The sequence below is a fragment of the Macaca mulatta genome, chromosome 8 (assembly GCF_049350105.2).
Source record: "Macaca mulatta isolate MMU2019108-1 chromosome 8, T2T-MMU8v2.0, whole genome shotgun sequence".
NCBI classification, from domain to species: Eukaryota; Metazoa; Chordata; class Mammalia; order Primates; family Cercopithecidae; genus Macaca; species Macaca mulatta.
In genome coordinates, this window is record NC_133413.1 from 50,573,276 (window position 1) to 51,726,708 (window position 1,153,433).

The window sequence follows — 1,153,433 nt, forward strand, 5'->3', positions numbered from 1 at the left end:
TTCTGTTCATTCATCTCACAGAGTTACATCTGTGTTTCGTGGATCTCTTTGCTAGCCTTATTTCTGTGGAATCTGAGAACAGATATTCCGGATCCATTTGAAGACTATATGGCCAAAGGAAATATCCTCCGATAACAAAGAGAAAGAAGCTTTCTGAGAAACTTCTTTGTGTTCTGTGAAATCATCTCACAGAGTTACAGCTTTCCCCTCAAGAAGCCTTTCGCTAAGACAGTTCTTGTGGAATTGGCAAAGTGATATTTGGAAGCCCATAGAGGGCTATGGTGAAAAAGGAAATATCCTCAGATGAAATCTGGAAAGAAGCTTTCTGAGAAACTGCTTAGTGTTCTGTTCATTCATCTCACAGAGTTACATCTGTGTTTCGTGGATCTCTTTGCTAGCCTTATTTCTGTGGAATCTGAGAACAGATATTTCGGATCCCTTTGAAGACTATATGGCCAAAGGAAATATCATCCGATAACAAAGAGAAAGAAGCTTTCTGAGAAACTTCTTTGTGTTCTGTGAAATCATCTCACAGAGTTACAGCTTTCTCCTCAAGGAGCCTTTCGCTAAGACAGTTCTTGTGGAATTGGCAAAGTGATATTTGGAAGCCCATAGAGGGCTATGGTGAAAAAGGAAATATCCTCAGATGAAATCTGGAAAGAAGCTTTCTGAGAAACTGCTCTGTGATGTGTGACTTCCACTCACAGAGTTACATCTGTATTTCGTGGATCTCTTTGCTAGCCTTATTTCTGTGGAATCTGAGAACAGATATTTCGGATCACTTTGAAGACTACAGGGCCAAAGGAAATATCCTCTGATAACAAAGAGAAAGAAGCTTTCTGAGAAACTTCTTTGTGTTCTGCGAAATCATCTCACAGAGTTACAGCGTTCCCCTCAAGAAGCCTTTCGCTAAGACAGTTCTTGTGGAATTGGCAAAGTGATATTTGGAAGCCCATAGAGGGCTATGGTGAAAAAGGAAATATCCTCAGATGAAATCTGGAAAGAAGCTTTCTGAGAAACTGCTTAGTGTTCTGTTCATTCATCTCACAGAGTTACATCTGTGTTTCGTGGATCTCTTTGCTAGCCTTATTTCTGTGGAATCTGAGAACAGATATTTCGGATGCCTTTGAAGACTATAGGGCCAAAGGAAATATCCTCCGATAACAAAGAGAAAGAAGCTTTCTGAGAAACTTCTTTGTGTTCTGTGAAATCATCTCACAGAGTTACAGCTTTCCCCTCAAGAAGCCTTTCGCTAAGACAGTTCTTGTGGAATTGGCAAAGTGATATTTGGAAGCCCATAGAGGGCTATGGTGAAAAAGGAAATATCCTCAGATGAAATCTGGAAAGAAGCTTTCTGAGAAACTGCTTAGTGTTCTGTTCATTCATCTCACAGAGTTACATCTGTGTTTCGTGGATCTCTTTGCTAGCCTTATTTCTGTGGAATCTGAGAACAGATATTTCGGATCCCTTTGAAGACTATAGGGCCAAAGGAAATATCCTGCGATAACAAAGAGAAAGAAGCTTTCTGAGAAACTTCTTTGTGTTCTGTGAAATCATCTCACAGAGTTACAGCTTTCCCCTCAAGAAGCCTTTCGCTAAGACAGTTCTTGTGGAATTGGCAAAGTGATATTTGGAAGCCCATAGAGGGCTATGGTGAAAAAGGATATCCTCAGATGAAATCTGGAAAGAAGCTTTCTGAGAAACTGCTTAGTGTTCTGTTCATTCATCTCACAGAGTTACATCTGTGTTTCGTGGATCTCTTTGCTACCCTTATTTCTGTGGAATCTGAGAACAGGTATTTCGGATTCCTTTGAAGACTATAGGGCCAAAGGAAATATCATCCGATAACAAAGAGAAAGAAGCTTTCTGAGAAACTTCTTTGTGTTCTGTGAAATCATCTCACAGAGTTACAGCTTTCCCCTCAAGAAGCCTTTCGCTAAGACAGTTCTTGTGGAATTGGCAAAGTGATATTTGGAAGCCCAGAGAGGGCTATGGTGAAAAAGGAAATATCCTCAGATGAAATCTGGAAAGAAGCTTTCTGAGAAACTGCTCTGTGATGTGTGACTTCCACTCACAGAGTTACATCTGTTTTTCGTGGATCTCTTTGCTAGCCTTATTTCTGTGAAATCTGAGAACAGATATTTCGGATCCCTTTGAAGACTATAGGGCCAAAGGAAATATCCTCCGATAACAAAGAGAAAGAAGCTTTCTGAGAAACTTCTTTGTGTTCTGTGAAATCATCTCACAGAGTTACAGCTTTCCCCTAAAGAAGCCTTTCGCTAAGACAGTTCTTGTGGAATTGGCAAAGTGATATTTGGAAGCCCATAGAGGGCTACGGTGAAAAAGGAAATATCCTCAGATGAAATCTGGAAAGAAGCTTTCTGAGAAACTGCTCTGTGATGTGTTACTTCCACTCACAGAGTTACATCTGTGTTTCGTGGATCTCTTTGCTAGCCTTATTTCTGTGGAATCTGAAAACAGATATTTCGGATCCCTTTGAAGACTATAGGGCCAAAGGAAATGTCCTCCGATAACAAAGAGAAAGAAGCTTTCTGAGAAACTTCTTTGTGTTCTGTGAAATCATCTCACAGAGTTACAGCTTTCCCCTCAAGAAGCCTTTCGCTAAGACAGTTCTTGTGGAATTGGCAAAGTGATATTTGGAAGCCCGTAGAGGGCTATGGTGAAAAAGGAAATATCCTCAGATGAAATCTGGAAAGCAGCTTTCTGAGAAACTGCTTAGTGTTCTGTTCATTCATCTCACAGAGTTACATCTGTGTTTCGTGGATCTCTTTGCTAGCCTTATTTCTGTGGAATCTGAGAACAGATATTTCGGATCCCTTTGAAGACTATAGGGCCAAAGGAAATATCCTGCGATAACAAAGAGAAAGAAGCTTTCTGAGAAACTTCTTTGTGTTCTGTGAAATCATCTCACAGAGTTACAGCTTTCCCCTCAAGAAGCCTTTCGCTAAGACAGTTCTTGTGGAATTGGCAAAGTGATATTTGGAAGCCCGTAGAGGGCTATGGTTAAAAAGGGTATCCTCAGATGAAATCTGGAAAGAAGCTTTCTGAGAAACTGCTTAGTGTTCTGTTCATTCATCTCACAGAGTTACATCTGTGTTTCGTGGATCTCTTTGCTAGCCTTATTTCTGTGGAATCTGAGAACAGATATTTCGGATCCCTATGAAGACTATATGGCCAAAGGAAATATCATCCGATAACAAAGAGAAAGAAGCTTTCTGAGAAACCTCTTTGTGTTCTGTGAAATCATCTCACAGAGTTACAGCTTTCCCCTCAAGAAGCCTTTCGCTAAGACAGTTCTTGTGGAATTGGCAAAGTGATATTTGGAAGCCCATAGAGGGCTATGGTGAAAAAGGAAATATCCTCAGATGAAATCTGGAAAGAAGCTTTCTGAGAAACTGCTCTGTGACGTGTGACTTCCACTCACAGAGTTACATCTGTATTTCGTGGATCTCTTTGCTAGCCTTATTTCTGTGGAATCTGAGAACAGATATTTCGGATCCCTTTGAAGACTATAGGGCCAAAGGAAATATCCTGCGACAACAAAGAGAAAGAGGCTTTCTGAGAAACTTCTTTGTGTTCTGTGAAATCATCTCACAGAGTTACAGCTTTCCCCTCAAGAAGCCTTTCGCTAAGACAGTTCTTGTGGAATTGTCAAAGTGATATTTGGAAGCCCGTAGAGGGCTATGGTGATAAAGGAAATATCCTCAGATGAAATCTGGAAAGAAGCTTTCTGAGAAACTGCTTAGTGTTCTGTTCATTCATCTCACAGAGTTACATCTGTGTTTCGTGGATCTCTTTGCTAGCCTTATTTCTGTGGAATCTGAGAACAGATATTTCGGATCCCTTTGAAGACTATAGGGCCAAAGGAAATATCCTCCGATAACAAAGAGAAAGAAGCTTTCTGAGAAACTTCTTTGTGTTCTGTGAAATCATCTCACAGAGTTACAGCTTTCCCCTCAAGAAGCCTTTCGCTAAGACAGTTCTTGTGGAATTGGCAAAGTGATATTTGCAAGCCCATAGAGGGCTATGGTGAAAAAGGAAATATCCTCAGTTGAAATCTGGAAAGAAGCTTTCTGAGAAACTGCTTAGTGTTCTGTTCATTCATCTCACAGAGTTACATCTGTGTTTCGTGGATCTCTTTGCTAGCCTTATTTCTGTGGAATCTGAGAACAGATATTTCGGATCCATTTGAAGACTATATGGCCAAAGGAAATATCCTCCGATAACAAAGAGAAAGAAGCTTTCTGAGAAACTTCTTTGTGTTCTGTGAAATCATCTCACAGAGTTACAGCTTTCCCCTCAAGAAGCCTTTCGCTAAGACAGTTCTTGTGGAATTGGCAAAGTGATATTTGGAAGCCCATAGAGGGCTATGGTGAAAAAGGAAATATCCTCAGATGAAATCTGGAAAGAAGCTTTCTGAGAAACTGCTTAGTGTTCTGTTCATTCATCTCACAGAGTTACATCTGTGTTTCGTGGATCTCTTTGCTAGCCTTATTTCTGTGGAATCTGAGAACAGATATTTCGGATCCCTTTGAAGACTATAGGGCCAAAGGAAATATCCTGCGATAACAAAGAGAAAGAAGCTTTCTGAGAAACTTCTTTGTGTTCTGTGAAATCATCTCACAGAGTTACAGCTTTCCCCTCAAGAAGCCTTTCGCTAAGACAGTTCTTGTGGAATTGGCAAAGTGATATTTGGAAGCCCATAGAGGGCTATGGTGAAAAAGGAAACATCCTCAGATGAAATCTGGAAAGAAGGTTTCTGAGAAACTGCTCTGTGATGTGTGACTTCCACTCACAGAGTTACATCTGTGTTTCGTGGATCTCTTTGCTAGCCTTATTTCTGTGGAATCTGAGAACAGATATTTCGGATCACTTTGAAGACTACAGGGCCAAAGGAAATATCCTCTGATAACAAAGAGAAAGAAGCTTTCTGAGAAACTTCTTTGTGTTCTGCGAAATCATCTCACAGAGTTACAGCGTTCCCCTCAAGAAGCCTTTCGCTAAGACAGTTCTTGTGGAATTGGCAAAGTGATATTTGGAAGCCCATAGAGGGCTATGGTGAAAAAGGAAATATCCTCAGATGAAATCTGGAAAGAAGCTTTCTGAGAAACTGCTTAGTGTTCTGTTCATTCATCTCACAGAGTTACATCTGTGTTTCGTGGATCTCTTTGCTAGCCTTATTTCTGTGGAATCTGAGAACAGATATTTCGGATGCCTTTGAAGACTATAGGGCCAAAGGAAATATCCTCCGATAACAAAGAGAAAGAAGCTTTCTGAGAAACTTCTTTGTGTTCTGTGAAATCATCTCACAGAGTTACAGCTTTCCCCTCAAGAAGCCTTTCGCTAAGACAGTTCTTGTGGAATTGGCAAAGTGATATTTGGAAGCCCATAGAGGGCTATGGTGAAAAAGGAAATATCCTCAGATGAAATCTGGAAAGAAGCTTTCTGAGAAACTGCTTAGTGTTCTGTTCATTCATCTCACAGAGTTACATCTGTGTTTCGTGGATCTCTTTGCTAGCCTTATTTCTGTGGAATCTGAGAACAGATATTTCGGATCCCTTTGAAGACTATAGGGCCAAAGGAAATATCCTGCGATAACAAAGAGAAAGAAGCTTTCTGAGAAACTTCTTTGTGTTCTGTGAAATCATCTCACAGAGTTACAGCTTTCCCCTCAAGAAGCCTTTCGCTAAGACAGTTCTTGTGGAATTGGCAAAGTGATATTTGGAAGCCCATAGAGGGCTATGGTGAAAAAGGATATCCTCAGATGAAATCTGGAAAGAAGCTTTCTGAGAAACTGCTTAGTGTTCTGTTCATTCATCTCACAGAGTTACATCTGTGTTTCGTGGATCTCTTTGCTACCCTTATTTCTGTGGAATCTGAGAACAGGTATTTCGGATTCCTTTGAAGACTATAGGGCCAAAGGAAATATCATCCGATAACAAAGAGAAAGAAGCTTTCTGAGAAACTTCTTTGTGTTCTGTGAAATCATCTCACAGAGTTACAGCTTTCCCCTCAAGAAGCCTTTCGCTAAGACAGTTCTTGTGGAATTGGCAAAGTGATATTTGGAAGCCCAGAGAGGGCTATGGTGAAAAAGGAAATATCCTCAGATGAAATCTGGAAAGAAGCTTTCTGAGAAACTGCTCTGTGATGTGTGACTTCCACTCACAGAGTTACATCTGTGTTTCGTGGATCTCTTTGCTAGCCTTATTTCTGTGGAATCTGAAAACAGATATTTCGGATCCCTTTGAAGACTATAGGGCAAAAGGAAATATCCTCCGATAACAAAGAGAAAGAAGATTTCTGAGAAACTGATTAGTGTTCTGTTCATTCATCTCACAGAGTTACATCTGTATTTCGTGGATCTCTTTGCTAGCCTTATTTCTGTGGAATCTGAGAACAGATGTTTCGGATCCCTTTGAAGACTATAGGGCCAAAGGAAATATCCTCCGATAACAAAGAGAAAGAAGCTTTCTGAGAAACTTCCTTGTGTTCTGTGAAATCATCTCACAGAGTTACAGCTTTCCCCTCAAGAAGCCTTTCGCTAAGACAGTTCTTGTGGAATTGGCAAAGTGATATTTGGAAGCCCATAGAGGGCTATTGTGAAAAAGGAAATATCCTCAGATGAAATCTGGAAAGAAGCTTTCTGAGAAACTGCTTAGTGTTCTGGTCATTCATCTCACAGAGTTACATCTGTATTTCGTGGATCTCTTTGCTAGCCTTATTTCTGTGGAATCTGAGAACAGATATTTCGGATCCATTTGAAGACTATATGGCCAAAGGAAATATCATCCGATAACAAAGAGAAAGAAGCTTTCTGAGAAACTTCTTTGTGTTCTGTGAAATCATCTCACAGAGTTACAGCTTTCCCCTCAAGAAGCCTTTCGCTAAGACAGTTCTTGTGGAATTGGCAAAGTGATATTTGGAAGCCCATAGAGGGCTATGGTGAAAAAGGAAATATCCTCAGATGAAATCTGGAAAGAAGCTTTCTGAGAAACTGCTTAGTGTTCTGTTCATTCATCTCACAGAGTTACATCTGTATTTCGTGGATCTCTTTGCTAGCCTTATTTCTGTGGAATCTGAGAACAGATATTTCGGATCCCTTTGAAGACTATAGGGCCAAATGAAATGTCCTGCGATAACAAACAGAAAGAAGCTTTCTGAGAAACTTCTTTCTGTTCTGTGAAATCATCTCACAGAGTTACAGCTTTCCCCTCAAGAAGCCTTTCGCTAAGACAGTTCTTGTGGAATTGGCAAAGTGATATTCGGAAGCCCTTAGAGGGCTATGGTGAAAAAGGAAATATCCTCAGATGAAATCTGGAAAGAAGCTTTCTGAGAAACTGCTCTGCGATGTGCTATTTCCACTCACAGAGTTACATCTGTATTTCGTGGATCTCTTTGCTAGCCTTATTTCTGTGGAATCTGAAAACAGATATTTCGGATCCCTTTGAAGACTATAGGACCAAAGGAAATATCCTCTGATAACAAAGAGAAAGAAGCTTTCTGAGAAACTTCTTTGTGTTCTGTGAAATCATCTCACAGAGTTACAGCGTTCCCCTCAAGAAGCCTTTCGCTAAGATAGTTCTTGTGGAATTGGCAAAGTGATATTTGGAAGCCCATAGAGGGCTATGGTGAAAAAGGAAATATCCTCAGATGAAATCTGGAAAGAAGCTTTCTGAGAAACTGCTTAGTGTTCTGTTCATTCATCTCACAGAGTTACATCTGTGTTTCGTGGATCTCTTTGCTAGCCTTATTTCTGTGGAATCTGAGAACAGATATTTCGGATGCCTTTGAAGACTATAGGGCCAAAGGAAATATCCTCCGATAACAAAGAGAAAGAAGCTTTCTGAGAAACTTCTTTGTGTTCTGTGAAATCATCTCACAGAGTTACAGCTTTCCCCTCAAGAAGCCTTTGGCTAAGACAGTTATTGTGGAATTGGCAAAGTGATATTTGGAAGCCCATAGAGGGCTATGGTGAAAAAGGAAATATCCTCAGATGAAATCTGGAAAGAAGCTTTCTGAGAAACTGCTTAGTGTTCTCTTCATTCATCTCACAGAGTTACATCTGTATTTCGTGGATCTCTTTGCTAGCCTTATTTCTGTGGAATCTGAGAACAAATATTTCGGATCCCTTTGAAGACTATAGGGCCAAAGGAAATATCCTGCGATAACAAAGAGAAAGAAGCTTTCTGAGAAACTTCTTTGTGTTCTGTGAAATCATCTCACAGAGTTACAGCTTACCCCTCAAGAAGCCTTTCGCTAAGACAGTTCTTGTGGAATTGGCAAAGTGATATTTGGAAGCCCATAGAGGGCTATGGTGAAAAAGGAAATATCCTCAGATGAAATCTGGAAAGAAGCTTTCTGAGAAACTGCTTAGTGTTCTGTTCATTCATCTCACAGAGTTACATCTGTGTTTCGTGGATCTCTTTGCTAGCCTTATTTCTGTGGAATCTGAGAACAGGTATTTCGGATCCCTTTGAAGACTACAGGGCCAAAGGAAATATCCTCTGATAACAAAGAGAAAGAAGCTTTCTGAGAAACTTCTTTGTGTTCTGTGAAATCATCTCACAGAGTTACAGCTTTCCCCTCAAGAAGCCTTTCGCTAAGACAGTTCTTGTGGAATTGGCAAAGTGATATTTGGAAGCCCATAGAGGGCTATGGTGAAAAAGGAAATATCCTCAGATGAAATCTGGAAAGAAGCTTTCTGAGAAACTGCTTAGTGTTCTGTTCATTCATCTCACAGAGTTACATCTGTGTTTCGTGGATCTCTTTGCTAGCCTTATTTCTGTGGAATCTGAGAACAGATATTTCGGATGCCTTTGAAGACTATAGGGCCAAAGGAAATATCCTCCGATAACAAAGAGAAAGAAGCTTTCTGAGAAACTTCTTTGTGTTCTGTGAAATCATCTCACAGAGTTACAGCTTTCCCCTCAAGAAGCCTTTCGCTAAGACAGTTCTTGTGGAATTGGCAAAGTGATATTTGGAAGCCCATAGAGGGCTATGGTGAAAAAGGAAATATCCTCAGATGAAATCTGGAAAGAAGCTTTCTGAGAAACTGCTTAGTGTTCTGTTCATTCATCTCACAGAGTTACATCTGTGTTTCGTGGATCTCTTTGCTAGCCTTATTTCTGTGGAATCTGAGAACAGGTATTTCGGATGCCTTTGAAGACTATAGGGCCAAAGGAAATATCATCCGATAACAAAGAGAAAGAAGCTTTCTGAGAAACTTCTTTGTGTTCTGTGAAATCATCTCACAGAGTTACAGCTTTCCCCTCAAGAAGCCTTTCGCTAAGACAGTTCTTGTGGAATTGGCAAAGTGATATTTGGAAGCCCATAGAGGGCTATGGTGAAAAAGGAAATATCCTCAGATGAAATCTGGAAAGAAGCTTTCTGAGAAACTGCTTAGTGTTCTGTTCATTCATCTCACAGAGTTACATCTGTATTTCATGGATCTCTTTGCTAGCCTTATTTCTGTGGAATCTGAAAACAGATATTTCGGATCCCTTTGAAGACTATATGGCCAAAGGAAATATCCTCCGATAACAAAGAGAAAGAAGCTTTCTGAGAAACTTCTTTGGTTCTGTGAAATCATCTCACAGAGTTACAGCTTTCCCCTCAAGAAGCCTTTCGCTAAGACAGTTCTTGTGGAATTGGCAAAGTGATATTTGGAAGCCAATAGAGGGCTATGGTGAAAAAGGAAATATCCTCAGATGAAATCTGGAAAGCAGCTTTCTGAGAAACTGCTTAGTGTTCTGTTCATTCATCTCACAGAGTTACATCTCTGCTTCGTGGATCTCTTTGCTAGCCTTATTTCTGTGGAATCTGAGAACAGATATTTCGGATCCCTTTGAAGACTATAGGGCCAAAGGAAATATCCTCTGATAACAAAGAGAAAGAAGCTTTCTGAGAAACTTCTTTGTGTTCTGTGAAATCATCTCACAGAGTTACAGCTTTCTCCTCAAGAAGCCTTTCGCTAAGACAGTTCTTGTGGAATTGGCAAAGTGATATTTGGAAGCCCATAGAGGGCTACGGTGAAAAAGGAAATATCCTCAGATGAAATCTGGAAAGAAGCTTTCTGAGAAACTGCTTAGTGTTCTGTTCATTCATCTCACAGAGTTACATCTGTGTTTCGTGGATCTCTTTGCTAGCCTTATTTCTGTGGAATCTGAGAACAGAGATTTCGGATGCCTTTGAAGACTATAGGGCCAAAGGAAATATCATCCGATAACAAAGAGAAAGAAGCTTTCTGAGAAACTTCTTTGTGTTCTGTGAAATCATCTCACAGAGTTACAGCTTTCCCCTCAAGAAGCCTTTCGCTAAGACAGTTCTTGTGGAATTGGCAAAGTGATATTTGGAAGCCCATAGAGGGCTATGGTGAAAAAGGAAATATCCTCAGATGAAATCTGGAAAGAAGCTTTCTGAGAAACTGCTTAGTGTTCTGTTCATTCATCTCACAGAGTTACATCTGTATTTCGTGGTTCTCTTTGCTAGCCTTATTTCTGTGGAATCAGAGAACAGATATTTCGGATCCCTTTGAAGACTGTAGGGCCAAAGGAAATATCCTGCGATAACAAAGAGAAAGAAGCTTTCTGAGAAACTTCTTTGTGTTCTGTGAAATCATCTCACAGAGTTACAGCTTTCCCCTCAAGAAGCCTTTCGCTAAGACAGTTCTTGTGGAATTGGCAAAGTGATATTTGGAAGCCCATAGAGGGCTATGGTGAAAAAGGAAATATCCTCAGATGAAATCTGGAAAGAAGCTTTCTGAGAAACTGCTTAGTGTTCTGTTCATTCATCTCACAGAGTTACATCTGTGTTTCGTGGATCTCTTTGCTAACCTTATCTCTGGGGAATCTGAGAACAGATATTTCGGATCCCTTTGAAGACTATAGGGCAAAAGGAAATATCCTCCGATAACAAAGAGAAAGAAGATTTCTGAGAAACTGATTAGTGTTCTGTTCATTCATCTCACAGAGTTACATCTGTATTTCGTGGATCTCTTTGCTAGCCTTATTTCTGTGGAATCTGAGAACAGATGTTTCGGATCCCTTTGAAGACTATAGGGCCAAAGGAAATATCCTCCGATAACAAAGAGAAAGAAGCTTTCTGAGAAACTTCCTTGTGTTCTGTGAAATCATCTCACAGAGTTACAGCTTTCCCCTCAAGAAGCCTTTCGCTAAGACAGTTCTTGTGGAATTGGCAAAGTGATATTTGGAAGCCCATAGAGGGCTATTGTGAAAAAGGAAATATCCTCAGATGAAATCTGGAAAGAAGCTTTCTGAGAAACTGCTTAGTGTTCTGGTCATTCATCTCACAGAGTTACATCTGTGTTTCGTGGATCTCTTTGCTAGCCTTATTTCTGTGGAATCTGAGAACAGATATTTCGGATCCCTTTTAAGACTATATGGCCAAAGGAAATATCCTCCGGTAACAAAGAGAAAGAAGCTTTCTGAGAAACTTCTTTGTGTTCTGTGAAATCATCTCACAGAGTTACAGCTTTCCCCTCAAGAAGCCTTTCGCTAAGACAGTTCTTGTGGAATTGGCAAAGTGATATTTGAAAGCTCGTAGAGGGCTATGGTGAAAAAGGAAATATCCTCAGATGAAATCTGGAAAGAAGCTTTCTGAGAAACTGCTTAGTGTTCTGTTCATTCATCTCACAGAGTTACATCTGTGTTTCGTGGATCTCTTTGCTAGCCTTATTTCTGTGGAATCTGAGAACAGATATTTCGGATCCCTTTGGAGATTATAGGGCCAAAGGAAATATCCTCCGATAACAAAGAGAAAGAAGCTTTCTGAGAATCTTCTTTGTGTTCTGTGAAATCATCTCACGGAGTTACAGCTTTCCCCTCAAGAAGCCTTTCGCTAAGACAGTTCTTGTGGAATTGGCAAAGTGATATTTGGAAGCCCATAGAGGGCTATGGTGAAAAAGGAAATATCCTCAGATGAAATCTGGAAAGAAGCTTTCTGAGAAACTGCTCTGTGATGTGTGACTTCCACTGACAGAGTTGCATCTGTATTTCGTGGATCTCTTTGCTAGCCTTATTTCTGTGGAATCTGAGAACAGATATTTCGGATCCCTTTGAAGACTCTAGGGCCAAAGGAAATATCCTCTGATAACAAAGAGAAAGAAGCTTTCTGAGAAACTTCTTTGTGTTCTGTGAAATCATCTCACAGAGTTACAGCTTTCCCCTCAAGAAGCCTTTCGCTAAGACAGTTCTTGTGGAATTGGCAAAGTGATATTTCGAAGCCCGTAGAGGGCTACGGTGAAAAAGGAAATATCCTCAGATGAAATCTGGAAAGAAGCTTTCTGAGAAACTGCTTAGTGTTCTGTTCATTCATCTCACAGAGTTACATCTGTGTTTCGTGGATCTCTTTGCTAGCCTTATTTCTGTGGAATCTGAGAACAGATATTTCGGATCCCTTTGAAGACTATAGGGCCAAAGGAAATATCCTCCGATAACAAAGAGAAAGAAGCTTTCTGAGAAACTTCTTTGTGTTCTGTGAAATCATCTCACAGAGTTACAGCGTTCCCCTCAAGAAGCCTTTCGCTAAGACAGTTCTTGTGGAATTGGCAAAGTGATATTTGGAAGCCCATAGAGGGCTAAGGTGAAAAAGGAAATATCCTCAGATGAAATCTGGAAAGAAGCTTTCTGAGAAACTGCTTAGTGTTCTGTTCATTCATCTCACAGAGTTACATCTGTGTTTCGTGGATCTCTTTGCTAGCCTTATTTCTGTGGAATCTGAGTCAGATATTTCGGATGCCTTTGAAGACTATAGGGCCAAAGGAAATATCCTCCGATAACAAAGAGAAAGAAGCTTTCTGAGAAACTTCTTTGTGTTCTGTGAAATCATCTCACAGAGTTACAGCTTTCCCCTCAAGAAGCCTTTGGCTAAGACAGTTCTTGTGGAATTGGCAAAGTGATATTTGGAAGCCCATAGAGGGCTATGGTGAAAAAGGAAATATCCTCAGATGAAATCTGGAAAGAAGCTTTCTGAAAAACTGCTTAGTGTTCTGTTCATTCATCTCACAGAGTTACATCTGTATTTCGTGGATCTCTTTGCTAGCCTTATTTCTGTGGAATCTGAGAACAAATATTTCGGATCCCTTTGAAGACTATAGGGCCAAAGGAAATATCCTGCGATAACAAAGAGAAAGAAGCTTTCTGAGAAACTTCTTTGTGTTCTGTGAAATCATCTCACAGAGTTACAGCTTTCCCCTCAAGAAGCCTTTCGCTAAGACAGTTCTTGTGGAATTGGCAATGTGATATTTGGAAGCCCATAGAGGGCTATGGTGAAAAAGGAAATATCCTCAGATGAAATCTGGAAAGAAGCTTTCTGAGAAACTGCTTAGTGTTCTGTTCATTCATCTCACAGAGTTACATCTGTGTTTCGTGAATCTCTTTGCTAGCCTTATTTCTGTGGAATCTGAGAACAGATATTTCGGATGCCTTTGAAGACTATAGGGCCAAAGGAAATATCCTGCGATAACAAAGAGAAAGAAGCTTTCTGAGAAACTTCTTTGTGTTCTGTGAAATCATCTCACAGAGTTACAGCTTTCCCCTCAAGAAGCCTTTCGCTAAGACAGTTCTTGTGGAATTGGCAAAGTGATATTTGGAAGCCCATAGAGGGCTATGGTGAAAAAGGAAATATCCTCAGATGAAATCTGGAAAGAAGCTTTCTGAGAAACTGCTTAGTGTTCTGTTCATTCATCTCACAGAGTTACATCTGTGTTTCGTGGATCCCTTTGCTAGCCTTATTTCTGTGGAATCTGAGAACAGATATTTCGGATCCCTTTGAAGACTATATGGCCAAAGGAAATATCATCCGATAACAAAGAGAAAGAAGCTTTCTGAGAAACTTCTTTGTGTTCTGTGAAATCATCTCACAGAGTTACAGCTTTCCCCTCAAGAAGCCTTTCGCTAAGACAGTTCTTGTGGTATTGGCAAAGTGATATTTGGAAGCCCATAGAGGGCTATGGTGAAAAAGGAAATATCCTCAGATGAAATCTGGAAAGAAGCTTTCTGAGAAACTGCTCTGTGATGTGTGACTTCCATTCACAAAGTTGCATCTGTATTTCGTGGATGTCTTTGCTAGCCTTATTTCTGTGGAATCTGAGAACAGATATTTCGGATCCCTTTGAAGACTATAGGGCCAAAGGAAATATCCTCTGATAACAAAGAGAAAGAAGCTTTCTGAGAAACTTCTTTGTGTTCTGTGAAATCATCTCACAGAGTTACAGCGTTCCCCTCAAGAAGCCTTTCGTTAAGACAGTTCTTGTGGAATTGGCAAAGTGATATTTGGAAGCCCATAGAGGGCTACGGTGAAAAAGGAAATATCCTCAGATGAAATCTGGAAAGAAGCTTTCTGAGAAACTGCTTAGTGTTCTGTTCATTCGTCTCACAGAGTTACATCTGTGTTTCGTGGATCTCTTTGCTAGCCTTATTTCTGTGGAATCTGAGAACAGATATTTCGGATGCCTTTGAAGACTATAGGGCCAAAGGAAATATCCTCCGATAACAAAGAGAAAGAAGCTTTCTGAGAAACTTCTTTGTGTTCTGTGAAATCATCTCACAGAGTTACAGCTTTCCCCTCAAGAAGCCTTTGGCTAAGACAGTTCTTGTGGAATTGGCAAAGTGATATTTGGAAGCCCATAGAGGGCTATGGTGAAAAAGGAAATATCCTCAGATGAAATCTGGAAAGAAGCTTTCTGAGAAACTGCTTAGTGTTCTGTTCATTCATCTCACAGAGTTACATCTGTATTTCGTGGATCTCTTTGCTAGCCTTATTTCTGTGGAATCTGAGAACAAATATTTCGGATCCCTTTGAAGACTATAGGGCCAAAGGAAATATCCTGCGATAACAAAGAGAAAGAAGCTTTCTGAGAAACTTCTTTGTGTTCTGTGAAATCATCTCACAGAGTTACAGCTTTCCCCTCAAGAAGCCTTTCGCTAAGACAGTTCTTGTGGAATTGGCAAAGTGATATTTGGAAGCCCATAGAGGGCTATGGTGAAAAAGGAAATATCCTCAGATGAAATCTGGAAAGAAGCTTTTTGAGAAACTGCTTAGTGTTCTGTTCATTCATCTCACAGAGTTACATCTGTGTTTCGTGGATCTCTTTGCTAGCCTTATTTCTGTGGAATCTGAGAACAGATATTTCGGATCCCTTTGAAGACTATAGGGCCAAAGGAAATATCCTCCGTTAACAAAGAGAAAGAAGCTTTCTGAGAAACTTCTTTGTGTTCTGTGAAATCATCTCACAGAGTTACAGCTTTCCCCTCAAGAAGCCTTTCGCTAAGACAGTTCTTGTGGAATTGGCAAAGTGATATTTGGAAGCCCATAGAGGGCTATGGTGAAAAAGGAAATATCCTCAGATGAAATCTGGAAAGAAGCTTTCTGAAAAACTGCTCTGTGATGTGTGACTTCCACTGACAGAGTTGCATCTGTATTTCGTGGATCTCTTTGCTAGCCTTATTTCTGTGGAATCTGAGAACAGATATTTCGGATCCCTTTGAAGACTCTAGGGCCAAAGGAAATATCCTCTGATAACAAAGAGAAAGAAGCTTTCTGAGAAACTTCTTTGTGTTCTGTGAAATCATCTCACAGAGTTACAGCTTTCCCCTCAAGAAGCCTTTCGCTAAGACAGTTCTTGTGGAATTGGCAAAGTGATATTTCGAAGCCCGTAGAGGGCTACGGTGAAAAAGGAAATATCCTCAGATGAAATCTGGAAAGAAGCTTTCTGAGAAACTGCTTAGTGTTCTGTTCATTCATCTCACAGAGTTACATCTGTGTTTCGTGGATCTCTTTGCTAGCCTTATTTCTGTGGAATCTGAGAACAGATATTTCGGATCCCTTTGAAGACTATAGGGCCAAAGGAAATATCCTCCGATAACAAAGAGAAAGAAGCTTTCTGAGAAACTTCTTTGTGTTCTGTGAAATCATCTCACAGAGTTACAGCGTTCCCCTCAAGAAGCCTTTCGCTAAGACAGTTCTTGTGGAATTGGCAAAGTGATATTTGGAAGCCCATAGAGGGCTATGGTGAAAAAGGAAATATCCTCAGATGAAATCTGGAAAGAAGCTTTCTGAGAAACTGCTTAGTGTTCTGTTCATTCATCTCACAGAGTTACATCTGTGTTTCGTGGATCTCTTTGCTAGCCTTATTTCTGTGGAATCTGAGTCAGATATTTCGGATGCCTTTGAAGACTATAGGGCCAAAGGAAATATCCTCCGATAACAAAGAGAAAGAAGCTTTCTGAGAAACTTCTTTGTGTTCTGTGAAATCATCTCACAGAGTTACAGCTTTCCCCTCAAGAAGCCTTTGGCTAAGACAGTTCTTGTGGAATTGGCAAAGTGATATTTGGAAACCCATAGAGGGCTATGGTGAAAAAGGAAATATCCTCAGATGAAATCTGGAAAGAAGCTTTCTGAAAAACTGCTTAGTGTTCTGTTCATTCATCTCACAGAGTTACATCTGTATTTCGTGGATCTCTTTGCTAGCCTTATTTCTGTGGAATCTGAGAACAAATATTTCGGATCCCTTTGAAGACTATAGGGCCAAAGGAAATATCCTGCGATAACAAAGAGAAAGAAGCTTTCTGAGAAACTTCTTTGTGTTCTGTGAAATCATCTCACAGAGTTACAGCTTTCCCCTCAAGAAGCCTTTCGCTAAGACAGTTCTTGTGGAATTGGCAATGTGATATTTGGAAGCCCATAGAGGGCTATGGTGAAAAAGGAAATATCCTCAGATGAAATCTGGAAAGAAGCTTTCTGAGAAACTGCTTAGTGTTCTGTTCATTCATCTCACAGAGTTACATCTGTGTTTCGTGGATCTCTTTGCTAGCCTTATTTCTGTGGAATCTGAGAACAGATATTTCGGATGCCTTTGAAGACTATAGGGCCAAAGGAAATATCCTGCGATAACAAAGAGAAAGAAGCTTTCTGAGAAACTTCTTTGTGTTCTGTGAAATCATCTCACAGAGTTACAGCTTTCCCCTCAAGAAGCCTTTCGCTAAGACAGTTCTTGTGGAATTGGCAAAGTGATATTTGGAAGCCCATAGAGGGCTATGGTGAAAAAGGAAATATCCTCAGATGAAATCTGGAAAGAAGCTTTCTGAGAAACTGCTTAGTGTTCTGTTCATTCATCTCACAGAGTTACATCTGTGTTTCGTGGATCCCTTTGCTAGCCTTATTTCTGTGGAATCTGAGAACAGATATTTCGGATCCCTTTGAAGACTATATGGCCAAAGGAAATATCATCCGATAACAAAGAGAAAGAAGCTTTCTGAGAAACTTCTTTGTGTTCTGTGAAATCATCTCACAGAGTTACAGCTTTCCCCTCAAGAAGCCTTTCGCTAAGACAGTTCTTGTGGTATTGGCAAAGTGATATTTGGAAGCCCATAGAGGGCTATGGTGAAAAAGGAAATATCCTCAGATGAAATCTGGAAAGAAGCTTTCTGAGAAACTGCTCTGTGATGTGTGACTTCCACTCACAAAGTTGCATCTGTATTTCGTGGATCTCTTTGCTAGCCTTATTTCTGTGGAATCTGAGAACAGATATTTCGGATCCCTTTGAAGACTATAGGGCCAAAGGAAATATCCTCTGATAACAAAGAGAAAGAAGCTCTCTGAGAAACTTCTTTGTGTTCTGTGAAATCATCTCACAGAGTTACAGCTTTCCCCTCAAGAAGCCTTTCGCTAAGACAGTTCTTGTGGAATTGGCAAAGTTATATTTGGAAGCTCGTAGAGGGCTATGGTGAAAAAGGAAATATCCTCAGATGAAATCTGGAAAGAAGCTTTCTGAGAAACTGCTTAGTGTTCTGTTCATTCATCTCACAGAGTTACATCTGTGTTTCGTGGATCTCTTTGCTAGCCTTATTTCTGTGGAATCTGAGAACAGATATTTCGGATCCCTTTGAAGACTATAGGGCCAAAGGAAATATCCTCCGATAACAAAGAGAAAGAAGCTTTCTGAGAAACTTCTTTGTGTTCTGTGAAATCATCTCACGGAGTTACAGCTTTCCCCTCAAGAAGCCTTTCGCTAAGACAGTTCTTGTGGAATTGGCAAAGTGATATTTGGAAGCCCATAGAGGGCTATGGTGAAAAAGGAAATATCCTCAGATGAAATCTGGAAAGAAGCTTTCTGAGAAACTGCTCTGTGATGCGTGACTTCCACTGACAGAGTTGCATCTGTATTTCGTGGATCTCTTTGCTAGCCTTATTTCTGTGGAATCTGAGAACAGATATTTCGGATCCCTTTGAAGACTCTAGGGCCAAAGGAAATATCCTCTGATAACAAAGAGAAAGAAGCTTTCTGAGAAACTTCTTTGTGTTCTGTGAAATCATCTCACAGAGTTACAGCTTTCCCCTCAAGAAGCCTTTCGCTAAGACAGTTCTTGTGGAATTGGCAAAGTGATATTTCGAAGCCCGTAGAGGGCTACGGTGAAAACGGAAATATCCTCAGATGAAATCTGGAAAGAAGCTTTCTGAGAAACTGCTTAGTGTTCTGTTCATTCATCTCACAGAGTTACATCTGTGTTTCGTGGATCTCTTTGCTAGCCTTATTTCTGTGGAATCTGAGAACAGAGATTTCGGATGCCTTTGAAGACTATAGGGCCAAAGGAAATATCATCCGATAACAAAGAGAAAGAAGCTTTCTGAGAAACTTCTTTGTGTTCTGTGAAATCATCTCACAGAGTTACAGCTTTCCCCTCAAGAAGCCTTTCGCTAAGACAGTTCTTGTGGAATTGGCAAAGTGATATTTGGAAGCCCATAGAGGGCTACGGTGAAAAAGGAAATATCCTCAGATGAAATCTGGAAAGAAGCTTTCTGAGAAACTGCTTAGTGTTCTGTTCATTCATCTCACAGAGTTACATCTGTGTTTCGTGGATCTCTTTGCTACCCTTATTTCTGTGGAATCTGAGAACAGATATTTCGGATCCCTTTGAAGACTATAGGGCCAAAGGAAATATCCTCCGAAAACAAAGAGAAAGAAGCTTTCTGAGAAACTTCTTTGTGTTCTGTGAAATCATCTCACAGAGTTACAGCTTTCCCCTCAAGAAGCCTTTCGCTAAGACAGTTCTTGTGGAATTGGCAAAGTGATATTTGGAAGCCCATAGAGGGCTATGGTGAAAAAGGAAATATCCTCAGATGAAATCTGGAAAGAAGCTTTCTGAGAAACTGCTTAGTGTTCTGTTCATTCATCTCACAGAGTTACATCTGTATTTCGTGGATCTCTTTGCTAGCCTTATTTCTGTGTAATCTGAGAACAGATATTTCGGATCCCTTTGAAGACTATATGGCCAAAGGAAATATCATCCGATAACAAAGAGAAAGAAGCTTTCTGAGAAACTTCTTTGTGTTCTGTGAAATCATCTCACAGAGTTACAGCTTTCCCCTCAAGAAGCCTTTCGCTAAGACAGTTCTTGTGGAATTGGCAAAGTGATATTTGGAAGCCCTTAGAGGGCTATGGTGAAAAAGGAAATATCCTCTAATGAAATCTGGAAAGAAGCTTTCTGAGAAACTGCTTAGTGTTCTGTTCATTCATCTCACAGAGTTACATCTGTATTTCGTGGATCTCCTTGTTAGCCTTATTTCTGTGGAATCTGAGAACAGATATTTCGGATCCCTTTGAAGACTATATGGCCAAAGGAAATATCCTCCGATAACAAAGAGAAAGAAGCTTTCTGAGAAACTTCTTTGTGTTCTGTGAAATCATCTCACAGAGTTACAGCTTTCCCCTCAAGAAGCCTTTCGCTAAGACAGTTCTTGTGGAATTGGCAAAGTGATATTTGGAAGCCCATAGAGGGCTACGGTGAAAAAGGAAATATCCTCAGATGAAATCTGGAAAGCAGCTTTCTGAGAAACTGCTCTGTGATGTGTGACTTCCACTCACAGAGTTACATCTGTGTTTCGTGGATCTCTTTGCTAGCCTTATTTCTGTGGAATCTGAGAACAGATATTTCGGATCCCTTTGAAGACTATAAGGCCAAAGGAAATATCCTCTGATAACAAAGAGAAAGAAGCTTTCTGAGAAACTTCTTTGTGTTCTGTGAAATCATCTCACAGAGTTAGAGCGTTCCCCTCAAGAAGCCTTTCGTTAAGACAGTTCTTGTGGAATTGGCAAAGTGATATTTGGAAGCCCATAGAGGGCTACGGTGAAAAAGGAAATATCCTCAGATGAAATCTGGAAAGAAGCTTTCTGAGAAACTGCTTAGTGTTCTGTTCATTCGTCTCACAGAGTTACATCTGTGTTTCGTGGATCTCTTTGCTAGCCTTATTTCTGTGGAATCTGAGAACAGATATTTCGGATGCCTTTGAAGACTATAGGGCCAAAGGAAATATCCTCCGATACCAAAGAGAAAGAAGCTTTCTGAGAAACTTCTTTGTGTTCTGTGAAATCATCTCACAGAGTTACAGCTTTCCCCTCAAGAAGCCTTTGGCTAAGACAGTTCTTGTGGAATTGGCAAAGTGATATTTGGAAGCCCATAGAGGGCTATGGTGAAAAAGGAAATATCCTCAGATGAAATCTGGAAAGAAGCTTTCTGAGAAACTGCTTAGTGTTCTGTTCATTCATCTCACAGAGTTACATCTGTATTTCGTGGATCTCTTTGCTAGCCTTATTTCTGTGGAATCTGAGAACAAATATTTCGGATCCCTTTGAAGACTATAGGGCCAAAGGAAATATCCTGCGATAACAAAGAGAAAGAAGCTTTCTGAGAAACTTCTTTGTGTTCTGTGAAATCATCTCACAGAGTTACAGCTTTCCCCTCAAGAAGCCTTTCGCTAAGACAGTTCTTGTGGAATTGGCAAAGTGATATTTGGAAGCCCATAGAGGGCTATGGTGAAAAAGGAAATATCCTCAGATGAAATCTGGAAAGAAGCTTTCTGAGAAACTGCTTAGTGTTCTGTTCATTCATCTCACAGAGTTACATCTGTGTTTCGTGGATCTCTTTGCTAGCCTTATTTCTGTGGAATCTGAGAACAGATATTTCGGATGCCTTTGAAGACTATAGGGCCAAAGGAAATATCCTCCGTTAACAAAGAGAAAGAAGCTTTCTGAGAAACTTCTTTGTGTTCTGTGAAATCATCTCACAGAGTTACAGCTTTCCCCTCAAGAAGCCTTTCGCTAAGACAGTTCTTGAGGAATTGGCAAAGTGATATTTGGAAGCCCATAGAGGGCTATGGTGAAAAAGGAAATATCCTCAGATGAAATCTGGAAAGAAGCTTTCTGAGAAACTGCTTAGTGTTCTGTTCATTCATCTCACAGAGTTACATCTGTGTTTCGTTGATCCCTTTGCTAGCCTTATTTCTGTGGAATCTGAGAACAGATATTTCGGATCCCTTTGAAGACTATATGGCCAAAGGAAATATCATCCGATAACAAAGAGAAAGAAGCTTTCTGAGAAACTTCTTTGTGTTCTGTGAAATCATCTCACAGAGTTACAGCTTTCCCCTCAAGAAGCCTTTCGCTAAGACAGTTCTTGTGGAATTGGCAAAGTGATATTTGGAAGCCCTTAGAGGGCTATGGTGAAAAAGGAAATATCCTCAGATGAAATCTGGAAAGAAGCTTTCTGAGAAACTGCTTAGTGTTCTGTTCATTAATCTCACAGAGTTACATCTGTATTTCGTGGATCTCCTTGTTAGCCTTATTTCTGTGGAATCTGAGAACAGATATTTCGGATCCCTTTGAAGACTATATGGCCAAAGGAAATATCCTCCGATAACAAAGAGAAAGAAGCTTTCTGAGAAACTTCTTTGTGTTCTGTGAAATCATCTCACAGAGTTACAGCTTTCCCCTCAAGAAGCCTTTCGCTAAGACAGTTCTTGTGGAATTGGCAAAGTGATATTTGGAAGCCCATAGAGGGCTACGGTGAAAAAGGAAATATCCTCAGATGAAATCTGGAAAGCAGCTTTCTGAGAAACTGCTCTGTGATGTGTGACTTCCACTCACAGAGTTACATCTGTGTTTCGTGGATCTCTTTGCTAGCCTTATTTCTGTGGAATCTGAGAACAGATATTTCGGATCCCTTTGAAGACTATAAGGCCAAAGGAAATATCCTCTGATAACAAAGAGAAAGAAGCTTTCTGAGAAACTTCTTTGTGTTCTGTGAAATCATCTCACAGAGTTACAGCGTTCCCCTCAAGAAGCCTTTCGTTAAGACAGTTCTTGTGGAATTGGCAAAGTGATATTTGGAAGCCCATAGAGGGCTACGGTGAAAAAGGAAATATCCTCAGATGAAATCTGGAAAGAAGCTTTCTGAGAAACTGCTTAGTGTTCTGTTCATTCGTCTCACAGAGTTACATCTGTGTTTCGTGGATCTCTTTGCTAGCCTTATTTCTGTGGAATCTGAGAACAGATATTTCGGATGCCTTTGAAGACTATAGGGCCAAAGGAAATATCCTCCGATACCAAAGAGAAAGAAGCTTTCTGAGAAACTTCTTTGTGTTCTGTGAAATCATCTCACAGAGTTACAGCTTTCCCCTCAAGAAGCCTTTGGCTAAGACAGTTCTTGTGGAATTGGCAAAGTGATATTTGGAAGCCCATAGAGGGCTATGGTGAAAAAGGAAATATCCTCAGATGAAATCTGGAAAGAAGCTTTCTGAGAAACTGCTTAGTGTTCTGTTCATTCATCTCACAGAGTTACATCTGTATTTCGTGGATCTCTTTGCTAGCCTTATTTCTGTGGAATCTGAGAACAAATATTTCGGATCCCTTTGAAGACTATAGGGCCAAAGGAAATATCCTGCGATAACAAAGAGAAAGAAGCTTTCTGAGAAACTTCTTTGTGTTCTGTGAAATCATCTCACAGAGTTACAGCTTTCCCCTCAAGAAGCCTTTCGCTAAGACAGTTCTTGTGGAATTGGCAAAGTGATATTTGGAAGCCCATAGAGGGCTATGGTGAAAAAGGAAATATCCTCAGATGAAATCTGGAAAGAAGCTTTCTGAGAAACTGCTTAGTGTTCTGTTCATTCATCTCACAGAGTTACATCTGTGTTTCGTGGATCTCTTTGCTAGCCTTATTTCTGTGGAATCTGAGAACAGATATTTCGGATGCCTTTGAAGACTATAGGGCCAAAGGAAATATCCTCCGTTAACAAAGAGAAAGAAGCTTTCTGAGAAACTTCTTTGTGTTCTGTGAAATCATCTCACAGAGTTACAGCTTTCCCCTCAAGAAGCCTTTCGCTAAGACAGTTCTTGAGGAATTGGCAAAGTGATATTTGGAAGCCCATAGAGGGCTATGGTGAAAAAGGAAATATCCTCAGATGAAATCTGGAAAGAAGCTTTCTGAGAAACTGCTTAGTGTTCTGTTCATTCATCTCACAGAGTTACATCTGTGTTTCGTTGATCCCTTTGCTAGCCTTATTTCTGTGGAATCTGAGAACAGATATTTCGGATCCCTTTGAAGACTATATGGCCAAAGGAAATATCATCCGATAACAAAGAGAAAGAAGCTTTCTGAGAAACTTCTTTGTGTTCTGTGAAATCATCTCACAGAGTTACAGCTTTCCCCTCAAGAAGCCTTTCGGTAAGACAGTTCTTGTGGAATTGGCAAAGTGATATTTGGAAGCCCATAGAGGGCTATGGTGAAAAAGGAAATATCCTCAGATGAAATCTGGAAAGAAGCTTTCTGAGAAACTGCTCTGTGATGCGTGACTTCCACTGACAGAGTTGCATCTGTATTTCGTGGATCTCTTTGCTAGCCTTATTTCTGTGGAATCTGAGAACAGATATTTCGGATCCCTTTGAAGACTCTAGGGCCAAAGGAAATATCCTCTGATAACAAAGAGAAAGAAGCTTTCTGAGAAACTTCTTTGTGTTCTGTGAAATCATCTCACAGAGTTACAGCTTTCCCCTCAAGAAGCCTTTCGCTAAGACAGTTCTTGTGGAATTGGCAAAGTGATATTTCGAAGCCCGTAGAGGGCTACGGTGAAAACGGAAATATCCTCAGATGAAATCTGGAAAGAAGCTTTCTGAGAAACTGCTTAGTGTTCTGTTCATTCATCTCACAGAGTTACATCTGTGTTTCGTGGATCTCTTTGCTAGCCTTATTTCTGTGGAATCTGAGAACAGAGATTTCGGATGCCTTTGAAGACTATAGGGCCAAAGGAAATATCATCCGATAACAAAGAGAAAGAAGCTTTCTGAGAAACTTCTTTGTGTTCTGTGAAATCATCTCACAGAGTTACAGCTTTCCCCTCAAGAAGCCTTTCGCTAAGACAGTTCTTGTGGAATTGGCAAAGTGATATTTGGAAGCCCATAGAGGGCTACGGTGAAAAAGGAAATATCCTCAGATGAAATCTGGAAAGAAGCTTTCTGAGAAACTGCTTAGTGTTCTGTTCATTCATCTCACAGAGTTACATCTGTGTTTCGTGGATCTCTTTGCTAGCCTTATTTCTGTGGAATCTGAGAACAGATATTTCGGATCCCTTTGAAGACTATAGGGCCAAAGGAAATATCCTCCGAAAACAAAGAGAAAGAAGCTTTCTGAGAAACTTCTTTGTGTTCTGTGAAATCATCTCACAGAGTTACAGCTTTCCCCTCAAGAAGCCTTTCGCTAAGACAGTTCTTGTGGAATTGGCAAAGTGATATTTGGAAGCCCATAGAGGGCTATGGTGAAAAAGGAAATATCCTCAGATGAAATCTGGAAAGAAGCTTTCTGAGAAACTGCTTAGTGTTCTGTTCATTCATCTCACAGAGTTACATCTGTATTTCGTGGATCTCCTTGCTAGCCTTATTTCTGTGGAATCTGAGAACAGATATTTCGGATCCCTTTGAAGACTATATGGCCGAAGGAAATATCCTCCGATAACAAAGAGAAAGAAGCTTTCTGAGAAACTTCTTTGTGTTCTGTGAAATCATCTCACAGAGTTACAGCTTTCCCCTCAAGAAGCCTTTCGCTAAGACAGTTCTTGTGGAATTGGCAAAGTGATATTTGGAAGCCCATAGAGGGCTACGGTGAAAAAGGAAATATCCTCAGATGAAATCTGGAAAGCAGCTTTCTGAGAAACTGCTCTGTGATGTGTGACTTCCACTCACAGAGTTACATCTGTGTTTCGTGGATCTCTTTGCTAGCCTTATTTCTGTGGAATCTGAGAACAGATATTTCGGATCCCTTTGAAGACTATAAGGCCAAAGGAAATATCCTCTGATAACAAAGAGAAAGAAGCTTTCTGAGAAACTTCTTTGTGTTCTGTGAAATCATCTCACAGAGTTACAGCGTTCCCCTCAAGAAGCCTTTCGTTAAGACAGTTCTTGTGGAATTGGCAAAGTGATATTTGGAAGCCCATAGAGGGCTACGGTGAAAAAGGAAATATCCTCAGATGAAATCTGGAAAGAAGCTTTCTGAGAAACTGCTTAGTGTTCTGTTCATTCGTCTCACAGAGTTACATCTGTGTTTCGTGGATCTCTTTGCTAGCCTTATTTCTGTGGAATCTGAGAACAGATATTTCGGATGCCTTTGAAGACTATAGGGCCAAAGGAAATATCCTCCGATAACAAAGAGAAAGAAGCTTTCTGAGAAACTTCTTTGTGTTCTGTGAAATCATCTCACAGAGTTACAGCTTTCCCCTCAAGAAGCCTTTGGCTAAGACAGTTCTTGTGGAATTGGCAAAGTGACATTTGGAAGCCCATAGAGGGCTATGGTGAAAAAGGAAATATCCTCAGATGAAATCTGGAAAGAAGCTTTCTGAGAAACTGCTTAGTGTTCTGTTCATTCATCTCACAGAGTTACATCTGTATTTCGTGGATCTCTTTGCTAGCCTTATTTCTGTGGAATCTGAGAACAAATATTTCGGATCCCTTTGAAGACTATAGGGCCAAAGGAAATATCCTGCGATAACAAAGAGAAAGAAGCTTTCTGAGAAACTTCTTTGTGTTCTGTGAAATCATCTCACTGAGTTACAGCTTTCCCCTCAAGAAGCCTTTCGCTAAGACAGTTCTTGTGGAATTGGCAAAGTGATATTTGGAAGCCCATAGAGGGCTATGGTGAAAAAGGAAATATCCTCAGATGAAATCTGGAAAGAAGCTTTCTGAGAAACTGCTTAGTGTTCTGTTCATTCATCTCACAGAGTTACATCTGTGTTTCGTGGATCTCTTTGCTAGCCTTATTTCTGTGGAATCTGAGAACAGATATTTCGGATGCCTTTGAAGACTATAGGGCCAAAGGAAATATCCTCCGTTAACAAAGAGAAAGAAGCTTTCTGAGAAACTTCTTTGTGTTCTGTGAAATCATCTCACAGAGTTACAGCTTTCCCCTCAAGAAGCCTTTCGCTAAGACAGTTCTTGTGGAATTGGCAAAGTGATATTTGGAAGCCCATAGAGGGCTATGGTGAAAAAGGAAATATCCTCAGATGAAATCTGGAAAGAAGCTTTCTGAGAAACTGCTTAGTGTTCTGTTCATTCATCTCACAGAGTTACATCTGTGTTTCGTGGATCCCTTTGCTAGCCTTATTTCTGTGGAATCTGAGAACAGATATTTCGGATCCCTTTGAAGACTATATGGCCAAAGGAAATATCATCCGATAACAAAGAGAAAGAAGCTTTCTGAGAAACTTCTTTGTGTTCTGTGAAATCATCTCACAGAGTTACAGCTTTCCCCTGAAGAAGCCTTTCGCTAAGACAGTTCTTGTGGTTTTGGCAAAGTGATATTTGGAAGCCCATAGAGGGCTATGGTGAAAAAGGAAATATCCTCAGATGAAATCTGGAAAGAAGCTTTCTGAGAAACTGCTCTGTGATGTGTGACTTCCACTCACAACGTTGCATCTGCATTTCGTGGATCTCTTTGCTAGCCTTATTTCTGTGGAATCTGAGAACAGATATTTCGGATCCCTTTGAAGACTATAGGGCCAAAGTAAATATCCTCTGATAACAAAGAGAAAGAAGCTTTCTGAGAAACTTCTTTGTGTTCTGTGAAATCATCTCACAGAGTTACAGCTTTCCCCTCAAGAAGCCTTTCGCTAAGACAGTTCTTGTGGAATTGGCAAAGTGATATTTGGAAGCTCGTAGAGGGCTATGGTGAAAAAGGAAATATCCTCAGATGAAATCTGGAAAGAAGCTTTCTGAGAAACTGCTTAGTGTTCTGTTCATTCATCTCACAGAGTTACATCTGTGTTTCGTGGATCTCTTTGCTAGCCTTATTTCTGTGGAATCTGAGAACAGATATTTCGGATCCCTTTGAAGATTATAGGGCCAAAGGAAATATCCTCCGATAACAAAGAGAAAGAAGCTTTCTGAGAATCTTCTTTGTGTTCTGTGAAATCATCTCACGGAGTTACAGCTTTCCCCTCAAGAAGCCTTTCGCTAAGACAGTTCTTGTGGAATTGGCAAAGTGATATTTGGAAGCCCATAGAGGGCTATGGTGAAAAAGGAAATATCCTCAGATGAAATCTGGAAAGAAGCTTTCTGAGAAACTGCTCTGTGATGTGTGACTTCCACTGACAGAGTTGCCTCTGTATTTCGTGGATCTCTTTGCTAGCCTTATTTCTGTGGAATCTGAGAACAGATATTTCGGATCCCTTTGAAGACTCTAGGGCCAAAGGAAATATCCTCTGATAACAAAGAGAAAGAAGCTTTCTGAGAAACTTCTTTGTGTTCTGTGAAATCATCTCACAGAGTTACAGCTTTCCCCTCAAGAAGCCTTTCGCTAAGACAGTTCTTGTGGAATTGGCAAAGTGATATTTCGAAGCCCGTAGAGGGCTACGGTGAAAAAGGAAATATCCTCAGATGAAATCTGGAAAGAAGCTTTCTGAGAAACTGCTTAGTGTTCTGTTCATTCATCTCACAGAGTTACATCTGTGTTTCGTGGATCTCTTTGCTAGCCTTATTTCTGTGGAATCTGAGAACAGATATTTCGGATCCCTTTGAAGACTATAGGGCCAAAGGAAATATCCTCCGATAACAAAGAGAAAGAAGCTTTCTGAGAAACTTCTTTGTGTTCTGTGAAATCATCTCACAGAGTTACAGCGTTCCCCTCAAGAAGCCTTTCGCTAAGACAGTTCTTGTGGAATTGGCAAAGTGATATTTGGAAGCCCATAGAGGGCTATGGTGAAAAAGGAAATATCCTCAGATGAAATCTGGAAAGAAGCTTTCTGAGAAACTGCTTAGTGTTCTGGTCATTCATCTCACAGAGTTACATCTGTGTTTCGTGGATCTCTTTGCTAGCCTTATTTCTGTGGAATCTGAGAACAGATATTTCGGATGCCTTTGAAGACTATAGGGCCAAAGGAAATATCCTCCGATAACAAAGAGAAAGAAGCTTTCTGAGAAACTTCTTTGTGTTCTGTGAAATCATCTCACAGAGTTACAGCTTTCCCCTCAAGAAGCCTTTGGCTAAGACAGTTCTTGTGGAATTGGCAAAGTGATATTTGGAAGCCCATAGAGGGCTATGGTGAAAAAGGAAATATCCTCAGATGAAATCTGGAAAGAAGCTTTCTGAAAAACTGCTTAGTGTTCTGTTCATTCATCTCACAGAGTTACATCTGTATTTCGTGGATCTCTTTGCTAGCCTTATTTCTGTGGAATCTGAGAACAAATATTTCGGATCCCTTTGAAGACTATAGGGCCAAAGGAAATATCCTGCGATAACAAAGAGAAAGAAGCTTTCTGAGAAACTTCTTTGTGTTCTGTGAAATCATCTCACAGAGTTACAGCTTTCCCCTCAAGAAGCCTTTCGCTAAGACAGTTCTTGTGGAATTGGCAAAGTGATATTTGGAAGCCCATAGAGGGCTATGGTGAAAAAGGAAATATCCTCAGATGAAATCTGGAAAGAAGCTTTCTGAGAAACTGCTTAGTGTTCTATTCATTCATCTCACAGAGTTACATCTGTGTTTCGTGGATCTCTTTGCTAGCCTTATTTCTGTGGAATCTGAGAACAGATATTTCGGATGCCTTTGAAGACTATAGGGCCAAAGGAAATATCCTGCGATAACAAAGAGAAAGAAGCTTTCTGAGAAACTTCTTTGTGTTCTGTGAAATCATCTCACAGAGTTACAGCTTTCCCCTCAAGAAGCCTTTCGCTAAGACAGTTCTTGTGGAATTGGCAAAGTGATATTTGGAAGCCCATAGAGGGCTATGGTGAAAAAGGAAATATCCTCAGATGAAATGTGGAAAGAAGCTTTCTGAGAAACTGCTTAGTGTTCTGTTCATTCATCTCACAGAGTTACATCTGTGTTTCGTGGATCCCTTTGCTAGCCTTATTTCTGTGGAATCTGAGAACAGATATTTCGGATCCCTTTGAAGACTATATGGCCAAAGGAAATATCATCCGATAACAAAGAGAAAGAAGCTTTCTGAGAAACTTCTTTGTGTTCTGTGAAATCATCTCACAGAGTTACAGCTTTCCCCTCAAGAAGCCTTTCGCTAAGACAGTTCTTGTGGTATTGGCAAAGTGATATTTGGAAGCCCATAGAGGGCTATGGTGAAAAAGGAAATATCCTCAGATGAAATCTGGAAAGAAGCTTTCTGAGAAACTGCTCTGTGATGTGTGACTTCCACTCACAAAGTTGCATCTGTATTTCGTGGATCTCTTTGCTAGCCTTATTTCTGTGGAATCTGAGAACAGATATTTCGGATCCCTTTGAAGACTATAGGGCCAAAGGAAATATCCTCTGATAACAAAGAGAAAGAAGCTCTCTGAGAAACTTCTTTGTGTTCTGTGAAATCATCTCACAGAGTTACAGCTTTCCCCTCAAGAAGCCTTTCGCTAAGACAGTTCTTGTGGAATTGGCAAAGTGATATTTGGAAGCTCGTAGAGGGCTATGGTGAAAAAGGAAATATCCTCAGATGAAATCTGGAAAGAAGCTTTCTGAGAAACTGCTTAGTGTTCTGTTCATTCATCTCACAGAGTTACATCTGTGTTTCGTGGATCTCTTTGCTAGCCTTATTTCTGTGGAATCTGAGAACAGATATTTCGGATCCCTTTGAAGACTATAGGGCCAAAGGAAATATCCTCCGATAACAAAGAGAAAGAAGCTTTCTGAGAAACTTCTTTGTGTTCTGTGAAATCATCTCACGGAGTTACAGCTTTCCCCTCAAGAAGCCTTTCGCTAAGACAGTTCTTGTGGAATTGGCAAAGTGATATTTGGAAGCCCATAGAGGGCTATGGTGAAAAAGGAAATATCCTCAGATGAAATCTGGAAAGAAGCTTTCTGAGAAACTGCTCTGTGATGTGTGACTTCCACTGACAGAGTTGCATCTGTATTTCGTGGATCTCTTTGCTAGCCTTATTTCTGTGGAATCTGAGAACAGATATTTCGGATCCCTTTGAAGACTCTAGGGCCAAAGGAAATATCCTCTGATAACAAAGAGAAAGAAGCTTTCTGAGAAACTTCTTTGTGTTCTGTGAAATCATCTCACAGAGTTACAGCTTTCCCCTCAAGAAGCCTTTCGCTAAGACAGTTCTTGTGGAATTGGCAAAGTGATATTTCGAAGCCCGTAGAGGGCTACGGTGAAAACGGAAATATCCTCAGATGAAATCTGGAAAGAAGCTTTCTGAGAAACTGCTTAGTGTTCTGTTCATTCATCTCACAGAGTTACATCTGTGTTTCGTGGATCTCCTTGCTAGCCTTATTTCTGTGGAATCTGAGAACAGATATTTCGGATCCCTTTGAAGACTATAGGGCCAAAGGAAATATCCTCCGATAACAAAGAGAAAGAAGCTTTCTGAGAAACTTCTTTGTGTTCTGTGAAATCATCTCACAGAGTTACAGCTTTCCCCTCAAGAATCCTTTCGCTAAGACAGTTCTTGTGGAATTGGCAAAGTGATATTTGGAAGCCCATAGAGGGCTATGGTGAAAAAGGAAATATCCTCAGATGAAATCTGGAAAGAAGCTTTCTGAGAAACTGCTTAGTGTTCTGTTCATTCATCTCACAGAGTTACATCTGTATTTCGTGGATCTCTTTGCTAGCCTTATTTCTATGGAATCTGAGAACAGATATTTCGGATCCCTTTGAAGACTATATGGCCAAAGGAAATATCATCCGATAACAAAGAGAAAGAAGCTTTCTGAGAAACTTCTTTGTGTTCTGTGAAATCATCTCACAGAGTTACAGCTTTCCCCTCAAGAAGCCTTTCGGTAAGACAGTTCTTGTGGAATTGGCAAACTGATATTTGGAAGCCCATAGAGGGCTATGGTGAAAAAGCATATATCCTCAGACGAAATCTGGAAAGAAGCTTTCTGAGAAACTGCTTAGTGTTCTGTTCATTCATCTCACAGAGTTACACCTGTATTTCGTGGATCTCTTTGCTAGCCTTATTTCTGTGGAATCTGAGAACAGATATTTCGGATCCCTTTGAAGACTATAGGGCCAAAGGAAATATCCTGCGATAACAAAGAGAAAGAAGCTTTCTGAGAAACTTCTTTGTGTTCTGTGAAATCATCTCACAGAGTTACAGCTTTAACCTCAAGAAGCCTTTCGCTAAGACAGTTCTTGTGGAATTGGCAAAGTGATATTTGGAAGCCGATAGAGGGCTATGGTGAAAAAGGAAATATCCTCAGATGAAATCTGGAAAGAAGCTTTCTGAGAAACTGCTCTGTGATGTGTGACTTCCACTCACAGAGTTACATCTGTGTTTCGTGTATCTCTTTGCTAGCCTTATTTCTGTGGAATCTGAGAACAGATATTTCGTATCCCTTTGAAGACTATAGGGCCAAAGGAAATATCCTTCGATAACAAAGAGAAAGAAGCTTTCTGAGAAACTTCTTTGTGTTCTGTGAAATCATCTCACAGAGTTACAGCTTTCCCCTCAAGAAGCCTTTCGCTAAGACAGTTCTTGTGGAATTGGCAAAGTGATATTTGGAAGCCCATAGAGGGCTATGGTGAAAAAGGAAATATCCTCAGATGAAATCTGGAAAGAAGCTTTCTGAGAAACTGCTCTGTGATGTGTGACTTCCACTCACAGAGTTACATCTGTATTTCGTGGATCTCTTTGCTAGCCTTATTTCTGTGGAATCTGAAAACAGATATTTCGGATCCCTTTGAAGACTATAGGGCCAAAGGAAATATCCTCTGATAACAAAGAGAAAGAAGCTTTCTGAGAAACTTCTTTGTGTTCTGTGAAATCATCTCACAGAGTTACAGCTTTCCCCTCAAGAAGCCTTTCGCTAAGACAGTTCTTGTGGAATTGGCAAAGTGATATTTGGAAGTCCTTAGAGGGCTATGGTGAAAAAGGAAATATCCTCAGATGAAATCTGGAAAGAAGCTTTCTGAGAAACTGCTTAGTGTTCTGTTCATTCATCTCACAGAGTTACATCTGTGTTTCATGGATCTCTTTGCTAGCCTTATTTCTGTGGAATCTGAGAACAGATATTTCGGATCCCTTTGAAGACTATATGGCCAAAGGAAATATCATCCGATAACAAAGAGAAAGAAGCTTTCTGAGAAACTTCTTTGTGTTCTGTGAAATCATCTCACAGAGTTACAGCTTTCCCCTCAAGAAGCCTTTCGCTAAGACAGTTCTTGTGGAATTGGCAAAGTGATATTTGGAAGCTCGTAGAGGGCTATGGTGAAAAAGGAAATATCCTCAGATGAAATCTGGAAAGAAGCTTTCTGAGAAACTGCTTAGTGTTCTGTTCATTCATCTCACAGAGTTACATCTGTGTTTCGTGGATCTCTTTGCTAGCCTTATTTCTGTGGAATCTGAGAACAGATATTTCGGATCCCTTTGAAGACTATAGGGCCAAAGGAAATATCCTCCGATAACAAAGAGAAAGAAGCTTTCTGAGAAACTTCTTTGTGTTCTGTGAAATCATCTCACGGAGTTACAGCTTTCCCCTCAAGAAGCCTTTCGCTAAGACAGTTCTTGTGGAATTGGCAAAGTGATATTTGGAAGCCCATAGAGGGCTATGGTGAAAAAGGAAATATCCTCAGATGAAATCTGGAAAGAAGCTTTCTGAGAAACTGCTCTGTGACGTGTGACTTCCACTCACAGAGTTACATCTGTATTTCGTGAATCTCTTTGCTAGCCTTATTTCTGTGGAATCTGAGAACAGATATTTCGGATCCCTTTGAAGACTATAGGGCCAAAGGAAATATCCTGCGATAACAAAGAGAAAGAAGCTTTCTGAGAAACTTCTTTGTGTTCTGTGAAATCATCTCACAGAGTTACAGCTTTCCCCTCAAGAAGCCTTTCGCTAAGACAGTTCTTGTGGAATTGGCAAAGTGATATTTGGAAGCCCATAGAGGGCTATGGTGAAAAAGGAAATATCCTCAGATGAAATCTGGAAAGAAGCTTTCTGAGAAACTGCTTAGTGTTCTGTTCATTCATCTCACAGAGTTACATCTGTGTTTCGTGGATCCCTTTGCTAGCCTTATTTCTGTGGAATCTGAGAACAGATATTTCGGATCCCTTTGAAGACTATAGGGCCAAAGGAAATATCCTCTGATAACAAAGAGAAAGAAGCTCTCTGAGAAACTTCTTTGTGTTCTGTGAAATCATCTCACAGAGTTACAGCTTTCCCCTCAAGAAGCCTTTCGCTAAGACAGTTCTTGTGGAATTGGCAAAGTGATATTTGGAAGCTCGTAGAGGGCTATGGTGAAAAAGGAAATATCCTCAGATGAAATCTGGAAAGAAGCTTTCTGAGAAACTGCTTAGTGTTCTGTTCATTCATCTCACAGAGTTACATCTGTGTTTCGTGGATCTCTTTGCTAGCCTTATTTCTGTGGAATCTGAGAACAGATATTTCGGATCCCTTTGAAGACTATAGGGCCAAAGGAAATATCCTCCGATAACAAAGAGAAAGAAGCTTTCTGAGAAACTTCTTTGTGTTCTGTGAAATCATCTCACGGAGTTACAGCTTTCCCCTCAAGAAGCCTTTCGCTAAGACAGTTCTTGTGGAATTGGCAAAGTGATATTTGGAAGCCCATAGAGGGCTATGGTGAAAAAGGAAATATCCTCAGATGAAATCTGGAAAGAAGCTTTCTGAGAAACTGCTCTGTGATGTGTGACTTCCACTGACAGAGTTGCATCTGTATTTCGTGGATCTCTTTGCTAGCCTTATTTCTGTGGAATCTGAGAACAGATATTTCGGATCCCTTTGAAGACTCTAGGGCCAAAGGAAATATCCTCTGATAACAAAGAGAAAGAAGCTTTCTGAGAAACTTCTTTGTGTTCTGTGAAATCATCTCACAGAGTTACAGCTTTCCCCTCAAGAAGCCTTTCGCTAAGACAGTTCTTGTGGAATTGGCAAAGTGATATTTCGAAGCCCGTAGAGGGCTACGGTGAAAACGGAAATATCCTCAGATGAAATCTGGAAAGAAGCTTTCTGAGAAACTGCTTAGTGTTCTGTTCATTCATCTCACAGAGTTACATCTGTGTTTCGTGGATCTCCTTGCTAGCCTTATTTCTGTGGAATCTGAGAACAGATATTTCGGATCCCTTTGAAGACTATAGGGCCAAAGGAAATATCCTCCGATAACAAAGAGAAAGAAGCTTTCTGAGAAACTTCTTTGTGTTCTGTGAAATCATCTCACAGAGTTACAGCTTTCCCCTCAAGAATCCTTTCGCTAAGACAGTTCTTGTGGAATTGGCAAAGTGATATTTGGAAGCCCATAGAGGGCTATGGTGAAAAAGGAAATATCCTCAGATGAAATCTGGAAAGAAGCTTTCTGAGAAACTGCTTAGTGTTCTGTTCATTCATCTCACAGAGTTACATCTGTATTTCGTGGATCTCTTTGCTAGCCTTATTTCTATGGAATCTGAGAACAGATATTTCGGATCCCTTTGAAGACTATATGGCCAAAGGAAATATCATCCGATAACAAAGAGAAAGAAGCTTTCTGAGAAACTTCTTTGTGTTCTGTGAAATCATCTCACAGAGTTACAGCTTTCCCCTCAAGAAGCCTTTCGGTAAGACAGTTCTTGTGGAATTGGCAAACTGATATTTGGAAGCCCATAGAGGGCTATGGTGAAAAAGCATATATCCTCAGACGAAATCTGGAAAGAAGCTTTCTGAGAAACTGCTTAGTGTTCTGTTCATTCATCTCACAGAGTTACACCTGTATTTCGTGGATCTCTTTGCTAGCCTTATTTCTGTGGAATCTGAGAACAGATATTTCGGATCCCTTTGAAGACTATAGGGCCAAAGGAAATATCCTGCGATAACAAAGAGAAAGAAGCTTTCTGAGAAACTTCTTTGTGTTCTGTGAAATCATCTCACAGAGTTACAGCTTTCCCCTCAAGAAGCCTTTCGCTAAGACAGTTCTTGTGGAATTGGCAAAGTGATATTTGGAAGCCCATAGAGGGCTATGGTGAAAAAGGAAATATCCTCAGATGAAATCTGGAAAGAAGCTTTCTGAGAAACTGCTTAGTGTTCTGTTCATTCATCTCACAGAGTTACATCTGTGTTTCGTGGATCCCTTTGCTAGCCTTATTTCTGTGGAATCTGAGAACAGATATTTCGGATCCCTTTGAAGACTATAGGGCCAAAGGAAATATCCTCTGATAACAAAGAGAAAGAAGCTCTCTGAGAAACTTCTTTGTGTTCTGTGAAATCATCTCACAGAGTTACAGCTTTCCCCTCAAGAAGCCTTTCGCTAAGACAGTTCTTGTGGAATTGGCAAAGTGATATTTGGAAGCTCGTAGAGGGCTATGGTGAAAAAGGAAATATCCTCAGATGAAATCTGGAAAGAAGCTTTCTGAGAAACTGCTTAGTGTTCTGTTCATTCATCTCACAGAGTTACATCTGTGTTTCGTGGATCTCTTTGCTAGCCTTATTTCTGTGGAATCTGAGAACAGATATTTCGGATCCCTTTGAAGACTATAGGGCCAAAGGAAATATCCTCCGATAACAAAGAGAAAGAAGCTTTCTGAGAAACTTCTTTGTGTTCTGTGAAATCATCTCACGGAGTTACAGCTTTCCCCTCAAGAAGCCTTTCGCTAAGACAGTTCTTGTGGAATTGGCAAAGTGATATTTGGAAGCCCATAGAGGGCTATGGTGAAAAAGGAAATATCCTCAGATGAAATCTGGAAAGAAGCTTTCTGAGAAACTGCTCTGTGATGTGTGACTTCCACTGACAGAGTTGCATCTGTATTTCGTGGATCTCTTTGCTAGCCTTATTTCTGTGGAATCTGAGAACAGATATTTCGGATCCCTTTGAAGACTCTAGGGCCAAAGGAAATATCCTCTGATAACAAAGAGAAAGAAGCTTTCTGAGAAACTTCTTTGTGTTCTGTGAAATCATCTCACAGAGTTACAGCTTTCCCCTCAAGAAGCCTTTCGCTAAGACAGTTCTTGTGGAATTGGCAAAGTGATATTTCGAAGCCCGTAGAGGGCTACGGTGAAAACGGAAATATCCTCAGATGAAATCTGGAAAGAAGCTTTCTGAGAAACTGCTTAGTGTTCTGTTCATTCATCTCACAGAGTTACATCTGTGTTTCGTGGATCTCCTTGCTAGCCTTATTTCTGTGGAATCTGAGAACAGATATTTCGGATCCCTTTGAAGACTATAGGGCCAAAGGAAATATCCTCCGATAACAAAGAGAAAGAAGCTTTCTGAGAAACTTCTTTGTGTTCTGTGAAATCATCTCACAGAGTTACAGCTTTCCCCTCAAGAAGCCTTTCGCTAAGACAGTTCTTGTGGAATTGGCAAAGTGATATTTGGAAGCCCATAGAGGGCTATGGTGAAAAAGGAAATATCCTCAGATGAAATCTGGAAAGAAGCTTTCTGAGAAACTGCTTAGTGTTCTGTTCATTCATCTCACAGAGTTACATCTGTATTTCGTGGATCTCTTTGCTAGCCTTATTTCTATGGAATCTGAGAACAGATATTTCGGATCCCTTTGAAGACTATATGGCCAAAGGAAATATCATCCGATAACAAAGAGAAAGAAGCTTTCTGAGAAACTTCTTTGTGTTCTGTGAAATCATCTCACAGAGTTACAGCTTTCCCCTCAAGAAGCCTTTCGGTAAGACAGTTCTTGTGGAATTGGCAAACTGATATTTGGAAGCCCATAGAGGGCTATGGTGAAAAAGCATATATCCTCAGACGAAATCTGGAAAGAAGCTTTCTGAGAAACTGCTTAGTGTTCTGTTCATTCATCTCACAGAGTTACACCTGTATTTCGTGGATCTCTTTGCTAGCCTTATTTCTGTGGAATCTGAGAACAGATATTTCGGATCCCTTTGAAGACTATAGGGCCAAAGGAAATATCCTGCGATAACAAAGAGAAAGAAGCTTTCTGAGAAACTTCTTTGTGTTCTGTGAAATCATCTCACAGAGTTACAGCTTTAACCTCAAGAAGCCTTTCGCTAAGACAGTTCTTGTGGAATTGGCAAAGTGATATTTGGAAGCCGATAGAGGGCTATGGTGAAAAAGGAAATATCCTCAGATGAAATCTGGAAAGAAGCTTTCTGAGAAACTGCTCTGTGATGTGTGACTTCCACTCACAGAGTTACATCTGTGTTTCGTGTATCTCTTTGCTAGCCTTATTTCTGTGGAATCTGAGAACAGATATTTCGTATCCCTTTGAAGACTATAGGGCCAAAGGAAATATCCTTCGATAACAAAGAGAAAGAAGCTTTCTGAGAAACTTCTTTGTGTTCTGTGAAATCATCTCACAGAGTTACAGCTTTCCCCTCAAGAAGCCTTTCGCTAAGACAGTTCTTGTGGAATTGGCAAAGTGATATTTGGAAGCCCATAGAGGGCTATGGTGAAAAAGGAAATATCCTCAGATGAAATCTGGAAAGAAGCTTTCTGAGAAACTGCTCTGTGATGTGTGACTTCCACTCACAGAGTTACATCTGTATTTCGTGGATCTCTTTGCTAGCCTTATTTCTGTGGAATCTGAAAACAGATATTTCGGATCCCTTTGAAGACTATAGGGCCAAAGGAAATATCCTCTGATAACAAAGAGAAAGAAGCTTTCTGAGAAACTTCTTTGTGTTCTGTGAAATCATCTCACAGAGTTACAGCTTTCCCCTCAAGAAGCCTTTCGCTAAGACAGTTCTTGTGGAATTGGCAAAGTGATATTTGGAAGTCCTTAGAGGGCTATGGTGAAAAAGGAAATATCCTCAGATGAAATCTGGAAAGAAGCTTTCTGAGAAACTGCTTAGTGTTCTGTTCATTCATCTCACAGAGTTACATCTGTGTTTCATGGATCTCTTTGCTAGCCTTATTTCTGTGGAATCTGAGAACAGATATTTCGGATCCCTTTGAAGACTATATGGCCAAAGGAAATATCATCCGATAACAAAGAGAAAGAAGCTTTCTGAGAAACTTCTTTGTGTTCTGTGAAATCATCTCACAGAGTTACAGCTTTCCCCTCAAGAAGCCTTTCGCTAAGACAGTTCTTGTGGAATTGGCAAAGTGATATTTGGAAGCTCGTAGAGGGCTATGGTGAAAAAGGAAATATCCTCAGATGAAATCTGGAAAGAAGCTTTCTGAGAAACTGCTTAGTGTTCTGTTCATTCATCTCACAGAGTTACATCTGTGTTTCGTGGATCTCTTTGCTAGCCTTATTTCTGTGGAATCTGAGAACAGATATTTCGGATCCCTTTGAAGACTATAGGGCCAAAGGAAATATCCTCCGATAACAAAGAGAAAGAAGCTTTCTGAGAAACTTCTTTGTGTTCTGTGAAATCATCTCACGGAGTTACAGCTTTCCCCTCAAGAAGCCTTTCGCTAAGACAGTTCTTGTGGAATTGGCAAAGTGATATTTGGAAGCCCATAGAGGGCTATGGTGAAAAAGGAAATATCCTCAGATGAAATCTGGAAAGAAGCTTTCTGAGAAACTGCTCTGTGACGTGTGACTTCCACTCACAGAGTTACATCTGTATTTCGTGAATCTCTTTGCTAGCCTTATTTCTGTGGAATCTGAGAACAGATATTTCGGATCCCTTTGAAGACTATAGGGCCAAAGGAAATATCCTGCGATAACAAAGAGAAAGAAGCTTTCTGAGAAACTTCTTTGTGTTCTGTGAAATCATCTCACAGAGTTACAGCTTTCCCCTCAAGAAGCCTTTCGCTAAGACAGTTCTTGTGGAATTGGCAAAGTGATATTTGGAAGCCCATAGAGGGCTATGGTGAAAAAGGAAATATCCTCAGATGAAATCTGGAAAGAAGCTTTCTGAGAAACTGCTTAGTGTTCTGTTCATTCATCTCACAGAGTTACATCTGTGTTTCGTGGATCTCTTTGCTAGCCTTATTTCTGTGGAATCTGAGAACAGATATTTCGTATCCCTTTGAAGACTATAGGGCCAAAGGAAATATCCTTCGATAACAAAGAGAAAGAAGCTTTCTGAGAAACGTCTTTGTGTTCTGTGAAATCATCGCACAGAGTTACAGCTTTCCCCTCAAGAAGCCTTTCGCTAAGACTGTTCTTGTGGAATTGGCAAAGTGATATTTGGAAGCCCATAGAGGGCTATGGTGAAAAAGGAAATATCCTCAGATGAAATCTGGAAAGAAGCTTTCTGAGAAACAGCTCTGCGATGTGTGACTTCCACTCACAGAGTTACATCTGTATTTCGTGGATCTCTTTGCTAGCCTTATTTCAGTGGATTCTGAAAACAGATATTTCGGATCCCTTTGAAGACTATATGGCCAAAGGAAATATCATCCGATAACAAAGAGAAAGAAGCTTTCTGAGAAACTTCTTTGTGTTCTGTGAAATCATCTCACAGAGTTACAGCTTTCCCCTCAGGAAGCCTTTCGCTAAGACAGTTCTTGTGGAATTGGCAATGTGATATTTGGAAGCCCATAGAGGGGTATTGTGAAAAAGGAAATATCCTCAGATGAAATATGGAAAGAAGCTTTCTGAGAAACTGCTTAGTGTTCTGTTCATTCATCTCACAGAGTTACATCTGTGTTTCGTGGATCTCTTTGCTAGCCTTATTTCTGTGGAATCTGAGAACAGATATTTCGGATCCCTTTGAAGACTATATGGCCAAAGGAAATATCATCCGATAACAAAGAGAAAGAAGCTCTCTGAGAAACTTCTTTGTGTTCTTTGAAAACATCTCACAGACTTACAGCTTTCCCCTCAAGAAGCCTTTCGCTAAGACAGTTCTTGTGGAATTGGCAAAGTGATATTTGGAAGCCCATAGAGGGCTATGGTGAAAAAGGAAATATCCTCAGATGAAATCTGGAAAGAAGCTTTCTGAGAAACTGCTCTGTGACGTGTGACTTCCACTCACAGAGTTACATCTGTATTCCGTGGATCTCTTTGCTAGCCTTATTTCTGTGGAATCTGAGAACAGATATTTCGGATCCCTTTGAAGACTATAGGGCCAAAGGAAATATCCTGCGATAACAAAGACAAAGAAGCTTTCTGAGAAACTTCTTTGTGTTCTGTGAAATCATCTCACAGAGTTACAGCTTTCCCCTCTAGAAGCCTTTCGCTAAGACAGTTCTTGTGGAATTGGCAAAGTGATATTTGGAAGCCCATAGAGGGCTATGGTGAAAAAGGAAATATCCTCAGATGAAATCTGGAAAGAAGCTTTCTAAGAAACTGCTTAGTGTTCTGTTCATTCATCTCACAGAGTTACATCTGTGTTTCGTGTATCTCTTTGCTAGCCTTATTTCTGTGGAATCTGAGAACAGATATTTCGTATCCCTTTGAAGACAATAGGGCCAAAGGAAATATCCTTCGATAACAAAGAGAAAGAAGCTTTCTGAGACACTTCTTTGTGTTCTGTGAAATCATCTCACAGAGTTACAGCTTTCCCCTCAAGAAGCCTTTCGCTAAGACAGTTCTTGTGGAATTGGCAAAGTGATATTTGGAAGCCCATAGAGGGCTATGGTGAAAAAGGAAATATCCTCAGATGAAATCTGGAAAGAAGCTTTCTGAGAAACTGCTTAGTGTTCTGTTCATTCATCTCACAGAGTTACATCTGTGTTTCGTGGATCTCTTTGCCAGCCTTATTTCTGTGGAATCTGAGAACAGATATTTCGGATCCCTTTGAAGACTATATGGCCAAAGGAAATATCATCCGATAACAAAGAGAAAGAAGCTTTCTGAGAAACTTCTTTGTGTTCTGTGAAATCATCTCACAGAGTTACAGCTTTCCCCTCAAGAAGCCTTTCGCTAAGACAGTTCTTGTGGAATTGGCAAAGTGATATTTGGAAGCCCATAGAGGGCTATGGTGAAAAAGGAAATATCCTCAGATGAAATCTGGAAAGAAGCTTTCTGAGAAACTGCTCTGTGACGTGTGACTTCCACTCACAGAGTTACATCTGTATTTCGTGGATCTCTTTGCTAGCCTTATTACTGTGGAATCTGAGAACAGATATTTCGGATCCCTTTGAAGACTATAGGGCCAAAGGAAATATCCTGCGATAACAAAGACAAAGAAGCTTTCTGAGAAACTTCTTTGTGTTCCGTGAAATCATCTCACCGAGTTACAGCTTTCCCCTCAAGAAGCCTTTCGCTAAGACAGTTCTTGTGGAATTGGCAAAGTGATATTTGGAAGCCCATAGAGGGCTATGGTGAAAAAGGAAATATCCTCAGATGAAATCTGGAAAGAACCTTTCTGAGAAACTGCTTAGTGTTCTGTTCATTCATCTCACAGAGTTACATCTGTGTTTCGTGGATCTCTTTGCTAGCCTTATTTCTGTGGAATCTGAGAACAGATATTTCGGATCCCTTTGAAGACTATATGGCCAAAGGAAATATCATCCGATACCAAAGAGAAAGAAGCTTTCTGAGAAACTTCTTTGTGTTCTGTGAAATCATCTCACAGAGTTACAGCTTTCCCCTCAAGAAGCCTTTCGCTAAGACAGTTCTTGTGGAATTGGCAAAGTGATATTTGGAAGCCGATAGAGGGCTATGGTGAAAAAGGAAATATCCTCAGATGAAATCTGGAAAGAAGCTTTCTGAGAAACTGCTCTGTGATGTGTGACTTCCACTCACAGAGTTACATCTGTGTTTCGTGTATCTCTTTGCTAGCCTTATTTCTGTGGAATCTGAGAACAGATATTTCGTATCCCTTTGAAGACTATAGGGCCAAAGGAAATATCCTTCGATAACAAAGAGAAAGAAGCTTTCTGAGAAACTTCTTTGTGTTCTGTGAAATCATCTCACAGAGTTACAGCTTTCCCCTCAAGAAGCCTTTCGCTAAGACAGTTCTTGTGGAATTGGCAAAGTGATATTTCGAAGCCCGTAGAGGGCTACGGTGAAAAAGGAAATATCCTCAGATGAAATCTGGAAAGCAGCTTTCTGGGAAACTGCTCTGTGATGTGTGACTTCCACTCACAGAGTTACATCTGTGTTTCGTGGATCTCTTTGCTAGCCTTATTTCTGTGGAATCTGAGAACAGATATTTCGGATCCCTTTGAAGACTATAGGGCCAAAGGAAATATCCTCTGATAACAAAGAAAAAGAAGCTTTCTGAGAAACTTCTTTGTGTTCTGTGAAATCATCTCACAGAGTTACAGCGTTCCCCTCAAGAAGCCTTTCGTTAAGACAGTTCTTGTGGAATTGGCAAAGTGATATTTGGAAGCCCATAGAGGGCTACGGTGAAAAAGGAAATATCCTCAGATGAAATCTGGAAAGAAGCTTTCTGAGAAACTGCTTAGTGTTCTGTTCATTCGTCTCACAGAGTTACATCTGTGTTTCGTGGATCTCTTTGCTAGCCTTATTTCTGTGGAATCTGAGAACAGATATTTCGGATGCCTTTGAAGACTATAGGGCCAAAGGAAATATCCTCCGATAACAAAGAGAAAGAAGCTTTCTGAGAAACTTCTTTGTGTTCTGTGAAATCATCTCACAGAGTTACAGCTTTCCCCTCAAGAAGCCTTTGGCTAAGACAGTTCTTGTGGAATTGGCAAAGTGATATTTGGAAGCCCATAGAGGGCTATGGTGAAAAAGGAAATATCCTCAGATGAAATCTGGAAAGAAGCTTTCTGAGAAACTGCTCTGTGATGTGTGACTTCCACTCACAAAGTTGCATCTGTATTTCGTGGATCTCTTTGCTAGCCTTATTTCTGTGGAATCTGAGAACAGATATTTCGGATCCCTTTGAAGACTATAGGGCCAAAGTAAATATCCTCTGATAACAAAGAGAAAGAAGCTTTCTGAGAAACTTCTTTGTGTTCTGTGAAATCATCTCACAGAGTTACAGCTTTCCCCTCAAGAAGCCTTTCGCTAAGACAGTTCTTGTGGAATTGGCAAAGGGATATTTGGAAGCTCGTAGAGGGCTATGGTGAAAAAGGAAATATCCTCAGATGAAATCTGGAAAGAAGCTTTCTGAGAAACTGCTTAGTGTTCTGTTCATTCATCTCACAGAGTTACATCTGTGTTTCGTGGATCTCTTTGCTAGCCTTATTTCTGTGGAATCTGAGAACAGATATTTCGGATCCCTTTGGAGATTATAGGGCCAAAGGAAATATCCTCCGATAACAAAGAGAAAGAAGCTTTCTGAGAATCTTCTTTGTGTTCTGTGAAATCATCTCACGGAGTTACAGCTTTCCCCTCAAGAAGCCTTTCGCTAAGACAGTTCTTGTGGAATTGGCAAAGTGATATTTGGAAGCTCGTAGAGGGCTATGGTGAAAAAGGAAATATCCTCAGATGAAATCTGGAAAGAAGCTTTCTGAGAAACTGCTTAGTGTTCTGTTCATTCATCTCACAGAGTTACATCTGTGTTTCGTGGATCTCTTTGCTAGCCTTATTTCTGTGGAATCTGAGTCAGATATTTCGGATGCCTTTGAAGACTATAGGGCCAAAGGAAATATCCTCCGATAACAAAGAGAAAGAAGCTTTCTGAGAAACTTCTTTGTGTTCTGTGAAATCATCTCACAGAGTTACAGCTTTCCCCTCAAGAAGCCTTTCGCTAAGACAGTTTGTGGAATTGGCAAAGTGATATTTGGAAGCCCATAGAGGGCTATGGTGAAAAAGGAAATATCCTCAGATGAAATCTGGAAAGAAGCTTTCTGAAAAACTGCTTAGTGTTCTGTTCATTCATCTCACAGAGTTACATCTGTATTTCGTGGATCTCTTTGCTAGCCTTATTTCTGTGGAATCTGAGAACAAATATTTCGGATCCCTTTGAAGACTATAGGGCCAAAGGAAATATCCTGCGATAACAAAGAGAAAGAAGCTTTCTGAGAAACTTCTTTGTGTTCTGTGAAATCATCTCACAGAGTTACAGCTTTCCCCTCAAGAAGCCTTTCGCTAAGACAGTTCTTGTGGAATTGGCAAAGTGATATTTGGAAGCCCATAGAGGGCTATGGTGAAAAAGGAAATATCCTCAGATGAAATCTGGAAAGAAGCTTTCTGAGAAACTGCTTAGTGTTCTGTTCATTCATCTCACAGAGTTACATCTGTGTTTCGTGGATCTCTTTGCTAGCCTTATTTCTGTGGAATCTGAGAACAGATATTTCGGATGCCTTTGAAGACTATAGGGCCAAAGGAAATATCCTGCGATAACAAAGAGAAAGAAGCATTCTGAGAAACTTCTTTGTGTTCTGTGAAATCATCTCACAGAGTTACAGCTTTCCCCTCAAGAAGCCTTTCGCTAAGACAGTTCTTGTGGAATTGGCAAAGTGATATTTGGAAGCCCATAGAGGGCTATGGTGAAAAAGGAAATATCCTCAGATGAAATCTGGAAAGAAGCTTTCTGAGAAACTGCTTAGTGTTCTGTTCATTCATCTCACAGAGTTACATCTGTGTTTCGTGGATCCCTTTGCTAGCCTTATTTCTGTGGAATCTGAGAACAGATATTTCGGATCCCTTTGAAGACTATATGGCCAAAGGAAATATCATCCGATAACAAAGAGAAAGAAGCTTTCTGAGAAACTTCTTTGTGTTCTGTGAAATCATCTCACAGAGTTACAGCTTTCCCCTCAAGAAGCCTTTCGCTAAGACAGTTCTTGTGGTATTGGCAAAGTGATATTTGGAAGCCCATAGAGGGCTATGGTGAAAAAGGAAATATCCTCAGATGAAATCTGGAAAGAAGCTTTCTGAGAAACTGCTCTGTGATGCGTGACTTCCACTGACAGAGTTGCATCTGTATTTCGTGGATCTCTTTGCTAGCCTTATTTCTGTGGAATCTGAGAACAGATATTTCGGATCCCTTTGAAGACTCTAGGGCCAAAGGAAATATCCTCTGATAACAAAGAGAAAGAAGCTTTCTGAGAAACTTCTTTGTGTTCTGTGAAATCATCTCACAGAGTTACAGCTTTCCCCTCAAGAAGCCTTTCGCTAAGACAGTTCTTGTGGAATTGGCAAAGTGATATTTCGAAGCCCGTAGAGGGCTACGGTGAAAACGGAAATATCCTCAGATGAAATCTGGAAAGAAGCTTTCTGAGAAACTGCTTAGTGTTCTGTTCATTCATCTCACAGAGTTACATCTGTGTTTCGTGGATCTCTTTGCTAGCCTTATTTCTGTGGAATCTGAGAACAGAGATTTCGGATGCCTTTGAAGACTATAGGGCCAAAGGAAATATCATCCGATAACAAAGAGAAAGAAGCTTTCTGAGAAACTTCTTTGTGTTCTGTGAAATCATCTCACAGAGTTACAGCTTTCCCCTCAAGAAGCCTTTCGCTAAGACAGTTCTTGTGGAATTGGCAAAGTGATATTTGGAAGCCCATAGAGGGCTACGGTGAAAAAGGAAATATCCTCAGATGAAATCTGGAAAGAAGCTTTCTGAGAAACTGCTTAGTGTTCTGTTCATTCATCTCACAGAGTTACATCTGTGTTTCGTGGATCTCTTTGCTAGCCTTATTTCTGTGGAATCTGAGAACAGATATTTCGGATCCCTTTGAAGACTATAGGGCCAAAGGAAATATCCTCCGAAAACAAAGAGAAAGAAGCTTTCTGAGAAACTTCTTTGTGTTCTGTGAAATCATCTCACAGAGTTACAGCTTTCCCCTCAAGAAGCCTTTCGCTAAGACAGTTCTTGTGGAATTGGCAAAGTGATATTTGGAAGCCCATAGAGGGCTATGGTGAAAAAGGAAATATCCTCAGATGAAATCTTGAAAGAAGCTTTCTGAGAAACTGCTTAGTGTTCTGTTCATTCATCTCACAGAGTTACATCTGTATTTCGTGGATCTCTTTGCTAGCCTTATTTCTGTGTAATCTGAGAACAGATATTTCGGATCCCTTTGAAGACTATATGGCCAAAGGAAATATCATCCGATAACAAAGAGAAAGAAGCTTTCTGAGAAACTTCTTTGTGTTCTGTGAAATCATCTCACAGAGTTACAGCTTTCCCCTCAAGAAGCCTTTCGCTAAGACAGTTCTTGTGGAATTGGCAAAGTGATATTTGGAAGCCCTTAGAGGGCTATGGTGAAAAAGGAAATATCCTCAGATGAAATCTGGAAAGAAGCTTTCTGAGAAACTGCTTAGTGTTCTGTTCATTCATCTCACAGAGTTACATCTGTATTTCGTGGATCTCCTTGTTAGCCTTATTTCTGTGGAATCTGAGAACAGATATTTCGGATCCCTTTGAAGACTATATGGCCAAAGGAAATATCCTCCGATAACAAAGAGAAAGAAGCTTTCTGAGAAACTTCTTTGTGTTCTGTGAAATCATCTCACAGAGTTACAGCTTTCCCCTCAAGAAGCCTTTCGCTAAGACAGTTCTTGTGGAATTGGCAAAGTGATATTTGGAAGCCCATAGAGGGCTACGGTGAAAAAGGAAATATCCTCAGATGATATCTGGAAAGCAGCTTTCTGAGAAACTGCTCTGTGATGTGTGACTTCCACTCACAGAGTTACATCTGTGTTTCGTGGATCTCTTTGCTAGCCTTATTTCTGTGGAATCTGAGAACAGATATTTCGGATCCCTTTGAAGACTATAAGGCCAAAGGAAATATCCTCTGATAACAAAGAGAAAGAAGCTTTCTGAGAAACTTCTTTGTGTTCTGTGAAATCATCTCACAGAGTTACAGCGTTCCCCTCAAGAAGCCTTTCGTTAAGACAGTTCTTGTGGTATTGGCAAAGTGATATTTGGAAGCCCATAGAGGGCTACGGTGAAAAAGGAAATATCCTCAGATGAAATCTGGAAAGAAGCTTTCTGAGAAACTGCTTAGTGTTCTGTTCATTCGTCTCACAGAGTTACATCTGTGTTTCGTGGATCTCTTTGCTAGCCTTATTTCTGTGGAATCTGAGAACAGATATTTCGGATGCCTTTGAAGACTATAGGGCCAAAGGAAATATCCTCCGATAACAAAGAGAAAGAAGCTTTCTGAGAAACTTCTTTGTGTTCTGTGAAATCATCTCACAGAGTTACAGCTTTCCCCTCAAGAAGCCTTTGGCTAAGACAGTTCTTGTGGAATTGGCAAAGTGATATTTGGAAGCCCATAGAGGGCTATGGTGAAAAAGGAAATATCCTCAGATGAAATCTGGAAAGAAGCTTTATGAGAAACTGCTTAGTGTTCTGTTCATTCATCTCACAGAGTTACATCTGTATTTCGTGGATCTCTTTGCTAGCCTTATTTCTGTGGAATCTGAGAACAAATATTTCGGATCCCTTTGAAGACTATAGGGCCAAAGGAAATATCCTGCGATAACAAAGAGAAAGAAGCTTTCTGAGAAACTTCTTTGTGTTCTGTGAAATCATCTCACAGAGTTACAGCTTTCCCCTCAAGAAGCCTTTCGCTAAGACAGTTCTTGTGGAATTGGCAAAGTGATATTTGGAAGCCCATAGAGGGCTATGGTGAAAAAGGAAATATCCTCAGATGAAATCTGGAAAGAAGCTTTCTGAGAAACTGCTTAGTGTTCTGTTCATTCATCTCACAGAGTTACATCTGTGTTTCGTGGATCTCTTTGCTAGCCTTATTTCTGTGGAATCTGAGAACAGATATTTCGGATGCCTTTGAAGACTATAGGGCCAAAGGAAATATCCTCCGTTAACAAAGAGAAAGAAGCTTTCTGAGAAACTTCTTTGTGTTCTGTGAAATCATCTCACAGAGTTACAGCTTTCCCCTCAAGAAGCCTTTCGCTAAGACAGTTCTTGAGGAATTGGCAAAGTGATATTTGGAAGCCCATAGAGGGCTATGGTGAAAAAGGAAATATCCTCAGATGAAATCTGGAAAGAAGCTTTCTGAGAAACTGCTTAGTGTTCTGTTCATTCATCTCACAGAGTTACATCTGTGTTTCGTGGATCCCTTTGCTAGCCTTATTTCTGTGGAATCTGAGAACAGATATTTCGGATCCCTTTGAAGACTATATGGCCAAAGGAAATATCATCCGATAACAAAGAGAAAGAAGCTTTCTGAGAAACTTCTTTGTGTTCTGTGAAATCATCTCACAGAGTTACAGCTTTCCCCTCAAGAAGCCTTTCGCTAAGACAGTTCTTGTGGAATTGGCAAAGTGATATTTGGAAGCCCATAGAGGGCAATGGTGAAAAAGGAAATATCCTCAGATGAAATCTGGAAAGAAGCTTTCTGAGAAACTGCTCTGTGATGCGTGACTTCCACTGACAGAGTTGCATCTGTATTTCGTGGATCTCTTTGCTAGCCTTATTTCTGTGGAATCTGAGAACAGATATTTCGGATCCCTTTGAAGACTCTAGGGCCAAAGGAAATATCCTCTGATAACAAAGAGAAAGAAGCTTTCTGAGAAACTTCTTTGTGTTCTGTGAAATCATCTCACAGAGTTACAGCTTTCCCCTCAAGAAGCCTTTCGCTAAGACAGTTCTTGTGGAATTGGCAAAGTGATATTTCGAAGCCCGTAGAGGGCTACGGTGAAAACGGAAATATCCTCAGATGAAATCTGGAAAGAAGCTTTCTGAGAAACTGCTTAGTGTTCTGTTCATTCATCTCACAGAGTTACATCTGTGTTTCGTGGATCTCTTTGCTAGCCTTATTTCTGTGGAATCTGAGAACAGAGATTTCGGATGCCTTTGAAGGCTATAGGGCCAAAGGAAATATCATCCGATAACAAAGAGAAAGAAGCTTTCTGAGAAACTTCTTTGTGTTCTGTGAAATCATCTCACAGAGTTACAGCTTTCCCCTCAAGAAGCCTTTCGCTAAGACAGTTCTTGTGGAATTGGCAAAGTGATATTTGGAAGCCCATAGAGGGCTACGGTGAAAAAGGAAATATCCTCAGATGAAATCTGGAAAGAAGCTTTCTGAGAAACTGCTTAGTGTTCTGTTCATTCATCTCACAGAGTTACATCTGTGTTTCGTGGATCTCTTTGCTAGCCTTATTTCTGTGGAATCTGAGAACAGATATTTCGGATCCCTTTGAAGACTATAGGGCCAAAGGAAATATCCTCCGAAAACAAAGAGAAAGAAGCTTTCTGAGAAACTTCTTTGTGTTCTGTGAAATCATCTCACAGAGTTACAGCTTTCCCCTCAAGAAGCCTTTCGCTAAGACAGTTCTTGTGGAATTGGCAAAGTGATATTTGGAAGCCCATAGAGGGCTATGGTGAAAAAGGAAATATCCTCAGATGAAATCTGGAAGGAAGCTTTCTGAGAAACTGCTTAGTGTTCTGTTCATTCATCTCACAGAGTTACATCTGTATTTCGTGGATCTCCTTGCTAGCCTTATTTCTGTGGAATCTGAGAACAGATATTTCGGATCCCTTTGAAGACTATATGGCCAAAGGAAATATCCTCCGATAACAAAGAGAAAGAAGCTTTCTGAGAAACTTCTTTGTGTTCTGTGAAATCATCTCACAGAGTTACAGCTTTCCCCTCAAGAAGCCTTTCGCTAAGACAGTTCTTGTGGAATTGGCAAAGTGATATTTGGAAGCCCATAGAGGGCTACGGTGAAAAAGGAAATATCCTCAGATGAAATCTGGAAAGCAGCTTTCTGAGAAACTGCTCTGTGATGTGTGACTTCCACTCACAGAGTTACATCTGTGTTTCGTGGATCTCTTTGCTAGCCTTATTTCTGTGGAATCTGAGAACAGATATTGCGGATGCCTTTGAAGACTATAGGGCCAAAGGAAATATCCTCCGTTAACAAAGAGAAAGAAGCTTTCTGAGAAACTTCTTTGTGTTCTGTGAAATCATCTCACAGAGTTACAGCTTTCCCCTCAAGAAGCCTTTCGCTAAGACAGTTCTTGTGGAATTGGCAAAGTGATATTTGGAAGCTCGTAGAGGGCTATGGTGAAAAAGGAAATATCCTCAGATGAAATCTGGAAAGAAGCTTTCTGAGAAACTGCTTAGTGTTCTGTTCATTCATCTCACAGAGTTACATCTGTGTTTCGTGGATCTCTTTGCTAGCCTTATTTCTGTGGAATCTGAGAACAGATATTTCGGATCCCTTTGGAGATTATAGGGCCAAAGGAAATATCCTCCGATAACAAAGAGAAAGAAGCTTTCTGAGAATCTTCTTTGTGTTCTGTGAAATCATCTCACGGAGTTACAGCTTTCCCCTCAAGAAGCCTTTCGCTAAGACAGTTCTTGTGGAATTGGCAAAGTGATATTTGGAAGCTCGTAGAGGGCTATGGTGAAAAAGGAAATATCCTCAGATGAAATCTGGAAAGAAGCTTTCTGAGAAACTGCTTAGTGTTCTGTTCATTCATCTCACAGAGTTACATCTGTGTTTCGTGGATCTCTTTGCTAGCCTTATTTCTGTGGAATCTGAGTCAGATATTTCGGATGCATTTGAAGACTATAGGGCCAAAGGAAATATCCTCCGATAACAAAGAGAAAGAAGCTTTCTGAGAAACTTCTTTGTGTTCTGTGAAATCATCTCACAGAGTTACAGCTTTCCCCTCAAGAAGCCTTTGGCTAAGACAGTTTGTGGAATTGGCAAAGTGATATTTGGAAGCCCATAGAGGGCTATGGTGAAAAAGGAAATATCCTCAGATGAAATCTGGAAAGAAGCTTTCTGAAAAACTGCTTAGTGTTCTGTTCATTCATCTCACAGAGTTACATCTGTATTTCGTGGATCTCTTTGCTAGCCTTATTTCTGTGGAATCTGAGAACAAATATTTCGGATCCCTTTGAAGACTATAGGGCCAAAGGAAATATCCTGCGATAACAAAGAGAAAGAAGCTTTCTGAGAAACTTCTTTGTGTTCTGTGAAATCATCTCACAGAGTTACAGCTTTCCCCTCAAGAAGCCTTTCGCTAAGACAGTTCTTGTGGAATTGGCAAAGTGATATTTGGAAGCCCATAGAGGGCTATGGTGAAAAAGGAAATATCCTCAGATGAAATCTGGAAAGAAGCTTTCTGAGAAACTGCTTAGTGTTCTGTTCATTCATCTCACAGAGTTACATCTGTGTTTCGTGGATCTCTTTGCTAGCCTTATTTCTGTGGAATCTGAGAACAGATATTTCGGATGCCTTTGAAGACTATAGGGCCAAAGGAAATATCCTGCGATAACAAAGAGAAAGAAGCATTCTGAGAAACTTCTTTGTGTTCTGTGAAATCATCTCACAGAGTTACAGCTTTCCCCTCAAGAAGCCTTTCGCTAAGACAGTTCTTGTGGAATTGGCAAAGTGATATTTGGAAGCCCATAGAGGGCTATGGTGAAAAAGGAAATATCCTCAGATGAAATCTGGAAAGAAGCTTTCTGAGAAACTGCTTAGTGTTCTGTTCATTCATCTCACAGAGTTACATCTGTGTTTCGTGGATCCCTTTGCTAGCCTTATTTCTGTGGAATCTGAGAACAGATATTTCGGATCCCTTTGAAGACTATATGGCCAAAGGAAATATCATCCGATAACAAAGAGAAAGAAGCTTTCTGAGAAACTTCTTTGTGTTCTGTGAAATCATCTCACAGAGTTACAGCTTTCCCCTCAAGAAGCCTTTCGCTAAGACAGTTCTTGTGGTATTGGCAAAGTGATATTTGGAAGCCCATAGAGGGCTATGGTGAAAAAGGAAATATCCTCAGATGAAATCTGGAAAGAAGCTTTCTGAGAAACTGCTCTGTGATGCGTGACTTCCACTGACAGAGTTGCATCTGTATTTCGTGGATCTCTTTGCTAGCCTTATTTCTGTGGAATCTGAGAACAGATATTTCGGATCCCTTTGAAGACTCTAGGGCCAAAGGAAATATCCTCTGATAACAAAGAGAAAGAAGCTTTCTGAGAAACTTCTTTGTGTTCTGTGAAATCATCTCACAGAGTTACAGCTTTCCCCTCAAGAAGCCTTTCGCTAAGACAGTTCTTGTGGAATTGGCAAAGTGATATTTCGAAGCCCGTAGAGGGCTACGGTGAAAACGGAAATATCCTCAGATGAAATCTGGAAAGAAGCTTTCTGAGAAACTGCTTAGTGTTCTGTTCATTCATCTCACAGAGTTACATCTGTGTTTCGTGGATCTCTTTGCTAGCCTTATTTCTGTGGAATCTGAGAACAGAGATTTCGGATGCCTTTGAAGACTATAGGGCCAAAGGAAATATCATCCGATAACAAAGAGAAAGAAGCTTTCTGAGAAACTTCTTTGTGTTCTGTGAAATCATCTCACAGAGTTACAGCTTTCCCCTCAAGAAGCCTTTCGCTAAGACAGTTCTTGTGGAATTGGCAAAGTGATATTTGGAAGCCCATAGAGGGCTACGGTGAAAAAGGAAATATCCTCAGATGAAATCTGGAAAGAAGCTTTCTGAGAAACTGCTTAGTGTTCTGTTCATTCATCTCACAGAGTTACATCTGTGTTTCGTGGATCTCTTTGCTAGCCTTATTTCTGTGGAATCTGAGAACAGATATTTCGGATCCCTTTGAAGACTATAGGGCCAAAGGAAATATCCTCCGAAAACAAAGAGAAAGAAGCTTTCTGAGAAACTTCTTTGTGTTCTGTGAAATCATCTCACAGAGTTACAGCTTTCCCCTCAAGAAGCCTTTCGCTAAGACAGTTCTTGTGGAATTGGCAAAGTGATATTTGGAAGCCCATAGAGGGCTATGGTGAAAAAGGAAATATCCTCAGATGAAATCTGGAAAGAAGCTTTCTGAGAAACTGCTTAGTGTTCTGTTCATTCATCTCACAGAGTTACATCTGTATTTCGTGGATCTCTTTGCTAGCCTTATTTCTGTGTAATCTGAGAACAGATATTTCGGATCCCTTTGAAGACTATATGGCCAAAGGAAATATCATCCGATAACAAAGAGAAAGAAGCTTTCTGAGAAACTTCTTTGTGTTCTGTGAAATCATCTCACAGAGTTACAGCTTTCCCCTCAAGAAGCCTTTCGCTAAGACAGTTCTTGTGGAATTGGCAAAGTGATATTTGGAAGCCCTTAGAGGGCTATGGTGAAAAAGGAAATATCCTCAGATGAAATCTGGAAAGAAGCTTTCTGAGAAACTGCTTAGTGTTCTGTTCATTCATCTCACAGAGTTACATCTGTATTTCGTGGATCTCCTTGTTAGCCTTATTTCTGTGGAATCTGAGAACAGATATTTCGGATCCCTTTGAAGACTATATGGCCAAAGGAAATATCCTCCGATAACAAAGAGAAAGAAGCTTTCTGAGAAACTTCTTTGTGTTCTGTGAAATCATCTCACAGAGTTACAGCTTTCCCCTCAAGAAGCCTTTCGCTAAGACAGTTCTTGTGGAATTGGCAAAGTGATATTTGGAAGCCCATAGAGGGCTACGGTGAAAAAGGAAATATCCTCAGATGAAATCTGGAAAGAAGCTTTCTGAGAAACTGCTCTGTGATGTGTGACTTCCACTCACAGAGTTACATCTGTGTTTCGTGGATCTCTTTGCTAGCCTTATTTCTGTGGAATCTGAGAACAGATATTTCGGATCCCTTTGAAGACTATAAGGCCAAAGGAAATATCCTCTGATAACAAAGAGAAAGAAGCTTTCTGAGAAACTTCTTTGTGTTCTGTGAAATCATCTCACAGAGTTACAGCGTTCCCCTCAAGAAGCCTTTCGTTAAGACAGTTCTTGTGGAATTGGCAAAGTGATATTTGGAAGCCCATAGAGGGCTACGGTGAAAAAGGAAATATCCTCAGATGAAATCTGGAAAGAAGCTTTCTGAGAAACTGCTTAGTGTTCTGTTCATTCGTCTCACAGAGTTACATCTGTGTTTCGTGGATCTCTTTGCTAGCCTTATTTCTGTGGAATCTGAGAACAGATATTTCGGATGCCTTTGAAGACTATAGGGCCAAAGGAAATATCCTCCGATAACAAAGAGAAAGAAGCTTTCTGAGAAACTTCTTTGTGTTCTGTGAAATCATCTCACAGAGTTACAGCTTTCCCCTCAAGAAGCCTTTGGCTAAGACAGTTCTTGTGGAATTGGCAAAGTGATATTTGGAAGCCCATAGAGGGCTATGGTGAAAAAGGAAATATCCTCAGATGAAATCTGGAAAGAAGCTTACTGAGAAACTGCTTAGTGTTCTGTTCATTCATCTCACAGAGTTACATCTGTATTTCGTGGATGTCTTTGCTAGCCTTATTTCTGTGGAATCTGAGAACAAATATTTCGGATCCCTTTGAAGACTATAGGGCCAAAGGAAATATCCTGCGATAACAAAGAGAAAGAAGCTTTCTGAGAAACTTCTTTGTGTTCTGTGAAATCATCTCACAGAGTTACAGCTTTCCCCTCAAGAAGCCTTTCGCTAAGACAGTTCTTGTGGAATTGGCAAAGTGATATTTGGAAGCCCATAGAGGGCTATGGTGAAAAAGGAAATATCCTCAGATGAAATCTGGAAAGAAGCTTTCTGAGAAACTGCTTAGTGTTCTGTTCATTCATCTCACAGAGTTACATCTGTGTTTCGTGGATCTCTTTGCTAGCCTTATTTCTGTGGAATCTGAGAACAGATATTTCGGATGCCTTTGAAGACTATAGGGCCAAAGGAAATATCCTCCGTTAACAAAGAGAAAGAAGCTTTCTGAGAAACTTCTTTGTGTTCTGTGAAATCATCTCACAGAGTTACAGCTTTCCCCTCAAGAAGCCTTTCGCTAAGACAGTTCTTGAGGAATTGGCAAAGTGATATTTGGAAGCCCATAGAGGGCTATGGTGAAAAAGGAAATATCCTCAGATGAAATCTGGAAAGAAGCTTTCTGAGAAACTGCTTAGTGTTCTGTTCATTCATCTCACAGAGTTACATCTGTGTTTCGTGGATCCCTTTGCTAGCCTTATTTCTGTGGAATCTGAGAACAGATATTTCGGATCCCTTTGAAGACTATATGGCCAAAGGAAATATCATCCGATAACAAAGAGAAAGAAGCTTTCTGAGAAACTTCTTTGTGTTCTGTGAAATCATCTCACAGAGTTACAGCTTTCCCCTCAAGAAGCCTTTCGCTAAGACAGTTCTTGTGGAATTGGCAAAGTGATATTTGGAAGCCCATAGAGGGCAATGGTGAAAAAGGAAATATCCTCAGATGAAATCTGGAAAGAAGCTTTCTGAGAAACTGCTCTGTGATGCGTGACTTCCACTGACAGAGTTGCATCTGTATTTCGTGGATCTCTTTGCTAGCCTTATTTCTGTGGAATCTGAGAACAGATATTTCGGATCCCTTTGAAGACTCTAGGGCCAAAGGAAATATCCTCTGATAACAAAGAGAAAGAAGCTTTCTGAGAAACTTCTTTGTGTTCTGTGAAATCATCTCACAGAGTTACAGCTTTCCCCTCAAGAAGCCTTTCGCTAAGACAGTTCTTGTGGAATTGGCAAAGTGATATTTCGAAGCCCGTAGAGGGCTACGGTGAAAACGGAAATATCCTCAGATGAAATCTGGAAAGAAGCTTTCTGAGAAACTGCTTAGTGTTCTGTTCATTCATCTCACAGAGTTACATCTGTGTTTCGTGGATCTCTTTGCTAGCCTTATTTCTGTGGAATCTGAGAACAGAGATTTCGGATGCCTTTGAAGGCTATAGGGCCAAAGGAAATATCATCCGATAACAAAGAGAAAGAAGCTTTCTGAGAAACTTCTTTGTGTTCTGTGAAATCATCTCACAGAGTTACAGCTTTCCCCTCAAGAAGCCTTTCGCTAAGACAGTTCTTGTGGAATTGGCAAAGTGATATTTGGAAGCCCATAGAGGGCTACGGTGAAAAAGGAAATATCCTCAGATGAAATCTGGAAAGAAGCTTTCTGAGAAACTGCTTAGTGTTCTGTTCATTCATCTCACAGAGTTACATCTGTGTTTCGTGGATCTCTTTGCTAGCCTTATTTCTGTGGAATCTGAGAACAGATATTTCGGATCCCTTTGAAGACTATAGGGCCAAAGGAAATATCCTCCGAAAACAAAGAGAAAGAAGCTTTCTGAGAAACTTCTTTGTGTTCTGTGAAATCATCTCACAGAGTTACAGCTTTCCCCTCAAGAAGCCTTTCGCTAAGACAGTTCTTGTGGAATTGGCAAAGTGATATTTGGAAGCCCATAGAGGGCTATGGTGAAAAAGGAAATATCCTCAGATGAAATCTGGAAGGAAGCTTTCTGAGAAACTGCTTAGTGTTCTGTTCATTCATCTCACAGAGTTACATCTGTATTTCGTGGATCTCCTTGCTAGCCTTATTTCTGTGGAATCTGAGAACAGATATTTCGGATCCCTTTGAAGACTATATGGCCAAAGGAAATATCCTCCGATAACAAAGAGAAAGAAGCTTTCTGAGAAACTTCTTTGTGTTCTGTGAAATCATCTCACAGAGTTACAGCTTTCCCCTCAAGAAGCCTTTCGCTAAGACAGTTCTTGTGGAATTGGCAAAGTGATATTTGGAAGCCCATAGAGGGCTACGGTGAAAAAGGAAATATCCTCAGATGAAATCTGGAAAGCAGCTTTCTGAGAAACTGCTCTGTGATGTGTGACTTCCACTCACAGAGTTACATCTGTGTTTCGTGGATCTCTTTGCTAGCCTTATTTCTGTGGAATCTGAGAACAGATATTTCGGATCCCTTTGAAGACTATAAGGCCAAAGGAAATATCCTCTGATAACAAAGAGAAAGAAGCTTTCTGAGAAACTTCTTTGTGTTCTGTGAAATCATCTCACAGAGTTACAGCGTTCCCCTCAAGAAGCCTTTCGTTAAGACAGTTCTTGTGGAATTGGCAAAGTGATATTTGGAAGCCCATAGAGGGCTACGGTGAAAAAGGAAATATCCTCAGATGAAATCTGGAAAGAAGCTTTCTGAGAAACTGCTTAGTGTTCTGTTCATTCGTCTCACAGAGTTACATCTGTGTTTCGTGGATCTCTTTGCTAGCCTTATTTCTGTGGAATCTGAGAACAGATATTTCGGATGCCTTTGAAGACTATAGGGCCAAAGGAAATATCCTCCGATAACAAAGAGAAAGAAGCTTTCTGAGAAACTTCTTTGTGTTCTGTGAAATCATCTCACAGAGTTACAGCTTTCCCCTCAAGAAGCCTTTGGCTAAGACAGTTCTTGTGGAATTGGCAAAGTGACATTTGGAAGCCCATAGAGGGCTATGGTGAAAAAGGAAATATCCTCAGATGAAATCTGGAAAGAAGCTTTCTGAGAAACTGCTTAGTGTTCTGTTCATTCATCTCACAGAGTTACATCTGTATTTCGTGGATCTCTTTGCTAGCCTTATTTCTGTGGAATCTGAGAACAAATATTTCGGATCCCTTTGAAGACTATAGGGCCAAAGGAAATATCCTGCGATAACAAAGAGAAAGAAGCTTTCTGAGAAACTTCTTTGTGTTCTGTGAAATCATCTCACAGAGTTACAGCTTTCCCCTCAAGAAACCTTTCGCTAAGACAGTTCTTGTGGAATTGGCAAAGTGATATTTGGAAGCCCATAGAGGGCTATAGTGAAAAAGGAAATATCCTCAGATGAAATCTGGAAAGAAGCTTTCTGAGAAACTGCTTAGTGTTCTGTTCATTCATCTCACAGAGTTACATCTGTGTTTCGTGGATCTCTTTGCTAGCCTTATTTCTGTGGAATCTGAGAACAGATATTGCGGAAGCCTTTGAAGACTATAGGGCCAAAGGAAATATCCTCCGTTAACAAAGAGAAAGAAGCTTTCTGAGAAACTTCTTTGTGTTCTGTGAAATCATCTCACAGAGTTACAGCTTTCCCCTCAAGAAGCCTTTCGCTAAGACAGTTCTTGTGGAATTGGCAAAGTGATATTTGGAAGCCCATAGAGGGCTATGGTGAAAAAGGAAATATCCTCAGATGAAATCTGGAAAGAAGCTTTCTGAGAAACTGCTTAGTGTTCTGTTCATTCATCTCACAGAGTTACATCTGTGTTTCGTGGATCCCTTTGCTAGCCTTATTTCTGTGGAATCTGAGAACAGATATTTCGGATCCCTTTGAAGACTATATGGCCAAAAGAAATATCATCCGATAACAAAGAGATAGAAGCTTTCTGAGAAACTTCTTTGTGTTCTGTGAAATCATCTCACAGAGTTACAGCTTTCCCCTCAAGAAGCCTTTCGCTAAGACAGTTCTTGTGGTTTTGGCAAAGTGATATTTGGAAGCCCATAGAGGGCTATGGTGAAAAAGGAAATATCCTCAGATGAAATCTGGAAAGAAGCTTTCTGAGAAACTGCTCTGTGATGTGTGACTTCCACTCACAAAGTTGCATCTGCATTTCGTGGATCTCTTTGCTAGCCTTATTTCTGTGGAATCTGAGAACAGATATTTCGGATCCCTTTGAAGACTATAGGGCCAAAGTAAATATCCTATGATAACAAAGAGAAAGAAGCTTTCTGAGAAACTTCTTTGTGTTCTGTGAAATCATCTCACAGAGTTACAGCTTTCCCCTCAAGAAGCCTTTCGCTAAGACAGTTCTTGTGGAATTGGCAAAGTGATATTTGGAAGCTCGTAGAGGGCTATGGTGAAAAAGGAAATATCCTCAGATGAAATCTGGAAAGAAGCTTTCTGAGAAATTGCTTAGTGTTCTGTTCATTCATCTCACAGAGTTACATCTGTGTTTCGTGGATCTCTTTGCTAGCCTTATTTCTGTGGAATCTGAGAACAGATATTTCGGATCCCTTTGAAGATTATAGGGCCAAAGGAAATATCCTCCGATAACAAAGAGAAAGAAGCTTTCTGAGAATCTTCTTTGTGTTCTGTGAAATCATCTCACGGAGTTACAGCTTTCCTCTCAAGAAGCCTTTCGCTAAGACAGTTCTTGTGGAATTGGCAAAGTGATATTTGGAAGCCCATAGAGGGCTATGGTGAAAAAGGAAATATCCTCAGATGAAATCTGGAAAGAAGCTTTCTGAGAAACTGCTCTGTGATGTGTGACTTCCACTGACAGAGTTGCCTCTGTATTTCGTGGATCTCTTTGCTAGCCTTATTTCTGTGGAATCTGAGAACAGATATTTCGGATCCCTTTGAAGACTCTAGGGCCAAAGGAAATATCCTCTGATAACAAAGAGAAAGAAGCTTTCTGAGAAACTTCTTTGTGTTCTGTGAAATCATCTCACAGAGTTACAGCTTTCCCCTCAAGAAGCCTTTCGCTAAGACAGTTCTTGTGGAATTGGCAAAGTGATATTTCGAAGCCCGTAGAGGGCTACGGTGAAAAAGGAAATATCCTCAGATGAAATCTGGAAAGAAGCTTTCTGAGAAACTGCTTAGTGTTCTGTTCATTCATCTCACAGAGTTACATCTGTGTTTCGTGGATCTCTTTGCTAGCCTTATTTCTGTGGAATCTGAGAACAGATATTTCGGATGCCTTTGAAGACTATAGGGCCAAAGGAAATATCCTCCGATAACAAAGAGAAAGAAGCTTTCTGAGAAACTTCTTTGTGTTCTGTGAAATCATCTCACAGAGTTACAGCTTTCCCCTCAAGAAGCCTTTGGCTAAGACAGTTCTTGTGGAATTGGCAAAGTGATATTTGGAAGCCCATAGAGGGCTATGGTGAAAAAGGAAATATCCTCAGATGAAATCTGGAAAGAAGCTTTCTGAAGAACTGCTTAGTGTTCTGTTCATTCATCTCACAGAGTTACATCTGTATTTCGTGGATCTCTTTGCTAGCCTTATTTCTGTGGAATCTGAGAACAAATATTTCGGATCCCTTTGAAGACTATAGGGCCAAAGGAAATATCCTGCGATAACAAAGAGAAAGAAGCTTTCTGAGAAACTTCTTTGTGTTCTGTGAAATCATCTCACAGAGTTACAGCTTTCCCCTCAAGAAGCCTTTCGCTAAGACAGTTCTTGTGGAATTGGCAAAGTGATATTTGGAAGCCCATAGAGGGCTATGGTGAAAAAGGAAATATCCTCAGATGAAATCTGGAAAGAAGCTTTCTGAGAAACTGCTTAGTGTTCTATTCATTCATCTCACAGAGTTACATCTGTGTTTCGTGGATCTCTTTGCTAGCCTTATTTCTGTGGAATCTGAGAACAGATATTTCGGATGCCTTTGAAGACTATAGGGCCAAAGGAAACATCCTGCGATAACAAAGAGAAAGAAGCTTTCTGAGAAACTTCTTTGTGTTCTGTGAAATCATCTCACAGAGTTACAGCTTTCCCCTCAAGAAGCCTTTCGCTAAGACAGTTCTTGTGGAATTGGCAAAGTGATATTTGGAAGCCCATAGAGGGCTATGGTGAAAAAGGAAATATCCTCAGATGAAATGTGGAAAGAAGCTTTCTGAGAAACTGCTTAGTGTTCTGTTCATTCATCTCACAGAGTTACATCTGTGTTTCGTGGATCCCTTTGCTAGCCTTATTTCTGTGGAATCTGAGAACAGATATTTCGGATCCCTTTGAAGACTACATGGCCAAAGGAAATATCATCCGATAACAAAGAGAAAGAAGCTTTCTGAGAAACTTCTTTGTGTTCTGTGAAATCATCTCACAGAGTTACAGCTTTCCCCTCAAGAAGCCTTTCGCTAAGACAGTTCTTGTGGTATTGGCAAAGTGATATTTGGAACCCCTAGAGGGCTATGGTGAAAAAGGAAATATCCTCAGATGAAATCTGGAAAGAAGCTTTCTGAGAAACTGCTCTGTGATGTGTGACTTCCACTCACAAAGTTGCATCTGTATTTCGTGGATCTCTTTGCTAGCCTTATTTCTGTGGAATCTGAGAACAGATATTTCGGATCCCTTTGAAGACTATAGGGCCAAAGGAAATATCCTCTGATAACAAAGAGAAAGAAGCTCTCTGAGAAACTTCTTTGTGTTCTGTGAAATCATCTCACAGAGTTACAGCTTTCCCCTCAAGAAGCCTTTCGCTAAGACAGTTCTTGTGGAATTGGCAAAGTGATATTTGGAAGCTCGTAGAGGGCTATGGTGAAAAAGGAAATATCCTCAGATGAAATCTGGAAAGAAGCTTTCTGAGAAACTGCTTAGTGTTCTGTTCATTCATCTCACAGAGTTACATCTGTGTTTCGTGGATCTCTTTGCTAGCCTTATTTCTGTGGAATCTGAGAACAGATATTTCGGATCCCTTTGAAGACTATAGGGCCAAAGGAAATATCCTCCGATAACAAAGAGAAAGAAGCTTTCTGAGAAACTTCTTTGTGTTCTGTGAAATCATCTCACGGAGTTACAGCTTTCCCCTCAAGAAGCCTTTCGCTAAGACAGTTCTTGTGGAATTGGCAAAGTGATATTTGGAAGCCCATAGAGGGCTATGGTGAAAAAGGAAATATCCTCAGATGAAATCTGGAAAGAAGCTTTCTGAGAAACTGCTCTGTGATGTGTGACTTCCACTGACAGAGTTGCATCTGTATTTCGTGGATCTCTTTGCTAGCCTTATTTCTGTGGAATCTGAGAACAGATATTTCGGATCCCTTTGAAGACTCTAGGGCCAAAGGAAATATCCTCTGATAACAAAGAGAAAGAAGCTTTCTGAGAAACTTCTTTGTGTTCTGTGAAATCATCTCACAGAGTTACAGCTTTCCCCTCAAGAAGCCTTTCGCTAAGACAGTTCTTGTGGAATTGGCAAAGTGATATTTCGAAGCCCGTAGAGGGCTACGGTGAAAACGGAAATATCCTCAGATGAAATCTGGAAAGAAGCTTTCTGAGAAACTGCTTAGTGTTCTGTTCATTCATCTCACAGAGTTACATCTGTGTTTCGTGGATCTCTTTGCTAGCCTTATTTCTGTGGAATCTGAGAACAGATATTTCGGATCCCTTTGAAGACTATAGGGCCAAAGGAAATATCCTCCGATAACAAAGAGAAAGAAGCTTTCTGAGAAACTTCTTTGTGTTCTGTGAAATCATCTCACAGAGTTACAGCTTTCCCCTCAAGAATCCTTTCGCTAAGACAGTTCTTGTGGAATTGGCAAAGTGATATTTGGAAGCCCATAGAGGGCTATGGTGAAAAAGGAAATATCCTCAGATGAAATCTGGAAAGAAGCTTTCTGAGAAACTGCTTAGTGTTCTGTTCATTCATCTCACAGAGTTACATCTGTATTTCGTGGATCTCTTTGCTAGCCTTATTTCTATGGAATCTGAGAACAGATATTTCGGATCCCTTTGAAGACTATATGGCCAAAGGAAATATCATCCGATAACAAAGAGAAAGAAGCTTTCTGAGAAACTTCTTTGTGTTCTGTGAAATCATCTCACAGAGTTACAGCTTTCCCCTCAAGAAGCCTTTCGGTAAGACAGTTCTTGTGGAATTGGCAAACTGATATTTGGAAGCCCATAGAGGGCTATGGTGAAAAAGCATATATCCTCAGACGAAATCTGGAAAGAAGCTTTCTGAGAAACTGCTTAGTGTTCTGTTCATTCATCTCACAGAGTTACATCTGTATTTCGTGGATCTCTTTGCTAGCCTTATTTCTGTGGAATCTGAGAACAGATATTTCGGATCCCTTTGAAGACTATAGGGCCAAAGGAAATATCCTGCGATAACAAAGAGAAAGAAGCTTTCTGAGAAACTTCTTTGTGTTCTGTGAAATCATCTCACAGAGTTACAGCTTTAACCTCAAGAAGCCTTTCGCTAAGACAGTTCTTGTGGAATTGGCAAAGTGATATTTGGAAGCCGATAGAGGGCTATGGTGAAAAAGGAAATATCCTCAGATGAAATCTGGAAAGAAGCTTTCTGAGAAACTGCTCTGTGATGTGTGACTTCCACTCACAGAGTTACATCTGTGTTTCGTGTATCTCTTTGCTAGCCTTATTTCTGTGGAATCTGAGAACAGATATTTCGTATCCCTTTGAAGACTATAGGGCCAAAGGAAATATCCTTCGATAACAAAGAGAAAGAAGCTTTCTGAGAAACTTCTTTGTGTTCTGTGAAATCATCTCACAGAGTTACAGCTTTCCCCTCAAGAAGCCTTTCGCTAAGACAGTTCTTGTGGAATTGGCAAAGTGATATTTGGAAGCCCATAGAGGGCTATGGTGAAAAAGGAAATATCCTCAGATGAAATCTGGAAAGAAGCTTTCTGAGAAACTGCTCTGTGATGTGTGACTTCCACTCACAGAGTTACAACTGTATTTCGTGGATCTCTTTGCTAGCCTTATTTCTGTGGAATCTGAGAACAGATATTTCGGATCCCTTTGAAGACTATAGGGCCAAAGGAAATCTCCTGCGATAACAAAGACAAAGAAGCTTTCTGAGAAACTTCTTTGTGTTCTGTGAAATCATCTCACAGAGTTACAGCTTTCCCCTCAAGAAGCCTTTCGCTAAGACAGTTCTTGTGGAATTGGCAAAGTGATATTTGGAAGCCCATAGAGGGCTATGGTGAAAAAGGAAATATCCTCAGATGAAATCTGGAAAGAAGCTTTCTGAGAAACTGCTTAGTGTTCTGTTCATTCATCTCACAGAGTTACATCTGTGTTTCGTGGATCTCTTTGCTAGCCTTATTTCTGTGGAATCTGAGAACAGATATTTCGTATCCCTTTGAAGACTATAGGGCCAAAGGAAATATCCTTAGATAACAAAGAGAAAGAAGCTTTCTGAGAAACGTCTTTGTGTTCTGTGAAATCATCGCACAGAGTTACAGCTTTCCCCTCAAGAAGCCTTTCGCTAAGACAGTTCTTGTGGAATTGGCAAAGTGATATTTGGAAGCCCATAGAGGGCTATGGTGAAAAAGGAAATATCCTCAGATGAAATCTGGAAAGAAGCTTTCTGAGAAACAGCTCTGCGATGTGTGACTTCCACTCACAGAGTTACATCTGTATTTCGTGGATCTCTTTGCTAGCCTTATTTCAGTGGATTCTGAAAACAGATATTTCGGATCCCTTTGAAGACTATATGGCCAAAGGAAATATCATCCGATAACAAAGAGAAAGAAGCTTTCTGAGAAACTTCTTTGTGTTCTGTGAAATCATCTCACAGAGTTACAGCTTTCCCCTCAGGAAGCCTTTCGCTAAGACAGTTCTTGTGGAATTGGCAATGTGATATTTGGAAGCCCATAGAGGGGTATTGTGAAAAAGGAAATATCCTCAGATGAAATCTGGAAAGAAGCTTTCTGAGAAACTGCTTAGTGTTCTGTTCATTCATCTCACAGAGTTACATCTGTGTTTCGTGGATCTCTTTGCTAGCCTTATTTCTGTGGAATCTGAGAACAGATATTTCGGATCCCTTTGAAGACTATATGGCCAAAGGAAATATCATCCGATAACAAAGAGAAAGAAGCTCTCTGAGAAACTTCTTTGTGTTCTGTGAAAACATCTCACAGACTTACAGCTTTCCCCTCAAGAAGCCTTTCGCTAAGACAGTTCTTGTGGAATTGGCAAAGTGATATTTGGAAGCCCATAGAGGGCTATGGTGAAAAAGGAAATATCCTCAGATGAAATCTGGAAAGAAGCTTTCTGAGAAACTGCTCTGTGACGTGTGACTTCCACTCACAGAGTTACATCTGTATTCCGTGGATCTCTTTGCTAGCCTTATTTCTGTGGAATCTGAGAACAGATATTTCGGATCCCTTTGAAGACTATAGGGCCAAAGGAAATATCCTGCGATAACAAAGACAAAGAAGCTTTCTGAGAAACTTCTTTGTGTTCTGTGAAATCATCTCACAGAGTTACAGCTTTCCCCTCTAGAAGCCTTTCGCTAAGACAGTTCTTGTGGAATTGGCAAAGTGATATTTGGAAGCCCATAGAGGGCTATGGTGAAAAAGGAAATATCCTCAGATGAAATCTGGAAAGAAGCTTTCTAAGAAACTGCTTAGTGTTCTGTTCATTCATCTCACAGAGTTACATCTGTGTTTCGTGTATCTCTTTGCTAGCCTTATTTCTGTGGAATCTGAGAACAGATATTTCGTATCCCTTTGAAGACTATAGGGCCAAAGGAAATATCCTTCGATAACAAAGAGAAAGAAGCTTTCTGAGAAACTTCTTTGTGTTCTGTGAAATCATCTCACAGAGTTACAGCTTTCCCCTCAAGAAGCCTTTCGCTAAGACAGTTCTTGTGGAATTGGCAAAGTGATATTTGGAAGCCCATAGAGGGCTATGGTGAAAAAGGAAATATCCTCAGATGAAATCTGGAAAGAAGCTTTCTGAGAAACTGCTCTGTGATGTGTGACTTCCACTCACAGAGTTACATCTGTATTTCGTGGATCTCTTTGCTAGCCTTATTTCTGTGGAATCTGAAAACAGATATTTCGGATCCCTTTGAAGACTATAGGGCCAAAGGAAATATCCTCTGATAACAAAGAGAAAGAAGCTTTCTGAGAAACTTCTTTGTGTTCTGTGAAATCATCTCACAGAGTTACAGCTTTCCCCTCAAGAATCCTTTCGCTAAGCCAGTACTTGTGGAATTGGCAAAGTGATATTTGGAAGTCCTTAGAGGGCTATGGTGAAAAAGGAAATATCCTCAGATGAAATCTGGAAAGAAGCTTTCTGAGAAACTGCTTAGTGTTCTGTTCATTCATCTCACAGAGTTACATCTGTGTTTCGTGGATCTCTTTGCTAGCCTTATTTCTGTGGAATCTGAGAACAGATATTTCGGATCCCTTTGAAGACTATATGGCCAAAGGAAATATCATCCGATAACAAAGAGAAAGAAGCTTTCTGAGAAACTTCTTTGTGTTCTGTGAAATCATCTCACAGAGTTACAGCTTTCCCCTCAAGAAGCCTTTCGCTAAGACAGTTCTTGTGGAATTGGCAAAGTGATATTTGGAAGCCCATAGAGGGCTATGGTGAAAAAGGAAATATCCTCAGATGAAATCTGGAAAGAAGCTTTCTGAGAAACTGCTCTGTGACGTGTGACTTCCACTCACAGAGTTACATCTGTATTTCGTGAATCTCTTTGCTAGCCTTATTTCTGTGGAATCTGAGAACAGATATTTCGGATCCCTTTGAAGACTATAGGGCCAAAGGAAATATCCTGCGATAACAAAGACAAAGAAGCTTTCTGAGAAACTTCTTTGTGTTCTGTGAAATCATCTCACAGAGTTACAGCTTTCCCCTCAAGAAGCCTTTCGCTAAGACAGTTCTTGTGGAATTGGCAAAGTGATATTTGGAAGCCCATAGAGGGCTATGGTGAAAAAGGAAATATCCTCAGATGAAATCTGGAAAGAAGCTTTCTGAGAAACTGCTTAGTGTTCTGTTCATTCATCTCACAGAGTTACATCTGTGTTTCGTGGATCTCTTTGCTAGCCTTATTTCTGTGGAATCTGAGAACAGATATTTCGTATCCCTTTGAAGACTAAAGGGCCAAAGGAAATATCCTTCGATAACAAAGAGAAAGAAGCTTTCTGAGAAACGTCTTTGTGTTCTGTGAAATCATCGCACAGAGTTACAGCTTTCCCCTCAAGAAGCCTTTCGCTAAGACAGTTCTTGTGGAATTGGCAAAGTGATATTTGGAAGCCCATAGAGGGCTATGGTGAAAAAGGAAATATCCTCAGATGAAATCTGGAAAGAAGCTTTCTGAGAAACAGCTCTGCGATGTGTGACTTCCACTCACAGAGTTACATCTGTATTTCGTGGATCTCTTTGCTAGCCTTATTTCAGTGGAATCTGAAAACAGATATTTCGGATCCCTTTGAAGACTATATGGCCAAAGGAAATATCATCCGATAACAAAGAGAAAGAAGCTTTCTGAGAAACTTCTTTGTGTTCTGTGAAATCATCTCACAGAGTTACAGCTTTCCCCTCAGGAAGCCTTTCGCTAAGACAGTTCTTGTGGAATTGGCAATGTGATATTTGGAAGCCCATAGAGGGGTATTGTGAAAAAGGAAATATCCTCAGATGAAATCTGGAAAGAAGCTTTCTGAGAAACTGCTTAGTGTTCTGTTCATTCATCTCACAGAGTTACATCTGTGTTTCGTGGATCTCTTTGCTAGCCTTATTTCTGTGGAATCTGAGAACAGATATTTCGGATCCCTTTGAAGACTATATGGCCAAACTAAATATCATCCGATAACAAAGAGAAAGAAGCTCTCTGAGAAACTTCTTTGTGTTCTGTGAAAACATCTCACAGACTTACAGCTTTCCCCTCAAGAAGCCTTTCGCTAAGACAGTTCTTGTGGAATTGGCAAAGTGATATTTGGAAGCCCATAGAGGGCTATGGTGAAAAAGGAAATATCCTCAGATGAAATCTGGAAAGAAGCTTTCTGAGAAACTGCTCTGTGACGTGTGACTTCCACTCACAGAGTTACATCTGTATTTCGTGGATCTCTTTGCTAGCCTTATTTCTGTGGAATCTGAGAACAGATATTTCGGATCCCTTTGAAGACTATAGGGCCAAAGGAAATATCCTGCGATAACAAAGACAAAGAAGCTTTCTGAGAAACTTCTTTGTGTTCTGTGAAATCATCTCACAGAGTTACAGCTTTCCCCTCTAGAAGCCTTTCGCTAAGACAGTTCTTGTGGAATTGGCAAAGTGATATTTGGAAGCCCATAGAGGGCTATGGTGAAAAAGGAAATATCCTCAGATGAAATCTGGAAAGAAGCTTTCTAAGAAACTGCTTAGTGTTCTGTTCATTCATCTCACAGAGTTACATCTGTGTTTCGTGTATCTTTTTGCTAGCCTTATTTCTGTGGAATCTGAGAACAGATATTTCGTATCCCTTTGAAGACTATAGGGCCAAAGGAAATATCCTTCGATAACAAAGAGAAAGAAGCTTTCTGAGAAACTTCTTTGTGTTCTGTGAAATCATCTCACAGAGTTACATCTTTCCCCTCAAGAAGCCTTTCGCTAAGACAGTTCTTGTGGAATTGGCAAAGTGATATTTGGAAGCCCATAGAGGGCTATGGTGAAAAAGGAAATATCCTCAGATGAAATCTGGAAAGAAGATTTCTGAGAAACTGCTTAGTGTTCTGTTCATTCATCTCACAGAGTTACATCTGTGTTTCGTGGATCTCTTTGCCAGCCTTATTTCTGTGGAATCTGAGAACAGATATTTCGGATCCCTTTGAAGACTATATGGCCAAAGGAAATATCATCCGATAACAAAGAGAAAGAAGCTTTCTGAGAAACTTCTTTGTGTTCTGTGAAATCATCTCACAGAGTTACAGCTTTCCCCTCAAGAAGCCTTTCGCTAAGACAGTTCTTGTGGAATTGGCAAAGTGATATTTGGAAGCCCATAAAGGGCTATGGTGAAAAAGGAAATATCCTCAGATGAAATCTGGAAAGAAGCTTTCTGAGAAACTGCTCTGTGACGTGTGACTTCCACTCACAGAGTTACATCTGTATTTCGTGGATCTCTTTGCTAGCCTTATTTCTGTGGAATCTGAGAACAGATATTTCGGATCCCTTTGAAGACTATAGGGCCAAAGGAAATATCCTGCGATAACAAAGACAAAGAAGCTTTCTGAGAAACTTCTTTGCGTTCTGTGAAATCATCTCACAGAGTTACAGCTTTCCCCTCAAGAAGCCTTTCGCTAAGACAGTTCTTGTGGAATTGGCAAAGTGATAATTGGAAGCCCATAGAGGGCTATGGTGAAAAAGGAAATATCCTCAGATGAAATCTGGAAAGAAGCTTTCTGAGAAACTGCTCTGTGACGTGTGACTTCCACTCACAGAGTTACATCTGTATTTCGTGGATCTCTTTGCTAGCCTTATTTCTGTGGAATCTGAGAACAGATATTTCGGATCCCTTTGAAGACTATAGGGCCAAAGGAAATATCCTGCGATAACAAAGACAAAGAAGCTTTCTGAGAAACTTCTTTGTGTTCTGTGAAATCATCTCACAGAGTTACAGCTTTCCCCTCAAGAAGCCTTTCGCTAAGACAGTTCTTGTGGAATTGGCAAAGTGATATTTGGAAGCCCATAGAGGGCTATGGTGAAAAAGGAAATATCCTCAGATGAAATCTGGAAAGAAGCTTTCTGAGAAACTGCTTAGTGTTCTGTTCATTCATCTCACAGAGTTACATCTGTGTTTCGTGGATCTCTTTGCTAGCCTTATTTCTGTGGAATCTGAGAACAGATATTTCGGATCCCTTTGAAGACTATAGGGATAAGGAAATATCCTCCGATAACAAAGAGAAAGAAGCTTTCTGAGAAACTTCTTTGTGTTCTGTGAAATCATCTCACAGAGTTACAGCTTTCCCCTCAAGAAGCCTTTCGCTAAGACAGTTCTTGTGGAATTGGCAAAGTGATATTTGGAAGCCCATAGAGGGCTATGGTGAAAAAGGAAATATCCTCAGATGAAATCTGGAAAGAAGCTTTCTGAGAAACAGCTCTGCGATGTGTGACTTCCACTCGTAGAGTTACATCTGTATTTCGTGGATCTCTTTGCTAGCCTTATTTCTGTGGAATCTGAGAACAGATATTTCGGATCCCTTTGAAGACTATAGGGCCAAAGGAAATATCCTCCGATAACAAAGAGAAAGAAGCTTTCTGAGAAACTTCTTTGTGTTCTGTGAAATCATCTCACAGAGTTACAGCTTTCCCCTCAAGAAGCCTTTCGCTAAGACAGTTCTTGTGGAATTGGCAAAGTGATATTTGGAAGTCCTTAGAGGGCTATGGTGAAAAAGGAAATATCCTCAGATGAAATCTGGAAAGAAGATTTCTGAGAAACTGCTTAGTGTTCTGTTCATTCATCTCACAGAGTTACATCTGTGTTTCATGGATCTCTTTGCCAGCCTTATTTCTGTGGAATCTGAGAACAGATATTTCGGATCCCTTTGAAGACTATATGGCCAAAGGAAATATCATCCGATAACAAAGAGAAAGAAGCTTTCTGAGAAACTTCTTTGTGTTCTGTGAAATCATCTCACAGAGTTACAACTTTCCCCTCAAGAAGCCTTTCGCTAAGACAGTTCTTGTGGAATTGGCAAAGTGATATTTGGAAGCCCATAGAGGGCTATGGTGAAAAAGGAAATATCCTCAGATGAAATCTGGAAAGAAGCTTTCTGAGAAACTGCTCTGTGACGTGTGACTTCCACTCACAGAGTTACATCTGTATTTCGTGGATCTCTTTGCTAGCCTTATTTCTGTGGAATCTGAGAACAGATATTTCGGATCCCTTTGAAGACTATAGGGCCAAAGGAAATATCCTGCGATAACAAAGACAAAGAAGCTTTCTGAGAAACTTCTTTGTGTTCTGTGAAATCATCTCACAGAGTTACAGCTTTCCCCTCAAGAAGCCTTTCGCTAAGACAGTTCTTGTGGAATTGGCAAAGTGATATTTGGAAGCCCATAGAGGGCTATGGTGAAAAAGGAAATATCCTCAGATGAAATCTGGAAAGAAGCTTTCTGAGAAACTGCTTAGTGTTCTGTTCATTCATCTCACAGAGTTACATCTGTGTTTCGTGGATCTCTTTGCTAGCCTTATTTCTGTGGAATCTGAGAACAGATATTTCGGATCCCTTTGAAGACTATAGGGCCAAAGGAAATATCCTCCGATAACAAAGAGAAAGAAGCTTTCTGAGAAACTTCTTTGTGTTCTGTGAAATCATCTCACAGAGTTACAGCTTTCCCCTCAAGAAGCCTTTCGCTAAGACAGTTCTTGTGGAATTGGCAAAGTGATATTTGGAAGTCCTTAGAGGGCTATGGTGAAAAAGGAAATATCCTCAGATGAAATCTGGAAAGAAGCTTTCTGAGAAACTGCTTAGTGTTCTGTTCATTCATCTCAGAGAGTTACATCTGTGTTTCGTGGATCTCTTTGCTAGCCTTATTTCTGTGGAATCTGAGAACAGATATTTCGGATCCCTTTGAAGACTATATGGCCAAAGGAAATATCATCCGATAACAAAGAGAAAGAAGCTTTCTGAGAAACTTCTTTGTGTTCTGTGAAATCATCTCACAGAGTTACAGCTTTCCCCTCAAGAAGCCTTTCGCTAAGACAGTTCTTGTGGAATTGGCAAAGTGATATTTGGAAGCCCATAGAGGGCTATGGTGAAAAAGGAAATATCCTCAGATGAAATCTGGAAAGAAGCTTTCTGAGAAACTGCTCTGTGACGTGTGACTTCCACTCACAGAGTTACATCTGTATTTCGTGGATCTCTTTGCTAGCCTTATTTCTGTGGAATCTGAGAACAGATATTTCGGATCCCTTTGAAGACTATGGGGCCAAAGGAAATATCCTGCGATAACAAAGACAAAGAAGCTTTCTGAGAAACTTATTTGTGTTCTGTGAAATCATCTCACAGAGTTACAGCTTTCCCCTCAAGAAGCCTTTCGCTAAGACAGTTCTTGTGGAATTGGCAAAGTGATATTTGGAAGCCCATAGAGGGCTATGGTGAAAAAGGAAATATCCTCAGATGAAATCTGGAAAGAAGCTTTCTGAGAAACTGCTTAGTGTTCTGTTCATTCATCTCACAGAGTTACATCTGTGTTTCGTGTATCTCTTTGCTAGCCTTATTTCTGTGGAATCTGAGAACAGATATTTCGTATCCCTTTGAAGACTATAGGGCCAAAGGAAATATCCTCTGATAACAAAGAGAAAGAATCTTTCTGAGAAACTTCTTTGTGTTCTGTGAAATCATCTCACAGAGTTACAGCTTTCCCCTCAAGAAGCCTTTCGCTAAGACAGTTCTTGTGGAATTGGCAAAGTGATATTTGGAAGCCCATAGAGGGCTATGGTGAAAAAGGAAATATCCTCAGATGAAATCTGGAAAGAAGCTTTCTGAGAAACTGCTCTGTGACGTGTGACTTCCACTCACAGAGTTACATATGTATTTCGTGGATCTCTTTGCTAGCCTTATTTCTGTGGAATCTGAGAACAGATATTTCGGATCCCTTTGAAGACTATAGGGCCAAAGGAAATATCCTCTGATAACAAAGAGAAAGAAGCTTTCTGAGAAACTTCTTTGTGTTCTGTGAAATCATCTCACAGAGTTACAGCTTTCCCCTCAAGAAGCCTTTCGCTAAGACAGTTCTTGAGGAATTGGCAAAGTGATATTTGGAAGCCCATAGAGGGCTATGGTGAAAAAGGAAATATCCTCAGATGAAATCTGGAAAGAAGCTTTCTGAGAAACTGCTCTGTGATGTGTGACTTCCACTCACAGAGTTACATCTGTGTTTCGTGGATCTCTTTGCTAGCCTTATTTCTGTGGAATCTGAGAACAGATATTTCGGATGCCTTTGAAGACTATAGGGCCAAAGGAAATATCCTCTGATAACAAAGAGAAAGAAGCTTTCTGAGAAACTTCTTTGTGTTCTGTGAAATCATCTCACAGAGTTACAGCTTTCCCCTCAAGAAGCCTTTCGCTAAGACAGTTCTTGTGGAATTGGCAAAGTGACATTTGGAAGCCCTTAGAGGGCTATGGTGAATAAGGAAATATCCTCAGATGAAATCTGGAAAGAAGCTTTCTGAGAAACTGCTTAGTGTCCTGTTCATTCATCTCACAGAGTTACATCTGTGTTTCGTGGATCTCTTTGCTAGCCTTATTTCTGTGGAATCTGTGAACAGATATTTCGGATCCCTTTGAAGACTATATGGCCAAAGGAAATAACATCCGATAACAAAGAGAAAGAAGCTTTCTGAGAAACTTCTTTGTGTTCTGTGAAATCATCTCACAGAGTTACAGCTTTCCCCTCAAGAAGCCTTTCGGTAAGACAGTTCTTGTGGAATTGGCAAAGTGATATTTGGAAGCCAATAGAGGGCTATGGTGAAAAAGGAAATATCCTCAGATGAAATCTGGAAAGAAGCTTTCTGAGAAACTGCTTAGTGTTCTTTTCATCCATCTCACAGAGTTACATCTGTATTTCGTGGATCTCTTTGCTAGCCTTATTTCTGTGGAATCTGAGAACAGATATTTCGGATCCCTTTGAAGACTATATTGCCAAAGGAAATATCCTGCGATAACAAAGACAAAGAAGCTTTCTGAGAAACTTCTTTGTGTTCTCTGAAATCATCTCACAGAGTTACAGCTTTCCCCTCAAGAAGCCTTTCGCTAAGACAGTTCTTGTGGAATTGGCAAAGTGATATTTGGAAGCCCATAGAGGGCTATGGTGAAAAAGGAAATATCCTCAGATGAAATCTGGAAAGCAGCTTTCTGAGAAACTGCTCTGTGATGTGTGACTTCCACTCACAGAGTTACATCTGTGTTTCGTGGATCTCTTTGCTAGACTTATTTCTGCGGAATCTGAGAACAGATATTTCGGATCCCTTTGAAGACTATAGGGCCAAAGGAAATATCCTCTGATAACAAAGAGAAAGAAGCTTTCTGAGAAACTTCTTTGTGTTCTGTGAAATCATCTCACAGAGTTACAGCGCTCCCCTCAAGAAGCCTTTCGCTAAGACAGTTCTTGTGGAATTGGCAAAGTGATATTTGGAAGCCCATAGAGGGCTATGGTGAAAAAGGAAATATCCTCAGATGAAATCTGGAAAGAAGCTTTCTAAGAAACTGCTTAGTGTTCTGTTCATTCATCTCACAGAGTTACATCTGTGTTTCGTGTATCTCTTTGCTAGCCTTATTTCTGTGGAATCTGAGAACAGATATTTCGTATCCCTTTGAAGACTATAGGGCCAAAGGAAATATCCTTCGATAACAAAGAGAAAGAAGCTTTCTGAGAAACTTCTTTGTGTTCTGTGAAATCATCTCACAGAGTTACAGCTTTCCCCTCAAGAAGCCTTTCGCTAAGACAGTTCTTGTGGAATTGGCAAAGTGATATTTGGAAGCCCATAGAGGGCTATGGTGAAAAAGGAAATATCCTCAGATGAAATCTGGAAAGAAGCTTTCTGAGAAACTGCTTAGTGTTCTGTTCATTCATCTCACAGAGTTACATCTGTGTTTCGTGGATCTCTTTGCCAGCCTTATTTCTGTGGAATCTGAGAACAGATATTTCGGATCCCTTTGAAGACTATATGGCCAAAGGAAATATCATCCGATAACAAAGAGAAAGAAGCTTTCTGAGAAACTTCTTTGTGTTCTGTGAAATCATCTCACAGAGTTACAGCTTTCCCCTCAAGAAGCCTTTCGCTAAGACAGTTCTTGTGGAATTGGCAAAGTGATATTTGGAAGCCCATAAAGGGCTATGGTGAAAAAGGAAATATCCTCAGATGAAATCTGGAAAGAAGCTTTCTGAGAAACTGCTCTGTGACGTGTGACTTCCACTCACAGAGTTACATCTGTATTTCGTGGATCTCTTTGCTAGCCTTATTTCTGTGGAATCTGAGAACAGATATTTCGGATCCCTTTGAAGACTATAGGGCCAAAGGAAATATCCTGCGATAACAAAGACAAAGAAGCTTTCTGAGAAACTTCTTTGCGTTCTGTGAAATCATCTCACAGAGTTACAGCTTTCCCCTCAAGAAGCCTTTCGCTAAGACAGTTCTTGTGGAATTGGCAAAGTGATAATTGGAAGCCCATAGAGGGCTATGGTGAAAAAGGAAATATCCTCAGATGAAATCTGGAAAGAAGCTTTCTGAGAAACTGCTCTGTGACGTGTGACTTCCACTCACAGAGTTACATCTGTATTTCGTGGATCTCTTTGCTAGCCTTATTTCTGTGGAATCTGAGAATAGATATTTCGGATCCCTTTGAAGACTATAGGGCCAAAGGAAATATCCTGCGATAACAAAGACAAAGAAGCTTTCTGAGAAACTTCTTTGTGTTCTGTGAAATCATCTCACAGAGTTACAGCTTTCCCCTCAAGAAGCCTTTCGCTAAGACAGTTCTTGTGGAATTGGCAAAGTGATATTTGGAAGCCCATAGAGGGCTATGGTGAAAAAGGAAATATCCTCAGATGAAATCTGGAAAGAAGCTTTCTGAGAAACTGCTTAGTGTTCTGTTCATTCATCTCACAGAGTTACATCTGTGTTTCGTGGATCTCTTTGCTAGCCTTATTTCTGTGGAATCTGAGAACAGATATTTCGGATCCCTTTGAAGACTATAGGGATAAGGAAATATCCTCCGATAACAAAGAGAAAGAAGCTTTCTGAGAAACTTCTTTGTGTTCTGTGAAATCATCTCACAGAGTTACAGCTTTCCCCTCAAGAAGCCTTTCGCTAAGACAGTTCTTGTGGAATTGGCAAAGTGATATTTGGAAGCCCATAGAGGGCTATGGTGAAAAAGGAAATATCCTCAGATGAAATCTGGAAAGAAGCTTTCTGAGAAACAGCTCTGCGATGTGTGACTTCCACTCGTAGAGTTACATCTGTATTTCGTGGATCTCTTTGCTAGCCTTATTTCTGTGGAATCTGAGAACAGATATTTCGGATCCCTTTGAAAACTATAGGGCCAAAGGAAATATCCTCCGATAACAAAGAGAAAGAAGCTTTCTGAGAAACTTCTTTGTGTTCTGTGAAATCATCTCACAGAGTTACAGCTTTCCCCTCAAGAAGCCTTTCGCTAAGACAGTTCTTGTGGAATTGGCAAAGTGATATTTGGAAGTCCTTAGAGGGCTATGGTGAAAAAGGAAATATCCTCAGATGAAATCTGGAAAGAAGCTGTCTGAGAAACTGCTTAGTGTTCTGTTCATTCATCTCACAGAGTTACATCTGTGTTTCGTGGATCTCTTTGCCAGCCTTATTTCTGTGGAATCTGAGAACAGATATTTCGGATCCCTTTGAAGACTATATGGCCAAAGGAAATATCATCCGATAACAAAGAGAAAGAAGCTTTCTGAGAAACTTCTTTGTGTTCTGTGAAATCATCTCACAGAGTTACAACTTTCCCCTCAAGAATCCTTTCGCTAAGACAGTTCTTGTGGAATTGGCAAAGTGATATTTGGAAGCCCATAGAGGGCTATGGTGAAAAAGGAAATATCCTCAGATGAAATCTGGAAAGAAGCTTTCTGAGAAACTGCTCTGTGACGTGTGACTTCCACTCACAGAGTTACATCTGTATTTCGTGGATCTCTTTGCTAGCCTTATTTCTGTGGAATCTGAGAACAGATATTTCGGATCCCTTTGAAGACTATAGGGCCAAAGGAAATATCCTGCGATAACAAAGACAAAGAAGCTTTCTGAGAAACTTCTTTGTGTTCTGTGAAATCATCTCACAGAGTTACAGCTTTCCCCTCAAGAAGCCTTTCGCTAAGACAGTTCTTGTGGAATTGGCAAAGTGATATTTGGAAGCCCATAGAGGGCTATGGTGAAAAAGGAAATATCCTCAGATGAAATCTGGAAAGAAGCTTTCTGAGAAACTGCTTAGTGTTCTGTTCATTCATCTCACAGAGTTACATCTGTGTTTCGTGGATCTCTTTGCTAGCCTTATTTCTGTGGAATCTGAGAACAGATATTTCGGATCCCTTTGAAGACTATAGGGCCAAAGGAAATATCCTCCGATAACAAAGAGAAAGAAGCTTTCTGAGAAACTTCTTTGTGTTCTGTGAAATCATCTCACAGAGTTACAGCTTTCCCCTCAAGAAGCCTTTCGCTAAGACAGTTCTTGTGGAATTGGCAAAGTGATATTTGGAAGTCCTTAGAGGGCTATGGTGAAAAAGGAAATATCCTCAGATGAAATCTGGAAAGAAGCTTTCTGAGAAACTGCTTAGTGTTCTGTTCATTCATCTCAGAGAGTTACATCTGTGTTTCGTGGATCTCTTTGCTAGCCTTATTTCTGTGGAATCTGAGAACAGATATTTCGGATCCCTTTGAAGACTATATGGCCAAAGGAAATATCATCCGATAACAAAGAGAAAGAAGCTTTCTGAGAAACTTCTTTGTGTTCTGTGAAATCATCTCACAGAGTTACAGCTTTCCCCTCAAGAAGCCTTTCGCTAAGACAGTTCTTGTGGAATTGGCAAAGTGATATTTGGAAGCCCATAGAGGGCTATGGTGAAAAAGGAAATATCCTCAGATGAAATCTGGAAAGAAGCTTTCTGAGAAACTGCTCTGTGACGTGTGACTTCCACTCACAGAGTTACATCTGTATTTCGTGGATCTCTTTGCTAGCCTTATTTCTGTGGAATCTGAGAACAGATATTTCGGATCCCTTTGAAGACTATGGGGCCAAAGGAAATATCCTGCGATAACAAAGACAAAGAAGCTTTCTGAGAAACTTATTTGTGTTCTGTGAAATCATCTCACAGAGTTACAGCTTTCCCCTCAAGAAGCCTTTCGCTAAGACAGTTCTTGTGGAATTGGCAAAGTGATATTTGGAAGCCCATAGAGGGCTATGGTGAAAAAGGAAATATCCTCAGATGAAATCTGGAAAGAAGCTTTCTGAGAAACTGCTTAGTGTTCTGTTCATTCATCTCACAGAGTTACATCTGTGTTTCGTGTATCTCTTTGCTAGCCTTATTTCTGTGGAATCTGAGAACAGATATTTCGTAACCCTTTGAAGACTATAGGGCCAAAGGAAATATCCTCTGATAACAAAGAGAAAGAATCTTTCTGAGAAACTTCTTTGTGTTCTGTGAAATCATCTCACAGAGTTACAGCTTTCCCCTCAAGAAGCCTTTCGCTAAGACAGTTCTTGTGGAATTGGCAAAGTGATATTTGGAAGCCCATAGAGGGCTATGGTGAAAAAGGAAATATCCTCAGATGAAATCTGGAAAGAAGCTTTCTGAGAAACTGCTCTGTGACGTGTGACTTCCACTCACAGAGTTACATATGTATTTCGTGGATCTCTTTGCTAGCCTTATTTCTGTGGAATCTGAGAACAGATATTTCGGATCCCTTTGAAGACTATAGGGCCAAAGGAAATATCCTCTGATAACAAAGAGAAAGAAGCTTTCTGAGAAACTTCTTTGTGTTCTGTGAAATCATCTCACAGAGTTACAGCTTTCCCCTCAAGAAGCCTTTCGCTAAGACAGTTCTTGAGGAATTGGCAAAGTGATATTTGGAAGCCCATAGAGGGCTATGGTGAAAAAGGAAATATCCTCAGATGAAATCTGGAAAGAAGCTTTCTGAGAAACTGCTTAGTGTCCTGTTCATTCATCTCACAGAGTTACATCTGTGTTTCGTGGATCTCTTTGCTAGCCTTATTTCTGTGGAATCTGAGAACAGATATTTCGGATCCCTTTGAAGACTATATGGCCAAAGGAAATAACATCCGATAACAAAGAGAAAGAAGCTTTCTGAGAAACTTCTTTGTGTTCTGTGAAATCATCTCACAGAGTTACAGCTTTCCCCTCAAGAAGCCTTTCGGTAAGACAGTTCTTGTGGAATTGGCAAAGTGATATTTGGAAGCCAATAGAGGGCTATGGTGAAAAAGGAAATATCCTCAGATGAAATCTGGAAAGAAGCTTTCTGAGAAACTGCTTAGTGTTCTGTTCATCCATCTCACAGAGTTACATCTGTATTTCGTGGATCTCTTTGCTAGCCTTATTTCTGTGGAATCTGAGAACAGATATTTCGGATCCCTTTGAAGACTATAGGGCCAAAGGAAATATCCTGCGATAACAAAGACAAAGAAGCTTTCTGAGAAACTTCTTTGTGTTCTGTGAAATCATCTCACAGAGTTACAGCTTTCCCCTCAAGAAGCCTTTCGCTAAGACAGTTCTTGTGGAATTGGCAAAGTGATATTTGGAAGCCCATAGAGGGCTATGGTGAAAAAGGAAATATCCTCAGATGAAATCTGGAAAGAAGCTTTCTGAGAAACAGCTCTGCGATGTGTGACTTCCACTCACAGAGTTACATCTGTATTTCGTGGATCTCTTTGCTAGACTTATTTCTGTGGAATCTGAAAACAGATATTTCGGATCCCTTTGAAGACTATAGGGCCAAAGGAAATATCCTCTGATAACAAAGAGAAAGAAGCTTTCTGAGAAACTTCTTTGTGTTCTGTGAAATCATCTCACAGAGTTACAGCTTTCCCCTCAAGAAGCCTTTCGCTAAGACAGTTCTTGTGGAATTGGCAAAGTGATATTTGGAAGCCCATAGAGGGCTATGGTGAAAAACGAAATATCCTCAGATGAAATCTGGAAAGAAGCTTTCTGAGAAACTGCTTAGTGTTCTGTTCATTCATCTCACAGAGTTACATCTGTGTTTCGTGGATCTCTTTGCTAGCCTTATTTCTGTGAAATCTGAGAACAGATATTTCGGATCCCTTTGAAGACTATAGGGCCAAAGGAAATATCCTCCGATAACAAAGAGAAAGAAGCTTTCTGAGAAACTTCTTTGTGTTCTGTGAAATCATCTCACAGAGTTACAGCTTTCCCCTCAAGAAGCCTTGCGCTAAGACAGTTCTTGTGGAATTGGCAAAATGATATTTGGAAGTCCTTAGAGGGCTATGGTGAAAAAGGAAATATCCTCAGATGAAATCTGGAAAGAAGCTTTCTGAGAAACTGCTTAGTGTTCTGTTCATTCATCTCACAGAGTTACATCTGTGTTTCGTGGATCTCTTTGCTAGCCTTATTTCTGTGGAATGTGAGAACAGATATTTCGGATCCCTTTGAAGACTATATGGCCAAAGGAAATATCATCCGATAACAAAGAGAAAGAAGCTTTCTGAGAAACTTCTTTGTGTTCTGTGAAATCATCTCACAGAGTTACAGCTTTCCCCTCAAGAAGCCTTTCGCTAAGACAGTTCTTGTGGAATTGGCAAAGTGATATTTGGAAGCCCATAGAGCGCTATGGTGAAAAAGGAAATATCCTCAGATGAAATCTGGAAAGAAGCTTTCTGAGAAACTGCTCTGTGACGTGTGACTTCCACTCACAGAGTTACATCTGTATTTCGTGGATCTCTTTGCTAGCCTTATTTCTGTGGAATCTGAGAACAGATATTTCGGATCCCTTTGAAGACTATAGGGCCAAAGGAAATATCCTGCGATAACAAAGACAAAGAAGCTTTCTGAGAAACTTATTTGTGTTCTATGAAATCATCTCACAGAGTTACAGCTTTCCCCTCAAGAAGCCTTTCGCTAAGACAGTTCTTGTGGAATTGGCAAAGTGATATTTGGAAGCCCATAGAGGGCTATGGTGAAAAAGGAAATATCCTCAGATGAAATCTGGAAAGAAGCTTTCTGAGAAACTGCTTAGTGTTCTGTTCATTCATCTCACAGAGTTACATCTGTGTTTCGTGTATCTCTTTGCTAGCCTTATTTCTGTGGAATCTGAGAACAGATATTTCGTATCCCTTTGAAGACTATAGGGCCAAAGGAAATATCCTCTGATAACAAAGAGAAAGAATCTTTCTGAGAAACTTCTTTGTGTTCTGTGAAATCATCTCACAGAGTTACAGCTTTCCCCTCAAGAAGCCTTTCGCTAAGACAGTTCTTGTGGAATTGGCAAAGTGATATTTGGAAGCCCATAGAGGGCTATGGTGAAAAAGGAAATATCCTCAGATGAAATCTGGAAAGAAGCTTTCTGAGAAACTGCTCTGTGACGTGTGACTTCCACTCACAGAGTTACATTTGTATTTCGTGGATCTCTTTGCTAGCCTTATTTCTGTGGAATCTGAGAACAGATATTTCGGATCCCTTTGAAGACTATAGGGCCAAAGGAAATATCCTGCGATAACAAAGACAAAGAAGCTTTCTGAGAAACTTCTTTGTGTTCTGTGAAATCATCTCACAGAGTTACAGCTTTCCCCTCAAGAAGCCTTTCGGTAAGACAGTTCTTGTGGAATTGGCAAAGTGACATTTGGAAGCCCATAGAGGGCTATGGTGAAAAAGGAAATATCCTCAGATGAAATCTGGAAAGAAGCTTTCTGAGAAACTGCTTAGTGTTCTGTTCATTCATCTCACAGAGTTACATCTGTGTTTCGTGGATCTCTTTGCTAGCCTTATTTCTGTGGAATCTGAGAACAGATATTTCGGATCCCTTTGAAGACTATATGGCCAAAGGAAATATCATCCGATAACAAAGAGAAAGAAGCTTTCTGAGAAACTTCTTTGTGTTCTGTGAAATCATCTCACAGAGTTACAGCTTTCCCCTCAAGAAGCCTTTCGGTAAGACAGTTCTTGTGGAATTGGCAAAGTGATATTTGGAAGCCAATAGAGGGCTATGGTGAAAAAGGAAATATCCTCAGATGAAATCTGGAAAGAAGCTTTCTGAGAAACTGCTTAGTGTTCTTTTCATCCATCTCACAGAGTTACATCTGTATTTCGTGGATCTCTTTGCTAGCCTTATTTCTGTGGAATCTGAGAACAGATATTTCGGATCCCTTTGAAGACTATATTGCCAAAGGAAATATCCTGCGATAACAAAGACAAAGAAGCTTTCTGAGAAACTTCTTTGTGTTCTCTGAAATCATCTCACAGAGTTACAGCTTTCCCCTCAAGAAGCCTTTCGCTAAGACAGTTCTTGTGGAATTGGCAAAGTGATATTTGGAAGCCCATAGAGGGCTATGGTGAAAAAGGAAATATCCTCAGATGAAATCTGGAAAGCAGCTTTCTGAGAAACTGCTCTGTGATGTGTGACTTCCACTCACAGAGTTACATCTGTGTTTCGTGGATCTCTTTGCTAGACTTATTTCTGCGGAATCTGAGAACAGATATTTCGGAAACCTTTGAAGACTATAGGGCCAAAGGAAATATCCTCTGATAACAAAGAGAAAGAAGCTTTCTGAGAAACTTCTTTGTGTTCTGTGAAATCATCTCACAGAGTTACAGCGTTCCCCTCAAGAAGCCTTTCGCTAAGACAGTTCTTGTGGAATTGGCAAAGTGATATTTGGAAGCCCATAGAGGGCTACGGTGAAAAAGGAAATATCCTCAGATGAAATCTGGAAAGAAGCTTTCTGAGAAACTTCTTAGTGTTCTGTTCATTCATCTCACAGAGTTAAATCTGTGTTTCGTGGATCTCTTTGCTAGCCTTATTTCTGTGGAATCTGAGAACAGATATTTCGGATGCCTTTGAAGACTATAGGGCCAAAGGAAATATCCTCCGATAACAAAGAGAAAGAAGCTTTCTGAGAAACTTCTTCGTGTTCTGTGAAATCATCTCACAGAGTTACAGCTTTCCCCTCAAGAAGCCTTTCGCTAAGACAGTTCTTGTGGAATTGGCAAAGTGATATTTGGAAGCCCATAGAGGGCTATGGTGAAAAAGGAAATATCCTCAGATGAAATCTGGAAAGAAGCTTTCTGAGAAACTGCTTAGTGTTCTTTTCATTCATCTCACAGAGTTACATCTGTATTTCGTGCATCTCTTTGCTAGCCTTATTTCTGTGGAATCTGAGAACAGATATTTCGGATCCCTTTGAAGTCTATAGGGCCAAAGGAAATATCCTGCGATAACAAAGAGAAAGAAGCTTTCTGAGAAACTTCTTTGTGTTCTGTGAAATCATCTACAGAGTTACAGCTTTCCCCTCAAGAAGCCTTTCGCTAAGACAGTTCTTGTGGAATTGGCAAAGTGATATTTGCAAGCCCATAGAGGGCTATGGTGAAAAAGGAAATATCCTCAGATGAAATCTGGAAAGAAGCTTTCTGAGAAACTGCTCTGTGATGTGTGACTTCCACTCACAGAGTTACATATGTATTTCGTGGATCTCTTTGCTAGCCTTATTTCTGTGGAATCTGAGAACAGATATTTCGGATCCCTTTGAAGACTATAGGATCAAAGGAAATATCCTCCGATAACAAAGAGAAAGAAGCTTTCTGAGAAACTTCTTTGTGTTCTGTGAAATCATCTCACAGAGTTACAGCTTTCCCCTCAAGAAGCCTTTCGTTTTTACAGTTCTTGTGGAATTGGCAAAGTGATATTTGGAAGCCCATAGAGGGCTATGGTGAAAAAGGAAATATCCTCAGATGAAATCTGGAAAGAAGCTTTCTGAGAAACTGCTTAGTGTTCTGTTCATTCATCTCACAGAGTTACATCTGTGTTTCGTGGATCTCTTTGCCAGCCTTATTTCTGTGGAATCTGAGAACAGATATTTCGGATCCCTTTGAAGACTATATGGCCAAAGGAAATATCATCCGATAACAAAGAGAAAGAAGCTTTCTGAGAAACTTCTTTGTGTTCTGTGAAATCATCTCACAGAGTTACAGCTTTCCCCTCAAGAAGCCTTTCGCTAAGACAGTTCTTGTGGAATTGGCAAAGTGATATTTGGAAGCCCATAGAGGGCTATGGTGAAAAAGGAAATATCCTCAGATGAAATCTGGAAAGAAGCTTTCTGAGAAACTGCTCTGTGACGTGTGACTTCCACTCACAGAGTTACATCTGTATTTCGTGGATCTCTTTGCTAGCCTTATTTCTGTGGAATCTGAGAACAGATATTTCGGATCCCTTTGAAGACTATAGGGCCAAAGGAAATATCCTGCGATAACAAAGACAAAGAAGCTTTCTGAGAAACTTCTTTGCGTTCTGTGAAATCATCTCACAGAGTTACAGCTTTCCCCTCAAGAAGCCTTTCGCTAAGACAGTTCTTGTGGAATTGGCAAAGTGATAATTGGAAGCCCATAGAGGGCTATGGTGAAAAAGGAAATATCCTCAGATGAAATCTGGAAAGAAGCTTTCTGAGAAACTGCTCTGTGACGTGTGACTTCCACTCACAGAGTTACATCTGTATTTCGTGGATCTCTTTGCTAGCCTTATTTCTGTGGAATCTGAGAGCAGATATTTCGGATCCCTTTGAAGACTATAGGGCCAAAGGAAATATCCTGCGATAACAAAGACAAAGAAGCTCTGAGAAACTTCTTTGTGTTCTGTGAAATCATCTCACAGAGTTACAGCTTTCCCCTCAAGAAGCCTTTCGCTAAGACAGTTCTTGTGGAATTGGCAAAGTGATATTTGGAAGCCCATAGAGGGCTATGGTGAAAAAGGAAATATCCTCAGATGAAATCTGGAAAGAAGCTTTCTGAGAAACTGCTTAGTGTTCTGTTTATTCATCTCACAGAGTTACATCTGTGTTTCGTGGATCTCTTTGCTAGCCTTATTTCTGTGGAATCTGAGAACAGATATTTCGGATCCCTTTGAAGACTATAGGGATAAGGAAATATCCTCCGATAACAAAGAGAAAGAAGCTTTCTGAGAAACTTCTTTGTGTTCTGTGAAATCATCTCACAGAGTTACAGCTTTCCCCTCAAGAAGCCTTTCGCTAAGACAGTTCTTGTGGAATTGGCAAAGTGATATTTGGAAGACCATAGAGGGCTATGGTGAAAAAGGAAATATCCTCAGATGAAATCTGGAAAGAAGCTTTCTGAGAAACAGCTCTGCGATGTGTGACTTCCAATCGTAGAGTTACATCTGTATTTCGTGGATCTCTTTGCTAGCCTTATTTCTGTGGAATCTGAGAACAGATATTTCGGATCACTTTGAAGACTATAGGGCCAAAGGAAATATCCTCCGATAACAAAGAGAAAGAAGCTTTCTGAGAAACTTCTTTGTGTTCTGTGAAATCATCTCACAGAGTTACAGCTTTCCCCTCAAGAAGCCTTTCGCTAAGACAGTTCTTGTGGAATTGGCAAAGTGATATTTGGAAGTCCTTAGAGGGCTATGGTGAAAAAGGAAATATCCTCAGATGAAATCTGGAAAGAAGCTTTCTGAGAAACTGCTTAGTGTTCTGTTCATTCATCTCACAGAGTTACATCTGTGTTTCGTGGATCTCTTTGCTAGCCTTATTTCTGTGGAATCTGAGAACAGATATTTCGGATCCCTTTGAAGACTATATGGCCAAAGGAAATATCATCCGATAACAAAGAGAAAGAAGCTTTCTGAGAAACTTCTTTGTGTTCTGTGAAATCATCTCACAGAGTTACAGCTTTCCCCTCAAGAATCCTTTCGCTAAGACAGTTCTTGTGGAATTGGCAAAGTGATATTTGGAAGCCCATAGAGCGCTATGGTGAAAAAGGAAATATCCTCAGATGAAATCTGGAAAGAAGCTTTCTGAGAAACTGCTCTGTGACGTGTGACTTCCACTCACAGAGTTACATCTGTATTTCGTGGATCTCTTTGCTAGCCTTATTTCTGTGGAATCTGAGAACAGATATTTCGGATCCCTTTGAAGACTATAGGGCCAAAGGAAATATCCTGCGATAACAAAGACAAAGAAGCTTTCTGAGAAACTTATTTGTGTTCTATGAAATCATCTCACAGAGTTACAGCTTTCCCCTCAAGAAGCCTTTCGCTAAGACAGTTCTTGTGGAATTGGCAAAGTGATATTTGGAAGCCCATAGAGGGCTATGGTGAAAAAGGAAATATCCTCAGATGAAATCTGGAAAGAAGCTTTCTGAGAAACTGCTTAGTGTTCTGTTCATTCATCTCACAGAGTTACATCTGTGTTTCGTGTATCTCTTTGCTAGCCTTATTTCTGTGGAATCTGAGAACAGATATTTCGTATCCCTTTGAAGACTATAGGGCCAAAGGAAATATCCTCTGATAACAAAGAGAAAGAATCTTTCTGGGAAACTTCTTTGTTTTCTGTGAAATCATCTCACAGAGTTACAGCTTTCCCCTCAAGAAGCCTTTCGCTAAGACAGTTCTTGTGGAATTGGCAAAGTGATATTTGGAAGCCCATAGAGGGCTATGGTGAAAAAGGAAATATCCTCAGATGAAATCTGGAAAGAAGCTTTCTGAGAAACTGCTCTGTGACGTGTGACTTCCACTCACAGAGTTACATTTGTATTTCGTGGATCTCTTTGCTAGCCTTATTTCTGTGGAATCTGAGAACAGATATTTCGGATCCCTTTGAAGACTATAGGGCCAAAGGAAATATCCTGCGATAACAAAGACAAAGAAGCTTTCTGAGAAACTTCTTTGTGTTCTGTGAAATCATCTCACAGAGTTACAGCTTTCCCCTCAAGAAGCCTTTCGGTAAGACAGTTCTTGTGGAATTGGCAAAGTGACATTTGGAAGCCCATAGAGGGCTATGGTGAAAAAGGAAATATCCTCAGATGAAATCTGGAAAGAAGCTTTCTGAGAAACTGCTTAGTGTTCTGTTCATTCATCTCACAGAGTTACGTCTGTGTTTCGTGGATCTCTTTGCTAGCCTTATTTCTGTGGAATCTGAGAACAGATATTTCGGATCCCTTTGAAGACTCTATGGCCAAAGGAAATATCATCCGATAACAAAGAGAAAGAAGCTTTCTGAGAAACTTCTTTGTGTTCTGTGAAATCGTCTCACAGAGTTACAGCTTTCCCCTCAAGAAGCCTTTCGGTAAGACAGTTCTTGTGGAATTGGCAAAGTGATATTTGGAAGCCAATAGAGGGCTATGGTGAAAAAGGAAATATCCTCAGATGAAATCTGGAAAGAAGCTTTCTGAGAAACTGCTTAGTGTTCTTTTCATCCATCTCACAGAGTTACATCTGTATTTCGTGGATCTCTTTGCTAGCCTTATTTCTGTGGAATCTGAGAACAGATATTTCGGATCCCTTTGAAGACTATATTGCCAAAGGAAATATCCTGCGATAACAAAGAGAAAGAATCTTTCTGAGAAACTTCTTTGTGTTCTGTGAAATCATCTCACAGAGTTACAGCTTTCCCCTCAAGAAGCCTTTCGCTAAGACAGTTCTTGTGGAATTGGCAAAGTGATATTTGGAAGCCCATAGAGGGCTATGGTGAAAAAGGAAATATCCTCAGATGAAATCTGGAAAGAAGCTTTCTGAGAAACTGCTCTGTGACGTGTGACTTCCACTCACAGAGTTACATATGTATTTCGTGGATCTCTTTGCTAGCCTTATTTCTGTGGAATCTGAGAACAGATATTTCGGATCCCTTTGAAGACTATAGGGCCAAAGGAAATATCCTCTGATAACAAAGAGAAAGAAGCTTTCTGAGAAACTTCTTTGTGTTCTGTGAAATCATCTCACAGAGTTACAGCTTTCCCCTCAAGAAGCCTTTCGCTAAGACAGTTCTTGTGGAATTGGCAAAGTGATATTTGGAAGCCCATAGAGGGCTATGGTGAAAAAGGAAATATCCTCAGATGAAATCTGGAAAGAAGCTTTCTGAGAAACTGCTCTGTGATGTGTGACTTCCACTCACAGAGTTACATCTGTGTTTCGTGGATCTCTTTGCTAGCCTTATTTCTGTGGAATCTGAGAACAGATATTTCGGATGCCTTTGAAGACTATAGGGCCAAAGGAAATATCCTCTGATAACAAAGAGAAAGAAGCTTTCTGAGAAACTTCTTTGTGTTCTGTGAAATCATCTCACAGAGTTACAGCTTTCCCCTCAAGAAGCCTTTCGCTAAGACAGTTCTTGTGGAATTGGCAAAGTGACATTTGGAAGCCCTTAGAGGGCTATGGTGAAAAAGGAAATATCCTCAGATGAAATCTGGAAAGAAGCTTTCTGAGAAACTGCTTAGTGTCCTGTTCATTCATCTCACAGAGTTACATCTGTGTTTCGTGGATCTCTTTGCTAGCCTTATTTCTGTGGAATCTGAGAACAGATATTTCGGATCCCTTTGAAGACTATATGGCCAAAGGAAATAACATCCGATAACAAAGAGAAAGAAGCTTTCTGAGAAACTTCTTTGTGTTCTGTGAAATCATCTCACAGAGTTACAGCTATCCCCTCAAGAAGCCTTTCGGTATGACAGTTCTTGTGGAATTGGCAAAGTGATATTTGGAAGCCAATAGAGGGCTATGGTGAAAAAGGAAATATCCTCAGATGAAATCTGGAAAGAAGCTTTCTGAGAAACTGCTTAGTGTTCTGTTCATCCATCTCACAGAGTTACATCTGTATTTCGTGGATCTCTTTGCTAGCCTTATTTCTGTGGAATCTGAGAACAGATATTTCGGATCCCTTTGAAGACTATAGGGCCAAAGGAAATATCCTGCGATAACAAAGACAAAGAAGCTTTCTGAGAAACTTCTTTGTGTTCTGTGAAATCATCTCACAGAGTTACAGCTTTCCCCTCAAGAAGCCTTTCGCTAAGACAGTTCTTGTGGAATTGGCAAAGTGATATTTGGAAGCCCATAGAGGGCTATGGTGAAAAAGGAAATATCCTCAGATGAAATCTGGAAAGAAGCTTTCTGAGAAACAGCTCTGCGATGTGTGACTTCCACTCACAGAGTTACATCTGTATTTCGTGGATCTCTTTGCTAGACTTATTTCTGTGGAATCTGAAAACAGATATTTCGGATCCCTTTGAAGACTATAGGGCCAAAGGAAATATCCTCTGATAACAAAGAGAAAGAAGCTTTCTGAGAAACTTCTTTGTGTTCTGTGAAATCATCTCACAGAGTTACAGCTTTCCCCTCAAGAAGCCTTTCGCTAAGACAGTTCTTGTGGAATTGGCAAAGTGATATTTGGAAGCCCATAGAGGGCTATGGTGAAAAACGAAATATCCTCAGATGAAATCTGGAAAGAAGCTTTCTGAGAAACTGCTTAGTGTTCTGTTCATTCATCTCACAGAGTTACATCTGTGTTTCGTGGATCTCTTTGCTAGCCTTATTTCTGTGAAATCTGAGAACAGATATTTCGGATCCCTTTGAAGAATATAGGGCCAAAGGAAATATCCTCCGATAACAAAGAGAAAGAAGCTTTCTGAGAAACTTCTTTGTGTTCTGTGAAATCATCTCACAGAGTTACAGCTTTCCCCTCAAGAAGCCTTTCGCTAAGACAGTTCTTGTGGAATTGGCAAAGTGATATTTGGAAGTCCTTAGAGGGCTATGGTGAAAAAGGAAATATCCTCAGATGAAATATGGAAAGAAGCTTTCTGAGAAACTGCTTAGTGTTCTGTTCATTCATCTCACAGAGTTACATCTGTGTTTCGTGGATCTCTTTGCTAGCCTTATTTCTGTGGAATCTGAGAACAGATATTTCGGATCCCTTTGAAGACTATATGGCCAAAGGAAATATCATCCGATAACAAAGAGAAAGAAGCTTTCTGAGAAACTTCTTTGTGTTCTGTGAAATCATCTCACAGAGTTACAGCTTTCCCCTCAAGAAGCCTTTCGCTAAGACAGTTCTTGTGGAATTGGCAAAGTGATATTTGGAAGCCCATAGAGCGCTATGGTGAAAAAGGAAATATCCTCAGATGAAATCTGGAAAGAAGCTTTCTGAGAAACTGCTCTGTGACGTGTGACTTCCACTCACAGAGTTACATCTGTATTTCGTGGATCTCTTTGCTAGCCTTATTTCTGTGGAATCTGAGAACAGATATTTCGGATCCCTTTGAAGACTATAGGGCCAAAGGAAATATCCTGCGATAACAAAGACAAAGAAGCTTTCTGAGAAACTTATTTGTGTTCTATGAAATCATCTCACAGAGTTACAGCTTTCCCCTCAAGAAGCCTTTCGCTAAGACAGTTCTTGTGGAATTGGCAAAGTGATATTTGGAAGCCCATAGAGGGCTATGGTGAAAAAGGAAATATCCTCAGATGAAATCTGGAAAGAAGCTTTCTGAGAAACTGCTTAGTGTTCTGTTCATTCATCTCACAGAGTTACATCTGTGTTTCGTGTATCTCTTTGCTAGCCTTATTTCTGTGGAATCTGAGAACAGATATTTCGTATCCCTTTGAAGACTATAGGGCCAAAGGAAATATCCTCTGATAACAAAGAGAAAGAATCTTTCTGAGAAACTTCTTTGTGTTCTGTGAAATCATCTCACAGAGTTACAGCTTTCCCCTCAAGAAGCCTTTCGCTAAGACAGTTCTTGTGGAATTGGCAAAGTGATATTTGGAAGCCCATAGAGGGCTATGGTGAAAAAGGAAATATCCTCAGATGAAATCTGGAAAGAAGCTTTCTGAGAAACTGCTCTGTGACGTGTGACTTCCACTCACAGAGTTACATTTGTATTTCGTGGATCTCTTTGCTAGCCTTATTTCTGTGGAATCTGAGAACAGATATTTCGGATCCCTTTGAAGACTATAGGGCCAAAGGAAATATCCTGCGATAACAAAGACAAAGAAGCTTTCTGAGAAACTTCTTTGTGTTCTGTGAAATCATCTCACAGAGTTACAGCTTTCCCCTCAAGAAGCCTTTCGGTAAGACAGTTCTTGTGGAATTGGCAAAGTGACATTTGGAAGCCCATAGAGGGCTATGGTGAAAAAGGAAATATCCTCAGATGAAATCTGGAAAGAAGCTTTCTGAGAAACTGCTTAGTGTTCTGTTCATTCATCTCACAGAGTTACATCTGTGTTTCGTGGATCTCTTTGCTAGCCTTATTTCTGTGGAATCTGAGAACAGATATTTCGGATCCCTTTGAAGACTATATGGCCAAAGGAAATATCATCCGATAACAAAGAGAAAGAAGCTTTCTGATAAACTTCTTTGTGTTCTGTGAAATTATCTCACAGAGTTACAGCTTTCCCCTCAAGAAGCCTTTCGGTAAGACAGTTCTTGTGGAATTGGCAAAGTGATATTTGGAAGCCAATAGAGGGCTATGGTGAAAAAGGAAATATCCTCAGATGAAATCTGGAAAGAAGCTTTCTGAGAAACTGCTTAGTGTTCTTTTCATCCATCTCACAGAGTTACATCTGTATTTCGTGGATCTCTTTGCTAGCCTTATTTCTGTGGAATCTGAGAACAGATATTTCGGATCCCTTTGAAGACTATATTGCCAAAGGAAATATCCTGCGATAACAAAGACAAAGAAGCTTTCTGAGAAACTTCTTTGTGTTCTCTGAAATCATCTCACAGAGTTACAGCTTTCCCCTCAAGAAGCCTTTCGCTAAGACAGTTCTTGTGGAATTGGCAAAGTGATATTTGGAAGCCCATAGAGGGCTATGGCGAAAAAGGAAATATGCTCAGATGAAATCTGGAAAGAAGCTTTCTGAGAAACTGCTTAGTGTTCCGTTCATTCATCTCACAGAGTTACATCTGTGTTTCGTGGATCTCTTTGCTAGCCTTATTTCTGTGGAATCTGAGAACAGATATTTCGGATCCCTTTGAAGACTATAGGGCCAAAGGAAATATCCTCCGATAACAAAGAGAAAGAAGCTTTCTGAGAAACTTCTTTGTGTTCTGTGAAATCATCTCACAGAGTTACAGCTTTCCCCTCAAGAAGCCTTTCGCTAAGACAGTTCTTGTGGAATTGGCAAAGTGATATTTGGAAGCCCATAGAGGGCTATGGTGAAAAAGGAAATATCCTCAGATGAAATCTGGAAAGAAGCTTTCTGAGAAACTGCTCTGCGATGTGTGACTTCCACTCACAGAGTTACATCTGTATTTCTTGGATCTCTTTGCTAGACTTATTTCTGTGGAATCTGAAAACAGATATTTCGGATCCCTTTGAAGACTATAGGGCCAAAGGAAATATCCTCTGATAACAAAGAGAAAGAAGCTTTCTGAGAAACTTCTTTGTGTTCTGTGAAATCATCTCACAGAGTTACAGCTTTCCCCTCAAGAAGCCTTTCGCTAAGACAGTTCTTGTGGAATTGGCAAAGTGATATTTGGAAGCCCATAGAGGGCTATGGTGAAAAAGGAAATATCCTCAGATGAAATCTGGAAAGAAGCTTTCTGAGAAACTGCTTAGTGTTCTGTTCATTCATCTCACAGAGTTACATCTGTGTTTCGTGGATCTCTTTGCTAGCCTTATTTCTGTGGAATCTGAGAACAGATATTTCGGATCCCTTTGAAGACTATATGGCCAAAGGAAATATCATCCGATAACAAAGAGAAAGAAGCTTTCTGAGAAACTTCTTTGTGTTCTGTGAAATCATCTCACAGAGTTACAGCTTTCCCCTCAAGAAGCCTTTCGCTAAGACAGTTCTTGTGGAATTGGCAAAGTGATATTTGGAAGCCCATAGAGCGCTATGGTGAAAAAGGAAATATCCTCAGATGAAATCTGGAAAGAAGCTTTCTGAGAAACTGCTCTGTGACGTGTGACTTCCACTCACAGAGTTACATCTGTATTTCGTGGATCTCTTTGCTAGCCTTATTTCTGTGGAATCTGAGAACAGATATTTCGGATCCCTTTGAAGACTATAGGTCCAAAGGAAATATCCTGCGATAACAAAGACAAAGAAGCTTTCTGAGAAACTTATTTGTGTTCTATGAAATCATCTCACAGAGTTACAGCTTTCCCCTCAAGAAGCCTTTCGCTAAGACAGTTCTTGTGGAATTGGCAAAGTGATATTTGGAAGCCCATAGAGGGCTATGGTGAAAAAGGAAATATCCTCAGATGAAATCTGGAAAGAAGCTTTCTGAGAAACTGCTTAGTGTTCTGTTCATTCATCTCACAGAGTTACATCTGTGTTTCGTGTATCTCTTTGCTAGCCTTATTTCTGTGGAATCTGAGAACAGATATTTCGTATCCCTTTGAAGACTATAGGGCCAAAGGAAATATCCTCTGATAACAAAGAGAAAGAATCTTTCTGAGAAACTTCTTTGTGTTCTGTGAAATCATCTCACAGAGTTACAGCTTTCCCCTCAAGAAGCCTTTCGCTAAGACAGTTCTTGTGGAATTGGCAAAGTGATATTTGGAAGCCCATAGAGGGCTATGGTGAAAAAGGAAATATCCTCAGATGAAATCTGGAAAGAAGCTTTCTGAGAAACAGCTCTGTGACGTGTGACTTCCACTCACAGAGTTACATCTGTATTTCGTGGATCTCTTTGCTAGCCTTATTTCTGTGGAATCTGAGAACAGATATTTCGGATCCCTTTGAAGACTATAGGGCCAAAGGAAATATCCTGCGATAACAAAGACAAAGAAGCTTTCTGAGAAACTTATTTGTGTTCTATGAAATCATCTCACAGAGTTACAGCTTTCCCCTCAAGAAGCCTTTCGCTAAGACAGTTCTTGTGGAATTGGCAAAGTGATATTTGGAAGCCCATAGAGGGCTATGGTGAAAAAGGAAATATCCTCAGATGAAATCTGGAAAGAAGCTTTCTGAGAAACTGCTTAGTGTTCTGTTCATTCATCTCACAGAGTTACATCTGTGTTTCGTGTATCTCTTTGCTAGCCTTATTTCTGTGGAATCTGAGAACAGATATTTCGTATCCCTTTGAAGACTATAGGGCCAAAGGAAATATCCTCTGATAACAAAGAGAAAGAATCTTTCTGAGAAACTTCTTTGTGTTCTGTGAAATCATCTCACAGAGTTACAGCTTTCCCCTCAAGAAGCCTTTCGCTAAGACAGTTCTTGTGGAATTGGCAAAGTGATATTTGGAAGCCCATAGAGGGCTATGGTGAAAAAGGAAATATCCTCAGATGAAATCTGGAAAGAAGCTTTCTGAGAAACTGCTCTGTGACGTGTGACTTCCACTCACAGAGTTACATTTGTATTTCGTGGATCTCTTTGCTAGCCTTATTTCTGTGGAATCTGAGAACAGATATTTCGGATCCCTTTGAAGACTATAGGGCCAAAGGAAATATCCTGCGATAACAAAGACAAAGAAGCTTTCTGAGAAACTTCTTTGTGTTCTGTGAAATCATCTCACAGAGTTACAGCTTTCCCCTCAAGAAGCCTTTCGGTAAGACAGTTCTTGTGGAATTGGCAAAGTGACATTTGGAAGCCCATAGAGGGCTATGGTGAAAAAGGAAATATCCTCAGATGAAATCTGGAAAGAAGCTTTCTGAGAAACTGCTTAGTGTTCTGTTCATTCATCTCACAGAGTTACATCTGTGTTTCGTGGATCTCTTTGCTAGCCTTATTTCTGTGGAATCTGAGAACAGATATTTCGGATCCCTTTGAAGACTATATGGCCAAAGGAAATATCATCCGATAACAAAGAGAAAGAAGCTTTCTGAGAAACTTCTTTGTGTTCTGTGAAATCATCTCACAGAGTTACAGCTTTCCCCTCAAGAAGCCTTTCGGTAAGACAGTTCTTGTGGAATTGGCAAAGTGATATTTGGAAGCCAATAGAGGGCTATGGTGAAAAAGGAAATATCCTCAGATGAAATCTGGAAAGAAGCTTTCTGAGAAACTGCTTAGTGTTCTTTTCATCCATCTCACAGAGTTACATCTGTATTTCGTGGATCTCTTTGCTAGCCTTATTTCTGTGGAATCTGAGAACAGATATTTCGGATCCCTTTGAAGACTATATTGCCAAAGGAAATATCCTGCGATAACAAAGACAAAGAAGCTTTCTGAGAAACTTCTTTGTGTTCTCTGAAATCATCTCACAGAGTTACAGCTTTCCCCTCAAGAAGCCTTTCGCTAAGACAGTTCTTGTGGAATTGGCAAAGTGATATTTGGAAGCCCATAGAGGGCTATGGTGAAAAAGGAAATATGCTCAGATGAAATCTGGAAAGAAGCTTTCTGAGAAACTGCTTAGTGTTCTGTTCATTCATCTCACAGAGTTACATCTGTGTTTCGTGGATCTCTTTGCTAGCCTTATTTCTGTGGAATCTGAGAACAGATATTTCGGATCCCTTTGAAGACTATAGGGCCAAAGGAAATATCCTCCGATAACAAAGAGAAAGAAGCTTTCTGAGAAACTTCTTTGTGTTCTGTGAAATCATCTCACAGAGTTACAGCTTTCCCCTCAAGAAGCCTTTCGCTAAGACAGTTCTTGTGGAATTGGCAAAGTGATATTTGGAAGCCCATAGAGGGCTATGGTGAAAAAGGAAATATCCTCAGATGAAATCTGGAAAGAAGCTTTCTGAGAAACTGCTCTGCGATGTGTGACTTCCACTCACAGAGTTACATCTGTATTTCGTGGATCTCTTTGCTAGACTTATTTCTGTGGAATCTGAAAACAGATATTTCGGATCCCTTTGAAGACTATAGGGCCAAAGGAAATATCCTCTGATAACAAAGAGAAAGAAGCTTTCTGAGAAACTTCTTTGTGTTCTGTGAAATCATCTCACAGAGTTACAGCTTTCCCCTCAAGAAGCCTTTCGCTAAGACAGTTCTTGTGGAATTGGCAAAGTGATATTTGGAAGCCCATAGAGGGCTATGGTGAAAAAGGAAATATCCTCAGATGAAATCTGGAAAGAAGCTTTCTGAGAAACTGCTTAGTGTTCTGTTCATTCATCTCACAGAGTTACATCTGTGTTTCGTGGATCCCTTTGCTAGCCTTATTTCTGTGGAATCTGAGAACAGATATTTCGGATCCCTTTGAAGACTATAGGGCCAAAGGAAATATCCTCCGATAACAAAGAGAAAGAAGCTTTCTGAGAAACTTCTTTGTGTTCTGTGAAATCATCTCACAGAGTTACAGCTTTCCCCTCAAGAAGCCTTTCGCTAAGACAGTTCTTGTGGAATTGGCAAAGTGATATTTGGAAGTCCTTAGAGGGCTATGGTGAAAAAGGAAATATCCTCAGATGAAATCTGGAAAGAAGCTTTCTGAGAAACTGCTCTGTGACGTGTGACTTCCACTCACAGAGTTACATCTGTATTTCGTGGATCTCTTTGCTAGCCTTATTTCTGTGGAATCTGAGAACAGATATTTCGGATCCCTTTGAAGACTATGGGGCCAAAGGAAATATCCTGCGATAACAAAGACAAAGAAGCTTTCTGAGAAACTTCTTTGTGTTCTGTGAAATCATCTCACAGAGTTACAGCTTTCCCCTCAAGAAGCCTTTCGCTAAGACAGTTCTTGTGGAATTGGCAAAGTGATATTTGGAAGCCCATAGAGGGCTATGGTGAAAAAGGAAATATCCTCAGATGAAATCTGGAAAGAAGCTTTCTGAGAAACTGCTTAGTGTTCTGTTCATTCATCTCACAGAGTTACATCTGTGTTTCGTGGATCTCTTTGCTAGCCTTATTTCTGTGGAATCTGAGAACAGATATTTCGGATCCCTTTGAAGACTATAGGGCCAAAGGAAATATCCTCTGATAACAAAGAGAAAGAATCTTTCTGAGAAACTTCTTTGTGTTCTGTGAAATCATCTCACAGAGTTACAGCTTTCCCCTCAAGAAGCCTTTCGCTAAGACAGTTCTTGTGGAATTGGCAAAGTGATATTTGGAAGCCCATAGAGGGCTATGGTGAAAAAGGAAATATCCTCAGATGAAATCTGGAAAGAAGCTTTCTGAGAAACTGCTCTGTGACGTGTGACTTCCACTCACAGAGTTACATTTGTATTTCGTGGATCTCTTTGCTAGCCTTATTTCTGTGGAATCTGAGAACAGATATTTCGGATCCCTTTGAAGACTATAGGGCCAAAGGAAATATCCTGCGATAACAAAGACAAAGAAGCTTTCTGAGAAACTTCTTTGTGTTCTGTGAAATCATCTCACAGAGTTACAGCTTTCCCCTCAAGAAGCCTTTCGCTAAGACAGTTTTTGTGGAATTGGCAAAGTGATATTTGGAAGCCCATAGAGGGCTATGGTGAAAAAGGAAATATCCTCAGATGAAATCTGGAAAGAAGCTTTCTGAGAAACTGCTTAGTGTTCTGTTCATTCATCTCACAGAGTTACATCTGTGTTTCGTGAATCTCTTTGCTAGCCTTATTTCTGTGGAATCTGAGAACAGATATTTCGTATCCCTTTGAAGACTATAGGGCCAAAGGAAATATCCTTCGATAACAAAGAGAAAGAAGCTTTCTGAGAAACTTCTTTGTGTTCTGTGAAATCATCTCACAGAGTTACAGCTTTCCCCTCAAGAAGCCTTTCGCTAAGACAGTTCTTGTGGAATTGGCAAAGTGATATTTGGAAGTCCTTAGAGGGCTATGGTGAAAAAGGAAATATCCTCAGATGAAATCTGGAAAGAAGCTTTCTGAGAAACTGCTTAGTGTTCTGTTCATTCATCTCACAGAGTTACATCTGTGTTTCGTGGATCTCTTCGCTAGCCTTATTTCTGTGGAATCTGAGAACAGATATTTCGGATCCCTTTGAAGACTATATGGCCAAAGGAAATATCATCCGATAACAAAGAGAAAGAAGCTTTCTGAGAAACTTCTTTGTGTTCTGTGAAATCATCTCACAGAGTTACAGCTTTCCCCTCAAGAAGCCTTTCGCTAAGACAGTTCTTGTGGAATTGGCAAAGTGATATTTGGAAGCCCATAGAGGGCTATGGTGAAAAAGGAAATATCCTCAGATGAAATCTGGAAAGAAGCTTTCTGAGAAACTGCTCTGTGACGTGTGACTTCCACTCACAGAGTTATATCTGTATTTCGTGGATCTCTTTGCTAGCCTTATTTCTGTGGAATCTGAGAACAGATATTTCGGATCCCTTTGAAGACTATGGGGCCAAAGGAAATATCCTGCGATAACAAAGACAAAGAAGCTTTCTGAGAAACTTATTTGTGTTCTGTGAAATCATCTCACAGAGTTACAGCTTTCCCCTCAAGAAGCCTTTCGCTAAGACAGTTCTTGTGGAATTGGCAATGAGATATTTGGAAGCCCATAGAGGGCTATGGTGAAAAAGGAAATATCCTCAGATGAAATGTGGAAAGAAGCTTTCTGAGAAACTGCTTAGTGTTCTGTTCATTCATCTCACAGAGTTACATCTGTGTTTCGTGTATCTCTTTGCTAGCCTTATTTCTGTGGAATCTGAGAACAGATATTTCGTATCCCTTTGAAGACTATAGGGCCAAAGGAAATATCCTCTGATAACAAAGAGAAAGAATCTTTCTGAGAAACTTCTTTGTGTTCTGTGAAATCATCTCACAGAGTTACAGCTTTCCCCTCAAGAAGCCTTTCGCTAAGACAGTTCTTTGGAATTGGCAAAGTGATATTTGGAAGCCCATAGAGGGCTATGGTGAAAAAGGAAATATCCTCAGATGAAATCTGGAAAGAAGCTTTCTGAGAAACTGCTCTGTGACGTGTGACTTCCACTCACAGAGTTACATCTGTATTTCGTGGATCTCTTTGCTAGCCTTATTTCTGTGGAATCTGAGAACAGATATTTCGGATCCCTTTGAAGACTATAGGGCCAAAGGAAATATCCTGCGATAACAAAGACAAAGAAGCTTTCTGAGAAACTTCTTTGTGTTCTGTGAAATCATCTCACAGAGTTACAGCTTTCCCCACAAGAAGCCTTTCGCTAAGACAGTTCTTGTGGAATTGGCAATGTGATATTTGGAAGCCCCTAGAGGGCTATGGTGAAAAAGGAAATATCCTCAGATGAAATCTGGAAAGAAGCTTTATGAGAAACAGCTCTGCGATGTGTGACTTCCACTCACAGAGTTACATCTGTATTTCGTGGATCTCTTTGCTAGACTTATTTCTGTGGAATCTGAAAACAGATATTTCGGATCCCTTTGAAGACTATAGGGCCAAAGAAAATATCCTCTGATAACAAAGAGAAAGAAGCTTTCTGAGAAACTTCTTTGTGTTCTGTGAAATCATCTCACAGAGTTACAGCTTTCCCCTCAAGAAGCCTTTCGCTAAGACAGTTCTTGTGGAATTGGCAAAGTGATATTTGGAAGCCCATAGAGGGCTATGGTGAAAAAGGAAATATCCTCAGATGAAATCTGGAAAGAAGCCTTCTGAGAAACTGCTTAGTGTTCTGTTCATTCATCTCACAGAGTTACATCTGTGTTTCGTGGATCTCTTTGCTAGCCTTATTTCTGTGGAATCTGAGAACAGATATTTCGGATCCCTTTGAAGACTATAGGGCCAAAGGAAATATCCTCCGATAACAAAGAGAAAGAAGCTTTCTGAGAAACTTCTTTGTGTTCTGTGAAATCATCTCAGAGAGTTACAGCTTTCCCCTCAAGAAGCCTTTCGCTAAGACAGTTCTTGTGGAATTGGCAAAGTGATATTTGAAAGTCCTTAGAGGGCTATGGTGAAAAAGGAAATATCCTCAGATGAAATCTGGAAAGAAGCTTTCTGAGAAACTGCTTAGTGTTCTGTTCATTCATCTCACAGAGTTACATCTGTGTTTCGTGGATCTCTTTGCTAGCCTTATTTCTGTGGAATCTGAGAACAGATATTTCGGATCCCTTTGAAGACTATATGGCCAAAGGAAATATCATCCGATAACAAAGAGAAAGAAGCTTTCTGAGAAACTTCTTTGTGTTCTGTGAAATCATCTCACAGAGTTACAGCTTTCCCCTCAAGAAGCCTTTCGCTAAGACAGTTCTTGTGGAATTGGCAAAGTGATATTTGGAAGCCCATAGAGGGCTATGGTGAAAAAGGAAATATCCTCAGATGAAATCTGGAAAGAAGCTTTCTGAGAAACTGCTCTGTGACGTGTGACTTCCACTCACAGAGTTACATCTGTATTTCGTGGATCTCTTTGCTAGACTTATTTCTGTGGAATCTGAGAACAGATATTTCGGATCCCTTTGAAGACTATAGGGCCAAAGGAAATATCCTGCGATAACAAAGACAAAGAAGCTTTCTGAGAAACTTCTTTGTGTTCTGTGAAATCATCTCACAGAGTTACAGCTTTCCCCTCAAGAAGCCTTTCGCTAAGACAGTTCTTGTGGAATTGGCAAAGTGATATTTTGAAGCCCATAGAGGGCTATGGTGAAAAAGGAAATATCCTCAGATGAAATCTGGAAAGAAGCTTTCTGAGAAACTGCTTAGTGTTCTGTTCATTCATCTCACAGAGTTACATCTGTGTTTCGCGTATCTCTTTGCTAGCCTTATTTCTGTGGAATCTGAGAACAGATATTTCGTATCCCTTTGAAGACTATAGGGCCAAAGGAAATATCCTTCGATAACAAAGAGAAAGAAGCTTTCTGAGAAACTTCTTTGTGTTCTGTGAAATCATCGCACAGAGTTACAGCTTTCCCCTCAAGAAGCCTTTCGCTAAGACAGTTCTTGTGGAATTGGCAAAGTGATATTTGGAAGCCCATAGAGGGCTATGGTGAAAAAGGAAATATCCTCAGATGAAATCTGGAAAGAAGCTTTCTGAGAAACTGTTTAGTGTTCTGTTCATTCATCTCACAGAGTTACATCTGTGTTTCGTGGATCTCTTTGCTAGCCTTATTTCTGTGGAATCTGAGAACAGATATTTCGGATCCCTTTGAAGACTATAGGGCCAAAGGAAATATCCTCCGATAACAAAGAGAAAGAAGCTTTCTGAGAAACTTCTTTGTGTTCTGTGAAATCACCTCACAGAGTTACAGCTTTCCCCTCAAGAAGCCTTTCGCTAAGACAGTTCTTGTGGAATTGGCAAAGTGATATTTGGAAGCCCATAGAGGGCTATGGTGAAAAAGGAAATATCCTCAGATGAAATCTGGAAAGAAGCTTTCTGAGAAACAGCTCTGCGATGTGTGACTTCCACTCACAGAGTTACATCTGTATTTCGTGGATCTCTTTGCTAGCCTTATTTCAGTGGAATCTGAAAACAGATATTTCGGATCCCTTTGAAGACTATAGGGCCAAAGGAAATATCCTCCGATAACAAAGAGAAAGAAGCTTTCTGAGAAACTTCTTTGTGTTCTGTGAAATCATCTCACAGAGTTACAGCTTTCCCCTCAAGAAGCCTTTCGCTAAGACAGTTCTTGTGGAATTGGCAAAGTGATATTTGGAAGCCCATAGAGGGCTATGGTGAAAAAGGAAATATCCTCAGATGAAATCTGGAAAGAAGCTTTCTGAGAAACTGCTTAGTGTTCTGTTCATTCATCTCACAGAGTTACATCTGTGTTTCGTGGATCTCTTTGCTAGCCTTATTTCTGTGGAATCTGAGAACAGATATTTCGGATCCCTTTGAAGACTATAGGGCCAAAGGAAATATCCTCTGATAACAAAGAGAAAGAATCTTTCTGAGAAACTTCTTTGTGTTCTGTGAAATCATCTCACAGAGTTACAGCTTTCCCCTCAAGAAGCCTTTCGCTAAGACAGTTCTTGTGGAATTGGCAAAGTGATATTTGGAAGCCCATAGAGGGCTATGGTGAAAAAGGAAATATCCTCAGATGAAATCTGGAAAGAAGCTTTCTGAGAAACTGCTCTGTGACGTGTGACTTCCACTCACAGAGTTACATTTGTATTTCGTGGATCTCTTTGCTAGCCTTATTTCTGTGGAATCTGAGAACAGATATTTCGGATCCCTTTGAAGACTATAGGGCCAAAGGAAATATCCTGCGATAACAAAGACAAAGAAGCTTTCTGAGAAACTTCTTTGTGTTCTGTGAAATCATCTCACAGAGTTACAGCTTTCCCCTCAAGAAGCCTTTCGGTAAGACAGTTCTTGTGGAATTGGCAAAGTGACATTTGGAAGCCCATAGAGGGCTATGGTGAAAAAGGAAATATCCTCAGATGAAATCTGGAAAGAAGCTTTCTGAGAAACTGCTTAGTGTTCTGTTCATTCATCTCACAGAGTTACATCTGTGTTTCGTGGATCTCTTTGCTAGCCTTATTTCTGTGGAATCTGAGAACAGATATTTCGGATCCCTTTGAAGACTATATGGCCAAAGGAAATATCATCCGATAACAAAGAGAAAGAAGCTTTCTGAGAAACTTGTTTGTGTTCTGTGAAATCATCTCACAGAGTTACAGCTTTCCCCTCAAGAAGCCTTTCGGTAAGACAGTTCTTGTGGAATTGGCAAAGTGATATTTGGAAGCCAATAGAGGGCTATGGTGAAAAAGGAAATATCCTCAGATGAAATCTGGAAAGAAGCTTTCTGAGAAACTGCTTAGTGTTCTTTTCATCCATCTCACAGAGTTACATCTGTATTTCGTGGATCTCTTTGCTAGCCTTATTTCTGTGGAATCTGAGAACAGATATTTCGGATCCCTTTGAAGACTATATTGCCAAAGGAAATATCCTGCAATAACAAAGACAAAGAAGCTTTCTGAGTAACTTCTTTGTGTTCTCTGAAATCATCTCACAGAGTTACAGCTTTCCCCTCAAGAAGCCTTTCGCTAAGACAGTTCTTGTGGAATTGGCAAAGTGATATTTGGAAGCCCATAGAGGGCTATGGTGAAAAAGGAAATATGCTCAGATGAAATCTGGAAAGAAGCTTTCTGAGAAACTGCTTAGTGTTCTGTTCATTCATCTCACAGAGTTACATCTGTGTTTCGTGGATCTCTTTGCTAGCCTTATTTCTGTGGAATCTGAGAACAGATATTTCGGATCCCTTTGAAGACTATAGGGCCAAAGGAAATATCCTCCGATAACAAAGAGAAAGAAGCTTTCTGAGAAACTTCTTTGTGTTCTGTGAAATCATCTCACAGAGTTACAGCTTTCCCCTCAAGAAGCCTTTCGCTAAGACAGTTCTTGTGGAATTGGCAAAGTGATATTTGGAAGCCCATAGAGGGCTATGGTGAAAAAGGAAATATCCTCAGATGAAATCTGGAAAGAAGCTTTCTGAGAAACTGCTCTGCGATGTGTGACTTCCACTCACAGAGTTACATCTGTATTTCGTGGATCTCTTTGCTAGACTTCTTTCTGTGGAATCTGAAAACAGATATTTCGGATCCCTTTGAAGACTATAGGGCCAAAGGAAATATCCTCTGATAACAAAGAGAAAGAAGCTTTCTGAGAAACTTCTTTGTGTTCTGTGAAATCATCTCACAGAGTTACAGCTTTCCCCTCAAGAAGCCTTTCGCTAAGACAGTTCTTGTGGAATTGGCAAAGTGATATTTGGAAGCCCATAGAGGGGTATGGTGAAAAAGGAAATATCCTCAGATGAAATCTGGAAAGAAGCTTTCTGAGAAACTGCTTAGTGTTCTGTTCATTCATCTCACAGAGTTACATCTGTGTTTCGTGGATCCCTTTGCTAGACTTATTTCTGTGGAATCTGAGAACAGATATTTCGGATCCCTTTGAAGACTATAGGGCCAAAGGAAATATTCTCCGATAACAAAGAGAAAGAAGCTTTCTGAGAAACTTCTTTGTGTTCTGTGAAATCATCTCACAGAGTTACAGCTTTCCCCTCAAGAAGCCTTTCGCTAAGACAGTTCTTGTGGAATTGGCAAAGTGATATTTGGAAGTCCTTAGAGGGCTATGGTGAAAAAGGAAATATCCTCAGATGAAATCTGGAAAGAAGCTTTCTGAGAAACTGCTCTGTGACGTGTGACTTCCACTCACAGAGTTACATCTGTATTTCGTGGATCTCTTTGCTAGCCTTATTTCTGTGGAATCTGAGAACAGATATTTCGGATCCCTTTGAAGACTATGGGGCCAAAGGAAATATCCTGCGATAACAAAGACAAAGAAGCTTTCTGAGAAACTTCTTTGTGTTCTGTGAAATCATCTCACAGAGTTACAGCTTTCCCCTCAAGAAGCCTTTCGCTAAGACAGTTCTTGTGGAATTGGCAAAGTGATATTTGGAAGCCCATAGAGGGCTATGGTGAAAAAGGAAATATCCTCAGATGAAATCTGGAAAGAAGCTTTCTGAGAAACTGCTTAGTGTTCTGTTCATTCATCTCACAGAGTTACATCTGTGTTTCGTGGATCTCTTTGCTAGCCTTATTTCTGTGGAATCTGAGAACAGATATTTCGGATCCCTTTGAAGACTATAGGGCCAAAGGAAATATCCTCTGATAACAAAGAGAAAGAATCTTTCTGAGAAACTTCTTTGTGTTCTGTGAAATCATCTCACAGAGTTACAGCTTTCCCCTCAAGAAGCCTTTCGCTAAGACAGTTCTTGTGGAATTGGCAAAGTGATATTTGGAAGCCCATAGAGGGCTATGGTGAAAAAGGAAATATCCTCAGATGAAATCTGGAAAGAAGCTTTCTGAGAAACTGCTCTGTGACGTGTGACTTCCACTCACAGAGTTACATTTGTATTTCGTGGATCTCTTTGCTAGCCTTATTTCTGTGGAATCTGAGAACAGATATTTCGGATCCCTTTGAAGACTATATGGCCAAAGGAAATATCCTCCGATAACAAAGAGAAAGAAGCTTTCTGAGAAACTTCTTTGTGTTCTGTGAAATCATCTCACAGAGTTACAGCTTTCCCCTCAAGAAGCCTTTCGCTAAGACAGTTCTTGTGGAATTGGCAAAGTGATATTTGGAAGCCCATAGAGGGCTATGGTGAAAAAGGAAATATCCTCAGATGAAATCTGGAAAGAAGCTTTCTGAGAAACAGCTCTGCGATGTGTGACTTCCACTCACAGAGTTACATCTGTATTTCGTGGATCTCTTTGCTAGCCTTATTTCAGTGGAATCTGAAAACAGATATTTCGGATCCCTTTGAAGACTATAGGGCCAAAGGAAATATCCTCCGATAACAAAGAGAAAGAAGCTTTCTGAGAAACTTCTTTGTGTTCTGTGAAATCATCTCACAGAGTTACAGCTTTCCCCTCAAGAAGCCTTTCGCTAAGACAGTTCTTGTGGAATTGGCAAAGTGATATTTGGAAGCCCATAGAGGGCTACGGTGAAAAAGGAAATATCCTCAGATGAAATCTGGAAAGAAGCTTTCTGAGAAACTGCTCTGTGACGTGTGACTTCCACTCACAGAGTTACATTTGTATTTCGTGGATCTCTTTGCTAGCCTTATTTCTGTGGAATCTGAGAACAGATATTTCGGATCCCTTTGAAGACTATAGGGCCAAAGGAAATATCCTGCGATAACAAAGACAAAGAAGCTTTCTGAGAAACTTCTTTGTGTTCTGTGAAATCATCTCACAGAGTTACAGCTTTCCCCTCAAGAAGCCTTTCGGTAAGACAGTTCTTGTGGAATTGGCAAAGTGACATTTGGAAGCCCATAGAGGGCTATGGTGAAAAAGGAAATATCCTCAGATGAAATCTGGAAAGAAGCTTTCTGAGAAACTGCTTAGTGTTCTGTTCATTCATCTCACAGAGTTACATCTGTGTTTCGTGGATCTCTTTGCTAGCCTTATTTCTGTGGAATCTGAGAACAGATATTTCGGATCCCTTTGAAGACTATATGGCCAAAGGAAATATCATCTGATAACAAAGAGAAAGAAGCTTTCTGAGAAACTTGTTTGTGTTCTGTGAAATCATCTCACAGAGTTACAGCTTTCCCCTCAAGAAGCCTTTCGGTAAGACAGTTCTGGTGGAATTGGCAAAGTGATATTTGGAAGCCAATAGAGGGCTATGGTGAAAAAGGAAATATCCTCAGATGAAATCTGGAAAGAAGCTTTCTGAGAAACTGCTTAGTGTTCTTTTCATCCATCTCACAGAGTTACATCTGTATTTCGTGGATCTCTTTGCTAGCCTTATTTCTGTGGAATCTGAGAACAGATATTTCGGATCCCTTTGAAGACTATATTGCCAAAGGAAATATCCTGCAATAACAAAGACAAAGAAGCTTTCTGAGAAACTTCTTTGTGTTCTCTGAAATCATCTCACAGAGTTACAGCTTTCCCCTCAAGAAGCCTTTCGCTAAGACAGTTCTTGTGGAATTGGCAAAGTGATATTTGGAAGCCCATAGAGGGGTATGGTGAAAAAGGAAATATCCTCAGATGAAATCTGGAAAGAAGCTTTCTGAGAAACTGCTTAGTGTTCTGTTCATTCATCTCACAGAGTTACATCTGTGTTTCGTGGATCCCTTTGCTAGCCTTATTTCTGTGGAATCTGAGAACAGATATTTCGGATCCCTTTGAAGACTATAGGGCCAAAGGAAATATCCTCCGATAACAAAGAGAAAGAAGCTTTCTGAGAAACTTCTTTGTGTTCTGTGAAATCATCTCACAGAGTTACAGCTTTCCCCTCAAGAAGCCTTTCGCTAAGACAGTTCTTGTGGAATTGGCAAAGTGATATTTGGAAGTCCTTAGAGGGCTATGGTGAAAAAGGAAATATCCTCAGATGAAATCTGGAAAGAAGCTTTCTGAGAAACTGCTCTGTGACGTGTGACTTCCACTCACAGAGTTACATCTGTATTTCGTGGATCTCTTTGCTAGCCTTATTTCTGTGGAATCTGAGAACAGATATTTCGGATCCCTTTGAAGACTATGGGGCCAAAGGAAATATCCTGCGATAACAAAGACAAAGAAGCTTTCTGAGAAACTTCTTTGTGTTCTGTGAAATCATCTCACAGAGTTACAGCTTTCCCCTCAAGAAGCCTTTCGCTAAGACAGTTCTTGTGGAATTGGCAAAGTGATATTTGGAAGCCCATAGAGGGCTATGGTGAAAAAGGAAATATCCTCAGATGAAATCTGGAAAGAAGCTTTCTGAGAAACTGCTTAGTGTTCTGTTCATTCATCTCACAGAGTTACATCTGTGTTTCGTGGATCTCTTTGCTAGCCTTATTTCTGTGGAATCTGAGAACAGATATTTCGGATCCCTTTGAAGACTATAGGGCCAAAGGAAATATCCTCTGATAACAAAGAGAAAGAATCTTTCTGAGAAACTTCTTTGTGTTCTGTGAAATCATCTCACAGAGTTACAGCTTTCCCCTCAAGAAGCCTTTCGCTAAGACAGTTCTTGTGGAATTGGCAAAGTGATATTTGGAAGCCCATAGAGGGCTATGGTGAAAAAGGAAATATCCTCAGATGAAATCTGGAAAGAAGCTTTCTGAGAAACTGCTCTGTGACGTGTGACTTCCACTCACAGAGTTACATTTGTATTTCGTGGATCTCTTTGCTAGCCTTATTTCTGTGGAATCTGAGAACAGATATTTCGGATCCCTTTGAAGACTATAGGGCCAAAGGAAATATCCTGCGATAACAAAGACAAAGAAGCTTTCTGAGAAACTTCTTTGTGTTCTGTGAAATCATCTCACAGAGTTACAGCTTTCCCCTCAAGAAGCCTTTCGCTAAGACAGTTTTTGTGGAATTGGCAAAGTGATATTTGGAAGCCCATAGAGGGCTATGGTGAAAAAGGAAATATCCTCAGATGAAATCTGGAAAGAAGCTTTCTGAGAAACTGCTTAGTGTTCTGTTCATTCATCTCACAGAGTTACATCTGTGTTTCGTGAATCTCTTTGCTAGCCTTATTTCTGTGGAATCTGAGAACAGATATTTCGTATCCCTTTGAAGACTATAGGGCCAAAGGAAATATCCTTCGATAACAAAGAGAAAGAAGCTTTCTGAGAAACTTCTTTGTGTTCTGTGAAATCATCTCACAGAGTTACAGCTTTCCCCTCAAGAAGCCTTTCGCTAAGACAGTTCTTGTGGAATTGGCAAAGTGATATTTGGAAGTCCTTAGAGGGCTATGGTGAAAAAGGAAATATCCTCAGATGAAATCTGGAAAGAAGCTTTCTGAGAAACTGCTTAGTGTTCTGTTCATTCATCTCACAGAGTTACATCTGTGTTTCGTGGATCTCTTCGCTAGCCTTATTTCTGTGGAATCTGAGAACAGATATTTCGGATCCCTTTGAAGACTATATGGCCAAAGGAAATATCATCCGATAACAAAGAGAAAGAAGCTTTCTGAGAAACTTCTTTGTGTTCTGTGAAATCATCTCACAGAGTTACAGCTTTCCCCTCAAGAAGCCTTTCGCTAAGACAGTTCTTGTGGAATTGGCAAAGTGATATTTGGAAGCCCATAGAGGGCTATGGTGAAAAAGGAAATATCCTCAGATGAAATCTGGAAAGAAGCTTTCTGAGAAACTGCTCTGTGACGTGTGACTTCCACTCACAGAGTTACATCTGTATTTCGTGGATCTCTTTGCTAGCCTTATTTCTGTGGAATCTGAGAACAGATATTTGGGATCCCTTTGAAGACTATGGGGCCAAAGGAAATATCCTGCGATAACAAAGACAAAGAAGCTTTCTGAGAAACTTCTTTGTGTTCTGTGAAATCATCTCACAGAGTTACAGCTTTCCCCTCAAGAAGCCTTTCGCTAAGACAGTTCTTGTGGAATTGGCAAAGTGATATTTGGAAGCCCATAGAGGGCTATGGTGAAAAAGGAAATATCCTCAGGTGAAATCTGGAAAGAAGCTTTCTGAGAAACTGCTTAGTGTTCTGTTCATTCATCTCACAGAGTTACATCTGTGTTTCGTGTATCTCTTTGCTAGCCTTATTTCTGTGGAATCTGAGAACAGATATTTCGTATCCCTTTGAAGACTATAGGGCCAAAGGAAATATCCTCTGATAACAAAGAGAAAGAATCTTTCTGAGAAACTTCTTTGTGTTCTGTGAAATCATCTCACAGAGTTACAGCTTTCCCCTCAAGAATCCTTTCGCTAAGACAGTTCTTTGGAATTGGCAAAGTGATATTTGGAAGCCCATAGAGGGCTATGGTGAAAAAGGAAATATCCTCAGATGAAATCTGGAAAGAAGCTTTCTGAGAAACTGCTCTGTGACGTGTGACTTCCACTCACAGAGTTACATTTGTATTTCGTGGATCTCTTTGCTAGCCTTATTTCTGTGGAATCTGAGAACAGATATTTCGGATCCCTTTGAAGACTATAGGGCCAAAGGAAATATCCTTCGATAACAAAGAGAAAGAAGCTTTCTGAGAAACTTCTTTGTGTTCTGTGAAATCATCTCACAGAGTTACAGCTTTCCCCTCAAGAAGCCTTTCGCTAAGACAGTTCTTGTGGAATTGGCAAAGTGATATTTGGAAGCCCATAGAGGGCTATGGTGAAAAAGGAAATATCCTCAGATGAAATCTGGAAAGAAGCTTTCTGAGAAACTGCTTAGTGTTCTGTTCATTCATCTCACAGAGTTACATCTGTGTTTCGTGGATCTCTTTGCTAGCCTTATTTCTGTGGAATCTGAGAACAGATATTTCGGATCCCTTTGAAGACTATAGGGCCAAAGGAAATATCCTCCGATAACAAAGAGAAAGAAGCTTTCTGAGAAACTTCTTTGTGTTCTGTGAAATCATCTCACAGAGTTACAGCTTTCCCCTCAAGAAGCCTTTCGCTAAGACAGTTCTTGTGGAATTGGCAAAGTGATATTTGGAAGCCCATAGAGGGCTATGGTGAAAAAGGAAATATCCTCAGATGAAATCTGGAAAGAAGCTTTCTGAGAAACTGCTCTGTGACGTGTGACTTCCACTCACAGAGTTACATCTGTATTTCGTGGATCTCTTTGCTAGCCTTATTTCTGTGGAATCTGAGAACAGATATTTCGGATCCCTTTGAAGACTATAGGGCCAAAGGAAATATCCTGCGATAACAAAGACAAAGAAGCTTTCTGAGAAACTTCTTTGTGTTCTGTGAAATCATCTCACAGAGTTACAGCTTTCCCCACAAGAAGCCTTTCGCTAAGACAGTTCTTGTGGAATTGGCAATGTGATATTTGGAAGCCCATAGAGGGCTATGGTGAAAAAGGAAATATCCTCAGATGAAATCTGGAAAGAAGCTTTCTGAGAAACAGCTCTGCGATGTGTGACTTCCACTCACAGAGTTACATCTGTATTTCGTGGATCTCTTTGCTAGACTTATTTCTGTGGAATCTGAAAACAGATATTTCGGATCCCTTTGAAGACTATAGGGCCAAAGAAAATATCCTCTGATAACAAAGAGAAAGAAGCTTTCTGAGAAACTTCTTTGTGTTCTGTGAAATCATCTCACAGAGTTACAGCTTTCCCCTCAAGAAGCCTTTCGCTAAGACAGTTCTTGTGGAATTGGCAAAGTGATATTTGGAAGCCCATAGAGGGCTATGGTGAAAAAGGAAATATCCTCAGATGAAATCTGGAAAGAAGCCTTCTGAGAAACTGCTTAGTGTTCTGTTCATTCATCTCACAGAGTTACATCTGTGTTTCGTGGATCTCTTTGCTAGCCTTATTTCTGTGGAATCTGAGAACAGATATTTCGGATCCCTTTGAAGACTATAGGGCCAAAGGAAATATCCTCCGATAACAAAGAGAAAGAAGCTTTCTGAGAAACTTCTTTGTGTTCTGTGAAATCATCTCAGAGAGTTACAGCTTTCCCCTCAAGAAGCCTTTCGCTAAGACAGTTCTTGTGGAATTGGCAAAGTGATATTTGAAAGTCCTTAGAGGGCTATGGTGAAAAAGGAAATATCCTCAGATGAAATCTGGAAAGAAGCTTTCTGAGAAACTGCTTAGTGTTCTGTTCATTCATCTCACAGAGTTACATCTGTGTTTCGTGGATCTCTTTGCTAGCCTTATTTCTGTGGAATCTGAGAACAGATATTTCGGATCCCTTTGAAGACTATATGGCCAAAGGAAATATCATCCGATAACATAGAGAAAGAAGCTTTCTGAGAAACTTCTTTGTGTTCTGTGAAATCATCTCACAGAGTTACAGCTTTCCCCTCAAGAAGCCTTTCGCTAAGACAGTTCTTGTGGAATTGGCAAAGTGATATTTGGAAGCCCATAGAGGGCTATGGTGAAAAAGGAAATATCCTCAGATGAAATCTGGAAAGAAGCTTTCTGAGAAACTGCTCTGTGACGTGTGACTTCCACTCACAGAGTTACATCTGTATTTCGTGGATCTCTTTGCTAGACTTATTTCTGTGGAATCTGAGAACAGATATTTCGGATCCCTTTGAAGACTATAGGGCCAAAGGAAATATCCTGCGATAACAAAGACAAAGAAGCTTTCTGAGAAACTTCTTTGTGTTCTGTGAAATCATCTCACAGAGTTACAGCTTTCCCCTCAAGAAGCCTTTCGCTAAGACAGTTCTTGTGGAATTGGCAAAGTGATATTTTGAAGCCCATAGAGGGCTATGGTGAAAAAGGAAATATCCTCAGATGAAATCTGGAAAGAAGCTTTCTGAGAAACTGCTTAGTGTTCTGTTCATTCATCTCACAGAGTTACATCTGTGTTTCGCGTATCTCTTTGCTAGCCTTATTTCTGTGGAATCTGAGAACAGATATTTCGTATCCCTTTGAAGACTATAGGGCCAAAGGAAATATCCTTCGATAACAAAGAGAAAGAAGCTTTCTGAGAAACTTCTTTGTGTTCTGTGAAATCATCGCACAGAGTTACAGCTTTCCCTTCAAGAAGCCTTTCGCTAAGACAGTTCTTGTGGAATTGGCAAAGTGATATTTGGAAGCCCATAGAGGGCTATGGTGAAAAAGGAAATATCCTCAGATGAAATCTGGAAAGAAGCTTTCTGAGAAACTGTTTAGTGTTCTGTTCATTCATCTCACAGAGTTACATCTGTGTTTCGTGGATCTCTTTGCTAGCCTTATTTCTGTGGAATCTGAGAACAGATATTTCGGATCCCTTTGAAGACTATAGGGCCAAAGGAAATATCCTCCGATAACAAAGAGAAAGAAGCTTTCTGAGAAACTTCTTTGTGTTCTGTGAAATCATCTCACAGAGTTACAGCTTTCCCCTCAAGAAGCCTTTCGCTAAGACAGTTCTTGTGGAATTGGCAAAGTGATATTTGGAAGCCCATAGAGGGCTATGGTGAAAAAGGAAATATCCTCAGATGAAATCTGGAAAGAAGCTTTCTGAGAAACAGCTCTGCGATGTGTGACTTCCACAAAGAGAGTTACATCTGTATTTCGTGGATCTCTTTGCTAGCCTTATTTCTGTGGAATCTGAAAACAGATATTTCGGATCCCTTTGAAGACTATAGGGCCAAAGGAAATATCCTCCGATAACAAAGAGAAAGAAGCTTTCTGAGAAACTTCTTTGTGTTCTGTGAAATCATCTCACAGAGTTACAGCTTTCCCCTCAAGAAGCCTTTCGCTAAGACAGTTCTTGTGGAATTGGCAATGAGATATTTGGAAGCCCATAGAGGGGTATGGTGAAAAAGGAAATATCCTCAGATGAAATCTGGAAAGAAGCTTTCTGAGAAACTGCTTAGTGTTCTGTTCATAAATCTCACAGAGTTACATCTGTGTTTCGTGGATCTCTTTGCTAGCCTTATTTCTGTGGAATCTGAGAACAGATATTTCGGATCCCTTTGAAGACTATAGGGCCAAAGGAAGTATCCTCCGATAACAAAGAGAAAGAAGCTTTCTGAGAAACTTCTTTGTGTTCTGTGAAATCATCTCACAGAGTTACAGCTTCCCCCTCAAGAAGCCTTTCGCTAAGACAGTTCTTGTGGAATTGGCAAAGTGACATTTGGAAGCCCATAGAGGGCTATGGTGAAAAAGGAAATATCCTCAGATGAAATCTGGAAAGAAGCTTTCTGAGAAACTGCTTAGTGTTCTGTTCATTCATCTCACAGAGTTACATCTGTGTTTCGTGGATCTCTTTGCTAGCCTTATTTCTGTGGAATCTGAGAACAGATATTTCGGATCCCTTTGAAGACTATATGGCCAAAGGAAATATCATCCGATAACAAAGAGAAAGAAGCTTTCTGAGAAACTTCTTTGTGTTCTGTGAAATCATCTCACAGAGTTACAGCTTTCCCCTCAAGAAGCCTTTCGGTAAGACAGTTCTTGTGGAATTGGCAAAGTGATATTTGGAAGCCCATAGAGGGCTATGGTGAAAAAGGAAATATCCTCAGATGAAATCTGGAAAGAAGCTTTCTGAGAAACTGCTTAGTGTTCTGTTCATCCATCTCACAGAGTTACATCTGTATTTCGTGGATCTCTTTGCTAGCCTTATTTCTGTGGAATCTGAGAACAGATATTTCGGATCCCTTTGAAGACTATAGGGCCAAAGGAAATATCCTCCGATAACAAAGAGAAAGAAGCTTTCTGAGAAACTTCTTTGTGTTCTGTGAAATCATCTCACAGAGTTACAGCTTTCCCCTCAAGAAGCCTTTCGCTAAGACAGTTCTTGTGGAATTGGCAAAGTGATATTTGGAAGCCCTTAGAGGGCTATGGTGAAAAAGGAAATATCCTCAGATGAAATCTGGAAAGAAGCTTTCTGAGAAACTGCTCTGTGATGTGTGACTTCCACTCACAAAGTTGCATCTGTATTTCATGGATCTCTTTGCTAGCCTTATTTCTGTGGAATCTGAGAACAGATATTTCGGATCCCTTTGAAGACTATAGGGCCAAAGGAAATATCCTCTGATAACAAAGAGAAAGAAGCTTTCTGAGAAACTTCTTTGTGTTCTGTGAAATCATCTCACAGAGTTACAGCTTTCCCCTCAAGAAGCCTTTCGCTAAGACAGTTCTTGTGGAATTGGCAAAGTGATATTTGGAAGCCCATAGAGGGCTATGGTGAAAAAGGAAATATCCTCAGATGAAATCTGGAAAGAAGCTTTCTGAGAAACTGCTTAGTGTTCTGTTCATTCATCTCACAGAGTTACATCTGTATTTCGTGGATCTCTTTGCTAGCCTTATTTCTGTGGAATCTGAGAACAGATATTTCGGATCCCTTTGAAGACTATAGGGCCAAAGGAAATATCCTGCGATAACAAAGAGAAAGAAGCTTTCTGAGAAACTTCTTTGTGTTCTGTGATATCATCTCACAGAGTTACAGCTTTCCCCTCAAGAAGCCTTTCGCTAAGACAGTTCTTGTGGAATTGGCAAAGTGATATTTGGAAGCCCTTAGAGGGCTATGGTGAAAAAGGAAATATCCTCAGATGAAATCTGGAAAGAAGCTTTCTGAGAAACTGCTTAGTGTTCTGTTCATTCATCTCACAGAGTTACATCTGTGTTTCGTGGATCTCTTTGCTAGCCTTATTTCTGTGGAATCTGAGAACAGATATTTCGGATCCCTTTGAAGACTATAGGGCCAAAGGAAATATCCTCCGATGACAAAGAGAAAGAAGCTTTCTGAGAAACTTCTTTGTGTTCTGTGAAATCATCTCACAGAGTTACAGCTTTCCCCTCAAGAAGCCTTTCGCTAAGACAGTTCTTGTGGAATTGGCAAAGTGATATTTGGAAGCCCATAGAGGGCTATGGTGAAAAAGGAAATATCCTCAGATGAAATCTGGAAAGAAGCTTTCTGAGAAACAGCTCTGCGATGTGTGACTTCCACTCACAGAGTTACATCTGTATTTCGTGGATCTCTTTGCTAGACTTCTTTCTGTGGAATCTGAAAACAGATATTTCGGATCCCTTTGAAGACTATAGGGCCAAAGGAAATATCCTCTGATAACAAAGAGAAAGAAGCTTTCTGAGAAACTTCTTTGTGTTCTGTGAAATCATCTCACAGAGTTACAGCTTTCCCCTCAAGAAGCCTTTCGCTAAGACAGTTCTTGTGGAATTGGCAAAGTGATATTTGGAAGCCCATAGAGGGCTATGGTGAAAAAGGAAATATCCTCAGATGAAATCTGGAAAGAAGCTTTCTGAGAAACTGCTTAGTGTTCTGTTCATTCATCTCACAGAGTTACATCTGTGTTTCGTGGATCTCTTTGCTAGCCTTATTTCTGTGGAATCTGAGAACAGATATTTCGGATCCCTTTGAAGACTATATGGCCAAAGGAAATATCATCCGATAACAAAGAGAAAGAAGCTTTCTGAGAAACTTCTTTGTGTTCTGTGAAATCATCTCACAGAGTTACAGCTTTCCCCTCAAGAAGCCTTTCGGTAAGACAGTTCTTGTGGAATTGGCAAAGTGATATTTGGAAGCCCATAGAGGGCTATGGTGAAAAAGGAAATATCCTCAGATGAAATCTGGAAAGAAGCTTTCTGAGAAACTGCTTAGTGTTCTGTTCATCCATCTCACAGAGTTACATCTGTATTTCGTGGATCTCTTTGCTAGCCTTATTTCTGTGGAATCTGAGAACAGATATTTCGGATCCCTTTGAAGACTATAGGGCCAAAGGAAATATCCTCCGATAACAAAGAGAAAGAAGCTTTCTGAGAAACTTCTTTGTGTTCTGTGAAATCGTCTCACAGAGTTACAGCTTTCCCCTCAAGAAGCCTTTCGCTAAGACAGTTCTTGTGGAATTGGCAAAGTGATATTTGGAAGCCCTTAGAGGGCTATGGTGAAAAAGGAAATATCCTCAGATGAAATCTGGAAAGAAGCTTTCTGAGAAACTGCTCTGTGATGTGTGACTTCCACTCACAAAGTTGCATCTGTATTTCATGGATCTCTTTGCTAGCCTTATTTCTGTGGAATCTGAGAACAGATATTTCGGATCCCTTTGAAGACTATAGGGCCAAAGGAAATATCCTCTGATAACAAAGAGAAAGAAGCTTTCTGAGAAACTTCTTTGTGTTCTGTGAAATCATCTCACAGAGTTACAGCTTTCCCCTCAAGAAGCCTTTCGCTAAGACAGTTCTTGTGGAATTGGCAAAGTGATATTTGGAAGCCCATAGAGGGCTATGGTGAAAAAGGAAATATCCTCAGATGAAATCTGGAAAGAAGCTTTCTGAGAAACTGCTTAGTGTTCTGTTCATTCATCTCACAGAGTTACATCTGTATTTCGTGGATCTCTTTGCTAGCCTTATTTCTGTGGAATCTGAGAACAGATATTTCGGATCCCTTTGAAGACTATAGGGCCAAAGGAAATATCCTGCGATAACAAAGAGAAAGAAGCTTTCTGAGAAACTTCTTTGTGTTCTGTGATATCATCTCACAGAGTTACAGCTTTCCCCTCAAGAAGCCTTTCGCTAAGACAGTTCTTGTGGAATTGGCAAAGTGATATTTGGAAGCCCTTAGAGGGCTATGGTGAAAAAGGAAATATCCTCAGATGAAATCTGGAAAGAAGCTTTCTGAGAAACTGCTTAGTGTTCTGTTCATTCATCTCACAGAGTTACATCTGTGTTTCGTGGATCTCTTTGCTAGCCTTATTTCTGTGGAATCTGAGAACAGATATTTCGGATCCCTTTGAAGACTATAGGGCCAAAGGAAATATCCTCCGATGACAAAGAGAAAGAAGCTTTCTGAGAAACTTCTTTGTGTTCTGTGAAATCATCTCACAGAGTTACAGCTTTCCCCTCAAGAAGCCTTTCGCTAAGACAGTTCTTGTGGAATTGGCAAAGTGATATTTGGAAGCCCATAGAGGGCTATGGTGAAAAAGGAAATATCCTCAGATGAAATCTGGAAAGAAGCTTTCTGAGAAACAGCTCTGCGATGTGTGACTTCCACTCACAGAGTTACATCTGTATTTCGTGGATCTCTTTGCTAGACTTCTTTCTGTGGAATCTGAAAACAGATATTTCGGATCCCTTTGAAGACTATAGGGCCAAAGGAAATATCCTCTGATAACAAAGAGAAAGAAGCTTTCTGAGAAACTTCTTTGTGTTCTGTGAAATCATCTCACAGAGTTACAGCTTTCCCCTCAAGAAGCCTTTCGCTAAGACAGTTCTTGTGGAATTGGCAAAGTGATATTTGGAAGCCCATAGAGGGCTATGGTGAAAAAGGAAATATCCTCAGATGAAATCTGGAAAGAAGCTTTCTGAGAAACTGCTTAGTGTTCTGTTCATTCATCTCACAGAGTTACATCTGTGTTTCGTGGATCTCTTTGCTAGCCTTATTTCTGTGGAATCTGAGAACAGATATTTCGGATCCCTTTGAAGACTATAGGGCCAAAGGAAATATCCTCCGATAACAAAGAGAAAGAAGCTTTCTGAGAAACTTCTTTGTGTTCTGTGAAATCATCTCACAGAGTTACAGCTTTCCCCTCAAGAAGCCTGTCGCTAAGACAGTTCTCGTGGAATTGGCAAAGTGATATATGGAAGTCCTTAGAGGGCTATGGTGAAAAAGGAAATATCCTCAGATGAAATCTGGAAAGAAGCTTTCTGAGAAACTGCTTAGTCTTCTGTTCATTCATCTCACAGAGTTACATCTGTGTTTCGTGGATCTCTTTGCTAGCCTTATTTCTGTGGAATCTGAGAACAGATATTTCGGATCCCTTTGAAGACTATAGGGCCAAAGGAAATATCCTCCGATAACAAAGAGAAAGAAGCTTTCTGAGAAACTTCTTTGTGTTCTGTGAAATCATCTCACAGAGTTACAGCTTTCCCCTCAAGAAGCCTTTCGCTAAGACAGTTCTTGTGGAATTGGCAAAGTGATATTTGGAAGCCCATAGAGGGCTATGGTGAAAAAGGAAATATCCTCAGATGAAATCTGGAAAGAAGCTTTCTGAGAAACTGCTTAGTGTTCTGTTCATTCATCTCACAGAGTTACATCTGTATTTCGTGGATCTCTTTGCTAGCCTTATTTCTGTGGAATCTGAGAACAGATATTTCGGATCCCTTTGAAGACTATAGGGCCAAAGGAAATATCCTGCGATAACAAAGAGAAAGAAGCTTTCTGAGAAACTTCTTTGTGTTCTGTGATATCATCTCACAGAGTTACAGCTTTCCCCTCAAGAAGCCTTTCGCTAAGACAGTTCTTGTGGAATTGGCAAAGTGATATTTGGAAGCCCTTAGAGGGCTATGGTGAAAAAGGAAATATCCTCAGATGAAATCTGGAAAGAAGCTTTCTGAGAAACTGCTTAGTGTTCTGTTCATTCATCTCACAGAGTTACATCTGTGTTTCGTGGATCTCTTTGCTAGCCTTATTTCTGTGGAATCTGAGAACAGATATTTCGGATCCCTTTGAAGACTATAGGGCCAAAGGAAATATCCTCCGATGACAAAGAGAAAGAAGCTTTCTGAGAAACTTCTTTGTGTTCTGTGAAATCATCTCACAGAGTTACAGCTTTCCCCTCAAGAAGCCTTTCGCTAAGACAGTTCTTGTGGAATTGGCAAAGTGATATTTGGAAGCCCATAGAGGGCTATGGTGAAAAAGGAAATATCCTCAGATGAAATCTGGAAAGAAGCTTTCTGAGAAACAGCTCTGCGATGTGTGACTTCCACTCACAGAGTTACATCTGTATTTCGTGGATCTCTTTGCTAGACTTCTTTCTGTGGAATCTGAAAACAGATATTTCGGATCCCTTTGAAGACTATAGGGCCAAAGGAAATATCCTCTGATAACAAAGAGAAAGAAGCTTTCTGAGAAACTTCTTTGTGTTCTGTGAAATCATCTAACAGAGTTACAGCTTTCCCCTCAAGAAGCCTTTCGCTAAGACAGTTCTTGTGGAATTGGCAAAGTGATATTTGGAAGCCCATAGAGGGCTATGGTGAAAAAGGAAATATCCTCAGATGAAATCTGGAAAGAAGCTTTCTGAGAAACTGCTTAGTGTTCTGTTCATTCATCTCACAGAGTTACATCTGTGTTTCGTGGATCTCTTTGCTAGCCTTATTTCTGTGGAATCTGAGAACAGATATTTCGGATCCCTTTGAAGACTATAGGGCCAAAGGAAATATCCTCCGATAACAAAGAGAAAGAAGCTTTCTGAGAAACTTCTTTGTGTTCTGTGAAATCATCTCACAGAGTTACAGCTTTCCCCTCAAGAAGCCTGTCGCTAAGACAGTTCTCGTGGAATTGGCAAAGTGATATATGGAAGTCCTTAGAGGGCTATGGTGAAAAAGGAAATATCCTCAGATGAAATCTGGAAAGAAGCTTTCTGAGAAACTGCTTAGTCTTCTGTTCATTCATCTCACAGAGTTACATCTGTGTTTCGTGGATCTCTTTGCTAGCCTTATTTCTGTGGAATCTGAGAACAGATATTTCGGATCCCTTTGAAGACTATAGGGCCAAAGGAAATATCCTCCGATAACAAAGAGAAAGAAGCTTTCTGAGAAACTTCTTTGTGTTCTGTGAAATCATCTCACAGAGTTACAGCTTTCCCCTCAAGAAGCCTTTCGCTAAGACAGTTCTTGTGGAATTGGCAAAGTGATATTTGGAAGCCCATAGAGGGCTATGGTGAAAAAGGAAATATCCTCAGATGAAATCTGGAAAGAAGCTTTCTGAGAAACAGCTCTGCGATGTGTGACTTCCACTCACAGAGTTACATCGGTATTTCGTGGATCTCTTTGCTAGACTTATTTCTGTGGAATCTGAAAACAGATATTTCGGATCCCTTTGAAGACTATAGGGCCAAAGGAAATATCCTCTGATAACAAAGAGAAAGAAGCTTTCTGAGAAACTTCTTTGTGTTCTGTGAAATCATCTCACAGAGTTACAGCTTTCCCCTCAAGAAGCCTTTCGCTAAGACAGTTCTTGTGGAATTGGCAAAGTGATATTTGGAAGCCCATAGAGGGCTATGGTGAAAAAGGAAATATCCTCAGATGAAATCTGGAAAGAAGCTTTCTGAGAAACTGCTTAGTGTTCTGTTCATTCATCTCACAGAGTTACATCTGTGTTTCGTGGTTCTCTTTGCTAGCCTTATTTCTGTGGAATCTGAGAACAGATATTTCGGATCCCTTTGAAGACTATAGGGCCAAAGGAAATATCCTCCGATAACAAAGAGAAAGAAGCTTTCTGAGAAACTTCTTTGTGTTCTGTGAAATCATCTCACAGAGTTACAGCTTTCCCCTCAAGAAGCCTTTCGCTAAGACAGTTCTTGTGGAATTGGCAAAGTGATATTTGGAAGCCCATAGAGGGCTATGGTGAAAAAGGAAATATCCTCAGATGAAATCTGGAAAGAAGCTTTCTGAGAAACAGCTCTGCGATGTGTGACTTCCACTCACAGAGTTACATCTGTATTTCGTGGATCTCTTTGCTAGACTTATTTCTGTGGAATCTGAAAACAGATATTTCGAATCCCTTTGAAGACTATAGGGCCAAAGGAAATATCCTGCGATAACAAAGACAAAGAAGCTTTCTGAGAAACTTCTTTGTGTTCTGTGAAATCATCTCACAGAGTTACAGCTTTCCCCTCAAGAAGCCTTTCGCTAAGACAGTTCTTGTGGAATTGGCAAAGTGATATTTGGAAGCCCATAGAGGGCTATGGTGAAAAAGGAAATATCCTCAGATGAAATCTGGAAAGAAGCTTTCTGAGAAACTGCTTAGTGTTCTGTTCATTCATCTCACAGAGTTACATCTGTGTTTCGTGGATCTCTTTGCTAGCCTTATTTCTGTGGAATCTGAGAACAGATATTTCGGATCCCTTTGAAGACTATAGGGCCAAAGGAAATATCCTCCGATAACAAAGAGAAAGAAGCTTTCTGAGAAACTTCTTTGTGTTCTGTGAAATCATCTCACAGAGTTACAGCTTTCCCCTCAAGAAGCCTTTCGCTAAGACAGTTCTTGTGGAATTGGCAAAGTGATATTTGGAAGCCCATAGAGGGCTATGGTGAAAAAGGAAATATCCTCAGATGAAATCTGGAAAGAAGCTTTCTGAGAAACAGCTCTGCGATGTGTGACTTCCACTCACAGAGTTACATCTGTATTTCGTGGATCTCTTTGCTAGACTTATTTCTGTGGAATCTGAAAACAGATATTTCGGATCCCTTTGAGGACTATAGGGCCAATGGAAATATCCTGCGATAACAAAGACAAAGAAGCTTTCTGAGAAACTTCTTTGTGTTCTGTGAAATCATCTCACAGAGTTACAGCTTTCCCCTCAAGAAGCCTTTCGCTAAGACAGTTCTTGTGGAATTGGCAAAGTGATATTTGGAAGCCCATAGAGGGCTATGGTGAAAAAGGAAATATCCTCAGATGAAATCTGGAAAGAAGCTTTCTGAGAAACTGCTTAGTGTTCTGTTCCTTCATCTCACAGAGTTACATCTGTGTTTCGTGGATCTCTTTGCTAGCCTTATTTCTGTGGAATCTGAGAACAGATATTTCGGATCCCTTTGAAGACTATAGGGCCAAAGAAAATATCCTCCGATAACAAAGAGAAAGAAGCTTTCTGAGAAACTTCTTTGTGTTCTGTGAAATCATCTCACAGAGTTACAGCTTTCCCCTCAAGAAGCCTTTCGCTAAGACAGTTCTTGTGGAATTGGCAAAGTGATATTTGGAAGCCCATAGAGGGCTATGGTGAAAAAGGAAATATCCTCAGATGAAATCTGGAAAGAAGCTTTCTGAGAAACAGCTCTGCGATGTGTGACTTTCACTCACAGAGTTACATCTGTATTTCGTGGATCTCTTTGCTAGACTTATTTCTGTGGAATCTGAAAACAGATATTTCGGATCCCTTTGAAGACTATAGGCCAAAGGAAATATCCTCTGATAACAAAGAGAAAGAAGCTTTCTGAGAAACTTCTTTGTGTTCTGTGAAATCATCTCACAGAGTTACAGCTTTCCCCTCAAGAAGCCTTTCGCTAAGACAGTTCTTGTGGAATTGGCAAAGTGATATTTGGAAGCCTTTAGAGGGCTATGGTGAAAAAGGAAATATCCTCAGATGAAATCTGGAAAGAAGCTTTCTGAGAAACTGCTTAGTGTTCTGTTCATTCATCTCACAGAGTTACATCTGTGTTTCGTGGATCTCTTTGCTAGCCTTATTTCTGTGGAATCTGAGAACAGATATTTCGGATCCCTTTGAAGACTATAGGGCCAAAGGAAATATCCTCCGATAACAAAGAGAAAGAAGCTTTCTGAGAAACTTCTTTGTGTTCTGTGAAATCATCTCACAGAGTTACAGCTTTCCCCTCAAGAAGCCTTTCGCTAAGACAGTTCTTGTGGAATTGGCAAAGTGATATTTGGAAGCCCATAGAGGGCTATGGTGAAAAAGGAAATATCCTCAGATGAAATCTGGAAAGAAGCTTTCTGAGAAACAGCTCTGCGATGTGTGACTTCCACTCACAGAGTTACATCTGTATTTCGTGGATCTCTTTGCTAGACTTATTTCTGTGGAATCTGAAAACAGATATTTCGGATCCCTTTGAAGACTATAGGGCCAAAGGAAATATCCTCTGATAACAAAGAGAAAGAAGCTTTCTGAGAAACTTCTTTGTGTTCTGTGAAATCATCTCACAGAGTTACAGCTTTCCCCTCAAGAAGCCTTTCGCTAAGACAGTTCTTGTGGAATTGGCAAAGTGATATTTGGAAGCCCATAGAGGGCTATGGTGAAAAAGGAAATATCCTCAGATGAAATCTGGAAAGAAGCTTTCTGAGAAACTGCTTAGTGTTCTGTTCCTTCATCTCACAGAGTTACATCTGTGTTTCGTGGATCTCTTTGCTAGCCTTATTTCTGTGGAATCTGAGAACAGATATTTCGGATCCCTTTGAAGACTATAGGGCCAAAGGAAATATCTTCCGATAACAAAGAGAAAGAAGCTTTCTGAGAAACTTCTTTGTGTTCTGTGAAATCATCTCACAGAGTTACAGCTTTCCCCTCAAGAAGCCTTTCGCTAAGACAGTTCTTGTGGAATTGGCAAAGTGATATTTGGAAGTCCTTAGAGGGCTATGGTGAAAAAGGAAATATCCTCAGATGAAATCTGGAAAGAAGCTTTCTGAGAAACTGCTTAGTGTTCTGTTCATTCATCTCACAGAGTTACATCTGTGTTTCGTGGATCTCTTTGCTAGCCTTATTTCTGTGGAATCTGAGAACAGATATTTCGGATCCCTTTGAAGACTATATGGCCAAAGGAAATATCATCCGATAACAAAGAGAAAGAAGCTTTCTGAGAAACTTCTTTGTGTTCTGTGAAATCATCTCACAGAGTTACAGCTTTCCCCTCAAGAAGCCTTTCGCTAAGACAGTTCTTGTGGAATTGGCAAAGTGATATTTGGAAGCCCATAGAGGGCTATGGTGAAAAAGGAAATATCCTCAGATGAAATCTGGAAAGAAGCTTTCTGAGAAACTGCTCTGTGACGTGTGACTTCCACTCACAGAGTTACATCTGTATTTCGTGGATCTCTTTGCTAGCCTTATTTCTGTGGAATCTGAGAACAGATATTTCGGATCCCTTTGAAGACTATAGGGCCAAAGGAAATATCCTGCGATAACAAAGACAAAGAAGCTTTCTGAGAAACTTCTTTGTGTTCTGTGAAATCATCTCACAGAGTTACAGCTTTCCCCTCAAGAAGCCTTTCGCTAAGACAGTTCTTGTGGAATTGGCAAAGTGATATTTGGAAGCCCATAGAGGGCTATGGTGAAAAAGGAAATATCCTCAGATGAAATCTGGAAAGAAGCTTTCTGAGAAACTGCTTAGTGTTCTGTTCATTCATCTCACAGAGTTACATCTGTGTTTCGTGGATCTCTTTGCTAGCCTTATTTCTGTGGAATCTGAGAACAGATATTTCGGATCCCTTTGAAGACTATAGGGCCAAAGGAAATATCCTCCGATAACAAAGAGAAAGAAGCTTTCTGAGAAACTTCTTTGTGTTCTGTGAAATCATCTCACAGAGTTACAGCTTTCCCCTCAAGAAGCCTTTCGCTAAGACAGTTCTTGTGGAATTGGCAAAGTGATATTTGGAAGCCCTTAGAGGGCTATGGTGAAAAAGGAAATATCCTCAGATGAAATCTGGAAAGAAGCTTTCTGAGAAACAGCTCTGCGATGTGTGACTTCCACTCACAGAGTTACATCTGTATTTCGTGGATCTCTTTGCTAGACTTATTTCTGTGGAATCTGAAAACAGATATTTCAGATCCCTTTGAAGACTATAGGGCCAAAGGAAATATCCTCTGATAACAAAGAGAAAGAAGCTTTCTGAGAAACTTCTTTGTGTTCTGTGAAATCATCTCACAGAGTTACAGCTTTCCCCTCAAGAAGCCTTTCGCTAAGACAGTTCTTGTGGAATTGGCAAAGTGATATTTGGAAGCCCATAGAGGGCTATGGTGAAAAAGGAAATATCCTCAGATGAAATCTGGAAAGAAGCTTTCTGAGAAACTGCTTAGTGTTCTGTTCATTCATCTCACAGAGTTACATCTGTATTTCGTGGATCTCTTTGCTAGCCTTATTTCTGTGGAATCTGAGAACAGATATTTCGGATCCCTTTGAAGACTATAGGGCCAAAGGAAATATCCTGCGATAACAAAGAGAAAGAAGCTTTCTGAGAAACTTGTTTGTGTTCTGTGAAATCATCTCACAGAGTTACAGCTTTCCCCTCAAGAAGCCTTTCGCTAAGACAGTTCTTGTGGAATTGGCAAAGTGATATTTGGAAGCCCGTAGAGGGCTATGGTGAAAAAGGAAATATCCTCAGATGAAATCTGGAAAGAAGCTTTCTGAGAAACTGCTTAGTGTTCTGTTCATTCATCTCACAGAGTTACATCTGTGTTTCGTGGATCTCTTTGCTAGCCTTATTTCTGTGGAATCTGAGAACAGATATTTCGGATCCCTTTGAAGACTATAGGGCCAAAGGAAATATCCTCCGATAACAAAGAGAAAGAAGCTTTCTGAGAAACTTCTTTGTGTTCTGTGAAATCATCTCACAGAGTTACAGCTTTCCCCTCAAGAAGCCTTTCGCTAAGACAGTTCTTGTGGAATTGGCAAAGTGATATTTGGAAGCCCATAGAGGGCTATGGTGAAAAAGGAAATATCCTCAGATGAAATCTGGAAAGAAGCTTTCTGAGAAACTGCTTAGTGTTCTGTTCATTCATCTCACAGAGTTACATCTGTGTTCTGTGGATCCCTTTGCTAGCCTTATTTCTGTGGAATCTGAGAACAGATATTTCGGATCCCTTTGAAGACTATATGGCCAAAGGAAATATCATCCGATAACAAAGAGAAAGAAGCTTTCTGAGAAACTTCTTTGTGTTCTGTGAAATCATCTCACAGAGTTACAGCTTTCCCCTCAAGAAGCCTTTCGCTAAGACAGTTCTTGTGGTATTGGCAAAGTGATATTTGGAAGCCCATAGAGGACTATGGTGAAAAAGGAAATATCCTCAGATGAAATCTGGAAAGAAGCTTTCTGAGAAACTGCTCTGTGATGTGTGACTTCCACTCACAAAGTTGCATCTGTATTTCGTGGATCTCTTTGCTAGCCTTATTTCTGTGGAATCTGAGAACAGATATTTCGGATCCCTTTGAAGACTATAGGGCCAAAGGAAATATCAAACGATAACAAAGAGAAAGAAGCTTTCTGAGAAACTTCTTTGTGTTCTGTGAAATCATCTCACAGAGTTACAGCTTTCCCCTCAAGAAGCCTTTCGCTAAGACAGTTCTTGTGGAATTGGCAAAGTGATATTTGGAAGCCCGTAGAGGGCTATGGTGAAAAAGGAAATATCCTCAGATGAAATCTGGAAAGAAGCTTTCTGAGAAACTGCTTAGTGTTCTGTTCATTCATCTCACAGAGTTACATCTGTGTTTCGTGGATCTCTTTGCTAACCTTATTTCTGTGGAATCTGAGAACAGATATTTCGGATCCCTTTGAAGACTATAGGGCCAAAGGAAATATCCTCCGATAACAAAGAGAAAGAAGCTTTCTGAGAAACTTCTTTGTGTTCTGTGAAATCATCTCACGGAGTTACAGCTTTCCCCTCAAGAAGCCTTTCGCTAAGACAGTTGTTGTGGAATTGGCAAAGAGATATTTGGAAGCCCATAGAGGGCTATGGTGAAAAAGGAAATATCCTCAGATGAAATCTGGAAAGAAGCTTTCTGAGAAACTGCTCTGTGATGTGTGACTTCCACTCACAAAGTTGCATCTGTATTTCGTGGATCTCTTTGCTAGCATTATTTCTGTGGAATCTGAGAACAGATATTTCGGATCCCTTTGAAGACTATAGGGCCAAAGGAAATATCCTCTGATAAGAAAGAGAAAGAAGCTTTCTGAGAAACTTCTTTGTGTTCTGTGAAATCATCTCACAGAGTTAGAGCTTTCCCCTCAAGAAGCCTTTCGCTAAGACAGTTCTTGTGGAATTGGCAAAGTGATATTTGGAAGCCCGTAGAGGGCTATGGTGAAAAAGGAAATATCCTCAGATGAAATCTGGAAAGAAGCTTTCTGAGAAACTGCTTAGTGTTCTGTTCATTCATCTCACAGAGTTACATCTGTGTTTCGTGGATCTCTTTGCTAGCCTTATTTCTGTGGAATCTGAGAACATATATTTCGGATCCCTTTGAAGACTATAGGGCCAGAGGAAATATCCTCTGATAACAAAGAGAAAGAAGCTTTCTGAGAAACTTCTTTTTGTTCTGTGTAATCATCTCACAGAGTTACAGCTTTCCTCTCAAGAAGCCTTTCGCTAAGACAGTTCTTGTGGAATTGGCAAAGTGATATTTGGAAGCCCGTAGAGGGCTAGGGAGAAAAAGGAAATATCCTCAGATGAAATCTGGAAAGAAGCTTTCTGAGAAACTGCTTAGTGTTCTGTTCATTCATCTCACAGAGTTACATCTGTGTTTCGTGAATCTCTTTGCTAGCCTTATTTCTGTGGAATCTGAGAACAGATATTTCGTATCCCTTTGAAGACTATAGGGCCAAAGGAAATATCCTTCGATAACAAAGAGAAAGAAGCTTTCTGAGAAACTTCTTTGTGTTCTGTGAAATCATCTCACAGAGTTACAGCTTTCCCCTCAAGAAGCCTTTCGCTAAGACAGTTCTTGTGGAATTGGCAAAGTGATATTTGGAAGCCCATAGAGGGCTATGGTGAAAAAAGAAATATCCTCAGGTGAAATCTGGAAAGAAGCTTTCTGAGAAACTGCTTAGTGTTCTGTTCATTCATCTCACAGAGTTACATCTGTGTTTCGTGGATCTCTTTGCTAGCCTTATTTCTGTGGAATCTGAGAACAGATATTTCGGATCCCTTTGAAGACTATAGGGCCAAAGGAAATATCCTCCGATACAAAGAGAAAGAAGCTTTCTGAGAAACTTCTTTGTGTTCTGTGAAATCATCTCACAGAGTTACAGCTTTCCCCTCAAGAAGCCTTTCGCTAAGACAGTTCTTGTGGAATTGGCAAAGTGATATTTGGAAGCCCAAAGAGGGCTATGGTGAAAAAGGAAATATCCTCAGATGAAATCTGGAAAGAAGCTTTCTGAGAAACTGCTTAGTGTTCTGGTCATTCATCTCACAGAGTTACATCTGTGTTTGGTGGATCTCTTTGCTAGCCTTATTTCTGTGGAATCTGAGAACAGATATTTCGGATGCCTTTGAAGACTATAGGGCCAAAGGAAATATCCTCCGATAACAAAGAGAAAGAAGCTTTCTGAGAAACTTCTTTGTGTTCTGTGAAATCATCTCACAGAGTTACAGCTTTCCCCTCAAGAAGCCTTTGGCTAAGACAGTTCTTGTGGAATTGGCAAAGTGATATTTGGAAGCCCATAGAGGGCTATGGTGAAAAAGGAAATATCCTCAGATGAAATCTGGAAAGAAGCTTTCTGAAAAACTGCTTAGTGTTCTGTTCATTCATCTCACAGAGTTACATCTGTATTTCGTGGATCTCTTTGCTAGCCTTATTTCTGTGGAATCTGAGAACAAATATTTCGGATCCTTTTGAAGACTATAGGGCCAAAGGAAATATCCTGCGATAACAAAGAGAAAGAAGCTTTCTGAGAAACTTCTTTGTGTTCTGTGAAATCATCTCACAGAGTTACAGCTTTCCCCTCAAGAAGCCTTTCGCTAAGACAGTTCTTGTGGAATTGGCAAAGTGATATTTGGAAGCCCATAGAGGGCTATGGTGAAAAAGGAAATATCCTCAGATGAAATCTGGAAAGAAGCTTTCTGAGAAACTGCTTAGTGTTCTATTCATTCATCTCACAGAGTTACATCTGTGTTTCGTGGATCTCTTTGCTAGCCTTATTTCTGTGGAATCTGCGAACAGATATTTCGGATGCCTTTGAAGACTATAGGGCCAAAGGAAATATCCTGCGATAACAAAGAGAAAGAAGCTTTCTGAGAAACTTCTTTGTGTTCTGTGAAATCATCTCACAGAGTTACAGCTTTCCCCTCAAGAAGCCTTTCGCTAAGACAGTTCTTGTGGAATTGGCAAAGTGATATTTGGAAGCCCATAGAGGGCTATGGTGAAAAAGGAAATATCCTCAGATGAAATCTGGAAAGAAGCTTTCTGAGAAACTGCTTAGTGTTCTGTTCATTCATCTCACAGAGTTACATCTGTGTTCTGTGGATCCCTTTGCTAGCCTTATTTCTGTGGAATCTGAGAACAGATATTTCGGATCCCTTTGAAGACTATATGGCCAAAGGAAATATCATCCGATAACAAAGAGAAAGAAGCTTTCTGAGAAACTTCTTTGTGTTCTGTGAAATCATCTCACAGAGTTACAGCTTTCCCCTCAAGAAGCCTTTCGCTAAGACAGTTCTTGTGGTATTGGCAAAGTGATATTTGGAAGCCCATAGAGGACTATGGTGAAAAAGGAAATATCCTCAGATGAAATCTGGAAAGAAGCTTTCTGAGAAACTGCTCTGTGATGTGTGACTTCCACTCACAAAGTTGCATCTGTATTTCGTGGATCTCTTTGCTAGCCTTATTTCTGTGGAATCTGAGAACAGATATTTCGGATCCCTTTGAAGACTATAGGGCCAAAGGAAATATCAAACGATAACAAAGAGAAAGAAGCTTTCTGAGAAACTTCTTTGTGTTCTGTGAAATCATCTCACAGAGTTAGAGCTTTCCCCTCAAGAAGCCTTTCGCTAAGACAGTTCTTGTGGAATTGGCAAAGTGATATTTGGAAGCCCGTAGAGGGCTATGGTGAAAAAGGAAATATCCTCAGATGAAATCTGGAAAGAAGCTTTCTGAGAAACTGCTTAGTGTTCTGTTCATTCATCTCACAGAGTTACATCTGTGTTTCGTGGATCTCTTTGCTAGCCTTATTTCTGTGGAATCTGAGAACAGATATTTCGTATCCCTTTGAAGACAATAGGGCCAAAGGAAATATCCTTCGATAACAAAGAGAAAGAAGCTTTCTGAGACACTTCTTTGTGTTCTGTGAAATCATCTCACAGAGTTACAGCTTTCCCCTCAAGAAGCCTTTCGCTAAGACAGTTCTTGTGGAATTGGCAAAGTGATATTTGGAAGCCCATAGAGGGCTATGGTGAAAAAGGAAATATCCTCAGATGAAATCTGGAAAGAAGCTTTCTGAGAAACTGCTTAGTGTTCTGTTCATTCATCTCACAGAGTTACATCTGTGTTTCGTGGATCTCTTTGCCAGCCTTATTTCTGTGGAATCTGAGAACAGATATTTCGGATCCCTTTGAAGACTATATGGCCAAAGGAAATATCATCCGATAACAAAGAGAAAGAAGCTTTCTGAGAAACTTCTTTGTGTTCTGTGAAATCATCTCACAGAGTTACAGCTTTCCCCTCAAGAAGCCTTTCGCTAAGACAGTTCTTGTGGAATTGGCAAAGTGATATTTGGAAGCCCATAGAGGGCTATGGTGAAAAAGGAAATATCCTCAGATGAAATCTGGAAAGAAGCTTTCTGAGAAACTGCTCTGTGACGTGTGACTTCCACTCACAGAGTTACATCTGTATTTCGTGGATCTCTTTGCTAGCCTTATTACTGTGGAATCTGAGAACAGATATTTCGGATCCCTTTGAAGACTATATGGCCAAAGGAAATATCATCCGATACCAAAGAGAAAGAAGCTTTCTGAGAAACTTCTTTGTGTTCTGTGAAATCATCTCACAGAGTTACAGCTTTCCCCTCAAGAAGCCTTTCGCTAAGACAGTTCTTGTGGAATTGGCAAAGTGATATTTGGAAGCCGATAGAGGGCTATGGTGAAAAAGGAAATATCCTCAGATGAAATCTGGAAAGAAGCTTTCTGAGAAACTGCTCTGTGATGTGTGACTTCCACTCACAGAGTTACATCTGTGTTTCGTGTATCTCTTTGCTAGCCTTATTTCTGTGGAATCTGAGAACAGATATTTCGTATCCCTTTGAAGACTATAGGGCCAAAGGAAATATCCTTCGATAACAAAGAGAAAGAAGCTTTCTGAGAAACTTCTTTGTGTTCTGTGAAATCATCTCACAGAGTTACAGCTTTCCCCTCAAGAAGCCTTTCGCTAAGACAGTTCTTGTGGAATTGGCAAAGTGATATTTGGAAGCCCATAGAGGGCTATGGTGAAAAAGGAAATATCCTCAGATGAAATCTGGAAAGAAGCTTTCTGAGAAACAGCTCTGCGATGTGTGACTTCCACTCACAGAGTTACATCTGTATTTCGTGGATCTCTTTGCTAGACTTATTTCTGTGGAATCTGAAAACAGATATTTCAGATCCCTTTGAAGACTATAGGGCCAAAGGAAATATCCTCTGATAACAAAGAGAAAGAAGCTTTCTGAGAAACTTCTTTGTGTTCTGTGAAATCATCTCACAGAGTTACAGCTTTCCCCTCAAGAAGCCTTTCGCTAAGACAGTTCTTGTGGAATTGGCAAAGTGATATTTGGAAGCCCATAGAGGGCTATGGTGAAAAAGGAAATATCCTCAGATGAAATCTGGAAAGAAGCTTTCTGAGAAACTGCTTAGTGTTCTGTTCATTCATCTCACAGAGTTACATCTGTGTTTCGTGGATCTCTTTGCTAGCCTTATTTCTGTGGAATCTGAGAACAGATATTTCGGATCCCTTTGAAGACTATAGGGCCAAAGGAAATATCCTCCGATAACAAAGAGAAAGAAGCTTTCTGAGAAACTTCTTTGTGTTCTGTGAAATCATCTCACAGAGTTACAGCTTTCCCCTCAAGAAGCCTTTCGCTAAGACAGTTCTTGTGGAATTGGCAAAGTGATATTTGGAAGCCCATAGAGGGCTATGGTGAAAAAGGAAATATCCTCAGATGAAATCTGGAAAGAAGCTTTCTGAGAAACAGCTCTGCGATGTGTGACTTCCACTCACAGAGTTACATCTGTATTTCGTGGATCTCTTTGCTAGACTTATTTCTGTGGAATCTGAAAACAGATATTTCAGATCCCTTTGAAGACTATAGGGCCAAAGGAAATATCCTCTGATAACAAAGAGAAAGAAGCTTTCTGAGAAACTTCTTTGTGTTCTGTGAAATCATCTCACAGAGTTACAGCTTTCCCCTCAAGAAGCCTTTCGCTAAGACAGTTCTTGTGGAATTGGCAAAGTGATATTTGGAAGCCCATAGAGGGCTATGGTGAAAAAGGAAATATCCTCAGATGAAATCTGGAAAGAAGCTTTCTGAGAAACTGCTTAGTGTTCTGTTCATTCATCTCACAGAGTTACATCTGTATTTCGTGGATCTCTTTGCTAGCCTTATTTCTGTGGAATCTGAGAACAGATATTTCGGATCCCTTTGAAGACTATAGGGCCAAAGGAAATATCCTGCGATAACAAAGAGAAAGAAGCTTTCTGAGAAACTTGTTTGTGTTCTGTGAAATCATCTCACAGAGTTACAGCTTTCCCCTCAAGAAGCCTTTCGCTAAGACAGTTCTTGTGGAATTGGCAAAGTGATATTTGGAAGCCCGTAGAGGGCTATGGTGAAAAAGGAAATATCCTCAGATGAAATCTGGAAAGAAGCTTTCTGAGAAACTGCTTAGTGTTCTGTTCATTCATCTCACAGAGTTACATCTGTGTTTCGTGGATCTCTTTGCTAGCCTTATTTCTGTGGAATCTGAGAACAGATATTTCGGATCCCTTTGAAGACTATAGGGCCAAAGGAAATATCCTCCGATAACAAAGAGAAAGAAGCTTTCTGAGAAACTTCTTTGTGTTCTGTGAAATCATCTCACAGAGTTACAGCTTTCCCCTCAAGAAGCCTTTCGCTAAGACAGTTCTTGTGGAATTGGCAAAGTGATATTTGGAAGCCCATAGAGGGCTATGGTGAAAAAGGAAATATCCTCAGATGAAATCTGGAAAGAAGCTTTCTGAGAAACTGCTTAGTGTTCTGTTCATTCATCTCACAGAGTTACATCTGTGTTCTGTGGATCCCTTTGCTAGCCTTATTTCTGTGGAATCTGAGAACAGATATTTCGGATCCCTTTGAAGACTATATGGCCAAAGGAAATATCATCCGATAACAAAGAGAAAGAAGCTTTCTGAGAAACTTCTTTGTGTTCTGTGAAATCATCTCACAGAGTTACAGCTTTCCCCTCAAGAAGCCTTTCGCTAAGACAGTTCTTGTGGTATTGGCAAAGTGATATTTGGAAGCCCATAGAGGACTATGGTGAAAAAGGAAATATCCTCAGATGAAATCTGGAAAGAAGCTTTCTGAGAAACTGCTTAGTGTTCTGGTCATTCATCTCACAGAGTTACATCTGTGTTTGGTGGATCTCTTTGCTAGCCTTATTTCTGTGGAATCTGAGAACAGATATTTCGGATGCCTTTGAAGACTATAGGGCCAAAGGAAATATCCTCCGATAACAAAGAGAAAGAAGCTTTCTGAGAAACTTCTTTGTGTTCTGTGAAATCATCTCACAGAGTTACAGCTTTCCCCTCAAGAAGCCTTTGGCTAAGACAGTTCTTGTGGAATTGGCAAAGTGATATTTGGAAGCCCATAGAGGGCTATGGTGAAAAAGGAAATATCCTCAGATGAAATCTGGAAAGAAGCTTTCTGAAAAACTGCTTAGTGTTCTGTTCATTCATCTCACAGAGTTACATCTGTATTTCGTGGATCTCTTTGCTAGCCTTATTTCTGTGGAATCTGAGAACAAATATTTCGGATCCTTTTGAAGACTATAGGGCCAAAGGAAATATCCTGCGATAACAAAGAGAAAGAAGCTTTCTGAGAAACTTCTTTGTGTTCTGTGAAATCATCTCACAGAGTTACAGCTTTCCCCTCAAGAAGCCTTTCGCTAAGACAGTTCTTGTGGAATTGGCAAAGTGATATTTGGAAGCCCATAGAGGGCTATGGTGAAAAAGGAAATATCCTCAGATGAAATCTGGAAAGAAGCTTTCTGAGAAACTGCTTAGTGTTCTATTCATTCATCTCACAGAGTTACATCTGTGTTTCGTGGATCTCTTTGCTAGCCTTATTTCTGTGGAATCTGAGAACAGATATTTCGGATGCCTTTGAAGACTATAGGGCCAAAGGAAATATCCTGCGATAACAAAGAGAAAGAAGCTTTCTGAGAAACTTCTTTGTGTTCTGTGAAATCATCTCACAGAGTTACAGCTTTCCCCTCAAGAAGCCTTTCGCTAAGACAGTTCTTGTGGAATTGGCAAAGTGATATTTGGAAGCCCATAGAGGGCTATGGTGAAAAAGGAAATATCCTCAGATGAAATCTGGAAAGAAGCTTTCTGAGAAACTGCTTAGTGTTCTGTTCATTCATCTCACAGAGTTACATCTGTGTTCTGTGGATCCCTTTGCTAGCCTTATTTCTGTGGAATCTGAGAACAGATATTTCGGATCCCTTTGAAGACTATATGGCCAAAGGAAATATCATCCGATAACAAAGAGAAAGAAGCTTTCTGAGAAACTTCTTTGTGTTCTGTGAAATCATCTCACAGAGTTACAGCTTTCCCCTCAAGAAGCCTTTCGCTAAGACAGTTCTTGTGGTATTGGCAAAGTGATATTTGGAAGCCCATAGAGGACTATGGTGAAAAAGGAAATATCCTCAGATGAAATCTGGAAAGAAGCTTTCTGAGAAACTGCTCTGTGATGTGTGACTTCCACTCACAAAGTTGCATCTGTATTTCGTGGATCTCTTTGCTAGCCTTATTTCTGTGGAATCTGAGAACAGATATTTCGGATCCCTTTGAAGACTATAGGGCCAAAGGAAATATCAAACGATAACAAAGAGAAAGAAGCTTTCTGAGAAACTTCTTTGTGTTCTGTGAAATCATCTCACAGAGTTACAGCTTTCCCCTCAAGAAGCCTTTCGCTAAGACAGTTCTTGTGGAATTGGCAAAGTGATATTTGGAAGCCCGTAGAGGGCTATGGTGAAAAAGGAAATATCCTCAGATGAAATCTGGAAAGAAGCTTTCTGAGAAACTGCTTAGTGTTCTGTTCATTCATCTCACAGAGTTACATCTGTGTTTCGTGGATCTCTTTGCTAACCTTATTTCTGTGGAATCTGAGAACAGATATTTCGGATCCCTTTGAAGACTATAGGGCCAAAGGAAATATCCTCCGATAACAAAGAGAAAGAAGCTTTCTGAGAAACTTCTTTGTGTTCTGTGAAATCATCTCACGGAGTTACAGCTTTCCCCTCAAGAAGCCTTTCGCTAAGACAGTTGTTGTGGAATTGGCAAAGAGATATTTGGAAGCCCATAGAGGGCTATGGTGAAAAAGGAAATATCCTCAGATGAAATCTGGAAAGAAGCTTTCTGAGAAACTGCTCTGTGATGTGTGACTTCCACTCACAAAGTTGCATCTGTATTTCGTGGATCTCTTTGCTAGCATTATTTCTGTGGAATCTGAGAACAGATATTTCGGATCCCTTTGAAGACTATAGGGCCAAAGGAAATATCCTCTGATAAGAAAGAGAAAGAAGCTTTCTGAGAAACTTCTTTGTGTTCTGTGAAATCATCTCACAGAGTTAGAGCTTTCCCCTCAAGAAGCCTTTCGCTAAGACAGTTCTTGTGGAATTGGCAAAGTGATATTTGGAAGCCCGTAGAGGGCTATGGTGAAAAAGGAAATATCCTCAGATGAAATCTGGAAAGAAGCTTTCTGAGAAACTGCTTAGTGTTCTGTTCATTCATCTCACAGAGTTACATCTGTGTTTCGTGGATCTCTTTGCTAGCCTTATTTCTGTGGAATCTGAGAACAGATATTTCGTATCCCTTTGAAGACAATAGGGCCAAAGGAAATATCCTTCGATAACAAAGAGAAAGAAGCTTTCTGAGACACTTCTTTGTGTTCTGTGAAATCATCTCACAGAGTTACAGCTTTCCCCTCAAGAAGCCTTTCGCTAAGACAGTTCTTGTGGAATTGGCAAAGTGATATTTGGAAGCCCATAGAGGGCTATGGTGAAAAAGGAAATATCCTCAGATGAAATCTGGAAAGAAGCTTTCTGAGAAACTGCTTAGTGTTCTGTTCATTCATCTCACAGAGTTACATCTGTGTTTCGTGGATCTCTTTGCCAGCCTTATTTCTGTGGAATCTGAGAACAGATATTTCGGATCCCTTTGAAGACTATATGGCCAAAGGAAATATCATCCGATAACAAAGAGAAAGAAGCTTTCTGAGAAACTTCTTTGTGTTCTGTGAAATCATCTCACAGAGTTACAGCTTTCCCCTCAAGAAGCCTTTCGCTAAGACAGTTCTTGTGGAATTGGCAAAGTGATATTTGGAAGCCCATAGAGGGCTATGGTGAAAAAGGAAATATCCTCAGATGAAATCTGGAAAGAAGCTTTCTGAGAAACTGCTCTGTGACGTGTGACTTCCACTCACAGAGTTACATCTGTATTTCGTGGATCTCTTTGCTAGCCTTATTACTGTGGAATCTGAGAACAGATATTTCGGATCCCTTTGAAGACTATATGGCCAAAGGAAATATCATCCGATACCAAAGAGAAAGAAGCTTTCTGAGAAACTTCTTTGTGTTCTGTGAAATCATCTCACAGAGTTACAGCTTTCCCCTCAAGAAGCCTTTCGCTAAGACAGTTCTTGTGGAATTGGCAAAGTGATATTTGGAAGCCGATAGAGGGCTATGGTGAAAAAGGAAATATCCTCAGATGAAATCTGGAAAGAAGCTTTCTGAGAAACTGCTCTGTGATGTGTGACTTCCACTCACAGAGTTACATCTGTGTTTCGTGTATCTCTTTGCTAGCCTTATTTCTGTGGAATCTGAGAACAGATATTTCGTATCCCTTTGAAGACTATAGGGCCAAAGGAAATATCCTTCGATAACAAAGAGAAAGAAGCTTTCTGAGAAACTTCTTTGTGTTCTGTGAAATCATCTCACAGAGTTACAGCTTTCCCCTCAAGAAGCCTTTCGCTAAGACAGTTCTTGTGGAATTGGCAAAGTGATATTTGGAAGCCCTTAGAGGGCTATGGTGAAAAAGGAAATATCCTCAGATGAAATCTGGAAAGAAGCTTTCTGAGAAACTGCTCTGTGATGTGTGACTTCCACTCACAGAGTTACATCTGTATTTCGTGGATCTCTTTGCTGGCCTTATTTCTGTGGAATCTGAAAACAGATATTTCGGATCCCTTTGAAGACTATAGGGCCAAAGGAAATATCCTCTGATAACAAAGAGAAAGAAGCTTTCTGAGAAACTTCTTTGTGTTCTGTGAAATCATCTCACAGAGTTACAGCTTTCCCCTCAAGAAGCCTTTCGCTAAGACAGTTCTTGTGGAATTGGCAAAGTGATATTTGGAAGTCCTTAGAGGGCTATGGTGAAAAAGGAAATATCCTCAGATGAAATCTGGAAAGAAGCTTTCTGAGAAACTGCTTAGTGTTCTGTTCATTCATCTCACAGAGTTACATCTGTGTTTCGTGGATCTCTTTGCTAGCCTTATTTCTGTGGAATCTGAGAACAGATATTTCGGATCCCTTTGAAGACTATATGGCCAAAGGAAATATCATCCGATAACAAAGAGAAAGAAGCTTTCTGAGAAACTTCTTTGTGTTCTGTGAAATCATCTCACAGAGTTACAGCTTTCCCCTCAAGAAGCCTTTCGCTAAGACAGTTCTTGTGGAATTGGCAAAGTGATATTTGGAAGCCCATAGAGGGCTATGGTGAAAAAGGAAATATCCTCAGATGAAATCTGGAAAGAAGCTTTCTGAGAAACTGCTCTGTGACGTGTGACTTCCACTCACAGAGTTACATCTGTATTTCGTGAATCTCTTTGCTAGCCTTATTTCTGTGGAATCTGAGAACAGATATTTCGGATCCCTTTGAAGACTATAGGGCCAAAGGAAATATCCTGCGATAACAAAGACAAAGAAGCTTTCTGAGAAACTTCTTTGTGTTCCTTGAAATCATCTCACAGAGTTACAGCTTTCCCCTCAAGAAGCCTTTCGCTAAGACAGTTCTTGTGGAATTGGCAAAGTGATATTTGGAAGCCCATAGAGGGCAATGGTGAAAAAGGAAATATCCTCAGATGAAATCTGGAAAGAAGCTTTCTGGGAAACTGCTTAGTGTTCTGTTCATTCATCTCAATGAGTTACAACTGTGTTTCGTGGATCTCTTTGCTAGCCTTATTTCTGTGGAATCTGAGAACAGATATTTCGTATCCCTTTGAAGACTATAGGGCCAAAGGAAATATCCTTCGATAACAAAGAGAAAGAAGCTTTCTGAGAAACGTCTTTGTGTTCTGTGAAATCATCGCACAGAGTTACAGCTTTCCCCTCAAGAAGCCTTTCGCTAAGACAGTTCTTGTGGAATTGGCAAAGTGATATTTGGAAGCCCATAGAGGGCTATGGTGAAAAAGGAAATATCCTCAGATGAAATCTGGAAAGAAGCTTTCTGAGAAACTGCTTAGTGTTCTGTTCATTCATCTCACAGAGTTACATCTGTGTTTCGTGGATCTCTTTGCCAGCCTTATTTCTGTGGAATCTGAGAACAGATATTTCGGATCCCTTTGAAGACTATATGGCCAAAGGAAATATCATCCGATAACAAAGAGAAAGAAGCTTTCTGAGAAACTTCTTTGTGTTCTGTGAAATCATCTCACAGAGTTACAGCTTTCCCCTCAAGAAGCCTTTCGCTAAGACAGTTCTTGTGGAATTGGCAAAGTGATATTTGGAAGCCCATAGAGGGCTATGGTGAAAAAGGAAATATCCTCAGATGAAATCTGGAAAGAAGCTTTCTGAGAAACTGCTCTGTGACGTGTGACTTCCACTCACAGAGTTACATCTGTATTTCGTGGATCTCTTTGCTAGCCTTATTACTGTGGAATCTGAGAACAGATATTTCGGATCCCTTTGAAGACTATAGGGCCAAAGGAAATATCCTGCGATAACAAAGACAAAGAAGCTTTCTGAGAAACTTCTTTGTGTTCCGTGAAATCATCTCACCGAGTTACAGCTTTCCCCTCAAGAAGCCTTTCGCTAAGACAGTTCTTGTGGAATTGGCAAAGTGATATTTGGAAGCCCATAGAGGGCTATGGTGAAAAAGGAAATATCCTCAGATGAAATCTGGAAAGAACCTTTCTGAGAAACTGCTTAGTGTTCTGTTCATTCATCTCACAGAGTTACATCTGTGTTTCGTGGATCTCTTTGCTAGCCTTATTTCTGTGGAATCTGAGAACAGATATTTCGGATCCCTTTGAAGACTATATGGCCAAAGGAAATATCATCCGATACCAAAGAGAAAGAAGCTTTCTGAGAAACTTCTTTGTGTTCTGTGAAATCATCTCACAGAGTTACAGCTTTCCCCTCAAGAAGCCTTTCGCTAAGACAGTTCTTGTGGAATTGGCAAAGTGATATTTGGAAGCCGATAGAGGGCTATGGTGAAAAAGGAAATATCCTCAGATGAAATCTGGAAAGAAGCTTTCTGAGAAACTGCTCTGTGATGTGTGACTTCCACTCACAGAGTTACATCTGTGTTTCGTGTATCTCTTTGCTAGCCTTATTTCTGTGTAATCTGAGAACAGATATTTCGTATCCCTTTGAAGACTATAGGGCCAAAGGAAATATCCTTCGATAACAAAGAGAAAGAAGCTTTCTGAGAAACTTCTTTGTGTTCTGTGAAATCATCTCACAGAGTTACAGCTTTCCCCTCAAGAAGCCTTTCGCTAAGACAGTTCTTGTGGAATTGGCAAAGTGATATTTGGAAGCCCATAGAGGGCTATGGTGAAAAAGGAAATATCCTCAGATGAAATCTGGAAAGAAGCTTTCTGAGAAACTGCTCTGTGATGTGTGACTTCCACTCACAGAGTTACATCTGTATTTCGTGGATCTCTTTGCTAGCCTTATTTCTGTGGAATCTGAAAACAGATATTTCGGATCCCTTTGAAGACTATAGGGCCAAAGGAAATATCCTCTGATAACAAAGAGAAAGAAGCTTTCTGAGAAACTTCTTTGTGTTCTGTGAAATCATCTCACAGAGTTACAGCTTTCCCCTCAAGAAGCCTTTCGCTAAGACAGTTCTTGTGGAATTGGCAAAGTGATATTTGGAAGTCCTTAGAGGGCTATGGTGAAAAAGGAAATATCCTCAGATGAAATCTGGAAAGAAGCTTTCTGAGAAACTGCTTAGTGTTCTGTTCATTCATCTCACAGAGTTACATCTGTGTTTCGTGGATCTCTTTGCTAGCCTTATTTCTGTGGAATCTGAGAACAGATATTTCGGATCCCTTTGAAGACTATATGGCCAAAGGAAATATCATCCGATAACAAAGAGAAAGAAGCTTTCTGAGAAACTTCTTTGTGTTCTGTGAAATCATCTCACAGAGTTACAGCTTTCCCCTCAAGAAGCCTTTCGCTAAGACAGTTCTTGTGGAATTGGCAAAGTGATATTTGGAAGCCCATAGAGGGCTATGGTGAAAAAGGAAATATCCTCAGATGAAATCTGGAAAGAAGCTTTCTGAGAAACTGCTCTGTGACGTGTGACTTCCACTCACAGAGTTACATCTGTATTTCGTGAATCTCTTTGCTAGCCTTATTTCTGTGGAATCTGAGAACAGATATTTCGGATCCCTTTGAAGACTATAGGGCCAAAGGAAATATCCTGCGATAACAAAGACAAAGAAGCTTTCTGAGAAACTTCTTTGTGTTCTGTGAAATCATCTCACAGAGTTACAGCTTTCCCCTCAAGAAGCCTTTCGCTAAGACAGTTCTTGTGGAATTGGCAAAGTGATATTTGGAAGCCGATAGAGGGCTATGGTGAAAAAGGAAATATCCTCAGATGAAATCTGGAAAGAAGCTTTCTGAGAAACTGCTCTGTGATGTGTGACTTCCACTCACAGAGTTACATCTGTGTTTCGTGTATCTCTTTGCTAGCCTTATTTCTGTGGAATCTGAGAACAGATATTTCGTATCCCTTTGAAGACTATAGGGCCAAAGGAAATATCCTTCGATAACAAAGAGAAAGAAGCTTTCTGAGAAACTTCTTTGTGTTCTGTGAAATCATCTCACAGAGTTACAGCTTTCCCCTCAAGAAGCCTTTCGCTAAGACAGTTCTTGTGGAATTGGCAAAGTGATATTTGGAAGCCCATAGAGGGCTATGGTGAAAAAGGAAATATCCTCAGATGAAATCTGGAAAGAAGCTTTCTGAGAAACTGCTCTGTGATGTGTGACTTCCACTCACAGAGTTACATCTGTATTTCGTGGATCTCTTTGCTAGCCTTATTTCTGTGGAATCTGAAAACAGATATTTCGGATCCCTTTGAAGACTATAGGGCCAAAGGAAATATCCTCTGATAACAAAGAGAATGAAGCTTTCTGAGAAACTTCTTTGTGTTCTGTGAAATCATCTCACAGAGTTACAGCTTTCCCCTCAAGAAGCCTTTCGCTAAGACAGTTCTTGTGGAATTGGCAAAGTGATATTTGGAAGTCCTTAGAGGGCTATGGTGAAAAAGGAAATATCCTCAGATGAAATCTGGAAAGAAGCTTTCTGAGAAACTGCTTAGTGTTCTGTTCATTCATCTCACAGAGTTACATCTGTGTTTCGTGGATCTCTTTGCTAGCCTTATTTCTGTGGAATCTGAGAACAGATATTTCGGATCCCTTTGAAGACTATATGGCCAAAGGAAATATCATCCGATAACAAAGAGAAAGAAGCTTTCTGAGAAACTTCTTTGTGTTCTGTGAAATCATCTCACAGAGTTACAGCTTTCCCCTCAAGAAGCCTTTCGCTAAGACAGTTCTTGTGGAATTGGCAAAGTGATATTTGGAAGCCCATAGAGGGCTATGGTGAAAAAGGAAATATCCTCAGATGAAATCTGGAAAGAAGCTTTCTGAGAAACTGCTCTGTGACGTGTGACTTCCACTCACAGAGTTACATCTGTATTTCGTGAATCTCTTTGCTAGCCTTATTTCTGTGGAATCTGAGAACAGATATTTCGGATCCCTTTGAAGACTATAGGGCCAAAGGAAATATCCTGCGATAACAAAGACAAAGAAGCTTTCTGAGAAACTTCTTTGTGTTCTGTGAAATCATCTCACAGAGTTACAGCTTTCCCCTCAAGAAGCCTTTCGCTAAGACAGTTCTTGTGGAATTGGCAAAGTGATATTTGGAAGCCCATAGAGGGCTATGGTGAAAAAGGAAATATCCTCAGATGAAATCTGGAAAGAAGCTTTCTGAGAAACTGCTTAGTGTTCTGTTCATTCATCTCAATGAGTTACATCTGTGTTTCGTGGATCTCTTTGCTAGCCTTATTTCTGTGGAATCTGAGAACAGATATTTCGTATCCCTTTGAAGACTATAGGGCCAAAGGAAATATCCTTCGATAACAAAGAGAAAGAAGCTTTCTGAGAAACGTCTTTGTGTTCTGTGAAATCATCGCACAGAGTTACAGCTTTCCCCTCAAGAAGCCTTTCGCTAAGACAGTTCTTGTGGAATTGGCAAAGTGATATTTGGAAGCCCATAGAGGGCTATGGTGAAAAAGGAAATATCCTCAGATGAAATCTGGAAAGAAGCTTTCTGAGAAACAGCTCTGCGATGTGTGACTTCCACTCACAGAGTTACATCTGTATTTCGTGGATCTCTTTGCTAGCCTTATTTCAGTGGAATCTGAAAACAGATATTTCGGATCCCTTTGAAGACTATATGGCCAAAGGAAATATCATCCGATAACAAAGAGAAAGAAGCTTTCTGAGAAACTTCTTTGTGTTCTGTGAAATCATCTCACAGAGTTACAGCTTTCCCCTCAGGAAGCCTTTCGCTAAGACAGTTCTTGTGGAATTGGCAATGTGATATTTGGAAGCCCATAGAGGGGTATTGTGAAAAAGGAAATATCCTCAGATGAAATCTGGAAAGAAGCTTTCTGAGAAACTGCTTAGTGTTCTGTTCATTCATCTCACAGAGTTACATCTGTGTTTCGTGGATCTCTTTGCTAGCCTTATTTCTGTGGAATCTGAGAACAGATATTTCGGATCCCTTTGAAGACTATATGGCCAAACTAAATATCATCCGATAACAAAGAGAAAGAAGCTCTCTGAGAAACTTCTTTGTGTTCTGTGAAAACATCTCACAGACTTACAGCTTTCCCCTCAAGAAGCCTTTCGCTAAGACAGTTCTTGTGGAATTGGCAAAGTGATATTTGGAAGCCCATAGAGGGCTATGGTGAAAAAGGAAATATCCTCAGATGAAATCTGGAAAGAAGCTTTCTGAGAAACTGCTCTGTGACGTGTGACTTCCACTCACAGAGTTACATCTGTATTTCGTGGATCTCTTTGCTAGCCTTATTTCTGTGGAATCTGAGAACAGATATTTCGGATCCCTTTGAAGACTATAGGGCCAAAGGAAATATCCTGCGATAACAAAGACAAAGAAGCTTTCTGAGAAACTTCTTTGTGTTCTGTGAAATCATCTCACAGAGTTACAGCTTTCTCCTCTAGAAGCCTTTCGCTAAGACAGTTCTTGTGGAATTGGCAAAGTGATATTTGGAAGCCCATAGAGGGCTATGGTGAAAAAGGAAATATCCTCAGATGAAATCTGGAAAGAAGCTTTCTAAGAAACTGCTTAGTGTTCTGTTCATTCATCTCACAGAGTTACATCTGTGTTTCGTGTATCTCTTTGCTAGCCTTATTTCTGTGGAATCTGAGAACAGATATTTCGTATCCCTTTGAAGACTATAGGGCCAAAGGAAATATCCTTCGATAACAAAGAGAAAGAAGCTTTCTGAGAAACTTCTTTGTGTTCTGTGAAATCATCTCACAGAGTTACAGCTTTCCCCTCAAGAAGCCTTTCGCTAAGACAGTTCTTGCGGAATTGGCAAAGTGATATTTGGAAGCCCATAGAGGGCTATGGTGAAAAAGGAAATATCCTCAGATGAAATCTGGAAAGAAGCTTTCTGAGAAACTGCTTAGTGTTCTGTTCATTCATCTCACAGAGTTACATCTGTGTTTCGTGGATCTCTTTGCCAGCCTTATTTCTGTGGAATCTGAGAACAGATATTTCGGATCCCTTTGAAGACTATATGGCCAAAGGAAATATCATCCGATAACAAAGAGAAAGAAGCTTTCTGAGAAACTTCTTTGTGTTCTGTGAAATCATCTCACAGAGTTACAGATTTCCCCTCAAGAAGCCTTTCGCTAAGACAGTTCTTGTGGAATTGGCAAAGTGATATTTGGAAGCCCATAGAGGGCTATGGTGAAAAAGGAAATATCCTCAGATGAAATCTGGAAAGAAGCTTTCTGAGAAACTGCTCTGTGACGTGTGACTTCCACTCACAGAGTTACATCTGTATTTCGTGGATCTCTTTGCTAGCCTTATTTCTGTGGAATCTGAGAACAGATATTTCGGATCCCTTTGAAGACTATAGGGCCAAAGGAAATATCCTGCGATAACAAAGACAAAGAAGCTTTCTGAGAAACTTCTTTGCGTTCTGTGAAATCATCTCACAGAGTTACAGCTTTCCCCTCAAGAAGCCTTTCGCTAAGACAGTTCTTGTGGAATTGGCAAAGTGATAATTGGAAGCCCATAGAGGGCTATGGTGAAAAAGGAAATATCCTCAGATGAAATCTGGAAAGAAGCTTTCTGAGAAACTGCTTAGTGTTCTGTTCATTCATCTCACAGAGTTACATCTGTGTTTCGTGGATCTCTTTGCTAGCCTTATTTCTGTGGAATCTGAGAACAGATATTTCGGATCCCTTTGAAGACTATAGGGATAAGGAAATATCCTCTGATAACAAAGAGAAAGAAGCTTTCTGAGAAACTTCTTTGTGTTCTGTGAAATCATCTCACAGAGTTACAGCTTTCCCCTCAAGAAGCCTTTCGCTAAGACAGTTCTTGTGGAATTGGCAAAGTGATATTTGGAAGCCCATAGAGGGCTATGGTGAAAAAGGAAATATCCTCAGATGAAATCTGGAAAGAAGCTTTCTGAGAAACAGCTCTGCGATGTGTGACTTCCACTCGTAGAGTTACATCTGTATTTCGTGGATCTCTTTGCTAGCCTTATTTCTGTGGAATCTGAGAACAGATATTTCGGATCCCTTTGAAGACTATAGGGCCAAAGGAAATATCCTCCGATAACAAAGAGAAAGAAGCTTTCTGAGAAACTTCTTTGTGTTCTGTGAAATCATCTCACAGAGTTACAGCTTTCCCCTCAAGAAGCCTTTCGCTAAGACAGTTCTTGTGGAATTGGCAAAGTGATATTTGGAAGTCCTTAGAGGGCTATGGTGAAAAAGGAAATATCCTCAGATGAAATCTGGAAAGAAGCTTTCTGAGAAACTGCTTAGTGTTCTGTTCATTCATCTCACAGAGTTACATCTGTGTTTCGTGGATCTCTTTGCCAGCCTTATTTCTGTGGAATCTGAGAACAGATATTTCGGATCCCTTTGAAGACTATATGGCCAAAGGAAATATCATCCGATAACAAAGAGAAAGAAGCTTTCTGAGAAACTTCTTTGTGTTCTGTGAAATCATCTCACAGAGTTACAACTTTCCCCTCAAGAAGCCTTTCGCTAAGACAGTTCTTGTGGAATTGGCAAAGTGATATTTGGAAGCCCATAGAGGGCTATGGTGAAAAAGGAAATATCCTCAGATGAAATCTGGAAAGAAGCTTTCTGAGAAACTGCTCTGTGACGTGTGACTTCCACTCACAGAGTTACATCTGTATTTCGTGGATCTCTTTGCTAGCCTTATTTCTGTGGAATCTGAGAACAGATATTTCGGATCCCTTTGAAGACTATAGGGCCAAAGTAAATATCCTGCGATAACAAAGACAAAGAAGCTTTCTGAGAAACTTCTTTGTGTTCTGTGAAATCATCTCACAGAGTTACAGCTTTCCCCTCAAGAAGCCTTTCGCTAAGACAGTTCTTGTGGAATTGGCAAAGTGATATTTGGAAGCCCATAGAGGGCTATGGTGAAAAAGGAAATATCCTCAGATGAAATCTGGAAAGAAGCTTTCTGAGAAACTGCTTAGTGTTCTGTTCATTCATCTCACAGAGTTACATCTGTGTTTCGTGGATCTCTTTGCTAGCCTTATTTCTGTGGAATCTGAGAACAGATATTTCAGATCCCTTTGAAGACTATAGGGCCAAAGGAAATATCCTCCGATAACAAAGAGAAAGAAGCTTTCTGAGAAACTTCTTTGTGTTCTGTGAAATCATCTCACAGAGTTACAGCTTTCCCCTCAAGAAGCCTTTCGCTAAGACAGTTCTTGTGGAATTGGCAAAGTGATATTTGGAAGTCCTTAGAGGGCTATGGTGAAAAAGGAAATATCCTCAGATGAAATCTGGAAAGAAGCTTTCTGAGAAACTGCTTAGTGTTCTGTTCATTCATCTCACAGAGTTACATCTGTGTTTCGTGGATCTCTTTGCTAGCCTTATTTCTGTGGAATCTGAAAACAGATATTTCGGATCCCTTTGAAGACTATATGGCCAAAGGAAATATCATCCGATAACAAAGAGAAAGAAGCTTTCTGAGAAACTTCTTTGTGTTCTGTGAAATCATCTCACAGAGTTACAGCTTTCCCCTCAAGAAGCCTTTCGCTAAGACAGTTCTTGTGGAATTGGCAAAGTGATATTTGGAAGCCCATAGAGGGCTATGGTGAAAAAGGAAATATCCTCAGATGAAATCTGGAAAGAAGCTTTCTGAGAAACTGCTCTGTGACGTGTGACTTCCACTCACAGAGTTACATCTGTATTTCGTGGATCTCTTTGCTAGCCTTATTTCTGTGGAATCTGAGAACAGATATTTCGGATCCCTTTGAAGACTATGGGGCCAAAGGAAATATCCTGCGATAACAAAGACAAAGAAGCTTTCTGAGAAACTTATTTGTGTTCTGTGAAATCATCTCACAGAGTTACAGCTTTCCCCTCAAGAAGCCTTTCGCTAAGACAGTTCTTGTGGAATTGGCAAAGTGATATTTGGAAGCCCATAGAGGGCTATGGTGAAAAAGGAAATATCCTCAGATGAAATCTGGAAAGAAGCTTTCTGAGAAACTGCTTAGTGTTCTGTTCATTCATCTCACAGAGTTACATCTGTGTTTCGTGTATCTCTTTGCTAGCCTTATTTCTGTGGAATCTGAGAACAGATATTTCGTATCCCTTTGAAGACTATAGGGCCAAAGGAAATATCCTCTGATAACAAAGAGAAAGAATCTTTCTGAGAAACTTCTTTGTGTTCTGTGAAATCATCTCACAGAGTTACAGCTTTCCCCTCAAGAAGCCTTTCGCTAAGACAGTTCTTGTGGAATTGGCAAAGTGATATTTGGAAGCCCATAGAGGGCTATGGTGAAAAAGGAAATATCCTCAGATGAAATCTGGAAAGAAGCTTTCTGAGAAACTGCTCTGTGACGTGTGACTTCCACTCACAGAGTTACATATGTATTTCGTGGATCTCTTTGCTAGCCTTATTTCTGTGGAATCTGAGAACAGATATTTCGGATCCCTTTGAAGACTATAGGGCCAAAGGAAATATCCTCTGATAACAAAGAGAAAGAAGCTTTCTGAGAAACTTCTTTGTGTTCTGTGAAATCATCTCACAGAGTTACAGCTTTCCCCTCAAGAAGCCTTTCGCTAAGACAGTTCTTGAGGAATTGGCAAAGTGATATTTGGAAGCCCTTAGAGGGCTATGGTGAAAAAGGAAATATCCTCAGATGAAATCTGGAAAGAAGCTTTCTGAGAAACTGCTCTGTGATGTGTGACTTCCACTCACAGAGTTACATCTGTGTTTCGTGGATCTCTTTGCTAGCCTTATTTCTGTGGAATCTGAGAACAGATATTTCGGATGCCTTTGAAGACTATGGGGCCAAAGGAAATATCCTCTGATAACAAAGAGAAAGAAGCTTTCTGAGAAACTTCTTTGTGTTCTGTGAAATCATCTCACAGAGTTACAGCTTTCCCCTCAAGAAGCCTTTCGCTAAGACAGTTCTTGTGGAATTGGCAAAGTGACATTTGGAAGCCCTTAGAGGGCTATGGTGAAAAAGGAAATATCCTCAGATCAAATCTGGAAAGAAGCTTTCTGAGAAACTGCTTAGTGTCCTGTTCATTCATCTCACAGAGTTACATCTGTGTTTCGTGGATCTCTTTGCTAGCCTTATTTCTGTGGAATCTGAGAACAGATATTTCGGATCCCTTTGAAGACTATATGGCCAAAGGAAATAACATCCGATAACAAAGAGAAAGAAGCTTTCTGAGAAACTTCTTTGTGTTCTGTGAAATCATCTCACAGAGTTACAGCTTTCCCTTCAAGAAGCCTTTCGGTAAGACAGTTCTTGTGGAATTGGCAAAGTGATATTTGGAAGCCAATAGAGGGCTATGGTGAAAAAGGAAATATCCTCAGATGAAATCTGGAAAGAAGCTTTCTGAGAAACTGCTTAGTGTTCTGTTCATCCATCTCACAGAGTTACATCTGTATTTCGTGGATCTCTTTGCTAGCCTTATTTCTGTGGAATCTGAGAACAGATATTTCGGATCCCTTTGAAGACTATAGGGCCAAAGGAAATATCCTGCGATAACAAAGACAAAGAAGCTTTCTGAGAAACTTCTTTGTGTTCTGTGAAATCATCTCACAGAGTTACAGCTTTCCCCTCAAGAAGCCTTTCGCTAAGACAGTTCTTGTGGAATTGGCAAAGTGATATTTGGAAGCCCATAGAGGGCTATGGTGAAAAAGGAAATATCCTCAGATGAAATCTGGAAAGAAGCTTTCTGAGAAACAGCTCTGCGATGTGTGACTTCCACTCACAGAGTTACATCTGTATTTCGTGGATCTCTTTGCTAGACTTATTTCTGTGGAATCTGAAAACAGATATTTCGGATCCCTTTGAAGACTATAGGGCCAAAGGAAATATCCTCTGATAACAAAGAGAAAGAAGCTTTCTGAGAAACTTCTTTGTGTTCTGTGAAATCATCTCACAGAGTTACAGCTTTCCCCTCAAGAAGCCTTTCGCTAAGACAGTTCTTGTGGAATTGGCAAAGTGATATTTGGAAGTCCTTAGAGGGCTATGGTGAAAAAGGAAATATCCTCAGATGAAATCTGGAAAGAAGCTTTCTGAGAAACTGCTTAGTGTTCTGTTCATTCATCTCACAGAGTTACATCTGTGTTTCGTGGATCTCTTTGCTAGCCTTATTTCTGTGGAATCTGAGAACAGATATTTCGGATCCCTTTGAAGACTATATGGCCAAAGGAAATATCATCCGATAACAAAGAGAAAGAAGCTTTCTGAGAAACTTCTTTGTGTTCTGTGAAATCATCTCACAGAGTTACAGCTTTCCCCTCAAGAAGCCTTTCGCTAAGACAGTTCTTGTGGAATTGGCAAAGTGATATTTGGAAGCCCATAGAGCGCTATGGTGAAAAAGGAAATATCCTCAGATGAAATCTGGAAAGAAGCTTTCTGAGAAACTGCTCTGTGACGTGTGACTTCCACTCACAGAGTTACATATGTATTTCGTGGATCTCTTTGCTAGCCTTATTTCTGTGGAATCTGAGAACAGATATTTCGGATCCCTTTGAAGACTATAGGGCCAAAGGAAATATCCTCTGATAACAAAGAGAAAGAAGCTTTCTGAGAAACTTCTTTGTGTTCTGTGAAATCATCTCACAGAGTTACAGCTTTCCCCTCAAGAAGCCTTTCGCTAAGACAGTTCTTGAGGAATTGGCAAAGTGATATTTGGAAGCCCATAGAGGGCTATGGTGAAAAAGGAAATATCCTCAGATGAAATCTGGAAAGAAGCTTTCTGAGAAACTGCTCTGTGATGTGTGACTTCCACTCACAGAGTTACATCTGTGTTTCGTGGATCTCTTTGCTAACCTTATTTCTGTGGAATCTGAGAACAGATATTTCGGATGCCTTTGAAGACTATAGGGCCAAAGGAAATATCCTCTGATAACAAAGAGAAAGAAGCTTTCTGAGAAACTTCTTTGTGTTCTGTGAAATCATCTCACAGAGTTACAGCTTTCCCCTCAAGAAGCCTTTCGCTAAGACAGTTCTTGTGGAATTGGCAAAGTGACATTTGGAAGCCCTTAGAGGGCTATGGTGAAAAAGGAAATATCCTCAGATGAAATCTGGAAAGAAGCTTTCTGAGAAACTGCTTAGTGTCCTGTTCATTCATCTCACAGAGTTACATCTGTGTTTCGTGGATCTCTTTGCTAGCCTTATTTCTGTGGAATCTGAGAACAGATATTTCGGATCCCTTTGAAGACTATATGGCCAAAGGAAATAACATCCGATAACAAAGAGAAAGAAGCTTTCTGAGAAACTTCTTTGTGTTCTGTGAAATCATCTCACAGAGTTACAGCTTTCCCTTCAAGAAGCCTTTCGGTAAGACAGTTCTTGTGGAATTGGCAAAGTGATATTTGGAAGCCAATAGAGGGCTATGGTGAAAAAGGAAATATCCTCAGATGAAATCTGGAAAGAAGCTTTCTGAGAAACTGCTTAGTGTTCTGTTCATCCATCTCACAGAGTTACATCTGTATTTCGTGGATCTCTTTGCTAGCCTTATTTCTGTGGAATCTGAGAACAGATATTTCGGATCCCTTTGAAGACTATAGGGCCAAAGGAAATATCCTGCGATAACAAAGACAAAGAAGCTTTCTGAGAAACTTCTTTGTGTTCTGTGAAATCATCTCACAGAGTTACAGCTTTCCCCTCAAGAAGCCTTTCGCTAAGACAGTTCTTGTGGAATTGGCAAAGTGATATTTGGAAGCCCATAGAGGGCTATGGTGAAAAAGGAAATATCCTCAGATGAAATCTGGAAAGAAGCTTTCTGAGAAACAGCTCTGCGATGTGTGACTTCCACTCACAGAGTTACATCTGTATTTCGTGGATCTCTTTGCTAGACTTATTTCTGTGGAATCTGAAAACAGATATTTCGGATCCCTTTGAAGACTCTAGGGCCAAAGGAAATATCCTCTGATAACAAAGAGAAAGAAGCTTTCTGAGAAACTTCTTTGTGTTCTGTGAAATCATCTCACATAGTTACAGCTTTCCCCTCAAGAAGCCTTTCGCTAAGACAGTTCTTGTGGAATTGGCAAAGTGATATTTGGAAGCCCATAGAGGGCTATGGTGAAAAAGGAAATATCCTCAGATGAAATCTGGAAAGAAGCTTTCTGAGAAACTGCTTAGTGTTCTGTTCATTCATCTCACAGAGTTACATCTGTGTTTCGTGGATCTCTTTGCTAGCCTTATTTCTGTGAAATCTGAGAACAGATATTTCGGATCCCTTTGAAGACTATAGGGCCAAAGGAAATATCCTCCGATAACAAAGAGAAAGAAGCTTTCTGAGAAACTTCTTTGTGTTCTGTGAAATCATCTCACAGAGTTACAGCTTTCCCCTCAAGAAGCCTTTCGCTAAGACAGTTCTTGTGGAATTGGCAAAGTGATATTTGGAAGTCCTTAGAGGGCTATGGTGAAAAAGGAAATATCCTCAGATGAAATCTGGAAAGAAGCTTTCTGAGAAACTGCTTAGTGTTCTGTTCATTCATCTCACAGAGTTACATCTGTGTTTCGTGGATCTCTTTGCTAGCCTTATTTCTGTGGAATCTGAGAACAGATATTTCGGATCCCTTTGAAGACTATATGGCCAAAGGAAATATCATCCGATAACAAAGAGAAAGAAGCTTTCTGAGAAACTTCTTTGTGTTCTGTGAAATCATCTCACAGAGTTACAGCTTTCCCCTCAAGAAACCTTTCGCTAAGACAGTTCTTGTGGAATTGGCAAAGTGATATTTGGAAGCCCATAGAGCGCTATGGTGAAAAAGGAAATATCCTCAGATGAAATCTGGAAAGAAGCTTTCTGAGAAACTGCTCTGTGACGTGTGACTTCCACTCACAGAGTTACATCTGTATTTCGTGGATCTCTTTGCTAGCCTTATTTCTGTGGAATCTGAGAACAGATATTTCGGATCCCTTTGAAGACTATAGGGCCAAAGGAAATATCCTGCGATAACAAAGACAAAGAAGCTTTCTGAGAAACTTATTTGTGTTCTATGAAATCATCTCACAGAGTTACAGCTTTCCCCTCAAGAAGCCTTTCGCTAAGACAGTTCTTGTGGAATTGGCAAAGTGATATTTGGAAGCCCATAGAGGGCTATGGTGAAAAAGGAAATATCCTCAGATGAAATCTGGAAAGAAGCTTTCTGAGAAACTGCTTAGTGTTCTGTTCATTCATCTCACAGAGTTACATCTGTGTTTCGTGTATCTCTTTGCTAGCCTTATTTCTGTGGAATCTGAGAACAGATATTTCGTATCCCTTTGAAGACTATAGGGCCAAAGGAAATATCCTCTGATAACAAAGAGAAAGAATCTTTCTGAGAAACTTCTTTGTGTTCTGTGAAATCATCTCACAGAGTTACAGCTTTCCCCTCAAGAAGCCTTTCGCTAAGACAGTTCTTGTGGAATTGGCAAAGTGATATTTGGAAGCCCATAGAGGGCTATGGTGAAAAAGGAAATATCCTCAGATGAAATCTGGAAAGAAGCTTTCTGAGAAACTGCTCTGTGACGTGTGACTTCCACTCACAGAGTTATATTTGTATTTCGTGGATCTCTTTGCTAGCCTTATTTCTGTGGAATCTGAGAACAGATATTTCGGATCCCTTTGAAGACTATAGGGCCAAAGGAAATATCCTGCGATAACAAAGACAAAGAAGCTTTCTGAGAAACTTCTTTGTGTTCTGTGAAATCATCTCACAGAGTTACAGCTTTCCCCTCAAGAAGCCTTTCGCTAAGACAGTTCTTGTGGAATTGGCAAAGTGACATTTGGAAGCCCATAGAGGGCTATGGTGAAAAAGGAAATATCCTCAGATGAAATCTGTAAAGAAGCTTTCTGAGAAACTGCTTAGTGTTCTGTTCATTCATCTCACAGAGTTACATCTGTGTTTCGTGGATCTCTTTGCTAGCCTTATTTCTGTGGAATCTGAGAACAGATATTTCGGATCCCTTTGAAGACTATATGGCCAAAGGAAATATCATCCGATAACAAAGAGAAAGAAGCTTTCTGAGAAACTTCTTTGTGTTCTGTGAAATCATCTCACAGAGTTACAGCTTTCCCCTCAAGAAGCCTTTCGGTAAGACAGTTCTTGTGGAATTGGCAAAGTGATATTTGGAAGCCAATAGAGGGCTATGGTGAAAAAGGAAATATCCTCAGATGAAATCTGGAAAGAAGCTTTCTGAGAAACTGCTTAGTGTTCTTTTCATCCATCTCACAGAGTTACATCTGTATTTCGTGGATCTCTTTGCTAGCCTTATTTCTGTGGAATCTGAGAACAGATATTTCGGATCCCTTTGAAGACTATATTGCCAAAGGAAATATCCTGCGATAACAAAGACAAAGAAGCTTTCTGAGAAACTTCTTTGTGTTCTCTGAAATCATCTCACAGAGTTACAGCTTTCCCCTCAAGAAGCCTTTCGCTAAGACAGTTCTTGTGGAATTGGCAAAGTGATATTTGGAAGCCCATAGAGGGCTATGGTGAAAAAGGAAATATCCTCAGATGAAATCTGGAAAGCAGCTTTCTGAGAAACTGCTCTGTGATGTGTGACTTCCACTCACAGAGTTACATCTGTGTTTCGTGGATCTCTTTGTAGACTTATTTCTGCGGAATCTGAGAACAGATATTTCGGATCCCTTTGAAGACTATAGGGCCAAAGGAAATATCCTCTGATAACAAAGAGAAAGAAGCTTTCTGAGAAACTTCTTTGTGTTCTGTGAAATCATCTCACAGAGTTACAGCGTTCCCCTCAAGAAGCCTTTCGCTAAGACAGTTCTTGTGGAATTGGCAAAGTGATATTTGGAAGCCCATAGAGGGCTACGGTGAAAAAGGAAATATCCTCAGATGAAATCTGGAAAGAAGCTTTCTGAGAAACTTCTTAGTGTTCTGTTCATTCATCTCACAGAGTTAAATCTGTGTTTCGTGGATCTCTTTGCTAGCCTTATTTCTGTGGAATCTGAGAACAGATATTTCGGATGCCTTTGAAGACTATAGGGCCAAAGGAAATATCCTCCGATAACAAAGAGAAAGAAGCTTTCTGAGAAACTTCTTTGTGTTCTGTGAAATCATCTCACAGAGTTACAGCTTTCCCCTCAAGAAGCCTTTCGCTAAGACAGTTCTTGTGGAATTGGCAAAGTGATATTTGGAAGCTCATAGAGGGCTATGGTGAAAAAGGAAATATCCTCAGATGAAATCTGGAAAGAAGCTTTCTGAGAAACTGCTTAGTGTTCTTTTCATTCATCTCACAGAGTTACATCTGTATTTCGTGCATCTCTTTGCTAGCCTTATTTCTGTGGAATCTGAGAACAGATATTTCGGATCCCTTTGAAGTCTATAGGGCCAAAGGAAATATCCTGCGATAACAAAGAGAAAGAAGCTTTCTGAGAAACTTCTTTGTGTTCTGTGAAATCATCTACAGAGTTACAGCTTTCCCCTCAAGAAGCCTTTCGCTAAGACAGTTCTTGTGGAATTGGCAAAGTGATATTTGGAAGCCCATAGAGGGCTATGGTGAAAAAGGAAATATCCTCAGATGAAATCTGGAAAGAAGCTTTCTGAGAAACTGCTCTGTGATGTGTGACTTCCACTCACAGAGTTACATATGTATTTGGTGGATCTCTTTGCTAGCCTTATTTCTGTGGAATCTGAGAACAGATATTTCGGATCCCTTTGAAGACTATAGGATCAAAGGAAATATCCTCCGATAACAAAGAGAAAGAAGCTTTCTGAGAAACTTCTTTGTGTTCTGTGAAATCATCTCACAGAGTTACAGCTTTCCCCTCAAGAAGCCTTTCGTTTTTACAGTTCTTGTGGAATTGGCAAAGTGATATTTGGAAGCCCATAGAGGGCTATGGTGAAAAAGGAAATATCCTCAGATGAAATCTGGAAAGAAGCTTTCTGAGAAACTGCTTAGTGTTCTGTTCATTCATCTCACAGAGTTACATCTGTGTTTCGTTAATCTCTTTGCCAGCCTTATTTCTGTGGAATCTGAGAACAGATATTTCGGATCCCTTTGAAGACTATATGGCCAAAGGAAATATCATCCGATAACAAAGAGAAAGAAGCTTTCTGAGAAACTTCTTTGTGTTCTGTGAAATCATCTCACAGAGTTACAGCTTTCCCCTCAAGAAGCCTTTCGCTAAGACAGTTCTTGTGGAATTGGCAAAGTGATATTTGGAAGCCCATAGAGGGCTATGGTGAAAAAGGAAATATCCTCAGATGAAATCTGGAAAGAAGCTTTCTGAGAAACTGCTTAGTGTTCTGTTCATTCATCTCACAGAGTTACATCTGTGTTTCGTGTATCTCTTTGCTAGCCTTATTTCTGTGGAATCTGAGAACAGATATTTCGTATCCCTTTGAAGACTATAGGGCCAAAGGAAATATCCTCTGATAACAAAGAGAAAGAATCTTTCTGAGAAACTTCTTTGTGTTCTGTGAAATCATCTCACAGAGTTACAGCTTTCCCCTCAAGAAGCCTTTCGCTAAGACAGTTCTTGTGGAATTGGCAAAGTGATATTTGGAAGCCCATAGAGGGCTATGGTGAAAAAGGAAATATCCTCAGATGAAATCTGGAAAGAAGCTTTCTGAGAAACTGCTCTGTGACGTGTGACTTCCACTCACAGAGTTACATATGTATTTCGTGGATCTCTTTGCTAGCCTTATTTCTGTGGAATCTGAGAACAGATATTTCGGATCCCTTTGAAGACTATAGGGCCAAAGGAAATATCCTCTGATAACAAAGAGAAAGAAGCTTTCTGAGAAACTTCTTTGTGTTCTGTGAAATCATCTCACAGAGTTACAGCTTTCCCCTCAAGAAGCCTTTCGCTAAGACAGTTCTTGTGGAATTGGCAAAGTGATATTTGGAAGCCCATAGAGGGCTATGGTGAAAAAGGAAATATCCTCAGATGAAATCTGGAAAGAAGCTTTCTGAGAAACTGCTCTGTGATGTGTGACTTCCACTCACAGAGTTACATCTGTGTTTCGTGGATCTCTTTGCTAGCCTTATTTCTGTGGAATCTGAGAACAGATATTTCGGATGCCTTTGAAGACTATAGGGCCAAAGGAAATATCCTCTGATAACAAAGAGAAAGAAGCTTTCTGAGAAACTTCTTTGTGTTCTGTGAAATCATCTCACAGAGTTACAGCTTTCCCCTCAAGAAGCCTTTCGCTAAGACAGTTCTTGTGGAATTGGCAAAGTGACATTTGGAAGCCCTTAGAGGGCTATGGTGAAAAAGGAAATATCCTCAGATGAAATCTGGAAAGAAGCTTTCTGAGAAACTGCTTAGTGTCCTGTTCATTCATCTCACAGAGTTACATCTGTGTTTCGTGGATCTCTTTGCTAGCCTTATTTCTGTGGAATCTGAAAACAGATATTTCGGATCCCTTTGAAGACTATATGGCCAAAGGAAATAACATCCGATAACAAAGAGAAAGAAGCTTTCTGAGAAACTTCTTTGTGTTCTGTGAAATCATCTCACAGAGTTACAGCTTTCCCCTCAAGAAGCCTTTCGGTAAGACAGTTCTTGTGGAATTGGCAAAGTGATATTTGGAAGCCAATAGAGGGCTATGGTGAAAAAGGAAATATCCTCAGATGAAATCTGGAAAGAAGCTTTCTGAGAAACTGCTTAGTGTTCTGTTCATCCATCTCACAGAGTTACATCTGTATTTCGTGGATCTCTTTGCTAGCCTTATTTCTGTGGAATCTGAGAACAGATATTTCGGATCCCTTTGAAGACTATAGGGCCAAAGGAAATATCCTGCGATAACAAAGACAAAGAAGCTTTCTGAGAAACTTCTTTGTGTTCTGTGAAATCATCTCACAGAGTTACAGCTTTCCCCTCAAGAAGCCTTTCGCTAAGACAGTTCTTGTGGAATTGGCAAAGTGATATTTGGAAGCCCATAGAGGGCTATGGTGAAAAAGGAAATATCCTCAGATGAAATCTGGAAAGAAGCTTTCTGAGAAACAGCTCTGCGATGTGTGACTTCCACTCACAGAGTTACATCTGTATTTCGTGGATCTCTTTGCTAGACTTATTTCTGTGGAATCTGAAAACAGATATTTCGGATCCCTTTGAAGACTATAGGGCCAAAGGAAATATCCTCTGATAACAAAGAGAAAGAAGCTTTCTGAGAAACTTCTTTGTGTTCTGTGAAATCATCTCACAGAGTTACAGCTTTCCCCTCAAGAAGCCTTTCGCTAAGACAGTTCTTGTGGAATTGGCAAAGTGATATTTGGAAGCCCATAGAGGGCTATGGTGAAAAAGGAAATATCCTCAGATGAAATCTGGAAAGAAGCTTTCTGAGAAACTGCTTAGTGTTCTGTTCATTCATCTCACAGAGTTACATCTGTGTTTCGTGAATCTCTTTGCTAGCCTTATTTCTGTGAAATCTGAGAACAGATATTTCGGATCCCTTTGAAGACTATAGGGCCAAAGGAAATATCCTCCGATAACAAAGAGAAAGAAGCTTTCTGAGAAACTTCTTTGTGTTCTGTGAAATCATCTCACAGAGTTACAGCTTTCCCCTCAAGAAGCCTTTCGCTAAGACAGTTCTTGTGGAATTGGCAAAGTGATATTTGGAAGTCCTTAGAGGGCTATGGTGAAAAAGGAAATATCCTCAGATGAAATCTGGAAAGAAGCTTTCTGAGAAACTGCTTAGTGTTCTGTTCATTCATCTCACAGAGTTACATCTGTGTTTCGTGGATCTCTTTGCTAGCCTTATTTCTGTGGAATCTGAGAACAGATATTTCGGATCCCTTTGAAGACTATATGGCCAAAGGAAATATCATCCGATAACAAAGAGAAAGAAGCTTTCTGAGAAACTTCTTTGTGTTCTGTGAAATCATCTCACAGAGTTACAGCTTTCCCCTCAAGAAGCCTTTCGCTAAGACAGTTCTTGTGGAATTGGCAAAGTGATATTTGGAAGCCCATAGAGCGCTATGGTGAAAAAGGAAATATCCTCAGATGAAATCTGGAAAGAAGCTTTCTGAGAAACTGCTCTGTGACGTGTGACTTCCACTCACAGAGTTACATCTGTATTTCGTGGATCTCTTTGCGAGCCTTATTTCTGTGGAATCTGAGAACAGATATTTCGGATCCCTTTGAAGACTATAGGGCCAAAGGAAATATCCTGCGATAACAAAGACAAAGAAGCTTTCTGAGAAACTTATTTGTTTTCTATGAAATCATCTCACAGAGTTACAGCTTTCCCCTCAAGAAGCCTTTCGCTAAGACAGTTCTTGTGGAATTGGCAAAGTGATATTTGGAAGCCCATAGAGGGCTATGGTGAAAAAGGAAATATCCTCAGATGAAATCTGGAAAGAAGCTTTCTGAGAAACTGCTTAGTGTTCTGTTCATTCATCTCACAGAGTTACATCTGTGTTTCGTGTATCTCTTTGCTAGCCTTATTTCTGTGGAATCTGAGAACAGATATTTCGTATCCCTTTGAAGACTATAGGGCCAAAGGAAATATCCTCTGATAACAAAGAGAAAGAATCTTTCTGAGAAACTTCTTTGTGTTCTGTGAAATCATCTCACAGAGTTACAGCTTTCCCCTCAAGAAGCCTTTCGCTAAGACAGTTCTTGTGGAATTGGCAAAGTGATATTTGGAAGCCCATAGAGGGCTATGGTGAAAAAGGAAATATCCTCAGATGAAATCTGGAAAGAAGCTTTCTGAGAAACTGCTCTGTGACGTGTGACTTCCACTCACAGAGTTACATTTGTATTTCATGGATCTCTTTGCTAGCCTTATTTCTGTGGAATCTGAGAACAGATATTTCGGATCCCTTTGAAGACTATAGGGCCAAAGGAAATATCCTGCGATAACAAAGACAAAGAAGCTTTCTGAGAAACTTCTTTGTGTTCTGTGAAATCATCTCACAGAGTTACAGCTTTCCCCTCAAGAAGCCTTTCGGTAAGACAGTTCTTGTGGAATTGGCAAAGTGACATTTGGAAGCCCATAGAGGGCTATGGTGAAAAAGGAAATATCCTCAGATGAAATCTGGAAAGAAGCTTTCTGAGAAACTGCTTAGTGTTCTGTTCATTCATCTCACAGAGTTACATCTGTGTTTCGTGGATCTCTTTGCTAGCCTTATTTCTGTGGAATCTGAGAACAGATATTTCGGATCCCTTTGAAGACTATATGGCCAAAGGAAATATCATCCGATAACAAAGAGAAAGAAGCTTTCTGAGAAACTTCTTTGTGTTCTGTGAAATCATCTCACAGAGTTACAGCTTTCCCCTCAAGAAGCCTTTCGCTAAGACAGTCTTGTGGAATTGGCAAAGTGATATTTGGAAGCCCATAGAGGGCTATGGTGAAAAAGGAAATATCCTCAGATGAAATCTGGAAAGAAGCTTTCTGAGAAACTGCTCTGCGATGTGTGACTTCCACTCACAGAGTTACATCTGTATTTCGTGGATCTCTTTGCTAGACTTATTTCTGTGGAATCTGAAAACAGATATTTCGGATCCCTTTGAAGACTATAGGGCCAAAGGAAATATCCTCTGATAACAAAGAGAAAGAAGCTTTCTGAGAAACTTCTTTGTGTTCTGTGAAATCATCTCACAGAGTTACAGCTTTCCCCTCAAGAAGCCTTTCGCTAAGACAGTTCTTGTGGAATTGGCAAAGTGATATTTGGAAGCCCATAGAGGGCTATGGTGAAAAACGAAATATCCTCAGATGAAATCTGGAAAGAAGCTTTCTGAGAAACTGCTTAGTGTTCTGTTCATTCATCTCACAGAGTTACATCTGTGTTTCGTGGATCCCTTTGCTAGCCTTATTTCTGTGGAATCTGAGAACAGATATTTCGGATCCCTTTGAAGACTATAGGGCCAAAGGAAATATCCTCCGATAACAAAGAGAAAGAAGCTTTCTGAGAAACTTCTTTGTGTTCTGTGAAATCATCTCACAGAGTTACAGCTTTCCCCTCAAGAAGCCTTTCGCTAAGACAGTTCTTGTGGAATTGGCAAAGTGATATTTGGAAGTCCTTAGAGGGCTATGGTGAAAAAGGAAATATCCTCAGATGAAATCTGGAAAGAAGCTTTCTGAGAAACTGCTCTGTGACGTGTGACTTCCACTCACAGAGTTACATCTGTATTTCGTGGATCTCTTTGCTAGCCTTATTTCTGTGGAATCTGAGAACAGATATTTCGGATCCCTTTGAAGACTATGGGGCCAAAGGAAATATCCTGCGATAACAAAGACAAAGAAGCTTTCTGAGAAACTTCTTTGTGTTCTGTGAAATCATCTCACAGAGTTACAGCTTTCCCCTCAAGAAGCCTTTCGCTAAGACAGTTCTTGTGGAATTGGCAAAGTGATATTTGGAAGCCCATAGAGGGCTATGGTGAAAAAGGAAATATCCTCAGATGAAATCTGGAAAGAAGCTTTCTGAGAAACTGCTTAGTGTTCTGTTCATTCATCTCACAGAGTTACATCTGTGTTTCGTGGATCTCTTTGCTAGCCTTATTTCTGTGGAATCTGAGAACAGATATTTCGGATCCCTTTGAAGACTATAGGGCCAAAGGAAATATCCTCTGATAACAAAGAGAAAGAATCTTTCTGAGAAACTTCTTTGTGTTCTGTGAAATCATCTCACAGAGTTACAGCTTTCCCCTCAAGAAGCCTTTCGCTAAGACAGTTCTTGTGGAATTGGCAAAGTGATATTTGGAAGCCCTAGAGGGCTATGGTGAAAAAGGAAATATCCTCAGATGAAATCTGGAAAGAAGCTTTCTGAGAAACTGCTCTGTGACGTGTGACTTCCACTCACAGAGTTACATTTGTATTTCGTGGATCTCTTTGCTAGCCTTATTTCTGTGGAATCTGAGAGCAGATATTTCGGATCCCTTTGAAGACTATAGGGCCAAAGGAAATATCCTGCGATAACAAAGACAAAGAAGCTTTCTGAGAAACTTCTTTGTGTTCTGTGAAATCATCTCACAGAGTTACAGCTTTCCCCTCAAGAAGCCTTTCGCTAAGACAGTTTTTGTGGAATTGGCAAAGTGATATTTGGAAGCCCATAGAGGGCTATGGTGAAAAAGGAAATATCCTCAGATGAAATCTGGAAAGAAGCTTTCTGAGAAACTGCTTAGTGTTCTGTTCATTCATCTCACAGAGTTACATCTGTGTTTCGTGAATCTCTTTGCTAGCCTTATTTCTGTGGAATCTGAGAACAGATATTTCGTATCCCTTTGAAGACTATAGGGCCAAAGGAAATATCCTTCGATAACAAAGAGAAAGAAGCTTTCTGAGAAACTTCTTTGTGTTCTGTGAAATCATCTCACAGAGTTACAGCTTTCCCCTCAAGAAGCCTTTCGCTAAGACAGTTCTTGTGGAATTGGCAAAGTGATATTTGGAAGTCCTTAGAGGGCTATGGTGAAAAAGGAAATATCCTCAGATGAAATCTGGAAAGAAGCTTTCTGAGAAACTGCTTAGTGTTCTGTTCATTCATCTCACAGAGTTACATCTGTGTTTCGTGGATCTCTTCGCTAGCCTTATTTCTTTGGAATCTGAGAACAGATATTTCGGATCCCTTTGAAGACTATATGGCCAAAGGAAATATCATCCGATAACAAAGAGAAAGAAGCTTTCTGAGAAACTTCTTTGTGTTCTGTGAAATCATCTCACAGAGTTACAGCTTTCCCCTCAAGAAGCCTTTCGCTAAGACAGTTCTTGTGGAATTGGCAAAGTGATATTTGGAAGCCCATAGAGGGCTATGGTGAAAAAGGAAATATCCTCAGATGAAATCTGGAAAGAAGCTTTCTGAGAAACTGCTCTGTGACGTGTGACTTCCACTCACAGAGTTACATCTGTATTTCGTGGATCTCTTTGCTAGCCTTATTTCTGTGGAATCTGAGAACAGATATTTCGGATCCCTTTGAAGACTATGGGGCCAAAGGAAATATCCTGCGATAACAAAGACAAAGAAGCTTTCTGAGAAACTTATTTGTGTTCTGTGAAATCATCTCACAGAGTTACAGCTTTCCCCTCAAGAAGCCTTTCGCTAAGACAGTTCTTGTGGAATTGGCAAAGTGATATTTGGAAGCCCATAGAGGGCTATGGTGAAAAAGGAAATATCCTCAGATGAAATCTGGAAAGAAGCTTTCTGAGAAACTGCTTAGTGTTCTGTTCATTCATCTCACAGAGTTACATCTGTGTTTCGTGTATCTCTTTGCCAGCCTTATTTCTGTGGAATCTGAGAACAGATATTTCGTATCCCTTTGAAGACTATAGGGCCAAAGGAAATATCCTCTGATAACAAAGAGAAAGAATCTTTCTGAGAAACTTCTTTGTGTTCTGTGAAATCATCTCACAGAGTTACAGCTTTCCCCTCAAGAAGCCTTTCGCTAAGACAGTTCTTTGGAATTGGCAAAGTGATATTTGGAAGCCCATAGAGGGCTATGGTGAAAAAGGAAATATCCTCAGATGAAATCTGGAAAGAAGCTTTCTGAGAAACTGCTCTGTGACGTGTGACTTCCACTCACAGAGTTACATTTGTATTTCGTGGATCTCTTTGCTAGCCTTATTTCTGTGGAATCTGAGAACAGATATTTCGGATCCCTTTGAAGACTATAGGGCCAAAGGAAATATCCTTCGATAACAAAGAGAAAGAAGCTTTCTGAGAAACTTCTTTGTGTTCTGTGAAATCATCTCACAGAGTTACAGCTTTCCCCTCAAGAAGCCTTTCGCTAAGACAGTTCTTGTGGAATTGGCAAAGTGATATTTGGAAGCCCATAGAGGGCTATGGTGAAAAAGGAAATATCCTCAGATGAAATCTGGAAAGAAGCTTTCTGAGAAACTGCTTAGTGTTCTGTTCATTCATCTCACAGAGTTACATCTGTGTTTCGTGGATCTCTTCGCTAGCCTTATTTCTTTGGAATCTGAGAACAGATATTTCGGATCCCTTTGAAGACTCTATGGCCAAAGGAAATATCATCCGATAACAAAGAGAAAGAAGCTTTCTGAGAAACTTCTTTGTGTTCTGTGAAATCATCTCACAGAGTTACAGCTTTCCCCTCAAGAAGCCTTTCGCTAAGACAGTTCTTGTGGAATTGGCAAAGTGATATTTGGAAGCCCATAGAGGGCTATGGTGAAAAAGGAAATATCCTCAGATGAAATCTGGAAAGAAGCTTTCTGAGAAACTGCTCTGTGACGTGTGACTTCCACGCACAGAGTTACATCTGTATTTCGTGGATCTCTTTGCTAGCCTTATTTCTGTGGAATCTGAGAACAGATATTTCGGATCCCTTTGAAGACTATGGGGCCAAAGGAAATATCCTGCGATAACAAAGACAAAGAAGCTTTCTGAGAAACTTATTTGTGTTCTGTGAAATCATCTCACAGAGTTACAGCTTTCCCCTCAAGAAGCCTTTCGCTAAGACAGTTCTTGTGGAATTGGCAAAGTGATATTTGGAAGCCCATAGAGGGCTATGGTGAAAAAGGAAATATCCTCAGATGAAATCTGGAAAGAAGCTTTCTGAGAAACTGCTTAGTGTTCTGTTCATTCATCTCACAGAGTTACATCTGTGTTTCGTGTATCTCTTTGCTAGCCTTATTTCTGTGGAATCTGAGAACAGATATTTCGTATCCCTTTGAAGACTATAGGGCCAAAGGAAATATCCTCTGATAACAAAGAGAAAGAATCTTTCTGAGAAACTTCTTTGTGTTCTGTGAAATCATCTCACAGAGTTACAGCTTTCCCCTCAAGAAGCCTTTCGCTAAGACAGTTCTTTGGAATTGGCAAAGTGATATTTGGAAGCCCATAGAGGGCTATGGTGAAAAAGGAAATATCCTCAGATGAAATCTGGAAAGAAGCTTTCTGAGAAACTGCTCTGTGACGTGTGACTTCCACTCACAGAGTTACATTTGTATTTCGTGGATCTCTTTGCTAGCCTTATTTCTGTGGAATCTGAGAACAGATATTTCGGATCCCTTTGAAGACTATAGGGCCAAAGGAAATATCCTTCGATAACAAAGAGAAAGAAGCTTTCTGAGAAACTTCTTTGTGTTCTGTGAAATCATCTCACAGAGTTACAGCTTTCCCCTCAAGAAGCCTTTCGCTAAGACAGTTCTTGTGGAATTGGCAAAGTGATATTTGGAAGCCCATAGAGGGCTATGGTGAAAAAGGAAATATCCTCAGATGAAATCTGGAAAGAAGCTTTCTGAGAAACTGCTTAGTGTTCTGTTCATTCATCTCACAGAGTTACATCTGTGTTTCGTGGATCTCTTTGCTAGCCTTATTTCTGTGGAATCTGAGAACAGATATTTCGGATCCCTTTTAAGACTATAGGGCCAAAGGAAATATCCTCCGATAACAAAGAGAAAGAAGCTTTCTGAGAAACTTCTTTGTGTTCTGTGAAATCATCTCACAGAGTTACAGCTTTCCCCTCAAGAAGCCTTTCGCTAAGACAGTTCTTGTGGAATTGGCAAAGTGATATTTGGAAGCCCATAGAGGGCTATGGTGAAAAAGGAAATATCCTCAGATGAAATCTGGAAAGAAGCTTTCTGAGAAACTGCTCTGTGACGTGTGACTTCCACTCACAGAGTTACATCTGTATTTCGTGGATCTCTTTGCTAGCCTTATTTCTGTGGAATCTGAGAACAGATATTTCGGATCCCTTTGAAGACTATAGGGCCAAAGGAAATATCCTGCGATAACAAAGACAAAGAAGCTTTCTGAGAAACTTCTTTGTGTTCTGTGAAATCATCTCACAGAGTTACAGCTTTCCCCACAAGAAGCCTTTCGCTAAGACAGTTCTTGTGGAATTGGCAATGTGATATTTGGAAGCCCATAGAGGGCTATGGTGAAAAAGGAAATATCCTCAGATGAAATCTGGAAAGAAGCTTTCTGAGAAACAGCTCTGCGATGTGTGACTTCCACTCACAGAGTTACATCTGTATTTCGTGGATCTCTTTGCTAGACTTATTTCTGTGGAATCTGAAAACAGATATTTCGGATCCCTTTGAAGACTATAGGGCCAAAGAAAATATCCTCTGATAACAAAGAGAAAGAAGCTTTCTGAGAAACTTCTTTGTGTTCTGTGAAATCATCTCACAGAGTTACAGCTTTCCCCTCAAGAAGCCTTTCGCTAAGACAGTTCTTGTGGAATTGGCAAAGTGATATTTGGAAGCCCATAGAGGGCTATGGTGAAAAAGGAAATATCCTCAGATGAAATCTGGAAAGAAGCCTTCTGAGAAACTGCTTAGTGTTCTGTTCATTCATCTCACAGAGTTACATCTGTGTTTCGTGGATCTCTTTGCTAGCCTTATTTCTGTGGAATCTGAGAACAGATATTTCGGATCCCTTTGAAGACTATAGGGCCAAAGGAAATATCCTCCGATAACAAAGAGAAAGAAGCTTTCTGAGAAACTTCTTTGTGTTCTGTTAAATCATCTCAGAGAGTTACAGCTTTCCCCTCAAGAAGCCTTTCGCTAAGACAGTTCTTGTGGAATTGGCAAAGTGATATTTGAAAGTCCTTAGAGGGCTATGGTGAAAAAGGAAATATCCTCAGATGAAATCTGGAAAGAAGCTTTCTGAGAAACTGCTTAGTGTTCTGTTCATTCATCTCACAGAGTTACATCTGTGTTTCGTGGATCTCTTTGCTAGCCTTATTTCTGTGGAATCTGAGAACAGATATTTCGGATCCCTTTGAAGACTATATGGCCAAAGGAAATATCATCCGATAACAAAGAGAAAGAAGCTTTCTGAGAAACTTCTTTGTGTTCTGTGAAATCATCTCACAGAGTTACAGCTTTCCCCTCAAGAAGCCTTTCGCTAAGACAGTTCTTGTGGAATTGGCAAAGTGATATTTGGAAGCCCATAGAGGGCTATGGTGAAAAAGGAAATATCCTCAGATGAAATCTGGAAAGAAGCTTTCTGAGAAACTGCTCTGTGACGTGTGACTTCCACTCACAGAGTTACATCTGTATTTCGTGGATCTCTTTGCTAGACTTATTTCTGTGGAATCTGAGAACAGATATTTCGGATCCCTTTGAAGACTATAGGGCCAAAGGAAATATCCTGCGATAACAAAGACAAAGAAGCTTTCTGAGAAACTTCTTTGTGTTCTGTGAAATCATCTCACAGAGTTACAGCTTTCCCCTCAAGAAGCCTTTCGCTAAGACAGTTCTTGTGGAATTGGCAAAGTGATATTTTGAAGCCCATAGAGGGCTATGGTGAAAAAGGAAATATCCTCAGATGAAATCTGGAAAGAAGCTTTCTGAGAAACTGCTTAGTGTTCTGTTCATTCATCTCACAGAGTTACATCTGTGTTTCGCGTATCTCTTTGCTAGCCTTATTTCTGTGGAATCTGAGAACAGATATTTCGTATCCCTTTGAAGACTATAGGGCCAAAGGAAATATCCTTCGATAACAAAGAGAAAGAAGCTTTCTGAGAAACTTCTTTGTGTTCTGTGAAATCATCGCACAGAGTTACAGCTTTCCCCTCAAGAAGCCTTTCGCTAAGACAGTTCTTGTGGAATTGGCAAAGTGATATTTGGAAGCCCATAGAGGGCTATGGTGAAAAAGGAAATATCCTCAGATGAAATCTGGAAAGAAGCTTTCTGAGAAACTGTTTAGTGTTCTGTTCATTCATCTCACAGAGTTACATCTGTGTTTCGTGGATCTCTTTGCTAGCCTTATTTCTGTGGAATCTGAGAACAGATATTTCGGATCCCTTTGAAGACTATAGGGCCAAAGGAAATATCCTCCGATAACAAAGAGAAAGAAGCTTTCTGAGAAACTTCTTTGTGTTCTGTGAAATCATCTCACAGAGTTACAGCTTTCCCCTCAAGAAGCCTTTCGCTAAGACAGTTCTTGTGGAATTGGCAAAGTGATATTTGGAAGCCCATAGAGGGCTATGGTGAAAAAGGAAATATCCTCAGATGAAATCTGGAAAGAAGCTTTCTGAGAAACAGCTCTGCGATGTGTGACTTCCACTCACAGAGTTACATCTGTATTTCGTGGATCTCTTTGCTAGCCTTATTTCAGTGGAATCTGAAAACAGATATTTCGGATCCCTTTGAAGACTATAGGGCCAAAGGAAATATCCTCCGATAACAAAGAGAAAGAAGCTTTCTGAGAAACTTCTTTGTGTTCTGTGAAATCATCTCACAGAGTTACAGCTTTCCCCTCAAGAAGCCTTTCGCTAAGACAGTTCTTGTGGAATTGGCAATGAGATATTTGGAAGCCCATAGAGGGGTATGGTGAAAAAGGAAATATCCTCAGATGAAATCTGGAAAGAAGCTTTCTGAGAAACTGCTTAGTGTTCTGTTCATAAATCTCACAGAGTTACATCTGTGTTTCGTGGATCTCTTTGCTAGCCTTATTTCTGTGGAATCTGAGAACAGATATTTCGGATCCCTTTGAAGACTATAGGGCCAAAGGAAGTATCCTCCGATAACAAAGAGAAAGAAGCTTTCTGAAAAACTTCTTTGTGTTCTGTGAAATCATCTCACAGAGTTACAGCTTTCCCCTCAAGAAGCCTTTCGCTAAGACAGTTCTTGTGGAATTGGCAAAGTGACATTTGGAAGCCCATAGAGGGCTATGGTGAAAAAGGAAATATCCTCAGATGAAATCTGGAAAGAAGCTTTCTGAGAAACTGCTTAGTGTTCTGTTCATTCATCTCACAGAGTTACATCTGTGTTTCGTGGATCTCTTTGCTAGCCTTATTTCTGTGGAATCTGAGAACAGATATTTCGGATCCCTTTGAAGACTATACGGCCAAAGGAAATATCATCCGATAACAAAGAGAAAGAAGCTTTCTGAGAAACTTCTTTGTGTTCTGTGAAATCATCTCACAGAGTTACAGCTTTCCCCTCAAGAAGCCTTTCGGTAAGACAGTTCTTGTGGAATTGGCAAAGTGATATTTGGAAGCCCATAGAGGGCTATGGTGAAAAAGGAAATATCCTCAGATGAAATCTGGAAAGAAGCTTTCTGAGAAACTGCTTAGTGTTCTGTTCATCCATCTCACAGAGTTACATCTGTATTTCGTGGATCTCTTTGCTAGCCTTATTTCTGTGGAATCTGAGAACAGATATTTCGGATCCCTTTGAAGACTATACGGCCAAAGGAAATATCCTCCGATAACAAAGAGAAAGAAGCTTTCTGAGAAACTTCTTTGTGTTCTGTGAAATCATCTCACAGAGTTACAGCTTTCCCCTCAAGAAGCCTTTCGCTAAGACAGTTCTTGTGGAATTGGCAAAGTGATATTTGGAAGCCCTTAGAGGGCTATGGTGAAAAAGGAAATATCCTCAGATGAAATCTGGAAAGAAGCTTTCTGAGAAACTGCTCTGTGATGTGTGACTTCCACTCACAAAGTTGCATCTGTATTTCATGGATCTCTTTGCTAGCCTTATTTCTGTGGAATCTGAGAACAGATATTTCGGATCCCTTTGAAGACTATAGGGCCAAAGGAAATATCCTCTGATAACAAAGAGAAAGAAGCTTTCTGAGAAACTTCTTTGTGTTCTGTGAAATCATCTCACAGAGTTACAGCTTTCCCCTCAAGAAGCCTTTCGGTAAGACAGTTCTTGTGGAATTGGCAAAGTGATATTTGGAAGCCCATAGGGGGCTATGGTGAAAAAGGAAATATCCTCAGATGAAATCTGGAAAGAAGCTTTCTGAGAAACTGCTTAGTGTTCTGTTCATTCATCTCACAGAGTTACATCTGTATTTCGTGGATCTCTTTGCTAGCCTTTTTTCTGTGGAATCTGAGAACAGATATTTCGGATCCCTTTGAAGACTATAGGGCCAAAGGAAATATCCTGCGATAACAAAGAGAAAGAAGCTTTCTGAGAAACTTCTTTGTGTTCTGTGATATCATCTCACAGAGTTACAGCTTTCCCCTCAAGAAGCCTTTCGCTAAGACAGTTCTTGTGGAATTGGCAAAGTGATATTTGGAAGCCCTTAGAGGGCTATGGTGAAAAAGGAAATATCCTCAGATGAAATCTGGAAAGAAGCTTTCTGAGAAACTGCTTAGTGTTCTGTTCATTCATCGCACAGAGTTACATCTGTGTTTCGTGAATCTCTTTGCTAGCCTTATTTCTGTGGAATCTGAGAACAGATATTTCGTATCCCTTTGAAGACTATAGGACCAAAGGAAATATCCTTCGATAACAAAGAGAAAGAAGCTTTCTGAGAAACTTCTTTGTGTTCTGTGAAATCATCTCACAGAGTTACAGCTTTCCCCTCAAGAAGCCTTTCGCTAAGACAGTTCTTGTGGAATTGGCAAAGTGATATTTGGAAGCCCATAGAGGGCTATGGTGAAAAAGGAAATATCCTCAGATGAAATCTGGAAAGAAGCTTTCTGAGAAACTGCTTAGTGTTCTGTTCATTCATCTCACAGAGTTACATCTGTGTTTCGTGGATCTCTTTGCTAGCCTTATTTCTGTGGAATCTGAGAACAGATATTTCGGATCCCTTTGAAGACTATAGGGCCAAAGGAAATATCCTCCGATAACAAAGAGAAAGAAGCTTTCTGAGAAACTTCTTTGTGTTCTGTGAAATCATCTCACAGAGTTACAGCTTTCCCCTCAAGAAGCCTTTCGCTAAGACAGTTCTTGTGGAATTGGCAAAGTGATATTTGGAAGCCCATAGAGGGCTATGGTGAAAAAGGAAATATCCTCAGATGAAATCTGGAAAGAAGCTTTCTGAGAAACAGCTCTGCGATGTGTGACTTCCACTCACAGAGTTACATCTGTATTTCGTGGATCTCTTTGCTAGACTTATTTCTGTGGAATCTGAAAACAGATATTTCGGATCCCTTTGAAGACTATAGGGCCAAAGGAAATATCCTCTGATAACAAAGAGAAAGAAGCTTTCTGAGAAACTTCTTTGTGTTCTGTGAAATCATCTCACAGAGTTACAGCTTTCCCCTCAAGAAGCCTTTCGCTAAGACAGTTCTTGTGGAATTGGCAAAGTGATATTTGGAAGCCCATAGAGGGCTATGGTGAAAAAGGAAATATCCTCAGATGAAATCTGGAAAGAAGCTTTCTGAGAAACTGCTTAGTGTTCTGTTCATTCATCTCACAGAGTTACATCTGTGTTTCGTGGATCTCTTTGCTAGCCTTATTTCTGTGGAATCTGAGAACAGATATTTCGGATCCCTTTGAAGACTATAGGGCCAAAGGAAATATCCTCCGATAACAAAGAGAAAGAAGCTTTCTGAGAAACTTCTTTGTGTTCTGTGAAATCATCTCACAGAGTTACAGCTTTCCCCTCAAGAAGCCTTTCGCTAAGACAGTTCTTGTGGAATTGGCAAAGTGATATTTGGAAGCCCATAGAGGGCTATGGTGAAAAAGGAAATATCCTCAGATGAAATCTGGAAAGAAGCTTTCTGAGAAACAGCTCTGCGATGTGTGACTTCCACTCACAGAGTTACATCTGTATTTCGTGGATCTCTTTGCTAGACTTATTTCTGTGGAATCTGAAAACAGATATTTCGGATCCCTTTGAAGACTATAGGGCCAAAGGAAATATCCTGCGATAACAAAGACAAAGAAGCTTTCTGAGAAACTTCTTTGTGTTCTGTGAAATCATCTCACAGAGTTACAGCTTTCCCCTCAAGAAGCCTTTCGCTAAGACAGTTCTTGTGGAATTGGCAAAGTGATATTTGGAAGCCCATAGAGGGCTATGGTGAAAAAGGAAATATCCTCAGATGAAATCTGGAAAGAAGCTTTCTGAGAAACTGCTTAGTGTTCTGTTCATTCATCTCACAGAGTTACATCTGTGTTTCGTGGATCTCTTTGCTAGCCTTATTTCTGTGGAATCTGAGAACAGATATTTCGGATCCCTTTGAAGACTACACGGCCAAAGGAAATATCATCCGATAACAAAGAGAAAGAAGCTTTCTGAGAAACTTCTTTGTGTTCTGTGAAATCATCTCACAGAGTTACAGCTTTCCCCTCAAGAAGCCTTTCGGTAAGACAGTTCTTGTGGAATTGGCAAAGTGATATTTGGAAGCCCATAGAGGGCTATGGTGAAAAAGGAAATATCCTCAGATGAAATCTGGAAAGAAGCTTTCTGAGAAACTGCTTAGTGTTCTGTTCATCCATCTCACAGAGTTACATCTGTATTTCGTGGATCTCTTTGCTAGCCTTATTTCTGTGGAATCTGAGAACAGATATTTCGGATCCCTTTGAAGACTATAGGGCCAAAGGAAATATCCTCCGATAACAAAGAGAAAGAAGCTTTCTGAGAAACTTCTTTGTGTTCTGTGAAATCATCTCACAGAGTTACAGCTTTCCCCTCAAGAAGCCTTTCGCTAAGACAGTTCTTGTGGAATTGGCAAAGTGATATTTGGAAGCCCTTAGAGGGCTATGGTGAAAAAGGAAATATCCTCAGATGAAATCTGGAAAGAAGCTTTCTGAGAAACTGCTCTGTGATGTGTGACTTCCACTCACAAAGTTGCATCTGTATTTCATGGATCTCTTTGCTAGCCTTATTTCTGTGGAATCTGAGAACAGATATTTCGGATCCCTTTGAAGACTATAGGGCCAAAGGAAATATCCTCTGATAACAAAGAGAAAGAAGCTTTCTGAGAAACTTCTTTGTGTTCTGTGAAATCATCTCACAGAGTTACAGCTTTCCCCTCAAGAAGCCTTTCGGTAAGACAGTTCTTGTGGAATTGGCAAAGTGATATTTGGAAGCCCATAGAGGGCTATGGTGAAAAAGGAAATATCCTCAGATGAAATCTGGAAAGAAGCTTTCTGAGAAACTGCTTAGTGTTCTGTTCATTCATCTCACAGAGTTACATCTGTATTTCGTGGATCTCTTTGCTAGCCTTATTTCTGTGGAATCTGAGAACAGATATTTCGGATCCCTTTGAAGACTATAGGGCCAAAGGAAATATCCTGCGATAACAAAGAGAAAGAAGCTTTCTGAGAAATTTCTTTGTGTTCTGTGATATCATCTCACAGAGTTACAGCTTTCCCCTCAAGAAGCCTTTCGCTAAGACAGTTCTTGTGGAATTGGCAAAGTGATATTTGGAAGCCCTTAGAGGGCTATGGTGAAAAAGGAAATATCCTCAGATGAAATCTGGAAAGAAGCTTTCTGAGAAACTGCTTAGTGTTCTGTTCATTCATCGCACAGAGTTACATCTGTGTTTCGTGAATCTCTTTGCTAGCCTTATTTCTGTGGAATCTGAGAACAGATATTTCGTATCCCTTTGAAGACTATAGGACCAAAGGAAATATCCTTCGATAACAAAGAGAAAGAAGCTTTCTGAGAAACTTCTTTGTGTTCTGTGAAATCATCTCACAGAGTTACAGCTTTCCCCTCAAGAAGCCTTTCGCTAAGACAGTTCTTGTGGAATTGGCAAAGTGATATTTGGAAGCCCATAGAGGGCTATGGTGAAAAAGGAAATATCCTCAGATGAAATCTGGAAAGAAGCTTTCTGAGAAACTGCTTAGTGTTCTGTTCATTCATCTCACAGAGTTACATCTGTGTTTCGTGGATCTCTTTGCTAGCCTTATTTCTGTGGAATCTGAGAACAGATATTTCGGATCCCTTTGAAGACTATAGGGCCAAAGGAAATATCCTCCGATAACAAAGAGAAAGAAGCTTTCTGAGAAACTTCTTTGTGTTCTGTGAAATCATCTCACAGAGTTACAGCTTTCCCCTCAAGAAGCCTTTCGCTAAGACAGTTCTTGTGGAATTGGCAAAGTGATATTTGGAAGCCCATAGAGGGCTATGGTGAAAAAGGAAATATCCTCAGATGAAATCTGGAAAGAAGCTTTCTGAGAAACAGCTCTGCGATGTGTGACTTCCACTCACAGAGTTACATCTGTATTTCGTGGATCTCTTTGCTAGACTTATTTCTGTGGAATCTGAAAACAGATATTTCGGATCCTTTTGAAGACTATAGGGCCAAAGGAAATATCCTCTGATAACAAAGAGAAAGAAGCTTTCTGAGAAACTTCTTTGTGTTCTGTGAAATCATCTCACAGAGTTACAGCTTTCCCCTCTAGAAGCCTTTCGCTAAGACAGTTCTTGTGGAATTGGCAAAGTGATATTTGGAAGCCCATAGAGGGCTATGGTGAAAAAGGAAATATCCTCAGATGAAATCTGGAAAGAAGCTTTCTGAGAAACTGCTTAGTGTTCTGTTCATTCATCTCACAGAGTTACATCTGTGTTTCGTGGATCTCTTTGCTAGCCTTATTTCTGTGGAATCTGAGAACAGATATTTCGGATCCCTTTGAAGACTATAGGGCCAAAGGAAATATCCTCCGATAACAAAGAGAAAGAAGCTTTCTGAGAAACTTCTTTGTGTTCTGTGAAATCATCTCACAGAGTTACAGCTTTCCCCTCAAGAAGCCTTTCGCTAAGACAGTTCTTGTGGAATTGGCAAAGTGATATTTGGAAGCCCATAGAGGGCTATGGTGAAAAAGGAAATATCCTCAGATGAAATCTGGAAAGAAGCTTTCTGAGAAACAGCTCTGCGATGTGTGACTTCCACTCACAGAGTTACATCTGTATTTCGTGGATCTCTTTGCTAGACTTATTTCTGTGGAATCTGAAAACAGATATTTCGGATCCCTTTGAAGACTATAGGGCCAAAGGAAATATCCTGCGATAACAAAGACAAAGAAGCTTTCTGAGAAACTTCTTTGTGTTCTGTGAAATCATCTCACAGAGTTACAGCTTTCCCCTCAAGAAGCCTTTCGCTAAGACAGTTCTTGTGGAATTGGCAAAGTGATATTTGGAAGCCCATAGAGGGCTATGGTGAAAAAGGAAATATCCTCAGATGAAATCTGGAAAGAAGCTTTCTGAGAAACTGCTTAGTGTTCTGTTCCTTCATCTCACAGAGTTACATCTGTGTTTCGTGGATCTCTTTGCTAGCCTTATTTCTGTGGAATCTGAGAACAGATATTTCGGATCCCTTTGAAGACTATAGGGCCAAAGAAAATATCCTCCGATAACAAAGAGAAAGAAGCTTTCTGAGAAACTTCTTTGTGTTCTGTGAAATCATCTCACAGAGTTACAGCTTTCCCCTCAAGAAGCCTTTCGCTAAGACAGTTCTTGTGGAATTGGCAAAGTGATATTTGGAAGCCCATAGAGGGCTATGGTGAAAAAGGAAATATCCTCAGATGAAATCTGGAAAGAAGCTTTCTGAGAAACAGCTCTGCGATGTGTGACTTCCACTCACAGAGTTACATCTGTATTTCGTAGATCTCTTTGCTAGACTTATTTCTGTGGAATCTGAAAACAGATATTTCGGATCCCTTTGAAGACTATAGGGCCAAAGGAAATATCCTCTGATAACAAAGAGAAAGAAGCTTTCTGAGAAACTTCTTTGTGTTCTGTGAAATCATCTCACAGAGTTACAGCTTTCCCCTCAAGAAGCCTTTCGCTAAGACAGTTCTTGTGGAATTGGCATAGTGATATTTGGAAGCCCATAGAGGGCTATGGTGAAAAAGGAAATATCCTCAGATGAAATCTGGAAAGAAGCTTTCTGAGAATCTGCTTAGTGTTCTGTTCATTCATCTCACAGAGTTACATCTGTGTTTCGTGGATCTCTTTGCTAGCCTTATTTCTGTGGAATCTGAGAACAGATATTTCGGATCCCTTTGAAGACTATAGGGCCAAAGGAAATATCCTCCGATAACAAAGAGAAAGAAGCTTTCTGAGAAACTTCTTTGTGTTCTGTGAAATCATCTCACAGAGTTACAGCTTTCCCCTCAAGAAGCCTTTCGCTAAGACAGTTCTTGTGGAATTGGCAAAGTGATATTTGGAAGCCCATAGAGGGCTATGGTGAAAAAGGAAATATCCTCAGATGAAATCTGGAAAGAAGCTTTCTGAGAAACAGCTCTGCGATGTGTGACTTCCACTCACAGAGTTACATCTGTATTTCGTGGATCTCTTTGCTAGACTTATTTCTGTGGAATCTGAAAACAGATATTTCGGATCCCTTTGAAGACTATAGGGCCAAAGGAAATATCCTCTGATAACAAAGAGAAAGAAGCTTTCTGAGAAACTTCTTTGTGTTCTGTGAAATCATCTCACAGAGTTACAGCTTTCCCCTCAAGAAGCCTTTCGCTAAGACAGTTCTTGTGGAATTGGCAAAGTGATATTTGGAAGCCCATAGAGGGCTATGGTGAAAAAGGAAATATCCTCCGATGAAATCTGGAAAGAAGCTTTCTGAGAAACTGCTTAGTGTTCTGTTCCTTCATCTCACAGAGTTACATCTGTGTTTCGTGGATCTCTTTGCTAGCCTTATTTCTGTGGAATCTGAGAACAGATATTTCGGATCCCTTTGAAGACTATAGGGCCAAAGGAAATATCCTCCGATAACAAAGAGAAAGAAGCTTTCTGAGAAACTTCTTTGTGTTCTGTGAAATCATCTCACAGAGTTACAGCTTTCCCCTCAAGAAGCCTTTCGCTAAGACAGTTCTTGTGGAATTGGCAAAGTGATATTTGGAAGTCCCTAGAGGGCTATGGTGAAAAAGGAAATATCCTCAGATGAAATCTGGAAAGAAGCTTTCTGAGAAACTGCTCTGTGACGTGTGACTTCCACTCACAGAGTTACATCTGTATTTCGTGGATCTCTTTGCTAGCCTTATTTCTGTGGAATCTGAGAACAGATATTTCGGATCCCTTTGAAGACTATAGGGGCAAAGGAAATATCCTGCGATAACAAAGACAAAGAAGCTTTCTGAGAAACTTCTTTGTGTTCTGTGAAATCATCTCACAGAGTTACAGCTTTCCCCTCAAGAAGCCTTTCGCTAAGACAGTTCTTGTGGAATTGGCAAAGTGATATTTGGAAGCCCATAGAGGGCTATGGTGAAAAAGGAAATATCCTCAGATGAAATCTGGAAAGAAGCTTTCTGAGAAACTGCTTAGTGTTCTGTTCATTCATCTCACAGAGTTACATCTGTGTTTCGTGGATCTCTTTGCTAGCCTTATTTCTGTGGAATCTGAGAACAGATATTTCGGATCCCTTTGAAGACTATAGGGCCAAAGGAAATATCCTCCGATAACAAAGAGAAAGAAGCTTTCTGAGAAACTTCTTTGTGTTCTGTGAAATCATCTCACAGAGTTACAGCTTTCCCCTCAAGAAGCCTTTCGCTAAGACAGTTCTTGTGGAATTGGCAAAGTGATATTTGGAAGCCCATAGAGGGCTATGGTGAAAAAGGAAATATCCTCAGATGAAATCTGGAAAGAAGCTTTCTGAGAAACAGCTCTGCGATGTGTGACTTCCACTCACAGAGTTACATCTGTATTTCGTGGATCTCTTTGCTAGACTTATTTCTGTGGAATCTGAAAACAGATATTTCAGATCCCTTTGAAGACTATAGGGCCAAAGGAAATATCCTCTGATAACAAAGAGAAAGAAGCTTTCTGAGAAACTTCTTTGTGTTCTGTGAAATCATCTCACAGAGTTACAGCTTTCCCCTCAAGAAGCCTTTCGCTAAGACAGTTCTTGTGGAATTGGCAAAGTGATATTTGGAAGCCCATAGAGGGCTATGGTGAAAAAGGAAATATCCTCAGATGAAATCTGGAAAGAAGCTTTCTGAGAAACTGCTTAGTGTTCTGTTCATTCATCTCACAGAGTTACATCTGTATTTCGTGGATCTCTTTGCTAGCCTTATTTCTGTGGAATCTGAGAACAGATATTTCGGATCCCTTTGAAGACTATAGGGCCAAAGGAAATATCCTGCGATAACAAAGAGAAAGAAGCTTTCTGAGAAACTTCTTTGTGTTCTGTGAAATCATCTCACAGAGTTACAGCTTTCCCCTCAAGAAGCCTTTCGCTAAGACAGTTCTTGTGGAATTGGCAAAGTGATATTTGGAAGCCCATAGAGGGCTATGGTGAAAAAGGAAATATCCTCAGATGAAATCTGGAAAGAAGCTTTCTGAGAAACTGCTTAGTGTTCTGTTCATTCATCTCACAGAGTTACATCTGTGTTCTGTGGATCCCTTTGCTAGCCTTATTTCTGTGGAATCTGAGAACAGATATTTCGGATCCCTTTGAAGACTATATGGCCAAAGGAAATATCATCCGATAACAAAGAGAAAGAAGCTTTCTGAGAAACTTCTTTGTGTTCTGTGAAATCATCTCACAGAGTTACAGCTTTCCCCTCAAGAAGCCTTTCGCTAAGACAGTTCTTGTGGTATTGGCAAAGTGATATTTGGAAGCCCATAGAGGACTATGGTGAAAAAGGAAATATCCTCAGATGAAATCTGGAAAGAAGCTTTCTGAGAAACTGCTCTGTGATGTGTGACTTCCACTCACAAAGTTGCATCTGTATTTCGTGGATCTCTTTGCTAGCCTTATTTCTGTGGAATCTGAGAACAGATATTTCGGATCCCTTTGAAGACTATAGGGCCAAAGGAAATATCCTCTGATAAGAAAGAGAAAGAAGCTTTCTGAGAAACTTCTTTGTGTTCTGTGAAATCATCTCACAGAGTTAGAGCTTTCCCCTCAAGAAGCCTTTCGCTAAGACAGTTCTTGTGGAATTGGCAAAGTGATATTTGGAAGCCCGTAGAGGGCTATGGTGAAAAAGGAAATATCCTCAGATGAAATCTGGAAAGAAGCTTTCTGAGAAACTGCTTAGTGTTCTGTTCATTCATCTCACAGAGTTACATCTGTGTTTCGTGGATCTCTTTGCTAGCCTTATTTCTGTGGAATCTGAGAACATATATTTCGGATCCCTTTGAAGACTATAGGGCCAGAGGAAATATCCTCTGATAACAAAGAGAAAGAAGCTTTCTGAGAAACTTCTTTTTGTTCTGTGTAATCATCTCACAGAGTTACAGCTTTCCCCTCAAGAAGCCTTTCGCTAAGACAGTTCTTGTGGAATTGGCAAAGTGATATTTGGAAGCCCGTAGAGGGCTAGGGAGAAAAAGGAAATATCCTCAGATGAAATCTGGAAAGAAGCTTTCTGAGAAACTGCTTAGTGTTCTGTTCATTCATCTCACAGAGTTACATCTGTGTTTCGTGAATCTCTTTGCTAGCCTTATTTCTGTGGAATCTTAGAACAGATATTTCGTATCCCTTTGAAGACTATAGGGCCAAAGGAAATATCCTTCGATAACAAAGAGAAAGAAGCTTTCTGAGAAACTTCTTTGTGTTCTGTGAAATCATCTCACAGAGTTACAGCTTTCCCCTCAAGAAGCCTTTCGCTAAGACAGTTCTTGTGGAATTGGCAAAGTGATATTTGGAAGCCCATAGAGGGCTATGGTGAAAAAGGAAATATCCTCAGGTGAAATCTGGAAAGAAGCTTTCTGAGAAACTGCTTAGTGTTCTGTTCATTCATCTCACAGAGTTACATCTGTGTTTCGTGGATCTCTTTGCTAGCCTTATTTCTGTGGAATCTGAGAACAGATATTTCGGATCCCTTTGAAGACTATAGGGCCAAAGGAAATATCCTCCGATACAAAGAGAAAGAAGCTTTCTGAGAAACTTCTTTGTGTTCTGTGAAATCATCTCACAGAGTTACAGCTTTCCCCTCAAGAAGCCTTTCGCTAAGACAGTTCTTGTGGAATTGGCAAAGTGATATTTGGAAGCCCATAGAGGGCTATGGTGAAAAAGGAAATATCCTCAGATGAAATCTGGAAAGAAGCTTTCTGAGAAACAGCTCTGCGATGTGTGACTTCCACTCACAGAGTTACATCTGTATTTCGTGGATCTCTTTGCTAGACTTCTTTCTGTGGAATCTGAAAACAGATATTTCGGATCCCTTTGAAGACTATAGGGCCAAAGGAAATATCCTCTGATAACAAAGAGAAAGAAGCTTTCTGAGAAACTTCTTTGTGTTCTGTGAAATCATCTCACAGAGTTACAGCTTTCCCCTCAAGAAGCCTTTCGCTAAGACAGTTCTTGTGGAATTGGCAAAGTGATATTTGGAAGCCCATAGAGGGCTATGGTGAAAAAGGAAATATCCTCAGATGAAATCTGGAAAGAAGCTTTCTGAGAAACTGCTTAGTGTTCTGTTCATTCATCTCACAGAGTTACATCTGTGTTTCGTGGATCTCTTTGCTAGCCTTATTTCTGTGGAATCTGAGAACAGATATTTCGGATCCCTTTGAAGACTATAGGGCCAAAGGAAATATCCTCCGATAACAAAGAGAAAGAAGCTCTCTGAGAAACTTCTTTGTATTCTGTGAAATCATCTCACAGAGTTACAGCTTTCCCCTCAAGAAGCCTTTCGCTAAGACAGTTCTCGTGGAATTGGCAAAGTGATATATGGAAGTCCTTAGAGGGCTATGGTGAAAAAGGAAATATCCTCAGATGAAATCTGGAAAGAAGCTTTCTGAGAAACTGCTTAGTGTTCTGTTCATTCATCTCACAGAGTTACATCTGTGTTTCGTGGATCTCTTTGCTAGCCTTATTTCTGTGGAATCTGAGAACAGATATTTCGGATCCCTTTGAAGACTATAGGGCCAAAGGAAATATCCTGCGATAACAAAGAGAAAGAAGCTTTCTGAGAAACTTCTTTGTGTTCTGTGATATCATCTCACAGAGTTACAGCTTTCCCCTCAAGAAGCCTTTCGCTAAGACAGTTCTTGTGGAATTGGCAAAGTGAAATTTGGAAGCCCTTAGAGGGCTATGGTGAAAAAGGAAATATCCTCAGATGAAATCTGGAAAGAAGCTTTCTGAGAAACTGCTTAGTGTTCTGTTCATTCATCTCACAGAGTTACATCTGTGTTTCGTGAATCTCTTTGCTAGCCTTATTTCTGTGGAATCTGAGAACAGATATTTCGTATCCCTTTGAAGACTGTAGGGCCAAAGGAAATATCCTTCGATAACAAAGAGAAGGAAGCTTTCTGAGAAACTTCTTTGTGTTCTGTGAAATCATCTCACAGAGTTACAGCTTTCCCCTCAAGAAGCCTTTCGCTAAGACAGTTCTTGTGGAATTGGCAAAGTGATATTTGGATGCCCATAGAGGGCTATGGTGAAAAAGGAAATATCCTCAGATGAAATCTGGAAAGAAGCTTTCTGAGAAACAGCTCTGCGATGTGTGACTTCCACTCACAGAGTTACATCTGTATTTCGTGGATCTCTTTGCTAGACTTATTTCTGTGGAATCTGAAAACAGATATTTCGGATCCCTTTGAAGACTATAGGGCCAAAGGAAATATCCTGCGATAACAAAGAGAAAGAAGCTTTCTGAGAAACTTCTTTGTGTTCTGTGAAATCATCTCACAGAGTTACAGCTTTCCCCTCAAGAAGCCTTTCGCTAAGACAGTTCTTGTGGAATTGGCAAAGTGATATTTGGAAGCCCATGGAGGGCTATGGTGAAAAAGGAAATATCCTCAGATGAAATCTGGAAAGAAGCTTTCTGAGAAACTGCTTAGTGTTCTGTTCATTCATCTCACAGAGTTACATCTGTGTTTCGTGGATCTCTTTGCTAGCCTTATTTCTGTGGAATCTGAGAACAGATATTTCGGATCCCTTTGAAGACTATAGGGCCAAAGGAAATATCCTCCGATAACAAAGAGAAAGAAGCTTTCTGAGAAACTTCTTTGTGTTCTGTGAAATCATCTCACAGAGTTACAGCTTTCCCCTCAAGAAGCCTTTCGCTAAGACAGTTCTTGTGGAATTGGCAAAGTGATATTTGGAAGTCCTTAGAGGGCTATGGTGAAAAAGGAAATATCCTCAGATGAAATCTGGAAAGAAGCTTTCTGAGAAACTGCTTAGTGTTCTGTTCATTCATCTCACAGAGTTACATCTGTGTTTCGTGGATCTCTTTGCTAGCCTTATTTCTGTGGAATCTGAGAACAGATATTTCGGATCCCTTTGAAGACTATATGGCCAAAGGAAATATCATCTGATAACAAAGAGAAAGAAGCTTTCTGAGAAACTTCTTTGTGTTCTGTGAAATCATCTCACAGAGTTACAGCTTTCCCCTCAAGAAGCCTTTCGCTAAGACAGTTCTTGTGGAATTGGCAAAGTGATATTTGGAAGCCCATAGAGGGCTATGGTGAAAAAGGAAATATCCTCAGATGAAATCTGGAAAGAAGCTTTCTGAGAAACTGCTCTGTGACGTGTGACTTCCAATCACAGAGTTACATCTGTATTTCGTGGATCTCTTTGCTAGCCTTACTTCTGTGGAATCTGAGAACAGATATTTCGGATCCCTTTGAAGACTATAGGGCCAAAGGAAATATCCTGCGATAACAAAGACAAAGAAGCTTTCTGAGAAACTTCTTTGTGTTCTGTGAAATCATCTCACAGAGTTACAGCTTTCCCCTCAAGAAGCCTTTCGCTAAGACAGTTCTTGTGGAATTGGCAAAGTGATATTTGGAAGCCCATAGAGGGCTATGGTGAAAAAGGAAATATCCTCCGATGAAATATGGAAAGAAGCTTTCTGAGAAACTGCTTAGTGTTCTGTTCATTCATCTCACAGAGTTACATCTGTGTTTCGTGGATCTCTTTGCTAGCCTTATTTCTGTGGAATCTGAGAACAGATATTTCGGATCCCTTTGAAGACTATAGGGCCAAAGGAAATATCCTCCGATAACAAAGAGAAAGAAGCTTTCTGAGAAACTTCTTTGTGTTCTGTGAAATCATCTCACAGAGTTACAGCTTTCCCCTCAAGAAGCCTTTCGCTAAGACAGTTCTTGTGGAATTGGAAAAGTGATATTTGGAAGCCCATAGAGGGCTATGGTGAAAAAGGAAATATCCTCAGATGAAATCTGGAAAGAAGCTTTCTGAAAAACAGCTCTGCGATGTGTGACTTCCACTCACAGAGTTACATCTGTATTTCGTGGATCTCTTTGCTAGACTTATTTCTGTGGAATCTGAAAACAGATATTTCGGATCCCTTTGAAGACTATAGGGCCAAAGGAAATATCCTCTGATAACAAAGAGAAAGAAGCTTTCTGAGAAACTTCTTTGTGTTCTGTGAAATCATCTCACAGAGTTACAGCTTTCCCCTCAAGAAGCCTTTCGCTAAGACAGTTCTTGTGGAATTGGCAAAGTGATATTTGGAAGCCCATAGAGGGCTATGGTGAAAAAGGAAATATCCTCAGATGAAATCTGGAAAGAAGCTTTCTGAGAAACTGCTTAGTGTTCTGTTCATTCATCTCACAGAGTTACATCTGTATTTCGTGGATCTCTTTGCTAGCCTTATTTCTGTGGAATCTGAGAACAGATATTTCGGATCCCTTTGAAGACTATAGGGCCAAAGGAAATATCCTGCGATAACAAAGAGAAAGAAGCTTTCTGAGAAACTTCTTTGTGTTCTGTGAAATCATCTCACAGAGTTACAGCTTTCCCCTCAAGAAGCCTTTCGCTAAGACAGTTCTTGTGGAATTGGCAAAGTGATATTTGGAAGCCCGTAGAGGGCTATGGTGAAAAAGGAAATATCCTCAGATGAAATCTGGAAAGAAGCTTTCTGAGAAACTGCTTAGTGTTCTGTTCATTCATCTCACAGAGTTACAACTGTGTTTCGTGGATCTCTTTGCTAGCCTTATTTCTGTGGAATCTGAGAACAGATATTTCGGATCCCTTTGAAGACTATAGGGCCAAAGGAAATATCCTCCGATAACAAAGAGAAAGAAGCTTTCTGAGAAACTTCTTTGTGTTCTGTGAAATCATCTCACAGAGTTACAGCTTTCCCCTCAAGAAGCCTTTCGCTAAGACAGTTCTTGTGGAATTGGCAAAGTGATATTTGGAAGCCCATAGAGGGCTATGGGGAAAAAGGAAATATCCTCAGATGAAATCTGGAAAGAAGCTTTCTGAGAAACTGCTTAGTGTTCTGTTCATTCATCTCACAGAGTTACATCTGTGTTTCGTGGATCCCTTTGCTAGCCTTATTTCTGTGGAATCTGAGAACAGATATTTCGGATCCCTTTGAAGACTATATGGCCAAAGGAAATATCATCCGATAACAAAGAGAAAGAAGCTTTCTGAGAAACTTCTTTGTGTTCTGTGAAATCATCTCACAGAGTTACAGCTTTCCCCTCAAGAAGCCTTTCGCTAAGACAGTTCTTGTGGTATTGGCAAAGTGATATTTGGAAGCCCATAGAGGGCTATGGTGAAAAAGGAAATATCCTCAGATGAAATCTGGAAAGAAGCTTTCTGAGAAACTGCTCTGTGATGTGTGACTTCCACTCACAAAGTTGCATCTGTATTTCGTGGATCTCTTTGCTAGCCTTATTTCTGTGGAATCTGAGAATAGATATTTCGGATCCCTTTGAAGACTATAGGGCCAAAGGAAATATCCTCTGATAAGAAAGAGAAAGAAGCTTTCTGAGAAACTTCTTTGTGTTCTGTGAAATCATCTCACAGAGTTAGAGCTTTCCCCTCAAGAAGCCTTTCGCTAAGACAGTTCTTGTGGAATTGGCAAAGTGATATTTGGAAGCCCGTAGAGGGCTATGGTGAAAAAGGAAATATCCTCAGATGAAATCTGGAAAGAAGCTTTCTGAGAAACTGCTTAGTGTTCTGTTCATTCATCTCACAGAGTTACATCTGTGTTTCGTGGATCTCTTTGCTAGCCTTATTTCTGTGGAATCTGAGAACAGATATTTCGGATCCCTTTGAAGACTATAGGGCCAAAGGAAATATCCTCTGATAACAAAGAGAAAGAAGCTTTCTGAGAAACTTCTTTTTGTTCTGTGTAATCATCTCACAGAGTTACAGCTTTCCTCTCAAGAAGCCTTTCGCTAAGACAGTTCTTGTGGAATTGGCAAAGTGATATTTGGAAGCCCGTAGAGGGCTAGGGAGAAAAAGGAAATATCCTCAGATGAAATCTGGAAAGAAGCTTTCTGAGAAACTGCTTAGTGTTCTGTTCATTCATCTCACAGAGTTACATCTGTGTTTCGTGGATCTCTTTGCTAGCCTTATTTCTGTGGAATCTGAGAACAGATATTTCGGATCCCTTTGAAGACTATAGGGCCAAAGGAAATATCCTCCGATAACAAAGAGAAAGAAGCTTTCTGAGAAACTTCTTTGTGTTCTGTGAAATCATCTCACAGAGTTATAGCTTTCCCCTAAAGAAGCCTTTCGCTAAGACAGTTCTTGTGGAATTGGCAAAGTGATATTTGGAAGCCCATAGAGGGCTATGGTGAAAAAGGAAATATCCTCAGATGAAATCTGGAAAGAAGCTTTCTGAGAAACTGCTTAGTGTTCTGTTCATTCATCTCACAGAGTTACATCTGTGATTCGTGGATCTCTTTGCTAGCCTTATTTCTGTGGAATCTGAGAACAGATATTTCGGATCCCTTTGAAGACTATAGGGCCAAAGGAAATATCCTGCGATAACAAAGAGAAAGAAGCTTTCTGAGAAACTTCTTTGTGTTCTGTGATATCATCTCACAGAGTTACAGCTTTCCCCTCAAGAAGCCTTTCGCTAAGACAGTTCTTGTGGAATTGGCAAAGTGAAATTTGGAAGCCCTTAGAGGGCTATGGTGAAAAAGGAAATATCCTCAGATGAAATCTGGAAAGAAGCTTTCTGAGAAACTGCTTAGTGTTCTGTTCATTCATCTCACAGAGTTACATCTGTGTTTCGTGAATCTCTTTGCTAGCCTTATTTCTGTGGAATCTGAGAACAGATATTTCGTATCCCTTTGAAGACTATAGGGCCAAAGGAAATATCCTTCGATAACAAAGAGAAAGAAGCTTTCTGAGAAACTTCTTTGTGTTCTGTGAAATCATCTCACAGAGTTACAGCTTTCCCCTCAAGAAGCCTTTCGCTAAGACAGTTCTTGTGGAATTGGCAAAGTGATATTTGGAAGCCCATAGAGGGCTATGGTGAAAAAGGAAATATCCTCAGATGAAATCTGGAAAGAAGCTTTCTGAGAAACTGCTTAGTGTTCTGTTCATTCATCTCACAGAGTTACATCTGTGTTTCGTGGATCTCTTTGCTAGCCTTATTTCTGTGGAATCTGAGAACAGATATTTCGGATCCCTTTGAAGACTATAGGGCCAAAGGAAATATCCTCCGATAACAAAGAGAAAGAAGCTTTCCGAGAAACTTCTTTGTGTTCTGTGAAATCATCTCACAGAGTTACAGCTTTCCCCTCAAGAAGCCTTTCGCTAAGACAGTTCTTGTGGAATTGGCAAAGTGATATTTGGAAGCCCATAGAGGGCTATGGTGAAAAAGGAAATATCCTCAGATGAAATCTGGAAAGAAGCTTTCTGAGAAACAGCTCTGCGATGTGTGATTTCCACTCACAGAGTTACATCTGTATTTCGTGGATCTCTTTGCTAGACTTCTTTCTGTGGAATCTGAAAACAGATATTTCGGATCCCTTTGAAGACTATAGGGCCAAAGGAAATATCCTGCGATAACAAAGAGAAAGAAGCTTTCTGAGAAACTTCTTTGTGTTCTGTGAAATTATCTCACAGAGTTACAGCTTTCCCCTCAAGAAGCCTTTCGCTAAGACAGTTCTTGTGGAATTGGCAAAGTGATATTTGGAAGCGCATGGAGGGCTATGGTGAAAAAGGAAATATCCTCAGATGAAATCTGGAAAGAAGCTTTCTGAGAAACTGCTTAGTGTTCTGTTCATTCATCTCACAGAGTTACATCTGTGTTTCGTGGATCTCTTTGCTAGCCTTATTTCTGTGGAATCTGAGAACAGATATTTCGGATCCCTTTGAAGACTATAGGGCCAAAGGAAATATCCTCCGATAACAAAGAGAAAGAAGCTTTCTGAGAAACTTCTTTGTGTTCTGTGAAATCATCTCACAGAGTTACAGCTTTCCCCTCAAGAAGCCTTTCGCTAAGACAGTTCTTTTGGGATTGGCAAAGTGATATTTGGAAGTCCTTAGAGGGCTATGGTGAAAAAGGAAATATCCTCAGATGAAATCTGGAAAGAAGCTTTCTGAGAAACTGCTTAGTGTTCTGTTCATTCATCTCACAGAGTTACATCTGTGTTTCGTGGATCTCTTTGCTAGCCTTATTTCTGTGGAATCTGAGAACAGATATTTCGGATCCCTTTGAAGACTATATGGCCAAAGGAAATATCATCAGATAACAAAGAGAAAGAAGCTTTCTGAGAAACTTCTTTGTGTTCTGTGAAATCATCTCACAGAGTTACAGCTTTCCCCTCAAGAAGCCTTTCGCTAAGACAGTTCTTGTGGAATTGGCAAAGTGATATTTGGAAGCCCATAGAGGGCTATGGTGAAAAAGGAAATATCCTCAGATGAAATCTGGAAAGAAGCTTTCTGAGAAACAGCTCTGCGATGTGTGACTTCCACTCACAGAGTTACATCTGTATTTCGTGGATCTCTTTGCTAGACTTATTTCTGTGGAATCTGAAAACAGATATTTCGGATCCCTTTGAAGACTATAGGGCCAAAGGAAATATCCTCTGATAACAAAGAGAAAGAAGCTTTCTGAGAAACTTCTTTGTGTTCTGTGAAATCATCTCACAGAGTTACAGCTTTCCCCTCAAGAAGCCTTTCGCTAAGACAGTTCTTGTGGAATTGGCAAAGTGATATTTGGAAGCCCATAGAGGGCTATGGTGAAAAAGGAAATATCTTCAGATGAAATCTGGAAAGAAGCTTTCTGAGAAACTGCTTAGTGTTCTGTTCATTCATCTCACAGAGTTACATCTGTATTTCGTGGATCTCTTTGCTAGCCTTATTTCTGTGGAATCTGAGAACAGATATTTCGGATCCCTTTGAAGACTATAGGGCCAAAGGAAATATCCTGCGATAACAAAGAGAAAGAAGCTTTCTGAGAAACTTCTTTGTGTTCTGTGAAATCAACTCACAGAGTTACAGCTTTCCCCTCAAGAAGCCTTTCGCTAAGACAGTTCTTGTGGAATTGGCAAAGTGATATTTGGAAGCCCGTAGAGGGCTATGGTGAAAAAGGAAATATCCTCAGATGAAATCTGGAAAGAAGCTTTCTGAGAAACTGCTTAGTGTTCTGTTCATTCATCTCACAGAGTTACATCTGTGTTTCGTGGATCTCTTTGCTAGCCTTATTTCTGTGGAATCTGAGAACAGATATTTCGGATCCCTTTGAAGACTATAGGGCCAAAGGAAATATCCTCCGATAACAAAGAGAAAGAAGCTTTCTGAGAAACTTCTTTGTGTTCTGTGAAATCATCTCACAGAGTTACAGCTTTCCCCTCAAGAAGCCTTTCGCTAAGACAGTTCTTGTGGAATTGGCAAAGTGATATTTGGAAGCCCATAGAGGGCTATGGTGAAAAAGGAAATATCCTCAGATGAAATCTGGAAAGAAGCTTTCTGAGAAACTGCTTAGTGTTCTGTTCATTCATCTCACAGAGTTACATCTGTGTTTCGTGGATCTCTTTGCTAGCCTTATTTCTGTGGAATCTGAGAACAGATATTTCGGATCCCTTTGAAGACTATATGGCCAAAGGAAATATCATCCGATAACAAAGAGAAAGAAGCTTTCTGAGAAACTTCTTTGTGTTCTGTGAAATCATCTCACAGAGTTACAGCTTTCCCCTCAAGAAGCCTTTCGCTAAGACAGTTCTTGTGGAATTGGCAAAGTGATATTTGGAAGCCCATAGAGGGCTATGGTGAAAAAGGAAATATCCTCAGATGAAATCTGGAAAGAAGCTTTCTGAGAAACTGCTTAGTGTTCTGTTCATTCATCTCACAGAGTTACATCTGTATTACGTGGATCTCTTTGCTAGCCTTATTTCTGTGGAATCTGAGAACAGATATTTCGGATCCCTTTGAAGACTATAGGGCCAATGGAAATATCCTGCGATAACAAAGAGAAAGAAGCTTTCTGAGAAACTTCTTTGTGTTCTGTGAAATCATCTCACAGAGTTACAGCTTTCCCCTCAAGAAGCCTTTCGCTAAGACAGTTCTTGTGGAATTGGCAAAGTGATATTTGGAAGCCCATAGAGGGCTATGGTGAAAAAGGAAATATCCTCAGATGAAATCTGGAAAGAAGCTTTCTGAGAAACTGCTTAGTGTTCTGTTCATTCATCTCACAGAGTTACATCTGTGTTTCGTGAATCTCTTTGCTAGCCTTAGTTCTGTGGAATCTGAGAACAGATATTTCGTATCCCTTTGAAGACTATAGGGCCAAAGGAAATATCCTCCGATAACAAAGAGAAAGAAGCTTTCTGAGAAACTTCTTTGTGTTCTGTGAAATAATCTCAGAGAGTTACAGCTTTCCCCTCAAGAAGCCTTTCGCTAAGACAGTTCTTGTGGAATTGGCAAAGTGATATTTGGAAGCCCATAGAGGGCTATGGTGAAAAAGGAAATATCCTCAGATGAAATCTGGAAAGAAGCTTTCTGAGAAACAGCTCTGCGATGTGTGACTTCCACTCACAGAATTACATCTGTATTTCGTGGATCTCTTTGCTAGACTTATTTCTGTGGAATCTGAAAACAGATATTTCGGATCCCTTTGAAGACTATAGGGCCAAAGGAAATATCCTCTGATAACAAAGAGAAAGAAGCTTTCTGAGAAACTTCTTTGTGTTCTGTGAAATCATCTCACAGAGTTACAGCTTTCCCCTCAAGAAGCCTTTCGCTAAGACAGTTCTTGTGGAATTGGCAAAGTGATATTTGGAAGCCCATAGAGGGCTATGGTGAAAAAGGAAATATCCTCAGATGAAATCTGGAAAGAAGCTTTCTGAGAAACTGCTTAGTGTTCTGTTCATTCATCTCACAGAGTTACATCTGTGTTTCGTGAATCTCTTTGCTAGCCTTAGTTCTGTGGAATCTGAGAACAGATATTTCGTATCCCTTTGAAGACTATAGGGCCAAAGGAAATATCCTCCGATAACAAAGAGAAAGAAGCTTTCTGAGAAACTTCTTTGTGTTCTGTGAAATAATCTCAGAGAGTTACAGCTTTCCCCTCAAGAAGCCTTTCGCTAAGACAGTTCTTGTGGAATTGGCAAAGTGATATTTGGAAGCCCATAGAGGGCTATGGTGAAAAAGGAAATATCCTCAGATGAAATCTGGAAAGAAGCTTTCTGAGAAACAGCTCTGCGATGTGTGACTTCCACTCACAGAATTACATCTGTATTTCGTGGATCTCTTTGCTAGACTTATTTCTGTGGAATCTGAAAACAGATATTTCGGATCCCTTTGAAGACTATAGGGCCAAAGGAAATATCCTCTGATAACAAAGAGAAAGAAGCTTTCTGAGAAACTTCTTTGTGTTCTGTGAAATCATCTCACAGAGTTACAGCTTTCCCCTCAAGAAGCCTTTCGCTAAGACAGTTCTTGTGGAATTGGCAAAGTGATATTTGGAAGTCCTTAGAGGGCTATGGTGAAAAAGGAAATATCCTCAGATGAAATCTGGAAAGAAGCTTTCTGAGAAACTGCTTAGTGTTCTGTTCATTCATCTCACAGCGTTACATCTGTGTTTCGTGGATCTCTTTGCTAGCCTTATTTCTGTGGAATCTGAGAACAGATATTTCGGATCCCTTTGAAGACTATATGGCCAAAGGAAATATCATCCGATAACAAAGAGAAAGAAGCTTTCTGAGAAACTTCTTTGTGTTCTGTGAAATAATCACACAGAGTTACAGCTTTCCCCTCAAGAAGCCTTTCGCTAAGACAGTTCTTGTGGAATTGGCAAAGTGATATTTGGAAGCCCATAGAGGGCTATGGTGAAAAAGGAAATATCCTCAGATGAAATCTGGAAAGAAGCTTTCTGAGAAACGGCTCTGTGACGTGTGACTTCCATTCACAGAGTTACATCTGTATTTCGTGGATCTCTTTGCTAGCCTTATTTCAGTGGTATCTGAAAACAGATATTTCCGATCCCTTTGAAGACTATAGGGCCAAAGGAAATATCCTCCGATAACAAAGAGAAAGAAGCTTTCTGAGAAACTTCTTTGTGTTCTGTGAAATCATCTCACAGAGTTACAGCTTTCCCCTCAAGAAGCCTTTCGCTAAGACAGTTCTTGTGGAATTGGCAAAGTGATATTTGGAAGCCCATAGAGGGCTATGGTGAAAAAGGAAATATCCTCAGATCAAATCTGGAAAGAAGCTTTCTGAGAAACTGCTTAGTGTTCTGTTCATTCATCTCACAGAGTTACATCTGTGTTTCGTGGATCTCTTTGCTAGCCTTATTTCTGTGGAATCTGAGAACAGATATTTCGGATCCCTTTGAAGAGTATACGGCCAAAGGAAATATCCTCCGATAACAAAGAGAAAGAAGCTTTCTGAGAAACTTCTTTGTGTTCTGTGAAATCATCTCACAGAGTTACAGCTTTCCCCTCAAGAAGCCTTTCGCTAAGACAGTTCTTGTGGAATTGGCAAAGTGATATTTGGAAGCCCATAGAGGGCTATGGTGAAAAAGGAAATATCCTCAGATGAAATCTGGAAAGAAGCTTTCTGAGAAACTGCTTAGTGTTCTGTTCATTCATCTCACAGAGTTACATCTGTGTTTCGTGGATCTCTTTGCTAGCCTTATTTCTGTGGAATCTGAGAACAGATATTTCGGATCCCTTTGAAGACTATATGGCCAAAGGAAATATCATCCGATAACAAAGAGAAAGAAGTTTTCTGAGAAACTTCTTTGTGTTCTGTGAAATCATCTCACAGAGTTACAGCTTTCCCCTCAAGAAGCCTTTCGGTAAGACAGTTCTTGTGGAATTGGCAAAGTGATATTTGGAAGCCCATAGAGGGCTATGGTGAAAAAGGAAATATCCTCAGATGAAATCTGGAAAGAAGCTTTCTGAGAAACTGCTTAGTGTTCTCTTCATCCATCTCACAGAGTTACATCTGTATTTCGTGGATCTCTTTGCTAGCCTTATTTCTGTGGAATCTGAGAACAGATATTTCGGATCCCTTTGAAGACTATAGGGCCAAAGGAAATATACTGCGATAACAAAGAGAAAGAAGCTTTCTGAGAAACTTCTTTGTGTTCTGTGATATCATCTCACAGAGTTACAGCTTTCCCCTCAAGAAGCCTTTCGCTAAGACAGTTCTTGTGGAATTGGCAAAGTGATATTTGGAAGCCCATAGAGGGCTATGGTGAAAAAGGAAATATCCTCAGATGAAATCTGGAAAGAAGCTTTCTGAGAAACTGCTTAGTGTTCTGTTCATTCATCTCACAGAGTTACATCTGTATTTCTTGGATCTCTTTGCTAGCCTTATTTCTGTGGAATCTGAGAACAGATATTTCGGATCCCTTTGAAGACTATATGGCCAAAGGAAATATCATCCGATAACAAAGAGAAAGAAGCTTTCTGAGAAACTTCTTTGTGTTCTGTGAAATCATCTCACAGAGTTACAGCTTTCCCCTCAAGAAGCCTTTCGCTAAGACAGTTCTTGTGGAATTGGCAAAGTGATATTTGGAAGCCCATGGAGGGCTATGGTGAAAAAGGAAATATCCTCAGATGAAATCTGGAAAGAAGCTTTCTGAGAAACTGCTTAGTGTTCTGTTCATTCATCTCACAGAGTTACATCTGTGTTTCGTGGATCCCTTTGCTAGCCTTATTTCTGTGGAATCTGAGAACAGATATTTCGGATCCCTTTGAAGACTATATGGCCAAAGGAAATATCATCCGATAACAAAGAGAAAGAAGCTTTCTGAGAAACTTCTTTGTGTTCTGTGAAATCATCTCACAGAGTTACAGCTTTCCCCTCAAGAAGCCTTTCGCTAAGACAGTTCTTGTGGTATTGGCAAAGTGATATTTGGAAGCCCATAGAGGGCTATGGTGAAAAAGGAAATATCCTCAGATGAAATCTGGAAAGAAGCTTTCTGAGAAACTGCTCTGTGATGTGTGACTTCCACTCACAAAGTTGCATCTGTATTTCGTGGATCTCTTTGCTAGCCTTATTTCTGTGGAATCTGAGAACAGATATTTCGGATCCCTTTGAAGACTATAGGGCCAAAGGAAATATCCTCTGATAACAAAGAGAAAGAAGCTTTCTGAGAAACTTCTTTGTGTTCTGTGAAATCATCTCACAGAGTTACAGCTTTCCCCTCAAGAAGCCTTTCGCTAAGACACTTCTTGTGGAATTGGCAAAGTGATATTTGGAAGCCCTTAGAGGGCTATGGTGAAAAAGGAAATATCCTCAGATGAAATCTGGAAAGAAGCTTTCTGAGAAACTGCTTAGTGTTCTGTTCATTCATCTCACAGAGTTACATCTGTGTTTCGTGGATCTCTTTGCTAGCCTTATTTCTGTGGAATCTGAGAACAGATATTTCGGATCCCTTTGAAGACTATAGGGCCAAAGGAAATATCCTCCGATAACAAAGAGAAAGAAGCTTTCTGAGAAACTTCTTTGTGTTCTGTGAAATCATCTCACGGAGTTACAGCTTTCCCCTCAAGAAGCCTTTCGCTAAGACAGTTCTTGTGGAATTGGCAAAGTGATATTTGGAAGCCCATAGAGGGCTATGGTGAAAAAGGAAATATCCTCCGATGAAATCTGGAAAGAAGCTTTCTGAGAAACTGCTTAGTGTTCTGTTCATTCATCTCACAGAGTTACATCTGTGTTTCGTGGATCTCTTTGCTAGCCTTATTTCTGTGGAATCTGAGAACAGATATTTCGTATCCCTTTGAAGACTATAGGGCCAAAGGAAATATCCTCTGATAACAAAGAGAAAGAAGCTTTCTGAGAAACTTCTTTGTGTTCTGTGAAATCATCTCACAGAGTTACAGCTTTCTCCTCAAGAAGCCTTTCGCTAAGACAGTTCTTGTGGAATTGGCAAAGTGATATTTGGAAGCCCATAGAGGGCTATGGTGAAAAAGGAAATATCCTCAGATGAAATCTGGAAAGAAGCTTTCTGAGAAACTGCTCTGTGATGTGTGACTTCCACTCACAGAGTTACATCTGTATTTCGTGGATCTCTTTGCTAGCCTTATTTCTGTGGAATCTGAGAACAGATACTTCGGATCCCTTTGAAGACTATAGGGACAAAGGAAATATCCTCCGATAACAAAGAGAAAGAAGCTTTCTGAGAAACTTCTTTGTGTTCTGTGAAATCATCTCACAGAGTTACAGCTTTCCCCTCAAGAAGCCTTTCGCTAAGACAGTTCTTGTGGAATTGGCAAAGTGATATTTGGAAGCCCATAGAGGGCTATGGTGAAAAAGGAAATATCCTCAGATGAAATCTGGAAAGAAGCTTTCTGAGAAACTGCTTAGTGTTCTGTTCATTCATCTCACAGAGTTACATCTGTGTTTCGTGGATCTCTTTGCTAGCCTTATTTCTGTGGAATGTGAGAACAGATATTTCGGATCCCTTTGAAGACTATAGGGCCAAAGGAAATATCCTGCGATAACAAAGAGAAAGAAGCTTTCTGAGAATCTTCTTTGTGTTCTGTGAAATCATCTCACGGAGTTACAGCTTTCCCCTCAAGAAGCCTTTCGCTAAGACAGTTCTTGTGGATTTGGCAAAGTGATATTTGGAAGCCCATAGAGGGCTATGGTGAAAAAGGAAATATCCTCAGATGAAATCTGGAAAGCAGCTTTCTGAGAAACTGCTTAGTGTTCTGTTCATTCATCTCACAGAGTTACATCTGTATTTCGAGGATCTCTTTGCTAGCCTTATTTCTGTGGAATCTGAGAACAGACATTTCGGATCCCTTTGAAGACTATAGGGCCAAAGGAAATATCCTGCGATAACAAAGAGAAAGAAGCTTTCTGAGAAACTTCTTTGTGTTCTGTGAAATCATCTCACAGAGTTACAGCTTTCCCCTCAAAAAGCCTTTCGTAAGACAGTTCTTGTGGAATTGGCAAAGTGATATTTGGAAGCCCGTAGAGGGCTATGGTGAAAAAGGAAATATCCTCAGATGAAATCTGGAAAGAAGCTTTCTGAGAAACTGCTTAGTGTTCTGTTCATTCATCTCACAGAGTTACATCTGTGTTTCGTGGATCTCTTTGCTAGCCTTATTTCTGTGGAATCTGAGAACAGATATTTCGGATCCCTTTGAAGACTATAGGGCCAAAGGAAATATCCTCCGATAACAAAGAGAAAGAAGCTTTCTGAGAAACTTCTTTGTGTTCTGTGAAATCATCTCACAGAGTTACAGCTTTCCCCTCAAGAAGCCTTTCGCTAAGACAGTTCTTGTGGAATTGGCAAAGTGATATTTGGAAGCCCATAGAGGGCTATGGTGAAAAAGGAAATATCCTCAGATGAAATCTGGAAAGAAGCTTTCTGAGAAACTGCTTAGTGTTCTGTTCATTCATCTCACAGAGTTACATCTGTGTTTCGTGGATCCCTTTGCTAGCCTTATTTCTGTGGAATCTGAGAACAGATATTTCGGATCCCTTTGAAGACTATATGGCCAAAGGAAATATCGTCCGATAACAAAGAGAAAGAAGCTTTCTGAGAAACTTCTTTGTGTTCTGTGAAATCATCTCACAGAGTTACAGCTTTCCCCTCAAGAAGCCTTTCGCTAAGACAGTTCTTGTGGTATTGGCAAAGTGATATTTGGAAGCCCATAGAGGGCTATGGTGAAAAAGGAAATATCCTCAGATAAAATCTGGAAAGAAGCTTTCTGAGAAACTGCTCTGTGATGTGTGACTTCCACTCACAAAGTTGCATCTGTATTTCGTGGATCTCTTTGCTAGCCTTATTTCTGTGGAATCTGAGAACAGATATTTCGGATCCCTTTGAAGACTATAGGGCCAAAGGAAATATCCTCTGATAACAAAGAGAAAGAAGCTTTCTGAGAAACTTCTTTGTGTTCTGTGACATCATCTCACAGAGTTACAGCTTTCCCCTCAAGAAGCCTTTCGCTAAGACAGTTCTTGTGGAATTGGCAAAGTGATATTTGGAAGCCCGTAGAGGGCTATGGTGAAAAAGGAAATATCCTCAGATGAAATCTGGAAAGAAGCTTTCTGAGAAACTGCTTAGTGTTCTGTTCATTCATCTCACAGAGTTACATCTGTGTTTCGTGGATCTCTTTGCTAGCCTTATTTCTGTGGAATCTGAGAACAGATATTTCGGATCCCTTTGAAGACTATAGGGCCAAAGGAAATATCCTCCGATAACAAAGAGAAAGAAGCTTTCTGAGAAACTTCTTTGTGTTCTGTGAAATCATCTCACGGAGTTACAGCTTTCCCCTCAAGAAGCCTTTCGCTAAGACAGTTCTTGTGGAATTGGCAAAGTGATATTTGGAAGCCCATAGAGGGCTATGGTGAAAAAGGAAATATCCTCAGATGAAATCTGGAAAGAAGCTTTCTGAGAAACTGCTCTGTGATGTGTCACTTCCACTCACAAAGTTGCATCTGTATTTCGTGGATCTCTTTGCTAGCCTTATTTCTGTGGAATCTGAGAACAGATATTTCGGATCCCTTTGAAGACTATAGGGCCAAAGGAAATATCCTCTGATAACAAAGAGAAAGAAGCTTTCTGAGAAACTTCTTTGTGTTCTGTGAAATCATCTCACAGAGTTACAGCTTTCCCCTCAAGAATCCTTTCGCTAAGACAGTTCTTGTGGAATTGGCAAAGTGATATTTGGAAGCCCGTAGAGGGCTATGGTGAAAAAGGAAATATCCTCAGATGAAATCTGGAAAGAAGCTTTCTGAGAAACTGCTTAGTGTTCTGTTCATTCATCTCACAGAGTTACATCTGTGTTTCGTGGATCTCTTTGCTAGCCTTATTTCTGTGGAATCTGAGAACAGATATTTCGGATCCCTTTGAAGAAGATAGGGCCAAAGGAAATATCCTCCGATAACAAAGAGAAAGAAGCTTTCTGAGAAACTTCTTTGTGTTCTGTGAAATCATCTCCCGGAGTTACAGCTTTCCCCTCAAGAAGCCTTTCGCTAAGACTGTTCTTGTGGAATTGGCAAAATGATATTTGGAAGCACATAGAGGGCTATGGTGAAAAAGGAAATATCCTCCGATGAAATCTGGAAAGAAGCTTTCTGAGAAACTGCTTAGTGTTCTGTTCATTCATCTCACAGAGTTATATCTGTGTTTCGTGGATCTCTTTGCTAGCCTTATTTCTGTGGAATCTGAGAACAGATATTTCGTATCCCTTTGAAGACTATAGGGCCAAAGGAAATATCCTCTGATAACAAAGAGAAAGAAGCTTTCTGAGAAACTTCTTTGTGTTCTGTGAAATCATCTCACAGAGTTACAGCTTTCTCCTCAAGAAGCCTTTCGCTAAGACAGTTCTTGTGGAATTGGCAAAGTGATATTTGGAAGCCCATAGAGGGCTATGGTGAAAAAGGAAATATCCTCAGATGAAATCTGGAAAGAAGCTTTCTGAGAAACTGCTCTGTGATGTGTGACTTCCACTCACAGAGTTACATCTGTATTTCGTGGATCTCTTTGCTAGCCTTATTTCTGTGGAATCTGAGAACAGATACTTCGGATCCCTTTGAAGACTATAGGGACAAAGGAAATATCCTCCGATAACAAAGAGACAGAAGCTTTCTGAGAAACTTCTTTGTGTTCTGTGAAATCATCTCACAGAGTTACAGCTTTCCCCTCAAGAAGCCTTTCGCTAAGACAGTTCTTGTGGAATTGGCAAAGTGATATTTGGAAGCCCATAGAGGGCTATGGTGAAAAAGGAAATATCCTCAGATGAAATCTGGAAAGAAGCTTTCTGAGAAACTGCTTAGTGTTCTGTTCATTCATCTCACAGAGTTACATCTGTGTTTCGTGGATCTCTTTGCTAGCCTTATTTCTGTGGAATCTGAGAACAGATATTTCGGATCCCTTTGAAGACTATAGGGCCAAAGGAAATATCCTGCGATAACAAAGAGAAAGAAGCTTTCTGAGAATCTTCTTTGTGTTCTGTGAAATCATCTCACAGAGTTACAGCTTTCTCCTCAAGAAGCCTTTCGCTAAGACAGTTCTTGTGGATTTGGCAAAGTGATATTTGGAAGCCCATAGAGGGCTATGGTGAAAAAGGAAATATCCTCAGATGAAATCTGGAAAGCAGCTTTCTGAGAAACTGCTTAGTGTTCTGTTCATTCATCTCACAGAGTTACATCTGTATTTCGAGGATCTCTTTGCTAGCCTTATTTCTGTGGAATCTGAGAACAGACATTTCGGATCCCTTTGAAGACTATAGGGCCAAAGGAAATATCCTGCGATAACAAAGAGAAAGAAGCTTTCTGAGAAACTTCTTTGTGTTCTGTGAAATCATCTCACAGAGTTACAGCTTTCCCCTCAAGAAGCCTTTCGCTAAGACAGTTCTTGTGGAATTGGCAAAGTGATATTTGGAAGCCCGTAGAGGGCTATGGTGAAAAAGGAAATATCCTCAGATGAAATCTGGAAAGAAGCTTTCTGAGAAACTGCTTAGTGTTCTGTTCATTCATCTCACAGAGTTACATCTGTGTTTCGTGGATCTCTTTGCTAGCCTTATTTCTGTGGAATCTGAGAACAGATATTTCGGATCCCTTTGAAGACTATAGGGCCAAAGGAAATATCCTCCGATAACAAAGAGAAAGAAGCTTTCTGAGAAACTTCTTTGTGTTCTGTGAAATCATCTCACAGAGTTACAGCTTTCCCCTCAAGAAGCCTTTCGCTAAGACAGTTCTTGTGGAATTGGCAAAGTGATATTTGGAAGCCCATAGAGGGCTATGGTGAAAAAGGAAATATCCTCAGATGAAATCTGGAAAGAAGCTTTCTGTGAAACTTCTTAGTGTTCTGTTCATTCATCTCACAGAGTTACATCTGTGTTTCGTGGATCCCTTTGCTAGCCTTATTTCTGTGGAATCTGAGAACAGATATTTCGGATCCCTTTGAAGACTATATGGCCAAAGGTAATATCGTCCGATAACCAAGAGAAAGAAGCTTTCTGAGAAACTTCTTTGTGTTCTGTGAAATCATCTCACAGAGTTACAGCTTTCCCCTCAAGAAGCCTTTCGCTAAGACAGTTCTTGTGGTATTGGCAAAGTGATATTTGGAAGCCCATAGAGGGCTATGGTGAAAAAGGAAATATCCTCAGATGAAATCTGGAAAGAAGCTTTCTGAGAAACTGCTCTGTGATGTGTGACTTCCACTCACAAAGTTGCATCTGTATTTCGTGGATCTCTTTGCTAGCCTTATTTCTGTGGAATCTGAGAACAGATATTTCGGATCCCTTTGAAGACTATAGGGCCAAAGGAAATATCCTCTGATAACAAAGAGAAAGAAGCTTTCTGAGAAACTTCTTTGTGTTCTGTGAAATCATCTCACAGAGTTACAGCTTTCCCCTCAAGAAGCCTTTCGCTAAGACAGTTCTTGTGGAATTGGCAAAGTGATATTTGGAAGCCCGTAGAGGGCTATGGTGAAAAAGGAAATATCCTCAGATGAAATCTGGAAAGAAGCTTTCTGAGAAACTGCTTAGTGTTCTGTTCATTCATCTCACAAAGTTGCATCTGTATTTCGTGGATCTCTTTGCTAGCCTTATTTCTGTGGAATCTGAGAACAGATATTTCGGATCCCTTTGAAGACTATAGGGCCAAAGGAAATATCCTCCGATAACAAAGAGAAAGAAGCTTTCTGAGAAACTTCTTTGTGTTCTGTGAAATCATCTCACGGAGTTACAGCTTTCCCCTCAAGAAGCCTTTCGCTAAGACAGTTGTTGTGGAATTGGCAAAGCGATATTTGGAAGCCCATAGAGGGCTATGGTGAAAAAGGAAATATCCTCAGATGAAATCTGGAAAGAAGCTTTCTGAGAAACTGCTCTGTGATGTGTGACTTCCACTCACAATGTTGCATCTGTATTTCGTGGATCTCTTTGCTAGCCTTATTTCTGTGGAATCTGAGAACAGATATTTCGGATCCCTTTGAAGACTATAGGGCCAAAGGAAATATCCTCTGATAAAAAAGAGAAAGAAGCTTTCTGAGAAACTTCTTTGTGTTCTGTGAAATCATCTCACAGAGTTAGAGCTTTCCCCTCAAGAAGCCTTTGGCTAAGACAGTTCTTGTGGATTTGGCAAAGTGATATTTGGAAGCCCGTAGAGGGCTATTGTGAAAAAGGAAATATCCTCAGATCAAATCTGGAAAGAAGCTTTCTGAGAAACTGCTCAGTGTTCTGTTCATTAATCTCAAAGAGTTACATCTGTGTTTCGTGGATCTCTTTGCTAGCCTTATTTCTGTGGAATCTGAGAACAGATACTTCGGATCCCTTTGAAGACTATAGGGACAAAGGAAATATCCTCCGATAACAAAGAGAAAGAAGCTTTCTGAGAAACTTCTTTGTGTTCTGTGAAATCATCTCACAGAGTTACAGCTTTCCCCTCAAGAAGCCTTTCGCTAAGACAGTTCTTGTGGAATTGGCAAAGTGATATTTGGAAGCCCATAGAGGGCTATGGTGAAAAAGGAAATATCCTCAGATGAAATCTGGAAAGAAGCTTTCTGAGAAACTGCTTAGTATTCTGTTCATTCATCTCACAGAGTTACATCTGTGTTTCGTGGATCTCTTTGCTAGCCTTATTTCTGTGGAATCTGAGAACAGATATTTCGGATCCCTTTGAAGACTATAGGGCCAAAGGAAATATCCTGCGATAACAAAGAGAAAGAAGCTTTCTGAGAATCTTCTTTGTGTTCTGTGAAATCATCTCACAGAGTTACAGCTTTCCCCTCAAGAAGCCTTTCGCTAAGACAGTTCTTGTGGATTTGGCAAAGTGATATTTGGAAGCCCATAGAGGGCTATGGTGAAAAAGGAAATATCCTCAGATGAAATCTGGAAAGCAGCTTTCTGAGAAACTGCTTAGTGTTCTGTTCATTCATCTCACAGAGTTACATCTGTATTTCGAGGATCTCTTTGCTCGCCTTATTTCTGTGGAATCTGAGAACAGACATTTCGGATCCCTTTGAAGACTATAGGGCCAAAGGAAATATCCTGCGATAACAAAGAGAAAGAAGCTTTCTGAGAAACTTCTTTGTGTTCTGTGAAATCATCTCACAGAGTTACAGCTTTCCCCTCAAGAAGCCTTTCGCTAAGACAGTTCTTGTGGAATTGGCAAAGTGATATTTGGAAGCCCGTAGAGGGCTATGGTGAAAAAGGAAATATCCTCAGATGAAATCTGGAAAGAAGCTTTCTGAGAAACTGCTTAGTGTTCTGTTCATTCATCTCACAGAGTTACATCTGTGTTTCGTGGATCTCTTTGCTAGCCTTATTTCTGTGGAATCTGAGAACAGATATTTCGGATCCCTTTGAAGACTATAGGGCCAAAGGAAATATCCTCCGATAACAAAGAGAAAGAAGCTTTCTGAGAAACTTCTTTGTGTTCTGTGAAATCATCTCACAGAGTTACAGCTTTCCCCTCAAGAAGCCTTTCGCTAAGACAGTTCTTGTGGAATTGGCAAAGTGATATTTGGAAGCCCATAGAGGGCTATGGTGAAAAAGGAAATATCCTCAGATGAAATCTGGAAAGAAGCTTTCTGAGAAACTGCTTAGTGTTCTGTTCATTCATCTCACAGAGTTACATCTGTGTTTCGTGGATCCCTTTGCTAGCCTTATTTCTGTGGAATCTGAGAACAGATATTTCGGATCCCTTTGAAGACTATATGGCCAAAGGTAATATCGTCCGATAACCAAGAGAAAGAAGCTTTCTGAGAAACTTCTTTGTGTTCTGTGAAATCATCTCACAGAGTTACAGCTTTCCCCTCAAGAAGCCTTTCGCTAAGACAGTTCTTGTGGTATTGGCAAAGTGATATTTGGAAGCCCATAGAGGGCTATGGTGAAAAAGGAAATATCCTCAGATGAAATCTGGAAAGAAGCTTTCTGAGAAACTGCTCTGTGATGTGTGACTTCCACTCACAAAGTTGCATCTGTATTTCGTGGATCTCTTTGCTAGCCTTATTTCTGTGGAATCTGAGAACAGATATTTCGGATCCCTTTGAAGACTATAGGGCCAAAGGAAATATCCTCTGATAACAAAGAGAAAGAAGCTTTCTGAGAAACTTCTTTGTGTTCTGTGAAATCATCTCACAGAGTTACAGCTTTCCCCTCAAGAAGCCTTTCGCTAAGACAGTTCTTGTGGAATTGGCAAAGTGATATTTGGAAGCCCGTAGAGGGCTATGGTGAAAAAGGAAATATCCTCAGATGAAATCTGGAAAGAAGCTTTCTGAGAAACTGCTTAGTGTTCTGTTCATTCATCTCACAGAGTTACATCTGTGTTTCGTGGATCCCTTTGCTAGCCTTATTTCTGTGGAATCTGAGAACAGATATTTCGGATCCGTTTGAAGACTATATGGCCAAAGGAAATATCGTCCGATAACAAAGAGAAAGAAGCTTTCTGAGAAACTTCTTTGTGTTCTGTGAAATCATCTCACAGAGTTACAGCTTTCCCCTCAAGAAGCCTTTCGCTAAGACAGTTCTTGTGGTATTGGCAAAGTGATATTTGGAAGCCCATAGAGGGCTATGGTGAAAAAGGAAATATCCTCAGATGAAATCTGGAAAGAAGCTTTCTGAGAAACTGCTCTGTGATGTGTGACTTCCACTCACAAAGTTGCATCTGTATTTCGTGGATCTCTTTGCTAGCCTTATTTCTGTGGAATCTGAGAACAGATATTTCGGATCCCTTTGAAGACTATAGGGCCAAAGGAAATATCCTCCGATAACAAAGAGAAAGAAGCTTTCTGAGAAACTTCTTTGTGTTCTGTGAAATCATCTCACGGAGTTACAGCTTTCCCCTCAAGAAGCCTTTCGCTAAGACAGTTGTTGTGGAATTGGCAAAGCGATATTTGGAAGCCCATAGAGGGCTATGGTGAAAAAGGAAATATCCTCAGATGAAATCTGGAAAGAAGCTTTCTGAGAAACTGCTCTGTGATGTGTGACTTCCACTCACAAAGTTGCATCTGTATTTCGTGGATCTCTTTGCTAGCCTTATTTCTGTGGAATCTGAGAACAGATATTTCGGATCCCTTTGAAGACTATAGGGCCAAAGGAAATATCCTCTGATAAAAAAGAGAAAGAAGCTTTCTGAGAAACTTCTTTGTGTTCTGTGAAATCATCTCACAGAGTTAGAGCTTTCCCCTCAAGAAGCCTTTGGCTAAGACAGTTCTTGTGGATTTGGCAAAGTGATATTTGGAAGCCCGTAGAGGGCTATTGTGAAAAAGGAAATATCCTCAGATGAAATCTGGAAAGAAGCTTTCTGAGAAACTGCTCAGTGTTCTGTTCATTAATCTCACAGAGTTACATCTGTGTTTCGTGGATCTCTTTGCTAGCCTTATTTCTGTGGAATCTGAGAACAGATATTTCGGATCCCTTTGAAGACTATAGGGCCAAAGGAAATATCCTCTGATAACAAAGAGAAAGAAGCTTTCTGAGAAACTTCTTTGTGTTCTGTGACATCATCTCACAGAGTTACAGCTTTCCCCTCAAGAAGCCTTTCGCTAAGACAGTTCTTGTGGAATTGGCAAAGTGGTATTTGGAAGCCCTTAGAGTGCTATGGTGAAAAAGGAAATATCCTCAGATGAAATCTGGAAAGAAGCTTTCTGAGAAACTGCTTAGTGTTCTGTTAATTCATCTCACAGAGTTACATCTGTGTTTCATGGATCTCTTTGCTAGCCTTATTTCTGTGGAATCTGAGAACAGATATTTCGGATCCCTTTGAAGACTATAGGGCCAAAGGAAATATCCTCTGATAACAAAGAGAAAGAAGCTTTCTGAGAAACTTCTTTGTGTTCTGTGAAATCATCTCACAGAGTTACAGCTTTCCCCTCAAGAAGCCTTTCGCTAAGACAGTTCTTGTGGAATTGGCAAAGTGATATTTGGAAGCCCGTAGAGGGCTATGGTGAAAAAGGAAATATCCTCAGATGAAATCTGGAAAGAAGCTTTCTGAGAAACTGCTTAGTGTTCTGTTCATTCATCTCACAGAGTTACATCTGTGTTTCGTGGATCTCTTTGCTAGCCTTATTTCTGTGGAATCTGAGAACAGATATTTCGGATCCCTTTGAAGACTATAGGGCCAAAGGAAATATCCTCCGATAACAAAGAGAAAGAAGCTTTCTGAGAAACTTCTTTGTGTTCTGTGAAATCATCTCACGGAGTTACAGCTTTCCCCTCAAGAAGCCTTTCGCTAAGACAGTTCTTGTGGAATTGGCAAAGTGATATTTGGAAGCCCATAGAGGGCTATGGCGAAAAAGGAAATATCCTCCGATGAAATCTGGAAAGAAGCTTTCTGAGAAACTGCTTAGTGTTCTGTTCATTCATCTCACAGAGTTACATCTGTGTTTCGTGGATCTCTTTGCTAGCCTTATTTCTGTGGAATCTGAGAACAGATATTTCGTATCCCTTTGAAGGCTGTAGGGCCAAAGGAAATATCCTCTGATAACAAAGAGAAAGAAGCTTTCTGAGAAACTTCTTTGTGTTCTGTGAAATCATCTCACAGAGTTACAGCTTTCCCTTCAAGAAGCCTTTCGCTAAGACAGTTCTTGTGGTATTGGCAAAGTGATATTTGGAAGCCCATAGAGGGCTATGGTGAAAAAGGAAATATCCTCAGATGAAATCTGGAAAGAAGCTTTCTGAGAAACTGCTCTGTGATGTGTGACTTCCACTCACAAAGTTGCATCTGTATTTCGTGGATCTCTTTGCTAGCCTTATTTCTGTGGAATCTGAGAACAGATATTTCGGATCCCTTTGAAGACTATAGGGCCAAAGGAAATATCCTCTGATAACAAAGAGAAAGAAGCTTTCTGAGAAACTTCTTTGTGTTCTGTGACATCATCTCACAGAGTTACAGCTTTCCCCTCAAGAAGCCTTTCGCTAAGACAGTTCTTGTGGAATTGGCAAAGTGATATTTGGAAGCCCGTAGAGGGCTATGGTGAAAAAGGAAATATCCTCAGATGAAATCTGGAAAGAAGCTTTCTGAGAAACTGCTTAGTGTTCTGTTCATTCATCTCACAGAGTTACATCTGTGTTTCGTGGATCTCTTTGCTAGCCTTATTTCTGTGGAATCTGAGAACAGATATTTCGGATCCCTTTGAAGACTATAGGGCCAAAGGAAATATCCTCCGATAACAAAGAGAAAGAAGCTTTCTGAGAAACTTCTTTGTGTTCTGTGAAATCATCTCACGGAGTTACAGCTTTCCCCTCAAGAAGCCTTTCGCTAAGACAGTTGTTGTGGAATTGGCAAAGTGATATTTGGAAGCCCATAGAGGGCTATGGTGAAAAAGGAAATATCCTCAGATGAAATCTGGAAAGAAGCTTTCTGAGAAACTGCTCTGTGATGTGTGACTTCCACTCACAAAGTTGCATCTGTATTTCGTGGATCTCTTTGCTAGCCTTATTTCTGTGGAATCTGAGAACAGATATTTCGGATCCCTTTGAAGACTATAGGGCCAAAGGAAATATCCTGCGATAACAAAGAGAAAGAAGCTTTCTGAGAAACTTCTTTGTGTTCTGTGAAATCATCTCACAGAGTTACAGCTTTCCCCTCAAGAAGCCTTTCGCTAAGACAGTTCTTGTGGAATTGGCAAAGTGATATTTGGAAGCCCGTAGAGGGCTATGGTGAAAAAGGAAATATCCTCAGATGAAATCTGGAAAGAAGCTTTCTGAGAAACTGCTTAGTGTTCTGTTCATTCATCTCACAGAGTTACATCTGTGTTTCGTGGATCTCTTTGCTAGCCTTATTTCTGTGGAATCTGAGAACAGATATTTCGGATCCCTTTGAAGACTATAGGGCCAAAGGAAATATCCTCCGATAACAAAGAGAAAGAAGCTTTCTGAGAAACTTCTTTGTGTTCTGTGAAATCATCTCACAGAGTTACAGCTTTCCCCTCAAGAAGCCTTTCGCTAAGACAGTTCTTGTGGAATTGGCAAAGTGATATTTGGAAGCCCATAGAGGGCTATGGTGAAAAAGGAAATATCCTCAGATGAAATCTGGAAAGAAGCTTTCTGAGAAACTGCTTAGTGTTCTGTTCATTCATCTCACAGAGTTACATCTGTGTTTCGTGGATCCCTTTGCTAGCCTTATTTCTGTGGAATCTGAGAACAGATATTTCGGATCCCTTTGAAGACTATATGGCCAAAGGTAATATCGTCCGATAACCAAGAGAAAGAAGCTTTCTGAGAAACTTCTTTGTGTTCTGTGAAATCATCTCACAGAGTTACAGCTTTCCCCTCAAGAAGCCTTTCGCTAAGACAGTTCTTGTGGTATTGGCAAAGTGATATTTGGAAGCCCATAGAGGGCTATGGTGAAAAAGGAAATATCCTCAGATGAAATCTGGAAAGAAGCTTTCTGAGAAACTGCTCTGTGATGTGTGACTTCCACTCACAAAGTTGCATCTGTATTTCGTGGATCTCTTTGCTAGCCTTATTTCTGTGGAATCTGAGAACAGATATTTCGGATCCCTTTGAAGACTATAGGGCCAAAGGAAATATCCTCTGATAACAAAGAGAAAGAAGCTTTCTGAGAAACTTCTTTGTGTTCTGTGAAATCATCTCACAGAGTTACAGCTTTCCCCTCAAGAAGCCTTTCGCTAAGACAGTTCTTGTGGAATTGGCAAAGTGATATTTGGAAGCCCGTAGAGGGCTATGGTGAAAAAGGAAATATCCTCAGATGAAATCTGGAAAGAAGCTTTCTGAGAAACTGCTTAGTGTTCTGTTCATTCATCTCACAGAGTTACATCTGTGTTTCGTGGATCCCTTTGCTAGCCTTATTTCTGTGGAATCTGAGAACAGATATTTCGGATCCCTTTGAAGACTATATGGCCAAAGGAAATATCATCCGATACAAAGAGAAAGAAGCTTTCTCAGAAACTTCTTTGTGTTTTGTGAAATCATCTCACAGAGTTACAGCTTTCCCCTCAAGAAGCCTTTCGCTAAGACAGTTCTTGTGGAATTGGCAAAGTGATATTTTGAAGCCCCTAGAGGGCTATGGTGAAAAAGGAAATATCCTCAGATGAAATCTGGAAAGAAGCTTTCTGAGAAACTGCTTAGTGTTCTGTTCATTCATCTCACAGAGTTACATCTGTGTTTCGTGGATCTCTTTGCTAGCCTTATTTCTGTGGAATCTGAGAAGAGATATTTCGGATCCCTTTGAAGACTATAGGGCCAAAGGAAATATCCTGCGATAACAAAGAGAAAGAAGCTTTCTGAGAAACTCCTTTGTGTTCTGTGAAATCATCTCACGGAGTTATAGCTTTCCCCTCAAGAAGCCTTTCGCTAAGACAGTTCTTGTGGAATTGGCAAAGTGATATTTGGAAGCCCATAGAGGGCTATGGTGAAAAAGGAAATATCCTCAGATGAAATCTGGAAAGAAGCTTTCTGAGAAACTGCTTAGTGTTCTGTTCATTCATCTCACAGAGTTACATCTGTGTTTCGTTGATCTCTTTGCTAGCCTTATTTCTGTGGAATCTGAGAACAGATATTTCGGATCCCTTTGAAGACTATAGGGCCAAAGGAAATATCATCCGATAACAAAGAGAAAGAAGCTTTCTGAGAAACTTCTTTGTGTTCTGTGAAATCATCTCACAGAGTTACAGCTTTCCCCTCAAGAAGCCTTTCGGTAAGACAGTTCTTGTGGAATTGGCAAAGTGATATTTGGAAGCCCATAGAGGGCTATGGTGAAAAAGGAAATATCCTCAGATGAAATCTGGAAAGCAGCTTTCTGAGAAACTGCTTAGTGTTCTGTTCATTCATCTCACAGAGTTACATCTGTATTTCGTGGATCTCTTTGCTAGCCTTATTTCTGTGGAATCTGAGAACAGATATTTCGGATCCCTTTGAAGACTATATGGCCAAAGGAAATATCCTGCGATAACAAAGAGAAAGAAGCTTTCTGAGAAACTTCTTTGTGTTCTGTGATATCATCTCACAGAGTTACAGCTTTCCCCTCAAGAAGCCTTTCGCTAAGACAGTTCTTGTGGAATTGGCAAAGTGATATTTGGAAGCCCTTAGAGGGCTATGGTGAAAAAGGAAATATCCTCAGATGAAATCTGGAAAGAAGCTTTCTGAGAAACTGCTTAGTGTTCTGTTCATTCATCTCACAGAGTTACATCTGTGTTTCGTGAATCTCTTTGCTAGCCTTATTTCTGTGGAATCTGAGAACAGATATTTCGTATCCCTTTGAAGACTATAGGGCCAAAGGAAATATCCTGCGATAACAAAGAGAAAGAAGCTTTCTGAGAAACTTCTTTGTGTTCTGTGAAATCATCTCACAGAGTTACAGCTTTCCCCTCAAGAAGCCTTTCGCTAAGACAGTTCTTGTGGAATTGGCAAAGTGATATTTGGAAGCCCATAGAGGGCTATGGTGAAAAAGGAAATATCCTCAGATGTAATCTGGAAAGAAGCTTTCTGAGAAACTGCTTAGTGTTCTGTTCATTCATCTCACAGAGTTACATCTGTGTTTCGTGGATCTGTTTGCTAGCCTTTTTTCTGTGGAATCTGAGAACAGATATTTCGGATCCCTTTGAAGACTATAGGGCCAAAGGAAATATCCTCCGATAACAAAGAGAAAGAAGCTTTCTGAGAAACTTCTTTGTGTTCTGTGAAATCATCTCACAGAGTTACAGCTTTCCCCTCAAGAAGCCTTTCGCTAAGACAGTTCTTGTGGAATTGGCAAAGTGATATTTGGAAGCCCATAGAGGGCTATGGTGAAAAAGGAAATATCCTCAGATGAAATCTGGAAAGAAGATTTCTGAGAAACAGCTCTGCGATGTGTGACTTCCACTCACAGAATTACATCTGTATTTCGTGGATCTCTTTGCTAGACTTATTTCTGTGGAATCTGAAAACAGATATTTCGGATCCCTTTGAAGCCTATAGGGCCAAAGGAAATATCCTCTGATAACAAAGAGAAAGAAGCTTTCTGAGAAACTTCTTTGTGTTCTGTGAAATCATCTCACAGAGTTACAGCTTTCCCCTCAAGAAGCCTTTCGCTAAGACAGTTCTTGTGGAATTGGCAAAGTGATATTTGGAAGCCCATAGAGGGCTATGGTGAAAAAGGAAATATCCTCAGATGAAATCTGGAAAGAAGCTTTCTGAGAAACTGCTTAGTGTTCTGTTCATTCATCTCACAGAGTTACATCTGTGTTTCGTGGATCTCTTTGCTAGCCTTATTTCTGTGGAATCTGAGAACAGATATTTCGGATCCCTTTGAAGACTATAGGGCCAAAGGAAATATCCTCCGATAACAAAGAGAAAGAAGCTTTCTGAGAAACTTCTTTGTGTTCTGTGAAATCATCTCACAGAGTTACAGCTTTCCCCTCAAGAAGCCTTTCGCTAAGACAGTTCTTGTGGAATTGGCAAAGTGATATTTGGAAGTCCTTAGAGGGCTATGGTGAAAAAGGAAATATCCTCAGATGAAATCTGGAAAGAAGCTTTCTGAGAAACTGCTTAGTGTTCTGTTCATTCATCTCACAGAGTTACATCTGTGTTTCGTGGATCTCTTTGCTAGCCTTATTTCTGTGGAATCTGAGAACAGATATTTCGGATCCCTTTGAAGACTATATGGCCAAAGGAAATATCATCCGATAACAAAGAGAAAGAAGCTTTCTGAGAAACTTCTTTGTGTTCTGTGAAATCATCTCACAGAGTTACAGCTTTCCCCTCAAGAAGCCTTTCGCTAAGACAGTTCTTGTGGAATTGGCAAAGTGATATTTGGAAGCCCATAGAGGGCTATGGTGAAAAAGGAAATATCCTCAGATGAAATCTGGAAAGAAGCTTTCTGAGAAACGGCTCTGTGACGTGTGACTTCCATTCACAGAGTTACATCTGTATTTCGTGGATCTCTTTGCTAGCCTTATTTCTGTGGAATCTGAGAACAGATATTTCGGATCCCTTTGAAGACTATAGGGCCAAAGGAAATATCCTGCGATAACAAAGAGAAAGAAGCTTTCTGAGAAACTTCTTTGTGTTCTGTGAAATCATCTCACAGAGTTACAGCTTTCCCCTCAAGAAGCCTTTCGCTAAGACAGTTCTTGTGGAATTGGCAAAGTGATATTTGGAAGCCCATAGAGGGCTATGGTGAAAAAGGAAATATCCTCAGATGAAATCTGGAAAGAAGCTTTCTGAGAAACTGCTTAGTGTTCTGTTCATTCATCTCACAGAGTTACATCTGTGTTTCGTGTATCTCTTTGCTAGCCTTATTTCTGTGGAATCTGAGAACAGATATTTCGTATCCCTTTGAAGACTATAGGGCCAAAGGAAATATCCTTCGATAACAAAGAGAAAGAAGCTTTCTGAGAAACTTCTTTGTGTTCTGTGAAATCATCGCACAGAGTTACAGCTTTCCCCTCAAGAAGCCTTTCGCTAAGACAGTTCTTGTGGAATTGGCAAAGTGATATTTGGAAGCCCATAGATGGCTATGGTGAAAAAGGAAATATCCTCAGATGAAATCTGGAAAGAAGCTTTCTGAGAAACTGTTTAGTGTTCTGTTCATTCATCTCACAGAGTTACATCTGTGTTTCGTGGATCTCTTTGCTAGCCTTATTTCTGTGGAATCTGAGAACAGATATTTCGGATCCCTTTGAAGACTATAGGGCCAAAGGAAATATCCTCCGATAACAAAGAGAAAGAAGCTTTCTGAGAAACTTCTTTGTGTTCTGTGAAATCATCTCACAGAGTTACAGCTTTCCCTTCAAGAAGCCTTTCGCTAAGACAGTTCTTGTGGAATTGGCAAAGTGATATTTGGAAGCCCATAGAGGGCTATGGTGAAAAAGGAAATATCCTCAGATGAAATCTGGAAAGAAGCTTTCTGAGAAACAGCTCTGCGATGTGTGACTTCCACTCACAGAGTTACATCTGTATTTCGTGGATCTCTTTGCTAGCATTATTTCAGTGGTATCTGAAAACAGATATTTCGGATCCCTTTGAAGACTATAGGGCCAAAGGAAATATCCTCCGATAACAAAGAGAAAGAAGCTTTCTGAGAAACTTCTTTGTGTTCTGTGAAATCATCTCACAGAGTTACAGCTTTCCCCTCAAGAAGCCTTTCGCTAAGACAGTTCTTGTGGAATTGGCAATGTGATATTTGGAAGCCCATAGAGGGGTATGGTGAAAAAGGAAATATCCTCAGATGAAATCTGGAAAGAAGCTTTCTGAGAAACTGCTTAGTGTTCTGTTCATTCATCTCACAGAGTTACATCTGTGTTTCGTGGATCTCTTTGCTAGCCTTATTTCTGTGGAATCTGAGAACAGATATTTCGGATCCCTTTGAAGACTATAGGGCCAAAGGAAATATCCTCCGATAACAAAGAGAAAGAAGCTTTCTGAGAAACTTCTTTGTGTTCTGTGAAATCATCTCACAGAGTTACAGCTTTCCCCTCAAGAAGCCTTTCGCTAAGACAGTTCTTGTGGAATTGGCAAAGTGATGTTTGGAAGCCCATAGAGGGCTATGGTGAAAAAGGAAATATCCTCAGATGAAATCTGGAAAGCAGCTTTCTGAGAAACTGCTTAGTGTTCTGTTCATTCATCTCACAGAGTTACATCTGTATTTCGTGGATCTCTTTGCTAGCCTTATTTCTGTGGAATCTGAGAACAGATATTTCGGATCCCTTTGAAGACTATATGGCCAAAGGAAATATCATCCGATAACAAAGAGAAAGAAGCTTTCTGAGAAACTTCTTTGTGTTCTGTGAAATCATCTCACAGAGTTACAGCTTTCCCCTCAAGAAGCCTTTCGCTAAGACAGTTCTTGTGGAATTGGCAAAGTGATATTTGGAAGCCCATAGAGGGCTATGGTGAAAAAGGAAATATCCTCAGATGAAATCTGGAAAGAAGCTTTCTGAGAAACTGCTTAGTGTTCTGTTCATTCATCTCACAGAGTTACATCTGTGTTTCGTGGATCTCTTTGCTAGCCTTATTTCTGTGGAATCTGAGAACAGATATTTCGGATCCCTTTGAAGACTATAGGGCCAAAGGAAATATCCTACGATAACAAAGAGAAAGAAGCTTTCTGAGAAACTTCTTTGTGTTCTGTGAAATCATCTCACAGAGTTACAGCTTTCCCCTCAAGAAGCCTTTCGCTAAGACAGTTCTTGTGGAATTGGCAAAGTGATATTTGGAAGCCCATAGAGGGCTATGGTGAAAAAGGAAATATCCTCAGATGAAATCTGGAAAGAAGCTTTCTGAGAAACTGCTCTGTGATGTGTGACTTCCATTCACAGAGTTACATCTGTGTTTCGTGGATCTCTTTGCTAGCCTTATTTCTGTGGAATGTGAGAACAGATATTTCGGATCCCTTTGAAGACTATAGGGCCAAAGGAAATATCCTGCGATAACAAAGAGAAAGAAGCTTTCTGAGAATCTTCTTTGTGTTCTGTGAAATCATCTCACGGAGTTACAGCTTTCCCCTCAAGAAGCCTTTCGCTAAGACAGTTCTTGTGGATTTGGCAAAGTGATATTTGGAAGCCCATAGAGGGCTATGGTGAAAAAGGAAATATCCTCAGATGAAATCTGGAAAGCAGCTTTCTGAGAAACTGCTTAGTGTTCTGTTCATTCATCTCACAGAGTTACATCTGTATTTCGTGGATCTCTTTGCTAGCCTTATTTCTGTGGAATCTGAGAACAGATATTTCGGATCCCTTTGAAGACTATAGGGCCAAAGGAAATATTCTGCGATAACAAAGAGAAAGAAGCTTTCTGAGAAACTTCTTTGTGTTCTGTGAAATCATCTCACAGAGTTACAGCTTTCCCCTCAAGAAGCCTTTCGCTAAGACAGTTCTTGTGGAATTGGCAAAGTGATATTTGGAAGCCCGTAGAGGGCTATGGTGAAAAAGGAAATATCCTCAGATGAAATCTGGAAAGAAGCTTTCTGAGAAACTGCTTAGTGTTCTGTTCATTCATCTCACAGAGTTACATCTGTGTTTCGTGGATCTCTTTGCTAGCCTTATTTCTGTGGAATCTGAGAACAGATATTTCGGATCCCTTTGAAGACTATATGGCCAAAGGAAATATCCTGCGATAACAAAGAGAAAGAAGCTTTCTGAGAAACTTCTTTGTGTTCTGTGAAATCATCTCACAGAGTTACAGCTTTCCCCTCAAGAAGCCTTTCGCTAAGACAGTTCTTGTGGAATTGGCAAAGTGATATTTGGAAGCCCATAGAGGGCTATGGTGAAAAAGGAAATATCCTCAGATGAAATCTGGAAAGAAGCTTTCTGAGAAACTGCTTAGTGTTCTGTTCATTCATCTCACAGAGTTACATCTTTGTTTCGTGGATCCCTTTGCTAGCCTTATTTCTGTGGAATCTGAGAACAGATATTTCGGATCCCTTTGAAGACTATATGGCCAAAGGAAATATCATCCGATAACAAAGAGAAAGAAGCTTTCTGAGAAACTTCTTTGTGTTCTGTGAAATCATCTCACAGAGTTACAGCTTTCCCCTCAAGAAGCCTTTCGCTAAGACAGTTCTTGTGGTATTGGCAAAGTGATATTTGGAAGCCCATAGAGGGCTATGGTGAAAAAGGAAATATCCTCAGATGAAATCTGGAAAGAAGCTTTCTGAGAAACTGCTCTGTGATGTGTGACTTCCACTCACAAAGTTGCATCTGTATTTCGTGGATCTCTTTGCTAGCCTTATTTCTGTGGAATCTGAGAACAGATATTTCGGATCCCTTTGAAGACTATAGGGCCAAAGGAAATATCCTCTGATAAGAAAGAGAAAGAAGCTTTCTGAGAAACTTCTTTGTGTTCTGTGAAATCATCTCACAGAGTTACAGCTTTCCCCTCAAGAAGCCTTTCGCTAAGACAGTTCTTGTGGAATTGGCAAAGTGATATTTGGAAGCCCGTAGAGGGCTATGGTGAAAAAGGAAATATCCTCAGATGAAATCTGGAAAGAAGCTTTCTGAGACACTGCTTTGTGTTCTGTTCATTCATCTCACAGAGTTACATCTGTGTTTCGTGGATCTCTTTGCTAGCCTTATTTCTGTGGAATCTGAGAACAGATATTTCGGATCCCTTTGAAGACTATAGGGCCAAAGGAAATATCCTCCGATAACAAAGAGAAAGAAGCTTTCTGAGAAACTTCTTTGTGTTCTGTGAAATCATCTCACAGAGTTACAGCTTTCCCCTCAAGAAGCCTTTCGCTAAGACAGTTCTTGTGGAATTGGCAAAGTGATATTTGGAAGCCCGTAGAGGGCTATGGTGAAAAAAGAAATATCCTCAGATGAAATCTGGAAAGAAGCTTTCTGAGAAACTGCTTTGTGTTCTGTTCATTCATCTCACAGAGTTACATCTGTGTTTCGTGGATCTCTTTGCTAGCCTTATTTCTGTGGAATCTGAGAACAGATATTTCGGATCCCTTTGAAGACTATAGGGCCAAAGGAAATATCCTCCGATAACAAAGAGAAAGAAGCTTTCTGAGAAACTTCTTTGTGTTCTGTGAAATCATCTCACGGAGTTACAGCTTTCCCCTCAAGAAGCCTTTCGCTAAGACAGTTCTTGTGGAATTGGCAAAGTGATATTTGGAAGCCCATAGAGGGCTATGGTGAAAAAGGAAATATCCTCCGATGAAATCTGGAAAGAAGCTTTCTGAGAAACTGCTTAGTGTTCTGTTCATTCATCTCACAGAGTTACATCTGTGTTTCGTGGATCTCTTTGCTAGCCTTATTTCTGTGGAATCTGAGAACAGATATTTCGGATCCCTTTGAAGACTGTAGGGCCAAAGGAAATATCCTCTGATAACAAAGAGAAAGAAGCTTTCTGAGAAACTTCTTTGTGTTCTGTGAAATCATCTCACAGAGTTACAGCTTTCCCCTCAAGAAGCCTTTCGCTAAGACAGTTCTTGTGGAATTGGCAAAGTGATATTTGGAAGCCCATAGAGGGCTATGGTGAAAAAGGAAATATCCTCAGATGAAATCTGGAAAGAAGATTTCTGAGAAACAGCTCTGCGATGTGTGACTTCCACTCACAGAATTACATCTGTATTTCGTGGATCTCTTTGCTAGACTTATTTCTGTGGAATCTGAAAACAGATATTTCGGATCCCTTTGAAGACTATAGGGCCAAAGGAAATATCCTCTGATAACAAAGAGAAAGGAGCTTTCTGAGAAACTTCTTTGTGTTCTGTGAAATCATCTCACAGAGTTACAGCTTTCCCCTCAAGAAGCCTTTCGCTAAGACAGTTCTTGTGGAATTGGCAAAGTGATATTTGGAAGCCCATAGAGGGCTATGGTGAAAAAGGAAATATCCTCAGATGAAATCTGGAAAGAAGCTTTCTGAGAAACTGCTTAGTGTTCTGTTCATTCATCTCACCGAGTTACATCTGTATTTCGTGTATCTCTTTGCTAGCCTTATTTCTGTGGAATCTGAGAACAGATATTTCGGATCCCTTTGAAGACTATAGGTCCAAAGGAAATATCCTCCGATAACAAAGAGAAAGAAGCTTTCTGAGAAACTTCTTTGTGTTCTGTGAAATCATCTCACAGAGTTACAGCTTTCCCCTCATGAAGCCTTTCGCTAAGACAGTTCTTGTGGAATTGGCAAAGTGATATTTGGAAGTCCTTAGAGGGCTATGGTGAAAAAGGAAATATCCTCAGATGAAATCTGGAAAGAAGCTTTCTGAGAAACTGCTTAGTGTTCTGTTCATTCATCTCACAGAGTTACATCTGTGTTTCGTGGATCTCTTTGCTAGCCTTATTTCTGTGGAATCTGAGAACAGATATTTCGGATCCCTTTGAAGACTATATGGCCAAAGGAAATATCATCCGATAACAAAGAGAAAGAAGCTTTCTGAGAAACTTCTTTGTGTTCTGTGAAATCATCTCACAGAGTGACAGCTTTCCCCTCAAGAAGCCTTTCGCTAAGACAGTTCTTGTGGAATTGGCAAAGTGATATTTGGAAGCCCATAGAGGGCTATGGTGAAAAAGGAAATATCCTCAGATAAAATCTGGAAAGAAGCTTTCTGAGAAACTGCTCTGTGACGTGTGACTTCCACTCGCAGAGTTACATCTGTATTTCGTGGATCTCTTTGCCAGCCTTATTTCTGTGGAATCTGAGAACAGATATTTCGGATCCCTTTGAAGACTATAGGGCCAAAGGAAATATCCTGCGATAACAAAGACAAAGAAGCTTTCTGAGAAACTTCTTTGTGTTCTGTGAAATCATCTCACAGAGTTACAGCTTTCCCCTCAAGAAGCCTTTCGCTAAGACAGTTCTTGTGGAATTGGCAAAGTGATATTTGGAAGCCCATAGAGGGCTATGGTGAAAAAGGAAATATCCTCAGATGAAATCTGGAAAGAAGCTTTCTGAGAAACTGCTTAGTGTTCTGTTCATTCATCTCACAGAGTTACATCTGTGTTTCGTGGATCTCTTTGCTAGCCTTATTTCTGTGGAATCTGAGAACAGATATTTCGGATCCCTTTGAAGACTATAGGGCCAAAGGAAATATCCTTCGATAACAAAGAGAAAGAAGCTTTCTGAGAAACTTCTTTGTGTTCTGTGAAATCATCTCACAGAGTTACAGCTTTCCCCTCAAGAAGCCTTTCCCTAAGACAGTTCTTGTGGAATTGGCAAAGTGATATTTGGAAGCCCATAGAGGGCTATGGTGAAAAAGGAAATATCCTTGGATGAAATCTGGAAAGAAGCTTTCTGATAAACAGCTCTGCGATGTGTGACTTCCACTCACAGAGTTACATCTGTATTTCGTGGATCTCTTTGCTAGACTTATTTCTGTGGAATCTGAAAACAGATATTTCGGATCCCTTTGAAGACTATAGGGCCTAAGGAAATATCCTCTGATAACAAAGAGAAAGAAGCTTTCTGAGAAACTTCTTTGTGTTCTGTGAAATCATCTCACAGAGTTACAGCTTTCCCCTCAAGAAGCCTTTCGCTAAGACAGTTCTTGTGGAATTGGCAAAGTGATATTTGGAAGCCCATAGAGGGCTATGGTGAAAAAGGAAATATCCTCAGATGAAATCTGGAAAGAAGCTTTCTGAGAAACTGCTTAGTGTTCTGTTCATTCATCTCACAGAGTTACATCTGTGTTTCGTGGATCTCTTTGCTAGCCTTATTTCTGTGGAATCTGAGAACAGATATTTCGGATCCCTTTGAAGACTATAGGGCCAAAGGAAATATCCTCCGATAACAAATAGAAAGAAGCTTTCTGAGAAACTTCTTTGTGTTCTGTGAAATCATCTCACAGAGTTACAGCTTTCCCCTCAAGAAGCCTTTCGCTAAGACAGTTCTTGTGGAATTGGCAAAGTGATATTTGGAAGTCCTTAGTGGGCTATGGTGAAAAAGGAAATATCCTCAGATGAAATCTGGAAAGAAGCTTTCTGAGAAACTGCTTAGTGTTCTGTTCATTCATCTCACAGAGTTACATCTGTGTTTCGTGGATCTCTTTGCTAGCCTTATTTCTGTGGAATCTGAGAACAGATATTTCGGATCCCTTTGAAGACTATATGGCCAAAGGAAATATCATCCGATAACAAAGAGAAAGAAGCTTTCTGAGAAACTTCTTTGTGTTCTGTGAAATCATCTCACAGAGTTACAGCTTTCCCTTCAAGAAGCCTTTCGCTAAGACAGTTCTTGTGGAATTGGCAAAGTGATATTTGGAAGCCCATAGAGGGCTATGGTGAAAAAGGAAATATCCTCAGATGAAATCTGGAAAGAAGCTTTCTGAGAAACGGCTCTGTGACGTGTGACTTCCATTCACAGAGTTACATCTGTATTTCGTGGATCTCTTTGCTAGCCTTATTTCTGTGGAATCTGAGAACAGATATTTCGGATCCCTTTGAAGACTATAGGGCCAAAGGAAATATCCTGCGATAACAAAGACAAAGAAGCTTTCTGAGAAACTTCTTTGTGTTCTGTGAAATCATCTCACAGAGTTACAGCTTTCCCCTCAAGAAGCCTTTCGCTAAGACAGTTCTTGTGGAATTGGCAAAGTGATATTTGGAAGCCCATAGAGGGCTATGGTGAAAAAGGAAATATCCTCAGATGAAATCTGGAAAGAAGCTTTCTGAGAAACTGCTTAGTGTTCTGTTCATTCATCTCACAGAGTTACATCTGTGTTTCGTGTATCTCTTTGCTAGCCTTATTTCTGTGGAATCTGAGAACAGATATTTCGTATCCCTTTGAAGACTATAGGGCCAAAGGAAATATCCTTCGATAACAAAGAGAAAGAAGCTTTCTGAGAAACTTCTTTGTGTTCTGTGAAATCATCGCACAGAGTTACAGCTTTCCCCTCAAGAAGCCTTTCGCTAAGACAGTTCTTGTGGAATTGGCAAAGTGATATTTGGAAGCCCATAGAGGGCTATGGTGAAAAAGGAAATATCCTCAGATGAAATCTGGAAAGAAGCTTTCTGAGAAACTGCTTAGTGTTCTGTTCATTCATCTCACAGAGTTACATCTGTGTTTCGTGGATCTCTTTGCTAGCCTTATTTCTGTGGAATCTGAGAACAGATATTTCGGATCCCTTTGAAGACTATAGGGCCAAAGGAAATATCCTCCGATAACAAAGAGAAAGAAGCTTTCTGAGAAACTTCTTTGTGTTCTGTGAAATCATCTCACAGAGTTACAGCTTTCCCCTCAAGAAGCCTTTCGCTAAGACAGTTCTTGTGGAATTGGCAAAGTGATATTTGGAAGCCCATAGAGGGCTATGGTGAAAAAGGAAATATCCTCAGATGAAATCTGGAAAGCAGCTTTCTGAGAAACTGCTTAGTGTTCTGTTCATTCATCTCACAGAGTTACATCTGTATTTCGTGGATCTCTTTGCTAGCCTTATTTCTGTGGAATCTGAGAACAGATATTTCGGATCCCTTTGAAGACTATATGGCCAAAGGAAATATCATCCGATAACAAAGAGAAAGAAGCTTTCTGAGAAACTTCTTTGTGTTCTGTGAAATCATCTCACAGAGTTACAGCTTTCCCCTCAAGAAGCCTTTCGCTAAGACAGTTCTTGTGGAATTGGCAAAGTGATATTTGGAAGCCCATAGAGGGCTATGGTGAAAAAGGAAATATCCTCAGATGAAATCTGGAAAGAAGCTTTCTGAGAAACTGCTTAGTGTTCTGTTCATTCATCTCACAGAGTTACATCTGTGTTTCGTGGATCTCTTTGCTAGCCTTATTTCTGTGGAATCTGAGAACAGATATTTCGGATCCCTTTGAAGACTATAGGGCCAAAGGAAATATCCTACGATAACAAAGAGAAAGAAGCTTTCTGAGAAACTTCTTTGTGTTCTGTGAAATCATCTCACAGAGTTACAGCTTTCCCCTCAAGAAGCCTTTCGCTAAGACAGTTCTTGTGGAATTGGCAAAGTGATATTTGGAAGCCCATAGAGGGCTATGGTGAAAAAGGAAATATCCTCAGATGAAATCTGGAAAGAAGCTTTCTGAGAAACTGCTCTGTGATGTGTGACTTCCATTCACAGAGTTACATCTGTATTTCGTGGATCTCTTTGCTAGCCTTATTTCTGTGGAATCTGAGAACAGATATTTCGGATCCCTTTGAAGACTATAGGGACAAAGGAAATATCCTCCGATAACAAAGAGAAAAAAGCTTTCTGAGAAACTTCTTTGTGTTCTGTGAAATCATCTCACAGAGTTACAGCTTTCCCCTCAAGAAGCCTTTCGCTAAGACAGTTCTTGTGGAATTGGCAAAGTGATATTTGGAAGCCCATAGAGGGCTATGGTGAAAAAGGAAATATCCTCAGATGAAATCTGGAAAGAAGCTTTCTGAGAAACTGCTTAGTGTTCTGTTCATTCATCTCACAGAGTTACATCTGTGTTTCGTGGATCTCTTTGCTAGCCTTATTTCTGTGGAATGTGAGAACAGATATTTCGGATCCCTTTGAAGACTATAGGGCCAAAGGAAATATCCTGCGATAACAAAGAGAAAGAAGCTTTCTGAGAATCTTCTTTGTGTTCTGTGAAATCATCTCACGGAGTTACAGCTTTCCCCTCAAGAAGCCTTTCGCTAAGACAGTTCTTGTGGATTTGGCAAAGTGATATTTGGAAGCCCATAGAGGGCTATGGTGAAAAAGGAAATATCCTCAGATGAAATCTGGAAAGCAGCTTTCTGAGAAACTGCTTAGTGTTCTGTTCATTCATCTCACAGAGTTACATCTGTATTTCGTGGATCTCTTTGCTAGCCTTATTTCTGTGGAATCTGAGAACAGATATTTCGGATCCCTTTGAAGACTATAGGGCCAAAGGAAATATTCTGCGATAACAAAGAGAAAGAAGCTTTCTGAGAAACTTCTTTGTGTTCTGTGAAATCATCTCACAGAGTTACAGCTTTCCCCTCAAGAAGCCTTTCGCTAAGACAGTTCTTGTGGAATTGGCAAAGTGATATTTGGAAGCCCGTAGAGGGCTATGGTGAAAAAGGAAATATCCTCAGATGAAATCTGGAAAGAAGCTTTCTGAGAAACTGCTTAGTGTTCTGTTCATTCATCTCACAGAGTTACATCTGTGTTTCGTGGATCTCTTTGCTAGCCTTATTTCTGTGGAATCTGAGAACAGATATTTCGGATCCCTTTGAAGACTATATGGCCAAAGGAAATATCCTGCGATAACAAAGAGAAAGAAGCTTTCTGAGAAACTTCTTTGTGTTCTGTGAAATCATCTCACAGAGTTACAGCTTTCCCCTCAAGAAGCCTTTCGCTAAGACAGTTCTTGTGGAATTGGCAAAGTGATATTTGGAAGCCCATAGAGGGCTATGGTGAAAAAGGAAATATCCTCAGATGAAATCTGGAAAGAAGCTTTCTGAGAAACTGCTTAGTGTTCTGTTCATTCATCTCACAGAGTTACATCTGTGTTTCGTGGATCTCTTTGCTAGCCTTATTTCTGTGGAATCTGAGAACAGATATTTCGGATCCCTTTGAAGACTGTAGGGCCAAAGGAAATATCCTCTGATAACAAAGAGAAAGAAGCTTTCTGAGAAACTTCTTTGTGTTCTGTGAAATCATCTCACAGAGTTACAGCTTTCCCCTCAAGAAGCCTTTCGCTAAGACAGTTCTTGTGGAATTGGCAAAGTGATATTTGGAAGCCCATAGAGGGCTATGGTGAAAAAGGAAATATCCTCAGATGAAATCTGGAAAGAAGATTTCTGAGAAACAGCTCTGCGATGTGTGACTTCCACTCACAGAATTACATCTGTATTTCGTGGATCTCTTTGCTAGACTTATTTCTGTGGAATCTGAAAACAGATATTTCGGATCCCTTTGAAGACTATAGGGCCAAAGGAAATATCCTCTGATAACAAAGAGAAAGGAGCTTTCTGAGAAACTTCTTTGTGTTCTGTGAAATCATCTCACAGAGTTACAGCTTTCCCCTCAAGAAGCCTTTCGCTAAGACAGTTCTTGTGGAATTGGCAAAGTGATATTTGGAAGCCCATAGAGGGCTATGGTGAAAAAGGAAATATCCTCAGATGAAATCTGGAAAGAAGCTTTCTGAGAAACTGCTTAGTGTTCTGTTCATTCATCTCACAGAGTTACATCTGTATTTCGTGTATCTCTTTGCTAGCCTTATTTCTGTGGAATCTGAGAACAGATATTTCGGATCCCTTTGAAGACTATAGGTCCAAAGGAAATATCCTCCGATAACAAAGAGAAAGAAGCTTTCTGAGAAACTTCTTTGTGTTCTGTGAAATCATCTCACAGAGTTACAGCTTTCCCCTCATGAAGCCTTTCGCTAAGACAGTTCTTGTGGAATTGGCAAAGTGATATTTGGAAGTCCTTAGAGGGCTATGGTGAAAAAGGAAATATCCTCAGATGAAATCTGGAAAGAAGCTTTCTGAGAAACTGCTTAGTGTTCTGTTCATTCATCTCACAGAGTTACATCTGTGTTTCGTGGATCTCTTTGCTAGCCTTATTTCTGTGGAATCTGAGAACAGATATTTCGGATCCCTTTGAAGACTATATGGCCAAAGGAAATATCATCCGATAACAAAGAGAAAGAAGCTTTCTGAGAAACTTCTTTGTGTTCTGTGAAATCATCTCACAGAGTTACAGCTTTCCCCTCAAGAAGCCTTTCGCTAAGACAGTTCTTGTGGAATTGGCAAAGTGATATTTGGAAGCCCATAGAGGGCTATGGTGAATAAGGAAATATCCTCAGATAAAATCTGGAAAGAAGCTTTCTGAGAAACTGCTCTGTGACGTGTGACTTCCACTCGCAGAGTTACATCTGTATTTCGTGGATCTCTTTGCTAGCCTTATTTCTGTGGAATCTGAGAACAGATATTTCGGATCCCTTTGAAGACTATAGGGCCAAAGGAAATATCCTGCGATAACAAAGACAAAGAAGCTTTCTGAGAAACTTCTTTGTGTTCTCTGAAATCATCTCACAGAGTTACAGCTTTCCCCTCAAGAAGCCTTTCGCTAAGACAGTTCTTGTGGAATTGGCAAAGTGATATTTGGAAGCCCATAGAGGGCTATGGTGAAAAAGGAAATATCCTCAGATGAAATCTGGAAAGAAGCTTTCTGAGAAACTGCTTAGTGTTCTGTTCATTCATCTCACAGAGTTACATCTGTGTTTCGTGGATCTCTTTGCTAGCCTTATTTCTGTGGAATCTGAGAACAGATATTTCGGATCCCTTTGAAGACTATAGGGCCAAAGGAAATATCCTTCGATAACAAAGAGAAAGAAGCTTTCTGAGAAACTTCTTTGTGTTCTGTGAAATCATCTCACAGAGTTACAGCTTTCCCCTCAAGAAGCCTTTCCCTAAGACAGTTCTTGTGGAATTGGCAAAGTGATATTTGGAAGCCCATAGAGGGCTATGGTGAAAAAGGAAATATCCTTGGATGAAATCTGGAAAGAAGTTTTCTGATAAACAGCTCTGCGATGTGTGACTTCCACTCACAGAGTTACATCTGTTTTTCGTGGATCTCTTTGCTAGACTTATTTCTGTGGAATCTGAAAACAGATATTTCGGATCCCTTTGAAGACTATAGGGCCAAAGGAAATATCCTCTGATAACAAAGAGAAAGAAGCTTTCTGAGAAACTTCTTTGTGTTCTGTGAAATCATCTCACAGAGTTACAGCTTTCCCCTCAAGAAGCCTTTCGCTAAGACAGTTCTTGTGGAATTGGAAAGTGATATTTGGAAGCCCATAGAGGGCTATGGTGAAAAAGGAAATATCCTCAGATGAAATCTGGAAAGAAGCTTTCTGAGAAACTGCTTAGTGTTCTGTTCATTCATCTCACAGAGTTACATCTGTGTTTCGTGGATCTCTTTGCTAGCCTTATTTCTGTGGAATCTGAGAACAGATATTTCGGATCCCTTTGAAGACTATAGGGCCAAAGGAAATATCCTCCGATAACAAAGAGAAAGAAGCTTTCTGAGAAACTTCTTTGTGTTCTGTGAAATCATCTCACAGAGTTACAGCTTTCCCCTCAAGAAGCCTTTCGCTAAGACAGTTCTTGTGGAATTGGCAAAGTGATATTTGGAAGTCCTTAGTGGGCTATGGTGAAAAAGGAAATATCCTCAGATGAAATCTGGAAAGAAGCTTTCTGAGAAACTGCTTAGTGTTCTGTTCATTCATCTCACAGAGTTACATCTGTGTTTCGTGGATCTCTTTGCTAGCCTTATTTCTGTGGAATCTGAGAACAGATATTTCGGATCCCTTTGAAGACTATATGGCCAAAGGAAGTATCATCCGATAACAAAGAGAAAGAAGCTTTCTGAGAAACTTCTTTGTGTTCTGTGAAATCATCTCACAGAGTTACAGCTTTCCCCTCAAGAAGCCTTTCGCTAAGACAGTTCTTGTGGAATTGGCAAAGTGATATTTGGAAGCCCATAGAGGGCTATGGTGAAAAAGGAAATATCCTCAGATGAAATCTGGAAAGAAGCTTTCTGAGAAACGGCTCTGTGACGTGTGACTTCCATTCACAGAGTTACATCTGTATTTCGTGGATCTCTTTGCTAGCCTTATTTCTGTGGAATCTGAGAACAGATATTTCGGATCCCTTTGAAGACTATAGGGCCAAAGGAAATATCCTGCGATAACAAAGACAAAGAAGCTTTCTGAGAAACTTCTTTGTGTTCTGTGAAATCATCTCACAGAGTTACAGCTTTCCCCTCAAGAAGCCTTTCGCTAAGACAGTTCTTGTGGAATTGGCAAAGTGATATTTGGAAGCCCATAGAGGGCTATGGTGAAAAAGGAAATATCCTCAGATGAAATCTGGAAAGAAGCTTTCTGAGAAACTGCTTAGTGTTCTGTTCATTCATCTCACAGAGTTACATCTGTGTTTCGTGTATCTCTTTGCTAGCCTTATTTCTGTGGAATCTGAGAACAGATATTTCGTATCCCTTTGAAGACTATAGGGCCAAAGGAAATATCCTTCGATAACAAAGAGAAAGAAGCTTTCTGAGAAACTTCTTTGTGTTCTGTGAAATCATCGCACAGAGTTACAGCTTTCCCCTCAAGAAGCCTTTCGCTAAGACAGTTCTTGTGGAATTGGCAAAGTGATATTTGGAAGCCCATAGAGGTCTATGGTGAAAAAGGAAATATCCTCAGATGAAATCTGGAAAGAAGCTTTCTGAGAAACTGCTTAGTGTTCTGTTCATTCATCTCACAGAGTTACATCTGTGTTTCGTGGATCTCTTTGCTAGCCTTATTTCTGTGGAATCTGAGAACAGATATTTCGGATCCCTTTGAAGACTATATGGCCAAAGGAAATATCATCCGATAACAAAGAGAAAGAAGCTTTCTGAGAAACTTCTTTGTGTTCTGTGAAATCATCTCACAGAGTTACAGCTTTCCCCTCAAGAAGCCTTTCGCTAAGACAGTTCTTGTGGAATTGGCAAAGTGATATTTGGAAGCCCATAGAGGGCTATGGTGAAAAAGGAAATATCCTCAGATGAAATCTGGAAAGAAGCTTTCTGAGAAACGGCTCTGTGACGTGTGACTTCCATTCCAGAGTTACATCTGTATTTCGTGGATCTCTTTGCTAGCCTTATTTCTGTGGAATCTGAGAACAGATATTTCGTATCCCTTTGAAGACTATAGGGCCAAAGGAAATATCCTTCGATAACAAAGAGAAAGAAGCTTTCTGAGAAACTTCTTTGTGTTCTGTGAAATCATCGCACAGAGTTACAGCTTTCCCCTCAAGAAGCCTTTCGCTAAGACAGTTCTTGTGGAATTGGCAAAGTGATATTTGGAAGCCCATAGAGGGCTATGGTGAAAAAGGAAATATCCTCAGATGAAATCTGGAAAGAAGCTTTCTGAGAAACTGCTCTGTGATGTGTGACTTCCATTCACAGAGTTACATCTGTATTTCGTGGATCTCTTTGCTAGCCTTATTTCTGTGGAATCTGAGAACAGATATTTCGGATCCCTTTGAAGACTATAGGGACAAAGGAAATATCCTCCGATAACAAAGAGAAAGAAGCTTTCTGAGAAACTTCTTTGTGTTCTGTGAAATCATCTCACAGAGTTACAGCTTTCCCCTCAAGAAGCCTTTCGCTAAGACAGTTCTTGTGGAATTGGAAAGTGATATTTGGAAGCCCATAGAGGGCTATGGTGAAAAAGGAAATATCCTCAGATGAAATCTGGAAAGAAGCTTTCTGAGAAACTGCTTAGTGTTCTGTTCATTCATCTCACAGAGTTACATCTGTGTTTCGTGGATCTCTTTGCTAGCCTTATTTCTGTGGAATCTGAGAACAGATATTTCGGATCCCTTTGAAGACTATAGGGCCAAAGGAAATATCCTCCGATAACAAAGAGAAAGAAGCTTTCTGAGAAACTTCTTTGTGTTCTGTGAAATCATCTCACAGAGTTACAGCTTTCCCCTCAAGAAGCCTTTCGCTAAGACAGTTCTTGTGGAATTGGCAAAGTGATATTTGGAAGTCCTTAGTGGGCTATGGTGAAAAAGGAAATATCCTCAGATGAAATCTGGAAAGAAGCTTTCTGAGAAACTGCTTAGTGTTCTGTTCATTCATCTCACAGAGTTACATCTGTGTTTCGTGGATCTCTTTGCTAGCCTTATTTCTGTGGAATCTGAGAACAGATATTTCGGATCCCTTTGAAGACTATATGGCCAAAGGAAGTATCATCCGATAACAAAGAGAAAGAAGCTTTCTGAGAAACTTCTTTGTGTTCTGTGAAATCATCTCACAGAGTTACAGCTTTCCCCTCAAGAAGCCTTTCGCTAAGACAGTTCTTGTGGAATTGGCAAAGTGATATTTGGAAGCCCGTAGAGGGCTATGGTGAAAAAGGAAATATCCTCAGATGAAATCTGGAAAGAAGCTTTCTGAGAAACTGCTTAGTGTTCTGTTCATTCATCTCACAGAGTTACATCTGTGTTTCGTGGATCTCTTTGCTAGCCTTATTTCTGTGGAATCTGAGAACAGATATTTCGGATCCCTTTGAAGACTATATGGCCAAAGGAAATATCCTGCGATAACAAAGAGAAAGAAGCTTTCTGAGAAACTTCTTTGTGTTCTGTGAAATCATCTCACAGAGTTACAGCTTTCCCCTCAAGAAGCCTTTCGCTAAGACAGTTCTTGTGGAATTGGCAAAGTGATATTTGGAAGCCCATAGAGGGCTATGGTGAAAAAGGAAATATCCTCAGATGAAATCTGGAAAGAAGCTTTCTGAGAAACTGCTTAGTGTTCTGTTCATTCATCTCACAGAGTTACATCTGTGTTTCGTGGATCCCTTTGCTAGCCTTATTTCTGTGGAATCTGAGAACAGATATTTCGGATCCCTTTGAAGACTATATGGCCAAAGGAAATATCATCCGATAACAAAGAGAAAGAAGCTTTCTGAGAAACTTCTTTGTGTTCTGTGAAATCATCTCACAGAGTTACAGCTTTCCCCTCAAGAAGCCTTTCGCTAAGACAGTTCTTGTGGAATTGGCAAAGTGATATTTGGAAGCCCATAGAGGGCTATGGTGAAAAAGGAAATATCCTCAGATGAAATCTGGAAAGAAGATTTCTGAGAAACAGCTCTGCGATGTGTGACTTCCACTCACAGAATTACATCTGTATTTCGTGGATCTCTTTGCTAGACTTATTTCTGTGGAATCTGAAAACAGATATTTCGGATCCCTTTGAAGACTATAGGGCCAAAGGAAATATCCTCTGATAACAAAGAGAAAGGAGCTTTCTGAGAAACTTCTTTGTGTTCTGTGAAATCATCTCACAGAGTTACAGCTTTCCCCTCAAGAAGCCTTTCGCTAAGACAGTTCTTGTGGAATTGGCAAAGTGATATTTGGAAGCCCATAGAGGGCTATGGTGAAAAAGGAAATATCCTCAGATGAAATCTGGAAAGAAGCTTTCTGAGAAACTGCTTAGTGTTCTGTTCATTCATCTCACAGAGTTACATCTGTATTTCGTGTATCTCTTTGCTAGCCTTATTTCTGTGGAATCTGAGAACAGATATTTCGGATCCCTTTGAAGACTATAGGTCCAAAGGAAATATCCTCCGATAACAAAGAGAAAGAAGCTTTCTGAGAAACTTCTTTGTGTTCTGTGAAATCATCTCACAGAGTTACAGCTTTCCCCTCATGAAGCCTTTCGCTAAGACAGTTCTTGTGGAATTGGCAAAGTGATATTTGGAAGTCCTTAGAGGGCTATGGTGAAAAAGGAAATATCCTCAGATGAAATCTGAAAAGAAGCTTTCTGAGAAACTGCTTAGTGTTCTGTTCATTCATCTCACAGAGTTACATCTGTGTTTCGTGGATCTCTTTGCTAGCCTTATTTCTGTGGAATCTGAGAACAGATATTTCGGATCCCTTTGAAGACTATATGGCCAAAGGAAATATCATCCGATAACAAAGAGAAAGAAGGTTTCTGAGAAACTTCTTTGTGTTCTGTGAAATCATCTCACAGAGTTACAGCTTTCCCCTCAAGAAGCCTTTCGCTAAGACAGTTCTTGTGGAATTGGCAAAGTGATATTTGGAAGCCCATAGAGGGCTATGGTGAAAAAGGAAATATCCTCAGATAAAATCTGGAAAGAAGCTTTCTGAGAAACTGCTCTGTGACGTGTGACTTCCACTCGCAGAGTTACATGTGTATTTCGTGGATCTCTTTGCTAGCCTTATTTCTGTGGAATCTGAGAACAGATATTTCGGATCCCTTTGAAGACTATAGGGCCAAAGGAAATATCCTGCGATAACAAAGACAAAGAAGCTTTCTGAGAAACTTCTTTGTGTTCTGTGAAATCATCTCACAGAGTTACAGCTTTCCCCTCAAGAAGCCTTTCGCTAAGACAGTTCTTGTGGAATTGGCAAAGTGATATTTGGAAGCCCATAGAGGGCTATGGTGAAAAAGGAAATATCCTCAGATGAAATCTGGAAAGAAGCTTTCTGAGAAACTGCTTAGTGTTCTGTTCATTCATCTCACAGAGTTACATCTGTGTTTCGTGGATCTCTTTGCTAGCCTTATTTCTGTGGAATCTGAGAACAGATATTTCGGATCCCTTTGAAGACTATAGGGCCAAAGGAAATATCCTTCGATAACAAAGAGAAAGAAGCTTTCTGAGAAACTTCTTTGTGTTCTGTGAAATCATCTCACAGAGTTACAGCTTTCCCCTCAAGAAGCCTTTCCCTAAGACAGTTCTTGTGGAATTGGCAAAGTGATATTTGGAAGCCCATAGAGGTCTATGGTGAAAAAGGAAATATTTTTGGATGAAATCTGGAAAGAAGCTTTCTGATAAACAGCTCTGCGATGTGTGACTTCCACTCACAGAGTTACATCTGTATTTCGTGGATCTCTTTGCTAGACTTATTTCTGTGGAATCTGAAAACAGATATTTCGGATCCCTTTGAAGACTATAGGGCCAAAGGAAATATCCTCTGATAACAAAGAGAAAGAAGCTTTCTGAGAAACTTCTTTGTGTTCTGTGAAATCATCTCACAGAGTTACAGCTTTCCCCTCAAGAAGCCTTTCGCTAAGACAGTTCTTGTGGAGTTGGCAAAGTGATATTTGGAAGCCCATAGAGGGCTATGGTGAAAAAGGAAATATCCTCAGATGAAATCTGGAAAGAAGCTTTCTGAGAAACTGCTTAGTGTTCTGTTCATTCATCTCACAGAGTTACATCTGTGTTTCGTGGATCTCTTTGCTAGCCTTATTTCTGTGGAATCTGAGAACAGATATTTCGGATCCCTTTGAAGACTATAGGGCCAAAGGAAATATCCTCCGATAACAAAGAGAAAGAAGCTTTCTGAGAAACTTCTTTGTGTTCTGTGAAATCATCTCACAGAGTTACAGCTTTCCCCTCAAGAAGCCTTTCGCTAAGACAGTTCTTGTGGAATTGGCAAAGTGATATTTGGAAGTCCTTAGTGGGCTATGGTGAAAAAGGAAATATCCTCAGATGAAATCTGGAAAGAAGCTTTCTGAGAAACTGCTTAGTGTTCTGTTCATTCATCTCACAGAGTTACATCTGTGTTCCGTGGATCTCTTTGCTAGCCTTATTTCTGTGGAATCTGAGAACAGATATTTCGGATCCCTTTGAAGACTATATGGCCAAAGGAAATATCATCCGATAACAAAGAGAAAGAAGCTTTCTGAGAAACTTCTTTGTGTTCTGTGAAATCATCTCACAGAGTTACAGCTTTCCCCTCAAGAAGCCTTTCGCTAAGACAGTTCTTGTGGAATTGGCAAAGTGATATTTGGAAGCCCATAGAGGGCTATGGTGAAAAAGGAAATATCCTCAGATGAAATCTGGAAAGAAGCTTTCTGAGAAACTGCTTAGTGTTCTGTTCATTCATCTCACAGAGTTACATCTGTGTTTCGTGGATCTCTTTGCTAGCCTTATTTCTGTGGAATCTGAGAACAGATATTTCGGATCCCTTTGAAGACTATAGGGCCAAAGGAAATATCCTCCGATAACAAAGAGAAAGAAGCTTTCTGAGAAACTTCTTTGTGTTCTGTGAAATCATCTCACAGAGTTACAGCTTTCCCTTCAAGAAGCCTTTCGCTAAGACAGTTCTTGTGGAATTGGCAAAGTGATATTTGGAAGCCCATAGAGGGCTATGGTGAAAAAGGAAATATCCTCAGATGAAATCTGGAAAGAAGCTTTCTGAGAAACTGCTTAGTGTTCTGTTCATTCATCTCACAGAGTTACATCTGTGTTTCGTGGATCTCTTTGCTAGCCTTATTTCTGTGGAATGTGAGAACAGATATTTCGGATCCCTTTGAAGACTATAGGGCCAAAGGAAATATCCTGCGATAACAAAGAGAAAGAAGCTTTCTGAGAATCTTCTTTGTGTTCTGTGAAATCATCTCACGGAGTTACAGCTTTCCCCTCAAGAAGCCTTTCGCTAAGACAGTTCTTGTGGATTTGGCAAAGTGATATTTGGAAGCCCATAGAGGGCTATGGTGAAAAGGGAAATATCCTCAGATGAAATCTGGAAAGCAGCTTTCTGAGAAACTGCTTAGTGTTCTGTTCATTCATCTCACAGAGTTACATCTGTATTTCGTGGATCTCTTTGCTAGCCTTATTTCTGTGGAATCTGAGAACAGATATTTCGGATTCCTTTGAAGACTATAGGGCCAAAGGAAATATTCTGCGATAACAAAGAGAAAGAAGCTTTCTGAGAAACTTCTTTGTGTTCTGTGAAATCATCTCACAGAGTTACAGCTTTCCCCTCAAGAAGCCTTTCGCTAAGACAGTTCTTGTGGAATTGGCAAAGTGATATTTGGAAGCCCGTAGAGGGCTATGGTGAAAAAGGAAATATCCTCAGATGAAATCTGGAAAGAAGCTTTCTGAGAAACTGCTTAGTGTTCTGTTCATTCATCTCACAGAGTTACATCTGTGTTTCGTGGATCTCTTTGCTAGCCTTATTTCTGTGGAATCTGAGAACAGATATTTCGGATCCCTTTGAAGACTATATGGCCAAAGGAAATATCCTCCGATAACAAAGAGAAAGAAGCTTTCTGAGAAACTTCTTTGTGTTCTGTGAAATCATCTCACAGAGTTACAGCTTTCCCCTCAAGAAGCCTTTCGCTAAGACAGTTCTTGTGGAATTGGCAAAGTGATATTTGGAAGCCCATAGAGGGCTATGGTGAAAAAGGAAATATCCTCAGATGAAATCTGGAAAGAAGCTTTCTGAGAAACTGCTTAGTGTTCTGTTCATTCATCTCACAGAGTTACATCTGTGTTTCGTGGATCCCTTTGCTAGCCTTATTTCTGTGGAATCTGAGAACAGATATTTCGGATCCCTTTGAAGACTATATGGCCAAAGGAAATATCATCCGATAACAAAGAGAAAGAAGCTTTCTGAGAAACTTCTTTGTGTTCTGTGAAATCATCTCACAGAGTTACAGCTTTCCCCTCAAGAAGCCTTTCGCTAAGACAGTTCTTGTGGTATTGGCAAAGTGATATTTGGAAGCCCATAGAGGGCTATGGTGAAAAAGGAAATATCCTCAGATGAAATCTGGAAAGAAGCTTTCTGAGAAACTGCTCTGTGATGTGTGACTTCCACTCACAAAGTTACATCTGTATTTCGTGGATCTCTTTGCTAGCCTTATTTCTGTGGAATCTGAGAACAGATATTTCGGATCCCTTTGAAGACTATAGGGCCAAAGGAAATATCCTCTGATAACAAAGAGAAAGAAGCTTTCTGAGAAACTTCTTTGTGTTCTGTGAAATCATCTCACAGAGTTACAGCTTTCCCCTCAAGAAGCCTTTCGCTAAGACAGTTCTTGTGGAATTGGCAAAGTGATATTTGGAAGCCCGTAGAGGGCTATGGTGAAAAAGGAAATATCCTCAGATGAAATCTGGAAAGAAGCTTTCTGAGAAACTGCTTTGTGTTCTGTTCATTCATCTCACAGAGTTACATCTGTGTTTCGTGGATCTCTTTGCTAGCCTTATTTCTGTGGAATCTGAGAACAGATATTTCGGATCCCTTTGAAGACTATAGGGCCAAAGGAAATATCCTCCGATAACAAAGAGAAAGAAGCTTTCTGAGAAACTTCTTTGTGTTCTGTGAAATCATCTCACGGAGTTACAGCTTTCCCCTCAAGAAGCCTTTCGCTAAGACAGTTCTTGTGGAATTGGCAAAGTGATATTTGGAAGCCCGTAGAGGGCTATGGTGAAAAAAGAAATATCCTCAGATGAAATCTGGAAAGAAGCTTTCTGAGAAACTGCTTAGTGTTCTGTTCATTCATCTCACAGAGTTACATCTGTGTTTCGTGGATCTCTTTGCTAGCCTTATTTCTGTGGAATCTGAGAACAGATATTTCGGATCCCTTTGAAGACTATAGGGCCAAAGGAAATATCCTCTGATAACAAAGAGAAAGAAGCTTTCTGAGAAACTTCTTTGTGTTCTGTGAAATCATCTCACAGAGTTACAGCTTTCCCCTCAAGAAGCCTTTCGCTAAGACAGTTCTTGTGGAATTGGCAAAGTGATATTTGGAAGCCCATAGAGGGCTATGGTGAAAAAGGAAATATCCTCAGATGAAATCTGGAAAGAAGCTTTCTGAGAAACTGCTTTGTGATGTGTGACTTCCACTCACAGAGTTACATCTGTATTTCGTGGATCTCTTTGCTAGCCTTATTTCTGTGGAATCTGAGAACAGATACTTCGGATCCCTTTGAAGACTATAGGGCCAAAGGAAATATCCTCCGATAACAAAGAGAAAGAAGCTTTCTGAGAAACTTCTTTGTGTTCTGTGAAATCATCTCACAGAGTTACAGCTTTCCCCTCAAGAAGCCTTTCGCTAAGACAGTTCTTGTGGAATTGGCAAAGTGATATTTGGAAGCCCATAGAGGGCTAAGGTGAAAAAGGAAATATCCTCAGATGAAATCTGGAAAGAAGCTTTCTGAGAAACTGCTTAGTGTTCTGTTCATTCATCTCACAGAGTTACATCTGTGTTTCGTGGATCTCTTTGCTAGCCTTATTTCTGTGGAATGTGAGAACAGATATTTCGGATCCCTTTGAAGACTATAGGGCCAAAGGAAATATCCTGCGATAACAAAGAGAAAGAAGCTTTCTGAGAATCTTCTTTGTGTTCTGTGAAATCATCTCACGGAGTTACAGCTTTCCCCTCAAGAAGCCTTTCGCTAAGACAGTTCTTGTGGATTTGGCAAAGTGATATTTGGAAGCCCATAGAGGGCTATGGTGAAAAAGGAAATATCCTCAGATGAAATCTGGAAAGCAGCTTTCTGAGAAACTGCTTAGTGTTCTGTTCATTCATCTCACAGAGTTACATCTGTATTTCGTGGATCTCTTTGCTAGCCTTATTTCTGTGGAATCTGAGAACAGACATTTCGGATCCCTTTGAAGACTATAGGGCCAAAGGAAATATCCTGCGATAACAAAGAGAAAGAAGCTTTCTGAGAAACTTCTTTGTGTTCTGTGAAATCATCTCACAGAGTTACAGCTTTCCCCTCAAGAAGCCTTTCGCTAAGACAGTTCTTGTGGAATTGGCAAAGTGATATTTGGAAGCCCGTAGAGGGCTATGGTGAAAAAGGAAATATCCTCAGATGAAATCTGGAAAGAAGCTTTCTGAGAAACTGCTTAGTGTTCTGTTCATTCATCTCACAGAGTTACATCTGTGTTTCGTGGATCTCTTTGCTAGCCTTATTTCTGTGGAATCTGAGAAGAGATATTTCGGATCCCTTTGAAGACTATAGGGCCAAAGGAAATATCCTCCGATAACAAAGAGAAAGAAGCTTTCTGAGAAACTTCTTTGTGTTCTGTGAAATCATCTCACAGAGTTACAGCTTTTCCCTCAAGAAGCCTTTCGCTAAGACAGTTCTTGTGTAATTGGCAAAGTGATATTTGGAAGCCCATAGAGGGCTATGGTTAAAAAGGAAATATCCTCAGATGAAATCTGGAAAGAAGCTTTCTGAGAAACTGCTTAGTGTTCTGTTCATTCATCTCACAGAGTTACATCTGTGTTTCGTGGATCCCTTTGCTAGCCTTATTTCTGTGGAATCTGAGAACAGATATTTCGGATCCCTTTGAAGACTATATGGCCAAAGGAAATATGGTCCGATAACAAAGAGAAAGAAGCTTTCTGAGAAACTTCTTTGTGTTCTGTGAAATCATCTCACAGAGTTACAGCTTTCCCCTCAAGAAGCCTTTCGCTAAGACAGTTCTTATGGTATTGGCAAAGTGATATTTGGAAGCCCATAGAGGGCTATGGTGAAAAAGGAAATATCCTCAGATGAAATCTGGAAAGAAGCTTTCTGAGAAACTGCTCTGTGATGTGTGACTTCCACTCACAAAGTTGCATCTGTATTTCGTGGATCTCTTTGCTAGCCTTATTTCTGTGGAATCTGAGAACAGATATTTCGGATCCCTTTGAAGACTATAGTGCCAAAGGAAATATCCTCTGATAAAAAAGAGAAAGAAGCTTTCTGAGAAACTTCTTTGTGTTCTGTGAAATCATCTCACAGAGTTACAGCTTTCCCCTCAAGAAGCCTTTCGCTAAGACAGTTCTTGTGGAATTGGCAAAGTGATATTTGGAAGCCCATAGAGGGCTATGGTGAAAAAGGAAATATCCTCAGATGAAATCTGGAAAGAAGCTTTCTGAGAAACTGCTTAGTGTTCTGTTCATTCATCTCACAGAGTTACATCTGTGTTTCGTGGATCTCTTTGCTAGCCTTATTTCTGTGGAATCTGAGAACAGATATTTCGGATCCCTTTGAAGACTATAGGGCCAAAGGAAATATCCTCCGATAACAAAGAGAAAGAAGCTTTCTGAGAAACTTCTTTGTGTTCTGTGAAATCATCTCACGGAGTTACAGCTTTCCCCTCAAGAAGCCTTTCGCTAAGACAGTTCTTGTGGAATTGGCAAAGTGATATTTGGAAGCCCATAGAGGGCTATGGTGAAAAAGGAAATATCCTCAGATGAAATCTGGAAAGAAGCTTTCTGAGAAACTGCTCTGTGATGTGTGACTTCCACTCACAGAGTTACATCTGTATTTCGTGGATCTCTTTCCTAGCCTTATTTCTGTGGAATCTGAGAACAGGTATTTCTGATCCCTTAGAAGACTATAGGGACAAAGGAAATATCCTCCGATAACAAAGAGAAAGAAGCTTTCTGAGAAACTTCTTTGTGTTCTGTGAAATCATCTCACAGAGTTACAGCTTTCCCCTCAAGAAGCCTTTCGCTAAGACAGTTCTTGTGGAATTGGCAAAGTGATATTTGGAAGCCCATAGAGGGCTATGGTGAAAAAGGAAATATCCTCAGATGAAATCTGGAAAGAAGCTTTCTGAGAAACTGCTTAGTGTTCTGTTCATTCATCTCACAGAGTTACATCTGTGTTTCGTGGATCTCTTTGCTAGCCTTATTTCTGTGGAATGTGAGAACAGATATTTCGGATCCCTTTGAAGACTATAGGGCCAAAGGAAGTATCCTGCGATAACAAAGAGAAAGAAGCTTTCTGAGAATCTTCTTTGTGTTCTGTGAAATCATCTCACGGAGTTACAGCTTTCCCCTCAAGAAGCCTTTCGCTAAGACAGTTCTTGTGGAATTGGCAAAGTGATATTTGGAAGCCCATAGAGGGCTATGGTGAAAAAGGAAATATCCTCAGATGAAATCTGGAAAGCAGCTTTCTGAGAAACTGCTTAGTGTTCTGTTCATTCATCTCACAGAGTTACATCTGTATTTCGTGGATCTCTTTGCTAGCCTTATTTCTGTGGAATCTGAGAACAGATATTTCGGATCCCTTTGAAGACTATAGGGCCAAAGGAAATATCCTGCGATAACAAAGAGAAAGAAGCTTTCTGAGAAACTTCTTTGTGTTCTGTGAAATCATCTCACAGAGTTACAGCTTTCCCCTCAAGAAGCCTTTCGCTAAGACAGTTCTTGTGGAATTGGCAAAGTGATATTTGGAAGCCCGTAGAGGGCTATGGTGAAAAAGGAAATATCCTCAGATGAAATCTGGAAAGAAGCTTTCTGAGAAACTGCTTAGTGTTCTGTGCATTCATCTCACAGAGTTACATCTGTGTTTCGTGGATCTCTTTGCTAGCCTTATTTCTGTGGAATCTGAGAACAGATATTTCGGATCCCTTTGAAGACTATCGGGCCAAAGGAAATATCCTCCGATAACAAAGAGAAAGAAGCTTTCTGAGAAACTTCTTTGTGTTCTGTGAAATCATCTCACAGAGTTACAGCTTTCCCCTCAAGAAGCCTTTCGCTAAGACAGTTCTTGTGGAATTGGCAAAGTGATATTTGGAAGCCCATAGAGGGCTATGGTGAAAAAGGAAATATCCTCAGATGAAATCTGGAAAGAAGCTTTCTGAGAAACTGCTCTGTGATGTGTGACTTCCACTCACAAAGTTGCATCTGTATTTCGTGGATCTCTTTGCTAGCCTTATTTCTGTGGAATCTGAGAACAGATATTTCGGATCCCTTTGAAGACTATAGGGCCAAAGGAAATATCCTCTGATAACAAAGAGAAAGAAGCTTTCTGAGAAACTTCTTTGTGTTCTGTGAAATCATCTCACAGAGTTACAGCTTTCCCCTCAAGAAGCCTTTCGCTAAGACAGTTCTTGTGGAATTGGCAAAGTGATATTTGGAAGCCCGTAGAGGGCTATGGTGAAAAAGGAAATATCCTCAGATGAAATCTGGAAAGAAGCTTTCTGAGAAACTGCTTAGTGTTCTGTTCATTCATCTCACAGAGTTACATCTGTGTTTCGTGGATCCCTTTGCTAGCCTTATTTCTGTGGAATCTGAGAACAGATATTTCGGATCCCTTTGAAGACTATAGGGCCAAAGGAAATATCCTCCGATAACAAAGAGAAAGAAGCTTTCTGAGAAACTTCTTTGTGTTCTGTGAAATCATCTCACGGAGTTACAGCTTTCCCCTCAAGAAGCCTTTCGCTAAGACAGTTCTTGTGGAATTGGCAAAGTGATATTTGGAAGCCCGTAGAGGGCTATGGTGAAAAAAGAAATATCCTCAGATGAAATCTGGAAAGAAGCTTTCTGAGAAACTGCTTAGTGTTCTGTTCATTCATCTCACAGAGTTACATCTGTGTTTCGTGGATCTCTTTGCTAGCCTTATTTCTGTGGAATCTGAGAACAGATATTTCGGATCCCTTTGAAGACTATAGGGCCAAAGGAAATATCCTCTGATAACAAAGAGAAAGAAGCTTTCTGAGAAACTTCTTTGTGTTCTGTGAAATCATCTCACAGAGTTACAGCTTTCCCCTCAAGAAGCCTTTCGCTAAGACAGTTCTTGTGGAATTGGCAAAGTGATATTTGGAAGCCCATAGAGGGCTATGGTGAAAAAGGAAATATCCTCAGATGAAATCTGGAAAGAAGCTTTCTGAGAAACTGCTCTGTGATGTGTGACTTCCACTCACAGAGTTACATCTGTATTTCGTGGATCTCTTTGCTAGCCTTATTTCTGTGGAATCTGAGAACAGATACTTCGGATCCCTTTGAAGACTATAGGGCCAAAGGAAATATCCTCCGATAACAAAGAGAAAGAAGCTTTCTGAGAAACTTCTTTGTGTTCTGTGAAATCATCTCACAGAGTTACAGCTTTCCCCTCAAGAAGCCTTTCGCTAAGACAGTTCTTGTGGAATTGGCAAAGTGATATTTGGAAGCCCATAGAGGGCTAAGGTGAAAAAGGAAATATCCTCAGATGAAATCTGGAAAGAAGCTTTCTGAGAAACTGCTTAGTGTTCTGTTCATTCATCTCACAGAGTTACATCTGTGTTTCGTGGATCTCTTTGCTAGCCTTATTTCTGTGGAATGTGAGAACAGATATTTCGGATCCCTTTGAAGACTATAGGGCCAAAGGAAATATCCTGCGATAACAAAGAGAAAGAAGCTTTCTGAGAATCTTCTTTGTGTTCTGTGAAATCATCTCACGGAGTTACAGCTTTCCCCTCAAGAAGCCTTTCGCTAAGACAGTTCTTGTGGATTTGGCAAAGTGATATTTGGAAGCCCATAGAGGGCTATGGTGAAAAAGGAAATATCCTCAGATGAAATCTGGAAAGCAGCTTTCTGAGAAACTGCTTAGTGTTCTGTTCATTCATCTCACAGAGTTACATCTGTATTTCGTGGATCTCTTTGCTAGCCTTATTTCTGTGGAATCTGAGAACAGACATTTCGGATCCCTTTGAAGACTATAGGGCCAAAGGAAATATCCTGCGATAACAAAGAGAAAGAAGCTTTCTGAGAAACTTCTTTGTGTTCTGTGAAATCATCTCACAGAGTTACAGCTTTCCCCTCAAGAAGCCTTTCGCTAAGACAGTTCTTGTGGAATTGGCAAAGTGATATTTGGAAGCCCGTAGAGGGCTATGGTGAAAAAGGAAATATCCTCAGATGAAATCTGGAAAGAAGCTTTCTGAGAAACTGCTTAGTGTTCTGTTCATTCATCTCACAGAGTTACATCTGTGTTTCGTGGATCTCTTTGCTAGCCTTATTTCTGTGGAATCTGAGAACAGATATTTCGGATCCCTTTGAAGACTATAGGGCCAAAGGAAATATCCTCCGATAACAAAGAGAAAGAAGCTTTCTGAGAAACTTCTTTGTGTTCTGTGAAATCATCTCACAGAGTTACAGCTTTTCCCTCAAGAAGCCTTTCGCTAAGACAGTTCTTGTGTAATTGGCAAAGTGATATTTGGAAGCCCATAGAGGGCTATGGTTAAAAAGGAAATATCCTCAGATGAAATCTGGAAAGAAGCTTTCTGAGAAACTGCTTAGTGTTCTGTTCATTCAACTCACAGAGTTACATCTGTGTTTCGTGGATCCCTTTGCTAGCCTTATTTCTGTGGAATCTGAGAACAGATATTTCGGATCCCTTTGAAGACTATATGGCCAAAGGAAATATGGTCCGATAACAAAGAGAAAGAAGCTTTCTGAGAAACTTCTTTGTGTTCTGTGAAATCATCTCACAGAGTTACAGCTTTCCCCTCAAGAAGCCTTTCGCTAAGACAGTTCTTATGGTATTGGCAAAGTGATATTTGGAAGCCCATAGAGGGCTATGGTGAAAAAGGAAATATCCTCAGATGAAATCTGGAAAGAAGCTTTCTGAGAAACTGCTCTGTGATGTGTGACTTCCACTCACAAAGTTGCATCTGTATTTCGTGGATCTCTTTGCTAGCCTTATTTCTGTGGAATCTAAGAACAGATATTTCGGATCCCTTTGAAGACTATAGTGCCAAAGGAAATATCCTCTGATAAAAAAGAGAAAGAAGCTTTCTGAGAAACTTCTTTGTGTTCTGTGAAATCATCTCACAGAGTTACAGCTTTCCCCTCAAGAAGCCTTTCGCTAAGACAGTTCTTGTGGAATTGGCAAAGTGATATTTGGAAGCTCATAGAGGGCTATGGTGAAAAAGGAAATATCCTCAGATGAAATCTGGAAAGAAGCTTTCTGAGAAACTGCTTAGTGTTCTGTTCATTCATCTCACAGAGTTACATCTGTGTTTCGTGGATCTCTTTGCTAGCCTTATTTCTGTGGAATGTGAGAACAGATATTTCGGATCCCTTTGAAGACTATAGGGCCAAAGGAAATATCCTCCGATAACAAAGAGAAAGAAGCTTTCTGAGAAACTTCTTTGTGTTCTGTGAAATCATCTCACGGAGTTACAGCTTTCCCCTCAAGAAGCCTTTCGCTAAGACAGTTCTTGTGGAATTGGCAAAGTGATATTTGGAAGCCCATAGAGGGCTATGGTGAAAAAGGAAATATCCTCAGATGAAATCTGGAAAGAAGCTTTCTGAGAAACTGCTCTGTGATGTGTGACTTCCACTCACAGAGTTACATCTGTATTTCGTGGATCTCTTTCCTAGCCTTATTTCTGTGGAATCTGAGAACAGATATTTCTGATCCCTTAGAAGACTATAGGGACAAAGGAAATATCCTCCGATAACAAAGAGAAAGAAGCTTTCTGAGAAACTTCTTTGTGTTCTGTGAAATCATCTCACAGAGTTACAGCTTTCCCCTCAAGAAGCCTTTCGCTAAGACAGTTCTTGTGGAATTGGCAAAGTGATATTTGGAAGCCCATAGAGGGCTATGGTGAAAAAGGAAATATCCTCAGATGAAATCTGGAAAGAAGCTTTCTGAGAAACTGCTTAGTGTTCTGTTCATTCATCTCACAGAGTTACATCTGTGTTTCGTGGATCTCTTTGCTAGCCTTATTTCTGTGGAATGTGAGAACAGATATTTCGGATCCCTTTGAAGACTATAGGGCCAAAGGAAATATCCTGCGATAACAAAGAGAAAGAAGCTTTCTGAGAATCTTCTTTGTGTTCTGTGAAATCATCTCACGGAGTTACAGCTTTCCCCTCAAGAAGCCTTTCGCTAAGACAGTTCTTGTGGATTTGGCAAAGTGATATTTGGAAGCCCATAGAGGGCTATGGTGAAAAAGGAAATATCCTCAGATGAAATCTGGAAAGCAGCTTTCTGAGAAACTGCTTAGTGTTCTGTTCATTCATCTCACAGAGTTACATCTGTATTTCGTGGATCTCTTTGCTAGCCTTATTTCTGTGGAATCTGAGAACAGATATTTCGGATCCCTTTGAAGACTATAGGGCCAAAGGAAATATCCTGCGATAACAAAGAGAAAGAAGCTTTCTGAGAAACTTCTTTGTGTTCTGTGAAATCATCTCACAGAGTTACAGCTTTCCCCTCAAGAAGCCTTTCGCTAAGACAGTTCTTGTGGAATTGGCAAAGTGATATTTGGAAGCCCGTAGAGGGCTATGGTGAAAAAGGAAATATCCTCAGATGAAATCTGGAAAGAAGCTTTCTGAGAAACTGCTTAGTGTTCTGTGCATTCATCTCACAGAGTTACATCTGTGTTTCGTGGATCTCTTTGCTAGCCTTATTTCTGTGGAATCTGAGAACAGATATTTCGGATCCCTTTGAAGACTATAGTGCCAAAGGAAATATCCTCCGATAACAAAGAGAAAGAAGCTTTCTGAGAAACTTCTTTGTGTTCTGTGAAATCATCTCACAGAGTTACAGCTTTCCCCTCAAGAAGCCTTTCGCTAAGACAGTTCTTGTGGAATTGGCAAAGTGATATTTGGAAGCCCATAGAGGGCTATGGTGAAAAAGGAAATATCCTCAGATGAAATCTGGAAAGAAGCTTTCTGAGAAACTGCTCTGTGATGTGTGACTTCCACTCACAAAGTTGCATCTGTATTTCGTGGATCTCTTTGCTAGCCTTATTTCTGTGGAATCTGAGAACAGATATTTCGGATCCCTTTGAAGACTATAGGGCCAAAGGAAATATCCTCTGATAACAAAGAGAAAGAAGCTTTCTGAGAAACTTCTTTGTGTTCTGTGAAATCATCTCACAGAGTTACAGCTTTCCCCTCAAGAAGCCTTTCGCTAAGACAGTTCTTGTGGAATTGGCAAAGTGATATTTGGAAGCCCATAGAGGGCTAAGGTGAAAAAGGAAATATCCTCAGATGAAATCTGGAAAGAAGCTTTCTGAGAAACTGCTTAGTGTTCTGTTCATTCATCTCACAGAGTTACATCTGTGTTTCGTGGATCTCTTTGCTAGCCTTATTTCTGTGGAATGTGAGAACAGATATTTCGGATCCCTTTGAAGACTATAGGGCCAAAGGAAATATCCTGCGATAACAAAGAGAAAGAAGCTTTCTGAGAATCTTCTTTGTGTTCTGTGAAATCATCTCACGGAGTTACAGCTTTCCCCTCAAGAAGCCTTTCGCTAAGACAGTTCTTGTGGATTTGGCAAAGTGATATTTGGAAGCCCATAGAGGGCTATGGTGAAAAAGGAAATATCCTCAGATGAAATCTGGAAAGAAGCTTTCTGAGAAACTGCTTAGTGTTCTGTTCATTCAACTCACAGAGTTACATCTGTGTTTCGTGGATCCCTTTGCTAGCCTTATTTCTGTGGAATCTGAGAACAGATATTTCGGATCCCTTTGAAGACTATATGGCCAAAGGAAATATGGTCCGATAACAAAGAGAAAGAAGCTTTCTGAGAAACTTCTTTGTGTTCTGTGAAATCATCTCACAGAGTTACAGCTTTCCCCTCAAGAAGCCTTTCGCTAAGACAGTTCTTATGGTATTGGCAAAGTGATATTTGGAAGCCCATAGAGGGCTATGGTGAAAAAGGAAATATCCTCAGATGAAATCTGGAAAGAAGCTTTCTGAGAAACTGCTCTGTGATGTGTGACTTCCACTCACAAAGTTGCATCTGTATTTCGTGGATCTCTTTGCTAGCCTTATTTCTGTGGAATCTGAGAACAGATATTTCGGATCCCTTTGAAGACTATAGTGCCAAAGGAAATATCCTCTGATAAAAAAGAGAAAGAAGCTTTCTGAGAAACTTCTTTGTGTTCTGTGAAATCATCTCACAGAGTTACAGCTTTCCCCTCAAGAAGCCTTTCGCTAAGACAGTTCTTGTGGAATTGGCAAAGTGATATTTGGAAGCCCATAGAGGGCTATGGTGAAAAAGGAAATATCCTCAGATGAAATCTGGAAAGAAGCTTTCTGAGAAACTGCTTAGTGTTCTGTTCATTCATCTCACAGAGTTACATCTGTGTTTCGTGGATCTCTTTGCTAGCCTTATTTCTGTGGAATGTGAGAACAGATATTTCGGATCCCTTTGAAGACTATAGGGCCAAAGGAAATATCCTCCGATAACAAAGAGAAAGAAGCTTTCTGAGAAACTTCTTTGTGTTCTGTGAAATCATCTCACGGAGTTACAGCTTTCCCCTCAAGAAGCCTTTCGCTAAGACAGTTCTTGTGGAATTGGCAAAGTGATATTTGGAAGCCCATAGAGGGCTATGGTGAAAAAGGAAATATCCTCAGATGAAATCTGGAAAGAAGCTTTCTGAGAAACTGCTCTGTGATGTGTGACTTCCACTCACAGAGTTACATCTGTATTTCGTGGATCTCTTTCCTAGCCTTATTTCTGTGGAATCTGAGAACAGATATTTCTGATCCCTTAGAAGACTATAGGGACAAAGGAAATATCCTCCGATAACAAAGAGAAAGAAGCTTTCTGAGAAACTTCTTTGTGTTCTGTGAAATCATCTCACAGAGTTACAGCTTTCCCCTCAAGAAGCCTTTCGCTAAGACAGTTCTTGTGGAATTGGCAAAGTGATATTTGGAAGCCCATAGAGGGCTATGGTGAAAAAGGAAATATCCTCAGATGAAATCTGGAAAGAAGCTTTCTGAGAAACTGCTTAGTGTTCTGTTCATTCATCTCACAGAGTTACATCTGTGTTTCGTGGATCTCTTTGCTAGCCTTATTTCTGTGGAATGTGAGAACAGATATTTCGGATCCCTTTGAAGACTATAGGGCCAAAGGAAATATCCTGCGATAACAAAGAGAAAGAAGCTTTCTGAGAAACTTCTTTGTGTTCTGTGAAATCATCTCACGGAGTTACAGCTTTCCCCTCAAGAAGCCTTTCGCTAAGAGAGTTCTTGTGGAATTGGCAAAGTGATATTTGGAAGCCCATAGAGGGCTATGGTGAAAAAGGAAATATCCTCAGATGAAATCTGGAAAGCAGCTTTCTGAGAAACTGCTTAGTGTTCTGTTCATTCATCTCACAGAGTTACATCTGTATTTCGTGGATCTCTTTGCTAGCCTTATTTCTGTGGAATCTGAGAACAGATATTTCGGATCCCTTTGAAGACTATAGGGCCAAAGGAAATATCCTGCGATAACAAAGAGAAAGAAGCTTTCTGAGAAACTTCTTTGTGTTCTGTGAAATCATCTCACAGAGTTACAGCTTTCCCCTCAAGAAGCCTTTCGCTAAGACAGTTCTTGTGGAATTGGCAAAGTGATATTTGGAAGCCCGTAGAGGGCTATGGTGAAAAAGGAAATATCCTCAGATGAAATCTGGAAAGAAGCTTTCTGAGAAACTGCTTAGTGTTCTGTGCATTCATCTCACAGAGTTACATCTGTGTTTCGTGGATCTCTTTGCTAGCCTTATTTCTGTGGAATCTGAGAACAGATATTTCGGATCCCTTTGAAGACTATAGTGCCAAAGGAAATATCCTCCGATAACAAAGAGAAAGAAGCTTTCTGAGAAACTTCTTTGTGTTCTGTGAAATCATCTCACAGAGTTACAGCTTTCCCCTCAAGAAGCCTTTCGCTAAGACAGTTCTTGTGGAATTGGCAAAGTGATATTTGGAAGCCCATAGAGGGCTATGGTGAAAAAGGAAATATCCTCAGATGAAATCTGGAAAGAAGCTTTCTGAGAAACTGCTCTGTGATGTGTGACTTCCACTCACAAAGTTGCATCTGTATTTCGTGGATCTCTTTGCTAGCCTTATTTCTGTGGAATCTGAGAACAGATATTTCGGATCCCTTTGAAGACTATAGGGCCAAAGGAAATATCCTCTGATAACAAAGAGAAAGAAGCTTTCTGAGAAACTTCTTTGTGTTCTGTGAAATCATCTCACAGAGTTACAGCTTTCCCCTCAAGAAGCCTTTCGCTAAGACAGTTCTTGTGGAATTGGCAAAGTGATATTTGGAAGCCCATAGAGGGCTAAGGTGAAAAAGGAAATATCCTCAGATGAAATCTGGAAAGAAGCTTTCTGAGAAACTGCTTAGTGTTCTGTTCATTCATCTCACAGAGTTACATCTGTGTTTCGTGGATCTCTTTGCTAGCCTTATTTCTGTGGAATGTGAGAACAGATATTTCGGATCCCTTTGAAGACTATAGGGCCAAAGGAAATATCCTGCGATAACAAAGAGAAAGAAGCTTTCTGAGAATCTTCTTTGTGTTCTGTGAAATCATCTCACGGAGTTACAGCTTTCCCCTCAAGAAGCCTTTCGCTAAGACAGTTCTTGTGGATTTGGCAAAGTGATATTTGGAAGCCCATAGAGGGCTATGGTGAAAAAGGAAATATCCTCAGATGAAATCTGGAAAGCAGCTTTCTGAGAAACTGCTTAGTGTTCTGTTTATTCATCTCACAGAGTTACATCTGTATTTCGTGGATCTCTTTGCTAGCCTTATTTCTGTGGAATCTGAGAACAGACATTTCGGATCCCTTTGAAGACTATAGGGCCAAAGGAAATATCCTGCGATAACAAAGAGAAAGAAGCTTTCTGAGAAACTTCTTTGTGTTCTGTGAAATCATCTCACAGAGTTACAGCTTTCCCCTCAAGAAGCCTTTCGCTAAGACAGTTCTTGTGGAATTGGCAAAGTGATATTTGGAAGCCCGTAGAGGGCTATGGTGAAAAAGGAAATATCCTCAGATGAAATCTGGAAAGAAGCTTTCTGAGAAACTGCTTAGTGTTCTGTTCATTCATCTCACAGAGTTACATCTGTGTTTCGTGGATCTCTTTGCTAGCCTTATTTCTGTGGAATCTGAGAACAGATATTTCGGATCCCTTTGAAGACTATAGGGCCAAAGGAAATATCCTCCGATAACAAAGAGAAAGAAGCTTTCTGAGAAACTTCTTTGTGTTCTGTGAAATCATCTCACAGAGTTACAGCTTTTCCCTCAAGAAGCCTTTCGCTAAGACAGTTCTTGTGTAATTGGCAAAGTGATATTTGGAAGCCCATAGAGGGCTATGGTTAAAAAGGAAATATCCTCAGATGAAATCTGGAAAGAAGCTTTCTGAGAAACTGCTTAGTGTTCTGTTCATTCATCTCACAGAGTTACATCTGTGTTTCGTGGATCCCTTTGCTAGCCTTATTTCTGTGGAATCTGAGAACAGATATTTCGGATCCCTTTGAAGACTATATGGCCAAAGGAAATATGGTCCGATAACAAAGAGAAAGAAGCTTTCTGAGAAACTTCTTTGTGTTCTGTGAAATCATCTCACAGAGTTACAGCTTTCCCCTCAAGAAGCCTTTCGCTAAGACAGTTCTTATGGTATTGGCAAAGTGATATTTGGAAGCCCATAGAGGGCTATGGTGAAAAAGGAAATATCCTCAGATGAAATCTGGAAAGAAGCTTTCTGAGAAACTGCTCTGTGATGTGTGACTTCCACTCACAAAGTTGCATCTGTATTTCGTGGATCTCTTTGCTAGCCTTATTTCTGTGGAATCTGAGAACAGATATTTCGGATCCCTTTGAAGACTATAGTGCCAAAGGAAATATCCTCTGATAAAAAAGAGAAAGAAGCTTTCTGAGAAACTTCTTTGTGTTCTGTGAAATCATCTCACAGAGTTACAGCTTTCCCCTCAAGAAGCCTTTCGCTAAGACAGTTCTTGTGGAATTTGCAAAGTGATATTTGGAAGCCCATAGAGGGCTATGGTGAAAAAGGAAATATCCTCAGATGAAATCTGGAAAGAAGCTTTCTGAGAAACTGCTTAGTGTTCTGTTCATTCATCTCACAGAGTTACATCTGTGTTTCGTGGATCTCTTTGCTAGCCTTATTTCTGTGGAATCTGAGAACAGATATTTCGGATCCCTTTGAAGACTATAGGGCCAAAGGAAATATCCTCCGATAACAAAGAGAAAGAAGCTTTCTGAGAAACTTCTTTGTGTTCTGTGAAATCATCTCACGGAGTTACAGCTTTCCCCTCAAGAAGCCTTTCGCTAAGACAGTTCTTGTGGAATTGGCAAAGTGATATTTGGAAGCCCATAGAGGGCTATGGTGAAAAAGGAAATATCCTCAGATGAAATCTGGAAAGAAGCTTTCTGAGAAACTGCTCTGTGATGTGTGACTTCCACTCACAGAGTTACATCTGTATTTCGTGGATCTCTTTCCTAGCCTTATTTCTGTGGAATCTGAGAACAGATATTTCTGATCCCTTAGAAGACTATAGGGACAAAGGAAATATCCTCCGATAACAAAGAGAAAGAAGCTTTCTGAGAAACTTCTTTGTGTTCTGTGAAATCATCTCACAGAGTTACAGCTTTCCCCTCAAGAAGCCTTTCGCTAAGACAGTTCTTGTGGAATTGGCAAAGTGATATTTGGAAGCCCATAGAGGGCTATGGTGAAAAAGGAAATATCCTCAGATGAAATCTGGAAAGCAGCTTTCTGAGAAACTGCTTAGTGTTCTGTTCATTCATCTCACAGAGTTACATCTGTATTTCGTGGATCTCTTTGCTAGCCTTATTTCTGTGGAATCTGAGAACAGACATTTCGGATCCCTTTGAAGACTATAGGGCCAAAGGAAATATCCTGCGATAACAAAGAGAAAGAAGCTTTCTGAGAAACTTCTTTGTGTTCTGTGAAATCATCTCACAGAGTTACAGCTTTCCCCTCAAGAAGCCTTTCGCTAAGACAGTTCTTGTGGAATTGGCAAAGTGATATTTGGAAGCCCGTAGAGGGCTATGGTGAAAAAGGAAATATCCTCAGATGAAATCTGGAAAGAAGCTTTCTGAGAAACTGCTTAGTGTTCTGTTCATTCATCTCACAGAGTTACATCTGTGTTTCGTGGATCTCTTTGCTAGCCTTATTTCTGTGGAATCTGAGAACAGATATTTCGGATCCCTTTGAAGACTATAGGGCCAAAGGAAATATCCTCCGATAACAAAGAGAAAGAAGCTTTCTGAGAAACTTCTTTGTGTTCTGTGAAATCATCTCACAGAGTTACAGCTTTTCCCTCAAGAAGCCTTTCGCTAAGACAGTTCTTGTGTAATTGGCAAAGTGATATTTGGAAGCCCATAGAGGGCTATGGTTAAAAAGGAAATATCCTCAGATGAAATCTGGAAAGAAGCTTTCTGAGAAACTGCTTAGTGTTCTGTTCATTCATCTCACAGAGTTACATCTGTGTTTCGTGGATCCCTTTGCTAGCCTTATTTCTGTGGAATCTGAGAACAGATATTTCGGATCCCTTTGAAGACTATATGGCCAAAGGAAATATGGTCCGATAACAAAGAGAAAGAAGCTTTCTGAGAAACTTCTTTGTGTTCTGTGAAATCATCTCACAGAGTTACAGCTTTCCCCTCAAGAAGCCTTTCGCTAAGACAGTTCTTATGGTATTGGCAAAGTGATATTTGGAAGCCCATAGAGGGCTATGGTGAAAAAGGAAATATCCTCAGATGAAATCTGGAAAGAAGCTTTCTGAGAAACTGCTCTGTGATGTGTGACTTCCACTCACAAAGTTGCATCTGTATTTCGTGGATCTCTTTGCTAGCCTTATTTCTGTGGAATCTGAGAACAGATATTTCGGATCCCTTTGAAGACTATAGTACCAAAGGAAATATCCTCTGATAAAAAAGAGAAAGAAGCTTTCTGAGAAACTTCTTTGTGTTCTGTGAAATCATCTCACAGAGTTACAGCTTTCCCCTCAAGAAGCCTTTCGCTAAGACAGTTCTTGTGGAATTGGCAAAGTGATATTTGGAAGCCCATAGAGGGCTATGGTGAAAAAGGAAATATCCTCAGATGAAATCTGGAAAGAAGCTTTCTGAGAAACTGCTTAGTGTTCTGTTCATTCATCTCACAGAGTTACATCTGTGTTTCGTGGATCTCTTTGCTAGCCTTATTTCTGTGGAATCTGAGAACAGATATTTCGGATCCCTTTGAAGACTATAGGGCCAAAGGAAATATCCTCCGATAACAAAGAGAAAGAAGCTTTCTGAGAAACTTCTTTGTGTTCTGTGAAATCATCTCACGGAGTTACAGCTTTCCCCTCAAGAAGCCTTTCGCTAAGACAGTTCTTGTGGAATTGGCAAAGTGATATTTGGAAGCCCATAGAGGGCTATGGTGAAAAAGGAAATATCCTCAGATGAAATCTGGAAAGAAGCTTTCTGAGAAACTGCTCTGTGATGTGTGACTTCCACTCACAGAGTTACATCTGTATTTCGTGGATCTCTTTCCTAGCCTTATTTCTGTGGAATCTGAGAACAGATATTTCTGATCCCTTAGAAGACTATAGGGACAAAGGAAATATCCTCCGATAACAAAGAGAAAGAAGCTTTCTGAGAAACTTCTTTGTGTTCTGTGAAATCATCTCACAGAGTTACAGCTTTCCCCTCAAGAAGCCTTTCGCTAAGACAGTTCTTGTGGAATTGGCAAAGTGATATTTGGAAGCCCATAGAGGGCTATGGTGAAAAAGGAAATATCCTCAGATGAAATCTGGAAAGAAGCTTTCTGAGAAACTGCTTAGTGTTCTGTTCATTCATCTCACAGAGTTACATCTGTGTTTCGTGGATCTCTTTGCTAGCCTTATTTCTGTGGAATGTGAGAACAGATATTTCGGATCCCTTTGAAGACTATAGGGCCAAAGGAAATATCCTGCGATAACAAAGAGAAAGAAGCTTTCTGAGAATCTTCTTTTTGTTCTGTGAAATCATCTCACGGAGTTACAGCTTTCCCCTCAAGAAGCCTTTCGCTAAGACAGTTCTTGTGGAATTGGCAAAGTGATATTTGGAAGCCCTTAGAGGGCTATGGTGAAAAAGGAAATATCCTCAGATGAAATCTGGAAAGCAGCTTTCTGAGAAACTGCTTAGTGTTCTGTTCATTCATCTCACAGAGTTACATCTGTATTTCGTGGATCTCTTTGCTAGCCTTATTTCTGTGGAATCTGAGAACAGATATTTCGGATCCCTTTGAAGACTATAGGGCCAAAGGAAATATCCTGCGATAACAAAGAGAAAGAAGCTTTCTGAGAAACTTCTTTGTGTTCTGTGAAATCATCTCACAGAGTTACAGCTTTCCCCTCAAGAAGCCTTTCGCTAAGACAGTTCTTGTGGAATTGGCAAAGTGATATTTGGAAGCCCGTAGAGGGCTATGGTGAAAAAGGAAATATCCTCAGATGAAATCTGGAAAGAAGCTTTCTGAGAAACTGCTTAGTGTTCTGTGCATTCATCTCACAGAGTTACATCTGTGTTTCGTGGATCTCTTTGCTAGCCTTATTTCTGTGGAATCTGAGAACAGATATTTCGGATCCCTTTGAAGACTATCGGGCCAAAGGAAATATCCTCCGATAACAAAGAGAAAGAAGCTTTCTGAGAAACTTCTTTGTGTTCTGTGAAATCATCTCACAGAGTTACAGCTTTCCCCTCAAGAAGCCTTTCGCTAAGACAGTTCTTGTGGAATTGGCAAAGTGATATTTGGAAGCCCATAGAGGGCTATGGTGAAAAAGGAAATATCCTCAGATGAAATCTGGAAAGAAGCTTTCTGAGAAACTGCTCTGTGATGTGTGACTTCCACTCACAAAGTTGCATCTGTATTTCGTGGATCTCTTTGCTAGCCTTATTTCTGTGGAATCTGAGAACAGATATTTCGGATCCCTTTGAAGACTATAGGGCCAAAGGAAATATCCTCTGATAACAAAGAGAAAGAAGCTTTCTGAGAAACTTCTTTGTGTTCTGTGAAATCATCTCACAGAGTTACAGCTTTCCCCTCAAGAAGCCTTTCGCTAAGACAGTTCTTGTGGAATTGGCAAAGTGATATTTGGAAGCCCGTAGAGGGCTATGGTGAAAAAGGAAATATCCTCAGATGAAATCTGGAAAGAAGCTTTCTGAGAAACTGCTTAGTGTTCTGTTCATTCATCTCACAGAGTTACATCTGTGTTTCGTGGATCCCTTTGCTAGCCTTATTTCTGTGGAATCTGAGAACAGATATTTCGGATCCCTTTGAAGACTATATGGCCAAAGGAAATATCATCCGATAACAAAGAGAAAGAAGCTTTCTGAGAAACTTCTTTGTGTTCTGTGAAATCATCTCACAGAGTTACAGCTTTCCCCTCAAGAAGCCTTTCGCTAAGACAGTTCTTGTGGTATTGGCAAAGTGATATTTGGAAGCCCATAGAGGGCTATGGTGAAAAAGGAAATATCCTCCGATGAAATCTGGAAAGAAGCTTTCTGAGAAACTGCTCTGTGATGTGTGACTTCCACTCACAAAGTTGCATCTGTATTTCGTGGATCTCTTTGCTAGCCTTATTTCTGTGGAATCTGAGAACAGATATTTCGGATCCCTTTGAAGACTATAGGGCCAAAGGAAATATCCTCTGATAACAAAGAGAAAGAAGCTTTCTGAGAAACTTCTTTGTGTTCTGTGAAATCATCTCACAGAGTTACAGCTATCCCCTCAAGAAGCCTTTCGGTAAGACAGTTCTTGTGGAATTGGCAAAGTGATATTTGGAAGCCCGTAGAGGGCTATGGTGAAAAAGGAAATATCCTCAGATGAAATCTGGAAAGAAGCTTTCTGAGAAACTGCTTAGTGTTCTGTTCATTCATCTCACAGAGTTACATCTGTGTTTCGTGGATCTCTTTGCTAGCCTTATTTCTGTGGAATCTGAGAACAGATATTTCGGATCCCTTTGAAGACTATAGGGCCAAAGGAAATATCCTCCGATAACAAAGAGAAAGAAGCTTTCTGAGAAACTTCTTTGTGTTCTGTGAAATCATCTCACGGAGTTACAGCTTTCCCCTCAAGAAGCCTTTCGGTAAGACAGTTCTTGTGGAATTGGCAAAGTGATATTTGGAAGCCCATAGAGGGCTATGGTGAAAAAGGAAATATCCTCAGATGAAATCTGGAAAGAAGCTTTCTGAGAAACTGCTTAGTGTTCTGTTCATTCATCTCACAGAGTTACATCTGTGTTTCGTGGATCTCTTTGCTAGCCTTATTTCTGTGGAATCTGAGAACAGATATTTCGGATCCCTTTGAAGACTATAGGGCCAAAGGAAATATCCTCTGATAACAAAGAGAAAGAAGCTTTCTGAGAAACTTCTTTGTGTTCTGTGAAATCATCTCACAGAGTTACAGCTTTCCCCTCAAGAAGCCTTTCGCTAAGACAGTTCTTGTGGAATTGGCAAAGTGATACTTGGAAGCCCGTAGAGGGCTATGGTGAAAAAGGATATATCCTCAGATGAAATCTGGAAAGAAGCTTTCTGAGAAACTGCTTAGTGTTCTGTTCATTCATCTCACAGAGTTACATCTGTGTTTCGTGGATCTCTTTGCTAGCCTTATTTCTGTGGAATCTGAGAACAGATATTTCGGATCCCTTTGTAGACTATAGGGCCAAAGGAAATATCATCCGATAACAAAGAGAAAGAAGCTTTCTGAGAAACTTCTTTGTGTTCTGTGAAATCATCTTACAGAGTTACAGCTTTCCCCTAAAGAAGCCTTTCGCTAAGACAGTTCTTGTGGAATTGGCAAAGTGATATTTGGAAGCCCATAGAGGGCTATGGTGAAAAAGGAAATATCCTCAGATGAAATCTGGAAAGAAGCTTTCTGAGAAACTGCTTAGTGTTCTGTTCATTCATCTCACAGAGTTACATATGTGTTTCGTGGATCTCTTTGCTAGCCTTATTTCTGTGGAATCTGAGAACAGATATTTCGGATCCCTTTGAAGACTATATGGCCAAAGGAAATATCATCCGATAACAAAGAGAAAGAAGCTTTCTGAGAAACTTCTTTGTGTTCTGAAATCATCTCACAGAGTTACAGCTTTCCCCTCAAGAAGCCTTTCGGTAAGACAGTTCTTGTGGAATTGGCAAAGTGATATTTGGAAGCCCATAGAGGGCTATGGTGAAAAAGGATATATCCTCAGATGAAATCTGGAAAGAAGCTTTCTGAGAAACTGCTTAGTGTTCTGTTCATTCATCTCACAGAGTTACATCTGTATTTCGTGGATCTCTTTGCTAGCCTTATTTCTGTGGAATCTGAGAACAGATATTTCGGATCCCTTTGAAGACTATAGGGCCAAAGGAAATATCCTGCGATAACAAAGAGAAAGAAGCTTTCAGAGAAACTTCTTTGTGTTCTGTGAAATCATCTCACAGAGTTACAGCTTTCCCCTCAAGAAGCCTTTCGCTACGACAGTTCTTGTGGAATTGGCAAAGTGATATTTGGAAGCCCTTAGATGGCTATGGTGAAAAAGGAAATATCCTCAGATGAAATCTGGAAAGAAGCTTTCTGAGAAACTGCTCTGTGATGTGTGACTTCCACTCACAAAGTTGCATCTGTATTTCGTGGATCTCTTTGCTAGCCTTATTTCTGTGGAATCTGAGAACAGATATTTCGGATCCCTTTGAAGACTATAGGGCCAAAGGAAATATCCTCTGATAACAAAGAGAAAGAAGCTTTCTGAGAAACTTCTTTGTGTTCTGTGAAATCATCTCACAGAGTTACAGCTTTCCCCTCAAGAAGCCTTTCGCTAAGACAGTTCTTGTGGAATTGGCAAAGTGATATTTGGAAGCCCGTAGAGGGCTATGGTGAAAAAGGAAATATCCTCAGATGAAATCTGGAAAGAAGCTTTCTGAGAAACTGCTTAGTGTTCTGTTCATTCATCTCACAGAGTTACATCTGTGTTTCGTGGATCTCTTTGCTAGCCTTATTTCTGTGGAATCTGAGAACAGATATTTCGGATCCCTTTGAAGACTATAGGGCCAAAGGAAATATCCTCTGATAACAAAGAGAAAGAAGCTTTCTGAGAAACTTCTTAGTGTTCTGTGAAATCATCTCACAGAGTTACAGCTTTCCCATCAAGAAGCCTTTCGCTAAGACAGTTCTTGTGGAATTGGCAAAGTGATATTTGGAAGCCCGTAGAGGGCTATGGTGAAAAAGGATATATCCTCAGATGAAATCTGGAAAGAAGCTTTCTGAGAAACTGCTTAGTGTTCTGTTCATTCATCTCACAGAGTTACATCTGTGTTTCGTGGATCTCTTTGCTAGCCTTATTTCTGTGGAATCTGAGAACAGATATTTCGGATCCCTTTGAAGACTATAGGGCCAAAGGAAATATCATCCGATAACAAAGAGAAAGAAGCTTTCTGAGTAACTTCTTTGTGTTCTGTGAAATCATCTCACAGAGTTACAGCTTTCCCCTCAAGAAGCCTTTCGGTAAGACAGTTCTTGTGGAATTGGCAAAGTGATATTTGGAAGCCCATAGAGGGCTATGGTGAAAAAGGATATATCCTCAGATGAAATCTGGAAAGAAGCTTTCTGAGAAACTGCTTAGTGTTCTGTTCATTCATCTCACAGAGTTACATCTGTATTTCGTGGATCTCTTTGCTAGCCTTATTTCTCTGGAATCTGAGAACAGATATTTCGGATCCCTTTGAAGACTATAGGGCCAAAGGAAATATCCTGCGATAACAAAGAGAAAGAAGCTTTCTGAGAAACTTCTTTGTGTTCTGTGAAATCATCTCACAGAGTTACAGCTTTCCCCTCAAGAAGCCTTTCGCTATACAGTTCTTGTGGAATTGGCAAAGTGATATTTGGAAGCCCATAGAGGGCTATGGTGAAAAAGGAAATATCCTCAGATGAAATCTGGAAAGAAGCTTTCTGAGAAACTGCTTAGTGTTCTGTTCATTCATCTCACAGAGTTACATCTGTATTTCGTGGATCTCTTTGCTAGCCTTATTTCTGTGGAATCTGAGAACAGATATTTCGGATCCCTTTGAAGACTATAGGGCCAAAGGAAATATCCTGCGATAACAAAGAGAAAGAAGCTTTCTGAGAAACTTCTTTGTGTTCTGTGAAATCATCTCACAGAGTTACAGCTTTCCCCTCAAGAAGCCGTTCGCTAAGACAGTTCTTGTGGAATTGGCAAAGTGATATTTGGAAGCCCTTAGAGGGCTATGGTGAAAAAGGAAATATCCTCAGATGAAATCTGGAAAGAAGCTTTCTGAGAAACTGCTTAGTGTTCTGTTCATTCATCTCACAGAGTTACATCTGTGTTTCGTGGATCTCTTTGCTAGCCTTATTTCTGTGGAATCTGAGAACAGATATTTCGGATCCCTTTGAAGACTATAGGGCCAAAGGAAATATCCTCTGATAACAAAGAGAAAGAAGCTTTCTGAGAAACTTCTTTGTGTTCTGTGAAATCATCTCACAGAGTTACAGCTTTCCCCTCAAGAAGCCTTTCGCTAAGACAGTTCTTGTGGAATTGGCAAAGTGATACTTGGAAGCCCGTAGAGGGCTATGGTGAAAAAGGATATATCCTCAGATGAAATCTGGAAAGAAGCTTTCTGAGAAACTGCTTAGTGTTCTGTTCATTCATCTCACAGAGTTACATCTGTGTTTCGTGGATCTCTTTGCTAGCCTTATTTCTGTGGAATCTGAGAACAGATATTTCGGATCCCTTTGAAGACTATAGGGCCAAAGGAAATATCCGATAACAAAGAGAAAGAAGCTTTCTGAGAAACTTCTTTGTGTTCTGTGAAATCATCTCACAGAGTTACAGCTTTCCCCTAAAGAAGCCTTTCGCTAAGACAGTTCTTGTGGAATTGGCAAAGTGATATTTGGAAGCCCATAGAGGGCTATGGTGAAAAAGGAAATATCCTCAGATGAAATCTGGAAAGAAGCTTTCTGAGAAACTGCTTAGTGTTCTGTTCATTCATCTCACAGAGTTACATATGTGTTTCGTGGATCTCTTTGCTAGCCTTATTTCTGTGGAATCTGAGAACAGATATTTCGGATCCCTTTGAAGACTATATGGCCAAAGGAAATATCATCCGATAACAAAGAGAAAGAAGCTTTCTGAGAAACTTCTTTGTGTTCTGTGAAATCATCTCACAGAGTTACAGCTTTCCCCTCAAGATGCCTTTCGGTAAGACAGTTCTTGTGGAATTGGCAAAGTGATATTTGGAAGCCCATAGAGGGCTATGGTGAAAAAGGATATATCCTCAGATGAAATCTGGAAAGAAGCTTTCTGAGAAACTGCTTAGTGTTCTGTTCATTCATCTCACAGAGTTACATCTGTATTTCGTGGATCTCTTTGCTAGCCTTATTTCTGTGGAATCTGAGAACAGATATTTCGGATCCCTTTGAAGACTATAGGGCCAAAGGAAATATCCTGCGATAACAAAGAGAAAGAAGCTTTCAGAGAAACTTCTTTGTGTTCTGTGAAATCATCTCACAGAGTTACAGCTTTCCCCTCAAGAAGCCTTTCGCTAAGACAGTTCTTGTGGAATTGGCAAAGTGATATTTGGAAGCCCTTAGAGGGCTATGGTGAAAAAGGAAATATCCTCAGATGAAATCTGGAAAGAAGCTTTCTGAGAAACTGCTCTGTGATGTGTGACTTCCACTCACAAAGTTGCATCTGTATTTCGTGGATCTCTTTGCTAGCCTTATTTCTGTGGAATCTGAGAACAGATATTTCGGATCCCTTTGAAGACTATAGGGCCAAAGGAAATATCCTCTGATAACAAAGAGAAAGAAGCTTTCTGAGAAACTTCTTTGTGTTCTGTGAAATCATCTCACAGAGTTACAGCTTTCCCCTCAAGAAGCCTTTCGCTAAGACAGTTCTTGTGGAATTGGCAAAGTGATATTTGGAAGCCCGTAGAGGGCTATGGTGAAAAAGGAAATATCCTCAGATGAAATCTGGAAAGAAGCTTTCTGAGAAACTGCTTAGTGTTCTGTTCATTCATCTCACAGAGTTACATCTGTGTTTCGTGGATCTCTTTGCTAGCCTTATTTCTGTGGAATCTGAGAACAGATATTTCGGATCCCTTTGAAGACTATAGGGCCAAAGGAAATATCCTCTGATAACAAAGAGAAAGAAGCTTTCTGAGAAACTTCTTTGTGTTCTGTGAAATCATCTCACAGAGTTACAGCTTTCCCCTCAAGAAGCCTTTCGCTAAGACAGTTCTTGTGGAATTGGCAAAGTGATATTTGGAAGCCCGTAGAGGGCTATGGTGAAAAAGGATATATCCTCAGATGAAATCTGGAAAGAAGCTTTCTGAGAAACTGCTTAGTGTTCTGTTCATTCATCTCACAGAGTTACATCTGTGTTTCGTGGATCTCTTTGCTAGCCTTCTTTCTGTGGAATCTGAGAACAGATATTTCGGATCCCTTTGAAGACTATAGGGCCAAAGGAAATATCATCCGATAACAAAGAGAAAGAAGCTTTCTGAGTAACTTCTTTGTGTTCTGTGAAATCATCTCACAGAGTTACAGCTTTCCCCTCAAGAAGCCTTTCGGTAAGACAGTTCTTGTGGAATTGGCAAAGTGATATTTGGAAGCCCATAGAGGGCTATGGTGAAAAAGGATATATCCTCAGATGAAATCTGGAAAGAAGCTTTCTGAGAAACTGCTTAGTGTTCTGTTCATTCATCTCACAGAGTTACATCTGTATTTCGTGGATCTCTTTGCTAGCCTTATTTCTCTGGAATCTGAGAACAGATATTTGGGATCCCTTTGAAGACTATAGGGCCAAAGGAAATATCCTGCGATAACAAAGAGAAAGAAGCTTTCTGAGAAACTTCTTTGTGTTCTGTGAAATCATCTCACAGAGTTACAGCTTTCCCCTCAAGAAGCCTTTCGCTAAGACAGTTCTTGTGGAATTGGCAAAGTGATATTTGGAAGCCCATAGAGGGCTATGGTGAAAAAGGAAATATCCTCAGATGAAATCTGGAAAGAAGCTTTCTGAGAAACTGCTTAGTGTTCTGTTCATTCATCTCACAGAGTTACATCTGTATTTCGTGGATCTCTTTGCTAGCCTTATTTCTGTGGAATCTGAGAACAGATATTTCGGATCCCTTTGAAGACTATAGGGCCAAAGGAAATATCCTGCGATAACAAAGAGAAAGAAGCTTTCTGAGAAACTTCTTTGTGTTCTGTGAAATCATCTCACAGAGTTACAGCTTTCCCCTCAAGAAGCCGTTCGCTAAGACAGTTCTTGTGGAATTGGCAAAGTGATATTTGGAAGCCCTTAGAGGGCTATGGTGAAAAAGGAAATATCCTCAGATGAAATCTGGAAAGAAGCTTTCTGAGAAACTGCTTAGTGTTCTGTTCATTCATCTCACAGAGTTACATCCGTATTTCGTGGATCTCTTTGCTAGTCTTATTTCTGTGGAATCTGAGAACAGATATTTCGGATCCCTTTGAAGACTATAGGGCCAAAGAAAATATCCTGCGATAACAAAGAGAAAGAAGCTTTCTGAGAAACTTCTTTGTGTTCTGTGAAATCATCTCACAGAGTTACAGCTTTCCCCTCAAGAAGCCTTTCGCTAAGACAGTTCTTGTGGAATTGGCAAAGTGATATTTGGAAGCCCATAGAGGGCTATGGTGAAAAAGGAAATATCCTCAGATGAAATCTGGAAAGAAGCTTTCTGAGAAACTGCTTAGTGTTCTGTTCATTCATCTCACAGAGTTACATCTGTGTTTCGTGGATCTCTTTGCTAGCCTTATTTCCGTGTAATCTGAGAACAGATATTTCGGATCCCTTTGAAGACTATAGGGCCAAAGGAAATATCCTCCGATAACAAAGAGAAAGAAGCTTTCTGAGAAACTTCTTTGTGTTCTGTGAAATCATCTCACAGAGTTACAGCTTTCCCCTCAAGAAGCCTTTCGCTAAGACAGTTCTTGTGGTATTGGTAAAGTGATATTTGGAAGCCCATAGAGGGCTATGGTGAAAAAGGAAATATCCTCAGATGAAATCTGGAAAGAAGCTTTCTGAGAAACTGCTCTGTGATGTGTGACTTCCACTCACAAAGTTGCATCTGTATTTCGTGGATCTCTTTGCTAGCCTTATTTCTGTGGAATCTGAGAACAGATATTTCGGATCCCTTTGAAGACTATAGGGCCAAAGGAAATATCATCCGATAACAAAGAGAAAGAAGCTTTCTGAGAAACTTCTTTGTGTTCTGTGAAATCATCTCACAGAGTTACAGCTTTCCCCTCAAGAAGCCTTTCGCTAAGACAGTTCTTGTGGAATTGGCAAAGTGATATTTGGAAGCCCATAGAGGGCTATGGTGAAAAAGGATATATCCTCAGATGAAATCTGGAAAGAAGCTTTCTGAGAAACTGCTTAGTGTTCTGTTCATTCATCTCACAGAGTTACATCTGTATTTCGTGGATCTCTTTGCTAGCCTTATTTCTCTGGAATCTGAGAACAGATATTTCGGATCCCTTTGAAGACTATAGGGCCAAAGGAAATATCCTGCGATAACAAAGAGAAAGAAGCTTTCTGAGAAACTTCTTTGTGTTCTGTGAAATCATCTCACAGAGTTACAGCTTTCCCCTCAAGAAGCCGTTCGCTAAGACAGTTCTTGTGGAATTGGCAAAGTGATATTTGGAAGCCCGTAGAGGGCTATGGTGAAAAAGGAAATATCCTCAGATGAAATCTGGAAAGAAGCTTTCTGAGAAACTGCTTAGTGTTCTGTTCATTCATCTCACAGAGTTACATCTGTATTTCGTGGATCTCTTTGCTAGCCTTATTTCTGTGGAATCTGAGAACAGATATTTCGGATCCCTTTGAAGACTATAGGGCCAAAGAAAATATCCTGCGATAACAAAGAGAAAGAAGCTTTCTGAGAAACTTCTTTGTGTTCTGTGAAATCATCTCACAGAGTTACAGCTTTCCCCTCAAGAAGCCTTTCGCTAAGACAGTTCTTGTGGAATTGGCAAAGTGATATTTGGAAGCCCATAGAGGGCTATGGTGAAAAAGGAAATATCCTCAGATGAAATCTGGAAAGAAGCTTTCTGAGAAACTGCTTAGTGTTCTGTTCATTCATCTCACAGAGTTACATCTGTGTTTCGTGGATCTCTTTGCTAGCCTTATTTCTGTGTAATCTGAGAACAGATATTTCGGATCCCTTTGAAGACTATAGGGCCAAAGGAAATATCCTCCGATAACAAAGAGAAAGAAGCTTTCTGAGAAACTTCTTTGTGTTCTGTGAAATCATCTCACAGAGTTACAGCTTTCCCCTCAAGAAGCCTTTCGCTAAGACAGTTCTTGTGGTATTGGTAAAGTGATATTTGGAAGCCCATAGAGGGCTATGGTGAAAAAGGAAATATCCTCAGATGAAATCTGGAAAGAAGCTTTCTGAGAAACTGCTCTGTGATGTGTGACTTCCACTCACAAAGTTGCATCTGTATTTCGTGGATCTCTTTGCTAGCCTTATTTCTGTGGAATCTGAGAACAGATATTTCGGATCCCTTTGAAGACTATAGGGCCAAAGGAAATATCCTCTGATAAGAAAGAGAAAGAAGCTCTCTGAGAAACTTCTTTGTGTTCTGTGAAATCATCTCACAGAGTTACAGCTTTCCCCTCAAGAAGCCTTTCGCTAAGACAGTTCTTGTGGAATTGGCAAAGTGATATTTGGAAGCCCATAGAGGGCTATGGTGAAAAAGGAAATATCCTCAGATGAAATCTGGAAAGAAGCTTTCTGAGAAACTGCTTAGTGTTCTGTTCATTCATCTCACAGAGTTACATCTGTGTTTCGTGGATCTCTTTGCTAGCCTTATTTCTGTGGAATCTGAGAACAGATATTTCGGATCCCTTTGAAGACTATAGGGCCAAAGGAAATATCCTACGATAACAAAGAGAAAGAAGCTTTCTGAGAAACTTCTTTGTGTTCTGTGAAATCATCTCACAGAGTTACAGCTTTCCCCTCAAGAAGCCTTTCGCTAAGACAGTTCTTGTGGAATTGGCAAAGTGATATTTGGAAGCCCATAGAGGGCTATGGTGAAAAAGGAAATATCCTCAGATGAAATCTGGAAAGAAGCTTTCTGAGAAAATGCTCTGTGATGTGTGACTTCCATTCACAGAGTTACATCTGTATTTCGTGGATCTCTTTGCTAACCTTATTTCTGTGGAATCTGAGAACAGATATTTTGGATACCTTTGAAGACTATAGGGACAAAGGAAATATCCTCCGATAACAAAGAGAAAGAAGCTTTCTGAGAAACTTCTTTGTGTTCTGTGAAATCATCTCACAGAGTTACAGCTTTCCCCTCAAGAAGCCTTTCGCTAAGACAGTTCTTGTGGAATTGGCAAAGTGATATTTGGAAGCCCATAGAGGGCTATGGTGAAAAAGGAAATATCCTCAGATGAAATCTGGAAAGAAGCTTTCTGAGAAACTGCTTAGTGTTCTGTTCATTCATCTCACAGAGTTACATCTGTGTTTCGTGGATCTCTTTGCTAGCCTTATTTCTGTGGAATGTGAGAACAGATATTTCGGATCCCTTTGAAGACTATAGGGCCAAAGGAAATATCCTGCGATAACAAAGAGAAAGAAGCTTTCTGAGAATCTTCTTTGTGTTCTGTGAAATCATCTCACGGAGTTACAGCTTTCCCCTCGAGAAGCCTTTCGCTAAGACAGTTCTTGTGGATTTGGCAAAGTGATATTTGGAAGCCCATAGAGGGCTATGGTGAAAAATGAAATATCCTCAGATGAAATCTGGAAAGCAGCTTTCTGAGAAACTGCTTAGTGTTCTGTTCATTCATCTCACAGAGTTACATCTGTATTTCGTGGATCTCTTTGCTAGCCTTATTTCTGTGGAATCTGAGAACAGATATTTCGGATCCCTTTGAAGACTATAGGGCCAAAGGAAATATTCTGCGATAACAAAGAGAAAGAAGCTTTCTGAGAAACTTCTTTGTGTTCTGTGAAATCATCTCACAGAGTTACAGCTTTCCCCTCAAGAAGCCTTTCGCTAAGACAGTTCTTGTGGAATTGGCAAAGTGATATTTGGAAGCCCGTAGAGGGCTATGGTGAAAAAGGAAATATCCTCAGATGAAATCTGGAAAGAAGCTTTCTGAGAAACTGCTTAGTGTTCTGTTCATTCATCTCACAGAGTTACATCTGTGTTTCGTGGATCTCTTTGCTAGCCTTATTTCTGTGGAATCTGAGAACAGATATTTCGGATCCCTTTGAAGACTATATGGCCAAAGGAAATATCCTGCGATAACAAAGAGAAAGAAGCTTTCTGAGAAACTTCTTTGTGTTCTGTGAAATCATCTCACAGAGTTACAGCTTTCCCCTCAAGAAGCCTTTCGCTAAGACAGTTCTTGTGGAATTGGCAAAGTGATATTTGGAAGCCCATAGAGGGCTATGGTGAAAAAGGAAATATCCTCAGATGAAATCTGGAAAGAAGCTTTCTGAGAAACTGCTTAGTGTTCTGTTCATTCATCTCACAGAGTTACATCTGTGTTTCGTGGATCCCTTTGCTAGCCTTATTTCTGTGGAATCTGAGAACAGATATTTCGGATCCCTTTGAAGACTATATGGCCAAAGGAAATATCATCCGATAACAAAGAGAAAGAAGCTTTCTGAGAAACTTCTTTGTGTTCTGTGAAATCATCTCACAGAGTTACAGCTTTCCCCTCAAGAAGCCTTTCGCTAAGACAGTTCTTGTGGTATTGGCAAAGTGATATTTGGAAGCCCATAGAGGGCTATGGTGAAAAAGGAAATATCCTCAGATGAAATCTGGAAAGAAGCTTTCTGAGAAACTGCTCTGTGATGTGTGACTTCCACTCACAGAGTTACATCTGTATTTCGTGGATCTCTTTGCTAGCCTTATTTCTGTGGAATCTGAGAACAGATACTTCGGATCCCTTTGAAGACTATAGGGCCAAAGGAAATATCCTCCGATAACTAAGAGAAAGAAGCTTTCTGAGAAACTTCTTTGTGTTCTGTGAAATCATCTCACAGAGTTACAGCTTTCCCCTCAAGAAGCCTTTCGCTAAGACAGTTCTTGTGGAATTGGCAAAGTGATATTTGGAAGCCCGTAGAGGGCTATGGTGAAAAAAGAAATATCCTCAGATGAAATCTGGAAAGAAGCTTTCTGAGAAACTGCTTTGTGTTCTGTTCATTCATCTCACAGAGTTACATCTGTGTTTCGTGGATCTCTTTGCTAGCCTTATTTCTGTGGAATCTGAGAACAGATATTTCGGATCCCTTTGAAGACTATAGGGCCAAAGGAAATATCCTCCGATAACAAAGAGAAAGAAGCTTTCTGAGAAACTTCTTTGTGTTCTGTGAAATCATCTCACGGAGTTACAGCTTTCCCCTCAAGAAGCCTTTCGCTAAGACAGTTGTTGTGGAATTGGCAAAGTGATATTTGGAAGCCCATAGAGGGCTATGGTGAAAAAGGAAATATCCTCCGATGAAATCTGGAAAGAAGCTTTCTGAGAAACTGCTTAGTGTTCTGTTCATTCATCTCACAGAGTTACATCTGTGTTTCGTGGATCTCTTTGCTAGCCTTATTTCTGTGGAATCTGAGAACAGATATTTCGGATCCCTTTGAAGACTGTAGGGCCAAAGGAAATATCCTCTGATAACAAAGAGAAAGAAGCTTTCTGAGAAACTTCTTTGTGTTCTGTGAAATCATCTCACAGAGTTACAGCTTTCCCCTCAAGAAGCCTTTCGCTAAGACAGTTCTTGTGGAATTGGCAAAGTGATATTTGGAAGCCCTTAGAGGGCTATGGTGAAAAAGGAAATATCCTCAGATGAAATCTGGAAAGAAGATTTCTGAGAAACAGCTCTGCGATGTGTGACTTCCACTCACAGAATTACATCTGTATTTCGTGGATCTCTTTGCTAGACTTATTTCTGTGGAATCTGAAAACAGATATTTCGGATCCCTTTGAAGACTATATGGCCAAAGGAAATATCATCCGATAACAAAGAGAAAGAAGCTTTCTGAGAAACTTCTTTGTGTTCTGTGAAATCATCTCACAGAGTTACAGCTTTCCCCTCAAGAAGCCTTTCGCTAAGACAGTTCTTGTGGAATTGGCAAAGTGATATTTGGAAGCCCATAGAGGGCTATGGTGAAAAAGGAAATATCCTCAGATAAAATCTGGAAAGAAGCTTTCTGAGAAACTGCTCTGTGACGTGTGACTTCCACTCGCAGAGTTACATCTGTATTTCGTGGATCTCTTTGCTAGCCTTATTTCTGTGGAATCTGAGAACAGATATTTCGGATCCCTTTGAAGACTATAGGGCCAAAGGAAATATCCTGCGATAACAAAGACAAAGAAGCTTTCTGAGAAACTTCTTTGTGTTCTGTGAAATCATCTCACAGAGTTACAGCTTTCCCTTCAAGAAGCCTTTCGCTAAGACAGTTCTTGTGGAATTGGCAAAGTGATATTTGGAAGCCCATAGAGGGCTATGGTGAAAAAGGAAATATCCTCAGATGAAATCTGGAAAGAAGCTTTCTGAGAAACTGCTTAGTGTTCTGTTCATTCATCTCACAGAGTTACATCTGTGTTTCGTGGATCTCTTTGCTAGCCTTATTTCTGTGGAATCTGAGAACAGATATTTCGGATCCCTTTGAAGACTATAGGGCCAAAGGAAATATCCTCCGACAACAAAGAGAAAGAAGCTTTCTGAGAAACTTCTTTGTGTTCTGTGAAATCATCTCACAGAGTTACAGCTTTCCCCTCAAGAAGCCTTTCCCTAAGACAGTTCTTGTGGAATTGGCAAAGTGATATTTGGAAGCCCATAGAGGTCTATGGTGAAAAAGGAAATATCCTTGGATGAAATCTGGAAAGAAGCTTTCTGATAAACAGCTCTGCGATGTGTGACTTCCACTCACAGAGTTACATCTGTATTTCGTGGATCTCTTTGCTAGACTTATTTCTGTGGAATCTGAAAACAGATATTTCGGATCCCTTTGAAGACTATAGGGCCAAAGGAAATATCCTCTGATAACAAAGAGAAAGAAGCTTTCTGAGAAACTTCTTTGTGTTCTGTGAAATCATCTCACAGAGTTACAGCTTTCCCCTCAAGAAGCCTTTCGCTAAGACAGTTCTTGTGGAGTTGGCAAAGTGATATTTGGAAGCCCATAGAGGGCTATGGTGAAAAAGGAAATATCCTCAGATGAAATCTGGAAAGAAGCTTTCTGAGAAACTGCTTAGTGTTCTGTTCATTCATCTCACAGAGTTACATCTGTGTTTCGTGGATCTCTTTGCTAGCCTTATTTCTGTGGAATCTGAGAACAGATATTTCGGATCCCTTTGAAGACTATAGGGCCAAAGGAAATATCCTCCGATAACAAAGAGAAAGAAGCTTTCTGAGAAACTTCTTTGTGTTCTGTGAAATCATCTCACAGAGTTACAGCTTTCCCCTCAAGAAGCCTTTCGCTAAGACAGTTCTTGTGGAATTGGCAAAGTGATATTTGGAAGTCCTTAGTGGGCTATGGTGAAAAAGGAAATATCCTCAGATGAAATCTGGAAAGAAGCTTTCTGAGAAACTGCTTAGTGTTCTGTTCATTCATCTCACAGAGTTACATCTGTGTTTCGTGGATCTCTTTGCTAGCCTTATTTCTGTGGAATCTGAGAACAGATATTTCGGATCCCTTTGAAGACTATATGGCCAAAGGAAATATCATCCGATAACAAAGAGAAAGAAGCTTTCTGAGAAACTTCTTTGTGTTCTGTGAAATCATCTCACAGAGTTACAGCTTTCCCCTCAAGAAGCCTTTCGCTAAGACAGTTCTTGTGGAATTGGCAAAGTGATATTTGGAAGCCCATAGAGGGCTATGGTGAAAAAGGAAATATCCTCAGATGAAATCTGGAAAGAAGCTTTCTGAGAAACGGCTCTGTGACGTGTGACTTCCATTCACAGAGTTACATCTGTATTTCGTGGATCTCTTTGCTAGCCTTATTTCTGTGGAATCTGAGAACAGATATTTCGGATCCCTTTGAAGACTATAGGGCCAAAGGAAATATCCTGCGATAACAAAGACAAAGAAGCTTTCTGAGAAACTTCTTTGTGTTCTGTGAAATCATCTCACAGAGTTACAGCTTTCCCCTCAAGAAGCCTTTCGCTAAGACAGTTCTTGTGGAATTGGCAAAGTGATATTTGGAAGCCCATAGAGGGCTATGGTGAAAAGGAAATATCCTCAGATGAAATCTGGAAAGAAGATTTCTGAGAAACTGCTTAGTGTTCTGTTCATTCATCTCACAGAGTTACATCTGTGTTTCGTGTATCTCTTTGCTAGCCTTATTTCTGTGGAATCTGAGAACAGATATTTCGTATCCCTTTGAAGACTATAGGGCCAAAGGAAATATCCTTCGATAACAAAGAGAAAGAAGCTTTCTGAGAAACTTCTTTGTGTTCTGTGAAATCATCGCACAGAGTTACAGCTTTCCCCTCAAGAAGCCTTTCGCTAAGACAGTTCTTGTGGAATTGGCAAAGTGATATTTGGAAGCCCATAGAGGGCTATGGTGAAAAAGGAAATATCCTCAGATGAAATCTGGAAAGAAGCTTTCTGAGAAACTGTTTAGTGTTCTGTTCATTCATCTCACAGAGTTACATCTGTGTTTCGTGGATCTCTTTGCTAGCCTTATTTCTGTGGAATCTGAGAACAGATATTTCGGATCCCTTTGAAGACTATAGGGCCAAAGGAAATATCCTCCGATAACAAAGAGAAAGAAGCTTTCTGAGAAACTTCTTTGTGTTCTGTGAAATCATCTCACAGAGTTACAGCTTTCCCTTCAAGAAGCCTTTCGCTAAGACAGTTCTTGTGGAATTGGCAAAGTGATATTTGGAAGCCCATAGAGGGCTATGGTGAAAAAGGAAATATCCTCAGATGAAATCTGGAAAGAAGCTTTCTGAGAAACAGCTCTGCGATGTGTGACTTCCACTCACAGAGTTACATCTGTATTTCGTGGATCTCTTTGCTAGCCTTATTTCAGTGGTATCTGAAAACAGATATTTCGGATCCCTTTGAAGACTATAGGGCCAAAGGAAATATCCTCCGATAACAAAGAGAAAGAAGCTTTCTGAGAAACTTCTTTGTGTTCTGTGAAATCATCTCACAGAGTTACAGCTTTCCCCTCAAGAAGCCTTTCGCTAAGACAGTTCTTGTGGAATTGGCAAAGTGATATTTGGAAGCCCATAGAGGGGTATGGTGAAAAAGGAAATATCCTCAGATGAAATCTGGAAAGAAGCTTTCTGAGAAACTGCTTAGTGTTCTGTTCATTCATCTCACAGAGTTACATCTGTGTTTCGTGGATCTCTTTGCTAGCCTTATTTCTGTGGAATCTGAGAACAGATATTTCGGATCCCTTTGAAGACTATGGGGCCAAAGGAAATATCCTCCGATAACAAAGAGAAAGAAGCTTTTTGAGAAACTTCTTTGTGTTCTGTGAAATCATCTCACGGAGTTACAGCTTTCCCCTCAAGAAGACTTTCGCTAAGACAGTTCTTGTGGAATTGGCAAAGTGATATTTGGAAGCCCATAGAGGGCTATGGTGAAAAAGGAAATATCCTCAGATGAAATCTGGAAAGCAGCTTTCTGAGAAACTGCTTAGTGTTCTGTTCATTCATCTCACAGAGTTACATCTGTATTTCGTGGATCTCTTTGCTAGCCTTATTTCTGTGGAATGTGAGAATAGATATTTCGGATCCCTTTGAAGACTATAGGGCCAAAGGAAAATCCTGCGATAACAAAGAGAAAGAAGCTTTCTGAGAATCTTCTTTGTGTTCTGTGAAATCATCTCACGGAGTTACAGCTTTCCCCTCAAGAAGCCTTTCGCTAAGACAGTTCTTGTGGATTTGGCAAAGTGATATTTGGAAGCCCATAGAGGGCTATGGTGAAAAGGGAAATATCCTCAGATGAAATCTGGAAAGCAGCTTTCTGAGAAACTGCTTAGTGTTCTGTTCATTCATCTCACAGAGTTACATCTGTATTTCGTGGATCTCTTTGCTAGCCTTATTTCTGTGGAATCTGAGAACAGATATTTCGGATTCCTTTGAAGACTATAGGGCCAAAGGAAATATTCTGCGATAACAAAGAGAAAGAAGCTTTCTGAGAAACTTCTTTGTGTTCTGTGAAATCATCTCACAGAGTTACAGCTTTCCCCTCAAGAAGCCTTTCGCTAAGACAGTTCTTGTGGAATTGGCAAAGTGATATTTGGAAGCCCGTAGAGGGCTATGGTGAAAAAGGAAATATCCTCAGATGAAATCTGGAAAGAAGCTTTCTGAGAAACTGCTTAGTGTTCTGTTCATTCATCTCACAGAGTTACATCTGTGTTTCGTGGATCTCTTTGCTAGCCTTATTTCTGTGGAATCTGAGAACAGATATTTCGGATCCCTTTGAAGACTATATGGCCAAAGGAAATATCCTCCGATAACAAAGAGAAAGAAGCTTTCTGAGAAACTTCTTTGTGTTCTGTGAAATCATCTCACAGAGTTACAGCTTTCCCCTCAAGAAGCCTTTCGCTAAGACAGTTCTTGTGGAATTGGCAAAGTGATATTTGGAAGCCCATAGAGGGCTATGGTGAAAAAGGAAATATCCTCAGATGAAATCTGGAAAGAAGCTTTCTGAGAAACTGCTTAGTGTTCTGTTCATTCATCTCACAGAGTTACATCTGTGTTTCGTGGATCCCTTTGCTAGCCTTATTTCTGTGGAATCTGAGAACAGATATTTCGGATCCCTTTGAAGACTATATGGCCAAAGGAAATATCATCCGATAACAAAGAGAAAGAAGCTTTCTGAGAAACTTCTTTGTGTTCTGTGAAATCATCTCACAGAGTTACAGCTTTCCCCTCAAGAAGCCTTTCGCTAAGACAGTTCTTGTGGTATTGGCAAAGTGATATTTGGAAGCCCATAGAGGGCTATGGTGAAAAAGGAAATATCCTCAGATGAAATCTGGAAAGAAGCTTTCTGAGAAACTGCTCTGTGATGTGTGACTTCCACTCACAAAGTTACATCTGTATTTCGTGGATCTCTTTGCTAGCCTTATTTCTGTGGAATCTGAGAACAGATATTTCGGATCCCTTTGAAGACTATAGGGCCAAAGGAAATATCCTCTGATAACAAAGAGAAAGAAGCTTTCTGAGAAACTTCTTTGTGTTCTGTGAAATCATCTCACAGAGTTACAGCTTTCCCCTCAAGAAGCCTTTCGCTAAGACAGTTCTTGTGGAATTGGCAAAGTGATATTTGGAAGCCCGTAGAGGGCTATGGTGAAAAAGGAAATATCCTCAGATGAAATCTGGAAAGAAGCTTTCTGAGAAACTGCTTAGTGTTCTGTTCATTCATCTCACAGAGTTACATCTGTGTTTCGTGGATCTCTTTGCTAGCCTTATTTCTGTGGAATCTGAGAACAGATATTTCGGATCCCTTTGAAGACTATATGGCCAAAGGAAATATCCTCCGATAACAAAGAGAAAGAAGCTTTCTGAGAAACTTCTTTGTGTTCTGTGAAATCATCTCACAGAGTTACAGCTTTCCCCTCAAGAAGCCTTTCGCTAAGACAGTTCTTGTGGAATTGGCAAAGTGATATTTGGAAGCCCATAGAGGGCTATGGTGAAAAAGGAAATATCCTCAGATGAAATCTGGAAAGAAGCTTTCTGAGAAACTGCTTAGTGTTCTGTTCATTCATCTCACAGAGTTACATCTGTGTTTCGTGGATCCCTTTGCTAGCCTTATTTCTGTGGAATCTGAGAACAGATATTTCGGATCCCTTTGAAGACTATATGGCCAAAGGAAATATCATCCGATAACAAAGAGAAAGAAGCTTTCTGAGATACTTCTTTGTGTTCTGTGAAATCATCTCACAGAGTTACAGCTTTCCCCTCAAGAAGCCTTTCGCTAAGACAGTTCTTGTGGTATTGGCAAAGTGATATTTGGAAGCCCATAGAGGGCTATGGTGAAAAAGGAAATATCCTCAGATGAAATCTGGAAAGAAGCTTTCTGAGAAACTGCTCTGTGATGTGTGACTTCCACTCACAAAGTTACATCTGTATTTCGTGGATCTCTTTGCTAGCCTTATTTCTGTGGAATCTGAGAACAGATATTTCGGATCCCTTTGAAGACTATAGGGCCAAAGGAAATATCCTCTGATAACAAAGAGAAAGAAGCTTTCTGAGAAACTTCTTTGTGTTCTGTGAAATCATCTCACAGAGTTACAGCTTTCCCCTCAAGAAGCCTTTCGCTAAGACAGTTCTTGTGGAATTGGCAAAGTGATATTTGGAAGCCCGTAGAGGGCTATGGTGAAAAAGGAAATATCCTCAGATGAAATCTGGAAAGAAGCTTTCTGAGAAACTGCTTTGTGTTCTGTTCATTCATCTCACAGAGTTACATCTGTGTTTCGTGGATCTCTTTGCTAGCCTTATTTCTGTGGAATCTGAGAACAGATATTTCGGATCCCTTTGAAGACTATAGGGCCAAAGGAAATATCCTCCGATAACAAAGAGAAAGAAGCTTTCTGAGAAACTTCTTTGTGTTCTGTGAAATCATCTCACGGAGTTACAGCTTTCCCCTCAAGAAGCCTTTCGCTAAGACAGTTCTTGTGGAATTGGCAAAGTGATATTTGGAAGCCCGTAGAGGGCTATGGTGAAAAAAGAAATATCCTCAGATGAAATCTGGAAAGAAGCTTTCTGAGAAACTGCTTAGTGTTCTGTTCATTCATCTCACAGAGTTACATCTGTGTTTCGTGGATCTCTTTGCTAGCCTTATTTCTGTGGAATCTGAGAACAGATATTTCGGATCCCTTTGAAGACTATAGGGCCAAAGGAAATATCCTCTGATAACAAAGAGAAAGAAGCTTTCTGAGAAACTTCTTTGTGTTCTGTGAAATCATCTCACAGAGTTACAGCTTTCCCCTCAAGAAGCCTTTCGCTAAGACAGTTCTTGTGGAATTGGCAAAGTGATATTTGGAAGCCCATAGAGGGCTATGGTGAAAAAGGAAATATCCTCAGATGAAATCTGGAAAGAAGCTTTCTGAGAAACTGCTCTGTGATGTGTGACTTCCACTCACAGAGTTACATCTGTATTTCGTGGATCTCTTTGCTAGCCTTATTTCTGTGGAATCTGAGAACAGATACTTCGGATCCCTTTGAAGACTATAGGGCCAAAGGAAATATCCTCCGATAACAAAGAGAAAGAAGCTTTCTGAGAAACTTCTTTGTGTTCTGTGAAATCATCTCACAGAGTTACAGCTTTCCCCTCAAGAAGCCTTTCGCTAAGACAGTTCTTGTGGAATTGGCAAAGTGATATTTGGAAGCCCATAGAGGGCTAAGGTGAAAAAGGAAATATCCTCAGATGAAATCTGGAAAGAAGCTTTCTGAGAAACTGCTTAGTGTTCTGTTCATTCATCTCACAGAGTTACATCTGTGTTTCGTGGATCTCTTTGCTAGCCTTATTTCTGTGGAATGTGAGAACAGATATTTCGGATCCCTTTGAAGACTATAGGGCCAAAGGAAATATCCTGCGATAACAAAGAGAAAGAAGCTTTCTGAGAATCTTCTTTGTGTTCTGTGAAATCATCTCACGGAGTTACAGCTTTCCCCTCAAGAAGCCTTTCGCTAAGACAGTTCTTGTGGATTTGGCAAAGTGATATTTGGAAGCCCATAGAGGGCTATGGTGAAAAAGGAAATATCCTCAGATGAAATCTGGAAAGCAGCTTTCTGAGAAACTGCTTAGTGTTCTGTTCATTCATCTCACAGAGTTACATCTGTATTTCGTGGATCTCTTTGCTAGCCTTATTTCTGTGGAATCTGAGAACAGACATTTCGGATCCCTTTGAAGACTATAGGGCCAAAGGAAATATCCTGCGATAACAAAGAGAAAGAAGCTTTCTGAGAAACTTCTTTGTGTTCTGTGAAATCATCTCACAGAGTTACAGCTTTCCCCTCAAGAAGCCTTTCGCTAAGACAGTTCTTGTGGAATTGGCAAAGTGATATTTGGAAGCCCGTAGAGGGCTATGGTGAAAAAGGAAATATCCTCAGATGAAATCTGGAAAGAAGCTTTCTGAGAAACTGCTTAGTGTTCTGTTCATTCATCTCACAGAGTTACATCTGTGTTTCGTGGATCTCTTTGCTAGCCTTATTTCTGTGGAATCTGAGAACAGATATTTCGGATCCCTTTGAAGACTATAGGGCCAAAGGAAATATCCTCCGATAACAAAGAGAAAGAAGCTTTCTGAGAAACTTCTTTGTGTTCTGTGAAATCATCTCACAGAGTTACAGCTTTTCCCTCAAGAAGCCTTTCGCTAAGACAGTTCTTGTGTAATTGGCAAAGTGATATTTGGAAGCCCATAGAGGGCTATGGTTAAAAAGGAAATATCCTCAGATGAAATCTGGAAAGAAGCTTTCTGAGAAACTGCTTAGTGTTCTGTTCATTCATCTCACAGAGTTACATCTGTGTTTCGTGGATCCCTTTGCTAGCCTTATTTCTGTGGAATCTGAGAACAGATATTTCGGATCCCTTTGAAGACTATATGGCCAAAGGAAATATGGTCCGATAACAAAGAGAAAGAAGCTTTCTGAGAAACTTCTTTGTGTTCTGTGAAATCATCTCACAGAGTTACAGCTTTCCCCTCAAGAAGCCTTTCGCTAAGACAGTTCTTATGGTATTGGCAAAGTGATATTTGGAAGCCCATAGAGGGCTATGGTGAAAAAGGAAATATCCTCAGATGAAATCTGGAAAGAAGCTTTCTGAGAAACTGCTCTGTGATGTGTGACTTCCACTCACAAAGTTGCATCTGTATTTCGTGGATCTCTTTGCTAGCCTTATTTCTGTGGAATCTGAGAACAGATATTTCGGATCCCTTTGAAGACTATAGTGCCAAAGGAAATATCCTCTGATAAAAAAGAGAAAGAAGCTTTCTGAGAAACTTCTTTGTGTTCTGTGAAATCATCTCACAGAGTTACAGCTTTCCCCTCAAGAAGCCTTTCGCTAAGACAGTTCTTGTGGAATTGGCAAAGTGATATTTGGAAGCCCATAGAGGGCTATGGTGAAAAAGGAAATATCCTCAGATGAAATCTGGAAAGAAGCTTTCTGAGAAACTGCTTAGTGTTCTGTTCATTCATCTCACAGAGTTACATCTGTGTTTCGTGGATCTCTTTGCTAGCCTTATTTCTGTGGAATCTGAGAACAGATATTTCGGATCCCTTTGAAGACTATAGGGCCAAAGGAAATATCCTCCGATAACAAAGAGAAAGAAGCTTTCTGAGAAACTTCTTTGTGTTCTGTGAAATCATCTCACGGAGTTACAGCTTTCCCCTCAAGAAGCCTTTCGCTAAGACAGTTCTTGTGGAATTGGCAAAGTGATATTTGGAAGCCCATAGAGGGCTATGGTGAAAAAGGAAATATCCTCAGATGAAATCTGGAAAGAAGCTTTCTGAGAAACTGCTCTGTGATGTGTGACTTCCACTCACAGAGTTACATCTGTATTTCGTGGATCTCTTTCCTAGCCTTATTTCTGTGGAATCTGAGAACAGATATTTCTGATCCCTTAGAAGACTATAGGGACAAAGGAAATATCCTCCGATAACAAAGAGAAAGAAGCTTTCTGAGAAACTTCTTTGTGTTCTGTGAAATCATCTCACAGAGTTACAGCTTTCCCCTCAAGAAGCCTTTCGCTAAGACAGTTCTTGTGGAATTGGCAAAGTGATATTTGGAAGCCCATAGAGGGCTATGGTGAAAAAGGAAATATCCTCAGATGAAATCTGGAAAGAAGCTTTCTGAGAAACTGCTTAGTGTTCTGTTCATTCATCTCACAGAGTTACATCTGTGTTTCGTGGATCTCTTTGCTAGCCTTATTTCTGTGGAATGTGAGAACAGATATTTCGGATCCCTTTGAAGACTATAGGGCCAAAGGAAATATCCTGCGATAACAAAGAGAAAGAAGCTTTCTGAGAATCTTCTTTGTGTTCTGTGAAATCATCTCACGGAGTTACAGCTTTCCCCTCAAGAAGCCTTTCGCTAAGACAGTTCTTGTGGAATTGGCAAAGTGATATTTGGAAGCCCATAGAGGGCTATGGTGAAAAAGGAAATATCCTCAGATGAAATCTGGAAAGCAGCTTTCTGAGAAACTGCTTAGTGTTCTGTTCATTCATCTCACAGAGTTACATCTGTATTTCGTGGATCTCTTTGCTAGCCTTATTTCTGTGGAATCTGAGAACAGATATTTCGGATCCCTTTGAAGACTATAGGGCCAAAGGAAATATCCTGCGATAACAAAGAGAAAGAAGCTTTCTGAGAAACTTCTTTGTGTTCTGTGAAATCATCTCACAGAGTTACAGCTTTCCCCTCAAGAAGCCTTTCGCTAAGACAGTTCTTGTGGAATTGGCAAAGTGATATTTGGAAGCCCGTAGAGGGCTATGGTGAAAAAGGAAATATCCTCAGATGAAATCTGGAAAGAAGCTTTCTGAGAAACTGCTTAGTGTTCTGTGCATTCATCTCACAGAGTTACATCTGTGTTTCGTGGATCTCTTTGCTAGCCTTATTTCTGTGGAATCTGAGAACAGATATTTCGGATCCCTTTGAAGACTATCGGGCCAAAGGAAATATCCTCCGATAACAAAGAGAAAGAAGCTTTCTGAGAAACTTCTTTGTGTTCTGTGAAATCATCTCACAGAGTTACAGCTTTCCCCTCAAGAAGCCTTTCGCTAAGACAGTTCTTGTGGAATTGGCAAAGTGATATTTGGAAGCCCATAGAGGGCTAGGGTGAAAAAGGAAATATCCTCAGATGAAATCTGGAAAGAAGCTTTCTGAGAAACTGCTCTGTGATGTGTGACTTCCACTCACAAAGTTGCATCTGTATTTCGTGGATCTCTTTGCTAGCCTTATTTCTGTGGAATCTGAGAACAGATATTTCGGATCCCTTTGAAGACTATAGGGCCAAAGGAAATATCCTCTGATAACAAAGAGAAAGAAGCTTTCTGAGAAACTTCTTTGTGTTCTGTGAAATCATCTCACAGAGTTACAGCTTTCCCCTCAAGAAGCCTTTCGCTAAGACAGTTCTTGTGGAATTGGCAAAGTGATATTTGGAAGCCCGTAGAGGGCTATGGTGAAAAAGGAAATATCCTCAGATGAAATCTGGAAAGAAGCTTTCTGAGAAACTGCTTAGTGTTCTGTTCATTCATCTCACAGAGTTACATCTGTGTTTCGTGGATCCCTTTGCTAGCCTTATTTCTGTGGAATCTGAGAACAGATATTTCGGATCCCTTTGAAGACTATATGGCCAAAGGAAATATCATCCGATAACAAAGAGAAAGAAGCTTTCTGAGAAACTTCTTTATGTTCTGTGAAATCATCTCACAGAGTTACAGCTTTCCCCTCAAGAAGCCTTTCGCTAAGACAGTTCTTGTGGTATTGGCAAAGTGATATTTGGAAGCCCATAGAGGGCTATGGTGAAAAAGGAAATATCCTCAGATGAAATCTGGAAAGAAGCTTTCTGAGAAACTGCTCTGTGATGTGTGACTTCCACTCACAAAGTTGCATCTGTATTTCGTGGATCTCTTTGCTAGCCTTATTTCTGTGGAATCTGAGAACAGATATTTCGGATCCCTTTGAAGACTATAGGGCCAAAGGAAATATCCTCTGATAACAAAGAGAAAGAAGCTTTCTGAGAAACTTCTTTGTGTTCTGTGAAATCATCTCACAGAGTTACAGCTATCCCCTCAAGAAGCCTTTCGGTAAGACAGTTCTTGTGGAATTGGCAAAGTGATATTTGGAAGCCCATAGAGGGCTATGGTGAAAAAGGAAATATCCTCAGATGAAATCTGGAAAGAAGCTTTCTGAGAAACTGCTTAGTGTTCTGTTCATTCATCTCACAGAGTTACATCTGTGTTTCGTGGATCTCTTTGCTAGCCTTATTTCTGTGGAATCTGAGAACAGATATTTCGGATCCCTTTGAAGACTATAGGGCCAAAGGAAATATCCTCTGATAACAAAGAGAAAGCAGCTTTCTGAGAAACTTCTTTGTGTTCTGTGAAATCATCTCACAGAGTTACAGCTTTCCCCTCAAGAAGCCTTTCGCTAAGACAGTTCTTGTGGAATTGGCAAAGTGATACTTGGAAGCCCGAAGAGGGCTATGGTGAAAAAGGATATATCCTCAGATGAAATCTGGAAAGAAGCTTTCTGAGAAACTGCTTAGTGTTCTGTTCATTCATCTCACAGAGTTACATCTGTGTTTCGTGGATCTCTTTGCTAGCCTTATTTCTGTGGAATCTGAGAACAGATATTTCGGATCCCTTTGAAGACTATAGGGCCAAAGGAAATATCATCCGATAACAAAGAGAAAGAAGCTTTCTGAGAAACTTCTTTGTGTTCTGTGAAATCATCTCACAGAGTTACAGCTTTCCCCTAAAGAAGCCTTTCGCTAAGACAGTTCTTGTGGAATTGGCAAAGTGATATTTGGAAGCCCATAGAGGGCTATGGTGAAAAAGGAAATATCCTCAGATGAAATCTGGAAAGAAGCTTTCTGAGAAACTGCTTAGTGTTCTGTTCATTCATCTCACAGAGTTACATCTGTGTTTCGTGGATCTCTTTGCTAGCCTTATTTCTGTGGAATCTGAGAACAGATATTTCGGATCCCTTTGAAGACTATATGGCCAAAGGAAATATCATCCGATAACAAAGAGAAAGAAGCTTTCTGAGAAACTTCTTTGTGTTCTGTGAAATCATCTCACAGAGTTACAGCTTTCCCCTCAAGAAGCCTTTCGCTAAGACAGTTCTTGTGGAATTGGCAAAGTGATATTTGGAAGCCCATAGAGGGCTATGGTGAAAAAGGATATATCCTCAGATGAAATCTGGAAAGAAGCTTTCTGAGAAACTGCTTAGTGTTCTGTTCATTCATCTCACAGAGTTACATCTGTATTTCGTGGATCTCTTTGCTAGCCTTATTTCTGTGGAATCTGAGAACAGATATTTCGGATCCCTTTGAAGACTATAGGGCCAAAGGAAATATCCTGCGATAACAAAGAGAAAGAAGCTTTCAGAGAAACTTCTTTGTGTTCTGTGAAATCATCTCACAGAGTTACAGCTTTCCCCTCAAGAAGCCTTTCGCTAAGACAGTTCTTGTGGAATTGGCAAAGTGATATTTGGAAGCCCTTAGAGGGCTATGGTGAAAAAGGAAATATCCTCAGATGAAATCTGGAAAGAAGCTTTCTGAGAAACTGCTCTGTGATGTGTGACTTCCACTCACAAAGTTGCATCTGTATTTCGTGGATATCTTTGCTAGCCTTATTTCTGTGGAATCTGAGAACAGATATTTCGGATCCCTTTGAAGACTATAGGGCCAAAGGAAATATCCTCTGATAACAAAGAGAAAGAAGCTTTCTGAGAAACTTCTTTGTGTTCTGTGAAATCATCTCACAGAGTTACAGCTTTCCCCTCAAGAAGCCTTTCGCTAAGACAGTTCTTGTGGAATTGGCAAAGTGATATTTGGAAGCCCGTAGAGGGCTATGGTGAAAAAGGAAATATCCTCAGATGAAATCTGGAAAGAAGCTTTCTGAGAAACTGCTTAGTGTTCTGTTCATTCATCTCACAGAGTTACATCTGTGTTTCGTGGATCTCTTTGCTAGCCTTATTTCTGTGGAATCTGAGAACAGATATTTCGGATCCCTTTGAAGACTATAGGGCCAAAGGAAATATCCTCTGATAACAAAGAGAAAGAAGCTTTCTGAGAAACTTCTTTGTGTTCTGTGAAATCATCTCACAGAGTTACAGCTTTCCCCTCAAGAAGCCTTTCGCTAAGACAGTTCTTGTGGAATTGGCAAAGTGATATTTGGAAGCCCGTAGAGGGCTATGGTGAAAAAGGATATATCCTTAGATGAAATCTGGAAAGAAGCTTTCTGAGAAACTGCTTAGTGTTCTGTTCATTCATCTCACAGAGTTACATCTGTGTTTCGTGGATCTCTTTGCTAGCCTTATTTCTGTGGAATCTGAGAACAGATATTTCGGATCCCTTTGAAGACTATAGGGCCAAAGGAAATATCATCCGATAACAAAGAGAAAGAAGCTTTCTGAGAAACTTCTTTGTGTTCTGTGAAATCATCTCACAGAGTTACAGCTTTCCCCTCAAGAAGCCTTTCGGTAAGACAGTTCTTGTGGAATTGGCAAAGTGATATTTGGAAGCCCATAGAGGGCTATGGTGAAAAAGGATATATCCTCAGATGAAATCTGGAAAGAAGCTTTCTGAGAAACTGCTTAGTGTTCTGTTCATTCATCTCACAGAGTTACATCTGTATTTCGTGGATCTCTTTGCTAGCCTTATTTCTCTGGAATCTGAGAACAGATATTTCGGATCCCTTTGAAGACTATAGCGCCAAAGGAAATATCCTGCGATAACAAAGAGAAAGAAGCTTTCTGAGAAACTTCTTTGTGTTCTGTGATATCATCTCACAGAGTTACAGCTTTCCCCTCAAGAAGCCTTTCGCTAAGACAGTTCTTGTGGAATTGGCAAAGTGATATTTGGAAGCCCATAGAGGGCTATGGTGAAAAAGGAAATATCCTCAGATGAAATCTGGAAAGAAGCTTTCTGAGAAACTGCTTAGTGTTCTGTTCATTCATCTCACAGAGTTACATCTGTATTTCGTGGATCTCTTTGCTAGCCTTATTTCTGTGGAATCTGAGAACAGATATTTCGGATCCCTTTGAAGACTATAGGGCCAAAGGAAATATCATGCGATAACAAAGAGAAAGAAGCTTTCTGAGAAACTTCTTTGTGTTCTGTGAAATCATCTCACAGAGTTACAGCTTTCCCCTCAAGAAGCCGTTCGCTAAGACAGTTCTTGTGGAATTGGCAAAGTGATATTTGGAAGCCCTTAGAGGGCTATGGTGAAAAAGGAAATATCCTCAGATGAAATCTGGAAAGAAGCTTTCTGAGAAACTGCTTAGTGTTCTGTTCATTCATCTCACAGAGTTACATCTGTATTTCGTGGATCTCTTTGCTAGCCTTATTTCTGTGGAATCTGAGAACAGATATTTCGGATCCCTTTGAAGACTATAGGGCCAAAGAAAATATCCTGCGATAACAAAGAGAAAGAAGCTTTCTGAGAAACTTCTTTGTGTTCTGTGAAATCATCTCACAGAGTTACAGCTTTCCCCTCAAGAAGCCTTTCGCTAAGACAGTTCTTGTGGAATTGGCAAAGTGATATTTGGAAGCCCATAGAGGGCTATGGTGAAAAAGGAAATATCCTCAGATGAAATCTGGAAAGAAGCTTTCTGAGAAACTGCTTAGTGTTGTGTTCATTCATCTCACAGAGTTACATCTGTGTTTCGTGGATCTCTTTGCTAGCCTTATTTCTGTGTAATCTGAGAACAGATATTTCGGATCCCTTTGAAGACTATAGGGCCAAAGGAAATATCCTCCGATAACAAAGAGAAAGAAGCTTTCTGAGAAACTTCTTTGTGTTCTGTGAAATCATCTCACAGAGTTACAGCTTTCCCCTCAAGAAGCCTTTCGCTAAGACAGTTCTTGTGGTATTGGTAAAGTGATATTTGGAAGCCCATAGAGGGCTATGGTGAAAAAGGAAATATCCTCAGATGAAATCTGGAAAGAAGCTTTCTGAGAAACTGCTCTGTGATGTGTGACTTCCACTCACAAAGTTGCATCTGTATTTCGTGGATCTCTTTGCTAGCCTTATTTCTGTGGAATCTGAGAACAGATATTTCGGATCCCTTTGAAGACTATAGGGCCAAAGGAAATATCCTCTGATAACAAAGAGAAAGAAGCTTTCTGAGAAACTTCTTTGTGTTCTGTGAAATCATCTCACAGAGTTACAGCTTTCCCCTCAAGAAGCCTTTCGCTAAGACAGTTCTTGTGGAATTGGCAAAGTGATATTTGGAAGACCGTAGAGGGCTATGGTGAAAAAGGAAATATCCTCAGATGAAATCTGGAAAGAAGCTTTCTGAGAAACTGCTTAGTGTTCTGTTCATTCATCTCACAGAGTTACATCTGTGTTTCGTGGATCCCTTTGCTAGCCTTATTTCTGTGGAATCTGAGAACAGATATTTCGGATCCCTTTGAAGACTATATGGCCAAAGGAAATATCATCCGATAACAAAGAGAAAGAAGCTTTCTGAGAAACTTCTTTGTGTTCTGTGAAATCATCTCACAGAGTTACAGCTTTCCCCTCAAGAAGCCTTTCGCTAAGACAGTTCTTGTGGAATTGGCAAAGTGATATTTGGAAGCCCCTAGAGGGCTATGGTGAAAAAGGAAATATCCTCAGATGAAATCTGGAAAGAAGCTTTCTGAGAAACTGCTTAGTGTTCTGTTCATTCATCTCACAGAGTTACATATGTGTTTCGTGGATCTCTTTGCTAGCCTTATTTCTGTGGAATCTGAGAACAGATATTTCGGATCCCTTTGAAAACTATATGGCCAACGGAAATATCATCCGATAACAAAGAGAAAGAAGCTTTCTGAGAAACTTCTTTGTGTTCTGTGAAATCATCTCACAGAGTTACAGCTTTCCCCTCAAGAAGCCTTTCGGTAAGACAGTTCTTGTGGAATTGGCAAAGTGATATTTGGAAGCCCATAGAGGGCTATGGTGAAAAAGGATATATCCTCAGATGAAATCTGGAAAGAAGCTTTCTGAGAAACTGCTTAGTGTTCTGTTCATTCATCTCACAGAGTTACATCTGTATTTCGTGGATCTCTTTGCTAGCCTTATTTCTGTGGAATCTGAGAACAGATATTTCGGATCCCTTTGAAGACTATAGGACCAAAGGAAATATCCTGCGATAACAAAGAGAAAGAAGCTTTCTGAGAAACTTCTTTGTGTTCTGTGAAATCATCTCACAGAGTTACAGCTTTCCCCTCAAGAAGCCTTTCGCTAAGACAGTTCTTGTGGAATTGGCAAAGTGATATTTGGAAGCCCTTAGGGGGCTATGGTGAAAAAGGAAATATCCTCAGATGAAATCTGGAAAGAAGCTTTCTGAGAAACTGCTCTGTGATGTGTGACTTCCACTCACAAAGTTGCATCTGTATTTCGTGGATCTCTTTGCTAGCCTTATTTCTGTGGAATCTGAGAACAGATATTTCGGATCCCTTTGAAGACTATAGGGCCAAAGGAAATATCCTCTGATAACAAAGAGAAAGAAGCTTTCTGAGAAACTTCTTTGTGTTCTGTGAAATCATCTCACAGAGTTACAGCTTTCCCCTCAAGAAGCCTTTCGCTAAGACAGTTCTTGTGGAATTGGCAAAGTGATATTTGGAAGCCCGTAGAGGGCTATGGTGAAAAAGGAAATATCCTCAGATGAAATCTGGAAAGAAGCTTTCTGAGAAACTGCTTAGTGTTCTGTTCATTCATCTCACAGAGTTACATCTGTGTTTCGTGGATCTCTTTGCTAGCCTTATTTCTGTGGAATCTGAGAACAGATATTTCGGATCCCTTTGAAGACTATAGGGCCAAAGGAAATATCCTCTGATAACAAAGAGAAAGAAGCTTTCTGAGAAACTTCTTTGTGTTCTGTGAAATCATCTCACAGAGTTACAGCTTTCCCCTCAAGAAGCCTTTCGCTAAGACAGTTCTTGTGGAATTGGCAAAGTGATATTTGGAAGCCCGTAGAGGGCTATGGTGAAAAAGGAAATATCCTCAGATGAAATCTGGAAAGAAGCTTTCTGAGAAACTGCTTAGTGTTCTGTTCATTCATCTCACAGAGTTACATCTGTGTTTCGTGGATCTCTTTGCTAGCCTTATTTCTGTGGAATCTGAGAACAGATATTTCGGATCCCTTTGAAGACTATAGGGCCAAAGGAAATATCATCCGATAACAAAGAGAAAGAAGCTTTCTGAGAAACTTCTTTGTGTTCTGTGAAATCATCTCACAGAGTTACAGCTTTCCCCTCAAGAAGCCTTTCGGTAAGACAGTTCTTGTGGAATTGGCAAAGTGATATTTGGAAGCCCATAGAGGGCTATGGTGAAAAAGGATATATCCTCAGATGAAATCTGGAAAGAAGCTTTCTGAGAAACTGCTTAGTGTTCTGTTCATTCATCTCACAGAGTTACATCTGTATTTCGTGGATCTCTTTGCTAGCCTTATTTCTGTGGAATCTGAGAACAGATATTTCGGATCCCTTTGAAGACTATAGGGCCAAAGGAAATATCCTGCGATAACAAAGAGAAAGAAGCTTTCTGAGAAACTTCTTTGTGTTCTGTGAAATCATCTCACAGAGTTACAGCTTTCCCCTCAAGAAGCCTTTCGCTAAGACAGTTCTTGTGGAATTGGCAAAGTGATATTTGGAAGCCCTTAGAGGGCTATGGTGAAAAAGGAAATATCCTCAGATGAAATCTGGAAAGAAGCTTTCTGAGAAACTGCTTAGTGTTCTGTTCATTCATCTCACAGAGTTACATCTGTATTTCGTGGATCTCTTTGCTAGCCTTATTTCTGTGGAATCTGAGAACAGATATTTCGGATCCCTTTGAAGACTATAGGGCCAAAGGAAATATCCTGCGATAACAAAGAGAAAGAAGCTTTCTGAGAAACTTCTTTGTGTTCTGTGAAATCATCTCACAGAGTTACAGCTTTCCCCTCAAGAAGCCGTTCGCTAAGACAGTTCTTGTGGAATTGGCAAAGTGATATTTGGAAGCCCTTAGAGGGCTATGGTGAAAAAGGAAATATCCTCAGATGAAATCTGGAAAGAAGCTTTCTGAGAAACTGCTTAGTGTTCTGTTCATTCATCTCACAGAGTTACATCTGTATTTCGTGGATCTCTTTGCTAGCCTTATTTCTGTGGAATCTGAGAACAGATATTTCGGATCCCTTTGAAGACTATAGGGCCAAAGGAAATATCCTGCGATAACAAAGAGAAAGAAGCTTTCTGAGAAACTTCTTTGTGTTCTGTGAAATCATCTCACAGAGTTACAGCTTTCCCCTCAAGAAGCCTTTCGCTAAGACAGTTCTTGTGGAATTGGCAAAGTGATATTTGGAAGCCCATAGAGGGCTATGGTGAAAAAGGAAATATCCTCAGATGAAATCTGGAAAGAAGCTTTCTGAGAAACTGCTTAGTGTTCTGTTCATTCATCTCACAGAGTTACATCTGTGTTTCGTGGATCTCTTTGCTAGCCTTATTTCTGTGGAATCTGAGAACAGATATTTCGGATCCCTTTGAAGACTATAGGGCCAAAGGAAATATCCTCCGATAACAAAGAGAAAGAAGCTTTCTGAGAAACTTCTTTGTGTTCTGTGAAATCATCTCACAGAGTTACAACTTTCCCCTCAAGAAGCCTTTCGCTAAGACAGTTCTTGTGGAATTGGCAAAGTGATATTTGGAAGCCCATAGAGGGCTACGGTGAAAAAGGAAATATCCTCAGATGAAATCTGGAAAGAAGCTTTCTGAGAAACTGCTCTGTGATGTGTGACTTCCACTCACAGAGTTACATCTGTATTTCATGGATCTCTTTGCTAGCCTTATTTCTGTGGAATCTGAGAACAGATATTTCGGATCCCTTTTAAGACTATAGGGCCAAAGGAAATATCCTCCGATAACAAAGAGAAAGAAGCTTTCTGAGAAACTTCTTTGTGTTCTGTGAAATCATCTCACAGAGTTACAGCTTTCCCCTCAAGAAGCCTTTCGCTAAGGCAGTTCTTGTGGAATTGGCAAAGTGATATTTGGAAGCCCATAGAGGGCTATGGTGAAAAAGGAAATATCCTCAGATGAAATCTGGAAAGAAGCTTTCTGAGAAACTGCTTAGTGTTCTGTTCATTCATCTCACAGAGTTACATCTGTGTTTCGTGGATCTCTTTGCTAGCCTTATTTCTGTGGAATCTGAGAACAGATATTTCGGATCCCTTTGAAGACTATATGGCCAAAGGAAATATCATCCGATAACAAAGAGAAAGAAGCTTTCTGAGAAACTTCTTTGTGTTCTGTGAAATCATCTCACAGAGTTACAGCTTTCCCCTCAAGAAGCCTTTCGGTAAGACAGTTCTTGTGGAATTGGCAAAGTGATATTTGGAAGCCCATAGAGGGCTATGGTGAAAAAGGATATATCCTCAGATGAAATCTGGAAAGAAGCTTTCTGAGAAACTGCTTAGTGTTCTGTTCATTCATCTCACAGAGTTACATCTGTATTTCGTGGATCTCTTTGCTAGCCTTATTTCTGTGGAATCTGAGAACAGATATTTCGGATCCCTTTGAAGACTATAGGGCCAAAGGAAATATCCTGCGATAACAAAGAGAAAGAAGCTTTCTGAGAAACTTCTTTGTGTTCTGTGAAATCATCTCACAGAGTTACAGCTTTCCCCTCAAGAAGCCTTTCGCTAAGACAGTTCTTGTGGAATTGGCAAAGTGATATTTGGAAGCCCTTAGAGGGCTATGGTGAAAAAGGAAATATCCTCAGATGAAATCTGGAAAGAAGCTTTCTGAGAAACTGCTCTGTGATGTGTGACTTCCACTCACAAAGTTGCATCTGTATTTCGTGGATCTCTTTGCTAGCCTTATTTCTGTGGAATCTGAGAACAGATATTTCGGATCCCTTTGAAGACTATAGGGCCAAAGGAAATATCCTCTGATAACAAAGAGAAAGAAGCTTTCTGAGAAACTTCTTTGTGTTCTGTGAAATCATCTCACAGAGTTACAGCTTTCCCCTCAAGAAGCCTTTCGCTAAGACAGTTCTTGTGGAATTGGCAAAGTGATATTTGGAAGCCCGTAGAGGGCTATGGTGAAAAAGGAAATATCCTCAGATGAAATCTGGAAAGAAGCTTTCTGAGAAACTGCTTAGTGTTCTGTTCATTCATCTCACAGAGTTACATCTGTGTTTCGTGGATCTCTTTGCTAGCCTTATTTCTGTGGAATCTGAGAACAGATATTTCGGATCCCTTTGAAGACTATAGGGCCAAAGGAAATATCCTCTGATAACAAAGAGAAAGAAGCTTTCTGAGAAACTTCTTTGTGTTCTGTGAAATCATCTCACAGAGTTACAGCTTTCCCCTCAAGAAGCCTTTCGCTAAGACAGTTCTTGTGGAATTGGCAAAGTGATATTTGGAAGCCCGTAGAGGGCTATGGTGAAAAAGGATATATCCTCAGATGAAATCTGGAAAGAAGCTTTCTGAGAAACTGCTTAGTGTTCTGTTCATTCATCTCACAGAGTTACATCTGTGTTTCGTGGATCTCTTTGCTAGCCTTATTTCTGTGGAATCTGAGAACAGATATTTCGGATCCCTTTGAAGACTATAGGGCCAAAGGAAATATCATCCGATAACAAAGAGAAAGAAGCTTTCTGAGAAACTTCTTTGTGTTCTGTGAAATCATCTCACAGAGTTACAGCTTTCCCCTCAAGAAGCCTTTCGGTAAGACAGTTCTTGTGGAATTGGCAAAGTGATATTTGGAAGCCCATAGAGGGCTATGGTGAAAAAGGATATATCCTCAGATGAAATCTGGAAAGAAGCTTTCTGAGAAACTGCTTAGTGTTCTGTTCATTCATCTCACAGAGTTACATCTGTATTTCGTGGATCTCTTTGCTAGCCTTATTTCTCTGGAATCTGAGAACAGATATTTCGGATCCCTTTGAAGACTATAGGGCCAAAGGAAATATCCTGCGATAACAAAGAGAAAGAAGCTTTCTGAGAAACTTCTTTGTGTTCTGTGAAATCTTCTCACAGAGTTACAGCTTTCACCTCAAGAAGCCTTTCGCTAAGACAGTTCTTGTGGAATTGGCAAAGTGATATTTGGAAGCCCATAGAGGGCTATGGTGAAAAAGGAAATATCCTCAGATGAAATCTGGAAAGAAGCTTTCTGAGAAACTGCTTAGTGTTCTGTTCATTCATCTCACAGAGTTACATCTGTATTTCGTGGATCTCTTTGCTAGCCTTATTTCTGTGGAATCTGAGAACAGATATTTCGGATCCGTTTGAAGACTATAGGGCCAAAGGAAATATCCTGCGATAACAAAGAGAAAGAAGCTTTCTGAGAAACTTCTTTGTGTTCTGTGAAATCATCTCACAGAGTTACAGCTTTCCCCTCAAGAAGCCGTTCGCTAAGACAGTTCTTGTGGAATTGGCAAAGTGATATTTGGAAGCCCTTAGAGGGCTATGGTGAAAAAGGAAATATCCTCAGATGAAATCTGGAAAGAAGCTTTCTGAGAAACTGCTTAGTGTTCTGTTCATTCATCTCACAGAGTTACATCTGTATTTCGTGGATCTCTTTGCTAGCCTTATTTCTGTGGAATCTGAGAACAGATATTTCGGATCCCTTTGAAGACTATAGGGCCAAAGAAAATATCCTGCGATAACAAAGAGAAAGAAGCTTTCTGAGAAACTTCTTTGTGTTCTGTGAAATCATCTCACAGAGTTACAGCTTTCCCCTCAAGAAGCCTTTCGCTAAGACAGTTCTTGTGGAATTGGCAAAGTGATATTTGGAAGCCCATAGAGGGCTACGGTGAAAAAGGAAATATCCTCAGATGAAATCTGGAAAGAAGCTTTCTGAGAAACTGCTTAGTGTTCTGTTCATTCATCTCACAGAGTTACATCTGTGTTTCGTGGATCTCTTTGCTAGCCTTATTTCTGTGTAATCTGAGAACAGATATTTCTGATCCCTTTGAAGACTATAGGGCCAAAGGAAATATCCTCCGATAACAAAGAGAAAGAAGCTTTCTGAGAAACTTCTTTGTGTTCTGTGAAATCATCTCACAGAGTTACAGCTTTCCCCTCAAGAAGCCTTTCGCTAAGACAGTTCTTGTGGTATTGGTAAAGTGATATTTGGAAGCCCATAGAGGGCTATGGTGAAAAAGGAAATATCCTCAGATGAAATCTGGAAAGAAGCTTTCTGAGAAACTGCTCTGTGATGTGTGACTTCCACTCACAAAGTTGCATCTGTATTTCGTGGATCTCTTTGCTAGCCTTATTTCTGTGGAATCTGAGAACAGATATTTCGGATCCCTTTGAAGACTATAGGGCCAAAGGAAATATCCTCTGATAACAAAGAGAAAGAAGCTTTCTGAGAAACTTCTTTGTGTTCTGTGAAATCATCTCACAGAGTTACAGCTTTCCCCTCAAGAAGCCTTTCGCTAAGACAGTTCTTGTGGAATTGGCAAAGTGATATTTGGAAGACCGTAGAGGGCTATGGTGAAAAAGGAAATATCCTCAGATGAAATCTGGAAAGAAGCTTTCTGAGAAACTGCTTAGTGTTCTGTTCATTCATCTCACAGAGTTACATCTGTGTTTCGTGGATCCCTTTGCTAGCCTTATTTCTGTGGAATCTGAGAACAGATATTTCGGATCCCTTTGAAGACTATATGGCCAAAGGAAATATCATCCGATAACAAAGAGAAAGAAGCTTTCTGAGAAACTTCTTTGTGTTCTGTGAAATCATCTCACAGAGTTACAGCTTTCCCCTCAAGAAGCCTTTCGCTAAGACAGTTCTTGTGGAATTGGCAAAGTGATATTTGGAAGCCCCTAGAGGGCTATGGTGAAAAAGGAAATATCCTCAGATGAAATCTGGAAAGAAGCTTTCTGAGAAACTGCTTAGTGTTCTGTTCATTCATCTCACAGAGTTACATATGTGTTTCGTGGATCTCTTTGCTAGCCTTATTTCTGTGGAATCTGAGAACAGATATTTCGGATCCCTTTGAAGACTATATGGCCAAAGGAAATATCATCCGATAACAAAGAGAAAGAAGCTTTCTGAGAAACTTCTTTGTGTTCTGTGAAATCATCTCACAGAGTTACAGCTTTCCCCTCAAGAAGCCTTTCGGTAAGACAGTTCTTGTGGAATTGGCAAAGTGATATTTGGAAGCCCATAGAGGGCTATGGTGAAAAAGGATATATCCTCAGATGAAATCTGGAAAGAAGCTTTCTGAGAAACTGCTTAGTGTTCTGTTCATTCATCTCACAGAGTTACATCTGTATTTCGTGGATCTCTTTGCTAGCCTTATTTCTGTGGAATCTGAGAACAGATATTTCGGATCCCTTTGAAGACTATAGGACCAAAGGAAATATCCTGCGATAACAAAGAGAAAGAAGCTTTCTGAGAAACTTCTTTGTGTTCTGTGAAATCATCTCACAGAGTTACAGCTTTCCCCTCAAGAAGCCTTTCGCTAAGACAGTTCTTGTGGAATTGGCAAAGTGATATTTGGAAGCCCTTAGGGGGCTATGGTGAAAAAGGAAATATCCTCAGATGAAATCTGGAAAGAAGCTTTCTGAGAAACTGCTCTGTGATGTGTGACTTCCACTCACAAAGTTGCATCTGTATTTCGTGGATCTCTTTGCTAGCCTTATTTCTGTGGAATCTGAGAACAGATATTTCGGATCCCTTTGAAGACTATAGGGCCAAAGGAAATATCCTCTGATAACAAAGAGAAAGAAGCTTTCTGAGAAACTTCTTTGTGTTCTGTGAAATCATCTCACAGAGTTACAGCTTTCCCCTCAAGAAGCCTTTCGCTAAGACAGTTCTTGTGGAATTGGCAAAGTGATATTTGGAAGCCCGTAGAGGGCTATGGTGAAAAAGGAAATATCCTCAGATGAAATCTGGAAAGAAGCTTTCTGAGAAACTGCTTAGTGTTCTGTTCATTCATCTCACAGAGTTACATCTGTGTTTCGTGGATCTCTTTGCTAGCCTTATTTCTGTGGAATCTGAGAACAGATATTTCGGATCCCTTTGAAGACTATAGGGCCAAAGGAAATATCCTCTGATAACAAAGAGAAAGAAGCTTTCTGAGAAACTTCTTTGTGTTCTGTGAAATCATCTCACAGAGTTACAGCTTTCCCCTCAAGAAGCCTTTCGCTAAGACAGTTCTTGTGGAATTGGCAAAGTGATATTTGGAAGCCCGTAGAGGGCTATGGTGAAAAAGGATATATCCTCAGATGAAATCTGGAAAGAAGCTTTCTGAGAAACTGCTTAGTGTTCTGTTCATTCATCTCACAGAGTTACATCTGTGTTTCGTGGATCTCTTTGCTAGCCTTATTTCTGTGGAATCTGAGAACAGATATTTCGGATCCCTTTGAAGACTATAGGGCCAAAGGAAATATCCTGCGATAACAAAGAGAAAGAAGCTTTCTGAGAAACTTCTTTGTGTTCTGTGAAATCATCTCACAGAGTTACAGCTTTCCCCTCAAGAAGCCGTTCGCTAAGACAGTTCTTGTGGAATTGGCAAAGTGATATTTGGAAGCCCTTAGAGGGCTATGGTGAAAAAGGAAATATCCTCAGATGAAATCTGGAAAGAAGCTTTCTGAGAAACTGCTTAGTGTTCTGTTCATTCATCTCACAGAGTTACATCTGTATTTCGTGGATCTCTTTGCTAGCCTTATTTCTGTGGAATCTGAGAACAGATATTTCGGATCCCTTTGAAGACTATAGGGCCAAAGGAAATATCCTGCGATAACAAAGAGAAAGAAGCTTTCTGAGAAACTTCTTTGTGTTCTGTGAAATCATCTCACAGAGTTACAGCTTTCCCCTCAAGAAGCCTTTCGCTAAGACAGTTCTTGTGGAATTGGCAAAGTGATATTTGGAAGCCCATAGAGGGCTATGGTGAAAAAGGAAATATCCTCAGATGAAATCTGGAAAGAAGCTTTCTGAGAAACTGCTTAGTGTTCTGTTCATTCATCTCACAGAGTTACATCTGTGTTTCGTGGATCTCTTTGCTAGCCTTATTTCTGTGGAATCTGAGAACAGATATTTCGGATCCCTTTGAAGACTATAGGGCCAAAGGAAATATCCTCCGATAACAAAGAGAAAGAAGCTTTCTGAGAAACTTCTTTGTGTTCTGTGAAATCATCTCACAGAGTTACAGCTTTCCCCTCAAGAAGCCTTTCGCAAAGACAGTTCTTGTGGAATTGGCAAAGTGATATTTGGAAGCCCTTAGAGGGCTAGGTGAAAAAGGAAATATCCTCAGATGAAATCTGGAAAGAAGCTTTCTGAGAAACTGCTTAGTGTTCTGTTCATTCATCTCACAGAGTTACATCTGTATTTCGTGGATCTCTTTGCTAGCCTTATTTCTGTGGAATCTGAGAACAGATATTTCGGATCCCTTTGAAGACTATATGGCCAAAGGAAATATCATCCGATAACAAAGAGAAAGAAGCTTTCTGAGAAACTTCTTTGTGTTCTGTGAAATCATCTCACAGAGTTACAGCTTTCCCCTCAAGAAGCCTTTCGCTAAGACAGTTCTTGTGGAATTGGCAAAGTGATATTTGGAAGCCCATAGAGGGCTATGGTGAAAAAGGAAATATCCTCAGATGAAATCTGAAAGAAGCTTTCTGAGAAACTGCTTAGTGTTCTGTTCATTCATCTCACAGAGTTACATCTGTGTTTCGTGGATCTCTTTGCTAGCCTTATTTCTGTGGAATCTGAGAACAGATATTTCGGAACCCTTTGAAGACTATATGGCCAAAGGAAATATCCTCCGATAACAAAGAGAAAGAAGCTTTCTGAGAAACTTCTTTGTGTTCTGTGAAATCATCTCAGAGAGTTACAGCTTTCCCCTCAAGAAGCCTTTCGCTAAGACAGTTCTTGTGGAATTGGCAAAGTGATATTTGGAAGCCCATAGAGGGCTATGGTGAAAAAGGAAATATCCTCAGATGAAATCTGGAAAGAAGCTTTCTGAGAAACTGCTCTGTGATGTGAGACTTCCACTCACAGAGTTGCATCTGTATTTCGTGGATCTCTTTGCTAGACTTATTTCTGTGGAATCTGAGAACAGATATTTCAGATCCCTTTGAAGACTATAGGGCCAAAGGAAATATCCTGCGATAACAAAGAGAAAGAAGCTTTCTGAGAAACTTCTTTGTGTTCTGTGAAATCATCTCATAGAGTTACAGCTTTCCCCTCAAGAAGCCTTTCTCTAAGACAGTTCTTGTGGAATTGGCAAAGTGATATTTGGAAGCCCATAGAGGGCTATGGTGAAAAAGGAAATATCCTCAGATGAAATCTGGAAAGAAGCTTTCTGAGAAACTGCTTAGTGTTCTGTTCATTCATCTCACAGAGTTACATCTGTGTTTCGTGAATCTCTTTGCTAGCCTTATTTCTGTGGAATCTGAGAACAGATATTTCGGAACCCTTTGAAGACTATATGGCCAAAGGAAATATCCTCCGATAACAAAGAGAAAGAAGCTTTCTGAGAAACTTCTTTGTGTTCTGTGAAATCATCTCACAGAGTTACAGCTTTCCCCTCAAGAAGCCTTTCGCTAAGACAGTTCTTGTGGAATTGGCAAAGTGATATTTGGAAGCCCATAGAGGGCTATGGTGAAAAAGGAAATATCCTCAGATGAAATCTGGAAAGAAGCTTTCTGAGAAACTGCTTCGTGTTCTGTTCATTCATCTCACAGAGTTACATCTGTGTTTCGTGGATCTCTTTGCTAGCCTTATTTCTGTGGAATCTGAGAACAGATATTTCGGATCCCTTTGAAGACTATAGGGCCAAAGGAAATATCCTCCGATAACAAAGAGAAAGAAGCTTTCTGAGAAACTTCTTTGTGTTCTGTGAAATCATCTCACAGAGTTACAACTTTCCCCTCAAGAAGCCTTTCGCTAAGACAGTTCTTGTGGAATTGGCAAAGTGATATTTGGAAGCCCATAGAGGGCTATGGTGAAAAAGGAAATATCCTCAGATGAAATCTGGAAAGAAGCTTTCTGAGAAACTGCTCTGTGATGTGTGACTTCCACTCACAGAGTTACATCTGTATTTCGTGGATCTCTTTGCTAGCCTTATTTCTGTGGAATCTGAGAACAGATATTTCGGATCCCTTTGAAGACTATAGGGCCAAAGGAAATATCCTCCGACAACAAAGAGAAAGAAGCTTTCTGAGAAACTTCTTTGTGTTCTGTGAAATCATCTCACAGAGTTACAGCTTTCCCCTCAAGAAGCCTTTCGCTAAGACAGTTCTTGTGGAATTGGCAAAGTGATATTTGGAAGCCCATAGAGGGCTATGGTGAAAAAGGAAATATCCTCAGATGAAATCTGGAAAGAAGCTTTCTGAGAAACTGCTTAGTGTTCTGTTCATTCATCTCACAGAGTTACATCTGTGTTTCGTGGATCTCTTTGCTAGCCTTATTTCTGTGGAATCTGAGAACAGATATTTCGGATCCCTTTGAAGACTATAGGGCCAAAGGAAATATCCTCCGATAACAAAGAGAAAGAAGCTTTCTGAGAAACTTCTTTGTGTTCTGTGAAATCATCTCACAGAGTTACAGCTTTCCCCTCAAGAAGCCTTTCGCTAAGACAGTTCTTGTGGAATTGGCAAAGTGATATTTGGAAGCCCATAGAGGGCTATGGTGAAAAAGGAAATATCCTCAGATGAAATCTGGAAAGAAGCTTTCTGAGAAACTGCTTAGTGTTCTGTTCATTCATCTCACAGAGTTACATCTGTGTTTCGTGGATCTCTTTGCTAGCCTTATTTCTGTGGCATCTGAGAACAGATATTTCGGATCCCTTTGAAGACTATAGGGCCAAAGGAAATATCCTCCGATAACGAAGAGAAAGAAGCTTTCTGAGAAACTTCTTTGTGTTCTGTGAAATCATCTCATGGAGTTACATCTTTCCCCTCAAGAAGCCTTTCGCTAAGACAGTTCTTGTGGAATTGGCAAAGTGATATTTGGAAGCCCCTAGAGGGCTATGGTGAAAAAGGAAATATCCTCAGATGAAATCTGGAAAGAAGCTTTCTGAGAAACTGCTTAGTGTTCTGTTCATTCATCTCACAGAGTTACATCTGTATTTCGTGGATCTCTTTGCTAGCCTTATTTCTGTGGAATCTGAGAACAGATATTTCGGATCCCTTTGAAGACTATAGGGCCAAAGGAAATATCCTGCGATAACAAAGAGAAAGAAGCTTTCAGAGACTTCTTTGTGTTCTGTGAAATCATCTCACAGAGTTACAGCTTTCCCCTCAAGAAGCCTTTCGCTAAGACAGTTCTTGTGGAATTGGCAAAGTGATATTTGGAAGCCCTTAGAGGGCTAGGTGAAAAAGGAAATATCCTCAGATGAAATCTGGAAAGAAGCTTTCTGAGAAACTGCTTAGTGTTCTGTTCATTAATCTCACAGAGTTACATCTGTATTTCGTGGATCTCTTTGCTAGCCTTATTTCTGTGGAATCTGAGAACAGATATTTCGGATCCCTTTGAAGACTATATGGCCAAAGGAAATATCCTCCGATAACAAAGAGAAAGAAGCTTTCTGAGAAACTTCTTTGTGTTCTGTGAAATCATCTCACAGAGTTACAGCTTTCCCCTCAAGAAGCCTTTCGCTAAGACAGTTCTGGTGGTATTGGCAAAGTGATATTTGGAAGCCCATAGAGGGCTATGGTGAAAAAGGAAATATCCTCAGATGAAATCTGGAAAGAAGCTTTCTGAGAAACTGCTCTGTGATGTGTGACTTCCACTCACAGAGTTGCATCTGTATTTCGTGGATCTCTTTGCTAGCCTTATTTCTGTGGAATCTGAGAACAGGTATTTCGGATCCCTTTGAAGACTATAGGGCCAAAGGAAATATCATCCGATAACAAAGAGAAAGAAGCTTTCTGAGAAACTTCTTGGTGTTCTGTGAAATCATCTCACAGAGTTACAGCTTTCCCCTCAAGAAGCCTTTCGCTAAGACAGTTCTTGTGGAATTGGCAAAGTGATATTTGGAAGCCCATAGAGGGCTATGGTGAAAAAGGAAATATCCTCAGATGAAATCTGGAAAGAAGCTTTCTGAGAAACTGCTTAGTGTTCTGTTCATTCATCTCACAGAGTTACATCTGTATTTCGTGGATCTCTTTGCCAACCTTATTTCTGTGTAATGTGAGAACAGATATTTCGGATCCCTTTGAAGACTATATGGCCAAAGGAAATATCATCCGATAACAAAGAGAAAGAAGCTTTCTGAGAAACTTCTTTGTGTTCTCTGAAATCATCTCACAGAGTTACAGCTTTCCCCTCAAGAAGCCTTTCGCTAAGACAGTTCTTGTGGAATTGGCAAAGTGATATTTGGAAGCCCATAGAGGGCTATGGTGAAAAAGGAAATATCCTCAGATGAAATCTGGAAAGAAGCTTTCTGAGAAACTGCTTAGTGTTCTGTTCATTCATCTCACAGAGTTACATCTGTGTTTCGTGGATCTCTTTGCTAGCCTTATTTCTGTGGAATCTGAGAACAGATATTTCGGAACCCCTTGAAGACTATATGGCCAAAGGAAATATCCTCCGATAACAAAGAGAAAGAAGCTTTCTGAGAAACTTCTTTGTGTTCTGTGAAATCATCTCACAGAGTTACAGCTTTCCCCTCAAGAAGCCTTTCGCTAAGACAGTTCTTGTGGAATTGGCAAAGTGATATTTGGAAGCCCTTAGAGGGCTATGGTGAAAAAGGAAATATCCTCAGATGAAATCTGGAAAGAAGCTTTCTGAGAAACTGCTCTGTGATGTGTGACTTCCACTCACAGAGTTGCATCTGTATTTCGTGGATCTCTTTGCTAGCCTTATTTCTGTGGAATCTGAGAACAGATATTTCGGATCCCTTTGAAGACTATAGGGCCAAAGGAAATATCCTGCGATAACAAAGAGAAAGAAGCTTTCTGAGAAACTTCTTTGTGTTCTGTGAAATCATCTCACAGAGTTACAGCTTTCCCCTCAAGAAGCCTTTCGCTAAGACAGTTCTTGTGGAATTGGCAAAGTGATATTTGGAAGCCCATAGAGCGCTATGGTGAAATAGGAAATATCCTCAGATGAAATCTGGAAAGAAGCTTTCTGAGAAACTGCTTAGTGTTCTGTTCATTCATCTCACAGAGTTACATCTGTATTTCGTGGATCTCTTTGCTAGCCTTATTTCTGTGTAATCTGAGAACAGATATTTCGGATCCCTTTGAAGAGTATATGGCCAAAGGAAATATCATCCGATAACAAAGAGAAAGAAGCTTTCTGAGAAACTTCTTTGTGTTCTGTGAAATCATCTCATAGAGTTACAGCTTTCCCCTCAAGAAGCCTTTCGCTAAGACAGTTCTTGTGGAATTGGCAAAGTGATATTTGGAAGCCCATAGAGGGCTATGGTGAAAAAGGAAATATCCTCAGATGAAATCTGGAAAGAAGCTTTCTGAGAAACTGCTTAGTGTTCTGTTCATTCATCTCACAGAGTTACATCTGTGCTTCGTGGATCTCTTTGCTAGCCTTATTTCTGTGGAATCTGAGAACAGATATTTCGGAACCCTTTGAAGACTATATGGCCAAAGGAAATATCCTCCGATAACAAAGAGAAAGAAGCTTTCTGAGAAACTTCTTTGTGTTCTGTGAAATCATCTCACAGAGTTACAGCTTTCCCCTCAAGAAGCCTTTCGCTAAGACAGTTCTTGTGGAATTGGCAAAGTGATATTTGGAAGCCCTTAGAGGGCTATGGTGAAAAAGGAAATATCCTCAGATGAAATCTGGAAAGAAGCTTTCTGAGAAACTGCTCTGTGATGTGTGACTTCCACTCACAGAGTTGCATCTGTATTTCGTGGATCTCTTTGCTAGCCTTATTTCTGTGGAATCTGAGAACAGATATTTCGGATCCCTTTGAAGACTATATGGCCAAAGGAAATATCATCCGATAACAAAGAGAAAGAAGCTTTCTGAGAAACTTCTTTGTGTTCTGTGAAATCATCTCACAGAGTTACAGCTTTACCCTCAAGAAGCCTTTCGCTAAGACAGTTCTTGTGGAATTGGCAAAGTGATATTTGGAAGCCCATAGAGGGCTACGGTGAAAAAGGAAATATCCTCAGATGAAATCTGGAAAGAAGCTTTCTGAGAAACTGCTTAGTGTTCTGTTCATTCATCTCACAGAGTTACATCTGTGTTTCATGGATCTCTTTGCTAGCCTTATTTCTGTGGAATCTGAGAACAGATATTTCGGAACCCTTTGAAGACTATATGGCCAAAGGAAATATCCTCCGATAACAAAGAGAAAGAAGCTTTCTGAGAAACTTCTTTGTGTTCTGTGAAATCATCTCACAGAGTTACAGCTTTCCCCTCAAGAAGCCTTTCGCTAAGACAGTTCTTGTGGAATTGGCAAAGTGATATTTGGAAGCCCATAGAGGGCTATGGTGAAAAAGGAAATATCCTCAGATGAAATCTGGAAAGAAGCTTTCTGAGAAACTGCTTAGTGTTCTGTTCATTCATCTCACAGAGTTACATCTGTGTTTCATGGATCTCTTTGCTAGCCTTATTTCTGTGGAATCTGAGAACAGATATTTCGGAACCCTTTGAAGACTATATGGCCAAAGGAAATATCCTCCGATAACAAAGAGAAAGAAGCTTTCTGAGAAACTTCTTTGTGTTCTGTGAAATCATCTCACAGAGTTACAGCTTTCCCCTCAAGAAGCCTTTCGCTAAGACAGTTCTTGTGGAATTGGCAAAGTGATATTTGGAAGCCCTTAGAGGGCTATGGTGAAAAAGGAAATATCCTCAGATGAAATCTGGAAAGAAGCTTTCTGAGAAACTGCTCTGTGATGTCTGACTTCCACTCACAGAGTTGCATCTCTATTTCGTGGATCTCTTTGCTAGCCTTATTTCTGTGGAATCTGAGAACAGATATTTCGGATCCCTTTGAAGACTATAGGGCCAAAGGAAATATCCTGCGATAACAAAGAGAAAGAAGCTTTCTGAGAAACTTCTTTGTGTTCTGTGAAATCATCTCACAGAGTTACAGCTTTCCCCTCAAGAAGCCTTTCGTTAAGACAGTTTTTGTGGAATTGGCAAAGTGATATTTGGAAGCCCATAGAGGGCTATGGTGAAATAGGAAATATCCTCAGATGAAATTTGGAAAGAAGCTTTCTGAGAAACTGCTTAGTGTCTGTTCATTCATCTCACAGAGTTACATCTGTATTTCGTGGATCTCTTTGCTAGCCTTATTTCTGTGTAATCTGAGAACAGATATTTCGGATCCCTTTGAAGACTATATGGCCAAAGGAAATATCCTCCGATAACAAAGAGAAAGAAGCTTTCTGAGAAACTTCTTTGTGTTCTGTGAAATCATCTCATAGAGTTACAGCTTTCCCCTCAAGAAGCCTTTCGCTAAGACAGTTCTTGTGGAATTGGCAAAGTGATATTTGGAAGCCCATAGAGGGCTATGGTGAAAAAGGAAATATCCTCAGATGAAATCTGGAAAGAAGCTTTCTGAGAAACTGCTTAGTGTTCTGTTCATTCATCTCACAGAGTTACATCTGTGTTTCGTGGATCTCTTTGCTAGCCTTATTTCTGTGGAATCTGAGAACAGATATTTCGGAACCCTTTGAAGACTATATGGCCAAAGGAAATATCCTCCGATAACAAAGAGAAAGAAGCTTTCTGAGAAACTTCTTTGTGTTCTGTGAAATCATCTCACAGAGTTACAGCTTTCCCCTCAAGAAGCCTTTCGCTAAGACAGTTCTTGTGGAATTGGCAAAGTGATATTTGGAAGCCCTTAGAGGGCTATGGTGAAAAAGGAAATATCCTCAGATGAAATCTGGAAAGAAGCTTTCTGAGAAACTGCTCTGTGATGTGTGACTTCCACTCACAGAGTTGCATCTGTATTTCGTGGATCTCTTTGCTAGCCTTATTTCTGTGGAATCTGAGAACAGATATTTCGGATCCCTTTGAAGACTATATGGCCAAAGGAAATATCATCCGATAACAAAGAGAAAGAAGCTTTCTGAGAAACTTCTTTGTGTTCTGTGAAATCATCTCACAGAGTTACAGCTTTCCCCTCAAGAAGCCTTTCGCTAAGACAGTTCTTGTGGAATTGGCAAAGTGATATTTGGAAGCCCATAGAGGGCTATGGTGAAAAAGGAAATATCCTCAGATGAAATCTGGAAAGAAGCTTTCTGAGAAACTGCTTAGTGTTCTGTTCATTCATCTCACAGAGTTACGTGGATCTCTTTGCTAGCCTTATTTCTGTGGAATCTGAGACCAGATATTTCGGAACCCTTTGAAGACTATATGGCCAAAGGAAATATCCTCCGATAACAAAGAGAAAGCAGCTTTCTGAGAAACTTCTTTGTGTTCTGTGAAATCATCTCACAGATTTACAGCTTTCCCCTCAAGAAGACTTTCGCTAAGACAGTTCTTGTGGAATTGGCAAAGTGATATTTGGAAGCCCATAGAGGGCTATGGTGAAAAAGGAAATATCCTCAGATGAAATCTGGAAAGAAGCTTTCTGAGAAACTGGTCAGTGATGTGTGACTTCCACTCACAGAGTTACATCTGTATTTCGTGGATCTCTTTGCTAGCCTTATTTCTGTGGAATCTGAGAACAGATATTTCGGATCCCTTTGAAGACTATAGGGCCAAAGGAAATATCCTCTGATAACAAGGAGAAAGAAGCTTTCTGAGAAACTTCTTTGTGTTCTGTGAAATCATCTCACAGAGTTACAGCTTTCCCCTCAAGAAGCCTTTCGCTAAGACAGTTCTTGTGGAATTGGCAAAGTGATATTTGGAAGCCCATAGAGGGCTATGGTGAAAAAGGAAATATCCTCAGATGAAATCTGGAAAGAAGCTTTCTGAGAAACTGCTTAGTGTTCTGTTCATTCATCTCACAGAGTTACATCTGTGTTTCGTGGATCTCTTTGCTAGCCTTATTTCTGTGGAATCTGAGAACAGATATTTCGGATCCCTTTGAAGACTATAGGGCCAAAGGAAATATCCTCCGATAACAAAGAGAAAGAAGCTTTCTGAGAAACTTCTTTGTGTTCTGTGAAATCATCTCACAGAGTTAGAGCTTTCCCCTCAAGAAGCCTTTCGCTAAGACAGTTCTTCTGGAATTGGCAAAGTGATATTTGGAAGCCCATAGAGGGCTATGGTGAAAAACGAAATATCCTCAGATGAAATCTGGAAAGAAGCTTTCTGAGAAACTGCTTAGTGTTCTGTTCATTCATCTCACAGAGTTACATCTGTGTTTCGTGGGTCTCTTTGCTAGCCTTATTTCTGTGGAATCTGAGAAGAGATATTTCGGATGCCTTTGAAGACTATAGGGCCAAAGGAAATATCATCCGATAACAAAGAGAAAGAAGCTTTCTGAGAAACTTCTTTGTGTTCTGTGAAATCATCTCACAGAGTTACAGCTTTCCCCTCAAGAAGCCTTTCGCTAAGACAGTTCTTGTGGAATTGGCAAAGTGATATTTGGAAGCCCATAGAGGGCTATGGTGAAAAAGGAAATATCCTCAGATGAAATCTGGAAAGAAGCTTTCTGAGAAACTGCTTAGTGTTCTGTTCATTCACCTCACAGAGTTACATCTGTATTTCGTGGATCTCTTTGCTAGCCTTATTTCTGTGGAATCTGAGAACAGATATTTCGGATCCCTTTGAAGACTATAGGGCCAAAGGAAATATCCTGCGATAACAAAGAGAAAGAAGCTTTCTGAGAAACTTCTTTGTGTTCTGTGAAATCATCTCACAGAGTTACAGCTTTCCCCTCAAGAAGCCTTTCGCTAAGACAGTTCTTGTGGAATTGGCAAAGTGATATTTGGAAGCCCATAGAGGGCTATGGTGAAAAAGGAAATATCCTCAGATGAAATCTGGAAAGAAGCTTTCTGAGAAACTGCTTAGTGTTCTGTTCATTCATCTCACAGAGTTACATCTGTGTTTCGTGGATCTCTTTGCTAGCCTTATTTCTGTGGAATCTGAGAACAGATATTTCGGATCCCTTTGAAGACTATATTGCCAAAGGAAATATCCTCCGATAACAAAGAGAAAGAAGCTTTCTGAGAAACTTCTTTGTGTTCTGTGAAATCATCTCACAGAGTTACAGCTTTCCCCTCAAGAAGCCTTTCGCTAAGACAGTTCTTGTGGAATTGGCAAAGTGATATTTGGAAGCCCATAGAGGGCTATGGTGAAAAAGGAAATATCCTCAGATGAAATCTGGAAAGAAGCTTTCTGAGAAACTGCTTAGTGTTCTGTTCATTCATCTCACAGAGTTACATCTGTGTTTCGTGGATCTCTTTGCTAGCCTTATTTCTGTGGAATCTGAGAACAGATATTTCGGAACCCTTTGAAGACTATATGGCCAAAAGAAATATCCTCTGATAACAAAGAGAAAGAAGCTTTCTGAGAAACTTCTTTGTGTTCTGTGAAATCATCTCACAGAGTTACAGCTTTCCCCTCAAGAAGCCTTTCGCTAAGACAGTTCTTGTGGAATTGGCAAAGTGATATTTGGAAGCCCATAGAGGGCTATGGTGAAAAAGGAAATATCCTCAGATGAAATCTGGAAAGAAGCTTTCTGAGAAACTGCTCTGTGATGTGTGACTTCCACTCACAGAGTTACATCTGTATTTCGTGGATCTCTTTGCTAGCCTTATTTCTGTGAAATCTGAGAACAGATATTTCGGATCCCTTTGAAGACTATAGGGCCAAAGGAAATATCCTCTGATAACAAAGAGAAAGAAGCTTTCTGAGAAACTTCTTTGTGTTCTGTGAAATCATCTCGCAGAGTTACAGCTTTCCCCTCAAGAAGCCTTTCGCTAAGACAGTTCTTGTGGAATTGGCAAAGTGATATTTGGAAGCCCATAGAGGGCTATGGTGAAAAAGGAAATATCCTCAGATGAAATCTGGAAAGAAGCTTTCTGAGAAACTGCTTAGTGTTCTGTTCATTCATCTCACAGAGTTACATCTGTGTTTCGTGGATCTCTTTGCTAGCCTTATTTCTGTGGAATCTGAGAACAGATATTTCGGATCCCTTTGAAGACTATAGGGCCAAAGGAAATATCCTCCGATAACAAAGAGAAAGAAGCTTTCTGAGAAACTTCTTTGTGTTCTGTGAAATCATCTCACAGAGTTACAGCTTTCCCCTCAAGAAGCCTTTCGCTAAGACAGTTCTTGTGGAATTGGCAAAGTGATATTTGGAAGCCCATAGAGGGCTATGGTGAAAAAGGAAATATCCTCAGATGAAATCTGGAAAGAAGCTTTCTGAGAAACTGCTTAGTGTTCTGTTCATTCATCTCACAGAGTTACATCTGTGTTTCGTGGATCTCTTTGCTAGCCTTATTTCTGTGGAATCTGAGAACAGATATTTCGGAACCCTTTGAAGACTATATGGCCAAAAGAAATATCCTCTGATAACAAAGAGAAAGAAGCTTTCTGAGAAACTTCTTTGTGTTCTGTGAAATCATCTCACAGAGTTACAGCTTTCCCCTCAAGAAGCCTTTCGCTAAGACAGTTCTTGTGGAATTGGCAAAGTGATATTTGGAAGCCCATAGAGGGCTATGGTGAAAAAGGAAATATCCTCAGATGAAATCTGGAAAGAAGCTTTCTGAGAAACTGCTCTGTGATGTGTGACTTCCACTCACAGAGTTACATCTGTATTTCGTGGATCTCTTTGCTAGCCTTATTTCTGTGAAATCTGAGAACAGATATTTCGGATCCCTTTGAAGACTATAGGGCCAAAGGAAATATCCTCTGATAACAAAGAGAAAGAAGCTTTCTGAGAAACTTCTTTGTGTTCTGTGAAATCATCTCGCAGAGTTACAGCTTTCCCCTCAAGAAGCCTTTCGCTAAGACAGTTCTTGTGGAATTGGCAAAGTGATATTTGGAAGCCCATAGAGGGCTATGGTGAAAAAGGAAATATCCTCAGATGAAATCTGGAAAGAAGCTTTCTGAGAAACTGCTTAGTGTTCTGTTCATTCATCTCACAGAGTTACATCTGTGTTTCGTGGATCTCTTTGCTAGCCTTATTTCTGTGGAATCTGAGAACAGATATTTCGGATCCCTTTGAAGACTATAGGGCCAAAGGAAATATCCTCCGATAACAAAGAGAAAGAAGCTTTCTGAGAAACTTCTTTGTGTTCTGTGAAATCATCTCACAGAGTTACAGCTTTCCCCTCAAGAAGCCTTTCGCTAAGACAGTTCTTGTGGAATTGGCAAAGTGATATTTGGAAGCCCATAGAGGGCTATGGTGAAAAAGGAAATATCCTCAGATGAAATCTGGAAAGAAGCTTTCTGAGAAAGTGCTCTGTGATGTGTGACTTCCACTCACAGAGTTACATCTGTATTTCGTGGATCTCTTTGCTAGCCTTATTTCTGTGAAATCTGAGAATAGATATTTCGGATCCCTTTGAAGACTATAGGGCCAAAGGAAATATCCTCTGATAACAAAGAGAAAGAAGCTTTCTGAGAAACTTCTTTGTGTTCTGTGAAATCATCTCACAGAGTTACAGCTTTCCCCTCAAGAAGCCTTTCGCTAAGACAGTTCTTGTGGAATTGGCAAAGTGATATTTGGAAGCCCATAGAGGGCTATGGTGAAAAAGGAAATATCCTCAGATGAAATCTGGAAAGAAGCTTTCTGAGAAACTGCTTAGTGTTCTGTTCATTCATCTCACAGAGTTACATCTGTGTTTCGTCGATCTCTTTGCTAGCCTTATTTCTGTGGAATCTGAGAACAGAGATTTCGGATCCCTTTGAAGACTATAGGGCCAAAGGAAATATCCTCCGATAACAAAGAGAAAGAAGCTTTCTGAGAAACTTCTTTGTGTTCTGTGAAATCATCTCACAGAGTTACAGCTTTCCCCTCAAGAAGCCTTTCGCTAAGACAGTTCTTGTGGAATTGGCAAAGTGATATTTGGAAGCCCATAGAGGGCTATGGTGAAAAAGGAAATATCCTCAGATGAAATCTGGAAAGAAGCTTTCTGAGAAACTGCTTAGTGTTCTGTTCATTCATCTCACAGAGTTACATCTGTATTTCGTGGATCTCTTTGCTAGCCTTATTTCTGTGGAATCTGAGAACAGATATTTCGGATCCCTTTGAAGACTATAGGGCCAAAGGAAATATCCTGCGATAACAAAGGGAAAGAAGCTTTCTGAGAAACTTCTTTGTGTTCTGTGAAATCATCTCACAGAGTTACAGCTTTCCCCTCAAGAAGCCTTTCGCTAAGACAGTTCTTGTGGAATTCGCAAAGTGATATTTGGAAGCCCATAGGGGGCTATGGTGAAAAACGAAATATCCTCAGATGAAATCTGGAAAGAAGCTTTCTGAGAAACTGCTTAGTGTTCTGTTCATTCATCTCACAGAGTTACATCTGTGTTTCGTGGATCTCTTTGCTAGCCTTATTTCTGTGGAATCTGAGAACAGATATTTCGGATGCCTTTGAAGACTATAGGGCCAAAGGAAATATCATCCGATAACAAAGAGAAAGAAGCTTTCTGAGAAACTTCTTTGTGTTCTGTGAAATCATCTCACAGAGTTACAGCTTTCCCCTCAAGAAGCCTTTCGCTAAGACAGTTCTTGTGGAATTGGCAAAGTGATATTTGGAAGCCCATAGAGGGCTATGGTGAAAAAGGAAATATCCTCAGATGAAATCTGGAAAGAAGCTTTCTGAGAAACTGCTTAGTGTTCTGTTCATTCATCTCAAAGAGTTACATCTGTGTTTCGTGGATCTCTTTGCTAGACTTATTTCTGTGGAATCTGAGAACAGATATTTCGGATCCCTATGAAGACTATATGGCCAAAGGAAATATCATCCGATAACAAAGAGAAAGAAGCTTTCTGAGAAACTTCTTTGTGTTATGTGAAATCATCTCACAGAGTTACAGCTTTCCCCTCAAGAAGCCTTTCGCTAAGACAGTTCTTGTGGAATTGGCAAAGTGATATTTGGAAGCCCATAGAGGGCTATGGTGAAAAAGGAAATATCCTCAGATGAAATCTGGAAAGAAGCTTTCTGAGAAACTGCTCTGCGATGTGTGACTTCCACTCACAGAGTTACATCTGTATTTCGTGGATCTCTTTGCTAGCCTTATTTCTGTGGAATCTGAAAACAGATATTTCGGATCCCTTTGAAGACTATAGGGCCAAAGGAAATATCCTCTGATAACAAAGAGAAAGAAGCTTTCTGAGAAACTTCCTTGTGTTCTGTGAAATCATCTCACAGAGTTACAGCTTTCCCCTCAAGAAGCCTTTCGCTAAGACAGTTCTTGTGGAATTGGCAAAGTGATATTTGGAAGCCCATAGAGGGCTATGGTGAAAAAGGAAATATCCTCAGATATAATCTGGAAAGAAGATTTCTGAGAAACTGCTTAGTGTTCTGTTCATTCATCTCACAGAGTTACATCTGTGTTTCGTGGATCTCTTTGCTAGCCTTATTTCTGTGGAAGCTGAGAACAGATATTTCGGATCCCTTTGAAGACTATAGGGCCAAAGGAAATATCCTCCGATAACAAAGAGAAAGAAGCTTTCTGAGAAACTTCTTTGTGTTCTGTGAAATCATCTCACAGAGTTACAGCTTTCCCCTCAAGAAGCCTTTCGCTAAGACAGTTCTTGTGGAATTGGCAAAGTGATATTTGGAAGCCCATAGAGGGCTATGGTGAAAAAGGAAATATCCTCAGATGAAATCTGGAAAGAAGCTTTCTGAGAAACTGCTTAGTGTTCTGTTCATTCATCTCAATGAGTTACATCTGTGTTTCGTGGATCTCTTTGCTAGCCTTATTTCTGTGGAATCTGAGAACAGATATTTCGGATCCCTTTGAAGACTATATGGCCAAAGGAAATATCATCCGATAACAAAGAGAAAGAAGCTTTCTGAGAAACTTCTTTATGTTCTGTGAAATCATCTCACAGAGTTACAGCTTTCCCCTCAAGAAGCCTTTCGCTAAGACAGTTCTTGTGGAATTGGCAAAGTGATATTTAGAAGCCCTTAGAGGGCTATGGTGAAAAAGGAAATATCCTCAGATGAAATCTGGAAAGAAGCTTTCTGAGAAACTGCTTAGTGTTCTGTTCATTCATCTCACAGAGTTACATCTGTGTTTCGTGGATCTCTTTGCTAGCCTTATTTCTGTGGAATCTGAGAACAGATATTTCGGATCCCTTTGAAGACTATAGGGCCAAAGGAAATATCCTCCGATAACAAAGAGAAAGAAGCTTTCTGAGAAACTTCTTTGTGTTCTGTGAAATCATCTCACAGAGTTACAGCTTTCCCCTCAAGAAGCCTTTCGCTAAGACAGTTCTTGTGGAATTGGAAAAGTGATATTTGGAAGCCCATAGAGGGCTATGGTGAAAAAGGAAATATCCTCAGATGAAATCTGGAAAGAAGCTTTCTGAGAAACTGCTTAGTGTTCTGTTCATTCATCTCACAGAGTTACATCTGTGTTTCGTGGATCTCTTTGCTAGCCTTATTTCTGTGGAATCTGAGAACAGATATTTCGGATCCCTTTGAAGACTATATGGCCAAAGGAAATATCATCCGATAACAAAGACAAAGAAGCTTTCTGAGAAACTTCTTTGTGTTCTGTGAAATCATCTCACAGAGTTAGAGCTTTCCCCTCAAGAAGCCTTTCGCTAAGACAGTTCTTGTGGAATTGGCAAAGTGATATTTGGAAGCCCATAGAGGGCTATGGTGAAAAAGGAAATATCCTCAGATGAAATCTGGAAAGAAGCTTTCTGAGAAACTGCTTAGTGTTCTGTTCATTCATCTCACAGAGTTACATCTGTATTTCGTGGATCTCTTTGCTAGCCTTATTTCTGTGGAATCTGAGTACAGATATTTCGGATCCCTTTGAAGACTATAGGGCCAAAGGAAATATCCTGCGATAACAAAGAGAAAGAAGCTTTCTGAGAAACTTCTTTGTGTTCTGTGAAATCATCTCACAGAGTTACAGCTTTCCACTCAAGAAGCCTTTCGCTAAGACAGTTCTTGTGGAATTGGCAGAGTGATATTTGGAAGCCCTTTGAGGGCTGTGGTGAAAAAGGAAATATCCTCAGATGAAATCTGGAAAGAAGCTTTCTGAGAAACTGCTTAGTGTTCTGTTCATTCATCTCACAGAGTTACATCTGTGTTTCGTGGATCTCTTTGCTAGACTTATTTCTGTGGAATCTGAGAACAGATATTTCGGATCCCTATGAAGAATATATGGCCAAAGGAAATATCATCCGATAACAAAGAGAAAGAAGCTTTCTGAGAAACTTCTTTGTGTTCTGTGAAATCATCTCACAGAGTTACAGCTTTCCCTTCAAGAAGCCTTTCGCTAAGACAGTTCTTGTGGAATTGGCAAAGTGATATTTGGAAGCCCATAGAGGGCTATGGTGAAAAAGGAAATATCCTCAGATGAAATCTGGAAAGAAGCTTTCTGAGAAACTGCTTAGTGTTCTGTTCATTCATATCACAGAGTTACATCTGTATTTCGTGGATCTCTTTGCTAGCCTTATTTCTGTGGAATCTGAGAACAGATATTTCGGATCCCTTTGAAGACTATAGGGCCAAAGGAAATATCCTCCGATAACAAAGAGAAAGAAGCTTTCTGAGAAACTTCTTTGTGTTCTGTGAAATCATCTCACAGAGTTACAGCTTTCCCCTCAAGAAGCCTTTCGCTAAGACAGTTCTTGTGGAATTGGCAAAGTGATATTTGGAAGCCCATAGAGGGCTATGGTGAAAAAGGAAATGTCCTCAGATGAAATCTGGAAAGAAGCTTTCTGAGAAACTGCTTAGTGTTCTGTTCATTCATCTCAATGAGTTACATCTGTGTTTCGTGGATCTCTTTGCTAGCCTTATTTCTGTGGAATCTGAGAACAGATATTTCGGATCCCTTTGAAGACTATATGGCCAAAGGAAATATCATCCGATAACAAAGAGAAAGAAGCTTTCTGAGAAACTTCTTTGTGTTCTGTGAAATCATCTCACAGAGTTACAGCTTTCCCCTCAAGAAGCCTTTCGCTAAGACAGTTCTTGTGGAATTGGCAAAGTGATATTTGGAAGCCCATAGAGGGCTATGGTGAAAAAGGAAATATCCTCAGATGAAATCTGGAAAGAAGCTTTCTGAGAAACTGCTCTGTGATGTGTGACTTCCACTCACAGAGTTACATCTGTATTTCGTGGATCTCTTTGGTAGCCTTATTTCTGTGGAATCTGAGAACAGATATTTCGGATCCCTTTGAAGACTATAGGGCCAAAGGAAATATCCTCTGATAACAAAGAGAAAGAAGCTTTCTGAGAAACTTCTTTGTGTTCTGTGAAATCATCTCACAGATTTACAGCTTTCCCCTCAAGAAGCCTTTCGCTAAGACAGTTCTTGTGGAATTGGCAAAGTGATATTTGGAAGCCCATAGAGGGCTATGGTGAAAAAGGAAATATCCTCAGATGAAATCTGGAAAGAAGCTTTCTGAGAAACTGCTCTGTGATGTGTGACTTCCACTCACAGAGTTACATCTGTATTTCGTGGATCTCTTTGCTAGCCTTATTTCTGTGGAATCTGAGAACAGATATTTCGGATCCCTTTGAAGACTATAGGGCCAAAGGAAATATCCTCCGATAACAAAGAGAAAGAAGCTGTCTGAGAAACTTCTTTGTGTTCTGTGAAATCATCTCACAGAGTTAGAGCTTTCCCCTCAAGAAGCCTTTCGCTAAGACAGTTCTTGTGGAATTGGCAAAGTGATATTTGGAAGCCCATAGAGGGCTATGGTGAAAAAGGAAATATCCTCAGATGAAATCTGGAAAGAAGCTTTCTGAGAAACTGCTTAGTGTTCTGTTCATTCATCTCACAGAGTTACATCTGTATTTCGTGGATCTCTTTGCTAGCCTTATTTCTGTGGAATCTGAGTACAGATATTTCGGATCCCTTTGAAGAGTATAGGGCCAAAGGAAATATCCTGCGATAACAAAGAGAAAGAAGCTTTCTGAGAAACTTCTTTGTGTTCTGTGAAATCATCTCACAGAGTTACAGCTTTCCACTCAAGAAGCCTTTCGCTAAGACAGTTCTTCTGGAATTCGCAAAGTGATATTTGGAAGCCCATAGAGGGTTATGGTGAAAAAGGAAATATCCTCAGATGAAATCTGGAAAGAAGCTTTCTGAGAAACTGCTTAGTGTTCTGTTCATTCATCTCACAGAGTTACATCTGTGTTTCGTGGATCTCTTTGCTAGACTTATTTCTGTGGAATCTGAGAACAGATATTTCGGATCCCTATGAAGACTATATGGCCAAAGGAAATATCATCCGATAACAAAGAGAAAGAAGCTTTCTGAGAAACTTCTTTGTGTTCTGTGAAATCATCTCACAGAGTTACAGCTTTCCCCTCAAGAAGCCTTTCGCTAAGACAGTTCTTGTGGAATTGGCAAAGTGATATTTGGAAGCCCATAGAGGGCTATGGTGAAAAAGGAAATACCCTCAGATGAAATCTGGAAAGAAGCTTTCTGAGAAACTGCTTAGTGTTCTGTTCATTCATCTCACAGAGTTACATCTGTGTTTCGTGGATCTCTTTGCTAGTCTTATTTCTGTGGAATCTGAGAACAGATATTTCGGAACCCTTTGAAGACTATATGGCCAAAGGAAATATCCTCCGATAACAAAGAGAAAGAAGCTTTCTGAGAAACTTCTTTGTGTTCTGTGAAATCATCTCAGAGAGTTACAGCTTTCCCCTCAAGAAGCCTTTCGCTAAGACAGTTCTTGTGGAATTGGCAAAGTGATATTTGGAAGCCCATAGAGGGCTATGGTGAAAAAGGAAATATCCTCAGATGAAATCTGGAAAGAAGCTTTCTGAGAAACTGCTCTGTGATGTGAGACTTCCACTCACAGAGTTGCATCTGTATTTCGTGGATCTCTTTGCTAGCCTTATTTCTGTGGAATCTGAGAACAGATATTTCGGATCCCTTTGAAAACTATAGGGCCAAAGGAAATATCCTGCGATAACAAAGAGAAAGAAGCTTTCTAAGAAACTTCTTTGTGTTCTGTGAAATCATCTCATAGAGTTACAGCTTTCCCCTCAAGAAGCCTTTCGCTAAGACAGTTCTTGTGGAATTGGCAAAGTGATATTTGGAAGCCCATAGAGGGCTATGGTGAAAAAGGAAATATCCTCAGATGAAATCTGGAAAGAAGCTTTCTGAGAAACTGCTTAGTGTTCTGTTCATTCATCTCACAGAGTTACATCTGTGTTTCGTGAATCTCTTTGCTAGCCTTATTACTGTGGAATCTGAGAACAGATATTTCGGAACCCTTTGAAGACTATATGGCCAAAGGAAATATCCTCCGATAACAAAGAGAAAGAAGCTTTCTGAGAAACTTCTTTGTGTTCTGTGAAATCATCTCACAGAGTTACAGCTTTCCCCTCAAGAAGCCTTTCGCTAAGACAGTTCTTGTGGAATTGGCAAAGTGATATTTGGAAGCCCATAGAGGGCTATGGTGAAAAAGGAAATATCCTCAGATGAAATCTGGAAAGAAGCTTTCTGAGAAACTGCTTAGTGTTCTGTTCATTCATCTCACAGAGTTACATCTGTGTTTCGTGGATCTCTTTGCTAGCCTTATTTCTGTGGAATCTGAGAACAGATATTTCGGATCCCTTTGAAGACTATAGGGCCAAAGGAAATATCCTCCGATAACAACGAGAAAGAAGCTTTCTGAGAAACTTCTTTGTGTTCTGTGAAATCATCTCACAGAGTTACAACTTTCCCCTCAAGAAGCCTTTCGCTAAGACAGTTCTTGTGGAATTGGCAAAGTGATATTTGGAAGCCCATAGAGGGCTACGGTGAAAAAGGAAATATCCTCAGATGAAATCTGGAAAGAAGCTTTCTGAGAAACTGCTCTGTGATGTGTGACTTCCACTCACAGAGTTACATCTGTATTTCGTGGATCTCTTTGCTAGCCTTATTTCTGTGGAATCTGAGAACAGATATTTCGGATCCCTTTGAAGACTATAGGGCCAAAGGAAATATCCTCCGATAACAAAGAGAAAGAAGCTTTCTGAGAAACTTCTTTGTGTTCTGTGAAATCATCTCACAGAGTTACAGCTTTCCCCTCAAGAAGCCTTTCGCTAAGACAGTTCTTGTGGAATTGGCAAAGTGATATTTGGAAGCCCATAGAGGGCTATGGTGAAAAAGGAAATATCCTCAGATGAAATCTGGAAAGAAGCTTTCTGAGAAACTGCTTAGTGTTCTGTTCATTCATCTCACAGAGTTACATCTGTGTTTCGTGGATCTCCTTGCTAGCCTTATTTCTGTGGAATCTGAGAACAGATATTTCGGATCCCTTTGAAGACTATATGGCCAAAGGAAATATCATCCGATAACAAAGAGAAAGAAGCTTTCTGAGAAACTTCTTTGTGTTCTGTGAAATCATCTCACAGAGTTACAGCTTTCCCCTCAAGAAGCCTTTCGCTAAGACAGTTCTTGTGGAATTGGCAAAGTGATATTTGGAAGCCCATAGAGGGCTATGGTGAAAAAGGAAATATCCTCAGATGAAATCTGGAAAGAAGCTTTCTGAGAAACTGCTTAGTGTTCTGTTCATTCATCTCACAGAGTTACATCTGTGTTTCGTGGATCTCTTTGCTAGCCTTATTTCTGTGGCATCTGAGAACAGATATTTCGGATCCCTTTGAAGACTATAGGGCCAAAGGAAATATCCTCCGATAACGAAGAGAAAGAAGCTTTCTGAGAAACTTCTTTGTGTTCTGTGAAATCATCTCATGGAGTTACATCTTTCCCCTCAAGAAGCCTTTCGCTAAGACCGTTCTTGTGGAATTGGCAAAGTGATATTTGGAAGCCCCTAGAGGGCTATGGTGAAAAAGGAAATATCCTCAGATGAAATCTGGAAAGAAGCTTTCTGAGAAACTGCTTAGTGTTCTTTTCATTCATCTCACAGAGTTACATCTGTATTTCGTGGATCTCTTTGCTAGCCTTATTTCTGTGGAATCTGAGAACAGATATTTCGGATCCCTTTGAAGACTATAGGGCCAAAGGAAATATCCTGCGATAACAAAGAGAAAGAAGCTTTCTGAGAAACTTCTTTGTGTTCTGTGAAATCATCTCACAGAGTTACAGCTTTCCCCTCCAGAAGCCTTTCGCTAAGACAGTTCTTGTTTAATTGGCAAAGTGATATTTGGAAGCCCTTAGAGGGCTAGGTGAAAAAGGAAATATCCTCAGATGAAATCTGGAAAGAAGCTTTCTGAGAAACTGCTTAGTGTTCTGTTCATTCATCTCACAGAGTTACATCTGTATTTCGTGGATCTCTTTGCTAGCCTTATTTCTGTGGAATCTGAGAACAGATATTTCGGATCCCTTTGAAGACTATATGGCCAAAGGAAATATCCTCCGATAACAAAGAGAAAGAAGCTTTCTGAGAAACTTCTCTGTGTTCTGTGAAATCATCTCACAGAGTTACAGCTTTCCCCTCAAGAAGCCTTTCGCTAAGACAGTTCTTGTGGAATTGGCAAAGTGATATTTGGAAGCCCTTAGAGGGCTAGGTGAAAAAGGAAATATCCTCAGATGAAATCTGGAAAGAAGCTTTCTGAGAAACTGCTTAGTGTTCTGTTCATTCATCTCACAGAGTTACATCTGTATTTCGTGGATCTCTTTGCTAGCCTTATTTCTGTGGAATCTGAGAACAGATATTTCGGATCCCTTTGAAGACTATATGGCCAAAGGAAATATCATCCGATAACAAAGAGAAAGAAGCTTTCTGAGAAACTTCTCTGTGTTCTGTGAAATCATCTCACAGAGTTACAGCTTTCCCCTCAAGAAGCCTTTCGGTAAGACAGTTCTTGTGGAATTGGCAAAGTGATATTTGGAAGCCCATAGAGGGCTATGGTGAAAAAGGAAATATCCTCAGATGAAATCTGGAAAGAAGCTTTCTGAGAAACTGCTTAGTGTTCTGTTCATTCATCTCACAGAGTTACATCTGTATTTCGTGGATCTCTTTGCTAGCCTTATTTCTGTGGAATCTCAGAACAGATATTTCGGATCCCTTTGAAGACTATATGGCCAAAGGAAATATCATCCGATAACAAAGAGAAAGAAGCTTTCTGAGAAACTTCTTTGTGTTCTGTGAAATCATCTCACAGAGTTACAGCTTTCCCCTCAAGAAGCCTTTCGCTAAGACAGTTCTTGTGGAATTGGCAAAGTGATATTTGGAAGCCCATAGAGGGCTATGGTGAAAAAGGAAATATCCTCAGATGAAATCTGGAAAGAAGCTTTCTGAGAAACTGCTTAGTGTTCTGTTCATTCATCTCACAGAGTTACATCTGTGTTTCGTGGATCTCTTTGCTAGCCTAATTTCTGTGGAATCTGAGAACAGATATTTCGGATCCCTTTGAAGACTATAGGGAAAAAGGAAATATCCTCCGATAACAAAGAGAAAGAAGCTTTCTGAGAAACTTCTTTGTGTTCTGTGAAATCATCTCACACAGTTACAGCTTTCCCCTCAAGAAGCCTTTCGCTAAGACAGTTCTTGTGGAATTGGCAAAGTGATATTTGGAAGCCCATAGAGGGCTATGGTGAAAAAGGAAATATCCTCAGATGAAATCTGGAAAGAAGCTTTCTGAGAAATTGCTCTGTGATGTGTGACTTCCACTCACAGAGTTACATCTGTATTTCGTGGATCTCTTTGGTAGCCTTATTTCTGTGGAATCTGAGAACAGATATTTCGGATCCCTTTGAAGACTATAGGGCCAAAGGAAATATCCTCTGATAACAAAGAGAAAGAAGCTTTCTGAGAAACTTCTTTGTGTTCTGTGAAATCATCTCATAGAGTTACAGCTTTCCCCTCAAGAAGCCTTTCGCTAAGACAGTTCTTGTGGAATTGGCAAAGTGATATTTGGAAGCCCATAGAGGGCTATGGTGAAAAAGGAAATATCCTCAGATGAAATCTGGAAAGAAGCTTTCTGAGAAACTGCTTAGTGTTCTGTTCATTGATCTCACAGAGTTACATCTGTGTTTCGTGGATCTCTTTGCTAGCCTTATTTCTGTGGAATCTGAGAACAGATATTTCGGATCCCTTTGAAGACTATAGGGCCAAAGGAAATATCCTCCGATAACAAAGAGAAAGAAGCTTTCTGAGAAACTTCTTTGTGTTCTGTGAAATCATCTCACAGAGTTAGAGCTTTCCCCTCAAGAAGCCTTTCGCTAAGACAGTTCTTGTGGAATTGGCAAAGTGATATTTGGAAGCCCATAGAGGGCTATGGTGAAAAAGGAAATATCCTCAGATGAAATCTGGAAAGAAGCTTTCTGAGAAACTGCTTAGTGTTCTGTTCATTCATCTCACAGAGTTACATCTGCGTTTCGTGGATCTCTTTGCTAGCCTTATTTCTGTGGAATCTGAGAACAGATATTTCGGATCCCTTTGAAGACTATATGGCCAAAGGAAATATCATCCGATAACAAAGAGAAAGAAGCTTTCTGAGAAACTTCTCTGTGTTCTGTGAAATCATCTCACAGAGTTACAGCTTTCCCCTCAAGAAGCCTTTCGGTAAGACAGTTCTTGTGGAATTGGCAAAGTGATATTTGGAAGCCCATAGAGGGCTATGGTGAAAAAGGAAATATCCTCAGATGAAATCTGGAAAGAAGCTTTCTGAGAAACTGCTTAGTGTTCTGTTCATTCATCTCACAGAGTTACATCTGTATTTCGTGGATCTCTTTGCTAGCCTTATTTCTGTGGAATCTCAGAACAGATATTTCGGATCCCTTTGAAGACTATACGGCCAAAGGAAATAACCTGCGATAACAAAGAGAAAGAAGCTTTCTGAGAAACTTCTTTGTGTTCTGTGAAATCATCTCACAGAGTTACAGCTTTCCCCTCAAGAAGCCTTTCGCTAAGACTGTTCTTGTGGAATTGGCAAAGTGATATTTGGAAGCCCATAGAGGGCTATCGTGAAAAAGGAAATATCCTCAGATGAAATCTGGAAAGAAGCTTTCTGAGAAACTGCTTAGTGTTCTGTTCATTCATATCACAGATTTACATCTGTATTTCGTGGATCTCTTTGCTAGCCTTATTTCTGTGGAATCTGAGAACAGATATTTCGGATCCCTTTGAAGACTATATGGCCAAAGGAAATATCATCCGATAACAAAGAGAAAGAAGCTTTCTGAGAAACTTCTTTGTGTTCTGTGAAATCATCTCACAGAGTTACAGCTTTCCCCTCAAGAAGCCTTTCGCTAAGACAGTTCTTGTGGAATTGGCAAAGTGATATTTGGAAGCCCATAGAGGGCTATGGTGAAAAAGGAAATATCCTCAGATGAAATCTGGAAAGAAGCTTTCTGAGAAACTGCTTAGTGTTCTGTTCATTCATCTCACAGAGTTACATCTGTGTTTCGTGGATCTCTTTGCTAGCCTTATTTCTGTGGAATCTAAGAACAGATATTTCGGATCCCTTTGAAGACTATAGGGAAAAAGGAAATATCCTCCGATAACAAAGAGAAAGAAGCTTTCTGAGAAACTTCTTTGTGTTCTGTGAAATCATCTCACACAGTTACAGCTTTCCCCTCAAGAAGCCTTTCGCTAAGACAGTTCTTGTGGAATTGGCAAAGTGATATTTGGAAGCCCATAGAGGGCTATGGTGAAAAAGGAAATATCCTCAGATGAAATCTGGAAAGAAGCTTTCTGAGAAACTGCTCTGTGATGTGTGACTTCCACTCACAGAGTTACATCTGTATTTCGTGGATCTCTTTGCTAGCCTTATTTCTGTGGAATCTGAGAACAGATATTTCGGATCCCTTTGAAGACTATAGGGCCAAAGGAAATATCCTCCGATAACAAAGAGAAAGAAGCTGTCTGAGAAACTTCTTTGTGTTCTGTGAAATCATCTCACAGAGTTAGAGCTTTCCCCTCAAGAAGCCTTTCGCTAAGACAGTTCTTGTGGAATTGGCAAAGTGATATTTGGAAGCCCATAGAGGGCTATGGTGAAAAAGGAAATATCCTCAGATGAAATCTGGAAAGAAGCTTTCTGAGAAACTGCTTAGTGTTCTGTTCATTCATCTCACAGAGTTACATCTGTGTTTCGTGGATCTCTTTGCTAGCCTTATTTCTGTGGAATCTGAGAACAGATATTTCGGATCCCTTTGAAGACTATAGGGCCAAAGGAAATATCCTCCGATAACAACGAGAAAGAAGCTTTCTGAGAAACTTCTTTGTGTTCTGTGAAATCATCTCACAGAGTTACAACTTTCCCCTCAAGAAGCCTTTCGCTAAGACAGTTCTTGTGGAATTGGCAAAGTGATATTTGGAAGCCCATAGAGGGCTACGGTGAAAAAGGAAATATCCTCAGATGAAATCTGGAAAGAAGCTTTCTGAGAAACTGCTCTGTGATGTGTGACTTCCACTCACAGAGTTACATCTGTATTTCGTGGATCTCTTTGCTAGCCTTATTTCTGTGGAATCTGAGAACAGATATTTCGGATCCCTTTGAAGACTATAGGGCCAAAGGAAATATCCTCCGATAACAAAGAGAAAGAAGCTTTCTGAGAAACTTCTTTGTGTTCTGTGAAATCATCTCACAGAGTTACAGCTTTCCCCTCAAGAAGCCTTTCGCTAAGACAGTTCTTGTGGAATTGGCAAAGTGATATTTGGAAGCCCATAGAGGGCTATGGTGAAAAAGGAAATATCCTCAGATGAAATCTGGAAAGAAGCTTTCTGAGAAACTGCTTAGTGTTCTGTTCATTCATCTCACAGAGTTACATCTGTGTTTCGTGGATCTCCTTGCTAGCCTTATTTCTGTGGAATCTGAGAACAGATATTTCGGATCCCTTTGAAGACTATATGGCCAAAGGAAATATCATCCGATAACAAAGAGAAAGAAGCTTTCTGAGAAACTTCTTTGTGTTCTGTGAAATCATCTCACAGAGTTACAGCTTTCCCCTCAAGAAGCCTTTCGCTAAGACAGTTCTTGTGGAATTGGCAAAGTGATATTTGGAAGCCCATAGAGGGCTATGGTGAAAAAGGAAATATCCTCAGATGAAATCTGGAAAGAAGCTTTCTGAGAAACTGCTTAGTGTTCTGTTCATTCATCTCACAGAGTTACATCTGTGTTTCGTGGATCTCTTTGCTAGCCTTATTTCTGTGGCATCTGAGAACAGATATTTCGGATCCCTTTGAAGACTATAGGGCCAAAGGAAATATCCTCCGATAACGAAGAGAAAGAAGCTTTCTGAGAAACTTCTTTGTGTTCTGTGAAATCATCTCATGGAGTTACATCTTTCCCCTCAAGAAGCCTTTCGCTAAGACCGTTCTTGTGGAATTGGCAAAGTGATATTTGGAAGCCCCTAGAGGGCTATGGTGAAAAAGGAAATATCCTCAGATGAAATCTGGAAAGAAGCTTTCTGAGAAACTGCTTAGTGTTCTTTTCATTCATCTCACAGAGTTACATCTGTATTTCGTGGATGTCTTTGCTAGCCTTATTTCTGTGGAATCTGAGAACAGATATTTCGGATCCCTTTGAAGACTATAGGGCCAAAGGAAATATCCTGCGATAACAAAGAGAAAGAAGCTTTCTGAGAAACTTCTTTGTGTTCTGTGAAATCATCTCACAGAGTTACAGCTTTCCCCTCCAGAAGCCTTTCGCTAAGACAGTTCTTGTTTAATTGGCAAAGTGATATTTGGAAGCCCTTAGAGGGCTAGGTGAAAAAGGAAATATCCTCAGATGAAATCTGGAAAGAAGCTTTCTGAGAAACTGCTTAGTGTTCTGTTCATTCATCTCACAGAGTTACATCTGTATTTCGTGGATCTCTTTGCTAGCCTTATTTCTGTGGAATCTGAGAACAGATATTTCGGATCCCTTTGAAGACTATATGGCCAAAGGAAATATCCTCCGATAACAAAGAGAAAGAAGCTTTCTGAGAAACTTCTCTGTGTTCTGTGAAATCATCTCACAGAGTTACAGCTTTCCCCTCAAGAAGCCTTTCGGTAAGACAGTTCTTGTGGAATTGGCAAAGTGATATTTGGAAGCCCATAGAGGGCTATGGTGAAAAAGGAAATATCCTCAGATGAAATCTGGAAAGAAGCTTTCTGAGAAACTGCTTAGTGTTCTGTTCATTCATCTCACAGAGTTGCATCTGTATTTCGTGGATCTCTTTGCTAGCCTTATTTCTGTGGAATCTGAGAACAGATATTTCGGATCCCTTTGAAGACTATAGGGCCAAAGGAAATATCCTGCGATAACAAAGAGAAAGAAGCTTTCTGAGAAACTACTTTGTGTTCTGTGAAATCATCTCACAGAGTTACAGCTTTCCCCTCAAGAAGCCTTTCGCTAAGACAGTTCTTGTGGAATTGGCAAAGTGATATTTGGAAGCCCTTAGAGGGCTAGGTGAAAAAGGAAATATCCTCAGATGAAATCTGGAAAGAAGCTTTCTGAGAAACTGCTTAGTGTTCTGTTCATTCATCTCACAGAGTTACATCTGTATTTCGTGGATCTCTTTGCTAGCCTTATTTCTGTGGAATCTGAGAACAGATATTTCGGATCCCTTTGAAGACTATATGGCCAAAGGAAATATCATCCGATAACAAAGAGAAAGAAGCTTTCTGAGAAACTTCTCTGTGTTCTGTGAAATCATCTCACAGAGTTACAGCTTTCCCCTCAAGAAGCCTTTCGGTAAGACAGTTCTTGTGGAATTGGCAAAGTGATATTTGGAAGCCCATAGAGGGCTATGGTGAAAAAGGAAATATCCTCAGATGAAATCTGGAAAGAAGCTTTCTGAGAAACTGCTTAGTGTTCTGTTCATTCATCTCACAGAGTTACATCTGTATTTCGTGGATCTCTTTGCTAGCCTTATTTCTGTGGAATCTCAGAACAGATATTTCGGATCCCTTTGAAGACTATATGGCCAAAGGAAATATCATCCGATAACAAAGAGAAAGAAGCTTTCTGAGAAACTTCTTTGTGTTCTGTGAAATCATCTCACAGAGTTACAGCTTTCCCCTCAAGAAGCCTTTCGCTAAGACAGTTCTTGTGGAATTGGCAAAGTGATATTTGGAAGCCCATAGAGGGCTATGGTGAAAAAGGAAATATCCTCAGATGAAATCTGGAAAGAAGCTTTCTGAGAAACTGCTTAGTGTTCTGTTCATTCATCTCACAGAGTTACATCTGTGTTTCGTGGATCTCTTTGCTAGCCTAATTTCTGTGGAATCTGAGAACAGATATTTCGGATCCCTTTGAATACTATAGGGAAAAAGGAAATATCCTCCGATAACAAAGAGAAAGAAGCTTTCTGAGAAACTTCTTTGTGTTCTGTGAAATCATCTCACACAGTTACAGCTTTCCCCTCAAGAAGCCTTTCGCTAAGACAGTTCTTGTGGAATTGGCAAAGTGATATTTGGAAGCCCATAGAGGGCTATGGTGAAAAAGGAAATATCCTCAGATGAAATCTGGAAAGAAGCTTTCTGAGAAATTGCTCTGTGATGTGTGACTTCCACTCACAGAGTTACATCTGTATTTCGTGGATCTCTTTGGTAGCCTTATTTCTGTGGAATCTGAGAACAGATATTTCGGATCCCTTTGAAGACTATAGGGCCAAAGGAAATATCCTCTGATAACAAAGAGAAAGAAGCTTTCTGAGAAACTTCTTTGTGTTCTGTGAAATCATCTCATAGAGTTACAGCTTTCCCCTCAAGAAGCCTTTCGCTAAGACAGTTCTTGTGGAATTGGCAAAGTGATATTTGGAAGCCCATAGAGGGCTATGGTGAAAAAGGAAATATCCTCAGATGAAATCTGGAAAGAAGCTTTCTGAGAAACTGCTTAGTGTTCTGTTCATTGATCTCACAGAGTTACATCTGTGTTTCGTGGATCTCTTTGCTAGCCTTATTTCTGTGGAATCTGAGAACAGATATTTCGGATCCCTTTGAAGACTATAGGGCCAAAGGAAATATCCTCCGATAACAAAGAGAAAGAAGCTTTCTGAGAAACTTCTTTGTGTTCTGTGAAATCATCTCACAGAGTTAGAGCTTTCCCCTCAAGAAGCCTTTCGCTAAGACAGTTCTTGTGGAATTGGCAAAGTGATATTTGGAAGCCCATAGAGGGCTATGGTGAAAAAGGAAATATCCTCAGATGAAATCTGGAAAGAAGCTTTCTGAGAAACTGCTTAGTGTTCTGTTCATTCATCTCACAGAGTTACATCTGCGTTTCGTGGATCTCTTTGCTAGCCTTATTTCTGTGGAATCTGAGAACAGATATTTCGGATCCCTTTGAAGACTATATGGCCAAAGGAAATATCATCCGATAACAAAGAGAAAGAAGCTTTCTGAGAAACTTCTCTGTGTTCTGTGAAATCATCTCACAGAGTTACAGCTTTCCCCTCAAGAAGCCTTTCGGTAAGACAGTTCTTGTGGAATTGGCAAAGTGATATTTGGAAGCCCATAGAGGGCTATGGTGAAAAAGGAAATATCCTCAGATGAAATCTGGAAAGAAGCTTTCTGAGAAACTGCTTAGTGTTCTGTTCATTCATCTCACAGAGTTACATCTGTATTTCGTGGATCTCTTTGCTAGCCTTATTTCTGTGGAATCTCAGAACAGATATTTCGGATCCCTTTGAAGACTATACGGCCAAAGGAAATAACCTGCGATAACAAAGAGAAAGAAGCTTTCTGAGAAACTTCTTTGTGTTCTGTGAAATCATCTCACAGAGTTACAGCTTTCCCCTCAAGAAGCCTTTCGCTAAGACAGTTCTTGTGGAATTGGCAAAGTGATATTTGGAAGCCCATAGAGGGCTATCGTGAAAAAGGAAATATCCTCAGATGAAATCTGGAAAGAAGCTTTCTGAGAAACTGCTTAGTGTTCTGTTCATTCATATCACAGATTTACATCTGTATTTCGTGGATCTCTTTGCTAGCCTTATTTCTGTGGAATCTGAGAACAGATATTTCGGATCCCTTTGAAGACTATATGGCCAAAGGAAATATCATCCGATAACAAAGAGAAAGAAGCTTTCTGAGAAACTTCTTTGTGTTCTGTGAAATCATCTCACAGAGTTACAGCTTTCCCCTCAAGAAGCCTTTCGCTAAGACAGTTCTTGTGGAATTGGCAAAGTGATATTTGGAAGCCCATAGAGGGCTATGGTGAAAAAGGAAATATCCTCAGATGAAATCTGGAAAGAAGCTTTCTGAGAAACTGCTTAGTGTTCTGTTCATTCATCTCACAGAGTTACATCTGTGTTTCGTGGATCTCTTTGCTAGCCTTATTTCTGTGGAATCTAAGAACAGATATTTCGGATCCCTTTGAAGACTATAGGGAAAAAGGAAATATCCTCCGATAACAAAGAGAAAGAAGCTTTCTGAGAAACTTCTTTGTGTTCTGTGAAATCATCTCACACAGTTACAGCTTTCCCCTCAAGAAGCCTTTCGCTAAGACAGTTCTTGTGGAATTGGCAAAGTGATATTTGGAAGCCCATAGAGGGCTATGGTGAAAAAGGAAATATCCTCAGATGAAATCTGGAAAGAAGCTTTCTGAGAAACTGCTCTGTGATGTGTGACTTCCACTCACAGAGTTACATCTGTATTTCGTGGATCTCTTTGCTAGCCTTATTTCTGTGGAATCTGAGAACAGATATTTCGGATCCCTTTGAAGACTATAGGGCCAAAGGAAATATCCTCCGATAACAAAGAGAAAGAAGCTGTCTGAGAAACTTCTTTGTGTTCTGTGAAATCATCTCACAGAGTTAGAGCTTTCCCCTCAAGAAGCCTTTCGCTAAGACAGTTCTTGTGGAATTGGCAAAGTGATATTTGGAAGCCCATAGAGGGCTATGGTGAAAAAGGAAATATCCTCAGATGAAATCTGGAAAGAAGCTTTCTGATAAACTGCTTAGTGTTCTGTTCATTCATCTCACAGAGTTACATCTGTATTTCGTGGATCTCTTTGCTAGCCTTATTTCTGTGGAATCTGAGTACAGATATTTCGGATCCCTTTGAAGAGTATAGGGCCAAAGGAAATATCCTGCGATAACAAAGAGAAAGAAGCTTTCTGAGAAACTTCTTTGTGTTCTGTGAAATCATCTCACAGAGTTACAGCTTTCCACACAAGAAGCCTTTCGCTAAGACAGTTCTTGTGGAATTGGCAAAGTGATATTTGGAAGCCCATAGAGGGTTATGGTGAAAAAGGAAATATCCTCAGATGAAATCTGGAAAGAAGCTTTCTGAGAAACTGCTTAGTGTTCTGTTCATTCATCTCACAGAGTTACATCTGTGTTTCGTGGATCTCTTTGCTAGACTTATTTCTGTGGAATCTGAGAACAGATATTTCGGATCCCTATGAAGACTATATGGCCAAAGGAAATATCATCCGATAACAAAGAGAAAGAAGCTTTCTGAGAAACTTCTTTGTGTTCTGTGAAATCATCTCACAGAGTTACAGCTTTCCCCTCAAGAAGCCTTTCGCTAAGACAGTTCTTGTGGAATTGGCAAAGTGATATTTGGAAGCCCATAGAGGGCTATGGTGAAAAAGGAAATACCCTCAGATGAAATCTGGAAAGAAGCTTTCTGAGAAACTGCTTAGTGTTCTGTTCATTCATCTCACAGAGTTACATCTGTGTTTCGTGGATCTCTTTGCTAGTCTTATTTCTGTGGAATCTGAGAACAGATATTTCGGAACCCTTTGAAGACTATATGGCCAAAGGAAATATCCTCCGATAACAAAGAGAAAGAAGCTTTCTGAGAAACTTCTCTGTGTTCTGTGAAATCATCTCACAGAGTTACAGCTTTCCCCTCAAGAAGCCTTTCGGTAAGACAGTTCTTGTGGAATTGGCAAAGTGATATTTGGAAGCCCATAGAGGGCTATGGTGAAAAAGGAAATATCCTCAGATGAAATCTGGAAAGAAGCTTTCTGAGAAACTGCTTAGTGTTCTGTTCATTCATCTCACAGAGTTACATCTGTATTTCGTGGATCTCTTTGCTAGCCTTATTTCTGTGGAATCTCAGAACAGATATTTCGGATCCCTTTGAAGACTATATGGCCAAAGGAAATATCATCCGATAACAAAGAGAAAGAAGCTTTCTGAGAAACTTCTTTGTGTTCTGTGAAATCATCTCACAGAGTTACAGCTTTCCCCTCAAGAAGCCTTTCGCTAAGACAGTTCTTGTGGAATTGGCAAAGTGATATTTGGAAGCCCATAGAGGGCTATGGTGAAAAAGGAAATATCCTCAGATGAAATCTGGAAAGAAGCTTTCTGAGAAACTGCTTAGTGTTCTGTTCATTCATCTCACAGAGTTACATCTGTGTTTCGTGGATCTCTTTGCTAGCCTTATTTCTGTGGAATCTGAGAACAGATATTTCGGATCCCTTTGAAGACTATAGGGAAAAAGGAAATATCCTCCGATAACAAAGAGAAAGAAGCTTTCTGAGAAACTTCTTTGTGTTCTGTGAAATCATCTCACACAGTTACAGCTTTCCCCTCAAGAAGCCTTTCGCTAAGACAGTTCTTGTGGAATTGGCAAAGTGATATTTGGAAGGCCATAGAGGGCTATGGTGAAAAAGGAAATATCCTCAGATGAAATCTGGAAAGAAGCTTTCTGAGAAATTGCTCTGTGATGTGTGACTTCCACTCACAGAGTTACATCTGTATTTCGTGGATCTCTTTGGTAGCCTTATTTCTGTGGAATCTGAGAACAGATATTTCGGATCCCTTTGAAGACTATAGGGCCAAAGGAAATATCCTCTGATAACAAAGAGAAAGAAGCTTTCTGAGAAACTTCTTTGTGTTCTGTGAAATCATCTCATAGAGTTACAGCTTTCCCCTCAAGAAGCCTTTCGCTAAGACAGTTCTTGTGGAATTGGCAAAGTGATATTTGGAAGCCCATAGAGGGCTATGGTGAAAAAGGAAATATCCTCAGATGAAATCTGGAAAGAAGATTTCTGAGAAACTGCTTAGTGTTCTGTTCATTGATCTCACAGAGTTACATCTGTGTTTCGTGGATCTCTTTGCTAGCCTTATTTCTGTGGAATCTGAGAACAGATATTTCGGATCCCTTTGAAGACTATAGGGCCAAAGGAAATATCCTCCGATAACAAAGAGAAAGAAGCTTTCTGAGAAACTTCTTTGTGTTCTGTGAAATCATCTCACAGAGTTAGAGCTTTCCCCTCAAGAAGCCTTTCGCTAAGACAGTTCTTGTGGAATTGGCAAAGTGATATTTGGAAGCCCATAGAGGGCTATGGTGAAAAAGGAAATATCCTCAGATGAAATCTGGAAAGAAGCTTTCTGAGAAACTGCTTAGTGTTCTGTTCATTCATCTCACAGAGTTACATCTGTGTTTCGTGGATCTCTTTGCTAGCCTTATTTCTGTGGAATCTGAGAACAGATATTTCGGATCCCTTTGAAGACTATATGGCCAAAGGAAATATCATCCGATAACAAAGAGAAAGAAGCTTTCTGAGAAACTTCTCTGTGTTCTGTGAAATCATCTCACAGAGTTACAGCTTTCCCCTCAAGAAGCCTTTCGGTAAGACAGTTCTTGTGGAATTGGCAAAGTGATATTTGGAAGCCCATAGAGGGCTATGGTGAAAAAGGAAATATCCTCAGATGAAATCTGGAAAGAAGCTTTCTGAGAAACTGCTTAGTGTTCTGTTCATTCATCTCACAGAGTTACATCTGTATTTCGTGGATCTCTTTGCTAGCCTTATTTCTGTGGAATCTCAGAACAGATATTTCGGATCCCTTTGAAGACTATACGGCCAAAGGAAATAACCTGCGATAACAAAGAGAAAGAAGCTTTCTGAGAAACTTCTTTGTGTTCTGTGAAATCATCTCACAGAGTTACAGCTTTCCCCTCAAGAAGCCTTTCGCTAAGACAGTTCTTGTGGAATTGGCAAAGTGATATTTGGAAGCCCATAGAGGGCTATCGTGAAAAAGGAAATATCCTCAGATGAAATCTGGAAAGAAGCTTTCTGAGAAACTGCTTAGTGTTCTGTTCATTCATATCACAGATTTACATCTGTATTTCGTGGATCTCTTTGCTAGCCTTATTTCTGTGGAATCTGAGAACAGATATTTCGGATCCCTTTGAAGACTATATGGCCAAAGGAAATATCATCCGATAACAAAGAGAAAGAAGCTTTCTGAGAAACTTCTTTGTGTTCTGTGAAATCATCTCACAGAGTTACAGCTTTCCCCTCAAGAAGCCTTTCGCTAAGACAGTTCTTGTGGAATTGGCAAAGTGATATTTGGAAGCCCATAGAGGGCTATGGTGAAAAAGGAAATATCCTCAGATGAAATCTGGAAAGAAGCTTTCTGAGAAACTGCTTAGTGTTCTGTTCATTCATCTCACAGAGTTACATCTGTGTTTCGTGGATCTCTTTGCTAGCCTTATTTCTGTGGAATCTAAGAACAGATATTTCGGATCCCTTTGAAGACTATAGGGAAAAAGGAAATATCCTCCGATAACAAAGAGAAAGAAGCTTTCTGAGAAACTTCTTTGTGTTCTGTGAAATCATCTCACACAGTTACAGCTTTCCCCTCAAGAAGCCTTTCGCTAAGACAGTTCTTGTGGAATTGGCAAAGTGATATTTGGAAGCCCATAGAGGGCTATGGTGAAAAAGGAAATATCCTCAGATGAAATCTGGAAAGAAGCTTTCTGAGAAACTGCTCTGTGATGTGTGACTTCCACTCACAGAGTTACATCTGTATTTCGTGGATCTCTTTGCTAGCCTTATTTCTGTGGAATCTGAGAACAGATATTTCGGATCCCTTTGAAGACTATAGGGCCAAAGGAAATATCCTCCGATAACAAAGAGAAAGAAGCTGTCTGAGAAACTTCTTTGTGTTCTGTGAAATCATCTCACAGAGATAGAGCTTTCCCCTCAAGAAGCCTTTCGCTAAGACAGTTCTTGTGGAATTGGCAAAGTGATATTTGGAAGCCCATAGAGGGCTATGGTGAAAAAGGAAATATCCTCAGATGAAATCTGGAAAGAAGCTTTCTGAGAAACTGCTTAGTGTTCTGTTCATTCATCTCACAGAGTTACATCTGTATTTCGTGGATCTCTTTGCTAGCCTTATTTCTGTGGAATCTGAGTACAGATATTTCGGATCCCTTTGAAGAGTATAGGGCCAAAGGAAATATCCTGCGATAACAAAGAGAAAGAAGCTTTCTGAGAAACTTCTTTGTGTTCTGTGAAATCATCTCACAGAGTTACAGCTTTCCACTCAAGAAGCCTTTCGCTAAGACAGTTCTTGTGGAATTGGCAAAGTGATATTTGGAAGCCCATAGAGGGTTATGGTGAAAAAGGAAATATCCTCAGATGAAATCTGGAAAGAAGCTTTCTGAGAAACTGCTTAGTGTTCTGTTCATTCATCTCACAGAGTTACATCTGTGTTTCGTGGATCTCTTTGCTAGACTTATTTCTGTGGAATCTGAGAACAGATATTTCGGATCCCTATGAAGACTATATGGCCAAAGGAAATATCATCCGATAACAAAGAGAAAGAAGCTTTCTGAGAAACTTCTTTGTGTTCTGTGAAATCATCTCACAGAGTTACAGCTTTCCCCTCAAGAAGCCTTTCGCTAAGACAGTTCTTGTGGAATTGGCAAAGTGATATTTGGAAGCCCATAGAGGGCTATGGTGAAAAAGGAAATACCCTCAGATGAAATCTGGAAAGAAGCTTTCTGAGAAACTGCTTAGTGTTCTGTTCATTCATCTCACAGAGTTACATCTGTGTTTCGTGGATCTCTTTGCTAGTCTTATTTCTGTGGAATCTGAGAACAGATATTTCGGAACCCTTTGAAGACTATATGGCCAAAGGAAATATCCTCCGATAACAAAGAGAAAGAAGCTTTCTGAGAAACTTCTTTGTGTTCTGTGAAATCATCTCAGAGAGTTACAGCTTTCCCCTCAAGAAGCCTTTCGCTAAAACAGTTCTTGTGGAATTGGCAAAGTGATATTTGGAAGCCCTTAGAGGGCTATGGTGAAAAAGGAAATATCCTCAGATGAAATCTGGAAAGAAGCTTTCTGAGAAACTGCTCTGTGATGTGAGACTTCCACTCACAGAGTTGCATCTGTATTTCGTGGATCTCTTTGCTAGCCTTATTTCTGTGGAATCTGAGAACAGATATTTCGGATCCCTTTGAAGACTATAGGGCCAAAGGAAATATCCTGCGATAACAAAGAGAAAGAAGCTTTCTAAGAAACTTCTTTGTGTTCTGTGAAATCATCTCATAGAGTTACAGCTTTCCCCTCAAGAAGCCTTTCGCTAAGACAGTTCTTGTGGAATTGGCAAAGTGATATTTGGAAGCCCATAGAGGGCTATGGTGAAAAAGGAAATATCCTCAGATGAAATCTGGAAAGAAGCTTTCTGAGAAACTGCTTAGTGTTCTGTTCATTCATCTCACAGAGTTACATCTGTGTTTCGTGAATCTCTTTGCTAGCCTTATTACTGTGGAATCTGAGAACAGATATTTCGGAACCCTTTGAAGACTATATGGCCAAAGGAAATATCCTCCGATAACAAAGAGAAAGAAGCTTTCTGAGAAACTTCTTTGTGTTCTGTGAAATCATCTCACAGAGTTACAGCTTTCCCCTCAAGAAGCCTTTCGCTAAGACAGTTCTTGTGGAATTGGCAAAGTGATATTTGGAAGCCCATAGAGGGCTATGGTGAAAAAGGAAATATCCTCAGATGAAATCTGGAAAGAAGCTTTCTGAGAAACTGCTTAGTGTTCTGTTCATTCATCTCACAGAGTTACATCTGTGTTTCGTGGATCTCTTTGCTAGCCTTATTTCTGTGGAATCTGAGAACAGATATTTCGGATCCCTTTGAAGACTATAGGGCCAAAGGAAATATCCTCCGATAACAATGAGAAAGAAGCTTTCTGAGAAACTTCTTTGTGTTCTGTGAAATCATCTCACAGAGTTACAACTTTCCCCTCAAGAAGCCTTTCGCTAAGACAGTTCTTGTGGAATTGGCAAAGTGATATTTGGAAGCCCATAGAGGGCTACGGTGAAAAAGGAAATATCCTCAGATGAAATCTGGAAAGAAGCTTTCTGAGAAACTGCTCTGTGATGTGTGACTTCCACTCACAGAGTTACATCTGTATTTCGTGGATCTCTTTGCTAGCCTTATTTCTGTGGAATCTCAGAACAGATATTTCGGATCCCTTTGAAGACTATAGGGCCAAAGGAAATATCCTCCGATAACAAAGAGAAAGAAGCTTTCTGAGAAACTTCTTTGTGTTCTGTGAAATCATCTCACAGAGTTACAGCTTTCCCCTCAAGAAGCCTTTCGCTAAGACAGTTCTTGTGGAATTGGCAAAGTGATATTTGGAAGCCCATAGAGGGCTATGGTGAAAAAGGAAATATCCTCAGATGAAATCTGGAAAGAAGCTTTCTGAGAAACTGCTTAGTGTTCTGTTCATTCATCTCACAGAGTTACATCTGTGTTTCGTGGATCTCCTTGCTAGCCTTATTTCTGTGGAATCTGAGAACAGATATTTCGGATCCCTTTGAAGACTATATGGCCAAAGGAAATATCATCCGATAACAAAGAGAAAGAAGCTTTCTGAGAAACTTCTTTGTGTTCTGTGAAATCATCTCACAGAGTTACAGCTTTCCCCTCAAGAAGCCTTTCGCTAAGACAGTTCTTGTGGAATTGGCAAAGTGATATTTGGAAGCCCATAGAGGGCTATGGTGAAAAAGGAATTATCCTCAGATGAAATCTGGAAAGAAGCTTTCTGAGAAACTGCTTAGTGTTCTGTTCATTCATCTCACAGAGTTACATCTGTGTTTCGTGGATCTCTTTGCTAGCCTTATTTCTGTGGCATCTGAGAACAGATATTTCGGATCCCTTTGAAGACTATAGGGCCAAAGGAAATATCCTCCGATAACGAAGAGAAAGAAGCTTTCTGAGAAACTTCTTTGTGTTCTGTGAAATCATCTCATGGAGTTACATCTTTCCCCTCAAGAAGCCTTTCGCTAAGACCGTTCTTGTGGAATTGGCAAAGTGATATTTGGAAGCCCCTAGAGGGCTATGGTGAAAAAGGAAATATCCTCAGATGAAATCTGGAAAGAAGCTTTCTGAGAAACTGCTTAGTGTTCTTTTCATTCATCTCACAGAGTTACATCTGTATTTCGTGGATCTCTTTGCTAGCCTTATTTCTGTGGAATCTGAGAACAGATATTTCGGATCCCTTTGAAGACTATAGGGCCAAAGGAAATATCCTGCGATAACAAAGAGAAAGAAGCTTTCTGAGAAACTTCTTTGTGTTCTGTGAAATCATCTCACAGAGTTACAGCTTTCCCCTCAAGAAGCCTTTCGCTAAGACAGTTCTTGTGGAATTGGCAAAGTGATATTTGGAAGCCCTTAGAGGGCTAGGTGAAAAAGGAAATATCCTCAGATGAAATCTGGAAAGAAGCTTTCTGAGAAACTGCTTAGTGTTCTGTTCATTCATCTCACAGAGTTACATCTGTATTTCGTGGATCTCTTTGCTAGCCTTATTTCTGTGGAATCTGAGAACAGATATTTCGGATCCCTTTGAAGACTATATGGCCAAAGGAAATATCCTCCGATAACAAAGAGAAAGAAGCTTTCTGAGAAACTTCTTTGTGTTCTGTGAAATCATCTCACAGAGTTACAGCTTTCCCCTCAAGAAGCCTTTCGCTAAGACAGTTCTGGTGGTATTGGCAAAGTGATATTTGGAAGCCCATAGAGGGCTATGGTGAAAAAGGAAATATCCTCAGATGAAATCTGGAAAGAAGCTTTCTGAGAAACTGCTCAGTGATGTGTGACTTCCACTCACAGAGTTGCATCTGTATTTCGTGGATCTCTTTGCTAGCCTTATTTCTGTGGAATCTGAGAACAGATATTTCGGATCCCTTTGAAGACTATAGGGCCAAAGGAAATATCATCCGATAACAAAGAGAAAGAAGCTTTCTGAGAAACTTCTTGGTGTTCTGTGAAATCATCTCACAGAGTTACAGCTTTCCCCTCAAGAAGCCTTTCGCTAAGACAGTTCTTGTGGAATTGGCAAAGTGATATTTGGAAGCCCATAGAGGGCTATGGTGAAAAAGGAAATATCCTCAGATGAAATCTGGAAAGAAGCTTTCTGAGAAACTGCTTAGTGTTCTGTTCATTCATCTCACAGAGTAACATCTGTATTTCGTGGATCTCTTTGCCAACCTTATTTCTGTGTAATCTGAGAACAGATATTTCGGATCCCTTTGAAGACTATATGGCCAAAGGAAATATCATCCGATAACAAAGAGAAAGAAGCTTTCTGAGAAACTTCTTTGGGTTCTGTGAAATCATCTCACAGAGTTACAGCTTTCCCCTCAAGAAGCCTTTCGCTAAGACAGTTCTTGTGGAATTGGCAAAGTGATATTTGGAAGCCCATAGAGGGCTATGGTGAAAAAGGAAATATCCTCAGATGAAATCTGGAAAGAAGCTTTCTGAGAAACTGCTTAGTGTTCTGTTCATTCATCTCACAGAGTTACATCTGTATTTCGTGGATCTCTTTGCTAGCCTTATTTCTGTGGAATCTGAGAACAGATATTTCGGATCCCTTTGAAGACTATAGGGCCAAAGGAAATATCCTCCGATAACAAAGAGAAAGAAGCTTTCTGAGAAACTTCTTTGTGTTCTGTGAAATCATCTCAGAGAGTTACAGCTTTCCCCTCAAGAAGCCTTTCGCTAAGACAGTTCTTGTGGAATTGGCAAAGTTATATTTGGAAGCCCTTAGAGGGCTATTGTGAAAAAGGAAATATCCTCAGATGAAATCTGGAAAGAAGCTTTCTGAGAAACTGCTCTGTGATGTGAGACTTCCACTCACATAGTTGCATCTGTATTTCGTGGATCTCTTTGCTAGCCTTATTTCTGTGGAATCTGAGAACAGATATTTCGGATCCCTTTGAAGACTATAGGGCCAAAGGAAATATCCTGCGATAACAAAGAGAAAGAAGCTTTCTGAGAAACTTCTTGGTGTTCTGTGAAATCATCTCATAGAGTTACAGCTTTCCCCTCAAGAAGCCTTTCGCTAAGACAGTTCTTGTGGAATTGGCAAAGTGATATTTGGAAGCCCATAGAGGGCTATGGTGAAAAAGGAAATATCCTCAGATGAAATCTGGAAAGAAGCTTTCTGAGAAACTGCTTAGTGTTCTGTTCATTCATCTCACAGAGTTACATCTGTGTTTCGTGAATCTCTTTGCTAGCCTTATTTCTGTGGAATCTGAGAACAGATATTTCGGAACCCTTTGAAGACTATATGGCCAAAGGAAATATCCTCCGATAACAAAGAGAAAGAAGCTTTCTGAGAAACTTCTTTGTGTTCTGTGAAATCATCTCACAGAGTTACAGCTTTCCCCTCAAGAAGCCTTTCGCTAAGACAGTTCTTGTGGAATTGGCAAAGTGATATTTGGAAGCCCATAGAGGGCTATGGTGAAAAAGGAAATATCCTCAGATGAAATCTGGAAAGAAGCTTTCTGAGAAACTGCTTAGTGTTCTGTTCATTCATCTCACAGAGTTACATCTGTATTTCGTGGATCTCTTTGCTAGCCTTATTTCTGTGGAATCTGAGAACAGATATTTCGGATCCCTTTGAAGACTATAGGGCCAAAGGAAATATCCTGCGATAACAAAGACAAAGAAGCTTTCTGAGAAACTTCTTTGTGTTCTGTGAAATCATCTCACAGAGTTACAGCTTTCCCCTCAAGAAGCCTTTCGCTAAGACAGTTTTTGTGGTATTGGCAAAGTGATATTTGGAAGCCCATAGAGGGCTATGGTGAAAAAGGAAATATCCTCAGATGAAATCTGGAAAGAAGCTTTCTGAGAAACTGCTCTGTGATGTGTGACTTCCACTCACAAAGTTGCATCTGTATTTCGTGGATCTCTTTGCTAGCCTTATTTCTGTGGAATCTGAGAACAGATATTTCGGATCCCTTTGAAGACTATAGGGCCAAAGGAAATATCCTCCGATAACAAAGAGAAAGAAGCTTTCTGAGAAACTTCTTTGTGTTCTGTGAAATCATCTCACAGAGTTACAGCTTTCCCCTCAAGAAGCCTTTCGCTAAGACAGTTCTTGTGGAATTGGCAAAGTGATATTTGGAAGCCCATAGAGGGCTATGTTGAAAAAGGAAATATCCTCCGATGAAATCTGGAAAGAAGCTTTCTGAGAAACTGCTTAGTGTTCTGTTCATTCATCTCACAGAGTTACATCTGTGTTTCATGGATCTCTTTGCTAGCCTTATTTCTGTGGAATCTGAGAACAAATATTTCGGATCCCTTTGAAGACTATAGGGCCAAAGGAAATATCCTCCGATAACAAAGAGAAAGAAGCTTTCTGAGAAACTTCTTTGTGTTCTGTGAAATCATCTCACAGAGTTACAGCTTTCCCCTCAAGAAGCCTTTCGCTAAGACAGTCTTGTGGAATTGGCAAAGTGATATTTGGAAGCCCATAGAGGGCTATGGTGAAAAAGGAAATATCCTCAGATGAAATCTGGAAAGAAGCTTTCTGAGAAACTGCTTAGTGTTCTCTTCATTCATCTCACAGAGTTACATCTGTGTTTCGTGGATCTCTTTGCTAGCCTTATTTCTGTGGCATCTGAGAACAGATATTTCGGATCCCTTTGAAGACTATAGGGCCAAAGGAAATATCCTCCGATAACGAAGAGAAAGAAGCTTTCTGAGAAACTTCTTTGTGTTCTGTGAAATCATCTCATGGAGTTACATCTTTCCCCTCAAGAAGCCTTTCGCTAAGACAGTTCTTGTGGAATTGGCAAAGTGATATTTGGAAGCCCATAGAGGGCTATGGTGAAAAAGGAAATATCCTCAGATGAAATCTGGAAAGAAGCTTTCTGAGAAACTGCTTAGTGTTCTGTTCATTCATCTCACAGAGTTACATCTGTATTTCGTGGATCTCTTTGCTAGCCTTATTTCTGTGGAATCTGAGAACAGATATTTCGGATCCCTTTGAAGACTATAGGGCCAAAGGAAATATCCTGCGATAACAAAGAGAAAGAAGCTTTCTGAGAAACTTCTTTGTGTTCTGTGAAATCATCTCACAGAGTTACAGCTTTCCCCTCAAGAAGCCTTTCGCTAAGACAGTTCTTGTGGAATTGGCAAAGTGATATTTGGAAGCCCTTAGAGGGCTAGGTGAAAAAGGAAATATCCTCAGATGAAATCTGGAAAGAAGCTTTCTGAGAAACTGCTTAGTGTTCTGTTCATTCATCTCACAGAGTTACATCTGTATTTCGTGGATCTCTATGCTAGCCTTATTTCTGTGGAATCTGAGAACAGATATTTCGGATCCCTTTGAAGACTATATGGCCAAAGGAAATATCCTCCGATAACAAAGAGAAAGAAGCTTTCTGAGAAACTTCTTTGTGTTCTGTGAAATCATCTCACAGAGTTACAGCTTTCCCCTCAAGAAGCCTTTCGCTAAGACAGTTCTGGTGGTATTGGCAAAGTGATATTTGGAAGCCCATAGAGGGCTATGGTGAAAAAGGAAATATCCTCAGATGAAATCTGGAAAGAAGCTTTCTGAGAAACTGCTCTGTGATGTGTGACTTCCACTCACAGAGTTGCATCTGTATTTCGTGGATCTCTTTGCTAGCCTTATTTCTGTGGAATCTGAGAACAGATATTTCGGATCCCTTTGAAGACTATAGGGCCAAAGGAAATATCATCCGATAACAAAGAGAAAGAAGCTTTCTGAGAAACTTCTTGGTGTTCTGTGAAATCATCTCACAGAGTTACAGCTTTCCCCTCAAGAAGCCTTTCGCTAAGACAGTTCTTGTGGAATTGGCAAAGTGATATTTGGAAGCCCATAGAGGGCTATGGTGAAAAAGGAAATATCCTCAGATGAAATCTGGAAAGAAGCTTTCTGAGAAACTGCTTAGTGTTCTGTTCATTCATCTCACAGAGTTACATCTGTATTTCGTGGATCTCTTTGCCAACCTTATTTCTGTGTAATCTGAGAACGGATATTTCGGATCCCTTTGAAGACTATAGGGCCAAAGGAAATATCATCCGATAACAAAGAGAAAGAAGCTTTCTGAGAAACTTCTTTGTGTTCTGTGAAATCATCTCACAGAGTTACAGCTTTCCCCTCAAGAAGCCTTTCGCTAAGACAGTTCTTGTGGAATTGGCAAAGTGATATTTGGAAGCCCATAGAGGGCTATGGTGAAAAAGGAAATATCCTCAGATGAAATCTGGAAAGAAGCTTTCTGAGAAACTGCTTAGTGTTCTGTTCATTCATCTCACAGAGTTACATCTGTGTTTCGTGGATCTCTTTGCTAGCCTTATTTCTGTGGAATCTGAGAACAGATATTTCGGAACCCCTTGAAGACTATATGGCCAAAGGAAATATCCTCCGATAACAAAGAGAAAGAAGCTTTCTGAGAAACTTCTTTGTGTTCTGTGAAATCATCTCACAGAGTTACAGCTTTCCCCTCAAGAAGCCTTTCGCTAAGACAGTTCTTGTGGAATTGGCAAAGTGATATTTGGAAGCCCTTAGAGGGCTATGGTGAAAAAGGAAATATCCTCAGATGAAATCTGGAAAGAAGCTTTCTGAGAAACTGCTCTGTGATGTGTGACTTCCACTCACAGAGTTGCATCTGTATTTCGTGGATCTCTTTGCTAGCCTTATTTCTGTGGAATCTGAGAACAGATATTTCGGATCCCTTTGAAGACTATAGGGCCAAAGGAAATATCCTGCGATAACAAAGAGAAAGAAGCTTTCTGAGAAACTTCTTTGTGTTCTGTGAAATCATCTCACAGAGTTACAGCTTTCCCCTCAAGAAGCCTTTCGCTAAGACAGTTCTTGTGGAATTGGCAAAGTGATATTTGGAAGCCCATAGAGGGCTATGGTGAAATAGGAAATATCCTCAGATGAAATCTGGAAAGAAGCTTTCTGAGAAACTGCTTAGTGTTCTGTTCATTCATCTCACAGAGTTACATCTGTATTTCGTGGATCTCTTTGCTAGCCTTGTTTCTGTGTAATCTGAGAACAGATATTTCGGATCCCTTTGAAGACTATATGGCCAAAGGAAATATCATCCGATAACAAAGAGAAAGAAGCTTTCTGAGAAACTTCTTTGTGTTCTGTGAAATCATCTCATAGAGTTACAGCTTTCCCCTCAAGAAGCCTTTCGCTAAGACAGTTCTTGTGGAATTGGCAAAGTGATATTTGGAAGCCCATAGAGGGCTATGGTGAAAAAGGAAATATCCTCAGATGAAATCTGGAAAGAAGCTTTCTGAGAAACTGCTTAGTGTTCTGTTCATTCATCTCACAGAGTTACATCTGTGCTTCGTGGATCTCTTTGCTAGCCTTATTTCTGTGGAATCTGAGAACAGATATTTCGGAACCCTTTGAAGACTATATGGCCAAAGGAAATATCCTCCGATAACAAAGAGAAAGAAGCTTTCTGAGAAACTTCTTTGTGTTCTGTGAAATCATCTCACAGAGTTACAGCTTTCCCCTCAAGAAGCCTTTCGCTAAGACAGTTCTTGTGGAATTGGCAAAGTGATATTTGGAAGCCCTTAGAGGGCTATGGTGAAAAAGGAAATATCCTCAGATGAAATCTGGAAAGAAGCTTTCTGAGAAACTGCTCTGTGATGTGTGACTTCCACTCACAGAGTTGCATCTGTATTTCGTGGATCTCTTTGCTAGCCTTATTTCTGTGGAATCTGAGAACAGATATTTCGGATCCCTTTGAAGACTATATGGCCAAAGGAAATATCATCCGATAACAAAGAGAAAGAAGCTTTCTGAGAAACTTCTTTGTGTTCTGTGAAATCATCTCACAGAGTTACAGCTTTCCCCTCAAGAAGCCTTTCGCTAAGACAGTTCTTGTGGAATTGGCAAAGTGATATTTGGAAGCCCATAGAGGGCTACGGTGAAAAAGGAAGTATCCTCAGATGAAATCTGGAAAGAAGCTTTCTGAGAAACTGCTTAGTGTTCTGTTCATTCATCTCACAGAGTTACATCTGTGTTTCGTGGATCTCTTTGCTAGCCTTATTTCTGTGGAATCTGAGAACAGAGATTTCGGAACCCTTTGAAGTCTATATGGCCAAAGGAAATATCCTCCGATAACAAAGAGAAAGAAGCTTTCTGAGAAACTGCTTAGTGTTCTGTTCATTCATCTCACAGAGTTACATCTGTGTTTCGTGGATCTCCTTGCTAGCCTTATTTCTGTGGAATCTGAGAACAGATATTTCGGATCCCTTTGAAGACTATATGGCCAAAGGAAATATCATCCGATAACAAAGAGAAAGAAGCTTTCTGAGAAACTTCTTTGTGTTCTGTGAAATCATCTCACAGAGTTAGAGCTTTCCCCTCAAGAAGCCTTTCGCTAAGACAGTTCTGGTGGTATTGGCAAAGTGATATTTGGAAGCCCATAGAGGGCTATGGTGAAAAAGGAAATATCCTCAGATGAAATCTGGAAAGAAGCTTTCTGAGAAACTGCTCAGTGATGTGTGACTTCCACTCACAGAGTTGCATCTGTATTTCGTGGATCTCTTTGCTAGCCTTATTTCTGTGGAATCTGAGAACAGATATTTCGGATCCCTTTGAAGACTATAGGGCCAAAGGAAATATCATCCGATAACAAAGAGAAAGAAGCTTTCTGAGAAACTTCTTCGTGTTCTGTGAAATCATCTCACAGAGTTACAGCTTTCCCCTCAAGAAGCCTTTCGCTAAGACAGTTCTTGTGGAATTGGCAAAGTGATATTTGGAAGCCCATAGAGGGCTATGGTGAAAAAGGAAATATCCTCAGATGAAATCTGGAAAGAAGCTTTCTGAGAAACTGCTTAGTGTTCTGTTCATTCATCTCACAGAGTTACATCTGTATTTCGTGGATCTCTTTGCCAACCTTATTTCTGTGTAATCTGAGAACAGATATTTCGGATCCCTTTGAAGACTATATGGCCAAAGGAAATATCATCCGATAACAAAGAGAAAGAAGCTTTCTGAGAAACTTCTTTGTGTTCTGTGAAATCATCTCACAGAGTTACAGCTTTCCCCTCAAGAAGCCTTTCGCTAAGACAGTTCTTGTGGAATTGGCAAAGTGATATTTGGAAGCCCATAGAGGGCTATGGTGAAAAAGGAAATATCCTCAGATGAAATCTGGAAAGAAGCTTTCTGAGAAACTGCTTAGTGTTCTGTTCATTCATCTCACAGAGTTACATCTGTATTTCGTGGATCTCTTTGCTAGCCTTATTTCTGTGGAATCTGAGAACAGATATTTCGGATCCCTTTGAAGACTATAGGGCCAAAGGAAATATCCTCCGATAACAAAGAGAAAGAAGCTTTCTGAGAAACTTCTTTGTGTTCTGTGAAATCATCTCAGAGAGTTACAGCTTTCCCCTCAAGAAGCCTTTCGCTAAGACAGTTCTTGTGGAATTGGCAAAGTGATATTTGGAAGCCCTTAGAGGGCTATGGTGAAAAAGGAAATATCCTCAGATGAAATCTGGAAAGAAGCTTTCTGAGAAACTGCTCTGTGATGTGAGACTTCCACTCACATAGTTGCATCTGTATTTCGTGGATCTCTTTGCTAGCCTTATTTCTGTGGAATCTGAGAACAGATATTTCGGATCCCTTTGAAGACTATAGGGCCAAAGGAAATATCCTGCGATAACAAAGAGAAAGAAGCTTTCTGAGAAACTTCTTGGTGTTCTGTGAAATCATCTCATAGAGTTACAGCTTTCCCCTCAAGAAGCCTTTCGCTAAGACAGTTCTTGTGGAATTGGCAAAGTGATATTTGGAAGCCCATAGAGGGCTATGGTGAAAAAGGAAATATCCTCCGATGAAATCTGGAAAGAAGCTTTCTGAGAAACTGCTTAGTGTTCTGTTCATTCATCTCACAGAGTTACATCTGTGTTTCGTGAATCTCTTTGCTAGCCTTATTTCTGTGGAATCTGAGAACAGATATTTCGGAACCCTTTGAAGACTATTTGGCCAAAGGAAATATCCTCCGATAACAAAGAGAAAGAAGCTTTCTGAGAAACTTCTTTGTGTTCTGTGAAATCATCTCACAGAGTTACAGCTTTCCCCTCAAGAAGCCTTTCGCTAAGACAGTTCTTGTGGAATTGGCAAAGTGATATTTGGAAGCCCATAGAGGGCTATGGTGAAAAAGGAAATATCCTCAGATGAAATCTGGAAAGAAGCTTTCTGAGAAACTGCTTAGTGTTCTGTTCATTCATCTCACAGAGTTACATCTGTATTTCGTGGATCTCTTTGCTAGCCTTATTTCTGTGGAATCTGAGAACAGATATTTCGGATCCCTTTGAAGACTATATGGCCAAAGGAAATATCCTCCGATAACAAAGAGAAAGAAGCTTTCTGAGAAACTTCTTTGTGTTCTGTGAAATCATCTCACAGAGTTACAGCTTTCCCCTCAAGAAGCCTTTCGCTAAGACAGTTCTGGTGGTATTGGCAAAGTGATATTTGGAAGCCCATAGAGGGCTATGGTGAAAAAGGAAATATCCTCAGATGAAATCTGGAAAGAAGCTTTCTGAGAAACTGCTCTGTGATGTGTGACTTCCACTCACAGAGTTGCATCTGTATTTCGTGGATCTCTTTGCTAGCCTTATTTCTGTGGAATCTGAGAACAGATATTTCGGATCCCTTTGAAGACTATAGGGCCAAAGGAAATATCATCCGATAACAAAGAGAAAGAAGCTTTCTGAGAAACTTCTTGGTGTTCTGTGAAATCATCTCACAGAGTTACAGCTTTCCCCTCAAGAAGCCTTTCGCTAAGACAGTTCTTGTGGAATTGGCAAAGTGATATTTGGAAGCCCATAGAGGGCTATGGTGAAAAAGGAAATATCCTCAGCTGAAATCTGGAAAGAAGCTTTCTGAGAAACTGCTTAGTGTTCTGTTCATTCATCTCACAGAGTTACATCTGTATTTCGTGGATCTCTTTGCCAACCTTATTTCTGTGTAATCTGAGAACAGATATTTCGGATCCCTTTGAAGACTATATGGCCAAAGGAAATATCATCCGATAACAAAGAGAAAGAAGCTTTCTGAGAAACTTCTTTGTGTTCTGTGAAATCATCTCACAGAGTTACAGCTTTCCCCTCAAGAAGCCTTTCGCTAAGACAGTTCTTGTGGAATTGGCAAAGTGATATTTGGAAGCCCATAGAGGGCTATGGTGAAAAAGGAAATATCCTCAGATGAAATCTGGAAAGAAGCTTTCTGAGAAACTGCTTAGTGTTCTGTTCATTCATCTCACAGAGTTACATCTGTGTTTCGTGGATCTCTTTGCTAGCCTTATTTCTGTGGAATCTGAGAACAGATATTTCGGAACCCCTTGAAGACTATATGGCCAAAGGAAATATCCTCCGATAACAAAGAGAAAGAAGCTTTCTGAGAAACTTCTTTGTGTTCTGTGAAATCATCTCACAGAGTTACAGCTTTCCCCTCAAGAAGCCTTTCGCTAAGACAGTTCTTGTGGAATTGGCAAAGTGATATTTGGAAGCCCTTAGAGGGCTATGGTGAAAAAGGAAATATCCTCAGATGAAATCTGGAAAGAAGCTTTCTGAGAAACTGCTCTGTGATGTGTGACTTCCACTCACAGAGTTGCATCTGTATTTCGTGGATCTCTTTGCTAGCCTTATTTCTGTGGAATCTGAGAACAGATATTTCGGATCCCTTTGAAGACTATAGGGCCAAAGGAAATATCCTGCGATAACAAAGAGAAAGAAGCTTTCTGAGAAACTTCTTTGTGTTCTGTGAAATCATCTCACAGAGTTACAGCTTTCCCCTCAAGAAGCCTTTCGCTAAGACAGTTCTTGTGGAATTGGCAAAGTGATATTTGGAAGCCCATAGAGGGCTATGGTGAAATAGGAAATATCCTCAGATGAAATCTGGAAAGAAGCTTTCTGAGAAACTGCTTAGTGTTCTGTTCATTCATCTCACAGAGTTACATCTGTATTTCGTGGATCTCTTTGCTAGCCTTGTTTCTGTGTAATCTGAGAACAGATATTTCGGATCCCTTTGAAGACTATATGGCCAAAGGAAATATCATCCGATAACAAAGAGAAAGAAGCTTTCTGAGAAACTTCTTTGTGTTCTGTGAAATCATCTCATAGAGTTACAGCTTTCCCCTCAAGAAGCCTTTCGCTAAGACAGTTCTTGTGGAATTGGCAAAGTGATATTTGGAAGCCCATAGAGGGCTATGGTGAAAAAGGAAATATCCTCAGATGAAATCTGGAAAGAAGCTTTCTGAGAAACTGCTTAGTGTTCTGTTCATTCATCTCACAGAGTTACATCTGTGCTTCGTGGATCTCTTTGCTAGCCTTATTTCTGTGGAATCTGAGAACAGATATTTCGGAACCCTTTGAAGACTATATGGCCAAAGGAAATATCCTCCGATAACAAAGAGAAAGAAGCTTTCTGAGAAACTTCTTTGTGTTCTGTGAAATCATCTCACAGAGTTACAGCTTTCCCCTCAAGAAGCCTTTCGCTAAGACAGTTCTTGTGGAATTGGCAAAGTGATATTTGGAAGCCCTTAGAGGGCTATGGTGAAAAAGGAAATATCCTCAGATGAAATCTGGAAAGAAGCTTTCTGAGAAACTGCTCTGTGATGTGTGACTTCCACTCACAGAGTTGCATCTGTATTTCGTGGATCTCTTTGCTAGCCTTATTTCTGTGGAATCTGAGAACAGATATTTCGGATCCCTTTGAAGACTATATGGCCAAAGGAAATATCATCCGATAACAAAGAGAAAGAAGCTTTCTGAGAAACTTCTTTGTGTTCTGTGAAATCATCTCACAGAGTTACAGCTTTCCCCTCAAGAAGCCTTTCGCTAAGACAGTTCTTGTGGAATTGGCAAAGTGATATTTGGAAGCCCATAGAGGGCTACGGTGAAAAAGGAAGTATCCTCAGATGAAATCTGGAAAGAAGCTTTCTGAGAAACTGCTTAGTGTTCTGTTCATTCATCTCACAGAGTTACATCTGTGTTTCGTGGATCTCTTTGCTAGCCTTATTTCTGTGGAATCTGAGAACAGAGATTTCGGAACCCTTTGAAGACTATATGGCCAAAGGAAATATCCTCCGATAACAAAGAGAAAGAAGCTTTCTGAGAAACTTCTTTGTGTTCTGTGAAATCATCTCACAGAGTTACAGCTTTCCCCTCAAGAAGCCTTTCGCTAAGACAGTTCTTGTGGAATTGGCAAAGTGATATTTGGAAGCCCATAGAGGGCTATGGTGAAAAAGGAAATATCCTCAGATGAAATCTGGAAAGAAGCTTTCTGAGAAACTGCTTAGTGTTCTGTTCATTCATCTCACAGAGTTACATCTGTGTTTCATGGATCTCTTTGCTAGCCTTATTTCTGTGGAATCTGAGAACAGATATTTCGGATCCCTTTGAAGACTATAGGGCCAAAGGAAATATCCTCCGATAACAAAGAGAAAGAAGCTTTCTGAGAAACTTCTTTGTGTTCTGTGAAATCATCTCACAGAGTTACAGCTTTCCCCTCAAGAAGCCTTTCGCTAAGACAGTCTTGTGGAATTGGCAAAGTGATATTTGGAAGCCCATAGAGGGCTATGGTGAAAAAGGAAATATCCTCAGATGAAATCTGGAAAGAAGCTTTCTGAGAAACTGCTTAGTGTTCTCTTCATTCATCTCACAGAGTTACATCTGTGTTTCGTGGATCTCTTTGCTAGCCTTATTTCTGTGGCATCTGAGAACAGATATTTCGGATCCCTTTGAAGACTATAGGGCCAAAGGAAATATCCTCCGATAACGAAGAGAAAGAAGCTTTCTGAGAAACTTCTTTGTGTTCTGTGAAATCATCTCATGGAGTTACATCTTTCCCCTCAAGAAGCCTTTCGCTAAGACAGTTCTTGTGGAATTGGCAAAGTGATATTTGGAAGCCCATAGAGGGCTATGGTGAAAAAGGAAATATCCTCAGATGAAATCTGGAAAGAAGCTTTCTGAGAAACTGCTTAGTGTTCTGTTCATTCATCTCACAGAGTTACATCTGTATTTCGTGGATCTCTTTGCTAGCCTTATTTCTGTGGAATCTGAGAACAGATATTTCGGATCCCTTTGAAGACTATAGGGCCAAAGGAAATATCCTGCGATAACAAAGAGAAAGAAGCTTTCTGAGAAACTTCTTTGTGTTCTGTGAAATCATCTCACAGAGTTACAGCTTTCCCCTCAAGAAGCCTTTCGCTAAGACAGTTCTTGTGGAATTGGCAAAGTGATATTTGGAAGCCCTTAGAGGGCTAGGTGAAAAAGGAAATATCCTCAGATGAAATCTGGAAAGAAGCTTTCTGAGAAACTGCTTAGTGTTCTGTTCATTCATCTCACAGAGTTACATCTGTATTTCGTGGATCCCTTTGCTAGCCTTATTTCTGTGGAATCTGAGAACAGATATTTCGGATCCCTTTGAAGACTATATGGCCAAAGGAAATATCCTCCGATAACAAAGAGAAAGAAGCTTTCTGAGAAACTTCTTTGTGTTCTGTGAAATCATCTCACAGAGTTACAGCTTTCCCCTCAAGAAGCCTTTCGCTAAGACAGTTCTGGTGGTATTGGCAAAGTGATATTTGGAAGCCCATAGAGGGCTATGGTGAAAAAGGAAATATCCTCAGATGAAATCTGGAAAGAAGCTTTCTGAGAAACTGCTCTGTGATGTGTGACTTCCACTCACAGAGTTGCATCTGTATTTCGTGGATCTCTTTGCTAGCCTTATTTCTGTGGAATCTGAGAACAGATATTTCGGATCCCTTTGAAGACTATAGGGCCAAAGGAAATATCATCCGATAACAAAGAGAAAGAAGCTTTCTGAGAAACTTCTTGGTGTTCTGTGAAATCATCTCACAGAGTTACAGCTTTCCCCTCAAGAAGCCTTTCGCTAAGACAGTTCTTGTGGAATTGGCAAAGTGATATTTGGAAGCCCATAGAGGGCTATGGTGAAAAAGGAAATATCCTCAGATGAAATCTGGAAAGAAGCTTTCTGAGAAACTGCTTAGTGTTCTGTTCATTCATCTCACAGAGTTACATCTGTATTTCGTGGATCTCTTTGCCAACCTTATTTCTGTGTAATCTGAGAACAGATATTTCGGATCCCTTTGAAGACTATATGGCCAAAGGAAATATCATCCGATAACAAAGAGAAAGAAGCTTTCTGAGAAACTTCTTTGTGTTCTGTGAAATCATCTCACAGAGTTACAGCTTTCCCCTCAAGAAGCCTTTCGCTAAGACAGTTCTTGTGGAATTGGCAAAGTGATATTTGGAAGCCCATAGAGGGCTATGGTGAAAAAGGAAATATCCTCAGATGAAATCTGGAAAGAAGCTTTCTGAGAAACTGCTTAGTGTTCTGTTCATTCATCTCACAGAGTTACATCTGTGTTTCGTGGATCTCTTTGCTAGCCTTATTTCTGTGGAATCTGAGAACAGATATTTCGGAACCCCTTGAAGACTATATGGCCAAAGGAAATATCCTCCGATAACAAAGAGAAAGAAGCTTTCTGAGAAACTTCTTTGTGTTCTGTGAAATCATCTCACAGAGTTACAGCTTTCCCCTCAAGAATCCTTTCGCTAAGACAGTTCTTGTGGAATTGGCAAAGTGATATTTGGAAGCCCTTAGAGGGCTATGGTGAAAAAGGAAATATCCTCAGATGAAATCTGGAAAGAAGCTTTCTGAGAAACTGCTCTGTGATGTGTGACTTCCACTCACAGAGTTGCATCTGTATTTCGTGGATCTCTTTGCTAGCCTTATTTCTGTGGAATCTGAGAACAGATATTTCGGATCCCTTTGAAGACTATAGGGCCAAAGGAAATATCCTGCGATAACAAAGAGAAAGAAGCTTTCTGAGAAACTTCTTTGTGTTCTGTGAAATCATCTCACAGAGTTACAGCTTTCCCCTCAAGAAGCCTTTCGCTAAGACAGTTCTTGTGGAATTGGCAAAGTGATATTTGGAAGCCCATAGAGGGCTATGGTGAAATAGGAAATATCCTCAGATGAAATCTGGAAAGAAGCTTTCTGAGAAACTGCTTAGTGTTCTGTTCATTCATCTCACAGAGTTACATCTGTATTTCGTGGATCTCTTTGCTAGCCTTGTTTCTGTGTAATCTGAGAACAGATATTTCGGATCCCTTTGAAGACTATATGGCCAAAGGAAATATCATCCGATAACAAAGAGAAAGAAGCTTTCTGAGAAACTTCTTTGTGTTCTGTGAAATCATCTCATAGAGTTACAGCTTTCCCCTCAAGAAGCCTTTCGCTAAGACAGTTCTTGTGGAATTGGCAAAGTGATATTTGGAAGCCCATAGAGGGCTATGGTGAAAAAGGAAATATCCTCAGATGAAATCTGGAAAGAAGCTTTCTGAGAAACTGCTTAGTGTTCTGTTCATTCATCTCACAGAGTTACATCTGTGCTTCGTGGATCTCTTTGCTAGCCTTATTTCTGTGGAATCTGAGAACAGATATTTCGGAACCCTTTGAAGACTATATGGCCAAAGGAAATATCCTCCGATAACAAAGAGAAAGAAGCTTTCTGAGAAACTTCTTTGTGTTCTGTGAAATCATCTCACAGAGTTACAGCTTTCCCCTCAAGAAGCCTTTCGCTAAGACAGTTCTTGTGGAATTGGCAAAGTGATATTTGGAAGCCCTTAGAGGGCTATGGTGAAAAAGGAAATATCCTCAGATGAAATCTGGAAAGAAGCTTTCTGAGAAACTGCTCTGTGATGTGTGACTTCCACTCACAGAGTTGCATCTGTATTTCGTGGATCTCTTTGCTAGCCTTATTTCTGTGGAATCTGAGAACAGATATTTCGGATCCCTTTGAAGACTATATGGCCAAAGGAAATATCATCCGATAACAAAGAGAAAGAAGCTTTCTGAGAAACTTCTTTGTGTTCTGTGAAATCATCTCACAGAGTTACAGCTTTCCCCTCAAGAAGCCTTTCGCTAAGACAGTTCTTGTGGAATTGGCAAAGTGATATTTGGAAGCCCATAGAGGGCTACGGTGAAAAAGGAAGTATCCTCAGATGAAATCTGGAAAGAAGCTTTCTGAGAAACTGCTTAGTGTTCTGTTCATTCATCTCACAGAGTTACATCTGTGTTTCGTGGATGTCTTTGCTAGCCTTATTTCTGTGGAATCTGAGAACAGAGATTTCGGAACCCTTTGAAGAGTATATGGCCAAAGGAAATATCCTCCGATAACAAAGAGAAAGAAGCTTTCTGAGAAACTGCTTAGTGTTCTGTTCATTCATCTCACAGAGTTACATCTGTGTTTCGTGGATCTCCTTGCTAGCCTTATTTCTGTGGAATCTGAGAACAGATATTTCGGATCCCTTTGAAGACTATATGGCCAAAGGAAATATCATCCGATAACAAAGAGAAAGAAGCTTTTGAGAAACTTCTTTGTGTTCTGTGAAATCATCTCACAGAGTTACAGCTTTCCCCTCAAGAAGCCTTTCGCTAAGACAGTTCTGGTGGTATTGGCAAAGTGATATTTGGAAGCCCATAGAGGGCTATGGTGAAAAAGGAAATATCCTCAGATGAAATCTGGAAAGAAGCTTTCTGAGAAACTGCTCAGTGATGTGTGACTTCCACTCACAGAGTTGCATCTGTATTTCGTGGATCTCTTTGCTAGCCTTATTTCTGTGGAATCTGAGAACAGATATTTCGGATCCCTTTGAAGACTATAGGGCCAAAGGAAATATCATCCGATAACAAAGAGAAAGAAGCTTTCTGAGAAACTTCTTGGTGTTCTGTGAAATCATCTCACAGAGTTACAGCTTTCCCCTCAAGAAGCCTTTCGCTAAGACAGTTCTTGTGGAATTGGCAAAGTGATATTTGGAAGCCCATAGAGGGCTATGGTGAAAAAGGAAATATCCTCAGATGAAATCTGGAAAGAAGCTTTCTGAGAAACTGCTTAGTGTTCTGTGCATTCATCTCACAGAGTTACATCTGTATTTCGTGGATCTCTTTGCCAACCTTATTTCTGTGTAATCTGAGAACAGATATTTCGGATCCCTTTGAAGACTATATGGCCAAAGGAAATATCATCCGATAACAAAGAGAAAGAAGCTTTCTGAGAAACTTCTTTGTGTTCTGTGAAATCATCTCACAGAGTTACAGCTTTCCCCTCAAGAAGCCTTTCGCTAAGACAGTTCTTGTGGAATTGGCAAAGTGATATTTGGAACCCCTAGAGGGCTATGGTGAAAAAGGAAATATCCTCAGATGAAATCTGGAAAGAAGCTTTCTGAGAAACTGCTTAGTGTTCTGTTCATTCATCTCACAGAGTTACATCTGTATTTCGTGGATCTCTTTGCTAGCCTTATTTCTGTGGAATCTGAGAACAGATATTTCGGATCCCTTTGAAGACTATAGGGCCAAAGGAAATATCCTCCGATAACAAAGAGAAAGAAGCTTTCTGAGAAACTTCTTTGTGTTCTGTGAAATCATCTCAGAGAGTTACAGCTTTCCCCTCAAGAAGCCTTTCGCTAAGACAGTTCTTGTGGAATTGGCAAAGTGATATTTGGAAGCCCTTAGAGGGCTATGGTGAAAAAGGAAATATCCTCAGATGAAATCTGGAAAGAAGCTTTCTGAGAAACTGCTCTGTGATGTGAGACTTCCACTCACATAGTTGCATCTGTATTTCGTGGATCTCTTTGCTAGCCTTATTTCTGTGGAATCTGAGAACAGATATTTCGGATCCCTTTGAAGACTATAGGGCCAAAGGAAATATCCTGCGATAACAAAGAGAAAGAAGCTTTCTGAGAAACTTCTTGGTGTTCTGTGAAATCATCTCATAGAGTTACAGCTTTCCCCTCAAGAAGCCTTTCGCTAAGACAGTTCTTGTGGAATTGGCAAAGTGATATTTGGAAGCCCATAGAGGGCTATGGTGAAAAAGGAAATATCCTCAGATGAAATCTGGAAAGAAGCTTTCTGAGAAACTGCTTAGTGTTCTGTTCATTCATCTCACAGAGTTACATCTGTGTTTCGTGAATCTCTTTGCTAGCCTTATTTCTGTGGAATCTGAGAACAGATATTTCGGAACCCTTTGAAGACTATATGGCCAAAGGAAATATCCTCCGATAACAAAGAGAAAGAAGCTTTCTGAGAAACTTCTTTGTGTTCTGTGAAATCATCTCACAGAGTTACAGCTTTCCCCTCAAGAAGCCTTTCGCTAAGACAGTTCTTGTGGAATTGGCAAAGTGATATTTGGAAGCCCATAGAGGGCTATGGTGAAAAAGGAAATATCCTCAGATGAAATCTGGAAAGAAGCTTTCTGAGAAACTGCTTAGTGTTCTGTTCATTCATCTCACAGAGTTACATCTGTATTTCGTGGATCTCTTTGCTAGCCTTATTTCTGTGGAATCTGAGAACAGATATTTCGGATCCCTTTGAAGACTATAGGGCCAAAGGAAATATCCTGCGATAACAAAGACAAAGAAGCTTTCTGAGAAACTTCTTTGTGTTCTGTGAAATCATCTCACAGAGTTACAGCTTTCCCCTCAAGAAGCCTTTCGCTAAGACAGTTTTTGTGGTATTGGCAAAGTGATATTTGGAAGCCCATAGAGGGCTATGGTGAAAAAGGAAATATCCTCAGATGAAATCTGGAAAGAAGCTTTCTGAGAAACTGCTCTGTGATGTGTGACTTCCACTCACAAAGTTGCATCTGTATTTCGTGGATCTCTTTGCTAGCCTTATTTCTGTGGAATCTGAGAACAGATATTTCGGATCCCTTTGAAGACTATAGGGCCAAAGGAAATATCCTCCGATAACAAAGAGAAAGAAGCTTTCAGAGAAACTTCTTTGTGTTGTGTGAAATCATCTCACAGAGTTACAACTTTCCCCTCAAGAAGCCTTTCGCTAAGACAGTTCTTGTGGAATTGGCAAAGTGATATTTGGAAGCCCATAGAGGGCTATGGTGAAAAAGGAAATATCCTCAGATGAAATCTGGAAAGAAGCTTTCTGAGAAACTGCTTAGTGTTCTGTTCATTCATCTCACAGAGTTACATCTGTGTTTCGTGGATCTCTTTGCTAGCCTTATTTCTGTGGAATCTGAGAACAGATATTTCGGATCCCTTTGAAGACTATAGGGCCAAAGGAAATATCCTCCGATAACAAAGAGAAAGAAGCTTTCTGAGAAACTTCTTTGTGTTCTGTGAAATCATCTCACAGAGTTACAACTTTCCCCTCAAGAAGCCTTTCGCTAAGACAGTTCTTGTGGAATTGGCAAAGTGATATTTGGAAGCCCATAGAGGGCTACGATGAAAAAGGAAATATCCTCAGATGAAATCTGGAAAGAAGCTTTCTGAGAAACTGCTCTGTGATGTGTGACTTCCACTCACAGAGTTACATCTGTGTTTCGTGGATCTCTTTGCTAGCCTTATTTCTGTGGAATCTGAGAACAGATATTTCGGATCCCTTTGAAGACTATAGGGCCAAAGGAAATATCCTCCGATAACAAAGAGAAAGAAGCTTTCTGAGAAACTTCTTTGTGTTCTGTGAAATCATCTCACAGAGTTACAGCTTTCCCCTCAAGAAGCCTTTCGCTAAGACAGTTCTTGTGGAATTGGCAAAGTGATATTTGGAAGCCCATAGAGGGCTATGTTGAAAAAGGAAATATCCTCAGATGAAATCTGGAAAGAAGCTTTCTGAGAAACTGCTTAGTGTTCTGTTCATTCATCTCACAGAGTTACATCTGTGTTTCATGGATCTCTTTGCTAGCCTTATTTCTGTGGAATCTGAGAACAGATATTTCGGATCCCTTTGAAGACTATAGGGCCAAAGGAAATATCCTCCGATAACAAAGAGAAAGAAGCTTTCTGAGAAACTTCTTTGTGTTCTGTGAAATCATCTCACAGAGTTACAGCTTTCCCCTCAAGAAGCCTTTCGCTAAGACAGTCTTGTGGAATTGGCAAAGTGATATTTGGAAGCCCATAGAGGGCTATGGTGAAAAAGGAAATATCCTCAGATGAAATCTGGAAAGAAGCTTTCTGAGAAACTGCTTAGTGTTCTGTTCATTCATCTCACAGAGTTACATCTGTTTTTCGTGGATCTCTTTGCTAGCCTTATTTCTGTGGCATCTGAGAACAGATTTTTCGGATCCCTTTGAAGACTATAGGGCCAAAGTAAATATCCTCCGATAACGAAGAGAAAGAAGCTTTCTGAGAAACTTCTTTGTGTTCTGTGAAATCATCTCATGGAGTTACATCTTTCCCCTCAAGAAGCCTTTCGCTAAGACAGTTCTTGTGGAATTGGCAAAGTGATATTTGGAAGCCCATAGAGGGCTATGGTGAAAAAGGAAATATCCTCAGATGAAATCTGGAAAGAAGCTTTCTGAGAAACTGCTTAGTGTTCTGTTCATTCATCTCACAGAGTTACATCTGTATTTCGTGGATCTCTTTGCTAGCCTTATTTCTGTGGAATCTGAGAACAGATATTTGGGATCCCTTTGAAGACTATAGGGCCAAAGGAAATATCCTGCGATAACAAAGAGAAAGAAGCTTTCTGAGAAACTTCTTTGTGTTCTGTGAAATCATCTCACAGAGTTACAGCTTTCCCCTCAAGAAGCCTTTCGCTAAGACAGTTCTTGTGGAATTGGCAAAGTGATATTTGGAAGCCCTTAGAGGGCTAGGTGAAAAAGGAAATATCCTCAGATGAAATCTGGAAAGAAGCTTTCTGAGAAACTGCTTAGTGTTCTGTTCATTCATCTCACAGAGTTACATCTGTATTTCGTGGATCTCTTTGCTAGCCTTATTTCTGTGGAATCTGAGAACAGATATTTCGGATCCCTTTGAAGACTATATGGCCAAAGGAAATATCCTCCGATAACAAAGAGAAAGAAGCTTTCTGAGAAACTTCTTTGTGTTCTGTGAAATCATCTCACAGAGTTACAGCTTTCCCCTCAAGAAGCCTTTCGCTAAGACAGTTCTGGTGGTATTGGCAAAGTGATATTTGGAAGCCCATAGAGGGCTATGGTGAAAAAGGAAATATCCTCAGATGAAATCTGGAAAGAAGCTTTCTGAGAAACTGCTCTGTGATGTGTGACTTCCACTCACAGAGTTGCATCTGTATTTCGTGGATCTCTTTGCTAGCCTTATTTCTGTGGAATCTGAGAACAGATATTTCGGATCCCTTTGAAGACTATAGGGCCAAAGGAAATATCATCCGATAACAAAGAGAAAGAAGCTTTCTGAGAAACTTCTTGGTGTTCTGTGAAATCATCTCACAGAGTTACAGCTTTCCCCTCAAGAAGCCTTTCGCTAAGACAGTTCTTGTGGAATTGGCAAAGTGATATTTGGAAGCCCATAGAGGGCTATGGTGAAAAAGGAAATATCCTCAGATGAAATCTGGAAAGAAGCTTTCTGAGAAACTGCTTAGTGTTCTGTTCATTCATCTCACAGAGTTACATCTGTATTTCGTGGATCTCTTTGCCAACCTTATTTCTGTGTAATCTGAGAACAGATATTTCGGATCCCTTTGAAGACTATATGGCCAAAGGAAATATCATCCGATAACAAAGAGAAAGAAGCTTTCTGAGAAACTTCTTTGTGTTCTGTGAAATCATCTCACAGAGTTACAGCTTTCCCCTCAAGAAGCCTTTCGCTAAGACAGTTCTTGTGGAATTGGCAAAGTGATATTTGGAAGCCCATAGAGGGCTATGGTGAAAAAGGAAATATCCTCAGATGAAATCTGGAAAGAAGCTTTCTGAGAAACTGCTTAGTGTTCTGTTCATTCATCTCACAGAGTTACATCTGTGTTTCGTGGATCTCTTTGCTAGCCTTATTTCTGTGGAATCTGAGAACAGATATTTCGGAACCCCTTGAAGACTATATGGCCAAAGGAAATATCCTCCGATAACAAAGAGAAAGAAGCTTTCTGAGAAACTTCTTTGTGTTCTGTGAAATCATCTCACAGAGTTACAGCTTTCCCCTCAAGAAGCCTTTCGCTAAGACAGTTCTTGTGGAATTGGCAAAGTGATATTTGGAAGCCCTTAGAGGGCTATGGTGAAAAAGGAAATATCCTCAGATGAAATCTGGAAAGAAGCTTTCTGAGAAACTGCTCTGTGATGTGTGACTTCCACTCACAGAGTTGCATCTGTATTTCGTGGATCTCTTTGCTAGCCTTATTTCTGTGGAATCTGAGAACAGATATTTCGGATCCCTTTGAAGACTATATGGCCAAAGGAAATATCATCCGATAACAAAGAGAAAGAAGCTTTCTGAGAAACTTCTTTGTGTTCTGTGAAATCATCTCACAGAGTTACAGCTTTCCCCTCAAGAAGCCTTTCGCTAAGACAGTTCTTGTGGAATTGGCAAAGTGATATTTGGAAGCCCATAGAGGGCTACGGTGAAAAAGGAAGTATCCTCAGATGAAATCTGGAAAGAAGCTTTCTGAGAAACTGCTTAGTGTTCTGTTCATTCATCTCACAGAGTTACATCTGTGTTTCGTGGATCTCTTTGCTAGCCTTATTTCTGTGGAATCTGAGAACAGAGATTTCGGAACCCTTTGAAGACTATATGGCCAAAGGAAATATCCTCCGATAACAAAGAGAAAGAAGCTTTCTGAGAAACTTCTTTGTGTTCTGTGAAATCATCTCACAGAGTTACAGCTTTCCCCTCAAGAAGCCTTTCGCTAAGACAGTTCTTGTGGAATTGGCAAAGTGATATTTGGAAGCCCATAGAGGGCTATGGTGAAAAAGGAAATATCCTCAGATGAAATCTGGAAAGAAGCTTTCTGAGAAACTGCTTAGTGTTCTGTTCATTCATCTCACAGAGTTACATCTGTATTTCGTGGATCTCTTTGCTAGCCTTATTTCTGTGGAATCTGAGAACAGATATTTCGGATCCCTTTGAAGACTATAGGGCCAAAGGAAATATCCTCCGATAACAAAGAGAAAGAAGCTTTCTGAGAAACTTCTTTGTGTTCTGTGAAATCATCTCAGAGAGTTACAGCTTTCCCCTCAAGAAGCCTTTCGCTAAGACAGTTCTTGTGGAATTGGCAAAGTGATATTTGGAAGCCCTTAGAGGGCTACGGTGAAAAAGGAAATATCCTCAGATGAAATCTGGAAAGAAGCTTTCTGAGAAACTGCTCTGTGATGTGAGACTTCCACTCACATAGTTGCATCTGTATTTCGTGGATCTCTTTGCTAGCCTTATTTCTGTGGAATCTGAGAACAGATATTTCGGATCCCTTTGAAGACTATAGGGCCAAAGGAAATATCCTGCGATAACAAAGAGAAAGAAGCTTTCTGAGAAACTTCTTGGTGTTCTGTGAAATCATCTCATAGAGTTACAGCTTTCCCCTCAAGAAGCCTTTCGCTAAGACAGTTCTTGTGGAATTGGCAAAGTGATATTTGGAAGCCCATAGAGGGCTATGGTGAAAAAGGAAATATCCTCAGATGAAATCTGGAAAGAAGCTTTCTGAGAAACTGCTTAGTGTTCTGTTCATTCATCTCACAGAGTTACATCTGTGTTTCGTGAATCTCTTTGCTAGCCTTATTTCTGTGGAATCTGAGAACAGATATTTCGGAACCCTTTGAAGACTATATGGCCAAAGGAAATATCCTCCGATAACAAAGAGAAAGAAGCTTTCTGAGAAACTTCTTTGTGTTCTGTGAAATCATCTCACAGAGTTACAGCTTTCCCCTCAAGAAGCCTTTCGCTAAGACAGTTCTTGTGGAATTGGCAAAGTGATATTTGGAAGCCCATAGAGGGCTATGGTGAAAAAGGAAATATCCTCAGATGAAATCTGGAAAGAAGCTTTCTGAGAAACTGCTTAGTGTTCTGTTCATTCATCTCACAGAGTTACATCTGTATTTCGTGGATCTCTTTGCTAGGCTTATTTCTGTGGAATCTGAGAACAGATATTTCGGATCCCTTTGAAGACTATAGGGCCAAAGGAAATATCCTGCGATAACAAAGACAAAGAAGCTTTCTGAGAAACTTCTTTGTGTTCTGTGAAATCATCTCACAGAGTTACAGCTTTCCCCTCAAGAAGCCTTTCGCTAAGACAGTTTTTGTGGTATTGGCAAAGTGATATTTGGAAGCCCATAGAGGGCTATGGTGAAAAAGGAAATATCCTCAGATGAAATCTGGAAAGAAGCTTTCTGAGAAACTGCTCTGTGATGTGTGACTTCCACTCACAAAGTTGCATCTGTATTTCGTGGATCTCTTTGCTAGCCTTATTTCTGTGGAATCTGAGAACAGATATTTCGGATCCCTTTGAAGACTATAGGGCCAAAGGAAATATCCTCCGATAACAAAGAGAAAGAAGCTTTCAGAGAAACTTCTTTGTGTTCTGTGAAATCATCTCACAGAGTTACAACTTTCCCCTCAAGAAGCCTTTCGCTAAGACAGTTCTTGTGGAATTGGCAAAGTGATATTTGGAAGCCCATAGAGGGCTATGGTGAAAAAGGAAATATCCTCAGATGAAATCTGGAAAGAAGCTTTCTGAGAAACTGCTTAGTGTTCTGTTCATTCATCTCACAGAGTTACATCTGTGTTTCGTGGATCTCTTTGCTAGCCTTATTTCTGTGGAATCTGAGAACAGATATTTCGGATCCCTTTGAAGACTATAGGGCCAAAGGAAATATCCTCCGATAACAAAGAGAAAGAAGCTTTCTGAGAAACTTCTTTGTGTTCTGTGAAATCATCTCACAGAGTTACAACTTTCCCCTCAAGAAGCCTTTCGCTAAGACAGTTCTTGTGGAATTGGCAAAGTGATATTTGGAAGCCCATAGAGGGCTACGATGAAAAAGGAAATATCCTCAGATGAAATCTGGAAAGAAGCTTTCTGAGAAACTGCTCTGTGATGTGTGACTTCCACTCACAGAGTTACATCTGTGTTTCGTGGATCTCTTTGCTAGCCTTATTTCTGTGGAATCTGAGAACAGATATTTCGGATCCCTTTTAAGACTATAGGGCCAAAGGAAATATCCTCCGATAACAAAGAGAAAGAAGCTTTCTGAGAAACTTCTTTGTGTTCTGTGAAATCATCTCACAGAGTTACAGCTTTCCCCTCAAGAAGCCTTTCGCTAAGACAGTTCTTGTGGAATTGGCAAAGTGATATTTGGAAGCCCATAGAGGGCTATGTTGAAAAAGGAAATATCCTCAGATGAAATCTGGAAAGAAGCTTTCTGAGAAACTGCTTAGTGTTCTGTTCATTCATCTCACAGAGTTACATCTGTGTTTCGTGGATCTCTTTGCTAGCCTTATTTCTGTGGAATCTGAGAACAGATATTTCGGATCCCTTTGAAGACTATAGGGCCAAAGGAAATATCCTCCGATAACAAAGAGAAAGAAGCTTTCTGAGAAACTTCTTTGTGTTCTGTGAAATCATCTCACAGAGTTACAGCTTTCCCCTCAAGAAGCCTTTCGCTAAGACAGTCTTGTGGAATTGGCAAAGTGATATTTGGAAGCCCATAGAGGGCTATGGTGAAAAAGGAAATATCCTCAGATGAAATCTGGAAAGAAGCTTTCTGAGAAACTGCTTAGTGTTCTGTTCATTCATCTCACAGAGTTACATCTGTGTTTCGTGGATCTCTTTGCTAGCCTTATTTCTGTGGCATCTGAGAACAGATATTTCGGATCCCTTTGAAGACTATAGGGCCAAAGGAAATATCCTCCGATAACGAAGAGAAAGAAGCTTTCTGAGAAACTTCTTTGTGTTCTGTGAAATCATCTCATGGAGTTACATCTTTCCCCTCAAGAAGCCTTTCGCTAAGACAGTTCTTGTGGAATTGGCAAAGTGATATTTGGAAGCCCATAGAGGGCTATGGTGAAAAAGGAAATATCCTCAGATGAAATCTGGAAAGAAGCTTTCTGAGAAACTGCTTAGTGTTCTGTTCATTCATCTCACAGAGTTACATCTGTATTTCGTGGATCTCTTTGCTAGCCTTATTTCTGTGGAATCTGAGAACAGATATTTCGGATCCCTTTGAAGACTATAGGGCCAAAGGAAATATCCTGCGATAACAAAGAGAAAGAAGCTTTCTGAGAAACTTCTTTGTGTTCTGTGAAATCATCTCACAGAGTTACAGCTTTCCCCTCAAGAAGCCTTTCGCTAAGACAGTTCTTGTGGAATTGGCAAAGTGATATTTGGAAGCCCTTAGAGGGCTAGGTGAAAAAGGAAATATCCTCAGATGAAATCTGGAAAGAAGCTTTCTGAGAAACTGCTTAGTGTTCTGTTCATTCATCTCACAGAGTTACATCTGTATTTCGTGGATCTCTTTGCTAGCCTTATTTCTGTGGAATCTGAGAACAGATATTTCGGATCCCTTTGAAGACTATATGGCCAAAGATAATATCCTCCGATAACAAAGAGAAAGAAGCTTTCTGAGAAACTTCTTTGTGTTCTGTGAAATCATCTCACAGAGTTACGGCTTTCCTCTCAAGAAGCCTTTCGCTAAGACAGTTCTTGTGGAATTGGCAAAGTGATATTTGGAAGCCCATAGAGGGCTATGGTGAAAAAGGAAATATCCTCAGATGAAATCTGGAAAGAAGCTTTCTGAGAAACTGCTCTGTGATGTGTGACTTCCACTCACAGAGTTGCATCTGTATTTCGTGGATCTCTTTGCTAGCCTTATTTCTGTGGAATCTGAGAACAGATATTTCGGATCCCTTTGAAGACTATAGGGCCAAAGGAAATATCATCCGATAACAAAGAGAAAGAAGCTTTCTGAGAAACTTCTTGGTGTTCTGTGAAATCATCTCACAGAGTTACAGCTTTCCCCTCAAGAAGCCTTTCGCTAAGACAGTTCTTGTGGAATTGGCAAAGTGATATTTGGAAGCCCATAGAGGGCTATGGTGAAAAAGGAAATATCCTCAGATGAAATCTGGAAAGAAGCTTTCTGAGAAACTGCTTAGTGTTCTGTTCATTCATCTCACAGAGTTACATCTGTATTTCGTGGATCTCTTTGCCAACCTTATTTCTGTGTAATCTGAGAACAGATATTTCGGATCCCTTTGAAGACTATATGGCCAAAGGAAATATCATCCGATAACAAAGAGAAAGAAGCTTTCTGAGAAACTTCTTTGTGTTCTGTGAAATCATCTCACAGAGTTACAGCTTTCCCCTCAAGAAGCCTTTCGCTAAGACAGTTCTTGTGGAATTGGCAAAGTGATATTTGGAAGCCCATAGAGGGCTATGGTGAAAAAGGAAATATCCTCAGATGAAATCTGGAAAGAAGCTTTCTGAGAAACTGCTTAGTGTTCTGTTCATTCATCTCACAGAGTTACATCTGTGTTTCGTGGATCTCTTTGCTAGCCTTATTTCTGTGGAATCTGAGAACAGATATTTCGGAACCCCTTGAAGACTATATGGCCAAAGGAAATAACCTCCGATAACAAAGAGAAAGAAGCTTTCTGAGAAACTTCTTTGTGTTCTGTGAAATCATCTCACAGAGTTACAGCTTTCCCCTCAAGAAGCCTTTCGCTAAGACAGTTCTTGTGGAATTGGCAAAGTGATATTTGGAAGCCCTTAGAGGGCTATGGTGAAAAAGGAAATATCCTCAGATGAAATCTGGAAAGAAGCTTTCTGAGAAACTGCTCTGTGATGTGTGACTTCCACTCACAGAGTTGCATCTGTATTTCGTGGATCTCTTTGCTAGCCTTATTTCTGTGGAATCTGAGAACAGATATTTCGGATCCCTTGAAGACTATAGCGCCAAAGGAAATATCCTCCGATAACAAAGAGAAAGAAGCTTTCTGAGAAACTTCTTGGTGTTCTGTGAAATCATCTCACAGAGTTACAGCTTTCCCCTCAAGAAGCCTTTCGCTAAGACAGTTCTTGTGGAATTGGCAAAGTGATATTTGGAAGCCCTTAGAGGGCTATGGTGAAAAAGGAAATATCCTCAGATGTAATCTGGAAAGAAGCTTTCTGAGAAACTGCTCTGTGATGTGTGACTTCCACTCACAGAGTTGCATCTGTATTTCGTGGATCTCTTTGCTAGCCTTATTTCTGTGGAATCTGAGAACAGATATTTCGGATCCCTTAGAAGACTATATGGCCAAAGGAAATATCCTCCGATAACAAAGAGAAAGAAGCTTTCTGAGAAACTTCTTTGTGTTCTGTGAAATCATCTCACAGAGTTACAGCTTTCCCCTCAAGAAGCCTTTCGCTAAGACAGTTCTTGTGGAATTGGCAAAGGGATATTTGGAAGCCCTTAGAGGGCTATGGTGAAAAAGGAAATATCCTCAGATGAAATCTGGAAAGAAGCTTTCTGAGAAACTGCTCTGTGATGTGTGACTTCCACTCACAGAGTTGCATCTGTATTTCGTGGATCTCTTTGCTAGCCTTATTTCTGTGGAATCTGAGAACAGATATTTCGGATCCCTTTGAAGACTATAGGGCCAAAGGAAATATCCTGCGATAACAAAGAGAAAGAAGCTTTCTGAGAAACTGCTTAGTGTTCTGTTCATTCATCTCACAGAGTTACATCTGTATTTCGTGGATCTCTTTGCTAGCCTTATTTCTGTGTAATCTGAGAACAGATATTTCGGATCCCTTTGAAGACTATATGGCCAAAGGAAATATCCTCCGATAACAAAGAGAAAGAAGCTTTCTGAGAAACTTCTTTGTGTTCTCTGAAATCATCTCACAGAGTTACAGCTTTCCCCTCAAGAAGCCTTTCGCTAAGACAGTTCTTGTGGAATTGGCAAAGTGATATTTGGAAGCCCTTAGAGGGCTATGGTGAAAAAGGAAATATCCTCAGATGAAATCTGGAAAGAAGCTTTCTGAGAAACTGCTTAGTGTTCTGTTCATTCATCTCACAGAGTTACATCTGTGTTTCGTGGATCTCTTTGCTAGCCTTATTTCTGTGGAATCTGAGAACAGATATTTCGGAACCCTTTGAAGACTATATGGCCAAAGGAAATATCCTCCGATAACAAAGAGAAAGAAGCTTTCTGAGAAACTTCTTTGTGTTCTGTGAAATCATCTCACAGAGTTACAGCTTTCCCCTCAAGAAGCCTTTCGCTAAGACAGTTCTTGTGGAATTGGCAAAGTGATATTTGGAAGCCCATAGAGGGCTATGGTGAAAAAGGAAATATCCTCAGATGAAATCTGGAAAGAAGCTTTCTGAGAAACTGCTTAGTGTTCTGTTCATTCATCTCACAGAGTTACATCTGTGTTTCGTGGATCTCTTTGCTAGCCTTATTTCTGTGGCATCTGAGAACAGATATTTCGGATCCCTTTGAAGACTATAGGGCCAAAGGAAATATCCTCCGATAACGAAGAGAAAGAAGCTTTCTGAGAAACTTCTTTGTGTTCTGTGAAATCATCTCATGGAGTTACATCTTTCCCCTCAAGAAGCCTTTCGCTAAGACAGTTCTTGTGGAATTGGCAAAGTGATATTTGGAAGCCCATAGAGGGCTATGGTGAAAAAGGAAATATCCTCAGATGAAATCTGGAAAGAAGCTTTCTGAGAAACTGCTTAGTGTTCTGTTCATTCATCTCACAGAGTTACATCTGTATTTCGTGGATCTCTTTGCTAGCCTTATTTCTGTGGAATCTGAGAACAGATATTTCGGATCCCTTTGAAGACTATAGGGCCAAAGGAAATATCCTGCGATAACAAAGAGAAAGAAGCTTTCTGAGAAACTTCTTTGTGTTCTGTGAAATCATCTCACAGAGTTACAGCTTTCCCCTCAAGAAGCCTTTCGCTAAGACAGTTCTTGTGGAATTGGCAAAGTGATATTTGGAAGCCCTTAGAGGGCTAGGTGAAAAAGGAAATATCCTCAGATGAAATCTGGAAAGAAGCTTTCTGAGAAACTGCTTAGTGTTCTGTTCATTCATCTCACAGAGTTACATCTGTATTTCGTGGATCTCTTTGCTAGCCTTATTTCTGTGGAATCTGAGAACAGATATTTCGGATCCCTTTGAAGACTATATGGCCAAAGATAATATCCTCCGATAACAAAGAGAAAGAAGCTTTCTGAGAAACTTCTTTGTGTTCTGTGAAATCATCTCACAGAGTTACAGCTTTCCCCTCAAGAAGCCTTTCGCTAAGACAGTTCTTGTGGAATTGGCAAAGTGATATTTGGAAGCCCATAGAGGGCTATGGTGAAAAAGGAAATATCCTCAGATGAAATCTGGAAAGAAGCTTTCTGAGAAACTGCTCTGTGATGTGTGACTTCCACTCACAGAGTTGCATCTGTATTTCGTGGATCTCTTTGCTAGCCTTATTTCTGTGGAATCTGAGAACAGATATTTCGGATCCCTTTGAAGTCTATAGGGCCAAAGGAAATATCATCCGATAACAAAGAGAAAGAAGCTTTCTGAGAAACTTCTTGGTGTTCTGTGAAATCATCTCACAGAGTTACAGCTTTCCCCTCAAGAAGCCTTTCGCTAAGACAGTTCTTGTGGAATTGGCAAAGTGATATTTGGAAGCCCATAGAGGGCTATGGTGAAAAAGGAAATATCCTCAGATGAAATCTGGAAAGAAGCTTTCTGAGAAACTGCTTAGTGTTCTGTTCATTCATCTCACAGAGTTACATCTGTATTTCGTGGATCTCTTTGCCAACCTTATTTCTGTGTAATCTGAGAACAGATATTTCGGATCCCTTTGAAGACTATATGGCCAAAGGAAATATCATCCGATAACAAAGAGAAAGAAGCTTTCTGAGAAACTTCTTTGTGTTCTGTGAAATCATCTCACAGAGTTACAGCTTTCCCCTCAAGAAGCCTTTCGCTAAGACAGTTCTTGTGGAATTGGCAAAGTGATATTTGGAAGCCCATAGAGGGCTATGGTGAAAAAGGAAATATCCTCAGATGAAATCTGGAAAGAAGCTTTCTGAGAAACTGCTTAGTGTTCTGTTCATTCATCTCACAGAGTTACATCTGTGTTTCGTGGATCTCTTTGCTAGCCTTATTTCTGTGGAATCTGAGAACAGATATTTCGGAACCCCTTGAAGACTATATGGCCAAAGGAAATAACCTCCGATAACAAAGAGAAAGAAGCTTTCTGAGAAACTTCTTTGTGTTCTGTGAAATCATGTCACAGAGTTACAGCTTTCCCCTCAAGAAGCCTTTCGCTAAGACAGTTCTTGTGGAATTGGCAAAGTGATATTTGGAAGCCCTTAGAGGGCTATGGTGAAAAAGGAAATATCCTCAGATGAAATCTGGAAAGAAGCTTTCTGAGAAACTGCTCTGTGATGTGTGACTTCCACTCACAGAGTTGCATCTGTATTTCGTGGATCTCTTTGCTAGCCTTATTTCTGTGGAATCTGAGAACAGATATTTCGGATCCCTTGAAGACTATAGCGCCAAAGGAAATATCCTGCGATAACAAAGAGAAAGAAGCTTTCTGAGAAACTGCTTAGTGTTCTGTTCATTCATCTCACAGAGTTACATCTGTATTTCGTGGATCTCTTTGCTAGCCTTATTTGTGTGTAATCTGAGAACAGATATTTCGGATCCCTTTGAAGACTATATGGCCAAAGGAAATATCATCCGATAACAAAGAGAAAGAAGCTTTCTGAGAAACTTCTTTGTGTTCTGTGAAATCATCTCATAGAGTTACAGCTTTCCCCTCAAGAAGCCTTTCGCTAAGACAGTTCTTGTGGAATTGGCAAAGTGATATTTGGAAGCCCATAGAGGGCTATGGTGAAAAAGGAAATATCCTCAGATGAAATCTGGAAAGAAGCTTTCTGAGAAACTGCTTAGTGTTCTGTTCATTCATCTCACAGAGTTACATCTGTGCTTCGTGGATCTCTTTGCTAGCCTTATTTCTGTGGAATCTGAGAACAGATATTTCGGAACCCTTTTAAGACTATATGGCCAAAGGAAATATCCTCCGATAACAAAGAGAAAGAAGCTTTCTGAGAAACTTCTTTGTGTTCTGTGAAATCATCTCACAGAGTTACAGCTTTCCCCTCAAGAAGCCTTTCGCTAAGACAGTTCTTGTGGAATTGGCAAAGTGATATTTGGAAGCCCTTAGAGGGCTATGGTGAAAAAGGAAATATCCTCAGATGTAATCTGGAAAGAAGCTTTCTGAGAAACTGCTCTGTGATGTGTGACTTCCACTCACAGAGTTGCATCTGTATTTCGTGGATCTCTTTGCTAGCCTTATTTCTGTGGAATCTGAGAACAGATATTTCGGATCCCTTTGAAGACTATATGGCCAAAGGAAATATCCTCCGATAACAAAGAGAAAGAAGCTTTCTGAGAAACTTCTTTGTGTTCTGTGAAATCATCTCACAGAGTTACAGCTTTCCCCTCAAGAAGCCTTTCGCTAAGACAGTTCTTGTGGAATTGGCAAAGGGATATTTGGAAGCCCTTAGAGGGCTATGGTGAAAAAGGAAATATCCTCAGATGAAATCTGGAAAGAAGCTTTCTGAGAAACTGCTCTGTGATGTGTGACTTCCACTCACAGAGTTGCATCTGTATTTCGTGGATCTCTTTGCTAGCCTTATTTCTGTGGAATCTGAGAACAGATATTTCGGATCCCTTTGAAGACTATAGGGCCAAAGGAAATATCCTGCGATAACAAAGAGAAAGAAGCTTTCTGAGAAACTGCTTAGTGTTCTGTTCATTCATCTCACAGAGTTACATCTGTATTTCGTGGATCTCTTTGCTAGCCTTATTTCTGTTTAATCTGAGAACAGATATTTCGGATCCCTTTGAAGACTATATGGCCAAAGGAAATATCCTCCGATAACAAAGAGAAAGAAGCTTTCTGAGAAACTTCTTTGTGTTCTGTGAAATCATCTCACAGAGTTACAGCTTTCCCCTCAAGAAGCCTTTCGCTAAGACAGTTCTTGTGGAATTGGCAAAGTGATATTTGGAAGCCCTTAGAGGGCTATGGTGAAAAAGGAAATATCCTCAGATGAAATCTGGAAAGAAGCTTTCTGAGAAACTGCTTAGTGTTCTGTTCATTCATCTCACAGAGTTACATCTGTGCTTCGTGGATCTCTTTGCTAGCCTTATTTCTGTGGAATCTGAGAACAGATATTTCGGAACCCTTTTAAGACTATATGGCCAAAGGAAATATCCTCCGATAACAAAGAGAAAGAAGCTTTCTGAGAAACTTCTTTGTGTTCTGTGAAATCATCTCACAGAGTTACAGCTTTCCCCTCAAGAAGCCTTTCGCTAAGACAGTTCTTGTGGAATTGGCAAAGTGATATTTGGAAGCCCTTAGAGGGCTATGGTGAAAAAGGAAATATCCTCAGATGTAATCTGGAAAGAAGCTTTCTGAGAAACTGCTCTGTGATGTGTGACTTCCACTCACAGAGTTGCATCTGTATTTCGTGGATCTCTTTGCTAGCCTTATTTCTGTGGAATCTGAGAACAGATATTTCGGATCCCTTTGAAGACTATATGGCCAAAGGAAATATCATCCGATAACAAAGAGAAAGAAGCTTTCTGAGAAACTTCTTTGTGTTCTGTGAAATCATCTCACAGAGTTACAGCTTTCCCCTCAAGAAGCCTTTCGCTAAGACAGTTCTTGTGGAATTGGCAAAGTGATATTTGGAAGCCCATAGAGGGCTACGGTGAAAAAGGAAATATCCTCAGATGAAATCTGGAAAGAAGCTTTCTGAGAAACTGCTTAGTGTTCTGTTCATTCATCTCACAGAGTTACATCTGTGTTTCGTGGATCTCTTTGCTAGCCTTATTTCTGTGGAATCTGAGAACAGATATTTCGGAACCCTTTGAAGACTATATGGCCAAAGGAAATATCCTCCGATAACAAAGAGAAAGAAGCTTTCTGAGAAACTTCTTTGTGTTCTGTGAAATCATCTCACAGAGTTACAGCTTTCCCCTCAAGAAGCCTTTCGCTAAGACAGTTCTTGTGGAATTGGCAAAGTGATATTTGGAAGCCCATAGAGGGCTATGGTGAAAAAGGAAATATCCTCAGATGAAATCTGGAAAGAAGCTTTCTGAGAAACTGCTTAGTGTTCTGTTCATTCATCTCACAGAGTTACATCTGTGTTTCATGGATCTCTTTGCTAGCCTTATTTCTGTGGAATCTGAGAACAGATATTTCGGAACCCTTTGAAGACTATATGGCCAAAGGAAATATCCTCCGATAACAAAGAGAAAGAAGCTTTCTGAGAAACTTCTTTGTGTTCTGTGAAATCATCTCACAGAGTTACAGCTTTCCCCTCAAGAAGCCTTTCGCTAAGACAGTTCTTGTGGAATTGGCAAAGGGATATTTGGAAGAACTTAGAGGGCTATGGTGAAAAAGGAAATATCCTCAGATGAAATCTGGAAAGAAGCTTTCTGAGAAACTGCTCTGTGATGTGTGACTTCCACTCACAGAGTTGCATCTGTATTTCGTGGATCTCTTTGCTAGCCTTATTTCTGTGGAATCTGAGAACAGATATTTCGGATCCCTTTGAAGACTATAGGGCCAAAGGAAATATCCTGCGATAACAAAGAGAAAGAAGCTTTCTGAGAAACTGCTTAGTGTTCTGTTCATTCATCTCACAGAGTTACATCTGTATTTCGTGGATCTCTTTGCTAGCCTTATTTCTGTGTAATCTGAAAACAGATATTTCGGATCCCTTTGAAGACTATATGGCCAAAGGAAATATCCTCCGATAACAAAGAGAAAGAAGCTTTCTGAGAAACTTCTTTGTGTTCTGTGAAATCATCTCACAGAGTTACAGCTTTCCCCTCAAGAAGCCTTTCGCTAAGACAGTTCTTGTGGAATTGGCAAAGTGATATTTGGAAGCCCTTAGAGGGCTATGGTGAAAAAGGAAATATCCTCAGATGAAATCTGGAAAGAAGCTTTCTGAGAAACTGCTCTGTGATGTGTGACTTCCACTCACAGAGTTGCATCTGTATTTCGTGGATCTCTTTGCTAGCCTTATTTCTGTGGAATCTGAGAACAGATATTTCGGATCCCTTTGAAGACTATATGGCCAAAGGAAATATCATCCGATAACAAAGAGAAAGAAGCTTTCTGAGAAACTTCTTTGTGTTCTGTGAAATCATCTCACAGAGTTACAGCTTTCCCCTCAAGAAGCCTTTCGCTAAGACAGTTCTTGTGGAATTGGCAAAGTGATATTTGGAAGCCCATAGAGGGCTACGGTGAAAAAGGAAATATCCTCCGATGAAATCTGGAAAGAAGCTTTCTGAGAAACTGCTTAGTGTTCTGTTCATTCATCTCACAGAGTTACATCTGTGTTTCGTGGATCTCTTTGCTAGCCTTATTTCTGTGGAATCTGAGAACAGATATTTCGGAACCCTTTGAAGACTATATGGCCAAAGGAAATATCCTCCGATAACAAAGAGAAAGAAGCTTTCTGAGAAACTTCTTTGTGTTCTGTGAAATCATCTCACAGAGTTACAGCTTTCCCCTCAAGAAGCCTTTCGCTAAGACAGTTCTTGTGGAATTGGCAAAGTGATATTTGGAAGCCCATAGAGGGCTATGGTGAAAAAGGAAATATCCTCAGATGAAATCTGGAAAGAAGCTTTCTGAGAAACTGCTTAGTGTTCTGTTCATTCATCTCACAGAGTTACATCTGTGTTTCATGGATCTCTTTGCTTGCCTTATTTCTGTGGAATCTGAGAACAGATATTTCGGAACCCTTTGAAGACTATAGGGCCAAAGGAAATATCCTCCGATAACAAAGAGAAAGAAGCTTTCTGAGAAACTTCTTTGTGTTCTGTGAAATCATCTCACAGAGTTACAGCTTTCCCCTCAAGAAGCCTTTCGCTAAGACAGTTCTTGTGGAATTGGCAAAGTGATATTTGGAAGCCCTTAGAGGGCTATGGTGAAAAAGGAAATATCCTCAGATGAAATCTGGAAAGAAGCTTTCTGAGAAACTGCTCTGTGATGTGTGACTTCCACTCACAGAGTTGCATCTGTATTTCGTGGATCTCTTTGCTAGCCTTATTTCTGTGGAATCTGAGAACAGATATTTCGGATCCCTTTGAAGACTATAGGGCCAAAGGAAATATCCTGCGATAACAAAGAGAAAGAAGCTTTCTGAGAAACTTCTTTGTGTTCTGTGAAATCATCTCACAGAGTTACAGCTTTCCCCTCAAGAAGCCTTTCGCTAAGACAGTTCTTGTGGAATTGGCAAAGTGATATTTGGAAGCCCATAGAGGGCTATGGTGAAAAAGGAAATATCCTCAGATGAAATCTGGAAAGAAGCTTTCTGAGAAACTGCTTAGTGTTCTGTTCATTCATCTCACAGAGTTACATCTGTATTTCGTGGATCTCTTTGCTAGCCTTATTTCTGTGGAATCTGAGAACAGATATTTCGGATCCCTTTGAAGACTATAGGGCCAAAGGAAATATCCTGCGATAACAAAGAGAAAGAAGCTTTCTGAGAAACTTCTTTGTGTTCTGTGAAATCATCTCACAGAGTTACAGCTTTCCCCTCAAGAAGCCTTTCGCTAAGACAGTTCTTGTGGAATTGGCAAAGTGATATTTGGAAGCCCTTAGAGGGCTAGGTGAAAAAGGAAATATCCTCAGATGAAATCTGGAAAGAAGCTTTCTGAGAAACTGCTTAGTGTTCTGTTCATTCATCTCACAGAGTTACATCTGTATTTCGTGGATCTCTTTGCTAGCCTTATTTCTGTGGAATCTGAGAACAGATATTTCGGATCCCTTTGAAGACTATATGGCCAAAGGAAATATCCTCCGATAACAAAGAGAAAGAAGCTTTCTGAGAAACTTCTTTGTGTTCTGTGAAATCATCTCACAGAGTTACAGCTTTCCCCTCAAGAAGCCTTTCGCTAAGACAGTTCTGGTGGTATTGGCAAAGTGATATTTGGAAGCCCATTGAGGGCTATGGTGAAAAAGGAAATATCCTCAGATGAAATCTGGAAAGAAGCTTTCTGAGAAACTGCTCTGTGATGTGTGACTTCCACTCACAGAGTTGCATCTGTATTTCGTGGATCTCTTTGCTAGCCTTATTTCTGTGGAATCTGAGAACAGATATTTCGGATCCCTTTGAAGACTATAGGGCCAAAGGAAATATCCTGCGATAACAAAGAGAAAGAAGCTTTCTGAGAAACTTCTTGGTGTTCTGTGAAATCATCTCACAGAGTTACAGCTTTCCCCTCAAGAAGCCTTTCGCTAAGACAGTTCTTGTGGAATTGGCAAAGTGATATTTGGAAGCCCATAGAGGGCTATGGTGAAAAAGGAAATATCCTCAGATGAAATCTGGAAAGAAGCTTTCTGAGAAACTGCTTAGTGTTCTGTTCATTCATCTCACAGAGTTACATCTGTATTTCGTGGATTTCTTTGCCAACCTTATTTCTGTGTAATCTGAGAACAGATATTTCGGATCCCTTTGAAGACTATATGGCCAAAGGAAATATCATCCGATAACAAAGAGAAAGAAGCTTTCTGAGAAACTTCTTTGTGTTCTGTGAAATCATCTCACAGAGTTACAGCTTTCCCCTCAAGAAGCCTTTCGCTAAGACAGTTCTTGTGGAATTGGCAAAGTGATATTTGGAAGCCCATAGAGGGCTATGGTGAAAAAGGAAATATCCTCAGATGAAATCTGGAAAGAAGCTTTCTGAGAAACTGCTTAGTGTTCTGTTCATTCATCTCACAGAGTTACATCTGTGTTTCGTGGATCTCTTTGCTAGCCTTATTTCTGTGGAATCTGAGAACAGATATTTCGGAACCCCTTGAAGACTATATGGCCAAAGGAAATATCCTCCGATAACAAAGAGAAAGAAGCTTTCTGAGAAACTTCTTTGTGTTCTGTGAAATCATCTCACAGAGTTACAGCTTTCCCCTCAAGAAGCCTTTCGCTAAGACAGTTCTTGTGGAATTGGCAAAGTGATATTTGGAAGCCCTTAGAGGGCTATGGTGAAAAAGGAAATATCCTCAGATGAAATCTGGAAAGAAGCTTTCTGAGAAACTGCTCTGTGATGTGTGACTTCCACTCACAGAGTTGCATCTGTATTTCGTGGATCTCTTTGCTAGCCTTATTTCTGTGGAATCTGAGAACAGATATTTCGGATCCCTTTGAAGACTATAGGGCCAAAGGAAATATCCTGCGATAACAAAGAGAAAGAAGCTTTCTGAGAAACTTCTTTGTGTTCTGTGAAATCATCTCACAGAGTTACAGCTTTCCCCTCAAGAAGCCTTTCGCTAAGACAGTTCTTGTGGAATTGGCAAAGTGATATTTGGAAGCCCATAGAGGGCTATGGTGAAATAGGAAATATCCTCAGATGAAATCTGGAAAGAAGCTTTCTGAGAAACTGCTTAGTGTTCTGTTCATTCATCTCACAGAGTTACATCTGTATTTCGTGGATCTCTTTGCTAGCCTTGTTTCTGTGCAATCTGAGAACAGATATTTCGGATCCCTTTGAAGACTATATGGCCAAAGGAAATATCATCCGATAACAAAGAGAAAGAAGCTTTCTGAGAAACTTCTTTGTGTTCTGTGAAATCATCTCATAGAGTTACAGCTTTCCCCTCAAGAAGCCTTTCGCTAAGACAGTTCTTGTGGAATTGGCAAAGTGATATTTGGAAGCCCATAGAGGGCTATGGTGAAAAAGGAAATATCCACAGATGAAATCTGGAAAGAAGCTTTCTGAGAAACTGCTTAGTGTTCTGTTCATTCATCTCACAGAGTTACATCTGTGCTTCGTGGATCTCTTTGCTAGCCTTATTTCTGTGGAATCTGAGAACAGATATTTCGGATCCCTTTGAAGACTATATGGCCAAAGGAAATATCCTCCGATAACAAAGAGAAAGAAGCTTTCTGAGAAACTTCTTTGTGTTCTGTGAAATCATCTCACAGAGTTACAGCTTTCCCCTCAAGAAGCCTTTCGCTAAGACAGTTCTGGTGGTATTGGCAAAGTGATATTTGGAAGCCCATTGAGGGCTATGGTGAAAAAGGAAATATCCTCAGATGAAATCTGGAAAGAAGCTTTCTGAGAAACTGCTCTGTGATGTGTGACTTCCACTCACAGAGTTGCATCTGTATTTCGAGGATCTCTTTGCTAGCCTTATTTCTGTGGAATCTGAGAACAGATATTTCGGATCCCTTTGAAGACTATAGGGCCAAAGGAAATATCCTGCGATAACAAAGAGAAAGAAGCTTTCTGAGAAACTTCTTGGTGTTCTGTGAAATCATCTCACAGAGTTACAGCTTTCCCCTCAAGAAGCCTTTCGCTAAGACAGTTCTTGTGGAATTGGCAAAGTGATATTTGGAAGCCCATAGAGGGCTATGGTGAAAAAGGAAATATCCTCAGATGAAATCTGGAAAGAAGCTTTCTGAGAAACTGCTTAGTGTTCTGTTCATTCATCTCACAGAGTTACATCTGTATTTCGTGGATTTCTTTGCCAACCTTATTTCTGTGTAATCTGAGAACAGATATTTCGGATCCCTTTGAAGACTATATGGCCAAAGGAAATATCATCCGATAACAAAGAGAAAGAAGCTTTCTGAGAAACTTCTTTGTGTTCTGTGAAATCATCTCACAGAGTTACAGCTTTCCCCTCAAGAAGCCTTTCGCTAAGACAGTTCTTGTGGAATTGGCAAAGTGATATTTGGAAGCCCATAGAGGGCTATGGTGAAAAAGGAAATATCCTCAGATGAAATCTGGAAAGAAGCTTTCTGAGAAACTGCTTAGTGTTCTGTTCATTCATCTCACAGAGTTACATCTGTGTTTCGTGGATCTCTTTGCTAGCCTTATTTCTGTGGAATCTGAGAACAGATATTTCGGAACCCCTTGAAGACTATATGGCCAAAGGAAATATCCTCCGATAACAAAGAGAAAGAAGCTTTCTGAGAAACTTCTTTGTGTTCTGTGAAATCATCTCACAGAGTTACAGCTTTCCCCTCAAGAAGCCTTTCGCTAAGACAGTTCTTGTGGAATTGGCAAAGTGATATTTGGAAGCCCTTAGAGGGCTATGGTGAAAAAGGAAATATCCTCAGATGAAATCTGGAAAGAAGCTTTCTGAGAAACTGCTCTGTGATGTGTGACTTCCACTCACAGAGTTGCATCTGTATTTCGTGGATCTCTTTGCTAGCCTTATTTCTGTGGAATCTGAGAACAGATATTTCGGATCCCTTTGAAGACTATAGGGCCAAAGGAAATATCCTGCGATAACAAAGAGAAAGAAGCTTTCTGAGAAACTTCTTTGTGTTCTGTGAAATCATCTCACAGAGTTACAGCTTTCCCCTCAAGAAGCCTTTCGCTAAGACAGTTCTTGTGGAATTGGCAAAGTGATATTTGGAAGCCCATAGAGGGCTATGGTGAAATAGGAAATATCCTCAGATGAAATCTGGAAAGAAGCTTTCTGAGAAACTGCTTAGTGTTCTGTTCATTCATCTCACAGAGTTACATCTGTATTTCGTGGATCTCTTTGCTAGCCTTGTTTCTGTGCAATCTGAGAACAGATATTTCGGATCCCTTTGAAGACTATATGGCCAAAGGAAATATCATCCGATAACAAAGAGAAAGAAGCTTTCTGAGAAACTTCTTTGTGTTCTGTGAAATCATCTCATAGAGTTACAGCTTTCCCCTCAAGAAGCCTTTCGCTAAGACAGTTCTTGTGGAATTGGCAAAGTGATATTTGGAAGCCCATAGAGGGCTATGGTGAAAAAGGAAATATCCTCAGATGAAATCTGGAAAGAAGCTTTCTGAGAAACTGCTTAGTGTTCTGTTCATTCATCTCACAGAGTTACATCTGTGCTTCGTGGATCTCTTTGCTAGCCTTATTTCTGTGGAATCTGAGAACAGATATTTCGGAACCCTTTGAAGACTATATGGCCAAAGGAAATATCCTCCGATAACAAAGAGAAAGAAGCTTTCTGAGAAACTTCATTGTGTTCTGTGAAATCATCTCACAGAGTTACAGCTTTCCCCTCAAGAAGCCTTTCGCTAAGACAGTTCTTGTGGAATTGGCAAAGTGATATTTGGAAGCCCTTAGAGGGCTATGGTGAAAAAGGAAATATCCTCAGATGAAATCTGGAAAGAAGCTTTCTGAGAAACTGCTCTGTGATGTGTGACTTCCACTCACAGAGTTGCATCTGTATTTCGTGGATCTCTTTGCTAGCCTTATTTCTGTGGAATCTGAGAACAGATATTTCGGATCCCTTTGAAGACTATAGGGCCAAAGGAAATATCCTGCGATAACAAAGAGAAAGAAGCTTTCTGAGAAACTTCTTTGTGTTCTGTGAAATCATCTCACAGAGTTACAGCTTTCCCCTCAAGAAGCCTTTCGCTAAGACAGTTCTTGTGGAATTGGCAAAGTGATATTTGGAAGCCCATAGAGGGCTATGGTGAAATAGGAAATATCCTTAGATGAAATTTGGAAAGAAGCTTTCTGAGAAACTGCTTAGTGTTCTGTTCATTCATCTCACAGAGTTACATCTGTATTTCGTGGATCTCTTTGCTAGCCTTATTTCTGTGTAATCTGAGAACAGATATTTCGGATCCCTTTGAAGACTATATGGCCAAAGGAAATATCATCCGATAACAAAGAGAAAGAAGCTTTCTGAGAAACTTCTTTGTGTTCTCTGAAATCATCTCATAGAGTTACAGCTTTCCCCTCAAGAAGCCTTTCGCTAATACAGTTCTTGTGGAATTGGCAAAGTGATATTTGGAAGCCCATAGAGGGCTATGGTGAAAAAGGAAATATCCTCAGATGAAATCTGGAAAGAAGCTTTCTGAGAAACTGCTTAGTGTTCTGTTCATTCATCTCACAGAGTTACATCTGTGTTTCGTGGATCTCTTTGCTAGCCTTATTTCTGTGGAATCTGAGAACAGATATTTCGGAACCCTTTGAAGACTATATGGCCAAAGGAAATATACTCCGATAACAAAGAGAAAGAAGCTTTCTGAGAAACTTCTTTGTGTTCTGTGAAATCATCTCACAGAGTTACAGCTTTCCCCTCAAGAAGCCTTTCGCTAAGACAGTTCTTGTGGAATTGGCAAAGTGATATTTGGAAGCCCTTAGAGGGCTATGGTGAAAAAGGAAATATCCTCAGATGAAATCTGGAAAGAAGCTTTCTGAGAAACTGCTCTGTGATGTGTGACTTCCACTCACAGAGTTACATCTGTATTTCGTGGATCTCTTTGCTAGCCTTATTTCTGTGGAATCTGAGAACAGATATTTCGGATCCCTTTGAAGACTATAGGGCCAAAGGAAATATCCTGCGATAACAAAGAGAAAGAAGCTTTCTGAGAAACTTCTTTGTGTTCTGTGAAATCATCTCACAGAGTTACAGCTTTCCCCTCAAGAAGCCTTTCGCTAAGACAGTTCTTGTGGAATTGGCAAAGTGATATTTGGAAGCCCATAGAGGGCTATGGTGAAATAGGAAATATCCTCAGATGAAATTTGGAAAGAAGCTTTCTGAGAAACTGCTTAGTGTTCTGTTCATTCATCTCACAGAGTTACATCTGTATTTCGTGGATCTCTTTGCTAGCCTTATTTCTGTGTAATCTGAGAACAGATATTTCGGATCCCTTTGAAGACTATACGGCCAAAGGAAATATCATCCGATAACAAAGAGAAAGAAGCTTTCTGAGAAACTTCTTTGTGTTCTGTGAAATCATCTCATAGAGTTACAGCTTTCCCCTGAAGAAGCCTTTCGCTAAGACAGTTCTTGTGGAATTGGCAAAGTGATATTTGGAAGCCCATAGAGGGCTATGGTGAAAAAGGAAATATCCTCAGATGAAATCTGGAAAGAAGCTTTCTGAGAAACTGCTTAGTGTTCTGTTCATTCATCTCACAGAGGTACATCTGTGTTTCGTGGATCTCTTTGCTAGCCTTATTTCTGTGGAATCTGAGAACAGATATTTCGGAACCCTTTGAAGACTATATGGCCAAAGGAAATATCCTCCGATAACAAAGAGAAAGAAGCTTTCTGAGAAACTTCTTTGTGTTCTGTGAAATCATCTCACAGAGTTACAGCTTTCCCCTCAAGAAGCCTTTCGCTAAGACAGTTCTTGTGGAATTGGCAAAGTGATATTTGGAAGCCCTTAGAGGGCTATGGTGAAAAAGGAAATATCCTCAGATTAAATCTGGAAAGAAGCTTTCTGAGAAACTGCTCTGTGATGTGTGACTTCCACTCACAGAGTTGCATCTGTATTTCGTGGATCTCTTTGCTAGCCTTATTTCTGTGGAATCTGAGAACAGATATTTCGGATCCCTTTGAAGACTATATGGCCAAAGGAAATATCATCCGATAACAAAGAGAAAGAAGCTTTCTGAGAAACTTCTTTGTGTTCTGTGAAATCATCTCAGAGAGTTACAGCTTTCCCCTCAAGAAGCCTTTCGCTAAGACAGTTCTTGTGGAATTGGCAAAGTGATATTTGGAAGCCCATAGAGGGCTATGGTGAAAAAGGAAATATCCTCAGATGAAATCTGGAAAGAAGCTTTCTGAGAAACTGCTTAGTGTTCTGTTCATTCATCTCACAGAGTTACATCTGTGTTTCGTGGATCTCTTTGCTAGCCTTATTTCTGTGGAATCTGAGAACAGATATTTCGGATCCCTTTGAAGACTATAGGGAAAAAGGAAATATCCTCCGATAACAAAGAGAAAGAAGCTTTCTGAGAAACTTCTTTGTGTTCTGTGAAATCATCTCACACAGTTACAGCTTTCCCCTCAAGAAGCCTTTCGCTAAGACAGTTCTTGTGGAATTGGCAAAGTGATATTTGGAAGCCCATAGAGGGCTATGGTGAAAAAGGAAATATCCTCAGATGAAATCTGGAAAGAAGCTTTCTGAGAAACTGCTCTGTGATGTGTGACTTCCACTCACAGAGTTACATCTGTATTTCGTGGATCTCTTTGCTAGCCTTATTTCTGTGGAATCTGAGAACAGATATTTCGGATCCCTTTGAAGACTATAGGGCCAAAGGAAATATCCTCTGATAACAAGGAGAAAGAAGCTTTCTGAGAAACTTCTTTGTGTTCTGTGAAATCATCTCACAGAGTTACAGCTTTCCCCTCAAGAAGCCTTTCGCTAAGACAGTTCTTGTGGAATTGGCAAAGTGATATTTGGAAGCCCATAGAGGGCTATGGTGAAAAAGGAAATATCCTCAGATGAAATCTGGAAAGAAGCTTTCTGAGAAACTGCTTAGTGTTCTGTTCATTCATCTCACAGAGTTACATCTGTGTTTCGTGGATCTCTTTGCTAGCCTTATTTCTGTGGAATCTGAGAACAGATATTTCGGATCCCTTTGAAGACTATAGGGCCAAAGGAAATATCCTCCGATAACAAAGAGAAAGAAGCTTTCTGAGAAACTTCTTTGTGTTCTGTGAAATCATCTCACAGAGTTACAGCTTTCCCCTCAAGCAGCCTTTCGCTAAGACAGTTCTTGTGGAATTGGCAAAGTGATATTTGGAAGCCCATAGAGGGCTATGGTAAAAAACGAAATATCCTCAGATGAAATCTGGAAAGAAGCTTTCTGAGAAACTGCTTAGTGTTCTGTTCATTCATCTCACAGAGTTACATCTGTGTTTCGTGGGTCTCTTTGCTAGCCTTATTTCTGTGGAATCTGAGAAGAGATATTTCGGATGCCTTTGAAGACTATAGGGCCTAAGGAAATATCATCCGATAACAAAGAGAAAGAAGCTTTCTGAGAAACTTCTTTGTGTTCTGTGAAATCATCTCACAGAGTTACAGCTTTCCCCTCAAGAAGCCTTTCGCTAAGACAGTTCTTGTGGAATTGGCAAAGTGATATTTGGAAGCCCATAGAGGGCTATGGTGAAAAAGGAAATATCCTCAGATGAAATCTGGAAAGAAGCTTTCTGAGAAACTGCTCTGCGATGTGTGACTTCCACTCACAGAGTTACATCTGTATTTCGTGGATCTCTTTGCTAGCCTTATTTCTGTGCAATCTGAAAACAGATAATTCGGATCCCTTTGAAGACTATAGGGCCAAAGGAAATATCCTCTGATAACAAAGAGAAAGAAGCTTTCTGAGAAACTTCCTTGTGTTCTGTGAAATCATCTCACAGAGTTACAGCTTTCCCCTCAAGAAGCCTTTCGCTAAGACAGTTCTTGTGGAATTGGAAAAGTGATATTTGGAAGCCCATAGAGGGCTATGGTGAAAAAGGAAATATCCTCAGATGAAATCTGGAAAGAAGCTTTCTGAGAAACTGCTCTGTGATGTGTGACTTCCACTCACAGAGTTGCATCTGTATTTCGTGGATCTCTTTGCTAGCCTTATTTCTGTGGAATCTGAGAACAGATATTTCGGATCCCTTTGAAGACTATATGGCCAAAGGAAATATCATCCGATAACAAAGAGAAAGAAGCTTTCTGAGAAACTTCTTTGTGTTCTGTGAAATCATCTCACAGAGTTACAGCTTTCCCCTCAAGAAGCCTTTCGCTAAGACAGTTCTTGTGGAATTGGCAAAGTGATATTTGGAAGCCCATAGAGGGCTATGGTGAAAAAGGAAATATCCTCAGATGAAATCTGGAAAGAAGCTTTCTGAGAAACTGCTTAGTGTTCTGTTCATTCATCTCACAGAGTTACATCTGTGTTTCGTGGATCTCTTTGCTAGCCTTATTTCTGTGGAATCTGAGAACAGATATTTCGGATCCCTTTGAAGACTATAGGGCCAAAGGAAATATCCTGCGATAACAAAGAGAAAGAAGCTTTCTGAGAAACTTCTTTGTGTTCTGTGAAATCATCTCACAGAGTTACAGCTTTCCCCTCAAGAAGCCTTTCGCTAAGACAGTTCTTGTGGAATTGGCAAAGTGATATTTGGAAGCCCATAGAGGGCTATGGTGAAAAAGGAAATATCCTCAGATGAAATCTGGAAAGAAGCTTTCTGAGAAACTGCTTAGTGTTCTGTTCATTCATCTCACAGAGTTACATCTGTGTTTCGTGGATCTCTTTGCTAGACTTATTTCTGTGGAATCTGAGAACAGATATTTCGGATCCCTATGAAGACTATATGGCCAAAGGAAATAGCAGCCGATAACAAAGAGAAAGAAGCTTTCTGAGAAACTTCTTTGTGTTCTGTGAAATCATCTCACAGAGTTACAGCTTTCCCCTCAAGAAGCCTTTCGCTAAGACAGTTCTTGTGGAATTGGCAAAGTGATATTTGGAAGCCCATAGAGGGCTATGGTGAAAAAGGAAATATCCTCAGATGAAATCTGGAAAGAAGCTTTCTGAGAAACTGCTCTGCGATGTGTGACTTCCACTCACAGAGTTACATCTGTATTTCGTGGATCTCTTTGCTAGCCTTATTTCTGTGGAATCTGAAAACAGATATTTCGGATCCCTTTGAAGACTATAGGGCCAAAGGAAATATCCTCCGATAACAAAGAGAAAGAAGCTTTCTGAGAAACTTCTTTGTGTTCTGTGAAATCATCTCACAGAGTTACAGCTTTCCCCTCAAGAAGCCTTTCGCTAAGACAGTTCTTGTGGAATTGGCAAAGTGATATTTGGAAGCCCTTAGAGGGCTATGGTGAAAAAGGAAATATCCTCAGATGAAATCTGGAAAGAAGCTTTCTGAGAAACTGCTTAGTGTTCTGTTCATTCATCTCACAGAGTTACATCTGTGTTTCGTGGATCTCTTTGCTAGCCTTATTTCTGTGGAATCTGAGAACAGATATTTCGGATCCCTTTGAAGACTATATGGCCAAAGGAAATATCCTCCGATAACAAAGAGAAAGAAGCTTTCTGAGAAACTTCTTTGTGTTCTGTGAAATCATCTCACAGAGTTACAGCTTTCCCCTCAAGAAGCCTTTCGCTAAGACAGTTCTTGTGGAATTGGCAAAGTGATATTTGGAAGCCCATAGAGGGCTATGGTGAAACAGGTAATATCCTCAGATGAAATCTGGAAAGAAGCTTTCTGAGAAACTGCTTAGTGTTCTGTTCATTCATCTCACAGAGTTACATCTGTGTTTCGTGGATCTCTTTGCTAGCCTTATTTCTGTGGAATCTGAGAACAGATATTTCGGATCCCTTTGAAGACTATAGGGCCAAAGGAAATATCCTCCGATAACAAAGAGAAAGAAGCTTTCTGAGAAACTTCTTTGTGTTCTGTGAAATCATCTCACAGAGTTACAGCTTTCCGCTCTAGAAGCCTTTCGCTAAGACAGTTCTTGTGGAAGTGGCAAAGTGATATTTGGAAGCCCATAGAGGGCTATGGTGAAAAAGGAAATATCCTCAGATGAAATCTGGAAAGAAGCTTTCTGAGAAACTTCTCTGTGATGTGTGACTTCCACTCACAGAGTTATATCTGTATTTCGTGGATCTCTTTGCTAGCCTTATTTCTGTGGAATCTGAGAACAGATATTTCGGATCCCTTTGAAGACTATAGGGCCAAAGGAAATATCCTCCGATAACAAAGAGAAAGAAGCTTTCTGAGAAACTTCTTTGTGTTCTGTGAAATCATCTCACAGAGTTACAGCTTTCCCCTCAAGAAGCCTTTTGCTAAGACAGTTCTTGTGGAATTGGCAAAGTGATATTTGGAAGCCCATAGAGGGCTATGGTGAAAAAGGAAATATCCTCAGATGAAATCTGGAAAGAAGCTTTCTGAGAAACTGCTTAGTGTTCTGTTCATTCATCTCACAGAGTTTCATCTGTATTTCGTGGATCTCTTTGCTGGCCTTATTTCTGTGGAATCTGAGAACAGACATTTCGGATCCCTTTGAAGACTATAGGGCCAAAGGAAATATCCTGCGATAACAAAGGGAAAGAAGCTTTCTGAGAAACTTCTTTGTGTTCTGTGAAATCATCTCACAGAGTTACAGCTTTCCCCTCAAGAAGCCTTTCGCTAAGACAGTTCTTGTGGAATTGGCAAAGTGATATTTGGAAGCCCATAGAGGGCTGTGGTGAAAAAGGAAATATCCTCAGATGAAATCTGGAAAGAAGCTTTCTGAGAAACTGCTTAGTGTTCTGTTCATTCATCTCACAGAGTTACATCTGTGTTTCGTGGATCTCTTTGCTAGCCTTATTTCTGTGGAATCTGAGAACAGATATTTCGGATCCCTATGAAGACTATATGGCCAACGGAAATATCATCCGATAACAAAGAGAAAGAAGATTTCTGAGAAACCTCTTTGTGTTCTGTGAAATCATCTCACAGAGTTACAGCTTTCCCCTCAAGAAGCCTTTCGCTAAGACAGTTCTTGTGGAATTAGCAAAGTGATATTTGGAAGCCCTTAGAGGGCTATGGTGAAAAAGGAAATATCCTCAGATGAAATCTGGAAAGAAGCTTTCTGAGAAACTGCTCTGCGATGTGTTACTTCCACTCACAGAGTTACATCTGTATTTCGTGGATCTCTTTGCTAGCCTTATTTCTGTGGAATCTGAGAACAGATATTTCGGATCCCTTTGAAGACTATAGGGCCAAAGGAAATATCCTCTGATAACAAAGAGAAAGAAGCTTTCTGAGAAACTTCTTTGTGTTCTGTGAAATCATCTCACAGAGTTACAGCTTTCCCCTCAAGAAGCCGTTCGCTAAGACAGTTCTTGTGGAATTGGCAAACTGATATTTGGAAGCCCATAGAGGGCTATGGTGAAAAAGGAATTATCCTCAGTTGAAATCTGGAAAGAAGCTTCCTGAGAAACTGCTTAGTGTTCTGTTCATTCATCTCACAGAGTTACATCTGTATTTCGTGGATCTCTTTGCTAGCCTTATTTCTGTGGAATCTGAGAACAGATATTTCGGATCCCTTTGAAGACTATAGGGCCAAAGGAAATATCCTGCGATAACAAAGAGAAAGAAACTTTCTGAGAAACTTCTTTGAGTTCTGTGAAATCATCTCACAGAGTTACAGCTTTCCCCTCAAGAAGCCTTTCGCTAAGACAGTTCTTGTGGAATTGGCAAAGTGATATTTGGAATCCCTAGAGGGCTATGGTGAAAAAGGAAATATCCTCAGATGAAATCTGGAAAGAAGCTTTCTGAGAAACTGCTTAGTGTTCTGTTCATTCATCTCACAGAGTTACATCTGTGTTTCGTGGATCTCTTTGCTAGCCTTATTTCTGTGGAATCTGAGAACAGATATTTCGGATCCCTTTGAAGACTATATGGCCAAAGGAAATATCCTCCGATAACAAAGAGAAAGAAGCTTTCTGAGAAACTTCTTTGTGTTCTGTTAAATCATCTCACAGAGTTACAACTTTCCCCTCAAGAAGCCTTTCGCTAAGACAGTTCTTGTGGAATTGGCAAAGTGATATTTGGAAGCCCATAGAGGGCTATGGTGAAAAAGGAAATATCCTCAGATGAAATCTGGAAAGAAGCTTTCTGAGAAACTGCTCTGGGATGTGTGACTTCCACTCACAGAGTTACATCTGTATTTCGTGGATCTCTTTGCTAGCCTTATTTCTGTGGAATCTGAGAACAGATATTTCGGATCCCTTTGAAGACTTCAGGGCCAAAGGAAATATCCTCCGATAACAAAGAGAAAGAAGCTTTCTGAGAAACTTCTTTGTGTTCTGTGAAATCATCTCACAGAGTTACAGCTTTCCCCTCAAGAAGCCTTTCGCTAAGACAGTTCTTGTGGAATTGGCAAAGTGATATTTGGAAGCCCATAGAGGGCTATGGTGAAAAAGGAAATATCCTCAGATGAAATCTGGAAAGAATCTTTCAGAGAAACTGCTAAGTGTTCTGTTCATTCATCTCACAGAGTTACATCTGTGTTTCGTGGATCTCTTTGCTAGCCTTATTTCTGTGGAATCTGAGAACAGATATTTCGGATCCCTTAGAAGACTATATGGCCAAAGGAAATATCATCCGATAACAAAGAGAAAGAAGCTTTCTGAGAAACCTCTTTGTGTTCTGTGAAATCATCTCACAGAGTTACAGCTTTCCCCTCAAGAAGCCTTTCGCTAAGACAGTTCTTGTGGAATTGGCAAAGTGATATTTGGAAACCCTTAGAGGGCTGTGGTGAAAAAGGAAATATCCTCAGATGAAATCTGGAAAGAAGCTTTCTGAGAAACTGCTCTGCGATGTGTTACTTCCACTCACAGAGTTACATCTGTATTTCGTGGATCTCTTTGCTAGCCTTATTTCTGTGGAATCTGAGAACAGATATTTCGGATCCCTTTGAAGACTATAGGGCCAAAGGAAATATCCTCTGATAACAAAGAGAAAGAAGCTTTCTGAGAAACTTCTTTGTGTTCTGTGAAATCATCTCACAGAGTTACAGCTTTCCCCTCAAGAAGCCTTTCGCTAAGACAGTTCTTGTGGAATTGGCAAAGTGATATTTGGAAGCCCATAAAGGGCTATGGTGAAAAAGGAAATATCCTCAGATGAAATCTGGAAAGAAGCTTTCTGAGAAACTGCTTAGTGTTCTGTTCATTCATCTCACAGAGTTACATCTGTGTTTCGTGGATCTCTTTGCTAGCCTTATTTCTGTGGAATCTGAGAACAGATATTTCGGATCCCTTTGAAGACTATATGGCCAAAGGAAATATCATCCGATAACAAAGAGAAAGAAGCTTTCTGAGAAACTTCTTTGTGTTCTGTGAAATCATCTCACAGAGTTACAGCTTTCCCCTCAAGAAGCCTTTCGCTAAGACAGTTCTTGTGGAATTGGCAAAGTGATATTTGGAAGCCCTTAGAGGGCTATGGTGAAAAAGGAAATATCCTCAGATGAAATCTGGAAAGAAGCTTTCTGAGAAACTGCTTAGTGTTCTCTTCATTCATCTCACAGAGTTACATCAGTGTTTCGTGGATCTCTTTGCTAGCCTTATTTCTGTGGAATCTGAGAACAGATATTTCGGATCCCTTTGAAGACTATATGGCCAAAGGAAATATCCTCCGATAACAAAGAGAAAGAAGCTTTCTGAGAAACTTCTTTGTGTTCTGTGAAATCATCTCACAGAGTTACAACTTTCCCCTCAAGAAGCCTTTCGCTAAGACAGTTCTTGTGGAATTGGCAAAGTGATATTTGGAAGCCCATAGAGGGCTATGGTGAAAAAGGAAATATCCTCAGATGAAATCTGGAAAGAAGCTTTCTGAGAAACTGCTCTGTGATGTGTGACTTCCACTCACAGAGTTACATCTGTATTTCGTGGATCTCTTTGCTAGCCTTATTTGTGTGGAATCTGAGAACAGATATTTCGGATCCCTTTGAAGACTACAGGGCCAAAGGAAATATCCTCCGATAACAAAGAGAAAGAAGCTTTCTGAGAAACTTCTTTGTGTTCTGTGAAATCATCTCACAGAGTTACAGCTTTCCCCTCAAGAAGCCTTTCGCTAAGACAGTTCTTGTGGAATTGGCAAAGTGATATTTGGAAGCCCATAGAGGGCTATGGTGAAAAAGGAAATATCCTCAGATGAAATCTGGAAAGAAGCTTTCTGAGAAACTGCTTAGTGTTCTGTTCATTCATCTCACAGAGTTACATCTGTGTTTCGTGGATCTCTTTGCTAGCCTTATTTCTGTGGAATCTGAGAACAGATATTTCGGATCCCTTTGAAGACTATATGGCCAAAGGAAATATCATTCGATAACAAAGAGAAAGAAGCTTTCTGAGAAACCTCTTTGTGTTCTGTGAAATCATCTCACAGAGTTACAGCTTTCCCCTCAAGAAGCCTTTCGCTAAGACAGTTCTTGTGGAATTGGCAAAGTGATATTTGGAAACCCTTAGAGGGCTGTGGTGAAAAAGGAAATATCCTCAGATGAAATCTGGAAAGAAGCTTTCTGAGAAACTGCTCTGCGATGTGTTACTTCCACTCACAGAGTTACATCTGTATTTCGTGGATCTCTTTGCTAGCCTTATTTCTGTGGAATCTGAGAACAGATATTTCGGATCCCTTTGAAGACTATAGGGCCAAAGGAAATATCCTCTGATAACAAAGAGAAAGAAGCTTTCTGAGAAACTTCTTTGTGTTCTGTGAAATCATCTCACAGAGTTACAGCTTTCCCCTCAAGAAGCCTTTCGCTAAGACAGTTCTTGTGGAATTGGCAAAGTGATATTTGGAAGCCCATAGAGGGCTATGGTGAAAAAGGAAATATCCTCAGATGAAATCTGGAAAGAAGCTTTCTGAGAAACTGCTCTGTGATGTGTGACTTCCACTCACAGAGTTGCATCTGTATTTCGTGGATCTCTTTGCTAGCCTTATTTCTGTGGAATCTGAGAACAGATATTTCGGATCCCTTTGAAGACTATATGGCCAAAGGAAATATCATCCGATAACAAAGAGAAAGAAGCTTTCTGAGAAACTTCTTTGTGTTCTGTGAAATCATCTCACAGAGTTACAGCTTTCCCCTCAAGAAGCCTTTCGCTAAGACAGTTCTTGTGGAATTGGCAAAGTGATATTTGGAAGCCCATAGAGGGCTATGGTGAAAAAGGAAATATCCTCAGATGAAATCTGGAAAGAAGCTTTCTGAGAAACTGCTTAGTGTTCTGTTCATTCATCTCACAGAGTTACATCTGTGTTTCGTGGATCTCTTTGCTAGCCTTATTTCTGTGGAATCTGAGAACAGATATTTCGGATCCCTTTGAAGACTATAGGGCCAAAGGAAATATCCTGCGATAACAAAGAGAAAGAAGCTTTCTGAGAAACTTCTTTGTGTTCTGTGAAACCATCTCACAGAGTTACAGCTTTCCCCTCAAGAAGCCTTTCGCTAAGACAGTTCTTGTGGAATTGGCAAAGTGATATTTGGAAGCCCTTAGAGGGCTATGGTGAAAAAGGAAATATCCTCAGATGAAATCTGGAAAGAAGCTTTCTGAGAAACTGCTTAGTGTTCTGTTCATTCATCTCACAGAGTTACATCTTTTTTTCGTGGATCTCTTTGCTAGACTTATTTCTGTGGAATCTGAGAACAGATATTTCGGATCCCTATGAAGACTATATGGCCAAAGGAAATAGCATCCGATAACAAAGAGAAAGAAGCTTTCTGAGAAACTTCTTTGTGTTCTGTGAAATCATCTCACAGAGTTACAGCTTTCCCCTCAAGAAGCCTTTCGCTAAGACAGTTCTTGTGGAATTGGCAAAGTGATATTTGGAAGCCCATAGAGGGCTATGGTGAAAAAGGAAATATCCTCAGATGAAATCTGGAAAGAAGCTTTCTGAGAAACTGCTCTGCAATGTGTGACTTCCACTCACAGAGTTACATGTGTATTTCGTGGATCTCTTTGCTAGCCTTATTTCTGTGGAATCTGAAAACAGATATTTCGGATCCCTTTGAAGACTATAGGGCCAAAGGAAATATCCTCTGATAACAAAGAGAAAGAAGCTTTCTGAGAAACTTCTTTGTGTTCTGTGAAATCATCTCACAGAGTTACAGCTTTCCCCTCAAGAAGCCTTTCGCTAAGACAGTTCTTGTGGAATTGGCAAAGTGATATTTGGAAGCCCTTAGAGGGCTATGGTGAAAAAGGAAATATCCTCAGATGAAATCTGGAAAGAAGCTTTCTGAGAAACTGCTTAGTGTTCTCTTCATTCATATCACAGAGTTACATCTGTATTTCGTGGATCTCTTTGCTAGCCTTATTTCTGTGGAATCTGAGAACAGATATTTCGAATCCCTTTGAAGACTATAGGGCCAAAGGAAATATCCTCCGATAACAAAGAGAAAGAAGCTTTCTGAGAAACTTCTTTGTGTTCTGTGAAATCATCTCACAGAGTTACAGCTTTCCCCTCAAGAAGCCTTTCGCTAAGACAGTTCTTGTGGAATTGGCAAAGTGATATTTGGAAGCCCTTAGAGGGCTATGGTGAAAAAGGAAATATCCTCAGATGAAATCTGGAAAGCTTTCTGAGAAACTGCTTAGTGTTCTGTTCATTCATCTCACAGAGTTACATCTGTGTTTCGTGGATCTCTTTGCTAGCCTTATTTCTGTGGAATCTGAGAACAGATATTTCGGATCCCTTTGAAGACTATAGGGCCAAAGGAAATATCCTCCGATAACAAAGAGAAAGAAGCTTTCTGAGAAACTTCTTTGTGTTCTGTGAAATCATCACACAGAGTTACAGCTTTCCGCTCTAGAAGCCTTTCGCTAAGACAGTTCTTGTGGAAGTGGCAAAGTGATATTTGGAAGCCCATAGAGGGCTATGGTGAAAAAGGAAATATCCTCAGATGAAATCTGGAAAGAAGCTTTCTGAGAAACTGCTCTGTGATGTGTGACTTCCACTCACAGATTTATATCTGTATTTCGTGGATCTCTTTGCTAGCCTTATTTCTGTGGAATCTGAGAACAGATATTTCGGATCCCTTTGAAGACTATAGGGCCAAAGGAAATATCCTCCGATAACAAAGAGAAAGAAGCTTTCTGAGAAACTTCTTTGTGTTCTGTGAAATCATCTCACAGAGTTACAGCTTTCCCCTCAAGAAGCCTTTTGCTAAGACAGTTCTTGTGGAATTGGCAAAGTGATATTTGGAAGCCCATAGAGGGCTATGGTGAAAAAGGAAATATCCTCAGATGAAATCTGGAAAGAAGCTTTCTGAGAAACTGCTTAGTGTTCTGTTCATTCATCTCACAGAGTTTCATCTGTATTTCGTGGATCTCTTTGCTGGCCTTATTTCTGTGGAATCTGAGAACAGATATTTCGGATCCCTTTGAAGACTATAGGGCCAAAGGAAATATCCTGCGATAACAAAGGGAAAGAAGCTTTCTGAGAAACTTCTTTGTGTTCTGTGAAATCATCTCACAGAGTTACAGCTTTCCCCTCAAGAAGCCTTTCGCTAAGACAGTTCTTGTGGAATTGGCAAAGTGATATTTGGAAGCCCAGAGAGGGCTGTGGTGAAAAAGGAAATATCCTCAGATGAAATCTGGAAAGAAGCTTTCTGAGAAACTGCTTAGTGTTCTGTTCATTCATCTCACAGAGTTACATCTGTGTTTCGTGGATCTCTTTGCTAGCCTTATTTCTGTGGAATCTGAGAACAGATATTTCGGATCCCTATGAAGACTATATGGCCAACGGAAATATCATCCGATAACAAAGAGAAAGAAGATTTCTGAGAAACCTCTTTGTGTTCTGTGAAATCATCTCACAGAGTTACAGCTTTCCCCTCAAGAAGCCTTTCGCTAAGACAGTTCTTGTGGAATTAGCAAAGTGATATTTGGAAGCCCTTAGAGGGCTATGGTGAAAAAGGAAATATCCTCAGATGAAATCTGGAAAGAAGCTTTCTGAGAAACTGGTCTGCGATGTGTTACTTCCACTCACAGAGTTACATCTGTATTTCGTGGATCTCTTTGCTAGCCTTATTTCTGTGGAATCTGAGAACAGATATTTCGGATCCCTTTGAAGACTACAGGGCCAAAGGAAATATCCTCTGATAACAAAGAGAAAGAAGCTTTCTGAGAAACTTCTTTGTGTTCTGTGAAATCATCTCACAGAGTTACAGCTTTCCCCTCAAGAAGCCGTTCGCTAAGACAGTTCTTGTGGAATTGGCAAACTGATATTTGGAAGCCCATAGAGGGCTATGGTAAAAAGGAAATATCCTCAGTTGAAATCTGGAAAGAAGCTTCCTGAGAAACTGCTTAGTGTTCTGTTCATTCATCTCACAGAGTTACATCTGTATTTCGTGGATCTCTTTGCTAGCCTTATTTCTGTGGAATCTGAGAACAGATATTTCGGATCCCTTTGAAGACTATAGGGCCAAAGGAAATATCCTGCGATAACAAAGAGAAAGAAACTTTCTGAGAAACTTCTTTGAGTTCTGTGAAATCATCTCACAGAGTTACAGCTTTCCCCTCAAGAAGCCTTTCGCTAAGACAGTTCTTGTGGAATTGGCAAAGTGATATTTGGAAGCCCTAGAGGGCTATGGTGAAAAAGGAAATATCCTCAGATGAAATCTGGAAAGAAGCTTTCTGAGAAACTGCTTAGTGTTCTGTTCATTCATCTCACAGAGTTACATCTGTGTTTCGTGGATCTCTTTGCTAGCCTTATTTCTGTGGAATCTGAGAACAGATATTTCGGATCCCTTTGAAGACTATATGGCCAAAGGAAATATCCTCCGATAACAAAGAGAAAGAAGCTTTCTGAGAAACTTCTTTGTGTTCTGTGAAATCATCTCACAGAGTTACAACTTTCCCCTCAAGAAGCCTTTCGCTAAGACAGTTCTTGTGGAATTGGCAAAGTGATATTTGGAAGACCATAGAGGGCTATGGTGAAAAAGGAAATATCCTCAGATGAAATCTGGAAAGAAGCTTTCTGAGAAACTGCTCTGGGATGTGTGACTTCCACTCACAGAGTTACATCTGTATTTCGTGGATCTCTTTGCTAGCCTTATTTCTGTGGAATCTGAGAACAGATATTTCGGATCCCTTTGAAGACTTCAGGGCCAAAGGAAATATCCTCCGATAACAAAGAGAAAGAAGCTTTCTGAGAAACTTCTTTGTGTTCTGTGAAATCATCTCACAGAGTTACAGCTTTCCCCTCAAGAAGCCTTTCGCTAAGACAGTTCTTGTGGAATTGGCAAAGTGATATTTGGAAGCCCATAGAGGGCTATGGTGAAAAAGGAAATATCCTCAGATGAAATCTGGAAAGAAGCTTTCTGAGAAACTGCTTAGTGTTCTGTTCATTCATCTCACAGAGTTACATCTTTTTTTCGTGGATCTCTTTGCTAGACTTATTTCTGTGGAATCTGAGAACAGATATTTCGGATCCCTATGAAGACTATATGGCCAAAGGAAATAGCATCCGATAACAAAGAGAAAGAAGCTTTCTGAGAAACTTCTTTGTGTTCTGTGAAATCATCTCACAGAGTTACAGCTTTCCCCTCAAGAAGCCTTTCGCTAAGACAGTTCTTGTGGAATTGGCAAAGTGATATTTGGAAGCCCATAGAGGGCTATGGTGAAAAAGGAAATATCCTCAGATGAAATCTGGAAAGAAGCTTTCTGAGAAACTGCTCTGCAATGTGTGACTTCCACTCACAGAGTTACATGTGTATTTCGTGGATCTCTTTGCTAGCCTTATTTCTGTGGAATCTGAAAACAGATATTTCGGATCCCTTTGAAGACTATAGGGCCAAAGGAAATATCCTCTGATAACAAAGAGAAAGAAGCTTTCTGAGAAACTTCTTTGTGTTCTGTGAAATCATCTCACAGAGTTACAGCTTTCCCCTCAAGAAGCCTTTCGCTAAGACAGTTCTTGTGGAATTGGCAAAGTGATATTTGGAAGCCCTTAGAGGGCTATGGTGAAAAAGGAAATATCCTCAGATGAAATCTGGAAAGAAGCTTTCTGAGAAACTGCTTAGTGTTCTGTTCATTCATATCACAGAGTTACATCTGTATTTCGTGGATCTCTTTGCTAGCCTTATTTCTGTGGAATCTGAGAACAGATATTTCGAATCCCTTTGAAGACTATAGGGCCAAAGGAAATATCCTCCGATAACAAAGAGAAAGAAGCTTTCTGAGAAACTTCTTTGTGTTCTGTGAAATCATCTCACAGAGTTACAGCTTTCCCCTCAAGAAGCCTTTCGCTAAGACAGTTCTTGTGGAATTGGCAAAGTGATATTTGGAAGCCCTTAGAGGGCTATGGTGAAAAAGGAAATATCCTCAGATGAAATCTGGAAAGCTTTCTGAGAAACTGCTTAGTGTTCTGTTCATTCATCTCACAGAGTTACATCTGTGTTTTGTGGATCTCTTTGCTAGCCTTATTTCTGTGGAATCTGAGAACAGATATTTCGGATCCCTTTGAAGACTATATGGCCAAAGGAAATATCATCCGATAACAAAGAGAAAGAAGCTTTCTGAGAAACTTCTTTGTGTTCTGTGAAATCATCTCACAGAGTTACAGCTTTCCCCTCAAGAAGCCTTTCGCTAAGACAGTTCTTGTGGAATTGGCAAAGTGATATTTGGAAGCCCATAGAGGGCTATGGTGAAAAAGGTAATATCCTCAGATGAAATCTGGAAAGAAGCTTTCTGAGAAACTGCTTAGTGTTCTGTTCATTCATCTCACAGAGTTACATCTGTGTTTCGTGGATCTCTTTGCTAGCCTTATTTCTGTGGAATCTGAGAACAGATATTTCGGATCCCTTTGAAGACTATAGGGCCAAAGGAAATATCCTCCGATAACAAAGAGAAAGAAGCTTTCTGAGAAACTTCTTTGTGTTCTGTGAAATCATCACACAGAGTTACAGCTTTCCGCTCTAGAAGCCTTTCGCTAAGACAGTTCTTGTGGAAGTGGCAAAGTGATATTTGGAAGCCCATAGAGGGCTATGGTGAAAAAGGAAATATCCTCAGATGAAATCTGGAAAGAAGCTTTCTGAGAAACTGCTCTGTGATGTGTGACTTCCACTCACAGAGTTATATCTGTATTTCGTGGATCTCTTTGCTAGCCTTATTTCTGTGGAATCTGAGAACAGATATTTCGGATCCCTTTGAAGACTATAGGGCCAAAGGAAATATCCTCCGATAACAAAGAGAAAGAAGCTTTCTGAGAAACTTCTTTGTGTTCTGTGAAATCATCTCACAGAGTTACAGCTTTCCCCTCAAGAAGCCTTTTGCTAAGACAGTTCTTGTGGAATTGGCAAAGTGATATTTGGAAGCCCATAGAGGGCTATGGTGAAAAAGGAAATATCCTCAGATGAAATCTGGAAAGAAGCTTTCTGAGAAACTGCTTAGTGTTCTGTTCATTCATCTCACAGAGTTTCATCTGTATTTCGTGGATCTCTTTGCTGGCCTTATTTCTGTGGAATCTGAGAACAGATATTTCGGATCCCTTTGAAGACTATAGGGCCAAAGGAAATATCCTGCGATAACAAAGGGAAAGAAGCTTTCTGAGAAACTTCTTTGTGTTCTGTGAAATCATCTCACAGAGTTACAGCTTTCCCCTCAAGAAGCCTTTCGCTAAGACAGTTCTTGTGGAATTGGCAAAGTGATATTTGGAAGCCCAGAGAGGGCTGTGGTGAAAAAGGAAATATCCTCAGATGAAATCTGGAAAGAAGCTTTCTGAGAAACTGCTTAGTGTTCTGTTCATTCATCTCACAGAGTTACATCTGTGTTTCGTGGTTCTCTTTACTAGCCTTATTTCTGTGGAATCTGAGAACAGATATTTCGGATCCCTATGAAGACTATATGGCCAACGGAAATATCATCCGATAACAAAGAGAAAGAAGATTTCTGAGAAACCTCTTTGTGTTCTGTGAAATCATCTCACAGAGTTACAGCTTTCCCCTCAAGAAGCCTTTCGCTAAGACAGTTCTTGTGGAATTAGCAAAGTGATATTTGGAAGCCCTTAGAGGGCTATGGTGAAAAAGGAAATATCCTCAGATGAAATCTGGAAAGAAGCTTTCTGAGAAACTGGTCTGCGATGTGTTACTTCCACTCAAAGAGTTACATCTGTATTTCGTGGATCTCTTTGCTAGCCTTATTTCTGTGGAATCTGAGAACAGATATTTCGGATCCCTTTGAAGACTATAGGGCCAAAGGAAATATCCTCTGATAACAAAGAGAAAGAAGCTTTCTGAGAAACTTCTTTGTGTTCTGTGAAATCATCTCACAGAGTTACAGCTTTCCCCTCAAGAAGCCGTTCGCTAAGACAGTTCTTGTGGAATTGGCAAACTGATATTTGGAAGCCCATAGAGGGCTATGGTAAAAAGGAAATATCCTCAGTTGAAATCTGGAAAGAAGCTTCCTGAGAAACTGCTTAGTGTTCTGTTCATTCATCTCACAGAGTTACATCTGTATTTCGTGGATCTCTTTGCTAGCCTTATTTCTGTGGAATCTGAGAACAGATATTTCGGATCCCTTTGAAGACTATAGGGCCAAAGGAAATATCCTGCGATAACAAAGAGAAAGAAACTTTCTGAGAAACTTCTTTGAGTTCTGTGAAATCATCTCACAGAGTTACAGCTTTCCCCTCAAGAAGCCTTTCGCTAAGACAGTTCTTGTGGAATTGGCAAAGTGATATTTGGAAGCCCTAGAGGGCTATGGTGAAAAAGGAAATATCCTCAGATGAAATCTGGAAAGAAGCTTTCTGAGAAACTGCTTAGTGTTCTGTTCATTCATCTCACAGAGTTACATCTGTGTTTCGTGGATCTCTTTGCTAGCCTTATTTCTGTGGAATCTGAGAACAGATATTTCGGATCCCTTTGAAGACTATATGGCCAAAGGAAATATCCTCCGATAACAAAGAGAAAGAAGCTTTCTGAGAAACTTCTTTGTGTTCTGTGAAATCATCTCACAGAGTTACAACTTTCCCCTCAAGAAGCCTTTCGCTAAGACAGTTCTTGTGGAATTGGCAAAGTGATATTTGGAAGACCATAGAGGGCTATGGTGAAAAAGGAAATATCCTCAGATGAAATCTGGAAAGAAGCTTTCTGAGAAACTGCTCTGGGATGTGTGACTTCCACTCACAGAGTTACATCTGTATTTCGTGGATCTCTTTGCTAGCCTTATTTCTGTGGAATCTGAGAACAGATATTTCGGATCCCTTTGAAGACTTCAGGGCCAAAGGAAATATCCTCCGATAACAAAGAGAAAGAAGCTTTCTGAGAAACTTCTTTGTGTTCTGTGAAATCATCTCACAGAGTTACAGCTTTCCCCTCAAGAAGCCTTTCGCTAAGACAGTTCTTGTGGAATTGGCAAAGTGATATTTGGAAGCCCATAGAGGGCTATGGTGAAAAAGGAAATATCCTCAGATGAAATCTGGAAAGAAGCTTTCTGAGAAACTGCTTAGTGTTCTGTTCATTCATCTCACAGAGTTACATCTGTATTTCGTGGATCTCTTTGCTAGCCTTATTTCTGTGGATTCTGAGAACAGATATTTCGGATCCCTTTGAAGACTATATGGCCAAAGGAAATATCATCCGATAACAAAGAGAAAGAAGCTTTCTGAGAAACTTCTTTGTGTTCTGTGAAATCATCTCACAGAGTTACAGCTTTCCCCTCAAGAAGCCTTTCGGTAAGACAGTTCTTGTGGAATTGGCAAAGTGATATTTGGAAGCCCATAGAAGGCTATGGTGAAAAAGGAAATATCCTCAGATGAAATCTGGAAAGAAGCTTTCTGAGAAACTGCTTAGTGTTCTGTTCATTCATCTCACAGAGTTACATCTATGTTTCGTGGATCTCTTTGCTAGCCTTATTTCTGTGGAATCTGAGAACAGATATTTCGGATCCCTATGAAGACTATATGGACAAAGGAAATATCATCCGATAACAAAGAGAAAGAAGCTTTCTGAGAAACCTCTTTGTGTTCTGTGAAATCATCTCACAGAGTTACAGCTTTCCCCTCAAGAAGCCTTTCGCTAAGACAGTTCTTGTGGAATTGGCAAAGTGATATTTGGAAGCCCTTAGAGGGCTATGGTGAAAAAGGAAATATCCTCAGATGAAATCTGGAAAGAAGCTTTCTGAGAAACTGCTCTGCGATGTGTGACTTCCACTCACAGAGTTACATCTGTATTTCGTGGATCTCTTTGCTAGCCTTATTTCTGTGGAATCTGAAAACAGATATTTCGGATCCCTTTGAAGACTATATGGCCAAAGGAAATATCATCCGATAACAAAGAGAAAGAAGCTTTCTGAGAAACTTCTTTGTGTTCTGTGATATCATCTCACAGAGTTACAGCTTTCCCCTCAAGAAGCCTTTCGCTAAGACAGTTCTTGTGGAATTGGCAAAGTGATATTTGGAAGCCCATAGAGGGCTATGGTGAAAAAGGAAATATCCTCAGATGAAATCTGGAAAGAAGCTTTCTGAGAAACTGCTTAGTGTTCTGTTCATTCATCTCACAGAGTTACATCTGTGTTTCGTGGATCTCTTTGCTAGCCTTATTTCTGTGGAATCTGAGAACAGATATTTCGGATCCCTTTGAAGACTATATGGCCAAAGAAAATATCATCCGATAACAAAGAGAAAGAAGCTTTCTGAGAAACCTCTTTGTGTTCTGTGAAATCATCTCACAGAGTTACAGCTTTCCCCTCAAGAAGCCTTTCGCTAAGACAGTTCTTGTGGAATTGGCAAAGTGATATTTGGAAACCCTTAGAGGGCTGTGGTGAAAAAGGAAATATCCTCAGATGAAATCTGGAAAGAAGCTTTCTGAGAAACTGCTCTGCGATGTGTGACTTCCACTCACAGAGTTACATCTGTATTTCGTGGATCTCTTTGCTAGCCTTATTTCTGTGGAATCTGAGAACAGATATTTCGGATCCCTTTGAAGACTATAGGGCCAAAGGAAATATCCTCTGATAACAAAGAGAAAGAAGCTTTCTGAGAAACTTCTTTGTGTGCTGTGAAATCATCTCACAGAGTTACAGCTTTCCCCTCAAGAAGCCTTTCGCTAAGACAGTTCTTGTGGAATTGTCAAACTGATATTTGGAAGCCCATAGAGGGCTATGGTGAAAAAGGAAATATCCTCAGATGAAATCTGGAAAGAAGCTTTCTGAGAAACTGCTTAGTGTTCTGTTCATTCATCTCACAGAGTTACATCTGTATTTCGTGGATCTCTTTGCTAGCCTTATTTCTGTGGAATCTGAGAACAGATATTTCGGATCCCTTTGAAGACTATAGGGCCAAAGGAAACATCCTGCGATAACAAAGAGAAAGAAACTTTCTGAGAAACTTCTTTGTGTTCTGTGAAATCATCTCACAGAGTTACAGCTTTCCCTCAAGAAGCCTTTCGCTAAGACAGTTCTTGTGGAATTGGCAAAGTGATATTTGGAAGCCCTAGAGGGCTATGGTGAAAAAGGAAATATCCTCAGATGAAATCTGGAAAGAAGCTTTCTGAGAAACTGCTCTGCGATGTGTTACTTCCACTCACAGAGTTACATCTGTATTTCGTGGATCTCTTTGCTAGCCTTATTTCTGTGGAATCTGAGAACAGATATTTCGGATCCCTTTGAAGACTCTAGGGCCAAAGGAAATATCCTCTGATAACAAAGAGAAAGAAGCTTTCTGAGAAACTTCTTTGTGTTCTGTGAAATCATCTCACAGAGTTACAGCTTTCCCCTCAAGAAGCCTTTCGCTAAGACAGTTCTTGTGGAATTGGCAAAGTGATATTTGGAAGCCCATAGAGGGCTATGGTGAAAAAGGAAATATCCTCAGATGAAATCTGGAAAGAAGCTTTCTGAGAAACTGCTTAGTGTTCTGTTCATTCATCTCACAGAGTTACATCTGTGTTTCGTGGATCTCTTTGCTAGCCTTATTTCTGTGGAATCTGAGAAAAGATATTTCGGATCCCTTTGAAGACTATATGTCCAAAGGAAATATCATCCGATAACAAAGAGAAAGAAGCTTTCTGAGAAACTTCTTTGTGTTCTGTGAAATCATCTCACAGAGTTACAGCTTTCCCCTCAAGAAGCCTTTCGCTAAGACAGTTCTTGTGGAATTGGCAAAGTGATATTTGGAAGCCCTTAGAGGGCTATGGTGAAAAAGGAAATATCCTCAGATGAAATCTGGAAAGAAGCTTTCTGAGAAACTGCTTAGTGTTCTCTTCATTCATCTCACAGAGTTACATCAGTGTTTCGTGGATCTCTTTGCTAGCCTTATTTCTGTGGAATCTGAGAACAGATATTTCGGATCCCTTTGAAGACTATAGGGCCAAAGGAAATATCCTCCGATAACAAAGAGAAAGAAGCTTACTGAGAAACTTCTTTGTGTTCTGTGAAATCATCTCACGGAGTTACAGCTTTCCCCTCAAGAAGCCTTTCGCTAAGACAGTTCTTGTGGAATTGGCAAAGTGATATTTGGAAGCCCTTTGAGGGCTGTGGTGAAAAAGGAAATATCCTCGGATGAAATCTGGAAAGAAGCTTTCTGAGAAACTGCTCTGCGATGTGTTACTTCCACTCACAGAGTTACATCTGTATTTCGTGGATCTCTTTGCTAGCCTTATTTCTGTGGAATCTGAGAACAGATATTTCGGATCCCTTTGAAGACTATAGGGCCAAAGGAAATATCCTCTGATAACAAAGAGAAAGAAGCTTTCTGAGAAACTTCTTTGTGTTCTGTGAAATCATCTCACAGAGTTACAGCTTTCCCCTCAAGAAGCCTTTCGCTAAGACAGTTCTTGTGGAATTGTCAAACTGATATTTGGAAGCCCATAGAGGGCTATGGTGAAAAAGGAAATATCCTCAGATGAAATCTGGAAAGAAGCTTTCTGAGAAACTGCTTAGTGTTCTGTTCATTCATCTCACAGAGTTACATCTGTATTTCGTGGATCCCTTTGCTAGCCTTATTTCTGTGGAATCTGAGAACAGATATTTCGGATCCCTTTGAAGACTATAGGGCCAAAGGAAACATCCTGCGATAACAAAGAGAAAGAAACTTTCTGAGAAACTTCTTTGTGTTCTGTGAAATCATCTCGCAGAGTTACAGCTTTCCCTCAAGAAGCCTTTCGCTAAGACAGTTCTTGTGGAATTGGCAAAGTGATATTTGGAAGCCCTAGAGGGCTATGGTGAAAAAGGAAATATCCTCAGATGAAATCTGGAAAGAAGCTTTCTGAGAAACTGCTTAGTGTTCTGTTCATTCATCTCACAGAGTTACATCTGTGTTTCGTGGATCTCTTTGCTAGCCTTATTTCTGTGGAATCTGAAAACAGATATTTCGGATCTCTATGAAGACTATATGGACAAAGGAAATATCATCCGATAACAAAGAGAAAGAAGCTTTCTGAGAAACCTCTTTGTGTTCTGTGAAATCATCTCACAGAGTTACAGCTTTCCCCTCAAGAAGCCTTTCGCTAAGACAGTTCTTGTGGAATTGGCAAAGTGATATTTGGAAGCCCTTAGAGGGCTATGGTGAAAAAGGAAATATCCTCAGATGAAATCTGGAAAGAAGCTTTCTGAGAAACTGCTCTGCGATGTGTGACTTCCACTCACAGAGTTACATCTGTATTTCGTGGATCTCTTTGCTAGCCTTATTTCTGTGCAATCTGAGAACAGATATTTCGGATCCCTTTGAAGACTATAGGGCCAAAGGAAATATCCTCCGATAACAAAGAGAAAGAAGCTTTCTGAGAAACTTCTTTGTGTTCTGTGAAATCATCTCACAGAGTTACAGCTTCCCCTCAAGAAGCCTTTCGCTAAGACAGTTCTTGTGGAATTGGCAAAGTGATATTTGGAAGCCCATAGAGGGCTATGGTGAAAAAGGAAATATCCTCAGATGAAATCTGGAAAGAAGCTTTCTGAGAAACTGCTTAGTGTTCTGTTCATTCATCTCACAGAGTTACATCTGTGTTTCGTGGATCTCTTTGCTAGCCTTATTTCTGTGGAATCTGAGAACAGATATTTCGGATCCCTTTGAAGACTATATGGCCAAAGGAAATATCATCCGATAACAAAGAGAAAGAAGCTTTCTGAGAAACTTCTTTGTGTTCTGTGAAATCATCTCACAGAGTTACAGCTTTCCCCTCAAGAAGCCTTTCGCTAAGACAGTTCTTGTGGAATTGGCAAAGTGATATTTGGAAGCCCATAGAGGGCTATGGTGAAAAAGGAAATATCCTCAGATGAAATCTGGAAAGAAGCTTTCTGAGAGACTGCTTAGTGTTCTGTTCATTCATCTCACAGAGTTACATCTGTGTTTCCTGGATCTCTTTGCTAGCCTTATTTCTGTGGAATCTGAGAACAGATATTTCGGATCCCTATGAAGACTATATGGCCAACGGATATATCATCCGATAACAAAGAGAAAGAAGATTTCTGAGAAACCTCTTTGTGTTCTGTGAAATCATCTCACAGAGTTACAGCTTTCCCCTCAAGAAGCCTTTCGCTAAGACAGTTCTTGTGGAATTAGCAAAGTGATATTTGGAAGCCCTTAGAGGGCTATGGTGAAAAAGGAAATATCCTCAGATGAAATCTGGAAAGAAGCTTTCTGAGAAACTGCTCTGCGATGTGTTACTTCCACTCACAGAGTTACATCTGTATTTCGTGGATCTCTTTGCTAGCCTTATTTCTGTGGAATCTGAGAACAGATATTTCGGATCCCTTTGAAGACTATAGGGCCAAAGGAAATATCCTCTGATAACAAAGAGAAAGAAGCTTTCTGAGAAACTTCTTTGTGTTCTGTGAAATCATCTCACAGAGTTACAGCTTTCCCCTCAAGAAGCCTTTCGCTAAGACAGTTCTTGTGGAATTGGCAAAGTGATATTTGGAAGCCCATAGAGGGCTATGGTGAAAAAGGAAATATCCTCAGATGAAATCTGGAAAGAAGCTTTCTGAGAAACTGCTTAGTGTTCTGTTCATTCATCTCACAGAGTTACATCTGTATTTCGTGGATCTCTTTGCTAGCCTTATTTCTGTGGATTCTGAGAACAGATATTTCGGATCCCTTTGAAGACTATATGGCCAAAGGAAATATCATCCGATAACAAAGAGAAAGAAGCTTTCTGAGAAACTTCTTTGTGTTCTGTGAAATCATCTCACAGAGTTACAGCTTTCCCCTCAAGAAGCCTTTCGGTAAGACAGTTCTTGTGGAATTGGCAAAGTGATATTTGGAAGCCCATAGAAGGCTATGGTGAAAAAGGAAATATCCTCAGATGAAATCTGGAAAGAAGCTTTCTGAGAAACTGCTTAGTGTTCTGTTCATTCATCTCACAGAGTTACATCTATGTTTCGTGGATCTCTTTGCTAGCCTTATTTCTGTGGAATCTGAGAACAGATATTTCGGATCCCTATGAAGACTATATGGACAAAGGAAATATCATCCGATAACAAAGAGAAAGAAGCTTTCTGAGAAACCTCTTTGTGTTCTGTGAAATCATCTCACAGAGTTACAGCTTTCCCCTCAAGAAGCCTTTCGCTAAGACAGTTCTTGTGGAATTGGCAAAGTGATATTTGGAAGCCCTTAGAGGGCTATGGTGAAAAAGGAAATATCCTCAGATGAAATCTGGAAAGAAGCTTTCTGAGAAACTGCTCTGCGATGTGTGACTTCCACTCACAGAGTTACATCTGTATTTCGTGGATCTCTTTGCTAGCCTTATTTCTGTGGAATCTGAAAACAGATATTTCGGATCCCTTTGAAGACTATATGGCCAAAGGAAATATCATCCGATAACAAAGAGAAAGAAGCTTTCTGAGAAACTTCTTTGTGTTCTGTGATATCATCTCACAGAGTTACAGCTTTCCCCTCAAGAAGCCTTTCGCTAAGACAGTTCTTGTGGAATTGGCAAAGTGATATTTGGAAGCCCATAGAGGGCTATGGTGAAAAAGGAAATATCCTCAGATGAAATCTGGAAAGAAGCTTTCTGAGAAACTGCTTAGTGTTCTGTTCATTCATCTCACAGAGTTACATCTGTGTTTCGTGGATCTCTTTGCTAGCCTTATTTCTGTGGAATCTGAGAACAGATATTTCGGATCCCTTTGAAGACTATATGGCCAAAGAAAATATCATCCGATAACAAAGAGAAAGAAGCTTTCTGAGAAACCTCTTTGTGTTCTGTGAAATCATCTCACAGAGTTACAGCTTTCCCCTCAAGAAGCCTTTCGCTAAGACAGTTCTTGTGGAATTGGCAAAGTGATATTTGGAAACCCTTAGAGGGCTGTGGTGAAAAAGGAAATATCCTCAGATGAAATCTGGAAAGAAGCTTTCTGAGAAACTGCTCTGCGATGTGTTACTTCCACTCACAGAGTTACATCTGTATTTCGTGGATCTCTTTGCTAGCCTTATTTCTGTGGAATCTGAGAACAGATATTTCGGATCCCTTTGAAGACTATAGGGCCAAAGGAAATATCCTCTGATAACAAAGAGAAAGAAGCTTTCTGAGAAACTTCTTTGTGTGCTGTGAAATCATCTCACAGAGTTACAGCTTTCCCCTCAAGAAGCCTTTCGCTAAGACAGTTCTTGTGGAATTGTCAAACTGATATTTGGAAGCCCATAGAGGGCTATGGTGAAAAAGGAAATATCCTCAGATGAAATCTGGAAAGAAGCTTTCTGAGAAACTGCTTAGTGTTCTGTTCATTCATCTCACAGAGTTACATCTGTATTTCGTGGATCTCTTTGCTAGCCTTATTTCTGTGGAATCTGAGAACAGATATTTCGGATCCCTTTGAAGACTATAGGGCCAAAGGAAACATCCTGCGATAACAAAGAGAAAGAAACTTTCTGAGAAACTTCTTTGTGTTCTGTGAAATCATCTCACAGAGTTACAGCTTTCCCTCAAGAAGCCTTTCGCTAAGACAGTTCTTGTGGAATTGGCAAAGTGATATTTGGAAGCCCTAGAGGGCTATGGTGAAAAAGGAAATATCCTCAGATGAAATCTGGAAAGAAGCTTTCTGAGAAACTGCTCTGCGATGTGTTACTTCCACTCACAGAGTTACATCTGTATTTCGTGGATCTCTTTGCTAGCCTTATTTCTGTGGAATCTGAGAACAGATATTTCGGATCCCTTTGAAGACTCTAGGGCCAAAGGAAATATCCTCTGATAACAAAGAGAAAGAAGCTTTCTGAGAAACTTCTTTGTGTTCTGTGAAATCATCTCACAGAGTTACAGCTTTCCCCTCAAGAAGCCTTTCGCTAAGACAGTTCTTGTGGAATTGGCAAAGTGATATTTGGAAGCCCATAGAGGGCTATGGTGAAAAAGGAAATATCCTCAGATGAAATCTGGAAAGAAGCTTTCTGAGAAACTGCTTAGTGTTCTGTTCATTCATCTCACAGAGTTACATCTGTGTTTCGTGGATCTCTTTGCTAGCCTTATTTCTGTGGAATCTGAGAAAAGATATTTCGGATCCCTTTGAAGACTATATGGCCAAAGGAAATATCATCCGATAACAAAGAGAAAGAAGCTTTCTGAGAAACTTCTTTGTGTTCTGTGAAATCATCTCACAGAGTTACAGCTTTCCCCTCAAGAAGCCTTTCGCTAAGACAGTTCTTGTGGAATTGGCAAAGTGATATTTGGAAGCCCTTAGAGGGCTATGGTGAAAAAGGAAATATCCTCAGATGAAATCTGGAAAGAAGCTTTCTGAGAAACTGCTTAGTGTTCTCTTCATTCATCTCACAGAGTTACATCAGTGTTTCGTGGATCTCTTTGCTAGCCTTATTTCTGTGGAATCTGAGAACAGATATTTCGGATCCCTTTGAAGACTATAGGGCCAAAGGAAATATCCTCCGATAACAAAGAGAAAGAAGCTTACTGAGAAACTTCTTTGTGTTCTGTGAAATCATCTCACGGAGTTACAGCTTTCCCCTCAAGAAGCCTTTCGCTAAGACAGTTCTTGTGGAATTGGCAAAGTGATATTTGGAAGCCCTTTGAGGGCTGTGGTGAAAAAGGAAATATCCTCGGATGAAATCTGGAAAGAAGCTTTCTGAGAAACTGCTCTGCGATGTGTGACTTCCACTCACAGAGTTACATCTGTATTTCGTGGATCTCTTTGCTAGCCTTATTTCTGTGGAATCTGAGAACAGATATTTCGGATCCCTTTGAAGACTATAGGGCCAAAGGAAATATCCTCTGATAACAAAGAGAAAGAAGCTTTCTGAGAAACTTCTTTGTGTTCTGTGAAATCATCTCACAGAGTTACAGCTTTCCCCTCAAGAAGCCTTTCGCTAAGACAGTTCTTGTGGAATTGGCAAAGTGATATTTGGAAGCCCATAGAGGGCTATGGTGAAAAAGGAAATATCCTCAGATGAAATCTGGAAAGAAGCTTTCTGAGAAACTGCTTAGTGTTCTGTTCATTCATCTCACAGAGTTACATCTGTGTTTCGTGGATCTCTTTGCTAGCCTTATTTCTGTGGAATCTGAGAACAGATATTTCGGATCCCTTTGAAGACTATATGGCCAAAGGAAATATCCTCCGATAACAAAGAGAAAGAAGCTTTCTGAGAAACTTCTTTGTGTTCTGTGAAATCATCTCACAGAGTTACAACTTTCCCCTCAAGAAGCCTTTCGCTAAGACAGTTCTTGTGGAATTGGCAAAGTGATATTTGGAAGCCCATAGAGGGCTATGGTGAAAAAGGAAATATCCTCAGATGAAATCTGGAAAGAAACTTTCTGAGAAACTGCTCTGTGATGTGTGACTTCCACTCACAGAGTTACATCTGTATTTCGTGGATCTCTTTGCTAGCCTTATTTCTGTGGAATCTGAGAACAGATATTTCGGATCCCTTTGAAGACTATAGGGCCAAAGGAAATATCCTCCGATAACAAAGAGAAAGAAGCTTTCTGAGAAACTTCTTTGTGTTCTGTGAAATCATCTCACAGAGTTACAACTTTCCCCTCAAGAAGCCTTTTGCTAAGACAGTTCTTGTGGAATTGGCAAACTGATATTTGGAAGCCCATAGAGGGCTATGGTGAAAAAGGAAATATCCTCAGATGAAATCTGGAAAGAAGCTTTCTGAGAAACTGCTCTGCGATGTGTTACTTCCACTCACAGAGTTACATCTGTATTTCGTGGATCTCTTTGCTAGCCTTATTTCTGTGGAATCTGAGAACAGATATTTCGGATCCCTTTGAAGACTATAGGGCCAAAGGAAATATCCTCTGATAACAAAGAGAAAGAAGCTTTCTGAGAAACTTCTTTGTGTTCTGTGAATTCATCTCACAGAGTTACAGCTTTCCCCTCAAGAAGCCTTTCGCTAAGACAGTTCTTGTGGAATTGGCAAAGTGATATTTGGAAGCCCATAGAGGGCTACGGTGAAAAAGGAAATATCCTCAGATGAAATCTGGAAAGAAGCTTTCTGAGAAACTGCTTAGTGTTCTCTTCATTCATCTCACAGAGTTACATCTGTGTTTCGTGGATCTCTTTGCTAGCCTTATTTCTGTGGAATCTGAGAACAGATATTTCGGATCCCTTTGAAGACTATATGGCCAAAGGAAATATCATCCGATAACAAAGAGAAAGAAGCTTTCTGAGAAACTTCTTTGTGTTCTGTGAAATCATCTCACAGAGTTACAGCTTTCCCCTCAAGAAGCCTTTCGCTAAGACAGTTCTTGTGGAATTGGCAAAGTGATATTTGGAAGCCCTTAGAGGGCTATGGTGAAAAAGGAAATATCCTCAGATGAAATATGGAAAGAAGCTTTCTGAGAAACTGCTTAGTGTTCTCTTCATTCATCTCACAGAGTTACATCAGTGTTTCGTGGATCTCTTTGCTAGCCTTATTTCTGTGGAATCTGAGAACAGATATTTCGGATCCCTTTGAAGACTATAGGGCCAAAGGAAATATCCTCCGATAACAAAGAGAAAGAAGCTTACTGAGAAACTTCTTTGTGTTCTGTGAAATCATCTCACGGAGTTACAGCTTTCCCCTCAAGAAGCCTTTCGCTAAGACAGTTCTTGTGGAATTGGCAAAGTGATATTTGGAAGCCCTTTGAGGGCTGTGGTGAAAAAGGAAATATCCTCAGATGAAATCTGGAAAGAAGCTTTCTGAGAAACTGCTCTGCGATGTGTGACTTCCACTCACAGAGTTACATCTGTATTTCGTGGATCTCTTTGCTAGCCTTATTTCTGTGGAATCTGAGAACAGATATTTCGGATCCCTTTGAAGACTATAGGGCCAAAGGAAATATCCTCTGATAACAAAGAGAAAGAAGCTTTCTGAGAAACTTCTTTGTGTTCTGTGAAATCATCTCACAGAGTTACAGCTTTCCCCTCAAGAAGCCTTTCGCTAAGACAGTTCTTGTGGAATTGGCAAAGTGATATTTGGAAGCCCATAGAGGGCTATGGTGAAAAAGGAAATATCCTCAGATGAAATCTGGAAAGAAGCTTTCTGAGAAACTGCTTAGTGTTCTGTTCATTCATCTCACAGAGTTACATCTGTGTTTCGTGGATCTCTTTGCTAGCCTTATTTCTGTGGAATCTGAGAACAGATATTTCGGATCCCTTTGAAGACTATATGGCCAAAGGAAATATCCTCCGATAACAAAGAGAAAGAAGCTTTCTGAGAAACTTCTTTGTGTTCTGTGAAATCATCTCACAGAGTTACAACTTTCCCCTCAAGAAGCCTTTCGCTAAGACAGTTCTTGTGGAATTGGCAAAGTGATATTTGGAAGCCCATAGAGGGCTATGGTGAAAAAGGAAATATCCTCAGATGAAATCTGGAAAGAAGCTTTCTGAGAAACTGCTCTGTGATGTGTGACTTCCACTCACAGAGTTACATCTGTATTTCGTGGATCTCTTTGCTAGCCTTATTTCTGTGGAATCTGAGAACAGATATTTCGGATCCCTTTGAAGACTATAGGGCCAAAGGAAATATCCTCCGATAACAAAGAGAAAGAAGCTTTCTGAGAAACTTCTTTGTGTTCTGTGAAATCATCTCACAGAGTTACAACTTTCCCCTCAAGAAGCCTTTCGCTAAGACAGTTCTTGTGGAATTGGCAAACTGATATTTGGAAGCCCATAGAGGGCTATGGTGAAAAAGGAAATATCCTCAGATGAAATCTGGAAAGAAGCTTTCTGAGAAACTGCTCTGCGATGTGTTACTTCCACTCACAGAGTTACATCTGTATTTCGTGGATCTCTTTGCTAGCCTTATTTCTGTGGAATCTGAGAACAGATATTTCGGATCCCTTTGAAGACTATAGGGCCAAAGGAAATATCCTCTGATAACAAAGAGAAAGAAGCTTTCTGAGAAACTTCTTTGTGTTCTGTGAATTCATCTCACAGAGTTACAGCTTTCCCCTCAAGAAGCCTTTCGCTAAGACAGTTCTTGTGGAATTGGCAAAGTGATATTTGGAAGCCCATAGAGGGCTACGGTGAAAAAGGAAATATCCTCAGATGAAATCTGGAAAGAAGCTTTCTGAGAAACTGCTTAGTGTTCTATTCATTCATCTCACAGAGTTACATCAGTGTTTCGTGGATCTCTTTGCTAGCCTTATTTCTGTGGAATCTGAGAACAGATATTTCGGATCCCTTTGAAGACTATAGGGCCAAAGGAAATATCCTCCGATAACAAAGAGAAAGAAGCTTACTGAGAAACTTCTTTGTGTTCTGTGAAATCATCTCACGGAGTTACAGCTTTCCCCTCAAGAAGCCTTTCGCTAAGACAGTTCTTGTGGAATTGGCAAAGTGATATTTGGAAGCCCTTTGAGGGCTGTGGTGAAAAAGGAAATATCCTCAGATGAAATCTGGAAAGAAGCTTTCTGAGAAACTGCTCTGCGATGTGTTACTTCCACTCACAGAGTTACATCTGTATTTCGTTGATCTCTTTGCTAGCCTTATTTCTGTGGAATCTGAGAACAGATATTTCGGATCCCTTTGAAGACTATAGGGCCAAAGGAAATATCCTCTGATAACAAAGAGAAAGAAGCTTTCTGAGAAACTTCTTTGTGTTCTGTGAAATCATCTCACAGAGTTACAGCTTTCCCCTCAAGAAGCCTTTCGCTAAGACAGTTCTTGTGGAATTGGCAAACTGATATTTGGAAGCCCCTAGAGGGCTATGGTGAAAAAGGAAATATCCTCAGATGAAATCTGGAAAGAAGCTTTCTGAGAAACTGCTTAGTGTTCTGTTCATTCATCTCACAGAGTTACATCTGTATTTCGTGGATCTCTTTGCTAGCCTTATTTCTGTGGAATCTGAGAACAGATATTTCGGATCCCTTTGAAGACTATAGGGCCAAAGGAAACATCCTGCGATAACAAAGAGAAAGAAACTTTCTGAGAAACTTCTTTGTGTTCTGTGAAATCATCTCACAGAGTTACAGCTTTCCCTCAAGAAGCCTTTCGCTAAGACAGTTCTTGTGGAATTGGCAAAGTGATATTTGGAAGCCCTAGAGGGCTATGGTGAAAAAGGAAATATCCTCAGATGAAATCTGGAAAGAAGCTTTCTGAGAAACTGCTTAGTGTTCTGTTCATTCATCTCACAGAGTTACATCTGTGTTTCGTGGATCTCTTTGCTAGCCTTATTTCTGTGGAATCTGAGAACAGATATTTCGGATCCCTATGAAGAATATATGGACAAAGGAAATATCATCCGATAACAAAGAGAAAGAAGCTTTCTGAGAAACCTCTTTGTGTTCTGTGAAATCATCTCACAGAGTTACAGCTTTCCCCTCAAGAAGCCTTTCGCTAAGACAGTTCTTGTGGAATTGGCAAAGTGATATTTGGAAGCCCTTAGAGGGCTATGGTGAAAAAGGAAATATCCTCAGATGAAATCTGGAAAGAAGCTTTCTGAGAAACTGCTCTGCGATGTGTGACTTCCACTCACAGAGTTACATCTGTATTTCGTGGATCTCTTTGCTAGCCTTATTTCTGTGGAATCTGAAAACAGATATTTCGGATCCCTTTGAAGACTATATGGCCAAAGGAAATATCATCCGATAACAAAGAGAAAGAAGCTTTCTGAGAAACTTCTTTGTGTTCTGTGATATCATCTCACAGAGTTACAGCTTTCCCCTCAAGAAGCCTTTCGCTAAGACAGTTCTTGTGGAATAGGCAAAGTGATATTTGGAAGCCCATTGAGGGCTATGGTGAAAAAGGAAATAACCTCAGATGAAATCTGGAAAGAAGCTTTCTGAGAAACTGCTTAGTGTTCTGTTCATTCATCTCACAGAGTTACATCCGTGTTTCGTGGATCTCTTTGCTAGCCTTATTTCTGTGGAATCTGAGAACTGATATTTCGGATCCCTTTGAAGACTATAGGGCCAAAGGAAATATCCTCCGATAACAAAGAGAAAGAAGCTTTCTGAGAAACTTCTTTGTGTTCTGTGAAATCATCTCACAGAGTTACAATTTTCCCCTCAAGAAGCCTTTCGCTAAGACAGTTCTTGTGGAATTGGCAAAGTGATATTTGGAAGCCCATAGAGGGCTATGGTGAAAAAGGAAATATCCTCAGATGAAATCTGGAAAGAAGCTTTCTGAGAAACTGCTCTGTGATGTGTGACTTCCACTCACAGAGTTGCATCTGTATTTCGTGGATCTCTTTGCTAGCCTTATTTCTGTGGAATCTGAGAACAGATATTTCGGATCCCTTTGAAGACTATAGGGCCAAAGGAAATATCCTCCGATAACAAAGAGAAAGAAGCTTTCTGAGAAACTTCTTTGTGTTCTGTGAAATCATCTCACAGAGTTACAGCTTTCCCCTCAAGAAGCCTTTCGCTAAGACAGTTCTTGTGGAATTGGCAAAGTGATATTTGGAAGCCCATAGAGGGCTATGGTGAAAAAGGAAATATCCTCAGATGAAATCTGGAAAGAAGCTTTCTGAGAAACTGCTTAGTGTTCTGTTCATTCATCTCACAGAGTTACATCAGTGTTTCGTGGATCTCTTTGCTAGCCTTATTTCTGTGGAATCTGAGAACAGATATTTCGGATCCCTTTGAAGACTATAGGGCCAAAGGAAATATCCTCCGATAACAAAGAGAAAGAAGCTTACTGAGAAACTTCTTTGTGTTCTGTGAAATCATCTCACGGAGTTACAGCTTTCCCCTCAAGAAGCCTTTCGCTAAGACAGTTCTTGTGGAATTGGCAAAGTGATATTTGGAAGCCCTTTGAGGGCTGTGGTGAAAAAGGAAATATCCTCAGATGAAATCTGGAAAGAAGCTTTCTGAGAAACTGCTCTGTGATGTGTGACTTCCACTCACAGAGTTACATCTGTATTTCGTGGATCTCTTTGCTAGCCTTATTTCTGTGGAATCTGAGAACAGATATTTCGGATCCCTTTGAAGACTATAGGGCCAAAGGAAATATCCTCCGATAACAAAGAGAAAGAAGCTTTCTGAGAAACTTCTTTGTGTTCTGTGAAATCATCTCACAGAGTTACAACTTTCCCCTCAAGAAGCCTTTCGCTAAGACAGTTCTTGTGGAATTGGCAAACTGATATTTGGAAGCCCATAGAGGGCTATGGTGAAAAAGGAAATATCCTCAGATGAAATCTGGAAAGAAGCTTTCTGAGAAACTGCTCTGCGATGTGTTACTTCCACTCACAGAGTTACATCTGTATTTCGTGGATCTCTTTGCTAGCCTTATTTCTGTGGAATCTGAGAACAGATATTTCGGATCCCTTTGAAGACTATAGGGCCAAAGGAAATATCCTCTGATAACAAAGAGAAAGAAGCTTTCTGAGAAACTTCTTTGTGTTCTGTGAATTCATCTCACAGAGTTACAGCTTTCCCCTCAAGAAGCCTTTCGCTAAGACAGTTCTTGTGGAATTGGCAAAGTGATATTTGGAAGCCCATAGAGGGCTACGGTGAAAAAGGAAATATCCTCAGATGAAATCTGGAAAGAAGCTTTCTGAGAAACTGCTTAGTGTTCTCTTCATTCATCTCACAGAGTTACATCAGTGTTTCGTGGGTCTCTTTGCTAGCCTTATTTCTGTGGAATCTGAGAACAGATATTTCGGATCCCTTTGAAGACTATAGGGCCAAAGGAAATATCCTCCGATAACAAAGAGAAAGAAGCTTACTGAGAAACTTCTTTGTGTTCTGTGAAATCATCTCACGGAGTTACAGCTTTCCCCTCAAGAAGCCTTTCGCTAAGACAGTTCTTGTGGAATTGGCAAAGTGATATTTGGAAGCCCTTTGAGGGCTGTGGTGAAAAAGGAAATATCCTCAGATGAAATCTGGAAAGAAGCTTTCTGAGAAACTGCTCTGCGATGTGTTACTTCCACTCACAGAGTTACATCTGTATTTCGTTGATCTCTTTGCTAGCCTTATTTCTGTGGAATCTGAGAACAGATATTTCGGATCCCTTTGAAGACTATAGGGCCAAAGGAAATATCCTCTGATAACAAAGAGAAAGAAGCTTTCTGAGAAACTTCTTTGTGTTCTGTGAAATCATCTCACAGAGTTACAGCTTTCCCCTCAAGAAGCCTTTCGCTAAGACAGTTCTTGTGGAATTGGCAAACTGATATTTGGAAGCCCATAGAGGGCTATGGTGAAAAAGGAAATATCCTCAGATGAAATCTGGAAAGAAGCTTTCTGAGAAACTGCTTAGTGTTCTGTTCATTCATCTCACAGAGTTACATCTGTATTTCGTGGATCTCTTTGCTAGCCTTATTTCTGTGGAATCTGAGAACAGATATTTCGGATCCCTTTGAAGACTATAGGGCCAAAGGAAACATCCTGCGATAACAAAGAGAAAGAAACTTTCTGAGAAACTTCTTTGTGTTCTGTGAAATCATCTCACAGAGTTACAGCTTTCCCTCAAGAAGCCTTTCGCTAAGACAGTTCTTGTGGAATTGGCAAAGTGATATTTGGAAGCCCTAGAGGGCTATGGTGAAAAAGGAAATATCCTCAGATGAAATCTGGAAAGAAGCTTTCTGAGAAACTGCTTAGTGTTCTGTTCATTCATCTCACAGAGTTACATCTGTGTTTCGTGGATCTCTTTGCTAGCCTTATTTCTGTGGAATCTGAGAACAGATATTTCGGATCCCTATGAAGAATATATGGACAAAGGAAATATCATCCGATAACAAAGAGAAAGAAGCTTTCTGAGAAACCTCTTTGTGTTCTGTGAAATCATCTCACAGAGTTACAGCTTTCCCCTCAAGAAGCCTTTCGCTAAGACAGTTCTTGTGGAATTGGCAAAGTGATATTTGGAAGCCCTTAGAGGGCTATGGTGAAAAAGGAAATATCCTCAGATGAAATCTGGAAAGAAGCTTTCTGAGAAACTGCTCTGCGATGTGTGACTTCCACTCACAGAGTTACATCTGTATTTCGTGGATCTCTTTGCTAGCCTTATTTCTGTGGAATCTGAAAACAGATATTTCGGATCCCTTTGAAGACTATATGGCCAAAGGAAATATCATCCGATAACAAAGAGAAAGAAGCTTTCTGAGAAACTTCTTTGTGTTCTGTGATATCATCTCACAGAGTTACAGCTTTCCCCTCAAGAAGCCTTTCGCTAAGACAGTTCTTGTGGAATTGGCAAAGTGATATTTGGAAGCCCATAGAGGGCTATGGTGAAAAAGGAAATAACCTCAGATGAAATCTGGAAAGAAGCTTTCTGAGAAACTGCTTAGTGTTCTGTTCATTCATCTCACAGAGTTACATCCGTGTTTCGTGGATCTCTTTGCTAGCCTTATTCCTGTGGAATCTGAGAACTGATATTTCGGATCCCTTTGAAGACTATAGGGCCAAAGGAAATATCCTCCGATAACAAAGAGAAAGAAGCTTTCTGAGAAACTTCTTTGTGTTCTGTGAAATCATCTCACAGAGTTACAATTTTCCCCTCAAGAAGCCTTTCGCTAAGACAGTTCTTGTGGAATTGGCAAAGTGATATTTGGAAGCCCATAGAGGGCTATGGTGAAAAAGGAAATATCCTCAGATGAAATCTGGAAAGAAGCTTTCTGAGAAACTGCTCTGTGATGTGTGATTTCCACTCACAGAGTTGCATCTGTATTTCGTGGATCTCTTTGCTAGCCTTATTTCTGTGGAATCTGAGAACAGATATTTCGGATCCCTTTGAAGACTATAGGGCCAAAGGAAATATCCTCCGATAACAAAGAGAAAGAAGCTTTCTGAGAAACTTCTTTGTGTTCTGTGAAGTCATCTCACAGAGTTACAGCTTTCCCCTCAAGAAACCTTTTGCTAAGACAGTTCTTGTGGAATTGGCAAAGTGATATTTGGAAGCCCATAGAGGGCTATGGTGAAAAAGGAAATATCCTCAGATGAAATCTGGAAAGAAGCTTTCTGAGAAACTGCTTAGTGTTCTGTTCATTCATCTCACAGAGTTACATCTGTGTTTCGTGGATCTCTTTGCTAGCCTTATTTCTGTGGAATCTGAGAACAGATATTTCGGATCCCTTTGAAGACTATATGGCCAAAGGAAATATCATCCGATAACAAAGAGAAAGAAGCTTTCTGAGAAACTTCTTTGTGTTCTGTGAAATCATCTCACAGAGTTACAGCTTTCCCTCAAGAAGCCTTTCGCTAAGACAGTTCTTGTGGAATTGGCAAAGTGATATTTGGAAGCCCTAGAGGGCTATGGTGAAAAAGGAAATATCCTCAGATGAAATCTGGAAAGAAGCTTTCTGAGAAACTGCTTAGTGTTCTGTTAATTCATCTCACAGAGTTACATCTGTGTTTCGTGGATCTCTTTGCTAGCCTTATTTCTGTGGAATCTGAAAACAGATATTTCGGATCCCTATGAAGACTATATGGACAAAGGAAATATCATCCGATAACAAAGAGAAAGAAGCTTTCTGAGAAACCTCTTTGTGTTCTGTGAAATCATCTCACAGAGTTACAGCTTTCCCCTCAAGAAGCCTTTCGCTAAGACAGTTCTTGTGGAATTGGCAAAGTGATATTTGGAAGCCCTTAGAGGGCTATGGTGAAAAAGGAAATATCCTCAGATGAAATCTGGAAAGAAGCTTTCTGAGAAACTGCTCTGCGATGTGTGACTTCCACTCACAGAGTTACATCTGTATTTCGTGGATCTCTTTGCTAGCCTTATTTCTGTGGAATCTGAAAACAGATATTTCGGATCCCTTTGAAGACTATATGGCCAAAGGAAATATCATCCGATAACAAAGAGAAAGAAGCTTTCTGAGAAACTTCTTTGTGTTCTGTGATATCATCTCACAGAGTTACAGCTTTCCCCTCAAGAAGCCTTTCGCTAAGACAGTTCTTGTGGAATTGGCAAAGTGATATTTGGAAGCCCATAGAGGGCTATGGTGAAAAAGGAAATATCCTCAGATGAAATCTGGAAAGAAGCTTTCTGAGAAACTGCTTAGTGTTCTGTTCATTCATCTCACAGAGTTACATCTGTGTTTCGTGGATCTCTTTGCTAGCCTTATTTCTGTGGAATCTGAGAACAGATATTTCGGATCCCTTTGAAGACTATAGGGCCAAAGGAAATATCCTCCGATAACAAAGAGAAAGAAGCTTTCTGAGAAACTTCTTTGTGTTCTGTGAAATCATCTCACAGAGTTACAGCTTTCCCCTCAAGAAGCCTTTCGCTAAGACAGTTCTGGTGGAATTGGAAAAGTGATATTTGGAAGCCCATAGAGGGCTATGGTGAAAAAGGAAATATCCTCAGATGAAATCTGGAAAGAAGCTTTCTGAGAAACTGCTTAGTGTTCTGTTCATTCATCTCACAGAGTTACATCTGTGTTTCGTGGATCTCTTTGCTAGCCTTATTTCTGTGGAATCTGAGAACAGATATTTCGGATCCCTTTGAAGACTATAGGGCCAAAGGAAATATCCTCCGATAACAAAGAGAAAGAACCTTGTGAGAAACTTCTTTGTGTTCTGTGAAATCATCTCACAGAGTTACAGCTTTCCCCTCAAGAAGCCTTTCGCTAAGACAGTTCTTTTGGAATTGGCAAAGTGATATTTGGAAGCCCATAGAGGGCTATGGTGAAAAAGGAAATATCCTCAGATGAAATCTGGAAAGAAGCTTTCTGAGAAACTGCTTAGTGTTCTGTTCATTCATCTCACAGAGTTACATCTGTGTTTCGTGGATCTCTTTGCTAGCCTTATTTCTGTGGAATCTGAGAACAGATATTTCGGAACCCTTTGAAGACTACAGGGCCAAAGGAAATATCCTCCGATAACAAAGAGAAAGAAGCTTTCTGAGAAACCTCTTTGTGTTCTGTGAAATCATCTCACAGAGTTACAGCTTTCCCCTCAAGAAGCCTTTCGCTAAGACAGTTCTTGTGGAATTGGCAAAGTGATATTTGGAAGGCCATAGAGGGCTATGGTGAAAAAGGAAATATCCTCAGATGAAATCCGGAAAGAAGCTTTCTGAGAAACTGCTCTGTGATGTGTGACTTCCACTCACAGAGTTACATCTCTATTTGGTGGATCTTCTTGCTAGCCTTATTTCTGTGGAATCTGAGAACAGATATTTCGGATCCCTTTGAAGACTATAGGGCCAAAGGAAATATCCTCTGGTAACAAAGAGAAAGAAGCTTTCTGAGAAACTTCTTTGTGTTCTGTGAAATCATCTCACAGAGTTACAGCTTTCCCCTCAAGAAGCCTTTCGCTAAGACAGTTCTTGTGGAATTGGCAAAGTGATATTTGGAAGCCCATAGAGGGCTATGGTGAAAAAGGAAATATCCTCAGATGAAATCTGGAAAGAAGCTTTCTGAGAAACTGCTTAGTGTTCTGTTCATTCATCTCACAGAGTTACATCTGTATTTCGTGGATCTCTTTGCTAGCCTTATTTCTGTGGAATCTGAGAACAGATATTTCGGATCCCTTTGAAGACTATAGGGCCAAAGGAAATATCCTCCGATAACAAAGAGAAAGAAGCTTTCTGAGAAACTTCTTTGTGTTCTGTGAAATCATCTCACAGAGTTACAATTTTCCCCTGAAGAAGCCTTTCGCTAAGACAGTTCTTGTGGAATTGGCAAAGTGATATTTGGAAGCCCATAGAGGGCTATGGTGAAAAAGGAAATATCCTCAGATGAAATCTGGAAAGAAGCTTTCTGAGAAACTGCTCTGTGATGTGTGACTTCCACTCACAGAGTTACATCTGTATTTCGTGGATCTCTTTGCTAGCCTTATTTCTGTGGAATCTGAGAACAGATATTTCGGATCCCTTTGAAGACTATAGGGCCAAAGGAAATATCCTCCGATAACAAAGAGAAAGAAGCTTTCTGAGAAACTTCTTTCTGTTCTGTGAAATCATCTCACAGAGTTACAGCTTTCCCCTCAAGAAGCCTTTCGCTAAGACAGTTCTTGTGGAATTGGCAAAGTGATATTTTGAGGCCCATAGAGGGCTATGGTGAAAAAGGAAATATCCTCAGATGAAATCTGGAAAGAAGCTTTCTGAGAAACTGCTTAGTGTTCTGTTCATTCATCTCACAGAGTTACATCTGTGTTTCGTGGATCTCTTTGCTAGCCTTATTTCTGTGGAATCTGAGAACAGATATTTCGGATCCCTTTGAAGACTACAGGGCCAAAGGAAATATCCTCCGATAACAAAGAGAAAGAAGCTTTCTGAGAAACCTCTTTGTGTTCTGTGAAATCATCTCACAGAGTTACAGCTTTCCCCTCAAGAAGCCTTTCGCTAAGACAGTTCTTGTGGAATTGGCAAAGTGATATTTGGAAGGCCATAGAGGGCTATGGTGAAAAAGGAAATATCCTCAGATGAAATCCGGAAAGAAGCTTTCTGAGAAACTGCTCTGTGATGTGTGACTTCCACTCACAGAGTTACATCTGTGTTTCGTGGATCTCTTTGCTAGCCTTATTTCTGTGGAATCTGAGAATAGATATTTCGGATCCCTTTGAAGACTATATGGCCAAAGGAAATATCATCCGATAACAAAGAGAAAGAAGCTTTCTGAGAAACTTCTTTGTGTTCTGTGATATCATCTCACAGAGTTACAGCTTTCCCCTCAAGAAGCCTTTCGCTAAGACAGTTCTTGTGGAATTGGCAAAGTGATATTTGGAAGCCCATAGAGGGCTATGGTGAAAAAGGAAATATCCTCAGATGAAATCTGGAAAGAAGCTTTCTGAGAAACTGCTTAGTGTTCTGTTCATTCATCTCACAGAGTTACATCTGTGTTTCGTGGATCTCTTTGCTAGCCTTATTTCTGTGGAATCTGAGAACAGATATTTCGGATCCCTTTGAAGACTATAGGGCCAAAGGAAATATCCTCCGATAACAAAGAGAAAGAAGCTTTCTGAGAAACTTCTTTGTGTTCTGTGAAATCATCTCACAGAGTTACAGCTTTCCCCTCAAGAAGCCTTTCGCTAAGACAGTTCTGGTGGAATTGGAAAAGTGATATTTGGAAGCCCATAGAGGGCTATGGTGAAAAAGGAAATATCCTCAGATGAAATCTGGAAAGAAGCTTTCTGAGAAACTGCTTAGTGTTCTGTTCATTCATCTCACAGAGTTACATCTGTGTTTCGTGGATCTCTTTGCTAGCCTTATTTCTGTGGAATCTGAGAACAGATATTTCGGATCCCTTTGAAGACTATAGGGCCAAAGGAAATATCCTCCGATAACAAAGAGAAAGAAGCTTTCTGAGAAACTTCTTTGTGTTCTGTGAAATCATCTCACAGAGTTACAGCTTTCCCCTCAAGAAGCCTTTCGCTAAGACAGTTCTTTTGGAATTGGCAAAGTGATATTTGGAAGCCCATAGAGGGCTATGGTGAAAAAGGAAATATCCTCAGATGAAATCTGGAAAGAAGCTTTCTGAGAAACTGCTTAGTGTTCTGTTCATTCATCTCACAGAGTTACATCTGTGTTTCGTGGATCTCTTTGCTAGCCTTATTTCTGTGGAATCTGAGAACAGATATTTCGGAACCCTTTGAAGACTACAGGGCCAAAGGAAATATCCTCCGATAACAAAGAGAAAGAAGCTTTCTGAGAAACCTCTTTGTGTTCTGTGAAATCATCTCACAGAGTTACAGCTTTCCCCTCAAGAAGCCTTTCGCTAAGACAGTTCTTGTGGAATTGGCAAAGTGATATTTGGAAGGCCATAGAGGGCTATGGTGAAAAAGGAAATATCCTCAGATGAAATCCGGAAAGAAGCTTTCTGAGAAACTGCTCTGTGATGTGTGACTTCCACTCACAGAGTTACATCTCTATTTGGTGGATCTTCTTGCTAGCCTTATTTCTGTGGAATCTGAGAACAGATATTTCGGATCCCTTTGAAGACTATAGGGCCAAAGGAAATATCCTCTGGTAACAAAGAGAAAGAAGCTTTCTGAGAAACTTCTTTGTGTTCTGTGAAATCATCTCACAGAGTTACAGCTTTCCCCTCAAGAAGCCTTTCGCTAAGACAGTTCTTGTGGAATTGGCAAAGTGATATTTGGAAGCCCATAGAGGGCTATGGTGAAAAAGGAAATATCCTCAGATGAAATCTGGAAAGAAGCTTTCTGAGAAACTGCTTAGTGTTCTGTTCATTCATCTCACAGAGTTACATCTGTATTTCGTGGATCTCTTTGCTAGCCTTATTTCTGTGGAATCTGAGAACAGATATTTCGGATCCCTTTGAAGACTATAGGGCCAAAGGAAATATCCTCCGATAACAAAGAGAAAGAAGCTTTCTGAGAAACTTCTTTGTGTTCTGTGAAATCATCTCACAGAGTTACAATTTTCCCCTCAAGAAGCCTTTCGCTAAGACAGTTCTTGTGGAATTGGCAAAGTGATATTTGGAAGCCCATAGAGGGCTATGGTGAAAAAGGAAATATCCTCAGATGAAATCTGGAAAGAAGCTTTCTGAGAAACTGCTCTGTGATGTGTGACTTCCACTCACAGAGTTACATCTGTATTTCGTGGATCTCTTTGCTAGCCTTATTTCTGTGGAATCTGAGAACAGATATTTCGGATCCCTTTGAAGACTATAGGGCCAAAGGAAATATCCTCCGATAACAAAGAGAAAGAAGCTTTCTGAGAAACTTCTTTCTGTTCTGTGAAATCATCTCACAGAGTTACAGCTTTCCCCTCAAGAAGCCTTTCGCTAAGACAGTTCTTGTGGAATTGGCAAAGTGATATTTTGAGGCCCATAGAGGGCTATGGTGAAAAAGGAAATATCCTCAGATGAAATCTGGAAAGAAGCTTTCTGAGAAACTGCTTAGTGTTCTGTTCATTCATCTCACAGAGTTACATCTGTGTTTCGTGGATCTCTTTGCTAGCCTTATTTCTGTGGAATCTGAGAACAGATATTTCGGATCCCTTTGAAGACTACAGGGCCAAAGGAAATATCCTCCGATAACAAAGAGAAAGAAGCTTTCTGAGAAACCTCTTTGTGTTCTGTGAAATCATCTCACAGAGTTACAGCTTTCCCCTCAAGAAGCCTTTCGCTAAGACAGTTCTTGTGGAATTGGCAAAGTGATATTTGGAAGGCCATAGAGGGCTATGGTGAAAAAGGAAATATCCTCAGATGAAATCCGGAAAGAAGCTTTCTGAGAAACTGCTCTGTGATGTGTGACTTCCACTCACAGAGTTACATCTGTGTTTCGTGGATCTCTTTGCTAGCCTTATTTCTGTGGAATCTGAGAACAGATATTTCGGATCCCTTTGAAGACTATAGGGCCAAAGGAAATATCCTCTGGTAACAAAGAGAAAGAAGCTTTCTGAGAAACTTCTTTGTGTTCTTTGAAATCATCTCACAGAGTTACAGCTTTCCCCTCAAGAAGCCTTTCGCTAAGACAGTTCTTGTGGAATTGGCAAAGTGATATTTGGAAGCCCATAGAGGGCTATGGTGAAAAAGGAAATATCCTCAGATGAAATCTGGAAAGAAGCTTTCTGAGAAACTGCTTAGTGTTCTGTTCATTCATCTCACAGAGTTACATCTGTATTTCGTGGATCTCTTTGCTAGCCTTATTTCTGTGGAATCTGAGAACAGATATTTCGGATCCCTTTGACGACTATAGGGCCAAAGGAAATATCCTCCGTTAACAAAGAGAAAGAAGCTTTCTGAGAAACTTCTTTGTGTTCTGTGAAATCATCTCACAGAGTTACAATTTTCCCCTCAAGAAGCCTTTCGCTAAGACAGTTCTTGTGGAATTGGCAAAGTGATATTTGGAAGCCCATAGAGGGCTATGTTGAAAAAGGAAATATCCTCAGATGAAATCTGGAAAGAAGCTTTCTGAGAAACTGCTCTGTGATGTGTGACTTCCACTCACAGAGTTACATCTGTATTTCGTGGATCTCTTTGCTAGCCTTATTTCTGTGGAATCTGAGAACAGATATTTCGGATCCCTTTGAAGACTATAGGGCCAAAGGAAATATCCTCCGATAACAAAGAGAAAGAAGCTTTCTGAGAAACTTCTTTCTGTTCTGTGAAATCATCTCACAGAGTTACAGCTTTCCCCTCAAGAAGCCTTTCGCTAAGACAGTTCTTGTGGAATTGGCAAAGTGATATTTTGAAGCCCATAGAGGGCTATGGTGAAAAAGGAAATATCCTCAGATGAAATCTGGAAAGAAGCTTTCTGAGAAACTGCTTAGTGTTCTGTTCATTCATCTCACAGAGTTACATCTGTGTTTCGTGGATCTCTTTGCTAGCCTTATTTCTGTGGAATCTGAGAACAGATATTTCGGATGCCTTTGAAGACTATATGGCCAAAGGAAATATCATCCGATAACAAAGAGAAAGAAGCTTTCTGAGAAACTTCTTTGTGTTCTGTGAAATCATCTCACAGAGTTACAGCTTTCCCCTCAAGAAGCCTTTCGCTAAGACAGTTCTTGTGGAATTGGCAAAGTGATATTTGGAAGCCCTTAGAGGGCTATGGTGAAAAAGGAAATATCCTCAGATGAAATCTGGAAAGAAGCTTTCTGAGAAACTGCTTAGTGTTCTCTTCATTCATCTCACAGAGTTACATCAGTGTTTCGTGGATCTCTTTGCTAGCCTTATTTCTGTGGAATCTGAGAACAGATATTTCGGATCCCTTTGAAGACTATAGGGCCAAAGGAAATATCATCCGATAACAAAGAGAAAGAAGCTTTCTGAGAAACTTCTTTGTGTTCTGTGAAATCATCTCACGGAGTTACAGCTTTCCCCTCAAGAAGCCTTTCGCTAAGACAGTTCTTGCGGAATTGGCAAAGTGATATTTGGAAGCCCTTTGAGGGCTGTGGTGAAAAAGGAAATATCCTCAGATGAAATCTGGAAAGAAGCTTTCTGAGAAACTGCTCTGCGATGTGTTACTTCCACTCACAGAGTTACATCTGTGTTTCGTGGATCTCTTTGATAGCCTTATTTCTGTGGAATCTGAGAACAGATATTTCGGATCCCTTTGAGGACTACAGGGCCAAAGGAAATATCCTCCGATAACAAAGAGAAAGAAGCTTTCTGAGAAACCTCTTTGTGTTCTGTGAAATCATCTCACAGAGTTACAGCTTTCCCCTCAAGAAGCCTTTCGCTAAGACAGTTCTTGTGGAATTGGCAAAGTGATATTTGGAAGGCCATAGAGGGCTATGGTGAAAAAGGAAATATCCTCAGATGAAATCCGGAAAGAAGCTTTCTGAGAAACTGCTCTGTGATGTGTGACTTCCACTCACAGAGTTACATCTCTATTTGGTGGATCTTCTTGCTAGCCTTATTTCTGTGGAATCTGAGAACAGATATTTCGGATCCCTTTGAAGACTATAGGGCCAAAGGAAATATCCTCCGATAACAAAGAGAAAGAAGCTTTCTGAGAAACTTCTTTGTGTTCTGTGAAATCATCTCACAGAGTTACAGCTTTCCCCTCAAGAATCCTTTCGCTAAGACAGTTCTTGTGGAATTGGCAAAGTGATATTTGGAAGCCCATAGAGGGCTATGGTGAAAAAGGAAATATCCTCAGATGAAATCTGGAAAGAAGCTTTCTGAGAAACTGCTTAGTGTTCTGTTCATTCATCTCACAGAGTTACATCTGTATTTCGTGGATCTCTTTGCTAGCCTTATTTCTGTGGAATCTGAGAACAGATATTTCGGATCCCTTTGAAGACTATATGGCCAAAGGAAATATCATCCGATAACAAAGAGAAAGAAGCTTTCTGAGAAACTTCTTTGTGTTCTGTGAAATCATCTCACAGAGTTACAGCTTTCCCCTCAAGAAGCCTTTCGCTAAGACAGTTCTTGTGGAATTGGCAAAGTGATATTTGGAAGCCCATAGAGGGCTATGGTGAAAAAGGAAATATCCTCAGATGAAATCTGGAAAGTAGCTTTCTGAGACTCTGCTTAGTGTTCTGTTCATTCATCTCACAGAGTTACATCTGTGTTTCGTGGATCTCTTTGCTAGCCTTATTTCTGTGGAATCTGAGAACAGATATTTCGGATCCCTTTGAAGACTATAGGGCCAAAGGAAATATCCTCCGATAACAAAGAGAAAGAAGCTTTCTGAGAAACTTCTTTGTGTTCTGTGAAATCATCTCACAGAGTTACAGCTTTCCCCTCAAGAAGCCTTTCGCTAAGACAGTTCTTGTGGAATTGGCAAAGTGATATTTGGAAGCCCATAGAGGGCTATGGTGAAAAAGGAAATATCCTCAGATGAAATCTGGAAAGAAGATTTCTGAAAAACTGCTTAGTGTTCTGTTCATTCATCTCACAGAGTTACATCTGTATTTCGTGGATCTCTTTGCTTGCCTTATTTCTGTGGAATCTGAGAACAGATATTTCGGATCCCTTTGAAGACTATAGGGCCAAAGGAAATATCCTGCGATAACAAAGAGAAAGAAGCTTTCTGAGAAACTTCTTTGTGTTCTGTGAAATCATCTCACAGAGTTACAGCTTTTCCCTCAAGAAGCCTTTCGCTAAGACAGTTCTTGTGGAATTGGCAAAGTGATATTTGGAAGCCCATAGAGGGCTATGGTGAAAAAGGAAATATCCTCAGATGAAATCTGGAAAGAAGCTTTCTGAGAAACTGCTCTGTGATGTGTGACTTCCACTCACAGAGTTACATCTGTATTTCGTGGATCTCTTTGCTAGCCTTATTTCTGTGGAATCTGAGAACAGATATTTCGGATCCCTTTGAAGACTATAGGGCCAAAGGAAATATCCTCCGATAACAAAGAGAAAGAAGCTTTCTGAGAAACTTCTTTGTGTTCTGTGAAATCATCTCACAGAGTTACAGCTTTCCCCTCAAGAAGCTTTTCGCTAAGACAGTTCTTGTGGAATTGGCAAAGTGATATTTGGAAGCCCATAGAGGGCTATGGTGAAAAAGGAAATATCCTCAGATGAAATCTGGAAAGAAGCTTTCTGAGAAACTGCTTAGTGTTCTGTTCATTCATCTCACAGAGTTACATCTGTATTTCGTGGATCTCTTTGCTAGCCTTATTTCTGTGGAATCTGAGAACAGATATTTCGGATCCCTTTGAAGACTATAGGGCCAAAGGAAATATCCTGCGATAACAAAGAGAAAGAAGCTTTCTGAGAAACTTCTTTGTGTTCTGGTGTTCTGTGATATCATCTCACAGAGTTACAGCTTTCCCCTCAAGAAGCCTTTCGCTAAGACAGTTCTTGTGGAATTGGCAAAGTGATATTTGGAAGCCCATAGAGGGCTATGGTGAAAAAGGAAATATCCTCAGATGAAATCTGGAAAGAAGCTTTCTGAGAAACTGCTTAGTGCTCTGTTCATTCATCTCACAGAGTTACATCTGTGTTTCGTGGATCTCTTTGCTAGCCTTATTTCTGTGGAATCTGAGAACAGATATTTCGGATCCCTATGAAGACTATATGGCCAAAGGAAATATCATCCGATAACAAAGAGAAAGAAGCTTTCTGAGAAACTTCTTTGTGTTCTGTGAAATCATCTCACAGAGTTACAGCTTTCCCCTCAAGAAGCCTTTCGCTAAGACAGTTCTTGTGGATTTGGCAAAGTGATATTTGGAAGCCCATAGAGGGCTATGGTGAAAAAGGAAATATCCTCAGATGAAATCTGGAAAGAAGCTTTCTGAGAAACTGCTCTGCGATGTGTGACTTGCACTCACAGAGTTCCATCTGTATTTCGTGGATCTCTTTGCTAGCCTTATTTCTGTGGAATCTGAAAACAGATATTTCGGATCCCTTTGAAGACTATAGGGCCAAAGGAAATATCCTGCGATAACAAAGAGAAAGAAGCTTTCTGAGAAACTTCTTTGTGTTCTGTGAAATCATCTCACAGAGTTACAGCTTTCCCCTCAAGAAGCCTTTCGCTAAGACAGTTCTTGCGGAATTGGCAAAGTGATATTTGGAAGCCAATAGAGGGCTATGGTGAAAAAGGAAATATCCTCAGATGAAATCTGGAAAGAAGCTTTCTGAGAAACTGCTTAGTGTTCTGTTCATTCATCTCACAGAGTTACATCTCTATTTCGTGGATCTCTTTGCTAGCCTTATTTCTGTGGAATCTGAGAACAGATATTTCGGATCCCTTTGAAGACTATAGGGCCAAAGGAAATATCCTCTGATAACAAAGAGAAAGAAGCTTTCTGAGAAACTTCTTTGTGTTCTCTGAAATCATCTCAGAGAGTTACAGCTTTCCCCTCAAGAAGCCTTTCGCTAAGACAGTTCTTGTGGAATTGGCAAAGTGATATTTGGAAGCCCATAGAGGGCTATGGTGAAAAAGGAAATATCCTCAGATGAAATCTGGAAAGAAGCTTTCTGAGAAACTGCTCAGTGTTCTGTTCATTCATCTCACAGAGTTACATCTGTGTTTCGTGGATCTCTTTGCTAGCCTTATTTCTGTGGAATCTGAGAACAGATATTTCGGATCCCTTTGAAGACTATATGGCCAAAGGAAATATCATCCGATAACAAAGAGAAAGAAGATTTCTGAGAAACTTCTTTGTGTTCTGTGAAATCATCTCACAGAGTTACAGCTTTCCCCTCAAGAAGCCTTTCGCTAAGACAGTTCTTGTGGAATTGGGAAAGTGATATATGGAAGCCCATAGAGGGCTATGGTGAAAAAGGAAATATCCTCAGATGAAATCTGGAAAGAAGCTTTCTGAGAAACTGCTCTGCGATGTGTTACTTCCACTCACAGAGTAACATCTGTATTTCGTGGATCTCTTTGCTAGCCTTATTTCTGTGGAATCTGAGAACACATATTTCGGATCCCTTTGAAGACTATAGGGCCAAAGGAAATATCCTGCGATAACAAAGAGAAAGAAGCTTTCTGAGAAACTTCTTTGTGTTCTGTGAAAGCATCTCACAGAGTTACAGCTTTCCCCTCAAGAAGCCTTTCGCTAAGACAGTTCTTGTGGAATTGGCAAAGTGATATTTGGAAGCCAATAGAGGGCTATGGTGAAAAAGGAAATATCCTCAGATGAAATCTGGAGAGAAGCTTTCTGAGAAACTGCTTAGTGTTCTGTTCATTCATCTCACAGAGTTACATCTGTATTTCGTGGATCTCTTTGCTAGCCTTATTTCTGTGGAATCTGAGAACAGATATTTCGGATCCCTTTGAAGACTATAGGGCCAAAGGAAATATCCTCTGATAACAAAGAGAAAGAAGCTTTCTGAGAAACTTCTTTGTGTTCTGTGAAATCATCTCAGAGAGTTACAGCTTTCCACTCAAGAAGCCTTTCGCTAAGACAGTTCTTGTGGAATTGGCAAAGTGATATTTGGAAGCCCATAGAGGGCTAAGGTGAAAAAGGAAATATCCTCAGATGAAATCTGGAAAGAAGCTTTCTGAGAAACTGCTTAGTGTTCTGTTCATTCATCTCACAGAGTTACATCTGTGTTTCGTGGATCTCTTTGCTAGCCTTATTTCTGTGGAATCTGAGAACAGATATTTCGGATCCCTATGAAGACTCTAAGGCCAAAGGACATATCATCCGATAACAAAGAGAAAGAAGCTTTCTGAGAAACTTCTTTGTGTTCTGTGAAATCATCTCACAGAGTTACAGCTTTCCCCTCAAGAAGCCTTTCGCTAAGACAGTTCTTGTGGAATTGGCAAAGTGATATTTGGAAGCCCATAGAGGGCTGTGGTGAAAAAGGAAATATCCTCAGATGAAATCTGGAAAGAAGCTTTCTGAGAAACTGCTCTGCGATGTGTGACTTCCACTCACAGAGTTACATCTGTATTTCGTGGATCTCTTTGCTAGCCTTATTTCTGTGGAATCTGAAAACAGATATTTCGGATCCCTTTGAAGACTATAGGGCTAAAGGAAATATCCTCTGATAACAAAGAGAAAGAAGCTTTCTGAGAAACTTCTTTTGTTCTGTGAAATCATCTCACAGAGTTACAGCTTTCCCCTCAAGAAGCCTTTCACTAAGACAGTTCTTGTGGAATTGGCAAAGTGATATTTGGAAGCCCATAGAGGGCTATGGTGAAAAAGGAAATATCCTCAGATGAAATCTGGAAAGAAGTTTTTGAGAAACTGCTCTGTGATGTGTGACTTCCAATCACAGAGTTTTACCTGTATTTCGTGTATCTCTTTGCTAGCCTTATTTCTGTATAAACTGAGAACAGATATTTCGGATATCTTTGAAGACTATAGGGCCAAAGGAAATATCCTCCGATAACAAAGAGAAAGAAGCTTTCTGAGAAACTTCTTTGTGTTCTGTGAAATCATCTCACAGAGTTACAGCTTTCCCCTCAAGTAGCCTTTCGCTAAGACAGTTCTTGTGGAATTGGCAAAGTGATATTTGGAAGCCCATAGAGGGCTATGGTGAAAAAGGAAATATCCTCAGATGAAATCTGGAAAGAAGCTTTCTGAGAAACTGCTCTGTGATGTGTGACTTCCACTCAAAGAATTACATCTGTATTTCTTGGATCTCTTTGCTAGCCTTATTTCTGTGGAATCTGAGAACAGGTATTTGGGATCCCTTTGAAGACTATAGGGCCAAAGGAAATATCCTCTGATAACAAAGAGAAAGAAGCTTTCTGAGAAACTTCTTTGTGTTCTGTGAAATCATCTCTCAGAGTTACAGCTTTCCCCTCAAGAAGCCTTTCGCTAAGACAGTTCTTGTGGAATTGGCAAAATGATATTTGGAAGCCCATAGAGGGCTATGGTGAAAAAGGAAATATCCTCAGATGAAATCTGGAAAGAAGCTTTCTGAGAAACTGCTTAGTGTTCTGTTGATTCGTCTCACAGAGTTACATCTGTATTTCGTGGATCTCTTTGCTAGCCTTATTTCTGTGGAATCTGAGAACAGATATTTCGGATCCCTTTGAAGACTATAGGGCCAAAGGAAATATCCTCTGATAACAAAGAGAAAGAAGCTTTCTGAGAAACTTCTTTGTGTTCTGTGAAATCATCTCACAGAGTTACAGCTTTCCCCTCAAGAACCCTTTCGTTAAGACAGTTCTTGTGGAATTGGCAAAGTGATATTTGGAAGCCCATATAGGGCTATGGTGAAAAAGGAAATATCCTCAGATGAAATCTGGAAAGAAGCTTTCTGAGAAACTGCTTAGTGTTCTGTTCATTCATCTCACAGAGTTACATCTGTGTTTCGTGGATCTCTTTGCTAGCCTTATTTCTGTGGAATCTGAGAAGAGATATTTCGGATCCCTTTGAAGACTATATGGCCAAAGGAAATATCATCCGATAAAAAAGAGAAAGAAGCTTTCTGAGAAACTTCTTTGTGTTCTGTGAAATCATCTCACAGAATTACAGCTTTCCCCTCAAGAAGGCTTTCGCTAAGACAGTTCTTGTGGAATTAGCAAAGTGATATTTGGAAGCCCATAGAGGGCTATGGTGAAAAAGGAAATATCCTCAGATGAAATCTGGAAAGAAGCTTTCTGGAAACTGCTCTGTGATGTGTGACTTCCACTCACAGAGTTACATTTGTATTTCGTGGATCTCTTTGCTAGCCTTATTTCTGTGGAATGTGAGAACAGATATTTCGGATCCCTTTGAAGACTATAGGGCCAAAGGAAATATCCTCTGATAACAAAGAGAAAGAAGCTTTCTGAGAAACTTCTTTGTGTTCTGTGAAATCATCTCACAGAGTTACAGCTTTCCCCTCAAGAAGCCTTTCGCTAAGACAGTTCTTGTGGAATTGGGAAAGTGATATATGGAAGCCCATAGAGGGCTATGGTGAAAAAGGAAATATCCTCAGATGAAATCTGGAAAGAAGCTTTCTGAGAAACTGCTCTGTGATGCGTGACTTCCACTCACAGAGTTACATCTGTATTTCGTGGATCTCTTTGCTAGCCTTATTTCTGTGGAATCTGAGAACAGATATTTCGGATCCCTTTGAAGACTATAGGGCCAAAGGAAATATCCTCCGATAACAAAGAGAAAGAAGCTTTCTGAGAAACTTCTTTGTGTTCTGTGAAATCATCTCACAGAGTTACAGCTTTCCCCTCAAGAAGCCTTTCGCTAAGACAGTTCTTGTGGAATTGGCAAAGTGATATTTGGAAGCCCATAGAGGGCTATGGTGAAAAAGGAAATATCCTCAGATGAAATCTGGAAAGAAGCTTTCTGAGAAACTGCTTAGTGTTCTGTTCATTCATCTCACAGAGTTACATCTGTATTTCGTGGATCTCTTTGCTAGCCTTATTTCTGTGGAATCTGAGAACAGATATTTCGCATCCCTTTGAAGACTATAGGGCCAAAGGAAATATCCTGTGATAACAAAGAGAAAGAAGCTTTCTGAGAAACTTCTTTGTGTTCTGTGAAATCATCTCACAGAGTTACAGCTTTCCCCTCAAGAAGCCTTTCGCTAAGACAGTTCTTGTGGAATTGGCAAAGCGATATTTGGAAGCCCATAGAGGGCTATGGTGAAAAAGGAAATATCCTCAGATGAAATCTGGAAAGAAGCTTTCTGAGAAAGTGCTTAGTGTTCTGTTCATTCATCTCACAGAGTTACATCTGTGTTTCGTGGATCTCTTTGCTAGCCTTATTTCTGTGGAATCTGAGAACAGATATTTCGGATCCCTTTGAAGACTATAGGGCCAAAGGAAATATCCTCCGATAACAAAGAGAAAGAAGCTTTCTGAGAAACTTCTTTGTGTTCTGTGAAATCATCTCACAGAGTTACAGCTTTCCCCTCAAGAAGCCTTTCGCTAAGACAGTTCTTGTGGAATTGGCAAAGTGATATTTGGAAGCCCATAGAGGGCTATGGTGAAAAAGGAAATATCCTCAGATGAAATCTGGAAAGAAGCTTTCTGAGAAACTGCTTAGTGTTCTGTTCATTCATCTCACAGAGTTACATCTGTATTTCGTGGATCTCTTTGCTAGCCTTATTTCTGTGGAATCTGAGAACAGATATTTCGGATCCCTTTGAAGACTATATGGCCAAAGGATATATCATCCGATAACAAAGAGAAAGAAGCTTTCTGAGAAACTTCTTTGTGTTCTGTGAAATCATCTCACAGAGTTACAGCTTTCCCCTCAAGAAGCCTTTCTCTAAGACAGTTCTTGTGGAATTGGCAAAGTGATATTTGGAAGCCCATAGAGGGCTATGGTGAAAAAGGAAATATCCTCAGATGAAATCTGGAAAGAAGCTTTTCTGAGAAACTGCTCGGCAATGTGTGACTTCCACTCACAGAGTTACATCTGTATTTCGTGGATCTCTTTGCTAGCCTTATTTCTGTGGAATCTGAGAACAGATATTTCGGATCCCTTTGAAGACTATAGGGCCAAAGGAAATATCCTCTGATAACAAAGAGAAAGAAGCTTTCTGAGAAACTTCTTTGTGTTCTGTGAAATCATCTCACAGAGTTACAGCTTTCCCCTCAAGAAGCCTTTCACCAAGACAGTTCTTGTGGAATTGGCAAAGTGATATTTGGAAGCCCGTAGAGGGCTATGGTGAAAAAGGAAATATCCTCAGATGAAATCTGGAAAGAAGCTTTCTGAGAAACTGCTTAGTGTTCTGTTCATTCATCTCATAGAATTACATCTGTGTTTCGTGGATCTCTTTGCTAGCCTTATTTCTGTAGAATCTGAGAACAGATATTTCGGATCCCTTTGAAGACTATAGGGCCAAAGGAAATATCCTCCGATAACAAAGAGAAAGAAGCTTTCTGAGAAACTTCTTTGTGTTCTGTGAAATAATCTCACAGAGTTACAGCTTTCCCCTCAAGAAGCCTTTCGCTAAGACAGTTCTTGTGGAATTGGCAAAGTGATATTTGGAAGCCCATAGAGGGCTATGGTGAAAAAGGAAGTATCCTCAGATGAAATCTGGAAAGAAGCTTTCTGAGAAACTGCTTAGTGTTCTGTTCATTCATCACACAGAGTTACATCTGTATTTCGTGGATCTCTTTGCTAGCCTTATTTCTGTGGAATCTGAGAACAGATATTTCGGATCCCTTTGAAGACTATAGGGCCAAAGGAAATATCCCCCGATAACAAAGAGAAAGAAGCTTTCTGAGAAACTTCTTTGTGTTCTGTGAAATCATCTCACAGAGTTACAGCTTTCCCCTCAAGAAGCCTTTCGCTAAGACAGTTCTTGTGGAATTGGCAAAGTAATATTTGGAAGCCCACAGAGGGCTATGGTGAAAAAGGAAATATCCTCAGATGAAATCTGGAAAGAAGCTTTCTGAGAAACTGATCTGTGATGTGTGACTTCCACTCACAGAGTTACATCTCTATTTCGTGGATCTCTTTGCTAGCCTTATTTCTGTGGAATCTGAGAACAGATATTTCGGATCCCTTTGAAGACTATAGGGCCAAAGGAAATATCCTCTGATAACAAAGAGAAAGAAGCTTTCTGAGAAACTTCTTTGTGTTCTGTGAAATCATCTCACAGAGTTACAGCTTTCCCCTCAAGAAGCCTTTCGCCAATACAGTTCTTGTGGAATTGGCAAAGTGATATTTGGAAGCCCGTAGAGGGCTATGGTGAAAAAGGAAATATCCTCAGATGAAATCTGGAAAGAAGCTTTCTGAGAAACTGCTTAGTGTTCTGTTCATTCATCTCATAGAATTACATTTGTGTTTCGTGGATCTCTTTGCTAGCCTTATTTCTGTGGAATCTGAGAACAGATATTTCGGATCCCTTTGAAGACTATAGGGCCAAAGGAAATATCCTCCGATAACAGAGAGAAAGAAGCTTTCTGAGAAACTTCTTTGTGTTCTGTGAAATCATCTCACAGAGTTACAGCTTTCCCCTCAAGAAGCCTTTCGCTAAGACAGTTCTTGCGGAATTGGCAAAGTGATATTTGGAAGCCCATAGAGGGCTATGGTCAAAAAGGAAATATCCTCAGATGAAATCTGGAAAGAAGCTTTCTGAGAAACTGCTTAGTGTTCTGTTCATTCATCTCACAGAGTTACATCTGTATTTCGTGGATCTCTTTGCTAGCCTTATTTCTGTGGAATCTGAGAACAGATATTTCGGATCCCTTTGAAGACTATATGGCCAAAGGATATATCATCCGATAACAAAGAGAAAGAAGCTTTCTGAGAAACTTCTTTGTGTTCTGTGAAATAATCTCACAGAGTTACAGCTTTCCCCTCAAGAAGCCTTTCGCTAAGACAGTTCTTGTGGAATTGGCAAAGTGATATTTGGAAGCCCATAGAGGGCTATGGTGAAAAAGGAAATATCCTCAGATGAAATCTGGAAAGAAGCTTTCTGAGAAACTGCTCTGCGATGTGTGACTTCCACTCACAGAGTTACATCTGTATTTCGTGGATCTCTTTGCTAGCCTTATTTCTGTGGAATCTGAGAACAGATATTTCGGATCCCTTTGAAGACTATAGGGCCAAAGGAAATATCCTCTGATAACAAAGAGAAAGAAGCTTTCTGAGAAACTTCTTTGTGTTCTGTGAAATCATCTCACAGAGTTACAGCTTTCCCCTCAAGAAGCGTTTCACCAAGACAGTTCTTGTGGAATTGGCAAAGTGATATTTGGAAGCCCGTAGAGGGCTATGGTGAAAAAGGAAATATCCTCAGATGAAATCTGGAAAGAAGCTTTCTGAGAAACTGCTTAGTGTTCTGTTCATTCATCTCATAGAATTACATCTGTGTTTCGTGGATCTCTTTGCTAGCCTTATTTCTGTAGAATCTGAGAACAGATATTTCGGATCCCTTTGAAGACTATAGGGCCAAAGGAAATATCCTCCGATAACAAAGAGAAAGAAGCTTTCTGAGAAACTTCTTTGTGTTCTGTGAAATAATCTCACAGAGTTACAGCTTTCCCCTCAAGAAGCCTTTCGCTAAGACAGTTCTTGTGGAATTGGCAAAGTGATATTTGGAAGCCCATAGAGAGCTATGGTGAAAAAGGAAGTATCCTCAGATGAAATCTGGAAAGAAGCTTTCTGAGAAACTGCTTAGTGTTCTGTTCATTCATCACACAGAGTTACATCTGTATTTCGTGTATCTCTTTGCTAGCCTTATATCTGTGGAATCTGAGAACAGATATTTCGGATCCCTTTGAAGACTATAGGGCCAAAGGAAATATCCCCCGATAACAAAGAGAAAGAAGCTTTCTGAGAAACTTCTTTGTGTTCTGTGAAATCATCTCACAGAGTTACAGCTTTCCCCTCAAGAAGCCTGTCGCTAAGACAGTTCTTGTGGAATTGGCAAAGTAATATTTGGAAGCCCATAGAGGGCTATGGTGAAAAAGGAAATATCCTCAGATGAAATCTGGAAAGAAGCTTTCTGAGAAACTGATCTGTGATGTGTGACTTCCACTCACAGAGTTACATCTCTATTTCGTGGATCTCTTTGCCAGCCTTATTTCTGTGGAATCTGAGAACAGATATTTCGGATCCCTTTGAAGACTATAGGGCCAAAGGAAATATCCTCTGATAACAAAGAGAAAGAAGCTTTCTGAGAAACTTCTTTGTGTTCTGTGAAATCATCTCACAGAGTTACAGCTTTCCCCTCAAGAAGCCTTTCGCCAATACAGTTCTTGTGGAATTGGCAAAGTGATATTTGGAAGCCCGTAGAGGGCTATGGTGAAAAAGGAAATATCCTCAGATGAAATCTGGAAAGAAGCTTTCTGAGAAACTGCTTAGTGTTCTGTTCATTCATCTCATAGAATTACATTTGTGTTTCGTGGATCTCTTTGCTAGCCTTATTTCTGTGGAATCTGAGAACAGATATTTCGGATCCCTTTGAAGACTATAGGGCCAAAGGAAATATCCTCCGATAACAGAGAGAAAGAAGCTTTCTGAGAAACTTCTTTGTGTTCTGTGAAATCATCTCACAGAGTTACAGCTTTCCCCTCAAGAAGCCTTTCGCTAAGACAGTTCTTGCGGAATTGGCAAAGTGATATTTGGAAGCCCATAGAGGGCTATGGTCAAAAAGGAAATATCCTCAGATGAAATCTGGAAAGAAGCTTTCTGAGAAACTGCTTAGTGTTCTGTTCATTCATCTCACAGAGTTACATCTGTATTTCGTGGATCTCTTTGCTAGCCTTATTTCTGTGGAATCTGAGAAGAGATATTTCGGATCCCTTTGAAGACTATAGGGCCAAAGGAAATATCCTGCGATAACAAAGAGAAAGAAGCTTTCGAGAAACTTCTTTGTGTTCTGTGAAATCATCTCACAGAGTTACAGCTTTCCCCTCAAGAAGCCTTTCGCTAAGACAGTTCTTGTGGAATTGGCAAAGTGATATTTGGAATCCCATAGAGGGCTATGGTGAAAAAGGAAATATCCTCAGATGAAATCTGGAAAGAAGCTTTCTGAGAAACTGCTCTGTGATGTGTGACTTCCACTCAGAGAGTTACATCTGTATTTCGTGGATCTCTTTGCTAGCCTTATTTCTGTGGAATCTGAGAACAGATATTTCGGATCCCTTTGAAGACTATAGGGCCAAAGGAAATATCCTCTGATAACAAAGAGAAAGAAGCTTTCTGAGAAACTTCTTTGTGTTCTGTGAAATCATCTCACAGAGTTACAGCTTTCCCCTCAAGAAGCCTTTCGCTAAGACAGTTCTTGTGGAATTGGCAAAGTGATATTTGGAAGCCCATAGAGGGCTATGGTGAAAAAGGAAATATCCTCAGATGAAATCTGGAAAGAAGCTTTCTGAGAAACTGCTTAGTGTTCTGTTCATTCATCTCACAGAGTTACATCTGTGTTTCGTGGATCTCTTTGCTAGCCTTATTTCTGTGGAATCTGAGAACAGATATTTCGGATCCCTTTGAAGACTATAGGGCCAAAGGAAATATCCTCCGATAACAAAGAGAAAGAAGCTTTCTGAGAAACTTCTTTGTGTTCTGTGAAATCATCTCACAGAGTTACAGCTTTCCCCTCAAGAAGCCTTTCGCTAAGACAGTTCTTGTGGAATTGGCAAAGTGATATTTGGAAGCCCATAGAGGGCTATGGTGAAAAAGGAAATATCCTCAGATGAAATCTGGAAAGAAGCTTTCTGAGAAACTGCTTAGTGTTCTGTTCATTCATCTCACAGAGTTACATCTCTGTTTCGTGGATCTCTTTGCTAGCCTTATTTCTGTGGAATCTGAGAACAGATATTTCGGATCCCTTTGAAGACTATATGGCCAAAGGAAATATCATCCGTTAACAAAGAGAAAGAAGCCCTCTGAGAAACTTCTTTGTGTTCTGTGAAATCATCTCACAGAGTTACAGCTTTCCCCTCAAGAAGCCTTTCGCTAAGACAGTTCTTGTGGAATTGGCACAGTGATATTTGGCAGCCCATAGAGGGCTATGGTGAAAAAGGAAATATCCTCAGATGAAATCTGGAAAGAAGCTTTCTGAGAAACTGCTCTGCGATGTGTGACTTCCACTCACAGAGTTACATCTGTATTTCATGGATCTCTTTGCTAGCCTTATTTCTGTGGAATCTGAGAACAGATATTTCGGATCCCTTTGAAGACTATAGGGCCAAAGGAAATATCCTCCGATAACAAAGAGAAAGAAGCTTTCTGAGAAACTTCTTTGTGTTCTGTGAAATCATCTCACAGAGTTACAGCTTTCCCCTCAAGAAGCCTTTCGCTAAGACAGTTCTTGTGGAATTGGCAAAGTGATATTTGGAAGCCCATAGAGGGCTATGGTGAAAAAGGAAATATCCTCAGAAGAAATCTGGAAAGAAGCTTTCTGAGAAACTGCTTAGTGTTCTGTTCATTCATCTCACAGAGTTACATCTGTGTTTCGTGGATCTCTTTGCTAGCCTTATTTCTGTGGAATCTGAGAACAGATATTTCGGATCCCTTTGAAGACTATAGGGCCAAAGGAAATATCCTCCGATAACAAAGAGAAAGAAGCTTTCTGAGAAACTTCTTTGTGTTCTGTGAAATCATCTCACAGAGTTACAGCTTTCCCCTCAAGAAGCCTTTCGCTAAGACAGTTCTTGTGGAATTGGCAAAGTGATATTTGGAAGCCCATAGAGGGCTATGGTGAAAAAGGAAATATCCTCAGATGAAATCTGGAAAGAAGCTTTCTGAGAAACTGCTTAGTGTTCTGTTCATTCATCCCACAGAGTTACATCTGTGTTTCGTGGATCTCTTTGCTAGCCTTATTTCTGTGGAATCTGAGAACAGATATTTCGGATCCCTTTGAAGACTATATGGCCAAAGGAAATATCATCCGTTAACAAAGAGAAAGAAGCCCTCTGAGAAACTTCTTTGTGTTCTGTGAAATCATCTCACAGAGTTACAGCTTTCCCCTCAAGAAGCCTTTCGCTAAGACAGTTCTTGTGGAATTGGCAAAGTGATATTTGGAAGCCCATAGAGGGCTATGGTGAAAAAGGAAATATCTTCAGATGAAATCTGGAAAGAAGCTTTCCGAGAAACTGCTCTGCGATGTGTGACTTCCACTCACAGAGTTACATCTGTATTTCGTGGATCTCTTTGCTAGCCTTATTTCTGTGGAATCTGAGAACAGATATTTCGGATCCCTTTGAAGACTATAGGGCCAAAGGAAATATCCTCCGATAACAAAGAGAAAGAAGCTTTCTGAGAAACTTCTTTGTGTTCTGTGAAATCATCTCACAGAGTTACAGCTTTCCCCTCAAGAAGCCTTTCGCTAAGACAGTTCTTGTGGAATTGGCAAAGTGATATTTGGAAGCCCATAGAGGGCTATGGTGAAAAAGGAAATATCCTCAGATGAAATCTGGAAAGAAGCTTTCTGAGAAACTGCTTAGTGTTCTGTTCATTCATCTCACAGAGTTACATCTGTATTTCTTGGATCTCTTTGCTAGCCTTATTTCTGTGGAATCTGAGAACAGATATTTCGGATCCCTTTGAAGACTATAGGGCCAAAGGAAATATCCTCCGATAACAAAGAGAAAGAAGCTTTCTGAGAAACTTCTTTGTGTTCTGTGAAATCATCTCACAGAGTTACAGCTTTCCCCTCAAGAAGCCTTTCGCTAAGACAGTTCTTGTGGAATTGGCAAAGTGATATTTGGAAGCCGATAGAGGGTTATGGTGAAAAAGGAAATATCCTCAGAAGAAATCTGGAAAGAAGCTTTCTGAGAAACTGCTTAGTGTTCTGTTCATTCATCTCACAGAGTTACATCTGTGTTTCGTGGATCTCTTTGCTAGCCTTATTTCTGTGGAATCTGAGAACAGATATTTCGGATCCCTTTGAAGACTATAGGGCCAAAGGAAATATCCTCCGATAACAAAGAGAAAGAAGCTTTCTGAGAAACTTCTTTGTGTTCTGTGAAATCATCTCACAGAGTTACAGCTTTCCCCTCAAGAAGCCTTTCGCTAAGACAGTTCTTGTGGAATTGGCAAAGTGATATTTGGAAGCCCATAGAGGACTATGGTGAAAAAGGAAATATCCTCAGATGAAATCTGGAAAGAAGCTTTCTGAGAAACTGCTTAGTGTTCTGTTCATTCATCTCACAGAGTTACATCTGTATTTCGTGGATCTCTTTGCTAGCCTTATTTCTGTGGAATCTGAGAACAGATATTTCGGATCCCTTTGAAGACTATATGGCCAAAGGATATATCGTCCGATAACAAAGAGAAAGAAGCTTTCTGAGAAACTTCTTTGTGTTCTGTGAAATCATCTCACAGAGTTACAGCTTTCCCCTCAAGAAGCCTTTCGCTAAGACAGTTCTTGTGGAATTGGCAAAGTGATATTTGGAAGCCCATAGAGGGCTATGGTGAAAAAGGAAATATCCTCAGATGAAATCTGGAAAGAAGCTTTCTGAGAAACTGCTCTGCGATGTGTGACTTCCACTCACAGAGTTACATCTGTATTTCGTGGATCTCTTTGCTAGCCTTATATCTGTGGAATCTGAGAACAGATATTTCGGATCCCTTTGAAGACTATAGGGCCAAAGGAAATATCCTCTGATAACAAAGAGAAAGAAGCTTTCTGAGAAACTTCTTTGTGTTCTGTGAAATCATCTCACAGAGTTACAGCTTTCCCCTCAAGAAGCCTTTCGCCAAGACAGTTCTTGTGGAATTGGCAAAGTGATATTTCGAAGCCCGTAGAGGGCTATGGTGAAAAAGGAAATATCCTCAGATGAAATCTGGAAAGAAGCTTTCTGAGAAACTGCTTAGTGTTCTGTTCATTCATCTCATAGAATTACATCTGTGTTTCGTGGATCTCTTTGCTAGCCTTATTTCTGTGGAATCTGAGAACAGATATTTCGGATCCCTTTGAAGACTATAGGGCCAAAGGAAATATCCTCCGATAACAAAGAGAAAGAAGCTTTCTGAGAAACTTCTTTGTGTTCTGTGAAATCATCTCACAGAGTTACAGCTTTCCCCTCAAGAAGCCTTTCACTAAGACAGTTCTTGTGGAATTGGCAAAGTGATATTTGGAAGCCCATAGAGGGCTATGGTGAAAAAGGAAATATCCTCAGATGAAATCTGGAAAGAAGCTTTCTGAGAAACTGCTTAGTGTTCTGTTCATTCATCACACAGAGTTACATCTGTATTTCGTGGATCTCTTTGCTAGCCTTATTTCTGTGCAATCTGAGAACAGATATTTCGGATCCCTTTGAAGACTATAGGGCCAAAGGAAATATCCCCCGATAACAAAGAGAAAGAAGCTTTCTGAGAAACTTCTTTGTGTTCTGTGAAATCATCTCACAGAGTTACAGCTTTCCCGTCAAGAAGACTTTCGCTAAGACAGTTCTTATGGAATTGGCAAAGTAATATTTGGAAGCCCATAGAGGGCTATGGTGAAAAAGGAAATATCCTCAGATGAAATCTGGAAAGAAGCTTTCTGAGAAACTGCTTAGTGTTCTGTTCATTCATCTCATAGAATTACATCTGTGTTTCGTGGATCTCTTTGCTAGCCTTATTTCTGTGGAATCTGAGAACAGATATTTCGGATCCCTTTGAAGACTATAGGGCCAAAGGAAATATCCTCCGATAACAGAGAGAAAGAAGCTTTCTGAGAAATTTCTTTGTGTTCTGTGAAATCATCTCACAGAGTTACAGCTTAACCCTCAAGAAGCCTTTCGCTAAGACAGTTCTTGCGGAATTGGCAAAGTGATATTTGGAAGCCCATAGAGGGCTACGGTGAAAAAGGAAATATCCTCAGATGAAATCTGGAAAGAAGCTTTCTGAGAAACTGCTTAGTGTTCTGTTCATTCATCTCACAGAGTTACATCTGTATTTCGTGGATCTCTTTGCTAGCCTTATTTCTGTGGAATCTGAGAACAGATATTTCGGATCCCTTTGAAGACTATAGGGCCAAAGGAAATATCCTCCGATATCAAAGAGAAAGAAGCTTTCTGAGAAACTTCTTTGTGTTCTGTGAAATCATCACACAGAGTTACAGCTTTCCCCTCAAGAAGCCTTTCGCTAAGACAGTTCTTGTGGAATTGGCAAAGTAATATTTGGAAGCCCATAGAGGGCTATGGTGAAAAAGGAAATATCCTCAGATGAAATATGGAAAGAAGCTTTCTGAGAAACTGCTCTGTGATGTGTGACTTCCACTCACAGAGTTACGTCTGTATTTCGTGGATCTCTTTGCTAGCCTTATTTCTGTGGAATCTGAGAACAGATATTTCGGATCCCTTTGAAGACTATAGGGCCAAAGGAAATATCCTCCGATAACAAAGAGAAAGAAGCTTTCTGAGAAACTTCTTTGTGTTCTGTGAAATCATCTCACAGAGTTACAGCTTTCCCCTCAAGAAGCCTTTCGCTAAGACAGTTCTTGTGGAATTGGCAAAGTGATATTTGGAAGCCGATAGAGGGCTATGGTGAAAAAGGAAATATCCTCAGATGAAATCTGGAAAGAAGCTTTCTGAGAAACTGCTTAGTGTTCTGTTCATTCATCTCACAGAGTTACATCTGTGTTTTGTGGATCTCTTTGCTAGCCTTATTTCTGTGGAATCTGAGAACAGATATTTCGGATCCCTTTGAAGACTATAGGGCCAAAGGAAATATCCTCCGATAACAAAGAGAAAGAAGCTTTCTGAGAAACTTCTTTGTGTTCTGTGAAATCATCTCACAGAGTTGCAGCTTTCCCCTCAAGAAGCCTTTCGCTAAGACAGTTCTTGTGGAATTGGCAAAGTGATATTTGGAAGCCCATAGAGGGCTATGGTGAAAAAGGAAATATCTTCAGATGAAATCTGGAAAGAAGCTTTCTGAGAAACTGCTCTGCGATGTGTGACTTCCACTCACAGAGTTACATCTGTATTTCGTGGATCTCTTTGCTAGCCTTATTTCTGTGGAATCTGAGAACAGATATTTCGGATCCCTTTGAAGACTATAGGGCCAAAGGAAATATCCTCCGATAACAAAGAGAAAGAAGCTTTCTGAGAAACTTCTTTGTGTTCTGTGAAATCATCTCACAGAGTTACAGCTTTCCCCTCAAGAAGCCTTTCGCTAAGACAGTTCTTGTGGAATTGGCAAAGTGATATTTGGAAGCCCATAGAGGGCTATGGTGAAAAAGGAAATATCCTCAGATGAAATCTGGAAAGAAGCTTTCTGAGAAACTGCTTAGTGTTCTGTTCATTCATCTCACAGAGTTACATCTGTGTTTCGTGGATCTCTTTGCTAGCCTTATTTCTGTGGAATCTGAGAACAGATATTTCGGATCCCTTTGAAGACTATAGGGCCAAAGGAAATATCATCCGTTAACAAAGAGAGAAGCTTTCTGAGAAACTTCTTTGTGTTCTGTGAAATCATCTCACAGAGTTACAGCTTTCCACTCAAGAAGCCTTTCGCTAAGACAGTTCTTGTGGAATTGGCAAAGTGATATTTGGAAGCCCGTAGAGGGCTATGGTGAAAAAGGAAATATCCTCAGATGAAATCTGGAAAGAAGCTTTCTGAGAAACTGCTTAGTGTTCTGTTCATTCATCTCATAGAATTACATCTGTGTTTCGTGGATCTCTTTGCTAGCCTTATTTCTGTGGAATCTGAGAACAGATATTTCGGATCCCTTTGAAGACTATAGGGCCAAAGGAAATATCCTCCGATAACAGAGAGAAAGAAGCTTTCTGAGAAATTTCTTTGTGTTCTGTGAAATCATCTCACAGAGTTACAGCTTAACCCTCAAGAAGCCTTTCGCTAAGACAGTTCTTGCGGAATTGGCAAAGTGATATTTGGAAGCCCATAGAGGGCTACGGTGAAAAAGGAAATATCCTCAGATGAAATCTGGAAAGAAGCTTTCTGAGAAACTGCTTAGTGTTCTGCTCATTCATCTCACAGAGTTACATCTGTATTTCGTGTATCTCTTTGCTTGCCTTATTTCTGTGGAATCTGAGAACAGATATTTCGGATCCCTTTGAAGACTATAGGGCCAAAGGAAATATCCTGCGATAACAAAGAGAAAGAAGCTTTCTGAGAAACTTCTTTGTGTTCTGTGAAATCATCTCACAGAGTTACAGCTTTCCCCTCAAGAAGCCTTTCGCTAAGACAGTTCTTGTGGAATTGGCAAAGTGATATTTGGAGGCCCATAGAGGGCTATGGTGAAAAAGGAAATATCCTCAGATGAAATCTGGAAAGAAGCTTTCTGAGAAACTGCTCTGTGATGTGTGATTTCCACTCAGAGAGTTACATCTGTATTTCGTGGATCTCTTTGCTAGCCTTATTTCTGTGGAATCTGAGAACAGATATTTTGGATCCCTTTGAAGACTATAGGGCCAAGGAAATATCCTCTGATAACAAAGAGAAAGAAGCTTTCTAGAAACTTCTTTGTGTTCTGTGAAATCATCTCACAGAGTTACAGCTTTCCCCTCAAGAAGCCTTTCGCTAAGACAGTTCTTGTGGAATTGGCAAAGTGATATTTGGAAGCCCATAGAGGGCTATGGTGAAAAAGGAAATATCCTCAGATGAAATCTGGAAAGAAGCTTTCTGAGAAACTGCTTAGTGTTCTGTTTATTCATCTCACAGAGTTACATCTGTATTTCGTGGATCTCTTTGCTAGCCTTATTTCTGTGGAATCTGAGAACAGATATTTCGGATCCCTTTGAAGACTATAGGGCCAAAGGAAATATCCTCCGATATCAAAGAGAAAGAAGCTTTCTGAGAAACTTCTTTGTGTTCTGTGAAATCATCACACAGAGTTACAGCTTTCCCCTCAAGAAGCCTTTCGCTAAGACAGTTCTTGTGGAATTGGCAAAGTAATATTTGGAAGCCCATAGAGGGCTATGGTGAAAAAGGAAATATCCTCAGATGAAATATGGGAAGAAGCTTTCTGAGAAACTGCTCTGTGATGTGTGACTTCCACTCACAGAGTTACGTCTGTATTTCGTGGATCTCTTTGCTAGCCTTATTTCTGTGGAATCTGAGAACAGATATTTCGGATCCCTTTGAAGACTATAGGGCCAAAGGAAATATCCTCCGATAACAAAGAGAAAGAAGCTTTCTGAGAAACTTCTTTGTGTTCTGTGAAATCATCTCACAGAGTTACAGCTTTCCCCTCAAGAAGCCTTTCGCTAAGACAGTTCTTGTGGAATTGGCAAAGTGATATTTGGAAGCCGATAGAGGGCTATGGTGAAAAAGGAAATATCCTCAGATGAAATCTGGAAAGAAGCTTTCTGAGAAACTGCTTAGTGTTCTGTTCATTCATCTCACAGAGTTACATCTGTGTTTTGTGGATCTCTTTGCTAGCCTTATTTCTGTGGAATCTGAGAACAGATATTTCGGATCCCTTTGAAGACTATAGGGCCAAAGGAAATATCCTCCGATAACAAAGAGAAAGAAGCTTTCTGAGAAACTTCTTTGTGTTCTGTGAAATCATCTCACAGAGTTACAGCTTTCCCCTCAAGAAGCCTTTCGCTAAGACAGTTCTTGTGGAATTGGCAAAGTGATATTTGGAAGCCCATAGAGGGCTATGGTGAGAAAGGAAATATCTTCAGATGAAATCTGGAAAGAAGCTTTCTGAGAAACTGCTCTGCGATGTGTGACTTCCACTCACAGAGTTACATCTGTATTTCGTGGATCTCTTTGCTAGCCTTATTTCTGTGGAATCTGAGAACAGATATTTCGGATCCCTTTGAAGACTATAGGGCCAAAGGAAATATCCTCCGATAACAAAGAGAAAGAAGCTTTCTGAGAAACTTCTTTGTGTTCTGTGAAATCATCTCACAGAGTTACAGCTTTCCCCTCAAGAAGCCTTTCGCTAAGACAGTTCTTGTGGAATTGGCAAAGTGATATTTGGAAGCCCATAGAGGGCTATGGTGAAAAAGGAAATATCCTCAGATGAAATCTGGAAAGAAGCTTTCTGAGAAACTGCTTAGTGTTCTGTTCATTCATCTCACAGAGTTACATCTGTGTTTCGTGGATCTCTTTGCTAGCCTTATTTCTGTGGAATCTGAGAACAGATATTTCGGATCCCTTTGAAGACTATAGGGCCAAAGGAAATATCATCCGTTAACAAAGAGAGAAGCTTTCTGAGAAACTTCTTTGTGTTCTGTGAAATCATCTCACAGAGTTACAGCTTTCCACTCAAGAAGCCTTTCGCTAAGACAGTTCTTGTGGAATTGGCAAAGTGATATTTGGAAGCCCGTAGAGGGCTATGGTGAAAAAGGAAATATCCTCAGATGAAATCTGGAAAGAAGCTTTCTGAGAAACCGCTTAGTGTTCTGTTCATTCATCTCACAGAGTTACATCTGTATTTCGTGGATCTCTTTGCTAGCCTTATTTCTGTGGAATCTGAGAACAGATATTTCGGATCCCTTTGAAGACTAAAGGGCCAAAGGAAATATCCTGCGATAACAAAGAGAAAGAAGATTTCTGAGAAACCTCTTTGTGTTCTGTGAAATCATCTCACAGAGTTACAGCTTTCCCCTCAAGAAGCCTTTCGCTAAGACAGTTCTTGTGGAATTGGGAAAGTGATATTTGGAAGCCCTTAGAGGGCTATGGTGAAAAAGGAAATATCCTCAGATGAAATCTGGAAAGAAGCTTTCTGAGAAACTGCTTAGTGTTCTGTTCATTCATCTCACAGAGTTACATCTGTATTTCGTGGATCTCTTTGCTAGCCTTATTTCTGTGGAATCTGAGAACAGATATTTCGGATCCCTTTGAAGACTATATGGCCAAAGGAAATATCATCCGATAACAAAGAGAAAGAAGCTTTCTGAGAAACTTCTTTGTGTTCTGTGAAATCATCTCACAGAGTTACAGCTTTCCCCTCAAGAAGCCTTTCGCGAAGACAGTTCTTGTGGTATTGGCAAAGTGATATTTGGAAGCCCATAGAGGGCTATGGTGAAAAAGGAAATATCCTCAGATGAAATCTGGAAAGAAGCTTTCTGAGAAACTGCTCTGTGATGTGTGACTTCCACTCACAGAGTTGCATCTGTATTTCGTGGATCTCTTTGCTAGCCTTATTTCTGTGGAATCTGAGAACAGATATTTCGGATCCCTTTGAAGACTATAGGGCCAATGGAAATATCCTCTGATAACAAAGAGAAAGAAGCTTTCTGAGAAACTTCTTTGTGTTCTGTGAAATCATCTCACAGAGCTACAGCTTTCCCCTCAAGAAGCCTTTCGCTAAGACAGTTCTTGTGGAATTGGCAAAGTGATATTTGGAAGCCCGTAGAGGGCTATGGTGAATAAGGAAATATCCTCAGATGAAATCTGGAAAGAAGCTTTCTGAGAAACTGCTTAGTGTTCTGTTCATTCATCTCACAGAGTTACATCTGTGTTTCGTGGATCTCTTTGCTAGCCTTATTTCTGTGGAATCTGAGAACAGATATTTCGGATCCCTTTGAAGACTATATGGCCAAAGGAAATATCCTCCGATAACAAAGAGAAAGAAGCTTTCTGAGAAACTTCTTTGTGTTCTGTGAAATCATCTCACAGAGTTACAGCTTTCCCCTCAAGAAGCCTTTCGCTAAGACAGTTCTTGTGGAATTGGCAAAGTGATATTCGGAAGCCCATAGAGGTCTACGGTGAAAAAGGAAATATCCTCAGATGAAATCTGGAAAGAAGCTTTCTGAGAAACTGCTTAGTGTTCTGTTCATTCATCTCACAGAGTTACATCTGTGTTTCGTGGATCTCTTTGCTAGCCTTATTTCTGTGGAATCTGAGAACAGATATTTCGGATCTCTTTGAAGACTATAGGGCCAAAGGAAATATCCTCCGATAACAAAGAGAAAGAAGCTTTCTGAGAAACTTCTTTGTGTTTTGTGAAATCATCTCACAGAGTTACAGCTTTCCCCTCAAGAAGCCTTTCGCTAAGACAGTTCTTGTGGAATTGGCAAAGTGATATTTGGAAGCCCATAGAGGGCTATGGTGAAAAAGGAAATATCCTCAGATGAAATCTGGAAAGAAGCTTTCTGAGAAACTGCTTAGTGTTCTGTTCATTCATCTCACAGAGTTACATCTGTGTTTCGTGGATCTCTTTGCTAGCCTTATTTCTGTGGAATCTGAGAACAGATATTTCGGATCCCTTTGAAGACTATAGGGCCAAAGGAAATATCCTCCGATAACAAAGAGAAAGAAGCTTTCTGAGAAACTTCTTTGTGTTCTGTGAAATCATCTCACAGAGTTACAGCTTTCCCCTCAAGAAGCCTTTCGCTAAGACAGTTCTTGTGGAATTGGCAAAGTGATATTTGGAAGCCCATAGAGGGCTATGGTGAAAAAGGAAATATCCTCAGATGAAATCTGGAAAGAAGCTTTCTGAGAAACTGCTTAGTGTTCTGTTCATTCATCTCACAGAGTTACATCTGTGTTTCGTGGATCTCTTTGCTAGCCTTATTTCTGTGGAATCTGAGAACAGATATTTCGGATCCCTTTGAAGACTATATGGCCAAAGGAAATATCATCCGATAACAAAGAGAAAGAAGCTTTCTGAGAAACTTCTTTGTGTTCTGTGAAATCATCTCTCAGAGTTACAGCTTTCCCCTCAAGAAGCCTTTCGCTAAGACAGTTCTTGTGGAATTGGCAAAGTGATATTTGGAAGCCCATAGAGGGCTATGGTGAAAAAGGAAATATCCTCAGATGAAATCTGGAAAGAAGCTTTCTGAGAAACTGCTTAGTGTTCTGTTCATTCATCTCACAGAGTTACATCTGTATTTCGTGGATCTCTTTGCTAGCCTTATTTCTGTGGAATCTGAGAACAGATATTTCGGATCCCTTTGAAGACTATAGGGCCAAAGGAAATATCCTGTGATAACAAAGAGAAAGAAGCTTTCTGAGAAACTTCTTTGTGTTCTGTGAAATTATTTCACAGAGTTACAGCTTTGCCCTCAAGAAGCCTTTCGCTAAGACAGTTCTTGTGGAATTGGCAAAGTGATATTTGGAAGCCCTTAGAGGGCTATGGTGAAAAAGGAAATATCCTCAGATGAAATCTGGAAAGAAGCTTTCTGAGAAACTGCTTAGTGTTCTGTTCATTCATCTCACAGAGTTACATCTGTATTTCGTGGATCTCTTTGCTAGCCTTATTTCTGTGTAATCTGAGAACAGATATTTCGGATCCCTTTGAAGACTATATGGCCAAAGGAAATATCATTCGATAACAAAGAGAAAGAAGCTTTCTGAGAAACTTCTTTGTGTTCTGTGAAATCATCTCACAGAGTTACAGCTTTCCCCTCAAGAAGCCTTTCGCTAAGACAGTTCTTGTGGAATTGGCAAAGTGATATTTGGAAGCCCATAGATGGCTATGGTGAAAAAGGAAATATCCTCAGATGAAATCTGGAAAGAAGCTTTCTGAGAAACTGCTTAGTGTTCTGTTCATTCATCTCACAGAGTTACATCTGTGTTTCGTGGATCTCTTTGCTAGCCTTATTTCTGTGGAATCTGAGAACAGATATTTCGGATCCCTTTGAAGAATATAGGGCCAAAGGAAATATCCTGCGATAACAAAGAGAAAGAAGCTTTCTGAGAAACTTCTTTGTGTTCTGTGAAATCATCTCACAGAGTTACAGCTTTCCCCTCAAGAAGCCTTTCGCTAAGACAGTTCTTGTGGAATTGGCAAAGTGATATTTGGAAGCCCTTAGAGGGCTATGGTGAAAAAGGAAATATCCTCAGATGAAATCTGGAAAGAAGCTTTCTGAGAAACTGCTTAGTGTTCTGTTCATTCATCTCACAGAGTTACATCTGTATTTCGTGGATCTCTTTGCTAGCCTTATTTCTGTGTAATCTGAGAACAGATATTTCGGATCCCTTTGAAGACTATAGGGCCAAAGGAAATATCATCCGATAACAAAGAGAAAGAAGCTTTCTGAGAAACTTCTTTGTCTTCTGTGAAATCATCTCACAGAGTTACAGCTTTCCCCTGAAGAAGCCTTTCGCTAAGACAGTTCTTGTGGAATTGGCAAAGTGATATTTGGAAGCCCATAGAGGGCTATGGTGAAAAAGGAAATATCCTCAGATGAAATCTGGAAAGAAGCTTTCTGAGAAACTTCTTAGTGTTCTGTTCATTCATCTCACAGAGTTACATCTGTATTTCGTGGATCTCTTTGCTAGCCTTATTTCTGTGGAATCTGAGAACAGATATTTCGGATCCCTTTGAAGACTATAGGGCCAAAGGAAATATCCTGCGATAACAAAGAGAAAGAAGCTTTCTGAGAAACTTCTTCGTGTTCTGTGAAATCATCTCACAGAGTTACAGCTTTCCCCTCAAGAAGCCTTTCGCTAAGACAGTTCTTGTGGAATTGGCAAAGTGATATTTGGAAGCCCATAGAGGGCTATGGTGAAAAAGGAAATATCCTCAGATGAAATCTGGAAAGAAGCTTTCTGAGAAACTGCTTAGTGTTCTGTTCATTCATCTCACAGAGTTACATCTGTGTTTCGTGGATCTCTTTGCTAGCCTTATTTCTGTGGAATCTGAGAACAGATATTTCGGATGCCTTTGAAGACTATAGGGCCAAAGGAAATATCATCCGATAACAAAGAGAAAGAAGCTTTCTGAGAAACTTCTTTGTGTTCTGTGAAATCATCTCACAGAGTTACAGCTTTCCCCTCAAGAAGCCTTTCGCTAAGACAGTTCTTGTGGAATTGGCAAAGTGATATTTGGAAGCCCATAGAGGGCTATGGTGAAAAAGGAAATATCCTCAGATGAAATCTGGAAAGAAGCTTTCTGAGAAACTGCTTAGTGTTCTGTTCATTCATCTCACAGAGTTACATCTGTATTTCGTGGATCTCTTTGCTAGCCTTATTTCTGTGGAATCTGAGAACAGATATTTCGGATCCCTTTGAAGACTATAGGGCCAAAGGAAATATCCTGCGATAACAAAGAGAAAGAAGCTTTCTGAGAAACTTCTTTGTGTTCTGTGAAATAATCTCACAGAGTTACAGCTTTCCCCTCAAGAAGCCTTTCGCTAAGACAGTTCTTGTGGAATTGGCAAAGTGATATTTGGAAGCCCTTAGAGGGCTATGGTGAAAAAGTTAATATCCTCAGATGAAATCTGGAAAGAAGCTTTCTGAGAAACTGCTTAGTGTTCTGTTCATTCATCTCACAGAGTTACATCTGTGTTTCGTGGATCTCTTTGCTAGCCTTATTTCTGTGGAATCTGAGAACAGATATTTCGGATCCCTATGAAGACTATATGGCCAATGGAAATATCATCCGATAACAAAGAGAAAGAAGCTTTCTGAGAAACTTCTTTGTGTTCTGTGAAATCATCTCACAGAGTTACAGCTTTCCCCTCAAGAAGCCTTTCGCTAAGACAGTTCTTGTGGAATTGGCAAAGAGATATTTGGAAGCCCATAGAGGGCTATGGTGAAAAAGGAAATATACTCAGATGAAATCTGGAAAGAAGCTTTTTGAGAAACTGCTCTGCGATGTGTGACTTCCACTCACAGAGTTACATCTGTATTTCGTGGATCTCTTTGCTAGCCTTATTTCTGTGGAATCTGAGAACAGATATTTCGGATCCCTTTGAAGACTATAGGGCCAAAGTAAATATCCTCTGATAACAAAGAGAAAGAAGCTTTCTGAGAAACTTCTTTGTGTTCTGTGAAATCATCTCACAGAGTTACAGCTTTCCCCTCAAGAAGCCTTTCGCTAAGACAGTTCTTGTGGAATTGGCAAAGTGATATTTGGAAGCCCATAGAGGGCTATGGTGAAAAAGGAAATATCCTCAGATGAAATCTGGAAAGAAGCTTTCTGAGAAACTGCTTAGTGTTCTGTTCATTCATCTCACAGAGTTACATCTGTGTTTCGTGGATCTCTTTGCTAGCCTTATTTCTGTGGAATCTGAGAACAGATATTTCGGATCCCTTTGAAGACTATATGGCCAAAGGAAATATCATCCGATAACAAAGAGAAAGAAGCTTTCTGAGAAACTTCTTTGTGTTCTGTGAAATCATCTCACAGAGTTACAGCTTTCCCCTCAAGAAGCCTTTCGGTAAGACAGTTCTTGTGGAATTGGCAAAGTGATATTTGGAAGCCCATAGAAGGCTATGGTGAAAAAGGAAATATCCTCAGATGAAATCTGGAAAGAAGCTTTCTGAGAAACTGCTTAGTGTTCTGTTCATTCATCTCACAGAGTTACATCTGTATTTTGTGGATCTCTTTGCTAACCTTATTTCTGTGGAATCTCAGAACAGATATTTCGGATCCCTTTGAAGACTATAGGGCCAAAGGAAATATCCAGCGATAACAAAGAGAAAGAAACTTTCTGAGAAATTTCTTTGTGTTCTGTGAAATCATCTCACAGAGTTACAGCTTTCCCCTCAGGAAGCCTTTCGCTAAGACAGTTCTTGTGGAATTGGCAAAGTGACATTTGGAAGCCCTTAGAGGGCTATGGTGAAAAAGGAAATATCCTCAGATGAAATCTGGAAAGAAGCTTTCTGAGAAACTGCTTAGTGTTCTGTTCATTCATCTCACAGAGTTTCATCTGTATTTCGTGGATCTCTTTGCTATCCTTATTTCTGTGGAATCTGAGAACAGATATTTCGGATCCCTTTGAAGACTATATGGCCAAAGGAAATATCCTCCGATAACAAAGAGAAAGAAGCTTTCTGAGAAACTTCTTTGTGTTCTGTGAAATCATCTCACAGAGTTATAACTTTCCCCTCAAGAAGCCTTTCGCTAAGACAGTTCTTGTGGAATTGGCAAAGTGATATTTGGAAGCCCATAGAGGGCTATGGTGAAAAAGGAAATATCCTCAGATGAAATCTGGAAAGAAGCTTTCTGAGAAACTGCTCTGTGATGTGTGACTTCCACTCACAGAGTTACAACTGTATTTCGTGGATCTCTTTGCTAGCCTTATTTCTGTGGAATCTGAGAACAGATATTTCGGATCCCTTTGAAGACTGTAGGGCCAAAGGAATTATCCTCCGATAACAAAGAGAAAGAAGCTTTCTGAGAAACTTCTTTGTGTTCTGTGAAATCATCTCACAGAGTTACAGCTTTCCCCTCAAGAAGCCTTTCGCTAAGACAGTTCTTGTGGAATTGGCAAAATGATATTTGGAAGCCCATAGAGGGCTATGGTGAAAAAGGAAATATCCTCAGATGAAATCTGGAAAGAAGCTTTCTGAGAAACTGCTTAGTGTTCTGTTCATTCATCTCACAGAGTTACATCTGTGTTTCGTGGATCTCTTTGCTAGCCTTATTTCTGTGGAATCTGAGAACAGATATTTCGGATCCCTTTGAAGACTATATTGCCAAAGGAAATATCATCCGATAACAAAGAGAAAGAAGCTTTCTGAGAAACTTCTTTGTGTTCTGTGAAATCATCTCACAGAGTTCCAGCTTTCCCCTCAAGAAGCCTTTCGGTAAGACAGTTCTTGTGGAATTGGCAAAGTGATATTTGGAAGCCCATAGAAGGCTATGGTGAAAAAGGAAATATCCTCAGATGAAATCTGGAAAGAAGCTTTCTGAGAAACTGCTTAGTGTTCTGTTCATTCATCTCATAGAATTACATCTGTGTTTCGTGGATCTCTTTGCTAGCCTTATTTCTGTGGAATCTGAGAACAGATATTTCGGATCCCTTTGAAGACTATAGGGCCAAAGGAAATATCCTCCGATAACAGAGAGAAAGAAGCTTTCTGAGAAATTTCTTTGTGTTCTGTGAAATCATCTCACAGAGTTACAGCTTTCCCCTCAAGAAGCCTTTCGCTAAGACAGTTCTTGCGGAATTGGCAAAGTGATATTTGGAAGCCCATAGAGGGCTACGGTGAAAAAGGAAATATCCTCAGATGAAATCTGGAAAGAAGCTTTCTGAGAAACTGCTTAGTGTTCTGTTCATTCATCTCACAGAGTTACATCTGTATTTCGTGTATCTCTTTGCTAGCCTTATTTCTGTGGAATCTGAGAACAGATATTTCGGATCCCTTTGAAGACTATAGGGCCAAAGGAAATATCCTGCAATAACAAAGAGAAAGAAGCTTTCTGAGAAACTTCTTTGTGTTCTGTGAAATCATCTCACAGAGTTACAGCTTTCCCCTCAAGAAGCCTTTCGCTAAGACAGTTCTTGTGGAATTGGCAAAGTGATATTTGGAGGCCCATAGAGGGCTATGGTGAAAAAGGAAATATCCTCAGATGAAATCTGGAAAGAAGCTTTCTGAGAAACTGCTCTGTGATGTGTGACTTCCACTCAGAGAGTTACATCTGTATTTCGTGGATCTCTTTGCTAGCCTTATTTCTGTGGAATCTGAGAACAGATATTTTGGATCCCTTTGAAGACTATAGGGCCAAAGGAAATATCCTCTGATAACAAAGAGAAAGAAGCTTTCTAGAAACTTCTTTGTGTTCTGTGAAATCATCTCACAGAGTTACAGCTTTCCCCTCAAGAAGCCTTTCGCTAAGACAGTTCTTGTGGAATTTGCAAAGTGATATTTGGAAGCCCATAGAGGGCTATGGTGAAAAAGGAAATATCCTCAGATGAAATCTGGAAAGAAGCTTTCTGAGAAACTGCTTAGTGTTCTGTTTATTCATCTCACAGAGTTACATCTGTATTTCGTGGATCTCTTTGCTAGCCTTATTTCTGTGGAATCTGAGAACAGATATTTCGGATCCCTTTGAAGACTATAGGGCCAAAGGAAATATCCTCCGATATCATAGAGAAAGAAGCTTTCTGAGAAACTTCTTTGTGTTCTGTGAAATCATCACACAGAGTTACAGCTTTCCCCTCAAGAAGCCTTTCGCTAAGACAGTTCTTGTGGAATTGGCAAAGTAATATTTGGAAGCCCATAGAGGGCTATGGTGAAAAAGGAAATATCCTCAGATGAAATATGGAAAGAAGCTTTCTGAGAAACTGCTCTGTGATGTGTGACTTCCACTCACAGAGTTACGTCTGTATTTCGTGGATCTCTTTGCTAGCCTTATTTCTGTGGAATCTGAGAACAGATATTTCGGATCCCTTTGAAGACTATAGGGCCAAAGGAAATATCCTCCGATAACAAAGAGAAAGAAGCTTTCTGAGAAACTTCTTTGTGTTCTGTGAAATCATCTCACAGAGTTACAGCTTTCCCCTCAAGAAGCCTTTCGCTAAGACAGTTCTTGTGGAATTGGCAAAGTGATATTTGGAAGCCGATAGAGGGCTATGGTGAAAAAGGAAATATCCTCAGATGAAATTTGGAAAGAAGCTTTCTGAGAAACTGCTTAGTGTTCTGTTCATTCATCTCACAGAGTTACATCTGTGTTTTGTGGATCTCTTTGCTAGCCTTATTTCTGTGGAATCTGAGAACAGATATTTCGGATCCCTTTGAAGACTATAGGGCCAAAGGAAATATCCTCCGATAACAAAGAGAAAGAAGCTTTCTGAGAAACTTCTTTGTGTTCTGTGAAATCATCTCACAGAGTTACAGCTTTCCCCTCAAGAAGCCTTTCGCTAAGACAGTTCTTGTGGAATTGGCAAAGTGATATTTGGAAGCCCATAGAGGGCTATGGTGAAAAAGGAAATATCTTCAGATGAAATCTGGAAAGAAGCTTTCTGAGAAACTGCTCTGCGATGTGTGACTTCCACTCACAGAGTTACATCTGTATTTCGTGGATCTCTTTGCTAGCCTTATTTCTGTGGAATCTGAGAACAGATATTTCGGATCCCTTTGAAGACTATAGGGCCAAAGGAAATATCCTCCGATAACAAAGAGAAAGAAGCTTTCTGAGAAACTTCTTTGTGTTCTGTGAAATCATCTCACAGAGTTACAGCTTTCCCCTCAAGAAGCCTTTCGCTAAGACAGTTCTTGTGGAATTGGCAAAGTGATATTTGGAAGCCCATAGAGGGCTATGGTGAAAAAGGAAATATCCTCAGATGAAATCTGGAAAGAAGCTTTCTGAGAAACTGCTTAGTGTTCTGTTCATTCATCTCACAGAGTTACATCTGTGTTTCGTGGATCTCTTTGCTAGCCTTATTTCTGTGGAATCTGAGAACAGATATTTCGGATCACTTTGAAGACTATAGGGCCAAAGGAAATATCATCCGTTAACAAAGAGAGAAGCTTTCTGAGAAACTTCTTTGTGTTCTGTGAAATCATCTCACAGAGTTACAGCTTTCCACTCAAGAAGCCTTTCGCTAAGACAGTTCTTGTGGAATTGGCAAAGTGATATTTGGAAGCCCATAGAGGGCTATGGTGAAAAAGGAAATATCCTCAGATGAAATCTGGAAAGAAGCTTTCTGAGAAACTGCTCTGCGTGTGTGACTTCCACTCACAGAGTTACATCTGTATTTCGTGGATCTCTTTGCTAGCCTTATTTCTGTGGAATCTGAGAACAGATATTTCGGATCCCTTTGAAGACTATAGGGCCAAAGGAAATATCATCCGATAACAAAGAGAAAGAAGCTTTCTGAGAAACTTCTTTGTGTTCTGTGAAATCATCTCACAGAGTTACAGCTTTCCCGTCAAGAAGCCTTTCGCTAAGACAGTTCTTGTGGAATTGGCAAAGTGATATTTGGAAGCCCGTAGAGGGCTATGGTGAAAAAGGAAATATCCTCAGATGAAATCTGGAAAGAAGCTTTCTGAGAAACTGCTTAGTGTTCTGTTCATTCTTCTCACAGAGTTACATCTGTGTTTCGTGGATCTCTTTGCTAGCCTTATTTCTGTGGAATCTGAGAACAGATATTTCGGATCCCTTTGAAGACTATAGGGCCAAAGGAAATATCCTCCGATAACAAAGAGAAAGAAGCTTTCTGAGAAACTTCTTCGTGTTCTGTGAAATCATCTCACAGAGTTACAACTTTCCCCTCAAGAAGCCTTTCGCTAAGACAGTTCTTGTGGAATTGGCAAAGTGATATTTGGAAGCCCATAGAGGGTTATGGTGAAAAAGGAAATATCCTCAGATGATATCTGGAAAGAAGCTTTCTGAGAAACTGCTCTGTGATGTGTGACTTCCACTCACAGAGTTACATCTGTATTTCGTGGATCTCTTTGCTAGCCTTATTTCTGTGGAATCTGAGAACAGATATTTCGGATCCCTTTGAAGACTACTGGGCCAAAGGAAATATCCTCCGATAACAAAGAGAAAGAAGCTTTCTGAGAAACTTCTTTGTGTTCTGTGAAATCATCTCACAGAGTTACAGATTTCCCCTCAAGAAGCCTTTCGCTAAGACAGTTCTTGTGGAATTGGCAAAGTGATATTTGGAAGCCCTTAGAGGGCTATGGTGAAAAAGGAAATATCCTCAGATGAAATCTGGAAAGAAGCTTTCTGAGAAACTGCTTAGTGTTCTGTTCATTCATCTCACAGAGTTACATCTGTATTTCGTGGATCTCTTTGCTAGCCTTATTTCTGTGTAATCTGAGAACAGATATTTCGGATCCCTTTGAAGACTATATGGCCAAAGGAAATATCATCCGATAACAAAGAGAAAGAAGCTTTCTGAGAAACTTCTTTGTCTTCTGTGAAATCATCTCACAGAGTTACAGCTTTCCCCTGAAGAAGCCTTTGGCTAAGACAGTTCTTGTGGAATTGGCAAAGTGATATTTGGAAGCCCATAGAGGGCTATGGTGAAAAAGGAAATATCCTCAGATGAAATCTGGAAAGAAGCTTTCTGAGAAACTTCTTAGTGTTCTGTTCATTCATCTCACAGAGTTACATCTGTATTTCGTGGATCTCTTTGCTAGCCTTATTTCTGTGGAATCTGAGAACAGATATTTCGGATCCCTTTGAAGACTATAGGGCCAAAGGAAATATCCTGCGATAACAAAGAGAAAGAAGCTTTCTGAGAAACTTCTTTGTGTTCTGTGAAATCATCTCACAGAGTTACAGCTTTCCCCTCAAGAAGCCTTTCGCTAAGACAGTTCTTGTGGAATTGGCAAAGTGATATTTGGAAGCCCATAGAGGGCTATGGTGAAAAAGGAAATATCCTCAGATGAAATCTGGAAAGAAGCTTTCTGAGAAACTGCTTAGTGTTCTGTTCATTCATCTCACAGAGTTACATCTGTGTTTCGTGGATCTCTTTGCTAGCCTTATTTCTGTGGAATCTGAGAACAGATATTTCGGATCCCTTTGAAGAATATAGGGCCAAAGGAAATATCCTGCGATAACAAAGAGAAAGAAGCTTTCTGAGAAACTTCTTTGTGTTCTGTGAAATCATCTCACAGAGTTACAGCTTTCCCCTCAAGAAGCCTTTCGCTAAGACAGTTCTTGTGGAATTGGCAAAGTGATATTTGGAAGCCCTTAGAGGGCTATGGTGAAAAAGGAAATATCCTCAGATGAAATCTGGAAAGAAGCTTTCTGAGAAACTGCTTAGTGTTCTGTTCATTCATCTCACAGAGTTACATCTGTATTTCGTGGATCTCTTTGCTAGCCTTATTTCTGTGTAATCTGAGAACAGATATTTCGGATCCCTTTGAAGACTATATGGCCAAAGGAAATATCATCCGATAACAAAGAGAAAGAAGCTTTCTGAGAAACTTCTTTGTCTTCTGTGAAATCATCTCACAGAGTTACAGCTTTCCCCTGAAGAAGCCTTTGGCTAAGACAGTTCTTGTGGAATTGGCAAAGTGATATTTGGAAGCCCATAGAGGGCTATGGTGAAAAAGGAAATATCCTCAGATGAAATCTGGAAAGAAGCTTTCTGAGAAACTTCTTAGTGTTCTGTTCATTCATCTCACAGAGTTACATCTGTATTTCGTGGATCTCTTTGCTAGCCTTATTTCTGTGGAATCTGAGAACAGATATTTCGGATCCCTTTGAAGACTATAGGGCCAAAGGAAATATCCTGCGATAACAAAGAGAAAGAAGCTTTCTGAGAAACTTCTTTGTGTTCTGTGAAATCATCTCACAGAGTTACAGCTTTCCCCTCAAGAAGCCTTTCGCTAAGACAGTTCTTGTGGAATTGGCAAAGTGATATTTGGAAGCCCATAGAGGCCTATGGTGAAAAAGGAAATATCCTCAGATGAAATCTGGAAAGAAGCTTTCTGAGAAACTGCTTAGTGTTCTGTTCATTCATCTCACAGAGTTACATCTGTGTTTCGTGGATCTCTTTGCTAGCCTTATTTCTGTGGAATCTGAGAACAGATATTTCGGATGCCTTTGAAGAATATAGGGCCAAAGGAAATATCCTGCGATAACAAAGAGAAAGAAACTTTCTGAGAAACTTCTTTGTGTTCTGTGAAATCATCTCACAGAGTTACAGCTTTCCCCTCAAGAAGCCTTTCGCTAAGACAGTTCTTGTGGAATTGGCAAAGTGATATTTGGAAGCCCTTAGAGGGCTATGGTGAAAAAGGAAATATCCTCAGATGAAATCTGGAAAGAAGCTTTCTGAGAAACTGCTTAGTGTTCTGTTCATTCATCTCACAGAGTTACATCTGTATTTCGTGGATCTCTTTGCTAGCCTTATTTCTGTGTAATCTGAGAACAGATATTTCGGATCCCTTTGAAGACTATATGGCCAAAGGAAATATCATCCGATAACAAAGAGAAAGAAGCTTTCTGAGAAACATCTTTGTCTTCTGTGAAATCATCTCACAGAGTTACAGCTTTCCCCTGAAGAAGCCTTTCGCTAAGACAGTTCTTGTGGAATTGGCAAAGTGATATTTGGAAGCCCATAGAGGGCTATGGTGAAAAAGGAAATATCCTCAGATGAAATCTGGAAAGAAGCTTTCTGAGAAACTTCTTAGTGTTCTGTTCATTCATCTCACAGAGTTACATCTGTATTTCGTGGATCTCTTTGCTAGCCTTATTTCTGTGGAATCTGAGAACAGATATTTCGGATCCCTTTGAAGACTATAGGGCCAAAGGAAATATCCTGCGATAACAAAGAGAAAGAAGCTTTCTGAGAAACTTCTTTGTGTTCTGTGAAATCATCTCACAGAGTTACAGCTTTCCCCTCAAGAAGCCTTTCGCTAAGACAGTTCTTGTGGAATTGGCAAAGTGATATTTGGAAGCCCATAGAGGGCTATGGTGAAAAAGGAAATATCCTCAGATGAAATCTGGAAAGAAGCTTTCTGAGAAACTGCTTAGTGTTCTGTTCATTCATCTCACAGAGTTACATCTGTGTTTCGTGGATCTCTTTGCTAGCCTTATTTCTGTGGAATCTGAGAACAGATATTTCGGATGCCTTTGAAGACTATAGGGCCAAAGGAAATATCATCCGATAACAAAGAGAAAGAAGCTTTCTGAGAAACTTCTTTGTGTTCTGTGAAATCATCTCACAGAGTTACAGCTTTCCCCTCAAGAAGCCTTTCGCTAAGACAGTTCTTGTGGAATTGGCAAAGTGATATTTGGAAGCCCATAGAGGGCTATGGTGAAAAAGGAAATATCCTCAGATGAAATCTGGAAAGAAGCTTTCTGAGAAACTGCTTAGTGTTCTGTTCATTCATCTCACAGAGTTACATCTGTATTTCGTGGATCTCTTTGCTAGCCTTATTTCTGTGGAATCTGAGAACAGATATTTCGGATCCCTTTGAAGACTATAGGGCCAAAGGAAATATCCTGCGATAACAAAGAGAAAGAAGCTTTCTGAGAAACTTCTTTGTGTTCTGTGAAATAATCTCACAGAGTTACAGCTTTCCCCTCAAGAAGCCTTTCTCTAAGACAGTTCTTGTGGAATTGGCAAAGTGATATTTGGAAGCCCTTAGAGGGCTATGGTGAAAAAGTTAATATCCTCAGATGAAATCTGGAAAGAAGCTTTCTGAGAAACTGCTTAGTGTTCTGTTCATTCATCTCACAGAGTTACATCTGTGTTTCGTGGATCTCTTTGCTAGCCTTATTTCTGTGGAATCTGAGAACAGATATTTCGGATCCCTATGAAGACTATATGGCCAATGGAAATATCATCCGATAACAAAGAGAAAGAAGCTTTCTGAGAAACTTCTTTGTGTTCTGTGAAATCATCTCACAGAGTTACAGCTTTCCCCTCAAGAAGCCTTTCGCTAAGACAGTTCTTGTGGAATTGGCAAAGTGATATTTGGAAGCCCATAGAGGGCTATGGTGAAAAAGGAAATATCCTCAGATGAAATCTGGAAAGAAGCTTTCTGAGAAACTGCTTAGTGTTCTGTTCATTCATCTCACAGAGTTACATCTGTGTTTCGTGGATCTCTTTGCTAGCCTTATTTCTGTGGAATCTGAGAACAGATATTTCGGATCCCTTTGAAGACTATATGGCCAAAGGAAATATCATCCGATAACAAAGAGAAAGAAGCTTTCTGAGAAACTTCTTTGTGTTCTGTGAAATCATCTCACAGAGTTACAGCTTTCCCCTCAAGAAGCCTTTCGGTAAGACAGTTCTTGTGGAATTGGCAAAGTGATATTTGGAAGCCCATAGAAGGCTATGGTGAAAAAGGAAATATCCTCAGATGAAATCTGGAAAGAAGCTTTCTGAGAAACTGCTTAGTGTTCTGTTCATTCATCTCACAGAGTTACATCTGTATTTTGTGGATCTCTTTGCTAACCTTATTTCTGTGGAATCTCAGAACAGATATTTCGGATCCCTTTGAAGACTATAGGGCCAAAGGAAATATCCAGCGATAACAAAGAGAAAGAAACTTTCTGAGAAATTTCTTTGTGTTCTGTGAAATGATCTCACAGAGTTACAGCTTTGCCCTCAGGAAGCCTTTCGCTAAGACAGTTCTTGTGGAATTGGCAAAGTGACATTTGGAAGCCCTTAGAGGGCTATGGTGAAAAAGGAAATATCCTCAGATGAAATCTGGAAAGAAGCTTTCTGAGAAACTGCTTAGTGTTCTGTTCATTCATCTCACAGAGTTTCATCTGTATTTCGTGGATCTCTTTGCTATCCTTATTTCTGTGGAATCTGAGAACAGATATTTCGGATCCCTTTGAAGACTATATGGCCAAAGGAAATATCCTCCGATAACAAAGAGAAAGAAGCTTTCTGAGAAACTTCTTTGTGTTCTGTGAAATCATCTCACAGAGTTATAACTTTCCCCTCAAGAAGCCTTTCGCTAAGACAGTTCTTGTGGAATTGGCAAAGTGATATTTGGAAGCCCATAGAGGGCTATGGTGAAAAAGGAAATATCCTCAGATGAAATCTGGAAAGAAGCTTTCTGAGAAACTGCTTAGTGTTCTGTTCATTCATCTCACAGAGTTACATCTGTGTTTTGTGGATCTCTTTGCTAGCCTTATTTCTGTGGAATCTGAGAACAGATATTTCGGATCCCTTTGAAGACTATAGGGCCAAAGGAAATATCCTCCGATAACAAAGAGAAAGAAGCTTTCTGAGAAACTTCTTTGTGTTCTGTGAAATCATCTCACAGAGTTACAGCTTTCCCCTCAAGAAGCCTTTCGCTAAGACAGTTCTTGTGGAATTGGCAAAGTGATATTTGGAAGCCCATAGAGGGCTATGGTGAAAAAGGAAATATCTTCAGATGAAATCTGGAAAGAAGCTTTCTGAGAAACTGCTCTGCGATGTGTGACTTCCACTCACAGAGTTACATCTGTATTTCGTGGATCTCTTTGCTAGCCTTATTTCTGTGGAATCTGAGAACAGATATTTCGGATCCCTTTGAAGACTATAGGGCCAAAGGAAATATCCTCCGATAACAAAGAGAAAGAAGCTTTCTGAGAAACTTCTTTGTGTTCTGTGAAATCATCTCACAGAGTTACAGCTTTCCCCTCAAGAAGCCTTTCGCTAAGACAGTTCTTGTGGAATTGGCAAAGTGATATTTGGAAGCCCATAGAGGGCTATGGTGAAAAAGGAAATATCCTCAGATGAAATCTGGAAAGAAGCTTTCTGAGAAACTGCTTAGTGTTCTGTTCATTCATCTCACAGAGTTACATCTGTGTTTCGTGGATCTCTTTGCTAGCCTTATTTCTGTGGAATCTGAGAACAGATATTTCGGATCACTTTGAAGACTATAGGGCCAAAGGAAATATCATCCGTTAACAAAGAGAGAAGCTTTCTGAGAAACTTCTTTGTGTTCTGTGAAATCATCTCACAGAGTTACAGCTTTCCACTCAAGAAGCCTTTCGCTAAGACAGTTCTTGTGGAATTGGCAAAGTGATATTTGGAAGCCCATAGAGGGCTATGGTGAAAAAGGAAATATCCTCAGATGAAATCTGGAAAGAAGCTTTCTGAGAAACTGCTCTGCGTGTGTGACTTCCACTCACAGAGTTACATCTGTATTTCGTGGATCTCTTTGCTAGCCTTATTTCTGTGGAATCTGAGAACAGATATTTCGGATCCCTTTGAAGACTATAGGGCCAAAGGAAATATCATCCGATAACAAAGAGAAAGAAGCTTTCTGAGAAACTTCTTTGTGTTCTGTGAAATCATCTCACAGAGTTACAGCTTTCCCGTCAAGAAGCCTTTCGCTAAGACAGTTCTTGTGGAATTGGCAAAGTGATATTTGGAAGCCCGTAGAGGGCTATGGTGAAAAAGGAAATATCCTCAGATGAAATCTGGAAAGAAGCTTTCTGAGAAACTGCTTAGTGTTCTGTTCATTCTTCTCACAGAGTTACATCTGTGTTTCGTGGATCTCTTTGCTAGCCTTATTTCTGTGGAATCTGAGAACAGATATTTCGGATCCCTTTGAAGACTATAGGGCCAAAGGAAATATCCTCCGATAACAAAGAGAAAGAAGCTTTCTGAGAAACTTCTTCGTGTTCTGTGAAATCATCTCACAGAGTTACAACTTTCCCCTCAAGAAGCCTTTCGCTAAGACAGTTCTTGTGGAATTGGCAAAGTGATATTTGGAAGCCCATAGAGGGTTATGGTGAAAAAGGAAATATCCTCAGATGATATCTGGAAAGAAGCTTTCTGAGAAACTGCTCTGTGATGTGTGACTTCCACTCACAGAGTTACATCTGTATTTCGTGGATCTCTTTGCTAGCCTTATTTCTGTGGAATCTGAGAACAGATATTTCGGATCCCTTTGAAGACTACTGGGCCAAAGGAAATATCCTCCGATAACAAAGAGAAAGAAGCTTTCTGAGAAACTTCTTTGTGTTCTGTGAAATCATCTCACAGAGTTACAGATTTCCCCTCAAGAAGCCTTTCGCTAAGACAGTTCTTGTGGAATTGGCAAAGTGATATTTGGAAGCCCTTAGAGGGCTATGGTGAAAAAGGAAATATCCTCAGATGAAATCTGGAAAGAAGCTTTCTGAGAAACTGCTTAGTGTTCTGTTCATTCATCTCACAGAGTTACATCTGTATTTCGTGGATCTCTTTGCTAGCCTTATTTCTGTGTAATCTGAGAACAGATATTTCGGATCCCTTTGAAGACTATATGGCCAAAGGAAATATCATCCGATAACAAAGAGAAAGAAGCTTTCTGAGAAACTTCTTTGTCTTCTGTGAAATCATCTCACAGAGTTACAGCTTTCCCCTGAAGAAGCCTTTGGCTAAGACAGTTCTTGTGGAATTGGCAAAGTGATATTTGGAAGCCCATAGAGGGCTATGGTGAAAAAGGAAATATCCTCAGATGAAATCTGGAAAGAAGCTTTCTGAGAAACTTCTTAGTGTTCTGTTCATTCATCTCACAGAGTTACATCTGTATTTCGTGGATCTCTTTGCTAGCCTTATTTCTGTGGAATCTGAGAACAGATATTTCGGATCCCTTTGAAGACTATAGGGCCAAAGGAAATATCCTGCGATAACAAAGAGAAAGAAGCTTTCTGAGAAACTTCTTTGTGTTCTGTGAAATCATCTCACAGAGTTACAGCTTTCCCCTCAAGAAGCCTTTCGCTAAGACAGTTCTTGTGGAATTGGCAAAGTGATATTTGGAAGCCCATAGAGGGCTATGGTGAAAAAGGAAATATCCTCAGATGAAATCTGGAAAGAAGCTTTCTGAGAAACTGCTTAGTGTTCTGTTCATTCATCTCACAGAGTTACATCTGTGTTTCGTGGATCTCTTTGCTAGCCTTATTTCTGTGGAATCTGAGAACAGATATTTCGGATCCCTTTGAAGAATATAGGGCCAAAGGAAATATCCTGCGATAACAAAGAGAAAGAAGCTTTCTGAGAAACTTCTTTGTGTTCTGTGAAATCATCTCACAGAGTTACAGCTTTCCCCTCAAGAAGCCTTTCGCTAAGACAGTTCTTGTGGAATTGGCAAAGTGATATTTGGAAGCCCTTAGAGGGCTATGGTGAAAAAGGAAATATCCTCAGATGAAATCTGGAAAGAAGCTTTCTGAGAAACTGCTTAGTGTTCTGTTCATTCATCTCACAGAGTTACATCTGTATTTCGTGGATCTCTTTGCTAGCCTTATTTCTGTGTAATCTGAGAACAGATATTTCGGATCCCTTTGAAGACTATATGGCCAAAGGAAATATCATCCGATAACAAAGAGAAAGAAGCTTTCTGAGAAACTTCTTTGTCTTCTGTGAAATCATCTCACAGAGTTACAGCTTTCCCCTGAAGAAGCCTTTGGCTAAGACAGTTCTTGTGGAATTGGCAAAGTGATATTTGGAAGCCCATAGAGGGCTATGGTGAAAAAGGAAATATCCTCAGATGAAATCTGGAAAGAAGCTTTCTGAGAAACTTCTTAGTGTTCTGTTCATTCATCTCACAGAGTTACATCTGTATTTCGTGGATCTCTTTGCTAGCCTTATTTCTGTGGAATCTGAGAACAGATATTTCGGATCCCTTTGAAGACTATAGGGCCAAAGGAAATATCCTGCGATAACAAAGAGAAAGAAGCTTTCTGAGAAACTTCTTTGTGTTCTGTGAAATCATCTCACAGAGTTACAGCTTTCCCCTCAAGAAGCCTTTCGCTAAGACAGTTCTTGTGGAATTGGCAAAGTGATATTTGGAAGCCCATAGAGGCCTATGGTGAAAAAGGAAATATCCTCAGATGAAATCTGGAAAGAAGCTTTCTGAGAAACTGCTTAGTGTTCTGTTCATTCATCTCACAGAGTTACATCTGTGTTTCGTGGATCTCTTTGCTAGCCTTATTTCTGTGGAATCTGAGAACAGATATTTCGGATGCCTTTGAAGAATATAGGGCCAAAGGAAATATCCTGCGATAACAAAGAGAAAGAAACTTTCTGAGAAACTTCTTTGTGTTCTGTGAAATCATCTCACAGAGTTACAGCTTTCCCCTCAAGAAGCCTTTCGCTAAGACAGTTCTTGTGGAATTGGCAAAGTGATATTTGGAAGCCCTTAGAGGGCTATGGTGAAAAAGGAAATATCCTCAGATGAAATCTGGAAAGAAGCTTTCTGAGAAACTGCTTAGTGTTCTGTTCATTCATCTCACAGAGTTACATCTGTATTTCGTGGATCTCTTTGCTAGCCTTATTTCTGTGTAATCTGAGAACAGATATTTCGGATCCCTTTGAAGACTATATGGCCAAAGGAAATATCATCCGATAACAAAGAGAAAGAAGCTTTCTGAGAAACATCTTTGTCTTCTGTGAAATCATCTCACAGAGTTACAGCTTTCCCCTGAAGAAGCCTTTCGCTAAGACAGTTCTTGTGGAATTGGCAAAGTGATATTTGGAAGCCCATAGAGGGCTATGGTGAAAAAGGAAATATCCTCAGATGAAATCTGGAAAGAAGCTTTCTGAGAAACTTCTTAGTGTTCTGTTCATTCATCTCACAGAGTTACATCTGTATTTCGTGGATCTCTTTGCTAGCCTTATTTCTGTGGAATCTGAGAACAGATATTTCGGATCCCTTTGAAGACTATAGGGCCAAAGGAAATATCCTGCGATAACAAAGAGAAAGAAGCTTTCTGAGAAACTTCTTTGTGTTCTGTGAAATCATCTCACAGAGTTACAGCTTTCCCCTCAAGAAGCCTTTCGCTAAGACAGTTCTTGTGGAATTGGCAAAGTGATATTTGGAAGCCCATAGAGGGCTATGGTGAAAAAGGAAATATCCTCAGATGAAATCTGGAAAGAAGCTTTCTGAGAAACTGCTTAGTGTTCTGTTCATTCATCTCACAGAGTTACATCTGTGTTTCGTGGATCTCTTTGCTAGCCTTATTTCTGTGGAATCTGAGAACAGATATTTCGGATGCCTTTGAAGACTATAGGGCCAAAGGAAATATCATCCGATAACAAAGAGAAAGAAGCTTTCTGAGAAACTTCTTTGTGTTCTGTGAAATCATCTCACAGAGTTACAGCTTTCCCCTCAAGAAGCCTTTCGCTAAGACAGTTCTTGTGGAATTGGCAAAGTGATATTTGGAAGCCCATAGAGGGCTATGGTGAAAAAGGAAATATCCTCAGATGAAATCTGGAAAGAAGCTTTCTGAGAAACTGCTTAGTGTTCTGTTCATTCATCTCACAGAGTTACATCTGTATTTCGTGGATCTCTTTGCTAGCCTTATTTCTGTGGAATCTGAGAACAGATATTTCGGATCCCTTTGAAGACTATAGGGCCAAAGGAAATATCCTGCGATAACAAAGAGAAAGAAGCTTTCTGAGAAACTTCTTTGTGTTCTGTGAAATAATCTCACAGAGTTACAGCTTTCCCCTCAAGAAGCCTTTCGCTAAGACAGTTCTTGTGGAATTGGCAAAGTGATATTTGGAAGCCCTTAGAGGGCTATGGTGAAAAAGTTAATATCCTCAGATGAAATCTGGAAAGAAGCTTTCTGAGAAACTGCTTAGTGTTCTGTTCATTCATCTCACAGAGTTACATCTGTGTTTCGTGGATCTCTTTGCTAGCCTTATTTCTGTGGAATCTGAGAACAGATATTTCGGATCCCTATGAAGACTATATGGCCAATGGAAATATCATCCGATAACAAAGAGAAAGAAGCTTTCTGAGAAACTTCTTTGTGTTCTGTGAAATCATCTCACAGAGTTACAGCTTTCCCCTCAAGAAGCCTTTCGCTAAGACAGTTCTTGTGGAATTGGCAAAGAGATATTTGGAAGCCCATAGAGGGCTATGGTGAAAAAGGAAATATCCTCAGATGAAATCTGGAAAGAAGCTTTTTGAGAAACTGCTCTGCGATGTGTGACTTCCACTCACAGAGTTACATCTGTATTTCGTGGATCTCTTTGCTAGCCTTATTTCTGTGGAATCTGAGAACAGATATTTCGGATCCCTTTGAAGACTATAGGGCCAAAGGAAATATCCTCTGATAACAAAGAGAAAGAAGCTTTCTGAGAAACTTCTTTGTGTTCTGTGAAATCATCTCACAGAGTTACAGCTTTCCCCTCAAGAAGCCTTTCGCTAAGACAGTTCTTGTGGAATTGGCAAAGTGATATTTGGAAGCCCATAGAGGGCTATGGTGAAAAAGGAAATATCCTCAGATGAAATCTGGAAAGAAGCTTTCTGAGAAACTGCTTAGTGTTCTGTTCATTCATCTCACAGAGTTACATCTGTGTTTCGTGGATCTCTTTGCTAGCCTTATTTCTGTGGAATCTGAGAACAGATATTTCGGATCCCTTTGAAGACTATATGGCCAAAGGAAATATCATCCGATAACAAAGAGAAAGAAGCTTTCTGAGAAACTTCTTTGTGTTCTGTGAAATCATCTCACAGAGTTACAGCTTTCCCCTCAAGAAGCCTTTCGGTAAGACAGTTCTTGTGGAATTGGCAAAGTGATATTTGGAAGCCCATAGAAGGCTATGGTGAAAAAGGAAATATCCTCAGATGAAATCTGGAAAGAAGCTTTCTGAGAAACTGCTTAGTGTTCTGTTCATTCATCTCACAGAGTTACATCTGTATTTTGTGGATCTCTTTGCTAACCTTATTTCTGTGGAATCTCAGAACAGATATTTCGGATCCCTTTGAAGACTATAGGGCCAAAGGAAATATCCAGCGATAACAAAGAGAAAGAAACTTTCTGAGAAATTTCTTTGTGTTCTGTGAAATGATCTCACAGAGTTACAGCTTTGCCCTCAGGAAGCCTTTCGCTAAGACAGTTCTTGTGGAATTGGCAAAGTGACATTTGGAAGCCCTTAGAGGGCTATGGTGAAAAAGGAAATATCCTCAGATGAAATCTGGAAAGAAGCTTTCTGAGAAACTGCTTAGTGTTCTGTTCATTCATCTCACAGAGTTTCATCTGTATTTCGTGGATCTCTTTGCTATCCTTATTTCTGTGGAATCTGAGAACAGATATTTCGGATCCCTTTGAAGACTATATGGCCAAAGGAAATATCCTCCGATAACAAAGAGAAAGAAGCTTTCTGAGAAACTTCTTTGTGTTCTGTGAAATCATCTCACAGAGTTATAACTTTCCCCTCAAGAAGCCTTTCGCTAAGACAGTTCTTGTGGAATTGGCAAAGTGATATTTGGAAGCCCATAGAGGGCTATGGTGAAAAAGGAAATATCCTCAGATGAAATCTGGAAAGAAGCTTTCTGAGAAACTGCTCTGTGATGTGTGACTTCCACTCACAGAGTTACAACTGTATTTCGTGGATCTCTTTGCTAGCCTTATTTCTGTGGAATCTGAGAACAGATATTTCGGATCCCTTTGAAGACTGTAGGGCCAAAGGAATTATCCTCCGATAACAAAGAGAAAGAAGCTTTCTGAGAAACTTCTTTGTGTTCTGTGAAATCATCTCACAGAGTTACAGCTTTCCCCTCAAGAAGCCTTTCGCTAAGACAGTTCTTGTGGAATTGGCAAAGTGATATTTGGAAGCCCATAGAGGGCTATGGTGAAAAAGGAAATATCCTCAGATGAAATCTGGAAAGAAGCTTTCTGAGAAACTGCTTAGTGTTCTGTTCATTCATCTCACAGAGTTACATCTGTGTTTCGTGGATCTCTTTGCTAGCCTTATTTCTGTGGAATCTGAGAACAGATATTTCGGATCCCTTTGAAGACTATATGGCCAAAGGAAATATCATCCGATAACAAAGAGAAAGAAGCTTTCTGAGAAACTTCTTTGTGTTCTGTGAAATCATCTCACAGAGTTCCAGCTTTCCCCTCAAGAAGCCTTTCGGTAAGACAGTTCTTGTGGAATTGGCAAAGTGATATTTGGAAGCCCATAGAAGGCTATGGTGAAAAAGGAAATATCCTCAGATGAAATCTGGAAAGAAGCTTTCTGAGAAACTGCTTAGTGTTCTGTTCATTCATCTCATAGAATTACATCTGTGTTTCGTGGATCTCTTTGCTAGCCTTATTTCTGTGGAATCTGAGAACAGATATTTCGGATCCCTTTGAAGACTATAGGGCCAAAGGAAATATCCTCCGAAAACAGAGAGAAAGAAGCTTTCTGAGAAATTTCTTTGTGTTCTGTGAAATCATCTCACAGAGTTACAGCTTTCCCCTCAAGAAGCCTTTCGCTAAGACAGTTCTTGCGGAATTGGCAAAGTGATATTTGGAAGCCCATAGAGGGCTACGGTGAAAAAGGAAATATCCTCAGATGAAATCTGGAAAGAAGCTTTCTGAGAAACTGCTTAGTGTTCTGTTCATTCATCTCACAGAGTTACATCTGTATTTCGTGTATCTCTTTGCTAGCCTTATTTCTGTGGAATCTGAGAACAGATATTTCGGATCCCTTTGAAGACTATAGGGCCAAAGGAAATATCCTGCAATAACAAAGAGAAAGAAGCTTTCTGAGAAACTTCTTTGTGTTCTGTGAAATCATCTCACAGAGTTACAGCTTTCCCCTCAAGAAGCCTTTCGCTAAGACAGTTCTTGTGGAATTGGCAAAGTGATATTTGGAGGCCCATAGAGGGCTATGGTGAAAAAGGAAATATCCTCAGATGAAATCTGGAAAGAAGCTTTCTGAGAAACTGCTCTGTGATGTGTGACTTCCACTCAGAGAGTTACATCTGTATTTCGTGGATCTCTTTGCTAGCCTTATTTCTGTGGAATCTGAGAACAGATATTTTGGATCCCTTTGAAGACTATAGGGCCAAAGGAAATATCCTCTGATAACAAAGAGAAAGAAGCTTTCTAGAAACTTCTTTGTGTTCTGTGAAATCATCTCACAGAGTTACAGCTTTCCCCTCAAGAAGCCTTTCGCTAAGACAGTTCTTGTGGAATTTGCAAAGTGATATTTGGAAGCCCATAGAGGGCTATGGTGAAAAAGGAAATATCCTCAGATGAAATCTGGAAAGAAGCTTTCTGAGAAACTGCTTAGTGTTCTGTTTATTCATCTCACAGAGTTACATCTGTATTTCGTGGATCTCTTTGCTAGCCTTATTTCTGTGGAATCTGAGAACAGATATTTCGGATCCCTTTGAAGACTATAGGGCCAAAGGAAATATCCTCCGATAACAAAGAGAAAGAAGCTTTCAGAGAAACTTCTTTGTGTTCTGTGAAATCATCACACAGAGTTACAGCTTTCCCCTCAAGAAGCCTTTCGCTAAGACAGTTCTTGTGGAATTGGCAAAGTAATATTTGGAAGCCCATAGAGGGCTATGGTGAAAAAGGAAATATCCTCAGATGAAATATGGAAAGAAGCTTTCTGAGAAACTGCTCTGTGATGTGTGACTTCCACTCACAGAGTTACGTCTGTATTTCGTGGATCTCTTTGCTAGCCTTATTTCTGTGGAATCTGAGAACAGATATTTCGGATCCCTTTGAAGACTATAGGGCCAAAGGAAATATCCTCCGATAACAAAGAGAAAGAAGCTTTCTGAGAAACTTCTTTGTGTTCTGTGAAATCATCTCACAGAGTTACAGCTTTCCCCTCAAGAAGCCTTTCGCTAAGACAGTTCTTGTGGAATTGGCAAAGTGATATTTGGAAGCCGATAGAGGGCTATGGTGAAAAAGGAAATATCCTCAGATGAAATCTGGAAAGAAGCTTTCTGAGAAACTGCTTAGTGTTCTGTTCATTCATCTCACAGAGTTACATCTGTGTTTTGTGGATCTCTTTGCTAGCCTTATTTCTGTGGAATCTGAGAACAGATATTTCGGATCCCTTTGAAGACTATAGGGCCAAAGGAAATATCCTCCGATAACAAAGAGAAAGAAGCTTTCTGAGAAACTTCTTTGTGTTCTGTGAAATCATCTCACAGAGTTACAGCTTTCCCCTCAAGAAGCCTTTCGCTAAGACAGTTCTTGTGGAATTGGCAAAGTGATATTTGGAAGCCCTTAGAGGGCTATGGTGAAAAAGGAAATATCTTCAGATGAAATCTGGAAAGAAGCTTTCTGAGAAACTGCTCTGCGATGTGTGACTTCCACTCACAGAGTTACATCTGTATTTCGTGGATCTCTTTGCTAGCCTTATTTCTGTGGAATCTGAGAACAGATATTTCGGATCCCTTTGAAGACTATAGGGCCAAAGGAAATATCCTCCGATAACAAAGAGAAAGAAGCTTTCTGAGAAACTTCTTTGTGTTCTGTGAAATCATCTCACAGAGTTACAGCTTTCCCCTCAAGAAGCCTTTCGCTAAGACAGTTCTTGTGGAATTGGCAAAGTGATATTTGGAAGCCCATAGAGGGCTATGGTGAAAAAGGAAATATCCTCAGATGAAATCTGGAAAGAAGCTTTCTGAGAAACTGCTTAGTGTTCTGTTCATTCATCTCACAGAGTTACATCTGTGTTTCGTGGATCTCTTTGCTAGCCTTATTTCTGTGGAATCTGAGAACAGATATTTCGGATCCCTTTGAAGACTATAGGGCCAAAGGAAATATCATCCGTTAACAAAGAGAGAAGCTTTCTGAGAAACTTCTTTGTGTTCTGTGAAATCATCTCACAGAGTTACAGCTTTCCACTCAAGAAGCCTTTCGCTAAGACAGTTCTTGTGGAATTGGCAAAGTGATATTTGGAAGCCCATAGAGGGCTATGGTGAAAAAGGAAATATCCTCAGATGAAATCTGGAAAGAAGCTTTCTGAGAAACTGCTCTGTGATGTGTGACTTCCACTCACAGAGTTACATCTGTATTTCGTGGATCTGTTTGCTAGCCTTATTTCTGTGGAATCTGAGAACAGATATTTCGGATCCCTTTGAAGACTATAGGGCCAAAGGAAATATCATCCGATAACAAAGAGAAAGAAGCTTTCTGAGAAACTTCTTTGTGTTCTGTGAAATCATCTCACAGAGTTACAGCTTTCCCGTCAAGAAGCCTTTCGCTAAGACAGTTCTTGTGGAATTGGCAAAGTGATATTTGGAAGCCCGTAGAGGGCTATGGTGAAAAAGGAAATATCCTCAGATGAAATCTGGAAAGAAGCTTTCTGAGAAACTGCTTAGTGTTCTGTTCATTCATCTCACAGAGTTACATCTGTGTTTCGTGGATCTCTTTGCTAGCCTTATTTCTGTGGAATCTGAGAACAGATATTTCGGATCCCTTTGAAGACTATAGGGCCAAAGGAAATATCCTCCGATAACAAAGAGAAAGAAGCTTTCTGAGAAACTTCTTTGTGTTCTGTGAAATCATCTCACAGAGTTACAACTTTCCCCTCAAGAAGCCTTTCGCTAAGACAGTTCTTGTGGAATTGGCAAAGTGATATTTGGAAGCCCATAGAGGGTTATGGTGAAAAAGGAAATATCCTCAGATGATATCTGGAAAGAAGCTTTCTGAGAAACTGCTCTGTGATGTGTGACTTCCACTCACAGAGTTACATCTGTATTTCGTGGATCTCTTTGCTAGCCTTATTTCTGTGGAATCTGAGAACAGATATTTCGGATCCCTTTGAAGACTACTGGGCCAAAGGAAATATCCTCCGATAACAAAGAGAAAGAAGCTTTCTGAGAAACTTCTTTGTGTTCTGTGAAATCATCTCACAGAGTTACAGCTTTCCCCTCAAGAAGCCTTTCGCTAAGACAGTTCTTGTGGAATTGGCAAAGTGATATTTGGAAGCCCTTAGAGGGCTATGGTGAAAAAGGAAATATCCTCAGATGAAATCAGGAAAGAAGCTTTCTGATAAACTGCTTAGTGTTCTGTTCATTCATCCCATAGAGTTACATCTGTGTTTCGTGGATCTCTTTGCTAGCCTTATTTCTGTGGAATCTGAGAACAGATATTTCGGATCCCTTTGAAGACTATAGGGCCAAAGGAAATATCCTCCGATAACAAAGAGAAAGAAGCCTTCTGAGAAACTTCTTTGTGTTCTGTGAAATCATCTCTCGGAGTTACAGCTTTCCCCTCAAGAAGCCTTTCGCTAAGACAGTTCTTGTGGAATTGGCAAAGTGATATTTGGAAGCCCATAGAGGGCTATGGTGAAAAAGGAAATATCCTCAGATGAAATCTGGAAAGAAGCTTTCTGAGAAACTGCTTAGTGTTCTGTTCATTCATCTCACAGAGTTACATCTGTATTTCGTGGATCTCTTTGCTAGCTTTATTTCTGTGGAATCTGAGAACAGATATTTCGGATCCCTTTGAAGACTAAAGGGCCAAAGGAAATATCCTGCGATAACAAAGAGAAAGAAGCTTTCTGAGAAACTTCTTTGTGTTCTGTGAAATCATCTCACCGAGTTACAGCTTTCCCCTCAAGAAGCCTTTCGCTAAGACAGTTCTTGTGGAATTGGCAAAGTGATATTTGGAAGCCCATAGAGGGCTATGGTGAAAAAGGAAATATCCTCAGATGAAATCTGGAAAGAAGCTTTCTGAGAAACTGCTTAGTGTTCTGTTCATTCATACCACAGAGTTACATCTGTGTTTCGTGGATCTCTTTGGTAGCCTTATTTCTGTGGAATCTGAGAACAGATATTTCGGATCCCTTTGATGACTATAGGGCCAAAGGAAATATCCTCCGATAACAAAGAGAAAGAAGCTTTCTGAGAAACTTCTTTGTGTTCTGTGAAATCATCTCACGGAGTTACAGCTTTCCCCTCAAGAAGCCTTAGGCTAAGACAGTTCTTGTGGAATTGGCAAAGTGATATTTGGAAGCCCATAGAGGGCTATGGTGAAAAAGGAAATATCCTCAGATGAAATCTGGAAAGAAGCTTTCTGAGAAACTGCTTAGTGTTCTGTTCATTCATCTCACAGAGTTACATCTGTATTTCGTGGATCTCTTTGCTAGCCTTATTTCTGTGGAATCTGAGAACAGATATTTCGGATCCCTTTGAAGACTAAAGGGCCAAAGGAAATATCCTGCGATAACAAAGAGAAAGAAGATTTCTGAGAAACCTCTTTGTGTTCTGTGAAATCATCTCACAGAGTTACAGCATTCCCCTCAAGAAGCCTTTCGCTAAGACAGTTCTTGTGGAATTGGGAAAGTGATATTTGGAAGCCCTTAGAGGGCTATGGTGAAAAAGGAAATATCCTCAGATGAAATCTGGAAAGAAGCTTTCTAAGAAACTGCTTAGTGTTCTGTTCATTCATCTCACAGAGTTACATCTGTATTTCGTGGATCTCTTTGCTAGCCTTATTTCTGTGGAATCTGAGAACAGATATTTCGGATCCCTTTGAAGACTATATGGCCAAAGGAAATATCATCCGATAACAAAGAGAAAGAAGCTTTCTGAGAAACTTCTTTGTGTTCTGTGAAATCATCTCACAGAGTTACAGCTTTCCCCTCAAGAAGCCTTTCGCGAAGACAGTTCTTGTGGTATTGGCAAAGTGATATTTGGAAGCCCATAGAGGGCTATGGTGAAAAAGGAAATATCCTCAGATGAAATCTGGAAAGAAGCTTTCTGAGAAACTGCTCTGTGATGTGTGACTTCCACTCACAGAGTTGCATCTGTATTTCGTGGATCTCTCTGCTAGCCTTATTTCTGTGGAATCTGAGAACAGATATTTCGGATCCCTTTGAAGACTATAGGGCCAATGGAAATATCCTCTGATAACAAAGAGAAAGAAGCTTTCTGAGAAACTTCTTTGTGTTCTGTGAAATCATCTCACAGAGTTACAGCTTTCCCCTCAAGAAGCCTTTCGCTAAGACAGTTCTTGTGGAATTGGCAAAGTGATATTTGGAAGCCCGTAGAGGGCTATGGTGAATAAGGAAATATCCTCAGATGAAATCTGGAAAGAAGCTTTCTGAGAAACTGCTTAGTGTTCTGTTCATTCATCTCACAGAGTTACATCTGTGTTTCGTGGATCTCTTTGCTAGCCTTATTTCTGTGGAATCTGAGAACAGATATTTCGGATCCCTTTGAAGACTATATGGCCAAAGGAAATATCCTCCGATAACAAAGAGAAAGAAGCTTTCTGAGAAAATTCTTTGTGTTCTGTGAAATCATCTCACAGAGTTACAGCTTTCCCCTCAAGAAGCCTTTCGCTAAGACAGTTCTTGTGGAATTGGCAAAGTGATATTCGGAAGCCCATAGAGGTCTACGGTGAAAAAGGAAATATCCTCAGATGAAATCTGGAAAGAAGCTTTCTGAGAAACTGCTTAGTGTTCTGTTCATTCATCTCACAGAGTTACATCTGTGTTTCGTGGATCTCTTTGCTAGCCTTATTTCTGTGGAATCTGAGAACAGATATTTCGGATCTCTTTGAAGACTATAGGGCCAAAGGAAATATCCTCCGATAACAAAGAGAAAGAAGCTTTCTGAGAAACTTCTTTGTGTTCTGTGAAATCATCTCACAGAGTTACAGCTTTCCCCTCAAGAAGCCTTTCGCTAAGACAGTTCTTGTGGAATTGGCAAAGTGATATTTGGAAGCCCATAGAGGGCTATGGTGAAAAAGGAAATATCCTCAGATGAAATCTGGAAAGAAGCTTTCTGAGAAACTGCTTAGTGTTCTGTTCATTCATCTCACAGAGTTACATCTGTGTTTCGTGGATCTCTTTGCTAGCCTTATTTCTGTGGAATCTGAGAACAGATATTTCGGATCCCTTTGAAGACTATAGGGCCAAAGGAAATATCCTCCGATAACAAAGAGAAAGAAGCTTTCTGAGAAACTTCTTTGTGTTCTGTGAAATCATCTCACAGAGTTACAGCTTTCCCCTCAAGAAGCCTTTCGCTAAGACAGTTCTTGTGGAATTGGCAAAGTGATATTTGGAAGCCCATAGAGGGCTATGGTGAAAAAGGAAATATCCTCAGATGAAATCTGGAAAGAAGCTTTCTGAGAAACTGCTTAGTGTTCTGTTCATTCATCTCACAGAGTTTCATCTGTGTTTCGTGGATCTCTTTGCTAGCCTTATTTCTGTGGAATCTGAGAACAGATATTTCGGATCCCTTTGAAGACTATATGGCCAAAGGAAATATCATCCGATAACAAAGAGAAAGAAGCTTTCTGAGAAACTTCTTTGTGTTCTGTGAAATCATCTCACAGAGTTACAGCTTTCCCCTCAAGAAGCCTTTCGCTAAGACAGTTCTTGTGGAATTGGCAAAGTGATATTTGGAAGCCCATAGATGGCTATGGTGAAAAAGGAAATATCCTCAGATGAAATCTGGAAAGAAGCTTTCTGAGAAACTGCTTAGTGTTCTGTTCATTCATCTCACAGAGTTACATCTGTGTTTCGTGGATCTCTTTGCTAGCCTTATTTCTGTGGAATCTGAGAACAGATATTTCGGATCCCTTTGAAGAATATAGGGCCAAAGGAAATATCCTGCGATAACAAAGAGAAAGAAGCTTTCTGAGAAACTTCTTTGTGTTCTGTGAAATCATCTCACAGAGTTACAGCTTTCCGCTCAAGAAGCCTTTCGCTAAGACAGTTCTTGTGGAATTGGCAAAGTGATATTTGGAAGCCCTTAGAGGGCTATGGTGAAAAAGGAAATATCCTCAGATGAAATCTGGAAAGAAGCTTTCTGAGAAACTGCTTAGTGTTCTGTTCATTCATCTCACAGAGTTACATCTGTATTTCGTGGATCTCTTTGCTAGCCTTATTTCTGTGTAATCTGAGAACAGATATTTCGGATCCCTTTGAAGACTATATGGCCAAAGGAAATATCATCCGATAACAAAGAGAAAGAAGCTTTCTGAGAAACTTCTTTCTCTTCTGTGAAATCATCTCACAGAGTTACAGCTTTCCCCTGAAGAAGCCTTTCGCTAAGACAGTTCTTGTGGAATTGGCAAAGTGATATTTGGAAGCCCATAGAGGGCTATGGTGAAAAAGGAAATATCCTCAGATGAAATCTGGAAAGAAGCTTTCTGAGAAACTTCTTAGTGTTCTGTTCATTCATCTCACAGAGTTACATCTGTATTTCGTGGATCTCTTTGCTAGCCTTATTTCTGTGGAATCTGAGAACAGATATTTCGGATCCCTTTGAAGACTATAGGGCCAAAGGAAATATCCTGCGATAACAAAGAGAAAGAAGCTTTCTGAGAAACTTCTTTGTGTTCTGTGAAATCATCTCACAGAGTTACAGCTTTCCCCTCAAGAAGCCTTTCGCTAAGACAGTTCTTGTGGAATTGGCAAAGTGATATTTGGAAGCCCATAGAGGGCTATGGTGAAAAAGGAAATATCCTCAGATGAAATCTGGAAAGAAGCTTTCTGAGAAACTGCTTAGTGTTCTGTTCATTCATCTCACAGAGTTACATCTGTGTTTCGTGGATCTCTTTGCTAGCCTTATTTCTGTGGAATCTGAGAACAGATATTTCGGATGCCTTTGAAGACTATAGGGCCAAAGGAAATATCATCCGATAACAAAGAGAAAGAAGCTTTCTGAGAAACTTCTTTGTGTTCTGTGAAATCATCTCACAGAGTTACAGCTTTCCCCTCAAGAAGCCTTTCGCTAAGACAGTTCTTGTGGAATTGGCAAAGTGATATTTGGAAGCCCATAGAGGGCTATGGTGAAAAAGGAAATATCCTCAGATGAAATCTGGAAAGAAGCTTTCTGAGAAACTGCTTAGTGTTCTGTTCATTCATCTCACAGAGTTACATCTGTATTTCGTGGATCTCTTTGCTAGCCTTATTTCTGTGGAATCTGAGAACAGATATTTCGGATCCCTTTGAAGACTATAGGGCCAAAGGAAATATCCTGCGATAACAAAGAGAAAGAAGCTTTCTGAGAAACTTCTTTGTGTTCTGTGAAATAATCTCACAGAGTTACAGCTTTCCCCTCAAGAAGCCTTTCGCTAAGACAGTTCTTGTGGAATTGGCAAAGTGATATTTGGAAGCCCTTAGAGGGCTATGGTGAAAAAGTTAATATCCTCAGATGAAATCTGGAAAGAAGCTTTCTGAGAAACTGCTTAGTGTTCTGTTCATTCATCTCACAGAGTTACATCTGTGTTTCGTGGATCTCTTTGCTAGCCTTATTTCTGTGGAATCTGAGAACAGATATTTCGGATCCCTATGAAGACTATATGGCCAATGGAAATATCATCCGATAACAAAGAGAAAGAAGCTTTCTGAGAAACTTCTTTGTGTTCTGTGAAATCATCTCACAGAGTTACAGCTTTCCCCTCAAGAAGCCTTTCGCTAAGACAGTTCTTGTGGAATTGGCAAATTGATATTTGGAAGCCCATAGAGGGCTATGGTGAAAAAGGAAATATCCTCAGATGAAATCTGGAAAGAAGCTTTTTGAGAAACTGCTCTGCGATGTGTGACTTCCACTCACAGAGTTACATCTGTATTTCGTGGATCTCTTTGCTAGCCTTATTTCTGTGGAATCTGAGAACAGATATTTCGGATCCCTTTGAAGACTATAGGGCCAAAGGAAATATCCTCTGATAACAAAGAGAAAGAAGCTTTCTGAGAAACTTCTTTGTGTTCTGTGAAATCATCTCACAGAGTTACAGCTTTCCCCTCAAGAAGCCTTTCGCTAAGACAGTTCTTGTGGAATTGGCAAAGTGATATTTGGAAGCCCATAGAGGGCTATGGTGAAAAAGGAAATATCCTCAGATGAAATCTGGAAAGAAGCTTTCTGAGAAACTGCTTAGTGTTCTGTTCATTCATCTCACAGAGTTACATCTGTGTTTCGTGGATCTCTTTGCTAGCCTTATTTCTGTGGAATCTGAGAACAGATATTTCGGATCCCTTTGAAGACTATATGGCCAAAGGAAATATCATCCGATAACAAAGAGAAAGAAGCTTTCTGAGAAACTTCTTTGTGTTCTGTGAAATCATCTCACAGAGTTACAGCTTTCCCCTCAAGAAGCCTTTCGGTAAGACAGTTCTTGTGGAATTGGCAAAGTGATATTTGGAAGCCCATAGAAGGCTATGGTGAAAAAGGAAATATCCTCAGATGAAATCTGGAAAGAAGCTTTCTGAGAAACTGCTTAGTGTTCTGTTCATTCATCTCACAGAGTTACATCTGTATTTCGTGGATCTCTTTGCTAACCTTATTTCTGTGGAATCTCAGAACAGATATTTCGGATCCCTTTGAAGACTATAGGGCCAAAGGAAATATCCAGCGATAACAAAGAGAAAGAAACTTTCTGAGAAATTTCTTTGTGTTCTGTGAAATCATCTCACAGAGTTACAGCTTTCCCCTCAGGAAGCCTTTCGCTAAGACAGTTCTTGTGGAATTGGCAAAGTGACATTTGGAACCCCTTAGAGGGCTATGGTGAAAAAGGAAATATCCTCAGATGAAATCTGGAAAGAAGCTTTCTGAGAAACTGCTTAGTGTTCTGTTCATTCATCTCACAGAGTTTCATCTGTATTTCGTGGATCTCTTTGCTATCCTTATTTCTGTGGAATCTGAGAACAGATATTTCGGATCCCTTTGAAGACTATATGGCCAAAGGAAATATCCTCCGATAACAAAGAGAAAGAAGCTTTCTGAGAAACTTCTTTGTGTTCTGTGAAATCATCTCACAGAGTTATAACTTTCCCCTCAAGAAGCCTTTCGCTAAGACAGTTCTTGTGGAATTGGCAAAGTGATATTTGGAAGCCCATAGAGGGCTATGGTGAAAAAGGAAATATCCTCAGATGAAATCTGGAAAGAAGCTTTCTGAGAAACTGCTCTGTGATGTGTGACTTCCACTCACAGCGTTACAACTGTATTTCGTGGATCTCTTTGCTAGCCTTATTTCTGTGGAATCTGAGAACAGATATTTCGGATCCCTTTGAAGACTATAGGGCCAAAGGAATTATCCTCCGATAACAAAGAGAAAGAAGCTTTCTGAGAAACTTCTTTGTGTTCTGTGAAATCATCTCACAGAGTTACAGCTTTCCCCTCAAGAAGCCTTTCGCTAAGACACTTCTTGTGGAATTGGCAAAGTGATATTTGGAAGCCCATAGAGGGCTATGGTGAAAAAGGAAATATCCTCAGATGAAATCTGGAAAGAAGCTTTCTGAGAAACTGCTTAGTGTTCTGTTCATTCATCTCACAGAGTTACATCTGTGTTTCGTGGATCTCTTTGCTAGCCTTATTTCTGTGGAATCTGAGAACAGATATTTCGGATCCCTTTGAAGACTATATGGCCAAAGGAAATATCATCCGATAACAAAGAGAAAGAAGCTTTCTGAGAAACTTCTTTGTGTTCTGTGAAATCATCTCACAGAGTTCCAGCTTTCCCCTCAAGAAGCCTTTCGGTAAGACAGTTCTTGTGGAATTGGGAAAGTGATATTTGGAAGCCCATAGAAGGCTATGGTGAAAAAGGAAATATCCTCAGATGAAATCTGGAAAGAAGCTTTCTGAGAAACTGCTTAGTGTTCTGTTCATTCATCTCACAGAGTTACATCTGTATTTCGTGGATCTCTTTGCTAACCTTATTTCTGAGGAATCTCAGAACAGATATTTCGGATCCCTTTGAAGACTATAGGGCCAAAGGAAATATCCTGCGATAACAAAGAGAAAGAAACTTTCTGAGAAACTTCTTTCTGTTCTGTGAAATCATCTCACAGAGTTACAGCTTTCCCCTCAGGAAGCCTTTCGCTAAGACAGTTCTTGTGGAATTGGCAAAGTGACATTTGGAAGCCCTTAGAGGTCTATGGGGAAAAAGGAAATATCCTCAGATGAAATCAGGAAAGAAGCTTTCTGAGAAACTGCTTAGTGTTCTGTTCATTCATCTCACAGAGTTTCATCTGTATTTCGTGGATCTCTTTGCTAGCCTTATTTCTGTGGAATCTGAGAACAGATATTTCGGATCCCTTTGAAGACTATATGGCCAAAGGAAATATCCTCCGATAACAAAGAGAAAGAAGCTTTCTGAGAAACTTCTTTGTGTTCTGTGAAATCATCTCACAGAGTTATAACTTTCCCCTCAAGAAGCCTTTCGCTAAGACAGTTCTTGTGGAATTGGCAAAGTGATATTTGGAAGCCCATAGAGGGCTATGGTGAAAAAGGAAATATCCTCAGATGAAATCTGGAAAGAAGCTTTCTGAGAAACTGCTCTGTGATGTGTGACTTCCACTCACAGAGTTACATCTGTATTTCGTGGATCTCTTTGCTTGCCTTATTTCTGTGGAATCTGAGAACAGATATTTCGGATCCCTTTGAAGACTATAGGGCCAAAGGAAATATCCTCCGATAACAAAGACAAAGAAGCTTTCTGAGAAACTTCTTTGTGTTCTGTGAAATCATCTCTCAGAGTTACAGCTTTCCCCTCAAGAAGCCTTTCGCTAAGACAGTTCTTGTGGAATTGGCAAAGTGATATTTGGAAGCCCATAGAGGGCTATGGTGAAAAAGGAAATATCCTCAGATGAAATCTGGAAAGAAGCTTTCTGAGCAACTGCTTAGTGTTCTGTTCATTCATCTCACAGAGTTACATCTGAATTTCGTGGATCTCTTTGCTAGCCTTATTTCTGTGGAATCTGAGAACAGATATTTCGGATCCCTTTCAAGACTAAGGGGCCAAAGGAAATATCCTGCGATAACAAAGAGAAAGAAGATTTCTGAGAAACCTCTTTGTGTTCTGTGAAATCATCTCACAGAGTTACAGCTTTCCCCTCAAGAAGCCTTTCGCTAAGACAGTTCTTGTGGAATTGGCAAAGTGATATTTGGAAGCCCATAGAGGGCTATGGTGAAAAAGGAAATATCCTCAGATGAAATCTGGAAAGAAGCTTTCTGAGAAACTGCTTAGTGTTCTGTTCATTCATCTCACAGAGTTACATCTGTGTTTCGTGGATCTCTTTGCTAGCCTTATTTCTGTGGAATCTGAGAACAGATATTTCAGATCCCTTTGAAGACTATATGGCCAAAGGAAATATCATCCGATAACAAAGAGAAAGAAGCTTTCTGAGAAACTTCTTTGTGTTCTGTGAAATCATCTCACAGAGTTCCAGCTTTCCCCTCAAGAAGCCTTTCGGTAAGACAGTTCTTGTGGAATTGGCAAAGTGATATTTGGAAGCCCATAGAAGGCTATGGTGAAAAAGGAAATATCCTCAGATGAAATCTGGAAAGAAGCTTTCTGAGAAACTGCTTAGTGTTCTGTTCATTCATCTCACAGAGTTACATCTGTATTTCGTGGATCTCTTTGCTAACCTTATTTCTGTGGAATCTCAGAACAGATATTTCGGATCCCTTTGAAGACTATAGGGCCAAAGGAAATATCCTGCGATAACAAAGAGAAAGAAACTTTCTGAGAAACTTCTTTCTGTTCTGTGAAATCATCTCACAGAGTTACAGCTTTCCCCTCAGGAAGCCTTTCGCTAAGACAGTTCTTGTGGAATTGGCAAAGTGACATTTTGAAGCCCTTAGAGGGCTATGGGGAAAAAGGAAATATCCTCAGATGAAATCAGGAAAGAAGCTTTCTGAGAAACTGCTTAGTGTTCTGTTCATTCATCTCACAGAGTTTCATCTGTATTTCGTGGATTTCTTTGCTAGCCTTATTTCTGTGGAATCTGAGAACAGATATTTCGGATCCCTTTGAAGACTATATGGCCAAAGGAAATATCCTCCGATAACAAAGAGAAAGAAGCTTTCTGAGAAACTTCTTTGTGTTCTGTGAAATCATCTCACAGAGTTATAACTTTCCCCTCAAGAAGCCTTTCGCTAAGACAGTTCTTGTGGAATTGGCAAAGTGATATTTGGAAGCCCATAGAGGGCTATGGTGAAAAAGGAAATATCCTCAGATGAAATCTGGAAAGAAGCTTTCTGAGAAACTGCTCTGTGATATGTGACTTCCACTCACAGAGTTACATCTGTATTTCGTGGATCTCTTTGCTAGCCTTATTTCTGTGGAATCTGAGAACAGATATTTCGGATCCCTTTGAAGACTATAGGGCCAAAGGAAATATCCTCCGATAACAAAGAGAAAGAAGCTTTCTGAGAAACTTCTTTGTGTTCTGTGAAATCATCTCTCAGAGTTACAGCTTTCCCCTCAAGAAGCCTTTCGCTAAGACAGTTCTTGTGGAATTGGCAAAGTGATATTTGGAAGCCCATAGAGGGCTATGGTGAAAAAGGAAATATCCTCAGATGAAATCTGGAAAGAAGCTTTCTGAGAAACTGCTTAGTGTTCTGTTCATTCATCTCACAGAGTTACATCTGTGTTTCGTGGATCTCTTTGCTAGCCTTATTTCTGTGGAATCTGAGAACAGATATTTCGGATCCCTTTGAAGACTATAGGGCCAAAGGAAATATCCTCCGATAACAAAGAGAAAGAAGCTTTCTGAGAAACTTCTTTGTGTTCTGTGAAATCATCTCACAGAGTTCCAGCTTTCCCCTCAAGAAGCCTTTCGGTAAGACAGTTCTTGTGGAATTGGCAAAGTGATATTTGGAAGCCCATAGAAGGCTATGGTGAAAAAGGAAATATCCTCAGATGAAATCTGGAAAGAAGCTTTCTGAGAAACTGCTTAGTGTTCTGTTCATTCATCTCACAGAGTTACATCTGTATTTTGTGGATCTCTTTGCTAACCTTATTTCTGTGGAATCTCAGAACAGATATTTCGGATCCCTTTGAAGACTATAGGGCCAAAGGAAATATCCTGCGATAACAAAGAGAAAGAAACTTTCTGAGAAACTTCTTTCTGTTCTGTGAAATCATCTCACAGAGTTACAGCTTTCCCCTCAGGAAGCCTTTCGCTAAGACAGTTCTTGTGGAATTGGCAAAGTGACATTTGGAAGCCCTTAGAGGGCTATGGGGAAAAAGGAAATATCCTCAGATGAAATCAGGAAAGAAGCTTTCTGAGAAACTGCTTAGTGTTCTGTTCATTCATCTCACAGAGTTTCATCTGTATTTCGTGGATTTCTTTGCTAGCCTTATTTCTGTGGAATCTGAGAACAGATATTTCGGATCCCTTTGAAGACTATATGGCCAAAGGAAATATCCTCCGATAACAAAGAGAAAGAAGCTTTCTGAGAAACTTCTTTGTGTTCTGTGAAATCATCTCACAGAGTTATAACTTTCCCCTCAAGAAGCCTTTCGCTAAGACAGTTCTTGTGGAATTGGCAAAGTGATATTTGGAAGCCCATAGAGGGCTATGGTGAAAAAGGAAATATCCTCAGATGAAATCTGGAAAGAAGCTTTCTGAGAAACTGCTTAGTGTTCTGTTCATTCATCTCACAGAGTTACATCTGTGTTTCGTGGATCTCTTTGCTAGCCTTATTTCTGTGGAATCTGAGAACAGATATTTCGGATCCCTTTGAAGACTATAGGGCCAAAGGAAATATCCTCCGATAACAAAGAGAAAGAAGCTTTCTGAGAAACTTCTTTGTGTTCTGTGAAATCATCTCACGGAGTTACAGCTTTCCCCTCAAGAAGCCTTTCGCTAAGACAGTTCTTCTGGAATTGGCAAAGTGATATTTGGAAGCCCATAGAGGGCTATGGTGAAAAAGGAAATATCCTCAGATGAAATCTGGAAAGAAGCTTTCTGAGAAACTGCTCTGTGATGTGTGATTTCCACTCAGAGATTTACATCTGTATTTCGTGGATCTCCTTACTAGCCTTATTTCTGTGGAATCTGAGAACAGATATTTCGGATCCCTTTGAAGACTATAGGTCCAAAGGAAATATCCTCCGATAACAAAGAGAAAGAAGCTTTCTGAGAAACTTCTTTGTGTTCTCTGAAATCATCTCACAGAGTTACAGCTTTCCCCTCAAGAAGCCTTGCGCTAAGACAGTTCTTGTGGAATTGGCAAAGTGATATTTGGAAGCCCATAGAGGGCTATGGTGAAAAAGGAAATATCCTCAGATGAAATCTGGAAAGAAGCTTTCTGAGAAACTGCTTAGTGTTCTGTTCATTCATCTCACAGAGTTACATCTGTGTTTCGTGGATCTCTTTGCTAGCCTTATTTCTGTGGAATCTGAGAACAGATATTTCGGATCCCTTTGAAGACTATAGGGCCAAAGGAAATATCCTCCGATAAAAAAGAGAAAGAAGCTTTCTGAGAAACTTCTTTGTGTTCTGTGAAATCATCTCACAGAGTTACAGCCTTCCCCTCAAGAAGCCTTTCGCCAAGACAGTTCTTGTGGAATTGGCAAAGTGATATTTGGAAGCCCATAGAGGGCTATGGTGAAAAAGGAAATATCCTCAGATGAAATCTGGAAAGAAGCTTTCTGAGAAACTGCTTAGTGTTCTGTTCATTCATCTCACAGAGTTACATCTGTGTTTCGTGGATCTCTTTGCTAGCCTTATTTCTGTGGAATCTGAGAACAGATATTTCGGATCCCTTTGAAGACTATATGGCCAAAGGAAATGTCATCCGATAACAAAGAGAAAGAAGCTTTCTGAGAAACTTCTTTGTGTTCTGTGAAATCATCTCACAGAGTTACAGCTTTCCCCTCAGGAAGCCTTTGGCTAAGACAGTTCTTGTGGAATTGGCAAAGTGATATTTGGAAGCCCTTAGAGGGCTATGGTGAAACAGGAAATATCCTCAGATGAAATCTGGAAAGAAGCTTTCTGAGAAACTGCTTAGTGTTCTGTTCATTCATCTCACAGAGTTTCATCTGTATTTCGTGGATCTCTTTGCTAGCCTTATTTCTGTGGAATCTGAGAACAGATATTTCGGATCCCTTTGAAGACTATATGGCCAAAGGAAATATCCTCCGATAACAAAGAGAAAGAAGCTTTCTGAGAAACTTCTTTGTGTTCTGTGAAATCATCTCACAGAGTTACAACTTTCCCCTCAAGAAGCCTTTCGCTAAGACAGTTCTTGTGGAATTGGCAAAGTGATATTTGGAAGCCCATAGAGGGCTATGGTGAAAAAGGAAATATCCTCAGATGAAATCTGGAAAGAAGCTTTCTGAGAAACTGCTCTGTGATGTGTGACTTCCACTCACAGAGTTACATCTGTATTTCGTGGATCTCTTTGCTAGCCTTATTTCTGTGGAATCTGAGAACAGATATTTCGGAACCCTTTGAAGACTATAGGGCCAAAGGAAATATCCTCCGATAACAAAGAGAAAGAAGCTTTCTGAGAAACTTCTTTGTGTTCTGTGAAATCATCTCACAGAGTTACAGCTTTCCCCTCAAGAAGCCTTTCGCTAAGACAGTTCTTGTGGAATTGGCAAAGTGATATTTGGAAGCCCATAGAGGGCTACGGTGAAAAAGGAAATATCCTCAGATGAAATCTGGAAAGAAGCTTTCTGAGAAACTGCTTAGTGTTCTGTTCATTCATCTCACAGAGTTACATCTGTGTTTCGTGGATCTCTTTGCTAGCCTTATTTCTGTGGAATCTGAGAACAGATATTTCGGATCCCTTTGAAGACTATATGGCCAAAGGAAATATCTTCCGATAACAAAGAGAAAGAAGCTTTCTGAGAAACTTCTTTGTGTTCTGTGAAATCATCTCACAGAGTTACAGCTTTCCCCTCAAGAAGCCTTTCGCTAAGACAGTTCTTGTGGAATTGGCAAAGTGATATTTGGAAGCCCATAGAGGGCTATGGTGAAAAAAGAAATATCCTCAGATGAAATCTGGAAAGAAGCTTTCTGAGAAACTGCTCTGTGATGTGTGACTTCCACTCACAGAGTTACATCTGTATTTCGTGGATCTCTTTACTAGCCTTATTTCTGTGGAATCTGAGAACAGATATTTCGGATCCCTTTGAAGACTATAGGTCCAAAGGAAATATCCTCCGATAACAAAGAGAAAGAAGCTTTCTGAGAAACTTCTTTGTGTTCTGTGAAATCATCTCACAGAGTTACAGCTTTCCCCTCAAGAAGCCTTTCGCTAAGACAGTTCTTGTGGAATTGGCAAAGTGATATTTGGAAGCCCATAGAGGGCTATGGTGAAAAAGGAAATATCCTCAGATGAAATCTGGAAAGAAGCTTTCTGAGAAACTGCTTAGTGTTCTGTTCATTCATCTCACAGAGTTACATCTGTGTTTCGTGGATCTCTTTGCTAGCCTTATTTCTGTGGAATCTGAGAACAGATATTTCGGATCCCTTTGAAGACTATATGGCCAAAGGAAATATCCTCCGATAACAAAGAGAAAGATGCTTTCTGAGAAACTTCTTTGTGTTCTGTGAAATCATCTCACAGAGTTACAGCTTTCCCCTCAAGAAGCCTTTCGCTAAGACAGTTCTTGTGGAATTGGCAAAGTGATATTTGGAACCCCTAGAGGGCTATGGTGAAAAAGGAAATATCCTCAGATGAAATCTGGAAAGAAGCTTTCTGAGAAACTGCTTAGTGTTCGGTTCATTCATCTCACAGAGTTACATCTGTGTTTCGTGGATCTCTTTGCTAGCCTTATTTCTGTGGAATCTGAGAACAGATATTTCGGATCCCTTTGAAGAATATAGGGCCAAAGGAATTATCCTCCGATAACAAAGAGAAAGAAGCTTTCTGAGAAACTTCTTTGTGTTCTGTGAAATCATCTCACAGAGTTACAGCTTTCCCCTCAAGAAGACTTTCGCTAAGACACTTCTTGTGGAATTGGCAAAGTGATATTTGGAAGCCCATAGAGGGCTATGGTGAAAAAGGAAATATCCTCAGATGAAATCTGGAAAGAAGCTTTCTGAGAAACTGCTTAGTGTTCTGTTCATTAATCTCCCAGAGTTACATCTGTGTTTCGTGGATCTCTTTGCTAGCCTTATTTCTGTGGAATCTGAGAACAGATATTTCGGATCCCTATGAAGACTATAGGTCCAAAGGAAATATCATCCGATAACAAAGAGAAAGAAGCTTTCTGAGAAACTTCTTTGTGTTCTGTGAAATCATCTCACAGAGTTACAGCTTTCCCCCAAGAAGCCTTTCGCTAAGACAGTTCTTGTGGAATTGGCAAAGTGATATTTGGTAGCCCTTAGAGGGCTATGGTGAAAAAGGAAATATCCTCAGATGAAATCTGGAAAGAAGCTTTCTGAGAAACTGCTCTGCGATGTGTGACTTCCACTCACAGAGTTACATCGGTATTTCGTGGATCTCTTTGCTAGCCTTATTTCTGTGGAATCTGAAAACAGATATTTCGGATCCCTTTGAAGACTATAGGGCCAAAGGAAATATCCTCTGATAACAAAGAGAAAGAAGCTTTCTGAGAAACTTCTTTGTGTTCTGTGAAATCATCTCACAGAGTTACAGCTTTACCCTCAAGAAGCCTTTCGCTAAGACAGTTCTTGTGGAATTGGCAAAGTGATATTTGGAAGCCCATAGAGGGCTACGGTGAAAAAGGAAATATCCTCAGATGAAATCTGGAAAGAAGCTTTCTGAGAAACTGCTTAGTGTTCTGTTCATTCATCTCACAGAGTTACATCTGTGTTTCGTGGATCTCTTTGCTAGCCTTATTTCTGTGGAATCTGAGAACAGATATTTCGGATCCCTTTGAAGACTATATGGCCAAAGGAAATATCCTCCGATAACAAAGAGAAAGAAGCTTTCTGAGAAACTTCTTTGTGTTCTGTGAAATCATCTCACAGAGTTACAGCTTTCCACTCAAGAAGCCTTTCGCTAAGACCGTTCTTGTGGAATTGGCAAAGTGATATTTGGAAGCCCATAGAGGGCTATGGTGAAAAAGGAAATATCCTCAGATGAAATCTGGAAAGAAGCTTTCTGAGAAACTGCTTAGTGTTCTGTTCATTCATCTCACAGAGTTACATCTGTGTTTCGTGGATCTCTTTGCTAGCCTTATTTCTGTGGAATCTGAGAACAGATATTTCGGATCCCTTTGAAGACTATAGGGACAAAGGAAATATCCTGCGATAACAAAGAGTAAGAAGCTTTCTGAGAAACTTCTTTGTGTTCTGTGAAATCATCTCACAGAGTTACAGCTTTCACCTCAAGAAGCCTTTCGCTAAGACAGTTCTTGTGGAATTGGCAAAGTGATATTTGGAAGCCCATAGAGGGCTATGGTGAAAAAGGAAATATCCTCAGATGAAATCTGGAAAGAAGCTTTCTGAGAAACTGCTTAGTGTTCTGTTCATTCATCTCACAGAGTTACATCTGTGTTTCGTGGATCTCTTTGCTAGCCTTATTTCTGTGGAATCTGAGAACAGATATTTCGGATCCCTTTGAAGACTATATGGCCAAAGGAAATATCCTCCGATAACAAAGAGAAAGAAGCTTTCTGAGAAACTTCTTTGTGTTCTGTGAAATCATCTCACAGAGTTACAGCTTTCCCCTCAAGAAGCCTTTCGCTAAGACAGTTCTTGTGGAATTGGCAAAGTGATATTTGGAAGCCCATAGAGGGCTATGGTGAAAAAGGAAATATCCTCAGATGAAATCTGGAAAGAAGCTTTCTGAGAAACTGCTCTGTGATGTGTGACTTCCACTCACAGAGTTACATCTCTATTTGGTGGATCTTCTTGCTAGCCTTATTTCTGTGGAATCTGAGAACAGATATTTCGGATCCTTTTGAAGATTATAGGGCCAAAGGAAATATCCTCTGATAACAAAGAGAAAGAAGCTTTCTGAGAAACTTCTTTGTGTTCTGTGAAATCATCTCACAGAGTTACAGCTTTCCCCTCAAGAAGCCTTTCGCTAAGACAGTTCTTGTGGAATTGGCAAAGTCATATTTGGAAGCCCATAGAGGGCTATGGTGAAAAAGGAAATATCCTCAGATGAAATCTGGAAAGAAGCTTTCTGAGAAACTGCTTAGTGTTCTATTCATTCATCTCACAGAGTTACATCTGTATTTCGTGGATCTCTTTGCTAGCCTTATTTCTGTGGAATCTGAGAACAGATATTTCGGATCCCTATGAAGACTATAGGGCCAAAGGAAATATCCTCTGATAACAAAGAGAAAGAAGCTTTCTGAGAAACTTCTTTGTGTTCTGTGAAATCATCTCACAGAGTTACAGCTTTCCCCTCAAGAAGCCTTTCGCTAAGACAGTTCTTGTGGAATTGGCAAAGTGATATTTGGAAGCCCATAGAGGGCTATGGTGAAAAAGGAAATATCCTCAGATGAAATCTGGAAAGAAGCTTTCTGAGAAACTACTCTGTGAGGTGTGACTTCCACTCACAGAGTTACATCTGTATTTCGTGGATCTCTTTACTAGCCTTATTTCTGTGGAATCTGAGAACAGATATTTCGGATCCCTTTGAAGACTATAGGTCCAAAGGAAATATCCTCCGATAACAAAGAGAAAGAAGCTTTCTGAGAAACTTCTTTGTGTTCTGTGAAATCATCTCACAGAGTTACAGCTTTCCCCTCAAAAAGCCTTGCGCTAAGACAGTTCTTGTGGAATTGGCAAAGTGATATTTGGAAGCCCATAGAGGGCTATGGTGAAAAAGGAAATATCCTCAGATGAAATCTGGAAAGAAGCTTTCTGAGAAACTGCTTAGTGTTCTGTTCATTCATCTCACAGAGTTACATCTGTGTTTCGTGGATCTCTTTGCTAGCCTTATTTCTGTGGAATCTGAGAACAGATATTTCGGATCCCTTTGAAGACTATAGGGCCAAAGGAAATATCCTCCGATAACAAAGAGAAAGAAGCTTTCTGAGAAACTTCTTTGTGTTCTGTGAAATCATCTCACAGAGTTACAGCTTTCCCCTCAAGAAGCCTTTCGCTAAGACAGTTCTTGTGGAATTGGCAAAGTGATATTTGGAAGCCCATAGAGGGCTATGGTGAAAAAGGAAATATCCTCAGATGAAATCTGGAAAGAAGCTTTCTGAGAAACTGCTTAGTGTTCTGTTCATTCATCTCACAGAGTTACATCTGTGTTTCGTGGATCTCTTTGCTAGCCTTATTTCTGTGGAATCTGAGAACAGATATTTCGGATCCCTTTGAAGACTATATTTCCAAAGGAAATATCCTCCCATAACAAAGAGAAAGAAGCTTTCTGAGAAACTTCTTTGTGTTCTGTGAAATCATCTCAGAGAGTTACAGCTTTCCCCTCAAGAAGCCTTTCGGTAAGACAGTTCTTGTGGAATTGGCAAAGTGATATTTGGAAGCCCATAGAGGGCTATGGTGAAAAAGGAAATATCCTCAGATGAAATCTGGAAAGAAGCTTTCTGAGAAACTGCTTAGTGTTCTGTTCATTCATCTCACAGAGTTACATCTGTATTTCGTGGATCTCTTTGCTAGCCTTATTACTGTGGAATCTGAGAACAGATATTTCGGATCCCTTTGAAGACTATAGGGCCAAAGGAAATATCCTCCGATAACAAAGAGAAAGAAGCTTTCTGAGAAACTTCTTTGTGTTCTGTGAAATCATCTCACAGAGTTACAGCTTTCCCCTCAAAAAGCCTTGCGCTAAGACAGTTCTTGTGGAATTGGCAAAGTGATATTTGGAAGCCCATAGAGGGCTATGGTGAAAAAGGAAATATCCTCAGATGAAATCTGGAAAGAAGCTTTCTGAGAAACTGCTTAGTGTTCTGTTCATTCATCTCACAGAGTTACATCTGTGTTTCGTGGATCTCTTTGCTAGCCTTATTTCTGTGGAATCTGAGAACAGATATTTCGGATCCCTTTGAAGACTATAGGGCCAAAGGAAATATCCTCCGATAACAAAGAGAAAGAAGCTTTCTGAGAAACTTCTTTGTGTTCTGTGAAATCATCTCACAGAGTTACAGCTTTCCCCTCAAGAAGCCTTTCGCTAAGACAGTTCTTGTGGAATTGGCAAAGTGATATTTGGAAGCCCATAGAGGGCTATGGTGAAAAAGGAAATATCCTCAGATGAAATCTGGAAAGAAGCTTTCTGAGAAACTGCTTAGTGTTCTGTTCATTCATCTCACAGAGTTACATCTGTGTTTCGTGGATCTCTTTGCTAGCCTTATTTCTGTGGAATCTGAGAACAGATATTTCGGATCCCTTTGAAGACTATATGGCCAAAGGAAATATCCTCCCATAACAAAGAGAAAGAAGCTTTCTGAGAAACTTCTTTGTGTTCTGTGAAATCATCTCAGAGAGTTACAGCTTTCCCCTCAAGAAGCCTTTCGGTAAGACAGTTCTTGTGGAATTGGCAAAGTGATATTTGGAAGCCCATAGAGGGCTATGGTGAAAAAGGAAATATCCTCAGATGAAATCTGGAAAGAAGCTTTCTGAGAAACTGCTTAGTGTTCTGTTCATTCATCTCACAGAGTTACATCTGTATTTCGTGGATCTCTTTGCTAGCCTTATTACTGTGGAATCTGAGAACAGATATTTCGGATCCCTTTGAAGACTATAGGGCCAAAGGAAATATCCTCCGATAACAAAGAGAAAGAAGCTTTCTGAGAAACTTCTTTGTGTTCTGTGAAATCATCTCACAGAGTTACAGCTTTCCCCTCAAGAAGCCTTTCGCTAAGACAGTTCTTGTGGAATTGGCAAAGTGATATTTGGAAGCCCATAGAGGGCTATGGTGAAAAAGGAAATATCCTCAGATGAAATCTGGAAAGAAGCTTTCTGAGAAACTGCTTAGTGTTCTGTTCATTCATCTCACAGAGTTACATCTGTGTTTCGTGGATCTCTTTGCTAGCCTTATTTCTGTGGAATCTGAGAACAGATATTTCGGATCCCTATGAAGACTATATGGCCAAAGGAAATATCATCCGATAACAAAGAGAAAGAAGCATTCTGAGAAACCTCTTTGTGTTCTGTGAAATCATCTCACAGAGTTACAGCTTTCCCCTCAAGAAGCCTTTCGCTAAGACAGTTCTTCTGGAATTGGCAAAGTGATATTTGGAAGCCCTTAGAGGGCTATGGTGAAAAAGGAAATATCCTCAGATGAAATCTGGAAAGAAGCTTTCTGAGAAACTGCTCTGCGATGTGTGACTTCCACTCACAGAGTTACATCGGTATTTCGTGGATCTCTTTGCTAGCCTTATTTCTGTGGAATCTGAAAACAGATATTTCGGATCCCTTTGAAGACTATAGGGCCAAAGGAAATATCCTCTGATAACAAAGAGAAAGAAGCTTTCTGAGAAACTTCTTTGTGTTCTGTGAAATCATCTCACAGAGTTACAGCTTTCCCCTCAAGAAGCCTATCGCTAAGACAGTTCTTGTGGAATTGGCAAAGTGATATTTGGAAGCCCATAGAGGGCTATGGTGAAAAAGGAAATATCCTCAGATGAAATCTGGAAAGAAGCTTTCTGAGAAACTGCTTAGTGTTCTGTTCATTCATCTCACAGAGTTACATCTGTGTTTCGTGGATCTCTTTGCTAGCCTTATTTCTGTGGAATCTGAGAACAGATATTTCGGATCCCTTTGAAGACTATAGGGCCAAAGGAAATATCCTCCGATAACAAAGAGAAAGAAGCTTTCTGAGAAACTTCTTTGTGTTCTGTGAAATCATCTCACAGAGTTACAGCTTTCCATTCAAGAAGCCTTTCGCTAAGACAGTTCTTGTGGAATTGGCAAAGTGATATTTGGAAGCCCATAGAGGGCTATGGTGAAAAAGGAAATATCCTCAGATGAAATCTGGAAAGAAGCTTTCTGAGAAACTGCTTAGTGTTCTGTTCATTCATCTCACAGAGTTACATCTGTATTTCGTGGATCTCTTTGCTAGCCTTATTTCTGTGGAATCTGAGAACGGATATTTCGGATCCCTTTGAAGACTATAGGGCCAAAGGAAATATCCTGCGATAACAAAGAGAAAGAAGCTATCTGAGAAACTTCTTTGTGTTCTGTGAAATCATCTCACAGAGTTACAGCTTTCCCCTCAAGAAGCCTTTCGCTAAGACAGTTCTTGTGGAATTGGCAAAGTGATATTTGGAAGCCCATAGAGGGCTATGGTGAAAAAGGAAATATCCTCAGATGAAATCTGGAAAGAAGCTTTCTGAGAAACTGCTTAGTGTTCTGTTCATTCATCTCACAGAGTTACATCTGTGTTTCGTGGATCTCTTTGCTAGCCTTATTTCTGTGGAATCTGAGAACAGATATTTCGGATCCCTATGAAGACTATATGGCCAAAGGAAATATCCTCCGATAACAAAGAGAAAGAAGCTTTCTCAGAAACCTCTTTGTGTTCTGTGAAATCATCTCACAGAATTACAGCTTTCCCCTCAAGAAGCCTTTCGCTAAGACAGTTCTTGTGGAATTGGCAAAGTGATATTTGGAAGCCCTTAGAGGGCTATGGTGAAAAAGGAAATATCCTCAGATGAAATCTGGAAAGAAGCTTTCTGAGAAACTGCTCTGCGATGTGTGACTTCCACTCACAGAGTTACATCTGTATTTCGTGGATCTCTTTGCTAGCCTTATTTCTGTGGAATCTGAAAACAGATATTTCGGATCCCTTTGAAGACTATAGGGCCAAAGGAAATATCCTCTGATAACAAAGAGAAAGAAGCTTTCTGAGAAACTTCTTTGTGTTCTGTGAAATCATCTCACAGAGTTACAGCTTTCCCCTCAAGAAGCCTTTCGCTAAGACAGTTCTTGTGGAATTGGCAAAGTGATATTTGGAAGCCCATAGAGGGCTATGGTGAAAAAGGAAATATCCTCAGATGAAATATGGAAAGAAGCTTTCTGAGAAACTGCTTAGTGTTCTGTTCATTCATCTCACAGAGTTACATCTGTGTTTCGTGGATCTCTTTGCTAGCCTTATTTCTGTGGAATCTGAGAACAGATATTTCGGATCCCTTTGAAGACTATAGGGCCAAAGGAAATATCCTCCGATAACAAAGAGAAAGAAGCTTTCTGAGAAACTTCTTTGTGTTCTGTGAAATCATCTCACAGAGTTACAGCTTTCCCCTCAAGAAGCCTTTCGCTAAGACAGTTCTTGTGGAATTGGCAAAGTGATATTTGGAAGCCCATAGAGGGCTATGGTGAAAAAGGAAATATCCTCAGATGAAATCTGGAAAGAAGCTTTCTGAGAAACTGCTTAGTGTTCTGTTCATTCATCTCACAGAGTTACATCTGTGTTTCGTGGATCTCTTTGCTAGCCTTATTTCTGTGGAATCTGAGAACAGATATTTCGGATCCCTTTGAAGACTATAGGGCCAAAGGAAATATCCTCCGATAACAAAGAGAAAGAAGCTTTCTGAGAAACTTCTTTGTGTTCTGTGAAATCATCTCACAGAGTTACAGCTTTCCCCTCAAGAAGCCTTTCGCTAAGACAGTTCTTGTGGAATTGGCAAAGTGATATTTGGAAGCCCATAGAGGGCTATGGTGAAAAAGGAAATATCCTCAGATGAAATCTGGAAAGAAGCTTTCTGAGAAACTGCTTAGTGTTCTGTTCATTCATCTCACAGAGTTACATCTGTGTTTCGTGGATCTCTTGCCTAGCCTTATTTCTGTGGAATCTGAGAACAGATATTTCGGATCCCTTTGAAGACTATAGGGCCAAAGGAAATATCCTGCGATAACAAAGAGAAAGAAGCTTTCTGAGAAACTTCTTTGTGTTCTGTGAAATCATCTCACAGAGTTACAGCTTTCCCCTCAAGAAGCCTTTCGCTAAGACAGTTCTTGTGGAATTGGCAAAGTGATATTTGTAAGCCCTTAGAGGGCTATGGTGAAAAAGGAAATATCCTCAGATGAAATCTGGAAAGAAGCTTTCTGAGAAACTGCTTAGTGTTCTGTTCATTCATCTCACAGAGTTACATCTGTATTTCGTGGATCTCTTTGCTAGCCTTATTTCTGTGGAATCTGAGAACAGATATTTCGGATCCCTTTGAAGACTATAGGGCCAAAGGAAATATCATCCGATAACAAAGAGAAAGAAGCTTTCTGAGAAACTTCTTTGTGTTCTGTGAAATCATCTCACAGAGTTAGAGCTTTCCCCTCAAGAAGCCTTTCGCTAAGACAGTTCTTGTGGAATTGGCAAAGTGATATTTGGAAGCCCATAGAGGGCTATGGTGAAAAAGGAAATATCCTCAGATGAAATCTGGAAAGAAGCTTTCTGAGAAACTGCTTAGTGTTCTGTTCATTCATCTCACAGAGTTACATCTGTGTTTCGTGGATCTCTTTGCTAGGCTTATTTCTGTGGAATCTGAGAACAGATATTTCGGATCCCTTTGAAGACTATAGGGCCAAAGGAAATATCCTGCGATAACAAAGAGAAAGAAGCTTTCTGAGAAACTTCTTTGTGTTCTGTGAAATCATCTCACAGAGTTACAGCTTTCCCCTCAAGAAGCCTTTCGCTAAGACAGTTCTTGTGGAATTGGCAAAGTGATATTTGTAAGCCCTTAGAGGGCTATGGTGAAAAAGGAAATATCCTCAGATGAAATCTGGAAAGAAGCTTTCTGAGAAACTGCTTAGTGTTCTGTTCATTCATCTCACAGAGTTTCATCTGTATTTCGTGGATCTCTTTGCTAGCCTTATTTCTGTGGAATCTGAGAACAGATATTTCGGATCCCTTTGAAGACTATATGGCCAAAGGAAATATCCTCCGATAACAAAGAGAAAGAAGCTTTCTGAGAAACTTCTTTGTGTTCTGTGAAATCATCTCACAGAGTTACAGATTTCCCCTCAAGTAGCCTTTCGCTAAGACAGTTCTTGTGGAATTGGCAAAGTGATATTTGGAAGCCCTTAGAGGGCTATGGTGAAAAAGGAAATATACTCAGATGAAATCTGGAAAGAAGCTTTCTGAGAAACTGCTTAGTGTTCTGTTCATTCATCTCACAGAGTTACATCTGTGTTTCGTGGATCTCTTTGCTAGCCTTATTTCTGTGGAATCTGAGAACAGATATTTCGGATCCCATTGAAGACTATAGGGCCAAAGGAAATATCCTGCGATAACAAAGAGAAAGAAGCTTTCTGAGAAACTTCTTTGTGTTCTGTGAAATCATCTCACAGAGTTACAGCTTTCCCCTCAAGAAGCCTTTCGTTAAGACAGTTCTTGTGGAATTGGCAAAGTGATATTTGGAAGCCCATAGAGGGCTATGGTGAAAAAGGAAATATCCTCAGATGAAATCTGGAAAGAAGCTTTCTGAGAAACTGCTTAGTGTTCTGTTCATTCATCTCACAGAGTTACATCTGTGTTTCGTGGATCTCTTTGCTAGCCTTATTTCTGTGGAATCTGAGAACAGATATTTCGGATCCCTTTGAAGACTATATGGCCAAAGGAAATATCCTCCGATAACAAAGAGAAAGAAGCTTTCTGAGAAACTTCTTTGTGTTCTGTGAAATCATCTCACAGAGTTACAGCTTTCCCCTCAAGAAGCCTTTCGCTAAGACAGTTCTTGTGGAATTGGCAACGTGATATTTGGAAGCCCATAGAGGGCTATGGTGAAAAAGGAAATATCCTCAGATGAAATCTGGAAAGAAGCTTTCTGAGAAACTGCTTAGTGTTCTGTTCATTCATCTCACAGAGTTATATCTGTGTTTCGTGGATCTCTTTGCTAGCCTTATTTCTGTGGAATCTGAGAACAGATATTTCGGATCCCTTTGAAGACTATAGGGCCAAAGGAAATATCCTCTGATAACAAAGAGAAAGAAGCTTTCTGAGAAACTTCTTTGTGTTCTGTGAAATCATGTCACAGAGTTACAGCTTTCCCCTCAAGAAGCCTTTCGCTAAGACAGTTCTTGTGGAATTGGCAAAGTGATATTTGGAAGCCCATAGAGGGCTATGGTGAAAAAGGAAATATCCTCAGATGAAATCTGGAAAGAAGCTTTCTGAGAAACTGCTTAGTGTTCTGTTCATTCATCTCACAGAGTTACATCTGTGTTTCGTGGATCTCTTTGCTAGCCTTATTTCTGTGGAATCTGAGAACAGATATTTCGGATCCCTTTGAAGACTATAGGGCCAAAGAAAATATCCTCCGATAACAAAGAGAAAGAAGCTTTCTGAGAAACTTCTTTGTGTTCTGTGAAATCATCTCACAGAGTTACAGCTTTCCCCTCAAGAAGCCTTTCGCTAAGACAGTTCTTGTGGAATTGGCAAAGTGATATTTGGAAGCCCATAGAGGGCTATGGTGAAAAAGGAAATATCCTCAGATGAAATCTGGAAAGAAGCTTTCTGAGAAACTGCTCTGCGATGTGTGACTTCCACTCACAGAGTTACATCTGTATTTCGTGGATCTCTTTGCTAGCCTTATTTCTGTGGAATCTGAAAACAGATATTTCGGATCCCTTTGAAGAATATAGGGCCAAAGGAAATATCCTCTGATAACAAAGAGAAAGAAGCTTTCTGAGAAACTTCTTTGTGTTCTGTGAAATCATCTCACAGAGTTACAGCTTTCCCCTCAAGAAGCCTTTCGCTAAGACAGTTCTTGTGGAATTGGCAAAGTGATATTTGGAAGCCCATAGAGGGCTATGGTGAAAAAGGAAATATCCTCAGATGAAATCTGGAAAGAAGCTTTCTGAGAAACTGCTTAGTGTTCTGTTCATTCATCTCACAGAGTTACATCTGTGTTTCGTGGATCTCTTTGCTAGCCTTATTTCTGTGGAATCTGAGAACAGATATTTCGGATCCCTTTGAAGACTATAGGGCCAAAGGAAATAAACCCCGATAACAAAGAGAAAGAAGCTTTCTGAGAAACTTCTTTGTGTTCTGTGAAATCATCTCACAGAGTTACAGCTTTCCCCTCAAGAAGCCTTTCGCTAAGACAGTTCTTGTGGAATTGGCAAAGTGATATTTGGAAGCCCATAGAGGGCTATGGTGAAAAAGGAAATATCCTCAGATGAAATCTGGAAAGAAGCTTTCTGAGAAACTGCTTAGTGTTCTGTTCATTCATCTCACAGAGTTACATCTGTGTTTCGTGGATCTCTTTGCTAGCCTTATTTCTGTGGAATCTGAGAACAGATATTTCGGATCCCTTTGAAGACTATATGGCCAAAGGAAATATCATCCGATAACAAAGAGAAAGAAGCTTTCTGAGAAACTTCTTTGTGTTCTGGAAATCATCTCACAGAGTTACAGCTTTCCCCTCAAGAAGCCTTTCGCTAAGACAGTTCTTGTGGAATTGGCAAAGTGATATTTGGAAGCCCATAGAGGGCTATGGTGAGAAAGGAAATATCCTCAGATGAAATCTGGAAAGAAGCTTTCTGAGAAACTGCTTAGTGTTCTGTTCATTCATCTCACAGAGTTACATCTGTGTTTCGTGGATCTCTTTGCTAGCCTTATTTCTGTGGAATCTGAGAACAGATATTTCGGATCCCTTTGAAGACTATAGGGCCAAAGGAAATACCTTCCGATAACAAAGAGAAAGAAGCTTTCTGAGAAACTTCTTTGTGTTCTGTGAAATCATCTCACAGAGTTACAGCTTTCCCCTCAAGAAGCCTTTCGCTAAGACAGTTCTTGTGGAATTGGCAAAGTGATATTTGGAAGCCCATAGAGGGCTATGGTGAAAAAGGAAATATCCTCAGATGAAATCTGGAAAGAAGCTTTCTGAGAAACTGCTTAGTGTTCTGTTCATTCATCTCACAGAGTTACATCTGTGTTTCGTGGATCTCTTTGCTAGCCTTATTTCTGTGGAATCTAAGAACAGATATTTCGGATCCCTTTGAAGACTATATGGCCAAAGGAAATATCATCCGATAACAAAGAGAAAGAAGCTTTCTGAGAAACTTCTTTGTGTTCTGTGAAATCATCTCACAGAGTTACAGCTTTCCCCTCAAGAAGCCTTTCGCTAAGACAGTTCTTGTGGAATTGGCAAAGTGATATTTGGAAGCCCATAGAGGGCTATGGTGAAAAAGGAAATATCCTCAGATGAAATCTGGAAAGAAGCTTTCTGAGAAACTGCTTAGTGTTCTGTTCATTCATCTCACAGAGTTACATCTGTGTTTCGTGGATCTCTTTGCTAGCCTTATTTCTGTGGAATCTGAGAACAGATATTTCGGATCCCTTTGAAGACTATAGGGCCAAAGGAAATATCCTGCGATAACAAAGAGAAAGAAGCTTTCTGAGAAACTTCTTTGTGTTCTGTGAAATCATCTCACAGAGTTACAGCTTTCCCCTCAAGAAGCCTTTCGCTAAGACAGTTCTTGTGGAATTGGCAAAGTGATATTTGGAAACCTTTAGAGGGCTATGGTGAAAAAGGAAATATCCTCAGATGAAATCTGGAAAGAAGCTTTCTGAGAAACTGCTTAGTGTTCTGTTCATTCATCTCACAGAGTTACATCTGTATTTCGTGGATCTCTTTGCTAGCCTTATTTCTGTGGAATCTGAGAAGAGATATTTCGGATCCCTTTGAAGACTATATGGCCAAAGGAAATATCATCCGATAACAAAGAGAAAGAAGCTTTCTGAGAAACTTCTCTGTGTTCTGTGAAATCATCTCACAGAGTTACAGATTTCCCCTCAAGTAGCCTTTCGCTAAGACAGTTCTTTTGGAATTGGCAAAGTGATATTTGGAAGCCCATAGAGAGCTATGGTGAAAAAGGAAATATCCTCAGATGAAATCTGGAAAGAAGCTTTCTGAGAAACTGCTTAGTGTTCTGTTCATTCATCTCACAGAGTTACATCTGTGTTTCGTGGATCTCTTTGCTAGCCTTATTTCTGTGGAATCTGAGAACAGATATTTCGGATCCCTTTGAAGACTATAGGGCGAAAGGAAATATCCTCCGATAACAAAGAGAAAGAAGCTTTCTGAGAAACTTCTTTGTGTTCTGTGAAATCATCTCACAGAGTTACAGCTTTCCCCTCAAGAAGCCTTTCGCTAAGACAGTTCTTGTGGAATTGGCAAAGTGATATTTGGAAGCCCATAGAGGGCTATGGTGAAAAAGGAAATATCCTCAGATGAAATCTGGAAAGAAGCTTTCTGAGAAACTCCTTAGTGTTCTGTTCATTCATCTCACAGAGTTACATCTGTATTTCGTGGATCTCTTTGCTAGCCTTATTTCTGTGGAATCTGAGAACAGATATTTCAGATCCCTTTGAAGACTATATGGCCAAAGGAAATATCCTCCGATAACAAAGAGAAAGAAGCTTTCTGAGAAACTTCTTTGTGTTCTGTGAAATCATCTCACAGAGTTACAGCTTTCCCCTCAAGAAGCCTTTCGCTAAGACAGTTCTTGTGGAATTGGCAAAGTGATATTTGGAAGCCCATAGAGGGCTATGGTGAAAAAGGAATTATCCTCAGATGAAATCTGGAAAGAAGCTTTCTGAGAAACTGCTTAGGGTTCTGTTCATTCATCTCACAGAGTTATATCTGTGTTTCGTGGATCTCTTTGCTAGCCTTATTTCTGTGGAATCTGAGAACAGATATTTCGGATCCCTTTGAAGACTATAGGGCCAAAGGAAATATCCTCCGATAACAAAGAGAAAGAAGTTTTCTGAGAAACTTCTTTGTGTTCTGTGAAATCATCTCACAGAGTTACAGCTTTCCCCTCAAGAAGCCTTTCGCTAAGACAGTTCTTGTGGAATTGGCAAAGTGATATTTGGAAGCCCGTAGAGGGCTATGGTGAAAAAGGAAATATCCTCAGATGAAATCTGGAAAGAAGCTTTCTGAGAAACTGCTTAGTGTTCTGTTCATTCATCTCACAGAGTTACATCTGTGTTTCGTGGATCTCTTTGCTAGCCTTATTTCTGTGGAATCTGAGAACAGATATTTCGGATCCCTTTGAAGACTATAGGGCCAAAGGAAATATCCTCCGATAACAAAGAGAAAGAAGCTTTCTGAGAAACTTCTTTGTGTTCTGTGAAATCATCTCACAGAGTTACAGCTTTCCCCTCAAGAAGCCTTTCGCTAAAACAGTTCTTGTGGAATTGGCAAAGTGATATTTGGAAGCCCATAGAGGGCTATGGTGAAAAAGGAAATATCCTCAGATGAAATCTGGAAAGAAGCTTTCTGAGAAACTGCTTAGTGTTCTATTCATTCATCTCACAGAGTTACATCTGTATTTCGTGGATCTCTTTGCTAGCCTTATTTCTGTGGAATCTGAGAACAGATATTTCGGATCCCTTTGAAGACTATAGGGCCAAAGGAAATATCCTGCGATAACAAAGAGAAAGAAGCTTTCTGAGAAACTTCTTTGTGTTCTGTGAAATCATCTCACAGAGTTACAGCTTTCCCCTCAAGAAGCCTTTCGGTAAGACAGTTCTTGTGGAATTGGCAAAGTGATATTTGGAAGCCCATAGAGGGCTATGGTGAAAAAGGAAATATCCTCAGATGAAATCTGGAAAGAAGCTTTCTGAGAAACTGCTTAGTGTTCTGTTCATTCATCTCACAGAGTTACATCTGTGTTTCGTGGATCTCTTTGCTAGGCTTATTTCTGTGGAATCTGAGAACAGATATTTCGGATCCCTTTGAAGACTATAGGGCCAAAGGAAATATCCTGCGATAACAAAGAGAAAGAAGCTTTCTGAGAAACTTCTTTGTGTTCTGTGAAATCATCTCACAGAGTTACAGCTTTCCCCTCAAGAAGCCTTTCGCTAAGACAGTTCTTGTGGAATTGGCAAAGTGATATTTGGAAGCCCATAGAGGGCTATGGTGAAAAAGGAAATATCCTCAGATGAAATCTGGAAAGAAGCTTTCTGAGAAACTGCTCTGCGATGTGTGACTTCCACTCACAGAGTTACATCTGTATTTCGTGGATCTCTTTGCTAGCCTTATTTCTGTGGAATCTGAAAACAGATATTTCGGATCCCTTTGAAGACTATAGGGCCAAAGGAAATAAACCCCGATAACAAAGAGAAAGAAGCTTTCTGAGAAACTTCTTTGTGTTCTGTGAAATCATCTCACAGAGTTACAGCTTTCCCCTCAAGAAGCCTTTCGCTAAGACAGTTCTTGTGGAATTGGCAAAGTGATATTTGGAAGCCCATAGAGGGCTATGGTGAAAAAGGAAATATCCTCAGATGAAATCTGGAAAGATGCTTTCTGAGAAACTGCTTAGTGTTCTGTTCATTCATCTCACAGAGTTACATCTGTGTTTCGTGGATCTCTTTGCTAGCCTTATTTCTGTGGAATCTGAGAACAGATATTTCGGATCCCTTTGAAGACTATATGGCCAAAGGAAATATCATCCGATAACAAAGAGAAAGAAGCTTTCTGAGAAACTTCTTTGTGTTCTGGAAATCATCTCACAGAGTTACAGCTTTCCCCTCAAGAAGCCTTTCGCTAAGACAGTTCTTGTGGAATTGGCAAAGTGATATTTGGAAGCCCATAGAGGGCTATGGTGAAAAAGGAAATATCCTCAGATGAAATCTGGAAAGAAGCTTTCTGAGAAACTGCTTAGTGTTCTGTTCATTCATCTCACAGAGTTACATCTGTGTTTCGTGGATCTCTTTGCTAGCCTTATTTCTGTGGAATCTGAGAACAGATATTTCGGATCCCTTTGAAGACTATAGGGCCAAAGGAAATATCCTCCGATAACAAAGAGAAAGAAGCTTTCTGAGAAACTTCTTTGTGTTCTGTGAAATCATCTCACAGAGTTACAGCTTTCCCCTCAAGAAGCCTTTCGCTAAGACAGTTCTTGTGGAATTGGCAAAGTGATATTTGGAAGCCCATAGAGGGCTATGGTGAAAAAGGAAATATCCTCAGATGAAATCTGGAAAGAAGCTTTCTGAGAAACTGCTTAGTGTTCTGTTCATTCATCTCACAGAGTTACATCTGTGTTTCGTGGATCTCTTTGCTAGCCTTATTTCTGTGGAATCTGAGAACAGATATTTCGGATCCCTTTGAAGACTATATGGCCAAAGGAAATATCATCCGATAACAAAGAGAAAGAAGCTTTCTGAGAAACTTCTTTGTGTTCTGTGAAATCATCTCACAGAGTTACAGCTTTCCCCTCAAGAAGCCTTTCGCTAAGACAGTTCTTGTGGAATTGGCAAAGTGATATTTGGAAGCCCATAGAGGGCTATGGTGAAAAAGGAAATATCCTCAGATGAAATCTGGAAAGAAGCTTTCTGAGAAACTGCTTAGTGTTCTGTTCATTCATCTCACAGAGTTACATCTGTGTTTCGTGGATCTCTTTGCTAGCCTTATTTCTGTGGAATCTGAGAACAGATATTTCGGATCCCTTTGAAGACTATAGGGCCAAAGGAAATATCCTGCGATAACAAAGAGAAAGAAGCTTTCTGAGAAACTTCTTTGTGTTCTGTGAAATCATCTCACAGAGTTACAGCTTTCCCCTCAAGAAGCCTTTCGCTAAGACAGTTCTTGTGGAATTGGCAAAGTGATATTTGGAATCCTTTAGAGGGCTATGGTGAAAAAGGAAATATCCTCAGATGAAATCTGGAAAGAAGCTTTCTGAGAAACTGCTTAGTGTTCTGTTCATTCATCTCACAGAGTTACATCTGTATTTCGTGGATCTCTTTGCTAGCCTTATTTCTGTGGAATCTGAGAACAGATATTTCGGATCCCTTTGAAGACTTTATGGCCAAAGGAAATATCATCCGATAACAAAGAGAAAGAAGCTTTCTGAGAAACTTCTTTGTGTTCTGTGAAATCATCTCACAGAGTTACAGATTTCCCCTCAAGTAGCCTTTCGCTAAGACAGTTCTTGTGGAATTGGCAAAGTGATATTTGGAAGCCCATAGAGAGCTATGGTGAAAAAGGAAATATCCTCAGATGAAATCTGGAAAGAAGCTTTCTGAGAAACTGCTTAGTGTTCTGTTCATTCATCTCACAGAGTTACATCTGTGTTTCGTGGATCTCTTTGCTAGCCTTATTTCTGTGGAATCTGAGAACAGATATTTCGGATCCCTTTGAAGACTATAGGGCGAAAGGAAATATCCTCCGATAACAAAGAGAAAGAAGCTTTCTGAGAAACTTCTTTGTGTTCTGTGAAATCATCTCACAGAGTTACAGCTTTCCCCTCAAGAAGCCTTTCGCTAAGACAGTTCTTGTGGAATTGGCAAAGTGATATTTGGAAGCCCATAGAGGGCTACGGTGAAAAAGGAAATATCCTCAGATGAAATCTGGAAAGAAGCTTTCTGAGAAACTGCTTAGTGTTCTGTTCATTCATCTCACAGAGTTACATCTGTATTTCGTGGATCTCTTTGCTAGCCTTATTTCTGTGGAATCTGAGAACAGATATTTCAGATCCCTTTGAAGACTATATGGCCAAAGGAAATATCCTCCGATAACAAAGAGAAAGAAGCTTTCTGAGAAACTTCTTTGTGTTCTGTGAAATCATCTCACAGAGTTACAGCTTTCCCCTCAAGAAGCCTTTCGCTAAGACAGTTCTTGTGGAATTGGCAAAGTGATATTTGGAAGCCCATAGAGGGCTATGGTGAAAAAGGAATTATCCTCAGATGAAATCTGGAAAGAAGCTTTCTGAGAAACTGCTTAGTGTTCTGTTCATTCATCTCACAGAGTTATATCTGTGTTTCGTGGATCTCTTTGCTAGCCTTATTTCTGTGGAATCTGAGAACAGATATTTCGGATCCCTTTGAAGACTATAGGGCCAAAGGAAATATCCTCCGATAACAAAGAGAAAGAAGCTTTCTGAGAAACTTCTTTGTGTTCTGTGAAATCATCTCACAGAGTTACAGCTTTCCCCTCAAGAAGCCTTTCGCTAAGACAGTTCTTGTGGAATTGGCAAAGTGATATTTGGAAGCCCGTAGAGGGCTATGGTGAAAAAGGAAATATCCTCAGATGAAATCTGGAAAGAAGCTTTCTGAGAAACTGCTTAGTGTTCTGTTCATTCATCTCACAGAGTTACATCTGTGTTTCGTGGATCTCTTTGCTAGCCTTATTTCTGTGGAATCTGAGAACAGATATTTCGGATCCCTTTGAAGACTATAGGGCCAAAGGAAATATCCTCCGATAACAAAGAGAAAGAAGCTTTCTGAGAAACTTCTTTGTGTTCTGTGAAATCATCTCACAGAGTTACAGCTTTCCCCTCAAGAAGCCTTTCGCTAAGACAGTTCTTGTGGAATTGGCAAAGTGATATTTGGAAGCCCATAGAGGGCTATGGTGAAAAAGGAAATATCCTCAGATGAAATCTGGAAAGAAGCTTTCTGAGAAACTGCTTAGTGTTCTATTCATTCATCTCACAGAGTTACATCTGTATTTCGTGGATCTCTTTGCTAGCCTTATTTCTGTGGAATCTGAGAACAGATATTTCGGATCCCTTTGAAGACTATATGGCCAAAGGAAATATCATCCGATAACAAAGAGAAAGAAGCTTTCTGAGAAACTTCTTTGTGTTCTGTGAAATCATCACACAGAGTTACAGCTTTCCCCTCAAGAAGCCTTTCGCTAAGACAGTTCTTGTGGAATTGGCAAAGTAATATTTGGAAGCCCATAGAGGGCTATGGTGAAAAAGGAAATATCCTCAGATGAAATCTGGAAAGAAGCTTTCTGAGAAACTGCTCTGTGATGTGTGACTTCACTCACTGAGTTACATCTGTATTTCGTGGATCTCTTTGCTAGCCTTATTGCTGTGGAATCTGAGAACAGATATTTCGGATCCCTTTGAAGACTATAGGGCCAAAGGAAATATCCTCTGATAACAAAGAGAAAGAAGCTTTCTGAGAAACTTCTTTGTGTTCTGTGAAATCATCTCACAGAGTTACAGCTTTCCCCTCAAGAAGCCTTTCGATAAGACAGTTCTTGTGGAATTGGCAAAGTGATATTTGGAAGCCCATAGAGGGCTATGGTGAAAAAGGAAATATCCTCAGATGAAATCTGGAAAGAAGCTTTCTGAGAAACTGCTTAGTGTTCTATTCATTCATCTCACAGAGTTACATCTGTGTTTCGTGGATCTCTTTGCTAGCCTTATTTCTGTGGAATCTGAGAACAGATATTTCGGATCCCTTTGAAGACTATAGGGCCAAAGGAAATATCCTTCGATAACAAAGAGAAAAAAGCTTTCTGAGAAACTTCTTTGTGTTCTGTGAAATCATCTCACAAAGTTACAGCTTTCCCCTCAAGAAGCCTTTCGCTAAGACAGTTCTTGTGGAATTGGCAAAGTGATATTTGGAAGTCCTTACAGGGCTATGGTGAAAAAGGAAATATCCTCAGATGAAATCTGGAAAGAGGCTTTCTGAGAAACTGCTTAGTGTTCTGTTCATTCATCTCACAGAGTTACATCTGTGTTTCGTGGATCTCTTTGCTAGCCTTATTTCTGTGGAATCTGAGAACAGATATTTCGGATGCCTTTGAAGACTATATGGCCTAAGGAAATATCATCCGATAACAAAGAGAAAGAAGCTTTCTGAGAAACTTCTTTGTGTTCTGTGAAATCATCTCACAGAGTTACAGCTTTTCCCTCAAGAAGCCTTTCGCTAAGACAGTTCTTGTGGAATTGGCAAAGTGATATTTGGAAGCCCATAGAGGGCTATGGTGAAAAAGGAAATATCCTCAGATGAAATCTGGAAAGAAGCTTTCTGAGAAACTGCTCTGTGATGTGTGACTTCCACTCACAGAGTTACATCTGTATTTCGTGGATCTCTTTGCTAGCCTTATTTCTGTGGAATCTGAGAACAGATATTTCGGATCCCTTTGAAGACTATAGGGCCAAAGGAAATATCCTCCAATAACAAAGAGAAAGAAGCTTTCTGAGAAACTTCTTTGTGTTCTGTGAAATCATCTCACAGAGTTACAGCTTTCCCCTCAAGAAGCCTTTCGCTAAGACAGTTCTTGTGGAATTGGCAAAGTGATATTTGGAAGCCCATAGAGGGCTATGGTGAAAAAGGAAATATCCTCAGATGAAATCTGGAAAGAAGCTTTCTGAGAAACTGCTTAGTGTTCTGTTCATTCATCTCACAGAGTTACATCTGTATTTCGTGGATCTCTTTGCTAGCCTTATTTCTGTGGAATCTGAGAACAGATATTTCGGATCCCTTTGAAGACTATAGGGCCAAAGGAAATATCCTCTGATAACAAAGAGAAAGAAGCTTTCTGAGAAACTTCTTTGTGTTCTGTGAAATCATCTCACAGAGTTACAGCTTTCCCCTCAAGAAGCCTTTCGCTAAGACAGTTCTTGTGGAATTGGCAAAGTGATATTTGGAAGCCCATAGAGGGCTATGGTGAAAAAGGAAATATCCTCAGATGAAATCTGGAAAGAAGATTTCTGAGAAACTGCTTAGTGTTCTGTTCATTCATCTCACAGAGTTACATCTGTGTTTCGTGGATCTCTTTGCTAGCCTTATTTCTGTGTAATCTGAGAACAGATATTTCGGATCCCTTTGAAGACTATAGGGCCAAAGCAAATATCTTCCGATAACAAAGAGAAAGAAGCTTTCTGAGAAACTTCTTTGTGTTCTGTGAAATCATCTAACAGAGTTACAGCTTTCCCCTCAAGAAGCCTTTCGCTAAGACAGTTCTTGTGGAATTGGCAAAGTGATATTTGGAAGCCCATAGAGGGCTATGGTGAAAAAGGAAATATCCTCAGATGAAATCTGGAAAGAAGTTTTTGAGAAACTGCTCTGTGATGTTTGACTTCCAATCACAGAGTTTTACCTGTATTTCGTGTATCTCTTTGCTAGCCTTATTTCTGTATAATCTGAGAACAGATATTTCGGATATCATTGAAGACTATAGGGCCAAAGGACATATCCTCCGATAACTAAGAGAAAGAAGCTTTCTGAGAAACTTCTTTGTGTTCTGTGAAATCATCTCACAGAGTTACAGCTTTCCCCTCAAGTAGCCTTTCGCTAAGACAGTTCTTGTGGAATTGGCAAAGTGATATTTGGAAGCCCATAGAGGGCTATGGTGAAAAAGGAAATATCCTCAGATGAAATCTGGAAAGAAGCTTTCTGAGAAACTGCTCTGTGATGTGTGACTTCCACTCACAGAGTTACATCTGTATTTCGTGGATCTCTTTGCTAGCCTTACTTCTGTGGAATCTGAGAACAGATATTTCGGTTCCCTTTGAAGACTATAGGGCCAAAGGAAATATCCTCTGATAACAAAGAGAAAGAAGCTTTCTGAGAAACTTCTTTGTGTTCTGTGAAATCATCTCACAGAGTTACAGCTTTCCCCTCAAGAAGCCTTTCGCTAAGACAGTTCTTGTGGAATTGGCAAAGTGATATTTGGAAGCCCATAGAGGGCTATGGTGAAAAAGGAAATATCCTCAGATGAAATCTGGAAAGAAGCTTTCTGAGAAACTGCTTAGTGTTCTGTTCATTCATCTCACAGAGTTACATCTGTGTTTCGTGGATCTCTTTGCTAGCCTTATTTCTGTGGAATCTGAGAACAGATATTTCGGATCCCTATGAAGACTATATCGCCAAAGGAAATATCATCCGATAACAAAGAGAAAGAAGCTTTCTGAGAAACCTCTTTGTGTTCTGTGAAATCATCTCACAGAGTTACAGCTTTCCCCTCAAGAAGCCTTTCGCTAAGACAGTTGTTGTGGAATTGGCAAAGTGATATTTGGAAGCCCTTAGAGGTCTATGGTGAAAAAGGAAATATCCTCAGATGAAATCTGGAAAGAAGCTTTCTGAGAAACTGCTTAGTGTTCTGTTCATTCATCTCACAGAGTTACATCTGTGTTTCGTGGATCTCTTTGCTAGCCTTATTTCTGTGGAATCTGAGAACAGATATTTCGGATCCCTTTGAAGACTATAGGGCCAAAGGAAATATCCTCCGATAACAAAGAGAAAGAAGCTTTCTGAGAAACTTCTTTGTGTTCTGCGAAATCATCTCACAGAGTTACAGCTTTCCCCTCAAGAAGCCTTTCGCTAAGACAGTTCTTGTGGAATTGGCAAAGTGATATTTGGAAGCCCATAGAGGGCTATGGTGAAAAAGGAAATATCCTCAGATGAAATCTGGAAAGAAGCTTTCTGAGAAACTGCTCTGTGATGTGTGACTTCCACTCACAGAGTTACATCTCTATTTGGTGGATCTTCTTGCTAGCCTTATTTCTGTGGAATCTGAGAACAGATATTTCGGATCCCTTTGAAGACTATAGGGCCAAAGGAAATATCCTCTGATAACAAAGAGAAAGAAGCTTTCTGAGAAACTTCTTTGTGTTCTGTGAAATCATCTCACAGAGTTACAGCTTTCCCTTCAAGAAGCCTTTCGCTAAGACAGTTCTTGTGGAATTGGCAAAGGGATATTTGGAACCCCTTAGAGGGCTATGGTGAAAAAGGAAATATCCTCAGATGAAATCTGGAAAGAAGCTTTCTGAGAAACTGCTTAGTGTTCTGTTCATTCATCTCACAGAGTTACATCTGTATTTCGTGGATCTCTTTGCTAGCCTTATTTCTGTGGAATCTGAGAACAGATATTTCGGATCCCTTTGAAGACTATATGGCCAAAGGAAATATCATCCGATAACAAAGAGAAAGAAGCTTTCTGAGAAACTTCTTTGTGTTCTGTGAAATCATCACACAGAGTTACAGCTTTCCCCTCAAGAAGCCTTTCGCTAAGACAGTTCTTGTGGAATTGGCAAAGTAATATTTGGAAGCCCATAGAGGGCTATGGTGAAAAAGGAAATATCCTCATATGAAATCTGGAAAGAAGCTTTCTGAGAAACTGCTCTGTGATGTGTGACTTCCACTCACAGAGTTACATCTGTATTTCGTGGATCTCTTTGCTAGCCTTATTTCTGTGGAATCTGAGAACAGATATTTCGGATCCCTTTGAAGACTATAGGGCCAAAGGAAATATCCTCTGATAACAAAGAGAAAGAAGCTTTCTGAGAAACTTCTTTGTGTTCTGTGAAATCATCTCACAGAGTTACAGCTTTCCCCTCAAGAAGCCTTTCGCTAAGACAGTTTTTGTGGAATTGGCAAAGTGATATTTGGAAGCCCATAGAGGGCTATGGTGAAAAAGGAAATATCCTCAGATGAAATCTGGAAAGAAGCTTTCTGAGAAACTGCTTAGTGTTCTGTTCATTCATCTCACAGAGTTACATCTGTGTTTCGTGGATCTCTTTGCTAGCCTTATTTCTGTGGAATCTGAGAACAGATATTTCGTATCCCTTTGAAGACTATAGGGCCAAAGGAAATATCCTTCGATAACAAAGAGAAAGAAGCTTTCTGAGAAACTTCTTTGTGTTCTGTGAAATCATCTCACAGAGTTACAGCTTTCCCCTCAAGAAGCCTTTCGCTAAGACAGTTCTTGTGGAATTGGCAAAGTGATATTTGGAAGCCCATAGAGGGCTATGGTGAAAAAGGAAATATCCTCAGATGAAATCTGGAAAGAAGCTTTCTGAGAAACTGCTTAGTGTTCTGTTCATTCATCTCACAGAGTTACATCTGTATTTCGTGGATCTCTTTGCTAGCCTTATTTCTGTGGAATCTGAGAACAGATATTTCGGATCCCTTTGAAGACTATAGGGCCAAAGGAAATATCCTGCGATAACAAAGAGAAAGAAGCTTTCTGAGAAACTTCTTTGTGTTCTGTGAAATCATCTCACAGAGTTACAGCTTTCCCCTCAAGAAGCCTTTCGCTAAGACAGTTCTTGTGGAATTGGCAAAGTGATATTTGGAAGTGCTTACAGGGCTACGGTGAAAAAGGAAATATCCTCAGATGAAATCTGGAAAGAGGCTTTCTGAGAAACTGCTTAGTGTTCTGTTCATTCATCTCACAGAGTTACATCTGAGTTTCGTGGATCTCTTTGCTAGCCTTATTTCTGTGGAATCTCAGAACAGATATTTCGGATCCCTTTGAAGACTATATGGCCAAAGGAAATATCATCCGATAACAAAGAGAAAGAAGCTTTCTGAGAAACTGCTCTGTGATGTGTGACTTCCACTCACAGAGTTACAACTGTATTTCATGGATCTCTTTGCTAGCCTTATTTCTGTGGAATCTGAGAACAGATATTTCGGATCCCTTTGAAGACTATAGGGCCAAAGGAAATATCCTCTGATAACAAAGAGAAAGTAGCTTTCTGAGAAACTTCTTTGTGTTCTGTGAAATCATCTCACAGAGTTACAGCTTTCCCCTCCAGAAGCCTTTCGCTAAGACAGTTCTTGTGGAATTGGCAAAGTGATATTTGGAAGCCCATAGAGGGCTATGGTGAAAAAGGAAATATCCTCAGATGAAATCTGGAAAGAAGCTTTCTGAGAAACTGCTTAGTGTTCTGTTCATTCATCTCACAGAGTTACATCTGTGTTTCGTGGATCTCTTTGCTAGCCTTATTTCTGTGTAATCTGAGAACAGATATTTCGGATCCCTTTGAAGACTATAGGGCCAAAGGAAATATCCTCCGATAACAAAGAGAAAGAAGCTTTCTGAGAAACTTCTTTGTGTTCTGTGAAATCATCTCACAGAGTTACAGCTTTCCCCTCAAGAAGCCTTTCGCTAAGACAGTTCTTGTGGAATTGGCAAAGTGATATTTGGAAGCCCATAGAGGGCTATGGTGAAAAAGGAAGTATCCTCAGATGAAATCTGGAAAGAAGCTTTCTGAGAAACTGCTTAGTGTTCTGTTCATTCATCTCACAGAGTTACATCTGTATTTCGTGGATCTCCTTGCTAGCCTTATTTCTGTGGAATCTGAGAACAGATATTTCGGATGCCTTTGAAGACTATATGGCCAAAGGAAATATCATCCGATAACAAAGAGAAAGAAGCTTTCTGAGAAATTTCTTTGTGTTCTGTGAAATCATCTCACAGAGTTACAGCTTTTCCCTCAAGAAGCCTTTCGCTAAGACAGTTCTTGTGGAATTGGCAAAGTGATATTTGGAAGCCCATAGAGGGCTATGGTGAAAAAGGAAATATCCTCAGATGAAATCTGGAAAGAAGCTTTCTGAGAAACTGCTCTGTGATGTGTGACTTCCACTCACAGAGTTACATCTGTATTTCGTGGATCTCTTTGCTAGCCTTATTTCTGTGGAATCTGAGAACAGATATTTCGGATCCCTTTGAAGACTATAGGGCCAAAGGAAATATCCTGCGATAACAAAGAGAAAGAAGCTTTCTGAGAAACTTCTTTGTGTTCTGTGAAATCATCTCACAGAGTTACAGCTTTCCCCTCAAGAAGCCTTTCGCTAAGACAGTTCTTGTGGAATTGGCAAAGTGATATTTGGAAGCCCATAGAGGGCTATGGTGAAAAAGGAAATATCCTCAGATGAAATCTGGAAAGAAGCTTTCTGAGAAACTGCTTAGTGTTCTGTTCATTCATCTCACAGAGTTACATCTGTGTTTCGTGGATCTCTTTGCTAGCCTTATTTCTGTGGAATCTGAGAACAGATATTTCGGATCCCTATGAACACTATATGGCCAAAGGAAATATCATCCGATAACAAAGAGAAAGATGCTTTCTGAGAAACTTCTTTGTGTTCTGTGAAATCATCTCACAGAGTTACAGCTTTCCCCTCAAGAAGCCTTTCGCTAAGACAGTTCTTGTGGAATTGGCAAAGTGATATTTGGAAGCCCATAGAGGGCTATGGTGAAAAAGGAAATATCCTCAGATGAAATCTGGAAAGAAGCTTTCTGAGAAACTGCTCTGCGATGTGTGACTTCCACTCACAGAGTTACATCTGTATTTCGTGGATCTCTTTGCTAGCCTTATTTCTGTGGAATCTGAGAACAGATATTTCGGATCCCTTTGAAGACTATAGGGCCAAAGGAAATATCCTCTGATAACAAAGAGAAAGAAGCTTTCTGAGAAACTTCTTTGTGTTCTGTGAAATCATCTCACAGAGTTACAGCTTTCCCCTCAAGAAGCCTTTCGCCAAGACAGTTCTTGTGGAATTGGCAAAGTGATATTTGGAAGCCTATAGAGGGCTATGGTGAAAAAGGAAATATCCTCAGATGAAATCTGGAAAGAAGCTTTCTGAGAAACTGCTTAGTGTTCTGTTCATTCATCTCACAGAGTTACATCTGTGTTTCGTGGATCTCTTTGCTAGCCTTATTTCTGTGGAATCTGAGAACAGATATTTCGGATCCCTTTGAAGACTATAGGGCCAAAGGAAATATCATCCGATAACAAAGAGAAAGAAGCTTTCTGAGAAACTTCTTTTTGTTCTGTGAAATCATCTCACAGAGTTACAGCTTTCCCCTCAAGAAGCCTTTCGCTAAGACAGTTCTTGTGGAATTGGCAAAGTGATATTTGGAAGCCCATAGAGGGCTATGGTGAAAAAGTAATATCCTCAGATGAAATCTGGAAGGAAGTTTTTGAGAAACTGCTCTGTGATGTGTGACTTCCAATCACAGAGTTTTACCTGTATTTCGTGTATCTCTTTGCTAGCCTTATTTCTGTATAATCTGAGAACAGATATTTCGGATATCTTTGAAGACTATAGGGCCAAAGGACATATCCTCCGATAACAAAGAGAAAGAAGCTTTCTGAGAAACTTCTTTGTGTTCTGTGCAATCATCTCACAGAGTTACAGCTTTCCCCTCAAGTAGCCTTTCGCTAAGACAGTTCTTGTGGAATTGGCAAAGTGATATTTGGAAGCCCATAGAGGGCTATGGTGAAAAAGGAAATATCCTCAGATGAAATCTGGAAAGAAGCTTTCTTAGAAACTGCTCTGTGATGTGTGACTTCCACTCACAGAGTTACATCTGTATTTCGTGGATCTCTTTGCTAGCCTTATTTCTGTGGAATCTGAGAACAGATATTTCGGATCCCTTTGAAGACTATAGGGCCAAAGGAAATATCCTCTGATAACAAAGAGAAAGAAGCTTTCTGAGAAACTTCTTTGTGTTCTGTGAAATCATCTCACAGAGTTACAGCTTTCCCCTCAAGAAGCCTTTCGCTAAGACAGTTCTTGTGGAATTGGCAAAATGATATTTGGAAGCCCATAGAGGGCTATGGTGAAAAAGGAAATATCCTCAGATGAAATCTGGAAAGAAGCTTTCTGAGAAACTGCTTAGTGTTCTGTTCATTCATCTCACAGAGTTACATCTGTATTTCGTGGATCTCTTTGCTAGCCTTATTTCTGTGGAATCTGAGAACAGATATTTCGGATCCCTTTGAAGACTATAGGGCCAAAGCAAATATCCTCTGATAACAAAGAGAAAGAAGCTTTCTGAGAAACTTCTTTGTGTTCTGTGAAATCATCTCACAGAGTGACAGCTTTCCCCTCAAGAACCCTTTCGCTAAGACAGTTCTTGTGGAATTGGCAAAGTGATATTTGGAAGCCCATAGAGGGCTATGGTGAAAAAGGAAATATCCTCAGATGAAATCTGGAAAGAAGCTTTCTGAGAAACTGCTTAGTGTTCTGTTCATTCATCTCACAGAGTTACATCTGTGTTTCGTGGATCTCTTTGCTAGCCTTATTTCTGTGGAATCTGAGAACAGATATTTCGGATCCCTTTGAAGACTATATGGCCAAAGGAAATATCATCCGATAAAAAAGAGAAAGAAGCTTTCTGAGAAACTTCTTTGTGTTCTGTGAAATCATCTCACAGGGTTACAGCTTTGCCCTCAAGAAGCCTTTCGCTAAGACAGTTCTTGTGGAATTGGCAAAGTGATATTTGGAAGCCCATAGAGGGCTATGGTGAAAAAGGAAATATCCTCAGATGAAATCTGGAAAGAAGCTTTCTGAGAAACTGCTCTGTGATGTGTGAGTTCCACTCACAGAGTTACATCTGTATTTCGTGGATCTCTTTGCTAGCCTTATTTCTGTGGAATCTGAGAACAGATATTTCGGATCCCTTTGAAGACAATAGGGCCAAAGGAAATATCCTCCGTTAACAAAGAGAAAGAAGCTTTCTGAGAAACTTCTTTGTGTTCTGTGAAATCATCTCACAGAGTTACAGCTTTCCCCTCAAGAAGCCTTTCGCTAAGACAGTTCTTGTGGAATTGGCAAAGTGATATTTCGAATCCCATAGAGGGCTATGGTGAAAAAGGAAATATCCTCAGATGAAATCTGGAAAGAAGCTTTCTGAGAAACTGCTTAGTGTTCTGTTCATTCATCTCACAGAGTTACATCTGTGTTTCGTGGATCTCTTTGCTAGCCTTATTTCTGTGGAATCTGAGAACAGATATTTCGGATCCCTTTGAAGACTATATGGCCAAAGGAAATATCCTCCGATAAAAAAGAGAAAGAAGGTTTCTGAGAAACTTCTTTGTGTTCTGTGAAATCATCTCACAGAGTTACAGCTTTACCCTCAATAAGCCTTTCGCTAAGACAGTTATTGTGGAATTGGCAAAGTGATATTTGGAAGCCCATAGAGGGCTATGGTGAAAAAGGAAATATCCTCAGATGAAATCTGGAAAGAAGCTTTCTGAGAAACTGCTCTGCGATGTGTGACTTCCACTCACAGAGTTACATCTGTATTTCGTGGATCTCTTTGCTAGCCTTATTTCTGTGGAATCTGAGAACAGATATTTCGGATTCCTTTGAAGACTATAGGGCCAAAGGAAATATCCTCTGATAACAAAGAGAAAGAAGCTTTCTGAGAAACTTCTTTGTGTTCTGTGAAATCATCTCACAGAGTTACAGCTTTCCCCTCAAGAAGCCTTTCGCTAAGACAGTTCTTGTGGAATTGGCAAAGTAATATTTGGAAGCCCATAGAGGGCTATGGTGAAAAAGGAAATATCCTCAGATGAAACCGGGAAAGAAGCTTTCTGAGAAACTGCTCTGTGATGTGTGACTTCCACTCACAGAGTTACATCTGTATTTCGTGGATCTCTTTGCTAGCCTTATTTCTGTGGAATCTGAGAACAGATATTTCGGATCCCTTTGAAGACTATAGGGCCAAAGGAAATATGCTCTGATAACAAAGAGAAAGAAGCATTCTGAGAAACTTCTTTGTGTTCTGTGAAATCATCTCACAGAATTACAGCTTTCCCCTCAAGAAGCCTTTCGCTAAGACAGTTCTTGTGGAATTGGCAAAGTGATATTTGGAAGCCCATAGAGGGCTATGGTGAAAAAGGAAATATCCTCAGATGAAATCTGGAAAGAAGCTTTCTGAGAAACTGCTTAGTGTTCTGTTCATTCATCACACAGAGTTACATCTGTATTTCGTGGATCTCTTTGCTAGCCTTATTTCTGTGGAATCTGAGAACAGATATTTCGGATCCCTTTGAAGACTATAGGGCCAAAGGAAATAAACCCCGATAACAAAGAGAAAGAAGCTTTCTGAGAAACTTCTTTGTGTTCTGTGAAATCATCTCACAGAGTTACAGCTTTCCCCTCAAGAAGCCTTTCGCTAAGACAGTTCTTGTGGAATTGGCAAAGTGATATTTGGAAGCCCATAGAGGGCTATGGTGAAAAAGGAAATATCCTCAGATGAAATCTGGAAAGAAGCTTTCTGAGAAACTGCTTAGTGTTCTGTTCATTCATCTCACAGAGTTACATCTGTGTTTCGTGGATCTCTTTGCTAGCCTTATTTCTGTGGAATCTGAGAACAGATATTTTGGATCCCTTTGAAGACTATATGGCCAAAGGAAATATCATCCGATAAAAAAGAGAAAGAAGCTTTCTGAGAAACTTCTTTGTGTTCTGTGAAATCATCTCACAGAGTTACAGCTTTCCCCTCAAGAAGCCTTTCGCTAAGACAGTTCTTGTGGAATTGGCAAAGTGATATTTGGAAGCCCATAGAGGGCTATGGTGAAAAAGGAAATATCCTCAGATGAAATCTGGAAAGAAGCTTTCTGAGAAACTGCTCTGTGTTGTGTGACTTCCACTCACAGAGTTACATCTGTATTTCGTGGATCTCTTTGCTAGCCTTATTTCTGTGGAATGTGAGAACAGATATTTCGGATCCATTTGAAGACTATAGGGCCATAGGAAATATCCTCTGATAACAAAGAGAAAGAAGCTTTCTGAGAAACTTCTTTGTGTTCTGTGAAATCATCTCACAGAGTTACAGCTTTGCCCTCAAGAAGCCTTTCGCTAAGACAGTTCTTGTGGAATTGGCAAAGTGATATTTGGAAGCCCATAGAGGGCTATGGTGAAAAAGGAAATATCCTCAGATGAAATCTGGAAAGAAGCTTTCTGAGAAACTGCTCTGTGATGTGTGACTTCCACTCACAGAGTTACATCTGTATTTCGTGGATCTCTTTGCTAGCCTTATTTCTGTGGAATCTGAGAACAGATATTTCGGATCCCTTTGAAGACAATAGGGCCAAAGGAAATATCCTCCGTTAACAAAGAGAAAGAAGCTTTCTGAGAAACTTCTTTGTGTTCTGTGAAATCATCTCACAGAGTTACAGCTTTCCCCTCAAGAAGCCTTTCGCTAAGACAGTTCTTGTGGAATTGGCAAAGTGATATTTGGAAGCCCATAGAGGGCTATGGTGAAAAAGGAAATATCCTCAGATGAAATCTGGAAAGAAGCTTTCTGAGAAACTGCTTAGTGTTCTGTTCATTCATCTCACAGAGTTACATCTGTGTTTCGTGGATCTCTTTGCTAGCCTTATTTCTGTGGAATCTGAGAACAGATATTTCGTATCCCTTTGAAGACTATATGGCCAAAGGAAATATCCTCCGATAAAAAAGAGAAAGAAGATTTCTGAGAAACTTCTTTGTGTTCTGTGAAATCATCTCACAGAGTTACAGCTTTCCCCTCAAGAAGCCTTTCGCTAAGACAGTTCTTGTGGAATTGGCAAAGTGATATTTGGAAGCCCATAGAGGGCTATGGTGAAAAAGGAAATATCCTCAGATGAAATCTGGAAAGAAGCTTTCTGAGAAACTGCTCTGCGATGTGTGACTTCCACTCACAGAGTTACATCTGTATTTCGTGGATCTCTTTGCTAGCCTTATTTCTGTGGAATCTGAGAACAGATATTTCGGATCCCTTTGAAGACTATAGGGCCAAAGGAAATATGCTCTGATAACAAAGAGAAAGAAGCTTTCTGAGAAACTTCTTTGTGTTCTGTGAAATCATCTCACAGAATTACAGCTTTCCCCTCAAGAAGCCTTTCGCTAAGACAGTTCTTGTGGAATTGGCAAAGTGATATTTGGAAGCCCATAGAGGGCTATGGTGAAAAAGGAAATATCCTCAGATGAAATCTGGAAAGAAGCTTTCTGAGAAACTGCTTAGTGTTCTGTTCATTCATCACACAGAGTTACATCTGTATTTCGTGGATCTCTTTGCTAGCCTTATTTCTGTGGAATCTGAGAACAGATATTTCGGATCCCTTTGAAGACTATAGGGCCAAAGGAAATAAACCCCGATAACAAAGAGAAAGAAGCTTTCTGAGAAACTTCTTTGTGTTCTGTGAAATCATCTCACAGAGTTACAGCTTTCCCCTCAAGAAGCCTTTCGCTAAGACAGTTCTTGTGGAATTGGCAAAGTGATATTTGGAAGCCCATAGAGGGCTATGGTGAAAAAGGAAATATCCTCAGATGAAATCTGGAAAGAAGCTTTCTGAGAAACTGCTTAGTGTTCTGTTCATTCATCTCACAGAGTTACATCTGTGTTTCGTGGATCTCTTTGCTAGCCTTATTTCTGTGGAATCTGAGAACAGATATTTTGGATCCCTTTGAAGACTATATGGCCAAAGGAAATATCATCCGATAAAAAAGAGAAAGAAGCTTTCTGAGAAACTTCTTTGTGTTCTGTGAAATCATCTCACAGAGTTACAGCTTTCCCCTCAAGAAGCCTTTCGCTAAGACAGTTCTTGTGGAATTGGCAAAGTGATATTTGGAAGCCCATAGAGGGCTATGGTGAAAAAGGAAATATCCTCAGATGAAATCTGGAAAGAAGCTTTCTGAGAAACTGCTCTGTGTTGTGTGACTTCCACTCACAGAGTTACATGTGTATTTCGTGGATCTCTTTGCTAGCCTTATTTCTGTGGAATGTGAGAACAGATATTTCGGATCCATTTGAAGACTATAGGGCCATAGGAAATATCCTCTGATAACAAAGAGAAAGAAGCTTTCTGAGAAACTTCTTTGTGTTCTGTGAAATCATCTCACAGAGTTACAGCTTTGCCCTCAAGAAGCCTTTCGCTAAGACAGTTCTTGTGGAATTGGCAAAGTGATATTTGGAAGCCCATAGAGGGCTATGGTGAAAAAGGAAATATCCTCAGATGAAATCTGGAAAGAAGCTTTCTGAGAAACTGCTCTGTGATGTGTGACTTCCACTCACAGAGTTACATGTGTATTTCGTGGATCTCTTTGCTAGCCTTATTTCTGTGGAATGTGAGAACAGATATTTCGGATCCCTTTGAAGACTATAGGGCCATAGGAAATATCCGCTGATAACAAAGAGAAAGAAGCTTTCTGAGAAACTTCTTTGTGTTCTGTGAAATCATCTCACTGAGTTACAGCTTTGCCCTGAAGAAGCCTTTCGCTAAGACAGTTCTTGTGGAATTGGCAAAGTGATATTTGGAAGCCCATAGAGGGCTATGGTGAAAAAGGAAATATCCTCAGATGAAATCTGGAAAGAAGCTTTCTGAGAAACTGCTTAGTGTTCTGTTCATTCATCTCACAGAGTTACATCTGTATTTCGTGGATCTCTTTGCTAGCCTTATTTCTGTGGAATCTGAGAACAGATATTTCGGATCCCTTTGAAGACTTTAGGGCCAAAGGAAATATCCTCCGTTAACAAAGAGAAAGAAGCTTTCTGAGAAACTTCTTTGTGTTCTGTGAAATCATCTCACAGAGTTACAGCTTTCCCCTCAAGAAGCCTTTCGCTAAGACAGTTCTTGAGAAATTGGCAAAGTGATATTTGGAAGCCCATAGAGGGCTATGGTGAAAAAGGAAATGTCCTCAGATGAAATCTGGAAAGAAGCTTTCTGAGAAACTGCTTAGTGTTCTGTTCATTCATCTCACAGAGTTACATCTGTGTTTCGTGGATCTCTTTGCTAGCCTTATATCTGTGGAATCTGAGAACAGATATTTCAGATCCCTTTGAAGACTATATGGCCAAAGGAAATATCCTCCGATAAAAAAGAGAAAGAAGATTTCTGAGAAACTTCTTTGTGTTCTGTGAAATCATCTCACAGAGTTACAGCTTTTCCCTCAAGAAGCCTTTCGCTAAGACAGTTCTTGTGGAATTGGCAAAGTAATATTTGGAAGCCCATAGAGGGCTATGGTGAAAAAGGAAATATCCTCAGATGAAACCGGGAAAGAAGGTTTCTGAGAAACTGCTCTGTGATGTGTGACTTCCACTCACAGAGTTACATCTGTATTTCGTGGATCTCTTTGCTAGCCTTATTTCTGTGGAATCTGAGAACAGATATTTCGGATCCCTTTGAAGACTATAGGGCCAAAGGAAATAACCTCTGATAACAAAGAGAAAGAAGCTTTCTGAGAAACTTCTTTGTGTTCTGTGAAATCATCTCACAGAATTACAGCTTTCCCCTCAAGAAGCCTTTCGCTAAGACAGTTCTTGTGGAATTGGCAAAGTGATATTTGGAAGCCCATAGAGGGCTATGGTGAAAAAGGAAATATCCTCAGATGAAATCTGGAAAGAAGCTTTCTGAGAAACTGCTTAGTGTTCTGTTCATTCATCACACAGAGTTACATCTGTATTTCGTGGATCTCTTTGCTAGCCTTATTTCTGTGGAATCTGAGAACAGATATTTCGGATCCCTTTGAAGACTATAGGGCCAAAGGAAATAAACCCCGATAACAAAGAGAAAGAAGCTTTCTGAGAAACTTCTTTGTGTTCTGTGAAATCACCTCACAGAGTTACAGCTTTCCCCTCAAGAAGCCTTTCGCTAAGACAGTTCTTGTGGAATTGGCAAAGTGATATTTGGAAGCCCATAGAGGGCTATGGTGAAAAAGGAAATATCCTCAGATGAAATCTGGAAAGAAGCTTTCTGAGAAACTGCTTAGTGTTCTGTTCATTCATCTCACAGAGTTACATCTGTGTTTCGTGGATCTCTTTGCTAGCCTTATTTCTGTGGAATCTGAGAACAGATATTTCGGATCCCTTTGAAGACTATATGGCCAAAGGAAATATCCTCCGATAAAAAAGAGAAAGAAGATTTCTGAGAAACTTCTTTGTGTTCTGTGAAATCATCTCACAGAGTTACAGCTTTTCCCTCAAGAAGCCTTTCGCTAAGACAGTTCTTGTGGAATTGGCAAAGTAATATTTGGAAGCCCATAGAGGGATATGGTGAAAAAGGAAATATCCTCAGATGAAACCGGGAAAGAAGGTTTCTGAGAAACTGCTCTGTGATGTTTGACTTCCACTCACAGAGTTACATCTGTATTTCGTGGATCTCTTTGCTAGCCTTATTTCTGTGGAATCTGAGAACAGATATTTCGGATCCCTTTGAAGACTATAGGGCCAAAGCAAATATCCTCTGATAACAAAGAGAAAGAAGCTTTCTGAGAAACTTCTTTGTGTTCTGTGAAATCATCTCACAGAATTACAGCTTTCCCCTCAAGAAGCCTTTCGCTAAGACAGTTCTTGTGGAATTGGCAAAGTGATATTTGGAAGCCCATAGAGGGCTATGGTGAAAAAGGAAATATCCTCAGATGAAATCTGGAAAGAAGCTTTCTGAGAAACTGCTTAGTGTTCTGTTCATTCATCACACAGAGTTACATCTGTATTTCGTGGATCTCTTTGCTAGCCTTATTTCTGTGGAATCTGAGAACAGATATTTCGGATCCCTTTGAAGACTATAGGGCCAAAGGAAATAAACCCCGATAACAAAGAGAAAGAAGCTTTCTGAGAAACTTCTTTGTGTTCTGTGAAATCATCTCACAGAGTTACAGCTTTCCCCGCAAGAAGCCTTTCGCTAAGACAGTTCTTGTGGAATTGGCAAAGTGATATTTGGAAGCCCATAGAGGGCTATGGTGAAAAAGGAAATATCCTCAGATGAAATCTGGAAAGAAGCTTTCTGAGAAACTGCTTAGTGTGCTGTTCATTCATCTCACAGAGTTACATCTGTGTTTCGTGGATCTCTTTGCTAGCCTTATTTCTGTGGAATCTGAGAACAGATATTTCGGATCCCTTTGAAGACTATAGGCCAAAGGAAATATCATCTGATAACAACGAGAAAGAAGCTTTCTGAGAAACTTCTTTGTGTTCTGTGAAATCATCTCACAGAGTTACAGCTTTCCCCTCAAGAAGCCTTTCGCTAAGACAGTTCTTGTGGAATTGGCAAAGTGATATTTGGAAGCCCATAGAGGGCTATGGTGAAAAAGGAAATATCCTCAGATGAAATCTGGAAAGAAGCTTTCTGAGAAACCTCTTAGTGTTCTGTTCATTCATCTCACAGAGTTACATCTGTATTTCGTGGATCTCTTTGCTAGCCTTATTTCTGTGGAATCTGAGAACAGATATTTCGGATCCCTTTGAAGACTACAGGGCCAAAGGAAATATCCTCCGATAACAAAGAGAAAGAAGCTTTCTGAGAAACTTCTTTGTGTTCTGTGAAATCATCTCACGGAGTTACAGCTTTCCCCTCAAGAAGTCTTTCGCTAAGACAGTTCTTGTGGAATTGGCAAAGTGATATTTGGAAGCCCATAAAGGGCTATGGTGAAAAAGGAAATATCCTCAGATGAAATCTGGAAAGAAGCTTTCTGAGAAACTGCTCTGTGATGTGTGACTTCCCCTCACAGAGTTACATCTGTATTTCGTGGATCTCTTTGCTAGCCTTATTTCTGTGGAATCTGAGAACAGATATTTCGGATCCCTTTGAAGACTATAGGGCCAAAGGAAATATCCTGCGATAACAAAGAGAAAGAAGCTTTCTGAGAAACTTGTTTGTGTTCTGTGAAATCATCTCACAGAGTTACAGCTTTCCCCTCAAGAAGCCTTTCGCTAAGACAGTTCTTGTGGAATTGGCAAAGTGATATTTGGAAGCCCATAGAGGGGTATGGTGAAAAAGGAAATATCCTCAGATGAAATCTGGAAAGAAGCTTTCTGAGAAACTGCTTAGTGTTCTGTTCATTCATCTCACAGAGTTACATCTGTGTTTCGTGGATCTCTTTGCTAGCCTTATTTCTGTGGAATCTGAGAACAGATATTTCGGATCCCTTTGAAGACTATACGGCCAAAGGAAGTATCCTTCGATAACAAAGAGAAAGAAGCTTTCTGAGAAACTTCTTTGTGTTCTGTGAAATCATCTCACAGAGTTACAGCTTTCCCCTCAAGAAGCCTTTCGCTAAGACAGTTCTTGTGGAATTGGCAAAGTGATATTTGGAAGCCCATAGAGGGCTATGGTGAAAAAGGAAATATCCTCATATGAAATCTGGAAAGAAGCTTTCTGAGAAACTGCTTAGTGTTCTGTTCATTCATCTCACAGAGTTACATCTGTATTTCGTGGATCTCTTTGCTAGCCTTCTTTCTGTGGAATCTGAGAACAGATATTTCGGATCCCTTTGAAGACTATAGGGCCAAAGGAAATATCCTGCGATAACAAAGAGAAAGAAGCTTTCTGAGAAACTTCTTTGTGTTCTGTGAAATCATCTCACAGAGTTACAGCTTTCCCCTCAAGAAGCCTTTCGGTAAGACAGTTCTTGTGGAATTGGCAAAGTGATATTTGGAAGTCCTTACAGGGCTATGGTGAAAAAGGAAATATCCTCAGATGAAATCTGGAAAGAGGCTTTCTGAGAAACTGCTTAGTGTTCTGTTCATTCATCTCACAGAGTTACATCTGTGTTTCGTGGATCTATTTGCTAGCCTTATTTCTGTGGAATCTGAGAACAGATATTTCGGATCCCTTTGAAGACTATAGGGCCAAAGGAAATATCATCCGATAACAAAGAGAAAGAAGCTTTCTGAGAAACTTCTTTGTGTTCTGTGAAATCATCTCACAGAGTTACAGCTTTCCCCTCAAGAAGCCTTTCGGTAAGACAGTTCTTGTGGAATTGGCAAAGTGATATTTGGAAGTCCTTACAGGGCTATGCTGAAAAAGGAAATATCCTCAGATGAAATCTGGAAAGAGGCTTTCTGAGAAACTGCTTAGTGTTCTGTTCATTCATCTCACAGAGTTACATCTGTGTTTCGTGGATCTATTTGCTAGCCTTATTTCTGTGGAATCTGAGAACAGATATTTCGGATCCCTTTGAAGACTATATGGCCAAAGGAAATATCATCCGATAACAAAGAGAAAGAAGCTTTCTGAGAAACTTCTTTGTGTTCTGTGAAATAATCTCACAGAGTTACAGCTTTCCCCTCAAGAAGCCTTTCGCTAAGACAGTTCTTGTGGAATTGGCAAAGTGATATTTGGAAGCCAATAGATGGCTATGGTGAAAAAGGAAATATCCTCAGATGAAATCTGGAAAGAAGCTTTCTGAGAAACTGCTTAGTGTTCTGTTCATTCATCTCACAGAGTTACATCTGTGTTTCGTGGATCTCTTTGCTAGCCTTATTTCTGTGGAATCTGAGAACAGATATTTCGGATCCCTTTGAAGACTATACGGCCAAAGGAAGTATCCTTCGATAACAAAGAGAAAGAAGCTTTCTGAGAAACTTCTTTGTGTTCTGTGAAATCATCTCACAGAGTTACAGCTTTCCCCTCAAGAAGCCTTTCGCTAAGACAGTTCTTGTGGAATTGGCAAAGTGATATTTGGAAGCCCATAGAGGTCTATGGTGAAAAAGGAAATATCCTCATATGAAATCTGGAAAGAAGCTTTCTGAGAAACTGCTTAGTGTTCTGTTCATTCATCTCACTGAGTTACATCTGTATTTCGTGGATCTCTTTGCTAGCCTTATTTCTGTGGAATCTGAGAACAGATATTTCGGATCCCTTTGAAGACTATAGGGCCAAAGGAAATATCCTGCGATAACAAAGAGAAAGAAGCTTTCTGAGAAACTTCTTTGTGTTCTGTGAAATCATCTCACAGAGTTACAGCTTTCCCCTCAAGAAGCCTTTCGGTAAGACAGTTCTTGTGGAATTGGCAAAGTGATATTTGGAAGTCCTTACAGGGCTATGGTGAAAAAGGAAATATCCTCAGATGAAATCTGGAAAGAGGCTTTCTGAGAAACTGCTTAGTGTACTGTTCATTCATCTTACAGAGTTACATCTGTGTTTCGTGGATCTATTTGCTAGCCTTATTTCTGTGGAATCTGAGAACAGATATTTCGGATCCCTTTGAAGACTATATGGCCAAAGGAAATATCATCCGATAACAAAGAGAAAGAAGCTTTCTGAGAAACTTCTTTGTGTTCTGTGAAATCATCTCACAGAGTTACAGCTTTCCCCTCAAGAAGCCTTTCGGTAAGACAGTTCTTGTGGAATTGGCAAAGTGATATTTGGAAGTCCTTACAGGGCTATGGTGAAAAAGGAAATATCCTCAGATGAAATCTGGAAAGAAGCTTTCTGAGAAACTGCTCTGCGATGTGTGACTTCCACTCACAGAGTTACATCTGTATTTCGTTGATCTCTTTGCTAGCCTTATTTCTGTGGAATCTGAGAACAGATATTTCGGATACCTTTGAAGACTATAGGGCCAAAGGAAATATCCGCTGATAACAAAGAGAAAGAAGCTTTCTGAGAAACTTCTTTGTGTTCTGTGAAATCATCTCACAGAGTTACAGCTTTCCCCTCAAGAAGCCTTTCGCCAAGACAGTTCTTGTGGAATTGGCAAAGTGATATTTGGAAGCCCATAGAGGGCTATGGTGAAAAAGGAAATATCCTCAGATGAAATCTGGAAAGAAGCTTTCTGAGAAACTGCTTAGTGTTCTGTTCATTCATCACACAGAGTTACATCTGTATTTCGTGGATCTCTTTGCTAGCCTTATTTCTGTGGAATCTGAGAACAGATATTTCGGATCCCTTGAAGACTATAGGGCCAAAGGAAATATACCCCGATAACAAAGAGAAAGAAGCTTTCTGAGAAACTTCTTTGTGTTCTGTGAAATCATCTCACAGAGTTACAGCTTTCCCCTCAAGAAGCCTTTCGCTAAGACAGTTCTGATGGAATTGGCAAAGTAATATTTGGAAGCCCATAGAGGGCTATGGTGAAAAAGGAAATATCCTCAGATGAAATCTGGAAAGAAGCTTTCTGAGAAACTGCTTTGTGTTCTGTTCATTCATCTCACAGAGTTACATCTGTATTTCGTGGATCTCTTTGCTAGCCTTATTTCTGTGGAATCTGAGAACAGATATTTCGGATCCCTTTGAAGACTATAGGGCCAAAGGAAATATCCTCTGATAACAAAGAGAAAGAAGCTTTCTGAGAAACTTCTTTGTGTTCTGTGAAATCATCTCACAGAGTTACAGCTTTCCCCTCAAGAAGCCTTTCGCTAAGACAGTTCTTGTGGAATTGGCAAAGTGATATTTGGAAGCCCATAGAGGGCTATGGTGAAAAAGGAAATATCCTCAGATGAAATCTGGAAAGAAGCTTTCTGAGAAACTGCTTAGTGTTCTGTTCATTCATCTCACAGAGTTACATCTGTATTTCGTGGATCTCTTTGCTAGCCTTATTTCTGTGGAATCTGAGAACAGATATTTCGGATCCCTTTGAAGACAATAGGGCCAAAGGAAATATCCTCTGATAACAAAGAGAAAGAAGCTTTCTGAGAAACTTCTTTGTGTTCTGTGAAATCATCTCACAGAGTTACAGCTTTCCCCTCAAGAAGCCTTTCGCTAAGACAGTTCTTGTGGAATTGGCAAAGTGATATTGGGAAGCCTATAGAGGGCTATGGTGAAAAAGGAAATATCCTCAGATGAAATCTGGAAAGAAGCTTTCTGAGAAACTGCTTAGTGTTCTGTTCATTCATCTCACAGAGTTACATCTGTGTTTCGTGGATCTCTTTGCTAGCCTTATTTCTGTGGAATCTGAGAACAGATATTTCGGATCCCTTTGATGACTATATGGCCAAAGGAAATATCCTCCGATAAAAGAGAGAAAGAAGGTTTCTGAGAAACTTCTTTGTGTTCTGTGAAATCATCTCACAGAGTTACAGCTTTCCCCTCAAGAAGCCTTTAACTAAGACAGTTCTTGTGGAATTGGCAAAGTGATATTTGGAAGCACTTAGAGGGCTATGGTGAAAAAGGAAATATCCTCAGATGAAATCTGGAAAGAAGCTTTCTGAGAAACTGCTCTGTGATGTGTGACTTCCACTCACAGAGTTACATCTGTATTTCGTAGATCTCTTTGCTAGCCTTATTTCTGTGGAATCTGAGAACAGATATTTCGGATCCCTTTGAAGACTATATGGCCAAAGGAAATATCATCCGATAAAAAAGAGAAAGAAGCTTTCTGAGAAACTTCTTTGTGTTCTGTGAAATCATCTCACAGAGTTACAGCTTTCCCCTCAAGAAGCCTTTCGCTAAGACAGTTCCTGTGGAATTGGCAAAGTGATATTTGGAAGCCCATAGAGGGCTATGGTGAAAAAGGAAATATCCTCAGATGAAATCTGGAAAGAAGCTTTCTGAGAAACTGATTAGTGTTCTGTTCATTCATCTCACAGAGTTACATCTGTATTTCGTGGGTCTCTTTGCTAGCCTTATTTCTGTGGAATCTGAGAACAGATATTTCGGATCCCTTTGAAGACTATATGGCCAAAGGAAATATCATCCGATAACAAAGAGAAAGAAGATTTCTGAGAAACTTCTTTGTGTTCTGTGAAATCATCTCACAGAGTTACAGCTTTCCCCTCAAGAAGCCTTTCGCTAAGACAGTTCTTGTGCAATTGGCAAAGTGATATTTGGAAGCCCATAGAGGGCTATGGTGAAAAAGGATATATCCTCAGATGAAATCTGGGAAGAAGCTTTCTGAGAAACTGCTCTGCGATGTGTGACTTCCACTCACAGAGTTACATCTGTATTTCGTGGATCTCTTTGCTAGCCTTATTTCTGTGGAATCTGGGAACAGATGTTTCGGATCCCTTTGAAGACTATAGTTCCAAAGGGAATATCCTCTGATAACAAAGAGAAAGAAGCTTTCTGAGAAACTTCTTTGTGTTCTGTGAAATCATCTCACAGAGTTACAGCTTTCCCCTCAAGAAGCCTTTCGCCAAGACAGTTCTTGTGGAATTGGCAAAGTGATATTTGGAAGCCCGTAGAGGGCTATGGTGAAAAAGGAAATATCCTCAGATGAAATCTGGAAAGAAGCTTTCTGAGAAACTGCTTAGTGTTCTGTTCATTCATCACACAGAGTTACATCTGTATTTCGTGGATCTCTTTGCTAGCCTTATTTCTGTGGAATCTGAGAACAGATATTTCGGATCCCTTTGAAGACTATAGGGCCAAAGGAAATAAACCCCGATAACAAAGAGAAAGAAGCTTTCTGAGAAACTTCTTTGTGTTCTGTGAAATCATCTCACAGAGTTACAGCTTTCCCCTCAAGAAGCCTTTCGCTAAGACAGTTCTTGTGGAATTGGCAAAGTAATATTTGGAAGCCCATAGAGGGCTAAGGTGAAAAAGGAAATATCCTCAGATGAAACCGGGAAAGAAGCTTTCTGAGAAACTGCTCTGCGATGTGTGACTTCCACTCACAGAGTTACATCTGTATTTCGTGGATCTCTTTGCTAGCCTTATTTCTGTGGAATCTGAGAACAGATATTTCGGATCCCTTTGAAGACTATAGGGCCAAAGGAAATATCCTCTGATAACAAAGAGAAAGAAGCTTTCTGAGAAACTTCTTTGTGTTCTGTGAAATCATCTCACAGAATTACAGCTTTCCCCTCAAGAAGCCTTTCGCTAAGACAGTTCTTGTGGAATTGGCAAAGTGATATTTGGAAGCCCATAGAGGGCTATGGTGAAAAAGGAAATATCCTCAGATGAAATCTGGAAAGAAGCTTTCTGAGAAACTGCTTAGTGATCTGTTCATTCATCACACAGAGTTACATCTGTATTTCGTGGATCTCTTTGCTAGCCTTATTTCTGTGGAATCTGAGAACAGATATTTCGGATCCCTTTGAAGACTATAGGGCCAAAGGAAATAAACCCCGATAACAAAGAGAAAGAAGCTTTCTGAGAAACTTCTTTGTGTTCTGTGAAATCATCTCACAGAGTTACAGCTTTCCCCTCAAGAAGCCTTTCGCTAAGACAGTTCTTGTGGAATTGGCAAAGTGATATTTGGAAGCCCATAGAGGGCTATGGTGAAAAAGGAAATATCCTCAGATGAAATCTGGAAAGAAGCTTTCTGAGAAACTGCTTAGTGTTCTGTTCATTCATCTCACAGAGTTACATCTGTGTTTCGTGGATCTCTTTGCTAGCCTTATTTCTGTGGAATCTGAGAACAGATATTTCGGATCCCTTTGAAGACTATAGGCCAAAGGAAATATCATCTGATAACAAAGAGAAAGAAGCTTTCTGAGAAACTTCTTTGTGTTCTGTGAAATCATCTCACAGAGTTACAGCTTTCCCCTCAAGAAGCCTTTCGCTAAGACAGTTCTTGTGGAATTGGCAAAGTGATATTTGGAAGCCCTTAGAGGGCTATGGTGAAAAAGGAAATATCCTCAGATGAAATCTGGAAAGAAGCTTTCTGAGAAACTGCTTAGTGTTCTGTTCATTCATCTCACAGAGTTACATCTGTATTTCGTGGATCTCTTTGCTAGCCTTATTTCTGTGGAATCTGAGAACAGATATTTCGGATCCCTTTGAAGACTACAGGGCCAAAGGAAATATCCTCCGATAACAAAGAGAAAGAAGCTTTTTGAGAAACTTCTTTGTGTTCTGTGAAATCATCTCACGGAGTTACAGCTTTCCCCTCAAGAAGTCTTTCGCTAAGACAGTTCTTGTGGAATTGGCAAAGTGATATTTGGAAGCCCATAAAGGGCTATGGTGAAAAAGGAAATATCCTCAGATGAAATCTGGAAAGAAGCTTTCTGAGAAACTGCTCTGTGATGTGTGACTTCCCCTCACAGAGTTACATCTGAATTTCGTGGATCTCTTTGCTAGCCTTATTTCTGTGGAATCTGAGAACAGATATTTCGGATCCCTTTGAAGACTATAGGGCCAAAGGAAATAAACCCCGATAACAAAGAGAAAGAAGCTTTCTGAGAAACTTCTTTGTGTTCTGTGAAATCATCTCACAGAGTTACAGCTTTCCCCTCAAGAAGCCTTTCGCTAAGACAGTTCTTGTGGAATTGGCAAAGTGATATTTGGAAGCCCATAGAGGGCTATGGTGAAAAAGGAAATATCCTCAGATGAAATCTGGAAAGAAGCTTTCTGAGAAACTGCTTAGTGTTCTGTTCATTCATCTCACAGAGTTACATCTGTGTTTCGTGGATCTCTTTGCTAGCCTTATTTCTGTGGAATCTGAGAACAGATATTTCGGATCCCTTTGAAGACTATAGGCCAAAGGAAATATCATCTGATAACAAAGAGAAAGAAGCTTTCTGAGAAACTTCTTTGTGTTCTGTGAAATCATCTCACAGAGTTACAGCTTTCCCCTCAAGAAGCCTTTCGCTAAGACAGTTCTTGTGGAATTGGCAAAGTGATATTTGGAAGCCCTTAGAGGGCTATGGTGAAAAAGGAAATATCCTCAGATGAAATCTGGAAAGAAGCTTTCTGAGAAACTGCTTAGTGTTCTGTTCATTCATCTCACAGAGTTACATCTGTATTTCGTGGATCTCTTTGCTAGCCTTATTTCTGTGGAATCTGAGAACAGATATTTCGGATCCCTTTGAAGACTACAGGGCCAAAGGAAATATCCTCCGATAACAAAGAGAAAGAAGCTTTTTGAGAAACTTCTTTGTGTTCTGTGAAATCATCTCACGGAGTTACAGCTTTCCCCTCAAGAAGTCTTTCGCTAAGACAGTTCTTGTGGAATTGGCAAAGTGATATTTGGAAGCCCATAAAGGGCTATGGTGAAAAAGGAAATATCCTCAGATGAAATCTGGAAAGAAGCTTTCTGAGAAACTGCTCTGTGATGTGTGACTTCCCCTCACAGAGTTACATCTGAATTTCGTGGATCTCTTTGCTAGCCTTATTTCTGTGGAATCTGAGAACAGATATTTCGGATCCCTTTGAAGACTATAGGGCCAAAGGAAATATCCTGCGATAACAAAGAGAAAGAAGCTTTCTGAGAAACTTGTTTGTGTTCTGTGAAATCATCTCACAGAGTTACAGCTTTCCCCTCAAGAAGCCTTTCGCTAAGACAGTTCTTGTGGAATTGGCAAAGTGATATTTGGAAGCCCATAGAGGGCTATGGTGAAAAAGGAAATATCCTCAGATGAAATCTGGAAAGAAGCTTTCTGAGAAACTGCTTAGTGTTCTGTTCATTCATCTCACAGAGTTACATCTGTGTTTCGTGGATCTCTTTGCTAGCCTTATTTCTGTGGAATCTGAGAACAGATATTTCGGATGCCTTTGAAGACTATATGGCCAAAGGAAATATCATCCGATAACAAAGAGAAAGAAGCTTTCTGAGAAACTTCGTTGTGTTCTGTGAAATCATCTCACAGAGTTACAGCTTTCCGCTCAAGAAGCCTTTCGCTAAGACAGTTCTTGTGGAATTGGTAAGGTGATATTTGGAAGCCCATAGAGGGCTATGGTGAAAAAGGAAATATCCTCAGATGAAATCTGGAAAGAAGCTTTCTGAGAAACTGCTCTGTGATGTGTGACTTCCACTCACAGAGTTACATCTGTATTTCGTGGATCTCTTTGCTAGCCTTATTTCTGTGGAATCTGAGAACAGATATTTCGGATCCCTTTGAAGACTATAGGGCCAAAGGAAATATCCTCTGATAACAAAGAGAAAGAAGATTTCTGAGAAACTTCTTTGTGTTCTGTGAAATCATCTCACAGAGATACAGCTTTCCCCTCAAGAAGCCTTTCGCTAAGACAGTTCTTGTGGAATTGGCAAAGTGATATTTGGAAGCCCATAGAGGGCTATGGTGAAAAAGGAAATATCCTCAGATGAAATCTGTAAAGAAGCTTTCTGAGAAACTGCTTAGTGTTCTGTTCATTCATCTCACAGAGTTACATCTGTGTTTCGTGGATCTCTTTGCTAGCCTTATTTCTGTGGAATCTGAGAACAGATATTTCGGATCCCTTTGAAGACTATAGGGCCAAAGGAAATATCCTGCGATAACAAAGAGAAAGAAGCTTTCTGAGAAACTTCTTTGTGTTCTGTGAAATCATCTCACAGAGTTACAGCTTTCCCCTCAAGAAGCCTTTCGCTAAGACAGTTCTTGTGGAATTGGCAAAGTGATATTTGGAAGCCCATAGAGGGCTATGGTGAAAAAGGAAATATCCTCAGATGAAATCTGGAAAGAAGCTTTCTGAGAAACTGCTTAGTGTTCTGTTCATTCATCTCACAGAGTTACATCTGTGTTTCGTGGATCTCTTTGCTAGCCTTATTTCTGTGGAATCTGAGAACAGATATTTCGGATCCCTTTGAAGACTATATGGCCAAAGGAAATATCATCCGATAACAAAGAGAAAGAAGCTTTCTGAGAAACTTCTTTGTGTTCTGTGAAATCATCTCACAGAGTTACAGCTTTCCCCTCAAGAAGCCTTTCGCTAAGACAGTTCTTGTGGAATTGGCAAAGTGATATTTGGAAGCCCATAGAGGGCTATGGTGAAAAAGGAAATATCCTCAGATGAAATCTGGAAAGAAGCTTTCTGAGAAACTGCTCTGCGATGTGTGACTTCCACTCACAGAGTTACATCTGTATTTCGTGGATCTCTTTGCTAGCCTTATTTCTGTGGAATCTGAGAACAGATATTTCGGATCCCTTTGAAGACTATAGGGCCAAAGGAAATATCCTCTGATAACAAAGAGAAAGAAGCGTTCTGAGAAACTTCTTTGTGTTCTGTGAAATCATCTCACAGAGTTACAGCTTTCCCCTCAAGAAGCCTTTCGCCAAGACAGTTCTTGTGGAATTGGCAAAGTGATATTTGGAAGCCCGTAGAGGGCTATGGTGAAAAAGGAAATATCCTCAGATGAAATCTGGAAAGAAGCTTTCTGAGAAACTGCTTAGTGTTCTGTTCATTCATCTCATAGAATTACATCTGTGTTTCGTGGATCTCTTTGCTAGCCTTATTTCTGTGGAATCTGAGAACAGATATTTCGGATCCCTTTGAAGACTATAGGGCCAAAGGAAATATCCTCCGATAACAAAGAGAAAGAAGCTTTCTGAGAAACTTCTTTGTGTTCTGTGAAATCATCTCACAGAGTTAGAGCTTTCCCCTCAAGAAGCCTTTCGGTAAGACAGTTCTTGTGGAATTGGCAAAGTGATATTTGGAAGCCCATAGAGGGCTATGGTGAAAAAGGAAATATCCTCAGATGAAATCTGGAAAGAAGCTTTCTGAGAAACTGCTTAGTGTTCTGTTCATTCATCACACAGAGTTACATCTGTATTTCGTGGATCTCTTTGCTAGCCTTATTTCTGTGGAATCTGAGAACAGATATTTCGGATCCCTTTGAAGACTATAGGGCCAAAGGAAATAAACCCCGATAACAAAGAGAAAGAAGCTTTCTGAGAAACTTCTTTGTGTTCTGTGAAATCATCTCACAGAGTTACAGCTTTCCCCTCAAGAAGCCTTTCGCTAAGACAGTTCTTGTGGAATTGGCAAAGTAATATTTGGAAGCCCATAGAGGGCTATGGTGAAAAAGGAAATATCCTCAGATGAAATCTGGAAAGAAGCTTTCTGAGAAACTGCTCTGTGATGTGTGACTTCCACTCACAGAGTTACATCTGTATTTCGTAGATCTCTTTGCTAGCCTTATTTCTGTGGAATCTGAGAACAGATATTTCGGATCCCTTTGAAGACTATAGGGCCAAAGGAAATATCCTGCGATAACAAAGAGAAAGAAGGTTTCTGAGAAACTTCTTTGTGTTCTGTGAAATCATCTCACAGAGTTACAGCTTTCCCCTCAAGAAGCCTTTCGCTAAGACAGTTCTTGTGGAATTGGCAAAGTGATATTTGGAAGCCCTTAGAGGGCTATGGTGAAAAAGGAAATATCCTCAGATGAAATCTGGAAAGAAGCTTTCTGAGAAACTGCTTAGTGTTCTGTTCATTCATCTCACAGAGTTACATCTGTATTTCGTGGATCTCTTTGCTAGCCTTATTTCTGTGGATTCTGAGAACAGATATTTCGGATCCCTATGAAGACTATAGGGCCAAAGGAAATATCCTCCGATAACAAAGAGAGAGAAGCTTTCTGAGAAACTTCTTTGTGTTCTGTGAAATCATCTCACAGAGTTACAGCTTTCCCCTCAAGAAGCCTTTCGCTAAGACAGTTCTTGTGGAATTGGCAAAGTGATATTTGGAAGCCCATAGAGGGCTATGGTGAAAAAGGAAATATCCTCAGATGAAATCTGGAAAGAAGCTTTCTGAGAAACTGCTTAGTGTTCTGTTCATTCACCTCACAGAGTTACATCTGCGTTTCGTGGATCTCTTTGCTAGCCTTATTTCTGTGGAATCTGAGAACAGATATTTCGGATCCCTTTGAAGACTATAGGGCCAAAGGAAATATCCTGCGATAACAAAGAGAAAGAAGCTTTCTGAGAAACTTCTTTGTGTTCTGTGAAATCATCTCACAGAGTTACAGCTTTCCCCTCAAGAAGCCTTTCGCTAAGACAGTTCTTGTGGAATTGGCAAAGTGATATTTGGAAGCCCATAGAGGGCTATGGTGAAAAAGGAAATATCCTCAGATGAAATCTGGAAAGAAGATTTCTGAGAAACTGCTCTGTGATGTGTGACTTCCACTCACAGAGTTACATCTCTATTTGGTGGATCTTCTTGCAAGCCTTATTTCTGTGGAATCTGAGAACAGATATTTCGGATCCCTTTGAAGACTATAGGGCCAAAGGAAATATCCTCTGATAACAAAGAGAAAGAAGCTTTCTGAGAAACTTCTTTGTGTTCTGTGAAATCATCTCACAGAGTTACAGCGTTCCCCTCAAGAGGCCTTTCGCTAAGACAGTTCTTGTGGAATTGGCAAAGTGATATTTGGAAGCCCATAGAGGGCTATGGTGAAAAAGGAAATATCCTCAGATGAAATCTGGAAAGAAGCTTTCTGAGAAACTGCTTAGTGTTCTGTTCCTTCATCTCACAGAGTTACATCTGTATTTCGTGGATCTCTTTGCTAGCCTTATTTCTGTGGAATCTGAGAACAGATATTTCGGATCCCTTTGAAGTCTATATGGCCAAAGGAAATATCATCCGATAACAAAGAGAAAGAAGATTTCTGAGAAACTTCTTTGTGTTCTGTGAAATCATCTCACAGAGTTACAGTTTTCCCCTCAAGAAGCCTTTCGCGAAGACAGTTCTTGTGGAATTGGCAAAGTGATATTTGGAAGCCCATAGAGGGCTATGGTGAAAAAGGAAATATCCTCAGATGAAATCTGGAAAGAAGCTTTCTGAGAAACTGCTCTGCGATGTGTGACTTCCACTCACAGAGTTACATCTGTATTTCGTGGATCTCTTTGCTAGCCTTATTTCTGTGGAATCTGAGAACAGATATTTCGGATCCCTTTGAAGACTATAGGGCCAAAGGAAATATCCTCTGATAACAAAGAGAAAGAAGCTTTCTGAGAAACTTCTTTGTGTTTTGTGAAATCATCTCACAGAGTTACAGCTTTCCCCTCAAGAAGCCTTTCGCCAAGACAGTTCTTGTGGAATTGGCAAAGTGATATTTGGAAGCCCCTAGAGGGCTATGGTGAAAAAGGAAATATCCTCAGATGAAATCTGGAACAAAGCTTTCTGAGAAACTGCTTAGTGTTCTGTTCATTCATCACACAGAGTTACATCTGTATTTCGTGGATCTCTTTGCTAGCCTTATTTCTGTGGAATCTGAGAACAGATATTTCGGATCCCTTGAAGACTATAGGGCCAAAGGAAATATCCCCCGATAACAAAGAGAAAGAAGCTTTCTGAGAAATTTCTTTGTGTTCTGTGAAATCATCTCACAGAGTTACAGCTTTCCCCTCAAGAAGCCTTTCGCTAAGACAGTTCTTGTGGAATTGGCAAAGTAATATTTGGAAGCCCATAGAGGGCTATGGTGAAAAAGGAAATATCCTCAGATGAAATCTGGAAAGAAGCTTTCTGAGAAACTGCTTAGTGTTCTGTTCATTCATCTCACAGAGTTACATCTGTATTTCGTGGATCTCTTTGCTAGCCTTATTTCTGTGGAATCTGAGAACAGATATTTCGGATCCCTTTGAAGACTATAGGGCCAAAGGAAATATCCTCTGATAACAAAGAGAAAGAAGCTTTCTGAGAAACTTCTTTGTGTTCTGTGACGTCATCTCACAGAGTTACAGCTTTCCCCTCAAGAAGCCTTTCGCTAAGACAGTTCTTGTGGAATTGGCAAAGTGATATTTGGAAGCCTATAGAGGGCTATGGTGAAAAAGGAAATATCCTCAGATGAAATCTGGAAAGAAGCTTTCTGAGAAACTGCTTAGTGTTCTGTTCATTCATCTCACAGAGTTACATCTGTATTTCGTGGATCTCTTTGCTAGCCTTATTTCTGTGGAATCTGAGAACAGATATTTCGGATCCCTTTGATGACTATATGGCCAAAGGAAATATCCTCCGATAAAAAAGAGAAAGAAGGTTTCTGAGAAACTTCTTTGTGTTCTGTGAAATCATCTCACAGAGTTACAGCTTTCCCCTCAAGAAGCCTTTAACTAAGACAGTTCTTGTGGAATTGGCAAAGTGATATTTGGAAGCCCATAGAGGGCTATGGTGAAAAAGGAAATATCCTCAGATGAAATCTGGAAAGAAGCTTTCTGAGAAACTGCTCTATGATGTGTGACTTCCACTCACAGAGTTACATCTGTATTTCGTAGATCTCTTTGCTAGCATTATTTCTGTGGAATCTGAGAACAGATATTTCGGATCCCTTTGAAGACTATAGGGCCAAAGGAAATATCCTGCGATAACAAAGAGAAAGAAGGTTTCTGAGAAACTTCTTTGTGTTCTGTGAAATCATCTCACAGAGTTACAGCTTTCCCCTCAAGAAGCCTTTCGCTAAGACAGTTCTTGTGGAATTGGCAAAGTGATATTTGGAAGCCCTTAGAGGACTACGGTGAAAAAAGAAATATCCTCAGATGAAATCTGGAAAGAAGCTTTCTGAGAAACTGCTTAGTGTTCTGTTCATTCATCTCACAGAGTTACATCTGTATTTCGTGGATCTCTTTGCTAGCCTTATTTCTGAGGATTCTGAGAACAGATATTTCGGATCCCTTTGAAGACTATAGGGCCAAAGGAAATATCCTCCGATAACAAAGAGAAAGAAGCTTTCTGAGAAACTTCTTTGTGTTCTGTGAAATCATCTCACAGAGTTACAGCTTTCCCCTCAAGAAGCCTTTAGCTAAGACAGTTCTTGTGGAATTGGCAAAGTGATATTTGGAAGCCCATAGAGGGCTATGGTGAAAAAGGAAATATCCTCAGATGAAATCTGGAAAGAAGCTTTCTGAGAAACTGCTTAGTGTTCTGTTCATTCATCTCACAGAGTTACATCTGTCTTTCGGGAATCTCTTTGCTAGCCTTATTTCTGTGGAATCTGAGAACAGATATTTCGGATCCCTTTGAAGACTATATGGCCAAAGGAAATATCATCCGATAAAAAAGAGAAAGAAGCTTTCTGAGAAACTTCTTTGTGTTCTGTGAAATCATCTCACAGAGTTACAGCTTTCCCCTCAAGAAGCCTTTCGCTAAGACAGTTCTTGTGGAATTGGCAAAGTGATATTTTGAAGCCCATAGAGGGCTATGGTGAAAAAGGAAATATCCTCAGATGAAATCTGGAAAGAAGCTTTCTGAGAAACTGCTTAGTGTTCTGTTCATTCATCTCACAGAGTTACATCTGTATTTCGTGGGTCTCTTTGCTAGCCTTATTTCTGTGGAATCTGAGAACAGATATTTCGGATCCCTTTGAAGACTATATGGCCAAAGGAAATATCATCCGATAACAAAGAGAAAGAAGATTTCTGAGAAACTTCTTTGTGTTCTGTGAAATCATCTCACAGAGTTACAGCTTTCCCCTCAAGAAGCCTTTCGCTAAGACAGTTCTTGTGGAATTGGCAATGTGATATTTGGAACCCCATACAGGGCTATGGTGAAAAAGGAAATATACTCAGATGAAATCTGGAAAGAAGCTTTCTGAGAAACTGCTTAGTGTTCTGTTCATTCATCTCACAGAGTTACATCTGTGTTTCGTGAATCTCTTTGCTAGCCTTATTTCTGTGGAATCTGAGAACAGATATTTCGGATCCCTTTGAAGACTATAGGGCCAAAGGAAATATCCTCCGATAACAAAGAGAAAGAAGCTTTCTGAGAAACTTCTTTGTGTTCTGTGAAATCATCTCACAGAGTTACAGCTTTCCCCTCAAGAAGCCTTTCGCTAAGACAGTTCTTGTGGAATTGGCAAAGTGATATTTGGAAGCCCATAGAGGGCTATGGTGAAAAAGGAAATATCCTCAGATGAAATCTGGAAAGAAGCTTTCTGAGAAACTGCTTAGTGTTCTGTTCATTCATCTCACAGAGTTACATCTGTGTTTCGTGGATCTCTTTGCTAGCCTTATTTCTGTGGAATCTGAGAACAGATATTTCGGATCCCTTTGAAGACTATAGGGCCAAAGGAAATATCCTCCGATAACAAAGAGAAAGAAGCTTTCTGAGAAACTTCTTTGTGTTCTGTGAAATCATCTCACAGAGTTACAGCTTTCCCCTCAAGAAGCCTTTCGCTAAGACAGTTCTTGTGGAATTGGCAAAGTGATATTTGGAAGCCCATAGAGGGCTATGGTGAAAAAGGAAATATCCTCAGATGAAATCTGGAAAGAAGCTTTCTGAGAAACTGCTCTGTGATGTGTGACTTCCACTCACAGAGTTACATCTCTATTTGGTGGATCTTCTTGCTAGCCTTATTTCTGTGGAATCTGAGAACAGATATTTCGGATCCCTTTGAAGACTATAGGGCCAAAGGAAATATCCTCTGATAACAAAGAGAAAGAAGCTTTCTGAGAAACTTCTTTGTGTTCTGTGAAATCATCTCACAGAGTTACAGCTTTCCCCTCAAGAAGCCTTTCGCTAAGACAGTTCTTGTGGAATTGGCAAAGTGATATTTGGAAGCCCATAGAGGGCTATGGTGAAAAAGGAAATATCCTCAGATGAAATCTGGAAAGAAGCTTTCTGAGAAACTGCTTAGTGTTCTGTTCATTCATCTCACAGAGTTACATCTGTATTTCATGGATCTCTTTGCTAGCCTTATTTCTGTGGAATCTGAGAACAGATATTTCGGATCCCTTTGAAGACTATATGGCCAAAGGAAATATCATCCGATAACAAAGAGAAAGAAGATTTCTGAGAAACTTCTTTGTGTTCTGTGAAATCATCTCACAGAGTTACAGCTTTCCCCTCAAGAAGCCTTTCGCTAAGACAGTTCTTGTGGAATTGGCAAAGTGATATTTGGAAGCCCATAGAGGGCTATGGTGAAAAAGGAAATATCCTCAGATGAAATCTGGAAAGAGGCTTTCTGAGAAACTGCTCTGCGATGTGTGACTTCCACTCACAGAGTTACATCTGTATTTCGTCGATCTCTTTGCTAGCCTTATTTCTGTGGAATCTGAGAACAGATATTTCGGATCCCTTTGAAGACTATAGGGCCAAAGGAAATCTCCTCTGATAACAAAGAGAAAGAAGCTTTCTGAGAAACTTTTTTGTGTTCTGTGAAATCATCTCACAGAGTTACAGCTTTCCCCTCAAGAAGCCTTTCGCCAAGACAGTTCTTGTGGAATTGGCAAAGTGATATTTGGAAGCCCATAGAGGGCTATGGTGAAAAAGGAAATATCCTCAGATGAAATCTGGAAAGAAGCTTTCTGAGAAACTGCTTAGTGTTCTGTTCATTCATCTCACAGAGTTACATCTGTGTTTCGTGGATCTCTTTGCTAGCCTTATTTCTGTGGAATCTGAGAACAGATATTTCGGATCCCTTTGAAGACTATATGGCCAAAGGAAATATCCTCCGATAAAAAAGAGAAAGAAGCTTTCTGAGAAACTTCTTTGTGTTCTGTGAAATCATCTCACAGAGTTACAGCTTTCCCCTCAAGAAGCCTTTCACTAAGACAGTTCTTGTGGAATTGGCAAAGTGATATTTGGAAGCCCATAGAGGGCTATGGCGATAAAGGAAATATCCTCAGATGAAATCTGGAAAGAAGCTTTCTGAGAAACTGCTCTGTGATGTGTGACTTCCACTCACAGAGTTACATCTGTATTTCGTAGATCTCTTTGCTAGCCTTATTTCTGTGGAATCTGAGAACAGATATTTCGGATCCCTTTGAAGACTATAGGGCCAAAGGAAATATCCTCCGATAACAAAGAGAAAGAAGCTTTCTGAGAAACTTCTTTGTGTTCTGTGAAATCATCTCACAGAGTTACAGCTTTCCCCTCAAGAAGCCTTTCGCTAAGACAGTTCTTGTGGAATTGGCAAAGTGATATTTGGAAGTCCTTAGAGGGCTATGGTGAAAAAGGAAATATCCTCAGATGAAATCTGGAAAGAAGCTTTCTGAGAAACTGCTTAGTGTTCTGTTCATTCATCTCACAGAGTTACATCTGTGTTTCGTGGATCTCTTTGCTAGCCTTATTTCTGTGGAATCTGAGAACAGATATTTCGGATCCCTTTGAAGACTATATGGCCAAAGGAAATATCCTGCGATAACAAAGAGAAAGAAGCTTTCTGAGAAACTTCTTTGTGTTCTGTGAAATCATCTCACAGAGTTACAGCTTTCCCCTCAAGAAGCCTTTCGCTAAGACAGTTCTTGTGGAATTGGCAAAGTGATATTTGGAAGCCCATAGAGGGCTATGGTGAAAAAGGAAATATCCTCAGATGAAATCTGGAAAGAAGCTTTCTGAGAAACTGCTTAGTGTTCTGTTCATTCATCTCACAGAGTTACATCTGTGTTTCGTGGATCTCTTTGCTAGCCTTATTTCTGTGGAATCTGAGAACAGATATATCGGATCCCTTTGAAGACTATAGGGCCAAAGGAAATATCCTCCGATAACAAAGAGAAAGAAGCTTTCTGAGAAACTTCTTTGTGTTCTGTGAAATCATCTCACAGAGTTACAGCTTTTCCCTAAAGGAGCCTTTCGCTAAGACAGTTCTTGTGGAATTGGCAAAGTGATATTTGGAAGCCCATAGAGGGCTATGGTGAAAAAGGAAATATCCTCAGATGAAATCTGGAAAGAAGCTTTCTGAGAAACTGCTTAGTGTTCTGTTCATTCATCTCACAGAGTTACATCTGTGTTTCGTGGATCTCTTTGCTAGCCTTATTTCTGTGGAATCTGAGAACAGATATTTCGGATCCCTTTGAAGACTATAGGGCCAAAGGAAATATCCTCCGATAACAAAGAGAAAGAAGCTTTCTGAGAAACTTCTTTGTGTTCTGTGAAATCATCTCACAGAGTTACAGCTTTCCCCTCAAGAAGCCTTTCGCTAAGACAGTTCTTGTGGAATTGGCAAAGTGATATTTGGAAGCCCATAGAGGGCTATGGTGAAAAAGGAAATATCCTCAGATGAAATCTGGAAAGAAGCTTTCTGAGAAACTGCTCTGTGATGTGTGACTTCCACTGACAGAGTTAAATCTCTATTTCGTGGATCTTCTTGCTAGCCTTATTTCTGTGGAATCTGAGAACAGATATTTCGGATCCCTTTGAAGACTATAGGGCCAAAGGAAATATCCTCTGAAAACAAAGAGAAAGAAGCTTTCTGAGAAACTTCTTTGTGTTCTGTGAAATCATCTCACAGAGTTACAGCTTTCCCCTCAAGAAGCCTTTCGCTAAGACAGTTCTTGTGGAATTGGCAAAGTGATATTTGGAAGCCCATAGAGGGCTATGGTGAAAAAGGAAATATCCTCAGATGAAATCTGGAAAGAAGCTTTCTGAGAAGCTGCTTAGTGTTCTGTTCATTCATCTCACAGAGTTACATCTGTATTTCGTGGATCTCTTTGCTAGCCTTATTTCTGTGGAATCTGAAAACAGATATTTCGGATCCCTTTGAAGACTATATGGCCAAAGGAAATATCCTTCGATAACAAAGAGAAAGAAGCTTTCTGAGAAACTTCTTTGTGTTCTGTGAAATCATCTCAGAGTGTTACAGCTTTCCCCTCAAGAAGCCTTTCGCTAAAACAGTTCTTGTGAAATTGGCAAAGTGATATTTGGAAGCCCATAGAGGGCTATGGTGAAAAAGGAAATATCCTCAGATGAAATCTGGAAAGAAGCTTTCTGAGAAACTGCTTAGTGTTCTGTTCATTCATCTCACAGAGTTACATCTGTATTTCGTGGATCTCTTTGCTAGCCTTATTTCTGTGGAATCTGAGAACAGATATTTCGGATCCCTTTGAAGACTATAGGGCCAAAGGAAATATCCTGCAATAACAAAGAGAAAGAAGCTTTCTGAGAAACTTCTTTGAGTTCCGTGAAATCATCTCACAGAGTTACAGCTTTCCCCTCAAGAAGCCTTTCGCTAAGACAGTTCTTGTGGAATTGGCAAAGTGATATTTGGAAGCCCATAGAGGGCTATGGTGAAAAAGGAAATATCCTCAGATGAAATCTGGAAAGAAGCTTTCTGAGAAACTGCTTAGTGTTCTGTTCATTCATCTCACAGAGTTACATCTGCGTTTCGTGGATCTCTTTGCTAGTCTTATTTCTGTGGAATCTGAGAACAGATATTTCGGATGCCTTTGAAGACAATATGGCCAAAGGAAATATCATCCGATAATAAAGAGAAAGAAGCTTTCTGAGAAACTTCTTTGTGTTCTGTGAAATCATCTCACAGAGTTACAGCTTTTCCCTCAAGAAGCCTTTCGCTAAGACAGTTCTTGTGGAATTGGCAAAGTGATATTTGGAAGCCCATAGAGGGCTATGGTGAAAAAGGAAATATCCTCAGATGAAATCTGGAAAGAAGCTTTCTGAGAAACTGCGTAGTGTTCTGTTCATTCATCTCACAGAGTTACATCTGTGTTTCGTGGATCTCTTTGCTAGCCTTATTTCTGTGGAATCTGAGAACAGATATTTCGGATCCCTTTGAAGACTATAGGGCCAAAGGAAATATCCTCCGATAACAAAGAGAAAGAAGCTTTCTGAGAAACTTCTTTGTGTTCTGTGAAATCATCTCACAGAGTTACAGCTTTCCCCTCAAGAAGCCTTTCGCTAAGACAGTTCTTGTGGAATTGGCAAAGTGATATTTGGAAGCCCATAGAGGGCTATGGTGAAAAAGGAAATATCCTCAGATGAAATCTGGAAAGAAGCTTTCTGAGAAACTGCTCTGTGATGTGTGACTTCCACTCACAGAGTTACATCTCTATTTGGTGGATCTTCTTGCTAGCCTTATTTCTGTGGAATCTGAGAACAGATATTTCGGATCCCTTTGAAGACTATAGGGCCAAAGGAAATATCCTCTGATAACAAAGAGAAAGAAGCTTTCTGAGAAACTTCTTTGTGTTCTGTGAAATCATCTCACAGAGTTACAGCTTTCCCCTCAAGAAGCCTTTCGCTAAGACAGTTCTTGTGGAATTGGCAAAGTGATATTTGGAAGCCCATAGAGGGCTATGGTGAAAAAGGAAATATCCTCAGATGAAATCTGGAAAGAAGCTTTCTGAGAAACTGCTTAGTGTTCTGTTCATTCATCTCACAGAGTTACATCTGTATTTCGTGGATCTCGTTGCTAGCCTTATTTCTGTGGAATCTGAGAACAGATATTTCGGATCCCTTTGAAGACTAAATGGCCAAAGGAAATATCATCCGATAACAAAGAGAAAGAAGATTTCTGAGAAACTTCTTTGTGTTCTGTGAAATCATCTCACAGAGTTACAGCTTTCCCCTCAAGAAGCCTTTCGCTAAGACAGTTCTTGTGGAATTGGCAAAGTGATATTTGGAAGCCCATAGAGGGCTATGGTGAAAAAGGAAATATCATCAGATGAAATCTGGAAAGAGGCTTTCTGAGAAACTGCTCTGCGATGTGTGACTTCCACTCACAGAGTTACATCTGTATTTCGTCGATCTCTTTGCTAGCCTTATTTCTGTGGAATCTGAGAACAGATATTTCGGATCCCTTTGAAGACTATAGGGCCAAAGGAAATCTCCTCTGATAACAAAGAGAAAGAAGCTTTCTGAGAAACTTTTTTGTGTTCTGTGAAATCATCTCACAGAGTTACAGCTTTCCCCTCAAGAAGCCTTTCGCCAAGACAGTTCTTGTGGAATTGGCAAAGTGATATTTGGAAGCCCGTAGAGGGCTATGGTGAAAAAGGAAATATCCTCAGATGAAATCTGGAAAGAAGCTTTCTGAGAAACTGCTTAATGTTCTGTTCATTCATCTCATAGAATTACATCTGTGTTTCGTGGATCTCTTTGCTAGCCTTATTTCTGTTGAATCTGAGAACACATATTTCGGATCCCTTTGAAGACTATAGGGCCAAAGGAAATATCCTCCGATAACAAAGAGAAAGAAGCTTTCTGAGAAACTTCTTTGTGTTCTGTGAAATCATCTCATAGAGTTACAGCTTTCCCCTCAAGAAGCCTTTCGGTAAGACAGTTCTTGTGGAATTGGCAAAGTGATATTTGGAAGCCCATAGAGGGCTATGGTGAAAAAGGAAATATCCTCAGATGAAATCTGGAAAGAAGCTTTCTGAGAAACTGCTCTGTGATATGTGACTTCCACTCACAGAGTTACATCTGTATTTCGTGGATCTCTTTGCTAGCCTTATTTCTGTGGAATCTGAGAACAGATATTTCGGATCCCTTTGAAGACTATAGGGCCAAAGGAAATATCCTCTGATAACAAAGAGAAAGAAGCTTTCTGAGAAACTTCTTTGTGTTCTGTGAAATCATCTCACAGAATTACAGCTTTCCCCTCAAGAAGACTTTCGCTAAGACAGTTCTTGTGGAATTGGCAAAGTGATATTTGGAAGCCCATAGAGGGCTATGGTGAAAAAGGAAATATCCTCAGATGAAATCTGGAAAGAAGCTTTCTGAGAAACTGCTTAGTGTTCTGTTCATTCATCTCACAGAGTTACATCTGTATTTCGTGGATCTCTTTGCTAGCCTTATTTCTGTGGAATCTGAGAACAGATATTTCGGATCCCTTTGAAGACTATAGGGCCAAAGGAAATATCCTCTGATAACAAAGAGAAAGAAGCTTTCTGAGAAACTTCTTTGTGTTCTGTGAAATCATCTCACAGAGTTACAGCTTTCCCCTCAAGAACCCTTTCGCTAAGACAGTTCTTGTGGAATTGGCAAAGTGATATTTGTAAGCCCATAGAGGGCTATGGTGAAAAAGGAAATATCCTCAGATGAAATCTGGAAAGAAGCTTTCTGAGAAACTGCTTAGTGTTCTGTTCATTCATCTCACAGAGTTACATCTGTGTTCCGTGGATCTCTTTGCTAGCCTTATTTCTGTGGAATCTGAGAACAGATATTTCGGATCCCTTTGAAGACTATATGGCCAAAGGAAATATCCTCCGATAAAAAAGAGAAAGAAGCTTTCTGAGAAACTTCTTTGTGTTCTGTGAAATCATCTCACAGAGTTACAGCTTTCCCCTCAAGAAGCCTTTCACTAAGACAGTTCTTGTGGAATTGGCAAAGTGATATTTGGAAGCCCATAGAGGGCTATGGTGATAAAGGAAATATCCTCAGATGAAATCTGGAAAGAAGCTTTCTGAGAAACTGCTCTGTGATGTGTGACTTCCACTCACAGAGTTACATCTGTATTTCGTAGATCTCTTTGCTAGCCTTATTTCTGTGGAATCTGAGAACAGATATTTCGGATCCCTTTGAAGACTATAGGGCCAAAGGAAATATCCTCCGATAACAAAGAGAAAGAAGCTTTCTGAGAAACTTCTTTGTGTTCTGTGAAATCATCTCACAGAGTTACAGCTTTCCCCTCAAGAAGCCTTTCGCTAAGACAGTTCTTGTGGAATTGGCAAAGTGATATTTGGAAGTCCTTAGAGGGCTATGGTGAAAAAGGAAATATCCTCAGATGAAATCTGGAAAGAAGCTTTCTGAGAAACTGCTTAGTGTTCTGTTCATTCATCTCACAGAGTTACATCTGTATTTCGTGGATCTCTTTGCTAGCCTTATTTCTGTGGATTCTGAGAACAGATATATCGGATCCCTTTGAAGACTATAGGGCCAAAGGAAATATCCTCCGATAACAAAGAGAAAGAAGCTTTCTGAGAAACTTCTTTGTGTTCTGTGAAATCATCTCACAGAGTTACAGCTTTCCCCTCAATAAGCCTTTCGCTAAGACAGTTCTTGTGGAATTGGCAAAGTGATATTTGGAAGCCCATAGAGGGCTACGGTGAAAAAGGAAATATCCTCAGATGAAATCTGGAAAGAAGCTTTCTGAGAAACTGCTCTGTGATGTGGGACTTCCACTCACAGAGTTGAATCTGTATTTCGTGGATCTCTTTGCTAGCCTTATTTCTGTGGAATCTGAGAACAGATATTTCGGATCCCTTTGAAGACTATAGGGCCAAAGGAAATATCCTGCGATAACAAAGAGAAAGAAGCTTTCTGAGAAACTTCTTTGTGTTCTGTGAAATCATCTCACAGAGTTACAGCTTTCCCCTCAAGAAGCCTTTCGCTAAGACAGTTCTTGTGGAATTGGCAAAGTGATATTTGGAAGCCCATAGAGGGCTATGGTGAAAAAGGAAATATCCTCAGATGAAATCTGGAAAGAAGCTTTCTGAGAAACTGCTTAGCGTTCTGTTCATTCATCTCACAGAGTTACATCTGTGTTTCGTGGATCTCTTTGCTAGCCTTATTTCTGTGGAATCTGAGAACAGATATTTCGGATCCCTTTGAAGACTATATGGCCAAAGGAAATATCCTCCGATAACAAAGAGAAAGAAGCTTTCTGAGAAACTTCTTTGTGTTCTGTGAAATCATCTCACAGAGTTACAGCTTTCCCCTCAAGAAGCCTTTCGCTAAGACAGTTCTTGTGGAATTGGCAAAGTGATATTTGGAAGCCCATAGAGGGCTATGGTGAAAAAGGAAATATCCTCAGATGAAATCTGGAAAGAAGCTTTCTGAGAAACTGCTTAGTGTTCTGTTCATTCATCTCACAGAGTTACATCTGTGTTTCGTGGATCTCTTTGCTAGCCTTATTTCTGTGGAATCTGAGAACAGATATATCGGATCCCTTTGAAGACTATAGGGCCAAAGGAAATATCCTCCGATAACAAAGAGAAAGAAGCTTTCTGAGAAACTTCTTTGTGTTCTGTGAAATCATCTCACAGAGTTACAGCTTTTCCCTAAAGAAGCCTTTCGCTAAGACAGTTCTTGTGGAATTGGCAAAGTGATATTTGGAAGCCCATAGAGGGCTATGGTGAAAAAGGAAATATCCTCAGATGAAATCTGGAAAGAAGCTTTCTGAGAAACTGCTTAGTGTTCTGTTCATTCATCTCACAGAGTTACATCTGTGTTTCGTGGATCTCTTTGCTAGCCTTATTTCTGTGGAATCTGAGAACAGATATTTCGGATCCCTTTGAAGACTATAGGGCCAAAGGAAATATCCTCCGATAACAAAGAGAAAGAAGCTTTCTGAGAAACTTCTTTGTGTTCTGTGAAATCATCTCACAGAGTTACAGCTTTCCCCTCAAGAAGCCTTTCGCTAAGACAGTTCTTGTGGAATTGGCAAAGTGATATTTGGAAGCCCATAGAGGGCTATGGTGAAAAAGGAAATATCCTCAGATGAAATCTGGAAAGAAGCTTTCTGAGAAACTGCTCTGTGATGTGTGACTTCCACTGACAGAGTTAAATCTCTATTTCGTGGATCTTCTTGCTAGCCTTATTTCTGTGGAATCTGAGAACAGATATTTCGGATCCCTTTGAAGACTATAGGGCCAAAGGAAATATCCTCTGAAAACAAAGAGAAAGAAGCTTTCTGAGAAACTTCTTTGTGTTCTGTGAAATCATCTCACAGAGTTACAGCTTTCCCCTCAAGAAGCCTTTCGCTAAGACAGTTCTTGTGGAATTGGCAAAGTGATATTTGGAAGCCCATAGAGGGCTATGGTGAAAAAGGAAATATCCTCAGATGAAATCTGGAAAGAAGCTTTCTGAGAAGCTGCTTAGTGTTCTGTTCATTCATCTCACAGAGTTACATCTGTATTTCGTGGATCTCTTTGCTAGCCTTATTTCTGTGGAATCTGAAAACAGATATTTCGGATCCCTTTGAAGACTATATGGCCAAAGGAAATATCATCCGATAACAAAGAGAAAGAAGCTTTCTGAGAAACTTCTTTGTGTTCTGTGAAATCATCACACAGAGTTACAGCTTTCCCCTCAAGAAGCCTTTCGCTAAGACAGTTCTTGTGGAATTGGCAAAGTAATATTTGGAAGCCCATAGAGGGCTATGGTGAAAAAGGAAATATCCTCAGATGAAATCTGGAAAGAAGCTTTCTGAGAAACTGCTCTGTGATGTGTGACTTCCACTCACAGAGTTACATCTGTATTTCGTGGATCTCTTGGCTAGCCTTATTTCTGTGGAATCTGAGAACAGATATTTCGGATCCCTTTGAAGACTATAGGGCCAAAGGAAATATCTTCTGATAACAAAGAGAAAGAAGCTTTCTGAGAAACTTCTTTGTGTTCGGTGAAATCATCTCACAGAGTTACAGCTTTCCCCTCAAGAAGCCTTTCGCTAAGACAGTTCTTGTGGAATTGGCAAAGTGATATTTGGAAGCCCATAGAGGGCTATGGTGAAAAAGGAAATATCCTCAGATGAAATCTGGAAAGAAGCTTTCTGAGAAACTGCTTAGTGTTCTGTTCATTCATCTCACAGAGTTACATCTGTGTTTCATGGATCTCTTTGCTAGACTTATTTCTGTGGAATCTGAGAACAGATATTTCGGATCCCTTTGAAGACTATAGGGCCAAAGGAAATATCCTTCGATAACAAAGAGAAAGAAGCTTTCTGAGAAACTTCTTTGTGTTCTGTGAAATCATCTCAGAGAGTTACAGCTTTCCCCTCAAGAAGCCTTTCGCTAAAACAGTTCTTGTGAAATTGGCAAAGTGATATTTGGAAGCCCATAGAGGGCTATGGTGAAAAAGGAAATATCCTCAGATGAAATCTTGAAAGAAGCTTTCTGAGAAACTGCTTAGTGTTCTGTTCATTCATCTCACAGAGTTACATCTGTATTTCTTGCATCTCTTTGCTAGCCTTATTACTGTGGAATCTGAGAACAGATATTTCGGATCCCTTTGAAGACTATAGGGCCAAAGGAAATATCCTGCAATAACAAAGAGAAAGAAGCTTTCTGAGAAACTTCTTTGAGTTCTGTGAAATCATCTCACAGAGTTACAGCTTTCCCCTCAAGAAGCCTTTCGCTAAGACAGTTCTTGTGGAATTGGCAAAGTGATATTTGGAAGCCCATAGAGGGCTATGGTGAAAAAGGAAATATCCTCAGATGAAATCTGGAAAGAAGCTTTCTGAGAAACTGCTTAGTGTTCTGTTCATTCATCTCACAGAGTTACATCTGTGTTTCGTGGATCTCTTTGCTAGTCTTATTTCTGTGGAATCTGAGAACAGATATTTCGGATGCCTTTGAAGACTATATGGCCAAAGGAAATATCATCCGATAACAAAGAGAAAGAAGCTTTCTGAGAAACTTCTTTGTGTTCTGTGAAATCATCTCACAGAGTTACAGCTTTTCCCTCAAGAAGCCTTTCGCTAAGACAGTTCTTGTGGAATTGGCAAAGTGATATTTGGAAGCCCATAGAGGGCTATGGTGAAAAAGGAAATATCCTCAGATGAAATCTGGAAAGAAGCTTTCTGAGAAACTGCTCTGTGATGTGTGACTTCCACTCACAGAGTTACATCTGTATTTCGTGGAACTCTTTGCTAGCCTTATTTCTGTGGAATCTGAGAACAGATATTTCGGATCCCTTTGAAGACTATAGGGCCAAAGGAAATATCATCCGATAAGAAAGAGAAAGAAGCTTTCTGAGAAACTTCTTTGTGTTCTGTGAAATCATCTCACAGAGTTACAGCATTCCCCTCAAGAAGCCTTTCGCTAAGACAGTTCTTGTGGAATTGGCAAAGTGATATTTGGAAGCCCATAGAGGGCTATGTTGAAAAAGGAAATATCCTCAGATGAAATCTGGAAAGAAGCTTTCTGAGAAACTGCTTAGTGTTCTGTTCATTCATCTCACAGAGTTACATCTGTATTTCGTGGTTCTCTTTGCTAGCCTTATTTCTGTGGAATCTGAGAACAGATATTTCGGATCCCTTTGAAGACTATAGGGCCAAAGGAAATATCCTGCGATAACAAAGAGAAAGAAGCTTTCTGAGAAACTTCTTTGTGTTCTGTGAAATCATCTCACAGAGTTACAGCTTTCCCGTCAAGAAGCCTTTCGCTAAGACAGTTCTTGTGGAATTGGCAAAGTGATATTTGGAAGCCCATAGAGGGCTATGGTGAAAAAGGAAATATCCTCCGATGAAATCTGGAAAGAAGCTTTCTGAGAAACTGCTTAGTGTTCTGTTCATTCATCTCACAGAGTTACATCTGTGTTTCGTGGATCTCTTTGCTAGCCTTATTTCTGTGGAATCTGAGAACAGATATTTCGGATCCCTTTGAAGACTATATGGCCAAAGGAAATATCCTCCGATAACAAAGAGAAAGAAGCTTTCTGAGAAACTTCTTTGTGTTCTGTGAAATCATCTCACAGAGTTACAGCTTTCCCCTCAAGAAGCCTTTCGCTAAGACAGTTCTTGTGGAATTGGCAAAGTGATATTTGGAAGCCCATAGAGGGCTATGGTGAAAAAGGAAATATCCTCAGATGAAATCTGGAAAGAAGCTTTCTGAGAAACTGCTCTGTGATGTGTGACTTCCACTCACAGAGTTACATCTCTATTTGGTGGATCTTCTTGCTAGCCTTATTTCTGTGGAATCTGAGAACAGATATTTCGGATCCCTTTGAAGACTATAGGGCCAAAGGAAATATCCTCTGAAAACAAAGAGAAAGAAGCTTTCTGAGAAACTTCTTTGTGTTCTGTGAAATCATCTCACAGAGTTACAGCTTTCCCCTCAAGAAGCCTTTCGCTAAGACAGTTCTTGTGGAATTGGCAAAGTGATATTTGGAAGCCCATAGAGGACTATGGTGAAAAAGGAAATATCCTCAGATGAAATCTGGAAAGAAGCTTTCTGAGAAACTGCTTAGTGTTCTGTTCATTCATCTCACAGAGTTACATCTGTATTTCGTGGATCTCTTTGGTAGCCTTATTTCTGTGGAATCTGAAAACAGATATTTCGGATCCCTTTGAAGACTATATGGCCAAAGGAAATATCATCCGATAACAAAGAAAAAGAAGCTTTCTGAGAACCTTCTTTGTGTTCTGTGAAATCATCACACAGAGTTACAGCTTTCCCCTCAAGAAGCCTTTCGCTAAGACAGTTCTTGTGGAATTGGCAAAGTAATATTTGGAAGCCCATAGAGGGCTACGGTGAAAAAGAAATATCCTCAGATGAAATCTGGAAAAAAGCTTTCTGAGAAACTGCTCTGTGATGTGTGACTTCCACTCACAGAGTTACATCTGTATTTCGTGGATCTCTTTGCTAGCCTTATTTCTGTGGAATCTGAGAACAGATATTTCGGATCCCTTTGAAGACTATAGGGCCAAAGGAAATATCCTCTGATAACAAAGAGAAAGAAGCTTTCTGAGAAACTTCTTTGTGTTCTGTGAAATCATCTCACAGAATTACAGCTTTCCCCTCAAGAAGCCTTTCGCTAAGACAGTTCATGTGGAATTGGCAAAGTGATATTTGGAAGCCCATAGAGGGCTATGGTGAAAAAGGAAATATCCTCAGATGAAATCTGGAAAGAAGCTTTCTGAGAAACTGCTTAGTGTTCTGTTCATTCATCTCACAGAGTTACATCTGTGTTTCGTGGATCTCTTTGCTAGCCTTATTTCTGTGGAATCTGAGAACAGATATTTCGGATCCCTTTGAAGACTATAGGGCCAAAGGAAATATCCTGCGATAACAAAGAGAAAGAAGCTTTCTGAGAAACTTCTTTGTGTTCTGTGAAATCATCTCACAGAGTTACAGCTTTCCCCTCAAGAAGCCTTTCGCTAAGACAGTTCTTGTGGAATTGGCAAAGTGATATTTGGAAGCCCATAGAGGGCTATGGTGAAAAAGGAAATAACCTCAGATGAAATCTGGAAAGAAGCTTTCTGAGAAACTGCTTAGTGTTCTGTTCATTCATCTCACAGAGTTACATCTGTGTTTCGTGGATCTCTTTGCTAGCCTTATTTCTGTGGAATCTGAGAACAGATATTTCGGATGCCTTTGAAGACTATATGGCCAAAGGAAATATCATCCGATAACAAAGAGAAAGAAGCTTTCTGAGAAACTTCTTTGTGTTCTGTGAAATCATCTCACAGAGTTACAGCTTTTCCCTCAAGAAGCCTTTCGCTAAGACAGTTCTTGTGGAATTGGCAAAGTGATATTTGGAAGCCCATAGAGGGCTATGGTGAAAAAGGAAATATCCTCAGATGAAATCTGGAAAGAAGATTTCTGAGAAACTGCTCTGTGATGTTTGACTTCCACTCACAGAGTTACATCTGTATTTCGTGGAACTCTTTGCTAGCCTTATTTCTGTGGAATCTGAGAACAGATATTTCGGATCCATTTGAAGGCTATAGGGCCAAAGGAAATATCCTCTGATAACAAAGTGAAAGAAGCTTTCTCAGAAACTTCTTTGTGTTCTGTGAAATCATCTCACAGAGTTACAGCTTTCCCCTCAAGAAGCCTTTCGCTAAGACAGTTCTTGTGGAATTGGCAAAGTGATATTTGGAAGCCCATAGAGGGCTACGGTGAAAAAGGAAATATCCTCAGATGAAATCTGGATAGAAGCTTTCTGAGAAGCTGCTCTGTGATGTGTGACTTCCACTCACAGAGTTACATCTCTATTTCGTGGATCTTCTTGCTAGCCTTATTTCTGTGGAATCTGAGAACAGATATTTCGGATCCCTTTGAAGACTATAGGGCCAAAGGAAATATCCTCTGAAAACAAAGAGAAAGAAGCTTTCTGAGAAACTTCTTTGTGTTCTGTGAAATCATCTCACAGAGTTACAGCTTTCCCCTCAAGAAGCCTTTCGCTAAGACAGTTCTTGTGGAATTGGCAAAGTGATATTTGGAAGCCCATAGAGGGCTAAGGTGAAAAAGGAAATATCCTCAGATGAAATCTGGAAAGAAGCTTTCTGAGAAGCTGCTTAGTGTTCTGTTCATTCATCTCACAGAGTTACATCTGTATTTCGTGGATCTCTTTGCTAGCCTTATTTCTGTGGAATCTGAGAACAGATATTTCGGATCCCTTTGAAGACTATATGGCCAAAGGAAATATCATCCGATAACAAAGAGAAAGAAGCTTTCTGAGAAACTTCTTTGTGTTCTGTGAAATCATCACACAGAGTTACAGCTTTCCCCTCAAGAAGCCTTTCGCTAAGACAGTTCTTGTGGAATTGGCAAAGTGATATTTGGAAGCCCATAGAGGGCTATGGTGAAAAAGGAAATATCCTCAGATGAAATCTGGAAAGAAGCTTTCTGAGAAACTGCTCTGTGATGTGTGACTTCCACTCACAGAATTACATCTGTATTTCGTGGATCTCTTGGCTAGCCTTATTTCTGTGGAATCTGAGAACAGATATTTCGGATCCCTTTGAAGACTATAGGGCCAAAGGAAATATCCTCTGATAACAAAGAGAAAGAAGCTTTCTGAGAAACTTCTTTGTGTTCTGTGAAATCATCTCACAGAGTTACAGCTTTCCCCTCAAGAAGCCCTTCGCTAAGACAGTTCTTGTGGAATTGGCAAAGTGATATTTGGAAGCCCATAGAGGGCTATGGTGAAAAAGGAAATATCCTCAGATGAAATCTGGAAAGAAGCTTTCTGAGAAACTGCTTAGTGTTCTGTTCATTCATCTCACAGAGTTACATCTGTGTTTCATGGATCTCTTTGCTAGCCTTATTTCTGTGGAATCTGAGAACAGATATTTCGGATCCCTTTGAAGACTATAGGGCCAAAGGAAATATCCTTCGATAACAAAGAGAAAGAAGCTTTCTGAGAAACTTCTTTGTGTTCTGTGAAATCATCTCACAGAGTTACAGCTTTCCCCTCAAGTAGCCTTTCGCTAAGACAGTTCTTGTGGAATTGGCAAAGTGATATTTGGAAGCCCATAGAGGGCTATGGTGAAAAAGGAAATATCCTCAGATGAAATCTGGAAAGAAGCTTTCTGAGAAACTGCTTAGTGTTCTGTTCATTCATCTCACAGAGTTACATCTGTATTTCGTGGATCTCTTTGCTAGCCTTATTTCTGTGGAATCTGAGAACAGATATTTCGGATCCCTTTGAAGACTATAGGGCCAAAGGAAATATCCTGCAATAACAAAGAGAAAGAAGCTTTCTGAGAAACTTCTTTGAGTTCTGTGAAATCATCTAACAGAGTTACAGCTTTCCCCTCAAGAAGCCTTTCGCTAAGACAGTTCTTGTGGAATTGGCAAAGTGATATTTGGAAGCCCATAGAGGGCTATGGTGAAAAAGGAAATATCCTCAGATGAAATCTGGAAAGAAGCTTTCTGAGAAACTGCTTAGTGTTCTGTTCATTCATCTCACAGAGTTACATCTGTGTTTCGTGGATCTCTTTGCTAGCCTTATTTCTGTGGAATCTGAGAACAGATATTTCGGATCCCTTTGAAGACTATAGGGCCAAAGGAAATATCCTCCGATAACAAAGAGAAAGAAGCTTTCTGAGAAACTTCTTTGTGTTCTGTGAAATCATCTCACAGAGTTACAGGTTTCCCCTCAAGAAGCCTTTCGCTAAGACAGTTCTTGTGGAATTGGCAAAGTGATATTTGGAAGCCCATAGAGGGCTATGGTGAAAAAGGAAATATCCTCAGATGAAATCTGGAAAGAAGCTTTCTGAGAAACTGCTCTGTGATGTGTGACTTCCACTCACAGAGTTTCATCTCTATTTGGTGGATCTTCTTGCTAGCCTTATTTCTGTGGAATCTGAGAACTGATATTTCGGATCCCTTTGAAGACTATAGGGCCAAAGGAAATATCCTCTGAAAACAAAGAGAAAGAAGCTTTCTGAGAAACTTCTTTGTGTTCTGTGAAATCATCTCACAGAGTTACAGCTTTCCCCTCAAGAAGCCTTTCGCTAAGACAGTTCTTGTGGAATTGGCAAAGTGATATTTGGAAGCCCATAGAGGGCTATGGTGAAAAAGGAAATATCCTCAGATGAAATCTGGAAAGAAGCTTTCTGAGAAACTGCTTAGTGTTCTGTTCATTCATCTCACAGAGTTACATCTGTATTTCGTGGATCTCTTTGCTAGCCTTATTTCTGTGGAATCTGAAAACAGATATTTCGGATCCCTTTGAAGACTATTTGGCTAAGGAAATATCATCCGATAACAAAGAGAAAGAAGCTTTCTGAGAAACTTCTTTGTGTTCTGTGAAATCATCACACAGAGTTACAGCTTTCCCCTCAAGAAGCCTTTCGCTAAGACAGTTCTTGTGGAATTGGCAAAGTAATATTTGGAAGCCCATAGAGGGCTATGGCGAAAAAGGAAATATCCTCAGATGAAATCTGGAAAAAAGCTTTCTGAGAAACTGCTCTGTGATGTGTGACTTCCACTCACAGAGTTACATCTGTATTTCGTGGATCTCTTTGCTAGCCTTATTTCTGTGGAATCTGAGAACAGATATTTCGGATCCCTTTGAAGACTATAGGGCCAAAGGAAATATCCTCTGATAACAAAGAGAAAGAAGCTTTCTGAGAAACTTCTTTGTGTTCTGTGAAATCATCTCACAGAGTTACAGCTTTCCCCTCAAGAAGCCTTTCGCTAAGACAGTTCATGTGGAATTGGCAAAGTGATTTTTGGAAGCCCATAGAGGGCTATGGTGAAAAAGGAAATATCCTCAGATGAAATCTGGAAAGAAGCTTTCTGAGAAACTGCTTAGTGTTCTGTTCATTCATCTCACAGAGTTACATCTGTGTTTCGTGGATCTCTTTGCTAGCCTTATTTCTGTGGAATCTGAGAACAGATATTTCGGATCCCTTTGAAGACTATAGGGCCAAAGGAAATATCCTGCGATAACAAAGAGAAAGAAGCTTTCTGAGAAACTTCTTTGTGTTCTGTGAAATCATCTCACAGAGTTACAGCTTTCCCCTCAAGAAGCCCTTCGCTAAGACAGTTCTTGTGGAATTGGCAAAGTGATATTTGGAAGCCCATAGAGGGCTATGGTGAAAAAGGAAATATCCTCAGATGAAATCTGGAAAGAAGCTTTCTGAGAAACTGCTTAGTGTTCTGTTCATTCATCTCACAGAGTTACATCTGTGTTTCGTGGATCTCTTTGCTAGCCTTATTTCTGTGGAATCTGAGAGCAGATATTTCGGATGCCTTTGAAGACTATATGGCCAAAGGAAATATCATCCGATAACAAAGAGAAAGAAGCTTTCTGAGAAACTTCTTTGTGTTCTGTGAAATCATCTCACAGAGTTACAGCTTTTCCCTCAAGAAGCCTTTCGCTAAGACAGTTCTTGTGGAATTGGCAAAGTGATATTTGGAAGCCCATAGAGGGCTATGGTGCAAAAGGAAATATCCTCAGATGAAATCTGGAAAGAAGCTTTCTGAGAAACTGCTTAGTGTTCTGTTCATTCATCTCACAGAGTTACATCTGTGTTTCGTGGATCTCTTTGCTAGCCTTATTTCTGTGGAATCTGAGAACAGATATTTCGGATCCCTTTGAAGACTATAGGGCCAAAGGAAATATCCTCCGATAACAAAGAGAAAGAAGCTTTCTGAGAAACTTCTTTGTGTTCTGTGAAATCATCTCACAGAGTTACAGGTTTCCCCTCAAGAAGCCTTTCGCTAAGACAGTTCTTGTGGAATTGGCAAAGTGATATTTGGAAGCCCATAGAGGGCTATGGTGAAAAAGGAAATATCCTCAGATGAAATCTGGAAAGAAGCTTTCTGAGAAACTGCTCTGTGATGTGTGACTTCCACTCACAGAGTTTCATCTCTATTTGGTGGATCTTCTTGCTAGCCTTATTTCTGTGGAATCTGAGAACTGATATTTCGGATCCCTTTGAAGACTATAGGGCCAAAGGAAATATCCTCTGAAAACAAAGAGAAAGAAGCTTTCTGAGAAACTTCTTTGTGTTCTGTGAAATCATCTCACAGAGTTACAGCTTTCCCCTCAAGAAGCCTTTCGCTAAGACAGTTCTTGTGGAATTGGCAAAGTGATATTTGGAAGCCCATAGAGGGCTATGGTGAAAAAGGAAATATCCTCAGATGAAATCTGGAAAGAAGCTTTCTGAGAAACTGCTTAGTGTTCTGTTCATTCATCTCACAGAGTTACATCTGTATTTCGTGGATCTCTTTGCTAGCCTTATTTCTGTGGAATCTGAAAACAGATATTTCGGATTCCTTTGAAGACTATTTGGCTAAGGAAATATCATCCGATAACAAAGAGAAAGAAGCTTTCTGAGAAACTTCTTTGTGTTCTGTGAAATCATCACACAGAGTTACAGCTTTCCCCTCAAGAAGCCTTTCGCTAAGACAGTTCTTGTGGAATTGGCAAAGTAATATTTGGAAGCCCATAGAGGGCTATGGCGAAAAAGGAAATATCCTCAGATGAAATCTGGAAAAAAGCTTTCTGAGAAACTGCTCTGTGATGTGTGACTTCCACTCACAGAGTTACATCTGTATTTCGTGGATCTCTTTGCTAGCCTTATTTCTGTGGAATCTGAGAACAGATATTTCGGATCCCTTTGAAGACTATAGGGCCAAAGGAAATATCCTCTGATAACAAAGAGAAAGAAGCTTTCTGAGAAACTTCTTTGTGTTCTGTGAAATCATCTCACAGAGTTACAGCTTTCCCCTCAAGAAGCCTTTCGCTAAGACAGTTCATGTGGAATTGGCAAAGTGATTTTTGGAAGCCCATAGAGGGCTATGGTGAAAAAGGAAATATCCTCAGATGAAATCTGGAAAGAAGCTTTCTGAGAAACTGCTTAGTGTTCTGTTCATTCATCTCACAGAGTTACATCTGTGTTTCGTGGATCTCTTTGCTAGCCTTATTTCTGTGGAATCTGAGAACAGATATTTCGGATCCCTTTGAAGACTATAGGGCCAAAGGAAATATCCTGCGATAACAAAGAGAAAGAAGCTTTCTGAGAAACTTCTTTGTGTTCTGTGAAATCATCTCACAGAGTTACAGCTTTCCCCTCAAGAAGCCCTTCGCTAAGACAGTTCTTGTGGAATTGGCAAAGTGATATTTGGAAGCCCATAGAGGGCTATGGTGAAAAAGGAAATATCCTCAGATGAAATCTGGAAAGAAGCTTTCTGAGAAACTGCTTAGTGTTCTGTTCATTCATCTCACAGAGTTACATCTGTGTTTCGTGGATCTCTTTGCTAGCCTTATTTCTGTGGAATCTGAGAGCAGATATTTCGGATGCCTTTGAAGACTATATGGCCAAAGGAAATATCATCCGATAACAAAGAGAAAGAAGCTTTCTGAGAAACTTCTTTGTGTTCTGTGAAATCATCTCACAGAGTTACAGCTTTTCCCTCAAGAAGCCTTTCGCTAAGACAGTTCTTGTGGAATTGGCAAAGTGATATTTGGAAGCCCATAGAGGGCTATGGTGAAAAAGGAAATATCCTCAGATGAAATCTGGAAAGAAGCTTTCTGAGAAACTGCTCTGTGATGTGTGACTTCCACTCACAGAGTTACATCTGTATTTCGTGGAACTCTTTGCTAGCCTTATTTCTGTGGAATCTGAGAACAGATATTTCGGATCCCTTTGAAGACTATAGGGCCAAAGGAAATATCATCCGATAACAAAGAGAAAGAAGCTTTCTGAGAAACTTCTTTGTGTTCTGTGAAATCATCTCACAGAGTTACAGCTTTCCCCTCAAGAAGCCTTTCGCTAAGACAGTTCTTGTGGAATTGGCAAAGTGATATTTGGAAGCCCATAGAGGGCTATGGTGAAAAAGGAAATATCCTCAGATGAAATCTGGAAAGAAGCTTTCTGAGAAACTGCTTAGTGTTCTGTTCATTCATCTCACAGAGTTACATCTGTATTTCGTGGATCTCTTTGCTAGCCTTATTTCTGTGGAATCTGAGAACAGATATTTCGGATCCCTTTGAAGACTATAGGGCCAAAGGAAATATCCTGCGATAACAAAGAGAAAGAAGCTTTCTGAGAAACTTCTTTGTGTTCTGTGAAATTATCTCACAGAGTTACAGCTTTCCCTTCAAGAAGCCTTTCGCTAAGACAGTTCTTGTGGAATTGTCAAAGTGATATTTGGAAGCCCATAGAGGGCTATGGTGAAAAAGGAAATATCCTCAGATGAAATCTGGAAAGAAGCTTTCTGAGAAACTGCTTAGTGTTCTGTTCATTCATCTCACAGAGTTACATCTGTGTTTCGTGGATCTCTTTGCTAGCCTTATTTCTGTGGAATCTGAGAACAGATATTTCGGATCCCTATGAAGACTATATGGCCAAAGGAAATATCATCCGATAACAAAGAGAAAGAAGCTTTCTGAGAAACTTCTTTGTGTTCTGTGAAATCATCTCACAGAGTTACAGCTTTCCCCTCAAGAAGCCTTTCGCTAAGACAGTTCTTGTGGAATTGGCAAAGTGATATTTGGAAGCCCATAGAGGGCTATGGTGAAAAAGGTATTATATCCTCAGATGAAATCTGGAAAGAAGCTTTCTGAGAAACTGCTCTGCGATGTGTGACTTCCACTCACAGAGTTACATCTGTATTTCGTGGATCTCTTTGCTAGCCTTATTTCTGTGGAATCCGAAAACAGATATTTCGGATCCCTTTGAAGACTATAGGGCCAAAGGAAATATCCTCTGATAACAAAGAGAAAGAAGCTTTCTGAGAAACTTCTTTGTGTTCTGTGAAATCATCTAACAGAGTTACAGCTTTCCCCTCAAGAAGCCTTTCGCTAAGACAGTTCTTGTGGAATTGGCAAAGTGATATTTGGAAGCCCATAGAGGGCTATGGTGAAAAAGGAAATATCCTCAGATGAAATCTGGAAAGAAGCTTTCTGAGAAACTGCTTAGTGTTCTGTTCATTCATCTCACAGAGTTACATCTGTGTTTCGTGGATCTCTTTGCTAGCCTTATTTCTGTGGAATATGAGAACAGATATTTCGGATCCCTTTGAAGACTATAGGGCCAAAGGAAATATCCTCCGATAACAAAGAGAAAGAAGCTTTCTGAGAAACTTCTTTGTGTTCTGTGAAATCATCTCACAGAGTTACAGCTTTCCCCTCAAGAAGCCTTTCGCTAAGACAGTTCTTGTGGAATTGGCAAAGTGATATTTGGAAGCCCATAGAGGGCTATGGTGAAAAAGGAAATATCCTCAGATGAAATCTGGAAAGAAGCTTTCTGAGAAACTGCTCTGTGATGTGTGTCTTCCACTCACAGAGTTACATCTCTATTTCGTGGATCTTCTTGCTAGCCTTATTTCTGTGGAATCTGAGAACAGATATTTCGGATCCCTTTGAAGACTATAGGGCCAAAGGAAATATCCTCTGAAAACAAAGAGAAAGAAGCTTTCTGAGAAACTTCTTTGTGTTCTGTGAAATCATCTCACAGAGTTACAGCTTTCCCCTCAAGAAGCCTTTCGCTAAGACAGTTCTTGTGGAATTGGCAAAGTGATATTTGGAAGCCCATAGAGGGCTATGGTGAAAAAGGAAATATCCTCAGATGAAATCTGGAAAGAAGCTTTCTGAGAAGCTGCTTAGTGTTCTGTTCATTCATCTCACAGAGTTACATCTGTATTTCGTGGATCTCTTTGCTAGCCTTATTTCTGTGGAATCTGAAAACAGATATTTCGGATCCCATTGAAGACTATATGGCCAAAGGAAATATCATCCGATAACAAAGAGAAAGAAGCTTTCTGAGAAACTTCTTTGTGTTCTGTGAAATCATCACACAGAGTTACAGCTTTCCCCTCAAGAAGCCTTTCGCTAAGACAGTTCTTGTGGAATTGGCAAAGTAATATTTGGAAGCCCATAGAGGGCTATGGTGAAAAAGGAAATATCCTCAGATGAAATCTGGAAAGAAGCTTTCTGAGAAACTGCTCTGTGATGTGTGACTTCCACTCACAGAGTTACATCTGTATTTCGTGGATCTCTTTGCTAGCCTTATTTCTGTGGAATCTGAGAACAGATATTTCGGATCCCTTTGAAGACTATAGGGCCAAAGGAAATATCCTGCGATAACAAAGAGAAAGAAGCTTTCTGAGAAACTTCTTTGTGTTCTGTGAAATTATCTCACAGAGTTACAGCTTTCCCCTCAAGAAGCCTTTCGCTAAGACAGTTCTTGTGGAATTGGCAAAGTGATATTTGGAAGCCCATAGAGGGCTATGGTGAAAAAGGAAATATCCTCAGATGAAATCTGGAAAGAAGCTTTCTGAGAAACTGCTTAAGGTTCTGTTCATTCATCTCACAGAGTTACATCTGTGTTTCGTGGATCTCTTTGCTAGCCTTATTTCTGTGGAATCTGAGAACAGATATTTCGGATGCCTTTGAAGACTATATGGCCAAAGGAAATATCATCCGATAACAAAGAGAAAGAAGCTTTCTGAGAAACTTCTTTGTGTTCTGTGAAATCATCTCACAGAGTTACAGCTTTTCCCTCAAGAAGCCTTTCGCTAAGACAGTTCTTGTGGAATTGGCAAAGTGATATTTGGAAGCCCATAGAGGGCTATGGTGAAAAAGGAAATATCCTCAGATGAAATCTGGAAAGAAGCTTTCTGAGAAACTGCTCTGTGATGTGTGACTTCCACTCACAGAGTTACATCTGTATTTCGTGGAACTCTTTGCTAGCCTTATTTCTGTGGAATCTGAGAACAGATATTTCGGATCCCTTTGAAGACTATAGGGCCAAAGGAAATATCATCCGATAACAAAGAGAAAGAAGCTTTCTGAGAAACTTCTTTGTGTTCTGTGAAATCATCTCACAGAGTTACAGCTTTCCCCTCAAGAAGCCTTTCGCTAAGACAGTTCTTGTGGAATTGGCAAAGTGATATTTGGAAGCCCATAGAGGGCTATGGTGAAAAAGGAAATATCCTCAGATGAAATCTGGAAAGAAGCTTTCTGAGAAACTGCTTAGTGTTCTGTTCATTCATCTCACAGAGTTACATCTGTATTTCGTGGATCTCTTTGCTAGCCTTATTTCTGTGGAATCTGAGAACAGATATTTCGGATCCCTTTGAAGACTATAGGGCCAAAGGAAATATCCTGCGATAACAAAGAGAAAGAAGCTTTCTGAGAAACTTCGTTGTGTTCTGTGAAATCATCTCACAGAGTTACAGCTTTACCCTTAAGAAGCCTTTCACTAAGACAGTTCTTGTGGAATTGGCAAAGTGATATTAGGAAGCCCATAGAGGGCTATGGTGAAAAAGGAAATATCCTCAGATGAAATCTGGAAAGAAGCTTTCTGAGAAACTGCTCTGTGATGTGTGACTTCCACTCACAGAGTTACATCTGTATTTCGTGGATCTCTTTGCTAGCCTTATTTCTGTGGAATCTGAGAACAGATATTTCGGATCCATTTGAAGGCTATAGGGCTAAAGGAAATATCCTCTGATAACAAAGTGAAAGAAGCTTTCTGAGAAACTTCTTTGTGTTCTGTGAAATCATCTCACAGAGTTACAGCTTTCCCCTCAAGAAGCCTTTCGCTAAGACAGTTCTTGTGGAATTGGCAAAGTGATATTTGGAAGCCCATAGAGGGCTATGGTGAAAAAGTAATATCCTCAGATGAAATCTGGAAAGAAGTTTTTGAGAAACTGCTCTGTGATGTGTGATTTCGAATCACAGAGTTTTACCTGTATTTCGTGTATCTCTTTGCTAGCCTTATTTTTGTATAATCTGAGAACAGATATTTCGGATATCTTTGAAGATTATAGGGCCAAAGGAAATATCCTCCGATAACAAAGAGAAAGAAGCTTTCTGAGAAACTTCTTTGTGTTCTGTGAAATCATCTCACAGAGTTACAGCTTTCCCCTCAAGTAGCCTTTCGCTAAGACAGTTCTTGTGGAATTGGCAAAGTGATATTTGGAAGCCCATAGAGGGCTACGGTGAAAAAGGAAATATCCTCAGATGAAATCTGGAAAGAAGCTTTCTGAGAAACTGCTCTGTGATGTGTGACTTCCACTCACAGAGTTACAACTGTATTTCGTGGATCTCTTTGCTAGCCTTATTTCTGTGGAATCTGAGAACAGATATTTCGGATCCCTTTGAAGATTATAGGGCCAAAGGAAATATCCTCCGATAACAAAGAGAAAGAAGCTTTCTGAGAAACTTCTTTGTGTTCTGTGAAATCATCTCACAGAGTTACAGCTTTCCCCTCAAGTAGCCTTTCGCTAAGACAGTTCTTGTGGAATTGGCAAAGTGATATTTGGAAGCCCATAGAGGGCTATGGTGAAAAAGGAAATATCCTCAGATGAAATCTGGAAAGAAGCTTTCTGAGAAACTGCTTAGTGTTCTGTTCATTCATCTCACAGAGTTACATCTGTATTTCGTGGATCACTTTGCTAGCCTTATTTCTGTGGAATCTGAGAACAGATATTTTGGATCCCTTTGAAGACTATAGGGCCAAAGGAAATATCCTCTGATAACAAAGAGAAAGAAGCTTTCTGAGAAACTTCTTTGTGTTCTGTGAAATCATCTCACAGAGTTACAGCTTTCCCCTCAAGAAGCCTTTCGCTAAGACAGTTCTTGTGGAATTGGCAAAGTGATATTTGGAAGCCCATAGAGGGCTATGGTGAAAAAGGAAATATCCTCAGAAGAAATCTGGAAAGAAGCTTTCTGAGAAACTGCTTAGTGTTCTGTTCATTCATCTCACAGAGTTACATCTGTGTTTCGTGGATCTCTTTGCTAGCCTTATTTCTGTGGAATCTGAGAACAGATATTTCGGATCCCTTTGAAGACTATATGGCCAAAGGAAATATCCTCCGATAAAAAAGAGAAAGAAGCTTTCTGAGAAACTTCTTTGTGTTCTGTGAAATCATCTCACAGAGTTACAGCTTTACCCTTAAGAAGCCTTTCACTAAGACAGTTCTTGTGGCATTGGCAAAGTGATATTAGGAAGCCCATAGAGGGCTATGGTGAAAAAGGAAATATCCTCCGATGAAATCTGGAAAGAAGCTTTCTGAGAAACTGCTCTGTGATGTGTGACTTCCACTCACAGAGTTACATCTGTATTTCGTGGATCTCTTTGCTAGCCTTATTTCTGTGGAATCTGAGAACAGATATTTCGGATCCATTTGAAGGCTATAGGGCTAAAGGAAATATCCTCTGATAACAAAGTGAAAGAAGCTTTCTGAGAAACTTCTTTGTGTTCTGTGAAATCATCTCACAGAGTTACAGCTTTCCCCTCAAGAAGCCTTTCGCTAAGACAGTTCTTGTGGAATTGGCAAAGTGATATTTGGAAGCCCATAGAGGGCTATGGTGAAAAAGGAAATATCCTCAGATGAAATCTGGAAAGAAGATTTCTGAGAAACTGCTTAGTGTTCTGTTCATTCATCTCACAGAGTTACATCTGTGTTTCGTGGATCTCTTTGCTAGCCTTATTTCTGTGGAATCTGAGAACAGATATTTCGGATCCCTTTGAAGACTATAGGGCCAAAGGAAATATCTTCCGATAACAAAGAGAAAGAAGCTTTCTGAGAAACTTCTTTGTGTTCTGTGAAATCATCTCACAGAGTTACAGCTTTCCCCTCAAGAAGCCTTTCGCTAAGACAGTTCTTGTGGAATTGGCAAAGTGATATTTGGAAGCCCATAGAGGGCTATGGTGAAAAAGTGATATCCTCAGATGAAATCTGGAAAGAAGTTTTTGAGAAACTGCTCTGTGATGTGTGACTTCCAATCACAGAGTTTTACCTGTATTTCGTGTATCTCTTTGCTAGCCTTAACTTTGTATAATCTGAGAACAGATATTTCGGATATCTTTGAAGATTATAGGGCCAAAGGAAATATCCTCCGATAACAAAGAGAAAGAAGCTTTCTGAGAAACTTCTTTGTGTTCTGTGAAATCATCTCACAGAGTTACAGCTTTCCCCTCAAGTAGCCTTTCGCTAAGACAGTTCTTGTGGAATTGGCAAAGTGATATTTGGAAGCCCATAGAGGGCTATGGTGAAAAAGGAAATATCCTCAGATGAAATCTGGAAAGAAGCTTTCTGAGAAACTGCTCTGTGATGTGTGACTTCCACTCACAGAGTTACATCTGTTTTTCGTGGATCTCTTTGCTAGCCTTATTTCTATGAAATCTGAGAACAGATATTTCGGATCCCTTTGAAGACTATAGGGCCAAAGGAAATATCCTCTGATAACAAAGAGAAAGAAGCTTTCTGAGAAACTTCTTTGTGTTCTGTGAAATCGTCTCACAGAGTTACAGCTTTCCCCTCAAGAAGCCTTTCGCTAAGACAGTTCTTGTGGAATTGGCAAAATGATATTTGGAAGCCCATAGAGGGCTATGGTGAAAAAGGAAATATCCTCAGATGAAATCTGGAAAGAAGCTTTCTGAGAAACTTCTTATTGTTCTGTTCATTCATCTCACAGAGTTACATCTGTGTTTCGTGGATCTCTTTGCTAGCCTTATTTCTGTGGAATCTGAGAACAGATATTTCGGATCCCTTTGAATACTATAGGGCCAAAGGAAATATCCTCTGATAACAAAGAGAAAGAAGCTTTCTGAGAAACTTCTTTGTGTTCTGTGAAATTATCTCACAGAGTTACAGCTTTCCCCTCAAGAACCCTTTCGCTAAGACAGTTCTTGTGGAATTGGCAAAGTGATATTTGGAAGCCCATAGAGGGCTATGGTGAAAAAGGAAATATCCTCAGATGAAATCTGGAAAGAAGCTTTCTGAGAAACTGCTTAGTGTTCTGTTCATTCATCTCACAGAGTTACATCTGTGTTTCGTGGATCTCTTTGCTAGCCTTATTTCTGTGGAATCTGAGAACAGATATTTCGGATCCCTTTGAAGACTATATGGCCAAAGGAAATATCCTCCGATAAAAAAGAGAAAGAAGCTTTCTGAGAAACTTCTTTGTGTTCTGTGAAATCATCTCACAGAGTTACAGCTTTCCCCTCAAGAAGCCTTTCACTAAGACAGTTCTTGTGGAATTGGCAAAGTGATATTAGGAAGCCCATAGAGGGCTATGGTGAAAAAGGAAATATCCTCAGATGAAATCTGGAAAGAAGCTTTCTGAGAAACTGCTCTGTGATGTGTGACTTCCACTCACAGAGTTACATCTGTATTTCGTGGATCTCTTTGCTAGCCCTATTTCTGTGGAATGTGAGAACAGATATTTCGGATCTCTTTGAAGACTATATGGCCAAAGGAAATATCCTCCGATAACAAAGAGAAAGAAGCTTTCTGAGAAACTTCTTTGTGTTCTGTGAAATCATCTCACAGAGTTACAGCTTTCCCCTCAAGAAGCCTTTCGCTAAGACAGTTCTTGTGGAATTGGCAAAGTGATATTTGGAAGCCCATAGAGGGCTATGGTGAAAAAGGAAATATCCTCAGATGAAATCTGGAAAGAAGCTTTCTGAGAAACTGCTTAGTGTTCTTTCATTCATCTCACAGAGTTACATCTGTGTTTCGTGGATCTCTTTGCTAGCCTTATTTCTGTGGAATCTGAGAACAGATATTTCGGATCCCTTTGAAGACTATAGGGCCAAAGGAAATATCCTCCGATAACAAAGAGAAAGAAGCTTTCTGAGAAACTTCTTTGTGTTCTGTGAAATCATCTCACAGAGTTACAGCTTTCCCCTCAAGAAGCCTTTCGCTAAGACAGTTCTTGTGGAATTGGCAAAGTGATATTTGGAAGCCCATAGAGGGCTATGGTGAAAAAGGAAATATCCTCAGATGAAATCTGGAAAGACGATTTCTGAGAAACTGCTTAGTGTTCTCTTCATTCATTTCACAGAGTTACATCTGTGTTTCGTGGATCTCTTTGCTAGCCTTATTTCTGTGGAATCTGAGAACAGATATTTCGGATCCCTTTGAAGTCTATATGGCCAAAGGAAATATCTTCCGATAACAAAGAGAAAGAAGCTTTCTGAGAAACTTCTTTGTGTTCTGTGAAATCATCTCACAGAGTTACAGCTTTCCCCTCAAGAAGCCTTTCGCTAAGACAGTTCTTGTGGAATTGGCAAAGTGATATTTGGAAGCCCATAGAGGGCTATGGTGAAAAAGTAATATCCTCAGATGAAATCTGGAAAGAAGTTTTTGAGAAACTGCTCTGTGATGTGTGACTTCCAATCACAGAGTTTTACCTGTATTTCGTGTATCTCTTTGCTAGCCTTATTTTTGTATAATCTGAGAACAGATATTTCGGATATCTTTGAAGATTATAGGGCCAAAGGAAATATCCTCCGATAACAAAGAGAAAGAAGCTTTCTGAGAAACTTCTTTGTGTTCTGTGAAATCATCTCACAGAGTTACAGCTTTCCCCTCAAGTAGCCTTTCGCTAAGACAGTTCTTGTGGAATTGGCAAAGTGATATTTGGAAGCCCATAGAGGGCTATGGTGAAAAAGGAAATATCCTGAGATGAAATCTGGAAAGAAGCTTTCTGAGAAACTGCTCTGTGATGTGTGACTTCCACTCACAGAGTTACATCTGTATTTCGTGGATCTCTTTGCTAGCCTTATTTCTGTGGAATCTGAGAACAGATATTTCGGATCCCTTTGAAGACTATAGGGCCAAAGGAAATATCCTCTGATAACAAAGAGAAAGAAGCTTTCTGAGAAACTTCTTTGTGTTCTGTGAAATCATCTCACAGAGTTACAGCTTTCCCCTCAAGAAGCCTTTCGCTAAGAGAGTTCTTGTGGAATTGGCAAAATGATATTTGGAAGCCCATAGAGGGCTATGGTGAAAAAGGAAATATCCTCAGATGAAATCTGGAAAGAAGCTTTCTGAGAAACTGCTTAGTGTTCTGTTCATTCATCTCACAGAGTTACATCTGTATTTCGTGGATCTCTTTGCTAGCCTTATTTCTGTGGAATCTGAGAACAGATATTTCGGATCCCTTTGAAGACTATAGGGCCAAAGGAAATATCTTCCGATAACAAAGAGAAAGAAGCTTTCTGAGAAACTTCTTTGTGTTCTGTGAAATCATCTCACAGAGTTACAGCTTTCCCCTCAAGAAGCCTTTCGCTAAGACAGTTCTTGTGGAATTGGCAAAGTGATATTCGGAAGCCCATAGAGGGCTATGGTGAAAAAGTAATATCCTCAGATGAAATCTGGAAAGAAGTTTTTGAGAAACTGCTCTGTGATGTGTGATTTCGAATCACAGAGTTTTACCTGTATTTCGTGTATCTCTTTGCTAGCCTTATTTTTGTATAATCTGAGAACAGATATTTCGGATATCTTTGAAGATTATAGGGCCAAAGGAAATATCCTCCGATAACAAAGAGAAAGAAGCTTTCTGAGAAACTTCTTTGTGTTCTGTGAAATCATCTCACAGAGTTACAGCTTTCCCCTCAAGTAGCCTTTCGCTAAGACAGTTCTTGTGGAATTGGCAAAGTGATATTTGGAAGCCCATAGAGGGCTATGGTGAAAAAGGAAATATCCTCAGATGAAATCTGGAAAGAAGCTTTCTGAGAAACTGCTCTGTGATGTGTGACTTCCACTCACAGAGTTACATCTGTATTTCGTGGATCTCTTTGCTAGCCTTATTTCTGTGGAATCTGAGAACAGATATTTCGGATCCCTTTGAAGATTATAGGGCCAAAGGAAATATCCTCCGATAACAAAGAGAAAGAAGCTTTCTGAGAAACTTCTTTGTGTTCTGTGAAATCATCTCACAGAGTTACAGCTTTCCCCTCAAGTAGCCTTTCGCTAAGACAGTTCTTGTGGAATTGGCAAAGTGATATTTGGAAGCCCATAGAGGGCTATGGTGAAAAAGGAAATATCCTCAGATGAAATCTGGAAAGAAGCTTTCTGAGAAACTGCTTAGTGTTCTGTTCATTCATCTCACAGAGTTACATCTGTATTTCGTGGATCACTTTGCTAGCCTTATTTCTGTGGAATCTGAGAACAGATATTTTGGATCCCTTTGAAGACTATAGGGCCAAAGGAAATATCCTCTGATAACAAAGAGAAAGAAGCTTTCTGAGAAACTTCTTTGTGTTCTGTGAAATCATCTCACAGAGTTACAGCTTTCCCCTCAAGAACCCTTTCGCTAAGACAGTTCTTGTGGAATTGGCAAAGTGATATTTGGAATCCCATAGAGGGCTATGGTGAAAAAGGAAATATCCTCAGATGAAATCTGGAAAGAAGCTTTCTGAGAAACTGCTTAGTGTTCTGTTCATTCATCTCACAGAGTTACATCTGTGTTTCGTGGATCTCTTTGCTAGCCTTATTTCTGTGGAATCTGAGAACAGATATTTCGGATCCCTTTGAAGACTATATGGCCAAAGGAAATATCCTCCGATAAAAAAGAGAAAGAAGCTTTCTGAGAAACTTCTTTGTGTTCTGTGAAATCATCTCACAGAGTTACAGCTTTACCCTTAAGAAGCCTTTCACTAAGACAGTTCTTGTGGAATTGGCAAAGTGATATTAGGAAGCCCATAGAGGGCTATGGTGAAAAAGGAAATATCCTCAGATGAAATCTGGAAAGAAGCTTTCTGAGAAACTGCTCTGTGATGTGTGACTTCCACTCACAGAGTTACATCTGTATTTCGTGGATCTCTTTGCTAGCCTTATTTCTGTGGAATCTGAGAACAGATATTTCGGATCCATTTGAAGGCTATAGGGCTAAAGGAAATATCCTCTGATAACAAAGTGAAAGAAGCTTTCTGAGAAACTTCTTTGTGTTCTGTGAAATCATCTCACAGAGTTACAGCTTTCCCCTCAAGAAGCCTTTCGCTAAGACAGTTCTTGTGGAATTGGCAAAGTGATATTTGGAAGCCCATAGAGGGCTATGGTGAAAAAGGAAATATCCTCAGATGAAATCTGGAAAGAAGATTTCTGAGAAACTGCTTAGTGTTCTGTTCATTCATCTCACAGAGTTACATCTGTGTTTCGTGGATCTCTTTGCTAGCCTTATTTCTGTGGAATCTGAGAACAGATATTTCGGATCCCTTTGAAGACTATAGGGCCAAAGGAAATATCTTCCGATAACAAAGAGAAAGAAGCTTTCTGAGAAACTTCTTTGTGTTCTGTGAAATCATCTCACAGAGTTACAGCTTTCCCCTCAAGAAGCCTTTCGCTAAGACAGTTCTTGTGGAATTGGCAAAGTGATATTTGGAAGCCCATAGAGGGCTATGGTGAAAAAGTGATATCCTCAGATGAAATCTGGAAAGAAGTTTTTGAGAAACTGCTCTGTGATGTGTGACTTCCAATCACAGAGTTTTACCTGTATTTCGTGTATCTCTTTGCTAGCCTTAACTTTGTATAATCTGAGAACAGATATTTCGGATATCTTTGAAGATTATAGGGCCAAAGGAAATATCCTCCGATAACAAAGAGAAAGAAGCTTTCTGAGAAACTTCTTTGTGTTCTGTGAAATCATCTCACAGAGTTACAGCTTTCCCCTCAAGTAGCCTTTCGCTAAGACAGTTCTTGTGGAATTGGCAAAGTGATATTTGGAAGCCCATAGAGGGCTATGGTGAAAAAGGAAATATCCTCAGATGAAATCTGGAAAGAAGCTTTCTGAGAAACTGCTCTGTGATGTGTGACTTCCACTCACAGAGTTACATCTGTTTTTCGTGGATCTCTTTGCTAGCCTTATTTCTATGAAATCTGAGAACATATATTTCGGATCCCTTTGAAGACTATAGGGCCAAAGGAAATATCCTCTGATAACAAAGAGAAAGAAGCTTTCTGAGAAACTTCTTTGTGTTCTGTGAAATCGTCTCACAGAGTTACAGCTTTCCCCTCAAGAAGCCTTTCGCTAAGACAGTTCTTGTGGAATTGGCAAAATGATATTTGGAAGCCCATAGAGGGCTATGGTGAAAAAGGAAATATCCTCAGATGAAATCTGGAAAGAAGCTTTCTGAGAAACTTCTTAGTGTTCTGTTCATTCATCTCACAGAGTTACATCTGTGTTTCGTGGATCTCTTTGCTAGCCTTATTTCTGTGGAATCTGAGAACAGATATTTCGGATCCCTTTGAAGACTATAGGGCCAAAGGAAATATCCTCTGATAACAAAGAGAAAGAAGCTTTCTGAGAAACTTCTTTGTGTTCTGTGAAATTATCTCACAGAGTTACAGCTTTCCCCTCAAGAACCCTTTCGCTAAGACAGTTCTTGTGGAATTGGCAAAGTGATATTTGGAAGCCCATAGAGGGCTATGGTGAAAAAGGAAATATCCTCAGATGAAATCTGGAAAGAAGCTTTCTGAGAAACTGCTTAGTGTTCTGTTCATTCATCTCACAGAGTTACATCTGTGTTTCGTGGATCTCTTTGCTAGCCTTATTTCTGTGGAATCTGAGAACAGATATTTCGGATCCCTTTGAAGACTATATGGCCAAAGGAAATATCCTCCGATAAAAAAGAGAAAGAAGCTTTCTGAGAAACTTCTTTGTGTTCTGTGAAATCATCTCACAGAGTTACAGCTTTCCCCTCAAGAAGCCTTTCACTAAGACAGTTCTTGTGGAATTGGCAAAGTGATATTAGGAAGCCCATAGAGGGCTATGGTGAAAAAGGAAATATCCTCAGATGAAATCTGGAAAGAAGCTTTCTGAGAAACTGCTCTGTGATGTGTGACTTCCACTCACAGAGTTACATCTGTATTTCGTGGATCTCTTTGCTAGCCTTATTTCTGTGGAATGTGAGAACAGATATTTCGGATCCCTTTGAAGACTATATGGCCAAAGGAAATATCCTCCGATAACAAAGAGAAAGAAGCTTTCTGAGAAACTTCTTTGTGTTCTGTGAAATCATCTCACAGAGTTACAGCTTTCCCCTCAAGAAGCCTTTCGCTAAGACAGTTCTTGTGGAATTGGCAAAGTGATATTTGGAAGCCCATAGAGGGCTATGGTGAAAAAGGAAATATCCTCAGATGAAATCTGGAAAGAAGCTTTCTGAGAAACTGCTTAGTGTTCTGTTCATTCATCTCACAGAGTTACATCTGTGTTTCGTGGATCTCTTTGCTAGCCTTATTTCTGTGGAATCTGAGAACAGATATTTCGGATCCCTTTGAAGACTATAGGGCCAAAGGAAATATCCTCCGATAACAAAGAGAAAGAAGCTTTCTGAGAAACTTCTTTGTGTTCTGTGAAATCATCTCACAGAGTTACAGCTTTCCCCTCAAGAAGCCTTTCGCTAAGACAGTTCTTGTGGAATTGGCAAAGTGATATTTGGAAGCCCATAGAGGGCTATGGTGAAAAAGGAAATATCCTCAGATGAAATCTGGAAAGAAGCTTTCTGAGAAACTGCTTAGTGTTCTGTTCATTCATCTCACAGAGTTACATCTGTGTTTCGTGGATCTCTTTGCTAGCCTTATTTCTGTGGAATCTGAGAACAGATATTTCGGATCCATTTGAAGACTATAGGGCCAAAGGAAATATCCTTCGATAACAAAGAGAAAGAAGATTTCTGAGAAACTTCTTTGTGTTCTGTGAAATCATCTCAGAGAGTTACAGCTTTCCCCTCAAGAAGCCTTTCGCTAAGACAGTTCTTGTGGAATTGGCAAAGTGATATTTGGAAGCCCATAGAGGGCTATGGTGAAAAAAAAATATCCTCAGATGAAATCTGGAAAGAAGCTTTCTGAGAAACTGCTTAGTGTTCTGTTCATTCATCTCACAGAGTTACATCTGTATTTCGTGGATCACTTTGCTAGCCTTATTTCTGTGGAATCTGAGAACAGATATTTCGGATCCCTTTGAAGACTATAGGGCCAAAGGAAATATCCTGCGATAACAAAGAGAAAGAAGCTTTCTGAGAAACTTCTTTGTGTTCTGTGAAATCATCTCACAGAGTTACAGCTTTCCCCTCAAGAAGCCTTTCGCTAAGACAGTTCTTGTGGAATTGGCAAAGTGATATTTGGAAGCCCATAGAGGGCTATGGTGAAAAAGGAAATATCCTCAGATGAAATCTGGAAAGAAGCTTTCTGAGAAACTGCTTAGTGTTCTGTTCATTCATCTCACAGAGTTACATCTGTGTTTCGTGGATCTCTTTGCTAGCCTTATTTCTGTGGAATCTGAGAACAGATATTTCGGATGCCTTTGAAGACTATATGGCCAAAGGAAATATCATCCGATAACAAAGAGAAAGAAGCTTTCTGAGAAACTTCTTTGTGTTCTGTGAAATCATCTCACAGAGTTACAGCTTTTCCCTCAAGAAGCCTTTCGCTAAGACAGTTCTTGTGGAATTGGCAAAGTGATATTTGGAAGCCCATAGAGGGCTATGGTGAAAAAGGAAATATCCTCAGATGAAATCTGGAAAGAAGCTTTCTGAGAAACTGCTCTGTGATGTGTGACTTCCAATCACAGAGTTACATCTGTATTTCGTGGAACTCTTTGCTAGCCTTATTTCTGTGGAATGTGAGAACAGATATTTCGTATCCCTTTGAAGACTATAGGGCCAAAGGAAATATCCTGCGATAACAAAGAGAAAGAAGCTGTCTGAGAAACTTCTTTGTGTTCTGCGAAATCATCTCACAGAGTTACAGCTTTCCCCTCAAGAAGCCTTTCGCTAAGACAGTTCTTGTGGAATTGGCAAAATGATATTTGGAAGCCCATAGAGGGCTATGGTGAAAAAGGAAATATCCTCAGATGAAATCTGGAAAGAAGCTTTCTGAGAAACTGCTTAGTGTTCTGTTCATTCATCTAACAGAGTTACATCTGTATTTCGTGGATCTCTTTGCTAGCCTTATTTCTGTGGAATCTGAGAACAGATATTTCGGATCCCTTTGAAGACTATAGGGCCAAAGGAAATATCCTGCGATAACAAAGAGAAAGAAGCTTTCTGAGAAACTTCTTTGTGTTCTGTGAAATCATCTCACAGAGTTACAGCTTTCCCCTCAAGAAGCCTTTCGCTAAGACAGTTCTTGTGGAATTGGCAAAGTGATATTTGGAAGCCCATAGAGGGCTATGGTGAAAAAGGAAATATCCTCAGATGAAATCTGGAAAGAAGCTTTCTGAGAAACTGCTTAGTGTTCTGTTCATTCATCTCACAGAGTTACATCTGTGTTTCGTGGATCTCTTTGCTAGCCTTATTTCTGTGGAATCTGAGAACAGATATTTCGGATCCCTTTGAAGACTATATGGCCAAAGGAAATATCCTCCGATAAAAAAGAGAAAGAAGCTTTCTGAGAAACTTCTTTGTGTTCTGTGAAATCATCTCACAGAGTTACAGCTTTCCCCTCAAGAAGCCTTTCACTAAGACAGTTCTTGTGGAATTGGCAAAGTGATATTAGGAAGCCCATAGAGGGCTATGGTGAAAAAGGAAATATCCTCAGATGAAATCTGGAAAGAAGCTTTCTGAGAAACTGCTCTGTGATGTGTGACTTCCACTCACAGAGTTACATCTGTATTTCGTGGATCTCTTTGCTAGCCTTATTTCTGTGGAATGTGAGAACAGATATTTCGGATCCCTTTGAAGACTATATGGCCAAAGGAAATATCCTCCGATAACAAAGAGAAAGAAGCTTTCTGAGAAACTTCTTTGTGTTCTGTGAAATCATCTCACAGAGTTACAGCTTTCCCCTCAAGAAGCCTTTCGCTAAGACAGTTCTTGTGGAATTGGCAAAGTGATAATTGGAAGTCCATAGAGGGCTATGGTGAAAAAGGAAATATCCTCAGATGAAATCTGGAAAGAAGCTTTCTGAGAAACTGCTCTGTGATGTGTGACTTCCACTCAGAGAGTTACATCTGTATTTCGTGGAACTCTTTGCTAGCCTTATTTCTGTGGAATCTGAGAACAGATATTTCGGATCCCTTTGAAGACTATAGGGCCAAAGGAAATATCCTGCGATAACAAAGAGAAAGAAGCTTTCTGAGAAACTTCTTTGTGTTCTGTGAAATCATCTCACAGAGTTACAGCTTTCCCCTCAAGAAGCCTTTCGCTAAGACAGTTCTTGTGGAATTGGCAAAGTGATATTTGGAAGCCCATAGAGGGCTATGGTGAAAAAGGAAATATCCTCAGATGAAATCTGGAAAGAAGCTTTCTGAGAAACTGCTTAGTGTTCTGTTCATTCATCTCACAGAGTTACATCTGTATTTCGTGGATCTCTTTGCTAGCCTTATTTCTGTGGAATCTGAGAACAGATATTTCGGATCCCTTTGAAGACAATAGGGCCAAAGGAAATATCCTGCGATAACAAAGAGAAAGAAGCTTTCTGAGAAACTTCTTTGTGTTCTGTGAAATTATCTCACAGAGTTACAGCTTTCCCCTCAAGAAGCCTTTCGCTAAGACAGTTCTTGTGGAATTGGCAAAGTGATATTTGGAAGCCCATAGAGGGCTATGGTGAAAAAGGAAATATCCTCAGATGAAATCTGGAAAGAAGCTTTCTGAGAAACTGCTTAGTGTTCTGTTCATTCATCTCACAGAGTTACATCTGTGTTTCGTGGATCTCTTTGCTAGCCTTATTTCTGTGGAATCTGAGAACAGATATTTCGGATCCCTTTGAAGACTATAGGGCCAAAGGAAATATCTTCCGATAACAAAGAGAAAGAAGCTTTCTGAGAAACTTCTTTGTGTTCTGTGAAATCATCTCACAGAGTTACAGCTTTCCCCTCAAGAAGCCTTTCGCTAAGACAGTTCTTGTGGAATTGGCAAAGTGATATTTGGAAGCCCATAGAGGGCTATGGTGAAAAAGTAATATCCTCAGATGAAATGTGGAAAGAAGTTTTTGAGAAACTGCTCTGTGATGTGTGATTTCGAATCACAGAGTTTTACCTGTATTTCGTGTATCTCTTTGCTAGCCTTATTTTTGTATAATCTGAGAACAGATATTTCGGATATCTTTTAAGATTATAGGGCCAAAGGAAATATCCTCCGATAACAAAGAGAAAGAAGCTTTCTGAGAAACTTCTTTGTGTTCTGTGAAATCATCTCACAGAGTTACAGCTTTCCCCTCAAGTAGCCTTTCGCTAAGACAGTTCTTGTGGAATTGGCAAAGTGATATTTGGAAGCCCATAGAGGGCTATGGTGAAAAAGGAAATATCCTCAGATGAAATCTGGAAAGAAGCTTTCTGAGAAACTGCTTAGTGTTCTGTTCATTCATCTCACAGAGTTACATCTGTGTTTCGTGGATCTCTTTGCTAGCCTTATTTCTGTGGAATCTGAGAACAGATATTTCGGATCCATTTGAAGACTATAGGGCCAAAGGAAATATCCTTCGATAACAAAGAGAAAGAAGATTTCTGAGAAACTTCTTTGTGTTCTGTGAAATCATCTCAGAGAGTTACAGCTTTCCCCTCAAGAAGCCTTTCGCTAAGACAGTTCTTGTGGAATTGGCAAAGTGATATTTGGAAGCCCATAGAGGGCTATGGTGAAAAAAAAATATCCTCAGATGAAATCTGGAAAGAAGCTTTCTGAGAAACTGCTTAGTGTTCTGTTCATTCATCTCACAGAGTTACATCTGTATTTCGTGGATCACTTTGCTAGCCTTATTTCTGTGGAATCTGAGAACAGATATTTCGGATCCCTTTGAAGACTATAGGGCCAAAGGAAATATCCTGCGATAACAAAGAGAAAGAAGCTTTCTGAGAAACTTCTTTGTGTTCTGTGAAATCATCTCACAGAGTTACAGCTTTCCCCTCAAGAAGCCTTTCGCTAAGACAGTTCTTGTGGAATTGGCAAAGTGATATTTGGAAGCCCATAGAGGGCTATGGTGAAAAAGGAAATATCCTCAGATGAAATCTGGAAAGAAGCTTTCTGAGAAACTGCTTAGTGTTCTGTTCATTCATCTCACAGAGTTACATCTGTGTTTCGTGGATCTCTTTGCTAGCCTTATTTCTGTGGAATCTGAGAACAGATATTTCGGATGCCTTTGAAGACTATATGGCCAAAGGAAATATCATCCGATAACAAAGAGAAAGAAGCTTTCTGAGAAACTTCTTTGTGTTCTGTGAAATCATCTCACAGAGTTACAGCTTTTCCCTCAAGAAGCCTTTCGCTAAGACAGTTCTTGTGGAATTGGCAAAGTGATATTTGGAAGCCCATAGAGGGCTATGGTGAAAAAGGAAATATCCTCAGATGAAATCTGGAAAGAAGCTTTCTGAGAAACTGCTCTGTGATGTGTGACTTCCACTCACAGAGTTACATCTGTATTTCGTGGAACTCTTTGCTAGCCTTATTTCTGTGGAATGTGAGAACAGATATTTCGTATCCCTTTGAAGACTATAGGGCCAAAGGAAATATCCTGCGATAACAAAGAGAAAGAAGCTGTCTGAGAAACTTCTTTGTGTTCTGCGAAATCATCTCACAGAGTTACAGCTTTCCCCTCAAGAAGCCTTTCGCTAAGACAGTTCTTGTGGAATTGGCAAAATGATATTTGGAAGCCCATAGAGGGCTATGGTGAAAAAGGAAATATCCTCAGATGAAATCTGGAAAGAAGCTTTCTGAGAAACTGCTTAGTGTTCTGTTCATTCATCTAACAGAGTTACATCTGTATTTCGTGGATCTCTTTGCTAGCCTTATTTCTGTGGAATCTGAGAACAGATATTTCGGATCCCTTTGAAGATTATAGGGCCAAAGGAAATATCCTCCGATAACAAAGAGAAAGAAGCTTTCTGAGAAACTTCTTTGTGTTCTGTGAAATCATCTCACAGAGTTACAGCTTTCCCCTCAAGTAGCCTTTCGCTAAGACAGTTCTTGTGGAATTGGCAAAGTGATATTTGGAACCCATAGAGGGCTATGGTGAAAAAGGAAATATCCTCAGATGAAATCTGGAAAGAAGCTTTCTGAGAAACTGCTCTGTGATGTGTGACTTCCACTCACAGAGTTACATCTGTATTTCGTGGATCTCTTTGCTAGCCTTATTTCTGTGGAATCTGAGAACAGATATTTCAGATCCCTTTGAAGACTATAGGGCCAAAGGAAATATCCTCTGATAACAAAGAGAAAGAAGCTTTCTGAGAAACTTCTTTGTGTTCTGTGAAATCATCTCACAGAGTTACAGCTTTCCCCTCAAGAAGCCTTTCGCTAAGACAGTTCTTGTGGAATTGGCAAAATGATATTTGGAAGCCCATAGAGGGCTATGGTGAAAAAGGAAATATCCTCAGATGAAATCTGGAAAGAAGCTTTCTGAGAAACTGCTTAGTGTTCTGTTCATTCATCTCACAGAGTTACATCTGTATTTCGTGGATCTCTTTGCTAGCCTTATTTCTGTGGAATCTGAGAACAGATATTTCGGATCCCTTTGAAGACTATAGGGCCAAAGGAAATATCCTCTGATAACAAAGAGAAAGAAGCTTTCTGAGAAACTTCTTTGTGTTCTGTGAAATCATCTCACAGAGTTACAGCTTTCCCCTCAAGAACCCTTTCGCTAAGACAGTTCTTGTGGAATTGGCAAAGTTATATTTGGAAGCCCTTAGAGGGCTATGGTGAAAAAGGAAATATCCTCAGATGAAATCTGGAAAGAAGCTTTCTGAGAAACTGCTTAGTGTTCTGTTCATTCATCTCACAGAGTTACATCTGTGTTTCGTGGATCTCTTTGCTAGCCTTATTTCTGTGGAATCTGAGAACAGATATTTCGGATCCCTTTGAAGACTATATGGCCAAAGGAAATATCATCCGATAAAAAAGAGAAAGAAGCTTTCTGAGAAACTTCTTTGTGTTCTGTGAAATCATCTCACAGAGTTACAGCTTTCCCCTCAAGAAGCCTTTCACTAAGACAGTTCTTGTGTAATTGGCAAAGTGATATTAGGAAGCCCATAGAGGGCTATGGTGAAAAAGGAAATATCCTCAGATGAAATCTGGAAAGAAGCTTTCTGAGAAACTGCTCTGTGATGTGTGACTTCCACTCACAGAGTTACATCTGTATTTCGTGGATCTCTTTGCTAGCCTTATTTCTGTGGAATGTGAGAACAGATATTTCGGATCCCTTTGAAGACTATACGGCCAAAGGAAATATCCTCCGATAACAAAGAGAAAGAAGCTTTCTGAGAAACTTCTTTGTGTTCTGTGAAATCATCTCACAGAGTTACAGCTTTCCCCTCAAGAAGCCTTTCGCTAAGACAGTTCTTGTGGAATTGGCAAAGTGATATTTGGAAGCCCATAGAGGGCTATGGTGAAAAAGGAAATATCCTCAGATGAAATCTGGAAAGAAGCTTTCTGAGAAACTGCTTAGTTTTCTGTTCATTCATCTCACAGAGTTACATCTGTGTTTCGTGGATCTCTTTGCTAGCCTTATTTCTGTGGAATCTGAGAACAGATATTTCGGATCCCTTTGAAGACTATAGGGCCAAAGGAAATATCCTCCGATAACAAAGAGAAAGAAGCTTTCTGAGAAACTTCTTTGTGTTCTGTGAAATCATCTCACAGAGTTACAGCTTTCCCCTGAAGAAGCCTTTCACTAAGACAGTTCTTGTGGAATTGGCAAAGTGATATTAGGAAGCCCATAGTGGGCTATGGTGAAAAAGGAAATATCCTCAGATGAAATCTGGAAAGAAGCTTTCTGAGAAACTGCTCTGTGATGTGTGACTTCCACTCACAGAGTTACATCTGTATTTCGTGGATCTCTTTGCTAGCCTTATTTCTGTGGAATGTGAGAACAGATATTTCGGATCCCTTTGAAGACTAGATGGCCAAAGGAAATATCCTCCGATAACAAAGAGAAAGAAGCTTTCTGAGAAACTTCTTTGTGTTCTGTGAAATCATCTCACAGAGTTACAGCTTTCCCCTCAAGAAGCCTTTCGCTAAGACAGTTCTTGTGGAATTGGCAAAGTGATATTTGGAAGCCCATAGAGGGCTATGGTGAAAAAGGAAATATCCTCAGATGAAATCTGGAAAGAAGATTTCTGAGAAACTGCTTAGTGTTCTGTTCATTCATCTCACAGAGTTACATCTGTGTTTCGTGGATCTCTTTGCTAGCCTTATTTCTGTGGAATCTGAGAACAGATATTTCGGATCCCTTTGAAGACTATAGGGCCAAAGGAAATATCTTCCGATAACAAAGAGAAAGAAGCTTTCTGAGAAACTTCTTTGTGTTCTGTGAAATCATCTCACAGAGTTACAGCTTTCCCCTCAAGAAGCCTTTCGCTAAGACAGTTCTTGTGGAATTGGCAAAGTGATATTTGGAAGCCCATAGAGGGCTTTGTTGAAAAAGGAAATATCCTCAGATGAAATCTGGAAAGAAGATTTCTGAGAAACTGCTTAGAGTTCTGTTCATTCATCTCACAGAGTTACATCTGTGTTTCGTGGATCTCTTTGCTAGCCTTATTTCTGTGGAATCTGAGAACAGATATTTCGGATCCCTTTGAAGACTATAGGGCCAAAGGAAATATCTTCCGATAACAAAGAGAAAGAAGCTTTCTGAGAAACTTCTTTGTGTTCTGTGAAATCATCTCACAGAGTTACAGCTTTCCCCTCAAGAAGCCTTTCGCTAAGACAGTTTTTGTGGAATTGGCAAAGTGATATTTGGAAGCCCATAGAGGGCTATGGTGAAAAAGTAATATCCTCAGATGAAATCTGGAAAGAAGTTTTTGAGAAACTGCTCTGTGATGTGCGACTTCCAATCACAGAGTTTTACCTGTATTTCGTGTATCTCTTTGCTAGCCTTATTTTTGTATAATCTGAGAACAGATATTTCGGATATCTTGGAAGATTATAGGGCCAAAGGAAATATCCTCCGATAACAAAGACAAAGAAGCTTTCTGAGAAACTTCTTTGTGTTCTGTGAAATCATCTCACAGAGTTACAGCTTTCCCCTCAAGTAGCCTTTGCTAAGACAGTTCTTGTGGAATTGGCAAAGTGATATTTGGAAGCCCATAGAGGGCTATGGTGAAAAAGGAAATATCCTCAGATGAAATCTGGAAAGAAGCTTTCTGAGGAACTGCTCTGTGATGTGTGACTTCCACTCACAGAGTTACATCTGTATTTCGTGGATCTCTTTGCTAGCCTTATTTCTGTGGAATCTGAGAACAGATATTTCGGATCCCTTTAAAGACTTTAGGGCCAAAGGAAATATCCTCTGATAACAAAGAGAAAGAAGCTTTCTGAGAAACTTCTTTGTGTTCTGTGAAATCATCTCACAGAGTTACAGCTTTCCCCTCAAGAAGCCTTTCGCTAAGACAGTTCTTGTGGAATTGGCAAAATGATATTTGGAAGCCCGTAGAGGGCTATGGTGAAAAAGGAAATATCCTCAGATGAAATCTGGAAAGAAGCTTTCTGAGAAACTGCTTAGTGTTCTGTTCATTCATCTCACAGAGTTACATCTGTATTTCGTGGATCTCTTTGCTAACCTTATTTCTGAGGAATCTCAGAACAGATATTTCGGATCCCTTTGAAGACTATAGGGCCAAAGGAAATATCCTGCGATAACAAAGAGAAAGAAACTTTCTGAGAAACTTCTTTCTGTTCTGTGAAATCATCTCACAGAGTTACAGCTTTCCCCTCAGGAAGCCTTTCGCTAAGACAGTTCTTGTGGAATTGGCAAAGTGACATTTGGAAGCCCTTAGAGGGCTATGGGGAAAAAGGAAATATCCTCAGATGAAATCAGGAAAGAAGCTTTCTGAGAAACTGCTTAGTGTTCTGTTCATTCATCTCACAGAGTTTCATCTGTATTTCGTGGATCTCTTTGCTAGCCTTATTTCTGTGGAATCTGAGAACAGATATTTCGGATCCCTTTGAAGACTATATGGCCAAAGGAAATATCCTCCGATAACAAAGAGAAAGAAGCTTTCTGAGAAACTTCTTTGTGTTCTGTGAAATCATCTCACAGAGTTATAACTTTCCCCTCAAGAAGCCTTTCGCTAAGACAGTTCTTGTGGAATTGGCAAAGTGATATTTGGAAGCCCATAGAGGGCTATGGTGAAAAAGGAAATATCCTCAGATGAAATCTGGAAAGAAGCTTTCTGAGAAACTGCTCTGTGATGTGTGACTTCCACTCACAGAGTTACATCTGTATTTCGTGGATCTCTTTGCTAGCCTTATTTCTGTGGAATCTGAGAACAGATATTTCGGATCCCTTTGAAGACTATAGGGCCAAAGGAAATATCCTCCGATAACAAAGAGAAAGAAGCTTTCTGAGAAACTTCTTTGTGTTCTGTGAAATCATCTCACAGAGTTACAGCTTTCCCCTCAAGAAGCCTTGCGCTAAGACAGTTCTTGTGGAATTGGCAAAGTGATATTTGGAAGCCCATAGAGGGCTATGGTGAAAAAGAAAATATCCTCAGATGAAATCTGGAAAGAAGCTTTCTGAGAAACTGCTTAGTGTTCTGTTCATTCATCTCACAGAGTTACATCTGTGTTTCGTGGATCTCTTTGCTAGCCTTATTTCTGTGGAATCTGAGAACAGATATTTCGGATCCCTTTGAAGACTATAGGGCCAAAGGAAATATCCTCCGATAAGAAAGAGAGAGAAGCTTTCTGAGAAACTTCTTTGTGTTCTGTGAAATCATCTCACGGAGTTACAGCTTTCCCCTCAAGAAGCCTTTCGCTAAGACAGTTCTTGTGGAATTGGCAAAGTGATATTTGGAAGCCCATAGAGGGCTATGGTGAAAAAGGAAATATCCTCAGATGAAATCTGGAAAGAAGCTTTCTGAGAAACTGCTCTGTGATGTGTGATTTCCACTCACAGAGTTACATCTGTATTTCGTGGATCTCCTTACTAGCCTTATTTCTGTGGAATCTGAGAACAGATATTTCGGATCCCTTTGAAGACTATAGGTCCAAAGGAAATATCCTCCGATAACAAAGAGAAAGAAGCTTTCTGAGAAACTTCTTTGTGTTCTGTGAAATCATCTCACAGAGTTACAGCTTTCCCCTCAAGAAGCCTTTCGCTAAGACAGTTCTTGTGGAATTGGCAAAGTGATATTTGGAAGCCCTTAGAGGGCTATGGTGAAAAAGGAAATATCCTCAGATGAAATCTGGAAAGAAGCTTTCTGATAAACTGCTTAGTGTTCTGTTCATTCATCCCACAGAGTTACATCTGTGTTTCGTGGATCTCTTTGCTAGCCTTATTTCTGTGGAATCTGAGAACAGATATTTCGGATCCCTTTGAAGACTATAGGGCCAAAGGAAATATCCTCCGATAACAAAGAGAAAGAAGCCTTCTGAGAAACTTCTTTGTGTTCTGTGAAATCATCTCACGGAGTTACAGCTTTCCCCTCAAGAAGCCTTTCGCTAAGACAGTTCTTGTGGAATTGGCAAAGTGATATTTGGAAGCCCATAGAGGGCTATGGTGAAAAAGGAAATATCCTCAGATGAAATCTGGAAAGAAGCTTTCTGAGAAACTGCTTAGTGTTCTGTTCATTCATCTCACAGAGTTACATCTGTATTTCGTGGATCTCTTTGCTAGCTTTATTTCTGTGGAATCTGAGAACAGATATTTCGGATCCCTTTGAAGACTAAAGGGCCAAAGGAAATATCCTGCGATAACAAAGAGAAAGAAGCTTTCTGAGAAACTTCTTTGTGTTCTGTGAAATCATCTCACAGAGTTACAGCTTTCCCCTCAAGAAGCCTTTCGCTAAGACAGTTCTTGTGGAATTGGCAAAGTGATATTTGGAAGCCCATAGAGGGCTATGGTGAAAAAGGAAATATCCTCAGATGAAATCTGGAAAGAAGCTTTCTGAGAAACTGCTTAGTGTTCTGTTCATTCATACCACAGAGTTACATCTGTGTTTCGTGGATCTCTTTGCTAGCCTTATTTCTGTGGAATCTGAGAACAGATATTTCGGATCCCTTTGATGACTATAGGGCCAAAGGAAATATCCTCCTATAACAAAGAGAAAGAAGCATTCTGAGAAACTTCTTTGTGTTCTGTGAAATCATCTCACGGAGTTACAGCTTTCCCCTCAAGAAGCCTTAGGCTAAGACAGTTCTTGTGGAATTGGCAAAGTGATATTTGGAAGCCCATAGAGGGCTATGGTGAAAAAGGAAATATCCTCAGATGAAATCTGGAAAGAAGCTTTCTGAGAAACTGCTTAGTGTTCTGTTCATTCATCTCACAGAGTTACATCTGTATTTCGTGGATCTCTTTGCTAGCCTTATTTCTGTGGAATCTGAGAACAGATATTTCGGATCCCTTTCAAGACTAAAGGGCCAAAGGAAATATCCTGCGATAACAAAGAGAAAGAAGATTTCTGAGAAACCTCTTTGTGTTCTGTGAAATCATCTCACAGAGTTACAGCTTTCCCCTCAAGAAGCCTTTCGCTAAGACAGTTCTTGTGGAATTGGGAAAGTGATATTTGGAAGCCCTTAGAGGGCTATGGTGAAAAAGGAAATATCCTCAGATGAAATCTGGAAAGAAGCTTTCTGAGAAACTGCTTAGTGTTCTGTTCATTCATCTCACAGAGTTACATCTGTATTTCGTGGATCTCTTTGCTAGCCTTATTTCTGTGGAATCTGAGAACAGATATTTCGGATCTCTTTGAAGACTATATGGCCAAAGGAAATATCATCCGATAACAAAGAGAAAGAAGCTTTCTGAGAAACTTCTTTGTGTTCTGTGAAATCATCTCACAGAGTTACAGCTTTCCCCTCAAGAAGCCCTTCGCGAAGACAGTTCTTGTGGTATTGGCAAAGTGATATTTGGAAGCCCATAGAGGGCTATGGTGAAAAAGGAAATATCCTCAGATGAAATCTGGAAAGAAGCTTTCTGAGAAACTGCTCTGTGATGTGTGACTTCCACTCACAGAGTTGCATCTGTATTTCGTGGATCTCTTTGCTAGCCTTATTTCTGTGGAATCTGAGAACAGATATTTCGGATCCCTTTGAAGACTATAGGGCCAATGGAAATATCCTCTGATAACAAAGAGAAAGAAGCTTTCTGAGAAACTTCTTTGTGTTCTGTGAAATCATCTCACAGAGTTACAGCTTTCCCCTCAAGAAGCCTTTCGCTAAGACAGTTCTTGTGGAATTGGCAAAGTGATATTTGGAAGCCCGTAGAGGGCTATGGTGAATAAGGAAATATCCTCAGATGAAATCTGGAAAGAAGCTATCTGAGAAACTGCTTAGTGTTCTGTTCATTCATCTCACAGAGTTACATCTGTGTTTCGTGGATCTCTTTGCTAGCCTTATTTCTGTGGAATCTGAGAACAGATATTTCGGATCCCTTTGAAGACTATATGGCCAAAGGAAATATCCTCCGATAAAAAAGAGAAAGAAGCTTTCTGAGAAACTTCTTTGTGTTCTGTGAAATCATCTCACAGAGTTACAGCTTTCCCCTCAAGAAGCCTTTCGCTAAGACAGTTCTTGTGGAATTGGCAAAGTGATATTCGGAAGCCCATAGAGGTCTACGGTGATAAAGGAAATATCCTCAGATGAAATCTGGAAAGAAGCTTTCTGAGAAACTGCTTAGTGTTCTGTTCATTCATCTCACAGAGTTACATCTGTGTTTCGTGGATCTCTTTGCTACCCTTATTTCTGTGGAATCTGAGAACAGATATTTCGGATCTCTTTGAAGACTATAGGGCCAAAGGAAATATCCTCCGATAACAAAGAGAAAGAAGCTTTCTGAGAAACTTCTTTGTGTTCTGTGAAATCATCTCACAGAGTTACAGCTTTCCCCTCAAGAAGCCTTTCGCTAAGACAGTTCTTGTGGAATTGGCAAAGTGATATTTGGAAGCCCATAGAGGGCTATGGTGAAAAAGGAAATATCCTCAGATGAAATCTGGAAAGAAGCTTTCTGAGAAACTGCTTAGTGTTCTGTTCATTCATCTCACAGAGTTACATCTGTGTTTCGTGGATCTCTTTGCTAGCCTTATTTCTGTGGAATCTGAGAACAGATATTTCGGATCCCTTTGAAGACTATAGGGCCAAAGGAAATATCCTCCGATAACAAAGAGAAAGAAGCTTTCTGAGAAACTTCTTTGTGTTCTGTGAAATCATCTCACAGAGTTACAGCTTTCCCCTCAAGAAGCCTTTCGCTAAGACAGTTCTTGTGGAATTGGCAAAGTGATATTTGGAAGCCCATAGAGGGCTATGGTGAAAAAGGAAATATCCTCAGATGAAATCTGGAAAGAAGCTTTCTGAGAAACTGCTTAGTGTTCTGTTCATTCATCTCACAGAGTTACATCTGTGTTTCGTGGATCTCTTTGCTAGCCTTATTTCTGTGGAATCTGAGAACAGATATTTCGGATCCCTTTGAAGACTATATGGCCAAAGGAAATATCATCCGATAACAAAGAGAAAGAAGCTTTCTGAGAAACTTCTTTGTGTTCTGTGAAATCATCTCACAGAGTTACAGCTTTCCCCTCAAGAAGCCTTTCGCTAAGACAGTTCTTGTGGAATTGGCAAAGTGATATTTGGAAGCCCATAGAGGGCTATGGTGAAAAAGGAAATATCCTCAGATGAAATCTGGAAAGAAGCTTTCTGAGAAACTGCTTAGTGTTCTGTTCATTCATCTCACAGAGTTACATCTGTGTTTCGTGGATCTCTTTGCTAGCCTTATTTCTGTGGAATCTGAGAACAGATATTTCGGATCCCTTTCAAGACTAAAGGGCCAAAGGAAATATCCTGCGATAACAAAGAGAAAGAAGATTTCTGAGAAACCTCTTTGTCTTCTGTGAAATCATCTCACAGAGTTACAGCTTTCCCTTCAAGAAGCCTTTCGCTAAGACAGTTCTTGTGGAATTGGGAAAGTGATATTTGGAAGCCCTTAGAGGGCTATGGTGAAAAAGGAAATATCCTCAGATGAAATCTGGAAAGAAGCTTTCTGAGAAACTGCTTAGTGTTCTGTTCATTCATCTCACAGAGTTACATCTGTATTTCGTGGATCTCTTTGCTAGCCTTATTTCTGTGGAATCTGAGAACAGATATTTCGGATCCCTTTGAAGACTATATGGCCAAAGGAAATATCATCCGATAACAAAGAGAAAGAAGCTTTCTGAGAAACTTCTTTGTGTTCTGTGAAATCATCTCACAGAGTTACAGCCTTCCCCTCAAGAAGCCCTTCGCGAAGACAGTTCTTGTGGTATTGGCAAAGTGATATTTGGAAGCCCATAGAGGGCTATGGTGAAAAAGGAAATATCCTCAGATGAAATCTGGAAAGAAGCTTTCTGAGAAACTGCTCTGTGATGTGTGACTTCCACTCACAGAGTTGCATCTGTATTTCGTGGATCTCTTTGCTAGCCTTATTTCTGTGGAATCTGAGAACAGATATTTCGGATCCCTTTGAAGACTATAGGGCCAATGGAAATATCCTCTGATAACAAAGAGAAAGAAGCTTTCTGAGAAACTTCTTTGTGTTCTGTGAAATCATCTCACAGAGTTCCAGCTTTCCCCTCAAGAAGCCTTTCGCTAAGACAGTTCTTGTGGAATTGGCAAAGTGATATTTGGAAGCCCGTAGAGGGCTATGGTGAATAAGGAAATATCCTCAGATGAAATCTGGAAAGAAGCTATCTGAGAAACTGCTTAGTGTTCTGTTCATTCATCTCACAGAGTTACATCTGTGTTTCGTGGATCTCTTTGCTAGCCTTATTTCTGTGGAATCTGAGAACAGATATTTCGGATCCCTTTGAAGACTATATGGCCAAAGGAAATATCCTCCGATAACAAAGAGAAAGAAGCTTTCTGAGAAACTTCTTTGTGTTCTGTGAAATCATCTCACAGAGTTACAGCTTTCCCCTCAAGAAGCCTTTCGCTAAGACAGTTCTTGTGGAATTGGCAAAGTGATATTCGGAAGCCCATAGAGGTCTACGGTGAAAAAGGAAATATCCTCAGATGAAATCTGGAAAGAAGCTTTCTGAGAAACTGCTTAGTGTTCTGTTCATTCATCTCACAGAGTTACATCTGTGTTTCGTGGATCTCTTTGCTAGCCTTATTTCTGTGGAATCTGAGAACAGATATTTCGGATCTCTTTGAAGACTATAGGGCCAAAGGAAATATCCTCCGATAACAAAGAGAAAGAAGCTTTCTGAGAAACTTCTTTGTGTTCTGTGAAATCATCTCACAGAGTTACAGCTTTCCCCTCAAGAAGCCTTTCGCTAAGACAGTTCTTGTGGAATTGGCAAAGTGATATTTGGAAGCCCATAGAGGGCTATGGTGAAAAAGGAAATATCCTCAGATGAAATCTGGAAAGAAGCTTTCTGAGAAACTGCTTAGTGTTCTGTTCATTCATCTCACAGAGTTACATCTGTGTTTCGTGGATCTCTTTGCTAGCCTTATTTCTGTGGAATCTGAGAACAGATATTTCGGATCCCTTTGAAGACTATAGGGCCAAAGGAAATATCCTCCGATAACAAAGAGAAAGAAGCTTTCTGAGAAACTTCTTTGTGTTCTGTGAAATCATCTCACAGAGTTACAGCTTTCCCCTCAAGAAGCCTTTCGCTAAGACAGTTCTTGTGGAATTGGCAAAGTGATATTTGGAAGCCCATAGAGGGCTATGGTGAAAAAGGAAATATCCTCAGATGAAATCTGGAAAGAAGCTTTCTGAGAAACTGCTTAGTGTTCTGTTCATTCATCTCACAGAGTTACATCTGTGTTTCGTGGATCTCTTTGCTAGCCTTATTTCTGTGGAATCTGAGAACAGATATTTCGGATCCCTTTGAAGACTATATGGCCAAAGGAAATATCATCCGATAACAAAGAGAAAGAAGCTTTCTGAGAAACTTCTTTGTGTTCTGTGAAATCATCTCACAGAGTTACAGCTTGCCCCTCAAGAAGCCTTTCGCTAAGACAGTTCTTGTGGAATTGGCAAAGTGATATTTGGAAGCCCATAGAGGGCTATGGTGAAAAAGGAAATATCCTCAGATGAAATCTGGAAAGAAGCTTTCTGAGAAACTGCTTAGTGTTCTGTTCATTCATCTCACAGAGTTACATCTGTATTTCGTGGATCTCTTTGCTAGCCTTATTTCTGTGGAATCTGTGAACAGATATTTCGGATCCCTTTGAAGACTATAGGGCCAAAGGAAATATCCTGCGATAACAAAGAGAAAGAAGCTTTCTGAGAAACTTCTTTGTGTTCTGTGAAATCATCTCACAGAGTTACAGCTTTCCCCTCAAGAAGCCTTTCGCTAAGACAGTTCTTGTGGAATTGGCAAAGTGATATTTGGAAGCCCTTAGAGGGCTATGGTGAAAAAGGAAATATCCTCAGATGAAATCTGGAAAGAAGCTTTCTGAGAAACTGCTTAGTGTTCTGTTCATTCATCTCACAGAGTTACATCTGTATTTCGTGGATCTCTTTGCTAGCCTTTTTTTTGTGTAATCTGAGAACAGATATTTCGGATCCCTTTTAAGACTATATGGCCAAAGGAAATATCATTCGATAACAAAGAGAAAGAAGCTTTCTGAGAAACTTCTTTGTGTTCTGTGAAATCATCTCACAGAGTTACAGCTTTCCCCTCAAGAAGCCTTTCGCTAAGACAGTTCTTGTGGAATTGGCAAAGTGATATTTGGAAGCCCATAGATGGCTATGGTGAAAAAGGAAATATCCTCAGATGAAATCTGGAAAGAAGCTTTCTGAGAAACTGCTTAGTGTTCTGTTCATTCATCTCACAGAGTTACATCTGTGTTTCGTGGATCTCTTTGCTAGCCTTATTTCTGTGGAATCTGAGAACAGATATTTCGGATCCCTTTGAAGAATATAGGGCCAAAGGAAATATCCTGCGATAACAAAGAGAAAGAAGCTTTCTGAGAAACTTCTTTGTGTTCTGTGAAATCATCTCACAGAGTTAGAGCTTTCCCCTCAAGAAGCCTTTCGATAAGACAGTTCTTGTGGAATTGGCAAAGTGATATTTGGAAGCCCTTAGAGGGCTATGGTGAAAAAGGAAATATCCTCAGATGAAATCTGGAAAGAAGCTTTCTGAGAAACTGCTTAGTGTTCTGTTCATTCATCTCACAGAGTTACATCTGTATTTCGTGGATCTCTTTGCTAGCCTTATTTCTGTGTAATCTGAGAACAGATATTTCGGATCCCTTTGAAGACTATATGGCCAAAGGAAATATCATCCGATAACAAAGAGAAAGAAGCTTTCTGAGAAACTTCTTTGTCTTCTGTGAAATCATCTCACAGAGTTACAGCTTTCCCCTGAAGAAGCCTTTCGCTAAGACAGTTCTTGTGGAATTGGCAAAGTGATATTTGGAAGCCCATAGAGGGCTATGGTGAAAAAGGAAATATCCTCAGATGAAATCTGGAAAGAAGCTTTCTGAGAAACTTCTTAGTGTTCTGTTCATTCATCTCACAGAGTTACATCTGTATTTCGTGGATCTCTTTGCTAGCCTTATTTCTGTGGAATCTGAGAACAGATATTTCGGATCCCTTTGAAGACTATAGGGCCAAAGGAAATATCCTGCGATAACAAAGAGAAAGAAGCTTTCTGAGAAACTTCTTTGTGTTCTGTGAAATCATCTCACAGAGTTACAGCTTTCCCCTCAAGAAGCCTTTCGCTAAGACAGTTCTTGTGGAATTGGCAAAGTGATATTTGGAAGCCCATAGAGGGCTATGGTGAAAAAGGAAATATCCTCAGATGAAATCTGGAAAGAAGCTTTCTGTGAAACTGCTTAGTGTTCTGTTCATTCATCTCACAGAGTTACATCTGTATTTCGTGGATCTCTTTGCTAGCCTTATTTCTGTGGAATCTGAGAACAGATATTTCGGATCCCTTTGAAGACTATAGGGCCAAAGGAAATATCCTGCGATAACAAAGAGAAAGAAGCTTTCTGAGAAACTTCTTTGTGTTCTGTGAAATAATCTCACAGAGTTACAGCTTTCCCCTCAAGAAGCCTTTCGCTAAGACAGTTCTTGTGGAATTGGCAAAGTGATATTTGGAAGCCCTTAGAGGGTTATGGTGAAAAAGTTAATATCCTCAGATGAAATCTGGAAAGAAGCTTTCTGAGAAACTGCTCAGTGTTCTGTTCATTCATCTCACAGAGATACATCTGTGTTTCGTGGATCTCTTTGCTAGCCTTATTTCTGTGGAATCTGAGAACAGATATTTCGGATCCCTATGAAGACTTTATGGCCAATGGAAATATCATCCGATAACAAAGAGAAAGAAGCTTTCTGAGAAACTTCTTTGTGTTCTGTGAAATCATCTCACAGAGTTACAGCTTTCCCCTCAAGAAGCCTTTCGCTAAGACAGTTCTTGTGGAATTGGCAAAGAAATATTTGGAAGCCCATAGAGGGGTATGGTGAAAAAGGAAATATCCTCAGATGAAATCTGGAAAGAAGCTTTTTGAGAAACTGCTCTGCGATGTGTGACTTCCACTCACAGAGTTACATCTGTATTTCGTGGATCTCTTTGCTAGCCTTATTTCTGTGGAATCTGAGAACAGATATTTCGGATCCCTTTGAAGACTATAGGGCCAAAGGAAATATCCTGCGATAACAAAGAGAAAGAAGCTTTCTGAGAAACTTCTTTGTGTTCTGTGAAATCATCTCACAGAGTTACAGCTTTCCCCTCAAGAAGCCTTTCGCTAAGACAGTTCTTGTGGAATTGGCAAAGTGATATTTGGAAGCCCATAGAGGGCTATGGTGAAAAAGGAAATATCCTCAGATGAAATCTGGAAAGAAGCTTTCTGTGAAACTGCTTAGTGTTCTGTTCATTCATCTCACAGAGTTACATCTGTATTTCGTGGATCTCTTTGCTAGCCTTATTTCTGTGGAATCTGAGAACAGATATTTCGGATCCCTTTGAAGACTATAGGGCCAAAGGAAATATCCTGCGATAACAAAGAGAAAGAAGCTTTCTGAGAAACTTCTTTGTGTTCTGTGAAATAATCTCACAGAGTTACAGCTTTCCCCTCAAGAAGCCTTTCGCTAAGACAGTTCTTGTGGAATTGGCAAAGTGATATTTGGAAGCCCTTAGAGGGCTATGGTGAAAAAGTTAATATCCTCAGATGAAATCTGGAAAGAAGCTTTCTGAGAAACTGCTCATTGTTCTGTTCATTCATCTCACAGAGTTACATCTGTGTTTCGTGGATCTCTTTGCTAGCCTTATTTCTGTGGAATCTGAGAACAGATATTTCGGATCCCTATGAAGACTATATGGCCAATGGAAATATCATCCGATAACAAAGAGAAAGAAGCTTTCTGAGAAACTTCTTTGTGTTCTGTGAAATCATCTCACAGAGTTACAGCTTTCCCCTCAAGAAGCCTTTCGCTAAGACAGTTCTTGTGGAATTGGCAAAGAGATATTTGGAAGCCCATAGAGGGCTATGGTGAAAAAGGAAATATCCTCAGATGAAATCTGGAAAGAAGCTTTTTGAGAAACTGCTCTGCGATGTGTGACTTCCACTCACAGAGTTACATCTGTATTTCGTGGATCTCTTTGTTAGCCTTATTTCTGTGGAATCTGAGAACAGATATTTCGGATCCCTTTGAAGACTATAGGGCCAAAGGAAATATCCTCTGATAACAAAGAGAAAGAAGCTTTCTGAGAAACTTCTTTGTGTTCTGTGAAATCATCTCACAGAGTTACAGCTTTCCCCTCAAGAAGCCTTTCGCTAAGACAGTTCTTGTGGAATTGGCAAAGTGATATTTGGAAGCCCATAGAGGGCTATGGTGAAAAAGGAAATATCCTCAGATGAAATCTGGAAAGAAGCTTTCTGAGAAACTGCTTAGTGTTCTGTTCATTCATCTCACAGAGTTACATCTGTGTTTCGTGGATCTCTTTGCTAGCCTTATTTCTGTGGAATCTGAGAACAGATATTTCGGATCCCTTTGAAGACTATATGGCCAAAGGAAATATCCTCCGATAACAAAGAGAAAGAAGCTTTCTGAGAAACTTCTTTGTGTTCTGTGAAATCATCTCACAGAGTTACAGCTTTCCCCTCAAGAAGCCTTTCGGTAAGACAGTTCTTGTGGAATTGGCAAAGTGATATTTGGAAGCCCATAGAAGGCTATGGTGAAAAAGGAAATATCCTCAGATGAAATCTGGAAAGAAGCTTTCTGAGAAACTGCTTAGTGTTCTGTTCATTCATCTCACAGAGTTACATCTGTATTTCGTGGATCTCTTTGCTAACCTTATTTCTGTGGAATCTCAGAACAGATATTTCGGATCCCTTTGAAGACTATAGGTCCAAAGGAAATATCCAGCGATAACAAAGAGAAAGAAACTTTCTGAGAAATTTCTTTGTGTTCTGTGAAATCATCTCACAGAGTTACAGCTTTCCCCTCAGGAAGCCTTTCGCTAAGACAGTTCTTGTGGAATTGGCAAAGTGACATTTGGAAGCCCTTAGAGGGCTATGGTGAAAAAGGAAATATCCTCAGATGAAATCTGGAAAGAAGCTTTCTGAGAAACTGCTTAGTGTTCTGTTCATTCATCTCACAGAGTTTCATCTGTATTTCGTTGATCTCTTTGCTATCCTTATTTCTGTGGAATCTGAGAACAGATATTTCGGATCCCTTTGAAGACTATATGGCCAAAGGAAATATCCTCCGATAACAAAGAGAAAGAAGCTTTCTGAGAAACTTCTTTGTGTTCTGTGAAATCATCTCACAGAGTTATAACTTTCCCCTCCAGAAGCCTTTCGCTAAGACAGTTCTTGTGTAATTGGCAAAGTGATATTTGGAAGCCCATAGAGGGCTATGGTGAAAAAGGAAATATCCTCAGATGAAATCTGGAAAGAAGCTTTCTGAGAAACTGCTCTGTGATGTGTGACTTCCACTCACAGAGTTACAACTGTATTTCGTGGATCTCTTTGCTAGCCTTATTTCTGTGGAATCTGAGAACAGATATTTCGGATCCCTTTGAAGACTATAGGGCCAAAGGAATTATCCTCCGATAACAAAGAGAAAGAAGCTTTCTGAGAAACTTCTTTGTGTTCTGTGAAATCATCTCACAGAGTTACAGCTTTCCCCTCAAGAAGCCTTTCGCTAAGACAGTTCTTGTGGAATTGGCAAAGTGATATTTGGAAGCCCATAGAGGGCTATGGTGAAAAAGGAAATATCCTCAGATGAAATCTGGAAAGAAGCTTTCTGAGAAACTGCTTAGTGTTCTGTTCATTCATCTCACAGAGTTACATCTGTGTTTCGTGGATCTCTTTGCTAGCCTTATTTCTGTGGAATCTGAGAACAGATATTTCGGATCCCTTTGAAGACTATATGGCCAAAGGAAATATCATCCGATAACAAAGAGAAAGAAGCTTTCTGAGAAACTTCTTTGTGTTCTGTGAAATCATCTCACAGAGTTCCAGCTTTCCCCTCAAGAAGCCTTTCGGTAAGACAGTTCTTGTGGAATTGGCAAAGTGATATTTGGAAGCCCATAGAAGGCTATGGTGAAAAAGGAAATATCCTCAGATGAAATCTGGAAAGAAGCTTTCTGAGAAACTGCTTAGTGTTCTGTTCATTCATCTCACAGAGTTACATCTGTATTTCGTGGATCTCTTTGCTAACCTTATTTCTGTGGAATCTCAGAACAGATATTTCGGATCCCTTTGAAGACTATAGGGCCAAAGGAAATATCCTGCGATAACAAAGAGAAAGAAACTTTCTGAGAAACTTCTTTGTGTTCTGTGAAATCATCTCACAGAGTTACAGCTTTCCCCTCAGGAAGCCTTTCGCTAAGACAGTTCTTGTGGAATTGGGAAAGTGACATTTGGAAGCCCTTAGAGGGCTAAGGGGAAAAAGGAAATATCCTCAGATGAAATCAGGAAAGAAGCTTTCTGAGAAACTGCTTAGTGTTCTGTTCATTCATCTCACAGAGTTTCATCTGTATTTCGTGGATCTCTTTGCTAGCCTTATTTCTGTGGAATCTGAGAACAGATATTTCGGATCCCTTTGAAGACTATATGGCCAAAGGAAATATCCTCCGATAACAAAGAGAAAGAAGCTTTCTGAGAAACTTCTTTGTGTTCTGTGAAATCATCTCACAGAGTTATAACTTTCCCCTCAAGAAGCCTTTCGCTAAGACAGTTCTTGTGGAATTGGCAAAGTGATATTTGGAAGCCCATAGAGGGCTATGGTGAAAAAGGAAATATCCTCAGATGAAATCTGGAAAGAAGCTTTCTGAGAAACTGCTCTGTGATATGTGACTTCCACTCACAGAGTTACATCTGTATTTCGTGGATCTCTTTGCTAGCCTTATTTCTGTGGAATCTGAGAACAGATATTTCGGATCCCTTTGAAGACTATAGGGCCAAAGGAAATATCCTCCGATAACAAAGACAAAGAAGCTTTCTGAGAAACTTCTTTGTGTTCTGTGAAATCATCTCTCAGAGTTACAGCTTTCCCCTCAAGAAGCCTTTCGCTAAGACAGTTCTTGTGGAATTGGCAAAGTGATATTTGGAAGCCCATAGAGGGCTATGGTGAAAAAGGAAATATCCTCAGATGAAATCTGGAAAGAAGCTTTCTGAGAAACTGCTTAGTGTTCTGTTCATTCATCTCACAGAGTTACATCTGTGTTTCGTGGATCTCTTTGCTAGCCTTATTTCTGTGGAATCTGAGAACAGATATTTCGGATCCCTTTGAAGACTATAGGGCCAAAGGAAATATCCTCCGATAACAAAGAGAAAGAAGCTTTCTGAGAAACTTCTTTGTGTTCTGTGAAATCATCTCACAGAGTTACAGCTTTCCCCTCAAGAAGCCTTGCGCTAAGACAGTTCTTGTGGAATTGGCAAAGTGATATTTGGAAGCCCATAGAGGGCTATGGTGAAAAAGAAAATATCCTCAGATGAAATCTGGAAAGAAGCTTTCTGAGAAACTGCTTAGTGTTCTGTTCATTCATCTCACAGAGTTACATCTGTGTTTCGTGGATCTCTTTGCTAGCCTTATTTCTGTGGAATCTGAGAACAGATATTTCGGATCCCTTTGAAGACTATAGGGCCAAAGGAAATATGCTCCGATAACAAAGAGAGAGAAGCTTTCTGAGAAACTTCTTTGTGTTCTGTGAAATCATCACACAGAGTTCCAGCTTTCCCCTCAAGAAGCCTTTCGGTAAGACAGTTCTTGTGGAATTGGCAAAGTGATATTTGGAAGCCCACAGAAGGCTATGGTGAAAAAGGAAATATCCTCAGATGAAATCTGGAAAGAAGCTTTCTGAGAAACTGCTTAGTGTTCTGGTCATTCATCTCACAGAGTTACAGCTGTATTTCGTGGATCTCTTTGCTAAACTTATTTCTGTGGAATCTCAGAACAGATATTTCGGATCCCTTTGAAGACTATAGGGCCAAAGGAAATATCCTGCGATAACAAAGAGAAAGAAACTTTCTGAGAAACTTCTTTGTGTTCTGTGAAATCATCTCACAGAGTTACAGCTTTCCCCTCAGGAAGCCTTTCGCTAAGACAGTTCTTGTGGAATTGGCAAAGTGACATTTGGAAGCCCTTAGAGGGCTATGGTGAAAAAGGAAATATCCTCAGATGAAATCTTTAAAGAAGCTTTCTCAGAAACTGGTTAGTGTTCTGTTCATTCATCTCACAGAGTTTCATCTGTATTTCGTGTATCTCTTTGCTAGCCTTATTTCTGTGGAATCTGAGAACAGATATTTCGGATCCCTTTGAATACTATATGGCCAAAGGAAATATCCTCCGATAACAAAGAGAAAGAAGCTTTCTGAGAAACTTCTTTGTGTTCTGTGAAATCATCTCACAGAGTTATAACTTTCCCCTGAAGAAGCCTTTCGCTAAGACAGTTCTTGTGGAATTGGCAAAGTGATATTTGGAAGCCCATAGAGGGCTATGGTGAAAAAGGAAATATCCTCAGATGAAATCTGGAAAGAAGCTTTCTGAGAAACTGCTCTGTGATGTGTAACTTCCACTCACAGAGTTACATCTGTATTTCGTGGATCTCTTTGCTAGCCTTATTTCTGTGGAATCTGAGAACAGATATTTCGGATCCCTTTGAAGACTATAGGTCCAAAGGAAATATCCTCCGATAACAAAGAGAAAGAAGCTTTCTGAGAAACTTCTTTGTGTTCTGTGAAATCATCTCACAGAGTTACAGCTTTCCCCTCAAGAAGCCTTGCGCTAAGACAGTTCTTGTGGAATTGGCAAAGTGATATTGGAAGCCCATAGAGGGCTATGGTGAAAAAGGAAATATCCTCAGATGAAATCTGGAAAGAAGCTTTCTGAGAAACTGCTTAGTGTTCTGTTCATTCATCTCACAGAGTTACATCTGTGTTTCGTGGATCTCTTTGCTAGCCTTATTTCTGTGGAATCTGAGAACAGATATTTCGGATCCCTTTGAAGACTATAGGGCCAAAGGAAATATCCTCCGATAACAAAGAGAAAGAAGCTTTCTGAGAAACTTCTTTGTGTTCTGTGAAATCATCTCACGGAGTTACAGCTTTCCCCTCAAGAAGCCTTTCGCTAAGACAGTTCTTGTGGAATTGGCAAAGTGATATTTGGAAGCCCATAGAGGGCTATGGTGAAAAAGGAAATATCCTCAGATGAAATCTGGAAAGAAGCTTTCTGAGAAACTGCTCTGTGAGGTGTGACTTCCACTCACAGAGTTACATCTGTATTTCGTGGATCTCTTTACTAGCCTTATTTCTGTGGAATCTGAGAACAGATATTTCGGATCCCTTTGAAGACTATAGGTCCAAAGGAAATATCCTCCGATAACAAAGAGAAAGAAGCTTGCTGAGAAACTTCTTTGTGTTCTGTGAAATCATCTCACAGAGTTACAGCTTTCCCCTCAAGAAGCCTTGCGCTAAGACAGTTCTTGTGGAATTGGCAAAGTGATATTTGGAAGCCCATAGAGGGCTATGTTGAAAAAGGAAATATCCTCAGATGAAATCTGGAAAGAAGCTTTCTGAGAAACTGCTTAGTGTTCTGTTCATTCATCTCACAGAGTTACATCTGTGTTTCGTGGATCTCTTTGCTAGCCTTATTTCTGTGGAATCTGAGAACAGATATTTCGGATCCCTTTGAAGACTATAGGGCCAAAGGAAATATCCTCCGATAACAAAGAGAAAGAAGCTTTCTGAGAAACTTCTTTGTGTTCTGTGAAATCATCTCACAGAGTTACAGCTTTCCCCTCAAGAAGCCTTTCGCTAAGACAGTTCTTGTGGAATTGGCAAAGTGATATTTGGAAGCCCATAGAGGGCTATGGTGAAAAAGGAAATATCCTCAGATGAAATCTGGAAAGAAGCTTTCTGAGAAACTGCTCTGTGAGGTGTGACTTCCACTCACAGAGTTACATCTGTATTTCGTGGATCTCTTTACTAGCCTTATTTCTGTGGAATCTGAGAACAGATATTTCGGATCCCTTTGAAGACTATAGGTCCAAAGGAAATATCCTCCGATAACAAAGAGAAAGAAGCTTTCTGAGAAACTTCTTTGTGTTCTGTGAAATCATCTCACAGAGTTACAGCTTTCCCCTCAAAAAGCCTTGCGCTAAGACAGTTCTTGTGGAATTGGCAAAGTGATATTTGGAAGCCCATAGAGGGCTATGGTGAAAAAGGAAATATCCTCAGATGAAATCTGGAAAGAAGCTTTCTGAGAAACTGCTTAGTGTTCTGTTCATTCATCTCACAGAGTTACATCTGTGTTTCGTGGATCTCTTTGCTAGCCTTATTTCTGTGGAATCTGAGAACAGATATTTCGGATCCCTTTGAAGACTATAGGGCCAAAGGAAATATCCTCCGATAACAAAGAGAAAGAAGCTTTCTGAGAAACTTCTTTGTGTTCTGTGAAATCATCTCACAGAGTTACAGCTTTCCCCTCAAGAAGCCTTTCGCTAAGACAGTTCTTGTGGAATTGGCAGTCATATTTGGAAGCCCATAGAGGGCTATGGTGAAAAAGGAAATATCCTAAGATGAAATCTGGAAAGAAGCTTTCTGAGAAACTGCTTAGTGTTCTGTTCATTCATCTCACAGAGTTACATCTGTGTTTCGTGGATCTCTTTGCTAGCCTTATTTCTGTGGAATCTGAGAACAGATATTTCGGATCCCTTTGAAGACTATATGGCCAAAGGAAATATCCTCCCATAACAAAGAGAAAGAAGCTTTCTGAGAAACTTCTTTGTGTTCTGTGAAATCATCTCAGAGAGTTACAGCTTTCCCCTCAAGAAGCCTTTCGGTAAGACAGTTCTTGTGGAATTGGCAAAGTGATATTTGGAAGCCCATAGAGGGCTATGGTGAAAAAGGAAATATCCTCAGATGAAATCTGGAAAGAAGCTTTCTGAGAAACTGCTTAGTGTTCTGTTCATTCATCTCACAGAGTTACATCTGTGTTTCGTGGATCTCTTTGCTAGCCTTATTACTGTGGAATCTGAGAACAGATATTTCGGATCCCTTTGAAGACTATAGGGCCAAAGGAAATATCCTCCGATAACAAAGAGAAAGAAGCTTTCTGAGAAACTTCTTTGTGTTCTGTGAAATCATCTCACAGAGTTACAGCTTTCCCCTCAAGAAGCCTTTCGCTAAGACAGTTCTTGTGGAATTGGCAAAGTGATATTTGGAAGCCCATAGAGGACTATGGTGAAAAAGGAAATATCCTCAGATGAAATCTGGAAAGAAGCTTTCTGAGAAACTGCTTAGTGTTCTGTTCATTCATCTCACAGAGTTACATCTGTGTTTCGTGGATCTCTTCGCTTGCCTTATTTCTGTGGAATCTGAGAACAGATATTTCGGATCCCTATGAAGACTATATGGCCAAAGGAAATATCATCCGATAACAAAGAGAAAGAAGCTTTCTGAGAAACCTCTTTGTGTTCTGTGAAATCATCTCACAGAGTTACAGCTTTCCCCTCAAGAAGCCTTTCGCTAAGACAGTTCTTGTGGAATTGGCAAAGTGATATTTGGAAGCCCTTAGAGGGCTATGGTGGAAAAGGAAATATCCTCAGATGAAATCTGGAAAGAAGCTTTCTGAGAAACTGCTCTGCGATGTGTGACTTCCACTCACAGAGTTACATCGGTATTTCGTGGATCTCTTTGCTAGCCTTATTTCTGTGGAATCTGAAAACAGATATTTCGGATCCCTTTGAAGACTATAGTGCCAAAGGAAATATCCTCTGATAACAAAGAGAAAGAAGCTTTCTGAGAAACTTCTTTGTGTTCTGTGAAATCATCTCACAGAGTTACAGCTTTCCCCTCAAGAAGCCTTTCGCTAAGACAGTTCTTGTGGAATTGGCAAAGTGATATTTGGAAGCCCATAGAGGGCTATGGTGAAAAAGGAAATATCCTCAGATGAAATCTGGAAAGAAGCTTTCTGAGAAACTGCTTAGTGTTCTGTTCATTCATCTCACAGAGTTACATCTGTGTTTCGTGGATCTCTTTGCTAGCCTTATTTCTGTGGAATCTGAGAACAGATATTTCGGATCCCTTTGAAGACTATAGGGCCAAAGGAAATATCCTCCGATAACAAAGAGAAAGAAGCTTTCTGAGAAACTTCTTTGTGTTCTGTGAAATCATCTCACAGAGTTACAGCTTTCCACTCAAGAAGCCTTTCGCTAAGACAGTTCTTGTGGAATTGGCAAAGTGATATTTGGAAGCCCATAGAGGGCTATGGTGAAAAAGGAAATATCCTCAGATGAAATCTGGAAAGAAGCTTTCTGAGAAACTGCTTAGTGTTCTGTTCATTCATCTCACAGAGTTACATCTGTATTTCGTGGATCTCTTTGCTAGCCTTATTTCTGTGGAATCTGAGAACGGATATTTCGGATCCCTTTGAAGACTATATGGCCAAAGGAAATATCCTGCGATAACAAAGAGAAAGAAGCTATCTGAGAAACTTCTTTGTGTTCTGTGAAATCATCTCACAGAGTTACAGCTTTCCCCTCAAGAAGCCTTTCGCTAAGACAGTTCTTGTGGAATTGGCAAAGTGATATTTGGAAGCCCATAGAGGGCTATGGTGAAAAAGGAAATATCCTCAGATGAAATCTGGAAAGAAGCTTTCTGAGAAACTGCTTAGTGTTCTGTTCATTCATCTCACAGAGTTACATCTGTATTTCGTGGATCTCTTTGCTAGCCCTATTTCTGTGGAATCTGAGAACAGATATTTCGGATCCCTATGAAGACTATATGGCCAAAGGAAATATCCTCCGATAACAAAGAGAAAGAAGCTTTCTCAGAAACCTCTTTGTGTTCTGTGAAATCATCTCACAGAGTTACAGCTTTCCCCTCAAGAAGCCTTGCGCTAAGACAGTTCTTGTGGAATTGGCAAAGTGATATTTGGAAGCCCATAGAGGGCTATGTTGAAAAAGGAAATATCCTCAGATGAAATCTGGAAAGAAGCTTTCTGAGAAACTGCTTAGTGTTCTGTTCATTCATCTCACAGAGTTACATCTGTGTTTCGTGGATCTCTTTGCTAGCCTTATTTCTGTGGAATCTGAGAACAGATATTTCGGATCCCTTTGAAGACTATAGGGCCAAAGGAAATATCCTGCGATAACAAAGAGAAAGAAGCTTTCTGAGAAACTTCTTTGTGTTCTGTGAAATCATCTCACAGAGTTACAGCTTTCCCCTCAAGAAGCCTTTCGCTAAGACAGTTCTTGTGGAATTGGCAAAGTGATATTTGGAAGCCCATAGAGGGCTATGGTGAAAAAGGAAATATCCTCAGATGAAATCTGGAAAGAAGCTTTCTGAGAAACTGCTCTGTGAGGTGTGACTTCCACTCACAGAGTTACATCTGTATTTCGTGGATCTCTTTACTAGCCTTATTTCTGTGGAATCTGAGAACAGATATTTCGGATCCCTTTGAAGACTATAGGTCCAAAGGAAATATCCTCCGATAACAAAGAGAAAGAAGCTTTCTGAGAAACTTCTTTGTGTTCTGTGAAATCATCTCACAGAGTTACAGCTTTCCCCTCAAAAAGCCTTGCGCTAAGACAGTTCTTGTGGAATTGGCAAAGTGATATTTGGAAGCCCATAGAGGGCTATGGTGAAAAAGGAAATATCCTCAGATGAAATCTGGAAAGAAGCTTTCTGAGAAACTGCTTAGTGTTCTGTTCATTCATCTCACAGAGTTACATCTGTGTTTCGTGGATCTCTTTGCTAGCCTTATTTCTGTGGAATCTGAGAACAGATATTTCGGATCCCTTTGAAGACTATAGGGCCAAAGGAAATATCCTCCGATAACAAAGAGAAAGAAGCTTTCTGAGAAACTTCTTTGTGTTCTGTGAAATCATCTCACAGAGTTACAGCTTTCCCCTCAAGAAGCCTTTCGCTAAGACAGTTCTTGTGGAATTGGCAAAGTCATATTTGGAAGCCCATAGAGGGCTATGGTGAAAAAGGAAATATCCTCAGATGAAATCTGGAAAGAAGCTTTCTGAGAAACTGCTTAGTGTTCTGTTCATTCATCTCACAGAGTTACATCTGTGTTTCGTGGATCTCTTTGCTAGCCTTATTTCTGTGGAATCTGAGAACAGATATTTCGGATCCCTTTGAAGACTATAGGGCCAAAGGAAATATCCTCCGATAACAAAGAGAAAGAAGCTTTCTGAGAAACTTCTTTGTGTTCTGTGAAATCATCTCACAGAGTTACAGCTTTCCCCTCAAGAAGCCTTTCGCTAAGACAGTTCTTGTGGAATTGGCAAAGTGATATTTGGAAGCCCATAGAGGGCTATGGTGAAAAAGGAAATATCCTCAGATGAAATCTGGAAAGAAGCTTTCTGAGAAACTGCTCTGTGAGGTGTGACTTCCACTCACAGAGTTACATCTGTATTTCGTGGATCTCTTTACTAGCCTTATTTCTGTGGAATCTGAGAACAGATATTTCGGATCCCTTTGAAGACTATAGGTCCAAAGGAAATATCCTCCGATAACAAAGAGAAAGAAGCTTTCTGAGAAACTTCTTTGTGTTCTGTGAAATCATCTCACAGAGTTACAGCTTTCCCCTCAAAAAGCCTTGCGCTAAGACAGTTCTTGTGGAATTGGCAAAGTGATATTTGGAAGCCCATAGAGGGCTATGGTGAAAAAGGAAATATCCTCAGATGAAATCTGGAAAGAAGCTTTCTGAGAAACTGCTTAGTGTTCTGTTCATTCATCTCACAGAGTTACATCTGTGTTTCGTGGATCTCTTTGCTAGCCTTATTTCTGTGGAATCTGAGAACAGATATTTCGGATCCCTTTGAAGACTATAGGGCCAAAGGAAATATCCTCCGATAACAAAGAGAAAGAAGCTTTCTGAGAAACTTCTTTGTGTTCTGTGAAATCATCTCACAGAGTTACAGCTTTCCCCTCAAGAAGCCTTTCGCTAAGACAGTTCTTGTGGAATTGGCAAAGTCATATTTGGAAGCCCATAGAGGGCTATGGTGAAAAAGGAAATATCCTCAGATGAAATCTGGAAAGAAGCTTTCTGAGAAACTGCTTAGTGTTCTGTTCATTCATCTCACAGAGTTACATCTGTGTTTCGTGGATCTCTTTGCTAGCCTTATTTCTGTGGAATCTGAGAACAGATATTTCGGATCCCTTTGAAGACTATATGGCCAAAGGAAATATCCTCCCATAACAAAGAGAAAGAAGCTTTCTGAGAAACTTCTTTGTGTTCTGTGAAATCATCTCAGAGAGTTACAGCTTTCCCCTCAAGAAGCCTTTCGGTAAGACAGTTCTTGTGGAATTGGCAAAGTGATATTTGGAAGCCCATAGAGGGCTATGGTGAAAAAGGAAATATCCTCAGATGAAATCTGGAAAGAAGCTTTCTGAGAAACTGCTTAGTGTTCTGTTCATTCATCTCACAGAGTTACATCTGTGTTTCGTGGATCTCTTTGCTAGCCTTATTACTGTGGAATCTGAGAACAGATATTTCGGATCCCTTTGAAGACTATAGGGCCAAAGGAAATATCCTCCGATAACAAAGAGAAAGAAGCTTTCTGAGAAACTTCTTTGTGTTCTGTGAAATCATCTCACAGAGTTACAGCTTTCCCCTCAAGAAGCCTTTCGCTAAGACAGTTCTTGTGGAATTGGCAAAGTGATATTTGGAAGCCCATAGAGGACTATGGTGAAAAAGGAAATATCCTCAGATGAAATCTGGAAAGAAGCTTTCTGAGAAACTGCTTAGTGTTCTGTTCATTCATCTCACAGAGTTACATCTGTGTTTCGTGGATCTCTTCGCTTGCCTTATTTCTGTGGAATCTGAGAACAGATATTTCGGATCCCTATGAAGACTATATGGCCAAAGGAAATATCATCCGATAACAAAGAGAAAGAAGCTTTCTGAGAAACCTCTTTGTGTTCTGTGAAATCATCTCACAGAGTTACAGCTTTCCCCTCAAGAAGCCTTTCGCTAAGACAGTTCTTGTGGAATTGGCAAAGTGATATTTGGAAGCCCTTAGAGGGCTATGGTGGAAAAGGAAATATCCTCAGATGAAATCTGGAAAGAAGCTTTCTGAGAAACTGCTCTGCGATGTGTGACTTCCACTCACAGAGTTACATCGGTATTTCGTGGATCTCTTTGCTAGCCTTATTTCTGTGGAATCTGAAAACAGATATTTCGGATCCCTTTGAAGACTATAGTGCCAAAGGAAATATCCTCTGATAACAAAGAGAAAGAAGCTTTCTGAGAAACTTCTTTGTGTTCTGTGAAATCATCTCACAGAGTTACAGCTTTCCCCTCAAGAAGCCTTTCGCTAAGACAGTTCTTGTGGAATTGGCAAAGTGATATTTGGAAGCCCATAGAGGGCTATTGTGAAAAAGGAAATATCCTCAGATGAAATCTGGAAAGAAGCTTTCTGAGAAACTGCTCTGCGATGTGTGACTTCCACTCACAGAGTTACATCGGTATTTCGTGGATCTCTTTGCTAGCCTTATTTCTGTGGAATCTGAAAACAGATATTTCGGATCCCTTTGAAGACTATAGTGCCAAAGGAAATATCCTCTGATAACAAAGAGAAAGAAGCTTTCTGAGAAACTTCTTTGTGTTCTGTGAAATCATCTCACAGAGTTACAGCTTTCCCCTCAAGAAGCCTTTCGCTAAGACAGTTCTTGTGGAATTGGCAAAGTGATATTTGGAAGCCCATAGAGGGCTATTGTGAAAAAGGAAATATCCTCAGATGAAATCTGGAAAGAAGCTTTCTGAGAAACTGCTTAGTGTTCTGTTCATTCATCTCACAGAGTTACATCTGTGTTTCGTGGATCTCTTTGCTAGCCTTATTTCTGTGGAATCTGAGAACAGATATTTCGGATCCCTTTGAAGACTATAGGGCCAAAGGAAATATCCTCCGATAACAAAGAGAAAGAAGCTTTCTGAGAAACTTCTTTGTGTTCTGTGAAATCATCTCACAGAGTTACAGCTTTCCACTCAAGAAGCCTTTCGCTAAGACAGTTCTTGTGGAATTGGCAAAGTGATATTTGGAAGCCCATAGAGGGCTATGGTGAAAAAGGAAATATCCTCAGATGAAATATGGAAAGAAGCTTTCTGAGAAACTGCTTAGTGTTCTGTTCATTCATCTCACAGAGTTTCATCTGTGTTTCGTGGATCTTTTTGCTAGCCTTATTTCTGTGGAATCTGAGAACAGATATTTCGGATCCCTTTGAAGACTATAGGGCCAAAGGAAATATCCTCCGATAACAAAGAGAAAGAAGCTTTCTGAGAAACTTCTTTGTGTTCTGTGAAATCATCTCACAGAGTTACAGCTTTCCCCTCAAGAAGCCTTTCGCTAAGACAGTTCTTGTGGAATTGGCAAAGTGATATTTGGAAGCCCATAGAGGGCTATGGTGAAAAAGGAAATATCCTCAGATGAAATCTGGAAAGAAGCTTTCTGAGAAACTGCTTAGTGTTCTGTTCATTCATCTCACAGAGTTACATCTGTGTTTCGTGGATCTCTTTGCTAGCCTTATTTCTGTGGAATCTGAGAACAGATATTTCGGATCCCTTTGAAGACTATAGGGCCAAAGGAAATATCATCCGATAACAAAGAGAAAGAAGCTTTCTGAGAAACTTCTTTGTGTTCCGTGAAATCATCTCACAGAGTTACAGCTTTCCCCTCAAGAAGCCTTTCGCTAAGACAGTTCTTGTGGAATTGGCAAAGTGATATTTGGAAGCCCAGAGAGGGCTATGGTGAAAAAGGAAATATCCTCAGATGAAATCTGGAAAGAAGCTTTCTGAGAAACTGCTTAGTGTTCTGTTCATTCATCTCACAGAGTTACATCTGTGTTTCGTGGATCTCTTTGCTAGCCTTATTTCTGTGGAATCTGAGAACAGATATTTCGGATCCCTTTGAAGACTATAGGGCCAAAGGAAATATCCTGCGATAACAAAGAGAAAGAAGCTTTCTGAGAAACCTCTTTGTGTTCTGTGAAATCATCTCACAGAGTTACAGCTTTCCCCTCAAGAAGCCTTTCGCTAAGAGAGTTCTTGTGGAATTGGCAAAGTGATATTTGGAAGCCCTTAGAGGGCTATGGTGAAAAAGGAAATATCCTAAGATGAAATCTGGAAAGAAGCTTTCTGAGAAACTGCTCTGCGATGTGTGACTTCCACTCACAGAGTTACATCGGTATTTCGTGGATCTCTTTGCTAGCCTTATTTCTGTGGAATCTGAAAACAGATATTTCGGATCCCTTTGAAGACTATAGGGCCAAAGGAAATATCCTCTGATAACAAAGAGAAAGAAGCTTTCTGAGAAACTTCTTTGTGTTCTGTGAAATCATCTCACAGAGTTACAGCTTTCCCCTCAAGAAGCCTATCGCTAAGACAGTTCTTGTGGAATTGGCAAAGTGATATTTGGAAGCCCATAGAGGGCTATGGTGAAAAAGGAAATATCCTCAGATGAAATCTGGAAAGAAGCTTTCTGAGAAACTGCTTAGTGTTCTCTTCATTCATCTCACAGAGTTACATCTGTGTTTCGTGGATCTCTTTGCTAGCCTTATTTCTGTGGAATCTGAGAACAGATATTTCGGATCCCTTTGAAGACTATAGGGCCAAAGGAAATATCCTCCGATAACAAAGAGAAAGAAGCTTTCTGAGAAACTTCTTTGTGTTCTGTGAAATCATCTCACAGAGTTACAGCTTTCCCCTCAAGAAGCCTATCGCTAAGACAGTTCTTGTGGAATTGGCAAAGTGATATTTGGAAGCCCATAGAGGGCTATGGTGAAAAAGGAAATATCCTCAGATGAAATCTGGAAAGAAGCTTTCTGAGAAACTGCTTAGTGTTCTCTTCATTCATCTCACAGAGTTACATCTGTGTTTCGTGGATCTCTTTGCTAGCCTTATTTCTGTGGAATCTGAGAACAGATATTTCGGATCCCTTTGAAGACTATAGGGCCAAAGGAAATATCCTGCGATAACAAAGAGAAAGAAGCTATCTGAGAAACTTCTTTGTGTTCTGTGAAATCATCTCACAGAGTTACAGCTTTCCCCTCAAGAAGCCTTTCGCTAAGACAGTTCTTGTGGAATTGGCAAAGTGATATTTGGAAGCCCATAGAGGGCTATGGTGAAAAAGGAAATATCCTCAGATGAAATCTGGAAAGAAGCTTTCTGAGAAACTGATTAGTGTTCTGTTCATTCATCTCACAGAGTTACATCTGTGTTTCGTGGATCTCTTTGCTAGCCTTATTTCTGTGGAATCTGAGAACAGATATTTCGGATCCCTATGAAGACTATATGGCCAAAGGAAATATCCTCCGATAACAAAGAGAAAGAAGCTTTCTCAGAAACCTCTTTGTGTTCTGTGAAATCATCTCACAGAGTTACAGCTTTCCCCTCAAGAAGCCTTTCGCTAAGACAGTTCTTGTGGAATTGGCAAAGTGATATTTGGAAGCCCTTAGAGGGCTATGGTGAAAAAGGAAATATCCTCAGATGAAATCTTTAAAGAAGCTTTCTCAGAAACTGGTTAGTGTTCTGTTCATTCATCTCACAGAGTTTCATCTGTATTTCGTGTATCTCTTTGCTAGCCTTATTTCTGTGGAATCTGAGAACAGATATTTCGGATCCCTTTGAATACTATATGGCCAAAGGAAATATCCTCCGATAACAAAGAGAAAGAAGCTTTCTGAGAAACTTCTTTGTGTTCTGTGAAATCATCTCACAGAGTTATAACTTTCCCCTGAAGAAGCCTTTCGCTAAGACAGTTCTTGTGGAATTGGCAAAGTGATATTTGGAAGCCCATAGAGGGCTATGGTGAAAAAGGAAATATCCTCAGATGAAATCTGGAAAGAAGCTTTCTGAGAAACTGCTCTGTGATGTGTAACTTCCACTCACAGAGTTACATCTGTATTTCGTGGATCTCTTTGCTAGCCTTATTTCTGTGGAATCTGAGAACAGATATTTCGGATCCCTTTGAAGACTATAGGTCCAAAGGAAATATCCTCCGATAACAAAGAGAAAGAAGCTTTCTGAGAAACTTCTTTGTGTTCTGTGAAATCATCTCACAGAGTTACAGCTTTCCCCTCAAGAAGCCTTGCGCTAAGACAGTTCTTGTGGAATTGGCAAAGTGATATTGGAAGCCCATAGAGGGCTATGGTGAAAAAGGAAATATCCTCAGATGAAATCTGGAAAGAAGCTTTCTGAGAAACTGCTTAGTGTTCTGTTCATTCATCTCACAGAGTTACATCTGTGTTTCGTGGATCTCTTTGCTAGCCTTATTTCTGTGGAATCTGAGAACAGATATTTCGGATCCCTTTGAAGACTATAGGGCCAAAGGAAATATCCTCCGATAACAAAGAGAAAGAAGCTTTCTGAGAAACTTCTTTGTGTTCTGTGAAATCATCTCACGGAGTTACAGCTTTCCCCTCAAGAAGCCTTTCGCTAAGACAGTTCTTGTGGAATTGGCAAAGTGATATTTGGAAGCCCATAGAGGGCTATGGTGAAAAAGGAAATATCCTCAGATGAAATCTGGAAAGAAGCTTTCTGAGAAACTGCTCTGTGAGGTGTGACTTCCACTCACAGAGTTACATCTGTATTTCGTGGATCTCTTTACTAGCCTTATTTCTGTGGAATCTGAGAACAGATATTTCGGATCCCTTTGAAGACTATAGGTCCAAAGGAAATATCCTCCGATAACAAAGAGAAAGAAGCTTGCTGAGAAACTTCTTTGTGTTCTGTGAAATCATCTCACAGAGTTACAGCTTTCCCCTCAAGAAGCCTTGCGCTAAGACAGTTCTTGTGGAATTGGCAAAGTGATTTTGGAAGCCCATAGAGGGCTATGTTGAAAAAGGAAATATCCTCAGATGAAATCTGGAAAGAAGCTTTCTGAGAAACTGCTTAGTGTTCTGTTCATTCATCTCACAGAGTTACATCTGTGTTTCGTGGATCTCTTTGCTAGCCTTATTTCTGTGGAATCTGAGAACAGATATTTCGGATCCCTTTGAAGACTATAGGTCCAAAGGAAATATCCTCCGATAACAAAGAGAAAGAAGCTTTCTGAGAAACTTCTTTGTGTTCTGTGAAATCATCTCACAGAGTTACAGCTTTCCCCTCAAGAAGCCTTTCGCTAAGACAGTTCTTGTGGAATTGGCAAAGTGATATTTGGAAGCCCATAGAGGGCTATGGTGAAAAAGGAAATATCCTCAGATGAAATCTGGAAAGAAGCTTTCTGAGAAACTGCTCTGTGAGGTGTGACTTCCACTCACAGAGTTACATCTGTATTTCGTGGATCTCTTTACTAGCCTTATTTCTGTGGAATCTGAGAACAGATATTTCGGATCCCTTTGAAGACTATAGGTCCAAAGGAAATATCCTCCGATAACAAAGAGAAAGAAGCTTTCTGAGAAACTTCTTTGTGTTCTGTGAAATCATCTCACAGAGTTACAGCTTTCCCCTCAAAAAGCCTTGCGCTAAGACAGTTCTTGTGGAATTGGCAAAGTGATATTTGGAAGCCCATAGAGGGCTATGGTGAAAAAGGAAATATCCTCAGATGAAATCTGGAAAGAAGCTTTCTGAGAAACTGCTTAGTGTTCTGTTCATTCATCTCACAGAGTTACATCTGTGTTTCGTGGATCTCTTTGCTAGCCTTATTTCTGTGGAATCTGAGAACAGATATTTCGGATCCCTTTGAAGACTATAGGGCCAAAGGAAATATCCTCCGATAACAAAGAGAAAGAAGCTTTCTGAGAAACTTCTTTGTGTTCTGTGAAATCATCTCACAGAGTTACAGCTTTCCCCTCAAGAAGCCTTTCGCTAAGACAGTTCTTGTGGAATTGGCAAAGTCATATTTGGAAGCCCATAGAGGGCTATGGTGAAAAAGGAAATATCCTCAGATGAAATCTGGAAAGAAGCTTTCTGAGAAACTGCTTAGTGTTCTGTTCATTCATCTCACAGAGTTACATCTGTGTTTCGTGGATCTCTTTGCTAGCCTTATTTCTGTGGAATCTGAGAACAGATATTTCGGATCCCTTTGAAGACTATATGGCCAAAGGAAATATCCTCCCATAACAAAGAGAAAGAAGCTTTCTGAGAAACTTCTTTGTGTTCTGTGAAATCATCTCAGAGAGTTACAGCTTTCCCCTCAAGAAGCCTTTCGGTAAGACAGTTCTTGTGGAATTGGCAAAGTGATATTTGGAAGCCCATAGAGGGCTATGGTGAAAAAGGAAATATCCTCAGATGAAATCTGGAAAGAAGCTTTCTGAGAAACTGCTTAGTGTTCTGTTCATTCATCTCACAGAGTTACATCTGTGTTTCGTGGATCTCTTTGCTAGCTTTATTACTGTGGAATCTGAGAACAGATATTTCGGATCCCTTTGAAGACTATAGGGCCAAAGGAAATATCCTCCGATAACAAAGAGAAAGAAGCTTTCTGAGAAACTTCTTTGTGTTCTGTGAAATCATCTCACAGAGTTACAGCTTTCCCCTCAAGAAGCCTTTCGCTAAGACAGTTCTTGTGGAATTGGCAAAGTGATATTTGGAAGCCCATAGAGGACTATGGTGAAAAAGGAAATATCCTCAGATGAAATCTGGAAAGAAGCTTTCTGAGAAACTGCTTAGTGTTCTGTTCATTCATCTCACAGAGTTACATCTGTGTTTCGTGGACCTCTTCGCTTGCCTTATTTCTGTGGAATCTGAGAACAGATATTTCGGATCCCTATGAAGACTATATGGCCAAAGGAAATATCATCCGATAACAAAGAGAAAGAAGCTTTCTGAGAAACCTCTTTGTGTTCTGTGAAATCATCTCACAGAGTTACAGCTTTCCCCTCAAGAAGCCTTTCGCTAAGACAGTTCTTGTGGAATTGGCAAAGTGATATTTGGAAGCCCTTAGAGGGCTATGGTGGAAAAGGAAATATCCTCAGATGAAATCTGGAAAGAAGCTTTCTGAGAAACTGCTCTGCGATGTGTGACTTCCACTCACAGAGTTACATCGGTATTTCGTGGATCTCTTTGCTAGCCTTATTTCTGTGGAATCTGAAAACAGATATTTCGGATCCCTTTGAAGACTATAGTGCCAAAGGAAATATCCTCTGATAACAAAGAGAAAGAAGCTTTCTGAGAAACTTCTTTGTGTTCTGTGAAATCATCTCACAGAGTTACAGCTTTCCCCTCAAGAAGCCTTTCGCTAAGACAGTTCTTGTGGAATTGGCAAAGTGATATTTGGAAGCCCATAGAGGGCTATGGTGAAAAAGGAAATATCCTCAGATGAAATCTGGAAAGAAGCTTTCTGAGAAACTGCTTAGTGTTCTGTTCATTCATCTCACAGAGTTACATCTGTGTTTCGTGGATCTCTTTGCTAGCCTTATTTCTGTGGAATCTGAGAACAGATATTTCGGATCCCTTTGAAGACTATAGGGCCAAAGGAAATATCCTCCGATAACAAAGAGAAAGAAGCTTTCTGAGAAACTTCTTTGTGTTCTGTGAAATCATCTCACAGAGTTACAGCTTTCCACTCAAGAAGCCTTTCGCTAAGACAGTTCTTGTGGAATTGGCAAAGTGATATTTGGAAGCCCATAGAGGGCTATGGTGAAAAAGGAAATATCCTCAGATGAAATCTGGAAAGAAGCTTTCTGAGAAACTGCTTAGTGTTCTGTTCATTCATCTCACAGAGTTACATCTGTATTTCGTGGATCTCTTTGCTAGCCTTATTTCTGTGGAATCTGAGAACGGATATTTCGGATCCCTTTGAAGACTATATGGCCAAAGGAAATATCCTGCGATAACAAAGAGAAAGAAGCTATCTGAGAAACTTCTTTGTGTTCTGTGAAATCATCTCACAGAGTTACAGCTTTCCCCTCAAGAAGCCTTTCGCTAAGACAGTTCTTGTGGAATTGGCAAAGTGATATTTGGAAGCCCATAGAGGGCTATGGTGAAAAAGGAAATATCCTCAGATGAAATCTGGAAAGAAGCTTTCTGAGAAACTGCTTAGTGTTCTGTTCATTCATCTCACAGAGTTACATCTGTATTTCGTGGATCTCTTTGCTAGCCCTATTTCTGTGGAATCTGAGAACAGATATTTCGGATCCCTATGAAGACTATATGGCCAAAGGAAATATCCTCCGATAACAAAGAGAAAGAAGCTTTCTCAGAAACCTCTTTGTGTTCTGTGAAATCATCTCACAGAGTTACAGCTTTCCCCTCAAGAAGCCTTGCGCTAAGACAGTTCTTGTGGAATTGGCAAAGTGATATTTGGAAGCCCATAGAGGGCTATGTTGAAAAAGGAAATATCCTCAGATGAAATCTGGAAAGAAGCTTTCTGAGAAACTGCTTAGTGTTCTGTTCATTCATCTCACAGAGTTACATCTGTGTTTCGTGGATCTCTTTGCTAGCCTTATTTCTGTGGAATCTGAGAACAGATATTTCGGATCCCTTTGAAGACTATAGGGCCAAAGGAAATATCCTCCGATAACAAAGAGAAAGAAGCTTTCTGAGAAACTTCTTTGTGTTCTGTGAAATCATCTCACAGAGTTACAGCTTTCCCCTCAAGAAGCCTTTCGCTAAGACAGTTCTTGTGGAATTGGCAAAGTGATATTTGGAAGCCCATAGAGGGCTATGGTGAAAAAGGAAATATCCTCAGATGAAATCTGGAAAGAAGCTTTCTGAGAAACTGCTCTGTGAGGTGTGACTTCCACTCACAGAGTTACATCTGTATTTCGTGGATCTCTTTACTAGCCTTATTTCTGTGGAATCTGAGAACAGATATTTCGGATCCCTTTGAAGACTATAGGTCCAAAGGAAATATCCTCCGATAACAAAGAGAAAGAAGCTTTCTGAGAAACTTCTTTGTGTTCTGTGAAATCATCTCACAGAGTTACAGCTTTCCCCTCAAAAAGCCTTGCGCTAAGACAGTTCTTGTGGAATTGGCAAAGTGATATTTGGAAGCCCATAGAGGGCTATGGTGAAAAAGGAAATATCCTCAGATGAAATCTGGAAAGAAGCTTTCTGAGAAACTGCTTAGTGTTCTGTTCATTCATCTCACAGAGTTACATCTGTGTTTCGTGGATCTCTTTGCTAGCCTTATTTCTGTGGAATCTGAGAACAGATATTTCGGATCCCTTTGAAGACTATAGGGCCAAAGGAAATATCCTCCGATAACAAAGAGAAAGAAGCTTTCTGAGAAACTTCTTTGTGTTCTGTGAAATCATCTCACAGAGTTACAGCTTTCCCCTCAAGAAGCCTTTCGCTAAGACAGTTCTTGTGGAATTGGCAAAGTCATATTTGGAAGCCCATAGAGGGCTATGGTGAAAAAGGAAATATCCTCAGATGAAATCTGGAAAGAAGCTTTCTGAGAAACTGCTTAGTGTTCTGTTCATTCATCTCACAGAGTTACATCTGTGTTTCGTGGATCTATTTGCTAGCCTTATTTCTGTGGAATCTGAGAACAGATATTTCGGATCCCTTTGAAGACTATATGGCCAAAGGAAATATCCTCCCATAACAAAGAGAAAGAAGCTTTCTGAGAAACTTCTTTGTGTTCTGTGAAATCATCTCAGAGAGTTACAGCTTTCCCCTCAAGAAGCCTTTCGGTAAGACAGTTCTTGTGGAATTGGCAAAGTGATATTTGGAAGCCCATAGAGGGCTATGGTGAAAAAGGAAATATCCTCAGATGAAATCTGGAAAGAAGCTTTCTGAGAAACTGCTTAGTGTTCTGTTCATTCATCTCACAGAGTTACATCTGTGTTTCGTGGATCTCTTTGCTAGCCTTATTACTGTGGAATCTGAGAACAGATATTTCGGATCCCTTTGAAGACTATAGGGCCAAAGGAAATATCCTCCGATAACAAAGAGAAAGAAGCTTTCTGAGAAACTTCTTTGTGTTCTGTGAAATCATCTCACAGAGTTACAGCTTTCCCCTCAAGAAGCCTTTCGCTAAGACAGTTCTTGTGGAATTGGCAAAGTGATATTTGGAAGCCCATAGAGGACTATGGTGAAAAAGGAAATATCCTCAGATGAAATCTGGAAAGAAGCTTTCTGAGAAACTGCTTAGTGTTCTGTTCATTCATCTCACAGAGTTACATCTGTGTTTCGTGGATCTCTTCGCTTGCCTTATTTCTGTGGAATCTGAGAACAGATATTTCGGATCCCTATGAAGACTATATGGCCAAAGGAAATATCATCCGATAACAAAGAGAAAGAAGCTTTCTGAGAAACCTCTTTGTGTTCTGTGAAATCATCTCACAGAGTTACAGCTTTCCCCTCAAGAAGCCTTTCGCTAAGACAGTTCTTGTGGAATTGGCAAAGTGATATTTGGAAGCCCTTAGAGGGCTATGGTGGAAAAGGAAATATCCTCAGATGAAATCTGGAAAGAAGCTTTCTGAGAAACTGCTCTGCGATGTGTGACTTCCACTCACAGAGTTACATCGGTATTTCGTGGATCTCTTTGCTAGCCTTATTTCTGTGGAATCTGAAAACAGATATTTCGGATCCCTTTGAAGACTATAGTGCCAAAGGAAATATCCTCTGATAACAAAGAGAAAGAAGCTTTCTGAGAAACTTCTTTGTGTTCTGTGAAATCATCTCACAGAGTTACAGCTTTCCCCTCAAGAAGCCTTGCGCTAAGACAGTTCTTGTGGAATTGGCAAAGTGATATTTGGAAGCCCATAGAGGGCTATGTTGAAAAAGGAAATATCCTCAGATGAAATCTGGAAAGAAGCTTTCTGAGAAACTGCTTAGTGTTCTGTTCATTCATCTCACAGAGTTACATCTGTGTTTCGTGGATCTCTTTGCTAGCCTTATTTCTGTGGAATCTGAGAACAGATATTTCGGATCCCTTTGAAGACTATAGGGCCAAAGGAAATATCCTCCGATAACAAAGAGAAAGAAGCTTTCTGAGAAACTTCTTTGTGTTCTGTGAAATCATCTCACAGAGTTACAGCTTTCCCCTCAAGAAGCCTTTCGCTAAGACAGTTCTTGTGGAATTGGCAAAGTGATATTTGGAAGCCCATAGAGGGCTATGGTGAAAAAGGAAATATCCTCAGATGAAATCTGGAAAGAAGCTTTCTGAGAAACTGCTCTGTGAGGTGTGACTTCCACTCACAGAGTTACATCTGTATTTCGTGGATCTCTTTACTAGCCTTATTTCTGTGGAATCTGAGAACAGATATTTCGGATCCCTTTGAAGACTATAGGTCCAAAGGAAATATCCTCCGATAACAAAGAGAAAGAAGCTTTCTGAGAAACTTCTTTGTGTTCTGTGAAATCATCTCACAGAGTTACAGCTTTCCCCTCAAAAAGCCTTGCGCTAAGACAGTTCTTGTGGAATTGGCAAAGTGATATTTGGAAGCCCATAGAGGGCTATGGTGAAAAAGGAAATATCCTCAGATGAAATCTGGAAAGAAGCTTTCTGAGAAACTGCTTAGTGTTCTGTTCATTCATCTCACAGAGTTACATCTGTGTTTCGTGGATCTCTTTGCTAGCCTTATTTCTGTGGAATCTGAGAACAGATATTTCGGATCCCTTTGAAGACTATAGGGCCAAAGGAAATATCCTCCGATAACAAAGAGAAAGAAGCTTTCTGAGAAACTTCTTTGTGTTCTGTGAAATCATCTCACAGAGTTACAGCTTTCCCCTCAAGAAGCCTTTCGCTAAGACAGTTCTTGTGGAATTGGCAAAGTCATATTTGGAAGCCCATAGAGGGCTATGGTGAAAAAGGAAATATCCTCAGATGAAATCTGGAAAGAAGCTTTCTGAGAAACTGCTTAGTGTTCTGTTCATTCATCTCACAGAGTTACATCTGTGTTTCGTGGATCTATTTGCTAGCCTTATTTCTGTGGAATCTGAGAACAGATATTTCGGATCCCTTTGAAGACTATATGGCCAAAGGAAATATCCTCCCATAACAAAGAGAAAGAAGCTTTCTGAGAAACTTCTTTGTGTTCTGTGAAATCATCTCAGAGAGTTACAGCTTTCCCCTCAAGAAGCCTTTCGGTAAGACAGTTCTTGTGGAATTGGCAAAGTGATATTTGGAAGCCCATAGAGGGCTATGGTGAAAAAGGAAATATCCTCAGATGAAATCTGGAAAGAAGCTTTCTGAGAAACTGCTTAGTGTTCTGTTCATTCATCTCACAGAGTTACATCTGTGTTTCGTGGATCTCTTTGCTAGCCTTATTACTGTGGAATCTGAGAACAGATATTTCGGATCCCTTTGAAGACTATAGGGCCAAAGGAAATATCCTCCGATAACAAAGAGAAAGAAGCTTTCTGAGAAACTTCTTTGTGTTCTGTGAAATCATCTCACAGAGTTACAGCTTTCCCCTCAAGAAGCCTTTCGCTAAGACAGTTCTTGTGGAATTGGCAAAGTGATATTTGGAAGCCCATAGAGGACTATGGTGAAAAAGGAAATATCCTCAGATGAAATCTGGAAAGAAGCTTTCTGAGAAACTGCTTAGTGTTCTGTTCATTCATCTCACAGAGTTACATCTGTGTTTCGTGGATCTCTTCGCTTGCCTTATTTCTGTGGAATCTGAGAACAGATATTTCGGATCCCTATGAAGACTATATGGCCAAAGGAAATATCATCCGATAACAAAGAGAAAGAAGCTTTCTGAGAAACCTCTTTGTGTTCTGTGAAATCATCTCACAGAGTTACAGCTTTCCCCTCAAGAAGCCTTTCGCTAAGACAGTTCTTGTGGAATTGGCAAAGTGATATTTGGAAGCCCTTAGAGGGCTATGGTGGAAAAGGAAATATCCTCAGATGAAATCTGGAAAGAAGCTTTCTGAGAAACTGCTCTGCGATGTGTGACTTCCACTCACAGAGTTACATCGGTATTTCGTGGATCTCTTTGCTAGCCTTATTTCTGTGGAATCTGAAAACAGATATTTCGGATCCCTTTGAAGACTATAGTGCCAAAGGAAATATCCTCTGATAACAAAGAGAAAGAAGCTTTCTGAGAAACTTCTTTGTGTTCTGTGAAATCATCTCACAGAGTTACAGCTTTCCCCTCAAGAAGCCTTTCGCTAAGACAGTTCTTGTGGAATTGGCAAAGTGATATTTGGAAGCCCATAGAGGGCTATTGTGAAAAAGGAAATATCCTCAGATGAAATCTGGAAAGAAGCTTTCTGAGAAACTGCTTAGTGTTCTGTTCATTCATCTCACAGAGTTACATCTGTGTTTCGTGGATCTCTTTGCTAGCCTTATTTCTGTGGAATCTGAGAACAGATATTTCGGATCCCTTTGAAGACTATAGGGCCAAAGGAAATATCCTCCGATAACAAAGAGAAAGAAGCTTTCTGAGAAACTTCTTTGTGTTCTGTGAAATCATCTCACAGAGTTACAGCTTTCCACTCAAGAAGCCTTTCGCTAAGACAGTTCTTGTGGAATTGGCAAAGTGATATTTGGAAGCCCATAGAGGGCTATGGTGAAAAAGGAAATATCCTCAGATGAAATCTGGAAAGAAGCTTTCTGAGAAACTGCTTAGTGTTCTGTTCATTCATCTCACAGAGTTACATCTGTATTTCGTGGATCTCTTTGCTAGCCTTATTTCTGTGGAATCTGAGAACGGATATTTCGGATCCCTTTGAAGACTATATGGCCAAAGGAAATATCCTGCGATAACAAAGACAAAGAAGCTATCTGAGAAACTTCTTTGTGTTCTGTGAAATCATCTCACAGAGTTACAGCTTTCCCCTCAAGAAGCCTTTCGCTAAGACAGTTCTTGTGGAATTGGCAAAGTGATATTTGGAAGCCCATAGAGGGCTATGGTGAAAAAGGAAATATCCTCAGATGAAATCTGGAAAGAAGCTTTCTGAGAAACTGCTTAGTGTTCTGTTCATTCATCTCACAGAGTTACATCTGTATTTCGTGGATCTCTTTGCTAGCCCTATTTCTGTGGAATCTGAGAACAGATATTTCGGATCCCTATGAAGACTATATGGCCAAAGGAAATATCCTCCGATAACAAAGAGAAAGAAGCTTTCTCAGAAACCTCTTTGTGTTCTGTGAAATCATCTCACAGAGTTACAGCTTTCCCCTCAAGAAGCCTTTCGCTAAGACAGTTCTTGTGGAATTGGCAAAGTGATATTTGGAAGCCCTTAGAGGGCTATGGTGAAAAAGGAAATATCCTCAGATGAAATCTGGAAAGAAGCTTTCTGAGAAACTGCTCTGCGATGTGTGACTTCCACTCACAGAGTTACATCTGTATTTCGTGGATCTCTTTGCTAGCCTTATTTCTGTGGAATCTGAAAACAGATATTTCGGATCCCTTTGAAGACTATAGGGCCAAAGGAAATATCCTCTGATAACAAAGAGAAAGAAGCTTTCTGAGAAACTTCTTTGTGTTCTGTGAAATCATCTCACAGAGTTACAGCTTTCCCCTCAAGAAGCCTTTCGCTAAGACAGTTCTTGTGGAATTGGCAAAGTGATATTTGGAAGCCCATAGAGGGCTATGGTGAAAAAGGAAATATCCTCAGATGAAATATGGAAAGAAGCTTTCTGAGAAACTGCTTAGTGTTCTGTTCATTCATCTCACAGAGTTTCATCTGTGTTTCGTGGATCTTTTTGCTAGCCTTATTTCTGTGGAATCTGAGAACAGATATTTCGGATCCCTTTGAAGACTATAGGGCCAAAGGAAATATCCTCCGATAACAAAGAGAAAGAAGCTTTCTGAGAAACTTCTTTGTGTTCTGTGAAATCATCTCACAGAGTTACAGCTTTCCCCTCAAGAAGCCTTTCGCTAAGACAGTTCTTGTGGAATTGGCAAAGTGATATTTGGAAGCCCATAGAGGGCTATGGTGAAAAAGGAAATATCCTCAGATGAAATCTGGAAAGAAGCTTTCTGAGAAACTGCTTAGTGTTCTGTTCATTCATCTCACAGAGTTACATCTGTGTTTCGTGGATCTCTTTGCTAGCCTTATTTCTGTGGAATCTGAGAACAGATATTTCGGATCCCTTTGAAGACTATAGGGCCAAAGGAAATATCATCCGATAACAAAGAGAAAGAAGCTTTCTGAGAAACTTCTTTGTGTTCCGTGAAATCATCTCACAGAGTTACAGCTTTCCCCTCAAGAAGCCTTTCGCTAAGACAGTTCTTGTGGAATTGGCAAAGTGATATTTGGAAGCCCAGAGAGGGCTATGGTGAAAAAGGAAATATCCTCAGATGAAATCTGGAAAGAAGCTTTCTGAGAAACTGCTTAGTGTTCTGTTCATTCATCTCACAGAGTTACATCTGTGTTTCGTGGATCTCTTTGCTAGCCTTATTTCTGTGGAATCTGAGAACAGATATTTCGGATCCCTTTGAAGACTATAGGGCCAAAGGAAATATCCTGCGATAACAAAGAGAAAGAAGCTTTCTGAGAAACCTCTTTGTGTTCTGTGAAATCATCTCACAGAGTTACAGCTTTCCCCTCAAGAAGCCTTTCGCTAAGAGAGTTCTTGTGGAATTGGCAAAGTGATATTTGGAAGCCCTTAGAGGGCTATGGTGAAAAAGGAAATATCCTAAGATGAAATCTGGAAAGAAGCTTTCTGAGAAACTGCTCTGCGATGTGTGACTTCCACTCACAGAGTTACATCGGTATTTCGTGGATCTCTTTGCTAGCCTTATTTCTGTGGAATCTGAAAACAGATATTTCGGATCCCTTTGAAGACTATAGGGCCAAAGGAAATATCCTCTGATAACAAAGAGAAAGAAGCTTTCTGAGAAACTTCTTTGTGTTCTGTGAAATCATCTCACAGAGTTACAGCTTTCCCCTCAAGAAGCCTATCGCTAAGACAGTTCTTGTGGAATTGGCAAAGTGATATTTGGAAGCCCATAGAGGGCTATGGTGAAAAAGGAAATATCCTCAGATGAAATCTGGAAAGAAGCTTTCTGAGAAACTGCTTAGTGTTCTCTTCATTCATCTCACAGAGTTACATCTGTGTTTCGTGGATCTCTTTGCTAGCCTTATTTCTGTGGAATCTGAGAACAGATATTTCGGATCCCTTTGAAGACTATAGGGCCAAAGGAAATATCCTCCGATAACAAAGAGAAAGAAGCTTTCTGAGAAACTTCTTTGTGTTCTGTGAAATCATCTCACAGAGTTACAGCTTTCCCCTCAAGAAGCCTATCGCTAAGACAGTTCTTGTGGAATTGGCAAAGTGATATTTGGAAGCCCATAGAGGGCTATGGTGAAAAAGGAAATATCCTCAGATGAAATCTGGAAAGAAGCTTTCTGAGAAACTGCTTAGTGTTCTCTTCATTCATCTCACAGAGTTACATCTGTGTTTCGTGGATCTCTTTGCTAGCCTTATTTCTGTGGAATCTGAGAACAGATATTTCGGATCCCTTTGAAGACTATAGGGCCAAAGGAAATATCCTGCGATAACAAAGAGAAAGAAGCTATCTGAGAAACTTCTTTGTGTTCTGTGAAATCATCTCACAGAGTTACAGCTTTCCACTCAAGAAGCCTTTCGCTAAGACAGTTCTTGTGGAATTGGCAAAGTGATATTTGGAAGCCCATAGAGGGCTATGGTGAAAAAGGAAATATCCTCAGATGAAATCTGGAAAGAAGCTTTCTGAGAAACTGATTAGTGTTCTGTTCATTCATCTCACAGAGTTACATCTGTGTTTCGTGGATCTCTTTGCTAGCCTTATTTCTGTGGAATCTGAGAACAGATATTTCGGATCCCTATGAAGACTATATGGCCAAAGGAAATATCCTCCGATAACAAAGAGAAAGAAGCTTTCTCAGAAACCTCTTTGTGTTCTGTGAAATCATCTCACAGAGTTACAGCTTTCCCCTCAAGAAGCCTTTCGCTAAGACAGTTCTTGTGGAATTGGCAAAGTGATATTTGGAAGCCCTTAGAGGGCTATGGTGAAAAAGGAAATATCCTCAGATGACATCTGGAAAGAAGCTTTCTGAGAAACTGCTCTGTGATGTGTGACTTCCACTCACAGAGTTACATCTGTATTTCGTGGATCTCTTTGCTAGCCTTATTTCTGTGGAATCTGAAAACAGATATTTCGGATCCCTTTGAAGACTATAGGGCCAAAGGAAATATCCTCTGATAACAAAGAGAAAGAAGCTTTCTGAGAAACTTCTTTGTGTTCTGTGAAATCATCTCACAGAGTTACAGCTTTCCCCTCAAGAAGCCTTTCGCTAAGACAGTTCTTGTGGAATTGGCAAAGTGATATTTGGAAGCCCATAGAGGGCTATGGTGAAAAAGGAAATATCCTCAGATGAAATCTGGAAAGAAGCTTTCTGAGAAACTGCTTAGTGTTCTGTTCATTCATCTCACAGAGTTACATCTGTGTTTCGTGGATCTCTTTGCTAGCCTTATTTCTGTGGAATCTGAGAACAGATATTTCGGATCCCTATGAAGACTATATGGCCAAAGGAAATATCATCCGATAACAAAGAGAAAGAAGCTTTCTGAGAAATCTCTTTGTGTTCTGTGAAATCATCTCACAGAGTTACAGCTTTCCCCTCAAGAAGCCTTTCGCTAAGACAGTTCTTGTGGAATTGGCAAAGTGATATTTGGAAGCCCTTAGAGGGCTATGGTGAAAAAGGAAATATCCTCAGATGAAATCTGGAAAGAAGCTTTCTGAGAAACTGCTCTGCGATGTGTGACTTCCACTCACAGAGTTACATCGGTATTTCGTGGATCTCTTTGCTAGCCTTATTTCTGTGGAATCTGAAAACAGATATTTCGGATCCCTTTGAAGACTATAGGGCCAAAGGAAATATCCTCTGATAACAAAGAGAAAGAAGCTTTCTGAGAAACTTCTTTGTGTTCTGTGAAATCATCTCACAGAGTTACAGCTTTCCCCTCAAGAAGCCTTTCGCTAAGACAGTTCTTGTGGAATTGGCAAAGTGATATTTGGAAGCCCCTAGAGGGCTATGGTGAAAAAGGAAATATCCTCAGATGAAATCTGGAAAGAAGCTTTCTGAGAAACTGCTTAGTGTTCTGTTCATTCATCTCACAGAGTTACATCTGTATTTCGTGGATCTCTTTGCTAGCCTTATTTCTGTGGAATCTGAGAACAGATATTTCGGATCCCTTTGAAGAATATAGGGCCAAAGGAAATATCCTCCGATAACAAAGAGAAAGAAGGTTTCTGAGAAACTTCTTTGTGTTCTGTGAAATCATCTCACAGAGTTACAGCTTTCCACTCAAGAAGCCTTTCGCTAAGACAGTTCTTGTGGAATTGGCAAAGTGATATTTGGAAGCCCATAGAGGGCTATGGTGAAAAAGGAAATATCCTCAGATGAAATCTGGAAAGAAGCTTTCTGAGAAACTGCTTAGTGTTCTGTTCATTCATCTCACAGAGTTACATCTGTATTTCGTGGATCTCTTTGCTAGCCTTATTTCTGTGGAATCTGAGAACAGATATTTCGGATCCCTTTGAAGACTATAGGGCCAAAGGAAATATCCTGCGATAACAAAGAGAAAGAAGCTATCTGAGAAACTTCTTTGTGTTCTGTGAAATCATCTCACAGAGTTACAGCTTTCCCCTCAAGAACCCTTTCGCTATGACAGTTCTTGTGGAATTGGCAAAGTGATATTTGGAAGCCCATAGAGGGCTATGGTGAAAAAGGAAATATCCTCAGATGAAATCTGGAAAGAAGCTTTCTGAGAAACTGCTTAGTGTTCTGTTCATTCATCTCACAGAGTTACTTCTGTGTTTCGTGGATCTCTTTGCTAGCCTTATTTCTGTGGAATCTGAGAACAGATATTTCGGATCCCTATGAAGACTATATGGCCAAAGGAAATATCCTCCGATAACAAAGAGAAAGAAGCTTTCTGAGAAACCTCTTTGTGTTCTGTGAAATCATCTCACAGAGTTACAGATTTCCCCTCAAGAAGCCTTTCCCTAAGACAGTTCTTGTGGAATTGGCAAAGTGATATTTGGAAGCCCTTAGAGGGCTATGGTGAAAAAGGAAATATCCTCAGATGAAATCTGGAAAGAAGCTTTCTGAGAAACTGCTCTGCGATGTGTGACTTCCACTCACAGAGTTACATCTGTATTTCGTGGATCTCTTTGCTAGCCTTATTTCTGTGGAATCTGAAAACAGATATTTCGGATCCCTTTGAAGACTATAGGGCCAAAGGAAATATCCTCTGATAACAAAGAGAAAGAAGCTTTCTGAGAAACTTCTTTGTGTTCTGTGAAATCATCTCACAGAGTTACAGCTTTCCCCTCAAGAAGCCTTTCGCTAAGACAGTTCTTGTGGAATTGGCAAAGTGATATTTGGAAGCCCATAGAGGGCTATGGTGAAAAAGGAAATATCCTCAGATGAAATCTGGAAAGAAGCTTTCTGAGAAACTGCTTAGTGTTCTGTTCATTCATCTCACAGAGTTACATCTGTGTTTCGTGGATCTCTTTGCTAGCCTTATTTCTGTGGAGTCTGAGAACAGATATTTCGGATCCCTTTGAAGACTATAGGGCCAAAGGAAATATCCTGCGATAACAAAGAGAAAGAAGCTTTCTGAGAAACTTCTTTGTGTTCTGTGAAATCATCTCACAGAGTTACAGCTTTCCCCTCAAGAAGCCTTTCGCTAAGACAGTTCTTGTGGAATTGGCAAAGTGATATTTGTAAGCCCTTAGAGGGCTATGGTGAAAAAGGAAATATCCTCAGATGAAATCTGGAAAGAAGCTTTCTGAGAAACTGCTTAGTGTTCTGTTCATTCATCTCACAGAGTTACATCTGTATTTCGTGGATCTCTTTGCTAGCCTTATTTCTGTGGAATCTGAGAACAGATATTTCGGATCCCTTTGAAGACTATATGGCCAAAGGAAATATCCTCCGATAACAAAGAGAAAGAAGCTTTCTGAGAAACTTCTTTGTGTTCTGTGAAATCATCTCACAGAGTTACAGATTTCCCCTCAAGTAGCCTTTCGCTAAGACAGTTCTTGTGGAATTGGCAAAGTGATATTTGGAAGCCCTTAGAGGGCTATGGTGAAAAAGGAAATATCCTCAGATGAAATCTGGAAAGAAGCTTTCTGAGAAACTGCTTAGTGTTCTGTTCATTCATCTCACAGAGTTACATCTGTGTTTCGTGGATCTCTTTGCTAGCCTTATTTCTGTGGAATCTGAGAACAGATATTTCGGATCCCATTGAAGACTATAGGGCCAAAGGAAATATCCTGCGATAACAAAGAGAAAGAAGCTTTCTGAGAAACTTCTTTGTGTTCTGTGAAATCATCTCACAGAGTTACAGCTTTCCCCTCAAGAAGCCTTTCGTTAAGACAGTTCTTGTGGAATTGGCAAAGTGATATTTGGAAGCCCATAGAGGGCTATGGTGAAAAAGGAAATATCCTCAGATGAAATCTGGAAAGAAGCTTTCTGAGAAACTGCTTAGTGTTCTGTTCATTCATCTCACAGAGTTACATCTGTGTTTCGTGGATCTCTTTGCTAGCCTTATTTCTGTGGAATCTGAGAACAGATATTTCGGATCCCTTTGAAGACTATATGGCCAAAGGAAATATCCTCCGATAACAAAGAGAAAGAAGCTTTCTGAGAAACTTCTTTGTGTTCTGTGAAATCATCTCACAGAGTTACAGCTTTCCCCTCAAGAAGCCTTTCGCTAAGACAGTTCTTGTGGAATTGGCAAAGTGATATTTGGAAGCCCATAGAGGGCTATGGTGAAAAAGGAAATATCCTCAGATGAAATCTGGAAAGAAGCTTTCTGAGAAACTGCTTAGTGTTCTGTTCATTCATCTCACAGAGTTATATCTGTGTTTCGTGGATCTCTTTGCTAGCCTTATTTCTGTGGAATCTGAGAACAGATATTTCGGATCCCTTTGAAGACTATAGGGCCAAAGGAAATATCCTCTGATAACAAAGAGAAAGAAGCTTTCTGAGAAACTTCTTTGTGTTCTGTGAAATCATGTCACAGAGTTACAGCTTTCCCCTCAAGAAGCCTTTCGCTAAGACAGTTCTTGTGGAATTGGCAAAGTGATATTTGGAAGCCCATAGAGGGCTATGGTGAAAAAGGAAATATCCTCAGATGAAATCTGGAAAGAAGCTTTCTGAGAAACTGCTTAGTGTTCTGTTCATTCATCTCACAGAGTTACATCTGTGTTTCGTGGATCTCTTTGCTAGCCTTATTTCTGTGGAATCTGAGAACAGATATTTCGGATCCCTTTGAAGACTATAGGGCCAAAGAAAATATCCTCCGATAACAAAGAGAAAGAAGCTTTCTGAGAAACTTCTTTGTGTTCTGTGAAATCATCTCACAGAGTTACAGCTTTCCCCTCAAGAAGCCTTTCGCTAAGACAGTTCTTGTGGAATTGGCAAAGTGATATTTGGAAGCCCATAGAGGGCTATGGTGAAAAAGGAAATATCCTCAGATGAAATCTGGAAAGAAGCTTTCTGAGAAACTGCTCTGCGATGTGTGACTTCCACTCACAGAGTTACATCTGTATTTCGTGGATCTCTTTGCTAGCCTTATTTCTGTGGAATCTGAAAACAGATATTTCGGATCCCTTTGAAGAATATAGGGCCAAAGGAAATATCCTCTGATAACAAAGAGAAAGAAGCTTTCTGAGAAACTTCTTTGTGTTCTGTGAAATCATCTCACAGAGTTACAGCTTTCCCCTCAAGAAGCCTTTCGCTAAGACAGTTCTTGTGGAATTGGCAAAGTGATATTTGGAAGCCCATAGAGGGCTATGGTGAAAAAGGAAATATCCTCAGATGAAATCTGGAAAGAAGCTTTCTGAGAAACTGCTTAGTGTTCTGTTCATTCATCTCACAGAGTTACATCTGTGTTTCGTGGATCTCTTTGCTAGCCTTATTTCTGTGGAATCTGAGAACAGATATTTCGGATCCCTTTGAAGACTATAGGGCCAAAGGAAATAAACCCCGATAACAAAGAGAAAGAAGCTTTCTGAGAAACTTCTTTGTGTTCTGTGAAATCATCTCACAGAGTTACAGCTTTCCCCTCAAGAAGCCTTTCGCTAAGACAGTTCTTGTGGAATTGGCAAAGTGATATTTGGAAGCCCATAGAGGGCTATGGTGAAAAAGGAAATATACTCAGATGAAATCTGGAAAGAAGCTTTCTGAGAAACTGCTTAGTGTTCTGTTCATTCATCTCACAGAGTTACATCTGTGTTTCGTGGATCTCTTTGCTAGCCTTATTTCTGTGGAATCTGAGAACAGATATTTCGGATCCCTTTGAAGACTATATGGCCAAAGGAAATATCATCCGATAACAAAGAGAAAGAAGCTTTCTGAGAAACTTCTTTGTGTTCTGGAAATCATCTCACAGAGTTACAGCTTTCCCCTCAAGAAGCCTTTCGCTAAGACAGTTCTTGTGGAATTGGCAAAGTGATATTTGGAAGCCCATAGAGGGCTATGGTGAAAAAGGAAATATCCTCAGATGAAATCTGGAAAGAAGCTTTCTGAGAAACTGCTTAGTGTTCTGTTCATTCATCTCACAGAGTTACATCTGTGTTTCGTGGATCTCTTTGCTAGCCTTATTTCTGTGGAATCTGAGAACAGATATTTCGGATCCCTTTGAAGACTATAGGGCCAAAGGAAATATCCTCCGATAACAAAGAGAAAGAAGCTTTCTGAGAAACTTCTTTGTGTTCTGTGAAATCATCTCACAGAGTTACAGCTTTCCCCTCAAGAAGCCTTTCGCTAAGACAGTTCTTGTGGAATTGGCAAACTGATATTTGGAAGCCCATAGAGGGCTATGGTGAAAAAGGAAATATCCTCAGATGAAATCTGGAAAGAAGCTTTCTGAGAAACTGCTTAGTGTTCTGTTCATTCATCTCACAGAGTTACATCTGTGTTTCGTGGATCTCTTTGCTAGCCTTATTTCTGTGGAATCTGAGAACAGATATTTCGGATCCCTTTGAAGACTATATGGCCAAAGGAAATATCATCCGATAACAAAGAGAAAGAAGCTTTCTGAGAAACTTCTTTGTGTTCTGTGAAATCATCTCACAGAGTTACAGCTTTCCCCTCAAGAAGCCTTTCGCTAAGACAGTTCTTGTGGAATTGGCAAAGTGATATTTGGAAGCCCATAGAGGGCTATGGTGAAAAAGGAAATATCCTCAGATGAAATCTGGAAAGAAGCTTTCTGAGAAACTGCTTAGTGTTCTGTTCATTCATCTCACAGAGTTACATCTGTGTTTCGTGGATCTCTTTGCTAGCCTTATTTCTGTGGAATCTGAGAACAGATATTTCGGATCCCTTTGAAGACTATATGGCCAAAGGAAATATCATCCGATAACAAAGAGAAAGAAGCTTTCTGAGAAACTTCTTTGTGTTCTGGAAATCATCTCACAGAGTTACAGCTTTCCCCTCAAGAAGCCTTTCGCTAAGACAGTTCTTGTGGAATTGGCAAAGTGATATTTGGAAGCCCATAGAGGGCTATGGTGAAAAAGGAAATATCCTCAGATGAAATCTGGAAAGAAGCTTTCTGAGAAACTGCTTAGTGTTCTGTTCATTCATCTCACAGAGTTACATCTGTGTTTCGTGGATCTCTTTGCTAGCCTTATTTCTGTGGAATCTGAGAACAGATATTTCGGATCCCTTTGAAGACTATATGGCCAAAGGAAATATCATCCGATAACAAAGAGAAAGAAGCTTTCTGAGAAACTTCTTTGTGTTCTGGAAATCATCTCACAGAGTTACAGCTTTCCCCTCAAGAAGCCTTTCGCTAAGACAGTTCTTGTGGAATTGGCAAAGTGATATTTGGAAGCCCATAGAGGGCTATGGTGAAAAAGGAAATATCCTCAGATGAAATCTGGAAAGAAGCTTTCTGAGAAACTGCTTAGTGTTCTGTTCATTCATCTCACAGAGTTACATCTGTGTTTCGTGGATCTCTTTGCTAGCCTTATTTCTGTGGAATCTGAGAACAGATATTTCGGATCCCTTTGAAGACTATAGGGCCAAAGGAAATATCCTCCGATAACAAAGAGAAAGAAGCTTTCTGAGAAACTTCTTTGTGTTCTGTGAAATCATCTCACAGAGTTACAGCTTTCCCCTCAAGAAGCCTTTCGCTAAGACAGTTCTTGTGGAATTGGCAAACTGATATTTGGAAGCCCATAGAGGGCTATGGTGAAAAAGGAAATATCCTCAGATGAAATCTGGAAAGAAGCTTTCTGAGAAACTGCTTAGTGTTCTGTTCATTCATCTCACAGAGTTACATCTGTGTTTCGTGGATCTCTTTGCTAGCCTTATTTCTGTGGAATCTGAGAACAGATATTTCGGATCCCTTTGAAGACTATATGGCCAAAGGAAATATCATCCGATAACAAAGAGAAAGAAGCTTTCTGAGAAACTTCTTTGTGTTCTGTGAAATCATCTCACAGAGTTACAGCTTTCCCCTCAAGAAGCCTTTCGCTAAGACAGTTCTTGTGGAATTGGCAAAGTGATATTTGGAAGCCCATAGAGGGCTATGGTGAAAAAGGAAATATCCTCAGATGAAATCTGGAAAGAAGCTTTCTGAGAAACTGCTTAGTGTTCTGTTCATTCATCTCACAGAGTTACATCTGTGTTTCGTGGATCTCTTTGCTAGCCTTATTTCTGTGGAATCTGAGAACAGATATTTCGGATCCCTTTGAAGACTATAGGGCCAAAGGAAATATCCTGCGATAACAAAGACAAAGAAGCTTTCTGAGAAACTTCTTTGTGTTCTGTGAAATCATGTCACAGAGTTACAGCTTTCCCCTCAAGAAGCCTTTCGCTAAGACAGTTCTTGTGGAATTGGCAAAGTGATATTTGGAATCCTTTAGAGGGCTATTGTGAAAAAGGAAATATCCTCAGATGAAATCTGGAAAGAAGCTTTCTGAGAAACTGCTTAGTGTTCTGTTCATTCATCTCACAGAGTTACATCTGTATTTCGTGGATCTCTTTGCTAGCCTTATTTCTGTGGAATCTGAGAACAGATATTTCGGATCCCTTTGAAGACTATATGGCCAAAGGAAATATCATCCGATAACAAAGAGAAAGAAGCTTTCTGAGAAACTTCTTTGTGTTCTGTGAAATCATCTCACAGAGTTACAGATTTCCCCTCAAGTAGCCTTTCGCTAAGACAGTTCTTGTGGAATTGGCAAAGTGATATTTGGAAGCCCATAGAGAGCTATGGTGAAAAAGGAAATATCCTCAGATGAAATCTGGAAAGAAGCTTTCTGAGAAACTGCTTAGTGTTCTGTTCATTCATCTCACAGAGTTACATCTGTGTTTCGTGGATCTCTTTGCTAGCCTTATTTCTGTGGAATCTGAGAACAGATATTTCGGATCCCTTTGAAGACTATAGGGCGAAAGGAAATATCCTCCGATAACAAAGAGAAAGAAGCTTTCTGAGAAACTTCTTTGTGTTCTGTGAAATCATCTCACAGAGTTACAGCTTTCCCCTCAAGAAGCCTTTCGCTAAGACAGTTCTTGTGGAATTGGCAAAGTGATATTTGGAAGCCCATAGAGGGCTATGGTGAAAAAGGAAATATCCTCAGATGAAATCTGGAAAGAAGCTTTCTGAGAAACTGCTTAGTGTTCTGTTCATTCATCTCACAGAGTTACATCTGTGTTTCGTGGATCTCTTTGCTAGCCTTATTTCTGTGGAGTCTGAGAACAGATATTTCGGATCCCTTTGAAGACTATAGGGCCAAAGGAAATATCCTGCGATAACAAAGAGAAAGAAGCTTTCTGAGAAACTTCTTTGTGTTCTGTGAAATCATCTCACAGAGTTACAGCTTTCCCCTCAAGAAGCCTTTCGGTAAGACAGTTCTTGTGGAATTGGCAAAGTGATATTTGTAAGCCCTTAGAGGGCTATGGTGAAAAAGGAAATATCCTCAGATGAAATCTGGAAAGAAGCTTTCTGAGAAACTGCTTAGTGTTCTGTTCATTCATCTCACAGAGTTACATCTGTATTTCGTGGATCTCTTTGCTAGCCTTATTTCTGTGGAATCTGAGAACAGATATTTCGGATCCCTTTGAAGACTATAGGGCCAAATGAAATATCCTGCGATAACAAAGAGAAAGAAGCTTTCTGAGAAACTTCTTTGTGTTCTGTGAAATCATCTCACAGAGTTACAGCTTTCCCCTCAAGAAGCCTTTCGCTAAGACAGTTCTTGTGGAATTGGCAAAGTGATATTTGTAAGCCCTTAGAGGGCTATGGTGAAAAAGGAAATATCCTCAGATGAAATCTGGAAAGAAGCTTTCTGAGAAACTGCTTAGTGTTCTGTTCATTCATCTCACAGAGTTACATCTGTATTTCGTGGATCTCTTTACTAGCCTTATTTCTGTGGAATCTGAGAACAGATATTTCGGATCCCTTTGAAGACTATATGGCCAAAGGAAATATCCTCCGATAACAAAGAGAAAGAAGCTTTCTGAGAAACTTCTTTGTGTTCTGTGAAATCATCTCACAGAGTTACAGATTTCCCCTCAAGTAGCCTTTCGCTAAGACAGTTCTTGTGGAATTGGCAAAGTGATATTTGGAAGCCCTTAGAGGGCTATGGTGAAAAAGGAAATATCCTCAGATGAAATCTGGAAAGAAGCTTTCTGAGAAACTGCTTAGTGTTCTGTTCATTCATCTCACAGAGTTACATCTGTGTTTCGTGGATCTCTTTGCTAGCCTTATTTCTGTGGAATCTGAGAACAGATATTTCGGATCCCATTGAAGACTATAGGGCCAAAGGAAATATCCTGCGATAACAAAGAGAAAGAAGCTTTCTGAGAAACTTCTTTGTGTTCTGTGAAATCATCTCACAGAGTTACAGCTTTCCCCTCAAGAAGCCTTTCGTTAAGACAGTTCTTGTGGAATTGGCAAAGTGATATTTGGAAGCCCATAGAGGGCTATGGTGAAAAAGGAAATATCCTCAGATGAAATCTGGAAAGAAGCTTTCTGAGAAACTGCTTAGTGTTCTGTTCATTCATCTCACAGAGTTACATCTGTGTTTCGTGGATCTCTTTGCTAGCCTTATTTCTGTGGAATCTGAGAACAGATATTTCGGATCCCTTTGAAGACTATATGGCCAAAGGAAATATCCTCCGATAACAAAGAGAAAGAAGCTTTCTGAGAAACTTCTTTGTGTTCTGTGAAATCATCTCACAGAGTTACAGCTTTCCCCTCAAGAAGCCTTTCGCTAAGACAGTTCTTGTGGAATTGGCAAAGTGATATTTGGAAGCCCATAGAGGGCTATGGTGAAAAAGGAAATATCCTCAGATGAAATCTGGAAAGAAGCTTTCTGAGAAACTGCTTAGTGTTCTGTTCATTCATCTCACAGAGTTATATCTGTGTTTCGTGGATCTCTTTGCTAGCCTTATTTCTGTGGAATCTGAGAACAGATATTTCGGATCCCTTTGAAGACTATAGGGCCAAAGGAAATATCCTCTGATAACAAAGAGAAAGAAGCTTTCTGAGAAACTTCTTTGTGTTCTGTGAAATCATGTCACAGAGTTACAGCTTTCCCCTCAAGAAGCCTTTCGCTAAGACAGTTCTTGTGGAATTGGCAAAGTGATATTTGGAAGCCCATAGAGGGCTATGGTGAAAAAGGAAATATCCTCAGATTAAATCTGGAAAGAAGCTTTCTGAGAAACTGCTTAGTGTTCTGTTCATTCATCTCACAGAGTTACATCTGTGTTTCGTGGATCTCTTTGCTAGCCTTATTTCTGTGGAATCTGAGAACAGATATTTCGGATCCCTTTGAAGACTATAGGGCCAAAGAAAATATCCTCCGATAACAAAGAGAAAGAAGCTTTCTGAGAAACTTCTTTGTGTTCTGTGAAATCATCTCACAGAGTTACAGCTTTCCCCTCAAGAAGCCTTTCGCTAAGACAGTTCTTGTGGAATTGGCAAAGTGATATTTGGAAGCCCGTAGAGGGATATGGTGAAAAAGGAAATATCCTCAGATGAAATCTGGAAAGAAGCTTTCTGAGAAACTGCTTAGTGTTCTGTTCATTCATCTCACAGAGTTACATCTGTGTTTCGTGGATCTCTTTGCTAGCCTTATTTCTGTGGAATCTGAGAACAGATATTTCGGATCCCTTTGAAGACTATAGGGCCAAAGGAAATATCCTCCGATAACAAAGAGAAAGAAGCTTTCTGAGAAACTTCTTTGTGTTCTGTGAAATCATCTCACAGAGTTACAGCTTTCCCCTCAAGAAGCCTTTCGCTAAGACAGTTCTTGTGGAATTGGCAAAGTGATATTTGGAAGCCCATAGAGGGCTATGGTGAAAAAGGAAATATCCTCAGATGAAATCTGGAAAGAAGCTTTCTGAGAAACTGCTTAGTGTTCTATTCATTCATCTCACAGAGTTACATCTGTATTTCGTGGATCTCTTTGCTAGCCTTATTTCTGTGGAATCTGAGAACAGATATTTTGGATCCCTTTGAAGACTATAGGGCCAAAGGAAATATCCTGCGATAACAAAGAGAAAGAAGCTTTCTGAGAAACTTCTTTGTGTTCTGTGAAATCATCTCACAGAGTTACAGCTTTCCCCTCAAGAAGCCTTTCGGTAAGACAGTTCTTGTGGAATTGGCAAAGTGATATTTGGAAGCCCATAGAGGGCTATGGTGAAAAAGGAAATATCCTCAGATGAAATCTGGAAAGAAGCTTTCTGAGAAACTGCTTAGTGTTCTGTTCATTCATCTCACAGAGTTACATCTGTGTTTCGTGGATCTCTTTGCTAGGCTTATTTCTGTGGAATCTGAGAACAGATATTTCGGATCCCTTTGAAGACTATAGGGCCAAAGGAAATATCCTGCGATAACAAAGAGAAAGAAGCTTTCTGAGAAACTTCTTTGTGTTCTGTGAAATCATCTCACAGAGTTACAGCTTTCCCCTCAAGAAGCCTTTCGCTAAGACAGTTCTTGTGGAATTGGCAAAGTGATATTTGGAAGCCCATAGAGGGCTATGGTGAAAAAGGAAATATCCTCAGATGAAATCTGGAAAGAAGCTTTCTGAGAAACTGCTCTGCGATGTGTGACTTCCACTCACAGAGTTACATCTGTATTTCGTGGATCTCTTTGCTAGCCTTATTTCTGTGGAATCTGAAAACAGATATTTCGGATCCCTTTGAAGAATATAGGGCCAAAGGAAATATCCTCTGATAACAAAGAGAAAGAAGCTTTCTGAGAAACTTCTTTGTGTTCTGTGAAATCATCTCCCAGAGTTACAGCTTTCCCCTCAAGAAGCCTTTCGCTAAGACAGTTCTTGTGGAATTGGCAAAGTGATATTTGGAAGCCCATAGAGGGCTATGGTGAAAAAGGAAATATCCTCAGATGAAATCTGGAAAGAAGCTTTCTGAGAAACTGCTTAGTGTTCTGTTCATTCATCTCACAGAGTTACATCTGTGTTTCGTGGATCTCTTTGCTAGCCTTATTTCTGTGGAATCTGAGAACAGATATTTCGGATCCCTTTGAAGACTATAGGGCCAAAGGAAATAAACCCCGGTAACAAAGAGAAAGAAGCTTTCTGAGAAACTTCTTTGTGTTCTGTGAAATCATCTCACAGAGTTACAGCTTTCCCCTCAAGAAGCCTTTCGCTAAGACAGTTCTTGTGGAATTGGCAAAGTGATATTTGGAAGCCCATAGAGGGCTATGGTGAAAAAGGAAATATACTCAGATGAAATCTGGAAAGAAGCTTTCTGAGAAACTGCTTAGTGTTCTGTTCATTCATCTCACAGAGTTACATCTGTGTTTCGTGGATCTCTTTGCTAGCCTTATTTCTGTGGAATCTGAGAACAGATATTTCGGATCCCTTTGAAGACTATATGGCCAAAGGAAATATCATCCGATAACAAAGAGAAAGAAGCTTTCTGAGAAACTTCTTTGTGTTCTGGAAATCATCTCACAGAGTTACAGCTTTCCCCTCAAGAAGCCTTTCGCTAAGACAGTTCTTGTGGAATTGGCAAAGTGATATTTGGAAGCCCATAGAGGGCTATGGTGAAAAAGGAAATATCCTCAGATGAAATCTGGAAAGAAGCTTTCTGAGAAACTGCTTAGTGTTCTGTTCATTCATCTCACAGAGTTACATCTGTGTTTCGTGGATCTCTTTGCTAGCCTTATTTCTGTGGAATCTGAGAACAGATATTTCGGATCCCTTTGAAGACTATAGGGCCAAAGGAAATATCCTCCGATAACAAAGAGAAAGAAGCTTTCTGAGAAACTTCTTTGTGTTCTGTGAAATCATCTCACAGAGTTACAGCTTTCCCCTCAAGAAGCCTTTCGCTAAGACAGTTCTTGTGGAATTGGCAAACTGATATTTGGAAGCCCATAGAGGGCTATGGTGAAAAAGGAAATATCCTCAGATGAAATCTGGAAAGAAGCTTTCTGAGAAACTGCTTAGTGTTCTGTTCATTCATCTCACAGAGTTACATCTGTGTTTCGTGGATCTCTTTGCTAGCCTTATTTCTGTGGAATCTGAGAACAGATATTTCGGATCCCTTTGAAGACTATATGGCCAAAGGAAATATCATCCGATAACAAAGAGAAAGAAGCTTTCTGAGAAACTTCTTTGTGTTCTGTGAAATCATCTCACAGAGTTACAGCTTTCCCCTCAAGAAGCCTTTCGCTAAGACAGTTCTTGTGGAATTGGCAAAGTGATATTTGGAAGCCCATAGAGGGCTATGGTGAAAAAGGAAATATCCTCAGATGAAATCTGGAAAGAAGCTTTCTGAGAAACTGCTTAGTGTTCTGTTCATTCATCTCACAGAGTTACATCTGTGTTTCGTGGATCTCTTTGCTAGCCTTATTTCTGTGGAATCTGAGAACAGATATTTCGGATCCCTTTGAAGACTATAGGGCCAAAGGAAATATCCTGCGATAACAAAGACAAAGAAGCTTTCTGAGAAACTTCTTTGTGTTCTGTGAAATCATCTCACAGAGTTACAGCTTTCCCCTCAAGAAGCCTTTCGCTAAGACAGTTCTTGTGGAATTGGCAAAGTGATATTTGGAATCCTTTAGAGGGCTATTGTGAAAAAGGAAATATCCTCAGATGAAATCTGGAAAGAAGCTTTCTGAGAAACTGCTTAGTGTTCTGTTCATTCATCTCACAGAGTTACATCTGTATTTCGTGGATCTCTTTGCTAGCCTTATTTCTGTGGAATCTGAGAACAGATATTTCGGATCCCTTTGAAGACTATATGGCCAAAGGAAATATCATCCGATAAAAAAGAGAAAGAAGCTTTCTGAGAAACTTCTTTGTGTTCTGTGAAATCATCTCACAGAGTTACAGATTTCCCCTCAAGTAGCCTTTCGCTAAGACAGTTCTTGTGGAATTGGCAAAGTGATATTTGGAAGCCCATAGAGAGCTATGGTGAAAAAGGAAATATCCTCAGATGAAATCTGGAAAGAAGCTTTCTGAGAAACTGCTTAGTGTTCTGTTCATTCATCTCACAGAGTTACTTCTGTGTTTCGTGGATCTCTTTGCTAGCCTTATTTCTGTGGAATCTGAGAACAGATATTTCGGATCCCTTTGAAGACTATAGGGCGAAAGGAAATATCCTCCGATAACAAAGAGAAAGAAGCTTTCTGAGAAACTTCTTTGTGTTCTGTGAAATCATCTCACAGAGTTACAGCTTTCCCCTCAAGAAGCCTTTCGCTAAGACAGTTCTTGTGGAATTGGCAAAGTGATATTTGGAAGCCCATAGAGGGCTATGGTGAAAAAGGAAATATCCTCAGATGAAATCTGGAAAGAAGCTTTCTGAGAAACTGCTTAGTGTTCTGTTCATTCATCTCACAGAGTTACATCTGTGTTTCGTGGATCTCTTTGCTAGCCTTATTTCTGTGGAGTCTGAGAACAGATATTTCGGATCCCTTTGAAGACTATAGGGCCAAAGGAAATATCCTGCGATAACAAAGAGAAAGAAGCTTTCTGAGAAACTTCTTTGTGTTCTGTGAAATCATCTCACAGAGTTACAGCTTTCCCCTCAAGAAGCCTTTCGCTAAGACAGTTCTTGTGGAATTGGCAAAGTGATATTTGGAAGTCCATAGAGGGCTATGGTGAAAAAGGAAATATCCTCAGATGAAATCTGGAAAGAAGCTTTCTGAGAAACTGCTTAGTGTTCTGTTCATTCATCTCACAGAGTTACATCTGTGTTTCGTGGATCTCTTTGCTAGGCTTATTTCTGTGGAATCTGAGAACAGATATTTCGGATCCCTTTGAAGACTATAGGGCCAAATGAAATATCCTGCGATAACAAAGAGAAAGAAGCTTTCTGAGAAACTTCTTTGTGTTCTGTGAAATCATCTCACAGAGTTACAGCTTTCCCCTCAAGAAGCCTTTCGCTAAGACAGTTCTTGTGGAATTGGCAAAGTGATATTTGTAAGCCCTTAGAGGGCTATGGTGAAAAAGGAAATATCCTCAGATGAAATCTGGAAAGAAGCTTTCTGAGAAACTGCTTAGTGTTCTGTTCATTCATCTCACAGAGTTACATCTGTATTTCGTGGATCTCTTTGCTAGCCTTATTTCTGTGGAATCTGAGAACAGATATTTCGGATCCCTTTGAAGACTATATGGCCAAAGGAAATATCCTCCGATAACAAAGAGAAAGAAGCTTTCTGAGAAACTTCTTTGTGTTCTGTGAAATCATCTCACAGAGTTACAGATTTCCCCTCAAGTAGCCTTTCGCTAAGACAGTTCTTGTGGAATTGGCAAAGTGATATTTGGAAGCCCTTAGAGGGCTATGGTGAAAAAGGAAATATCCTCAGATGAAATCTGGAAAGAAGCTTTCTGAGAAACTGCTTAGTGTTCTGTTCATTCATCTCACAGAGTTACATCTGTGTTTCGTGGATCTCTTTGCTAGCCTTATTTCTGTGGAATCTGAGAACAGATATTTCGGATCCCATTGAAGACTATAGGGCCAAAGGAAATATCCTGCGATAACAAAGAGAAAGAAGCTTTCTGAGAAACTTCTTTGTGTTCTGTGAAATCATCTCACAGAGTTACAGCTTTCCCCTCAAGAAGCCTTTCGTTAAGACAGTTCTTGTGGAATTGGCAAAGTGATATTTGGAAGCCCATAGAGGGCTATGGTGAAAAAGGAAATATCCTCAGATGAAATCTGGAAAGAAGCTTTCTGAGAAACTGCTTAGTGTTCTGTTTATTCATCTCACAGAGTTACATCTGTGTTTCGTGGATCTCTTTGCTAGCCTTATTTCTGTGGAATCTGAGAACAGATATTTCGGATCCCTTTGAAGACTATATGGCCAAAGGAAATATCCTCCGATAACAAAGAGAAAGAAGCTTTCTGAGAAACTTCTTTGTGTTCTGTGAAATCATCTCACAGAGTTACAGCTTTCCCCTCAAGAAGCCTTTCGCTAAGACAGTTCTTGTGGAATTGGCAAAGTGATATTTGGAAGCCCATAGAGGGCTATGGTGAAAAAGGAAATATCCTCAGATGAAATCTGGAAAGAAGCTTTCTGAGAAACTGCTTAGTGTTCTGTTCATTCATCTCACAGAGTTATATCTGTGTTTCGTGGATCTCTTTGCTAGCCTTATTTCTGTGGAATCTGAGAACAGATATTTCGGATCCCTTTGAAGACTATAGGGCCAAAGGAAATATCCTCTGATAACAAAGAGAAAGAAGCTTTCTGAGAAACTTCTTTGTGTTCTGTGAAATCATGTCACAGAGTTACAGCTTTCCCCTCAAGAAGCCTTTCGCTAAGACAGTTCTTGTGGAATTGGCAAAGTGATATTTGGAAGCCCATAGAGGGCTATGGTGAAAAAGGAAATATCCTCAGATGAAATCTGGAAAGAAGCTTTCTGAGAAACTGCTTAGTGTTCTGTTCATTCATCTCACAGAGTTACATCTGTGTTTCGTGGATCTCTTTGCTAGCCTTATTTCTGTGGAATCTGAGAACAGATATTTCGGATCCCTTTGAAGACTATAGGGCCAAAGAAAATATCCTCCGATAACAAAGAGAAAGAAGCTTTCTGAGAAACTTCTTTGTGTTCTGTGAAATCATCTCACAGAGTTACAGCTTTCCCCTCAAGAAGCCTTTCGCTAAGACAGTTCTTGTGGAATTGGCAAAGTGATATTTGGAAGCCCGTAGAGGGCTATGGTGAAAAAGGAAATATCCTCAGATGAAATCTGGAAAGAAGCTTTCTGAGAAACTGCTTAGTGTTCTGTTCATTCATCTCACAGAGTTACATCTGTGTTTCGTGGATCTCTTTGCTAGCCTTATTTCTGTGGAATCTGAGAACAGATATTTCGGATCCCTTTGAAGACTATAGGGCCAAAGGAAATATCCTCCGATAACAAAGAGAAAGAAGCTTTCTGAGAAACTTCTTTGTGTTCTGTGAAATCATCTCACAGAGTTACAGCTTTCCCCTCAAGAAGCCTTTCGCTAAGACAGTTCTTGTGGAATTGGCAAAGTGATATTTGGAAGCCCATAGAGGGCTATGGTGAAAAAGGAAATATCCTCAGATGAAATCTGGAAAGAAGCTTTCTGAGAAACTGCTTAGTGTTCTGTTCATTCATCTCACAGAGTTACATCTGTGTTTCGTGGATCTCTTTGCTAGCCTTATTTCTGTGGAATCTGAGAACAGATATTTCGGATCCCTTTGAAGACTATAGGGCCAAAGAAAATATCCTCCGATAACAAAGAGAAAGAAGCTTTCTGAGAAACTTCTTTGTGTTCTGTGAAATCATCTCACAGAGTTACAGCTTTCCCCTCAAGAAGAATTTCGCTAAGACAGTTCTTGTGGAATTGGCAAAGTGATATTTGGAAGCCCGTAGAGGGCTATGGTGAAAAAGGAAATATCCTCAGATGAAATCTGGAAAGAAGCTTTCTGAGAAACTGCTTAGTGTTCTGTTCATTCATCTCACAGAGTTACATCTGTGTTTCGTGGATCTCTTTGCTAGCCTTATTTCTGTGGAATCTGAGAACAGATATTTCGGATCCCTTTGAAGACTATAGGGCCAAAGGAAATATCCTGCGATAACAAAGAGAAAGAAGCTTTCTGAGAAACTTCTTTGTGTTCTGTGAAATCATCTCACAGAGTTACAGCTTTCCCCTCAAGAAGCCTTTCGCTAAGACAGTTCTTGTGGAATTGGCAAAGTGATATTTGGAAGCCCATAGAGGGCTATGGTGAAAAAGGAAATATCCTCAGATGAAATCTGGAAAGAAGCTTTCTGAGAAACTGCTTAGTGTTCTGTTCATTCATCTCACAGAGTTACATCTGTGTTTCGTGGATCTCTTTGCTAGGCTTATTTCTGTGGAATCTGAGAACAGATATTTCGGATCCCTTTGAAGACTATAGGGCCAAAGGAAATATCCTGCGATAACAAAGAGAAAGAAGCTTTCTGAGAAACTTCTTTGTGTTCTGTGAAATCATCTCACAGAGTTACAGCTTTCCCCTCAAGAAGCCTTTCGGTAAGACAGTTCTTGTGGAATTGGCAAAGTGATATTTGGAAGCCCATAGAGGGCTATGGTGAAAAAGGAAATATCCTCAGATGAAATCTGGAAAGAAGCTTTCTGAGAAACTGCTTAGTGTTCTGTTCATTCATCTCACAGAGTTACATCTGTGTTTCGTGGATCTCTTTGCTAGGCTTATTTCTGTGGAATCTGAGAACAGATATTTCGGATCCCTTTGAAGACTATAGGGCCAAAGGAAATATCCTGCGATAACAAAGAGAAAGAAGCTTTCTGAGAAACTTCTTTGTGTTCTGTGAAATCATCTCACAGAGTTACAGCTTTCCCCTCAAGAAGCCTTTCGCTAAGACAGTTCTTGTGGAATTGGCAAAGTGATATTTGGAAGCCCATAGAGGGCTATGGTGAAAAAGGAAATATCCTCAGATGAAATCTGGAAAGAAGCTTTCTGAGAAACTGCTCTGCGATGTGTGACTTCCACTCACAGAGTTACATCTGTATTTCGTGGATCTCTTTGCTAGCCTTATTTCTGTGGAATCTGAAAACAGATATTTCGGATCCCTTTGAAGAATATAGGGCCAAAGGAAATATCCTCTGATAACAAAGAGAAAGAAGCTTTCTGAGAAACTTCTTTGTGTTCTGTGAAATCATCTCCCAGAGTTACAGCTTTCCCCTCAAGAAGCCTTTCGCTAAGACAGTTCTTGTGGAATTGGCAAAGTGATATTTGGAAGCCCATAGAGGGCTATGGTGAAAAAGGAAATATCCTCAGATGAAATCTGGAAAGAAGCTTTCTGAGAAACTGCTTAGTGTTCTGTTCATTCATCTCACAGAGTTACATCTGTGTTTCGTGGATCTCTTTGCTAGCCTTATTTCTGTGGAATCTGAGAACAGATATTTCGGATCCCTTTGAAGACTATAGGGCCAAAGAAAATATCCTCCGATAACAAAGAGAAAGAAGCTTTCTGAGAAACTTCTTTGTGTTCTGTGAAATCATCTCACAGAGTTACAGCTTTCCCCTCAAGAAGCCTTTCGCTAAGACAGTTCTTGTGGAATTGGCAAAGTGATATTTGGAAGCCCGTAGAGGGCTATGGTGAAAAAGGAAATATCCTCAGATGAAATCTGGAAAGAAGCTTTCTGAGAAACTGCTTAGTGTTCTGTTCATTCATCTCACAGAGTTACATCTGTGTTTCGTGGATCTCTTTGCTAGCCTTATTTCTGTGGAATCTGAGAACAGATATTTCGGATCCCTTTGAGGACTATAGGGCCAAAGGAAATATCCTCCGATAACAAAGAGAAAGAAGCTTTCTGAGAAACTTCTTTGTGTTCTGTGAAATCATCTCACAGAGTTACAGCTTTCCCCTCAAGAAGCCTTTCGCTAAGACAGTTCTTGTGGAATTGGCAAAGTGATATTTGGAAGCCCATAGAGGGCTATGGTGAAAAAGGAAATATCCTCAGATGAAATCTGGAAAGAAGCTTTCTGAGAAACTGCTTAGTGTTCTATTCATTCATCTCACAGAGTTACATCTGTATTTCGTGGATCTCTTTGCTAGCCTTATTTCTGTGGAATCTGAGAACAGATATTTTGGATCCCTTTGAAGACTATAGGGCCAAAGGAAATATCCTGCGATAACAAAGAGAAAGAAGCTTTCTGAGAAACTTCTTTGTGTTCTGTGAAATCATCTCACAGAGTTACAGCTTTCCCCTCAAGAAGCCTTTCGGTAAGACAGTTCTTGTGGAATTGGCAAAGTGATATTTGGAAGCCCATAGAGGGCTATGGTGAAAAAGGAAATATCCTCAGATGAAATCTGGAAAGAAGCTTTCTGAGAAACTGCTTAGTGTTCTGTTCATTCATCTCACAGAGTTACATCTGTGTTTCGTGGATCTCTTTGCTAGGCTTATTTCTGTGGAATCTGAGAACAGATATTTCGGATCCCTTTGAAGACTATAGGGCCAAAGGAAATATCCTGCGATAACAAAGAGAAAGAAGCTTTCTGAGAAACTTCTTTGTGTTCTGTGAAATCATCTCACAGAGTTACAGCTTTCCCCTCAAGAAGCCTTTCGCTAAGACAGTTCTTGTGGAATTGGCAAAGTGATATTTGGAAGCCCATAGAGGGCTATGGTGAAAAAGGAAATATCCTCAGATGAAATCTGGAAAGAAGCTTTCTGAGAAACTGCTCTGCGATGTGTGACTTCCACTCACAGAGTTACATCTGTATTTCGTGGATCTCTTTGCTAGCCTTATTTCTGTGGAATCTGAAAACAGATATTTCGGATCCCTTTGAAGAATATAGGGCCAAAGGAAATATCCTCTGATAACAAAGAGAAAGAAGCTTTCTGAGAAACTTCTTTGTGTTCTGTGAAATCATCTCCCAGAGTTACAGCTTTCCCCTCAAGAAGCCTTTCGCTAAGACAGTTCTTGTGGAATTGGCAAAGTGATATTTGGAAGCCCATAGAGGGCTATGGTGAAAAAGGAAATATCCTCAGATGAAATCTGGAAAGAAGCTTTCTGAGAAACTGCTTAGTGTTCTGTTCATTCATCTCACAGAGTTACATCTGTGTTTCGTGGATCTCTTTGCTAGCCTTATTTCTGTGGAATCTGAGAACAGATATTTCGGATCCCTTTGAAGACTATAGGGCCAAAGGAAATAAACCCCGATAACAAAGAGAAAGAAGCTTTCTGAGAAACTTCTTTGTGTTCTGTGAAATCATCTCACAGAGTTACAGCTTTCCCCTCAAGAAGCCTTTCGCTAAGACAGTTCTTGTGGAATTGGCAAAGTGATATTTGGAAGCCCATAGAGGGCTATGGTGAAAAAGGAAATATACTCAGATGAAATCTGGAAAGAAGCTTTCTGAGAAACTGCTAAGTGTTCTGTTCATTCATCTCACAGAGTTACATCTGTGTTTCGTGGATCTCTTTGCTAGCCTTATTTCTGTGGAATCTGAGAACAGATATTTCGGATCCCTTTGAAGACTATATGGCCAAAGGAAATATCATCCGATAACAAAGAGAAAGAAGCTTTCTGAGAAACTTCTTTGTGTTCTGGAAATCATCTCACAGAGTTACAGCTTTCCCCTCAAGAAGCCTTTCGCTAAGACAGTTCTTGTGGAATTGGCAAAGTGATATTTGGAAGCCCATAGAGGGCTATGGTGAAAAAGGAAATATCCTCAGATGAAATCTGGAAAGAAGCTTTCTGAGAAACTGCTTAGTGTTCTGTTCATTCATCTCACAGAGTTACATCTGTGTTTCGTGGATCTCTTTGCTAGCCTTATTTCTGTGGAATCTGAGAACAGATATTTCGGATCCCTTTGAAGGCTATAGGGCCAAAGGAAATATCCTCCGATAACAAAGAGAAAGAAGCTTTCTGAGAAACTTCTTTGTGTTCTGTGAAATCATCTCACAGAGTTACAGCTTTCCCCTCAAGAAGCCTTTCGCTAAGACAGTTCTTGTGGAATTGGCAAAGTGATATTTGGAAGCCCATAGAGGGCTATGGTGAAAAAGGAAATATCCTCAGATGAAATCTGGAAAGAAGCTTTCTGAGAAACTGCTTAGTGTTCTGTTCATTCATCTCACAGAGTTACATCTGTGTTTCGTGGATCTCTTTGCTAGCCTTATTTCTGTGGAATCTCAGAACAGATATTTCGGATCCCTTTGAAGACTATATGGCCAAAGGAAATATCATCCGATAACAAAGAGAAAGAAGCTTTCTGAGAAACTTCTTTGTGTTCTGTGAAATCATCTCACAGAGTTACAGCTTTCCCCTCAAGAAGCCTTTCGCTAAGACAGTTCTTGTGGAATTGGCAAAGTGATATTTGGAAGCCCATAGAGGGCTATGGTGAAAAAGGAAATATCCTCAGATGAAATCTGGAAAGAAGCTTTCTGAGAAACTGCTTAGTGTTCTGTTCATTCATCTCACAGAGTTACATCTGTGTTTCGTGGATCTCTTTGCTAGCCTTATTTCTGTGGAATCTGAGAACAGATATTTCGGATCCCTTTGAAGACTATAGGGCCAAACGAAATATCCTGCGATAAAAAAGACAAAGAAGCTTTCTGAGAAACTTCTTTGTGTTCTGTGAAATCATCTCACAGAGTTACAGCTTTCCCCTCAAGAAGCCTTTCGCTAAGACAGTTCTTGTGGAATTGGCAAAGTGATATTTGGAATCCTTTAGAGGGCTATTGTGAAAAAGGAAATATCCTCAGATGAAATCTGGAAAGAAGCTTTCTGAGAAACTGCTTAGTGTTCTGTTCATTCATCTCACAGAGTTACATCTGTATTTCGTGGATCTCTTTGCTAGCCTTATTTCTGTGGAATCTGAGAACAGATATTTCGGATCCCTTTGAAGACTATATGGCCAAAGGAAATATCATCCGATAACAAAGAGAAAGAAGCTTTCTGAGAAACTTCTTTGTGTTCTGTGAAATCATCTCACAGAGTTACAGATTTCCCCTCAAGTAGCCTTTCGCTAAGACAGTTCTTGTGGAATTGGCAAAGTGATATTTGGAAGCCCATAGAGAGCTATGGTGAAAAAGGAAATATCCTCAGATGAAATCTGGAAAGAAGCTTTCTGAGAAACTGCTTAGTGTTCTGTTCATTCATCTCACAGAGTTACATCTGTGTTTCGTGGATCTCTTTGCTAGCCTTATTTCTGTGGAATCTGAGAACAGATATTTCGGATCCCTTTGAAGACTATAGGGCGAAAGGAAATATCCTCCGATAACAAAGAGAAAGAAGCTTTCTGAGAAACTTCTTTGTGTTCTGTGAAATCATCTCACAGAGTTACAGCTTTCCCCTCAAGAAGCCTTTCGCTAAGACAGTTCTTGTGGAATTGGCAAAGTGATATTTGGAAGCCCATAGAGGGCTATGGTGAAAAAGGAAATATCCTCAGATGAAATCTGGAAAGAAGCTTTCTGAGAAACTGCTTAGTGTTCTGTTCATTCATCTCACAGAGTTACATCTGTGTTTCGTGGATCTCTTTGCTAGCCTTATTTCTGTGGAGTCTGAGAACAGATATTTCGGATCCCTTTGAAGACTATAGGGCCAAAGGAAATATCCTGCGATAACAAAGAGAAAGAAGCTTTCTGAGAAACTTCTTTGTGTTCTGTGAAATCATCTCACAGAGTTACAGCTTTCCCCTCAAGAAGCCTTTCGGTAAGACAGTTCTTGTGGAATTGGCAAAGTGATATTTGGAAGTCCATAGAGGGCTATGGTGAAAAAGGAAATATCCTCAGATGAAATCTGGAAAGAAGCTTTCTGAGAAACTGCTTAGTGTTCTGTTCATTCATCTCACAGAGTTACATCTGTGTTTCGTGGATCTCTTTGCTAGCCTTATTTCTGTGGAATCTGAGAACAGATATTTCGGATCCCTTTGAAGACTATAGGGCCAAATGAAATATCCTGCGATAACAAAGAGAAAGAAGCTTTCTGAGAAACTTCTTTGTGTTCTGTGAAATCATCTCACAGAGTTACAGCTTTCCCCTCAAGAAGCCTTTCGCTAAGACAGTTCTTGTGGAATTGGCAAAGTGATATTTGTAAGCCCTTAGAGGGCTATGGTGAAAAAGGAAATATCCTCAGATGAAATCTGGAAAGAAGCTTTCTGAGAAACTGCTTAGTGTTCTGTTCATTCATCTCACAGAGTTACATCTGTATTTCGTGGATCTCTTTGCTAGCCTTATTTCTGTGGAATCTGAGAACAGATATTTCGGATCCCTTTGAAGACTATATGGCCAAAGGAAATATCCTCCGATAACAAAGAGAAAGAAGCTTTCTGAGAAACTTCTTTGTGTTCTGTGAAATCATCTCACAGAGTTACAGATTTCCCCTCAAGTAGCCTTTCGCTAAGACAGTTCTTGTGGAATTGGCAAAGTGATATTTGGAAGCCCTTAGAGGGCTATGGTGAAAAAGGAAATATCCTCAGATGAAATCTGGAAAGAAGCTTTCTGAGAAACTGCTTAGTGTTCTGTTCATTCATCTCACAGAGTTACATCTGTGTTTCGTGGATCTCTTTGCTAGCCTTATTTCTGTGGAATCTGAGAACAGATATTTCGGATCCCATTGAAGACTATAGGGCCAAAGGAAATATCCTGCGATAACAAAGAGAAAGAAGCTTTCTGAGAAACTTCTTTGTGTTCTGTGAAATCATCTCACAGAGTTACAGCTTTCCCCTCAAGAAGCCTTTCGTTAAGACAGTTCTTGTGGAATTGGCAAAGTGATATTTGGAAGCCCATAGAGGGCTATGGTGAAAAAGGAAATATCCTCAGATGAAATCTGGAAAGAAGCTTTCTGAGAAACTGCTTAGTGTTCTGTTCATTCATCTCACAGAGTTACATCTGTGTTTCGTGGATCTCTTTGCTAGCCTTATTTCTGTGGAATCTGAGAACAGATATTTCGGATCCCTTTGAAGACTATATGGCCAAAGGAAATATCCTCCGATAACAAAGAGAAAGAAGCTTTCTGAGAAACTTCTTTGTGTTCTGTGAAATCATCTCACAGAGTTACAGCTTTCCCCTCAAGAAGCCTTTCGCTAAGACAGTTCTTGTGGAATTGGCAAAGTGATATTTGGAAGCCCATAGAGGGCTATGGTGAAAAAGGAAATATCCTCAGATGAAATCTGGAAAGAAGCTTTCTGAGAAACTGCTTAGTGTTCTGTTCATTCATCTCACAGAGTTATATCTGTGTTTCGTGGATCTCTTTGCTAGCCTTATTTCTGTGGAATCTGAGAACAGATATTTCGGATCCCTTTGAAGACTATAGGGCCAAAGGAAATATCCTCTGATAACAAAGAGAAAGAAGCTTTCTGAGAAACTTCTTTGTGTTCTGTGAAATCATGTCACAGAGTTACAGCTTTCCCCTCAAGAAGCCTTTCGCTAAGACAGTTCTTGTGGAATTGGCAAAGTGATATTTGGAAGCCCATAGAGGGCTATGGTGAAAAAGGAAATATCCTCAGATGAAATCTGGAAAGAAGCTTTCTGAGAAACTGCTTAGTGTTCTGTTCATTCATCTCACAGAGTTACATCTGTGTTTCGTGGATCTCTTTGCTAGCCTTATTTCTGTGGAATCTGAGAACAGATATTTCGGATCCCTTTGAAGACTATAGGTCCAAAGAAAATATCCTCCGATAACAAAGAGAAAGAAGCTTTCTGAGAAACTTCTTTGTGTTCTGTGAAATCATCTCACAGAGTTACAGCTTTCCCCTCAAGAAGCCTTTCGCTAAGACAGTTCTTGTGGAATTGGCAAAGTGATATTTGGAAGCCCATAGAGGGCTATGGTGAAAAAGGAAATATCCTCAGATGAAATCTGGAAAGAAGCTTTCTGAGAAACTGCTCTGCGATGTGTGACTTCCACTCACAGAGTTACATCTGTATTTCGTGGATCTCTTTGCTAGCCTTATTTCTGTGGAATCTGAAAACAGATATTTCGGATCCCTTTGAAGAATATAGGGCCAAAGGAAATATCCTCTGATAACAAAGAGAAAGAAGCTTTCTGAGAAACTTCTTTGTGTTCTGTGAAATCATCTCACAGAGTTACAGCTTTCCCCTCAAGAAGCCTTTCGCTAAGACAGTTCTTGTGGAATTGGCAAAGTGATATTTGGAAGCCCATAGAGGGCTATGGTGAAAAAGGAAATATCCTCAGATGAAATCTGGAAAGAAGCTTTCTGAGAAACTGCTTAGTGTTCTGTTCATTCATCTCACAGAGTTACATCTGTGTTTCGTGGATCTCTTTGCTAGCCTTATTTCTGTGGAATCTGAGAACAGATATTTCGGATCCCTTTGAAGACTATAGGGCCAAAGGAAATAAACCCCGATAACAAAGAGAAAGAAGCTTTCTGAGAAACTTCTTTGTGTTCTGTGAAATCATCTCACAGAGTTACAGCTTTCCCCTCAAGAAGCCTTTCGCTAAGACAGTTCTTGTGGAATTGGCAAAGTGATATTTGGAAGCCCATAGAGGGCTATGGTGAAAAAGGAAATATCCTCAGATGAAATCTGGAAAGAAGCTTTCTGAGAAACTGCTTAGTGTTCTGTTCATTCATCTCACAGAGTTACATCTGTGTTTCGTGGATCTCTTTGCTAGCCTTATTTCTGTGGAATCTGAGAACAGATATTTCGGATCCCTTTGAAGACTATATGGCCAAAGGAAATATCATCCGATAACAAAGAGAAAGAAGCTTTCTGAGAAACTTCTTTGTGTTCTGGAAATCATCTCACAGAGTTACAGCTTTCCCCTCAAGAAGCCTTTCGCTAAGACAGTTCTTGTGGAATTGGCAAAGTGATATTTGGAAGCCCATAGAGGGCTATGGTGAAAAAGGAAATATCCTCAGATGAAATATGGAAAGAAGCTTTCTGAGAAACTGCTTAGTGTTCTTTTCATTCATCTCACAGAGTTACATCTGTGTTTCGTGGATCTCTTTGCTAGCCTTATTTCTGTGGAATCTGAGAACAGATATATCGGATCCCTTTGAAGACTATAGGGCGAAAGGAAATATCCTCCGATAACAAAGAGAAAGAAGCTTTCTGAGAAACTTCTTTGTGTTCTGTGAAATCATCTCACAGAGTTACAGCTTTCCCCTCAAGAAGCCTTTCGCTAAGACAGTTCTTGTGGAATTGGCAAAGTGATATTTGGAAGCCCATAGAGGGCTATGGTGAAAAAGGAAATATCCTCAGATGAAATCTGGAAAGAAGCTTTCTGAGAAACTGCTTAGTGTTCTGTTCATTCATCTCACAGAGTTACATCTGTGTTTCGTGGATCTCTTTGCTAGCCTTATTTCTGTGGAATCTGAGAACAGATATTTCGGATCCCTTTGAAGACTATATGGCCAAAGGAAATATCATCCGATAACAAAGAGAAAGAAGCTTTCTGAGAAACTTCTTTGTGTTCTGTGAAATCATCTCACAGAGTTACAGCTTTCCCCTCAAGAAGCCTTTCGCTAAGACAGTTCTTGTGGAATTGGCAAAGTGATATTTGGAAGCCCATAGAGGGCTATGGTGAAAAAGGAAATATCCTCAGATGAAATCTGGAAAGAAGCTTTCTGAGAAACTGCTTAGTGTTCTGTTCATTCATCTCACAGAGTTACATCTGTGTTTCGTGGATCTCTTTGCTAGCCTTATTTCTGTGGAATCTGAGAACAGATATTTCGGATCCCTTTGAAGACTATAGGGCCAAAGGAAATATCCTGCGATAACAAAAAGAAAGAAGCTTTCTGAGAAACTTCTTTGTGTTCTGTGAAATCATCTCACAGAGTTACAGCTTTCCCCTCAAGAAGCCTTTCGCTAAGACAGTTCTTGTGGAATTGGCAAAGTGATATTTGGAATCCTTTAGAGGGCTACGGTGAAAAAGGAAATATCCTCAGATGAAATCTGGAAAGAAGCTTTCTGAGAAACTGCTTAGTGTTCTGTTCATTCATCTCACAGAGTTACATCTGTATTTCGTGGATCTCTTTGCTAGCCTTATTTCTGTGGAATCTGAGAACAGATATTTCGGATCCCTTTGAAGACTATATGGCCAAAGGAAATATCATCCGATAACAAAGAGAAAGAAGCTTTCTGAGAAACTTCTTTGTGTTCTGTGAAATCATCTCACAGAGTTACAGATTTCCCCTCAAGTAGCCTTTCGCTAAGACAGTTCTTGTGGAATTGGCAAAGTGATATTTGGAAGCCCATAGAGAGCTATGGTGAAAAAGGAAATATCCTCAGATGAAATCTGGAAAGAAGCTTTCTGAGAAACTGCTTAGTGTTCTGTTCATTCATCTCACAGAGTTACATCTGTGTTTCGTGGATCTCTTTGCTAGCCTTATTTCTGTGGAATCTGAGAACAGATATTTCGGATCCCTTTGAAGACTATAGGGCGAAAGGAAATATCCTCCGATAACAAAGAGAAAGAAGCTTTCTGAGAAACTTCTTTGTGTTCTGTGAAATCATCTCACAGAGTTACAGCTTTCCCCTCAAGAAGCCTTTCGCTAAGACAGTTCTTGTGGAATTGGCAAAGTGATATTTGGAAGCCCATAGAGGGCTATGGTGAAAAAGGAAATATCCTCAGATGAAATCTGGAAAGAAGCTTTCTGAGAAACTGCTTAGTGTTCTGTTCATTCATCTCACAGAGTTACATCTGTATTTCGTGGATCTCTTTGCTAGCCTTATTTCTGTGGAATCTGAGAACAGATATTTCAGATCCCTTTGAAGACTATATGGCCAAAGGAAATATCCTCCGATAACAAAGAGAAAGAAGCTTTCTGAGAAACTTCTTTGTGTTCTGTGAAATCATCTCACAGAGTTACAGCTTTCCCCTCAAGAAGCCTTTCGCTAAGACAGTTCTTGTGGAATTGGCAAAGTGATATTTGGAAGCCCATAGAGGGCTATGGTGAAAAAGGAATTATCCTCAGATGAAATCTGGAAAGAAGCTTTCTGAGAAACTGCTTAGTGTTCTGTTCATTCATCTCACAGAGTTATATCTGTGTTTCGTGTATCTCTTTGCTAGCCTTATTTCTGTGGAATCTGAGAACAGATATTTCGGATCCCTTTGAAGACTATAGGGCCAAAGGAAATATCCTCCGATAACAAAGAGAAAGAAGCTTTCTGAGAAACTTCTTTGTGTTCTGTGAAATCATCTCACAGAGTTACAGCTTTCCCCTCAAGAAGCCTTTCGCTAAGACAGTTCTTGTGGAATTGGCAAAGTGATATTTGGAAGCCCGTAGAGGGCTATGGTGAAAAAGGAAATATCCTCAGATGAAATCTGGAAAGAAGCTTTCTGAGAAACTGCTTAGTGTTCTGTTCATTCATCTCACAGAGTTACATCTGTGTTTCGTGGATCTCTTTGCTAGCCTTATTTCTGTGGAATCTGAGAACAGATATTTCGGATCCCTTTGAAGACTATAGGGCCAAAGGAAATATCCTCCGATAACAAAGAGAAAGAAGCTTTCTGAGAAACTTCTTTGTGTTCTGTGAAATCATCTCACAGAGTTACAGCTTTCCCCTCAAGAAGCCTTTCGCTAAGACAGTTCTTGTGGAATTGGCAAAGTGATATTTGGAAGCCCATAGAGGGCTATGGTGAAAAAGGAAATATCCTCAGATGAAATCTGGAAAGAAGCTTTCTGAGAAACTGCTTAGTGTTCTATTCATTCATCTCACAGAGTTACATCTGTATTTCGTGGATCTCTTTGCTAGCCTTATTTCTGTGGAATCTGAGAACAGATATTTTGGATCCCTTTGAAGACTATAGGGCCAAAGGAAATATCCTGCGATAACAAAGAGAAAGAAGCTTTCTGAGAAACTTCTTTGTGTTCTGTGAAATCATCTCACAGAGTTACAGCTTTCCCCTCAAGAAGCCTTTCGGTAAGACAGTTCTTGTGGAATTGGCAAAGTGATATTTGGAAGCCCATAGAGGGCTATGGTGAAAAAGGAAATATCCTCAGATGAAATCTGGAAAGAAGCTTTCTGAGAAACTGCTTAGTGTTCTGTTCATTCATCTCACAGAGTTACATCTGTGTTTCGTGGATCTCTTTGCTAGCCTTATTTCTGTGGAATCTGAGAACAGATATTTCGGATCCCTTTGAAGACTATAGGGCCAAAGGAAATATCCTGCGATAACAAAGAGAAAGAAGCTTTCTGAGAAACTTCTTTGTGTTCTGTGAAATCATCTCACAGAGTTACAGCTTTCCCCTCAAGAAGCCTTTCGCTAAGACAGTTCTTGTGGAATTGGCAAAGTGATATTTGGAAGCCCATAGAGGGCTATGGTGAAAAAGGAAATATCCTCAGATGAAATCTGGAAAGAAGCTTTCTGAGAAACTGCTCTGCGATGTGTGACTTCCACTCACAGAGTTACATCTGTATTTCGTGGATCTCTTTGCTAGCCTTATTTCTGTGGAATCTGAAAACAGATATTTCGGATCCCTTTGAAGAATATAGGGCCAAAGGAAATATCCTCTGATAACAAAGAGAAAGAAGCTTTCTGAGAAACTTCTTTGTGTTCTGTGAAATCATCTCCCAGAGTTACAGCTTTCCCCTCAAGAAGCCTTTCGCTAAGACAGTTCTTGTGGAATTGGCAAAGTGATATTTGGAAGCCCATAGAGGGCTATGGTGAAAGAGGAAATATCCTCAGATGAAATCTGGAAAGAAGCTTTCTGAGAAACTGCTTAGTGTTCTGTTCATTCATCTCACAGAGTTACATCTGTGTTTCGTGGATCTCTTTGCTAGCCTTATTTCTGTGGAATCTGAGAACAGAAATTTCGGATCCCTTTGAAGACTATAGGGCCAAAGGAAATAAACCCCGATAACAAAGAGAAAGAAGCTTTCTGAGAAACTTCTTTGTGTTCTGTGAAATCATCTCACAGAGTTACAGCTTTCCCCTCAAGAAGCCTTTCGCTAAGACAGTTCTTGTGGAATTGGCAAAGTGATATTTGGAAGCCCATAGAGGGCTATGGTGAAAAAGGAAATATCCTCAGATGAAATCTGGAAAGAAGCTTTCTGAGAAACTGCTTAGTGTTCTGTTCATTCATCTCACAGAGTTACATCTGTGTTTCGTGGATCTCTTTGCTAGCCTTATTTCTGTGGAATCTGAGAACAGATATTTCGGATCCCTTTGAAGACTATATGGCCAAAGGAAATATCATCCGATAACAAAGAGAAAGAAGCTTTCTGAGAAACTTCTTTGTGTTCTGGAAATCATCTCACAGAGTTACAGCTTTCCCCTCAAGAAGCCTTTCGCTAAGACAGTTCTTGTGGAATTGGCAAAGTGATATTTGGAAGCCCATAGAGGGCTATGGTGAAAAAGGAAATATCCTCAGATGAAATCTGGAAAGAAGCTTTCTGAGAAACTGCTTAGTGTTCTGTTCATTCATCTCACAGAGTTACATCTGTGTTTCGTGGATCTCTTTGCTAGCCTTATTTCTGTGGAATCTGAGAACAGATATTTCGGATCCCTTTGAAGACTATAGGGCGAAAGGAAATATCCTCCGATAACAAAGAGAAAGAAGCTTTCTGAGAAACTTCTTTGTGTTCTGTGAAATCATCTCACAGAGTTACAGCTTTCCCCTCAAGAAGCCTTTCGCTAAGACAGTTCTTGTGGAATTGGCAAAGTGATATTTGGAAGCCCATAGAGGGCTATGGTGAAAAACGAAATATCCTCAGATGAAATCTGGAAAGAAGCTTTCTGAGAAACTGCTTAGTGTTCTGTTCATTCATCTCACAGAGTTACATCTGTATTTCGTGGATCTCTTTGCTAGCCTTATTTCTGTGGAATCTGAGAACAGATATTTCAGATCCCTTTGAAGACTATATGGCCAAAGGAAATATCCTCCGATAACAAAGAGAAAGAAGCTTTCTGAGAAACTTCTTTGTGTTCTGTGAAATCATCTCACAGAGTTACAGCTTTCCCCTCAAGAAGCCTTTCGCTAAGACAGTTCTTGTGGAATTGGCAAAGTGATATTTGGAAGCCCATAGAGGGCTATGGTGAAAAAGGAATTATCCTCAGATGAAATCTGGAAAGAAGCTTTCTGAGAAACTGCTTAGTGTTCTGTTCATTCATCTCACAGAGTTATATCTGTGTTTCGTGGATCTCTTTGCTAGCCTTATTTCTGTGGAATCTGAGAACAGATATTTCGGATCCCTTTGAAGACTATAGGGCCAAAGGAAATATCCTCCGATAACAAAGAGAAAGAAGCTTTCTGAGAAACTTCTTTGTGTTCTGTGAAATCATCTCACAGAGTTACAGCTTTCCCCTCAAGAAGCCTTTCGCTAAGACAGTTCTTGTGGAATTGGCAAAGTGATATTTGGAAGCCCATAGAGGGCTATGGTGAAAAAGGAAATATCCTCAGATGAAATCTGGAAAGAAGCTTTCTGAGAAACTGCTTAGTGTTCTGTTCATTCATCTCACAGAGTTACATCTGTATTTCGTGGATCTCCTTGCTAACCTTATTTCTGTGGAATCTGAGAACAGATATTTCGGATGCCTTTGAAGACTATATGGCCAAAGGAAATATCATCCGATAACAAAGAGAAAGAAGCTTTCTGAGAAATTTCTTTGTGTTCTGTGAAATCATCTCACAGAGTTACAGCTTTTCCCTCAAGAAGCCTTTCGCTAAGACAGTTCTTGTGGAATTGGCAAAGTGATATTTGGAAGCCCATAGAGGGCTATGGTGAAAAAGGAAATATCCTCAGATGAAATCTGGAAAGAAGCTTTCTGAGAAACTGCTCTGTGATGTGTGACTTCCACTCACAGAGTTACATCTGTATTTCGTGGATCTCTTTGCTAGCCTTATTTCTGTGGAATCTGAGAACAGATATTTCGGATCCCTTTGAAGACTATAGGGCCAAAGGAAATATCCTCCGATAACAAAGAGAAAGAAGCTTTCTGAGAAACTTCTTTGTGTTCTGTGAAATCATCTCACAGAGTTACAGCTTTCCCCTCAAGAAGCCTTTCGCTAAGACAGTTCTTGTGGAATTGGCAAAGTGATATTTGGAAGCCCATAGAGGGCTATGGTGAAAAAGGAAATATCCTCAGATGAAATCTGGAAAGAAGCTTTCTGAGAAACTGCTTAGTGTTCTGTTCATTCATCTCACAGAGTTACATCTGTGTTTCGTGGATCTCTTTGCTAGCCTTATTTCTGTGGAATCTGAGAACAGATATTTCGGATCCCTATGAAGACTATATGGCCAAAGGAAATATCATCCGATAACAAAGAGAAAGATGCTTTCTGAGAAACTTCTTTGTGTTCTGTGAAATCATCTCACAGAGTTACAGCTTTCCCCTCAAGAAGCCTTTCGCTAAGAAAGTTCTTGTGGAATTGGCAAAGTGATATTTGGAAGCCCATAGAGGGCTATGGTGAAAAAGGAAATATCCTCAGATGAAATCTGGAAAGAAGCTTTCTGAGAAACTGCTCTGCGATGTGTGACTTCCACTCACAGAGTTACATCTGTATTTCGTGGATCTCTTTGCTAGCCTTATTTCTGTGGAATCTGAGAACAGATATTTCGGATCCCTTTGAAGACTATAGGGCCAAAGGAAATATCCTCTGATAACAAAGAGAAAGAAGCTTTCTGAGAAACTTCTTTGTGTTCTGTGAAATCATCTCACAGAGTTACAGCTTTCCCCTCAAGAAGCCTTTCGCCAAGACAGTTCTTGTGGAATTGGCAAAGTGATATTTGGAAGCCCATAGAGGGCTATGGTGAAAAAGGAAATATCCTCAGATGAAATCTGGAAAGAAGCTTTCTGAGAAACTGCTTAGTGTTCTGTTCATTCATCTCACAGATTTACATCTGTGTTTCGTGGATCTCTTTGCTAGCCTTATTTCTGTGGAATCTGAGAACAGATATTTCGGATCCCTTTGAAGACTATAGGGCCAAAGGAAATATCATCCGATAACAAAGAGAAAGAAGCTTTCTGAGAAACTTCTTTTTGTTCTGTGAAATCATCTCACAGAGTTACAGCTTTCCCCTCAAGAAGCCTTTCGCTAAGACAGTTCTTGTGGAATTGGCAAAGTGATATTTGGAAGCCCATAGAGGGCTATGGTGAAAAAGTAATATCCTCAGATGAAATCTGGAAGGAAGTTTTTGAGAAACTGCTCTGTGATGTGTGACTTCCAATCACAGAGTTTTACCTGTATTTCGTGTATCTCTTTGCTAGCCTTATTTCTGTATAATCTGAGAACAGATATTTCGGATATCTTTGAAGACTATAGGGCCAAAGGACATATCCTCCGATAACAAAGAGAAAGAAGCTTTCTGAGAAACTTCTTTGTGTCCTGTGAAATCATCTCACAGAGTTACAGCTTTCCCCTCAAGTAGCCTTTCGCTAAGACAGTTCTTGTGGAATTGGCAAAGTGATATTTGGAAGCCCATAGAGGGCTATGGTGAAAAAGGAAATATCCTCAGATGAAATCTGGAAAGAAGCTTTCTTAGAAACTGCTCTGTGATGTGTGACTTCCACTCACAGAGTTACATCTGTATTTCGTGGATCTCTTTGCTAGCCTTATTTCTGTGGAATCTGAGAACAGATATTTCGGATCCCTTTGAAGACTATAGGGCCAAAGGAAATATCCTCTGATAACAAAGAGAAGAAGCTTTCTGAGAAACTTCTTTGTGTTCTGTGAAATCACCTCACAGAGTTACAGCTTTCCCCTCAAGAAGCCTTTCGCTAAGACAGTTCTTGTGGAATTGGCAAAATGATATTTGGAAGCCCATAGAGGGCTATGGTGAAAAAGGAAATATCCTCAGATGAAATCTGGAAAGAAGCTTTCTGAGAAACTGCTTAGTGTTCTGTTCATTCATCTCACAGAGTTACATCTGTATTTCGTGGATCTCTTTGCTAGCCTTATTTCTGTGGAATCTGAGAACAGATATTTCGGATCCTTTTGAAGACGATAGGGACAAAGGAAATATCCTCTGATAACAAAGAGAAAGAAGCTTTCTGAGAAACTTCTTTGTGTTCTGTGAAATCATCTCACAGAGTGACAGCTTTCCCCTCAAGAACCCTTTCGCTAAGACAGTTCTTGTGGAATTGGCAAAGTGATATTTGGAAGCCCATAGAGGGCTACGGTGAAAAAGGAAATATCCTCAGATGAAATCTGGAAAGAAGCTTTCTGAGAAACTGCTTAGTGTTCTGTTCATTCATCTCACAGAGTTACATCTGTGTTTCGTGGATCTCTTTGCTAGCCTTATTTCTGTGGAATCTGAGAACAGATATTTCGGATCCCTTTGAAGACTATATGGCCAAAGGAAATATCATCCGATAAAAAAGAGAAAGAAGCTTTCTGAGAAACTTCTTTGTGTTCTGTGAAATCATCTCACTGAATTACAGCTTTGCCCTCAAGAAGCCTTTCGCTAAGACAGTTCTTGTGGAATTGGCAAAGTGATATTTGGAAGCCCATAGAGGGCTATGGTGAAAAAGGAAATATCCTCAGATGAAATCTGGAAAGAAGCTTTCTGAGAAACTGCTCTGTGATGTGTGAGTTCCACTCACAGAGTTACATCTGTATTTCGTGGATCTCTTTGCTAGCCTTATTTCTGTGGAATCTGAGAACAGATATTTCGGATCCCTTTGAAGACAATAGGGCCAAAGGAAATATCCTCCGTTAACAAAGAGAAAGAAGCTTTCTGAGAAACTTCTTTGTTTTCTGTGAAATCATCTCACAGAGTTACAGCTTTCCCCTCAAGAAGCCTTTCGCTAAGACAGTTCTTGTGGAATTGGCAAAGTGATATTTCGAAGCCCATAGAGGGCTATGGTGAAAAAGGAAATATCCTCAGATGAAATCTGGAAAGAAGCTTTCTGAGAAACTGCTTAGTGTTCTGTTCATTCATCTCACAGAGTTACATCTGTGTTTCGTGGATCTCTTTGCTAGCCTTATTTCTGTGGAATCTGAGAACAGATATTTCGGATCCCTTTGAAGACTATATGGCCAAAGGAAATATCCTCCGATAAAAAAGAGAAAGAAGATTTCTGAGAAACTTCTTTGTGTTCTGTGAAATCATCTCACAGAGTTACAGCTTTCCCCTCAATAAGCCTTTCGCTAAGACAGTTCTTGTGGAATTGGCAAAGTGATATTTGGAAGCCCATAGAGGGCTATGGTGAAAAAGGAAATATCCTCAGATGAAATCTGGAAAGAAGCTTTCTGAGAAACTGCTCTGCGATGTGTGACTTCCACTCACAGAGTTACATCTATATTTCGTGGATCTCTTTGCTAGCCTTATTTCTGTGGAATCTGAGAACAGATATTTCGGATCCCTTTGAAGACTATAGGGCCAAAGGAAATATCCTCTGATAACAAAGAGAAAGAAGCTTTCTGAGAAACTTCTTTGTGTTCTGTGAAATCATCTCACAGAGTTACAGCTTTCCCCTCAAGAAGCCTTTCGCTAAGACAGTTCTTGTGGAATTGGCAAAGTAATATTTGGAAGCCCATAGAGGGCTATGGTGAAAAAGGAAATATCCTCAGATGAAACCGGGAAAGAAGCTTTCTGAGAAACTGCTCTGTGATGTGTGACTTCCACTCACAGAGTTACATCTGTATTTCGTGGATCTCTTTGCTAGCCTTATTTCTGTGGAATCTGAGAACAGATATTTCGGATCCCTTTGAAGACTATAGGGCCAAAGGAAATATGCTCTGATAACAAAGAGAAAGAAGCTTTCTGAGAAACTTCTTTGTGTTCTGTGAAATCATCTCACAGAATTACAGCTTTCCCCTCAAGAAGCCTTTCGCTAAGACAGTTCTTGTGGAATTGGCAAAGTGATATTTGGAAGCCCATAGAGGGCTATGGTGAAAAAGGAAATATCCTCAGATGAAATCTGGAAAGAAGCTTTCTGAGAAACTGCTTAGTGTTCTGTTCATTCATCACACAGAGTTACATCTGTATTTCGTGGATCTCTTTGCTAGCCTTATTTCTGTGGAATCTGAGAACAGATATTTCGGATCCCTTTGAAGACTATAGGGCCAAAGGAAATAAACCCCGATAACAAAGAGAAAGAAGCTTTCTGAGAAACTTCTTTGTGTTCTGTGAAATCATCTCACAGAGTTACAGCTTTCCCCTCAAGAAGCCTTTCGCTAAGACAGTTCTTGTGGAATTGGCAAAGTGATATTTGGAAGCCCATAGAGGGCTATGGTGAAAAAGGAAATATCCTCAGATGAAATCTGGAAAGAAGCTTTCTGAGAAACTGCTTAGTGTTCTGTTCATTCATCTCACAGAGTTACATCTGTGTTTCGTGGATCTCTTTGCTAGCCTTATTTCTGTGGAATCTGAGAACAGATATTTCGGATCCCTTTGAAGACTATAGGCCAAAGGAAATATCATCTGATAACAAAGAGAAAGAAGCTTTCTGAGAAACTTCTTTGTGTTCTGTGAAATCATCTCACAGAGTTACAGCTTTCCCCTCAAGAAGCCTTTCGCTAAGACAGTTCTTGTGGAATTGGCAAAGTGATATTTGGAAGCCCATAGAGGGCTATGGTGAAAAAGGAAATATCCTCAGATGAAATCTGGAAAGAAGCTTTCTGAGAAACTGCTTAGTGTTCTGTTCATTCATCTCACAGAGTTACATCTGTGTTTCGTGGATCTCTTTGCTAGCCTTATTTCTGTGGAATCTGAGAACAGATATTTTGGATCCCTTTGAAGACTATATGGCCAAAGGAAATATCATCCGATAAAAAAGAGAAAGAAGCTTTCTGAGAAACTTCTTTGTGTTCTGTGAAATCATCTCACAGGGTTACAGCTTTGCCCTCAAGAAGCCTTTCGCTAAGACAGTTCTTGTGGAATTGGCAAAGTGATATTTGGAAGCCCATAGAGGGCTATGGTGAAAAAGGAAATATCCTCAGATGAAATCTGGAAAGAAGCTTTCTGAGAAACTGCTCTGTGATGTGTGAGTTCCACTCACAGAGTTACATCTGTATTTCGTGGATCTCTTTGCTAGCCTTATTTCTGTGGAATCTGAGAACAGATATTTCGGATCCCTTTGAAGACAATAGGGCCAAAGGAAATATCCTCCGTTAACAAAGAGAAAGAAGCTTTCTGAGAAACTTCTTTGTTTTCTGTGAAATCATCTCACAGAGTTACAGCTTTCCCCTCAAGAAGCCTTTCGCTAAGACAGTTCTTGTGGAATTGGCAAAGTGATATTTCGAAGCCCATAGAGGGCTATGGTGAAAAAGGAAATATCCTCAGATGAAATCTGGAAAGAAGCTTTCTGAGAAACTGCTTAGTGTTCTGTTCATTCATCTCACAGAGTTACATCTGTGTTTCGTGGATCTCTTTGCTAGCCTTATTTCTGTGGAATCTGAGAACAGATATTTCGGATCCCTTTGAAGACTATATGGCCAAAGGAAATATCCTCCGATAAAAAAGAGAAAGAAGATTTCTGAGAAACTTCTTTGTGTTCTGTGAAATCATCTCACAGAGTTACAGCTTTCCCCTCAATAAGCCTTTCGCTAAGACAGTTCTTGTGGAATTGGCAAAGTGATATTTGGAAGCCCATAGAGGGCTATGGTGAAAAAGGAAATATCCTCAGATGAAATCTGGAAAGAAGCTTTCTGAGAAACTGCTCTGCGATGTGTGACTTCCACTCACAGAGTTACATCTATATTTCGTGGATCTCTTTGCTAGCCTTATTTCTGTGGAATCTGAGAACAGATATTTCGGATCCCTTTGAAGACTATAGGGCCAAAGGAAATATCCTCTGATAACAAAGAGAAAGAAGCTTTCTGAGAAACTTCTTTGTGTTCTGTGAAATCATCTCACAGAGTTACAGCTTTCCCCTCAAGAAGCCTTTCGCTAAGACAGTTCTTGTGGAATTGGCAAAGTAATATTTGGAAGCCCATAGAGGGCTATGGTGAAAAAGGAAATATCCTCAGATGAAACCGGGAAAGAAGCTTTCTGAGAAACTGCTCTGTGATGTGTGACTTCCACTCACAGAGTTACATCTGTATTTCGTGGATCTCTTTGCTAGCCTTATTTCTGTGGAATCTGAGAACAGATATTTCGGATCCCTTTGAAGACTATAGGGCCAAAGGAAATATGCTCTGATAACAAAGAGAAAGAAGCTTTCTGAGAAACTTCTTTGTGTTCTGTGAAATCATCTCACAGAATTACAGCTTTCCCCTCAAGAAGCCTTTCGCTAAGACAGTTCTTGTGGAATTGGCAAAGTGATATTTGGAAGCCCATAGAGGGCTATGGTGAAAAAGGAAATATCCTCAGATGAAATCTGGAAAGAAGCTTTCTGAGAAACTGCTTAGTGTTCTGTTCATTCATCACACAGAGTTACATCTGTATTTCGTGGATCTCTTTGCTAGCCTTATTTCTGTGGAATCTGAGAACAGATATTTCGGATCCCTTTGAAGACTATAGGGCCAAAGGAAATAAACCCCGATAACAAAGAGAAAGAAGCTTTCTGAGAAACTTCTTTGTGTTCTGTGAAATCATCTCACAGAGTTACAGCTTTCCCCTCAAGAAGCCTTTCGCTAAGACAGTTCTTGTGGAATTGGCAAAGTGATATTTGGAAGCCCATAGAGGGCTATGGTGAAAAAGGAAATATCCTCAGATGAAATCTGGAAAGAAGCTTTCTGAGAAACTGCTTAGTGTTCTGTTCATTCATCTCACAGAGTTACATCTGTGTTTCGTGGATCTCTTTGCTAGCCTTATTTCTGTGGAATCTGAGAACAGATATTTCGGATCCCTTTGAAGACTATAGGCCAAAGGAAATATCATCTGATAACAAAGAGAAAGAAGCTTTCTGAGAAACTTCTTTGTGTTCTGTGAAATCATCTCACAGAGTTACAGCTTTCCCCTCAAGAAGCCTTTCGCTAAGACAGTTCTTGTGGAATTGGCAAAGTGATATTTGGAAGCCCATAGAGGGCTATGGTGAAAAAGGAAATATCCTCAGATGAAATCTGGAAAGAAGCTTTCTGAGAAACTGCTTAGTGTTCTGTTCATTCATCTCACAGAGTTACATCTGTGTTTCGTGGATCTCTTTGCTAGCCTTATTTCTGTGGAATCTGAGAACAGATATTTTGGATCCCTTTGAAGACTATATGGCCAAAGGAAATATCATCCGATAAAAAAGAGAAAGAAGCTTTCTGAGAAACTTCTTTGTGTTCTGTGAAATCATCTCACAGAGTTACAGCTTTCCCCTCAAGAAGCCTTTCGCTAAGACAGTTCTTGTGGAATTGGCAAAGTGATATTTGGAAGCCCATAGAGGGCTATGGTGAAAAAGGAAATATCCTCAGATGAAATCTGGAAAGAAGCTTTCTGAGAAACTGCTCTGTGATGTGTGACTTCCACTCACAGAGTTACATCTGTATTTCGTGGATCTCTTTGCTAGCCTTATTTCTGTGGAATGTGAGAACAGATATTTCGGATCCCTTTGAAGACTATAGGGCCATAGGAAATATCCTCTGATAACAAAGAGAAAGAAGCTTTCTGAGAAACTTCTTTGTGTTCTGTGAAATCATCTCACAGAGTTACAGCTTTGCCCTCAAGAAGCCTTTCGCTAAGACAGTTCTTGTGGAATTGGCAAAGTGATATTTGGAAGCCCATAGAGGGCTATGGTGAAAAAGGAAATATCCTCAGATGAAATCTGGAAAGAAGCTTTCTGAGAAACTGCTCTGTGATGTGTGACTTCCACTCACAGAGTTACATCTGTATTTCGTGGATCTCTTTGCTAGCCTTATTTCTGTGGAATCTGAGAACAGATATTTCGGATCCCTTTGAAGACAATAGGGCCAAAGGAAATATCCTCCGTTAACAAAGAGAAAGAAGCTTTCTGAGAAACTTCTTTATGTTCTGTGAAATCATCTCACAGAGTTACAGCTTTCCCCTCAAGAAGCCTTTCGCTAAGACAGTTCTTGTGGAATTGGCAAAGTGATATTTGGAAGCCCATAGAGGGCTATGGTGAAAAAGGAAATATCCTCAGATGAAATCTGGAAAGAAGCTTTCTGAGAAACTGCTTAGTGTTCTGTTCATTCATCTCACAGAGTTACATCTGTGTTTCGTGGATCTCTTTGCTAGCCTTATTTCTGTTGAATCTGAGAACAGATATTTCGTATCCCTTTGAAGACTATATGGCCAAAGGAAATATCCTCCGATAAAAAAGAGAAAGAAGATTTCTGAGAAACTTCTTTGTGTTCTGTGAAATCATCTCACAGAGTTACAGCTTTCCCCTCAATAAGCCTTTCGGTAAGACAGTTCTTGTGGAATTGGCAAAGTGATATTTGGAAGCCCATAGAGGGCTATGGTGAAAAAGGAAATATCCTCCGATGAAATCTGGAAAGAAGCTTTCTGAGAAACTGCTCTGCGATGTGTGACTTCCACTCACAGAGTTACATCTGTATTTCGTGGATCTCTTTGCTAGCCTTATTTCTGTGGAATCTGAGAACAGATATTTCGGATCCCTTGGAAGACTATAGGGCCAAAGGAAATATCCTCTGATAACAAAGAGAAAGAAGCTTTCTGAGAAACTTCTTTGTGTTCTGTGAAATCATCTCACAGAGTTAGAGCTTTCCCCTCAAGAAGCCTTTCGGTAAGACAGTTCTTGTGGAATTGGCAAAGTGATATTTGGAAGCCCATAGAGGGCTATGGTGAAAAAGGAAATATCCTCAGATGAAATCTGGAAAGAAGCTTTCTGAGAAACTGCTTAGTGTTCTGTTCATTCATCGCACAGAGTTACATATGTATTTCGTGGATCTCTTTGCTAGCCTTATTTCTGTGGAATCTGAGAACAGATATTTCGGATCCCTTTGAAGACTATAGGGCCAAAGGAAATAAACCCCGATAACAAAGAGAAAGAAGCTTTCTGAGAAACTTCTTTGTGTTCTGTGAAATCATCTCACAGAGTTACAGCTTTTCCCTCAAGAAGCCTTTCGCTAAGACAGTTCTTGTGGAATTGGCAAAGTAATATTTGGAAGCTAATAGAGGGCTATGGTGAAAAAGGAAATATCCTCAGATGAAACCGGGAAAGAAGCTTTCTGAGAAACTGCTCTGTGATGTGTGACTTCCACTCACAGAGTTACATCTGTATTTCGTGGATCTCTTTGCTAGCCTTATTTCTGTGGAATCTGAGAACAGATATTTCGGATCCCTTTGAAGACTATAGGGCCAAAGGAAATATCCTCTGATAACAAAGAGAAAGAAGCTTTCTGAGAAACTTCTTTGTGTTCTGTGAAATCATCTCACTGAATTACAGCTTTCCCCTCAAGAAGCCTTTCGCTAAGACAGTTCTTGTGGAATTGGCAAAGTGATATTTGGAAGCCCATAGAGGGCTATGGTGCAAAAGGAAATATCCTCAGATGAAATCTGGAAAGAAGCTTTCTGAGAAACTGCTTAGTGTTCTGTTCATTCATCACACAGAGTTACATCTGTATTTCGTGGATCTCTTTGCTAGCCTTATTTCTGTGGAATCTGAGAACAGATATTTCGGATCCCTTTGAAGACTATAGGGCCAAAGGAAATAAACCCCGATAACAAAGAGAAAGAAGCTTTCTGAGAAACTTCTTTGTGTTCTGTGAAATCATCTCACAGAGTTACAGCTTTCCCCTCAAGAAGCCTTTCGCTAAGACAGTTCTTGTGGAATTGGCAACGTGATAATTGGAAGCCCATAGAGGGCTATGGTGAAAAAGGAAATATCCTCAGATGAAATCTGGAAAGAAGCTTTCTGAGAAACTGCTTAGTGTACTGTTCATTCATCTCACAGAGTTACATCTGTGTTTCGTGGATCTCTTTGCTAGCCTTATTTCTGTGGAATCTGAGAACAGATATTTCGATTCCCTTTGAAGACTATAGGCCAAAGGAAATATCATCTGATAACAAAGAGAAAGAAGCTTTCTGAGAAACTTCTTTGTGTTCTGTGAAATCATCTCACAGAGTTACAGCTTTCCCCTCAAGAAGCCTTTCGCTAAGACAGTTCTTGTGGAATTGGCAAAGTGATATTTGGAAGCCCATAGAGGGCTATGGTGAAAAAGGAAATATCCTCAGATGAAATCTGGAAAGAAGCTTTCTGAGAAACTGCTTAGTGTTCTGTTCATTCATCTCACAGAGTTACATCTGTATTTCGTGGATCTCTTTGCTAGCCTTATTTCTGTGGAATCTGAGAACAGATATTTCGGATCCCTTTGAAGACTACAGGGCCAAAGGAAATATCCTCCGATAACAAAGAGAAAGAAGCTTTCTGAGAAACTTCTTTGTGTTCTGTGAAATCATCTCACGGAGTTACAGCTTTCCCCTCAAGAAGTCTTTCGCTAAGACAGTTCTTGTGGAATTGGCAAAGTGATATTTGGAAGCCCATAAAGGGCTATGGTGAAAAAGGAAATATCCTCAGATGAAATCTGGAAAGAAGCTTTCTGAGAAACTGCTCTGTGATGTGTGACTTCCCCTCACAGAGTTACATCTGTATTTCGTGGATCTCTTTGCTAGCCTTATTTCTGTGGAATCTGAGAACAGATATTTCGGATCCCTTTGAAGACTATAGGGCCAAAGGAAATATCCTGCGATAACAAAGAGAAAGAAGCTTTCTGAGAAACTTCTTTGTGTTCTGTGAAATCATCTCACAGAGTTACAGCTTTCCCCTCAAGAAGCCTTTCGCTAAGACAGTTCTTGTGGAATTGGCAAAGTGATATTTGGAAGCCCATAGAGGGCTATGGTGAAAAAGGAAATATCCTCAGATGAAATCTGGAAAGAAGCTTTCTGAGAAACTGCTTAGTGTTCTGTTCATTCATCTCACAGAGTTACATCTGTGTTTCGTGGATCTCTTTGCTAGCCTTATTTCTGTGGAATCTGAGAACAGATATTTCGGATCCCTTTGAAGACTATAGGGCCAAAGGACATATCCTCCGATAACAGAGAGAAAGAAGCTTTCTGAGAAACTTCTTTGTGTTCTGGGAAATCATCTCACAGAGTTACAGCTTTCCCCTCAAGTAGCCTTTCGCTAAGACAGTTCTTGTGGAATTGGCAAAGTGATATTTGGAAGCCCATAGAGGGCTATGGTGAAAAAGGAAATATCCTCAGATGAAATCTGGAAAGAAGCTTTCCTAGAAACTGCTCTGTGATGTGTGACTTCCACTCACAGAGTTACATCTGTATTTCGTGGATCTCTTTGCTAGCCTTATTTCTGTGGAATCTGAGAACAGATATTTCGGATCCCTTTGAAGACTATAGGGCCAAAGGAAATATCCTCTGATAACAAAGAGAAAGAAGCTTTCTGAGAAACTTCTTTGTGTTCTGTGAAATCATCTCACAGAGTTACAGCTTTCCCCTCAAGAAGCCTTTCGCTAAGACAGTTCTTGTGGAATTGGCAAAATGATATTTGGAAGCCCATAGAGGGCTATGGTGAAAAAGGAAATATCCTCAGATGAAATCTGGAAAGAAGCTTTCTGAGAAACTGCTTAGTGTTCTGTTCATTCATCTCACAGAGTTACATCTGTATTTCGTGGATCTCTTTGCTAGCCTTATTTCTGTGGAATCTGAGAACAGATATTTCGGATCCCTTTGAAGACTGTAGGGCCAAAGGAAATATCCTCTGATAACAAAGAGAAAGAAGCTTTCTGAGAAACTTCTTTGTGTTCTGTGAAATCATCTCACAGAGTGACTGCTTTCCCCTCAAGAACCCTTTCGCTAAGACAGTTCTTGTGGAATTGGCAAAGTGATATTTGGAAGCCCATAGAGGGCTATGGTGAAAAAGGAAATATCCTCAGATGAAATCTGGAAAGAAGCTTTCTGAGAAACTGCTCTGTGATGTGTGACTTCCACTCACAGAGTTACATCTGTATTTCGTGGATCTCTTTGCTAGCCTTATTTCTGTGGAATGTGAGAACAGATATTTCGGATCCCTTTGAAGACTATAGGGCCATAGGAAATATCCGCTGATAACAAAGAGAAAGAAGCTTTCTGAGAAACTTCTTTGTGTTCTGTGAAATCACCTCACTGAGTTACAGCTTTGCCCTGAAGAAGCCTTTCGCTAAGACAGTTCTTGTGGAATTGGCAAAGTGATATTTGGAAGCCCATAGAGGGCTATGGTGAAAAAGGAAATATCCTCAGATGAAATCTGGAAAGAAGCTTTCTGAGAAACTGCTTAGTGTTCTGTTCATTCATCTCACAGAGTTACATCTGTATTTCGTGGATCTCTTTGCTAGCCTTATTTCTGTGGAATCTGAGAACAGATATTTCGGATCCCTTTGAAGACTATAGGGCCAAAGGAAATATCCTCCGTTAACAAAGAGAAAGAAGCTTTCTGAGAAACTTCTTTGTGTTCTGTGAAATCATCTCACAGAGTTACAGCTTTCCCCTCAAGAAGCCTTTCGCTAAGACAGTTCTTGAGAAATTGGCAAAGTGATATTTGGAAGCCCATAGAGGGCTATGGTGAAAAAGGAAATATCCTCAGATGAAATCTGGAAAGAAGCTTTCTGAGAAACTGCTTAGTGTTCTGTTCATTCATCTCACAGAGTTACATCTGTGTTTCGTGGATCTCTTTGCTAGCCTTATTTCTGTGGAATCTGAGAACAGATATTTCGGATCCCTTTGAAGACTATATGGCCAAAGGAAATATCCTCCGATAAAAAAGAGAAAGAAGATTTCTGAGAAACTTCTTTGTGTTCTGTGAAATCATCTCACAGAGTTACAGCTTTTCCCTCAATAAGCCTTTCGCTAAGACAGTTCTTGTGGAATTGGCAAAGTAATATTTGGAAGCCCATAGAGGGCTATGGTGAAAAAGGAAATATCCTCAGATGAAACCGGGAAAGAAGGTTTCTGAGAAACTGCTCTGTGATGTGTGACTTCCACTCACAGAGTTACATCTGTATTTCGTGGATCTCTTTGCTAGCCTTATTTCTGTGGAATCTGAGAACAGATATTTCGGATCCCTTTGAAGACTATAGGGCCAAAGGAAATATCCTCTGATAACAAAGAGAAAGAAGCTTTCTGAGAAACTTCTTTGTGTTCTGTGAAATCATCTCACAGAATTACAGCTTTCCCCTCAAGAAGCCTTTCGCTAAGACAGTTCTTGTGGAATTGGCAAAGTGATATTTGGAAGCCCATAGAGGGCTATGGTGAAAAAGGAAATATCCTCAGATGAAATCTGGAAAGAAGCTTTCTGAGAAACTGCTTAGTGTTCTGTTCATTCATCACACAGAGTTACATCTGTATTTCGTGGATCTCTTTGCTAGCCTTATTTCTGTGGAATCTGAGAACAGATATTTCGGATCCCTTTGAAGACTATAGGGCCAAAGGAAATAAACCCCGATAACAAAGAGAAAGAAGCTTTCTGAGAAACTTCTTTGTGTTCTGTGAAATCATCTCACAGAGTTACAGCTTTCCCCTCAAGAAGCCTTTCGCTAAGACAGTTCTTGTGGAATTGGCAAAGTGATATTTGGAAGCCCATAGAGGGCTAAGGTGAAAAAGGAAATATCCTCAGATGAAATCTGGAAAGAAGCTTTCTGAGAAACTGCTTAGTGTTCTGTTCATTCATCTCACAGAGTTACATCTGTGTTTCGTGGATCTCTTTGCTAGCCTTATTTCTGTGGAATCTGAGAACAGATATTTCGGATCCCTTTGAAGACTATATGGCCAAAGGAAATATCCTCCGATAAAAAAGAGAAAGAAGATTTCTGAGAAACTTCTTTGTGTTCTGTGAAATCATCTCACAGAGTTACAGCTTTTCCCTCAAGAAGCCTTTCGCTAAGACAGTTCTTGTGGAATTGGCAAAGTAATATTTGGAAGCCCATAGAGGGCTATGGTGAAAAAGGAAATATCCTCAGATGAAACCGGGAAAGAAGGTTTCTGCGAAACTGCTCTGTGATGTGTGACTTCCACTCACAGAGTTACATCTGTATTTCGTGGATCTCTTTGCTAGCCTTATTTCTGTGGAATCTGAGAACAGATATTTCGGATCCCTTTGAAGACTATAGGGCCAAAGGAAATATCCTCTGATAACAAAGAGAAAGAAGCTTTCTGAGAAACTTCTTTGTGTTCTGTGAAATCATCTCACAGAATTACAGCTTTCCCCTCAAGAAGCCTTTCGCTAAGACAGTTCTTGTGGAATTGGCAAAGTGATATTTGGAAGCCCATAGAGGGCTATGGTGAAAAAGGAAATATCCTCAGATGAAATCTGGAAAGAAGCTTTCTGAGAAACTGCTTAGTGTTCTGTTCATTCATCACACAGAGTTACATCTGTATTTCGTGGATCTCTTTGCTAGCCTTATTTCTGTGGAATCTGAGAACAGATATTTCGGATCCCTTTGAAGACTATAGGGCCAAAGGAAATAAACCCCGATAACAAAGAGAAAGAAGCTTTCTGAGAAACTTCTTTGTGTTCTGTGAAATCATCTCACAGAGTTACAGCTTTCCCCGCAAGAAGCCTTTCGCTAAGACAGTTCTTGTGGAATTGGCAAAGTGATATTTGGAAGCCCATAGAGGGCTATGGTGAAAAAGGAAATATCCTCAGATGAAATCTGGAAAGAAGCTTTCTGAGAAACTGCTTAGTGTGCTGTTCATTCATCTCACAGAGTTACATCTGTGTTTCGTGGATCTCTTTGCTAGCCTTATTTCTGTGGAATCTGAGAACAGATATTTCGGATCCCTTTGAAGACTATAGGGCCAAAGGAAATATCCTCTGATAACAAAGAGAAGGAAGCTTTCTGAGAAACTTCTTTGTGTTCTGTGAAATCATCTCACAGAGTTACAGCTTTCCCCTCAAGAACCCTTTCGCTAAGACAGTTCTTGTGGAATTGGCAAAGTGATATTTGGAAGCCCATAGAGGGCTATGGTGAAAAAGGAAATATCCTCAGATGAAATCTGGAAAGAAGCTTTCTGAGAAACTGCTTAGTGTTCTGTTCATTCATCTCACAGAGTTACATCTGTGTTTCGTGGATCTCTTTGCTAGCCTTATTTCTGTGGAATCTGAGAACAGATATTTCGGATCCCTTTGAAGACTATAGGGCCAAAGGACATATCCTCCGATAACAGAGAGAAAGAAGCTTTCTGAGAAACTTCTTTGTGTTCTGGGAAATCATCTCACAGAGTTACAGCTTTCCCCTCAAGTAGCCTTTCGCTAAGACAGTTCTTGTGGAATTGGCAAAGTGATATTTGGAAGCCCATAGAGGGCTATGATGAAAAAGGAAATATCCTCAGATGAAATCTGGAAAGAAGCTTTCCTAGAAAGTGCTCTGTGATGTGTGACTTCCACTCACAGAGTTACATCTGTATTTCGTGGATCTCTTTGCTAGCCTTATTTCTGTGGAATCTGAGAACAGATATTTCGGATCCCTTTGAAGACTATAGGGCCAAAGGAAATATCCTCTGATAACAAAGAGAAAGAAGCTTTCTGAGAAACTTCTTTGTGTTCTGTGAAATCATCTCACAGAGTTACAGCTTTCCCCTCAAGAAGCCTTTCGCTAAGACAGTTCTTGTGGAATTGGCAAAATGATATTTGGAAGCCCATAGAGGGCTATGGTGAAAAAGGAAATATCCTCAGATGAAATCTGGAAAGAAGCTTTCTGAGAAACTGCTTAGTGTTCTGTTCATTCATCTCACAGAGTTACATCTGTATTTCGTGGATCTCTTTGCTAGCCTTATTTCTGTGGAATCTGAGAACAGATATTTCGGATCCCTTTGAAGACTGTAGGGCCAAAGGAAATATCCTCTGATAACAAAGAGAAAGAAGCTTTCTGAGAAACTTCTTTGTGTTCTGTGAAATCATCTCACAGAGTGACTGCTTTCCCCTCAAGAACCCTTTCGCTAAGACAGTTCTTGTGGAATTGGCAAAGTGATATTTGGAAGCCCATAGAGGGCTATGCTGAAAAAGGAAATATCCTCAGATGAAATCTGGAAAGAAGCTTTCTGAGAAACTGCTCTGTGATGTGTGACTTCCACTCACAGAGTTACATCTGTATTTCGTGGATCTCTTTGCTAGCCTTATTTCTGTGGAATGTGAGAACAGATATTTCGGATCCCTTTGAAGACTATAGGGCCATAGGAAATATCCGCTGATAACAAAGAGAAAGAAGCTTTCTGAGAAACTTCTTTGTGTTCTGTGAAATCACCTCACTGAGTTACAGCTTTGCCCTGAAGAAGCCTTTCGCTAAGACAGTTCTTGTGGAATTGGCAAAGTGATATTTGGAAGCCCATAGAGGGCTATGGTGAAAAAGGAAATATCCTCAGATGAAATCTGGAAAGAAGCTTTCTGAGAAACTGCTTAGTGTTCTGTTCATTCATCTCACAGAGTTACATCTGTATTTCGTGGATCTCTTTGCTAGCCTTATTTCTGTGGAATCTGAGAACAGATATTTCGGATCCCTTTGAAGACTATAGGGCCAAAGGAAATATCCTCCGTTAACAAAGAGAAAGAAGCTTTCTGAGAAACTTCTTTGTGTTCTGTGAAATCATCTCACAGAGTTACAGCTTTCCCCTCAAGAAGCCTTTCGCTAAGACAGTTCTTGAGAAATTGGCAAAGTGATATTTGGAAGCCCATAGAGGGCTATGGTGAAAAAGGAAATATCCTCAGATGAAATCTGGAAAGAAGCTTTCTGAGAAACTGCTTAGTGTTCTGTTCATTCATCTCACAGAGTTACATCTGTGTTTCGTGGATCTCTTTGCTAGCCTTATTTCTGTGGAATCTGAGAACAGATATTTCGGATCCCTTTGAAGACTATATGGCCAAAGGAAATATCCTCCGATAAAAAAGAGAAAGAAGATTTCTGAGAAACTTCTTTGTGTTCTGTGAAATCATCTCACAGAGTTACAGCTTTTCCCTCAAGAAGCCTTTCGCTAAGACAGTTCTTGTGGAATTGGCAAAGTAATATTTGGAAGCCCATAGAGGGCTATGGTGAAAAAGGAAATATCCTCAGATGAAACCGGGAAAGAAGGTTTCTGAGAAACTGCTCTGTGATGTGTGACTTCCACTCACAGAGTTACATCTGTATTTCGTGGATCTCTTTGCTAGCCTTATTTCTGTGGAATCTGAGAACAGATATTTCGGATCCCTTTGAAGACTATAGGGCCAAAGGAAATATCCTCTGATAACAAAGAGAAAGAAGCTTTCTGAGAAACTTCTTTGTGTTCTGTGAAATCATCTCACAGAATTACAGCTTTCCCCTCAAGAAGCCTTTCGCTAAGACAGTTCTTGTGGAATTGGCAAAGTGTTATTTGATGCCCATAGAGGGGTATGGTGAAAAAGGAAATATCCTCAGATGAAATCTGGAAAGAAGCTTTCTGAGAAACTTCTTAGTGTTCTGTTCATTCATGACACAGAGTTACATCTGTATTTCGTGGATCTCTTTGCTAGCCTTATTTCTGTGGAATCTGAGAACAGATATTTCGGATCCCTTTGAAGACTATAGGGCCAAAGGAAATAAACCCCGATAACAAAGAGAAAGAAGCTTTCTGAGAAACTTCTTTGTGTTCTGTGAAATCATCTCACAGAGTTACAGCTTTCCCCTCAAGAAGCCTTTCGCTAAGACAGTTCTTGTGGAATTGGCAAAGTGATATTTGGAAGCCCATAGAGGGCTATGGTGAAAAAGGAAATATCCTCAGATGAAATCTGGAAAGAAGCTTTCTGAGAAACTGCTTAGTGTTCTGTTCATTCATCTCACAGAGTTACATCTGTGTTTCGTGGATCTCTTTGCTAGCCTTATTTCTGTGGAATCTGAGAACAGATATTTCGGATCCCTTTGAAGACTATATGGCCAAAGGAAATATCCTCCGATAAAAAAGAGAAAGAAGATTTCTGAGAAACTTCTTTGTGTTCTGTGAAATCATCTCACAGAGTTACAGCTTTTCCCTCAAGAAGCCTTTCGCTAAGACAGTTCTTGTCGAATTGGCAAAGTAATATTTGGAAGCCCATAGAGGGCTATGGTGAAAAAGGAAATATCCTCAGATGAAACCGGGAAAGAAGGTTTCTGAGAAACTGCTCTGTGATGTGTGACTTCCACTCACAGAGTTACATCTGTATTTCGTGGATCTCTTTGCTAGCCTTATTTCTGTGGAATCTGAGAACAGATATTTCGGATCCCTTTGAAGACTATAGGGCCAAAGGAAATATCCTCTGATAACAAAGAGAAAGAAGCTTTCTGAGAAACTTCTTTGTGTTCTGTGAAATCATCTCACAGAATTACAGCTTTCCCCTCAAGAAGCCTTTCGCTAAGACAGTTCTTGTGGAATTGGCAAAGTGATATTTGGAAGCCCATAGAGGGCTATGGTAAAAAAGGAAATATCCTCAGATGAAATCTGGAAAGAAGCTTTCTGAGAAACTGCTTAGTGTTCTGTTCATTCATCACACAGAGTTACATCTGTATTTCGTGGATCTCTTTGCTAGCCTTATTTCTGTGGAATCTGAGAACAGATATTTCGGATCCCTTTGAAGACTATAGGGCCAAAGGAAATAAACCCCGATAACAAAGAGAAAGAAGCTTTCTGAGAAACTTCTTTGTGTTCTGTGAAATCATCTCACAGAGTTACAGCTTTCCCCGCAAGAAGCCTTTCGCTAAGACAGTTCTTGTGGAATTGGCAAAGTGATATTTGGAAGCCCATAGAGGGCTATGGTGAAAAAGGAAATATCCTCAGATGAAATCTGGAAAGAAGCTTTCTGAGAAACTGCTTAGTGTGCTGTTCATTCATCTCACAGAGTTACATCTGTGTTTCGTGGATCTCTTTGCTAGCCTTATTTCTGTGGAATCTGAGAACAGATATTTCGGATCCCTTTGAAGACTATAGGCCAAAGGAAATATCATCTGATAACAACGAGAAAGAAGCTTTCTGAGAAACTTCTTTGTGTTCTGTGAAATCATCTCACAGAGTTACAGCTTTCCCCTCAAGAAGCCTTTCGCTAAGACAGTTCTTGTGGAATTGGCAAAGTGATATTTGGAAGCCCATAGAGGGCTATGGTGAAAAAGGAAATATCCTCAGATGAAATCTGGAAAGAAGCTTTCTGAGAAACTGCTTAGTGTTCTGTTCATTCATCTCACAGAGTTACATCTGTATTTCGTGGATCTCTTTGCTAGCCTTATTTCTGTGGAATCTGAGAACAGATATTTCGGATCCCTTTGAAGACTACAGGGCCAAAGGAAATATCCTCCGATAACAAAGAGAAAGAAGCTTTCTGAGAAACTTCTTTGTGTTCTGTGAAATCATCTCACGGAGTTACAGCTTTCCCCTCAAGAAGTCTTTCGCAAAGACAGTTCTTGTGGAATTGGCAAAGTGATATTTGGAAGCCCATAAAGGGCTATGGTGAAAAAGGAAATATCCTCAGATGAAATCTGGAAAGAAGCTTTCTGAGAAACTGCTCTGTGATGTGTGACTTCCCCTCACGGAGTTACATCTGTATTTCGTGGATCTCTTTGCTAGCCTTATTTCTGTGGAATCTGAGAACAGATATTTCGGATCCCTTTGAAGACTATAGGGCCAAAGGAAATATCCTGCGATAACAAAGAGAAAGAAGCTTTCTGAGAAACTTGTTTGTGTTCTGTGAAATCATCTCACAGAGTTACAGCTTTCCCCTCAAGAAGCCTTTCGCTAAGACAGTTCTTGTGGAATTGGCAAAGTGATATTTGGAAGCCCATAGAGGGGTATGGTGAAAAAGGAAATATCCTCAGATGAAATCTGGAAAGAAGCTTTCTGAGAAACTGCTTAGTGTTCTGTTCATTCATCTCACAGAGTTACATCTGTGTTTCGTGGATCTCTTTGCTAGCCTTATTTCTGTGGAATCTGAGAACAGATATTTCGGATCCCTTTGAAGACTATACGGCCAAAGGAAGTATCCTTCGATAACAAAGAGAAAGAAGCTTTCTGAGAAACTTCTTTGTGTTCTGTGAAATCATCTCACAGAGTTACAGCTTTCCCCTCAAGAAGCCTTTCGCTAAGACAGTTCTTGTGGAATTGGCAAAGTGATATTTGGAAGCCCATAGAGGGCTATGGTGAAAAAGGAAATATCCTCAGATGAAATCTGGAAAGAAGCTTTCTGAGAAACTGCTTAGTGTTCTGTTCATTCATCTCACAGAGTTACATCTGTATTTCGTGGATCTCTTTGCTAGCCTTATTTCTGTGGAATCTGAGAACAGATATTTCGGATCCCTTTGAAGACTATAGGGCCAAAGGAAATATCCTGCGATAACAAAGAGAAAGAAGCATTCTGAGAAACTTCTTTGTGTTCTGTGAAATCATCTCACAGAGTTACAGCTTTCCCCTCAAGAAGCCTTTCGGTAAGACAGTTCTTGTGGAATTGGCAAAGTGATATTTGGAAGTCCTTACAGGGCTATGGTGAAAAAGGAAATATCCTCAGATGAAATCTGGAAAGAGGCTTTCTGAGAAACTGCTTAGTGTTCTGTTCATTCATCTCACAGAGTTACATCTGTGTTTCGTGGATCTATTTGCTAGCCTTATTTCTGTGGAATCTGAGAACAGATATTTCGGATCCCTTTGAAGACTATAGGGCCAAAGGAAATATCATCCGATAACAAAGAGAAAGAAGCTTTCTGAGAAACTTCTTTGTGTTCTGTGAAATCATCTCACAGAGTTACAGCTTTCCCCTCAAGAAGCCTTTCGGTAAGACAGTTCTTGTGGAATTGGCAAAGTGATATTTGGAAGTCCTTACAGGGCTATGCTGAAAAAGGAAATATCCTCAGATGAAATCTGGAAAGAGGCTTTCTGAGAAACTGCTTAGTGTTCTGTTCATTCATCTCACAGAGTTACATCTGTGTTTCGTGGATCTATTTGCTAGCCTTATTTCTGTGGAATCTGAGAACAGATATTTCGGATCCCTTTGAAGACTATATGGCCAAAGTAAATATCATCCGATAACAAAGAGAAAGAAGCTTTCTGAGAAACTTCTTTGTGTTCTGTGAAATCATCTCACAGAGTTACAGCTTTCCCCTCAAGAAGCCTTTCGCTAAGACAGTTCTTGTGGAATTGGCAAAGTGATATTTGGAAGCCCTTAGAGGGCTATGGTGAAAAAGGAAATATCCTCAGATGAAATCTGGAAAGAAGCTTTCTGAGAAACTGCTCTGTGATGTGTGACTTCCACTCACAGAGTTACATCTGTATTTCGTGGATCTCTTTGCTAGCCTTATTTCTGTGGAATCTGAGAACAGATATTTCGGATCCCTTTGAAGACTATAGGGCAATAGGAAATATCCTCTGATAACAAAGAGAAAGAAGCTTTCTGAGAAACTTCTTTGTGTTCTGTGAAATCATCTCACAGAGTTACAGCTTTCCCCTCAAGAAGCCTTTCGCTAAGACAGTTCTTGTGGAATTGGCAAAGTGATATTTGGAAGCCAATAGAGGGCTATGGTGAAAAAGGAAATATCCTCAGATGAAATCTGGAAAGAAGCTTTCTGAGAAACTGCTTAGTGTTCTGTTCATTCATCTCACAGAGTTACATCTGTGTTTCGTGGATCTCTTTGCTAGCCTTATTTCTGTGGAATCTGAGAACAGATATTTCGTATCCCTTTGAAGACTATACGGCCAAAGGAAGTATCCTTCGATAACAAAGAGAAAGAAGCTTTCTGAGAAACTTCTTTGTGTTCTGTGAAATCATCTCACAGAGTTACAGCTTTCCCCTCAAGAAGCCTTTCGCTAAGACAGTTCTTGTGGAATTGGCAAAGTGATATTTGGAAGCCCATAGAGGGCTATGGTGAAAAAGGAAATATCCTCATATGAAATCTGGAAAGAAGCTTTCTGAGAAACTGCTTAGTGTTCTGTTCATTCATCTCACAGAGTTACATCTGTATTTCGTGGATCTCTTTGCTAGCCTTATTTCTGTGGAATCTGAGAACAGATATTTCGGATCCCTTTGAAGACTATAGGGCCAAAGGAAATATCCTGCGATAACAAAGAGAAAGAAGCTTTCTGAGAAACTTCTTTGTGTTCTGTGAAATCATCTCACAGAGTTACAGCTTTCCCCTCAAGAAGCCTTTCGGTAAGACAGTTCTTGTGGAATTGGCAAAGTGATATTTGGAAGTCCTTACAGGGCTATGGTGAAAAAGGAAATATCCTCAGATGAAATCTGGAAAGAGGCTTTCTGAGAAACTGCTTAGTGTTCTGCTCATTCATCTTACAGAGTTACATCTGTGTTTCGTATATCTATTTGCTAGCCTTATTTCTGTGGAATCTGAGAACAGATATTTCGGATCCCTTTGAAGACTATATGGCCAAAGGAAATATCATCCGATAACAAAGAGAAAGAAGCTTTCTGAGAAACTTCTTTGTGTTCTGTGAAATCATCTCACAGAGTTACAGCTTTCCCCTCAAGAAGCCTTTCGGTAAGACAGTTCTTGTGGAATTGGCAAAGTGATATTTGGAAGTCCTTACAGGGCTATGGTGAAAAAGGAAATATCCTCAGATGAAATCTGGAAAGAAGCTTTCTGAGAAACTGCTCTGCGATGTGTGACTTCCACTCACAGAGTTACATCTGTATTTCGTGGATCTCTTTGCTAGCCTTATTTCTGTGGAATCTGAGAACAGATATTTCGGATCCCTTTGAAGACTATAGGGCCAAAGGAAATATCCGCTGAAAACAAAGAGAAAGAAGCTTTCTGAGAAACTTCTTTGTGTTCTGTGAAATCATCTCACAGAGTTACAGCTTTCCCCGCAAGAAGCCTTTCGCCAAGACAGTTCTTGTGGAATTGGCAAAGTGATATTTGGAAGCCCGTAGAGGGCTATGGTGAAAAAGGAAATATCCTCAGATGAAATCTGGAAAGAAGCTTTCTGAGAAACTGCTTAGTGTTCTGTTCATTCATCACACAGAGTTACATCGGTATTTCGTGGATCTCTTTGCTAGCCTTATTTCTGTGGAATCTGAGAACAGATATTTCGGATCCCTTGAAGACTATAGGGCCAAAGGAAATATACCCCGATAACAAAGAGAAAGAAGCTTTCTGAGAAACTTCTTTGTGTTCTGTGAAATCATCTCACAGAGTTACAGCTTTCCCCTCAAGAAGCCTTTCGCTAAGACAGTTCTGATGGAATTGGCAAAGTAATATTTGGAAGCCCATAGAGGGCTATGGTGAAAAAGGAAATATCCTCAGATGAAATCTGGAAAGAAGCTTTCTGAGAAACTGCTTAGTGTTCTGTTCATTCATCTCACAGAGTTACATCTGTATTTCGTGGATCTCTTTGCTAGCCTTATTTCTGTGGAATCTGAGAACAGATATTTCGGATCCCTTTGAAGACTATAGGGCCAAAGGAAATATCCTCTGATAACAAAGAGAAAGAAGCTTTCTGAGAAACTTCTTTGTGTTCTGTGAAATCATCTCACAGAATTACAGCTTTCCCCTCAAGAAGCCTTTCGCTAAGACAGTTCTTGTGGAATTGGCAAAGTGATATTTGGAAGCCCATAGAGGGCTATGGTGAAAAAGGAAATATCCTCAGATGAAATCTGGAAAGAAGCTTTCTGAGAAACTGCTTAGTGTTCTGTTCATTCATCTCACAGAGTTACATCTGTATTTCGTGGATCTCTTTGCTAGCCTTATTTCTGTGGAATCTGAGAACAGATATTTCGGATCCCTTTGAAGACAATAGGGCCAAAGGAAATATCCTCTGATAACAAAGAGAAAGAAGCTTTCTGAGAAACTTCTTTGTGTTCTGTGAAATCATCTCACAGAGTTACAGCTTTCCCCTCAAGAAGCCTTTCGCTAAGACAGTTCTTGTGGAATTGGCAAAGTGATATTGGGAAGCCTATAGAGGGCTATGGTGAAAAAGGAAATATCCTCAGATGAAATCTGGAAAGAAGCTTTCTGAGAAACTGCTTAGTGTTCTGTTCATTCATCTCACAGAGTTACATCTGTGTTTCGTGGATCTCTTTGCTAGCCTTATTTCTGTGGAATCTGAGAACAGATATTTCGGATCCCTTTGATGACTATATGGCCAAAGGAAATATCCTCCGATAAAAGAGAGAAAGAAGGTTTCTGAGAAACTTCTTTGTGTTCTGTGAAATCATCTCACAGAGTTACAGCTTTCCCCTCAAGAAGCCTTTAACTAAGACAGTTCTTGTGGAATTGGCAAAGTGATATTTGGAAGCACTTAGAGGGCTATGGTGAAAAAGGAAATATCCTCAGATGAAATCTGGAAAGAAGCTTTCTGAGAAACTGCTCTGTGATGTGTGACTTCCACTCACCGAGTTACATCTGTATTTCGTAGATCTCTTTGCTAGCCTTATTTCTGTGGAATCTGAGAACAGATATTTCGGATCCCTTTGAAGACTATATGGCCAAAGGAAATATCATCCGATAAAAAAGAGAAAGAAGCTTTCTGAGAAACTTCTTTGTGTTCTGTGAAATCATCTCACAGAGTTACAGCTTTCCCCTCAAGAAGCCTTTCGCTAAGACAGTTCCTGTGGAATTGGCAAAGTGATATTTGGAAGCCCATAGAGGGCTATGGTGAAAAAGGATATATCCTCAGATGAAATCTGGAAAGAAGCTTTCTGAGAAACTGCTTAGTGTTCTGGTCATTCATCTCACAGAGTTACATCTGTATTTCGTGGGTCTCTTTGCTAGCCTTATTTCTGTGGAATCTGAGAACAGATATTTCGGATCCCTTTGAAGACTATATGGCCAAAGGAAATATCATCCGATAACAAAGAGAAAGAAGATTTCTGAGAAACTTCTTTGTGTTCTGTGAAATCATCTCACAGAGTTACAGCTTTCCCCTCAAGAAGCCTTTCGCTAAGACAGTTCCTGTGGAATTGGCAAAGTGATATTTGGAAGCCCATAGAGGGCTATGGTGAAAAAGGATATATCCTCAGATGAAATCTGGGAAGAAGCTTTCTGAGAATCTGCTCTGCGATGTGTGACTTCCACTCACAGAGTTACATCTGTATTTCGTGGATCTCTTTGCTAGCCTTATTTCTGTGGAATCTGAGAACAGATGTTTCGGATCCCTTTGAAGACTATAGGGCCAAAGGGAATATCCTCTGATAACAAAGAGAAAGAAGCTTTCTGAGAAACTTCTTTGTGTTCTGTGAAATCATCTCACAGAGTTACAGCTTTCCCCTCAAGAAGCCTTTCGCCAAGACAGTTCTTGTGGAATTGGCAAAGTGATATTTGGAAGCCCGTAGAGGGCTATGGTGAAAAAGGAAATATCCTCAGATGAAATCTGGAAAGAAGCTTTCTGAGAAACTGCTTAGTGTTCTGTTCATTCATCACACAGAGTTACATCTGTATTTCGTGGATCTCTTTGCTAGCCTTATTTCTGTGGAATCTGAGAACAGATATTTCGGATCCCTTTGAAGACTATAGGGCCAAAGGAAATAAACCCCGATAACAAAGAGAAAGAAGCTTTCTGAGAAACTTCTTTGTGTTCTGTGAAATCATCTCACAGAGTTACAGCTTTCCCCTCAAGAAGCCTTTCGCTAAGACAGTTCCTGTGGAATTGGCAAAGTAATATTTGGAAGCCCATAGAGGGCTATGGTGAAAAAGGAAATATCCTCAGATGAAACCGGGAAAGAAGGTTTCTGAGAAACTGCTCTGTGATGTGTGACTTCCACTCACAGAGTTACATCTGTATTTCGTGGATCTCTTTGCTAGCCTTATTTCTGTGGAATCTGAGAACAGATATTTCGGATCCCTTTGAAGACTATAGGGCCAAAGGAAATATCCTCTGATAACAAAGAGAAAGAAGCTTTCTGAGAAACTTCTTTGTGTTCTGTGAAATCATCTCACAGAATTACAGCTTTCCCCTCAAGAAGCCTTTCGCTAAGACAGTTCTTGTGGAATTGGCAAAGTGATATTTGGAAGCCCATAGAGGGCTATGGTGAAAAAGGAAATATCCTCAGATGAAATCTGGAAAGAAGCTTTGAGAAACTGCTTAGTGTTCTGTTCATTCATCACACAGAGTTACATCTGTATTTCGTGGATCTCTTTGCTAGCCTTATTTCTGTGGAATCTGAGAACAGATATTTCGGATCCCTTTGAAGACTATAGGGCCAAAGGAAATAAACCCCGATAACAAAGAGAAAGAAGCTTTCTGAGAAACTTCTTTGTGTTCTGTGAAATCATCTCACAGAGTTACAGCTTTCCCCGCAAGAAGCCTTTCGCTAAGACAGTTCTTGTGGAATTGGCAAAGTGATATTTGGAAGCCCATAGAGGGCTATGGTGAAAAAGGAAATATCCTCAGATGAAATCTGGAAAGAAGCTTTCTGAGAAACTGCTTAGTGTGCTGTTCATTCATCTCACAGAGTTACATCTGTGTTTCGTGGATCTCTTTGCTAGCCTTATTTCTGTGGAATCTGAGAACAGATATTTCGGATCCCTTTGAAGACTATAGGCCAAAGGAAATATCATCTGATAACAACGAGAAAGAAGCTTTCTGAGAAACTTCTTTGTGTTCTGTGAAATCATCTCACAGAGTTACAGCTTTCCCCTCAAGAAGCCTTTCGCTAAGACAGTTCTTGTGGAATTGGCAAAGTGATATTTGGAAGCCCATAGAGGGCTATGGTGAAAAAGGAAATATCCTCAGATGAAATCTGGAAAGAAGCTTTCTGAGAAACTGCTTAGTGTTCTGTTCATTCATCTCACAGAGTTACATCTGTATTTCGTGGATCTCTTTGCTAGCCTTATATCTGTGGAATCTGAGAACAGATATTTCGGATCCCTTTGAAGACTACAGGGCCAAAGGAAATATCCTCCGATAACAAAGAGAAAGAAGCTTTCTGAAAAACTTCTTTGTGTTCTGTGAAATCATCTCACGGAGTTACAGCTTTCCCCTCAAGAAGTCTTTCGCTAAGACAGTTCTTGTGGAATTGGCAAAGTGATATTTGGAAGCCCATAAAGGGCTATGGTGAAAAAGGAAATATCCTCAGATGAAATCTGGAAAGAAGCTTTCTGAGAAACTGCTCTGTGATGTGTGACTTCCCCTCACAGAGTTACATCTGTATTTCGTGGATCTCTTTGCTAGCCTTATTTCTGTGGAATCTGAGAACAGATATTTCGGATCCCTTTGAAGACTATAGGGCCAAAGGAAATATCCTGCGATAACAAAGAGAAAGAAGCTTTCTGAGAAACTTGTTTGTGTTCTGTGAAATCATCTCACAGAGTTACAGCTTTCCCCTCAAGAAGCCTTTCGCTAAGACAGTTCTTGTGGAATTGGCAAAGTGATATTTGGAAGCCCATAGAGGGGTATGGTGAAAAAGGAAATATCCTCAGATGAAATCTGGAAAGAAGCTTTCTGAGAAACTGCTTAGTGTTCTGTTCATTCATCTCACAGAGTTACATCTGTGTTTCGTGGATCTCTTTGCTAGCCTTATTTCTGTGGAATCTCAGAACAGATATTTCGGATCCCTTTGAAGACTATACGGCCAAAGGAAGTATCCTTCGATAACAAAGAGAAAGAAGCTTTCTGAGAAACTTCTTTGTGTTCTGTGAAATCATCTCACAGAGTTACAGCTTTCCCCTCAAGAAGCCTTTCGCTAAGACAGTTCTTGTGGAATTGGCAAAGTGATATTTGGAAGCCCATAGAGGGCTATGGTGAAAAAGGAAATATCCTCATATGAAATCTGGAAAGAAGCTTTCTGAGAAACTGCTTAGTGTTCTGTTCATTCATCTCACAGAGTTACATCTGTATTTCGTGGATCTCTTTGCTAGCCTTATTTCTGTGGAATCTGAGAACAGATATTTCGGATCCCTTTGAAGACTATAGGGCCAAAGGAAATATCCTGCGATAACAAAGAGAAAGAAGCTTTCTGAGAAACTTCTTTGTGTTCTGTGAAATCATCTCACAGAGTTACAGCTTTCCCCTCAAGAAGCCTTTCGGTAAGACAGATCTTGTGGAATTGGCAAAGTGATATTTGGAAGTCCTTACAGGGCTATGGTGAAAAAGGAAATATCCTCAGATGAAATCTGGAAAGAGGCTTTCTGAGAAACTGCTTAGTGTTCTGTTCATTCATCTCACAGAGTTACATCTGTGTTTCGTGGATCTATTTGCTAGCCTTATTTCTGTGGAATCTGAGAACAGATATTTCGGATCCCTTTGAAGACTATAGGGCCAAAGGAAATATCATCCGATAACAAAGAGAAAGAAGCTTTCTGAGAAACTTCTTTGTGTTCTGTGAAATCATCTCACAGAGTTACAGCTTTCCCCTCAAGAAGCCTTTCGGTAAGACAGTTCTTGTGGAATTGGCAAAGTGATATTTGGAAGTCCTTACAGGGCTATGCTGAAAAAGGAAATATCCTCAGATGAAATCTGGAAAGAGGCTTTCTGAGAAACTGCTTAGTGTTCTGTTCATTCATCTCACAGAGTTACATCTGTGTTTCGTGGATCTATTTGCTAGCCTTATTTCTGTGGAATCTGAGAACAGATATTTCGGATCCCTTTGAAGACTATATGGCCAAAGTAAATATCATCCGATAACAAAGAGAAAGAAGCTTTCTGAGAAACTTCTTTGTGTTCTGTGAAATCATCTCACAGAGTTACAGCTTTCCCCTCAAGAAGCCTTTCGCTAAGACAGTTCTTGTGGAATTGGCAAAGTGATATTTGGAAGCCCTTAGAGGGCTATGGTGAAAAAGGAAATATCCTCAGATGAAATCTGGAAAGAAGCTTTCTGAGAAACTGCTCTGTGATGTGTGACTTCCACTCACAGAGTTACATCTGTATTTCGTGGATCTCTTTGCTAGCCTTATTTCTGTGGAATCTGAGAACAGATATTTCGGATCCCTTTGAAGACTATAGGGCCATAGGAAATATCCTCTGATAACAAAGAGAAAGAAGCTTTCTGAGAAACTTCTTTGTGTTCTGTGAAATCATCTCACAGAGTTACAGCTTTCCCCTCAAGAAGCCTTTCGCTAAGACAGTTCTTGTGGAATTGGCAAAGTGATATTTGGAAGCCAATAGAGGGCTATGGTGAAAAAGGAAATATCCTCAGATGAAATCTGGAAAGAAGCTTTCTGAGAAACTGCTTAGTGTTCTGTTCATTCATCTCACAGAGTTACATCTGTGTTTCGTGGATCTCTTTGCTAGCCTTATTTCTGTGGAATCTGAGAACAGATATTTCGTATCCCTTTGAAGACTATACGGCCAAAGGAAGTATCCTTCGATAACAAAGAGAAAGAAGCTTTCTGAGAAACTTCTTTGTGTTCTGTGAAATCATCTCACAGAGTTACAGCTTTCCCCTCAAGAAGCCTTTCGCTAAGACAGTTCTTGTGGAATTGGCAAAGTGATATTTGGAAGCCCTTAGAGGGCTATGGTGAAAAAGGAAATATCCTCATATGAAATCTGGAAAGAAGCTTTCTGAGAAACTGCTTAGTGTTCTGTTCATTCATCTCACAGAGTTACATCTGTATTTCGTGGATCTCTTTGCTAGCCTTATTTCTGTGGAATCTGAGAACAGATATTTCGGATCCCTTTGAAGACTATAGGGCCAAAGGAAATATCCTGCGATAACAAAGAGAAAGAAGCTTTCTGAGAAACTTCTTTGTGTTCTGTGAAATCATCTCACAGAGTTACAGCTTTCCCCTCAAGAAGCCTTTCGGTAAGACAGTTCTTGTGGAATTGGCAAAGTGATATTTGGAAGTCCTTACAGGGCTATGGTGAAAAAGGAAATATCCTCAGATGAAATCTGGAAAGAGGCTTTCTGAGAAACTGCTTAGTGTTCTGTTCATTCATCTTACAGAGTTACATCTGTGTTTCGTGGATCTATTTGCTAGCCTTATTTCTGTGGAATCTGAGAACAGATATTTCGGATCCCTTTGAAGACTATACGGCCAAAGGAAATATCCGCTGATAACAAAGAGAAAGAAGCTTTCTGAGAAACTTCTTTGTGTTCTGTGAAATCATCTCACAGAGTTACAGCTTTCCCCTCAAGAAGCCTTTCGCCAAGACAGTTCTTGTGGAATTGGCAAAGTGATATTTGGAAGCCCGTAGAGGGCTATGGTGAAAAAGGAAATATCCTCAGATGAAATCTGGAAAGAAGCTTTCTGAGAAACTGCTTAGTGTTCTGTTCATTCATCACACAGAGTTACATCTGTATTTCGTGGATCTCTTTGCTAGCCTTATTTCTGTGGAATCTGAGAACAGATATTTCGGATCCCTTGAAGACTATAGGGCCAAAGGAAATATACCCCGATAACAAAGAGAAAGAAGCTTTCTGAGAAACTTCTTTGTGTTCTGTGAAATCATCTCACAGAGTTACAGCTTTCCCCTCAAGAAGCCTTTCGCTAAGACAGTTCTGATGGAATTGGCAAAGTAATATTTGGAAGCCCATAGAGGGCTATGGTGAAAAAGGAAATATCCTCAGATGAAATCTGGAAAGAAGCTTTCTGAGAAACTGCTTAGTGTTCTGTTCATTCATCTCACAGAGTTACATCTGTATTTCGTGGATCTCTTTGCTAGCCTTATTTCTGTGGAATCTGAGAACAGATATTTCGGATCCCTTTGAAGACTATAGGGCCAAAGGAAATATCCTCTGATAACAAAGAGAAAGAAGCTTTCTGAGAAACTTCTTTGTGTTCTGTGAAATCATCTCACAGAATTACAGCTTTCCCCTCAAGAAGCCTTTCGCTAAGACAGTTCTTGTGGAATTGGCAAAGTGATATTTGGAAGCCCATAGAGGGCTATGGTGAAAAAGGAAATATCCTCAGATGAAATCTGGAAAGAAGCTTTCTGAGAAACTGCTTAGTGTTCTGTTCATTCATCTCACAGAGTTACATCTGTATTTCGTGGATCTCTTTGCTAGCCTTATTTCTGTGGAATCTGAGAACAGATATTTCGGATCCCTTTGAAGACAATAGGGCCAAAGGAAATATCCTCTGATAACAAAGAGAAAGAAGCTTTCGGAGAAACTTCTTTGTGTTCTGTGAAATCATCTCACAGAGTTACAGCTTTCCCCTCAAGAAGCCTTTCGCTAAGACAGTTCTTGTGGAATTGGCAAAGTGATATTGGGAAGCCTATAGAGGGCTATGGTGAAAAAGGAAATATCCTCAGATGAAATCTGGAAAGAAGCTTTCTGAGAAACTGCTTAGTGTTCTGTTCATTCATCTCACAGAGTTACATCTGTGTTTCGTGGATCTCTTTGCTAGCCTTATTTCTGTGGAATCTGAGAACAGATATTTCGGATCCCTTTGATGACTATATGGCCAAAGGAAATATCCTCCGATAAAAGAGAGAAAGAAGGTTTCTGAGAAACTTCTTTGTGTTCTGTGAAATCATCTCACAGAGTTACAGCTTTCCCCTCAGGAAGCCTTTAACTAAGACAGTTCTTGTGGAATTGGCAAAGTGATATTTGGAAGCACTTAGAGGGCTATGGTGAAAAAGGAAATATCCTCAGATGAAATCTGGAAAGAAACTTTCTGAGAAACTGCTCTGTGATGTGTGACTTCCACTCACAGAGTTACATCTGTATTTCGTAGATCTCTTTGCTAGCCTTATTTCTGTGGAATCTGAGAACAGATATTTCGGATCCCTTTGAAGACTATATGGCCAAAGGAAATATCATCCGATAAAAAAGAGAAAGAAGCTTTCTGAGAAACTTCTTTGTGTTCTGTGAAATCATCTCACAGAGTTACAGCTTTCCCCTCAAGAAGCCTTTCGCTAAGACAGTTCCTGTGGAATTGGCAAAGTGATATTTGGAAGCCCATAGAGGGCTATGGTGAAAAAGGAAATATCCTCAGATGAAATCTGGAAAGAAGCTTTCTGAGAAACTGCTTAGTGTTCTGGTCATTCATCTCACAGAGTTACATCTGTATTTCGTGGGTCTCTTTGCTAGCCTTATTTCTGTGGAATCTGAGAACAGATATTTCGGATCCCTTTGAAGACTATATGGCCAAAGGAAATATCATCCGATAACAAAGAGAAAGAAGATTTCTGAGAAACTTCTTTGTGTTCTGTGAAATCATCTCACAGAGTTACAGCTTTCCCCTCAAGAAGCCTTTCGCTAAGACAGTTCTTGTGGAATTGGCAAAGTGATATTTGGAAGCCCATAGAGGGCTATGGTGAAAAAGGATATATCCTCAGATGAAATCTGGGAAGAAGCTTTCTGAGAAACTGCTCTGCGATGTGTGACTTCCACTCACAGAGTTACATCTGTATTTCGTGGATCTCTTTGCTAGCCTTATTTCTGTGGAATCTGAGAACAGATGTTTCGGATCCCTTTGAAGACTATAGGGCCAAAGGGAATATCCTCTGATAACAAAGAGAAAGAAGCTTTCTGAGAAACTTCTTTGTGTTCTGTGAAATCATCTCACAGAGTTACAGCTTTCCCCTCAAGAAGCCTTTCGCCAAGACAGTTCTTGTGGAATTGGCAAAGTGATATTTGGAAGCCCGTAGAGGGCTATGGTGAAAAAGGAAATATCCTCAGATGAAATCTGGAAAGAAGCTTTCTGAGAAACTGCTTAGTGTTCTGTTCATTCATCACACAGAGTTACATCTGTATTTCGTGGATCTCTTTGCTAGCCTTATTTCTGTGGAATCTGAGAACAGATATTTCGGATCCCTTTGAAGACTATAGGGCCAAAGGAAATAAACCCCGATAACAAAGAGAAAGAAGCTTTCTGAGAAACTTCTTTGTGTTCTGTGAAATCATCTCACAGAGTTACAGCTTTCCCCTCAAGAAGCCTTTCGCTAAGACAGTTCTTGTGGAATTGGCAAAGTAATATTTGGAAGCCCATAGAGGGCTAAGGTGAAAAAGGAAATATCCTCAGATGAAACCGGGAAAGAAGCTTTCTGAGAAACTGCTCTGCGATGTGTGACTTCCACTCACAGAGTTACATCTGTATTTCGTGGATCTCTTTGCTAGCCTTATTTCTGTGGAATCTGAGAACAGATATTTCGGATCCCTTTGAAGACTATAGGGCCAAAGGAAATATCCTCTGATAACAAAGAGAAAGAAGCTTTCTGAGAAACTTCTTTGTGTTCTGTGAAATCATCTCACAGATTTACAGCTTTCCCCTCAAGAAGCCTTTCGCTAAGACAGTTCTTGTGGAATTGGCAAAGTGATATTTGGAAGCCCATAGAGGACTATGGTGAAAAAGGAAATATCCTCAGATGAAATCTGGAAAGAAGCTTTCTGAGAAACTGCTTAGTGATCTGTTCATTCATCACACAGAGTTACATCTGTATTTCGTGGATCTCTTTGATAGCCTTATTTCTGTGGAATCTGAGAACAGATATTTCGGATCCCTTTGAAGACTATAGGGCCAAAGGAAATAAACCCCGATAACAAAGAGAAAGAAGCTTTCTGAGAAACTTCTTTGTGTTCTGTGAAATCATCTCACAGAGTTACAGCTTTCCCCTCAAGAAGCCTTTCGCTAAGACAGTTCTTGTGGAATTGGCAAAGTGATATTTGGAAGCCCATAGAGGGCTATGGTGAAAAAGGAAATATCCTCAGATGAAATCTGGAAAGAAGCTTTCTGAGAAACTGCTTAGTGTTCTGTTCATTCATCTCACAGAGTTACATCTGTGTTTCGTGGATCTCTTTGCTAGCCTTATTTCTGTGGAATCTGAGAACAGATATTTCGGATCCCTTTGAAGACTATAGGCCAAAGGAAATATCATCTGATAACAAAGAGAAAGAAGCTTTCGGAGAAACTTCTTTGTGTTCTGTGAAATCATCTCACAGAGTTACAGCTTTCCCCTCAAGAAGCCTTTCGCTAAGACAGTTCTTGTGGAATTGGCAAAGTGATATTTGGAAGCCCTTAGAGGGCTATTGTGAAAAAGGAAATATCCTCAGATGAAATCTGGAAAGAAGCTTTCTGAGAAACTGCTTAGTGTTCTGTTCATTCATCTCACAGAGTTACATCTGTATTTCGTGGATCTCTTTGCTAGCCTTATTTCTGTGGAATCTGAGAACAGATATTTCGGATCCCTTTGAAGACTACAGGGCCAAAGGAAATATCCTCCGATAACAAAGAGAAAGAAGCTTTTTGAGAAACTTCTTTGTGTTCTGTGAAATCATCTCACGGAGTTACAGCTTTCCCCTCAAGAAGTCTTTCGCTAAGACAGTTCTTGTGGAATTGGCAAAGTGATATTTGGAAGCCCATAAAGGGCTATGGTGAAAAAGGAAATATCCTCAGATGAAATCTGGAAAGAAGCTTTCTGAGAAACTGCTCTGTGATGTGTGACTTCCCCTCACAGAGTTACATCTGAATTTCGTAGATCTCTTTGCTAGCCTTATTTCTGTGGAATCTGAGAACAGATATTTCGGATCCCTTTGAAGACTATAGGGCCAAAGGAAATATCCTGCGATAACAAAGAGAAAGAAGCTTTCTGAGAATCTTGTTTGTGTTCTGTGAAATCATCTCACAGAGTTACAGCTTTCCCCTCAAGAAGCCTTTCGCTAAGACAGTTCTTGTGGAATTGGCAAAGTGATATTTGGAAGCCCATAGAGGGCTATGGTGAAAAAGGAAATATCCTCAGATGAAATCTGGAAAGAAGCTTTCTGAGAAACTGCTTAGTGTTCTGTTCATTCATCTCACAGAGTTTCATCTGTGTTTCGTGGATCTCTTTGCTAGCCTTATTTCTGTGGAATCTGAGAACAGATATTTCGGATCCCTTTGAAGACTATAGGGCCAAAGGAAATATCCTCCGATAACAAAGAGAAAGAAGCTTTCTGAGAAACTTCTTTGTGTTCTGTGAAATCATCTCACAGAGTTACAGCTTTCCCCTCAAGAAGCCTTTCGCTAAGACAGTTCTTGTGGAATTGGCAAAGTGATATTTGGAAGCCCATAGAGGGCTATGGTGAAAAAGGAAATATCCTCAGATGAAATCTGGAAAGAAGCTTTCTGAGAAACTGCTTAGTGTTCTGTTCATTCATCTCACAGAGTTACATCTGTATTTCGTGGATCTCTTTGCTAGCCTTATTTCTGTGGAATCTGAGAACAGATATTTCGGATCCCTTTGAAGACTATATGGCCAAAGGAAATATCATCCGATAACAAAGAGAAAGAAGCTTTCTGAGAAACTTCTTTGTGTTCTGTGAAATCATCACACAGAGTTACAGCTTTCCCCTCAAGAAGCCTTTCGCTAAGACAGTTCTTGTGGAATTGGCAAAGTAATATTTGGAAGCCCATAGAGGGCTATGGTGAAAAAGGAAATATCCTCAGATGAAATCTGGAAAGAAGCTTTCTGAGAAACTGCTCTGTGATGTGTGACTTCCACTCACAGAGTTACATCTGTATTTCGTGGATCTCTTTGCTAGCCTTATTTCTGTGGAATCTGAGAACAGATATTTCGGATCCCTTTGAAGACTATAGGGCCATAGGAAATATCCTCTGATAACAAAGAGAAAGAAGCTTTCTGAGAAACTTCTTTGTGTTCTGTGAAATCATCTCACAGAGTTACAGCTTTCCCCTCAAGAAGCCTTTCGCTAAGACAGTTCTTGTGGAATTGGCAAAGTGATATTTGGAAGCCCATAGAGGGCTATGGTGAAAAAGGAAATATCCTCAGATGAAATCTGGAAAGAAGCTTTCTGAGAAACTGCTTAGTGTTCTGTTCATTCATCTCACAGAGTTACATCTGTGTTTCGTGGATCTCTTTGCTAGCCTTATTTCTGTGGAATCTGAGAACAGATATTTCGGATCCCTTTGAAGACTATACGGCCAAAGGAAGTATCCTTCGATAACAAAGAGAAAGAAGCTTTCTGAGAAACTTCTTTGTGTTCTGTGAAATCATCTCACAGAGTTACAGCTTTCCCCTCAAGAAGCCTTTCGCTAAGACAGTTCTTGTGGAATTGGCAAAGTGATATTTGGAAGCCCATAGAGGGCTATGGTGAAAAAGGAAATATCCTCATATGAAATCTGGAAAGAAGCTTTCTGAGAAACTGCTTAGTGTTCTGTTCATTCATCTCACAGAGTTACATCTGTATTTCGTGGATCTCTTTGCTAGCCTTATTTCTGTGGAATCTGAGAACAGATATTTCGGATCCCTTTGAAGGCTATAGGGCCCAAGGAAATATCCTGCGATAACAAAGAGAAAGAAGCTTTCTGAGAAACTTCTTTGTGTTCTGTGAAATCATCTCACAGAGATACAGGTTTCCCCTCAAGAAGCCTTTCGCTAAGACAGTTCTTGTGGAATTGGCAAAGTGATATTTGGAAGCCCATAGAGGGCTATGGTGAAAAAGGAAATATCCTCAGATGAAATCTGGAAAGAAGCTTTCTGAGAAACTGCTTAGTGTTCTGTTCATTCATCTCACAGAGTTACATCTGTGTTTCGTGGATCTCTTTGCTAGCCTTATTTCTGTGGAATCTGAGAACAGATATTTCGGATCCCTTTGAAGACTATATGGCCAAAGGAAATATCATCCGATAACAAAGAGAAAGAAGCTTTCTGAGAAACTTCTTTGTGTTCTGTGAAATCATCTCACAGAGTTACAGCTTTCCCCTCAAGAAGCCTTTCGCTAAGACAGTTCTTGTGGAATTGGCAAAGTGATATTTGGAAGCCCATAGAGGGCTATGGTGAAAAAGGAAATATCCTCAGATGAAATCTGGAAAGAAGCTTTCTGAGAAACTGCTCTGCGATGTGTGACTTCCACTCACAGAGTTACATCTGTATTTCGTGGATCTCTTTGCTAGCCTTATTTCTGTGGAATCTGAGAACAGATATTTCGGATCCCTTTGAAGACTATAGGGCCAAAGGAAATATCCTCTGATAACAAAGAGAAAGAAGCGTTCTGAGAAACTTCTTTGTGTTCTGTGAAATCATCTCACAGAGTTACAGCTTTCCCCTCAAGAAGCCTTTCGCCAAGACAGTTCTTGTGGAATTGGCAAAGTGAAATTTGGAAGCCCGTAGAGGGCTATGGTGAAAAAGGAAATATCCTCAGATGAAATCTGGAAAGAAGCTTTCTGAGAAACTGCTTAGTGTTCTGTTCATTCATCTCATAGAATTACATCTGTGTTTCGTGGATCTCTTTGCTAGCCTTATTTCTGTGGAATCTGAGAACAGATATTTCGGATCCCTTTGAAGACTATAGGGCCAAAGGAAATATCCTACGATAACAAAGAGAAAGAAGCTTTCTGAGAAACTTCTTTGTGTTCTGTGAAATCATCTCACAGAGTTAGAGCTTTCCCCTCAAGAAGCCTTTCGGTAAGACAGTTCTTGTGGAATTGGCAAAGTGATATTTGGAAGCCCATAGAGGGCAATGGTGAAAAAGGAAATATCCTCAGATGAAATCTGGAAAGAAGCTTTCTGAGAAACTGCTTAGTGTTCTGTTCATTCATCACACAGAGTTACATCTGTATTTCGTGGATCTCTTTGCTAGCCTTATTTCTGTGGAATCTGAGAACAGATATTTCGGATCCCTTTGAAGACTATAGGGCCAAAGGAAATAAACCCCGATAACAAAGAGAAGGAAGCTTTCTGAGAAACTTCTTTGTGTTCTGTGAAATCATCTCACAGAGTTACAGCTTTCCCCTCAAGAAGCCTTTCGCTAAGACAGTTCTTGTGGAATTGGCAAAGTAATATTTGGAAGCCCATAGAGGGCTATGGTGAAAAAGGAAATATCCTCAGATGAAATCTGGAAAGAAGCTTTCTGAGAAACTGCTCTGTGATGTGTGACTTCCACTCACAGAGTTACATCTGTATTTCGTAGATCTCTTTGCTAGCCTTATTTCTGTGGAATCTGAGAACAGATATTTCGGATCCCTTTGAAGACTATAGGGCCAAAGGAAATATCCTGCGATAACAAAGAGAAAGAAGCTTTCTGAGAAACTTCTTTGTGTTCTGTGAAATCATCTCACAGAGTTACAGCTTTCCCCTCAAGAAGCCTTTCGCTAAGACAGTTCTTGTGGAATTGGCAAAGTGATATTTGGAAGCCCTTAGAGGGTTATGGTGAAAAAGGAAATATCCTCAGATGAAATCTGGAAAGAAGCTTTCTGAGAAACTGCTTAGTGTTCTGTTCATTCATCTCACAGAGTTACATCTGTATTTCGTGGATCTCTTTGCTAGCCTTATTTCTGTGGATTCTGAGAACAGATATTTCGGATCCCTATGAAGACTATAGGGCCAAAGGAAATATCCTCCGATAACAAAGAGAGAGAAGCTTTCTGAGAAACTTCTTTGTGTTCTGTGAAATCATCTCACAGAGTTACAGCTTTCCCCTCAAGAAGCCTTTCGCGAAGACAGTTCTTGTGGAATTGGCAAAGTGATATTTGGAAGCCCATAGAGGGCTATGGTGAAAAAGGAAATATCCTCAGATGAAATCTGGAAAGAATCTTTCTGAGAAACTGCTCTGTGATGTGTGACTTCCACTCACAGAGTTACATCTGTATTTCGTGGATCTCTTTGCTGGCCTTATTTCTGTGGATTCTGAGAACAGATATTTCGGATCCCTTTGAAGACTATATGGCCAAAGGAAATATCCTCCGATAACAAAGAGAAAGAAGCTTTCTGAGAAACTTCTTTGTGTTCTGTGAAATCATCTCACAGAGTTACAGCTTTCCCCTCAAGAAGCCTTTCGCTAAGACAGTTCTTGTGGAATTGGCAAAGTGATATTTGGAAGCCCATAGAGGGCTATGGTGAAAAAGGAAATATCCTCAGATGAAATCTGGAAAGAAGCTTTCTGAGAAACTGCTTAGTGTTCTGTTCATTCATCTCACAGAGTTACATCTGTATTTCGTGGATCTCTTTGCTAGCCTTATTTCTGTGGAATCTGAGAACAGATATTTCGGATCCCTTTGAAGTCTATATGGCCAAAGGAAATATCATCCGATAACAAAGAGAAAGAAGATTTCTGAGAAACTTCTTTGTGTTCTGTGAAATCATCTCACAGAGTTACAGTTTTCCCCTCAAGAAGCCTTTCGCGAAGACAGTTCTTGTGGAATTGGCAAAGTGATATTTGGAAGCCCATAGAGGGCTATGGTGAAAAAGGAAATATCCTCAGATGAAATCTGGAAAGAAGCTTTCTGAGAAACTGCTCTGCTATGTGTGACTTCCACTCACAGAGTTACATCTGTATTTCGTGGATCTCTTTGCTAGCCTTATTTCTGTGGAATCTGAGAACAGATATTTCGGATCCCTTTGAAGACTATAGGGCCAAAGGAAATATCCTCTGATAACAAAGAGAAAGAAGCTTTCTGAGAAACTTCTTTGTGTTCTGTGAAATCATCTCACAGAGTTACAGCTTTCCCCTCAAGAAGCCTTTGGCCAAGACAGTTATTGTGGAATTGGCAAAGTGATATTTGGAAGCCCGTAGAGGGCTATGGTGAAAAAGGAAATATCCTCAGATGAAATCTGGAAAGAAGCTTTCTGAGAAACTGCTTAGTGTTCTGTTCATTCATCACACAGAGTTACATCTGTATTTCGTGGATCTCTTTGCTAGCCTTATTTCTGTGGAATCTGAGAACAGATATTTCGGATCCCTTGAAGACTATAGGGCCAAAGGAAATATCCCCCGATAACAAAGAGAAAGAAGCTTTCTGAGAAATTTCTTTGTGTTCTGTGAAATCATCTCACAGAGTTACAGCTTTCCCCTCAAGAAGCCTTTCGCTAAGACAGTTCTTGTGGAATTGGCAAAGTAATATTTGGAAGCCCATAGAGGGCTATGGTGAAAAAGGAAATATCCTCAGATGAAATCTGGAAAGAAGCTTTCTGAGAAACTGCTTAGTGTTCTGTTCATTCATCTCACAGAGTTACATCTGTATTTCGTGGATCTCTTTGCTAGCCTTATTTCTGTGGAATCTGAGAACAGATATTTCGGATCCCTTTGAAGACTATAGGGCCAAAGGAAATATCCTCTGATAACAAAGAGAAAGAAGCTTTCTGAGAAACTTCTTTGTGTTCTGTGACGTCATCTCACAGAGTTACAGCTTTCCCCTCAAGAAGCCTTTCGCTAAGACAGTTCTTGTGGAATTGGCAAAGTGATATTTGGAAGCCTATAGAGGGCTATGGTGAAAAAGGAAATATCCTCAGATGAAATCTGGAAAGAAGCTTTCTGAGAAACTGCTTAGTGTTCTGTTCATTCATCTCACAGAGTTACATCTGTATTTCGTGGATCTCTTTGCTAGCCTTATTTCTGTGGAATCTGAGAACAGATATTTCGGATCCCTTTGATGACTATATGGCCAAAGGAAATATCCTCCGATAAAAAAGAGAAAGAAGGTTTCTGAGAAACTTCTTTGTGTTCTGTGAAATCATCTCACAGAGTTACAGCTTTTCCCTCAAGAAGCCTTTAACTAAGACAGTTCTTGTGGAATTGGCAAAGTGATATTTGGAAGCCCATAGAGGGCTATGGTGAAAAAGGAAATATCCTCAGATGAAATCTGGAAAGAAGCTTTCTGAGAAACTGCTCTATGATGTGTGACTTCCACTCACAGAGTTACATCTGTATTTCGTAGATCTCTTTGCTAGCCTTATTTCTGTGGAATCTGAGAACAGATATTTCGGATCCCTTTGAAGACTATAGGGCCAAAGGAAATATCCTGCGATAACAAAGAGAAAGAAGCTTTCTGAGAAACTTGTTTGTGTTCTGTGAAATCATCTCACAGAGTTACAGCTTTCCCCTCAAGAAGCCTTTCGCTAAGACAGTTCTTGTGGAATTGGCAAAGTGATATTTGGAAGCCCTTAGAGGGCTATGGTGAAAAAGGAAATATCCTCAGATGAAATCTGGAAAGAAGCTTTCTGAGAAACTGCTTAGTGTTCTGTTCATTCATCTCACAGAGTTACATCTGTATTTCGTGGATCTCTTTGCTAGCCTTATTTCTGTGGAATCTGAGAACAGATATTTCGGATCCCTTTGAAGACTACAGGGCCAAAGGAAATATCCTCCGATAACAAAGAGAAAGAAGCTTTTTGAGAAACTTCTTTGTGTTCTGTGAAATCATCTCACGGAGTTACAGCTTTCCCCTCAAGAATTCTTTCGCTAAGACAGTTCTTGTGGAATTGGCAAAGTGATATTTGGAAGCCCATAAAGGGCTATGGTGAAAAAGGAAATATCCTCAGATGAAATCTGGAAAGAAGCTTTCTGAGAAACTGCTCTGTGATGTGTGACTTCCCCTCACAGAGTTACATCTGAATTTCGTGGATCTCTTTGCTAGCCTTATTTCTGTGGAATCTGAGAACAGATATTTCGGATCCCTTTGAAGACTATAGGGCCAAAGGAAATATCCTGCGATAACAAAGAGAAAGAAGCTTTCTGAGAAACTTGTTTGTGTTCTGTGAAATCATCTCACAGAGTTACAGCTTTCCCCTCAAGAAGCCTTTCGCTAAGACAGTTCTTGTGGAATTGGCAAAGTGATATTTGGAAGCCCATAGAGGGCTATGGTGAAAAAGGAAATATCCTCAGATGAAATCTGGAAAGAAGCTTTCTGAGAAACTGCTTAGTGTTCTGTTCATTCATCTCACAGAGTTACATCTGTGTTTCGTGGATCTCTTTGCTAGCCTTATTTCTGTGGAATCTGAGAACAGATATTTCGGATCCCTTTGAAGACTATAGGGCCAAAGGAAATATCCTCCGATAACAAAGAGAAAGAAGCTTTCTGAGAAACTTCTTTGTGTTCTGTGAAATCATCTCACAGAGTTACAGCTTTCCCCTCAAGAAGCCTTTCGCTAAGACAGTTCTTGTGGAATTGGCAAAGTGATATTTGGAAGCCCATAGAGGGCTATGGTGAAAAAGGAAATATCCTCAGATGAAATCTGGAAAGAAGCTTTCTGAGAAACTGCTTAGTGTTCTGTTCATTCATCTCACAGAGTTACATCTGTATTTCGTGGATCTCTTTGCTAGCCTTATTTCTGTGGAATCTGAGAACAGATATTTCGGATCCCTTTGAAGACTATATGGCCAAAGGAAATATCATCCGATAACAAAGAGAAAGAAGCTTTCTGAGAAACTTCTTTGTGTTCTGTGAAATCATCACACAGAGTTACAGCTTTCCCCTCAAGAAGCCTTTCGCTAAGACAGTTCTTGTGGAATTGGCAAAGTAATATTTGGAAGCCCATAGAGGGCTATGGTGAAAAAGGAAATATCCTCAGATGAAATCTGGAAAGAAGCTTTCTGAGAAACTGCTCTGTGATGTGTGACTTCCACTCACAGAGTTACATCTGTATTTCGTGGATCTCTTTGCTAGCCTTATTTCTGTGGAATCTGAGAACAGATATTTCGGATCCCTTTGAAGACTATAGGGCCATAGGAAATATCCTCTGATAACAAAGAGAAAGAAGCTTTCTGAGAAACTTCTTTGTGTTCTGTGAAATCATCTCACAGAGTTACAGCTTTCCCCTCAAGAAGCCTTTCGCTAAGACAGTTCTTGTGGAATTGGCAAAGTGATATTTGGAAGCCCATAGAGGGCTATGGTGAAAAAGGAAATATCCTCAGATGAAATCTGGAAAGAAGCTTTCTGAGAAACTGCTTAGTGTTCTGTTCATTCATCTCACAGAGTTACATCTGTGTTTCGTGGATCTCTTTGCTAGCCTTATTTCTGTGGAATCTGAGAACAGATATTTCGGATCCCTTTGAAGACTATACGGCCAAAGGAAGTATCCTTCGATAACAAAGAGAAAGAAGCTTTCTGAGAAACTTCTTTGTGTTCTGTGAAATCATCTCACAGAGTTACAGCTTTCCCCTCAAGAAGCCTTTCGCTAAGACAGTTCTTGTGGAATTGGCAAAGTGATATTTGGAAGCCCATAGAGGGCTATGGTGAAAAAGGAAATATCCTCATATGAAATCTGGAAAGAAGCTTTCTGAGAAACTGCTTAGTGTTCTGTTCATTCATCTCACAGAGTTACATCTGTATTTCGTGGATCTCTTTGCTAGCCTTATTTCTGTGGAATCTGAGAACAGATATTTCGGATCCCTTTGAAGGCTATAGGGCCCAAGGAAATATCCTGCGATAACAAAGAGAAAGAAGCTTTCTGAGAAACTTCTTTGTGTTCTGTGAAATCATCTCACAGAGTTACAGCTTTCCCCTCAAGAAGCCTTTCGCTAAGACAGTTCTTGTGGAATTGGCAAAGTGATATTTGGAAGCCCATAGAGGGCTATGGTGAAAAAGGAAATATCCTCAGATGAAATCTGGAAAGAAGCTTTCTGAGAAACTGCTTAGTGTTCTGCTCATTCATCTCACAGAGTTACATCTGTGTTTCGTGGATCTCTTTGCTAGCCTTATTTCTGTGGAATCTGAGAACAGATATTTCGGATCCCTTTGAAGACTATATGGCCAAAGGAAATATCATCCGATAACAAAGAGAAAGAAGCTTTCTGAGAAACTTCTTTGTGTTCTGTGAAATCATCTCACAGAGTTACAGCTTTCCCCTCAAGAAGCCTTTCGCTAAGACAGTTCTTGTGGAATTGGCAAAGTGATATTTGGAAGCCCATAGAGGGCTATGGTGAAAAAGGAAATATCCTCAGATGAAATCTGGAAAGAAGCTTTCTGAGAAACTGCTCTGCGATGTGTGACTTCCACTCACAGAGTTACATCTGTATTTCGTGGATCTCTTTGCTAGCCTTATTTCTGTGGAATCTGAGAACAGATATTTCGGATCCCTTTGAAGACTATAGGGCCAAAGGAAATATCCTCTGATAACAAAGAGAAAGAAGCGTTCTGAGAAACTTCTTTGTGTTCTGTGAAATCATCTCACAGAGTTACAGCTTTCCCCTCAAGAAGCCTTTCGCCAAGACAGTTCTTGTGGAATTGGCAAAGTGATATTTGGAAGCCCGTAGAGGGCTATGGTGAAAAAGGAAATATCCTCAGATGAAATCTGGAAAGAAGCTTTCTGAGAAACTGCTTAGTGTTCTGTTCATTCATCTCACAGAGTTACATCTGTGTTTCGTGGATCTCTTTGCTAGCCTTATTTCTGTGGAATCTGAGAACAGATATTTCGGATCCCTTTGAAGACTATACGGCCAAAGGAAGTATCCTTCGATAACAAAGAGAAAGAAGCTTTCTGAGAAACTTCTTTGTGTTCTGTGAAATCATCTCACAGAGTTACAGCTTTCCCCTCAAGAAGCCTTTCGCTAAGACAGTTCTTGTGGAATTGGCAAAGTGATATTTGGAAGCCCTTAGAGGGCTATGGTGAAAAAGGAAATATCCTCATATGAAATCTGGAAAGAAGCTTTCTGAGAAACTGCTTAGTGTTCTGTTCATTCATCTCACAGAGTTACATCTGTATTTCGTGGATCTCTTTGCTAGCCTTATTTCTGTGGAATCTGAGAACAGATATTTCGGATCCCTTTGAAGGCTATAGGGCCCAAGGAAATATCCTGCGATAACAAAGAGAAAGAAGCTTTCTGAGAAACTTCTTTGTGTTCTGTGAAATCATCTCACAGAGTTACAGCTTTCCCCTCAAGAAGCCTTTCGCTAAGACAGTTCTTGTGGAATTGGCAAAGTGATATTTGGAAGCCCATAGAGGGCTATGGTGAAAAAGGAAATATCCTCAGATGAAATCTGGAAAGAAGCTTTCTGAGAAACTGCTTAGTGTTCTGTTCATTCATCTCACAGAGTTACATCTGTGTTTCGTGGATCTCTTTGCTAGCCTTATTTCTGTGGAATCTGAGAACAGATATTTCGGATCCCTTTGAAGACTATATGGCCAAAGGAAATATCATCCGATAACAAAGAGAAAGAAGCTTTCTGAGAAACTTCTTTGTGTTCTGTGAAATCATCTCACAGAGTTACAGCTTTCCCCTCAAGAAGCCTTTCGCTAAGACAGTTCTTGTGGAATTGGCAAAGTGATATTTGGAAGCCCATAGAGGGCTATGGTGAAAAAGGAAATATCCTCAGATGAAATCTGGAAAGAAGCTTTCTGAGAAACTGCTCTGCGATGTGTGACTTCCACTCACAGAGTTACATCTGTATTTCGTGGATCTCTTTGCTAGCCTTATTTCTGTGGAATCTGAGAACAGATATTTCGGATCCCTTTGAAGACTATAGGGCCAAAGGAAATATCCTCTGATAACAAAGAGAAAGAAGCGTTCTGAGAAACTTCTTTGTGTTCTGTGAAATCATCTCACAGAGTTACAGCTTTCCCCTCAAGAAGCCTTTCGCCAAGACAGTTCTTGTGGAATTGGCAAAGTGATATTTGGAAGCCCGTAGAGGGCTATGGTGAAAAAGGAAATATCCTCAGATGAAATCTGGAAAGAAGCTTTCTGAGAAACTGCTTAGTGTTCTGTTCATTCATCTCATAGAATTACATCTGTGTTTCGTGGATCTCTTTGCTAGCCTTATTTCTGTGGAATCTGAGAACAGATATTTCGGATCCCTTTGAAGACTATAGGGCCAAAGGAAATATCCTACGATAACAAAGAGAAAGAAGCTTTCTGAGAAACTTCTTTGTGTTCTGTGAAATCATCTCACAGAGTTAGAGCTTTCCCCTCAAGAAGCCTTTCGGTAAGACAGTTCTTGTGGAATTGGCAAAGTGATATTTGGAAGCCCATAGAGGGCAATGGTGAAAAAGGAAATATCCTCAGATGAAATCTGGAAAGAAGCTTTCTGAGAAACTGCTTAGTGTTCTGTTCATTCATCACACAGAGTTACATCTGTATTTCGTGGATCTCTTTGCTAGCCTTATTTCTGTGGAATCTGAGAACAGATATTTCGGATCCCTTTGAAGACTATAGGGCCAAAGGAAATAAACCCCGATAACAAAGAGAAAGAAGCTTTCTGAGAAACTTCTTTGTGTTCTGTGAAATCATCTCACAGAGTTACAGCTTTCCCCTCAAGAAGCCTTTCGCTAAGACAGTTCTTGTGGAATTGGCAAAGTAATATTTGGAAGCCCATAGAGGGCTATGGTGAAAAAGGAAATATCCTCAGATGAAATCTGGAAAGAAGCTTTCTGAGAAACTGCTCTGTGATGTGTGACTTCCACTCACAGAGTTACATCTGTATTTCGTAGATCTCTTTGCTAGCCTTATTTCTGTGGAATCTGAGAACAGATATTTCGGATCCCTTTGAAGACTATAGGGCCAAAGGAAATATCCTGCGATAACAAAGAGAAAGAAGGTTTCTGAGAAACTTCTTTGTGTTCTGTGAAATCATCTCACAGAGTTACAGCTTTCCCCTCAAGAAGCCTTTCGCTAAGACAGTTCTTGTGGAATTGGCAAAGTGATATTTGGAAGCCCTTAGAGGGTTATGGTGAAAAAGGAAATATCCTCAGATGAAATCTGGAAAGAAGCTTTCTGAGAAACTGCTTAGTGTTCTGTTCATTCATCTCACAGAGTTACATCTGTATTTCGTGGATCTCTTTGCTAGCCTTATTTCTGTGGAATCTGAGAACAGATATTTCGGATCCCTATGAAGACTATAGGGCCAAAGGAAATATCCTCCGATTACAAAGAGAGAGAAGCTTTCTGAGAAACTTCTTTGTGTTCTGTGAAATCATCTCACAGAGTTACAGCTTTCCCCTCAAGAAGCCTTTCGCGAAGACAGTTCTTGTGGAATTGGCAAAGTGATATTTGGAAACCCATAGAGGGCTATGGTGAAAAAGGAAATATCCTCAGATGAAATCTGGAAAGAATCTTTCTGAGAAACTGCTCTGTGATGTGTGACTTCCACTCACAGAGTTACATCTGTATTTCGTGGATCTCTTTGCTGGCCTTATTTCTGTGGATTCTGAGAACAGATATTTCGGATCCCTTTGAAGACTATATGGCCAAAGGAAATATCCTCCGATAACAAAGAGAAAGAAGCTTTCTGAGAAACTTCTTTGTGTTCTGTGAAATCATCTCACAGAGTTACAGCTTTCCCCTCAAGAAGCCTTTCGCTAAGACAGTTCTTTTGGAATTGGCAAAGTGATATTTGGAAGCCCGTAGAGGGCTATGGTGAAAAAGGAAATATCCTCAGATGAAATCTGGAAAGAAGCTTTCTGAGAAACTGCTTAGTGTTCTGTTCATTCATCACACAGAGTTACATCTGTATTTCGTGGATCTCTTTGCTAGCCTTATTTCTGTGGAATCTGAGAACAGATATTTCGGATCCCTTGAAGACTATAGGGCCAAAGGAAATATCCCCCGATAACAAAGAGAAAGAAGCTTTCTGAGAAATTTCTTTGTGTTCTGTGAAATCATCTCACAGAGTTACAGCTTTCCCCTCAAGAAGCCTTTCGCTAAGACAGTTCTTGTGGAATTGGCAAAGTAATATTTGGAAGCCCATAGAGGGCTATGGTGAAAAAGGAAATATCCTCAGATGAAATCTGGAAAGAAGCTTTCTGAGAAACTGCTTAGTGTTCTGTTCATTCATCTCACAGAGTTACATCTGTATTTCGTGGATCTCTTTGCTAGCCTTATTTCTGTGGAATCTGAGAACAGATATTTCGGATCCCTTTGAAGACTATAGGGCCAAAGGAAATATCCTCTGATAACAAAGAGAAAGAAGCTTTCTGAGAAACTTCTTTGTGTTCTGTGACGTCATCTCACAGAGTTACAGCTTTCCCCTCAAGAAGCCTTTCGCTAAGACAGTTCTTGTGGAATTGGCAAAGTGATATTTGGAAGCCTATAGAGGGCTATGGTGAAAAAGGAAATATCCTCAGATGAAATCTGGAAAGAAGCTTTCTGAGAAACTGCTTAGTGTTCTGTTCATTCATCTCACAGAGTTACATCTGTATTTCGTGGATCTCTTTGCTAGCCTTATTTCTGTGGAATCTGAGAACAGATATTTCGGATCCCTTTGATGACTATATGGCCAAAGGAAATATCCTCCGATAAAAAAGAGAAAGAAGGTTTCTGAGAAACTTCTTTGTGTTCTGTGAAATCATCTCACAGAGTTACAGCTTTCCCCTCAAGAAGCCTTTAACTAAGACAGTTCTTGTGGAATTGGCAAAGTGATATTTGGAAGCCCATAGAGGGCTATGGTGAAAAAGGAAATATCCTCAGATGAAATCTGGAAAGAAGCTTTCTGAGAAACTGCTCTATGATGTGTGACTTCCACTCACAGAGTTACATCTGTATTTCGTAGATCTCTTTGCTAGCCTTATTTCTGTGGAATCTGAGAACAGATATTTCGGATCCCTTTGAAGACTATAGGGCCAAAGGAAATATCCTGCGATAACAAAGAGAAAGAAGCTTTCTGAGAAACTTCTTTGTGTTCTGTGAAATCATCTCACAGAGTTACAGCTTTCCCCTCAAGAAGCCTTTCGCTAAGACAGTTCTTGTGGAATTGGCAAAGTGATATTTGGAAGCCCTTAGAGGACTATGGTGAAAAAAGAAATATCCTCAGATGAAATCTGGAAAGAAGCTTTCTGAGAAACTGCTTAGTGTTCTGTTCATTCATCTCACAGAGTTACATCTGTATTTCGTGGATCTCTTTGCTAGCCTTATTTCTGAGGATTCTGAGAACAGATATTTCGGATCCCTTTGAAGACTATAGGGCCAAAGGAAATATCCTCCGATAACAAAGAGAAAGAAGCTTTCTGAGAAACTTCTTTGTGTTCTGTGAAATCATCTCACAGAGTTACAGCTTTCCCCTCCAGAAGCCTTTAGCTAAGACAGTTCTTGTGGAATTGGCAAAGTGATATTTGGAAGCCCATAGAGGGCTATGGTGAAAAAGGAAATATCCTCAGATGAAATCTGGAAAGAAGCTTTCTGAGAAACTGCTCTGTGATGTGTGACTTCCCCTCACAGAGTTACATCTGAATTTCGTGGATCTCTTTGCTAGCCTTATTTCTGTGGAATCTGAGAACAGATATTTCGGATCCCTTTGAAGACTATAGGGCCAAAGGAAATATCCTGCGATAACAAAGAGAAAGAAGCTTTCTGAGAAACTTGTTTGTGTTCTGTGAAATCATCTCACAGAGTTACAGCTTTCCCCTCAAGAAGCCTTTCGCTAAGACAGTTCTTGTGGAATTGGCAAAGTGATATTTGGAAGCCCATAGAGGGCTATGGTGAAAAAGGAAATATCCTCAGATGAAATCTGGAAAGAAGCTTTCTGAGAAACTGCTTAGTGTTCTGTTCATTCATCTCACAGAGTTACATCTGTGTTTCGTGGATCTCTTTGCTAGCCTTATTTCTGTGGAATCTGAGAACAGATATTTCGGATCCCTTTGAAGACTATAGGGCCAAAGGAAATATCCTCCGATAATAAAGAGAAAGAAGCTTTCTGAGAAACTTCTTTGTGTTCTGTGAAATCATCTCACAGAGTTACAGCTTTCCCCTCAAGAAGCCTTTCGCTAAGACAGTTCTTGTGGAATTGGCAAAGTGATATTTGGAAGCCCATAGAGGGCTATGGTGAAAAAGGAAATATCCTCAGATGAAATCTGGAAAGAAGCTTTCTGAGAAACTGCTTAGTGTTCTGTTCATTCATCTCACAGAGTTACATCTGTATTTCGTGGATCTCTTTGCTAGCCTTATTTCTGTGGAATCTGAGAACAGATATTTCGGATCCCTTTGAAGACTATATGGCCAAAGGAAATATCATCCGATAACAAAGAGAAAGAAGCTTTCTGAGAAACTTCTTTGTGTTCTGTGAAATCATCACACAGAGTTACAGCTTTCCCCTCAAGAAGCCTTTCGCTAAGACAGTTCTTGTGGAATTGGCAAAGTAATATTTGGAAGCCCGTAGAGGGCTATGGTGAAAAAGGAAATATCCTCAGATGAAATCTGGAAAGAAGCTTTCTGAGAAACTGCTCTGTGATGTGTGACTTCCACTCACAGAGTTACATCTGTATTTCGTGGATCTCTTTGCTAGCCTTATTTCTGTGGAATCTGAGAACAGATATTTCGGATCCCTTTGAAGACTATAGGGCCATAGGAAATATCCTCTGATAACAAAGAGAAAGAAGCTTTCTGAGAAACTTCTTTGTGTTCTGTGAAATCATCTCACAGAGTTACAGCTTTCCCCTCAAGAAGCCTTTCGCTAAGACAGTTCTTGTGGAATTGGCAAAGTGATATTTGGAAGCCCGTAGAGGGCTATGGTGAAAAAGGAAATATCCTCAGATGAAATCTGGAAAGAAGCTTTCTGAGAAACTGCTTAGTGTTCTGTTCATTCATCACACAGAGTTACATCTGTATTTCGTGGATCTCTTTGCTAGCCTTATTTCTGTGGAATCTGAGAACAGATATTTCGGATCCCTTGAAGACTATAGGGCCAAAGGAAATATCCCCCGATAACAAAGAGAAAGAAGCTTTCTGAGAAATTTCTTTGTGTTCTGTGAAATCATCTCACAGAGTTACAGCTTTCCCCTCAAGAAGCCTTTCGCTAAGACAGTTCTTGTGGAATTGGCAAAGTAATATTTGGAAGCCCATAGAGGGCTATGGTGAAAAAGGAAATATCCTCAGATGAAATCTGGAAAGAAGCTTTCTGAGAAACTGCTTAGTGTTCTGTTCATTCATCTCACAGAGTTACATCTGTATTTCGTGGATCTCTTTGCTAGCCTTATTTCTGTGGAATCTGAGAACAGATATTTCGGATCCCTTTGAAGACTATAGGGCCAAAGGAAATATCCTCTGATAACAAAGAGAAAGAAGCTTTCTGAGAAACTTCTTTGTGTTCTGTGACGTCATCTCACAGAGTTACAGCTTTCCCCTCAAGAAGCCTTTCGCTAAGACAGTTCTTGTGGAATTGGCAAAGTGATATTTGGAAGCCTATAGAGGGCTATGGTGAAAAAGGAAATATCCTCAGATGAAATCTGGAAAGAAGCTTTCTGAGAAACTGCTTAGTGTTCTGTTCATTCATCTCACAGAGTTACATCTGTATTTCGTGGATCTCTTTGCTAGCCTTATTTCTGTGGAATCTGAGAACAGATATTTCGGATCCCTTTGATGACTATATGGCCAAAGGAAATATCCTCCGATAAAAAAGAGAAAGAAGGTTTCTGAGAAACTTCTTTGTGTTCTGTGAAATCATCTCACAGAGTTACAGCTTTCCCCTCAAGAAGCCTTTAACTAAGACAGTTCTTGTGGAATTGGCAAAGTGATATTTGGAAGCCCATAGAGGGCTATGGTGAAAAAGGAAATATCCTCAGATGAAATCTGGAAAGAAGCTTTCTGAGAAACTGCTCTATGATGTGTGACTTCCACTCACAGAGTTACATCTGTATTTCGTAGATCTCTTTGCTAGCCTTATTTCTGTGGAATCTGAGAACAGATATTTCGGATCCCTTTGAAGACTATAGGGCCAAAGGAAATATCCTGCGATAACAAAGAGAAAGAAGCTTTCTGAGAAACTTCTTTGTGTTCTGTGAAATCATCTCACAGAGTTACAGCTTTCCCCTCAAGAAGCCTTTCGCTAAGACAGTTCTTGTGGAATTGGCAAAGTGATATTTGGAAGCCCTTAGAGGACTATGGTGAAAAAAGAAATATCCTCAGATGAAATCTGGAAAGAAGCTTTCTGAGAAACTGCTTAGTGTTCTGTTCATTCATCTCACAGAGTTACATCTGTATTTCGTGGATCTCTTTGCTAGCCTTATTTCTGAGGATTCTGAGAACAGATATTTCGGATCCCTTTGAAGACTATAGGGCCAAAGGAAATATCCTCCGATAACAAAGAGAAAGAAGCTTTCTGAGAAACTTCTTTGTGTTCTGTGAAATCATCTCACAGAGTTACAGCTTTCCCCTCCAGAAGCCTTTAGCTAAGACAGTTCTTGTGGAATTGGCAAAGTGATATTTGGAAGCCCATAGAGGGCTATGGTGAAAAAGGAAATATCCTCAGATGAAATCTGGAAAGAAGCTTTCTGAGAAACTGCTCTGTGATGTGTGACTTCCCCTCACAGAGTTACATCTGAATTTCGTGGATCTCTTTGCTAGCCTTATTTCTGTGGAATCTGAGAACAGATATTTCGGATCCCTTTGAAGACTATAGGGCCAAAGGAAATATCCTGCGATAACAAAGAGAAAGAAGCTTTCTGAGAAACTTGTTTGTGTTCTGTGAAATCATCTCACAGAGTTACAGCTTTCCCCTCAAGAAGCCTTTCGCTAAGACAGTTCTTGTGGAATTGGCAAAGTGATATTTGGAAGCCCATAGAGGGCTATGGTGAAAAAGGAAATATCCTCAGATGAAATCTGGAAAGAAGCTTTCTGAGAAACTGCTTAGTGTTCTGTTCATTCATCTCACAGAGTTACATCTGTGTTTCGTGGATCTCTTTGCTAGCCTTATTTCTGTGGAATCTGAGAACAGATATTTCGGATCCCTTTGAAGACTATAGGGCCAAAGGAAATATCCTCCGATAATAAAGAGAAAGAAGCTTTCTGAGAAACTTCTTTGTGTTCTGTGAAATCATCTCACAGAGTTACAGCTTTCCCCTCAAGAAGCCTTTCGCTAAGACAGTTCTTGTGGAATTGGCAAAGTGATATTTGGAAGCCCATAGAGGGCTATGGTGAAAAAGGAAATATCCTCAGATGAAATCTGGAAAGAAGCTTTCTGAGAAACTGCTTAGTGTTCTGTTCATTCATCTCACAGAGTTACATCTGTATTTCGTGGATCTCTTTGCTAGCCTTATTTCTGTGGAATCTGAGAACAGATATTTCGGATCCCTTTGAAGACTATATGGCCAAAGGAAATATCATCCGATAACAAAGAGAAAGAAGCTTTCTGAGAAACTTCTTTGTGTTCTGTGAAATCATCACACAGAGTTACAGCTTTCCCCTCAAGAAGCCTTTCGCTAAGACAGTTCTTGTGGAATTGGCAAAGTAATATTTGGAAGCCCATAGAGGGCTATGGTGAAAAAGGAAATATCCTCAGATGAAATCTGGAAAGAAGCTTTCTGAGAAACTGCTCTGTGATGTGTGACTTCCACTCACAGAGTTACATCTGTATTTCGTGGATCTCTTTGCTAGCCTTATTTCTGTGGAATCTGAGAACAGATATTTCGGATCCCTTTGAAGACTATAGGGCCATAGGAAATATCCTCTGATAACAAAGAGAAAGAAGCTTTCTGAGAAACTTCTTTGTGTTCTGTGAAATCATCTCACAGAGTTACAGCTTTCCCCTCAAGAAGCCTTTCGCTAAGACAGTTCTTGTGGAATTGGCAAAGTGATATTTGGAAGCCCATAGAGGGCTATGGTGAAAAAGGAAATATCCTCAGATGAAATCTGGAAAGAAGCTTTCTGAGAAACTGCTTAGTGTTCTGTTCATTCATCTCACAGAGTTACATCTGTGTTTCGTGGATCTCTTTGCTAGCCTTATTTCTGTGGAATCTGAGAACAGATATTTCGGATCCCTTTGAAGACTATACGGCCAAAGGAAGTATCCTTCGATAACAAAGAGAAAGAAGCTTTCTGAGAAACTTCTTTGTGTTCTGTGAAATCATCTCACAGAGTTACAGCTTTCCCCTCAAGAAGCCTTTCGCTAAGACAGTTCTTGTGGAATTGGCAAAGTGATATTTGGAAGCCCATAGAGGGCTATGGTGAAAAAGGAAATATCCTCATATGAAATCTGGAAAGAAGCTTTCTGAGAAACTGCTTAGTGTTCTGTTCATTCATCTCACAGAGTTACATCTGTATTTCGTGGATCTCTTTGCTAGCCTTATTTCTGTGGAATCTGAGAACAGATATTTCGGATCCCTTTGAAGGCTATAGGGCCCAAGGAAATATCCTGCGATAACAAAGAGAAAGAAGCTTTCTGAGAAACTTCTTTGTGTTCTGTGAAATCATCTCACAGAGTTACAGCTTTCCCCTCAAGAAGCCTTTCGCTAAGACAGTTCTTGTGGAATTGGCAAAGTGATATTTGGAAGCCCATAGAGGGCTATGGTGAAAAAGGAAATATCCTCAGATGAAATCTGGAAAGAAGCTTTCTGAGAAACTGCTTAGTGTTCTGCTCATTCATCTCACAGAGTTACATCTGTGTTTCGTGGATCTCTTTGCTAGCCTTATTTCTGTGGAATCTGAGAACAGATATTTCGGATCCCTTTGAAGACTATATGGCCAAAGGAAATATCATCCGATAACAAAGAGAAAGAAGCTTTCTGAGAAACTTCTTTGTGTTCTGTGAAATCATCTCACAGAGTTACAGCTTTCCCCTCAAGAAGCCTTTCGCTAAGACAGTTCTTGTGGAATTGGCAAAGTGATATTTGGAAGCCCATAGAGGGCTATGGTGAAAAAGGAAATATCCTCAGATGAAATCTGGAAAGAAGCTTTCTGAGAAACTGCTCTGCGATGTGTGACTTCCACTCACAGAGTTACATCTGTATTTCGTGGATCTCCTTGCTAGCCTTATTTCTGTGGAATCTGAGAACAGATATTTCGGATCCCTTTGAAGACTATAGGGCCAAAGGAAATATCCTCTGATAACAAAGAGAAAGAAGCGTTCTGAGAAACTTCTTTGTGTTCTGTGAAATCATCTCACAGAGTTACAGCTTTCCCCTCAAGAAGCCTTTCGCCAAGACAGTTCTTGTGGAATTGGCAAAGTGATATTTGGAAGCCCGTAGAGGGCTATGGTGAAAAAGGAAATATCCTCAGATGAAATCTGGAAAGAAGCTTTCTGAGAAACTGCTTAGTGTTCTGTTCATTCATCTCACAGAGTTACATCTGTGTTTCGTGGATCTCTTTGCTAGCCTTATTTCTGTGGAATCTGAGAACAGATATTTCGGATCCCTTTGAAGACTATACGGCCAAAGGAAGTATCCTTCGATAACAAAGAGAAAGAAGCTTTCTGAGAAACTTCTTTGTGTTCTGTGAAATCATCTCACAGAGTTACAGCTTTCCCCTCAAGAAGCCTTTCGCTAAGACAGTTCTTGTGGAATTGGCAAAGTGATATTTGGAAGCCCTTAGAGGGCTATGGTGAAAAAGGAAATATCCTCATATGAAATCTGGAAAGAAGCTTTCTGAGAAACTGCTTAGTGTTCTGTTCATTCATCTCACAGAGTTACATCTGTATTTCGTGGATCTCTTTGCTAGCCTTATTTCTGTGGAATCTGAGAACAGATATTTCGGATCCCTTTGAAGGCTATAGGGCCCAAGGAAATATCCTGCGATAACAAAGAGAAAGAAGCTTTCTGAGAAACTTCTTTGTGTTCTGTGAAATCATCTCACAGAGTTACAGCTTTCCCCTCAAGAAGCCTTTCGCTAAGACAGTTCTTGTGGAATTGGCAAAGTGATATTTGGAAGCCCATAGAGGGCTATGGTGAAAAAGGAAATATCCTCAGATGAAATCTGGAAAGAAGCTTTCTGAGAAACTGCTTAGTGTTCTGTTCATTCATCTCACAGAGTTACATCTGTGTTTCGTGGATCTCTTTGCTAGCCTTATTTCTGTGGAATCTGAGAACAGATATTTCGGATCCCTTTGAAGACTATATGGCCAAAGGAAATATCATCCGATAACAAAGAGAAAGAAGCTTTCTGAGAAACTTCTTTGTGTTCTGTGAAATCATCTCACAGAGTTACAGCTTTCCCCTCAAGAAGCCTTTCGCTAAGACAGTTCTTGTGGAATTGGCAAAGTGATATTTGGAAGCCCATAGAGGGCTATGGTGAAAAAGGAAATATCCTCAGATGAAATCTGGAAAGAAGCTTTCTGAGAAACTGCTCTGCGATGTGTGACTTCCACTCACAGAGTTACATCTGTATTTCGTGGATCTCTTTGCTAGCCTTATTTCTGTGGAATCTGAGAACAGATATTTCGGATCCCTTTGAAGACTATAGGGCCAAAGGAAATATCCTCTGATAACAAAGAGAAAGAAGCGTTCTGAGAAACTTCTTTGTGTTCTGTGAAATCATCTCACAGAGTTACAGCTTTCCCCTCAAGAAGCCTTTCGCCAAGACAGTTCTTGTGGAATTGGCAAAGTGATATTTGGAAGCCCGTAGAGGGCTATGGTGAAAAAGGAAATATCCTCAGATGAAATCTGGAAAGAAGCTTTCTGAGAAACTGCTTAGTGTTCTGTTCATTCATCTCATAGAATTACATCTGTGTTTCGTGGATCTCTTTGCTAGCCTTATTTCTGTGGAATCTGAGAACAGATATTTCGGATCCCTTTGAAGACTATAGGGCCAAAGGAAATATCCTACGATAACAAAGAGAAAGAAGCTTTCTGAGAAACTTCTTTGTGTTCTGTGAAATCATCTCACAGAGTTAGAGCTTTCCCCTCAAGAAGCCTTTCGGTAAGACAGTTCTTGTGGAATTGGCAAAGTGATATTTGGAAGCCCATAGAGGGCAATGGTGAAAAAGGAAATATCCTCAGATGAAATCTGGAAAGAAGCTTTCTGAGAAACTGCTTAGTGTTCTGTTCATTCATCACACAGAGTTACATCTGTATTTCGTGGATCTCTTTGCTAGCCTTATTTCTGTGGAGTCTGAGAACAGATATTTCGGATCCCTTTGAAGACTATAGGGCCAAAGGAAATAAACCCCGATAACAAAGAGAAAGAAGATTTCTGAGAAACTTCTTTGTGTTCTGTGAAATCATCTCACAGAGTTACAGCTTTCCCCTCAAGAAGCCTTTCGCTAAGACAGTTCTTGTGGAATTGGCAAAGTAATATTTGGAAGCCCATAGAGGGCTATGGTGAAAAAGGAAATATCCTCAGATGAAATCTGGAAAGAAGCTTTCTGAGAAACTGCTCTGTGATGTGTGACTTCCACTCACAGAGTTACATCTGTATTTCGTAGATCTCTTTGCTAGCCTTATTTCTGTGGAATCTGAGAACAGATATTTCGGATCCCTTTGAAGACTATAGGGCCAAAGGAAATATCCTGCGATAACAAAGAGAAAGAAGGTTTCTGAGAAACTTCTTTGTGTTCTGTGAAATCATCTCACAGAGTTACAGCTTTCCCCTCAAGAAGCCTTTCGCTAAGACAGTTCTTGTGGAATTGGCAAAGTGATATTTGGAAGCCCTTAGAGGGTTATGGTGAAAAAGGAAATATCCTCAGATGAAATCTGGAAAGAAGCTTTCTGAGAAACTGCTTAGTGTTCTGTTCATTCATCTCACAGAGTTACATCTGTATTTCGTGGATCTCTTTGCTAGCCTTATTTCTGTGGATTCTGAGAACAGATATTTCGGATCCCTATGAAGACTATAGGGCCAAAGGAAATATCCTCCGATAACAAAGAGAGAGAAGCTTTCTGAGAAACTTCTTTGTGTTCTGTGAAATCATCTCACAGAGTTACAGCTTTCCCCTCAAGAAGCCTTTCGCGAAGACAGTTCTTGTGGAATTGGCAAAGTGATATTTGGAAACCCATAGAGGGCTATGGTGAAAAAGGAAATATCCTCAGATGAAATCTGGAAAGAATCTTTCTGAGAAACTGCTCTGTGATGTGTGACTTCCACTCACAGAGTTACATCTGTATTTCGTGGATCTCTTTGCTGGCCTTATTTCTGTGGATTCTGAGAACAGATATTTCGGATCCCTTTGAAGACTATATGGCCAAAGGAAATATCCTCCGATAACAAAGAGAAAGAAGCTTTCTGAGAAACTTCTTTGTGTTCTGTGAAATCATCTCACAGAGTTACAGCTTTCCCCTCAAGAAGCCTTTCGCTAAGACAGTTCTTGTGGAATTGGCAAAGTGATATTTGGAAGCCCATAGAGGGCTATGGTGAAAAAGGAAATATCCTCAGATGAAATCTGGAAAGAAGCTTTCTGAGAAACTGCTTAGTGTTCTGTTCATTCACCTCACAGAGTTACATCTGTGTTTCGTGGATCTCTTTGCTAGCCTTATTTCTGTGGAATCTGAGAACAGATATTTCGGATCCCTTTGAAGACTATATGGCCAAAGGAAATATCCTCCGATAACAAAGAGAAAGAAGCTTTCTGAGAAACTTCTTTGTGTTCTGTGAAATCATCTCACAGAGTTACAGCTTTCCCCTCAAGAAGCCTTTCGCTAAGACAGTTCTTGTGGAATTGGCAAAGTGATATTTGGAAGCCCATAGAGGGCTATGGTGAAAAAGGAAATATCCTCAGATGAAATCTGGAAAGAAGATTTCTGAGAAACTGCTCTGTGATGTGTGACTTCCACTCACAGAGTTACATCTCTATTTGGTGGATCTTCTTGCAAGCCTTATTTCTGTGGAATCTGAGAACAGATATTTCGGATCCCTTTGAAGACTATAGGGCCAAAGGAAATATCCTCTGATAACAAAGAGAAAGAAGCTTTCTGAGAAACTTCTTTGTGTTCTGTGAAATCATCTCACAGAGTTACAGCGTTCCCCTCAAGATGCCTTTCGCTAAGACAGTTCTTTTGGAATTGGCAAAGTGATATTTGGAAGCCCATAGAGGGCTATGGTGAAAAAGGAAATATCCTCAGATGAAATCTGGAAAGAAGCTTTCTGAGAAACTGCTTAGTGTTCTGTTCATTCATCTCACAGAGTTACATCTGTATTTCGTGGATCTCTTTGCTAGCCTTATTTCTGTGGAATCTGAGAACAGATATTTCGGATCCCTTTGAAGTCTATATGGCCAAAGGAAATATCATCCGATAACAAAGAGAAAGAAGATTTCTGAGAAACTTCTTTGTGTTCTGTGAAATCATCTCACAGAGTTACAGTTTTCCCCTCAAGAAGCCTTTCGCGAAGACAGTTCTTGTGGAATTGGCAAAGTGATATTTGGAAGCCCATAGAGGGCTATGGTGAAAAAGGAAATATCCTCAGATGAAATCTGGAAAGAAGCTTTCTGAGAAACTGCTCTGCGATGTGTGACTTCCACTCACAGAGTTACATCTGTATTTCGTGGATCTCTTTGCTAGCCTTATTTCTGTGGAATCTGAGAACAGATATTTCGGATCCCTTTGAAGACTATAGGGCCAAAGGAAATATCCTCTGATAACAAAGAGAAAGAAGCATTCTGAGAAACTTCTTTGTGTTCTGTGAAATCATCTCACAGAGTTACAGCTTTCCCCTCAAGAAGCCTTTCGCCAAGACAGTTCTTGTGGAATTGGCAAAGTGATATTTGGAAGCCCGTAGAGGGCTATGGTGAAAAAGGAAATATCCTCAGATGAAATCTGGAAAGAAGCTTTCTGAGAAACTGCTTAGTGTTCTGTTCATTCATCACACAGAGTTACATCTGTATTTCGTGGATCTCTTTGCTAGCCTTATTTCTGTGGAATCTGAGAACAGATATTTCGGATCCCTTGAAGACTATAGGGCCAAAGGAAATATCCCCCGATAACAAAGAGAAAGAAGCTTTCTGAGAAATTTCTTTGTGTTCTGTGAAATCATCTCACAGAGTTACAGCTTTCCCCTCAAGAAGCCTTTCGCTAAGACAGTTCTTGTGGAATTGGCAAAGTAATATTTGGAAGCCCATAGAGGGCTATGGTGAAAAAGGAAATATCCTCAGATGAAATCTGGAAAGAAGCTTTCTGAGAAACTGCTTAGTGTTCTGTTCATTCATCTCACAGAGTTACATCTGTATTTCGTGGATCTCTTTGCTAGCCTTATTTCTGTGGAATCTGAGAACAGATATTTCGGATCCCTTTGAAGACTATAGGGCCAAAGGAAATATCCTCTGATAACAAAGAGAAAGAAGCTTTCTGAGAAACTTCTTTGTGTTCTGTGACGTCATCTCACAGAGTTACAGCTTTCCCCTCAAGAAGCCTTTCGCTAAGACAGTTCTTGTGGAATTGGCAAAGTGATATTTGGAAGCCTATAGAGGGCTATGGTGAAAAAGGAAATATCCTCAGATGAAATCTGGAAAGAAGCTTTCTGAGAAACTGCTTAGTGTTCTGTTCATTCATCTCACAGAGTTACATCTGTATTTCGTGGATCTCTTTGCTAGCCTTATTTCTGTGGAATCTGAGAACAGATATTTCGGATCCCTTTGATGACTATATGGCCAAAGGAAATATCCTCCGATAAAAAAGAGAAAGAAGGTTTCTGAGAAACTTCTTTGTGTTCTGTGAAATCATCTCACAGAGTTACAGCTTTCCCCTCAAGAAGCCTTTAACTAAGACAGTTCTTGTGGAATTGGCAAAGTGATATTTGGAAGCCCATAGAGGGCTATGGTGAAAAAGGAAATATCCTCAGATGAAATCTGGAAAGAAGCTTTCTGAGAAACTGCTCTATGATGTGTGACTTCCACTCACAGAGTTACATCTGTATTTCGTAGATCTCTTTGCTAGCCTTATTTCTGTGGAATCTGAGAACAGATATTTCGGATCCCTTTGAAGACTATAGGGCCAAAGGAAATATCCTGCGATAACAAAGAGAAAGAAGCTTTCTGAGAAACTTCTTTGTGTTCTGTGAAATCATCTCACAGAGTTACAGCTTTCCCCTCAAGAAGCCTTTCGCTAAGACAGTTCTTGTGGAATTGGCAAAGTGATATTTGGAAGCCCTTAGAGGACTATGGTGAAAAAAGAAATATCCTCAGATGAAATCTGGAAAGAAGCTTTCTGAGAAACTGCTTAGTGTTCTGTTCATTCATCTCACAGAGTTACATCTGTATTTCGTGGATCTCTTTGCTAGCCTTATTTCTGAGGATTCTGAGAACAGATATTTCGGATCCCTTTGAAGACTATAGGGCCAAAGGAAATATCCTCCGATAACAAAGAGAAAGAAGCTTTCTGAGAAACTTCTTTGTGTTCTGTGAAATCATCTCACAGAGTTACAGCTTTCCCCTCCAGAAGCCTTTAGCTAAGACAGTTCTTGTGGAATTGGCAAAGTGATATTTGGAAGCCCATAGAGGGCTATGGTGAAAAAGGAAATATCCTCAGATGAAATCTGGAAAGAAGCTTTCTGAGAAACTGCTCTGTGATGTGTGACTTCCCCTCACAGAGTTACATCTGAATTTCGTGGATCTCTTTGCTAGCCTTATTTCTGTGGAATCTGAGAACAGATATTTCGGATCCCTTTGAAGACTATAGGGCCAAAGGAAATATCCTGCGATAACAAAGAGAAAGAAGCTTTCTGAGAAACTTGTTTGTGTTCTGTGAAATCATCTCACAGAGTTACAGCTTTCCCCTCAAGAAGCCTTTCGCTAAGATAGTTCTTGTGGAATTGGCAAAGTGATATTTGGAAGCCCATAGAGGGCTATGGTGAAAAAGGAAATATCCTCAGATGAAATCTGGAAAGAAGCTTTCTGAGAAACTGCTTAGTGTTCTGTTCATTCATCTCACAGAGTTACATCTGTGTTTCGTGGATCTCTTTGCTAGCCTTATTTCTGTGGAATCTGAGAACAGATATTTCGGATCCCTTTGAAGACTATAGGGCCAAAGGAAATATCCTCCGATAATAAAGAGAAAGAAGCTTTCTGAGAAACTTCTTTGTGTTCTGTGAAATCATCTCACAGAGTTACAGCTTTCCCCTCAAGAAGCCTTTCGCTAAGACAGTTCTTGTGGAATTGGCAAAGTGATATTTGGAAGCCCATAGAGGGCTATGGTGAAAAAGGAAATATCCTCAGATGAAATCTGGAAAGAAGCTTTCTGAGAAACTGCTTAGTGTTCTGTTCATTCATCTCACAGAGTTACATCTGTATTTCGTGGATCTCTTTGCTAGCCTTATTTCTGTGGAATCTGAGAACAGATATTTCGGATCCCTTTGAAGACTATATGGCCAAAGGAAATATCATCCGATAACAAAGAGAAAGAAGCTTTCTGAGAAACTTCTTTGTGTTCTGTGAAATCATCACACAGAGTTACAGCTTTCCCCTCAAGAAGCCTTTCGCTAAGACAGTTCTTGTGGAATTGGCAAAGTAATATTTGGAAGCCCGTAGAGGGCTATGGTGAAAAAGGAAATATCCTCAGATGAAATCTGGAAAGAAGCTTTCTGAGAAACTGCTCTGTGATGTGTGACTTCCACTCACAGAGTTACATCTGTATTTCGTGGATCTCTTTGCTAGCCTTATTTCTGTGGAATCTGAGAACAGATATTTCGGATCCCTTTGAAGACTATAGGGCCATAGGAAATATCCTCTGATAACAAAGAGAAAGAAGCTTTCTGAGAAACTTCTTTGTGTTCTGTGAAATCATCTCACAGAGTTACAGCTTTCCCCTCAAGAAGCCTTTCGCTAAGACAGTTCTTGTGGAATTGGCAAAGTGATATTTGGAAGCCCATAGAGGGCTATGGTGAAAAAGGAAATATCCTCAGATGAAATCTGGAAAGAAGCTTTCTGAGAAACTGCTTAGTGTTCTGTTCATTCATCTCACAGAGTTACATCTGTGTTTCGTGGATCTCTTTGCTAGCCTTATTTCTGTGGAATCTGAGAACAGATATTTCGGATCCCTTTGAAGACTATACGGCCAAAGGAAGTATCCTTCGATAACAAAGAGAAAGAAGCTTTCTGAGAAACTTCTTTGTGTTCTGTGAAATCATCTCACAGAGTTACAGCTTTCCCCTCAAGAAGCCTTTCGCTAAGACAGTTCTTGTGGAATTGGCAAAGTGATATTTGGAAGCCCATAGAGGGCTATGGTGAAAAAGGAAATATCCTCATATGAAATCTGGAAAGAAGCTTTCTGAGAAACTGCTTAGTGTTCTGTTCATTCATCTCACAGAGTTACATCTGTATTTCGTGGATCTCTTTGCTAGCCTTATTTCTGTGGAATCTGAGAACAGATATTTCGGATCCCTTTGAAGGCTATAGGGCCCAAGGAAATATCCTGCGATAACAAAGAGAAAGAAGCTTTCTGAGAAACTTCTTTGTGTTCTGTGAAATCATCTCACAGAGTTACAGCTTTCCCCTCAAGAAGCCTTTCGCTAAGACAGTTCTTGTGGAATTGGCAAAGTGATATTTGGAAGCCCATAGAGGGCTATGGTGAAAAAGGAAATATCCTCAGATGAAATCTGGAAAGAAGCTTTCTGAGAAACTGCTTAGTGTTCTGTTCATTCATCTCACAGAGTTACATCTGTGTTTCGTGGATCTCTTTGCTAGCCTTATTTCTGTGGAATCTGAGAACAGATATTTCGGATCCCTTTGAAGACTATATGGCCAAAGGAAATATCATCCGATAACAAAGAGAAAGAAGCTTTCTGAGAAACTTCTTTGTGTTCTGTGAAATCATCTCACAGAGTTACAGCTTTCCCCTCAAGAAGCCTTTCGCTAAGACAGTTCTTGTGGAATTGGCAAAGTGATATTTGGAAGCCCATAGAGGGCTATGGTGAAAAAGGAAATATCCTCAGATGAAATCTGGAAAGAAGCTTTCTGAGAAACTGCTCTGCGATGTGTGACTTCCACTCACAGAGTTACATCTGTATTTCGTGGATCTCTTTGCTAGCCTTATTTCTGTGGAATCTGAGAACAGATATTTCGGATCCCTTTGAAGACTATAGGGCCAAAGGAAATATCCTCTGATAACAAAGAGAAAGAAGCGTTCTGAGAAACTTCTTTGTGTTCTGTGAAATCATCTCACAGAGTTACAGCTTTCCCCTCAAGAAGCCTTTCGCCAAGACAGTTCTTCTGGAATTGGCAAAGTGATATTTGGAAGCCCGTAGAGGGCTATGGTGAAAAAGGAAATATCCTCAGATGAAATCTGGAAAGAAGCTTTCTGAGAAACTGCTTAGTGTTCTGTTCATTCATCTCATAGAATTACATCTGTGTTTCGTGGATCTCTTTGCTAGCCTTATTTCTGTGGAATCTGAGAACAGATATTTCGGATCCCTTTGAAGACTATAGGGCCAAAGGAAATATCCTCCGATAACAAAGAGAAAGAAGCTTTCTGAGAAACTTCTTTGTGTTCTGTGAAATCATCTCACAGAGTTAGAGCTTTCCCCTCAAGAAGCCTTTCGGTAAGACAGTTCTTGTGGAATTGGCAAAGTGATATTTGGAAGCCCATAGAGGGCTATGGTGAAAAAGGAAATATCCTCAGATGAAATCTGGAAAGAAGCTTTCTGAGAAACTGCTTAGTGTTCTGTTCATTCATCACACAGAGTTACATCTGTATTTCGTGGATCTCTTTGCTAGCCTTATTTCTGTGGAATCTGAGAACAGATATTTCGGATCCCTTTGAAGACTATAGGGCCAAAGGAAATAAACCCCGATAACAAAGAGAAAGAAGCTTTCTGAGAAACTTCTTTGTGTTCTGTGAAATCATCTCACAGAGTTACAGCTTTCCCCTCAAGAAGCCTTTCGCTAAGACAGTTCTTGTGGAATTGGCAAAGTAATATTTGGAAGCCCATAGAGGGCTATGGTGAAAAAGGAAATATCCTCAGATGAAATCTGGAAAGAAGCTTTCTGAGAAACTGCTCTGTGATGTGTGACTTCCACTCACAGAGTTACATCTGTATTTCGTAGATCTCTTTGCTAGCCTTATTTCTGTGGAATCTGAGAACAGATATTTCGGATCCCTTTGAAGACTATAGGGCCAAAGGAAATATCCTGCGATAACAAAGAGAAAGAAGGTTTCTGAGAAACTTCTTTGTGTTCTGTGAAATCATCTCACAGAGTTACAGCTTTCCCCTCAAGAAGCCTTTCGCTAAGACAGTTCTTGTGGAATTGGCAAAGTGATATTTGGAAGCCTTTAGAGGGCTATGGTGAAAAAGGAAATATCCTCAGATGAAATCTGGAAAGAAGCTTTCTGAGAAACTGCTTAGTGTTCTGTTCATTCATCTCACAGAGTTACATCTGTATTTCGTGGATCTCTTTGCTAGCCTTATTTCTGTGGATTCTGAGAACAGATATTTCGGATCCCTATGAAGACTATAGGGCCAAAGGAAATATCCTCCGATAACAAAGAGAGAGAAGCTTTCTGAGAAACTTCTTTGTGTTCTGTGAAATCATCTCACAGAGTTACAGCTTTCCCCTCAAGAAGCCTTTCGCTAAGACAGTTCTTGTGGAATTGGCAAAGTGATATTTGGAAGCCCATAGAGGGCTATGGTGAAAAAGGAAATATCCTCAGATGAAATCTGGAAAGAATCTTTCTGAGAAACTGCTCTGTGATGTGTGACTTCCACTCACAGAGTTACATCTGTATTTCGTGGATCTCTTTGCTGGCCTTATTTCTGTGGATTCTGAGAACAGATATTTCGGATCCCTTTGAAGACTATATGGCCAAAGGAAATATCCTCCGATAACAAAGAGAAAGAAGCTTTCTGAGAAACTTCTTTGTGTTCTGTGAAATCATCTCACAGAGTTACAGCGTTCCCCTCAAGAGGCCTTTCGCTAAGACAGTTCTTTTGGAATTGGCAAAGTGATATTTGGAAGCCCATAGAGGGCTATGGTGAAAAAGGAAATATCCTCAGATGAAATCTGGAAAGAAGCTTTCTGAGAAACTGCTTAGTGTTCTGTTCATTCATCTCACAGAGTTACATCTGTATTTCGTGGATCTCTTTGCTAGCCTTATTTCTGTGGAATCTGAGAACAGATATTTCGGATCCCTTTGAAGTCTATATGGCCAAAGGAAATATCATCCGATAACAAAGAGAAAGAAGATTTCTGAGAAACTTCTTTGTGTTCTGTGAAATCATCTCACAGAGTTACAGTTTTCCCCTCAAGAAGCCTTTCGCGAAGACAGTTCTTGTGGAATTGGCAAAGTGATATTTGGAAGCCCATAGAGGGCTATGGTGAAAAAGGAAATATCCTCAGATGAAATCTGGAAAGAAGCTTTCTGAGAAACTGCTCTGCGATGTGTGACTTCCACTCACAGAGTTACATCTGTATTTCGTGGATCTCTTTGCTAGCCTTATTTCTGTGGAATCTGAGAACAGATATTTCGGATCCCTTTGAAGACTATAGGGCCAAAGGAAATATCCTCTGATAACAAAGAGAAAGAAGCTTTCTGAGAAACTTCTTTGTGTTCTGTGAAATCATCTCACAGAGTTACAGCTTTCCCCTCAAGAAGCCTTTCGCCAAGACAGTTCTTGTGGAATTGGCAAAGTGATATTTGGAAGCCCGTAGAGGGCTATGGTGAAAAAGGAAATATCCTCAGATGAAATCTGGAAAGAAGCTTTCTGAGAAACTGCTTAGTGTTCTGTTCATTCATCACACAGAGTTACATCTGTATTTCGTGGATCTCTTTGCTAGCCTTATTTCTGTGGAATCTGAGAACAGATATTTCGGATCCCTTGAAGACTATAGGGCCAAAGGAAATATCCCCCGATAACAAAGAGAAAGAAGCTTTCTGAGAAATTTCTTTGTGTTCTGTGAAATCATCTCACAGAGTTACAGCTTTCCCCTCAAGAAGCCTTTCGCTAAGACAGTTCTTGTGGAATTGGCAAAGTAATATTTGGAAGCCCATAGAGGGCTATGGTGAAAAAGGAAATATCCTCAGATGAAATCTGGAAAGAAGCTTTCTGAGAAACTGCTTAGTGTTCTGTTCATTCATCTCACAGAGTTACATCTGTATTTCGTGGATCTCTTTGCTAGCCTTATTTCTGTGGAATCTGAGAACAGATATTTCGGATCCCTTTGAAGACTATAGGGCCAAAGGAAATATCCTCTGATAACAAAGAGAAAGAAGCTTTCTGAGAAACTTCTTTGTGTTCTGTGACGTCATCTCACAGAGTTACAGCTTTCCCCTCAAGAAGCCTTTCGCTAAGACAGTTCTTGTGGAATTGGCAAAGTGATATTTGGAAGCCTATAGAGGGCTATGGTGAAAAAGGAAATATCCTCAGATGAAATCTGGAAAGAAGCTTTCTGAGAAACTGCTTAGTGTTCTGTTCATTCATCTCACAGAGTTACATCTGTATTTCGTGGATCTCTTTGCTAGCCTTATTTCTGTGGAATCTGAGAACAGATATTTCGGATCCCTTTGATGACTATATGGCCAAAGGAAATATCCTCCGATAAAAAAGAGAAAGAAGGTTTCTGAGAAACTTCTTTGTGTTCTGTGAAATCATCTCACAGAGTTACAGCTTTCCCCTCAAGAAGCCTTTAACTAAGACAGTTCTTGTGGAATTGGCAAAGTGATATTTGGAAGCCCATAGAGGGCTATGGTGAAAAAGGAAATATCCTCAGATGAAATCTGGAAAGAAGCTTTCTGAGAAACTGCTCTATGATGTGTGACTTCCACTCACAGAGTTACATCTGTATTTCGTAGATCTCTTTGCTAGCCTTATTTCTGTGGAATCTGAGAACAGATATTTCGGATCCCTTTGAAGACTATAGGGCCAAAGGAAATATCCTGCGATAACAAAGAGAAAGAAGCTTTCTGAGAAACTTCTTTGTGTTCTGTGAAATCATCTCACAGAGTTACAGCTTTCCCCTCAAGAAGCCTTTCGCTAAGACAGTTCTTGTGGAATTGGCAAAGTGATATTTGGAAGCCCTTAGAGGACTATGGTGAAAAAAGAAATATCCTCAGATGAAATCTGGAAAGAAGCTTTCTGAGAAACTGCTTAGTGTTCTGTTCATTCATCTCACAGAGTTACATCTGTATTTCGTGGATCTCTTTGCTAGCCTTATTTCTGAGGATTCTGAGAACAGATATTTCGGATCCCTTTGAAGACTATAGGGCCAAAGGAAATATCCTCCGATAACAAAGAGAAAGAAGCTTTCTGAGAAACTTCTTTGTGTTCTGTGAAATCATCTCACAGAGTTACAGCTTTCCCCTCCAGAAGCCTTTAGCTAAGACAGTTCTTGTGGAATTGGCAAAGTGATATTTGGAAGCCCATAGAGGGCTATGGTGAAAAAGGAAATATCCTCAGATGAAATCTGGAAAGAAGCTTTCTGAGAAACTGCTCTGTGATGTGTGACTTCCCCTCACAGAGTTACATCTGAATTTCGTGGATCTCTTTGCTAGCCTTATTTCTGTGGAATCTGAGAACAGATATTTCGGATCCCTTTGAAGACTATAGGGCCAAAGGAAATATCCTGCGATAACAAAGAGAAAGAAGCTTTCTGAGAAACTTGTTTGTGTTCTGTGAAATCATCTCACAGAGTTACAGCTTTCCCCTCAAGAAGCCTTTCGCTAAGACAGTTCTTGTGGAATTGGCAAAGTGATATTTGGAAGCCCATAGAGGGCTATGGTGAAAAAGGAAATATCCTCAGATGAAATCTGGAAAGAAGCTTTCTGAGAAACTGCTTAGTGTTCTGTTCATTCATCTCACAGAGTTACATCTGTGTTTCGTGGATCTCTTTGCTAGCCTTATTTCTGTGGAATCTGAGAACAGATATTTCGGATCCCTTTGAAGACTATAGGGCCAAAGGAAATATCCTCCGATAATAAAGAGAAAGAAGCTTTCTGAGAAACTTCTTTGTGTTCTGTGAAATCATCTCACAGAGTTACAGCTTTCCCCTCAAGAAGCCTTTCGCTAAGACAGTTCTTGTGGAATTGGCAAAGTGATATTTGGAAGCCCATAGAGGGCTATGGTGAAAAAGGAAATATCCTCAGATGAAATCTGGAAAGAAGCTTTCTGAGAAGCAGCTTAGTGTTCTGTTCATTCATCTCACAGAGTTACATCTGTATTTCGTGGATCTCTTTGCTAGCCTTATTTCTGTGGAATCTGAGAACAGATATTTCGGATCCCTTTGAAGACTATATGGCCAAAGGAAATATCATCCGATAACAAAGAGAAAGAAGCTTTCTGAGAAACTTCTTTGTGTTCTGTGAAATCATCACACAGAGTTACAGCTTTCCCCTCAAGAAGCCTTTCGCTAAGACAGTTCTTGTGGAATTGGCAAAGTAATATTTGGAAGCCCGTAGAGGGCTATGGTGAAAAAGGAAATATCCTCAGATGAAATCTGGAAAGAAGCTTTCTGAGAAACTGCTCTGTGATGTGTGACTTCCACTCACAGAGTTACATCTGTATTTCGTGGATCTCTTTGCTAGCCTTATTTCTGTGGAATCTGAGAACAGATATTTCGGATCCCTTTGAAGACTATAGGGCCATAGGAAATATCCTCTGATAACAAAGAGAAAGAAGCTTTCTGAGAAACTTCTTTGTGTTCTGTGAAATCATCTCACAGAGTTACAGCTTTCCCCTCAAGAAGCCTTTCGCTAAGACAGTTCTTGTGGAATTGGCAAAGTGATATTTGGAAGCCCATAGAGGGCTATGGTGAAAAAGGAAATATCCTCAGATGAAATCTGGAAAGAAGCTTTCTGAGAAACTGCTTAGTGTTCTGTTCATTCATCTCACAGAGTTACATCTGTGTTTCGTGGATCTCTTTGCTAGCCTTATTTCTGTGGAATCTGAGAACAGATATTTCGGATCCCTTTGAAGACTATACGGCCAAAGGAAGTATCCTTCGATAACAAAGAGAAAGAAGCTTTCTGAGAAACTTCTTTGTGTTCTGTGAAATCATCTCACAGAGTTACAGCTTTCCCCTCAAGAAGCCTTTCGCTAAGACAGTTCTTGTGGAATTGGCAAAGTGATATTTGGAAGCCCATAGAGGGCTATGGTGAAAAAGGAAATATCCTCATATGAAATCTGGAAAGAAGCTTTCTGAGAAACTGCTTAGTGTTCTGTTCATTCATCTCACAGAGTTACATCTGTATTTCGTGGATCTCTTTGCTAGCCTTATTTCTGTGGAATCTGAGAACAGATATTTCGGATCCCTTTGAAGGCTATAGGGCCCAAGGAAATATCCTGCGATAACAAAGAGAAAGAAGCTTTCTGAGAAACTTCTTTGTGTTCTGTGAAATCATCTCACAGAGTTACAGCTTTCCCCTCAAGAAGCCTTTCGCTAAGACAGTTCTTGTGGAATTGGCAAAGTGATATTTGGAAGCCCATAGAGGGCTATGGTGAAAAAGGAAATATCCTCAGATGAAATCTGGAAAGAAGCTTTCTGAGAAACTGCTTAGTGTTCTGTTCATTCATCTCACAGAGTTACATCTGTGTTTCGTGGATCTCTTTGCTAGCCTTATTTCTGTGGAATCTGAGAACAGATATTTCGGATCCCTTTGAAGACTATATGGCCAAAGGAAATATCATCCGATAACAAAGAGAAAGAAGCTTTCTGAGAAACTTCTTTGTGTTCTGTGAAATCATCTCACAGAGTTACAGCTTTCCCCTCAAGAAGCCTTTCGCTAAGACAGTTCTTGTGGAATTGGCAAAGTGATATTTGGAAGCCCATAGAGGGCTATGGTGAAAAAGGAAATATCCTCAGATGAAATCTGGAAAGAAGCTTTCTGAGAAACTGCTCTGCGATGTGTGACTTCCACTCACAGAGTTACATCTGTATTTCGTGGATCTCTTTGCTAGCCTTATTTCTGTGGAATCTGAGAACAGATATTTCGGATCCCTTTGAAGACTATAGGGCCAAAGGAAATATCCTCTGATAACAAAGAGAAAGAAGCGTTCTGAGAAACTTCTTTGTGTTCTGTGAAATCATCTCACAGAGTTACAGCTTTCCCCTCAAGAAGCCTTTCGCCAAGACAGTTCTTCTGGAATTGGCAAAGTGATATTTGGAAGCCCGTAGAGGGCTATGGTGAAAAAGGAAATATCCTCAGATGAAATCTGGAAAGAAGCTTTCTGAGAAACTGCTTAGTGTTCTGTTCATTCATCTCATAGAATTACATCTGTGTTTCGTGGATCTCTTTGCTAGCCTTATTTCTGTGGAATCTGAGAACAGATATTTCGGATCCCTTTGAAGACTATACGGCCAAAGGAAGTATCCTTCGATAACAAAGAGAAAGAAGCTTTCTGAGAAACTTCTTTGTGTTCTGTGAAATCATCTCACAGAGTTACAGCTTTCCCCTCAAGAAGCCTTTCGCTAAGACAGTTCTTGTGGAATTGGCAAAGTGATATTTGGAAGCCCATAGAGGGCTATGGTGAAAAAGGAAATATCCTCATATGAAATCTGGAAAGAAGCTTTCTGAGAAACTGCTTAGTGTTCTGTTCATTCATCTCACAGAGTTACATCTGTATTTCGTGGATCTCTTTGCTAGCCTTATTTCTGTGGAATCTGAGAACAGATATTTCGGATCCCTTTGAAGGCTATAGGGCCCAAGGAAATATCCTGCGATAACAAAGAGAAAGAAGCTTTCTGAGAAACTTCTTTGTGTTCTGTGAAATCATCTCACAGAGTTACAGCTTTCCCCTCAAGAAGCCTTTCGCTAAGACAGTTCTTGTGGAATTGGCAAAGTGATATTTGGAAGCCCATAGAGGGCTATGGTGAAAAAGGAAATATCCTCAGATGAAATCTGGAAAGAAGCTTTCTGAGAAACTGCTTAGTGTTCTGTTCATTCATCTCACAGAGTTACATCTGTGTTTCGTGGATCTCTTTGCTAGCCTTATTTCTGTGGAATCTGAGAACAGATATTTCGGATCCCTTTGAAGACTATATGGCCAAAGGAAATATCATCCGATAACAAAGAGAAAGAAGCTTTCTGAGAAACTTCTTTGTGTTCTGTGAAATCATCTCACAGAGTTACAGCTTTCCCCTCAAGAAGCCTTTCGCTAAGACAGTTCTTGTGGAATTGGCAAAGTGATATTTGGAAGCCCATAGAGGGCTATGGTGAAAAAGGAAATATCCTCAGATGAAATCTGGAAAGAAGCTTTCTGAGAAACTGCTCTGCGATGTGTGACTTCCACTCACAGAGTTACATCTGTATTTCGTGGATCTCTTTGCTAGCCTTATTTCTGTGGAATCTGAGAACAGATATTTCGGATCCCTTTGAAGACTATAGGGCCAAAGGAAATATCCTCTGATAACAAAGAGAAAGAAGCGTTCTGAGAAACTTCTTTGTGTTCTGTGAAATCATCTCACAGAGTTACAGCTTTCCCCTCAAGAAGCCTTTCGCCAAGACAGTTCTTCTGGAATTGGCAAAGTGATATTTGGAAGCCCGTAGAGGGCTATGGTGAAAAAGGAAATATCCTCAGATGAAATCTGGAAAGAAGCTTTCTGAGAAACTGCTTAGTGTTCTGTTCATTCATCTCATAGAATTACATCTGTGTTTCGTGGATCTCTTTGCTAGCCTTATTTCTGTGGAATCTGAGAACAGATATTTCGGATCCCTTTGAAGACTATAGGGCCAAAGGAAATATCCTCCGATAACAAAGAGAAAGAAGCTTTCTGAGAAACTTCTTTGTGTTCTGTGAAATCATCTCACAGAGTTAGAGCTTTCCCCTCAAGAAGCCTTTCGGTAAGACAGTTCTTGTGGAATTGGCAAAGTGATATTTGGAAGCCCATAGAGGGCTATGGTGAAAAAGGAAATATCCTCAGATGAAATCTGGAAAGAAGCTTTCTGAGAAACTGCTTAGTGTTCTGTTCATTCATCACACAGAGTTACATCTGTATTTCGTGGATCTCTTTGCTAGCCTTATTTCTGTGGAATCTGAGAACAGATATTTCGGATCCCTTTGAAGACTATAGGGCCAAAGGAAATAAACCCCGATAACAAAGAGAAAGAAGCTTTCTGAGAAACTTCTTTGTGTTCTGTGAAATCATCTCACAGAGTTACAGCTTTCCCCTCAAGAAGCCTTTCGCTAAGACAGTTCTTGTGGAATTGGCAAAGTAATATTTGGAAGCCCATAGAGGGCTATGGTGAAAAAGGAAATATCCTCAGATGAAATCTGGAAAGAAGCTTTCTGAGAAACTGCTCTGTGATGTGTGACTTCCACTCACAGAGTTACATCTGTATTTCGTAGATCTCTTTGCTAGCCTTATTTCTGTGGAATCTGAGAACAGATATTTCGGATCCCTTTGAAGACTATAGGGCCAAAGGAAATATCCTGCGATAACAAAGAGAAAGAAGGTTTCTGAGAAACTTCTTTGTGTTCTGTGAAATCATCTCACAGAGTTACAGCTTTCCCCTCAAGAAGCCTTTCGCTAAGACAGTTCTTGTGGAATTGGCAAAGTGATATTTGGAAGCCTTTAGAGGGCTATGGTGAAAAAGGAAATATCCTCAGATGAAATCTGGAAAGAAGCTTTCTGAGAAACTGCTTAGTGTTCTGTTCATTCATCTCACAGAGTTACATCTGTATTTCGTGGATCTCTTTGCTAGCCTTATTTCTGTGGATTCTGAGAACAGATATTTCGGATCCCTATGAAGACTATAGGGCCAAAGGAAATATCCTCCGATAACAAAGAGAGAGAAGCTTTCTGAGAAACTTCTTTGTGTTCTGTGAAATCATCTCACAGAGTTACAGCTTTCCCCTCAAGAAGCCTTTCGCTAAGACAGTTCTTGTGGAATTGGCAAAGTGATATTTGGAAGCCCATAGAGGGCTATGGTGAAAAAGGAAATATCCTCAGATGAAATCTGGAAAGAATCTTTCTGAGAAACTGCTCTGTGATGTGTGACTTCCACTCACAGAGTTACATCTGTATTTCGTGGATCTCTTTGCTGGCCTTATTTCTGTGGATTCTGAGAACAGATATTTCGGATCCCTTTGAAGACTATATGGCCAAAGGAAATATCCTCCGATAACAAAGAGAAAGAAGCTTTCTGAGAAACTTCTTTGTGTTCTGTGAAATCATCTCACAGAGTTACAGCTTTCCCCTCAAGAAGCCTTTCGCTAAGACAGTTCTTGTGGAATTGGCAAAGTGATATTTGGAAGCCCATAGAGGGCTATGGTGAAAAAGGAAATATCCTCAGATGAAATCTGGAAAGAAGCTTTCTGAGAAACTGCTTAGTGTTCTGTTCATTCACCTCACAGAGTTACATCTGTGTTTCGTGGATCTCTTGGCTAGCCTTATTTCTGTGGAATCTGAGAACAGATATTTCGGATCCCTTTGAAGACTATAGGGCCAAAGGAAATATCCTCTGATAACAAAGAGAAAGAAGCTTTCTGAGAAACTTCTTTGTGTTCTGTGAAATCATCTCACAGAGTTACAGCGTTCCCCTCAAGAGGCCTTTCGCTAAGACAGTTCTTGTGGAATTGGCAAAGTGATATTTGGAAGCCCATAGAGGGCTATGGTGAAAAAGGAAATATCCTCAGATGAAATCTGGAAAGAAGCTTTCTGAGAAACTGCTTAGTGTTCTGTTCATTCATCTCACAGAGTTACATCTGTATTTCGTGGATCTCTTTGCTAGCCTTATTTCTGTGGAATCTGAGAACAGATATTTCGGATCCCTTTGAAGTCTATATGGCCAAAGGAAATATCATCCGATAACAAAGAGAAAGAAGATTTCTGAGAAACTTCTTTGTGTTCTGTGAAATCATCTCACAGAGTTACAGTTTTCCCCTCAAGAAGCCTTTCGCGAAGACAGTTCTTGTGGAATTGGCAAAGTGATATTTGGAAGCCCATAGAGGGCTATGGTGAAAAAGGAAATATCCTCAGATGAAATCTGGAAAGAAGCTTTCTGAGAAACTGCTCTGCGATGTGTGACTTCCACTCACAGAGTTACATCTGTATTTCGTGGATCTCTTTGCTAGCCTTATTTCTGTGGAATCTGAGAACAGATATTTCGGATCCCTTTGAAGACTATAGGGCCAAAGGAAATATCCTCTGATAACAAAGAGAAAGAAGCTTTCTGAGAAACTTCTTTGTGTTCTGTGAAATCATCTCACAGAGTTACAGCTTTCCCCTCAAGAAGCCTTTCGCCAAGACAGTTCTTGTGGAATTGGCAAAGTGATATTTGGAAGCCCGTAGAGGGCTATGGTGAAAAAGGAAATATCCTCAGATGAAATCTGGAAAGAAGCTTTCTGAGAAACTGCTTAGTGTTCTGTTCATTCATCACACAGAGTTACATCTGTATTTCGTGGATCTCTTTGCTAGCCTTATTTCTGTGGAATCTGAGAACAGATATTTCGGATCCCTTGAAGACTATAGGGCCAAAGGAAATATCCCGCGATAACAAAGAGAAAGAAGCTTTCTGAGAAATTTCTTTGTGTTCTGTGAAATCATCTCACAGAGTTACAGCTTTCCCCTCAAGAAGCCTTTCGCTAAGACAGTTCTTGTGGAATTGGCAAAGTAATATTTGGAAGCCCATAGAGGGCTATGGTGAAAAAGGAAATATCCTCAGATGAAATCTGGAAAGAAGCTTTCTGAGAAACTGCTTAGTGTTCTGTTCATTCATCTCACAGAGTTACATCTGTATTTCGTGGATCTCTTTGCTAGCCTTATTTCTGTGGAATCTGAGAACAGATATTTCGGATCCCTTTGAAGACTATAGGGCCAAAGGAAATATCCTCTGATAACAAAGAGAAAGAAGCTTTCTGAGAAACTTCTTTGTGTTCTGTGACGTCATCTCACAGAGTTACAGCTTTCCCCTCAAGAAGCCTTTCGCTAAGACAGTTCTTGTGGAATTGGCAAAGTGATATTTGGAAGCCTATAGAGGGCTATGGTGAAAAAGGAAATATCCTCAGATGAAATCTGGAAAGAAGCTTTCTGAGAAACTGCTTAGTGTTCTGTTCATTCATCTCACAGAGTTACATCTGTATTTCGTGGATCTCTTTGCTAGCCTTATTTCTGTGGAATCTGAGAACAGATATTTCGGATCCCTTTGATGATTATATGGCCAAAGGAAATATCCTCCGATAAAAAAGAGAAAGAAGGTTTCTGAGAAACTTCTTTGTGTTCTGTGAAATCATCTCACAGAGTTACAGCTTTCCCCTCAAAATCCTTTAACTAAGACAGTTCTTGTGGAATTGGCAAAGTGATATTTGGAAGCCCATAGAGGGCTATGGTGAAAAAGGAAATATCCTCAGATGAAATCTGGAAAGAAGCTTTCTGAGAAACTGCTCTATGATGTGTGACTTCCACTCACAGAGTTACATCTGTATTTCGTAGATCTCTGTGCTAGCCTTATTTCTGTGGAATCTGAGAACAGATATTTCGGATCCCTTTGAAGACTATAGGGCCAAAGGAAATATCCTGCGATAACAAAGAGAAAGAAGCTTTCTGAGAAACTTCTTTGTGTTCTGTGAAATCATCTCACAGAGTTACAGCTTTCCCCTCAAGAAGCCTTTCGCTAAGACAGTTCTTGTGGAATTGGCAAAGTGATATTTGGAAGCCCTTAGAGGACTATGGTGAAAAAAGAAATATCCTCAGATGAAATCTGGAAAGAAGCTTTCTGAGAAACTGCTTAGTGTTCTGTTCATTCATCTCACAGAGTTACATCTGTATTTCGTGGATCTCTTTGCTAGCCTTATTTCTGAGGATTCTGAGAACAGATATTTCGGATCCCTTTGAAGACTATAGGGCCAAAGGAAATATCCTCCGATAACAAAGAGAAAGAAGCTTTCTGAGAAACTTCTTTGTGTTCTGTGAAATCATCTCACAGAGTTACAGCTTTCCCCTCAAGAAGCCTTTAGCTAAGACAGTTCTTGTGGAATTGGCAAAGTGATATTTGGAAGCCCATAGAGGGCTATGGTGAAAAAGGAAATATCCTCAGATGAAATCTGGAAAGAAGCTTTCTGAGAAACTGCTTAGTGTTCTGTTCATTCATCTCACAGAGTTATATCTGTCTTTCGTGGATCTCTTTGCTAGCCTTATTTCTGTGGAATCTGAGAACAGATATTTCGGATCCCTTTGAAGACTATATGGCCAAAGGAAATATCATCCGATAAAAAAGAGAAAGAAGCTTTCTGAGAAACTTCTTTGTGTTCTGTGAAATCATCTCACAGAGTTACAGCTTTCCCCTCAAGAAGCCTTTCGCTAAGACAGTTCTTGTGGAATTGGCAAAGTGATATTTGGAAGCCCATAGAGGGCTATGGTGAAAAAGGAAATATCCTCAGATGAAATCTGGAAAGAAGCTTTCTGAGAAACTGCTTAGTGTTCTGTTCATTCATCTCACAGAGTTACATCTGTATTTCGTGGGTCTCTTTGCTAGCCTTATTTCTGTGGAATCTGAGAACAGATATTTCGGATCCCTTTGAAGACTATATGGCCAAAGGAAATATCATCCGATAACAAAGAGAAAGAAGATTTCTGAGAAACTTCTTTGTGTTCTGTGAAATCATCTCACAGAGTTACAGCTTTCCCCTCAAGAAGCCTTTCGCTAAGACAGTTCTTGTGGAATTGGCAATGTGATATTTGGAACCCCATACAGGGCTATGGTGAAAAAGGAAATATACTCAGATGAAATCTGGAAAGAAGCTTTCTGAGAAACTGCTTAGTGTTCTGTTCATTCATCTCACAGAGTTACATCTGTGTTTCGTGGATCTCTTTGCTAGCCTTATTTCTGTGGAATCTGAGAACAGATATTTCGGATCCCTTTGAAGACTATAGGGCCAAAGGAAATATCCTCCGATAACAAAGAGAAAGAAGCTTTCTGAGAAACTTCTTTGTGTTCTGTGAAATCATCTCACAGAGTTACAGCTTTCCCCTCAAGAAGCCTTTCGCTAAGACAGTTCTTGTGGAATTGGCAAAGTGATATTTGGAAGCCCATAGAGGGCTATGGTGAAAAAGGAAATATCCTCAGATGAAATCTGGAAAGAAGCTTTCTGAGAAACTGCTTAGTGTTCTGTTCATTCATCTCACAGAGTTACATCTGTGTTTCGTGGATCTCTTTGCTAGCCTTATTTCTGTGGAATCTGAGAACAGATATTTCGGATCCCTTTGAAGACTATAGGGCCAAAGGAAATATCCTCCGATAACAAAGAGAAAGAAGCTTTCTGAGAAACTTCTTTGTGTTCTGTGAAATCATCTCACAGAGTTACAGCTTTCCCCTCAAGAAGCCTTTCGCTAAGACAGTTCTTGTGGAATTGGCAAAGTGATATTTGGAAGCCCATAGAGGGCTATGGTGAAAAAGGAAATATCCTCAGATGAAATCTGGAAAGAAGCTTTCTGAGAAACTGCTCTGTGATGTGTGACTTCCACTCACAGAGTTACATCTCTATTTGGTGGATCTTCTTGCTAGCCTTATTTCTGTGGAATCTGAGAACAGATATTTCGGATCCCTTTGAAGACTATAGGGCCAAAGGAAATATCCTCTGATAACAAAGAGAAAGAAGCTTTCTGAGAAACTTCTTTGTGTTCTGTGAAATCATCTCACAGAGTTACAGCTTTCCCCTCAAGAAGCCTTTCGCTAAGACAGTTCTTGTGGAATTGGCAAAGTGATATTTGGAAGCCCATAGAGGGCTATGGTGAAAAAGGAAATATCCTCAGATGAAATCTGGAAAGAAGCTTTCTGAGAAACTGCTTAGTGTTCTGTTCATTCATCTCACAGAGTTACATCTGTATTTCGTGGATCTCTTTGCTAGCCTTATTTCTGTGGAATCTGAGAACAGATATTTCGGATCCCTTTGAAGACTATATGGCCAAAGGAAATATCATCCGATAACAAAGAGAAAGAAGATTTCTGAGAAACTTCTTTGTGTTCTGTGAAATCATCTCACAGAGTTACAGCTTTCCCCTCAAGAAGCCTTTCGCTAAGACAGTTCTTGTGGAATTGGCAAAGTGATATTTGGAAGCCCATAGAGGGCTATGGTGAAAAAGGAAATATCCTCAGATGAAATCTGGAAAGAGGCTTTCTGAGAAACTGCTCTGCGATGTGTGACTTCCACTCACAGAGTTACATCTGTATTTCGTCGATCTCTTTGCTAGCCTTATTTCTGTGGAATCTGAGAACAGATATTTCGGATCCCTTTGAAGACTATAGGGCCAAAGGAAATCTCCTCTGATAACAAAGAGAAAGAAGCTTTCTGAGAAACTTTTTTGTGTTCTGTGAAATCATCTCACAGAGTTACAGCTTTCCCCTCAAGAAGCCTTTCGCCAAGACAGTTCTTGTGGAATTGGCAAAGTGATATTTGGAAGCCCGTAGAGGGCTATGGTGAAAAAGGAAATATCCTCAGATGAAATCTGGAAAGAAGCTTTCTGAGAAACTGCTTAATGTTCTGTTCATTCATCTCATAGAATTACATCTGTGTTTCGTGGATCTCTTTGCTAGCCTTATTTCTGTTGAATCTGAGAACACATATTTCGGATCCCGTTGAAGACTATAGGGCCAAAGGAAATATCCTCCGATAACAAAGAGAAAGAAGCTTTCTGAGAAACTTCTTTGTGTTCTGTGAAATCATCTCATAGAGTTACAGCTTTCCCCTCAAGAAGCCTTTCGGTAAGACAGTTCTTGTGGAATTGGCAAAGTGATATTTGGAAGCCCATAGAGGGCTATGGTGAAAAAGGAAATATCCTCAGATGAAATCTGGAAAGAAGCTTTCTGAGAAACTGCTCTGTGATATGTGACTTCCACTCACAGAGTTACATCTGTATTTCGTGGATCTCTTTGCTAGCCTTATTTCTGTGGAATCTGAGAACAGATATTTCGGATCCCTTTGAAGACTATAGGGCCAAAGGAAATATCCTCTGATAACAAAGAGAAAGAAGCTTTCTGAGAAACTTCTTTGTGTTCTGTGAAATCATCTCACAGAATTACAGCTTTCCCCTCAAGAAGCCTTTCGCTAAGACAGTTCTTGTGGAATTGGCAAAGTGATATTTGGAAGCCCATAGAGGGCTATGGTGAAAAAGGAAATATCCTCAGATGAAATCTGGAAAGAAGCTTTCTGAGAAACTGCTTAGTGTTCTGTTCATTCATCTCACAGAGTTACATCTGTATTTCGTGGATCTCTTTGCTAGCCTTATTTCTGTGGAATCTGAGAACAGATATTTCGGATCCCTTTGAAGACTATAGGGCCAAAGGAAATATCCTCTGATAACAAAGAGAAAGAAGCTTTCTGAGAAACTTCTTTGTGTTCTGTGAAATCATCTCACAGAGTTACAGCTTTCCCCTCAAGAACCCTTTCGCTAAGACAGTTCTTGTGGAATTGGCAAAGTGATATTTGTAAGCCCATAGAGGGCTATGGTGAAAAAGGAAATATCCTCAGATGAAATCTGGAAAGAAGCTTTCTGAGAAACTGCTTAGTGTTCTGTTCATTCATCTCACAGAGTTACATCTGTGTTTCGTGGATCTCTTTGCTAGCCTTATTTCTGTGGAATCTGAGAACAGATATTTCGGATCCCTTTGAAGACTATATGGCCAAAGGAAATATCCTCCGATAAAAAAGAGAAAGAAGCTTTCTGAGAAACTTCTTTGTGTTCTGTGAAATCATCTCACAGAGTTACAGCTTTCCCCTCAAGAAGCCTTTCACTAAGACAGTTCTTGTGGAATTGGCAAAGTGATATTTGGAAGCCCATAGAGGGCTATGGTGATAAAGGAAATATCCTCAGATGAAATCTGGAAAGAAGCTTTCTGAGAAACTGCTCTGTGATGTGTGACTTCCACTCACAGAGTTACATCTGTATTTCGTAGATCTCTTTGCTAGCCTTATTTCTGTGGAATCTGAGAACAGATATTTCGGATCCCTTTGAAGACTATAGGGCCAAAGGAAATATCCTCCGATAACAAAGAGAAAGAAGCTTTCTGAGAAACTTCTTTGTGTTCTGTGAAATCATCTCACAGAGTTACAGCTTTCCCCTCAAGAAGCCTTTCGCTAAGACAGTTCTTGTGGAATTGGCAAAGTGATATTTGGAAGTCCTTAGAGGGCTATGGTGAAAAAGGAAATATCCTCAGATGAAATCTGGAAAGAAGCTTTCTGAGAAACTGCTTAGTGTTCTGTTCATTCATCTCACAGAGTTACATCTGTATTTCGTGGATCTCTTTGCTAGCCTTATTTCTGTGGATTCTGAGAACAGATATATCGGATCCCTTTGAAGACTATAGGGCCAAAGGAAATATCATCCGATAACAAAGAGAAAGAAGCTTTCTGAGAAACTTCTTTGTGTTCTGTGAAATCATCTCACAGAGTTACAGCTTTCCCCTCAAGAAGCCTTTCGCTAAGACAGTTCTTGTGGAATTGGCAAAGTGATATTTGGAAGCCCATAGAGGGCTATGGTGAAAAAGGAAATATCCTCAGATGAAATCTGGAAAGAAGCTTTCTGAGAAACTGCTCTGTGATGTGTGACTTCCACTCACAGAGTTACATCTCTATTTGGTGGATCTTCTTGCTAGCCTTATTTCTGTGGAATCTGAGAACAGATATTTCGGATCCCTTTGAAGACTATAGGGCCAAAGCAAATATCCTCTGATAACAAAGAGAAAGAAGCTTTCTGAGAAACTTCTTTGTGTTCTGTGAAATCATCTCACAGAATTACAGCTTTCCCCTCAAGAAGCCTTTCGCTAAGACAGTTCTTGTGGAATTGGCAAAGTGATATTTGGAAGCCCATAGAGGGCTATGGTGAAAAAGGAAATATCCTCAGATGAAATCTGGAAAGAAGCTTTCTGAGAAACTGCTTAGTGTTCTGTTCATTCATCTCACAGAGTTACATCTGTATTTCGTGGATCTCTTTGCTAGCCTTATTTCTGTGGAATCTGAGAACAGATATTTCGGATCCCTTTGAAGACTATAGGGCCAAAGGAAATATCCTCTGATAACAAAGAGAAAGAAGCTTTCTGAGAAACTTCTTTGTGTTCTGTGAAATCATCTCACAGAGTTACAGCTTTCCCCTCAAGAACCCTTTCGCTAAGACAGTTCTTGTGGAATTGGCAAAGTGATATTTGTAAGCCCATAGAGGGCTATGGTGAAAAAGGAAATATCCTCAGATGAAATCTGGAAAGAAGCTTTCTGAGAAACTGCTTAGTGTTCTGTTCATTCATCTCACAGAGTTACATCTGTGTTTCGTGGATCTCTTTGCTAGCCTTATTTCTGTGGAATCTGAGAACAGATATTTCGGATCCCTTTGAAGACTATATGGCCAAAGGAAATATCCTCCGATAAAAAAGAGAAAGAAGCTTTCTGAGAAACTTCTTTGTGTTCTGTGAAATCATCTCACAGAGTTACAGCTTTCCCCTCAAGAAGCCTTTCACTAAGACAGTTCTTGTGGAATTGGCAAAGTGATATTTGGAAGCCCATAGAGGGCTATGGTGATAAAGGAAATATCCTCAGATGAAATCTGGAAAGAAGCTTTCTGAGAAACTGCTCTGTGATGTGTGACTTCCACTCACAGAGTTACATCTGTATTTCGTAGATCTCTTTGCTAGCCTTATTTCTGTGGAATCTGAGAACAGATATTTCGGATCCCTTTGAAGACTATAGGGCCAAAGGAAATATCCTCCGATAACAAAGAGAAAGAAGCTTTCTGAGAAACTTCTTTGTGTTCTGTGAAATCATCTCACAGAGTTACAGCTTTCCCCTCAAGAAGCCTTTCGCTAAGACAGTTCTTGTGGAATTGGCAAAGTGATATTTGGAAGTCCTTAGAGGGCTATGGTGAAAAAGGAAATATCCTCAGATGAAATCTGGAAAGAAGCTTTCTGAGAAACTGCTTAGTGTTCTGTTCATTCATCTCACAGAGTTACATCTGTATTTCGTGGATCTCTTTGCTAGCCTTATTTCTGTGGATTCTGAGAACAGATATATCGGATCCCTTTGAAGACTATAGGGCCAAAGGAAATATCATCCGATAACAAAGAGAAAGAAGCTTTCTGAGAAACTTCTTTGTGTTCTGTGAAATCATCTCACAGAGTTACAGCTTTCCCCTCAAGAAGCCTTTCGCTAAGACAGTTCTTGTGGAATTGGCAAAGTGATATTTGGAAGCCCATAGAGGGCTATGGTGAAAAAGGAAATATCCTCAGATGAAATCTGGAAAGAAGCTTTCTGAGAAACTGCTCTGTGATGTGTGACTTCCACTCACAGAGTTACATCTCTATTTGGTTTATCTTCTTGCTAGCCTTATTTCTGTGGAATCTGAGAACAGATATTTCGGATCCCTTTGAAGACTATAGGGCCAAAGCAAATATCCTCTGATAACAAAGAGAAAGAAGCTTTCTGAGAAACTTCTTTGTGTTCTGTGAAATCATCTCACAGAGTTACAGCTTTCCCCTCAAGAAGCCTTTCGCTAAGACAGTTCTTGTGGAATTGGCAAAGTGATATTTGGAAGCCCATAGAGGGCTATGGTGAAAAAGGAAATATCCTCAGATGAAATCTGGAAAGAAGCTTTCTGAGAAACTGCTTAGTGTTCTGTTCATTCATCTCACAGAGTTACATCTGTATTTCGTGGATCTCTTTGCTAGCCTTATTTCTGTGGAATCTGAGAACAGATATTTCGGATCCCTTTGAAGACTATATGGCCAAAGGAAATATCATCCGATAACAAAGAGAAAGAAGATTTCTGAGAAACTTCTTTGTGTTCTGTGAAATCATCTCACAGAGTTACAGCTTTCCCCTCAAGAAGCCTTTCGCTAAGACAGTTCTTGTGGAATTGGCAAAGTGATATTTGGAAGCCCATAGAGGGCTATGGTGAAAAAGGAAATATCCTCAGATGAAATCTGGAAAGAGGCTTTCTGAGAAACTGTTCTGCGATGTGTGACTTCCACTCACAGAGTTACATCTGTATTTCGTCGATCTCTTTGCTAGCCTTATTTCTGTGGAATCTGAGAACAGATATTTCGGATCCCTTTGAAGACTATAGGGCCAAAGGAAATCTCCTCTGATAACAAAGAGAAAGAAGCTTTCTGAGAAACTTTTTTGTGTTCTGTGAAATCATCTCACAGAGTTACAGCTTTCCCCTCAAGAAGCCTTTCGCCAAGACAGTTCTTGTGGAATTGGCAAAGTGATATTTGGAAGCCCGTAGAGGGCTATGGTGAAAAAGGAAATATCCTCAGATGAAATCTGGAAAGAAGCTTTCTGAGAAACTGCTTAATGTTCTGTTCATTCATCACACAGAGTTACATCTGTATTTCGTGGATCTCTTTGCTAGCCTTATTTCTGTGGAATCTGAGAACAGATATTTCGGATCCCTTGAAGACTATAGGGCCAAAGGAAATATCCCCCGATAACAAAGAGAAAGAAGCTTTCTGAGAAATTTCTTTGTGTTCTGTGAAATCATCTCACAGAGTTACAGCTTTCCCCTCAAGAAGCCTTTCGCTAAGACAGTTCTTGTGGAATTGGCAAAGTAATATTTGGAAGCCCATAGAGGGCTATGGTGAAAAAGGAAATATCCTCAGATGAAATCTGGAAAGAAGCTTTCTGAGAAACTGCTTAGTGTTCTGTTCATTCATCTCACAGAGTTACATCTGTATTTCGTGGATCTCTTTGCTAGCCTTATTTCTGTGGAATCTGAGAACAGATATTTCGGATCCCTTTGAAGACTATAGGGCCAAAGGAAATATCCTCTGATAACAAAGAGAAAGAAGCTTTCTGAGAAACTTCTTTGTGTTCTGTGACGTCATCTCACAGAGTTACAGCTTTCCCCTCAAGAAGCCTTTCGCTAAGACAGTTCTTGTGGAATTGGCAAAGTGATATTTGGAAGCCTATAGAGGGCTATGGTGAAAAAGGAAATATCCTCAGATGAAATCTGGAAAGAAGCTTTCTGAGAAACTGCTTAGTGTTCTGTTCATTCATCTCACAGAGTTACATCTGTATTTCGTGGATCTCTTTGCTAGCCTTATTTCTGTGGAATCTGAGAACAGATATTTCGGATCCCTTTGATGACTATATGGCCAAAGGAAATATCCTCCGATAAAAAAGAGAAAGAAGGTTTCTGAGAAACTTCTTTGTGTTCTGTGAAATCATCTCACAGAGTTACAGCTTTCCCCTCAAGAAGCCTTTAACTAAGACAGTTCTTGTGGAATTGGCAAAGTGATATTTGGAAGCCCATAGAGGGCTATGGTGAAAAAGGAAATATCCTCAGATGAAATCTGGAAAGAAGCTTTCTGAGAAACTGCTCTATGATGTGTGACTTCCACTCACAGAGTTACATCTGTATTTCGTAGATCTCTTTGCTAGCCTTATTTCTGTGGAATCTGAGAACAGATATTTCGGATCCCTTTGAAGACTATAGGGCCAAAGGAAATATCCTGCGATAACAAAGAGAAAGAAGCTTTCTGAGAAACTTCTTTGTGTTCTGTGAAATCATCTCACAGAGTTACAGCTTTCCCCTCAAGAAGCCTTTCGCTAAGACAGTTCTTGTGGAATTGGCAAAGTGATATTTGGAAGCCCTTAGAGGACTATGGTGAAAAAAGAAATATCCTCAGATGAAATCTGGAAAGAAGCTTTCTGAGAAACTGCTTAGTGTTCTGTTCATTCATCTCACAGAGTTACATCTGTATTTCGTGGATCTCTTTGCTAGCCTTATTTCTGAGGATTCTGAGAACAGATATTTCGGATCCCTTTGAAGACTATAGGGCCAAAGGAAATATCCTCCGATAACAAAGAGAAAGAAGCTTTCTGAGAAACTTCTTTGTGTTCTGTGAAATCATCTCACAGAGTTACAGCTTTCCCCTCCAGAAGCCTTTAGCTAAGACAGTTCTTGTGGAATTGGCAAAGTGATATTTGGAAGCCCATAGAGGGCTATGGTGAAAAAGGAAATATCCTCAGATGAAATCTGGAAAGAAGCTTTCTGAGAAACTGCTCTGTGATGTGTGACTTCCCCTCACAGAGTTACATCTGAATTTCGTGGATCTCTTTGCTAGCCTTATTTCTGTGGAATCTGAGAACAGATATTTCGGATCCCTTTGAAGACTATAGGGCCAAAGGAAATATCCTGCGATAACAAAGAGAAAGAAGCTTTCTGAGAAACTTGTTTGTGTTCTGTGAAATCATCTCACAGAGTTACAGCTTTCCCCTCAAGAAGCCTTTCGCTAAGACAGTTCTTGTGGAATTGGCAAAGTGATATTTGGAAGCCCATAGAGGGCTATGGTGAAAAAGGAAATATCCTCAGATGAAATCTGGAAAGAAGCTTTCTGAGAAACTGCTTAGTGTTCTGTTCATTCATCTCACAGAGTTACATCTGTGTTTCGTGGATCTCTTTGCTAGCCTTATTTCTGTGGAATCTGAGAACAGATATTTCGGATCCCTTTGAAGACTATAGGGCCAAAGGAAATATCCTCCGATAATAAAGAGAAAGAAGCTTTCTGAGAAACTTCTTTGTGTTCTGTGAAATCATCTCACAGAGTTACAGCTTTCCCCTCAAGAAGCCTTTCGCTAAGACAGTTCTTGTGGAATTGGCAAAGTGATATTTGGAAGCCCATAGAGGGCTATGGTGAAAAAGGAAATATCCTCAGATGAAATCTGGAAAGAAGCTTTCTGAGAAGCAGCTTAGTGTTCTGTTCATTCATCTCACAGAGTTACATCTGTATTTCGTGGATCTCTTTGCTAGCCTTATTTCTGTGGAATCTGAGAACAGATATTTCGGATCCCTTTGAAGACTATATGGCCAAAGGAAATATCATCCGATAACAAAGAGAAAGAAGCTTTCTGAGAAACTTCTTTGTGTTCTGTGAAATCATCACACAGAGTTACAGCTTTCCCCTCAAGAAGCCTTTCGCTAAGACAGTTCTTGTGGAATTGGCAAAGTAATATTTGGAAGCCCGTAGAGGGCTATGGTGAAAAAGGAAATATCCTCAGATGAAATCTGGAAAGAAGCTTTCTGAGAAACTGCTCTGTGATGTGTGACTTCCACTCACAGAGTTACATCTGTATTTCGTGGATCTCTTTGCTAGCCTTATTTCTGTGGAATCTGAGAACAGATATTTCGGATCCCTTTGAAGACTATAGGGCCATAGGAAATATCCTCTGATAACAAAGAGAAAGAAGCTTTCTGAGAAACTTCTTTGTGTTCTGTGAAATCATCTCACAGAGTTACAGCTTTCCCCTCAAGAAGCCTTTCGCTAAGACAGTTCTTGTGGAATTGGCAAAGTGATATTTGGAAGCCCATAGAGGGCTATGGTGAAAAAGGAAATATCCTCAGATGAAATCTGGAAAGAAGCTTTCTGAGAAACTGCTTAGTGTTCTGTTCATTCATCTCACAGAGTTACATCTGTGTTTCGTGGATCTCTTTGCTAGCCTTATTTCTGTGGAATCTGAGAACAGATATTTCGGATCCCTTTGAAGACTATACGGCCAAAGGAAGTATCCTTCGATAACAAAGAGAAAGAAGCTTTCTGAGAAACTTCTTTGTGTTCTGTGAAATCATCTCACAGAGTTACAGCTTTCCCCTCAAGAAGCCTTTCGCTAAGACAGTTCTTGTGGAATTGGCAAAGTGATATTTGGAAGCCCATAGAGGGCTATGGTGAAAAAGGAAATATCCTCATATGAAATCTGGAAAGAAGCTTTCTGAGAAACTGCTTAGTGTTCTGTTCATTCATCTCACAGAGTTACATCTGTATTTCGTGGATCTCTTTGCTAGCCTTATTTCTGTGGAATCTGAGAACAGATATTTCGGATCCCTTTGAAGGCTATAGGGCCCAAGGAAATATCCTGCGATAACAAAGAGAAAGAAGCTTTCTGAGAAACTTCTTTGTGTTCTGTGAAATCATCTCACAGAGTTACAGCTTTCCCCTCAAGAAGCCTTTCGCTAAGACAGTTCTTGTGGAATTGGCAAAGTGATATTTGGAAGCCCATAGAGGGCTATGGTGAAAAAGGAAATATCCTCAGATGAAATCTGGAAAGAAGCTTTCTGAGAAACTGCTTAGTGTTCTGTTCATTCATCTCACAGAGTTACATCTGTGTTTCGTGGATCTCTTTGCTAGCCTTATTTCTGTGGAATCTGAGAACAGATATTTCGGATCCCTTTGAAGACTATATGGCCAAAGGAAATATCATCCGATAACAAAGAGAAAGAAGCTTTCTGAGAAACTTCTTTGTGTTCTGTGAAATCATCTCACAGAGTTACAGCTTTCCCCTCAAGAAGCCTTTCGCTAAGACAGTTCTTGTGGAATTGGCAAAGTGATATTTGGAAGCCCATAGAGGGCTATGGTGAAAAAGGAAATATCCTCAGATGAAATCTGGAAAGAAGCTTTCTGAGAAACTGCTCTGCGATGTGTGACTTCCACTCACAGAGTTACATCTGTATTTCGTGGATCTCTTTGCTAGCCTTATTTCTGTGGAATCTGAGAACAGATATTTCGGATCCCTTTGAAGACTATAGGGCCAAAGGAAATATCCTCTGATAACAAAGAGAAAGAAGCGTTCTGAGAAACTTCTTTGTGTTCTGTGAAATCATCTCACAGAGTTACAGCTTTCCCCTCAAGAAGCCTTTCGCCAAGACAGTTCTTCTGGAATTGGCAAAGTGATATTTGGAAGCCCGTAGAGGGCTATGGTGAAAAAGGAAATATCCTCAGATGAAATCTGGAAAGAAGCTTTCTGAGAAACTGCTTAGTGTTCTGTTCATTCATCTCATAGAATTACATCTGTGTTTCGTGGATCTCTTTGCTAGCCTTATTTCTGTGGAATCTGAGAACAGATATTTCGGATCCCTTTGAAGACTATACGGCCAAAGGAAGTATCCTTCGATAACAAAGAGAAAGAAGCTTTCTGAGAAACTTCTTTGTGTTCTGTGAAATCATCTCACAGAGTTACAGCTTTCCCCTCAAGAAGCCTTTCGCTAAGACAGTTCTTGTGGAATTGGCAAAGTGATATTTGGAAGCCCATAGAGGGCTATGGTGAAAAAGGAAATATCCTCATATGAAATCTGGAAAGAAGCTTTCTGAGAAACTGCTTAGTGTTCTGTTCATTCATCTCACAGAGTTACATCTGTATTTCGTGGATCTCTTTGCTAGCCTTATTTCTGTGGAATCTGAGAACAGATATTTCGGATCCCTTTGAAGGCTATAGGGCCCAAGGAAATATCCTGCGATAACAAAGAGAAAGAAGCTTTCTGAGAAACTTCTTTGTGTTCTGTGAAATCATCTCACAGAGTTACAGCTTTCCCCTCAAGAAGCCTTTCGCTAAGACAGTTCTTGTGGAATTGGCAAAGTGATATTTGGAAGCCCATAGAGGGCTATGGTGAAAAAGGAAATATCCTCAGATGAAATCTGGAAAGAAGCTTTCTGAGAAACTGCTTAGTGTTCTGTTCATTCATCTCACAGAGTTACATCTGTGTTTCGTGGATCTCTTTGCTAGCCTTATTTCTGTGGAATCTGAGAACAGATATTTCGGATCCCTTTGAAGACTATATGGCCAAAGGAAATATCATCCGATAACAAAGAGAAAGAAGCTTTCTGAGAAACTTCTTTGTGTTCTGTGAAATCATCTCACAGAGTTACAGCTTTCCCCTCAAGAAGCCTTTCGCTAAGACAGTTCTTGTGGAATTGGCAAAGTGATATTTGGAAGCCCATAGAGGGCTATGGTGAAAAAGGAAATATCCTCAGATGAAATCTGGAAAGAAGCTTTCTGAGAAACTGCTCTGCGATGTGTGACTTCCACTCACAGAGTTACATCTGTATTTCGTGGATCTCTTTGCTAGCCTTATTTCTGTGGAATCTGAGAACAGATATTTCGGATCCCTTTGAAGACTATAGGGCCAAAGGAAATATCCTCTGATAACAAAGAGAAAGAAGCGTTCTGAGAAACTTCTTTGTGTTCTGTGAAATCATCTCACAGAGTTACAGCTTTCCCCTCAAGAAGCCTTTCGCCAAGACAGTTCTTCTGGAATTGGCAAAGTGATATTTGGAAGCCCGTAGAGGGCTATGGTGAAAAAGGAAATATCCTCAGATGAAATCTGGAAAGAAGCTTTCTGAGAAACTGCTTAGTGTTCTGTTCATTCATCTCATAGAATTACATCTGTGTTTCGTGGATCTCTTTGCTAGCCTTATTTCTGTGGAATCTGAGAACAGATATTTCGGATCCCTTTGAAGACTATAGGGCCAAAGGAAATATCCTCCGATAACAAAGAGAAAGAAGCTTTCTGAGAAACTTCTTTGTGTTCTGTGAAATCATCTCACAGAGTTAGAGCTTTCCCCTCAAGAAGCCTTTCGGTAAGACAGTTCTTGTGGAATTGGCAAAGTGATATTTGGAAGCCCATAGAGGGCTATGGTGAAAAAGGAAATATCCTCAGATGAAATCTGGAAAGAAGCTTTCTGAGAAACTGCTTAGTGTTCTGTTCATTCATCACACAGAGTTACATCTGTATTTCGTGGATCTCTTTGCTAGCCTTATTTCTGTGGAATCTGAGAACAGATATTTCGGATCCCTTTGAAGACTATAGGGCCAAAGGAAATAAACCCCGATAACAAAGAGAAAGAAGCTTTCTGAGAAACTTCTTTGTGTTCTGTGAAATCATCTCACAGAGTTACAGCTTTCCCCTCAAGAAGCCTTTCGCTAAGACAGTTCTTGTGGAATTGGCAAAGTAATATTTGGAAGCCCATAGAGGGCTATGGTGAAAAAGGAAATATCCTCAGATGAAATCTGGAAAGAAGCTTTCTGAGAAACTGCTCTGTGATGTGTGACTTCCACTCACAGAGTTACATCTGTATTTCGTAGATCTCTTTGCTAGCCTTATTTCTGTGGAATCTGAGAACAGATATTTCGGATCCCTTTGAAGACTATAGGGCCAAAGGAAATATCCTGCGATAACAAAGAGAAAGAAGGTTTCTGAGAAACTTCTTTGTGTTCTGTGAAATCATCTCACAGAGTTACAGCTTTCCCCTCAAGAAGCCTTTCGCTAAGACAGTTCTTGTGGAATTGGCAAAGTGATATTTGGAAGCCTTTAGAGGGCTATGGTGAAAAAGGAAATATCCTCAGATGAAATCTGGAAAGAAGCTTTCTGAGAAACTGCTTAGTGTTCTGTTCATTCATCTCACAGAGTTACATCTGTATTTCGTGGATCTCTTTGCTAGCCTTATTTCTGTGGATTCTGAGAACAGATATTTCGGATCCCTATGAAGACTATAGGGCCAAAGGAAATATCCTCCGATAACAAAGAGAGAGAAGCTTTCTGAGAAACTTCTTTGTGTTCTGTGAAATCATCTCACAGAGTTACAGCTTTCCCCTCAAGAAGCCTTTCGCTAAGACAGTTCTTGTGGAATTGGCAAAGTGATATTTGGAAGCCCATAGAGGGCTATGGTGAAAAAGGAAATATCCTCAGATGAAATCTGGAAAGAATCTTTCTGAGAAACTGCTCTGTGATGTGTGACTTCCACTCACAGAGTTACATCTGTATTTCGTGGATCTCTTTGCTGGCCTTATTTCTGTGGATTCTGAGAACAGATATTTCGGATCCCTTTGAAGACTATATGGCCAAAGGAAATATCCTCCGATAACAAAGAGAAAGAAGCTTTCTGAGAAACTTCTTTGTGTTCTGTGAAATCATCTCACAGAGTTACAGCTTTCCCCTCAAGAAGCCTTTCGCTAAGACAGTTCTTGTGGAATTGGCAAAGTGATATTTGGAAGCCCATAGAGGGCTATGGTGAAAAAGGAAATATCCTCAGATGAAATCTGGAAAGAAGCTTTCTGAGAAACTGCTTAGTGTTCTGTTCATTCACCTCACAGAGTTACATCTGTGTTTCGTGGATCTCTTGGCTAGCCTTATTTCTGTGGAATCTGAGAACAGATATTTCGGATCCCTTTGAAGACTATAGGGCCAAAGGAAATATCCTCTGATAACAAAGAGAAAGAAGCTTTCTGAGAAACTTCTTTGTGTTCTGTGAAATCATCTCACAGAGTTACAGCGTTCCCCTCAAGAGGCCTTTCGCTAAGACAGTTCTTGTGGAATTGGCAAAGTGATATTTGGAAGCCCATAGAGGGCTATGGTGAAAAAGGAAATATCCTCAGATGAAATCTGGAAAGAAGCTTTCTGAGAAACTGCTTAGTGTTCTGTTCATTCATCTCACAGAGTTACATCTGTATTTCGTGGATCTCTTTGCTAGCCTTATTTCTGTGGAATCTGAGAACAGATATTTCGGATCCCTTTGAAGTCTATATGGCCAAAGGAAATATCATCCGATAACAAAGAGAAAGAAGATTTCTGAGAAACTTCTTTGTGTTCTGTGAAATCATCTCACAGAGTTACAGTTTTCCCCTCAAGAAGCCTTTCGCGAAGACAGTTCTTGTGGAATTGGCAAAGTGATATTTGGAAGCCCATAGAGGGCTATGGTGAAAAAGGAAATATCCTCAGATGAAATCTGGAAAGAAGCTTTCTGAGAAACTGCTCTGCGATGTGTGACTTCCACTCACAGAGTTACATCTGTATTTCGTGGATCTCTTTGCTAGCCTTATTTCTGTGGAATCTGAGAACAGATATTTCGGATCCCTTTGAAGACTATAGGGCCAAAGGAAATATCCTCTGATAACAAAGAGAAAGAAGCTTTCTGAGAAACTTCTTTGTGTTCTGTGAAATCATCTCACAGAGTTACAGCTTTCCCCTCAAGAAGCCTTTCGCCAAGACAGTTCTTGTGGAATTGGCAAAGTGATATTTGGAAGCCCGTAGAGGGCTATGGTGAAAAAGGAAATATCCTCAGATGAAATCTGGAAAGAAGCTTTCTGAGAAACTGCTTAGTGTTCTGTTCATTCATCACACAGAGTTACATCTGTATTTCGTGGATCTCTTTGCTAGCCTTATTTCTGTGGAATCTGAGAACAGATATTTCGGATCCCTTGAAGACTATAGGGCCAAAGGAAATATCCCGCGATAACAAAGAGAAAGAAGCTTTCTGAGAAATTTCTTTGTGTTCTGTGAAATCATCTCACAGAGTTACAGCTTTCCCCTCAAGAAGCCTTTCGCTAAGACAGTTCTTGTGGAATTGGCAAAGTAATATTTGGAAGCCCATAGAGGGCTATGGTGAAAAAGGAAATATCCTCAGATGAAATCTGGAAAGAAGCTTTCTGAGAAACTGCTTAGTGTTCTGTTCATTCATCTCACAGAGTTACATCTGTATTTCGTGGATCTCTTTGCTAGCCTTATTTCTGTGGAATCTGAGAACAGATATTTCGGATCCCTTTGAAGACTATAGGGCCAAAGGAAATATCCTCTGATAACAAAGAGAAAGAAGCTTTCTGAGAAACTTCTTTGTGTTCTGTGACGTCATCTCACAGAGTTACAGCTTTCCCCTCAAGAAGCCTTTCGCTAAGACAGTTCTTGTGGAATTGGCAAAGTGATATTTGGAAGCCTATAGAGGGCTATGGTGAAAAAGGAAATATCCTCAGATGAAATCTGGAAAGAAGCTTTCTGAGAAACTGCTTAGTGTTCTGTTCATTCATCTCACAGAGTTACATCTGTATTTCGTGGATCTCTTTGCTAGCCTTATTTCTGTGGAATCTGAGAACAGATATTTCGGATCCCTTTGATGATTATATGGCCAAAGGAAATATCCTCCGATAAAAAAGAGAAAGAAGGTTTCTGAGAAACTTCTTTGTGTTCTGTGAAATCATCTCACAGAGTTACAGCTTTCCCCTCAAAATCCTTTAACTAAGACAGTTCTTGTGGAATTGGCAAAGTGATATTTGGAAGCCCATAGAGGGCTATGGTGAAAAAGGAAATATCCTCAGATGAAATCTGGAAAGAAGCTTTCTGAGAAACTGCTCTATGATGTGTGACTTCCACTCACAGAGTTACATCTGTATTTCGTAGATCTCTGTGCTAGCCTTATTTCTGTGGAATCTGAGAACAGATATTTCGGATCCCTTTGAAGACTATAGGGCCAAAGGAAATATCCTGCGATAACAAAGAGAAAGAAGCTTTCTGAGAAACTTCTTTGTGTTCTGTGAAATCATCTCACAGAGTTACAGCTTTCCCCTCAAGAAGCCTTTCGCTAAGACAGTTCTTGTGGAATTGGCAAAGTGATATTTGGAAGCCCTTAGAGGACTATGGTGAAAAAAGAAATATCCTCAGATGAAATCTGGAAAGAAGCTTTCTGAGAAACTGCTTAGTGTTCTGTTCATTCATCTCACAGAGTTACATCTGTATTTCGTGGATCTCTTTGCTAGCCTTATTTCTGAGGATTCTGAGAACAGATATTTCGGATCCCTTTGAAGACTATAGGGCCAAAGGAAATATCCTCCGATAACAAAGAGAAAGAAGCTTTCTGAGAAACTTCTTTGTGTTCTGTGAAATCATCTCACAGAGTTACAGCTTTCCCCTCAAGAAGCCTTTAGCTAAGACAGTTCTTGTGGAATTGGCAAAGTGATATTTGGAAGCCCATAGAGGGCTATGGTGAAAAAGGAAATATCCTCAGATGAAATCTGGAAAGAAGCTTTCTGAGAAACTGCTTAGTGTTCTGTTCATTCATCTCACAGAGTTATATCTGTCTTTCGTGGATCTCTTTGCTAGCCTTATTTCTGTGGAATCTGAGAACAGATATTTCGGATCCCTTTGAAGACTATATGGCCAAAGGAAATATCATCCGATAAAAAAGAGAAAGAAGCTTTCTGAGAAACTTCTTTGTGTTCTGTGAAATCATCTCACAGAGTTACAGCTTTCCCCTCAAGAAGCCTTTCGCTAAGACAGTTCTTGTGGAATTGGCAAAGTGATATTTGGAAGCCCATAGAGGGCTATGGTGAAAAAGGAAATATCCTCAGATGAAATCTGGAAAGAAGCTTTCTGAGAAACTGCTTAGTGTTCTGTTCATTCATCTCACAGAGTTACATCTGTATTTCGTGGGTCTCTTTGCTAGCCTTATTTCTGTGGAATCTGAGAACAGATATTTCGGATCCCTTTGAAGACTATATGGCCAAAGGAAATATCATCCGATAACAAAGAGAAAGAAGATTTCTGAGAAACTTCTTTGTGTTCTGTGAAATCATCTCACAGAGTTACAGCTTTCCCCTCAAGAAGCCTTTCGCTAAGACAGTTCTTGTGGAATTGGCAATGTGATATTTGGAACCCCATACAGGGCTATGGTGAAAAAGGAAATATACTCAGATGAAATCTGGAAAGAAGCTTTCTGAGAAACTGCTTAGTGTTCTGTTCATTCATCTCACAGAGTTACATCTGTGTTTCGTGGATCTCTTTGCTAGCCTTATTTCTGTGGAATCTGAGAACAGATATTTCGGATCCCTTTGAAGACTATAGGGCCAAAGGAAATATCCTCCGATAACAAAGAGAAAGAAGCTTTCTGAGAAACTTCTTTGTGTTCTGTGAAATCATCTCACAGAGTTACAGCTTTCCCCTCAAGAAGCCTTTCGCTAAGACAGTTCTTGTGGAATTGGCAAAGTGATATTTGGAAGCCCATAGAGGGCTATGGTGAAAAAGGAAATATCCTCAGATGAAATCTGGAAAGAAGCTTTCTGAGAAACTGCTTAGTGTTCTGTTCATTCATCTCACAGAGTTACATCTGTGTTTCGTGGATCTCTTTGCTAGCCTTATTTCTGTGGAATCTGAGAACAGATATTTCGGATCCCTTTGAAGACTATAGGGCCAAAGGAAATATCCTCCGATAACAAAGAGAAAGAAGCTTTCTGAGAAACTTCTTTGTGTTCTGTGAAATCATCTCACAGAGTTACAGCTTTCCCCTCAAGAAGCCTTTCGCTAAGACAGTTCTTGTGGAATTGGCAAAGTGATATTTGGAAGCCCATAGAGGGCTATGGTGAAAAAGGAAATATCCTCAGATGAAATCTGGAAAGAAGCTTTCTGAGAAACTGCTCTGTGATGTGTGACTTCCACTCACAGAGTTACATCTCTATTTGGTGGATCTTCTTGCTAGCCTTATTTCTGTGGAATCTGAGAACAGATATTTCGGATCCCTTTGAAGACTATAGGGCCAAAGGAAATATCCTCTGATAACAAAGAGAAAGAAGCTTTCTGAGAAACTTCTTTGTGTTCTGTGAAATCATCTCACAGAGTTACAGCTTTCCCCTCAAGAAGCCTTTCGCTAAGACAGTTCTTGTGGAATTGGCAAAGTGATATTTGGAAGCCCATAGAGGGCTATGGTGAAAAAGGAAATATCCTCAGATGAAATCTGGAAAGAAGCTTTCTGAGAAACTGCTTAGTGTTCTGTTCATTCATCTCACAGAGTTACATCTGTATTTCGTGGATCTCTTTGCTAGCCTTATTTCTGTGGAATCTGAGAACAGATATTTCGGATCCCTTTGAAGACTATATGGCCAAAGGAAATATCATCCGATAACAAAGAGAAAGAAGATTTCTGAGAAACTTCTTTGTGTTCTGTGAAATCATCTCACAGAGTTACAGCTTTCCCCTCAAGAAGCCTTTCGCTAAGACAGTTCTTGTGGAATTGGCAAAGTGATATTTGGAAGCCCATAGAGGGCTATGGTGAAAAAGGAAATATCCTCAGATGAAATCTGGAAAGAGGCTTTCTGAGAAACTGCTCTGCGATGTGTGACTTCCACTCACAGAGTTACATCTGTATTTCGTCGATCTCTTTGCTAGCCTTATTTCTGTGGAATCTGAGAACAGATATTTCGGATCCCTTTGAAGACTATAGGGCCAAAGGAAATCTCCTCTGATAACAAAGAGAAAGAAGCTTTCTGAGAAACTTTTTTGTGTTCTGTGAAATCATCTCACAGAGTTACAGCTTTCCCCTCAAGAAGCCTTTCGCCAAGACAGTTCTTGTGGAATTGGCAAAGTGATATTTGGAAGCCCGTAGAGGGCTATGGTGAAAAAGGAAATATCCTCAGATGAAATCTGGAAAGAAGCTTTCTGAGAAACTGCTTAATGTTCTGTTCATTCATCTCATAGAATTACATCTGTGTTTCGTGGATCTCTTTGCTAGCCTTATTTCTGTTGAATCTGAGAACACATATTTCGGATCCCGTTGAAGACTATAGGGCCAAAGGAAATATCCTCCGATAACAAAGAGAAAGAAGCTTTCTGAGAAACTTCTTTGTGTTCTGTGAAATCATCTCATAGAGTTACAGCTTTCCCCTCAAGAAGCCTTTCGGTAAGACAGTTCTTGTGGAATTGGCAAAGTGATATTTGGAAGCCCATAGAGGGCTATGGTGAAAAAGGAAATATCCTCAGATGAAATCTGGAAAGAAGCTTTCTGAGAAACTGCTCTGTGATATGTGACTTCCACTCACAGAGTTACATCTGTATTTCGTGGATCTCTTTGCTAGCCTTATTTCTGTGGAATCTGAGAACAGATATTTCGGATCCCTTTGAAGACTATAGGGCCAAAGGAAATATCCTCTGATAACAAAGAGAAAGAAGCTTTCTGAGAAACTTCTTTGTGTTCTGTGAAATCATCTCACAGAATTACAGCTTTCCCCTCAAGAAGCCTTTCGCTAAGACAGTTCTTGTGGAATTGGCAAAGTGATATTTGGAAGCCCATAGAGGGCTATGGTGAAAAAGGAAATATCCTCAGATGAAATCTGGAAAGAAGCTTTCTGAGAAACTGCTTAGTGTTCTGTTCATTCATCTCACAGAGTTACATCTGTATTTCGTGGATCTCTTTGCTAGCCTTATTTCTGTGGAATCTGAGAACAGATATTTCGGATCCCTTTGAAGACTATAGGGCCAAAGGAAATATCCTCTGATAACAAAGAGAAAGAAGCTTTCTGAGAAACTTCTTTGTGTTCTGTGAAATCATCTCACAGAGTTACAGCTTTCCCCTCAAGAACCCTTTCGCTAAGACAGTTCTTGTGGAATTGGCAAAGTGATATTTGTAAGCCCATAGAGGGCTATGGTGAAAAAGGAAATATCCTCAGATGAAATCTGGAAAGAAGCTTTCTGAGAAACTGCTTAGTGTTCTGTTCATTCATCTCACAGAGTTACATCTGTGTTTCGTGGATCTCTTTGCTAGCCTTATTTCTGTGGAATCTGAGAACAGATATTTCGGATCCCTTTGAAGACTATATGGCCAAAGGAAATATCCTCCGATAAAAAAGAGAAAGAAGCTTTCTGAGAAACTTCTTTGTGTTCTGTGAAATCATCTCACAGAGTTACAGCTTTCCCCTCAAGAAGCCTTTCACTAAGACAGTTCTTGTGGAATTGGCAAAGTGATATTTGGAAGCCCATAGAGGGCTATGGTGATAAAGGAAATATCCTCAGATGAAATCTGGAAAGAAGCTTTCTGAGAAACTGCTCTGTGATGTGTGACTTCCACTCACAGAGTTACATCTGTATTTCGTAGATCTCTTTGCTAGCCTTATTTCTGTGGAATCTGAGAACAGATATTTCGGATCCCTTTGAAGACTATAGGGCCAAAGGAAATATCCTCCGATAACAAAGAGAAAGAAGCTTTCTGAGAAACTTCTTTGTGTTCTGTGAAATCATCTCACAGAGTTACAGCTTTCCCCTCAAGAAGCCTTTCGCTAAGACAGTTCTTGTGGAATTGGCAAAGTGATATTTGGAAGTCCTTAGAGGGCTATGGTGAAAAAGGAAATATCCTCAGATGAAATCTGGAAAGAAGCTTTCTGAGAAACTGCTTAGTGTTCTGTTCATTCATCTCACAGAGTTACATCTGTATTTCGTGGATCTCTTTGCTAGCCTTATTTCTGTGGATTCTGAGAACAGATATATCGGATCCCTTTGAAGACTATAGGGCCAAAGGAAATATCATCCGATAACAAAGAGAAAGAAGCTTTCTGAGAAACTTCTTTGTGTTCTGTGAAATCATCTCACAGAGTTACAGCTTTCCCCTCAAGAAGCCTTTCGCTAAGACAGTTCTTGTGGAATTGGCAAAGTGATATTTGGAAGCCCATAGAGGGCTATGGTGAAAAAGGAAATATCCTCAGATGAAATCTGGAAAGAAGCTTTCTGAGAAACTGCTCTGTGATGTGTGACTTCCACTCACAGAGTTACATCTCTATTTGGTGGATCTTCTTGCTAGCCTTATTTCTGTGGAATCTGAGAACAGATATTTCGGATCCCTTTGAAGACTATAGGGCCAAAGCAAATATCCTCTGATAACAAAGAGAAAGAAGCTTTCTGAGAAACTTCTTTGTGTTCTGTGAAATCATCTCACAGAATTACAGCTTTCCCCTCAAGAAGCCTTTCGCTAAGACAGTTCTTGTGGAATTGGCAAAGTGATATTTGGAAGCCCATAGAGGGCTATGGTGAAAAAGGAAATATCCTCAGATGAAATCTGGAAAGAAGCTTTCTGAGAAACTGCTTAGTGTTCTGTTCATTCATCTCACAGAGTTACATCTGTATTTCGTGGATCTCTTTGCTAGCCTTATTTCTGTGGAATCTGAGAACAGATATTTCGGATCCCTTTGAAGACTATAGGGCCAAAGGAAATATCCTCTGATAACAAAGAGAAAGAAGCTTTCTGAGAAACTTCTTTGTGTTCTGTGAAATCATCTCACAGAGTTACAGCTTTCCCCTCAAGAACCCTTTCGCTAAGACAGTTCTTGTGGAATTGGCAAAGTGATATTTGTAAGCCCATAGAGGGCTATGGTGAAAAAGGAAATATCCTCAGATGAAATCTGGAAAGAAGCTTTCTGAGAAACTGCTTAGTGTTCTGTTCATTCATCTCACAGAGTTACATCTGTGTTTCGTGGATCTCTTTGCTAGCCTTATTTCTGTGGAATCTGAGAACAGATATTTCGGATCCCTTTGAAGACTATATGGCCAAAGGAAATATCCTCCGATAAAAAAGAGAAAGAAGCTTTCTGAGAAACTTCTTTGTGTTCTGTGAAATCATCTCACAGAGTTACAGCTTTCCCCTCAAGAAGCCTTTCACTAAGACAGTTCTTGTGGAATTGGCAAAGTGATATTTGGAAGCCCATAGAGGGCTATGGTGATAAAGGAAATATCCTCAGATGAAATCTGGAAAGAAGCTTTCTGAGAAACTGCTCTGTGATGTGTGACTTCCACTCACAGAGTTACATCTGTATTTCGTAGATCTCTTTGCTAGCCTTATTTCTGTGGAATCTGAGAACAGATATTTCGGATCCCTTTGAAGACTATAGGGCCAAAGGAAATATCCTCCGATAACAAAGAGAAAGAAGCTTTCTGAGAAACTTCTTTGTGTTCTGTGAAATCATCTCACAGAGTTACAGCTTTCCCCTCAAGAAGCCTTTCGCTAAGACAGTTCTTGTGGAATTGGCAAAGTGATATTTGGAAGTCCTTAGAGGGCTATGGTGAAAAAGGAAATATCCTCAGATGAAATCTGGAAAGAAGCTTTCTGAGAAACTGCTTAGTGTTCTGTTCATTCATCTCACAGAGTTACATCTGTATTTCGTGGATCTCTTTGCTAGCCTTATTTCTGTGGATTCTGAGAACAGATATATCGGATCCCTTTGAAGACTATAGGGCCAAAGGAAATATCATCCGATAACAAAGAGAAAGAAGCTTTCTGAGAAACTTCTTTGTGTTCTGTGAAATCATCTCACAGAGTTACAGCTTTCCCCTCAAGAAGCCTTTCGCTAAGACAGTTCTTGTGGAATTGGCAAAGTGATATTTGGAAGCCCATAGAGGGCTATGGTGAAAAAGGAAATATCCTCAGATGAAATCTGGAAAGAAGCTTTCTGAGAAACTGCTCTGTGATGTGTGACTTCCACTCACAGAGTTACATCTCTATTTGGTTTATCTTCTTGCTAGCCTTATTTCTGTGGAATCTGAGAACAGATATTTCGGATCCCTTTGAAGACTATAGGGCCAAAGCAAATATCCTCTGATAACAAAGAGAAAGAAGCTTTCTGAGAAACTTCTTTGTGTTCTGTGAAATCATCTCACAGAGTTACAGCTTTCCCCTCAAGAAGCCTTTCGCTAAGACAGTTCTTGTGGAATTGGCAAAGTGATATTTGGAAGCCCATAGAGGGCTATGGTGAAAAAGGAAATATCCTCAGATGAAATCTGGAAAGAAGCTTTCTGAGAAACTGCTTAGTGTTCTGTTCATTCATCTCACAGAGTTACATCTGTATTTCGTGGATCTCTTTGCTAGCCTTATTTCTGTGGAATCTGAGAACAGATATTTCGGATCCCTTTGAAGACTATATGGCCAAAGGAAATATCATCCGATAACAAAGAGAAAGAAGATTTCTGAGAAACTTCTTTGTGTTCTGTGAAATCATCTCACAGAGTTACAGCTTTCCCCTCAAGAAGCCTTTCGCTAAGACAGTTCTTGTGGAATTGGCAAAGTGATATTTGGAAGCCCATAGAGGGCTATGGTGAAAAAGGAAATATCCTCAGATGAAATCTGGAAAGAGGCTTTCTGAGAAACTGTTCTGCGATGTGTGACTTCCACTCACAGAGTTACATCTGTATTTCGTCGATCTCTTTGCTAGCCTTATTTCTGTGGAATCTGAGAACAGATATTTCGGATCCCTTTGAAGACTATAGGGCCAAAGGAAATCTCCTCTGATAACAAAGAGAAAGAAGCTTTCTGAGAAACTTTTTTGTGTTCTGTGAAATCATCTCACAGAGTTACAGCTTTCCCCTCAAGAAGCCTTTCGCCAAGACAGTTCTTGTGGAATTGGCAAAGTGATATTTGGAAGCCCGTAGAGGGCTATGGTGAAAAAGGAAATATCCTCAGATGAAATCTGGAAAGAAGCTTTCTGAGAAACTGCTTAATGTTCTGTTCATTCATCTCATAGAATTACATCTGTGTTTCGTGGATCTCTTTGCTAGCCTTATTTCTGTGGAATCTGAGAACACATATATCGGATCCCTTTGAAGACTATAGGGCCAAAGGAAATATCCTCCGATAACAAAGAGAAAGAAGCTTTCTGAGAAACTTCTTTGTGTTCTGTGAAATCATCTCACAGAGTTACAGCTTTCCCCTCAAGAAGCCTTTCGCTAAGACAGTTCTTGTGGAATTGGCAAAGTGATATTTGGAAGCCCATAGAGGGCTATGGTGAAAAAGGAAATATCCTCAGATGAAATCTGGAAAGAAGCTTTCTGAGAAGCTGCTTAGTGTTCTGTTCATTCATCTCACAGAGTTACATCTGTATTTCGTGGATCTCTTTGCTAGCCTTATTTCTGTGGAATCTGAGAACAGATATTTCGGATCCCTTTGAAGACTATATGGCCAAAGTAAATATCATCCGATAACAAAGAGAAAGAAGCTTTCTGAGAAACTTCTTTGTGTTCTGTGAAATCATCACACAGAGTTACAGCTTTCCCCTCAAGAAGCCTTTCGCTAAGACAGTTCTTGTGGAATTGGCAAAGTGATATTTGGAAGCCCATAGAGGGCTATGGTGAAAAAGGAAATATCCTCAGATGAAATCTGGAAAGAAGCTTTCTGAGAAACTGCTCTGTGATGTGTGACTTCCACTCACAGAATTACATCTGTATTTCGTGGATCTCTTGGCTAGCCTTATTTCTGTGGAATCTGAGAACAGATATTTCGGATCCCTTTGAAGACTATAGGGCCAAAGGAAATATCCTCTGATAACAAAGAGAAAGAAGCTTTCTGAGAAACTTCTTTGTGTTCTGTGAAATCATCTCACAGAGTTACAGCTTTCCCCTCAAGAAGCCTTTCGCTAAGACAGTTCTTGTGGAATTGGCAAAGTGATATTTGGAAGCCCATAGAGGGCTATGGTGAAAAAGGAAATATCCTCAGATGAAATCTGGAAAGAAGCTTTCTGAGAAACTGCTTAGTGTTCTGTTCATTCATCTCACAGAGTTACATCTGTGTTTCGTGGATCTCTTTGCTAGCCTTATTTCTGTGGAATCTGAGAACAGATATTTCGGATCCCTTTGAAGACTATAGGGCCAAAGGAAATATCCTGCGATAACAAAGAGAAAGAAGCTTTCTGAGAAACTTCTTTGTGTTCTGTGAAATCATCTCACAGAGTTACAGCTTTCCCCTCAAGAAGCCCTTCGCTAAGACAGTTCTTGTGGAATTGGCAAAGTGATATTTGGAAGCCCATAGAGGGCTATGGTGAAAAAGGAAATATCCTCAGATGAAATCTGGAAAGAAGCTTTCTGAGAAACTGCTTAGTGTTCTGTTCATTCATCTCACAGAGTTACATCTGTGTTTCGTGGATCTCTTTGCTAGCCTTATTTCTGTGGAATCTGAGAACAGATATTTCGGATGCCTTTGAAGACTATATGGCCAAAGGAAATATCATCCGATAACAAAGAGAAAGAAGCTTTCTGAGAAACTTCTTTGTGTTCTGTGAAATCATCTCACAGAGTTACAGCTTTTCCCTCAAGAAGCCTTTCGCTAAGACAGTTCTTGTGGAATTGGCAAAGTGATATTTGGAAGCCCATAGAGGGCTATGGTGAAAAAGGAAATATCCTCAGATGAAATCTGGAAAGAAGCTTTCTGAGAAACTGCTTAGTGTTCTGTTCATTCATCTCACAGAGTTACATCTGTATTTCGTGGATCTCTTTGCTAGCCTTATTTCTGTGGAATCTGAGAACAGATATTTCGGATCCCTTTGAAGACTATAGGGCCAAAGGAAATATCCTGCGATAACAAAGAGAAAGAAGCTTTCTGAGAAACTTCTTTGTGTTCTGTGAAATCATCTCACAGAGTTACAGCTTTCCCCTCAAGAAGCCTTTCGCTAAGACAGTTCTTGTGGAATTGGCAAAGTGATATTTGGAAGCCCATAGAGGGCTATGGTGAAAAAGGAAATATCCTCAGATGAAATCTGGAAAGAGGCTTTCTGAGAAACTGCTCTGCGATGTGTGACTTCCACTCACAGAGTTACATCTGTATTTCGTCGATCTCTTTGCTAGCCTTATTTCTGTGGAATCTGAGAACAGATATTTCGGATCCCTTTGAAGACTATAGGGCCAAAGGAAATCTCCTCTGATAACAAAGAGAAAGAAGCTTTCTGAGAAACTTTTTTGTGTTCTGTGAAATCATCTCACAGAGTTACAGCTTTCCCCTCAAGAAGCCTTTCGCCAAGACAGTTCTTGTGGAATTGGCAAAGTGATATTTGGAAGCCCGTAGAGGGCTATGGTGAAAAAGGAAATATCCTCAGATGAAATCTGGAAAGATGCTTTCTGAGAAACTGCTTAATGTTCTGTTCATTCATCTCATAGAATTACATCTGTGTTTCGTGGATCTCTTTGCTAGCCTTATTTCTGTTGAATCTGAGAACACATATTTCGGATCCCTTTGAAGACTATAGGGCCAAAGGAAATATCCTCTGATAACAAAGAGAAAGAAGCTTTCTGAGAAACTTCTTTGTGTTCTGTGAAATCATCTCATAGAGTTACAGCTTTCCCCTCAAGAAGCCTTTCGGTAAGACACTTCTTGTGGAATTGGCAAAGTGATATTTGGAAGCCCATAGAGGGCTATGGTGAAAAAGGAAATATCCTCAGATGAAATCTGGAAAGAAGCTTTCTGAGAAACTGCTCTGTGATATGTGACTTCCACTCACAGAGTTACATCTGTATTTCGTGGATCTCTTTGCTAGCCTTATTTCTGTGGATTCTGAGAACAGATATATCGGATCCCTTTGAAGACTATAGGGCCAAAGGAAATATCATCCGATAACAAAGAGAAAGAAGCTTTCTGAGAAACTTCTTTGTGTTCTGTGAAATCATCTCACAGAGTTACAGCTTTCCCCTCAAGAAGCCTTTCGCTAAGACAGTTCTTGTGGAATTGGCAAAGTGATATTTGGAAGCCCATAGAGGGCTACGGTGAAAAAGGAAATATCCTCAGATGAAATCTGGAAAGAAGCTTTCTGAGAAACTGCTCTGTGATGTGGGACTTCCACTCACAGAGTTGAATCTGTATTTCGTGGATCTCTTTGCTAGCCTTATTTCTGTGGAATCTGAGAACAGATATTTCGGATCCCTTTGAAGACTATAGGGCCAAAGGAAATATCCTGCGATAACAAAGAGAAAGAAGCTTTCTGAGAAACTTCTTTGTGTTCTGTGAAATCATCTCACAGAGTTACAGCTTTCCCCTCAAGAAGCCTTTCGCTAAGACAGTTCTTGTGGAATTGGCAAAGTGATATTTGGAAGCCCATAGAGGGCTATGGTGAAAAAGGAAATATCCTCAGATGAAATCTGGAAAGAAGCTTTCTGAGAAACTGCTTAGTGTTCTGTTCATTCATCTCACAGAGTTACATCTGTGTTTCGTGGATCTCTTTGCTAGCCTTATTTCTGTGGAATCTGAGAACAGATATTTCGGATCCCTTTGAAGACTATATGGCCAAAGGAAATATCCTCCGATAACAAAGAGAAAGAAGCTTTCTGAGAAACTTCTTTGTGTTCTGTGAAATCATCTCACAGAGTTAGAGCTTTCCCCTCAAGAAGCCTTTCGCTAAGACAGTTCTTGTGGAATTGGCAAAGTGATATTTGGAAGCCCATAGAGGGCTATGGTGAAAAAGGAAATATCCTCAGATGAAATCTGGAAAGAAGCTTTCTGAGAAACTGCTTAGTGTTCTGTTCATTCATCTCACAGAGTTACATCTGTGTTTCGTGGATCTCTTTGCTAGCCTTATTTCTGTGGAATCTGAGAACAGATATATCGGATCCCTTTGAAGACTATAGGGCCAAAGGAAATATCCTCCGATAACAAAGAGAAAGAAGCTTTCTGAGAAACTTCTTTGTGTTCTGTGAAATCATCTCACAGAGTTACAGCTTTTCCCTCAAGAAGCCTTTCGCTAAGACAGTTCTTGTGGAATTGGCAAAGTGATATTTGGAAGCACAAAGAGGGCTATGGTGAAAAAGGAAATATCCTCAGATGAAATCTGGAAAGAAGCTTTCTGAGAAACTGCTCTGTGATGTGTGACTTCCACTCACAGAGTTACATCTGTATTTTGTGGAACTCTTTGCTAGCCTTATTTCTGTGGAATCTGAGAACAGATATTTCGGATCCCTTTGAAGACTATAGGGCCAAAGGAAATATCATCCGATAAGAAAGAGAAAGAAGCTTTCTGAGAAACTTCTTTGTGTTCTGTGAAATCATCTCACAGAGTTACAGCTTTCACCTCAAGAAGCCTTTCGCTAAGACAGTTCTTGTGGAATTGGCAAAGTGATATTTGGAAGCCCATAGAGGGCTATGGTGAAAAAGGAAATATCCTCAGATGAAATCTGGAAAGAAGCCTTCTGAGAAACTGCTTAGTGTTCTGTTCATTCATCTCACAGAGTTACATCTGTGTTTCGTGGATCTCTTTGCTAGCCTTATTTCTGTGGAATCTGAGAACAGATATTTCGGATCCCTTTGAAGACTATATGGCCAAAGGAAATATCCTCCGATAACAAAGAGAAAGAAGCTTTCTGAGAAACTTCTTTGTGTTCTGTGAAATCATCTCACAGAGTTACAGCTTTCCCCTCAAGAAGCCTTTCGCTAAGACAGTTCTTGTGGAATTGGCAAAGTGATATTTGGAAGCCCATAGAGGGCTACGGTGAAAAAGGAAATATCCTCAGATGAAATCTGGAAAGAAGCTTTCTGAGAAACTGCTTAGTGTTCTGTTCATTCATCTCACAGAGTTACATCTGTATTTCGTGGATCTCTTTGCTAGCCTTATTTCTGTGGAATCTGAGAACAGATATTTCGGATCCCTTTGAAGACTATAGGGCCAAAGGAAATATCCTCTGATAACAAAGAGAAAGAAGCTTTCTGAGAAACTTCTTTGTGTTCTGTGAAATCATCTCACAGAGTTACAGCTTTCCCCTCAAGAACCCTTTCGCTAAGACAGTTCTTGTGGAATTGGCAAAGTGATATTTGTAAGCCCATAGAGGGCTACGGTGAAAAAGGAAATATCCTCAGATGAAATCTGGAAAGAAGCTTTCTGAGAAACTGCTTAGTGTTCTGTTCATTCATCTCACAGAGTTACATCTGTGTTTCGTGGATCTCTTTGCTAGCCTTATTTCTGTGGAATCTGAGAACAGATATTTCGGATCCCTTTGAAGACTATATGGCCAAAGGAAATATCCTCTGATAAAAAAGAGAAAGAAGCTTTCTGAGAAACTTCTTTGTGTTCTGTGAAATCATCTCACAGAGTTACAGCTTTCCCCTCAAGAAGCCTTTCACTAAGACAGTTCTTGTGGAATTGGCAAAGTGATATTTGGAAGCCCATAGAGGGCTATGGTGATAAAGGAAATATCCTCAGATGAAATCTGGAAAGAAGCTTTCTGAGAAACTGCTCTGTGATGTGTGACTTCCACTCACAGAGTTACATCTGTATTTCGTAGATCTCTTTGCTAGCCTTATTTCTGTGGAATCTGAGAACAGATATTTCGGATCCCTTTGAAGACTATAGGGCCAAAGGAAATATCCTCCGATAACAAAGAGAAAGAAGCTTTCTGAGAAACTTCTTTGTGTTCTGTGAAATCATCTCACAGAGTTACAGCTTTCCCCTCAAGAAGCCTTTCGCTAAGACAGTTCTTGTGGAATTGGCAAAGTGATATTTGGAAGTCCTTAGAGGGCTATGGTGAAAAAGGAAATATCCTCAGATGAAATCTGGAAAGAAGCTTTCTGAGAAACTGCTTAGTGTTCTGTTCATTCATCTCACAGAGTTACATCTGTATTTCGTGGATCTCTTTGCTAGCCTTATTTCTGTGGATTCTCAGAACAGATATATCGGATCCCTTTGAAGACTATAGGGCCAAAGGAAATATCATCCGATAACAAAGAGAAAGAAGCTTTCTGAGAAACTTCTTTGTGTTCTGTGAAATCATCTCACAGAGTTACAGCTTTCCCCTCAAGAAGCCTTTCGCTAAGACAGTTCTTGTGGAATTGGCAAAGTGATATTTGGAAGCCCATAGAGGGCTACGGTGAAAAAGGAAATATCCTCAGATGAAATCTGGAAAGAAGCTTTCTGAGAAACTGCTCTGTGATGTGGGACTTCCACTCACAGAGTTGAATCTGTATTTCGTGGATCTCTTTGCTAGCCTTATTTCTGTGGAATCTGAGAACAGATATTTCGGATCCCTTTGAAGACTATAGGGCCAAAGGAAATATCCTGCGATAACAAAGAGAAAGAAGCTTTCTGAGAAACTTCTTTGTGTTCTGTGAAATCATCTCACAGAGTTACAGCTTTCCCCTCAAGAACCCTTTCGCTAAGACAGTTCTTGTGGAATTGGCAAAGTGATATTTGTAAGCCCATAGAGGGCTATGGTGAAAAAGGAAATATCCTCAGATGAAATCTGGAAAGAAGCTTTCTGAGAAACTGCTTAGTGTTCTGTTCATTCATCTCACAGAGTTACATCTGTGTTTCGTGGATCTCTTTGCTAGCCTTATTTCTGTGGAATCTGAGAACAGATATTTCGGATCCCTTTGAAGACTATATGGCCAAAGGAAATATCCTCCGATAAAAAAGAGAAAGAAGCTTTCTGAGAAACTTCTTTGTGTTCTGTGAAATCATCTCACAGAGTTACAGCTTTCCCCTCAAGAAGCCTTTCACTAAGACAGTTCTTGTGGAATTGGCAAAGTGATATTTGGAAGCCCATAGAGGGCTATGGTGATAAAGGAAATATCCTCAGATGAAATCTGGAAAGAAGCTTTCTGAGAAACTGCTCTGTGATGTGTGACTTCCACTCACAGAGTTACATCTGTATTTCGTAGATCTCTTTGCTAGCCTTATTTCTGTGGAATCTGAGAACAGATATTTCGGATCCCTTTGAAGACTATAGGGCCAAAGGAAATATCCTCCGATAACAAAGAGAAAGAAGCTTTCTGAGAAACTTCTTTGTGTTCTGTGAAATCATCTCACAGAGTTACAGCTTTCCCCTCAAGAAGCCTTTCGCTAAGACAGTTATTGTGGAATTGGCAAAGTGATATTTGGAAGTCCTTAGAGGGCTATGGTGAAAAAGGAAATATCCTCAGATGAAATCTGGAAAGAAGCTTTCTGAGAAACTGCTTAGTGTTCTGTTCATTCATCTCACAGAGTTACATCTGTATTTCGTGGATCTCTTTGCTAGCCTTATTTCTATGGATTCTGAGAACAGATATATCGGATCCCTTTGAAGACTATAGGGCCAAAGGAAATATCATCCGATAACAAAGAGAAAGAAGCTTTCTGAGAAACTTCTTTGTGTTCTGTGAAATCATCTCACAGAGTTACAGCTTTCCCCTCAAGAAGCCTTTCGCTAAGACAGTTCTTGTGGAATTGGCAAAGTGATATTTGGAAGCCCATAGAGGGCTACGGTGAAAAAGGAAATATCCTCAGATGAAATCTGGAAAGAAGCTTTCTGAGAAACTGCTCTGTGATGTGGGACTTCCACTCACAGAGTTGAATCTGTATTTCGTGGATCTCTTTGCTAGCCTTATTTCTGTGGAATCTGAGAACAGATATTTCGGATCCCTTTGAAGACTATAGGGCCAAAGGAAATATCCTGCGATAACAAAGAGAAAGAAGCTTTCTGAGAAACTTCTTTGTGTTCTGTGAAATCATCTCACAGAGTTACAGCTTTCCCCTCAAGAAGCCTTTCGCTAAGACAGTTCTTGTGGAATTGGCAAAGTGATATTTGGAAGCCCATAGAGGGCTATGGTGAAAAAGGAAATATCCTCAGATGAAATCTGGAAAGAAGCTTTCTGAGAAACTGCTTAGTGTTCTGTTCATTCATCTCACAGAGTTACATCTGTGTTTCGTGGATCTCTTTGCTAGCCTTATTTCTGTGGAATCTGAGAACAGATATATCGGATCCCTTTGAAGACTATAGGGCCAAAGGAAATATCCTCCGATAACAAAGAGAAAGAAGCTTTCTGAGAAACTTCTTTGTGTTCTGTGAAATCATCTCACAGAGTTACAGCTTTCCCCTCAAGAAGCCTTTCGCTAAGACAGTTCTTGTGGAATTGGCAAAGTGATATTTGGAAGCCCATAGAGGGCTATGGTGAAAAAGGAAATATCCTCAGATGAAATCTGGAAAGAAGCTTTCTGAGAAACTGCTTAGTGTTCTGTTCATTCATCTCACAGAGTTACATCTGTGTTTCGTGGATCTCTTTGCTAGCCTTATTTCTGTGGAATCTGAGAACAGATATTTCGGATCCCTTTGAAGACTATAGGGCCAAAGGAAATATCCTCCGATAACAAAGAGAAAGAAGCTTTCTGAGAAACTTCTTTGTGTTCTGTGAAATCATCTCACAGAGTTACAGCTTTCCCCTCAAGAAGCCTTTCGCTAAGACAGTTCTTGTGGAATTGGCAAAGTGATATTTGGAAGCCCATAGAGGGCTATGGTGAAAAAGGAAATATCCTCAGATGAAATCTGGAAAGAAGCTTTCTGAGAAACTGCTCTGTGATGTGTGACTTCCACTGACAGAGTTAAATCTCTATTTCGTGGATCTTCTTGCTAGCCTTATTTCTGTGGAATCTGAGAACAGGTATTTCGGATCCCTTTGAAGACTATAGGGCCAAAGGAAATATCCTCTGAAAACAAAGAGAAAGAAGCTTTCTGAGAAACTTCTTTGTGTTCTGTGAAATCATCTCACAGAGTTACAGCTTTCCCCTCAAGAAGCCTTTCGCTAAGACAGTTCTTGTGGAATTGGCAAAGTGATATTTGGAAGCCCATAGAGGGCTATGGTGAAAAAGGAAATATCCTCAGATGAAATCTGGAAAGAAGCTTTCTGAGAAGCTGCTTAGTGTTCTGTTCATTCATCTCACAGAGTTACATCTGTATTTCGTGGATCTCTTTGCTAGCCTTATTTCTGTGGAATCTGAAAACAGATATTTCGGATCCCTTTGAAGACTATATGGCCAAAGGAAATATCATCCTATAACAAAGAGAAAGAAGCTTTCTGAGAAACTTCTTTGTGTTCTGTGAAATCATCACACAGAGTTACAGCTTTCCCCTCAAGAAGCCTTTCGCTAAGACAGTTCTTGTGGAATTGGCAAAGTAATATTTGGAAGCCCATAGAGGGCTATGTTGAAAAAGGAAATATCCTCAGATGAAATCTGGAAAGAAGCTTTCTGAGAAACTGCTCTGTGATGTGTGACTTCCACTCACAGAGTTACATCTGTATTTCGTGGATCTCTTGGCTAGCCTTATTTCTGTGGAATCTGAGAACAGATATTTCGGATCCCTTTCAAGACTATAGGGCCAAAGGAAATATCTTCTGATAACAAAGAGAAAGAAGCTTTCTGAGAAACTTCTTTGTGTTCTGTGAAATCATCTCACAGAGTTACAGCTTTCCCCTCAAGAAGCCTTTCGCTAAGACAGTTCTTGTGGAATTGGCAAAGTGATATTTGGAAGCCCATAGAGGGCTATGGTGAAAAAGGAAATATCCTCACATGAAATCTGGAAAGAAGCTTTCTGAGAAACTGCTTAGTGTTCTGTTCATTCATCTCACAGAGTTACATCTGTGTTTCATGGATCTCTTTGCTAGCCTTATTTCTGTGGAATCTGAGAACAGATATTTCGGATCCCTTTGAAGACTATAGGGCCAAAGGAAATATCCTTCGATAACAAAGAGAAAGAAGCTTTCTGAGAAACTTCTTTGTGTTCTGTGAAATCATCTCAGAGAGTTACAGCTTTCCCCTCAAGAAGCCTTTCGCTAAAACAGTTCTTGTGAAATTTGCAAAGTGATATTTGGAAGCCCATAGAGGGCTATGGTGAAAAAGGAAATATCCTCAGATGAAATCTGGAAAGAAGCTTTCTGAGAAACTGCTTAGTGTTCTGTTCATTCATCTCACAGAGTTACATCTGTATTTCGTGGATCTCTTTGCTAGCCTTATTTCTGTGGAATCTGAGAACAGATATTTCGGATCCCTTTGAAGACTATAGGGCCAAAGGAAATATCCTGCAATAACAAAGAGAAAGAAGCTTTCTGAGAAACTTCTTTGAGTTCTGTGAAATCATCTCACAGAGTTACAGCTTTCCCCTCAAGAAGCCTTTCGCTAAGACAGTTCTTGTGGAATTGGCAAAGTGATATTTGGAAGCCCATAGAGGGCTATGGTGAAAAAGGAAATATCCTCAGATGAAATCTGGAAAGAAGCTTTCTGAGAAACTGCTTAGTGTTCTGTTCATTCATCTCACAGAGTTACATCTGTGTTTCGTGGATCTCTTTGCTAGTCTTATTTCTGTGGAATCTGAGAACAGATATTTCGGATGCCTTTGAAGACTATATGGCCAAAGGAAATATCATCCGATAACAAAGAGAAAGAAGCTTTCTGAGAAACTTCTTTGTGTTCTGTGAAATCATCTCACAGAGTTACAGCTTTTCCCTCAAGAAGCCTTTCGCTAAGACAGTTCTTGTGGAATTGGCAAAGTGATATTTGGAAGCCCATAGAGGGCTATGGTGAAAAAGGAAATATCCTCAGATGAAATCTGGAAAGAAGCTTTCTGAGAAACTGCTCTGTGATGTGTGACTTCCACTCACCGAGTTACATCTGTATTTCGTGGAACTCTTTGCTAGCCTTATTTCTGTGGAATCTGAGAACAGATATTTCGGATCCCTTTGAAGACTATAGGGCCAAAGGAAATATCATCCGATAAGAAAGAGAAAGAAGCTTTCTGAGAAACTTCTTTGTGTTCTGTGAAATCATCTCACAGAGTTACAGCTTTCCCCTCAAGAAGCCTTTCGCTAAGACAGTTCTTGTGGAATTGGCAAAGTGATATTTGGAAGCCCATAGAGGGCTATGGTGAAAAAGGAAATATCCTCAGAGGAAATCTGGAAAGAAGCTTTCTGAGAAACTGCTTAGTGTTCTGTTCATTCATCTCACAGAGTTACATCTGTGTTTCGTGGATCTCTTTGCTAGCCTTATTTCTGTGGAATCTGAGAACAGATATTTCGGATCCCTTTGAAGACTATATGGCCAAAGGAAATATCCTCTGATAACAAAGAGAAGAAGCTTTCTGAGAAACTTCTTTGTGTTCTGTGAAATCATCTCACAGAGTTACAGCTTTCCCCTCAAGAAGCCTTTCGCTAAGACAGTTCTTGTGGAATTGGCAAAGTGATATTTGGAAGCCCATAGAGGGCTATGGTGAAAAAGGAAATATCCTCAGATGAAATCTGGAAAGAAGCTTTCTGAGAAACTGCTTAGTGTTCTGTTCATTCATCTCACAGAGTTACATCTGTGTTTCGTGGATCTCTTTGCTAGCCTTATTTCTGTGGAATCTGAGAACAGATATTTCGGATGCCTTTGAAGACTATATGGACAAAGGAAATATCATCCGATAACAAAGAGAGAGAAGCTTTCTGAGAAACTTCTTTGTGTTCTGTGAAATCATCTCACAGAGTTACAGCTCTTCCCTCAAGAAGCCTTTCGCTAAGACAGTTCTTGTGGAATTGGCAAAGTGATATTTGGAAGCCCATAGAGGGCTATGGTGAAAAAGGAAATATCCTCAGATGAAATCTGGAAAGAAGATTTCTGAGAAACTGCTCTGTGATGTTTGACCTCCACTCACAGAGTTACATCTGTATTTCGTGGAACTCTTTGCTAGCCTTATTTCTGTGGAATCTGAGAACAGATATTTCGGATCCCTTTGAAGACTATAGGGCCAAAGGAAATATCATCCGATAACAAAGAGAAAGAAGCTTTCTGAGAAACTTCTTTGTGTTCTGTGAAATCATCTCACAGAGTTACAGCTTTCCCCTCAAGAAGCCTTTCGCTAAGACAGTTCTTGTGGAATTGGCAAAGTGATATTTGGAAGCCCATAGATGGCTATGGTGAAAAAGGAAATATCCTCAGATGAAATCTGGAAAGAAGCTTTCTGAGAAACTCCTTAGTGTTCTGTTCATTCATCTCACAGAGTTACATCTGTATTTCGTGGATCTCTTTGCTAGCCTTATTTCTGTGGAATCTGAGAACAGATATTTCGGGTCCATTTGAAGGCTATAGGGCCAAAGGAAATATCCTCTGATAACAAAGTGAAAGAAGCTTTCTCAGAAACTTCTTTGTGTTCTGTGAAATCATCTCACAGAGTTACAGCTTTCCCCTCAAGAAGCCTTTCGCTAAGACAGTTCTTGTGGAATTGGCAAAGTGATATTTGGAAGCCCATAGAGGGCTATGGTGAAAAAGGAAATATCCTCAGATGAAATCTGGAAAGAAGATTTCTGAGAAACTGCTTAGTGTTCTCTTCATTCATTTCGCAGAGTTACATCTGTGTTTCGTGGATCTCTTTGCTAGCCTTATTTCTGTGGAATCTGAGAACAGATATTTCGGATCCCTTTGAAGTCTATATGGCCAAAGGAAATATCTTCCGATAACAAAGAGAAAGAAGCTTTCTGAGAAACTTCTTTGTGTTCTGTGAAATCATCTCACAGAGTTACAGCTTTCCCCTCAAGAAGCCTTTCGCTAAGACAGTTCTTGTGGAATTGGCAAAGTGATATTTGGAAGCCCATAGAGGGCTATGGTGAAAAAGGAAATATCCTCAGATGAAATCTGGATAGAAGCTTTCTGAGAAGCTGCTCTGTGATGTGTGACTTCCACTCACAGAGTTACATCTCTATTTCGTGGATCTTCTTGCTAGCCTTATTTCTGTGGAATCTGAGAACAGATATTTCGGATCCCTTTGAAGACTATAGGGCCAAAGGAAATATCCTCTGAAAACAAAGAGAAAGAAGCTTTCTGAGAAACTTCTTTGTGTTCTGTGAAATCATCTCACAGAGTTACAGCTTTCCCCTCAAGAAGCCTTTCGCTAAGACAGTTCTTGTGGAATTGGCAAAGTGATATTTGGAAGCCCATAGAGGGCTAGGGTGAAAAAGGAAATATCCTCAGATGAAATCTGGAAAGAAGCTTTCTGAGAAACTGCTTAGTGTTCTGTTCATTCATCTCACAGAGTTACATCTGTGTTTCATGGATCTCTTTGCTAGCCTTATTTCTGTGGAATCTGAGAACAGATATTTCGGATCCCTTTGAAGACTATAGGGCCAAAGGAAATATCCTTCGATAACAAAGAGAAAGAAGCTTTCTGAGAAACTTCTTTGTGTTCTGTGAAATCATCTCACAGAGTTACAGCTTTCCCCTCAAGTAGCCTTTCGCTAAGACAGTTCTTGTGGAATTGGCAAAGTGATATTTGGAAGCCCATAGAGGGCTATGGTGAAAAAGGAAATATCCTCAGATGAAATCTGGAAAGAAGCTTTCTGAGAAACTGCTTAGTGTTCTGTTCATTCATCTCACAGAGTTACATCTGTATTTCGTGGATCTCTTTGCTAGCCTTATTTCTGTGGAATCTGAGAACAGATATTTCGGATCCCTTTGAAGACTATAGGGCCAAAGGAAATATCCTGCAATAACAAAGAGAAAGAAGCTTTCTGAGAAACTTCTTTGAGTTCTGTGAAATCATCTCACAGAGTTACAGCTTTCCCCTCAAGAAGCCTTTCGCTAAGACAGTTCTTGTGGAATTGGCAAAGTGATATTTGGAAGCCCATAGAGGGCTATGGTGAAAAAGGAAATATCCTCAGATGAAATCTGGAAAGAAGCTTTCTGAGAAACTGCTCTGTGATGTGTGACTTCCACTCACAGAGTTACATCTGTATTTCGTGGAACTCTTTGCTAGCCTTATTTCTGTGGAATCTGAGAACAGATATTTCGGATCCCTTTGAAGACTATAGGGCCAAAGGAAATATCATCCGATAACAAAGAGAAAGAAGCTTTCTGAGAAACTTCTTTGTGTTCTGTGAAATCATCTCACAGAGTTACAGCTTTCCCCTCAAGAAGCCTTTCGCTAAGACAGTTCTTGTGGAATTGGCAAAGTGATATTTGGAAGCCCATAGAGGGCTATGGTGAAAAAGGAAATATCCTCAGATGAAATCTGGAAAGAAGCTTTCTGAGAAACTGCTTAGTGTTCTGTTCATTCATCTCACAGAGTTACATCTGTATTTCGTGGATCTCTTTGCTAGCCTTATTTCTGTGGAATCTGAGAACAGATATTTCGGATCCCTTTGAAGACTATAGGGCCAAAGGAAATATCCTGCGATAACAAAGAGAAAGAAGCTTTCTGAGAAACTTCTTTGTGTTCTGTGAAATCATCTCACAGAGTTACAGCTTTCCCCTCAAGAAGCCTTTCGCTAAGACAGTTCTTGTGGAATTGGCAAAGTGATATTTGGAAGCCCATAGAGGGCTATGGTGAAAAAGGAAATATCCTCAGATGAAATCTGGAAAGAAGCTTTTTGAGAAACTGCTTAGTGTTCTCTTCATTCATCTCACAGAGTTACATCTGTATTTCGTGGATCTCTTTGCTAGCCTTATTTCTGTGGAATCTGAGAACAGATATTTCGGATCCCTGTGAAGACTATATGGCCAAAGGAAATATCATCCGATAACAAAGAGAAAGAAGCTTTCTGAGAAACTTCTTTGTGTTCTGTGAAATCATCTCACAGAGTTACAGCTTTCCCCTCAAGAAGCCTTTCGCTAAGACAGTTCTTGTGGAATTGGCAAAGTGATATTTGGAAGCCCATAGAGGGCTATGGTGAAAAAGGAAATATCCTCAGATGAAATCTGGAAAGAAGCTTTCTGAGAAACTGCTTAGTGTTCTGATCATTCATCTCACAGAGTTACATCTGTGTTTCGTGGATCTCTTTGCTAGCCTTATTTCTGTGGAATCTGAGAACAGATATTTCGGATCCCTTTGAAGACTATATGGCTAAAGGAAATATCATCCGATAACAAAGAGAAAGATGCTTTCTGAGAAACTTCTTTGTGTTCTGTGAAATCATCTCACAGAGTTACAGCTTTCCCCTCAAGAAGCCTTTCGCCAAGACAGTTCTTGTGGAATTGGCAAAGTGATATTTGGAAGCCCGTAGAGGGCTATGGTGAAAAAGGAAATATCCTCAGATGAAATCTGGAAAGAAGCTTTCTGAGAAACTGCTCTGTGATGTGTGACTTCCACTCACAGAGTTACATCTGTATTTCGTGGATCTCTTTGCTAGCCTTATTTCTGTGGAATCTGAGAACAGATATTTCGGATCCCTTTAAAGACTATAGGGCCAAAGGAAATATCCTCTGATAACAAAGACAAAGAAGCTTTCTGAGAAACTTCTTTGTGTTCTGTGAAATCATCTCACAGAGTTACATCTTTCCCCTCAAGAAGCCTTTCGCTAAGACAGTTCTTGTGGAATTGGCAAAGTGATATTTGGAAGCCCATAGAGGGCTATGGTGAAAAAGGAAATATCCTCAGATGAAATCTGGAAAGAAGCTTTCTGAGAAACTGCTCTGTGATGTGTGACTTCCACTCACAGAGTTACATCTGTATTTCGTGGATCTCTTTGCTAGCCTTATTTCTGTGGAATCTGAGAACAGATATTTCGGATCCATTTGAAGGCTATAGGGCCAAAGGAAATATCCTCTGATAACAAAGTGAAAGAAGCTTTCTCAGAAACTTCTTTGTGTTCTGTGAAATCATCTCACAGAGTTACAGCTTTCCCCTCAAGAAGCCTTTCGCTAAGACAGTTCTTGTGGAATTGGCAAAGTGATATTTGGAAGCCCTTAGAGGGCTATGGTGAAAAAGGAAATATCCTCAGATGAAATCTGGAAAGAAGATTTCTGAGAAACTGCTTAGTGTTCTCTTCATTCATTTCACAGAGTTACATCTGTGTTTCGTGGATCTCTTTGCTAGCCTTATTTCTGTGGAATCTGAGAACAGATATTTCGGATCCCTTTGAAGTCTATATGGCCAAAGGAAATATCTTCCGATAACAAAGAGAAAGAAGCTTTCTGAGAAACTTCTTTGTGTTCTGTGAAATCATCTCACAGAGTTACAGCTTTCCCCTCAAGAAGCCTTTCACTAAGACAGTTCTTGTGGAATTGGCAAAGTGATATTAGGAAGCCCATAGAGGGCTATGGTGAAAAAGGTATTATATCCTCAGATGAAATCTGGAAAGAAGCTTTCTGAGAAACTGCTCTGCGATGTGTGACTTCCACTCACAGAGTTACATCTGTATTTCGTGGATCTCTTTGCTAGCCTTATTTCTGTGGAATCCGAAAACAGATATTTCGGATCCCTTTGAAGACTATAGGGCCAAAGGAAATATCCTCTGATAACAAAGAGAAAGAAGCTTTCTGAGAAACTTCTTTGTGTTCTGTGAAATCATCTCACAGAGTTACAGCTTTCCCCTCAAGAAGCCTTTCGCTAAGACAGTTCTTGTGGAATTGGCAAAGTGATATTTGGAAGCCCATAGAGGGCTATGGTGAAAAAGGAAATATCCTCAGATGAAATCTGGAAAGAAGCTTTCTGAGAAACTGCTTAGTGTTCTGTTCATTCATCTCACAGAGTTACATCTGTGTTTCGTGGATCTCTTTGCTAGCCTTATTTCTGTGGAATCTGAGAACAGATATTTCGGATCCCTTTGAAGACTATAGGGCCAAAGGAAATATCCTCCGATAACAAAGAGAAAGAAGCTTTCTGAGAAACTTCTTTGTGTTCTGTGAAATCATCTCACAGAGTTACAGCTTTCCCCTCAAGAAGCCTTTCGCTAAGACAGTTCTTGTGGAATTGGCAAAGTGATATTTGGAAGACCATAGAGGGCTATGGTGAAAAAGGAAATATCCTCAGATGAAATCTGGAAAGAAGCTTTCTGAGAAACTGCATAGTGTTCTGTTCATTCATCTCACAGAGTTACATCTGTGTTTCGTGGATCTCTTTGCTAGCCTTATTTCTGTGGAATCTGAGAACAGATATTTCGGATCCCTTTGAAGACTATATGGCTAAAGGAAATATCATCCGATAACAAAGAGAAAGATGCTTTCTGAGAAACTTCTTTGTGTTCTGTGAAATCATCTCACAGAGTTACAGCTTTCCCCTCAAGAAGCCTTTCGCCAAGACAGTTCTTGTGGAATTGGCATAGTGATATTTGGAAGCCCGTAGAGGGCTATGGTGAAAAAGGAAATATCCTCAGATGAAATCTGGAAAGAAGCTTTCTGAGAAACTGCTCTGTGATGTGTGACTTCCACTCACAGAGTTACATCTGTATTTCGTGGATCTCTTTGCTAGCCTTATTTCTGTGGAATCTGAGAACAGATATTTCGGATCCCTTTGAAGACTATAGGGCCAAAGGAAATATCCTCTGATAACAAAGAGAAAGAAGCTTTCTGAGAAACTTCTTTGTGTTCTGTGAAATCATCTCACAGAGTTACATCTTTCCCCTCAAGAAGCCTTTCGCTAAGACAGTTCTTGTGGAATTGGCAAAGTGATATTTGGAAGCCCATAGAGGGCTATGGTGAAAAAGGAAATATCCTCAGATGAAATCTGGAAAGAAGCTTTCTGAGAAACTGCTCTGTGATGTGTGACTTCCACTCACAGAGTTACATCTGTATTTCGTGGATCTCTTTGCTAGCCTTATTTCTGTGGAATCTGAGAACAGATATTTCGGATCCATTTGAAGGCTATAGGGCCAAAGGAAATATCCTCTGATAACAAAGTGAAAGAAGCTTTCTCAGAAACTTCTTTGTGTTCTGTGAAATCATCTCACAGAGTTACAGCTTTCCCCTCAAGAAGCCTTTCGCTAAGACAGTTCTTGTGGAATTGGCAAAGTGATATTTGGAAGCCCATAGAGGGCTATGGTGAAAAAGGAAATATCCTCAGATGAAATCTGGAAAGACGATTTCTGAGAAACTGCTTAGTGTTCTCTTCATTCATTTCACAGAGTTACATCTGTGTTTCGTGGATGTCTTTGCTAGCCTTATTTCTGTGGAATCTGAGAACAGATATTTCGGATCCCTTTGAAGTCTATATGGCCAAAGGAAATATCTTCCGATAACAAAGAGAAAGAAGCTTTCTGAGAAACTTCTTTGTGTTCTGTGAAATCATCTCACAGAGTTACAGCTTTCCCCTCAAGAAGCCTTTCGCTAAGACAGTTCTTGTGGAATTGGCAAAGTGATATTTGGAAGCCCATAGAGGGCTATGGTGAAAAAGTAATATCCTCAGATGAAATCTGGAAAGAAGTTTTTGAGAAACTGCTCTGTGATGTGTGACTTCCAATCACAGAGTTTTACCTGTATTTCGTGTATCTCTTTGCTAGCCTTATTTTTGTATAATCTGAGAACAGATATTTCGGATATCTTTGAAGATTATAGGGCCAAAGGAAATATCCTCCGATAACAAAGAGAAAGAAGCTTTCTGAGAAACTTCTTTGTGTTCTGTGAAATCATCTCACAGAGTTACAGCTTTCCCCTCAAGTAGCCTTTCGCTAAGACAGTTATTGTGGAATTGGCAAAGTGATATTTGGAAGCCCATAGAGGGCTATGGTGAAAAAGGAAATATCCTGAGATGAAATCTGGAAAGAAGCTTTCTGAGAAACTGCTCTGTGATGTGTGACTTCCACTCACAGAGTTACATCTGTATTTCGTGGATCTCTTTGCTAGCCTTATTTCTGTGGAATCTGAGAACAGATATTTCGGATCCCTTTGAAGACTATAGGGCCAAAGGAAATATCCTCTGATAACAAAGAGAAAGAAGCTTTCTGAGAAACTTCTTTGTGTTCTGTGAAATCATCTCACAGAGTTACAGCTTTCCCCTCAAGAAGCCTTTCGCTAAGACAGTTCTTGTGGAATTGGCAAAATGATATTTGGAAGCCCATAGAGGGCTATGGTGAAAAAGGAAATATCCTCAGATGAAATCTGGAAAGAAGCTTTCTGAGAAACTGCTTAGTGTTCTGTTCATTCATCTCACAGAGTTACATCTGTATTTCGTGGATCTCTTTGCTAGCCTTATTTCTGTGGAATCTGAGAACAGATATTTCGGATCCCTTTGAAGACTATAGGGCCAAAGGAAATATCTTCCGATAACAAAGAGAAAGAAGCTTTCTGAGAAACTTCTTTGTGTTCTGTGAAATCATCTCACAGAGTTACAGCTTTCCCCTCAAGAAGCCTTTCGCTAAGACATTTCTTGTGGAATTGGCAAAGTGATATTCGGAAGCCCATAGAGGGCTATGGTGAAAAAGTAATATCCTCAGATGAAATCTGGAAAGAAGTTTTTGAGAAACTGCTCTGTGATGTGTGATTTCGAATCACAGAGTTTTACCTGTATTTCGTGTATCTCTTTGCTAGCCTTATTTTTGTATAATCTGAGAACAGATATTTCGGATATCTTTGAAGATTATAGGGCCAAAGGAAATATCCTCCGATAACAAAGAGAAAGAAGCTTTCTGAGAAACTTCTTTGTGTTCTGTGAAATCATCTCACAGAGTTACATCTTTCCCCTCAAGAAGCCTTTCGCTAAGACAGTTCTTGTGGAATTGGCAAAGTGATATTTGGAAGCCCATAGAGGGCTATGGTGAAAAAGGAAATATCCTCAGATGAAATCTGGAAAGAAGCTTTCTGAGAAACTGCTCTGTGATGTGTGACTTCCACTCACAGAGTTACATCTGTATTTCGTGGATCTCTTTGCCAGCCTTATTTCTGTGGAATCTGAGAACAGATATTTCGGATCCATTTGAAGGCTATAGGGCCAAAGGAAATATCCTCTGATAACAAAGTGAAAGAAGCTTTCTCAGAAACTTCTTTGTGTTCTGTGAAATCATCTCACAGAGTTACAGCTTTCCCCTCAAGAAGCCTTTCGCTAAGACAGTTCTTGTGGAATTGGCAAAGTGATATTTGGAAGCCCTTAGAGGGCTATGGTGAAAAAGGAAATATCCTCAGATGAAATCTGGAAAGAAGATTTCTGAGAAACTGCTTAGTGTTCTCTTCATTCATTTCACAGAGTTACATCTGTGTTTCGTGGATCTCTTTGCTAGCCTTATTTCTGTGGAATCTGAGAACAGATATTTCGGATCCCTTTGAAGTCTATATGGCCAAAGGAAATATCTTCCGATAACAAAGAGAAAGAAGCTTTCTGAGAAACTTCTTTGTGTTCTGTGAAATCATCTCACAGAGTTACAGCTTTCCCCTCAAGAAGCCTTTCACTAAGACAGTTCTTGTGGAATTGGCAAAGTGATATTAGGAAGCCCATAGAGGGCTATGGTGAAAAAGGTATTATATCCTCAGATGAAATCTGGAAAGAAGCTTTCTGAGAAACTGCTCTGCGATGTGTGACTTCCACTCACAGAGTTACATCTGTATTTCGTGGATCTCTTTGCTAGCCTTATTTCTGTGGAATCCGAAAACAGATATTTCGGATCCCTTTGAAGACTATAGGGCCAAAGGAAATATCCTCTGATAACAAAGAGAAAGAAGCTTTCTGAGAAACTTCTTTGTGTTCTGTGAAATCATCTCACAGAGTTACAGCTTTCCCCTCAAGAAGCCTTTCGCTAAGACAGTTCTTGTGGAATTGGCAAAGTGATATTTGGAAGCCCATAGAGGGCTATGGTGAAAAAGGAAATATCCTCAGATGAAATCTGGAAAGAAGCTTTCTGAGAAACTGCTTAGTGTTCTGTTCATTCATCTCACAGAGTTACATCTGTGTTTCGTGGATCTCTTTGCTAGCCTTATTTCTGTGGAATCTGAGAACAGATATTTCGGATCCCTTTGAAGACTATAGGGCCAAAGGAAATATCCTCCGATAACAAAGAGAAAGAAGCTTTCTGAGAAACTTCTTTGTGTTCTGTGAAATCATCTCACAGAGTTACAGCTTTCCCCTCAAGAAGCCTTTCGCTAAGACAGTTCTTGTGGAATTGGCAAAGTGATATTTGGAAGACCATAGAGGGCTATGGTGAAAAAGGAAATATCCTCAGATGAAATCTGGAAAGAAGCTTTCTGAGAAACTGCATAGTGTTCTGTTCATTCATCTCACAGAGTTACATCTGTGTTTCGTGGATCTCTTTGCTAGCCTTATTTCTGTGGAATCTGAGAACAGATATTTCGGATCCCTTTGAAGACTATATGGCTAAAGGAAATATCATCCGATAACAAAGAGAAAGATGCTTTCTGAGAAACTTCTTTGTGTTCTGTGAAATCATCTCACAGAGTTACAGCTTTCCCCTCAAGAAGCCTTTCGCCAAGACAGTTCTTGTGGAATTGGCATAGTGATATTTGGAAGCCCGTAGAGGGCTATGGTGAAAAAGGAAATATCCTCAGATGAAATCTGGAAAGAAGCTTTCTGAGAAACTGCTCTGTGATGTGTGACTTCCACTCACAGAGTTACATCTGTATTTCGTGGATCTCTTTGCTAGCCTTATTTCTGTGGAATCTGAGAACAGATATTTCGGATCCCTTTGAAGACTATAGGGCCAAAGGAAATATCCTCTGATAACAAAGAGAAAGAAGCTTTCTGAGAAACTTCTTTGTGTTCTGTGAAATCATCTCACAGAGTTACATCTTTCCCCTCAAGAAGCCTTTCGCTAAGACAGTTCTTGTGGAATTGGCAAAGTGATATTTGGAAGCCCATAGAGGGCTATGGTGAAAAAGGAAATATCCTCAGATGAAATCTGGACAGAAGCTTTCTGAGAAACTGCTCTGTGATGTGTGACTTCCACTCACAGAGTTACATCTGTATTTCGTGGATCTCTTTGCTAGCCTTATTTCTGTGGAATCTGAGAACAGATATTTCGGATCCATTTGAAGGCTATAGGGCCAAAGGAAATATCCTCTGATAACAAAGTGAAAGAAGCTTTCTCAGAAACTTCTTTGTGTTCTGTGAAATCATCTCACAGAGTTACAGCTTTCCCCTCAAGAAGCCTTTCGCTAAGACAGTTCTTGTGGAATTGGCAAAGTGATATTTGGAAGCCCATAGAGGGCTATGGTGAAAAAGGAAATATCCTCAGATGAAATCTGGAAAGACGATTTCTGAGAAACTGCTTAGTGTTCTCTTCATTCATTTCACAGAGTTACATCTGTGTTTCGTGGATGTCTTTGCTAGCCTTATTTCTGTGGAATCTGAGAACAGATATTTCGGATCCCTTTGAAGTCTATATGGCCAAAGGAAATATCTTCCGATAACAAAGAGAAAGAAGCTTTCTGAGAAACTTCTTTGTGTTCTGTGAAATCATCTCACAGAGTTACAGCTTTCCCCTCAAGAAGCCTTTCGCTAAGACAGTTCTTGTGGAATTGGCAAAGTGATATTTGGAAGCCCATAGAGGGCTATGGTGAAAAAGTAATATCCTCAGATGAAATCTGGAAAGAAGTTTTTGAGAAACTGCTCTGTGATGTGTGACTTCCAATCACAGAGTTTTACCTGTATTTCGTGTATCTCTTTGCTAGCCTTATTTTTGTATAATCTGAGAACAGATATTTCGGATATCTTTGAAGATTATAGGGCCAAAGGAAATATCCTCCGATAACAAAGAGAAAGAAGCTTTCTGAGAAACTTCTTTGTGTTCTGTGAAATCATCTCACAGAGTTACAGCTTTCCCCTCAAGTAGCCTTTCGCTAAGACAGTTATTGTGGAATTGGCAAAGTGATATTTGGAAGCCCATAGAGGGCTATGGTGAAAAAGGAAATATCCTGAGATGAAATCTGGAAAGAAGCTTTCTGAGAAACTGCTCTGTGATGTGTGACTTCCACTCACAGAGTTACATCTGTATTTCGTGGATCTCTTTGCTAGCCTTATTTCTGTGGAATCTGAGAACAGATATTTCGGATCCCTTTGAAGACTATAGGGCCAAAGGAAATATCCTCTGATAACAAAGAGAAAGAAGCTTTCTGAGAAACTTCTTTGTGTTCTGTGAAATCATCTCACAGAGTTACAGCTTTCCCCTCAAGAAGCCTTTCGCTAAGACACTTCTTGTGGAATTGGCAAAATGATATTTGGAAGCCCATAGAGGGCTATGGTGAAAAAGGAAATATCCTCAGATGAAATCTGGAAAGAAGCTTTCTGAGAAACTGCTTAGTGTTCTGTTCATTCATCTCACAGAGTTACATCTGTATTTCGTGGATCTCTTTGCTAGCCTTATTTCTGTGGAATCTGAGAACAGATATTTCGGATCCCTTTGAAGACTATAGGGCCAAAGGAAATATCTTCCGATAACAAAGAGAAAGAAGCTTTCTGAGAAACTTCTTTGTGTTCTGTGAAATCATCTCACAGAGTTACAGCTTTCCCCTCAAGAAGCCTTTCGCTAAGACATTTCTTGTGGAATTGGCAAAGTGATATTCGGAAGCCCATAGAGGGCTATGGTGAAAAAGTAATATCCTCAGATGAAATCTGGAAAGAAGTTTTTGAGAAACTGCTCTGTGATGTGTGATTTCGAATCACAGAGTTTTACCTGTATTTCGTGTATCTCTTTGCTAGCCTTATTTTTGTATAATCTGAGAACAGATATTTCGGATATCTTTGAAGATTATAGGGCCAAAGGAAATATCCTCCGATAACAAAGAGAAAGAAGCTTTCTGAGAAACTTCTTTGTGTTCTGTGAAATCATCTCACAGAGTTACAGCTTTCCCCTCAAGTAGCCTTTCGCTAAGACAGTTCTTGTGGAATTGGCAAAGTGATATTTGGAAGCCCATAGAGGGCTATGGTGAAAAAGGAAATATCCTCAGATGAAATCTGGAAAGAAGCTTTCTGAGAAACTGCTCTGTGATGTGTGACTTCCACTCACAGAGTTACATCTGTATTTCGTGGATCTCTTTGCTAGCCTTATTTCTGTGGAATCTGAGAACAGATATTTCGGATCCCTTTGAAGATTATAGGGCCAAAGGAAATATCCTCCGATAACAAAGAGAAAGAAGCTTTCTGAGAAACTTCTTTGTGTTCTGTGAAATCATCTCACAGAGTTACAGCTTTCCCCTCAAGTAGCCTTTCGCTAAGACAGTTCTTGTGGAATTGGCAAAGTGATATTTGGAAGCCCATAGAGGGCTATGGTGAAAAAGGAAATATCCTCAGATGAAATCTGGAAAGAAGCTTTCTGAGAAACTGCTTAGTGTTCTGTTCATTCATCTCACAGAGTTACATCTGTATTTCGTGGATCACTTTGCTAGCCTTATTTCTGTGGAATCTGAGAACAGATATTTTGGATCCCTTTGAAGACTATAGGGCCAAAGGAAATATCCTCTGATAACAAAGAGAAAGAAGCTTTCTGAGAAACTTCTTTGTGTTCTGTGATATCATCTCACAGATTTACAGCTTTCCCCCCAAGAACCCTTTCGCTAAGACAGTTCTTGTGGAATTGGCAAAGTGATATTTGGAAGCCCATAGAGGGCTATGGTGAAAAAGGAAATATCCTCAGATGAAATCTGGAAAGAAGCTTTCTGAGAAACTGCTTAGTGTTCTGTTCATTCATCTCACAGAGTTACATCTGTGTTTCGTGGATCTCTTTGCTAGCCTTATTTCTGTGGAATCTGAGAACAGATATTTCGGATCCCTTTGAAGACTATATGGCCAAAGGAAATATCCTCCGATAAAAAAGAGAAAGAAGCTTTCTGAGAAACTTCTTTGTGTTCTGTGAAATCATCTCACAGAGTTACAGCTTTACCCTTAAGAAGCCTTTCACTAAGACAGTTCTTGTGGAATTGGCAAAGTGATATTAGGAAGCCCATAGAGGGCTATGGTGAAAAAGGAAATATCCTCAGATGAAATCTGGAAAGAAGCTTTCTGAGAAACTGCTCTGTGATGTGTGACTTCCACTCACAGAGTTACATCTGTATTTCGTGGATCTCTTTGCTAGCCTTATTTCTGTGGAATCTGAGAACAGATATTTCGGATCCATTTGAAGGCTATAGGGCTAAAGGAAATATCCTCTGATAACAAAGTGAAAGAAGCTTTCTGAGAAACTTCTTTGTGTTCTGTGAAATCATCTCACAGAGTTACAGCTTTCCCCTCAAGAAGCCTTTCGCTAAGACAGTTCTTGTGGAATTGGCAAAGTGATATTTGGAAGCCCATAGAGGGCTATGGTGAAAAAGGAAATATCCTCAGATGAAATCTGGAAAGAAGCTTTCTGAGAAACTGCTCTGTGATGTGTGACTTCCACTCACAGAGTTACATCTGTATTTCGTGGAACTCTTTGCTAGCCTTATTTCTGTGGAATCTGAGAACAGATATTTCGGATCCCTTTGAAGACTATAGGGCCAAAGGAAATATCATCCGATAACAAAGAGAAAGAAGCTTTCTGAGAAACTTCTTTGTGTTCTGTGAAATCATCTCACAGAGTTACAGCTTTCCCCTCAAGAAGCCTTTCGCTAAGACAGTTCTTGTGGAATTGGCAAAGTGATATTTGGAAGCCCATAGAGGGCTACGGTGAAAAAGGTATTATATCCTCAGATGAAATCTGGAAAGAAGCTTTCTGAGAAACTGCTCTGCGATGTGTGACTTCCACTCACAGAGTTACATCTGTATTTCGTGGATCTCTTTGCTAGCCTTATTTCTGTGGAATCCGAAAACAGATATTTCGGATCCCTTTGAAGACTATAGGGCCAAAGGAAATATCCTCTGATAACAAAGAGAAAGAAGCTTTCTGAGAAACTTCTTTGTGTTCTGTGAAATCATCTCACAGAGTTACAGCTTTCCCCTCAAGAAGCCTTTCGCTAAGACAGTTCTTGTGGAATTGGCAAAGTGATATTTGGAAGCCCATAGAGGGCTATGGTGAAAAAGGAAATATCCTCAGATGAAATCTGGAAAGAAGCTTTCTGAGAAACTGCTTAGTGTTCTGTTCATTCATCTCACAGAGTTACATCTGTGTTTCGTGGATCTCTTTGCTAGCCTTATTTCTGTGGAATCTGAGAACAGATATTTCGGATCCCTTTGAAGACTATAGGGCCAAAGGAAATATCCTCCGATAACAAAGAGAAAGAAGCTTTCTGAGAAACTTCTTTGTGTTCTGTGAAATCATCTCACAGAGTTACAGCTTTCCCCTCAAGAAGCCTTTCGCTAAGACAGTTCTTGTGGAATTGGCAAAGTGATATTTGGAAGACCATAGAGGGCTATGGTGAAAAAGGAAATATCCTCAGATGAAATCTGGAAAGAAGCTTTCTGAGAAACTGCATAGTGTTTTGTTCATTCATCTCACAGAGTTACATCTGTGTTTCGTGGATCTCTTTGCTAGCCTTATTTCTGTGGAATCTGAGAACAGATATTTCGGATCCCTTTGAAGACTATATGGCTAAAGGAAATATCATCCGATAACAAAGAGAAAGATGCTTTCTGAGAAACTTCTTTGTGTTCTGTGAAATCATCTCACAGAGTTACAGCTTTCCCCTCAAGAAGCCTTTCGCCAAGACAGTTCTTGTGGAATTGGCAAAGTGATATTTGGAAGCCCGTAGAGGGCTATGGTGAAAAAGGAAATATCCTCAGATGAAATCTGGAAAGAAGCTTTCTGAGAAACTGCTCTGTGATGTGTGACTTCCACTCACAGAGTTACATCTGTATTTCGTGGATCTCTTTGCTAGCCTTATTTCTGTGGAATCTGAGAACAGATATTTCGGATCCCTTTGAAGACTATAGGGCCAAAGGAAATATCCTCTGATAACAAAGAGAAAGAAGCTTTCTGAGAAACTTCTTTGTGTTCTGTGAAATCATCTCACAGAGTTACATCTTTCCCCTCAAGAAGCCTTTCGCTAAGACAGTTCTTGTGGAATTGGCAAACTGATATTTGGAAGCCCATAGAGGGCTATGGTGAAAAAGGAAATATCCTCAGATGAAATCTGGAAAGAAGCTTTCTGAGAAACTGCTCTGTGATGTGTGACTTCCTCTCACAGAGTTACATCTGTATTTCGTGGATCTCTTTGCTAGCCTTATTTCTGTGGAATCTGAGAACAGATATTTCGGATCCATTTGAAGGCTATAGGGCCAAAGGAAATATCCTCTGATAACAAAGTGAAAGAAGCTTTCTCAGAAACTTCTTTGTGTTCTGTGAAATCATCTCACAGAGTTACAGCTTTCCCCTCAAGAAGCCTTTCGCTAAGACAGTTCTTGTGGAATTGGCAAAGTGATATTTGGAAGCCCATAGAGGGCTATGGTGAAAAAGGAAATATCCTCAGATGAAATCTGGAAAGACGATTTCTGAGAAACTGCTTAGTGTTCTCTTCATTCATTTCACAGAGTTACATCTGTGTTTCGTGGATCTCTTTGCTAGCCTTATTTCTGTGGAATCTGAGAACAGATATTTCGGATCCCTTTGAAGTCTATATGGCCAAAGGAAATATCTTCCGATAACAAAGAGAAAGAAGCTTTCTGAGAAACTTCTTTGTGTTCTGTGAAATCATCTCACAGAGTTAAAGCTTTCCCCTCAAGAAGCCTTTCGCTAAGACAGTTCTTGTGGAATTGGCAAAGTGATATTTGGAAGCCCATAGAGGGCTATGGTGAAAAAGTAATATCCTCAGATGAAATCTGGAAAGAAGTTTTTGAGAAACTGCTCTGTGATGTGTGACTTCCAATCACAGAGTTTTACCTGTATTTCGTGTATCTCTTTGCTAGCCTTATTTTTGTATAATCTGAGAACAGATATTTCGGATATCTTTGAAGATTATAGGGCCAAAGGAAATATCCTCCGATAACAAAGAGAAAGAAGCTTTCTGAGAAACTTCTTTGTGTTCTGTGAAATCATCTCACAGAGTTACAGCTTTCCCCTCAAGTAGCCTTTCGCTAAGACAGTTCTTGTGGAATTGGCAAAGTGATATTTGGAAGCCCATAGAGGGCTATGGTGAAAAAGGAAATATCCTGAGATGAAATCTGGAAAGAAGCTTTCTGAGAAACTGCTCTGTGATGTGTGACTTCCACTCACAGAGTTACATCTGTATTTCGTGGATCTCTTTGCTAGCCTTATTTCTGTGGAATCTGAGAACAGATATTTCGGATCCCTTTGAAGACTATAGGGCCAAAGGAAATATCCTCTGATAACAAAGAGAAAGAAGCTTTCTGAGAAACTTCTTTGTGTTCTGTGAAATCATCTCACAGAGTTACAGCTTTCCCCTCAAGAAGCCTTTCGCTAAGACAGTTCTTGTGGAATTGGCAAAATGATATTTGGAAGCCCATAGAGGGCTATGGTGAAAAAGGAAATATCCTCAGATGAAATCTGGAAAGAAGCTTTCTGAGAAACTGCTTAGTGTTCTGTTCATTCATCTCACAGAGTTACATCTGTATTTCGTGGATCTCTTTGCTAGCCTTATTTCTGTGGAATCTGAGAACAGATATTTCGGATCCCTTGGAAGACTATAGGGCCAAAGGAAATATCTTCCGATAACAAAGAGAAAGAAGCTTTCTGAGAAACTTCTTTGTGTTCTGTGAAATCATCTCACAGAGTTACAGCTTTCCCCTCAAGAAGCCTTTCGCTAAGACAGTTCTTGTGGAATTGGCGAAGTGATATTCGGAAGCCCATAGAGGGCTATGGTGAAAAAGTAATATCCTCAGATGAAATCTGGAAAGAAGTTTTTGAGAAACTGCTCTGTGATGTGTGATTTCGAATCACAGAGTTTTACCTGTATTTCGTGTATCTCTTTGCTAGCCTTATTTTTGTATAATCTGAGAACAGATATTTCGGATATCTTTGAAGATTATAGGGCCAAAGGAAATATCCTCCGATAACAAAGAGAAAGAAGCTTTCTGAGAAACTTCTTTGTGTTCTGTGAAATCATCTCACAGAGTTACAGCTTTCCCCTCAAGTAGCCTTTCGCTAAGACAGTTCTTGTGGAATTGGCAAAGTGATATTTGGAAGCCCATAGAGGGCTATGGTGAAAAAGGAAATATCCTCAGATGAAATCTGGAAAGAAGCTTTCTGAGAAACTGCTCTGTGATGTGTGACTTCCACTCACAGAGTTACATCTGTATTTCGTGGATCTCTTTGCTAGCCTTATTTCTGTGGAATCTGAGAACAGATATTTCGGATCCCTTTGAAGACTATAGGGCCAAAGGAAATATCCTCCGATAACAAAGAGAAAGAAGCTTTCTGAGAAACTTCTTTGTGTTCTGTGAAATCATCTCACAGAGTTACAGCTTTCCCCTCAAGAAGCCTTTCGCTAAGACAGTTCTTGTGGAATTGGCAAAATGATATTTGGAAGCCCATAGAGGGCTATGGTGAAAAAGGAAATATCCTCAGATGAAATCTGGAAAGAAGCTTTCTGAGAAACTGCTTAGTGTTCTGTTCATTCATCTCACAGAGTTACATCTGTATTTCGTGGATCTCTTTGCTAGCCTTATTTCTGTGGAATCTGAGAACAGATATTTTGGATCCCTTTGAAGACTATAGGGCCAAAGGAAATATCCTCTGATAACAAAGAGAAAGAAGCTTTCTGAGAAACTTCTTTGTGTTCTGTGAAATCATCTCACAGAGTTACAGCTTTCCCCTCAAGAACCCTTTCGCTAAGACAGTTCTTGTGGAATTGGCAAAGTGATATTTGGAAGCCCATAGAGGGCTATGGTGAAAAAGGAAATATCCTCAGATGAAATCTGGAAAGAAGCTTTCTGAGAAACTGCTTAGTGTTCTGTTCATTCATCTCACAGAGTTACATCTGTGTTTCGTGGATCTCTTTGCTAGCCTTATTTCTGTGGAATCTGAGAACAGATATTTCGGATCCCTTTGAAGACTATATGGCCAAAGGAAATATCCTCCGATAAAAAAGAGAAAGAAGCTTTCTGAGAAACTTCTTTGTGTTCTGTGAAATCATCTCACAGAGTTACAGCTTTACCCTTAAGAAGCCTTTCACTAAGACAGTTCTTGTGGAATTGGCAAAGTGATATTAGGAAGCCCATAGAGGGCTATGGTGAAAAAGGAAATATCCTCAGATGAAATCTGGAAAGAAGCTTTCTGAGAAACTGCTCTGTGATGTGTGACTTCCACTCACAGAGTTACATCTGTATTTCGTGGATCTCTTTGCTAGCCTTATTTCTGTGGAATGTGAGAACAGATATTTCGGATCCCTTTGAAGACTATAGGGCCAAAGGAAATATCCTCCGATAACAAAGAGAAAGAAGCTTTCTGAGAAACTTCTTTGTGTTCTGTGAAATCATCTCACAGAGTTACAGCTTTCCCCTCAAGAAGCCTTTCGCTAAGACAGTTCTTGTGGAATTGGCAAAGTGATATTTGGAAGCCCATAGAGGGCTATGGTGAAAAAGGAAATATCCTCAGATGAAATCTGGAAAGAAGCTTTCTGAGAAACTGCTTAGTGTTCTGTTCATTCATCTCACAGAGTTACATCTGTGTTTCGTGGACCTCTTTGCTAGCCTTATTTCTGTGGAATCTGACAACAGATATTTCGGATCCCTTTGAAGACTATAGGGCCAAAGGAAATATCCTCCGATAACAAAGAGAAAGAAGCTTTCTGAGAAACTTCTTTGTGTTCTGTGAAATCATCTCACAGAGTTACAGCTTTCCCCTCAAGAAGCCTTTCGCTAAGACAGTTCTTGTGGAATTGGCAAAGTGATATTTGGAAGCCCATAGAGGGCTATGGTGAAAAAGGAAATATCCTCAGATGAAATCTGGAAAGACGATTTCTGAGAAACTGCTTAGTGTTCTCTTCATTCATTTCACAGAGTTACATCTGTGTTTCGTGGATCTCTTTGCTAGCCTTATTTCTGTGGAATCTGAGAACAGATATTTCGGATCCCTTTGAAGTCTATATGGCCAAAGGAAATATCTTCCGATAACAAAGAGAAAGAAGCTTTCTGAGAAACTTCTTTGTGTTCTGTGAAATCATCTCACAGAGTTACAGCTTCCCCCTCAAGAAGCCTTTCGCTAAGACAGTTCTTGTGGAATTGGCAAAGTGATATTTGGAAGCCCATAGAGGGCTATGGTGAAAAAGTAATATCCTCAGATGAAATCTGAAAAGAAGTTTTTGAGAAACTGCTCTGTGATGTGTGACTTCCAATCACAGAGTTTTACCTGTATTTCGTGTATCTCTTTGCTAGCCTTATTTTTGTATAATCTGAGAACAGATATTTCGGATATCTTTGAAGATTATAGGGCCAAAGGAAATATCCTCCGATAACAAAGAGAAAGAAGCTTTCTGAGAAACTTCTTTGTGTTCTGTGAAATCATCTCACAGAGTTACAGCTTTCCCCTCAAGTAGCCTTTCGCTAAGACAGTTCTTGTGGAATTGGCAAAGTGATATTTGGAAGCCCATAGAGGGCTATGGTGAAAAAGGAAATATCCTGAGATGAAATCTGGAAAGAAGCTTTCTGAGAAACTGCTCTGTGATGTGTGACTTCCACTCACAGAGTTACATCTGTATTTCGTGGATCTCTTTGCTAGCCTTATTTCTGTGGAATCTGAGAACAGATATTTCGGATCCCTTTGAAGACTATAGGGCCAAAGGAAATATCCTCTGATAACAAAGAGAAAGAAGCTTTCTGAGAAACTTCTTTGTGTTCTGTGAAATCATCTCACAGAGTTACAGCTTTCCCCTCAAGAAGCCTTTCGCTAAGACAGTTCTTGTGGAATTGGCAAAATGATATTTGGAAGCCCATAGAGGGCTATGGTGAAAAAGGAAATATCCTCAGATGAAATCTGGAAAGAAGCTTTCTGAGAAACTGCTTAGTGTTCTGTTCATTCATCTCACAGAGTTACATCTGTATTTCGTGGATCTCTTTGCTAGCCTTATTTCTGTGGAATCTGAGAACAGATATTTCGGATCCCTTTGAAGACTATAGGGCCAAAGGAAATATCTTCCGATAACAAAGAGAAAGAAGCTTTCTGAGAAACTTCTTTGTGTTCTGTGAAATCATCTCACAGAGTTACAGCTTTCCCCTCAAGAAGCCTTTCGCTAAGACAGTTCTTGTGGAATTGGCAAAGTGATATTCGGAAGCCCATAGAGGGCTATGGTGAAAAAGTAATATCCTCTGATGAAATCTGGAAAGAAGTTTTTGAGAAACTGCTCTGTGATGTGTGATTTCGAATCACAGAGTTTTACCTGTATTTCGTGTATCTCTTTGCTAGCCTTATTTTTGTATAATCTCAGAACAGATATTTCGGATATCTTTGAAGATTATAGGGCCAAAGGAAATATCCTCCGATAACAAAGAGAAAGAAGCTTTCTGAGAAACTTCTTTGTGTTCTGTGAAATCATCTCACAGAGTTACAGCTTTCCCCTCAAGTAGCCTTTCGCTAAGACAGTTCTTGTGGAATTGGCAAAGTGATATTTGGAAGCCCATAGAGGGCTATGGTGAAAAAGGAAATATCCTCAGATGAAATCTGGAAAGAAGCTTTCTGAGAAACTGCTCTGTGATGTGTGACTTCCACTCACAGAGTTACATCTGTATTTCGTGGATCTCTTTGCTAGCCTTATTTCTGTGGAATCTGAGAACAGATATTTCGGATCCCTTTGAAGATTATAGGGCCAAAGGAAATATCCTCCGATAACAAAGAGAAAGAAGCTTTCTGAGAAACTTCTTTGTGTTCTGTGAAATCATCTCACAGAGTTACAGCTTTCCCCTCAAGTAGCCTTTCGCTAAGACAGTTCTTGTGGAATTGGCAAAGTGATATTTGGAAGCCCATAGAGGGCTATGGTGAAAAAGGAAATATCCTCAGATGAAATCTGGAAAGAAGCTTTCTGAGAAACTGCTTAGTGTTCTGTTCATTCATCTCACAGAGTTACATCTGTATTTCGTGGATCACTTTGCTAGCCTTATTTCTGTGGAATCTGAGAACAGATATTTTGGATCCCTTTGAAGACTCTAGGGCCAAAGGAAATATCCTCTGATAACAAAGAGAAAGAAGCTTTCTGAGAAACTTCTTTGTGTTCTGTGAAATCATCTCACAGAGTTACAGCTTTCCCCTCAAGAAGCCTTTCGCTAAGACAGTTCTTGTGGAATTGGCAAAGTGATATTTGGAAGCCCATAGAGGGCTATGGTGAAAAAGGAAATATCCTCAGATGAAATCTGGAAAGAAGCTTTCTGAGAAACTGCTTAGTGTTCTGTTCATTCATCTCACAGAGTTACATCTGTGTTTCGTGGATCTCTTTGCTAGCCTTATTTCTGTGGAATCTGAGAACAGATATTTCGGATCCCTTTGAAGACTATATGGCCAAAGGAAATATCCTCCAATAAAAAAGAGAAAGAAGCTTTCTGAGAAACTTCTTTGTGTTCTGTGAAATCATCTCACAGAGTTACAGCTTTACCCTTAAGAAGCCTTTCACTAAGACAGTTCTTGTGGAATTGGCAAAGTGATATTAGGAAGCCCATAGAGGGCTATGGTGAAAAAGGAAATATCCTCAGATGAAATCTGGAAAGAAGCTTTCTGAGAAACTGCTCTGTGATGTGTGACTTCCACTCACAGAGTTACATCTGTATTTCGTGGATCTCTTTGCTAGCCTTATTTCTGTGGAATCTGAGAACAGATATTTCGGATCCATTTGAAGGCTATAGGGCTAAAGGAAATATCCTCTGATAACAACGTGAAAGAAGCTTTCTGAGAAACTTCTTTGTGTTCTGTGAAATCATCTCACAGAGTTACAGCTTTCCCCTCAAGAAGCCTTTCGCTAAGACAGTTCTTGTGGAATTGGCAAAGTGATATTTGGAAGCCCATAGAGGGCTATGGTGAAAAAGGAAATATCCTCAGATGAAATCTGGAAAGAAGGTTTCTGAGAAACTGCTTAGTGTTCTGTTCATTCATCTCACAGAGTTACATCTGTGTTTCGTGGATCTCTTTGCTAGCCTTATTTCTGTGGAATCTGAGAACAGATATTTCGGATCCCTTTGAAGACTATAGGGCCAAAGGAAATATCTTCCGATAACAAAGAGAAAGAAGCTTTCTGAGAAACTTCTTTGTGTTCTGTGAAATCATCTCACAGAGTTACAGCTTTCCCCTCAAGAAGCCTTTCGCTAAGACAGTTCTTGTGGAATTGGCAAAGTGATATTTGGAAGCCCATAGAGGGCTATGGTGAAAAAGTGATATCCTCAGATGAAATCTGGAAAGAAGTTTTTGAGAAACTGCTCTGTGATGTGTGACTTCCAATCACAGAGTTTTACCTGTATTTCGTGTATCTCTTTGCTAGCCTTAACTTTGTATAATCTGAGAACAGATATTTCGGATATCTTTGAAGATTATAGGGCCAAAGGAAATATCCTCCGATAACAAAGAGAAAGAAGCTTTCTGAGAAACTTCTTTGTGTTCTGTGAAATCATCTCACAGAGTTACAGCTTTCCCCTCAAGTAGCCTTTCGCTAAGACAGTTCTTGTGGAATTGGCAAAGTGATATTTGGAACCCCTAGAGGGCTATGGTGAAAAAGGAAATATCCTCAGATGAAATCTGGAAAGAAGCTTTCTGAGAAACTGCTCTGTGATGTGTGACTTCCACTCACAGAGTTACATCTGTATTTCGTGGATCTCTTTGCTAGCCTTATTTCTGTGGAATCTGAGAACAGATATTTCGGATCCCTTTGAAGATTATAGGGCCAAAGGAAATATCCTCCGATAACAAAGAGAAAGAAGCTTTCTGAGAAACTTCTTTGTGTTCTGTGAAATCATCTCACAGAGTTACAGCTTTCCCCTCAAGTAGCCTTTCGCTAAGACAGTTCTTGTGGAATTGGCAAAGTGATATTTGGAAGCCCATAGAGGGCTATGGTGAAAAAGGAAATATCCTCAGATGAAATCTGGAAAGAAGCTTTCTGAGAAACTGCTTAGTGTTCTGTTCATTCATCTCACAGAGTTACATCTGTATTTCGTGGATCACTTTGCTAGCCTTATTTCTGTGGAATCTGAGAACAGATATTTTGGATCCCTTTGAAGACTATAGGGCCAAAGGAAATATCCTCTGATAACAAAGAGAAAGAAGCTTTCTGAGAAACTTCTTTGTGTTCTGTGAAATCATCTCACAGAGTTACAGCTTTCCCCTCAAGAACCCTTTCGCTAAGACAGTTCTTGTGGATTTGGCAAAGTGATATTTGGAATCCCATAGAGGGCTATGGTGAAAAAGGAAATATCCTCAGATGAAATCTGGAAAGAAGCTTTCTGAGAAACTGCTTAGTGTTCTGTTCATTCATCTCACAGAGTTACATCTGTGTTTCGTGGATCTCTTTGCTAGCCTTATTTCTGTGGAATCTGAGAACAGATATTTCGGATCCCTTTGAAGACTATAGGGCCAAAGGAAATATCTTCCGATAACAAAGAGAAAGAAGCTTTCTGAGAAACTTCTTTGTGTTCTGTGAAATCATCTCACAGAGTTACAGCTTTCCCCTCAAGAAGCCTTTCGCTAAGACAGTTCTTGTGGAATTGGCAAAGTGATATTTGGAAGCCCATAGAGGGCTATGGTGAAAAAGTGATATCCTCAGATGAAATCTGGAAAGAAGTTTTTGAGAAACTGCTCTGTGATGTGTGACTTCCAATCACAGAGTTTTACCTGTATTTCGTGTATCTCTTTGCTAGCCTTAACTTTGTATAATCTGAGAACAGATATTTCGGATATCTTTGAAGATTATAGGGCCAAAGGAAATATCCTCCGATAACAAAGAGAAAGAAGCTTTCTGAGAAACTTCTTTGTGTTCTGTGAAATCATCTCACAGAGTTACAGCTTTCCCCTCAAGTAGCCTTTCGCTAAGACAGTTCTTGTGGAATTGGCAAAGTGATATTTGGAACCCCTAGAGGGCTATGGTGAAAAAGGAAATATCCTCAGATGAAATCTGGAAAGAAGCTTTCTGAGAAACTGCTCTGTGATGTGTGACTTCCACTCACAGAGTTACATCTGTATTTCGTGGATCTCTTTGCTAGCCTTATTTCTGTGGAATCTGAGAACAGATATTTCGGATCCCTTTGAAGATTATAGGGCCAAAGGAAATATCCTCCGATAACAAAGAGAAAGAAGCTTTCTGAGAAACTTCTTTGTGTTCTGTGAAATCATCTCACAGAGTTACAGCTTTCCCCTCAAGTAGCCTTTCGCTAAGACAGTTCTTGTGGAATTGGCAAAGTGATATTTGGAAGCCCATAGAGGGCTATGGTGAAAAAGGAAATATCCTCAGATGAAATCTGGAAAGAAGCTTTCTGAGAAACTGCTTAGTGTTCTGTTCATTCATCTCACAGAGTTACATCTGTATTTCGTGGATCACTTTGCTAGCCTTATTTCTGTGGAATCTGAGAACAGATATTTTGGATCCCTTTGAAGACTATAGGGCCAAAGGAAATATCCTCTGATAACAAAGAGAAAGAAGCTTTCTGAGAAACTTCTTTGTGTTCTGTGAAATCATCTCACAGAGTTACAGCTTTCCCCTCAAGAACCCTTTCGCTAAGACAGTTCTTGTGGATTTGGCAAAGTGATATTTGGAATCCCATAGAGGGCTATGGTGAAAAAGGAAATATCCTCAGATGAAATCTGGAAAGAAGCTTTCTGAGAAACTGCTTAGTGTTCTGTTCATTCATCTCACAGAGTTACATCTGTGTTTCGTGGATCTCTTTGCTAGCCTTATTTCTGTGGAATCTGAGAACAGATATTTCGGATCCCTTTGAAGACTATATGGCCAAAGGAAATATCCTCCGATAAAAAAGAGAAAGAAGCTTTCTGAGAAACTTCTTTGTGTTCTGTGAAATCATCTCACAGAGTTACAGCTTTACCCTTAAGAAGCCTTTCACTAAGACAGTTCTTGTGGAATTGGCAAAGTGATATTAGGAAGCCCATAGAGGGCTATGGTGAAAAAGGAAATATCCTCAGATGAAATCTGGAAAGAAGCTTTCTGAGAAACTGCTCTGTGATGTGTGACTTCCACTCACAGAGTTACATCTGTATTTCGTGGATCTCTTTGCTAGCCTTATTTCTGTGGAATCTGAGAACAGATATTTCGGATCCATTTGAAGGCTATAGGGCTAAAGGAAATATCCTCTGATAACAAAGTGAAAGAAGCTTTCTGAGAAACTTCTTTGTGTTCTGTGAAATCATCTCACAGAGTTACAGCTTTCCCCTCAAGAAGCCTTTCGCTAAGACAGTTCTTGTGGAATTGGCAAAGTGATATTTGGAAGCCCATAGAGGGCTATGGTGAAAAAGGAAATATCCTCAGATGAAATCTGGAAAGAAGATTTCTGAGAAACTGCTTAGTGTTCTGTTCATTCATCTCACAGAGTTACATCTGTGTTTCGTGGATCTCTTTGCTAGCCTTATTTCTGTGGAATCTGAGAACAGATATTTCGGATCCCTTTGAAGACTATAGGGCCAAAGGAAATATCTTCCGATAACAAAGAGAAAGAAGCTTTCTGAGAAACTTCTTTGTGTTCTGTGAAATCATCTCACAGAGTTACAGCTTTCCCCTCAAGAAGCCTTTCGCTAAGACAGTTCTTGTGGAATTGGCAAAGTGATATTTGGAAGCCCATAGAGGGCTATGGTGAAAAAGTGATATCCTCAGATGAAATCTGGAAAGAAGTTTTTGAGAAACTGCTCTGTGATGTGTGACTTCCAATCACAGAGTTTTACCTGTATTTCGTGTATCTCTTTGCTAGCCTTAACTTTGTATAATCTGAGAACAGATATTTCGGATATCTTTGAAGATTATAGGGCCAAAGGAAATATCCTCCGATAACAAAGAGAAAGAAGCTTTCTGAGAAACTTCTTTGTGTTCTGTGAAATCATCTCACAGAGTTACAGCTTTCCCCTCAAGTAGCCTTTCGCTAAGACAGTTCTTGTGGAATTGGCAAAGTGATATTTGGAAGCCCATAGAGGGCTATGGTGAAAAAGGAAATATCCTCAGATGAAATCTGGAAAGAAGCTTTCTGAGAAACTGCTCTGTGATGTGTGACTTCCACTCACAGAGTTACATCTGTTTTTCGTGGATCTCTTTGCTAGCCTTATTTCTATGAAATCTGAGAACAGATATTTCGGATCCCTTTGAAGACTATAGGGCCAAAGGAAATATCCTCTGATAACAAAGAGAAAGAAGCTTTCTGAGAAACTTCTTTGTGTTCTGTGAAATCGTCTCACAGAGTTACAGCTTTCCCCTCAAGAAGCCTTTCGCTAAGACAGTTCTTGTGGAATTGGCAAAATGATATTTGGAAGCCCATAGAGGGCTATGGTGAAAAAGGAAATATCCTCAGATGAAATCTGGAAAGAAGCTTTCTGAGAAACTTCTTAGTGTTCTGTTCATTCATCTCACAGAGTTACATCTGTGTTTCGTGGATCTCTTTGCTAGCCTTATTTCTGTGGAATCTGAGAACAGATATTTCGGATCCATTTGAAGACTATAGGGCCAAAGGAAATATCCTTCGATAACAAAGAGAAAGAAGATTTCTGAGAAACTTCTTTGTGTTCTGTGAAATCATCTCAGAGAGTTACAGCTTTCCCCTCAAGAAGCCTTTCGCTAAGACAGTTCTTGTGGAATTGGCAAAGTGATATTTGGAAGCCCATAGAGGGCTATGGTGAAAAAGGAAATATCCTCAGATGAAATCTGGAAAGAAGCTTTCTGAGAAACTGCTTAGTGTTCTGTTCATTCATCTCACAGAGTTACATCTGTATTTCGTGGATCACTTTGCTAGCCTTATTTCTGTGGAATCTGAGAACAGATATTTCGGATCCCTTTGAAGACTATAGGGCCAAAGGAAATATCCTGCGATAACAAAGAGAAAGAAGCTTTCTGAGAAACTTCTTTGTGTTCTGTGAAATCATCTCAGAGAGTTACAGCTTTCCCCTCAAGAAGCCTTTCGCTAAGACAGTTCTTGTGGAATTGGCAAAGTGATATTTGGAAGCCCATAGAGGGCTATGGTGAAAAAGGAAATATCCTCAGATGAAATCTGGAAAGAAGCTTTCTGAGAAACTGCTTAGTGTTCTGTTCATTCATCTCACAGAGTTACATCTGTGTTTCGTGGATCTCTTTGCTAGCCTTATTTCTGTGGAATCTGAGAACAGATATTTCGGATGCCTTTGAAGACTATATGGCCAAAGGAAATATCATCCGATAACAAAGAGAAAGAAGCTTTCTGAGAAACTTCTTTGTGTTCTGTGAAATCATCTCACAGAGTTACAGCTTTTCCCTCAAGAAGCCTTTCGCTAAGACAGTTCTTGTGGAATTGGCAAAGTGATATTTGGAAGCCCATAGAGGGCTATGGTGAAAAAGGAAATATCCTCAGATGAAATCTGGAAAGAAGCTTTCTGAGAAACTGCTCTGTGATGTGTGACTTCCACTCAGAGAGTTACATCTGTATTTCGTGGAACTCTTTGCTAGCCTTATTTCTGTGGAATGTGAGAACAGATATTTCGTATCCCTTTGAAGACTATAGGGCCAAAGGAAATATCCTGCGATAACAAAGAGAAAGAAGCTTTCTGAGAAACTTCTTTGTGTTCTGTGAAATCATCTCACAGAGTTACAGCTTTCCCCTCAAGAAGACTTTCGCTAAGACAGTTCTTGTGGAATTGGCAAAATGATATTTGGAAGCCCATAGAGGGCTATGGTGAAAAAGGAAATATCCTCAGATGAAATCTGGAAAGAAGCTTTCTGAGAAACTGCTTAGTGTTCTGTTCATTCATCTCACAGAGTTACATCTGTATTTCCTGGATCTCTTTGCTAGCCTTATTTCTGTGGAATCTGAGAACAGATATTTCGGATCCCTTTGAAGACTATAGGGCCAAAGGAAATATCCTCTGATAACAAAGAGAAAGAAGCTTTCTGAGAAACTTCTTTGTGTTCTGTGAAATCATCTCACAGAGTTACAGCTTTCCCCTCAAGAAGCCTTTCGCTAAGACAGTTCTTGTGGAATTGGCAAAGTGATATTTGGAAGCCCATAGAGGGCTATGGTGAAAAAGGAAATATCCTCAGATGAAATCTGGAAAGAAGCTTTCTGAGAAACTGCTTAGTGTTCTGTTCATTCATCTCACAGAGTTACATCTGTGTTTCGTGGATCTCTTTGCTAGCCTTATTTCTGTGGAATCTGAGAACAGATATTTCGGATCCCTTTGAAGACTATATGGCCAAAGGAAATATCCTCCGATAAAAAAGAGGAAGAAGCTTTCTGAGAAACTTCTTTGTGTCCTGTGAAATCATCTCACAGAGTTACAGCTTTCCCCTCAAGAAGCCTTTCACTAAGACAGTTCTTGTGGAATTGGCAAAGTGATATTAGGAAGCCCATAGAGGGCTATGGTGAAAAAGGTAATATCCTCAGATGAAATCTGGAAAGAAGCTTTCTGAGAAACTGCTCTGTGATGTGTGACTTCCACTCACAGAGTTACATCTGTATTTCGTGGATCTCTTTGCTAGCCTTATTTCTGTGGAATGTGAGAACAGATATTTCGGATCCCTTTGAAGAATATATGGCCAAAGGAAATATCCTCCGATAACAAAGAGAAAGAAGCTTTCTGAGAAACTTCTTTGTGTTCTGTGAAATCATCTCACAGAGTTACAGCTTTCCCCTCAAGAAGCCTTTCGCTAAGACAGTTCTTGTGGAATTGGCAAAGTGATATTTGGAAGCCCATAGAGGGCTATGGTGAAAAAGGAAATATCCTCAGATGAAATCTGGAAAGAAGCTTTCTGAGAAACTGCTTAGTGTTCTGTTCATTCATCTCACAGAGTTACATCTGTGTTTCGTGGATCTCTTTGCTAGCCTTATTTCTGTGGAATCTGAGAACAGATATTTCGGATCCCTTTGAAGACTATAGGGCCAAAGGAAATATCCTCCGATAACAAAGAGAAAGAAGCTTTCTGAGAAACTTCTTTGTGTTCTGTGAAATCATCTCACAGAGTTACAGCTTTCCCCTCAAGAAGCCTTTCGCTAAGACAGTTCTTGTGGAATTGGCAAAGTGATATTTGGAAGCCCATAGAGGGCTATGGTGAAAAAGGAAATATCCTCAGATGAAATCTGGAAAGAAGCTTTCTGAGAAACTGCTTAGTGTTCTGTTCATTCATCTCACAGAGTTACATCTGTGTTTCTTGGATCTCTTTGCTAGCCTTATTTCTGTGGAATCTGAGAACAGATATTTCGGATCCATTTGAAGACTATAGGGCCAAAGGAAATATCCTTCGATAACAAAGAGAAAGAAGCTTTCTGAGAAACTTCTTTGTGTTCTGTGAAATCATCTCAGAGAGTTACAGCTTTCCCCTCAAGAAGCCTTTCGCTAAGACAGTTCTTGTGGAATTGGCAAAGTGATATTTGGAAGCCCATAGAGGGCTATGGTGAAAAAGGAAATATCCTCAGATGAAATCTGGAAAGAAGCTTTCTGAGAAACTGCTTAGTGTTCTGTTCATTCATCTCACAGAGTTACATCTGTATTTCGTGGATCACTTTGCTAGCCTTATTTCTGTGGAATCTGAGAACAGATATTTCGGATCCCTTTGAAGACTATAGGGCCAAAGGAAATATCCTGCGATAACAAAGAGAAAGAAGCTTTCTGAGAAACTTCTTTGTGTTCTGTGAAATCATCTCACAGAGTTACAGCTTTCCCCTCAAGAAGCCTTTCGCTAAGACAGTTCTTGTGGAATTGGCAAAGTGATATTTGGAAGCCCATAGAGGGCTATGGTGAAAAAGGAAATATCCTCAGATGAAATCTGGAAAGAAGCTTTCTGAGAAACTGCTTAGTGTTCTGTTCATTCATCTCACAGAGTTACATCTGTGTTTCGTGGATCTCTTTGCTAGCCTTATTTCTGTGGAATCTGAGAACAGATATTTCGGATCCCTTTGAAGACTATAGGGCCAAAGGAAATATCCTGCGATAACAAAGAGAAAGAAGCTTTCTGAGAAACTTCTTTGTGTTCTGTGAAATCATCCCACAGAGTTACAGCTTTCCCCTCAAGAAGCCGTTCGCTAAGACAGTTCTTGTGGAATTGGCAAAGTGATATTTGGAAGCCCATAGAGGGCTATGGTGAAAAAGGAAATATCCTCAGATGAAATCTGGAAAGAAGCTTTCTGAGAAACTGCTTAGTGTTCTGTTCATTCATCTCACAGAGTTCCATCTGTATTTCGTGGATCTCTTTGCTAGCCTTATTTCTGTGGAATCTGAGAACAGATATTTCGGATCCCTTTGAAGACTATAGGGCCAAAGGAAATATCCTGCAATAACAAAGAGAAAGAAGCTTTCTGAGAAACTTCTTTGTGTTCTGTGAAATCATCTCACAGAGTTACAGCTTTCCCCTCAAGAAGCCTTTCGCCAAGACAGTTCTTGTGGAATTGGCAAAGTGATATTTGGAAGCCCGTAGAGGGCTATGGTGAAAAAGGAAATATCCTCACATGAAATCTGGAAAGAAGCTTTCTGAGAAACTACTTAGTGTTCTGTTCATTCATCTCATGGAGTTACATCTGTGTTTCGTGGATCTCTTTGCTAGCCTTATTTCTGTGGAATCTGAGAACAGATATTTCGGATCCCTTTGAAGACTATAGGGCCAAAGGAAATATCATCCGATAACAAAGAGAAAGAAGTTTTCTGAGAAACTTCTTTGTGTTCTGTGAAATCATCTCACAGAGTTACAGCTTTCCCCTCAAGAAGCCTTTCGGTAAGACAGTTCTTGTGGAATTGGCAAAGTGATATTTGGAAGCCCATAGAGGGCTATGGTGAAAAAGGAAATATCCTCAGATGAAATCTGGAAAGAAGCTTTCTGAGAAACTGCTCTGTGATGTGTGACTTCCACTGACAGAGTTACATCTGTATTTCGTGGATCTCTTTGCTAGCCTTATTTCTGTGGAATCTGAGAACAGATATTTCGGATCCCTTTGAAGACTATAGGGCCAAAGGAAATATCCTCTGATAACAAAGAGAAAGAAGCTTTCTGAGAAACTTCTTTGTGTTCTGTGAAATCATCTCACAGAGTTACAGCTTTCCCCTCAAGAAGCCTTTCGCTAAGACAGTTCTTGTGGAATTGGTAAAGTGATATTTGGAAGCCCATAGAGGGCTATGGTGAAAAAGGAAATATCCTCAGATGAAATCTGGAAAGAAGCTTTCTGAGAAACTGCTCTGTGATGTGTGACTTCCACTCACAGAGTTACATCTGTATTTCGTGGATCTCTTTGCTAGCCTTATTTCTGTGGAATCTGAGAACAGATATTTCGGATCCATTTGAAGGCTATAGGGCCAAAGGAAATATCCTCTGATAACAAAGTGAAAGAAGCTTTCTCAGAAACTTCTTTGTGTTCTGTGAAATCATCTCACAGAGTTACAGCTTTCCCCTCAAGAACCCTTTCGCTAAGACAGTTCTTGTGGAATTGGCAAAGTGATATTTGGAAGCCCATAGAGGGCTATGGTGATAAAGGAAATATCCTCAGATGAAATCTGGAAAGAAGCTTTCTGAGAAACTGCTTAGTGTTCTGTTCATTCATCTCACAGAGTTACATCTGTATTTCGTGGATCTCTTTGCTAGCCTTATTTCTGTGGAATCTGAGAACAGATATTTCGGATCCCTTTGAAGACTATATGGCCAAAGGAAATATCATCCGATAACAAAGAGAAAGAAGCTTTCTGAGAAACTTCTTTGTGTTCTGTGAAATCATCTCAGAGAGTTACAGCTTTCCCCTCAAGAAGCCTTTCGCTAAGACAGTTCTTGTGGAATTGGCAAAGTGATATTTGGAAGCCCATAGAGGGCTATGGTGAAAAAGTAATATCCTCAGATGAAATCTGGAAAGAAGTTTTTGAGAAACTGCTCTGTGATGTGTGACTTCCAATCACAGAGTTTTACCTGTATTTCGTGTATCTCTTTGCTAGCCTTATTTTTGTATAATCTGAGAACAGATATTTCGGATATCTTTGAAGATTATAGGGCCAAAGGAAATATCCTCTGATAACAAAGAGAAAGAAGCTTTCTGAGAAACTTCTTTGTGTTCTGTGAAATCATCTCACAGAGTTACAGCTTTCCCATCAAGTAGCCTTTCGCTAAGACAGTTCTTGTGGAATTGGCAAAGTGATATTTGGAAGCCCATAGAGGGCTATGGTGAAAAAGGAAATATCCTCAGATGAAATCTGGAAAGAAGCTTTCTGAGAAACTGCTCTGTGATGTGTGACTTCCACTCACAGAGTTACATCTGTATTTCGTGGATCTCTTTGCTAGCCTTATTTCTGTGGAATCTGAGAACAGATATTTCGGATCCCTTTGAAGATTATAGGGCCAAAGGAAATATCCTCCGATAACAAAGAGAAAGAAGCTTTCTGAGAAACTTCTTTGTGTTCTGTGAAATCATCTCACAGAGTTACAGCTTTCCCCTCAAGTAGCCTTTCGCTAAGACAGTTCTTGTGGAATTGGCAAAGTGATATTTGGAAGCCCATAGAGGGCTATGGTGAAAAAGGAAATATCCTCAGATGAAATCTGGAAAGAAGCTTTCTGAGAAACTGCTCTGTGATGTGTGACTTCCACTCACAGAGTTACATCTGTATTTCGTGGATCTCTTTGCTAGCCTTATTTCTGTGGAATCTGAGAACAGATATTACGGATCCCTTTGAAGACTATAGGGCCAAAGGAAATATCCTCTGATAACAAAGAGAAAGAAGCTTTCTGAGAAACTACTTTGTGTTCTGTGAAATCATCTCACAGAGTTACAGCTTTCCCCTCAAGAAGCCTTTCGCTAAGACAGTTCTTGTGGAATTGGCAAAATGATATTTGGAAGCCCATAGAGGGCTATGGTGAAAAAGGAACTATCCTCAGATGAAATCTGGAAAGAAGCTTTCTGAGAAACTGCTTAGTGTTCTGTTCATTCATCTCACAGAGTTATATCTGTATTTCGTGGATCTCTTTGCTAGCCTTATTTCTGTGGAATCTGAGAACAGATATTTCGGATCCCTTTGAAGACTATAGGGCCAAAGGAAATATCCTCTGATAACAAAGAGAAAGAAGCTTTCTGAGAAACTTCTTTGTGTTCTGTGAAATCATCTCACAGAGTTACAGCTTTCCCCTCAAGAAGCCTTTCGCTAAGACAGTTCTTGTGGAATTGGCAAAGTGATATTTGGAAGCCCATAGAGGGCTATGGTGAAAAAGGAAATATCCTCAGATGAAATCTGGAAAGAAGCTTTCTGAGAAACTGCTTAGTGTTCTGTTCATTCATCTCACAGAGTTACATGTGTGTTTCGTGGATCTCTTTGCTAGCCTTATTTCTGTGGAATCTGAGAACAGATATTTCGGATGCCTTTGAAGACTATAGGGCCAAAGGAAATATCCTGCGATAACAAAGAGAAAGAAGCTTTCTGAGAAACTTCTTTGTGTTCTGTGATATTATCTCACAGAGTTACAGCTTTCCCCTCAAGAAGCCTTTCGCTAAGACAGTTCTTGTGGAATTGGCAAAGTGATATTAGGAAGCCCATAGAGGGCTATGGTGAAAAAGGAAATATCCTCAGATGAAATCTGGAAAGAAGCTTTCTGAGAAACTGCTTAGTGTTCTGTTCATTCATCTCACAGAGTTACATCTGTGTTTCGTGGATCTCTTTGCTAGCCTTATTTCTGTGGAATCTGACAACAGATATTTCGGATCCCTATGAAGACTATATGGCCAAAGGAAATATCATCCGATAACAAAGAGAAAGAAGCTTTCTGAGAAACTTCTTTGTGTTCTGTGAAATCATCTCACAGAGTTACAGCTTTCCCCTCAAGAAGCCTTTCGCTAAGACAGTTCTTGTGGAATTGGCAAAGTGATATTTGGAAGCCCATAGAGGGCTATGGTGAAAAAGGAAATATCCTCAGATGAAATCTGGAAAGAAGCTTTCTGAGAAACTGCTTAGTGTTCTGTTCATTCATCTCACAGAGTTACATCTGTATTTCGTGGATCTCTTTGCTAGCCTTATTTCTGTGGAATCTGAGAACAGATATTTCGGATCCCTTTGAAGACTATAGGGCCAAAGGAAATATCCTCTGATAACAAAGAGAAAGAAGCTTTCTGAGAAACTTCTTTGTGTTCTGTGAAATCATCTCACAGAGTTACAGCTTTCCCCTCAAGAACCCTTTCGCTAAGACAGTTCTTGTGGAATTGGCAAAGTGATATTTGGAAGCCCATAGAGGGCTATGGTGATAAAGGAAATATCCTCAGATGAAATCTGGAAAGAAGCTTTCTGAGAAACTGCTTAGTGTTCTGTTCATTCATCTCACAGAGTTACATCTGTGTTTCGTGGATCTCTTTGCTAGCCTTATTTCTGTGGAATCTGAGAACAGATATTTCGGATCCCTTTGAAGACTATATGGCCAAAGGAAATATCCTCCGATAAAAAAGAGAAAGAAGCTTTCTGAGAAACTTCTTTGTGTTCTGTGAAATCATCTCACAGAGTTACAGCTTTCCCCTCAAGAAGCCTTTCACTAAGACAGTTCTTGTGGAATTGGCAAAGTGATATTAGGAAGCCCATAGAGGGCTATGGTGAAAAAGGAAATATCCTCAGATGAAATCTGGAAAGAAGCTTTCTGAGAAACTGCTCTGTTATGTGTGACTTCCACTCACAGAGTTACATCTGTATTTCGTGGATCTCTTTGCTAGCCTTATTTCTGTGGAATCTGAGAACAGATATTTCGGATCCATTTGAAGGCTATAGGGCCAAAGGAAATATCCTCTTATAACAAAGTGAAAGAAGCTTTCTCAGAAACTTCTTTGTGTTCTGTGAAATCATCTCACAGAGTTACAGCTTTCCCCTCAAGAAGCCTTTCGCTAAGACAGTTCTTGTGGAATTGGCAAAGTGATATTTGGAAGCCCATAGAGGGCTATGGTGAAAAAGGAAATATCCTCAGATGAAATCTGGAAAGAAGATTTCTGAGAAACTGCTTAGTGTTCTGTTCATTCATCTCACAGAGTTACATCTGTGTTTCGTGGATCTCTTTGCTAGCCTTATTTCTGTGGAATCTGAGAACAGATATTTCGGATCCCTTTGAAGACTATAGGGCCAAAGGAAATATCTTCCGATAACAAAGAGAAAGAAGCTTTCTGAGAAACTTCTTTGTGTTCTGTGAAATCATCTCACAGAGTTACAGCTTTCCCCTCAAGAAGCCTTTCGCTAAGACAGTTCTTGTGGAATTGGCAAAGTGATATTTGGAAGCCCATAGAGGGCTATGGTGAAAAAGTAATATCCTCAGTTGAAATCTGGAAAGAAGTTTTTGAGAAACTGCTCTGTGATGTGCGACTTCCAATCACAGAGTTTTACCTGTATTTCGTGTATCTCTTTGCTAGCCTTATTTTTGTATAATCTGAGAACAGATATTTCGGATATCTTTGAAGATTATAGGGCCAAAGGAAATATCCTCCGATAACAAAGAGAAAGAAGCTTTCTGAGAAACTTCTTTGTGTTCTGTGAAATCATCTCACAGAGTTACAGCTTTCCCCTCAAGAAGCCTTTCGCTAAGACAGTTCTTGTGGAATTGGCAAAGTGATATTTGGAAGCCCATAGAGGGCTATGTTGAAAAAGGAAATATCCTCAGATGAAATCTGGAAAGAAGCTTTCTAAGAAACTGCTCTGTGATGTGTGACTTCCACTCACAGAGTTACATCTGTATTTCGTGGATCTCTTTGCTAGCCTTATTTCTGTGGAATCTGAGAACAGATATTTCGGATCCCTTTGAAGATTATAGGGCCAAAGGAAATATCCTCTGATAACAAAGAGAAAGAAGCTTTCTGAGAAACTTCTTTGTGTTCTGTGAAATCATCTCACAGAGTTACAGCTTTCCCCTCAAGTAGCCTTTCGCTAAGACAGTTCTTGTGGAATTGGCAAAGTGATATTTGGAAGCCCATAGAGGGCTATGGTGAAAAAGGAAATATCCTCAGATGAAATCTGGAAAGAAGCTTTCTGAGAAACTGCTCTGTGATGTGTGACTTCCACTCACAGAGTTACATCTGTATTTCGTGGATCTCTTTGCTAGCCTTATTTCTGTGGAATCTGAGAACAGATATTTCGGATCCCTTTGAAGATTATAGGGCCAAAGGAAATATCCTCCGATAACAAAGAGAAAGAAGCTTTCTGAGAAACTTCTTTGTGTTCTGTGAAATCATCTCACAGAGTTACAGCTTTCCCCTCAAGAAGCCTTTCGCTAAGACAGTTCTTGTGGAATTGGCAAAGTGATATTTGGAAGCCCATAGAGGGCTATGGTGAAAAAGGAAATATCCTCAGAGGAAATCTGGAAAGAAGATTTCTGAGAAACTGCTTAGTGTTCTGTTCATTCATCTCACAGAGTTACATCTGTGTTTCGTGGATCTCTTTGCTAGCCTTATTTCTGTGGAATCTGAGAACAGATATTTCGGATCCCTTTGAAGACTATAGGGCCAAAGGAAATATCTTCCGATATCAAAGAGAAAGAAGCTTTCTGAGAAACTTCTTTGTGTTCTGTGAAATCATCTCACAGAGTTACAGCTTTCCCCTCAAGAAGCCTTTCGCTAAGACAGTTCTTGTGGAATTGGCAAAGTGATATTTGGAAGCCCATAGAGGGCTATGGTGAAAAAGTAATATCCTCAGATGAAATGTGGAAAGAAGTTTTTTAGAAACTGCTCTGTGATGTGTGATTTCGAATCACAGAGTTTTACCTGTATTTCGTGTATCTCTTTGCTAGCCTTATTTTTGTATAATCTGAGAACAGATATTTCGGATATCTTTGAAGATTATAGGGCCAAAGGAAATATCCTCCGATAACAAAGAGAAAGAAGCTTTCTGAGAAACTTCTTTGTGTTCTGTGAAATCATCTCACAGAGTTACAGCTTTCCCCTCAAGTAGCCTTTCGCTAAGACAGTTCTTGTGGAATTGGCAAAGTGATATTTGGAAGCCCATAGAGGGCTATGGTGAAAAAGGAAATATCCTCAGATGAAATCTGGAAAGAAGCTTTCTGAGAAACTGCTCTGTGATGTGTGACTTCCAATCACAGAGTTACATCTGTATTTCGTGGATCTCTTTGCTAGCCTTATTTCTGTGGAATCTGAGAACAGATATTTCGGATCCCTTTGAAGATTATAGGGCCAAAGGAAATATCCTCCGATAACAAAGAGAAAGAAGCTTTCTGAGAAACTTCTTTGTGTTCTGTGAAATCATCTCACAGAGTTACAGCTTTCCCCTCAAGTAGCCTTTCGCTAAGACAGTTCTTGTGGAATTGGCAAAGTGATATTTGGAACCCATAGAGGGCTATGGTGAAAAAGGAAATATCCTCAGATGAAATCTGGAAAGAAGCTTTCTGAGAAACTGCTCGGTGATGTGTGACTTCCACTCACAGAGTTACATCTGTATTTCGTGGATCTCTTTGCTAGCCTTATTTCTGTGGAATCTGAGAACAGATATTTCAGATCCCTTTGAAGACTATAGGGCCAAAGGAAATATCCTCTGATAACAAAGAGAAAGAAGCTTTCTGAGAAACTTCTTTGTGTTCTGTGAAATCATCTCACAGAGTTACAGCTTTCCCCTCAAGTAGCCTTTCGCTAAGACAGTTCTTGTGGAATTGGCAAAATGATATTTGGAAGCCCATAGAGAGCTATGGTGAAAAAGGAAATATCCTCAGATGAAATCTGGAAAGAAGCTTTCTGAGAAACTGCTTAGTGTTCTGTTCATTCATCTCACAGAGTTACATCTGTATTTCGTGGATCTCTTTGCTAGCCTTATTTCTGTGGAATCTGAGAACAGATATTTCGGATCCCTTTGAAGACTATAGGGCCAAAGGAAATATCCTCTGATAACAAAGAGAAAGAAGCTTTCTGAGAAACTTCTTTGTGTTCTGTGAAATCATCTCACAGAGTTACAGCTTTCCCCTCAAGAAGCCTTTCACTAAGACAGTTCTTGTGGAATTGGCAAAGTGATATTAGGAAGCCCATAGAGGGCTATGGTGAAAAAGGAAATATCCTCAGATGAAATCTGGAAAGAAGATTTCTGAGAAACTGCTCTGTGATGTGTGACTTCCACTCACAGAGTTACATCTGTATTTCGTGGATCTCTTTGCTAGCCTTATTTCTGTGGAATGTGAGAACAGATATTTCGGATCCCTTTGAAGACTAGATGGCCAAAGGAAATATCCTCCGATAACAAAGAGAAAGAAGCTTTCTGAGAAACTTCTTTGTGTTCTGTGAAATCATCTCACAGAGTTACAGCTTTCCCCTCAAGAAGCCTTTCGCTAAGACAGTTCTTGTGGAATTGGCAAAGTGATATTTGGAAGCCCATAGAGGGCTATGGTGAAAAAGGAAATATCCTCAGATGAAATCTGGAAAGAAGATTTCTGAGAAACTGCTTAGTGTTCTGTTCATTCATCTCACAGAGTTACATCTGTGTTTCGTGGATCTCTTTGCTAGCCTTATTTCTGTGGAATCTGAGAACAGATATTTCGGATCCCTTTGAAGACTATAGGGCCAAAGGAAATATACTCCGATAACAAAGAGAAAGAAGCTTTCTGAGAAACTTCTTTGTGTTCTGTGAAATCATCTCACAGAGTTACAGCTTTCCCCTCAAGAAGCCTTTCGCTAAGACAGTTCTTGTGGAATTGGCAAAGTGATATTTGGAAGCCCATAGAGGGCTTTGGTGAAAAAGGAAATATCCTCAGATGAAATCTGGAAAGAAGATTTCTGAGAAACTGCTTAGAGTTCTGTTCATTCATCTCACAGAGTTACATCTGTGTTTCGTGGATCTCTTTGCTAGCCTTATTTCTGTGGAATCTGAGAACAGATATTTCGGATCCCTTTGAAGACTATAGGGCCAAAGGAAATATCTTCCGATAACAAAGAGAAAGAAGCTTTCTGAGAAACTTCTTTGTGTTCTGTGAAATCATCTCACAGAGTTACAGCTTTCCCCTCAAGAAGCCTTTCGCTAAGACAGTTTTTGTGGAATTGGCAAAGTGATATTTGGAAGCCCATAGAGGGCTATGGTGAAAAAGTAATATCCTCAGATGAAATCTGGAAAGAAGTTTTTGAGAAACTGCTCTGTGATGTGCGACTTCCAATCACAGAGTTTTACCTGTATTTCGTGTATCTCTTTGCTAGCCTTATTTTTGTATAATCTGAGAACAGATATTTCGGATATCTTGGAAGATTATAGGGCCAAAGGAAATATCCTCCGATATCAAAGACAAAGAAGCTTTCTGAGAAACTTCTTTGTGTTCTGTGAAATCATCTCACAGAGTTACAGCTTTCCCCTCAAGTAGCCTTTCGCTAAGACAGTTCTTGTGGAATTGGCAAAGTGATATTTGGAAGCCCATAGAGGGCTATGGTGAAAAAGGAAATATCCTCAGATGAAATCTGGAAAGAAGCTTTCTGAGAAACTGCTCTGTGATGTGTGACTTCCACTCACAGAGTTACATCTGTATTTCGTGGATCTCTTTGCTAGCCTTATTTCTGTGGAATCTGAGAACAGATATTTCGGATCCCTTTAAAGACTATAGGGCCAAAGGAAATATCCTCTGATAACAAAGAGAAAGAAGCTTTCTGAGAAACTTCTTTGTGTTCTGTGAAATCATCTCACAGAGTTACAGCTTTCCCCTCAAGAAGCCTTTCGCTAAGACAGTTCTTGTGGAATTGGCAAAATGATATTTGGAAGCCCGTAGAGGGCTATGGTGAAAAAGGAAATATCCTCAGATGAAATCTGGAAAGAAGCTTTCTGAGAAACTGCTTAGTGTTCTGTTCATTCATCTCACAGAGTTACATCTGTATTTCGTGGATCTCTTTGCTAGCCTTATTTCTGTGGAATCTGAGAACAGATATTTCGGATCCCTTTGAAGACTATAGGGCCAAAGGAATTATCCTCTGATAACAAAGAGAAAGAAGCTTTCTGAGAAACTTCTTTGTGTTCTGTGAAATCATCTCACAGAGTTACAGCTTTCCCCTCAAGAACCCTTTCGCTAAGACAGTTCTTGTGGAATTGGCAAAGTGATATTTGGAAGCCCATAGAGGGCTATGGTGAAAAAGGAAATATCCTCAGATGAAATCTGGAAAGAAGCTTTCTGAGAAACTGCTCTGTGATGTGTGACTTCCACTCACAGAGTTACATCTGTATTTCGTGGATCTCTTTGCTAGCCTTATTTCTGTGGAATCTGAGAACAGATATTTCGGATCCCTTTGAAGACTATAGGGCCAAAGGAAATATCCTCCGATAACAAAGAGAAAGAAGCTTTCTGAGAAACTTCTTTGTGTTCTGTGAAATCATCTCACAGAGTTACAGCTTTCCCCTCAAGAAGCCTTTCGCTAATACAGTTTTTGTGGAATTGGCAAAGTGATATTTGGAAGCCCATAGAGGGCTATGGTGAAAAAGGAAATATCCTCAGATGAAATCTGGAAAGAAGCTTTCTGAGAAACTGCTCTGTGATGTGTGACTTCCACTCACAGAGTTACATCTGTATTTCGTGGATCTCTTTGCTAGCCTTATTTCTGTGGAATCTGAGAGCAGATATTTCGGATCCTTTTGAAGGCTATAGGGCCAAAGGAAATATCCTCTGATAACAAAGTGAAAGAAGCTTTCTCAGAAACTTCTTTGTGTTCTGTGAAATCATCTCACAGAGTTACAGCTTTCCCGTCAAGAAGCCTTTCGCTAAGACAGTTCTTGTGGAATTGGCAAAGTGATATTTGGAAGCCCATAGAGGGCTATGGTGAAAAAGGAAATATCCTCAGGTGAAATCTGGAAAGAAGATTTCTGAGAAACTGCTTAGTGTTCTGTTCATTCATCTCACAGAGTTACATCTGTGTTTCGTGGATCTCTTTGCTAGCCTTATTTCTGTGGAATCTGAGAACAGATATTTCGGATCCCTTTGAAGACTATAGGGCCAAAGGAAATATCTTCCGATAACAGAGAAAAAAGCTTTCTGAGAAACTTGTTTGTGTTCTGTGAAATCATCTCACAGAGTTACAGCTTTCCCCTCAAGAAGCCTTTCGCTAAGACAGTTCTTGTGGAATTGGCAAAGTGATATTTGGAAGCCCATAGAGGGCTATGGTGGAAAAGTAATATCCTCAGATGAAATCTGGAAAGAAGTTTTTGAGAAACTGCTCTGTGATGTGTGACTTCCAATCACAGAGTTACATCTGTATTTCGTGGATCTCTTTGCTAGCCTTATTTCTGTGGAATGTGAGAACAGATATTTCGGATCCCTTTGAAGACTATATGGCCAAAGGAAATATCCTCGGATAACAAAGAGAAAGAAGCTTTCTGAGAAACATCTTTGTGTTCTGTGAAATCATCTCACAGAGTTACAGCTTTCCCCTAAAGAAGCCTTTCGCTAAGACAGTTCTTGTGGAATTGGCAAAGTGATATTTGGAAGCCCATAGAGGGCTATGGTGACAAAGGAAATATCCTCAGATGAAATCTGGAAAGAAGCTTTCTGAGAAACTGCTTAGTGTTCTGTTCATTCATCTCACAGAGTTACATTTGTGTTTCGTGGATCTCTTTGCTAGCCTTATTTCTGTGGAATCTGAGACAGATATTTCGGATCCCTTTGAAGACTATAGGGCCAAAGGAAATATCCTCCGATAACAAAGAGAAAGAAGCTTTCTGAGAAACTTCTTTGTGTTCTGTGAAATCATCTCACAGAGTTACTGCTTTCCCCTCAAGAACCCTTTCGCTAAGACAGTTCTTGTGGAATTGGCAAAGTGATATTTGGAAGCCCATAGAGGGCTATGGTGATAAAGGAAATATCCTCAGATGAAATCTGGAAAGAAGCTTTCTGAGAAACTGCTTAGTGTTCTGTTCATTCATCTCACAGAGTTACATCTGTGTTTCGTGGATCTCTTTGCTAGCCTTATTTCTGTGGAATCTGAGAACAGATATTTCGGATCCCTTTGAAGACTATATGGCCAAAGGAAATATCCTCCGATAAAAAAGAGAAAGAAGCTTTCTGAGAAACTTCTTTGTGTTCTGTGAAATCATCTCACAGAGTTACAGCTTTCCCCTCAAGAAGCCTTTCACTAAGACAGTTCTTGTGGAATTGGCAAAGTGATATTAGGAAGCCCATAGAGGGCTATGGTGAAAAAGGAAATATCCTCAGATGAAATCTGGAAAGAAGCTTTCTGAGAAACTGCTCTGTTATGTGTGACTTCCACTCACAGAGTTACATCCGTATTTCGTGGATCTCTTTGCTAGCCTTATTTCTGTGGAATCTGAGAACAGATATTTCGGATCCATTTGAAGGCTATAGGGCCAAAGGAAATATCCTCTTATAACAAAGTGAAAGAAGCTTTCTCAGAAACTTCTTTGTGTTCTGTGAAATCATCTCACAGAGTTACAGCTTTCCCCTCAAGAAGCCTTTCGCTAAGACAGTTCTTGTGGAATTGGCAAAGTGATATTTGGAAGCCCATAGAGGGCTATGGTGAAAAAGGAAATATCCTCAGATGAAATCTGGAAAGAAGATTTCTGAGAAACTGCTTAGTGTTCTGTTCATTCATCTCACAGAGTTACATCTGTGTTTCGTGGATCTCTTTGCTAGCCTTATTTCTGTGGAATCTGAGAACAGATATTTCGGATCCCTTTGAAGACTATAGGGCCAAAGGAAATATCTTCCGATAACAAAGAGAAAGAAGCTTTCTGAGAAACTTCTTTGTGTTCTGTGAAATCATCTCACAGAGTTACAGCTTTCCCCTCAAGAAGCCTTTCGCTAAGACAGTTCTTGTGGAATTGGCAAAGTGATATTTGGAAGCCCATAGAGGGCTATGGTGAAAAAGTAATATCCTCAGTTGAAATCTGGAAAGAAGTTTTTGAGAAACTGCTCTGTGATGTGCGACTTCCAATCACAGAGTTTTACCTGTATTTCGTGTATCTCTTTGCTAGCCTTATTTTTGTATAATCTGAGAACAGATATTTCGGATATCTTTGAAGATTATAGGGCCAAAGGAAATATCCTCCGATAACAAAGAGAAACAAGCTTTCTGAGAAACTTCTTTGTGTTCTGTGAAATCATCTCACAGAGTTACAGCTTTCCCCTCAAGTAGCCTTTCGCTAAGACAGTTCTTGTGGAATTGGCAAAGTGATATTTGGAAGCCCATAGAGGGCTATGTTGAAAAAGGAAATATCCTCAGATGAAATCTGGAAAGAAGCTTTCTAAGAAACTGCTCTGTGATGTGTGACTTCCACTCACAGAGTTACATCTGTATTTCGTGGATCTCTTTGCTAGTCTTATTTCTGTGGAATCTGAGAACAGATATTTCGGATCCCTTTGAAGATTATAGGGCCAAAGGAAATATCCTCTGATAACAAAGAGAAAGAAGCTTTCTGAGAAACTTCTTTGTGTTCTGTGAAATCATCTCACAGAGTTACAGCTTTCCCCTCAAGTAGCCTTTCGCTAAGACAGTTCTTGTGGAATTGGCAAAGTGATATTTGGAAGCCCATAGAGGGCTATGGTGAAAAAGGAAATATCCTCAGATGAAATCTGGAAAGAAGCTTTCTGAGAAACTGCTCTGTGATGTGTGACTTCCACTCACAGAGTTACATCTGTATTTCGTGGATCTCTTTGCTAGCCTTATTTCTGTGGAATCTGAGAACAGATATTTCGGATCCCTTTGAAGATTATAGGGCCAAAGGAAATATCCTCCGATAACAAAGAGAAAGAAGCTTTCTGAGAAACTTCTTTGTGTTCTGTGAAATCATCTCACAGAGTTACAGCTTTCCCCTCAAGAAGCCTTTCGCTAAGACAGTTCTTGTGGAATTGGCAAAGTGATATTTGGAAGCCCATAGAGGGCTATGGTGAAAAAGGAAATATCCTCAGAGGAAATCTGGAAAGAAGATTTCTGAGAAACTGCTTAGTGTTCTGTTCATTCATCTCACAGAGTTACATCTGTGTTTCGTGGATCTCTTTGCTAGCCTTATTTCTGTGGAATCTGAGAACAGATATTTCGGATCCCTTTGAAGACTATAGGGCCAAAGGAAATATCTTCCGATATCAAAGAGAAAGAAGCTTTCTGAGAAACTTCTTTGTGTTCTGTGAAATCATCTCACAGAGTTACAGCTTTCCCCTCAAGAAGCCTTTCGCTAAGACAGTTCTTGTGGAATTGGCAAAGTGATATTTGGAAGCCCATAGAGGGCTATGGTGAAAAAGTAATATCCTCAGATGAAATGTGGAAAGAAGTTTTTGAGAAACTGCTCTGTGATGTGTGATTTCGAATCACAGAGTTTTACCTGTATTTCGTGTATCTCTTTGCTAGCCTTATTTTTGTATAATCTGAGAACAGATATTTCGGATATCTTTGAAGATTATAGGGCCAAAGGAAATATCCTCCGATAACAAAGAGAAAGAAGCTTTCTGAGAAACTTCTTTGTGTTCTGTGAAATCATCTCACAGAGTTACAGCTTTCCCCTCAAGTAGCCTTTCGCTAAGACAGTTCTTGTGGAATTGGCAAATTGATATTTGGAAGCCCATAGAGGGCTATGGTGAAAAAGGAAATATCCTCAGATGAAATCTGGAAAGAAGCTTTCTGAGAAACTGCTCTGTGATGTGTGACTTCCAATCACAGAGTTACATCTGTATTTCGTGGATCTCTTTGCTAGCCTTATTTCTGTGGAATCTGAGAACAGATATTTCGGATCCCTTTGAAGATTATAGGGCCAAAGGAAATATCCTCCGATAATAAAGAGAAAGAAGCTTTCTGAGAAACTTCTTTGTGTTCTGTGAAATCATCTCACAGAGTTACAGCTTTCCCCTCAAGTAGCCTTTCGCTAAGACAGTTCTTGTGGAATTGGCAAAGTGATATTTGGAACCCATAGAGGGCTATGGTGAAAAAGGAAATATCCTCAGATGAAATCTGGAAAGAAGCTTTCTGAGAAACTGCTCTGTGATGTGTGACTTCCACTCACAGAGTTACATCTGTATTTCGTGGATCTCTTTGCTAGCCTTATTTCTGTGGAATCTGAGAACAGATATTTCAGATCCCTTTGAAGACTATAGGGCCAAAGGAAATATCCTCTGATAACAAAGAGAAAGAAGCTTTCTGAGAAACTTCTTTGTGTTCTGTGAAATCATCTCACAGAGTTACAGCTTTCCCCTCAAGAAGCCTTTTGCTAAGACAGTTCTTGTGGAATTGGCAAAATGATATTTGGAAGCCCATAGAGGGCTATGGTGAAAAAGGAAATATCCTCAGATGAAATCTGGAAAGAAGCTTTCTGAGAAACTGCTTAGTGTTCTGTTCATTCATCTCACAGAGTTACATCTGTATTTCGTGGATCTCTTTGCTAGCCTTATTTCTGTGGAATCTGAGAACAGATATTTCGGATCCCTTTGAAGACTATAGGGCCAAAGGAAATATCCTCTGATAACAAAGAGAAAGAAGCTTTCTGAGAAACTTCTTTGTGTTCTGTGAAATCATCTCACAGAGTTACAGCTTTCCCCTCAAGAACCCTTTCGCTAAGACAGTTCTTGTGGAATTGGCAAAGTGATATTTGGAAGCCCTTAGAGGGCTATGGTGAAAAAGGAAATATCCTCAGATGAAATCTGGAAAGAAGCTTTCTGAGAAACTGCTTAGTGTTCTGTTCATTCATCTCACAGAGTTACGTCTGTGTTTCGTGGATCTCTTTGCTAGCCTTATTTCTGTGGAATCTGAGAACAGATATTTCGGATCCCTTTGAAGACTATATGGCCAAAGGAAATATCCTCCGATAAAAAAGAGAAAGAAGCTTTCTGAGAAACTTCTTTGTGTTCTGTGAAATCATCTCACAGAGTTACAGCTTTCCCCTCAAGAAGCCTTTCACTAAGACAGTTCTTGTGTAATTGGCAAAGTGATATTAGGAAGCCCATAGAGGGCTATGGTGAAAAAGGAAATATCCTCAGATGAAATCTGGAAAGAAGCTTTCTGAGAAACTGCTCTGTGATGTGTGACTTCCACTCACAGAGTTACATCTGTATTTCGTGGATCTCTTTGCTAGCCTTATTTCTGTGGAATGTGAGAACAGATATTTCGGATCCCTTTGAAGACTATACGGCCAAAGGAAATATCCTCCGATAACAAAGAGAAAGAAGCTTTCTGAGAAACTTCTTTGTGTTCTGTGAAATCATCTCACAGAGTTACAGCTTTCCCCTCAAGAAGCCTTTCGCTAAGACAGTTCTTGTGGAATTGGCAAAGTGATATTTGGAAGCCCATAGAGGGCTATGGTGAAAAAGGAAATATCCTCAGATGAAATCTGGAAAGAAGCTTTCTGAGAAACTGCTTAGTTTTCTGTTCATTCATCTCACAGAGTTACATCTGTGTTTCGTGGATCTCTTTGCTAGCCTTATTTCTGTGGAATCTGAGAACAGATATTTCGGATCCCTTTGAAGACTATAGGGCCAAAGGAAATATCCTCCGATAACAAAGAGAAAGAAGCTTTCTGAGAAACTTCTTTGTGTTCTGTGAAATCATCTCACAGAGTTACAGCTTTCCCCTGAAGAAGCCTTTCACTAAGACAGTTCTTGTGGAATTGGCAAAGTGATATTAGGAAGCCCATAGAGGGCTATGGTGAAAAAGGAAATATCCTCAGATGAAATCTGGAAAGAAGCTTTCTGAGAAACTGCTCTGTGATGTGTGACTTCCACTCACAGAGTTACATCTGTATTTCGTGGATCTCTTTGCTAGCCTTATTTCTGTGGAATGTGAGAACAGATATTTCGGATCCCTTTGAAGACTAGATGGCCAAAGGAAATATCCTCCGATAACAAAGAGAAAGAAGCTTTCTGAGAAACTTCTTTGTGTTCTGTGAAATCATCTCACAGAGTTACAGCTTTCCCTTCAAGAAGCCTTTCGCTAAGACAGTTCTTGTGGAATTGGCAAAGTGATATTTGGAAGCCCATAGAGGGCTATGGTGAAAAAGGAAATATCCTCAGATGAAATCTGGAAAGAAGATTTCTGAGAAACTGCTTAGTGTTCTGTTCATTCATCTCACAGAGTTACATCTGTGTTTCGTGGATCTCTTTGCTAGCCTTATTTCTGTGGAATCTGAGAACAGATATTTCGGATCCCTTTGAAGACTATAGGGCCAAAGGAAATATCTTCCGATAACAAAGAGAAAGAAGCTTTCTGAGAAACTTCTTTGTGTTCTGTGAAATCATCTCACAGAGTTACAGCTTTCCCCTCAAGAAGCCTTTCGCTAAGACAGTTCTTGTGGAATTGGCAAAGTGATATTTGGAAGCCCATAGAGGGCTTTGGTGAAAAAGGAAATATCCTCAGATGAAATCTGGAAAGAAGATTTCTGAGAAACTGCTTAGAGTTCTGTTCATTCATCTCACAGAGTTACATCTGTGTTTCGTGGATCTCTTTGCTAGCCTTATTTCTGTGGAATCTGAGAACAGATATTTCGGATCCCTTTGAAGACTATAGGGCCAAAGGAAATATCTTCCGATAACAAAGAGAAAGAAGCTTTCTGAGAAACTTCTTTGTGTTCTGTGAAATCATCTCACAGAGTTACAGCTTTCCCCTCAAGAAGCCTTTCGCTAAGACAGTTTTTGTGGAATTGGCAAAGTGATATTTGGAAGCCCATAGAGGGCTATGGTGAAAAAGTAATATCCTCAGATGAAATCTGGAAAGAAGTTTTTGAGAAACTGCTCTGTGATGTGCGACTTCCAATCACAGAGTTTTACCTGTATTTCGTGTATCTCTTTGCTAGCCTTATTTTTGTATAATCTGAGAACAGATATTTCGGATATCTTGGAAGATTATAGGGCCAAAGGAAATATCCTCCGATAACAAAGACAAAGAAGCTTTCTGAGAAACTTCTTTGTGTTCTGTGAAATCATCTCACAGAGTTACAGCTTTCCCCTCAAGTAGCCTTTCGCTAAGACAGTTCTTGTGGAATTGGCAAAGTGATATTTGGAAGCCCATAGAGGGCTATGGTGAAAAAGGAAATATCCTCAGATGAAATCTGGAAAGAAGCTTTCTGAGAAACTGCTCTGTGATGTGTGACTTCCACTCACAGAGTTACATCTGTATTTCGTGGATCTCTTTGCTAGCCTTATTTCTGTGGAATCTGAGAACAGATATTTCGGATCCCTTTAAAGACTATAGGGCCAAAGGAAATATCCTCTGATAACAAAGAGAAAGAAGCTTTCTGAGAAACTTCTTTGTGTTCTGTGAAATCATCTCACAGAGTTACAGCTTTCCCCTCAAGAAGCCTTTCGCTAAGACAGTTCTTGTGGAATTGGCAAAATGATATTTGGAAGCCCGTAGAGGGCTATGGTGAAAAAGGAAATATCCTCAGATGAAATCTGGAAAGAAGCTTACTGAGAAACTGCTTAGTGTTCTGTTCATTCATCTCACCGAGTTACATCTGTATTTCGTGGATCTCTTTGCTAGCCTTATTTCTGTGGAATCTGAGAACAGATATTTCGGATCCCTTTGAAGACTATAGGGCCAAAGGAATTATCCTCTGATAACAAAGAGAAAGAAGCTTTCTGAGAAACTTCTTTGTGTTCTGTGAAATCATCTCACAGAGTTACAGCTTTCCCCTCAAGAACCCTTTCGCTAAGACAGTTCTTGTGGAATTGGCAAAGTGATATTTGGAAGCCCATAGAGGGCTATGGTGAAAAAGGAAATATCCTCAGATGAAATCTGGAAAGAAGCTTTCTGAGAAACTGCTCTGTGATGTGTGACTTCCACTCACAGAGTTACATCTGTATTTCGTGGATCTCTTTGCTAGCCTTATTTCTGTGGAATCTGAGAACAGATATTTCGGATCCCTTTGAAGACTATAGGGCCAAAGGAAATATCCTCCGATAACAAAGAGAAAGAAGCTTTCTGAGAAACTTCTTTGTGTTCTGTGAAATCATCCCACAGAGTTACAGCTTTCCCCTCAAGAAGCCTTTCGCTAATACAGTTTTTGTGGAATTGGCAAAGTGATATTTGGAAGCCCATAGAGGGCTATGGTGAAAAAGGAAATATCCTCAGATGAAATCTGGAAAGAAGCTTTCTGAGAAACTGCTCTGTGATGTGTGACTTCCACTCACAGAGTTACATCTGTATTTCGTGGATCTCTTTGCTAGCCTTATTTCTGTGGAATCTGAGAGCAGATATTTCGGATCCATTTGAAGGCTATAGGGCCAAAGGAAATATCCTCTGATAACAAAGTGAAAGAAGCTTTCTCAGAAACTTCTTTGTGTTCTGTGAAATCATCTCACAGAGTTACAGCTTTCCCCTCAAGAAGCCTTTCGCTAAGACAGTTCTTGTGGAATTGGCAAAGTGATATTTGGAAGCCCATAGAGGGCTATGGTGAAAAAGGAAATATCCTCAGGTGAAATCTGGAAAGAAGATTTCTGAGAAACTGCTTAGTGTTCTGTTCATTCATCTCACAGAGTTACATCTGTGTTTCGTGGATCTCTTTGCTAGCCTTATTTCTGTGGAATCTGAGAACAGATATTTCGGATCCCTTTGAAGACTATAGGGCCAAAGGAAATATCTTCCGATAACAGAGAAAAAAGCTTTCTGAGAAACTTGTTTGTGTTCTGTGAAATCATCTCACAGAGTTACAGCTTTCCCCTCAAGAAGCCTTTCGCTAAGACAGTTCTTGTGGAATTGGCAAAGTGATATTTGGAAGCCCATAGAGGGCTATGGTGGAAAAGTAATATCCTCAGATGAAATCTGGAAAGAAGTTTTTGAGAAACTGCTCTGTGATGTGTGACTTCCAATCACAGAGTTACATCTGTATTTAGTGGATCTCTTTGCTAGCCTTATTTCTGTGGAATGTGAGAACAGATATTTCGGATCCCTTTGAAGACTATATGGCCAAAGGAAATATCCTCCGATAACAAAGAGAAAGAAGCTTTCTGAGAAACTTCTTTGTGTTCTGTGAAATCATCTCACAGAGTTACAGCTTTCCCCTAAAGAAGCCTTTCGCTAAGACAGTTCTTGTGGAATTGGCAAAGTGATATTTGGAAGCCCATAGAGGGCTATGGTGACAAAGGAAATATCCTCAGATGAAATCTGGAAAGAAGCTTTCTGAGAAACTGCTTAGTGTTCTGTTCATTCATCTCACAGAGTTACATTTGTGTTTCGTGGATCTCTTTGCTAGCCTTATTTCTGTGGAATCTGAGACAGATATTTCGGATCCCTTTGAAGACTATAGGGCCAAAGGAAATATCCTCCGATAACAAAGAGAAAGAAGCTTTCTGAGAAACTTCTTTGTGTTCTGTGAAATCATCTCACAGAGTTACAGCTTTCCCCTCAAGAAGCCTTTCGCTAAGACAGTTCTTGTGGAATTGGCAAAGTGATATTTGGAAGCCCATAGAGGGCTATGGTGAAAAAGGAAATATCCTCAGATGAAATCTGGAAAGAAGCTTTCTGAGAAACTGCTTAGTGTTCTGTTCATTCATCTCACAGAGTTACATCTGTATTTCGTGGATCTCTTTGCTAGCCTTATTTCTGTGGAATCTGAGAAAAGATATTTCGGATCCCTTTGAAGAGTATAGGGCCAAAGGAAATATCCTGCGATAACAAAGAGAAAGAAGCTTTCTGAGAAACTTCTTTGTGTTCTGTGAAATCATCTCACAGAGTTACAGCATTCCCCTCAAGAAGCCTTTCGCTAAGACAGTTCTTGTGGAATTGGCAAATTGATATTTGGAAGTCCTTACAGGGCTATGGTGAAAAAGGAAATATCCTCAGATGAAATCTGGAAAGAGGCTTTCTGAGAAACTGCTTAGTGTTCTGTTCATTCATCTCACAGAGTTACATCTGTGTTTCGTGGATCTCTTTGCTAGCCTTATTTCTGTGGAATCTGAGAACAGATATTTCGGATCCCTTTGAAGACTATATGGCCAAAGGAAATATCATCCGATAACAAAGAGAAAGAAGCTTTCTGAGAAACTTCTTTGTGTTCTGTGAAATCATCTCACAGAGTGACAGCTTTCCCCTCAAGAAGCCTTTCGCTAAGACAGTTCTTGTGGAATTGGCAAAATAATATTTGGAAGCCCATAGAGGGCTATGGTGAAAAAGGAAATATCCTCAGATGAAATCTGGAAAGAAGCTTTCTGAGAAACTGCTTAGTGTTCTGTTCATTCATCTCACAGAGTTACATCTGTGTTTCGTGGATCTCTTTGCTAGCCTTATTTCTGTGGAATCTGAGAACAGATATTTCGGATGCCTTTGAAGACTCTAGGGCCAAAGGAAATATCCTGCGATAACAAAGAGAAAGAAGCTTTCTGAGAAACTTCTTTGTGTTCTGTGAAATCATCTCACAGAGTTACAGCTTTCCCCTCAAGAATCCTTTCGCCAAGACAGTTCTTGTGGAATTGGCAAAGGGATATTTGGAAGCCCATAGAGGGCTATGGTGAAAAAGGAAATATCCTCAGATGAAATCTGGAAAGAAGATTTCTGAGAAACTGCTTAGTGTTCTGTTCATTCATCTCACAGAGTTACATCTGTGTTTCGTGGATCTCTTTGCTAGCCTTATTTCTGTGGAATCTGAGAACAGATATTTCGGATCCCTTTGAAGACTATAGGGCCAAAGGAAATATCTTCCGATAACAAAGAGAAAGAAGCTTTCTGAGAAACTTCTTTGTGTTCTGTGAAATCATCTCACAGAGTTACAGCTTTCCCCTGAAGTAGCCTTTCGCTAAGACAGTTCTTGTGGAATTGGCAAAGTGATATTTGGAAGCCCATAGAGGGCTATGGTGAAAAAGGAAATATCCTCAGATGAAATCTGGAAAGAAGCTTTCTGAGAAACTGCTCTGTGATGTGTGACTTCCACTCACAGAGTTACATCTGTATTTCGTGGATCTCTTTGCTAGCCTTATTTCTGTGGAATCTGAGAACAGATATTTCGGATCCCTTTGAAGACTATAGGGCCAAAGGAAATATCCTCTGATAACAAAGAGAAAGAATCTTTCTGAGAAACTTCTTTGTGTTCTGTGAAATCATCTCACAAAGTTACAGCTTTCCCCTCAAGAAGCCTTTCGCTAACAGTTCTTGTGGAATTGGCAAAATGATATTTGGAAGCCCATAGTGGGCTATGGTGAAAAAGGAAATATCCTCAGATGAAATCTGGAAAGAAGCTTTCTGAGAAACTGCTTAGTGTTCTGTTCATTCATCTCACAGAGTTACATCTGTATTTCGTGGATCTCTTTGCTAGCCTTATTTCTGTGGAATCTGAGAACAGATATTTCGGATCCCTTTGAAGACTATAGGGCCAAAGGAAATATCCTCTGATAACAAAGAGAAGGAAGCTTTCTGAGAAACTTCTTTGTGTTCTGTGAAATCATCTCACAGAGTTACAGCTTTCCCCTCAAGAACCCTTTCGCTAAGACAGTTCTTGTGGAATTGGCAAAGTGATATTTGGAAGCCCATAGAGGGCTATGGTGAAAAAGGAAATATCCTCAGATGAAATCTGGAAAGAAGCTTTCTGAGAAACTGCTTAGTGTTCTGTTCATTCATCTCACAGAGTTACATCTGTGTTTCGTGGATCTCTTTGCTAGCCTTATTTCTGTGGAATCTGAGAACAGATATTTCGGATCCCTTTGAAGACTATATGGTCAAAGGAAATATCATCCGATAACAAAGAGAAAGAAGCTTTCTGAGAAACTTCTTTGTGTTCTGTGAAATCATCTCACAGAGTTACAGCTTTCCCCTCAAGAAGCCTTTCACTAAGACAGTTCTTGTGGAATTGGCAAAGTGATATATGGAAGCCCATAGAGGACTATGGTGAAAAAGGAAATATCCTCAGATGAAATCTGGAAAGAAGCTTTCTGAGAAACTGCTCTGTGATGTGTGACTTCCACTCACAGAGTTACATCTGTATTTCGTGGATCTCTTTGCTAGCCTTATTTCTGTGGAATCTGAGAACAGATATTTCGGATCCCTTTGAAGACTATAGGGCCAAAGGAAATATCCTCCGTTAACCAAGAGAAAGAAGCTTTCTGAGAAACTTCTTTGTGTTCTGTGAAATCATCTCACAGAGTTACAGCTTTCCCCTCAAGAAGCCTTTCGCTAAGACAGTTCTTGTGGAATTGGCAAAGTGATATTTGGAAGCCCATAGAGGGCTATGGTGAAAAAGGAAATATCCTCAGATGAAATCTGGAAAGAAGCTTTCTGAGAAACTGCTTAGTGTTCTGTTCATTCATCTCACAGAGTTACATCTGTGTTTCGTGGATCTCTTTGCTAGCCTTATTTCTGTGGAATCTGAGAACAGATATTTCGGATCCCTATGAGGACTATATGGCGAAAGGAAATATCATCCGATAACAAAGAGAAAGAAGCTTTTTGAGAAACTTCTTCGTGTTCTGTGAAATCATCTCACAGAGTTACAGCTTTCCCCTCAAGAAGCCTTTCGCTAAGACAGTTCTTGTGGAATTGGCAAAGTGATATTTGGAAGCCCATAGAGGGCTATGGTGAAAAAGGAAATATCCTCAGATGAAATCTGGAAAGAAGCTTTCTGAGAAACTTCTTAGTGTTCCGTTCATTCATCTCACAGAGTTACATCTGTGTTTCGTGGATCTCTTTGCTAGCCTTATTTCTGTGGAATCTGAGAACAGATATTTCGGATCCCTTTGAAGACTATATGGCCAAAGGAAATATCATCCGATAACAAAGAGAAAGAAGCTTTCTGAGAAACTTCTTTGTGTTCTGTGAAATCATCTCACAGAGTTACAGCTTTCCCCACAAGAAGCCTTTCGCCAAGACAGTTCTTGTGGAATTGGCAAAGTGATATTTGGAAGCTCGTAGAGGGCTATGGTGAAAAAGGAAATATCCTCAGATGAAATCTGGAAAGAAGCTTTCTGAGAAACTGCTCTGTGATGTGTGACTTCCACTCACAGAGTTACATCTGTATTTCGTGGATCTCTTTGCTAGCCTTATTTCTGTGGAATCTGAGAACAGATATTTCGGATCCCTTTGAAGACTATAGGGCCAAAGGAAATATCTTCCGATAACAAAGAGAAAGAAGCTTTCTGAGAAACTTCTTTGTGTTCTGTGAAATCATCTCACAGAGTTACAGCTTTCCCCTCAAGAAGCCTTTCGCTAAGACAGTTCTTGTGGAATTGGCAAAGTGATATTTGGAAGCCCTTAGAGGGCTATGGTGAAAAAGTAATATCCTCAGATGAAATCTGGAAAGAAGTTTTTGAGAAACTGCTCTGTGATGTGTGACTTCCAATCACAGAGTTTTACCTGTATTTCGTGTATCTCTTTGCTAGCCTTATTTCTGTATAATCTGAGAAAAGATATTTCGGATATCTTTGAAGACTATAGGGCCAAAGGAAATATCCTCTGATAACAAAGAGAAAGAAGCTTTCTGAGAAACTTCTTTGTTTTCTGTGAAATCATCTCACAGAGTTACAGCTTTCCCCTCAAGAAGCCTTTCGCTAAGACAGTTCTTGTGGAATTGGCAAAATGATATTTGGAAGCCCATAGCGGGCTATGGTGAAAAAGGAAATATCCTCAGATGAAATCTGGAAAGAAGCTTTCTGAGAAACTGCTTAGTGTTCTGTTCATTCATCTCACAGAGTTACATCTGTATTTCGTGGATCTCTTTGCTAGCCTTATTTCTGTGGAATCTGAGAACAGATATTTCGGATCCCTTTGAAGACTATATGGCCAAAGGAAATATCATCCGATAACAAAGAGAAAGAAGCTTTCTGAGAAACTTCTTTGTGTTCTTTGAAATCATCACACAGAGTTACAGCTTTCCCCTCAAGAAGCCTTTCGCTAAGACAGTTCTTGTGGAATTGGCAAAGTAATATTTGGAAGCCCATAGAGGGCTATGGTGAAAAACAAATATCCTCAGATGAAATCTGGAAAGAAGCTTTCTGAGAAACTGCTCTGTGATGTGTGACTTCCACTCACAGAGTTACATCTGTATTTCGTGGATCTCTTTGCTAGCCTTATTTCTGTGGAATCTGAGAACAGATATTTCGGATCCCTTTGAAGACTATAGGGCCAAAGGAAATATCCTCTGATAACAAAGAGAAAGAATCTTTCTGAGAAACTTCTTTGTGTTCTGTGAAATCATCTCACAAAGTTACAGCTTTCCCCTCAAGAAGCCTTTCGCTAACAGTTCTTGTGGAATTGGCAAAATGATATTTGGAAGCCCATAGTGGCCTATGGTGAAAAAGGAAATATCCTCAGATGAAATCTGGAAAGAAGCTTTCTGAGAAACTGCTTAGTGTTCTGTTCATTCATCTCACAGAGTTACATCTGTATTTCGTGGATCTCTTTGCTAGCCTTATTTCTGTGGAATCTGAGAACAGATATTTCGGATCCCTTTGAAGACTATAGGGCCAAAGGAAATATCCTCTGATAACAAAGAGAAGGAAGCTTTCTGAGAAACTTCTTTGTGTTCTGTGAAATCATCTCACAGAGTTACAGCTTTCCCCTCAAGAACCCTTTCGCTAAGACAGTTCTTGTGGAATTGGCAAAGTGATATTTGGAAGCCCATAGAGGGCTATGGTGAAAAAGGAAATATCCTCAGATGAAATCTGGAAAGAAGCTTTCTGAGAAACTGCTTAGTGTTCTGTTCATTCATCTCACAGAGTTACATCTGTGTTTCGTGTATCTCTTTGCTAGCCTTATTTCTGTGGAATCTGAGAACAGATATTTCGGATCCCTTTGAAGACTATATGGCCAAAGGAAATATCATCCGATAACAAAGAGAAAGAAGCTTTCTGAGAAACTTCTTTGTGTTCTGTGAAATCATCTCACAGAGTTACAGCTTTCCCCTCAAGAAGCCTTTCACTAAGACAGTTCTTGTGGAATTGGCAAAGTGATATTTGGAAGCCCATAGAGGACTATGGTGAAAAAGGAAATATCCTCAGATGAAATCTGGAAAGAAGCTTTCTGAGAAACTGCTCTGTGATGTGTGACTTCCACTCACAGAGTTACATCTGTATTTCGTGGATCTCTTTGCTAGCCTTATTTCTGTGGAATCTGAGAACAGATATTTCGGATCCTTTTGAAGACTATAGGGCCAAAGGAAATATCCTCCGTTAACAAAGAGAAAGAAGCTTTCTGAGAAACTTCTTTGTGTTCTGTGAAATCATCTCACAGAGTTACAGCTTTCCCCTCAAGAAGCCTTTCGCTAAGACAGTTCTTGTGGAATTGGCAAAGTGATATTTGGAAGCCCATAGAGGGCTATGGTGAAAAAGGAAATATCCTCAGATGAAATCTGGAAAGAAGCTTTCTGAGAAACTTCTTAGTGTTCCGTTCATTCATCTCACAGAGTTACATCTGTGTTTCGTGGATCTCTTTGCTAGCCTTATTTCTGTGGAATCTGAGAACAGATATTTCGGATCCCTTTGAAGACTATATGGCCAAAGGAAATATCATCCGATAACAAAGAGAAAGAAGCTTTCTGAGAAACTTCTTTGTGTTCTGTGAAATTATCTCACAGAGTTACAGCTTTCCCCACAAGAAGCCTTTCGCCAAGACAGTTCTTGTGGAATTGGCAAAGTGATATTTGGAAGCTCGTAGAGGGCTATGGTGAAAAAGGAAATATCCTCAGATGAAATCTGGAAAGAAGCTTTCTGAGAAACTGCTCTGTGATGTGTGACTTCCACTCACAGAGTTACATCTGTATTTCGTGGATCTCTTTGCTAGCCTTATTTCTGTGGAATCTGAGAACAGATATTTCGGATCCCTTTGAAGACTATAGGGCCAAAGGAAATATCTTCCGATAACAAAGAGAAAGAAGCTTTCTGAGAAACTTCTTTGTGTTCTGTGAAATCATCTCACAGAGTTACAGCTTTCCCCTCAAGAAGCCTTTCGCTAAGACAGTTCTTGTGGAATTGGCAAAGTGATATTTGGAAGCCCTTAGAGGGCTATGGTGAAAAAGTAATATCCTCAGATGAAATCTGGAAAGAAGTTTTTGAGTAACTGCTCTGTGATGTGTGACTTCCAATCACAGAGTTTTACCTGTATTTCGTGTATCTCTTTGCTAGCCTTATTTCTGTATAATCTGAGAAAAGATATTTCGGATATCTTTGAAGACTATAGGGCCAAAGGAAATATCCTCTGATAACAAAGAGAAAGAAGCTTTCTGAGAAACTTCTTTGTGTTCTGTGAAATCATCTCACAGAGTTACAGCTTTCCCCTCAAGAAGCCTTTCGCTAAGACAGTTCTTGTGGAATTGGCAAAATGATATTTGGAAGCCCATAGCGGGCTATGGTGAAAAAGGAAATATCCTCAGATGAAATCTGGAAAGAAGCTTTCTGAGAAACTGCTTAGTGTTCTGTTCATTCATCTCACAGAGTTACATCTGTATTTCGTGGATCTCTTTGCTAGCCTTATTTCTGTGGAATCTGAGAACAGATATTTCGGATTCCTTTGAAGACTATATGGCCAAAGGAAATATCCTCCGATAACAAAGAGAAAGAAGCTTTCTGAGAAACTTCTTTGTGTTCTGTGAAATCATCTCACAGAGTTACAGCTTTCCCCTCAAGAAGCCTTTCGCTAAGACAGTTCTTGTGGAATTGGCAAAGTGATATTTGGAAGCCCATAGAGGGCTATGGTGAAAAAGGAAATATCCTAAGATGAAATCTGGAAAGAAGCTTTCTGAGAAACTGCTTAGTGTTCTGTTCATTCATCTCACAGAGTTACATCTGTGTTTCGTGGATCTCTTTGCTAGCCTTATTTCTGTGGAATCTGAGAACAGATATTTCGGATCCCTTTGAAGACTATAGGGCCAAAGGAAATATCCTCCGATAACAAAGAGAAAGAAGCTTTCTGAGAAACTTCTTTGTGTTCTGTGAAATCATCTCACAGAGTTACAGCTTTCCCCTCAAGAAGCCTTTCGCTAAGACAGTTCTTGTGGAATTGGCAAAGTGATATTTGGAAGACCATAGAGGGCTATGGTCAAAAAGGAAATATCCTCAGATGAAATCTGGAAAGAAGCTTTCTGAGAAACTGCTTAGTGTTCTGTTCATTCATCTCACAGAGTTACATCTGTGTTTCGTGGATCTCTTTGCTAGCCTTATTTCTGTGGAATCTGAGAACAGATATTTCGGATCCCTTTGAAGACTATAGGGCCAAAGGAAATATCCTCCGATAACAAAGAGAAAGAAGCTTTCTGAGAAACTTCTTTGTGTTCTGTGAAATCATCTCACAGAGTTACAGCTTTCCCCTCAAGAAGCCTTTCGCTAAGACAGTTCTTGTGGAATTGGCAAAGTGATATTTGGAAGCCCATAGAGGGCTATGGTGAAAAAGGAAATATCCTCACATGAAATCTGGAAAGAAGCTTTCTGAGAAACTGCTCTGTGATGTGTGACTTCCACTCACAGAGTTACATCTCTATTTGGTGGATCTTCTTGCTAGCCTTATTTCTGTGGAATCTGAGAACAGATATTTCGGATCCCTTTGAAGACTATAGGGCCAAAGGAAATATCCTCTGATAACAAAGAGAAAGAAGCTTTCTGAGAAACTTCTTTGTGTTCTGTGAAATCATCTCACAGAGTTACAGCTTTCCCCTCAAGAAGCCTTTCGCTAAGACAGTTCTTGTGGAATTGGCAAAGTGATATTTGGAAGCCCATAGAGGGCTATGGTGAAAAAGGAAATATCCTCAGATGAAATCTGGAAAGAAGCTTTCTGAGAAACTGCTTAGTGTTCTGTTCATTCATCTCACAGAGTTACATCTGTATTTCGTGGATCTCTGTGCTAGCCTTATTTCTGTGGAATCTGAGAACAGATATTTCGGATCCCTTTGAAGACTATATGGCCAAAGGAAATATCATCCGATAACAAAGAGAAAGAAGCTTTCTGAGAAACTTCTTTGTGTTCTTTGAAATCATCACACAGAGTTACAGCTTTCCCCTCAAGAAGCCTTTCGCTAAGACAGTTCTTGTGGAATTGGCAAAGTAATATTTGGAAGCCCATAGAGGGCTATGGTGAAAAACAAATATCCTCAGATGAAATGTGCAAAGAAGCTTTCTGAGAAACTGCTCTGTGATGTGTGACTTCCACTCACAGAGTTACATCTGAATTTCGTGGATCTCTTTGCTAGCCTTATTTCTGTGGAATCTGAGAACAGATATTTCGGATCCCTTTGAAGACTATAGGGCCAAAGGAAATATCCTCTGATAACAAAGAGAAAGAAGCTTTCTGAGAAACTTCTTTGTGTTCTGTGAAATCATCTCACAGAGTTACAGCGTTCCCCTCAAGAAGCCTTTCGCTAAGACAGTTCTTGTGGAATTGGCAAAGTGATATTTGGAAGCCCATAGAGGGCTATGGTGAAAAAGGAAATATCCTCAGATGAAATCTGGAAAGAAGCTTTCTGAGAAACTGCTTAGTGTTCTGTTCATTCATCTCACAGAGTTACATCTGTATTTCGTGGATCTCTTTGCTAGCCTTATTTCTGTGGAATCTGAGAACAGATATTTCGGATCCCTTTGAAGACTATAGGGCCAAAGGAAATATCCTGCGATAACAAAGAGAAAGAAGCTTTCTGAGAAACTTCTTTGTGTTCTGTGAAATCATCTCACAGAGTTACAGCTTTCCCCTCAAGAAGCCTTTCGCTAAGACAGTTCTTGTGGAATTGCCAAAGTGATATTTGGAAGCCCATAGAGGGCTATGGTGAAAAAGGAAATATCCTCAGATGAAATCTGGAAAGAAGCTTTCTGAGAAACTGCTTAGTGTTCTGTTCATTCATCTCACAGAGTTACATCTGTGTTTCGTGGATCTCTTTGGTAGCCTTATTTCTGTGGAATCTGAGAACAGATATTTCGGATGCCTTTGAAGACTATAGGGCCAAAGGAAATATCATCCGATAACAAAGAGAAAGAAGCTTTCTGAGAAACTTCTTTGTGTTCTGTTAAATCATCTCACAGAGTTACAGCTTTCCCCTCAAGAAGCCTTTCGCTAAGACAGTTCTTGTGGAATTGGCAAATTGATATTTGGAAGTCCTTACAGGGCTATGGTGAAAAAGGAAATATCCTCAGATGAAATCTGGAAAGAGGCTTTCTGAGAAACTGCTTAGTGTTCTGTTCATTCATCTCACAGAGTTACATCTGTGTTTCGTGGATCTCTTTGCTAGCCTTATTTCTGTGGAATCTGAGAACAGATATTTCGGATCCCTTTGAAGGCTATATGGCCAAAGGAAATATCATCCGATAACAAAGAGAAAGAAGCTTTCTGAGAAACTTCTTTGTGTTCTGTGAAATCATCTCACAGAGTTACAGCTTTCCCCTCAAGAAGCCTTTCGCTAAGACAGTTCTTGTGGAATTGGCAAAGTAATATTTGGAAGCCCATAGAGGGCTATGGTGAAAAAGGAAATATCCTCAGATGAAATCTGGAAAGAAGCTTTCTGAGAAACTGCTTAGTGTTCTGTTCATTCATCTCACAGAGTTACATCTGTGTTTCGTGGATCTCTTTGCTAGCCTTATTTCTGTGGAATCTGAGAACAGATATTTCGGATCTCTTTGAAGACTATAGGGCCAAAGGAAATATCCTGCGATAACAAAGAGAAAGAAGCTTTCTGAGAAACTTCTTTGTGTTCTGTGAAATCATCTCACAGAGTTACAGCTTTCCCCTCAAGAAGCCTTTCGCTAAGACAGTTCTTGTGGAATTGGCAAAGTGATATTTGGAAGCCCATAGAGGGCTATGGTGAAAAAGGAAATATCCTCAGATGAAATCTGGAAAGAAGCTTTCTGAGAAACTGCTTAGTGTTCTGTTCATTCATCTCACAGAGTTACATCTGTGTTTCGTGGATCTCTTTGGTAGCCTTATTTCTGTGGAATCTGAGAACAGATATTTCGGATGCCTTTGAAGACTATAGGGCCAAAGGAAATATCATCCGATAACAAAGAGAAAGAAGCTTTCTGAGAAACTTCTTTGTGTTCTGTGAAATCATCTCACAGAGTTACAGCTTTTCCCTCAAGAAGCCTTTCGCTATGACAGTTCTTGTGGAATTGGCAAAGTGATATTTGGAAGCCCGTAGAGGGCTATGGTGAAAAAGGAAATATCCTCAGATGAAATCTGGAAAGAAGCTTTCTGAGAAACTGCTCTGTGATGTGTGACTTCCACTCACAGAGTTACATCTGTATTTCGTGGATCTCTTTGCTAGCCTTATTTCTGTGGAATCTGAGAACAGATATTTCGGATCCCTTTGAAGACTATAGGGCCAAAGGAAATATCCTGCGATAACAAAGAGAAAGAAGCTTTCTGAGAAACTTCTTTGTGTTCTGTGAAATCATCTCACAGAGTTACAGCTTTCCCCTCAAGAAGCCTTTCGCTAAGACAGTTCTTGTGGAATTGGCAAAGTGATATTTGGAAGCACATAGAGGGCTATGGTGAAAAAGGAAATATCCTCAGATGAAATCTGGAAAGAAGATTTCTGAGAAACTGCTTAGCGTTCTGTTCATTCATCTCACAGAGTTACATCTGTGTTTCGTGGATCACTTTGCTAGCCTTATTTCTGTGGAATCTGAGAACAGATATTTCGAATCCCTTTGAAGACTATAGGGCCAAAGGAAATATCTTCTGATAACAAAGAGAAAGAAGCTTTCTGAGAAACTTCTTTGTGTTCTGTGAAATCATCTCACAGAGTTACAGCTTTCCCCTCAAGAAGCCTTTCGCTAAGACAGTTCTTGTGGAATTGGCAAAGTGATATTTGGAAGCCCTTAGAGGGCTATGGTGAAAAAGTAATATCCTCAGATGAAATCTGGAAAGAAGTTTTTGAGAAACTGCTCTGTGATGTGTGACTTCCAATCACAGAGTTTTACCTGTATTTCGTGTATCTCTTTGCTAGCCTTATTTCTGTATAATCTGAGAAAAGATATTTCGGATATCTTTGAAGACTATAGGGCCAAAGGAAATATCCTCCGATAACAAAGAGAAAGAAGCTTTCTGAGAAACTTCTTTGTGTTCTGTGAAATCATCTCACAGAGTTACAGCTTTCCCCTCAAGAAGCCTTTCGCTAAGACAGTTCTTGTGGAATTGGCAAAGTGATATTTGGAAGCCCATAGAGGGCTATGGTGAAAAAGGAAATATCCTCAGATGAAATCTGGAAAGAAGATTTCTGAGAAACTGCTCTGTGATGTGTGACTTCCACTCACAGAGTTACATCTGTATTTCGTGGATCTCTTTGCTAGCCTTATTTCTGTGGAATCTGAGAACAGATATTTCGGATCCCTTTGAAGACTATAGGGCCAAAGGAAATATCCTCTGATAACAAAGAGAAAGAATCTTTCTGAGAAACTTCTTTGTGTTCTGTGAAATCATCTCACAGAGTTACAGCTTTCCCCTCAAGAAGCCTTTCGCTAAGACAGTTCTTGTGGAATTGGCAAAATGATATTTGGAAGCCCATAGAGGGCTATGGTGAAAAAGGAAATATCCTCAGATGAAATCTGGAAAGAAGCTTTCTGAGAAACTGCTTAGTGTTCTGTTCATTCATCTCACAGAGTTACATCTGTATATCGTGGATCTCTTTGCTAGCCTTATTTCTGTGGAATCTGAGAACAGATATTTCGGATACCTTTGAAGACTATATGGCCAAAGGAAATATCCTCTGATAACAAAGAGAAAGAAGCTTTCTGAGAAACTTCTTTGTGTTCTGTGAAATCATCTCACAGAGTTACAGCTTTCCCCTCAAGAAGCCTTTTGCTAAGACAGTTCTTGTGGAATTGGCAAAGTGATATTTGGAAGCCCATAGAGGGCTATGGTGAAAAAGGAAATATCCTCAGATGAAATCTGGAAAGAAGCTTTCTGAGAAACTGCTCTGTGATGTTTGACTTCCACTCACAGAGTTACATCTGTATTTCGTGGATCTCTTTGCTAGCCTTATTTCTGTGGAATCTGAGAACAGATATTTCGGATCCCTTTGAAGACTATAGGGCCAAAGGAAATATCCTCTGATAACAAAGAGAAAGAAGCTTTCTGAGAAACTTCTTTGTGTTCTGTGAAATCATCTCACAGAGTTACAGCTTTCCCGTCAAGAAGCCTTTCGCTAAGACAGTTCTTGTGGAATTGGCAAAGTGATATTTGGAAGACCATAGAGGGCTATGGTGAAAAAGGAAATATCCTCAGATGAAATCTGGAAAGAAGCTTTCTGAGAAAGTGCTCTGTGATGTGTGACTTCCACTCACAGAGTTACATCTGTATTTCGTGGATCTCTTTGCTAGCCTTATTTCTGTGGAATCTGAGAACAGATATTTCGGATCCCTTTGAAGACTATAGGGCCAAAGGAAATATCCTGCGATAACAAAGAGAAAGAAGCTTTCTGAGAAACTTCTTTGTGTTCTGTGAAATCATCTCACAGAGTTACAGCTTTCCCCTCAAGAAGCCTTTCGCTAAGACAGTTCTTGTGGAATTGGCAAAGTGATATTTGGAAGCCCATAGAGGGCTATGGTGAAAAAGGAAATATCCTCAGATGAAATCTGGAAAGAAGCTTTCTGAGAAACTGCTCTGTGATGTGTGACTTCCACTCACAGAGTTACATCTGTATTTCGTGGATCTCTTTGCTAGCCTTATTTCTGTGGAATCTGAGAACAGATATTTCGGATCCCTTTGAAGACTATAGGGCCAAAGGAAATATCCTCTGATAACAAAGAGAAAGAAGCTTTCTGAGAAACTTCTTTGTGTTCTGTGAAATCATCTCACAGAGTTACAGCTTTCCCCTCAAGAAGCCTTTCGCTAAGACAGTTCTTGTGGAATTGGCAAAGTGATATTTGGAAGCCCATAGAGGGCTATGGTGAAAAAGGAAATATCCTCAGATGAAATCTGGAAAGAAGCTTTCTGAGAAACTGCTTAGTGTTCTGTTCATTCATCTCACAGAGTTACATCTGTGTTTCGTGGATCTCTTTGCTAGCCTTATTTCTGTGGAATCTGAGAACAGATATTTCGGATCCCTTTGAAGACTATAGGGCCAAAGGAAATATCCTCCGATAACAAAGAGAAAGAAGCTTTCTGAGAAACTTCTTTGTGTTCTGTGAAATCATCTCACAGAGTTACAGCTTTCCCCTCAAGAAGCCTTTCGTTAAGACAGTTCTTGTGGAATTGGCAAAGTGATATTTGGAAGCCCATAGAGGGCTATGGTGAAAAAGGAAATATCCTCCGATGAAATCTGGAAAGAAGCTTTCTGAGAAACTGCTCTGTGATGTGTGACTTCCAATCACAGAGTTACATCTCTATTTTGTGGATCTTCTTGCTAGCCTTATTTCTGTGGAATCTGAGAACAGATATTTCGGATCCCTTTGAAGACTATAGGGCCAAAGGAAATATCCTCTGATAACAAAGAGAAAGAAGCTTTCTGAGAAACTTCTTTGTGTTCTGTGAAATCATCTCACAGAGTTACAGCTTTCCCCTCAAGAAGCCTTTCGCTAAGACAGTTCTTGTGGAATTGGCAAAGTGATATTTGGAAGCCCATAGAGGGCTACGGTGAAAAAGGAAATATCCTCAGATGAAATCTGGAAAGAAGCTTTCTGAGAAACTGCTTAGTGTTCTGTTCATTCATCTCACAGAGTTACATCTGTGTTTCGTGGATCTCTTTGCTAGCCTTATTTCTGTGGAATCTGAGAACAGATATTTCGGATCCCTTTGAAGACTATAGGGCCAAAGGAAATATCCTCTGATAACAAAGAGAAAGAAGCTTTCTGAGAAACTTCTTTGTGTTCTGTGAAATCATCTCACAGAGTTACAGCTTTCCCCTCAAGAAGCCTTTCGCTAAGACAGTTCTTGTGGAATTGGCAAAGTGATATTTGGAAGCCCATAGAGGGCTATGGTGAAAAAGGAAATATCCTCAGATGAAATCTGGAAAGAAGCTTTCTGAGAAACTGCTTAGTGTTCTGTTCATTCATCTCACAGAGTTACATCTGTGTTTCGTGGATCTCTTTGCTAGCCTTATTTCTGTGGAATCTGAGAACAGATATTTCGGATCCCTTTGAAGAGTATAGGGCCAAAGGAAATATCCTCCGATAACAAAGAGAAAGAAGCTTTCTGAGAAACTTCTTTGTGTTCTGTGAAATCATCTCACAGAGTTACATCTTTCCCCTCAAGAAGCCTTTCGATAAGACAGTTCTTGTGGAATTGGCAAAGTGATATTTGGAAGCCCATAGAGGGCTATGGTGAAAAAGGAAATATCCCCAGATGAAATCTGGAAAGAAGCTTTCTGAGAAACTGCTTAGTGTTCTGTTCATTCATCTCACAGAGTTACATCTGTATTTCGTGGATCTCTTTGCTAGCCTTATTTCTGTGGAATCTGAGAACAGATATTTCGGATCCCTTTGAAGACTACAGGGACAAAGGAAATATCCTCCGATAACAAAGAGAAAGAAGCTTTCTGAGAAACTTCTTTGTGTTCTGTGAAATCATCTCACAGAGTTACAGCTTTCCCCTCAAGAAGCCTTTCGCTAAGACAGTTCTTGTGGAATTGGCAAAGTGATATTTGGAAGCCCATAGAGGGCTATGGTGAAAAAGGAAATATCCTCAGATGAAATCTGGAAAGAAGCTTTCTGAGAAACTGCTCTGTGATGTGTGACTTCCACTCACAGAGCTACATCTCTATTTCGTGGATCTTCTTGCTAGCCTTATTTCTGTGGAATCTGAGAACAGATATTTCGGATCCCTTTGAAGACTATAGGGCCAAAGGAAATATCCTCTGATAACAAAGAGAAAGAAGCTTTCTGAGAGACTTGTTTGTGTTCTGTGAAATCATCTCACAGAGTTACAGTTTTCCCCTCAAGAAGCCTTTCGCTAAGACAGTTCTTGTGGAATTTGCAAAGTGATATTTGGAAGCCCATAGAGGGCTATGTTGAAAAAGGAAATATCCTCAGATGAAATCTGGAAAAAAGCTTAGTGAGAAACTGCTTAGTGTTCTGTTCATTCATCTCACAGAGTTACATCTGTGTTTCGTGGATCTCTTTGCTAGCCTTATTTCTGTGGAATCTGAGAACAGATATTTCGGATCCCTTTGAAGACTATAGGGCCAAAGGAAATATCCTCCGATAACAAAGAGAAAGAAGCTTTCTGAGAAACTTCTTTGTGTTCTGTGAAATCATCTCACAGAGTTACAGCTTTCCCCTCAAGAAGCCTTTCGCTAAGACAGTTCTTGTGGAATTGGCAAAGTGATATTTGGAAGCCCATAGAGGGCTATGGTGAAAAAGGAAATATCCTCAGATGAAATCTGGAAAGAAGCTTTCTGAGAAACTGCTTAGTGTTCTGTTCATTCATCTCACAGAGTTGCATCTGTATTTCGTGGATCTCTTTGCTAGCCTTATTTCTGTGGAATCTGAGAACAGATATTTCGGATCCCTTTGAAGACTACAGGGACAAAGGAAATATCCTCCGATAACAAAGAGAAAGAAGCTTTCTGAGAAACTTCTTTGTGTTCTGTGAAATCATCTCACAGAGTTACAGCTTTTCGCTCAAGAAGCCTTTCGCTAAGACAGTTCTTGTGGAATTGGCAAAGTGATATTTGGAAGCCCATAGAGGGCTATGGAGAAAAAGGAAATATCCTCAGATGAAATCTGGAAAGAAGCTTTCTGAGAAACTGCTTAGTGTTCTGTTCATTCATCTCACAGAGTTACATCTGTATTTCGTGGATCTCTTTGCTAGCCTTATTTCTGTGGAATCTGGGAACATATATTTCGGATCCCTTTGAAGACTATAGGGCCAAAGGAAATATCCTCCGATAACAAAGAGAAAGAAGCTTTCTGAGAAACTTCTTTGTGTTCTGTGAAATCATCTCACAGAGTTACAGCTTTCCCCTCAAGAAGCCTTTCGCTAAGACAGTTCTTGTGGAATTGGCAAAGTGATATTTGGAAGCCCATAGAGGGCTATGGTGAAAAAGGAAATATCCTCAGATGAAATCTGGAAAGAAGCTTTCTGAGAAACTGCTCTGTGATGTGTGACATCCACTCAGAGAGTTACATCTGTATTTCGTGGATCTCTTTGCTAGCCTTATTTCTGTGGAATCTGAGAACAGATATTTCGGATCCCTTTGAAGACTATAGGGCCAAAGGAAATATCCTCTGATAACAAAGAGAAAGAAGCTTTCTGAGAAACTTCTTTGTATTCTGTGAAATCATCTCACAGAGTTACAGCTTTCCCCTCAAGAAGCCTTTCGCCAAGACAGTTCTTGTGGAATTGGCAAAGTGATATTTGGAAGCCCGAAGAGGGCTATGGTGAAAAAGGAAATATCCTCAGATAAAATCTGGAAAGAAGCTTTCTGAGAAACTGCTTAGTGTTCTGTTCATTCATCTCATAGAATTACATCTGTGTTTCGTGGATCTCTTTCCTAGCCTTATTTCTGTGGAATCTGAGAATAGATATTTCGGATCCCTTTGAAGACTATAGGGCCAAAGGAAATATCCTCCGATAACAGAGAGAAAGAAGCTTTCTGAGAAACTTCTTTGTGTTCTGTGAAATCATCTCACAGAGTTACAGCTTTCCCCTCAAGAAGCCTTTCGCTAAGACAGTTCTTGCGGAATTGGCAAAGTGATATTTGGAAGCCCATAGAGGGCTATGGTGAAAAAGGAAATATCCTCAGATGAAATCTGGAAAGAAGCTTTCTGAGAAACTGCTTAGTGTTCTGTTCATTCATCTCACAGAGTTACATCTGTATTTCGTGGATCTCTTTGCTAGCCTTATTTCTGTGGAATCTGAGAACAGATATTTCGGATCCCTTTGAAGACTATAAGGCCAAAGGAAATATCATCCGATAACAAAGAGAAAGAAGCTTTCTGAGAAACTTCTTTGTGTTCTGTGAAATCATCTCACAGAGTTACAGCTTTCCCCTCAAGAAGCCTTTCGCTAAGACAGTTCTTGTGGAATTGGCAAAGTGATATTTTGAAGCCCATGGAGAGCTATGGTGAAAAAGGAAATATCCTCAGATGAAATCTGGAAAGAAGCTTTCTGAGAAACTGCTTAGTGTTCTGTTCATTCATCTCACAGAGTTACATCTGTATTTTGTGGATCTCTTTGCTAGCCTTATTTCTGTGGAATCTGAGAACAGATATTTCGGATCCCTTTGAAGACTACATGGCCAAAGGAAATATCATCCGATAACAAAGAGAAAGAAGCTTTCTGAGAAACTTCTTTGTGTTCTGTGAAATCATCTCACAGAGTTACAGCTTTCCCCTCAAGAAGCCTTTCGCTAAGACAGTTCTTGTGGAATTGGCAAAGTGATATTTGGAAGCCCATAGAGGGCTATGGTGAAAAAGGAAATATCCTCAGATGAAATCTGGAAAGAAGCTTTCTGAGAAACTGCTCTGCGATGTGTGACTTCCACTCACAGAGTTACATCTGTATTTCGTGGATCTCTTTGCTAGCCTTTTTTCTGTGGAATCTGAGAACAGATATTTCGGATCCCTTTGAAGACTATAGGGCCAAAGGAAATATCCTCTGATAACAAAGAGAAAGAAGCTTTCTGAGAAACTTCTTTGTGTTCTGTGAAATCATCTCACAGAGTTACAGCTTTCCCCTCAAGAAGCCTTTCGCTAAGACAGTTCTTGTGGAATTGGCAAAGTGATATTTGGAAGCCCATAGAGGGCTATGGTGAAAAAGGAAATATCCTCAGATGAAATCTGGAAAGAAGCTTTCTGAGAAACTGCTCTGTGATGTGTGACTTCCACTCAGAGAGTTACATCTGTATTTCGTGGATCTCTTTGCTAGCCTTATTTCTGTGGAATCTGAGAACAGATATTTCTGATCCCATTGAAGACTATAGGGCCAAAGGAAATATCCTCTGATAACAAAGAGAAGGAAGCTTTCTGAGAAACTTCTTTGTGTTCTGTGAAATCATCTCACAGAGTTACAGCTTTCCCCTCAAGAAGCCTTTCGCTAAGACAGTTCTTGTGGAATTGGCAAAGTGATATTTGGAAGCCCATAGAGGGCTATGGTGAAAAAGGAAATATCCTCAGATGAAATCTGGAAAGAAGCTTTCTGAGAAACTGCTTAGTGTTCTGTTCATTCATCTCACAGAGTTACATCTGTGTTTCGTGGATCTCTTTGCTAGCCTTATTTCTGTGGAATCTGAGAACAGATATTTCGGATCCCTTTGAAGACTATAGGGCCAAAGGAAATATCCTCCGATAACAAAGAGAAAGAAGCTTTCTGAGAAACTTCTTTGTGTTCTGTGAAATCATCTCACAGAGTTACAGCTTTCCCCTCAAGAAGCCTTTCGTTAAGACAGTTCTTGTGGAATTGGCAAAGTGATATTTGGAAGCCCATAGAGGGCTATGGTGAAAAAGGAAATATCCTCAGATGAAATCTGGAAAGAAGCTTTCTGAGAAACTGCTTAGTGTTCTGTTCATTCATCTCACAGAGTTACATCTGTGTTTCGTGGATCTCTTTGCTAGCCTTATTTCTGTGGAATCTGAGAACAGATATTTCGGATCCCTTTGAAGAGTATAGGGCCAAAGGAAATATCCTCCGATAACAAAGAGAAAGAAGCTTTCTGAGAAACTTCTTTGTGTTCTGTGAAATCATCTCACAGAGTTACATCTTTCCCCTCAAGAAGCCTTTCGCTAAGACAGTTCTTGTGGAATTGGCAAAGTGATATTTGGAAGCCCATAGAGGGCTATGGTGAAAAAGGAAATATCCCCAGATGAAATCTGGAAAGAAGCTTTCTGAGAAACTGCTTAGTGTTCTGTTCATTCATCTCACAGAGTTACATCTGTATTTCGTGGATCTCTTTGCTAGCCTTATTTCTGTGGAATCTGAGAACAGATATTTCGGATCCCTTTGAAGACTACAGGGACAAAGGAAATATCCTCCGATAACAAAGAGAAAGAAGCTTTCTGAGAAACTTCTTTGTGTTCTGTGAAATCATCTCACAGAGTTACAGCTTTCCCCTCAAGAAGCCTTTCGCTAAGACAGTTCTTGTGGAATTGGCAAAGTGATATTTGGAAGCCCATAGAGGGCTATGGTGAAAAAGGATATATCCTCAGATGAAATCTGGAAAGAAGCTTTCTGAAAAACTGCTCTGTGATGTGTGACTTCCACTCACAGAGCTACATCTCTATTTCGTGGATCTTCTTGCTAGCCTTATTTCTGTGGAATCTGAGAACAGATATTTCGGATCCCTTTGAAGACTATAGGGCCAAAGGAAATATCCTCTGATAACAAAGAGAAAGAAGCTTTCTGAGAGACTTGTTTGTGTTCTGTGAAATCATCTCACAGAGTTACAGTTTTCCCCTCAAGAAGCCTTTCGCTAAGACAGTTCTTGTGGAATTTGCAAAGTGATATTTGGAAGCCCATAGAGGGCTATGTTGAAAAAGGAAATATCCTCAGATGAAATCTGGAAAAAAGCTTAGTGAGAAACTGCTTAGTGTTCTGTTCATTCATCTCACAGAGTTACATCTGTGTTTCGTGGATCTGTTTGCTAGCCTTATTTCTGTGGAATCTGAGAACAGATATTTCGGATCCCTTTGAAGACTATAGGGCCAAAGGAAATATCCTCCGATAACAAAGAGAAAGAAGCTTTCTGAGAAACTTCTTTGTGTTCTGTGAAATCATCTCACAGAGTTACAGCTTTCCCCTCAAGAAGCCTTTCGCTAAGACAGTTCTTGTGGAATTGGCAAAGTGATATTTGGAAGCCCATAGAGGGCTATGGTGAAAAAGGAAATATCCTCAGATGAAATCTGGAAAGAAGCTTTCTGAGAAACTGCTTAGTGTTCTGTTCATTCATCTCACAGAGTTGCATCTGTATTTCGTGGATCTCTTTGCTAGCCTTATTTCTGTGGAATCTGAGAACAGATATTTCGGATCCCTTTGAAGACTACAGGGACAAAGGAAATATCCTCCGATAACAAAGAGAAAGAAGCTTTCTGAGAAACTTCTTTGTGTTCTGTGAAATCATCTCACAGAGTTACAGCTTTTCGCTCAAGAAGCCTTTCGCTAAGACAGTTCTTGTGGAATTGGCAAAGTGATATTTGGAAGCCCATAGAGGGCTATGGAGAAAAAGGAAATATCCTCAGATGAAATCTGGAAAGAAGCTTTCTGAGAAACTGCTTAGTGTTCTCTTCATTCATCTCACAGAGTTACATCTGTATTTCGTGGATCTCTTTGCTAGCCTTATTTCTGTGGAATCTGGGAACATATATTTCGGATCCCTTTGAAGACTATAGGGCCAAAGGAAATATCCTCCGATAACAAAGAGAAAGAAGCTTTCTGAGAAACTTCTTTGTGTTCTGTGAAATCATCACACAGAGTTACAGCTTTCCCCTCAAGAAGCCTTTCGCTAAGACAGTTCTTGTGGAATTGGCAAAGTAATATTTGGAAGCCCATAGAGGGCTATGGTGAAAAAGGAAATATCCTCAGATGAAATCTGGAAAGAAGCTTTCTGAGAAACTGCTCTGTGATGTGTGACTTCCACTCAGAGAGTTACATCTGTATTTCGTGGATCTCTTTGCTAGCCTTATTTCTGTGGAATCTGAGAACAGATATTTTGGATCCCTTTGAAGACTATTGGGCCAAAGGAAATATCCTCTGATAACAAAGAGAAAGAAGCTTTCTGAGAAACTTCTTTGTGTTCTGTGAAATCATCTCACAGAATTACAGCTTTCCCCTCAAGAAGCCTTTCGCTAAGACAGTTCTTGTGGAATTGGCAAAGTGATATTTGGAAGCCCGTAGAGGGCTATGGTGAAAAAGGAAATATCCTCAGATGAAATCTGGAAAGAAGCTTTCTGAGAAACTGCTTAGTGTTCTGTTCATTCATCTCATAGAATTACATCTGTGTTTCGTGGATCTCTTTGCTAGCCTTATTTCTGTGGAATCTGAGAACAGATATTTCGGATCCCTTTGAAGACTATAGGGCCAAAGGAAATATCCTCCGATAACAAAGAGAAAGAAGCTTTCTGAGAAACTTCTTTGTGTTCTGTGAAATCATCTCACAGAGTTACAACTTTCCCCTCAAGAAGCCTTTCGCTAAGACAGTTCTTGTGGAATTGGCAAAGTGATATTTGGAAGCCCATAGAGGGCTATGGTGAAAAAGGAAATATCCTCAGATGAAATCTGGAAAGAAGCTTTCTGAGAAACTGCTAAGTGTTCTGTTCATTCATCTCACAGAGTTAAATCTGTATTTCGTGTATCTCTTTGCTAGCCTCATTTCTGTGGAATCTGAGAACAGATATTTCGGATCCCTTTGAAGACTATAGGGCCAAAGGAAATATCTTCCTATAACAAAGAGAAAGAAGCTTTCTGAGAAACTTCTTTGTGTTCTCCGAAATCATCATACAGAGTTACAGCTTTCCCCTCAAGAAGCCTTTCGCTAAGACAGTTCTTGTGGAATTGGCAAAGAAATATTTGGGAGCCCATAGAGGGCTATGGTGAAAAAGGAAATATCCTCAGATGAAATCTGGAAAGAAGCTTTCTGAGAAACTGCTCTGTGATGTGTGACTTCCACTCACAGAGTTACATCTGCATTTCGTGGATCTCTTTGCTAGCCTTATTTCTGTGGAATCTGAGAACAGATATTTCGGATCCCTTTGAAGACTATAGGGCCAAAGGAAATATCCTGCGATAACAAAGAGAAAGAAGCTTTCTGAGAAACTTCTTTGTGTTCTGTGAAATCATCTCACAGAGTTACAGCTTTCCCCTCAAGAAGCCTTTCGCTAAGACAGTTCTTGTGGAATTGGCAGAGTGATATTCGGAAGCCCATAGAGGGCTATGGTGAAAAAGGAAATATCCTCAGATGAAATCTGGAAAGAAGCTTTCTGAGAAACTGCTTAGTGTTCTGTTCATTCATCTCACAGAGTTACATCTGTGTTTCGTGGATCTCTTTGCTAGCCTTATTTCTGTGGAATCTGAGAAGAGATATTTCGGATCCCTTTGAAGACTATAGGGCCAAAGGAAATATCCTCCGATAACAAAGAGAAAGAAGCTTTCTGAGAAACTTCTTTGTGTTCTGTGAAATCATCTCACAGAGTTACAGCTGTCCCCTCAAGAAGCCTTTCGCCAAGACAGTTCTTGTGGAATTGGCAAAGTGATATTTGGAAGCCCGTAGAGAGCTATGGTGAAAAAGTAAATATCCTCAGATGAAATCTGGAAAGAAGCTTTCTGAGAAACTGCTTAGTGTTCTGTTCATTCATCTCATAGAATTACATCTGTGTTTCGTGGATCTCTTTGCTAGCCTTATTTCTGTGGAATCTGAGAACAGATATTTCGGATCCCTTTGAAGACTATAGGGCCAAAGGAAATATCCTCCGATAACAGAGAGAAAGAAGCTTTCTGAGAAACTTCTTTGTGTTCTGTGAAATCATCTCACAGATTTACAGCTTTCCCCTCAAGAAGCCTTTCGCTAAGACAGTTCTTGCGGAATTGGCAAAGTGATATTTGGAAGCCCATAGAGGGCTATGGTGAAAAAGGAAATATCCTCAGATGAAATCTGGAAAGAAGCTTTCTGAGAAACTGCTTAGTGTTCTGTTCATTCATCTCATAGAGTTACATCTGTATTTCGTGGATCTCTTTGCTAGCCTTATTTCTGTGGAATCTGAGAACAGATATTTCGGATCCCTTTGAAGACTATAGGGCCAAAGGAAATATCCTCTGATAACAAAGAGAAAGAAGCTTTCTGAGAAACTTCTTTGTGTTCTGTGAAATCATCTCACAGAGTTACAGCTTTCCCCTCAAGAAGCCTTTCGCTAAGACAGTTCTTGTGGAATTGGCAAAGTGATATTTGGAAGCCCATAGAGGGCTATGGTGAAAAAGGAAATATCCTCAGATGAAATCTGGAAAGAAGCTTTCTGAGAAACTGCTTAGTGTTCTGTTCATTCATCTCACAGAGTTACATCTGTATTTTGTGGATCTCTTTGCTAGCCTTATTTCTGTGGAATCTGAGAACAGATATTTCGGATCCCTTTGAAGAGTATATGGCCAAAGGAAATATCCTCCGATAACAAAGAGAAAGAAGCTTTCTGAGAAACTTCTTTGTGTTCTGTGAAATCATCTCACAGAGTTACAGCTTTCCCCTCAAGAAGGCTTTCGCTAAGACAGTTCTTGTGGAATTGGCAAAGTGATATTTGGAAGCCCATAGAGGGCTATGGTGAAAAAGGAAATATCCTCAGATGAAATCTGGAAAGAAGCTTTCTGAGAAACTGCTCTGTGATGCGTGACTTCCACTCACAGAGTTACATCTGTATTTCGTGGATCTCTTTGCTAGCCTTATTTCTGTGGAATCTGAGAACAGATATTTCGGATCCCTTTGAAGACTATATGGCCAAAGGAAATATCCTCTGATAACAAAGAGAAAGAAGCTTTCTGAGAAACTTCTTTGTGTTCTGTGATATCATCTCACAGAGTTACAGCTTTCCCCTCAAGAAGCCTTTCGCTAAGACAGTTCTTGTGGAATTGGCAAAGTGATATTTGGAAGCCCATAGAGGGCTATGGTGAAAAAGGAAATATCCTCAGATGAAATCTGGAAAGAAGCTTTCTGAGAAACTGCTTAGTGTTCTGTTCATTGATCTCACAGAGTTACATCTGTGTTTTGTGGATCTCTTTGCTAGCCTTATTTCTGTGGAATCTGAGAACAGATATTTCGGATCCCTTTGAAGACTATAGGGCCAAAGGAAATATCCTCCGATAACAAAGAGAAAGAAGCTTTCTGAGAAACTTCTTTGTGTTCTGTGAAATCATCTCACAGAGTTACAGCTTTCCCCTCAAGGAGCCTTTCGCTAAGACAGTTCTTGTGGAATTGGCAAAGTGATATTTGGAAGCCCATAGAGGGCTATGGTGAAAAAGGAAATATCCTCAGATGAAATCTGGAAAGAAGCTTTCTGAGAAACTGCTCTGTGATGTGTGACTTCCACTCACAGAGTTACATCTCTATTTCGTGGATCTTCTTGCTAGCCTTATTTCTGTAGAATCTGAGAACAGATATTTCGGATCCCTTTGAAGACTATAGGGCCAAAGGAAATATCCTCTGATAACAAAGAGAAAGAAGCTTTCTGAGAAACTTCTTTGTGTTCTGTGAAATCATCTCACAGAGTTACAGCTTTCCCCTCAAGAAGCCTTTCGCTAAGACAGTTCTTGTGGAATTGGCAAAGTGATATTTGGAAGCCCATAGAGGGCTATGGAGAAAAAGGAAATATCCTCAGATGAAATCTGGAAAGAAGCTTTCTGAGAAACTGCTTCGTGTTCTGTTCATTCATCTCACAGAGTTACATCTGTGTTTCGTGGATCTCTTTGCTAGCCTTATTTCTGTGGAATCTGAGAACAGATATTTCGGATCCCTTTGAAGACTATAGGGCCAAAGGAAATATCCTCCGATAACAAAGAGAAAGAAGCTTTCTGAGAAACTTCTTTGTGTTCTGTGAAATCATCTCACAGAGTTATATCTTTCCCCTCAAGAAGCCTTTCGCTAAGACAGTTCTTGTGGAATTGGCAAAGTGATATTTGGAAGCCCATAGAGGGCTATGGTGAAAAAGGAAATATCCTCAGATGAAATCTGGAAAGAAGCTTTCTGAGAAACTGCTTAGTGTTCTGTTCATTCATCTCACAGAGTTACATCTGTATTTCGTGGATCTCTTTGCTAGCCTTATTTCTGTGGAATCTGAGAACAGATATTTCGGATCCCTTTGAAGACTACAGGGAAAAAGGAAATATCCTCCGATAACAAAGAGAAAGAAGCTTTCTGAGAAACTTCTTTGTGTTCTGTGAAATCATCTCACAGAGTTACAGCTTTCCCCTCAAGAAGCCTTTCGCTAAGACAGTTCTTGTGGAATTGGCAAAGTGATATTTGGAAGCCCATAGAGGGCTATGGTGAAAAAGGAAATATCCTCAGATGAAATCTGGAAAGAAGCTTTCTGAGAAACTGCTCTGTGATGTGTGACTTCCACTCACAGAGCTACATCTCTATTTCGTGGATCTTCTTGCTAGCCTTATTTCTGTGGAATCTGAGAACAGATATTTCGGATCCCTTTGAAGACTATAGGGCCAAAGGAAATATCCTCTGATAACAAAGAGAGAGAAGCTTTCTGAGAAACTTGTTTGTGTTCTGTGAAATCATCTCACAGAGTTACAGTTTTCCCCTTAAGAAGCCTTTCGCTAAGACAGTTCTTGTGGAATTTGCAAAGTGATATTTGGAAGCCCATAGAGGGCTATGTTGAAAAAGGAAATATCCTCAGATGAAATCTGGAAAAAAGCTTTCTGAGAAACTGCTTAGTGTTCTGTTCATTCATCTCACAGAGTTACATCTGTGTTTCGTGGATCTCTTTGCTAGCCTTATTTCTGTGGAATCTGAGAACAGATATTTCGGATCCCTTTGAAGACTATAGGGCCAAAGGAAATATCCTCCGATAACAAAGAGAAAGAAGCTTTCTGAGAAACTTCTTTGTGTTCTGTGAAATCATCTCACAGAGTTACAGCTTTCCCCTCAAGAAGCCTTTCGCTAAGACAGTTCTTGTGGAATTGGCAAAGTGATATTTGGAAGCCCATAGAGGGCTATGGTGAAATGGGAAATATCCTCAGATGAAATCTGGAAAGAAGCTTTCTGAGAAACTGCTTAGTGTTCTGTTCATTCATCTCACAGAGTTGCATCTGTATTTCGTGGATCTCTTTGCTAGCCTTATTTCTGTGGAATCTGAGAACAGATATTTCGGATCCCTTTGAAGACTACAGGGACAAAGGAAATATCATCCGATAACAAAGAGAAAGAAGCTTTCTGAGAAACTTCTTTGTGTTCAGTGAAATCATCTCACAGAGTTACAGCTTTCACCTCAAGAAGCCTTTCGCTAAGACAGTTCTTGTGGTATTGGCAAAGTGATATTTGGAAGCCCATAGAGAGCTATGGTGAAAAAGGAAATATCCTCAGATGAAATCTGGAAAGAAGCTTTCTGAGAAACTGCTTAGTGTTCTGTTCATTCATCTCACAGAGTTACATCTGTATTTTGTGGATCTCTTTGCTAGCCTTATTTCTGTGGAATCTGAGAACAGATATTTTGGATCCCTTTGAAGACTATAGGGCCAAAGGAAATATCATCCGATAACAAAGAGAAAGAAGCTTTCTGAGAAACTTCTTTGTGTTCTGTGAAATCATCTCACAGAGTTACAGCTTTCCCCTCAAGAAGCCTTTCGCTAAGACAGTTCTTGAGGAATTGGCAAAGTGATATTTGGAAGCCCATAGAGGGCTATGGTGAAAAAGGAAATATCCTCAGATGAAATCTGGAAAGAAGCTTTCTGAGAAACTGCTCTGTGATGTGTGACTTCCACTCAGAGAGTTACATCTGTATTTCGTGGATCACTTTGCTAGCCTTATTTCTGTGGAATCTGAGAAGAGATATTTCGGATCCCTTTGAAGACTATAGGGCCAAAGGAAATATCCTCTGATAACAAAGAGAAAGAAGCTTTCTGAGAAACTTCTTTGTGTTCTGTGAAATCATCTCACAGAGTTACAGCTTTCCCCTCAAGAAGCCTTTCGCTAAGACAGTTCTTGTGGAATTGGCAAAGTGATATTTGGAAGCCCATAGAGGGCTATGGTGAAAAAGGAAATATCCTCAGATGAAATCTGGAAAGAAGCTTTCTGAGAAACTGCTTAGTGTTCTGTTCATTCATCTCACAGAGTTACATCTGTGTTTCGTGGATCTCTTTGCTAGCCTTATTTCTGTGGAATCTGAGAACAGATATTTCGGATCCCTTTTAAGAGTATAGGGCCAAAGGAAATATCCTCCGATAACAAAGAGAAAGAAGCTTTCTGAGAAACTTCTTTGTGTTCTGTGAAATCATCTCACAGAGTTACATCTTTCCCCTCAAGAAGCCTTTCGCTAAGACAGTTCTTGTGGAATTGGCAAAGTGATATTTGGAAGCCCATAGAGGGCTATGGTGAAAAAGGAAATATCCTCAGATGAAATCTGGAAAGAAGCTTTCTGAGAAACTGCTCTGTGATGTGTGACATCCACTCAGAGAGTTACATCTGTATTTCGTGGATCTCTTTGCTAGCCTTATTTCTGTGGAATCTGAGAACAGATATTTCGGATCCCTTTGAAGACTATAGGGCCAAAGGAAATATCCTCTGATAACAAAGAGAAAGAAGCTTTCTGAGAAACTTCTTTGTATTCTGTGAAATCATCTCACAGAGTTACAGCTTTCCCCTCAAGAAGCCTTTCGCCAAGACAGTTCTTGTGGAATTGGCAAAGTGATATTTGGAAGCCCGAAGAGGGCTATGGTGAAAAAGGAAATATCCTCAGATAAAATCTGGAAAGAAGCTTTCTGAGAAACTGCTTAGTGTTCTGTTCATTCATCTCATAGAATTACATCTGTGTTTCGTGGATCTCTTTCCTAGCCTTATTTCTGTGGAATCTGAGAATAGATATTTCGGATCCCTTTGAAGACTATAGGGCCAAAGGAAATATCCTCCGATAACAGAGAGAAAGAAGCTTTCTGAGAAACTTCTTTGTGTTCTGTGAAATCATCTCACAGAGTTACAGCTTTCCCCTCAAGAAGCCTTTCGCTAAGACAGTTCTTGCGGAATTGGCAAAGTGATATTTGGAAGCCCATAGAGGGCTATGGTGAAAAAGGAAATATCCTCAGATGAAATCTGGAAAGAAGCTTTCTGAGAAACTGCTTAGTGTTCTGTTCATTCATCTCACAGAGTTACATCTGTATTTCGTGGATCTCTTTGCTAGCCTTATTTCTGTGGAATCTGAGAACAGATATTTCGGATCCCTTTGAAGACTATAAGGCCAAAGGAAATATCATCCGATAACAAAGAGAAAGAAGCTTTCTGAGAAACTTCTTTGTGTTCTGTGAAATCATCTCACAGAGTTACAGCTTTCCCCTCAAGAAGCCTTTCGCTAAGACAGTTCTTGTGGAATTGGCAAAGTGATATTTTGAAGCCCATGGAGAGCTATGGTGAAAAAGGAAATATCCTCAGATGAAATCTGGAAAGAAGCTTTCTGAGAAACTGCTTAGTGTTCTGTTCATTCATCTCACAGAGTTACATCTGTATTTTGTGGATCTCTTTGCTAGCCTTATTTCTGTGGAATCTGAGAACAGATATTTCGGATCCCTTTGAAGACTACATGGCCAAAGGAAATATCATCCGATAACAAAGAGAAAGAAGCTTTCTGAGAAACTTCTTTGTGTTCTGTGAAATCATCTCACAGAGTTACAGCTTTCCCCTCAAGAAGCCTTTCGCTAAGACAGTTCTTGTGGAATTGGCAAAGTGATATTTGGAAGCCCATAGAGGGCTATGGTGAAAAAGGAAATATCCTCAGATGAAATCTGGAAAGAAGCTTTCTGAGAAACTGCTCTGCGATGTGTGACTTCCACTCACAGAGTTACATCTGTATTTCGTGGATCTCTTTGCTAGCCTTTTTTCTGTGGAATCTGAGAACAGATATTTCGGATCCCTTTGAAGACTATAGGGCCAAAGGAAATATCCTCTGATAACAAAGAGAAAGAAGCTTTCTGAGAAACTTCTTTGTGTTCTGTGAAATCATCTCACAGAGTTACAGCTTTCCCCTCAAGAAGCCTTTCGCTAAGACAGTTCTTGTGGAATTGGCAAAGTGATATTTGGAAGCCCATAGAGGGCTATGGTGAAAAAGGAAATATCCTCAGATGAAATCTGGAAAGAAGCTTTCTGAGAAACTGCTCTGTGATGTGTGACTTCCACTCAGAGAGTTACATCTGTATTTCGTGGATCTCTTTGCTAGCCTTATTTCTGTGGAATCTGAGAACAGATATTTCTGATCCCATTGAAGACTATAGGGCCAAAGGAAATATCCTCTGATAACAAAGAGAAGGAAGCTTTCTGAGAAACTTCTTTGTGTTCTGTGAAATCATCTCACAGAGTTACAGCTTTCCCCTCAAGAAGCCTTTCGCTAAGACAGTTCTTGTGGAATTGGCAAAGTGATATTTGGAAGCCCATAGAGGGCTATGGTGAAAAAGGAAATATCCTCAGATGAAATCTGGAAAGAAGCTTTCTGAGAAACTGCTTAGTGTTCTGTTCATTCATCTCACAGAGTTACATCTGTGTTTCGTGGATCTCTTTGCTAGCCTTATTTCTGTGGAATCTGAGAACAGATATTTCGGATCCCTTTGAAGACTATAGGGCCAAAGGAAATATCCTCCGATAACAAAGAGAAAGAAGCTTTCTGAGAAACTTCTTTGTGTTCTGTGAAATCATCTCACAGAGTTACAGCTTTCCCCTCAAGAAGCCTTTCGCTAAGACAGTTCTTGTGGAATTGGCAAAGTGATATTTGGAAGCCCATAGAGGGCTATGGTGAAAAAGGAAATATCCCCAGATGAAATCTGGAAAGAAGCTTTCTGAGAAACTGCTTAGTGTTCTGTTCATTCATCTCACAGAGTTACATCTGTATTTCGTGGATCTCTTTGCTAGCCTTATTTCTGTGGAATCTGAGAACAGATATTTCGGATCCCTTTGAAGACTACAGGGACAAAGGAAATATCCTCCGATAACAAAGAGAAAGAAGCTTTCTGAGAAACTTCTTTGTGTTCTGTGAAATCATCTCACAGAGTTACAGCTTTCCCCTCAAGAAGCCTTTCGCTAAGACAGTTCTTGTGGAATTGGCAAAGTGATATTTGGAAGCCCATAGAGGGCTATGGTGAAAAAGGAAATATCCTCAGATGAAATCTGGAAAGAAGCTTTCTGAAAAACTGCTCTGTGATGTGTGACTTCCACTCACAGAGCTACATCTCTATTTCGTGGATCTTCTTGCTAGCCTTATTTCTGTGGAATCTGAGAACAGATATTTCGGATCCCTTTGAAGACTATAGGGCCAAAGGAAATATCCTCTGATAACAAAGAGAAAGAAGCTTTCTGAGAGACTTGTTTGTGTTCTGTGAAATCATCTCACAGAGTTACAGTTTTCCCCTCAAGAAGCCTTTCGCTAAGACAGTTCTTGTGGAATTTGCAAAGTGATATTTGGAAGCCCATAGAGGGCTATGTTGAAAAAGGAAATATCCTCAGATGAAATCTGGAAAAAAGCTTAGTGAGAAACTGCTTAGTGTTCTGTTCATTCATCTCACAGAGTTACATCTGTGTTTCGTGGATCTCTTTGCTAGCCTTATTTCTGTGGAATCTGAGAACAGATATTTCGGATCCCTTTGAAGACTATAGGGCCAAAGGAAATATCCTCCGATAACAAAGAGAAAGAAGCTTTCTGAGAAACTTCTTTGTGTTCTGTGAAATCATCTCACAGAGTTACAGCTTTCCCCTCAAGAAGCCTTTCGCTAAGACAGTTCTTGTGGAATTGGCAAAGTGATATTTGGAAGCCCATAGAGGGCTATGGTGAAAAAGGAAATATCCTCAGATGAAATCTGGAAAGAAGCTTTCTGAGAAACTGCTTAGTGTTCTGTTCATTCATCTCACAGAGTTGCATCTGTATTTCGTGGATCTCTTTGCTAGCCTTATTTCTGTGGAATCTGAGAACAGATATTTCGGATCCCTTTGAAGACTACAGGGACAAAGGAAATATCCTCCGATAACAAAGAGAAAGAAGCTTTCTGAGAAACTTCTTTGTGTTCTGTGAAATCATCTCACAGAGTTACAGCTTTTCGCTCAAGAAGCCTTTCGCTAAGACAGTTCTTGTGGAATTGGCAAAGTGATATTTGGAAGCCCATAGAGGGCTATGGAGAAAAAGGAAATATCCTCAGATGAAATCTGGAAAGAAGCTTTCTGAGAAACTGCTTAGTGTTCTCTTCATTCATCTCACAGAGTTACATCTGTATTTCGTGGATCTCTTTGCTAGCCTTATTTCTGTGGAATCTGGGAACATATATTTCGGATCCCTTTGAAGACTATAGGGCCAAAGGAAATATCCTCCGATAACAAAGAGAAAGAAGCTTTCTGAGAAACTTCTTTGTGTTCTGTGAAATCATCACACAGAGTTACAGCTTTCCCCTCAAGAAGCCTTTCGCTAAGACAGTTCTTGTGGAATTGGCAAAGTAATATTTGGAAGCCCATAGAGGGCTATGGTGAAAAAGGAAATATCCTCAGATGAAATCTGGAAAGAAGCTTTCTGAGAAACTGCTCTGTGATGTGTGACTTCCACTCAGAGAGTTACATCTGTATTTCGTGGATCTCTTTGCTAGCCTTATTTCTGTGGAATCTGAGAACAGATATTTTGGATCCCTTTGAAGACTATTGGGCCAAAGGAAATATCCTCTGATAACAAAGAGAAAGAAGCTTTCTGAGAAACTTCTTTGTGTTCTGTGAAATCATCTCACAGAATTACAGCTTTCCCCTCAAGAAGCCTTTCGCTAAGACAGTTCTTGTGGAATTGGCAAAGTGATATTTGGAAGCCCGTAGAGGGCTATGGTGAAAAAGGAAATATCCTCAGATGAAATCTGGAAAGAAGCTTTCTGAGAAACTGCTTAGTGTTCTGTTCATTCATCTCATAGAATTACATCTGTGTTTCGTGGATCTCTTTGCTAGCCTTATTTCTGTGGAATCTGAGAACAGATATTTCGGATCCCTTTGAAGACTATAGGGCCAAAGGAAATATCCTCCGATAACAAAGAGAAAGAAGCTTTCTGAGAAACTTCTTTGTGTTCTGTGAAATCATCTCACAGAGTTACAACTTTCCCCTCAAGAAGCCTTTCGCTAAGACAGTTCTTGTGGAATTGGCAAAGTGATATTTGGAAGCCCATAGAGGGCTATGGTGAAAAAGGAAATATCCTCAGATGAAATCTGGAAAGAAGCTTTCTGAGAAACTGCTAAGTGTTCTGTTCATTCATCTCACAGAGTTAAATCTGTATTTCGTGTATCTCTTTGCTAGCCTCATTTCTGTGGAATCTGAGAACAGATATTTCGGATCCCTTTGAAGACTATAGGGCCAAAGGAAATATCTTCCTATAACAAAGAGAAAGAAGCTTTCTGAGAAACTTCTTTGTGTTCTCCGAAATCATCATACAGAGTTACAGCTTTCCCCTCAAGAAGCCTTTCGCTAAGACAGTTCTTGTGGAATTGGCAAAGAAATATTTGGGAGCCCATAGAGGGCTATGGTGAAAAAGGAAATATCCTCAGATGAAATCTGGAAAGAAGCTTTCTGAGAAACTGCTCTGTGATGTGTGACTTCCACTCACAGAGTTACATCTGCATTTCGTGGATCTCTTTGCTAGCCTTATTTCTGTGGAATCTGAGAACAGATATTTCGGATCCCTTTGAAGACTATAGGGCCAAAGGAAATATCCTGCGATAACAAAGAGAAAGAAGCTTTCTGAGAAACTTCTTTGTGTTCTGTGAAATCATCTCACAGAGTTACAGCTTTCCTCTCAAGAAGCCTTTCGCTAAGACAGTTCTTGTGGAATTGGCAGAGTGATATTCGGAAGCCCATAGAGGGCTATGGTGAAAAAGGAAATATCCTCAGATGAAATCTGGAAAGAAGCTTTCTGAGAAACTGCTTAGTGTTCTGTTCATTCATCTCACAGAGTTACATCTGTGTTTCGTGGATCTCTTTGCTAGCCTTATTTCTGTGGAATCTGAGAACAGATATTTCGGATCCCTTTGAAGACTATAGGGCCAAAGGAAATATCCTCCGATAACAAAGAGAAAGAAGCTTTCTGAGAAACTTCTTTGTGTTCTGTGAAATCATCTCACAGAGTTACAGCTGTCCCCTCAAGAAGCCTTTCGCCAAGACAGTTCTTGTGGAATTGGCAAAGTGATATTTGGAAGCCCGTAGAGAGCTATGGTGAAAAAGTAAATATCCTCAGATGAAATCTGGAAAGAAGCTTTCTGAGAAACTGCTTAGTGTTCTGTTCATTCATCTCATAGAATTACATCTGTGTTTCGTGGATCTCTTTGCTAGCCTTATTTCTGTGGAATCTGAGAACAGATATTTCGGATCCCTTTGAAGACTATAGGGCCAAAGGAAATATCCTCCGATAACAGAGAGAAAGAAGCTTTCTGAGAAACTTCTTTGTGTTCTGTGAAATCATCTCACAGATTTACAGCTTTCCCCTCAAGAAGCCTTTCGCTAAGACAGTTCTTGCGGAATTGGCAAAGTGATATTTGGAAGCCCATAGAGGGCTATGGTGAAAAAGGAAATATCCTCAGATGAAATCTGGAAAGAAGCTTTCTGAGAAACTGCTTAGTGTTCTGTTCATTCATCTCATAGAGTTACATCTGTATTTCGTGGATCTCTTTGCTAGCCTTATTTCTGTGGAATCTGAGAACAGATATTTCGGATCCCTTTGAAGACTATAGGGCCAAAGGAAATATCCTCTGATAACAAAGAGAAAGAAGCTTTCTGAGAAACTTCTTTGTGTTCTGTGAAATCATCTCACAGAGTTACAGCTTTCCCCTCAAGAAGCCTTTCGCTAAGACAGTTCTTGTGGAATTGGCAAAGTGATATTTGGAAGCCCATAGAGGGCTATGGTGAAAAAGGAAATATCCTCAGATGAAATCTGGAAAGAAGCTTTCTGAGAAACTGCTTAGTGTTCTGTTCATTCATCTCACAGAGTTACATCTGTATTTTGTGGATCTCTTTGCTAGCCTTATTTCTGTGGAATCTGAGAACAGATATTTCGGATCCCTTTGAAGAGTATATGGCCAAAGGAAATATCCTCCGATAACAAAGAGAAAGAAGCTTTCTGAGAAACTTCTTTGTGTTCTGTGAAATCATCTCACAGAGTTACAGCTTTCCCCTCAAGAAGGCTTTCGCTAAGACAGTTCTTGTGGAATTGGCAAAGTGATATTTGGAAGCCCATAGAGGGCTATGGTGAAAAAGGAAATATCCTCAGATGAAATCTGGAAAGAAGCTTTCTGAGAAACTGCTCTGTGATGCGTGACTTCCACTCACAGAGTTACATCTGTATTTCGTGGATCTCTTTGCTAGCCTTATTTCTGTGGAATCTGAGAACAGATATTTCGGATCCCTTTGAAGACTATAGGGCCAAAGGAAATATCCTCTGATAACAAAGAGAAAGAAGCTTTCTGAGAAACTTCTTTGTGTTCTGTGAAATCATCTCACAGAGTTACAGCTTTCCCCTCAAGAAGCCTTTCGCTAAGACAGTTCTTGTGGAATTGGCAAAGTGATATTTGGAAGCCCATAGAGGGCTATGGTGAAAAAGGAAATATCCTCAGATGAAATCTGGAAAGAAGCTTTCTGAGAAACTGCTTAGTGTTCTGTTCATTGATCTCACAGAGTTACATCTGTGTTTTGTGGATCTCTTTGCTAGCCTTATTTCTGTGGAATCTGAGAACAGATATTTCGGATCCCTTTGAAGACTATAGGGCCAAAGGAAATATCCTCCGATAACAAAGAGAAAGAAGCTTTCTGAGAAACTTCTTTGTGTTCTGTGAAATCATCTCACAGAGTTACAGCTTTCCCCTCAAGGAGCCTTTCGCTAAGACAGTTCTTGTGGAATTGGCAAAGTGATATTTGGAAGCCCATAGAGGGCTATGGTGAAAAAGGAAATATCCTCAGATGAAATCTGGAAAGAAGCTTTCTGAGAAACTGCTCTGTGATGTGTGACTTCCACTCACAGAGTTACATCTCTATTTCGTGGATCTTCTTGCTAGCCTTATTTCTGTAGAATCTGAGAACAGATATTTCGGATCCCTTTGAAGACTATAGGGCCAAAGGAAATATCCTCCGATAACAAAGAGAAAGAAGCTTTCTGAGAAACTTCTTTGTGTTCTGTGAAATCATCTCACAGAGTTACAGCTTTCCCCTCAAGAAGGCTTTCGCTAAGACAGTTCTTGTGGAATTGGCAAAGTGATATTTGGAAGCCCATAGAGGGCTATGGTGAAAAAGGAAATATCCTCAGATGAAATCTGGAAAGAAGCTTTCTGAGAAACTGCTCTGTGATGCGTGACTTCCACTCACAGAGTTACATCTGTATTTCGTGGATCTCTTTGCTAGCCTTATTTCTGTGGAATCTGAGAACAGATATTTCGGATCCCTTTGAAGACTATAGGGCCAAAGGAAATATCCTCTGATAACAAAGAGAAAGAAGCTTTCTGAGAAACTTCTTTGTGTTCTGTGAAATCATCTCACAGAGTTACAGCTTTCCCCTCAAGAAGCCTTTCGCTAAGACAGTTCTTGTGGAATTGGCAAAGTGATATTTGGAAGCCCATAGAGGGCTATGGTGAAAAAGGAAATATCCTCAGATGAAATCTGGAAAGAAGCTTTCTGAGAAACTGCTTAGTGTTCTGTTCATTGATCTCACAGAGTTACATCTGTGTTTTGTGGATCTCTTTGCTAGCCTTATTTCTGTGGAATCTGAGAACAGATATTTCGGATCCCTTTGAAGACTATAGGGCCAAAGGAAATATCCTCCGATAACAAAGAGAAAGAAGCTTTCTGAGAAACTTCTTTGTGTTCTGTGAAATCATCTCACAGAGTTACAGCTTTCCCCTCAAGGAGCCTTTCGCTAAGACAGTTCTTGTGGAATTGGCAAAGTGATATTTGGAAGCCCATAGAGGGCTATGGTGAAAAAGGAAATATCCTCAGATGAAATCTGGAAAGAAGCTTTCTGAGAAACTGCTCTGTGATGTGTGACTTCCACTCACAGAGTTACATCTCTATTTCGTGGATCTTCTTGCTAGCCTTATTTCTGTAGAATCTGAGAACAGATATTTCGGATCCCTTTGAAGACTATAGGGCCAAAGGAAATATCCTCTGATAACAAAGAGAAAGAAGCTTTCTGAGAAACTTCTTTGTGTTCTGTGAAATCATCTCACAGAGTTACAGCTTTCCCCTCAAGAAGCCTTTCGCTAAGACAGTTCTTGTGGAATTGGCAAAGTGATATTTGGAAGCCCATAGAGGGCTATGGAGAAAAAGGAAATATCCTCAGATGAAATCTGGAAAGAAGCTTTCTGAGAAACTGCTTCGTGTTCTGTTCATTCATCTCACAGAGTTACATCTGTATTTCGTGGATCTCTTTGCTAGCTTTATTTCTGTGGAATCTGAGAACATATATTTCGGATCCCTTTGAAGACTATAGGGCCAAAGGAAATATCCTCCGATAACAAAGAGAAAGAAGCTTTCTGAGAAACTTCTTTGTGTTCTGTGAAATCATCTCACAGAGTTACAGCTTTCCCCTCAAGAAGCCTTTCGCTAAGACAGTTCTTGTGGAATTGGCAAAGTGATATTTGGAAGCCCATAGAGGGCTACGGTGAAAAAGGAAATATCCTCAGATGAAATCTGGAAAGAAGCTTTCTGAGAAACTGCTTAGTGTTCTGTTCATTCATCTCACAGAGTTACATCTGTGTTTCGTGGATCTCTTTGCTAGCCTTATTTCTGTGGAATCTGAGAACAGATATTTCGGATCCCTTTGAAGACTATATGGCCAAAGGAAATATCATCCGATAACAAAGAGAAAGAAGCTTTCTGAGAAACTTCTTTGTGTTCTGTGAAATCATCTCACAGAGTTACAGCTTTCCCCTCAAGAAGCCTTTCGCCAAGACAGTTCTTGTGGAATTGGCAAAGTGATATTTGGAAGCCCCTAGAGGGCTATGGTGAAAAAGGAAATATCCTCAGATGAAATCTGGAAAGAAGCTTTCTGTGAAACTGCTCTGTGATGTGTGACTTCCACTCACAGAGTTACATCTCTATTTCGTGGATCTTCTTGCTAGCCTTATTTCTGTGGAATCTGAGAACAGATATTTCGGATCCCTTTGAAGACTATAGGGCCAAAGGAAATATCCTCTGATAACAAAGAGAAAGAAGCTTTCTGAGAAACTTCTTTGTGTTCTGTGAAATCATCTCACAGAGTTACAGCTTTCCCCTCAAGAAGCCTTTCGCTAAGACAGTTCTTGTGGAATTGGCAAAGTGATATTTGGAAGCCCATAGAGGGCTATGGTGAAAAAGGAAATATCCTCAGATGAAATCTGGAAAGAAGCTTTCTGAGAAACTGCTTAGTGTTCTGTTCATTCATCTCACAGAGTTACATCTGTGTTTCGTGGATCTCTTTGCTAGCCTTATTTCTGTGGAATCTGAGAACAGATATTTCGGATCCCTTTGAAGACTATAGGGCCAAAGGAAATATCCTCCGATAACAAAGAGAAAGAAGCTTTCTGAGAAACTTCTTTGTGTTCTGTGAAATCATCTCACAGAGTTATATCTTTCCCCTCAAGAAGCCTTTCGCTAAGACAGTTCTTGTGGAATTGGCAAAGTGATATTTGGAAGCCCATAGAGGGCTATGGTGAAAAAGGAAATATCCTCAGATGAAATCTGGAAAGAAGCTTTCTGAGAAACTGCTTAGTGTTCTGTTCATTCATCTCACAGAGTTACATCTGTATTTCGTGGATCTCTTTGCTAGCCTTATTTCTGTGGAATCTGAGAACAGATATTTCGGATCCCTTTGAAGACTACAGGGAAAAAGGAAATATCCTCCGATAACAAAGAGAAAGAAGCTTTCTGAGAAACTTCTTTGTGTTCTGTGAAATCATCTCACAGAGTTACAGCTTTCCCCTCAAGAAGCCTTTCGCTAAGACAGTTCTTGTGGAATTGGCAAAGTGATATTTGGAAGCCCATAGAGGGCTATGGTGAAAAAGGAAATATCCTCAGATGAAATCTGGAAAGAAGCTTTCTGAGAAACTGCTCTGTGATGTGTGACTTCCACTCACAGAGCTACATCTCTATTTCGTGGATCTTCTTGCTAGCCTTATTTCTGTGGAATCTGAGAACAGATATTTCGGATCCCTTTGAAGACTATAGGGCCAAAGGAAATATCCTCTGATAACAAAGAGAGAGAAGCTTTCTGAGAAACTTGTTTGTGTTCTGTGAAATCATCTCACAGAGTTACAGTTTTCCCCTTAAGAAGCCTTTCGCTAAGACAGTTCTTGTGGAATTTGCAAAGTGATATTTGGAAGCCCATAGAGGGCTATGTTGAAAAAGGAAATATCCTCAGATGAAATCTGGAAAAAAGCTTTCTGAGAAACTGCTTAGTGTTCTGTTCATTCATCTCACAGAGTTACATCTGTGTTTCGTGGATCTCTTTGCTAGCCTTATTTCTGTGGAATCTGAGAACAGATATTTCGGATCCCTTTGAAGACTATAGGGCCAAAGGAAATATCCTCCGATAACAAAGAGAAAGAAGCTTTCTGAGAAACTTCTTTGTGTTCTGTGAAATCATCTCACAGAGTTACAGCTTTCCCCTCAAGAAGCCTTTCGTTAAGACAGTTCTTGTGGAATTGGCAAAGTGATATTTGGAAGCCCATAGAGGGCTATGGTGAAATGGGAAATATCCTCAGATGAAATCTGGAACGAAGCTTTCTGAGAAACTGCTTAGTGTTCTGTTCATTCATCTCACAGAGTTGCATCTGTATTTCGTGGATCTCTTTGCTAGCCTTATTTCTGTGGAATCTGAGAACAGATATTTCGGATCCCTTTGAAGACTACAGGGACAAAGGAAATATCATCCGATAACAAAGAGAAAGAAGCTTTCTGAGAAACTTCTTTGTGTTCAGTGAAATCATCTCACAGAGTTACAGCTTTCACCTCAAGAAGCCTTTCGCTAAGACAGTTCTTGTGGTATTGGCAAAGTGATATTTGGAAGCCCATAGAGAGCTATGGTGAAAAAGGAAATATCCTCAGATGAAATCTGGAAAGAAGCTTTCTGAGAAACTGCTTAGTGTTCTGTTCATTCATCTCACAGAGTTACATCTGTATTTTGTGGATCTCTTTGCTAGCCTTATTTCTGTGGAATCTGAGAACAGATATTTTGGATCCCTTTGAAGACTATAGGGCCAAAGGAAATATCATCCGATAACAAAGAGAAAGAAGCTTTCTGAGAAACTTCTTTGTGTTCTGTGAAATCATCTCACAGAGTTACAGCTTTCCCCTCAAGAAGCCTTTCGCTAAGACAGTTCTTGAGGAATTGGCAAAGTGATATTTGGAAGCCCATAGAGGGCTATGGTGAAAAAGGAAATATCCTCAGATGAAATCTGGAAAGAAGCTTTCTGAGAAACTGCTCTGTGATGTGTGACTTCCACTCAGAGAGTTACATCTGTATTTCGTGGATCACTTTGCTAGCCTTATTTCTGTGGAATCTGAGAAGAGATATTTCGGATCCCTTTGAAGACTATAGGGCCAAAGGAAATATCCTCTGATAACAAAGAGAAAGAAGCTTTCTGAGAAACTTCTTTGTGTTCTGTGAAATCATCTCACAGAGTTACAGCTTTCCCCTCAAGAAGCCTTTCGCTAAGACAGTTCTTGTGGAATTGGCAAAGTGATATTTGGAAGCCCATAGAGGGCTATGGTGAAAAAGGAAATATCCTCAGATGAAATCTGGAAAGAAGCTTTCTGAGAAACTGCTTAGTGTTCTGTTCATTCATCTCACAGAGTTACATCTGTATTTTGTGGATCTCTTTGCTAGCCTTATTTCTGTGGAATCTGAGAACAGATATTTCGGATCCCTTTGAAGACTATAGGGCCAAAGGAAATATCATTCGATAACAAAGAGAAAGAAGCTTTCTGAGAAACTTCTTTGTGTTCTGTGAAATCATCTCACAGATTTACAGCTTTCCCCTCAAGAAGCCTTTCGCTAAGACAGTTCTTGAGGAATTGGCAAAGTGATATTTGGAAGCCCATAGAGGGCTATGGTGAAAAAGGAAATATCCTCAGATGAAATCTGGAAAGAAGCTTTCTGAGAAACTGCTCTGTGATGTGTGACGTTCACTCAGAGAGTTACATCTGTATTTCGTGGATCTCTTTGCTAGCCTTATTTCTGTGGAATCTGAGAAGAGATATTTCGGATCCCTTTGAAGCCTATAGGGCCAAAGGAAATATCCTCTGATAACAAAGAGAAAGAAGCTTTCTGAGAAACTTCTTTGTGTTCTGTGAAATCATCTCACAGAGTTACAGCTTTCCCCTCAAGAAGCCTTTCGCTAAGACAGTTCTTGTGGAATTGGCAAAGTGATATTTGGAAGCCCATAGAGGGCTATGGTGAAAAAGGAAATATCCTCAGATGAAATCTGGAAAGAAGCTTTCTGAGAAACTGCTTAGTGTTCTGTTCATTCATCTCACAGAGTTACATCTGTATTTCGTGGATCTCTTTGCTAGCCTTATTTCTGTGGAATCTGAGAACAGATATTTCGGATCCCTTTGAAGACTATAGGGCCAAAGGAAATATCCTCCGATAACAAAGAGAAAGAAGCTTTCTGAGAAACTTCTTTGTGTTCTGTGAAATCATCTCACAGAGTTACATCTTTCCCCTCAAGAAGCCTTTCGCTAAGACAGTTCTTGTGGAATTGGCAAAGTGATATTTGGAAGCCCATAGAGGGCTATGGTGAAAAAGGAAATATCCTCAGATGAAATCTGGAAAGAAGCTTTCTGAGAAACTGCTTAGTGTTCTGTTCATTCATCTCACAGAGTTACATCTGTATTTCGTGGATCTCTTTGCTAGCCTTATTTCTGTGGAATCTGAGAACAGATATTTCGGATCCCTTTGAAGACTACAGGGACAAAGGAAATATCCTCCGATAACAAAGAGAAAGAAGCTTTCTGAGAAACTTCTTTGTGTTCTGTGAAATCATCTCACAGAGTTACAGCTTTCCCCTCAAGAAGCCTTTCGCTAAGACAGTTCTTGTGGAATTGGCAAAGTGATATTTGGAAGCCCATAGAGGGCTATGGTGAAAAAGGAAATATCCTCAGATGAAATCTGGAAAGAAGCTTTCTGAGAAACTGCTCTGTGATGTGTGACTTCCACTCACAGAGCTACATCTCTATTTCGTGGATCTTCTTGCTAGCCTTATTTCTGTGGAATCTGAGAACAGATATTTCGGATCCCTTTGAAGACTATAGGGCCAAAGGAAATATCCTCTGTTAACAAAGAGAAAGAAGCTTTCTGAGAAACTTGTTTGTGTTCTGTGAAATCATCTCACAGAGTTACAGTTTTCCCCTTAAGAAGCCTTTCGCTAAGACAGTTCTTGTGGAATTTGCAAAGAGATATTTGGAAGCCCATAGAGGGCTATGTTGAAAAAGGAAATATCCTCAGATGAAATCTGGAAAAAAGCTTTCTGAGAAACTGCTTAGTGTTCTGTTCATTCATCTCACAGAGTTACATCTGTGTTTCGTGGATCTCTTTGCTAGCCTTATTTCTGTGGAATCTGAGAACAGATATTTCGGATCCCTTTGAAGACTATAGGGCCAAAGGAAATATCCTCCGATAACAAAGAGAAAGAAGCTTTCTGAGAAACTTCTTTGTGTTCTGTGAAATCATCTCACAGAGTTACAGCTTTCCCCTCAAGAAGGCTTTCGCTAAGACAGTTCTTGTGGAATTGGCAAAGTGATATTTGGAAGCCCATAGAGGGCTATGGTGAAATGGGAAATATCCTCAGATGAAATCTGGAAAGAAGCTTTCTGAGAAACTGCTTAGTGTTCTGTTCATTCATCTCACAGAGTTGCATCTGTATTTCGTGGATCTCTTTGCTAGCCTTATTTCTGTGGAATCTGAGAACAGATATTTCGGATCCCTTTGAAGACTACAGGGACAAAGGAAATATCATCCGATAACAAAGAGAAAGAAGCTTTCTGAGAAACTTCTTTGTGTTCAGTGAAATCATCTCACAGAGTTACAGCTTTCACCTCAAGAAGCCTTTCGCTAAGACAGTTCTTGTGGTATTGGCAAAGTGATATTTGGAAGCCCATAGAGAGCTATGGTGAAAAAGGAAATATCCTCAGATGAAATCTGGAAAGAAGCTTTCTGAGAAACTGCTTAGTGTTCTGTTCATTCATCTCACAGAGTTACATCTGTATTTTGTGGATCTCTTTGCTAGCCTTATTTCTGTGGAATCTGAGAACAGATATTTCGGATCCCTTTGAAGACTATAGGGCCAAAGGAAATATCATCCGATAACAAAGAGAAAGAAGCTTTCTGAGAAACTTCTTTGTGTTCTGTGAAATCATCTCACAGAGTTACAGCTTTCCCCTCAAGAAGCCTTTCGCTAAGACAGTTCTTGAGGAATTGGCAAAGTGATATTTGGAAGCCCATAGAGGGCTATGGTGAAAAAGGAAATATCCTCAGATGAAATCTGGAAAGAAGCTTTCTGAGAAACTGCTCTGTGATGTGTGACTTCCACTCAGAGAGTTACATCTGTATTTCGTGGATCACTTTGCTAGCCTTATTTCTGTGGAATCTGAGAAGAGATATTTCGGATCCCTTTGAAGCCTATAGGGCCAAAGGAAATATCCTCTGATAACAAAGAGAAAGAAGCTTTCTGAGAAACTTCTTTGTGTTCTGTGAAATCATCTCACAGAGTTACAGCTTTCCCCTCAAGAAGCCTTTCGCTAAGACAGTTCTTGTGGAATTGGCAAAGTGATATTTGGAAGCCCATAGAGGGCTATGGTGAAAAAGGAAATATCCTCAGATGAAATCTGGAAAGAAGCTTTCTGAGAAACTGCTTAGTGTTCTGTTCATTCATCTCACAGAGTTACATCTGTGTTTCGTGGATCTCTTTGCTAGCCTTATTTCTGTGGAATCTGAGAACAGATATTTCGGATCCCTTTTAAGAGTATAGGGCCAAAGGAAATATCCTCCGATAACAAAGAGAAAGAAGCTTTCTCAGAAACTTCTTTGTGTTCTGTGAAATCATCTCACAGAGTTACATCTTTCCCCTCAAGAAGCCTTTCGCTAAGACAGTTCTTGTGGAATTGGCAAAGTGATATTTGGAAGCCCATAGAGGGCTATGGTGAAAAAGGAAATATCCTCAGATGAAATCTGGAAAGAAGCTTTCTGAGAAACTGCTTAGTGTTCTGTTCATTCATCTCACAGAGTTACATCTGTGTTTCGTGGATCTCTTTGCTAGCCTTATTTCTGTGGAATCTGAGAACAGATATTTCGGATCCCTTTGAAGACTACAGGGACAAAGGAAATATCCTCCGATAACAAAGAGAAAGAAGCTTTCTGAGAACCTTCTTTGTGTTCTGTGAAATCATCTCACAGAGTTACAGCTTTCCCCTCAAGAAGCCTTTCGCTAAGAAAGTTCTTGTGGAATTGGCAAAGTGATATTTGGAAGCCCATAGAGGGCTATGGTGAAAAAGGAAATATCCTCAGATGAAATCTGGAAAGAAGCTTTCTGAGAAACTGCTCTGTGATGTGTGACTTTCACTCAGAGAGTTACATCTGTATTTCGTGGATCTCTTTGCTAGCCTTATTTCTGTGGAATCTGAGAAGAGATATTTCGGATCCCTTTGAAGCCTATAGGGCCAAAGGAAATATCCTCTGATAACAAAGAGAAAGAAGCTTTCTGAGAAACTTCTTTGTGTTCTGTGAAATCATCTCACAGAGTTACAGCTTTCCCCTCAAGAAGCCTTTCGCTAAGACAGTTATTGTGGAATTGGCAAAGTGATATTTGGAAGCCCATAGAGGGCTATGTTGAAAAAGGAAATATCCTCAGATGAAATCTGGAAAGAAGCTTTCTGAGAAACTGCTTAGTGTTCTGTTCATTCATCTCACAGAGTTACATCTGTGTTTCGTGGATCTCTTTGCTAGCCTTATTTCTGTGGAATCTGAGAACAGATATTTCGGATCCCTTTGAAGACTATAGGGCCAAAGGAAATATCCTCCGATAACAAAGAGAAAGAAGCTTTCTGAGAAACTTCTTTGTGTTCTGTGAAATCATCTCACAGAGTTACATCTTTCCCCTCAAGAAGCCTTTCGCTAAGACAGTTCTTGTGGAATTGGCAAAGTGATATTTGGAAGCCCATAGAGGGCTATGGTGAAAAAGGAAATATCCTCAGATGAAATCTGGAAAGAAGCTTTCTGAGAAACTGCTTAGTGTTCTGTTCATTCATCTCACAGAGTTACATCTGTATTTCGTGGATCTCTTTGCTAGCCTTATTTCTGTGGAATCTGAGAACAGATATTTCGGATCCCTTTGAAGACTACAGGGACAAAGGAAATATCCTCCGATAACAAAGAGAAAGAAGCTTTCTGAGAAACTTCTTTGTGTTCTGTGAAATCATCTCACAGAGTTACAGCTTTCCCCTCAAGAAGCCTTTCGCTAAGACAGTTCTTGTGGAATTGGCAAAGTGATATTTGGAAGCCCATAGAGGGCTATGGTGAAAAAGGAAATATCCTCAGATGAAAGCTGGAAAGAAGCTTTCTGAGAAACTGCTCTGTGATGTGTGACTTCCACTCACAGAGCTACATCTCTATTTCGTGGATCTTCTTGCTAGCCTTATTTCTGTGGAATCTGAGAACAGATATTTCGGATCCCTTTGAAGACTATAGGGCCAAAGGAAATATCCTCTGATAACAAAGAGAAAGAAGCTTTCTGAGAAACTTGTTTGTGTTCTGTGAAATCATCTCACAGAGTTACAGTTTTCCCCTTAAGAAGCCTTTCGCTAAGACAGTTCTTGTGGAATTTGCAAACTGATATTTGGAAGCCCATAGAGGGCTACGTTGAAAAAGGAAATATCCTCAGATGAAATCTGGAAAAAAGCTTTCTGAGAAACTGCTTAGTGTTCTGTTCATTCATCTCACAGAGTTACATCTGTGTTTCGTGGATCTCTTTGCTAGCCTTATTTCTGTGGAATCTGAGAACAGATATTTCGGATCCCTTTGAAGACTATAGGGCCAAAGGAAATATCCTCCGATAACAAAGAGAAAGAAGCTTTCTGAGAAACTTCTTTGTGTTCTGTGAAATCATCTCACAGAGTTACAGCTTTCCCCTCAAGAAGCCTTTCGCTAAGACAGTTCTTGAGGAATTGGCAAAGTGATATTTGGAAGCCCATAGAGGGCTATGGTGAAAAAGGAAATATCCTCAGATGAAATCTGGAAAGAAGCTTTCTGAGAAACTGCTCTGTGATGTGTGACTTCCACTCAGAGAGTTACATCTGTATTTCGTGGATCACTTTGCTAGCCTTATTTCTGTGGAATCTGAGAAGAGATATTTCGGATCCCTTTGAAGCCTATAGGGCCAAAGGAAATATCCTCTGATAACAAAGAGAAAGAAGCTTTCTGAGAAACTTCTTTGTGTTCTGTGAAATCATCTCATAGAGTTACAGCTTTCCCCTCAAGAAGCCTTTCGTTAAGACAGTTCTTGTGGAATTGGCAAAGTGATATTTGGAAGCCCATAGAGGGCTATGGTGAAAAAGGAAATATCCTCAGATGAAATCTGGAAAGAAGCTTTCTGAGAAACTGCTTAGTGTTCTGTTCATTCATCTCACAGAGTTACATCTGTGTTTCGTGGATCTCTTTGCTTGCCTTATTTCTGTGGAATCTGAGAACAGATATTTCGGATCCCTTTTAAGAGTATAGGGCCAAAGGAAATATCCTCCGATAACAAAGAGAAAGAAGCTTTCTGAGAAACTTCTTTGTGTTCTGTGAAATCATCTCACAGAGTTACATCTTTCCCCTCAAGAAGCCTTTCGCTAAGACAGTTCTTGTGGAATTGGCAAAGTGATATTTGGAAGCCCATAGAGGGCTATGGTGAAAAAGGAAATATCCTCAGATGAAATCTGGAAAGAAGCTTTCTGAGAAACTGCTTAGTGTTCTGTTCATTCATCTCACAGAGTTACATCTGTGTTTCGTGGATCTCTTTGCTAGCCTTATTTCTGTGGAATCTGAGAACAGATATTTCGGATCCCTTTGAAGACTACAGGGACAAAGGAAATATCCTCTGATAACAAAGAGAAAGAAGCTTTCTGAGAAACTTCTTTGTGTTCTGTGAAATCATCTCACAGAGTTACAGCTTTCCCCTCAAGAAGCCTTTCGCTAAGACAGTTCTTGTGGAATTGGCAAAGTGATATTTGGAAGCCCATAGAGGGCTATGGTGAAAAAGGAAATATCCTCAGATGAAATCTGGAAAGAAGCTTTCTGAGAAACTGCTCTGTGATGTGTGACTTCCACTCACAGAGCTACATCTCTATTTCGTGGATCTTCTTGCTAGCCTTATTTCTGTGGAATCTGAGAACAGATATTTCGGATCCCTTTGAAGACTATAGGGCCAAAGGAAATATCCTCTGATAACAAAGAGAAAGAAGCTTTCTGAGAGACTTGTTTGTGTTCTGTGAAATCATCTCACAGAGTTACAGTTTTCCCCTCAAGAAGCCTTTCGCTAAGACAGTTCTTGTGGAATTTGCAAAGTGATATTTGGAAGCCCATAGAGGGCTATGTTGAAAAAGGAAATATCCTCAGATGAAATCTGGAAAAAAGCTTACTGAGAAACTGCTTAGTGTTCTGTTCATTCATCTCACAGAGTTACATCTGTGTTTCGTGGATCTCTTTGCTAGCCTTATTTCTGTGGAATCTGAGAACAGATATTTCGGATCCCTTTGAAGACTATAGGGCCAAAGGAAATATCCTCCGATAACAAAGAGAAAGAAGCTTTCTGAGAAACTTCTTTGTGTTCTGTGAAATCATCTCACAGAGTTACAGCTTTCCCCTCAAGAAGCCTTTCGCTAAGACAGTTCTTGTGGAATTGGCAAAGTGATATTTGGAAGCCCATAGAGGGCTATGGTGAAAAAGGAAATATCCTCAGATGAAATCTGGAAAGAAGCTTTCTGAGAAACTGCTTAGTGTTCTGTTCATTCTTCTCACAGAGTTGCATCTGTATTTCGTGGATCTCTTTGCTAGCCTTATTTCTGTGGAATCTGAGAACAGATATTTCGGATCCCTTTGAAGACTACAGGGACAAAGGAAATATCCTCCGATAACAAAGAGAAAGAAGCTTCCTGAGAAACTTCTTTGTGTTCTGTGAAATCATCTCACAGAGTTACAGCTTTCCCCTCAAGAAGCCTTTCGCTAAGACAGTTCTTGTGGAATTGGTAAAGTGATATTTGGAAGCCCATAGCGGGCTATGGAGAAAAAGGAAATATCCTCAGATGAAATCTGGAAAGAAGCTTTCTGAGAAACTGCTTAGTGTTCTGTTCATTCATCTCACAGAGTTACATCTGTATTTCGTGGATCTCTTTGCTAGCCTTATTTCTGTGGAATCTGGGAACATATATTTCGGATCCCTTTGAAGACTATAGGGCCAAAGTAAATATCCTCCGATAACAAAGAGAAAGAAGCTTTCTGAGAAACTTCTTTGTGTTCTGTGAAATCATCACACAGAGTTACAGCTTTCCCCTCAAGAAGCCTTTCGCTAAGACAGTTCTTGTGGAATTGGCAAAGTAATATTTGGAAGCCCATAGAGGGCTATGTTGAAAAAGGAAATATCCTCAGATGAAAACTGGAAAGAAGCTTTCTGAGAAACTGCTCTGTGATGTGTGACTTCCACTCAGAGAGTTACATCTGTATTTCGTGGATCTCTTTGCTAGCCTTATTTCTGTGGAATCTGAGAACAGATATTTTGGATCCCTTTGAAGACTATTGGGCCAAAGGAAATATCCTCTGATAACAAAGAGAAAGAAGCTTTCAGAGAAACTTCTTTGTGTTCTGTGAAATCATCTCACAGAGTTACAGCTTTCCCCTCAAGAAGCCTTTCGCTAAGACAGTTCTTGTGGAATTGGCAAAGTGATATTTGGAAGCCCGTAGAGGGCTATGGTGAAAAAGGAAATATCCTCAGATGAAATCTGGAAAGAAGCTTTCTGAGAAACTGCTCTGTGATGTGTGACTTCCACTCACAGAGTTACATCTGTATTTCGTGGATCTCTTTGCTAGCCTTATTTCTGTGGAATCTGAGAACAGATATTTCGGATCCCTTTGAAGACTATAGGGCCAAAGGAAATATCCTCTGATAACAAAGAGAAAGAAGCTTTCTGAGAAACTTCTTTGTGTTCTGTGAAATCATCTCACAGAGTTACAGCTTTCCCCTCAAGAAGCCTTTCGCTAAGACAGTTCTTGTGGAATTGGCAAAGTGATATTTGGAAGCCCATAGAGGGCTATGGTGAAAAAGGAAATATCCTCAGATGAAATCTGGAAAGAAGCTTTCTGAGAAACTGCTTAGTGTTCTGTTCATTCATCTCACAGAGTTACATCTGTGTTTCGTGGATCTCTTTGCTAGCCTTATTTCTGTGGAATCTGAGAACAGATATTTCGGATCCCTTTGAAGACTATAGGGCCAAAGGAAATATCCTCCGATAACAGAGAGAAAGAAGCTTTCTGAGAAACTTCTTTGTGTTCTGTGAAATCATCTCACAGAGTTACAGCTTTCCCCTCAAGAAGCCTTTCGCTAAGACAGTTCTTGTGGAATTGGCAAAGTGATATTTGGAAGCCCGTAGAGGGCTATGGTGAAAAAGGAAATATCCTCAGATGAAATCTGGAAAGAAGCTTTCTGAGAAACTGCTTAGTGTTCTGTTCATTCATCTCATAGAATTACATCTGTGTTTCGTGGATCTCTTTGCTAGCCTTATTTCTGTGGAATCTGAGAACAGATATTTCGGATCCCTTTGAAGACTATAGGGCCAAAGGAAATATCCTCCGATAACAAAGAGAAAGAAGCTTTCTGAGAAACTTCTTTGTGTTCTGTGAAATCACCTCACAGAGTTACAACTTTCTCCTCAAGAAGCCTTTCGCTAAGACAGTTCTTGTGGAATTGGCAAAGTGATATTTGGAAGCCCATAGAGGGCTATGGTGAAAAAGGAAATATCCTCAGATGAAATCTGGAAAGAAGCTTTCTGAGAAACTGCTTAGTGTTCTGTTCATTCATCTCACAGAGTTAAATCTGTATTTCGTGTATCTCTTTGCTAGCCTCATTTCTGTGGAATCTGAGAACAGATATTTCGGATCCCTTTGAAGACTATAGGGCCAAAGGAAATATCTTCCTATAACAAAGAGAAAGAAGCTTTCTGAGAAACTTCTTTGTGTTCTGCGAAATCATCATACAGAGTTACAGCTTTCCCCTCAAGAAGCCTTTCGCTAAGACAGTTCTTGTGGAATTGGCAAAGAAATATTTGGGAGCCCATAGAGGGCTATGGTGAAAAAGGAAATATCCTCAGATGAAATCTGGAAAGAAGCTTTCTGAGAAACTGCTCTGTGATGTGTGACTTCCACTCACAGAGTTACATCTGTATTTCGTGGATCTCTTTGCTAGCCTTATTTCTGTGGAATCTGAGAACAGATATTTCGGATCCCTTTGAAGACTATAGGGCCAAAGGAAATATCCTCTGTTAACAAAGAGAAAGAAGCTTTCTGAGAAACTTCTTTGTGTTCTGTGAAATCATCTCACAGAGTTACAGCTTTCCCCTCAAGAAGCCTTTCGCTAAGACAGTTCTTGTGGAATTGGCAAAGTGATATTTGGAAGCCCATAGAGGGCTATGGTGAAAAAGGAAATATCCTCAGATGAAATCTGGAAAGAAGCTTTCTGAGAAACTGCTTAGTGTTCTGTTCATTCATCTCACAGAGTTACATCTGTGTTTCGTGGATCTCTTTGCTAGCCTTATTTCTGTGGAATCTGAGAACAGATATTTCGGATCCTTTTGAAGACTATAGGGCCAAAGGAAATATCCTCCGATAACAGAGAGAAAGAAGCTTTCTGAGAAACTTCTTTGTGTTCTGTGAAATCATCTCACAGATTTACAGCTTTCCCCTCAAGAAGCCTTTCGCTAAGACAGTTCTTGCGGAATTGGCAAAGTGATATTTGGAAGCCCATAGAGGGCTATGGTGAAAAAGGAAATATCCTCAGATGAAATCTGGAAAGAAGCTTTCTGAGAAACTGCTCTGTGATGTGTGACTTCCACTCAGAGAGTTACATCTGTATTTCGTGGATCTCTTTGCTAGCCTTATTTCTGTGGAATCTGAGAACAGATATTTCGGATCCCTTTGAAGACTATAGGGCCAAAGGAAATATCCTCTGATAACAAAGAGAAAGAAGCTTTCTGAGAAACTTCTTTGTGTTCTGTGAAATCATCTCACAGAGTTACAGCTTTCCCCTCAAGAAGCCTTTCGCTAAGACAGTTCTTGTGGAATTGGCAAAGTGATATTTGGAAGCCCATAGAGGGCTATGGAGAAAAAGGAAATATCCTCAGATGAAATCTGGAAAGAAGCTTTCTGAGAAACTGCTTCGTGTTCTGTTCATTCATCTCACAGAGTTACATCTGTATTTCGTGGATCTCTTTGCTAGCCTTATTTCTGTGGAATCTGAGAACATATATTTCGGATCCCTTTGAAGACTATAGGGCCAAAGGAAATATCCTCCGATAACAAAGAGAAAGAAGCTTTCTGAGAAACTTCTTTGTGTTCTGTGAAATCATCTCACAGAGTTACATCTTTCCCCTCAAGAAGCCTTTCGCTAAGACAGTTCTTGTGGAATTGGCAAAGTGATATTTGGAAGCCCATAGAGGGCTATGGTGAAAAAGGAAATATCCTCAGATGAAATCTGGAAAGAAGCTTTCTGAGAAACTGCTTAGTGTTCTGTTCATTCATCTCACAGAGTTACATCTGTGTTTCGTGGATCTCTTTGCTAGCCTTATTTCTGTGGAATCTGAGAACAGATATTTCGGATCCCTTTGAAGACTACAGGGACAAAGGAAATATCCTCCGATAACAAAGAGAAAGAAGCTTTCTGAGAAACTTCTTTGTGTTCTGTGAAATCATCTCACAGAGTTACAGCTTTCCCCTCAAGAAGCCTTTCGCTAAGACAGTTCTTGTGGAATTGGCAAAGTGATATTTGGAAGCCCATAGAGGGCTATGGTGAAAAAGGAAATATCCTCAGATGAAATCTGGAAAGAAGCTTTCTGAGAAACTGCTCTGTGATGTGTGACTTCCACTCACAGAGCTACATCTCTATTTCGTGGATCTTCTTGCTAGCCTTATTTCTGTGGAATCTGAGAACAGATATTTCGGATCCCTTTGAAGACTATAGGGCCAAAGGAAATATCCTCTGATAACAAAGAGAAAGAAGCTTTCTGAGAGACTTGTTTGTGTTCTGTGAAATCATCTCACAGAGTTACAGTTTTCCCCTCAAGACGCCTTTCGCTAAGACAGTTCTTGTGGAATTTGCAAAGTGATATTTGGAAGCCCATAGAGGGCTATGTTGAAAAAGGAAATATCCTCAGATGAAATCTGGAAAAAAGCTTACTGAGAAACTGCTTAGTGTTCTGTTCATTCATCTCACAGAGTTACATCTGTGTTTCGTGGATCTCTTTGCTAGCCTTATTTCTGTGGAATCTGAGAAGAGATATTTCGGATCCCTTTGAAGACTATAGGGCCAAAGGAAATATCCTCCGATAACAAAGAGAAAGAAGCTTTCTGAGAAACTTCTTTGTGTTCTGTGAAATCATCTCACAGAGTTACAGCTTTCCCCTCAAGAAGCCTTTCGCTAAGACAGTTCTTGTGGAATTGGCAAAGTGATATTTGGAAGCCCATAGAGGGCTATGGTGAAAAAGGAAATATCCTCAGATGAAATCTGGAAAGAAGCTTTCTGAGAAACTGCTTAGTGTTCTGTTCATTCTTCTCACAGAGTTGCATCTGTATTTCGTGGATCTCTTTGCTAGCCTTATTTCTGTGGAATCTGAGAACAGATATTTCGGATCCCTTTGAAGACTACAGGGACAAAGGAAATATCCTCCGATAACAAAGAGAAAGAAGCTTCCTGAGAAACTTCTTTGTGTTCTGTGAAATCATCTCACAGAGTTACAGCTTTCCCCTCAAGAAGCCTTTCGCTAAGACAGTTCTTGTGGAATTGGCAAAGTGATATTTGGAAGCCCATAGCGGGCTATGGAGAAAAAGGAAATATCCTCAGATGAAATCTGGAAAGAAGCTTTCTGAGAAACTGCTTAGTGTTCTGTTCATTCATCTCACAGAGTTACATCTGTATTTCGTGGATCTCTTTGCTAGCCTTATTTCTGTGGAATCTGGGAACATATATTTCGGATCCCTTTGAAGACTATAGGGCCAAAGTAAATATCCTCCGATAACAAAGAGAAAGAAGCTTTCTGAGAAACTTCTTTGTGTTCTGTGAAATCATCACACAGAGTTACAGCTTTCCCCTCAAGAAGCCTTTCGCTAAGACAGTTCTTGTGGAATTGGCAAAGTAATATTTGGAAGCCCATAGAGGGCTATGTTGAAAAAGGAAATATCCTCAGATGAAAACTGGAAAGAAGCTTTCTGAGAAACTGCTCTGTGATGTGTGACTTCCACTCAGAGAGTTACATCTGTATTTCGTGGATCTCTTTGCTAGCCTTATTTCTGTGGAATCTGAGAACAGATATTTTGGATCCCTTTGAAGACTATTGGGCCAAAGGAAATATCCTCTGATAACAAAGAGAAAGAAGCTTTCAGAGAAACTTCTTTGTGTTCTGTGAAATCATCTCACAGAGTTACAGCTTTCCCCTCAAGAAGCCTTTCGCTAAGACAGTTCTTGTGGAATTGGCAAAGTGATATTTGGAAGCCCGTAGAGGGCTATGGTGAAAAAGGAAATATCCTCAGATGAAATCTGGAAAGAAGCTTTCTGAGAAACTGCTCTGTGATGTGTGACTTCCACTCACAGAGTTACATCTGTATTTCGTGGATCTCTTTGCTAGCCTTATTTCTGTGGAATCTGAGAACAGATATTTCGGATCCCTTTGAAGACTATAGGGCCAAAGGAAATATCCTCTGATAACAAAGAGAAAGAAGCTTTCTGAGAAACTTCTTTGTGTTCTGTGAAATCATCTCACAGAGTTACAGCTTTCCCCTCAAGAAGCCTTTCGCTAAGACAGTTCTTGTGGAATTGGCAAAGTGATATTTGGAAGCCCATAGAGGGCTATGGTGAAAAAGGAAATATCCTCAGATGAAATCTGGAAAGAAGCTTTCTGAGAAACTGCTTAGTGTTCTGTTCATTCATCTCACAGAGTTACATCTGTGTTTCGTGGATCTCTTTGCTAGCCTTATTTCTGTGGAATCTGAGAACAGATATTTCGGATCCCTTTGAAGACTATAGGGCCAAAGGAAATATCCTCCGATAACAGAGAGAAAGAAGCTTTCTGAGAAACTTCTTTGTGTTCTGTGAAATCATCTCACAGAGTTACAGCTTTCCCCTCAAGAAGCCTTTCGCTAAGACAGTTCTTGTGGAATTGGCAAAGTGATATTTGGAAGCCCGTAGAGGGCTATGGTGAAAAAGGAAATATCCTCAGATGAAATCTGGAAAGAAGCTTTCTGAGAAACTGCTTAGTGTTCTGTTCATTCATCTCATAGAATTACATCTGTGTTTCGTGGATCTCTTTGCTAGCCTTATTTCTGTGGAATCTGAGAACAGATATTTCGGATCCCTTTGAAGACTATAGGGCCAAAGGAAATATCCTCCGATAACAAAGAGAAAGAAGCTTTCTGAGAAACTTCTTTGTGTTCTGTGAAATCATCTCACAGAGTTACAACTTTCTCCTCAAGAAGCCTTTCGCTAAGACAGTTCTTGTGGAATTGGCAAAGTGATATTTGGAAGCCCATAGAGGGCTATGGTGAAAAAGGAAATATCCTCAGATGAAATCTGGAAAGAAGCTTTCTGAGAAACTGCTTAGTGTTCTGTTCATTCATCTCACAGAGGTAAATCTGTATTTCGTGTATCTCTTTGCTAGCCTCATTTCTGTGGAATCTGAGAACAGATATTTCGGATCCCTTGAGGACTATAGGGCCAAAGGAAATATCTTCCTATAACAAAGAGAAAGAAGCTTTCTGAGAAACTTCTTTGTGTTCTGCGAAATCATCATACAGAGTTACAGCTTTCCCCTCAAGAAGCCTTTCGCTAAGACAGTTCTTGTGGAATTGGCAAAGAAATATTTGGGAGCCCATAGAGGGCTATGGTGAAAAAGGAAATATCCTCAGATGAAATCTGGAAAGAAGCTTTCTGAGAAACTGCTCTGTGATGTGTGACTTCCACTCACAGAGTTACATCTGTATTTCGTGGATCTCTTTGCTAGCCTTATTTCTGTGGAATCTGAGAACAGATATTTCGGATCCCTTTGAAGACTATAGGGCCAAAGGAAATATCCTCTGTTAACAAAGAGAAAGAAGCTTTCTGAGAAACTTCTTTGTGTTCTGTGAAATCATCTCACAGAGTTACAGCTTTCCCCTCAAGAAGCCTTTCGCTAAGACAGTTCTTGTGGAATTGGCAAAGTGATATTTGGAAGCCCATAGAGGGCTATGGTGAAAAAGGAAATATCCTCAGATGAAATCTGGAAAGAAGCTTTCTGAGAAACTGCTTAGTGTTCTGTTCATTCATCTCACAGAGTTACATCTGTGTTTCGTGGATCTCTTTGCTAGCCTTATTTCTGTGGAATCTGAGAACAGATATTTCGGATCCTTTTGAAGACTATAGGGCCAAAGGAAATATCCTCCGATAACAGAGAGAAAGAAGCTTTCTGAGAAACTTCTTTGTGTTCTGTGAAATCATCTCACAGATTTACAGCTTTCCCCTCAAGAAGCCTTTCGCTAAGACAGTTCTTGCGGAATTGGCAAAGTGATATTTGGAAGCCCATAGAGGGCTATGGTGAAAAAGGAAATATCCTCAGATGAAATCTGGAAAGAAGCTTTCTGAGAAACTGCTCTGTGATGTGTGACTTCCACTCAGAGAGTTACATCTGTATTTCGTGGATCTCTTTGCTAGCCTTATTTCTGTGGAATCTGAGAACAGATATTTCGGATCCCTTTGAAGACTATAGGGCCAAAGGAAATATCCTCTGATAACAAAGAGAAAGAAGCTTTCTGAGAAACTTCTTTGTGTTCTGTGAAATCATCTCACAGAGTTACAGCTTTCCCCTCAAGAAGCCTTTCCTAAGACAGTTCTTGTGGAATTGGCAAAGTGATATTTGGAAGCCCATAGAGGGCTATGGAGAAAAAGGAAATATCCTCAGATGAAATCTGGAAAGAAGCTTTCTGAGAAACTGCTTCGTGTTCTGTTCATTCATCTCACAGAGTTACATCTGTATTTCCTGGATCTCTTTGCTAGCCTTATTTCTGTGGAATCTGAGAACATATATTTCGGATCCCTTTGAAGACTATAGGGCCAAAGGAAATATCCTCCGATAACAAAGAGAAAGAAGCTTTCTGAGAAACTTCTTTGTGTTCTGTGAAATCATCTCACAGAGTTACATCTTTCCCCTCAAGAAGCCTTTCGCTAAGACAGTTCTTGTGGAATTGGCAAAGTGATATTTGGAAGCCCATAGAGGGCTATGGTGAAAAAGGAAATATCCTCAGATGAAATCTGGAAAGAAGCTTTCTGAGAAACTGCTTAGTGTTCTGTTCATTCATCTCACAGAGTTACATCTGTGTTTCGTGGATCTCTTTGCTAGCCTTATTTCTGTGGAATCTGAGAACAGATATTTCGGATCCCTTTGAAGACTACAGGGACAAAGGAAATATCCTCTGATAACAAAGAGAAAGAAGCTTTCTGAGAAACTTCTTTGTGTTCTGTGAAATCATCTCACAGAGTTACAGCTTTCCCCTCAAGAAGCCTTTCGCTAAGACAGTTCTTGTGGAATTGGCAAAGTGATATTTGGAAGCCCATAGAGGGCTATGGTGAAAAAGGAAATATCCTCAGATGAAATCTGGAAAGAAGCTTTCTGAGAAACTGCTCTGTGATGTGTGACTTCCACTCACAGAGCTACATCTCTATTTCGTGGATCTTCTTGCTAGCCTTATTTCTGTGGAATCTGAGAACAGATATTTCGGATCCCTTTGAAGACTATAGGGCCAAAGGAAATATCCTCTGATAACAAAGAGAAAGAAGCTTTCTGAGAGACTTGTTTGTGTTCTGTGAAATCATCTCACAGAGTTACAGTTTTCCCCTCAAGAAGCCTTTCGCTAAGACAGTTCTTGTGGAATTTGCAAAGTGATATTTGGAAGCCCATAGAGGGCTATGTTGAAAAAGGAAATATCCTCAGATGAAATCTGGAAAAAAGCTTACTGAGAAACTGCTTAGTGTTCTGTTCATTCATCTCACAGAGTTACATCTGTGTTTCGTGGATCTCTTTGCTAGCCTTATTTCTGTGGAATCTGAGAACAGATATTTCGGATCCCTTTGAAGACTATAGGGCCAAAGGAAATATCCTCCGATAACAAAGAGAAAGAAGCTTTCTGAGAAACTTCTTTGTGTTCTGTGAAATCATCTCACAGAGTTACAGCTTTCCCCTCAAGAAGCCTTTCGCTAAGACAGTTCTTGTGGAATTGGCAAAGTGATATTTGGAAGCCCATAGAGGGCTATGGTGAAAAAGGAAATATCCTCAGATGAAATCTGGAAAGAAGCTTTCTGAGAAACTGCTTAGTGTTCTGTTCATTCTTCTCACAGAGTTGCATCTGTATTTCGTGGATCTCTTTGCTAGCCTTATTTCTGTGGAATCTGAGAACAGATATTTCGGATCCCTTTGAAGACTACAGGGACAAAGGAAATATCCTCCGATAACAAAGAGAAAGAAGCTTCCTGAGAAACTTCTTTGTGTTCTGTGAAATCATCTCACAGAGTTACAGCTTTCCCCTCAAGAAGCCTTTCGCTAAGACAGTTCTTGTGGAATTGGCAAAGTGATATTTGGAAGCCCATAGCGGGCTATAGAGAAAAAGGAAATATCCTCAGATGAAATCTGGAAAGAAGCTTTCTGAGAAACTGCTTAGTGTTCTGTTCATTCATCTCACAGAGTTACATCTGTATTTCGTGGATCTCTTTGCTAGCCTTATTTCTGTGGAATCTGGGAACATATATTTCGGATCCCTTTGAAGACTATAGGGCCAAAGTAAATATCCTCCGATAACAAAGAGAAAGAAGCTTTCTGAGAAACTTCTTTGTGTTCTGTGAAATCATCACACAGAGTTACAGCTTTCCCCTCAAGAAGCCTTTCGCTAAGACAGTTCTTGTGGAATTGGCAAAGTAATATTTGGAAGCCCATAGAGGGCTATGTTGAAAAAGGAAATATCCTCAGATGAAAACTGGAAAGAAGCTTTCTGAGAAACTGCTCTGTGATGTGTGACTTCCACTCAGAGAGTTACATCTGTATTTCGTGGATCTCTTTGCTAGCCTTATTTCTGTGGAATCTGAGAACAGATATTTTGGATCCCTTTGAAGACTATTGGGCCAAAGGAAATATCCTCTGATAACAAAGAGAAAGAAGCTTTCAGAGAAACTTCTTTGTGTTCTGTGAAATCATCTCACAGAGTTACAGCTTTCCCCTCAAGAAGCCTTTCGCTAAGACAGTTCTTGTGGAATTGGCAAAGTGATATTTGGAAGCCCGTAGAGGGCTATGGTGAAAAAGGAAATATCCTCAGATGAAATCTGGAAAGAAGCTTTCTGAGAAACTGCTCTGTGATGTGTGACTTCCACTCACAGAGTTACATCTGTATTTCGTGGATCTCTTTGCTAGCCTTATTTCTGTGGAATCTGAGAACAGATATTTCGGATCCCTTTGAAGACTATAGGGCCAAAGGAAATATCCTCTGATAACAAAGAGAAAGAAGCTTTCTGAGAAACTTCTTTGTGTTCTGTGAAATCATCTCACAGAGTTACAGCTTTCCCCTCAAGAAGCCTTTCGCTAAGACAGTTCTTGTGGAATTGTCAAAGTGATATTTGGAAGCCCATAGAGGGCTATGGTGAAAAAGGAAATATCCTCAGATGAAATCTGGAAAGAAGCTTTCTGAGAAACTGCTTAGTGTTCTGTTCATTCATCTCACAGAGTTACATCTGTGTTTCGTGGATCTCTTTGCTAGCCTTATTTCTGTGGAATCTGAGAACAGATATTTCGGATCCCTTTGAAGACTATAGGGCCAAAGGAAATATCCTCCGATAACAGAGAGAAAGAAGCTTTCTGAGAAACTTCTTTGTGTTCTGTGAAATCATCTCACAGAGTTACAGCTTTCCCCTCAAGAAGCCTTTCGCTAAGACAGTTCTTGTGGAATTGGCAAAGTGATATTTGGAAGCCCGTAGAGGGCTATGGTGAAAAAGGAAATATCCTCAGATGAAATCTGGAAAGAAGCTTTCTGAGAAACTGCTTAGTGTTCTGTTCATTCATCTCATAGAATTACATCTGTGTTTCGTGGATCTCTTTGCTAGCCTTATTTCTGTGGAATCTGAGAACAGATATTTCGGATCCCTTTGAAGACTATAGGGCCAAAGGAAATATCCTCCGATAACAAAGAGAAAGAAGCTTTCTGAGAAACTTCTTTGTGTTCTGTGAAATCATCTCACAGAGTTACAACTTTCTCCTCAAGAAGCCTTTCGCTAAGACAGTTCTTGTGGAATTGGCAAAGTGATATTTGGAAGCCCATAGAGGGCTATGGTGAAAAAGGAAATATCCTCAGATGAAATCTGGAAAGAAGCTTTCTGAGAAACTGCTTAGTGTTCTGTTCATTCATCTCACAGAGTTAAATCTGTATTTCGTGTATCTCTTTGCTAGCCTCATTTCTGTGGAATCTGAGAACAGATATTTCGGATCCCTTTGAAGACTATAGGGCCAAAGGAAATATCTTCCTATAACAAAGAGAAAGAAGCTTTCTGAGAAACTTCTTTGTGTTCTGCGAAATCATCATACAGAGTTACAGCTTTCCCCTCAAGAAGCCTTTCGCTAAGACAGTTCTTGTGGAATTGGCAAAGAAATATTTGGGAGCCCATAGAGGGCTATGGTGAAAAAGGAAATATCCTCAGATGAAATCTGGAAAGAAGCTTTCTGAGAAACTGCTCTGTGATGTGTGACTTCCACTCACAGAGTTACATCTGTATTTCGTGGATCTCTTTGCTAGCCTTATTTCTGTGGAATCTGAGAACAGATATTTCGGATCCCTTTGAAGACTATAGGGCCAAAGGAAATATCCTCTGTTAACAAAGAGAAAGAAGCTTTCTGAGAAACTTCTTTGTGTTCTGTGAAATCATCTCACAGAGTTACAGCTTTCCCCTCAAGAAGCCTTTCGCTAAGACAGTTCTTGTGGAATTGGCAAAGTGATATTTGGAAGCCCATAGAGGGCTATGGTGAAAAAGGAAATATCCTCAGATGAAATCTGGAAAGAAGCTTTCTGAGAAACTGCTTAGTGTTCTGTTCATTCATCTCCCAGAGTTACATCTGTGTTTCGTGGATCTCTTTGCTAGCCTTATTTCTGTGGAATCTGAGAACAGATATTTCGGATCCTTTTGAAGACTATAGGGCCAAAGGAAATATCCTCCGATAACAGAGAGAAAGAAGCTTTCTGAGAAACTTCTTTGTGTTCTGTGAAATCATCTCACAGATTTACAGCTTTCCCCTCAAGAAGCCTTTCGCTAAGACAGTTCTTGCGGAATTGGCAAAGTGATATTTGGAAGCCCATAGAGGGCTATGGTGAAAAAGGAAATATCCTCAGATGAAATCTGGAAAGAAGCTTTCTGAGAAACTGCTCTGTGATGTGTGACTTCCACTCAGAGAGTTACATCTGTATTTCGTGGATCTCTTTGCTAGCCTTATTTCTGTGGAATCTGAGAACAGATATTTCGGATCCCTTTGAAGACTATAGGGCCAAAGGAAATATCCTCTGATAACAAAGAGAAAGAAGCTTTCTGAGAAACTTCTTTGTGTTCTGTGAAATCATCTCACAGAGTTACAGCTTTCCCCTCAAGAAGCCTTTCGCTAAGACAGTTCTTGTGGAATTGGCAAAGTGATATTTGGAAGCCCATAGAGGGCTATGGAGAAAAAGGAAATATCCTCAGATGAAATCTGGAAAGAAGCTTTCTGAGAAACTGCTTCGTGTTCTGTTCATTCATCTCATAGAGTTACATCTGTATTTCGTGGATCTCTTTGGTAGCCTTATTTCTGTGGAATCTGAGAACAGATATTTCGGATCCCTTTGAAGACTATAGGGCCAAAGAAATATCCTGCGATAACAAAGAGAAAGAAGCTTTCTGAGAAACTTCTTTGTGTTCTGTGAAATCATCTCACAGAGTTACAGGTTTCCCCTCAAGAAGACTTTCGCTAAGACAGTTCTTGTGGAATTGGCAAAGTGATATTTGGAAGCCCATAGAGGGCTAGGGTGAAAAAGGAAATATTCTCAGATGAAATCTGGAAAGAAGCTTTCTGAGAAACTGCTCTGTGATGTGTGACTTCCACTCACAGAGTTACACCTGTATTTCGTGGATCTCTTTGCTAGCCTTATTTCTGTGGAATCTGAGAACAGATATTTTGGATCCCTTTGAAGTCTATAGGGCCAAAGGAAATATCCTCTGATAACAAAGAGAAAGAAGCTTTCTGAGAAACTTCTTTGTGTTCTGTGAAATCATCTCACAGAGTTACAGCTTTCCCCTCAAGAAGCCTTTCGCTAAGACAGTTCTTGTGGAATTGGCAAAGTGATATTTGGAAGCCCATAGAGGGCTATGGAGAAAAAGGAAATATCCTCAGATGAAATCTGGAAAGAAGCTTTCTGAGAAACTGCTTCGTGTTCTGTTCATTCATCTCACAGAGTTACATCTGTGTTTCGTGGATCTCTTTGCTAGCCTTATTTCTGTGGAATCTGAGAACAGATATTTCGGATCCCTTTGAAAACTATAGGGCCAAAGGAAATATCCTCCGATAACAAAGAGAAAGAAGCTTTCTGAGAAACTTCTTTGTGTTCTGTGAAATCATCTCACAGAGTTACAGCTTTCCCCTCAAGAAGCCTTTCGCTAAGACAGTTCTTGTGGAATTGGCAAAGTGATATTTGGAAGCCCATAGAGGGCTATGGTGAAAAAGGAAATATCCTCAGATGAAATCTGGAAAGAAGCTTTCTGAGAAACTGCTTAGTGTTCTGTTCATTCATCTCACAGAGTTACATCTGTGTTTCGTGGATCTCTTTGCTAGCCTTATTTCTGTGGAATCTGAGAACAGATATTTCGGATCCCTTTGAAGACTATAAGGCCAAAGGAAATATCATCCGATAACAAAGAGAAAGAAGCTTTCTGAGAAACTTCTTTGTGTTCTGTGAAATCATCTCACAGAGTTACAGCTTTCCCCTCAAGAAGCCTTTCGCCACGACAGTTCTTGTGGAATTGGCAAAGTGATATTTGGAAGCCCATAGAGGGCTATGGTGAAAAAGGAAATATCCTCAGATGAAATCTGGAAAGAAGCTTTCTGAGAAACTGCTCTGTGATGTGTGACTTCCACTCACAGAGTTACATCTCTGTTTCGTGGATCTTCTTGCTAGCCTTATTTCTGTGGAATCTGAGAACAGATATTTTGGATCCCTTTGAAGATTATAGGGCCAAAGGAAATATCCTCTGATAACAAAGAGAAAGAAGCTTTCTGAGAAACTTCTTTGTGTTCTGTGAAATCATCTCACAGAGTTACAGCTTTCCCCTCAAGAAGACTTTCGCTAAGACAGTTCTTGTGGAATTGGCAAAGTGATATTTGGAAGCCCATAGAGGGCTATGGAGAAAAAGGAAATATCCTCAGATGAAATCTGGAAAGAAGCTTTCTGAGAAACTGCTTCGTGTTCTGTTCATTCATCTCACAGAGTTACATCTGTATTTCGTGGATCTCTTTGCTAGCCTTATTTCTGTGGAATCTGAGAACATATATTTCGGATCCCTTTGAAGACTATAGGGTCAAAGGAAATATCCTCCGATAACAAAGAGAAAGAAGCTTTCTGAGAAACTTCTTTGTGTTCTGTGAAATCATCACACAGAGTTACAGCTTTCCCCTCAAGAAGCCTTTCGCTAAGACAGTTCTTGTGGAATTGGCAAAGTAATATTTGGAAGCCCATAGAGGGCTATGGTGAAAAAGGAAACATCCTCAGAGGAAATCTGGAAAGAAGCTTTCTGAGAAACTGCTCTGTGATGTGTGACTTCCACTCACAGAGTTACATCTGTATTTCGTGGATCTCTTTGCTAGCCTTATTTCTGTGGAATCTGAGAACAGATATTTTGGATCCCTTTGAAGACTATAGGGCCAAAGGAAATATCCTCTGATAACAAAGAGAAAGAAGCTTTCTGAGAAACTTCTTTGTGTTCTGTGAAATCATCTCACAGAGTTACAGCTTTCCCCTCAAAGAAGCCTTTCGCTAAGACCGTTCTTGTGGAATTGGCAAAGTGATTTTTGGAAGCCCGTAGAGGGCTATGGTGAAAAAGGAAATAACCTCAGATGAAATCTGGAAAGAAGCTTTCTGAGAAACTGCTTAGTGTTCTGTTCATTCATCTCACAGAGTTACATCTGTGTTTCGTGGATCTCTTTGCTAGCCTTATTTCTGTGGAATCTGAGAACAGATATTTCGGATCCCTTTGAAGACTATAGGGCCAAAGGAAATATCATACGATAACAAAGAGAAAGAAGCTTTCTGAGAAACTTCTTTGTGTTCTGTGAAATCATCTCACAGAGTTACAGCTTTCCCCTCAAGAAGCCTTTCGCCAAGACAGTTCTTGTGGAATTGGCAAAGTGATATTTGGAAGCCCGTAGAGGGCTATGGTGAAAAAGGAAATATCCTCAGATGAAATCTGGAAAGAAGCTTTCTGAGAAACTGCTTAGTGTTCTGTTCATTCATCTCATAGAATTACATCTGTGTTTCGTGGATCTCTTTGCTAGCCTTATTTCTGTGGAATCTGAGAACAGATATTTCGGATCCCTTTGAAGACTATAGGGCCAAAGGAAATATCCTCCGATAACAGAGAGAAGGAAGCTTTCTGAGAAACTTCTTTGTGTTCTCTGAAATCATCTCTCAGAGTTACAGCTTTCCCCTCAAGAAGCCTTTGGCTAAGACAGTTCTTGTGGAATTGGCAAAGTGATATTTGGAAGCCCATAGAGGGCTATGGTGAAAAAGGAAATATCCTCAGATGAAATCTGGAAAGAAGCTTTCTGAGAAACTGCTTAGTGTTCTGTTCATTCATCTCACAGAGTTACATCAGTATTTTGTGGATCTCTTTGCTAGCCTTATTTCTGTGGAATCTGAGAACAGATATTTCGGATCCCTTTGAAGACTATAGGGCCAAAGGAAATATCATCCGATAACAAAGAGAAAGAAGCTTTCTGAGAAACTTCTTTGTGTTCTGTGAAATCATCTCACAGAGTTACAGCTTTCCCCTCAAGAAGCCTTTCGCTAAGCCAGTTCTTGTGGAAATGGCAAAGTGATATTTGGAAGCCCATAGAGGGCTACGGTGAAAAAGGAAATATCCTCAGATGAAATCTGGAAAGAAGCTTTCTGAGAAACTGCTCTGTGATGTGTGACTTCCACTCAGAGAGTTACATCTGTATTTCGTGGATCTCTTTGCTAGCCTTATTTCTGTGGAATCTGAGAACAGATATTTCGGATCCCTTTGAAGACTATAGGGCCAAAGGAAATATCCTGCGATAACAAAGAGAAAGAAGCTTTCTGAGAAACTTCTTTGTGTTCTGTGAAATCATCTCACAGAGTTACAGCTTTCCCCTCAAGAAGCCTTTCGCTAAGACAGTTCTTGTGGAATTGGCAAACTGATATTTGGAAGCCCATAGAGGGCTATGGTGAAAAAGGAAATATCCTCAGATGAAATCTGGAAAGAAGCTTTCTGAGAAACTGCTTAGTGTTCTGTTCATTCATCTCACAGAGTTACATCTGCGTTTCGTTGATCTCTTTGCTAGTCTTATTTCTGTGGAATCTGAGAACAGATATTTCGGATCCCTTTGAAGACTATAGGGCCAAAGGAAATATCCTCCGATAACAAAGAGAAAGAAGCTTTCTGAGAAACATCTTTGTGTTCTGTGAAATCATCTCACAGAGTTACAGCTTTCCCCTCAAGAAGCCTTTCGCTAAGACAGTTCTTGTGGAATTGGCAAAGTGATATTTGGAAGCCCATAGAGGGCTATGGTGAAAAAGGAAATATCCTCAGATGAAATCTGGAAAGAAGCTTTCTGAGAAACTGCTTAGTGTTCTGTTCATTCATCTCACAGAGTTAAATCTGTATTTCGTGGATCTCTTTGCTAGCCTCATTTCTGTGGAATCTGAGAACAGATATTTCGGATCCCTTTGAAGACTATAGGGCCAAAGGAAATATCTTCCTATAACAAAGAGAAAGAAGCTTTCTGAGATACTTCTTTGTGTTCTGCGAAATCATCACACAGAGTTACAGCTTTCCCCTCAAGAAGCCTTTCGCTAAGACAGTTCTTGTGGAATTGGCAAAGTAATATTTGGGAGCCCATAGAGGGCTATGGTGAAAAAGGAAATATCCTCAGATGAAATCTGGAAAGAAGCTTTCTGAGAAACTGCTCTGTGATGTGTGACTTCCACTCACAGAGTTACATCTGTATTTCGTGGATCTCTTTGCTAGCCTTATTTCTGTGGAATCTGAGAACAGATATTTCGGATCCCTTTGAAGACTATAGGGCCAAAGGAAATATCCTGCGATAACAAAGAGAAAGAAGCTTTCTGAGAAACTTCTTTGTGTTCTGTGAAATCATCTCACAGAGTTACAGCTTTCCCCTCAAGAAGCCTTTCGCTAAGACAGTTCTTGTGGAATTGGCAAAGTGATATTTGGAAGCCCATAGAGGGCTATGGTGAAAAAGGAAATATCCTCAGATGAAATCTGGAAAGAAGCTTTCTGAGAAACTGCTTAGTGTTCTGTTCATTCATCTCACAGAGTTACATCTGTGTTTCGTGGATCTCTTTGCTAGCCTTATTTCTGTGGAATCTGAGAACAGATATTTCGGATCCCTTTGAAGACTATAGGGCCAAAGGAAATATCCTCCGATAACAAAGAGAAAGAAGCTTTCTGAGAAACTTCTTTGTGTTCTGTGAAATCATCTCACAGAGTTACAGCTTTCCCCTCAAGAAGCCTTTCGCCAAGACAGTTCTTGTGGAATTGGCAAAGTGATATTTGGAAGCCCGTAGAGAGCTATGGTGAAAAAGGAAATATCCTCAGATGAAATCTGGAAAGAAGCTTTCTTAGAAAATGCTTAGTGTTCTGTTCATTCATCTCATAGAATTACATCTGTGTTTCGTGGATCTCTTTGCTAGCCTTATTTCTGTGGAATCTGAGAACAGATATTTCGGATCCCTTTGAAGACTACAGGGCCAAAGGAAATATCCTCCGATAACAGGGAGAAAGAAGCTTTCTGAGAAACTTCTTTGTGTTCTGTGAAATCATCTCACAGAGTTACAGCTTTCCCCTCAAGAAGCCTTTCGCTAAGACAGTTCTTGAGGAATTGGCAAAGTGATATTTGGAAGCCCATAGAGGGCTATGGTGAAAAAGGAAATATCCTCAGATGAAATCTGGAAAGAAGCTTTCTGAGAAACTGCTTAGTGTTCTGTTCATTCATCTCATAGAGTTACATCTGTATTTCGTGGATCTCTTTGCTAGCCTTATTTCTGTGGAATCTGAGAACAGATATTTCGGATCCCTTTGAAGACTATAGGGCCAAAGGAAATATCATCCGATAACAAAGAGAAAGAAGCTTTCTGAGAAACTTCTTTGTGTTCTGTGAAATCATCTCACAGAGTTACAGCTTTCCCCTCAAGAAGCCTTTCGCTAAGACAGTTCTTGTGGAATTGGCAAAGTGATATTTGGAAGCCCATAGAGGGCTATGGAGAAAAAGGAAATATCCTCAGATGAAATCTGGAAAGAAGCTTTCTGAGAAACTGCTTCGTGTTCTGTTCATTCATCTCACAGAGTTACATCTGTATTTCGTGGATCTCTTTGCTAGCCTTATTTCTGTGGAATCTGAGAACATATATTTCGGATCCCTTTGAAGACTATAGGGTCAAAGGAAATATCCTCCGATAACAAAGAGAAAGAAGCTTTCTGAGAAACTTCTTTGTGTTCTGTGAAATCATCACACAGAGTTACAGCTTTCCCCTCAAGAAGCCTTTCGCTAAGACAGTTCTTGTGGAATTGGCAAAGTAATATTTGGAAGCCCATAGAGGGCTATGGTGAAAAAGGAAACATCCACAGAGGAAATCTGGAAAGAAGCTTTCTGAGAAACTGCTCGGTGATGTGTGACTTCCACTCACAGAGTTACATCTGTATTTCGTGGATCTCTTTGCTAGCCTTATTTCTGTGGAATCTGAGAACAGATATTTTGGATCCCTTTGAAGACTATAGGGCCAAAGGAAATATCCTCTGATAACAAAGAGAAAGAAGCTTTCTGAGAAACTTCTTTGTGTTCTGTGAAATCATCTCACAGAGTTACAGCTTTCCCCTCAAGAAGCCTTTCGCTAAGACAGTTCTTGTGGAATTGGCAAAGTGATTTTTGGAAGCCCGTAGAGGGCTATGGTGAAAAAGGAAATAACCTCAGATGAAATCTGGAAAGAAGCTTTCTGAGAAACTGCTTAGTGTTCTGTTCATTCATCTCACAGAGTTACATCTGTGTTTCGTGGATCTCTTTGCTAGCCTTATTTCTGTGGAATCTGAGAACAGATATTTCGGATCCCTTTGAAGACTATAGGGCCAAAGGAAATATCATACGATAACAAAGAGAAAGAAGCTTTCTGAGAAACTTCTTTGTGTTCTGTGAAATCATCTCACAGAGTTACAGATTTCCCCTCAAGAAGCCTTTCGCCAAGACAGTTCTTGTGGAATTGGCAAAGTGATATTTGGAAGCCCGTAGAGGGCTATGGTGAAAAAGGAAATATCCTCAGATGAAATCTGGAAAGAAGCTTTCTGAGAAACTGCTTAGTGTTCTGTTCATTCATCTCATAGAATTACATCTGTGTTTCGTGGATCTCTTTGCTAGCCTTATTTCTGTGGAATCTGAGAACAGATATTTCGGATCCCTTTGAAGACTATAGGGCCAAAGGAAATATCCTCCGATAACAAAGAGAAAGAAGCTTTCTGAGAATCTTCTTTGTGTTCTGTGAAATCATCTCACAGAGTTACAGCTTTCCCCTCAAGAAGCCTTTCGCTAAGACAGTTCTTGTGGAATTGGCAAAGTGATATTTGGAAGCCCATAGAGGGCTATGGTGAAAAAGGAAATATCCTCAGATGAAATCTGGAAAGAAGCTTTCTGAGAAACTGCTTAGTGTTCTGTTCATTCATCTCACAGAGTTACATCTGTGTTTCGTGGATCTCTTTGCTAGCCTTATTTCTGTGGAAACTGAGAACAGATATTTCGGATCCCTTTGAAGACTATATGGCCAAAGGAAATATCATCCGATAACAAAGAGAAAGAAGCTTTCTGAGAAACTTCTTTGTGTTCTGTGAAATCAACTCACAGAGTTACAGCTTTCCCCTCAAGAAGCCTTTCGCCAAGACAGTTATTGTGGAATTGGCAAAGTGATATTTGGAAGCCCGTAGAGGGCTATGGTGAAAAAGGAAATATCCTCAGATGAAATCTGGAAAGAAGCTTTCTGAGAAAATGCTTAGTGTTCTGTTCATTCATCTCATAGAATTACATCTGTGTTTCGTGGATCTCTTTGCTAGCCTTATTTCTGTGGAATCTGAGAACAGATATTTCGGATCCCTTTGAAGACTATAGGGCCAAAGGAAATATCCTCCGATAACAGAGAGAAGGAAGCTTTCTGAGAAACTTCTTTGTGTTCTCTGAAATCATCTCTCAGAGTTACAGCTTTCCCCTCAAGAAGCCTTTGGCTAAGACAGTTCTTGTGGAATTGGCAAAGTGATATTTGGAAGCCCATAGAGGGCTATGGTGAAAAAGGAAATATCCTCAGATGAAATCTGGAAAGAAGCTTTCTGAGAAACTGCTTAGTGTTCTGTTCATTCATCTCACAGAGTTACATCAGTATTTTGTGGATCTCTTTGCTAGCCTTATTTCTGTGGAATCTGAGAACAGATATTTGGGATCCCTTTGAAGACTATAGGGCCAAAGGAAATATCATCCGATAACAAAGAGAAAGAAGCTTTCTGAGAAACTTCTTTGTGTTCTGTGAAATCATCTCACAGAGTTACAGCTTTCCCCTCAAGAAGCCTTTCGCTAAGACAGTTCTTGTGGAAATGGCAAAGTGATATTTGGAAGCCCATAGAGGGCTACGGTGAAAAAGGAAATATCCTCAGATGAAATCTGGAAAGAAGCTTTCTGAGAAACTGCTCTGTGATGTGTGACTTCCACTCAGAGAGTTACATCTGTATTTCGTGGATCTCTTTGCTAGCCTTATTTCTGTGGAATCTGAGAACAGATATTTCGGATCCCTTTGAAGACTATAGGGCCAAAGGAAATATCCTGCGATAACAAAGAGAAAGAAGCTTTCTGAGAAACTTCTTTGTGTTCTGTGAAATCATCTCACAGAGTTACAGCTTTCCCCTCAAGAAGCCTTTCGCTAAGACACTTCTTGTGGAATTGGCAAACTGATATTTGGAAGCCCATAGAGGGCTATGGTGAAAAAGGAAATATCCTCAGATGAAATCTGGAAAGAAGCTTTCTGAGAAACTGCTTAGTGTTCTGTTCATTCATCTCACAGAGTTACATCTGCGTTTCGTGGATCTCTTTGCTAGTCTTATTTCTGTGGAATCTGAGAACAGATATTTCGGATCCCTTTGAAGACTATAGCGCCAAAGGAAATATCCTCCGATAACAAAGAGAAAGAAGCTTTCTGAGAAACATCTTTGTGTTCTGTGAAATCATCTCACAGAGTTACAGCTTTCCCCTCAAGAAGCCTTTCGCTAAGACAGTTCTTGTGGAATTGGCAAAGTGATATTTGGAAGCCCATAGAGGGCTATGGTGAAAAAGGAAATATCCTCAGATGAAATCTGGAAAGAAGCTTTCTGAGAAACTGCTTAGTGTTCTGTTCATTCATCTCACAGAGTTAAATCTGTATTTCGTGGATCTCTTTGCTAGCCTCATTTCTGTGGAATCTGAGAACAGATATTTCGGATCCCTTTGAAGACTATAGGGCCAAAGGAAATATCTTCCTATAACAAAGAGAAAGAAGCTTTCTGAGATACTTCTTTGTGTTCTGCGAAATCATCACACAGAGTTACAGCTTTCCCCTCAAGAAGCCTTTCGCTAAGACAGTTCTTGTGGAATTGGCAAAGTAATATTTGGGAGCCCATAGAGGGCTATGGTGAAAAAGGAAATATCCTCAGATGAAATCTGGAAAGAAGCTTTCTGAGAAACTGCTCTGTGATGTGTGACTTCCACTCACAGAGTTACATCTGTATTTCGTGGATCTCTTTGCTAGCCTTATTTCTGTGGAATCTGAGAACAGATATTTCGGATCCCTTTGAAGACTATAGGGCCAAAGGAAAAATCCTGCGATAACAAAGAGAAAGAAGCTTTCTGAGAAACTTCTTTGTGTTCTGTGAAATCATCTCACAGAGTTACAGCTTTCCCCTCAAGAAGCCTTTCGCTAAGACAGTTCTTGTGGAATTGGCAAAGTGATATTTGGAAGCCCATAGAGGGCTATGGTGAAAAAGGAAATATCCTCAGATGAAATCTGGAAAGAAGCTTTCTGAGAAACTGCTTAGTGTTCTGTTCATTCATCTCACAGAGTTACATCTGTGTTTCGTGGATCTCTTTGCTAGCCTTATTTCTGTGGAATCTGAGAACAGATATTTCGGATCCCTTTGAAGACTATAGGGCCAAAGGAAATATCCTCCGATAACAAAGAGAAAGAAGCTTTCTGAGAAACTTCTTTGTGTTCTGTGAAATCATCTCACAGAGTTACAGCTTTCCCCTCAAGAAGCCTTTCGCCAAGACAGTTCTTGTGGAATTGGCAAAGTGATATTTGGAAGCCCGTAGAGAGCTATGGTGAAAAAGGAAATATCCTCAGATGAAATCTGGAAAGAAGCTTTCTTAGAAAATGCTTAGTGTTCTGTTCATTCATCTCATAGAATTACATCTGTGTTTCGTGGATCTCTTTGCTAGCCTTATTTCTGTGGAATCTGAGAACAGATATTTCGGATCCCTTTGAAGACTACAGGGCCAAAGGAAATATCCTCCGATAACAGGGAGAAAGAAGCTTTCTGAGAAACTTCTTTGTGTTCTGTGAAATCATCTCACAGAGTTACAGCTTTCCCCTCAAGAAGCCTTTCGCTAAGACAGTTCTTGAGGAATTGGCAAAGTGATATTTGGAAGCCCATAGAGGGCTATGGTGAAAAAGGAAATATCCTCAGATGAAATCTGGAAAGAAGCTTTCTGAGAAACTGCTTAGTGTTCTGTTCATTCATCTCATAGAGTTACATCTGTATTTCGTGGATCTCTTTGCTAGCCTTATTTCTGTGGAATCTGAGAACAGATATTTCGGATCCCTTTGAAGACTATAGGGCCAAAGGAAATATCATCCGATAACAAAGAGAAAGAAGCTTTCTGAGAAACTTCTTTGTGTTCTGTGAAATCATCTCACAGAGTTACAGCTTTCCCCTCAAGAAGCCTTTCGCTAAGACAGTTCTTGTGGAATTGGCAAAGTGATATTTGGAAGCCCATAGAGGGCTATGGAGAAAAAGGAAATATCCTCAGATGAAATCTGGAAAGAAGCTTTCTGAGAAACTGCTTCGTGTTCTGTTCATTCATCTCACAGAGTTACATCTGTATTTCGTGGATCTCTTTGCTAGCCTTATTTCTGTGGAATCTGAGAACATATATTTCGGATCCCTTTGAAGACTATAGGGTCAAAGGAAATATCCTCCGATAACAAAGAGAAAGAAGCTTTCTGAGAAACTTCTTTGTGTTCTGTGAAATCATCACACAGAGTTACAGCTTTCCCCTCAAGAAGCCTTTCGCTAAGACAGTTCTTGTGGAATTGGCAAAGTAATATTTGGAAGCCCATAGAGGGCTATGGTGAAAAAGGAAACATCCTCAGAGGAAATCTGGAAAGAAGCTTTCTGAGAAACTGCTCTGTGATGTGTGACTTCCACTCACAGAGTTACATCTGTATTTCGTGGATCTCTTTGCTAGCCTTATTTCTGTGGAATCTGAGAACAGATATTTTGGATCCCTTTGAAGACTATAGGGCCAAAGGAAATATCCTCTGATAACAAAGAGAAAGAAGCTTTCTGAGAAACTTCTTTGTGTTCTGTGAAATCATCTCACAGAGTTACAGCTTTCCCCTCAAGAAGCCTTTCGCTAAGACAGTTCTTGTGGAATTGGCAAAGTGATTTTTGGAAGCCCGTAGAGGGCTATGGTGAAAAAGGAAATATCCTCAGATGAAATCTGGAAAGAAGCTTTCTGAGAAACTGCTTAGTGTTCTGTTCATTCATCTCACAGAGTTACATCTGTGTTTCGTGGATCTCTTTGCTAGCCTTATTTCTGTGGAATCTGAGAACAGATATTTCGGATCCCTTTGAAGACTATAGGGCCAAAGGAAATATCATACGATAACAAAGAGAAAGAAGCTTTCTGAGAAACTTCTTTGTGTTCTGTAAAATCATCTCACAGAGTTACAGATTTCCCCTCAAGAAGCCTTTCGCCAAGACAGTTCTTGTGGAATTGGCAAAGTGATATTTGGAAGCCCGTAGAGGGCTATGGTGAAAAAGGAAATATCCTCATATGAAATCTGGAAAGAAGCTTTCTGAGAAACTGCTTAGTGTTCTGTTCATTCATCTCATAGAATTACATCTGTGTTTCGTGGATCTCTTTGCTAGCCTTATTTCTGTGGAATCTGAGAACAGATATTTCGGATCCCTTTGAAGACTATAGGGCCAAAGGAAATATCCTCCGATAACAAAGAGAAAGAAGCTTTCTGAGAAACTTCTTTGTGTTCTGTGAAATCATCTCACAGAGTTACAGCTTTCCCCTCAAGAAGCCTTTCGCTAAGACAGTTCTTGTGGAATTGGCAAAGTGATATTTGGAAGCCCATAGAGGGCTATGGTGAAAAAGGAAATATCCTCAGATGAAATCTGGAAAGAAGCTTTCTGAGAAACTGCTTAGTGTTCTGTTCATTCATCTCACAGAGTTACATCTGTGTTTCGTGGATCTCTTTGCTAGCCTTATTTCTGTGGAATCTGAGAACAGATATTTCGGATCCCTTTGAAGACTATATGGCCAAAGGAAATATCATCCGATAACAAAGAGAAAGAAGCTTTCTGAGAAACTTCTTTGTGTTCTGTGAAATCAACTCACAGAGTTACAGCTTTCCCCTCAAGAAGCCTTTCGCCAAGACAGTTATTGTGGAATTGGCAAAGTGATATTTGGAAGCCCGTAGAGGGCTATGGTGAAAAAGGAAATATCCTCAGATGAAATCTGGAAAGAAGCTTTCTGAGAAAATGCTTAGTGTTCTGTTCATTCATCTCATAGAATTACATCTGTGTTTCGTGGATCTCTTTGCTAGCCTTATTTCTGTGGAATCTGAGAACAGATATTTCGGATCCCTTTGAAGACTATAGGGCCAAAGGAAATATCCTCCGATAACAGAGAGAAGGAAGCTTTCTGAGAAACTTCTTTGTGTTCTCTGAAATCATCTCTCAGAGTTACAGCTTTCCTCTCAAGAAGCCTTTGGCTAAGACAGTTCTTGTGGAATTGGCAAAGTGATATTTGGAAGCCCATAGAGGGCTATGGTGAAAAAGGAAATATCCTCAGATGAAATCTGGAAAGAAGCTTTCTGAGAAACTGCTTAGTGTTCTGTTCATTCATCTCACAGAGTTACATCAGTATTTTGTGGATCTCTTTGCTAGCCTTATTTCTGTGGAATCTGAGAACAGATATTTCGGATCCCTTTGAAGACTATAGGGCCAAAGGAAATATCATCCGATAACAAAGAGAAAGAAGCTTTCTGAGAAACTTCTTTGTGTTCTGTGAAATCATCTCACAGAGTTACAGCTTTCCCCTCAAGAAGCCTTTCGCTAAGACAGTTCTTGGGGAAATGGCAAAGTGATATTTGGAAGCCCATAGAGGGCTACGGTGAAAAAGGAAATATCCTCAGATGAAATCTGGAAAGAAGCTTTCTGAGAAACTGCTCTGTGATGTGTGACTTCCACTCAGAGAGTTACATCTGTATTTCGTGGATCTCTTTGCTAGCCTTATTTCTGTGGAATCTGAGAACAGATATTTCGGATCCCTTTGAAGACTATAGGGCCAAAGGAAATATCCTGCGATAACAAAGAGAAAGAAGCTTTCTGAGAAACTTCTTTGTGTTCTGTGAAATCATCTCACAGAGTTACAGCTTTCCCCTCAAGAAGCCTTTCGCTAAGACAGTTCTTGTGGAATTGGCAAACTGATATTTGGAAGCCCATAGAGGGCTATGGTGAAAAAGGAAATATCCTCAGATGAAATCTGGAAAGAAGCTTTCTGAGAAACTGCTTAGTGTTCTGTTCATTCATCTCACAGAGTTACATCTGCGTTTCGTGGATCTCTTTGCTAGTCTTATTTCTGTGGAATCTGAGAACAGATATTTCGGATCCCTTTGAAGACTATAGGGCCAAAGGAAATATCCTCCGATAACAAAGAGAAAGAAGCTTTCTGAGAAACATCTTTGTGTTCTGTGAAATCATCTCACAGAGTTACAGCTTTCCCCTCAAGAAGCCTTTCGCTAAGACAGTTCTTGTGGAATTGGCAAAGTGATATTTGGAAGCCCATAGAGGGCTATGGTGAAAAAGGAAATATCCTCAGATGAAATCTGGAAAGAAGCTTTCTGAGAAACTGCTTAGTGTTCTGTTCATTCATCTCACAGAGTTAAATCTGTATTTCGTGGATCTCTTTGCTAGCCTCATTTCTGTGGAATCTGAGAACAGATATTTCGGATCCCTTTGAAGACTATAGGGCCAAAGGAAATATCTTCCTATAACAAAGAGAAAGAAGCTTTCTGAGATACTTCTTTGTGTTCTGCGAAATCATCACACAGAGTTACAGCTTTCCCCTCAAGAAGCCTTTCGCTAAGACAGTTCTTGTGGAATTGGCAAAGTAATATTTGGGAGCCCATAGAGGGCTATGGTGAAAAAGGAAATATCCTCAGATGAAATCTGGAAAGAAGCTTTCTGAGAAACTGCTCTGTGATGTGTGACTTCCACTCACAGAGTTACATCTGTATTTCGTGGATCTCTTTGCTAGCCTTATTTCTGTGGAATCTGAGAACAGATATTTCGGATCCCTTTGAAGACTATAGGGCCAAAGGAAATATCCTGCGATAACAAAGAGAAAGAAGCTTTCTGAGAAACTTCTTTGTGTTCTGTGAAATCATCTCACAGAGTTACAGCTTTCCCCTCAAGAAGCCTTTCGCTAAGACAGTTCTTGTGGAATTGGCAAAGTGATATTTGGAAGTCCATAGAGGGCTATGGTGAAAAAGGAAATATCCTCAGATGAAATCTGGAAAGAAGCTTTCTGAGAAACTGCTTAGTGTTCTGTTCATTCATCTCACAGAGTTACATCTGTGTTTCGTGGATCTCTTTGCTAGCCTTATTTCTGTGGAATCTGAGAACAGATATTTCGGATCCCTTTGAAGACTATAGGGCCAAAGGAAATATCCTCCGATAACAAAGAGAAAGAAGCTTTCTGAGAAACTTCTTTGTGTTCTGTGAAATCATCTCACAGAGTTACAGCTTTCCCCTCAAGAAGCCTTTCGCCAAGACAGTTCTTGTGGAATTGGCAAAGTGATATTTGGAAGCCCGTAGAGAGCTATGGTGAAAAAGGAAATATCCTCAGATGAAATCTGGAAAGAAGCTTTCTTAGAAAATGCTTAGTGTTCTGTTCATTCATCTCATAGAATTACATCTGTGTTTCGTGGATCTCTTTGCTAGCCTTATTTCTGTGGAATCTGAGAACAGATATTTCGGATCCCTTTGAAGACTACAGGGCCAAAGGAAATATCCTCCGATAACAGGGAGAAAGAAGCTTTCTGAGAAACTTCTTTGTGTTCTGTGAAATCATCTCACAGAGTTACAGCTTTCCCCTCAAGAAGCCTTTCGCTAAGACAGTTCTTGTGGAATTGGCAAAGTAATATTTGGAAGCCCATAGAGGGCTATGGTGAAAAAGGAAACATCCTCAGAGGAAATCTGGAAAGAAGCTTTCTGAGAAACTGCTCTGTGATGTGTGACTTCCACTCACAGAGTTACATCTGTATTTCGTGGATCTCTTTGCTAGCCTTATTTCTGTGGAATCTGAGAACAGATATTTTGGATCCCTTTGAAGACTATAGGGCCAAAGGAAATATCCTCTGATAACAAAGAGAAAGAAGCTTTCTGAGAAACTTCTTTGTGTTCTGTGAAATCATCTCACAGAGTTACAGCTTTCCCCTCAAGAAGCCTTTCGCTAAGACAGTTCTTGTGGAATTGGCAAAGTGATTTTTGGAAGCCCGTAGAGGGCTATGGTGAAAAAGGAAATAACCTCAGATGAAATCTGGAAAGAAGCTTTCTGAGAAACTGCTTAGTGTTCTGTTCATTCATCTCACAGAGTTACATCTGTGTTTCGTGGATCTCTTTGCTAGCCTTATTTCTGTGGAATCTGAGAACAGATATTTCGGATCCCTTTGAAGACTATAGGGCCAAAGGAAATATCATACGATAACAAAGAGAAAGAAGCTTTCTGAGAAACTTCTTTGTGTTCTGTGAAATCATCTCACAGAGTTACAGATTTCCCCTCAAGAAGCCTTTCGCCAAGACAGTTCTTGTGGAATTGGCAAAGTGATATTTGGAAGCCCGTAGAGGGCTATGGTGAAAAAGGAAATATCCTCAGATGAAATCTGGAAAGAAGCTTTCTGAGAAACTGCTTAGTGTTCTGTTCATTCATCTCATAGAATTACATCTGTGTTTCGTGGATCTCTTTGCTAGCCTTATTTCTGTGGAATCTGAGAACAGATATTTCGGATCCCTTTGAAGACTATAGGGCCAAAGGAAATATCCTCCGATAACAAAGAGAAAGAAGCTTTCTGAGAAACTTCTTTGTGTTCTGTGAAATCATCTCACAGAGTTACAGCTTTCCCCTCAAGAAGCCTTTCGCTAAGACAGTTCTTGTGGAATTGGCAAAGTGATATTTGGAAGCGCATAGAGGGCTATGGTGAAAAAGGAAATATCCTCAGATGAAATCTGGAAAGAAGCTTTCTGAGAAACTGCTTAGTGTTCTGTTCATTCATCTCACAGAGTTACATCTGTGTTTCGTGGATCTCTTTGCTAGCCTTATTTCTGTGGAATCTGAGAACAGATATTTCGGATCCCTTTGAAGACTATATGGCCAAAGGAAATATCATCCGATAACAAAGAGAAAGAAGCTTTCTGAGAAACTTCTTTGTGTTCTGTGAAATCAACTCACAGAGTTACAGCTTTCCCCTCAAGAAGCCTTTCGCCAAGACAGTTATTGTGGAATTGGCAAAGTGATATTTGGAAGCCCGTAGAGGGCTATGGTGAAAAAGGAAATATCCTCAGATGAAATCTGGAAAGAAGCTTTCTGAGAAAATGCTTAGTGTTCTGTTCATTCATCTCACAGAGTTACATCAGTATTTTGTGGATCTCTTTGCTAGCCTTATTTCTGTGGAATCTGAGAACAGATATTTCGGATCCCTTTGAAGACTATAGGGCCAAAGGAAATATCATCCGATAACAAAGAGAAAGAAGCTTTCTGAGAAACTTCTTTGTGTTCTGTGAAATCATCTCACAGAGTTACAGCTTTCCCCTCAAGAAGCCTTTCGCTAAGACAGTTCTTGTGGAAATGGCAAAGTGATATTTGGAAGCCCATAGAGGGCTACGGTGAAAAAGGAAATATCCTCAGATGAAATCTGGAAAGAAGCTTTCTGAGAAACTGCTCTGTGATGTGTGACTTCCACTCAGAGAGTTACATCTGTATTTCGTGGATCTCTTTGCTAGCCTTATTTCTGTGGAATCTGAGAACAGATATTTCGGATCCCTTTGAAGACTATAGGGCCAAAGGAAATATCCTGCGATAACAAAGAGAAAGAAGCTTTCTGAGAAACTTCTTTGTGTTCTGTGAAATCATCTCACAGAGTTACAGCTTTCCCCTCAAGAAGCCTTTCGCTAAGACAGTTCTTGTGGAATTGGCAAACTGATATTTGGAAGCCCATAGAGGGCTATGGTGAAAAAGGAAATATCCTCAGATGAAATCTGGAAAGAAGCTTTCTGAGAAACTGCTTAGTGTTCTGTTCATTCATCTCACAGAGTTACATCTGCGTTTCGTGGATCTCTTTGCTAGTCTTATTTCTGTGGAATCTGAGAACAGATATTTCGGATCCCTTTGAAGACTATAGGGCCAAAGGAAATATCCTCCGATAACAAAGAGAAAGAAGCTTTCTGAGAAACATCTTTGTGTTCTGTGAAATCATCTCACAGAGTTACAGCTTTCCCCTCAAGAAGCCTTTCGCTAAGACAGTTCTTGTGGAATTGGCAAAGTGATATTTGGAAGCCCATAGAGGGCTATGGTGAAAAAGGAAATATCCTCAGATGAAATCTGGAAAGAAGCTTTCTGAGAAACTGCTTAGTGTTCTGTTCATTCATCTCACAGAGTTAAATCTGTATTTCGTGGATCTCTTTGCTAGCCTCATTTCTGTGGAATCTGAGAACAGATATTTCGGATCCCTTTGAAGACTATAGGGCCAAAGGAAATATCTTCCTATAACAAAGAGAAAGAAGCTTTCTGAGATACTTCTTTGTGTTCTGCGAAATCATCACACAGAGTTACAGCTTTCCCCTCAAGAAGCCTTTCGCTAAGACAGTTCTTGTGGAATTGGCAAAGTAATATTTGGGAGCCCATAGAGGGCTATGGTGAAAAAGGAAATATCCTCAGATGAAATCTGGAAAGAAGCTTTCTGAGAAACTGCTCTGTGATGTGTGACTTCCACTCACAGAGTTACATCTGTATTTCGTGGATCTCTTTGCTAGCCTTATTTCTGTGGAATCTGAGAACAGATATTTCGGATCCCTTTGAAGACTATAGGGCCAAAGGAAATATCCTGCGATAACAAAGAGAAAGAAGCTTTCTGAGAAACTTCTTTGTGTTCTGTGAAATCATCTCACAGAGTTACAGCTTTCCCCTCAAGAAGCCTTTCGCTAAGACAGTTCTTGTGGAATTGGCAAAGTGATATTTGGAAGCCCATAGAGGGCTATGGTGAAAAAGGAAATATCCTCAGATGAAATCTGGAAAGAAGCTTTCTGAGAAACTGCTTAGTGTTCTGTTCATTCATCTCACAGAGTTACATCTGTGTTTCGTGGATCTCTTTGCTAGCCTTATTTCTGTGGAATCTGAGAACAGATATTTCGGATCCCTTTGAAGACTATAGGGCCAAAGGAAATATCCTCCGATAACAAAGAGAAAGAAGCTTTCTGAGAAACTTCTTTGTGTTCTGTGAAATCATCTCACAGAGTTACAGCTTTCCCCTCAAGAAGCCTTTCGCCAAGACAGTTCTTGTGGAATTGGCAAAGTGATATTTGGAAGCCCGTAGAGAGCTATGGTGAAAAAGGAAATATCCTCAGATGAAATCTGGAAAGAAGCTTTCTTAGAAAATGCTTAGTGTTCTGTTCATTCATCTCATAGAATTACATCTGTGTTTCGTGGATCTCTTTGCTAGCCTTATTTCTGTGGAATCTGAGAACAGATATTTCGGATCCCTTTGAAGACTACAGGGCCAAAGGAAATATCCTCCGATAACAGGGAGAAAGAAGCTTTCTGAGAAACTTCTTTGTGTTCTGTGAAATCATCTCACAGAGTTACAGCTTTCCCCTCAAGAAGCCTTTCGCTAAGACAGTTCTTGAGGAATTGGCAAAGTGATATTTGGAAGCCCATAGAGGGCTACGGTGAAAAAGGAAATATCCTCAGATGAAATCTGGAAAGAAGCTTTCTGAGAAACTGCTTAGTGTTCTGTTCATTCATCTCATAGAGTTACATCTGTATTTCGTGGATCTCTTTGCTAGCCTTATTTCTGTGGAATCTGAGAACAGATATTTCGGATCCCTTTGAAGACTATAGGGCCAAAGAAATATCCTGCGATAACAAAGAGAAAGAAGCTTTCTGAGAAACTTCTTTGTGTTCTGTGAAATCATCTCACAGAGTTACAGGTTTCCCCTCAAGAAGCCTTTCGCTAAGACAGTTCTTGTGGAATTGGCAAAGTGATATTTGGAAGCCCATAGAGGGCTAGGGTGAAAAAGGAAATATTCTCAGATGAAATCTGGAAAGAAGCTTTCTGAGAAACTGCTCTGTGATGTGTGACATCCACTCACAGAGTTACACCTGTATTTCGTGGATCTCTTTGCTAGCCTTATTTCTGTGGAATCTGAGAACAGATATTTTGGATCCCTTTGAAGACTATAGGGACAAAGGAAATATCCTCTGATAACAAAGAGAAAGAAGCTTTCTGAGAAACTTCTTTGTGTTCTGTGAAATCATCTCACAGAGTTACAGCTTTCCCCTCAAGAAGCCTTTCGCTAAGACAGTTCTTGTGGAATTGGCAAAGTGATATTTGGAAGCCCATAGAGGGCTATGGAGAAAAAGGAAATATCCTCAGATGAAATCTGGAAAGAAGCTTTCTGAGAAACTGCTTCGTGTTCTGTTCATTCATCTCACAGAGTTACATCTGAGTTTCGTGGATCTCTTTGCTAGCCTTATTTCTGTGGAATCTGAGAACAGATATTTCGGATCCCTTTGAAGACTATAGGGCCAAAGGAAATATCCTCCGATAACAAAGAGAAAGAAGCTTTCTGAGAAACTTCTTTGTGTTCTGTGAAATCATCTCACAGAGTTACAGCTTTCCCCTCAAGAAGCCTTTCGCTAAGACAGTTCTTGTGGAATTGGCAAAGTGATATTTGGAAGCCCATAGAGGGCTATGGTGAAAAAGGAAATATCCTCAGATGAAATCTGGAAAGAAGCTTTCTGAGAAACTGCTTAGTGTTCTGTTCATTCATCTCACAGAGTTACATCTGTGTTTCGTGGATCTCTTTGCTAGCCTTATTTCTGTGGAATCTGAGAACAGATATTTCGGATCCCTTTGAAGACTATATGGCCAAAGGAAATATCATCCGATAACAAAGAGAAAGAAGATTTCTGAGAAACTTCTTTGTGTTCTGTGAAATCATCTCACAGAGTTACAGCTTTCCCCTCAAGAAGCCTTTCGCCAAGACAGTTCTTGTGGAATTGGCAAAGTGATATTTGGAAGCCCATAGAGGGCTATGGTGAAAAAGGAAATATCCTCAGATGAAATCTGGAAAGAAGCTTTCTGAGAAACTGCTCTGTGATGTGTGACTTCCACTCACAGAGTTACATCTCTGTTTCATGGATCTTCTTGCTAGCCTTATTTCTGTGGAATCTGAGAACAGATATTTTGGATCCCTTTGAAGACTATAGGGCCAAAGGAAATATCCTCTGATAACAAAGAGAAAGAAGCTTTCTGAGAAACTTCTTTGTGTTCTGTGAAATCATCTCACAGAGTTACAGCTTTCCCCTCAAGAAGATTTTCGCTAAGACAGTTCTTGTGGAATTGGCAAAGTGATATTTGGAAGCCCATAGAGGGCTATGGAGAAAAAGGAAATATCCTCAGATGAAATCTGGAAAGAAGCTTTCTGAGAAACTGCTTCCTGTTCTGTTCATTCATCTCACAGAGTTACATCTGTATTTCGTGGATCTCTTTGCTAGCCTTATTTCTGTGGAATCTGAGAACAGATATTTCGGATCCCTTTGAAGACTATAGGGTCAAAGGAAATATCCTCCGATAACAAAGAGAAAGAAGCTTTCTGAGAAACTTCTTTGTGTTCTGTGAAATCATCACACAGAGTTACAGCTTTCCCCTCAAGAAGCCTTTCGCTAAGACAGTTCTTGTGGAATTGGCAAAGTAATATTTGGAAGCCCATAGAGGGCTATGGTGAAAAAGGAAACATCCTCAGAGGAAATCTGGAAAGAAGCTTTCTGAGAAACTGCTCTGTGATGTGTGACTTCCACTCACAGAGTTACATCTGTATTTCGTGGATCTCTTTGCTAGCCTTATTTCTGTGGAATCTGAGAACAGATATTTTGGATCCCTTTGAAGACTATAGGGGCAAAGGAAATATCCTCTGATAACAAAGAGAAAGAAGCTTTCTGAGAAACTTCTTTGTGTTCTGTGAAATCATCTCACAGAGTTACAGCTTTCCCCTCAAGAAGCCTTTCGCTAAGACAGTTCTTGTGGAATTGGCAAAGTGATATTTAGAAGCCCATAGAGGGCTATGGTGAAAAAGGAAATATCCTCAGATGAAATCTGGTAAGAAGCTTTCTGAGAAACTGCTTAGTGTTCTGTTCATTCATCTCACAGAGTTACATCTGTGTTTCGTGGATCTCTTTGCTAGCCTTATTCCTGTGGAATCTGAGAACAGATATTTCGGATCCCTTTGAAGACTATAGGGCCAAAGGAAATATCCTCCGATAACAAAGAAAAAGAAGCTTTCTGAGAAACTTCTTTGTGTTCTGTGAAATCATCTCACAGAGTTACAGCTTTCCCCTCAAGAAGCCTTTCGCTAAGACAGTTCTTGTGGAATTGGCAAAGTGATATTTGGAAGCCCGTAGAGGGCTATGGTGAAAAAGGAAATAACCTCAGATGAAATCTGGAAAGAAGCTTTCTGAGAAACTGCTTAGTGTTCTGTTCATTCATCTCACAGAGTTACATCTGTGTTTCGTGGATCTCTTTGCTAGCCTTATTTCTGTGGAATCTGAGAACAGATATTTCGGATCCCTTTGAAGACTATATGGCCAAAGGAAATATCATCCGATAACAAAGAGAAAGAAGCTTTCTGAGAAACTTCTTTGTGTTCTGTGAAATCATCTCACAGAGTTACAGCTTTCCCCTCAAGAAGCCTTTCGCCAAGACAGTTCTTGTGGAATTGGCAAAGTGATATTTGGAAGCCCGTAGAGGGCTATGGTGAAAAAGGAAATATCCTCAGATGAAATCTGGAAAGAAGCTTTCTGAGAAACTGCTTAGTGTTCTGTTCATTCATCTCATAGAATTACATCTGTGTTTCGTGGATCTCTTTGCTAGCCTTATTTCTGTGGAATCTGAGAACAGATATTTCGGATCCCTTTGAAGACTATAGGGCCAAAGGAAATATCATCCGATAACAAAGAGAAAGAAGCTTTCTGAGAAACTTCTTTGTGTTCTGTGAAATCATCTCACAGAGTTACAGCTTTCCCCTCAAGAAGCCTTTCGCTAAGACAGTTCTTGTGGAATTGGCAAAGTGATATTTGGAAGCCCATAGAGGGCTATGGTGAAAAAGGAAATATCCTCAGATGAAATCTGGAAAGAAGCTTTCTGAGAAACTGCTTAGTGTTCTGTTCATTCATCTCACAGAGTTACATCTGTGTTTCGTGGATCTCTTTGCTAGCCTTATTTCTGTGGAATCTGAGAACAGATATTTCGGATCCCTTTGAAGACTATATGGCCAAAGGAAATATCATCCGATAACAAAGAGAAAGAAGCTTTCTGAGAAACTTCTTTGTGTTCTGTGAAATCATCTCACAGAGTTACAGCTTTCCCCTCAAGAAGCCTTTCGCCAAGACAGTTCTTGTGGAATTGGCAAAGTGATATTTGGAAGCCCGTAGAGGGCTATGGTGAAAAAGGAAATATCCTCAGATGAAATCTGAAAAGAAGCTTTCTGAGAAACTGCTCTGTGATGTGTGACTTCCACTCACAGAGTTACATCTGTATTTCGTGGATCTCTTTGCTAGCCTTATTTCTGTGGAATCTGAGAACAGATATTTTGGATCCCTTTGAAGACTATAGGGCCAAAGGAAATATCCGCTGATAACAAAGAGAAAGAAGCTTTCTGAGAAACTTCTTTGTGTTCTGTGAAATCATCTCACAGAGTTACAGCTTTCCCCTCAAGAAGCCTTTCGCTAAGACAGTTCTTGTGGAATTGGCAAAGTGATATTTGGAAGCCCATAGAGGGCTATGGTGAAAAAGGAAATATCCTCAGATGAAATCTGGAAAGAAGCTTTCTGAGAAACTGCTTAGAGTTCTGTTCATTCATCTCACAGAGTTACATCTGTGTTTCGTGGATCTCTTTGCTAGCCTTATTTCTGTGGAATCTGAGAACAGATATTTCGGATCCCTTTGAAGACTATATGGCCAAAGGAAATATCTTCCGATAACAAAGAGAAAGAAGCTTTCTGAGAAACTTCTTTGTGTTCTGTGAAATCATCTCACAGAGTTACAGCTTTCCCCTCAAGAAGCCTTTCGCCAAGACAGTTCTTGTGGAATTGGCAAAGTGATATTTGGAAGCCCGTAGAGGGCTATGGTGAAAAAGGAAATATCCTCAGATGAAATCTTGAAAGAAGCTTTCTGAGAAACTGCTTAGTGTTCTGTTCATTCATCTCATAGAATTACATCTGTGTTTCGTGGATCTCTTTGCTAGCCTTATTTCTGTGGAATCTGAGAACAGATATTTTGGATCCCTTTGAAGACTATAGGGGCAAAGGAAATATCCTCTGATAACAAAGAGAAAGAAGCTTTCTGAGAAACTTCTTTGTGTTCTGTGAAATCATCTCACAGAGTTACAGCTTTCCCCTCAAGAAGCCTTTCGCTAAGACAGTTCTTGTGGAATTGGCAAAGTGATATTTAGAAGCCCATAGAGGGCTATGGTGAAAAAGGAAATATCCTCAGATGAAATCTGGTAAGAAGCTTTCTGAGAAACTGCTTAGTGTTCTGTTCATTCATCTCACAGAGTTACATCTGTGTTTCGTGGATCTCTTTGCTAGCCTTATTCCTGTGGAATCTGAGAACAGATATTTCGGATCCCTTTGAAGACTATAGGGCCAAAGGAAATATCCTCCGATAACAAAGAAAAAGAAGCTTTCTGAGAAACTTCTTTGTGTTCTGTGAAATCATCTCACAGAGTTACAGCTTTCCCCTCAAGAAGCCTTTCGCTAAGACAGTTCTTGTGGAATTGGCAAAGTGATATTTGGAAGCCCGTAGAGGGCTATGGTGAAAAAGGAAATAACCTCAGATGAAATCTGGAAAGAAGCTTTCTGAGAAACTGCTTAGTGTTCTGTTCATTCATCTCACAGAGTTACATCTGTGTTTCGTGGATCTCTTTGCTAGCCTTATTTCTGTGGAATCTGAGAACAGATATTTCGGATCCCTTTGAAGACTATATGGCCAAAGGAAATATCATCCGATAACAAAGAGAAAGAAGCTTTCTGAGAAACTTCTTTGTGTTCTGTGAAATCATCTCACAGAGTTACAGCTTTCCCCTCAAGAAGCCTTTCGCCAAGACAGTTCTTGTGGAATTGGCAAAGTGATATTTGGAAGCCCGTAGAGGGCTATGGTGAAAAAGGAAATATCCTCAGATGAAATCTGGAAAGAAGCTTTCTGAGAAACTGCTTAGTGTTCTGTTCATTCATCTCATAGAATTACATCTGTGTTTCGTGGATCTCTTTGCTAGCCTTATTTCTGTGGAATCTGAGAACAGATATTTCGGATCCCTTTGAAGACTATAGGGCCAAAGGAAATATCCTCCGATAACAAAGAGAAAGAAGCTTTCTGAGAAACTTATTTGTGTTCTGTGAAATCATCTCACAGAGTTACAGCTTTCCCCTCAAGAAGCCTTTCGCTAAGACAGTTCTTGTGGAATTGGCAAAGTGATATTTGGAAGCCCATAGAGGGCTATGGTGAAAAAGGAAATATCCTCAGATGAAATCTGGAAAGAAGCTTTCTGAGAAACTGCTTAGTGTTCTGTTCATTCATCTCACAGAGTTACATCTGTGTTTCGTGGATCTCTTTGCTAGCCTTATTTCTGTGGAATCTGAGAACAGATATTTCGGATCCCTTTGAAGACTATATGGCCAAAGGAAATATCATCCGATAACAAAGAGAAAGAAGCTTTCTGAGAAACTTCTTTGTGTTCTGTGAAATCATCTCACAGAGTTACAGCTTTCCCCTCAAGAAGCCTTTCGCCAAGACAGTTCTTGTGGAATTGGCAAAGTGATATTTGGAAGCCCGTAGAGGGCTATGGTGAAAAAGGAAATATCCTCAGATGAAATCTGAAAAGAAGCTTTCTGAGAAACTGCTCTGTGATGTGTGACTTCCACTCACAGAGTTACATCTGTATTTCGTGGATCTCTTTGCTAGCCTTATTTCTGTGGAATCTGAGAACAGATATTTTGGATCCCTTTGAAGACTATAGGGCCAAAGGAAATATCCGCTGATAACAAAGAGAAAGAAGCTTTCTGAGAAACTTCTTTGTGTTCTGTGAAATCATCTCACAGAGTTACAGCTTTCCCCTCAAGAAGCCTTTCGCTAAGACAGTTCTTGTGGAATTGGCAAAGTGATATTTGGAAGCCCATAGAGGGCTATGGTGAAAAAGGAAATATCCTCAGATGAAATCTGGAAAGAAGCTTTCTGAGAAACTGCTTAGAGTTCTGTTCATTCATCTCACAGAGTTACATCTGTGTTTCGTGGATCTCTTTGCTAGCCTTATTTCTGTGGAATCTGAGAACAGATATTTCGGATCCCTTTGAAGACTATATGGCCAAAGGAAATATCTTCCGATAACAAAGAGAAAGAAGCTTTCTGAGAAACTTCTTTGTGTTCTGTGAAATCATCTCACAGAGTTACAGCTTTCCCCTCAAGAAGCCTTTCGCCAAGACAGTTCTTGTGGAATTGGCAAAGTGATATTTGGAAGCCCGTAGAGGGCTATGGTGAAAAAGGAAATATCCTCAGATGAAATCTTGAAAGAAGCTTTCTGAGAAACTGCTTAGTGTTCTGTTCATTCATCTCATAGAATTACATCTGTGTTTCGTGGATCTCTTTGCTAGCCTTATTTCTGTGGAATCTGAGAACAGATATTTCGGATCCCTTAGAAGACTATAGGGCCAAAGGAAATATCCTCCGATAACATAGAGAAACAAGCTTTCTGAGAAACTTCTTTGTGTTCTGTGAAATCATCTCACAGAGTTACAGCTTTCCCCTCAAGAAGTCTTTCGCTAAGACAGTTCTTGTGGAATTGGCAAAGTGATATTTGGAAGCCCGTAGAGGGCTATGGTGAAAAAGGAAATATCCTCAGATGAAATCTGGAAAGAAGCTTTCTGAGAAACTGCTTAGTGTTCTGTTCACTCATCTCACAGAGTTACATCTGTATTTCGTGGATCTCTTTGCTAGCCTTATTTCTGTGGTATCTGAGAACAGATATTTCGGATCCCTTTGAAGACTATAGGGCCAAAGGAAATATCCTGCGATAACAAAGAGAAAGAAGCTTTCTGAGAAACTTCTTTGTGTTCTGTGAAATCATCTCACAGAGTTACAGCTTTCCCCTCAAGAAGCCTTTCGCTAAGACAGTTCTTGTGGATTTGGCAAAGTGATATTTGGAAGCCCATAGAGGGCAATGGTGAAAAAGGAAATATCCTCAGATGAAATCTGGAAAGAAGCTTTCTGAGAAACTGCTTAGTGTTCTGTTCATTCATCTCACAGAGTTACATCTGTGTTTCGTGGATCTCTTTGCTAGCCTTATTTCTGTGGAATCTGAGAACAGATATTTCGGATCCCTTTGAAGACTATATGGCCAAAGGAAATATCATCCGATAACAAAGAGAAAGAAGCTTTCTGAGAAACTTCTTTGTGTTCTGTGAAATCATCTCACAGAGTTACAGCTTTCCCCTCAAGAAGCCTTTCGCCAAGACAGTTCTTGTGGAATTGGCAAAGTGATATTTGGAAGCCCATAGAGGGCTATGGTTAAAAAGGAAATATCCTCAGATGAAATCTGGAAAGAAGCTTTCTGAGAAACTGCTCTGTGATGTGTGACTTCCACTCACAGAGTTACATCTCTGTTTCGTGGATCTTCTTGCTAGCCTTATTTCTGTGGAATCTGAGAACAGATATTTCGGATCCCTTTGAAGACTATAGGGCCAAAGGAAATATCCTCTGATAACAAAGAGAAAGAAGCTTTCTGAGAAACTTCCTTGTGTTCTGTGAAATCATCTCACAGAGTTACAGCTTTCCCCTCAAGAAGCCTTTCGCTAAGACAGTTCTTGTGGAATTGGCAAAGTGATATTTGGAAGCCCATAGAGGTCTATGGTGAAAAAGGAAATATCCTCAGATGAAATCTGGAAAGAAGCTTTCTGAGAAACTGCTTCGTGTTCTGTTCATTCATCTCACAGAGTTACATCTGTATTTCGTGGATCTCTTTGCTACCCTTATTTCTGTGGAATCTGAGAACATATATTTCGGATCCCTTTGAAGACTATAGGGCCAAAGGAAATATCCTCCGATAACAAAGAGAAAGAAGCTTTCTGAGAAACTTCTTTGTGTTCTGTGAAATCATCACACAGAGTTACAGCTTTCCCCTCAAGAAGCCTTTCGCTAAGACAGTTCTTGTGGAATTGGCAAAGTAATATTTGGAAGCCCATAGAGGGCTATGGTGAAAAAGGAAACATCCACAAAGGAAATCTGGAAAGAAGCTTTCTGAGAAACTGCTCTGTGATGTGTGACTTCCACTCACAGAGTTACATCTGTATTTCGTGGATCTCTTTGCTAGCCTTATTTCTGTGGAATCTGAGAACAGATATTTCGGATCCCTTTGAAGACTATAGGGCCAAAGGAAATATCCTGCGATAACAAAGAGAAAGAAGCTTTCTGAGAAACTTCTTTGTGTTCTGTGAAATCATCTCACAGAGTTACAGCTTTCCCCTCAAGAAGCCTTTCGCTAAGACAGTTCTTGTGGATTTGGCAAAGTGATATTTGGAAGCCCATAGAGGGCTATGGTGAAAAAGGAAATATCCTCAGATGAAATCTGGAAAGAAGCTTTCTGAGAAACTGCTTAGTGTTCTGTTCATTCATCTCACAGAGTTACATCTGCATTTCGTGGATCTCTTTGCTAGCCTCATTTCTGTGGAATCTGAGAACAGATATTTCGGATCCCTTTGAAGACTACAGGGCCAAAGGAAATATCCTCCTATAACAAAGAGAAAGAAGCTTTCTGAGAAACTTCTTTGTGTTCTGTGAAATCATCTCACAGAGTTACAGCTTTCCCCTCAAGAAGCCTTTCGCTAAGACAGTTCTTGTGGAATTGGCAAAGTGATATTTGGAAGCCCATAGAGGGCTATGGTGAAAAAGGAAATATCCTCAGATGAAATCTGGAAAGAAGCTTTCTGAGAAACTGCTTAGTGTTCTGTTCATTCATCTCACAGAGTTACATCTGTGTTTCGTGGATCTCTTTGCTAGCCTTATTTCTGTGGAATCTGAGAACAGATATTTCGGATCCCTTTGAAGACTATAGGGCCAAAGGAAATATCCTCCGATAACAAAGAGAAAGAAGCTTTCTGAGAAACTTCTTTGTGTTCTGTGAAATCATCTCACAGAGTTACAGCTTTCCCCTCAAGAAGCCTTTCGCTAAGACAGTTCTTGTGGAATTGGCAAAGTGATATTTGGAAGCCCATAGAGGGCTATGGTGAAAAAGGAAATATCCTCAGATGAAATCTGGAAAGAAGCTTTCTGAGAAACTGCTTAGTGTTCTGTTCATTCATCTCACAGAGTTACATCTGCATTTCGTGGATCTCTTTGCTAGCCTCATTTCTGTGGAATCTGAGAACAGATATTTCGGATCCCTTTGAAGACTACAGGGCCAAAGGAAATATCCTCCTATAACAAAGAGAAAGAAGCTTTCTGAGAAACTTCTTTGTGTTCTGTGAAATCATCTCACAGAGTTACAGCTTTCCCCTCAAGAAGCCTTTCGCTAAGACAGTTCTTGTGGAATTGGCAAAGTGATATTTGGAAGCCCATAGAGGGCTATGGTGAAAAAGGAAATATCCTCAGATGAAATCTGGAAAGAAGCTTTCTGAGAAACTGCTTAGTGTTCTGTTCATTCATCTCACAGAGTTACATCTGTGTTTCGTGGATCTCTTTGCTAGCCTTATTTCTGTGGAATCTGAGAACAGATATTTCGGATCCCTTTGAAGACTATAGGGCCAAAGGAAATATCCTCCGATAACAAAGAGAAAGAAGCTTTCTGAGAAACTTCTTTGTGTTCTGTGAAATCATCTCACAGAGTTACAGCTTTCCCCTCAAGAAGCCTTTCGCTAAGACAGTTCTTGTGGAATTGGCAAAGTGATATTTGGAAGCCCATAGAGGGCTATGGTGAAAAAGGAAATATCCTCAGATGAAATCTGGAAAGAAGCTTTCTGAGAAACTGCTCTGTGATGTGTGACTTCCACTCACAGAGTTACACCTGTATTTCGTGGATCCCTTTGCTAGCCTTATTTCTGTGGAATCTGAGAACAGATATTTTGGATCCCTTTGAAGACTATAGGGCCAAAGGAAATATCCTCTGATAACAAAGAGAAAGAAGCTTTCTGAGAAACTTCTTTGTGTTCTGTGAAATCATCTCACAGAGTTACAGCTTTCCCCTCAAGAAGCCTTTCGCTAAGACAGTTCTTGTGGAATTGGCAAAGTGATATTTGGAAGCCCATAGAGGGCTATGGTGAAAAAGGAAATATCCTCAGATGAAATCTGGAAAGAAGCTTTCTGAGAAACTGCTGAGTGTTCTCTTCATTCATCTCACAGAGTTACATCTGTGTTTCGTGGATCTCTTTGCTAGCCTTATTTCTGTGGAATCTGAGAACAGATATTTCGGATCCCTTTGAAGACTATAGGGCCAAAGGAAATATCCTCCGATAACAAAGAGAAAGAAGCTTTCTGAGAAACTTCTTTGTGTTCTGTGAAATCATCTCACAGAGTTACAGCTTTCCCCTCAAGAAGCCTTTCGCTAAGACAGTTCTTTTGGAATTGGCAAAGTGATATTTGGAAGCCCATAGAGGGCTATGGTGAAAAAGGAAATATCCTCAGATGAAATCTGGAAAGAAGCTTTCTGAGAAACTGCTTAGTGTTCTGTTCATTCATCTCACAGAGTTACATCTGTGTTTCGTGGATCTCTTTGCTAGCCTTATTTCTGTGGAATCTGAGAACAGATATTTCGGATCCCTTTGAAGACTATATGGCCAAAGGAAATATCATCCGATAACAAAGAGAAAGAAGCTTTCTGAGAAACTTCTTTGTGTTCTGTGAAATCATCTCACAGAGTTACAGCTTTCCCCTCAAGAAGCCTTTCGCCAAGACAGTTCTTGTGGAATTGGCAAAGTGATATTTGGAAGCCCATAGAGGGCTATGGTTAAAAAGGAAATATCCTCAGATGAAATCTGGAAAGAAGCTTTCTGAGAAACTGCTCTGTGATGTGTGACTTCCACTCACAGAGTTACATCTCTGTTTCGTGGATCTTCTTGCTAGCCTTATTTCTGTGGAATCTGAGAACAGATATTTCGGATCCCTTTGAAGACTATAGGGCCAAAGGAAATATCCTCTGATAACAAAGAGAAAGAAGCTTTCTGAGAAACTTCCTTGTGTTCTGTGAAATCATCTCACAGAGTTACAGCTTTCCCCTCAAGAAGCCTTTCGCTAAGACAGTTCTTGTGGAATTGGCAAAGTGATATTTGGAAGCCCATAGAGGGCTATGGTGAAAAAGGAAATATCCTCAGATGAAATCTGGAAAGAAGCTTTCTGAGAAACTGCTTCGTGTTCTGTTCATTCATCTCACAGAGTTACATCTGTATTTCGTGGATCTCTTTGCTAGCCTTATTTCTGTGGAATCTGAGAACATATATTTCGGATCCCTTTGAAGACTATAGGGCCAAAGGAAATATCCTCCGATAACAAAGAGAAAGAAGCTTTCTGAGAAACTTCTTTGTGTTCTGTGAAATCATCACACAGAGTTACAGCTTTCCCCTCAAGAAGCCTTTCGCTAAGACAGTTCTTGTGGAATTGGCAAAGTGATATTTGGAACCCCATAGAGGGCTATGGTGAAAAACGAAACATCCACAGAGGAAATCTGGAAAGAAGCTTTCTGAGAAACTGCTCTGTGATGTGTGACTTCCACTCACAGAGTTACATCTGTGTTTCGTGGATCTCTTTGCTAGCCTTATTTCTGTGGAATCTGAGAACAGATATTTCGGATCCCTTTGAAGACTATATGGCCAAAGGAAATATCATCCGATAACAAAGAGAAAGAAGCTTTCTGAGAAACTTCTTTGTGTTCTGTGAAATCATCTCACAGAGTTACAGCTTTCCCCTCAAGAAGCCTTTCGCTAAGACAGTTCTTGTGGAATTGGCAAAGTGATATTTGGAAGCCCATAGAGGGCTATGGTGAAAAAGGAAATATCCTCAGATGAAATCTGGAAAGAAGCGTTCTGAGAAACTGCTCTGTGATGTGTGACTTCCACTCACAGAGTTACATCTCTATTTCGTGGATCTTCTTGCTAGCCTTATTTCTGTGGAATCTGAGAACAGATATTTCGGATCCCTTTGAAGACTATAGGGCCAAAGGAAATATCCTCTGATAACAAAGAGAAAGAAGCTTTCTGAGAAACTTCTTTGTGATCTGTGAAATCATCTCACAGAGTTACAGCTTTCCCCTCAAGAAGCCTTTCGCTAAGACAGTTCTTGTGGAATTGGCAAAGTGATATTTGGAAGCCCATAGAGGGCTATGGAGAAAAAGGAAATATCCTCAGATGAAATCTGGAAAGAAGCTTTCTGAGAAACTGCTTCGTGTTCTGTTCATTCATCTCACAGAGTTACATCTGTATTTCGTGGATCTCTTTGCTAGCCTTATTTCTGTGGAATCTGAGAACATATATTTCGGACCCCTTTGAAGACTATAGGGCCAAAGGAAATATCCTCCGATAACAAAGAGAAAGAAGCTTTCTGAGAAACTTCTTTGTGTTCTGTGAAATCATCACACAGAGTTACAGCTTTCCCCTCAAGAAGCCTTTCGCTAAGACAGTTCTTGTGGAATTGGCAAAGTAATATTTGGAAGCCCATAGAGGGCTATGGTGAAAAAGGAAACATCCACAGAGGAAATCTGGAAAGAAGCTTTCTGAGAAACTGCTTTGTGATGTGTGACTTCCACTCACAGAGTTACATCTGTATTTCGTGGATCTCTTTGCTAGCCTTATTTCTGTGGAATCTGAGAACAGATATTTTGGATCCCTTTGAAGACTATAGGGCCAAAGGAAATATCCTCTGATAACAAAGAGAAAGAAGCTTTCTGAGAAACTTCTTTGTGTTCTGTGAAATCATCTCACAGAGTTACAGCTTTCCCCTCAAGAAGCCTTTCGCTAAGACAGTTCTTGTGGAATTGGCAAAGTGATATTTGGAAGCCCATAGAGGGCTATGGTGAAAAAGGAAATATCCTCAGATGAAATCTGGAAAGAAGCTTTCTGAGAAACTGCTTAGTGTTCTGTTCATTCATCTCACAGAGTTACATCTGTGTTTCGTGGATCTCTTTGCTAGCCTTATTTCTGTGGAATCTGAGAACAGATATTTCGGATCCCTTTGAAGACTATAGGGCCAAAGGAAATATCCTCCGATAACAAAGAAAAAGAAGCTTTCTGAGAAACTTCTTTGTGTTCTGTGAAATCATCTCACAGAGTTACAGCTTTCCCCTCAAGAAGCCTTTGGCTAAGACAGTTCTTGTGGAATTGGCAAAGTGATATTTGGAAGCCCATAGAGGGCTATGGTGAAAAAGGAAATATCCTCAGATGAAATCTGGAAAGAAGCTTTCTGAGAAACTGCTTAGTGTTCTGTTCATTCATCTCACAGAGTTACATCTGTGTTTCGTGGATCTCTTTGCTAGCCTTATTTCTGTGGAATCTGAGAACAGATATTTCGGATCCCTTTGAAGACTATATGGCCAAAGGAAATATCATCCGATAACAAAGAGAAAGAAGCTTTCTGAGAAACTTCTTTGTGTTCTGTGAAATCATCTCACAGAGTTACAGCTTTCCCCTCAAGAAGCCTTTCGCCAAGACAGTTCTTGTGGAATTGGCAAAGTGATATTTGGAAGCCCGTAGAGGGCTATGGTGAAAAAGGAAATATCCTCAGATGAAATCTGGAAAGAAGCTTTCTGAGAAACTGCTTAGTGTTCTGTTCATTCATCTCATAGAATTACATCTGTGTTTCGTGGATCTCTTTGCTAGCCTTATTTGTGTGGAATCTGAGAACAGATATTTCGGATCCCTTTGAAGACTATAGGGCCAAAGGAAATATCCTCCGATAACAAAGAGAAAGAAGCTTTCTGAGAAACTTCTTTGTGTTCTGTGAAATCATCTCACAGAGTTACAGCTTTCCCCTCAAGAAGCCTTTCGCTAAGACAGTTCTTGTGGAATTGGCAAAGTGATATTTGGAAGCCCATAGAGGGCTATGGTGAAAAAGGAAATATCCTCAGATGAAATCTGGAAAGAAGCTTTCTGAGAAACTGCTTAGGGTTCTTTTAATTCATCTCACAGAGTTACATCTGTATTTCGTGGATCTCTTTGCTAGCCTCATTTCTGTGGAATCTGAGAACAGATATTTCGGATCCCTTTGAAGACTACAGGGCCAAAGGAAATATCCTCCTATAACAAAGAGAAAGAAGCTTTCTGAGAAACTTCTTTGTGTTCTGTGAAATCATCACACAGAGTTACAGCTTTCCCCTCAAGAAACCTTTCGCTAAGACAGTTCTTGTGGAATTGGCAAAGTAATATTTGGGAGCCCATAGTGGGCTATGGTGAAAAAGGAAATATCCTCAGATGAAATCTTGAAAGAAGCTTTCTGAGAAACTGCTCTGTGATGTGTGACTTCCACTCACAGAGTTACATCTGTATTTCGTGGATCTCTTTGCTAGCCTTATTTCTGTGGAATCTGAGAACAGATATTTCGGATCCCTTTGAAGACTACAGGGCCAAAGGAAATATCCTGTGATAACAAAGAGAAAGAAGCTTTCTGAGAAACTTCTTTGTGTTCTGTGAAATCATCTCACAGAGTTACAGCTTTCCCCTCAAGAAGCCTTTCGCCAAGACAGTTCTTGTGGAATTGGCAAAGTGATATTTGGAAGCCCATAGAGGGCTATGGTGAAAAAGGAAATATCCTCAGATGAAATCTGGAAAGAAGCTTTCTGAGAAACTGCTTAGTGTTCTGTTCATTCATCTCACAGAGTTACATCTGTATTTTGTGGATCTCTTTGCTAGCCTTATTTCTGTGGAATCTGAGAACAGATATTTCGGATCCCTTTGAAGACTATAGGGCCAAAGGAAATATCCTCCGATAACAAAGAGAAAGAAGCTTTCTGAGAAACTTCTTTGTGTTCTGTGAAATCATCTCACAGAGTTACAGATTTCCCTTCAAGAAGCCTTTCGCTAAGACAGTTCTTGTGGAATTGGCAAAGTGATATTTGGAAGCCCATAGAGGGCTATGGTGAAAAAGGAAATATCCTCAGATGAAATCTGGAAAGAAGCTTTCTGAGAAACTGCTTAGTGTTCTGTTCATTCATCTCACAGAGTTACATCTGTGTTTCGTGGATCTCTTTGCTAGCCTTATTTCTGTGGAATCTGAGAACAGATATTTCGTTTCCCTTTGAAGACTATATGGCCAAAGGAAATATCATCCGATAACAAAGAGAAAGAAGCTTTCTGAGAAACTTCTTTGTGTTCTGTGAAATCATCTCACAGAGTTACAGCTTTCCCCTCAAGAAGCCTTTCGCCAAGACAGTTCTTGTGGAATTGGCAAAGTGATATTTGGAAGCCCGTAGAGGGCTATGGTGAAAAAGGAAATATCCTCAGATGAAATCTGGAAAGAAGCTTTCTGAGAAACTGCTTAGTGTTCTGTTCATTCATCTCATAGAATTACATCTGTGTTTCGTGGATCTCTTTGCTAGCCTTATTTGTGTGGAATCTGAGAACAGATATTTCGGATCCCTTTGAAGACTATAGGGCCAAAGGAAATATCCTCCGATAACAAAGAGAAAGAAGCTTTCTGAGAAACTTCTTTGTGTTCTGTGAAATCATCTCACAGAGTTACAGCTTTCCCCTCAAGAAGCCTTTCGCTAAGACAGTTCTTGTGGAATTGGCAAAGTGATATTTGGAAGCCCATAGAGGGCTATGGTGAAAAAGGAAATATCCTCAGATGAAATCTGGAAAGAAGCTTTCTGAGAAACTGCTTAGGGTTCTTTTAATTCATCTCACAGAGTTACATCTGTATTTCGTGGATCTCTTTGCTAGCCTCATTTCTGTGGAATCTGAGAACAGATATTTCGGATCCCTTTGAAGACTACAGGGCCAAAGGAAATATCCTCCTATAACAAAGAGAAAGAAGCTTTCTGAGAAACTTCTTTGTGTTCTGTGAAATCATCACACAGAGTTACAGCTTTCCCCTCAAGAAACCTTTCGCTAAGACAGTTCTTGTGGAATTGGCAAAGTAATATTTGGGAGCCCATAGTGGGCTATGGTGAAAAAGGAAATATCCTCAGATGAAATCTTGAAAGAAGCTTTCTGAGAAACTGCTCTGTGATGTGTGACTTCCACTCACAGAGTTACATCTGTATTTCGTGGATCTCTTTGCTAGCCTTATTTCTGCGGAATCTGAGAACAGATATTTCGGATCCCTTTGAAGACTACAGGGCCAAAGGAAATATCCTGTGATAACAAAGAGAAAGAAGCTTTCTGAGAAACTTCTTTGTGTTCTGTGAAATCATCTCACAGAGTTACAGCTTTCCCCTCAAGAAGCCTTTCGCCAAGACAGTTCTTGTGGAATTGGCAAAGTGATATTTGGAAGCCCATAGAGTGCTATGGTGAAAAAGGAAATATCCTCAGATGAAATCTGGAAAGAAGCTTTCTGAGAAACTGCTTAGTGTTCTGTTCATTCATCTCATAGAATTACATCTGTGTTTCGTGGATCTCTTTGCTTGCCTTATTTCTGTGGAATCTGAGAACAGATATTTCGGATCCCTTTGAAGACTATAGGGCCAAAGGAAATATCCTCCGATAACAGAGAGAAAGAAGCTTTCTGAGAAACTTCTTTGTGTTCCGTGAAATCATCTCACAGAGTTACAGCTTTCCCCTCAAGAAGCCTTTCGCTAAGACAGTTCTTGTGGAATTGGCAAAGTGATATTTGGAAACCCATAGAGGGCTATGGTGAAAAAGGAAATATCCTCAGATGAAATCTGGAAAGAAGCTTTCTGAGAAACTGCTTAGTGTTCTGTTCATTCATCTCACAGAGTTACATCTGTATTTTGTGGATCTCTTTGCTAGCCTTATTTCTGTGGAATCTGAGAACAGATATTTCGGATCCCTTTGAAGACTATATGGCCAAAGGAAATATCATCAGATAACAAAGAGAAAGAAGCTTTCTGAGAAACTTCTTTGTGTTCTGTGAAATCATCTCACAGAGTTACAGCTTTCCCCTCAAGAAGCCTTTCGCTAAGACAGTTCTTGTGGAATTGGCAAAGTGATATTTGGAAGCCCATAGAGGGCTATGGTGAAAAAGGAAATATCCTCAGATGAAATCTGGAAAGAAGCTTTCTGAGAAACTGCTTAGTGTTCTGTTCATTCATCTCACAGAGTTACATCTTTATTTTGTGGATCTCTTTGCTAGCCTTATTTCTGTGGAATCTGAGAACAGATATTTCGGATCCCTTTGAAGACTATATGGCCAAAGGAAATATCATCCGAAAACAAAGAGAAAGAAGCTTTCTGAGAAACTTCTTTGTGTACTGTGAAATCATCTCACAGAGTTACAGCTTTCCCCTCAAGAAGCCTTTCGCTAAGACAGTTCTTGTGGAATTGGCAAAGTGATATTTGGAAGCCCATAGAGGTCTATGGTGAAAAAGGAAATATCCTCAGATGAAATCGGGAAAGAAGCTTTCTGAGAAACTGCTCTGTGATGTGTGACTTCCACTCAGAGAGTTACATCTGTATTTCGTGGATCTCTTTGCTAGCCTTATTTCTGTGGAATCTGAGAACAGATATTTCGGATCCCTTTGAAGACTATAGGGCCAAAGGAAATATCCTCTGATAACAAAGAGAAAGAAGCTTTCTGAGAAACTTCTTTGTGTTCTGTGAAATCATCTAACAGAGTTACAGATTTCCCCTCAAGAAGCCTTTCGCTAAGACAGTTCTTGTGGAATTGGCAAAGTGATATTTGGAAGCCCATAGAGGGCTATGGTGAAAAAGGAAATATCCTCAGATGAAATCTGGAAAGAAGCTTTCTGAGAAACTGCTTAGTGTTCTGTTCATTCATCTCACAGAGTTACATCTGTGTTTCGTGGATCTCTTTGCTAGCCTTATTTCTGTGGAACCTGAGAACAGATATTTCGGATCCCTTTGAAGACTATAGGGCCAAAGGAAATATCCTCCGATAACAAAGAGAAAGAAGCTTTCTGAGAAACTTCTTTGTGTTCTGTGAAATCATCTCACAGAGTTACAGCTTTCCCCTCAAGAAGCCTTTCGCCAAGACAGGTCTTGTGGAATTGGCAAAGTGATATTTGGAAGCCCGTAGAGGGCTATGGTGAAAAAGGAAATATCCTCAGATGAAATCTGGAAAGAAGCTTTCTGAGAAACTGCTTAGTGTTCTGTTCATTCATCTCATAGAATTACATCTGTGTTTCGTGGATCTCTTTGCTAGGCTCATTTCTGTGGAATCTGAGAACAGATATTTCGGATCCCTTTGAAGACTATAGGGCCAAAGGAAATATCCTCCGATAACAAAGAGAAAGAAGCTTTCTGAGAAACTTCTTTGTGTTCTGTGAAATCATCTCACAGAGTTACAGCTTTCCCCTCAAGAAGCCTTTCGCTAAGACAGTTCTTGTGGAATTGGCAAAGTGATATTTGGAAGCCCATAGAGGGCTATGGAGAAAAAGGAAATATCCTCAGATGAAATCTGGAAAGAAGGTTTCTGAGAAACTGCTTAGTGTTCTGTTCATTCATCTCACAGAGTTACATCTGTATTTCGTGGATCTCTTTGCTAGCCTTATTTCTGTGCAATCTGAGAACAGATATTTCGGATCCCTTTGAAGACTATAGGGCCAAAGGAAATATCCTGCGATAACAAAGAGAAAGAAGCTTTCTGAGAAACTTCTTTGTGTTCTGTGAAATCATCTCACAGAGTTACAGCTTTCCCCTCAAGAAGCCTTTCGCTAAGACAGTTCTTGTGGAATTGGCAAAGTGATATTTGGAAGCCCATAGAGGGCTATGGTGAAAAAGGAAATATCCTCAGATGAAATCTGGAAAGAAGCTTTCTGAGAAACTGCTCTGTGATGTGTGACTTCCACTCACAGAGTTACATCTGTATTTCGTGGATCTCTTTGCTAGCCTTATTTCTGTGGAATATGAGAACAGATATTTCGGATCCCTTTGAAGACTATAGGGCCAAAGGAAATATCCTCTGATAACAAAGAGAAAGAAGCTTTCTGAGAAACTTCTTTGTGTTCTGTGAAATCATCTCACAGAGTTACAGATTTCCCCTCAAGAAGCCTTTCGCTAAGACAGTTCTTGCGGAATTGGCAAAGTGATATTTGGAAGCCCATAGAGGGCTATGGTGAAAAAGGAAATATCCTCAGATGAAATCTGGAAAGAAGCTTTCTGAGAAACTGCTTAGTGTTCTGTTCATTCATCTCACAGAGTTACATCTGTATTTCGTGGATCTCTTTGCTAGCCTTATTTCTGTGGAATCTGAGAACAGATATTTCGGATCCCTTTGAAGACTATAGGGCCAAAGGAAATATCCTGCGATAACAAAGAGAAAGAAGCTTTCTGAGAAACTTCTTTGTGTTCTGTGAAATCATCTCACAGAGTTACAGCTTTCCCCTCAAGAAGCCTTTCGCTAAGACAGTTCTTGTGGAATTGGCAAAGTGATATTTGGAAGCCCATAGAGGGCTATGGTGAAAAAGGAAATATCCTCAGATGAAATCTGGAAAGAAGCTTTCTGAGAAACTGCTTAGTGTTCCGTTCATTCATCTCACAGAGTTACATCTGTATTTTGTGGATCTCTTTGCTAGCCTTATTTCTGTGGAATCTGAGAACAGATATTTCGGATCCCTTTGAAGACTATATGGCCAAAGGAAATATCATCCGATAACAAAGAGAAAGAAGCTTTCTGAGAAACTTCTTTGTGTTCTGTGAAATCATCTCACAGAGTTACAGCTTTCCCCTCAAGAAGCCTTTCGCTAAGACAGTTCTTGTGGAATTGGCAAAGTGATATTTGGAACCCCATAGAGGTCTATGGTGAAAAAGGAAATATCCTCAGATGAAATCTGGAAAGAAGCTTTCTGAGAAACTGCTTAGTGTTCTGTTCATTCATCTCACAGAGTTACATCTGTGTTTCGTGGATCTCTTTGCTAGCCTTATTTCTGTGGAATCTGAGAACAGATATTTCGTTTCCCTTTGAAGACTATATGGCCAAAGGAAATATCATCCGATAACAAAGAGAAAGAAGCTTTCTGAGAAACTTCTTTGTGTTCTGTGAAATCATCTCACAGAGTTACAGCTTTCCCCTCAAGAAGCCTTTCGCCAAGACAGTTCTTGTGGAATTGGCAAAGTGATATTTGGAAGCCCGTAGAGGGCTATGGTGAAAAAGGAAATATCCTCAGATGAAATCTGGAAAGAAGCTTTCTGAGAAACTGCTTAGTGTTCTGTTCATTCATCTCATAGAATTACATCTGTGTTTCGTGGATCTCTTTGCTAGCCTTATTTGTGTGGAATCTGAGAACAGATATTTCGGATCCCTTTGAAGACTATAGGGCCAAAGGAAATATCCTCCGATAACAAAGAGAAAGAAGCTTTCTGAGAAACTTCTTTGTGTTCTGTGAAATCATCTCACAGAGTTACAGCTTTCCCCTCAAGAAGCCTTTCGCTAAGACAGTTCTTGTGGAATTGGCAAAGTGATATTTGGAAGCCCATAGAGGGCTATGGTGAAAAAGGAAATATCCTCAGATGAAATCTGGAAAGAAGCTTTCTGAGAAACTGCTTAGGGTTCTTTTAATTCATCTCACAGAGTTACATCTGTATTTCGTGGATCTCTTTGCTAGCCTCATTTCTGTGGAATCTGAGAACAGATATTTCGGATCCCTTTGAAGACTACAGGGCCAAAGGAAATATCCTCCTATAACAAAGAGAAAGAAGCTTTCTGAGAAACTTCTTTGTGTTCTGTGAAATCATCACACAGAGTTACAGCTTTCCCCTCAAGAAACCTTTCGCTAAGACAGTTCTTGTGGAATTGGCAAAGTAATATTTGGGAGCCCATAGTGGGCTATGGTGAAAAAGGAAATATCCTCAGATGAAATCTTGAAAGAAGCTTTCTGAGAAACTGCTCTGTGATGTGTGACTTCCACTCACAGAGTTACATCTGTATTTCGTGGATCTCTTTGCTAGCCTTATTTCTGCGGAATCTGAGAACAGATATTTCGGATCCCTTTGAAGACTACAGGGCCAAAGGAAATATCCTGTGATAACAAAGAGAAAGAAGCTTTCTGAGAAACTTCTTTGTGTTCTGTGAAATCATCTCACAGAGTTACAGCTTTCCCCTCAAGAAGCCTTTCGCCAAGACAGTTCTTGTGGAATTGGCAAAGTGATATTTGGAAGCCCATAGAGTGCTATGGTGAAAAAGGAAATATCCTCAGATGAAATCTGGAAAGAAGCTTTCTGAGAAACTGCTTAGTGTTCTGTTCATTCATCTCATAGAATTACATCTGTGTTTCGTGGATCTCTTTGCTTGCCTTATTTCTGTGGAATCTGAGAACAGATATTTCGGATCCCTTTGAAGACTATAGGGCCAAAGGAAATATCCTCCGATAACAGAGAGAAAGAAGCTTTCTGAGAAACTTCTTTGTGTTCCGTGAAATCATCTCACAGAGTTACAGCTTTCCCCTCAAGAAGCCTTTCGCTAAGACAGTTCTTGTGGAATTGGCAAAGTGATATTTGGAAACCCATAGAGGGCTATGGTGAAAAAGGAAATATCCTCAGATGAAATCTGGAAAGAAGCTTTCTGAGAAACTGCTTAGTGTTCTGTTCATTCATCTCACAGAGTTACATCTGTATTTTGTGGATCTCTTTGCTAGCCTTATTTCTGTGGAATCTGAGAACAGATATTTCGGATCCCTTTGAAGACTATATGGCCAAAGGAAATATCATCAGATAACAAAGAGAAAGAAGCTTTCTGAGAAACTTCTTTGTGTTCTGTGAAATCATCTCACAGAGTTACAGCTTTCCCCTCAAGAAGCCTTTCGCTAAGACAGTTCTTGTGGAATTGGCAAAGTGATATTTGGAAGCCCATAGAGGGCTATGGTGAAAAAGGAAATATCCTCAGATGAAATCTGGAAAGAAGCTTTCTGAGAAACTGCTTAGTGTTCTGTTCATTCATCTCACAGAGTTACATCTTTATTTTGTGGATCTCTTTGCTAGCCTTATTTCTGTGGAATCTGAGAACAGATATTTCGGATCCCTTTGAAGACTATATGGCCAAAGGAAATATCATCCGAAAACAAAGAGAAAGAAGCTTTCTGAGAAACTTCTTTGTGTACTGTGAAATCATCTCACAGAGTTACAGCTTTCCCCTCAAGAAGCCTTTCGCTAAGACAGTTCTTGTGGAATTGGCAAAGTGATATTTGGAAGCCCATAGAGGTCTATGGTGAAAAAGGAAATATCCTCAGATGAAATCGGGAAAGAAGCTTTCTGAGAAACTGCTCTGTGATGTGTGACTTCCACTCAGAGAGTTACATCTGTATTTCGTGGATCTCTTTGCTAGCCTTATTTCTGTGGAATCTGAGAACAGATATTTCGGATCCCTTTGAAGACTATAGGGCCAAAGGAAATATCCTCTGATAACAAAGAGAAAGAAGCTTTCTGAGAAACTTCTTTGTGTTCTGTGAAATCATCTAACAGAGTTACAGATTTCCCCTCAAGAAGCCTTTCGCTAAGACAGTTCTTGTGGAATTGGCAAAGTGATATTTGGAAGCCCATAGAGGGCTATGGTGAAAAAGGAAATATCCTCAGATGAAATCTGGAAAGAAGCTTTCTGAGAAACTGCTTAGTGTTCTGTTCATTCATCTCACAGAGTTACATCTGTGTTTCGTGGATCTCTTTGCTAGCCTTATTTCTGTGGAACCTGAGAACAGATATTTCGGATCCCTTTGAAGACTATAGGGCCAAAGGAAATATCCTCCGATAACAAAGAGAAAGAAGCTTTCTGAGAAACTTCTTTGTGTTCTGTGAAATCATCTCACAGAGTTACAGCTTTCCCCTCAAGAAGCCTTTCGCCAAGACAGGTCTTGTGGAATTGGCAAAGTGATATTTGGAAGCCCGTAGAGGGCTATGGTGAAAAAGGAAATATCCTCAGATGAAATCTGGAAAGAAGCTTTCTGAGAAACTGCTTAGTGTTCTGTTCATTCATCTCATAGAATTACATCTGTGTTTCGTGGATCTCTTTGCTAGGCTCATTTCTGTGGAATCTGAGAACAGATATTTCGGATCCCTTTGAAGACTATAGGGCCAAAGGAAATATCCTCCGATAACAAAGAGAAAGAAGCTTTCTGAGAAACTTCTTTGTGTTCTGTGAAATCATCTCACAGAGTTACAGCTTTCCCCTCAAGAAGCCTTTCGCTAAGACAGTTCTTGTGGAATTGGCAAAGTGATATTTGGAAGCCCATAGAGGGCTATGGAGAAAAAGGAAATATCCTCAGATGAAATCTGGAAAGAAGGTTTCTGAGAAACTGCTTAGTGTTCTGTTCATTCATCTCACAGAGTTACATCTGTATTTCGTGGATCTCTTTGCTAGCCTTATTTCTGTGCAATCTGAGAACAGATATTTCGGATCCCTTTGAAGACTATAGGGCCAAAGGAAATATCCTGCGATAACAAAGAGAAAGAAGCTTTCTGAGAAACTTCTTTGTGTTCTGTGAAATCATCTCACAGAGTTACAGCTTTCCCCTCAAGAAGCCTTTCGCTAAGACAGTTCTTGTGGAATTGGCAAAGTGATATTTGGAAGCCCATAGAGGGCTATGGTGAAAAAGGAAATATCCTCAGATGAAATCTGGAAAGAAGCTTTCTGAGAAACTGCTCTGTGATGTGTGACTTCCACTCACAGAGTTACATCTGTATTTCGTGGATCTCTTTGCTAGCCTTATTTCTGTGGAATATGAGAACAGATATTTCGGATCCCTTTGAAGACTATAGGGCCAAAGGAAATATCCTCTGATAACAAAGAGAAAGAAGCTTTCTGAGAAACTTCTTTGTGTTCTGTGAAATCATCTCACAGAGTTACAGATTTCCCCTCAAGAAGCCTTTCGCTAAGACAGTTCTTGCGGAATTGGCAAAGTGATATTTGGAAGCCCATAGAGGGCTATGGTGAAAAAGGAAATATCCTCAGATGAAATCTGGAAAGAAGCTTTCTGAGAAACTGCTTAGTGTTCTGTTCATTCATCTCACAGAGTTACATCTGTATTTCGTGGATCTCTTTGCTAGCCTTATTTCTGTGGAATCTGAGAACAGATATTTCGGATCCCTTTGAAGACTATAGGGCCAAAGGAAATATCCTGCGATAACAAAGAGAAAGAAGCTTTCTGAGAAACTTCTTTGTGTTCTGTGAAATCATCTCACAGAGTTACAGCTTTCCCCTCAAGAAGCCTTTCGCTAAGACAGTTCTTGTGGAATTGGCAAAGTGATATTTGGAAGCCCATAGAGGGCTATGGTGAAAAAGGAAATATCCTCAGATGAAATCTGGAAAGAAGCTTTCTGAGAAACTGCTTAGTGTTCCGTTCATTCATCTCACAGAGTTACATCTGTATTTTGTGGATCTCTTTGCTAGCCTTATTTCTGTGGAATCTGAGAACAGATATTTCGGATCCCTTTGAAGACTATATGGCCAAAGGAAATATCATCCGATAACAAAGAGAAAGAAGCTTTCTGAGAAACTTCTTTGTGTTCTGTGAAATCATCTCACAGAGTTACAGCTTTCCCCTCAAGAAGCCTTTCGCTAAGACAGTTCTTGTGGAATTGGCAAAGTGATATTTGGAACCCCATAGAGGTCTATGGTGAAAAAGGAAATATCCTCAGATGAAATCTGGAAAGAAGCTTTCTGAGAAACTGCTCTGTGATGTGTGACTTCCACTCAGAGAGTTACATCTGTATTTCGTGGATCTCTTTGCTAGCCTTATTTCTGTGGAATCTGAGAACAGATATTTCGGATCCCTTTGAAGACTATAGGGCCAAAGGAAATATCCTCTGATAACAAAGAGAAAGAAGCTTTCTGAGAAACTTCTTTGTGTTCTGTGAAATCATCTCACAGAGTTACAGATTTCCCCTCAAGAAGCCTTTCGCTAAGACAGTTCTTGTGGAATTGGCAAAGTGATATTTGGAAGCCCATAGAGGGCTATGGTGAAAAAGGAAATATCCTCAGATGAAATCTGGAAAGAAGCTTTCTGAGAAACTGCTTAGTGTTCTGTTCATTCATCTCACAGAGTTACATCTGTGTTTCGTGGATCTCTTTGCTAGCCTTATTTCTGTGGAATCTGAGAACAGATATTTCGGATCCCTTTGAAGACTATAGGGCCAAAGGAAATATCCTCCGATAACAAAGAGAAAGAAGCTTTCTGAGAAACTTCTTTGTGTTCTGTGAAATCATCTCACAGAGTTACAGCTTTCCCCTCAAGAAGCCTTTCGCCAAGACAGTTCTTGTGGAATTGGCAAAGTGATATTTGGAAGCCCGTAGAGGGCTATGGTGAAAAAGGAAATATCCTCAGATGAAATCTGGAAAGAAGCTTTCTGAGAAACTGCTCTGTGATGTGTGACTTCCACTCACAGAGTTACATCTGTATTTCGTGGATCTCTTTGCTAGCCTTATTTCTGTGGAATCTGAGAACAGATATTTCGGATCCCTTTGAAGACTATATGGCCAAAGGAAATATCCTCCGATAACAAAGAGAAAGAAGCTTTCTGAGAAACTTCTTTGTGTTCTGTGAAATCATCTCACAGAGTTACAGCTTTACCCTCAAGAAGCCTTTCGCTAAGACAGTTCTTGTGGAATTGGCAAAGTGATATTTGGAAGCCCATAGAGGGCTATGGTGAAAAAGGAAATATCCTCAGATGAAATCTGGAAAGAAGCTTTCTGAGAAACTGCTTAGTGTTCTGTTCATTCATCTCACAGAGTTACATCTGTGTTTCGTGGATCTCTTTGCTAGCCTTATTTCTGTGGAATCTGAGAACAGATATTTCTGATCCCTTTGAAGACTATAGGGCCAAAGGAAATATCCTCCGATAACAAAGAGAAAGAAGCTTTCTGAGAAACTTCTTTGTGTTATGTGAAATCATCTCACAGAGTTAAAGCTATCCCCTCAAGAAGCCTTTCGCCAAGACAGTTCTTGTGGAATTGGCAAAGTGATATTTGGAAGCCCGTAGAGGGCTATGGTGAAAAAGGAAATATCCTCAGATGAAACCTGGAAAGAAGGTTTCTGAGAAACTGCTTAGTGTTCTGTTCATTCATCTCATAGAATTACATCTGTGTTTCGTGGATCTCTTTGCTAGCCTTATTTCTGTGGAATCTGAGAACAGATATTTCGGATCCCTTTAAAGACTATAAGGCCAAAGGAAATATCCTCCGATAACAGAGAGAAAGAAGCTTTCTGAGAAACTTCTTTGTGTTCTGTGAAATCATCTCACAGAGTTACAGCTTTCCCCTCAAGAAGCCTTTCGCTAAGACAGTTCTTGCGGAATTGGCAAAGTGATATTTGGAAGCCCATAGAGGGCTATGGTGAAAAAGGAAATATCCTCAGATGAAATCTGGAAAGAAGCTTTCTGAGAAACTGCTTAGTGTTCTGTTCATTCATCTCACAGAGTTACATCTGTATTTCGTGGATCTCTTTGCTAGCCTTATTTCTGTGGAATCTGAGAACAGATATTTCGGATCCCTTTGAAGACTATAGGGCCAAAGGAAATATCCTGCGATAACAAAGAGAAAGAAGCTTTCTGAGAAACTTCTTTGTGTTCTGTGAAATCATCTCACAGAGTTACAGCTTTCCCCTCAAGAAGCCTTTCGCTAAGACAGTTCTTGTGGAATTGGCAAAGTGATATTTGGAAGCCCATAGAGGGCTATGGTGAAAAAGGAAATATCCTCAGATGAAATCTGGAAAGAAGCTTTCTGAGAAACTGCTTAGTGTTCCGTTCATTCATCTCACAGAGTTACATCTGTATTTTGTGGATCTCTTTGCTAGACTTATTTCTGTGGAATCTGAGAACAGATATTTCGGATCCCTTTGAAGACTATATGGCCAAAGGAAATATCATCCGATAACAAAGAGAAAGAAGCTTTCTGAGAAACTTCTTTGTGTTCTGTGAAATCATCTCACAGAGTTACAGCTTTCCCCTCAAGAAGCCTTTCGCTAAGACAGTTCTTGTGGAATTGGCAAAGTGATATTTGGAAGCCCATAGAGGTCTATGGTGAAAAAGGAAATATCCTCAGATGAAATCTGGAAAGAAGCTTTCTGAGAAACTGCTCTGTGATGTGTGACTTCCACTCAGAGAGTTACATCTGTATTTCGTGGATCTCTTTGCTAGCCTTATTTCTGTGGAATCTGAGAACAGATATTTTGGATCCCTTTGAAGACTATAGGGCCAAAGGAAATATCCTCTGATAACAAAGAGAAAGAAGCTTTCTGAGAAACTTCTTTGTGTTCTGTGAAATCATCTCACAGAGTTACAGCTTTCCCCTCAAGAAGCCTTTCGCTAAGACAGTTCTTGTGGAATTGGCAAAGTGATATTTGGAAGCCCATAGAGGGCTATGGTGAAAAAGGAAATATCCTCAGATGAAATCTGGAAAGAAGCTTTCTGAGAAACTGCTTAGTGTTCTGTTCATTCATCTCACAGAGTTACATCTGTGTTTCGTGGATCTCTTTGCTAGCCTTATTTCTGTGGAATCTGAGAACAGATATTTCGGATCCCTTTGAAGACTATAGGGCCAAAGGAAATATCCTCCGATAACAAAGAAAAAGAAGCTTTCTGAGAAACTTCTTTGTGTTCTGTGAAATCATCTCACAGAGTTACAGCTTTCCCCTCAAGAAGCCTTTCGCTAAGACAGTTCTTGTGGAATTGGCAAAGTGATATTTGGAAGCCCATAGAGGGCTATGGTGAAAAAGGAAATATCCTCAGATGAAATCTGGAAAGAAGCTTTCTGAGAAACTGCTTAGTGTTCTGTTCATTCATCTCACAGAGTTACATCTGTGTTTCGTGGATCTCTTTGCTAGCCTTATTTCTGTGGAATCTGAGAACAGATATTTCGGATCCCTTTGAAGACTATATGGCCAAAGGAAATATCATCCGATAACAAAGAGAAAGAAGCTTTCTGAGAAACTTCTTTGTGTTCTGTGAAATCATCTCACAGAGTTACAGCTTTCCCCTCAAGAAGCCTTTCGCCAAGACAGTTCTTGTGGAATTGGCAAAGTGATATTTGGAAGCCCGTAGAGGGCTATGGTGAAAAAGGAAATATCCTCAGATGAAATCTGGAAAGAAGCTTTCTGAGAAACTGCTTAGTGTTCTGTTCATTCATCTCATAGAATTACATCTGTGTTTCGTGGATCTCTTTGCTAGCCTTATTTCTGTGGAATCTGAGAACAGATATTTCGGATCCCTTTGAAGACTATAGGGCCAAAGGAAATATCCTGCGATAACAGAGAGAAAGAAGCTTTCTGAGAAACTTCTTTGTGTTCTGTGAAATCATCTCACAGAGTTACAGCTTTCCCCTCAAGAAGCCTTTCGCTAAGACAGTTCTTGCGGAATTGGCAAAGTGATATTTGGAAGCCCATAGAAGGCTATGGTGAAAAAGGAAATATCCTCAGATGAAATCTGGAAAGAAGCTTTCTGAGCAACTGCTTAGTGTTCTGTTCATTCATCTCACAGAGTTACATCTGTATTTCGTGGATCTCTTTGCTAGCCTTATTTCTGTGGAATCTGAGAACAGATATTTCGGATCCCTTTGAAGACTATAGGGCCAAAGGAAATATCCTTCGATAACAAAGAGAAAGAAGCTTTCTGAGAAACTTCTTTGTGTTCTGTGAAATCATCTCACAGAGTTACAGCTTTCCCCTCAAGAAGCCTTTCGCTAAGACAGTTCTTGTGGAATTGGCAAAGTGATATTTGGAAGCCCATAGAGGGCTATGGTGAAAAAGGAAATATCCTGAGATGAAATCTGGAAAGAAGCTTTCTGAGAAACTGCTTAGTGTTCTGTTCATTCATCTCACAGAGTTACATCTGTATTTCGTGGATCTCTTTGCTAGTCTTATTTCTGTGGAATCTGAGAACAGATATTTCGGATCCCTTTGAAGACTATAGGGCCAAAGGAAATATCCTGCGATAACAAAGAGAAAGAAGCTTTCTGAGAAACTTCTTTGTGTTCTGTGAAATCATCTCACAGAGTTACAGCTTTCCCCTCAAGAAGCCTTTCGCTAAGACAGTTCTTGTGGAATTGGCAAAGTGATATTTGGAAACCCATAGACGGCTATGGTGAAAAAGGAAATATCCTCAGCTGAAATCTGGAAAGAAGCTTTCTGAGAAACTGCTTAGTGTTCTGTTCATTCATCTCACAGAGTTACATCTGTATTTCGTGGTTCTCTTTGCTAGCCTTATTTCTGTGGAATCTGAGAACAGATATTTCGGATCCCTTTGAAGACTATAGGGCCAAAGGAAATATCCTGCGATAACAAAGAGAAAGAAGCTTTCTGAGAAACTTCTTTGTGTTCTGTGAAATCATCTCACAGAGTTACAGCTTTCCCCTCAAGAAGCCTTTCGCTAAGACAGTTCTTGTGGAATTGGCAAAGTGATATTTGGAAGCCCATAGAGGGCTATGGTGAAAAAGGAAATATCCTCAGATGAAATCTGGAAAGAAGCTTTCTGAGAAACTGCTCTGTGATGTGTGACTTCCACTCAGAGAGTTACATCTGTATTTCGTGGATCTCTTTGCTAGCCTTATTTCTGTGGAATATGAGAACAGATATTTCGGATCCCTTTGAAGACTATATGGCCAAAGGAAATATCATCCGATAACAAAGAGAAAGAAGCTTTCTGAGAAACTTCTTTGTGTTCTGTGAAATCATCACACAGAGTTACAGCTTTCCCCTCAAGAAGCCTTTCGCTAAGACAGTTCTTGTGGAATTGGCAAAGTAATATTTGGAAGCCCATAGAGGGCTATGGTGAAAAAGGAAATATCCTCAGATGAAATCTGGAAAGAAGCTTTCTGAGAAACTGCTTAGTGTTCTGTTCATTCATCTCACAGAGTTACATCTGTATTTCGTGGATCTCTTTGCTAGCCTCATTTCTGTGGAATCTGAGAACAGATATTTCGGATCCCTTTGAAGACTACAGGGCCAAAGGAAATATCCTCCTATAACAAAGAGAAAGAAGCTTTCTGAGAAACTTCTTCGTGTTCTGTGAAATCATCACACAGAGTTACAGCTTTCCCCTCAAGAAGCCTTTCGCTAAGACAGTTCTTGTGGAATTGGCAAAGTGATATTTGGAACCCCATAGAGGTCTATGGTGAAAAAGGAAATATCCTCAGATGAAATCTGGAAAGAAGCTTTCTGAGAAACTGCTCTGTGATGTGTGACTTCCACTCAGAGAGTTACATCTGTATTTCGTGGATCTCTTTGCTAGCCTTATTTCTGTGGAATCTGAGAACAGATATTTCGGATCCCTTTGAAGACTATAGGGCCAAAGGAAATATCCTCTGATAACAAAGAGAAAGAAGCTTTCTGAGAAACTTCTTTGTGTTCTGTGAAATCATCTCACAGAGTTACAGATTTCCCCTCAAGAAGCCTTTCGCTAAGACAGTTCTTGTGGAATTGGCAAAGTGATATTTGGAAGCCCATAGAGGGCTATGGTGAAAAAGGAAATATCCTCAGATGAAATCTGGAAAGAAGCTTTCTGAGAAACTGCTTAGTGTTCTGTTCATTCATCTCACAGAGTTACATCTGTGTTTCGTGGATCTCTTTGCTAGCCTTATTTCTGTGGAATCTGAGAACAGATATTTCGGATCCCTTTGAAGACTATAGGGCCAAAGGAAATATCCTCCGATAACAAAGAGAAAGAAGCTTTCTGAGAAACTTCTTTGTGTTCTGTGAAATCATCTCACAGAGTTACAGCTTTCCCCTCAAGAAGCCATTCGCCAAGACAGTTCTTGTGGAATTGGCAAAGTGATATTTGGAAGCCCGTAGAGGGCTATGGTGAAAAAGGAAATATCCTCAGATGAAATCTGGAAAGAAGCTTTCTGAGAAACTGCTCTGTGATGTGTGACTTCCACTCACAGAGTTACATCTGTATTTCGTGGATCTCTTTGCTAGCCTTATTTCTGTGGAATCTGAGAACAGATATTTCGGATCCCTTTGAAGACTATATGGCCAAAGGAAATATCCTGCGATAACAAAGAGAAAGAAGCTTTCTGAGAAACTTCTTTGTGTTCTGTGAAATCATCTCACAGAGTTACAGCTTTACTCTCAAGAAGCCTTTCGCTAAGACAGTTCTTGTGGAATTGGCAATGTGATATTTGGAAGCCCATAGAGGGCTATGGTGAAAAAGGAAATATCCTCAGATGAAATCTGGAAAGAAGCTTTCTGAGAAACTGCTTAGTGTTCTGTTCATTCATCTCACAGAGTTACATCTGTGTTTCGTGGATCTCTTTGCTAGCCTTATTTCTGTGGAATCTGAGAACAGATATTTCTGATCCCTTTGAAGACTATAGGGCCAAAGGAAATATCCTCCGATAACAAAGAGAAAGAAGCTTTCTGAGAAACTTCTTTGTGTTATGTGAAATCATCTCACAGAGTTACAGCTTTCCCCTCAAGAAGCCTTTCGCCAAGACAGTTCTTGTGGAATTGGCAAAGTGATATTTGGAAGCCCGTAGAGGGCTATGGTGAAAAAGGAAATATCCTCAGATGAAACCTGGAAAGAAGCTTTCTGAGAAACTGCTTAGTGTTCTGTTCATTCATCTCATAGAATTACATATGTGTTTCGTGGATCTCTTTGCTAGCCTTATTTCTGTGGAATCTGAGAACAGATATTTCGGATCCCTTTAAAGACTATAAGGCCAAAGGAAATATCCTCCGATAACAGAGAGAAAGAAGCTTTCTGAGAAACTTCTTTGTGTTCTGTGAAATCATCTCACAGAGTTACAGCTTTCCCCTCAAGAAGCCTTTCGCTAAGACAGTTCTTGCGGAATTGGCAAAGTGATATTTGGAAGCCCATAGAGGGCTATGGTGAAAAAGGAAATATCCTCAGATGAAATCTGGAAAGAAGCTTTCTGAGTAACTGCTTAGTGTTCTGTTCATTCATCTCACAGAGTTACATCTGTATTTCGTGGATCTCTTTGCTAGCCTTATTTCTGTGGAATCTGAGAACAGATATTTCGGATCCCTTTGAAGACTATAGGGCCAAAGGAAATATCCTGCGATAACAAAGAGAAAGAAGCTTTCTGAGAAACTTCTTTGTGTTCTGTGAAATCATCTCACAGAGTTACAGCTTTCCCCTCAAGAAGCCTTTCGCTAAGACAGTTCTTGTGGAATTGGCAAAGTGATATTTGGAAGCCCATAGAGGGCTATGGTGAAAAAGGAAATATCCTCAGATGAAATCTGGAAAGAAGCTTTCTGAGAAACTGCTTAGTGTTCCGTTCATTCATCTCACAGAGTTACATCTGTATTTTGTGGATCTCTTTGCTAGCCTTATTTCTGTGGAATCTGAGAACAGATATTTCGGATCCCTTTGAAGACTATATGGCCAAAGGAAATATCATCCGATAACAAAGAGAAAGAAGCTTTCTGAGAAACTTCTTTGTGTTCTGTGAAATCATCTCACAGAGTTACAGCTTTCCCCTCAAGAAGCCTTTCGCTAAGACAGTTCTTGTGGAATTGGCAAAGTGATATTTGGAAGCCCATAGAGGTCTATGGTGAAAAAGGAAATATCCTCAGATGAAATCTGGAAAGAAGCTTTCTGAGAAACTGCTCTGTGATGTGTGACTTCCACTCAGAGAGTTACATCTGTATTTCGTGGATCTCTTTGCTAGCCTTATTTCTGTGGAATCTGAGAACAGATATTTCGGATCCCTTTGAAGACTATAGGGCCAAAGGAAATATCCTCTGATAACAAAGAGAAAGAAGCTTTCTGAGAAACTTCTTTGTGTTCTGTGAAATCATCTCACAGAGTTACAGATTTCCCCTCAAGAAGCCTTTCGCTAAGACAGTTCTTGTGGAATTGGCAAAGTGATATTTGGAAGCCCATAGAGGGCTATGGTGAAAAAGGAAATATCCTCAGATGAAATCTGGAAAGAAGCTTTCTGAGAAACTGCTTAGTGTTCTGTTCATTCATCTCACAGAGTTACATCTGTGTTTCGTGGATCTCTTTGCTAGCCTTATTTCTGTGGAATCTGAGAACAGATATTTCGGATCCCTTTGAAGACTATAGGGCCAAAGGAAATATCCTCCGATAACAAAGAGAAAGAAGCTTTCTGAGAAACTTCTTTGTGTTCTGTGAAATCATCTCACAGAGTTACAGCTTTCCCCTCAAGAAGCCTTTCGCCAAGACAGTTCTTGTGGAATTGGCAAAGTGATATTTGGAAGCCCGTAGAGGGCTATGGTGAAAAAGGAAATATCCTCAGATGAAATCTGGAAAGAAGCTTTCTGAGAAACTGCTTAGTGTTCTGTTCATTCATCTCATAGAATTACATCTGTGTTTCGTGGATCTCTTTGCTAGCCTTATTTCTGTGGAATCTGAGAACAGATATTTCGGATCCCTTTGAAGACTATAGGGCCAAAGGAAATATCCTCCGATAACAAAGAGAAAGAAGCTTTCTGAAAAACTTCTTTGTGTTCTGTGAAATCATCTCACAGAGTTACAGCTTTCCCCTCAAGAAGCCTTTCGCTAAGACAGTTCTTGTGGAATTGGCAAAGTGATATTTGGAAGCCCATAGAGGGCTATGGTGAAAAAGGAAATATCCTCAGATGAAATCTGGAAAGAAGGTTTCTGAGAAACTGCTTAGTGTTCTGTTCATTCATCTCACAGAGTTACATCTGTATTTCGTGGATCTCTTTGCTAGCCTTATTTCTGTGGAATCTGAGAACAGATATTTCGGATCCCTTTGAAGACTATAGGGCCAAATGAAATATCCTGCGATAACAAAGAGAAAGAAGCTTTCTGAGAAACTTCTTTGTGTTCTGTGAAATCATCTCACAGAGTTACAGCTTTCCCCTCAGGAAGCCTTTCGCTAAGACAGTTCTTGTGGAATTGGCAAAGTGATATTTGGAAGCCCATAGAGGGCTATGGTGAAAAAGGAAATATCCTCAGATGAAATCTGGAAAGAAGCTTTCTGAGAAACTGCTTAGTGTTCTGTTCATTCATCTCACAGAGTTACATCTGTGTTTCGTGGATCTCTTTGCTAGCCTTATTTCTGTGAAATCTGAGAACAGATATTTCGGATCCCTTTGAAGACTATAGGGCCAAAGGAAATATCCTCCGATAACAAAGAGAAAGAAGCTTTCTGAGAAACTTCTTTGTGTTCTGTGAAATCATCTCACAGAGTTACAGCTTTCCCCTCAAGAAGTCTTTCGCTAAGACAGTTCTTGTGGAATTGGCAAAGTGATATTTGGAAGCCCTTAGAGGGCTATGGTGAAAAAGGAAATATCCTCAGATGAAATCTGGAAAGAAGCTTTCTGAGAAACTGCTTAGTGTTCTGTTCATTCATCTCACAGAGTTACATCTGTGTTTCGTGGATCTCTTTGCTAGCCTTATTTCTGTGGAATCTGAGAACAGATATTTCGGATCCCTTTGAAGACTATAGGGCCAAAGGAAATATCCTCCGATAACAAAGAGAAAGAAGCTTTCTGAGAAACTTCTTTGTGTTCTGTGAAATCATCTCACAGAGTTACAGCTTTCCCCTCAAGAAGCCTTTCGCTAAGACAGTTCTTGTGGAATTGGCAAAGTAATATTTGGAAGCCCATAGAGGGCTATGGTGAAAAAGGAAACATCCACAGAGGAAATCTGGAAAGAAGCTTTGTGAGAAACTGCTCTGTGATGTGTGACTTCCACTCACCGAGTTACATCTGTATTTCGTGGATCTCTTTGCTAGCCTTATTTCTGTGGAATCTGAGAACAGATATTTTGGATCCCTTTGAAGACTATAGGGCCAAAGGAAATATCCTCTGATAACAAAGAGAAAGAAGCTTTCTGAGAAACTTCTTTGTGTTCTGTGAAATCATCTCACAGAGTTACAGCTTTCCCCTCAAGAAGCCTTTCGCTAAGACAGTTCTTGTGGAATTGGCAAAGTGATATTTGGAAGCCCATAGAGGGCTATGGTGAAAAAGGAAATATCCTCAGATGAAATCTGGAAAGAAGCTTTCTGAGAAACTGCTTAGTGTTCTGTTCATTCATCTCACAGAGTTATATCTGTGTTTCGTGGATCTCTTTGCTAGCCTTATTTCTGTGGAATCTGAGAACAGATATTTCGGATCCCTTTGAAGACTATAGGGCCAAAGGAAATATCCTCTGATCACAAAGAAAAAGAAGCTTTCTGAGAAACTTCTTTGTGTTCTGTGAAATCATCTCACAGAGTTACAGCTTTCCCCTCAAGAAGCCTTTCGCTAAGACAGTTCTTGTGGAATTGGCAAAGTGATATTTGGAAGCCCATAGAGGGCTATGGTGAAAAAGGAAATATCCTCAGATGAAATCTGGAAAGAAGCTTTCTGAGAAACTGCTTAGTGTTCTGTTCATTCATCTCACAGAGTTACATCTGTGTTTCATGGATCTCTTTGCTAGCCTTATTTCTGTGGAATCTGAGAACAGATATTTCGGATCCCTTTGAAGACTATATGGCCAAAGGAAATATCATCCGATAACAAAGAGAAAGAAGCTTTCTGAGAAACTTCTTTGTGTTCTGTGAAATCATCTCACAGAGTTACAGCTTTCCCCTCAAGAAGCCTTTCGCCAAGACAGTTCTTGTGGAATTGGCAAAGTGATATTTGGAAGCCCGTAGAGGGCTATGGTGAAAAAGGAAATATCCTCAGATGAAATCTGGAAAGAAGCTTTCTGAGAAACTGCTTAGTGTTCTGTTCATTCATCTCATAGAATTACATCTGTGTTTCGTGGATCTCTTTGCTAGCCTTATTTCTGTGGAATCTGAGAACAGATATTTCGGATCCCTTTGAAGACTATAGGGCCAAAGGAAATATCCTGCGATAACAGAGAGAAAGAAGCTTTCTGAGAAACTTCTTTGTGTTCTGTGAAATCATCTCACAGAGTTACAGCTTTCCCCTCAAGAAGCCTTTCGCTAAGACAGTTCTTGCGGAATTGGCAAAGTGATATTTGGAAGCCCATAGAGGGCTATGGTGAAAAAGGAAATATCCTCAGATGAAATCTGGAAAGAAGCTTTCTGAGCAACTGCTTAGTGTTCTGTTCATTCATCTCACAGAGTTACATCTGTATTTCGTGGATCTCTTTGCTAGCCTTATTTCTGTGGAATCTGAGAACAGATATTTCGGATCCCTTTGAAGACTATAGGGCCAAAGGAAATATCCTTCGATAACAAAGAGAAAGAAGCTTTCTGAGAAACTTCTTTGTGTTCTGTGAAATCATCTCACAGAGTTACAGCTTTCCCCTCAAGAAGCCTTTCGCTAAGACAGTTCTTGTGGAATTCGCAAAGTGATATTTGGAAGCCCATAGAGGGCTATGGTTAAAAAGGAAATATCCTGAGATGAAATCTGGAAAGAAGCTTTCTGAGAAACTGCTTAGTGTTCTGTTCATTCATCTCACAGAGTTACATCTGTATTTCGTGGATCTCTTTGCTAGTCTTATTTCTGTGGAATCTGAGAACAGATATTTCGGATCCCTTTGAAGACTATAGGGCCAAAGGAAATATCCTGCGATAACAAAGAGAAAGAAGCTTTCTGAGAAACTTCTTTGTGTTCTGTGAAATCATCTCACAGAGTTACAGCTTTCCCCTCAAGAAGCCTTTCGCTAAGACAGTTCTTGTGGAATTGGCAAAGTGATATTTGGAAACCCATAGACGGCTATGGTGAAAAAGGAAATATCCTCAGCTGAAATCTGGAAAGAAGCTTTCTGAGAAACTGCTTAGTGTTCTGTTCATTCATCTCACAGAGTTACATCTGTATTTTGTGGATCTCTTTGCTAGCCTTATTTCTGTGGAATCTGAGAACAGATATTTCGGATCCCTTTGAAGACTATATGGCCAAAGGAAATATCATCAGATAACAAAGAGAAAGAAGCTTTCTGAGAAACTTCTTTGTGTTCTGTGAAATCATCTCACAGAGTTACAGCTTTCCCCTCAAGAAGCCTTTCGCTAAGACAGTTCTTGTGGAATTGGCAAAGTGATATTTGGAAGCCCATAGAGGGCTATGGTGAAAAAGGAAATATCCTCAGATGAAATCTGGAAAGAAGCTTTCTGAGAAACTGCTCTGTGATGTGTGACTTCCACTCAGAGAGTTACATCTGTATTTCGTGGATCTCTTTGCTAGCCTTATTTCTGTGGAATATGAGAACAGATATTTCGGATCCCTTTGAAGACTATAGGGCCAAAGGAAATATCCTCCGATAACAAAGAGAAAGAAGCTTTCTGAGAAACTTCTTTGTGTTCTGTGAAATCATCTCACAGAGTTACAGATTTCCTCTCAAGAAGCCTTTCGCTAAGACAGTTCTTGTGGAATTGGCAAAGTGATATTTGGAAGCCCATAGAGGGCTATGGTGAAAAAGGAAATATCCTCAGATGAAATCTGGAAAGAAGCTTTCTGAGAAACTGCTTAGTGTTCTGTTCATTCATCTCACAGAGTTACATCTGTGTTTCGTGGATCTCTTTGCTAGCCTTATTTCTGTGGAATCTGAGAACAGATATTTCGGATCCCTTTGAAGACTATAGGGCCAAAGGAAATATCCTGCGATAACAAAGAGAAAGAAGCTTTCTGAGAAACTTCTTTGTGTTCTGTGAAATCATCTCACAGAGTTACAGCTTTCCCCTCAAGAAGCCTTTCGCTAAGACAGTTCTTGTGGAATTGGCAAAGTGATATTTGGAAGCCCATAGAGGGCTATGGTGAAAAAGGAAATATCCTGAGATGAAATCTGGAAAGAAGCTTTCTGAGAAACTGCTTAGTGTTCTGTTCATTCATCTCACAGAGTTACATCTGTGTTTCGTGGATCTCTTTGCTAGCCTTATTTCTGTGGAATCTGAGAACAGATATTTTGGATCCCTTTGAAGACTATAGGGCCAAAGGAAATATCCTGCGATAACAAAGAGAAAGAAGCTTTCTGAGAAACTTCTTTGTGTTCTGTGAAATCATCTCACAGAGTTACAGCTTTCCCCTCAAGAAGCCTTTCGCTAAGACAGTTCTTGTGGAATTGGCAAAGTGATATTTGGAAGCCCATAGAGGGCTATGGTGAAAAAGGAAATATCCTCAGATGAAATCTGGAAAGAAGCTTTCTGAGAAACTGCTTAGAGTTCTGTTCATTCATCTCACAGAGTTACATCTGTGTTTCGTGGATCTCTTTGCAAGCCTTATTTCTGTGGAATCTGAGAACAGATATTTCGGATCCCTTTGAAGACTATATGGCCAAAGGAAATATCATCCGATAACAAAGAGAAAGAAGCTTTCTGAGAAACTTCTTTGTGTTCTGTGAAATCATCTCACAGAGTTACAGCTTTCCCCTCAAGAAGCCTTTCGCCAAGACAGTTCTTGTGGAATTGGCAAAGTGATATTTGGAAGCCCGTAGAGGGCTATGGTGAAAAAGGAAATATCCTCAGATGAAATCTTGAAAGAAGCTTTCTGAGAAACTGCTTAGTGTTCTGTTCATTCATCTCATAGAATTACATCTGTGTTTCGTGGATGTCTTTGCTAGCCTTATTTCTGTGGAATCTGAGAACAGATATTTCGGATCCCTTAGAAGACTATAGGGCCAAAGGAAATATCCTCCGATAACATAGAGAAACAAGCTTTCTGAGAAACTTCTTTGTGTTCTGTGAAATCATCTCACAGAGTTACAGCTTTCCCCTCAAGAAGCCTTTCGCTAAGACAGTTCTTGTGGAATTGGCAAAGTGATATTTGGAAGCCCGTAGAGGGCTATGGTGAAAAAGGAAATATCCTCAGATGAAATCTGGAAAGAAGCTTTCTGAGAAACTGCTTAGTGTTCTGTTCACTCATCTCACAGAGTTACATCTGTATTTCGTGGATCTCTTTGCTAGCCTTATTTCTGTGGAATCTGAGAACAGATATTTCGGATCCCTTTGAAGACTATAGGGCCAAAGGAAATATCCTGCGATAACAAAGAGAAAGAAGCTTTCTGAGAAACTTCTTTGTGTTCTGTGAAATCATCTCACAGAGTTACAGCTTTCCCCTCAAGAAGCCTTTCGCTAAGACAGTTCTTGTGGATTTGGCAAAGTGATATTTGGAAGCCCATAGAGGGCTATGGTGAAAAAGGAAATATCCTCAGATGAAATCTGGAAAGAAGCTTTCTGAGAAACTGCTCTGTGATGTGTGACTTCCACTCAGAGAGTTACATCTGTATTTCGTGGATCTCTTTGCTAGCCTTATTTCTGTGGAATCTGAGAACAGATATATCGGATCCCTTTGAAGACTATAGGGACAAAGGAAATATCCTCTGATAACAAAGAGAAAGAAGCTTTCTGAGAAACTTCTTTGTGTTCTGTGAAATCATCTCACAGAGTTACAGATTTCCCCTCAAGAAGCCTTTCGCTAAGACAGTTCTTGTGGAATTGGCAAAGTGATATTTGGAAGCCCATAGAGGGCTATGGTGAAAAAGGAAATATCCTCAGATGAAATCTGGAAAGAAGCTTTCTGAGAAACTGCTTCGTGTTCTGTTCATTCATCTCACAGAGTTACATCTGTGTTTCGTGGATCTCTTAGCTAGCCTTATTTCTGTGGAATCTGAGAACAGATATTTCGGATCCCTTTGAAGACTATAGGGCCAAAGGAAATATCATCCGATAACAAAGAGAAGGAAGCTTTCTGAGAAACTTCTTTGTGTTCTGTGAAAAAATCTCACAGAGTTACAGCTTTCCCCTCAAGAAGCCTTTCGCTAAGACAGTTCTTGTGGAATTGGCAAAGTGATATTTGGAAGCCCATAGAGGGCTATGGTGAAAAAGGAAATATCCTCAGATGAAATCTGGAAAGAAGCTTTCTGAGAAAATGCTTAGTGTTCTGTTCATTCATCTCACAGAGTTACATCTGTGTTTCGTGGATCTCTTTGCTAGCCTTATTTCTGTGGAATCTGAGAACAGATATTTCGGATCCCTTTGAAGACTATATGGCCAAAGGAAATATCATCCGATAACAAAGAGAAAGAAGCTTTCTGAGAAACTTCTTTGTGTTCTGTGAAATCATCTCACAGAGTTACAGCTTTCCCCTCAAGAAGCCTTTCGCCAAGACAGTTCTTGTGGAATTGGCAAAGTGATATTTGGAAGCCCGTAGAGGGCTACGGTGAAAAAGGAAATATCCTCAGATGAAATCTGGAAAGAAGCTTTCTGAGAAACTGCTTAGTGTCTGTTCATTCATCTCATAGAATTACATCTGTGTTTCGTGGATCTCTTTGCTAGCCTTGTTTCTGTGGAATCTGAGAACAGATATTTCGGATCCCTTTGAAGACTATAGGGCCAAAGGAAATATCCTGCGATAACAAAGAGAAAGAAGCTTTCTGAGAAACTTCTTTGTGTTCTGTGAAATCATCTCACAGAGTTACAGCTTTCCCCTCAAGAAGCCTTTCGCTAAGACAGTTCTTGTGGAATTGGCAAAGTGATATTTGGAAGCCCATAGAGGGCTATGGTGAAAAAGGAAATATCCTCAGATGAAATCTGGAAAGAAGCTTTCTGAGAAACTGCTTAGAGTTCTGTTCATTCATCTCACAGAGTTACATCTGTGTTTCGTGGATCTCTTTGCTAGCCTTATTTCTGTGGAATCTGAGAACAGATATTTCGGATCCCTTTGAAGACTATATGGCCAAAGGAAATATCATCCGATAACAAAGAGAAAGAAGCTTTCTGAGAAACTTCTTTGTGTTCTGTGAAATCATCTCACAGAGTTACAGCTTTCCCCTCAAGAAGCCTTTCGCCAAGACAGTTCTTGTGGAATTGGCAAAGTGATATTTGGAAGCCCGTAGAGGGCTATGGTGAAAAAGGAAATATCCTCAGATGAAATCTTGAAAGAAGCTTTCTGAGAAACTGCTTAGTGTTCTGTTCATTCATCTCATAGAATTACATCTGTGTTTCGTGGATCTCTTTGCTAGCCTTATTTCTGTGGAATCTGAGAACAGATATTTCGGATCCCTTAGAAGACTATAGGGCCAAAGGAAATATCCTCCGATAACATAGAGAAACAAGCTTTCTGAGAAACTTCTTTGTGTTCTGTGAAATCATCTCACAGAGTTACAGCTTTCCCCTCAAGAAGCCTTTCGCTAAGACAGTTCTTGTGGAATTGGCAAAGTGATATTTGGAAGCCCGTAGAGGGCTATGGTGAAAAAGGAAATATCCTCAGATGAAATCTGGAAAGAAGCTTTCTGAGAAACTGCTTAGTGTTCTGTTCATTCATCTCACAGAGTTACATCTGCATTTCGTGGATCTCTTTGCTAGCCTCATTTCTGTGGAATCTGAGAACAGATATTTCGGATCCCTTTGAAGACTACAGGGCCAAAGGAAATATCCTCCTATAACAAAGAGAAAGAAGCTTTCTGAGAAACTTCTTTGTGTTCTGTGAAATCATCACACAGAGTTACAGCTTTCCCCTCAAGAAGCCTTTCGCTAAGACAGTTCTTGTGGAATTGGCAAAGTGATATTTGGAAGCCCATAGAGGGCTATGGTGAAAAAGGAAATATCCTCAGATGAAATCTGGAAAGAAGCTTTCTGAGAAACTGCTCTGTGATGTGTGACTTCCACTCAGAGAGTTACATCTGTATTTCGTGGATCTCTTTGCTAGCCTTATTTCTGTGGAATATGAGAACAGATATTTCGGATCCCTTTGAAGACTATAGGGCCAAAGGAAATATCCTCCGATAACAAAGAGAAAGAAGCTTTCTGAGAAACTTCTTTGTGTTCTGTGAAATCATCTCACAGAGTTACAGATTTCCCCTCAAGAAGCCTTTCGCTAAGACAGTTCTTGTGGAATTGGCAAAGTGATATTTGGAAGCCCATAGAGGGCTATGGTGAAAAAGGAAATATCCTCAGATGAAATCTGGAAAGAAGCTTTCTGAGAAACTGCTTAGTGTTCTGTTCATTCATCTCACAGAGTTACATCTGTGTTTCGTGGATCTCTTTGCTAGCCTTATTTCTGTGGAATCTGAGAACAGATATTTCGGATCCCTTTGAAGACTATAGGGCCAAAGGAAATATCCTCTGATAACAAAGAGAAAGAAGCTTTCTGAGAAACTTCTTTGTGTTCTGTGAAATCATCTCACAGAGTTACAGATTTCCCCTCAAGAAGCCTTTCGCTAAGACAGTTCTTGTGGAATTGGCAAAGTGATATTTGGAAGCCCATAGAGGGCTATGGTGAAAAAGGAAATATCCTCAGATGAAATCTGGAAAGAAGCTTTCTGAGAAACTGCTTCGTGTTCTGTTCATTCATCTCACAGAGTTACATCTGTGTTTCGTGGATCTCTTAGCTAGCCTTATTTCTGTGGAATCTGAGAACAGATATTTCGGATCCCTTTGAAGACTATAGGGCCAAAGGAAATATCATCCGATAACAAAGAGAAGGAAGCTTTCTGAGAAACTTCTTTGTGTTCTGTGAAAAAATCTCACAGAGTTACAGCTTTCCCCTCAAGAAGCCTTTCGCTAAGACAGTTCTTGTGGAATTGGCAAAGTGATATTTGGAAGCCCATAGAGGGCTATGGTGAAAAAGGAAATATCCTCAGATGAAATCTGGAAAGAAGCTTTCTGAGAAAATGCTTAGTGTTCTGTTCATTCATCTCACAGAGTTACATCTGTGTTTCGTGGATCTCTTTGCTAGCCTTATTTCTGTGGAATCTGAGAACAGATATTTCGGATCCCTTTGAAGACTATATGGCCAAAGGAAATATCATCCGATAACAAAGAGAAAGAAGCTTTCTGAGAAACTTCTTTGTGTTCTGTGAAATCATCTCACAGAGTTACAGCTTTCCCCTCAAGAAGCCTTTCGCCAAGACAGTTCTTGTGGAATTGGCAAAGTGATATTTGGAAGCCCGTAGAGGGCTACGGTGAAAAAGGAAATATCCTCAGATGAAATCTGGAAAGAAGCTTTCTGAGAAACTGCTTAGTGTTCTGTTCATTCATCTCATAGAATTACATCTGTGTTTCGTGGATCTCTTTGCTAGCCTTATTTCTGTGGAATCTGAGAACAGATATTTCGGATCCCTTTGAAGACTATAGGGCCAAAGGAAATATCCTCCGATAACAAAGAGAAAGAAGCTTTCTGAGAAACTTCTTTGTGTTCTGTGAAATCATCTCACAGAGTTACAGCTTTCCCCTCAAGAAGCCTTTCGCTAAGACAGTTCTTGTGGAATTGGCAAAGTGATATTTGGAAGCCCATAGAGGGCTATGGTGAAAAAGGAAATATCCTCAGATGAAATCTGGAAAGAAGCTTTCTGAGAAACTGCTTAGTGTTCTGTTCATTCATCTCACAGAGTTACATCTGCATTTCGTGGATCTCTTTGCTAGCCTCATTTCTGTGGAATCTGAGAACAGATATTTCGGATCCCTTTGAAGACTACAGGGCCAAAGGAAATATCCTCCTATAACAAAGAGAAAGAAGCTTTCTGAGAAACTTCTTTGTGTTCTGTGAAATCATCACACAGAGTTACAGCTTTCCCCTCAAGAAGCCTTTCGCTAAGACAGTTCTTGTGGAATGGGCAAAGTGATATTTGGAAGCCCATAGAGGGCTATGGTGAAAAAGGAAATATCCTCAGATGAAATCTGGAAAGAAGCTTTCTGAGAAACTGCTCTGTGATGTGTGACTTCCACTCAGAGAGTTACATCTGTATTTCGTGGATCTCTTTGCTAGCCTTATTTCTGTGGAATATGAGAACAGATATTTCGGATCCCTTTGAAGACTATAGGGCCAAAGGAAATATCCTCCGATAACAAAGAGAAAGAAGCTTTCTGAGAAACTTCTTTGTGTTCTGTGAAATCATCTCACAGAGTTACAGCTTTCCCCTCAAGAAGCCTTTCGCTAAGACAGTTCTTGTGGAATTGGCAAAGTGATATTTGGAAGCCCATAGAGGGCTATGGTGAAAAAGGAAATATCCTCAGATGAAATCTGGAAAGAAGCTTTCTGAGAAACTGCTTAGTGTTCTGTTCATTCATCTCACAGAGTTACATCTGTGTTTCGTGGATCTCTTTGCTAGCCTTATTTCTGTGGAATCTGAGAACAGATATTTTGGATCCCTTTGAAGACTATAGGGCCAAAGGAAATATCCTGCGATAACAAAGAGAAAGAAGCTTTCTGAGAAACTTCTTTGTGTTCTGTGAAATCATCTCACAGAGTTACAGCTTTCCCCTCAAGAAGCCTTTCGCTAAGACAGTTCTTGTGGAATTGGCAAAGTGATATTTGGAAGCCCATAGAGGGCTATGGTGAAAAAGGAAATATCCTCAGATGAAATCTGGAAAGAAGCTTTCTGAGAAACTGCTTAGAGTTCTGTTCATTCATCTCACAGAGTTACATCTGTGTTTCGTGGATCTCTTTGCTAGCCTTATTTCTGTGGAATCTGAGAACAGATATTTCGGATCCCTTTGAAGACTATATGGCCAAAGGAAATATCATCCGATAACAAAGAGAAAGAAGCTTTCTGAGAAACTTCTTTGTGTTATGTGAAATCATCTCACAGAGTTACAGCTTTCCCCTCAAGAAGCCTTTCGCCAAGACAGTTCTTGTGGAATTGGCAAAGTGATATTTGGAAGCCCGTAGAGGGCTATGGTGAAAAAGGAAATATCCTCAGATGAAACCTGGAAAGAAGCTTTCTGAGAAACTGCTTAGTGTTCTGTTCATTCATCTCATAGAATTACATCTGTGTTTCGTGGATCTCTTTGCTAGCCTTATTTCTGTGGAATCTGAGAACAGATATTTCGGATCCCTTTAAAGACTATAAGGCCAAAGGAAATATCCTCCGATAACAGAGAGAAAGAAGCTTTCTGAGAAACTTCTTTGTGTTCTGTGAAATCATCTCACAGAGTTACAGCTTTCCCCTCAAGAAGCCTTTCGCTAAGACAGTTCTTGCGGAATTGGCAAAGTGATATTTGGAAGCCCATAGAGGGCTATGGTGAAAAAGGAAATATCCTCAGATGAAATCTGGAAAGAAGCTTTCTGAGAAACTGCTTAGTGTTCTGTTCATTCATCTCACAGAGTTACATCTGTATTTCGTGGATCTCTTTGCTAGCCTTATTTCTGTGGAATCTGAGAACAGATATTTCGGATCCCTTTGAAGACTATAGGGCCAAAGGAAATATCCTGCGATAACAAAGAGAAAGAAGCTTTCTGAGAAACTTCTTTGTGTTCTGTGAAATCATCTCACAGAGTTACAGCTTTCCCCTCAAGAAGCCTTTCGCTAAGACAGTTCTTGTGGAATTGGCAAAGTGATATTTGGAAGCCCATAGAGGGCTATGGTGAAAAAGGAAATATCCTCAGATGAAATCTGGAAAGAAGCTTTCTGAGAAACTGCTTAGTGTTCCGTTCATTCATCTCACAGAGTTACATCTGTATTTTGTGGATCTCTTTGCTAGCCTTATTTCTGTGGAATCTGAGAACAGATATTTCGGATCCCTTTGAAGACTATATGGCCAAAGGAAATATCATCCGATAACAAAGAGAAAGAAGCTTTCTGAGAAACTTCTTTGTGTTCTGTGAAATCATCTCACAGAGTTACAGCTTTCCCCTCAAGAAGCCTTTCGCTAAGACAGTTCTTGTGGAATTGGCAAAGTGATATTTGGAAGCCCATAGAGGTCTATGGTGAAAAAGGAAATATCCTCAGATGAAATCTGGAAAGAAGCTTTCTGAGAAACTGCTCTGTGATGTGTGACTTCCACTCAGAGAGTTACATCTGTATTTCGTGGATCTCTTTGCTAGCCTTATTTCTGTGGAATCTGAGAACAGATATTTCGGATCCCTTTGAAGACTATAGGGCCAAAGGAAATATCCTCTGATAACAAAGAGAAAGAAGCTTTCTGAGAAACTTCTTTGTGTTCTGTGAAATCATCTCACAGAGTTACAGATTTCCCCTCAAGAAGCCTTTCGCTAAGACAGTTCTTGTGGAATTGGCAAAGTGATATTTGGAAGCCCATAGAGGGCTATGGTGAAAAAGGAAATATCCTCAGATGAAATCTGGAAAGAAGCTTTCTGAGAAACTGCTTAGTGTTCTGTTCATTCATCTCACAGAGTTACATCTGTGTTTCGTGGATCTCTTTGCTAGCCTTATTTCTGTGGAATCTGAGAACAGATATTTCGGATCCCTTTGAAGACTATAGGGCCAAAGGAAATATCCTCCGATAACAAAGAGAAAGAAGCTTTCTGAGAAACTTCTTTGTGTTCTGTGAAATCATCTCACAGAGTTACAGCTTTCCCCTCAAGAAGCCTTTCGCCAAGACAGTTCTTGTGGAATTGGCAAAGTGATATTTGGAAGCCCGTAGAGGGCTATGGTGAAAAAGGAAATATCCTCAGATGAAATCTGGAAAGAAGCTTTCTGAGAAACTGCTTAGTGTTCTGTTCATTCATCTCATAGAATTACATCTGTGTTTCGTGGATCTCTTTGCTAGCCTTATTTCTGTGGAATCTGAGAACAGATATTTCGGATCCCTTTGAAGACTATAGGGCCAAAGGAAATATCCTCCGATAACAAAGAGAAAGAAGCTTTCTGAAAAACTTCTTTGTGTTCTGTGAAATCATCTCACAGAGTTACAGCTTTCCCCTCAAGAAGCCTTTCGCTAAGACAGTTCTTGTGGAATTGGCAAAGTGATATTTGGAAGCCCATAGAGGGCTATGGTGAAAAAGGAAATATCCTCAGATGAAATCTGGAAAGAAGGTTTCTGAGAAACTGCTTAGTGTTCTGTTCATTCATCTCACAGAGTTACATCTGTATTTCGTGGATCTCTTTGCTAGCCTTATTTCTGTGGAATCTGAGAACAGATATTTCGGATCCCTTTGAAGACTATAGGGCCAAATGAAATATCCTGCGATAACAAAGAGAAAGAAGCTTTCTGAGAAACTTCTTTGTGTTCTGTGAAATCATCTCACAGAGTTACAGCTTTCCCCTCAGGAAGCCTTTCGCTAAGACAGTTCTTGTGGAATTGGCAAAGTGATATTTGGAAGCCCATAGAGGGCTATGGTGAAAAAGGAAATATCCTCAGATGAAATCTGGAAAGAAGCTTTCTGAGAAACTGCTTAGTGTTCTGTTCATTCATCTCACAGAGTTACATCTGTGTTTCGTGGATCTCTTTGCTAGCCTTATTTCTGTGAAATCTGAGAACAGATATTTCGGATCCCTTTGAAGACTATAGGGCCAAAGGAAATATCCTCCGATAACAAAGAGAAAGAAGCTTTCTGAGAAACTTCTTTGTGTTCTGTGAAATCATCTCACAGAGTTACAGCTTTCCCCTCAAGAAGTCTTTCGCTAAGACAGTTCTTGTGGAATTGGCAAAGTGATATTTGGAAGCCCTTAGAGGGCTATGGTGAAAAAGGAAATATCCTCAGATGAAATCTGGAAAGAAGCTTTCTGAGAAACTGCTTAGTGTTCTGTTCATTCATCTCACCAAGTTACATCTGTGTTTCGTGGATCTCTTTGCTAGCCTTATTTCTGTGGAATCTGAGAACAGATATTTCGGATCCCTTTGAAGACTATAGGGCCAAAGGAAATATCCTCCGATAACAAAGAGAAAGAAGCTTTCTGAGAAACTTCTTTGTGTTCTGTGAAATCATCTCACAGAGTTACAGCTTTCCCCTCAAGAAGCCTTTCGCTAAGACAGTTCTTGTGGAATTGGCAAAGTAATATTTGGAAGCCCATAGAGGGCTATGGTGAAAAAGGAAACATCCACAGAGGAAATCTGGAAAGAAGCTTTGTGAGAAACTGCTCTGTGATGTGTGACTTCCACTCACCGAGTTACATCTGTATTTCGTGGATCTCTTTGCTAGCCTTATTTCTGTGGAATCTGAGAACAGATATTTTGGATCCCTTTGAAGACTATAGGGCCAAAGGAAATATCCTCTGATAACAAAGAGAAAGAAGCTTTCTGAGAAACTTCTTTGTGTTCTGTGAAATCATCTCACAGAGTTACAGCTTTCCCCTCAAGAAGCCTTTCGCTAAGACAGTTCTTGTGGAATTGGCAAAGTGATATTTGGAAGCCCATAGAGGGCTATGGTGAAAAAGGAAATATCCTCAGATGAAATCTGGAAAGAAGCTTTCTGAGAAACTGCTTAGTGTTCTGTTCATTCATCTCACAGAGTTATATCTGTGTTTCGTGGATCTCTTTGCTAGCCTTATTTCTGTGGAATCTGAGAACAGATATTTCGGATCCCTTTGAAGACTATAGGGCCAAAGGAAATATCCTCCGATAACAAAGAAAAAGAAGCTTTCTGAGAAACTTCTTTGTGTTCTGTGAAATCATCTCACAGAGTTACAGCTTTCCCCTCAAGAAGCCTTTCGCTAAGACAGTTCTTGTGGAATTGGCAAAGTGATATTTGGAAGCCCATAGAGGGCTATGGTGAAAAAGGAAATATCCTCAGATGAAATCTGGAAAGAAGCTTTCTGAGAAACTGCTTAGTGTTCTGTTCATTCATCTCACAGAGTTACATCTGTGTTTCATGGATCTCTTTGCTAGCCTTATTTCTGTGGAATCTGAGAACAGATATTTCGGATCCCTTTGAAGACTATATGGCCAAAGGAAATATCATCCGATAACAAAGAGAAAGAAGCTTTCTGAGAAACTTCTTTGTGTTCTGTGAAATCATCTCACAGAGTTACAGCTTTCCCCTCAAGAAGCCTTTCGCCAAGACAGTTCTTGTGGAATTGGCAAAGTGATATTTGGAAGCCCGTAGAGGGCTATGGTGAAAAAGGAAATATCCTCAGATGAAATCTGGAAAGAAGCTTTCTGAGAAACTGCTTAGTGTTCTGTTCATTCATCTCATAGAATTACATCTGTGTTTCGTGGATCTCTTTGCTAGCCTTATTTCTGTGGAATCTGAGAACAGATATTTCGGATCCCTTTGAAGACTATAGGGCCAAAGGAAATATCCTGCGATAACAGAGAGAAAGAAGCTTTCTGAGAAACTTCTTTGTGTTCTGTGAAATCATCTCACAGAGTTACAGCTTTCCCCTCAAGAAGCCTTTCGCTAAGACAGTTCTTGCGGAATTGGCAAAGTGATATTTGGAAGCCCATAGAGGGCTATGGTGAAAAAGGAAATATCCTCAGATGAAATCTGGAAAGAAGCTTTCTGAGCAACTGCTTAGTGTTCTGTTCATTCATCTCACAGAGTTACATCTGTATTTCGTGGATCTCTTTGCTAGCCTTATTTCTGTGGAATCTGAGAACAGATATTTCGGATCCCTTTGAAGACTATAGGGCCAAAGGAAATATCCTTCGATAACAAAGAGAAAGAAGCTTTCTGAGAAACTTCTTTGTGTTCTGTGAAATCATCTCACAGAGTTACAGCTTTCCCCTCAAGAAGCCTTTCGCTAAGACAGTTCTTGTGGAATTGGCAAAGTGATATTTGGAAGCCCATAGAGGGCTATGGTTAAAAAGGAAATATCCTGAGATGAAATCTGGAAAGAAGCTTTCTGAGAAACTGCTTAGTGTTCTGTTCATTCATCTCACAGAGTTACATCTGTATTTCGTGGATCTCTTTGCTAGTCTTATTTCTGTGGAATCTGAGAACAGATATTTCGGATCCCTTTGAAGACTATAGGGCCAAAGGAAATATCCTGCGATAACAAAGAGAAAGAAGCTTTCTGAGAAACTTCTTTGTGTTCTGTGAAATCATCTCACAGAGTTACAGCTTTCCCCTCAAGAAGCCTTTCGCTAAGACAGTTCTTGTGGAATTGGCAAAGTGATATTTGGAAACCCATAGACGGCTATGGTGAAAAAGGAAATATCCTCAGCTGAAATCTGGAAAGAAGCTTTCTGAGAAACTGCTTAGTGTTCTGTTCATTCATCTCACAGAGTTACATCTGTATTTTGTGGATCTCTTTGCTAGCCTTATTTCTGTGGAATCTGAGAACAGATATTTCGGATCCCTTTGAAGACTATATGGCCAAAGGAAATATCATCAGATAACAAAGAGAAAGAAGCTTTCTGAGAAACTTCTTTGTGTTCTGTGAAATCATCTCACAGAGTTACAGCTTTCCCCTCAAGAAGCCTTTCGCTAAGACAGTTCTTGTGGAATTGGCAAAGTGATATTTGGAAGCCCTTAGAGGGCTATGGTGAAAAAGGAAATATCCTCAGATGAAATCTGGAAAGAAGCTTTCTGAGAAACTGCTCTGTGATGTGTGACTTCCACTCAGAGAGTTACATCTGTATTTCGTGGATCTCTTTGCTAGCCTTATTTCTGTGGAATATGAGAACAGATATTTCGGATCCCTTTGAAGACTATAGGGCCAAAGGAAATATCCTCCGATAACAAAGAGAAAGAAGCTTTCTGAGAAACTTCTTTGTGTTCTGTGAAATCATCTCACAGAGTTACAGATTTCCCCTCAAGAAGCCTTTCGCTAAGACAGTTCTTGTGGAATTGGCAAAGTGATATTTGGAAGCCCATAGAGGGCTATGGTGAAAAAGGAAATATCCTCAGATGAAATCTGGAAAGAAGCTTTCTGAGAAACTGCTTAGTGTTCTGTTCATTCATCTCACAGAGTTACATCTGTGTTTCGTGGATCTCTTTGCTAGCCTTATTTCTGTGGAATCTGAGAACAGATATTTCGGATCCCTTTGAAGACTATAGGGCCAAAGGAAATATCCTGCGATAACAAAGAGAAAGAAGCTTTCTGAGAAACTTCTTTGTGTTCTGTGAAATCATCTCACAGAGTTACAGCTTTCCCCTCAAGAAGCCTTTCGCTAAGACAGTTCTTGTGGAATTGGCAAAGTGATATTTGGAAGCCCATAGAGGGCTATGGTGAAAAAGGAAATATCCTGAGATGAAATCTGGAAAGAAGCTTTCTGAGAAACTGCTTAGTGTTCTGTTCATTCATCTCACAGAGTTACATCTGTGTTTCGTGGATCTCTTTGCTAGCCTTATTTCTGTGGAATCTGAGAACAGATATTTTGGATCCCTTTGAAGACTATAGGGCCAAAGGAAATATCCTGCGATAACAAAGAGAAAGAAGCTTTCTGAGAAACTTCTTTGTGTTCTGTGAAATCATCTCACAGAGTTACAGCTTTCCCCTCAAGAAGCCTTTCGCTAAGACAGTTCTTGTGGAATTGGCAAAGTGATATTTGGAAGCCCATAGAGGGCTATGGTGAAAAAGGAAATATCCTCAGATGAAATCTGGAAAGAAGCTTTCTGAGAAACTGCTTAGAGTTCTGTTCATTCATCTCACAGAGTTACATCTGTGTTTCGTGGATCTCTTTGCAAGCCTTATTTCTGTGGAATCTGAGAACAGATATTTCGGATCCCTTTGAAGACTATATGGCCAAAGGAAATATCATCCGATAACAAAGAGAAAGAAGCTTTCTGAGAAACTTCTTTGTGTTCTGTGAAATCATCTCACAGAGTTACAGCTTTCCCCTCAAGAAGCCTTTCGCCAAGACAGTTCTTGTGGAATTGGCAAAGTGATATTTGGAAGCCCGTAGAGGGCTATGGTGAAAAAGGAAATATCCTCAGATGAAATCTTGAAAGAAGCTTTCTGAGAAACTGCTTAGTGTTCTGTTCATTCATCTCATAGAATTACATCTGTGTTTCGTGGATCTCTTTGCTAGCCTTATTTCTGTGGAATCTGAGAACAGATATTTCGGATCCCTTAGAAGACTACAGGGCCAAAGGAAATATCCTCCGATAACATAGAGAAACAAGCTTTCTGAGAAACTTCTTTGTGTTCTGTGAAATCATCTCACAGAGTTACAGCTTTCCCCTCAAGAAGCCTTTCGCTAAGACAGTTCTTGTGGAATTGGCAAAGTGATATTTGGAAGCCCGTAGAGGGCTATGGTGAAAAAGGAAATATCCTCAGATGAAATCTGGAAAGAAGCTTTCTGAGAAACTGCTTAGTGTTCTGTTCACTCATCTCACAGAGTTACATCTGTATTTCGTGGATCTCTTTGCTAGCCTTATTTCTGTGGAATCTGAGAACAGATATTTCGGATCCCTTTGAAGACTATAGGGCCAAAGGAAATATCCTGCGATAACAAAGAGAAAGAAGCTTTCTGAGAAACTTCTTTGTGTTCTGTGAAATCATCTCACAGAGTTACAGCTTTCCCCTCAAGAAGCCTTTCGCTAAGACAGTTCTTGTGGATTTGGCAAAGTGATATTTGGAAGCCCATAGAGGGCTATGGTGAAAAAGGAAATATCCTCAGATGAAATCTGGAAAGAAGCTTTCTGAGAAACTGCTCTGTGATGTGTGACTTCCACTCAGAGAGTTACATCTGTATTTCGTGGATCTCTTTGCTAGCCTTATTTCTGTGGAATCTGAGAACAGATATTTCGGATCCCTTTGAAGACTATAGGGCCAAAGGAAATATCCTCTGATAACAAAGAGAAAGAAGCTTTCTGAGAAACTTCTTTGTGTTCTGTGAAATCATCTCACAGAGTTACAGATTTCCCCTCAAGAAGCCTTTCGCTAAGACAGTTCTTGTGGAATTGGCAAAGTGATATTTGGAAGCCCATAGAGGGCTATGGTGAAAAAGGAAATATCCTCAGATGAAATCTGGAAAGAAGCTTTCTGAGAAACTGCTTCGTGTTCTGTTCATTCATCTCACAGAGTTACATCTGTGTTTCGTGGATCTCTTAGCTAGCCTTATTTCTGTGGAATCTGAGAACAGATATTTCGGATCCCTTTGAAGACTATAGGGCCAAAGGAAATATCATCCGATAACAAAGAGAAGGAAGCTTTCTGAGAAACTTCTTTGTGTTCTGTGAAAAAATCTCACAGAGTTACAGCTTTCCCCTCAAGAAGCCTTTCGCTAAGACAGTTCTTGTGGAATTGGCAAAGTGATATTTGGAAGCCCATAGAGGGCTATGGTGAAAAAGGAAATATCCTCAGATGAAATCTGGAAAGAAGCTTTCTGAGAAAATGCTTAGTGTTCTGTTCATTCATCTCACAGAGTTACATCTGTGTTTCGTGGATCTCTTTGCTAGCCTTATTTCTGTGGAATCTGAGAACAGATATTTCGGATCCCTTTGAAGACTATATGGCCAAAGGAAATATCATCCGATAACAAAGAGAAAGAAGCTTTCTGAGAAACTTCTTTGTGTTCTGTGAAATCATCTCACAGAGTTACAGCTTTCCCCTCAAGAAGCCTTTCGCCAAGACAGTTCTTGTGGAATTGGCAAAGTGATATTTGGAAGCCCGTAGAGGGCTACGGTGAAAAAGGAAATATCCTCAGATGAAATCTGGAAAGAAGCTTTCTGAGAAACTGCTTAGTGTTCTGTTCATTCATCTCATAGAATTACATCTGTGTTTCGTGGATCTCTTTGCTAGCCTTATTTCTGTGGAATCTGAGAACAGATATTTCGGATCCCTTAGAAGACTATAGGGCCAAAGGAAATATCCTCCGATAACATAGAGAAACAAGCTTTCTGAGAAACTTCTTTGTGTTCTGTGAAATCATCTCACAGAGTTACAGCTTTCCCCTCAAGAAGCCTTTCGCTAAGACAGTTCTTGTGGAATTGGCAAAGTGATATTTGGAAGCCCGTAGAGGGCTATGGTGAAAAAGGAAATATCCTCAGATGAAATCTGGAAAGAAGCTTTCTGAGAAACTGCTTAGTGTTCTGTTCACTCATCTCACAGAGTTACATCTGTATTTCGTGGATCTCTTTGCTAGCCTTATTTCTGTGGAATCTGAGAACAGATATTTCGGATCCCTTTGAAGACTATAGGGCCAAAGGAAATATCCTGCGATAACAAAGAGAAAGAAGCTTTCTGAGAAACTTCTTTGTGTTCTGTGAAATCATCTCACAGAGTTACAGCTTTCCCCTCAAGAAGCCTTTCGCTAAGACAGTTCTTGTGGATTTGGCAAAGTGATATTTGGAAGCCCATAGAGGGCTATGGTGAAAAAGGAAATATCCTCAGATGAAATCTGGAAAGAAGCTTTCTGAGAAACTGCTCTGTGATGTGTGACTTCCACTCAGAGAGTTACATCTGTATTTCGTGGATCTCTTTGCTAGCCTTATTTCTGTGGAATCTGAGAACAGATATTTCGGATCCCTTTGAAGACTATAGGGCCAAAGGAAATATCCTCTGATAACAAAGAGAAAGAAGCTTTCTGAGAAACTTCTTTGTGTTCTGTGAAATCATCTCACAGAGTTACAGATTTCCCCTCAAGAAGCCTTTCGCTAAGACAGTTCCTGTGGAATTGGCAAAGTGATATTTGGAAGCCCATAGAGGGCTATGGTGAAAAAGGTAATATCCTCAGATGAAATCTGGAAAGAAGCTTTCTGAGAAACTGCTTCGTGTTCTGTTCATTCATCTCACAGAGTTACATCTGTGTTTCGTGGATCTCTTAGCTAGCCTTATTTCTGTGGAATCTGAGAACAGATATTTCGGATCCCTTTGAAGACTATAGGGCCAAAGGAAATATCATCCGATAACAAAGAGAAGGAAGCTTTCTGAGAAACTTCTTTGTGTTCTGTGAAAAAATCTCACAGAGTTACAGCTTTCCCCTCAAGAAGCCTTTCACTAAGACAGTTCTTGTGGAATTGGCAAAGTGATATTTGGAAGCCCATAGAGGGCTATGGTGAAAAAGGAAATATCCTCAGATGAAATCTGGAAAGAAGCTTTCTGAGAAAATGCTTAGTGTTCTGTTCATTCATCTCACAGAGTTACATCTGTGTTTCGTGGATCTCTTTGCTAGCCTTATTTCTGTGGAATCTGAGAACAGATATTTCGGATCCCTTTGAAGACTATATGGCCAAAGGAAATATCATCCGATAACAAAGAGAAAGAAGCTTTCTGAGAAACTTCTTTGTGTTCTGTGAAATCATCTCACAGAGTTACAGCTTTCCCCTCAAGAAGCCTTTCGCCAAGACAGTTCTTGTGGAATTGGCAAAGTGATATTTGGAAGCCCGTAGAGGGCTACGGTGAACAAGGAAATATCCTCAGATGAAATCTGGAAAGAAGCTTTCTGAGAAACTGCTTAGTGTTCTGTTCATTCATCTCATAGAATTACATCTGTGTTTCGTGGATCTCTTTGCTAGCCTTATTTCTGTGGAATCTGAGAACAGATATTTCGGATCCCTTTGAAGACTATAGGGCCAAAGGAAATATCCTCCGATAACAAAGAGAAAGAAGCTTTCTGAGAAACTTCTTTGTGTTCTGTGAAATCATCTCTCAGAGTTACAGCTTTCCCCTCAAGAAGCCTTTCGCTAAGACAGTTCTTGTGGAATTGGCAAAGTGATATTTGGAAGCCCATAGAGGGCTATGGTGAAAAAGGAAATATCCTCAGATGAAATCTGGAAAGAAGCTTTCTGAGAAACTGCTTAGTGTTCTGTTCATTCATCTCACAGAGTTACATCTGCATTTCGTGGATCTCTTTGCTAGCCTCATTTCTGTGGAATCTGAGAACAGATATTTCGGATCCCTTTGAAGACTACAGGGCCAAAGGAAATATCCTCCTATAACAAAGAGAAAGAAGCTTTCTGAGAAACTTCTTTGTGTTCTGTGAAATCATCACACAGAGTTACAGCTTTCCCCTCAAGAAGCCTTTCGCTAAGACAGTTCTTGTGGAATTGGCAAAGTGATATTTGGAAGCCCATAGAGGGCTATGGTGAAAAAGGAAATATCCTCAGATGAAATCTGGAAAGAAGCTTTCTGAGAAACTGCTTAGTGTTCTGTTCATTCATCTCACAGAGTTACATCTGTGTTTCGTGGATCTCTTTGCTAGCCTTATTTCTGTGGAATCTGAGAACAGATATTTCGGATCCCTTTGAAGACTATAGGGCCAAAGGAAATATCCTCCGATAACAAAGAGAAAGAAGCTTTCTGAGAAACTTCTTTGTGTTCTGTGAAATCATCTCACAGAGTTACAGCTTTCCCCTCAAGAAGCCTTTCGCTAAGACAGTTCTTGTGGAATTGGCAAAGTGATATTTGGAAGCCCATAGAGGTCTATGGTGAAAAAGGAAATATCCTCAGATGAAATCTGGAAAGAAGCTTTCTGAGAAACTGCTCTGTGATGTGTGACTTCCACTCACAGAGTTACACCTGTATTTCGTGGATCTCTTTGCTAGCCTTATTTCTGTGGAATCTGAGAACAGATATTTCGGATCCCTTTGAAGACTATAGGGCCAAAGGAAATATCCTCCGATAACAAAGAGAAAGAAGCTTTCTGAGAAACTGCTTAGTGTTCTGTTCATTCATCTCACAGAGTTACATCTGTGTTTCGTGGATCTCTTTGCTAGCCTTATTTCTGTGGAATCTGAGAACAGATATTTCGGATCCCTTTGAAGACTATAGGGCCAAAGGAAATATCCTCCGATAACAAAGAGAAAGAAGCTTTCTGAGAAACTTCTTTGTGTTCTGTGAAATCATCTCACAGAGTTACAGCTTTCCCCTCAAGAAGCCTTTCGCTAAGACAGTTCTTTTGGAATTGGCAAAGTGATATTTGGAAGCCCATAGAGGGCTATGGTGAAAAAGGAAATATCCTCAGATGAAATCTGGAAAGAAGCTTTCTGAGAAACTGCTTAGTGTTCTGTTCATTCATCTCACAGAGTTACATCTGTGTTTCGTGGATCTCTTTGCTAGCCTTATTTCTGTGGAATCTGAGAACAGATATTTCGGATCCCTTTGAAGACTATATGGCCAAAGGAAATATCATCCGATAACAAAGAGAAAGAAGCTTTCTGAGAAACTTCTTTGTGTTCTGTGAAATCATCTCACAGAGTTACAGCTTTCCCCTCAAGAAGCCTTTCGCCAAGACAGTTCTTGTGGAATTGGCAAAGTGATATTTGGAAGCCCATAGAGGGCTATGGTGAAAAAGGAAATATCCTCAGATGAAATCTGGAAAGAAGCTTTCTGAGAAACTGCTCTGTGATGTGTGACTTCCACTCACAGAGTTACATCTCTGTTTCGTGGATCTTCTTGCTAGCCTTATTTCTGTGGAATCTGAGAACAGATATTTCGGATCCCTTTGAAGACTATAGGGCCAAAGGAAATATCCTCTGATAACAAAGAGAAAGAAGCTTTCTGAGAAACTTCCTTGTGTTCTGTGAAATCATCTCACAGACTTACAGCTTTCCCCTCAAGAAGCGTTTCGCTAAGACAGTTCTTGTGGAATTGGCAAAGTGATATTTGGAAGCCCATAGAGGGCTATGGTGAAAAAGGAAATATCCTCAGATGAAATCTGGAAAGAAGCTTTCTGAGAAACTGCTTCGTGTTCTGTTCATTCATCTCACAGAGTTACATCTGTATTTCGTGGATCTCTTTGCTAGCCTTATTTCTGTGGAATCTGAGAACATATATTTCGGATCCCTTTGAAGACTATAGGGCCAAAGGAAATATCCTCCGATAACAAAGAGAAAGAAGCTTTCTGAGAAACTTCTTTGTGTTCTGTGAAATCATCACACAGAGTTACAGCTTTCCCCTCAAGAAGCCTTTCGCTAAGACAGTTCTTGTGGAATTGGCAAAGTAATATTTGGAAGCCCATAGAGGGCTATGGTGAAAAAGGAAACATCCACAAAGGAAATCTGGAAAGAAGCTTTCTGAGAAACTGCTCTGTGATGTGTGACTTCCGCTGACAGAGTTACATCTGTATTTCGTGGATCTCTTTGCTAGCCTTATTTCTGTGGAATCTGAGAACAGATATTTTGGATCCCTTTGAAGACTATAGGGCCAAAGGAAATATCCTCTGGTAACAAAGAGAAAGAAGCTTTCTGAGAAACTTCTTTGTGTTCTGTGAAATCATCTCACAGAGTTACAGCTTTCCCCTCAAGAAGCCTTTCGCTAAGACAGTTCTTGTGGAATTGGCAAAGTGATATTTGGAAGCCCATAGAGGGCTATGGTGAAAAAGGAAATATCCTCAGATGAAATCTGGAAAGAAGCTTTCTGAGAAACTGCTTAGTGTTCTGTTCATTCATCTCACAGAGTTACATCTGTGTTTCGTGGATCTCTTTGCTAGCCTTATTTCTGTGGAATCTGAGAACAGATATTTCGGATCCCTTTGAAGACTATATGGCCAGAGGAAATATCATCCGATAACAAAGAGAAAGAAGCTTTCTGAGAAACTTCTTTGTGTTCTGTGAAATCATCTCACAGAGTTACAGCTTTCCCCTCAAGAAGCCTTTCGCCAAGACAGTTCTTGTGGAATTTGCAAAGTGATATTTGGAAGCCCATAGAGGGCTATGGTGAAAAAGGAAATATCCTCAGATGAAATCTGGAAAGAAGCTTTCTGAGAAACTGCTCTGTGATGTGTGACTTCCACTCACAGAGTTACATCTCTATTTCGTGGATCTTCTTGCTAGCCTTATTTCTGTGGAATCTGAGAACAGATATTTCGGATCCCTTTGAAGACTATAGGGCCAAAGGAAATATCCTCTGATAACAAAGAGAAAGAAGCTTTCTGAGAAACTTCTTTGTGTTCTGTGAAATCATCTCACAGAGTTACAGCTTTCCCCTCAAGAAGCCTTTCGCTAAGACAGTTCTTGTGGAATTGGCAAAGTGATATTTGGAAGCCCATAGAGGGCTATGGAGAAAAAGGAAATATCCTCAGATGAAATCTGGAAAGAAGCTTTCTGAGAAACTGCTTCGTGTTCTGTTCATTCATCTCACAGAGTTACATCTGTATTTCGTGGATCTCTTTGCTAGCCTTATTTCTGTGGAATCTGAGAACATATATTTCGGATCCCTTTGAAGACTATAGGGCCAAAGGAAATATCCTCCGATAACAAAGAGAAAGAAGCTTTCTGAGAAACTTCTTTGTGTTCTGTGAAATCATCACACAGAGTTACAGCTTTCCCCTCAAGAATCCTTTCGCTAAGACAGTTCTTGTGGAATTGGCAAAGTAATATTTGGAAGCCCAAAGAGGGCTATGGTGAAAAAGGAAACATCCACAGAGGAAATCTGGAAAGAAGCTTTCTGAGAAACTGCTCTGTGATGTGTGACTTCCACTCACAGAGTTACATCTCTATTTCGTGGATCTCTTTGCTAGCCTTATTTCTGTGGAATCTGAGAACAGATATTTTGGATCCCTTTGAAGACTATAGGGCCAAAGGAAATATCCTCTGATAACAAAGAGAAAGAAGCTTTCTGAGAAACTTCTTTGTGTTCTGTGAAATCATCTCACAGAGTTACAGCTTTTCCCTCAAGAAGCCTTTCGCTAAGACAGTTCTTGTGGAATTGGCAAAGTGATATTTGGAAGCCCATAGAGGGCTATGGTGAAAAAGGAAATATCCTCAGATGAAATCTGGAAAGAAGCTTTCTGAGAAACTGCTTAGTGTTCTGTTCATTCATCTCACAGAGTTACATCTGTGTTTCGTGGATCTCTTTGCTAGCCTTATTTCTGTGGAATCTGAGAACAGATATTTCGGATCCCTTTGAAGACTATATGGCCAAAGGAAATATCATCCGATAACAAAGAGAAAGAAGCTTTCTGAGAAACTTCTTTGTGTTCTGTGAAATCATCTCACAGAGTTACAGCTTTCCCCTCAAGAAGCCTTTCGCCAAGACAGTTCTTGTGGAATTGGCAAAGTGATATTTGGAAGCCCATAGAGGGCTATGGTGAAAAAGGAAATATCCTCAGATGAAATCTGGAAAGAAGCGTTCTGAGAAACTGCTCTGTGATGTGTGACTTCCACTCACAGAGTTACATCTCTATTTCGTGGATCTTCTTGCTAGCCTTATTTCTGTGGAATCTGAGAACAGATATTTCGGATCCCTTTGAAGACTATAGGGCCAAAGGAAATATCCTCTGATAACAAAGAGAAAGAAGCTTTCTGAGAAACTTCTTTGTGTTCTGTGAAATCATCTCACAGAGTTACAGCTTTCCCCTCAAGAAGCCTTTCGCTAAGACAGTTCTTGTGGAATTGGCAAAGTGATATTTGGAAGCCCATAGAGGGCTATGGAGAAAAAGGAAATATCCTCAGATGAAATCTGGAAAGAAGCTTTCTGAGAAACTGCTTCGTGTTCTGTTCATTCATCTCACAGAGTTACATCTGTGTTTCGTGGATCTCTTTGCTAGCCTTATCTCTGTGGAATCTGAGAACAGATATTTCGGATCCCTTTGAAGACTATAGGGCCAAAGGAAATATCATCCGATAACAAAGAGAAGGAAGCTTTCTGAGAAACTTCTTTGTGTTCTGTGAAATCATCTCACAGAGTTACAGCTTTCCCCTCAAGAAGCCTTTCGCTAAGACAGTTCTTGTGGAATTGGCAAAGTGATATTTGGAAGCCCATAGAGGGCTATGGTGAAAAAGGAAATATCCTCAGATGAAATCTGGAAAGAAGCTTTCTGAGAAAATGCTTAGTGTTCTGTTCATTCATCTCACAGAGTTACATCTGTGTTTCGTGGATCTCTTTGCTAGCCTTATTTCTGTGGAATCTGAGAACAGATATTTCGGATCCCTTTGAAGACTATATGGCCAAAGGAAATATCATCCGATAACAAAGAGAAAGAAGCTTTCTGAGAAACTTCTTTGTGTTCTGTGAAATCATCTCACAGAGTTACAGCTTTCCCCTCAAGAAGCCTTTCGCCAAGACAGTTCTTGTGGAATTGGCAAAGTGATATTTGGAAGCCCGTAGAGGGCTACGGTGAAAAAGGAAATATCCTCAGATGAAATCTGGAAAGAAGCTTTCTGAGAAACTGCTTAGTGTTCTGTTCATTCATCTCACAGAGTTACATCTGTGTTTCGTGGATCTCTTTGCTAGCCTTATTTCTGTGGAATCTGAGAACAGATATTTCGGATCCCTTTGAAGACTATAGGGCCAAAGGAAATATCCTCCGATAACAAAGAGAAAGAAGCTTTCTGAGAAACTTCTTTGTGTTCTGTGAAATCATCTCACAGAGTTACAGCTTTCCCCTCAAGAAGCCTTTCGCTAAGACAGTTCTTGTGGAATTGGCAAAGTGATATTTGGAAGCCCATAGAGGGCTATGGTGAAAAAGGAAATATCCTCAGATGAAATCTGGAAAGAAGCTTTCTGAGAAACTGCTCTGTGATGTGTGACTTCCACTCACAGAGTTACACCTGTATTTCGTGGATCTCTTTGCTAGCCTTATTTCTGTGGAATCTGAGAACAGATATTTCGGATCCCTTTGAAGACTATAGGGCCAAAGGAAATATCCTCCGATAACAAAGAGAAAGAAGCTTTCTGAGAAACTGCTTAGTGTTCTGTTCATTCATCTCACAGAGTTACATCTGTGTTTCGTGGATCTCTTTGCTAGCCTTATTTCTGTGGAATCTGAGAACAGATATTTCGGATCCCTTTGAAGACTATAGGGCCAAAGGAAATATCCTCCGATAACAAAGAGAAAGAAGCTTTCTGAGAAACTTCTTTGTGTTCTGTGAAATCATCTCACAGAGTTACAGCTTTCCCCTCAAGAAGCCTTTCGCTAAGACAGTTCTTTTGGAATTGGCAAAGTGATATTTGGAAGCCCATAGAGGGCTATGGTGAAAAAGGAAATATCCTCAGATGAAATCTGGAAAGAAGCTTTCTGAGAAACTGCTTAGTGTTCTGTTCATTCATCTCACAGAGTTACATCTGTGTTTCGTGGATCTCTTTGCTAGCCTTATTTCTGTGGAATCTGAGAACAGATATTTCGGATCCCTTTGAAGACTATATGGCCAAAGGAAATATCATCCGATAACAAAGAGAAAGAAGCTTTCTGAGAAACTTCTTTGTGTTCTGTGAAATCATCTCACAGAGTTACAGCTTTCCCCTCAAGAAGCCTTTCGCCAAGACAGTTCTTGTGGAATTGGCAAAGTGATATTTGGAAGTCCATAGAGGGCTATGGTGAAAAAGGAAATATCCTCAGATGAAATCTGGAAAGAAGCTTTCTGAGAAACTGCTCTGTGATGTGTGACTTCCACTCACAGAGTTACATCTCTATTTCGTGGATCTTCTTGCTAGCCTTATTTCTGTGGAATCTGAGAACAGATATTTCGGATCCCTTTGAAGACTATAGGGCCAAAGGAAATATCCTCTGATAACAAAGAGAAAGAAGCTTTCTGAGAAACTTCTTTGTGTTCTGTGAAATCATCTCACAGAGTTACAGCTTTCCCCTCAAGAAGCCTTTCGCTAAGACAGTTCTTGTGGAATTGGCAAAGTGATATTTGGAAGCCCATAGAGGGCTATGGAGAAAAAGGAAATATCCTCAGATGAAATCTGGAAAGAAGCTTTCTGAGAAACTGCTTCGTGTTCTGTTCATTCATCTCACAGAGTTACATCTGTGTTTCGTGGATCTCTTTGCTAGCCTTATCTCTGTGGAATCTGAGAACAGATATTTCGGATCCCTTTGAAGACTATAGGGCCAAAGGAAATATCATCCGATAACAAAGAGAAGGAAGCTTTCTGAGAAACTTCTTTGTGTTCTGTGAAATCATCTCACAGAGTTACAGCTTTCCCCTCAAGAAGCCTTTCGCTAAGACAGTTCTTGTGGAATTGGCAAAGTGATATTTGGAAGCCCATAGAGGGCTATGGTGAAAAAGGAAATATCCTCAGATGAAATCTGGAAAGAAGCTTTCTGAGAAAATGCTTAGTGTTCTGTTCATTCATCTCACAGAGTTACATCTGTGTTTCGTGGATCTCTTTGCTAGCCTTATTTCTGTGGAATCTGAGAACAGATATTTCGGATCCCTTTGAAGACTATATGGCCAAAGGAAATATCATCCGATAACAAAGAGAAAGAAGCTTTCTGAGAAACTTCTTTGTGTTCTGTGAAATCATCTCACAGAGTTACAGCTTTCCCCTCAAGAAGCCTTTCGCCAAGACAGTTCTTGTGGAATTGGCAAAGTGATATTTGGAAGCCCGTAGAGGGCTACGGTGAAAAAGGAAATATCCTCAGATGAAATCTGGAAAGAAGCTTTCTGAGAAACTGCTTAGTGTTCTGTTCATTCATCTCACAGAGTTACATCTGTGTTTCGTGGATCTCTTTGCTAGCCTTATTTCTGTGGAATCTGAGAACAGATATTTCGGATCCCTTTGAAGACTATAGGGCCAAAGGAAATATCCTCCGATAACAAAGAGAAAGAAGCTTTCTGAGAAACTTCTTTGTGTTCTGTGAAATCATCTCACAGAGTTACAGCTTTCCCCTCAAGAAGCCTTTCGCTAAGACAGTTCTTGTGGAATTGGCAAAGTGATATTTGGAAGCCCATAGAGGGCTATGGTGAAAAAGGAAATATCCTCAGATGAAATCTGGAAAGAAGCTTTCTGAGAAACTGCTCTGTGATGTGTGACTTCCACTCACAGAGTTACACCTGTATTTCGTGGATCTCTTTGCTAGCCTTATTTCTGTGGAATCTGAGAACAGATATTTCGGATCCCTTTGAAGACTATAGGGCCAAAGGAAATATCCTCCGATAACAAAGAGAAAGAAGCTTTCTGAGAAACTGCTTAGTGTTCTGTTCATTCATCTCACAGAGTTACATCTGTGTTTCGTGGATCTCTTTGCTAGCCTTATTTCTGTGGAATCTGAGAACAGATATTTCGGATCCCTTTGAAGACTATAGGGCCAAAGGAAATATCCTCCGATAACAAAGAGAAAGAAGCTTTCTGAGAAACTTCTTTGTGTTCTGTGAAATCATCTCACAGAGTTACAGCTTTCCCCTCAAGAAGCCTTTCGCTAAGACAGTTCTTTTGGAATTGGCAAAGTGATATTTGGAAGCCCATAGAGGGCTATGGTGAAAAAGGAAATATCCTCAGATGAAATCTGGAAAGAAGCTTTCTGAGAAACTGCTTAGTGTTCTGTTCATTCATCTCACAGAGTTACATCTGTGTTTCGTGGATCTCTTTGCTAGCCTTATTTCTGTGGAATCTGAGAACAGATATTTCGGATCCCTTTGAAGACTATATGGCCAAAGGAAATATCATCCGATAACAAAGAGAAAGAAGCTTTCTGAGAAACTTCTTTGTGTTCTGTGAAATCATCTCACAGAGTTACAGCTTTCCCCTCAAGAAGCCTTTCGCCAAGACAGTTCTTGTGGAATTGGCAAAGTGATATTTGGAAGTCCATAGAGGGCTATGGTGAAAAAGGAAATATCCTCAGATGAAATCTGGAAAGAAGCTTTCTGAGAAACTGCTCTGTGATGTGTGACTTCCACTCACAGAGTTACATCTCTGTTTCGTGGATCTTCTTGCTAGCCTTATTTCTGTGGAATCTGAGAACAGATATTTCGGATCCCTTTGAAGACTATAGGGCCAAAGGAAATATCCTCTGATAACAAAGAGAAAGAAGCTTTCTGAGAAACTTCCTTGTGTTCTGTGAAATCATCTCACAGACTTACAGCTTTCCCCTCAAGAAGCCTTTGGCTAAGACAGTTCTTGTGGAATTGGCAAAGTGATATTTGGAAGCCCATAGAGGGCTATGGTGAAAAAGGAAATATCCTCAGATGAAATCTGGAAAGAAGCTTTCTGAGAAACTGCTTCGTGTTCTGTTCATTCATCTCACAGAGTTACATCTGTATTTCGTGGATCTCTTTGCTAGCCTTATTTCTGTGGAATCTGAGAACATATATTTCGGATCCCTTGAAGACTATAGGGCCAAAGGAAATATCCTCCGATAACAAAGAGAAAGAAGCTTTCTGAGAAACTTCTTTGTGTTCTGTGAAATCATCACACAGAGTTACAGCTTTCCCCTCAAGAAGCCTTTCGCTAAGACAGTTCTTGTGGAATTGGCAAAGTAATATTTGGGAGCCCATAGAGGGCTATGGTGAAAAAGGAAACATCCACAAAGGAAATCTGGAAAGAAGCTTTCTGAGAAACTGCTCTGTGATGTGTGACTTCCACTCACAGAGTTACATCTGTATTTCGTGGATCTCTTTGCTAGCCTTATTTCTGTGGAATCTGAGAACAGATATTTTGGATCCCTTTGAAGACTATAGGGCCAAAGGAAATATCCTCTGGTAACAAAGAGAAAGAAGCTTTCTGAGAAACTTCTTTGTGTTCTGTGAAATCATCTCACAGAGTTACAGCTTTCCCCTCAAGAAGCCTTTCGCTAAGACAGTTCTTGTGGAATTGGCAAAGTGATATTTGGAAGCCCATAGAGGGCTATGGTGAAAAAGGAAATATCCTCAGATGAAATCTGGAAAGAAGCTTTCTGAGAAACTGCTTAGTGTTCTGTTCATTCATCTCACAGAGTTACATCTGTGTTTCGTGGATCTCTTTGCTAGCCTTATTTCTGTGGAATCTGAGAACAGATATTTCGGATCCCTTTGAAGACTATATGGCCAGAGGAAATATCATCCGATAACAAAGAGAAAGAAGCTTTCTGAGAAACTTCTTTGTGTTCTGTGAAATCATCTCACAGAGTTACAGCTTTCCCCTCAAGAAGCCTTTCGCCAAGACAGTTCTTGTGGAATTTGCAAAGTGATATTTGGAAGCCCATAGAGGGCTATGGTGAAAAAGGAAATATCCTCAGATGAAATCTGGAAAGAAGCTTTCTGAGAAACTGCTCTGTGATGTGTGACTTCCACTCACAGAGTTACATCTCTATTTCGTGGATCTTCTTGCTAGCCTTATTTCTGTGGAATCTGAGAACAGATATTTCGGATCCCTTTGAAGACTACAGGGCCAAAGGAAATATCCTCTGATAACAAAGAGAAAGAAGCTTTCTGAGAAACTTCCTTGTGTTCTGTGAAATCATCTCACAGAGTTACAGCTTTCCCCTCAAGAAGCCTTTCGCTAAGACAGTTCTTGTGGAATTGGCAAAGTGATATTTGGAAGCCCATAGAGGGCTATGGAGAAAAAGGAAATATCCTCAGATGAAATCTGGAAAGAAGCTTTCTGAGAAACTGCTTCGTGTTCTGTTCATTCATCTCACAGAGTTACATCTGTATTTCGTGGATCTCTTTGCTAGCCTTATTTCTGTGGAATCTGAGAACATATATTTCGGATCCCTTTGAAGACTATAGGGCCAAAGGAAATATCCTCCGATAACAAAGAGAAAGAAGCTTTCTGAGAAACTTCTTTGTGTTCTGTGAAATCATCACACAGAGTTACAGCTTTCCCCTCAAGAAGCCTTTCGCTAAGACAGTTCTTGTGGAATTGGCAAAGTAATATTTGGAAGCCCAAAGAGGGCTATGGTGAAAAAGGAAACATCCACAGAGGAAATCTGGAAAGAAGCTTTCTGAGAAACTGCTCTGTGATGTGTGACTTCCACTCACAGAGTTACATCTGTATTTCGTGGATCTCTTTGCTAGCCTTATTTCTGTGGAATCTGAGAACAGATATTTTGGATCCCTTTGAAGACTATAGGGCCAAAGGAAATATCCTCTGATAACAAAGAGAAAGAAGCTTTCTGAGAAACTTCTTTGTGTTCTGTGAAATCATCTCACAGAGTTACAGATTTCCCCTCCAGAAGCCTTTCGCTAAGACAGTTCTTGTGGAATTGGCAAAGTGATATTTGGAAGCCCATAGAGGGCTATGGTGAAAAAGGAAATATCCTCAGATGAAATCTGGAAAGAAGCTTTCTGAGAAACTGCTTAGTGTTCTGTTCATTCATCTCACAGAGTTACATCTGTGTTTCGTGGATCTCTTTGCTAGCCTTATTTCTGTGGAATCTGAGAACAGATATTTCGGATCCCTTTGAAGACTATATGGCCAAAGGAAATATCATCCGATAACAAAGAGAAAGAAGCTTTCTGAGAAACTTCTTTGTGTTCTGTGAAATCATCTCACAGAGTTACAGCTTTCCCCTCAAGAAGCCTTTCGCCAAGACAGTTCTTGTGGAATTTGCAAAGTGATATTTGGAAGCCCATAGAGGGCTATGGTGAAAAAGGAAATATCCTCAGATGAAATCTGGAAAGAAGCGTTCTGAGAAACTGCTCTGTGATGTGTGACTTCCACTCACAGAGTTACATCTCTATTTCGTGGATCTTCTTGCTAGCCTTATTTCTGTGGAATCTGAGAACAGATATTTCGGATCCCTTTGAAGACTATAGGGCCAAAGGAAATATCCTCTGATAACAAAGAGAAAGAAGCTTTCTGAGAAACTTCTTTGTGATCTGTGAAATCATCTCACAGAGTTACAGCTTTCCCCTCAAGAAGCCTTTCGCTAAGACAGTTCTTGTGGAATTGGCAAAGTGATATTTGGAAGCCCATAGAGGGCTATGGAGAAAAAGGAAATATCCTCAGATGAAATCTGGAAAGAAGCTTTCTGAGAAACTGCTTCGTGTTCTGTTCATTCATCTCACAGAGTTACATCTGTATTTCGTGGATCTCTTTGCTAGCCTTATTTCTGTGGAATCTGAGAACATATATTTCGGACCCCTTTGAAGACTATAGGGCCAAAGGAAATATCCTCCGATAACAAAGAGAAAGAAGCTTTCTGAGAAACTTCTTTGTGTTCTGTGAAATCATCACACAGAGTTACAGCTTTCCCCTCAAGAAGCCTTTCGCTAAGACAGTTCTTGTGGAATTGGCAAAGTAATATTTGGAAGCCCATAGAGGGCTATGGTGAAAAAGGAAACATCCACAGAGGAAATCTGGAAAGAAGCTTTCTGAGAAACTGCTCTGTGATGTGTGACTTCCACTCACAGAGTTACATCTGTATTTCGTGGATCTCTTTGCTAGCCTTATTTCTGTGGAATCTGAGAACAGATATTTTGGATCCCTTTGAAGACTATAGGCCCAAAGGAAATATCCTCTGATAACAAAGAGAAAGAAGCTTTCTGAGAAACTTCTTTGTGTTCTGTGAAATCATCTCACAGAGTTACAGCTTTCCCCTCAAGAAGCCTTTCGCTAAGACAGTTCTTGTGGAATTGGCAAAGTGATATTTGGAAGCCCATAGAGGGCTATGGTGAAAAAGGAAATATCCTCAGATGAAATCTGGAAAGAAGCTTTCTGAGAAACTGCTTAGTGTTCTGTTCATTCATCTCACAGAGTTACATCTGTGTTTCGTGGATCTCTTTGCTAGCCTTATTTCTGTGGAATCTGAGAACAGATATTTCGGATCCCTTTGAAGACTATAGGGCCAAAGGAAATATCCTCCGATAACAAAGAAAAAGAAGCTTTCTGAGAAACTTCTTTGTGTTCTGTGAAATCATCTCACAGAGTTACAGCTTTCCCCTCAAGAAGCCTTTGGCTAAGACAGTTCTTGTGGAATTGGCAAAGTGATATTTGGAAGCCCATAGAGGGCTATGGTGAAAAAGGAAATATCCTCAGATGAAATCTGGAAAGAAGCTTTCTGAGAAACTGCTTAGTGTTCTGTTCATTCATCTCACAGAGTTACATCTGTGTTTCGTGGATCTCTTTGCTAGCCTTATTTCTGTGGAATCTGAGAACAGATATTTCGGATCCCTTTGAAGACTATATGGCCAAAGGAAATATCATCCGATAACAAAGAGAAAGAAGCTTTCTGAGAAACTTCTTTGTGTTCTGTGAAATCATCTCACAGAGTTACAGCTTTCCCCTCAAGAAGCCTTTCGCCAAGACAGTTCTTGTGGAATTGGCAAAGTGATATTTGGAATCCCGTAGAGGGCTATGGTGAAAAAGGAAATATCCTCAGATGAAATCTGGAAAGAAGCTTTCTGAGAAACTGCTTAGTGTTCTGTTCATTCATCTCATAGAATTACATCTGTGTTTCGTGGATCTCTTTGCTAGCCTTATTTCTGTGGAATCTGAGAACAGGTATTTCGGATCCCTTTGAAGACTATAGGGCCAAAGGAAATATCCTGCGATAACAAAGAGAAAGAAGCTTTCTGAGAAACTTCTTTGTGTTCTGTGAAATCATCTCACAGAGTAACAGCTTTCCCCTCAAGAAGCCTTTCGCTAAGACAGTTCTTGTGGAATTGGCAAAGTGATATTTGGAAGCCCATAGAGGGCTATGGTGAAAAAGGAAATATCCTCAGATGAAATCTGGAAAGAAGCTTTCTGAGAAACTGCTTAGTGTTCTGTTCATTCATCTCACAGAGTTACATCTGTGTTTCGTGGATCTCTTTGCTAGCCTTATTTCTGTGGAATCTGAGAACAGATATTTCGGATCCCTTTGAAGACTATATGGCCAAAGGAAATATCATCCGATAATAAAGAGAAAGAAGCTTTCTGAGAAACTTCTTTGTGTTCTGTGAAATCATCTCACAGAGTTACAGCTTTCCCCTCAAGAAGCCTTTCGCTAAGACAGTTCTTGTGGAATTGGCAAAGTGATATTTGGAAGCCCATAGAGGGCTATGGTGAAAAAGGAAATATCCTCAGATGAAATCTGGAAAGAAGCTTTCAGAGAAACTGCTCTGTGATGTGTGACTTCCACTCAGAGAGTTACATCTGTATTTCGTGGATCTCTTTGCTAGCCTTATTTCTGTGGAATCTGAGAACAGATATTTCGGATCCCTTTGAAGACTATAGGGCCAAAGGAAATATCCTCTGATAACAAAGAGAAAGAAGCTTTCTGAGAAACTTCTTTGTGTTCTGTGAAATCATCTCACAGAGTTACAGATTTCCCCTCAAGAAGCCTTTCGCTAAGACAGTTCTTGTGGAATTGGCAAAGTGATATTTGGAAGCCCGTAGAGGGCTATGGTGAAAAAGGAAATATCCTCAGATGAAATCTGGAAAGAAGCTTTCTGAGAAACTGCTTAGTGTTCTGTTCATTCATCTCACAGAGTTACATCTGTATTTTGTGGATCTCTTTGCTAGCCTTATTTCTGTGGAATCTGAGAACAGATATTTCGGATCCCTTTGAAGACTATAGGGCCAAAGGAAATATCCTCCGATAACAAAGAGAAAGAAGCTTTCTGAGAAACTTCTTTGTGTTCTGTGAAATCATCTCACAGAGTTACAGATTTCCCTTCAAGAAGCCTTTCGCTAAGACAGTTCTTGTGGAATTGGCAAAGTGATATTTGGAAGCCCATAGAGGGCTATGGTGAAAAAGGAAATATCCTCAGATGAAATCTGGAAAGAAGCTTTCTGAGAAACTGCTTAGTGTTCTGTTCATTCATCTCACAGAGTTACATCTGTGTTTCGTGGATCTCTTTGCTAGCCTTATTTCTGTGGAATCTGAGAACAGATATTTCGGATCCCTTTGAAGACTATATGGCCAAAGGAAATATCATCCGATAACAAAGAGAAAGAAGCTTTCTGAGAAACTTCTTTGGGTTCTGTGAAATCATCTCACAGAGTTACAGCTTTCCCCTAAAGAAGCCTTTCGCCAAGACAGTTCTTGTGGAATTGGCAAAGTGATATTTGGAAGCCCGTAGAGGGCTATGGTGAAAAAGGAAATATCCTCAGATGAAATCTGGAAAGAAGCTTTCTGAGAAACTGCTTAGTGTTCTGTTCATTCATCTCATAGAATTACATCTGTGTTTCGTGGATCTCTTTGCTAGCCTTATTTGTGTGGAATCTGAGAACAGATATTTCGGATCCCTTTGAAGACTATAGGGCCAAAGGAAATATCCTCCGATAACAAAGAGAAAGAAGCTTTCTGAGAAACTTCTTTGTGTTCTGTGAAATCATCTCACAGAGTTACAGCTTTCCCCTCAAGAAGCCTTTCGCTAAGACAGTTCTTGTGGAATTGGCAAAGTGATATTTGGAAGCCCATAGAGGGCTAAGGTGAAAAAGGAAATATCCTCAGATGAAATCTGGAAAGAAGCTTTCTGAGAAACTGCTTAGGGTTCTTTTAATTCATCTCACAGAGTTACATCTGTATTTCGTGGATCTCTTTGCTAGCCTCATTTCTGTGGAATCTGAGAACAGATATTTCGGATCCCTTTGAAGACTACAGGGCCAAAGGAAATATCCTCCTATAACAAAGAGAAAGAAGCTTTCTGAGAAACTTCTTCGTGTTCTGTGAAATCATCACACAGTGTTACAGCTTTCCCCTCAAGAAACCTTTCGTTAAGACAGTTCTTGTGGAATTGGCAAAGTAATATTTGGGAGCCCATAGTGGGCTATGGTGAAAAAGGAAATATCCTCAGATGAAATCTTGAAAGAAGCTTTCTGAGAAACTGCTCTGTGATGTGTGACTTCCACTCACAGAGTTACATCTGTATTTCGTGGATCTCTTTGCTAGCCTTATTTCTGTGGAATCTGAGAACAGATATTTCGGATCCCTTTGAAGACTATAGGGCCAAAGGAAATATCCTGTGATAACAAAGAGAAAGAAGCTTTCTGAGAAACTTCTTTGTGTTCTGTGAAATCATCTCACAGAGTTACAGCTTTCCCCTCAAGAAACCTTTCGCCAAGACAGTTCTTGTGGAATTGGCAAAGTGATATTTGGAAGCCCATAGAGGGCTATGGTGAAAAAGGAAATATCCTCAGATGAAATCTGGAAAGAAGCTTTCTGAGAAATTGCTTAGTGTTCTGTTCATTCATCTCATAGAATTACATCTGTGTTTCGTGGATCTCTTTGCTAGCCTTATTTCTGTGGAATCTGAGAACAGATATTTCGGATCCCTTTGAAGACTATAGGGCCAAAGGAAATATCCTGCGATAACAGAGAGAAAGAAGCTTTCTGAGAAACTTCTTTGTGTTCCGTGAAATCATCTCACAGAGTTACAGCTTTCCCCTCAAGAAGCCTTTCGCTAAGACAGTTCTTGTGGAATTGGCAAAGTGATATTTGGAAACCCCTAGAGGGTTATGGTGAAAAAGGAAATATCCTCAGATGAAATCTGGAAAGAAGCTTTCTGAGAAACTGCTTAGTGTTCTGTTCATTCATCTCACAGAGTTACATCTGTATTTTGTGGATCTCTTTGCTAGCCTTATTTCTGTGGAATCTGAGAACAGATATTTCGGATCCCTTTGAAGACTATATGGCCAAAGGAAATATCATCAGATAACAAAGAGAAAGAAGCTTTCTGAGAAACTTCGTGTTCTGTGAAATCATCTCACAGAGTTATAGCTTTCCCCTCAAGAAGCCTTTCGCTACGACTGTTCTTGTGGAATTGGCAAAGTGATATTTGGAAGCCCATAGAGGGCTATGGTGAAAAAGGAAATATCCTCAGATGAAATCTGGAAAGAAGCTTTCTGAGAAACTGCTTAGTGTTCTGTTCATTCATCTCACAGAGTTACATCTGTATTTTGTGGATCTCTTTGCTAGCCTTATTTCTGTGGAATCTGAGAACAGATATTTCGGATCCCTTTGAAGACTATATGGCCAAAGGAAATATCATCCGAAAACAAAGAGAAAGAAGCTTTCTGAGAAACTTCTTTGTGTTCTGTGAAATCATCTCACAGAGTTACAGCTTTCCCCTCAAGAAGCCTTTCGCTAAGACAGTTCTTGTGGAATTGGCAAAGTGATATTTGGAAGCCCATAGAGGTCTATGGTGAAAAAGGAAATATCCTCAGATGAAATCTGGAAAGAAGCTTTCTGAGAAACTGCTCTGTGATGTGTGACTTCCACTCAGAGAGTTACATCTGTATTTCGTGGATCTCTTTGCTAGCCTTATTTCTGTGGAATCTGAGAACAGATATTTCGGATCCCTTTGAAGACTATAGGGCCAAAGGAAATATCCTCTGATAACAAAGAGAAAGAAGCTTTCTGAGAAACTTCTTTGTGTTCTGTGAAATCATCTAACAGAGTTACAGATTTCCCCTCAAGAAGCCTTTCGCTAAGACAGTTCTTGTGGAATTGGCAAAGTGATATTTGGAAGCCCATAGAGGGCTATGGTGAAAAAGGAAATATCCTCAGATGAAATCTGGAAAGAAGCTTTCTGAGAAACTGCTTAGTGTTCTGTTCATTCATCTCACAGAGTTACATCTGTGTTTCGTGGATCTCTTTGCTAGCCTTATTTCTGTGGAATCTGAGAACAGATATTTCGGATCCCTTTGAAGACTATAGGGCCAAAGGAAATATCCTCCGATAACAAAGAGAAAGAAGCTTTCTGAGAAACTTCTTTGTGTTCTGTGAAATCATCTCACAGAGTTACAGCTTTCCCCTCAGGGAGCCTTTCGCTAAGACAGTTCTTGTGGAATTGGCAAAGTGATATTTGGAAGCCCATACAGGGCTATGGTGAAAAAGGAAATATCCTCAGATGAAATCTGGAAAGAAGCTTTCTGAGAAACTGCTTAGTGTTCTGTTCATTCATCTCACAGAGTTAAATCTGTGTTTCGTGGATCTCTTTGCTAGCCTTATTTCTGTGGAATCTGAGAACAGATATTTCGGATCCCTTTGAAGACTATATGGCCATAGGAAATATCATCCGATAACAAAGAGAAAGAAGCTTTCTGAGAAACTTCTTTGTGTTCTGTGAAATCATCTCACAGGGTTACAGCTTTCCCCTCAAGAAGCCTTTCGCCAAGACAGTTCTTGTGGAATTGGCAAAGTGATATTTGGAAGCCCGTAGAGGGCTATGGTGAAAAAGGAAATATCCTCAGATGAAATCTGGAAAGAACCTTTCTGAGAAACTGCTTAGTGTTCTGTTCATTCATCTCATAGAATTACATCTGTGTTTTGTGGATCTCTTTGCTAGCCTTATTTCTGTGGATTCTGAGAACAGATATTTCGGATCCCTTTGAAGACTATAGGGCCAAAGGAAATATCCTCCGATAACAAAGAGAAAGAAGCTTTCTGAGAAACTTCTTTGTGTTCTGTGAAATCATCTCACAGAGTTACAGCTTTCCCCTCAAGAAGCCTTTCGCTAAGACAGTTCTTGTGGAATTGGCAAAGTGATATGTGGAAGCCCATAGAGGGCTATGGTGAAAAAGGAAATATCCTCAGATGAAATCTGGAAAGAAGCTTTCTGAGAAACTGCTTAGTGTTCTGTTCATTCATCTCACAGAGTTACATCTGTATTTTGTGGATCTCTTTGCTAGCCTTATTTCTGTGGAATCTGAGAACAGATATTTCGGATCCCTTTGAAGACTATAGGGCCAAAGGAAATATCCTCCGATAACAAAGAGAAAGAAGCTTTCTGAGAAACTTCTTTGTGTTCTGTGAAATCATCTCACAGAGTTACAGATTTCCCTTCAAGAAGCCTTTCGCTAAGACAGTTCTTGTGGAATTGGCAAAGTGATATTTGGAAGCCCATAGAGGGCTATGGTGAAAAAGGAAATATCCTCAGATGAAATCTGGAAAGAAGCTTTCTGAGAAACTGCTTAGTGTTCTGTTCATTCATCTCACAGAGTTACATCTGTGTTTTGTGGATCTCTTTGCTAGCCTTATTTCTGTGGAATCTGAGAACAGATATTTCGTTTCCCTTTGAAGACTATATGGCCAAAGGAAATATCATCCGATAACAAAGAGAAAGAAGCTTTCTGAGAAACTTCTTTGTGTTCTGTGAAATCATCTCACAGAGTTACAGCTTTCCCCTCAAGAAGCCTTTCGCCAAGACAGTTCTTGTGGAATTGGCAAAGTGATATTTGGAAGCCCGTAGAGGGCTATGGTGAAAAAGGAAATATCCTCAGATGAAATCTGGAAAGAAGCTTTCTGAGAAACTGCTTAGTGTTCTGTTCATTCATCTCATAGAATTACATCTGTGTTTCGTGGATCTCTTTGCTAGCCTTATTTGTGTGGAATCTGAGAACAGATATTTCGGATCCCTTTGAAGACTATAGGGCCAAAGGAAATATCCTCCGATAACAAAGAGAAAGAAGCTTTCTGAGAAACTTCTTTGTGTTCTGTGAAATCATCTCACAGAGTTACAGCTTTCCCCTCAAGAAGCCTTTCGCTAAGACAGTTCTTGTGGAATTGGCAAAGTGATATTTGGAAGCCCATAGAGGTCTATGGTGAAAAAGGAAATATCCTCAGATGAAATCTGGAAAGAAGCTTTCTGAGAAACTGCTCTGTGATGTGTGACTTCCACTCAGAGAGTTACATCTGTATTTCGTGGATCTCTTTGCTAGCCTTATTTCTGTGGAATCTGAGAACAGATATTTCGGATCCCTTTGAAGACTATAGGGCCAAAGGAAATATCCTCTGATAACAAAGAGAAAGAAGCTTTCTGAGAAACTTCTTTGTGTTCTGTGAAATCATCTAACAGAGTTACAGCTTTCCCCTCAAGAAGCCTTTCGCTAAGACAGTTCTTGTGGAATTGGCAAAGTGATATTTGGAAGCCCATAGAGGGCTATGGTGAAAAAGGAAATATCCTCAGATGAAATCTGGAAAGAAGCTTTCTGAGAAACTGCTCTGTGATGTGTGACTTCCACTCACAGAGTTACATCTGTATTTCGTGGATCTCTTTGCTAGCCTTATTTCTGTGGAATATGAGAACAGATATTTCGGATCCCTTTGAAGACTATAGGGCCAAAGGAAATATCCTCTGATAACAAAGAGAAAGAAGCTTTCTGAGAAACTTCTTTGTGTTCTGTGAAATCATCTCACAGAGTTACAGATTTCCCCTCAAGAAGCCTTTCGCTAAGACAGTTCTTGTGGAATTGGCAAAGTGATATTTGGAAGCCCATAGAGGGCTATGGTGAAAAAGGAAATATCCTCAGATGAAATCTGGAAAGAAGCTTTCTGAGAAACTGCTTAGTGTTCTGTTCATTCATCTCACAGAGTTACATCTGTGTTTCGTGGATCTCTTTGCTAGCCTTATTTCTGTGGAATCTGAGAACAGATATTTCGGATCCCTTTGAAGACTATAGGGCCAAAGGAAATATCCTCCGATAACAAAGAGAAAGAAGCTTTCTGAAAAACTTCTTTGTGTTCTGTGAAATCATCTCACAGAGTTACAGCTTTCCCCTCAGGAAGCCTTTCGCTAAGACAGTTCTTGTGGAATTGGCAAAGTGATATTTGGAAGCCCATAGAGGGCTATGGTGAAAAAGGAAATATCCTCAGATGAAATCTGGAAAGAAGCTTTCTGAGAAACTGCTTAGTGTTCTGTTCATTCATCTCACAGAGTTACATCTGTGTTTCGTGGATCTCTTTGCTAGCCTTATTTCTGTGGAATCTGAGAACAGATATTTCGGATCCCTTTGAAGACTATATGGCCAAAGGAAATATCATCCGATAACAAAGAGAAAGAAGCTTTCTGAGAAACTTCTTTGTGTTCTGTGAAATCATCTCACAGGGTTACAGCTTTCCCCTCAAGAAGCCTTTCGCCAAGACAGTTCTTGTGGAATTGGCAAAGTGATATTTGGAAGCCCGTAGAGGGCTATGGTGAAAAAGGAAATATCCTCAGATGAAATCTGGAAAGAACCTTTCTGAGAAACTGCTTAGTGTTCTGTTCATTCATCTCATAGAATTACATCTGTGTTTTGTGGATCTCTATGCTAGCCTTATTTCTGTGGAATCTGAGAACAGATATTTCGGATCCCTTTGAAGACTATAGGGCCAAAGGAAATATCCTCCGATAACAAAGAGAAAGAAGCTTTCTGAGAAACTTCTTTGTGTTCTGTGAAATCATCTCACAGAGTTACAGCTTTCCCCTCAAGAAGCCTTTCGCTAAGACAGTTCTTGTGGAATTGGCAAAGTGATATTTGGAAGCCCATAGAGGGCTATGGTGAAAAAGGAAATATCCTCAGATGAAATCTGGAAAGAAGCTTTCTGAGAAACTGCTTAGTGTTCTGTTCATTCATCTCACAGAGTTACATCTGTATTTCGTGGATCTCTTTGCTAGCCTTATTTCTGTGGAATCTGAGAACAGATATTTCGGATCCCTTTGAAGACTATAGGACCAAAGGAAATATCCTGCGATAACAAAGAGAAAGAAGCTTTCTGAGAAACTTCTTTGTGTTCTGTGAAATCATCTCACAGAGTTACAGCTTTCCCCTCAAGAAGCCTTTCGCTAAGACAGTTCTTGTGGAATTGCCAAAGTGATATTTGGAAGCCCATAGAGGGCTATGGTGAAAAAGGAAATATCCTCAGATGAAATCTGGAAAGAAGCTTTCTGAGAAACTGCTTAGTGTTCCGTTCATTCATCTCACAGAGTTACATCTGTATTTTGTGGATCTCTTTGCTAGCCTTATTTCTGTGGAATCTGAGAACAGATATTTCGGATCCCTTTGAAGACTATATGGCCAAAGGAAATATCATCCGATAACAAAGAGAAAGAAGCTTTCTGAGAAACTTCTTTGTGTTCTGTGAAATCATCTCACAGAGTTACAGCTTTCCCTTCAAGAAGCCTTTCGCTAAGACAGTTCTTGTGGAATTGGCAAAGTGATATTTGGAAGCCCATAGAGGTCTATGGTGAAAAAGGAAATATCCTCAGATGAAATCTGGAAAGAAGCTTTCTGAGAAACTGCTCTGTGATGTGTGACTTCCACTCACAGAGTTACATCTGTATTTCGTGGATCTCTTTGCTAGCCTTATTTCTGTGGAATCTGAGAACAGATATTTCGGATCCCTTTGAAGACTATAGGGCCAAAGGAAATATCCTCTGATAACAAAGAGAAAGAAGCTTTCTGAGAAACTTCTTTGTGTTCTGTGAAATCATCTCACAGAGTTACAGATTTCCCCTCAAGAAGCCTTTCGCTAAGACAGTTCTTGTGGAATTGGCAAAGTGATATTTGGAAGCCCATAGAGGGCTATGGTGAAAAAGGAAATATCCTCAGATGAAATCTGGAAAGAAGCTTTCTGAGAAACTGCTTAGTGTTCTGTTCATTCATCTCACAGAGTTACATCTGTGTTTCGTGGATCTCTTTGCTAGCCTTATTTCTGTGGAATCTGAGAACAGATATTTCGGATCCCTTTGAAGACTATAGGGCCAAAGGAAATATCCTCCGATAACAAAGAGAAAGAAGCTTTCTGAGAAACTTCTTTGTGTTCTGTGAAATCATCTCACAGAGTTACAGCTTTCCCCTCAAGAAGCCTTTCGCTAAGACAGTTCTTGTGGAATTGGCAAAGTGATATTTGGAAGCCCATAGAGGGCTATGGTGAAAAAGGAAATATCCTCAGATGAAATCTGGAAAGAAGGTTTCTGAGAAACTGCTTAGTGTTCTGTTCATTCATCTCACAGAGTTACATCTGTATTTCGTGGATCTCTTTGCTAGCCTTATTTCTGTGGAATCTGAGAACAGATATTTCGGATCCCTTTGAAGACTATAGGGCCAAATGAAATATCCTGCGATAACAAAGAGAAAGAAGCTTTCTGAGAAACTTCTTTGTGTTCTGTGAAATCATCTCACAGAGTTACAGCTTTCCCCTCAAGAAGCCTTTCGCTAAGACAGTTCTTGTGGAATTGGCAAAGTGATATTTGGAAGCCCATAGAGGGCTATGGTGAAAAAGGAAATATCCTCAGATGAAATCTGGAAAGAAGCTTTCTGAGAAACTGCTTAGTGTTCTGTTCATTCATCTCACAGAGTTACATCTGTGTTTCGTGGATCTCTTTGCTAGCCTTATTTCTGTGAAATCTGAGAACAGATATTTCGGATCCCTTTGAAGACTATAGGGCCAAAGGAAATATCCTCCGATAACAAAGAGAAAGAAGCTTTCTGAGAAACTTCTTTGTGTTCTGTGAAATCATCTCACAGAGTTACAGCTTTCCCCTCAAGAAGCCTTTCGCTAAGACAGTTCTTTTGGAATTGGCAAAGTGATATTTGGAAGCCCTTAGAGGGCTATGGTGAAAAAGGAAATATCCTCAGATGAAATCTGGAAAGAAGCTTTCTGAGAAACTGCTTAGTGTTCTGTTCATTCATCTCACAGAGTTACATCTGTGTTTCGTGGATCTCTTTGCTAGCCTTATTTCTGTGGAATCTGAGAACAGATATTTCGGATCCCTTTGAAGACTATAGGGCCAAAGGAAATATCCTCCGATAACAAAGAGAAAGAAGCTTTCTGAGAAACTTCTTTGTGTTCTGTGAAATCATCTCACAGAGTTACAGCTTTCCCCTCAAGAAGCCTTTCGCTAAGACAGTTCTTGTGGAATTGGCAAAGTAATATTTGGAAGCCCATAGAGGGCTATGGTGAAAAAGGAAACATCCACAGAGGAAATCTGGAAAGAAGCTTTGTGAGAAACTGCTCTGTGATGTGTGACTTCCACTCACCGAGTTACATCTGTATTTCGTGGATCTCTTTGCTAGCCTTATTTCTGTGGAATCTGAGAACAGATATTTTGGATACCTTTGAAGACTATAGGGCCAAAGGAAATATCCTCTGATAACAAAGAGAAAGAAGCTTTCTGAGAAACTTCTTTGTGTTCTGTGAAATCATCTCACAGAGTTACAGCTTTCCCCTCAAGAAGCCTTTCGCTAAGACAGTTCTTGTGGAATTGGCAAAGTGATATTTGGAAGCCCATAGAGGGCTATGGTGAAAAAGGAAATATCCTCAGATGAAATCTGGAAAGAAGCTTTCTGAGAAACTGCTTAGTGTTCTGTTCATTCATCTCACAGAGTTACATCTGTGTTTCGTGGATCTCTTTGCTAGCCTTATTTCTGTGGAATCTGAGAACAGATATTTCGGATCCCTTTGAAGACTATAGGGCCAAAGGAAATATCCTCCGATAACAAAGAAAAAGAAGCTTTCTGAGAAACTTCTTTGTGTTCTGTGAAATCATCTCACAGAGTTACAGCTTTCCCCTCAAGAAGCCTTTCGCTAAGACAGTTCTTGTGGAATTGGCAAAGTGATATTTGGAAGCCCATAGAGGGCTATGGTGAAAAAGGAAATATCCTCAGATGAAATCTGGAAAGAAGCTTTCTGAGAAACTGCTTAGTGTTCTGTTCATTCATCTCACAGAGTTACATCTGTGTTTCGTGGATCTCTTTGCTAGCCTTATTTCTGTGGAATCTGAGAACAGATATTTCGGATCCCTATGAAGACTATATGGCCAAAGGAAATATCATCCGATAACAAAGAGAAAGAAGCTTTCTGAGAAACTTCTTTGTGTTCTGTGAAATCATCTCACAGAGTTACAGCTTTCCCCTCAAGAAGCCTTAAGCCAAGACAGTTCTTGTGGAATTGGCAAAGTGATATTTGGAAGCCCGTAGAGGGCTATGGTGAAAAAGGAAATATCCTCAGATGAAATCTGGAAAGAAGCTTTCTGAGAAACTGCTTAGTGTTCTGTTCATTCATCTCATAGAATTACATCTGTGTTTCGTGGATCTCTTTGCTAGCCTTATTTCTGTGGAATCTGAGAACAGATATTTCGGATCCCTTTGAAGACTATAGGGCCAAAGGAAATATCCTGCGATAACAGAGAGAAAGAAGCTTTCTGAGAAACTTCTTTGTGTTCTGTGAAATCATCTCACAGAGTTACAGCTTTCCCCTCAAGAAGCCTTTCGCTAAGACAGTTCTTGCGGAATTGGCAAAGTGATATTTGGAAGCCCATAGAGGGCTATGGTGAAAAAGGAAATATCCTCAGATGAAATCTGGAAAGAAGCTTTCTGAGAAACTGCTTAGTGTTCTGTTCATTCATCTCACAGAGTTACATCTGTATTTCGTGGATCTCTTTGCTAGCCTTATTTCTGTGGAATCTGAGAACAGATATTTCGGATCCCTTTGAAGACTATAGGGCCAAAGGAAATATCCTTCGATAACAAAGAGAAAGAAGCTTTCTGAGAAACTTCTTTGTGTTCTGTGAAATCATCTCACAGAGTTACAGCTTTCCCCTCAAGAAGCCTTTCGCTAAGACAGTTCTTGTGGAATTGGCAAAGTGATATTTGGAAGCCCATAGAGGGCTATGGTGAAAAAGGAAATATCCTGAGATGAAATCTGGAAAGAAGCTTTCTGAGAAACTGCTTAGTGTTCTGTTCATTCATCTCACAGAGTTACATCTGTATTTCGTGGATCTCTTTGCTAGTCTTATTTCTGTGGAATCTGAGAACAGATATTTCGGATCCCTTTGAAGACTATAGGGCCAAAGGAAATATCCTGCGATAACAAAGAGAAAGAAGCTTTCTGAGAAACTTCTTTGTGTTCTGTGAAATCATCTCACAGAGTTACAGCTTTCCCCTCAAGAAGCCTTTCGTTAAGACAGTTCTTGTGGAATTGGCAAAGTGATATTTGGAAACCCATAGACGGCTATGGTGAAAAAGGAAATATCCTCAGCTGAAATCTGGAAAGAAGCTTTCTGAGAAACTGCTTAGTGTTCTGTTCATTCATCTCACAGAGTTACATCTGTATTTTGTGGATCTCTTTGCTAGCCTTATTTCTGTGGAATCTGAGAACAGATATTTCGGATCCCTTTGAAGACTATATGTCCAAAGGAAATATCATCAGATAACAAAGAGAAAGAAGCTTTCTGAGAAACTTCTTTGTGTTCTGTGAAATCATCTCACAGAGTTACAGCTTTCCCCTCAAGAAGCCTTTCGCTAAGACAGTTCTTGTGGAATTGGCAAAGTGATATTTGGAAGCCCATAGAGGGCTATGGTGAAAAAGCAAATATCCTCAGATGAAATCTGGAAAGAAGCTTTCTGAGAAACTCCTCTGTGATGTGTGACTTCCTCTCAGAGAGTTACATCTGTATTTCGTGGATCTCTTTGCTAGCCTTATTTCTGTGGAATATGAGAACAGATATTTCGGATCCCTTTGAAGACTATAGGGCCAAAGGAAATATCCTCTGATAACAAAGAGAAAGAAGCTTTCTGAGAAACTTCTTTGTGTTCTGTGAAATCATCTCACAGAGTTACAGATTTCCCCTCAAGAAGCCTTTCGCTAAGACAGTTCTTGTGGAATTGGCAAAGTGATATTTGGAAGCCCATAGAGGGCTATGGTGAAAAAGGAAATATCCTCAGATGAAATCTGGAAAGAAGCTTTCTGAGAAACTGCTTAGTGTTCTGTTCATTCATCTCACAGAGTTACATCTGTGTTTCGTGGATCTCTTTGCTAGCCTTATTTCTGTGGAATCTGAGAACAGATATTTCGGATCCCTTTGAAGACTATAGGGCCAAAGGAAATATCCTGCGATAACAAAGAGAAAGAAGCTTTCTGAGAAACTTCTTTGTGTTCTGTGAAATCATCTCACAGAGTTACAGCTTTCCCCTCAAGAAGCCTTTCGCTAAGACAGTTCTTGTGGAATTGGCAAAGTGATATTTGGAAGCCCTTAGAGGGCTATGGTGAAAAAGGAAATATCCTGAGATGAAATCTGGAAAGAAGCTTTCTGAGAAACTGCTTAGTGTTCTGTTCATTCATCTCACAGAATTACATTTGTATTTCGTGGATCTCTTTGCTAGCCTTATTTCTGTGGAATCTGAGAACAGTTATTTCGGATCCCTTTGAAGACTATAGGGCCAAAGGAAATATCCTGCGATAAGAAAGAGAAAGAAGCTTTCTGAGAAACTTCTTTGTGTTCTGTGAAATCATCTCACAGAGTTACAGCTTTCCCCTCAAGAAGCCTTTCGCTAAGACAGTTCTTGTGGAATTGGCAAAGTGATATTTGGAAGCCCTTAGAGGGCTATGGTGAAAAAGGAAATATCCTCAGATGAAATCTGGAAAGAAGCTTTCTGAGAAACTGCTTAGTGTTCTGTTCATTCATCTCACAGAGTTACATCTGTATTTTGTGGATCTCTTTGCTAGCCTTATTTCTGTGGAATCTGAGAACAGATATTTCGGATCCCTTTGAAGACTATATGGCCAAAGGAAATATCATCCGATAACAAAGAGAAAGAAGCTTTCTGAGAAACTTCTTTGTGTTCTGTGAAATCATCTCACAGAGTTACAGCTTTCCCCTCAAGAAGCCTTTCGCTAAGACAGTTCTTGTGGAATTGGCAAAGTGATATTTGGAAGCCCATAGAGGTCTATGGTGAAAAAGGAAATATCCTCAGATGAAATCTGGAAAGAAGCTTTCTGAGAAACTGCTCTGTGATGTGTGACTTCCACTCAGAGAGTTACATCTGTATTTCGTGGATCTCTTTGCTAGCCTTATTTCTGTGGAATCTGAGAACAGATATTTCGGATCCCTTTGAAGACTATAGGGCCAAAGGAAATATCCTCTGATAACAAAGAGAAAGAAGCTTTCTGAGAAACTTCTTTGTGTTCTGTGAAATCATCTCACAGAGTTACAGCTTTCCCCTCAAGAAGCCTTTCGCTAAGACAGTTCTTGTGGAATTGGCAAAGTGATATTTGGAAGCCCATAGAGGGCTATGGTGAAAAAGGAAATATCCTCAGATGAAATCTGGAAAGAAGCTTTCTGAGAAACTGCTTAGTGTTCTGTTCATTCATCTCACAGAGTTACATCTGTGTTTCGTGGATCTCTTTGCTAGCCTTATTTCTGTGGAATCTGAGAACAGATATTTCGGATCCCTTTGAAGACTATAGGGCCAAAGGAAATATCCTCCGATAACAAAGAGAAAGAAGCTTTCTGAGAAACTTCTTTGTGTTCTGTGAAATCATCTCACAGAGTTACAGCTTTCGCCTCAAGAAGCCTTTCGCCAAGACAGTTCTTGTGGAATTGGCAAAGTGATATTTGGAAGCCCGTAGAGGGCTATGGTGAAAAAGGAAATATCCTCAGATGAAACCTGGAAAGAAGCTTTCTGAGAAACTGCTTAGTGTTCTGTTCATTCATCTCATAGAATTACATCTGTGTTTCGTGGATCTCTTTGCAAGCCTTATTTCTGTGGAATCTGAGAACAGATATTTCGGATCCCTTTGAAGACTATAGGGCCAAAGGAAATATCCTCCGATAACAGAGAGAAAGAAGCTTTCTGAGAAACTTCTTTGTGTTCTGTGAAATCATCTCACAGAGTTACAGCTTTCCCCTCAAGAAGCCTTTCGCTAAGACAGTTCTTGTGGAATTGGCAAAGTGATATTTGGAAGCCCATAGAGGTCTATGGTGAAAAAGGAAATATCCTCAGATGAAATCTGGAAAGAAGCTTTCTGAGAAACTGCTCTGTGATGTGTGACTTCCACTCAGAGAGTTACATCTGTATTTCGTGGATCTCTTTGCTAGCCTTATTTCTGTGGAATCTGAGAACAGATATTTCGGATCCCTTTGAAGACTATAGGGCCAAAGGAAATATCCTCTGATAACAAAGAGAAAGAAGCTTTCTGAGAAACTTCTTTGTGTTCTGTGAAATCATCTCACAGAGTTACAGCTTTCCCCTCAAGAAGCCTTTCGCTAAGACAGTTCTTGTGGAATTGGCAAAGTGATATTTGGAAGCCCATAGAGGGCTATGGTGAAAAAGGAAATATCCTCAGATGAAATCTGGAAAGAAGCTTTCTGAGAAACTGCTTAGTGTTCTGTTCATTCATCTCACAGAGTTACATCTGTGTTTCGTGGATCTCTTTGCTAGCCTTATTTCTGTGGAATCTGAGAACAGATATTTCGGATCCCTTTGAAGACTATAGGGCCAAAGGAAATATCCTCCGATAACAAAGAGAAAGAAGCTTTCTGAGAAACTTCTTTGTGTTCTGTGAAATCATCTCACAGAGTTACAGCTTTCCCCTCAAGAAGCCTTTCGCCAAGACAGTTCTTGTGGAATTGGCAAAGTGATATTTGGAAGCCCGTAGAGGGCTATGGTGAAAAAGGAAATATCCTCAGATGAAACCTGGAAAGAAGCTTTCTGAGAAACTGCTTAGTGTTCTGTTCATTCATCTCATAGAATTACATCTGTGTTTCGTGGATCTCTTTGCTAGCCTTATTTCTGTGGAATCTGAGAACAGATATTTCGGATCCCTTTGAAGACTATAGGGCCAAAGGAAATATCCTCCGATAACAGAGAGAAAGAAGCTTTCTGAGAAACTTCTTTGTGTTCTGTGAAATCATCTCACAGAGTTACAGCTTTCCCCTCAAGAAGCTTTTCGCTAAGACAGTTCTTGCGGAATTGGCAAAGTGATATTTGGAAGCCCATAGAGGGCTATGGTGAAAAAGGAAATATCCTCAGATGAAATCTGGAAAGAAGCTTTCTGAGAAACTGCTTAGTGTTCTGTTCATTCATCTCACAGAGTTACATCTGTATTTCGTGGATCTCTTTGCTAGCCTTATTTCTGTGGAATCTGAGAACAGTTATTTCGGATCCCTTTGAAGACTATAGGGCCAAAGGAAATATCCTGCGATAAGAAAGAGAAAGAAGCTTTCTGAGAAACTTCTTTGTGTTCTGTGAAATCATCTCACAGAGTTACAGCTTTCCCCTCAAGAAGCCTTTCGCTAAGACAGTTCTTGTGGAATTGGCAAAGTGATATTTGGAAGCCCATAGAGGGCTATGGTGAAAAAGGAAATATCCTCAGATGAAATCTGGAAAGAAGCTTTCTGAGAAACTGCTTAGTGTTCTGTTCATTCATCTCACAGAGTTACATCTGTATTTTGTGGATCGCTTTGCTAGCCTTATTTCTGTGGAATCTGAGAACAGATATTTCGGATCCCTTTGAAGACTATATGGCCAAAGGAAATATCATCCGATAACAAAGAGAAAGAAGCTTTCTGAGAAACTTCTTTGTGTTCTTTGAAATCATCTCACAGAGTTACAGCTTTCCCCTCAAGAAGCCTTTCGCTAAGACAGTTCTTGTGGAATTGGCAAAGTGATATTTGGAAGCCCATAGAGGTCTATGGTGAAAAAGGAAATATCCTCAGATGAAATCTGGAAAGAAGCTTTCTGAGAAACTGCTCTGTGATGTGTGACTCCCACTCAGAGAGTTACATCTGTATTTCGTGGATCTCTTTGCTAGCCTTATTTCTGTGGAATCTGAGAACAGATATTTCGGATCCCTTTGAAGACTATAGGGCCAAAGGAAATATCCTCTGATAACAAAGAGAAAGAAGCTTTCTGAGAAACTTCTTTGTGTTCTGTGAAATCATCTCACAGAGTTACAGATTTCCCCTCAAGAAGCCTTTCGCTAAGACACTTCTTGTGGAATTGGCAAAGTGATATTTGGAAGCCCATAGAGGGCTATGGTGAAAAAGGAAATATCCTCAGATGAAATCTGGAAAGAAGCTTTCTGAGAAACTGCTTAGTGTCCTGTTCATTCATCTCACAGAGTTACATCTGTGTTTCGTGGATCTCTTTGCTAGCCTTATTTCTGTGGAATCTGAGAACAGATATTTCGGATCCCTTTGAAGACTACAGGGCCAAAGGAAATATCCTCCGATAACAAAGAGAAAGAAGCTTTCTGAGAAACTTCTTTGTGTTCTGGGAAATCATCTCACAGAGTTACAGCTTTCCCCTCAAGAAGCCTTTCGCCAAGACAGTTCTTGTGGAATTGGCAAAGTGATATTTGGAAGCCCGTAGAGGGCTATGGTGAAAAAGGAAATATCCTCAGATGAAATCTGGAAAGAAGCTTTCTGAGAAACTGCTTAGTGTTCTGTTCATTCATCTCATAGAATTACATCTGTGTTTCGTGGATCTCTTTGCTAGCCTTATTTCTGTGGAATCTGAGAACAGATATTTCGAATCCCTTTGAAGAATATAGGGCCAAAGGAAATATCTTCCGATAACAAAGAGAAAGAAGCTTTCTGAGAAACTTCTTTGTGTTCTGTGAAATCATCTCACAGAGTTACAGCTTTCCCCTCAAGAAGCCTTTCGCTAAGACAGTTCTTGTGGAATTGGCAAAGTGATATTTGGAAGCCCATAGAGGGCTATGGTGAAAAAGGAAATATCCTCAGATGAAATCTGGAAAGAAGGTTTCTGAGAAACTGCTTAGTGTTCTGTTCATTCATCTCACAGAGTTACATCTGTGTTTCGTGGATCTCTTTGCTAGCCTTATTTCTGTGGAATCTGAGAACAGATATTTCGGATCCCTTTGAAGACTATAGGGCCAAAGGAAATATCCTCCGATAACAGAGAGAAAGAAGCTTTCTGAGAAACTTCTTTGTGTTCTGTGAAATCATCTCACAGAGTTACAGCTTTCCCCTCAAGAAGCCTTTCGCTAAGACAGTTCTTGCGGAATTGGCAAAGTGATATTTGGAAGCCCATAGAGGGCTATGGTGAAAAAGGAAATATCCTCAGATGAAATCTGGAAAGAAGCTTTCTGAGAAACTGCTTAGTGTTCTGTTCATTCATCTCACAGAGTTACATCTGTATTTCGTGGATCTCTTTGCTAGCCTTATTTCTGTGGAATCTGAGAACAGTTATTTCGGATCCCTTTGAAGACTATAGGGCCAAAGGAAATATCCTGCGATAAGAAAGAGAAAGAAGCTTTCTGAGAAACTTCTTTGTGTTCTGTGAAATCATCTCACAGAGTTACAGCTTTCCCCTCAAGAAGCCTTTCGCTAAGACAGTTCTTGTGGAATTGGCAAAGTGATATTTGGAAGCCCATAGAGGGCTATGGTGAAAAAGGAAATATCCTCAGATGAAATCTGGAAAGAAGCTTTCTGAGAAACTGCTTAGTGTTCTGTTCATTCATCTCACAGAGTTACATCTGTATTTTGTGGATCTCTTTGCTAGCCTTATTTCTGTGGAATCTGAGAACAGATATTTCGGATCCCTTTGAAGACTATATGGCCAAAGGAAATATCATCCGATAACAAAGAGAAAGAAGCTTTCTGAGAAACTTCTTTGTGTTCTTTGAAATCATCTCACAGAGTTACAGCTTTCCCCTCAAGAAGCCTTTCGCTAAGACAGTTCTTGTGGAATTGGCAAAGTGATATTTGGAAGCCCATAGAGGTCTATGGTGAAAAAGGAAATATCCTCAGATGAAATCTGGAAAGAAGCTTTCTGAGAAACTGCTCTGTGATGTGTGACTTCCACTCAGAGAGTTACATCTGTATTTCGTGGATCTCTTTGCTAGCCTTATTTCTGTGGAATCTGAGAACAGATATTTCGGATCCCTTTGAAGACTATAGGGCCAAAGGAAATATCCTCTGATAACAAAGAGAAAGAAGCTTTCTGAGAAACTTCTTTGTGTTCTGTGAAATCATCTCAAGAGTTACAGATTTCCCCTCAAGAAGCCTTTCGCTAAGACACTTCTTGTGGAATTGGCAAAGTGATATTTGGAAGCCCATAGAGGGCTATGGTGAAAAAGGAAATATCCTCAGATGAAATCTGGAAAGAAGCTTTCTGAGAAACTGCTTAGTGTTCTGTTCATTCATCTCACAGAGTTACATCTGTGTTTCGTGGATCTCTTTGCTAGCCTTATTTCTGTGGAATCTGAGAACAGATATTTCGGATCCCTTTGAAGACTACAGGGCCAAAGGAAATATCCTCCGATAACAAAGAGAAAGAAGCTTTCTGAGAAACTTCTTTGTGTTCTGTGAAATCATCTCACAGAGTTACAGCTTTCCCCTCAAGAAGCCTTTCGCCAAGACAGTTCTTGTGGAATTGGCAAAGTGATATTTGGAAGCCCGTAGAGGGCTATGGTGAAAAAGGAAATATCCTCAGATGAAATCTGGAAAGAAGCTTTCTGAGAAACTGCTTAGTGTTCTGTTCATTCATCTCATAGAATTACATCTGTGTTTCGTGGATCTCTTTGCTAGCCTTATTTCTGTGGAATCTGAGAACAGATATTTCGAATCCCTTTGAAGAATATAGGGCCAAAGGAAATATCTTCCGATAACAAAGAGAAAGAAGCTTTCTGAGAAACTTCTTTGTGTTCTGTGAAATCATCTCACAGAGTTACAGCTTTCCCCTCAAGAAGCCTTTCGCTAAGACAGTTCTTGTGGAATTGGCAAAGTGATATTTGGAAGCCCATAGAGGGCTATGGTGAAAAAGGAAATATCCTCAGATGAAATCTGGAAAGAAGGTTTCTGAGAAACTGCTTAGTGTTCTGTTCATTCATCTCACAGAGTTACATCTGTATTTCGTGGATCTCTTTGCTAGCCTTATTTCTGTGGAATCTGAGAACAGATATTTCGGATCCCTTTGAAGACTATAGGGCCAAAGGAAATATCCTGCGATAACAAAGAGAAAGAAGCTTTCTGAGAAACTTCTTTGTGTTCTGTGAAATCATCTCACAGAGTTACAGCTTTCCCCTCAAGAAGCCTTTCGCTAAGACAGTTCCTGTGGAATTGGCAAAGTGATATTTGGAAGCCCATAGAGGGCTATGGTGAAAAAGGAAATATCCTCAGATGAAATCTGGAAAGAAGCTTTCTGAGAAACTGCTTAGTGTTCTGTTCATTCATCTCACAGAGTTACATCTGTGTTTCGTGGATCTCTTTGCTAGCCTTATTTCTGTGGAATCTGAGAACAGATATTTCGGATCCCTTTGAAGACTATAGGGCCAAAGGAAATATCCTCCGATAACAAAGAGAAAGAAGCTTTCTGAGAAACTTCTTTGTGTTCTGTGAAATCATCTCACAGAGTTACAGCTTTCCCCTCAAGAAGCCTTTCGCTAAGACAGTTCTTGTGGAATTGGCAAAGTGATATTTGGAAGCCCATAGAGGGCTATGGTGAAAAAGGAAATATCCTCAGATGAAATCTGGAAAGAAGCTTTCTGAGAAACTGCTTAGTGTTCTGTTCATTCATCTCACAGAGTTACATCTGTATGTTGTGGATCACTTTGCTAGCCTTATTTCTGTGGAATCTGAGAACAGATATTTCGGATCCCTTTGAAGACTATATTGCCAAAGGAAATATCATCCGATAACAAAGAGAAAGAAGCTTTCTGAGAAACTTCTTTGTGTTCTGTGAAATCATCTCACAGAGTTACAGCTTTCCCCTCAAGAAGCCTTTCGCTAAGACAGTTCTTGTGGAATTGGCAAAGTGATATTTGGAAGCCCATAGAGGTCTATGGTGAAAAAGGAAATATCCTCAGATGAAATCTGGAAAGAAGCTTTCTGAGAAACTGCTCTGTGATGTGTGACTTCCACTCCGAGAGTTACATCTGTATTTCGTGGATCTCTTTGCTAGCCTTATTTCTGTGGAATCTGAGAACAGATATTTCGGATCCCTTTGAAGACTATAGGGCCAAAGGAAATATCCTCTGATAACAAAGAGAAAGAAGCTTTCTGAGAAACTTCTTTGTGTTCTGTGAAATCATCTCACAGAGTTACAGCTTTCCCCTCAAGAAGCCTTTCGCTAAGACAGTTCTTGTGGAATTGGCAAAGTGATATTTGGAAGCCCATAGAGGGCTATGGTGAAAAAGGAAATATCCTCAGATGAAATCTGGAAAGAAGCTTTCTGAGAAACTGCTTAGTGTTCTGTTCATTCATCTCACAGAGTTACATCTGTGTTTCGTGGATCTCTTTGCTAGCCTTATTTCTGTGGAATCTGAGAACAGATATTTCGGATCCCTTTGAAGACTATAGGGCCAAAGGAAATATCCTCCGATAACAAAGAGAAAGAAGCTTTCTGAGAAACTTCTTTGTGTTCTGTGAAATCATCTCACAGTGTTACAGCTTTCCCCTCAAGAAGCCTTTCGCCAAGACAGTTCTTGTGGAATTGGCAAAGTGATATTTGGAAGCCCGTAGAGGGCTATGGTGAAAAAGGAAATATCCTCAGATGAAACCTGGAAAGAAGCTTTCTGAGAAACTGCTTAGTGTTCTGTTCATTCATCTCATAGAATTACATCTGTGTTTCGTGGATCTCTTTGCAAGCCTTATTTCTGTGGAATCTGAGAACAGATATTTCGGATCCCTTTGAAGACTATAGGGCCAAAGGAAATATCCTCCGATAACAGAGAGAAAGAAGCTTTCTGAGAAACTTCTTTGTGTTCTGTGAAATCATCTCACAGAGTTACAGCTTTCCCCTCAAGAAGCCTTTCGCTAAGACAGTTCTTGTGGAATTGGCAAAGTGATATTTGGAAGCCCATAGAGGTCTATGGTGAAAAAGGAAATATCCCCAGATGAAATCTGGAAAGAAGCTTTCTGAGAAACTGCTCTGTGATGTGTGACTTCCACTCAGAGAGTTACATCTGTATTTCGTGGATCTCTTTGCTAGCCTTATTTCTGTGGAATCTGAGAACAGATATTTCGGATCCCTTTGAAGACTATAGGGCCAAAGGAAATATCCTCTGATAACAAAGAGAAAGAAGCTTTCTGAGAAACTTCTTTGTGTTCTGTGAAATCATCTCACAGAGTTACAGCTTTCCCCTCAAGAAGCCATTCGCTAAGACAGTTCTTGTGGAATTGGCAAAGTGATATTTGGAAGCCCATAGAGGGCTATGGTGAAAAAGGAAATATCCTCAGATGAAATCTGGAAAGAAGCTTTCTGAGAAACTGCTTAGTGTTCTGTTCATTCATCTCACAGAGTTACATCTGTGTTTCGTGGATCTCTTTGCTAGCCTTATTTCTGTGGAATCTGAGAACAGATATTTCGGATCACTTTGAAGACTATAGGGCCAAAGGAAATATCCTCCGATAACAAAGAGAAAGAAGCTTTCTGAGAAACTTCTTTGTGTTCTGTGAAATCATCTCACAGAGTTACAGCTTTCCCCTCAAGAAGCCTTTCGCCAAGACAGTTCTTGTGGAATTGGCAAAGTGATATTTGGAAGCCCGTAGAGGGCTATGGTGAAAAAGGAAATATCCTCAGATGAAACCTGGAAAGAAGCTTTCTGAGAAACTGCTTAGTGTTCTGTTCATTCATCTCATAGAATTACATCTGTGTTTCGTGGATCTCTTTGCTAGCCTTATTTCTGTGGAATCTGAGAACAGATATTTCGGATCCCTTTGAAGACTATAGGGCCAAAGGAAATATCCTCCGATAACAGAGAGAAAGAAGCTTTCTGAGAAACTTCTTTGTGTTCTGTGAAATCATCTCACAGAGTTACAGCTTTCCCCTCAAGAAGCCTTTCGCTAAGACAGTTCTTGCGGAATTGGCAAAGTGATATTTGGAAGCCCATAGAGGGCTATGGTGAAAAAGGAAATATCCTCAGATGAAATCTGGAAAGAAGCTTTCTGAGAAACTGCTTAGTGTTCTGTTCATTCATCTCACAGAGTTACATCTGTATTTCGTGGATCTCTTTGCTAGCCTTATTTCTGTGGAATCTGAGAACAGTTATTTCGGATCCCTTTGAAGACTATAGGGCCAAAGGAAATATCCTGCGATAAGAAAGAGAAAGAAGCTTTCTGAGAAACTTCTTTGTGTTCTGTGAAATCATCTCACAGAGTTACAGCTTTCCCCTCAAGAAGCCTTTCGCCAAGACAGTTCTTGTGGAATTGGCAAAGTGATATTTGGAAGCCCGTAGAGGGCTATGGTGAAAAAGGAAATATCCTCAGATGAAACCTGGAAAGAAGCTTTCTGAGAAACTGCTTAGTGTTCTGTTCATTCATCTCATAGAATTACATCTGTGTTTCGTGGATCTCTTTGCAAGCCTTATTTCTGTGGAATCTGAGAACAGATATTTCGGATCCCTTTGAAGACTATAGGGCCAAAGGAAATATCCTCCGATAACAGAGAGAAAGAAGCTTTCTGAGAAACTTCTTTGTGTTCTGTGAAATCATCTCACAGAGTTACAGCTTTCCCCTCAAGAAGCCTTTCGCTAAGACAGTTCTTGTGGAATTGGCAAAGTGATATTTGGAAGCCCATAGAGGTCTATGGTGAAAAAGGAAATATCCTCAGATGAAATCTGGAAAGAAGCTTTCTGAGAAACTGCTCTGTGATGTGTGACTTCCACTCAGAGAGTTACATCTGTATTTCGTGGATCTCTTTGCTAGCCTTATTTCTGTGGAATCTGAGAACAGATATTTCGGATCCCTTTGAAGACTATAGGGCCAAAGGAAATATCCTCTGATAACAAAGAGAAAGAAGCTTTCTGAGAAACTTCTTTGTGTTCTGTGAAATCATCTCACAGAGTTACAGCTTTCCCCTCAAGAAGCCTTTCGCTAAGACAGTTCTTGTGGAATTGGCAAAGTGATATTTGGAAGCCCATAGAGGGCTATGGTGAAAAAGGAAATATCCTCAGATGAAATCTGGAAAGAAGCTTTCTGAGAAACTGCTTAGTGTTCTGTTCATTCATCTCACAGAGTTACATCTGTGTTTCGTGGATCTCTTTGCTAGCCTTATTTCTGTGGAATCTGAGAACAGATATTTCGGATCCCTTTGAAGACTATAGGGCCAAAGGAAATATCCTCCGATAACAAAGAGAAAGAAGCTTTCTGAGAAACTTCTTTGTGTTCTGTGAAATCATCTCACAGAGTTACAGCTTTCCCCTCAAGAAGCCTTTCGCCAAGACAGTTCTTGTGGAATTGGCAAAGTGATATTTGGAAGCCCGTAGAGGGCTATGGTGAAAAAGGAAATATCCTCAGATGAAACCTGGAAAGAAGCTTTCTGAGAAACTGCTTAGTGTTCTGTTCATTCATCTCATAGAATTACATCTGTGTTTCGTGGATCTCTTTGCTAGCCTTATTTCTGTGGAATCTGAGAACAGATATTTCGGATCCCTTTGAAGACTATAGGGCCAAAGGAAATATCCTCCGATAACAGAGAGAAAGAAGCTTTCAGAGAAACTTCTTTGTGTTCTGTGAAATCATCTCACAGAGTTACAGCTTTCCCCTCAAGAAGCCTTTCGCTAAGACAGTTCTTGCGGAATTGGCAAAGTGATATTTGGAAGCCCATAGAGGGCTATGGTGAAAAAGGAAATATCCTCAGATGAAATCTGGAAAGAAGCTTTCTGAGAAACTGCTTAGTGTTCTGTTCATTCATCTCACAGAGTTACATCTGTATTTCGTGGATCTCTTTGCTAGCCTTATTTCTGTGGAATCTGAGAACAGTTATTTCGGATCCCTTTGAAGACTATAGGGCCAAAGGAAATATCCTGCGATAAGAAAGAGAAAGAAGCTTTCTGAGAAACTTCTTTGTGTTCTGTGAAATCATCTCACAGAGTTACAGCTTTCCCCTCAAGAAGCCTTTCGCTAAGACAGTTCTTGTGGAATTGGCAAAGTGATATTTGGAAGCCCATAGAGGGCTATGGTGAAAAAGGAAATATCCTCAGATGAAATCTGGAAAGAAGCTTTCTGAGAAACTGCTTAGTGTTCTGTTCATTCATCTCACAGAGTTACATCTGTATTTTGTGGATCGCTTTGCTAGCCTTATTTCTGTGGAATCTGAGAACAGATATTTCGGATCCCTTTGAAGACTATATGGCCAAAGGAAATATCATCCGATAACAAAGAGAAAGAAGCTTTCTGAGAAACTTCTTTGTGTTCTTTGAAATCATCTCACAGAGTTACAGCTTTCCCCTCAAGAAGCCTTTCGCTAAGACAGTTCTTGTGGAATTGGCAAAGTGATATTTGGAAGCCCATAGAGGTCTATGGTGAAAAAGGAAATATCCTCAGATGAAATCTGGAAAGAAGCTTTCTGAGAAACTGCTCTGTGATGTGTGACTTCCACTCAGAGAGTTACATCTGTATTTCGTGGATCTCTTTGCTAGCCTTATTTCTGTGGAATCTGAGAACAGATATTTCGGATCCCTTTGAAGACTATAGGGCCAAAGGAAATATCCTCTGATAACAAAGAGAAAGAAGCTTTCTGAGAAACTTCTTTGTGTTCTGTGAAATCATCTCACAGAGTTACAGATTTCCCCTCAAGAAGCCTTTCGCTAAGACACTTCTTGTGGAATTGGCAAAGTGATATTTGGAAGCCCATAGAGGGCTATGGTGAAAAAGGAAATATCCTCAGATGAAATCTGGAAAGAAGCTTTCTGAGAAACTGCTTAGTGTCCTGTTCATTCATCTCACAGAGTTACATCTGTGTTTCGTGGATCTCTTTGCTAGCCTTATTTCTGTGGAATCTGAGAACAGATATTTCGGATCCCTTTGAAGACTACAGGGCCAAAGGAAATATCCTCCGATAACAAAGAGAAAGAAGCTTTCTGAGAAACTTCTTTGTGTTCTGTGAAATCATCTCACAGAGTTACAGCTTTCCCCTCAAGAAGCCTTTCGCCAAGACAGTTCTTGTGGAATTGGCAAAGTGATATTTGGAAGCCCGTAGAGGGCTATGGTGAAAAAGGAAATATCCTCAGATGAAATCTGGAAAGAAGCTTTCTGAGAAACTGCTTAGTGTTCTGTTCATTCATCTCATAGAATTACATCTGTGTTTCGTGGATCTCTTTGCTAGCCTTATTTCTGTGGAATCTGAGAACAGATATTTCGAATCCCTTTGAAGAATATAGGGCCAAAGGAAATATCTTCCGATAACAAAGAGAAAGAAGCTTTCTGAGAAACTTCTTTGTGTTCTGTGAAATCATCTCACAGAGTTACAGCTTTCCCCTCAAGAAGCCTTTCGCTAAGACAGTTCTTGTGGAATTGGCAAAGTGATATTTGGAAGCCCATAGAGGGCTATGGTGAAAAAGGAAATATCCTCAGATGAAATCTGGAAAGAAGGTTTCTGAGAAACTGCTTAGTGTTCTGTTCATTCATCTCACAGAGTTACATCTGTGTTTCGTGGATCTCTTTGCTAGCCTTATTTCTGTGGAATCTGAGAACAGATATTTCGGATCCCTTTGAAGACTATAGGGCCAAAGGAAATATCCTCCGATAACAGAGAGAAAGAAGCTTTCTGAGAAACTTCTTTGTGTTCTGTGAAATCATCTCACAGAGTTACAGCTTTCCCCTCAAGAAGCCTTTCGCTAAGACAGTTCTTGCGGAATTGGCAAAGTGATATTTGGAAGCCCATAGAGGGCTATGGTGAAAAAGGAAATATCCTCAGATGAAATCTGGAAAGAAGCTTTCTGAGAAACTGCTTAGTGTTCTGTTCATTCATCTCACAGAGTTACATCTGTATTTCGTGGATCTCTTTGCTAGCCTTATTTCTGTGGAATCTGAGAACAGTTATTTCGGATCCCTTTGAAGACTATAGGGCCAAAGGAAATATCCTGCGATAAGAAAGAGAAAGAAGCTTTCTGAGAAACTTCTTTGTGTTCTGTGAAATCATCTCACAGAGTTACAGCTTTCCCCTCAAGAAGCCTTTCGCTAAGACAGTTCTTGTGGAATTGGCAAAGTGATATTTGGAAGCCCATAGAGGGCTATGGTGAAAAAGGAAATATCCTCAGATGAAATCTGGAAAGAAGCTTTCTGAGAAACTGCTTAGTGTTCTGTTCATTCATCTCACAGAGTTACATCTGTATTTTGTGGATCTCTTTGCTAGCCTTATTTCTGTGGAATCTGAGAACAGATATTTCGGATCCCTTTGAAGACTATATGGCCAAAGGAAATATCATCCGATAACAAAGAGAAAGAAGCTTTCTGAGAAACTTCTTTGTGTTCTTTGAAATCATCTCACAGAGTTACAGCTTTCCCCTCAAGAAGCCTTTCGCTAAGACAGTTCTTGTGGAATTGGCAAAGTGATATTTGGAAGCCCATAGAGGTCTATGGTGAAAAAGGAAATATCCTCAGATGAAATCTGGAAAGAAGCTTTCTGAGAAACTGCTCTGTGATGTGTGACTTCCACTCAGAGAGTTACATCTGTATTTCGTGGATCTCTTTGCTAGCCTTATTTCTGTGGAATCTGAGAACAGATATTTCGGATCCCTTTGAAGACTATAGGGCCAAAGGAAATATCCTCTGATAACAAAGAGAAAGAAGCTTTCTGAGAAACTTCTTTGTGTTCTGTGAAATCATCTCAAGAGTTACAGATTTCCCCTCAAGAAGCCTTTCGCTAAGACACTTCTTGTGGAATTGGCAAAGTGATATTTGGAAGCCCATAGAGGGCTATGGTGAAAAAGGAAATATCCTCAGATGAAATCTGGAAAGAAGCTTTCTGAGAAACTGCTTAGTGTTCTGTTCATTCATCTCACAGAGTTACATCTGTGTTTCGTGGATCTCTTTGCTAGCCTTATTTCTGTGGAATCTGAGAACAGATATTTCGGATCCCTTTGAAGACTACAGGGCCAAAGGAAATATCCTCCGATAACAAAGAGAAAGAAGCTTTCTGAGAAACTTCTTTGTGTTCTGTGAAATCATCTCACAGAGTTACAGCTTTCCCCTCAAGAAGCCTTTCGCCAAGACAGTTCTTGTGGAATTGGCAAAGTGATATTTGGAAGCCCGTAGAGGGCTATGGTGAAAAAGGAAATATCCTCAGATGAAATCTGGAAAGAAGCTTTCTGAGAAACTGCTTAGTGTTCTGTTCATTCATCTCATAGAATTACATCTGTGTTTCGTGGATCTCTTTGCTAGCCTTATTTCTGTGGAATCTGAGAACAGATATTTCGAATCCCTTTGAAGAATATAGGGCCAAAGGAAATATCTTCCGATAACAAAGAGAAAGAAGCTTTCTGAGAAACTTCTTTGTGTTCTGTGAAATCATCTCACAGAGTTACAGCTTTCCCCTCAAGAAGCCTTTCGCTAAGACAGTTCTTGTGGAATTGGCAAAGTGATATTTGGAAACCCATAGAGGGCTATGGTGAAAAAGGAAATATCCTCAGATGAAATCTGGAAAGAAGGTTTCTGAGAAACTGCTTAGTGTTCTGTTCATTCATCTCACAGAGTTACATCTGTATTTCGTGGATCTCTTTGCTAGCCTTATTTCTGTGGAATCTGAGAACAGATATTTCGGATCCCTTTGAAGACTATAGGGCCAAAGGAAATATCCTGCGATAACAAAGAGAAAGAAGCTTTCTGAGAAACTTCTTTGTGTTCTGTGAAATCATCTCACAGAGTTACAGCTTTCCCCTCAAGAAGCCTTTCGCTAAGACAGTTCCTGTGGAATTGGCAAAGTGATATTTGGAAGCCCATAGAGGGCTATGGTGAAAAAGGAAATATCCTCAGATGAAATCTGGAAAGAAGCTTTCTGAGAAACTGCTTAGTGTTCTGTTCATTCATCTCACAGAGTTACATCTGTGTTTCGTGGATCTCTTTGCTAGCCTTATTTCTGTGGAATCTGAGAACAGATATTTCGGATCCCTTTGAAGACTATAGGGCCAAAGGAAATATCCTCCGATAACAAAGAGAAAGAAGCTTTCTGAGAAACTTCTTTGTGTTCTGTGAAATCATCTCACAGAGTTACAGCTTTCCCCTCAAGAAGCCTTTCGCTAAGACAGTTCTTGTGGAATTGGCAAAGTGATATTTGGAAGCCCATAGAGGGCTATGGTGAAAAAGGAAATATCCTTAGATGAAATCTGGAAAGAAGCTTTCTGAGAAACTGCTTAGTGTTCTGTTCATTCATCTCACAGAGTTACATCTGTATTTTGTGGATCTCTTTGCTAGCCTTATTTCTGTGGAATCTGAGAACAGATATTTCGGATCCCTTTGAAGACTGTAGGGCCAAAGGAAATATCCTGCGATAACAAAGAGAAAGAAGCTTTCTGAGAAACTTCTTTGTGTTCTGTGAAATCATCTCACAGAGTTACAGCTTTCCCCTCAAGAAGCCTTTCGCTAAGACAGTTCTTGTGGAATTGGCAAAGTGATATTTGGAAGCCCATAGAGGGCTATGGTGAAAAAGGAAATATCCTCAGATGAAATCTGGAAAGAAGCTTTCTGAGAAACTGCTTAGTGTTCTGTTCATTCATCTCACAGAGTTACATCTGTATGTTGTGGATCACTTTGCTAGCCTTATTTCTGTGGAATCTGAGAACAGATATTTCGGATCCCTTTGAAGACTATATTGCCAAAGGAAATATCATCCGATAACAAAGAGAAAGAAGCTTTCTGTGAAACTTCTTTGTGTTCTGTGAAATCATCTCACAGAGTTACAGCTTTCCCCTCAAGAAGCCTTTCGCTAAGACAGTTCTTGTGGAATTGGCAAAGTGATATTTGGAAGCCCATAGAGGTCTATGGTGAAAAAGGAAATATCCTCAGATGAAATCTGGAAAGAAGCTTTCTGAGAAACTGCTCTGTGATGTGTGACTTCCACTCCGAGAGTTACATCTGTATTTCGTGGATCTCTTTGCTAGCCTTATTTCTGTGGAATCTGAGAACAGATATTTCGGATCCCTTTGAAGACTATAGGGCCAAAGGAAATATCCTCTGATAACAAAGAGAAAGAAGCTTTCTGAGAAACTTCTTTGTGTTCTGTGAAATCATCTCACAGAGTTACAGCTTTCCCCTCAAGAAGCCTTTCGCTAAGACAGTTCTTGTGGAATTGGCAAAGTGATATTTGGAAGCCCATAGAGGGCTATGGTGAAAAAGGAAATATCCTCAGATGAAATCTGGAAAGAAGCTTTCTGAGAAACTGCTTAGTGTTCTGTTCATTCATCTCACAGAGTTACATCTGTGTTTCGTGGATCTCTTTGCTAGCCTTATTTCTGTGGAATCTGAGAACAGATATTTCGGATCCCTTTGAAGACTATAGGGCCAAAGGAAATATCCTCCGATAACAAAGAGAAAGAAGCTTTCTGAGAAACTTCTTTGTGTTCTGTGAAATCATCTCACAGTGTTACAGCTTTCCCCTCAAGAAGCCTTTCGCCAAGACAGTTCTTGTGGAATTGGCAAAGTGATATTTGGAAGCCCGTAGAGGGCTATGGTGAAAAAGGAAATATCCTCAGATGAAACCTGGAAAGAAGCTTTCTGAGAAACTGCTTAGTGTTCTGTTCATTCATCTCATAGAATTACATCTGTGTTTCGTGGATCTCTTTGCAAGCCTTATTTCTGTGGAATCTGAGAACAGATATTTCGGATCCCTTTGAAGACTATAGGGCCAAAGGAAATATCCTCCGATAACAGAGAGAAAGAAGCTTTCTGAGAAACTTCTTTGTGTTCTGTGAAATCATCTCACAGAGTTACAGCTTTCCCCTCAAGAAGCCTTTCGCTAAGACAGTTCTTGTGGAATTGGCAAAGTGATATTTGGAAGCCCATAGAGGTCTATGGTGAAAAAGGAAATATCCCCAGATGAAATCTGGAAAGAAGCTTTCTGAGAAACTGCTCTGTGATGTGTGACTTCCACTCAGAGAGTTACATCTGTATTTCGTGGATCTCTTTGCTAGCCTTATTTCTGTGGAATCTGAGAACAGATATTTCGGATCCCTTTGAAGACTATAGGGCCAAAGGAAATATCCTCTGATAACAAAGAGAAAGAAGCTTTCTGAGAAACTTCTTTGTGTTCTGTGAAATCATCTCACAGAGTTACAGCTTTCCCCTCAAGAAGCCATTCGCTAAGACAGTTCTTGTGGAATTGGCAAAGTGATATTTGGAAGCCCATAGAGGGCTATGGTGAAAAAGGAAATATCCTCAGATGAAATCTGGAAAGAAGCTTTCTGAGAAACTGCTTAGTGTTCTGTTCATTCATCTCACAGAGTTACATCTGTGTTTCGTGGATCTCTTTGCTAGCCTTATTTCTGTGGAATCTGAGAACAGATATTTCGGATCACTTTGAAGACTATAGGGCCAAAGGAAATATCCTCCGATAACAAAGAGAAAGAAGCTTTCTGAGAAACTTCTTTGTGTTCTGTGAAATCATCTCACAGAGTTACAGCTTTCCCCTCAAGAAGCCTTTCGCCAAGACAGTTCTTGTGGAATTGGCAAAGTGATATTTGGAAGCCCGTAGAGGGCTATGGTGAAAAAGGAAATATCCTCAGATGAAACCTGGAAAGAAGCTTTCTGAGAAACTGCTTAGTGTTCTGTTCATTCATCTCATAGAATTACATCTGTGTTTCGTGGATCTCTTTGCTAGCCTTATTTCTGTGGAATCTGAGAACAGATATTTCGGATCCCTTTGAAGACTATAGGGCCAAAGGAAATATCCTCCGATAACAGAGAGAAAGAAGCTTTCTGAGAAACTTCTTTGTGTTCTGTGAAATCATCTCACAGAGTTACAGCTTTCCCCTCAAGAAGCCTTTCGCTAAGACAGTTCTTGCGGAATTGGCAAAGTGATATTTGGAAGCCCATAGAGGGCTATGGTGAAAAAGGAAATATCCTCAGATGAAATCTGGAAAGAAGCTTTCTGAGAAACTGCTTAGTGTTCTGTTCATTCATCTCACAGAGTTACATCTGTATTTCGTGGATCTCTTTGCTAGCCTTATTTCTGTGGAATCTGAGAACAGTTATTTCGGATCCCTTTGAAGACTATAGGGCCAAAGGAAATATCCTGCGATAAGAAAGAGAAAGAAGCTTTCTGAGAAACTTCTTTGTGTTCTGTGAAATCATCTCACAGAGTTACAGCTTTCCCCTCAAGAAGCCTTTCGCTAAGACAGTTCTTGTGGAATTGGCAAAGTGATATTTGGAAGCCCATAGAGGGCTATGGTGAAAAAGGAAATATCCTCAGATGAAATCTGGAAAGAAGCTTTCTGAGAAACTGCTTAGTGTTCTGTTCATTCATCTCACAGAGTTACATCTGTATTTTGTGGATCTCTTTGCTAGCCTTATTTCTGTGGAATCTGAGAACAGATATTTCGGATCCCTTTGAAGACTATATGGCCAAAGGAAATATCATCCGATAACAAAGAGAAAGAAGCTTTCTGAGAAACTTCTTTGTGTTCTGTGAAATCATCTCACAGAGTTACAGCTTTCCCCTCAAGAAGCCTTTCGCTAAGACAGTTCTTGTGGAATTGGCAAAGTGATATTTGGAAGCCCATAGAGGTCTATGGTGAAAAAGGAAATATCCTCAGATGAAATCTGGAAAGAAGCTTTCTGAGAAACTGCTCTGTGATGTGTGACTTCCACTCAGAGAGTTACATCTGTATTTCGTGGATCTCTTTGCTAGCCTTATTTCTGTGGAATCTGAGAACAGATATTTCGGATCCCTTTGAAGACTATAGGGCCAAAGGAAATATCCTCTGATAACAAAGAGAAAGAAGCTTTCTGAGAAACTTCTTTGTGTTCTGTGAAATCATCTCACAGAGTTACAGATTTCCCCTCAAGAAGCCTTTCGCTAAGACAGTTCTTGTGGAATTGGCAAAGTGATATTTGGAAGCCCATAGAGGGCTATGGTGAAAAAGGAAATATCCTCAGATGAAATCTGGAAAGAAGCTTTCTGAGAAACTGCTTAGTGTTCTGTTCATTCATCTCACAGAGTTACATCTGTGTTTCGTGGATCTCTTTGCTAGCCTTATTTCTGTGGAATCTGAGAACAGATATTTCGGATCCCTTTGAAGACTACAGGGCCAAAGGAAATATCCTCCGATAACAAAGAGAAAGAAGCTTTCTGAGAAACTTCTTTGTGTTCTGTGAAATCATCTCACAGAGTTACAGCTTTCCCCTCAAGAAGCCTTTCGCCAAGACAGTTCTTGTGGAATTGGCAAAGTGATATTTGGAAGCCCGTAGAGGGCTATGGTGAAAAAGGAAATATCCTCAGATGAAATCTGGAAAGAAGCTTTCTGAGAAACTGCTTAGTGTTCTGTTCATTCATCTCATAGAATTACATCTGTGTTTCGTGGATCTCTTTGCTAGCCTTATTTCTGTGGAATCTGAGAACAGATATTTCGAATCCCTTTGAAGAATATAGGGCCAAAGGAAATATCTTCCGATAACAAAGAGAAAGAAGCTTTCTGAGAAACTTCTTTGTTTTCTGTGAAATCATCTCTCAGAGTTACAGCTTTCCCCTCAAGAAGCCTTTCGCTAAGACAGTTCTTGTGGAATTGGCAAAGTGATATTTGGAAGCCCTTAGAGGGCTATGGTGAAAAAGGAAATATCCTCAGATGAAATCTGGAAAGAAGGTTTCTGAGAAACTGCTTAGTGTTCTGTTCATTCATCTCACAGAGTTACATCTGTATTTCGTGGATCTCTTTGCTAGCCTTATTTCTGTGGAATCTGAGAACAGATATTTCGGATCCCTTTGAAGACTATAGGGCCAAAGGAAATATCCTGCGATAACAAAGAGAAAGAAGCTTTCTGAGAAACTTCTTTGTGTTCTGTGAAATCATCTCACAGAGTTACAGCTTTCCCCTCAAGAAGCCTTTCGCTAAGACAGTTCCTGTGGAATTGGCAAAGTGATATTTGGAAGCCCATAGAGGGCTATGGTGAAAAAGGAAATATCCTCAGATGAAATCTGGAAAGAAGCTTTCTGAGAAACTGCTTAGTGTTCTGTTCATTCATCTCACAGAGTTACATCTGTGTTTCGTGGATCTCTTTGCTAGCCTTATTTCTGTGGAATCTGAGAACAGATATTTCGGATCCCTTTGAAGACTATAGGGCCAAAGGAAATATCCTCCGATAACAAAGAGAAAGAAGCTTTCTGAGAAACTTCTTTGTGTTCTGTGAAATCATCTCACAGAGTTACAGCTTTCCCCTCAAGAAGCCTTTCGCTAAGACAGTTCTTGTGGAATTGGCAAAGTGATATTTGGAAGCCCATAGAGGGCTATGGTGAAAAAGGAAATATCCTCAGATGAAATCTGGAAAGAAGCTTTCTGAGAAACTGCTTAGTGTTCTGTTCATTCATCTCACAGAGTTACATCTGTATTTTGTGGATCTCTTTGCTAGCCTTATTTCTGTGGAATCTGAGAACAGATATTTCGGATCCCTTTGAAGACTATATGGCCAAAGGAAATATCATCCGATAACAAAGAGAAAGAAGCTTTCTGAGAAACTTCTTTGTGTTCTGTGAAATCATCTCACAGAGTTACAGCTTTCCCCTCAAGAAGCCTTTCGCTAAGACAGTTCTTGTGGAATTGGCAAAGTGATATTTGGAAGCCCATAGAGGTCTATGGTGAAAAAGGAAATATCCTCAGATGAAATCTGGAAAGAAGCTTTCTGAGAAACTGCTTAGTGTTCTGTTCATTCATCTCACAGAGTTACATCTGTATTTCGTGGATCTCTTTGCTAGCCTTATTTCTGTGGAATCTGAGAACCGATATTTCGGATCCCTTTGAAGACTATAGGGCCAAAGGAAATATCCTCTGATAACAAAGAGAAAGAAGCTTTCTGAGAAACTTCTTTGTGTTCTGTGAAATCATCTCACAGAGTTACAGATTTCCCCTCAAGAAGCCTTTCGCTAAGACAGTTCTTGTGGAATTGGCAAAGTGATATTTGGAAGCCCATAGAGGGCTATGGTGAAAAAGGAAATATCCTCAGATGAAATCTGGAAAGAAGCTTTCTGAGAAACTGCTTAGTGTTCTGTTCATTCATCTCACAGAGTTACATCTGTGTTTCGTGGATCTCTTTGCTAGCCTTATTTCTGTGGAATCTGAGAACAGATATTTCGGATCCCTTTGAAGACTACAGGGCCAAAGGAAATATCCTCCGATAACAAAGAGAAAGAAGCTTTCTGAGAAACTTCTTTGTGTTCTGTGAAATCATCTCACAGAGTTACAGCTTTCCCCTCAAGAAGCCTTTCGCCAAGACAGTTCTTGTGGAATTGGCAAAGTGATATTTGGAAGCCCGTAGAGGGCTATGGTGAAAAAGGAAATATCCTCAGATGAAATCTGGAAAGAAGCTTTCTGAGAAACTGCTTAGTGTTCTGTTCATTCATCTCATAGAATTACATCTGTGTTTCGTGGATCTCTTTGCTAGCCTTATTTCTGTGGAATCTGAGAACAGATATTTCGAATCCCTTTGAAGAATATAGGGCCAAAGGAAATATCTTCCGATAACAAAGAGAAAGAAGCTTTCTGAGAAACTTCTTTGTGTTCTGTGAAATCATCTCACAGAGTTACAGCTTTCCCCTCAAGAAGCCTTTCGCTAAGACAGTTCTTGTGGAATTGGCAAAGTGATATTTGGAAGCCCTTAGAGGGCTATGGTGAAAAAGGAAATATCCTCAGATGAAATCTGGAAAGAAGGTTTCTGAGAAACTGCTTAGTGTTCTGTTCATTCATCTCACAGAGTTACATCTGTATTTCGTGGATCTCTTTGCTAGCCTTATTTCTGTGGAATCTGAGAACAGATATTTCGGATCCCTTTGAAGACTATAGGGCCAAAGGAAATATCCTGCGATAACAAAGAGAAAGAAGCTTTCTGAGAAACTTCTTTGTGTTCTGTGAAATCATCTCACAGAGTTACAGCTTTCCCCTCAAGAAGCCTTTCGCTAAGACAGTTCCTGTGGAATTGGCAAAGTGATATTTGGAAGCCCATAGAGGGCTATGGTGAAAAAGGAAATATCCTCAGATGAAATCTGGAAAGAAGCTTTCTGAGAAACTGCTTAGTGTTCTGTTCATTCATCTCACAGAGTTACATCTGTGTTTCGTGGATCTCTTTGCTAGCCTTATTTCTGTGGAATCTGAGAACAGATATTTCGGATCCCTTAGAAGACTATAGGGCCAAAGGAAATATCCTCCGATAACAAAGAGAAAGAAGCTTTCTGAGAAACTTCTTTGTGTTCTGTGAAATCATCTCACAGAGTTACAGCTTTCCCCTCAAGAAGCCTTTCGCTAAGACAGTTCTTGTGGAATTGGCAAAGTGATATTTGGAAGCCCATAGAGGGCTATGGTGAAAAAGGAAATATCCTCAGATGAAATCTGGAAAGAAGCTTTCTGAGAAACTGCTTAGTGTTCTGTTCATTCATCTCACAGAGTTACATCTGTATTTCGTGGATCTCTTTGCTAGCCTTATTTCTGTGGAATCTGAGAACAGATATTTCGGATCCCTTTGAAGACTGTAGGGCCAAAGGAAATATCCTGCGATAACAAAGAGAAAGAAGCTTTCTGAGAAACTTCTTTGTGTTCTGTGAAATCATCTCACAGAGTTACAGCTTTCCCCTCAAGAAGCCTTTCGCTAAGACAGTTCTTGTGGAATTGGCAAAGTGATATTTGGAAGCCCATAGAGGGCTATGGTGAAAAAGGAAATATCCTCAGATGAAATCTGGAAAGAAGCTTTCTGAGAAACTGCTTAGTGTTCTGTTCATTCATCTCACAGAGTTACATCTGTATGTTGTGGATCACTTTGCTAGCCTTATTTCTGTGGAATCTGAGAACAGATATTTCGGATCCCTTTGAAGACTATATGGCCAAAGGAAATATCATCCGATAACAAAGAGAAAGAAGCTTTCTGAGAAACTTCTTTGTGTTCTGTGAAATCATCTCACAGAGTTACAGCTTTCCCCTCAAGAAGCCTTTCGCTAAGACAGTTCTTGTGGAATTGGCAAAGTGATATTTGGAAGCCCATAGAGGGCTATGGTGAAAAAGGAAATATCCTCAGATGAAATCTGGAAAGAAGCTTTCTGAGAAACTGCTCTGTGATGTGTGACTTCCACTCACAGAGTTACATCTGTATTTCGTTGATCTCTTTGCTAGCCTTATTTCTGTGGAATCTGAGAACAGATATTTCGGATCCCTTTGAAGACTATTGGGCCAAAGGAAATATCCTCTGATAACAATGAGAAAGAAGCTTTCTGAGAAACTTCTTTGTGTTCTGTGAAATCATCTCACAGAGTTACAGATTTCCCCTCAAGAAGCCTTTCGCTAAGACAGTTCTTGTGGAATTGGCAAAGTGATATTTGGAAGCCCTTAGAGGGCTATGGTGAAAAAGAAAATATCCTCAGATGAAATCTGGAAAGAAGCTTTCGGAGAAACTGCTTAGTGTTCTGTTCATTCATCTCACAGAGTTACATCTGTGTTTCGTGGATCTCTTTGCTAGCCTTATTTCTGTGGAATCTGAGAACAGATATTTCGGATCCCTTTGAAGACTATAGGGCCAAAGGAAATATCCTCCGATAACAAAGAGAAAGAAGCTTTCTGAGAAACTTCTTTGTGTTCTGTGAAATCATCTCACAGAGTTACAGCTTTCCCCTCCAGAAGCCTTTCGCTAAGACAGTTCTTGTGGAATTGGTAATGTGATATTTGGAATCCCATAGAGGGCTATGGTGAAAAAGGAAATATCCTCAGATGAAATCTGGAAAGAAACTTTCTGAGAAACTGCTTAGTGTTCTGTTCATTCATCTCACAGACTTACATCTGTGTTTCGTGGATCTCTTTGCTAGCCTTATTTCTGTGGAATCTGAGAACAGATATTTCGGATCCCTTTGAAGACTATATGGCCAAAGGAAATATCATCCGATAACAAAGAGAAAGAAGCTTTCTGAGAAACTTCTTTGTGTTCTGTGAAATCATCTCACAGAGTTACAGCTTTCCCCTCAAGAAGCCTTTCGCCAAGAGAGTTCTTGTGGAATTGGCAAAGTGATATTTGGAAGCCCGTAGAGGGCTATGGTGAAAAAGGAAATATCCTCAGATGAAATCTGGAAAGAAGCTTTCTGAGAAACTGCTTAGTGTTCTGTTCATTCATCTCATAGAATTACATCTGTGTTTCGTGGATCTCTTTGCTAGCCTTATTTCTGTGGAATCTGAGAACAGATATTTCGGATCCCTTTGAAGACTATAGGGCCAAAGGAAATATCCTCCGATAACAAAGAGAAAGAAGCTTTCTGAGAAACTTCTTTGTGTTCTGTGAAATCATCTCACAGAGTTATAGCTTTCCCCTCAAGAAGCCTTTCGCTAAGACAGTTCTTGTGGAATTGGCAAAGTGATATTTGGAAGCCCCTAGAGGGCTATGGTGAAAAAGGAAATATCCTCAGATGAAATCTGGAAAGAAGCTTTCTGAGAAACTGCTTAGTGTTCTGTTCATTCATCTCACAGAGTTACATCTGTATTTCGTGGATCTCTTTGCTAGCCTCATTTCTGTGGAATCTGAGAACAGATATTTCGGATCCCTTTGAAGACTATAGGGCCAAAGGAAATATCCTCCTATAACAAAGAGAAAGAAGCTTTCTGAGAAACTTCTTTGTGTTCTGTGAAATCATCACACAGAGTTACAGCTTTCCCCTCAAGAAGCCTTTCGCTAAGACAGTTCTTGTGGAATTGGCAAAGTAATATTTGGGAGCCCATAGAGGGCTATGGTGAAAAAGGAAATATCCTCAGATGAAATCTGGAAAGAAGCTTTCTGAGAAACTGCTCTGTGATGTGTGACTTCCACTCACAGAGTTACATCTGTATTTCGTGGATCTCTTTGCTAGCCTTATTTCTGTGGAATCTGAGAACAGATATTTCGGATCCCTTTGAAGACTATAGGGCCAAAGGAAATATCCTCTGATAACAAAGAGAAAGAAGCTTTCTGAGAAACTTCTTTGTGTTCTGTGAAATCATCTCACAGAGTTACAGCTTTCCCCTCAAGAAGCCTTTCGCTAAGACAGTTCTTGTGGAATTGGCAAAGTGATATTTGGAAGCCCATAGAGGGCTTTGGTGAAAAAGGAAATATCCTCAGATGAAATCTGGAAAGAAGCTTTCTGAGAAACTGCTTAGTGTTCTGTTCATTCATCTCACAGAGTTACATCTGTGTTTCGTGGATCTCTTTGCTAGCCTTATTTCTGTGGAATCTGAGAACAGATATTTCGGATCCCTTTGAAGACTATAGGGCCAAAGGAAATATCCTCCGATAACAAAGAGAAAGAAGCTTTCTGAGAAACTTCTTTGTGTTCTGTGAAATCATCTAACAGAGTTACAGCTTTCCCCTCAAGAAGCCTTTCGCCAAGACAGTTCTTGTGGAATTGGCAAAGTGATATTTGGAAGCCCGTAGAGGGCTATGGTGAAAAAGGAAATATCCTCAGATGAAATCTGGAAAGAAGCTTTCTGAGAAACTGCTTAGTGTTCTGTTCATTCATCTCATAGAATTACATCTGTGTTTCGTGGATCTCTTTGCTAGTCTTATTTCTGTGGAATCTGAGAACAGATATTTCGGATCCCTTTGAAGACTATAGGGCCAAAGGAAATATCCTCCTATAACAAAGAGAAAGAAGCTTTCTGAGAAACTTCTTTGTGTTCTGTGAAATCATCACACAGAGTTACAGCTTTCCCCTCAAGAAGCCTTTCGCTAAGACAGTTCTTGTGGAATTGACAAAGTAATATTTGGGAGCCCATAGAGGGCTATGGTGAAAAAGGAAATATCCTCAGATGAAATCTGGAAAGAAGCTTTCTGAGAAACTGCTCTGTGATGTGTGACTTCCACTCACGGAGTTACATCTGTATTTCGTGGATCTCTTTGCTAGCCTTATTTCTGTGGAATCTGAGAACAGATATTTCGGATCCCTTTGAAGACTATAGGGCCAAAGGAAATATCCTCTGATAACAAAGAGAAAGAAGCTTTCTGAAAAACTTCTTTGTGTTCTGTGAAATCATCTCACAGAGTTACAGCTTTCCCCTCAAGAAGCCTTTCGCTAAGACAGTTCTTGTGGAATTGGCAAAGTGATATTTGGAAGCCCATAGAGGGCTATGGTGAAAAAGGAAATATCCTCAGATGAAATCTGGAAAGAAGCTTTCTGAGAAACTGCTTAGTGTTCTGTTCATTCATCTCACAGAGTTACATCTGTGTTTCGTGGATCTCTTTGCTAGCCTTATTTCTGTGGAATCTGAGAACAGATATTTCGGATCCCTTTGAAGACTGTAGGGCCAAAGAAAATATCCTCCGACAACAAAGAGAAAGAAGCTTTCTGAGAAACTTCTTTGTGTTCTGTGAAATCATCTCACAGAGTTACAGCTTTCCCCTCATAAGCCTTTCGCCAAGACAGTTCTTGTGGAATTGGCAAAGTGATATTTGGAAGCCCGTAGAGGGCTATGGTGAAAAAGGAAATATCCTCAGATGAAATCTGGAAAGAAGCTTTCTGAGAAACTGCTTAGTGTTCTGTTCATTCATCTCATAAAATTACATCTGTGTTTCGTGGATCTCTTTGCTAGCCTTATTTCTGTGGAATCTGAGAACAGATATTTCGGATCCCTTTGAAGACTATAGGGCCAAAGGAAATATCCTCCGATAACAGAGAGAAAGAAGCTTTCTGAGAAACTTCTTTGTGTTCTGTGAAATCATCTCACAGAGTTACAGCTTTCCCCTCAAGAAGCCTTTCGCTAAGACAGTTCTTGCGGAATTGGCAAAGTGATATTTGGAAGCCCATAGAGGGCTATGGTGAAAAAGGAAATATCCTCAGATGAAATCTGGAAAGAAGCTTTCTGAGAAACTGCTTACTGTTCTGTTCATTCATCTCACAGAGTTACATCTGTATATCGTGGATCTCTTTGCTAGCCTTATTTCTGTGGAATCTGAGAACAGATATTTCGGATCCCTTTGAAGACTATAGGGCCAAAGGAAATATCCTGCGATAACAAAGAGAAAGAAGCTTTCTGAGAAACTTCTTTGTGTTCTGTGAAATCATCTCACAGAGTTACAGCTTTCCCCTCAAGAAGCCTTTCGCTAAGACAGTTCTTGTGGAATTGGCAAAGTGATATTTGGAAGCCCATAGAGGGCTATGGTGAAAAAGGAAATATCCTCAGATGAAATCTGGAAAGAAGCTTTCTGAGAAACTGCTTAGTGTTCTGTTCATTCATCTCACAGAGTTACATCAGTATTTTGTGGATCTCTTTGCTAGCCTTATTTCTGTGGAATCTGAGAACAGATATTTCGGATCCCTTTGAAGACTATATGGCCAAAGGAAATATCATCCGATAACAAAGAGAAAGAAGCTTTCTGAGAAACTTCTTTGTGTTCTGTGAAATCACCTCACAGAGTTACAGCTTTCCTCTCAAGAAGCCTTTCGCTAAGACAGTTCTTGTGGAATTGGCAAAGTGATATTTGGAAACCCATAGAGGGCTAAGGTGAAAAAGGAAATATCCTCAGATGAAATCTGGAAAGAAGCTTTCTGAGAAACTGCTCTGTGATGTGTGACTTCCACTCAGAGAGTTACATCTGTATTTCGTGGATCTCTTTGCTAGCCTTATTTCTGTGGAATCTGAGAACAGATATTTCGGATCCCTTTGAAGACTATTGGGCCAAAGGAAATATCCTCTGATAACAATGAGAAAGAAGCTTTCTGAGAAACTTCTTTGTGTTCTGTGAAATCATCTCACAGAGTTACAGATTTCCCCTCAAGAAGCCTTTCGCTAAGACAGTTCTTGTGGAATTGGCAAAGTGATATTTGGAAGCCCTTAGAGGGCTATGGTGAAAAAGGAAATATCCTCAGATGAAATCTGGAAAGAAGCTTTCGGAGAAACTGCTTAGTGTTCTGTTCATTCATCTCACAGAGTTACATCTGTGTTTCGTGGATCTCTTTGCTAGCCTTATTTCTGTGGAATCTGAGAACAGATATTTCGGATCCCTTTGAAGACTATAGGGCCAAAGGAAATATCCTCCGATAACAAAGAGAAAGAAGCTTTCTGAGAAACTTCTTTGTGTTCTGTGAAATCATCTCACAGAGTTACAGCTTTCCCCTCAAGAAGCCTTTCGCTAAGACAGTTCTTGTGGAATTGGTAAAGTGATATTTGGAATCCCATAGAGGGCTATGGTGAAAAAGGAAATATCCTCAGATGAAATCTGGAAAGAAACTTTCTGAGAAACTGCTTAGTGTTCTGTTCATTCATCTCACAGAGTTACATCTGTGTTTCGTGGATCTCTTTGCTAGCCTTATTTCTGTGGAATCTGAGAACAGATATTTCGGATCCCTTTGAAGACTATATGGCCAAAGGAAATATCATCCGATAACAAAGAGAAAGAAGCTTTCTGAGAAACTTCTTTGTGTTCTGTGAAATCATCTCACAGAGTTACAGCTTTCCCCTCAAGAAGCCTTTCGCCAAGAGAGTTCTTGTGGAATTGGCAAAGTGATATTTGGAAGCCCGTAGAGGGCTATGGTGAAAAAGGAAATATCCTCAGATGAAATCTGGAAAGAAGCTTTCTGAGAAACTGCTTAGTGTTCTGTTCATTCATCTCATAGAATTACATCTGTGTTTCGTGGATCTCTTTGCTAGCCTTATTTCTGTGGAATCTGAGAACAGATATTTCGGATCCCTTTGAAGACTATAGGGCCAAAGGAAATATCCTCCGATAACAAAGAGAAAGAAGCTTTCTGAGAAACTTCTTTGTGTTCTGTGAAATCATCTCACAGAGTTATAGCTTTCCCCTCAAGAAGCCTTTCGCTAAGACAGTTCTTGTGGAATTGGCAAAGTGATATTTGGAAGCCCCTAGAGGGCTATGGTGAAAAAGGAAATATCCTCAGATGAAATCTGGAAAGAAGCTTTCTGAGAAACTGCTTAGTGTTCTGTTCATTCATCTCACAGAGTTACATCTGTATTTCGTGGATCTCTTTGCTAGCCTCATTTCTGTGGAATCTGAGAACAGATATTTCGGATCCCTTTGAAGACTATAGGGCCAAAGGAAATATTCTCCTATAACAAAGAGAAAGAAGCTTTCTGAGAAACTTCTTTGTGTTCTGTGAAATCATCACACAGAGTTACAGCTTTCCCCTCAAGAAGCCTTTCGCTAAGACAGTTCTTGTGGAATTGGCAAAGTAATATTTGGGAGCCCATAGAGGGCTATGGTGAAAAAGGAAATATCCTCAGATGAAATCTGGAAAGAAGCTTTCTGAGAAACTGCTCTGTGATGTGTGACTTCCACTCACAGAGTTACATCTGTATTTCGTGGATCTCTTTGCTAGCCTTATTTCTGTGGAATCTGAGAACAGATATTTCGGATCCCTTTGAAGACTATAGGGCCAAAGGAAATATCCTCTGATAACAAAGAGAAAGAAGCTTTCTGAGAAACTTCTTTGTGTTCTGTGAAATCATCTCACAGAGTTACAGCTTTCCCCTCAAGAAGCCTTTCGCTAAGACAGTTCTTGTGGAATTGGCAAAGTGATATTTGGAAGCCCATAGAGGGCTATGGTGAAAAAGGAAATATCCTCAGATGAAATCTGGAAAGAAGCTTTCTGAGAAACTGCTTAGTGTTCTGTTCATTCATCTCACAGAGTTACATCTGTGTTTCGTGGATCTCTTTGCTAGCCTTATTTCTGTGGAATCTGAGAACAGATATTTCGGATCCCTTTGAAGACTATAGGGCCAAAGGAAATATCCTCCGATAACAAAGAGAAAGAAGCTTTCTGAGAAACTTCTTTGTGTTCTGTGAAATCATCTAACAGAGTTACAGCTTTCCCCTCAAGAAGCCTTTCGCCAAGACAGTTCTTGTGGAATTGGCAAAGTGATATTTGGAAGCCCGTAGAGGGCTATGGTGAAAAAGGAAATATCCTCAGATGAAATCTGGAAAGAAGCTTTCTGAGAAACTGCTTAGTGTTCTGTTCATTCATCTCATAGAATTACATCTGTGTTTCGTGGATCTCTTTGCTAGTCTTATTTCTGTGGAATCTGAGAACAGATATTTCGGATCCCTTTGAAGACTATAGGGCCAAAGGAAATATCCTCCTATAACAAAGAGAAAGAAGCTTTCTGAGAAACTTCTTTGTGTTCTGTGAAATCATCACACAGAGTTACAGCTTTCCCCTCAAGAAGCCTTTCGCTAAGACAGTTCTTGTGGAATTGACAAAGTAATATTTGGGAGCCCATAGAGGGCTATGGTGAAAAAGGAAATATCCTCAGATGAAATCTGGAAAGAAGCTTTCTGAGAAACTGCTCTGTGATGTGTGACTTCCACTCACAGAGTTACATCTGTATTTCGTGGATCTCTTTGCTAGCCTTATTTCTGTGGAATCTGAGAACAGATATTTCTTATCCCTTTGAAGACTATAGGGCCAAAGGAAATATCCTCTGATAACAAAGAGAAAGAAGCTTTCTGAAAAACTTCTTTGTGTTCTGTGAAATCATCTCACAGAGTTACAGCTTTCCCCTCAAGAAGCCTTTCGCTAAGACAGTTCTTGTGGAATTGGCAAAGTGATATTTGGAAGCCCATAGAGGGCTATGGTGAAAAAGGAAATATCCTCAGATGAAATCTGGAAAGAAGCTTTCTGAGAAACTGCTTAGTGTTCTGTTCATTCATCTCACAGAGTTACATCTGTGTTTCGTGGATCTCTTTGCTAGCCTTATTTCTGTGGAATCTGAGAACAGATATTTCGGATCCCTTTGAAGACTGTAGGGCCAAAGAAAATATCCTCCGACAACAAAGAGAAAGAAGCTTTCTGAGAAACTTCTTTGTGTTCTGTGAAATCATCTCACAGAGTTACAGCTTTCCCCTCATAAGCCTTTCGCCAAGACAGTTCTTGTGGAATTGGCAAAGTGATATTTGGAAGCCCGTAGAGGGCTATGGTGAAAAAGGAAATATCCTCAGATGAAATCTGGAAAGAAGCTTTCTGAGAAACTGCTTAGTGTTCTGTTCATTCATCTCATAAAATTACATCTGTGTTTCGTGGATCTCTTTGCTAGCCTTATTTCTGTGGAATCTGAGAACAGATATTTCGGATCCCTTTGAAGACTATAGGGCCAAAGGAAATATCCTCCGATAACAGAGAGAAAGAAGCTTTCTGAGAAACTTCTTTGTGTTCTGTGAAATCATCTCACAGAGTTACAGCTTTCCCCTCAAGAAGCCTTTCGCTAAGACAGTTCTTGCGGAATTGGCAAAGTGATATTTGGAAGCCCATAGAGGGCTATGGTGAAAAAGGAAATATCCTCAGATGAAATCTGGAAAGAAGCTTTCTGAGAAACTGCTTACTGTTCTGTTCATTCATCTCACAGAGTTACATCTGTATATCGTGGATCTCTTTGCTAGCCTTATTTCTGTGGAATCTGAGAACAGATATTTCGGATCCCTTTGAAGACTATAGGGCCAAAGGAAATATCCTGCGATAACAAAGAGAAAGAAGCTTTCTGAGAAACTTCTTTGTGTTCTGTGAAATCATCTCACAGGATTACAGCTTTCCCCTCAAGAAGCCTTTCGCTAAGACAGTTCTTGTGGAATTGGCAAAGTGATATTTGGAAGCCCATAGAGGGCTATGGTGAAAAAGGAAATATCCTCAGATGAAATCTGGAAAGAAGCTCTCTGAGAAACTGCTTAGTGTTCTGTTCATTCATCTCACAGAGTTACATCAGTATTTTGTGGATCTCTTTGCTAGCCTTATTTCTGTGGAATCTGAGAACAGATATTTCGGATCCCTTTGAAGACTATATGGCCAAAGGAAATATCATCCGATAACAAAGAGAAAGAAGCTTTCTGAGAAACTTCTTTGTGTTCTGTGAAATCACCTCACAGAGTTACAGCTTTCCTCTCAAGAAGCCTTTCGCTAAGACAGTTCTTGTGGAATTGGCAAAGTGATATTTGGAAACCCATAGAGGGCTATGGTGAAAAAGGAAATATCCTCAGATGAAATCTGGAAAGAAGCTTTCTGAGAAACTGCTCTGTGATGTGTGACTTCCACTCAGAGAGTTACATCTGTATTTCGTGGATCTCTTTGCTAGCCTTATTTCTGTGGAATCTGAGAACAGATATTTCGGATCCCTTTGAAGACTATAGGGCCAAAGGAAATATCCTCTGATAACAAAGAGAAAGAAGCTTTCTGAGAAACTTCTTTGTGTTCTGTGAAATCATCTCACAGAGTTACAGATTTCCCCTCAAGAAGCCTTTCGCTAAGACAGTTCTTGTGGAATTGGCAAAGTGATATTTGGAAGCCCATAGATGGCTATGGTGAAAAAGGAAATATCCTCAGATGAAATCTGGAAAGAAGCTTTCTGAGAAACTGCTTAGTGTTCTGTTCATTCATCTCACAGAGTTACATCTGTGTTTCGTGGATCTCTTTGCTAGCATTATTTCTGTGGAATCTGAGAACAGATATTTCGGATCCCTTTGAAGACTATAGGGCCAAAGGAAATATCCTCCAATAACAAAGAGAAAGAAGCTTTCTGAGAAACTTCTTTGTGTTCTGTGAAATCATCTCACAGAGTTACAGCTTTCCCCTCAAGAAGCCTTTCGCCAAGACAGTTCTTGTGGAATTGGCAAAGTGATATTTGGAAGCCCGTAGAGGGCTATGGTGAAAAAGGAAATATCCTCCGATGAAATCTGGAAAGAAGTTTTCTGAGAAACTGCTTAGTGTTCTGTTCATTCATCTCATAGAATTACATCTGTGTTTCGTGGATCTCTTTGCTAGCCTTATTTCTGTGAAATCTGAGAACAGATATTTCGGATCCCTTTGAAGACTATAGGGCCAAAGGAAATATCCTCCGATAACAGAGAGAAAGAAGCTTTCTGAGAAACTTCTTTGTGTTCCGTGAAATCATCTCACAGAGTTACAGCTTTCCCCTCAAGAAGCCTTTCGCTAAGACAGTTCTTGTGGAATTGGCAAAGTGATATTTGGAAGCCCCTAGAGGGCTATGGTGAAAAAGGAAATATCCTCAGATGAAATCTGGAAAGAAGCTTTCTGAGAAACTGCTTAGTGTTCTGTTCATTCATCTCACAGAGTTACATCTGTATTTCGTGGATCTCTTTGCTAGCCTCATTTCTGTGGAATCTGAGAACAGATATTTCGGATCCCTTTGAAGACTATAGGGCCAAAGGAAATATCCTCCTATAACAAAGAGAAAGAAGCTTTCTGAGAAACTTCTTTGTGTTCTGTGAAATCATCACACAGAGTTACAGCTTTCCCCTCAAGAAGCCTTTCGCTAAGACAGTTCTTGTGGAATTGGCAAAGTAATATTTGGGAGCCCATAGAGGGCTATGGTGAAAAAGGAAATATCCTCAGATGAAATCTGGAAAGAAGCTTTCTGAGAAACTGCTCTGTGATGTGTGACTTCCACTCACAGAGTTACATCTGTATTTCGTGGATCTCTTTGCTAGCCTTATTTCTGTGGAATCTGAGAACAGATATTTCGGATCCCTTTGAAGACTATAGGGCCAAAGGAAATATCCTCTGATAACAAAGAGAAAGAAGCTTTCTGAGAAACTTCTTTGTGTTCTGTGAAATCATCTCACAGAGTTACAGCTTTCCCCTCAAGAAGCGTTTCGCTAAGACAGTTCTTGTGGAATTGGCAAAGTGATATTTGGAAGCCCATAGAGGGCTATGGTGAAAAAGGAAATATCCTCAGATGAAATCTGGAAAGAAGCTTTCTGAGAAACTGCTTAGTGTTCTGTTCATTCATCTCACAGAGTTACATCTGTGTTTCGTGGATCTCTTTGCTAGCCTTATTTCTGTGGAATCTGAGAACAGATATTTCGGATCCCTTTGAAGACTATAGGGCCAAAGGAAATATCCTCCGATAACAAAGAGAAAGAAGCTTTCTGAGAAACTTCTTTGTGTTCTGTGAAATCATCTCACAGAGTTACAGCTTTCCCCTCAAGAAGCCTTTCGCTAAGACAGTTCTTGTGGAATTGACAAAGTAATATTTGGGAGCCCATAGAGGGCTATGGTGAAAAAGGAAATATCCTCAGATGAAATCTGGAAAGAAGCTTTCTGAGAAACTGCTCTGTGATGTGTGACTTCCACTCACAGAGTTACATCTGTATTTCGTGGATCTCTTTGCTAGCCTTATTTCTGTGGAATCTGAGAACAGATATTTCGGATCCCTTTGAAGACTATAGGGCCAAAGGAAATATCCTCTGATAACAAAGAGAAAGAAGCTTTCTGAAAAACTTCTTTGTGTTCTGTGAAATCATCTCACAGAGTTACAGCTTACCCCTCAAGAAGCCTTTCGCTAAGACAGTTCTTGTGGAATTGGCAAAGTGATATTTGGAAGCCCATAGAGGGCTATGGTGAAAAAGGAAATATCCTCAGATGAAATCTGGAAAGAAGCTTTCTGAGAAACTGCTTAGTGTTCTGTTCATTCATCTCACAGAGTTACATCTGTGTTTCGTGGATCTCTTTGCTAGCCTTATTTCTGTGGAATCTGAGAACAGATATTTCGGATCCCTTTGAAGACTGTAGGGCCAAAGGAAATATCCTCCGACAACAAAGAGAAAGAAGCTTTCTGAGAAACTTCTTTGTGTTCTGTGAAATCATCTCACAGAGTTACAGCTTTCCCCTCATAAGCCTTTCGCCACGACAGTTCTTGTGGAATTGGCAAAGTGATATTTGGAAGCCCGTAGAGGGCTATGGTGAAAAAGGAAATATCCTCAGATGAAATCTGGAAAGAAGCTTTCTGAGAAACTGCTTAGTGTTCGGTTCATTCATCTCATAAAATTACATCTGTGTTTCGTGGATCTCTTTGCTAGCCTTATTTCTGTGGAATCTGAGAACAGATATTTCGGATCCCTTTGAAGACTATAGGGCCAAAGGAAATATCCTCCGATAACAGAGAGAAAGAAGCTTTCTGAGAAACTTCTTTGTGTTCTGTGAAATCATCTCACAGAGTTACAGCTTTCCCCTCAAGAAGCCTTTCGCTAAGACAGTTCTTGCGGAATTGGCAAAGTGATATTTGGAAGCCCGTAGAGGGCTATGGTGAAAAAGGAAATATCCTCAGATGAAATCTGGAAAGAAGCTTTCTGAGAAACTGCTTAGTGTTCTGTTCATTCATCTCACAGAGTTATATCTGTATTTCGTGGATCTCTTTGCTAGCCTTATTTCTGTGGAATCTGAGAACAGATATTTCGGATCCCTTTGAAGACTATAGGGCCAAAGGAAATATCCTGCGATAACAAAGAGAAAGAAGCTTTCTGAGAAACTTCTTTGTGTTCTGTGAAATCATCTCACAGAGTTACAGCTTTCCAATCAAGAAGCCTTTCGCTAAGACAGTTCTTGTGGAATTGGCAAAGTGATATTTGGAAGCCCATAGTGGGCTATGGTGAAAAAGGAAATATCCTCAGATGAAATCTGGAAAGAAGCTTTCTGAGAAACTGCTTAGTGTTCTGTTCATTCATCTCACAGAGTTACATCTGTATTTCGTGGATCTCTTTGCTAGTCTTATTTCTGTGGAATCTGAGAACAGATATTTCGGATCCCTTTGAAGACTATATGGCCAAAGGAAATATCATCCGATAACAAAGAGAAAGAAGCTCTCTGAGAAACTTCTTTGTGTTCTGTGAAATCATCTCACAGAGTTACAGCTTTCCCCTCAAGAAGCCTTTCGCTAAGACAGTTCTTGTGGAATTGGCAAAGTGATATTTGGAAGCCCATAGAGGGCTATGGTGAAAAAGGAAATATCCTCAGTTGAAATCTGGAAAGAAGCTTTCTGAGAAACTGCTTAGTGTTCTGTTCATTCATCTCACAGAGTTACATCTGTGTTTCGTGGATCTCTTTGCTAGCCTTATTTCTGTGGAATCTGAGAACAGATATTTCGGATCCCTTTGAAGACTATAGGGCCAAAGGAAATATCCTCCGATAACAAAGAGAAAGAAGCTTTCTGAGAAACTTCTTTGTGTTCTGTGAAATCATCTCACAGAGTTACAGCTTTCCCCTCAAGAAGCCTTTCGCCAAGACAGTTCTTGTGGAATTGGCAAAGTGATATTTGGAAGCCCGTAGAGGGCTATGGTGAAAAAGGAAATATCCTCAGGAGAAATCTGGAAAGAAGCTTTCTGAGAAACTGCTTAGTGTTCTGTTCATTCATCTCATAGAATTACATATGTGTTTCGTGGATCTCTTTGCTAGCCTTATTTCTGTGGAATCTGAGAACTGATATTTCGGATCTCTTTGAAGACTATAGGGCCAAAAGAAATATCCTCCGATAACAAAGAGAAAGAAGCTTTCTGAGAAACTTCTTTGTGTTCTGTGAAATCATCTCACCGAGTTACAGCTTTCCCCTCAAGAAGCCTTTCGCTAAGACAGTTCTTGTGGAATTGGCAAAGTGATATTTGGAAGCCCATAGAGGGCTATGGTGAAAAAGGAAATATCCTCAGATGAAATCTGGAAAGAAGCTTTCTGAGAAACTGCTTAGTGTTCTGTTCATTCATCTCACAGAGTTACATCTGTATTTCGTGGATCTCTTTGCTAGCCTTATTTCTGTGGAATCTGAGAACAGATATTTCGGATCCCTTTGAAGACTATAGGGCCAAAGGAAATATCCTGCGATAACAAAGAGAAAGAAGCTTTCTGAGAAACTTCTTTGTGTTCTGTGAAATCATCTCACAGAGTTACAGCTTTCCCCTCAAGAAGCCTTTCGCTAAGACAGTTCTTGTGGAATTGGCAAAGTGATATTTGGAAGCCCATAGAGGGCTATGGTGAAAAAGGAAATATCCTCAGATGAAATCTGGAAAGAAGCTTTCTGAGAAACTGCTCTGTGATGTGTGACTTCCACTCACAGAGTTACATCTGTATTTCGTGGATCTCTTTGCTAGCCTTATTTCTGTGGAATCTGAGAACAGATATTTCGGATCCCTTTGAAGACTATAGGGCCAAAGGAAATATCCTCTGATAACAAAGAGAAAGAAGCTTTCTGAGAAACTTCTTTGTGTTCTGTGAAATCATCTCACAGAGTTACAGCTTTCCCCTCAAGAAGCCTTTCCTTAAGACAGTTCTTGTGGAATTGGCAAAGTGATATTTGGAAGCCCGTAGAGGGCTATGGTGAAAAAGGAAATATCCTCAGATGAAATCTGGAAAGAAACTTTCTGAGAAACTGCTTAGTGGTCTGTTCATTCATCTCACAGAGTTACATCTGTGTTTCGTGGATCTCTTTGCTAGCCTTATTTCTGTGGAATCTGAGAACAGATATTTCGGATCCCTTTGAAGACTATAGGGCCAAAGGAAATATCCTCCGATAACAAAGAGAAAGAAGCTTTCTGAGAAACTTCTTTGTGTTCTGTGAAATCATCTCACAGAGTTACAGCTTTCCCCTCAAGAAGCCTTTCGCTAAGACAGTTCTTGTGGAATTGGCAAAGTGATATTTGGAAGCCCGTAGAGGGCTATGGTGAAAAAGGAAATATCCTCAGATGAAATCTGGAAAGAAGCTTTCTGAGAAACTGCTTAGTGTTCTGCTCATTCATCTCACAGAGTTACATCTGTGTTTCGTGGATCTCTTTGCTAGCCTTATTTCTGTGGAATCTGAGAACAGATATTTCGGATCCCTTTGAAGACTATATGGCCAAAGGAAATATCATCCGTTAACAAAGAGAAAGAAGCTTTCTGAGAAACTTCTTTGTGTTCTGTGAAATCATCTCACAGAGTTACAGCTTTCCCCTCAAGAAGCCTTTCGCTAAGACAGTTCTTGTGGAATTGGCAAAGTGATATTTGGAAGCCCATAGAGGGCTATGGTGAAAAAGGAAATATCCTCAGATGAAATCTGGAAAGAAGCTTTCTGAGAAACTGCTCTGTGATGTGTGACTTCCACTCACAGAGTTACATCTGTATTTCGTGGATCTCTTTGCTAGCCTTATTTCTGTGGAATCTGAGAACAGATATTTCGGATCCCTTTGAAGACTATAGGGCCAAAGGAAATATCCTCCGATAACAAAGAGAAAGAAGCTTTCTGAGAAACTTCTTTGTGTTCTGTGAAATCATCTCACAGAGTTACAGCTTTCCCCTCAAGAAGCCTTTCGCTAAGACAGTTCTTGTGGAATTGGCAAAGTGATATTTGGAAGCCCGTAGAGGGCTATGGTGAAAAAGGAAATATCCTCAGATGAAATCTGGAAAGAAGCTTTCTGAGAAACTGCTTAGTGTTCTGTTCATTCATCTCACAGAGTTACATCTGTGTTTCGTGGATCTCTTTGCTAGCCTTATTTCTGTGGAATCTGAGAACAGATATTTCGGATCCCTTTGAAGACTATATGGCCAAAGGAAATATCATCCGTTAACAAAGAGAAAGAAGCTTTCTGAGAAACTTCTTCGTGTTCTGTGAAATCATCTCACAGAGTTACAGCTTTCCCCTCAAGAAGCCTTTCGCTAAGACAGTTCTTGTGGAATTGGCAAAGTGATATTTGGAAGCCCATAGAGGGCTATGGTGAAAAAGGAAATATCCTCAGATGAAATCTGGAAAGAAGCTTTCTGAGAAACTGCTCTGTGATGTGTGACTTCCACTCACAGAGTTACATGTGTATTTCGTGGATCTCTTTGCTAGCCTTATTTCTGTGGAATCTGAGAACAGATATTTCGGATCCCTTTGAAGACTATAGGGCCAAAGGAAATATCCTCTGATAACAAAGAGAAAGAAGCTTTCTGAGAAACTTCTTTGTGTTCTGTGAAATCATCTCACAGAGTTACAGCTTTCCCCTCAAGAAGCCTTTCGCTAAGACAGTTCTTTTGGAATTGGCAAAGTGATATTTGGAAGCCCATAGAGGGCTATGGTGAAAAAGGAAATATCCTCAGATGAAATCTGGAAAGAAGCTTTCTGAGAAACTGCTCTGTGTTGTGTGACTTCCACTCACAGAGTTACATCTGTATTTCGTGAATCTCTTTGCTAGCCTTATTTCTGTGGAATCTGAGAACAGATATTTCGGATCCCATTGAAGGCTATAGGGCCAAAGGAAATATCCTCTGATAACAAAGTGAAAGAAGCTTTCTCAGAAACTTCTTTGTGTTCTGTGAAATCATCTCACAGAGTTACAGCTTTCCCCTCAAGAAGCCTTTCGCTAAGACAGTTCTTGTGGAATTGGCAAAGTGATATTTGGATGCCCATACAGGGCTATGGTGAAAAAGGAAATATCCTCAGATGAAATCTGGAAAGAAGATTTCTGAGAAACTGCTTAGTGTTCTGTTCATTCATCTCACAGAGTTACATCTGTGTTTCGTGGATCTCTTTGCTAGCCTTATTTCTGTGGAATCTGAGAACAGATATTTCGGATCCCTTTGAAGACTATAGGGCCAAAGGAAATATCCTCCGATAACAAAGAGAAAGAAGCTTTCTGAGAAACTTCTTTGTGTTCTGTGAAATCATCTCACAGAGTTACAGCTTTCCCCTCAAGAAGCCTTTCGCTAAGACAGTTCTTGTGGAATTGGCAAAGTGATATTTGGAAGCCCATAGAGGGCTATGGTGAAAAAGGAAATATCCTCAGATGAAATCTGGAAAGAAGCTTTCTGAGAAACTGCTTAGTGTTCTGTTCATTCATCTCACAGAGTTACATCTGTGTTTCGTGGATCTCTTTGCTAGCCTTATTTCTGTGGAATCTGAGAACAGATATTTCGGATCCCTTTGAAGACTATATGGCCAAAGGAAATATCATCCGATAACAAAGAGAAAGAAGCTTTATGAGAAACTTCTTTGTGTTCTGTGAAATCATCTCACAGAGTTACAGCTTTCCCCTCAAGAAGCCTTTCGCCAAGACAGTTCTTGTGGAATTGGCAAAGTGATATTTGGAAGCCCGTAGAGGGCTATGGTGAAAAAGGAAATATCCTCAGATGAAATCTGGAAAGAAGCTTTCTGAGAAACTGCTTAGTGTTCTGTTCATTCATCTCATAGAATTACATATGTGTTTCATGGATCTCTTTGCTAGCCTTATTTCTGTGGAATCTGAGAACAGATATTTCGGATCCCTTTGAAGACTATAGGGCCAAAGGAAATATCCTCCGATAACAAAGAGAAAGAAGCTTTCTGAGAAACTTCTTTGTGTTCTGTGAAATCATCTCACAGAGTTACAGCTTTCCCCTCAAGAAGCCTTTCGCTAAGACAGTTCTTGTGGAATTGGCAAAGTGATATTTGGAAGCCCATAGAGGGCTATGGTGAAAAAGGAAATATCCTCAGATGAAATCTGGAAAGAAGCTTTCTGAGAAACTGCTTAGTGTTCTGTTCATTCATCTCATAGAATTACATATGTGTTTCGTGGATCTCTTTGCTAGCCTTATTTCTGTGGAATCTGAGAACAGATATTTCGGATCCCTTTGAAGACTATAGGGCCAAAGGAAATATCCTGCGATAACAAAGAGAAAGAAGCTTTCTGAGAAACTTCTTTGTGTTCTGTGAAATCATCTCACAGAGTTACAGCTTTCCCCTCAAGAAGCCTTTCGCTAAGACAGTTCTTGTGGAATTGGCAAAGTGATATTTGGAAGCCCATAGAGGGCTATGGTGAAAAAGGAAATATCCTCAGATGAAATCTGGAAAGAAGCTTTCTGAGAAACTGCTCTGTGATGTGTGACTTCCACTCACAGAGTTACATCTCTATTTGGTGGATCTTCTTGCTAGCCTTATTTCTGTGGAATCTGAGAAGAGATATTTCGGATCCCTTTGAAGACTATAGGGCCAAAGGAAATATCATCCGATAACAAAGAGAAAGAAGCTTTCTGAGAAACTTCTTTGTGTTCTGTGAAATCATCTCACAGAGTTACAGCTTTACACTCAAGAAGCCTTTCGCTAAGACAGTTCTTGTGGAATTGGCAAAGTGATATTTGGAAGCCCATAGAGGGCTACGGTGAAAAAGGAAATATCCTCAGATGAAATCTGGAAAGAAGCTTTCTGAGAAACTGCTCTGTGATGTGTGACTTCCACTCAGAGAGTTACATCTGTATTTCGTGGATCTCTTTGCTAGCCTTATTTCTGTGGAATCTGAGAACAGATATTTCGGATCCCTTTGAAGACAATAGGGCCAAAGGAAATATCCTCTGATAACAAAGAGAAAGAAGCTTTCTGAGAAACTTCTTTGTGTTCTGTGAAATCATCTCACAGAGTTATAGCTTTCCCCTCAAGAAGCCTTTCCTTAAGACAGTTCTTGTGGAATTGGCAAAGTGATATTTGGAAGCCCATAGAGGGCTATGGTGAAAAAGGAAATATCCTCAGATGAAATCTGGAAAGAAACTTTCTGAGAAACTGCTTAGTGGTCTGTTCATTCATCTCACAGAGTTACATCTGTGTTTCGTGGATCTCTTTGCTAGCCTTATTTCTGTGGAATCTGAGAACAGATATTTCAGATCCCTTTGAAGACTATAGAGCCAAAGGAAATATCCTCCGATAACAAAGAGAAAGAAGCTTTCTGAGAAACTTCTTTGTGTTCTGTGAAATCATCTCACAGAGTTACAGCTTTCCCCTCAAGAAGCCTTTCGCTAAGACAGTTCTTGTGGAATTGGCAAAGTGATATTTGGAAGCCCATAGAGGGCTATGGTGAAAAAGGAAATATCCTCAGATGAAATCTGGAAAGAAGCTTTCTGAGAAACTGCTTAGTGTTCTGTTCATTCAACTCACAGAGTTACATCTGTATTTTGTGGAACACTTTGCTAGCCTTATTTCTGTGGAATCTGAGAAGAGATATTTCGGATCCCTTTGAAGACTATATGGCCAAAGGAAATATCATCCGATAACAAAGAGAAAGAAGCTTTCTGAGAAACTTCTTTGTGTTCTGTGAAATCATCTCACAGAGTTACAGCTTTCCCCTCCAGAAGCCTTTCGCTAAGACAGTTCTTGTGGAATTGGCAAAGTGTTATTTGGAAGCCCCTAGAGGGCTATGGTGAAAAAGGAAATATCCTCAGATGAAATCTGGAAAGAAGCTTTCTGAGAAACTGCTCTGCGATGTGTGACTTCCACTCACAGAGTTACATCTGTATTTCGTGGATCTCTTTGCTAGCCTTATTTCTGTGGAATCTGAGAACAGATATTTCGGATCCCTTTGAAGACTATAGGGCCAAAGGAAATATCCTCTGATAACAAAGAGAAAGAAGCTTTCTGAGAAACTTCTTTGTGTTCTGTGAAATCATCTCACAGAGTTACAGCTTTCCCCTCAAGAAGCCTTTCGCCAAGACACTTCTTGTGGAATTGGCAAAGTGATATTTGGAAGCCCATAGAGGGCTGTGGTGAAAAAGGAAATATCCTCAGATGAAATCTGGAAAGAAGCTTTCTGAGAAACTGCTTAGTGTTCTGTTCATTCAACTCACAGAGTTACATCCGTATTTTGTGGATCTCTTTGCTAGCCTTATTTCTGTGGAATCTGATAAGAGATATTTCGGATCCCTTTGAAGACTATATGGCCAAAGGAAATATCATCCGATAACAAAGAGAAAGAAGCTTTCTGAGAAACTTCTTTGTGTTCTGTGAAATCATCTCACAGAGTTACAGCTTTCCCCTCAAGAAGCCTTTCGCTAAGACAGTTCTTGTGGAATTGGCAAAGTGATATTTGGAAGCCCATAGAGGGCTATGGTGAAAAAGGAAATATCCTCAGATGAAATCTGGAAAGAAGCTTTCTGAGAAACTGCTCTGTGATGTGTGACTTCCACTCACAGAGTTACATCTGTATTTCGTGGATCTCTTTGCTAGCCTTATTTCTGTGGAATCTGAGAACAGATATTTCGGATCCCTTTGAAGACTATAGGGCCAAAGGTAATATCCTCTGATAACAAAGAGAAAGAAGCTTTCTGAGAAACTTCTTTGTGTTCTGTGAAATCATCTCACAGAGTTACAGCTTTCCCCTCAAGAAGCCTTTCGCTAAGACAGTTCTTTTGGAATTGGCAAAGTGATATTTGGAAGCCCATAGAGGGCTATGGTGAAAAAGGAAATATCCTCAGATGAAATCTGGAAAGAAGCTTTCTGAGAAACTGCTCTGTGATGTGTGACTTCCACTCACAGAGTTACATCTGTATTTCGTGGATCTCTTTGCTAGCCTTATTTCTGTGGAATCTGAGAACATCTATTTCGGATCCCTTTGAAGGCTATAGGGCCAAAGGAAATATCCTCTGATAACAAAGTGAAAGAAGCTTTCTCAGAAACTTCTTTGTGTTCTGTGAAATCATCTCTCAGAGTTACAGCTTTCCCCTCAAGAAGCCTTTCGCTAAGACAGTTCTTGTGGAATTGGCAAAGTGATATTTGGAAGCCCATAGTGGGCTATGGTGAAAAAGGAAATATCCTCAGATGAAATCTGGAAAGAAGATTTCTGAGAAACTGCTTAGTGTTCTGTTCATTCATCTCACAGAGTTACATCTGTGTTTCGTGGATCTCTTTGCTAGCCTTATTTCTGTGGAATCTGAGAACAGATATTTCGGATCCCTTTGAAGACTATAGGGCCAAAGGAAATATCCTCCGATAACAAAGAGAAAGAAGCTTTCTGAGAAACTTCTTTGTGTTCTGTGAAATCATCTCACAGAGTTACAGCTTTCCCCTCAAGAAGCCTTTCGCTAAGACAGTTCTTGTGGAATTGGCAAAGTGATATTTGGAAGCCCATAGAGGGCTATGGTGAAAAAGGAAATATCCTCAGATGAAATCTGGAAAGAAGCTTTCTGAGAAACTGCTTAGTGTTCTGTTCATTCATCTCACAGAGTTACATCTGTGTTTCGTGGATCTCTTTGCTAGCCTTATTTCTGTGGAATCTGAGAACAGATATTTCGGATCCCTTTGAAGACCATATGGCCAAAGGAAATATCATCCGATAACAAAGAGAAAGAAGCTTTATGAGAAACTTCTTTGTGTTCTGTGAAATCATCTCACAGAGTTACAGCTTTCCCCTCAAGAAGCCTTTCGCCAAGACAGTTCTTGTGGAATTGGCAATGTGATATTTGGAAGCCCGTAGAGGGCTATGGTGAAAAAGGAAATATCCTCAGATGAAATCTGGAAAGAAGCTTTCTGAGAAACTGCTTAGTGTTCTGTTCATTCATCTCATAGAATTACATATGTGTTTCATGGATCTCTTTGCTAGCCTTATTTCTGTGGAATCTGAGAACAGATATTTCGGATCCCTTTGAAGACTATAGGGCCAAAGGAAATATCCTCCGATAACAAAGAGAAAGAAGCTTTCTGAGAAACTTCTTTGTGTTCTGTGAAATCATCTCACAGAGTTACAGCTTTCCCCTCAAGAAGCCTTTCGCTAAGACAGTTCTTGTGGAATTGGCAAAGTGATATTTGGAAGCCCATAGAGGGCTATGGTGAAAAAGGAAATATCCTCAGATGAAATCTGGAAAGAAGCTTTCTGAGAAACTGCTCTGTGATGTGTGACTTCCACTCACAGAGTTACATCTCTATTTGGTGGATCTTCTTGCTAGCCTTATTTCTGTGGAATCTGAGAAGAGATATTTCGGATCCCTTTGAAGACTATATGGCCAAAGGAAATATCATCCGATAACAAAGAGAAAGAAGCTTTCTGAGAAACTTCTTTGTGTTCTGTGAAATCATCTCACAGAGTTACAGCTTTACACTCAAGAAGCCTTTCGCTAAGACAGTTCTTGTGGAATTGGCAAAGTGATATTTGGAAGCCCATAGAGGGCTACGGTGAAAAAGGAAATATCCTCAGATGAAATCTGGAAAGAAGCTTTCTGAGAAACTGCTCTGTGATGTGTGACTTCCACTCAGAGAGTTACATCTGTATTTCGTGGATCTCTTTGCTAGCCTTATTTCTGTGGAATCTGAGAACAGATATTTCGGATCCCTTTGAAGACTATAGGGCCAAAGGAAATATCCTCTGATAACAAAGAGAAAGAAGCTTTCTGAGAAACTTCTTTGTGTTCTGTGAAATCATCTCACAGAGTTACAGCTTTCCCCTCAAGAAGCCTTTCCTTAAGACAGTTCTTGTGGAATTGGCAAAGTGATATTTGGAAGCCCATAGAGGGCTATGGTGAAAAAGGAAATATCCTCAGATGAAATCTGGAAAGAAACTTTCTGAGAAACTGCTTAGTGGTCTGTTCATTCATCTGACAGAGTTACATCTGTGTTTCGTGGATCTCTTTGCTAGCCTTATTTCTGTGGAATCTGAGAACAGATATTTCAGATCCCTTTGAAGACTATAGAGCCAAAGGAAATATCCTCCGATAACAAAGAGAAAGAAGCTTTCTGAGAAACTTCTTTGTGTTCTGAGAAATCATCTCACAGAGTTACAGCTTTCCCCTCAAGAAGCCTTTCGCTAAGACAGTTCTTGTGGAATTGGCAAAGTGATATTTGGAAGCCCATAGAGGGCTATGGTGAAAAAGGAAATATCCTCAGATGAAATCTGGAAAGAAGCTTTCTGAGAAACTGCTCTGCGATGTGTGACTTCCACTCACAGAGTTACATCTGTATTTCGTGGATCTCTTTGCTAGCCTTATTTCTGTGGAATCTGAGAACAGATATTTCGGATCCCTTTGAAGACTATAGGGCCAAAGGAAATATCCTCTGACAACAAAGAGAAAGAAGCTTTCTGAGAAACTTCTTGGTGTTCTGTGAAATCATCTCACAGAGTTACAGCTTTCCCCTCAAGAAGCCTTTCGCTAAGACAGTTCTTGTGGAATTGGCAAAGTGATATTTGGAAGCCCATAGAGGGCTATGGTGAAAAAGGAAATATCCTCAGATGAAATCTGGAAAGAAGCTTTCTGAGAAACTGCTTAGTGTTCTGTTCATTCAACTCACAGAGTTACATCTGTATTTTGTGGAACACTTTGCTAGCCTTATTTCTGTGGAATCTGAGAAGAGATATTTCGGATCCCTTTGAAGACTATATGGCCAAAGGAAATATCATCCGATAACAAAGAGAAAGAAGCTTTCTGAGAAACTTCTTTGTGTTCTCTGAAATCATCTCACAGAGTTACAGCTTTCCCCTCCAGAAGCCTTTCGCTAACACAGTTCTTGTGGAATTGGCAAAGTGTTATTTGGAAGCCCATAGAGGGCTATGGTGAAAAAGGAAATATCCTCAGATGAAATCTGGAAAGAAGCTTTCTGAGAAACTGCTCTGCGATGTGTGACTTCCACTCACAGAGTTACATCTGTATTTCGTGGATCTCTTTGCTAGCCTTATTTCTGTGGAATCTGAGAACAGATATTTCGGATCCCTTTGAAGACTATAGGGCCAAAGGAAATATCCTCTGATAACAAAGAGAAAGAAGCTTTCTGAGAAACTTCTTTGTGTTCTGTGAAATCATCTCACAGAGTTACAGCTTTCCCCTCAAGAAGCCTTTCGCCAAGACAGTTCTTGTGGAATTGGCAAAGTGATATTTGGAAGCCCGTAGAGGGCTATGGTGAAAAAGGAAATATCCTCAGATGAAATCTGGAAAGAAGCTTTCTGAGAAACTGCTTAGTGTTCTGTTCATTCATCTCACAGAGTTACATCTGTATTTCGTGGATCTCTTTGCTAGCCTTATTTCTGTGGAATCTGAGAACAGATATTTCGGATCCCTTTGAAGACTATAAGGCCAAAGGAAATATCCTGTGATAACAAAGAGAAAGAAGCTTTCTGAGAAACTTCTTTGTGTTCTGTGAAATCATCTCACAGAGTTACAGCTTTCCCCTCAAGAATCCTTTCGCTAAGACAGTTCTTGTGGAATTGGCAAAGTGATATTTGGAAGCCCATAGAGGGCTATGGTGAAAAAGGAAATATCCTCAGATGAAATCTGGAAAGAAGCTTTCTGAGAAACTGCTCTGTGATGTGTGACTTCCACTCACAGAGTTACATCTGTATTTCGTGGATCTCTTTTCTAGCCTTATTTCTGTGGAATCTGAGAACAGATATTTCGGATCCATTTGAAGGCTATAGGGCCAAAGGAAATATCCTCTGATAACAAAGTGAAAGAAGCTTTCTCAGAAACTTCTTTGTGTTCTGTGAAATCATCTCACAGAGTTACAGCTTTCCCCTCAAGAAGCCTTTCGCTAAGACAGTTCTTGTGGAATTGGCAAAGTGATATTTGGAAGCCCATAGAGGGCTATGGTGAAAAAGGAAATATCCTCAGAAGAAATCTGGAAAGAAGATTTCTGAGAAACTGCTTAGTGTTCTGTTCATTCATCTCACAGAGTTACACCTGTGTTTCGTGGATCTCTTTGCTAGCCTTATTTCTGTGGAATCTGAGAACAGATATTTCGGATCCCTTTGAAGACTATAGGGCCAAAGGAAATAGATTCCGATAACAAAGAGAAAGAAGCTTTCTGAGAAAATTCTTTGTGTTCTGTGAAATCATCTCCCAGAGTTACAGCTTTCCCCTCAAGAAGCCTTTCGCTAAGACAGTTCTTGTGGAATTGGAAAAGTGATATTTGGAAGCCCATAGAGGGCTATGGTGAAAAAGGAATATCCTCAGATGAAATCTGGAAAGAAGTTTTTGAGAAACTGCTCTGTGATGTGTGACTTCCAATCACAGAGTTTTACCTGTATTTCGTGTATCTCTTTGCTAGCCTTATTTCTGTATAATCTGAGAACAGATATTTCGGATATCTTTGAAGACTATAGGGCCAAAGGAAATATCATCCGATAACAAAGAGAAAGAAGCTTTCTGAGAAACTTCTTTGTGTTCTGTGAAATCATCTCACAGAGTTACAGCTTTCCCCTCAAGTAGCCTTTCGCTAAGACAGTTCTTGTGGAATTGGCAAAGTGATATTTGGAAGCCCGTAGAGGGCTATGGTGAAAAATTAAATATCCTCAGATGAAATCTGGAAAGAAGCTTTCTGAGAAACTGCTCTGTGATGTGCGACTTCCACTCACAGAGTTACATCTGTATTTCGTGGATCTCTTTGCTAGCCTTATTTCTGTGGAATCTGAGAACAGATATTTCGGATCCCTTTGAAGACTATAGGGCCAAAGGAAATATCCTCTGATAACAAAGAGAAAGAAGCTTTCTGAGAAACTTCTTTGTGTTCTGTGAAATCATCTCACAGAGTTACAGCTTTCCCCTCAAGAAGCCTTTCGCTAAGACAGTTCTTGTGGAATTGGCAAAGTGATATTTGGAAGCACATAGAGGGCTATGGTGAAAAAGGAAATATCCTCAGATGAAATCTGGAAAGAAGCTTTCTGAGAAACTGCTTAGTGTTCTGTTCATTCATCTCACAGAGTTACATCTGTGTTTCGTGGATCACTTTGCTAGCCTTATTTCTGTGGAATCTGAGAACAGATATTTCGGATCCCTTTGAAGACTATAGGGCCAAAGGAAATATCCTCTGATAACAAAGAGAAAGAAGCTTTCTGAGAAACTTCTTTGTGTTCTGTGAAATCATCTCACAGAGTTACAGCTTTCCCCTCAAGAAGCCTTTCGCTAAGACAGTTCTTGTGGAATTGGCAAAGTGATATTTGGAAGCCCATAGAGGGCTATGGTGAAAAAGGAAATATCCTCAGATGAAATCTGGAAAGAAGCTTTCTGAGAAACTGCTTAGTGTTCTGTTCATTCATCTCACAGAGTTACATCTGTGTTTCGTGGATCTCTTTCCTAGCCTTATTTCTGTGGAATCTGAGAACAGTTATTTCGGATCCCTTTGAAGACTACATGGCCAAAGGAAATATCATCCGATAACAAAGAGAAAGAAGCTTTCTGAGAAACTTCTTTGTGTTCTGTGAAATCATCTCACAGAGTTACAGCTTTCCCCTCAGGAAGCCTTTCGCTAAGACAGTTCTTGTGGAATTGGTAAAGTGATATTTGGAAGCCCATAGAGGGCTATGGTGAAAAAGGAAATATCCTCAGATGAAATCTGGAAAGAAGCTTTCTGAGAAACTGCTCTGTGATGTGTGAATTCCACTCACAAAGTTACATCTGTATTTCGTGGATCTCTTTGCTAGCCTTATTTCTGTGGAATCTGAGAACAGATATTTCGGATCCCTTTGAAGACTAAAGGGCCAAATTAAATATCCTCTGATAACAAAGAGAAAGAAGCTTTCTGAGAAACTTCTTTGTGTTCTGTGAAATCATCTCACAGAGTTACAGCTTTCCCCTCAAGAAGCCTTTCGCTAAGACAGTTCTTGTGGAATTGGCAAAGTGATATTTGGAAGCCCGTAGAGGGCTATGGTGAAAACGGAAATATCCTCAGATGAAATCTGGAAAGAAGCTTTCTGAGAAACTGCTTAGTGTTCTGTTCATTCATCTCACAGAGTTACATCTGTATTTCGTGGATCTCTTTGCTAGCCTTATTTCTGTGGAATCTGAGAACAGATATTTCGGATCCCTTTGAAGACTATAGGGCCAAAGGAAATATCATCCGATAACAAAGAGAAAGAAGCTTTCTGAGAAACTTCTTTGTGTTCTGTGATATCATCTCACAGAGTTACAGCTTTCTCCTCAAGAAGACTTTCGCTAAGACAGTTCTTGTGGAATTGGCAAAGTGATATTTGGAAGCCCATAGAGGGCTATGGTGAAAAAGGAAATATCCTCATATGAAATCTGGAAAGAAGCTTTCTGAGAAACTGCTCTGTGATGTGTGACTTCCACTCACAGAGTTACATCTGCATTTCGTGGAACTCTTTGCTAGCCTTATTTCTGTGGAATCTGAGAACAGATATTTCGGATCCCTTTGAAGACTATAAGGCCAAAGGAAATATCCTCCGATAACAAAGAGAAAGAAGCTTTCTGAGAAACTTCTTTGTGTTCTGTGAAATCATCTCAGAGAGTTACAGCTTTCCCCTCAAGACGCCTTTCGCTAAGACAGTTCTTGTGGAATTGGCAAAGTGATATTTGGAAGCCCATAGAGGGCTATGGTGAAAAAGGAAATATCCTCAGATGAAATCTGGAAAGAAGCTTTCTGAGAAACTGCTCTGTGATGTGTGACTTCCACTCACAGAGTTACATCTGCATTTCGTGGATCCCTTTGCTAGCCTTATTTCTGTGGAATCTGAGAACAGATATTTCGGATCCCTTTGAAGACTATAAGGCCAAAGGAAATATCCTCCGATAACAAAGAGAAAGAAGCTTTCTGAGAAACTTCTTTGTGTTCTGTGAAATCATCTCACAGAGTTACAGATTTCCCCTCAAGAAGCCTTTCGCTAAGACAGTTCTTGTGGAATTGGCAAAGTGATATTTGGAAGCCCATAGAGGGCTATGGTGAAAAAGGAAATATCCTCAGATGAAATCTGGAAAGAAGCTTTCTGAGAAACTGCTTAGGGTTCTGTTCATTCATCTCACAGAGTTACATCTGTGTTTCGTGGATCTCTTTGCTAGCCTTATTTCTGTGGAATCTGAGAACAGATATTTCGGATCCCTTTGAAGACTATAGGGCCAAAGGAAATATCCTCCGATAACAAAGAGAAAGAAGCTTTCTGAGAAACTTCTTTGTGTTCTGTGAAATCATCTCACAGAGTTACAGCTTTCCCCTCAAGAAGCCTTTCGCTAAGACAGTTCTTGTGGAATTGGCAAAGTGATATTTGGAAGCCCATAGAGGGCTATGGTGAAAAAGGAAATATCCTCAGATGAAATCTGGAAAGAAGCTTTCTGAGAAACTGCTTAGTGTTCTGTTCATTCATCTCACAGAGTTACATCTGTGTTTCGTGGATCTCTTTGCTAGCCTTATTTCTGTGGAATCTGAGAACAGATATTTCGGATCCCTTTGAAGACTATATGGCCAAAGGAAATATCATCCGATAAAAAAGAGAAAGAAGCTTTCTGAGAAACTTCTTTGTGTTCTGTGAAATCATCTCACAGAGTTACAGCTTTCCCCTCAAGAAGCCTTTCGCCAAGACAGTTCTTGTGGAATTGGCAAAGTGATATTTGGAAGCCCGTAGAGGGCTACGGTGAAAAAGGAAATATCCTCAGATGAAATCTGGAAAGAAGCTTTCTGAGAAACTGCTTAGTGTTCTGTTCATTCATCTCATAGAATTACATCTGTGTTTCGTGGATCTCTTTGCTAGCCTTATTTCTGTGGAATCTGAGAACAGATATTTCGGATCCCTTTGAAGACTATAGGGTCAAAGGAAATATCTTCCGATAACAAAGAGAAAGAAGCTTTCTGAGAAACTTCTTTGTGTTCTGTGAAATCATCTCACAGAGTTACAGCTTTCCGCTCAAGAAGCCTTTCGCTAAGACAGTTCTTGTGGAATTGGCAAAATGATATTTGGAAGCCCATAGAGGGCTATGGTGAAAAAGGAAATAACCTCAGATGAAATCTGGAAAGAAGCTTTCTGAGAAACTGCTTAGTGTTCTGTTCATTCATCTCACAGAGTTACATCTGTGTTTCGTGGATCTCTTTGCTAGCCTTATTTCTGTGGAATCTGAGAACAGATATTTCGGATCCCTTTGAAGACTATAGGGCCAAAGGAAATATCCTCCGATAACAGAGAGAAAGAAGCTTTCTGAGAAACTTCTTTGTGTTCTGTGAAATCATCTCACAGAGTTACAGCTTTCCCCTCAAGAAGCCTTTCGCTAAGACAGTTCTTGTGGAATTGGCAAAGTGATATTTGGAAGCCCATAGAGGGCTATGGTGAAAAAGGAAATATCCTCAGATGAAATCTGGAAAGAAGCTTTCTGAGAAACTGCTTAGTGTTCTGTTCATTCATCTCACAGAGTTACATCTGTATTTTGTGGATCTCTTTGCTAGCCTTATTTCTGTGGAATCTGAGAACAGATATTTCGGATCCCTTTGAAGACTATAGGGCCAAAGGAAATATCATCCGATAACAAAGAGAAAGAAGCTTTCTGAGAAACTTCTTTGTGTTCTGTGAAATCATCTCACAGAGTTACAGCTTTCCCCTCAAGAAGCCTTTCGCTAAGACAGTTCTTGTGGAAATGGCAAAGTGATATTTGGAAGCCCATAGAGGGCTATGGTGAAAAAGGAAATATCCTCAGATGAAATCTGGAAAGAAGCTTTCTGAGAAACTGCTCTGTGATGTGTGACTTCCACTCAGAGAGTTACATCTGTATTTCGTGGATCTCTTTGCTAGCCTTATTTCTGTGGAATCTGAGAACAGATATTTCGGATCCCTTTGAAGACTATAGGGCCAAAGGAAATATCCTCTGATAACAAAGAGAAAGAAGCTTTCTGAGAAACTTCTTTGTGTTCTGTGAAATCATCTCACAGAGTTACAGATTTCCCCTCAAGAAGCCTTTCGCTGAGACAGTTCTTGTGGAATTGGCAAAGTGATATTTTGAAGCCCATAGAGGGCTATTGTGAAAAAGGAAATATCCTCAGATGAAATCTGGAAAGAAGCTTTCTGAGAAACTGCTTAGTGTTCTGTTCATTCATCTCACAGAGTTACATCTGTGTTTCGTGGATCTCTTTGCTAGCCTTATTTCTGTGGAATCTGAGAACAGATATTTCGGATCCCTTTGAAGACTATAGGGCCAAAGGAAATATCCTCCGATAACAAAGAGAAAGAAGCTTTCTGAGAAACTTCTTTTGTTCTGTGAAATCATCTCATAGAGTTACAGCTTTCCCCTCAAGAAGCCTTTCGCCAAGACAGTTCTTGTGGAATTGGCAAAGTGATATTTGGAAGCCCGTAGAGAGCTATGGTGAAAAAGGAAATATCCTCAGATGAAATCTGGAAAGAAGCTTTCTGAGAAAATGCTTAGTGTTCTGTTCATTCATCTCATAGAATTACATCTGTGTTTCGTGGATCTCTTTGCTAGCCTTATTTCTGTGGAATCTGAGAACAGATATTTCGGATCCCTTTGAAGACTACAGGGCCAAAGGAAATATCCTCCGATAACAGGGAGAAAGAAGCTTTCTGAGAAACTTCTTTGTGTTCTGTGAAATCATCTCACAGAGTTACAGCTTTCCCCTCAAGAAGCCTTTCGCTAAGACAGTTCTTGAGGAATTGGCAAAGTGATATTTGGAAGCCCATAGAGGGCTATGGTGAAAAAGGAAATATCCTCAGATGAAATCTGGAAAGAAGCTTTCTGAGAAACTGCTTAGTGTTCTGTTCATTCATCTCATAGAGCTACATCTGTATTTCGTGGATCTCTTTGCTAGCCTTATTTCTGTGGAATCTGAGAACAGATATTTCGGATCCCTTTGAAGACTATAGGGCCAAAGAAATATCCTGCGATAACAAAGAGAAAGAAGCTTTCTGAGAAACTTCTTTGTGTTCTGTGAAATCATCTCACAGAGTTACAGGTTTCCCCTCAAGAAGCCTTTCGCTAAGACAGTTCTTGTGGAATTGGCAAAGTGATATTTGGAAGCCCATAGAGGGCTATGGTGAAAAAGGAAATATCCTCAGATGAAATCTGGAAAGAAGCTTTCTGAGAAACTGCTCTGCGATGTGTGACTTCCACTCACAGAGTTACATCTGTATTTCGTGGATCTCTTTGCTAGCCTTATTTCTGTGGAATCTGAGAACAGATATTTCGGATCCCTTTGAAGACTATAGGGCCAAAGGAAATATCCTCTGATAACAAAGAGAAAGAAGCTTTCTGAGAAACTTCTTTGTGTTCTGTGAAATCATCTCACAGAGTTACAGCTTTCCCCTCAAGAAGCCTTTCGCCAAGACAGTTCTTGTGGAATTGGCAAAGTGATATTTGGAAGCCCGTAGAGGGCTATGGTGAAAAAGGAAATATCCTCAGATGAAATCTGGAAAGAAGCTTTCTGAGAAACTGCTTAGTGTTCTGTTCATTCATCTCACAGAGTTACATCTGTATTTCGTGGATCTCTTTGCTAGCCTTATTTCTGTGGAATCTGAGAACAGATATTTCGGATCCCTTTGAAGACTATAAGGCCAAAGGAAATATCCTGTGATAACAAAGTGAAAGAAGCTTTCTGAGAAACTTCTTTGTGTTCTGTGAAATCATCTCACAGAGTTACAGCTTTCCCCTCAAGAAGCCTTTCGCTAAGACAGTTCTTGTGGAATTGGCAAAGTGATATTTGGAAGCCCATAGAGGGCTATGGTGAAAAAGGAAATATCCTCAGAAGAAATCTGGAAAGAAGATTTCTGAGAAACTGCTTAGTGTTCTGTTCATTCATCTCACAGAGTTACACCTGTGTTTCGTGGATCTCTTTGCTAGCCTTATTTCTGTGGAATCTGAGAACAGATATTTCGGATCCCTTTGAAGACTATAGGGCCAAAGGAAATAGATTCCGATAACAAAGAGAAAGAAGCTTTCTGAGAAAATTCTTTGTGTTCTGTGAAATCATCTCCCAGAGTTACAGCTTTCTCCTCAAGAAGACTTTCGCTATGACAGTTCTTGTGGAATTGGCAAAGTGATATTTGGAAGCCCATAGAGGGCTATGGTGAAAAAGGAAATATCCTCATATGAAATCTGGAAAGAAGCTTTCTGAGAAACTGCTCTGTGATGTGTGACTTCCACTCACAGAGTTACATCTGCATTTCGTGGATCTCTTTGCTAGCCTTATTTCTGTGGAATCTGAGAACAGATATTTCGGATCCCTTTGAAGACTATAAGGCCAAAGGAAATATCCTCCGATAACAAAGAGAAAGAAGCTTTCTGAGAAACTTCTTTGTGTTCTGTGAAATCATCTCAGAGAGTTACAGCTTTCCCCTCAAGACGCCTTTCGCTAAGACAGTTCTTGTGGAATTGGCAAAGTGATATTTGGAAGCCCATAGAGGGCTATGGTGAAAAAGGAAATATCCTCAGATGAAATCTGGAAAGAAGCTTTCTGAGAAACTGCTCTGTGATGTGTGACTTCCACTCACAGAGTTACATCTGCATTTCGTGGATCCCTTTGCTAGCCTTATTTCTGTGGAATCTGAGAACAGATATTTCGGATCCCTTTGAAGACTATAGGGCCAAAGGAAATATCCTCCGATAACAAAGAGAAAGAAGCTTTCTGAGAAACTTCTTTGTGTTCTGTGAAATCATCTCACAGAGTTACAGCTTTCCCCTCAAGAAGCCTTTCGCTAAGACAGTTCTTGTGGAATTGGCAAAGTGATATTTGGAAGCCCATAGAGGGCTATGGTGAAAAAGGAAATATCCTCAGATGAAATCTGGAAAGAAGCTTTCTGAGAAACTGCTTAGTGTTCTGTTCATTCACCTCACAGAGTTACATCTGTGTTTCGTGGATCTCTTTGCTAGCCTTATTTCTGTGGAATCTGAGAACAGATATTTCGGATCCCTTTGAAGACTATATGGCCAAAGGAAATATCATCCGATAAAAAAGAGAAAGAAGCTTTCTGAGAAACTTCTTTGTGTTCTGTGAAATCATCTCACAGAGTTACAGCTTTCCCCTCAAGAAGCCTTTCGCCAAGACAGTTCTTGTGGAATTGGCAAAGTGATATTTGGAAGCCCGTAGAGGGCTACGGTGAAAAAGGAAATATCCTCAGATGAAATCTGGAAAGAAGCTTTCTGAGAAACTGCTTAGTGTTCTGTTCATTCATCTCATAGAATTACATCTGTGTTTCGTGGATCTCTTTGCTAGCCTTATTTCTGTGGAATCTGAGAACAGATATTTCGGATCCCTTTGAAGACTATAGGGTCAAAGGAAATATCTTCCGATAACAAAGAGAAAGAAGCTTTCTGAGAAACTTCTTTGTGTTCTGTGAAATCATCTCACAGAGTTACAGCTTTCCGCTCAAGAAGCCTTTCGCTAAGACAGTTCTTGTGGAATTGGCAAAGTGATATTTGGAAGCCCATAGAGGGCTATGGTGAAAAAGGAAATAACCTCAGATGAAATCTGGAAAGAAGCTTTCTGAGAAACTGCTTAGTGTTCTGTTCATTCATCTCACAGAGTTACATCTGTGTTTCGTGGATCTCTTTGCTAGCCTTATTTCTGTGGAATCTGAGAACAGATATTTCGGATCCCTTTGAAGACTATAGGGCCAAAGGAAATATCCTCCGATAACAGAGAGAAAGAAGCTTTCTGAGAAACTTCTTTGTGTTCTGTGAAATCATCTCACAGAGTTACAGCTTTCCCCTCAAGAAGCCTTTCGCTAAGACAGTTCTTGTGGAATTGGCAAAGTGATATTTGGAAGCCCATAGAGGGCTATGGTGAAAAAGGAAATATCCTCAGATGAAATCTGGAAAGAAGCTTTCTGAGAAACTGCTCTGTGATGTGTGACTTCCACTCAGAGAGTTACATCTGTATTTCGTGGATCTCTTTGCTAGCCTTATTTCTGTGGAATCTGAGAACAGATATTTCGGATCCCTTTGAAGACTATAGGGCCAAAGGAAATATCCTCTGATAACAAAGAGAAAGAAGCTTTCTGAGAAACTTCTTTGTGTTCTGTGAAATCATCTCACAGAGTTACAGATTTCCCCTCAAGAAGCCTTTCGCTGAGACAGTTCTTGTGGAATTGGCAAAGTGATATTTTGAAGCCCATAGAGGGCTATTGTGAAAAAGGAAATATCCTCAGATGAAATCTGGAAAGAAGCTTTCTGAGAAACTGCTTAGTGTTCTGTTCATTCATCTCACAGAGTTACATCTGTGTTTCGTGGATCTCTTTGCTAGCCTTATTTCTGTGGAATCTGAGAACAGATATTTCGGATCCCTTTGAAGACTATAGGGTCAAAGGAAATATCCTCCGATAACAAAGAGAAAGAAGCTTTCTGAGAAACTTCTTTTGTTCTGTGAAATCATCTCATAGAGTTACAGCTTTCCCCTCAAGAAGCCTTTCGCCAAGACAGTTCTTGTGGAATTGGCAAAGTGATATTTGGAAGCCCGTAGAGAGCTATGGTGAAAAAGGAAATATCCTCAGATGAAATCTGCAAAGAAGCTTTCTGAGAAAATGCTTAGTGTTCTGTTCATTCATCTCATAGAATTACATCTGTGTTTCGTGGATCTCTTTGCTAGCCTTATTTCTGTGTAATCTGAGAACAGATATTTCGGATCCCTTTGAAGACTATAGGGCCAAAGGAAATATCCTCCGATAACAGAGAGAAAGAAGCTTTCTGAGAAACATCTTTGTGTTCTGTGAAATCATCTCACAGAGTTACAGCTTTCCCCTCAAGAAGCCTTTCGCTAAGACAGTTCTTGCGGAATTGGCAAAGTGATATTTGGAAGCCCATAGAGGGCTATGGTGAAAAAGGAAATATCCTCAGATGAAATCTGGAAAGAAGCTTTCTGAGAAACTGCTTAGTGTTCTGTTCATTCATCTCACAGAGTTAAATCTGTATTTCGTGGATCTCTTTGCTAGCCTCATTTCTGTGGAATCTGAGAACAGATATTTCGGATCCCTTTGAAGACTACAGGGCCAAAGGAAATATCTTCCTATAACAAAGAGAAAGAAGCTTTCTGAGATACTTCTTTGTGTTCTGCGAAATCATCACACAGAGTTACAGCTTTCCCCTCAAGAAGCCTTTCGCTAAGACAGTTCTTGTGGAATTGGCAAAGTAATATTTGGGAGCCCATAGAGGGCTATGGTGAAAAAGGAAATATCCTCAGATGAAATCTGGAAAGAAGCTTTCTGAGAAACTGCTCTGTGATGTGTGACTTCCACTCACAGAGTTACATCTGTATTTCTTGGATCTCTTTGCTAGCCTTATTTCTGTGGAATCTGAGAACAAATATTTCGGATCCCTTTGAAGACTATAGGGCCAAAGGAAATATCCTGCGATAACAAAGAGAAAGAAGCTTTCTGAGAAACTTCTTTGTGTTCTGTGAAATCATCTCACAGAGTTACAGCTTTCCCCTCAAGAAGCCTTTCGCTAAGACAGTTCTTGTGGAATTGGCAAAGTGATATTTGGAAGCCCATAGAGGGCTATGGTGAAAAAGGAAATATCCTCAGATGAAATCTGGAAAGAAGCTTTCTGAGAAACTGCTTAGTGTTCTGTTCATTCATCTCACAGAGTTACATCTGTGTTTCGTGGATCTCTTTGCTAGCCTTATTTCTGTGGAATCTGAGAACAGATATTTCGGATCCCTTTGAAGACTATAGGGCCAAAGGAAATATCCTCCGATAACAAAGAGAAAGAAGCTTTCTGAGAAACTTCTTTGTGTTCTGTGAAATCATCTCACAGAGTTACAGCTTTCCCCTCAAGAAGCCTTTCGCCAAGACAGTTCTTGTGGAATTGGCAAAGTGATATTTGGAAGCCCGTAGAGAGCTATGGTGAAAAAGGAAATATCCTCAGATGAAATCTGGAAAGAAGCTTTCTTAGAAAATGCTTAGTGTTCTGTTCATTCATCTCATAGAATTACATCTGTGTTTCGTGGATCTCTTTGCTAGCCTTATTTCTGTGGAATCTGAGAACAGATATTTCGGATCCCTTTGAAGACTACAGGGCCAAAGGAAATATCCTCCGATAACAGGGAGAAAGAAGCTTTCTGAGAAACTTCTTTGTGTTCTGTGAAATCATCTCACAGAGTTACAGCTTTCCCCTCAAGAAGCCTTTCGCTAAGACAGTTCTTGAGGAATTGGCAAAGTGATATTTGGAAGCCCATAGAGGGCTATGGTGAAAAAGGAAATATCCTCAGATGAAATCTGGATAGAAGCTTTCTGAGAAACTGCTCTGTGATGTGTGACTTCCACTCACAAAGTTACATCTGTATTTCGTGGATCTCTTTGCTAGCCTTATTTCTGTGGAATCTGAGAACAGATATTTCGGATCCCTTTGAAGACTAAAGGGCCAAAGGAAATATCCTCTGATAACAAAGAGAAAGAAGCTTTCTGAGAAACTTCTTTGTGTTCTGTGAAATCATCTCACAGAGTTACAGCTTTCCCCTCAAGAAGCCTTTCGCTAAGACAGTTCTTGTGGAATTGGCAAAGTGATATTTGGAAGCCCGTAGAGGGCTATGGTGAAAACGGAAATATCCTCAGATGAAATCTGGAAAGAAGCTTTCTGAGAAACTGCTTAGTGTTCTGTTCATTCATCTCACAGAGTTACATCTGTATTTCGTGGATCTCCTTGCTAGATTTATTTCTGTGGAATCTGAGAACAGATATTTCGGATCCCTTTGAAGACTATAGGGCCAAAGGAAATATCATCCGATAACAAAGAGAAAGAAGCTTTCTGAGAAACTTCTTTGTGTTCTGTGATATAATCTCACAGAGTTACAGCTTTCCCCTCAAGAAGACTTTCGCTATGACAGTTCTTGTGGAATTGGCAAAGTGATATTTGGAAGCCCATAGAGGGCTATGGTGAAAAAGGAAATATCCTCATATGAAATCTGGAAAGAAGCTTTCTGAGAAACTGCTCTGTGATGTGTGACTTCCACTCACAGAGTTACATCTGCATTTCGTGGATCTCTTTGCTAGCCTTATTTCTGTGGAATCTGAGAACAGATATTTCGGATCCCTTTGAAGACTATAGGGCCAAAGGAAATATCCTCCGATAACAAAGAGAAAGAAGCTTTCTGAGAAACTTCTTTGTGTTCTGTGAAATCATCTCAGAGAGTTACAGCTTTCCCCTCAAGACGCCTTTCGCTAAGACAGTTCTTGTGGAATTGGCAAAGTGATATTTGGAAGCCCATAGAGGGCTATGGTGAAAAAGGAAATATCCTCAGATGAAATCTGGAAAGAAGCTTTCTGAGAAACTGCTCTGTGATGTGTGACTTCCACTCACAGAGTTACATCTGCATTTCGTGGATCCCTTTGCTAGCCTTATTTCTGTGGAATCTGAGAACAGATATTTCGGATCCCTTTGAAGACTATAAGGCCAAAGGAAATATCCTCCGATAACAAAGAGAAAGAAGCTTTCTGAGAAACTTCTTTGTGTTCTGTGAAATCATCTCACAGAGTTACAGATTTCCCCTCAAGAAGCCTTTCGCTAAGACAGTTCTTGTGGAATTGGCAAAGTGATATTTGGAAGCCCATAGAGGGCTATGGTGAAAAAGGAAATATCCTCAGATGAAATCTGGAAAGAAGCTTTCTGAGAAACTGCTTAGGGTTCTGTTCATTCATCTCACAGAGTTACATCTGTGTTTCGTGGATCTCTTTGCTAGCCTTATTTCTGTGGAATCTGAGAACAGATATTTCGGATCCCTTTGAAGACTATAGGGCCAAAGGAAATATCCTCCGATAACAAAGAGAAAGAAGCTTTCTGAGAAACTTCTTTGTGTTCTGTGAAATCATCTCACAGAGTTACAGCTTTCCCCTCAAGAAGCCTTTCGCTAAGACAGTTCTTGTGGAATTGGCAAAGTGATATTTGGAAGCCCATAGAGGGCTATGGTGAAAAAGGAAATATCCTCAGATGAAATCTGGAAAGAAGCTTTCTGAGAAACTGCTTAGTGTTCTGTTCATTCACCTCACAGAGTTACATCTGTGTTTCGTGGATCTCTTTGCTAGCCTTATTTCTGTGGAATCTGAGAACAGATATTTCGGATCCCTTTGAAGACTATATGGCCAAAGGAAATATCATCCGATAAAAAAGAGAAAGAAGCTTTCTGAGAAACTTCTTTGTGTTCTGTGAAATCATCTCACAGAGTTACAGCTTTCCCCTCAAGAAGCCTTTCGCCAAGACAGTTCTTGTGGAATTGGCAAAGTGATATTTGGAAGCCCGTAGAGGGCTACGGTGAAAAAGGAAATATCCTCAGATGAAATCTGGAAAGAAGCTTTCTGAGAAACTGCTTAGTGTTCTGTTCATTCATCTCATAGAATTACATCTGTGTTTCGTGGATCTCTTTGCTAGCCTTATTTCTGTGGAATCTGAGAACAGATATTTCGGATCCCTTTGAAGACTATAGGGTCAAAGGAAATATCTTCCGATAACAAAGAGAAAGAAGCTTTCTGAGAAACTTCTTTGTGTTCTGTGAAATCATCTCACAGAGTTACAGCTTTCCGCTCAAGAAGCCTTTCGCTAAGACAGTTCTTGTGGAATTGGCAAAGTGATATTTGGAAGCCCATAGAGGGCTATGGTGAAAAAGGAAATAACCTCAGATGAAATCTGGAAAGAAGCTTTCTGAGAAACTGCTTAGTGTTCTGTTCATTCATCTCACAGAGTTACATCTGTGTTTCGTGGATCTCTTTGCTAGCCTTATTTCTGTGGAATCTGAGAACAGATATTTCGGATCCCTTTGAAGACTATAGGGCCAAAGGAAATATCCTCCGATAACAGAGAGAAAGAAGCTTTCTGAGAAACTTCTTTGTGTTCTGTGAAATCATCTCACAGAGTTACAGCTTTCCCCTCAAGAAGACTTTCGCTAAGACAGTTCTTGTGGAATTGGCAAGGTGATATTTGGAAGCCCATAGAGGGCTATGGTGAAAAAGGAAATATCCTCAGATGAAATCTGGAAAGAAGCTTTCTGAGAAACTGCTTAGTGTTCTGTTCATTCATCTCACAGAGTTACATCTGTATTTTGTGGATCTCTTTGCTAGCCTTATTTCTGTGGAATCTGAGAACAGATATTTCGGATCCCTTTGAAGACTATATGGCCAAAGGAAATATCATCCGATAACAAAGAGAAAGAAGCTTTCTGAGAAACTTCTTTGTGTTCTGTGAAATCATCTCACAGAGTTACAGCTTTCCCCTCAAGAAGCCTTTCGCTAAGACAGTTCTTGTGGAAATGGCAAAGTGATATTTGGAAGCCCATAGAGGGCTATGGTGAAAAAGGAAATATCCTCAGATGAAATCTGGAAAGAAGCTTTCTGAGAAACTGCTCTGTGATGTGTGACTTCCACTCAGAGAGTTACATCTGTATTTCGTGGATCTCTTTGCTAGCCTTATTTCTGTGGAATCTGAGAACAGATATTTCGGATCCCTTTGAAGACTATAGGGCCAAAGGAAATATCCTCTGATAACAAAGAGAAAGAAGCTTTCTGAGAAACTTCTTTGTGTTCTGTGAAATCATCTCACAGAGTTACAGATTTCCCCTCAAGAAGCCTTTCGCTGAGACAGTTCTTGTGGAATTGGCAAAGTGATATTTTGAAGCCCATAGAGGGCTATTGTGAAAAAGGAAATATCCTCAGATGAAATCTGGAAAGAAGCTTTCTGAGAAACTGCTTAGTGTTCTGTTCATTCATCTCACAGAGTTACATCTGTGTTTCGTGGATCTCTTTGCTAGCCTTATTTCTGTGGAATCTGAGAACAGATATTTCGGATCCCTTTGAAGACTATAGGGCCAAAGGAAATATCCTCCGATAACAAAGAGAAAGAAGCTTTCTGAGAAACTTCTTTTGTTCTGTGAAATCATCTCATAGAGTTACAGCTTTCCCCTCAAGAAGCCTTTCGCCAAGACAGTTCTTGTGGAATTGGCAAAGTGATATTTGGAAGCCCGTAGAGAGCTATGGTGAAAAAGGAAATATCCTCAGATGAAATCTGCAAAGAAGCTTTCTGAGAAAATGCTTAGTGTTCTGTTCATTCATCTCATAGAATTACATCTGTGTTTCGTGGATCTCTTTGCTAGCCTTATTTCTGTGTAATCTGAGAACAGATATTTCGGATCCCTTTGAAGACTATAGGGCCAAAGGAAATATCCTCCGATAACAGAGAGAAAGAAGCTTTCTGAGAAACATCTTTGTGTTCTGTGAAATCATCTCACAGAGTTACAGCTTTCCCCTCAAGAAGCCTTTCGCTAAGACAGTTCTTGCGGAATTGGCAAAGTGATATTTGGAAGCCCATAGAGGGCTATGGTGAAAAAGGAAATATCCTCAGATGAAATCTGGAAGGAAGCTTTCTGAGAAACTGCTTAGTGTTCTGTTCATTCATCTCACAGAGTTAAATCTGTATTTCGTGGATCTCTTTGCTAGCCTCATTTCTGTGGAATCTGAGAACAGATATTTCGGATCCCTTTGAAGACTATAGGGCCAAAGGAAATATCTTCCTATAACAAAGAGAAAGAAGCTTTCTGAGATACTTCTTTGTGTTCTGCGAAATCATCACACAGAGTTACAGCTTTCCCCTCAAGAAGCCTTTCGCTAAGACAGTTCTTGTGGAATTGGCAAAGTAATATTTGGGAGCCCATAGAGGTCTATGGTGAAAAAGGAAATATCCTCAGATGAAATCTGGAAAGAAGCTTTCTGAGAAACTGCTCTGTGATGTGTGACTTCCACTCACAGAGTTACATCTGTATTTCTTGGATCTCTTTGCTAGCCTTATTTCTGTGGAATCTGAGAACAAATATTTCGGATCCCTTTGAAGACTATAGGGCCAAAGGAAATATCCTGCGATAACAAAGAGAAAGAAGCTTTCTGAGAAACTTCTTTGTGTTCTGTGAAATCATCTCACAGAGTTACAGCTTTCCCCTCAAGAAGCCTTTCGCTAAGACAGTTCTTGTGGAATTGGCAAAGTGATATTTGGAAGCCCATAGAGGGCTATGGTGAAAAAGGAAATATCCTCAGATGAAATCTGGAAAGAAGCTTTCTGAGAAACTGCTTAGTATTCTGTTCATTCATCTCACAGAGTTACATCTGTGTTTCGTGGATCTCTTTGCTAGCCTTATTTCTGTGGAATCTGAGAACAGATATTTCGGATCCCTTTGAAGACTATAGGGCCAAAGGAAATATCCTCCGATAACAAAGAGAAAGAAGCTTTCTGAGAAACTTCTTTGTGTTCTGTGAAATCATCTCACAGAGTTACAGCTTTCCCCTCAAGAAGCCTTTCGCCAAGACAGTTCTTGTGGAATTGGCAAAGTGATATTTGGAAGCCCGTAGAGAGCTATGGTGAAAAAGGAAATATCCTCAGATGAAATCTGGAAAGAAGCTTTCTTAGAAAATGCTTAGTGTTCTGTTCATTCATCTCATAGAATTACATCTGTGTTTCGTGGATCTCTTTGCTAGCCTTATTTCTGTGGAATCTGAGAACAGATATTTCGGATCCCTTTGAAGACTACAGGGCCAAAGGAAATATCCTCCGATAACAGGGAGAAAGAAGCTTTCTGAGAAACTTCTTTGTGTTCTGTGAAATCATCTCACAGAGTTACAGCTTTCCCCTCAAGAAGCCTTTCGCTAAGACAGTTCTTGAGGAATTGGCAAAGTGATATTTGGAAGCCCATAGAGGGCTATGGTGAAAAAGGAAATATCCTCAGATGAAATCTGGAAAGAAGCTTTCTGAGAAACTGCTTAGTGTTCTGTTCATTCATCTCATAGAGTTACATCTGTATTTCGTGGATCTCTTTGCTAGCCTTATTTCTGTGGAATCTGAGAACAGATATTTCGGATCCCTTTGAAGACTATAGGGCCAAAGAAATATCCTGCGATAACAAAGAGAAAGAAGCTTTCTGAGAAACTTCTTTGTGTTCTGTGAAATCATCTCACAGAGTTACAGGTTTCCCCTCAAGAAGCCTTTCGCTAAGACAGTTCTTGTGGAATTGGCAAAGTGATATTTGGAAGCCCATAGAGGGCTATGGTGAAAAAGGAAATATCCTCAGATGAAATCTGGAAAGAAGCTTTCTGAGAAACTGCTCTGTGATGTGTGACTTCCACTCACAGAGTTACATCTGTATTTCGTGGATCTCTTTGCTAGCCTTATTTCTGTGGAATCTGAGAACAGATATTTCGGATCCCTTTGAAGACTATAGGGCCAAAGGAAATATCCTCTGATAACAAAGAGAAAGAAGCTTTCTGAGAAACTTCTTTGTGTTCTGTGAAATCATCTCACAGAGTTACAGCTTTCCCCTCAAGAAGCCTTTCGCCAAGACAGTTCTTGTGGAATTGGCAAAGTGATATTTGGAAGCCCGTAGAGGGCTATGGTGAAAAAGGAAATATCCTCAGATGAAATCTGGAAAGAAGCTTTCTGAGAAACTGCTTAGTGTTCTGTTCATTCATCTCACAGAGTTACATCTGTATTTCGTGGATCTCTTTGCTAGCCTTATTTCTGTGGAATCTGAGAACAGATATTTCGGATCCCTTTGAAGACTATAAGGCCAAAGGAAATATCCTGTGATAACAAAGAGAAAGAAGCTTTCTGAGAAACTTCTTTGTGTTCTGTGAAATCATCTCACAGAGTTACAGCTTTCCCCTCAAGAATCCTTTCGCTAAGACAGTTCTTGTGGAATTGGCAAAGTGATATTTGGAAGCCCATAGAGGGCTATGGTGAAAAAGGAAATATCCTCAGATGAAATCTGGAAAGAAGCTTTCTGAGAAACTGCTCTGTGATGTGTGACTTCCACTCACAGAGTTACATCTGTATTTCGTGGATCTCTTTTCTAGCCTTATTTCTGTGGAATCTGAGAACAGATATTTCGGATCCATTTGAAGGCTATAGGGCCAAAGGAAATATCCTCTGATAACAAAGTGAAAGAAGCTTTCTCAGAAACTTCTTTGTGTTCTGTGAAATCATCTCACAGAGTTACAGCTTTCCCCTCAAGAAGCCTTTCGCTAAGACAGTTCTTGTGGAATTGGCAAAGTGATATTTGGAAGCCCATAGAGGGCTATGGTGAAAAAGGAAATATCCTCAGAAGAAATCTGGAAAGAAGATTTCTGAGAAACTGCTTAGTGTTCTGTTCATTCATCTCACAGAGTTACACCTGTGTTTCGTGGATCTCTTTGCTAGCCTTATTTCTGTGGAATCTGAGAACAGATATTTCGGATCCCTTTGAAGACTATAGGGCCAAAGGAAATAGATTCCGATAACAAAGAGAAAGAAGCTTTCTGAGAAAATTCTTTGTGTTCTGTGAAATCATCTCCCAGAGTTACAGCTTTCCCCTCAAGAAGCCTTTCGCTAAGACAGTTCTTGTGGAATTGGAAAAGTGATATTTGGAAGCCCATAGAGGGCTATGGTGAAAAAGGAATATCCTCAGATGAAATCTGGAAAGAAGTTTTTGAGAAACTGCTCTGTGATGTGTGACTTCCAATCACAGAGTTTTACCTGTATTTCGTGTATCTCTTAGCTAGCCTTATTTCTGTATAATCTGAGAACAGATATTTCGGATATCTTTGAAGACTATAGGGCCAAAGGAAATATCATCCGATAACAAAGAGAAAGAAGCTTTCTGAGAAACTTCTTTGTGTTCTGTGAAATCATCTCACAGAGTTACAGCTTTCCCCTCAAGTAGCCTTTCGCTAAGACAGTTCTTGTGGAATTGGCAAAGTGATATTTGGAAGCCCGTAGAGGGCTATGGTGAAAAATTAAATATCCTCAGATGAAATCTGGAAAGAAGCTTTCTGAGAAACTGCTCTGTGATGTGCGACTTCCACTCACAGAGTTACATCTGTCTTTCGTGGATCTCTTTGCTAGCCTTATTTCTGTGGAATCTGAGAACAGATATTTCGGATCCCTTTGAAGACTATAGGGCCAAAGGAAATATCCTCTGATAACAAAGAGAAAGAAGCTTTCTGAGAAACTTCTTTGTGTTCTGTGAAATCATCTCACAGAGTTACAGCTTTCCCCTCAAGAAGCCTTTCGCTAAGACAGTTCTTGTGGAATTGGCAAAGTGATATTTGGAAGCACATAGAGGGCTATGGTGAAAAAGGAAATATCCTCAGATGAAATCTGGAAAGAAGCTTTCTGAGAAACTGCTTAGTGTTCTGTTCATTCATCTCACAGAGTTACATCTGTGTTTCGTGGATCACTTTGCTAGCCTTATTTCTGTGGAATCTGAGAACAGATATTTCGGATCCCTTTGAAGACTATAGGGCCAAAGGAAATATCCTCTGATAACAAAGAGAAAGAAGCTTTCTGAGAAACTTCTTTGTGTTCTGTGAAATCATCTCACAGAGTTACAGCTTTCCCCTCAAGAAGCCTTTCGCTAAGACAGTTCTTGTGGAATTGGCAAAGTGATATTTGGAAGCCCATAGAGGGCTATGGTGAAAAAGGAAATATCCTCAGATGAAATCTGGAAAGAAGCTTTCTGAGAAACTGCTTAGTGTTCTGTTCATTCATCTCACAGAGTTACATCTGTGTTTCGTGGATGTCTTTGCTAGCCTTATTTCTGTGGAATCTGAGAACAGTTATTTCGGATCCCTTTGAAGACTACATGGCCAAAGGAAATATCATCCGATAACAAAGAGAAAGAAGCTTTCTGAGAAATTTCTTTGTGTTCTGTGAAATCATCTCACAGAGTTACAGCTTTCCCCTCAGGAAGCCTTTCGCTAAGACAGTTCTTGTGGAATTGGTAAAGTGATATTTGGAAGCCCATAGAGGGCTATGGTGAAAAAGGAAATATCCTCAGATGAAATCTGGAAAGAAGCTTTCTGAGAAACTGCTCTGTGATGTGTGACTTCCACTCACAAAGTTACATCTGTATTTCGTGGATCTCTTTGCTAGCCTTATTTCTGTGGAATCTGAGAACAGATATTTCGGATCCCTTTGAAGACTAAAGGGCCAAAGGAAATATCCTCTGATAACAAAGAGAAAGAAGCTTTCTGAGAAACTTCTTTGTGTTCTGTGAAATCATCTCACAGAGTTACAGCTTTCCCCTCAAGAAGCCTTTCGCTAAGACAGTTCTTGTGGAATTGGCAAAGTGATATTTGGAAGCCCGTAGAGGGCTATGGTGAAAACGGAAATATCCTCAGATGAAATCTGGAAAGAAGCTTTCTGAGAAACTGCTTAGTGTTCTGTTCATTCATCTCACAGAGTTACATCTGTATTTCGTGGATCTCTTTGCTAGCCTTATTTCTGTGGAATCTGAGAACAGATATTTCGGATCCCTTTGAAGACTATAGGGCCAAAGGAAATATCATCCGATAACAAAGAGAAAGAAGCTTTCTGAGAAACTTCTTTGTGTTCTGTGATATCATCTCACAGAGTTACAGCTTTCTCCTCAAGAAGACTTTCGCTAAGACAGTTCTTGTGGAATTGGCAAAGTGATATTTGGAAGCCCATAGAGGGTTATGGTGAAAAAGGAAATATCCTCATATGAAATCTGGAAAGAAGCTTTCTGAGAAACTGCTCTGTGATGTGTGACTTCCACTCACAGAGTTACATCTGCATTTCGTGGATCTCTTTGCTAGCCTTATTTCTGTGGAATCTGAGAACAGATATTTCGGATCCCTTTGAAGACTATAAGGCCAAAGGAAATATCCTCCGATAACAAAGAGAAAGAAGCTTTCTGAGAAACTTCTTTGTGTTCTGTGAAATCATCTCAGAGAGTTACAGCTTTCCCCTCAAGACGCCTTTCGCTAAGACAGTTCTTGTGGAATTGGCAAAGTGATATTTGGAAGCCCATAGAGGGCTATGGTGAAAAAGGAAATATCCTCAGATGAAATCTGGAAAGAAGCTTTCTGAGAAACTGCTCTGTGATGTGTGACTTCCACTCACAGAGTTACATCTGCATTTCGTGGATCTCTTTGCTAGCCTTATTTCTGTGGAATCTGAGAACAGATATTTCGGATCCCTTTGAAGACTATAAGGCCAAAGGAAATATCCTCCGATAACAAAGAGAAAGAAGCTTTCTGAGAAACTTCTTTGTGTTCTGTGAAATCATCTCACAGAGTTACAGATTTCCCCTCAAGAAGCCTTTCGCTAAGACAGTTCTTGTGGAATTGGCAAAGTGATATTTGGAAGCCCATAGAGGGCTATGGTGAAAAAGGAAATATCCTCAGATGAAATCTGGAAAGAAGCTTTCTGAGAAACTGCTTAGGGTTCTGTTCATTCATCTCACAGAGTTACATCTGTGTTTCGTGGATCTCTTTGCTAGCCTTATTTCTGTGGAATCTGAGAACAGATATTTCGGATCCCTTTGAAGACTATAGGGCCAAAGGAAATATCCTCCGATAACAAAGAGAAAGAAGCTTTCTGAGAAACTTCTTTGTGTTCTGTGAAATCATCTCACAGAGTTACAGCTTTCCCCTCAAGAAGCCTTTCGCTAAGACAGTTGTTGTGGAATTGGCAAAGTGATATTTGGAAGCCCATAGAGGGCTATGGTGAAAAAGGAAATATCCTCAGATGAAATCTGGAAAGAAGCTTTCTGAGAAACTGCTTAGTGTTCTGTTCATTCATCTCACAGAGTTACATCTGTGTTTCGTGGATCTCTTTGCTAGCCTTATTTCTGTGGAATCTGAGAACAGATATTTCGGATCCCTTTGAAGACTATATGGCCAAAGGAAATATCATCCGATAAAAAAGAGAAAGAAGCTTTTTGAGAAACTTCTTTGTGTTCTGTGAAATCATCTCACAGAGTTACAGCTTTCCCCTCAAGAAGCCTTTCGCCAAGACAGTTCTTGTGGAATTGGCAAAGTGATATTTGGAAGCCCGTAGAGGGCTACGGTGAAAAAGGAAATATCCTCAGATGAAATCTGGAAAGAAGCTTTCTGAGAAACTGCTTAGTGTTCTGTTCATTCATCTCATAGAATTACATCTGTGTTTCGTGGATCTCTTTGCTAGCCTTATTTCTGTGGAATCTGAGAACAGATATTTCGGATCCCTTTGAAGACTATAGGGTCAAAGGAAATATCTTCCGATAACAAAGAGAAAGAAGCTTTCTGAGAAACTTCTTTGTGTTCTGTGAAATCATCTCACAGAGTTACAGCTTTCCGCTCAAGAAGCCTTTCGCTAAGACAGTTCTTGTGGAATTGGCAAAGTGATATTTGGAAGCCCATAGAGGGCTATGGTGAAAAAGGAAATATCCTCAGATGAAATCTGGAAAGAAGCTTTCTGAGAAACTGCTTAGTGTTCTGTTCATTCATCTCACAGAGTTACATCTGTGTTTCGTGGATCTCTTTGCTAGCCTTATTTCTGTGGAATCTGAGAACAGATATTTCGGATCCCTTTGAAGACTATAGGGCCAAAGGAAATATCCTCCGATAACAGAGAGAAAGAAGCTTTCTGAGAAACTTCTTTGTGTTCTGTGAAATCATCTCACAGAGTTACAGCTTTCCCCTCAAGAAGCCTTTCGCTAAGACAGTTCTTGTGGAATTGGCAAAGTGATATTTGGAAGCCCATAGAGGGCTATGGTGAAAAAGGAAATATCCTCAGATGAAATCTGGAAAGAAGCTTTCTGAGAAACTGCTTAGTGTTCTGTTCATTCATCTCACAGAGTTACATCTGTATTTTGTGGATCTCTTTGCTAGCCTTATTTCTGTGGAATCTGAGAACAGATATTTCGGATCCCTTTGAAGACTATATGGCCAAAGGAAATATCATCCGATAACAAAGAGAAAGAAGCTTTCTGAGAAACTTCTTTGTGTTCTGTGAAATCATCTCACAGAGTTACAGCTTTCCCCTCAAGAAGCCTTTCGCTAGACAGTTCTTGTGGAAATGGCAAAGTGATATTTGGAAGCCCATAGAGGGCTATGGTGAAAAAGGAAATATCCTCAGATGAAATCTGGAAAGAAGCTTTCTGAGAAACTGCTCTGTGATGTGTGACTTCCACTCAGAGAGTTACATCTGTATTTCGTGGATCTCTTTGCTAGCCTTATTTCTGTGGAATCTGAGAACAGATATTTCGGATCCCTTTGAAGTCTATAGGGCCAAAGGAAATATCCTCTGATAACAAAGAGAAAGAAGCTTTCTGAGAAACTTCTTTGTGTTCTGTGAAATCATCTCACAGAGTTACAGATTTCCCCTCAAGAAGCCTTTCGCTGAGACAGTTCTTGTGGAATTGGCAAAGTGATATTTTGAAGCCCATAGAGGGCTATTGTGAAAAAGGAAATATCCTCAGATGAAATCTGGAAAGAAGCTTTCTGAGAAACTGCTTAGTGTTCTGTTCATTCATCTCACAGAGTTACATCTGTGTTTCGTGGATCTCTTTGCTAGCCTTATTTCTGTGGAATCTGAGAACAGATATTTCGGATCCCTTTGAAGACTATAGGGCCAAAGGAAATATCCTCCGATAACAAAGAGAAAGAAGCTTTCTGAGAAACTTCTTTTGTTCTGTGAAATCATCTCATAGAGTTACAGCTTTCCCCTCAAGAAGCCTTTCGCCAAGACAGTTCTTGTGGAATTGGCAAAGTGATATTTGGTAGCCCGTAGAGAGCTATGGTGAAAAAGGAAATATCCTCAGATGAAATCTGGAAAGAAGCTTTCTGAGAAAATGCTTAGTGTTCTGTTCATTCATCTCATAGAATTACATCTGTGTTTCGTGGATCTCTTTGCTAGCCTTATTTCTGTGTAATCTGAGAACAGATATTTCGGATCCCTTTGAAGACTATAGGGCCAAAGGAAATATCCTCCGATAACAGAGAGAAAGAAGCTTTCTGAGAAACATCTTTGTGTTCTGTGAAATCATCTTACAGAGTTACAGCTTTCCCCTCAAGAAGCCTTTCGCTAAGACAGTTCTTGCGGAATTGGCAAAGTGATATTTGGAAGCCCATAGAGGGCTATGGTGAAAAAGGAAATATCCTCAGATGAAATCTGGAAAGAAGCTTTCTGAGAAACTGCTTAGTGTTCTGTTCATTCATCTCACAGAGTTAAATCTGTATTTCGTGGATCTCTTTGCTAGCCTCATTTCTGTGGAATCTGAGAACACATATTTCGGATCCCTTTGAAGACTATAGGGCCAAAGGAAATATCTTCCTATAACAAAGAGAAAGAAGCTTTCTGAGATACTTCTTTGTGTTCTGCGAAATCATCACACAGAGTTTCAGCTTTCCCCTCAAGAAGCCTTTCGCTAAGACAGTTCTTGTGGAATTTGCAAAGTAATATTTGGGAGCCCATAGAGGGCTATGGTGAAAAAGGAAATATCCTCAGATGAAATCTGGAAAGAAGCTTTCTTAGAAAATGCTTAGTGTTCTGTTCATTCATCTCATAGAATTACATCTGTGTTTCGTGGATCTCTTTGCTAGCCTTATTTCTGTGGAATCTGAGAACAGATATTTCGGATCCCTTTGAAGACTACAGGGCCAAAGGAAATATCCTCCGATAACAGGGAGAAAGAAGCTTTCTGAGAAACTTCTTTGTGTTCTGTGAAATCATCTCACAGAGTTACAGCTTTCCCCTCAAGAAGCCTTTCGCTAAGACAGTTCTTGAGGAATTGGCAAAGTGATATTTGGAAGCCCATAGAGGGCTATGGTGAAAAAGGAAATATCCTCAGATGAAATCTGGAAAGAAGCTTTCTGAGAAACTGCTTAGTGTTCTGTTCATTCATCTCATAGAGTTACATCTGTATTTCGTGGATCTCTTTGCTAGCCTTATTTCTGTGGAATCTGAGAACAGATATTTCGGATCCCTTTGAAGACTATAGGGCCAAAGAAATATCCTGCGATAACAAAGAGAAAGAAGCTTTCTGAGAAACTTCTTTGTGTTCTGTGAAATCATCTCACAGAGTTACAGGTTTCCCCTCAAGAAGCCTTTCGCTAAGACAGTTCTTGTGGAATTGGCAAAGTGATATTTGGAAGCCCATAGAGGGCTAGGGTGAAAAAGGAAATATTCTCAGATGAAATCTGGAAAGAAGCTTTCTGAGAAACTGCTCTGTGATGTGTGACTTCCACTCACAGAGTTACACCTGTATTTCGTGGATCTCTTTGCTAGCCTTATTTCTGTGGAATCTGAGAACAGATATTTTGGATCCCTTTGAAGACTATAGGGCCAAAGGAAATATCCTCTGATAACAAAGAGAAAGAAGCTTTCTGAGAAACTTCTTTGTGTTCTGTGAAATCATCTCACAGAGTTACAGCTTTCCCCTCAAGAAGCCTTTCGCTAAGACAGTTCTTGTGGAATTGGCAAAGTGATATTTGGAAGCCCATAGAGGGCTATGGAGAAAAAGGAAATATCCTCAGATGAAATCTGGAAAGAAGCTTTCTGAGAAACTGCTTCGTGTTCTATTCATTCATCTCACAGAGTTACATCTGTGTTTCGTGGATCTCTTTGCTAGCCTTATTTCTGTGGAATCTGAGAACAGATATTTCGGATCCCTTTGAAGACTATAGGGCCAAAGGAAATATCCTCCGATAACAAAGAGAAAGAAGCTTTCTGAGAAACTTCTTTGTGTTCTGTGAAATCATCTCACAGAGTTACAGCTTTCCCCTCAAGAAGCCTTTCGCTAAGACAGTTCTTGTGGAATTGGCAAAGTGATATTTGGAAGCCCATAGAGGGCTATGGTGAAAAAGGAAATATCCTCAGATGAAATCTGGAAAGAAGCTTTCTGAGAAACTGCTTAGTGTTCTGTTCATTCATCTCACAGAGTTACATCTGTGTTTCGTGGATCTCTTTGCTAGCCTTATTTCTGTGGAATCTGAGAACAGATATTTCGGATCCCTTTGAAGACTATATGGCCAAAGGAAATATCATCCGATAACAAAGAGAAAGAAGCTTTCTGAGAAACTTCTTTGTGTTCTGTGAAATCATCTCACAGAGTTACAGCTTTCCCCTCAAGAAGCCTTTCGCCAAGACAGTTCTTGTGGAATTGGCAAAGTGATATTTGGAAGCCCATAGAGGGCTATGGTGAAAAAGGAAATATCCTCAGATGAAATCTGGAAAGAAGCTTTCTGAGAAACTGCTCTGTGATGTGTGACTTCCACTCACAGAGTTACATCTCTGTTTCGTGGATCTTCTTGCTAGCGTTATTTCTGTGGAATCTGAGAACAGATATTTTGGATCCCTTTGAAGACTATAGGGCCAAAGGAAATATCCTCTGATAACAAAGAGAAAGAAGCTTTCTGAGAAACTTCTTTGTGTTCTGTGAAATCATCTCACAGAGTTACAGCTTTCCCCTCAAGAAGGCTTTCGCTAAGACAGTTCTTGTGGAATTGGCAAAGTGATATTTGGAAGCCCATAGAGGGCTATGGAGAAAAAGGAAATATCCTCAGATGAAATCTGGAAAGAAGCTTTCTGAGAAACTGTTTCGTGTTCTGTTCATTCATCTCACAGAGTTACATCTGTGTTTCGTGGATCTCTTTGCTAGCCTTATTTCTGTGGAATCTGAGAACAGATATTTCGGATCCCTTTGAAGACTATATGGCCAAAGGAAATATCATCCGATAAAAAAGAGAAAGAAGCTTTCTGAGAAACTTCTTTGTGTTCTGTGAAATCATCTCACAGAGTTACAGCTTTCCCCTCAAGAAGCCTTTCGCCAAGACAGTTCTTGTGGAATTGGCAAAGTGATATTTGGAAGCCCGTAGAGGGCTACGGTGAAAAAGGAAATATCCTCAGATGAAATCTGGAAAGAAGCTTTCTGAGAAACTGCTTAGTGTTCTGTTCACTCATCTCATAGAATTACATCTGTGTTTCGTGGATCTCTTTGCTAGCCTTATTTCTGTGTAATCTGAGAACAGATATTTCGGATCCCTTTGAAGACTATAGGGCCAAAGGAAATATCCTCCGATAACAGAGAGAAAGAAGCTTTCTGAGAAACATCTTTGTGTTCTGTGAAATCATCTCACAGAGTTACAGCTTTCCCCTCAAGAAGCCTTTCGCTAAGACAGTTCTTGCGGAATTGGCAAAGTGATATTTGGAAGCCCATAGAGGGCTATGGTGAAAAAGGAAATATCCTCAGATGAAATCTGGAAAGAAGCTTTCTGAGAAACTGCTTAGTGTTCTGTTCATTCATCTCACAGAGTTAAATCTGTATTTCGTGGATCTCTTTGCTAGCCTCATTTCTGTGGAATCTGAGAACAGATATTTCGGATCCCTTTGAAGACTATAGGGCCAAAGGAAATATCTTCCTATAACAAAGAGAAAGAAGCTTTCTGAGATACTTCTTTGTGTTCTGCGAAATCATCACACAGAGTTACAGCTTTCCCCTGAAGAAGCCTTTCGCTAAGACAGTTCTTGTGGAATTGGCAAAGTAATATTTGGGAGCCCATAGAGGGCTATGGTGAAAAAGGAAATATCCTCAGATGAAATCTGGAAAGAAGCTTTCTGAGAAACTGCTCTGTGATGTGTGACTTCCACTCACAGAGTTACATCTGTATTTCGTGGATCTCTTTGCTACCTTATTTCTGTGGAATCTGAGAACAGATATTTCGGATCCCTTTGAAGACTACAGGGCCAAAGGAAATATCCTGCGATAACAAAGAGAAAGAAGCTTTCTGAGAAACTTCTTTGTGTTCTGTGAAATCATCTCACAGAGTTACAGCTTTCCCCTCAAGAAGCCTTTCGCTAAGACAGTTCTTGTGGAATTGGCAAAGTGATATTTGGAAGCCCATAGAGGGCTATGGTGAAAAAGGAAATATCCTCAGATGAAATCTGGAAAGAAGCTTTCTGAGAAACTGCTTAGTGTTCTGTTCATTCATCTCACAGAGTTACATCTGTGTTTCGTGGATCTCTTTGCTAGCCTTATTTCTGTGGAATCTGAGAACAGATATTTCGGATCCCTTTGAAGACTATAGGGCCAAAGGAAATATCCTCCGATAACAAAGAGAAAGAAGCTTTCTGAGAAACTTCTTTGTGTTCTGTGAAATCATCTCACAGAGTTACAGCTTTCCCCTCAAGAAGCCTTTCGCCAAGACAGTTCTTGTGGAATTGGCAAAGTGATATTTGGAAGCCCGTAGAGAGCTATGGTGAAAAAGGAAATATCCTCAGATGAAATCTGGAAAGAAGCTTTCTTAGAAAATGCTTAGTGTTCTGTTCATTCATCTCATAGAATTACATCTGTGTTTCTTGGATCTCTTTGCTAGCCTTATTTCTGTGGAATCTGAGAACAGATATTTCGGATCCCTTTGAAGACTATAGGGCCAAAGGAAACATCCTCCGATAACAGGGAGAAAGAAGCTTTCTGAGAAACTTCTTTGTGTTCTGTGAAATCATCTCACAGAGTTACAGCTTTCCCCTCAAGAAGCCTTTCGCTAAGACAGTTCTTGAGGAATTGGCAAAGTGATATTTGGAAGCCCATAGAGGGCTATGGTGAAAAAGGAAATATCCTCAGATGAAATCTGGAAAGAAGCTTTCTGAGAAACTGCTTAGTGTTCTGTTCATTCATCTCATAGAGTTACATCTGTATTTCGTGGATCTCTTTGCTAGCCTTATTTCTGTGGAATCTGAGAACAGATATTTCGGATCCCTTTGAAGACTATAGGGCCAAAGAAATATCCTGCGATAACAAAGAGAAAGAAGCTTTCTGAGAAACTTCTTTGTGTTCTGTGAAATCATCTCACAGAGTTACAGCTTTCCCCTCAAGAAGCCTTTCGCTAAGACAGTTCTTGTGGAATTGGCAAAGTGATATTTGGAAGCCCATAGAGGGCTATGGTGAAAAAGGAAATATCCTCAGATGAAATCTGGAAAGAAGCTTTCTGAGAAACTGCTCTGTGATGTGTGACTTCCACTCACAGAGTTACATCTCTGTTTCGTGGATCTTCTTGCTAGCCTTATTTCTGTGGAATCTGAGAACAGATATTTTGGATCCCTTTGAAGACTATAGGGCGAAAGGAAATATCCTCTGATAACAAAGAGAAAGAAGCTTTCTGAGAAACTTCTTTGTGTTCTGTGAAATCATCTCACAGAGTTACAGCTTTCCCCTCAAGAAGACTTTCGCTAAGACAGTTCTTGTGGAATTGGCAAAGTGATATTTGGAAGCCCATAGAGGGCTATGGAGAAAAAGGAAATATCCTCAGATGAAATCTGGAAAGAAGCTTTCTGAGAAACTGCTTCGTGTTCTGTTCATTCATCTCACAGAGTTACATCTGTATTTCGTGGATCTCTTTGCTAGCCTTATTTCTGTGGAATCTGAGAACATATATTTCGGATCCCTTTGAAGACTATAGGGTCAAAGGAAATATCCTCCGATAACAAAGAGAAAGAAGCTTTCTGAGAAACTTCTTTTTGTTCTGTGAAATCATCACACAGAGTTACAGCTTTCCCCTCAAGAAACCTATCGCTAAGACAGTTCTTGTGGAATTGGCAAAGTAATATTTGGAAGCCCATAGAGGGCTATGGTGAAAAAGGAAACATCCTCAGAGGAAATCTGGAAAGAAGCTTTCTGAGAAACTGCTCTGTGTTGTGTGACTTCCACTCACAGAGTTACATCTGTATTTCGTGGATCTCTTTGCTAGCCTTATTTCTGTGGAATCTGAGAACAGATATTTTGGATCCCTTTGAAGACTATAGGGCCAAAGGAAATATCCTCTGATAACAAAGAGAAAGCAGCTTTCTGAGAAACTTCTTTGTGTTCTGTGAAATCATCTCACAGAGTTACAGCTTTCCCCTCAAGAAGCCTTTCGCTAAGACAGTTCTTGTGGAATTGGCAAAGTGATATTTGGAAGCCCATAGAGGGCTATGGTGAAAAAGGAAATATCCTCAGATGAAATCCGGTAAGAAGCTTTCTGAGAAACTGCTTAGTGTTCTGTTCATTCATCTCACAGAGTTACATCTGTGTTTCGTGGATCTCTTTGCTAGCCTTATTTCTGTGGAATCTGAGAACAGATATTTCGGATCCCTTTGAAGACTATAGGGCCAAAGGAAATATCCTCCGATAACAAAGAAAAAGAAGCTTTCTGAGAAACTTCTTTGTGTTCTGTGAAATCATCTCACAGAGTTACAGCTTTCCCCTCAAGAAGCCTTTCGCTAAGACAGTTCTTGTGGAATTGGCAAAGTGATATTTGGAAGCCCGTAGAGGGCTATGGTGAAAAAGGAAATAACCTCAGATGAAATCTGGAAAGAAGCTTTCTGAGAAACTGCTTAGTGTTCTGTTCATTCATCTCACAGAGTTACATCTGTGTTTCGTGGATCTCTTTGCTAGCCTTATTTCTGTGGAATCTGAGAACAGATATTTCGGATCCCTTTGAAGACTATATGGCCAAAGGAAATATCATCCGATAACAAAGAGAAAGAAGCTTTCTGAGAAACTTCTTTGTGTTCTGTGAAATCATCTCACAGAGTTACAGCTTTCCCCTCAAGAAGCCTTTCGCCAAGACAGTTCTTGTGGAATTGGCAAAGTGATATTTGGAAGCCCGTAGAGGGCTATGGTGAAAAAGGAAATATCCTCAGATGAAATCTGGAAAGAAGCTTTCTGAGAAACTGCTTAGTGTTCTGTTCATTCATCTCATAGAATTACATCTGTGTTTCGTGGATCTCTTTGCTAGCCTTATTTCTGTGGAATCTGAGAACAGATATTTCGGATCCCTTTGAAGAGTATAGGGCCAAAGGAAATATCCTCCGATAACAAAGAGAAAGAAGCTTTCTGAGAAACTTCTTTGTGTTCTGTGAAATCATCTCACAGAGTTACAGCTTTCCCCTCAAGAAGCCTTTCGCTAAGACAGTTCTTGTGGAATTGGCAAAGTGATATTTGGAAGCCCATAGAGGGCTATGGTGAAAAAGGAAATATCCTCAGATGAAATCTGGAAAGAAGCTTTCTGAGAAACTGCTTAGTGTTCTGTTCATTCATCTCACAGAGTTACATCTGTGTTTCGTGGATCTCTTTGCTAGCCTTATTTCTGTGGAATCTGAGAACAGATATTTCGGATCCCTTTGAAGACTATATGGCCAAAGGAAATATCATCCGATAACAAAGAGAAAGAAGCTTTCTGAGAAACTTCTTTGTGTTCTGTGAAATCATCTCACAGAGTTACAGCTTTCCCCTCAAGAAGCCTTTCGCCAAGACAGTTATTGTGGAATTGGCAAAGTGATATTTGGAAGCCCGTAGAGGGCTATGTTGAAAAAGGAAATATCCTCAGATGAAATCTTGAAAGAAGCTTTCTGAGAAACTGCTTAGTGTTCTGTTCATTCATCTCATAGAATTACATCTGTGTTTCGTGGATCTCTTTGCTAGCCTTATTTCTGTGGAATCTGAGAACAGATATTTCGGATCCCTTAGAAGACTATAGGGCCAAAGGAAATATCCTCCGATAACATAGAGAAACAAGCTTTCTGAGAAACTTCTTTGTGTTCTGTGAAATCATCTCACAGAGTTACAGCTTTCCCCTCAAGAAGCCTTTCGCTAAGACAGTTCTTGTGGAATTGGCAAAGTGATATTTGGAAGCCCGTAGAGGGCTATGGTGAAAAAGGAAATATCCTCAGATGAAATCTGGAAAGAAGCTTTCTGAGAAACTGCTTAGTGTTCTGTTCACTCATCTCACAGAGTTACATCTGTATTTCGTGGACCTCTTTGCTAGCCTTATTTCTGTGGAATCTGAGAACAGATATTTCGGATCCCTTTGAAGACTATAGGGCCAAAGGAAATATCCTGCGATAACAAAGAGAAAGAAGCTTTCTGAGAAACTTCTTTGTGTTCTGTGAAATCATCTCACAGAGTTACAGCTTTCCCCTCAAGAAGCCTTTCGCTAAGACAGTTCTTGTGGATTTGGCAAAGTGATATTTGGAAGCCCATAGAGGGCTATGGTGAAAAAGGAAATATCCTCAGATGAAATCTGGAAAGAAGCTTTCTGAGAAACTGCTCTGTGATGTGTGACTTCCACTCACAGAGTTACATCTCTGTTTCGTGGATCTTCTTGCTAGCCTTATTTCTGTGGAATCTGAGAACAGATATTTTGGATCCCTTTGAAGACTATAGGGCCAAAGGAAATATCCTGTGATAACAAAGAGAAAGAAGCTTTCTGAGAAACTTCTTTGTGTTCTGTGAAATCATCTCACAGAGTTACAGCTTTCCCCTCAAGAAGACTTTCGCTAAGACAGTTCTTGTGGAATTGGCAAAGTGATATTTGGAAGCCCATAGAGGGCTATGGAGAAAAAGGAAATATCCTCAGATGAAATCTGGAAAGAAGCTTTCTGAGAAACTGCTTCGTGTTCTGTTCATTCATCTCACAGAGTTACATCTGTATTTCGTGGATCTCTTTGCTAGCCTTATTTCTGTGGAATCTGAGAACATATATTTCGGATCCCTTTGAAGACTATAGGGTCAAAGGAAATATCCTCCGATAACAAAGAGAAAGAAGCTTTCTGAGAAACTTCTTTGTGTTCTGTGAAATCATCACACAGAGTTACAGCTTTCCCCTCAAGAAACCTTTCGCTAAGACAGTTCTTGTGGAATTGGCAAAGTAATATTTGGAAGCCCATAGAGGGCTACGGTGAAAAAGGAAACATCCTCAGAGGAAATCTGGAAAGAAGCTTTCTGAGAAACTGCTCTGTGATGTGTGACTTCCACTCACAGAGTTACATCTGTATTTCGTGGATCTCTTTGCTAGCCTTATTTCTGTGGAATCTGAGAACAGATATTTTGGATCCCTTTGAAGACTATAGGGCCAAAGGAAATATCCTCTGATAACAAAGAGAAAGCAGCTTTCTGAGAAACTTCTTTGTGTTCTGTGAAATCATCTCACGGAGTTACAGCTTTCCCCTCAAGAAGACTTTCGCTAAGACAGTTCTTGTGGAATTGGCAAAGTGATATTTGGAAGCCCATAGAGGGCTATGGTGAAAAAGGAAATATCCTCAGATGAAATCTGGTAAGAAGCTTTCTGAGAAACTGCTTAGTGTTCTGTTCATTCATCTCACAGAGTTACATCTGTGTTTCGTGGATCTCTTTGCTAGCCTTATTTCTGTGGAATCTGAGAACAGATATTTCGGATCCCTTTGAAGACTATAGGGCCAAAGGAAATATCCTCCGATAACAAAGAAAAAGAAGCTTTCTGAGAAACTTCTTTGTGTTCTGTGAAATCATCTCACAGAGTTACAGCTTTCCCCTCAAGAAGCCTTTCGCTAAGACAGTTCTTGTGGAATTGGCAAAGTGATATTTGGAAGCCCGTAGAGGGCTATGGTGAAAAAGGAAGTAACCTCAGATGAAATCTGGAAAGAAGCTTTCTGAGAAACTGCTTAGTGTTCTGTTCATTCATCTCACAGAGTTACATCTGTGTTTCGTGGATCTCTTTGCTAGCCTTATTTCTGTGGAATCTGAGAACAGATATTTCGGATCCCTTTGAAGACTATATGGCCAAAGGAAATATCATCCGATAACAAAGAGAAAGAAGCTTTCTGAGAAACTTCTTTGTGTTCTGTGAAATCATCTCACAGAGTTACAGCTTTCCCCTCAAGAAGCCTTTCGCCAAGACAGTTCTTGTGGAATTGGCAAAGTGATATTTGGAAGCCCGTAGAGGGCTTTGGTGAAAAAGGAAATATCCTCAGATGAAATCTGGAAAGAAGCTTTCTGAGAAACTGCTTAGTGTTCTGTTCATTCATCTCATAGAATTACATCTGTGTTTCGTGGATCTCTTTGCTAGCCTTATTTCTGTGGAATCTGAGAACAGATATTTCGGATCCCTTTGAAGACTATAGGGCCAAAGGAAATATCCTCCGATAACAAAGAGAAAGAAGCTTTCTGAGAAACTTCTTTGTGTTCTGTGAAATCATCTCACAGAGTTACAGCTTTCCCCTCAAGAAGCCTTTCGCTAAGACAGTTCTTGTGGAATTGGCAAAGTGATATTTGGAAGCCCATAGAGGGCTATGGTGAAAAAGGAAATATCCTCAGATGAAATCTGGAAAGAAGCTTTCTGAGAAACTGCTTAGTGTTCTGTTCATTCATCTCACAGAGTTACATCTGTGTTTCGTGGATCTCTTTGCTAGCCTTATTTCTGTGGAATCTGAGAACAGATATTTCGGATCCCTTTGAAGACTATATGGCCAAAGGAAATATCATCCGATAACAAAGAGAAAGAAGCTTTCTGAGAAACTTCTTTGTGTTCTGTGAAATCATCTCACAGAGTTACAGCTTTCCCCTCAAGAAGCCTTTCGCCAAGACAGTTCTTGTGGAATTGGCAAAGTGATATTTGGAAGCCCGTAGAGGGCTATGGTGAAAAAGGAAATATCCTCAGATGAAATCTGAAAAGAAGCTTTCTGAGAAACTGCTCTGTGATGTGTGACTTCCACTCACAGAGTTACATCTGTATTTCGTGGATCTCTTTGCTAGCCTTATTTCTGTGGAATCTGAGAACAGATATTTTGGATCCCTTTGAAGACTATAGGGCCAAAGGAAATATCCTCTGATAACAAAGAGAAAGAAGCTTTCTGAGAAACTTCTTTGTGTTCTGTGAAATCATCTCACAGAGTTACAGCTTTCCCCTCAAGAAGCCTTTCGCTAAGACAGTTCTTGTGGAATTGGCAAAGTGATATTTGGAAGCCCATAGAGGGCTATGGTGAAAAAGGAAATATCCTCAGATGAAATCTGGAAAGAAGCTTTCTGAGAAACTGCTTAGAGTTCTGTTCATTCATCTCACAGAGTTACATCTGTGTTTCGTGGATCTCTTTGCTAGCCTTATTTCTGTGGAATCTGAGAACAGATATTTCGGATCCCTTTGAAGACTATATGGCCAAAGGAAATATCATCCGATAACAAAGAGAAAGAAGCTTTCTGAGAAACTTCTTTGTGTTCTGTGAAATCATCTCACAGAGTTACAGCTTTCCCCTCAAGAAGCCTTTCGCCAAGACAGTTCTTGTGGAATTGGCAAAGTGATATTTGGAAGCCCGTAGAGGGCTATGGTGAAAAAGGAAATATCCTCAGATGAAATCTTGAAAGAAGCTTTCTGAGAAACTGCTTAGTGTTCTGTTCATTCATCTCATAGAATTACATCTGTGTTTCGTGGATCTCTTTGCTAGCCTTATTTCTGTGGAATCTGAGAACAGATATTTCGGATCCCTTAGAAGACTATAGGGCCAAAGGAAATATCCTCCGATAACATAGAGAAACAAGCTTTCTGAGAAACTTCTTTGTGTTCTGTGAAATCATCTCACAGAGTTACAGCTTTCCCCTCAAGAAGCCTTTCGCTAAGACAGTTCTTGTGGAATTGGCAAAGTGATATTTGGAAGCCCGTAGAGGGCTATGGTGAAAAAGGAAATATCCTCAGATGAAATCTGGAAAGAAGCTTTCTGAGAAACTGCTTAGTGTTCTGTTCACTCATCTCACAGAGTTACATCTGTATTTCGTGGATCTCTTTGCTAGCCTTATTTCTGTGGAATCTGAGAACAGATATTTCGGATCCCTTTGAAGACTATAGGGCCAAAGGAAATATCCTGCGATAACAAAGAGAAAGAAGCTTTCTGAGAAACTTCTTTGTGTTCTGTGAAATCATCTCACAGAGTTACAGCTTTCCCCTCAAGAAGCCTTTCGCTAAGACAGTTCTTGTGGATTTGGCAAAGTGATATTTGGAAGCCCATAGAGGGCTATGGTGAAAAAGGAAATATCCTCAGATGAAATCTGGAAAGAAGCTTTCTGAGAAACTGCTCTGTGATGTGTGACTTCCACTCAGAGAGTTACATCTGTATTTCGTGGATCTCTTTGCTAGGCTTATTTCTGTGGAATCTGAGAACAGATATTTCGGATCCCTTTGAAGACTATAGGGCCAAAGGAAATATCCTCTGATAACAAAGAGAAAGAAGCTTTCTGAGAAACTTCTTTGTGTTCTGTGAAATCATCTCACAGAGTTACAGCTTTCCCCTCAAGAAGCCTTTCGCTAAGACAGTTCTTGTGGAATTGGCAAAGTGATATTTGGAAGCCCATAGAGGGCTATGGTGAAAAAGGAAATATCCTCAGATGAAATCTGGAAAGAAGCTTTCTGAGAAACTGCTTAGTGTTCTGTTCATTCATCTCACAGAGTTACATCTGTGTTTCGTGGATCTCTTTGCTAGCCTTATTTCTGTGGAATCTGAGAACAGATATTTCGGATCCCTTTGAAGACTATATGGCCAAAGGAAATATCATCCGATAACAAAGAGAAGGAAGCTTTCTGAGAAACTTCTTTGTGTTCTGTGAAATCATCTCACAGAGTTACAGCTTTCCCCTCAAGAAGCCTTTCGCCAAGACAGTTCTTGTGGAATTGGCAAAGTGATATTTGGAAGCCCGTAGAGGGCTACGGTGAAAAAGGAAATATCCTCAGATGAAATCTGGAAAGAAGCTTTCTGAGAAACTGCTTAGTGTTCTGTTCATTCATCTCATAGAATTACATCTGTGTTTCGTGGATCTCTTTGCTAGCCTTATTTCTGTGGAATCTGAGAACAGATATTTCGGATCCCTTTGAAGACTATAGGGCCAAAGGAAATATCCTCCGATAACAAAGAGAAAGAAGCTTTCTGAGAAACTTCTTTGTGTTCTGTGAAATCATCTCACAGAGTTACAGCTTTCCCCTCAAGAAGCCTTTCGCTAAGACAGTTCTTGTGGAATTGGCAAAGTGATATTTGGAAGCCCATAGAGGGCTATGGTGAAAAAGGAAATATCCTCAGATGAAATCTGGAAAGAAGCTTTCTGAGAAACTGCTTAGTGTTCTGTTCATTCATCTCACAGAGTTACATCTGCATTTCGTGGATCTCTTTGCTAGCCTCATTTCTGTGGAATCTGAGAACAGATATTTCGGATCCCTTTGAAGACTACAGGGCCAAAGGAAATATCCTCCTATAACAAAGAGAAAGAAGCTTTCTGAGAAACTTCTTTGTGTTCTGTGAAATCATCACACAGAGTTACAGCTTTCCCCTCAAGAAGCCTTTCGCTAAGACAGTTCTTGTGGAATTGGCAAAGTGATATTTGGAAGCCCATAAAGGGCTATGGTGAAAAAGGAAATATCCTCAGATGAAATCTGGAAAGAAGCTTTCTGAGAAACTGCTTAGTGTTCTGTTCATTCATCTCACAGAGTTACATCTGTGTTTCGTGGATCTCTTTGCTAGCCTTATTTCTGTGGAATCTGAGAACAGATATTTCGGATCCCTTTGAAGACTATAGGGCCAAAGGAAATATCCTCCGATAACAAAGAGAAAGATGCTTTCTGAGAAACTTCTTTGTGTTCTGTGAAATCATCTCACAGAGTTACAGCTTTCCCCTCAAGAAGCCTTTCGCTAAGACAGTTCTTGTGGAATTGGCAAAGTAATATTTGGAAGCCCATAGAGGGCTATGGTGAAAAAGGAAACATCCACAAAGGAAATTTGGAAAGAAGCTTTCTGAGAAACTGCTCTGTGATGTGTGACTTCCACTCACAGAGTTACATCTGTATTTCGTGGATCTCTTTGCTAGCCTTATTTCTGTGGAATCTGAGAACAGATATTTTGGATCCCTTTGAAGACTATAGGGCCAAAGGAAATATCCTCTGGTAACAAAGAGAAAGAAGCTTTCTGAGAAACTTCTTTGTGTTCTGTGAAATCATCTCACAGAGTTACAGCTTTCCCCTCAAGAAGCCTTTCGCTAAGACAGTTCTTGTGGAATTGGCAAAGTGATATTTGGAAGCCCATAGAGGGCTATGGAGAAAAAGGAAATATCCTCAGATGAAATCTGGAAAGAAGCTTTCTGAGAAACTGCTTCGTGTTCTGTTCATTCATCTCACAGAGTTACATCTGTATTTCGTGGATCTCTTTGCTAGCCTTATTTCTGTGGAATCTGAGAACAGATATTTCGGATCCCTTTGAAGACTATAGGGCCAAAGGAAATATCCTCCGATAACAAAGAGAAAGAAGCTTTCTGAGAAACTTCTTTGTGTTCTGTGAAATCATCACACAGAGTTACAGCTTTCCCCTCAAGAAGCCTTTCGCTAAGACAGTTCTTGTGGAATTGGCAAAGTAATATTTGGAAGCCCATAGAGGGCTATGGTGAAAAAGGAAACATCCACTGAGGAAATCTGGAAAGAAGCTTTCTGAGAAACTGCTCTGTGATGTGTGACTTCCACTCACAGAGTTACATCTGTATTTCGTGGATCTCTTTGCTAGCCTTATTTCTGTGGAATCTGAGAACAGATATTTTGGATCCCTTTGAAGACTATAGGGCCAAAGGAAATATCCTCTGATAACAAAGAGAAAGAAGCTTTCTGAGAAACTTCTTTGTGTTCTGTGAAATCATCTCACAGAGTTACAGCTTTCCCCTCAAGAAGCCTTTCGCTAAGACAGTTCTTGTGGAATTGGCAAAGTGATATTTGGAAGCCCATAGAGGGCTATGGTGAAAAAGGAAATATCCTCAGATGAAATCTGGAAAGAAGCTTTCGGAGAAACTGCTTAGTGTTCTGTTCATTCATCTCACAGAGTTACATCTGTGTTTCGTGGATCTCTTTGCTAGCCTTATTTCTGTGGAATCTGAGAACAGATATTTCGGATCCCTTTGAAGACTATATGGCCAAAGGAAATATCATCCGAAAACAAAGAGAAAGAAGCTTTCTGAGAAACTTCTTTGTGTTCTGTGAAATCATCTCACAGAGTTACAGCTTTCCCCTCAAGAAGCCTTTCGCCAAGACAGTTCTTGTGGAATTGGCAAAGTGATATTTGGAAGCCCATAGAGGGCTATGGTGAAAAAGGAAATATCCTCAGATGAAATCTGGAAAGAAGCGTTCTGAGAAACTGCTCTGTGATGTGTGACTTCCACTCACAGAGTTACATCTCTATTTCGTGGATCTTCTTGCTAGCCTTATTTCTGTGGAATCTGAGAACAGATATTTCGGATCCCTTTGAAGACTATAGGGCCAAAGGAAATATCCTCTGATAACAAAGAGAAAGAAGCTTTCTGAGAAACTTCTTTGTGATCTGTGAAATCATCTCACAGAGTTACAGCTTTCCCCTCAAGAAGCCTTTCGCTAAGACAGTTCTTGTGGAATTGGCAAAGTGATATTTGGAAGCCCATAGAGGGCTATGGAGAAAAAGGAAATATCCTCAGATGAAATCTGGAAAGAAGCTTTCTGAGAAACTGCTTCGTGTTCTGTTCATTCATCTCACAGAGTTACATCTGTATTTCGTGGATCTCTTTGCTAGCCTTATTTCTGTGGAATCTGAGAACAGATATTTCGGACCCCTTTGAAGACTATAGGGCCAAAGGAAATATCCTCCGATAACAAAGAGAAAGAAGCTTTCTGAGAAACTTCTTTGTGTTCTGTGAAATCATCACACAGAGTTACAGCTTTCCCCTCAAGAAGCCTTTCGCTAAGACAGTTCTTGTGGAATTGGCAAAGTGATATTTGGAAGCCCATAGAGGGCTATGGTGAAAAAGGAAATATCCTCAGATGAAATCTGGAAAGAAGCTTTCTGAGAAACTGCTTAGTGTTCTGTTCATTCATCTCACAGAGTTACATCTGTGTTTCGTGGATCTCTTTGCTAGCCTTATTTCTGTGGAATCTGAGAACAGATATTTCGGATCCCTTTGAAGACTATAGGGCCAAAGGAAATATCCTCCGATAACAAAGAAAAAGAAGCTTTCTGAGAAACTTCTTTGTGTTCTGTGAAATCATCTCACAGAGTTACAGCTTTCCCTTCAAGAAGCCTTTGGCTAAGACAGTTCTTGTGGAATTGGCAAAGTGATATTTGGAAGCCCATAGAGGGCTATGGTGAAAAAGGAAATATCCTCAGATGAAATCTGGAAAGAAGCTTTCTGAGAAACTGCTTAGTGTTCTGTTCATTCATCTCACAGAGTTACATCTGTGTTTCGTGGATCTCTTTGCTAGCCTTATTTCTGTGGAATCTGAGAACAGATATTTCGGATCCCTTTGAAGACTATATGGCCAAAGGAAATATCATCCGATAACAAAGAGAAAGAAGCTTTCTGAGAAACTTCTTTGTGTTCTGTGAAATCATCTCACAGAGTTACAGCTTTCCCCTCAAGAAGCCTTTCGCCAAGACAGTTCTTGTGGAATTGGCAAAGTGATATTTGGAAGCCCATAGAGGGCTATGGTGAAAAAGGAAATATCCTCAGATGAAATCTGGAAAGAAGCGTTCTGAGAAACTGCTCTGTGATGTGTGACTTCCACTCACAGAGTTACATCTCTATTTCGTGGATCTTCTTGCTAGCCTTATTTCTGTGGAATCTGAGAACAGATATTTCGGATCCCTTTGAAGACTATAGGGCCAAAGGAAATATCCTCTGATAACAAAGAGAAAGAAGCTTTCTGAGAAACTTCTTTGTGATCTGTGAAATCATCTCACAGAGTTACAGCTTTCCCCTCAAGAAGCCTTTCGCTAAGACAGTTCTTGTGGAATTGGCAAAGTGATATTTGGAAGCCCATAGAGGGCTATGGAGAAAAAGGAAATATCCTCAGATGAAATCTGGAAAGAAGCTTTCTGAGAAACTGCTTCGTGTTCTGTTCATTCATCTCACAGAGTTACATCTGTATTTCGTGGATCTCTTTGCTAGCCTTATTTCTGTGGAATCTGAGAACATATATTTCGGACCCCTTTGAAGACTATAGGGCCAAAGGAAATATCCTCCGATAACAAAGAGAAAGAAGCTTTCTGAGAAACTTCTTTGTGTTCTGTGAAATCATCACACAGAGTTACAGCTTTCCCCTCAAGAAGCCTTTCGCTAAGACAGTTCTTGTGGAATTGGCAAAGTGATATTTGGAAGCCCATAGAGGGCTATGGTGAAAAAGGAAATATCCTCAGATGAAATCTGGAAAGAAGCTTTCTGAGAAACTGCTTAGTGTTCTGTTCATTCATCTCACAGAGTTACATCTGTGTTTCGTGGATCTCTTTGCTAGCCTTATTTCTGTGGAATCTGAGAACAGATATTTCGGATCCCTTTGAAGACTATAGGGCCAAAGGAAATATCCTCCGATAACAAAGAAAAAGAAGCTTTCTGAGAAACTTCTTTGTGTTCTGTGAAATCATCTCACAGAGTTACAGCTTTCCCTTCAAGAAGCCTTTGGCTAAGACAGTTCTTGTGGAATTGGCAAAGTGATATTTGGAAGCCCATAGAGGGCTATGGTGAAAAAGGAAATATCCTCAGATGAAATCTGGAAAGAAGCTTTCTGAGAAACTGCTTAGTGTTCTGTTCATTCATCTCACAGAGTTACATCTGTGTTTCGTGGATCTCTTTGCTAGCCTTATTTCTGTGGAATCTGAGAACAGATATTTCGGATCCCTTTGAAGACTATATGGCCAAAGGAAATATCATCCGATAACAAAGAGAAAGAAGCTTTCTGAGAAACTTCTTTGTGTTCTGTGAAATCATCTCACAGAGTTACAGCTTTCCCCTCAAGAAGCCTTTCGCCAAGACAGTTCTTGTGGAATTGGCAAAGTGATATTTGGAAGCCCGTAGAGGGCTATGGTGAAAAAGGAAATATCCTCAGATGAAATCTGGAAAGAAGCTTTCTGAGAAACTGCTTAGTGTTCTGTTCATTCATCTCATAGAATTACATCTGTGTTTCGTGGATCTCTTTGCTAGCCTTATTTCTGTGGAATCTGAGAACAGATATTTCGGATCCCTTTGAAGACTATAGGGCCAAAGGAAATATCCTGCGATAACAAAGAGAAAGAAGCTTTCTGAGAAACTTCTTTGTGTTCTGTGAAATCATCTCACAGAGTAACAGCTTTCCCCTCAAGAAGCCTTTCGCTAAGACAGTTCTTGTGGAATTGGCAAAGTGATATTTGGAAGCCCATAGAGGGCTATGGTGAAAAAGGAAATATCCTCAGATGAAATCTGGAAAGAAGCTTTCTGAGAAACTGCTTAGTGTTCTGTTCATTCATCTCACAGAGTTACATCTGTGTTTCGTGGATCTCTTTGCTAGCCTTATTTCTGTGGAATCTGAGAACAGATATTTCGGATCCCTTTGAAGACTATATGGCCAAAGGAAATATCATCCGATAACAAAGAGAAAGAAGCTTTCTGAGAAACTTCTTTGTGTTCTGTGAAATCATCTCACAGAGTTACAGCTTTCCCCTCAAGAAGCCTTTCGCTAAGACAGTTCTTGTGGAATTGGCAAAGTGATATTTGGAAGCCCATAGAGGGATATGGTGAAAAAGGAAATATCCTCAGATGAAATCTGGAAAGAAGTTTTCAGAGAAACTGCTCTGTGATGTGTGACTTCCACTCAGAGAGTTACATCTGTATTTCGTGGATCTCTTTGCTAGCCTTATTTCTGTGGAATCTGAGAACAGATATTTCGGATCCCTTTGAAGACTATAGGGCCAAAGGAAATATCCTCTGATAACAAAGAGAAAGAAGCTTTCTGAGAAACTTCTTTGTGTTCTGTGAAATCATCTCACAGAGTTACAGCTTTCCCCTCAAGAAGCCTTTCGCTAAGACAGTTCTTGTGGAATTGGCAAAGTGATATTTGGAAGCCCATAGAGGGATATGGTGAAAAAGGAAATATCCTCAGATGAAATCTGGAAAGAAGCTTTCTGAGAAACTGCTCTGTGATGTGTGACTTCCACTCACAGAGTTACATCTGTATTTCGTGGATCTCTTTGCTAGCCTTATTTCTGTGGAATCTGAGAACAGATATTTCGGATCCCTTTGAAGACTATAGGGCCAAAGGAAATATCCTGTGATAACAAAGAGAAAGAAGCTTTCTGAGAAACTTCTTTGTGTTCTGTGAAATCATCTCACAGAGTTACAGCTTTCCCCTCAAGAAGCCTTTCGCCAAGACAGTTCTTGTGGAATTGGCAAAGTGATATTTGGAAGCCCATAGAGGGCTATGGTGAAAAAGGAAATATCCTCAGATGAAATCTGGAAAGAAGCTTTCTGAGAAACTGCTTAGTGTTCTGTTCATTCATCTCATAGAATTACATCTGTGTTTCGTGGATCTCTTTGCTAGCCTTATTTCTGTGGAATCTGAGAACAGATATTTCGGATCCCTTTGAAGACTATAGGGCCAAAGGAAATATCCTGCGATAACAGAGAGAAAGAAGCTTTCTCAGAAACTTCTTTGTGTTCCGTGAAATCATCTCACAGAGTTACAGCTTTCCCCTCAAGAAGCCTTTCGCTAAGACAGTTCTTGTGGAATTGGCAAAGTGATATTTGGAAACCCATAGAGGGCTATGGTGAAAAAGGAAATATCCTCAGATGAAATCTGGAAAGAAGCTTTCTGAGAAACTGCTTAGTGTTCTGTTCATTCATCTCACAGAGTTACATCTGTATTTTGTGGATCTCTTTGCTAGCCTTATTTCTGTGGAATCTGAGAACAGATATTTCGGATCCCTTTGAAGACTATATGGCCAAAGGAAATATCATCAGATAACAAAGAGATAGAAGCTTTCTGAGAAACTTCTTTGTGTTCTGTGAAATCATCTCACAGAGTTACAGCTTTCCCCTCAAGAAGCCTTTCGCTAAGACAGTTCTTGTGGAATTGGCAAAGTGATATTTGGAAGCCCATAGAGGGCTATGGTGAAAAAGGAAATATCCTCAGATGAAATCTGGAAAGAAGCTTTCTGAGAAACTGCTTAGTGTTCTGTTCATTCATCTCACAGAGTTACATCTGTATTTTGTGGATCTCTTTGCTAGCCTTATTTCTGTGGAATCTGAGAACAGATATTTCGGATCCCTTTGAAGAATATATGGCCAAAGGAAATATCATCCGAAAACAAAGAGAAAGAAGCTTTCTGAGAAACTTCTTTGTGTTCTGTGAAATCATCTCACAGAGTTACAGCTTTCCCCTCAAGAAGCCTTTCGCTAAGACAGTTCTTGTGGAATTGGCAAAGTGATATTTGGAAGCCCATAGAGGTCTATGGTGAAAAAGGAAATATCCTCAGATGAAATCGGGAAAGAAGCTTTCTGAGAAACTGCTCTGTGATGTGTGACTTCCACTCAGAGAGTTACATCTGTATTTCGTGGATCTCTTTGCTAGCCTTATTTCTGTGGAATCTGAGAACAGATATTTCGGATCCCTTTGAAGACTATAGGGCCAAAGGAAATATCCTCTGATAACAAAGAGAAAGAAGCTTTCTGAGAAACTTCTTTGTGTTCTGTGAAATCATCTAACAGAGTTACAGATTTCCCCTCAAGAAGCCTTTCGCTAAGACAGTTCTTGTGGAATTGGCAAAGTGATATTTGGAAGCCCATAGAGGGCTATGGTGAAAAAGGAAATATCCTCAGATGAAATCTGGAAAGAAGCTTTCTGAGAAACTGCTTAGCGTTCTGTTCATTCATCTCACAGAGTTACATCTGTGTTTCTTGGATCTCTTTGCTAGCCTTATTTCTGTGGAACCTGAGAACAGATATTTCGGATCCCTTTGAAGACTATAGGGCCAAAGGAAATATCCTCCGATAACAAAGAGAAAGAAGCTTTCTGAGAAACTTCTTTGTGTTCTGTGAAATCATCTCACAGAGTTACAGCTTTCCCCTCAAGAAGCCTTTCGCCAAGACAGTTCTTGTGGAATTGGCAAAGTGATATTTGGAAGCCCGTAGAGGGCTACGGTAAAAAAGGAAATATCCTCAGATGAAATCTGGAAAGAATCTTTCTGAGAAACTGCTTAGTGTTCTGTTCATTCATCTCATAGAATTACATCTGTGTTTCGTGGATCTCTTTGCTAGCCTCATTTCTGTGGAATCTGAGAACAGATATTTCGGATCCCTTTGAAGACTATAGGGCCAAAGGAAATATCCTCCGATAACAAAGAGAAAGAAGCTTTCTGAGAAACTTCTTTGTGTTCTGTGAAATCATCTCACAGAGTTACAGCTTTCCCCTCAAGAAGCCTTTCGCTAAGACAGTTCTTGTGGAATTGGCAAAGTGATATTTGGAAGCCCATAGAGGGCTATGGTGAAAAAGGAAATATCCTCAGATGAAATCTGGAAAGAAGGTTTCTGAGAAACTGCTTAGTGTTCTGTTCATTCATCTCACAGAGTTACATCTGTATTTCGTGGATCTCTTTGCTAGCCTTATTTCTGTGGAATCTGAGAACAGATATTTCGGATCCCTTTGAAGACTATAGGGCCAAAGGAAGTATCCTGCGATAACAAAGAGAAAGAAGCTTTCTGAGAAACTTCTTTGTGTTCTGTGAAATCATCTCACAGAGTTACAGCTTTCCCCTCAAGAAGCCTTTCGCTAAGACAGTTCTTGTGGAATTGGCAAAGTGATATTTGGAAGCCCATAGAGGGCTATGGTGAAAAAGGAAATATCCTCAGATGAAATCTGGAAAGAAGCTTTCTGAGAAACTGCTCTGTGATGTGTGACTTCCACTCACAGAGTTACATCTGTATTTCGTGGATCTCTTTGCTAGCCTTATTTCTGTGGAATATGAGAACAGATATTTCGGATCCCTTTGAAGACTATAGGGCCAAAGGAAATATCCTCTGATAACAAAGAGAAAGAAGCTTTCTGAGAAACTTCTTTGTGTTCTGTGAAATCATCTCACAGAGTTACAGATTTCCCCTCAAGAAGCCTTTCGCTAAGACAGTTCTTGTGGAATTGGCAAAGTGATATTTGGAAGCCCATAGAGGGCTATGGTGAAAAAGGAAATATCCTCAGATGAAATCTGGAAAGAAGCTTTCTGAGAAACTGCTTAGTGTTCTGTTCATTCATCTCACAGAGTTACATCTGTGTTTCGTGGATCTCTTTGCTAGCCTTATTTCTGTGGAATCTGAGAACAGATATTTCGGATCCCTTTGAAGACTATAGGGCCAAAGGAAATATCCTCCGATAACAAAGAGAAAGAAGCTTTCTGAGAAACTTCTTTGTGTTCTGTGAAATCATCTCACAGAGTTACAGCTTTCCCCTCAGGAAGCCTTTCGCTAAGACAGTTCTTGTGGAATTGGCAAAGTGATATTTGGAAGCCCATAGAGGGCTATGGTGAAAAAGGAAATATCCTCAGATGAAATCTGGAAAGAAGCTTTCTGAGAAACTGCTTAGTGTTCTGTTCATTCATCTCACAGAGTTACATCTGTGTTTCGTGGATCTCTTTGCTAGCCTTATTTCTGTGGAATCTGAGAACAGATATTTCGGATCCCTTTGAAGACTATATGGCCAAAGGAAATATCATCCGATAACAAAGAGAAAGAAGCTTTCTGAGAAACTTCTTTGTGTTCTGTGAAATCATCTCACAGGGTTACAGCTTTCCCCTCAAGAAGCCTTTCGCCAAGACAGTTCTTGTGGAATTGGCAAAGTGATATTTGGAAGCCCGTAGAGGGCTATGGTGAAAAAGGAAATATCCTCAGATGAAATCTGGAAAGAACCTTTCTGAGAAACTGCTTAGTGTTCTGTTCATTCATCTCATAGAATTACATGTGTGTTTTGTGGATCTCTTTGCTAGCCTTATTTCTTTGGAATCTGAGAACAGATATTTCGGATCCCTTTGAAGACTATAGGGCCAAAGGAAATATCCTCCGATAACAAAGAGAAAGAAGCTTTAAGAGAAACTTCTTTGTGTTCTGTGAAATCATCTCACAGAGTTACAGCTTTCCCCTCAAGAAGCCTTTCGCTAAGACAGTTCTTGTGGAATTGGCAAAGTGATATTTGGAAGCCCATAGAGGGCTATGGTGAAAAAGGAAATATCCTCAGATGAAATCTGGAACGAAGCTTTCTGAGAAACTGCTTAGTGTTCTGTTCATTCATCTCACAGAGTTACATCTGTATTTCGTGGATCTCTTTGCTAGCCTCATTTCTGTGGAATCTGAGAACAGATATTTCGGATCCCTTTGAAGACTACAGGGCCAAAGGAAATATCCTCCTATAACAAAGAGAAAGAAGCTTTCTGAGAAACTTCTTTGTGTTCTGTGAAATCATCACACAGAGTTACAGCTTTCCCCTCAAGAAGCCTTTCGCTAAGACAGTTCTTGTGGAATTGGCAAAGTAATATTTGGGAGCCCATAGAGGGCTATGGTGAAAAAGGAAATATCCTCAGATGAAATCTGGAAAGAAGCTTTCTGAGAAACTGCTCTGTGATGTGTGACTTCCACTCACAGAGTTACATCTGTATTTCGTGGATCTCTTTGCTAGCCTTATTTCTGTGGAATCTGAGAACAGATATTTCGGATCCCTTTGAAGACTATATGGCCAAAGGAAATATCCTCCGATAACAAAGAGAAAGAAGCTTTCTGAGAAACTTCTTTGTGTTCTGTGAAATCATCTCACAGAGTTACAGCTTTCCCCTCAAGAAGCCTTTCGCTAAGACAGTTCTTGTGGAATTGGCAAAGTGATATTTGGAAGCCCATAGAGGGCTATGGTGAAAAAGGAAATATCCTCAGATGAAATCTGGAAAGAAGCTTTCTGAGAAACTGCTTAGTGTTCTGTTCATTCATCTCACAGAGTTACATCTGTGTTTCGTGGATCTCTTTGCTAGCCTTATTTCTGTGGAATCTGAGAACAGATATTTCTGATCCCTTTGAAGACTATAGGGCCAAAGGAAATATCCTCCGATAACAAAGAGAAAGAAGCTTTCTGAGAAACTTCTTTGTGTTCTGTGAAATCATTTCACAGAGTTACAGCTTTCCCCACAAGAAGCCTTTCGCCAAGACAGTTCTTGTGGAATTGGCAAAGTGATATTTGGAAGCCCGTAGAGGGCTATGGTGAAAAAGGAAATATCCTCAGATGAAACCTGGAAAGAAGCTTTCTGAGAAACTGCTTAGTGTTCTGTTCATTCATCTCATAGAATTACATCTGTGTTTCGTGGATCTCTTTGCTAGCCTTATTTCTGTGGAATCTGAGAACAGATATTTCGGATCCCTTTGAAGACTATAAGGCCAAAGGAAATATCCTCCGATAACAGAGAGAAAGAAGCTTTCTGAGAAACTTCTTTGTGTTCTGTGAAATCATCTCACAGAGTTACAGCTTTCCCCTCAAGAAGCCTTTCGCTAAGACAGTTCTTGCGGAATTGGCAAAGTGATATTTGGAAGCCCATAGAGGGCTATGGTGAAAAAGGAAATATCCTCAGATGAAATCTGGAAAGAAGCTTTCTGAGAAACTGCTTAGTGTTCTGTTCATTCATCTCACAGAGTTACATCTGTATTTCGTGGATCTCTTTGCTAGCCTTATTTCTGTGGAATCTGAGAACAGATATTTCGGATCCCTTTGAAGACTATAGGGCCAAAGGAAATATCCTGCGATAACAAAGAGAAAGAAGCTTTCTGAGAAACTTCTTTGTGTTCTGTGAAATCATCTCACAGAGTTACAGCTTTCCCCTCAAGAAGCCTTTCGCTAAGACAGTTCTTGTGGAATTGGCAAAGTGATATTTGGAAGCCCATAGAGGGCTATGGTGAAAAAGGAAATATCCTCAGATGAAATCTGGAAAGAAGCTTTCTGAGAAACTGCTTAGTGTTCCGTTCATTCATCTCACAGAGTTACATCTGTATTTTGTGGATCTCTTTGCTAGCCTTATTTCTGTGGAATCTGAGAACAGATATTTCGGATCCCTTTGAAGACTATATGGCCAAAGGAAATATCATCCGATAACAAAGAGAAAGAAGCTTTCTGAGAAACTTCTTTGTGTTCTGTGAAATCATCTCACAGAGTTACAGCTTTCCCCTCAAGAAGCCTTTCGCTAAGACAGTTCTTGTGGAATTGGCAAAGTGATATTTGGAACCCCATAGAGGTCTATGGTGAAAAAGGAAATATCCTCAGATGAAATCTGGAAAGAAGCTTTCTGAGCAACTGCTTAGTGTTCTGTTCATTCATCTCATAGAATTACATCTGTGTTTCGTGGATCTCTTTGCTAGCCTCATTTCTGTGGAATCTGAGAACAGATATTTCGGATCCCTTTGAAGACTATAGGGCCAAAGGAAATATCCTCCGATAACAAAGAGAAAGAAGCTTTCTGAGAAACTTCTTTGTGTTCTGTGAAATCATCTCACAGAGTTACAGCTTTCCCCTCAAGAAGCCTTTTGCTAAGACAGTTCTTGTGGAATTGGCAAAGTGATATTTGGAAGCCCATAGAGGGCTATGGTGAAAAAGGAAATATCCTCAGATGAAATCTGGAAAGAAGGTTTCTGAGAAACTGCTTAGTGTTCTGTTCATTCATCTCACAGAGTTACATCTGTATTTCGTGGATCTCTTTGCTAGCCTTATTTCTGTGGAATCTGAGAACAGATATTTCGGATCCCTTTGAAGACTATAGGGCCAAAGGAAATATCCTGCGATAACAAAGAGAAAGAAGCTTTCTGAGAAACTTCTTTGTGTTCTGTGAAATCATCTCACAGAGTTACAGCTTTCCCCTCAAGAAGCCTTTCGCTAAGACAGTTCTTGTGGAATTGGCAAAGTGATATTTGGAAGCCCATAGAGGGCTATGGTGAAAAAGGAAATATCCTCAGATGAAATCTGGAAAGAAGCTTTCTGAGAAACTGCTTAGTGTTCTGTTCATTCATCTCACAGAGTTACATCTGTGTTTCGTGGATCTCTTTGCTAGCCTTATTTCTGTGGAATCTGAGAACAGATATTTCTGATCCCTTTGAAGACTATAGGGCCAAAGGAAATATCCTCCGATAACAAAGAGAAAGAAGCTTTCTGAGAAACTTCTTTGTGTTCTGTGAAATCATCTCACAGAGTTACAGCTTTCCCCTCAAGAAGCCTTTCGCCAAGACAGTTCTTGTGGAATTGGCAAAGTGATATTTGGAAGCCCGTAGAGGGCTATGGTGAAAAAGGAAATATCCTCAGATGAAACCTGGAAAGAAGCTTTCTGAGAAACTGCTTAGTGTTCTGTTCATTCATCTCATAGAATTACATCTGTGTTTCGTGGATCTCTTTGCTAGCCTTATTTCTGTGGAATCTGAGAACAGATATTTCGGATCCCTTTGAAGACTATAAGGCCAAAGGAAATATCCTCCGATAACAGAGAGAAAGAAGCTTTCTGAGAAACTTCTTTGTGTTCTGTGAAATCATCTCACAGAGTTACAGCTTTCCCCTCAAGAAGCCTTTCGCTAAGACAGTTCTTGCGGAATTGGCAAAGTGATATTTGGAAGCCCATAGAGGGCTATGGTGAAAAAGGAAATATCCTCAGATGAAATCTGGAAAGAAGCTTTCTGAGAAACTGCTTAGTGTTCTGTTCATTCATCTCACAGAGTTACATCTGTATTTCGTGGATCTCTTTGCTAGCCTTATTTCTGTGGAATCTGAGAACAGATATTTCGGATCCCTTTGAAGACTATAGGGCCAAAGGAAATATCCTGCGATAACAAAGAGAAAGAAGCTTTCTGAGAAACTTCTTTGTGTTCTGTGAAATCATCTCACAGAGTTACAGCTTTCCCCTCAAGAAGCCTTTCGCTAAGACAGTTCTTGTGGAATTGGCAAAGTGATATTTGGAAGCCCATAGAGGGCTATGGTGAAAAAGGAAATATCCTCAGATGAAATCTGGAAAGAAGCTTTCTGAGAAACTGCTTAGTGTTCCGTTCATTCATCTCACAGAGTTACATCTGTATTTTGTGGATCTCTTTGCTAGCCTTATTTCTGTGGAATCTGAGAACAGATATTTCGGATCCCTTTGAAGACTATATGGCCAAAGGAAATATCATCCGATAACAAAGAGAAAGAAGCTTTCTGAGAAACTTCTTTGTGTTCTGTGAAATCATCTCACAGAGTTACAGCTTTCCCCTCAAGAAGCCTTTCGCCAAGACAGTTCTTGTGGAATTGGCAAAGTGATATTTGGAAGCCCGTAGAGGGCTACGGTAAAAAAGGAAATATCCTCAGATGAAATCTGGAAAGAATCTTTCTGAGAAACTGCTTAGTGTTCTGTTCATTCATCTCATAGAATTACATCTGTGTTTCGTGGATCTCTTTGCTAGCCTCATTTCTGTGGAATCTGAGAACAGATATTTCGGATCCCTTTGAAGACTATAGGGCCAAAGGAAATATCCTCCGATAACAAAGAGAAAGAAGCTTTCTGAGAAACTTCTTTGTGTTCTGTGAAATCATCTCACAGAGTTACAGCTTTCCCCTCAAGAAGCCTTTCGCTAAGACAGTTCTTGTGGAATTGGCAAAGTGATATTTGGAAGCCCATAGAGGGCTATGGTGAAAAAGGAAATATCCTCAGATGAAATCTGGAAAGAAGGTTTCTGAGAAACTGCTTAGTGTTCTGTTCATTCATCTCACAGAGTTACATCTGTATTTCGTGGATCTCTTTGCTAGCCTTATTTCTGTGGAATCTGAGAACAGATATTTCGGATCCCTTTGAAGACTATAGGGCCAAAGGAAGTATCCTGCGATAACAAAGAGAAAGAAGCTTTCTGAGAAACTTCTTTGTGTTCTGTGAAATCATCTCACAGAGTTACAGCTTTCCCCTCAAGAAGCCTTTCGCTAAGACAGTTCTTGTGGAATTGGCAAAGTGATATTTGGAAGCCCATAGAGGGCTATGGTGAAAAAGGAAATATCCTCAGATGAAATCTGGAAAGAAGCTTTCTGAGAAACTGCTCTGTGATGTGTGACTTCCACTCACAGAGTTACATCTGTATTTCGTGGATCTCTTTGCTAGCCTTATTTCTGTGGAATATGAGAACAGATATTTCGGATCCCTTTGAAGACTATAGGGCCAAAGGAAATATCCTCTGATAACAAAGAGAAAGAAGCTTTCTGAGAAACTTCTTTGTGTTCTGTGAAATCATCTCACAGAGTTACAGATTTCCCCTCAAGAAGCCTTTCGCTAAGACAGTTCTTGTGGAATTGGCAAAGTGATATTTGGAAGCCCATAGAGGGCTATGGTGAAAAAGGAAATATCCTCAGATGAAATCTGGAAAGAAGCTTTCTGAGAAACTGCTTAGTGTTCTGTTCATTCATCTCACAGAGTTACATCTGTGTTTCGTGGATCTCTTTGCTAGCCTTATTTCTGTGGAATCTGAGAACAGATATTTCGGATCCCTTTGAAGACTATAGGGCCAAAGGAAATATCCTCCGATAACAAAGAGAAAGAAGCTTTCTGAGAAACTTCTTTGTGTTCTGTGAAATCATCTCACAGAGTTACAGCTTTCCCCTCAGGAAGCCTTTCGCTAAGACAGTTCTTGTGGAATTGGCAAAGTGATATTTGGAAGCCCATAGAGGGCTATGGTGAAAAAGGAAATATCCTCAGATGAAATCTGGAAAGAAGCTTTCTGAGAAACTGCTTAGTGTTCTGTTCATTCATCTCACAGAGTTACATCTGTGTTTCGTGGATCTCTTTGCTAGCCTTATTTCTGTGGAATCTGAGAACAGATATTTCGGATCCCTTTGAAGACTATATGGCCAAAGGAAATATCATCCGATAACAAAGAGAAAGAAGCTTTCTGAGAAACTTCTTTGTGTTCTGTGAAATCATCTCACAGGGTTACAGCTTTCCCCTCAAGAAGCCTTTCGCCAAGACAGTTCTTGTGGAATTGGCAAAGTGATATTTGGAAGCCCGTAGAGGGCTATGGTGAAAAAGGAAATATCCTCAGATGAAATCTGGAAAGAACCTTTCTGAGAAACTGCTTAGTGTTCTGTTCATTCATCTCATAGAATTACATGTGTGTTTTGTGGATCTCTTTGCTAGCCTTATTTCTGTGGAATCTGAGAACAGATATTTCGGATCCCTTTGAAGACTATAGGGCCAAAGGAAATATCCTCCGATAACAAAGAGAAAGAAGCTTTAAGAGAAACTTCTTTGTGTTCTGTGAAATCATCTCACAGAGTTACAGCTTTCCCCTCAAGAAGCCTTTCGCTAAGACAGTTCTTGTGGAATTGGCAAAGTGATATTTGGAAGCCCATAGAGGGCTATGGTGAAAAAGGAAATATCCTCAGATGAAATCTGGAACGAAGCTTTCTGAGAAACTGCTTAGTGTTCTGTTCATTCATCTCACAGAGTTACATCTGTATTTCGTGGATCTCTTTGCTAGCCTCATTTCTGTGGAATCTGAGAACAGATATTTCGGATCCCTTTGAAGACTACAGGGCCAAAGGAAATATCCTCCTATAACAAAGAGAAAGAAGCTTTCTGAGAAACTTCTTTGTGTTCTGTGAAATCATCACACAGAGTTACAGCTTTCCCCTCAAGAAGCCTTTCGCTAAGACAGTTCTTGTGGAATTGGCAAAGTAATATTTGGGAGCCCATAGAGGGCTATGGTGAAAAAGGAAATATCCTCAGATGAAATCTGGAAAGAAGCTTTCTGAGAAACTGCTCTGTGATGTGTGACTTCCACTCACAGAGTTACATCTGTATTTCGTGGATCTCTTTGCTAGCCTTATTTCTGTGGAATCTGAGAACAGATATTTCGGATCCCTTTGAAGACTATATGGCCAAAGGAAATATCCTCCGATAACAAAGAGAAAGAAGCTTTCTGAGAAACTTCTTTGTGTTCTGTGAAATCATCTCACAGAGTTACAGCTTTCCCCTCAAGAAGCCTTTCGCTAAGACAGTTCTTGTGGAATTGGCAAAGTGATATTTGGAAGCCCATAGAGGGCTATGGTGAAAAAGGAAATATCCTCAGATGAAATCTGGAAAGAAGCTTTCTGAGAAACTGCTTAGTGTTCTGTTCATTCATCTCACAGAGTTACATCTGTGTTTCGTGGATCTCTTTGCTAGCCTTATTTCTGTGGAATCTGAGAACAGATATTTCTGATCCCTTTGAAGACTATAGGGCCAAAGGAAATATCCTCCGATAACAAAGAGAAAGAAGCTTTCTGAGAAACTTCTTTGTGTTCTGTGAAATCATCTCACAGAGTTACAGCTTTCCCCACAAGAAGCCTTTCGCCAAGACAGTTCTTGTGGAATTGGCAAAGTGATATTTGGAAGCCCGTAGAGGGCTATGGTGAAAAAGGAAATATCCTCAGATGAAACCTGGAAAGAAGCTTTCTGAGAAACTGCTTAGTGTTCTGTTCATTCATCTCATAGAATTACATCTGTGTTTCGTGGATCTCTTTGCTAGCCTTATTTCTGTGGAATCTGAGAACAGATATTTCGGATCCCTTTGAAGACTATAAGGCCAAAGGAAATATCCTCCGATAACAGAGAGAAAGAAGCTTTCTGAGAAACTTCTTTGTGTTCTGTGAAATCATCTCACAGAGTTACAGCTTTCCCCTCAAGAAGCCTTTCGCTAAGACAGTTCTTGCGGAATTGGCAAAGTGATATTTGGAAGCCCATAGAGGGCTATGGTGAAAAAGGAAATATCCTCAGATGAAATCTGGAAAGAAGCTTTCTGAGAAACTGCTTAGTGTTCTGTTCATTCATCTCACAGAGTTACATCTGTATTTCGTGGATCTCTTTGCTAGCCTTATTTCTGTGGAATCTGAGAACAGATATTTCGGATCCCTTTGAAGACTATAGGGCCAAAGGAAATATCCTGCGATAACAAAGAGAAAGAAGCTTTCTGAGAAACTTCTTTGTGTTCTGTGAAATCATCTCACAGAGTTACAGCTTTCCCCTCAAGAAGCCTTTCGCTAAGACAGTTCTTGTGGAATTGGCAAAGTGATATTTGGAAGCCCATAGAGGGCTATGGTGAAAAAGGAAATATCCTCAGATGAAATCTGGAAAGAAGCTTTCTGAGAAACTGCTTAGTGTTCCGTTCATTCATCTCACAGAGTTACATCTGTATTTTGTGGATCTCTTTGCTAGCCTTATTTCTGTGGAATCTGAGAACAGATATTTCGGATCCCTTTGAAGACTATATGGCCAAAGGAAATATCATCCGATAACAAAGAGAAAGAAGCTTTCTGAGAAACTTCTTTGTGTTCTGTGAAATCATCTCACAGAGTTACAGCTTTCCCCTCAAGAAGCCTTTCGCTAAGACAGTTCTTGTGGAATTGGCAAAGTGATATTTGGAACCCCATAGAGGTCTATGGTGAAAAAGGAAATATCCTCAGATGAAATCTGGAAAGAAGCTTTCTGAGCAACTGCTTAGTGTTCTGTTCATTCATCTCATAGAATTACATCTGTGTTTCGTGGATCTCTTTGCTAGCCTCATTTCTGTGGAATCTGAGAACAGATATTTCGGATCCCTTTGAAGACTATAGGGCCAAAGGAAATATCCTCCGATAACAAAGAGAAAGAAGCTTTCTGAGAAACTTCTTTGTGTTCTGTGAAATCATCTCACAGAGTTACAGCTTTCCCCTCAAGAAGCCTTTCGCTAAGACAGTTCTTGTGGAATTGGCAAAGTGATATTTGGAAGCCCATAGAGGGCTATGGTGAAAAAGGAAATATCCTCAGATGAAATCTGGAAAGAAGGTTTCTGAGAAACTGCTTAGTGTTCTGTTCATTCATCTCACAGAGTTACATCTGTATTTCGTGGATCTCTTTGCTAGCCTTATTTCTGTGGAATCTGAGAACAGATATTTCGGATCCCTTTGAAGACTATAGGGCCAAAGGAAATATCCTGCGATAACAAAGAGAAAGAAGCTTTCTGAGAAACTTCTTTGTGTTCTGTGAAATCATCTCACAGAGTTACAGCTTTCCCCTCAAGAAGCCTTTCGCTAAGACAGTTCTTGTGGAATTGGCAAAGTGATATTTGGAAGCCCATAGAGGGCTATGGTGAAAAAGGAAATATCCTCAGATGAAATCTGGAAAGAAGCTTTCTGAGAAACTGCTTAGTGTTCTGTTCATTCATCTCACAGAGTTACATCTGTGTTTCGTGGATCTCTTTGCTAGCCTTATTTCTGTGGAATCTGAGAACAGATATTTCTGATCCCTTTGAAGACTATAGGGCCAAAGGAAATATCCTCCGATAACAAAGAGAAAGAAGCTTTCTGAGAAACTTCTTTGTGTTCTGTGAAATCATCTCACAGAGTTACAGCTTTCCCCTCAAGAAGCCTTTCGCCAAGACAGTTCTTGTGGAATTGGCAAAGTGATATTTGGAAGCCCGTAGAGGGCTATGGTGAAAAAGGAAATATCCTCAGATGAAACCTGGAAAGAAGCTTTCTGAGAAACTGCTTAGTGTTCTGTTCATTCATCTCATAGAATTACATCTGTGTTTCGTGGATCTCTTTGCTAGCCTTATTTCTGTGGAATCTGAGAACAGATATTTCGGATCCCTTTGAAGACTATAAGGCCAAAGGAAATATCCTCCGATAACAGAGAGAAAGAAGCTTTCTGAGAAACTTCTTTGTGTTCTGTGAAATCATCTCACAGAGTTACAGCTTTCCCCTCAAGAAGCCTTTCGCTAAGACAGTTCTTGCGGAATTGGCAAAGTGATATTTGGAAGCCCATAGAGGGCTATGGTGAAAAAGGAAATATCCTCAGATGAAATCTGGAAAGAAGCTTTCTGAGAAACTGCTTAGTGTTCTGTTCATTCATCTCACAGAGTTACATCTGTATTTCGTGGATCTCTTTGCTAGCCTTATTTCTGTGGAATCTGAGAACAGATATTTCGGATCCCTTTGAAGACTATAGGGCCAAAGGAAATATCCTGCGATAACAAAGAGAAAGAAGCTTTCTGAGAAACTTCTTTGTGTTCTGTGAAATCATCTCACAGAGTTACAGCTTTCCCCTCAAGAAGCCTTTCGCTAAGACAGTTCTTGTGGAATTGGCAAAGTGATATTTGGAAGCCCATAGAGGGCTATGGTGAAAAAGGAAATATCCTCAGATGAAATCTGGAAAGAAGCTTTCTGAGAAACTGCTTAGTGTTCCGTTCATTCATCTCACAGAGTTACATCTGTATTTTGTGGATCTCTTTGCTAGCCTTATTTCTGTGGAATCTGAGAACAGATATTTCGGATCCCTTTGAAGACTATATGGCCAAAGGAAATATCATCCGATAACAAAGAGAAAGAAGCTTTCTGAGAAACTTCTTTGTGTTCTGTGAAATCATCTCACAGAGTTACAGCTTTCCCCTCAAGAAGCCTTTCGCTAAGACAGTTCTTGTGGAATTGGCAAAGTGATATTTGTAACCCCGTAGAGGTCTATGGTGAAAAAGGAAATATCCTCAGATGAAATCTGGAAAGAAGCTTTCTGAGCAACTGCTTAGTGTTCTGTTCATTCATCTCATAGAATTACATCTGTGTTTCGTGGATCTCTTTGCTAGCCTCATTTCTGTGGAATCTGAGAACAGATATTTCGGATCCCTTTGAAGACTATAGGGCCAAAGGAAATATCCTCCGATAACAAAGAGAAAGAAGCTTTCTGAGAAACTTCTTTGTGTTCTGTGAAATCATCTCACAGAGTTACAGCTTTCCCCTCAAGAAGCCTTTCGCTAAGACAGTTCTTGTGGAATTGGCAAAGTGATATTTGGAAGCCCATAGAGGGCTATGGTGAAAAAGGAAATATCCTCAGATGAAATCTGGAAAGAACCTTTCTGAGAAACTGCTTAGTGTTCTGTTCATTCATCTCATAGAATTACATCTGTGTTTTGTGGATCTCTTTGCTAGCCTTATTTCTGTGGAATCTGAGAACAGATATTTCGGATCCCTTTGAAGAGTATAGGGCCAAAGGAAATATCCTCCGATAACAAAGAGAAAGAAGCTTTCTGAGAAACTTCTTTGTGTTCTGTGAAATCATCTCACAGAGTTACAGCTTTCCCCTCAGGAAGCCTTTCGCCAAGACAGTTCTTGTGGAATTGGCAAAGTGATATTTGGAAGCCCGTAGAGGGCTATGGTGAAAAAGGAAATATCCTCAGATGAAATCTGGAAAGAACCTTTCTGAGAAACTGCTTAGTGTTCTGTTCATTCATCTCATAGAATTACATCTGTGTTTTGTGGATCTCTTTGCTAGCCTTATTTCTGTGGTATCTGAGAACAGATATTTCGGATCCCTTTGAAGACTATAGGGCCAAAGGAAATATCCTCCGATAACAAAGAGAAAGAAGCTTTCTGAGAAACTTCTTTGTGTTCTGTGAAATCATCTCACAGAGTTACAGCTTTCCCCTCAAGAAGCCTTTCGCTAAGACAGTTCTTGTGGAATTGGCAAAGTGATATTTGGAAGCCCATAGAGGGCTATGGTGAAAAAGGAAATATCCTCAGATGAAATCTGGAACGAAGCTTTCTGAGAAACTGCTTAGTGTTCTGTTCATTCATCTCACAGAGTTACATCTGTATTTCGTGGATCTCTTTGCTAGCCTCATTTCTGTGGAATCTGAGAACAGATATTTCGGATCCCTTTGAAGACTACAGGGGCAAAGGAAATATCCTCCTATAACAAAGAGAAAGAAGCTTTCTGAGAAACTTCTTTGTGTTCTGTAAAATCATCACACAGAGTTACAGCTTTCCCCTCAAGAAGCCTTTCGCTAAGACAGTTCTTTTGGAATTGGCAAAGTAATATTTGGGAGCCCATAGAGGGCTATGGTGAAAAAGGAAATATCCTCAGATGAAATCTGGAAAGAAGCTTTCTGAGAAACTGCTCTGTGATGTGTGACTTCCACTCACAGAGTTACATCTGTATTTCGTGGATCTCTTTGCTAGCCTTATTTCTGTGGAATCTGAGAACAGATATTTCGGATCCCTTTGAAGACTATATGGCCAAAGGAAATATCCTCCGATAAAAAAGAGAAAGAAGCTTTCTGAGAAACTTCTTTGTGTTCTGTGAAATCATCTCACATAGTTACAGCTTTACCCTCAAGAAGCCTTTCGCTAAGACAGTTCTTGTGGAATTGGCAAAGTGATATTTGGAAGCCCATAGAGGGCTATGGTGAAAAAGGAAATATCCTCAGATGAAATCTGGAAAGAAGCTTTCTGAGAAACTGCTTAGTGTTCTGTTCATTCATCTCACAGAGTTACATCTGTGTTTCGTGGATCTCTTTGCTAGCCTTATTTCTGTGGAATCTGAGAACAGATATTTCTGATCCCTTTGAAGACTATAGGGCCAAAGGAAATATCCTCCGATAACAAAGAGAAAGAAGCTTTCTGAGAAACTTCTTTGTGTTATGTGAAATCATCTCACAGAGTTACAGCTTTCCCCTCAAGAAGCCTTTCGCCAAGACAGTTCTTGTGGAATTGGCAAAGTGATATTTGGAAGCCCGTAGAGGGCTATGGTGAAAAAGGAAATATCCTCACATGAAACCTGGAAAGAAGCTTTCTGAGAAACTGCTTAGTGTTCTGTTCATTCATCTCATAGAATTACATCTGTGTTTCGTGGATCTCTTTGCTAGCCTTATTTCTGTGGAATCTGAGAACAGATATTTCGGATCCCTTTAAAGACTATAAGGCCAAAGGAAATATCCTCCGATAACAGAGAGAAAGAAGCTTTCTGAGAAACTTCTTTGTGTTCTGTGAAATCATCTCACAGAGTTACAGCTTTCCCCTCAAGAAGCCTTTCGCTAAGACAGTTCTTGCGGAATTGACAAAGTGATATTTGGAAGCCCATAGAGGGCTATGGTGAAAAAGGAAATATCCTCAGATGAAATCTGGAAAGAAGCTTTCTGAGAAACTGCTTAGTGTTCTGTTCATTCATCTCACAGAGTTACATCTGTATTTCGTGGATCTCTTTGCTAGCCTTATTTCTGTGGAATCTGAGAACAGATATTTCGGATCCCTTTGAAGACTATAGGGCCAAAGGAAATATCCTGCGATAACAAAGAGAAAGAAGCTTTCTGAGAAACTTCTTTGTGTTCTGTGAAATCATCTCACAGAGTTACAGCTTTCCCCTCAAGAAGCCTTTCGCTAAGACAGTTCTTGTGGAATTGGCAAAGTGATATTTGGAAGCCCATAGAGGGCTATGGTGAAAAAGGAAATATCCTCAGATGAAATCTGGAAAGAAGCTTTCTGAGAAACTGCTTAGTGTTCCGTTCATTCATCTCACAGAGTTACATCTGTATTTTGTGGATCTCTTTGCTAGCCTTATTTCTGTGGAATCTGAGAACAGATATTTCGGATCCCTTTGAAGACTATATGGCCAAAGGAAATATCATCCGATAACAAAGAGAAAGAAGCTTTCTGAGAAACTTCTTTGTGTTCTGTGAAATCATCTCACAGAGTTACAGCTTTCCCCTCAAGAAGCCTTTCGCCAAGACAGTTCTTGTGGAATTGGCAAAGTGATATTTGGAAGCCCGTAGAGGGCTATGGTGAAAAAGGAGATATCCTCAGATGAAGTCTGGAAAGAAGCTTTCTGAGAAACTGCTTAGTGTTCTGTTCATTCATCTCATAGAATTACATCTGTGTTTCGTGGATCTCTTTGCTAGCCTTATTTCTGTGGAATCTGAGAACAGATATTTCGGATCCCTTTGAAGACTATAGGGCCAAAGGAAATATCCTGCGATAACAGAGAGAAAGAAGCTTTCTGAGAAACTTCTTTGTGTTCTGTGAAATCATCTCACAGAGTTACAGCTTTCCCCTCAAGAAGCCTTTCGCTAAGACAGTTCTTGCGGAATTGGCAAAGTGATATTTGGAAGCCCATAGAGGGCTATGGTGAAAAAGGAAATATCCTCAGATGAAATCTGGAAAGAAGCTTTCTGAGCAACTGCTTAGTGTTCTGTTCATTCATCTCACAGAGTTACATCTGTATTTCGTGGATCTCTTTGCTAGCCTTATTTCTGTGGAATCTGAGAACAGATATTTCGGATCCCTTTGAAGACTATAGGGCCAAAGGAAATATCCTTCGATAACAAAGAGAAAGAAGCTTTCTGAGAAACTTCTTTGTGTTCTGTGAAATCATCTCACAGAGTTACAGCTTTCCCCTCAAGAAGCCTTTCGCTAAGACAGTTCTTGTGGAATTGGCAAAGTGATATTTGGAAGCCCATAGAGGGCTATGGTGAAAAAGGAAATATCCTGAGATGAAATCTGGAAAGAAGCTTTCTGAGAAACTGCTTAGTGTTCTGTTCATTCATCTCACAGAGTTACATCTGTATTTCGTGGATCTCTTTGCTAGTCTTATTTCTGTGGAATCTGAGAACAGATATTTCGGATCCCTTTGAAGACTATAGGGCCAAAGGAAATATCCTGCGATAACAAAGAGAAAGAAGCTTTCTGAGAAACTTCTTTGTGTTCTGTGAAATCATCTCACAGAGTTACAGCTTTCCCCTCAAGAAGCCTTTCGCTAAGACAGTTCTTGTGGAATTGGCAAAGTGATATTTGGAAACCCATAGACGGCTATGGTGAAAAAGGAAATATCCTCAGCTGAAATCTGGAAAGAAGCTTTCTGAGAAACTGCTTAGTGTTCTGTTCATTCATCTCACAGAGTTACATCTGTATTTTGTGGATCTCTTTGCTAGCCTTATTTCTGTGGAATCTGAGAACAGATATTTCGGATCCCTTTGAAGACTATATGGCCAAAGGAAATATCATCAGATAACAAAGAGAAAGAAGCTTTCTGAGAAACTTCTTTGTGTTCTGTGAAATCATCTCACAGAGTTACAGCTTTCCCCTCAAGAAGCCTTTCGCTAAGACAGTTCTTGTGGAATTGGCAAAGTGATAATTGGAAGCCCATAGAGGGCTATGGTGAAAAAGGAAATATCCTCAGATGAAATCTGGAAAGAAGCTTTCTGAGAAACTGCTCTGTGATGTGTGACTTCCACTCAGAGAGTTACATCTGTATTTCGTGGATCTCTTTGCTAGCCTTATTTCTGTGGAATCTGAGAACAGATATTTCGGATCCCTTTGAAGACTATAGGGCCAAAGGAAATATCCTCTGATAACAAAGAGAAAGAAGCTTTCTGAGAAACTTCTTTGTGTTCTGTGAAATCATCTCACAGAGTTACAGATTTCCCCTCAAGAAGCCTTTCGCTAAGACAGTTCTTGTGGAATTGGCAAAGTGATATTTGGAAGCCCATAGAGGGCTATGGTGAAAAAGGAAATATCCTCAGATGAAATCTGGAAAGAAGCTTTCTGAGAAACTGCTTAGTGTTCTGTTCATTCATCTCACAGAGTTACATATGTGTTTCGTGGATCTCTTTGCTAGCCTTATTTCTGTGGAATCTGAGAACAGATATTTCGGATCCCTTTGAAGACTATAGGGCCAAAGGAAATATCCTGCGATAACAAAGAGAAAGAAGCTTTCTGAGAAACTTCTTTGTGTTCTGTGAAATCATCTCACAGAGTTACAGCTTTCCCCTCAAGAAGCCTTTCGCTAAGACAGTTCTTGTGGAATTGGCAAAGTGATATTTGGAAGCCCATAGAGGGCTATGGTGAAAAAGGAAATATCCTGAGATGAAATCTGGAAAGAAGCTTTCTGAGAAACTGCTTAGTGTTCTGTTCATTCATCTCACAGAGTTACATCTGTGTTTCGTGGATCTCTTTGCTAGCCTTATTTCTGTGGAATCTGAGAACAGATATTTCGGATCCCTTTGAAGACTATATGGCCAAAGGAAATATCATCCGATAACAAAGAGAAAGAAGCTTTCTGAGAAACTTCTTTGTGTTCTGTGAAATCATCACACAGAGTTACAGCTTTCCCCTCAAGAAGCCTTTCGCTAAGACAGTTCTTGTGGAATTGGCAAAGTAATATTTGGAAGCCCATAGAGGGCTATGGTGAAAAAGGAAATATCCTCAGATGAAATCTGGAAAGAAGCTTTCTGAGAAACTGCTTAGTGTTCTGTTCATTCATCTCACAGAGTTACATCTGTATTTCGTGGATCTCTTTGCTAGCCTCATTTCTGTGGAATCTGAGAACAGATATTTCGGATCCCTTTGAAGACTACAGGGCCAAAGGAAATATCCTCCTATAACAAAGAGAAAGAAGCTTTCTGAGAAACTTCTTCGTGTTCTGTGAAATCATCACACAGAGTTACAGCTTTCCCCTCAAGAAGCCTTTCGCTAAGACAGTTCTTGTGGAATTGGCAAAGTGATATTTGGAACCCCATAGAGGTCTATGGTGAAAAAGGAAATATCCTCAGATGAAATCTGGAAAGAAGCTTTCTGAGAAACTGCTCTGTGATGTGTGACTTCCACTCAGAGAGTTACATCTGTATTTCGTGGATCTCTTTGCTAGCCTTATTTCTGTGGAATCTGAGAACAGATATTTCGGATCCCTTTGAAGACTATAGGGCCAAAGGAAATATCCTCTGATAACAAAGAGAAAGAAGCTTTCTGAGAAACTTCTTTGTGTTCTGTGAAATCATCTCACAGAGTTACAGATTTCCCCTCAAGAAGCCTTTCGCTAAGACAGTTCTTGTGGAATTGGCAAAGTGATATTTGGAAGCTCATAGAGGGCTATGGTGAAAAAGGAAATATCCTCAGATGAAATCTGGAAAGAAGCTTTCTGAGAAACTGCTTAGTGTTCTGTTCATTCATCTCACAGAGTTACATCTGTGTTTCGTGGATCTCTTTGCTAGCCTTATTTCTGTGGAATCTGAGAACAGATATTTCGGATCCCTTTGAAGACTATAGGGCCAAAGGAAATATCCTCCGATAACAAAGAGAAAGAAGCTTTCTGAGAAACTTCTTTGTGTTCTGTGAAATCATCTCACAGAGTTACAGCTTTCCCCTCAAGAAGCCTTTCGCCAAGACAGTTCTTGTGGAATTGGCAAAGTGATAATTGGAAGCCCATAGAGGGCTATGGTGAAAAAGGAAATATCCTCAGATGAAATCTGGAAAGAAGCTTTCTGAGAAACTGCTTAGTGTTCTGTTCATTCATCTCACAGAGTTACATCTGTATTTCGTGGATCTCTTTGCTAGCCTTATTTCTGTGGAATCTGAGAACAGATATTTCGGATCCCTTTGAAGACTATATGGCCAAAGGAAATATCCTCCGATAACAAAGAGAAAGAAGCTTTCTGAGAAACTTCTTTGTGTTCTGTGAAATCATCTCACAGAGTTACAGCTTTACCCTCAAGAAGCCTTTCGCTAAGACAGTTCTTGTGGAATTGGCAAAGTGATATTTGGAAGCCCATAGAGGGCTATGGTGAAAAAGGAAATATCCTCAGATGAAATCTGGAAAGAAGCTTTCTGAGAAACTGCTTAGTGTTCTGTTCATTCATCTCACAGAGTTACATCTGTGTTTCGTGGATCTCTTTGCTAGCCTTATTTCTGTGGAATCTGAGAACAGATATTTCGGATCCCTTTGAAGACTATAGGGCCAAAGGAAATATCCTCCGATAACAAAGAGAAAGAAGCTTTCTGAGAAACTTCTTTGTGTTCTGTGAAATCATCTCACAGAGTTACAGCTTTCCCCTCAAGAAGCCTTTCGCTAAGACAGTTCTTGTGGAATTGGCAAAGTAATATTTGGAAGCCCATAGAGGGCTATGGTGAAAAAGGAAACATCCACAGAGGAAATCTGGAAAGAAGCTTTGTGAGAAACTGCTCTGTGATGTGTGACTTCCACTCACCGAGTTACATCTGTATTTCGTGGATCTCTTTGCTAGCCTTATTTCTGTGGAATCTGAGAACAGATATTTTGGATCCCTTTGAAGACTATAGGGCCAAAGGAAATATCCTCTGATAACAAAGAGAAAGAAGCTTTCTGAGAAACTTCTTTGTGTTCTGTGAAATCATCTCACAGAGTTACAGCTTTCCACTCAAGAAGCCTTTCGCTAAGACAGTTCTTGTGGAATTGGCAAAGTGATATTTGGAAGCCCATAGAGGGCTATGGTGAAAAAGGAAATATCCTCAGATGAAATCTGGAAAGAAGCTTTCTGAGAAACTGCTTAGTGTTCTGTTCATTCATCTCACAGAGTTACATCTGTGTTTCGTGGATCTCTTTGCTAGCCTTATTTCTGTGGAATCTGAGAACAGATATTTCGGATCCCTTTGAAGACTATATGGCCAAAGGAAATATCATCCGATAACAAAGAGAAAGAAGCTTTCTGAGAAACTTCTTTGTGTTCTGTGAAATCATCTCACAGAGTTACAGCTTTCCCCTCAAGAAGCCTTTCGCCAAGACAGTTCTTGTGGAATTGGCAAAGTGATATTTGGAAGCCCGTAGAGCCTATGGTGAAAAAGGAAATATCCTCAGATGAAATCTGGAAAGAAGCTTTCTGAGAAACTGCTTAGTGTTCTGTTCATTCATCTCACAGAGTTACATATGTGTTTCGTGGATCTCTTTGCTAGCCTTATTTCTGTGGAATCTGAGAACAGATATTTCGGATCCCTTTGAAGACTATAGGGCCAAAGGAAATATCCTGCGATAACAAAGAGAAAGAAGCTTTCTGAGAAACTTCTTTGTGTTCTGTGAAATCATCTCACAGAGTTACAGCTTTCCCCTCAAGAAGCCTTTCGCTAAGACAGTTCTTGTGGAATTGGCAAAGTGATATTTGGAAGCCCATAGAGGGCTATGGTGAAAAAGGAAATATCCTGAGATGAAATCTGGAAAGAAGCTTTCTGAGAAACTGCTTAGTGTTCTGTTCATTCATCTCACAGAGTTACATCTGTGTTTCGTGGATCTCTTTGCTAGCCTTATTTCTGTGGAATCTGAGAACAGATATTTCGGATCCCTTTGAAGACTATATGGCCAAAGGAAATATCATCCGATAACAAAGAGAAAGAAGCTTTCTGAGAAACTTCTTTGTGTTCTGTGAAATCATCTCACAGAGTTACAGCTTTCCCCTCAAGAAGCCTTTCGCTAAGACAGTTCTTGTGGAATTGGCAAAGTAATATTTGGAAGCCCATAGAGGGCTATGGTGAAAAAGGAAATATCCTCAGATGAAATCTGGAAAGAAGCTTTCTGAGAAACTGCTTAGTGTTCTGTTCATTCATCTCACAGAGTTACATCTGTATTTCGTGGATCTCTTTGCTAGCCTCATTTCTGTGGAATCTGAGAACAGATATTTCGGATCCCTTTGAAGACTACAGGGCCAAAGGAAATATCCTCCTATAACAAAGAGAAAGAAGCTTTCTGAGAAACTTCTTCGTGTTCTGTGAAATCATCACACAGAGTTACAGCTTTCCCCTCAAGAAGCCTTTCGCTAAGACAGTTCTTGTGGAATTGGCAAAGTGATATTTGGAACCCCATAGAGGTCTATGGTGAAAAAGGAAATATCCTCAGATGAAATCTGGAAAGAAGCTTTCTGAGAAACTGCTCTGTGATGTGTGACTTCCACTCAGAGAGTTACATCTGTATTTCGTGGATCTCTTTGCTAGCCTTATTTCTGTGGAATCTGAGAACAGATATTTCGGATCCCTTTGAAGACTATAGGGCCAAAGGAAATATCCTCTGATAACAAAGAGAAAGAAGCTTTCTGAGAAACTTCTTTGTGTTCTGTGAAATCATCTCACAGAGTTACAGATTTCCCCTCAAGAAGCCTTTCGCTAAGACAGTTCTTGTGGAATTGGCAAAGTGATATTTGGAAGCCCATAGAGGGCTATGGTGAAAAAGGAAATATCCTCAGATGAAATCTGGAAAGAAGCTTTCTGAGAAACTGCTTAGTGTTCTGTTCATTCATCTCACAGAGTTACATCTGTGTTTCGTGGATCTCTTTGCTAGCCTTATTTCTGTGGAATCTGAGAACAGATATTTCGGATCCCTTTGAAGACTATAGGGCCAAAGGAAATATCCTCCGATAACAAAGAGAAAGAAGCTTTCTGAGAAACTTCTTTGTGTTCTGTGAAATCATCTCACAGAGTTACAGCTTTCCCCTCAAGAAGCCTTTCGCCAAGACAGTTCTTGTGGAATTGGCAAAGTGATAATTGGAAGCCCATAGAGGGCTATGGTGAAAAAGGAAATATCCTCAGATGAAATCTGGAAAGAAGCTTTCTGAGAAACTGCTTAGTGTTCTGTTCATTCATCTCACAGAGTTACATCTGTATTTCGTGGATCTCTTTGCTAGCCTTATTTCTGTGGAATCTGAGAACAGATATTTCGGATCCCTTTGAAGACTATATGGCCAAAGGAAATATCCTCCGATAACAAAGAGAAAGAAGCTTTCTGAGAAACTTCTTTGTGTTCTGTGAAATCATCTCACAGAGTTACAGCTTTACCCTCAAGAAGCCTTTCGCTAAGACAGTTCTTGTGGAATTGGCAAAGTGATATTTGGAAGCCCATAGAGGGCTATGGTGAAAAAGGAAATATCCTCAGATGAAATCTGGAAAGAAGCTTTCTGAGAAACTGCTTAGTGTTCTGTTCATTCATCTCACAGAGTTACATCTGTGTTTCGTGGATCTCTTTGCTAGCCTTATTTCTGTGGAATCTGAGAACAGATATTTCGGATCCCTTTGAAGACTATAGGGCCAAAGGAAATATCCTCCGATAACAAAGAGAAAGAAGCTTTCTGAGAAACTTCTTTGTGTTCTGTGAAATCATCTCACAGAGTTACAGCTTTCCCCTCAAGAAGCCTTTCGCTAAGACAGTTCTTGTGGAATTGGCAAAGTAATATTTGGAAGCCCATAGAGGGCTATGGTGAAAAAGGAAACATCCACAGAGGAAATCTGGAAAGAAGCTTTGTGAGAAACTGCTCTGTGATGTGTGACTTCCACTCACCGAGTTACATCTGTATTTCGTGGATCTCTTTGCTAGCCTTATTTCTGTGGAATCTGAGAACAGATATTTTGGATCCCTTTGAAGACTATAGGGCCAAAGGAAATATCCTCTGATAACAAAGAGAAAGAAGCTTTCTGAGAAACTTCTTTGTGTTCTGTGAAATCATCTCACAGAGTTACAGCTTTCCCCTCAAGAAGCCTTTCGCTAAGACAGTTCTTGTGGAATTGGCAAAGTGATATTTGGAAGCCCATAGAGGGCTATGGTGAAAAAGGAAATATCCTCAGATGAAATCTGGAAAGAAGCTTTCTGAGAAACTGCTTAGTGTTCTGTTCATTCATCTCACAGAGTTACATCTGTGTTTCGTGGATCTCTTTGCTAGCCTTATTTCTGTGGAATCTGAGAACAGATATTTCGGATCCCTTTGAAGACTATATGGCCAAAGGAAATATCATCCGATAACAAAGAGAAAGAAGCTTTCTGAGAAACTTCTTTGTGTTCTGTGAAATCATCTCACAGAGTTACAGCTTTCCCCTCAAGAAGCCTTTCGCCAAGACAGTTCTTGTGGAATTGGCAAAGTGATATTTGGAAGCCCGTAGAGGGCTATGGTGAAAAAGGAAATATCCTCAGATGAAATCTGGAAAGAAGCTTTCTGAGAAACTGCTTAGTGTTCTGTTCATTCATCTCATGGAATTACATCTGTGTTTCGTGGATCTCTTTGCTAGCCTTATTTCTGTGGAATCTGAGAACAGATATTTCGGATCCCTTTGAAGACTATAGGGCCAAAGGAAATATCCTGCGATAACAGAGAGAAAGAAGCTTTCTGAGAAACTTCTTTGTGTTCTGTGAAATCATCTCACAGAGTTACAGCTTTCCCCTCAAGAAGCCTTTCGCTAAGACAGTTCTTGCGGAATTGGCAAAGTGATATTTGGAAGCCCATAGAGGGCTGTGGTGAAAAAGGAAATATCCTCAGATGAAATCTGGAAAGAAGCTTTCTGAGAAACTGCTTAGTGTTCTGTTCATTCATCTCACAGAGTTACATCTGTATTTCGTGGATCTCTTTGCTAGCCTTATTTCTGTGGAATCTGAGAACAGATATTTCGGATCCCTTTGAAGACTATAGGGCCAAAGGAAATATCCTTCGATAACAAAGAGAAAGAAGCTTTCTGAGAAACTTCTTTGTGTTCTGTGAAATCATCTCACAGAGTTACAGCTTTCCCCTCAAGAAGCCTTTCGCTAAGACAGTTCTTGTGGAATTGGCAAAGTGATATTTGGAAGCCCATAGAGGGCTATGGTGAAAAAGGAAATATCCTGAGATGAAATCTGGAAAGAAGCTTTCTGAGAAACTGCTTAGTGTTCTGTTCATTCATCTCACAGAGTTACATCTGTATTTCGTGGATCTCTTTGCTAGTCTTATTTCTGTGGAATCTGAGAACAGATATTTCGGATCCCTTTGAAGACTATAGGGCCAAAGGAAATATCCTGCGATAACAAAGAGAAAGAAGATTTCTGAGAAACTTCTTTGTGTTCTGTGAAATCATCTCACAGAGTTACAGCTTTCCCCTCAAGAAGCCTTTCGCTAAGACAGTTCTTGTGGAATTGGCAAAGTGATATTTGGAAACCCATAGACGGCTATGGTGAAAAAGGAAATATCCTCAGCTGAAATCTGGAAAGAAGCTTTCGGAGAAACTGCTTAGTGTTCTGTTCATTCACCTCACAGAGTTACATCTGTATTTTGTGGATCTCTTTGCTAGCCTTATTTCTGTGGAATCTGAGAACAGATAATTCGGATCCCTTTGAAGACTATATGGCCAAAGGAAATATCATCAGATAACAAAGAGAAAGAAGCTTTCTGAGAAACTTCTTTGTGTTCTGTGAAATCATCTCACAGAGTTACAGCTTTCCCCTCAAGAAGCCTTTCGCTAAGACAGTTCTTGTGGAATTGGCAAAGTGATATTTGGAAGCCCATAGAGGGCTATGGTGAAAAAGGAAATATCCTCAGATGAAATCTGGAAAGAAGCTTTCTGAGAAACTGCTCTGTGATGTGTGACTTCCACTCAGAGAGTTACATCTGTATTTCGTGGATCTCTTTGCTAGCCTTATTTCTGTGGAATATGAGAACAGATATTTCGGATCCCTTTGAAGACTATAGGGCCAAAGGAAATATCCTCTGATAACAAAGAGAAAGAAGCTTTCTGAGAAACTTCTTTGTGTTCTGTGAAATCATCTCACAGAGTTACAGATTTCCCCTCAAGAAGCCTTTCGCTAAGACAGTTCTTGTGGAATTGGCAAAGTGATATTTGGAAGCTATAGAGGGCTATGGTGAAAAAGGAAATATCCTCAGATGAAATCTGGAAAGAAGCTTTCTGAGAAACTGCTTAGTGTTCTGTTCATTCATCTCACAGAGTTACATCTGTGTTTCGTGGATCTCTTTGCTAGCCTTATTTCTGTGGAATCTGAGAACAGATATTTCTGATCCCTTTGAAGACTATAGGGCCAAAGGAAATATCCTGCGATAACAAAGAGAAAGAAGCTTTCTGAGAAACTTCTTTGTGTTCTGTGAAATCATCTCACAGAGTTACAGCTTTCCCCTCAAGAAGCCTTTCGCTAAGACAGTTCTTGTGGAATTGGCAAAGTGATATTTGGAAGCCCATAGAGGGCTATGGTGAAAAAGGAAATATCCTGAGATGAAATCTGGAAAGAAGCTTTCTGAGAAACTGCTTAGTGTTCTGTTCATTCATCTCACAGAGTTACATCTGTGTTTCGTGGATCTCTTTGCTAGCCTTATTTCTGTGGAATCTGAGAACAGATATTTCGGATCCCTTTGAAGACTATATGGCCAAAGGAAATATCATCCGATAACAAAGAGAAAGAAGCTTTCTGAGAAACTTCTTTGTGTTCTGTGAAATCATCACACAGAGTTACAGCTTTCCCCTCAAGAAGCCTTTCGCTAAGACAGTTCTTGTGGAATTGGCAAAGTAATATTTGGAAGCCCATAGAGGGCTATGGTGAAAAAGGAAATATCCTCAGATGAAATCTGGAAAGAAGCTTTCTGAGAAACTGCTTAGTGTTCTGTTCATTCATCTCACAGAGTTACATCTGTATTTCGTGGATCTCTTTGCTAGCCTCATTTCTGTGGAATCTGAGAACAGATATTTCGGATCCCTTTGAAGACTACAGGGCCAAAGGAAATATCCTCCTATAACAAAGAGAAAGAAGCTTTCTGAGAAACTTCTTCGTGTTCTGGAAATCATCACACAGAGTTACAGCTTTCCCCTCAAGAAGCCTTTCGCTAAGACAGTTCTTGTGGAATTGGCAAAGTAATATTTGGAAGCCCATAGAGGGCTATGGTGAAAAAGGAAATATCCTCAGATGAAATCTGGAAAGAAGCTTTCTGAGAAACTGCTCTGTGATGTGTGACTTCCACTCACAGAGTTACATCTGTATTTCGTGGATCTCTTTGCTAGCCTTATTTCTGTGGAATATGAGAACAGATATTTCGGATCCCTTTGAAGACTATAGGGCCAAAGGAAATATCCTCTGATAACAAAGAGAAAGAAGCTTTCTGAGAAACTTCTTTGTGTTCTGTGAAATCATCTCACAGAGTTACAGCTTTCCCCTCAAGAAGCCTTTCGCTAAGACAGTTCTTGTGGAATTGGCAAAGTGATATTTGGAAGCCCATAGAGGGCTATGGTGAAAAAGGAAATATCCTCAGATGAAATCTGGAAAGAAGCTTTCTGAGAAACTGCTTAGTGTTCTGTTCATTCATCTCACAGAGTTACATCTGTGTTTCGTGGATCTCTTTGCTAGCCTTATTTCTGTGGAATCTGAGAACAGATATTTCGGATCCCTTTGAAGACTATATGGCCAAAGGAAATATCATCCGATAACAAAGAGAAAGAAGCTTTCTGAGAAACTTCTTTGTGTTCTGTGAAATCATCTCACAGAGTTACAGCTTTCCCCTCAAGAAGCCTTTCGCCAAGACAGTTCTTGTGGAATTGGCAAAGTGATATTTGGAAGCCCGTAGAGGGCTATGGTGAAAAAGGAAATATCCTCAGATGAAATCTGAAAAGAAGCTTTCTGAGAAACTGCTCTGTGATGTGTGACTTCCACTCACAGAGTTACATCTGTATTTCGTGGATCTCTTTGCTAGCCTTATTTCTGTGGAATCTGAGAACAGATATTTTGGATCCCTTTGAAGACTATAGGGCCAAAGGAAATATCCTCTGATAACAAAGAGAAAGAAGCTTTCTGAGAAACTTCTTTGTGTTCTGTGAAATCATCTCACAGAGTTACAGCTTTCCCCTCAAGAAGCCTTTCGCTAAGACAGTTCTTGTGGAATTGGCAAAGTGATATTTGGAAGCCCGTAGAGGGCTATGGTGAAAAAGGAAATATCCTCAGATGAAATCTGGAAAGAAGCTTTCTGAGAAACTGCTTAGAGTTCTGTTCATTCATCTCACAGAGTTACATCTGTGTTTCGTGGATCTCTTTGCTAGCCTTATTTCTGTGGAATCTGAGAACAGATATTTCGGATCCCTTTGAAGACTATATGGCCAAAGGAAATATCATCCGATAACAAAGAGAAAGAAGCTTTCTGAGAAACTTCTTTGTGTTCTGTGAAATCATCTCACAGAGTTACAGCTTTCCCCTCAAGAAGCCTTTCGCCAAGACAGTTCTTGTGTATTGGCAAAGTGATATTTGGAAGCCCGTAGAGGGCTATGGTGAAAAAGGAAATATCCTCAGATGAAATCTTGAAAGAAGCTTTCTGAGAAACTGCTTAGTGTTCTGTTCATTCATCTCATAGAATTACATCTGTGTTTCGTGGATCTCTTTGCTAGCCTTATTTCTGTGGAATCTGAGAACAGATATTTCGGATCCCTTAGAAGACTATAGGGCCAAAGGAAATATCCTCTGATAACATAGAGAAACAAGCTTTCTGAGAAACTTCTTTGTGTTCTGTGAAATCATCTCACAGAGTTACAGCTTTCCCCTCAAGAAGCCTTTCGCTAAGACAGTTCTTGTGGAATTGGCAAAGTGATATTTGGAAGCCCGTAGAGGGCTATGGTGAAAAAGGAAATATCCTCAGATGAAATCTGGAAAGAAGCTTTCTGAGAAACTGCTTAGTGTTCTGTTCACTCATATCACAGAGTTACATCTGTATTTCGTGGATCTCTTTGCTAGCCTTATTTCTGTGGAATCTGAGAACAGATATTTCGGATCCCTTTGAAGACTATAGGGCCAAAGGAAATATCCTGCGATAACAAAGAGAAAGAAGCTTTCTGAGAAACTTCTTTGTGTTCTGTGAAATCATCTCACAGAGTTACAGCTTTCCCCTCAAGAAGCCTTTCGCTAAGACAGTTCTTGTGGATTTGGCAAAGTGATATTTGGAAGCCCATAGAGGGCTATGGTGAAAAAGGAAATATCCTCAGATGAAATCTGGAAAGAAGCTTTCTGAGAAACTGCTCTGTGATGTGTGACTTCCACTCAGAGAGTTACATCTGTATTTCGTGGATCTCTTTGCTAGCCTTATTTCTGTGGAATCTGAGAACAGATATTTCGGATCCCTTTGAAGACTATAGGGCCAAAGGAAATATCCTCTGATAACAAAGAGAAAGAAGCTTTCTGAGAAACTTCTTTGTGTTCTGTGAAATCATCTCACAGAGTTACAGATTTCCCCTCAAGAAGCCTTTCGCTAAGACAGTTCTTGTGGAATTGGCAAAGTGATATTTGGAAGCCCATAGAGGGCTATGGTGAAAAAGGAAATATCCTCAGATGAAATCTGGAAAGAAGCTTTCTGAGAAACTGCTTAGTGTTCTGTTCATTCATCTCACAGAGTTACATCTGTGTTTCGTGGATCTCTTAGCTAGCCTTATTTCTGTGGAATCTGAGAACAGATATTTCGGATCCCTTTGAAGACTACAGGGCCAAAGGAAATATCATCCGATAACAAAGAGAAGGAAGCTTTCTGAGAAACTTCTTTGTGTTCTGTGAAAAAATCTCACAGAGTTACAGCTTTCCCCTCAAGAAGCCTTTCGCTAAGACAGTTCTTGTGGAATTGGCAAAGTGATATTTGGAAGCCCATAGAGGGCTATGGTGAAAAAGGAAATATCCTCAGATGAAATCTGGAAAGAAGCTTTCTGAGAAACTGCTTAGTGTTCTGTTCATTCATCTCACAGAGTTACATCTGTGTTTCGTGGATCTCTTTGCTAGCCTTATTTCTGTGGAATCTGAGAACAGATATTTCGGATCCCTTTGAAGACTATATGGCCAAAGGAAATATCATCCGATAACAAAGAGAAAGAAGCTTTCTGAGAAACTTCTTTGTGTTCTGTGAAATCATCTCACAGAGTTACAGCTTTCCCCTCAAGAAGCCTTTCGCCAAGACAGTTCTTGTGGAATTGGCAAAGTGATATTTGGAAGCCCGTAGAGGGCTACGGTGAAAAAGGAAATATCCTCAGATGAAATCTGGAAAGAAGCTTTCTGAGAAACTGCTTAGTGTTCTGTTCATTCATCTCATAGAATTACATCTGTGTTTCGTGGATCTCTTTGCTAGCCTTATTTCTGTGGAATCTGAGAACAGATATTTCGGATCCCTTTGAAGACTATAGGGCCAAAGGAAATATCCTCCGATAACAAAGAGAAAGAAGCTTTCTGAGAAACTTCTTTGTGTTCTGTGAAATCATCTCACAGAGTTACAGCTTTCCCCTCAAGAAGCCTTTCGCTAAGACAGTTCTTGTGGAATTGGCAAAGTGATATTTGGAAGCCCATAGAGGGCTATGGTGAAAAAGGAAATATCCTCAGATGAAATCTGGAAAGAAGCTTTCTGAGAAACTGCTTAGTGTTCTGTTCATTCATCTCACAGAGTTACATCTGCATTTCGTGGATCTCTTTGCTAGCCTCATTTCTGTGGAATCTGAGAACAGATATTTCGGATCCCTTTGAAGACTACAGGGCCAAAGGAAATATCCTCCTATAACAAAGAGAAAGAAGCTTTCTGAGAAACTTCTTTGTGTTCTGTGAAATCATCACACAGAGGTACAACTTTCCCCTCAAGAAGCCTTTCGCTAAGACAGTTCTTGTGGAATTGGCAAAGTGATATTTGGAAGCCCATAGAGGGCTATGGTGAAAAAGGAAATATCCTCAGATGAAATCTGGAAAGAAGCTTTCTGAGAAACTGCTTAGTGTTCTGTTCATTCATCTCACAGAGTTACATCTGTGTTTCGTGGATCTCTTTGCTAGCCTTATTTCTGTGGAATCTGAGAACAGATATTTCGGATCCCTTTGAAGACTATAGGGCCAAAGGAAATATCCTCCGATAACAAAGAGAAAGAAGCTTTCTGAGAAACTTCTTTGTGTTCTGTGAAATCATCTCACAGAGTTACAGCTTTCCCCTCAAGAAGCCTTTCGCTAAGACAGTTCTTGTGGAATTGGCAAAGTGATATTTGGAAGCCCATAGAGGTCTATGGTGAAAAAGGAAATATCCTCAGATGAAATCTGGAAAGAAGCTTTCTGAGAAACTGCTCTGTGATGTGTGACTTCCACTCACAGAGTTACACCTGTATTTCGTGGATCTCTTTGCTAGCCTTATTTCTGTGGAATCTGAGAACAGATATTTTGGATCCCTTTGAAGAATAGGGCCAAAGGAAATATCCTCTGATAACAAAGAGAAAGAAGCTTTCTGAGAAACTTCTTTGTGTTCTGTGAAATCATCTCACAGAGTTACAGCTTTCCCCTCAAGAAGCCTTTCGCTAAGACAGTTCTTGTGGAATTGGCAAAGTGATATTTGGAAGCCCATAGAGGGCTATGGTGAAAAAGGAAATATCCTCAGATGAAATCTGGAAAGAAGCTTTCTGAGAAACTGCTTAGTGTTCTGTTCATTCATCTCACAGAGTTACATCTGTGTTTCGTGGATCTCTTTGCTAGCCTTATTTCTGTGGAATCTGAGAACAGATATTTCGGATCCCTTTGAAGACTATAGGGCCAAAGGAAATATCCTCCGATAACAAAGAGAAAGAAGCTTTCTGAGAAACTTCTTTGTGTTCTGTGAAATCATCTCACAGAGTTACAGCTTTCCCCTCAAGAAGCCTTTCGCTAAGACAGTTCTTTTGGAATTGGCAAAGTGATATTTGGAAGCCCATAGAGGGCTATGGTGAAAAAGGAAATATCCTCAGATGAAATCTGGAAAGAAGCTTTCTGAGAAACTGCTTAGTGTTCTGTTCATTCATCTCACAGAGTTACATCTGTGTTTCGTGGATCTCTTTGCTAGCCTTATTTCTGTGGAATCTGAGAACAGATATTTCGGATCCCTTTGAAGACTATATGGCCAAAGGAAATATCATCCGATAACAAAGAGAAAGAAGCTTTCTGAGAAACTTCTTTGTGTTCTGTGAAATCATCTCACAGAGTTACAGCTTTCCCCTCAAGAAGCCTTTCGCCAAGACAGTTCTTGTGGAATTGGCAAAGTGATATTTGGAAGCCCATAGAGGGCTATGGTGAAAAAGGAAATATCCTCAGATGAAATCTGGAAAGAAGCTTTCTGAGAAACTGCTCTGTGATGTGTGACTTCCACTCACAGAGTTACATCTCTGTTTCGTGGATCTTCTTGCTAGCCTTATTTCTGTGGAATCTGAGAACAGATATTTCGGATCCCTTTGAAGACTATAGGGCCAAAGGAAATATCCTCTGATAACAAAGAGAAAGAAGCTTTCTGAGAAACTTCCTTGTGTTCTGTGAAATCATCTCACAGACTTACAGCTTTCCCCTCAAGAAGCCTTTCGCTAAGACAGTTCTTGTGGAATTGGCAAAGTGATATTTGGAAGCCCATAGAGGGCTATGGTGAAAAAGGAAATATCCTCAGATGAAATCTGGAAAGAAGCTTTCTGAGAAACTCCTTCGTGTTCTGTTCATTCATCTCACAGAGTTACATCTGTATTTCGTGGATCTCTTTGCTAGCCTTATTTCTGTGGAATCTGAGAACATATATTTCGAATCCCTTTGAAGACTATAGGGCCAAAGGAAATATCCTCCGATAACAAAGAGAAAGAAGCTTTCTGAGAAACTTCTTTGTGTTCTGTGAAATCATCACACAGAGTTACAGCTTTCCCCTCAAGAAGCCTTTCGCTAAGACAGTTCTTGTGGAATTGGCAAAGTAATATTTGGAAGCCCATAGAGGGCTATGGTGAAAAAGGAAACATCCACAAAGGAAATCTGGAAAGAAGCTTTCTGAGAAACTGCTCTGTGATGTGTGACTTCCACTCACAGAGTTACATCTGTATTTCGTGGATCTCTTTGCTAGCCTTATTTCTGTGGAATCTGAGAACAGATATTTTGGATCCCTTTGAAGACTATAGGGCCAAAGGAAATATCCTCTGGTAACAAAGAGAAAGAAGCTTTCTGAGAAACTTCTTTGTGTTCTGTGAAATCATCTCACAGAGTTACAGCTTTCCCCTCAAGAAGCCTTTCGCTAAGACAGTTCTTGTGGAATTGGCAAAGTGATATTTGGAAGCCCATAGAGGGCTATGGTGAAAAAGGAAATATCCTCAGATGAAATCTGGAAAGAAGCTTTCTGAGAAACTGCTTAGTGTTCTGTTCATTCATCTCACAGAGTTACATCTGTGTTTCGTGGATCTCTTTGCTAGCCTTATTTCTGTGGAATCTGAGAACAGATATTTCGGATCCCTTTGAAGACTATATGGCCAAAGGAAATATCATCCGATAACAAAGAGAAAGAAGCTTTCTGAGAAACTTCTTTGTGTTCTGTGAAATCATCTCACAGAGTTACAGCTTTCCCCTCAAGAAGCCTTTCGCCAAGACAGTTCTTGTGGAATTTGCAAAGTGATATTTGGAAGCCCATAGAGGGCTATGGTGAAAAAGGAAATATCCTCAGATGAAATCTGGAAAGAAGCTTTCTGAGAAACTGCTCTGTGATGTGTGACTTCCACTCACAGAGTTACATCTCTATTTCGTGGATCTTCTTGCTAGCCTTATTTCTGTGGAATCTGAGAACAGATATTTCGGATCCCTTTGAAGACTATAGGGCCAAAGGAAATATCCTCTGATAACAAAGAGAAAGAAGCTTTCTGAGAAACTTCTTTGTGTTCTGTGAAATCATCTCACAGAGTTACAGCTTTCCCCTCAAGAAGCCTTTCGCTAAGACAGTTCTTGTGGAATTGGCAAAGTGATATTTGGAAGCCCATAGAGGGCTATGGAGAAAAAGGAAATATCCTCAGATGAAATCTGGAAAGAAGCTTTCTGAGAAACTGCTTCGTGTTCTGTTCATTCATCTCACAGAGTTACATCTGTATTTCGTGGATCTCCTTGCTAGCCTTATTTCTGTGGAATCTGAGAACATATATTTCGGATCCCTTTGAAGACTATAGGGCCAAAGGAAATATCCTCCGATAACAAAGAGAAAGAAGCTTTCTGAGAAACTTCTTTGTGTTCTGTGAAATCATCACACAGAGTTACAGCTTTCCCCTCAAGAAGCCTTTCGCTAAGACAGTTCTTGTGGAATTGGCAAAGTAATATTTGGAAGCCCAAAGAGGGCTATGGTGAAAAAGGAAACATCCACAGAGGAAATCTGGAAAGAAGCTTTCTGAGAAACTGCTCTGTGATGTGTGACTTCCACTCACAGAGTTACATCTGTATTTCGTGGATCTCTTTGCTAGCCTTATTTCTGTGGAATCTGAGAACAGATATTTTGGATCCCTTTGAAGACTATAGGGCCAAAGGAAATATCCTCTGATAACAAAGAGAAAGAAGCTTTCTGAGAAACTTCTTTGTGTTCTGTGAAATCATCTCACAGAGTTACAGCTTTCCCCTCAAGAAGCCTTTCGCTAAGACTGTTCTTGTGGAATTGGCAAAGTGATATTTGGAAGCCCATAGAGGGCTATGGTGAAAAAGGAAATATCCTCAGATGAAATCTGGAAAGAAGCTTTCTGAGAAACTGCTTAGTGTTCTGTTCATTCATCTCACAGAGTTACATCTGTGTTTCGTGGATCTCTTTGCTAGCCTTATTTCTGTGGAATCTGAGAACAGATATTTCGGATCCCTTTGAAGACTATATGGCCAAAGGAAATATCATCCGATAACAAAGAGAAAGAAGCTTTCTGAGAAACTTCTTTGTGTTCTGTGAAATCATCTCACAGAGTTACAGCTTTCCCCTCAAGAAGCCTTTCGCCAAGACAGTTCTTGTGGAATTGGCAAAGTGATATTTGGAAGCCCATAGAGGGCTATGGTGAAAAAGGAAATATCCTCAGATGAAATCTGGAAAGAAGCGTTCTGAGAAACTGCTCTGTGATGTGTGACTTCCACTCACAGAGTTACATCTCTATTTCGTGGATCTTCTTGCTAGCCTTATTTCTGTGGAATCTGAGAACAGATATTTCGGATCCCTTTGAAGACTATAGGGCCAAAGGAAATATCCTCTGATAACAAAGAGAAAGAAGCTTTCTGAGAAACTTCTTTGTGTTCTGTGAAATCATCTCACAGAGTTACAGCTTTCCCCTCAAGAAGCCTTTCGCTAAGACAGTTCTTGTGGAATTGGCAAAGTGATATTTGGAAGCCCATAGAGGGCTATGGAGAAAAAGGAAATATCCTCAGATGAAATCTGGAAAGAAGCTTTCTGAGAAACTGCTTCGTGTTCTGTTCATTCATCTCACAGAGTTACATCTGTATTTCGTGGATCTCCTTGCTAGCCTTATTTCTGTGGAATCTGAGAACATATATTTCGGATCCCTTTGAAGACTATAGGGCCAAAGGAAATATCCTCCGATAACAAAGAGAAAGAAGCTTTCTGAGAAACTTCTTTGTGTTCTGTGAAATCATCTCACAGAGTTACAGCTTTCCCCTCAAGAAGCCTTTCGCCAAGACAGTTCTTGTGGAATTTGCAAAGTGATATTTGGAAGCCCATAGAGGGCTATGGTGAAAAAGGAAATATCCTCAGATGAAATCTGGAAAGAAGCTTTCTGAGAAACTGCTCTGTGATGTGTGACTTCCACTCACAGAGTTACATCTCTATTTCGTGGATCTTCTTGCTAGCCTTATTTCTGTGGAATCTGAGAACAGATATTTCGGATCCCTTTGAAGACTATAGGGCCAAAGGAAATATCCTCTGATAACAAAGAGCAAGAAGCTTTCTGAGAAACTTCTTTGTGTTCTGTGAAATCATCTCACAGAGTTACAGCTTTCCCCTCAAGAAGCCTTTCGCTAAGACAGTTCTTGTGGAATTGGCAAAGTGATATTTGGAAGCCCATAGAGGGCTATGGAGAAAAAGGAAATATCCTGAGATGAAATCTGGAAAGAAGCTTTCTGAGAAACTGCTTCGTGTTCTGTTCATTCATCTCACAGAGTTACATCTGTATTTCGTGGATCTCCTTGCTAGCCTTATTTCTGTGGAATCTGAGAACAGATATTTCGGATCCCTTTGAAGACTATAGGGCCAAAGGAAATATCCTCCGATAACAAAGAGAAAGAAGCTTTCTGAGAAACTTCTTTGTGTTCTGTGAAATCATCACACAGAGTTACAGCTTTCCCCTCAAGAAGCCTTTCGCTAAGACAGTTCTTGTGGAATTGGCAAAGTAATATTTGGAAGCCCAAAGAGGGCTATGGTGAAAAAGGAAACATCCACAGAGGAAATCTGGAAAGAAGCTTTCTGAGAAACTGCTCTGTGATGTGTGACTTCCACTCACAGAGTTACATCTGTATTTCGTGGATCTCTTTGCTAGCCTTATTTCTGTGGAATCTGAGAACAGATATTTTGGATCCCTTTGAAGACTATAGGGCCAAAGGAAATATCCTCTGATAACAAAGAGAAAGAAGCTTTCTGAGAAACTTCTTTGTGTTCTGTGAAATCATCTCACAGAGTTACAGCTTTCCCCTCAAGAAGCCTTTCGCTAAGACTGTTCTTGTGGAATTGGCAAAGTGATATTTGGAAGCCCATAGAGGGCTATGGTGAAAAAGGAAATATCCTCAGATGAAATCTGGAAAGAAGCTTTCTGAGAAACTGCTTAGTGTTCTGTTCATTCATCTCACAGAGTTACATCTGTGTTTCGTGGATCTCTTTGCTAGCCTTATTTCTGTGGAATCTGAGAACAGATATTTCGGATCCCTTTGAAGACTATATGGCCAAAGGAAATATCATCCGATAACAAAGAGAAAGAAGCTTTCTGAGAAACTTCTTTGTGTTCTGTGAAATCATCTCACAGAGTTACAGCTTTCCCCTCAAGAAGCCTTTCGCCAAGACAGTTCTTGTGGAATTGGCAAAGTGATATTTGGAAGCCCATAGAGGGCTATGGTGAAAAAGGAAATATCCTCAGATGAAATCTGGAAAGAAGCGTTCTGAGAAACTGCTCTGTGATGTGTGACTTCCACTCACAGAGTTACATCTCTATTTCGTGGATCTTCTTGCTAGCCTTATTTCTGTGGAATCTGAGAACAGATATTTCGGATCCCTTTGAAGACTATAGGGCCAAAGGAAATATCCTCTGATAACAAAGAGAAAGAAGCTTTCTGAGAAACTTCTTTGTGATCTGTGAAATCATCTCACAGAGTTACAGCTTTCCCCTCAAGAAGCCTTTCGCTAAGACAGTTCTTGTGGAATTGGCAAAGTGATATTTGGAAGCCCATAGAGGGCTATGGAGAAAAAGGAAATATCCTCAGATGAAATCTGGAAAGAAGCTTTCTGAGAAACTGCTTCGTGTTCTGTTCATTCATCTCACAGAGTTACATCTGTATTTCGTGGATCTCTTTGCTAGCCTTATTTCTGTGGAATCTGAGAACATATATTTCGGACCCCTTTGAAGACTAAAGGGCCAAAGGAAATATCCTCCGATAACAAAGAGAAAGAAGCTTTCTGAGAAACTTCTTTGTGTTCTGTGAAATCATCACACAGAGTTACAGCTTTCCCCTCAAGAAGCCTTTCGCTAAGACAGTTCTTGTGGAATTGGCAAAGTAATATTTGGAAGCCCATAGAGGGCTATGGTGAAAAAGGAAACATCCACAGAGGAAATCTGGAAAGAAGCTTTCTGAGAAACTGCTCTGTGATGTGTGACTTCCACTCACAGAGTTACATCTGTATTTCGTGGATCTCTTTGCTAGCCTTATTTCTGTGGAATCTGAGAACAGATATTTTGGATCCCTTTGAAGACTATAGGGCCAAAGGAAATATCCTCTGATAACAAAGAGAAAGAAGCTTTCTGAGAAACTTCTTTGTGTTCTGTGAAATCATCTCACAGAGTTACAGCTTTCCCCTCAAGAAGCCTTTCGCTAAGACAGTTCTTGTGGAATTGGCAAAGTGATATTTGGAAGCCCATAGAGGGCTATGGTGAAAAAGGAAATATCCTCAGATGAAATCTGGAAAGAAGCTTTCTGAGAAACTGCTTAGTGTTCTGTTCATTCATCTCACAGAGTTACATCTGTGTTTCGTGGATCTCTTTGCTAGCCTTATTTCTGTGGAATCTGAGAACAGATATTTCGGATCCCTTTGAAGACTATAGGGCCAAAGGAAATATCCTCCGATAACAAAGAAAAAGAAGCTTTCTGAGAAACTTCTTTGTGTTCTGTCAAATCATCTCACAGAGTTACAGCTTTCCCCTCAAGAAGCCTTTGGCTAAGACAGTTCTTGTGGAATTGGCAAAGTGATATTTGGAAGCCCATAGAGGGCTATGGTGAAAAAGGAAATATCCTCAGATGAAATCTGGAAAGAAGCTTTCTGAGAAACTGCTTAGTGTTCTGTTCATTCATCTCACAGAGTTACATCTGTGTTTCGTGGATCTCTTTGCTAGCCTTATTTCTGTGGAATCTGAGAACAGATATTTCGGATCCCTTTGAAGACTATATGGCCAAAGGAAATATCATCCGATAACAAAGAGAAAGAAGCTTTCTGAGAAACTTCTTTGTGTTCTGTGAAATCATCTCACAGAGTTACAGCTTTCCCCTCAAGAAGCCTTTCGCCAAGACAGTTCTTGTGGAATTGGCAAAGTGATATTTGGAAGCCCGTAGAGGGCTATGGTGAAAAAGGAAATATCCTCAGATGAAATCTGGAAAGAAGCTTTCTGAGAAACTGCTTAGTGTTCTGTTCATTCATCTCATAGAATTACATCTGTGTTTCGTGGATCTCTTTGCTAGCCTTATTTCTGTGGAATCTGAGAACAGGTATTTCGGATCCCTTTGAAGACTATAGGGCCAAAGGAAATATCCTGCGATAACAAAGAGAAAGAAGCTTTCTGAGAAACTTCTTTGTGTTCTGTGAAATCATCTCACAGAGTAACAGCTTTCCCCTCAAGAAGCCTTTCGCTAAGACAGTTCTTGTGGAATTGGCAAAGTGATATTTGGAAGCCCATAGAGGGCTATGGTGAAAAAGGAAATATCCTCAGATGAAATCTGGAAAGAAGCTTTCTGAGAAACTGCTTAGTGTTCTGTTCATTCATCTCACAGAGTTACATCTGTGTTTCGTGGATCTCTTTGCTAGCCTTATTTCTGTGGAATCTGAGAACAGATATTTCGGATCCCTTTGAAGACTATATGGCCAAAGGAAATATCATCCGATAACAAAGAGAAAGAAGCTTTCTGAGAAACTTCTTTGTGTTCTGTGAAATCATCTCACAGAGTTACAGCTTTCCCCTCAAGAAGCCTTTCGCTAAGACAGTTCTTGTGGAATTGGCAAAGTGATATTTGGAAGCCCATAGAGGGCTATGGTGAAAAAGGAAATATCCTCAGATGAAATCTGAAAAGAAGCTTTCAGAGAAACTGCTCTGTGATGTGTGACTTCCACTCAGAGAGTTACATCTGTATTTCGTGGATCTCTTTGCTAGCCTTATTTCTGTGGAATATGAGAACAGATATTTCGGATCCCTTTGAAGACTATAGGGCCAAAGGAAATATCCTCTGATAACAAAGAGAAAGAAGCTTTCTGAGAAACTTCTTTGTGTTCTGTGAAATCATCTCACAGAGTTACAGATTTCCCCTCAAGAAGCCTTTCGCTAAGACAGTTCTTGTGGAATTGGCAAAGTGATATTTGGAAGCCCATAGAGGGCTATGGTGAAAAAGGAAATATCCTCAGATGAAATCTGGAAAGAAGCTTTCTGAGAAACTGCTTAGTGTTCTGTTCATTCATCTCACAGAGTTACATCTGTATTTTGTGGATCTCTTTGCTAGCCTTATTTCTGTGGAATCTGAGAACAGATATTTCGGATCCCTTTGAAGACTATAGGGCCAAAGGAAATATCCTCCGATAACAAAGAGAAAGAAGCTTTCTGAGAAACTTCTTTGTGTTCTGTGAAATCATCTCACAGAGTTACAGATTTCCCTTCAAGAAGCCTTTCGCTAAGACAGTTCTTGTGGAATTGGCAAAGTGATATTTGGAAGCCCATAGAGGGCTATGGTGAAAAAGGAAATATCCTCAGATGAAATCTGGAAAGAAGCTTTCTGAGAAACTGCTTAGTGTTCTGTTCATTCATCTCACAGAGTTACATCTGTGTTTCGTGGATCTCTTTGCTAGCCTTATTTCTGTGGAATCTGAGAACAGATATTTCATTTCCCTTTGAAGACTATATGGCCAAAGGAAATATCATCCGATAACAAAGAGAAAGAAGCTTTCTGAGAAACTTCTTTGTGTTCTGTGAAATCATCTCACAGAGTTACAGCTTTCCCCTCAAGAAGCCTTTCGCCAAGACAGTTCTTGTGGAATTTTCAAAGTGATATTTGGAAGCCCGTAGAGGGCTATGGTGAAAAAGGAAATATCCTCAGATGAAATCTGGAAAGAAGCTTTCTGAGAAACTGCTTAGTGTTCTGTTCATTCATCTCATAGAATTACATCTGTGTTTCGTGGATCTCTTTGCTAGCCTTATTTGTGTGGAATCTGAGAACAGATATTTCGGATCCCTTTGAAGACTATAGGGCCAAAGGAAATATCCTCCGATAACAAAGAGAAAGAAGCTTTCTGAGAAACTTCTTTGTGTTCTGTGAAATCATCTCACAGAGTTACAGCTTTCCCCTCAAGAAGCCTTTCGCTAAGACAGTTCTTGTGGAATTGGCAAAGTGATATTTGGAAGCCCATAGAGGGCTATGGTGAAAAAGGAAATATCCTCAGATGAAATCTGGAAAGAAGCTTTCTGAGAAACTGCTTAGGGTTCTTTTTATTCATCTCACAGAGTTACATCTGTATTTCGTGGATCTCTTTGCTAGCCTCATTTCTGTGGAATCTGAGAACAGATATTTCGGATCCCTTTGAAGACTACAGGGCCAAAGGAAATATCCTCCTATAACAAAGAGAAAGAAGCTTTCTGAGAAACTTCTTCGTGTTCTGTGAAATCATCACACAGAGTTACAGCTTTCCCCTCAAGAAACCTTTCGCTAAGACAGTTCTTGTGGAATTGGCAAAGTAATATTTGGGAGCCCATAGTGGGCTATGGTGAAAAAGGAAATATCCTCAGATGAAATCTTGAAGGAAGCTTTCTGAGAAACTGCTCTGTGATGTGTGACTTCCACTCACCGAGTTACATCTGTATTTCGTGGATCTCTTTGCTAGCCTTATTTCTGTGGAATCTGAGAAGAGATATTTGGGATCTTTTTGAAGACTATAGGGCCAAAGGAAATATCCTGTGATAACAAAGAGAAAGAAGCTTTCTGAGAAACTTCTTTGTGTTCTGTGAAATCATCTCACAGAGTTACAGCTTTCCCCTCAAGAAGCCTTTCGCCAAGACAGTTCTTGTGGAAATGGCAAAGTGATATTTGGAAGCCCATAGAGGGCTATGGTGAAAAAGGAAATATCCTCAGATGAAATCTGGAAAGAAGCTTTCTGAGAAATTGCTTAGTGTTCTGTTCATTCATCTCATAGAATTACATCTGTGTTTCGTGGATCTCTTTGCTAGCCTTATTTCTGTGGAATCTGAGAACAGATATTTCGGATCCCTTTGAAGACTATAGGGCCAAAGGAAATATCCTGCGATAACAGAGAGAAAGAAGCTTTCTGAGAAACTTCTTTGTGTTCCGTGAAATCATCTCACAGAGTTACAGCTTTCCCCTCAAGAAGCCTTTCGCTAAGACAGTTCTTGTGGAATTGGCAAAGTGATATTTGGAAACCCATAGAGGGCTATGGTGAAAAAGGAAATATCCTCAGATGAAATCTGGAAAGAAGCTTTCTGAGAAACTGCTTAGTGTTCTGTTCATTCATCTCACAGAGTTACATCTGTATTTTGTGGATCTCTTTGCTAGCCTTATTTCTGTGGAATCTGAGAACAGATATTTCGGATCCCTTTGAAGACTATATGGCCAAAGGAAATATCATCAGATAACAAAGAGAAAGAAGCTTTCTGAGAAACTTCTTTGTGTTCTGTGAAATCATCTCACAGAGTTACAGCTTTCCCCTCAAGAAGCCTTTCGCTAAGACAGTTCTTGTGGAATTGGCAAAGTGATATTTGGAAGCCCATAGAGGGCTATGGTGAAAAAGGAAATATCCTCAGATGAAATCTGGAAAGAAGCTTTCTGAGAAACTGCTTAGTGTTCTGTTCATTCATCTCACAGAGTTACATCTGTATTTTGTGGATCTCTTTGCTAGCCTTATTTCTGTGGAATCTGAGAACAGATATTTCGGATCCCTTTGAAGACTATATGGCCAAAGGAAATATCATCCGAAAACAAAGAGAAAGAAGCTTTCTGAGAAACTTCTTTGTGTTCTGTGAAATCATCTCACAGAGTTACAGCTTTCCCCTCAAGAAGCCTTTCGCTAAGACAGTTCTTGTGGAATTGGCAAAGTGATATTTGGAAGCCCATAGAGGTCTATGGTGAAAAAGGAAATATCCTCAGATGAAATCTGGAAAGAAGCTTTCTGAGAAACTGCTCTGTGATGTGTGACTTCCACTCAGAGAGTTACATCTGTATTTCGTGGATCTCTTTGCTAGCCTTATTTCTGTGGAATCTGAGAACAGATATTTCGGATCCCTTTGAAGACTATAGGGCCAAAGGAAATATCCTCTGATAACAAAGAGAAAGAAGCTTTCTGAGAAACTTCTTTGTGTTCTGTGAAATCATCTCACAGAGTTACAGATTTCCCCTCAAGAAGCCTTTCGCTAAGACAGTTCTTGTGGAATTGGCAAAGTGATATTTGGAAGCCCATAGAGGGCTATGGTGAAAAAGGAAATATCCTCAGATGAAATCTGGAAAGAAGCTTTCTGAGAAACTGCTTAGTGTTCTGTTCATTCATCTCACAGAGTTACATCTGTGTTTCGTGGATCTCTTTGCTAGCCTTATTTCTGTGGAATCTGAGAACAGATATTTCGGATCCCTTTGAAGACTATAGGGCCAAAGGAAATATCCTCCGATAACAAAGAGAAAGAAGCTTTCTGAGAAACTTCTTTGTGTTCTGTGAAATCATCTCACAGAGTTACAGCTTTCCCCTCAGGGAGCCTTTCGCTAAGACAGTTCTTGTGGAATTGGCAAAGTGATATTTGGAAGCCCATAGAGGGCTATGGTGAAAAAGGAAATATCCTCAGATGAAATCTGGAAAGAAGCTTTCTGAGAAACTGCTTAGTGTTCTGTTCATTCATCTCACAGAGTTACATCTGTGTTTCGTGGATCTCTTTGCTAGCCTTATTTCTGTGGAATCTGAGAACAGATATTTCGGATCCCTTTGAAGACTATATGGCCAAAGGAAATATCATCCGATAACAAAGAGAAAGAAGCTTTCTGAGAAACTTCTTTGTGTTCTGTGAAATCATCTCACAGGGTTACAGCTTTCCCCTGAAGAAGCCTTTCGCCAAGACAGTTCTTGTGGAATTGGCAAAGTGATATTTGGAAGCCCGTAGAGGGCTATGGTGAAAAAGGAAATATCCTCAGATGAAATCTGGAAAGAACCTTTCTGAGAAACTGCTTAGTGTTCTGTTCATTCATCTCATAGAATTACATCTGTGTTTTGTGGATCTCTTTGCTAGCCTTATTTCTGTGGAATCTGAGAACAGATATTTCGGATCCCTTTGAAGACTATAGGGCCAAAGGAAATATCCTCCGATAACAAAGAGAAAGAAGCTTTCTGAGAAACTACTTTGTGTTCTGTGAAATCATCTCACAGAGTTACAGCTTTCCCCTCAAGAAGCCTTTCGCTAAGACAGTTCTTGTGGAATTGGCAAAGTGATATTTGGAAGCCCATAGAGGGCTATGGTGAAAAAGGAAATATCCTCAGATGAAATCTGGAAAGAAGCTTTCTGAGAAACTGCTTAGTGTTCTGTTCATTCATCTCACAGAGTTACATCTGTGTTTTGTGGATCTCTTTGCTAGCCTTATTTCTGTGGAATCTGAGAACAGATATTTCGTTTCCCTTTGAAGACTATATGGCCAAAGGAAATATCATCCGATAACAAAGAGAAAGAAGCTTTCTGAGAAACTTCTTTGTGTTCTGTGAAATCATCTCACAGAGTTACAGCTTTCCCCTCAAGAAGCCTTTCGCCAAGACAGTTCTTGTGGAATTGGCAAAGTGATATTTGGAAGCCCGTAGAGGGCTATGGTGAAAAAGGAAATATCCTCAGATGAAATCTGGAAAGAAGCTTTCTGAGAAACTGCTTAGTGTTCTGTTCATTCATCTCATAGAATTACATCTGTGTTTCGTGGATCTCTTTGCTAGCCTTATTTGTGTGGAATCTGAGAACAGATATTTCGGATCCCTTTGAAGACTATAGGGCCAAAGGAAATATCCTCCGATAACAAAGAGAAAGAAGCTTTCTGAGAAACTTCTTTGTGTTCTGTGAAATCATCTCACAGAGTTACAGCTTTCCCCTCAAGAAGCCTTTCGCTAAGACAGTTCTTGTGGAATTGGCAAAGTGATATTTGGAAGCCCATAGAGGGCTATGGTGAAAAAGGAAATATCCTCAGATGAAATCTGGAAAGAAGCTTTCTGAGAAACTGCTTAGGGTTCTTTTAATTCATCTCACAGAGTTACATCTGTATTTCGTGGATCTCTTTGCTAGCCTCATTTCTGTGGAATCTGAGAACAGATATTTCGGATCCCTTTGAAGACTACAGGGCCAAAGGAAATATCCTGCGATAACAAAGAGAAAGAAGCTTTCTGAGAAACTTCTTCGTGTTCTGTGAAATCATCTCACAGAGTTACAGCTTTCCCCTCAAGAAGCCTTTCGCTAAGACAGTTCTTGTGGAATTGGCAAAGTGATATTTGGAAGCCCATAGAGGGCTATGGTGAAAAAGGAAATATCCTCAGATGAAATCTGGAAAGAAGCTTTCTGAGAAACTGCTCTGTGATGTGTGACTTCCACTCACAGAGTTACATCTGTATTTCGTGGATCTCTTTGCTAGCCTTATTTCTGTGGAATATGAGAACAGATATTTCGGATCCCTTTGAAGACTATAGGGCCAAAGGAAATATCCTCTGATAACAAAGAGAAAGAAGCTTTCTGAGAAACTTCTTTGTGTTCTGTGAAATCATCTCACAGAGTTACAGATTTCCCCTCAAGAAGCCTTTCGCTAAGACAGTTCTTGTGGAATTGGCAAAGTGATATTTGGAAGCCCATAGAGGGCTATGGTGAAAAAGGAAATATCCTCAGATGAAATCTGGAAAGAAGCTTTCTGAGAAACTGCTTAGTGTTCTGTTCATTCATCTCACAGAGTTACATCTGTGTTTCGTGGATCTCTTTGCTAGCCTTATTTCTGTGGAATCTGAGAACAGATATTTCGGATCCCTTTGAAGACTATAGGGCCAAAGGAAATATCCTCCGATAACAAAGAGAAAGAAGCTTTCTGAGAAACTTCTTTGTGTTCTGTGAAATCATCTCACAGAGTTACAGCTTTCCCCTCAGGAAGCCTTTCGCTAAGACAGTTCTTGTGGAATTGGCAAAGTGATATTTGGAAGCCCATAGAGGGCTATGGTGAAAAAGGAAATATCCTCAGATGAAATCTGGAAAGAAGCTTTCTGAGAAACTGCTTAGTGTTCTGTTCATTCATCTCACTGAGTTACATCTGTGTTTCGTGGATCTCTTTGCTAGCCTTATTTCTGTGGAATCTGAGAACAGATATTTCGGATCCCTTTGAAGACTATATGGCCAAAGGAAATATCATCCGATAACAAAGAGAAAGAAGCTTTCTGAGAAACTTCTTTGTGTTCTGTGAAATCATCTCACAGGGTTACAGCTTTCCCCTCAAGAAGCCTTTCGCCAAGACAGTTCTTGTGGAATTGGCAAAGTGATATTTGGAAGCCCGTAGAGGGCTATGGTGAAAAAGGAAATATCCTCAGATGAAATCTGGAAAGAACCTTTCTGAGAAACTGCTTAGTGTTCTGTTCATTCATCTCATAGAATTACATCTGTGTTTTGTGGATCTCTTTGCTAGCCTTATTTGTGTGGAATCTGAGAACAGATATTTCGGATCCCTTTGAAGACAATAGGGCCAAAGGAAATATCCTCCGATAACAAAGAGAAAGAAGCTTTCTGAGAAACTTCTTTGTGTTCTGTGAAATCATCTCACAGAGTTACAGCTTTCCCCTCAAGAAGCCTTTCGCTAAGACAGTTCTTGTGGAATTGGCAAAGTGATATTTGGAAGCCCATAGAGGGCTATGGTGAAAAAGGAAATATCCTCAGATGAAATCTGGAACGAAGCTTTCTGAGAAACTGCTTAGTGTTCTGTTCATTCATCTCACAGAGTTACATCTGTATTTCGTGGATCTCTTTGCTAGCCTCATTTCTGTGGAATCTGAGAACAGATATTTCGGATCCCTTTGAAGACTACAGGGCCAAAGGAAATATCCTCCTATAACAAAGAGAAAGAAGCTTTCTGAGAAACTTCTTTGTGTTCTGTGAAATCATCACACAGAGTTACAGCTTTCCCCTCAAGAAGCCTTTCGCTAAGACAGTTCTTGTGGAATTGGCAAAGTAATATTTGGGAGCCCATAGAGGGCTATGGTGAAAAAGGAAATATCCTCAGATGAAATCTGGAAAGAAGCTTTCTGAGAAACTGCTCTGTGATGTGTGACTTCCACTCACAGAGTTACATCTGTATTTCGTGGATCTCTTTGCTAGCCTTATTTCTGTGGAATCTGAGAACAGATATTTCGGATCCCTTTGAAGACTATATGGCCAAAGGAAATATCCTCCGATAACAAAGAGAAAGAAGCTTTCTGAGAAACTTCTTTGTGTTCTGTGAAATCATCTCACAGAGTTACAGCTTTCCCCTCAAGAAGCCTTTCGCTAAGACAGTTCTTGTGCAATTGGCAAAGTGATATTTGGAAGCCCATAGAGGGCTATGGTGAAAAAGGAAATATCCTCAGATGAAATCTGGAAAGAAGCTTTCTGAGAAACTGCTTAGGGTTCTTTTAATTCATCTCACAGAGTTACATCTGTATTTCGTGGATCTCTTTGCTAGCCTCATTTCTGTGGAATCTGAGAACAGATATTTCGGATCCCTTTGAAGACTACAGGGCCAAAGGAAATATCCTGCGATAACAAAGAGAAAGAAGCTTTCTGAGAAACTTCTTCGTGTTCTGTGAAATCATCTCACAGAGTTACAGCTTTCCCCTCAAGAAGCCTTTCGCTAAGACAGTTCTTGTGGAATTGGCAAAGTGATATTTGGAAGCCCATAGAGGGCTATGGTGAAAAAGGAAATATCCTCAGATGAAATCTGGAAAGAAGCTTTCTGAGAAACTGCTCTGTGATGTGTGACTTCCACTCACAGAGTTACATCTGTATTTCGTGGATCTCTTTGCTAGCCTTATTTCTGTGGAATATGAGAACAGATATTTCGGATCCCTTTGAAGACTATAGGGCCAAAGGAAATATCCTCTGATAACAAAGAGAAAGAAGCTTTCTGAGAAACTTCTTTGTGTTCTGTGAAATCACCTCACAGAGTTACAGATTTCCCCTCAAGAAGCCTTTCGCTAAGACAGTTCTTGTGGAATTGGCAAAGTGATATTTGGATGCCCATAGAGGGCTATGGTGAAAAAGGAAACATCCACAGAGGAAATCTGGAAAGAAGCTTTCTGAGAAACTGCTCTGTGATGTGTGACTTCCACTCACAGAGTTACATCTGTATTTCGTGGATCTCTTTGCTAGCCTTATTTCTGTGGAATCTGAGAACAGATATTTTGGATCCCTTTGAAGACTATAGGGCCAAAGGAAATATCCTCTGATAACAAAGAGAAAGAAGCTTTCTGAGAAACTTCTTTGTGTTCTGTGAAATCATCTCACAGAGTTACAGCTTTCCCCTCAAGAAGCCTTTCGCTAAGACAGTTCTTGTGGAATTGGCAAAGTGATATTTGGAAGCCCATAGAGGGCTATGGTGAAAAAGGAAATATCCTCAGATGAAATCTGGAAAGAAGCTTTCTGAGAAACTGCTTAGTGTTCTGTTCATTCATCTCACAGAGTTACATCTGTGTTTCGTGGATCTCTTTGCTAGCCTTATTTCTGTGGAATCTGAGAACAGATATTTCGGATCCCTTTGAAGACTATAGGGCCAAAGGAAATATCCTCCGATAACAAAGAAAAAGAAGCTTTCTGAGAAACTTCTTTGTGTTCTGTCAAATCATCTCACAGAGTTACAGCTTTCCCCTCAAGAAGCCTTTGGCTAAGACAGTTCTTGTGGAATTGGCAAGGTGATATTTGGAAGCCCATAGAGGGCTATGGTGAAAAAGGAAATATCCTCAGATGAAATCTGGAAAGAAGCTTTCTGAGAAACTGCTTAGTGTTCTGTTCATTCATCTCACAGAGTTACATCTGTGTTTCGTGGATCTCTTTGCTAGCCTTATTTCTGTGGAATCTGAGAACAGATATTTCGGATCCCTTTGAAGACTATATGGCCAAAGGAAATATCATCCGATAACAAAGAGAAAGAAGCTTTCTGAGAAACTTCTTTGTGTTCTGTGAAATCATCTCACAGAGTTACAGCTTTCCCCTCAAGAAGCCTTTCGCCAAGACAGTTCTTGTGGAATTGGCAAAGTGATATTTGGAAGCCCGTAGAGGGCTATGGTGAAAAAGGAAATATCCTCAGATGAAATCTGGAAAGAAGCTTTCTGAGAAACTGCTTAGTGTTCTGTTCATTCATCTCATAGAATTACATCTGTGTTTCGTGGATCTCTTTGCTAGCCTTATTTCTGTGGAATCTGAGAACAGGTATTTCGGATCCCTTTGAAGACTATAGGGCCAAAGGAAATATCCTGCGATAACAAAGAGAAAGAAGCTTTCTGAGAAACTTCTTTGTGTTCTGTGAAATCATCTCACAGAGTAACAGCTTTCCCCTCAAGAAGCCTTTCGCTAAGACAGTTCTTGTGGAATTGGCAAAGTGATATTTGGAAGCCCATAGAGGGCTATGGTGAAAAAGGAAATATCCTCAGATGAAATCTGGAAAGAAGCTTTCTGAGAAACTGCTTAGTGTTCTGTTCATTCATCTCACAGAGTTACATCTGTGTTTCGTGGATCTCTTTGCTAGCCTTATTTCTGTGGAATATGAGAACAGATATTTCGGATCCCTTTGAAGACTATATGGCCAAAGGAAATATCATCCGATAACAAAGAGAAAGAAGCTTTCTGAGAAACTTCTTTGTGTTCTGTGAAATCATCTCACAGAGTTACAGCTTTCCCCTCAAGAAGCCTTTCGCTAAGACAGTTCTTGTGGAATTGGCAAAGTGATATTTGGAAGCCCATAGAGGGCTATGGTGAAAAAGGAAATATCCTCAGATGAAATCTGAAAAGAAGCTTTCAGAGAAACTGCTCTGTGATGTGTGACTTCCACTCAGAGAGTTACATCTGTATTTCGTGGATCTCTTTGCTAGCCTTATTTCTGTGGAATATGAGAACAGATATTTCGGATCCCTTTGAAGACTATAGGGCCAAAGGAAATATCCTCTGATAACAAAGAGAAAGAAGCTTTCTGAGAAACTTCTTTGTGTTCTGTGAAATCATCTCACAGAGTTACAGATTTCCCCTCAAGAAGCCTTTCGCTAAGACAGTTCTTGTGGAATTGGCAAAGTGATATTTGGAAGCCCATAGAGGGCTATGGTGAAAAAGGAAATATCCTCAGATGAAATCTGGAAAGAAGCTTTCTGAGAAACTGCTTAGTGTTCTGTTCATTCATCTCACAGAGTTACATCTGTATTTTGTGGATCTCTTTGCTAGCCTTATTTCTGTGGAATCTGAGAACAGATATTTCGGATCCCTTTGAAGACTATAGGGCCAAAGGAAATATCCTCCGATAACAAAGAGAAAGAAGCTTTCTGAGAAACTTCTTTGTGTTCTGTGAAATCATCTCACAGAGTTACAGATTTCCCTTCAAGAAGCCTTTCGCTAAGACAGTTCTTGTGGAATTGGCAAAGTGATATTTGGAAGCCCATAGAGGGCTATGGTGAAAAAGGAAATATCCTCAGATGAAATCTGGAAAGAAGCTTTCTGAGAAACTGCTTAGTGTTCTGTTCATTCATCTCACAGAGTTACATCTGTGTTTCGTGGATCTCTTTGCTAGCCTTATTTCTGTGGAATCTGAGAACAGATATTTCATTTCCCTTTGAAGACTATATGGCCAAAGGAAATATCATCCGATAACAAAGAGAAAGAAGCTTTCTGAGAAACTTCTTTGTGTTCTGTGAAATCATCTCACAGAGTTACAGCTTTCCCCTCAAGAAGCCTTTCGCCAAGACAGTTCTTGTGGAATTTTCAAAGTGATATTTGGAAGCCCGTAGAGGGCTATGGTGAAAAAGGAAATATCCTCAGATGAAATCTGGAAAGAAGCTTTCTGAGAAACTGCTTAGTGTTCTGTTCATTCATCTCATAGAATTACATCTGTGTTTCGTGGATCTCTTTGCTAGCCTTATTTGTGTGGAATCTGAGAACAGATATTTCGGATCCCTTTGAAGACTATAGGGCCAAAGGAAATATCCTCCGATAACAAAGAGAAAGAAGCTTTCTGAGAAACTTCTTTGTGTTCTGTGAAATCATCTCACAGAGTTACAGCTTTCCCCTCAAGAAGCCTTTCGCTAAGACAGTTCTTGTGGAATTGGCAAAGTGATATTTGGAAGCCCATAGAGGGCTATGGTGAAAAAGGAAATATCCTCAGATGAAATCTGGAAAGAAGCTTTCTGAGAAACTGCTTAGGGTTCTTTTAATTCATCTCACAGAGTTACATCTGTATTTCGTGGATCTCTTTGCTAGCCTCATTTCTGTGGAATCTGAGAACAGATATTTCGGATCCCTTTGAAGACTACAGGGCCAAAGGAAATATCCTCCTATAACAAAGAGAAAGAAGCTTTCTGAGAAACTTCTTCGTGTTCTGTGAAATCATCACACAGACTTACAGCTTTCCCCTCAAGAAACCTTTCGCTAAGACAGTTCTTGTGGAATTGGCAAAGTAATATTTGGGAGCCCATAGTGGGCTATGGTGAAAAAGGAAATATCCTCAGATGAAATCTTGAAAGAAGCTTTCTGAGAAACTGCTCTGTGATGTGTGACTTCCACTCACAGAGTTACATCTGTATTTCGTGGATCTCTTTGCTAGCCTTATTTCTGTGGAATCTGAGAAGAGATATTTCGGATCTTTTTGAAGACTATAGGGCCAAAGGAAATATCCTGTGATAACAAAGAGAAAGAAGCTTTCTGAGAAACTTCTTTGTGTTCTGTGAAATCATCTCACAGAGTTACAGCTTTCCCCTCAAGAAGCCTTTCGCCAAGACAGTTCTTGTGGAAATGGCAAAGTGATATTTGGAAGCCCATAGAGGGCTATGGTGAAAAAGGAAATATCCTCAGATGAAATCTGGAAAGAAGCTTTCTGCGAAATTGCTTAGTGTTCTGTTCATTCATCTCATAGAATTACATCTGTGTTTCGTGGATCTCTTTGCTAGCCTTATTTCTGTGGAATCTGAGAACAGATATTTCGGATCCCTTTGAAGACTATAGGGCCAAAGGAAATATCCTGCGATAACAGAGAGAAAGAAGCTTTCTGAGAAACTTCTTTGTGTTCCGTGAAATCATCTCACAGAGTTACAGCTTTCCCCTCAAGAAGCCTTTCGCTAAGACAGTTCTTGTGGAATTGGCAAAGTGATATTTGGAAACCCATAGAGGGCTATGGTGAAAAAGGAAATATCCTCAGATGAAATCTGGAAAGAAGCTTTCTGAGAAACTGCTTAGTGTTCTGTTCATTCATCTCACAGAGTTACATCTGTATTTTGTGGATCTCTTTGCTAGCCTTATTTCTGTGGAATCTGAGAACAGATATTTCGGATCCCTTTGAAGACTATATGGCCAAAGGAAATATCATCAGATAACAAAGAGAAAGAAGCTTTCTGAGAAACTTCTTTGTGTTCTGTGAAATCATCTCACAGAGTTACAGCTTTCCCCTCAAGAAGCCTTTCGCTAAGACAGTTCTTGTGGAATTGGCAAAGTGATATTTGGAAGCCCATAGAGGGCTATGGTGAAAAAGGAAATATCCTCAGATGAAATCTGGAAAGAAGCTTTCTGAGAAACTGCTTAGTGTTCTGTTCATTCATCTCACAGAGTTACATCTGTATTTTGTGGATCTCTTTGCTAGCCTTATTTCTGTGGAATCTGAGAACAGATATTTCGGATCCCTTTGAAGACTATATGGCCAAAGGAAATATCATCCGAAAACAAAGAGAAAGAAGCTTTCTGAGAAACTTCTTTGTGTTCTGTGAAATCATCTCACAGAGTTACAGCTTTCCCCTCAAGAAGCCTTTCGCTAAGACAGTTCTTGTGGAATTGGCAAAGTGATATTTGGAAGCCCATAGAGGTCTATGGTGAAAAAGGAAATATCCTCAGATGAAATCTGGAAAGAAGCTTTCTGAGAAACTGCTCTGTGATGTGTGACTTCCACTCAGAGAGTTACATCTGTATTTCGTGGATCTCTTTGCTAGCCTTATTTCTGTGGAATCTGAGAACAGATATTTCGGATCCCTTTGAAGACTATAGGGCCAAAGGAAATATCCTCTGATAACAAAGAGAAAGAAGCTTTCTGAGAAACTTCTTTGTGTTCTGTGAAATCATCTCACAGAGTTACAGATTTCCCCTCAAGAAGCCTTTCGCTAAGACAGTTCTTGTGGAATTGGCAAAGTGATATTTGGAAGCCCATAGAGGGCTATGGTGAAAAAGGAAATATCCTCAGATGAAATCTGGAAAGAAGCTTTCTGAGAAACTGCTTAGTGTTCTGTTCATTCATCTCACAGAGTTACATCTGTGTTTCGTGGATCTCTTTGCTAGCCTTATTTCTGTGGAATCTGAGAACAGATATTTCGGATCCCTTTGAAGACTATAGGGCCAAAGGAAATATCCTCCGATAACAAAGAGAAAGAAGCTTTCTGAGAAACTTCTTTGTGTTCTGTGAAATCATCTCACAGAGTTACAGCTTTCCCCTCAGGGAGCCTTTCGCTAAGACAGTTCTTGTGGAATTGGCAAAGTGATATTTGGAAGCCCATAGAGGGCTATGGTGAAAAAGGAAATATCCTCAGATGAAATCTGGAAAGAAGCTTTCTGAGAAACTGCTTAGTGTTCTGTTCATTCATCTCACAGAGTTACATCTGTGTTTCGTGGATCTCTTTGCTAGCCTTATTTCTGTGGAATCTGAGAACAGATATTTCGGATCCCTTTGAAGACTATATGGCCAAAGGAAATATCATCCGATAACAAAGAGAAAGAAGCTTTCTGAGAAACTTCTTTGTGTTCTGTGAAATCATCTCACAGGGTTACAGCTTTCCCCTCAAGAAGCCTTTCGCCAAGACAGTTCTTGTGGAATTGGCAAAGTGATATTTGGAAGCCCGTAGAGGGCTATGGTGAAAAAGGAAATATCCTCAGATGAAATCTGGAAAGAACCTTTCTGAGAAACTGCTTAGTGTTCTGTTCATTCATCTCATAGAATTACATCTGTGTTTTGTGGATCTCTTTGCTAGCCTTATTTCTGTGGAATCTGAGAACAGATATTTCGGATCCCTTTGAAGACTATAGGGCCAAAGGAAATATCCTCCGATAACAAAGAGAAAGAAGCTTTCTGAGAAACTACTTTGTGTTCTGTGAAATCATCTCACAGAGTTACAGCTTTCCCCTCAAGAAGCCTTTCGCTAAGACAGTTCTTGTGGAATTGGCAAAGTGATATTTGGAAGCCCATAGAGGGCTATGGTGAAAAAGGAAATATCCTCAGATGAAATCTGGAAAGAAGCTTTCTGAGAAACTGCTTAGTGTTCTGTTCATTTATCTCACAGAGTTACATCTGTATTTTGTGGATCTCTTTGCTAGCCTTATTTCTGTGGAATCTGAGAACAGATATTTCGGATCCCTTTGAAGACTATAGGGCCAAAGGAAATATCCTCCGATAACAAAGAGAAAGAAGCTTTCTGAGAAACTTCTTTGTGTTCTGTGAAATCATCTCACAGAGTTACAGATTTCCCTTCAAGAAGCCTTTCGCTAAGACAGTTCTTGTGGAATTGGCAAAGTGATATTTGGAAGCCCATAGAGGGCTATGGTGAAAAAGGAAATATCCTCAGATGAAATCTGGAAAGAAGCTTTCTGAGAAACTGCTTAGTGTTCTGTTCATTCATCTCACAGAGTTACATCTGTGTTTTGTGGATCTCTTTGCGAGCCTTATTTCTGTGGAATCTGAGAACAGATATTTCGTTTCCCTTTGAAGGCTATATGGCCAAAGGAAATATCATCCGATAACAAAGAGAAAGAAGCTTTCAGAGAAACTTCTTTGTGTTCTGTGAAATCATCTCACAGAGTTACAGCTTTCCCCTCAAGAAGCCTTTCGCCAAGACAGTTCTTGTGGAATTGGCAAAGTGATATTTGGAAGCCCGTAGAGGGCTATGGTGAAAAAGGAAATATCCTCAGATGAAATCTGGAAAGAAGCTTTCTGAGAAACTGCTTAGTGTTCTGTTCATTCATCTCATAGAATTACATCTGTGTTTCGTGGATCTCTTTGCTAGCCTTATTTGTGTGGAATCTGAGAACAGATATTTCGGATCCCTTTGAAGACTATAGGGCCAAAGGAAATATCCTCCGATAACAAAGAGAAAGAAGCTTTCTGAGAAACTTCTTTGTGTTCTGTGAAATCATCTCACAGAGTTACAGCTTTCCCCTCAAGAAGCCTTTCGCTAAGACAGTTCTTGTGGAATTGGCAAAGTGATATTTGGAAGCCCATAGAGGGCTATGGTGAAAAAGGAAATATCCTCAGATGAAATCTGGAAAGAAGCTTTCTGAGAAACTGCTTAGGGTTCTTTTAATTCATCTCACAGAGTTACATCTGTATTTCGTGGATCTCTTTGCTAGCCTCATTTCTGTGGAATCTGAGAACAGATATTTCGGATCCCTTTGAAGACTACAGGGCCAAAGGAAATATCCTGCGATAACAAAGAGAAAGAAGCTTTCTGAGAAACTTCTTCGTGTTCTGTGAAATCATCTCACAGAGTTACAGCTTTCCCCTCAAGAAGCCTTTCGCTAAGACAGTTCTTGTGGAATTGGCAAAGTGATATTTGGAAGCCCATAGAGGGCTATGGTGAAAAAGGAAATATCCTCAGATGAAATCTGGAAAGAAGCTTTCTGAGAAACTGCTCTGTGATGTGTGACTTCCACTCACAGAGTTACATCTGTATTTCGTGGATCTCTTTGCTAGCCTTATTTCTGTGGAATATGAGAACAGATATTTCGGATCCCTTTGAAGACTATAGGGCCAAAGGAAATATCCTCTGATAACAAAGAGAAAGAAGCTTTCTGAGAAACTTCTTTGTGTTCTGTGAAATCATCTCACAGAGTTACAGATTTCCCCTCAAGAAGCCTTTCGCTAAGACAGTTCTTGTGGAATTGGCAAAGTGATATTTGGAAGCCCATAGAGGGCTATGGTGAAAAAGGAAATATCCTCAGATGAAATCTGGAAAGAAGCTTTCTGAGAAACTGCTTAGTGTTCTGTTCATTCATCTCACAGAGTTACATCTGTGTTTCGTGGATCTCTTTGCTAGCCTTATTTCTGTGGAATCTGAGAACAGATATTTCGGATCCCTTTGAAGACTATAGGGCCAAAGGAAATATCCTCCGATAACAAAGAGAAAGAAGCTTTCTGAGAAACTTCTTTGTGTTCTGTGAAATCATCTCACAGAGTTACAGCTTTCCCCTCAGGAAGCCTTTCGCTAAGACAGTTCTTGTGGAATTGGCAAAGTGATATTTGGAAGCCCATAGAGGGCTATGGTGAAAAAGGAAATATCCTCAGATGAAATCTGGAAAGAAGCTTTCTGAGAAACTGCTTAGTGTTCTGTTCATTCATCTCACTGAGTTACATCTGTGTTTCGTGGATCTCTTTGCTAGCCTTATTTCTGTGGAATCTGAGAACAGATATTTCGGATCCCTTTGAAGACTATATGGCCAAAGGAAATATCATCCGATAACAAAGAGAAAGAAGCTTTCTGAGAAACTTCTTTGTGTTCTGTGAAATCATCTCACAGGGTTACAGCTTTCCCCTCAAGAAGCCTTTCGCCAAGACAGTTCTTGTGGAATTGGCAAAGTGATATTTGGAAGCCCGTAGAGGGCTATGGTGAAAAAGGAAATATCCTCAGATGAAATCTGGAAAGAACCTTTCTGAGAAACTGCTTAGTGTTCTGTTCATTCATCTCATAGAATTACATCTGTGTTTTGTGGATCTCTTTGCTAGCCTTATTTGTGTGGAATCTGAGAACAGATATTTCGGATCCCTTTGAAGACTATAGGGCCAAAGGAAATATCCTCCGATAACAAAGAGAAAGAAGCTTTCTGAGAAACTTCTTTGTGTTCTGTGAAATCATCTCACAGAGTTACAGCTTTCCCCTCAAGAAGCCTTTCGCTAAGACAGTTCTTGTGGAATTGGCAAAGTGATATTTGGAAGCCCATAGAGGGCTATGGTGAAAAAGGAAATATCCTCAGATGAAATCTGGAACGAAGCTTTCTGAGAAACTGCTTAGTGTTCTGTTCATTCATCTCACAGAGTTACATCTGTATTTCGTGGATCTCTTTGCTAGCCTCATTTCTGTGGAATCTGAGAACAGATATTTCGGATCCCTTTGAAGACTACAGGGCCAAAGGAAATATCCTCCTATAACAAAGAGAAAGAAGCTTTCTGAGAAACTTCTTTGTGTTCTGTGAAATCATCACACAGAGTTACAGCTTTCCCCTCAAGAAGCCTTTCGCTAAGACAGTTCTTGTGGAATTGGCAAAGTAATATTTGGGAGCCCATAGAGGGCTATGGTGAAAAAGGAAATATCCTCAGATGAAATCTGGAAAGAAGCTTTCTGAGAAACTGCTCTGTGATGTGTGACTTCCACTCACAGAGTTACATCTGTATTTCGTGGATCTCTTTGCTAGCCTTATTTCTGTGGAATCTGAGAACAGATATTTCGGATCCCTTTGAAGACTATATGGCCAAAGGAAATATCCTCCGATAACAAAGAGAAAGAAGCTTTCTGAGAAACTTCTTTGTGTTCTGTGAAATCATCTCACAGAGTTACAGCTTTACCCTCAAGAAGCCTTTCGCTAAGACAGTTCTTGTGGAATTGGCAAAGTGATATTTGGAAGCCCATAGAGGGCTATGGTGAAAAAGGAAATATCCTCAGATGAAATCTGGAAAGAAGCTTTCTGAGAAACTGCTTAGTGTTCTGTTCATTCATCTCACAGAGTTACATCTGTATTTCGTGGATCTCTTTGCTAGCCTTATTTCTGTGGAATCTGAGAACAGATATTTCGGATCCCTTTGAAGAATATAGGACCAAAGGAAATATCCTGCGATAACAAAGAGAAAGAAGCTTTCTGAGAAACTTCTTTGTGTTCTGTGAAATCATCTCACAGAGTTACAGCTTTCCCCTCAAGAAGCCTTTCGCTAAGACAGTTCTTGTGGAATTGGCAAAGTGATATTTGGAAGCCCATAGAGGGCTATGGTGAAAAAGGAAATATCCTCAGATGAAATCTGGAAAGAAGCTTTCTGAGAAACTGCTTAGTGTTCCGTTCATTCATCTCACAGAGTTACATCTGTATTTTGTGGATCTCTTTGCTAGCCTTATTTCTGTGGAATCTGAGAACAGATATTTCGGATCCCTTTGAAGACTATATGGCCAAAGGAAATATCATCCGATAACAAAGAGAAAGAAGCTTTCTGAGAAACTTCTTTGTGTTCTGTGAAATCATCTCACAGAGTTACAGCTTTCCCCTCAAGAAGCCTTTCGCTAAGACAGTTCTTGTGGAATTGGCAAAGTGATATTTGGAAGCCCATAGAGGTCTATGGTGAAAAAGGAAATATCCTCAGATGAAATCTGGAAAGAAGCTTTCTGAGAAACTGCTCTGTGATGTGTGACTTCCACTCAGAGAGTTACATCTGTATTTTGTGGATCTCTTTGCTAGCCTTATTTCTGTGGAATCTGAGAACAGATATTTCGGATCCCTTTGAAGACTATAGGGCCAAAGGAAATATCCTCTGATAACAAAGAGAAAGAAGCTTTCTGAGAAACTTCTTTGTGTTCTGTGAAATCATCTCACAGAGTTACAGATTTCCCCTCAAGAAGCCTTTCGCTAAGACAGTTCTTGTGGAATTGGCAAAGTGATATTTGGAAGCCCATAGAGGGCTATGGTGAAAAAGGAAATATCCTCAGATGAAATCTGGAAAGAAGCTTTCTGAGAAACTGCTTAGTGTTCTGTTCATTCATCTCACAGAGTTACATCTGTGTTTCGTGGATCTCTTTGCTAGCCTTATTTCTGTGGAATCTGAGAACAGATATTTCGGATCCCTTTGAAGACTATAGGGCCAAAGGAAATATCCTCCGATAACAAAGAGAAAGAAGCTTTCTGAGAAACTTCTTTGTGTTCTGTGAAATCATCTCACAGAGTTACAGCTTTCCCCTCAAGAAGCCTTTCGCCAAGACAGTTCTTGTGGAATTGGCAAAGTGATATTTGGAAGCCCGTAGAGGGCTATGGTGAAAAAGGAAATATCCTCAGATGAAATCTGGAAAGAAGCTTTCTGAGAAACTGCTTAGTGTTCTGTTCATTCATCTCATAGAATTACATCTGTGTTTCGTGGATCTCTTTGCTAGCCTTATTTCTGTGGAATCTGAGAACAGATATTTCGGATCCCTTTGAAGACTATAGGGCCAAAGGAAATATCCTCCGATAACAAAGAGAAAGAAGCTTTCTGAGAAACTTCTTTGTGTTCTGTGAAATCATCTCACAGAGTTACAGCTTTCCCCTCAAGAAGCCTTTCGCTAAGACAGTTCTTGTGGAATTGGCAAAGTGATATTTGGAAGCCCATAGAGGGCTATGGTGAAAAAGGAAATATCCTCAGATGAAATCTGGAAAGAAGGTTTCTGAGAAACTGCTTAGTGTTCTGTTCATTCATCTCACAGAGTTACATCTGTATTTCGTGGATCTCTTTGCTAGCCTTATTTCTGTGGAATCTGAGAACAGATATTTCGGATCCCTTTGAAGACTATAGGGCCAAATGAAATATCCTGCGATAACAAAGAGAAAGAAGCTTTCTGAGAAACTTCTTTGTGTTCTGTGAAATCATCTCACAGAGTTACAGCTTTCCCCTCAAGAAGCCTTTCGCTAAGACAGTTCTTGTGGAATTGGCAAAGTGATATTTGGAAGCCCATAGAGGGCTATGGTGAAAAAGGAAATATCCTCAGATGAAATCTGGAAAGAAGCTTTCTGAGAAACTGCTTAGTGTTCTGTTCATTCATCTCACAGAGTTACATCTGTGTTTCGTGGATCTCTTTGCTAGCCTTATTTCTGTGGAATCTGAGAACAGATATTTCGGATCCCTTTGAAGACTATAGGGCCAAAGGAAATATCCTCCGATAACAAAGAGAAAGAAGCTTTCTGAGAAACTTCTTTGTGTTCTGTGAAATCATCTCACAGAGTTACAGCTTTCCCCTCAAGAAGCCTTTCGCTAAGACAGTTCTTGTGGAATTGGCAAAGTGATATTTGGAAGCCCTTAGAGGGCTATGGTGAAAAAGGAAATATCCTCAGATGAAATCTGGAAAGAAGCTTTCTGAGAAACTGCTTAGTGTTCTGTTCATTCATCTCACAGAGTTACATCTGTGTTTCGTGGATCTCTTTGCTAGCCTTATTTCTGTGGAATCTGAGAACAGATATTTCGGATCCCTTTGAAGACTATAGGGCCAAAGGAAATATCCTCCGATAACAAAGAGAAAGAAGCTTTCTGAGAAACTTCTTTGTGTTCTGTGAAATCATCTCACAGAGTTACAGCTTTCCCCTCAAGAAGCCTTTCGCTAAGACAGTTCTTGTGGAATTGGCAAAGTAATATTTGGAAGCCCATAGAGGGCTATGGTGAAAAAGGAAACATCCACAGAGGAAATCTGGAAAGAAGCTTTGTGAGAAACTGCTCTGTGATGTGTGACTTCCACTCACCGAGTTACATCTGTATTTCGTGGATCTCTTTGCTAGCCTTATTTCTGTGGAATCTGAGAACAGATATTTTGGATCCCTTTGAAGACTATAGGGCCAAAGGAAATATCCTCTGATAACAAAGAGAAAGAAGCTTTCTGAGAAACTTCTTTGTGTTCTGTGAAATCATCTCACAGAGTTACAGCTTTCCCCTCAAGAAGCCTTTCGCTAAGACAGTTCTTGTGGAATTGGCAAAGTGATATTTGGAAGCCCATAGAGGGCTATGGTGAAAAAGGAAATATCCTCAGATGAAATCTGGAAAGAAGCTTTCTGAGAAACTGCTTAGTGTTCTGTTCATTCATCTCACAGAGTTACATCTGTGTTTCCTGGATCTCTTTGCTAGCCTTATTTCTGTGGAATCTGAGAACAGATATTTCGGATCCCTTTGAAGACTATAGGGCCAAAGGAAATATCCTGCGATAACAAAGAAAAAGAAGCTTTCTGAGAAACTTCTTTGTGTTCTGTGAAATCATCTCACAGAGTTACAGCTTTCCCCTCAAGAAGCCTTTCGCTAAGACAGTTCTTGTGGAATTGGCAAAGTGATATTTGGAAGCCCATAGAGGGCTATGGTGAAAAAGGAAATATCCTCAGATGAAATCTGGAAAGAAGGTTTCTGAGAAACTGCTTAGTGTTCTGTTCATTCATCTCACAGAGTTACATCTGTATTTCGTGGATCTCTTTGCTAGCCTTATTTCTGTGGAATCTGAGAACAGATATTTCGGATCCCTTTGAAGACTATAGGGCCAAATGAAATATCCTGCGATAACAAAGAGAAAGAAGCTTTCTGAGAAACTTCTTTGTGTTCTGTGAAATCATCTCACAGAGTTACAGCTTTCCCCTCAAGAAGCCTTTCGCTAAGACAGTTCTTGTGGAATTGGCAAAGTGATATTTGGAAGCCCATAGAGGGCTATGGTGAAAAAGGAAATATCCTCAGATGAAATCTGGAAAGAAGCTTTCTGAGAAACTGCTTAGTGTTCTGTTCATTCATCTCACAGAGTTACATCTGTGTTTCGTGGATCTCTTTGCTAGCCTTATTTCTGTGGAATCTGAGAACAGATATTTCGGATCCCTTTGAAGACTATAGGGCCAAAGGAAATATCCTCCGATAACAAAGAGAAAGAAGCTTTCTGAGAAACTTCTTTGTGTTCTGTGAAATCATCTCACAGAGTTACAGCTTTCCCCTCAAGAAGCCTTTCGCTAAGACAGTTCTTGTGGAATTGGCAAAGTGATATTTGGAAGCCCTTAGAGGGCTATGGTGAAAAAGGAAATATCCTCAGATGAAATCTGGAAAGAAGCTTTCTGAGAAACTGCTTAGTGTTCTGTTCATTCATCTCACAGAGTTACATCTGTGTTTCGTGGATCTCTTTGCTAGCCTTATTTCTGTGGAATCTGAGAACAGATATTTCGGATCCCTTTGAAGACTATAGGGCCAAAGGAAATATCCTCCGATAACAAAGAGAAAGAAGCTTTCTGAGAAACTTCTTTGTGTTCTGTGAAATCATCTCACAGAGTTACAGCTTTCCCCTCAAGAAGCCTTTCGCTAAGACAGTTCTTGTGGAATTGGCAAAGTAATATTTGGAAGCCCATAGAGGGCTATGGTGAAAAAGGAAACATCCACAGAGGAAATCTGGAAAGAAGCTTTGTGAGAAACTGCTCTGTGATGTGTGACTTCCACTCACCGAGTTACATCTGTATTTCGTGGATCTCTTTGCTAGCCTTATTTCTGTGGAATCTGAGAACAGATATTTTGGATCCCTTTGAAGACTATAGGGCCAAAGGAAATATCCTCTGATAACAAAGAGAAAGAAGCTTTCTGAGAAACTTCTTTGTGTTCTGTGAAATCATCTCACAGAGTTACAGCTTTCCCCTCAAGAAGCCTTTCGCTAAGACAGTTCTTGTGGAATTGGCAAAGTGATATTTGGAAGCCCATAGAGGGCTATGGTGAAAAAGGAAATATCCTCAGATGAAATCTGGAAAGAAGCTTTCTGAGAAACTGCTTAGTGTTCTGTTCATTCATCTCACAGAGTTACATCTGTGTTTCGTGGATCTCTTTGCTAGCCTTATTTCTGTGGAATCTGAGAACAGATATTTCGGATCCCTTTGAAGACTATAGGGCCAAAGGAAATATCCTGCGATAACAAAGAAAAAGAAGCTTTCTGAGAAACTTCTTTGTGTTCTGTGAAATCATCTCACAGAGTTACAGCTTTCCCCTCAAGAAGCCTTTCGCTAAGACAGTTCTTGTGGAATTGGCAAAGTGATATTTGGAAGCCCATAGAGGGCTATGGTGAAAAAGGAAATATCCTCAGATGAAATCTGGAAAGAAGCTTTCTGAGAAACTGCTTAGTGTTCTGTTCATTCATCTCACAGAGTTACATCTGTGTTTCGTGGATCTCTTTGCTAGCCTTATTTCTGTGGAATCTGAGAACAGATATTTCGGATCCCTTTGAAGACTATAGGGCCAAAGGAAATATCATCCGATAACAAAGAGAAAGAAGCTTTCTGAGAAACTTCTTTGTGTTCTGTGAAATCATCTCACAGAGTTACAGCTTTCCCCTCAAGAAGCCTTTCGCCAAGACAGTTCTTGTGGAATTGGCAAAGTGATATTTGGAAGCCCGTAGAGGGCTATGGTGAAAAAGGAAATATCCTCAGATGAAATCTGGAAAGAAGCTTTCTGAGAAACTGCTTAGTGTTCTGTTCATTCATCTCATAGAATTACATCTGTGTTTCGTGGATCTCTTTGCTAGCCTTATTTCTGTGGAATCTGAGAACAGATATTTCAGATCCCTTTGAAGACTATAGGGCCAAAGGAAATATCCTGCGATAACAGAGAGAAAGAAGCTTTCTGAGAAACTTCTTTGTGTTCTGTGAAATCATCTCACAGAGTTACAGCTTTCCCCTCAAGAAGCCTTTCGCTAAGACAGTTCTCGTGGAATTGGCAAAGTGATATTTGGAAGCCCATAGAGGGCTATGGTGAAAAAGGAAATATCCTCAGATGAAATCTGGAAAGAAGCTTTCTGAGCAACTGCTTAGTGTTCTGTTCATTCATCTCACAGAGTTACATCTGTATTTCGTGGATCTCTTTGCTAGCCTTATTTCTGTGGAATCTGAGAACAGATATTTCGGATCCCTTTGAAGACTATAGGGCCAAAGGAAATATCCTTCGATAACAAAGAGAAAGAAGCTTTCTGAGAAACTTCTTTGTGTTCTGTGAAATCATCTCACAGAGTTACAGCTTTCCCCTCAAGAAGCCTTTCGCTAAGACAGTTCTTGTGGAATTGGCAAAGTGATATTTGGAAGCCCATAGAGGGCTATGGTGAAAAAGGAAATATCCTGAGATGAAATCTGGAAAGAAGCTTTCTGAGAAACTGCTTAGTGTTCTGTTCATTCATCTCACAGAGTTACATCTTTATTTCGTGGATCTCTTTGCTAGTCTTATTTCTGTGGAATCTGAGAACAGATATTTCGGATCCCTTTGAAGACTATAGGGCCAAAGGAAATATCCTGCGATAACAAAGAGAAAGAAGCTTTCTGAGAAACTTCTTTGTGTTCTGTGAAATCATCTCACAGAGTTACAGCTTTCCCCTCAAGAAGCCTTTCGTTAAGACAGTTCTTGTGGAATTGGCAAAGTGATATTTGGAAACCCATAGACGGCTATGGTGAAAAAGGAAATATCCTCAGCTGAAATCTGGAAAGAAGCTTTCTGAGAAACTGCTTAGTGTTCTGTTCATTCATCTCACAGAGTTACATCTGTATTTTGTGGATCTCTTTGCTAGCCTTATTTCTGTGGAATCTGAGAACAGATATTTCGGATCCCTTTGAAGACTATATGGCCAAAGGAAATATCATCAGATAACAAAGAGAAAGAAGCTTTCTGAGAAACTTCTTTGTGTTCTGTGAAATCATCTCACAGAGTTACAGCTTTCCTCTCAAGAAGCCTTTCGCTAAGACAGTTCTTGTGGAATTGGCAAAGTGATATTTGGAAGCCCATAGAGGGCTATGGTGAAAAAGGAAATATCCTCAGATGAAATCTGGAAAGAAGCTTTCTGAGAAACTGCTCTGTGATGTGTGACTTCCACTCAGAGAGTTACATCTGTATTTCGTGGATCTCTTTGCTAGCCTTATTTCTGTGGAATATGAGAACAGATATTTCGGATCCCTTTGAAGACTATAGGGCCAAAGGAAATATCCTCTGATAACAAAGAGAAAGAAGCTTTCTGAGAAACTTCTTTGTGTTCTGTGAAATCATCTCACAGAGTTACAGATTTCCCCTCAAGAAGCCTTTCGCTAAGACAGTTCTTGTGGAATTGGCAAAGTGATATTTGGAAGCCCATAGAGGGCTATGGTGAAAAAGGAAATATCCTCAGATGAAATCTGGAAAGAAGCTTTCTGAGAAACTGCTTAGTGTTCTGTTCATTCATCTCACAGAGTTACATCTGTGTTTCGTGGATCTCTTTGCTAGCCTTATTTCTGTGGAATCTGAGAACAGATATTTCGGATCCCTTTGAAGACTATAGGGCCAAAGGAAATATCCTGCGATAACAAAGAGAAAGAAGCTTTCTGAGAAACTTCTTTGTGTTCTGTGAAATCATCTCACAGAGTTACAGCTTTCCCCTCAAGAAGCCTTTCGCTAAGACAGTTCTTGTGGAATTGGCAAAGTGATATTTGGAAGCCCATAGAGGGCTATGGTGAAAAAGGAAATATCCTGAGATGAAATCTGGAAAGAAGCTTTCTGAGAAACTGCTTAGTGTTCTGTTCATTCATCTCACAGAGTTACATCTGTGTTTCGTGGATCTCTTTGCTAGCCTTATTTCTGTGGAATCTGAGAACAGATATTTCGGATCCCTTTGAAGACTATATGGCCAAAGGAAATATCATCCGATAACAAAGAGAAAGAAGCTTTCTGAGAAACTTCTTTGTGTTCTGTGAAATCATCACACAGAGTTACAGCTTTCCCCTCAAGAAGCCTTTCGCTAAGACAGTTCTTGTGGAATTGGCAAAGTAATATTTGGAAGCCCATAGAGGGCTATGGTGAAAAAGGAAATATCCTCAGATGAAATCTGGAAAGAAGCTTTCTGAGAAACTGCTTAGTGTTCTGTTCATTCATCTCACAGAGTTACATCTGTATTTCCTGGATCTCTTTGCTAGCCTCATTTCTGTGGAATCTGAGAACAGATATTTCGGATCCCTTTGAAGACTACAGGGCCAAAGGAAATATCCTCCTATAACAAAGAGAAAGAAGCTTTCTGAGAAACTTCTTCGTGTTCTGTGAAATCATCACACAGAGTTACAGCTTTCCCCTCAAGAAGCCTTTCGCTAAGACAGTTCTTGTGGAATTGGCAAAGTAATATTTGGAAGCCCATAGAGGGCTATGGTGAAAAAGGAAATATCCTCAGATGAAATCTGGAAAGAAGCTTTCTGAGAAACTGCTCTGTGATGTGTGACTTCCACTCACAGAGTTACATCTGTATTTCGTGGATCTCTTTGCTAGCCTTATTTCTGTGGAATATGAGAACAGATATTTCGGATCCCTTTGAAGACTATAGGGCCAAAGGAAATATCCTCTGATAACAAAGAGAAAGAAGCTTTCTGAGAAACTTCTTTGTGTTCTGTGAAATCATCTCACAGAGTTACAGATTTCCCCTCAAGAAGCCTTTCGCTAAGACAGTTCTTGTGGAATTGGCAAAGTGATATTTGGAAGCCCATAGAGGGCTATGGTGAAAAAGGAAATATCCTCAGATGAAATCTGGAAAGAAGCTTTCTGAGAAACTGCTTAGTGTTCTGTTCATTCATCTCACAGAGTTACATCTGTGTTTCGTGGATCTCTTTGCTAGCCTTATTTCTGTGGAATCTGAGAACAGATATTTCGGATCCCTTTGAAGACTATAGGGCCAAAGGAAATATCCTCCGATAACAAAGAGAAAGAAGCTTTCTGAGAAACTTCTTTGTGTTCTGTGAAATCATCTCACAGAGTTACAGCTTTCCCCTCAAGAAGCCTTTCGCTAAGACAGTTCTTGTGGAATTGGCAAAGTGATATTTGGAAGCCCATAGAGGGCTATGGTGAAAAAGGAAATATCCTCAGATGAAATCTGGAAAGAAGCTTTCTGAGAAACTGCTTAGTGTTCTGTTCATTCATCTCACAGAGTTACATCTGTGTTTCGTGGATCTCTTTGCTAGCCTTATTTCTGTGGAATCTGAGAACAGATATTTCGGATCCCTTTGAAGACTAAATGGCCAAAGGAAATATCATCCGATAACAAAGAGAAAGAAGCTTTCTGAGAAACTTCTTTTTGTTCTGTGAAATCATCTCACAGAGTTACAGCTTTCCCCTCAAGAAGCCTTTCGCCAAGACAGTTCTTGTGGAATTGGCAAAGTGATATTTGGAAGCCCGTAGAGGGCTATGGAGAAAAAGGAAATATCCTCAGATGAAATCTGGAAAGAACCTTTCTGAGAAACTGCTTAGTGTTCTGTTCATTCATCTCATAGAATTACATCTGTGTTTCGTGGATCTCTTTGCTAGCCTTATTTCTGTGGAATCTGAGAACAGATATTTCGGATCCCTTTGAAGACTATAGGGCCAAAGGAAATATCCTCTGATAAAAAAGAGAAAGAAGCTTTCTGAGAAACTTCTTTGTGTTCTGTGAAATCATCGCACAGAGTTACAGCTTTCCCCTCAAGAAGCCTTTCGCTAAGACAGTTCTTGTGGAATTGGCAAAGTGATATTTGGAAGCCCATAGAGGGCTATGGTGAAAAAGGAAATATCCTCAGATGAAATCTGGAAAGAAGCTTTCTGAGAAACTGCTTAGTGTTCTGTTCATTCATCTCATAGAATTACATCTGTGTTTCGTGGATCTCTTTGCAAGCCTTATTTCTGTGGAATCTGAGAACAGATATTTCGGATCCCTTTGAAGACTATAGGGCCAAAGGAAATATCCTCCGATAACAGAGAGAAAGAAGCTTTCTGAGAAACTTCTTTGTGTTCTGTGAAATCATCTCACAGAGTTACAGCTTTCCCCTTAAGAAGCCTTTCGCTAAGACAGTTCTTGTGGAATTGGCAAAGTGATATTTGGAAGCCCATAGAGGTCTATGGTGAAAAAGGAAATATCCTCAGATGAAATCTGGAAAGAAGCTTTCTGAGAAACTGCTCTGTGATGTGTGACTTCCACTCAGAGAGTTACATCTGTATTTCGTGGATCTCTTTGCTAGCCTTATTTCTGTGGAATCTGAGAACAGATATTTCGGATCCCTTTGAAGACTATAGGGCCAAAGGAAATATCCTCTGATAACAAAGAGAAAGAAGCTTTCTTAGAAACTTCTTTGTGTTCTGTGAAATCATCTCACAGAGTTACAGCTTTCCCCTCAAGAAGCCATTCGCTAAGACAGTTCTTGTGGAATTGGCAAAGTGATATTTGGAAGCCCATAGAGGGCTATGGTGAAAAAGGAAATATCCTCAGATGAAATCTGGAAAGAAGCTTTCTGAGAAACTGCTTAGTGTTCTGTTCATTCATCTCACAGAGTTACATCTGTGTTTCGTGGATCTCTTTGCTAGCCTTATTTCTGTGGAATCTGAGAACAGATATTTCGGATCCCTTTGAAGACTATAGGGCCAAAGGAAATATCCTCCGATAACAAAGAGAAAGAAGCTTTCTGAGAAACTTCTTTGTGTTCTGTGAAATCATCTCACAGAGTTACAGCTTTCCCCTCAAGAAGCCTTTCGCCAAGACAGTTCTTGTGGAATTGGCAAAGTGATATTTGGAAGCCCGTAGAGGGCTATGGTGAAAAAGGAAATATCCTCAGATGAAACCTGGAAAGAAGCTTTCTGAGAAACTGCTTAGTGTTCTGTTCATTCATCTCATAGAATTACATCTGTGTTTCGTGGATCTCTTTGCTAGCCTTATTTCTGTGGAATCTGAGAACAGATATTTCGGATCCCTTTGAAGACTATAGGGCCAAAGGAAATATCCTCCGATAACAGAGAGAAAGAAGCTTTCTGAGAAACTTCTTTGTGTTCTGTGAAATCATCTCACAGAGTTACAGCTTTCCCCTCAAGAAGCCTTTCGCTAAGACAGTTCTTGCGGAATTGGCAAAGTGATATTTGGAAGCCCATAGAGGGCTATGGTGAAAAAGGAAATATCCTCAGATGAAATCTGGAAAGAAGCTTTCTGAGAAACTGCTTAGTGTTCTGTTCATTCATCTCACAGAGTTACATCTGTATTTCGTGGATATCTTTGCTAGCCTTATTTCTGTGGAATCTGAGAACAGTTATTTCGGATCCCTTTGAAGACTATAGGGCCAAAGGAAATATCCTGCGATAAGAAAGAGAAAGAAGCTTTCTGAGAAACTTCTTTGTGTTCTGTGAAATCATCTCACAGAGTTACAGCTTTCCCCTCAAGAAGCCTTTCGCTAAGACAGTTCTTGTGGAATTGGCAAAGTGATATTTGGAAGCCCATAGAGGGCTATGGTGAAAAAGGAAATATCCTCAGATGAAATCTGGAAAGAAGCTTTCTGAGAAACTGCTTAGTGTTCTGTTCATTCATCTCACAGAGTTACATCTGTATTTTGTGGATCTCTTTGCTAGCCTTATTTCTGTGGAATCTGAGAACAGATATTTCGGATCCCTTTGAAGACTATAGGGCCAAAGGAAATATCCTCCGATAACAAAGAGAAAGAAGCTTTCTGAGAAACTTCTTTGTGTTCTGTGAAATCATCTCACAGAGTTACAGCTTTCCCCTCAAGAAGCCTTTCGCCAAGACAGTTCTTGTGGAATTGGCAAAGTGATATTTGGAAGCCCGTAGAGGGCTATGGTGAAAAAGGAAATATCCTCAGATGAAACCTGGAAAGAAGCTTTCTGAGAAACTGCTTAGTGTTCTGTTCATTCATCTCATAGAATTACATCTGTGTTTCGTGGATCTCTTTGCAAGCCTTATTTCTGTGGAATCTGAGAACAGATATTTCGGATCCCTGTGAAGACTATAGGGCCAAAGGAAATATCCTCCGATAACAGAGAGAAAGAAGCTTTCTGAGAAACTTCTTTGTGTTCTGTGAAATCATCTCACAGAGTTACAGCTTTCCCCTCAAGAAGCCTTTCGCTAAGACAGTTCTTGTGGAATTGGCAAAGTGATATTTGGAAGCCCATAGAGGTCTATGGTGAAAAAGGAAATATCCTCAGATGAAATCTGGAAAGAAGCTTTCTGAGAAACTGCTCTGTGATGTGTGACTTCCACTCAGAGAGTTACATCTGTATTTCGTGTATCTCTTTGCTAGCCTTATTTCTGTGGAATCTGAGAACAGATATTTCGGATCCCTTTGAAGACTATAGGGCCAATGGAAATATCCTCTGATAAAAAAGAGAAAGAAGCTTTCTGAGAAACTTCTTTGTGTTCTGTGAAATCATCGCACAGAGTTACAGCTTTCCCCTCAAGAAGCCTTTCGCTAAGACAGTTCTTGTGGAATTGGCAAAGTGATATTTGGAAGCCCATAGAGGGCTATGGTGAAAAAGGAAATATCCTCAGATGAAATCTGGAAAGAAGCTTTCTGAGAAACTGCTTAGTGTTCTGTTCATTCATCTCATAGAATTACATCTGTGTTTCGTGGATCTCTTTGCAAGCCTTATTTCTGTGGAATCTGAGAACAGATATTTCGGATCCCTTTGAAGACTATAGGGCCAAAGGAAATATCCTCCGATAACAGAGAGAAAGAAGCTTTCTGAGAAACTTCTTTGTGTTCTGTGAAATCATCTCACAGAGTTACAGCTTTCCCCTCAGGAAGCCTTTCGCTAAGACAGTTCTTGTGGAATTGGCAAAGTGATATTTGGAAGCCCATAGAGGTCTATGGTGAAAAAGGAAATATCCTCAGATGAAATCTGGAAAGAAGCTTTCTGAGAAACTGCTCTGTGATGTGTGACTTCCACTCAGAGAGTTACATCTGTATTTCGTGGATCTCTTTGCTAGCCTTATTTCTGTGGAATCTGAGAACAGATATTTCGGATCCCTTTGAAGACTATAGGGCCAAAGGAAATATCCTCTGATAACAAAGAGAAAGAAGCTTTCTGAGAAACTTCTTTGTGTTCTGTGAAATCATCTCACAGAGTTACAGCTTTCCCCTCAAGAAGCCATTCGCTAAGACAGTTCTTGTGGAATTGGCAAAGTGATATTTGGAAGCCCATAGAGGGCTATGGTGAAAAAGGAAATATCCTCAGATGAAATCTGGAAAGAAGCTTTCTGAGAAACTGCTTAGTGTTCTGTTCATTCATCTCACAGAGTTACATCTGTGTTTCGTGGATCTCTTTGCTAGCCTTATTTCTGTGGAATCTGAGAACAGATATTTCGGATCCCTTTGAAGACTATAGGGCCAAAGGAAATATCCTCCGATAACAAAGAGAAAGAAGCTTTCTGAGAAACTTCTTTGTGTTCTGTGAAATCATCTCACAGAGTTACAGCTTTCCCCTCAAGAAGCCTTTCGCCAAGACAGTTCTTGTGGAATTGGCAAAGTGATATTTGGAAGCCCGTAGAGGGCTATGGTGAAAAAGGAAATATCCTCAGATGAAACCTGGAAAGAAGCTTTCTGAGAAACTGCTTAGTGTTCTGTTCATTCATCTCATAGAATTACATCTGTGTTTCGTGGATCTCTTTGCTAGCCTTATTTCTGTGGAATCTGAGAACAGATATTTTGGATCCCTTTGAAGACTATAGGGCCAAAGGAAATATCCTCCGATAACAGAGAGAAAGAAGCTTTCTGAGAAACTTCTTTGTGTTCTGTGAAATCATCTCACAGAGTTACAGCTTTCCCCTCAAGAAGCCTTTCGCTAAGACAGTTCTTGCGGAATTGGCAAAGTGATATTTGGAAGCCCATAGAGGGCTATGGTGAAAAAGGAAATATCCTCAGATGAAATCTGGAAAGAAGCTTTCTGAGAAACTGCTTAGTGTTCTGTTCATTCATCTCACAGAGTTACATCTGTATTTCGTGGATCTCTTTGCTAGCCTTATTTCTGTGGAATCTGAGAACAGTTATTTCGGATCCCTTTGAAGACTATAGGGCCAAAGGAAATATCCTGCGATAAGAAAGAGAAAGAAGCTTTCTGAGAAACTTCTTTGTGTTCTGTGAAATCATCTCACAGAGTTACAGCTTTCCCCTCAAGAAGCCTTTCGCTAAGACAGTTCTTGTGGAATTGGCAAAGTGATATTTGGAAGCCCATAGAGGGCTATGGTGAAAAAGGAAATATCCTCAGATGAAATCTGGAAAGAAGCTTTCTGAGAAACTGCTTAGTGTTCTGTTCATTCATCTCACAGAGTTACATCTGTATTTTGTGGATCTCTTTGCTAGCCTTATTTCTGTGGAATCTGAGAACAGATATTTCGGATCCCTTTGAAGACTATAGGGCCAAAGGAAATATCCTCCGATAACAAAGAGAAAGAAGCTTTCTGAGAAACTTCTTTGTGTTCTGTGAAATCATCTCACAGAGTTACAGCTTTCCCCTCAAGAAGCCTTTCGCCAAGACAGTTCTTGTGGAATTGGCAAAGTGATATTTGGAAGCCCGTAGAGGGCTATGGTGAAAAAGGAAATATCCTCAGATGAAACCTGGAAAGAAGCTTTCTGAGAAACTGCTTAGTGTTCTGTTCATTCATCTCATAGAATTACATCTGTGTTTCGTGGATCTCTTTGCAAGCCTTATTTCTGTGGAATCTGAGAACAGATATTTCGGATCCCTGTGAAGACTATAGGGCCAAAGGAAATATCCTCCGATAACAGAGAGAAAGAAGCTTTCTGAGAAACTTCTTTGTGTTCTGTGAAATCATCACACAGAGTTACAGCTTTAACCTCAAGAAGCCTTTCGCTAAGACAGTTCTTGTGGAATTGACTAAGTAATATTTGGGAGCCCATAGAGGGCTATGGTGAAAAAGGAAATATCCTCAGATGAAATCTGGAAAGAAGCTTTCTGAGAAACTGCTCTGTGATGTGTGACTTCCACTCACAGAGTTACATCTGTATTTCGTGGATCTCTTTGCTAGCCTTATTTCTGTGGAATCTGAGAACAGATATTTCGGATCCCTTTGAAGACTATAGGGCCAAAGGAAATATCCTCTGATAACAAAGAGAAAGAAGCTTTCTGAAAAAATTCTTTGTGTTCTGTGAAATCATCTCACAGAGTTACAGCTTTCCCCTCAAGAAGCCTTTCGCTAAGACAGTTCTTGTGGAATTGGCAAAGTGATATTTGGAAGCCCATAGAGGGCTATGGTGAAAAAGGAAATATCCTCAGATGAAATCTGGAAAGAAGCTTTCTGAGAAACTGCTTAGTGTTCTGTTCATTCATCTCACAGAGTTACATCTGTGTTTCGTGGATCTCTTTGCTAGCCTTATTTCTGTGGAATCTGAGAACAGATATTTCGGATCCCTTTGAAGACTGTAGGGCCAAAGGAAATATCCTCCGACAACAAAGAGAAAGAAGCTTTCTGAGAAACTTCTTTGTGTTCTGTGAAATCATCTCACAGAGTTCCAGCTTTCCCCTCATAAGCCTTTCGCCAAGACAGTAATTGTGGAATTGGCAAAGTGATATTTGGAAGCCCGTAGAGGGCTATGGTGAAAAAGGAAATATCCTCAGATGAAATCTGGAAAGAAGCTTTCTGAGAAACTGCTTAGTGTTCTGTTCATTCATCTCATAAAATTACATCTGTGTTTCGTGGATCTCTTTGCTAGCCTTATTTCTGTGGAATCTGAGAACAGATATTTCGGATCCCTTTGAAGACTATAGGGCCAAAGGAAATATCCTCCGATAACAGAGAGAAAGAAGCTTTCTGAGAAACTTCTTTGTGTTCTGTGAAATCATCTCACAGAGTTACAGCTTTCCCCTCAAGAAGCCTTTCGCTAAGACAGTTCTTGCGGAATTGGCAAAGTGATATTTGGAAGCCCATAGAGGGCTATGGTGAAAAAGGAAATATCCTCAGATGAAATCTGGAAAGAAGCTTTCTGAGAAACTGCTTACTGTTCTGTTCATTCATCTCACAGAGTTACATCTGTATATCGTGGATCTCTTTGCTAGCCTTATTTCTGTGGAATCTGAGAACAGATATTTCGGATCCCTTTGAAGACTATAGGGCCAAAGGAAATATCCTGCGATAACAAAGAGAAAGAAGCTTTCTGAGAAACTTCTTTGTGTTCTGTGAAATCATCTCACAGAGTTACGGCTTTCCCCTCAAGAAGCCTTTCGCTAAGACAGTTCTTGTGGAATTGGCAAAGTGATATTTGGAAGCCCATAGAGGGCTATGGTGAAAAAGGAAATATCCTCAGATGAAATCTGGAAAGAAGCTTTCTGAGAAACTGCTTAGTGTTCTGTTCATTCATCTCACAGAGTTACATCTGTATTTTGTGGATCTCTTTGCTAGCCTTATTTCTGTGGAATCTGAGAACAGATATTTCGGATCCCTTTGAAGACTATATGGCCAAAGGAAATATCATCCGATAACAAAGAGAAAGAAGCTTTCTGAGATACTTCTTTGTGTTCTGTGAAATCACCTCACAGAGTTACAGCTTTCCTCTCAAGAAGCCTTTCGCTAAGACAGTTCTTGTGGAATTGGCAAAGTGATATTTGGAAACCCATAGAGGGCTATGGTGAAAAAGGAAATATCCTCAGATGAAATCTGGAAAGAAGCTTTCTGAGAAACTGCTCTGTGATGTGTGACTTCCACTCAGAGAGTTACATCTGTATTTCGTGGATCTCTTTACTAGCCTTATTTCTGTGGAATCTGAGAACAGATATTTCGGATCCCTTTGAAGACTATAGGGCGAAAGGAAATATCCTCTGATAACAAAGAGAAAGAAGCTTTCTGAGAAACTTCTTTGTGTTCTGTGAAATCATCTCACAGAGTTACAGATTTCCCCTCAAGAAGCCTCTCGCTAAGACAGTTCTTGTGGAATTGGCAAAGTGATATTTGGAAGCCCATAGAGGGCTATGGTGAAAAAGGAAATATCCTCAGATGAAATCTGGAAAGAAGCTTTCTGAGAAACTGCTTAGTGTTCTGTTCATTCATCTCACAGAGTTACATCTGTGTTTCGTGGATCTCTTTGCTAGCCTTATTTCTGTGGAATCTGAGAACAGATATTTCGGATCCCTTTGAAGACTACAGGGACAAAGGAAATATCCTCCGATAACAAAGAGAAAGAAGCTTTCTGAGAAACTTCTTTGTGTTCTGTGAAATCATCTCACAGAGTTACAGCTTTCCCCTCAAGAAGCCTTTCGCCAAGACAGTTCTTGTGGAATTGGCAAAGTGATATTTGGAAGCCCGTAGAGGGCTATGGTGAAAAAGGAAATATCCTCAGATGAAACCTGGAAAGAAGCTTTCTGAGAAACTGCTTAGTGTTCTGTTCATTCATCTCATAGAATTACATCTGTGTTTCGTGGATCTCTTTGCAAGCCTTATTTCTGTGGAATCTGAGAACAGATATTTCGGATCCCTGTGAAGACTATAGGGCCAAAGGAAATATCCTCCGATAACAGAGAGAAAGAAGCTTTCTGAGAAACTTCTTTGTGTTCTGTGAAATCATCACACAGAGTTACAGCTTTAACCTCAAGAAGCCTTTCGCTAAGACAGTTCTTGTGGAATTGACTAAGTAATATTTGGGAGCCCATAGAGGGCTATGGTGAAAAAGGAAATATCCTCAGATGAAATCTGGAAAGAAGCTTTCTGAGAAACTGCTCTGTGATGTGTGACTTCCACTCACAGAGTTACATCTGTATTTCGTGGATCTCTTTGCTAGCCTTATTTCTGTGGAATCTGAGAACAGATATTTCGGATCCCTTTGAAGACTATAGGGCCAAAGGAAATATCCTCTGATAACAAAGAGAAAGAAGCTTTCTGAAAAAATTCTTTGTGTTCTGTGAAATCATCTCACAGAGTTACAGCTTTCCCCTCAAGAAGCCTTTCGCTAAGACAGTTCTTGTGGAATTGGCAAAGTGATATTTGGAAGCCCATAGAGGGCTATGGTGAAAAAGGAAATATCCTCAGATGAAATCTGGAAAGAAGCTTTCTGAGAAACTGCTTAGTGTTCTGTTCATTCATCTCACAGAGTTACATCTGTGTTTCGTGGATCTCTTTGCTAGCCTTATTTCTGTGGAATCTGAGAACAGATATTTCGGATCCCTTTGAAGACTGTAGGGCCAAAGGAAATATCCTCCGACAACAAAGAGAAAGAAGCTTTCTGAGAAACTTCTTTGTGTTCTGTGAAATCATCTCACAGAGTTCCAGCTTTCCCCTCATAAGCCTTTCGCCAAGACAGTAATTGTGGAATTGGCAAAGTGATATTTGGAAGCCCGTAGAGGGCTATGGTGAAAAAGGAAATATCCTCAGATGAAATCTGGAAAGAAGCTTTCTGAGAAACTGCTTAGTGTTCTGTTCATTCATCTCATAAAATTACATCTGTGTTTCGTGGATCTCTTTGCTAGCCTTATTTCTGTGGAATCTGAGAACAGATATTTCGGATCCCTTTGAAGACTATAGGGCCAAAGGAAATATCCTCCGATAACAGAGAGAAAGAAGCTTTCTGAGAAACTTCTTTGTGTTCTGTGAAATCATCTCACAGAGTTACAGCTTTCCCCTCAAGAAGCCTTTCGCTAAGACAGTTCTTGCGGAATTGGCAAAGTGATATTTGGAAGCCCATAGAGGGCTATGGTGAAAAAGGAAATATCCTCAGATGAAATCTGGAAAGAAGCTTTCTGAGAAACTGCTTACTGTTCTGTTCATTCATCTCACAGAGTTACATCTGTATATCGTGGATCTCTTTGCTAGCCTTATTTCTGTGGAATCTGAGAACAGATATTTCGGATCCCTTTGAAGACTATAGGGCCAAAGGAAATATCCTGCGATAACAAAGAGAAAGAAGCTTTCTGAGAAACTTCTTTGTGTTCTGTGAAATCATCTCACAGAGTTACGGCTTTCCCCTCAAGAAGCCTTTCGCTAAGACAGTTCTTGTGGAATTGGCAAAGTGATATTTGGAAGCCCATAGAGGGCTATGGTGAAAAAGGAAATATCCTCAGATGAAATCTGGAAAGAAGCTTTCTGAGAAACTGCTTAGTGTTCTGTTCATTCATCTCACAGAGTTACATCTGTATTTTGTGGATCTCTTTGCTAGCCTTATTTCTGTGGAATCTGAGAACAGATATTTCGGATCCCTTTGAAGACTATATGGCCAAAGGAAATATCATCCGATAACAAAGAGAAAGAAGCTTTCTGAGATACTTCTTTGTGTTCTGTGAAATCACCTCACAGAGTTACAGCTTTCCTCTCAAGAAGCCTTTCGCTAAGACAGTTCTTGTGGAATTGGCAAAGTGATATTTGGAAACCCATAGAGGGCTATGGTGAAAAAGGAAATATCCTCAGATGAAATCTGGAAAGAAGCTTTCTGAGAAACTGCTCTGTGATGTGTGACTTCCACTCAGAGAGTTACATCTGTATTTCGTGGATCTCTTTACTAGCCTTATTTCTGTGGAATCTGAGAACAGATATTTCGGATCCCTTTGAAGACTATAGGGCGAAAGGAAATATCCTCTGATAACAAAGAGAAAGAAGCTTTCTGAGAAACTTCTTTGTGTTCTGTGAAATCATCTCACAGAGTTACAGATTTCCCCTCAAGAAGCCTTTCGCTAAGACAGTTCTTGTGGAATTGGCAAAGTGATATTTGGAAGCCCATAGAGGGCTATGGTGAAAAAGGAAATATCCTCAGATGAAATCTGGAAAGAAGCTTTCTGAGAAACTGCTTAGTGTTCTGTTCATTCATCTCACAGAGTTACATCTGTGTTTCGTGGATCTCTTTGCTAGCCTTATTTCTGTGGAATCTGAGAACAGATATTTCGGATCCCTTTGAAGACTATAGGGCCAAAGGAAATATCCTCCGATAACAAAGAGAAAGAAGCTTTCTGAGAAACTTCTTTGTGTTCTGTGAAATCATCTCACAGAGTTACAGCTTTCCCCTCAAGAAGCCTTTCGCCAAGACAGTTCTTGTGGAATTGGCAAAGTGATATTTGGAAGCCCGTAGAGGGCTATGGTGAAAAAGGAAATATCCTCAGATGAAACCTGGAAAGAAGCTTTCTGAGAAACTGCTTAGTGTTCTGTTCATTCATCTCATAGAATTACATCTGTGTTTCGTGGATCTCTTTGCTAGCCTTATTTCTGTGGAATCTGAGAACAGATATTTTGGATCCCTTTGAAGACTATAGGGCCAAAGGAAATATCCTCCGATAACAGAGAGAAAGAAGCTTTCTGAGAAACTTCTTTGTGTTCTGTGAAATCATCTCACAGAGTTACAGCTTTCCCCTCAAGAAGCCTTTCGCTAAGACAGTTCTTGCGGAATTGGCAAAGTGATATTTGGAAGCCCATAGAGGGCTATGGTGAAAAAGGAAATATCCTCAGATGAAATCTGGAAAGAAGCTTTCTGAGAAACTGCTTAGTGTTCTGTTCATTCATCTCACAGAGTTACATCTGTATTTCGTGGATCTCTTTGCTAGCCTTATTTCTGTGGAATCTGAGAACAGTTATTTCGGATCCCTTTGAAGACTATAGGGCCAAAGGAAATATCCTGCGATAAGAAAGAGAAAGAAGCTTTCTGAGAAACTTCTTTGTGTTCTGTGAAATCATCTCACAGAGTTACAGCTTTCCCCTCAAGAAGCCTTTCGCTAAGACAGTTCTTGTGGAATTGGCAAAGTGATATTTGGAAGCCCATAGAGGGCTATGGTGAAAAAGGAAATATCCTCAGATGAAATCTGGAAAGAAGCTTTCTGAGAAACTGCTTAGTGTTCTGTTCATTCATCTCACAGAGTTACATCTGTATTTTGTGGATCTCTTTGCTAGCCTTATTTCTGTGGAATCTGAGAACAGATATTTCGGATCCCTTTGAAGACTACAGGGCCAAAGGAAATATCCTCCGATAACAAAGAGAAAGAAGCTTTCTGAGAAACTTCTTTGTGTTCTGTGAAATCATCTCACAGAGTTACAGCTTTCCCCTCAAGAAGCCTTTCGCCAAGACAGTTCTTGTGGAATTGGCAAAGTGATATTTGGAAGCCCGTAGAGGGCTATGGTGAAAAAGGAAATATCCTCAGATGAAACCTGGAAAGAAGCTTTCTGAGAAACTGCTTAGTGTTCTGTTCATTCATCTCATAGAATTACATCTGTGTTTCGTGGATCTCTTTGCAAGCCTTATTTCTGTGGAATCTGAGAACAGATATTTCGGATCCCTGTGAAGACTATAGGGCCAAAGGAAATATCCTCCGATAACAGAGAGAAAGAAGCTTTCTGAGAAACTTCTTTGTGTTCTGTGAAATCATCACACAGAGTTACAGCTTTAACCTCAAGAAGCCTTTCGCTAAGACAGTTCTTGTGGAATTGACTAAGTAATATTTGGGAGCCCATAGAGGGCTATGGTGAAAAAGGAAATATCCTCAGATGAAATCTGGAAAGAAGCTTTCTGAGAAACTGCTCTGTGATGTGTGACTTCCACTCACAGAGTTACATCTGTATTTCGTGGATCTCTTTGCTAGCCTTATTTCTGTGGAATCTGAGAACAGATATTTCGGATCCCTTTGAAGACTATAGGGCCAAAGGAAATATCCTCTGATAACAAAGAGAAAGAAGCTTTCTGAAAAAATTCTTTGTGTTCTGTGAAATCATCTCACAGAGTTACAGCTTTCCCCTCAAGAAGCCTTTCGCTAAGACAGTTCTTGTGGAATTGGCAAAGTGATATTTGGAAGCCCATAGAGGGCTATGGTGAAAAAGGAAATATCCTCAGATGAAATCTGGAAAGAAGCTTTCTGAGAAACTGCTTAGTGTTCTGTTCATTCATCTCACAGAGTTACATCTGTGTTTCGTGGATCTCTTTGCTAGCCTTATTTCTGTGGAATCTGAGAACAGATATTTCGGATCCCTTTGAAGACTGTAGGGCCAAAGGAAATATCCTCCGACAACAAAGAGAAAGAAGCTTTCTGAGAAACTTCTTTGTGTTCTGTGAAATCATCTCACAGAGTTCCAGCTTTCCCCTCATAAGCCTTTCGCCAAGACAGTAATTGTGGAATTGGCAAAGTGATATTTGGAAGCCCGTAGAGGGCTATGGTGAAAAAGAAAATATCCTCAGATGAAATCTGGAAAGAAGCTTTCTGAGAAACTGCTTAGTGTTCTGTTCATTCATCTCATAAAATTACATCTGTGTTTCGTGGATCTCTTTGCTAGCCTTATTTCTGTGGAATCTGAGAACAGATATTTCGGATCCCTTTGAAGACTATAGGGCCAAAGGAAATATCCTCCGATAACAGAGAGAAAGAAGCTTTCTGAGAAACTTCTTTGTGTTCTGTGAAATCATCTCACAGAGTTACAGCTTTCCCCTCAAGAAGCCTTTCGCTAAGACAGTTCTTGCGGAATTGGCAAAGTGATATTTGGAAGCCCATAGAGGGCTATGGTGAAAAAGGAAATATCCTCAGATGAAATCTGGAAAGAAGCTTTCTGAGAAACTGCTTACTGTTCTGTTCATTCATCTCACAGAGTTACATCTGTATATCGTGGATCTCTTTGCTAGCCTTATTTCTGTGGAATCTGAGAACAGATATTTCGGATCCCTTTGAAGACTATAGGGCCAAAGGAAATATCCTGCGATAACAAAGAGAAAGAAGCTTTCTGAGAAACTTCTTTGTGTTCTGTGAAATCATCTCACAGAGTTACGGCTTTCCCCTCAAGAAGCCTTTCGCTAAGACAGTTCTTGTGGAATTGGCAAAGTGATATTTGGAAGCCCATAGAGGGCTATGGTGAAAAAGGAAATATCCTCAGATGAAATCTGGAAAGAAGCTTTCTGAGAAACTGCTTAGTGTTCTGTTCATTCATCTCACAGAGTTACATCTGTATTTTGTGGATCTCTTTGCTAGCCTTATTTCTGTGGAATCTGAGAACAGATATTTCGGATCCCTTTGAAGACTATATGGCCAAAGGAAATATCATCCGATAACAAAGAGAAAGAAGCTTTCTGAGATACTTCTTTGTGTTCTGTGAAATCACCTCACAGAGTTACAGCTTTCCTCTCAAGAAGCCTTTCGCTAAGACAGTTCTTGTGGAATTGGCAAAGTGATATTTGGAAACCCATAGAGGGCTATGGTGAAAAAGGAAATATCCTCAGATGAAATCTGGAAAGAAGCTTTCTGAGAAACTGCTCTGTGATGTGTGACTTCCACTCAGAGAGTTACATCTGTATTTCGTGGATCTCTTTACTAGCCTTATTTCTGTGGAATCTGAGAACAGATATTTCGGATCCCTTTGAAGACTATAGGGCGAAAGGAAATATCCTCTGATAACAAAGAGAAAGAAGCTTTCTGAGAAACTTCTTTGTGTTCTGTGAAATCATCTCACAGAGTTACAGATTTCCCCTCAAGAAGCCTTTCGCTAAGACAGTTCTTGTGGAATTGGCAAAGTGATATTTGGAAGCCCATAGAGGGCTATGGTGAAAAAGGAAATATCCTCAGATGAAATCTGGAAAGAAGCTTTCTGAGAAACTGCTTAGTGTTCTGTTCATTCATCTCACAGAGTTACATCTGTGTTTCGTGGATCTCTTTGCTAGCCTTATTTCTGTGGAATCTGAGAACAGATATTTCGGATCCCTTTGAAGACTATAGGGCCAAAGGAAATATCATCCGATAACAAAGAGAAAGAAGCTTTCTGAGAAACTTCTTTGTGTTCTGTGAAATCATCTCACAGAGTTACAGCTTTCCCCTCAAGAAGCCTTTCGCCAAGACAGTTCTTGTGGAATTGGCAAAGTGATATTTGGAAGCCCGTAGAGGGCTATGGTGAAAAAGGAAATATCCTCCGATGAAATCTGGAAAGAAGCTTTCTGAGAAACTGCTTAGTGTTCTGTTCATTCATCTCATAGAATTACATCTGTGTTTCGTGGATCTCTTTGCTAGCCTTATTTCTGTGAAATCTGAGAACAGATATTTCGGATCCCTTTGAAGACTATAGGGCCAAAGGAAATATCCTCCGATAACAGAGAGAAAGAAGCTTTCTGAGAAACTTCTTTGTGTTCTGTGAAATCATCTCACAGAGTTACAGCTTTCCCCTCAAGAAGCCTTTCGCCAAGACAGTTCTTGTGGAATTGGCAAAGTGATATTTGGAAGCCCGTAGAGGGCTATGGTGAAAAAGGAAATATCCTCCGATGAAATCTGGAAAGAAGCTTTCTGAGAAACTGCTTAGTGTTCTGTTCATTCATCTCATAGAATTACATCTGTGTTTCGTGGATCTCTTTGCTAGCCTTATTTCTGTGAAATCTGAGAACAGATATTTCGGATCCCTTTGAAGACTATAGGGCCAAAGGAAATATCCTCCGATAACAGAGAGAAAGAAGCTTTCTGAGAAACTTCTTTGTGTTCTGTGAAATCATCTCACAGAGTTACAGCTTTCCCCTCAAGAAGCCTTTCGCTAAGACAGTTCTTGCGGAATTGGCAAAGTGATATTTGGAAGCCCATAGAGGGCTATGGTGAAAAAGGAAATATCCTCAGATGAAATCTGGAAAGAAGCTTTCTGAGAAACTGCTTACTGTTCTGTTCATTCATCTCACAGAGTTACATCTGTATATCGTGGATCTCTTTGCTAGCCTTATTTCTGTGGAATCTGAGAACAGATATTTCGGATCCCTTTGAAGAGTATAGGGCCAAAGGAAATATCCTGCGATAACAAAGAGAAAGAAGCTTTCTGAGAAACTTCTTTGTGTTCTGTGAAATCATCTCACAGAGTTACGGCTTTCCCCTCAAGAAGCCTTTCGCTAAGACAGTTCTTGTGGAATTGGCAAAGTGATATTTGGAAGCCCATAGAGGGCTATGGTGAAAAAGGAAATATCCTCAGATGAAATCTGGAAAGAAGCTTTCTGAGAAACTGCTTAGTGTTCTGTTCATTCATCTCACAGAGTTACATCTGTATTTTGTGGATCTCTTTGCTAGCCTTATTTCTGTGGAATCTGAGAACAGATATTTCGGATCCCTTTGAAGACTATATGGCCAAAGGAAATATCCTCCGATAACAAAGAGAAAGAAGCTTTCTGAGATACTTCTTTGTGTTCTGTGAAATCACCTCACAGAGTTACAGCTTTCCTCTCAAGAAGCCTTTCGCTAAGACAGTTCTTGTGGAATTGGCAAAGTGATATTTGGAAACCCATAGAGGGCTATGGTGAAAAAGGAAATATCCTCAGATGAAATCTGGAAAGAAGCTTTCTGAGAAACTGCTCTGTGATGTGTGACTTCCACTCAGAGAGTTACATCTGTATTTCGTGGATCTCTTTACTAGCCTTATTTCTGTGGAATCTGAGAACAGATATTTCGGATCCCTTTGAAGACTATAGGGCGAAAGGAAATATCCTCTGATAACAAAGAGAAAGAAGCTTTCTGAGAAACTTCTTTGTGTTCTGTGAAATCATCTCACAGAGTTACAGATTTCCCCTCAAGAAGCCTTTCGCTAAGACAGTTCTTGTGGAATTGGCAAAGTGATATTTGGAAGCCCATAGAGGGCTATGGTGAAAAAGGAAATATCCTCAGATGAAATCTGGAAAGAAGCTTTCTGAGAAACTGCTTAGTGTTCTGTTCATTCATCTCACAGAGTTACATCTGTGTTTCGTGGATCTCTTTGCTAGCCTTATTTCTGTGGAATCTGAGAACAGATATTTCGGATCCCTTTGAAGACTATAGGGCCAAAGGAAATATCATCCGATAACAAAGAGAAAGAAGCTTTCTGAGAAACTTCTTTGTGTTCTGTGAAATCATCTCACAGAGTTACAGCTTTCCCCTCAAGAAGCCTTTCGCCAAGACAGTTCTTGTGGAATTGGCAAAGTGATATTTGGAAGCCCGTAGAGGGCTATGGTGAAAAAGGAAATATCCTCCGATGAAATCTGGAAAGAAGCTTTCTGAGAAACTGCTTAGTGTTCTGTTCATTCATCTCATAGAATTACATCTGTGTTTCGTGGATCTCTTTGCTAGCCTTATTTCTGTGAAATCTGAGAACAGATATTTCGGATCCCTTTGAAGACTATAGGGCCAAAGGAAATATCCTCCGATAACAGAGAGAAAGAAGCTTTCTGAGAAACTTCTTTGTGTTCCGTGAAATCATCTCACAGAGTTACAGCTTTCCCCTCAAGAAGCCTTTCGCTAAGACAGTTCTTGCGGAATTGGCAAAGTGATATTTGGAAGCCCGTAGAGGGCTATGGTGAAAAAGGAAATATCCTCAGATGAAATCTGGAAAGAAGCTTTCTGAGAAACTGCTTAGTGTTCTGTTCATTCATCTCACAGAGTTACATCTGTGTTTCGTGGATCTCTTTGCTAGCCTTATTTCTGTGGAATCTGAGAACAGATATTTCGGATCCCTTTGAAGACTATAGGGCCAAAGGAAATATCCTCCGATAACAAAGAGAAAGAAGCTTTCTGAGAAACTTCTTTGTGTTCTGTGAAATCATCTCACAGAGTTACAGCTTTCCCCTCAAGAAGCCTTTCGCCAAGACAGTTCTTGTGGAATTGGCAAAGTGATATTTGGAAGCCCGTAGAAGGCTATGGTGAAAAAGGAAATATCCTCAGATGAAATCTGGAAAGAATCTTTCTGAGAAACTGCTTAGTGTTCTGTTCATTCATCTCATAGAATTACATCTGTGTTTCGTGGATCTCTTTGCTAGCCTTATTTCTGTGGAATCTGAGAACAGATATTTCGGATCCCTTTGAAGACTATAGGGCCAAAGGAAATATCCTCCGATAACAAAGAGAAAGAAGCTTTCTGAGAAACTTCTTTGTGTTCTGTGAAATCATCTCATAGAGTTACAGCTTTCCCCTCAAGAAGCCTTTCGCTAAGACAGTTCTTGTGGAATTGGCAAAGTGATATTTGGAAGCCCCTAGAGGGCTATGGTGAAAAAGGAAATATCCTCAGAAGAAATCTGGAAAGAAGCTTTCTGAGAAACTGCTTAGTGTTCTGTTCATTCATCTCACAGAGTTACATCTGTATTTCGTGGATCTCTTTGCTAGCCTCATTTCTGTGGAATCTGAGAACAGATATTTCGGATCCCTTTGAAGACTATACGGCCAAAGGAAATATCCTCCTATAACAAAGAGAAAGAAGCTTTCTGAGAAACTTCTTTGTGTTCTGTGAAATCATCACAATCTGGAAAGAAGCTTTCTGAGAAACTGCTCTGTGATGTGTGACTTCCACTCACAGAGTTACATCTGTATTTCGTGGATCTCTTTGCTAGCCTTATTTCTGTGGAATCTGAGAACAGATATTTCGGATCCCTTTGAAGACTATAGGGCCAAAGGAAATATCCTCTGATAACAAAGAGAAAGAAGCTTTCTGAGAAACTTCTTTGTGTTCTGTGAAATCATCTCACAGAGTTACAGCTTTCCCCTCAAGAAGCCTTTCGCTAAGACAGTTCTTGTGGAATTGGCAAAGTGATATTTGGAAGCCCATAGAGGGCTATGGTGAAAAAGGAAATATCCTCAGATGAAATCTGGAAAGAAGCTTTCTGAGAAACTGCTTAGTGTTCTGTTTATTCATCTCACAGAGTTACATCTGTGTTTCGTGGATCTCTTTGCTAGCCTTATTTCTGTGGAATCTGAGAACAGATATTTCGGATCCCTTTGAAGACTATAGGGCCAAAGGAAATATCCTGCGATAACAAAGAGAAAGAAGCTTTCTGAGAAACTTCTTTGTGTTCTGTGAAATCATCTCACAGAGTTACAGCTTTCCAATCAAGAAGCCTTTCGCTAAGACAGTTCTTGTGGAATTGGCAAAGTGATATTTGGAAGCCCATAGAGGGCTATGGTGAAAAAGGAAATATCCTCAGATGAAATCTGGAAAGAAGCTTTCTGAGAAACTGCTTAGTGTTCTGTTCATTCATCTCACAGAGTTACATCTGTATTTCGTGGATCTCTTTGCTAGCCTTATTTCTGTGGAATCTGAGAACAGATATTTCGGATCCCTTTGAAGACTATATGGCCAAAGGAAATATCATCCGATAACAAAGAGAAAGAAGCTTTCTGAGAAACTTCTTTGTGTTCTGTGAAATCATCTCACAGAGTTACAGCTTTCCCCTCAAGAAGCCTTTCGCTAAGACAGTTCTTGTGGAATTGGCAAAGTGATATTTGGAAGCCCATAGAGGGCTATGGTGAAAAAGGAAATATCCTCAGATGAAATCTGGAAAGAAGCTTTCTGAGAAACTGCTTAGTGTTCTGTTCATTCATCTCACAGAGTTACATCTGTGTTTCGTGGATCTCTTTGCTAGCCTTATTTCTGTGGAATCTGAGAACAGATATTTCGGATCCCTTTGAAGACTATAGGGCCAAAGGAAATATCCTCTGATAACAAAGAGAAAGAAGCTTTCTGAGAAACTTCTTTGTGTTCTGTGAAATCATCTCACAGAGTTACAGCTTTCCCCTCAGGAAGCCTTTCCTTAAGACAGTTCTTGTGGAATTGGCAAAGTGATATTTGGAAGCCTGTAGAGGGCTATGGTGAAAAAGGAAATATCCTCAGATGAAATCTGGAAAGAAACTTTCTGAGAAACTGCTTAGTGGTCTGTTCATTCATCTCACAGAGTTACATCTGTGTTTCGTGGATCTCTTTGCTAGCCTTATTTCTGTGGAATCTGAGAACAGATATTTCGGATCCCTTTGAAGACTATAGGGCCAAAGGAAATATCCTCCGATAATAAAGAGAAAGAAGCTTTCTGAGAAACTTCTTTGTGTTCTGTGAAATCATCTCACAGAGTTACAGCTTTCCCCTCAAGAAGCCTTTCGCTAAGACAGTTCTTGTGGAATTGGCAAAGTGATATTTGGAAGCCCGTAGAGGGCTATGGTGAAAAAGGAAATATCCTCAGATGAAATCTGGAAAGAAGCTTTCTGAGAAACTGCTTAGTGTTCTGTTCATTCATCTCACAGAGTTACATCTGTGTTTTGTGGATCTCTTTGCTAGCCTTATTTCTGTGGAATCTGAGAACAGATATTTCGGATCCCTTTGAAGACTATATGGCCAAAGGAAATATCATCCGTTAACAAAGAGAAAGAAGCTTTCTGAGAAACTTCTTTGTGTTCTGTGTAATCATCTCACAGAGTTACAGCTTTCCCCTCAAGAAGCCTTTCGCTAAGACAGTTCTTGTGGAATTGGCAAAGTGATATTTGGAAGCCCATAGAGGGCTATGGTGAAAAAGGAAATATCCTCAGATGAAATCTGGAAAGAAGCTTTCTGAGAAACTGCTCTGTGATGTGTGACTTCCACTCACAGAGTTACATCTGTATTTCGTGGATCTCTTTGCTAGCCTTATTTCTGTGGAATCTGAGAACAGATATTTCGGATCCCTTTGAAGACTATAGGGCCAAAGGAAATATCCTCCGATAACAAAGAGAAAGAAGCTTTCTGAGAAACTTCTTTGTGTTCTGTGAAATCATCTCACAGAGTTACAGCTTTCCCCTCAAGAAGCCTTTCGCTAAGACAGTTCTTTTGGAATTGGCAAAGTGATATTTGGAAGCCCATAGAGGGCTACGGTGAAAAAGGAAATATCCTCAGATGAAATCTGGAAAGAAGCTTTCTGAGAAACTGCTCTGTGATGTGTGACTTCCACTCACATAGTTACATCTGTATTTCGTGGATCTCTTTGCTAGCCTTATTTCTGTGGAATCTGAGAACAGATATTTCGGATCCCTTTGAAGGCTATAGAGCCAAAGGAAATATCCTCTGATAACAAAGTGAAAGAAGCTTTCTCAGAAACTTCTTTGTGTTCTGTGAATCATCTCACAGAGTTACAGCTTTCCCCTCAAGAAGCCTTTCGCTAAGACAGTTCTTGTGGAATTGGCAAAGTGATATTTGGAAGCCCTTAGAGGGCTATGGTGAAAAAGGAAATATCCTCAGATGAAATCTGGAAAGAAGCTTTCTGAGAAACTGCTTAGTGTTCTGTTCATTCATCTCACAGAGTTACATCTGTGTTTCGTGGATCTCTTTGCTAGCCTTATTTCTGTGGAATCTGAGAACAGATATTTCGGATCCCTTTGAAGACTATAGGGCCAAAGGAAATATCCTCCGATAACAAAGAGAAAGAAGCTTTCTGAGAAACTTCTTTGTGTTCTGTGAAATCATCTCACAGAGTTACAGCTTTCCCCTCAAGAAGCCTTTCGCTAAGACAGTTCTTGTGGAATTGGCAAAGTAATATTTGGAAGCCCATAGAGGGCTATGGTGAAAAAGGAAACATCCACAGAGGAAATCTGGAAAGAAGCTTTGTGAGAAACTGCTCTGTGATGTGTGACTTCCACTCACCGAGTTACATCTGTATTTCGTGGATCTCTTTGCTAGCCTTATTTCTGTGGAATCTGAGAACAGATATTTTGGATCCCTTTGAAGACTATAGGGCCAAAGGAAATATCCTCTGATGACAAAGAGAAAGAAGCTTTCTGAGAAACTTCTTTGTGTTCTGTGAAATCATCTCACAGAGTTACAGCTTTCCCCTCAAGAAGCCTTTCGCTAAGACAGTTCTTGTGGAATTGGCAAAGTGATATTTGGAAGCCCATAGAGGGCTATGGTGAAAAAGGAAATATCCTCAGATGAAATCTGGAAAGAAGCTTTCTGAGAAACTGCTTAGTGTTCTGTTCATTCATCTCACAGAGTTACATCTGTGTTTCGTGGATCTCTTTGCTAGCCTTATTTCTGTGGAATCTGAGAACAGATATTTCGGATCCCTTTGAAGACTATAGGGCCAAAGGAAATATCCTCCGATAACAAAGAAAAAGAAGCTTTCTGAGAAACTTCTTTGTGTTCTGTGAAATCATCTCACAGAGTTACAGCTTTCCCCTCAAGAAGCCTTTCGCTAAGACAGTTCTTGTGGAATTGGCAAAGTGATATTTGGAAGCCCATAGAGGGCTATGGTGAAAAAGGAAATATCCTCAGATGAAATCTGGAAAGAAGCTTTCTGAGAAACTGCTTAGTGTTCTGTTCATTCATCTCACAGAGTTACATCTGTGTTTCGTGGATCTCTTTGCTAGCCTTATTTCTGTGGAATCTGAGAACAGATATTTCGGATCCCTTTGAAGACTATAGGGCCAAAGGAAATATCATCCGATAACAAAGAGAAAGAAGCTTTCTGAGAAACTTCTTTGTGTTCTGTGAAATCATCTCACAGAGTTACAGCTTTCCCCTCAAGAAGCCTTTCGCCAAGACAGTTCTTGTGGAATTGGCAAAGTGATATTTGGAAGCCCGTAGAGGGCTATGGTGAAAAAGGAAATATCCTCAGATGAAATCTGGAAAGAAGCTTTCTGAGAAACTGCTTAGTGTTCTGTTCATTCATCTCATAGAATTACATCTGTGTTTCGTGGATCTCTTTGCTAGCCTTATTTCTGTGGAATCTGAGAACAGATATTTCGGATCCCTTTGAAGACTATAGGGCCAAAGGAAATATCCTGCGATAACAGAGAGAAAGAAGCTTTCTGAGAAACTTCTTTGTGTTCTGTGAAATCATCTCACAGAGTTACAGCTTTCCCCTCAAGAAGCCTTTCGCTAAGACAGTTCTTGTGGAATTGGCAAAGTGATATTTGGAAGCCCATAGAGGGCTATGGTGAAAAAGGAAATATCCTCAGATGAAATCTGGAAAGAAGCTTTCTGAGCAACTGCTTAGTGTTCTGTTCATTCATCTCACAGAGTTACATCTGTATTTCGTGGATCTCTTTGCTAGCCTTATTTCTGTGGAATCTGAGAACAGATATTTCGGATCCCTTTGAAGACTATAGGGCCAAAGGAAATATCCTTCGATAACAAAGAGAAAGAAGCTTTCTGAGAAACTTCTTTGTGTTCTGTGAAATCATCTCACAGAGTTACAGCTTTCCCCTCAAGAAGCCTTTCGCTAAGACAGTTCTTGTGGAATTGGCAAAGTGATATTTGGAAGCCCATAGAGGGCTATGGTGAAAAAGGAAATATCCTGAGATGAAATCTGGAAAGAAGCTTTCTGAGAAACTGCTTAGTGTTCTGTTCATTCATCTCACAGAGTTACATCTGTATTTCGTGGATCTCTTTGCTAGTCTTATTTCTGTGGAATCTGAGAACAGATATTTCGGATCCCTTTGAAGACTATAGGGCCAAAGGAAATATCCTGCGATAACAAAGAGAAAGAAGCTTTCTGAGAAACTTCTTTGTGTTCTGTGAAATCATCTCACAGAGTTACAGCTTTCCCCTCAAGAAGCCTTTCGTTAAGACAGTTCTTGTGGAATTGGCAAAGTGATATTTGGAAACCCATAGACGGCTATGGTGAAAAAGGAAATATCCTCAGCTGAAATCTGGAAAGAAGCTTTCTGAGAAACTGCTTAGTGTTCTGTTCATTCATCTCACAGAGTTACATCTGTATTTTGTGGATCTCTTTGCTAGCCTTATTTCTGTGGAATCTGAGAACAGATATTTCGGATCCCTTTGAAGACTATATGGCCAAAGGAAATATCATCAGATAACAAAGAGAAAGAAGCTTTCTGAGAAACTTCTTTGTGTTCTGTGAAATCATCTCACAGAGTTACAGCTTTCCTCTCAAGAAGCCTTTCGCTAAGACAGTTCTTGTGGAATTGGCAAAGTGATATTTGGAAGCCCATAGAGGGCTATGGTGAAAAAGGAAATATCCTCAGATGAAATCTGGAAAGAAGCTTTCTGAGAAACTGCTCTGTGATGTGTGACTTCCACTCAGAGAGTTACATCTGTATTTCGTGGATCTCTTTGCTAGCCTTATTTCTGTGGAATATGAGAACAGATATTTCGGATCCCTTTGAAGACTATAGGGCCAAAGGAAATATCCTCTGATAACAAAGAGAAAGAAGCTTTCTGAGAAACTTCTTTGTGTTCTGTGAAATCATCTCACAGAGTTACAGATTTCCCCTCAAGAAGCCTTTCGCTAAGACAGTTCTTGTGGAATTGGCAAAGTGATATTTGGAAGCCCATAGAGGGCTATGGTGAAAAAGGAAATATCCTCAGATGAAATCTGGAAAGAAGCTTTCTGAGAAACTGCTTAGTGTTCTGTTCATTCATCTCACAGAGTTACATCTGTGTTTCGTGGATCTCTTTGCTAGCCTTATTTCTGTGGAATCTGAGAACAGATATTTCGGATCCCTTTGAAGACTATAGGGCCAAAGGAAATATCCTGCGATAACAAAGAGAAAGAAGCTTTCTGAGAAACTTCTTTGTGTTCTGTGAAATCATCTCACAGAGTTACAGCTTTCCCCTCAAGAAGCCTTTCGCTAAGACAGTTCTTGTGGAATTGGCAAAGTGATATTTGGAAGCCCATAGAGGGCTATGGTGAAAAAGGAAATATCCTGAGATGAAATCTGGAAAGAAGCTTTCTGAGAAACTGCTTAGTGTTCTGTTCATTCATCTCACAGAGTTACATCTGTGTTTCGTGGATCTCTTTGCTAGCCTTATTTCTGTGGAATCTGAGAACAGATATTTCGGATCCCTTTGAAGACTATATGGCCAAAGGAAATATCATCCGATAACAAAGAGAAAGAAGCTTTCTGAGAAACTTCTTTGTGTTCTGTGAAATCATCACACAGAGTTACAGCTTTCCCCTCAAGAAGCCTTTCGCTAAGACAGTTCTTGTGGAATTGGCAAAGTAATATTTGGAAGCCCATAGAGGGCTATGGTGAAAAAGGAAATATCCTCAGATGAAATCTGGAAAGAAGCTTTCTGAGAAACTGCTTAGTGTTCTGTTCATTCATCTCACAGAGTTACATCTGTATTTCGTGGATCTCTTTGCTAGCCTCATTTCTGTGGAATCTGAGAACAGATATTTCGGATCCCTTTGAAGACTACAGGGCCAAAGGAAATATCCTCCTATAACAAAGAGAAAGAAGCTTTCTGAGAAACTTCTTCGTGTTCTGTGAAATCATCACACAGAGTTACAGCTTTCCCCTCAAGAAGCCTTTCGCTAAGACAGTTCTTGTGGAATTGGCAAAGTAATATTTGGAAGCCCATAGAGGGCTATGGTGAAAAAGGAAATATCCTCAGATGAAATCTGGAAAGAAGCTTTCTGAGAAACTGCTCTGTGATGTGTGACTTCCACTCACAGAGTTACATCTGTATTTCGTGGATCTCTTTGCTAGCCTTATTTCTGTGGAATATGAGAACAGATATTTCGGATCCCTTTGAAGACTATAGGGCCAAAGGAAATATCCTCTGATAACAAAGAGAAAGAAGCTTTCTGAGAAACTTCTTTGTGTTCTGTGAAATCATCTCACAGAGTTACAGATTTCCCCTCAAGAAGCCTTTCGCTAAGACAGTTCTTGTGGAATTGGCAAAGTGATATTTGGAAGCCCATAGAGGGCTATGGTGAAAAAGGAAATATCCTCAGATGAAATCTGGAAAGAAGCTTTCTGAGAAACTGCTTAGTGTTCTGTTCATTCATCTCACAGAGTTACATCTGTGTTTCGTGGATCTCTTTGCTAGCCTTATTTCTGTGGAATCTGAGAACAGATATTTCGGATCCCTTTGAAGACTATAGGGCCAAAGGAAATATCCTCCGATAACAAAGAGAAAGAAGCTTTCTGAGAAACTTCTTTGTGTTCTGTGAAATCATCTCACAGAGTTACAGCTTTCCCCTCAAGAAGCCTTTCGCTAAGACAGTTCTTGTGGAATTGGCAAAGTGATATTTGGAAGCCCATAGAGGGCTATGGTGAAAAAGGAAATATCCTCAGATGAAATCTGGAAAGAAGCTTTCTGAGAAACTGCTTAGTGTTCTGTTCATTCATCTCACAGAGTTACATCTGTGTTTCGTGGATCTCTTTGCTAGCCTTATTTCTGTGGAATCTGAGAACAGATATTTCGGATCCCTTTGAAGACTATATGGCCAAAGGAAATATCATCCGATAACAAAGAGAAAGAAGCTTTCTGAGAAACTTCTTTTTGTTCTGTGAAATCATCTCACAGAGTTACAGCTTTCCCCTCAAGAAGCCTTTCGCCAAGACAGTTCTTGTGGAATTGGCAAAGTGATATTTGGAAGCCCGTAGAGGGCTATGGAGAAAAAGGAAATATCCTCAGATGAAATCTGGAAAGAAACTTTCTGAGAAACTGCTTAGTGTTCTGTTCATTCATCTCATAGAATTACATCTGTGTTTCGTGGATCTCTTTGCTAGCCTTATTTCTGTGGAATCTGAGAACAGATATTTCGGATCCCTTTGAAGACTATATGGCCAAAGGAAATATCCTCTGATAAAAAAGAGAAAGAAGCTTTCTGAGAAACTTCTTTGTGTTCTGTGAAATCATCGCACAGAGTTACAGCTTTCCCCTCAAGAAGCCTTTCGCTAAGACAGTTCTTGTGGAATTGGCAAAGTGATATTTGGAAGCCCATAGAGGGCTATGGTGAAAAAGGAAATATCCTCAGATGAAATCTGGAAAGAAGCTTTCTGAGAAACTGCTTAGTGTTCTGTTCATTCATCTCATAGAATTACATCTGTGTTTCGTGGATCTCTTTGCAAGCCTTATTTCTGTGGAATCTGAGAACAGATATTTCGGATCCCTTTGAAGACTATAGGGCCAAAGGAAATATCCTCCGATAACAGAGAGAAAGAAGCTTTCTGAGAAACTTCTTTGTGTTCTGTGAAATCATCTCACAGAGTTACAGCTTTCCCCTCAAGAAGCCTTTCGCTAAGACAGTTCTTGTGGAATTGGCAAAGTGATATTTGGAAGCCCATAGAGGTCTATGGTGAAAAAGGAAATATCCTCAGATGAAATCTGGAAAGAAGCTTTCTGAGAAACTGCTCTGTGATGTGTGACTTCCACTCAGAGAGTTACATCTGTATTTCGTGGATCTCTTTGCTAGCCTTATTTCTGTGGAATCTGAGAACAGATATTTCGGATCCCTTTGAAGACTATAGGGCCAAAGGAAATATCCTCTGATAACAAAGAGAAAGAAGCTTTCTGAGAAACTTCTTTGTGTTCTGTGAAATCATCTCACAGAGTTACAGCTTTCCCCTCAAGAAGCCTTTCGCCAAGACAGTTCTTGTGGAATTGGCAAAGTGATATTTGGAAGCCCATAGAGGGCTATGGTGAAAAAGGAAATATCCTCAGATGAAATCTGGAAAGAAGCTTTCTGAGAAACTGCTTAGTGTTCTGTTCATTCATCTCACAGAGTTACATCTGTGTTTCGTGGATCTCTTTGCTAGCCTTATTTCTGTGGAATCTGAGAACAGATATTTCGGATCCCTTTGAAGACTATATGGCCAAAGGAAATATCATCCGATAACAAAGAGAAAGAAGCTTTCTGAGAAACTTCTTTTTGTTCTGTGAAATCATCTCACAGAGTTACAGCTTTCCCCTCAAGAAGCCTTTCGCCAAGACAGTTCTTGTGGAATTGGCAAAGTGATATTTGGAAGCCCGTAGAGGGCTATGGAGAAAAAGGAAATATCCTCAGATGAAATCTGGAAAGAACCTTTCTGAGAAACTGCTTAGTGTTCTGTTCATTCATCTCATAGAATTACATCTGTGTTTCGTGGATCTCTTTGCTAGCCTTATTTCTGTGGAATCTGAGAACAGATATTTCGGATCCCTTTGAAGACTATAGGGCCAAAGGAAATATCCTCTGATAAAAAAGAGAAAGAAGCTTTCTGAGAAACTTCTTTGTGTTCTGTGAAATCATCGCACAGAGTTACAGCTTTCCCCTCAAGAAGCCTTTCGCTAAGACAGTTCTTGTGGAATTGGCAAAGTGATATTTGGAAGCCCATAGAGGGCTATGGTGAAAAAGGAAATATCCTCAGATGAAATCTGGAAAGAAGCTTTCTGAGAAACTGCTTAGTGTTCTGTTCATTCATCTCATAGAATTACATCTGTGTTTCGTGGATCTCTTTGCAAGCCTTATTTCTGTGGAATCTGAGAACAGATATTTCGGATCCCTTTGAAGACTATAGGGCCAAAGGAAATATCCTCCGATAACAGAGAGAAAGAAGCTTTCTGAGAAACTTCTTTGTGTTCTGTGAAATCATCTCACAGAGTTACAGCTTTCCCCTCAAGAAGCCTTTCGCTAAGACAGTTCTTGTGGAATTGGCAAAGTGATATTTGGAAGCCCATAGAGGTCTATGGTGAAAAAGGAAATATCCTCAGATGAAATCTGGAAAGAAGCTTTCTGAGAAACTGCTCTGTGATGTGTGACTTCCACTCAGAGAGTTACATCTGTATTTCGTGGATCTCTTTGCTAGCCTTATTTCTGTGGAATCTGAGAACAGATATTTCGGATCCCTTTGAAGACTATAGGGCCAAAGGAAATATCCTCTGATAACAAAGAGAAAGAAGCTTTCTGAGAAACTTCTTTGTGTTCTGTGAAATCATCTCACAGAGTTACAGCTTTCCCCTCAAGAAGCCATTCGCTAAGACAGTTCTTGTGGAATTGGCAAAGTGATATTTGGAAGCCCATAGAGGGCTATGGTGAAAAAGGAAATATCCTCAGATGAAATCTGGAAAGAAGCTTTCTGAGAAACTGCTTAGTGTTCTGTTCATTCATCTCACAGAGTTACATCTGTGTTTCGTGGATCTCTTTGCTAGCCTTATTTCTGTGGAATCTGAGAACAGATATTTCGGATCCCTTTGAAGACTATAGGGCCAAAGGAAATATCCTCCGATAACAAAGAGAAAGAAGCTTTCTGAGAAACTTCTTTGTGTTCTGTGAAATCATCTCACAGAGTTACAGCTTTCCCCTCAAGAAGCCTTTCGCCAAGACAGTTCTTGTGGAATTGGCAAAGTGATATTTGGAAGCCCGTAGAGGGCTATGGTGAAAAAGGAAATATCCTCAGATGAAACCTGGAAAGAAGCTTTCTGAGAAACTGCTTAGTGTTCTGTTCATTCATCTCATAGAATTACATCTGTGTTTCGTGGATCTCTTTGCTAGCCTTATTTCTGTGGAATCTGAGAACAGATATTTCGGATCCCTTTGAAGACTATAGGGCCAAAGGAAATATCCTCCGATAACAGAGAGAAAGAAGCTTTCTGAGAAACTTCTTTGTGTTCTGTGAAATCATCTCACAGAGTTACAGCTTTCCCCTCAAGAAGCCTTTCGCCAAGACAGTTCTTGTGGAATTGGCAAAGTGATATTTGGAAGCCCGTAGAGGGCTATGGTGAAAAAGGAAATATCCTCAGATGAAACCTGGAAAGAAGCTTTCTGAGAAACTGCTTAGTGTTCTGTTCATTCATCTCATAGAATTACATCTGTGTTTCGTGGATCTCTTTGCTAGCCTTATTTCTGTGGAATCTGAGAACAGATATTTCGGATCCCTTTGAAGACTATAGGGCCAAAGGAAATATCCTCCGATAACAGAGAGAAAGAAGCTTTCTGAGAAACTTCTTTGTGTTCTGTGAAATCATCTCACAGAGTTACAGCTTTCCCCTCAAGAAGCCTTTCGCTAAGACAGTTCTTGTGGAATTGGCAAAGTGATATTTGGAAGCCCATAGAGGGCTATGGTGAAAAAGGAAATATCCTCAGATGAAATCTGGAAAGAAGCTTTCTGAGAAACTGCTTAGTGTTCTGTTCATTCATCTCACAGAGTTACATCTGTATTTCGTGGATCTCTTTGCTAGCCTTATTTCTGTGGAATCTGAGAACAGTTATTTCGGATCCCTTTGAAGACTATAGGGCCAAAGGAAATATCCTGCGATAAGAAAGAGAAAGAAGCTTTCTGAGAAACTTCTTTGTGTTCTGTGAAATCATCTCACAGAGTTACAGCTTTCCCCTCAAGAAGCCTTTCGCTAAGACAGTTCTTGTGGAATTGGCAAAGTGATATTTGGAAGCCCATAGAGGGCTATGGTGAAAAAGGAAATATCCTCAGATGAAATCTGGAAAGAAGCTTTCTGAGAAACTGCTCTGTGATGTGTGACTTCCACTCAGAGAGTTACATCTGTATTTCGTGTATCTCTTTGCTAGCCTTATTTCTGTGGAATCTGAGAACAGATATTTCGGATCCCTTTGAAGACTATAGGGCCAAAGGAAATATCCTCTGATAAAAAAGAGAAAGAAGCTTTCTGAGAAACTTCTTTGTGTTCTGTGAAATCATCGCACAGAGTTACAGCTTTCCCCTCAAGAAGCCTTTCGCTAAGACAGTTCTTGTGGAATTGGCAAAGTGATATTTGGAAGCCCATAGAGGGCTATGGTGAAAAAGGAAATATCCTCAGATGAAATCTGGAAAGAAGCTTTCTGAGAAACTGCTTAGTGTTCTGTTCATTCATCTCATAGAATTACATCTGTGTTTCGTGGATCTCTTTGCAAGCCTTATTTCTGTGGAATCTGAGAACAGATATTTCGGATCCCTTTGAAGACTATAGGGCCAAAGGAAATATCCTCCGATAACAGAGAGAAAGAAGCTTTCTGAGAAACTTCTTTGTGTTCTGTGAAATCATCTCACAGAGTTACAGCTTTCCCCTCAAGAAGCCTTTCGCTAAGACAGTTCTTGTGGAATTGGCAAAGTGATATTTGGAAGCCCATAGAGGTCTATGGTGAAAAAGGAAATATCCTCAGATGAAATCTGGAAAGAAGCTTTCTGAGAAACTGCTCTGTGATGTGTGACTTCCACTCAGAGAGTTACATCTGTATTTCGTGGATCTCTTTGCTAGCCTTATTTCTGTGGAATCTGAGAACAGATATTTCGGATCCCTTTGAAGACTATAGGGCCAAAGGAAATATCCTCTGATAACAAAGAGAAAGAAGCTTTCTGAGAAACTTCTTTGTGTTCTGTGAAATCATCTCACAGAGTTACAGCTTTCCCCTCAAGAAGCCATTCGCTAAGACAGTTCTTGTGGAATTGGCAAAGTGATATTTGGAAGCCCATAGAGGGCTATGGTGAAAAAGGAAATATCCTCAGATGAAATCTGGAAAGAAGCTTTCTGAGAAACTGCTTAGTGTTCTGTTCATTCATCTCACAGAGTTACATCTGTGTTTCGTGGATCTCTTTGCTAGCCTTATTTCTGTGGAATCTGAGAACAGATATTTCGGATCCCTTTGAAGACTATAGGGCCAAAGGAAATATCCTCCGATAACAGAGAGAAAGAAGCTTTCTGAGAAACTTCTTTGTGTTCTGTGAAATCATCTCACAGAGTTACAGCTTTCCCCTCAAGAAGCCTTTCGCTAAGACAGTTCTTGTGGAATTGGCAAAGTGATATTTGGAAGCCCATAGAGGTCTATGGTGAAAAAGGAAATATCCTCAGATGAAATCTGGAAAGAAGCTTTCTGAGAAACTGCTCTGTGATGTGTGACTTCCACTCAGAGAGTTACATCTGTATTTCGTGGATCTCTTTGCTAGCCTTATTTCTGTGGAATCTGAGAACAGATATTTCGGATCCCTTTGAAGACTATAGGGCCAAAGGAAATATCCTCTGATAACAAAGAGAAAGAAGCTTTCTGAGAAACTTCTTTGTGTTCTGTGAAATCATCTCACAGAGTTACAGCTTTCCCCTCAAGAAGCCATTCGCTAAGACAGTTCTTGTGGAATTGGCAAAGTGATATTTGGAAGCCCATAGAGGGCTATGGTGAAAAAGGAAATATCCTCAGATGAAATCTGGAAAGAAGCTTTCTGAGAAACTGCTTAGTGTTCTGTTCATTCATCTCACAGAGTTACATCTGTGTTTCGTGGATCTCTTTGCTAGCCTTATTTCTGTGGAATCTGAGAACAGATATTTCGGATCCCTTTGAAGACTATAGGGCCAAAGGAAATATCCTCCGATAACAAAGAGAAAGAAGCTTTCTGAGAAACTTCTTTGTGTTCTGTGAAATCATCTCACAGAGTTACAGCTTTCCCCTCAAGAAGCCTTTCGCCAAGTCAGTTCTTGTGGAATTGGCAAAGTGATATTTGGAAGCCCGTAGAGGGCTATGGTGAAAAAGGAAATATCCTCAGATGAAACCTGGAAAGAAGCTTTCTGAGAAACTGCTTAGTGTTCTGTTCATTCATCTCATAGAATTACATCTGTGTTTCGTGGATCTCTTTGCTAGCCTTATTTCTGTGGAATCTGAGAACAGATATTTCGGATCCCTTTGAAGACTATAGGGCCAAAGGAAATATCCTCCGATAACAGAGAGAAAGAAGCTTTCCGAGAAACTTCTTTGTGTTCTGTGAAATCATCTCACAGAGTTACAGCTTTCCCCTCAAGAAGCCTTTCGCTAAGACAGTTCTTGCGGAATTGGCAAAGTGATATTTGGAAGCCCATAGAGGGCTATGGTGAAAAAGGAAATATCCTCAGATGAAATCTGGAAAGAAGCTTTCTGAGAAACTGCTTAGTGTTCTGTTCATTCATCTCACAGAGTTACATCTGTATTTCGTGGATCTCTTTGCTAGCCTTATTTCTGTGGAATCTGAGAACAGTTATTTCGGATCCCTTTGAAGACTATAGGGCCAAAGGAAATATCCTGCGATAAGAAAGAGAAAGAAGCTTTCTGAGAAACTTCTTTGTGTTCTGTGAAATCATCTCACAGAGTTACAGCTTTCCCCTCAAGAAGCCTTTCGCTAAGACAGTTCTTGTGGAATTGGCAAAGTGATATTTGGAAGCCCATAGAGGGCTATGGTGAAAAAGGAAATATCCTCAGATGAAATCTGGAAAGAAGCTTTCTGAGAAACTGCTTAGTGTTCTGTTCATTCATCTCACAGAGTTACATCTGTATTTTGTGGATCTCTTTGCTAGCCTTATTTCTGTGGAATCTGAGAACAGATATTTCGGATCCCTTTGAAGACTATAGGGCCAAAGGAAATATCCTCCGATAACAAAGAGAAAGAAGCTTTCTGAGAAACTTCTTTGTGTTCTGTGAAATCATCTCACAGAGTTACAGCTTTCCCCTCAAGAAGCCTTTCGCCAAGACAGTTCTTGTGGAATTGGCAAAGTGATATTTGGAAGCCCGTAGAGGGCTATGGTGAAAAAGGAAATATCCTCAGATGAAACCTGGAAAGAAGTTTTCTGAGA